The sequence below is a fragment of the Paroedura picta genome, chromosome 15, assembly GCF_049243985.1.
Source record: "Paroedura picta isolate Pp20150507F chromosome 15, Ppicta_v3.0, whole genome shotgun sequence".
Taxonomy (NCBI): Eukaryota; Metazoa; Chordata; class Lepidosauria; order Squamata; family Gekkonidae; genus Paroedura; species Paroedura picta.
Genome location: NC_135383.1, coordinates 20,001 through 1,018,484, shown reverse-complemented (window position 1 = coordinate 1,018,484; position 998,484 = coordinate 20,001). Strand labels below are relative to the sequence as shown.

The window sequence follows — 998,484 nt, the reverse complement described above, 5'->3', positions numbered from 1 at the left end:
CCCGCCCTTAAGCAGCATTTTTTTTTTTGAGAGAGAGAGAGAGAGAGAGAGAGAGAGAGAGAGAGAGAGAGTCCTCCAAGTCACATTTCTTTCCACATCCAGGTTCTTCACAATCTTATCCCAGAGAGCAAAACCCGCGGAAGTCAGTCGCCTTGGCCGAGCGGCGCCTCCCGTCTGAATGGAGACCTTCCCGCGCCCGGTGTCCGTTCAGACCGTGGGAAATGTCCACGGCTGGTGGCTGCACAGGGCTCCACTTGACTTAAAGAACACTTCTCTGGGATTCGCCATTCATTATCAGAATCGCCCAAGAAAACCCAAAGGGGCTGAGCAGATTAAACATTACAGCAAGGACGACGACGGGGAAAGGGTCATGCAGGGCCTCTGCAGCCTTCCCAAGGCCGCATTTGTCGCCCCCCCCCCAACCGCAACAGCGCTCTGTGCAGCCCCGAAGTTTTCGTCGTGGGCTGTGGGCATCAATCCCGACTGTGAGCAAAGGAGCCAAGAAAGGTCCTTTGCTGTGAATTCCCCGCCTCTGACAACCGCTTCAGCCGCTACAAACTTCCCGCTCAAAATGTCGCCCACGGCTCTTGGCCTCCGAGGCGCCCCCAGCGGCCTGGCCATTGAGCCGCCCTGACGGGCGAGGGCAGAACAAACCCTAACTGGGGCCAACTGTGTGGGGCTGGAATGCGGGCGCAGAGCCCCGGGAGGAAGCCTGGCTGGCTCCTCGGACTGCAAAGACGGCTCTCTCGGAGAAGCTGGGGGGGGGGGGGCGGCCGAGTTGCCGCCTCCATCTCCGGCACCTTCACGCAAGCCAGGCTCCGTCTGGGGAGGGAAAACGGAGCCTCCGCGCCTCGTGCTGGCCGCCTGCCGACCTTGAGCAGGCCCGGGTCTGTGTCGGCACCCGAGGAGACTCCCCAAACAGGCGTCGAGCCCTCTGGCGTCGCCTCCGACCGCCCGGACTCTGCACGATGCTTTTGACTTCAAGAATAACCCCAACCAGCCTCTTTGTCCCGGGAGGCGCAGATGCACCGCGTTGGGGGGGGGGGGAAGGAAGGAAGGCGGGTTGCGCTCTACCTTTGTCACCCAGGATGCCGTCGATGCTGTGCTTGGCCTTCTTGTCGCCGTCCTCCTCCTTCTTGTCGCCCTCCTCCTCCTCCTCCTTCTTCCCGAACTTGATTCGGAGCACGCGGCTGATTGAACTCACTAAACCTCGGACAGTCAAAGACAGAAGAAGAGAATATAAGCTGGGAGCGCGGCGGAGAGGCCGGCCCAGGCTGCTCGGCCAGGCGCCCCTCTGCCCCCCCCTCCCCGATGGGATTCACTGATACCCCCCTCTTCCTTGCAGTGGGGACCCGGAGCGTTTCCCGTCTCCCTCCTCTCCTCTGCTTTATCCTCCCTGCAACCCTGTGAGGGAGGCCAGCACCTGACCAGACTAATGGGAGCTTGAGTAGGGATTAGAACTCAGGACGGTCAGATGTCGGCTCCGGCACGCTGACCACTGGCCCACGCTGGCTGTCGCTGCCCCGCTCTCATCCCCACCGCCACTGCACACACACACACACACACACACACACACACACACACACACACACACACACACACACAAAGAGGGAACCCCCCCCCCAAGCAAAGCCTGGGCCCAGGGGCACCTTTGAGGCCAACCAAGTTTAATGCTGGTCGAAGCTGAAGTTAGCAGAGGGGCTGCCGGGGGTCAGCTGTGGAAGCCGAGAAACGCACATTCGCCAAGGGAGTACTTGACTATTTATTTGTGAACTTAATTCTATTATTAGTGAACCTAGAGCTAAAGAGACGACTCCTCTTATCTAAAGAGCTGGATGGGGAGAGATGCGGAGGCGTCCCTCGTGTTTCCGGCTGCAGGACTGGAGGAGCCGCGAGAAGACTCAGGAAACAGGAAATCGCCCTCCAGGGGGTCAGGTGGGAGATCCGAGGGGACGGTCAGAGAGTTCCTGTGTGCAGCCTCTCCAGTCAGGGGGCATGCACAGAGTGCTCTCTGGTTCAGGCCCTGCTCCTGTCCTTCTCTGGTGTCAGCAGACCCCTCCGCGAGTCACTTAAGACAGACCCGGCATGAGCCAGGGGCAAAAAGGCACGGGAGACCCGCCTTGTTCCAGGGTCATGAAGCATCCCCCTCCGGGGCGCCATGTGAGCTTCATAAGGCTTATACTTTGAACCCCCCTTTGGACGCTGCCCCCCAACCCCCTCCCCCACTCTCCCGGCAGCCCTCGAGCCAGACGCCCCCAGGGCACCCCGACCCCTGCATCACTGTCGGCACACCCCGGAAGCCCCGGACTTCCCCAGCATGCCGTGGCCTCCCCCTTCAGACCAAACCCGGCTCCCCGCAGCACCTTGAAGACCGACAGAGTTTAATTTGGGCAGGGGGATTCGTGTGCAGGCTGAACCGAGGGCGAGCGTGCACCCGGAAGCTTACCACCAGGGTCCAATCCGGCTGGGCTTCGAGGTGCCCTGGGACTCCAGCCTTGTTCTGTTGCTTCAGACCAACACAACGCCCCCCCCCCATCTGTTCCCCACAGTGGAAAGATCTCCTCGGGCTAGTGGGCAGAGGCAGGCGGGGAAAGACCCCCCTCCCCCCGCCCCTGGACCTCAAAGGGCACCCGCCGCGCCTTGCCTGAGACATCCATTTTGCCAGCCGTCCGCAGCCAGCTCCAGGGCTTTCCGGGGCAGCTCCTTCCAAGCTGGCGGCTCTCTTAGGAGGGCCACACGGGCCCCCCTGCCACAGGACTGGGGGGGCACCAAAGTCTTCAGGGAGGCAACAGGCGAGGGAGCGAAATTCCGGCTTTGTGGCCTCACATTCGCACCTGTGGCAGATGAAGTGTGCCGCCCCCTTTGCAGAGCCACAGCCGCCCTGCGGGTGCCGAGTGAGGAGGAAGGGCCAGCTGGGACCGAGTGTTCCTTTCGTGCTCTTCGCACCTGACCCCTCCCCTTGGGACATAAGGATTTTGTGGCTTTTAACCAGGTCGGGAGGCAAAAGTGGCCCCACTTTTTAAAAACCAGACTCTCCCACCAGAGTTCAGGAGTGCCCTGCGAGGAGAAAGGGGGCTAGGGGGGTAACCCTGTCAGCTGCTTTTGGACTAACTTGTTTTCGCAGGTCGACTCAGGTGGGTCTCCGTGTTGGTTTGAAGCAGCAGAATAGAGCCCAGCCTAGTTCTGTCACCTTTAAGAGCAACCAAGGTGGACTCAAGGCGGAAGCTGCCAGGCCAGGCTTAAAGGTGTCCCTGCGCTCAAACGTTGCTCTCACACATTTTACAGGAAGGAGGCTGTTTTCCCCTCCACCTTGGCCTGCCCCAGAACGCCCATACAGCAAGCATGCCCCCGACGAACGGTTTTTGTGCCTGGGCTCTGCTTTCTCACTGCCAGGACACTAAACTGAGACCAAATGACACAGTGGGGTTTCCTGCGCTTTTTGTGATCCCCCCCCCAAAGTAACCTCTCTCTCTCTCTCTCATTCTTGCCCCTGCCCCTGCCCCTGCAAGAGACTTACTGACTTCTAGGCATGATGAGGCCAAAGGGAGATCTTTTCCTTGATTCCAAATGCAAACAGCCCCCCCCTCTCCAGGTCCGGCTGAACGGAGTCCAGAGGCCAAAAAGCCACACTGCCGGACCACCAGCGGCAGGAGCCAGCCGGACGGGCCTTCCAGCCGGACAACTAAATGGGTTTATTTCAGGATCCCATCCTGTGTGTTCCTGAAGAAGTGCGCGTGAAATCTCCTGCGCAGAAGGAAAGAGGCGTCCCTGCCAGACTCCCTGTGTTCTGCTGCCGCAGACGCCCCCCCCCATCTGTCCCCGCACACAGAAGGCTAGCACACCCAGGGCCCTCGCTCAGCCCTTCCGCAGACAGGCAAGGGAGGTTCTCCCCCTTCCTGTAGGCCCAGGATGCCCAACCCCCCCCCCCAGGGATCGGAGGTGGTCGAATCCGGCAGTGCCAAAAGCCAGGCTGGACAGGTAGGACTTTGCAGCTTTTAGAATTGCACAGAATTGGGGGGGGGGGATGGCAAGGGGGCACTTCAGGTGTCCAGCCGGCTGTCGGCGGATCAAAGGCGAGTCCTTACTGGAGGATCCGCTCCGGCCCTGGAGTTGGCGGCCAGGCTGCCTTCTCACCTGAGGGGACGGTGCTGCGGTCGCAGTGGCCGTCTTTGAGGAGCCGATCCCGGATCTCCCAGCTGAACATGCCCGGATTCTCCCGCTTGTACTCCTCGATTTTCTTCTCCACGTCGGGAGTGGCAACCTGCTTTTGGGACCAACGTGCCGTTGAGGAGGGGGGGGGAGGAGGGGGAGGAGGAGGAAGGGGGCGGGGGAGAGAGAAATCCACTTTTAAATTTAAACGTTTCCTAAGCCTGGCTGGGCCACCCCCTGTAGGAAAAGGGCCCGTGGACGCCCCCCCCCAACCCCGGGCAAAGGATCGCCGGGCTTTCCCCGAACCCCACAAAAATGGGAAGCGGGCACCCCAGCGTGATCCTTAGGAATAAGGCCGCAACACTTGCACGCGAGTAAGCCCCACTAGGCGCTGCCTTGTCTTTCATTTCGTTGGGAAAGAATTTCAACGCCGGGTCCGTCTCTCCCCGGAAACTGGCCCCAGAGCAAGGCGCGAGATTGACTTCCGAGCAAACTCGTCCAGCCCCCCCCCCCCCCCGTGAACCGCCTTTCCTTCCTCTTCCTTTGGCCACTGTGGGATGCAGGCGTAGCCCCCCCCTCCCCTCCCCCAGCCGCCCGAGAGGGTCCGAGGTAGCTGCCAGGCGGGCTAAGCCCGATCCGGGCGCCCGCTTCCCACAGAGTTGCTGTGCCAGGGTTTCCTCGCGGGTAAAGGCGCCGCTTCCCTCTCCCCTCCCCGCACTCACCCTGGGCTTGCTGCCCCCGATGGCTCCGGGGCGGATCGAGCCCGTCTCCTGGTAGCGGCAGAGGATCTTGGAGACGCAGCCGTGGGACACGCGCAGTTGCCGGGAGATGACGCAGGGCCGGATCCCGTGGTGGGCCATCTCCACGATCTTGTGGCGGATGTGGTTGGGCAGCGGCCGCCCGTTGATGAAGACCCCCCCGAGCTGGTTGACCCGGCCTTGGCCCAGCGGCGTCGAGACTGCGGGGAGAGAAGGCCGGAGAGTTGGCAGAGGCGGCTGTGGGGGCTCACGGGAACTCCTAGGGCCCCCCCCAGGCCTTTTCCCAGCGGCCCCCTTCGGTGGCTTCCCGGCAGCGGCTGCCCAGAAACGGGAGTCGATCCCGCTGGGTCTCTTTCGAAGTCGCGGGTCACTGCCTCCCCCCCCCCCACTCCCCTCCCCTGCTTACAGCCCTGACGCGGAGCAAGTCCCCCGCAATAAGGGCCTGGCCTAAACCGCCTGGCCTCCATGCGACCGGAGCAAACGTCTCTTCTGTTTCTACACTGAGGGAGCCCCTGAAGACATCGCGGGGGGGGGGGGCGAGGGCGGGGGGGGGGGCTGCAGCGATTTCCTCCGAGGTGCTCCGGCGAGATGGAGCCACTCCCAGCGACCGCTGAAGGCCAAAGCTTCTCCCGGCAGTCGGCGCAGGCCCTGAGCAAGGAGGGGGTCCCCCACCGCTTGAGGATGGGGGGCAGCTGCGCCCAGCTGCATTAGGTTAAATTCGGGACTGGGGGGGGCAGAAAAGGCCAAGCACCGGCTCCGTGGGCAGGCAGGTCGGAGCTAAGGTTGTCCTCCCGGGACACCGCGATCCTTAGGAAACACAGCCGCCGCCCCCCCCCCTTCGGGCTGCCGGCTCAAGTCAGCCTCTCCCCTTCCACGGGACTCTCCCTTGAGCCACCTGTGTGTGTGTGTGTGTGTGTGTGTGTGCGCGTGTGGGGGGGGGGGTAAATGACTTTGAGAACTTGCTTAGTCTGAGGAGGAGGGCCTGCCCTCGAAAGCTCCCGCCTTGAATAAATCTCGGTTGGTCTTCAAGGTGCCTGACCGGACTCTGATTCTATTCTGCTGCGAAAAGCCCCCCCCCCCCCCCCCGATATTTTCCTAGGCAGGCTGCGGCCTTTGGAACTTGGCCGGGAATGAACTCCACCCAACACTTTGAGGAAACGCGCCACGAATCCGACCCTTGCAGTAGGAGTTGGGGGCTCCTCGGAAGTAAGCCGCGTTGAGTCCGGCGCAACTCAGCAACAGGCGTGGGTTGGAACCGCCGCAGCGGCCTTCTGGAGCTCCCTTATCTGGATTCGCCCACCTGAAGCGCCCCTAACCGCCGCCATCTGCTCCGGGCCCCCCTTGGCCCCCCTAACCCCAATATATATGCTGCTAATTCCCCCCTCGGCGCCTCCCCAGCCGGGCCCAAGCGCCGCATCTGGCTGGGTTTGCTCCGCAGCTGTCTCGGTCGCTATCGCAGCCAATCTCGGCCCTGCAGCTTTCGAAAGAAAAACCAGAACGAAAGCGGAAAGCCCCGAGGTCCCCGCCCCGAACAAGCGGGCATCCCGGGCCGCAGAGGCCGAGAGGAGCCGCCGGGGGACGGAGCCGGCCCGGAAGGGAAAGTTTCCCGGGGGGCCGAGGCGACTCAGGCGCCGCCAACGCTGGCCTCCTTTGAATTCTTCCCAAGCGGCCCTGGCCGCAGGGCCCAAAATGGGAAAGGAGCCCCGGAGGTGCCTCTAGGCCGGCGGAAGGAGGGGGCGCCCAAGGCCAGGCCGCCCCAACTGTCTCCCGAACGATTCGGGCGCCCGGATCCCGTTCCCTCCCCCCATGCGAGGGAACCCGTTATTGTGTTTGCCGAGAGACGAGATTTCGCCGTCCCCGGCATGTGGTGCGGGGGGGGGGGGGGCAGAGATTGGCTGAATAATGTACGAATGAAGCCAGAAGGGAATGGAGGGGAGAGAACCCCCCCCCCCCCACGGCGCCTGGCCATTTCCTTAAAAATCACGCGCCGCTAATTCGGAGTCACTCGGCTCCGGGTGTCATTAGCCGCGGCTCACCGTCGAGTGGGCCCGCGCGGAGTGGAGAGGCCTGGGGCCCGGCGCCCGCGCCGCCTTGTCATTATTCCGAGTCATGTTGTACAAATATTTTGGTAATCCTTTGATCCCCTTTCCCCCGAACAGGCTGCTCTACTTCATTTGCTACAGAAAAGAGCCACTTCACCCAAATCCCCGCGGCGTGTGTGTTTTCGCCGCCTGCGTGGGTCTTTCGCCGCCCCCGCCCCCGCCGCTCCGCCGGCCCGGCCACTTGAGCACGCCCGGGACAAAAACGCTTTGCTTTAATAAATGCAGAGACGGGAACGGGGCGGGCTTAAGCCGGGCTCGGCCGCAGCCGGGGCTTTGGCGGCAAGAAGCGGGGATGGGATTTTTTTGTTGGGGGGGGGGCGTTCCGGTCGCTGTGCGGATTTTCTTTCTTTCTTTTTTTAAAGAATACCAAGGAGGGGGGGGGGAACCACACGCGAAAGAAAAGTCAGGCGCAAACGGCTGGCGCTGGATGGGCGCGACACCCACGGATTTCCACCCGGCTGCGGCGGGCCAGTTTCATTCCTTTGAAAAGCAGGATGCAGAGGGGAGGGGATCCACGAGGAGAAGGGAGGAAAGGGGGTACGCCTCCCCGGGTCTTTCCTGCCGAGGCGGGCTGAGAGGGGGGAGCGCAGACGGGCAGCCGTGGGCATTTCGGCCTGTCCCTGGAGAAACATGGAAGAGCAGGAGAGCTTGGAGCCCCCCCAGAGTCCTCCGTGCCGTTCACCCTCCAGCCACTCCCACTGGGGGGGGCGTCAGACTGCCCCCCAGGGTGTCCCCACAACCCCTTCTTTGCTCAGGGCAGCCGGACTCCCCGTCCAACCCCTGCGCACACGAGGCCCGGACTCTCGAGGCACGCATCTTCTCGGGGAAATGTGTGTGTTTGGGGCGGCGGGGGGGGGGCGGCGTTAAATTCATCCGCGCTTCCGAATTCCGCCGAAGAGAGCGGCGGGCCTCTGGGCGCCGGCCCCAGATCGCGGTCCCTGCCGCAGCCCACCTACCTTCGAGCGGGAATCCGGTCCGGGGATAATTCTGTCCGGGTGCGGGGCGCATCATCCTCGGGACGGTCCCAGGCAGCGCAGCCATGCTCCGGTCCAGGCTGCTGGGAGGGACCGCGAGGGGGTGGGGCGGCGGAGGGGCGGCCTCGGGAAGCCCCGCCGGAGAGAACCAAGTCCAAGAACAGACCCCCCCGAGCCTTCGCCGAAGGCGGGCGGGCCGGAGAAGCCCCAGTGGCGGGCTCCGCCGGCCTCTTCCCTGCCGCCCCCCACCCCCGGCTGCGGAGGCCCCCCGAAGCGCCGGGACCGGGCGGGGGTGCCAGGGACGAGCGGGCCGGAGCGTGCGCCTTGCAGGAAAGCCGAGTGGAGACTGGAGCCGACGAGCCGCGCTCCGGACCGCGCTGCTGGGGCGGAGGGAACCAGCCAGCCAGCCAGCCAGCCAGGCGCCCCCCCTCCCGCTTTTATTTTGTGTCCGTGTGGAGCCGCGCTCGCTCGCTCGCTCGCCCGCCCTCTCTCTCTCTCTCTCTCTCGGGGGGAGGGAGGGCGGGGAGGGGAGGGGGCCGATGCCCGCGCTGATAGGGAAGGCTGGAAGTTGGGAGGACGCCTGAACTTTCGCGCACCGCCGAGCCAGCGAGGAGGGCCGCCCGCGCGCTGATAGGCTCCGGGGCGCCGCCTCCCCTCCCCTCCCGCCACCGCGCAGCCCGGGGAGCGCCGACGCCCGCGCGCGACAGCCAATGGCAAGGGGCCTCGCTCGCGCTCTCCCGAGGCGCGCCCCCGCCCCCGCCCCCGCGCGCTCCCGGGCGGGGCAAGGGCAGGGGGAGCGGGAGCGGGCGGGTTCCCGTTGGGATGCCGAAGAGCCGCCTGGCCGCGAACTTTGCCTCGGGAGACGGGCCGGGAAGCTGCGCCCGAGGGGGCCCTCCGCCTCCTCCGCCTCGCCTCGGCCCTCAGCTTTTCTCCCCAAAAGGGCTGAGCAGAGACGGTGGAGGCCCGAGGGGACCGGCTCGGCTGGGGACTCAATCGGGAGCGTTCAAATAAAGCATTTTTGGGGAGGGGGACGCTCCGGCCAGGAAGATGCCCGCCAGGTCCCGCCGGTCTTCCTCACTCGGGGCCGGCCGGGGGAGGGAGGCACGAGTCCTCAGGGTTTTCACAGGGCTCGATGCCGGCTGGGCAGCTCAGTTCTTCCAGGGGCGCATCGATCTCCCCCCCTCCCCCGCCCTATACCGAAGAGTATTTTCTCAGGCATATAAGAACAATTAAATTTTTTAGATCCATATTGCCCCGAGCAGATAACAGCATTAAAACCAGCCTCCAAAGGTAGCATCTGGACCGGAGCCGAACTCTAACTCGGCACGTCCCCAAAGCCAAGCCCGCGGCCGCCACGACGGGTCCCTTTGCCTCTTCCTCCCCAGTCCTATAGCAGGACCGCGGCCTCATTCTGCCGGCCCTGCGGACCGCGCCGGATCCCAGCCAGGCTGCCCCACTGACCGACCGGGGCCTCCCGTCGGCGAAAGGCTTGGAGGCCGCTTGGCCCTCCTGCCTGGCCGGGTAAAGTGGAGCCAAGCTGGCCGAGTTCATGGGGGGGGGGAGGGAGACGCCTGGGCAGACCCCCGCTCCTTTCCCCTCGCCGCCTTCAGGGGATCGGGCGCCAAGTTCACCCCTCCGCATCGGCTCCCGGGAGAGCGGGAGATCCTAACTGTGCCCCGTTCAGAGGGGCGACTCACAAATATTCGTTGTGTGTGTGTGTGGGGGGGGGGGTTGTCCTAACATGATATAATTCTGTGTCATTTATAACTCTTGTGAAGCGCCCTGAGCCCCTGGGAAAGGGCGACATACAAAGAGAAAAACAAACACAAGGAGGGGGGAGGGGGATTGTCCACAGTGATCTGCTTCCTCTTCTTCGGGACTTTACAGAAGGAGGGCGGGGGGCGAGCTGGACCCCCTTCCAGGGTGTCCGGGAGCTCTCGCCAAAGCCGTCCTCGCCTTTCCGTCCGGGGTCGCCGCCGTGACGCTCCAGGGGAGCCCGCGCAGGGCCGGATTCGTTCCGTCCCCTCCCGTCGGAAGCCCCGAGACCTAGCCAGGGAGGGGGTGGGGGGTTGTCTTCCGCCGCGCTCCCATTCCGTTCGGAGCTCTGGCCGTTTGGCCGAGGGAGAAAAGGAGGCGCGGCCAGGCGAGAGGCGATGCCACCCAACCGCGACGACTGCCCGGCGCACCCGAGGGAGATGCGCGGGAGCGAACAGCGCCCGGAGGCTCGGGATGCGGCTCAGGGGGGCTGGTCTCTCTCGGTCTGCGGTCCAGGAGAAGGACCGCCGCGGGGCATGGGCTAGGGACCGCGGACGCACCGAGCGCCTCCCGGGCCGGCTGGAAACCGAGACCCCAGAGGAGAGCCCCCTCCCGCCCCGCTCTCCCGGCTCCGTGCCGCTGTGGGCCGGGGGACGGCTGCTCTGAGCAACGCTGACCCCAGGGGGAAGATTCGTCCGCAGCTGTCCCCGGGCCAGGGCGGGATCCGAATTCTCCCCGCGCCGACCATTGGGAAAGGCCGAGGCGGCTTAGGAAACACCCGTGTCGCCCTCTGGAAAGAGCCAACTTTATGTGGAGGAGGGGCTGGGGCTCCTGGGGGCAGCCGACCACTCGTGTCCGGAAATGCGCCCCCCCCAATTCGTCCTGGAAAGGATGCAAGAGCCGCTTCACGTTTCGCGCTGTCTCGAGGAGGGGGGGGGGGACACGCCCAGGCACAGGGGCCAGCCCTTTTTTCCTTTGCACGAGTCAAAGGGGGGGGGGGAGTGGGCCGCCTTTCTCCCTGCGATTGGGGAGCCCCAAGACAGGGAGGCGAAGTGAGGCCTGCCCGCTGGGCGCTACTCTCTGGGGCCTCTGGCGACGGGGCGGTGCGATGGGACCCCCCCCCCCAAGTGCGGGTCAAAAAGCGCCGCCAGGCCGCTCTTTGCCCCGGGGAGGGCGCCAAACCCGCCGAGTTGGAAGGGGCTTTACTTCCGAGCAAACGTGCCTCGGATCCGGCCGCAGTCAGGTGCGAGCAAACTAGCGGCCAAAGGCTCGCTTGAGCCTCCGAGTGCAGAGGATGGAGCTGTAGCCCCCCCCCCCCGCCCAAGGTCGGTGGCTTCGGGGGGGGGGGGCGGGGGAAGAGAGAAGGAAAGAAGCTGCCCGGTTTGCCCTCCTCCTTTCCTAGCAACCCCCCCGCCCCCCCCCCGCCCCCCCAGGGCATCAGTTCGCGTCTCTTGGCTGATCGAGGAGGTGGGGGAGGGGCTCCACTCTGGCTCGGACCTGGTTTCCGACACCTGGGGGGAGAAGAGGCCACGCCGCCCCCCTCAGGACGACCGAAATGCGTGTCTGGGCGGTCAGTGGGTCTTCACATTCAAACAGGGGGAAGCCAAACTACTGTACTCAATCTCGCTAAAACCTCCAGACGGCATTTCAAACAAGGAGCTGCGTTTTTGAAGGCGTTTTTGGAATGCATTTTAAACGAGTATTTGTGGGCGAGAGAGAGTCCTTAACAGTGTGGGCCTCCTCTGCTCCTCCCCCATTTTATCCTCACCACCACCCTGCGAGGTAGGCCAGGCTGCGAGTGGTTCAAGGTCAGGGAGCGCTCTCCCATGGCGCAGGCGAAATTTGGGGCGGCGTCTTCCGCTCTCGCCGCCGCCCCCCCCCCACCGCCTCCCGCTTTCGGCTCTTTCCCGGAAGGCGCCTTGCCTGGCTCCGGCGCAAGAGGACCCTCCCAGCCCCCCCAGCCCCCGCTTCGCCACTGCTCTGCTCCCCTTCATTGCGGGCGGGAGGGGGGGACCTTGTGTGGGAGAAGTTTCCGCCAGACTGGCAGCCGAGAAGGTTTCCCCAAGGACATTGCTGGACTTTCTGACCAGGAAGCAGCAGCAGCAGGAGGAGGCGGGGGGGGGGGGCGGCAGGAGGCGGGCAGGTATCCCCGAACCACTCCCTTTGCAAGAGGTGAAGCCCCCTTTCCGCAAGCCAGCAATTTACGCATCCTCTCGCTTTTCTTTTCAAAAGCGCAACGCGCCTATTTAGAGTAACCCCGGAAAAGAGGTTCTTTATCTAAACCAGGGATGGGCAAACTGTGGCCCTACAGATGTCCGTGGACTACAAGTCCCATGAGCCCCTCCTGCCAACGAATGCATGCACATCTGGAGGGCCACAGTTTGCCCACCCCGATCTAAACGGTCCAGTTGAGCTGGATAATACACAGGACCCCCCCCCCCTGCCGCGCAGCTGAGACAGAAATAAAATCATCCTGGGAGCAGATCCCACCTGTGGGCCACCCCTGCGTCCTCCCACCATCCAGCCACAGCGCCGCCTTGAAGACACAAGACTGGCACGCGGGGGGGGGGGGCTGGTGTGCGACGCCCAGAAACCTTTTTTTTTTACCAGCTCTGCGACCTGACGCGCTGCCCTCCCTTTTGCCGGCTCCTCCAGAGACCGACCGACCGACCCTTCCTTCCTTCCTTCCTCCCCTTTGCCAAGCGGAAACCGGACCAAAGAGCTCAGCCAGAGAAGCCCCGCCCCAATCAGCAGTTGTCTAGGCTCAGGTGAAACCCCATTGGCCCTTGGGGCCACCGGACACCTGCCGGATGGGCGGCTGCAGTACCACCTCCTGTCCAGGTGCGGCACCAAACTCCAGCAGAGGGCCGCCCCACAAGCAGGCAGGGTGGGGCAGAGGCTCAAAGGCTGAATCCTCACTGAGGATCCCTGACGTGAGTCTGCGGGACCATCAACCAACCTTTGCAATATTTACCTTTGCTGAGGAGGCTCATGGGGCGGGGGGGGGGGGTCCGGGAGAAAGAGGAAAGGGTCATCCCGACTGTTTCACTGGCTGCTTTCCAGCATGACCAGGGCGGGGGACCAAGGCCAAGGCGCATCCCAAGCCCAGGCTGGCAGCGCCTCTCCATTGAGACAGAACTCGTAGAAGGTTGAGCCGGCTGCCTATTTGTCTAGGTGAATTAAAAACACAATTCAGCTCCCTGGAGGGATCTCGTGGTTGACTTGGGTGCATTTCATAGTCTTAACACTTGAAAAATAGGCTTCCTTTATGGTGATACCATAATTTCCCCCCCACCGGAATATCAAGGCTTGATGCCCTTCTTCAGATTCCAGTCTCCTACCTGAACACTGTTCCCCATTTATTATTTTTGCCCATTAACTCCTTCATCATAGAGAATTAAATGGATTCTATTCCCATCAGAGCAGTTCCGGGAGATCAAAAAAGGGACATTTGCAAAGGGAAATTCCTCCCCTCCATCTCTTGGGCACTTCTTTCATTACACTTTTCCGCTCACCTGTGCTTGATTCTCCAGACTCCCCCCCCCCCATCATCATCTTTACACAAAGCGGGAAGAAGCAATCCAGCAGTTTGGTTCCGGAGGGAGGAGGAGCAGGCAGCTTGTGCAGGAGACGGGCCCTACGGGACGAAGCAGGGCTGGAGCGTTTGGTCTTTTCAGCACACTCTGACTCTCGAACCCTCAAGGTCACTGTTACCCACCCAGACGGGCAGCGGCTCTGCAGAGTCCCAGGCGGAAGTCTTCCCCATCCCCTCCTACTTGGTCGTTTCAGCTGGAGATGCCGCCTGGGATTGAACCGGGGACTTCCGCAAGCCCAGCAGAGGCTCTGCCCTTGAGCCACACACCCCTCCCGTTATGGGCAGAGGTGTGGTTTGCTTCCTCTCCTTTCCATGCAGCCCAGGGGACGAAGGAAGGCTGCCTGCCACTAGGGCCCCCAGCTATGGGCTGGGAAATCTCTGGAGATTTGGGGGATGGAGCCTGGGGATATTTGGGGGGGAGGGAAGCAACGTCAGCAGCTTATACGGCCATAGAATCCATCCTTCCAAGCCACCATTTTCTCCAGGGAAAGTGGCCAGTCACCTGGAGTGACATTCTAACAGCCAGAATATGTATTTTGCATCATTATATGTCCCCTTTGTGCAGCTCAGCCCTACAATAAATAAATAGCAGTAGATTTCCTGGTGCCACCTGGAGGCTGGCAACTTTATTTGTTCCCCCCACCCAAAAAATAAGTTTTGGCACCGAAACACTGAGGCGCAGCTGCCCTGGGGGGCACATGAACGAGTGAGCAGACCATCTCAGCACTGGGGTGGAGGGTCGCCAAGCGTGGGGCCTGCCGATGGTTTCCTCCTCGAGACTTGCCAAGAGCTTCCCTTCCAGGACAGGCTCGTGAGGTGCTTCTTTCCCTCCTTCTCCCTCAGACGCCGGAGGAGGAGAAGGTGTTGTCCAGAACGGGGCCTTTTCTGCCTCCTGTGATGGGCCCAGTCTGGGGCAGGGCAGAGCAGCCGGTGCCACGAAGGAGGGCGTGGAATTCCTGGGCCCTGCCGTGAAACCCTGAACAAGCATCATCCCTCCCCCCTTGCGCAAATGGACCACAGATCTTTCATTGGCCTCTTGCAGATTTTGCCCCGGGGCAGGTACCCGTTTCCCGGCATTGTTTGGTGGCCACTAGATCAGTGCTCTGCATCGAAGTCATACCTTAGGGATCGAAGCCAAACACGCTGCCCTTGGGAGCCATGGAAAACGGACAAAGGAATCTCTAAAACTGAGAGCGAAAAGCAGGGCCCGGGACCCACTGCCCAAAACCTAAACAAATGTCTCGAGAAGTGAACCGGGGACACCCCTTACTCCCTCCTCGTTCCCACAATGAGATCCAGATCGAGACGGCTGATTTCCACACCAACGTCCTCAGCCTCGCTGACCAGTGATGGGAGAAGGCCGTACGGCGGAGGGACGGAGGGACGGCGGGCGGGAGGCCCTGACTGGCTGGCCAGGCAGAGGCAGAGGACGAGGCTGTCCCCGATAGGTCAGGCCCAGCCAATCCGGAGGCTGCGTGCTGCCTGTTGAAAGAGGCCCACCTTATTTATTTCAGATGTTTCTATCCGCCTTGACAGTCCTGTTGACAGTCCTCCGGGGCAGCTTATGAAACAAAGCACAGAAGGGTTCCCACCAAAAGTCTCCACCAACATTTAAAACCACAGAAGAAGGAGAGGAGCCGTTGCTACCCAGTCAAGGTTCAGGAGAGCAGAAGGAGTTCAGCTTGTGCCCCCTCCCCCCCCCCAGTGGAGAAGGGGTCCCACCGGAGAAAAGGCCCTTTCCCGGCCACACGTTTTTGTTTCTTTCCCTTCTCGTTCCCGGTCCCGTGCCTGGTTCGTCTGCTGCCTCCTTCCCTCCCTTCTGGTGGGCTAAATTCTCATTTTCCCTCATTCCCTTTATGCCACCTGGATGCAACTGATGCAGAACCGGGCTTCAGTTTGAATGGCGATGTCTTTATCAGTCTTTCCCGTGTCCGCAAAGGGGTGGCTCATCCGGGCTCTGCGATCCTGCCCTTCATTCTGCCAAGTAAACGAGAGACGTTTCCTCAAGGCAGAACGCGCATCCTGCGGGCAAAGGACCAGCTCGGCATATCAAAATGGCCACTGGGACAGGTTCCCCTTCCTGAAAGGGCTGCTGGGCATTTGCCAAGGGGGCGGCAGGCAACTGGAGGGCCAAGGACAGGGCACAAAGGCTGAGGTCTTCTCCTGAGGTTGCCTCCTGGCTCTGGGATCCAGAGGGCCATGCCTCTGACTGTGGAGGTTCCCTTCCCTCACCAGGGCTGTTCTCTTCCATGCCTCTGCAATCACGTGCTCTCCAAGACCCCCAGGATGGGCCTGTCCCAACACCTGCTGCCCAAGAGGCTCTCACCTGGGCACTGAAGCCTGGACCTTCTGAATGCAAGGCAGGCAAAGCCGGGGGCCTCTTCCACGGAGCCGTGGCCTCTTCTCCAGGTCAGACCTTAAGGCCACGTGGCCTTGTGTCTTGTGCCTGGTGGCTGCACTCCCAGGTCTAGGGCAGAGTTCGTAGTGCCCTGAGGTCTTGACTGCAGCGTCCGGGGAGGGAACTTGGGATCTCCCATGTGCAAAGCAGATGATCTGCCACTGACCAACGGCCGCTCCAAGGCTGGGTAGGCAGCATTTTAAATTGGGTATTCAGCATGGAGAACCTGCTATGTATGAGACAGTCCTGGCACCCTAGTTCAGGGGTCTCTCATTTCAGGAGCTGGGAGAGCCAGCGTGGGGTCGTGGAGAAGAGCAGCAGACTCTAATCTGGAGAACCAGGTCTGATTCCCCTCTCCTCCTCCCCATGCAGCCAGCTGGGGGACCTTGGGCCAGGCACAGTTCTCCCAGAGCTCTCTCAGCCCCACCTACCTCACCGGATGCCTGTTGTGGGGAGAGGAAGGTGATTCGACACCGCTTTGAGACTCCTTTTTCCTCGGCTGGAGATTCTGGAGAGCTGCTGTAGGCCTGAGTAGGCAATGTTTGACAATGACTGGCACGGTCTGGCAGAGATTAATCTGGGATGACTCCCCCGAGACACTCCTCTCCTGGAGAATGGATTCCTTTACTGTGGGTTCATAGAGAGGAATCCCACTGGACATACGGAACGAATCCTGTCTTAAACCAGCCTCATTCCAAGATGGCAGCCACCCCGCCGCGCCCCACCCCTACCCCGGAATCCAGCTCCCGAGACTCGGGCCCCCTGCTGGCCATTTCTGGGGATGTTTCCCTGCGCCTCCACCGGACCCCTTTTAGCCAAGGCCCTGAGCCTTCGGGGGGGGGGGGTCCTGGGGTTTGGGGAGGCCAGTCTGAAATGGAACCGGAAGGGAAGCCTCCGCAACTCTGGTGTCCCCCCACTTTTCAAACCCTGCCCCACGGCTCCCTTCAAGCTCATTGCCCCCCCCCCTCTTGCTCTCGGGGCCAGAGGCAGGGAGGATCAAGCAGGGCCTGGTCTGATTTGTTTATTCCCTCACTTGGGATGACTAGTTCTTTCTTTTGGTCTTGGCTCCAGTTTCTGCCCCTCAGTGTGACAAGCAGGAACCACTTAGCCTCGTCCCTCACTCTGGATCCTCTGGAGAGTTTCTGCATTTTGGAGAATCTTATCAGGGAAACAGTCCCTCCTCCTTTTGCTACCCAGCCCCAAAGAGCTAATCCAGCACAAGTGACCTGGAACATCCCCCAACACTGTTTTTTTTTGTTTTTAAACCAACAAATGCATTCTTCTTGAGGTTTTCCAAATGGACTCTCTCCTGCTGTTAATTTTGCTTCTTGGGCCACTCTTGGCTGCATGGCAAAACAGAGGAGATTCCCCCCCCTTCCCCTAAAAAAAATCAGCAAAAGAAAAGAGACAGATAAGCAGCCTTTACTCCTTACCTGGAGAGCCTCAGGTGGGCGAGGAGCCCCCTTCCTTCCGACCTGCGGAAGGGGCTTGCTGCCACCTACCGGCTGACTCAGCCACAAACGCCTCGGAAGGAAGGAAGGAAGGAAGGAAGGAAGGAAACTGGGCTGGTGGGGTCCTTCCTCCAGCTGTGCTTGGACAGACCCCACAGTTGAGAACAGCCTTGGACAGGCAGGCCTGGAGAGAATTCCTGGCCCCTCCTCTCCCTTGGTTCATGGCGGCCCCAGAGCCTTCGTTTTGGGATCATTTTCTGTGTCCTCACACCAAAATGTCCCCGTAAAAGGTAAACATTTCCAGCCCTACATGTGCATTCGAGACCATGCATTACGCTATCCATATGATGTCCATTAGCCATGCAACGGCCATGAAAATGCACCGAAACCCCAAGACCCTCCCAACAATCAACACAACCAGCAGCGAAAACCAGAGAAGAGCATTCAGTGACAGAAATATCAAGGAATGGGGAAATAAGCGAAAGCGGGAACATCTGCTCACTGCGACATACACAACGTCTTGTTTTTCAAATTGCATCTGCTGTGTATTTAATGCACAGCTAAGAGGCAGGAATCTAAAAATATTGCAGCCGTCAGAGGCCTGCAACTGATCAGCCGGGAGGGAAATCGGGACGGAGACTGAAATAAGCCAGGGGAAACATTAATTAAAGTTGAGGCACAAAGATGTTTCAGAAGTGTGGACATGTTTTCCTCCCTGCGCTTTTGCTGGCAAAGAATCATGGTGCTGGTGGTGGGGGGGGGAGGGGGAGTGGTCCTTGTTTGGCATTCTGCTAATTAATGCTGCTTTTACTGGTTTGGCCTCTAATTGCTTTTTTAAAATGCTGATGGATTTGATTTCACTGTTGCCACAGTTAGGAATTTGGGGTTTCTAGATTGTGTTTTCTATAGTTTATGCCTTTGTGCTTTTGTTGTTTCTGCATTTACTGGGTGTTTTATCATTTGTTTTTGCTGCGGTTGTTAGACAAGCTGGGGGAAGCTGGGGGAATTGATGCTTCAAATAAACAAACAGAAAGTCATTTCATATTAGACAAAGTTTTGCCTTCTGCCCAAAATGGAGGGAAGGCGGGAAGGAAGGGACCAATCCACAATCAAAAAGGATTGTCTGTTTCCCCAGCGTACCTAAAAGAAAGACCTTTTGGCAACTTTTGGCTACAGCCCAGGTGAAACTGAGCCACCTCCCCCCAGGGCCCCTTGAGCTCCCAGAAGCTTGGGGTGCCAGTCCCCCCCCCTTCCACTCCCTTTCCTTCCCAGGCTCACAACTGCCCTGAACATTCTGCACTTCCGAGAGAGCAATGAACACGCACAGTCCTCTTCAGGCCGTTGATGGGGGAAAGAGAATTCTTTTAAATCCACGAAGTCAATCTAGCTGCTCGCAGCTCTCTGAAACCCCCTTCAGGGGTGCAGATCTGGCCCTGTCCAGGGAGACGGGAGCTGGCCGGCACCCCGCAGAAGAAGCGGCCATTCTGCTTAGGGCGACTGCTGACCCCCTGCCCACTTGGGAGCCACACCCAGCTTGCGTGGGCTGGACCCTTTTCACCTGTCCTCCACAAGGCGCAGCCCACGCAGGGGGCCTTTGGCAGTGTGGAGTTGTGCCTGCATAACGCTGCCAAGGAACCGTTCCCTGCACACATCAACTGGCAGCCCCTGGGTGATGAAAAGTCCTGCCACAATAAGCCCATTCATCTCTCCGATGCCACAAGATGCTCGGTTATTTTAGGAAATTCACGGCAAGGAAGTCTCATTCAACACTCACTGTGTCGGAGTGGCAGGACTCTTAAGCGGGAGGCTGGATTGCACTCCAGGGTTGACTCGGCTCTCGGCTCCCCAAGGCAGAGAGGGACACTGGACAACGCGGAGGAGGGACTTTCACAGGAGCCGGACTTTCACAGGAGCATCTCTCCAGAAGGACTCTTGTGGCAGGGGAGGCGCAGCCGTGGCGGGGCAGCTGAGAACATGCAACAGGAATTTTGTGGTGGGAAAAGAGGGTGCCTGCTCCCCCCTCTCCCCAAAGCAGCGACAGGCAATGGGGCAAGCCTTGCCCGAGGGCCCAGCCCTGAACCCTGGATCAGGCCTGGTGGATACCTCGGCCAGGTCTGCCCAAGTGACGGCAGCAGGCGAAGGCCTTTGAGGAGCCCCGTGGGGCTTTGTGGAGATGGCACGGGGGGGGGGGGGGCTGAATGGGCCACCACGATTGTCGGTAGGAAGGCAGGAGAGAGGAACCAGAAACGAGACGAAGAAACAGGCCAGGGATGGCTGACCCAGGGGCCAAGCAGGAGCGTCTGTTCTGGCAGGCCCAAGTGGCATTTCATTTGTCCGTTTATGAAAAACCAAGGTGGGAACAGTGGTATATAAATCCAATAAATGAACAACAAACAAATAAGATTGTGTGCCCCCTTCCTGAGTCTCCAGGAAGGTGACAGAAATAAGTATCCAACCAAAGACTTCAGGACATTCCAGTCCGCAATGCAACGGCTGCTCCCGGCAGCCCCCAGAGACTTGCTGATTCAGGCTCCCACCAATTCAGCAATACCAGCTCCTGAAATGGAGAGGGCAGCTCTCTCGACCCCCTCCAGGAGCCCCCCGCCCCCCCAGGCGCAGGCTCAGCCGGCAGCGGTGGGGCAGGCAAGTGGGGCTGAAGCATCCCCGGACACAAAGAGACGCGCATCTCAAATCACCCAACGCGGTCCTCTGGCGCCCTCCTGTGGCTCATGGTCACATTTCTTCCCAGCTGAGCTGCTTTTGGGCAGGAACTTTCCACCCCGTGACAGTCTTTGGAGGGGAGCCCTCCCAGGGGTGCCGGGGCCCTGACGGGAAGGGAAGGACGGCCATGGCAGACCACCTCTGAATGTCTCCTGCTGGGGGTTGCATACACCGGCTGTGACGGGGCAGCAATTTCTACCACAGTCACAGTGTCAAGGTGTCCTGGTTAGCGATGGGGTTTGATTCCCCGCTCCTCCTCCACATGCAGCCAGCTGGGTGACCTTGGGCTAGTCGCACTCCTGTTAGAGCTGTTCTCAGAGAGCAGTCCTGCCGGAGCTCTCTCGGCACAGGAGGGGAAGGCGACTGTGAGCCGCTTTGGACTTCTTTGGGTAGAGAAAAGTGGCATATAAGAGCCAACTCTTCTTCTTCTAGAGTTCAAGTTCAGTGTATTTCAGCAATATTAACTCAAGGGAAGAAAAACAGTAACTTACATGTGAGATTTTGCAAGAAAAGAGCGTGTTCAGAGGTGGGGGGAGGCTTAAGCGCCTCAGGTGAACTCTGCAGGATCCGACCAAGAGTCCATCCAGCAGGGGGCAGCCCGTAAGCAGATCCTTGTGAACTGGACTCAAAATCTTCTTCAGCCATGAAGCTTACTGGGTGGCCCACTGGCCTCTCTGCCCTCCCTCGCAGGGCTGTTGTGTGATTAACGGCTGGCTACTCAAGTTAGAGCTTGGCCTGACTTGTGCCTGAACTGCAGAGAGACAGAGAGAGACATGGAGCACACACTATTAGCTTGTGGGATCAGCCGACACAAGATGTGAAGATAGATGGGGTTGAGCATAAGGAGAAGCTGCGCATTCCTGGAGGATAGGCTTAGCGACGACTGCGAAGCATCTGAGAGCAAAAATTCTACCTTCCCACCTCTGAATTACAGGCAGGCGGTCACTTCCTGCTTTGCATGGAGAGAACTGGTTGGAACCCGGTTTCTTTCCAGTCCAAGCAGATTATGCGGATGTGAAATCCAGTTGGGCCTGGTTTGGGACCCTCCGTGGCTGGGGCCTTGGCTCCCTTGGGAGCCCACCGGGATCCTTGGTGGTGGAGACCCCGTTTGCTCTCCAGCCCCCCCCCCCCCAGCTCCCCAGAAGGCCTCTGCAGAACAGTCACAAGATGGTAATTGGATTACACCCTCCCTTCTGACTTGACCTTTCCCAAAGGCTAAATCATGAAATCTGTCCCATCACATGAACATTCCCTTCTCCCCAAATGCGCCCCAGCTGGACATACCACTGAAGGTGCCAGGAGGGGGGAGGGGGGGCTGTCCGGTCCTGGCCTTTGATTCCATGCACCACCCCACCCAACTCCGTTCTACTCTTCCAAGGCCTGCATTCAGCGCTTCAGGTCCAGAAGAAGGGGGGGGGGGTCTTGCTGCCACTTATCCCAACTAGCTTGGGGGCCTCTCTGCCAAGGGTGCCCACCAAGGGATCTGCTTTTCAGAGGAGTTCCGCTTCCCAGAGACAAGCATGGCTTCCAGGGCAAAAAGCACATGGGGGGTGGTGGGAGTCCCCACAGTGCTCTGGTTGCCCCCACTGTTGGTGTGGCAAGGTCCACCCCCTCACCCCGGGGGCCATTTCTCTGAGCCTGCGGGCCAGGAGGCTACGGCCAGAGGTCCATCTGAGGAGTGGTGGTGGAAAGCCACACGTCACCAAATGCCAGAGCGCCACTGGGGAGTTCAGAAAGGGGCAGTGTGTGCATATGTGTGTGTGTGGGGGGTTAAATAACAAAACATCAAGCGTTTGCAAGGAAGTGGGGCAGGCAGGAGGAACTGGAAGAGAGCAGACCAGCTGGTTCAGACCAGACAGGAGGCGCACAAAGAGCACCAGCATCGGGGAGCATGCCAGCCTCTCCCCCTCAGGGCTCTCTCCCTTGAAGCGCCCGCAGAGCCTCCGGAAAAGCTTCCCGGCCAATTATCATGCCACCCGTTGAACAGACGGCCATTGTGAGCCGCTTGGTCCCGGCCGCTTGAGTGGCAGAAGAACATGGAGGAAGCCCCTCCGCACGCTCCGAGTGGGAGGCAGGAAGGCCCAGCCACAAGAGAGCCCGCGAGCAGAACCTCCCCTGCCTGCCGTGTCGAGGGGGGGCCAGTCTGTGTCTACAGTCTCCCCCCCCCCGGGTGGCGCACTCCCAGGTCCCTCTTCTTCTTCTGAGCAAGTCACAGTCCTGGGTCTGTCTTCCCAAGAGCCAGAAGCGAAGTCGTGGTTCGTTCACGCTGAGGAGGCCCAGCCAGCCGGAGTCCTCAGGACCTCACGTGGCATCCTTGAATGGGGGGCCAGGCAGAAGCCCCCTGAAGCCCCTCGGCTTCTCCTCTCTGCTGCATAATCAACACCCACCAATGTCCATTTTGTACCTGGGACACTCTCCTCAAGGGACCTGTCTGAGCCCGGCAGGGGCTGCAACCCCCCATGCTCCCCCCCACTAATGCAGCTTTCCCTCTGAATTGGGAAGCCCTTCTTGGAGAAGGGTGCCCCCCCCCCGCCTGCCTCACTGGCTGGTTGCAGGGACGAGAGGGCCTGCCCCAGGCCCCTGGGAGCAATGTGGCTTCTGTTCTCCCCCTGGCCTTCCCCGCAGGGGGACTCTTGGGCGCCATGTCCGGGCTGCAGCCCTCCACGGCCTCGGAGGGTGTTCCAAGGTTGGCTCCTTGTGGCCTCCCTCCGAAAGGCACAGCAAAGCAGCCCCCCCCCATGTAAAATAGAATGCAGACAAAAGAGGGGGGCAAAGCTCAGCGGCAGAGCCGAGCCCCTCACTTGTGGCCAGCAGAGCTGTTCTTCCGCTGCAACTCCGGCGCGCATGGCCCAGTGCAAGGGGGGCAAGAAGAGGCCAGGCCTTGGCCCCCAGCAGCTTGTCAGGCAAACCTTGGCCCTGGGGAGGCCCCGAGGGAGAGGAGGGCTGGTCCCCCGGCCCCCTGGCACAGACTCGGGCCTGGGGGGACGCTGGCAGAGGAGGGAGGCTGGTGCCAGAGCAGGAGGCTGGCTCAGCCTCGGGCACTCAAGAGCTTGGGCAGGTGCCAGAGAAGGGCTGCCAAGCAGAGGGCCTGGAGCAAGGTGGACCTTTTGCCAGGGCTGGCTCTGAGGTGGCTCCCTGGGAGGCCGTGGTGGGCCGCGGGCCCCAGGTTCCCCCAGGCCCCAGGTTGACTCCCCGAGTGGGTAGGAGGCGGCAGGACGCTTAGCCCGAGAGGGATGACCCCTCCCTGTCTCTGTGTGAGTCCCTGCTCTGATCCTTCCTGAGACTTTGCAGGCAGCCTCGTGTGAGGTGGACAAACCAGCCTGCCCCTTGGGAAGAACTCCACGCTGGCTCTGCCGCCCCACGCACCCCGGTTGCACGGAAGGGGGCCAGTTCCGGCTCATGCAGCTTGTGCTGGGCTGAAATAACATGGACGATCCCCCTCGCTGCTGGCCGAGGACCCGGCCCCTTTCTGGGCAGCGTCCTTCCTGAGCGGCCCCCTCCCCGTTTTCAGAGGGACTCTCCTTGGACAGTCTTTGGCCTTGTGCTTCCCCTCCAGCATCCCAGTCCGGTTTGAACAGGCCAAAGCAGGGAGCCCATGAAAGGCCCGGCCATGAAGCAGAAGTGGAGGGGGCTTAACAGGCGAGCCCCCCCCCCTCCCTCCCTCATGGCCAAACATATGACGGCTCCTTGCAGGGCCAGAGAGAGCGCCGTTTATTGCCGGCTTTTAGTCACAGTCAAGTTTCCCCAACACTAATTGGACACATGATAGAAAGATGTTAAGGAAGGCCCATCAAAGCAGGCCCTGCAACAGGGGGGCTTTGTTCCCTGAGAGCGCCTTGTCAAGCCAAGAGGGGAAGTTGGGTGCTTGTTTAGGGGGGGGGGGAAGCATTGTCTTGGGATGCTCAAGATCAATAGGATGAAACAGGCCAGCCCCTCCAGCCCCTGGGGATTTGGGACAGAAAGGGGCTCTCAGTGACTGACAAACAGCCGTGACCTCGGAAAGGCCCCTGCAGCAAGAAGAGTCCTGTTCAGGTGACCCTGGAGGTCTTTCTTGGGTTACCTTTGGAGCCCTGTCCTGGCCAGTCCTCCGAGGGACTACCAGTTGCCCTTGGGTTGGTCAGAGGAGGTCTGAAGAGCCCCCGTGGAAGGTCTTGAGCAGGCCTGAGCCAGACCGGGGTTGCTTGCCCACAAACGCCCGTCTCTGGACAGGGCAGAAGCATCCTTGAGGCCTGCTTGGCTGAGATCCTCCCCACGGCCACACCTGTCCCACTCCTCGCCGGCTTCTCCATCACCCCACAATTCGCCTGGGGTCTGTGGGCAGGTCACCACAGAGGCAAGCCACACGGTCGGTTTGGTCATGCATTTCCACTCGCTGGCCCACAGCGGAGATTCTCTCCCCCGGCCCTATTCAGAAGCTGTTCCTGGGAAGACGGGCTGAAGGGCCAGCCAGCAACGAGGCGTATTGGGGGAGGGGGCTGACCGCTGGTCTTCCTGACTATTTCGACAGCTGCTCCTCCTGGTCTTTCCAGCTAGGGAAGCGGCTGGATTTTGGGACTCTGCAAGCGCATAAAAGCCATGATGGAAAAGGGGAAACTAGTGCAGAAAACAGGAGGGGCAGACTGCAAGAGCCTCACCCGCAGCCCCTCCACCCCTGGCTGAAGCCCACTCGGATTGGGAGATGGAAACTGGTAAGGGAGGGAGGCTTTTGCTCCATGTTGCCCCTTTTAGAGGGAGTGTTTCCGGTCTGTGTTCTCTGAAAGGGAGCTCAGCTTGAGGCGTCTTGGGTCGCCAACGGCACCAGCAGCAAGAAGACAGAACTGTTCTTTGGGTACCCGGCCGTGTCCGCCATGGCCTACCTTGTTGCCCACCACTCTCCTCATGGGATACTTGCATTTTCCAGCATGGCCAAATGTTTCCCCGGCAGTTCAATCCCAGGTGAAGGCAATCAAAGCCTTTCCCTGGGTCTCTCCGGATCCTGGGCAGTTCCATTACGCTGTTTGCCAATCTGCCCTCTCCTGACTATTCTCATCCCACCACGGGCACCTGAGGAGGTGGGCGTGCCTTGAGGAAGGCTTGGTTGGTCTTTCAGGTGCCTGACTGGACTCTAAAGTTGTCCTGCAGATGGAAAAGCGCTCAGCAACGTGAGGCCCGCTGGCGGAACTCCCTCCTGGAACTGTAAAGATCCCCTTTGCTGAGCAGGCCGGAGCCAACCTGGGCTGCAACCGCTCCCTGCCTTGCAGGTGACATCCCCGAAGCTTCCGTTCGCCTCTCAGACAGCGGCCGAGGTCCTCCTGGCTGTGCGCCATCTGAGGCAGGCAGTCTGTGGGGAAGAGCCTCGCCCCCCTCGAGGCCAGTTCGGAGTGAGTCACTCTCATGGGTGGCCGTCAAGGGACTCTGCTGGGGCCCTCCGGCTGACCGCTCTGCCTCTCCCAAGAGGCCCGGCAGGAAGGGTCCACCCCACTGCGGATGCTTGGCTGCCTGGCTCTCTGCAGTACAGTTTCTGGCCTTTCCTGGGGCCACCCCGCTCACAGGGAGCTCTCCTGCCCCATTTGTGAGAGATTTCCTGTCAGATGGTGCTTGTGCAGCTGATGCATGGCTCAGAGGGGGCTGGCCCCTTCCCTCTGTGGGGAGGCAGCGCAGGACAGCAGCGGCTACTTCTGCTCCTCATCCTGGATCCCGAGGACAGGTGGCTCTGGCAAAATCTTCACTGTTGCAAAGTCTGTTCCTTGATCACGGCCCCTCTGTAGTCTGCCCTCCTTGAGGAACTTGGCCGCTGTCAGTAAACTGTTTTCGAAGAGCACTTGATTCCCCGAGAGGTCAAGGAGGACCGCACAGGAGCCTGTCTGGCCCTTCCACAGGCCCTCTGGGGTCTCTTCCAGGGGGGAAGTTCTAATCTGGACAGAGAAATGGACTTTGTCCCCCGACTCCATCTGGGAGATCCCCCGCCCGAGCAGGCCGGTTCCCTTCCTTGAAGGCTTTGCCCCCGGAGGACTCTTGGCCCAGCCACTCTTCCCTCCTCTGCAGGGCTGTTGGGAGGGCAAAATAGAGGCCCCCCACATGCACACAAGGAGAGGAAAGCAGAGGAAAGATCAGGGACAAAGCAATCAGGACATCCCCCAATTTCCCCCGCTCTGTGTGGGTATAGATGTGTCAAGAAGAGATTTGGCAGGCCCTGGTCCTCACGGGAAGAATACCTTGAGGAAGGCTGGAGGGGCCTCCAGGCTCTGCCCCACCGTCCACAGGCTCCTGCTCGCCAAGAAGTGGAGGAAGCCATGGGGGTGAACTCAGGACATGGCTCCTGGAACGATGCAGGGCGCACCGCCTCTGTCCAAGAGCTCGCTGTGAAGGAGGCCGGACAAAGGGCCAGTGATCCGCCGGCTGGCGAGGGTGTGCGTGTGCGTGTGCGTGTGCAGGGGAGAGGCCTCAGGGCCTCCATCCTCACCGCCTCCAGGACCGGCTGCCAATCGGGTTCAAAGCCTTCCGTGTGATCTCAGCATCTGCCTCTTGGGTGCTTTTTGGGTTCAGCCTCTCCTGGCTGTGCTGAATTCATTTGGCACGCTGCATTTCCTCTGTAAGCTTCTGATGTCCTTTCTTTCTTTTTAAAAAGCCATCTTTCCCACCCTCCCAATTTTTATCGTTTCTCTTTTCATGTAGCCGGCCATTTCCTTCAGCTCCCTGATGCAATCTGAGCACAGCTCTGTCTCCGTCACGATGTCCCCTGGGCCTTCTGAAATGGGTGACCAAAGTTACTGAGGACTGGCTGCATTTTTGAAAGGGGTTTCTCGTTCTCTGAGAAGAAGAAGAAGAAGAAGAAGAAGAAGAAGAAGAAGAAGAAGAGGAAGAGGAAGAGGAAGAGGAAGAGGAAGAGGAAGAGGAAGAAGAAGAAGAAGAAGAAGAAGAAGAAGAAGAAGAAGAAGAAGAAGAAGAAGACTTGGTTCTTAGATGCCGCTTTTCCCTACCCGAAGGAGGCTCAAAGCGGCTTACAGTCGCCTTCCCTTCCTCTCCCCACAACAGACACCCTGTGAGGGAGGGGAGGCTGAGAGAGCCCTGATATTCCTGCTTATTCAGAAGAGCTTTATTAGTGCTGTGGCGAGCCCAAGGTCACCCAGCTGGCTGCATGTGGGGGAGTGCAGAATCGAACCCGGCATGCCAGATTAGAAGTCCGCACTCCTAATCACTACACCAAACTGGCTCTCTCTGAGGACAGGCAAGGATGCCGGTGTGCAGAAATGTATTCCCACAATCAAACTTTGTCGGACTTCACGGTGCTGCTGCACTCAAGCAGAAACATAGTTGGGCCCTGGGTAGGGACAGTTTCTTCTTTACAAATAGGACATTCCAAAAGCGGATGGAGGAACCTGGGGGAAGTGTCTCTTGCACAAATTCACCGCATGCTAGAAAGCAAGCAAGCAAGCAAGCCCTGGCGGGGCCCCCTGGGCTCCTTTCGGGGCCCCTTAGAACAGCCTCCCTGCGTGTCCAAGGGGACTGCTGACAAGTTGGGATCAAAACCGCATTTGAAATGAGCACCACTTTCAGATCTCTGGTTTTTTCCCTCGTTACAAAAGTAGGATGAAATGTTCAAAAGAAGGAAGGAAATCTCTTTTTGGCCGGCCGGCCATCGCTTTGAAGATCCTGCTTTCATCCAGGGAACGGGGCTTGCCAGGTCAGAGCAGGCGGCGGCCGCTTTCCCCCCCCCCTCTTCTTCCCGCCTGTTGCCGGGCAGCTGGTGAGTGGAGCATAAGGAGTAACATTTTGGGCCGTGCGGATGCCACCCCCTGGCCTCTCACACTGGGAAAGACCATCGTCACCCCAAAAGAGAAGGAAAAGGGGCTGGGGGCATCTCTTGCAAGGCAGGTTTTCTTACTGGGGTCCATATATTTGAAAAGATCGGTTGGACATAGAAATCCAGCACTATAAAGTAGGAAGAAGAAGAAGAAGAGTTGGCTCTTATATGCCACTTTTCTCTACTAGGAGTCTCAAAGGGGCTTCCAATCGCCTTCCCTTTCCTCTCCCCACAACAGACCCCCTGTGAGGGAGGGGAGTGAGAGAGCCCTGAGATTACTGAAGAAGAAGAAGAAGAGTTGGTTCTTAGATGCTGCTTTTCTCTCCCCGAAGGAGTCTCAAAGCAGCTTCCAGTCGCCTTCCCTTTCCTCTCCCCACAACAGACCCCTGTGAGGGAGGTGGGGCTGAGAGAGCCCTGAGATTCCTGCTCTGCCAGAACAGCTTCACCAGGGCTGTGGCAATGAGTGCATGCGCGGGAGGAGTGCTGAAAAGCCTCCGTACATTGTGCAGTTCAGCCACTGGCCACAGGATGACACCAGTGGACCACATAAAGGCATCCAGGGGCTGAACACTGGGTGGAAATGTAGGGTGACCAGCAGTTGAATGGGAAGTGCCTGGCTATTTGGCCCTGGCCCTTGGAGGGGCCTTGGCCAAAGAGAGGGCCATGGGGCTACCTTTGAGAAGTCCCATTGCCTCCAGGGAACGGATCTCTGCTGGCATCTCCCATTAATAGCCAGGGCCAAGTGAGGAGCACAGCTGCTGGGCCCCCAGGCCAGAGAGAGGGTGAGGGGTGAGGCAGGCAAGCGGCATGAGAGTCGGGGGGGAGGGGGAGGGAGCAAGGTCATCCTTAAAGGCTGAGGCTCCAACTTTGACTCCTGCAGGCGCTTTGGGGTTCACTCGGTCAGTCCCGGGTGCGGGAGGCGCCCCCAGTGAAAAAGCCAAGAAGGCAGAGCAGTGTGAGTCTCCAGGCAGGAGGCCCTCTTCCCCGGGGGCCCTGGCAGCCGCATCAGGGCTCTGGCTGGCCGGCCTGTGCCCACCCAGGCGCTCTCCATGGTCCTGCCGGCCAGGCCCAGGACATGCTTTTTGCTCATGGACACTGTGATGCTTCATACCCCGCCTCTCGCAAGGGGAGCCCTGCGGGTCACACGGAGCATTCAAGGGCCAAACGCACAAGGATCTTCAAAGCCTGGGACTGCCCGAAAGGACGAAGTGGAGCGTGTCTGTCTGCACGGGACACATAAAGCGGAGCAGGGAGGACACCACAGAAGCCCCTTGTCAACCAGCTGCCCACGGCAGTGCAGCCACAGTCCCCAGCCACGGATCCAGGCAAGTCTGTGACGTCACTTTGGACTGGGCAGCCCTCGTGGTCTCCAGCCGGCCTTCAGTCTCAGAAAGGGGTCAGAGCTGGGTGGGTTTCCCTCAGGTGGGACATCCCTGAGAGGGAACTCTCCCCCCCCCCCGCACACCCCCTCCTTTCCTCCTGCAGCCAAGCTTGTCACCCTCCCTGCCCCTCTTCAGTCAGAGGGGCAAAGACCCTCAGCAGAGCGAACACGAAACAATGGGGCAAGCTGAGTCCAGCAGAGTTTAATTCTGGGTAGAAGCTTCCGTGGACTCTGCTTCCTCCCTGCTGACCTCTAAGGGGCTGAGGCCGGGGAATGCCAGGCCAGAGAGGCTTGTCACACCAGCCACTGCCCTCCCCTCCCCCGGGCACAACCTGGCCTCACTCCAGCCCTGGCCTCCCCACTGGCCTTGGCCCCTTGGCCCCCGACTGTGGCTGGATGGGCAGAGGTTCACGCAGGGTGGGCAGCACCTGCATGCTCAGCAGCGCCACTCCTGCTGGCCTGCATCCACGGAAGAGGCTGGCTGCCCCCCAGAGCCCTGCCGGCCCAGCTAGGCCCCCTCCGGGCCCGTCGCCAAGCGTATTTACAGGGCAGCGGCAACAGCCTTCCCTCCGCCCCCGCAGCGTTCATTTCCCACTCAAGGAGGCGGTGATGTGTGGAGGGGAATGTGGTGGTTTTATGTGTTTATAAACTACCAAAGACATCGTCGGCCGTGCTAGGCAATTTTTATTGGCCATAAATTCATGCACCGGCAGCCTTTTATCGCCTGGCATGCGGACAGGGGGCTGCCCCCCTTTTACAGCCTCTAAAATACTGTCGTTCTCTCCGGCCTCCTAAGACGGTAAAGGCAGACTTCCCAGGAGCCTGCGGTCAAGCCTGGGCAGGAAGGCTGAGCTGCATCTCCCCAGAGGAAGGGTCAGCCTCCAAACCGGCCTGCCCAGCCCTAGAGACATGGGGCTCCACGCATCCTACAGAGGCCCATGCTAGAAAAGGAGCACCAGGAGAGGAGGAGAACAGCTGGTTTTGGACCCTACTTTTTACTACCCAAAGGAGTCTCAAAGCACTTTCCTCTCCCCACGACAGACACCCTGTGGGGTGGGTGAGGCCAAGAGAGCACTCTGACATTACTGCTCGGTCAGAACCCTTTTATCAGTGCCGTGGCGAGCCCAAGGTCACCCAGCTGGCTGCATGTGGGGGAGCGCAGAATCGAACCCGGCATGCCAGATTAGAAGTCCTAACCAATTGCTCTGAGTACAGCTCTAACCAGACTGTGACTAGTCCAGGTCACGCAGCTGGCTACATGTGGAAGAGCGAGGAAGGCCACAATTCTTAAATTGCTCCAGAGGGTCAGACCAGAACCAATGGGATGACATTAATTCAAAAGAATGTTTGGCTAAACATCTGGAAGAAGTTAGAGCAGTTCCTCAGTGGAACAGGCCTACTCAGGAGGTGGTGGGGTCTCCTTCTTTGGAAGTTTTAAGCAGAGGCTAGATAGTTATTTGACAGAAATGCTGATTTTATGAACTTAGGCAGAAGATGGTGAGCGGGTGGCCAGGAAGGGACGTGCCCGTGTTTGTCTCTTGTGGCCCTTCCTTGCCTACCCAGGGGGCTGGACTAGATGACCCTGGAGGCCCCTTCCAATTCTATGTTTCTGTGATTCGACTACTCCATGCTGCTATGCACCACTTTCCACAACCCAGCGGCTGGAAGAAACGGCCTTGAGAGAGGCATTCGCGGAAGTGGCAGGTGTGAGCAGCAGGGGGGGCTCCAAGCCCACGTGAAAACTGCCAGAGAGCTTTCCCTCTGCAAACAGAGTCAGAATCTCCGCAGGCTTGCTTATGCACCACTGCCAAAAGTGTAGCGTCACAGCCAGACAATGACTATTGACCATGGCTCTGAGACGTGGCTCTCATGTTCCAAGAGGTTACATGCTGGAGAGACTCAGGGGCTTCATGGGAGGGGGGGGGATCTGATGGAGGCTGAAGGCTGGGCTTTTCCCCCAAAGAGTCCTCACTAACAGGCCCTGGGCTCACAATACCAAAGGGGTCCAGCCAGGAGCTGCCGACAACTCTTCTGCCTCCTGAGCTGGTTTTCATTCAGGGAAGGCCAAAGGCCCCTGGAGGAGACCCCAGAAAGGGAGCCGTCTTGCCTTCATCCTGTCCCGGAGGACAAACCCTTCTGCCCCCTGACTGCAAGCAGCCCCACTCCGTGGCTGTCTCGGTGGGACGGACGCCTGAACGCGTCACCTCCTGGTCATCCTGTGCTTCGCGAGGGCTGGTCCCAGGGCGGACTCGGTGGGGGGGTTGGGGCTGGGCATGCAGCCCCGGCCCAGAGAGACCAGGCTAGCCCAATCTCATGAGATCCAGAAGCTGGACGGGAGACCACCAGGGAAGCCCACGGGCCCTACGCAGAGGCAGGCCTGGCTCATCTCCTCTGCACTTCTCTTTGGGACAGGGCAGCCCCGAGGGATTCGCCGGCTCCAGGATCCGGATGGCAACGAGCTCGATGCCAGCAGCCCCCCCCCCGGTGCCCGTCAATGGGCAAAGCTGTTTTAATGCTGCTTAATCCAATCCGTGAAAAGGTCAACCCAAAGCCCAGTGGCCGTCCTCCCCAACGACCATTTGAGCTGCAAAACCCCGCAGTCCTGTGACCCTTGGCGGGACGTTAAACGACGCGCATCAATATCTTTCCCCATAAAGCAGCATGTGTGTGTGTGCATGTGGGGGGGGGCTACTAGGAGGGGGTTTGGCAGAGGCCAGGGGGAAAGAGACCAGGAGCCCAAGCTAGCCCAGCGAAGATTCTGCCCGGTGCCAGGAATTGGCCAGGGTGTTGCATGGGAAACGCCCCAAACTGGTGGGGAACCCCCGTTTCTCAGACCTTCAGTCCAGCCATGGTGTCCCCCCACCCTCCAGGGATCTCCAGGAGAGATTTGAACTCTGGCCCCTCCGGCTAACAGTCTCCCCACGAACGTCCCCACATCTCCTGCCCGCAGCTTCTGGAAGGCACAGAACTATCGACTGGAGGCTCACGGGAAGCCCAGCTGCGTCCAAAGGGCCTGCCCTGGCCCCGCTGCAGACGTCGAAGGACAGCAGGTGGCAGCTGGGGCTGGGAGGCAGCCTTCCTCCGCAGCTCTGGAGGAGAGCCAGGCCCATACACCCGGGCTCCGAAAAAGGCAGGCTGGCTTGAAGGCACAGCTGGCCGTTATTTTGGCTCTGGGCAGAAGGGACGGGAATAGGAGGCAGGACAGGGGGGCAGAGGGGGGGCAGGCAGCTGTTGGAGGGCCACAAAGCCCCTGCGCCCAGCCCTCCAGACCATCCCTGGCTGCAGAAGCTGAGCGGTAAGGTCAGAGGAGGAGTCGGGGCTCACTGGCCACATGCTCACTGGCCTGAATTGGCGCAAAGGAGAATCTCCTCCTAGCTCTGAAGCCAAGCAAGGAAAATCCAGATTTTCTTTTTTAAAATAAAGGAATAAAAGAAAAACTGCAACCCCCAGCGTGGCATTTGGGCCGTTCTTGCAGGAAGCAGCGTGAGATCTGGAGCACAGCTAGGATGGTCTGTGTGTGTGTGTGTGTGTTTCCTAGACACCGCTCACAAGATCATCCCCGCAGCCATAGGAGGGGAGAGGCTTTTGCAGCACAGCCCCCTCCTCAACCCCGGGGGCCAGGAATCCTGGGTCTGCTTGAATGCAGAAGGACCGATTCAGGGGGGCAGCTGTGTTGGTCGGGGGCTCAGACCTTGAAGACCAACCAAGGTTAATTCCAGGGAGAAGCTTTTGTGTGCAAAGGCATCCACTTACTTCCGCATCTGGAGAAGTGTGCTTGTACACAAAGGGTTTGCCTGCAATGAAAAGAACAGCGTTTTGAGTCCACTGGCACCAAGTTTTATTCATGCGCACACAAACTCACACAAACTAGAACAAGATTTCAGGGCTGCTTGAGGCTGATTCTGCACTCAGGGGGGGATTGGACCGGAATCTGGTCACCAGATGGCCCGTATGGCCCCTTAGCTCCAGGGTCCAGAACTGTGTTGGTCTTAAAGGTGCCCCTGGACTCGAACTTTGCTCTCATGCAGTGGCTTCTGCCGCTGAGAGGATCCCAGATTGGCTAGGACAAGAACTGGGAAGGGGCAACTGGGCACCTTGGAAAGTGAAAGACAGGGAGCTACAGCCAGCCCCTCCTGGGCTGCAGGACTTCTGGTTCCGACCCAAGAGCCAGCCAGCCTGCTCCACTCTTCCGATTTTCCATTGCTTGTTTCCCTCCGTGGATCCCCAACTAAGCTTAATGTCCAGCATTTTCCCATGATCCCTTACTTCTTTCTTTGCCCCCGCTTGTCTCCCTTAAAAGGAACCGTTCTCAATGCCATTCAGGAGCCAGAGGCCGAGGCAGCTCAAGGACACCAGAGCCCCAGAAATCCGGCAGAAACCCAAAGGACTCTCTGCTCACCACCCCCCCCCCCGAGAAAAGCCCCCACTGCCCGGCAGCTGGAGTCCGCAGTGCGTCTCTTTGTGCTCGCTGACCCTCTTTTGCAGCGGCCCTCGCAGATGCCTCTGCCTCAAAAGGTCGCCGCTACCCGTGGCCTTGGCCTCGCATGGAGGTGCATGGCTCATCTGCATGCTGCTGCAGAGGCATTCCAAGCCACAGCCAAGTAACCTGGAAGCCTTTTCCTTTGCTAATCTGACTGGCCATCGAGGGGCCGTTGGTTATCAAAATGACCAGTCCTGGGAGCCTCAAACCGGGTGGCACAAGGGGCAGAGAGTCCCTCCGGCCAGTTTGGGCTGCAATTGGGGCTTCCGTGGACATCAGAGCACAACCTCAGGGCACCAGAAGAGACTTGCTGCATCCCACAGCGGTGAGCTCCGCAGCTCTGGCTTCTCACTGCGCCCCCCCCCCCCGGATGGCTGACGAGGGAGGCACAGGTTCCCCCTGGCTCTGTCACCCTCCAGCGACTGGTGTTCAGAGATAGACTTCCTCCAGACATGGAGGTTCCAGAGCGTCTTTGTGGATAAGAGACCCGGATCGACTCATCCTCTTTCAAGGCGTCCTGCACTGCCCCCGAGGCGGCTCACCTGGGGAGGTTCAGCCATGCTGGCCAGGGCGGCAGGATGGTCCGGCCGGAGTCCGGCTGCAGCCCCCCTGAGAGCCCAGGCTGTCGGCGGAGCCAAGAGACTGACAAGCCCACCGCCTGAGTGCTCTTCCCTTTTCCTCCCTGCAGCAGCTCCTGTCGCTCGCCCTGTCGCTGCCTGACAAGGCCTGGGCATTGGGGAGCCCCCTGGGCCTGCCAGCACCTCGTCCCGATTGTTAGGGATCAGCGGAGGGGCACGCGTGTGCCCAGCCAGGCTGCCAAAGACAGCGGCTGCCGGGGTCACCTTGCCCACCTCCTTGGCCCCCTCGTGCTTCCCGCTTGCTTACCTGTCTCGTCTAATTAGAAGCAAAGCTCCTTGGGGCTGGGAAGAGCTTCTGTGTGGGATCTGCACAGCAGGCAGCCGTCACCGCGCCACTAAGCAGGGGCCCCGAGTGAGCTCTCTGGTTGCAAACAGGCGGGGGGACACCGTCTGTCCGTGCCCAGGGAGGAGGGCCGCATCGCGGGGGGAGCAGCGCTCCGAGGGGCCGGATTGGCCAAGGAGGCCCCTGAAAATATAAATATAAAATAAATAAAAAAATAAAAGTCAGGTCAAAGGTCCACCTGGCCCAGCATCTGGCGTCAGGCCCAGGTCTCCTCGGGAGGGCACAGAGTGGCCTGTTTGCCACACCGCTAGGAGGCACGGGCAGGCTGCCTGAGTGTTGCCAAGTGGAGCCTCCATGAACAGAGGCAGACTCTGACGTAGGGCAGAAACAGTAGGAGAGCTGTTCCTGGCATGAGCCAGGTGGGGGTGCTCCTTGGAGGGCCTGTTAATGCAGTTCCCAACCTCCTGCTGGTGCCTGGACTTCTCCCCAAACTACAGCTGACCTCCAGATGGCAAAATCTCTGCTAAGCCCCCCCCCCCGAAAAGCCCCCTCTGCTCTGGAACCCGCACCCTGCAGAGGAGCCCAAGGGAGACTGGGCACCCTCAGCCGCACCCGGTGAAGTCAAGTTGGACCCCGAAGGCAGGTCAGCCCCCCCAAGCAGCAGCAGCAGGAGGAAGAGGAAGAGGAGGAGGGCGGGCCGGCTCCGTCCTCCCTGCCGGGCCTTCCCTTTAAGGCGAAGTGCCGCCGGGCGGGCTCCGGGCCGGGCGCAGAAGGGTAATTGCGGCCACCTGGCCGGCCCCGAAGACGCCGGAGAAGACCCGGCCCGCGCCGGCTCCGCCTGCCCCCGCCCAGCGCTCGCCGCCCAGGCCCGGCGGGGGACGGACCGGACCGGCCCAGACCGGCCCAGGCCAGCCCCGCCCACCCCCGCCCGCCGCCCGCCGCCCGCCGCCCGCCTGTGCTCTCCGGGAGGCGTCGCCAGCCTCGGCGGGGGGGCCAGGGAGGGGTCCGGGCGCCAGGAGGGGGAGGGGCGCAAAAGCAGCCGCGGTTTTTGTTTTTTTTAAACTCACTCACGCACTCATTTATTTATTTATTTAGATATAGAAGATTTAGATTCTGCAGCCACTTTTTCGCCCACCGCGGCACAAGCCTGCCAGCAAAGCCTGCGGGAGGGAGGGAGGGAGGCAGCCCTTGGCTTTTCCAGCCCCCACCCCACCCCGAGGCTCCCAACGCGAAGGGCTCTGGCAGCAAAGCCTGAGAGGGCGGGGTGAGGTGGGGCCCCTGAAGAAAGACCCCTCCTGCCTTCACTGTCCCCAGGGGGAGCGGGCGCTCTCCACCCCAGCCTGACCCCCCCACCCCCAACACACCTGCTGAAGGCCCAGCTTGAGGGTCCCCTACTGGGAGGCAGCAGGCCTGGGGGACCCCAAGGAATGGGGGAGAGGAGGAACAGTTGTGGGGGGGGCCTCCCCCTGCGTAGTCCCATCCCACCCGTTTGAACACCTGAGCCACTAGAGAGATCTCTGTTTTAGCTGTAAAGCACCACAAGGAGACCACAGCCACTGTCTGCAGTTATGACGCTTTGCCTCCAGAAGACGGGGATGAGTCTCCTTTGGAGGGTGGGCGCTAAGGCCTTAAGCCCTCCTGAGGGCCCTCCCTTCCCCAGACCTCCAGGCGCGCCCCCAATCTAGAGCCGGCCGACCTGCTGTGGGAGCCCCTTGGGGTGGGCTCTGGGTGGAGCAGAAGAGGAGCCCCCTGAGAGAGCCCAGCTGGGGGAGATGTTTGGCCCAAGACCCTGGAGAGGAGCTGCTGACCTCCAGGCTGGGAAAGATGGGCCGGGCGCATCCTGCTGTCGAAGCGCTTCCTGAACAACACAATCTTAAAAAGGCGCACTCGGCTTTAATTATAGCTTGACTTTTAAAACAACATCAGCGGCTGTTGTGCAAGCGAGCTGGCTGGTGCTTCTCCGGCTCCCCCTCCCCTTCCTGCTGAAGATGCTTACGGAGGGGCCCGCAGGTAGCAGGGAGGCCCAGCTGCGAACAGACGGCCAGACAGCATGCCACCAGCTCCGGCGCATCGCTCAGCTCGGGACTCCCGACCGGCACCAGCCTGGAGGTGTGGGCTTGGCAGCTTCCAGCCAGCCCTCCATATTGGTTGTGGGCGTGATGCCGGGCCCCGCCGCCAGCCGTTCCTCGGTCTCCCTCCTCCTTCCCTCGCTCAGCCTCCGGAGAGGTTGCCGAGAGTGATGAAGCGGCAGCAGCACTGCTCCGGGACAGCTGCCACCGCGCTGCTGGAATTTGCATAGCCGTAAATACCGCTCAGCTCACCTGCCAGGCTGGGGGGGGGGCTGGGCTCCCCTCTCCCGCCTCCAAACTGCGACAGCTGCGAAGAAGAGGAAGGGGGGGGATCGCAGCACCCTCCTCCAGCGGGCAGAGGCCACGTTTGCGTCTTGCCTCATCTACTTCTTGAGAAATTTGCCGGCTTCCCTGTGGTCCACCAATATGTTTTAAACTTGCAACGCAGCAGCTCCGCACAGCTCCGGCTCTGCTGGTCTGCGTTTTGTGCTCTTGCATGTACGTTCTCTTTTTAAAAACTACACAATTATCACCCTGCTGGAGCCAGCCAAAGTCCATCTGGTCCCGCGTTCTTCCCTAGCAGCTGAGTAACCGGCAGGCATCAGATGGCCTGCCTGCAAGGAAACCGAAGTCCGTTGCCTGGTGAGCAGAATCCGGACTCCTGCCCTGAAACTCCGGCTGGTCTCCGGACATGGCCTACCTGTCCTCTTGCAGGCCAGGCCAGTTAGCCCTCTGCAACGTCCTGCTCAGAGAGTCTCTGGGGAGGCCGTGTCCTGACCTCTGCACGATGGCTTGGAGGGCCGCAGCAGCGGTGTCATCGAATGCCCTTGGTTTGCTTCCATCGCCTCTGAAGTGCGTGAAGAGCCGGTGCTTCTAAGCTCTCTCTTTGGAAGCCGGGGTGTCTCTCAGAGCCCTGCCGGCTCAGATATCTGTCTTTACCGCTAGGCCTTTGAGGTGGAGAATGCTGTTTTGGGGGACCTCATCCTTCCTTCCGTCTCCGGCCCCTCCTGCTTGCACACACGGCCTGACCCCCCATCTTTGGCACCATGAGATGGGTCCCTGGGTCCCACATGGGTCCCTGCAGCATCCTAGTCAGCTAGAACAGATTGAGCCACTGTGAACTCTGCTAATTGTAGGAAACCTACCCCGATATTCCCGTGGTGGGTCATTGTGGCTTATCTGGTGGCTGGTGCCAGCCCCTCTGCATTCTCTGGGCCAGCTGCAGCCCTGCTTGAGACAAAGCAAGAACTGGGGGGGGAGTGCCTGGAAATGTGGGGGTGGGGCCCATGGAGGCGTCAGGCTCCGGAGCCCCCCCTCCAAAGAAGCCACATTGACCTCTGTCGTCTGGGGAGCAGCTGGGGCGACTCCAGCCTCCATGGGGAGGTTGGCAACCCCACCCGCAAGGGGCCTTTCTCCCGGGGTGGGAGCTGCGCTGCCGGGTGCCCCACGCAGAGGCTGTGGGAGGCATCTTGGCCGGGAGGCCTCCTCAGAGGCAGTGCCGAGGTCTGCCTGGCAAGGCCCCTGTTCTCTGGGAGCCTCGGGCGAGCGTGGAGGGCCGGAGCTGCCGGTTCCCTCTCTGTCAAGTGATGTTGATTAGCAAAGGATTTGCTTGACTCCCTGGCAGGAGCAAGGATTTCGGCTGGGCCGGATCCAGCCCTCCCACCTCCCGGGATTTCGCCCCGAGCCCGTAGAGCGCTTGGCATCCTTCCTAAACCTGTTATCAGCAGTGGCCAGTCTGAGAGTTCCTCTAAGCTCTTTCATTCCCCGGCCAATCTGCAGGCTTGTCTGTTTTGCTTTCCATTTGAATTGGCGTTTTTTTCCTCCGGCAGATAATGAAAAAGGGAAATAAGGACTTTTCTTTCTGCCTCCCCAATTCACCTGGCTCTAGGAGGGCTTTGTCTGTCGGCCGTCTGGAGACGGGGGGGGGGGGCACGAAGACGGAGCGAAGACGGCCGGCCTTGATGGGAGGGCCGGAGGCAGGGCTCGTACCCCCCCCCCATCCTGTGTTTGCAAGAAATGTTTGCCTTGTCAGGTATTGGAGGCAACGTGACCCCCCGTTTAGCGGAAATGAGACTTATCTGACCACGAGACCCACTTAATGTCTTGAAGATATATGGAATAGTATTAACAAGTAATGCTATAAATTTTACGAATGACGGGGAGACCCAGGTCAAAACGTTTGCTGGCCAAGAAGCTGGGGATGGTCTGGGGTTGATACATTTAATTTATTGACCCATAACTAATGCTGGAGACAGGTGTACGTTTTATGGGGGAAACCTGGCGGGGGGGGGGAGCAGTAAAGGGTGTCAGAATCAGGCTTTGTGGGCTTGGATCTGGAGGGCTCGTTGGAAAGACCCTTCCTCTGACCCAGGAGGCTCAGACTGGCGTTTTGCAGCAGGGAGGGTGAGGGTGGCCTTAGCATGATGGATGTGCAGGATCCAACCCCAGGGTCCAATTATCTGCACAAGGGAGACGCACAACCAGAGCAGGGATGGGAAATGCAAAACCGTCCAGGGCTGGCTCCTTTCCTGCCAGCGGCCTGAAGGGCTGCAGAGTCTGAGGTCCAACCAGGCCGTGCAGAGGAGACGCCGGGCTGCAGCGAGGCCGCCGTGGGCAGTAATTACCCGTGAAGCCGATTGCTCTGGCGAGGCGCCTGCCGCTCGGTGAACGGACGCCCAGAGGACGCTCCGGGAAGCCGTGCCCTTTTGGCCGCCACCCTTAATGAGCTGGTAATGGGAAATCACAACCCCCCCCCCTGGCCCCGGTCTGCAGGTGAGAACGTTAATCTTCCACGGCCCGGTGCCAGGGGGAGCTGGCCTGTTCACGGGAGCTCCACAGCATCCCTGCAGGGGCGGAGACGGGTAGCCCCCCCCGACCCCTCCCTTTGCCACTGAGCCAGGGGCCGGGTCCTTCTCCGTCTCCCCTCCAGCCACTGCAGGCCTCCTTCAGAGCCCGTCACAGCAGGCGGCCAGGGAAAGATGCTGGGGTGCCAAGCTGGCCTCCTGCCGCCATTCGTGTGGCATCGCCCCCCCCCAGAAGCAGCGAGGCCTGGGGTTTCCCGCAAGAGGCTCCTTTCTCCTTGCTAAGCCCTGCTGCAGTCTGCCGTGGGCTAGTGAGGCCTGGGTTCAAAACTGCACCCGGCCCTGACATTGGGCACCTGACCAGCTATTCCCCCTCCTGCTGTCTCGGGCCTCCCAGGAAGACCGTTGGCCTGCAGCAGGATGGTTTGAGTGGAGCCCCCTTAGAGGGACCTCAGAGACCCTCAAGAGGCCGTTCGGGGTCCCTGCCCGGACACCAAGGAGGGGAGTCCCGGAAGCTCCCACTCTGGAGCCAGTTCCAGTTTGGTACTGCTGGGCCCAACTCTTGCTGCTCACTCCCACAGAGCCTGCAGGGGGCGGGGGGGGGGCACGCTCCGCCAGGCAGGAAAGCAGGGAGAGTGAGCCTGCACAAAAGGGAGGGGGACTGAAGGAAAGAGAAGATGGGGGGGGGAGAACACCACACCACACACAATGTCAAAATGCAGAAAGCTCCTGGTGCAACTTGGGAAGGTGGAAGGGGCAGGGCCCACAGAAGGAGGGCCCCAAGACCTGAGGGCAGCTCTGGGAAGCCCTGATCCCACTGGGAAGCCCTGATCCCACCACTGCAGGGCCCCTAAGGTGGGAGTGGCTGCCTTCCTGAATGCGGGGAGCCCTCTGAGTCATGTTCCTTTTCTCACTGGGTGACTCCTGGGATGCCACAGCTCCTCCTCCTCATGGGCCTCCACGTCACACCGGTCCCTTTTCCAGCTGCACGCTGCCCCCAAGAAGGGAGGCTCGGCCTCTGCCGCTCCTGCGAGGAAGGCAGCTGGGAAATCAGGCCTCTTTGACGCGGAGATACACCCCTCTCCCGGGACCTCATTTAGGCTGCTGATGGCTGCAGATCCTCTTGTTCCAACACGATAATGCTGAGGCCTCCACGTCTGCTCCTCCGCCATTGTCCCACCGGGCCGATGATGAAGGGGGTCCCATTTAAGCTACAAACTGTTCCCAATTAGGCGACTGCTGCCGCTTCCCTCGCTGCTGTCTCCACGTTCATTTATATTTCATTGCAGGTGGAGGAAGAAGCCGTCTTGGGCTCCGAACGGGCAGTCTTCAAGAGCCTTGGCCCTCTATGCGTCTTTCGCACCAGGGCCCCTCTTGGGGGAAGCCAAGCAATTCCCCCCACAGTGTGCTGCAGTCACAGCACAGCCACACGGAGCCCCGTGAAATGCCTGTGGATCAAAGAGCCCGCAAAGGGCATCTCCTGGAAAACCTGCAGGAGGAATTTCATTTCGCATCCGTGAGCCATCAAAGTTTGCAAAATTAAAGGGGAAAATGGTAGCTGGCAAAGCCTCCAAGGGGCTGCCGGGGAAGTTAAGAAGGTTTTGATCAAATCTGCAGTCACCCTCAAGGGGGGGGGTCTCTGCATATTCCTACGTCAGCACTGGGTTTTGTCTAAAGTGCCATTCAGGCTGTTTTAACAGAGGCAAAATGTTCAAGGAGTTTCAGACTCTCGGCTTTGATAAGCCTTGAGAGATTTCTCAAAGGAGAGTTGCCCAGCTGGGGAGGAACATGCAGATAATAATCAAGATTTAACCCAAATTATTCCCATCCTTTAATGTGGTTCATATAAACAGACCAACTGCAATCATTTCTAAATTTCTGTAACAACCAGAAACATTCCTATCTCACCATCCTTGGGGCACTACGCTGTCTGCAGGACAGGCAGTGAGGAGAGATACTTACTAAGCACATGTGTGTGTAGCGTGACAGGGTCATTGTCCAACCCAAAGAGCTGGCCAATGTCCTAACTGAATAGGATAGTCTCAATTAGCATTTCGATGCTCAGTATTTTCACTAGCCACGGCATCATGTTATTGGGCTTGAAAGAGCTTTCTGATTCCGTGTTAGCAGTGTAAACTGTTTTTTCCTTTAGGGTTCTGCTTGCTAGGAGAGGGTACAGTCTTGCTTGTATTACTGGCAAACAGGTAGGGCTGCAGATGGAAGGAACAGACAAAACTAGAGGCCTGAACTCAGACCCTGCCAATAACCCGTGCACGGAACAGATGCAAACCCTTAGCTTGCACTAGGGCCACGCAGGGGAGGGGGGCGACTGAGATAGCGGCCGAGGGCTTTGCCCCCTCCACAGTCAAACTCACACATGTGAGAGATCAGTGATGAGGAAGAATCAGAACTCTTGGCAGGAGCGAGGCCCTGCGAGCGCGCCCTCTCCCTCGCTGTGTCTCTAATTCCATGCAGAAGCTGTTTCCCTTGTTCCCCGCGTGGAAGAATGTCTTTCAGACAAAGCCGAAAGTGAGCGACCTTGAGCCCCTCCTCCTGCGCCTTCCCCGCTTTGTCTCCCGCTCCTCTTCCCTCAGATGTCGCGGGCCTATTCTCCGGGCGACGGCAGAGCCCATTTGACTTCGAGATTTGAGTCCTGAGAGGGGGAACTTCTCCGTGCAAATACTCCGCCCCCTTCCCCGCGGGCTCCGCAGCGGCCGTCCTTGGAAGCGGGTTTTTAACTCTGCTCTCCATTAAGCGCTTGGCGTGCAGCGGAAACGGTGTTCCTGGAGGGACGGGCAAGTTCGGTTTGCGCCGGGAGCACAAGATCTATGGCAGGACTGTGTGTTCTGTGGCCGGTTTTTGTCGGCGTAGGGACATTGGTTAGCGGGTGCTGGAGCGGGTTTTCTCCGGTGAAGAGAGGAGTCTTTTTTTAGCCTTTGAATTTGGCAGGGTAATTAGTGGGTGTTGTTTTTTAAAAAACAAGCTTAGTGACTTTTTTTGAAATGGCTGGACTATGATTGCATTATTAGCTTGGCGTGCACGGGCAAATGAGCATCACGGGCTCCTTGTGAGGGTCGTGGGTGATGCCTTCTTCGTTCCCTTCCAGCACTCATATCCTGCCTCTCCCCCCCCCCCCCCGGGGGCCAAGGTGCCTCAGCCCACAAGGCCATTCAATTAAAAAACGGCAGTCCAAGGATGCTACGTGGGGGGGGGGGGCTCTGCGAGGGCAGAATATCCCCTTTGCACGCAGGACCCCACGTTCCAGGGGCCGCCTGGTCCAGCAGTGTGTGTCCGCAGTGGTCATCCTGAAGGGTCTTGGACACTCTGTCCTGTGCAAGGCCTGGAGTCCAGCCCCTGAACATGGAGGCTTCATTCCATTTGGGCAAAGCCCGCCAGCTTCCCCCCGAGCCCCGTCCTCCTGCAGCCAGGGAATTTTTCTGTCTTCATTACTTATGTCCCACTTGTGTTTATGGCCGGATGGGTCAGTCTTTCATACCTGCCGTATTTCAGGGAGTTTTATCCACCCGCGCAGCCTAAGCGGCCTCCGCAGGCCTGCCACAGAAAGGCTGGGATGAGGTGGGGGCAGGGGAATGGATCTCCGCCAGGCTTCTGTGTGACAACAAGAAAGATGACAAGATTATTCATCTAAGCAGCCAAGAGAAGATTGAACTGTAAAAAGCCGGGCGTTTCTGCTGAGGCTGCAAATTCTGGCACTGTCAGCGGAGATCACCGGCAGTTTCCGCCGCGCAAGGGCTCGGGATGAACACTGCTGCCAATGGCCGGTCCGGGGTCCTTGGCGGCCGCCATCCGCTGTGCCTCCCCCTCCCCCCACCCAGGGGCCCAGCTGCATCTCGAGGGCTCACAGCCATCGTGGCCTAGGAGCTGAGGGCAGGGAGGCCTCGCCCGCGGCTTCCTTCGGGGCTTCTGTGGCAAGTGGAGAGCCAGCCCCGTGGCAGTGCCCTCTCCTCCTCACGCCGCTGGAGCGGAGAACTGGCCGAGTCCCTTCCTGGGACCGAAGGCGAACTCACCCTGGGCCAGGGCAGCCCCTTTGGGGTCAGGCTGGAGCAGCCACCGGTGGCTTGGGAAGGCCCTGGAGATTTTCGGGGTGGCGTCTGGGGAAGGGGATGGATGGGGTGCCCCACTTGCAGCCTGGAAATGCGTTGTCATTCCTGGAGATGTCCTGGCCCCCGTGGAGGTCAGCCAGTTTGGGCCGGGCAGGGGTCCGGAAGCCCCTCCCTTTCCCGGTTTCCCCTTTCCCCACTCGGTGCATGGAGAGAACGGCCCCTTCCCTTTGACGGTCTCCAGAGTGCCCCAGGATCTGCCCAGGGCCCGTGCTAGCAAGGAAGTGCTGCAGGTGCAGGGGCATTAGGGGCTGGGGGTCAACCCCTCTGAAGCGCTGGGCTGCTGCCTTGAGTCTCACCTCTAGACTATCCTGCTGGCTGCCCAGTTAGACCACAGCTCCGCCTCCCCTCCCAGGTCCCCTCCATAGAACTTGACCCACACAACTCAGGGGCCCCCTCTGGCAAGCCACGGCCCCAGTCCAGTTAGTCACCAGACTTCCCAAGCCAAAGGATTGTGGGGTGCACTGCAGAGGTCCCCTGGTGCTCCTTTGCCCCGCCCAAGGGGTCAAGACCCTGTCCCTGCAGCCCCCCAGGGCTTTACAAAAGCAGCACAGCCTGAAGCCCAGAATCTTTCTTTGCTTCTGACCTTCCTGTGAGTTGAAAGCGACCTCCCCTGACTGCCCAGGAGGAAGAGGAGGAAAAGAGGGCCAAGCCCAGCAGAAATTGCTCCCTCACCCAGGCCAGGGCCCTCGGTCCGAGTAGTGAATAATGCCGGGCTCAGAGAGCATTTCCATCGCTTGCGGGGCCCTGAAGCTGCCCTGATGCCATCGCCCCACGTGGGGCTGGGGCTGGGGCTGGGGCTGGGGCCGGTGGCAGAAGGAAAGCTCTCCCGTGCCCTTCCATGGCGGCCAGCGAACCGGGTGCCGGTGATGACTCTCGGGAAGCGGGTCAGCCAGGAGCCAGCGCATGAAGCGTCTGCCAGATCCTGTGCATGTTTTACCGCTGCGCTTATTCACTCTCTGTCCCAGCGCCAGTCAGATTTTAATTAAACAGTCACCCGCCTGGCCGTTTCTATGCCTTGGAAGCCTTCCAAATGGCCCTGTTTGTTCCTAAACCATCACAAGGGAGGGGGCCACATTCCCCTCCCCTGGCCCTCCCCCCTCCCCAACCTGGTCCCGGCTCCCCCCTTGTGGCTCTCCAAGGTTCAGCTTCTACAAATACAGCTAATTATGTTTGCCTGGCAGCCGCCCAGCCTCCCCGATAGCATCTTTTCATTAACACTGACCTCCCCACGCTCACAAGGGGCTGGCTGACATTCCCAGAGCACCTCCTTCCTGCCAGAAGGCTTCCTGCTCTCCCGGGCAGCAGCGGCCTGCACGCCGCCAGCTTTGGGGCCAAGGAGAGGCGCCACAGCTGGTCCCCGAGGGAGAGCCCCTGGGCCAGGAAAAGCAAGCAGCCCCGGGGGGAGGGAGGGGGATCTCGCACGTGCCTGGTACACGGCTGGCCTGGCAGGTTGGCTCACACAGCCCTTGGGGGGGGGGTGCTTGCACGCAAGGGCTGCACACCACCACAGCCTGAGGCTGAGATCCTCCTCGGGGCCACCTGCTCCGCTGATGGGATTGCGGCTGCTCTGCAGGGCCACCCCAGCTGGTGGCTGCACCAGGTACTGCAGGGCAAGGTGACCTGAGGCCCCCAAAGCAGCCCTGCGGCTGGCCTGTATCCCGGACAATGGGGTCCCCTGCAAGCCAGGTGGGGTGGACGGTCCCCCTTTGGGGGGACTGAATGCTGTGCAGGCCCGGTTTGGGAGAGGTTCTGCCCTCGGGCCAGAGAGAAGGGCCTGCCCTACAGCCCAGGGTGGAGGTGCCTGTAAGTGGAGGGGGGGACCCCCACGCAGGCAGCCTCAGGTTCCCTGGAGGGAAGGTGCAGCAGAAGGAGAGGAAAGGGAGGAGCGGGAGAGAGAGTGTGTGTGTGTGTGGGGGGGGGAAGGGATCTTTGAGGAAATGGCCAGAGACCCACACCTGCTTCGGTGGCTGACAGGGAGGCCAGGCAAGGCGGCCGTGAAAGGCAAAGAGAGAGAGGGTCTCGAGCTTCCCCGTGAATTGCCTTTCTTTGCCTTGGCGGAGTGGAACCTGCTCCCCAAACGCGGGGGGGGGGGTGAGGCTGTCTCTGCTCTGCTCAGCCGGAGCCTCTTGGGATCCTCCCGGCGTAATTGGCCTGACATTTTAATGGGAGCAGCTCACTTAGCCTGGCACCATTTATTGTATTATTTCACAGCTTATTCTTGTTTGGACTTGTTTGGGCAGGCTCGGGAGACGTTTCTCGGGCGGGGAGAGGCAGGTGACAGGGCCGAGCCAGCCACTGTGCGGAGCTGCAGGCCGGCAAGACGAGGCTGATGGGAAGACGGCCTCCTGGGGTCCATTTGCACCCTTGTGCAAGCGAATGCGCACCCTCTTGCACAAACACACCAAAGGGAGGAGGAAACTGTCCCTGCTTTATCTCTGTTTCTGTCGGTATCTCTGTTTCCAAGCCATGCCAGAGCGGACAGCAGTGGCTTGACTGCCAGAGGGAGCTCGGGAGAGAGCGAGAAGAAGCGTCTTCCACATCACCTGCTGACCAGCCCTCCTTTAACTGGAGATGCCGGGGACTGAACCTGGGACCTTCTGCCTGCCAAGCAGCCCTTCTTTTCCCACTGTGCCACACCCTCCCAGACCCTCTTGATTAAAGGGGCCCCTGTAGTGTGCAGAGACCGACCTTGCAGGGCAATTCCTGATGCTGGGCCCATGAACCAGTGGTTGAGTCCCAGGCAAGTTATTGGCAAATGTGCAGAGTCTTAATGGATGGCCGGCAGAAGGTCCCCAGCCTGGCTGTTTAGGGCTACCTGGCAGGGCACTGCCGGCTCAGCTGGGCTGGTGGAGACACCCCAAAGCCCCCACCATTGCAGCGTCTTTACGCGGATCCGGGACTGCTCTGCCCGGCAGAAGAGGGGGAAATGGCAGCTGCTGGGACCGGAACTCTGGGTGAATAATTGGCGGAGCTTTGATGGAAATGCATTCTGAGACCCCCCGGATGTAAAATGCATTCATGATCATGGCAGGTTCTGTGTCTTAATGATCCAGTCACTTTCAGAGGAAACGGGGGGGGGGGGGTGTTCTGAGCACGCAGCAGAAATTTAGATTCCAGGAGGCAGTTGAGGCCGCTTGTGAACAAAGGAGGCCTGTTGGGGTTGCTGTTTGTTTTATTTTCACAAGCGCTAGAAAAAGACGAAGGCATTAGATTCGAGTAGGCCCCACCTCGGAGAGTGTCCAGCCCAGCCAGATCTTGCCAGGGCCAGACGCTCAGCAGGGTCGGCCCCAGCTCGGCCCCAGGTAGTCCAGGCTGCTGCTCAGAGGCCGGGAATGACCAACCCCGTCATGCCCTGCCTGGCCCAGCTGAGCCTGAGCTCACCTGGCAAGTTAAGTGGGCTGGCCTGGCCTGGCCTAAGGAAGCCTGCGGTTCCCAAGCAGAGGCACACGGTGGCAAACCGCCTCGCCAGGCCTTTTACGTTGAGAGCAAAACAATCAATGAGTTATAAAGCTCTCTTGTAGCCTGTGGCTCTCACCCCCCCCCCCCCCGGCTAAGGTGCGGGATCTCACAGAAAAGCAACCGACTCCCTCCTGGCGGGGTAGGAGAGGGACAGTCAGCAACGGAATACGCTCAAACACTGCAGAACTGAAAGGTCTATGGAAAACTTCACTCAGGATGCAAGTCGGTAGAATAGACCGGGGCGGCTGGCTTTGCAAGCGGGAGACCACCTCAGCCGGAAGAGGCACTAAAGCCCTAAGAGATATGGCTGAATTCGATATATTGACGGAAACCAGACGGCCTACAGATCTTTCATTAAGCTGGTACTATTGATGAAACAAAAGCATTAATAAATGGGTTTTCTAGGCCTTTTGTGGGGATCTCCGATTTAAGAAGCATTAATTCGTTAAGCCTGTCTTTGCATGGCAGGTCAATTAAACACATCTCCCTTTTAATCTAGTGCAGCCGTTAATTCCGCGAAAGGGGGCTCAGGAAGGGGAGGTAGCCAGGCGCACAAATTCGGAAGACCAACACAACCTTGACTATTCTAGCAGGGTTTGGTTATTTGGGTGGAAGGGAAGGCACTCTTCACATGGACAGAGAATCATTCTTGTTACCCAGCAGTGTGTGTGTGTCTCCTTCACTGAAATGAATCAAGGGGAGGGTCCCTTCTCGCACCCACATCGGAACTTTGAAATGTCACGGTAGAGTGCAAAACAGAAAGAACATCTTGATTTGGAATCTTGGGAGGGGGTTTCTTCATCCCCAAATTCCCACATATGGGGAGGGGCAATATAGAAATTAAATAATAATAATAATAATTTTAAAATGGCTATAGTGACCATTGTACCCAGTAGTAGGATTTCAGACCTGGGAGCAGGTGCGTGTGAAGAATGTTTAAAAAGAAGCAGCAGCGCATGGCGTCTCCGACGTATTCCAGTTCGCGACAACATGCGGCAGCATCGTGCCATCCGGCCTGCACAGAGTTTGCCGAAGTCTGCACTAACGAGGTCTGTATTGGCGACTGTCCAAGACCCCAAAGGCTGCGTTTAATTTGCATGCAAATTTACAAGGATTTAAGTATCTTAAAATAAACAGACGCTGCCAACCCGCTTGTAGCTCCATCTCCCTTGACGGAGGCGTGGAAATCGGCGAGCGGGAGGAGGCCGTCGGCACGGAGCCCGTGGAATTAACTGGCTTTGCCTCCTCGGGGCCTCCGGCGGATCCCGCCATCGCCGTCAGACCCTTGTTTGCGCCACCCCTCTGTCGGGCAGCACGAGCGTCACGGGGAAAAGGGCTCCTCTCGGGAAAGGGAAGTTTTGTAATTCCTTGGTCCCGAACCGCGGCGAGACGTAATCCGCGAGGAAGCGGATATTGAACTGCCGGCTGATGCAGTACACCAGACTGTCGACGGCGGCACACTGGAAGCAGGCTGGGAAAGGCATCGGGTGGGTGGCACACTCGTACCAAAGCTTGGCCTTGGCGCTGCAGCGGTAGACGCTGATGCCCATGCTGCGGTTCAGGTCGAACCGGTAGATGAAGCTGTTGATGGTCACCATCTCTGTGGTCCTGTCCTTGCTCCCTCCGGTCAAGCTGACCTTCCAGGTGTCTGACCGGCTGATGTACCTCAGCAGCATGTACCTCAACGTGCCCCCCGTCACGTAGATCTCCCCGTCACACACGGTGGCCGTGTGGGCTACGGCGAAGGTGTCATTGGGCAAGGGGGCTGCAAAGGTCCAGCGGTCCATCCGTGGGTCGTAGCGCTCAACGGTGTAAAGGCACTCCCCGCCAATGGCGTAGAGGCAGCCGTCCAAGGCCACCAGCTTGCAGTGAGGCCTGGCTTGGTTCAGCGGGCTGATCTCTCGCCAGATGTTGGTCAGGGGGTTGTAGCAGAAGACCCGGTTGGACGGCTTCTGGTTCTTTCCTCGCCCTTCACAGCCGGCCACCACAAAGAGGTAATTGAACATGTTGCACACCGCACAGCCCCTGGAGACGGCCTCCGCGGGAACGTGCGTGAGTGGGTGCCAGCTGTCACTCTGGTCATCGTAGTAAGAGAGTCTGCTCGCCCCTTGGCCCTGATCCTGTGAGCTGACGTCAGCCACAGCCATGTACTTCCTGCCCTGCATCCTCCGCTGCAGGATCAGGTCCCGCTCCAGGGCGTTGAGGCGCCCGTAGATTGCGTGGGTCCGGAGCACTTGGAGGTAATTGTCACTCATGACCTTGTAAGCTGCTTCCTGGACCCTCTTCAGTTTCTGCTTCTTGGCCATGCACAGGACCTCGTAGCAGTTCCCCAGGTCCAAGTGGACGTCTACGGAGGACTCCGAGTCCAGCGGGACGGGGAAGAACCGGGCACCAGCCACCAGCTTCACGGTGGGCTCTGCAGCCCGGACCGCCTGAAGGCCCAAGGAGGAACCCGCGCTGGAGCCAAGAGGGCAGATGCCCGGAGCACCCCGGCCTGGCTCTGCAGGTGTCAGGGAACCAAATCCCTCCATCTGCACCTGAAGCTCTGGGTTCTCGGCAATCTGGTGGAAGCTCTCTTTCCGACTGAAGCCGTGTCCTGCTTCTGGAAGCTTCTGGCAGCCACTGGCCTCTGTAGCCGCCTCTTCTGGGTCTGTGTGCTGCATGGCAGGGGTCCCCTCCTGTGGGAGCGGGGAGCCAGAAGATGGGGCTGGGCCTTCTGTAAGGCTGGTTGTCTTCTTGCCTTCTGCTGCCAGATCCTGGGTGGCTTCCGGGCTCAGGGGGGCCTCAGGCTCGTGGGGAGATGGGCTGGAGAGTGTCCGTGTGGCCCCCGTTGCCTGGGCAGGCCTTCCACCCGACACAGAGTGGGAGACGGACTGGACGTAGTAGCTGTAGACTTTGCCTCTCAGGCTGCTCCCCGCTGCGGACGCTTCCCCGCCAGGACCCTCTTTGGGGCTCCTCTCTTTCAGGATGCTCTCCTCGACACAAACCTTCGCCACAGAGGAGAAGCTGTAGGCCGTGTTGGAGCGCCCGTTGCACTGGTGCATCGCCAGGCCCAAGTCAGCAGTCGCAGAGAAGGCCTGGACGGTCTCTTGGCCCCCCTGCACGGCTTGCAGCGGGGCTCCATCTTGATGCATGTCTTCTCCCACCCCCTGCCCCTTCTCTGGCGCTAAGGGGGGCCTGTTTCCATTTGGGGGAGGAGTTTGCCCTCCTTGCTCAGCATGAGGACCGGGGCTGCGGTCAGATTTCAGGCAGGGGCTCTTGGGGTCATGGTCAGAAGTGCCAGGACTCAGCAGACCGAGAGAAGCCGGGGGCCCCCTTGCGTGTTTAGCTGCAGGCCCATCCGCCGTCCCAGCCCCACCAGCGCTGCTCAAAACTGTACCTGTCGTTTCTTCTTCCTTTTCCGCCGCCTCCCCCGTCTCCGGCAGGGACTGCTCTTTGTCTGGTTGCAATCCAGCCCTGAGATGACTCATTTCCTTTCTCCGCTTTCCCTCCTCCTCTTCCTCCTCCTCTTCTTTGCCACTCAGAAACTTGGCCTCCCTGCCAACAGGTGTACCTTGCAGCCTGGGCTCCTCCGCGGCAGCAGGTCTGCTGGCCAGGGGCACGTCGGGTTTGGCTGGGCCACCGTTCTCCTTCGCCCCTTTGCCGAGGAGCTGTCTGTGCCTCAGTCCCCGGCCCTCGGCCTCTCGGCCCGGCCCGTCGCACGCCAGCTGCTCCCCTCGCCCCGCTGCCCTGCCAGCCCCAGTCGCAGCACCGTTACCTCGCAGGGGGCCGGCCGATCCCCGAGACCGATAGTACTTGTAGGCCAGAGCCAGGAGAAGCAGGGCGGCAGCCGAGAGGGCCACCCTCCCTGCCAGCTGCATTTCTGGTGCCTGGTCCCCGCTTCCCTCTCCGCCGCCGTGGATCATGTTCCCGTGTCACGCCAGCACTCAGGAATGCGAAAAATCCGGGATTAATGATTGCCAAGCAGGGACAAGGCTGGCCTCCTGTGACTCCCGGGAAGGTGACTTTTACCTGTTGGCAGGTAAAAGAGAACGCCGTATGCTCCCAGCTGGCATCTCAGCTCACCAGGTGTCTGCTTACCATAGGTGGTTTGCATATTTGAACAAGGTAGGCTGACCCGGACGCAGGTGAAGGAGAAGCAGCAGCCGGGCAGACAACGGAGGGCAGGCACATGGGGGGGGGGGAAGGAAGCTCAGGCAACAAGGAAAACTTTGGGGAGCCACAAGGAAGTCCAAAGGCAAAGGGGGCGTGTTCCGAGCCACTGCCTGTCTCCGTTGCCCTCTTCTGTCCCCTCCCAGGCAATTCCTGCCTCAGGGTTCATAGTCTGCTGGCACGGAGGGAGCTGGAGTTGGAAGCCTGGGCCAACGTCACTCCCGAATGAGTTTGAGGCCAGTCCGCAGGGAGCTGGTTAGACTGGAGTCCCTGGGGAACGTTTCTCGCTCTGGCTTAAGGGCAACGCGGAGGAGACGTCAGCCCCTGCCCTCCCCTGGGAAACAGGACAGCCTTTCTGTGGGTTCCTGCCCAAGGGGACATTTGAACGCCATCATGATGCCCCCCAAATGGTTAGGTTTGAGCAGGGGAGATCAGTCTTCCTGCAAGGCTGACAGCCTTCCCGCTGTCCATGTTCTCACCCACAGGCACAGATGCTGAGAACTGTATTTTGAGGAGCAGGGTCAAAACTCCTTCCAACAGCACCAAGATCCCACCCCAACCCCCCGGAATTCACCTGGCTTCCTCCACACTGTTGATCCCGCTATATTAAAAATGGCTCCTTTCATCTTCGGGGTCACACAACCTGCCGTTTCAACTGCATCATAGGTTTTGGAGTCTCAGCCCTGCCCGGAAGAATTGGTCTCTTTTGGATCTGTTTTTCTATGCGAAATGAAATCCGGGGGCAAAGACATTAACATGCTGCAAGAAAGCCGACAGTGTGCGGGGTGGGGGGGGGGAGGGGGATGCTCCAAGCTCAGCCCAGGGAAGGGGGACCCGGAAGCCCTCCGAAGAGGGCCCAGGCACTTCTGGCCATTATGAGCTCTCTCTAAACGAGGCCTAATTGAACCGAGCCAGAGGGAAGCCTCCTGCTTCCTCCTTCCCTTCCCTTCTCCAGTTCTCTGGAGCCACCTGGGCCGATCTGCAGTAAATTAAGACGGTGCTTTAAGGGGAGGGGGAGGCGGGGGCCAGGGGAGACCATCAGCACAGAGTGGAATAAACAGACGGAGACGCGAGTGCGAGGGACAAGGTAATTGGCCGTCCATATCGCATGGCGTGCACCGTAAGGCCTGCCGGGTCAGGGGGGGATGGCTGGGGAGGGTGATGGTTTGTGCAGGGGGGGCAGATCAAAACGGGGAACTGAAAGGCAAACCTGTGAAGCACAAAGGCGCCAGGCAGGGATTACGTCCTCGCGGGCAGTTGCTGTTGCTGGCCTGCCTGAGTGCCTTTCCTGATCAGCCGGAAGAGGGGAGCGCCTGTGCAGGCGGCTGGGAGGGAAGGTCGATGGACCAGGGAGCGGCCGAGACCCTCTCTGCACGTGTGCCAGGCATAACAATGGGCTCTGCGCCGGAAACCTGGACCCCAAGCACCTCTGTTGTGCGGCAGGCACTGTGAGGATGTGCAGCTGCAAAGACATGCAGAGTCCTTTGCTGTCTGGAAAACACACTTGTGAGCGCAGAGAACAGAATGGCCGAAATGGCCCGGAGGGATCAGTGCCTAACCTGTCTGCCTCTGGCAAGATGGCATTTTAGGGAGCAGCCAAGCGCTCAAAACTGTATTCCTATCCCGGGTTTATCCCCCGAGTACTCCAAGGGTCCCGGGAGGCCTCCAGCCATCCCATGTCACAGGATGGGCCACGAGGGGAAGACGTGGCCAGAGCCCCCGACTGGGCTTTGCTGCCGGGGGGAGGGGGGAGGGGGGAGGGGGATCTGATCACCTAGCCCTGCCCAAAGATGAGGAGGTCGGGATGCCCACCCTCTTCAGGCCTATAGTGCTGGGAAATGGAACGCCCTGGGGGCCTGAGGGCCGCTTTCTCTTGAGCCAAGCAGCCCAGGGGCACGAAGAGAGCATTTGTTTCCGGCAGATACTGAGCAGGCTCCTGCCCCCCTCATCGCCCCCAAGCGGCTTTCCCAAAATGTCTTCTGAACTGGCCGCCAGACTAGCCTTGGTCTTTCTCCGCAGGCCACAGAAGCCCAATCTCTGGGCAGTGGGTGCACTCCTCACACGCCCAGAGGAACGCTAAGCCAGCCGGCAGTGTTCGGCTGGGCATCTCGCTTGATCTGTGGCCGATCTTGGGGCAGGGGAACCAGCGCCCCTTTGGCTTCTAAAGCCGTGCAGAGGCGCCAAGGAGCAGTCAGCAATGGAGCCACATGGGATGCACCACGCGGGGAGCTCTCCACAGTGATCCGAGTCCTGGCAGTAATGATGTCATCGTGTCACAATTGTGCCCTTATTTTCATCCGAAAACTTGGCAGGTGGGAGAGCGTCTCCGGCGTGTGCTGTCAGCTCTCCTCTTTTGCAGACTCTGATGTGATGAGGGATGGCAGAGCTTCTCAAGCGGAGAGGCCGAGATCCGGGCTGCGGCCAGGGAGCCTCGGGGTGGGCCCGGCGGACACCCACGCCCAGGAGTGGCCGGGGAGGAGGGGACAAGGCCGGCCTCTGCCGCCTTCCAGCCCCTCTGGGACCCCTGCTGGGTCCTTGTAAGTCACTTCACCCGGTCCCACTGCCGGCATCCCCCCCCCCGGCTTCTTTGCGGCCTCTGAGGGGCAGCTGCCGCCTTTTCTTACCCAGGCAACACTTAATGGGTGCGAAGCTAGCGTTCAAGATGGCATTAACACAACTGCAAACTGAGCCCAGGGAAGGGCTGGCTCAGAGGGTCAGTTTGCACAAGGAAGAAGTGTGTAAGTGTGTGTGTGTGTGTCTCTGTGTGGGGGGGGAACCCAAGGATGTTCAAAGTCACCACAGCGAGGGTGTGACGTGACATTCCCTTGCGTGCCTAACTAGGAATCTCTTTCATGTGAGAGCTGGCTCCCTCGCCTCGCCTTGCTTCGCCTCGCCTCACATGAAGGCTCCTCTGGTGAAATCCAAAGTGACACAGCCGCCCCCACCCCCCTCCTCCGTGGCAACGGAGAGACGCTTGCGAGCACGCCCAGATCTTCCTGGATCCATAGCCCCGTTCCCGGCTACTGCTGGAGCTGCTGCAAAACTCTGCAGGGATGTCGTCCGCAGCCCAGCCCAGCAAGGGCCTCACAGTCGCCCCTTGGTTCGACCCCCGCCAATGAACTCCGCCCCAATGAATGAGAACGGGGGGGGGGGGGACCGACCGACCTGCAGGAAGCCGAATGGCCGCTCACTGGCTGGAGGCGAGGGAAGAGCTGTTTGCTGTAGCCTCCCTCTTGAGCACCACAGCAAGAAAAACAGGTTCTGATAAACCGCAAGCAAACATGCAAGTTTGGTTTCCAGTTTCCCGCTGGGATCCTGGTGCTCGGCTACCCAGGCCGATGTATTCATTTTAATCCTGCCCTCCCCCCCCGGTAAGAGCGAGGGGCCGTGGCACGCACCGCATCTCAGAACTCAGCCCCAGCGGGGACCGGAAGCACCGCCTGGCTGGTCAGGCCAACTTGATCAACCTTGAAGGCGGAACTGGGAGCTGGGAGAGAACTCGCTCTGTGCCTCGGAGGGTCTTTGAGCCTGAGCCCTGCAGCTGGCAGCCAAAAGAGCCCCATCCAGGCTGCACCCAAATGCCCCGGCTGTTTCCAAGCCAAAGCCCACTTCGCAGGGGTGTTGTTGTGACCCTGACCAGAGAAAGGGGGTGCCCTTGTGGAACGGAAGGGTCCCCCAGGCACACAACGGGCCATGTTGGTTGAGTCGAGGGATTCATCTTGGCCCCCCATTTTGGTAGGTGGGGAAGAAACCAGAGGCCCCCAGGCCCCCTCCCCAGCCTGCTCCGGGTCCTTCCTTCCTACCTCCCCTCCCCCCCCCCGGAAGGAACTCTGCAGGAGCAGCACCCCCAGCGCCTGCCTGCCTGCCTCCCTTGCCGCTGGTGTTTCCTGGGGGCAGAAGGCTTGGCTGCCTCCCTCCTCTGCCCCGCAGCCATTCTGCCTGAGGCTTCCCATCATGCCACTCTCTTGATCCAAATTGGGCTCTTGCAGGTTTAACAGCCGCCTTCTTGCAGCTGCTGCGTGATGGCAGGAAAAGCCAATCTGTGTGTGGGGGGGGGACTCAGGCCCCACCTGCTGAAGGCGAGAGCTGCCAGCTCCTGGGCGGGGAAAGCCGGGGGAGTTCCTTGGGGCGGAATGCCCTCCTGGAGTCCAGCTCCCGAGGCGGACACTTTCTCCAGGGAAACCGACCCTTCACCGTAGCGGGAGATCTGCTGCCCCCCCCCCCTCGGAGTGCAGCCAGACTGCTGCAAGCTGCCCACGAAGCCCATGCGGGGGAAGGCAGTGAGAGGGGGCCTGAGAGAGGACAGCCGAAGGAAGGAGGCAAGGAAAAGAGCAGAGAGAGGAAAGAACCAGGAGCCCAGGAGGCCAGCGAGGGCCCTGGGCATCGCGAGCAGAGCCCCCCTTTCCCCGCCCCTCAGCAGCGTCCAGGAGCCCTTGAACAACGCTCTGCTCTGACGCTCACAAGGGGGGGGAGAAGGGACTCCGTCAGGGACTCCGTCAGGGAAGCCACAGGGCCCCTCCCTTGGCAAGACCAGAGTGAGGCTGTCAAGGAGGGGCTGCTTTGATGGCCCCCCATGACAGGGATTTCAGCCCCCACCTCTGGGGCCGCTGCCTGCCCTTCTCTTCTCATTTATTTCGGCCTCTCTGCCCCGGTGGGCCGCCGCGCATCTTGCACCCTGCTTTGGCCCCTGCGCCCCCTCCTCCCATTACTGCTCCCGCACACAGCTGTTTTGCGGCATCGACTGGGCCTGCTGCCTGACGCTGCCGTCCGGGGACCTCTCCAGCGGGCCGAACACGGCAGGGGCCGAAGCCGCCTCAGCACAGTGTCGGGAGCTGGCCCCCTCCTTCCGCGCAGGAAACAGGTGCCCTGCCGGTGCGCATGGATTTTGCTCCATTGCAGAGTCGCGTCTCAATCCATGCATTGATTCCCGCAGCCTGGAAGTGCCTCCTGGGCTGGGCAGCCGCTCTCCAGCGTCCCAGGCAGAGGGAACCGGCCCCAGGCCCCCTGCCAGGAAGGGCCCAGCGGCACCACGTGGGCCAACAAAGCTTCATTGGCAGAATGGGCTTCCTTGGGCCCCCAGTCCAGCCCTTCAGAGATCTGCTGGCCCTGTCTCTCCCCCCCCCCATTGATCGCAGCAACGGAGAAAGAGCAGCACCCAAGAGCCCCTTGCCGAAGGAAGCCCCCTCCGGCCCGCCTCCCGCAAGGCCTGGCCCAGCGGTCGCTCTCTCTGCAGCCGCCCATCCCCAGGAGGGAGGAGCTCAGCTGTCGCCAGCAGCTGCTGGAGCAGAGGGGGGAGCCAGGCTGAATTCCCCAGGAAGGGAGAGAACCCGCCCCCCCTCTCCCCCCCCCCCCCGCCCCTTTAAAAGTCAGGGCTTCTCCTCCCAGACTTGAAAGAGGAGATGACATCAAAGGATGGATGGCTGCTTTTCATGGGCATCCAGTTGGGGGGGGCATGGGGGGCAGACGGCTTTGAAGACTCAAGAAGGGGATTAGTTTTGCTTTTGCTGACAAGTGTTTTGCTAAGTGAAGGAGAAATGGAGAAGTGTTTGTGTGCCGCTCTGGCAGGTGGGATGAGCAAAATGGCAGCACTTTGAAGTGGGAGTGATGGGGGGGAGGGGAGGGGAGGGGGTGCTGCTAATTCATCTCCTCAGCTAACAGTTGGAAAGGCAGAAGCCTTCCCAGCCACCCGACTGGGCATGCTGGACGCTCCACACCCCCAGTTGCTAGATGGCTACGCTCTGCCTATGCTCAGGAACCCCCTCTGTTGCCACTCCTCATCTTCTGAGCTCTTCACTGGGCAAGCACCATACCCTGTACACCTACCGGGCGGTGAAAACAAATTCAGAAACCACTTAACCAGCAACAATTGGTCTCTCTAGCTGTTGATATTTTGCCAATGATTAGATAAGATATGGGGCATCCTGCCTCCCTTTGCCGTGTTCGAGAGCTGCTGGGGTTGAGCAGCCCTTGCAGGGAGCACTGGGCAGATGCCCCAGGGAGGCTTTGAGCTCTGATGGGCCAAATTTGACATGGGAGGGCATTGAGCAGCCCTCGGATCTCTTGCACGCTGCCGATATCCAGATGAACCAGAGGAGCTGAGTGTGGGGCAGGGGTTAGTGCAAAGGAGGGCCCGGAAGGGCCGGGTTTAAATCCACACACAGCTGTGAAGCTGTCAGGGAGGCCGTGGGATAAGCACTCTTCTAGCTCTCCCACCTTGCAGGGTTGTTGTGAGGACAAAGTGGAGGGGGGAAGCCCTGAGCATTTGGAAGAAAGGTAGAATAAAAACTGTGTACATTCTAAAGTCCTTTTGCCAAGTTTACATTCAGAATGTGAGGTCGGTAATGCGATCAGCAACAGACATGACGTTCTGACGAATATTTGTTCCAGCTCTCGGTTCTTCCTAGAAAGAGCGAGCCAGTTTGGAGTCCTGGGGGGCATCCTCCGCATGCAAATGTCACGTCCAGGTGCGTTTGGGGATGGTGCTAATTGGCCGGGCTGGGCTGGCCGTGTTGGCAAAGTGCTTTCCTTTAACATTTCCGCGATTTGCCTTTCCTGTTCTGTGGCCTTTTAGTCTTTCAAAAAAGAATCGGCATGCAGACCTGGACAGGCCGCCTCTTCTTCTTGGGAAGGCATGAATTATGCATCGAATTGTTAGTGGCCCTGTGAACTCAGCCTGGCATTTGCTACTCCTCATAATTATATTGTGGAGGGGGGAAGGGAGGAGTGTGAGAGAGAAAGACCCCCCCCCACACACCCTCTCTCTGGAAATCCTGGCTAATGTTTTGAAAAACAGACCCCTTTGCAGAGAGGCAGTGGGTCTCGGATCACAGGGACCGGAGGGGCCAGGGGTCTCCTGCACGGCCAGCCCTTTCAGGGACAAGAGGGGGGGGTGAGAAGACCACAACCGGAGGAGGAGGCGGGGGGTTCCTGTCTCTCCCCCTCCCGCCCAGATCTCCGTTTTGATGCAGACTGAGGCTGTTAATCTTTATTTCTGCACCATTTTTTGCTTTGTTGCATTTTATTTTATTTTTGTGGCCCAAATGCACTCCTCATCCAGAGCTCAATGGATCGACGTGATGCATGGGTTAGGTATACAAATTAAACCTACCAAATGACTGAAGGGGGCATAAGCAGCATAGGGCGTGCAAGCAGGATGCCAGCCCATCTCCAGCACCTGCAGTGAAGAGGGGAGTGGCTGCTTCACTGATAAAAATCTAACGTTTAAAAAATGAAAGGGAGACGCCTAGAGAACCTAGGGAAGTCTCCCTCTGGCAGGGCGATGCTTCCTGCTGAAGCTCCCTGGAAAGGGTGCGGCCGAAAGGTGGACCCAAGAGGGCCTCTGCAGAACGAAGTCTGCACCCAGGAGGGGAGGGGCCCGTGCCCCTGCAGCTAGTCACAGGCCAGAGTGCTGCTCACAGCTTACAAGGAAAAGGGCAAGGTCCCTGGGGAGTGGAATCAACCCCCCCCCCCTGCCAGGGCAGGTGTTCCTAGAGCTGTGACCCTGGGGGGGGGCACCTTCCCCTCCAGAGCCTGGCCAGGAATCACAAGGATGTGTTGCGGGGGGCTGAATGCTCAACCCCGATGTGCTGTGGGGCTCCAGGGAGCTGCAGCTGGGCAGGGCAGCCACGGAGGAGCTGGAGAAGAGGCCTCGCCCACGGGGTGGCTGCTGGGGAGGGCGGGATCCAAATCCTTAGTCTCCCCTGAGGCTCCTTCCTGCCCCCTGCCCCGCCCACTCCCAGCTCCACCCCCAAAGTCTCCAGGTGTTTCTCAGCCTAGCCCACACCACCTTTGGCTCGCTGTGCATGCCGTGAAAAGGAGGTCTCTGGCGGGGGGGGGGGGGGAGGAAGGAGGGGCGGGCACGGGGGCATCCAGAGTCTAAACTTTGAGCCCCGTCCGTCCGGCAGCGTCCCCCAGTTGAGGCTTCCATTATGACATCACCATCGCCAAGGTCGGGGGAAGAAGCCGGTCAAGGGCGTCCCCAAAGATCTGCCGGCAGGCACCCGATGTTCCCTTTTGAATTACGGCTTGGCGGAGCGCCAGGGACGGAAGTGCTTCTCCGTGTCTTTGTTCTGCGCCTCCACTTAATGTGAGGGGGGGGGGGGTCAGTCAAGTGAAAGGCAGTCAGGTATGGCACGGGGACCCTCAGAGCCCCCTCCCCCACCTTTGTCTGCGGGAAGAGAGACCTGCCCCCCACCGGGAATTTCATTGCCGTGAAAGAGAATTTGTCAAACTGTCTTCAGGAGGGTGGGGGGAGAGGAAATGGATCCCCCCCCCCGTCTGGCATAGCATCCGCAAGGCCATCTGCAGGCCATGGGCTTCTGGGGCGTCAAAAATACGTCGCTGAACATGCCAAGGTTAGTCAGAAGTTGTCACATGTTGATGCCCCAGTTGGTACCCAGCCTGTCTGAGAGACCACCAACCAGCTCATGCCCAGGTCTGGAGTCAGGCTGGCTAATCCCCACACACCTAGAGATGATTATAGCCGTGGGGGTGGGCAAAGAGACGGGTCCTCCCGCGTTGTGGGAATCTGGATCAGGCCGTGTGGTGTGTAGTACCTGCTTTAGACGCGTAGATGGGTGGATGGATGGGTGGATGGATGGATGCGTGTCAGCCCCGGTAGCAAAGACTCTGCTTCCCTCTCGAAGGGGTGTGAGGCGGGAATGCCGAGAGGGTCAGCAGGGGAAGGGGAGGGGCCAACAAGCCAGGTCTGCCCTGGGCTCCCGCAGGAAGCACCCCTGGCTGCTTGTGGGCCGCGATTGTCAGATCCCGCCCCCCCCTGTTCCTTGCCCCCCCCTCCGCCGCCGCCGCCGCCGCCGCCGCCGCCGCCTGTTCTCGCCGTGACATTTGGGCACTTGTGATCCTAATTGAATTTAATTGTCTTCTCAACATTTCGCGGAAACCTTTTCAAAGTCCCCCGCCAGAAAGGCACATCGATCCCGCTGCTCTTCGGGGGCAGCCCGGGCGTGGGCCCGCCTCGCCTCCCCGTCTTCCCAAAGAGCGGCGATTAATTTTTTACAAGCTAATCATCTCATCGAGGCAGATTGTCAGTGGAGGGCCTCTCATCTCGCATCAATAATGGAACAATGGCACACCCCCGCACCCCCCCGCACCGCCTGCCTCATGCCGGGCTGGCTTCACGCACGAGGGGGGGAGGGGGCCGGGCTGTGATGGCGGGAGCGCTGACCCCCGAGCCCCCCCGAGCCCCCCCCCGGTCAGAGCCCTGCTCGAAGCTCCCGGGGAGCGCAGGAAGCGACGCCGACCGGAGCGGGTTCCGGAACGTTCCTTTGCAGGCGAGCCGACAGGCGTTGGAGGCCGCTTTTTGCGTGCCTCGCGGAGAGAGCTTTTCGCGCTCCCTCCCGGCTTTCGGGTCAGGGCGCGCTGTGCAGGCCACTTCTGGGGTTGCCAGCCTCCAGGTGGCGCCCGGAGGACCCCGGCTGGGCCAGCTGCTCAAGCTCGGTCCCCGCTGGAGGAAACGGCCACCCGGCAGCGCCTCCCCTCCTCAGGCCCTGCTCGCCTTCCCGGGTGCCTCCCGCCCCGGAGCTGGCAACCGCCCCGGGAGTTCAGCAGGCGAGCCGGTCAGAGACGGGAGCCAACGCCGTGGCCGGCTCTTGCGGCGTCGGGGCCGCTCCGCTTCGCGACTCGGCGGGCGACAAGGCGCCCGTCCCTCCGCGGCCTCCCCGCCCAAGCCAGCGCCGGTGCGCGGCGGTGGCGCAGCCTTAATGGGCCTCATTTCCATGGTTCCAGGCGAAAACTGCCACATTTGCATTTAAATGGAGGTCTGGGAGTCTGTAAATCTCCATTTTCTTCGCGAGTGGGCATAATGGCGCTTTAATCACGTTCCGACGAGACCCCCTCGGAGCATCAATCCGGGGAAGAGGACGATGAGGAATGCCCCGGTTCGGGGGGGGGGGGGAGGGAGAGAGCGCGGGAGCCGCGGAGGGCGCCGCTGCTGGGCTCGCCCGGGACCCTCGCCCGGCCGCTTGCCGAGGACCGAGGGCGCAAACGCGGGAGAAGAAAGGGGTGGCGGCCGCCGGTGCCTGTGGCGCCCCTGAACGGAAAGGCCGCTCGGCCAAGACGTCCAGGCGCATCAGGCTCTCTTGGCCCCCCAAGGCCCACTCTCCGGGGTCACCAGGAAAGGGCCCCGCAAGTCAAGGAGAAGGCCGTGGTCACCGAGGAGGAGGAGGAGGAGGAGGAGGGGCGGGGCCTGTCCTTAATCTCGCCTTGTGTTCAGATCAGAGAATAGAAAACGGAAATGGGGTTTCCTTTAAGTCATCGTGACCTTCCATTTAAGCAAGCCCCCAGACCCATTGCACGGTTAACGCTGTGCCAGACCCCAGAGACTCCTTGCCAGGCTCCTGGGGCGGCCCACCCACTGGGGCTAAGCAGCCTGGCCTCTGAGAGCACAGCCGGAGACGGCAGAAGAAGCTCCAGTCTGGCCCCCCTCGCGGCAGCGTCTTTGGGCTTCCCTGTTCCCGCCCCCCCTGGGGAGACTGGAGCAGGGGGCTTATCTGGACAGTGTTTCTATTCAAATCTACATACATAATTTCATATTTAAACAAGGGAGGCTAAAGCCCCATGTTGCAGCCTGTGCCAACCAATCACCCGCTTGCACACCCCTGATTTGCAGAAGAGGGTTCTGAGCTCCCTCAGTGCCTTGGCCGGGTCTCAGCCTTAGACCAAGAGGTTGCCGGTTCAAGGCCCGGCCCCTCCTGACCCCGCGCTACCTGCAGACCGCCGATAACTGCTGCCAATTGCACCAACGGGCACCCAGCAAGGTTCCCACACAAGCCTCCCTTGTCACCTGACGGGTTTGATCCCACAGGATTAGTCAATGTTTGCCCAGCACTCTCGAAAGATAAAGCTCTTGTGTAAATCCTGGCTCTTCACCAGGACCCTGGCAGGGCCGTAATTGTGCCTGGCTGCATTCTGCTGGCCGAGAGCTCAGCGGATAATGAAGGGCCGGGTGTTAAGCAGCCAGGTCAGCTGGCAGACCGAACAGAGGGTGCCAGAGCGGTGGGGCTGGGCCGCTTCCTCCTTTGCTGTGAGATGCAACCTCAGGCAAACGATCCTCTTCAAACGTTCAGTCCCTTCCTTGGTTTGACCTAAGGCACAACAGGGGCTTGGTGGAGAGCCTGCTTCCAAGGATCAGACCTAGAAGACGTGTAGACGTGACAAAAGCACACTGGGCATGTGCAGAGTGACCCTGAGCCAGCTCACTTTCCCCTGGGCAAGTCCTCCCTGTTTACCTCTTGAGTCCGGCTGTCTCAGCACTCTGAAGGGCTTCTGTATGTCAAGGGCAGCCGACTCCCCACGCCCTTCCTGCAAGGCTCTCCTGCTGCACATTTCACACACGGGATCCAGCCCTTGCTGGGACATTTGCAGGAAAGAACTAGGGGGCAGGATCAGACCAAGGACCCACCTAGTTCCGTGGCTGGCTTCCCACAGAGGCTAACTGGGGGCCTCTGGCAGCTCCGAGAGGGACACTCCAAAGCGCCTCAGGTGGGCCCCCACTATGGGCCGGAACTTGCAGCAGAACAAAGTTTTGCACCCGAGGCACCTGGAAGGCCCCTTGAAGGACCCACTTGGGGGGGGGCCCTGCCGCCAGAGGGACTTGGGTGTACAGGGAGAGGGAGATGGGATGCCATAGAAGAGGGAGACCCTCAGATGCTGCCATGATCTGGGAGGACTCCAGGCACCACCTGGAGGCTGGCATCCTCATCAACAGGGCCTCAAGCTCCCAGCCTCTCTATCTCCCTTTCAGGGCAGGATTTCTCTTCAAGCCGGATTGCTGGTTTCACTGTGAAGAAGCTGTTTTAGGTTCCCAATAACCACAGGAAAAAATGCAAAGCAATCGGCTATTTTCAGCAAACATTTGCATATGCAAATGTATGCAAACAAGCAGTGGAGAAAGGCCCCAGGGAAGGGAGCTGGAGCCAGCACATCTATCTCCCCGCATGGAGACGTCTGAGGGCACGTCCAAAAAATTTGAGCGAACTAGGTTGAGGGAGCGCGTCCAAATGCAGGCGCGTATCAAAATACATCAGGTTCGGCACTGAATTAATTGCAGCAGGAGGGGGAGGGTGTTTATCTGGCTGCGTGGAAGGAAGGCTGGCCTAGCGCAGGCATCAGAGGCAGGGGGTGGGGGGGGGGGGAGAGATTGTTCCTGTTCCTGCTTGTTTTTATCTCCTTGTTCAATTTTTCCGAGTCTCCTCCTTTGACTAAGCAAAACATATTTTCAGTTGACTGAAGAGTCTGCGAGAGCAACGAAAGAGGAGATGATCCCAGATAAATATTTGATGATATTACAGCAGCTGCCAGTCGGCTGGTTTGCAGCATTGTTACAGCTTCAGCAGCCAGCGGAGGCCTTCGGGACGCCCGGCAGAAGCCCACCTTGTTCCTCGGAGTTCCTCCTGGGCCAGCGCTCCCTCCTCAGAGCTGGAGGAAGGGGCTCCAGGGGAGGAGGAGGAGGAGGAGGAGGGGGAAAGGGCCCCTCCCTGCCAAGGCAGCAGCTGCCAGCAAAGAACAGCTCTTGTGTCGGCTGTGCATTGAGGTCACTCTGTGCATGCTCAGGAGCCTGGAGCTGTGATGGGCAGGCACACCTGTGCTTGAGCTCAAGCGGCCTGCATTTTGGGACTTGCTTCCAAGCAGTCCTAAATGTTCTGTGGCCATTTCTGAGATGCTGATTAATGCGCACCTTCCCCCACGCCTCCTGCATCCTTCCAGGTGCCCCACCCTTCCAAGGGATGCATCATGACCATTCTGTGCTAAAGGGTGGCCAGAAATGGCGCCGGTTTTTCCAGTAGATTTTTGGGAGGCCAAGGAACTACAAGCCCCATCAGCCCTAGCAGGATAGGCAGGGATTTGGGGAAGAGTCCAGGGGGCTGGCCCCTCTCTTGTCCTTGGAAAGGAAACCCTTGAGATGCCGGGGACTGAACCTACGGCCTTCTGCATGCCAAGTGGAGGCTCTGCCACGGCCCCTCCTGTCCTGTGGCTCTTGCCCTGATGGCCGGCCCTGCCCCCTCCCTCCCTCCCTCTGCGTGGCACCAGTTTTGCCTGCTTGGGAATGAGGTGAGGCTCCAGCGAATCCGAACGGCGCACCCCTGCTCTCTTGCGCCCTTGACACAATGGCACACTGTTCCATCTGAGATGGCACGAGGACAAGTTTGTTCTTTTTTCCACACCGGTGGGGGAGGGGGGGAATAGGGCTGGCATTTTAATATTTAAAATGTGTTTTATACACTTTCTGATGTATCATCTGGATATAAATGGCAAGGCATTTTATGAAGCGCATAAAAATTTTATGGCACATCTGCACCATGCCGCAGCCATGCTGGAGAAGTTGCCGGCATCAGAATTAAGTGGCAGGGGTCTCTGCACACAGGCCCCTGCCTTCGTCTGCAATAAAGACATGCTTCCGTCACGTGCATCCCTCTGAAGACCTCTTCAAACCGCGCTGTGGGTGGGGAGGCCAGGAATTCGGCTTGGGAGGCTGGCAGGAAGGAGTTCCCACGACGCTCTGGTTTCAGAGTTACGGCCTCCGTGTCCGTGGGTATCCGGGGGCCACCTGCCCAGGCCGCCCTGGATGGGCCCTCGGGATCAGCGTGAATGGCCTCGGTGCTAATTGGATTCTTCCTGTGGGGGCCCTCTTTCTCCACCCTCCCTTTGGGCAGGGGTCTTCCCTTCTGAGATTCTGTCCATTCCCCCCCCCCCCCGTATGCCACCAAGCAGAGCTTGGGAGAGAGCAGAGGTGGGCAAAAGGCCCCCCTCTCCCGGATTCTGCTCCATCTTTATCAAAATGTGTTTGATGTCCCTGGATGTTGTTCTGCTGTCTTGCCTGGGGAAGCTTTTGCTTGGGGTGAATGTTCAGCAACCTGAACGGTCCTGGGAGAACTTGGGTTTTATTTAGCTGAACTGTTGACTGTTCCCTGGAAACTCCTCGACTGTTTTGCCCGAGGAACATCTTCCAGGTTGCTTCAGAGCGTTCATTTTTCGGTGGCCAGTGCAGCGCCCCCCCCTCCCGGATTCTTCCAGGAGGACTCTGGGCTCCTTGAGGGCTTCCAAACTGCGGCTGCAGGCTGCGCCAGAGTTCAGGCCCCCGCGAGGGGCAGCTGCTGGCTGCCACCGGCCGGCCGAGCATGGGCATTAAAAGCCCCCAGTGCAGTGCAGCAAAACCCATATTTTGCCTAATATATGCTAATTTGATTTTAATGGGATTCAGATTTTTCAACAGCAGCACAGAGTTAGCTGCAGTAAGTTATAATCATATCTAATTGGTAATTCTAACATAACAAATTTCCAGGATAAATTATTCGTGGTTAATAGCCCCTGGAGAACAAGAATGGGGTATGTGTGTGTGTGAGAGAGAAAGAGAGGTCCACACACACACGTATATAGGAGTGTGTCAGTAGCATAAAAACCCCCAAGAGATGAAGGAGTTCAAGGTGAAGGCAATTTTTAAACATGTTAAGTGTGTATTTCAGGTGCAGGCGGGGGGGGGGGAGGGCGAGGGGGTTGGGCAAACGCAGGCTATAAGGTACGGAAACAAGGTGAGGCTACTGCGGAGATCTATCAGCGGCTGGTAGCCGTAACAGCGAAATAAGAACCTCCATGTTCAGAAGCAGCCTATTTAACTAGTAGATTCTAGCAGCAGGTAACATGGGGGGAGGGGGGCGTCTTTTATTGCAAGGCTGATTTGGGTGGGTGGCCATGTTGGTCCGTCACAGGCAAAGACAGACTGAGTCCAGTGGTGTTTTTAAGGCCAGCAAAGTTTAATTCAAGGAATCCTGAGCCAGCAGAGCTCCCGAGAACAGAGTGTGTCTGGGATGGCGCAGGGGACGGACGCTGCATGGTCTTGCCCGGGTTCTCGGGAGCAGGTTCACACGGGCGTCGAATTCTTTCCAGCTTCCCGGCAGAAGCAGCGGCCTCTTCCCAATTCTAGACGGGTATAGCAGCCGCCCCTCCCTGGTCTTGCCCCTCCCCTCCCCCGCCAGCTCACAGGTGTTGGAATATGAAAGGAAGCCTAAATTAATATGCACTCCGCCAGTACTGCTTTGTGGGGCCAGAGGAATGGGCATGAATAAACAATCCCGGAGCCGACTGAGGGGTTTTGTTGGCTTGTTACAAAGAGCAGGCGAAGGCTAAAGTGGGCTGGGAGCGGAAAGAGTGACCACTTGAGTTCCAGGCCCCTCCTCGGAGAGCACTGGGTGGGGGGGGGCGGGGGGGCCATGTTAATATTCTGCTGCTGGTCAGCCGGCCGGAGCTGCTTCCTGGGTCTGCTCCTGGCAGGGCTCTAAAGCTGGCATCACAGAAACGGAGCACGTCTGGATCATTTCTTCAGATGCTGCATAATTTATTCTAGAATCCTTTTTTAAAATAATATTTTGCATAATTTCCTGCAGACGAGTAACAAGGAGATGGGACCGGGCCTCCGACCCTCCGCCAGCCCTCCAGGCTCCCCTTCCAATGCGGCCTGAGCACTGCCCAGCACATCTCCCCAGCCCCAAGGACTGCGCACCTGACGGAAAAGAAGAGCTGGCAGGCATTCTGCATGTTTTGCTGCCAGTGCACTGGCCTCGTGGACAGATTGCCCAGGGGTGACCCCAAAAGACCCCAGCTGGGGCCACCCCATAGCCGCCACTGAACAGCCCTCCCAGTCAGGGGCCGGCCGGGCTTCCAGTCGGCCTGTTCTGGGCTCCTTGGGATTCCTGGCCAGGTTTGGACGGCTGTGGGGGGACGTCCCCGTAGCTCCAGCCACAAGCTTCTCCAGCAGCTCCGGCGGCTCGTCTGTCCTGTCACCCCAGAGAGGGAAATCTTTCTGTAGGCCCAGAATCCCAGCATGGCAGGGGGCATGGGGGCAGAAGCCCTTTGCAGGGGGCCCCTGGGGCCCCAAGTGCTTCAGAGAGGAGGTTTTCTTTCTTGTACAGTTCACAAGGGTGTCGGGCTGGGATGAGGCCCTGGGAGGGACGGGGCCGGTGTCACAAGAAATGGGGCCCTCCCATCTGTGGCAAAGTGTCCAGTGGCCCATGAGTCAGTCTGAGCTGACTGCAGCCTCACGGAGGCAACTGGCCACCCGCAGCTCTGCTCCTGCGATCACCCTTACAAAAACAACCGGCCCAACGGTTAAGGCGTGACATTGAACTGGGCCAAGAGATTCTGCACCCGTGCTCTCCCCTGACACCCTCAGAAGTTCCCGGCAGCATCAGGCGAGGCTTGGTGGACCCTCGTCCCTTGCAAGGTGCCCTATGGCCCACCAGTCTGGCAGCTCCTGCCGAGGAATGCCAGGCGGCCAACGGAGAGCCCCCACCCCCCCTGGCAAAAGCCTGCCAGCTCCCGTCCCTGACCCCCGGACAGAGCTCTGCCCTTTGGGGAAATGCAAAGGAGCCTCCTCCTCCGCTTGTATGGTCATTGTTTTCGTTTTAATTAAACGGGATGAGAAAGCCGAGACACAGACAGAAAGAGACTGAGAACAAGACTGTACATAGTTCAGAAAAGGGGCCAGGGAAGCAAAGCAAAGGAGGAGGAGAAGAAGACGAAGGAGAAGAGGAAATAAGAACAATAATAATCATAGAAAACCGATCCAGGGCGATGGGGGTGGTGCCGGGCGCTGGCGGAAGCGTCACGTCACTTCTAAGATCCCTGTCAAGACGAGGGCCAGAACAAGCTGGGGGCCAGCGAGGCTGGCTGCTGCACCTGGGCGGGGAGAGAGGAAACCCGGTTGGGGAGGGCCACACAGAGACACACCGTCTGCGCCTCAGGTGGAAATCCATGATCCAGCACCACCCTCCCAGTCCAGAGACCTCGGCCACTGGGTGTGCGAGCACCACCAATACAGGTCCCAGTCACAGTGGGCGGGGGGGGGGACGTTCCTCTGCCTCCTGCTGAGCAAGGCCAAGGGCCCTTAGAGCCCAGCGTAGCCCGCTCTGACCGGCAGGGCTCTCCGGCAGGGCTGGAGAAGGTCAGCACAGAGGGCTGAGCAGGGGAATTCCTTGCACAAAGCAGATGATCTCAAGAGCCTCCTCCGAAGGTCAACGCAGCCGCTGGCAGCCAAGAGAGGAAAGGTCGGGGCATCAGGGGAAGCCAGGGGCAGCGGGCAGAGCTTCTGCACGGAACTGACCATCTGGGGGGAGGTGGGGCCCACAGGCGGTGAGGGTGGAAGACAGAAGCTCACAGAGGGGCTGACGGCCAAGGGACCGGGGCCGTTCTCACAGGGGAATTCCACAGAAAAGGCAGTTCCTTACCGTTTGAATCTTCTGTTCCTCTTGGGATATTTGGATTTTCTGATGAGGAAGAGGGGGGAAGGGACAGAAATAATCAGAGAGAAATTTTACGGGGGGGGGGCTCACAAGGGTTCCTGTTTTCTTCATGCACCCACTTGGTCCCAACATCCTTGAAAGCCCTGACTCTTACAGATGGCCCTGGGGAAAAGGTGGGGCAAAATGGCGGCATCTGCCACCCCAACATTATTTCTGGCCGAAGAAGCATGAGTGACACCGCCATGTTGTGCGATGTTCTAGGAACCCTCTAGAACTCTATGGTGGAGCACCAGAGGAATCAGAGGGATTCTTCAGAGTGTTTCACGACACGGTGTAACTCCACTTCCATCTTTGATGGGGAGGTGGTCTGATGCCCTTCCCCGTCCCCACCCCCACCCCCAGTCCCCCTGCCCGTGGCCAGCCACCGTGTGCAATGAGGAAGGCGCCTGGGGGGTGAGGAGGGCGTCTGGGGGGCCAGACCAGAGGGGGCCGAGGGAAGGCCACGGACTGTCCCCTACCGAAGACGATCAGCCGGGTGTGGGTGTCGGTGGAGCCGAGGGGGTTCTGTGCCGTGCAGCGGAACATGGAGCCGTTCAGCTCTGCCGGAACTCGCTCCAAGACCAGCTCTTTCCCGTCGTGTTCGGCACTGCCGTCGAGAAGCCTGCTGCCAACACGGGTCCAGGTGAACATGGGTTCCGGGAAGACTTCGTTCTGCAGTCCGGGCCAAGAGGGGAGAACCATCAGACCCAGGACGGCTGAATGGAACACAGCCAAGCCGGAAGCATCTCCAGCGTCACGAGGATTGGGGCCCCAACCGCCACCCGCCACCAGCCGCTTTGCCTTTCTCCCCTGGCAAAGCAGCTCCCGTCATCCAGGCCGGGGCAGGCCAAACGCACATCTGAGCAGAGAATTCTCCAGCAGTTTTGCATTCCCCTCTCGGTGATCGGACTCTCTTCAGACGTGCGTAGGCAAGCAACCCTCCCCCCCCTCCCAATTTCTCTGCTGGGAGCCAGACTGAAGTAGGGATTCAGGTGTCGGGGACAAAATCAGGGGGACACATATTCAGCCCCTACTAGCTGAGCTGCTGACAGAGAGTTTATCTCTGCCTGGTCTGCCTCCTAAGGCTGTTGTGAGGCTAAATTCTGGTGGGGATCACTGTGCACTGCAACCCACCTGAAAGCCCTGCACCAGGATGCGAACCGTGTCTCCAACCTGGGCCCTCGTCGGAGTCATCATGATCTTGGGTCCCTTGGGAGCCACTGCAAAAAAGAGAGCAGGTGGGTGGGGTGGGCCCCCAAGGGCCGGTCCCCTCCTCCCCAGCCTCCCGTGCACCGCCCCAGCCAGCCTTCCTGCTGGTCCCATCCTGGCTGCTCCGGGCTGCTTTATCCTCTCAAGCAAGGCTCAGCACCCTTTAGGGTCCAGGAGGGGGGGGGGCTAGGAGCCAGCAAGGGCACTGTGGGGCAACGTGGCCTCCCCTCGCCCAAGCGGGAACTCCGGGGTCTGGGCCCGGCCTGTACCCATTCTGCCAGGCAAGGCTTTGGGGCTCCCCATTTGCCGTCATTGCCCGAGCTGGTCCTCCGTTGCCCCGCTAGTGGCTGACGGGTGACTTTCAGCCGTCTTCCGAGAACAAGGCAAGATGTGCCGGGATTGACAAGGGGAGAGCGGTTGCCTCGGCAACGGGAGGGACACTCTCTGGCCCGCTTGTGCAGGCAAGACGGAGGGGGGGGCACATCCAGACCCCCAGACCAGCCCCTCCTGTCCCCACAAGATCGTCCCCAGCAGCCCCTGAGCACGCCCGCTTATCTCTGACCATTTCCGGCTGGCCTGGTCCTTTCTTGCCGCTGCCGACTCATCTGGGTGGCAGGCTCCACCAGAGGCACAAGCCGAGCCCCCCCGGGCACCTCTGTCCCTCCCTCCCCCTTCCAGATCCTGAGAGGGGTCTGAACGCTCAGGAAGATGTGGGGGGAACGGGACCCATGTGTCTCTTCACACCGACCTGACCAGGAGGGCCATGAAATCCTCTGCCCCCCCTCCCCTTCCCCGCACCTCCTTGTGCCGTGCCCCTCCAGACCAAGTCTGTTAAATTAACGACAGTCGGCTAAAGCAGAAGGATCTCTCCGTGCGGCCATGACGGCCCCCTTCCCCAGAGTCACATCCCTTGCTTGGGTACTTTCTCTAAAAAGGAGATGACTAATTTTTACGATCATTAATAAGCACTAGCAGGCCGGTTATGCCTCTTAATAAAAGGAGGTGATCAAATCCTGCGCTGTGGGTCATAACCCAGATGGAAGAACTGGGGAGGGGGCCCCTCTCCACCCCCACCCCCTGCCCTGCCCTGCCCTGCGGCCCCAGGAAGCAATGGGCCAGGAGGCACAAGGGACCCGGATTGGGCTAGGCACCCAGGGGTGGGGGATCTACTCGGACCCCAGCCGCAGCGTTCTGGACGGCAAGTGGGAGACTGTGAGATGTCTGCCTGCAGGCAACTGGGCATTCAGGGACGGGGCCCAGAGAGGCCGCTGCCCCTCAATTGCTCGTTTTCTTTTTAAAAAGACTTTACCAAGGAGCTTTCTTTGATCTCATCTGCAGGTCTCCTGGCTACACAACACAAGCACTAGATGATAAATGCGTACTCCGCCTGCAGGTCTGGCCACGGGGCCCCTTGCCAGAGGATGGGCAGGGTGGACGGAGAGGGTGGTGCCCTCCGTGCCGCCTGCCCCAAATGCAGCCCCGGGGGCCTCCAACCCATACGCCAACCTCGCTGCTCCTTCCGTTCAAGCAGCCGTACCCACGGGAGAGGGGCGGGAGGGGGTCGAGGAGTCAGCGTGTGGAGTCTCTTCTCTGCAGGCCCATAAAACAGGAGAAGGCCATTCCTCCTCTGTCCGCAAACACCTGACGCAGGCGCACCGCACTCACGCGGCCCACCCGGCAGTAAATCATCCCTGCCAGGGGAGTCGGTGCCCCATCAATTATTCAGTCTTATTTACAGGTGCCATGAAAGTCTCTCCGCGCAAACTCTCTGGTTGTTAGCATGGCCCCGGGCTGACAGGCCAGTGCCGGGAAGCGATGGATCTTGGTGTTTGTGCCGGAGCTTCGCCTGTCTTTGGGCGAACACGTTCTCATCGCAAGGCATCAGTTCGCCCAGAAAGGAGAATGTCGAGATCAGAGGAAGGGGCCTGTTAGATCTTCAGACTTGCCAGAGCTGTGACAGGCAAAGGATGTTTCCGCCTCAGAGGCAGCTGGCTGCTTCACCCGCACTTGCCCGTCACTGCAGTGCCCACGCTGAGAGAGAGAGAGAGAGAGGTGTGCTGGCCGGCCGGCCGGCTGGCCGTCTCCCTCCGTCCTCCAGCACTTGGGCCGCGTGGCGGCAGGGGGCAGGGCGGAATGACAGCCGTCCCGTTACCCCCACTTTAGGAAGAGGGCTCCTCTGGTGTGTGATTTGGGGATCTGGGGTGCAAAGGGGCCTCAGTGTTTGATGGAGGGTGGTCCCAATCCACAGACGACTTCATGAACACCGCTGTGCCCAGCGATGCTGCATGGGGGTGCGGCTGGGATCCTTCACAAGGGCAAGCAGGTTCAACAAACAGTTTTCTGATACAGAGCGGGAGGGATTGACAGAATGGGGCAGAAATAGCCCCCTGCTCCAGATGCCAGCAAGACTCTGGCATGGCCTTGTGGGGCTGGTCGTGCAGCCAGACCCGGTTGTCTACGTCCTGTCATGACATCACCGCACTGCTTAAGGGGCCCCTGGTTCATTGGCCAAAAGGGCATCCAAAACGGCAGCCAGGAAGCGCAGCAAGGTGAAACCGGCCAAAGTGGGATGAAAAAGTCGCTTTTTAGTGGTGTTCCCTGGAGAAGGTCCATTCACAGAAGCCCCCCTTTTTGCACCCCAAAAGCTCAGCCCTGGCTCCATCTCCTGGCCTGGGTCTCCAGCGGCTCCAAAAGCTGGAAAGACATGGGGGGGGGGAGCGCTGGAAGAGGTTTTGAGCCCCTCTCCCCCAAGCAGAGGGTCTTTGAGGGTGCCCATATCTGGCAAGCAGGAGATTTACGTCTCCCCCAGCCCAAGGCAGCTTTTCCTCTGGGATTAACATAAAAGGTATTTTGTCTTTAATATGTAAATGCCGAATTTGACAGGAAAAGAGGAGCTCTTTGCAAAGAGGCAACTCAATGGATTGTTTGATCAGGACACCCTTCCCAGGATTAGCTCCTTACAGAACAGGGGCTAATCTTCCTCCAGCCTGCAAGGGGGGGGAGAGGGCGGGGGCAGCCTTGCACCCGGGGAGGGGAGTCTAATGGCTTCTCTAAAGTGATTAAGGCCTTCTTTGACAGGGAGTTTTCAGTGGAGGCCCCAATCAGCTCCGAAGGCTGCAGTCCTGCCCTTCAGAAGCGGCTGAGAGGCCTTCAGCCAAGGAACAGAGGCAGGGGCTCTGCCAGCCTCTTCCCACTCCCCCCCCCCAACTGGAACAGGCCTGGAGTGAGGCAAACGCAGGGGGACAGGGCAAGGCCAGCTCAGTTGTCTCCCCTTCTTGAAGCACAAATGAGTGGGCGTTACCCATTGCCTTTAAAAACCTTCTTTTTATAGCTCCCCCAGTGTTTTGGTTCTTCACTTGTTGTGCTTGGCTAGACTGGGAGCTGGTTTAAGGAGTGTGATGGATTTATTTCAAAAAAAACTGAGCCCAGTAGCGCCTTTAAGACCAACAAAGATTTCTTGAAGGTGTGAGCAGGCACCCCAAATCACACTTGGTTGGTCTTCCAGGTGCCTGATTGGGCTCAAATCTTGTTGTGATCCTTCCGACCAACACGGCCACCCACTTGAGCCTGTATTTCTTTGTTGCTTTGGAGCAAACGGAGACTGCTTGGCTGACACCCAGGAAGCGGAGAAGAGCCATCCCTCCGTCCAGCATAAAGGCCGGTCAAGAGCCGCCTCCTCTGCTCCCCTCCAGCTAAACTCCCCTGAAGCCAGGATACCTGAGTGGGGGGGGGGAGAGAAGGGCCGTGTCTGTCGTGTGTGTGTGTGTGGGGGGGATGCACGGCCACCGTTGCAGAGCGAGGAGCAGAGTGCTCGGTCGGTCGGTCGGGAGGCCTGTTCTAGGGTGCCCCTGAGGGTTGCTCATGGCCGCAGAGCCCATTAGGCATAAGGGCAAGCAGGGAGAGCAGGAGGGGGAAGGAACTGCATTAATTCGGAGGGAGGGAGGGAGGGCACCACCCTCTCCTGGCCACCCGTGTCCATTGCCCAGCTAGTTTCCCCAGAGACCAGCTTGCAAGCAGGGCTGCCTTCTCCCGGCTTCTCCCGGAAACTCATGAAGAAGATCCGGTCGTGAAGCCGTTTCCCCAATTCTGAGAGGTCGCCACGCCCCCCTTGGAGGCTGGCAGCCTAGCACTGCAGCGTCCCTCCCTGGCCCAGCAGGGCTGGAAAGGAAGAGGCCAGCTTAGAAGGAAGGCAAGAATTAGACACTTTCGAGTGGATTAATTCAAGGCACACGGCAAACTATTAACGTGCAAATACATTCGCGTATCCCGCCACACATCTGTGGGGGTGGTTTTTTTTTTGGAAAGCCGAAAGAAGCCTTTTCGCCAAGGCTTTTAAGGAGGGGTTTTTGTCTTTCCCATCTGTTTTACCTCCAGCTTCTGGGCTGAGGTCTGTTTTATAGACACCTTCATTTATTCTGTTGGGTTGTTTTTTTAATGACCCTCAGCTTGCTTTACTGGCTAGTTTTTTATATTGGTAAACTATTATTTTTAATTGCAAACCGCCTTGAGCGGGTTTTTTGAAAAGGTAGCACAGATATCTCTGAAAGAAAGAAAGAAAGAAAGAAAGAAAGAAAGAAAGAAAGAAAGAAAGAAAGAAAGAGGGAGGGAGGGAGAGACGTTTGAAGAAAGGTAGGACTCCAAGAGACCAGAGTCCGTGATGGGGAAGGCGGGCCCTCTCTGCTCTTCCCTGGCCCCCCCCCATCTCCCAGCAGAGCAGCCCAGACCCACGCAGGCCTCCTGGAGGCAGATTCAGGTGGGCAGCCCAGCCATGCTGGTCTGAAGCAGCACAACCAGTTCAGAGTCCAGAGGCACCTTGAAGATCAACAGAAAGCTCAGGAAAGCTTCTACTCAGAATTAAACTGGGTTGGTCTTCAAATTTGGACTCAAACTGGACTCAAATTTGCTCTGGAGACAATTGGTCCTCACAGATTAGAATGGGACTCCCCCCCCCAATCACCCCAGACTCAGGAGAACAATTATCGGCTCTGGGGGACAGGTGAGAGCTCCCAACGAAGCGTGCGGAGGCCTGAGACTTGATGCCCTTGCCAGGGGTCCAACAGCTCCTGTGGCGCCCGCCCCACCCCACCCCACCCCCTGTTCCCGGGCCGGCCAGGGCACTCGAGCCCGTCCCTCTTACCTAGAGTCACCTCGGCCTGCATGGGCATCGAGAGGGCGGGGTGCTTGACCTCACAACTGAAGAGGGCGTCCTTGTCTATCTGGGGGTTAAGCGTCCACATGAGCATGGCCCGCACCTCCACGGTGCCGTCGCTGAGGGGCAGGTGCGTGTGGTGGAAGTAGTAGACGGGCTCCACGCTGTGGATCCAGCGGGGGAACTCCCGGCTCACCACTGTCTCTGGGATGGCCTCCGTGGCCAGGCTGAACAGGAGTCCCTGGTCCGGGGTGAGGCCTTTCAAAGGGTCCTCCGTGAACGGCCTCCCGCCCCGGTCGTCCGCGTCCAGGAGGGTCAGCGACTTCTGCATCTTGGTGTCGTCCATGTCCCGGGTGAGCAGGTTCCGAGACGCCCGGCCATCTTGCAGGCTGGCGGCGCTGACGGGGGGCTCGGCCAGGGGCACCACCTCGATCAGCTCCCCGTCTCTCTTGAAGTACACCTGCAGGGAGGGAGATGGGCAGGCCCTGAGAAGGCTGGATCCCCTCGAGATCCCCTCTAGCCTAAAGCACCGAAGGCTCGTTTTATCCTGCGCTTCAGTTACTGTGATGTGGTTTTCCTGAAATGTCGCTGCTACGGGGGCTTCTTCCTTGACTGCTCCAGAGGCCCAGCAGCTCTGGCCATGCTCCCGTCCTGAGCTCAGCTGCAAGGAGGAGGAGGAGGAGGAAGAGGCACCCAGGTCTGCCCCGGGCATCGCCTGTGTAAGAAGGACCAGGCAGCAGGTGAGGCGTTCCCAAGCACACGCAGAGGGACTTCCTTGCCACACACAGTCCAGGTGCTTCTCCAGCGGCCAGGCCTCTGGGGCACCTGCAGGCGGCAGATTCCGCTATGGGGGGAGGGGTCTGGGTGGGGAGCCTGCGGCACAGCTCCTCTGCAGAAGTAACGCCTGCTAAAATCTTTTTGAATGTGTCTCTCTGAAGAGAAGATTGCATTCCATTTCGGAACAGCTCCTTTCAAGCCTCCGATGTCACGGTGTAATGAAACAGCCACGGGAATGTTTGCAGATAAGTGTGGTGTTTTTAAGAAACAGCGAGAGGCTTACTTCCTCCCCCGCCCCCCCATCCCTTTTTGGAATTTAAATGCTTCCGATACAGGAATGAATACATTCCCCCCTCCCAGCCCCAAAACTTACCATGGGGGCTGGCTTCCCCCCAGAGACAATGCAGACCAAGGTGAAGTTCTGGGCCTGGTAGCGGCTGAAGGGCGCAGGGGTATCTGCAGCGATGACGGAGATCGAAATGGGGGGAGCTGGGGGCGGGAGGAAGAGCTCAAGGTTACCCCAAGTGGCCGCTTGCATCATTCCCCCAAAGAGCGTGATCCTGCCAGGGAGAGGGGGCTCCTGCTGAGAAGACCCTGCCGGGTGGCCTTTCTCTCAGCCCGTCTCCTCCCCTGCTAGCCCTGGAACACCAACACCGCAAAAACCCCCCCCCGGAAAAGGGGAAAGCCACCTGCCATGCGGATGGGGATGCCAGCCTCCAGGTGGGGCCTGGGGATCCCCTGGAATCAGAGCTCATCCCCAGATCAGTCCCCTGAGAGATGCTTGAGAGGGTGGTCTCCGCAGCATGAGACCCCACCCCAAATCCCGTCCCCTCCCAAATTTCTCCGCCACCAGAGGAGGCCTCTGAAAGATGGCGGCCAGAGATGCTTCTGGTTTGTCACGTCCCCTCCCGTGTCTCCCGGCCCCCCTGCAGAAACAGATCTTGCGCCCCCCTCCCCTGAGACCCACGGGACGGGAGGCCCACAAGTGTAAAATCATAGATCTGCATCAAGGCAGGAGAAAGATGGGCCTGCTGGGAAGGAAGAGGAATGCTTTGGGACCGTGGGAGGGAGACAGCAGACAGATAAATGGAGGAGGAGGAGGAGGAGTTACGGGCAGGCGGAGGAAATACGCGCGCCAACCCTGGAGGGCTGGCAAGAGGCTTAAATAACAGACTGGGGCCGCTTGTGCAGCGTGGAATGCGACAGCAGCGGTGTGGGTGCCTGACGGGAGATGAGTGGTCCTGCCAGGCCTGGGCCGCCATCTTATGCTTTGTTGCTGCGACTCAAGAACAGCGGGGGTTGGATTGCGCGCCTCGCCTACTCAGAAACCGGGGGGGGGGGGATGCAGAGAGGTCATGACGTCCTTCCCAAGGCAGCCCTACACGTGACATCACCCACTCTAGAATGCAGCAGGAACCCTACGCTAGAACCGGAGTCTCCACGGAATGGAGTGATGTCACTTCCAGGCGATGTCACTTCCCCTGAGCAGCAGTCGCTGGCTGACAGTCCAAAGGGGGTGACCTCACTAGCCCGTGCTGCCCCCGATAGGCCAGCTGCACCCCTTCCCCCTCTTGGGGGGGCCATGCCAGCACTGAGTCCTTACTAAGAGACTGTCATCAGAGGCCTTGGCTGCCATCAGCATATAACCGCTCCTGCCTGCGGTCGCTGCCCTTCCGGAGGTTCGTCCGGCCTTTCATTTCCTCGCCTGGAGACCCCGCCGGGATCCTGGGGACGCAGCAGGCTGGCTTAATTGAAGCAATCAGGCCTCCACTCTCCAAGTCAGTATTTAGAAGGGAAATGTGCTGGATGCGGCGAAGGAAGGAAAATTAAAAACACGGCGTGCTTAATGTGGTGCTGTCTGTGGAGGGGTGGGGGGGCAGCCGCTCCCAGTGGGTGAGGGTTTTATGCCCTGAAGCATAAGATTTGATGGCCCTTAATGTCCCCGCTTGCATAGCTACACATGTTATTACTAGGCATAAAAATCATCCAAACCCAATTTGGACGCCAGGCGTGGTGTTTTGTCGCAGTGACCTCTTTGGCTGCCGAATCCCGCCCTCCCCCCTCCGCCCTCGACTCAATGGAGCATCCGCTCCCCGTTACAGCTTCCCCACGGAAGGGGGTCCAGGAGACATGTCTACTTGTTACAGCGGAGAAGAAAGAACGCCTGGGCAGGGGGAGGGATGGAGCCGGATGGAGCTGGAGGTCTGGCCCACCGGACCTGCTCTCTCTGGCCGTAGCGTCTTGGGGAGCTGGGAAGACTCTGCCTGGGGCCCAGGAGAGCGGCAGCCAGTCCAAGCCCAGAGTGGAGGGTGCCAGGGGTCCGCCTTGGGGTGAAGCAGCCATGCTGATCCCTGTCTCGATGGAGCTGCATTTCCTGTGTGCATGGCTAAAACACGTGCTTGGTACACACATGCATCCAGCTGGGTGACCCTGGGCTAGTCACAGTCCTCTTAGAGCTCATCCCATGGAGCAGTTCTCCCAGACCTCTCTCAGCCTCACCTACCTCACAGGCCGAGGGAGAGGTTTGTAAGCCACTCTGAGATGCCTTCAGGGAGTAAAAAACAGGCGGCAGAACTGCAGCTCTGTTTCTTCTTCTTCCTCTGTTTTTCCAAAAAGAATCTCTCCTGCTGCAGCCTTTCTGCACTTCCCGCAGGCCTGAGGTCCCAGCCCCTCTCCCTGTCCGTCTTCCTTTTCCGAGCTCTGTTTCTGGATACCCCCATCGGCGCAGGGTGGCAAGGGGCCAGTGCCTCACTTCCAGCAAGCCCCTCTGCAACGCCCCCTCCCCTCCCACACACATGGCAGCCCTCCCCCCCCCCGGGAAGCGACACCCTCCCCTCGGATCCATCCCAGCAGCCCAGCTGAGAGGTTCCTCTGGCGACCTCCTTCCCTGGCTGCCTCTGAGGGACTCTTTCTCCGGCAGGGCTTCTTCCTCATTACCAGGAGACTTGTAAGTCGGGGGCCGGCAAGACGAGCCAGAGGTTCCCCGGAACCTTCTTGCTGCTCTAATGGGGGCTGCTGGGCTCATCTGTAGGCGGAACGGCTGCTCCTCAGGGGATTCCAGGCCAGCCGGGGACGGAGTGCAGAAGGGGGCAGAGAAGCAAATTAAGAAAGAGGGAGGGAGGAGAAGGAGCAGCAGAGCTCAAGCTAAACCTCTCCGCAGGTCCAGCTGGCAGAGAAGGAGAAGGAAGTAACGGCTGAGCATCCTCTGCAAAGTTCCCCTCTTCCGACGTCTCTCCCGATCCCTCTGATGGGCTTGGGGTCGGGGTCTCACATCTGTGCAGAGTTCGGCTTGAGGCCCCCTTCCGGGAGGAAGTGCATCAAGGCCTGATTTCCCTCCCCTGTGGAGCTGGACCTGGCGCTGGAGTCGGAAAAGGCCCACACTGGAAGGGCAGGCTCTGTCTAAGATGGGATAGCCTCTCCCCGGAGCTTCCTGGCATCCTCCTGGAGGGCCCTGCTGCCCTGTTGGGGAATGAATTATTCTTATCCTGCTGCGGGGGGGGGGGGGTTACTGGCCTCTCTTTGAACCCTGAGGGCCACTGAGATGCCAGGGGAAGGAGATGGCGCCTTGAGGCACTACATTTCTCCAGCTGGAGTGCGCAGAGACGAAAGGAGCATTTCCTGCTTTGCAAAATAAAAGCGGGAGCCCCGTTCCCATCAACACACCTTCAGGGGAATGAGCGGCAGCCCTTAGGCAAACGGTGCCCAAACAGTCCGGCTTTTCTTGTATTGCTTTGGGAGACCCATCCTGGACCCTCCCCTCGAAAGGAAGAGGACCAAACAGGGGCGACTGTCCTTTGGCTGAATCATGAGAAGACGCGACTCGCCGGCAAAGACCATCTTGCAGGGAAAGAGGGAGGTCCGAGGGGAGGAGGGAAGCTCCCGGCCTGAGAGGGTCTTTCCAGGGTGTGGGGGGAGGGGGCCCCTGCCGGGTGCCCAGGGTCTCAAACCGGAACGTTGAATGGTGGGCTCCACACGCCTTCTTCTCTTAGCCTGCAAGGTTACCTTGACAAAGGGGTCCGCTTCTGAACTGCTGGACCCCAACTGCAAACGGCCAGAAGGGGGCACCATGACCCCCCACACAGCGGAGAGCAGCCAGGGCACACCCCTGCCTTCCACACGTCACCCAAGAAGGTCTCCACATGGCTTGGCTGTTTCCACTGAGCCAGGAATGTTCAAATGGCCTCCGCTTGCCCATCGAGGCCCGACCATCCGCTTGGACTTAGGTCAGCTTTCCCAGGCACGAATCTCCCTTTGCACAAAAGCTGAGCCCACCACGGAAGAGGGAACTCAATCAGTTTACCTTATGTATTGACTTATTGCCGGGTGGGAGGGATGATACAGTCCAAGGATAAGCTGTGAGGTGGAATTCTTTTGCATATATCGATTGCCTCGGTTTATAAGGAAGCTAAGCTGATGAAGCCAGCCTGTCACAACAGTGCAGAAGAAGGGGCTGGACAACACAACAGGCAGGGAGTAGCCTCTCCCCCCCAACATTCCCACTCCATCACCTTTTGGAATTTCTTTGAAGGTAGCAAGGTGTCCTTTGACTCACGTGCATCAGTTCACTCTGAGCAATGGCTGCCGTTGGGGGGCTTAATCACGTTCATGATTTTACCCACTAAGAAATACAATTGAGGTTAAGATTTTTCCTCCTTTTGTAAATTGGCAATACTGGCTTTCTATCACCAGGTGCCGCTATAGCGCAACTGGAGGCACACCTAACATGACTCTACCAGTGCCTGGGGGCAAACACAAGCAGGACTGAAAAAACCAAGCCCCAAACAGCTGGTTGAGTTTGCACTGGCACAGTCTGACGGTGACATTTGGAGAGCGACTGGCCAGAGTCTCTCAGAAACTGCCAATTATTTCCCGCCAAGAGCCCAGAACACATTGTCCTGTCAGAAGTGGGACACGCATTAGGGGTTAATTCCGGCTGCTTTGTTCCATGTCTCCATGGCTATTAGATTCACCTGCTTCGGAGGAGGAGAAGGACAGCCTCCCATAGGCCAACCTGACCTCGTTTGGTGCCTGCAAGGTTGGAGCCGGTTGCACAACAAGCCAGGGGGGAGAAGGAGCGCCGCTCCCAGCTCTGAAGGCCGTTCTGAAGCCACGGGTGGTTTCGTGTCCCTTGATCTCCAGGCACTTTTGCTTTTGCAAACTTGACAGGAAAGCTGCACTTCACCTCTCCTGCCTCCCCCCCAAGTTCACTGGAAGGTTATCGAGCTGCCTTGTCTTGGTCCGCCTAGCTCAGGAAAGCACAACTCCCCAGCCACGGGCCGAGAGATCCTTCAGCTGGAAATATCAAGAAATGGATCTGGGGCCGTCAGGGCTCAAAGCAGGTTCCCTGGCTCTGGTCCCCGGCCCAGGAAGTTTTCAATGCCTGAAGCAGCTGTAAAGCCAAGGGTGTCTCTGGTCGTGCGGGAGGAGGAGAAGTGGAGGGAGGAGATGCTGCCACCCTGGCTACTGCTGCCCACTCCGCAGGGTGGGGAGGGGTCATGTCCCCAGCAGAGTCTTTCCAAAGGCCCACTTGGGCTGGGGGCGCCTACCCTCTTGCTCACCCTCCCTGGGGAAGGTGCTCTGCAGACTCTTCTCCGAATCCGGCTTCCATCCAAGGCTGTCTGAGCTCTTCCTTTCTGGGGGCTTGGCCTGCTCCGCCAAGGGAGGTCTGGGCGCCCTTCCTCACGAGGGCCTGGAAGGCTGGTGGAGGCCCGCCTGCTGCCCTCCCCTCCCCTCCCCTCCCCTCCCCTCCCCGAAAGGGTGCCGGAGGCTGCCGGCGGCAGGAAACATGGCAGCAGCTGGTGCCGAAGCCGCTCTCCGCCCTCGTTTGTCATCTCCAGGTTTCTCCACGGCACATGAAGCCGCTCAGTAAATGTAAATGGCAACATCTGTTCCGTGCTGCTCCCTGGCCCGCCTCGCCCGGACCTGACGCGCTCTCGGCAGGAGCCACAAAGATGGAGGCCTGCCCTCTTGGCTCCGAGACCCACGGCCCGCTGGCTTCCGGGCCCTGCAGCTGCCTCCCCGCCCAGAGGGCCCCAGAGGGCTGCGAGGGACAGCTGGTGTTTGCATTTCGGCCGGAGTCTACGGATGCTGCTGATTCATTTTTAAAGACCTGCTCAGGCCAGAGTCACAAGTCAGGGCTCTGCTAGTGCCGAGGTTAACCCTGTACGGGCTGGGTCGCGTGGCGCTTCGTCTCAGAGCTCTGGCTGCTAAAACCGACCCCTCGCTGTGGGCACAACTGCCCAAGGGAGTCCTGGGCTGGGCGGGTGGGGGTGGGGGTGGGGGTGGGCTTTACGGCTGACCCTCTGCACATGTTGCTTTTATTGCATGGTCCTTACAAATGCTGGGTGTTTTGAGGAATGAGGCAGTTAGATTCAAGTCCGGAAGTTCCTTCCAGGCCCACTGGATCTGCAGGGCAAGGGCTTGTGATCGCCCGAGCTCAATTTAGTGCATGTAGCCAAAGACCACTGCAAACCTAAGAGGCCTGTGAGAGTCCAAGCCCCGTCCTCAGAGACCAGTGAGAGAAGATGCGTGAGGTACACTTCGAGGAAGCCAAAAGGCTCCCTGAACTAAGCCTGCTGGGGGCAGGGCTACATCCGAGGAGCCCGCAGGGCCCAACCAAGGGGCCACCGAGTCCTGCCCGCTGCCCCCAGAGGCCTGGGAAGCCACGAGCAGGACTTGTCTCCAGCACCCTGGGGGAGCTGTCTCCAAACCAGGGGGTCTGTTCACAGCAGACACGGCGGTTCCTTAGCAGCAGACAGACTTACACATCACATTGAGGAAAATGTTGCCAGACGCCAGCACCACCTTCTCCCGCGTGGCTCGGTCGTATATGCCCACGTGGCATTCGTAGGGGCCGTTGTCCGAGATTTGGACCTCGGGAAGCCTAGGGGGGAAAAGACGGCAGGATGAGGAAAGGGAACACGCTCATTCCTTGGGACGTGGTTCTGGGCTCTGCAAACCACTGGCGTAGGCGGTCTGAAGGCAAAAACAAAGAGAAGAAGAAGAGTTGGCTCTTAGGTGCCACTTTCCTCTCCCCGAAGGAGGCTCAAAGCGGCTTCCATTCGCCTTCCCTTCCTCTCCCCACAACAGACCCCCTGCGAGGGAGGTGGGCCTGAGACTGGCCCCCCCGGAAGCTGGCATCCCTAGCCAACCCCCCAGAGCTAGTGCTCTGCCTCTGAATCCGAGGGGGGAAACCTGCGGGAAAGCCCCCGTCCCCCTGTGCTCCAGCCTCCCCGCCAAGAGGCTCCCCCTCCTCGAGTGGACGAAAGAGGCCAGAGAACATTTTTCCCGAGGAGGAATTGAGTGCCATCGACCGGCTGTCTGGTTAGTAGTCAGTATTCAGATAATGGGCCGAGGGGGGCGGGGGGGGGGGAACGAAGCCTCTCTTCCTCGGCAAGGGAGCGGGGGATCAATAAACTATTAATAAACTGCAGAGGGTTTGGGGGGGAGATCTCTGTAATGCAGCTTAGCAGCTGGAGTTTACTAACCCTGACGGCTCTTCAGAAGGGTAAGTAATTGTGTTATTGCAATGCAGGGAAAAAGAGCACAGGGCGGGGGTGGGGGCGGGGGGGGGAGCTCTGGTGGACTGGGAGTGGGGGCAAGCACAGATGGGGGTCTGAATGCTGTGGTGGGCCAGGGGGCATGGCACCCCGCCCAGGAGTGGAAGCAGCATTTTTAAAATTGAAAACAGTATTTTTTAAATTGGACGCTTTGACTTATTGAGGGAAGCCAGTAGCAGCTTCAGCACTTTAAAAGAGCTCTGCTTGTCCCACGAAAGGGAGGTTTCTCTGTTGGGCTGAGCCCGGCTTAAGGCTGCCAAGTTTGTTTCTAGTGACCCAGCCCTCCAAACTGCCAAGACCACCTGGCTCCACCCTCAGACAGTCCACAGCTGGATGTTTTTTAGATCCCAAAATGGCAAAAAGTCCTCTGCAAATATTCTCAGAACCAGTTTGGAAGCTCCAGTTGGTGCAGAGCACACAGTTTGACCATTATCGGGAGCTGGCTGGAGCACACCTACGCCTTCCGTCCCGCAGTCCCTCCAGGGCTGAGCCAGCAGTTAAAGGGCACAGTTTGAAGCCGTGGCTGGGACACACACAATGTCCTCCAAGCAACACGAGAGGGGTCATGGCATGGAGGCAGGCAACGGCAGGCCACCTCCGATCGCCCCTTGCCTGGTTGCCAGACAACTTGCGGGTCTCCTGGCTATGACGCTCACCGTACAATAAATAAATAAATACTAAAGAAAAAGGAAAACTCTTCCAGCAATCCATGAAACTTGCCTTGAACGGGAGACTTCCCGCGTGCTACAATTACTTAGATTACAAAATCCTCCTCACTGCTCCTCTCCAGTGTCCCGTAGCTGACACTGCCCTCTTGAGCAGCAGCCATTGCACAGAGGAGGACATTCTGTGACATCACAGCAGCTCAGCCAATGGCCAGGCTGGCTCCCAGCCGATAGCCGGTCTCTGGCCTTCTGATGAGAGAGTCTCTCTTCTTCCCACATATCTTTGCAATGACTTGTGATTTAAAACAGCTGGCATTTATTCGGTCGCTGCTCTCGACTCCATGGGATGCAAATCAGCCAGTGTGTCTGATTTAAATATGTTTGGTTGATCCAAGCATCTCTGAGCGTGGCCAATTAATCCGCCAGGCAGACGCAGAGACAAGGAGCCGGGGAGGGGGGGGGGCATGGCTGCTGGAACAGGAGAGCGTCTGGCTGCAGAGCCGAGCGCCTTTTATTGCTGCTTTTAGCGGGTGTTGAACTCTTCCTCCACCGCCTTTAAAAACCCATTAACGCCTCCCCCTCCCCCTCCCCCCCCCTCCCCTCCGCTTTAGAACCGCTGCAATCATAAAGCCATGCGTGGGCTGACGGACCCAGAGTGTGGGATCAAGGGAGAGCATTGCTGGGGAGGGGCCCTCTGGCAAAGCAGGCCCCCCCCCCCGAATCTGGGGGGCGAGGGATGGCGGACTAGGCCCCCATGAGGGCGGCAGAAAAGGCCTCGTTTTGGGAACCTGCAAGGGTCACTCGCGCCCTCCGCACATGTTGCTCCTCACAAGCAAGCAGCCGCGCCCGCCCAGGAGGAGGCAGGTTCGATTGGCAATTATGCTCTCTGGCGTTAATCTCATCAGCATTAATTGTGCGGCCATATTCCATTATGACTCTTCACTCCTCCAAGTGCACAGGCCAAATGACCCAGAGGGACAGGAAACGGGCTCCCCGCTAGCCCCACCCACGCGGGGGTGGGAGTCGGGACCTCCACCTTGGTCCACAGATCTGTCACTGCAAGTGGGGAGGGGGTGAGAGCGTCCCCCTTTTATTCAGGGGTCCCCAACCCGGCACCCATGGGCTCCGTGGCAACCACAGACACCCCCCCCCCAGAATCCGATAAAGCGGGAAGAGCCAGATGGGACCTTGGCGCACCCAGCAGGGCCTCTGATTGGCTGCGCATGACTCCACCCACACATTGCATGGCTGGCCCCACCCCTCGTGGCAGCCTTTCTGCAGATGCCCCGTCACCCTGGGCCAGGTGTGAAAAGGGTCCACGGGCTCACAGGTGGAGCTCCCCTTTCCGGTGGCTGCTGGAAGAACACGCCCAGATGCCCTCTGGTGGTCCCCCTGGGCCCAGGTAGGCGAATGCCCACACACGCCAAAGGGGCTGTGCACGAGGGTGTCCTGGAGCCCTGGCCTCCCTGCCATCCCCAGGAACAACAGCAACAACCTGAGAGGCCTCTGGCCTTTCAGCGCCTCCCAGGTTGGATCTTCACAACAGCCCCACGGGGTTGTACAGGCCTCCAGATGTATAAATTAAGAACTATCCTCTAACGCTTGCTGGAGGTGAGAAAGTGCAGAACCAGATGAAGTCAAATTGAGCTTTTCACACACACACACACACCCCTCTCCAAATGTTCCCTCTTTCTTTTTGGGCTCAGTGCAGAGTCATGGCTGGTTCCTTTGTTTACTTAAAGAGCTTGGGACTGGGGGGGGGGGCTTTGCTTCCCCATGCAGCCCCCGTTCTGTATGGGTCTAAGAGGCAGAGAGGCCTTTCTCCAGCCCAGCACCCCCCCCCTCAGAAAGCCCCCTCCTCTTCAGCTGCCTGCAGGGCACGAAAGAGAAGATACAGCTAGTTTGTTCCTTTGATAGTCTCTGCTGCATTCTATTTTTTTAAAAACCTCCTAGAATCTGTTTTTTTTTTTTTGCCGGGATTTTAATTGCTTTGTAATGTGCTGTTTTTTGATTAAGAGGTTGGGATACAAATAAATATCAGCAGGGGAGACAGGAAGTGTGGACAAGGAGGTTTCCCTTGGCCGCCTATCGCTCCCCGCTGCTCCTCTGTGCTGCACCCCTTGCCTCCTCCTTCATGGGGGCTCAGCCGACTGCAGCGCCCCCCCTCCGCCCCGCCTTCCAGTTCCTTCCATTCACCTGCAGCTGCCCCCTTCCCTCCCACACGTGCTGGCAGGACCCACGAAGCCCTCCCAATAAAACCCACATGCGACTGCACCCTCTGCACCCCTGGCCGTGGAGTAAGCATCACCCCCAGAGACTCCTGACGCGGCTTCTGGGCTGGGTTTTATTCATGCACAGACTCAGGCAGTGGGGAAGGGGGCGTTGAGGCAGCCCACGTGGCCGGGTGGCTAAGAGCAGAGGCCCCTCAGCTGGAGAACCGGAGTTGATTCCCTACTCCTCCTCTACAGGCAGCCAGCCAGCCAGCCAGCCAGAGGACCTGGGGCCATCCCCAGTTCTCTCAGAGCTCTCTCAGCCCCACCTCCCTCACAGGATATCTGTTGAGGGGAAATGAAGGGCAGGCGATGGTCAGCCGCTTTGAGACTCTTTTGGGTAGTGAAAGCGGAGCACAAAACCCAGCTTTCTTCTTAAGGGCCGACGTTGACATCTGGGGCAAACGATGCAGGCGAAACAGGCCTCCGGATGTGTAAATTAAGAAACAAAACAAGAGGGAACACCTTGCCCCGCTCCACTTTGAAACCAGACAAGGAAATCCCAGAACTCCCACATCAGGGAGCAGGTGGCTTCTAGTTGTTGCTCCAGTGTTGAGCAAGGCCTTCCGGAGCACGCACACACGCAAAACACACACACACACAAAACACACACACACACAACCCCCCCCCCCCCCCGCCTAAGACCCAGCACCGACTTTTCTCCTCTCTCAACAGGCAGGGTCGAGGGCTGGGAAGAGGGGCTCGTCTCCTTGCTAAGTCCTCCAGACCCTCACTTGGGGGGGGTGGACTTGATTTGCAGAGAAATCATAAAAGAGGCCCACAGAGAAGGAAGCTGCCCTGAGCTACATTTTTTCTGCCGACGCTTCATTAAAAGAACGCCAAGCACAGTTTATCTCGACGGGCACAAAGGGGGCCGGAGATGCGCTGCTCCAGTGGCGTCGAGATGCTGGCGGGCGAGGGGAGCTGTGTGTGCGCCATGAAGCCCGGATGCAGCACTTATCCGCACAGCAGGCCGGGAAGAGGGAAAGAGGCTCCTCGGCGAGGGACATAAAATAAAGGGGGACAGTTTGAGGGTTTAATGCCTCCCCTCAGACGGCTGAGCTATGGGCTCTTCCCCTCGCAAACAGAAGGTGCGCTGTGGGGGGAGCACTGCTGCAGCTGAGGGTCAGTGTGGCAATGGTGGGGAACACGTCCCCCAATCCCCAGGCCTCTCTCCGTCCAACAAGGGTCTCTGTCCCCTCCAAGCTCCTCCCTGGGCCACAAATGTTGGTGGTCTCACAGGCACCAGCCCCCAAAAGCCACCCTGGGCTGCCATCAAAGTCTGGGACGCATCACTCCACCGCCCCACGGAAGTCCCTGGTGCGCCGTGCCCAGTGAAGCCTCCCGTCCCAGAAGCAGGGCAGGGGCACGGCCAAGCATGGCTCGTCCAGGGCGGGGGGTGAGGGGCTGGCGTGGGGGCTGGCTGCCTGCCCGCTCAGTGCCAACGGAAGCAGGGGTGGCGATGCCGACGTCTGTTCTCCGAGTGTGCCAGGCTCACTTCTCATTGACGAAGGTCGGAGACGGCTGGCAAATGGGCCACCGCTGTATTTTTAGACCTCAAGGAGCCTTGAAGGAGGGCCGGCCGCTCTGATGCACACACACGCCCAGCCCAGCCCACGTCGGGGAGGGCTCAGGGTGCCTGCGTGGCTTGCAGGAGAAGGCCAAGAGCCCTTTAGAGGGGCAGCTCGTCGTTCCCAGTTGCCGAGCAGCCACCGGCCACGATTCCAGAATGCAGCACTCCCGCCCCAAACGTGGCCCTCCCGGGGTGTCCTCCTCCACCAGGGGCCGTCCGAGGCCAGCAGAGCAGCTGCCCCATCCCGGGCTTCTCAAAACCTTGCGGCAGTTCATGGCCGAGACCCGCCTGCAGGGCCCTGCATTTTTTCATTTCTTTCCCAATATATCTTGCATTTTTATGACCAGCCCAGCTCTGTGTCTGGAATAAATAATGCTGTGCGATTTACTTAGCTGGGAACTGTGATTCTTGTTGCTGAGGAAGACACTCTGCGCTCTTCATGGCTAAGGGTGGGCAGGAACCCGCTTCCCTTTGGCCTTAATGTGGCTGCGAAGCTGGGCAGGCCTGGCCCTCCCCACCCCCGTCCCCGTCCCTCTTTCCTGCCCCTTATTCCGCAAGGCCCAGGACAGAGTTTGAGTCAAGCCCCCCCCCCTCCTCCATGGCTGCCCCCCAACCCCTGGCTCCCCAAGGGCTACTGCCCCTCCCCCCTGTGGCTCACAGCCACTGACAGACCTGCTCTCCTGCTCCGCTGAGCATCCCCCCAATTCTGTGACCAGCTGTTGGTCATGGCTGACTGGCGCTGCCTCGTTCAGCCGGCAACTCACAACCCACAGAGCCATCGTGGCAGCAAGCAAGCGCCGGAAAGCTCTGATGACGACAAGGACGGCCACAGCGACGACCCAGAGCCAACGATCCAGAAAACGGCCTGTTTTTACAGGTGACAGATTAAAGCTCCCGGCCTGCCCGCTGCGGTTGTCTTGTCCTGTCATTAAGACACCAGGAGGAGGCTGCTCCCTCCCTCCCTCCCACAGATAGCCCAGGTGGTGCACGAACCCCCCTCGCCCACCACAAACCCTCCACGAGAATCTCTCCCCTCCGCAGGAATTCAGCCAATCTGCACAAGGCCGGCTGGCCGCGCCTGTGCCTTCGTGCCGCTCAGGGCTGGGGCAGAGAGGAGGGCCAGAAACCTAGCCCCTGCCGGCTACGGGGTCATTCTCTGCCATGGCGGAGGCGAGCTCCCCTCACTGGCAGCAGCTGGGCGGACATTTGTCCTGCATGCTGGAGGCTGATCCTGCACTGAGCAGGAGGCTGGGCTAGATGGCCTCTGTGGTGCCTTCCCACCTGCTGGTCACCTTCCTAGCACAGCACAATCACCTGCGTTGATGCAGCAAAAGGCAGCATGGGCCTGGGTGGCTCAGACAGGAAACCCGATGCTGGGGGGGGGTAATTATTCCAGCAGAGCCCCCCCCCCTCTGCTAGGCTGCTCCATCCCTTTTCTTCCTTCCTTGGAATTGGCAGCTGGCCTTCCCCCTCTCCCCACTGAGGAGACCCACTGAGGGAAGAGCCTGTGTCGGGGCGTGAGCCCTCCTCCTGCTGCCACATGGGGAATGCTCCCCCAGCCCCCCCCCCCAGCCCCCAGGGAGCTGCCTGGCCTGAAGCACTCAAGCATTCAAAGGCCTCAAGAAAGGTTGAGATTCAAACATGATGGCCACCCCCCCCCACCCCCACCCCCACAGTTGCCCTGAGCACCTGGTGGGCAGAGACAGGCCGCCTCTGCACCTGGAGCCCTCAAGACCGGTGCTGTGACCTTCGGGCTGCTCTGCAGGTACTCAGGGAGCCTGTGGGTTTCTCGTCACACTCACATAGCAAGTTGTGCTCCTTATAAGCATAATAAAGAGACACAGTGGTGTGGTGGGTGGGTGAGTTTGTGTATCAGTCGGAGGGAGAAGCTGGAGTTGCGATCCACCCCCGCCCCTCCACCCCTCCGCCCCTCCCTCAGCATCTCCATGCGCTCCCTGTGAAAAATGCCCTCCTGCCAGAGAGAGAGAGCCGAGTCAATAACAAACAAAGAGGGCGCCTCGCAGGAGGGGGGGGGGGAGGCAAGGCTTTTGCATTCAAACAGGAAAAGCAAAATTGTCAAGTCAGGGAATATGTAATCAATTAGCAAAGCCCCAGAAATACTTGCAAAACAATAATTAGTCATGTCAAAAAATTCCATAGTAATCAAACTGGTGACTGAGCGGCCGGCTGCCGGGGAAACCAAGTCCAGACTTGGGCTGGGGGGGGGGGGATGTGTCTTGATCTCTTCCCTCTCTGGATCACTCACACCGACAAGAGGCAGAGAAGAGCCCCCCCCTCCCCGCGCTCGCTTATTTTGTACCTGTCAACGCTCAAACAAAAGCCAAGAGGGGCAAAGAGTGAAGGGCAAGGCGAGGTCTTGCAGGGGAAACCCAGCAGCAGGGGAGGAGGCCGCCCCGCCCGAGGGCAAATCCTCCCTTCGCTCCAGAGGAGCCGGTGGGCCCAGTTTTATTCTTCTTCAGATGGGTTTCCTCCAGGGGGGTTTCAATTGTCTCTTGGAAGACACGTCTGCATTCCGTGCATGTCTCTCATGTGCAGTAGGGAAGCACAGAGAATGTTGAACACAGAGTCGCTGCGCTTACGACACCGTCCTCCCGGTGCAAAAATTACGGCAGAAAAGGCAAAAGGAACGGGACCAGCTAAAGACTCTTCCGTCAGATGTGCACAGGGGAAACGCAACATGAGAGAGAGCTGGGGTGGTTTTGGGGAGGAAGTGCTGGACCAGAGTCCCACTCTGCCAGGGAGGCCTGCTCTGAGCACCCAGGCTCCCTTTGCCAGAGACCCCCCCCCCCTCTCTCTCTCTCTCTCTCTCTCTCTCTCTCTCGGGGAGGCAGACGTCCCCCGGGCTCAGGAATCCTCCCCAGGGCTGTGCAGTGTTGGCCAGGCTTCTGCGGCTGGGCCTTGCCCCAGGGCTCCCGCTCTGCTCTAATTGCACCACAACAGAGGAGCTGCTCGTACAACACTTTGGATTAAACCAGCCAGAAGGGGTCGATGGCATCGATCGGCCAGGAGCACCGGAGGGGAAGGGGCCGTTCACGCCGAGCGGAACCAGCTGGCGGAATGCGCGGTCCAAAGCGGTGGGGAGGGCCGGCGGGCAAACCTCCGCTCCAAGCACACGGACACGGCTGAGTAGCTAAAACAGGGTGGCCAACCTCCAGGCAGGGCCTGGAGATCTCCTGCTTTTACAACTGGTCCCCGGATGACAGAGATCGGATCCCCTGTTGGAGGCCACACCCACGGGAGGGGCAGTGTGGCCTAGCGGTCAGTGTTGGGCTAGGATCTGGAAGCCCCAAGTCCGAATCCCCAAGGAAGCTTGCTGGGTGACTCTGGGCCAGACACGCCTTCTCAACTCACCCTACCTCACAGGATTGTTGTGAGGATAGAGTGGAGGACAGCTGGGGAGACTGGCCAGGTATAAAAGAAGGACCTTTACATCTAGAATGTAAACGTGAGGGACAAACCAACCTCCCCAAAGTCTTGCCATCTGGCCAGTGATTATTGCTATCTGCTTCTGCATGGAGCTCTTCATAGGCCATAACCCTCCTTTCCTCCCCCCCCTTCCCTGCTGGGAGCTTCAGGCTTCAGGGCAGATCTGAAAGGGCCCCTTGGAGACTGGGCTTGAGGAGGCTGGAAGATGCTTCTTGTACCGGCAAGAGGAAGGCAGAGAGAGGGTCCCCAAACAGTAAGGGAGGAAGCTGAGGCAGGGGCTCTGCAAGGACAATCACAGCCCATTCTGGGTTGCAGGCAAGTTTTATGTCCCCCCCCCCCTGCACTTGGAGGAACAAGCCTTGAAATATGTTCCAGCCAATTCTCAAGAAATAGCACCCAAAAATAAAGTGCAATATCCCAGCCTTTCTCCTTAAATTAATTCTCTCTTTAACATTTTTATACCTCAGTTTGGGTTTTATACCCCAAGCCATAAAGCCAACAGCATAATTAGTAATAAAGCCACCGGCCTGCCTGTGATTTCTTGCCGGGTGTGTGTGTGTGTGTGGGGGGGAGGCAGTGCGGCAGTGCGTGTGTTTGGGGGGGGGGCTTATTTATTTATTTTGCACGTCTGTCTGGATCCCGGTTTCTATTTTTGTCCGGATTTATGTCAGCCGTCTCCCCACACAGCTCCATCCCCCCGTGGCAGAACAGACGAGGCTTCCGGGAAAGCAGCTCCACCAGGTGAACCAGCTGTTCCAGGCAGCTGCAGCCGACGGACTGGGGGTCCCGGGACCCCAAGTGGAAGTGGGGCAGCTGGCCCAGACACAGGAGCCCCCATAGCCAAGCCCACCGACGGAACCACGGATGCCGTCTGCACCACAACAGAGCCCCAGGGGAGGGGGGGGAGAGACCACAATCTGGAGAAGAAAAATGCAACCCAAAGACTCAGGTGAATGAGTCAAGCCACACGCTTCGGGGCAGAGGTGGAAGCACAGGAAGCAAGATGAGGAGGGCAGGACGGGCACTCGGCCAAAGCCAGAGAAGGACTCGTGGGGCGGACCCCTCCTGCCTCTCTGGGCAAGGCCATGCACTGGGCAAGGTCTTGACCCGTGGGCCCATTTTGGGTCTATCTGGAGGGAACCTAAGGATTGCCCCCCAAAATTTCTCTCATGTCCATGTCTTCCTTTTGTAGATGCTACTCGTTTTTCTAGGGAGAGGGAGACGCTTGAGGCTCCTTTGGGTGGCAAAACCCATCTCTGCTTCCTCTAGGAATCCAGAGGAAGCTGCCCCCCGCTTCCAGTTAGTCCAGTTCCATGACTGGCAGACCTGGAACCATGAGGAGGTTCCCTGTGAGGACCCACAAGTGCAGAGTCGAATCCCCTTCCTGTCCAGGCAGGCCTGCTCCGCAGATGGGTCCCCACGGGGCAATGTGATATCAGGAGGAGGCTTCGGCTAGGTCCACGGCATTTTGGGCTGGGCCTCAGGGAGCTCCGGGCGAAGTGGGTGCCGGAGCAGGGGGGCTGGCGCTGCAGGATTAGGGCACCCATCCCGCCTTGCAAGCGTGGTCTAGCCTGGCTCAGAGCATCCCCTTGGCCTGCCCCTGGGGGGCGCCAAGCCCTCTGCCAAGGAGGGCTGGCGGGTGGGTGGGTGGGTGGCACCAGCGGGGCGGGGGAGGCGTTTCGCAGGGGGCTGGAAGCAGCGGCCAGCAGAGCCATGACCAGGCCCTGGTGGAAGCGGCTAAAGAACACAATGAATGGGTGCTGATTAGGAATCTGCCGGCAGCTCTTGTTGCTGCAGGGCGCCATTAATTGCGGCAGGCTGCCCCCAGCGCAACGAGATGTGCCAGGAGGGAAAGGGAGGGGGGGCTCCCTGGAAGAGAGGGGGCAGGGCTCTCGCCTCCTTCAAAAGCACACCAGCACCACCAGGCTGTGAGGCGATGGATGGGGGGACAGCTGCACACCCCCAGTCCCCCCCCCACAGGGCTCCTATGTGCCCCTCCCCCTCCTTGCTATTGACCACCTGGGGCCAAAGAGGAGGGCAGCCAAGGGCGGCTGCTGGTGGGACACCAGGTAAGGCTGCCCCTCTCCCACCACACCTTTCTCCAGGAGTGGCAGCTGCACACAGACTGGGAGTGGGGCTGGAAAGAGAGAGAGAGAAGAGAGCGGTGCAGATTCAAACTAGGCCTCAGGACCAAGGAGCTATTCTTTCCTCCACAGGTTTCTGCCCCAAAACAACCCTATAAGGTAGGCTGCACAAAGGTGGCCCACCCCAGGGCCCCCACATGTGCTGTAGGACAGAGTAGGGATTTGATCTGGGGCCTCCCCAGGCATAGACCATCCCTGGCTCTTGTCCCCTCAGAAGGAAACACACACAACCACACACACAAAGCAAGTGCTGAAGGAAAACAGGGGAAATGCAGAATTACAGAGCTTCCAGCAGCTGTGTTAAACTTGAGCCGTGCTGTGTGTGTCTTGCAAAGTAGATTGCTCTCGGGAAGATTCCCATAAAGATTCCCCCCCCCCTCAAAAATGATGAATTCTTCTTTTCTTAAATTGCCTTTCTGATGTAGCTTTCATTTTGTTCATTTGTTTATCTGCCTGCTTGAAACACAAGCACATCAAAGCCAAAATGGGCTGCAGCTTTTGGGAAATGCTACGATTCCTCAGAATCTGACTTTCCACTTCAGTACTTCGGCAGGGAGGAGGGGCACCGGGGGGCACCCAGCGCCAGACTCAACCTCGGCCCAGTCCCCAAACGGAGAGGAGGAACGACGAATCGCCTGTCTCAGAAGTCGGAGAGAAAGAAAGAAAGGAAGAAGAGCCAAAGCTGGATAATTCCCTTGCCGTTGAAAAGAAATTGATGTTTTGCCAGACGGCAAAATGAGGCGATTTTGTTTCCGAGCAGCATCTCCCGAGCAATTAGGGACTCGCAGCATCTCCTCCGCCCTCGGCCTCCTCCGGGAGGAAGGATCAGTCCCGCCCCAGGGGAACGCCCCGTTGCAAGGCCAGCAAGGCCTCGGGAGACTCTCTGCCACGCGGAAGGGGGAGCGCGGCACGAGGGGGCCGGCCACACGTGGGGAAGGGTGCTCTGCTCTGCAGAAGCTGTCGGGAAGGTCCAGGCCTGGGCCAGGCTCCACTCCTCCTTGGCCTTTGCCTCCTGGGCCTCAGGTGCCTAGCTCCGCCCCTTCCACAGTGATTGGCAGCTGCCCCCATACAAGCTCCACCCCTCCCCGTTGTGATTGGTGGCTGACCCTATATAAGCACCCCCTTCTTGTCTCGCTCAGCAGACCTTGAGGCAAGGCCGGCAGTGCGGCAAGCTCTGACCCTGGCCAGTCCCAGGGCTCAGGCCGGACACCTCCAGGACCCCCACAGTCCCCAGAAGCACCTTTGGCAGAAGTCCTCCCAGATGGCCAAGCCCCCACCCACCCCGACCGTGAACTCCAGGCCTGGGGAGCTCTCAGGAAGAAATGCCTCCAGGGACCCCTCCCTGGCTTGGCCCCAAGGAGGGTTTGGAAGGCAAGGGGCTCCGTCCCTCCCCCCAAAGGGCTGTGAGTGATGAGACCCCCCCTCCAGCCTATCTGAGCAAGCAGATGCCTTCCAAGCCTGACCCACAAGAGCTGCTTTGGCCACAGGCAGGGCCCAGTCTGGAGAGGCAGAGAGGCAGCGGCTGGCCGCAGAGCCGGTGAACCTGGGGACGGTGAGATTCCTGGAGCTTCTGGGGGTGGAGCCAGGGAGGGCTCAGGGGAGGGAGAATTTCAGAGGCTGGCCCTTGGAGGAGGGCAGGGAGCAGTTCCTGTTGGCCGCAGAGGGCAGGACCCACAGTCATGGCTTTAAGCCACGTGGACAACGGTACTGGCTAGATAGCAGGGAAAACATTTCCACAGTCTGAGTAGTTCAGCAGTGGGATGGGCTGCCTCAGAAGGTGGGGAGCTCCCCCTCACTGGACATCTCCAAGCAGCGGCTGGACAGATCCTTCTCCTAGAATGATTTAGGCTGGTCCTGCCCTGAGCAGGGGGTGGACTAGATGGCCTCCATGGCCCCTTCACACTCTAGGATTCTAGGGGTCTAGTTCAGCAGTGGGATGGGGGTGGGGCTAGATGCCTTCCTGCTATAGGATTCTGGGGTTCTATTTCCCCCCCTGAAGACAAGTTGTAATTCTGGGAGTTCTCCAGCTGCCAGTGGCTGGTGGATGATGCTCCTACGGGGCCTCCCCAGTCCCTGGCCTCTGTCCAAGGCAGCAAACCCTAAAGGGAGAGGCTCACTGGCCAACTGGCCTTGCTCTGCCTGGGGGAGCCACCCCATGGATAACGCGGTCCCCATTTTCCTTAGGAAAATGGCCTCTTGTTCCTTCCACTAAATCTTCCTCGCCTTGAGTCTCTCTTGCTCAAAATGCATTAATTTGTAAATATCTTCATTTATATGTAAATGTGTGTTTCTTGTCCCTGAAGTGTCCCCAGCCAATGAGGAAGCCCCGACCGCAGCTGGCGCATCAAACTTTGGTGGCAACGCTTTGGGTTGTTGGGCCTGCAGATTTTTTTGTATTGTCATCTCCCCCCCCCCACACACACACACACTTTTCTCCCCCTCTCCCTCCGCCTTGAATTTATTACAGATGCTCCCCCCCCCAGCACCTCCCCTCTCCAGAACACATTGTGTGTGAAATATCCACCGTGCATTTTGACATCTTCATTTCCCAGGAAAACTCCCCCCCCCCGCCCTCGATGCAAACCTCCAAGCTACGAGGGGAGGGGAGAACCTGAGAGGCATCCTGAGAGGGGAGGCTGAAGGCAGCTGCATTTGGAGCCCTTGCAACTCCCTGGGGGTGCCCAGCATTTTGTTGACCCCAGGGGGCCCAGATCTGTTGACCTCCTTTTCCTTTCCTCTGGTTTATCCTCACAGCAAACCTGTCAGGCAGGTGAGGCTGGCCCCAAGTCACCCAGCCGGCTTCCATGGCACCAGTGGGGATTCGAACCCGGGCTCCCAGATCCCAGTCAGACCCCGAAGCCACTAGACGGCGCGGCTCAGCCTCACCCCGTGTTCCAGCTCAAAATCACCCCCTGCTACTTCTCTTCTCCTGCCGCGTGCAAATCCAGCTCTCTCTTGCGTTCCTCAAATTGGCCCCGTAGGATGAACGTATTCTCAGCATTATTCAGCCTCCGTTCATTAGCATTACAGATACGATCATGACCTGATCCCACGCGCATAAAGGGTGTGCCAGCTATTGGCAGAATGCAGCGGCTCAGAAGACACCAGCGGGTCCAGCCGGAAGCAGCCAAGGGACCCCTTGCCCCACCCCCCTTCTGGTGGGGACCCAGGACTTACCGCACGGTGGACTGGTACACCAGGTCTTCCCTCTTCCGGTAGTTCTCCATGTGGGACTGGTTAGTGGAGAACATGGCGTCAAAGGTGAAAATCTTCTGCTTGATGGTTCCACCATCCGTGACCTGCAAGGAAGAAGCGGTCAGCCTAAGGCTCTCCTAGCTGGACCCCAGCTGCCCCGGGGTTTGGGTTGTGTCTGGATACCTTCTGGAAGTCTCATGGGAATGCAGGTGGCAACTGGGGTCTATGAGCCAGCCCCCCCCCCGGCCGTTCACGGAGGTTCCCAGGGTCTCATCAGGAAGGCCCGCACTGGAGGGCCGGCCTCAGCACAACCACAAGTGGCCAGAGCCATCCCTCAAGGAAGAACAAGTCAGTCCCTCCCTCTGCGCTGGGACTCAGCGGCCAGGCAAAGACGGTGCTTTTCCTGGAGAGCCACTTTGGGGTCCGTCCGGCCTGCCAAACGTTTCCACAGGATTTATGGGACTCCGCCACCCTTATTAGTGTGTTTTGTGTCTGTGGTTGTGCTTTTAACTCACATTGTTTAATGCATGTCTGTTAGCTGCTTTGTGGATTCTCGAACTGAAAGGTGCGTATAAATATTTTAGCAGGCCCACATGCACGCAGCGGCGTTTTGCCTGCCGCCCGCCTCTGGCCATTGAGCCTAATTTCTTAAACACACTCGATTGTCAACTGGATTGTCTCCTGTAGTATTTCCCTCCCTCCCCCACCACCCCAGCCATAAGATTAGAAAAGAATGTATTCTTTCTCTCCCCCACCCAAACTCTTCCTTCAGCTTCGTTGCAGTTAGGCCATGTTTAAAAATAAATTAGTACAAAAGTTGAGAGAGAGAGAGAGAATTATCCAGGGGGTGAGGATTTGGAAGAAACAGAAAAGAAAAAGGCAACGAAATAAAGAGACTTTGATCCACAAACTTCAGCAAGCGGCATTCAAAGTCCCGCAAGAGAGAGAGATGAATCCCGAAAGAGCGCCGGAGGGAATGACAGGCGGAGAGGGAACCGCCACGGAGCAGGCGGCATCTTTGAACGCCTTTGCCGGCCCTCTTGACTTCGCCCATCTCAGACGCCCCCCCCCGCCCCCCTCCCAGGCAGCATTTTCAACAGGGTGGGATTGTCCTCCCTCCTCCTGGGGCTGCGATTCCCCCGTGGCCATCACTTTTTCTGTGGAGCCTGGTAGGGGAGGTGGAGGGCAGAGCCATCCCGCAGGCTTACGGTGGTGTCGCAAAGGTCCCCAGAGGAATCCTGGGAAATGTAGCCTGAGGGACTCCACCCCCCCCCCCGACCCTCACCAGCCTGCTGCCAGCCCCAGATTCTTCGGGGGGGGGCAGAAAAATGGAGGCTTCTTACTGCTCTGAAGTCAATAATCAGAAAATGCAAAATCCAGGGAGAAGTTCCAGAAACGTCCCTCAGGGGCTGCAGCCGGGCCTGAATTCAAGTGGCAGAAGCCACACGCAGCAGCCCCCTGCCCCTGACAGGCGTGGGGAGGGGGGGGCAAGGGCGGCTGCTCTCAGTGGCATTTCACAAGATGCCCCAAAGACAAACAGCAGGTACCTGCCTGCCTGCCTGCCTTAGGGGGCGGGGGCAGATCCAGCGCTGCACTGCGCTGTGCAAGGTGGCTGCCCCACGTCCAAATTGCACGCGGCATCTCTGAGATCAGACCTGACAAGGCGCGAATCTGCTAATGAAATAACGCACCTGGAGGCTGTGTCAGAATGTCTCCTCCACGGAAATGTGAAGACACAGATGGTGCTAATAGACTCTAGAAGTCACCTCTGGGGAATAAATAAATAGATGCGGACGTGGGGAGGTGGGGCTCTGGGAGGGAGGGAGGGAGAGGGAGGGAGGCCTTCCCAGGGAAGGGGCCCCTGGCCGTCTCCTGGCATGGGCGGGCTCACAGTAGGCCTTCCCCCTCCCTGGGCAGATAATTCTTCCAGGAAGCGGACCCCAGCCTCCATGCTAGGTTGGCTCATGCACCACGCAGGACGAGGCCTTCCCTCCCCTTGCCCTCTTGTTGCTGCTGTGCCAAGCTAGGCCGCCCTTGCCCTTCTGGTGCCCCCTCCCTGTTCAGTCCTATGGGCAACCGATCCTCTTGCCCCTGAGCTACCCTGGCAACGACCCGGAGAAAGAGAGCGGTCATCTGGGGATCTGCCTGAAACCGCAAAGGGGGCTTCTGCGGGGGGGGGCAACACTCTCTGGCCCATCTTTGCCCTGCCAGTCCCCACCCCCACGCACCCCTTGCCCGTTTGGGATCGGCTCCTCTTGGCCTCTTGGTCTTGCGAGAGCCTTGTTGGAAAAGGCGGCCTTTGGGGAACTGGCGGACCAGCGAGGCCCAACCGACTCTAGAAGGCTTCCGGGCCGCAGCACCGGCTGCCCTCTTGCCGCTCGGGGTCTCCGCCTCGGCCGGCTGGAAGGGCCCCCGCGAACCTCCCGCCCCTTGCCAAGGAGGCAGATCGGCTCCTTCCGGGCGGAGTGCTGCCCATGCCCATGCCCATGCCCCCCTGAGGACTCCGGCCAAGGCAGGCGGGAGATTCGGGGAAGGGCTTTCTTCCTTTTATCAGCTCTGTCGCGCCAAGCATCAGTTTAGCAAATTAATGGTACAAATTAAATGACACAATGCGACAGGCATGCTCTGCTTATGCTCCCTTCTACAAAGCTGCAAAGGAGTTGCACGCTGGACAGAGAATGGGGTGGTGTCAGAAGCGGCGGGTGGGGGTGGGGGTTGGGGTGGGACTCCCACCTGCCGCCCCCTTGCCGCGCTCGGCCTTGTCCCGCACGGCGTCGCCGGAGCCTTTCCTGGGAGCGGAGAGCGCGTCCAAGGCGGGGACCGCTCCTCCCGAAGCGCGCCGGTGGGGCGGGGGAGACCTCCGCCCCCCCCCCACATACACACACCGCCGACTGCGCTCCGGCCGGGGAGGCGGCGGGCGGTCCGTAAAGGGGTCTGCGCGAAGGGATTCGCCTAAGCCGGCGCGGTCTGGCCGGGAAAAGTCGCGCTCTCCCGGCCCCAGATAACGAGCGGCTCGGAGAGGGAGGGAGGGAGGGGGGGGGCTCAGGGGCACGGCCGGCGGGGGGCGGGGAAGTCTTCGCGATCCCGGACAGAGGCAGAAGGCCCACCTGGCCCCGCCCACTCTCCAGAAACACTGGGGGGGGGGGGTGGAGAGGTCTCCGCAGGAGCCTGGGGCTTGTGGGCTCCAGTTTGGGGTCCCCAAGCTGGTCTGTGGCATTATTCCCCCTGCCCAGGCTTCCCCCCAACCTCTGCCCCCTGCAGGGCTCCGGGCCGGGCTGTGGGGTGGCTGACCGTCTCTCTTCCTGTGCTTCTGCTCGGCTTCCCAGAGCGGAGAAGGAGGAAGGGGCCTGGCTGGTCGCCCTTGCGGGCCAACTGCAGAGGCAGGGGCAGCCTGCGGGGCTCAACCACCTTCCGAGCACGTTTGGTGCCTGGGCAGAAGACTCCGCCTCGGACAGAGCGATGCGGCACTTAAAAGCCGTTGCTATGGAAAGTGCGGCGGGGGGAGCCTCCTTTTCCCAACCCCCCCCCCCCCACTGGCATCAGCAAACAGACTTACGAGGGCCTAGGAACAAATAGAGCATTCAATTTGTTTTTCCAAGAGCAAGCTGTTTCCATCTTGCGGTGGAAATAATTAAGGACAAATTCGGCTCCTGCTTTCCTGCTCACTGGCTCTCTCTGCAGCAGGCAGGAATCTGCCACCCCAGACCTTGTGCTGGCCAGAGAGCAGCCCACCCAGGTGGGAGGAGAGGGGTCCGGCCTTCAGCCTCACCCAAATGGCCACGGGTGGCTCAAAGGCGAAGGAGCCCCCCGGGCACACAGGCCTGGCAGGCCAAAGGAAGACCCCGCCTGCCGCTCTGGGGGACCCGCCTGCCCTCCCGTCATCCTGCTGCCTTGGGGACCCAGTCTGGGTGGCCAAGCAGGCTTGGAATGTTTCAAAGACACCCCTTTTTGAAAGCAAAGGGAGGCAGAGATCCCACCCAACCCAGGCGGAGATGCCTGCCTGTCACTCTTTGGATGACCGCTCGCTGGCGGCAGCCTCTGGCCATCTCACGGAGGTGTCGGGCAGGGTTTGAATGTCTCGTTCTCTTAACGGGCAACGGCAGGCACGACCCCCGCGGGGATCCCAGCCTGTCAGAGCCGATCAGGCCGCTGCTTGGAGAGTGTGGCCGGCATCTGGAATTCATCAACCCTGGCTCACCCTGTCGGATGGGCTGGAGCAGAGCTCCTTCCTCCGGACCGACGGGTGGACGGAGGAGGCTGGGCTGACAACTGCGGCGGTGGGAAGAGCAGCAGGCCCCGGGGGACGGCTGCTAATTAGTCCTCAGCTCCCCATCTTGCTCACACCCAGGAGATCCCGGAAGCTGGTTTCCTCCCCCCCCCCCCAGTCAAAGCGATCCTGTACGCCTGCTTCCAGGCAGCATGAGCCACCCTGGCCTGTGGGGGGAGCCCTCCTTCCCTGGGGAGGCCCAGGATTATAACAAATCACCAACCGGCATCCTGAAAAGCACTAAAGGAGAGCCTGAGACTGTAGAGAAGTCGAGGACATTGTTGCTATAAGCTACGGCAGAACAAGGGGACATTCAAACCTCAGAAGAGCCCTGCTGGGTCAGGCCAGGTTGGGTCCCTCCTGTCGAGCCTCCCGTCTCACCAGTTCCTCTGCAGAGCCAGCCAGTTCCTCTGCAGGGCCAGCCACAGGGCACAGAGACCGAGGCCTTTCCCTGAGAAGAGCCTCAGAAGAGCCCTGCTGGGTCAGGCCACTTAATTCAGTCTCCTGTCCAACCAGAAGCAACAGCAGAGCATAAAGGCCTCCTGGCTCTGGGATTCAGAGGGGCACTGCTGCAGAACATGGAGGTTCCCTTCAGTCACCACGGTTAGTCGGCAGCCACTGAGGGACCCCTCCCCTCTCTGACTCTGTCTCCTCCCCCTTCAGAGCTGTGGATCGACCGCCCTCCACTCAGCTGAGAATCTGCAGCTCTGAGATGCCTGGGAGAAGTCTTGGCTGGGCCTATTTCCCCCCAGCTCTGGATCTTGGCTCAGCTTCATTCGACTGCCTTATCGTTTGCGACTGCCCCCAATGCTTGGCCCTATAAGCCAATAGCTCAGGGGCTTCACAGTTCCCCGGAGTCTTAAAATCATTATTTGGGCACTATTACACTCTCCGGTCTAAGCTGTGATTAGAGCCCGGGGACAAAAATAGAGGCGGATTAAAGGCACAGAGATGTTTTTTATTTCTGTGGGATTTGCTCCATGGTTCACTGAGGAGCTGTCCCTCCTTGTGTGTGTGCTGACATCAGCAGCACGGCCTAGCAAAAAGCTGACATCCCCTGTGCAGAAGCCAGCAGAAGAACCAAGCCTTGGGGGAATGGTGCTCAACTCATAATTCAGCCAACCCTACAAGAAGGACACATTTGTTTTCTGAACCAGGTAATTACAACCTCTGTTGTAATTCCCCTCCAGGGACAGGAGACGATTTCCCCATTTCTGTCCCGCTATTCTTCCTCAATTTCCCCCTGCATTTGTTCTACTTCTCCTTAATTCCAGTTTAATGCAAAGAACTTCTCAGATTAGTCCCAGGAGCGGCCTCAGGCCTCTGTCACAGATCTCAGCTCCTTTGCATCCTCTCCCCTCCCCAGTACCAAAATGCTGCAAAAAGCCAATCTTCATGCAATGCTACAACCCCATCACATGACTGCGGGTGAAGCTGCAGTCTTTTTGGCCCTTCTGGTGACTGGCAGTGGCTCCGGGGCCTCAGGCAGGGCTCTTCCCCATCGCCTCCCGCCTGGGCCTTTTAAGTGGAGATGCCGGGGATTGAACCTGGGACCTTCTGCGCACCGAGCAGACACTCTGACTCTGGACTGAGAGTTGTGAGATGGATGGACTGGGGGGGGGTCTGTTTTGGACCCCCAGCCTGCCCCCACCTCTGCGAAAACCCGACCACCAAGGGCAATCCGCAAGCGGTAGACAGCAAGGAGGAACACGGCATGTGGGAGGGGGGCGGCCACACGACCCACGGAAAGAAATGAAGGAAGCTGGGCTGGCTGGCTGGCACCTCCCTGGGTCATGGGGCAGGGGCCAGGCACTGCCTGCCCCTCACCTCCACCCAAGCTCCTTCCGCAGCTTTGACACCGACCAAAGCTCTCCCCCCCCCCCGCCACATTACCTGGCCCAGACGCATCTCTGCCCCTCCTCCCGAACTCCGGGGGGGGGAGAGACAAAGAGCACACAAGCCGAGGACGGGCACGGCGACCTTGGGCACAGCTGCTAGGAAGAGGCCGGATCTCGCTTGCAAAGTGGCCGTGCCCCTTGCTGGGGTGAGGGGCTGTTGCTGCCAAAGAAGGCGGGTGCCGGGGGAGCGATGAAAAGAGAGTGAGAAAGCACACCAGAAGGTTGGCAGGAAACACCTTCCTCTCAAGCTGGGTTGACTCTGGGCCTTGGCAGAGGCCTCGCCGTGTGCCATCCCTTGCCAAACGGAGGGAGCAACTCTGTGATGAAAGACTGGAACTCAGGGCCACTCCTAACGCCAGCCTCTCTTGCTCAAGACCACCGCCCCCCCCCCCCCAGGACAGCCCCATCTGCCCCCTTCCCCAGCCTGGTCCTCCCAGGTGTCTCCTGCCTTTGAGCTGCTCCCTGCCAACCTTCAGCGGCTGGGGAAGGGCGAGATGAGACCCACCCACTGCCGACGGCAGGAGGCCGCAGCCCTCCCCTCCCAGCTTGGCCCCAAGGCGACCCCCCCTGCCTCCAGCCCCCAGCCCCCACTGTGGACGGCTGCCACTTGGCTGGTCTGCCCAGGAGAACGTGGAGATCAGGTGGGCTCAGGAACTGGGGGGAGGGGGGCTCTTGAAAGAGCTCTCTGGGGCTGAATGAGGAGAAGGGAAAATGACCTCACCCAAACATTCGGCCTGAGCACGCCACTGAGGCCAGAGGCGGCTGGCACGTCTGGGAGCCAAGCAATGGGCCCCTGAGGCCCAGCCGTCGGAAGGTGTTCCTCCAGCCCGTAAACCAGACTCTACAAGTTGAATGATGGAGCCTCCACAAGAATGCGATCCTGCGAAAGCACAGCCCCCCCCCCCCCACACACCCACACACACACTCACCAAGGCGAGAGAGCTGCTAGTTGGCGTGGGGCAGCAGAAACCGATAGACGCTTTTTCTCCTGGGAGAAAGCGGATAGTTCTGCCGGCAGGCCCAAGATTGCAATGAGACGGTGATAATGAAAACTCACTTCCCAGGCTACAGAGGAACCACCCCCCCCCACCCCCACCCCACTCCTGTTGTAACAAGAAACAAAGACCCCGGGGACAGCGGCCTGGCCAGGCAGGAGGCAGAGCGGGGCTGAACGCGGCCAGCCAGTTTGGCCACCGAAGGCCGCCTCAAGACTCCGCCGCTCCCCAGACCCTGCTCAGAGCCTCCCCCATCCCAGCAGGACACGCGTGACTCCCTTGTGGGGTCCTGGGCCATGCGCTGGTGGGAGAGCCCATCCTGGCCCCCAGGGGACCGATCTCTGTGGCTCAAAGCAAGGTGGGGGAAAGATCCGCCAGGAGTGGCCGGATCAGAGTTCCGACCCAGAAGGGCTTGCTGGTGGTTCTAATGGACAGGGCCCAAACCCAGCAGGGCTGTAAGAGTGTGTGTGTGTGTGTGTGTGTGTGTGTGTGAAGCAGGCCCAGAAAGACCACCACCAGGGCGGGGCTGGAGGGCCTCAGAGAATCCCACTGATGATCCGTCTGCTGGCCACCCCTCGACCCACGAGGCAGAGAAATGGCAGAGGCCTGGCTGCGCCTCTGCAGGCTGCGTGGGAGGGCAGCCATCACTGGACAGCAGTCCACTCCAGGTGAAAGTGACCCCACCCCCACGCCCCACCCGGCCCGGCAGTCCTCTGGGCCAAGCCGGGACTCTGCAGGAAGAGAGCCAGCCGCCCTTTGAGCAGTACGAGGGTGTGCCCAAGGCCTGGAGGAGAAAGCGGGCTGGGCCCCCAACAGCCGACCCCCAGAGGAGACCTGAGCTCAGCGGGGCAGGAGGAGAGAGAACCCACTTGAGGCCACAAGCGGTGCCAAAGCTCCCGGAGAAATTATCTTCATTTTCGCTTCCCTGATATTCGCATGGATTCTTCATGGGAAGAGGATACCCCAATTACACTTTAGGTGAGATTGGGTGCCAAATTAAAACGGGTGAAGCTGCCCCTCCCTCCTCCGAGAAATGTGCAAAGAGCAGGTCTCTCCGGATGGGCTCGCATGGGAGACGTGGCATCTCACAAGACCCTCTTGCCTGAATGCCAGTCTGTCTCCTGCCAGCCTGGGAGTGGAGGGCAGAGCTGAGCCCCGCTGGGCCTGCGTCCCTCCTTTCCCCACAGCCCAGGATCCCTCTTCTGCCCCCCTCATTGCTGGCTTCTCCTGATAAGGACAGCCGAGGACAAGCGGGCGTTTCCAGGCAAGAGAGGGGGTGACTGTTCCTCTCCCGCTTTTCAGTTCTTTCTTTCTTCCGGGAGTGGTCAGTGCGCAGAAGAGGAGATCTCCATGACAACCTGGAGCCACCACAGCTCTGGGCTTTCTCTGCAGGACAAAGGACATCCCCTGCCCATAAAGTTCCAGGGGGAGGGGGAGTCAGGCTCCACGGCAGACCCTGAAGGCCCCCCCCCACATGGGAAAGGGTTGTGGGTGGGGGTCCTGTTTGGTCGCCTCGGCTTCATTGACCGGCTCATCTCCTGCTTGAGACCCCCAGAGCCAGGGTGGCTGCCTGTTGACAGCTTCTGCATTTCCCCCCTGCGGACGTGCCCCAGACGTCAGATTTTACGTTTCCCTCTTGTGGGGACAACCCACGTTTTCACATCTTCCTCTCTTCCCTGTCCAGCTTCCGCACACTGGCTTCTCCCGTGACTCCTGCCGCAATAAGCCACCAATGCGCATTACACGGGCAAAAGAGATGTTACATGTTTAAATCCCGTCCCAGCGGCATCCAGAAAACCCTGGCCAACTCACCCGTCCCACGTACCAAAGCAGAAAACTCAGGGTGAGGGGCATTCCCCGGCCTTCTGACCAGCAGGCCCCAAGATGGTGGGTCTCCCCGCAAATCCTGTCTCTGGGAGGGCCTCTGGGGAGAGCCTCCCCTGCTGCACATTTGGGGCGCCTTTCAGGGGCTCCTGGACTCCTGCTCGTTCCTGCTGCTACACTCAGGCGGCTCCCCATCTGGATCTCTCTCGGAAATCCCCAGTCTGGTTGATTAATGCAGCATTCAGCTCCCCGGGGCACTTTCAAGCGGCCCCTCGGGTAGCTTTTCCAAAGGCTGTGAATTCGCGCTCTTTCTCCTCAGAAGAAAGAAGAAATTGATGCCAGCCAGCCAGCCAGCCCTTCCGCACACCTGTGCCTCGCCTCCTGCCGACAAACACTGTCAGAATCATTTCCAAAGGGTGTCAATAGCAGGCTCCAGCCCCTGGCTCTCTGCACCCGTTTAGCGTGGAGGATCCTCCATCCCTCGGGGCACCTTCAGCTGGAAGAGAGAGAGAAAGCCAGCCTGGGGGGGGGGCAGCGGGCAGTTTGTGGCTTTGCAGAGGGACCAGGCCCCAACCCAAAGCTTTCTGTACAGATCTGCATTGATTGGCTGATTTTCACTCCCCTCGTATTTATGCCCTGCCTTGCTCCCCAATGTGGACCCAAAGTGGCTCACCCTCTTCTCCTTTTCTCCCTTTCATCCTCACAACAACCCTGTGAGGAAGGTTAGACAGAATGCGTGCGAGTGGCCAAAGGTTACGGGGCGGGCTTCTGTGGAAGAGTCCGGGTTCGAACCAGGGCTTCAAGGCTGGCAATGAAGGAAGGGAGTGGGCTCCAGGTCTCCTTTTCCTGGGTTCACTCATTAGTCTGAGTCCAGTTTGGCAGCCTGAAGACCAACCAAGGTTCATTCAGGCAGAACTCTTTGTGTGCATGCACGGGAGCCCTTGAGCAAAACTTGGGGGTCGGGAAGGTGCCCCTGGGCTCAGGTGCTGTTCCCCTGTCTCTTCTGCTCGCTACGCCCAGAAGGCCAAGGCGCTCCACTCCGCTGACAGACCCTTATTGGAAACTCCTCTCAGCCCCAACCAGCACGGCCCTCCCCCCAGTTCACACGAGCCGTGAATGAAGGACTGCTGGACTTCCTCTTGTCCTCTGCCCTGCCTGCCCACTGCAAGGTCACTCGGCTGCAGAACTTGGGCAAAAAGAGGCTCTTAACTTTGTGACTGGCAGGCAGATGCGCAAACTGACTCACCACACCCGGCTGACACCCACCCGCCACACTGGAATCCCACATTTATTTATTAATGTATTTATTTTGGGATTTATATTCTATTGATTTATATTCTGCCCTGTCTTTGGACACTCAGCGCTTTGTATTTATTTATCTATTAAACTATTTCTGTCCTGCGTTCCCCATGATTCAAGGCGGCTTCCAGTATGGGGGGGGTGGGATTCTGCCCCTCCTGGACACTCTGAGCGGAGAGGTTATGTTGCCCCATGACCCCCCCCAGCAGCCCTTCAAGGCTGAGGAGTGATTTGAACCCATGACTTCTCAACGGCTTTCCATGCCATGCTGTGCCATGAACTCTGTTTTGGTGTCCAAAGAGCAATGGTGCTTTCACACATGCAGGCTGTGAGAGGCGCATGGGCCAGGCCACGTGCCCCCCCCCTTCCTGAGGCAAGAGGAAGCCAGCTTCTGGGGAGGGAGGGTGGGGTTTCTCCTGGCTGGCCTACTTTGTGCTCCAGTTTAGAGAGAAACGCCCATCGACTCTCCAGGAACAGGAGAGAGTGAAGGAAGAGGAAAGCGATCTTTCAAAACATAAAAATAGAAGCGCCCCCTCCACTCCGCTCCGCTCCTCTGTCGCTGTTCAGTATCAAGAGCATAATTTGCGCCTGTCGCCCCTCCAGAGCGGCCACCTCTTCTTATCGCGCACGGAGCCCCTCCATGCTTCTCCAAACCGGGAGGATTATGCAAATAGAGAATCAGCTTTCCGGGGAAAGTGGGCTAATCCAATATTACCGAATGGGGCTAAGAACGAGTGGAAGCAGGAAAGAGGAGAGGGGCAAATGCTTGCGGGGGAGGGGGCTGCGTGCTCCTGTGCACACAAGCTGGGGGGTGGGAGAGCAAGAAGGGGGGTGATGCTTCCTCAGAGAGGTCCCAGGCGTCGCTGGGGAGGAAGAGCTGGGCACAGAGCCGCCCAGCCGCAGCTGAGAATGGCTGGGATAGGAAGGATCTGCAGTGTGCATGACTGGACAGAGCATGGAGAGTCTCCTGCAGGGGGCATCGGAGGAGATGTGTATTTAGCATAGTGAGACTAGGAACATCCTCCAGGGCCCTGATTCGGTCATTTAGCAACTTCCTGCTCCTTCCTGCTTGCCTCCAGAACTGATAGAATTAATGCAGAACAACAGTAAGTTCAGTTCGACTGCCAGGACTTACTCAGTTTATGTCTCTTCTTAATTAAACCATTTTATTCTTTTAAGTAGACTGGTGCTCACAGTCTCTTTGCAAATTTAAACTCTAACAACAAGAACCAGGGGGAAGAAGTGCCAAGCAGAGGCTCCACTACTGGACCACGGCCCCTCCCCCCTTGGATCCGATTACAGGGGGGTGGGGGGCATTTTGCCTGGTGTTCAACATAAGCCGGCCGGCCGGCCATCCCTGGCTGCCTTCACACGCCCGAGAGGCGCAGCAAATGCCAGCCCAGGCGGCTCAGAGGCCGCTGCAAGCCTGTTCCCCGGGAGCTCCAGCCCTCCGCTGCCTCCCCCCGACTGAACCAATTTGAGGATCAGCCCAGCCGCATCACAGGCAGCGAACCAGGAAATCTGCCTGTCAGATGCATTCGCCACCAAAAAGGCAGCATCCCTACCTGGAAGAATACCAGACCGTTTTTAAAACCCCACAAACAGATCCATTGCGGGGCCCCTCCCTGAAAGCACGCTGGATCAGTAATTCTAACGGAATCAGGCCAAAGACCGCGTTCTCCTCATGGGCATCACTTGGCCAGACAAAATCTCTGCAGACCCTCCTTTTCTTTTGTTTCTCTTGGGGGGGGGCTGCACTCCCTCCAGCCAGACTTCTGGTCTCTTCCGCAGGAGCCTGCCGCTGCTGGCCTGGGGGCTGCCCTTCGAGTCCAGCAGGGGACAGAAGGGGGGTGGCTTCATAGGGACCAAGGTCAACTTTGCAGCCTTGTTGAGCAGCCTGGCTCCGAACCGAATTTCAAATTGGGCCCAGCCTCAAGGAAGAGCCTTGGCAGGTGAATGAGCACCAGTGGTTGGCTCCTGCCACGACCAAGGGTGGGATGTACAGATCGGCTTGCCTGGGCCTTCGGGCCAGGCAGTCTTTGGCCGCGTGGCACAAAGAGGACAAACTGGAGGTCAGCTGCCCGAGTGCCCTGGAGGCGCATGAAAGGGGCCCGTGGCCAGGAGGACACGGAGAGGATCGGCCAGCTTCACTTCCTCCAGCCTTAGCCCAGCGTTCCTCTCCCCATCCCATTCCCCGGCTCCTTAATTCTAGTTTAACAAGGAGGATTCTTAAAAGTCTGCAGGGCTTTCCCCTTTCTTACGAGGTTCTCTTTAAGACACTCCCCAGCCACTCTCTGAAATGTTGCCACCCAAGGATGGGTTAGAAGTTCTCCCTGGGGAGAACTGAAAGGGACCACCTCACAAACCTCTGGCTCAGGAGGGGCAATTGGGAGGAGGCGGTACTTAACCCACCGAAAACCTTCTCTTCTCAAATGACAAATGCTTGCATAGTAACTGTGAGGAGGAGAGACATTCTCCGGGGTCACCTGGGGACCTGCCTGGCAGTTCTGCACTGGGCTGGGCTTGGGGGCCAAGGGGAACGCATCGGCTGTCCTGAACTGACTGCCAGTCCAACAGGCGGCAGAAGAAAAATTCTCTCTTCATTGTCTCCTCTTCACGCATGAAATTGGAGGACGTTTGCTCTTCCCTAATTAAATTAGAAAGGGAAAAGTGACATCAAACTGACATTCAGTGAAAGAATGTCAAATCGCGCCATCTGGAGCCACTAACAGGGGAGAAGGCAAGATCGGTGGATCACAGAGACTTCCTAAAGAGACGAGACAGACCCAGGGAAGCAGAGAGCCCATCACTGGCTGGTATTAACGACGACAGCTAGACAGAACCTCCATGTGCAACAGCAGTACACCTCCATACATCCTCCGCTGGGGGCAGCTGTTTGGGAGCCTTTCATATCAGGCTCAGGTATAAAGAACCCCTGCGAGGAGAATAGATTTAGGGCCTCAAAAACATGCCGTGTGAGAACCCAGCGGACAGAGCTACGAACCCAGCAGCGGAAAGAAAAAGAGCCCAACCTCTTGTCAAAAGAATGAATATAAAAAGAAACGGAAAATGTTTGCTCTTCCCTCATTCTACTAGATGGGGAAAGTGACATCCAACTGACAGGCAGTGGAAGGATGTCTGAGCACACCAGCTGGGCAGGGGGGGGGTGGCAAGAAGGAGGGATCACAGAGGCATGCTAAGGAGATCAGACGGATCCATGGCAAAGGGACGGCCGTTCAGGGCCTTCCTTCCCCCTCCTAGGCAGGGCTCCAAGGGGAGGCCGCTCCGCTGACCGGTCGGCCTCGCTGGACGTCCTGATCCCATCGGATGGCAGGATCCTTCCAGGCGGCCAAGCCTGCCCATCAGCCGGGGAGCTTCAGGACAGGGCTGAGGCTCTGCGGAGCCACCAGAAGGCCACGCCAGTTAAGGGTCCCAGGACGTGGGGGGCGGGGGGGGGACACTGTGGATGCTTCTAAAGAAGGCAGAGCCAATAGTCATGCAAAAGCAAGATCTCCGGGCAAAGCGGATGGAGCTGTATGAACCGGACTTCCCCTCCTGACCGCATCCCTCCCTGGCAGGGTCAGCTGGGGCTGGGGCCGCATTGTGCTGGGCTGGCTGGGGGAATCTCAAATGTCACTGCCTGTTAAGTGGGCTTGACAAGGGATTTCTCTCCCCCACGCGGCATTATTGTTTCCCCTTAATCCCCCGGGGTGTTTATACTGGAATCTGCTGCGCAGGGAAAGCAGGGCTGCAGGAACTGGGGAGGGGGCGCCATCTCCGGCGGGGGGAGGCGAGGTTTCCATCCCAAAGGATGCTGCTGGTCAGAGCATTAGATGGGCCTTGCTTGTTTCCTGGGGCATCTGAGCACCAGGCTGGGATCCTGGGGGCCGGCAAAGAAGAAGGCCTGAAAATGCGCCTGGGAAGTCAACTCCCACCTACTCCCAGGAAGGCCTGCCTATTAAGTCTGCGGGTTCAGTAAACACAGACTCCAATTCTTCAAAAAAAAAAGAAATTCTGTCTTTTAATTGGGCTTTTAATGGGGTTTTTGTAACCCGCCATGAGCCAATTTGGAAGTGGCAGGGAATAAATCAAAACAACAACAACAACTACAACAAACAGCTCTTTTGACTTAGCAACTACAGCATCAAACTCCAAACACTGAACAAGGAGAAACAGGCAGGCCACCCAAGACATCCCTCCTGCATCAGGCATCCCCCCTGTGAGCCACGGCCAGCCACTAAACACGCCACTGACTCTGCAGGAAGACCCTGATGAGGCAACACGGCAACTGGAGTTGGCCGGCCAGCCAGGAGGCCACAAAATTGTTCAAAGGCTGACCGGAGCAACCGAGGGGCTGTTGCTGTTTTGGGCCTTCTGAAAGGAGCTAATACTGGGCAGAAGCCTCGTTTTGTAGGCCTCCTGGAAGCAGAAACAGACTGCAAAAATGCCATAAGCAAATAATTAAGTCACTCAACACAGAACTGAATTTTCCAGATCGTAAAGGAAGTGGTCAACGATTAGGATTCAAATTTGGCGCTTTTCTTTTTGCACTTCCTGTAAACGGCATGAGAAAATGCTCGGAGGCAGCCAGCCCATCCTCTCCGCTGCAGGAGCTCCCATTCACGTGCCCTGGCCAGGCCATTGGAGAAGAAGGGGAGGCAAACAGGCTTCACGCAGCCATCGCCTAGGAAAGGGCCCAGAGGCTGGAGGGGGGCAGCCAGAAGTGACATCACGTCCTCCCCAACCCCCCCCCCCCCTGGAAATCTCCTAGCATTTGCTTGGGCGAGGGTTGAATCCCTGTCTGCCATTTCCAGCACCTTCCAGGGAGGAACAGTTGCCAAAGCCCTGGTTCTTAGACACATTCCCACTGCTGAGTACATCCAGCAGACAAATCCCAAGCCCAGAATACACTCAGAAAGGCTTATTTTTTTGCCAGCTGCTGGAGGAGCAGCAAGCACAGAGATCAGATACTCGGTAATAATGTTCTCCATCTTCCCCGAGCAGATTGGCTGAGAGCAAAGAGGGAGGGCAGCGGGCAACGGGGAGAGACAGAGACGGCCATGACATTCCCCGGCAGGGTTAAACTCCCGTCATCCCCTGAAAAGACACTTAATGGGTTCTGAGATAAATAGACCTCTCTTTCGCCGCTGCTGTCCAGGTGACCTGGAACTAAATGGCGTTTGACACAGTTTCCAAAGACCATCAAGGTTTTGAGCATGCTGGGGGGGGGGGGGGGGGGCTCAGACAATCCACTCTGTCGATTGTGCACAGGGATTGAATTCTGACCCATCCAGAAAGCAGAGAAACTACGCAAAGACCTTCACAGGGGGAGGGGGGAGAGATGCACCCCAAAGGCTTGCTTGCAGCATAAGAGATCCCCTATGCCCATCAGTGGAGGTCACCCACTAGACTTCTGCATGAGTCACTCTTCTGAGAGAGCAGGTAAAGTTTCTGCATCAGGACAAATGTGTCTGGGGGAGTCGGCTGTGCCAAAAAGCAGGAGAACTGTCCCCAGTCATAGGAGGGTGGTGGGCAGAGATGCAGCGGGCACCCTCCATGCTGCCTGCTGGCTCCATTCCAGCACCCTACGTGTCTGCCCAGCACACCTCTTAGCATGACTGAATCCCAGAGACGCATGGAGAGGGATGCTCTGCCTTGATGGGTGAGTGGGTGCGGAGGGGAGGCCCACAGCTGCCTCTGTTCTGCCGACACACACCAAGCAGGGCAGCAGCAACTCGGCTGCCAAGGGCGCGGGGGGGGGGAGAGACGGGTGCCGCCCACTTACCCGGTACCAGACGATCTCCCGCATCCTGCCATCTGTCTTGAAATTACATTTCAAAGTCACGGCGTCTCCAACCACCACCGGAGGAAGCGGCTCGATATTGACAGTCAGGTAACCTGCAGGGAACAAGGATCGTCCGTCAGGGGGAGAGCCAACCTGGGGCCACTCAGCCAGGTGACCTGGAGCCAGTCCCAGTTCTCTCAGAGCTCTCTCAGCCCCACCTGCCTCACAGGGTGCCTGTTGTAGGTGGAGGAAGGGAAGGTGATGTTGAACCACTCTGAGACTCCTTTGGGCAGTGAAAAGTGGGCCACAAAAACCAGCTGTCTTCTTCTTCTTCTTTGCCTTATTCAACCGCTTACTGTTCAAGGAATACCCTACAGAGGCAATGGCTAAGGTAACGTTTTCTCCATCTTTCAGCATTTGGAAGTCAAAGATATCCTGCCTTGCAGCATGGAGGCTCCATTTTCAGCACTGAGAAAACGGCCCAAGCCAGTTCTAAAGCAGTCAGAAGGATCAGGAGGGGACGGGAGTTGGCCTGAGCCCTGGATCCTGGAGAGAGGAACCTGATGAAGGAGGCCCCTCGGCAGGGTCTGATGAACGGATCAAGAGGGGCCCAGAGGCCTGGCCTGGAGTAAGCCCCTCCCTGGGATCCGGAAGGCAGGACCCAGCAGCCAAGCCTCCCTGGGAAGGAAAGTGGCCTCCAGGGGCTGGGGGGCGCTGGAGGAAAGCAAGTGCTGGGGAGGGGCGGAACGAATCGAGAAATTCCGCTTAAGAGGAACAGCAGGAGGAACCATTTTGTCTAATCCCCCCCCCCACACGCTTTTTCCGCTTTTCCGAATTTAACCTGCCGCAGGTGGAACTGAATGCCCAGCCTCCCTCCGGCACAGTTCTCCTTAATGGGGCCAAAGACTGCATTTCAGAGGATATTATAAGATCTGAATGGAGCAAAGTCGGCTTACTGGATTACATGGGAGGAACTGTTTTGACCAATCTTCCGGAAACGGAGAAAGAAGTTACCGAGCGGCATCCAGGAGTGACACCCCCCCCCCCCCCGGGAGCTATTCTCAATGTCAGGGCCCAGCTCTGAGACAGAGGGGATAAAAGAATTAACTTCTGAGGATGTGCAGAGTGCTGTTTCTCTCCTACTGCTGAGTAACCCAAAGCAAATCCAGATTTATTGCTATGTAAAGGTACGGAGCAACCGCAAGTCTTGTCCCCCCCCCTCCACACACACACACCACAAAATGTGGCTCAGAACGCTCCCCTCTCCTCCCAGGGCATGGGGGCCAGGGTGGGATGTCCCAGAGGGCAGGCCCTGCTGGGTGAGGAGAAGAGCTCCCACCCAGAAAGCCCACAGACAGGGCACAGAGGCCGAGGGCTCCACCACCAGCCACCCAACAGAAAGGGGTATTCAGTGGTAGACAGCCTCTGACTCTGGAGGCTCCACTCCGCCATCCTGGCTAACAGACTTGTCTTCCACAAGATTCTCCAAAGCCCTCTCTGTTGGTGGCCACCCAGGAGCAAGGTGGAGGCTGGCGGAGGAAGAACAAGTGGCCCACGGCTGCCACGGCTGCCACGGCTGCCTCCTGGCCCCTCGGCCCACTGAAGCCCCACCCAGCCCCTCAGTCGCGTTGTGGGCCCTCCCCCAAACAGCTCTCCATGCAGATGTCTGCAAAGGACTCGCGAAAAGCCTCAGGAAGTGGAGGGAAAGACAGATGACTTTTTGAAAGAGGCAACCAGCTTTGACCCTCCCCCGTCCACGTCCACGTCCCTCTTGCCACGCCGCGGCGCTGGACGGACGCCGGTGCTTCCATTAACGTGACGCTTCATTACTTTGGACGGCTCCGTCTCTCTCCCAGCAAGACTTTCATGCCTCGCCTATTAAGATACATTTAACAAAATAACGGGCGATATTTAAGAATTAGACACGGCCACACGGGGCGATGATTGCCAAAGATCCGTCTCTGTCGGGCACTTGGAGAGCAGCCGAAGAAGCTGTGCCAAACGACACCCCACCGAGGGCATCAAAGAGCTGGGGGGGCTCAAGCAAGAGAACGGGGGGGGGCAGGAGCAGGATTTCGGAGGAGGGATCCTTTCATGTCAGCGTACAGACAAACTGCAGCTATGGCATTCGGGTCGCCTTCGGAGAAGAGCCACTGGAAGAGTCGCTGATGTTAGGAAAAGTGGAGGGCAGCAGGAAGAGAGGAAGGCCCAGCAGGAGGTCCCTAGGAGTACAGCCGACCCCGGCTAGCAATCGGAGGGCGACCCGCAAGGAATACCCGGGTCAAGGCACAGGGGCAGGCCTTGCATCCCTGCGTTCTGCAAGGGGTTGGACTAGATGGCCCTGCAGGTCCCTTCCAACTCTACGATTCTACAGGAGAGGCCATTCTGGAGCTCAGGTATCCGAAAGGTCTCCCATAACAGCCCTTCTCACATGCACACAAACACACACACAGAATCAGGTCCCTGGTCCATCAAGGCCAACCCTGTCTATTCAGAATCTCTCCGGGGTCTACTGCGGGGGTCTTAATGCCTGGCCCTTTGCCAAGACTGAACTGAGGACCCTGAATGCTGAGCGGGGGTCTACCATGGAGCCGTGCCCCCTTTCCCATCTCAGAATTCTCATCCCTGATCTTCAGGCCCCAGAATCAGCTCTTCTGTTTGCTTCTCCCCACTGTAATTTGGGTGCTCTCTCCTGTTTCCTGAACGGATCTCTCCCATTAATCAAACCCATTTTTCAAAATGACATGTGCACCAGCCAAGTTATGAACGTTGCTAAATTTGTTAATTTCTCTAAACCCTAAATTAGGCCGTCTCCGAGAGAGTGCCTCCTGGACCGCTTTGGTGACAAAAATTAAGCAATTAATTGAGCCGTCCTCAGAACACTTTCCTGGGAGTAAGTGGGACTGAACAGGCCTGACCGGGATTCTGAGTAGACTCACTTGGGCCGGCTCTCTCTACTTCTGCCAGCCGTTCAGGGGCCTGGATTTTATTCTCGGTGAAGCATTTTTAATTCTAAGAGGGCTAAATTCATTTTTGCTGGTTTAAGAATACGTCGCTTCACATTTTTAGCTATTCTATTATAAGCTCCTTTGAGGGCCTTTATGGTGGGAAAGCAGCTTAGGAACTTAAAATTCTCTCTTTCAGTTCAGACACAGAAATATGGTCCAGAAACATCAAAATCTGTCCTCAGAAATGTTAATGAAGACACAATTCAGAAACAAGAGACAACATCGGCGACACTCCCCTGTGTGTGCAGGAGGGGGGAAGCAGAGAGGAGCGGCAGGAGATTTTTAAAAATTTAAAGCCCTTGTTGAAGCACGACGTGGAGTGCTGAGTGCCCAAGTTGCCAGGGTGACTTTTGACAGCCGTGGAAAAGCACCTGGAGGAAGATGTATAATGGATGACAGAGACCGCAGTCATGGCTCCCTGGTCCCTGCCGGCCCGCTAAGGCACCGGCAGAGGCAGGCTGAGAGCACAGGGCAGAGGGAGGGCCCAGAAGGGGCACCGCCTGCTCCTGACTGGGTGGGGGAGCCTGCATGGCACTCTGCACATGAGAAGCCAAGGAGGGTCTCCACGTGAAGCCCCTGCAGCCTGCTCCGGCTTGCCCTCCAGCCGCCGCCTGTCTCTCCGACCTGCCTGCCCCACCTTCCTTTCCCGTCCTGTTTGCATTGCCCACGCCAGGTGGAGAAATCCCTGGAGATTTGGAGGGGGAGCGTGGGGAGGGGGAGGCTTGGCGGCCACAGAGCCCACCTCCCCGAAGCGGCCATTTCCCCTGCGGACTGGAGACCAGTTTCAATCCTAGGAGCTCTCCAGGCCCCAAGTGGAGGTTGGGAACCCTGCACCATGGCCTAGGGAGACGAGAAAGGCGCAGTTCACCTTTCAGATGAATAGGGACTCAGGCAGGCCTTTTGCAACTGGAGAGGCCAGGAATGGAACCTGGGACCTTCCGCATGCCGAGCAGACGCCAGAGGCTCTCTTACCTGTGCCCCCTTCTCCTGAAAGTGTCCTAGGATGGAACGGAGCAGAGTCTTGTGCTCCTCTGACATGTGAAGAAGACCACAAATGCAAAGAGCTGCTTCAGATCTCTCCCGGCCCTTCTCCGCCTCAGGCCTCCTGGCCCCAGAAGCTCCCCGGTCAGCCCACCATCCCTCCAAAGGCCAGCGGCACCTTCCGTCTCCCTAGCCCCGGGCGGAGCCACACTGGGGCTGATTTCCAAGGGCCTCCCCTTCACTCGGGGGCAGCATACCTTGGAACCGCTGGGCACAGGGGGCATCCAGCGCCATCCTCAGAACGGATGGACCTGCCTATAGGAGTCTTAGATGCTTCACAAGCCCTTCAGCCTCCAAATTCAACTCGGACCCATTGAGAGGAAGCGTTGCGCAGCTCCTGCGAGGCTGGCCGTCCGTGGCCTATTCCGCCCCCTCCCACCCCCCCTTTCCCACCCTCACCCCACCCCCGTCTCTGGGTCAGACAGTGTCTCTCACACCTGCACGCTGTCCAGTGCTGGGAGGCTGGCAAAGCAGCGCCCCAGATTAGAAGAGGCAGCGGGGGAAATCTCTATTTTGCGCTCCCGAGATAGCCGAGAGACCGAAAACCTGCCGGCGTACGCGAAGAGATAGTGGCCAGCCTTCCAACTTACAAACCTCCATAATCGGGGGTTTTATCTGCCTGCGATAAACCGGTGGAATTGGAATGCAGGATTCCATCGGGCACGAGAGCCCCCAAACGAAATCGCCCCGATGCCGGAATCTTATCTGGCGGAGGAGAAGAGCGTGCGGAAAGCCAAGCAGGCCTGACATTTGCGGTTTCCAGCCTGCCTGCGTGTCCCTTAACAAAACGCCGGGATCCAACCCGGCAAAGGCTCCTGGGTTGTTTTTGTTGCTGCTGAACAGATAAACAGCACCGTTCGGGAGAAAGGAAGATGCAGGCGAGGTGAAATTGCCAGCTTGGCAAAAATAAAAGGGGGAGAGATAACACACTGATTGCCTTTCTCACTCAAATGCTAAACGGGGGGGTCCACATTCCCCGCTCCTGCTGGATCACAAGACAATGGGCTCCACAAGGGGAGCCCACACAAAAACACTCCATTTTGCTGGAACTGTGTCGAAAGCCCCCCCCCCCCCGCCTCCAGTCTTGATCCCAACAGGTAACCACTCCCAAAATCCTGGGCACCCTCTTGTCAGGTTGCTCAGCTGCCCAGAGAACAGTCTCTGACTTGGTGCAAAAGATGCGTTTATGCCAAATCTGGAAAGGGAACCCGGCAAGTGCCCTTCCCCCTTCCCCCTCCCGTGAGAAACCCGGAGAAATTCCGGGGACTAGACCAGGCAGATAGTGAGGCCCAAGGCCGCCCCACTGCGCTCTGGAGACAGGGAAGATGGATTGGGGGGGAGGCGGGGTGAAAAGGCAAAGGAGGGGAAGGAAGCAATAAACTCTCTGCATCTACACGTCAAAGAGAATCCAAACGGCAGAAGCACAGCATCCTGGGCCCTTCCTACAAAAAGGTACCAGCAGGGGGGCTGTGAGGACCCGCTGTGGAACATCAGAGGTCAGGGTTGCCACCTCTCTCCTGGAGACTGGGGGGTGGATCCTGGGACTGAGCTCTTTGAGGAGGGAGGGGTCCACCGCGATGGGATGCCCGGCACTGCCTCCTCCGAAGCTGCCAGTTTTCCCAGGCAAACTGGCCTCTGCAGCCTGGAGACAAGTGGTGCTTCCTGGAGGCCGGCAGCCCTGCCAAGCACAGCCTGCTGCGTTCGTTCAGGGGGTTGGGCTTGTCTTTGAAACGGCATCCACAAATTCTTCCTCCACAAATTTATGTGCAGTTGCCACAATTTAATTTATGTGCAGTTGCTGCTGGGGGCACCTTCTGTCCCAACCAGGCCAAATGAGGAGGGGTCTTCTCTGTTTCTTTTTGTTCATCGAGGAGCCCACATTTCTCCGCACACTTGAGAGCTCCTTGGACAGCATTTTTTGGGGTAGCCTGTTTTCCCGCTTTTAAGATTGGGGAGGGGCTGTGATATTGCACTCTTCCTGCCCGGTTCAACGGCTGGCATTTCTTGTTTGTTTGTTTCTTTAACACCCTGTTTGTGCCATTTATCGGTGTGGATTTTAACAGGAAAAGAAATGGTGGCAAAGAAACAGAAAACGACTTGGAACTAGAGATTTAAAGGTTCACTTCACACGAAATATAAATGGGGACTTTCATGCTGAACCAGCAGGGATGCAAAACACCATGGCACCCCCCTCCCCCATTCAGCGCTCAGCCGTATTTCCCCCAGAGCTCAACACACGGCCCTAGTCGAAGTCAGCAGCTTTGCTCAGGGGTCCCCAGGTGGCTGGCATCCCCCATGAAGACCTTGACACCTTGGCAACCCTAATGTCACCACTGCCCCTGCAAGGAAGGCCCATGCCTGGGCAGCAAACGCCGGAGGGGATCAGACGCAGGGGGAATAATGCCCCCCCAAAGGCCCATATTGCCTGCTCAGAAAAGGACCGAATAGTTGGAACAACTATTGAGCAGAGGGTTGGACTAGATGACCTGTATGGCCCCTTCCAACTCTATAATTCCATGACTCTATGATTCTATGAACAAGGGGGTGAATGCAACCTGCCTTAGCTGGGAATTACAGCTGCTCCCAGAAGACAGAGAGAGCAGTTCCCCTGGAGAAGGCGGTTGCTTTGGAGGGTGGGCTCTCACCAGGGCTCCCTCCCTCTCCTCCCCTCCCCCCCCGCAGGCATCCCCTCCAGAGCTCCAGGAATTCCCCCGCCTGGAGGTGGCAGCCCCAGTTGAGGGAAGCCTGTTCTGCTTGCCCGCGAGGGGCGGAGGCAGCTCTTCTCCTCCCAACTTCCTTCCCCAAACCATGTAGATATATTTTTCCCTAATCTCTCCGGCGGCTGATCGTTATCTGGCTTTCGCAAGAGCGAAAGAAACTTGTGTCAAACGCTGAAAAATGACTTCTCCAGCTGCCTTTCTCCCTTCTGAAGAGGAGGTGACGTGCACCAAGCATACAAATCACTTTGCATTCGGGAGCCCTCCCTTCCGCCAGGCAGGAGGTGTGTGTTTGGACTGCAAAGACTCTCCCTCCGGCCCGTGCCAAGGTCACCCAGGCAAGAGACTCGCATTACGGAGAAGCCGGGAGGGCACCGAGAGGAATGGAGTCTCCAAACCGCCCCACAAGCAACCGGCTTGACTCCTGAGCTCGGCATCCCCAACCTGAACACCTCCCAGGAAATTACAGAGCAGGTAACCGGTACACTACCGGTGGAACTGCTGACTGCTTACAAGAAGAGCCTCAAGGGTTCTTTGCGACATTTGCAAGTGTCCCACCCCTCTAAAAGAAAAGATTTGGGTCAACTTAATGATCAGTAAGCTTAGAACAGGTACCAGGATGTCCTGCTGCATTCACAGGTGGAATTACCTGCCGCAGGAAGAGGCGGTGGAGGGACTGGAGAAATACCCGGAGCAGAGGCCCACCAATGGCCACGAGCCACAAGGTATAGAGGGAACATGGTCTGGGGCAGGGATCTTGTCTTCTTGGTGCCAGAGGGGCCATGGAGGGGGAATTTCTGAAGTTCTGCTCCCCTGGCGGACCTCCTGATGGTGTCTTGGTTTTGGCCACTGTGTCAGACTCAATGGGCCATTGGCCTGATGCAACAGGGCTTCCCTTACGGCCTTATGTCTGGGGCAGGGACGCTCTGTCTTCTTGGCGCTTGGCGGGGGGCAACAGTGGGAGGGCTTCTGGCGCTCTGGCCCCGCTGGTAGACCTCCTGGGGGAACTGGGTCTTAGCCAGCGTGTGACCCGGAGGGGCCACTGACCTGATTCAACATGGCTTCTTATGCATTGTTAACTTATGGATCATTCTTTTTGTCAAAACCAAATCCCCCTCCCCAAACACACATCCACATGCATACCTGCAGGGTGCAACCTGTGTTTGCATTCTAGCCCCAGCCCGTGTGTGTGTGTGTGTGCGTGTGTGTGTGTGTGTGAACCTGGCCTTAGAACAAAGTGGGCAGCTGATGTACATTCTAGAAATAAGCCCCATCGCAAAAGGTGGTTGTGCAGTTCTGAGGGCTGGGTGTGAATTGCCGGCAGGGGAGCCTTCTGCAGCCGCCTTCCAGACTCTCCCTCCCCGGCATCCCCCCCCACCCTCCCCCCACCCGCAGCGGCTTATTTGCATGCCTGGATCTGCCGCCTCCCAGCGGGCCCAGCGCTCGGTTTGTCAATAGGTGCAGAAGGCGAGCAGAAAACAAACACTTTGCACCTCTTCACGCCCTGGCACACAGAGCGCTGTTTACACGCTGCACGACAAGCCGGTTTTATTGACGCTACACTGCAGAGAGTCACACACACACATGTGGAAGGCAAGCGCAGAGGGAGGGAGGGAGGGAGGGAGGGGGCTTTGGCTCTGCTTTCCCCCTGCAGGGGAAGCCACCGGGGAGTCCCCACCGGGGCCAGAAAGCAGAGGCTCCCAGCCGTGGCCCTTGGGGCCCACCGGGGAAAGTCGCCCGCAAGCAGTTTGAACTGGAGCCCGCTGGATTTTCACCAGCAGGACTTCCCGCGGAGGTTGGCCCTGCTCCTTTCCTCGCAAGTCTCCCGCACACGACCTGGCTGCGGTCCCACAGAAAGCCGCCTCTCGGTTGCTCTGCAGCTGCACAGCTGGCAGCTTCCAGCATGACCGTCAGTCCGGGAGCCCCCCCTGGCCCGTGGTGCTTGCCTGGGTCATGCATCTTGGCGGGTCCTCAGGACATGCAGGACTGAACCCTGGAAGCAGCATGAGAACCCGCCAATAACTCACCGTCCAGCTGCAAAGGCTTGATGGGCAAAAAGATGCCAGGAAGTTCCACAGACAAGGAGCCCAGGAAGGGAGAGGGACCGGCCTGGCAGCTCCTGTTCCCCCTCCCCCTCCCGGACCAGCGGGCTCCTCTGGAAGCCCATGTTGGCCAAAGGAGGAAGCGTGCAGGGGCGGGGGGGGGGAGCACTGAGAGCACACTCACCAGCAAAACCATTTGCGCCACTCTTTAGGATTGCGCCAGTCTGGTGGAACGCCTTCCCCAGAAGCTCCGTCTCTCGGCCTGGGAACCGCAGTCCGGCTGCCCACGCTGCCCTGCCCAGGGGGGCCGAGGGGCTGCAGAGGGGGTTCTCCAGGGCTTCTGCTAGCGGCTCTGGGCACAGAGAGACAGGGGCCACCATCTGGGCGAGAGGACAGGCTCCAAGACGAAGGTCACTAACCGAGGGCGCCCACGGACTGCCCCCCCCCCGACTAGCCGGCTAGGCTCCCAGGGACCCTCCCCCCCCCAGAAGTGCTCATGAGAGAAACCAAGCCCTGCCCCCCTGCAGCACCCAGGCGGCCACCCATGGAGCCCTGTTTGCAGCCAGGCCAGGCAGAGTCATGGAGCAGAGCCCCTCCATCCACCCAGGCTGGCAAATTCATGGCTTCCTCCTGCTTCTCCCCCCCCCCACTCCCCCAAGACGAAAGAGCCCTCCCTGGAGCTGCAGACTCCTCCGGCGTTGGGTGAGGGGATGCTGATTAGCTTGCCGTGGGGGGGGGCTCTCAAAATAAGCCCACCGAACAGTCTGTGCACGCCTTCAGCGGCCTTTCACCTGGGAACAACCGGGGATGGTCCTCCTAATCTTTATTTATTGTCCATTACGAGTGGATGACCCGAGGGTCTCCGGCAGCACAAATCACTCGAATGCCCCCTCGCTGCAGCAGGCACAATTTTTGTGAAGCCCGTGTAATTCCAAAAACCGGTATCAGCCGGCAAAGAAGCCGGAGAGGAGAAAACAGCATCGGGAGCCATCGCCAGCGGAATCCGGAGGGGCCATCGGCCCACAATCCAAAGCGATGTCAGGTAACGGGTCCGCCGTGCCGGAGCCACAAGGGCGCTATCTGTGCAAACGCCAAATGTAGCCACAAAAACAGCGGAGGGAAAGGAGGGGGTGGGGGCTGATATTTGGGAACAGCCAGTCATTCAAGCCCCTTCGCGGTTCGGGACCCACCTATCTGAGGGCTGCCTTATGCCCCCGCAGGGCTTTACACTCTGGGGGTTCCCAACTTGCTGGTTGTTCCTGGCCCCAGGGAAGCTCGCCTGGCCTCGACCAGGGCTAGGGCCTCTCGCTCCTGGCCCCGACCTGGTGAGCCTGCCCATCGCTGCTGGTGCCACTCCGGCTGCTCCCGCCCGCCTCGCCCACCCCCGACCCACGCTTCATGGACCAGCCACCTCTCCTTTCTACCATGTCGGATCTCGAACGCAACCTTCTGATTAGATCACCAACTGGGAATTACAACTATTCTGATTAGGCGGCAGCCCAGTGGGGAACGAATGACTTCTGACACCACCGTTCCAAATAGCCACGCGGAGAGAGACGTTTGTTCCTTGAAACGCAGGGGAGGCATCTCAAACGGAGAGCAAAGCCAAGGCTGCCAAGCAGCCCCCTCTCCCCTTTGCACAACGTCACCTCCATGTATTGACTTCACAACAACCCTGTCAGGTGGGCTGGGCTGAGGAGGTGCAACTGGCCTGAGAGCACCCAGCAAGCTTCTCTGGCCGTGTGGGGATTCGAACCCGGGTTTCCTGGATTCCAGTGCCACATTTTAGCCATTGCCCAATGCTGGCTGCATCGGGGCCATCAAAGGATCCCAGGCGTGCATAAGACACAGAAAGAAAGAGGTGCCACTCCGTGGGACCAGGGATTTGGGAAACTGCCATGTTTCTGCATGTTCTTGCCAACTTTGATTGACAGCATGAAAAAGAGGGTGCCAGTCAGGAGCACGGTTGGATGAGACGTTGACGGATGAGCTGACAGACAGATGTGGGTCCCCAAGCCCCATTTTGCACTGTCTAAACACACACACACACACACGCAGGCATTTCTGCTCAGCTCTGAGCCTGGTCTGTCTGGTCTCCCTGAGGCAGCTGGTTGGCCTGGCGTTAATATTTACTCCCCCCACCTCCTGCTGACTAACATCATCTGGGCAGCTCTGGGCCCAGGACATGTGGCCAGCAGGGGGTGCAGCTGAGCCCAGGGCTGCCCTCCACTCAGCCAGAGGTCAGCCTGAGGCCAGGAAAGCCCGAAGGCATGGGGGGGGCTGGAGGGGGAGGAGAAGAGCAGGTGTGGTACCTGAAAGAGCCCCGAGGCAGCTTACGCTCACCTTCCCTTCCTCTCCCCTCAACCGACATCCTGCGAGATACGTGGGGCTGAGAGAGCTCTGAGAGAACTGGGACTGGCCCGAGGTTGCCCACCTGGCTGCATGCAGAGGAGGGGGGGGGGAATAAACCCAGCTCTTCAGATTTGAGCCCGCCACTCTTAGTGGCCTGGACACACAGTGGGACACCCCCGGTGCCAGTTTCAGAGTTCTATGAAATTGATCTATACAAAATGGACAGAGGTAGAAAAGCAGCTTTCTCTACCAGTCAAAGCTTGTGGAACTCACAAGATGGGGTCTCAGCTCCTAGGCTAAGGAAAGAAGATTAGGTACATTCACACAGGAGAAGTCCTCCAACAGCATTTAGGCAGGAGAGCTCAGAGCACCAGGGAGCTCTGTAGGCTGGACTTCCAGGGCTGGGCAGGAGGGTGACCTGAGCTGTCCCCTGGCTGGTCAGGCGCAGCTGGTAAAGGAGTGACCTCTAGCAGGGGGTGGCCAGATGGCTCTTCAGGGAGCCACCTCTGCGATCAGAGGGCTGCTCTCTCCCTGGCCGCCCCCCCCCCTCCGCTCGATCTCCTCTCTCCCGAGGTGACAGAGATAATATGAACACGTCATCATGTTAATCAGCGTCTGATTAACCAAACTTCATGCATTATTCAGGTTTGTTCTACAAACTGCTTCCGACCCCCACCCCCTCCCGGCTCCGGCAAGAGCAGCCTGCAAGAGCCACCTCCCGTCATCCTGTACTGCCAGCCCTTCGTCACCTACAAGCCAAGGCTGGGTGCTCCAGAAGGCCCCACGGCCTACAGAAGAAGGGCCAGGGGGGCAGGGGGGGCAATGGAGCACTTCCTGGAGAGGAGGCTTCCCTCAGCACCCCCCCCCCCGCCTGGGAATGACGCCTGGCTGATTTGAAAGCCCCACAAATCCCCCCCTCTTTTGCCCCTGCACCCTACTGGCAAAAAGTAATCGAAATATTGCCATGAAAAATGGAAGGAAACACACCCAGCAGCCCTGCAGGGAAGCCAGAATGGAGGGTTAAAAAGCCGTCAGTGCAGCCTCCGCCAGAGGGATGGACCCCCAGGCCGAGTTCAGCTCCCCAGTCCTGCTCCGCCTTGCCCCCCCCTCCGTCCCCCACGCTGTAACCCAAGGACAATATTTAGAGGCCTGCTTATTTGGGACCAGACCTTAGCAGACCCTGGTTATGTATGCCATTTTTCTGCCCGATTGCAGGACTCTGTGGTTATTGGGGCCATAAAACCTTACAAGACACCGCCGTTTAAAATGCCATGAAAGCAATTCCAACCACCCCAAAGATTAAACGGTGTAAACTTCGTAGCAGCAGGCCAATAAGGGGAGTGCCCAAGTGGGAACGGCCCTCTCCGAGGAAGGGCTCCCGGAAAGGAAGTCCAGGCAGGCTCTGGGAAAGAAGGGAGAGGAGAGGAGAGGCAGCAGGGATTCTCCTGGGAAGGCAAGACCACAGGCCTGAGGACACCACCCGGGGGCCGCTGCCCCTAAGCCCTTCTCTGCCACCGAAGGAGCTCCGACCAAGGACCAGCAGCATCCCGGCAGATGTGCAGGGGAACAGGGCGACTCCGAGGCCAAGCGGGGCCTGGCAATGGCAGGGAAAGGCTCCCTGGGGGGCAGCAGGGGCTGGGGGAGCCCTGGGACAGCAGAAGGCCCCGGAGAGCAGCAGCCAGCCTGGGCAGACCGAACCGGGCCGGGGGGGGGGGCAGTGATGCTTGCAGCAGCAGGAGCAGCCACTAGGTTTGAGGACAGGTCACCCTTCCATCTTGTGGGTCCCAGAGAATTTAAGGATATTTGTCAAACCCCCCCCCCTCCGTGAAAACCTCCTTCTCAGCCCCCCAGTCAAAGCCGGACTACCTGGTGCAGCCTCCTCTCTGCGTTTCCACCCAGCAGGCTGGAGGGATGTGAATATTTTAGCAGGGGTTTAGCGATGGAAAGGGAGGAGGTGAATCTCTGGGAAAACACAGTCCTCTTCTTCACACTCCTAAGAGGAAGGGATTGGGAGGGGGCCCAAGGGAGGGGGCAAGAGAAACACGTGCGAATTCCACCTCTAAGAGCTTACTCCAGGAGAAGGTATGCAAATGGTGCTCATAAATATTAAGTCACTCAGGCAGCTGTTGACAAACGTACAACCCCTCCCTGCAATGTACACAAACCTTTCCATTTGCAGCATGCCGGCCCCTCCAGAATTACTTGGCAAAGTCAGGTTAAGGTTCCATATTTATTACAATATTTTTATACCCTGCCTTTCCCTTGGGTCCGAGGCAGCCATAGTTATGCCACTTCTACAGGTGGGAAACTGAGGCAGAGAGGGCATGGCTTGAACCCAGGAAGCCCAAGGCCATCCCTGAGGCAAACAGACCCTGGCCTCAGTCCATGGAAAGTGATCGGCAGCAGATCCAAAATGCTATCAACAGACCTACGTGAGAAACGTAACCGGACTCAAACCTGTTTATCAGTAGGAGTATAAGGGCTTTCCAATAAGAGCTCAGCTGGGGTGGGGGTGGGGGTGGGGAGGGAGTCATCCAGACACCCTCAGGGGGCCCATCCAGTTATGATGGGCCAAACTCTGGCCACCTGGACTGAGCCAGAGGAGACCACCCTCTGCTCACGGCTGCCCTCACTGGACAGCAGCACCCAGCCCTCCATGACCCCATCCCAGGGGGGCTCTGGGGCTGACACCCCCCCCCCCACCAGGCCTTGCTTCAGACCCCAAGACTAGAAGGACATGGCCGCTTACTCTGCAGGATGAGGGACGGGCCCAAGGAGCTCTCCCGGCACCAGAAACCCTCAAGTGGGTCTCTTGGTTCATGACTGACCCTGGCGCTGCGGGCATCCAGAAGCCACACTGAGTTCTGAGGAGCAGGCTGTGATGTTGAGGCCCTCCCCCACAAAGCCAGCAGTGCATCCCCCCCACCCCCATTTCTCCGCTAATCCTCCCACTGCGGGTGCAGCAGGCGGGTCTGCTGCCTGGGAGCTGTCCCTGGTCCTGCAGAAGGAGCTCCTACCTCTTTCGCCTGCCTCCTGCCCCTTCTCCCCAGTTCCTCCTGCTGTGGGCCAGGCTGGGCCAGGCAGCACCCTGAGGACCCGGCCCTCCTAAGAAGGGGTGGGTGACACTTGTTTCAAAGGGTGCTTGCCATTCCAGACCACTACAGGATGGGACGAAATCAGCCGACCGCTCCGGCTGCAAAGGGAAGGGGGAGAGAGGCAGAAGGGGCGGCGGAGGGGGGCGAGGGGGGGCTTATGGAGTTCTCTGCTGCTTTATTTCTCCACCAGATTCGATTTGTCCATTCACTGGCGCAACAGACTGAAATGAAACCAGCTGAGCCTCCTTTGTTCCCCTCATTCTGCCACCTACAAAATGATTATTTAATATATTCCCGCGCATCTCTCCATGCGATGCCTGATTGCGCAGAAGCCCGTGCGGGAAGGACAGCAGCTGAGCTCAGAGGTCAGGCCTCCCCTCTCCCCAGCCCGAACAAGCCCCCACGTGGCCCCAGGAGCCTCGGGGAAGGGCGGAGGGCTGAGGCTTTCATCTGGGTAAACGCAGAGGCTGAAAGGAAAGGAAAGCCACAGGATCTCTAAAGAGAGGAGCCGAAGCCTCCAGGGGTGGGGCGGCCAGAATCCGGCCTTCGGAGAATTAGAGCAAGAAGCATGTGCCACTCCCCCCTCCCTCCCCCCCCCCAGGAAGGCTTTGGCCACCACAAGGGGACTGGGGATAGCGAACCCCCGGCTTGGAGCCTCGCACTCTCTGCCCCCCACGTGCCCATTTCCGCGAGACCTCGGCGTCCGTCCAGGCAGCCCTCTTGCCCCTCCGCGGGGGCTGTTTGGGCACGAGGGCCTGGCCCCTCCGTGTGCGAATTCCCTCCCCAGGCAGCGAGGCCCTCCTGACTAGCTCACCGGAGGCACCCGGAGCCTTCCAGGGGGGGCCCATTCCACTCCCGCCAAACGCAGGGGCCCTTCTCGCACTCCGCACATTGCATTAATACTGTGTAAATAGGATATTAACAGGCCAACCAAACAATTAGGAGCTGGTAATTAAAATTCATCTTCCTTCACACTGCAGCGTATTAAAGTACAAACATTTAATTATATGCCTCTTACCCCACTGATCTGTGGAAACATGCAAGAAACACTCACCCAGCCCCCCTTCAATGGCACTTCAGGGGAGGTTGCGGGGCCCCCGCCGAGGAGGGTGGCCTTCCAGGTCTTGGGTGGGAGCGGCAGCCAAGACCCCAACGCCAGGCTGGGAGGTTTCCCAGGAAGGGAAGATACCCAGGAAGGCCGGGATCCAGTCGAATGAGAACATGGAGGACATCGGGCGCTCGGTCCTCACCACCAGGTGAGAAACAACCATGGCACCATGCGTTCCACACTAGAGAACCAAAGCAGCTCACACCCTTCTTCCTGCCTCCATTTTCTCTTCACAACAGCCCTGTGAGGTAGGTTAATGAGAAAACTGGCGCAAGTTCTCCCAGCAAGCTTCCCTGACGGAGCGGAGATTCGAACCTGGGCTCTTACATCTTAGCCCAGCTCTCTAAGGACTCCACGGCACTGCCTTCTCAACTGGGCTGAAATGCTAGCGGGCCAGCCAAGCACCACAGAAGGCCCCCCCAGCAGGGGTGCGGAGCCCGGAGCCTCCCCCATGGGTGCCCTCGAGGCTGCAGCGATCCAGAGGCCTCCGGAATCCCAGCTGATGCAGCGACCCTCTGAGAGTGGGCCTGACCTCCCTGGGAAAGGGCCAGGGCAGGGAGTACCCAGTCTTTGCTGCGGCCGTGAGTTCCACAAGTGAAGAAGGGATGCTGTTTGCCTCTTCCTGACCCTACAGGCCACCCTTTGAGCCAGCTGGGCCCCCACGGAGATTCTGGGAACCCCCACGTCCACGGAGGCAGCAGCACTCACCCCAGACCTGTGGGGCAGGTGAGCAGGAGGAGGAGGAGGAGAGGGGGAATCGGCACCCTTCTGCTCCTGTGCTCCACTGGGCCGGAACGGGGACCTGCCAGCGGCCCTGGCTTCAGAGGAGCAATGAAGATATTAAGCCGGGGTTTGTCTCCGTCCTGGCACCAGACACGTAAGCGTTATGGATGATTCTATCTGCAGCGGATCTGTTTTTCATTAGCGGCTGGCGGGCCGGCGTAATAGGCCAGATAAAAAGCAGGTGCTTACATCCCTTTTATTGGTCACTATTTGGTGTCATAATCGGGAGGTGATTTATGGGGGTGTCAGAGCTGTGCAACAGGCAAGCAGAGGCGGCAGGAGGCGAAGGGGGTGGAGGGGGGGAAGCAATCGCTCTCTCTGGACTAAGGGGGATGTTGGGGGGGGACTGGCTGAGGAGGGGTCACCAGGCAGGGCAGAGGGGGAGCTGCAGAGGACAGGCCTCTGTCCTGGAGACCAGCCTCAGGGGCCAGACTGGGCGGGGGGGGGGGGGGTGACAGCTGAGGACAAAGGCCAGGAAGATTCCAGGCAGGGCCTCTTTGCTCTCTATCACTTGGCCTGCTTCTGGATTTCCCTCCTCTGGCCAGCGGTCCTACTGGCTAGGGAGGTGACGGGCCAGAAAACCCCACTAAGGAAAAGAAAACCAAAGAAAAAACCCTGAAAACTCAACAAGGAGAATGGGGAAAGCATCTCCGGCTCACGACCCCACTAGGAAAGCTCTTGGCTGGGCCCACGATGCACAGTGCTGACTCCTCACTTTGGTCACGATGGGCCAAGCCTGCCTGTTTCTGCCTCCATGGCCCAGGAGCTGGCTGCAAAGGGCCTGTGGGCTTGCCTCCTGGGCCTGTGGGCTTGCCAGGCTGAAAGGTGACCGGTCAGCACAAAGTGCCCATCAGGAAGTCCACGGGGGCTGTGATCCTGGACAGGTAAGCGGAGCCTCCACATTGAGAGGCAGGCTACCTCAGAATGCTGCAGCAGGGCTGCTGCCCCAGAAGACCCCCAGGGCAGGGTGTGAAAGCCTTTGGGCGGCCACCACTGGGACCAGGAGGAGGCCGATTCTGGGCCTGTTGGACGGGTGTGTCGTCATTCTCCCCGGTTCCAGTCAGTCTCTCTTTGTGTCATTGCTGCTGACACTTCATTGATGGCACATCTGTGCGACTGACACACAAGTAATGATGAATGCGTCAGATGCTCTGATGGAAAACGTTGGCCGGGGAGGCAGAGAGAGCGGCCCGAAAATGAAGGCTTCCAGGTTCCCCTCTCTCCAGAGAGACGCCAACCCCAAAGGGGGGGCCCTCCAAGCAAGCCGGCCCCCTGAAAAATCCAGTCGGGGGCGGGGAACAAGGCTCTGGACGTGGAACCCTCTCAGCCAGGGGGGAAAGGCCCCCCCTCCTCTCCGCCTCTGGTGGGTGGGCTCAGTCTTTGCCTGGGAGTCAAACCCCTGTGTAGCTCTGTCTCTCACGCCCAGCCAAGCTCAAAGGCCGCAGAAGGAGGGGAGGGGAGGGGTCTCCACTTGACCTCCCTGCCACTGAGCAAGCCTCTGCCAGCCGTGTACCTTTTGGGCTGTTGTTTCCCCCCCTTCGGCACCCGGAGCCTCTCCTCCCACGCACCTCACAGATTTAATCAAGCTGCTTAATTTGCTCGCGGCTCTCTGATTACCTAGCCTACGCCCAGACGGTTCATTTGGGCACCCGCTCGCTCCCAGTACACATGTAACTCATTCATGCTAATTATATAAACACCCGGGCTCAACAATCTGCAGAAATTAGATGCTTCACTCCGGCAGGGCACTGTGCGCCCTTTTGGGTGGCTCTGCCATGCTCGGAAGGGCATTCTGGAAGGTGGGCTGTGTTTTTTCCACCAAGGTGGAGGTCACCCTGAGGAAGGTGGAGCCGCTGGCTTGATGCCCTTCCTGCCGTGAGGGCTCTCGGGGGGGGGGGGACCACAGGCCCCTCCCTGGACACAAGAGGGAAAAGGGGAAGGAGATTTCATCGGCGGAAGGAACAACTACAAGAAAGGCCTCCAGGCAGAGATGTCCCTGTTACTCTGTGAAGTATTTGTTTGTTTATTCAGTCTCTAGCCCGCCTTATTCCGAAGCTCAAGGCGGTTATAAGACCCCTCCCCTAAAACCCACGCACCAGTAAAACATTCATAGCAAAGTCCCTCCCCCTCACACACAGCCAACCCCCAGGGGGTCTGCTCGATGGCATAGTGCAGCCCGAGGGGGGCCAGTGATCTTCAGAGCTCAGCCTCAACCAGACGCCTGGTGGAAGAGCTCCATTTGCAGGTCCTGCGGAAGACCGATAGTTCCGTCGGGGCCCTCAGCTCTCCCCAGAGCTCATTCCACCACATTGGGGCCAAGGCCAAAAAAGCCCTGGCCGGGCTGAGGACAAGTGTGTTTCCCTGGGGGGGGGCAGGGATCTCTAGCAGATGGGCACCCTGCGGGGGGCATAAGGAGGTCCCTCAGATAGGCTGGGCCCAAGCTGCAGATGGCCTTGAAGGTTAAAACCAAAACCATGAACTTGATCCGTAAACCGTAACCGTAACCAGTGCAGCTGCCTCAGCATTGGCTGGCTAGGGGCCCCCCAAGACGCCCCAGAGAGGACCCATGCAGCTGCACTCTGCACCAGCTGGAATCCCCCTGTGACCTGGGCCTCCATCACTGACAGGCCACATGTAGGGCTTGAGTCCCACTTGAGGCTGTCTTGGGGGAGGCCCTGCACAGCCAGCCTTCCGGGGTCCTGGCCAGGCCCAGGGTCGATCCTTTTCCTCCTGATGTCGTTATACAGGAAGCCCAGCCTTGGCACCGGTTCGGACGCCGCCAGAAGCTGAGAGGCCTCTCAGAATCCACTCCCAGGAGGACACGTGGGCCGGACCTCTTGGAAGAAGCCTGCCCCCCAAAGGAGGAACTCCGGAAAAGCTGGCGCGGGAGGAAAAAGCCCCCCGGATATGCCAGCCCATCCTGGAAGCCTCCTTCGCGCTGGAATGTCTATAAATGGAGCGAAGCATTTCTCAGCCAGCCAGCCTCATTTGCATGAGAGCTGAGAAATGTCAGCTGCCCAAGAGTTTGCCAAGACAAAAGACATGCCATCGATTCAAGCCGAGCATTTCTCACTCACGAGCTCCAGCTGGCACTGCCGCCCACAGAGCTTGGGACGAAGGAGAGCAGCGCCTTGGCAGGCTGCACAACCGCCCCATCTGTGCCGCCCCAGCCCCCATCTCCTTACCCAGGAGACTCCCGGTCCTGCCCTTGGCGCCCCTGGGGGCCCTGGGAAAGGCCTGCCTCTGCCCGAGGGCCAGGGGAGCCCTGGGCACCACCTGCCAAGAGAGGGCTGAGCAGACTGTGGACTCCGGACAGGAAGGCGCCAGGGAGGCAGAAGCACCTGCCAGAGGCCAAACAGGGGCTGAACCCCCCCACCCACCCCCCATCCACAGGGGCCCCTGGTGTGGCTCCAGCCATGCTGAAGCTCTCTGGAGCTGCAGGCCCTTACCCTGCCCTCATGACCCCCTGGGCACCCCAGCCATCTACACCAGCGTGAAACCTTGGCCCCTGCTGCTCCCTCCCTCCCCCCCCCCCGACATCCATCTCACCACTCCTGGCTGACCTACAAGGCAGACTTGCTCCCAGGGAGGCCCCTCCTTCCTTCGCCACCCTCCCCCCAACCGATTTGCACCCTGTGATTAATAATCCCGTCCCTTTCTCCGTAATGCTGCCCCGCTAATAAGATTAAAACATATCTCTCTCTTACAGCACCGATCCATATTACTGATTTACCGTTCCTTTTCAGACGCTACGGAAGCAGCTGAGAGGAGTTGCCGCCTTAATCCTTCTCTGAGCCACCGAAGGAATAACACCTCATTAATACCTTTCTGTCTCCCCCTCTGGCCCGGCTGGAGCAGAGCTCTCAAACGCCTGCCGGTCACTTGGCCACCGGTCCCGGCTGTGGGGCTTGGGCCTTCTGGCCGGGCAGTCAGGGAACAGGCAGCCTTTGGGGGTTTGCTTCTCTGGACGGAGCTGACCAGGGGTCCGAGGGAAGCCAGATGATGGGTTAAATGTTAAAAATGGCATTTTGCCTTGGAAGCCCAGAAGCATTGCAGGGTATCCCCGATCCTCCACATTTCCCGGTTCAGGAAAAAAAGCTGTTCAAGCAAATGGCAAAGATGATCAGACTCCCAAGGGTAACAAGAGAAAGAAATTTTATTGTGTAAGTTATTGTGGACAGATTAATTTCAAAAAGAACAGAGAGAAGAAGAGAGGACGGGGGGAAATTGGGAACCGTCCCTGGTCAGACGGATGGATCACGGGTGGGAGCAACAAGGTCAGCTTTAAGGCTTGGAGCAGAGCAGAGCCATCCTGCTGAGAGGGAGGGCACCTGCCCATGCCTCTGGAGAGCATCATGTTCAACACAGACACGTGCTCGTTTGAGCCTCCTCGTCCACAGAGCTTGGAGGGGTTCTCTTGTGGGGGCCGGCCAAATACAGCAGCCCCGGGCCTCTCCCACTGCTGGCCCCCTTCCCCTGGGACCCCTGCCCTCTGCCCCTCGGTCTGGGGGAGGAGGGATTTTGCAGCTAGGGGAATCGGTCTCTCTTCACGCTCAGAAGCACTCGGCCCCTTCCCGAGCTCACCCACTGCCCGGCTCCGCCCAGCCTGGGGTTGGGGTCCGTCCGCAGGGCTGGCCACGGCTGCGGCTTCAAGAGCACCGGCAGGGGGAGGGGAGCCCATCTGACGGATGTGGCGGGGGAAAGCTGACACGCTGCTTTTAATAAAACATAACGAAGCGTGGAATCGTAAAATATTTCCTTTAATTCAGTGCTCCCGTGAGGAAGGGTAATAGCAGCTCGGTAATGCACGAGGCACTTTGGCTGGGAGAGATGGAGCTGCTTGTTTGCAGAGAGGGAGTCCTTTTAGGAAAGCAAACAAGGCCCAGCCACAGGCCATGCAGGGGGGCTCACTCCAGAGCTTAGAGAATCACAGAATCATAGAGTTGGGAGGGGCCACACAGGCCATCTAGTCCAACCCCCTGCTCGACGCAGGATCAGCCCAAAGCTGCTTTGGAAGGGCCACGCAAGGCTGCAGGAAGGAAGCGCACCTCTGATTCCTGCCCCCCTCCCGCTATCTCTCCCCACCCCACACAAGGTTTGGGGCAAGCCTTGCTGTCCCCACCAAACAGGCCGACTTTGGGGGGGGGGGGAGACGGCTTATATTCCCAGGCTGCTTACAGCAGAGGTAGGAACCCACCTTTCCCGCCCAGAAGCCCATTCGAAACATCAGCCAGACGGCTGGCGATTTGACCCCCCCCACACACACACACACACACACACCCCTTTGCCAGTTCTCCCCTGTTCTCCCCACACTGGCTTCCTCCAGCTACAGACAAGTGCTGTTGGCAAAAGAGTGCAAACTGCAGAGGACCAAACCCTATAGAAGAGAGGACAACAAAGAAACACAAAATCTGGCACCTCTCAAACAGAGTCCCGCCTCCTTCCTTTCAAGCTCAGCTGGCCCTAGCAAATAAGCCAGCTCACTCATGGAAGCATCCTGTGCCCTGTCTGTCGAGGAGGGTGCCTGCTGCACCACTGCATGCTTGACTGCTCCCTCCAATGAACCTGGCAGGAGGCACTATGGCACCCTCTGGCCTCTGGGGTTCTGGCCTCTTCCTCCTTGTCCTTCTCTAAGAAGACTCCATTAGAGACGGAGGCGTGAGGTTTGCATCTCCCTCCCTCCAAAACAGCTCAGCCTAGAAGGGCCCACCATCTCTTCCTCTCGATCAGTGATGGATTTTCCAGAATAAATTAGCTGCATTCAACTGCAGAAGTAATGCCTGCGGCCTGCTTAATCGCGTTTGTGATGTTCTAACCTGCGCTCACGATAGAGCATGTTTTTCACTTCCGTTGAGCCCTGAGCATTCTGCTGCTGCTGCCCACGTTCAAGGACTCTTCCAGTGTGCATCCTGGGTCACGGCTAGCTCTTTCCAGGACCTCTGGAGGGGGCAGCCCCCCCCCCCCCCGATGCTGCTCCTCCAGGTCCCTTCAGCAGTCTCCAGGGTCTGAACCCGGGACCTTCTCCACACTGAGCGGCTCAGCCCTTGGCGCGGCAGAGAACGTGGTCCCTGTGCCCCGTGCCTCCAGCTACAGCAGGGGAGTTCTCCTGTGTTCAACTCCAGGGCAGGCCCCCCTCAGCATCCCAAGGGCTTCCTTCTTGACAGAATTCCTCCAGGTAACAGCAGACGACGTTGTGCAGACCAACAGGGTGAGACCTAACCGCAGTAAAAGCCCAGCGCCCGATTTCGTCAGCCCTGGTCTGTACGCGGGTGGGAGTCCACCCAGGAAGGCCAGAGTCCTTCTGCACAGGGGCAGGCCATGGCCAACCACCACAGGAAGGCCTCTCGATGTGCAGGGGTGTGCCAAGCATGCTCTCAGGGGCCCCCAACCCTCTTGGGCAGAGTCATGAAAGGTGACCCCTGCAGAAAGCTCCGCCCTGTGCCGTTTCTCTGGGCTCTGGTGCTGTGCAAAGGGGAGGGGAGGGGGGTTCTTCTCACCGCTCAGACCCCAGAACTTTGCCAGGCCGCCTGCCCTGCTCATGGACCAAAGTCAGCTTTCCCCATTTCCCCCACTGAGCAACAGCAAGCAGAGATTCCCTTCCTACCCAAATCTTCTGCCTCACCGCCTGGGAACGGTGGGATCTAGCAAGCCACTTCAGCAGTGCCCAAATGGGGCATTTCATATTCCTGGAGATGCAGCCTTTGCAATCCTGCCACATCTGCTTTGTCCAACATAATACACTAAATATAACCAGAGAATCTGCTCTCTCTCTCGCTTTAGTTTCCTACAGAGAGAGCGTTGTTTAAATCAGCCCTTTAAATGTTTAAAGAGCTTGGCTGTTTTTCCTCCCCTCTGCAGGAAGCTTTCAACAGAGAACAGGGGAGGGGGAGGCCCCCTCGGAAGAGCGGAGAGGCAAGCAGGGAGACCTGCTGCAATAGCCATAAACTGAGGCCGCAAGAGGCCTGGGAAGGGCAGGCCAGGGAGGGGGGGGGAGCAGCCCCCCACTCCAAAGCAGAGGGAGGTGGGGGTGGGGTGGAGTCCCCATGGATCTGGCCCTGCTTCCCCTGGGGGGTGGGGGTGGGGTGGGGTCCCCATGGATCTGGCCCTGCTTTTCGACCGCCCTCTGCCTGCCTCGCACAGGGTGAGCACGGAGGGCCAGGTTCTTGTGCACAGCCTCTTGGGCATTCATACATGTGACTCACCAGGGCTGGGAAACAACCGCGGTTCCCACAGAAACACACTGACACTAAAGCAGGGGAATCCAGACAAATAACCCCCCAAGGCCAGGCAAGCAGCACAGACACGGAAAAGGTGGAAAGGAAACCCTGAACAAAGGGGTCACTATTTGCTGGGTTAACTTTACAAACAGAACTAGGTGGTTTGGGAATCCAAAATACAGGACAATAGTTGAAGGAGGAGAGTTTGGGAAGGATGCCTGGACGTTCTGCTCATCCTTAATCTCCTGCCTTGGGGAAAACGCCCTCCGGAGCAGGGGTCCATTAGCCGCTCTCCGTCCTTGACCAAGGAAACGGCAGGCTCCAATTTGAGCCATTTGTTTCTACAGTAAATCAATTTGTTGCCGTTTCCGCCTGAGTGCTGCTGAGGCTCCTGCCCCCCCCCCTCCAGCGGCCCTTCCGCACCACGGCCATCGATACGCACACGGCGAGGATCCATCGCTCTGGCCTCCAAGAACAGCCGTGAGCGCTGCCAGCCCACTTGCCGATATTTATAACGTTATCATCTCCCTCAATCAGGAAGTTTTAAATCTCCAGCCAAAAGGGGGGGGAGGGGAGAGCTTTTTAGTGGCTTTAATGGAAACGATCACAGCAACTATTCCCTGCAAGAGGGGAGGAAGGCTGCTGGCCTACGGAAGCACAAGCTGCAGGCAGCGGTTCGGGTCCTTGAAGTGCAGACGCAACAGGAGAGCGGGATGGAGCCTCCATGTGCAGAGGCAGAACGGAAGGGAGGCCTGGCTGGCGCTGGCAGTTCCCAGAGCAGGAACCCTCAGCCCCCCCGGCCCTTCCCCTCCAGCCAGCCAGCCAGCCACGGGGAGGCCTTTCCACCACAGCCGCCCTAGCAAGGAAGCCCCAGTCAACAGAAGGGCAGGCCTCCAGAGCCAACTCGGGGGCCTGCCAGGACCCACCAAAGGCCCCACCAGCTGGGCAGTTCAGCTCTCCTCAAATAAGATGCCCTCAAGCTCCAAGTTTGCCGGGCTCTCAACGGCCGACCTTTCTGGCGCCAGGCCACCGAGTCAACCGAATTAAGGCTCACAAGCAAAAAGGCCCACGTTTGTGTCCAGGGGCATCTTGAAGACCAACCATGTTTAAATTTGGGTATAAGCTTTCGTGTCCATGCATCTGAAAAAGTGTGCATGCACATGAAAGCTCATACCCAGAACTAGGTCTTCTTGGTCTTCAAGGTGCCCCTGGACCCCAGCCCTTTGCTGCTGCTTCAGACCAAGACGGCGACACCCCTCACCCACCCACTGCGCCGCCGGGATCTAAATTTTAACAAGCCACCCTTTGTCAGGTAGGGGCCTCCAGAGGACTGGCCGGTTGGGCAGCCCCAGCCGGCACTCACTCCCAAGGGGAAGGGTAGCCTGAAGGGTCGTCCCAGAGTCGTCCTGGGCGGGCCACCCCCCACTCCCGGTGGCCCCTTGCTTTGAGAGTGGCAAAGGGAGTGTGGCTTCACAGGGGAGCCAACACAGGTCTTTGCAGTCCACACTAGAGACATGCTGGGCTTCAGGAGAGAGGCAGCCAAACGGAGGGACTCTGAAACCGGAGAGAAAGAGAGAAGTCATGCAACCCCCCCCTCCCCCCCGAGTCAATCAAGGAAGCGTCTCTTCGGCTGTGAGATTTCTGGTGTCAAAGGACAGGGACAGAAGCTGCAAGGCAACGCGGGAATCTTCCTGCACAAATCGTTTGCGAGCTCATTTAGGACAATTCAGGAGGCCGCCTGCAATCCGCGACCCAATTGCGCCTGAGCCGGGCAGTGATTGCACCACTGTGGCTGAGAGCTCTTCAGCGCTGGGGAGCGGGAAACGGGCTGCGCTCAGCCTCCTGGGTCGGGCTGGGTCCTTGCAGCCCCCTCGCCAGGCTTCTTACTCTGGTGGGACACTGCACACACACACTGCACACACACACACACGCGGCACCCCAACACGCCTGTCCAGAAGCTCCTGTGAGCTGCAGGGAGCCAACGTGGGACCCAAGAGTCGCCATGAAGGGTCATTGGCACAAGGACGCATTTAGTCCGGCGCCCCGCTCCCTGCCCTCACCAGTCTGATGCCTGCATGAAGCTTGAGAAACAGGACATGAAACGCAAAGCCCCCCCCCCCAACTGGCCCCTGGCTTCCTCCCACTGGCCATGCCCAGGCTCTGAAAACCTGTCCTGCGAGTGGGCCTGCGGTGGCCAGCTGCCCACGCCGTAGGAGGGACTGGGCCCACCCACAGAGCAGTGCCAGCCTCCAGAGCAGAAGATTTCTTCACAGGAAGGAAAATAAAAGGCCCTTTCCCTCAAGTGGAGAACCAGCAAGGACACAAACAAGGCTCTTCCTCCATGCGGCTGCCTTGTGGGGAGTGGGGAGGAGCCCAAGGGCCAGCCTGCAGGGGGGGCCTCAACCATATCCTTCTGCTGCCCGTGGGGACCCAGCCTCAGTGGACTGACCCTAGGCAGCCCCTTCCTGCCGTGAACTTTAACCCCACCAAGAATCGCTGTTCGCTGCCCAGTCTGTACTCCCAGCCCCCTGTCCCAGAACCCCCCTTGCTGGCTTGCTCCTCGGAGTAAAAGAATCTGACGCCTTCATGGCTGCAACAGAGGAGCAGCCCTGGCCTGGCCTGGCCTGGCCTGGGGAGGAGGTCATCTGAGGCCAGCCCCACACACTTCACTGCCAGGGCTGGAGCCTCCGGAGAGACCCTCAGTGGGTCAGAGCCAGATGGGCCCTGGAAAGGGGGGCAGCGACAGGCGGGGTAGGAAGGAGGCTGAAGAGGCGCTGGGGCCTGAGAATCTGGCAGCGGGTGAGGAGGAGAGGTTTCCAGGGAAAGCCGCCTGTGGTTTTTTTACTGACTTCATCCATTATTAGCCAGTTGGGCTTGCAAAGCAGCCCAGCTTCTCCCACAGGCTGGCTGGCTCACATCTGCAAATCACAGGAGGCCCCATGCGGGATGCTTCTGGCTCCCCTCTCAAGCTCAAAAGACCCCTTCGTTGATTCTGGCACAGAGCCCAGGGGGGACCAGGGGATTCCCCTCCGGCTCTGCCAACCAGTCCGCCTCTCTGATCTCCACCTGCACTTGATCCCGGGAAGCCAGAACGGGAACAGGAGCAGGCAGGGACAGAAATGCACCATGGAACATCGGAGCAAACTCTGCTCTGCCCTGCCCTACCTCACAGGGCTGCTGAGAGGGTGAAACCAGGATTTGGTATTTGGGCCAGTAGCTCACCTCTCTCTCCTTCACGCCCAGGCCAACCAACAGCCCTGCAGGGCCAGCCACAGGGCGGAGAGGCCAAGGCCCTCCCCTGATCAGGGCATCCGAAGAGCCCTGCTGGATCAGACCCAGGCCCTGGGGCCCAGAGACACGGAGGGTCTCCTCAGCCTGACTGAGGTCCAGGAGCAGTGAAATGGATCACAGAGGAATTGCTTGTTCAGGAAAGAAGTCCCCCCAAGTGCTGGTATTAAGGGGAAGGGAGGAACGGCTCCATCTGCCTTCTCCAGCCCACCCCGGGACTTTGATCACACCCCCATTCACTCCTTCCCCCTCCTCCAAATTGATAAAGGTTTCCTCCTTGGGAAGATGCCGCTCCAAGCCCTGAATTACGTGGCTGCTTTGGGCAACCTCTTTCGAAATTCGGCAGCTGGGCTGGAGCCAGCAGTCTTCCGGAACCCACAGCATCGCAGTCCCTGCAGGGCACCCCGAGGGCCCTGCTCCCCCCCCCCCCCGCCATCTCCAGGGGTTGTCTTGGTCCCCCCCCCCAGCATTCTGGCCCGCGGGGGAAGGGGGAAGGTGGTTGCAGACCCGGATCCTCCGCCGGCCGCTGAATGGGAGCTGCTTCTTGCAGTGTGGAATTTCAGGACAGTTGGGCCGGGGGGGGGGCAGGGGGGGGAGACGGACTGGGCTGCCCACTGCGCAGGCTCCCTGGTGGGAATTACTGTTGGTATTTTCCTGGTTAAGCTGGCATTAAGTGGGGGGAGGGAGAGAGAAATGCTTCTCTCAGCCCTCAGAATCCTGAAGCGAAAGGAAAGCAGGGAAGGAGAAGGAGAGGAAAGGCCTGGCTTGTGCCAGGGAGGGCCTGCCAATCCGGCCCTTGCCAGCCACACAGCGGGGGGGGGGAGAGAGAGAGAAGAAACAAAGAGCTCTTTGCCTGCCCAGAACAGTCCTCCCCCCTCTCCACTTTGGGGGAAAGAGCAACACTGGGAAAGCAGAGGCTAAGCGAGCCAAGCGGGATCCTGCTGGGGGGACACGCGCCCCAATACGGCCGCTGCCCCCAAAGGCCCCAGGCTACACGGCACTTCGGGGGCAGGGGCCTGCGCATGCACACGCACACATGCAGCCAGCTGGGTGCAAGCGGTTCGTGCCAGGGACCGGCGAAGCAAGCGCAGGCAGTGTGCTGCATCCGGCCTGCCACTGCAGATCCCTCTCGGATGGCCGCCCGTGCTCAGAAGGAAATGCGAGCAGAGGAAGCCCCCCTGGGAAAGAGAGCGCGGCCTGACCCCCTCCCCCAGCTGTGACCGGATGGCGGGGCTCCACAGCTTCAAAGGCTCCTGGGGGGGGAGGAGAGGAACCACGGGGGGGGGCAGCCAGAGAGACCAAGGGCAGAAACCCAACTCAGCCCAGAGGCTCACTGGGCAGCCATGGGCGAGCCACACGCTCTCCCCCTGACCTTCCTTACAGGGTTGTTGTGAGGATAAAATGGAGGAGGAAGAGCAGAATAACATGAAACATGAAGGTGGGGCCTGGAGGGCTCCTGGGATCCCAACTGGTCTCCACAGATCAGCCCCCCTGGAGCAAATGGCTACTTTGGAGGATGGGCTGTAAGGTGCTGTGCCCCTCTGAGGCCCATCTCTCCCCCCACAAAAAAGAAATCTCTACCGATTTCCCAACGGAGAGCTGGCATCTCACAGTCTCAGGGGCTGCGGACACGACCCAGTGATCGAGTGGGGCTTTCCTGCCCTTCTGATCGCGTTGGAACGTGATGAGAGGGTTGGGAGGATGTTTTTGTCAAGGGATGCCTCCGACTGTCCCTCCCACGTAAGCTCTGCTGCTAGAAGTGTGTCGTTTCTGCATCGCTTCACGCGTCATGTTTAAATGTTTCTGCTTTGTCTCAGATTTCTGCTTGTTTCCAGACTTCCTGCAGATTGTACTGACTTACTCTGCGTAACCTTCTTTGAGTCTCAGCGAGAATGGAACATAAATAATAAATAAATATAAGTTAAAATAAATATATTTTGTTGGGGGAGGGATCTGATGCTGCTTGAATAATTCAGCCCCACCACCTGCGTCCTCCACGTCCCCTCCTGCCCAACCTGTACAGTTGCAGACTTCACGTGAAAACGCTGGACACAGCAGCCCTCCTTGCCAGGAAAAGGCCCGGTGCTTGAGGGAACTGGGCCTCTACGCACAAGGCAGCCTGCAAACCCCACCCCCCATCCCCACCCCCCACCCCTCCGGCCCAGCCCAACAGCTGCAGGCCCAAAAGCCAGACCTTGATGAGTTTCCTTGCCTCCCTCTTGGTGGCCACCTGGGGACACAGCCAAGCCCAGGGAGGGAGAAAAGTAACACACACACACACACCCCGCATTGTGTGGGACCCTGCAGGCCCCAGCATTCAACCACAGAGTTCACCAGGAGGAACATACCAAGGCAGTTTCGTGCCAAGTTGATACCCAAGGAAACAACCAGCCACCGCAAAAACGTCCATTAGAACGGTCTGGAAAGCATCCCTACGACCTCAGTGAGAGCAGCCTGAGAAGCCCCCCAGCGTCCGGAGCCCATCCCAGGTCGGCAGCAACCCTCCCACTGCCCCCAGAGCAACAGCAGCAGCAGCAGCAGGGCCTGGAAAGCCCACATCTTACCAGCTCCAGAGGCCAAAGCAGGAGCTGGGGATTGGGTCCTCTGCGGCCAGAGCACCCTTCGCGAAACCTGACCTTCCCCTTCCAGCAGGTGGGCTCTCTCCTCAGCCACGTCGGCTGGCCAGCTACTGGCCTCCCTCCGCTGCCTGCCTTTTTAGATATCCCGTCACATGACCAGAAGCAAGCCTATGTGTGTCTCCTGCACATGCACCTTCAGGAGGTGGCACCAACCAACTAAGCAGGTAGGACAGGTAACCCCCGTGCCCCACTGCTTCCGGCGACACTTGGCATGCATGGATTGCTAGGTGGGCAACAGGGATGTCCTGCATGGACACATGCGGAACCGGACTCTGGAACCTGCCCCCACAGGCTGGCCGTGGCTGTCCGGGGTCTCCGGCCTTCACACCAGCTACTTCTCGAATTTTTTTAGCAGGAGCTGTCCAGGACTGAACCGGGGACCTTTTGCCTGCCAAGGAGAGTCTCAGCCACTGAGTTACAGCTGGGGAGCTTTTGAAAAAACGAATTCTGCCCCTGCAGCGGGGTGGGGGTGGGCCGTGCCGCTGGGCAGAACTGCAGGGGAGGAGAGGAGAGGGATGCTGCTTCTTGGGGTGTGGCCGCGCATCACTGTCCAAGGTGTGACTCATCACACTGGTTTGACTCTTGAACACCGTCTTGCCCCGTGGTAAAGATCAGCCCGCGCACCTGTCCGAGTCCCGCCTTGCCCCGCCCCAGGAGGCGCCCCCGCTCGCCCCCGGCCGTTCTCCCCCCCCCTCCGCCGCGTCCAGGAGCGCCCTCTGCCGGGCGATGGGGGAATCCCAAGCCGGAGGAGTCGCGCCCGGAAAGCGGCCGGGCCCGGCGGGGTTCGTGGCCGCGGGACCCCTCCCCGCCCGTCTCCCCCCCCCCCCCCCAGCGGGCACCTGCGGGCACCTGCCTCTGCCTCGCCCGCCAAAGGTTCGGCTGTCCGGAAGAGAGGCCACGGCCCAGCCCCAAAGCTGAGGGGAGGGGAGGGGTTGGAAGCCAGGCGGAGGGAAGGCCCCTTGGCAGGACGGGAGGTCCACCGAGGGAACTCACTGCTGCGTGACAGCCACGCGCAGGAAGCATCGCCTCTCTCGCTAAAAAGACTGTTGACTGGGGGGGGGGGGCGACTAGCCCGTCCTCCTGTCCCGAGCCGCGCCGAGCTGCTCTGCTCCGAGGGCGCTCCCGTGACGGTTCCCAGGCTTCCTCCGACCGGCCACGCACAACAGCTCCTCTCGGGGACAGGCGAGCTCGGAGAGCCTCACAGACCTTGCCCACCCAGCGGCCCCCTCCTCCCCACACCTTGGCAGGGAAGCCCCCCGCCCCTCCCGCCATCAGGCAAGCTCGGGGGTGGGGGGTGGGACCGCCCTTCAGAACGGAGGGGAAGGGGAGCCGGGTCCTGAGGGATCTGGACGGGGGGGGGGTCGTGGCCAGGCCGCCCCTGCTACGGCGCCACGGACTGAGCCACCCCAGCCCAACGCTATGGAGATTTCGGACGGCAGGCTCCTCGGGGCAGGCAGCCCTTCTCTGCCTCTGCTGCGGGGCTGGAGCAGCAAGGGGTCCCGCGGCTTCGTCTAGTGTCTTGCCGGCCCCACTTCTCTCCCCAAGGACTGCCCAGCCCCGTCCGCAGCACCCGAGAAAGACTCCTGCGGGGCCCCGAGGCTGGCTTCTGACACTCCCCCCCCCCAATCCGTCCGCTTTCTCTCCTTCTCCACCCGCCAGGCGCCTTTCCTTGGGGGTCTCCTCTTAGCGCCCCCTCCTCTTACAGGCTCCCTCTCGCCCCCGCCCTCTTCGGAGGGACCGGCTGAACCGGCACGCGGCGCTCCCTCCCGGAGTCGCTCCTCCTCCACCTGCCGCCCGGCTGGACTCCGGATGAGCCCCGTGACCCCATCCTCTGCCGGGGCCCAGAACAGCCCGGCCGGGGCCTCCAGCGGGGGGAGGCGGGGCGGCAGGACCGGCGCCCGGGAGAAAACCGGGAGGGGCACGGCGCAGGCACAAACCTGCTGTGGATGGGAGAGAAAAGAAGGGCGATTGGGGGTGGGGGTCCGCTCTTACAAATCCCCCCCCCGGACATCGTGGAGCCCCAAGGGAGGGGAACGGGCTGAGAGACGCAACAGGAGCGCCCCGGGTCCGTCCGTTCGCACGTGCCGCCAACTCTGGGGTGGCTTTAAAAAGATCCTCGAGACTTCTTGAAAAATGGAGACGCGTGTTCTCCACCATCAGGCGACCCCCGCAGCCCACCCCCCGCCCCGCGAAGGAGGCTCTTCGGCGGGAAGGCGGCGCTCAGCGGCATCCCCTCTGCCCAGGGGCCAGACCCCCCCCCAGCCCCTCCCCGGCAGTCCCTGGCTTTGGCAGCCCCCCTCCCGGCGGCCTCCTCATTCCGCCTGGCTCCACGAGCCGCCTTGACGGGGGGGGGGGGGGGCTGGCTTGGGGGAGGAAGCAGGAGGAGCGCTGGGCGCCGGTCAAGCCCCCTGGCCCGGCCCGAGGAGCAAAGGGCGAAGTTGGCGCCAGGGCCTCTGCGCGTGGCCGCCCCCTCCCCCGCGGGCTTCGGGACAGCCGCTGCCCCCTCCCCCCTTGCCCCCTCCCCCCCCCCCGGTCTCCCGGGCCGGCTCCCCGCGGGGCGCGCAGACTCACCGAGGGCGGCGTGCAGGAGGCGTCCGAGCAGGAGGCAGAGCGCCAGCGGCGGGCGGGTCATGGTCGCTCCTCTGCGCCGGCCGCCCGCCTCTCCATGGGCTTCACAAGCGCGACGCCGGCCCGGCCCGGCCCGCTCGCCGGCCCACCGCCAGCCCCGCCGCGCCCATCGCTCGGCGGCCGCGATCCACACACTCGCCGCGCCCGCCCCGTCCGCCCCGTCCCGCGCGGGCTGCCTTCAGGGCAGGCGCAGCGGCCCCCCGAGGACGGCGGCGGCGACACGGAGGAGGAGGAGGCGGCGGGCGCAGCAGCAGCAGCAGCAGCAGCAAGAGCGGCGGGGGCGGCCGCCACCCCCGGACCCCGCCGGCCTCTCGCGAGCGCCCATCTGGCCCCGGCTCGCCTCGCTCCGAGCCCGCCCGGCCAGCGCCGCCGCCGCCGCCGCGCCCGCCCGCCCGTCTGCCTGCCTGCCTGGCTGGCTGCCTCCCTTCCTCCCTCCGCCGCGGAGCTGGCTGGCTGGCTGGCTGGAGCGCCGCCCGACAGAGCGAGAGCGAGAGAGAGACGACGCCCCCTCCCCTCCCCTCCCCTCCCTCCGCCCGCCTTAACCCTTCCCTGGCCGCCCGCGGGAGCCGCCCCGCCCCGCCCCACCGCCGCGCGGCCCGGGCATCCATCGGGCCATCTGCCTCGGCCGCCCCGGCCGCCCTTCTGGCCTCTGCGAGGAGCTCGGCAGGCGGCAGCGGCTCCGGCCATTTGTAAGCCCCCCCCCCCCGCGGGAGACCGCCAGGGGCATCTAGTCCAGCCCACCTGGAGCAGACCCAGACCCTCCCAGGGCCGGGGGGGGGGACACATTGGTGGGGGAGCGAGGCCAAAGTGGGATCCCCCTGCTCTGAGGCCGTCTCCTTCAGAGGGGGGGAAGGAAGAGTGACCTCGGCGGGACGTGAAGCAGAAGCTCCACTTGCATTGTGTACCCCTTCAAGGGAGACGGACTGGTCAGTCCCAGAAGCCCCAGCCTCCTTGCATGTTAGAAATCTAGGGGCTCAGCCTGAAGGGCTCTCTCTCCCTTTCTTCTCTGCTGGTGTCAAGGGCCAACGGACCCTCCCAAGTCCCTTGTGTGATGTTCATGCAACTGACCCCCCAAACACACAAACTGTGGGGGAGCTTGGGGTCCTCAGAGCAAAAATCACGACCCCAAGTGGAAGCCAGTTGAATGGTGTGGCCCTCGTGGGCAGCAGCTGGGACAAGACTGGGCATCTCCCCCCTGACCTCGCCCTCCAGGTGGAGGGGCCTCTGTTGCCAGGGAGGGCTGATTCCCCCCCCCCAGCCCCTCTCCGTGGATCTTAGCCGGAGTCCTTGGGGAGCGGCTGAGAGAGCCTGGGGATTTTGCCTCCCTGCTGATGGAAGAAGCAGCAGCAGGCGGCTTCGATTGCACAGAACCGGGTTTGGGTCGCCCCTCCGCCCAGGCTCCGTGCACGGAACAGCCTCCCTCCGTCTCCCGCCCTGCTCTGCCGAGCGTCAGGATGTTATTAGAGGTGATGAAAATTACCCAGCTCTGCCTAAGCATTGTCTCCAGCGTCCCGGGGCACTGGCTTTGCAAATTGGCAGGTATTTAAATTCCACCTACTCCATCTTTGCCAGCTCTGCTGCGCACGGCGCCGGGCCTGCATTTGTTATCTCCTGGAGGAGCAGAAAAATAACAAAAAAGAAACCCTACGAAACTTGGGATGAAATGACGGCGTCCTTTCTCTTTGTGAACGGGCCTGCAGCGGTGGAGAGCTTTGCCTGGGGTGACCGTGAGCTGCCCGGGCAGAGATCTAGGACAAGGGGGTCAGGGCTAAGTCCGTGGCCCTTCTGTTGGCCCCGACAATGGATGTCCCGTGGGCCCACACAGTCGGAGCTAAACCAGGCCCCTGCAGTGATCCTCCAGAGATGAACTGCAGCCCTTTCACAGATTAAACAACCCCCTGCTTGTCCCTGCCTCCAGCTCTGAGAGGGATGAGGGCATGGTGAGGGGCACTAGAGCTGGTCACACACTCCCGGACTCTCCTGGCACCCAGCCCAGCTCCTCAAGCCCCCAGGGGGTCCTCTCTCTGCCGACCACCTCCATCGGCTGCTTCACAGAGCCCCAAGAGGTCGGGACGTCTGTTACCTCCTTTGCCACACAGGAAGCACCTCTGAAGAGTTGGCAGATTCTGCCGTCTTTTCCTCCCTGTGTTTCAAGGCCGAAGGAGCTGGTGAGAGGGGAAGAGCAGCTTGAGCACAAGGAAAGCAAGACCCTGCATCTGTGCTAAAGCAGGGGATCAAGAGGGAGAGGGGGCAGCTGGGGGCAGCTGGGGGCAGCTGGGGGCAGGCGGGGCATCAGGCCGCACAGGAGGAATCCTCCCACTGCCGGGCAGGGAAGCACAACTTTCCGGAGGACTCCAAAAGGCGTACAGGGAAGCTGGTTCCTGCACAGACAATATTTCCCCATCGCCCCCAGCAGCTTCAGAGACGGGGCCAAAGGAACAATGGATGGTGAGTGCGGCCGTAATTAAGAGGGCTTTCTGCACTGGCTTAGTGGCTATTCTGATTTAAGCAAAGCTTTGCCTTCTCTCCCAGCCGGCCACCCAAAGGGACCCGTAGCCCAGGACAGAATTCCCCCCCCCCAGAACTCCCCCCTGCCAGAGCAGGAGGGAACCAGCCAAAAAGCCCCAGCAAGCACGTTTGCACCTCCGCTCCGTCCCAGAGGCCGTCTTAGCAGCAGTGGTCGGGATCCCAGATGCACCTGTCAATCCGGCAGAGGCCTAGCAGCACCCCCCCCCACGCACACACACACACACATACTCCCCTCCCTCCTTTCTAAAAAAAGCCCCTCTGTGAGTCACAGCCCACAGGCCGCATCCAGCCCTTGACAGCTCTTCCGAAGGATAAATCCGCTGCCTTCCTTTTGGCAGGTAGGCAAAGTCAGCCCCTCCTCCCCCCCGTCTTCTTCCCGAAACCTCCCCCCCCCTCCTGCCCTCCCCTTCCCTGCAACCCAATTCCTCCTTCATCCCATCCAGGCTTCCTCCTCGCTCTTTACTCAGCTGGGTGTTTATCTCTCTTGGAAACACACACACACACACACACACACACACCCTCCGCGCGTGGATCAATAGAAATTATATCCAGACGACACCTCTGTGAATAAACGGTCACTCTCCAAGCTCTTCCCATCCGCTTCTCCCCAGCTTGCCTTCCTCCTTGCTTTGCCCTTCCCATTTTTCTCCCTCATCCACAAGTTCATTTGCCAAAAAGGTCTCCTGGTAGACAGGAGGCTGCAATCTCCTGCTAGCAACAGGAGGGGGGGGGAGAGGAGGGGTGAAATTGGTTTCAGAAGCTGTCAGCCTGAGCTGTGAGTCAGCAAGCTCGCCTTGGACTCCCTGGGCAGCCACCAAAAACTCTCTCCCGACTAACTCCACCACCTCTGATGCCAGGATGACTAATTATTGGCCTACCTTACAGGGTGGTTGTTAGGAGGACTGATGAGCTGCTGGTTATGGCCTGTATAAGAGGAAGGGGCCGGCTTCCATCGCCAGAAAACGGTTTGCAGAGAGAGACTCCCATCTGGGTGGCTTCAAGGGAAAGGGTGGGAAAAAACGTTTCCAAGCCCGGCTTCCTCTTCCAGGCATGGAGACAGGTTCTGGCAGTGATTGGCCAGCCTGTCCTGGGGTCAGAGGGTGGGGGGGGGAGCCAGAGGTGGCTGCCAGGCCAGCAGGTGGGCCTGCAGAGGGGTAGAAGGGTAGAAACAGCAGAGCTGGGAAGCCGGGGGGGGGGGGGTCAATGCCCCAAGGAAGGGACAATGGAAAGATAACCTGCAAAGGGGAGGGGGCTCTGGGAGGGAGGGGAAGCTGAGCGAGAGTGACTCTGCTGAGGGCCAAGCTACCCTGCAGTGACTTGGGGACCACCGACCTCCTGGTCATCTCCAGCTGACCTGGCGCCTCCCGAGGGGCACTTGTGTCCTGTGCACAGCTCTCTGCAGAGAGCCCAGCAGCCTGCCCTGGGCCCCTTGCCCTGGCCAGAGGGCTCCTGGCTCCAGGGGGGCTTCCTTCTCCCCAAGAGGGGCGGCATCCCTGCAAAGGGCCCCTCTTGGCATTTAGGCAGCTCTGCTGAAGTGGGAGGGACACGGCAGGCAGAGGAGGTGTCTCCTTTGCTTGCATCTCCCCAAACACCTAGAAAAGGACGGGGGGGTGGGTGGGGGTGCTTTGTGTGCTTGTTCCCGGCAAAGAAATTGTCCTGACAGCTCCCAGATCCATTGCTAAAGAGCGAGCGCCTGCCGGGGAGGGAGAGTGGGGCCTTCAAGCACTTCCCGGGGCATCGGAGGAGACAGGAAGCCGTGTCTCGTGTCAGCTGAAAAAGAGGGCTGTTTGTAGGGTGGCCTCCTGAGGCTGGATTCTTAATCTGGAGGGAGTGCAGCTGCACACCGCTGGCAGGGAACAGGCAGCACAGAGAGCACAAGCGCCCTGGCGGCCCAGAGAACAGGCAAGCTTGGGACAAAGAGCTGGCACGGGCCGGCCAGCCTGCAGGGCTTCGTCGGAGGGCACGACTCCGTCTCAGGGGGTGGGAGACTCTGCCTGGGCACCAGCGAAAACGTCAGGGCCATCGGAGCAGGGCAGAAACGGAACCAGTGATGTGTTTGGGGGGCCCAGGAGACCTTGGGGCAGCTGGTGGGCCGCACAACAAAAACTGAACTTGGGGTACCCTGTGCATGCTCAGACGCTGCCAAAAGCCAAAACCCCATTGCAGTCCCTGAGCAGAATTTCAGGGGGCTACCACCACCCCCCAAGCAGTAGGAGGGGTGGGGGGGTGCAGGGGAAGTCGGAGGAGGGCCCAGCAGAGCTGAGTGGGTGGGGTGGGTGGGGAGTAGGATTCCCTCTCCCCAGGAGACCCCCCCCCATGGCCCATAGATGCACAGGGGAGATGTCTTCCGCCCTTCAGCACTGTCCTCGGTGGGTCGGTCATCCGATTAGGCGTTTGGAGTATTTTTGCCCACCCTTGTCTGAAAATGGACATTGGGTGCCTTCAATGGAGATTTCAAGTCCCCAGTAACGAACAGCCTTGTGTGACCAAAAGTCAGGTGTCTCTAGGACAAGCTTTCGTGAATAATCCCCTCATTGGCCTCTTTGATAAATAAGCCACAGGGTTTATTTGCCATGGGCTCCCTTATACAGGAGATGTTCAGAATTCCTCGTGCAGTTGAGTCGGAGGAGTATCTTTCAGCTCCTCCTCAAACTCCTCTTTCTTTTCCTTTAAAGGCCCCAGTTTTGCAGAAACGTTTATGCCTCTGGGCGCAGCCCCCAGGTACTCAGCCCCCCCCCCCAATACGCCAACCTAGCCATTCAAAACCATCCAGCCCTTCTTGCAGGATCTCCAGGATCCCCGCAGGCGGAATCTGTGGAGGAAAAGCCTTGTGGTTCCCTGCCAAGTCCGGCACCTTCACTGAAGGCCGCTTTCATGGGGGCCCAGCCAAGACCCCTTCCCAAGCCCTCCGGAACGTCTTCCCCCTCCCGGCCCATTTGCCAGGATTCTGTGCACTAATTAGCAGCATAATAAAGGAGGAATACCATTTCCTCATTAGCTGCAGAGAGATTCCCAGCTAACATGACTGATAGGCATCTACAAGAAAATTAACTTCAGCACCCTCGCTCCGTAATCAAGATTAATGAGGAAACAGAAGAGGGTCCTCTTTGCTCTCCGTCTCCAGCTCTCCCTCCTCCTCCCCACCCTAGATCCTGGGCAGGGATTTAAGCTGCTCCGCCCGCCCCACGAGGGGTCAGCAAAGAGGCCGCTTTGGAATGGGGGTGTTCCTCCTGCCTCCAGAGGTGCCGCGGAAGAGGTGGCCTCCTCAGATGCAGAGGAACAGAATTTCCTCCATCATGGGGGGGGGATGAGCATACCACATGACGAGGATGTGTCACAGATTCAAGGACCAAACGGATCTCAAGCTGCGAGTGCACAAAACTTATCCCCAGAATTCAGCGGGGTTGGTCTTGGACCCAGTGGTGAATCTGGCTTCTCCAGTTGTCCTTGGTCCCAGATTGAGGCCGGCCGTTCCTTTCTTGTTTCCCAAAAGTCCTCTAATCCAAATCCCCCTCCCCTCAGTTCCTGCTCGACCTTCAGATTTGTTTCAGGGCAGCTTACCTGAACTGCAAACTCCAGCAGGTGTGCCCAGAGCTCCATCCCCTCCAGAGGACGCCAACTCTGAGAGACAAGAGAAGGTAAGGCTCACCTGCTCTATGGGGTGGCTGGAGGCAACATCCAGGCGAGTCCACAGCTCCGCCCACCGGCAGCTGCTAGACTGAGGGTCTTCCAAGATGGCAGATGCTTCGGGTGGAGAAGTGGTTGGGTAGACGTGACCCCCGAGAGATGCTGCTTTAGTGGCTGAGTCTATTTCAGTCAGGTGGGCCAGGTTCTTCCGCAGGGAACATGGGAGGATGTCTATGCTGGACCACGCCCAGGGCCCACCTGGCCCAGCATCCTGTCGCCAGCAGGGGACCCTTGAATGTGTCTAGGGACGATCCACACACTGGCCCAGAAGAAGCCACAACATTTGGCAGCCAGGAATAAAGTAAAAGTTTATTTTCGCAGTATATTTTAGAGATACAGCAAAGATATATTTTGTCTTTCAAATCCATTTTATAAGCATTATTTTTTATGTTGCTCTATAAATGTACGTTTTATGTGGCAATAATATTCTGTGTTTTGAAGATTGCTTCCTGCTCAGGGCCTTGATGGATAGAAGGGGTTCGAGGAAGAAATAAATTGGAAGATGGAAAGTCAGGAGCCAAACCGGAGCCCAAAGCCCCTCCCCTGGAGCAGCCACCTGTCTCCCACACGCCGGCACAGGTGCAAACAGGAGAAGGCAGGAACTGGAAGTGGGGAAGGCTCCCCCCCCCCCCCGCGCAAGAAGAGGGTGTGGCCCCCTTTCTGCCAGCAACAGGGATTAAAGCAAACCGTGCCCCCCCGCCCCCGCCCCCGCCCCCAGCCGGCCTTATTCCTGCTAGTAACTCATTGCCCATATTGGCAGCCAGGAAGGGTTGGGGCTGGGGCCGGATCCCACTTCTGCTCTGGGCCTCCCGCTCCCTCGCTGCCCCAGGGCCCCAGCCCCCCCCCCCCGCCCGCTTTCTTCAGCCGCACTAAAACCATCTTGTTGGAAACTTCCCATTGCAGACAGTGGCTTTGTTTTTTTACGTTAAGAAGGAGGTTAACGTGGCATAGAATGAAACGGCATAAAACCAAACAAGCGCAGGAACACGAGCGACAGAGAGCCGGGTGGGAAAGAAGGCCCAGAAGGACACGGAGCCCGTTCCAAGCTTGGGCCACTTCAGGGGCTGCTTGGGGCCTCAGAGGGCCCCTGGAACACCCACACCCCAAACCAACAGGCAGCACAGAAGGATTCTCTAGGAAGCCGCCAGTGGAGACCTCCGTGGGTCTCGCCCTGCCACTTCTGCAACCAGAAGCCTACCCTCTTCGCACAGCCCCTGCAGTTTGCCCCCCATGACAACCAGGGAGCAGCTCCTCTTTGGGCAAAGGTCTGCTTGGGAGGGGGGACTCTATGGTTTCCGCCCTGACCGAGCCCCCCTCCCCAAAGGCTGCCCCCCCCCGGGTTCTCTCCAGGTATTTCTCAGGGCCAAATTGGCAACCCAGCCTGCCTTCCTCTTTGCACAGCCGCCCCCCCCCCCCAGCTAGAGCCTCTGCTCGGGGTAATGGTCCCAAATAGCTTCACTCCCTTTACGAGGCTTATGGAAACCCGCAGACATCATTAGCAGCAGTCTGGACAACGGCCCTGCGCAGTTGGCCAGCACCATTGCGCCCCCCTCCCTGCCCCCTGCAGAGTCGCTCAGGAGAAGCCAATGGCCCCTGCTTCATCCCCCCCCCCTGTAGCTTTCTGCCCGTTGCCAGTTCAGGCTGGCCCTTTTTCGCTCCTGGCTGTTGAGGGAGGGCCCACAAGGCCTTTAGCCAGGAGCTTTACGTCATCCATCCACACCACTCTGTGCATACGGCCGGTGCATGGATCACCAATAGCACTGGGGGGGGGGGGCTCTGGGCCAGGGGGCTCCTGGGTGCCGATTTGTAGCAAGCAAAGCGCCAGTGGAGGGGGTGGGTCAGGGGGAAGCAGCAAAGCCCCAGCTGTGGCCAGGAGGAGCTTGACCAGGCCCCCGGGCGAGGCCACCGGGAAGGTGGCAGTGGAGCCAGAGGCCTCCCTGCGCAGAGCTCTGTGCCAGGGCCGAAGCCCCAGCCTCCTGGAAGCCCTCCTGGGGCGGAGGGGGGGGGGCGGAATTCTAAAGGAAGGAGGCCGGAACTGACAGGCTGCCACGCCCGACTTCCCCTGCGGTCTTGACAAAGTCACTTTTCATGATGGAAGATGCAGCACTCCCAGGGTAATTAAGCACCGATAACTTGCCATTAGCATTAACGGGGATTTGTCTTTGGCTCATTATCTCAGCCGCCATCCTTAAAAATACTCCCCTCCCCTACAGGAAAGTCCTCCCTCCTCTCCCCTCCCCACCCCAGTCAGAGGCAGCCGGACAAAAGGATGCTCGGCTGCGGCTGAGATGAGGGGTCTGGCCGGATCCTGGACCGGCATCCCCCCTGCCTTGAGCCCCAGAGACAGCCCAGGTGGGGGGGGGGAGAGCACCTGGCCTCGCTAGATGCTGAAGGGGGGCCTCGAGGGGCGCGGTTTTCAAAGAGCCCTGCTGGGTCAGACCAGTGGCCCATCCGGTCCTGCCTCCAGTCTCCCGCAGTTGGCAACCAGTTCCTCTGGAGGTCAAAAGAAACAATGCCTAGAGGCTGGATGAGACCAGTAAGAGCCCATCTGGTCCACCACCCCATCCCACAGAGTGGCCAGCCAGTTCCTCTGGAGGGCCAACAACAGGGCATGGAAACCAAGAGCTTCATAAGAACATCAGAGGAGACCTGCTGGATCAGACCATCCAGTCCAGCCTCCTGTCTCACACAATGGCCAACCAGTTCCTCTGGACAACCAACAATGAGGCATAAAGGTCGAGGCCTTCATAAGAGCCTCAGAAAAGTCCTGCTGGATCAGGCCAGGTGTCCATCTAGTCCAGCCTCCTGTCTCCCATGGTACCCACCAGTTCCTCTGACGGGCTTCCTGACGGGCTCCCTGGAACTGTGTGACTGACCATGACTGGAGCCAGGAGGGTGGGCCGGAGGCCACACTGCTCTTTCTGGCTTTGTCTCACCTACCAAAGGGGTAATTCTTTCCTTGGCTGCATCCAGGAGACATCTGAGGGCCACCCGCTAGGGCCCGAGGGAACCGAGATCACCTGAGATCACCTGCTTACTCCGCCCCGTGGTCTCACGGCCCCCTCTCTCCCCCTCGCCCAGCTGAGATGATCTAATCAGGGGCCTCCAGATTTGCTCCAGCTAAATTATCCCTCTTTGGTGACACTGTGAAATATGACTCTGCTCCTCGCAATTGCTGGCCAGGGTTATTCACCATCTACATTATGCATCTCTAATGCTATATGCAAAGAGGGAGAGGGAGAGGGAGGGGACCCAGCCGAGCACCCAGGCGGGGATTTTCATCTTGCAGGCCTCAGCACTTTTCAAACTACGGGGCCAGATTCTTACACAGTGCTGATTAGGAGGCAGTGACCCCTCCCCATGTTTAATTATGGCTATGCACAAACCACCCAGGGGACGGTTGCCACAGCAACCCCATTGCTGCCCCCACCCAGCCAACAGAAAATATTGGGAAATTATTGAGCCCGACAAATTGTTTGCACAAAACTTCAAGGGAGCTGGAGACCGAGAGCTCTGAAGATCTTCACTTGGAATAAATTAAGCAAACGGGGGCGGGGGTGGGGTTATAGGTTTTTAAAGACCTGGGTGCGACTAGGGATGCTTGCGTACCTGCCTGTTTGGCTCACGTCCTGGTCACTGGTCACAGAGAGCCAGCGTGGGGAGGGTCAGTTTTCCGATCTGTTCAGGGCAGTTGGAGAAAGCGCCCTGCAGCCTCTGGCTTTCCGCACATGCATGTTCTTACCCAGACTGATTGAGTTCTGCTACCTCCCGCCGGCTCCACTCAACAGACAATTGTTTAAATAGATAATTACATCGGTTACAAATAATATAAATCATTCATCACTAAATTATGTCTTTTAATAAAATCCTGTTCTTTGGGGTATTCCCTGTTGAAGCCGAGGGCTGCCAATCCGTTTGAATCGGCAGAATCTTTGTGCCTACAAATCCATGGCCCTCCTGCTCAACAGGGGCTCAGGGCTGTTCGGCCCAGACCAAACTGACCAGGAGACTGGATTGTGGCTGATAGACACCTTCAAACAGTCAGGCTGCCCAGTGAGCCTGTGGTGAAAATCACAGCATCCCTAGCTGAGGTACAGAATGTTCACAAACATTTCACTGTTCCTGGTAGCCATGGTCATAGAAAGCGTCTAATCAGTGCTGCCGAATGGGGAGACCAGGATGCCGGCCGTTCTCCAAACACAAATGAAGGGAGGATGCAGAGCCAGAGGAGGGCTCCAGAGCCAGCCGGGGGAGTTCAAGGGAGGGGGGCTGGCTTGCACTGAAGACTGAGCGGGGAGAAGACAGCAGACAGCAGCCTGAAGGGAGGGGGGGCTGAGGGATATGAGGACCTGAGAAGAGAAGCAGCTTGGGAAAAGAGGCCCTGTGGAGAAGGAGAGGGCGGTGGAGACGTCCCTTCACCAGAGCCGGGCATAGGATGAGCTGCATTCCTTCAATCAGGCCCCCCCTGAACAGCCCACAGGCCTTCCTGTCCCTCCCCCGCTTTGCCAAAGAGGGGCTCCGGCTTCCAGACCTCGGAAGGGCTCTTCCTTCTGTGACATCACAGAAGCTCAGCCAGTGGCTTGCAAAAGGCTCCTCATTTTTAGCCACAGGAAGATAAAAGCTGTAGCCTGGGCAGGTTAATCCTTGCAGCTCAACCTCCCCCCCCCCTCCACTCCAGTTTGGGAGTATTTTGGCACCTGTAAATGCAGCAAGCCAGTCCTTCAAAGGCGAAGCAGCACTGCAGAAGCCTCTTCTAAAGAGGTGGAAAGCGGGAGAAGCCCAGGCGGCCTCCTGCAGGTTGCCTTTCATCTTCCTCTTCCTCCCTTTGCCCCCCCCCCACTCTCCCCCCTCCCACCAGGCTGGAAATGCACACTGCAAATTAGTGATAAGGGACAAAGACAGGGAGAAAGCGTTCCCATCCACCTCTCCAACACGGCTTGCCTTTGCTTCTCCACCTTCCCTCTGATCTTCCCTTTCATCGCCTTCCTCGTAATAGTTTCACGCACTGCTCTGCTCTGCTCCTTCATCAATGACAATTCTACCCCCCCCTTCCCTCTCCATCCAGAGGCAGCCCCAGCTGGGGCCACGCTGGCAACTGAGGCAGCTGATGGGGGGGGGAGAGGGGGGGACTCATGGCCGCATGAGCCCAGCACTCTCTGTTGTGTCCCCGGGCATCCCGGCCCTTGGGAGCAGAGCCTGTGCTGCGCTTGGAGACCATCCTGGGTTCGGAGGATCTCCTGGTCCAGGCACTGCGCAGAGTCTTCTCTCAGGGCAAAGGGCGAGATCGGGGCCCATGCGCATCTTTGGTGAGCACAGCCACAAAAGGGTTGCCACAACATGGCAGCCACAGGAGGCGGAGCCTGCCACAGCATGGCCCCCTTCTTGTGTTGCAGTGGCAACGTCCTTAAACATCTGCACTGCCCCGTCCATTCTCCAGCGGCCAATAGCCCCACCTGGCCCCGCCCCTTGTCTGAATCCCTTAGCGGGGCCAGGGAGGTCCGGCGGAACCAGACGGCCTTCTGCCTTCCCCTCCCAAGTCTGTTTCCCACGCAAAGGAGGCCGTAAGAAATCCTGGGAAATCCGGGCCTCGGGGCAGCTGGTCCGATTAGATTCTAGAACACATTTGTGAGTTATTGTGCTCCCAGAGGGGGGAGGGGGCATGCCTCAAGCCCTCCCAGGCAGCCCCCCCCCCAATCCATCCTGCAATCTTATCTTGCCACAGGAACTCCGCCTTGGGGCCCAACAAGACCTTTGCTGCCTCTGCTTCCCGTCCCGCGATCTGATACGGGGCTACGATTTATCGATTCCACTGCTTGTCTCCGAGGCCCTCCTCCCCCTGCCCACAACACAAATGCCGTGCGTGGAGAAACCCGGGGGGGGGGGCTGCTCCTGGAGGGTGAGAAAGAATAACGACTGGGATCACTGGGGCAAAGAGCAAGACCCCACATGTGGGCAGGAGCACCTCGGCAAAAGTCCCTGGGGATCCTGACAGGCTTCCTGTATCTCCCCTCCCCCACCCCCAATTCCCTTCCAGCTACAGTAGGAGGGCCTTCCGGGGTGGGGATCACAAGCCCCTCTGTGCAGCTCTCTGTCTCCCGTGCTCGTGGAGTGGCCCAGGTGGGCTCCCTTGCGGAGCTCCAGCAAGCAGCAGGCCGGTCCGGGAGACAGGCCTCGAGAGCCCCTGCCCTGAGGAAGAATGGGGAAGGGGACCCCTCCTCAGTGGATCCTGGGCGCAACCCCCCGATGCCGCAGTCTGAGCACAGCCTGAGAGCAGAGAAGCGGCCCCAGCACCCACGGCACGTTTCTCACCAGTGCCAGAAATGGCCTCCCGCGTGCCCACCACCTGCGCGTCATCTGCCAGCATCCCCCCCCCCAGTCGCTCTGCTAAATGAATCCTCCGGGGGCCGAATGTGGAGGTGTGCAGCCACAGAGGAAAAGAGGGAGATGTGTATTTTTAACACGTAAGGAAAGGGAGCATCTGTATAAACAGGCTGATGACACTGAGCAAAAAGCTACGGATGTTTTTAGAAGGAGAAAGGGGGGGAAGATGTCATCTCTGGCTTGCCTGCTGCCTTCAGGAGATGTGGACTGGACGGCCCCCTGTGTCCAAAGATGCCCGCCGCAGACGCTGTGGTGGGAGCAAAGAGCAGCTCTCCAAGGGGCTACCCGGGGAGGGGGGATCTGCTTGGAGGAGATGCTAAAAATACTCAGACAGGTGGTTTCCTGACCCCAACGCCACCACTCCTGTTCTGAGCTTGGGCATGGGGTGCAAGTGAGAAGTCATGCCCCATCACCCAGTTGCAAAGGGTGGGGGGGACGGTGGGCAAATCCCCCCCCCCTCCCACATCACCTTGGAGGGAAAAATGAACCCGGAGCTCCACCTGGGAGCTGACCCCGAATGGCCAATCCCAGATGGGTCCCAAACTCCACTGCCTGCCGCACCCTGTGTGGCTCTGGCCCATGACCTTCTCAGGGGGAGGTGTTACCAAAAGCACACTTGTGTCCAAGACATGTGTACATTTATAGAGTGGGGGATGGCTTGCGAGAGGTTGGTAACGCAGCATCTGGATCATTGTTTACGAGGTAATTGAAGCCTTTTGAACTCAAGGCAGACAGAAAATAGTAATAGTAAAATAGCAAGCAATCTATTTATAAGACAATAATAATAAGAAATAGACAAACATATATCTGGCACACTAACAGTCCGTCGGATAGGAATCCAAAGAGGGGAAAGGATTGCAGTTGGTATATTTACCAGTCCTGAAGAGCGGGGAGGCAGAGAGGCTACACGACCAGCCAGCAGCAGGAAGGGTGACCTGAACGGATCTGAATCAGATGCACACTTCGACCTGGCAAAACCGGAGGTTTTATATCTTTTTGAGAGGAGGGGGTCATGCTTGGCTCACGGCAGGGGCGTGATGGGGAATGGTGAGCGCATGACAGAATTTTCTAGGAGAGAAGCAGTTGGGAAATGGCCTGCCTGGGTCCGGAGATGGGTGCTGATGAGCTCAAAGAAAGGGAAACATCATGTTTCCATTGGTCTAGCTGTGGGGTGGGGGAGCGATTTCCCCTGGCAGATTGGCTTGAGTTGAGTCAGAGGTGGGAAGACAAAGAAGCCTCTAGGCAACCATGGCCACTTGATCAGCAATACAATGGGGTGGGGTGGGGGTGGGTAGAGAGGAAGGCAAGACGTGTGTCAGGCTGCAGCTGAAGAGAAGATGGAGTCTGGCCCAGCTGGTCTTGGTGTAAGGCTAGACGGTTGAGGGTGCCACTGGCTGTTGGGGACAGCATGCCAGCCCCACACGACAAAGGGGAGAATCCTCCAGCAGAGGAAGGGGGGATGCGCAGGACACATGGGGGGGGGGGCTGGCAACACTACCAAGTCCCCCTCCCCCAGCACGTTTGCTGCACGTCGGAGCGCCCTAAAAGCCAGGCGTCTGTAGGCGGCTAATCCCAAAGGTGGAAAGCACCAGCAGTGACGAACAGGAGTCACTCTGGAATGGGAGCACCCAATTGGACCTGGAGAGGATGTGCATGTGCGTGTGTGCACACATGCTCACACACAGAAAAGGGAGGAAGGGAGACAAAAAGGCCATTTGCATTAGGTTGTTATGGCAACAAGAGACCGTCATGTTAAAAAAAAAACACAGTTTGTCTAGTTAATGCACTTTTGTTTCCAGGAGGCTGAGTGCTGGGGAGAAAACTGGCACCATGGGACCGGTGAGGTGGTCTTCGGAGAGGCAGGAAGTTGGCAAGGCAAGTGCGGCAGGAGAAGCAGCGGCAGAACGGCTGCTTGGCAGGCAGGCAGGCAGGCAGGCAGGCAGGCAGGCAGGCAGGCAGGCAGGGAGCCGCCGGATCCAGTCCTTGCCCGTCTCGAGCCACAGGATCCCAGGGAGCTTTTGTCAGGAAGACCTGGTGCAGCCTGGCAGCTCCTGCCCCTCTGAGCCCCTCGGGAGAGGAGCCCTTGGCCAAGGGCGGGCACTGACTTGGCCCCTGAGAGGCGCCCGTTGCAGGCACAGGCCTCTCCCGGAGTCACAGATGGGATGTCCAGTGGCAGAACATCTTTGACCCACTAGCATTTCAAGGAAGTACATCTTTAGCTACCCAGGGCCTGGCCCCCCTGAGAAGGACCCCCTTCCCATGACAGCCCGCTCGGAAGCCACAGCCCCGCCCACAGCCCTTCAAGGCTCCTGTCTTGGCTCAAGGCTCATCCGGGCAGCCGGTCTGCCCCCTGCAAGCCCATCCGGTCAGGCTCCTTCTTTGCTCCAAGGAAATAGAGCCGGAGGCGCAGCGAACACTTTGAAAGCGAGGGGTGAGGGGAAGCTGGGTTCCAAGCCCCCCCTCCCCACGCACCCCCCCACCCCCACCCCCACCCCCACCCCATCCGTCCGCAGCGACTGGAATAAATCCAGAGCGTTGATTGAAACAGTATTAAGCATTCTAAGAGTCGAGCGCCACGGCCCAGAATACGGATCAGCCGCCAGCGTTAGTTTCCGCCAGGCAGTAATAACTTGTAACCTTTGCTTTATGAAGTAGAATTTGTTACGGCAGAAGAATTGTTTAAAAAAAGTCGTGATTCAGAGGAGGGCGGGGTGGGATCCCATAAATACATTCATAAGGTTTTTAAAGGCAGCCTGTGGTGTAATTGAGAAGGGCAAACCGGCACGGGGGGGGGAGGGGGGGATCAGGATTTGTCCATGCCTTGTCGAGGGGGAGGAGGGGGGTGGGCCTTCCTGAGATGGAGAGCTGCGACCGGGAGGGACCGGGGAGCCCTGAGAACAGAGTCCAGAAGAAGGGCGGGCAGGGCCACAGAAACAGAGTTGGACTTCCAGGGTCATCTCGTCCAGGAAATTCACAACTACCTGCCCAGCCGAAGTTACCCCAATTCCATGCCCAAATGATGCCCCCCCACAACCCCCACCCCCAGAATCCCTGGCCAGTCTGGCCTGGAAAAATTCCACTTCCTGAGCCCAAAGCGGCGACTGGTATCCAGCCAAGCACTGACACAATCCCTTCTGCCCACCCTCTGCTGAGTTCACCCCAGGGGCCCCTCCAGCAGTTGCTAACAGGGGCCCTTCACACAATCCCAGGAGCCAGGCACACCCACAACACCCCTGGCTGCAGAGGCACCACGTCTGGTGCATTCATTGCACACACACACACACACACACCACCACCACCACCGTATCTAGTTCCCCCCTTCATCCTGCCATGAATTCCAGGAGGCACGGCCAGTCCAAAGCTGACAAGGGAGTATCAGGGCGGGCAGAGATTTGAAAGTGATCTTGAGCTGACACACAAGCCACTGCAGTGTAGCCGATAAGACTAATCTTCATCAATTTCCTTAATCCCCTTTTAAAGCCATCCAAGCCAGCGGCAAATAGACAGCGAACTGACACCACCCTGCAGGAAAGGGGCCCTTCACCCAGGGCACGCATCAAGTGGCAGGGAGTTCCAGCAGTTAGATGATGCGCTGGCTCTCCTTTGGTCTGCAGCCCCTCACTTTGGTCTGGGAGAGGGACACACACCTCTTGCCCTTAATTCTTTCCCCTCTGCCCCTAAACCCAACCAATTCCAGCTCCTCCTACGCCTTGAATGCAGGCAGCTGCCTTCTTCTGCCTCCAACCTTGGTCCCCCAAGGTCAGACTGCCTGCTTGGAGGGGTCACAAGCTCTCTAAGGCCTTCCCCCACCAGCTGCTGCCTGGTCCCCATTTCCCCTGGAGCTGCTCCCGGGGCTTGAACCTGGGACTTTCTCGTGCCGAGCAGATCCATGGCCCCTCCTCTCTGCTGAAAGGACCCCCAATGCTCCCGTCTTTCCTCCAAATGTGCTTTGAAGACAGAATCCAGAGCAGGCACTGTAAGAGAAGAGATGGCTTAGGGCAAATAAAGGAGAATTGGAGTAGTGATGGGGAATCAGCAGGACCCTTCGGTTAAATTGGAAATATTTGGTCAAAGCTCTGCTTATGCACTCATCCTCTTGCGAGCACACAAGCTACAAGCTGAGCCCTAAAACTAATTGGGTTATTTAAAATCTTAAATATTGAAAAGGCTACAAAATGACTGGGGTTTGCTGAGTGATTTCTCCGGAGCATGGATGCCACGGAAGAGGCATGGCGATTGATTCTGCCTTGGGAGGAGAAGGACGGCTGGCCAATCTGCGAGCATCCGGTGACATCCCATCCCAGAGCGGGTGGCCGGCTTGAGATCTGGGCCGCTTCCACGGGGAACGGGGCATGTCACTTTGAGATTTCCGTCTCACATTGCGGGGTGTGGAGCAAATGTTCTTCCCGCAGGTCTGCTTCAGCAGGTCTTCACTGGAAAGAAAAGCCAGAGAGCTATGTTTCCCTGAGCCTGCAGGAAGAGCATCAGCCTTGGAACTTAGACAAACACCAAATGGTAAAAACCCTTTTTAAAACTGACTATAAATAGCCGAGTGCCCAGTTTGCCCACTCTGTACTGAAGCCACCGGACTGCCCAGGGGCACAAGGAGCAGCCAGCCACAGAGGGGAACGAGAGCCAGCATGGCACAGGGGGCCTCTAACCTGGAGAACTGGGCTCAGTTCGCCACTCCTCCCCCTGCCCATGCAGCCAGCTGGGTGACCTTGGTCCAGTCTCAGTTCTCTCAGAGCTCTCTCAGTCCCGCCTGCCTCACAGGGGTGTCTGCTGTTTCAAAGCCATCCTCTCGTCTATCCACTGGTGGGAGGGTTGGTGTAGGCAGAGGCTTGCAGTATTGCAAGGCGCAGGGAGGCCAGAATGTTCCTGGCCTCAGCCCTAGGCCTGGTGGGACAGCTCTGTTTTGGAGCCTCCAGAGAGCTGCCCTGATCTCACCAGGGAGAGCCTCTGCCGGGTGGCCCCTGAGAGCCGGACAGTGCTGCTGCCAGCCTGAGCGGTCATGAGTCACCACGCACTTCTTCCGAGCAGGAGTGAGAAGGAGCACGCATGAGATGCTCTTTCACTGGGTCAGCACAAGTCCAGGCAGCCTGATGGAGACCACGCCCAGGAATCCCTCCAGAAACCGGCCCAGCTTGCAGAGAGCACTGGACCTCCCGAGGAAACAGAACACGAGCAGAACCAACCCAAGCACACAAGTTCCCCTCTGGCTACTAATGCTGTGGCCGCGCTGTACTTCAGCTGGTGTTGCAGTTCAGCGACTGGCATTCGGGGGTAGACTGCCCCTGAACAAGGAAGCTCCATTTACCCATGCAGACGGAAGGCCGCTAATGGGCCCCTCCCTCCATTCATTCCAGCTGAGAAAGTGCATTCGGGTGTCAGCGGCTTCCGATCGCTTCCTTATAATCTTCTAGCAAATGAGGGGAGGAAAGAAACCGGAACGTGGAATACAAAGCCAGTGCGCCAACCAGGGCCGGCCTCCCCCCCGCCCCCCCCCGGCCTCATTGTTCTCCCGATCTGAGCAGGTGAGGCAACAGTCGGATCTGACCCCGTTTGGCTCCCTGGTGTATGTCGGGGGAGGCGTTTTGGGGCTTCAGTTGCCGTTAATTATATAGCAACAGACACAAATAGTCTCTCTCGCTGCTGCGGGAATCAAAGGGAAGACAAAAGCCGGCAAAGGGAGTGGGAACGACGGGCCAGAGAGAAGCAACAAAAGACCACGCGGAGCCCCCGCCCCCCTCAACCATAAGGGAGCATCAAAGGGAGGGGGCAACATTCTCAGGGGGGGGGAGGGGGGGAGGAGCCAAGGGCAGGAAGGCGGAGACATCCCCCCTGCTCCCGGGCCCGGCTCCTCCAGGGTCCGCAGGGCTCTTGGCCACTCTGGCTCTGCTGCGAGAAAAGGGGGGCAGAGAAAAAGAAGGACCCAGTTGAAAGGCCTCCGCCCGAGACCCTGTCTGAGGGCTGGTGCTGGTGGGGTGAAACCAGTCACCGTCTTGTCAGAGCTGCTCTTTGAGAGCAGTTCTGTTAGAGCTTCTCTCTCGTGTGGACCTTGTGATTCTTCACTTCCGCACAACCAATGTTGCCTACAAAACGCACACCTTTCTGCAACACAGCTTGTTTCTCAGCAGATCACCACTGTACCTACTGATGGTGCACCTGGCTTGTCCAGTACCACGTGCGGGGCCTGGAAAGGAAGCGGTCTGGTCTTCATGTCCTCGCCAAACTCAGCCTCCAAGAACCCTGCTAAAGGGGGACATGCCAGAGGCCAATCCCACAGGCGGCCGCGGAAAGGCAGTCGGACACGGCGAGGTGTGGAGCCGAGGAACACATCCGCATGCAAGAGCTGGTGAAGCCACCGCCCCCTTGGACGAGGACAAGGTGACGTTTGGGCCACCCTACGGGCCTGCCAATTAGTTCTGCCAGCCGCCTGCCATCTAAGTGGTCCTGACAGTTCTCTAGGACAGACGAACAAAGGGGAAATGACACGCGCCCCCCCGCCCCCCCCGCTCCCCCGGCCCCGGCCCGTGCCTTCCCCAGTAGAGCCCAAGCAAGGCTATCTGCACCTCCTTCCCTGTCTGTCTGCTTCATCCCCAAGATTCATAATCTTTGCATTTCAGGATCTTAAATCACAGTCCTCCATGAAAGGTCAGCTGGCACAGGAAAAGGGCAGCCATTAGTGGAGCAGTTCAAGGAGGGAGCAATTGGGGGGATCCGCCAGGGAGTGGAAGGGATGCAGAGCTTCCTGGCAAAGGGCTGAGTCTGGCCAGACACCCCCAAGAGAGAGTGCCTGGCCCAAAGCCACGGGGGGAGACCCTGCCCTGGATAGCCCACACGGGTCCCCAGCGACCCTGCCTGCCACGGAAAGCCTGACCACGGGGCCAAGGTCCGGACCCTCCCTGCCATCAGCCGGACCACCCATGACCCTGCCCTGCCCAACCTGCATGTTCCCCCAGGAGGTCAAAAAGCAGCGGGGTGGGGGTGGGGGTGGGGGTGGGGGTGGGGGTGGGGGTTAGGTCAGGAAAGCAATGCAGAAAGAGTTGAGCGTACCCCCCCCAGTGACCCAGTGAGACCCCAATCTTTCAGCATATCTTCCTGTGACCTCCTTGGTTTCAACTTTCTAACCCAGCACAATTCAGGATGAACCAGGAAGGGCTCCAATGTTAGATAAAGTTCAAAGTTCAAGTTTTAAAAGAAATCTCCGTTCCCTTCCTTCCTCTGGATGCTCTGGAGCCGAGAAAGCCAGGGAAGGGGGTCCAGGCAGTAGGGGGCAGCTTGTGGCTGAAGATGAGCCCCCGGCAGGGAAGAGCCGGGTCCAGACATTCAAGCAAGAACAAGAAATGCGGCCAAAAGATGGATGGAGGGTATTTGGCCGGCTCCCTTTGTGTGTGGGATAAAAAACCCCACTTGAGCCTCAGTCTGACTTACCAGCCACTCTTGTCTGTGTGGAAATTTGAATCCAGGACACCCTGATCTGCTTGGGGATTTGAACCCCAAACCTCAGCAACTACGCTGTGCAGTATTTGACTCTCATGACAAGGACCACTGGACAGGAGCACATGCCCAAGACTGCCCCACACTCTCTATGCCCCCCTCCCCCGGGCCCTGCTTTGCAAGCCCTGACAGCCCCCCCCCCCTAGTGAGACCCCACTGGGCGTCCAGGGTGGTGTGCCTGCCGCAAGGCATGATGGGATTCCCCCTCCATGGGCAGCAGGAGAGAGAAGTAGCAGCATTTGCACGCCGTGCCTGGCCCCCCCCCCTCCATTAGTCATGCTGTCTTGTTTTCTATTAGTTTCCTTCAATATTTTATGGGGTCTCTTTCCCTTCAGGTAGCAACAATGCCGGGGTCAGCAGAATCCAGCGCCCGGCTCTCGGATTATTTACTGGAGCGTTCTCCCAACTCGCATGCCTTGCGCTAAGCCACAGGCCTTTTCTCGCCCGGAATCTCACACTCCCTTGGCCCCCCCCCCCCGGTCCGAGGATCCACCCCCTTCCCCTCCTGATGCCCAGGAGGGGCCGGTTATCCCCAAGGGGGCACAGCCCCCAAATCTCCTGCCCACTGCAGAGGCCACTTGACACTAGAGGAAGCCCCCTGCCCCCACTCCACCCCCTGCCTGCTGGGCTGCTCTGCAGGGCCTTACAGGGAAAGCCACGGAGCGTGCCCAAAGCGATCCCCCCGCAGGCCCTGCCAAGAGGTGGCACGGAACTCCTGCCCCTTTGCAGCCTTTGCCCAAGGAGAGGGAAAGGCACTCTGTCCATGCTCCGGAGGCTCAGGTCTTCTTGCTGGAGGCAGCACTGAGCCCTGGGAGTGTGTGGGGGAGGGGGGAGATAAAAGCCTCTCTCCGAGGAGGCCCAGCCACTCAGGGTGCAAATGCATCCCTTTTATCCTGTCCTTTTGTTACCAGCCATTTGGAACCAACGTTCTGGGGGAGGTTCCCAGCAGCCAAATGAATAAAGGCCATTAGCGGCGACATATTTTCCGAATCACCCCCCCCCCTTTCAGAAATCTCAGGCCTGGCTGGACCCATCCTTGCCTTGCCTGAGGGAGGTTTTCCTCCCAGAGCCCCTCACATCTGCGGGGGGGGGGGGAGGGCAGCCAGGAGCCAAGGGCAGGCGCTGGGCGAGGGTGAGCTCCTCTGCTGGGCTCCCCCTCCCCCGGGGGTCTCTCACAAGGTCCCTGGAGGCCCCTCTGGGCGTCTGTTTTGGTTCTCAGCACAAGCATGTTGGTGCCGCGCCTGCGAGGAGGGCTCTCCATGCAGATTACGCCCCCCCCATCTGCAGGGTTCTCCGGCACCCAATCAAAGCGCCAAGTGGATCCACTCCTCAAGAGGTTCAGCGGCATGATGACTGCAGACAACAAGCCCCATCATGGGGTGGGATTCTCCCCAAGAGCCCTTGAAGGGCAGAGTGAGGACTGCAGAGCTCTCTTAGGCAGGGAGGGAGGGAGGGAGGGGGAGGATGCCCTAAAGCAGACATCTTGGAAAGGGGGGGGCTGCAGCCAAGCCTCTGGTCCGGCCGAGATCTCCCCACGGCGGCCTCCGCGGTCAAAGTGCACAGGAGCTCTGTGTAAGAACACCAGGAAAGCCTGCCAGCGCCGACCCCCAAGGCCACTTCAGCCAGGATGGCAGCAGCACGGTGTTCCCAGCTACCAGGGCCCTGAGGCAGGCTGCGCATGCAGAGGTGCGTGCCATGGAGCTTTCTCCCTGATGCCCTAGCTTTCTGCATGCAGGGAGGCTTCTGTTTGCTCCCAAACCCGCAGTGCGCAGGGGCCGAGCCCAGAGCCACGGCAGCCACCTCAGTGGGGGCAGGCCACCCCCCCCGGGCCTTTGCAGACCCTCTCTCCCCACCCCACTTTCCCCCTGCGGCCACTCTTCCATGGGAAGCCCCCCGACTGCTGCATCCTGGCTCCCACTCCTCCCCCCCCCGCACCAGCCGGGCTGTATGCGGTGAGCAAGATGGAGCAATGCGGCTTGTGTATCCTACTAAAAGATATTTAATAAATATGCAAATCGCTCGCCGAGGCTCCTCAGGCAGGTGAGGCACAAGTGAGAGGATGACGGGAGTTAAGCATTAAATCGGCTCACTGGCAAGAGGCTGCCAGAGAGAGGGAGGGAGCAACATAAAGCGGGGAGAGCCGGGCTGGGGGAGAAAGGGGAGGCAGGCGGGGGGGGGACTGGCAGGGGGCCCCCACCTGGAACAGCTGAAGGGGGCAGGACAAGGCAGGGACAAATTCCCGGGTTCTGCACACCCACCGGGCTTCTCCCTCCCTCCCTCTCTCTTTTCCCTGCAGACTCTTTTCCAAGCCAGCTTCCGTTCTGCTGTGTTTGGCCCAAAAAATTCCAAGGTGTTTCATCCATACATAAAAAGGACAGAAATTACAACAAAGATCCATCCAGCCCAGAATTCATCTTCAGAATCTCATATTTTGAGGTATAGTGTCTCTGTACATGGAAGCTCTACATCCCGTTATCATAGGACTGGTCAATGAATGGGGAAGCCACAGGTCTGGCTCAGAACTCACAGGAATCAGGCCCTCTGGAAGATGGGGCTGGCAGTCATGCTGACCCCCCCTCCCAAAAAGTAAACCTGGTCCCCCTCCCCCCCCCAGTTATGATTTCTCTCCCTTGTTCTCTCACGGACTCCTCGGTGTGATTTGTTTCGAGTAAGTGCCTGGCTGGCACATTGTCCCTTAATTACAAACCTTTTCAAGAAGGGACTTGCTTTAGAAAACATTTTTAGAAGTCCAGCTGTAATAAGATCAAGTTAATCCATTTAGCAGCTCTGTGCCTTTGGCAAGGGCTGGTTGAAAAGGGCCGGGTCAAAGCTCCGGCAGAGGCAGAGGCAGAGCCCGGCCTGGCCCCTCTCCCGGCAGCAGGGGATGCCAGCTCCTTCAGCGGGCAACCGAGGGAAAGCTGCCCAGTCTTCCCTTGGACACTTGCCAGCCCCGCCCAGGTGGGAGGAAAACACGGCAGGAATAAGTTGGACGGAGCAGATGAGGGCCGAGAAGACCCACCAGAGTGACTGAGACAGAAAGGCTGGAACACGCCAGGCCCAAACGGGAAGCAGAAAGGGCCAGACGGGGGGGGGGGGAGGTTCTTAAAAGAAGCTCCGGACAAGGTGTGGGCTGGCCCACATAGCGGGTGTGGGAGTGCGGGACAGCAGGACTGTGAGACACGCAGGTGGCAAGGAAGGAAATGATTCATTCTCTCCAAAGGACGCAGCTCAAAGGCCAGGCCATGTCTGCTGTTCTTCCTGGCCAGGAGCCTCTGCAGAGCCCATCTCCCCCGTGTGTCACAGAGCCCACCTGTTGAGGGCCAATTTCTAAAAGATCTCACGAAGCTCACGGGAGGACAGGGAGGACAGGCAGGCCTGGGAGGCTGAAAGGGCAGGGTGCTCCCCAAGCATCTCTAGCTTCCAGGCAGAAAAGAGACGGGAGGCCAGTGCTGTGTCCCATATGATGGGTTTCCCCTGGGTTGGGTCCAGACACAACGGAGAGCAAGGGGGGGGCATAGTGGTCTGACCCAGGAGGGCTCCTTGGAGGGTCCCTTCCTCCCACCAGCACCACGGACAGCTCCTGGCAGCTCCTCCCCATCCTCATTAAAAGGCTGCTTCAGTCCCTTAAATGCCAAATCAATACAGTTCCCTGAACAAAGATGGCCCCTCCCTCCCTGCCGGCTGACAATCCAGAGAGACGGAAATGTTTTGACTGTCACCTGAGTACTGCTGTACTCCCACCCCCCACCCCCACCCCCCACGATGGCTCTCGGCTTCCCAGCAGCACCCGGAGCATCCAGGCCGCGAAGGCGGAAGGAGACAGGACCGTCCTGGGATCCAGCCGGTGGGGGGGGGGGGCTACACAGGGGAAGAATTAACATGGAATTTGCTGCCATTAGCTTGGTGGCCTTACAGCCTCCCAATGGGAACGACTAGCGTTTGTGGTGTGGGCGCACCACAAGGAGTCTGTTCCCTCCCACAAATTCACAGCCTGGCCTACCTCTCAGGGTTGTTACAAAAGAATGGAGGAAGGGAGAAAGCTGTTCTAAATCACTTTCAGTCCCTAACAGGGAGAAAAGCAGGATATAAATACAATTAAAATAGCTGAACAATGCAGGGCTAGAAGGGGGCCTCCTGGGGGCCTACAAGATACCTGGAGCCACCCCTGAAGTCATGGAGCACGAAACCCGAAAGGGGCCTCTTTCCCCAGTGGGCCCCCAGCCAGGCGTGTGGGCAATATGCAGATCTCTTGGCCAAAATGGCTCCAATACCCACTTCCAAAGTAGACCCACCTTAGGCTGGCCATGTCATTCACACTCCAAGGCAGAATATGCCTGCAAATCTGCCTCTTGTCGGCGATTAGAAGCCTGCATCCTCCTGAACACAACAAAGTGCTCCTTTTTGTCTTCTTTTAAAAACCGCCAGGAAAGAACCAACAAGAGAACGTGCGTAGCCTGTGAGTTACGGCCTGCTTCCCCCGAAGGTACTGGCGCTTATCGCTCCCTGATAAAGTTTGTTTATTTATTTTTAAACATCCCTTTGCTGCAACCGATACAGGCGAAGGAAGTGGTAATTAAATTTCAGGGCACAAAGATGCTCGTGACTGCAAACACAGGGAATCAGAGCAAGGAGAAAGTTGTCCTCCCCCCCCCCGCCCCCCGCTACCAAACGAGCTGTGTACATATCTGTGTGAACGGCAGCTCCGGGAGCAGGAGGGCAGTGCTTTGATGGAGAGCGCCAATAACAGGGAGGGTTCGAATTGTTGGATGAAAGAGAAGGCAGGCAAGGAAAATGTGGCATTTGGGGAAGCTCCCCGCTTATTACAAAGGCCTCGAGGACTCCGCTGTCATCTCATCAGCCAAGGTGAAAGCGTTCTCTCCGGGTGAGTGCTCCGTGGATGGGGCGGCTGGACTTGGGTCTCAAGGTCCTCCAAATTTCGTTCCCAACATCTAGCCCTAGCTTGACTCACGCGGCCCCTGACAGGGATCAAAACCCTTGGGCCCCCTCCGGCCTCCCCTGCGGCACCTGAGGGAGAAATCAAGGAAAGCCCAAATTCACATGCATTTATGTCCGTCTGGAGAACAAGCTGTGACCCTGGACAGCACTGCTATCAATAAACACAGAAACATTCAAAGCCCAGTGAAAGCGGAGAATGCATCTTTTGCAAGCTGAGCAAGGCTCAAAGCTCCAGGCAACAGCTCTAACTAATTGCAAACACGTCCCGGCACACTTTCAAATGGGGGGGGGAGCTGGAAAGAAAGTCACCCTTCCTGGAGGTGGCTTCAGAGGGAAGCCTCGTTGATCCATGGTAGCAGAGCCAGATTCAAGTCCTGCCTTGAAACTGCAGCAGCATCGGGGGCTGAAAACAGAGACAGGACCCCCAACTGCCAGGCCCTCTCGCTAGCTGGGCCCCGTCCTCTCCCTCGAAAGGCATGAAGAAATGTGCTGCTACTTTTAAAAAGCAACCACCAAGAGAGAAAAGGGGAGTCTGCCAAGGAAGGAGCCACAGGACAGGACGGCCTCTTTCTGCTCCCGGCGGTCCACAGATCTCCCAGAGAGGTCACATGCTGGCTGAGCTCCTGAGGAGCAGGCCGGAGGGGGGGGGTGTCCCTGAGGACTCAAGGGGGCTGGCCCTGACTTCCCTGTGGGCGGGGCCTCCTGCCCCATTCTGCTCAGCGCTTTGCTTGCAGCTCCCAGACTTCCAGTCGTTAGAGGTAGTTATCTCCATGCAATTTAATTAAAGTCTAGTGTTTAATGACACAATGTGCCGCTAATTATTTCTCATTGCTTGTCGGGAAATTTTCTTTTTTAGTTCTTTCCCCCCTTTTTTGCAGCAAAGCAAGGGGAAAAAACCTAATTATGTTGATCTTCAAATGAAAAAGAGAGGCGTATAAATGAGTGAGGGATGGAGGGGGAGAAAAGGAGATGCAGGCCAGGGGCAGACCCAGTGCAGGCAAGATGGGTCACTCCCTCCTGGCATGCGGGCACAGCGGCAGGGGGAAGGCCAGACCCCCCCTTCCATTTCCTTGGGGGGAGGGGGCTAACAGAGAGTGCAACCCCCTGAGCCTCTCATTTTCTTCCAAGGAGTCAGCTGATGAGGGGCCAAGTGGGGGGGCTGCAGTGGGAGGAGGAATAGGCTAACCCCCCCCCCCAGGTGCACCTGCCTTCTTCCAAAGCTGATGGTGCCTTTCCAGTCTGAGAACCAGGAAGTTGCATCCAAATGCTTCTGATCTTATTTAATGAGGCACAGTCAGCATGTGTGTGTGTGGGGGGGGGGGCTGGGACAGTTTATGGTAACATTTCAGGGTGAGGAAAGATAATGGCATGAAAATAAAGGGTAACAAAACAAAAACCAGAATCAAAATGGAGGGCTGGGAGTCACACTAATACAAAGTTCAAAAGCATGAATGGTTGCAATCTCTGCACCCTTTCCTGGAAGCCCCCGGAGCAACATGGGACTTACATCTGAGCAGACCTGCTTGGATTCCTCTGTCAGTCGCTCTGGCATCCTCTGTTTCCCCGTCCGCCTCCATGGCTTCCAAGAGGCGGCCCAATTTTCACTAGAAAACGATCCATGCGCCAGCAAACTCGAAACAGCAGGCATGGACACAGCTATGAGCTGGGCTTTAAGACTCTGAAGACCATGATTCATTGCAACTGCCAGCAGGTGAAAATGCAAAGTAAACACAATTAAATTAGCACCACAAAAGACCAGAAAGAGGCCCTCCTGGGCTCTGGATTCTTCAGCAGGCAGCAAACATTCTGCTGAAATCCGACACGGGAAAGAAGATTAACTCACAAGGAAAAGACAGTCTCAGCTTCCTTCCTCCTTCATTCGACATTTCCCTAATGGGGACAAAAGTCACCTCTTGCAGGCAAATTAGCTCTCTACCCCTCGACTGAGCAGACTGAGTTGGCGCTAGGAGCGCCCGGCAGGTACCACACTTGCAGCTTTCCTCAGCACCTTGGAGAGCAGCTATCTCGAGGAAACAGGCAAGAGGCCAAAGCCAAAGTACCAGGAATCTGGGCTCGGTTTGGGCCGTTGGCAAGGGCCTTGAGCTTGGGGCAGCCGCTCTGGCTGCAAGGCGGCCACAGGCAATGGGATTTGACCCCTCCTGTGCCAATCAGCACCCAAGGACAGCCTCCCCGAGGGCTGGGAATTGGACCTCGTGCTGCGTGCTCCTTATGGGCCTGCACTGGACCCAGAGTGGGGAGAAGCAGGTGCCGTGTAGTCCAGGATACACTGAGCTGAGACCACCCCTCACATGCCCCCGGGCAGGCCAGGGGCACAGAACCGCTCTCAGGTGGCCCCAGAATGGAAGGGGGGTGCTTTTTCAGTACCAAAGCACAATGGCAAAACCATGGGGAGCTGCCCCACTAGACTTCCCTGCATGGGGGGGGGGCTTCTGTTTGGAACCTCCCTTCCAAGCACCCCACTGGACAACCTCTGGTGGGCACCCCCCTACAAGGAAAGCCCCCCTCCATAGCCCCTGCCCCACCATCTCTCAGCATGCCCAGATTAAGCCAGAGGGGGAAGCCGGGCTGCAAATTGCCACGGTCTCTTTAAGTTATATGGAGGCCTTTTCTTTTTAAAGCTGCGTTGTAATTTTAAGTATTTTTATTGAGAATTTATGTATTGATTTTAATGGACTTTAATGTTTTCATTGATTTTGTTGGATGTTTTAATCCGGCGTGCCACTTTGGGTATATTTTTAGCAGAAAAGAGGCAAAGAAGTCTCATGAATAAATCAGTTCCCAAACGGGAGATTCCAAACAGACAATAACTAACAGCGCCTCTTTCTCTTCCTCTCCCCACCAGTCCTATATTTGTCTAATGTGTTTTCATGCTGCCCTCTTGCCAAGCAAGGTATCTGCTCCTCCTCTCCCCTACTCCAGCTTCACAGCAACCCTGTGAGGTCGGTCGGTCGGTCTGAGAGAAAACAGCTGGCTCTGAGCCCCTTTGTTTGGGAGACAGAGGCTGGATCGCCAACAGCCCCATGGCAACCTTCTCCCCAACTCCCCCCCCAAAACAAACCAGGCCTAATCAGCCCACCCTTTAAAACTTGAGATCCTCACCTACACACGGTGAGGGGACCTTTCGCATTCTCAGGCAAGGGAGGGGCCTTCCAGGTTTGCCCCGCCCACAGCGAGAACAGCCCTGCGGCAGCAGACCCATGGTCCGTCCCAGGCTCGCTTCCTGAAGGACCACCGGACAACCAGGGGAGCCTCTCCAGCAGGGCTTCCTTCTCCTGGGCCTTGCTGAAGCTCCCCAAGCCTTTTGCCCCTTTCTGTGCAAACGGATTCAAAAATAATATGAGAAGGAGCATAAACTGAACGGGGGGGGGGGATAATGGCACGAGGCAGCAGGCAACACCAGGGGCTCAAGGGAGGAGCTGAATGGAAAGCAAGAGCTTCAAGGCAGAGAAGCTGGGGTGGGGGTGGGGGTGAAAGGCAGCGGCAGCAGCGGCAGCAGCAGCCCTGAATTTAACCTTCATCTGTGCTCTGCTTGCAAGTTCGGCTTATTTTAAAACGTTTTGTGCATTTTAATTCTTATCTGCTGGCGGTTTTTTTTTAATGCTGTTGAGTTGTTTTGTTTCTAAGGGAGGCGGTTTTCTTGGGATTGTTTTACATAGTCATTTTATCCTGGAAACCACCTCGGGGATGCGCTTCATTAAAAGGGTGGGTTGTAGATGTCTGAAATAAATAAATAAATTGGGGAGGTATTCTTTAAAAAAAACAACAGAGAAATTACATCAGCGAATCCTGCCCATTTCGGCAAGGGAGAGCCTCCAAAGCCCTCTCCCAGCCCACGCCGGCTCTCGCTCGACGCCACGTATTTATCGTTTTGCAAATTTACAAGCTGGAATATTTTGCCGCATGGAAACTTTATTTGCTGCAAGTGAATGTAAACAGCAGGCAGAAGGCTCAGAGCCCCAAAGAGGAGCCGGAGATAAAAATACAGACAAAAACAGATTTCACCACCAATATGGTCTGCTTCGAAGGAGCAATTTCCCTGACACACTTTGGCACCACTCTTGTCAACTCAGCCACACGCGCTGCTCGGAGGCCCAGCCGGCTGCGAAAAGAGCAGTGTGCAGATGCAGGTGGGTGGGACTCTGGGGCTGCTGCCCTGCCCTGCCCTGCCCTGCCCCAGCCGGGCCCGTGGGGAGGCCAGCAGAGGGAGCCCATTTTTCACTCCTGTCCTCCCAGCCCCCAGCGGCTGGCGCCTTTGGGGAAATGCCCACTCACGTCTTGGCCTGTTCCGTGGCCCCCCAAGGCCACAGACGAGCTCCCCCACCCCCAGCAGAAGCATGCTTCACTCACAATACTCCATGGGTTTTGTAGTCTTACTTCTGCACAAACAATCTGTTGTGCCTGGGCCTGCAGGGGAACACTCACGGGAATACCCCAGCAAATGAACAGATGGTGGGGAACCAGACAGCCTGGTCTGGAATCTTGCCCAGGAAATTTATGGACTACTGATGCACACCAGCTGAGCAAAAGCAAAGGGTTTTTCCTATAGATTTTTTTTTAAAGTATCGATTGATTTATTAAATTTGTATACCGCCCTCCCATACAGCTCAGGGAGGCCAATTCCAAACCCGGCCATAGAGCATGGATTAATCGATCCGTAAAATGGAGGTAGGAACAGCCAGGGTGAAGGTTTGCAGATAATTCTGGAATCTTTTCTTTTTTAAAAAACAGAGATTAAAACTCCCTGTAACAATATAAACAATACCAATAGCTTTGAGGAAAGAATGTCCACTGAGTTTTCAGCTGCCATACTGGGGGTTGCTAGGCAACCACAATACAATTATTGAGCTATCTAAGCCTTGGTTTCACTGGGAACTCCCTAGGCATACAGCTGGGCTCAGTCCAGCCAGCCACATGCAACAGGCCTTGGCACTACTGACCCCACACAACGGGGCCTGGCTTCAGCAGCATGACATGACAGCACAGCTGTGTCCAGCCTGGCCTTTGGCATGGCTCAAGTGGACCCGACTTTTCCTGACGAGAGGGTGCTGAGGGGAGGAAGGAGGGATAGCTGAAGAAGGGGTAAGGTTAAGGTAGGTTGGCTGGTGGGTGGGGAGGAGAGCAGGCAAAGAGGAGGGGCTCTGGGACCTGCCGGGGGAGGGAAACAAGAAACAGTGGGAGAGGGGATCCCCCCTTGCAAGTCCTCCCCCACACACACACACATGCTTCTTTGTTCATTGTGTTGTCAATACTATTCATGCTCCACTTTTCACTCTGGGGTTGAAAATTAGCCTGCTTTCTGGTTGCCTTTTGGGCCAGCCCAAGGGGGCCCTGTGGATGGTGGTCTTAGAGAGGCAAGAGGGTCCCACAGTTTCCCCTCATTCCTATTTCCCTTCCGCAGCTGCTGAGCATCAAGGGTCAAATGGACCGAAGGCTTGTCAAGGAGCCCGATCCACCATAGCCAGCACTCCGCCTGGAGGAGCAGCATTTGGCAACCCCCCCACCCCATCCCCCCCACCCCCCGCCAGGATGACGCGGCAATTGCAAAACCCGGCAGAGCTAAGGGATGACCAGCCATCTCCATCCTGTTGGTTCGGAACGCCGGCAGTGATTTTGGTTCTCTGCTTTATGCCCCTATTTTGTAGATTTGTTTGCACTGTGTAGGAGCCTTGTAGGTTTTGAATATGCACAATTCACGTCGCATTTATGCGCAACACAGGCAGGTTTTCTGCACATCCCACACACACATCAAGACAATTTATCGATGAACAGATCCCATTAAAGATTCATATGTTTTGTGGGGAGATTCGTCTGAAGAATGCAAGAAGGCTACAAAAATAAAGGATCGCAGCACGGATCCGCATGAGGGGGATGTAAAATTGCAATATGGATTTCTGAGATGAAAGGGCAGGGATGAGAAATCCGAAACCCACCCTGTTCCCAAAGGGCAGCACCTACCTTTACGGCAACGGGGGAGAGCTGTGATTGGCCAGCAATAGACGGACGCAGCCAATGTGCGCTTGACTTGGGCCAGAGGGTGGGGCTTTCCGGGGAGCAGGAAGGAAGAGCCAGCCGGGCCTGGCATGCTGGGGAGGATGAAGAAGAACCCGCAACCCTGTGAATTATTTAGCGGGAGAAGAGCATGGCTTGAGAAGCACTTTGTGTTCCTTTGTGGATCTTTAATGAACCCTTAAACATGCTTTTAAAAATGGAAAGGGGAAACAAAAAGCCCTCATTAAGGGTTTTGGCAGGTTTGATTAGTGGCTTTAAAGACTTCTAAACAGCCACTTAATTGGTAAATCCTTTGGCAGCCAGAGGAAAAAATGAGGAACGGGATGAAAAAAGAAAGAAAGAGGATGCGAGTTTGCGCAGGCAGTGAAAACATCCTGGCACATCATGACTGCAGAATCAGTCCCGGTGTTTAAAGGCCGGTGCTGCCACCCCACTGGGGCCGCTCTCCTGTCCACACCGGCGTCATTCGGGCGGTGTCAAAAGCTCCTCCATCTCCCTCCCCCACCATCCCCACCCCCACTCCAGGGATATCGACGGCATCAAGGACCGGTGGGTGGTTTGTGGGTGCCCAATCTTGATGTGCTGCGAATGACACACAAAGACCAAGAGGCCGCCGTAACTGGAGGCACCCCAAGACGGATGCCTTGCGGTCCTCTAGGGACTCTGATGGCCTGTCCAGGGCCTGTAGGGTCCTAAGCGTGCTTCCTTCTGCACTCTGGAAGTCTCCACAGAGTCCCAGGGAGGCAGAACAAGGAGGGGAGGGAAAGCCCGTCTTCCCTTGGCCCAGAGATTCCCTGGCCTTGGAGTGTCCTTTCCAATTGGTACAAAGGAGACTGATGAACACAAAATGACTGCATCTCCCCCCCCCCACTTCCCACTGTTGACATGCACGCTTGAGGGTGGGGGGGGGGAGAAATGATGGTGCCGAAATGGAACGCTTAGTAAATTAATTCTCTGACAAGATATTGTTAGAGACAACTTGCATTCCTCTTCCCTTCAAAAAATGCATAACGCTGCAGTTTGGAGAGATTGTGTGGCAGGCCCTGCATGGCTCCCCCCCAGCAGCACGTGCCCCCCTAAAATTAGAATGGCCAGAGTAACAGGGCCTTATTACCCCAATGCCCTGCCTAGGGAGGGAGGGCCGAGCATCGCCTGGCAGGGCAGGGCCCTCCTGGAGCCTGGGAAAAGCCATGTGAAAAGGGTCCTTGCAGGAAAGCAATGTGGGGTGGGGGGAGTGGAAGAGCAACAGCCAAGGAAACATGATGAGCACACCCACATCCCCCCCCCCCCGCCGCCACTCAGCTGGAGAGGTTTAGACTCTCCACCCCCCTCCTCTGTACCCGTCTATTTATTTCCAATTCCCTTTCATTTCAAATGCTTCCACACTTGCCAGGCCTCCTCCTTTGAGCTGAAGACAGCTGATCCCCCCCCCACACACACACACACAGAGCTTGGAAACCCAGCCCCCCCCTGCTTCCCTCTGCCCCTCCTCCGACTCCCCCTTTGCAGAGTGCCGCAAAGGGAGGTCCCTTTGGCGAGGCCAGAAAAGCCCTTGGCAAGGCAGGCTGGCTCTGCCCCTCCCTCCCTGGGTCAGGGGAAAGCCTCTCAGCCCCAGCTGGGCCCGGCAGCACGGGCTCCCCCCCCCACACACACACACACACACACCCTCCCCGTTTGGCTGCTTCCTGGCCTGCTCCTCTTCCAGAAAGCGGGATGAAAAGGCACACACGCTCCAGTTCAGCTTAAAATGATAAATGTTAATGATGCTGCCAAAGTTCAGTTGCCCAGTTCTGGACACGAATCCCTCCGACCTTTGATGGCTCAGCTGCCTTCCAAATCTCTTTCTTTCTTGCATTTCTATACCGCCTTCCGCTAAGGCTCAGGGCGGTTCACCCAGACCGTAAACGAGAACAACACATCAAACTCCGTGACTCTCTCCAGAGTAGTCATAGTCCTAGCAATACGTCCATAACTGCAGCCCTAAGAGCAGTGGTCAGAGCAGGGAACCTTCACACCCAGCAAGCAGACCACCCAACAGACCCCCGGCCGGTCAGGCTCAGGGGCCCGGTGGATGTGGCACAGCTTCGGTCTACCTCAGCCGGACGCCTGCCTCGCACCTGATGGCCCCGGGGCCTTCAGCCACTGCCCACGTCTGCCACCAAGGGGGTGGTGCCTCTAAAAGAGAGGGAGGCGGCGGAGGAAGGGAGTGACTACGACATCCACTGGAGGGAATGTGCTCCTCTCGCTTCCCTGCACCTTAAACGACACGACCGCCACGTGTTCAAGAGTTACTCAAACCATTTTTATGCTGCCTTCCCACCCGGCTTGGCCCTCGAGGCACGGAGCAGCTGGAGACTTTGAGCAGCAGACAGGCGAACACCGACAATCAAAAGCACAGGCAGACGGGGGGGGGGGGGGGGTGAACAAGGGAGACCCAAGGAACGGAAAAGTCTTTGTCTGGAGGCAGGAGGCAAGAAGGATCCTGCAGGCAGGCCCTGCAGTGAGGACTAGAAGCCTGGCCTGGATGCCGAGGCTCCCTGGAGGTTCCCATTGGGCCTGGGCCGAGCAGGAGGGATCTCTGCACCCCTAACCAGGTTGGACCCTCGCCCTTTACGGACCCGGGGCTTCGATTCTGGTCATCTGATTCTTCCACAAGAAGGGCAAGGCTAAAGAACACGGCTGAGGGGCTCCCAAGAGAATGGAGAACTGAGGAAGGGATGTGGCCCAAGGGAGCAGCAGTGATGAGAGCGCCTTGGCCCCCGGCCACTGCAGGGCGAAAGGACAAGCGGCAGCAGCACGGCAGCTAATGCGATCAGGATGCATCTCCAGGCAGCTTTCATCTCCTAGAATGACTGGCTTCCAGGATCTCAGGAGACTTCCTGTATCTCCCCCCTCCCCCCTCCCAACACCAAGCTCTTGTCTTCTTGGGAGCCAGCCCAAAGCATTCACCAGTTGTGCCCCTTCCAGTCTGGGGTAGCGGCTGGGCAGCCAGCTCTGGGCAGAGAAATGCCCAGAGATTTGGGAGTGGGGCCTGAGGGGGGGAGGGGCTTCGAAGGGCACAAGGCCGGGGACCCTCCTTCCAAAGCAGCCTTTTTCTCCGGACTCTGTGGGTCTCTGTGGCCTGGGTCATAGCAGGTGACCTCCAGCCACCAGCAAGGCTGGCAAGTCTTAGGTAAGTGGACAGAGCCCTGGGGACCTGGGCTCAAGTCTCTGTTCCCGTGACCAGGGGAGAGTAACATTTCTGGGTCCGCAGACGAGATTGGCCAGGCCCAGAATAGCTCAGAACAACCCTTAGCAACAACAGCCAGGAAAACATAGTAGTATTTTGACTAGCAATTCACCCAATTCAATGACTTAAGGAGATGGGGAAACGATACCTAAATATTCAAACAGCAGCTAATGCATAATAGTTTATGAAATACAATTACCTGATCAAAAAAGAACATCCTTACTCACCCGAACCGTGCACAGAGAAAAGGCAGGTGGATCTCTTTCTTTGCTCAATGCATCTTAAGGCTTGTTTCCAGATCAGCTCAGTTCTTGGGAAGTTTTCAGTTTCCGCAAAAGTCTGATAGTTCCGTGTCCCAGTAAGCCCCTCAAACTGTGACCATCTTGTGGATTTTTTCTCTTTCTTTCCAATCCAGCAGCCGGGATGGCCCCTACGGGAGACTGAAGAGGAAAGGGAGGCAACAGAGTTGAGCAAGGGAAGTCCAGGTGGCCACCAACATGTCACCCGCACCCTTGGGAAGCAGCATGACAGACCCGGCGGAGTCACCGCCCAGCCCAGCCCCCAAAACAAGGCCGGGTGATCCGAGGACACATCCTGACTCTGGCCATTCCCTAACACGGCCGGCCCCATGGGGGATTCACCTCCAGCAGTGCCTAAAGAGGTATCTGGGGTGTGTCAAAGGTTTTCGAGAGTCAAAGCTCCCTTCATCGGATCCGAGGGAACGTCCCTACATGAGGCCCTTGGTCACTGCGGTGTCCTTCAGCCGGTCACACCCTCTAAGGTCCCCCACCCACAGGGTTGTTGTCAGGATACATGAAGAAGGAGGCCCAGTGCCGGCCAGCCAGCCAGCCAGCCAGAGTGCCTCAAAAGATAGGTGGGCGTCCCGTCCCCCCCCCACACCCACACCCTGTGGGCTCAGGTCCTCCCCTCCGTGTCTTCTGCTCAAGCACCTCCCTTGAGTGACCCAGCTCTCCCAGGACGGGGCCTGCTGAATGGCCTCCCGTTCGGCCTTTGGAAAGCTGGGCCAGGAAGGACGATCCCGCAGCCAGCCTCTCCCCGCCCCCGCCGGAGACGGCTTTTCTGTAACTGGATTTGGGTCCAGCGGCCCACCGAGAGTCCCGTCCAACTCCCACCACGCAAGAATTATCACCTGCCGCTCTGTTCCTGCGGATTAGCTTTCCAGCCGAGCGGGGATTGCATTTCACTGGTGGCTGGAGCCGTTCCTCGGAACACGCCGCTTATAATGGAGCTCTGTGGTGCGAGAGGCCAGCCTGTAATTGTAAGATATTATGATGATATTTTGCCGGCTTCCGTCAGCTGTAGACACTCGGAATGAGAGGCCGGGAGAAACAAGCCCCCGTCAGCAGCTACTATGCCCCCCACCCCACCCCACCCCCACTCCGCTGAAGGCAAAACCCGAAGGGGGATCCCAGCCGAGGCCAGGGGGCTCCCGGGGCTGGGCCTCTGTCCCCCCAGTCCTGCTTGGTGCCCTCACTGCACACACCACAGCAGTGTCCCTCCTCTCCGGTGTGCTGGCCTGGAAAAGCCCCGGGTGCAGTTCTGCCCAAGCAGGGCTCTCCTGCGCAGAACCTCTGGCCAGTGATGGCAGGGAGACGGGGGTGAGACAAACATTTCGGCAAGGGGGGCTTTCTCCGTCTTGGAGTTCCAGCTGGAATGTGCTTCTTATTTATGAGCCTCTCCGGGGGTCTGGGGCTCTGATGGGCCCTGCCCTGGCTGAGCTGCTGCTTACACTGGCTTTGCTCTGACCTTCTGCAGACTCTCGGGTGGTCTTCCAGTGCTGCCGGGGGGGCGGGGGACATGCTGGCCAACGGCTGTGCCACGGGGTGCAGACTGGAGAGCCTGGGCCGTGGGTGGAGCCTTCAGCTCCCACGGAGCGTTCTGGGATTGTCTTCCTGGCCATGCCGAATGGGAAGGGACAGAACGGCAGTGGGATTGGGGCCGCCAAAGAGGGGAGTCTCAGAGCGGACACTGCAGGCGGTCAGGGGTATGCAAATAAGCCGCCTGAAAACCCCACGTGGCTTCGCTTTGCAGCAGCTGCAGCCGCCATCCTGGGGCAGGGAGTTCCACTGGCTCCCGTGGTGAGTCTGGAAGGCCGCCAGAGGCTCCACCCACAAATCCAGCCATTGGTTCTCTGGAGCATAAAACCCCCGGGGAACCTGGGAGCTTGCGTCTGCTCAGCAGTCCGTCCCCCTGGCTGGTCTTGGGGCTCCTTCTGGCGGTCCACTCAGCATCCTTTGGGCTTCTGCCAGGCCTCTGACCTGTGAATGGCCTCCGGGCCTTGGCTCCCCTGGGGACCTCCGATCTTCTGGACTTAGCGGCAGCTTTGGTTTCCGGCTGGAAACTTGGCCAATCTCACGTTCTGATCTTCTGCCGCTGGGGTGTGGAGCGTGTCTCGGTTCCTCCGCCCTACACTGCGCAGTCCCCCCCCCCCCGTTCCCTGACTCTGATTTCACTTGCAAAGCCGGTTTTCCATTTGAATGGAGCACACCGAGGCAATTCTGCGGAAGGTTTTTTTCTGCCATTTAGACGGAGCTGGATGACAAGAAGTCTTCCGTCTCCACAGTTGGTAGGATGCTCCTGCGACAGCTGCCTGGGTCCCTGCTTTCCCCACCTGCTCTTCCAATGTTCTTCTGTTCTTATGACCCCAAAGTACCCTGCCCAAACTCAGCTCTGGGAGTCAGGCAGGCAGGCAGGCAGGCAGGCAGGCAGGCAGGCAGGCAGGGTGGGGGGCTAGGAGAATCTGGGCATCATCCCCCATCCCCACCCAAGCGCCTGAAACAAGGGGAGAGGGGCAGAGAAGAGCCACCAAAGGGGCCAATTGCAGGCAGGTGAGAAAAGTAAACCTCTTTCTAGCAGCCAGCGAGGAGCAGACTCCCTTCCCAGGCACAGATGCCGCCTCCCAACAGGCTCAAGACTGATTCTTCCAGCTTGGCTGCTGGGGAAACAGCCGGGCAACTGGTGGAAAATTAATCTGCTGAGCAGGGCTTCCGATGGATGGGGGGCGGGGGGGGGGGGACACATAGATGGAGATGTGTGAAGGAACCGGTTCCGCTTCAAAACCTGATTCTGCAACCGTTCGGAGCTGAAATGAATCCAACTCCGCAGGGAATGGACTTAATATTGCAGCAGGCACCTTTGTCTTCATTTAGGGCCCCTGAATTGCATTTTGCTCTGCTTTCTCTGGGAGTCTCCTCTGGAAATCTGCTTGGGGTTTATTCTCTTAGAAAAATATCTCACACCACAAAGACATGGGGGGAGGAAGGGAAGTAAAAGGGCTTTTCATTCCTTATGTTGTCACCTTTTGCTACTGCCAAATGAGAAATATGCATTCCCTTTGGCTCCTGCCTTTGCCGGCTCCCCTTTTAGAATAAAATAAAATGAACCCAGGAAAGCACCGGCGTCAGGGAGAAAGCGAACTTCGCAGACACTCAAGGCTTATTATTACAAGCCGTCAGGGGATGGGGGGGAGAGGGGAAGAATTCAGGAGGAGTTTTTCCGCAGGCTCAAAGCGCTGAATCGCTGAGCAACCTTCCCGCGTCAAAGGTTTAGTGTTTGGAAAAGGGCAAGGAAATTGCGGAAGAAAGGTCAACAGGCTGACACCGGCAGGGTTTTGCCTCCAGAGGGATGGATGCCGGATGCGGAGGGAGGGAGGGAGGGAGGGAGGGAGGGCATTTGGTGCTGAGGACCTCAAATACATTGCCTTGTGCCTGATCTATGCATGCAACCGATGGCGCGGGCATGAATGAGGCAGGGCAGTCCAAAGATAGTGGGGAAGGGCAGGGCTGCTGCAGGAGTACATGACAGAAGCTCCTTGCTGTGCAGGGTTCCTACTTGCGGGGTATTTCTCACATGAGGGAACTCTCCAAAATTTGAGCCTGATAGCATCCATTTCCGCTGTCCGCCAGAGAAGTTTCCGCCCCTTCTAACCCGGACATAAATATGCCCCACACATAGGGGTCCAGTTGTGACCACACAGGGAGGCAGGAAAGGAGCTCCGCACCCACGCTTCCCAGGGCTCAGCCTGACTCAGCCTGAGCCTTGGATCCCAAAATCCTGACTCAGCCTGAGCCTTGGATCCCACCGGCTTCCTAACCAAACCTCTTGGTCCCACCGAAGCTGCCCTTGAAAGGAGCCGTCCTGAAGCCTCGGACGCCACTCACGCCCCTCTCGCCTGCTGCTATGGGCACAACCCCAGAGCCCCAGCGTCGTCCCCGCATCTCTGTCCACATCACTTTCAGGGTTCTAGTCCTCACCTCTCAACCCAACCAGCTCTCCCCCCCCTCTGCCTTGCTTTGATCTCCCCAACTTTCACTCTACATGTCAGCCATCTCCATGGAGACAAATTAGGAATGAGCAAAAAAGTTCTCTGCTTTGAAACCACTGACAAAATTATAAACAGACGTATAAAAAGAATCCACTCTCGGCTTTGCCCTCGTTTCTGTAGCCTTGTTTGCAGGGTGGAATAGGCAGGACACCCTCGCCTAAGGATAAACAGGCGTCCCTGGGGTCTTTCTACAGATGAGGCTAATCTGCTAGAGCACCAAAAGGACTGGCTGAATCAAGCAAAGGGCAGCTCAGCTGGGGTGGAGGGGGGGCACCAGCCTTCCCCAGAAGACAAAGCCCTCCCCTGCAGCCCCTCCCTGCTGCTCTCTGTGTCTTTAAGCAAGAATGAGCCCCCCCCCCTCCTTAATGCAAACCTGCCACCATTTCATTCACCAAGATTTGCATTGATTTTGCCATAAAAAGTTATGACATTGGCTTGGGGGAAAAAATCAACATTGATCTCTTTTGCCTCTTAATCTGTCTCCAGACTGCCAAGGCCCTTAATGACTTTCCCACAAGCTCCCCCCCCCTCAGACTCTGCCCCCCAATCCCCACACTGTTTGCAGCCCAGAGCCTGCCTGGGGGCCTTTGGCTGTGGTTGCCAGGACTTGAACCTGAGACCTCCAGGGTGCAAAGAGCCCACTCACCCACTGAACAGTGCTCCCCCCCCCCAAATAAAAGAACCCACCCAGGGATCGCTGCCCCAGCACACAGCAGGGGAGAGATTTTGATCACGGCAGCTAGGAATGATCAGAAAGGCTCTCTGAGTTTACATTCCTGGTGAGGGGAGGGGGAAGGGGGACCTGGAGCCTTATCAGGAGCAGAACCAGCAAGGGATATCGATGCAGATACACCCGTGCGCATGGCTGACAAAGCAAGACACCCGCATGGTGCTTAGTGGGTATCAATAAATGCTCATAAAACCCTTCCCTGACAGGAAGTCTGGGGGAGGGACTGAGGGAGGCAGCCCCTCTCCCCGTCCCCCCTGGCCAGCCCCACCAGTGGGGAATTCTCCCATCCTCCTGTGAGAAACAGGAGGCTTCTGGAGGAGAGAGCTCTTAAAAGTTTATTTCCTTTATTGAATTCATGTCTGCCCTGCCTTTGCCCCCTGAGGGGGACCCAAGGGGGCAGACGTCATCCTCCATTTTATTCTCACAACAGCCCTGTGAGGTAGGATGGGCTGAGGATGGGCGGCTGGGCCAAGGTCCCCCAGCAGGCTTCCGTACAGCCCACCAGGAAGCAACGTGTCAACAATGCCCACGGCCCTTAAGAGACCGATGCATCTCCACGTAACAGAAGGGGCTCCTACAATCGCTCATGCTAGAATCCTTGGCTAAAAATGGATGACAGCTCTGCGTCAGAAGGTGCCCACTGGTGAGTTATTAATGTACCAGACTGTGTTTATCATCTCAATTTCAAAAAGAAAAAGAGCTGGGAAGGATTCTCAACGCGGAACACCTCATTCCTAGCGGCAGTTCCACCAACGAGAGCACAGGCCTCGTCAAGTCGCTCCCTGACAGTCTGGCCCTTCCGCTGACCTAGAATACAAACGCCACTGAGCAAGGAGCTCCGGTGGAAGTCCATCGCTCGGCTCTTGCATCTGGAACTATGCCCGGATCAAGATGGGCGAGTGGCCTCCCAGATGATGCCAGATGGAAGGAGCTTGTAACTCGCCCTGGGATCCGGCGCACCTCCCTCCGGGCTCAAGCCCTGGCAGCAAAACAGAGTACGGCCCCCGCAAGCCCACCCCCACCCCAGTCCACGCCAGCTCTTCCCTCCCCCCCCAGCAGAGCAGCAGACCCAAAGTGGGCAGGTGCGAGCACGAGGACGGCTCAGCTCTCCCCTGCCAGGCCCACGGGGACGTTCCGGGAGCACTTCCAGCCACCGCTAGAAATGCAACGTCGCCACCGCATGTCTCGGCTGCCAAAATGGCACCCGCTGTCCAACGGAGGGGAGCCAAGCACGCAGGTTCTCATTAGCGCCTCGATGGCTGCCGCACGCCAGACGTTTGGCCCAGGCAGAAGCCCACACGGCAAAGTGACAGGAAGCGCAGGGAGCATATGCGCACCGCTTGTTCCATGCCCAGATGGAGAATGGAAGTGGGCGTTTGCGTTTTCCCAAATTGGAACTGGAGTTCTAACCGGCAGGCTCTGGAATCCAAACGGGGGGTGTCCTTGTTGTCCCGGGGCCTCCAGCCAGTTCCATCTCTCCCTCAGCAGAAGGAGAAACAGGATTTGGGCAGGGCTTGGTGCCCGGGCATGGGGATGTGCAGCCGTGCGCCCTCTGCCACCTTCCCTCCTCTGCCACTCGAAAGCTGTATGGCCCCGCCTGCCTCATCTGAGCTCACTGGCAGGCAGGAGGCAGGCGGGGCCATCTATCTCCCCGGGCTCCGGCCTTTGAGCTCCCTGGACGGCTGCGGACAGGCCACTGGGGATCGGGCCAAAGGCTCCAATGAAGGAACACGTGGGACTCCTTCCCACCCAGCCTCTGGAAGGCACCTTCCACCTGGAACCAGTTCTGCACCCTGAGCCAGGCCAGCCAAGAGAGGAGAGCTGAAAGGGCGAGGAGGTGAGCCAGAAGGGGCACAGTTCCATTCCTCCTCCACAGAGCCCAGGGGGGCAGCAGGCACAGTCTCTGCCCCCCCCCCGCTCTTCCTGGCACGGCCTTTGAAAAGTGCCCAAAATGAGTGATGAACCAAAGCCGGATTTCTGCCTTTCTTTCTAGCTGCATCTGCTCTGGTCGCAGGCCAACTGCCGGCTCCATGTTCCAGGGCCTCTTCTCTCTCTTATGCCTTTCAGAAGCAGCGGCACCAACACAGGCCTGCATTTGAACGCAAACCGTTTCATCAGATTGCGTTAGATTGCGTCGGGGGGGGGGGGCAGAAATGGCTGCAGTTCCCTCCCGTAGAAGGACGATGAGAGTCCAAACTGCTCCTGAGGGCCTGCAGCCACAGCCGCGTCCAAAGTGCCTCTCCTGCACTGCGGACCAGGACTTGCAGCTCCCCTCTTCAGAGATCACCCCCAGTTCTGCAAGGACTGCCCTGACTTCGGGTTGGGACCACCAAAGAAGATCTGGCCTTGATGTTCGCATGGAATTCCAGATCAGGTTCCGGTCTTGACACGCAGTCTGGGCCCCACCTAGCAAGTGGCCAGCTATCCCCCATGTGCCCTGCCGGACCAGGTGCTGGCAACCCCTGGCCCTAAAGACCTTTCTGGCCGTGGCGCGGCGGAAGGAGTTGCCCGCTGAGATCTGGGCTCTGACGGAGCTGCCAGAGGGCTCTCTTCTGGTTGAGGCCAGGGTGAGGGGAAAGCTGTACGGGCCTCCCTGCTTCTCCTTGGCTCCCCCTCCCTTATTTTAGACCATCCCCAGTCCGGTCAGCCCGGCGGAGGGTGCTTGAGAGGGCGGGGGAGGTGCAGGAGATGGAAATCCCACGGAGGCAGCCGCGGGCCCAAAGCGCAGCTAAAGAAAACTGGGTCAGGTATTTTAAGCCTCCCTCAAAGCCACCCTCTGAAAAGTGTGCTGAAAGCAGAGGCACAAGTGGCTCACCATGACGACTGCGCCAGAAGGCCGCCTCACACCCGGCCTGCCCAAGCCCTGGTGTCGCCAAGCCAGACTTCGGCCCCCAGACTCTTGGCAGGAACAGACTCTGGCCCCCGGCCCACCAGCCCCCGCCCTCCCTGACCAAGGACCCGGAAGCAGAGCCGCCCGCCAAGACGTCCCGGCTGGTTTGCCCCCTGAAGCGAAGCAGTTTGGTTTCTGAGGGTGGCGGAATACCTGCGGAAGACACAAAGGCATTGGTGCCCCCCCAAAGCATCAGGACCCCCCCCCCGGGCACAACCCTTCCAGGCCACATTAATCTCAGACATCCTCCTGCTTGTTCCATCACTCATGTGTTTTTCTCTTCTCGCAACAACCCTGCAGAGTAGCCAAGGATGACGCAAACAAGCAGGCTACTGATGGCTGAAGTTTATTGATGTTCACAACAGGCCAGACCCCGAGGAGAGCCTGCAGGGTCCCCCAAGGGCTTCTTCAGCCAAAATGGAGGCCCCGGGGGGGGGGCTGGCTCCTGCTGAAAGCCCCCCAGGAGAGCTCCCGTCCATGTGCCTCCGGTCCCCTGTGAGCCCGTGCAGCTCCCCCAGCTCTCCGCATGCCAGTGAGTTGGATTTCTCCCCAGGGAGGGAGCTGCTCTCAAAGGGCCTCCCCCCCACCTCCGCCTTATGCAGGGAGGGGCGCCTTGGTCTGAAAACAGATTGTTTTAAAAAAGCAAAGATTGAAAACGCCTCATTCCCAGAGTCTGTTGGAGTGATAAAAATGAATAGGTATTAATTTAATTTGTTTCCCCAGCGCCTGGGGACCTGGAGGGGGGGGGGGCTAAAAGCACAGCCAATCTGTTTGGGGCAAGAGAGGAGCTCCAATGGACAGAAATCGGCAGAAAGGAATGCAATTAAAGCAGCCGCGAGGAAGCACGGACCTCTGGAAAGGACCATTTTGCAACAAAAAGACCCCCCCCCCCAAGGCTGCAGCAGGACGGCTACAAAAGCTGGACCCACTTGGGGGGAGGTGAACTCAGGGCTGCAGCTACTCCTCGGTTGATCTGCCCCACAGGGTGGGGCCAAATAAACCCCATTAAAAAAGAAATTGAGTCCTGAATCCCCCCCCCCCCCGCTTCCCCTTTGAACCCCCGACTTCTAAACCACCTTTTCCAAAGCTTCCGGCAACAGCTGTTGGCCTCCTTTCAAGTGCCATGCGCATTCCCCAGCCAGCTCAACAGCTGTTCCCCAAACATCTGGTGCTCTTGCAAGGTCATCCGCAGCAAGACTGGGGAAGTAGCGCTCCCCCCCACCCCACCCGCAAGCAGGACACCCGCCCCCCCCCACAGGCAGGCCCCCCACGAGAGGACCTTGTTTCCTCTTGTCACCCTTTCCAGTAATGCTGGGAAAAGACACCTTGTACAGAAGAAAGAAAAAATCAGAGTCCAGTGGCGCCTTTAAGACCTGGAGGGAAGAGCCACTCCGAGCCACCCCCCTTCTGAGTCCTTCTTAGGAAACAGCTCCGGGCTTCCTGGAGCAAACCTTGTTGTGAGTTTCCTGCATTCTGCAGGGGGTTGGACTAGATGACCCCGGAGATCCCTTCCAACTCTCTGATCTGGTCTCACTCCCATAGCCCCCAGATTAGAAGCCGCTTCTCCTAACCGCGACCCCAAGCTGGCTGGAAAAGAGGAAACAAAAGAGAAGAGGGTGAGATCAGACACTTTGGGTCCCCTTTGCAATGAAAGGTGGGGGATATATAGGCCAAATAAAATCAATTAATAAATTAATACACTTATCTCCCCCAAATAGGCATGAACATACTGGAAACAGCTTGAAACTAAAAAGGCTCATGTTTGATTCTCATGTTTGATTCACAGGGACTTCCTCAGAGGTAAACTCCACAAAATCCCCCCCCCAGCAAAACCCTCCGCCCAGAAGCCCCCTTGGCACAGGTCCCCCCCCCCCCCGGCCCTTGCAAGGCATCCCAGAACTTTCTCCAGCCTCAGCACAAAACTTTGGGTGTGAAAAATGAGTCTGCACGGCTGCTGCAGACGGAAGCGCCAGGCTGCCGGGCCCAGGGAGGCGCATGGCGGTGGGTGGGGGGGACTATTTTTCACACTCTGTTCCCCTAAGAGGCGCAGGGGGACAGCCATTTCCTGGAGCCTCAGCACTCCCGGCCTAATGGGCCATCCTGCCAATCTTGGGAAGCTCTCTCAGGAGAACACCCGCCTCGCCTCGCCTCGCCTCTGGATCACACACACCTTGCTCCTGCCTCTCCCCACCCCACTGCTGGAAGCCAGAAAAGCAGCCCTGAGCCGGCACTGAAAAGTGCCCCGGAAGGGCCACACAAGGGAGGCCGTGCCTGGGCCTTTGGGGGGCCCACGGGAAGCGTGGGTGGGGAACTTTCAACGGAGCCAAGCTGACTGCCAGCCCACGCTCACTTGAACGAGGCCCACGAACGCTGGGCCTGGCCCGATCTTCCCCCTCCCCCTGCAAGTTGCATCCTCAGAAAAGCCGCCAGGCAGCCTGGCCCTGAAATCCGGTGGGCTTCAACCACGGGCAGCCCCAGAGGGACCCTGGCTGCCCACCCCCTCCCCAGAGCAAGGGCAGGTGGGACTGGCGCCCCAATAACCCCCCTCTGCCCCCCACTTCTCCCACACAGCCCGATAAGCCTTCCGCTGGTGACAACATCTGCTGGCAGGGAGGGAGGGAGGGAGGGAGGGAGGGAGGGAGGGAGGGAGGGCGCATGGGGGCAGCGGGGAGACCCACCCCCTCTTTGCAAACATCGCCTTTCCGCACGGCCGTGTTCAAGAAGGCTGCCCCCCCCCCCCCGCTCCCCATTTCCTCCTGACAAAAAATATAATCACGTTATAATTATAAGTTAATTAAAGCTGAGGAGATCAAAGCCACTTTAGACAGATTAACGATATGCTGAATGCCAGACGTTTCACTGGCAAATGCCCCCGTGCCACCCTCAGGGTTGGGCCGCTGCGTTTGCCACGGAGCCCCCCCCCCCCCGGAGGGCTCTGAAGCTCTAACAGCTGCGTGGATCCCTCTGTCTGCGGAGGAAGAGGAGGGAGGCGGATCAGCGCTGGAAGCCTCGGGAAGCAGAGGAAGGCTGAAAAAAGGGGCCCCCCGGAGGAGCAGGGCGACCTCAGGCAACGCCCCCAACAGACTCCTCACGAGGAGATCTGAGAAGAGGGTCTTTGGTTCTCCGCTGGGTTGAGGGCCAAACAGCCCAACTCCCCCCATCATACCTTGAGGGGATTCTTCAGATCTGTTCAGCACCCAGTGGTGGAAAGCAGGGATGTGGAACCATACAAGGTACAAACATACCAAAAGAAATCAGGCCGGGACTCGGCACTCTTCTCCCCCAGCCCCCCTCCAACAGATCCGTATTTCTGGAGGAACGGCACCCGTCCCCTCGTGGCCAAGAAGCAAAGGGCCCGTGGGCACCACACACGGCAAACTGGGCCACAACACCCCTTCGCTGCAGCCTTTCAGGCCTGGCATTTCGTAGGCGCAAACAGGAGAAGCTCCATGCAGCAGTTTTCCTCCCTCCGCACCAAGGAGGAATTAGCTGCTCCCAGGAAGATAATATTTTAGAGCACGTTCAAACAAACAGAGATCTTTGGCTGGCTGCCCAGCCCAGGGAAAGCGGCTCTACCTTCAGGAGCACTTGGGACCACGTGAACTTTAAACACCGTAATCTCCCCCCCCCTCTCCCCACACCCGGTCTGCATCTCCCCCTTCTTTTCTCCTCGGCTCCATTCACACATGCAGCCCAGGATCACCTTCACTTCTTCAGAAACACCTCCCCACTCCCCACGCAAGCAATTCTTTCCCCACTGAGACGCAGATGTGCTTCTGAGGCCAGAGACTGCAGGCCGAGCCAAGGGGTGGGAAATGGGGGGCCGGAGGGGGGTCTCTACCCCATAGTAAGGATTTGGAACAAACTGTTCCTGCCAAACTCGCACACAGAGACAGACCCCAAAAACCTTCGGAGCCCTTCGGGAGGGAGGCGGCCAACCGTCCTTGTCAATAAATCTGCGCGTCCATCAGGAGGACCCTCCCCAGCCAGGGGGCCGCAGGGAGAACAGGAGAGGCCCAGCTGGGGCTCACGTGGTCAGAGATTCCCAACTGGGCATTGACGTGCGGAGCCAGATCCCGCCTACGTACTTTGGACACTTCAGAAGGCTCCATCGAAAGAAGTTGAAACTTTGTCCCCAGCGGCTGAGAGAGGCCTGTCTTACTTCCGTCGGCCTGTTTTGTAGGCAAGACACGTCCAGATGCAGCACACGCAAACTCCAACCCGGCCCAGGAGTGGCGGGATCTGTGGTGGCCAAGCTTCTAGTCCCGAGGAGTATTAGCCCTTCAGCGCTTTGCCCAGGAGCGCAGCTCTTCCTACAAGGATGGCCAGCTCTGTCCGCGTTTCTTCGTAGCTCCGCCCGCTCTGGCTGCCCGGCCTCTCCCTTTGGAAGGCCAGGGGCTGCGCCGCTTCGAGGGGCTCTGTCCTCGGGCCCTTTGCAGTTTCTCTCCTCTTAATTCCGTGAGATGTCTTCTGCTGGAGGAACGCGAGGTTTTTATTCCATCACCCACCTTGAGCGCCAGCAGGAAAGGCAGTCTGTGAATTAAGCACACAATAAACATCACTAATAATAGGCCTGCCCAGAACAGGCCCCATTCAAGGGCTTTATTGGATTGGAAGCGTCTGCATCTCTGCCGCTCCCAGGCTGCCTTCCGTCCAGGGCCTCAAGGAGGATGGAATCAGCCGGGTGGGACATCTAGCCCCCCCCCCCTGCAGGGAGCCTGGTCACTGTGGAGGCTGAGGGCTGAACTGGGGCCTCTGGAGGGCAGCCATGAGCCCTCTGGCTGGCACGGGGTCTGCCATGGAGGCAGAGATCTTTCCCATCATAGAAACACAAAGCTGGGAGGGACCTCCGAGGTCTTCTAGTCCAACCCCCCCTGCTGCCCAAGTCAGGAAATGCGACCCTCCGGGATCCCTGGGTCCATCTGGCCCGGAGGGAAATTCCTTCCTGACCCTAAAGTGGCATTGCCCTGGGCTTGCAAGCAAGCCTGCCTTCCCTAAATTCACTGCATCAGCCCTGCTGTCAGGTGGTCCTCCAGCTTCTGCTTAAAAGCCTCCCGAGAACTTGATCCTGAGGAAGCCTGCTTGCTGATCCTCCTTTCACCTGGAGAGGCTGCAGGGGTGGGGGGGGGCATGCCATGCAGGTGCTCTGCCCCTGAGCCTAGGCCCCTCTCACAATTCCCTGGGCCTTCCCCCCCCCCCCCGCCACGTTCCCTTCCCACCCAGGAAGGGGCAAGGGAAGGTGTGGTCCTTCAGTGCTCCCTCCAATGCAGCCCCTCCATCCTCAGGACCACCCCCTCCCCCTGCAGGGAGCTGCCTCCCCCTCCCCCCTCCAAAGTTTTCTTGGCTAATTTATGCTAATCAGATCCACTTGTTCCAAGTCAGAGACAATAAAGGGAGCAGCATTCAAAAAGGAAAAGGGATGGAGGAGGGAGGGGGGCTGAACAAAAGAGTGAGGGGTTTGGGGGGGTAAATAGTAATTGTTCTACTAGGAGAATGCATTTTGTTTTCTTGCTGAGGGGAAGGTTATGCTTAATTGAATCTGCTTGTTCTGGGCGGATGGGCCTGGATTTTAAATCAGCTCTCAGCCCCCCCCCCCCCCCGTAGCCCCGGCAGAGGAAGGCTTCATGCTCCTGTGAGGCCTTGGGTGCGAGTCTTAGAGAGGGGACATAGGGCGGGATTCTGAGGGGGGGTCAGGCCAAGGGGGCAGGCCATTACGCGCTTCCCTGGCTCACCTACCCCTCAAAGGCAGTTGCAAGGTCTAATAATCAGATTTATTCTGCACTGACAGGCACTGTACCAAAACAGAGTTGCATGGAATTATGGGTGCTGTAGTCTTAAAGCTGCATGAGCCATTCTGGAAAGGAGAAATAGACCAGGGCAGTACCCATTTGGGCAGCTGTGATTAGGCAGGCTAAGCACGTGTGCAAAAAATATTTCCATGGAAGGTTCCTGCACAACCCTAAACTGTCGGCGGAACCTGGCCGGCAATGAAAGCAGAACCAAATCCCGGAAAAAGAGCTTGACGGTTATTGAGGGAATTGAGAAGACCAGCAACTTTTCTTCCCTAAAAGTGGCATGGAGAACAGACCCCCCCCCCCTCTCTCTCTCTCTCTCCTCGCTCTAATAATGCTGGCAAAACTCCCTCAGGAAAAGAAATTCATTTTGTACCAATTTGCCAGATGTTGCATAAAACGTAGCGATGCTGCCCAAGTGGCCAAGTTAGCCAAGGGGGTTGCCGACACTCACAGCTGACCTTGGGTTATCCTGGCCTTGATCCCGCGGCAGCCCCAGCAATGTCAGCGGGAGGGCCAGGGATTCGGAGGGCTCCGGTCGCAGCCCACAGCTACTCCGGAGGGAGGGAGGGAGGTGCCCAGTTATCGAATAGAATCACAGAATCCTAGAGTTGGAAGGGGCCATACAGGCCATCTAGTCCAACCCCCTGCTCTATGCAGGATCAGCCCAAAGCATCCTAAAGTTCTAGCTCCCAGAATGGCTGGCTGGCATCAGGAGCAACATTTCCGGGAATGCAGGGGTGGAAGCAGTTGCCCCCCCCCACTCCCAATGGCAAGCAAGGCCTCCCTGCTCCCGGGACCCCCACCTGCCCCACCTGCCCCCCAGCCCACAGAAGACCCCAGCAGGACTCAGGCAGGGAGGACTCCGCAGAGAACTGAATGCAAACCTCCCTGGCCAAATAGAGAAATAGAAAAATGATGATCCAGTGAACAGGGTGTTTGTCTAACATTCCCCAGCAATTTGTGAACACTTGGCGGGGAGGGGTTTGAGGGGTGTGGAAAAATTAATCTGCCTGTTTCCAGCGAGGGAGAGATTCACACACAACCGGCTCTCCCGCTTGATGGGAAAGGTGAAAACCCCAGGCTGGAAGAAGGACTCCTTTCCCACCCCACTCCCCTTTGCTCAAGTGGGGATGCTCTGAATCAAATTGACACGAGGGGGGGAATATTTTGCTGCCCAGGCACTGCACACTGGATGGCAGGAGAACCCAACCAGCCTCTGAACATGTGCAGAGTGCAGGGGCCCCAGGCCTTCCCTGCATCCTGGCTTCATTATTTGCCAGGGAGAGAAAACAAACCAGGGGCTGGTCCTTTGCTTGCCCTTAACCAAGAAGAAGAGGTCATGATCCCTGGTTTCAACAGAGCTGATGCCGTCAAAATCTCCCAGGGAGATGGAGACACTCCGGAGCTCGCAAGGCCTGCCCTCCATCTGCTCCAGAAGATTTCCCCAGATTCCAATTGTGCATGCTTCTTATCCCTCCCAGCTCTTGGGCTGGATTGTGTGCCTGGGAGGGGGGTGGCTGCCAAGGAAGAAAGTACAAAGCACGCACCACTGGATCGGGTCCCTGCAGCTCAGGCACAAGGCTGCCCCCCCCCCCGCCACCTCTGCAATCATTCAATTCTCATTGCTCCAATAATCCAGAGCTAATTTGCCGGGTGCCCAAAGCTGCCTCCTCCCTGCAGAGCTTCATTAAGGTGAGAGAATTTCCTGGCAGTCCTGCTCACAAGCAGCCTGAAGCAGAGGGCATGGAGCCCCCCCTCCTCTCCCCCCCCCCGCTGGGCCCGGGCCAGGCCCAGCAGGCAAGCAGAGGGCAGCCAAGGAGGGCCAGCCACTTCTCTGCCCAGCAGCAGCAGCAGCAGCCGGGGCCTCCCTCCGCCTTGCTGCCCTCCCCACCCCAGTGCCCAGGTCAGGCCCCGAAGCAGCCCCTGTCTTCCCCAGCCGGCCTTCCCTCGAGGAGCTGGGCTTTGCCAGGTCCTGCCTCAGCCCCCAAACACAAGCACCTTGCACCAGCCTCTCTCCACAGGGGTGCTGTGAGGATGAGCAAGAAAAGAGGTGCCCCTCAAGCTTCCTGCAGGGAGGGCAGGACCCAAATTCCTAACCCTGCCCGCCTCGCAAGGGTCTCTGGACAGTCTTCCCTCCACCGTGTTATCCTCCCCGCCACCCAGGGAGGTAGGCCAGGCTGAGAGAGCGTGACCCAGCCCAAGGTCACCCAGGAGGCTTACGACAGAGCAGAGGGAGGGGGAATTAGAATTCCTCCCTAGATCCTCGGAGGCAAGTGGGTTTTGGCAGAGAAGCAGCCAGCTAGGAAGGGGTTAAGGAAAACACCCCAAGACGCCCAGAGATTCTGCAGTCCAATTTGGAGCCTCCTTAAAGATGCATCAGAGTGAAGGGAACCTCGAGAGCCGCTCCCGGTGGCTCCTAAGCAGAGAAGCACTCAGAGGCGTCTCTTGAACCCGAGTCCCCCTCCCCCTCCGGCTTCTTCCTGCAAGGAGTCCCTGTGGTTTGGGGGGGGGAGGGAGGGCCCCCTTTCCCACCCCTACTTGCCATTCTGCCCGGAGGCATCCCAAGATCATGTTTGTCCAGCCAGACCTGAAAGCATTATTTCATAGAGTTTGGAGCGATCGATGGCTTCAGAAAGGGCCGAGGATAGATGATTTCTGTCGGCACGGAGCCAGGCGGAGGTAGATCTGCTTTACGGCCCAGGAGCGGCGCAGGCTGGTTTATGCCCCGGAGCATCCCAGGAGGCCCCAGAGAAACGTGTTTGGAAAGAGCTGGGCAGGGGGCTCGGGGACCCTCGTCGGCCAGAACATAAAGCAAGCCTGGCCACATCACCCAGGCCTGGATGGTCCCTTCCAACACGAGGAGGAGGAGGAGGAGGAGGAGGAGGAGGAAGAGAGCTGGGTTTTATACCCTATTTTTCACTCCCTGAAGGAGTCTCAAGGTGGCTTCCAATGGCCTTCCCTTCCTCTCCTCACAACAGACACCCTGTGAAGGAGGTGGGGCTGAGAGAGCTCTGAGAGAACCGTGACTAGCCCAAGGTCCCCCACCCGGCTGCCTGTGGAGGAGGAGTGGGGAATCAAACATGGCTCTCCAGGTCAGAGGCTCTCCAGGTACTACCCTCTACACCAGGCTGCTCAAGAGACCTTCCCAATTTGGCTACCTGGGTTCCAGAAAACAGGAGAAGCTACAGACGGAACCGAGAGGCACCGTAGAACTGCTCCCCCATCTGAGCAAGATGGCAGCCCCTCAATTCAGGCCTAGGGTGAACCAACTCCTTAACCAGCCACTTCTGGTTAAGTCGGCTCCAAAATTTTGCAGGCCAGAAGAGGCCAGGATTCAGTTCTGTTTCCCACAGACAGAAACCAAACCTCCCAGCTTTTTAAGTCAAAGTCTACACTTGGTGGGGGGGGGTGGTTTGTGTGTGACAGGACCCCCTTTTCTTTCCCCTCCTGCCCGATCCCCCTCCCCGGAATGCCTGCTCTCCCTAACATCCTCTTGTTGTGGGAAGGGGAGGCGGGGGACATGAAAGGGGCTTCGTGTGCCGCTGGAAAGGAACAAGGGAGCTGGGTCCCCCGCGGGGACCGTGATTGGCACCAAAGGGAGAGCCGTCATGCCAGCGAGACAGGCGGGCCATCAAGAACCGCCTCAGCCTGACGCAGCAGAGCCAAGCGGGAGATGGGGGGGGCCTGGAAGACCACCCGTCCCATTCACAGGGAGTCTGTCGTGGGCAGGCGCCACTGGCTGGTGGACTTCAGCCGGAGCCGAAGGGTGAGGAGCGCGAAGGGCCAGGCGGTGCCCTTCCCAGCCCTTTCCTGTCTGCAGCTGAAGGCAGGGGGCACCTGGGCAGAACCACTGTCAGGCCAGCCGTGGAGCCCCCCACCCTGCCTATAGGTCCTCTGCAAGGCTGGAAGGGAACTGGGGAGCTTCCCCACAGCCCAGCAGGGCTGGAGGGCGCCTAGGGGGCAGGAAGAGCACATGGCTTGGCCGGGGTGGGGCGGGGCGGGGCCCATGCAGTGGGGCAGAAGAAGGGGGCTGTGCCACCCACCTCTGCCTGCCCCAGGGGCACCTACCGGCTGCAGACTGCAGCACTGGCGGTGCCAAGATGGAGCAAAAGGACAAGAGCGACAGAAGTGTGTGTGTGTGTGTGTGTGTGTGTGTGTGTGTGTGTGTGTGTGTAGGGGGGGGGTTCCAGCATCGGCTGGGGGAGTTATTTATAGCCCGGGCTCCTGCGAAGGAGGGAGGGAGGGAGGGAGGGAGAGAGAGATCGTAAAAATAATGACGCTGGAGCCAGACGCCTCTGCCTTGGGCGAGAAGGCTGCGTGACAATGACAGGCAGCAGGCCTGGGGAGGGGGGGATCCGAGGGGACCCCCACCGCCTTGGCATGACTAGATCTGAAAGGGGAACTTTGGGTGAAACCCTCCCTGGGGGGGAGCAGTGGGCATGGCGGACCCTGGAGGTTGCCTCCGCAGGTGGCAGGGAAGTGGAGCACCTGCACTTGGAAGGCCTGCAAGAGGGAAGGAGGGAGATCCTGTCTCCAGCACAATTCTAGGCGTCCCCACATGCCCTGGGAACTTGTCATTGCTGGCACGGGGGGGGGGGGGGGAGAGGATCGTTCTCTGCACTGCAATGGTGCCAGGGATGGGATAGCCCAGGTACGTCTGCTCTCATCAGATCGTGGCTGTCTCAGGGTCCGCCTTAGTTCGTGTCTGGGGGGAGACCTCCAAGGAGCACGAGGGGTCCCTCATGACGCAGAGCCAGGCAATGGCCAAGAACCTCCGAATGTCAGCGGTGGGCTCTCCTGTCCACACACACATCGGGCTGCATGCCCAGCAGGAAACTCCCAGGCACTCTATGCCTTTGTCTCAGTCACACCCCCCCCCTTGGGGTCCTGGGCAAACCCACTGGACAAAGCAAAGCAGAGGACGCCCCTCCACAGCAGCAGAACAGCTCAGCAGCTGGGCAATGACTGGGTAGCTCTGGGTTCAAATCCTCATGCTGTGGGCCAGTCACTCTCTCACAACCTTGCCTACCTCACAGGGCTGTTGGGAATCCAAAATGGAGAAGGGGAAACATGAATGCCATGCCCAGCTCCTTGGAGGGAGGAGGGGATAAAAGCAAAGGGACCAAGCCCCCCCCCCTTCTCTCTCTCTTTCTCTTCCTTCCAGCCCTTCACTCGCCTGGCTTTTCGTCAGGCTGTCAGCAAGTGCTAAAATGCTGCCATGGGGAGAAGGGAGCCAAGAAGCACTCTGCCGGCTCCCTAGGCCGGTTTCTTCTCCCCAGTTGGAAGATTATTCATCACCAGCTGGCACCCACCGGGCTGGGGACAGAAGCCCCAGCCACTACAGGACGCCTCTGCAGATCGCTCACTCAAGCGGGGAGGAGAGGGAGAAAGAGGGGGGGTCTCGAAAAGAGTGGGCAGAGCCAAGCTTCCCCGTTCCCAATCCCAACCACAGCAAAGCCCGGCAGACCAGCTGGCAGCACAGGTCTCCTAGAATTGGTAAGCAAAAGGGTCCCGCTGCAGATGGAGGATCTCAAGATGACCCTCCATACTGCAGCAAGGGACAATCCCCCCAGGGAGGAGACAAAGGGAGCCTCCAGCCCCTCGGAGAGAAATCACCACCCTCCGATCCACGGAAAGGAGGCCACAGCCTGAGCCCAGCTACACCCCTTGCTGACAAGGTGGGGAGAGAACAAATGAAAGCACTTAAAGAGCCGTTAAGTCCTAATGGCCTTCTTGCAGCCAGGAAATAAGCAGCTCCAGGAGATGGCAGGAGGTTATCTTGGACTCCTCCTCGGCAACCTGATTAACAAACCATTAACCCCATTCTCAAAAGGAACTTCAAAATGCACAGAGGTCTGGGAAACACTCCTTTTCCAAATGTGTTTTTTTTTTTTTGGGGGGGGGGGGAGGCGGGACGGATGGCCTGGTTCCCAGAATGCTATTTGGATGCAGGCAGAGCCTCTCCATGGGGCCACCCCAGAGGGTTGGGGATCACATTGCCGGGAAGAGGGGTCCCAAAGGAGAGGAAGCCAACAGGATCCTCCTGGAGGGGGGGCAAGGAAAGAGCCACAACAGAGGGATTCAGTTGCCACCTCTGGGTGGGGCAATTCCTGGAGGTCGGAGGGCAGAGTTCGTGGAGGGAGGGGGAGGGGGCTCCTTCAGGTTCCCCCTCCCAAGCAGCTGTTTCTTGGCCTCCTCTGTCCCTCTCAACCACTCGCACCAAGCAACAGCCAGAGCTAGACTCAGGCACCAGCTCTGACCCCTTTGCTTTGGGCCTGAGCGTCTTCATAGGGCCTGCCCTGCCCTCCACCCCACCCCAGGCCTGCAGAGGACCAGGGCACAAGCCTCTCTCCCCTGCCTGCCTTGTGCCCTCTGGACCACGGGGGGGGGGGGGGCGGAGAAATCTCCCACTGAAAGGCTGCAAGATTGCCGGTTGGGTCGGAATATAGCACCTTCCCGTCAGCCTCTCTCGTGTGAGGAACAGACCCAGCAGGCCTCCCCCCCCCCCGCCGCCCCCGTTTCTGGGTTCCTTGTGCCTCTCAAGACAGACTGGATTCAAATGGCATCAAAGGGACACATCTGTGTCAATAGCATGAAAGCAACCAAGGATGGTCAGCGACAGCCGTGCGACCCTCCGCCCCCTCGCACAAGAATCCGCCGGAAACAAGAAGCCCATCTCGGGCCCCCCCTTGCCCGCCCGTTCCAGCTGATGCGCTCAATATGGCTGCGGCAACCAGGAACATGCCTCCCCCCCGCCCGCCCCCCGCCACTCTGCAAGCCTTGCTGGGAATGAAGAGCTCATCCTGTTGACCCAAATTCCCCCTTTTGTTGCCCACAAAGGGCCTTCTCTTCTCTGAGACAAGAGGTGAGCCGAGCGGTGCATCTCCTGCGGTGAGGCGCTCTCTGTCTGACAAGGTGCCCCAGATGCCTGCAGGGCATGCGAGGGGGGGGGAGAGAGCGCCAACTGCAGGGCACGGAGGCAGCTGGGGGCCCTCCATTTGTGCGGTGAAAACCACCATCTGCCAAGGAGGTTGTTATCCAATTTCCCCGACAAACCTGGTGATTTCGGCTCTTTGCAGCTGGCGGAGATGCATCGGATTGGAAAACCGGATCCGAGAGAACGGGCGCATGAAACGGGAGCACCCTGGCTCTGGTGAGAGACCACCTGCCTTTGGGGAGTCCGTCTTGGGGGTCCCCCCAATAAGCACACTCCCAGGCCATGGGGTTAGCACTAGTGTATCTCATAAAATTATCATAAAAAATAGGGAGGAAAAGCTGAAAATACCTGGCAGGCCTCCACAACTGAAAGGACAGCAGTAGCAGCTCCAGGCCCAGCAAAGAATGGGCTACTTTTTCCACATCATGCATGATTCACTTGTGGAACTCACTGCCTCAGGGTGCAGAGATATAGGAAGTTGGCAGCAATGACCAAGAGCTGCAGAGAAAACAAAGGAGGTGGGAACAGGCGAGGAAGCCAGAAAGAGATCAAATTTCACTCACTGGCTGGTTTGCGGGAAGCATCCCCCTTTCTCTTTTGCACAGTTGGGCCCTAGAATCCATGTGGGCCGGAGGGCAGCCTCCGAGGGGCCCTGAGCTCCCTCCCTTGCCACTGGCACCCTGGGCCAGCACAGGAGGCCCCAGCCGGGATGGGGCCACGTTTTGACATTTTTGCCATTGCTGCAGATGGTTCTGCATCTTTTGTAGGCCATTTACATGCAAGTGACGCAAACACAATGGTGAGAAAAATCAGTGCTCGGAAACAGAAAACAATACAAAACGAAAGACTCTCAGATTTAAATTTTTTGCAAAATGAAAATGGGGCTATTGGAAGGCAGCCAGGCAGCTTGCAAAATTCATTTTCCCTCAGCAATCAGGGGGAAAGCCCCCCTTGAAGGTGAGGACAGAGAGGTCCGAGGGGAAGGGTCTACCTGTTCCCTGGCTGCCGCAGCTCATATCAGCACGTGAACCTCCGTGGTGCACCTGTGTCTGGGGCTGACTTTGGGATGGCTGCTGTGGATGCAACAAGGGCGGGGGGGGGGGGGAGTGGTGGTGGGGGGAGGATCTGCATCCTTGGCTGCTTATTCAGGCAGAAGCTGAGCCCAGAGGCTTCTGCCCTCCACACACAACAAGCAGCAGACAGCAAAACCTGCTCCAAGACGGTGCTCTGCAGGGATGGTTTTCCTTTCTGCGGCAGAGTGGCTGCCGAATTTGGCCTCGAGCAACATCTCGACATGAATCCGAAGGCCCTGCATGGGCAAAGCCTCTCCGATGCGGGAAGCATGAGCCGGCAGTCCACGTCTGTGACCCTCGGAACAAGCCGACCCAGCCCAAGGATGTCATTTCTCATTTCCTCAGAGCAGGCAAGGCAGCCTTTGGAGAGCTTTGCCACAACCTCCGCCCCTAAGATCAGGCTAGCAAAGGCGGTGGGCGAGAGGACAGAGGCACTTTCGAGGCAACTCAGTGCCCCTTCCAGGAAGACGCTAACAAGACCTCACAGGTGGCCGCTCTACTTGACCCCGTGCTTCTCACTGGTTCACTCACGGGATGGGTCTACTCGTGAGTACTCCTCCCCAGGCCTGCAGAGGTGGAGACAGGGCGTCCCTCCGGGTTGGCTCCACACAGCCCTGAAGCGACCCCCCCCACTGCACACCTTGTCCCAACTGACCCTTTGCTGGGACAGAAAGGTCCCCTGCAGGGGAGATGCCTCTGAGCCCCCTCCCCGCCCTGCATGGGGCTCCATCTCCTGGGGCAGAGAAGTTTCCATCCCCCGACTTGAGGCGGCTGCTGGCCCCCCTGGGATGGGAGTCCAGGCAGAGCCCCCTTCCACTGTGCTTGAGGACCCCACCCCCCCTCGTTTCCTTGTTATGACATCATTATGGGCTTGATAAGGATGTAAACACCTGTTTATTATAAATCCAATTACACCCTTCCTGGATGTATAAATCACACATTTAATTCCACTTCAGAAACATTTCTGTCCTAAGAGGAGAAAATAACTGCTATTTATTTCTATCATGAATTTTCTCCATGGCATAAATATTTATTAAGCTACGCATGATCAAGCCCATTCATTTTTTTTTTTTTTTTAAATGCAGGCCTCAGCTGAGGGACTTGGAGCCTAAACCCTCTTTGAAGTTTAGTTCTGCTTCCAGACAAGAGATTCTCCAAGGAGAAGGAGGGGACGGCAGCCGGCCTACCAGATCCAGCCCCCGAAATCATCTCACTGACGAGGAGCCACGGCAAAGATCCTCCGACTGGGAAGGCCAGTTTCCCCTGGCTCTCCCACCCACCTGGCCCAGCTTTGCCGGAAAGCAAATGAGCAGGCACCCCTCCCACTCGGAGGCAGAAAGGCTTGTGGGATGAGGCCGACCATGGGGGTGGGGGCAGAGGGCACTTGCTTGGCACCCAGCAGGCCCTGGGTTCAAACCCGCCCCCGCCCCCAACCCATCCATCAGAGGCCAGGTGGGATCTTCAGCAGCTCTGCCTGCAAAGAACTTGGGGTTTTACAGGCTCCAGGCTCCCGTTTTGCAAGTCTGGTTTCAAAATGCACTGCCCAGGAGGGCTGTCTTGCAGAAGGGAAGAGTTCTTCCTTTCCCTGGATCTTGAGCAAGCTAATAGCCCTGCTGGGATGGTGCTTCAGGAAATGCTTTAAAATGGAGCCTGGCTAGAAGGAAAAGTTGACTCAGCACCTTTTCGGTGACTAAAGGCTCCATGCAGAGACACACACCCGGGAGTCTCCTTTAGGGCATGGACCACTCACCTGTGTCTAATTGGGCACCTTTCCTCTCTGCTCCCTTTTCCCTCTGCAGAGCCAGCCATGGGGTGGGGGGAGGGGGCCCTTGCTGGTGGAAACGGGTGCTCAGGGCAGAGCCCCTCTGCGTTGCCCAGCAAGCAGCTTCTCTCCACACAAACATCTGCTGCTCTGTCAAAGGCAAGGAGAGAAATTATGGGAATGGCCATTGACTCTGGCAGGAGAGCCTGGCCCTCAGCTCCCCCCCCCCCATCATGGATGTTATCTTGGAAGAATCCCCCCCCCTCCACCCGCTTCTTCCCCTGAAATCTGTCCTGAGCATCATAACAGCCCTTCTTGCCAGAAGCCATGCCCGCCACACACAAACAGCTCAGTTCTTTGGGCTGCAGTTTCCTCTTTGCATCATCCCCCACAAGCCCCCCCCCCATATGGTGTGGAGTTTCCGGTTTAAATATGCATGTGCATTCCTCAACCCCTCTTCCCCCCTCCCCCCCAAAACACACACACACACACACACACATGCTGTAAGCAGCCTGCTAGTAGTACCTGCTCTCTGTGTTAGCAGGGATCCCTTCTGAAACCCAGAACTTTTTTACTGGAGGGTGGAGCTGCCAGACAGATGACAAATTTGCCAGAATCCACCAAAAGTGCCTTTGCAGTCTCAAGGTGAGGGAGGGGTTTGTCGGCACAGCCATTTGTGGACCCTCCAGGAGAAGGGGGAGGAAAGTCCAAGCTCTCTCGGGCAGCAGAAATCACTGCACACAGGTAACGTGGAGGAATCCAGATTCCTTCTGTGCAGGGAAAGGTGACCTTGTAAAATCACTCTGAGAAAACTTAAAATGTCACAAACAGGGGAAAAAAGCCAAACCACCACATTTCTGACTGTGATCCAAGAAGACACCAATTGCACATCTCCTGACCTTTAAGCTCCCAGCAGCACAACTGCACAAAAGTGGATAATTGTCAGGTCAAGGAAAGCAGAGCAGGGGAGAGGCCAAGCAGTGGCAGAATACTAGTTAGGCACAGAAGGCGCAGCACAGCCCGTCTCTCAAGGGCAGCGCTTGGAGGACCGGGGGGGGGGGAGTGTGTCCTGGGGGGTTCTTTGCGAGTCCAGGGGCACCTGGAAGACCAACAAGAGGTATGCTTTCATGCGCGTAGCACACTTCATGAGACACAATGGAATGGAAAAGAGGATGCTTGCCAGATACAAGGGCCTCACAGAAACAATGAGCTAGGCTTGCTTGCTGTAAGTTTAGCTGGCCCAATCTCTGCTTACTTCTGTGGTTCTGTACTCCCCACCCCCACCCCACCCTCCCGTTGTCACCTTGAATGAAGCTTGGTTGGTCTGGACTCAGAGGAAAGCAGGCGAGGCAGCTTGCCTGGAGCCAGAGGGGTCCTCCTCCAATGCCCCCTGCAGGACACTCTTGATGTTCTGCTCAGTTATACCCACTGCAGATCTCTGTGGTCTTGCCCATCCCAGGAGGCGCTGGGTCTGGCCACCAGGCATGCAGGGCATGTGCAGGACCCTTTCTCTTCTCTCTCCTGGCCAAGGGGCCTCCAAGACAGAATCCCAGAGCCAATCTCTTCCCTTCACCCGGTTCTCTTTTCCAGAAGACAGTGCAATTTTTCTGGCTGTGCAGACACATACACAAGCCACTGTCCCTATTAGAAAAATAATTTAATTAGGCGTAAGAAAAAGTAATTAATTTTAATTGTTGGCGATAATTCACTTTTCCCATATTAATACTTTAAAAAAAAAACTCCCGTGCCCAGGAACTGTCGTATAATAAGGTAATTAACTCTCTTACAGGACAAAGTTAATCTTTCTGCGATTGGAAAGGGTGTTTACAGTCTCTCCAGCAGGGCTTGGCGACCCTCGGGGCTCAATCTGAGATAGGAATCAGCCCCAGAACCTCCTTGCAGGGCTCAGGGAAAAGGCTTCCGGAGGCAGAATTATGCAGGGAAGCCAGCAAAATCGCAGTTGGGGGGGGGGGGGAGACGCCCACATCACAGCCGGGGGGGGGGGGGGGAGGCTGTTCTTCTTTGGCTTTGTCCCCAGGCCATCCGTTCCAGGCAGACCGGACCAAAGTTTTCGAGGGCCTTCGTCTAAATTTCACTCTCTCGAAAACTGTGCTTTGGGGGGAAAGATTCTTCTCCTCTAAAAAGCCCCGGACTCAAGGGCCATCTGTTATTTATCACATACACACAAAAGTCCAGTCGGCCAGCCCCCCCCCTCCCCCCTCTGCAGCGTTTGGTTAAAGGAAAAGGTCCTTCCTCGGGGCAAGTTGGCCGAGCAGCAGCAGTAAGAAAGGCTCGCTGGGCAAGAGCTGCAGCATCCAGACTATAAATAACCCTTCTTCATTCTTCCGGTTCTTTCAAAGGCAAAGGGGAGGGGGGGGGGAGAATCAATCCAACTAGGCCAAAGGTTATCGCTGGCCCTCTGCCAGGTATTGAGTCAGGCCAGGAACCCTCCAAAAAGTGCTTTTTGTACTTTACTCCACCACGCAAACTAATCTCTTTTTCTCCATATTGTGCAGATCTCACAAGCTGTGTTGCTGTTCCGGGAAAGGATGGGTGCATTCCAGGTTGGGAAGCCCCTCGGGATGTGAGGACTCTGCCCTCTGACACCATCTCCCCAGAGACGATGCAGACCACCATGACAGGACCCCCATCCCCGTGCCAAAAGGCAGCTCCGTGGGACCCTCACTGCAGCAGCCGAAAGCCTCAAAGGCAGGGGAGAGATCCAGGTGGAGCGGCGGGGCCTCTTTCCCCGGATCTAGATCTCGGCAGGGGGCATCAACCCAAGCAAGCAGCCCTGAAGCCAGACCGGGGAGGGGAGGGGAGGGCCGAGAAGCAACCCCTTCCAAGAGCCCCCTGCCAGACACAGACACAGGGAGGCCAGAGGCTGGCCAATACAGGAGGGTTCTCCAAGCTGGTCAGTCACTGGGAAAGGGCTGCCGACCGGAAGCCACTTGGAGAAAAACCCGGATCCTCCTCCTCTGCTTCTTAGAAAAGAGAAACAAAAAAACTTCAAGGCCCCCTGAGCTATTTGGCTGCTGAACTGATGGGGCTCATTTCCCAGAAGACAGAGATGCAGGAGAAGGGGGGGGGGTAGGAGAATTCAGCCTGTAGCTCCCCCCCCCCCAATGCATCTCTTTGGCCAACTGTGTTTTCATTCCTTGCTCTTGCCTTTTGCCGGATGATAAAAGGCCAATTTCAAAACAGGGAGGGAAATGAAAGCAGGTTTCTGCTCAGAAGAAAGGGACGGATCCTTTGCCAGAGACAACAAAAGCTGCTGCGGCCCCGACTGGCTTTGGGGAAAGGGCCCGACAGCAGCGAGCAGGTGGGGGACGCACCACCCCGCAGACCTGTTGGGGGAAGCTGTCATTTCCCTGCACGGGCAGTGGCGGCTCCGCCCCTCCGGTCTCCAACTAAAATCTGTAAACATATCTTTCCCACAAGAGAATGACGGGGGGGGAACCCCTGGACGTCCTCGGGTGGCACAACCATCCTGCCGCCTCCTCCTGGGGCACACCTCCCTGCAACGGGGGCTTGTCCTGGCCCCGGCACTGAAGGAGACCCAGCCCTCTGAATCATGGCCAAAGACAGGCAACCAGCTGGGGCAGCTCCGTGGGCCCCACTGCTACGGGAAAGAGCTTTCCAAGAGCCCCCCCCCCCGACCCAATTTCCCAGGAAGCTGCTGCCCGAGAGCATTATGGGTAGACATACTTAGCGCGAGTTTATTAGCTCGTCTTGCTGGGCCGTGTGGGTGTCCGCGAGGACCTCTGTTTTTAACTTATTAAAAATGCAGCGCTTAACCTTTAATGTCTAAGTGTCGACTTGAGATAATCTCGTATATAATTAAGAGCTGGCTTCTCGGAGCTTAAATTGCTTTACTGCCTAACACCTATTTTTGCACTTGAGTTCCCAACTTAATTTCCACTTACTTTTGCACTCCGCGGTGGGGACGGTCTGACTCAGGTGTGCCTTTCCCCTCCCTCCCCAGAGGCCTGTCTACCTGCAGGGGATGCCTGAGAATTCCTCCTGCTAAGAAGACCTACAGCCAGTCCCACCAACCGCTGGGCCCCCCAGTCCTGCCAGTCGGCTTGAGTCCAGGGCCAAGAAGCCTTGGCTGCTTCCTCCCCCCCCACCCTGTGGATACCGGCCCTGCCGCCTGCAGAGCGGGTGCTCTTCAAGCAAAGGTTGGAGACACACTTTTCTTGGATGCTTTAGGATGCTTAGGGCTGATCCTGCGTTGAGCAGGGGGTTGGACTAGATGGCCTCTATGGACCCTTCCAACTCTATGATTCTGTGATTCTATGAAAGCTAGCATGCCAGGACAGTTAGAGCCACAGGACTTCCCTATTTATTCATTCAATGCATGCCTACCCTGCCTTGCTCCTTCAATGGGGGCCAAAGTAGCTGGCATGGTGTGCCTCTCCTCCATTTAACCTCACAACAACCCTGTGAGGTAGGTGAGGCACTGCCTTCTCTTGTTCTCCCCACACCCTGAGATCTGGCAGCCAGAGTTCCTGCACTTACAACGGTCTGCAGGTGCACAATGATGTTGCTCATCTCCTTGGCCCCCTCATGTGGACCATCTCAACCCTTGCCTCAGTGGCAAGGAGGGTGGGCTGATCCGTCCCGAGGTTAATGGGCTGCTGATTGGGCAGCCGGGACAGGAACGCTGGGCTGCCAGGCAGGTGGGAAGACTTCCAGGTGACAGGCTGCCTGGCCAACTGCAGGGAGACAGGGGGCTGCTGCTCAGCTACGCCACCCCCCACCTGCAATGATGACCAGGCTGGCGTCTCTCTCTCTCGCCTGCCGCTTGCTTGAGCTCGGCTTTCTCTCCTGCTCGCCAGGCCTCTCTTGGGGCTGACCCTGTGCGCCGTTTCATTTGCTCCTGAAGTGGGACTGGAATTAACTGGCCTTTGGTAGCAAATCCCTCTCCGTCAAGCTTCATCCTTTTCGGAGGAGCCCAAAATAGCTCCTCGGAAGGGAGGCTGGCAGAAGCCAATATCCGTGGCCCCAAAGCTGCCACGGAAGAAGAGCCCAAAGACGGCACCAGATCCGCTCGCCTGATCCAAGCCCAGCAGAGGAAGCTGCCTCCAGAAGCCCAAACGACCCGTCTGCTGGTGGCCGGGGCCTCGGGGGGGGGGTCTTTGTGATTAGGGCAGGGGACGGCTCTGCACGGCCACAAGACACCCAGCACCAGCCAGACGGGCTGGAAGCAACCCAGGCAGCTCCGGATAGCACCGGTCCAAAGAGCCTTTTCTAAGAAATAAATAAGATGAGCGGCTAGAAATTAAAAACTATACAGGATCAAGCCAGTGGTCCAGAATCCTGTTGCTTCCCCCAATGGTTCATTAGATGCTTCTCTTTTGGCGCTCCCAAAAGCCACAGCCCCTACCCCAAGCTGCTGGAATTGAGTGGTATACTGCCTCCCAGTATGGAAGCTCTGCTTAGTAGCTATGGCTACTAGCTGTGGGCAGACCCCTCCTCCTTCCCTGGCTCAGGCCCTTCATAAACCGACACCCTTTGAAAGACAAGCCCCCTTCGAGACGAGCAAACGTGGTTCGATTGCTTCAGACCAAACTGGCGCCGCAGATGAATTTATTCCTCCTTTGGCCGTTTCGCTCAGCAGGTTGCCCCAACCGAGGGGGCTGAGCTCACCAGGGGTTCTAAATGGGGGCCTGGGGGCCTTCTCGCACTGCCACCTGGGAACTGTAGTCCAGGCCGGACTACCCACTAGGCCAGAAAGTGTTAACGGAGGCACGGCCATTCCATGGAGTCAGCCGCTCAAACGCCTGACCCCCGGATCCTGGCCCAATGCAGCAAGGCCAACAAAGACGGTGACCGTGGGAACCCCGCCCGTCAGGAGGAGAACCTTCCCAATTAACAAGACGGCCCACCCAGCAGCCCCGCTCAGCTGGCCCTGGTTTGCACGGGGCCTCTCTCTGTGCGCCTTAATTACTCCTCGCTCTTCACCTCCGTGTACCTGGCGGCTTTTTAACATGACTCTCCCCGCAAGAGACAACTGATTGATCGGCCCGCTGGCATTCGGAACGCCTGATTAATGTGGCGGTCGCCGGTCCTCCCCAACTCAAGGGGGAATTAATCTTAAGATGTGGGAATTACTCAATAAACCATTCAAACATGCAATAAGCCGGGCCATTAAAAATTAATCGCTCGACATCCCGGCCATGTAAACACAGCTAATAAGATCCTGGCAGGAGATAAAGTGGGGTGGGGGGGGGAGGGGAGGGCATGCAAAGGAGCTCATGCAGCTGCCCGGAGAGGGGGACCGAGCCGGACAGACCCCGGGGAACATCCCGGGTGAAGGGCAGACTCTGTGCCTCCGCCAAAGCAGAGCAGCCCCCCCAAAGTCTGCCATTGAGCATTTCAAAGTATTTTCAGCACGGCAGGCCACAGAGACATCAAGCCTAGACTACTGCAACGCATGGAGCATGGGGCCCCCCTCGGAGTCAAGTGGGAATCCCCGGCTGGTGCAGAAGGCTGCAGCTTGGCTATGAATGGGGGGCTGGACAGAACTTCTTGCTGCTCCCCCTCCACAGTCGCTCTGCTGAGGGCCCACCCAGTCGCAGGCTCCATTCAAGGCCCTGGCAATCCTGTCTCTGTGAGACCACCGCTCCCCCCGTGCTCAGCCACAACAGCTTCACTTCCCGGAGTGGGGCCTGCTGCAGGGGTCAAAACAACAGCTGCCCCCACCATGGGCCACGGCCTGCCTGCCGAAGTCAGGACAGCCCTCCTCCTCCTCCTGGCTTTTGGCAAACTGTGCAAACCAGAATGCCTTGGGTCAGCTTCACGCTCATTCATCGACAGCACTGGGAGTATCTGCTAGCCCAAAGTCATTTTAATTTATTTGCCTTCAGCATTTGTGGATGTGAAAAGCTATTTCATCTGTGCCCGTACTTAATGGCTCACCCACGCTGCTGTTTGCCAGCCGGCATCCAATCACATTCCACGAGTTGCTGGTCTCACAGCCGATGGCCGAGGAACTGATCACCGCTTGCCCCAAAGCCTCAAAACCCTCGCCCCCCCCCAGTCCTAGATGGGACCGCAAGCCCATCCCGGGAGGGGGCCTGGTTCTGAATTCAAGGCTCCCGTCTGAATTGGGAAAGGCCAGCAAGTGGGGGCCTCCATTAACATTCGTATCTGCTCCTATTTCAACCATCAGCACCCCCTGCAAGCTCCCATTCCTGGGCCAAGAAACAACAAGAGAGGCCAGGAGGACAGAGCTTCCTATGCAGAGAGAGATTCTAACGCTCACATCCCAGCTCTGGAAGGTGCTTAAAGCAGCGCCAGTAATGAGTGAGGAATCGCCCCCCAAAGGGAGAATTGCTTCCCACTAGGAAATGAGGCCCCCATTAAACCCAGGCAATTCCGTATTATTCGCCTACCAACAGCACAACAAGCGAACCGAAGGGGGGGGGGGCTGCACAACCCCTCCACAAGCTGCACAACCATCCCTGACCTAAAGCCCAAGGAAAGCAAAAAGACTGCGGAGGGGGGGGGGCTGCTTTCCTCCCTTTCTCTCCCGCCCCGTCCTAATTGGAACACAACATCTCAGGTTTCGCTCCACTCAGCGAGGAGGTCACCCCACTGTAGTCACTAACAAAGGGTCCCGATCCAAATCTTGTGGGGGACTTGCGTCTGAGGAAGCCCGGAAGCCAAACAGGCTCCCCCAGGCAAGGAAAGTCTGAAAAACACACGACAGAGAGGTGAGGTTAGAGCTCAGCTTTCCTGCAGTAATTTAATCAACCTGTTAGGAGGCTTTTGTTGAGGAAGAAGCTGGGCTGACGGGAAATTTTAATGGCATTCTGTGTGCTGAATTAGATTAGGTACACAAAAAGGTCTTGGCCATTACTGGAAAGATTCCCTTCCCGGCCCTGCGTCCTTCCGGACATGGAGTAGAGAAGCAAGGTCTGAAGAACGGCCCTCTTGAGTCAGACCACGTCCCTCCTGCCTGTTTTCAAAAAGCCGACTGCCGACCCTGCAAGGTCTGCCTCCCCCATTCCTGGTGGCTGCTGCATTCCAGGGGAGGCGGCCTGGAGACTTTCCCTGAGCTTTTGGGCCCTGCCGGCCGGCTGGAAGCTCCCGCCCTGAGCAGGAAGACTTCGGGAATCCTTTCTTTAAAAGACGCCCCTGCTGCCTACGCACGAAGCCCACATCCCTTCCAATTCTCCTTTTATAAATAAATCCCTTCTGAAACTCGGAGGATGACTCCGTGCCCCTGGGGCTCTTCGCTCTCCCTCATCCTCATCGCTCAGCCAGAGCTCCCCGGATCACCGGGAGGGCCTGGATCACAACACCACTGAGCTGGGACGCCTCCGCTCGCCCCCCCCCTTTCCACCCCACTCTCTTGCTCTTTACGGAGTCTGAGGTCTTCTTCAGGGCCTTTGCCTCCTCCAAGGGCGAACGGTTCTCTGCAGTAGGTGACCTACACACACACACAGCCTGGATCACAAAGCAAGTGCTAGTTGCTTGGACCGTACAGAACAGCGGGATGGGAAATGCGCTCTGCACAGGATCAGGACACCCCAGCAGAGCCAGTCCTTACAGCCTATGCGTCCCTCCGAGAGCCACTGGTCTCAGCCACGCAGCGATCCCTGGAGCAAGGGTGCCGCAGGACGTCCTGGGCAAGACAGGAGCAGCACCCTCCGGGCCTGGCCCTGGGCAGGGCTCCGGTTGCAGCACCTCTGGCTGGGGGGGTCCCAAAGAAGAGCCGGCTGCTCCCCCCCTCCTCCCCGTGCACCGCACAAGCAGCGTGAATTAATTAATTCCCCTTTAATCACTCAACTGCTCACGCCCCACTTAATCAAGCAGAGAACAAAATTGACAGAAGGGCAGCCCTGGCAAAGTTATGATGATCTTCTACAGGAAGGAATCGCTAAAAATTTATAGCCGGCCATAAAATGGAAGTCTGCCGCTGTCAGCCAACTCTGGATCACGAAAGGCAGTGGGGGGCAGTTGCTTTTTCTGTGCTCCCCCACATTTCACCCGGTCTGAGACAAGCAACCCTTCAGTGTAGACTCCCCCCCCCCCATGTGAAGGCAGATGATCTCAGAGTCTCAAGAGCCCAACTGGTTGCAGCCCCACAGGCTGCAAGTACAGGAGGCCCTGGTTGCCAACTGACCCAGCAAGCCCAGCCCATTCCAGCACCTTGACCTGCTCCGGAGCACAGTGGTGGGGAGGCAGTCAGGAGCAGCAAAGAGGGATTTTGACTGCAGATACCCACCAAGCAAGCTGCAGCTTAGCCTGCCTCCAGGCTGGTATTCCTCCTGGGCCGGGCAGCATTTGTGCCCCCCCCCCCATCTGCTCCAGAGAGGCTCTGCATCGTCAGCCTCCGATCTAGCCCCCCCCCCCGCCCAGTCTTTGCCAGGCAGGGGAGCTGGAGGGGGGAGAAGGCAAGGGCCAGGGAGGAGGGCAGCCTCTCTGCAGCCCTGCAAGGGGTTAATGTTTCCCACTAAGCCCCCTTCCCCCGCATGCCATGCAATTCAAATCAACCTGTGTATTGTTTTGGATTACCCTTTTGCCATTCAATCAAGGGAAATAACTAGCGGAGCGGAGCGGCCAAGGACAGCCGCTCCTTGAGTCTCTTGACGGGGGGGGGGGGCGGGGGGCTGGCAGCTCTTGAACCCCCTGGCTCAAGTGAGAGGTGGAGGGCAGGAGGGGGAGCAGAGGGCAGGTGCTGAGCCTGCCGGCCACACTCAGCTGGCACAAGCCAGGAGAGGGATCCAGATTGCGCAGGTGGCCTTTGGGGTGCGGCTGCCGCGGCTGGGGCTGCGACTTTGCGGGAGGCACTGGGCTTGCTCTGCCAGGCAGGCTTCGGGGCAGGGGACAAGGGTGGGGGGCTTTGCCAAGGTCTCCTCTGAGCCAGGCAGCTGTTGACAAGCAGATCTCTGCAGCTGCCCCCTCCCCAACTCCCAGGCCCGGCCGGCAGCAGGTGGAGAATCTGCAGCTCCGGCTGGCAAAAAGGGGGGATTAAGGGCTTTGCCGTTTAAGTCCTTTCGCCCCCCCCCCCATTCTACCCGAAGCCGTTAGAAGGGGGTCGCATTGCAGGGATTAGCCAGGGAAGCAGAGAAATCCCTGGCAGAAGCGTGGCACCTGGGGCAGCCGTTAAATGCCTGGCCCCGTTTCAAACTGGGCCCAGTTCCCAAACCCCCCACTGAGTTAATGCCGGAGACCTTGGGGGGGGGGGCTTCCCATTCTCTCAGCTGAGCAAGAGAAGACTGAGCTTTATCCCCCCCCCCCATTAAGTAGCCTCTTCCCAACAAGCACAAGGGCCAACTTACTGGTGAAAATGCTGGGATCGGATCCGGGAGACCTGGGTTTGAATCCCGTCCATCACAGAGCGAACTTGAGCAAGTTGCACCCTCCTGGCCTCGCCTACCTCAAAGGGAGGACCCGAGAACCATGTCAGCCTCTTTGGACGCTCCTGGGGAGACAATCAATCATCTTCAGATCTCTGCAAGACCTTTTGCTAGACCTGCTCAAGGGGAGCAGCTCAGAACCACGGAGATCTCGCCTGAGCCCTTGGCCCACCATGGCAGCCCAGGAGGGGAGAAGATCCGTTCTCTGCTTACAGCTCCCAGACCGACCGTCCAATGGTTCAGAAAGGTCTGGAGGGACCGTGAAACTTTCCCAAACCTACCAAAATCCTCTGGCTGCATTCTGGAATTTCAGACTCAAGGGCAGAGCTCTGCACCAGAGACCCACAACCCCCAGAGAGGCATCTTGGTATCGTGGGTTAGGAGCGCAAACTTCTGATCCGGTGAGCCGGGTTTGATTCCCCGCTCCTCCCCCCACATGCAGCCATCTGGGTGACCTTGATAGAGCTGTTCTGGCAGAGCAGGAATCTCAGGGCTCTCTCAGCCTCCCCTCCCTCACAGGGGGTCTCTTGTGGGGAGAGGAAGGGAAGGAGATTTGAAGCCGCTTTGAGGCAGACTCCCTCGGGGAGAGAAAAGCGGCATCTAAGAACCAGCTCTCCTCCTCCTCCTCTTCCTGCGTGGGGGCAGGGGCCACAGGTGACACGTGGACCTTTGAACAGTGTTTGGGCTCCTGAGATGCACCCCGTAGGGATTTCCTTCGGCTGGAGAGTCCCAGCAGAGAGGGGTCAGCGAGACGTACCCTGCCCAACCCTGCCCTGTTTTCATGGGATTTCAGAGGCAGGAAAAGGAAGGGCTTAATTGCCTGGCTCTCCTGGAAATACCACCGAGTCCTCGTTTATCACTTTAATTAAGGCCTAATAAGAGAACAGTTGACATTCTGGGGGAGCATGGGGATCCATCTTGGAATTACTAGCCAGGAAGTGGGAAGGTGACAGAGGAGACGGATGGCATTCGGGGCTGAGCAAGCCTCCCCCCCCCACCCCTGACCCATCAGCCCCCTCCTCTGGGGCTGGGTGGGGCATTCGCTGGGTGGGTTGGCTGCTCAGAACTCCTCTGCCCACTGCGGTTGCTGCTTCCAGCCCCAGCCTCGCCACTCCGAGGGCCTTGGCCTTCTTCCGCCACCCAAAGGAGGTGACCCGGGGCCACGGGCCTGATCCAGCCGGGGGTAGGGCTCAGTGGGCCAAGGCACGCTCCGCAGCCCCCTGTCCCCTGCCTCTGCCGTGCCATACTCGGCTTGGCAGCCCAATTTGCCTGCAATTACAGCCTTCCCTAATGCGACTCGATCTTTAAATTAATAACCTTATCTCACCTTGCCGGATGTCAGGCGCTGAGCAAAATCTCCTGCCTGAAGAGGGAAGGGCGGCTTTATCAGGAAGCGAGCGGGTCTCGCAAGGCAGCTTTCCGTTGCAGGCACGAGGAAGAGATTGGCTGCAAAAGTTTCTCCCCCAGCGTCCAATTTGGCACCAGGCACCTTCCCTGCCAACGGAAGAGAAACTTGGCCTCAAAGAGGAGAGGAGTCTGAAAGGCATCACAGCAGTCGGCTCTGGGGGGGGGGGAGCGGGGGGGGGGGGCGTTGAGAGGTCCAGAGCCACTTTTGCCTGCGTCAGGTCAGTCCCGTTCACGTCTAATATGCAAAATGCTGCCTGATCTTCCCTGCATTAGCCCCGAGGAGGAGAACGCGATCACTTCCTTCATGTCACGCACAGCTTGCAGGCACCGGGCTGGCTGAGGCCCTTTGGAAATGCACTTGATTGGACTAATTCTTTAAAGAGCAGCTCTGTTTGGGTCTCTCACCGGAAAGGACCCTCCATGTGTGGAGGCAGCATAGCGCTGGGTGCCGGTGGCCAGCTGCAGGGGAGGACTGCTGTCCTTGTGGCCGGATCCTGTGCGGCTGGGAAAGGGAGGAGGCCGCAGACGCCTGCTCTCAGAGCCAGGGCTGGGTCTCTCTCTAGCACGGCTGGGGGCCGCTTGAGGACTGGGGGGGGCTGGGGGTCACAAGTAATTGAGCATGCTGCTCTCAGAGTTGGGGCCTCCTCAGCCGCAGGGGACGGGGCGGCTGTGAGGCTGCACATCACACCACTCCATGTGTGCGTCTTCCCCCACAGAACGTTTGGAACAATACACCCGATTCAATGAACTCGCATGACCCTCCTAAATGCCACAACTGCGGATGAGGCACCATCTGCGCACGGTGTGTGGAAGACACAACCACAGCTACAAAGCCCTCGGGAAGGAGCAGAGTGCTGGAAACATCCACGAACGCCAAAAGAGGCGGGCTCTGGAGCAACATGCTCCTTCCCGCTTGCCGGACAGCACAGCCACTGAAGCGGCTGCCCGTTTCCCTTGGAGGCTGCGCCTCTGTTGCCACCTCTGGGCTGGGACACGCCTGGAGACTTTGGGGGGGGGGCTGGAGTGGGCAGGGAGGGAGAATCACACTCCAGGGCAGCCTCTTCCTCCAGGGGGTCTGATCTCCTGGAGAGGAGCTGTAAAACTGGGGGATCCCAGGACTGGGAGAGCCACAGGGAGGTCCTCACCACTCATGTCTCCTGAGGGGTCCGTCCATCTGCCCCGGCTGCTGCTGCTGAGTCTTCAGCCACGGCAGCCTTTACTGTCCCCCGTTTCCCCTTTGGCCTCCCCGGCTCCTCTGCCGCAAAAGGGGCTCCCAGAGAAGGGCTTGGGTGCGGGGACAAGAAGTGGCTCAACCCCCCAGGGACTCACCAGCTAGATGACCCTGAGGCGGAAGCAGGCTCCGAATGGGGGCAGCAGAGAGGCCGCCAGAGGGTCGGTCGGGACGCCCAGGCAGGTGTGCCCCCCACAGACAAGAAAGGGAAGGTTCTGATGACATCTCCAGCCTTCTGGGAAGAGCTGCTATCCAGGCATTGGGCACCGATTTCGACTTGCCGAACAGCTCTCCAAAATGCCCCCCCCCCCAGCAAACCTGACTAAAGCCGAGAGAAGACCCGAATTCAAAACCTGCTGGGTTGGGCTAGAACATGCCCACTGACTGGATTTCTCCCTTGCGCGGCACAAAACCACAACTCTTCCCTTCACACCAGACCGTCTTCCTTTAAGCCAATTTTTCCATTAAAACTAATGCAGCTTCTCTGCTATTTCTGAACCAGCCGCCCAAAAGTGGCCTAAAGGAAACAAAAGACTCTCTAAAGAGGCAGCCAGAAGCCAGCCTCCAGCACTGCGGAGAAACAAGCAAGGGACCCTTTGGCCATCCTGCACCCAAATATCTCGCCCTGTACACACAATGAACTTGAGGAAGCTACCTCCCCCCCCCCCCTGTGTTCTCACAAGGAGAATAAATCAGCACAGCCGGCTGGATGCATCAGCCCACAACGGAGAATCCAAACCAGGCTCACGAGAAAGGCCTCCCCCCCCAGTGGCTTTTAAGGGGTCCTGGACAGATTCACAGAGGAGAAAAAGCTTCCTTGGTGGCTATTAGTCACAGCGGCTGAAGGGAGCCTCCACAGTTGGAAGCAGTCCACCTCTGAATCCTAGTGCCAGGAGGTCCCAACAAGAGAAGGCCCGTGGCACGCCTGGCTGGCCTCTCTGTGAAAAGCAGGGGTGGAGCAGATGGACCCTGGCGGGCCTGACAGTCTTCCCTGCTGAAGTAATATCTGAGCAAGGAGGAGATGCCAGGGCTGGAGGGCCAGTTGGTTTGTGACCCCCCCATGCCCAGATATGTGGCCCTCCCTCCCTCCCTCCCTCTCTCCAGGCGGTGTTGCTCAGTAAGGGAGCCCCTGCTTTGCGCCTTCGGCGGCCAGCCGTCCAGCCAGAGGGGATCTCGGCTCAAGGCCTGCGGCGGCCTCCATCCAGACAAGGCGGAGGTTCCAGGCACCCCCAGCAGAGGCGCTTAGGAGGCAGGCACCCAGGAAGTGCCTTGGGGGTGGCAGACTCAGGGGCTCCCCCTGCAGCCCCCCCCCCCTGGGCGAGCATCAACAGGCCTCGTCCCCAGCAACCAGGCAGGGAATCTGCAAGAGGCCCAAACGGCACAGTTGCAAAGGGAGGGTGGGCGGGCGGGGGGGGGGCGGGGTCAGCCACAGCCAGCTCCCTTGACAGGTGAGTCGCGGCAGGCAAAATGTTGACAAATTGGGGCCCTGTTTCCACAAGAGCTCACCCAGGAGACGGGCGCCTCTTTGATCCGGCCGCATTAAGAGCGTCTTTGCCTCGATATTGCCTTGTTCTGTTTGACGGCGTAATTTCCCGCCCGGAGCCCTTCCCGGGCCCACCGCAGCCGCATCTCTGCCTGCCTCTCAAAAACTTAATAACCAGCCATCTTAAAAGGAAAAAGCTTCTTAACCTTGTTGCGGAGGAATTGGATTCTCCCTCCCGGGCGAGATTGCTTCCCCCTCCCGGCTCCCTCCTGCGCTCTCGGCGCGGATTCCGACGCCGCGCACACAACGCCCCGCGCTCGCCCTCGCCCTTGCCCTCGGATCGCGTCAATTTCCGCCTGCTCCCCGGGCCTCCCTCTCCCCATTACATTGCCCTCCTCCTTAAGCCCTGCCGCGGGCCCACAGCGGCGCGTGCATCGACTTGCACCGGAGTAAATCGTTCTTTGGAGGAAAGAGGGAGGCTCAAAAACTGGGGGTTCATCCGGCCCGGGGGGGGGGGGCTGTGGATCTGCTTGGGGGGAGCCAGGCACTCTCGGTCATTTCCCTTGGAGCCTGCCTTCTGCCATCAGATGCCCAAAGCGTCCAAGGCTCCTGTCTTCTTCCTGCCCTGACTGTCCCAATGACAGAGCAGGGGTCGCCAATGGCCCATTCCCCCCCACCTGGCTCTTTATGGCCCATTCAAGAAAACCCACCTGGGGTCTTTCCAGCATGAGTGAGGGCCACTCCCCGGGTCGGAGGGCCCCTGCCCCCCAGCCTCCGCCTTGGACAACTGCCGCATTTTGCCCTCTTTCCAAAGCCACCTCATGGGCTGCCAAGTTATTTCAGGGCTCAAATGAAGGATTGGATGGCTGCTTGGAAGCCTGCTGGGTGACCTCGGCCCACTCCCCGTTCTCTCAGAGCTCTCTCAGCCCCACCTGTAAGCCGCTTTGAGACACCTTCAGGTCGTGAAACTTGGGGTATAACGACCAGCTCTTTTTCTTCCCTTTATGAGGACCTGGGGCCCTTGCAGGTGAAGGGCCATCTCTCCCCAAACCCAGGAGCCCCCTGTGCTCCTCTCAACAGCTCTTGCATCCTCTGCTACCGTTGGGGTCCTTTGTTGGTCACCACTCCAGTCTTCTTGGGTGGTCTTTCGTGTTGGCCTTTGGGGAAATTTGCAGGCCAGTTCAGCTCCAGAAGTCCGTTTTGCTAAGTCATGCCACATAACAGAGTGCTGGACAAGGTCTTGGAAGGCCCAGGTTCAAATCCTGACTCAGCCATGAAGCTCACTGGGAGACCTTGGACCAGCCACTCTCAGTATGACCGACCTCACAGGGTTGCTGTGAAGACCAACATGGAAGAGGAGAGGAGCGCCACATCAGCTCCGTGGATTTCCTCGGATGAGGGGCAAGATAAAAACATGCCCCACGGACGGAGGGCGTGGGCACTGCCGAAGGGTGGCTCCTTCCTTCCTTCCTTCCTTCCTTCCCTGCCACCACCCTTTGAAGGATGTTTCTTTTCAGTTTAGGCCCCGATGGATGGATGGATGGCATTTTATGGCTAAGCCTCCTTGATCCCCCTTGGAGGCAGGAGGGAGACTATAAATAGCAGCGCAAATAAATAAATCACCCACCGCCCTCTGCCTGGGAGCGGAGCAGGCTGCAGCTGTTGTGGTCTGTTCAGTGCAGCGGATGATAACGTATTACAGGACAGTCGGCTTTTACAGTCCAAGGTGGACAGGGTCACTGCGGGATGAATTGACGGGGCAGGGCAGGTAAGAACAGCCTCTGAGAGAGTTGGGGGTGGACTTGCAAGCCCCTGTTCCATGGGGCTGGTCCCAAAGTGGCCAGAACTCCCCCACCCATTTGTCCCAATCTCCCCCTGACCCCACCACCCCTTCCCTCCCCTCCCCTCCCCACGGGGGTCCACAAATCAGTGGGGTACTCCCTCTGCCGCCAGGACTCCTCCAAGAGTGCCCCCCGTCGAGCAGAGCTGCTTGCCTCTGTACTGCATTGCCACTCAGAGGATCCGCCCGGCTGCTGCAGCTCCCGCTTTGCCTCTCTAACCCAGCGCAGGGCGATCTGTGGCCGCGCTGCCAGGGATGGTGCCCTGTCCCTCGGCCTTACCTCACCTCAGGCAGCGCAGCCAGACAGGCTCAGACCTTCCAAAACAGAAGAACACTGAATAGACGAATGAGAAGCACACCCCAGTCCACTCAAGCACTCCAGCTGAACAAGGATGTGAAACCTAGAATCACAGCTTGCCCCTGGGTCATCTAGTCCAACCCCTGCACTATGCAGGACACTCACAGCCCTCTCGCTCCTCCACTGCAAAGAAGACACAGGCAGACACAGGCAGCCCGCTTTCCAAGGCGGTGGGAAGCACCATCCTGTCACAGCCGACTCACAGCGACCCTGTAGGGAAAGGGTAGTCAAACTGCGGCCCTCAGATGTCCATGGACTACAATTCCCACGAGCCCCTGCCAGCGACCGCTTGGACTCGCTCGTCTTTGCAGACGCACACAATGACCCGTTCCCTGCTGTCTTCATTTCAGCCTTCTCTGCTGCTTCCGCCCAGGTGATGAATCTCCTTGAGAAGCCAATAATAAATAGTAATAATAATGGATAATAATAAGTGCCTGTTGCTGACAACTTCCTTCTGAGCAGTTGAATGACAGTGAACATTCTGTGGCAGTGCTGTAAACTGGGCCAAAAGCTGGACTGGAGGGTTGTGTGTGTGTGTGTGTGGGGGGGGTCCCTTTGAGCTATATGCACATAGAATAGAATCCTAGAATCCTAGAGTTGGAAGGGACCTCGAGGGTCATCTAGTCCAACCCCCTGCGCTAGGCAGGACATGGCCAGAAATGAACTGTTACCTGGAGCCCCCCACCGCACTCTTGCACACGCACGGATGTTACCTACGTAAACCGGCTGCTGAAGCCAGTTCCACCATTAGGGCTTCCCTCAAGGAATTCTGGGAAGTCAGCTGTGGCAGGCAGAGCGCCAATGTCCGGAATGCTGTGCAACCTGTTGCAGCTCCCACCCAGATGGCCTCCTCCATTCAAGAGGGGCAGCGGCTGCATAGTTCTCAAAACGAAGGCCCAAAATTCACTCTTTCCCATACTTTGCCCTGAAAATTCCAAACAGCCTCAAAGTGGGTATTTAAGGTAGCAAGAGGGAGGCGCATTCTCCTGCCTGATCTGAGCCTGGCCCCCTTGGAGGCAGCTGGGCATTCCAGCTCAGCCCTCATTCTGTGGGGCAAAGTGGGCCCCACTGGGCCAAGCCGAGAGCAGGGGACATCGGCCAAGGACCAACCGACAGCAATGCAAAAGCAGCGGCTGCTTCCCCTGCGCCTTAATCTCTGCTGATGACCCTTCCGGATCCCTCTGGCCGCTTCTCAATCTCCCATCACGATGGACGAGAGAGGAGATTAGAGGGAGAGCCAGATCCGGAGAGGACCGCGTGCAGACTTCGAGGAGGAGGAGGAGGAGAGAGGGCTATTTAGAGCGATCGCCGTCATAGTCCTCAACAAGAAGAAATTGATTCCTGCCCCCCCCCTTCTGCCTCTGGCCTGTGCTGCAAAGTCTGACAGTGGGGAGGACCGGGAATCCAAAAGGAAGCAGCCGGGGGCAGGAGGGCTCAGTTCTCCAGAGAAGCCAAACTAGAGCTGCCACTGAAGAGGAGCCCCACATTCAGTTTTCAGCTGGAGACTCTTCCCAAATGGGCATGACTGGCGGGGATGGAGTGCCTCTGAGCCAATGCAGAGTGCAATTCCCCTCCACCCTGGAGCAGTCGTGCCAGTCTGGCAGAAGATCTCAACAGCCTTCATGGATCAGACCAAGGACCCACCTAGTCCAGCTGGCTGTGTCCAGGAGTGGCTGGCCCATCATCTGGCTGAAGAACTTGGCACTCAGAAGCGAACTGCCTCTGAACATGGAGGTTCTATTTAGGTAAAAGCTGGGAGTAAAAGGAGGGCCAATTCATTCCCAAGGGCGTCATCTCCAATGTTGCCCATGGAAAAACAAGCAGTTTTCAAGCCAGCGCCATAGAAAACGGACCAGACAGCAATTCTGTGGGCCCAGGTTCAGCTGAAAACTGGGGAATGGACCAAGGCTCCATTCCCCCAGGGAGCTTTGTGATGCAGAAAAAATTGCAGAGAGGCCATTGGCAACATGCCTAAAGAGACCAGAGTTTGCGGAACCTCAAATGGCTCCACAGGGCTTGCAAAGCAGAGCTGCTCCACCAGGCCTGCGGTTGAGGGCCCAAAGACTACATCTAAATTTCGCTGGCCCCCTTTCCAAGCCCACCCGCTTACCGTTATCTGAGATGGCAGTTTCCCCTGGAAGTAGTTGAACTGAACAGACTGGCAATATGATAACTGTACTTCAAATGTTACATTATCTATACTGTATTGTATTGTATTTTAATTTTTGTGAGCTGCCCTGAGCTTCCAGGGAAGGGCAACATATAAATGCATACATAATAGATGCAGAATAAATAAAAGGAGAGCTGGAATAGCCTCAAATTGCCTTGGGGCAATTACAGGGGAAAGAAAGGAGGTTTACGCTTCCAAACTCCACTTGATCTTGCTGTTGAAAATGGACCCCCCTGCTCTGCCAGGAGCACCAGAATTTAAAGGAGGAGAGAAGTGACCTCTAAATCCAGAAGGGCAAATCCGGAGAACCGGGTCTCTCTGACTGCCCTTCAAGCACTCCACCCTGCCGACTCTGTCTCATGCTGCTCCTGACAAGTTTAAAGCAAACACTGGACTAATATTCTCATATCGGAAATTTGCCTTCTGTTTACGAATGCAGATCCTGTGATATTTCGTTTGATATACAAAGGATTTAATTAGATAACATCGAGAACAAGCGTCTTTACAGGATTCCTGCTGGAAGGGGGTAATATGCTGAGTGCTGGAGGTTAGGAAAAGAGCCCCAAGTAGGAGAATATAAATGTACACAAATGTGTTTTCCGCAAAACTGTCTCATTGTACAAAGCCCCCCGCCCCAATTTTTTTTAAATGGCTTTAAGGAAAATAGATGTTGCTCTTGCATTGTTCATTGGAAAAGATGCTGAGTCTCACCTGCATGTGCAGCACCTGATGAGAATTTACCCAAAGGCTCAGTCTGCCCAGGGGCCTGCCCAGGACCTCGACTGACCCCTTAGCGCCTTCACCTGAAGATGCCAACCCTGCAACATGCAAAGCCAGTGTCCAAGCCACTGTTGACTTGAAAACGGGATGGACATGAGCACCAACAAAGGGGGGGGGAGTGCTATTAGAGCCCTGGTGCGCACTGCAGGATCAATGTCCGCAGCTTTTCTAGGAAGCTCCTGTCCCAAGGAGTGTACAGTGTGTAGCTCTTGGAGCAGAGACCAGAGGAACAGCAGCAGGAAACATGGAAGGCCCTGCAGGTTGTCAACACAGCTTTTCCTCCCTCTGTCCCTGCCCCCTCCCACAACACATGCTCAATCGGCACGTGCTTAAAACCAGCTGAATCCCCCAAACCGGGACAAGAAGGTTTTGGCTCTTCTCCTGCCTTGTCGGTTTGGTTTCCAGATGAATCGCAGGGGCTCCAGTTCGGAAGGCGCTTGGAAGCCAAGGCGGACTCTCCATTAATGGCGCCCAGCAGGGCCTATTTTGTAATTAATTTAAATAGGTGTGCCACGTCAGTTTGCTCATGCGGTGATATGCGTACCCGTAATTGTTGGAAGCAGAAAGCACATTTGCAGATGCTGGGCCTGAAAATGAGGTCCGTTTCATAGCCACAACACGGTCCCTTGGAATGGCGGCCAGGATTGAGTGGGCAAGCGGGGGGAGTTGCCGGCAGCCAGGGTGCCAGAGCAGCCCCCGAGCGCCAGGAGGGGCCCCCAGCCTTGCTGCTGCAGGACGAGGCCCCTGTTCTCAAGGCGCTGGACCAAGGAGAGATTCCTCTGAGGAGAACTTTGGACTGGAACAGTTTGGCAGGGTCCATCAGGCCACCCCATTGATTCCCAGCGTTGCGGGCCATATTCCAGAGAGATGTCCACAAGGAGGAAGTCCCAGGAAGCCGCCTGCTCCACTCTGCCTGTCTCCAGAACCCAGCCACTGGAAGCATGCTGCCTCTAAACATGGAGGTTCCATTGAACGGGGAGCTGATGAAAAAACGCCTCTCTCACCATTTCTTGGCCAGGGTTCACTTTCCAAGCCCGTGTGCATGGCCACATCTTGCAGAAGTTAATTGCACACCAGTTCCCCCTGCTTTTCTCACACACACGGGTGGGCGGGCACCTTGAGGACACTGCAGGGCTGCCTCAGAAGTGACAGGAAGACCAGGAATGCTCCAGGAAGGATTACGAACTGGCGGAGGGGGGAGGGGGTGCGGCAGCCACCAGCAGAGAACTGGGTCACCGTCTCCTTTGCTCGTGGGTGAGGAAGCCGGCATCAAGGAGGACTCGTTCCGGGCCCGCCAGGAAGCTCGCTTTCTACGGGGTGAGGCTGATTGGAACTGAAGGGCTTCCGACATGAGATGCCTCCCAAGACGGGCGCTCGGAGGCCAGGCGCACGGAAGCCTCCTCCGTCGGAGAGCGCATCTGCCCTCGCTCGGCTCCATCCCTGGAGGGAGCGCGGTGTCTCTGTCTCCCCACTCATCGGCCTTGGCGGAGACAGCTGTGCTTTGGGCTGGCCCGCCAGGCGGCTCTTTCCACTGGGCCTCTTGGCCAGGCAGGACGCCCTGAGCCAGCCCTTCTCCCCTGCCTGGAACCGGCCTAAAACCTTTTCTTGCAAGGGAGCAATCGGAGAAGGGCTCTAAGCCAGTGGGGATATGACCAACTGATGATGCTACAAGGCCACCAAAAAGGCCACAGAAATTACTCTTCCCACTGCTTGAAGGCCAAGTCCTATTCCCGAGGGTGGGGCTGCTCCCCCCCCCCATCACAGGGAGCTGATTAGGTCACCCTTTTCAGAAGCCAGATGCTGCAGAAAGGGGAGCCGTTTCATCCAAACCGAGCCGTCCGGAGACCCGCATCTGGTGTGGAAAGGGGGCAGAGGGAGACTTGGCACAGCTCCAGTTTTGCCAGCTGGAGATCTGGGATGTCCCCACCCCCCACCCGGCAGTCACACTGGAGCAGGAAGGTGAGGCCTGATGGATTCTGATCCAGCCCTCTTTTACTGCTTTACCTCCATGACACAAAACTAGCCAATCTCATTACGGAAGCAAGAATTAGATTGTGCAGCAGCTTTACTGGTTGCAATCTGCGACGAAATGCTCTTCTTCTCCCACTGCCAACAGGCGCCTTATTAGGCAGCCGGCAGAAAACGAGGCGGCAGGAAAATGTCTTCATCAGGCAGCTGCGCCTGTCGGAGCTCTTCCGTGCGAGCCGGAGGGAACCAAGGGCGCCAGAGCACGGCAAAAGCGGCAGCGAGGTTCCCGCGAGGGTCTTCATCCGGGCCATCGCCTCCCCAAAGTCAACGGACAACCCCACAGGCACAGAACCGGGGGGGGGTGCGGCTCACGCCTGAAACATTCGGGACCCCGCGTCTCCTTGTGCATCACGGCAAGGTGGGCTTGCCAGGTGGCCAGAGGAAGTCCCACGCTTGGGCCTGTGGCAACACGCTGATCTGCAGACATGCAGGGAGGGACCTTCCTGTGCAGGGAGGTCAGCTTCTCTGCTTAACCGACTAGCTACGAAGGCTGGTGAGAAAGCCGGGACCTCAGCCACAGCAAGACACTGACCCAAACTGCAAGTCCAGATAGATGTAGTCCATCATTTTTTATCTGTTGCACAATGACACACACAAGTTGAAGATGCCCTCTCTGTTACCCCAAAACTCCCCCCATTGTACTTCAGGTGGCTGCAGGGATTTCCGGGGCCTTCAGGACTTTCCGTGGCCCCGGGAAGTCTAAGGCACCACAAGACTTCCTCTCCTTCCCCAGGTTTCTCGCAACTGGGGCTGCAGATGGGAAATGGTTTCTACCATAATTGAGAAGGGTCTGAAAGACGCAGCACTCAGTGGTACACAGGTACATCCATTCATCCCATTGTCACCTCTGATCAAACAGGTATGGCAGGTTTTTGACAGCAACAGGAACCTACCTGACCAGCGTCATGGATGAGAGAAGATCTGCCACAAGCAGCCGTCTTCTTTCAGGCCAGCTTCCACCATCGCCTGCCAGAGCACGGCTGGGATTGTTCCACACTGCTGGGGTGGACGCCCAGCCTGAACGACCCTTTCAACAAAGTGCATCCTCACCAGGCCAGAGCCCACCCAGCTGGCAGGTCAAAAGAGTCACAACATGGGAAAAGGGGGCAGGAGGGTTGGGGAGTTTGTTTTTGGAACAGAAATGGTGCTTTTTGGAAGGGGGGGGGGTAGAGAGAGGAAAAAACAGGCATTTAATGTCTAATTAGGAAAAAATAAGTTACGGAATTGGTGCCCGACTCGGAATAGTCTTTCTCTCACAGCGGCAGCCGAGACGGCCCATTTCAAGGCTGAGTTGCTGAGAATGTAATTGCGAGGCTAAAATGAAAATGAAATTGGAGTTATCAAGAGATCAGGTTTGGGACGGGATTAACTAGCTGTTAAAACCCTCATGTGCCGGAGCTGGAATTCACCTTAGGGCTTTCTCCTCCCAAACAAGGACCCCCCCCCTCCGTCCCAGCCCCATCCCCGTCCCGCTGCCAAGCAGCTCCAAGCCAAGCCTCTGCAGCATCAGGGCCAGCGCTTGGTTCAGGCCTGGCTGGGTGGCTGGCAGCAGCGCAGGCAAGGAAGAAGGACCCTCTGTCTCTGGCACAGCCCCCCCCCCCCCCCGATGCCTGGCCACAAACCCAGCCTCCTTCTCCTTTTCCCCCTTCACTTCTCTCCCTGCCTCCTCAAGCTGTGCCCCAGCCTCACCGAGGCTCCTGGGCCTCCCTCTTGCCTGCTGAAAGCCTTCCTCTGGCCACCCTGAGTCCCCCACACACACACACACACACCCACTCCGCGGTCCCCTCGCTCTCCTGAGGCACCAGACGCTCCGGACAGGCCTCAAAGGCGCATCGCCCAGAGTTACAGTCGGTGCTGGAGGGAAACTGACAGCACCGGTCGCACTGGATTGACATCTCTGCCGCTTGGTGATGCTTTATTGGACTGGCACAGGCATTACAGCGGGAGCACTGGAGATCTGTGGGAAACTGGGGTGCCTAAAAAGGCAAAAAGAGGGGGCCTCACTTGGACACCGGGGGCTGCTGGGGAGGCAGGAAACACAGGGGGCTTCTTGGTGATCTCCTGGGGGAAGCAGAAGATTTCTGCTTCCTGGGAAATAATTCTGCTTTAATACCTCCAGCTCCACCACTGAACTGCCCTTAATGTTAAAAGGCTTTTCCTGTCGATACCCCAGCAGCCACAGAAGCCACGGAGAAAGCACAGGAGAGCGCCTGTGTAGAGAGCCAGAGGTTGTGCTCAGGGGACCCAGAACACGGACCCCACACCTCCTGCGGAGTGAGTCCCTGCTGTGTACTGACTGCTCCGACTGGTCTCCCCTTCTTCTTCTTCTTCCGTCCAGGTCCTGCCTTCTCCCTCACGCAGGAGGGGGGAGCTGCCTTGTCCACCCCCAGCGCCTCCTTCAGACCTTTCTCTGCATCTGGTGACAGGAACAAGCCCCCTCCTGTGCTTATCTTGCAGGATTCTAATCCAGGCCCGGTGGGAACCGAGGGACCAGCTGTCAACGAGGCAGCGGAGCTGTTCTTTTTACTGCCTTTATTTCTGCATCTGAAGATGCACCAATATATACAGATTTAGTATTTATACAATGTAGTAATATACAGAGTTTTTAATTTTTAATATTATATATATATATATGTACCTATGTATATATTCACACATGGATATACAAATGCTCATGCCTTTTTCCGGAAAGAAAAAAAGAACATCATTCGTGAAAAATTTTCTGGTGGCTCCAAATCCGGCAGAAGCTCACCAGTTCCTATGCCGACAGGAGAGTCATCTTTAAAAACCACCGCCCGAAGGAGAGGGAAAGGGGGACCCAAACAGGGGATCTCGCATATGGAAAACCAGTCCTTGGAGAAGGGAGTGCACACGGGGGTGGGGGTGTGTGTGTGGGGGGAGGGAGGATAAAAGGCTGCCCCTCTTTGGGCAGATCAGGCGACCGCTCCCCAAAGCTCCTCGGGATGCTCAGAGGCAGATGCAGCCGCTGTCGCGGGGGTGCCAGGCGCACTGCAGGGGCCACGGCTCTAAGGCAATGCATTGTGGGAAGAAGGATAAGGGGGGGGGCTATAGCACCAGCGGGGCCTGCCACATGAGCAAAGTGCTGTCCGTCTCACTGCCGGCCGGCCATTGGCCGTTGGGGTTGAAGTTCCGGTAGCCCCGCCCCCCTGAGATGACGGCCAGGGAAGAGATCTCCTTGCGGGGAGAGTCCTTGGCGCACGGCCTGCTGCGCACCCAGACGTCAGGGTCGTCGGCCATTTCGTAAACGGATCCATCTTCCTCGGTGTGCTCCACGGCGCTCCCCCCGGCCGGGGACGGAGGCTCCCTCACCGAGAGCAGCTGGCCGGGCAGGTGAGAGGTGGACCGGAGGCGGTACTGCAAGAGGACGCCCTTCTTCCGCCTCTCTGGCGCGGGGGGGCTGCTCTCGGGGGCCACCAGCTCTGGAGCTCTGCCATCCTGCTTCTCATCTTCTGCGGACGGGGGCTCCTCCTCCCCGCCCTTGTCACTCCTCAAGATGTCCGGGGCCAAGGTGCTGAGGGCAACGGCCAAGAACGACACCGGCCCACAGTGGCCGTTGAGGGAGACCATGCCTTTCCCTGGGAACGCAAGCGGAAGTGGGTCAGACACGGCGGGGAGGGGGGCATCTTGAGCTGCCATGCTCCAGGTCCTCACTGGCTGGACCTCAGGCCTGGCTCTGCAGGGGCACTCCTGCCTTCAGGGCTGATCCCTCCCCCCCCCCCCCGGCCCATAAGGCTGCAGCGCTCCCTCAGTCCAGACAGCCCCTCTGGGGAAGGGGTCGTGCCTCACCTAGCTCTTGGCCTCTACTTGGTCACAGAGCCTCCCTGCCTCCACCTTTAAGCCCCAGATCTGGGGGCAGAGCCCCACACGCAGTTCCGACAGACAAGATGGCGGAGGGGAAAACCGTCCTAAAGGGAACGGCCTTGCTTCCAAACAACGTCTGAACAAAGGAAGCAGGCAAGGTGGCTGCTGGCCAAGAGAGCAGGTGCCAGGCCTTCTGCCCACCAGCCTTGGCATCCCTGTGTGCGGAGACTCACCCGTGATCTTGGGGATGCCCTCCAGCCTGGGCACGGGCAGGAGCACCACGATGCCTTGGTCAGTGCCAACCCACAGCAGGCCTTGGCAGATCAGAAGGCTGGTGACACGGACGTTCTTCTGACCTGGTGGAGGGAAGGCAAGGGGTCCTCCAGAGGGCAAGCGGACGGTTCGCCTCCCCTGGGTCCCACGCAGCCCAACCCAAAGGCACCACCGGAACAGAAGGCGCCAGAGAGCCCCCAAGGGACAGGCGGGAGCCAGGTGGGATTCCCTGGGAGAGAAAGGAGGGCCCAGTGCACCCGCCGCCAATGAAAGCAAGGCCTTGTGAGGGCTGGGGCAGGGGGTCTGGCACCAGAGCCCCCCACCCCCCCACCCAGGCCGCAAGTCCCTTTCCGAAGCCCGGGTTTTGGACATTCCCTGGGCGCCAGTCAACAAGGAGCAGCTCAGGTTGCTTCTGGCTCCGCACAGGCAACAAAGTGGGTAAGTCGCTGCTGTGAATTAACATGTTCTCGGTGTCAGGCCAGATTAGCTCCCTGCTCCTGATGGGCCAGGCCCTGTCTTCCTGGCTTAGCAAGGGAGGCTGCGGATGGGGAAAGGGAGGCTGGCGGGCAGATCGGCAGGGACACCTGTCTCTGGAGCAGGCACGGGGAAGGGGGGCGGGGGGCACAGCAGCAGAGGCGCATGCCAAGGAGAAGGCCCCACGGAGCAGTCGAGAGGACATCCATGCGCAGCACTCAAAGACTCAGGGGCTTCTCCAGGACGGAGAAACAGGAGCGTGCAGCATCGGCTTCCGCAACCGACAGGCCGCAGGAAGCCTCTGAATTCGGACCGCTGCGTCTAGAGCCAGATGGCCTGAAGCCCCAGAGAGGCTGGAGCCCCCAGGTGCAGATCCAGAAACCGACCGAAGGGATCTTGGCCGAGAGAACAGAGGCCTTAGGCTTGGATTCAAGTCCAGCCAGCTGGGCTTCTGCAGGCTCCTCCCACGGTGAGGGCCCCTCCTAGAGCCCTGCGGTCTTGGCCAAGCAGAGACCACGAGGCAGGCCAAGAGGGAAAGAGGCCAGCCAGACCGGCGGATCTCCTGCAGGGTGGCCACTGGGTCTGCGCTCCGAGGAGCCCCACCTTGGGAATGATGTTTAGGATTCCCCTCACGCCTCGCACTCTTCCCATTAAGCCCGGGGATGCAGTGGTGCATTTTAATTGCAAATTAGCTTCTGAAAGACCAGGAGAGTTGTGGGGAGAAAGGAGATGAAATCGTCAATAAAACAAGGTGGGAGCTGGAGAGCCGGAGGGGGAGGGGGAGGGGGAGAGGAGTAATTGCCAGCATTAATAGTTAAGAAGCAATATTGTTCCCACCAAGCAAAGCCCCGTTAATGCACACAGCTGTGGGCCCGGTGGCTGGGGGGAAGCCACGTAGCCGTCTCCCCACCCCTAAGCCACAGAATCTCCCCTGGCCCTGGCCCGTCTAGAGGTACGGAGGCCTTCCTGTGGGCTGTAACCACCTTTGTCACAAGCCGTGATGGAGCCTGGCACAGGGGAGCGTGTGCAATGGCTGCGCATGGTTGGTGAAACCTCTCCTGGATGCCATGAGGCACGTGGGAGGCCGGAGAGGGGCTGCTGGAGAGAAAGAACACCCCTCTCTGCCCCCAGACTCCTTCTTGCCCTGGGGCATGCTGGGGAGAGGGCTGTGGATCAGTGGCAGAGCCTCTGCTTGGCATGCAGAAGGCCCCCAGTTCCGTCCCAGCATCTCCAGCTGAAAGGGCCAGTCTGTGTGGACAAGACGGACCTTGATGGACCGAGGGGGGACCGATCCAGCAGGAGGCAGCACGGGAGCGTTCCCATGCCCCCTGGCCGCTGCGGTCAGTTCCAGACTGGGGGGTGGCTGCTTGTGGGCTCACAACGGGCACCACGGAGAGTGGAATTCAAAGCCCACCCCAGCCACAAACCTCCTGGCACAAGAGCCAAGTCCTGCTCCTTGACAAGGAGGTCTGGCTCAGCAGACAGACTCAGGGCATCGTTTTAATGGCTGCAATTGGCCTAGCATTTAGGCCACTACGATGTTCTGATGCCTGGGTGGGGAGCCATAGGGATTTCCGGCCTCCAGGCTGCCTCAGTTATGGAGTGACCTTGAGCCAGAAACACACCATTTTTCTCTCTCTTTAGGAGCCTATCCATCCTTACAGGGTTGTTGTGAAAATGAACAGGGGGCCAAGCCTCCACTCTCTGTCACCTTGAGCTCCTTGGATTGAGGATGCAAATGCCACAGACAGAAAATAAAATATATGGCCCTTCATGATCTTAGCTATGGTGACAAATGAAAGATGTCCCCCTTTCAAAGGGGGGGGAGGCAATCTAATGGCAAATAAATATTTTATCTCAAAGACTTAACATCGCAACGTCAGACTCACTCAAGCGATATATCTGCAAATATACAACTTTTAAAAGGCTGGGTCCCTCTACAAAGACTTTATTAATGGCCTGTCTAGTTAAAAAGGATGAGAGAGCTTAAGTTCAGAAATGCATTAATACCAAAAAATGCTCACGCTGAGGAAGGAGAAAAGCAGCAATAAATTTTTTAAACATGGCCTTTTTTTTTTAAAGGGGGGGGGGAGGATATAGAACACTTTACACGAATGGTGCATTTAGTGCTAATTACACAATGACTCTGAGCCGCACTTGGGAAAGAGATATCTGAAAGGCTCAAGGAAAAATTGAAAAGATTAATGAAGAATTTATGACGGCTTCTTTGGACCATTTTGTATTGCAATGCTGCTTGGGAATACGTACAGTGCAGAGGTGACCGGAAGCACAAAAAGGGGATCGGGGGGGGGGACCCCAGTAGGGACCCTCAGTTGGCAAACGGCTGCCTCTCACCGCCCCCCCCCCCCCCAAGCAGGGAAGGGAAACATACTCAGGCCCAGAATCCTTATACCCTCTCAGTGTCCAGATCGTTCCAGACTCAACCACCTCTCCAAAGATGAGATTGCTGCTCCAAATGGGGCTTCCACCCTGCAAACAGAGCCATTTGATGGGGCTGACAACAGAGCTCTACAGAGGCCTGGCTGAAGCTTTATGTTAAAGTATTTCATTTCGCCATTAAAAACTTAGCAAAGATTTAAGATCCTTGCAAGAAAACTTTGATTAGTGAGCCTAAAGTTGACCTGCTATTTTTTAGGATGTTTCTGTCTTCCCTCCCTCCCTTACGCAAAATCTGTTCTTTGACCTCCTTATCTCTAAGCAATCTTATCGCATTCAAGGGGTTGGTCGGTGCCATATTTGTCTTTCAAGGAAAAAAGTAAACGGTTTGTTTTCCTTATGTTCCTCTTAGGAATGTGGAAAGTACTCCAAGCAGAAGACAGAGTAAATTATGTTTGAGAATGGAATTGTTGAACTCAGACTCTGACCTCTTTGCTTTGTTTTAAACTATTCAAGAAGAACTTTTTATCTGTTCTTTATGCCATCTTGGGCACTCAAGCTCACATCAGAATGAAACGGACGTCTTTGTTAGAGAAAAGCCTTGAGTGAATCTTTTTCTCTCCCAGATAAAACTTGGGGGAAGGGAAGGGGATTACGCCAGAGTTCTGAAAACTGCCGAATACTTTCCAAGACAGAAGGAAAATGAGAAGGAGAGGAATACAATGACCAGCCAACGGCACAAAACAGAGCACAGGAGTGCAAAAGCAGGAAGCTAACCTGGAATTAGCCATGAAGCCCGTGAAGGAGAAAGGCAAGCAGAGGCACCTAAGCACAGGTGGGGGGCTACTCTCCCCAGGGAGTTTGCCCCGCCCTGAATTCCGCCTTACCTGGCAGGGCAAAGGTGGTCCGGGTGGCCACGTTGATTTCCTGGAGGTGCTCCAAGGTCTCGGTATGGAAGAGGCGGATGGAGGACCCCGAAGAGAAAGCCATCCAGACCCCGCTCCCAGCCTTGATCATGTGAGTGACGCTGGCCCCCTCCTCCGGGTGGGCTTCAAAGGTGTGCTGTGGGGAGGGAGAGAAAACAGGCAGAGGATCTTGAATGGGAGCGGACTAGGATGGGAAGGCACTAATCCAAAGCTCTGCGCCAATCCAAAAGAAGACGCTTAAACTCTAAGCCCCACACTCCCAGGCATTCATCTGGAGAAATCTTTCAGTCTTTGTTTTGCTACCCTCTGAAATCAGGGAAGGCAACTCAAAACTCACATTAGAAGGCACAAGAGAGGCTTTGGTAGGGGGTGAGCTGCTTAAGGCATCAAAGGAGACGATGGGGGAAGGAGATATCTGGTTACCGGTAGCTAGCCCAACAGTTATGTCCGGTCATCCCTAAATGCTTGGCCATCTTAACAAGCGCACCTATCAGGACCTGGGTCACTTTGGCAGACAAGAAAGTCACAGAACTTGAAAGCTCCCGAGAAAGGCAAGGGACACGGCACAAACAGCTCCACCAAGTCAAGAGCAAGAATTGGCATCCCGCCTTTCAGGAGTCTATCTACATCTACACCTATACCTATACCGATATCGATACCTATACCTATATAAAAATACAGAGCAGGGAATGGATTTTTGTTTAGATTCCACAGAAACAAGTCTCTTAGTGTCTCTGCTGAGCTCTTGAAAAGAGAGGCCTCATTCCACAAGGGCCTCCTAATAAAAGAAAGGCAGAATCAGGTTGACTGCAGAGACGGCCTCTTCAACACGCAATGACCCAAGAGCTTAATCCATCTGCCTGTCTCGTCTCAGCTGTTTCCTTGCAGGCCCCTCACAGGCCTTCCATGGCTCAGAACAAGAGCATTGGGTGGGTGGGTGGGTGAGCCCTAGTAGGGCTTCAGTCATCCATCACAAGCAGCAGCAAAGACGGAGAGAGTGCCTCTGAGTACATGCAGAGTCCACCCACCCACCACCGCCCAACCTGTGCCACCAAGCAGCTTTTTACTGGCCTAAAAAAGGAAAGGAAAGGAAAAGCCTGGCCATTGCTCTCTGCAGGTGGGTGCAGGGGAGGAATGATGCCCAGATGGGGAGATCGGCGGAAAAGGAAAAGGGCGCCCATACAGCTTGGGAGGTTAAAAATGGGCACTTCCCCACAGTGGCTGCAGTGTGTCAGGAGAAGGCCTGGAAGGGGACAAAGGGAGCCTCACGCTGACTGGCAGGGCCCCCCAGAAAGGCATTCCCTCCCCTGGCAATGCCCAGAACTGACCTGGGCACCTCTACAGGCAGGGCATGGTCTCCTGCTCCGGCCAGGCCCTCAACTGGGTGCTGATTGCTGCTGCTGCTGAGTAGGGTGAGGGGCTGGAGGGCTCCTTCCAGGCAGCCCAGACAGACAGAGGAGCCCTCAGGCCTGCCGGTCTAGAAATTGCTCACTGGGGATGGGGGAGAAAAGCTCCGCTTGAAAAGCTATCAACAAGCAACGGGGGGGGGGGGGGGGATTCTCCTGCTCGCTTTCTCTGGCTCTGACCTTTTGCTGCATTACAGATTTCCCCTGAAGGGATGCAAAAGAGGCTGGGCTGGAAACGGGATAAGTTGCACCGAGCGGCAACTGGCAAGACGGCGGCGGCTTTTGAAGAGCTGCTCAGCGGCGCTAAAATCAAGGACGTGCTCAAGGTTGGCAGGCTGGGCTGTGGGGGGAGAGGAAGGCAGCCCCCCCCCCCTGCGCGCTTCACAGACTCTTTCCCGTTCTCCAAAGGCTTCAAGGCCACCGAAGGAAAGCCTGCCGGAGGGCCAACAAGGTGCAGGTGGGAGGCAGCCGTCTCGTGCTCAGCCCAGCACCTGGCCCACAGGCCCTACCTGAACACTCATCCAGCACCCCTGGTGGGGGCAGGGAGGGACCCAAACTGGCCACTCCCCCCCCCCCCAGACGCAAGGCGGTGGCATGCCTTGAACTGGAGGCCTCTCCCCTCCTCCTAGAAGACCAGGCTGGCCCTGATTTGCCACTCAGGAAGAACTGGGGAGAAGGACGGTTCGCTCAAGTCATTCAATAGTTTATTTATTCATGATGCTTTTGGACTCTGGGTAAGATTTTGCTGCTGAAAGATGCCATGCGGGGGGGGGGAGGAAGAACACGGTAATGACAACGATGATGCCAAAGAAGACGACAATGAAGAATCCTACGAAGGAATCCTACAAGTCCCAAGAACTTGGACGGACCTCAAACTGCAAACACCACCCACCAGTCAAGCGCCTGACTGTCTTCATTCATGATGGTTTTGACAGTAGCCTCAGCTTGCTGGCTTTGCATGCTAAAGAGTTCGTCCCATTTCTGCAAATGCCAGAACAAACAAGCAGAAGACCCCCTCCTCCCCTGGAGGCCTGGCCTTCCCTCTCCATCCCCAGAGGAGGACACTAGTGATCCCCTGTCCCTTTCCTGACTGGGTCGAGGGCTGATCCTGCCCAGCTCCACCCTCCTCACCAGAATTCCTGTGCCGGCATTCACTGTCCGGCTGCACCCCTACCCCCCCCCCCCTCCCGATGACCGGCAGAAGACTCTTTCCCACCCCTGTGGCTTTCCAGGGAAGGTCCAGGACCCAGGTGCTGAGTTGAATGCACTGTTAGCACCCAGGCCGACGCACAGGGCCCCAATCCCCACCGTCCTGTGCTGCTAAGGCTGAGGAAAGGGAAGGCAGGTGACTCAAAGGCTCCACAGCTGACTACATTTTGGGCAAATGGTTGCCACAAGAACCCACAGGCGCCTCCAGCCAGCCAGCCAGCCAGCCGGCCCCTGTGATGCACAGCTCCTTCCTCCAGCTCCAGTTGCTGCTGCTCTTCTCCCCATCCTTTGCAGGGGGGGCCCTGAGCTCAGCATCAGGGGCTCAAGACACCTCCGAAGCAGCCCAGCCCCTCTGCAGCATCCTGGCTCCCAGCACGGCCCTTTATGGCCTGCATTATAGAATCCTGAATATTATATGGAAAATGCTGACACAACCCTCCCTGCGGCGGCGGCAGCAGCTGCATTTATGGACCTCAAAATGTCTATATAAAAACGGAGCTCCTATAAATCCTGCAAGGCCAGCAGGGAGGTATAAAAAGTCATTTTTGTATAGACGAGGCCTCAAGGTGCCAGCGTCTCCTGCGAGGGGGGGGAGGGGGGACAGGACTGGCACTGCTGCATCCGTCAAGGAGGATGGGGAAATCCTCTTGGCCTGCGGGGTCAGGGGCGCCACGACCCCCGTGCTGAGCCCCCTTGGCACAGAGAGCATCGCAGAGGGCCCTCTGCTGGCACTGCGCCCTCTTCTGTGTCAAGGGACCCCCCCCCCCTGTGAGGCAGCTTTGCACCCCCACCTCCCCCAGTCACCCGTGCTCGTGCTACACCCAAATAAGTAGGAGGCCCCAGTTTCTAGTCCTCTTCCCACCGCCTGAAGCCAGGAGGGAGGAAGTGCCAAAATGCATGATTTAGAAAAGGCAGCAGGAAATCCGCCTCCTGTCATTCCAAGAAGGCCCTGACCAAGGACAGCCCGAATTCCCAGTTGCCCCTGTGTGAACCAGCCTCGGGTCTGGCCCCAGAGACCACGCAGCTTGGCCCCGAGCTGCTGCCCTTGGGGAGAAACACACCAAGCAGAGAAGCAGCGAGCGCTCCAGGCCCAAGACCGGCCCCCTCCGCAGGGCTGAGTTTGGCTCCGCTTTTGAGCTGTGGCTGGGCAGGCGATAAAAGAGGGCTGCTGCTGCTGCTGCTGCACGTGGGAGCCAAGGAACCCAGCACAGCTGTGCAGAGACTTCCAGAAGGCACCAAAGATTTATTGATGCAAAAGGCTCCACACCTGGCTCCCTCCCACAGAGCGCATGTGCGCAAGCATGCGGAAAGCACTTTATCCGAAAGGCTGTGGATGCACCAGGCTTTGGCTTGCTAACCCTCCCCCCTTTTGCCTTTTAAAAGGTGCAGGGGGGCATTTGCTCCCAAAGGGTCAACCAGTGGAGAAGCAGAGAGGATCCCCCCCCAATACTGGCTTTCTCCTGGTGAAGCACCCGTGGGAGGTGGGAAATTCATTCATTGCTCTGGGAGATAATGCACTGGGGGGGGGGAGTCCGGGAGGGCAAGAAGAGAATCTAGGTCAGGACCATTCTGGGCACAGACAATGCCCATGGTGCCTGGGGGCAGACACTGGCCTCTCTAGGGGAACAGGACCCCCCCCCCCCAAGGACAAGGGAGAGGGGGCTGGGCCAGGGAAAGGACTGTTGGCCCATAAGTGGGGGGAGGGGCCTTCACACTTCGGAGCTATTTGCAAGCAAGAGCCCTGCACCAGGAGGCACCCATTCTGGGGCCAAGCGGGAGACGGGGCCCTTACTGCACTTGAAAGCACAAGCCCCCCCCCCCCCGCACACACCCCCCCTTGAGAACATGCTAGGCCAATGCAGAGCTTTGCCTGGCTCTTCCTGACCACCCCAGGAGAGAGGCTGCCAACTGTGCCTGCTTGACGGAGGGGTGACCTGAGGGGGGGGAGCGTCCTGCCCTCATGTTTAGCCAGAAAGGAGCAGCTGCTGACGCGTCTTCCTGTGGGGAGCACAGGCCTGACCACAGCGTCTTCGGCTGCCATCGGAATTACTCACCACTGACGCAGCCCAGCCCCCTGCCAAGCCCTCCGTCATCTCCCCCCCCCCCCTCGCAGGGTAATCTGTCTCCAAATCCCAAAGTCCCCAACACCGGGGGGGGGGGGGGGGGCGTTCCAACCCCCTGATCATTTCAGCCGCTCACTTCCTGCCGAGCGAGGGCCGAGAGCGGGCGGCAGAGCTAAGCAGCCAGCGCCACCGACACGGACAGAGGCCTCGTGGCCCGCAGCCCCTGCCCGGCACCCACGGAGAGCTTTCTGAGCCTATGGCCGGCCGACCTCCGCGGCCCAAGCAGGCATAGTCCGGCCAGGCCGATGGCGCCAGCCTCCGGGCCTCGTGAATAATAGAAGGCCAACGCTCAGAGGGAGGCAGCCGCTGCACAGCCGGCCGACCGAGAAATCTGCAGCATCAATGAAGATGCCCTGCGATCCGTCTCTGCTGCGGTTGCGGGCCCTGTTCCGCGAGGGCGGCCGGGGAGGCGGCTGCACTGAGGCGGAAGCACTGCCAGGCCACAGAAAGCGCGTCCATGCGGCAACAGCACCACACAGCGGCCGGCCTGGGGAGCTGTGCCGCTTCCTCCGAGGGCACTGACCTCTCGCTCTCTGCCTGCTCCGGCCCTTCTCAGGGGCAAAGCAGACCCCAGCCCCGGGACAGGCCGAGACCTTCCCCAAGGGCAGCGGGCACGCAAGCAACGTCAGCATGGGCCCAGCTCACCATGAAGGTCTCCTGCACCCTCCCACCACTGGCTGCTAGATGGGAGCCAATGTTCTCCCCCCCCCCCCCCGCCTTCCCAGCTCCCGCCCTGCCCCTCAGGCTACAGCCCTGCCTTGCCTTGCCTGGGACTGCTGCTGAGGCACAGAAATAGCCCCCTTTGCTGGAGACTCAACAGCCAGAGCTGCCAGGCAGCCTCCTCTCCTGGAGAGCCCTCCCTGAGCCCTTTGCCAAGAAGGCTCAGCCCCACCGGCCTTGGCCCAGAGCAACCACCTCCGGACTCCCCAGAGCTCGAGCGCAAGAACCCCGCCCTTTGCTCCCCAGCCAGCCCAGCCGCGAGCCAAGAGGCAAGGGGCAAGAGGCCGGGGCAGTCCGCCGTGAGCGGCAGGGGCCTTACCTGCGCCTCCAGAGTGGCCGCATCCAGCACGGTGACTTGGTTGCCACAGCTGGCCCAAACGGCATCGTCATCCAAGTTCAGCAGAGTCCGGACCGGAGCCAGCCCCACAGCCAGGCAGGTGGGCTCAGCTGCTGCATCCCAAAGGCCCCCTGAGGCGGGAAGGAGGGAAACATCAGGGGCCAGCTGGCAGCAGAGGGAGAGGAGAGGGCAGGGGCAGAGGCAGGTGGGGAGAGGGAGAGGGAGAGGGAGAGGGAAAGGAGGAGCGCCAGCCGAGGATCCGCAGGCCCCCATCTCTGCTGAGGTTTCTCCAAGGCATTTAGCCTCAATGGATGCAAGAAGAAAGACCGCAAACAACAACCACTGCTCGTTCAGCCGAAGAGCTGGCTTGTTTTGCTGGCGGTCGGGCCCTACCGACACCTCTCACCTTGCTCTGAGGAAGCACACCTTGCCAGCATTCTGCTGCTAACAGTTACTCACCCACACAGCTAGCACTGGGCATGTCAGGGGTACATGGTGTCAGCGCAGCGCAGCTCAGCCAAGAGAAGCAGGGAAGGGATACGCCTCAGCCCACCTCTGCAGCCTTCTGCTGATCAGGGAGCATTTCCCCAGCATAACACACCACACCACACCACACCACACCGGCCGGTGCGCTTGCGTCCCACAGAACAGCACATGGCCAAGTGGCTCCTGCACGTGCACAAGACCCTAGGGTTCACCCTCAAATGAAAGGATTGCGGGGGGCGGGTGTTGGGGGAAGACCCTTCTCTGTTCAAGGCATCTTTGTTTTGTTCAAGCCCTCCTGCCTTGGGACTCCAAACACAGGAGTTCAGCACTTCCCCCTCCCCACAAGCCAAGACGGGGGAGGGGAGGATGTGCCCAGGGTGCCTGCCACTTTGCACACTGGCTCCTGTCCACGGGCGGGGGGGCTGCGAGGTAAGGGAGGAGCTCACTGCACACCCCAAGCGGGAGCCCCCGCAGAGCTCCTCCGCCGTACCCCGCTGGGTGGTCTCACCCCAGAGACTTCAGGGCTGGTTTCTGTCCCGCCCAAAGAGGCCGCTCTCCAAAGAAATGCAGGGAAAGCGCCCTGCGAGGGAGGAGGCCCAGCGCCTTCCTTCCGCGATGGTGCAGAGACCTGTAGGCAGCGGCAGCGACCGTGTCAGCCCCGCCCTTGGCAGATGCAACAGCCGATGACACCTTTGCTCAGGTCCCCACATCTGCCTGGGAAATACATTCTTGCCTCTCCCCGCACCCCCTCCACACATGCTCTAATTAAAAGCCATAAACGGCTTATCAAAAGCTAATTAATAAAAAGCAATACACTGCCAAGTGGAGTCTGAAGCTCCACGTAAACATTCGTTTATAACCCCGGAACGGAGGGCAACGAGCAGCAGATTGTGGGTGCTTAATGGGACACGGAGAAGGAGGGAGGCAAACCGCTGTCAGGGAAGCACACCCACAGGCGGGGGGGGGAGAGGGGGAGATACACACTGAGACATCCTTCGCCCGGGACTACCTGCATTATTGCACGGAGCACACCTGGCCACAGCCTGGTAAGGGACAGGGCAGAAGGGGGGGGGCGCGCCAGGACAACAGAGCCAGCCTCTCTGCTGCGATCCAGAGGCCTGCGCTGCTCCCTCCCGCTCAGGTGTTCGGGGTGGCAGATCTTCCGAAACAGCACGTGCAACTGAAATGAACTGACCAAAATGAGGGTCTCTTTGTTCATCCAAAATTTACAAGGAAGGGAAATTAAAGCACGTTTGACAGGCTTCACCGGCTATAAAACGGCCATTTTCGTTGCAGCCGGAGAGAACTGACAGCCGATCAATAGGAAATTACAGAGCTTTCAAACTGGGGTTTTGTCTTGGGACTGAAACCCGAATTCCAGACATCGCATTTTGAACACCAATTAGCATAAGAGGGGGGGGGGGGGCTGGAGAGAGTTTTCCTCCTGCAGCTGCAACAAGCAGGAAATTAAAATAGATGGTAAATTAATTAAAGTCACTTGGAAATCAAGTGTGGATAAAACCTTCCCCCGAGGGGAACGTTGGGGAGCAAAGAACAAACTGACTCTCTTTATTAGCTGAAACCTGCCTCACTCCTGCAGTGGGGGCACTCTGGACCTCCTCAGGTTGTTCCTTCTAAGTATTCTGAACCAGAGTAAAATTCTGCAGGGCATTTCCGGTGGCAAAGGGTAACCAGAGGACCGCTTCAGTTCAAATAGGCAGAGAAAAGCATGTCCCCAAGTCCAGCAGACATATGGGAAGAAAGTGCCTGAGGTTTAGGTCAGGGGGTCTGCTTCCTCAGCTGAAAGCTCCCCTGTGCACTGAGTGAGTGTCAACAAGCCACCCTGCCTCGGTCTTTCCAGCTGCCACATGGAAGTAACAACACGAGCCTCCCTTACAAGGAGTGAGAGGAGGCCTCCAGCCTCCAGCCACCTGCTGAGCATCGTCGCGCCCACAACTCACCGCTGTTCCTGGGGTAAGCCGCTACGGTTCCATTCTGCAGGCCAGCAAAGAGGAAGGCGAGGCTGTGCTTCAGGCAGAGAACGGGCTGCAGCCCGGGGCTCTTGCAGGTCAGGAGGCACTGGGTCCCTGTGTCCACGCTGCCGTACACCAGGATGCTGGGGGGGGGGGGGGAGGAACAGGATGGACGGCGGAGCAGAGCCATGCTCAAGACACCCACTCCTAACGAGGTACATCAAGCAGCCCCAGGTGGGCAACTGGGAAGCAGTGGAACTAGCTTATGTTGTCCCCCAAGGGGCCGGGGGGGTGGGTGGGGGGGATGAGATGCTGCAGGCCACCTGATGGGCCATAAATCAAGAGAGCTCATTCGGGAAATATACGAGGCAGGCAGGGGAAGTAACAGGGACCACATGCAGAGTGCTCTCCGTCCCCCCTGGAGCAACGACCGGCAGGCCATCTGACATGGGCAGGGAGGGCTCAGGAGTCTGGGGGGGCTCCCCTCCGTGCTTCTTCAGAGAGGTTTCCCAAAAGGCCACGTGACCGCAGAACAAATACTTGGCTGTGCAGTTCACAGCCTCCCAGCCTCCCCCCCACCCCCCTGTGTGGGAGGACAGCCCACCTGGGCAGGCCCAGTCCAGAGCACGGCTGTGCGGTGGCTAAATAAATGCTGAGAGGGACAAGCCCTCCGTTCGCAAGTAAGTGGGAGAGAGCCGAGAGGCAAGGGAAGCACCTCTCTCTTCGGGGACAGAAGGGGGGTGAGGCCAACTTCAGAAGCCAGCTGGTATGATCGGAACCATCTTTGTTTCCAAGCCTGATTCTCACTTGGCGTTTGTGCTTCCTCGAGCCCATTTTCCCCAGAAGAGCACAAACACTTCCCAACAATATCTGGGATATTCAATTGTGAAAGAATTGCGCAGAAATGGACACACAGGCTGTGTAAAAGTGGAGCAAGGAAAACGAAAAAGACCATGGAGAGCAGCAGCAAAATAAAGCAGCACCAAGCAGATGACCAGGGAGATTGGCTCAAAGGCCGAGAATGGAAACAACCCCGAAAACCCACCCCTGCCCTCCCCCCCCCAAACTCCCAGCGCCTGACCTGCCGTCCTGGAGGCCCAGGCAGATGGCCGGCTGCGGCAGCAGAGGGGGCTCGGCTGGGGGCTGCGAATCTTCCGCTCTCTCCTCCTCGCTCCTCTCTGGGAGGTACTCCATGCACAGGACCGCAGAGGCCACGGGGAACGACTTCACCGTCCGGGGCACCGCCCGGTTCAGAGAGAAGATCTCCACCTGCCCCCCGGCCCCTTCCTGGCCGCCCCCGACCTAGAAGCAAGCAAAAGACCCGCATGACCCACGGCCCGCCACATGGGAGGAGCTCAGTGGTGGAAGCAGATCCCCCTCCCCCGGTCCAGATCCGTCAGGGACCACCTCTGCGCTTGATCCCTCCAGGGGGGTTGGACTCAATCCAAGGCAGCGGGCAGCCCTGCAGGCCCCCCTCATGCTGCCCTCAGGGCATTCAGGGACAAACTCACCCAGAGGTAGCCTTGCGGGAGGGAAGTGCTGATGGCGGAGAAGCCCAGCAGGGAGGAATGGACGGGGCTGTGGACGGCCGCTCCAAGCTGAGCACGGGAGGGACAAGGAAAAGGGAAAAGGTCAGGGGCCACACAGGCACAGGGGCGCTTACTTCCCTCACCTCCTGCTTCCGCCTAGGCTGGCCCGGCCCACCGGGCTTCCCAGCCTCCCTTGGCTGCTCCCCCCCACACACACACACAATGCCCTCTGCAAAGAAGCAGGGACAGCCTGGGCACAACCTCACCCCGGTTCTAGGCTGGGCAGCTGACCCCCAGAGAACAAAATCCATCCCAAGAAAGGGCTCTCTCGGTCAAGAGCATTTGGGATCAAAGGGCCTGGCACTCATTCAGCCTTGGTTTTCCTGCAAGGCCCCGCAGAGTCATTCTGGCCGGGAGGGGTCGTCTTCCCCATGCCTTGCTCCCCTTCCCCTGAAGAAGGCAGCCTCTGCTGGCAGAGTGGACCCCTCTGCCGGATCTGACCTGCACTTGCCCGAGGAGCATTGCTTGGAGGCGACCCCAGAGAAGAGGGCGCCTCACGCTGGCCACAGCCCACCCCCCGCTGGACCCCGGGCCCTGCTTGCCCTGTAGCCCAAAGTCCCAGAGGATGAGAATATTTAGAGCAGGAGGGCTGACCCACACACGCCTGTGGGGCTCCCTGTGGGGCTTCTGTCTGGGCCTGCCGGACTACGTGGATGCTTGGCCGGATCCTGCGGGGCTTGCCTAGATCTTTACGATCCCATGAAGTCGGGGGTGCTTATGGGACACGATAAAGCCCTACGCTTGGCATGCTCTCTTTTTGTACTGTAGCCTGGAAAGGCGATTAGAACAGAAAGACAAAGATGACTGTCGAGGATCCGAAACGTTTTGTGTCTTCTCCAAAAGCAAAAGGACGGCAGCAGCTCTCTTTCACCAGAGGTGCAACGGAGTCAAACCTTTGAAGCCAAAGGACACAACTGCAAAGGGGGGGGGGGAGCTATTCCAGAACCTCTGGGGTAGATGAAGGGGAGGGAAGGACATTGTAGAGTAAAAAAGCTTTGTAGATTAATCATAATGTATGACTAAAGAGTCCCCCTTTTCCATCTGCGTGCTTTTATTCTCTTCTTTTGGGGGAAAGGAGGAGAGAATCAATGGGAGCTCATCAAAACAATGAATTTTGCAGCCAGTCTGATGAGAAAAGCAGATCCCAGCCCCAAAAGAGAGTGTCTCCGGCATCCCCAGAGGCAGGCGAGCCACCGCTCGGTCTAATTAGACAAAACCAGCCGCCAAACCTTCAGGGGGGAGCCTGCGGAGGGGCCTCTCCTGCCGGCGGGAACGGTCCCTCTGGAGCTGAAGTGGGCGAGCGAAACACAGCCGGGAGCCCCAGAGCCTCACATCTGTTGCGGTGGCTAATTGGATTTCTAAAACACGAAGTCCTCTTCTGCCCGGAGGACGAGGTGGCCAAAGAGTCCTGCCAAGAGGCTAAAGGAAGGAATGGGCCGCAGCCTGGGCACGGGGGCAGACCCAGCGGGCTCTTCCGGGGTTTATCGCCTCAGAGAGGGAAAAGGAAGCGCCGAGTAGCTTCTTGGCCAAGCAGTCGTCTGGTCGTCGAGATGTTGTCTCTGAGCAGCCAGCTAGTTTTTCCAAGCACAATCCTGACTGAATCAAGACGCAGTCTGTATATAGATAATCTTGGCTGTAATGTTGGGGCAAAAGGGGCAGCGAGGTTTCGTGCAGCCACCCAAGAGAAGACTGTGCCACTGACCGGCTGCCTCACCCATTTTCAAAGGACGGGGGGAACACACAAAGAGCATCCAGAGTCCAGAAAACTCCGCTGAAATAAAGGCCCTTCTGCAAAGTCAGAGCCTCAGCTGCGGATCCCGCTCACTTGGAACCAGAGGCAGCACGCGGTGCGGAAGAGGTCCAGGTCCAAGACTGAGCCAAGGAAGCTAATCTGCTTGCGAATGCAAAGAGGCACAGCCTCTGCTCTGGCCTCCCTCTGCTCCGCTGCCCGCAATATTTTTCTTACAACCAGGTTATTTCCATAGAGGGCATCGAGGTAAGCCCAGGACGGGGCAGTGTGGCTTCCCTCCCTGGCAGGCCTTTCAGAGCTAAGCGGCTCTCTGCCCTCTGCTCCTAGATGACTGGCAGGATTCCGTGCAGAATGGCACCCTAGGCTGCTCCCCCCCCCCCCAGCACCCTTATTTCTCAGCCCCAAGGCCTCCTCCAGGGCCCACGCAAGCCCGCCTCACCTGCAGGTCAAGCGCCTTGGAGGAAAAGGCCGGCACCCGGCACACCAAGATGGGGCACCAGAAGGGGGCTTTGCTCTTCTTGTCTTCCTCGGGACACAGCCAGCCAGGCTGGTTTTCTTCCCCTGGAGCCAAAGGGAGAAGCAAAAGGCCACGTGAGGCAAAACGCAGCATGGGCCAGCCCCCCCCCCCCTTACCCTTACTCTTGCTGCAGTTTCCCCTCCCCAGCCGCCAAGCGCTTGGCCCACAGGCCCCGTCCGTTCCAGAGGCCTACTGTCGTAATAGGAAGAGGGGCCAAGGGCATGAAGCATTTGCTCTGGGAAACCCTTCCTGCTAGAGGGCTTGCCTCTCTGCCCACTGGCAGATCCCAGGCGAGGGCCAGGCGCTGGGCCCTCTCCTTCCTGCCTCCTGTGCTTTTTGTCTCTCGCAGCCCGGCCTGCAAGGGCTCTGCAGCCAGACCCGAGCTTTGCCGTCGCCTCACCAGCTGCACAGGAAGAATTGGGGAAGAATGGGGCGGTGGGGGGGGGGGATTCCTCCATGTTAGAGTTTTGCACAGACTTTATTTTTAAGTGGTGGTTGCAATTTTTCCTCCCCAGGCAGCCTGGATTAAAATAGGCCAGCAAACTGTTTTTTAAAGAACCAAGAGAATCAAATCAGGGCTGCCTGAGGGCAGTCGGGGATCCAAGTAAGATTTCAAATGAAATTTCCCCTCCCCGCTCTCCCGTTAAGAGGAGGCTTTTCAAAAGGCTGGAGTTAAATAGCAAAGAGAGATAAGAAGCAGCAGAAGGGCCTTGTGGGAGCTGCAGCGAACGAGGCGTGCCAGGGACGGCCGTGGGGGGGGGGAGGGCTGCCCGGGACCAAGAGGAGATGAAAGGGCGAAGATGCTCAGAACAAGGGCACTGCAGGGTTATCCGTTTCGGGGCAGGTGGGGGGAACACTCTCCTGCTTTCACATTCTCACGTGAACTTCCAGAGGGGGCTTTCATCAGCTTGGCCGAGGAATGGGGGCTGCGTCTTCCAAAGAGCTCCCCCCACAAACCCCAACAGGAAGGGCCTTTGGTGCAGGTCAGTCGGAGCTGCAGGTGCTTGTAGGAACACCGCAGGGGGAGGTCCCCGAACCTCTGTCTACAGCAGCTCATCCCAGGTTCATCCTCAGCAGCTCCAGCGCAGGGTGGGTGGGGAGACCTGTCAGGGCAGCCGGGCTTGGAGGGGTCCCCCCCCCCCGCCTGAGAGCCACAGGGGGCTCCACTCTGCACAAGGCAGGCTCTGGCTTGGGGGTGGGGGTGGAATCTTTCCTGGTGGGGCCGCAGACCCCCGTCCCTCCCAGCTGCTCTTTTGGTGATGCACAAGAAGGAAGTGTTGGTTCCTCCTCGTTTGTATGCATCTATCTACATGCCTACATGTTTTTTTAAAAAGTAATCATATTTGATTGTTTGATGGCTTTTTGTTTATTCAAGTGTGATTTAAGTATTTTATTTGGAAACCATCCCCAAGCGTGAGGAGCAGGATAGGAAACAAACAAAACACACACACACACCCTCTCTTCCTTTCTCTCCCTCCTCAGCACAGGAAATCCTTTGGCCACCAACTCCATCTCCCAGGACGGGCACCTTCTGAAGAGGCAACGGGAGAGTGGAAGCCAGGTGCCCTGCCAGGAGCCAACCCCCCCTCCCACCACCAGGCCAGAACTGGGACCTCCTTCTCTCCTATCTCAGTCCCCTCAACAGCTTCCAGTATCTTTTTCAGCTACCGATGGGGCGGGGGCGGGGGGGACATAGGCTGGCAACTGGTAAAGTCTGGACTGGACCTCAGCGGTAGCCGCCAACTGCCCCTTCATGGGCAAGATGAAGCTGAGGACCAGCTTAGTGGCCCTGCTAAGCTGGACCTGCATCCCAGTTGAATCCCCTGCAGGACAGGCTGCCCCACAGCACACCAGGGCAGCCCTGGGGCAGCAGATCAAGGGAGAACGTTTGGTTCCCACAAGCACTCCTCCTGTCAGACTCTGGAGCCAGCCGGCCGGACAGCCCTTCAAGCCGCTGCCCTTTTCCTCCCTGAACCATCAGAGTCCGCTCCTGCCACTCACAGGAGACCTGGGCAGCTGCCGTTGGAGTAATTTATTTCTCTCCTTCACTAGGTACCTTTGGGAGTGGCAACTCGGCTCTTTAATTACAGAATAATTAAAAACACAAACCAAGAGCAGCTACACGGAATGCAGGAAGGATGCCGGCATGGGGGCTATGCAGGGGGGCGGGGGGGTGCTCAAGTCCTCCCAAAACGTGGAAAGGGGGGTGGGATGGGCAGAAGCCGATGGTGGGAATCATATGAGGAGGGGAACAACAATCAGCAGAACTCAAGGCAGCACAGGAATGTTTAGAATCCTAGAATAACAGAGTTGGAAGGGACCTCCTGGGTCATCTAGTCCAACCCCCTGCACTATGCAGGACACTCACATCCCAATCGCTCCTCCACTCTAACTTGCCTCTTACTGCTCCCTCTTACTGTGTTCCCAGCATGCAAAAAATGTTGACATTCTAAGTATTGGTTGACCCCAATAAAAGGGGAGCAATTGAGATGCAGCCTAAACTGGTCTCCTGCCAGCAGTAGTCATGGCAGCAGAGCACAGGAAGTCTGCTGGTTCCCTCCTCCCACAGAGCCACACTCCCCCCCCCCCACCTACACACACACCCCATAGACACGTGCGCCTGGCCCCCAGGAGGAGAACGGGGGGCAGACAGTCCCCTCTGCAGAGTGAAGAGGCAGCCCCCTACATCTGAGTGGACGGCCGGTCACTCACGGAGGGCAATCTTGGCCAAGTGCAGCCGGTTCACCCAGGAGATCTTGCTGAGGGGGTTCGGAGTGATGAAGACCACCATGACGCTGATGGGGCGACCGGACCTGCATCGGAGAACAATTGGGGAGGACAAAGGGGGGCTTGTGGGTGCCGGGAGGTGGCCACCAAGGCAGTGGGTCAGCAGCTAGGGTTCTGCGCTTTGGTGCGGTTCGGCTGCCTCGCGCTTCGGTGATCCCTGAGACAGCCGAACCGCACCGAAGCGCACAACGCTACGCACTGTCAGGACCCACACCCAGAGAGGCAAGGAAATTCGGGGGGGGGGGGGGCTTCAATGCATTAACTTTTGCTGTTGAGCAGCTGCAGCTGTGACCGTCTCTCCAGGGCTTCTCCGCCCCAGCATGGCCTGCTGGCTTTGCACGTGCCCCCTGCAGAAGCCCCCTGGCGCTGCCCCAACTCACTTGTCCGGCTTCCCTGGGAGCAGGAGGCGGAGGCGACACTTGTTGGCCGAGTGGATCTCCTCCTCCTTCACCCTCATGAGCCTCTGGAGTGCCAAACACCAGTCCTGGGCCACCGTCATGTTCAGATTCTAGGAGAAGGGGGGGGGGGTCAGGAGTTCAAACCCGGCCCCCCCAGTTCAAGGGAAGAGCCCACTGGGAATACAGCAGCCAGCCAGAGGAACGGACTCAGTTCCCAGGGAGGGAGAGGCACAAAGCAACGAAAAGGTTCAGCTTCTTGTAATATTCATTCGAGGTACGAAAACCAAAGGGAATCTGAACAAACCCATGTGGTCGTTTTCAAGGAGGTAAGAGGGAGGAGGAGGAGAGACAGAGAATGCTGGAGAGATGAAACTGATAGGCTTTCCAATCATCAACGTCAAACAGATCATACTACGAAAAGGGAAGAGAGCCAGGAAAACGGCAAAGAGAAGGACCTGGCATCTACATTTCTGCCGGTGAAAACCACAGAAAAGAACATTTAATGGCCAGAATATGTCAAATGCAACTGCAGCAAGATATGATGCTGGCTGAATCCTGGGCAGCGTCAGTCCCAGTCCTCTGGCATCCGCATTTGTTCCCTGGAGCCTGCAAGTCTCAGCTGCCTCGTGTAGAGTGGGACTCACCTGGTACGTGCCGTGGAGGGTGCTGATGAGCAGCGTTATCTGCTGCACAACGGCCAGGTCCTTTTGCAGATCTTGGAGCTCCTGGAAGAGGCGGGGCGGGCCCAGATAGACCTTGTCTGAGGGAGGGAGGGAGAAAGGGCACCTTGAGGGGCAGGTTTGGGCTCCATGTTGCTTAAAGCTGATTACTCTGCTCTAGTTGAGCCATTTATTTACTTACAGGAAGCATATAAAATATGTAGCAACAATGGCCACACAGACTGGGCAATCCCCATAAACGCGAATATCTAAACTTCCTGTCCTAGTAGCAATCTGCATAGTTTTGTTCTTTTAAAGCACTGGAAGAACTTCCTCTGTATCGTGCTGATTCTTTTCAGGAAGTGCTGTCGTTGGCTCTATTTTGCACAGGAACGTGTCCTTCAGCAAGACCAGGCTGCCCGTGCCAGAGATGTCAACAGGTCATTTAGAGTACTGCACAGCTGCGATTAGTCACAGAGTCTGGCTTCACGAAGAAGCAGGGCACAGGGTCTTGGGTACCCATCAGCCCCGTGGACGACTGAGAAAGAGAGAGCCAAGGGCCTGAGACAGCCATGGGGCCCATCAGCCACCACCCCACCCCTGGGGGCCTCCCAGTCAGATCCCCGAGGTGTTTGGAGGCAGAAAGTCCCTCACTGTGAGAAGACTGGCTGGTTGGCAGGTGCTTCTTGGATCCCACGTTCTGGATGACCACGTTGTCCTTGTCGTGGGCGTAGCTCTCCTGCCCAACTTCCACCACCTGGATCTGCGGAAGGGCAGAATTCCATTTCACAATGTATTTGGGGCCCAGGGGGACCAGGCTGCTGATCTCCAGCTGTCCTCTGCAAGAGCAAAACAGACAAACCTTTTGGGGGGGAAAGACGGAAGGGAGGCAAGTCTCCTGGCTCTCGTCCCCCACGGAGGCTGAACTGGCAGAATTCCACAGCAACAGGGAGGGGAGTTCGTGTCGCCCGGGTGGCTTCCTTTGGATGGAAAGAGGAAAACCACCCACGCACACGGCTTGCTGAAACCTAGGCCCATTTTTCAGAAGCTCACTTTCCTCCAGAAAGGACAGACTTTGCCGCAGGTTGATTGGCCACAGCCAAAAGGTAGACAGGCTGGCCGGGGAGGGGGTGGTGGAGAGAGGCTGGTCCTTCCCCTCCAGACCGGTGAGAAAAGACCAGTTCAGTATTGCCAAAATCGAAACAGAAAACTAATTGAGATGATGCAGCATGAAGGACGCAAGCCCTGGCAAATAAAAGCGGGAGCCTTAAGTTAATTACTGTTTTAATTTTGGTTTTGGTTTTTTTTAAGTGTTGAAAGTTTATTAACATTGAGGAACTGGGTAAAGGTGAATCCTTTTGGCCTTCCTGTTGGTGTAATTGCTGCCAAATCTTTGCACCTTCTTGGAAATAATACATTGACAACTGTTTATACATTCTGTTGTATTTACACTCTCTCTCTCTCTCTCCTTTCCCTGCCTGCATCCTCGTGTGGGCTCTCTAACCCCCAACTCCTGTGTTTGCCTTGCTAGCCTCACCCTGCCCGCCCAGCCCAGGTAGAATGAAGAAGCATAACTCTGTCCAAAGTCACAGGATAAACATTCACATTCCATTGAATTTAAAGTTCTTCTTCAGGTGCTCTTTTACAGAATATGCCATTAAACTCTTTCCTCTTCGAAACACCCCTGAAACCCATTTAGACTAGTGGTTTTCAAGTTTCATTTTGAGTAGGGATTACTCCAGGAGTTCTCCCCGGATTCTGAGGATTTGCATTTTCCAGTCTTATTTCAGGCATGGAAGGATTTCAGGCATAAGGACCCACCACTTTCCTGGTTTCCGTTTCCAATTTCTGCAGAGAGCAGCTCATGCTGTAGCCTTCAACATGGGAAGGGTTCCCCACCAGACTGATGGTCTGAAAACCAGTAGTCTAGACTACAGATCTACATGCCGCCACCACCACGCAAAGGGAGGGTGGGAGGGAGGGAGGGGAGAAGCCACGCCATCTGCACACCACAGCCACGACAGAGTCACACGTCACCAAAAGCTTCCTGTCCACCTAGCAAGAGAGCCCATCCCCAAACCAAGCCGGCCAAAGCAGCCACAAGCAGCCCACTGTGGACGGCAGCCCCGGGCAGTGGGGCAGAGACCACACCACACACTTGGCCTACCTGCTGTTCACTGGCCTGCAGAAGGAAAACAGTACAGCATGGTCCACAAGAATGTAAGAAAATGCCTGCTGGATCAGAGCCTGTTCCCCACATCAGCCAGCCACGTTTTCCTGGAGGGCTCACAAGCCAACCCCCCCCCCCCTGCCCACTCTGTTATCATGGCTAACAGCTACCAATCCTCTTGCAGGGCCTGTCATCCCCTTGTGAAGCTGTCAGGGGCTGTGGCCAGCACTTCTCAGCCATGGCAGGGAGTCTCACAAAAGTTGTGCAAAAGCATGCTTTCTTTACAAGCTCCCTGAGCCTATAGGGGGAAACATGGGGCTGCCCCACTCCACGGCCAGGCAGCCAGGGCAGGGGTCATGTAGTTGCTGGCAAGAGGAATCCAGCCACTCCCCCATCTCCATCTGACAAAGAAGCAGCACTCTCGCTCCTCTGAGCACGTGAGATTAATACCAACGACTACACTCTTCCGTTAACATTTCGGGCCCGGGGTCAAGCCACAGGTCCGCCAGCCCCACACTTGTGGGGAGGGACAAGCGCTGCTCTCTTCTCCCTGAAATACGGTGAAGATGACCCAACCTGACACCCAAGGCCAGTGTGGAAATGTCCCACCTTTTTGTCACACCCAAATGCACCAGATGTGCAAGACTCTTCTTCTTATGCCGTAAATCAAGGTGCAATCGTAATGCCTACTGTTAATTCCAGGGCGGGGCAGGGCGGGGGGGACTGCATTTCAAGGTGCAGAATCCAAGCCCCCCCCCCCTAAAAAGATGACCTGCAGAGGCCCCGCATTTCTCAGAGCTCATCTGCCTGTCTCATTTCCACAGTGCTCCAGAGCGAGCTGCAGCCTGACCTCTTCCTGCCTCCCCCCCCCTCAAGGATTCTGGACACGCACTTGAAATTGATATTGGCGCAGACCAGCATGTCGTTCAGCAGGAACACCTTGCGCTCCTTCGATTTGATGAGTTGACCCCGGTCGCCATAAACGGTCTCCGTCAGAGTCTCACAAAGCAGCAGCTGCCGCTGGCCCGAACTTAGCAGCTGTGGGGAGACGGAAGGAGAGCGATTTAGCAGAGAATGGAAGGGGGGGGACAGGAGGGTCTGATGGAGAACAGGAGGTCAGAGGGGGTCTCAACAACGGATCTTCAGCTGATGGGGAGTTGAGACCCTGAGCTGAGAAGGGCTGCACCACAAAAATTATCCCTGTCTGCAGAGGTTTTGCGGGTTTTTATAAGAGGAGAAAGGCAGGCAGAGTGGGGAGGAGACAGCTGGAGAGAAAGTGGAAGAAGAAGAAAAGGGAGACTGAAGGAGGCAGAGGGAAAGTGGAAGAAAAGAACAACAGAGACTATGCACAGGGGGGAAGGAGAGGGAAACAAGAGAAAGACAGACACGGGGTGGGTGTGGGGGGGGGGAGTTAGAAGGGTCCCATGGTGCAGCTCAGGATGAGGAGGCGAGCCTAGAGAGGCTGGGGCGGGAGTGATTGGGCTGGGCCAGCGCCTGGGGGCCTGGGGAGGACATGCATCCTGCACCTTGTTGAGGCTGCTGCGGTCGCTGACGCTCCTGGTCAGCTGCTGAATCTCGGCCACCTGGTCCGCCAGACGCTTGTGCTCATTGAGCTTCTCTGCCAAGCTCTCCAGCTCAGTCAGCGCCAGCTGGAGGGACAGCCTGTCCGCGTGGCCTTTTGGGGTGTTCTTCAGCATGTCCTGCAAGGACAGAAAGGGCAGGCGGGCCGGTCAAGGGGAGACGTCCCCAGCACCCCACAAGCACTCTGCCCACAAGTCTCAGAACCTCCCCCAACCCGACCCCAGAAGAAGGCGCCAAAAGAGCCCCTGAAGAGGGTTACCTGCAGCAGAAGAATGAACTGGGGGAATCTTTGGATGGGCTTCACCATCAGGCCGTACAGGGTGACGCGGTCTACGCTGGCCATCTGCCGCTTCTGCCAAGAAGAGGAATGGGAGCTCAGAGCCTCCAGACCACCAGCGGGGCTCAGGATCACCCTGCCTGAATGACATCCAAGCTGCCCCCACCCCTGGAAATGGCACGGTCTACATATCTGCGGCAGATCACTAATGCCTCTGGTGGTCCAGATGTGGTGGGGGGGTGATGAGGATGAGTCGCTGTCCCAAGGCCCTTCGAGAGCCCACAGGCAAGCGAGAGCCGGATCCTGGGTCTCCCAGGCCCACCCCCCCTAGAAGGCCTCCAGTCCCAAGTCTGCCCCCACAAGAATCGGGGTGCAGCTCCTTAGAGGGACGGGTCAGAATCCAGACTACAGAAAAGAGGATCGCAGGGCTTCGTTAGCGGACTGGTTTGATGACTCCTTTTGATGGATTCAAAGGGATGTTTGATTAAATCAGGCTGATTTTTGAAGAGCTTGGAATACATGTGCTTATTTGGGGGGCAGGCAGTATCCCCATTCAGGAAACACCCCAAAACACCCCAAACAGGGCTGAGGTCTCGTGAGGGACACGCAAGCCTCGTTTGAAGACCAAGGAGGTGTGGGCTGGTTCGTGTTGAAGAATGACGGGCTTTTCTTGTACGCAAAATAATCAGTTAATCAACCAGCTATAATCAGACTGCCGAGTATTTCAACTGGGTGACCCACCCTACCAAGAACCTGCATTTAACATCTCGGCAGCAGCCTGCCTTCCCAGGAACAGGGACTCTTCCGGCAGCCGAGCGATGGGCACCCTCCCCCCCCCTCCCCCGCCCCCCCCCCGCCAGGATGCCCCCTCTCGTGCCCCACCTTGAGGAACTCCAGGAAGGCCGGCTTGGTGAGGCAGGCCTTCTTGATCAAGGACATGGCGCTGGTGAAGTTGTTGACGTACTCGCTGTACACATCCAGCACCATCGACTTGGAAAACTTGGCAGAGCCGCAGGTGAAAGCAGGCCCCGAGCGAGGGAAGACAGAGGGGGGGGGGAGGATTAGGCCCCCGCACAGCATGTCCCAGGAGCAACTGCAAAGAACTTCCCCACTGCTCAGCCACACTCAGCCCCGTGGCTCCTGCTCCTTCCCAACGACTCCAGTTGGAGTGCCCTGCCTGAGGCTCAGAGAAATCCTGAGGCTTGCGTTCGAGTTCTCCTTGGCTACAGGGCTGGGCTGTGGCATTTCTCCCCTGCTCCCCCCCCCTCCCCCCAGCCCTTCCATCCGAACTCCAGATGCTCCTGGCCCGCAAAACACAGGCCTGCAGGATGGATGGGAAGGCTGGGCTGAAATGCCGTTCTGTCGTCCTGGGTGAACTCACCGAGGCCACAAAGAGGTCCCCGATTTTTTCCGTGGTGTCCCATTCAGCGACACGTGAAGACAGGGCGATCTGGAACATGGAGTGACACTGGAGGATCTCTTTGACCCGGAAGAAAACCAGCTGGCATTTCCGGGCACTGAGAACTTTGGGCTCCATCTCCATCAAGGGTTCCTGTAATCCTGTTAAGGACACGGGGGGGGGGGGGGAGAGAAGCACCCCTCACAGGTTAGGAATTATGCACGGGGAAGGAGAGCTGCCCGAGAGAAATTTCCCCTCCTCCCAAAAGACCAGAACTGGATGGGCAGTACGTGCAGGGGGGACCAAAGGAAACACTCCTTTACACAGACAGTCATTGAAATGGGGAATTCGCTGCCAGAGAATGCAGGAGTGGCTACAGGGATAGTTTTAAAAGGGGATCAGACCGACTCATGGAGGATACGTGTAGCAATGGCTGCTAGCCATGGAGGCGGAGGGAACCTCCCCATCCAGAGGCACTAATCCTCGGAATCCCAGAGACAGGAGGCAGCATCAGGGGAGGGGCCTCTAGAAACTAGCTGACCACTGCCTGAGACAGGATGCTGGGCTGGACGGGTTCTCACTGGTCAGATCCTGTGTTCTTAGAACACACCCTGGTCCCTCCTTGGTTGGTGTTCCCTGAATATGGGGGGAGGGGGGTGTAACTTGCTATTATGCCTTAAAGGTACAGGGGAGAAAGGTGAATAAGCAAAAGGAAACAATTTCTAATATGACAGCAATTTGCAGGCATTCGGATGCTTTGCTTAATGCAGCTGGCGGGAATATCAGCAAAGAGAAGTCAGAAGAGGAACAGGGATTTTCACAAGGTATTTAATTTGCATAATTGTGATACATTAATGCAAATAAGATGGGGTAGAAAAAACCATGTTCTGTGTTTGTTTTTTTAATTTAATTAAAACTATTTATTGTTTCAGATATCTGGTTAATATTTTTTATCATTTCCTGCTAGACTACTTGTTCTTGGCCTTGTCACATTTTGCATATATTTTTAAAGGAGTAATTTTATTCAATTCCACTAAAAGAAGCACAAAAGGTACAAAAATAAATCCTATTGCATATTTAATATCAGGTCTCCAATTATTCCTCAGAGCATAAAAGGAACATCAAACCTTCTCCCGCTGATCTTTCTGGGGGAATTCACCTATTTATAGAAAGGAATCTACCAGCCCAAGCCTTGGTCAGCTTATTACATATGAAGGCTACTGAACCGGTTGAGATGAGTCCCCTCCACCACCACCGTCCTCTTGCTCTGAAAACAAATGTTGAGCTGGAGGCTAAAAGTCACTTTCTGAAATGGTTGTGTGAGACCAATTTCTTGCTGAAGCAAAATCCCCCCTCCAAGCTTTGCACACTGCCAGTATCCTGCAATGCATCATGGTGGATGGGGGTGAGGGTGGGCTGGGCACCAGGCTGGCCTCCTGGGGCTGGAGGGGGCCAGAGGCACCTTTGGCCACCTGGGACACGAAGCAGCTCCTCACCTGCAAGATCTCCTCAAGGAATCCACGTAACTCCGCTCACTCTGCACGATGGAACCCAGGATGTGACGCCGTACCACCTGGGGACCCGGGGTTAGAGAAGGGTAAGAAGAGGCAACAGAGGCTGCAGGGGAGGGGGGAGCTGCCTGTGTCCCGAGGCGCTTTCCTCTTTTGTTAGGACAAACATCCAAAGCAGAGTCTTGGCCATACCCCATATTCCAATGCTGAGCTTGGGTCAAAAGCCCCCCTCTGAAATGAATGAATTGCAACAAATTGGGGGAGGGAGAATCTAGGGCTTCGCGTGGGCCAAGGCCCAACCACAACTCTCCCTCTAAGCCTCCTCCTCCTCCTCTGCAGCCTCCCTTGCTACCCACACCAGACCCTCCAATCTTATCCCCCTGCGGGGGAATGAGCTCTCGGTCCCCCCCCCATCAGCAGTGCCTCACTATGGCTGCCACAGTCTGAGTTTGGAACAAGCTGCCATCTCTGCTTCACGCTCTCCCCCCCCAGGGAGAAAAAGGGGCCCCCATTCAGATGGAGAGTCCAGAGGCGGCCTCACATTTTCCGTTCTGCCTACAATTTTCATGGCCCCGCGTTAGCTTGTAAAGCACGCAAAATTCTTTGCTTCCTCCAGCTCTAAAGCCTAATGCCTTGGGGGAGGGGTCCGCTTGATAAGGGGCTGTACCGATTCACTCAGTGATGTGCCCAAGTCTTGACCCATGAGACTGCGCAATCAGCTGGGGGGGGGGTCCCCTCTCCGTGGGTGGCAGAGCATGTGCAGAAAGAGCCCAAATTCGCCCCTGCATCTCCAGGTAAGACGGACTGCACGGCATCTCGGGTCACCAGCCAGTAGAACTGGGGGGGGGGGGGCTGGAGTTCTCACCTGCTGAGGGCTCAGCCCTCCGGCATGGGGCCCAGTTCGGGAAGTGGGTGTTTCATATCCGTGACGGAGACCTCCAGGAATCCCATGTCCTCCTCTTCTGAGTCGCCTGAGGCAAACACACACCCAAATTCACCCAGCGTGGGGAAATGCAAAACACTGAAAATGTTGGTTATTCACAACTAGATACAGCAGACAAAAGTGAATATATCCATTGTCCCATTACAGGGAGAATTTCTCACACAGATTTGGCTTGTGCCTCACACCACACCCCCTCAGCCAGAGATGCTGCTTCACCAGCACAGGGGTTTTCTTCCAAATACGAGCAAGCAAAAGCCCGGAAACCCATCCCCACCACTCAGCCCCCTTCCCGAGATGCTCTGGGGGATGCCACACGGCTGCATCATCTCTTTATTTCAGACGACCTCGTATTGTTGTCCTGGTAATGCCACAACTGTGCCTAGCGAAGGCGGCATTCCTGAGCGAGGCCTCAACGCCTGGCAGCACCCAAAATGCTTTCTCATGCACACTTGGTGCCATCCTCACAGCAACCCGGCGCAAGACATGGCCGTGCCCATCCCCCACCCGCGGTCAGGAAGGGCTGCTTCACATCCTGCACTGCTGAAGCCCCCCCAGGGCTTACAAGAGAAAATGTGCAGCCCCCCCGACACACAGGCACATACATAAAAGCTCACAGAGCGGAGGGGCATCAGAGCACACGTGCACAGACTCCCCCCCGGAAGCGGAAAGAGTGTTGAGCCCTTCCGAGTCCCTTAAAGTCAATGGGCTGGGAGGAGCCGGCGCTGTTGAGGACTGCACCGAAAACCTCCTTTGGAAGCATGGCGGGGGGCACTGCCCCTCTGGGAGATGGCAAGGCCTCCGCTGGAGAGCCCCCACCAGCCTGAGCAGACACGGCACCAGGCGGGGGAGGGGAGGGGACTCCAGAAGAGGACAGCCAGCACCCCCCCCCCCCAGCAGGGCTGGGAATCGCCATCAGCAGCTCAGAGCTGGAGGAGACCCCGAAAAGCCCTCCAAGTCCAGCCCCCCACCTTGTCAAGGGCATTGCTCCCAAGGGGCTCAGAGAGCACAAAACGCCCAGCCTGGCCTGGAACGGAGGCCACTTGGTGCAGACGGCCGCAGGGGTTTCAGCAGGCCTTGGGGGGCGGACTCAAAGGAGACGCCTCGGAGTGCAGCAGCTGGTGAGGGAAACTGTGCGGAAGCACGAGAGGCGGAGAACAGGAATCCGGGTTCCTCAGCCTTACACAGCCCTGGCCAACCCTCACAGGCTGCCCTGCCCATCCCTGCCCCAAGGGAGATCAGCCTGCACCACTGAAAGCCCAAGGGCGGGAGCAGCACTCTGCGGATCAGGGCCAGCCGAGCGAGAGGCTCAAGCCACATTCCGCAAGGAGAGCCTCACACACAAAAGGCCTCCCTCCCTCCCTCCCTCTGGCCACGACGCCCAGAAGGCAAGAGGGCTCTTGAGCATACCGAAAGGACGCTCACTCTTGGTGTGGTGGGAGGGAGAAACAGACCGCCCCGCACGGGCCTTACCTGAGACCGACGAGGAGGAGGAAGAGCTGCGCTCCACGACGGAGTCCCTGCCAAGGCGGCTCCGCTTCCTCCACATGGCGCCTAGGCTGCCGTCTCCTCAGCCTGCCTCACAGCCCTGCCTCTCCCCCCTCATGCAGCTCAGCCCCTCCTGCCCCACGGGGCCCGGTGGCAGGCAGGGCCCAGAGATGCAAGCAGCGCAGGCAGTGGCAGGGCCAGGAGGAAGAAAAGGGGAACACGTGGGCGGCTGGGAGGAGGGGGACAGGAATAGCCCAGCAGTGGCGAGGCTGACCTTTTTCCTTCCCTAATTTTGGAACAGCTGCCTGGCTTGCCCAGGGCGGAGGGCCCAGAACAGAAGCGGCTTCAGAGAGAGTCGGAGAGGGAAAGGAGGAGGGGCGGCAGCATGGCCAGCACCCCAGGCAAGCAAAGACCCGGGCAGGACACACAGCGAGCGGCCGGTGACAGCCCCACTTCTCAGAAACAAGAGGCAGCGCCCAAAATCTTGCAAGCCTGGACTGCAGTTGGACACGCTGGACTCAGGGGCCCCAGAGGCGGGGACCCTGGACTTGCCAGCCTGCACACGTGGTTTGCCTGAGCCCGACGAGAGTCCTAGAGTTGCCTCTTTCAGAACAAGTGGAAAAGTTTTGCAAAATAACAGGCCAAAGGCATACTTGTTGCCGCTTCACTGGCAAGCCACATGACACTTCGCCAAGCAATACAACACACACACCTCTGCAAAGAACACGAGGGGCAGGTGAGCGGGGCAGCAACACACAGTGCAAAGCACAACCCCCTGACAAGCAAGCATCACGGCAGAGGCCATGCACAACCAAGCACTGCATGGGCATGGCCAAAGAGCACAGAGTCTCCCCTGGGGCATGAGAGCGACTGGGGCTGAGCCCCCACAAGGAAAGCCACGGCCTTTGAGCAGAGCACCCAGCTCCCCTCCGGGGGCCCTGCTGGTGGCCAAGGCTTATGCCGAGGCGACATGCCCAGAGGCGTCCAGCAGGTACAGAACGCAGTCCCAAGACTCCATCCCAGCCTCCTCTGCATCTGGCACCAGTTGTCCTCATTCCTGTGCCCCTGCATGCCTGATGGGGAGAAGAGGGCCTCTGGGCATACCAAGAAGCCCCCCCCCCACACAACACACACACACACACATCACTGAAGCCAGCCTCCACAAACTTAGCAGTCAAGCTCATGGGGACTCCATGTTTTTTCTCTATTTGAGTCAGCAGGCCCAAGAGGAGAGAGGGCCTCAGGGAGCACACAGAGTGCCTCGTCCCACACAGGATCACAACAGCCAGCTGCCGTACTTGTGGTGTACCCTTGAGCATGTACAGACTGCACTGGTTCCGTCTTCCATCCCCTAGCAGTGGGAGCCTGCCAGCAGCCCTCACTCCACAACAAGCCATGCACACTCCTCTCGACGGCCGGAACTGAGGCCGGAGCCCGGCTGGTGTGGCTGGACGGTACCTCTCTCTGGCTCAGCTGGTGGGCCTTGGAAAGCTCCCCCGTCCAGGAAAGAGAGCGCTTGCGCCCCCCCTCCGGCACCATCCGGCTGGGCTCTCCGTCCCCTACAAAGTCGGACGTGTTACAGAAGACGGCACTCCGCTCTTCGCCAGCACCCTCCAGCGGCCACGCTGGCTCTCAGGTTCTACCCCGGGACCCCCCCCCCCAAACCGCACGCAAGGCCCCAACCTCAGGGCCACACTGGCCTCACCTCCTTCCCAGTGGCCAATTTCTAAGCTACCACGAAGAAAGGGGCCCCAATCAGTGCTTTTCAGCCCCGTCAGCAAGTCCGTTTTTCCACCCCGGAGGCATTTTGCAATCCCTTGGCGGGACGGAGGAAGCGGTCTTTGTGGTCACGGATGGCGTGCCCTCGGGACTCCCTCAGCTCTCCACCCAGCAGACGGAGTGGCAAAGAAGGGAACTCAGTACTTTCCCGTCTGTGTCTCCAGTGCAGGAGTCGGCTTCCTCCGCCTGCGCTCTGCTCCTCAACTGAAGTGGCCCTCTTGGGGGCCCCTCCCCTGGGAAGCCCTTCCAGGTAGACCCTCCTCACTTTCTGGAGAAGAGAAGACATGCCTGATGGGCCCCCACTGCCAGGAGAGCCCCGCAAGGGGAGCTGGTTGAGGGGACTGGAACGAGGGAGTCAAGCCGGGAGTTGTCCAGGGGTGGGAAGGGGGATCTACTGCGGAGGCATCCCTCCAGAGTGGCCGTCCTCCTTCTGCTGAGGGGCCTGCAACCCACTTCTGGGGCACCACGGAAGGGTCGGCCAGCCTTGCCAAGAAGCTGGACTGAGGAGAACTTGGTCTGACGCTGCTTTTAAATCCCTACGCATGAATTTAGCCGAATTTTACTCTTTAGAGGCTTTTGCTTTTAAATTAAGCGTCCTTCAGTGGAGCTGGGCAGATCCTTCTTAAATACAACACACACCCCTCTCAGGAGACAACCACAACCACAAGCTCCGCGGGGGATGCGGGTTTTGTGCTGCAGTGAGGCTTGTTCTTCTGCACTCCCTGCGTTCGGTCATCCCCGGCAGAAGGGGGGAGGGGGGCCGAGGGGGCAAGCTGCTCAAGAGGCACCACGTTTTGATGCCCGGGAGATCCCTCCGGAAGCAAAGGGACGGCAGAGGGGACAGCCACACATGCGGCCTTGACGCAGCGAGGGAGGGAGGGAGGGAGGGAGGGCTGCTCAAATAGCAGAAGCAAAAGCTAGACTTCGGGGGCATGGGGGGGCTGGTGGCACAAAGGGGGGCAGGAAGGCGAAAGAGAAACTTTGATTTAGGCCTTGCTTGGATCCAAAGTCCCAGCGCCCTGTGCAGCCTTCTCCCTCCTCCCATCCCCCAGCAGGAGAACCACAGGGCAGGAAGCCTGGCCAGAGGGCCACAGGCCACGTGGCAGAGACTGGTTCTGAACGGGGCTCTTAGTCCACCCTCCGGTCCCCACCCACCCGGCCGCCTCACCTGGGGCCTCCTTCTTGTGCAAGAAGGTCACTTTCCGCATGACGGCCATCTTGGTCTTCTCCAGCCCATCCTTGGTGCCGCTCTTGGCGGCTTTCATCAGCTGGGTCATCTGTGCAGGACCAGGAAGGGGGGGAGGAGAATGAGAGGGGCTGCAGTTCCCTCCAAAAGGCTTTCGTTACACGTCTCCTCTGGGGGCAAAAGGACACCCCCTCCCCTCTCCCCTGGCATCTGAAGAAGGGCTTGAAGGAGGATCCAGGATCCATTCTGAAAGGTCTGGGCAAGAGGGGGGGGGGATTACATTTTTAAAGCGCTAACTTGGGCTGACAATAAAACAAAGCACAGTTTTTTGGGTGAGTTTTTTTTAAAGAAGAGGTCATCATTCTGGAGAGGGAAAATCCTTCTCTCCCCCCCCAGAGGCATCTCAGCAAGTCTTGGGCCAGAAGAGGCCTCCCCTTGTTTGCCGGGTGGAAAGCCTCTTCCAAGGCCACGTGACCCTTTTTGAAACCTCTGCTGACCAAGTAGCCCTGCAGACCTCGGCCATCAGGGGAGAGACTTTCCGTGGCTTGCCCTCGCCGTGTCACTGCAGGCCACCTCCAGGGCCCTTGGGAGGAGAGAGGAGGGCCTTCAGGCCGCCTTCAACAAAAGCAACCAGCCCCCCCCCCTCCTCCACCCCCCCTGTTTCCAAGAGAAAGCCAGAGAGCCAGGCTGGCCGCTTGTAGCCCCCCCCCCTCCTTGGAAGCCGGCTGGTCATGGGCTCTCAGCCTGACTGACCTCACGGAGGGGCTGTTGCTGCAAGGAAGAGAGGGAGGGAAGGGGACGCTCCTGAGCCCCCACTGGGGAGACAGGCAGGACATACATTAAGTGAGTCAACAGAGAAATAAAATCCCCTGGCACCCGCTTCAGCACCCAGCACTTCCTTGGGTGCAGAACGACGGCTACGCTGCCCTGCTTGCCCCCCCGGCAACCGCACTGGCCGGAGACCGGCAGAGGTTCCACCCCAAATGCATCCCCTGGGAAGTGCATTTTCTCACATCCCCCCCCCCACTTAGCCCCCCTCTCTGCTAGGCCTCAAGAGAGAAAGAGGACCTCAGGGAGCTGCCAAGGACCCTCTCCTCAAACAGGGGCCCAAAAGAGCCCTGCAGGCTGCCAGCTAAAGGAGGCTGATGCTGAAAAGCAGGGAAAGCAGAGGCGGCAAAGGACAGGAGGAGACGCAGAGAGAGCGTGCTGCACACCGACGGCAGGACGGCCTCCTGAGGGAGGGGCCGGGAAGAAGGCAGTACCTTGCAGTCGTATCTCTGCTTCAGCTCCTGCATGTCTCTCCCCCCAACTTTCAAAGCCAGAATGTCCCTCTTAGTCCTGGAGTATCTCTCCTTGAGCCTGTGCAGGTCGGGAGGAAGCTTCCGCCCCCGAAAGCCAGCACAGGAGGAGGAGGAGAAGCAGCAGCAGCAGCAGCAGCAGCAGCAGGAGGGAAAGAGAGGCAGAGAGAGAGCCCAGTAAGCAGCCAACGCAAGGAGCCCCCCAGCGGCAGCCTGCAGCTTCAGGGGAGGGTTAGAGCGAGTCCCAGCCGGGAGCAGCCCCCACCCCCACGCCGACCCACCAGGGCTCTGCACTCCCCTCACTGCCACTATTCAAATCCATCCGGATTGCGTGTCTCAACAAAAGCCTCCACTTTCTTTCCAGCCTAAATGTTTCTAGTCCTCAAGAGGAGGGGAGGGGAGGGCTGCACCCTGGGGCCTGCAGAAGGCCCAGGGGTTCATTCCCCAGCAGCATCTCCAGTTAAACAGACTAGGAGGGGGAGGGCAGGATGGGAGAGGTCTCTGCCTGTGACCAGTCTGGAAAGACACAACTGATGGGCCGAACAGGCTGGATTCTGCAGAAGAGCAGCTGGGTTTTTATACACTGCTTTTCACCACCCAAAGCGGCTTACAAACCCCTTTCCCTTCCTCTCCCCACATCAGGCGCCCTGAGAGGCAGGTGGGGCTGAGGGAGGTCTGTGTGGAGGAGCGGGGGATCAAACCCGGTTCTCCAGATCCGAGTCCGCCACCCTCAGGCGCTCCCACCCCGCCGGCCCTCCGGTGCGTCCCTCTCCAGTAAGCGCTGCAGGTGGGGCAGAGAGCTGGCGTGGCGGTGGGGCAGCGGCTGAAGCACGGGGTGCCCGTTCTCTCGCAGCTCTTGCCTTGGGCTGGAAGGAGACTCTGGGCTTAGCGGCTTCCACCTCGGGCTTGGCCTCTTCCCCGGAGTCCTCGCTGTAGCTCTCGAACTCGCTGGAGCTCCAGCCAAGGTCCTCGGCCTCCTGCCCTTCTCGGTCCTGCGGGACGTCCTCATAAATCAGGCTCCTCTCTGAATCTGGGAAGAAAGGGCAAGAATTGGGGGCGAGGGCTGCACCTGACTGGGACAGGCCACAGGAGAGGAGGACGAAGGAGAAACAAAGATTAAGGGGACTGGAAGAGACTCCTGCAAGACAGGGAGGCTGCCTGAAAGAAGGAGGAAAGTAGAAGCCGAAGGAATGACTGAATGAATGAAGAGGAAAAGGCAAAGCTTAAGCCCTAAAGACGAGGCCTGGTGAGCCTAGAGACACGAAATGGCCTCTTCATCCACAGGAAATCTGTACCTTTGATCACGGGGACCCCCCCCCCCACATACACACACACACACACTTTCACCCCCAAGCGGAAGCTCCGTTCCAGGTAGTGGATCCGAATCCAGGCCCTGGCCGAGACTTGCTGGTGGGCCCAGGACAAGCACTATGACCACGGTCACTGCCCCCCCCTGAGGTCTCTTGCTGCCCCAAGGCAGAGCTTGGGGGCGGGGGGGGGGTGTCAGTCATCATGGCTGTTTCTGAGAAAACAGCTGCTCTCAATGAGGACATCAGTAGGGCAGAAGGAGGCGACTTTGGCTCTAACCAAGCAGCGGAAGAATCATAGAATCATAGAGTTGGAAGGAGCAAGGACAGCTCGGCTGTGGGCCAGAGTTCCCAGGCTGTCCCCGCAAATTATGGGAAGGGGACAAGAGGCGGACAAAGAGAAAGAAGAAGAAGAGTTGGTTCTTATATGCCGCTTTTCCCTACCCGAAGGAGGCTCAAAGCGGCTTACAGTCGCCTTCCCATTCCCCTCCCCACAACAGACACCCTGTGGGGTGGGTGAGGCTGAGAGAGCCTTGATATCACTGCTCAGTCAGAACAGTTTTATCAGTGCCGTGGCGAGCCCAAGGTCACCCAGCTGGCTGCATGTGGGGGAGCGCAGAATCAAACCCGGCATGCCAGATTAGAAGTCAGCACTCCTAACCACTACACCAAACTGGCTCTCTAAAAGAAGAGGGGGTGAAATCAAGCCCCACAGGCTCTGCTCCCAACTTGGCACCAGCGGTCAGATTCTAGCCACTGAAAGCGCAATGCCAGAACAAAGGTGTGCCTGAGCATATGCAGAGTGCTACTCCATCACTTAAGATGTAGCCTCCTGCCGCTCTAAGATTTTACGTTGACTGCTGGCCAGATGTTTGTTTTACTGAAGGATACAGTTGTTGAGTGACATGTTATTGATTTTGCCCTGGATTTTATTATCCAGAAGTCGATGTTTGCATTTTAAATTACCTTAAAATGCCCTGGGTAGTCTCGGACGAAGGGGAGGGAGATTAAATTATAAATGAATCTCTGCTGGAGGAGGGAAGCGGAAGGGGGGGGATTTCACTGAGGCAGGGGCCTTTTATTCCCCCCCCACCTCCTGTCTTCCAGGAGCCCTGTTCACGCTGAACACACGTACTGCCTGTTTGTGAGGAAGGGCTGATGCCTTTCCAAATTACAAGCATCCATGGAGCTAAATGCTGTGTTCATACCCATGTTCACTGGGATGTGCAAAGAGAGTTTGTGTGTCCTTGCAATGGCTCCTGCACTCACACTTGCACAAGGTGGGCATCTAAAAGCTCCCGGGAGGGCAGGGTGGGGCGAGAAGACCGGCCGAGGACAGAAGAACCGAGAGAGAGACTCCGGATAAGGGAAGATCGGGAGCAAAGAGAGACCAGATACGAGGCATGGCACCCAGTATCTTAGGGGAGCGTCTGAAGCGGTGCCCTACCACGCTGATCCGGGTCCACATTTTCATAAGGGACATCGTCATAGATCACGTCTTCTTCAGGGGCTGAGGGATTAACCTGACCTCCTGGAATAAAAGCAACAGACCGTGGGCAGCAAGATCCTGGGCGGACAGGCAGGCTCACCCAGGAAGCACCCCGCTCTCTCCACGGCACGTGCGGAAGGGGGGGGGTGCGTGCAAACGGCCTGGGGGGCCGAGATGGCCTGAGGACCAGATCCCTGAAAAGCTAGATCCCAGCCAGGCCCGTTTCCCCGGCACATGGCCCAGATGGCAGCTCCCCCCCCGCCCCCCCCCCCCCACAGGGCCATACCTCGCCGGAAGCTCTTCCTTCTCCAGCTGAAGGAGCGCAATCCGCCAGGGCAGCTTCCCGCCACGTCCCCATTGCTGACCCCAAACCTGGAAAGAGGAAGGCAGCCTTGAAGCCCGGCTGGAGAGCATCCCAACCCCCAAGGCCGGCCCCCAGGAGGGCCAGCGACAGGACCCCCAGCGGCTCCCCCGACCACTTTGCTGCTCAGTGGATTATTCCTCCCCCTCCCCCTTGGGAGACCCTGCCCCAAAGACTTGGCATGCCACAACCCAGAGTACGGTAGCTCCTTACCAAAGTCCCTCTTTCTCTTGTGGACATGAGACATGCAAGCGCCATTTGCTCTCTGGAAGAAGGAAGCTCCTGCCCTCCCGCACTGGGCAAGCGACAACCCCACAGCCCCTTCTAATTCACACGGCCACGATTAAATCCTCTGCAGCCCCACAAGGCAGGGCCCCGAGGATCCCAGAATGGTCTTAAAATGCAACACACCCCCTGGGCCAGGGCCCAAGACCCCCGATGCCACAGCCCTGCTGAAGCTGAGCACTCCGGAGCACCCCCTCCTCCTCAGATGGAGACCACCGTGCAGGAGCAGAAGAGGCGGCCCAGGCTGCTGCTCTCTTTGGTCCACGATCCCGCCCCACCCACCCACCCCTCCCTCCCTTCCTGGCATCAGAGCCACACAGGAGGCGGGGGCAAGCCCGAGTGCTGCAAGGGAAGGGCAGCATACAAAGGAGAGGGCTACGCACAAGGAGGCATGCAGAAGCCGGCTCCGGAAACATACCCTACGTGGGGGGGACGGGCCCCCGCATTGCCTCTCCAGCCCCCAGCATTGCTTCCTGCGTTCGGCCTCCTCTGCAGCTTCTCTGCTCTGCGGTGCTCTTTGGCTCGCTTGCAGAGTGGTGCTGAGTGTGCAAGAGGATGCCAGCGCAGGCAGCGGATCAATACTGCCGGCTCCTCCTCAGTTGGCCGGCGTGCCTCCCCCCCCCCCCCCAGCCTCCCCTTCAGGTCCCACTAAGGCTGAGCCTTGGCAGCCCCGCTCCCCGCCTCCCGCCCGGATGAATAGGCCTGATAATCGGCCTCTTATTAGCAAGAGGAAAAGGGAGATAGATTGGGGGGGGGGGGGCGCGTCATGGACAGAACAGGCAGCTGCTCATGGAGAGAGCGGCTGGCAGCTACCAGGAGCAGAGCCCAGTCGTGGCAGGAAGTTAATGCAGGAAAAACAACCTCTAGGCTATGCAGAGTTATTCATTCCGAAGAATACAGAACGGCTGGCTTGGTGGGAGGCAAGTGCAGCTCCACAGGGAGGCTGAAGACAACAGAAATCTGAGAGTCCCATTTTTAATTTTTCAGGCTGCTAGTTCTCTCATGGGGTCAGAAGACAGTCCCACAAGCCAGTGGCTCCCCCTTCGTCCTCTCACTCCACCGGGGGTCAGCTGCTGGGTATGGCATGGTCAGGAGCATAGTTCTGTGGTGTAACAGAACTGCTGGAAGAAAGCAGCTTTCTGCCCTGCCAAGATGCTTGAGACAGGCTCCATGGGCAGATGAGGAGCAAACTGCTTCAGCCCTTGTGGGCAGCAAAAACACACCACATGGTCCGAGCATCCCATCCCCAGCTGGACGGACCAGCGGCCTGATTCATCTTCAGTGGCATCCCTCAGACGCCCGCCAGTTCAGCCCAAATTGCTTTTTCAATGATTGGTTTTATGAGGATTCATCACTCCATGTTCAGAGGGCTGTGCTCCTCCTTAAACATGCAGCAGCAGCTGTCTTCCACGCATGCACACTAATTCCCACCAGCCTTGCAGTGTCCCCGCTCCACGCAGCAGGCAATTGTTTAAAAGGCAATTAAACCAGTTACATGAACCATATTACAATCATCAGTTGTAAATAAATGCCGTCTCTCTAAAAAACTCCTGTCCTTTGGCATTCGTCTAAGCAGTGCCCTGGGGCTGCTAGTGGCCACCGGGCGGTTTGAGTTGGCAGCATTTCATTGAGCATGTGAAGTTTTGCAAAAACCCAATGCAACCCCATCGGGGGCAGGCATTGGCAGAGGCTCAGCATGAGCGTAACAAGACATTCAAGCCCAGCAAGTTCAGAGGCCAAACACCTTTGTGGCAAAATCTGCAGCAACCCTATCATAAGCCACTTTCTTGTGTTGGCCACAAAAAGTGCAAAACAAGTTTCTCCCACGCTCTGCCACTAGAGGACAGTCTGTGTTGACACATCAGAAATCCCCTTTTCTATTTTCCCTCCCGTCCTTCCGGCCACAGTCCTCCAGTTGCCAGAGCTCAGGTTTCATCCCCTGACCGACTTTGCCGAGAAGAGCGCTCCACACCCACTAAGCAGTCTGTGGCCATAACTCGGAGCTGAAGCTGAGCAAGGCCGCTGGCTGCCACGCACAGGAGGGCTATGCTTGCGACACCAAGGTGAGATTGAGATGCTGGTTCTGCGTGAGGATGCAGAAAATTATCCTCCCAACAGCCTGGGATATCAACAGGCACAGAACACCTCTGGGCATGCGCAAAGTGTCTTCCCATCTCCCCTGAGTAACCACGACCTTCCCCTCCCCGGGGGCCAAGCAGCAGAAGGCAGGCCTGTTCCCTACGGGCAGTTCCTAACCCCCCAGCTCTGTCGCTCATGCTCTCTTCCAAGGGCTCTACTGTTTGCTTATTCCCATATTTTTCACTCTGCCCATCTGCTGGAACAGTTAGGCGAAATAAAAAGTAAATATTAGTCTAAAAACAGTAACAAGCCAGCCACAAAACCAAACACCAAACACTCCGCAGAAGGGAAATGCCTATTAAGCAGCACTAAATGAGGTGAGGAGGCTAAACAATGCACAGATTATAATGCAGCAAATAGCTGCAGAAGGGCTGAAGTGGGCTCACCCCTGCTCCAGGCTCTCACAGTCAAAGGTGGACCTTGCCCTCCTCCTCCTGCAGCAGCTGCAGGGTTTGTGATGCTAAAACTCACCCCCCACACACACACACACACAGGGTCAAGGAAGACTGGGGGGGAGGGAGGCGCGGCTGCACTCTGTGGCCAAAGTGGCCTGGCAGGGCGAGGCAGCTTCATGTGCTGAAGGTCAAGTACGAGCCCTCCAAGCAAGAGCTTGGGCCGGACCCACCAGCCCTGAGCCACCCAGATATTCAGCAGCCCTGCCTGCTTCCCCCCCCACCCCCCCCCCTCGTGCATTTCGCTCTGGGAAAGCTCACAGGCCACGTGTCTCTAAGAGCCTAGAAGCACTTACTCGGTCTGGGACTGCGAGCTCAGGCGATCTGTTGAGAAGAAAAAGACGGGCACAAGTTGAAGCCACTGATCCAGACTCAGCCTCCAAACAAGCATCGTGGCCAGCTGTGGAGCCCTGGCCCTACGGGGGGGAGGCCTTCCGATGCAGGGCGTGGTCGGAGGAAGCTGAATTTGGGGGAGGGAGCGCCAAGGCTGTAGTCCGTTTTTGTCCTGACCACAACCGTGCTCCTGGTGGACCTTTCACGGGACCTGCAGAAATGTGCTTGTTCCGTCAGGGCTCAGGGGTCAGCTGCTGGCTCCTTCCCCCAGGCAGCGCTAGGGCCAATAACGCCCTGACTCTGGTCAAGGCCAGTTGAGTTCCTCTGTGGCCAGAGTTCACCAGGCCATTTGTGTTTGCGGCCCGTAAAGAGGCCCCGAATGCCCTCGTCGGAGGCTGGCACCGCAGCAGGCAGGCGCCATGCCCTGCCCTCTCACCCCCTGAGGGAGCCTGCGACTCCAGCCGCCCTTCCAAAGGAGAATACATTAAATCCGACCGGCTCAGCAGAGGTGGAAGGCAGCTGAAGCCTGCCTTGGCTTATGATCGCGCACCATAAACACCGTTTGTGAGGCCTGTAAAAGCCTGCAGGAAAAGTTCCACGAAAAGCCTCCAACAAACAATCTGGCCAGGGGCGTAACTTTGCCCCTTTTGGCCCCTGCCCACGCTCTGCAGACCAGCTAGGAGACGGGACTCCTGCTTTGTGAGTTCTGTTGATTTTCTGCCCCCCCCCCAGTAGTAGGAAGGAAGCACAGAGATGCCCACCCTGGCCCCCGACTTGTGTGTGTGTGTGTCTGCTGCCAGTCTCCCCAGCCCTGAGCTCCCAGCCTCCAGAACACTCTGCCTGGAGGGTAGCCGTGGGTGTCCGACACAAGAGGGTCCTGAGCAGCTGCTCTTACCGAGGCTGGTGCTGGAGTCCGCCTGGCCCACCCGGGCCTGCCCCTCGAGCAGGGCTTCCTCGGCCTCCCATTCATCCAGGGGCTCCAGGTCATCGCTGATGCTCGATCTCCGCCTGGGAGGAGGGTCCTGCAGGACGTCCCGGGTGCCCAACTCTGTCCTGGCATTGCTCACCACCAGCCTGGCGCTCTCCTCCTCCTCCTCCTCTTCCTCGCTGTCCTCAAACACAAAGGCCTCCCCGGCATCCTCCTCCCCGTCCGTCAAGGCCTCTGGAAGGCCCTGCGCAGACCCGCCTCCTGCAGAGATGAGAAAGCTGCCCTGAGCGGGGAGAGAGAAGGAATCGCTGCCAGAAGGTGCAGTGATGGCCACAGGCACAGGCAGCTTTAAAACGGGGGCTGGACAGTTGGGCCAGCCCAGTGCTGCAGACTCTGATGGGCAGCTGCCCTCCAAGGTCTTGGGAGGACAGTGGGGGCGGGGGGGGGGACCCCAAGCTTGACTGGCTGCCGTGCGAGAGACATTCAGAGGGGTTGGCCAAGGCCCGCCCCATGTCATGACCCTGGTCTCCCTCGGAGGAGGAGGCTCTCCCAAGTGCTAGCTGGGGCTGACCCTGCGGAGCTTCTGAGAGCTGATGGGGTTCGGTTTGCCTGAGCAATCTGGGGCGAGTCGCCAAGGCGGCGGCTGAAGAGGCCGTACAAAGCTGGTCGCTCGGAAGGCAATGCTCCCACCCTCCCCAGCCCACAAGCACAAACATACACTGTTTGGTCTTTGCGTGGCCTGCCCGGGTCAGCTTGGAGCGTGGCCACAGAAGGCCCAGCCTCATATCTGGTTTCTGCCTGTTCCAGATTTAGCCCACACGCCTTGCCTGACTGCCACCATCCCCCCATGCCAGGGAATTGCGCTGCACACATACACCTGCCTACGACATATTTCTTTTCAATCAGATGATCAGATAATCTCATCTCCCTCGCATTTTGCAAAATCCGTCTCAGGCCATCCAAGGGGTTAAGCGATGCCTCTGTCAGGAGCTGCAGGGCAAAGGCTCAGACCTGCACAATGGGCCATGTTCAGAAAGAGGAGGGTGCATGTGAGCATGTACAGAGTGCCACTGCCGACTAACCCCAGTGCACTCTTCAGCGTGGGAAGGACACGGTGGGAGTGGGCGAGGGGGCTCCCCCCACCTAATTTCTGGAAGATGCATCAGGCCCCCTGATCACATCGAATGCACGGCCAGGGAGCACCAGCGCATATTTCTCCCAGCAAGGAGGAGATGCAGAAAGCTGTTCTTGGCTCCTGTGACAGCTGCCTGCCTGGGAATCCAGCCGAAGCCCCCAGACGGGCACTTGGGGCCACACGCGGGCCCCTAGATAAGCACAGAGCGAACGAGGGAGCCGCCTCCGTCTGCCAAGTAACGAGGAAGTAGCCATACCGAGCGGCCCCTGGGAATGGGCCATCCTTCCCTCTCACGCCCACTCAGCTCTGGGGCTCCTCTCCCGGCTCCTTCCCCAGCCGCTTCCTAGGGAGAAGAGGAGAGGAAATGGGTTCAGCGTGGGACTGGTCTCCCAGGAAGCAACCCCCCCCCTCTCCTGCTCTGGCCTTGCTTCTGCCCACTGCAGCTGCCACCTCCCACCCCCCTGTCTGCGCAGGGCAACCAGGCATGAGCAGCTATGGAAAGTGGGTAGGTAAGCTGATCTGGCTGGCCTGACTGGTCTCACTTCCATCAGGAGCCTCCCCACAGCCTCAAAATAGCTGCAGAGCGGGAACAGGAAACGCAAGCCAGAGGGCTGGAGGCTCACCTTTGCTTCCGAAGCAGAAGAAACCGCACCCCCTTCCTCCTAGGGCAACACCCCCCTCCCCTTCAAGGGCCGGCCCCAACTTCCTACCTTGAGGGAAAGACCCCGGGAAGCTCCCACCAACGACACCCACCACCCAAGTCACTGGGTGGCCTTGTCTGGCCTCCCCACCAGCCCACTCTAGGGAAGCCTTAGCCAGACCAGAGGGCCCCATTTCCTGGAGATACCCCAAGACACTCCTGGCCTGGCCTTGGGCGCTGCTCTCTGCAGCAACGGTCAACCTGGCGCGCACACAGGCAGGGGGGAGGGGGCCCTCCGTAAGCACATGGCGGCAGCGTCCAGCAAGCACCGGGGCTGCAGGGGTTTCCGTACAGCTGCTGCTCTCTTCCAGAAGGCGCTACAATTGGCAGCAAGTTATTTATCCCCCAGCAATGCTTTTTTGCTGTCTCTCTCCCTCTTGAAAAAACCAAGCAGAGCCATTAGCCATTTCCACCAGCTCTGATCCCCAAGTTTGGAGAGGAAATTAGTCTGATGCTGCTTTCTCCTCCCTGGCTCACTCGCAGAAGGGACCAGATGGGCTTGGGGGTTTTCTTAAGGCTAAATAGCTGGAGAGAAAGTGAGTTAGGTGGCGGCCGCATGGCGGCTGTGAGGAGCAAGGAAGTTCTGGACTCTCCGCAGCTGGGCGGATTCAGTCAGGGCTGGCCACTTTCTGCTGGAAGGAGCACTGCCTCTCCCCGGCTCTCCAGGCCCAGATTTGCCCCACTGAATTTTCCCTTTCTGAGTGGAAGAAGATGAACCGACTGTCCACCTTCCGCTGCTGAGCATCCTAGAACCCCCCCCCTGCAGTCCATGACATCACCGTGGATCAGCCAATCACACGAGGCAACCGGCTGCAAGGATTCGCTGTGCAGGTCTGAACAGCTGTGCGAACGCTGGCAGGGGCTCATAGGAATTGTAGTCCAAGGGGTGCAGTTTGACTACCCCTGCTTTTAACGCTCACTGACGTCACTGGCCGTAGAAGCCTATAGCTTTGCTTTGATTGCACTATGAGCCCACTTATTGGCCTATTTCAACTTTATTGTAATGTAATTAGTTTGAAAGCATTTTTTTTTTACTGTGATGAGCCCTCTTTTTGATAAAAGCACCAACATTTACAGTATTTGCATACAAAAAGAAAGTGCCTTCCGGGTTCTTTTATGCCAGCAAAATACACATCAGTCACTTGGCAACAATTCATTTTAAAAGCCTGCCTCCTTCATTTAGCAGAGGATATATATACTTTATAAAACACTGCAGGAAAGTACCTGGCTCATCCCAACTCTAAATTAATTGGTACCTCTTTGTTTTTAAAATGCCTTAAAGATTGCCTGTTTCCTGTAATCATCTTCACTTCTTCTAAGACAAGACACCCTACAGTCCAGCACAGTCTACTGGTTAAGAGCGGCAGCCACTAATCTGGAGAGCTGGGTTTGATACCCCACTCCTCCACATGCAGCCAGCTGGGTCATCTTGGGCTAGACACAGTCCTGTTAGAGCAGTCCTGCAGAGTTCTCTCAGCCCCACCTACTGCACAGGGTCTGTGTTGTAGGGAGAGGAAGGGAAGGTGATTGTAAGCCACTTTGGGACTCCTTCGGGTAGAGAAAAGTGGGGTATTAAAACAGGGAAGACCAAGGTCAGCGCCCGCCCCCTCCCCAGGGCAAATCAAAGCCTGAGGCAGTGCCACCCTGGCCGCACAGGGGGGGGGGGCGCTTTGCCCTGCTAAAAGCATCGTTAAAATCCAAACTGACAGACCCCTTTTGCAAGAAGGCCCTGTTTGCAGGAGCGGCATGGAGTGGATGGCCAGGCATAATGGCCACCCTTCCGAAGGACTTTTGACAACTCCCAAAGTGTTGCTATGGGAGGAGCTAAGAGGCCAACCGTATCAGAGTCCAGCCCTTGCTCTGGCAGTCTGCCAGGGGTCCGGCCCAAATGCTCTGCTCTCAGCACGGCCTGCGGAGTTTCCCTTCCGCCCTCTCCCCATACAACATGCTGCGGTTTGGGGCGTGACCCAGACAGGCTGATAGGCAACCTCCTGACTCGGTGCCAGTTCAGTCGTGCCACCAAACAGCCACGCCAGGATGGGGGAGACAAGGGGCCGTTTCCGTTTATTCTGTGGATAGCCCAGCCGAGGCCGACCTCATCAGACCTTGGAAGCAAAGCAGGGCAGGCCCTGGCCAGGACTGGATGGGAGACTGACCTCCAAGGGACACGAGGGGTCATGGCGTGGAGGCAGGCCACCTCCAAACATCTCCTGCCCAGATGCCCAGTGACCCCAGGGTCTCAGGGCTACATGCCACACGTGCCAAAATACAAACAAGCAAATAACTCCGTGTGCTGACACGGCCATCAGCTGCCAGCTGCCTCTGTAGCAAAAGCACATGTTTTTATGAGACATGTTTGGCACCAGGAAACGGACACACACATCCCAGGGAAAACACAAATCAAAATGGAGATTTTCCGGTCAAATCAGCCAGCTCTTGAAATGTGGATTGATCTCTCACCCAAGTGTGCTGGACTGAGAGGCACGGAAAGGATCATTTATCTCACCTTCCCAGCCTTTGACGGACATTCACCTTTACCTGCTTTCCACTCTATGACCTCAGGTGCAGAAGGCAAGGGGGCCCTCCGGCTCAAACTGGCCCAGCAATGCCCCACCCGCAGGTGGAAACAGGGAACGATTAGCAGCAGAGGTGTAGCCGCTGATGCCACCTGGAAGGCTACGGAGCTACAGGGAGCAGACATGCAAAGGCTCCCCAGTCCCATCGTCACAAAGCAAAAGGGAACGCAAAAGGAGTCAGGGCCCAAGGCTGTGGCACTGGATCTGGAAAGGGGAAGAGGGACAGCAAAGGGGGGTCCACAACAGAAGGGTGGGGGGTGGCCCCCAAAGAGCTACCAATAGCCAGGCTGTACGCCTTCACCAGCATTAGAAGAATATTCGCCTGTGGAGCTCTGAAATTCAGGGAAGCTCTTTGCCAAAACAGAACTCCACGTTCGGAAGCGGAGTAAGTCTTGGCTGCTGAGGGTGGGGAGAGAGCCAAGGCCAGATGGGGTCTCCCTGCTCCCGAGCCCCCCCTCACCTCTCCTCATTCAGCAAGCGTTCCTGCCCCTTGTCGCAGCTGACATCTGCCTGTGCTGGTTCACGTGGCCAAGCTGCCAGTCTTAGAGGCCTGCCCGATGTTGCCTACCGGCATTTCAGGTGTCTCCCTCATGCTGGGCCCCCCCCAGTATTCCTGCGCATCAGCTCCCCAAGCCTGGATTCACAGCTAGGAGACAGCAACAGCCAAATGGAACTTCCAGGTTCAAGGGCAGGCTACCTGTGCTCAGAGGGCCCTTTCTTCCAAACACCCCAAGCATTTCGAAACGGATTCTGATAGGACTTTTGTCTCCAGGAAAGCGCTGGAAATAACTTCCATCCCTTAGGACTGAGCACCCCGACAAAAATGAAAACTACGGATAGAGGATCTGATTTCATGTGCTTTGAAATAAAACTTTTAAAAAGCCACGGCAAAAAGATGGGCAAGGACATTTTTTTACACATAGTTATTTTATTAAGTGTCTGTGTTTCTCCACATTTGTCTGGCAGCCTACTAGTTGCCTGTGCAAAGCAGAAACGGCCTCCACTACATGAGGGGGAGCCCAAGTTAGCCCCCCGTCTTCTGCCTGGCAGCCACTCTCCACGGTCTTTCTTTCCAAGCACCCCCAAGATCCTTCACCTGAACTTTGACACTTTCTGCAGGTAAACAGTCATTCATTTCCACCCCAAGGCAGCTGACCGCCTTCTCCTCTCCTTCATTTTCTCCTCACAACTGCCCTGCGAGGCGGTTAGGCTGAGAGGGGGCGAGTAGCCCAAGGTCGTCCAGTGAGCTCCCATGGCAGAGTGGGGATTCCAACCTGGGCCAACCAGATACTCGTCCAATGTCCTGACCGTTTTCCAAACAGGCATGCGAGGACGCCCCGGAAGTGGCTCTTTGGCCCTTTCTTTTGGAGCTCCCTAGCCCTCCTTGCAGGGGGCAGCCGCCTACCACTCCAGCAGCTCCTTCAGAGACAGCGGCCTGTTCGCAATTACTGCTCCCCCCTCTTTGTCAAAATGCAGGCTGGCACTACAGCTGCCCACGAGCCAAGGCATGGGCACACGCTTGCTCCCTCCCCCCCCCCCCGGTGTGGTTATATATAAACCAGCTCCTTGTCAGGTGTCGGCCACTGCTGCTGACCTGAGAAAGGTCACCCACGGGCAGGCAGCTTTGCAGCAGACACACTGAGGAGTGGCGGGGGGGGGGTCAGCAAACACCAGACAAAAGACCCTCCTCATCTGTTACTTTTGTGCTGATTCTCACTTAGCGTTTGTATGACACTCCATGGCATTCATTTCCCGTTCTGTACCTCCTGCTTTTTGCAACATACAAACTGCTTTACTTTATTTACAGATTCTCATTTATCGTGTCTCCCAGTTCCAAAAATCTGGAAAGGTCTTTTGTTAAGATGCAGACTTCGGAGGGTGGCAAATGCATTCAAACATGCGCCAAGCAGGACCGAGTCCGGTCTGGACTCTAGGAAACCCCTGCCCCTAAACCCAAGGCGGTCCCTGCAGACTCCCGTCTCGAGACACGCTGGGCCAGCCAGACTCCCAGAAGGCGGATTTCTGCCGTGACATCTTAGGGCCCCGGAAAGGAATCGGGGAGGGGAGGGGAGGGGCGGTCAGTCCACTTACCCGGCTGGCTCTCTGTCCTCCCGCCTTTGTTGCGAGGCTAGAAAGGAGCAGGCAGGCCCATTGTCCGGCTGGGGGACCCTGTGCCTTTCTTCTCTTGCCCTCGGGCTGCCATGTGCGCAAAGCCCCACAGGTCCCCTCCCGGGGGCTTCCCCTTCGCTGCCCGCTTGCCCAGCCGTGGCCCAGAGAGCGCGTGGGCCTTGCCAGGCTACAGCCGGAGGGGTGTCCTCCCGGGCCGCCTGCCTCTGCTTCCCAGCCACCCCCTCGCAGGCAGGAGCAGAGGCCAGCACTCCCAGCTGATCCGCGCTTGGACTCTCCCAGGCACCCAATGGCAGCCGCGGCCTCCCTCCCCCTCCCTGCCGGCATGAATATTCAAGAGGAGGAGAAAGAGGCCAAGCCACGGCACTGCCAGCCCCACGTCAGAGGCAGAAGAGTCGAGCCAGCACAGCTGCCTTTCCCCCTCCCTCTTTCCCAATCTCTCCTCCCTCCAATCCACCCTTGGCCTAATTCCCTACTCCGTCTTTGCACCAGGAAAGGGGGGGGAGGCCCACGGAATAACAGCACAGCGAATGCCGCTGCTCTCGAGGGCACCCTCCTGCTTGCTCCTCGCTTGCCCCCTGGCACCTCTTAGGGAGCAATTAGGACCCTACAGTGTCACTCCCAATAGAGTTTCCTGCACTCAGCATATTAACTCCCCACGATGAGGGGATGCCGGCAGCACAGCTAAGGGCCCAAGCAGAAAAGCCTCCGTGGAGGGGGCCCGTATGGAGCCCCGCTGGGGAACGGGCCACAGGGGGCCATTTCACCACCGAGGCCCCTGCCACCCCCAGGTAGGTGAAATATTTGCCTGTGCAGGAACAGAGGCTCTTTTTAAAAAGAATAAACTAGCCCAAGGTCCATCAGTAACCACAGAACCGCACTGGTTGCAAGTGGGCCCTGCCAGCCCCAGGGGCACCTGGCTCTTTTTGGCAACAGCTCCCCACCCTGAGGTCTGGGCACAGCCAGGTGAGCCACCCAGAATAAGTGCAGACACAGACTGTGCCCCCCCTTCTCCCCACCAGGATTTAAAGCACCCAGAGGGCGGGGGAGACAATTTCCAGACGACAGAGGTGGACCTCCTTCTCCCCAGAACCTCAGCCTGAGCCACATCTGGCCCTCCCCATAGCGACCCTGGGGTGCGCAGGCTCCAGGGCCACTAGCCCAAGGCAGCAGGCCCCTCACGAGACTGCTGGCAATCTGGAACCGAGATCTCCTTGACTGGCAGGGCCCCCCCCCACCCACCCACCCACCCACCCCTCGCACCTGCCGCCTCCCCTTATCTGCCTCCCCCACTCCATCCAGGAGGCCCCCAGCTCCTCTGGCTTCCCTGGCTCCTCACCCTATCATCCTCACAAGCAAGCAAGCAAGCAAGATAAGGTTATCACTAACATTTGCCACTGAACGCTCTCCGAATTAACACCAAAAGGGCTGTGATTTTTTGTGTAATTTAAGGGGAAAAAATCTGTTTGCTGGAAGATCAAGGGGGATTTAAGGTATCCTTTTAGAAGATAGCAGACCTATGCTCCTGAGAAGAGCCCAGCCGGCAGCAAGCCCTGCCTACGCGACGGAGGAGGTCAAGGGGCAGGGAGGGGAAAAGGAAAGGGAGAAAGGGAGAGCGGAGGAGGCAATCGGATGCTTCCTTGCCCAGGAGATGCAGCTGGCATCATTTCTGAAGTGGCGAGAGGGAGTTGCGTTTGAAAATCAAAATCACTTCCCAGAGACACTCCCACCCCCCACCCCGCCTGCTTCTTAGAGGAGCCCTCAGCCCCTGGAGAACCAACCCTCATCACGGGGCCTTCTTTCTCTTGGCCCTTGCCTGGGGCAGCCGGGCAGTGCCTACTGGAGCCCAGACCTTCCCTTTGGCTGTGCCCCATTTATGAAGTGGATGGCAGAGGGGGCCTGCTTGGCACGCAGGAGGTCCCAGCAGCATCTCCCTTGGAAGGATGGCAGGAGCCCGGGCAGACCATACCCAGGAGCGTGCTGGGCTCAGGCCACACTGCTAAGTCCTGCAGCCTGGCCAGCAAAGATTTGATAACTGGCTCCAACAAGTGCTGTTTTCCTCCTCTGCTGGTGCAGAAGCAGCAGGAGGGAAGAGCCATGTCACAGCGAGGGGAAGAAGCAGAAGTTCTGAGGCAGCCCGAAGGATCACCCACTCAAGGCCAAGGAGATACTGCAGATCCCTTCTTTGTGCCAGTCAAGGTGCCGGACACAAGTCAGCCCCACGGATTCCTCCTGCCTTGTCCCACCTCCTCTCTGTGGCTCTTTCGGGCAGAGAAGGGACTTGTGCAGGCCGTGCCTCCTGAGGTCGCCGAACGCCAGGAGCGGACCAGGCAGTGCCAATGACCCACAGCCCCTCCTGAAGGATGGACAGATTTGCACTAAGTGCATGACCTTCTCCCCCCTGCTTTTCACAGATCACACCCAAGGCCCTACCAATGAACGTGCCTCAGGGGGGTATTTAAAACACAGCGCTTCCGTCAGCAGCGACGACGTGTTCCCGCAACCGGCTGGGAGGAGAAACCAGGCAAGCAAGCCCAACAGCCCCATCCAGATCTCCAGGGGAGCTCCGGGTGGCTGTTGCAGCTACACGCCTGGCTACGACCAGTCCGGGCTGCCGTACTTGAAAGGAGCCTTTGTTGAAATTGTGATGCACAACCCTGCTTGACAAACCCAGAGACAAGCTGCCACTCAAGGTACTTAGTCAGACCTGCATCGAGCACCTTGTTTCACTACCAGGGTGAACATAAAAAGCCCCACACTTTGCAGCAGGAGAGCGCTGAGAAATTTCTTTTCGAGATCCCCGCATTTCCCCCTGCGCACTCGAACGTCAGGAGCATTCCCAGGGCTCATGCAGAGAGGGAGTAACTAGAGGCAGCACTTTGCCCGGTTCCACAGAGACATCCGTTGGCCGGTCAGCAGGACAGAGCCATTCTTATAAACAGCCCACTATGCTGCGTGGAAGAATGTTTTGAATTTTTGGCCCCTGGGAAATGAAAAACTCTGCAATCTGATTGTGGCAATAACACAGTCTGTAATGTTGTACGAGTTTCAGGGTTTGCAACGTTTTGCCCTGGGGACTGCAGCAGGAGACTCTTACAAGGGCATGTGAAGCAAAACCACTCGTCTCTTGTTAACCACTTCCAGTGTTGTGCTGTCAGTACGGACAGAGGGAGGAGTGTTTACCGCCACCCTGCAGCCAAAGATAACACAAAAGAAGTTTCTGTCTGACTCACCTCCACACTGCTCAGCCCCCCCCCCCACCCCTCTCCGCCACCTGCTTTGGAGGGAGGGGCTTCAAGGTGCCTGCTGGCTCCTCGTGCTGTAGAGCCAGGGCAGCAGAGCGGGTCAGAGCAGGCGATTCTACTCTGGAGAACCAGCTTCGATTCCCCACCGCACCACAGGAAGCCTGCCACATCTCTCTGTCCCACCTGCCTCACCAGGTGCCTGTGGTAAGGAGAGGAAGGGAAAGCAGAGCAGAAAAACCAACTCTTCTGCTTCCAAGTTCCAAATCTGCATCCATCTCAGAGCCCCAGACCTGGTTCTGTCTCACATACCTGTGGTCTTCACAGCTCCTTTTTCGGGAGCATCAGTTCATCGGCCATGTGGCCATCCAGCCAGCTGAAGGTCCTGACAAATCTCCAAGCAGTCTGAGAGCTCCTGGGCAGTCAGCTGCCCCACCCTTATGTTAAAAGAGACACCGTTGGCTGCTGGATGGTGACACAGACAGACGGAGCACTTCCTGGATTAGCTGCCTGGAAGAGGGCTCTGGGTGGCCCCCCAATGACCAGTTAAGCTTATTTTGCAAGTCTGGCACCGAGCGGCACAGGGGCTGAGCTCACAATTGTATCCCTCCCTTACGAGGTCCCTCTCAGACTCGGTGCCAACCCTCCAGGGCTCTCCCAACCCATCCCTTGCACACCTTAGCCCACAGCCTGCTGTAAAGTCGTGAAGACACGAGAAACTGGGTCGGATCCAGGCAGCTTTTCTGCCCGTGACAAAGGGAAGTGGGGTACCCTTTGAGCAACCAAGAAGGCCGTGCTGGGCATCATGTGGCTCGTACAGCCCAAAGGCACACGTGACGGGAGCTGCTGGGCAAAGCGAGCGAGGCCACCCCTACCTGCCTCCGGAGCTCAGAGCCCTTTGCCACCCTCCCGTCTCGTGGCCTCAGAGGCTTGCAAATGCCTCCGCTCCTTCGCAGGCACGGCTGCCTGGGCCGAGTTCAGGTGAGGCAAGAAACTCCGCAAGCGACTCAGCCACGTGCCTCCCTGGGAACCAGCTGGCCTGCTGGCTGCAGCATCACACCCCGCCCCCCAGGCAGAAAAGCCTCGCCTCTGACTCAGGCTGCAGGATCTACGGGGCAGGGCTGTAGGCAAAGCAACCTCAGATTGCGTATCCCTGTGCCGAACCTCCGGGGGGGGGGGGGTTGGGGGAGGAACAAGGGGCTCTGGCTGGGCCAGGCTGCGGGGAAATCTTCAGAAGAAGGAAGCGACGGGCCCAAAAATCAAGTTCTGACGGGAGCCTTTGTAGCTGCTAGGGCTCTTGAGAAGAATGAAGGGCCCCCAGGGAGGCATTTCTCGTATTCTTAAGCAAAGTCCGTACTCTGCAGCACTGAGCATGGATTCGCTGTGCCTTGGCTGTGGAAAGACCCACTCTAGGCACTTCTTGACTCAGCCAATACTAAAACACACCTGTGGACACAAAGTCCAGTGAAAACAAAAGAAGAAGAAGAAGAGTTGGTTCTCAGATGCCGCTTTTCTCCACCCGAAGGAGTCTCAGAGCAGCTTACAGCCGCCTTCCCTTTCCTCTCCCCACAACAGACACCCTGCGAGGGAGGGGAGGCTGAGAGTCCTGAGATTAATGATCTATGAGAGCAGCTCTATCAGGACTGTGACTAGGCCACACACACACAAACAAACACACACACCCCTTTCCTGTTAGTGTTAGTCTACTGCAAATTCAAAAAAACACGGTATTGCCCACACTTCTTTTTGCTGCTGTGCAGTGGCCATACTTTAGCCTGGAAAAAATATAAGTTCTTTGTAAAAGTAATTTGCAAAAGCCCCGTTGGGCCCTCAATGCGGACAGACAGAGTGAGAGAAGCTGGTGGGCGGGGGGGGGGGGGGAGCACACACCTCACAACCCTGCCCTGGGGCCTCCTTGGTCCTCATCTGACATTCTGTCCCCACTGATCCCACCACCTCCTTCTACACTGGGGACTGCCCCAACCCCTCAAGGCTCCCATTCTTCCTGAATAAAGGCAGCAGGAGAACTGCCCTCCTCAACCCTGAAGCCTTTCAGGCAAATACTCCCCCCCTCCCTCCCTTTTTTCTTTTCTTCTCTTGCGCATTCAGGATTTCCTCCAGACTTCCTCTATTGGGAGCAAACGTAGGCCTGGCAAAGACTCCCCACCCGGCCAAGAATGCTGGCCCTCGTTTTGACTGGGACACAATTCTCGCCCTCACAACCACGGAGGTCAAATTTTATTATTTATGTTTCCACCATCTCAACAGCGGCATTTAAAATTCTTCCCTGGGGAACGCATGTTTTTCCCCTTCTCTTTGCCATTTTGGTTTACATATTTTTAAAAGTTAATTTGTAGTTAATCATATTCAAGCTCACTTGAATGTGCTGAGCGTCCGATGGCAGGTGAGGCCGCCAGGAGCGTTCCCCTTGAAGCTGAGCCAGGATCACACCAGATCAGAGGAGGAGCCCTGCTGGAGCTGACCAGGGAGGGCCCATCAAGGCCAGCCAGTTCCTCTGGGGGCCCACAGAGGCTGACTGCCCCTGAACCTGGAGGTTCCCTTGGTCACCCAGGCTGGAAGGGACTGGCAGGCCTCTCGCCCATGCACCTGCCCAATCCCTCTTAAGCCAGCTGGGCCTGGGGCCACCTTCATCCTCCAGCAGCACCTGGACCCCTGGCTGGGGAAAGGAGCGCTTCCTGTCTTGCGGAATCTCCTGCCCCGAAGCTCCTGCGTGGCCTTGCGATCTGTTCTTCGGGAGAGTCATTTCCTCTCCACACGGGGCTGCGCGAAGCAACACACACCTCTGGACTGACAACCAAGAATCTTAAAACGGAGCCTTAATACTGTAATGGCTGCTCTGCCGCTTTGTAGGCCGTGCCCAAGCAGGATCCCTTGAGGGCACTTTTAGGGCACTTTTATCGGTCACACAGGGACTCTTCCCCCCCCCCCCCAAGCAGTCCTCTTATTTTGCAAAAGAAATGCCAAACCTTCTTTGGATCTGCCCTGATCCCAGAGGGCAGCAAGGCAAGGAAGCGGAAGAGCCTCTCTCCTTAAGTGTCACTGGGTCGGTCTCACCTGTCCGAAGGTGCTCTGCTGTGAATACATGAACAACCCCCTCCCCACACACACAAACACACACACCTGGTTTCCCTTGAGACGCTAAGGCATTGGGCTCCCTCTGGTGGTGCCTGCCAACTGGAACCAGATTTCTCTCCAGAAGGAAGACAGGTCAAGACGGTGCTGTCAGAGGGACCCAACGGGCAGCCTCCACAAGGCCCTCTCTGGCTCACCTGCCCTTAGGCAGGTGGAGGCTGATAACCACAAACAACGGCTGATCACTTCCTCCTCGTCCAGACGGACTGGGACCGGCAGGAAGGCAGCCAGTATCTGGCACCCCCCCCCCCGGCTCAGGTAACCTTCCTGCCCTTCCACGTTTGTCTCGAAGCAGGCAGTGACAGGAGACACCTCCACTTTCAGAGAGGAAGCTCATCACTCAGAACACGTAGAACAGCAAGAAGGAAAATAATCGCAGGTTTTACCTTGACCAGGAAGGGGCTGGAAAAGGCCAAATAATGGCCAAATGGGTCCTGCCGGGGTAGACACCAAGACGGGCCAGCCAGCAAATGGGGGGAAGGTGCGGCCAGGTGGAAGCACAGGTGAAGCTAGGAGGTAAGGAGTTTACCGAGGGCACGACTCACCATGAGAGGCGCCTCCTTCTGGCTGGTGGGCAAAAGGGCATCCCGGGAGTCCAGGCTGGCCGCAGGCAGCACGTCCCTCGTGGCTGACAGCCCACGAATTGCCAGCAGCTTATCCTTTGGAGCAAATGGGTCAGAATGAGGGAAACAGGACACACACAGGTTGGGAGGGGCCGCATGTGGACCGCGAGCAGTCTTAGGGAGAATCAAGTCTTCTGTTTGTCCTGAAGAGACAGCAGACTTGTAACCAAGCACTTCCAGAGCAGAGCTGAATCAGAGCCACGTTTCTCTTTGGCATTTATTGCTCACGGCCAAGGCTCCCTGGCCCCCACTCTGACCACCTCTGGGCGTCCCCAAGACCAGCTCTGATGATCACAAAGGCAGCGAGCAATTATTCTGACTGCTGTTCTGCCATGAGTGCCATGTTTCTATACACCGCTAGAGGGCAAACCTCTTGCACCCAGGAATGCAACAGGTGCTAGCAAATACACCTGCACTGTGACCAAGGGGCAGGCTGAGCAGGGAAGACCATGGGGGAGTGGGCGGCCTCCTGCCTGCCCCCCCCAATCTCCCAAATGATGTTCAACAGGCAGAAAGCTCTAACCAGCAGGAAGGAATGGAGCTACAGACAAAACACAGCTTAGATTCCAAAGTTGTTGCAGGAGCTCCTCATTGTTCTGCCCAATCTCCAGCTGCAGCTCCTTGCCTTATCAGCACACCTGGTTCACCTGAGCCAATTAAGCACTGCCAGCTACATGCTGGAAGAGAGCTCTAGTCTACAAGGCATCACATCATCTTACCAAGACAGTTACTGACTGTAGAAGATGTTGAATCATCTGTCCGCTCTCTGAGGATGGAAGAGATCATTACCTCTCCCACCCAGCAGGTAGCAGAAAAAGGACAGATAAACCCCATGGCTGGCCCTCATTGGAAGAGAGCTCTCTCCCTATTGGTGGCACAATTAGGTAGGGAGTTAGTTGTCTGCATGCAATTTGAACTCATTAACCCTCATTGGCAGAGTGCAATTTGAACTGATTGGCCTTCATTGGCCAAGTGCTCTCTCCCTATTGGTGGTACACCCCCAAGGAGGGCCAATTAGGTAAGGAGTTAGTTGTCTGCATGCAATTTGAACTCATTAACCCTCATTGGCAGAGCCTCTTGTGGCAGAGTGGTAAGGCAGCAGTCATGCAGTCTGAAAGCTTTGCCCATGAGGCTGGGAGTTCGATCCCAGCAGACGGCTCAAGGTTGACTCAGCCTTCCATCCTTCCGAGGTCGGTAAAATGAGTACCCAGCTTGCTGCTGGGGGGTAAACGGTAATGACTGGGGAAGGCGCTGGCAAACCACCCCGTATTGAGTCTGCCATGAAAACGCTAGAGAGCGTCACCCCAAGGGTCAGACATGACTCGGTGCTTGCACAGGGGATACCTTTACCTTTACCCCTCATTGGCAGATATGAACTGATTAGCCCTCATTGGTTAAGTATTCTCTCCCTATTAGTAACACAACCCTGGCCTCTGCTGCTGGCCCCACAGCAAGCAGGTCGGTGTTTTCCTCAGTGAAAATGGGCCCCTGATAGGGTTGCCAGCCGTGCTGAGGAACGTCCTGGCGCCTGAGGAAGGCAGAGGAACTGGCCTCCGTAGTCCGGGTGAGCTGAGGGCCCTTCCTAGGGGCTGGCAGGCCTAGTGGGTGGGAGCTCTTCCGGACCAACAGGCGACTGGGGCTAAGGGGTCCCGCAGGAGCAAGTGGTGAAGCAGGCTGCGCCACTGCAGGGCCCTTGCCCCCCCCCAAGAGCCTCCAAGCAACTGGCGCAAGCAGAAGAATACCCCCCTCCCCGCCCCGCCCAGCCCACCTGCCCAGCCCACCTGCCCTCACCTGCGGCCCCCCATCCGCTCCGCCGGCTCCTTCTGCGCGCACGAGGGCGCCGCCTGCCGCGAGGGACGCGCCGGGGCTCCGGAACCGAGCAAGGTCCTCCGGCCGGCCAGGGGGCGCCGTCCTCCCGGTCCCGGGCCGCCTCCTTCCTGCCGGGACATGTGGGTCTGTTGGGCAGCCTGGCAGGTCCGGCGGCTCGTGTTGCTCTGCTGGGGGGGGCAGGAAGCGGGGGGGGGGGCAGGCTCCGTCCGGCGCCACTCCGAAGCGGGTCCGGCGTGAAACCCGATCCGGGCCGCCTTTCTTTGGGGGGGGGGGGTCGGGCGGATCCACGTGGTCGGCGCGGGGCGGACAGAGCGCCCATTGTTCCCGGCCATAAAGCGCGGGAGGGGCCCGGGGGGTGCGGCGGCGGCGGCGGCGGCGGCGGCGACCCTCTCCCGGCTCCTCCAGCAGCGCTGCGCAGCGGGCAGGGGCCCTTCCGCAGGTGCTCCGGGGGGGGGGGCCCTTCCGCACACGGGCCGGGCCGGGCCGGGGGGCTAGGCGGGCTGGGGGGCGACCCTCCCTCCCTCCCTCCCTCCCTGGGGCGGCAGCAGCAGCAGCACTTTCCCTCCCCCCGCGGGGCTCGGGCGGGCGGCGGGCCAGGCCATTGTGCCTCTGAAGCGCCACCCCCCCATCCCATCCCCCCCCCGCCGCCGCCTTTGTGCCTATCGCCGAGGCGGGGGGGGGCAGTCCCCAGTTGCGGGACCCCCGGGGGGGGGAACCCGCGGGAGTCTGAAAGTTACCAGGGCGGGGGGGGGAGCTCCGGGCTTCTGTCTTTGCCGGGGGGGGGGGTTAGGCCCCCTCCTGGCGGGTCTTGCTTTGTGTTGCCCCGCGCGGGGACGGGGCTGGGCTGGGGGGGGTCGTTGTTGTTGTTGTTTTGTGCCCGGACGCCCCCCTGACGCCGGCCTTTCTCTCTCTCCCCCCCCCCCCCCGCAGGCAGGCGACCGAGCGGCGTCCGTCCCTCCGTCCCTCCCCTCCTTCCCCGGCGGGCGGGGGTCTGGGCGGGCCATGCCTCGGCGGAAGGCGGCGGGGCCGGGGCGGGCGTGGGAGGGGGCCGGGGCCGGGGGGGCTGCTCGCAAGCGGCCGGCCTCCGCCTCCTCCTCCTCCTCCTCGTCTTCTTCCTCCTCCTCGTCGTCGTCGTCCTCCCGGGGGGCCGGGGGGGCCCTTCCGCAGCCGCCCAGGAAGAAGGAGCGCAACGGGGGCAAGGCGGCCCGTCCCGCAGCCCGAGGGGAGGCGCCCCCCCAGCCCGCCCCCGCCGCGCCCCCGGCCCTGGTGGTCAGCGAGCCCGAGCACACCAAGGAGCGCATCGTAAGCACCGGGGGGGGAGGGGGGGCGGCTGGTGCCTGTGCACCGCAAGGGGGTCCCCGGGGAAGAGGACTCAGCTGGGGAGGGGCAGGAGGAGGGATGCCCGAGCCCCCCACCCCCAGGACAGCCTGCAGCCCCTCGCCTTGAGAGTTGGCACCCACGGCACCCACACCAGCTCAGGAAGCCCTGCCCATCTAGGCGTGGGGGTGGGGGGGGAAGCATGCATGCCCCCCTCCCAGTTGTTGGGGAAGTCCTGCTTCAGGGGCACCTCCAGACTCCTCCCCCCCCCCCCACTTGGCAGGCAAGCAAGCCCAGCCTCTGTGGGCAGCGGGACCCTTCATTAGCATGGCCGCCCGCCATGCTCTGCCTCCCCCCCCCTTTTGTCTGCCTGCAGACCTGCCTCTGTCAGGGGAGAAGGGGGGGGGGGCTGAGTTAGTCCTGCTGCCTGCCAATTAAAACAACGGGCTCATCAAAAGCCGCCACCTTTGGGCCGCCGGTGGCTGGAGGACCAGGACCGCACCTGGGAGAAACTTTCCTCTGTGGTGCCAGGCCTGCAGAAGGAGCACCTTTGGTGCAGCGGGCGCCGGGCACGGCCTGCCCCTTTCTTCCAAATCCAGAGCCAGTCTGCTAGTTGTGCTGCCGGCCAGTTCGGCATGCGAGTGACACTCAGTTCTGTGGTGTCTGCTGAGGAGGAAGGCCTGACCCCCGGGGGACCCCCACTGGCTTCTCAGAAGGCCCAGAGCAGGGAAGGGCCACGTCTCTGGAGCACCCCAGTTCTTATATTGCTTTTTTATTTAACTATCGATTGTGTTCAGCCTCCTTCGGGGGGGGGGGGGGGCTTTCCCCTGACCTGAAAGGGCCATGGCTTGTTCCTTCTTTGAGCGTCTGCTTCTAGCTGCTGGCTGACCTGACCTGGGAAGAGCAGAGTAGGGCTCCAAGCCGGTCTCATGGCTGGACTGAGGAAGCCGCGAGGCGTTCAGAGTGTCCAATTCCAGATCCTGGATTAAATGTCTGATCCTGCAGTGGCCCGCATTCTCTCTCTCTCTTTCTGACACCCAGAAACTTGAAGGGCCCAAGGGCAAGGGGCAACTTCTGATATTTGGGGCGACTAACTGGGACTTGATTGGCCGCAAAGAAGTCCCCAAGCAGCAAGGTAAGTCTGCGGCAGCACAGGTCTTGCCTACCTGGGCAGGCAGAGGAGGACGGTGGGTGTCTAGAGGGCATTTGAGGGACAGGCCGTTCCCACGGCTGTTCGTGGCACTGAGAGGCTGTCCCAAACCTTTTCTAACGTTGCTGGATTTGCATCCCTGGTTGCATTTTGCTCCTCGGGCTACTTCTCTCCATGGTGTTAGTTATAAGCTGTCCTTTGACCAACAACAGACATTGTTTTGCAAAGCGTCTCAAACTGTTCTGAACAATGGAGTCCTCATTACTGATTTGGGTTGGGGGGGGGGGGGAGATGTGGCTTAATGGAAGAGCTCCTGCCTCCCAGATTGAACCCCTGGCATCTCAGTTAAATGGATAATAATGCCAGTTCATGGGCAAACTTTTGCTCAAGAGTCTGCAGAAACATTTGAGCCAGTGTGACCGAAATGCCTTTGCCTGCCTTGGCTGACTCTTGCCCTTGGTTCCCTTCCTCCTCTCGTCTTGCAGCTGCTTACCGTAATCTGGGCCAGAATTTATGGGGGCCCCACCGGTACGGGTGTCTCTCGGGGATCCAGGTCCGGGCGGTGGTGTCTGGGCCCTGTGCTGCTCACAGCCTCCTGATCACCGCGGAGGGGAAGCTCTGGAGCTGGGGTGAGTAGGAGGCTGGGCCTTTGGGCTTGGCTCTTCTTCGGCTTGGCAGGCAGGAGGTCCAGGGCCCCCTGGGGCACCTCCGCTGTGAAGGATCCCCGGTCGCTGGTGTTGGGCCTGGGAAGCTGCTGCCAGGCAGAGCGTAGCATGGAGAAGCTCTCAACGAGCATCCCGGGCATCTCGTGGCAAAGGGTCTTGCAGGCCAAGTTGGGAGAAGTCCTTGGAGAGCTGCTGCAGCAGTTCGTTCAGCAGACTGAGATTCTGAGTCTGTATAGAGTCACTCTCTGGTGTGTTCATTCTTGAAAGGCCTGTGGGGGAGAGCCCGGGGGGGGGGGGGGGCTAGATCAGAATGAAGCATCCTTAGATGAAAGGATAACAGGACAGGTAAAGACCCTAGACTGAGGCCCTCACAAGAGCTATGCAGATGCCAGGGATCCCTCCCCGGGGTGTGGGGAAGGGTCCAGAGAACAGGAAACTCAGCAACTTGCAGCTGCTTGGCTGTGCAGTCAGTCCATATTGCTAAAGACATAGGATGCATCTTGGGTAAACGTGATGATGGGGCATTTTTGTGTGACTCTCTAGGACGCAATGACAAGGGGCAGCTGGGCCACGGAGACACCAGGCGTGTCGACGCCCCCAAGGCCATTGAAGCACTCAGCGGCGAAGTGGTGGTCTTGGCAGCTTGTGGCCGAAACCACACCCTATCCCTGACAGGTACAGGAGCTTTCCTGTGAGCTTGCAGCGCTACTCGGTGGGCTCCTGGGGGGGGGGGGGGCTGTAGAAAGTTCTCAAGCATTCTGCCCGCTCAGAGGGAGACGGGTGGCATTGCGCGGTTGGTGGCTGGGGCATCAGCTTTGTGGAGGAAAGAAAATATAACTTGGGCAGGAGAAGTCCTCACACAAGGCCTCAGCATAGGGGGACCGGTGTAGAGAGAGAAGTTGGGCAAGATGAGCGTAGGAGCAGCAGGAATCCTGGACTGTGGAGGAAGAAGGGTCCAGTGGGGGGGGGGCGGAAGAGAGGGCCCAAGGGGCTGAGGGTGGCTGGGGGAGGGGGCCGAAGGTGGGCGAGGTCTTGCAACCTCTTCCGCTTTTGCATTCCAGAAAATGGCTCCGTTTTTGCCTTTGGAGAGAACAAGATGGGGCAGCTGGGCCTTGGCAACCAGACAGATGCTGTCCCCAGCCCCACCCAGGTTGGCCCCACATCTTTCCCCCCTTCTGTGAACAAGGGAAACAATCGCAAACGGATCTGCAGGTGTCCAGCTCTTAGGGAGCTCCGCTAACTGCTTCTTGCCTGGCTTCTTCACGGGCGGGAGACGCGTGACACTTCTTTCTCTTTCAAAGATCTCAAAAAACCTGGCTTGCTGTAGAACAGGGAATGAATGATGCCTCTATTCAAAAGTAAATATCTCAGGCCTTGTGCGGTTCTGTGTGTGGCGGCCACGGGGCGCGTGTATCTGTCTGTGCAGATCGACACGTGATTGGCTTGGCCTAGGGCTGGCCGCGTGCCCTCTGAGGTAGTTGGGGGGGGCACTTCCGCTCCCCCCACGCAGCCCGCAGCCGTCCCTCCAGGAAGACCTTTGGCGGCATCGAGCGTGAACCGTCCTCCCAAACCTCTCCCGTTTAGATCATGTACAACGGGCAGCCGATCACCAAGCTGGCCTGCGGAGCGGAATTCAGCATGCTGATGGACTGCAAGGGGAACTTGTACTCCTTCGGGTGTCCTGAGTACGGGCAGCTGGGTGAGTGGCTGCTCTTTTCCAAACTCCTCCTCCTCCTCCTCGGACATGGTCTGACCCTTCTCCTTCTAGGACACAAGAGCCTCGTGGCCCTGCCGGGTTAGAACTGCGGCCAGAGCCTTTCCCAGCAGCTGGCCTTCAGGGGGACGGGGCCTCTGAACGCCGGGCCTTTCCCTCCGCCCGCCAGTGGGCCTCTTCCCCTGCCAATCTGTCTCCTCTTCTGAGCCCGCAAGCCATTCCTAAGCACGCCTCCCCACCCCACAGAGGCCTGCTTAGGGGCGATCTCTCTGCCGGCCTCACCGAGGTCTTTGCCCCACGCAGGACACAACTCAGATGGGAAGTTCATCGCCCGAGCGCAGAGGATCGAGTACGACTGTGAGCTGGTTCCCCGCCGCGTGGCTGTCTTCATAGAGAAGACGAAAGACGGCCAGGTCCTTCCTGTACCGAACGTGGTCGTGAGGGATGTGGCCTGTGGCGCTAACCACACGGTAAGAAGCTGCAGCATAGCCTTGGGAAGCACTCCACTCCTCCCCCCCCCGATCCCCAGGAAAGGGGGGTGGCCGATGGGGAAGGGGGTGGGCAGGATTCGCTCTTGTCCTCCGTTTTCATTTCTGCCCCTCCCTCCCCCCAGGGAGCTCAGAGCCGTGCCTGTTGTTCTCTTCTACCGGCGCCTTCCCGTGCTGGAGACCCTGTGATGTAGGATAGATGGGGGGCTAATGGGCTGGCCCTGGCCGGCTCCTCCACCCCCTGGGGCCCCTCTCCTTGCAAGGTGGCAGCGTAGGCTTCTGGGCGGTCGAATGGGATCCCTTCCTTCTATGAGCCAGAGTGGCGTACTTGTGAGGAGTCCTGGACTGTGATCTGGGAGAGCCGAGTTCAAATTCCCACTCTGCCATGGAGGCTCAGAGGTTAACTCTGGGCTGGTCCTGAGTGCAGCATAACCTGCCCCGCAGGGTGGTGGTTGGGAAAGTAGAAGGGAGAAGGAGGGAACGAAGTACTGGTGGCCCAGGGTCCGTACTGCGCAGTGTCTGGTTTTCCTGTTTAAATAATCAGCCCTCCCTGGAAGTCTCCTGTGCTGAATTCCCTTTTTTGCCCCTGACCTCCTCTCGCCATTCAGCTCATTCTGGACTCTCAGAAACGGGTCTTCTCCTGGGGCTTCGGTGGCTACGGGCGGCTGGGCCATGCCGAGCAGAGAGACGAGATGGTCCCCCGGCTGGTGAAGCTGTTTGACTTCCCGGGCCGTGGGGCGGCGCAAATCTACGCAGGCTACACCTGTTCCTTTGCCGTCAGTGAGACAGGTAGGTGTGGCCGTGGTGGGTGTCCCCTTCTCTTCTTTTTGCTTGTCAGAAGGCCCGTTGCCAGGGCTAAGAGCTGAAAGTCTGGCCCAAGGTCTGCCTGTGGCCTGCTTTGATGCTAGGCTGGGGCTTCCTAGGTGCAGAGTTTTAATGGAGATCTAATGCTTTGGTTTTATTTCATGTCGTATACTGCTTCTGGCAGGTTCCTGGAGGCAGTATAGCAAATAAATGAACATTGTGCCCCACACACCCCCTCCCTCCCCCCCCTCCCTCGAGACTGACCATATTTTGTGGCAGGGAGGAGCTCGTGGGCACGGCCGCTGGACGCCTGCCCCCTGCCAGGGCTACAGACAGGCCAGCCCATTTGTGATTCATTGCCCTGCCACTAATGCCCTTGCTTGGAGCTGGCCTGGCATTCTTGCCTCTTCAGAGAACAGCCAGCTTACGGGTGGGGAAGGCCGGCCCTGACTCCCCCCCCCCTTTCCCGTCTTCCGCAGGCGGCCTGTTCTTCTGGGGGGCCACAAACACTTCACGGGAGTCCACGATGTACCCCAAAACTGTGCAGGATCTGTGTGGCTGGAAGATCCGCAGTCTGGGATGTGGGTAAGATTGTGATTTTGTGTATGTGATAGGGACAAATCTTTCCAGGGAAATGGGCGGGGGGGGGGAGCAAAATACTGAAGCCTGAGCGCTTTTGGGGGGGGGTCTTTGTCTGCACAACGATTTGTGCGATGCCCCCCTGGCCAGGAGTGCTGCATTTAAAAAGCTGTTGGGGAGGGTTGAGTCATCTTATCTTGGCTAATTGTTGCTTTTAATAGAGCAGTTTCTATGCTTCTAATGGGCTTGGAGAATCTTTCAAATTTGTTGGGGGTTTCTCTGTATTGTTTGCTAATGGTCTGGCATCCCCTTGTCTTCCTAATGCTGGAAAGTAAATAGGGAATCTCGGGAGGGGGGGGGGTTAATGGGAGGTGGGAGAGGAGGATTGAAATAATCTCGCTTCGAAGCGAGTCGGGATCCAGAGTGCCCTTCCCCGGCATCCCCCCCCCCCAGCCAATGGGAGCAGCTCTGACCTCCTGGCTGGTCCTTCTGGGCAGTAAGTGCCTTTCGTGCCCCTCCTTAGGAAGAGCAGTGTCATCGTGGCCGCCGACGACAGCACCATCAGCTGGGGACCCTCTCCGACCTACGGGGAACTGGTGAGGAGCTGCATGGGGAGTGGGCCTTGGGCCAAGGGTCTCCTCCCCTCTTGACTCGGCCACTGTCCTCCGGCCCCTGCTTGCAGGGCAGCCTTTGAAGAGTGGAGCGGTGGCAGGCCCGGGTTCCTTCCTCGCACTTGCTGGGTGGGCGGTGGGGGGCCAGGCCCGGTGGGTCCCGGGGGGGGGGGGGGGCTTCAGCTGTGCCCTCTGGCACTGCTAATGGGTCCTGCAGCACCTAATTGCGGGGTGCTTTGCCTTCCCCTGTCTGGCGTATTCTTTAAGAGGCCATCTGGCGGGCAGACGCTGCTGCTGTTTATGGGGCTCCATTTTTCACCTGGAAATTGGAGATTTATGTCCAGAGGTCTGCACACTGGTGTTGGGGCCCGTTCCACTCTTTGGAGCGACAAATTCCCCTTCTCCTCCCTCCCCTGGGGGCTCTGCATCTCGGCACTGCTCAGGCTGTCTGGCTGCTGCAGGAGCGGAGGCCGAATGGTTGGCCCAGAGGTGGCCGGCAGGGGCTGCAGGTCTCCGTGGCTGCGCTGTGGACCGGTTCTGCCAAAAGGACTGCCTGCGAGTTGCCTTGCTTCCAGCCAGGGGGGACGCCAGTGGGCAGAGGAGCCCCTCTCTCTGACTTGCAGAGATGGCAAAGCCCAGGAGGCTCGTCCTGTAGGGAAGAGAAATGGGGTACCTTCCGGGGCCGCGGCCGGCCTCCTTGGCTCTGACTTCTTTGCCTCCTCAGGGCTATGGCGATCACAAGCCCAAGTCTTCCACTGCAGCTCAAGAAGTCAAGACCCTGGACGGGATCTACACAGAGCAGGTGAGCGCAGGAACAGCCACGAGGGCGTCCCCGGGGCCCCTGTCCCCCCCCCCCCCAGAAACGCACAGAGTGGCCCGCAATCCCTGTCTGTCTGCTCAGGTGACCATGGGCTATGCCCATTCCCTGGCCATCGCCCGTGACGAGAGCGAAGCGGAGAAAGAGAGGCTCAAGAAGCTGCCAGAGTACAACCCCCGCGCGCTCTGACCCCGCCGCCTGCCCTCAGCGGAGCAGCTGCCCCTTCCGAGGCCCACCGGGACGCCCAGCCGTGCGGAGAGCTGGCCGGCGTCAAAGAGTCGGCGCTTGTCGGCCTGCCAGAGACGGGGTTCTATGAGCAATTTCGCGTTCTGACTACCTGTCGCTACGAGTCCTCCTCCTCCTCCCCCCCCTCCCCGGCCCCCTTCTGCCCTTCCAAGGGATGGCTTGTTTCGTATTGGTATTTTTGTTTGGGTTCTTCGTTGGGGGGTGGGGGTGTTAAGTTGAAGAGATCTGCTCATTACTGACTTCACCATTCCAGTGAAAATGGCAGGACCGTTTTTTCAAAATTTGGGACAGTTTGTCTTTTTGTTAATCCGGCTACAGTTAAGTGGTGGGCCAGACCCCCAGCCTTTTGGGGGAGGGGGGCAGAGCTCTTCCGCCTTCAAGAGCTTTCCTGTTTGGCAGAAGGGCCTCTCACCTTGCTGCCACTCCCCTAGGAACAAGGGCTAAGGAGGAGGCCTCGGGGGGGGGGGGGGGGCTTGTGGGGCTTCTGTCTCCCTTCTGCTTAAATATACACCTGCCACACAAACACCCCCCAGGCTCCCTCCCTGGCACTCCAGGCTGAGTCCTCACCACGGGGCAGGGGGGAATGGGGGTCAGACTTGACCTGAGCAGCTCCCTTGTGTCCCAGCAGGACCAGGCAGTGGCATTTCCTTATGGGGACCTCGCTGGCCAGTGTAGCCTTGTCCCTGCCATTGCAGGAGCCACCACACGGGGGCATCTCCACAGGCTGTGTGAGCCTGTGGAGGACAGCGGTGGGAGAAGAGGGGGTGGCATTCCTGGCTCAGGTGGCTGTGGGGAAAAGGGCTCTTCCCCCCCCCCCAGCCATTGAACAGGGATAGTTCTGTACAGAGCAGAGGGCCAGGTTCTCTCTTGCTGGGACTTGCTGGCCCTGTGTTTGAAGGGAGCCCCTTCTATTCAGCCCTGACCCACAAGAAAGGGCTGCAGCTCAACCCGTAGCAATTCTAGACTTTTGTCAGCTCCGCAGAGGTCCAAGGACATGTCCCTGCACCCGTCTCCCCTGCTCAGAGGACCCCAGATGGTCCTGGAGGGGGAGAACTGGGGCTAGAATCAGGTAGGTAGGGGAGTGGTTGGTGTCCTGCCCGCAGGTTCTTCTGCCGCTCTGTGCCATGTTAGAAGAGATTTTGGTGCCTTGAAGCAGAGGTGATGCTTGTTCTTTGTTTAATATAAACCCCCGTGTATTAAGGCTCCTCTTCCTCTGCCCACCCTCCCTCCTCCTTTTTGTTACCTGTGAGCTCTCTGAATGCAGGGGGACTCCGGAGCCTCCAGTGGCTGGTCTCTTGTTACTTTTTGGGTTCTTGGACAGTTTGGGTTACAGAAGCGCTGAGCAGAAAGTAGCCCCCCACACACACACACACACACACACATACCCCTTGAATGGGGGGAAAGGAGAGGAAGGGGTAGAGCTACGTGGCCTTTTGGAAATTAAGACTGGCATGGGCGTTCCCGTTTCCTTAGCTCCACTGCCCTTGGGGCTGCTGCCCCCCCTCCCCCCCCCCTCACCAATTGGGAAGGCTCCACTTGCCAGGTGGTTCGGAGGTGAGACCGGGGAGCTAGCTCAGTTGTAAACTTAATCTGGGGAGAGCAAACCAAGGAGACGCGTCCCGCGGCCGCCAAAGAGAGAGTGTGTTTGTGTGTCTCTTCAGGAAAAGGACGTTGCTCAGGTACTCTTGGAGCACTGCACCCCTTTTCTGGAGTGGGAGGGGGGGGGAAGAAAGCAGAGCTGGAAATGAGGCTGTTCTGCATTTGAATAAGTTGGGAACGTTTCCTAGCCTAAAGCTGTAATTACCCCCTTTGGTGTTTTTTTATATATTTCTCAAAATAAATGTTTAAATACAGGATGAACTTGTGCAGACCTCCTCTGTGCAGCAGTGTGTATTCTGAAGGCCTCACACCAGGGGAGTGTCCAAGCGCCGGAAACTTGCCTGCGGGGGACTCTGCCACTCCGCCTGGCCATGCCCGGAGGCAGGCAGGAGTCAGTGACTACGGCTGGAGCAGATGGCTGCACTTGGGATTTGCCAGGATCTCAGACTCCCGGGCAGGTGGAGGGAAAGGCAGCGACCCCTCGGGCTGTGGAAGGGCCCTCCCCGCTGCTAGTGTTAAGTTTCTGACGGGAGGGATTCCGGAGTGGAAGTCTCGTGTGGCCAGGGGCAATTCTCTGCACCCCTCACACATTCACAGGCACCCAGGGCACGTGGGCGCAAATGCCTTTTCTACCTCTGGGCCATTAATACCCAACCATTCTTCAGAACTTTATAGTCAAACCTGTATAAAGAATTGAGGGAAACGCTTATTTGCTAGTTACAGCTTTTTTAAAAGGTCTGCGGATTAAAGAATTCAAAATCACCTAGTTTTTTAAAAGACAGTGGGCATTTCTCACCCTTGTTCCTCTCTGGCACACCTTGCAGGGGCAAACGGGACAGAGGTGAGCCTTCGCTCTGCCTGGAGTCCTGGCTTGGCCCTTCCAGGTCACCTCTTTCGGCCCCAAACCCCAGGGTCTTGGGAGGATTAGAAGCTAAGGAGTCCAGGTGAAGCCCCGTCCCCTCTCCCAAGGGGCGAGCACGGATTATAGCAGCCATGAAGGTCTGGAGGGGCCACAGCAGACTCCTGCAGGCTCCACGTCTCCCTGTTTCTCCCGATTGCCCTGGGCAGGACTGGCAGCAAGATACTCGGCCCCGCCTGAAACACTTCCTGCCTTTCCTGATCAGAGAGCAGGGCATCAAGGCAGCGTCATGTCCCACCACTTGAAGGAGGAGGGCTTCCGGCAGACGTTGGTGCCGCAGTGGACTTCCCCGTGCTTCTGATGGTAGGCCTTGTAGTCGTCGATGAAGGTGCAGGACAGCCCCAGGGGCTCCAGCAGCCGCCGGACCTCCTTTTCCAAGCAGCACTGCCTGTTGATGATGGGCCCAAAGGGCTTTGGGATGCCCAGGTGCTTCTCCAGAACAAGCATGTTCACCTGCAGGGAGGAGGGAGGCACCAGGCTGTGGGGAAGGCTCTGGCAGCAGCCAGGGTTCTGACGGGGGGGGGGGGGGGTAGATGGAGAAGCCACACTGGCGGAGGTGCGGAGAAGCACCAGTGCGTTCTGAAGCGGGGCCTTTTGGGGGAGGCTGCTGGTCACACACACCCTGCACTGGTCGCAGACACCTGGCCCCAGGAGCAGAGACGCCTTTCCCTGGTCTCAGCCTCTAATTTGGGGGGGGGGGGGGGCAGACTAATAGGAGGTGAGATCCCAGCACTTCAGGCTGCAGCTGAGGGCAGGATGTGGACAGCCTAGAGACCAAATGGGGCACCATCTGCGGAACAGGCCCAGCTGGACAGCACAGGCAAGAGGATCAGGTCTTCCCAGCCTCCAGCCGGTACCCAAGAAAACCAGCTCCTTCCGGGGCCTTACCAGGTCAGGGAAGTAGGCGACTGCTCGGCCAGCAGGATCATCGGCCATAAACAGCTGGGGGATGTCGATGATGTCTTCCTCCGTCAGGCCGAGCTCCTCTTTCAGGATGCCTCTGTTCCAGTCAATGCACTTCTGCAGAGGGGCAAAGCAACGTGGGAGAGGCTGGTCCGGCCAACGCCCAGCAGCTCCTCCCCCAGCCCTGCTTGGCCTCATTTGGAGGGAAAGAGGTCAGGCAAGAAAAGACCCTCTTTGGGCAGCTAAGGCTCGGCCCACAGCCAGCCCACCCACCCTTAACTCAGCCCATTGGCATCCTCATCGTGTCTAGACGGGGGCAGCCCTCGGCCGTAATCTGGGGCTGGGTTTGGTTACCTGGAAATACTCGTTGCTGCTCTTGAAGTCTTGGTCCGCCAGGATCGTCTTTATTTGGACCTGATGGTCCCTCTCCAGCTTCCCTGTAATGAGAGGGGGGGTTGCTGTTTGGTCCATTCTGCCCTCGGAGTGGGGCCGGTCCCCCACTCGGGCGCTACTTTCTGCTGAACCACCTCTGGGTCTCACAGCCGCGTGTCTTCCTGAACTGTCCTATCAAGGAGATGGTGGAGAGCAAACGCCCGGCACTCAGGATGGACACAGCTGAGCTGATGGTCCATCCACTTCGGTACCTTCCTGGGGCACCTGCCCAGGTGTGGGACCTTATAGATGTCTGGAATGTGCTCCTTGCTGGCGCAGAGAGCTGAACACCCCTCTTCTCTTTCTGACCTCCCGGCAAGCTTAGATCCTCGGCTACCTAGGAGACTCAGCAGCAGCAAAAACCCTCTTGTAAGCTGTTCAGTTTCTGGCCTCTTCTTCTGATAGGGCTTATCCAGCAAGGTCTTTAAGCAGAACGGTGCCCCACATGGCTTCACATTTTCTACTCCTAGAAGTTCTTCCAAAGCCACTATCAAGCTGTGCATTTGGCTTGCTTAGCAGGGAAATGGTCTAAAATTCCCACTGAGACGTGTGTCTCTGGCCAGGGCCAACCTGCGGATGCTGTTGCTCATCGCTCCCCAAGGACCCAGGTGAGAGACGACGCTGGGCTTAAGCCAAGACTCGGGGAGCCCAGGTCCCTTGCTCTGCTGGCCTGAAAGGTTTAGCGTGAACAAGTTCAGGTGATGCTTGTTTCCTCGCTGCGGAGACCAGACTGGATCCTTACTCTGAGTTGGAGCTGAGCATGGTTTCTCTCCTTGCAGGGAGGGGTATTTTAGTATTTTGTCAAACTGAGCACGGCTGGCTGGCTGGCTGACAACCCACTTCTAGGGAAGCAAGATCATCCTTCCTGAAGGCTTCCGGAAGAAGCACCAACTCACCTTCAAACATGAGAGCGTCCCCGTAGCCCTGCTGCTCCTTCTGCTTCAGCAGTTTGTAGCAGGCGCTGGGGCTGGCCAGGAGCAGCCGGAAACCCTGGAGGACACAGAGGGCAGGCGGTGATTGAGCGGAAGCAGACCAGGAAAGGGACAGGGCTGGACCTGACAGGCAGCTCTGGAAGGGGGGGGGGGTTAGAACCTCAAAGCATTACCCTAGAATAGGAAGATCCCTCAGAGCTCCACAAAATGACACCTCCCCGCCCCATTTTAAAGGGAAAATAGATCAATTGTGTGTATCCCCTCAGGGCAAGGCTTCGCCCCCCAATGCCCCCCAGAGCGACCGGCTGGCTACTCTTGCTCGGCAAATGGGCCCACACTGGCGTGATCCAGCAGGGCTCTTCTGATGTTCAAGTTTCCAGGCCTCCTTATGGTCCCAGCAGTTTTCCCACATGCTCCTGCCTTATCCTGGCTCAGACTGTGAGTCTGCCCATGTCAGCACCATCTGGTTAGGCTGCCAACGGCTGTCCAGGTCCCAGACAGGCCTCTCTGGCCCCTCCTCCCTGGCCCCTTCTGCCAGAGATGCTGTGGGGTGAACCCGGGGCCTTCTGCGTGCCAAGCAGGTGCTCATCCTTCAAAGTGCCCCCTCCCTCGATGAGCAGCCAAGGAGAGGCGTGGCTCTGACTCCAGGCATTTGCATGCCTAATCGATTGCCTGCCTAGCTGGCCTGTCAGGTTTCCCTTCCCTGGAGTTAAGGCAGGAGGCGAGGGGAGGACTGCAATCAGAGGCCTTTCAGAAGGCTCCCTAAATGCAAAACAGGCATAATTGAAGCACAGCAGAAGCGGCGCTTCCTTCTGGGGAACAGAGCCTGCTGAGGTCCTCGGGCTCCTTGTGCCTCAGGAGGGAGCTAATGGATGGCTCCAGTCCCCATTAAGAGGGGCCGGACGCTGTACACCCAGCAATCATCCTGGCGCAACCTGGAGAACCTTGGAGCAAAGAGGAATGGCTGCTCAGTGCTCGTCTGGATTCTATGCACATAATTGTTTTTATTTTATGTCGGTTCTAGGCTGTTTTTCTCGGAGAGACTCGAGTTGGATTATTGCAGAACATAAAATTAAGTGGAGGTGAACATCTGCGTAGGGCTGGGATTCCAGAACTGGGAAGCAAGGCCGAGCAGAAGCTGCCTGAAGTGATGCAGGAAGCAAATTACAAAGGTAGAAAACAGCACAGGTAAAGGAAAGTGTGGCATGCTGTGGACCACGTTTCTTCTCCCAGGTAAGCAGCGGCCTCCTGGGCATTCTCTCCTGGGCGTTCTGCAGCAAGGGAGGTGTGCGGGGGGGGGGGGGCTTCCTGACCTCCTCAGGCTGGCCACCCCACACAAGGGGTTCAAAAGAGAACGCACCGAAGTGGATGGGGGCTGGTCTTGTCCGCCTGATTCATTTTTGGCGCCAGATGTGGGGTCTGGCTCCTAGGGCTGGGATCTGTGAGTGCAGCACCTGCTGGAACCTCACAGAGGCATGAATAAGGTTTTCAAGTGTCTGGGGTGGGGCTCCAGTCTTCTTGCTACTCTCATGACCCCCATCCCCATATCAGAAAGCTTTAATCAAAATGGGGAAAGGCAACAGGACAGGAACAAAAGACACCTCTGCACCACTGGCGTGTGATTTCCATGCCTACCTTTTGATCAGGAGCCGGAACAAAAGTCAAGAACTCATCGACGTGGCCTACCGCCAGCCAATCGGAATCCAGCTCCACAGGAGACTGCACCTTCTGCGCATAGAGGAAGTCCCGGACACCCTTAAACATCTCTCTGTTTTCTGCCCTGTTCCGCAAAGACAAGCAGTGGGTCACTGAGGGTCGCATCCAGCCCAGGGCTGCCCCCAGCTGCATCTTCCAGCTGCATTTCCCAGGATAAATCCGTGCACAGCCTCAGCTGTGCCTGAAAGTGCTTCCCCCCGCCCCCCGGAGTTCAGCCCTCACTCGCCTGGAGATGTAGCTTCCGATGAGGATCCTGCCCAGGGGGTACTGCTTGCCCCTGACGGCCACCGGAGGGCTGACCTCGAGGTTTCCGAAGGAGTCCAGCTGGGAGGCAGCTTGATCAGTCGCTGGTTCTCGCTGCACATACCCGAAATCCGGGCCCTTCCGTGGGTGCAAAAGAGAGCGGGTTGAGATTGTTCTCATCAGCATGGGCGTAGCAAAAAGTGGTGCGAGAGAAAACTGTCCCATGCACCTTGTGCTTGTTGATGCGCATGCAAGATCCAATGCTTCTTGCACGGGTCGGTTGCCATAGTCCCCCCCACACACACACCCCGTTCTGGGCCAATGCAAGGTAGATGCGGCCCACTTGCAGGGGGAGGGGCATCTGCCCCCCAGGACTTTCCCCCGTGGCTTCCGTGGCCAGTTTGCGTTGCTGCTGCGCTGCATCAGTCAGCAGACGGCCTCCAAGGGCCTCCCAAGAACTTCCGCTTTCAAATTACAAAAGCCAACCTGGAAGTCCCCAAGAGTGGAGAACTCGGTTCTGAGCATTTCTCATGAGCAAACGTCGCCCTTCCTTGGCTGCTCAGCCACCTACCAAAACGTCTTTGAAGGGGAAATCCTTCAGCTCTCTGTTCCTCGGGGAGTCGAAGACCACCGGAAACCCTTTGTGGGGGGCTTGCACGTAGCCAATCTCCATCTCGTCCTGTTCCGGAGGATGAAGCAAAGCAGAGACGCTCCTTACTTCCTCCTGCCAAGCGGGGAGCACAGCAGCAACAGTCCCTGGGACCCCCACCCCCCAAACGTCCCTAGCCTCAGCCCCCTCTCGGAGCCTCATGGCCCCGCTTTCTCTAGTGGCGGCCCCCAGGACACGCCAGCGCTTTGGTTCCAAGGCTACAATCACAGCAGAGGTACGCCTGCCAATCTCTCGTGAGGTGGGTTTGTGCATTTATGCCAAAGGCAGGAAGGCCAAAGGCCTCACTCGGAGACCCAGCTCCCACCTGCCCTTGGCCTTGGGGCAAGGCCTGCTTTGCTCTCTCTCCACACGCTGGGCTTCTGGGACGGGGACAGGGGGACGACTGCCCTCCCTCGGGCCTTGGGGCTGCCCCTTCTCCCCCGTGACAATCTGCCGGCTCTTCAGCCTGGCATAAGCTGGGCCACCCTCCCCTTCCCCAGCCACCTGGATCCAGCGGTCTCCTTGGTTCTTCTCTCCTTCGCAGACGGTCAGGGCGCAACCGGCCTTGTACGCCAGCTCTTTCACGGCACTCACGAAGTCTGTGTTCTTGCTCTGCCTGGCCAGCTTGTTCACGGCGGCTACGAAGTCCCTGTCGTTGGTCCTCCTGACCAGCCTGCACACGTCAGCCACCACCGCAGGCTCCTCACTCCCCCTCTGCAGCTCTTCCACGGCTTCCACCAGGTAGTTGTAGCCTCTGCTCTCAGCAAGCTCCTTCACATCGTCCACAAATTCATCACTGTCGCTAATGCTGGATATCAGAGGAAGAAGGGGGGGAACCAGAACCAAGCCACCAGCAACAAAAGACATCCTGCGTGCCGGAGCAAGGCTCAGCCTCCTCTGTGGACCGCGTGGATGGAAAGCGCTGGGCCCAGAGTCCAGGCCTGGCGCCTGAAAACGGGTGTGTGGAAAACCTCTTACCTGCAGACGTACACTCTTCTTGGGGGCAAGGTATTGGGGGTCATGATCCACGGAGCAACACGGAAAACCACAGAGTCGCTGAACACGGGAGTCTCAAGACATTTCTGCCATGGGGAGGAAACGGGGGGGGGGGGAGGTTGGTTCCTTTGATCCCCAAGGGGCTGAATCAGAGGGCACAGCTGGGGGTTCAAGGTCAGTGCACAGAGCCAAGTGGGAACGATCCCCTGATTTCCAGGTGGCAGGAGCATTCCCATCCGCCCCCCCCCCATGAAAGAACTCTGTGCCAAGCGAGCCCATCAGGGCCCTTTCGATGCCACGGGAGAGCCATCCAACCAGCAGTGCCTGCTCCCTCTCCCTCTCCTTCCTTCCCTCTCGCTCTGGCTGGCCAGTGACTGCCTGACCCCTTGATGCTGCCAGAGGCACGTTCCTTTCGTCAGAGGGCCACCCAGTGCATGGGCAGGGTGCACCAAACCCTAAAAGTTTAACGGCTCCACTGTCTGAGTTCCACTCCCTCTGGCCCCGCTCTGCCCACAGATGCAGCGCTCAACTACTAACCTCGGCTTGGTTTCTCAGCCAACCTGCATTTGACTCCATGCCAGAGCAGGATTGGGGGGGCCAGTCAGCGAGACCCCGTTTCTTCTGAGCTGCTTCATCACCAGGCCCTGGCTCCACACCATGCTCCCTTCCTCTTTGTCCTCCGTCAGACGCAGCACTGAGGGGCCCCCAGACTGGGGCTGCCGAATGGCCCTGCCAGATTTCCCTCCCGGCCTCCCTCCCTCCCCGGTGCCCTCAAAGCTGTATGTGTCTGGAACTGGGCCCCTAGGGCTCCTTGACATGTGTCTCCGTACCTTCGATGGGCTCTCCAGCAGCGTCACGTGGAAAGGTACCAGTCCTGAGAAGTCGACATCCGGAAAGGCCAGCCCCTCCACGTAGAAAACCATCTCTTGGTCTCGGACACCCTTCACTTCGTAGGAGGCACTCCGGGGGCCCAGCACGGCCTTGTAATGGCTCACCTCCCTTCCCTCTGCTAAGCAAACACAGGTGTGTCCCCCCCCACACACAAACGCACACACAAATTAGCTTCTCTGCCTGGTCAGCTGTACACTTCAGGAATTCACTGCCAGAAGACCCAGCCACTGGTTTAGATGGCCTTTTAGAAAGAGCGACTTAAGTCTACAGAGGAGAGAGTTGTCAACAGGCCGTAGCTACCAAGGCTACATGGAACGCCCATGTTTGGGAGCTGCAGACCTCTGAATGGCAGAAATGGGGGAGAGGGGAAGCAGAAGACCCCCACCCCTCTACACCCTGTGGTGGTGAAGGAAAGTACAGCCGAGTCCCAGATGCTTTAGGGTGTACAAGGCAAGAGACACGGGCTCCCGCTGCCTGTCAAGACCCTGGGCTTTCTTGGTGGTCTCCCATCCAATTCCTCCGGGGAATAAGGGGCCTGATCCTTCACGGGCGGCTGGCCTCACCCAACGAGGCTGAGGGATGTATGTGGGCAACAGGGGATGTAGCCAGAGGGACTGAGAACAATATGTTGGGTGTTGTTGTTCATTGAAGATCTTGCCCCCTTGGAGACGTGGGGTCAGGCTGCGGCACTCCTCCCCCCATTCCCCCGACCCGCTACACGTGTCTCGGCCCCTCCCAAGCCAGAGAGGCCCGCGGACACTCACCCTGGGCATGGAAGACCCTCACTTTGTCGTTCTCAGAGGCCGAGACGTGGAGAACCAGCTGGTGCTTCTTGAAAATGTCGGCAGGGCCCCGGGTTGTCAAGATCATAACCGACATGTCTTTGAGGTCTGAAAAGGAAGGCGGAACGCAACAGGGAAGCTTCTCACTGGAGAGGCTGAGGGCATAAATCAGCAGCCACGGGGGGGTAGAGCCCTGTTCTCCCCGGCCCGTTCGGGTCAGGGCTCTGGAGAAACAGGGAGGCCCTGCTTGACCAGCTTCCCCCGCGGGACCCCGGAGAACGGGTGTGGGCTGCCCCTCCAGAGTTCTGCACACACAGCTCTCAAAGGAAAAACACAACAATGAAATCACTGAAAGAGCACCAGATGAACTGATCCTGGCCAGAGGGTCAAAACTGGTGGAGACCAGGGGGAGGAGGGCTCACAGGGCCCAGCTGGCAGGATTCCATGCCACAGAGGAGTCCTGACCCCCTCTGGATCGGCAACTCCCCGAAGCCAGGAAGCTGCTCGGGGGTGTAATGACCTTCTTCCGATTCCACGTTTTCCTCTTCGCAGTCCAGGCCCAATGTCTGGGACCAGTCTCTGTCGCAGTTCACCAAGAGGACGGCCCCTTTGCCTTCTGGACCCCACGTCCACTCTCTCTGCAGAGGCAGAAGTCCGTGTCAGGGCTTGCCGGCACAAAGACGTGGAACCCCTTCATGGGATGAAATGGAGCCGCGACCCCAGGGAATTCCACCACTGAAAATGACCCTGGTTGTTCCTGTGGTCTTCAGGCAGACAGAGAAGGGCTCCTCTGAGGCCCGCAAGGGCCCCATCCTGCTTTGCCCGGATCTACTTTCACCTGCCCTTTCTGTCTTGCCTGGATGGGCCTCAAGAGATACTCAACTCCAGCCTCGCTGCGGTGGGGAACAGACTCTCCCTCAAACGGACCCCTTGGACTCGGCTTGCCGGGAGGTCCCACGATGGGTCACCCTTGTGTGCCAGCCGGGCGTGGGGCCCGTGGAAAGGGAATCCACCCAGGGACAAGCTCCAGCTAAAGCTCTCCCACCCTCAGGCCTCTCTACCTTATCGGCAATGCTCTTGGTTACAGTTCCTGTGCGGAGGAAATCCGTATCCAGGGAAATCTCTGCAGAAAAGTGAGAGGGAGAGAGAAACCTCTGTGGGCTGAAGAAAAAAGGTGGGCAACTTTTCTTGGTCACTTGCATCTTAGTGCCAACTTACCTACGCAGGTGAGCTGGAGGACGGCTGTGGCCAGCGGGGCCTCCTCATTGGCCTTGTAGTATAAGATGGTTACCTGCCAAGAGACCACAAGGGAGTCATCAGTTCCTCCGATCCACCGGCTGTTAAATGCAAGGGGGGTTCTATTTGCGATTCCAGCTCTGCCCCACTCTTGCTTGGAGGGCTGTGTCCCATTGCCCTCTTCAGCTGAATCACCTGGGGGGTGGGAAGGCCTGAGGGAGAGGCCAAAAGCACACCCTGAGTTTCATGGTCCTGGGATGTTCTGGGCCTTTGCCAGCCAGGAATAGGGCAGAAAAGGGGGGTTGCTGCTGCTGAGGAACCAGAGAATTGGTCGCCTCCTGGCTTGTTCAGAAGGAAGAATGCCAAGCCTGACCCAATAATCTCAATCAGACTTGATGGGAAAGTGATCAACAAGTTTACGCCCCAGCTGCAGTTGCTGACAGGGAGAGATTGAAAGCTGTGATGCAGGTGGCCAGGAAGGAGTCGCTGATCAGACACCTGGACAAGATGGACTGGAAGGGAGCAGCAGGCAAGGAAACAGAGTCAAACCGAAACCGCAGCCCACACCCCCCTCCCCCCCCTGTAGCAATTGGCCGCTGGGCGGTGGGTTCAGCTGCCCTGTCAGCCTCTGACTGCTCCATGCATTCCATAAGAGTCTTTTGACCCAGCCTGTCAATCTGAACTTATTCTGATCTGCCTCTCCCTCTATCCAGAGCTTTGCCTGGAGGGGGCCTGGGGCTTTGGCCCAGAAAAGTCCCGTGGGCGAGAAAATCCTCCCTCTGGAGTGCCGGAGCATCTTGGCTGAGCTCCAGAAACACAAGCAGGACAGAGGATCGAAACTGGTGGAGACTCCATGCAGGCTTCGCCCTTAGTTGGCTTTTACTGCAAAGGAGGCAAGGAGCTTGGGGGGGGGGGGTTTGATCAGATCTGAATGTATAGCAATGCCTCCCCCCCCCCAATGGCAGGGTCACCTGGGAGAGCCGCAGCAGCAGCCCTGTATCTTCTCTGCCTTGCCCTTCTTTCCACTCTCCTTCTACCACCTGGCCTTGCACCTGTGTGCCACCTGGGGTCTCTGCAAAAGGCCTGGCTGGGCCCAGGAGCCTCATAAATGTAACCTGCTACAGTGTCGAAACACCGTCCACATTCATGTGCCATTTTTCTAGGGTATTTTCAAGGGGTCTCGTAGAAAGCCAAGGGAAAAACAAATGCCATTCAAAATAATTATTAGGCGTTTACGTTTTTAAAAGCCAAAACACCCTTTAAAAAAAAATCCTGTCAAAAATGAACAAGCAATTTCATAAAGAAGCTTGCACAGTCCATCCAAAATCCAACCCTCCTGGTCTCTATGGGGGGGTCTCTCCCCTGCCTTGGGGCTGCAGCAATAAGGGCCCTGCGGCACATGGGAAGGTGCCCATGTCCTCCTCCTGCTTCACCCCCAAGAGGGTCTGCTGCCCGTCCCACCCCCCAAAGCCATGCGTGCCACGAACCTTCCCGTCGTTGACTCTCCAGCTGGATTTATTCATGGTCACCACCACCTCCACCCGGACGTCCAGGGGCCACCGGAGTACCTGGGAAGGGCTCTTGGAAACATTTGCTTCCTGGATCGCACAGTTGACTCCGAGCGACTTCTGCACCTGGAAGTTGGTCGCACCTGCAGGGGCTGACCTGCCAGAGAAGCACAGGAGGGCTCATGGGTCACCTTCTTTGTAGCATCTGAAGGCTGCCGGGGGGGGGGGAGCAGCAGAATGGCACACAACCTTCAATCTATGCAAAGGGAGCCAAGGGGCACACGTGGGGGTGGCGTCTGACTTGAAAGAGATCCTCCTGGGGTCACAATGAATAACTTGTCCTAGATGGAATTGCCGCTCCAGGTGCAGCAGCTGGGAGGATGGCAAATTTTGTGCAAGGGATTGTCAGGAAAGCCCTGATTGGTGGTGTGGCCATCCTGGGAACATTCCACAGCTGCCCCACAGGACCAAACGAAGGCCTTGCTGTGCTGGACGGGGGCAAGCAGAACAGCCAGGGGGCCGGACAAGAATGGCTGCATCTATTCTGGCCACCCCCAGAAGCTTTAGCTGGTGCCCAGTATTTTTGTATTGGGGGGGGGGGAGGCTGTAACTAAAAGGCTCCAAACTCTGTAGTCATTTTTCAACACTAAACGGAAAAGCTCCACATTCCTTAAGCATTTGGGACTTGGTAGTTTAGGGAAGTGTGGCTTAAAAATGACCAGACCCTTATGAGAGCTTGGTGTGGAAGAAGCAGAGAAAGACTTATGGCTATCCCGTAAAATCGAGGGGCATTTGGGGTTACCAACGTGTATCTTCTGTTTCCCCATTTATGTAGATGGAACTTTGGCTGCAGCATCGAACACCCCCCCCCCACACACACACACACACACACACACTGCAGTGCTTGTAGGATTTTTTAAAATGTTAGCAGCACATAGCACTGAACTGCTTTAAATGTATTTATTTTTATCATCAAAAATGTAGGAGATAGAGAACCAGTTCTGCAGGAAACGTGTCATTACAGACAGAACCGGCTTCTGTAAAAACAAGTCAGTACCACAAAGTGTCTCTGAGCACATGCAGGACATCCACCCACACCCCCCCCCATCAGGAGAGCCCCTCAGCCTGCCTCCCTCCCTCCCTGCCTCCCCTTTGCTGCCTGAGGGAAGGAGTCGTCGATCAGAAACTGCACTGGAATTTCTGCAGCTTCAGACCGAAAACCCCAAAGTTTTGTAGCCGCTTTGAAGCCCTCCTCCCTTTCTTTTGGCCCCTGACGAGAGTTACGAGAAAGCTTCTTACCCGCAGACGTCGAGGGAGAGCTCTGTGCCCAGCACATACACGGTGCTCACTGACTTCTCTGTGGAGAGCCGGACCCATCTCTGCTGAGACATCTCAGGGGCTTCCTCTATCCCTTGGCCAACTGTGGGCTGGCAGAGAACCCCCCAAGGTGGTGTTCAAAAGGGCATGGGATGCCGGGTGCCACCTTCTCTGTTCTGAAAAGTCGGTGCCAGGTTCAGACGGCTGCACCTGTGGGTCTCCGCCTCTGGGCTGGGCTGATCGTGAAGCCGTCCGTCCGTCTGAGCACTGGAGTGCTGGGGAGGGAGGGAGGGAGGGAGGAGATGGCAGCCGCCAGAGGGTGTGGGCAGACTTCCTTGCCCTTGAGAGGCAGTCCGGTGGGTGCAGGACGGGCAGCTCCCTCCCTGGTGCCCGGGTGTCTTGTCCAGGCAGGGCTTTTTGCTATCTGCTCCAGCAAGCAGATTGGCCTGCTGCAAGGCAAGAGTTCTCCTTGGAACGTTTTGACCACTAAAGCTGCCCTCAACGGAGGTGATCTTCCTGGCCAAATATCCCAACCAGGAGAATTTCATTGCTGACCTGAAAAAGAGAGGGAATAGATTTGCCTACGGTAAAGCATTCCGGCTCTCGGTGATGGCTTACCCTTAAACAGGAGATCCCTGGTACATGCCTTATGCGTTATTTTAACCCTGTGCGGGAACTATTCATCCCCAAGTGTTTTCTGTGTAGAGTTCGGTTCTGGGGCATGTGATGTAAGAACAGAAAGGAGGTGGGGGTTAGGAAGCTGTGCGTAAAATTTACATCTTAAAAAGCCCCAGGTGTCCTGCCCTTGCGGGTGCTGGGGACAGTTCTAGCCCCCCCCCCCAAACATGAGCAACCCATCTTATGTGGTCATCCAGCACTCCAAAGAGAGATCAGTCTGGGAGAAACTGGGAGGCCTCTCCTCTGTGTCTTTTGTTAGTCAGCAGTGCTCAGAAGGAAGAGATCCTGGTGGGGGGGGGGGTGCTGAAGCTGGTCCTTGGCTCCACATTCACGGGTTCTTCGTCACAGATGCAGCCCCAACGCTCAGGATACTCAGAAAGCACCGTCTAGGAAGAGCTGTGATGTTCTCTGGTCCAACACCAGGTGTCAGTGTGAACTGCTGCAAAGCAGGGAGAAGTTGAGTCCCGAACCACCTCTCCACTAGCCTCAAATCATACCCCCCCCCCAGGGCCTGGGGCTGAGCCCTCTAAAGAGACTGAACACTGGAGCTCTAGATCTGGGCTGGGCTCAAGCATGTTTGGGGAGTGCAGAGTCTTTAAGAGCCACTCGCGTTTGTGGCTAAATTCACAAAGGAGAAACTAGGAACTACAAATGAGCTGGTCACCAACTTCCATCTGATAAGCTTCAGCTGAAGCAGCAAAGCAGGAGACAAACTTCAGCATCACCAACTGATAGCAAATTAAATGTGCAAATGGGGAGCTGGCGAGGGTTGCTCACCATCATCTGTGTGCTGAAATGAAGCTTCACCCAGACAGCACCCGTGTATCATTCCAGGCTGCATAAATATGAGGCCGAAGTAGAGCAGAAGTACTGCATCTTGATCAGCTGTTGACGGAGAGGAATGCTGAGGACTAAGGCACTGAAGGGTTTTTGACTACTGCAGCTTCAAGCCTCAATTAGCACCATGCTGGCGGGGGCTCATGGTAATTGTAGTCTATGGACCTCTGGCGAGCCAGTTTGACCACTCCTGGTTTAGAGGATAATGTGGTCTCACCTTTTCTTTGTCTCCTTGCTCAGCCTGGTGCTGTGCAGGGCACGTGTAGGCTCTTTATCCACTTATTAAACTTCCTTATAATTTTAGTGCCCCAAGTGTGTCCATTCAGTCCAAACAGCAGCAATGGGGCAGCAGCTGGGCTTGCCATCCCTGGAGCACAGAAGCATGGAAAGGGTGTGATAGGCAGTTTCCATACGAGCTCGTGAGAGTGAAGCAGGAGATGCACCAAGCAGGCAGAGCCTTTAAAACTGTAGCCCAGATTGCTGGATATTCAGGTCTGTCCAGTGAGAGATGCTCCACTTTGCTGGTGGCAGTGCTGGCTACCCAGGGAGTAGGACCCCGGATGGCAGTGGGGCTTCTCGGCACACCTGAGACCAGAAGACGCAGGGCTGGTGAGTCTGTTTCTTTACACAGGGCAAGGATCTTGTCCCAGTGCTGTAATTATCCTCACCACTAATCCTCTTCTTAGTCCGCAAAACAGACATTTAAGTACAGGATGGGGTTGTATTGACTGGTCAGACGCTTAAGGCAGTTCGTGTGCTGCTTTGTTGGGCTTGTTTAGCCAGCTACAGGCTTCATGTTCAAGAAACTGTTTGCTCGAGTCACTCTCTCTGCCATGGGCCGCGGCAGCTGCTGATGGGGGTCACGGAATGCACCAACAGAAGCATCTGTTCCCCGAGTCCACATCTGGGTATGTGTTTCCCCAAAATGGGACAGATGGCTGAAGACAGATCATTTGATAGGAAACTGAGATTGATAATTTCAGTATCACATGATTATGTTCGCAGGATTGGAGAAAAATACTTCATAGCGAAAGGCGGACGCCGTCTCTTGAGTCAGGCCCCATTTGGCTGCTCAAGGTCAGTTTGGTGTCCTCTGGTGCCCACGTCATGGACCCTTGCAGCTGCTGGTGACCTTCTGCATGGCAAGAGGCCCCCTGCCCCTGCCCTGTGCCACTTCCCTGAGGCCAGCTTTCCAGATCCTCTGGTCTTCTCAGGAATAGCCCTTTTGGAGTGGGGGAGTCTTGGCCCCTCCCTCCACAGCAGCAACGTCCCCTCATCCCAGAAAATGCAGAGAGGACCGGCTGATGCAAATCCAGTTCCCACCACCAAGCCAGTTAATCAGGACTCAATATTTCTTTACTCTTTTAATCAAGCAGCTTGTCAAAACAACTGGGGAGAGATTTGTCCACAAAAGTATGCATTTGTTTTCAACAGAGGCATAGAATTCCAAACCACCTAGGTTTTTTTGTCTTTTTAAAGGAAATGCACAATTTTACCCGTATCACTCTGTGGTACATACAGATCTGGTGCCACACATTTTAGGGGCAAGGAAGGGGTTAAACCTCTAAAGACCCTGGTGAAGGTCCTACCCCTGGGTCTTTGGAGGTCAGTGCTGCATAGATTAGAAGCCAAGGGTTTCGAGGGCCTTCCCCTCTTCTCTCTCAGCAGTCAGGAAGGTGGGTCTTAATGTGACAAAAAGCGAGATCTGCTCTTTGAAGTGCCCAGAGTCCCGTGAAGTGACCGAATGAGGGGGCCTTAGAAACATCTTTGTAAATCTGCCCACCCTGACACAGCAGTTTAACTGAAATAAATTAAATCTAGGTGCTGCTCTGTTCCCTGGAGCAATATGACAAGTAAGGGTTAGTTGAGCTAGTTGTTGGCACAGTGTGGGCACTCAGTGGCACCCTAAAGATTAATAACCCTAATTCTTCGGGCATGAGCTTCTGTGAGTCGGCACCTCTGAAGAAGAGAGTTCTGACTCATCAAGAAAGCTCCTGGGGCCATAAATGTCTTTAGTCTTGATGGTGCAACAAGACTCCGGTCTGATGGGGGGGGGGGGGCGGAGAACCACAAGTGTAGAAAACGTACTCCCTGCGGCCTGCCTCCACTGACCCAAAGGAAGGGCTACAAGGTGGCGGCTATCTGTGGGCACTCCCCTCCCTGCATTCTTGGATCTGGTTCCAGGCCAGTAGGCTCAGGCTTTGCTTTGGAATGTGGAAGTGGGAGGAGCGAGGAGGAAGGCCGGAGGCTGGACGTTATGGCTACGTAGCCTTTGGCTGGCTGGAGGGAGCTCGACCAAACTCGACCCATCTCGGAAGCTAAGCAGGCTCAGGACGGGGAAGGAAACCGCCTCTGCTTCCCTCTTGCCTTGGAAGTCTCTGCTGGGGCAGTGAGTTGGCTAAGACTTGATGGCACTTTATGCCCCGCCCACGGCCACCTGCTCCTTCTTCAGCACTCTGTGAGGCCTATCCCAGAGCACTTGGGATGCTAATCACCCCTCATCCTCGACCCATTCAGTGGGGCCTCAATAAACTGCTTCATTTCCGGGAGTTAAGGGGCTGAGGCTGGGCTTCTTCCCAGTGGGCTCAGCAGGGCAAAAGGGGGACCCGGATTGGCAACCTTCATGTACTGCTGAAGGGAGACCCCATGCGGACCCAGAAAGCGAATCCTGAGGCAGCCCTGAGCTGCACAGCGGCTACTGCAGCCCCTCCTGCTCCTGCCCGTGGGGGGTGGTGGTGGTGGTCAGAGCCTCCCTCCGTCCCTCCCTGACTCAGGGGATGGAATTCCACCACTTGAAGGAGAAGGGCTTCCGGCGGACATTGGTGCCACAGTGGACCTCGCCAAGTTTTTCATGGTAGGTTTCGAAATCATCTATGAAGGTGCAGGACAGTCCCAGGGGCTCCAGCAGGCGTCGGACCTCCTCTTCCAGGCAGCACTGCTCATGAATCATGGGCCCAAAGGGCTTTGGGATGCCCAGGTATTTCCACAGAACAAGCATGTTCACCTGAGGACAGGAGACGGGAGTTGAGACACGCAGCAGCCGGTACAGACTCCAAAGGGCCCCTTTCCCTGAAGAATACCGTGACCCACTTCAGCACTTCACAGGTGGAAATATCGGCCTCTGGCAGCTGGAGCAGGAAGCCGGGGGGGGGGGGGCAGCACCATCCAGCTTCATCCACTCCCCAGCAGAAAGCAGGAGCGACAGTTGTGTGCAAGCCGTCGGCTCCAAATGGGGCAAGCAGCTGTACAGCACACCCGACAATAAGCATCCTCACACAGTCTGCTTAGCAGCTCTTGACCCCACTGCACAGCTGAGAATCGTGCTGGCCTGCATCTGCCCGGGGAATGTGCCCACCCCCCTCTGCTCAGAGTCAGCCTCCGAGGGAAGAAGCGACTCGCAGAGCCTCACCAGGTCAGGGAAGTAAGCCACCGCTTTGCCGGAAGGAGCGCTGCGCTTGAAGAGCTGGGGGATGTCGATGACGTCTTCCTCCGTCAGCCCCAGCTCCTCCTTGAGGACGTCCCTGTTCCAGTCGATGCATTGCTGGAGAGGAGGGGGAGCAAAGCGCAGGCAGGTTTGTGCCGTTGCTGGAGGAAGGCATCGCCAGGCCATTCATTTGCCACCTGTGCCCATCTTGGCCCATGAGCCCCCTCTGGCATGCTAGTCCCCCTCCAGCATCGCCTGAGGGGCAGGGCCTTGTCCTAGCTCGGTACGGCTGGTCGGCCCCTGCACATGAGAGCCAAAAGGTGTTCCCCTGACTCCCTCCCGTGCTGTCTCCTCCTGTGGCTCCACACAGACTCAACCTGTCCAAAACTAGCATCTTCCTCTTTTGTCTAGCCTCGCTGGCCCACACTGGGGCCTTTGCCACTGAGCAGACGACTGAGCACCTATGGCCATAAGGGGGTACCCCAAACAGCCCTCCACAAAGGTTACCTGGTAATAATTGTTGTTGTTCCTCAGCGCTTGGTCAGAGAGAAGCTTTCTTATTGAGATTTCTTTGCTTTTTTTCACTCCTGTCAAGAGAGAAAGGGTGATGCTTTCTTTTGGTTGTGAGCTTTTCCTTAAACTGGCGGCTCAAAGCTCCCCAGCTCTCCTCAGAGGATATCTGTCCTGTGCATTTTTGTCCACCCATCCTTCCAGGAGCTGAGGGAGGCGTATGCAGCTCTTGCTCACCACATTTCATTATCACACCAGCCCTGTGAGGAGGGCTCAGCTGAGAGAGCACAGCTGGGCCAAGGTCACCCCATGCACTTCCGGGCAAGGAGAGGACATCAACCCAGCTCCAAATGGCACAAGTACATGAATGCACATGAATTGGAGGCTGCCTTCTACTGCCTCTGATCTTTTGTCCCTCCAGTCATATCGGCGGTGGTTCCCCAGGGTCTTAGGTGGAGATTTCTCATAATAAATAAATTATTTGCAATCTGATCCTGACTGGAGATACCTTCAAACATGAGAGCGTCCCCGTAGCCCTCCTGCTCCTTCTGCTTCAGGAGTTTGTAGCAGGCGCTGGGGCTGGCCAGGAGCAGCCGGAAACCCTGGAGGACACAGAGGGCAGATAGTGAGTGAGAAGGGAGGGGAAGGGGGGCAAGGAGGAGATGGGGCAGAACAAGACAGGCCAACGCTGGAAGGGGCGGTGGTGCTTTGGAACCCCAAAACATTAACCCAGAGATGCGTCCTCATTGTTTTTGTGAAGGAGGCAGAACACATCATGCTGTCAGCCATTTCTGTACTTTTTGAATTCTGCTTTGTAGCACTTTGAAACTGTTTAATTCAACTGCAGGGCCTCAGCATTTGTTTCCACATCAACATTCTGCATTCTTCCTTAGGGTGCCTCAGCAGTGCTGACTGCATCCCTTTCCTGGGCAAGAGGAAGCCGGAATTACTCCTTTTATACCGTGGCAGCAATGTGATGGTTTGTTTATTTTTCGCTGTCTTAATCATGCTATTAGCACATCCCAACAAAAAATAAAATGTAAACGAGCATATTTTGCACTCCAGAGAATAGGAGTGATTCTGCTTCCCCCTTCCTTGCCCTGCCCAGAAGGAGGAGCTGATGAGGAACACTTTCTGGGAGGCTGATGCATCGGGAGTGAACAGGAGGTCCCAGAGAAGGGGCAACTCGGTCCAGCCAAGGTCTCTGGTACCAATCCTGCCTTCAGTGCAACCGTGACACCGGGTGTGAAGCCAAAGACTGCTGGGAGAAGCCAACTCCAGATGGCACCCAAACCCCCAAAGAGAAGGCCCAAGCTCTTTTACCCTACGCTACTGAGCCCCTTTCCCCTGCGTAACCCTGAGCAAGGGACCTTTGGAAGAAGAGAAGCCACCGTGGTCTGCTTGCCCTGATTGCGTTCAAGTACGGGCCCTGACAAGTCACCGAATCCAGCCTCCTGAGAGCCTCTTATTTCTCTCTCTCTCTCTCTCCCTCCCTCCTTCCCTCCCTCCCTCCTTCCTTCCTTAAAATGAGCAGCAGGTTTCTAGCCCCGAGGACTGGGAAGATGTGCCTGGAGGTGTCTGAGCCACACCTGCTTAAGACTCAGATGCCACAGTGGGGGAGGAATAAGGTGTCCCTGAAATATCCTAACTTCCCCATGCGTAACTACAACAAACCTCGCAAAATGACAAAGAAGAAAGAGATGCTTAATTAGCATAATATATGCAGGCCCCAGAGACAGCAAGGAGGCGGGACCCTTCACGCAGAGACACAGACCTTCCTATTGGGAGCCGGGACAAACGTCAAGAACTCATCCACGTGGCCCACCACCAGCCAATCGGAGTACAGTTCCACGGGCAGCTGCACTTTCTGGGCATAAAGGAAGTCCCGGACAACCTTGACCATGTTGTTCCCCTGCAAGCTAGAAAAGAAAGCAAGGCAGTGTTGGTGGGGGGGGGGGGAGAGGAATTCCTCCCAGACATAAAATCCGTGCCGCTTGTCCGGCCTTTGCCGTTCTGGAGGAAACGGACGGGTCCCGTGCTCCCCACCAGGCCTCCGTTCAAGCAATGCAGCCCGGCAGGAGGGCCCTGCTGGCTCAAAACAAAGGAGCAGTCAGTGAGTGCCCCCTCCCACCTTCCCTTGCCCCCCCGGCTGGAGCAGGAGGGAGCTGAAGCTGTCCTGAGCACTGTCCCCGCCAAGGCCCAGCGCCCAGTGCTGCTCTCCGTGCCTCTCTCCCCTGGCAAAAGAGCTCCGCAGGTGAATCCAGGGAGAAGCTGCTGACTGGGACGTTCTAATGCCTCACGGGTGTTGAGACTGACTCCCTCCCTCCCTCCCTCCCTGCAGGTGCTCACATCCTGCCTCCGCCACCCTCCACGGATGCTAACGAACCAGCCAGGCTTCTGCGACTTCCTTTGGCATGTGCTTATCCTGCCGCCCTGCCTGGTGCTAATTCCGCTCGGCCTGCCTGTCAGCAGTTGTGAGTGGCCCCGCCCTCTCTGACTGGACGGAGTGCTGGGTCGGGATCCTGCTTTACACTGGCTCTTTCTGTAACATCTGCGTCTACACAAACACACCCCTGGCATTACTGTTGTATCAACACATGAGTGTACAAAATACGCATCTGATGAAATGTGCTCTGGCTCACAAAAACACCTGCTGAAAACGGCAGCGTTAGTCTTGAAGGGGCCACCCGACCGGCGTTTTATTTTGCCGCTGACACACGAGCAGGCCGTGCACGAGGGACTTTGTGCGTCTTCCCTTGCTGCTGCCCTGCAACTTTCTGCTCCTGCTTCGTAACACAAGGCAATGCGCACCACGAGAGCCAGGGCCCCCCAAGAGTGAGGAGAATCAGAGCAGCGGAGTGGCTGGAGTGACCGATGGGGGCCAGCCAGCGATGATTCTCCACTTGTGGGGTGATGCCCAGGCCCATCACCTTGTCCACTGGGCAGGGCTATGGTGAGGGTAAAACGAGAAGAGGACAGCCAGCCAGGGACTCCATGCAGGGCTGAAAGGGGACCAGGTGGATGTGGATGTCCCATGAGGGACACGGCCTGCCAGCAGCCACCAAACATGTGGGGCCCAGAATGGAAAACTCATTATGGGATGGCCCTGCATGGTGCCGCCCACCCAAGAGGGAGAGGTCCATGCACAGAACACATCTTAACTCCCCCCTGCCCACCAAGTAGGTGTCTCTCCCAGGAAGCCAATCTGATGGACTCCTCTCTCCCCCCTCCTCACCTGGGAAAGTAGCTTCCGATGAGGATCCTGCCCAGGGGGTACTGCTTGCCCCTGACGGTCACTGGAGGGCTGACCTCGAGGTTTCCGAAGGAGTCCAAGCTGGAGACCGTCTTCTTATTAGCTGGCTCTCGTTTGACATAACCAAAATCTGGGCCCTTGCGTGAGCACAACCGAGAACAGAGTAAGATATAATTTTAACTTGATGTATTGTGATGATTGATTGGTTTTATTGTGTTTTAAATTGTGTAAACTGCCCCGAGACAGAATCTCAAGAGGGGCAGTATAGAAATGCCTATATAAATAAGTAGACAGACAAATAAATAAATACAGACCCAGCAAGTGAAGGGGACAAAAGAAAACTACGCACCACTGGGTGTAGTTTGACCAGTTCATCCAACCAAAATTCTAAATTATTTGTTTTATAAGCTGGTTGATTCTTAAGTAGTGTCTTCAGTTGAATGGAATATGTTTTTTACTTGTCTGTTTATAGAGTTTTAACTTTGCTGCAACCTGCCCAGGAAAGCTGTATCCGAATGGAACTGTGGGACAGAAATATTCTCCATCAATATTACCCTCATAGGTGGAAGGAAGCCTCAATGTTCAAATATACTCTACCTGTGATTAAGAAAGGCTGGATGGAAACTGTAGGCAACAGCTGCCTCCTTCAGGATCTACTCATGAGCGTTTATAGGCATCTTTTACACACAGAGTTGTTTAGAGTTCTGGAGGTGTGTTTGGGGGGGGGGGGGAGAAGAGACCCAGGTTCAAATCCTCACACGCACCCTGGAGCTGTCTAGGTACACTTAACCCAGACCTCCCTCACAGTGTTGTTTTGCAAGGATAAAATGGGAAGCCAGAATGGTGCCATAGAAATGCCCTAGACGGAGGGGATGTTGAGCGAGAGGGACACACCTTGGTATGGCCAGCAAGGTGACCCTGGCACTCCTTCGTCTAGTCGCAGAGGGGCAGGGCCCATTATGCCCTGGCTGTGCAGTGGAGTTTCTCTGCCCTTTGCTGCGGTCAGTTAACCAATGGGCCTGCGTGGCCGAGGCCAGCTCGATCTCACCAGACCTCGGGAGCTAAGCATGGCTGGCCGTGGTTAAGCACTGGCTGGAAGACCACCAACGAGGTCCAGGGTTTCAACGCAGAGGCAGGCAATGGCAAGCCACCCCCAAATGCCTCTGCCTTGAAAACCCCACGGGGGTCCCCGTAAGTCATCCGTGACCTGATGGTACCCAAAAATGTAGACAGAACTGGGCTATTTAGCTCAAAGTTTCGGCAGTCACCTAAGCCCAGCAGTGAATAGGAAAAATGGTTCCATTGATTCTGCCGGTTTTCACCAGCAGGGAACAGACGTCTGTATTTGGGGGGCAAGCCCTATGCAAATTGCACCGTTTTCTTACCCACAAAGCACAAGACTCTCAGAGTCACGAATTTCAACCACCTACCAAAACGCCTTTGAAGGGGAAATCCTTCAGCATTCCATTTCTAGGGGAGTCGAAGACCACTGGAAACCCTTTGTGGGGGGCTTGCACGTAGCCAATCTCCATCTCGTCCTGTTCCAGCAGACAAAGCAAAGCAGGAGCCCTCCTTATTCCTCATGCCAAGAGGGGGGGGGGAGCACAGCAGCAACACTTCCCAGGACCCACCCCTGAACATGACCGGAGCAAGTCCACCCTGGAGGGTTCCCAGCCTCAGCTCCGCCACAGAGCCTCATGACCCCCACTTCAGATATTATGGTTTGTTGCAAGGCAATAATCTAAGTGCCCGACTATATTATTTCCCCCCGCCCCCCAGGGCCATCCCTATGGGGTCCCCAGGGGTTGGCTGCCAGTTGATGGCAAAGGGGAAAAAGTGGTCCCGTGTGCTCTTTAGAACATGGGTCTGCTTCGAAAGGCATGCTTCCCTCCAGGGCTGCACGGCCCCAGGGAGTGCTGGGGAACTGAAGAGGCAGCCACAAACACCCACATGCAGGCCCAGCTCCCCAGGGCTGTTCCAGCACATCACGAGGGCGGAGCGTTGCCCCTCCTCCCCTGGTGCAGCCTCAATCCTGGAGTCACCACAGCACGTCCGTTACGATCCGGCTCAAGAGAAAGGTCACTCTCCGCTCCACCCACACGTCCGAACAGGCAAATGTTTCACACCCGTCTTCCCCTCACAGGCCCTCTGAACCAACAGGTAACGTCCCAAGCTGATCACTTGAAAATGGCGCCCAGTTTGGGAGTGGCGCTGAAGGTTCTGAGATCACTCTGGAGTCCACAAGGACCAAATAAGCACAGCCCGCAAAGCGCCCTCTTGGGCAAGGAGACTTGCTCGCCGTCTGTCCATTGCTCCATCTGGCTCCACATTTATTTATTTATTCCCCCCCCCCCAAAGAATACCTGAATCCAGCGGTCCCCACGATTTTCCTGCTCTGGGCAGATGACCAGTCTGCAGCCAGCCTTCACCACCAGCTTGCTCACAGTGGCTACAAAATCGGCATTCGACTTAATGCTGGAGATCAAACCGAGAAAGCAAGAGAACAGGAATCAGGCACACGGAAAAGGAATATCCATCGCTGATGGAACAGATTACCTAACAAGGGCACCTTAATCTCGTTAGAGAAGCCAAAGGTACACAGAGAAAGACAATACCTGGTCAGAAATAATCTCAGACAAAGCTGTGGATGCAGAGAGGATGAAAGGCTCAGCAGCTCATAGGACTGGTCACTCCCCCCTGGGGTGATGCAGCTTCTCTGGAACGCTCACCAATGACCCCAGGGAGCAGCTTTTGGATCAGACACTGGCCCCACCCCGGACACAGCCCTCTCAGAATGCATGCTGTGGAAGATGCTGGGCAACCGTCTGCACACAACCCCTTACCTGCAGATGTAAACTGATACTGGCTGCAAGGTATTGGGGGTCATGATCCACGGGGACATCCGGAAAACCACGGTGTCATTGAAAATGGGAATGTCTGGCAGCCCCTGTGACCAGGAGAAAAGGCGAACAAGGTCTGAGAAGCAGGAGGGGACTGGCCCTCCTAGCTCCAGTTCTGAGATGGCCAAAGGAAGGGGGTCGCTAGCCGTATGGACACAACTTGGCTAACTTTCATTTCCGTCATGGCCCAGCTGGGATTTTTCCACATTGGCCTGCAAGAGAACAGCTAGATCCAAGTCTAAGAGCACCTTAAGTTTTTCAAGGTACCAGCAAAGCTCCCAAGGACCTAGTTGGGGTTCATGGCTCGGTCAGCAGGACCCCACCTTTTATCCTCCATCAGAATGAGCACTGAGACGCCCACGCACACCCAGACCGGGGCCCTGCCAGAACCCCCACCTCCCCCCGCCCTCTGGCCCCACAAGGCCCCAAGGATCCTTGGCACGTGCCGTCGTACCTCAGACGAGTTGTCCAGCAGCGTGACGTGGAAGGACACGAGGCCCGAGAAGTCGACGTCCGGAAAGGCCAGCCCCTCCACGTAGAAGTTTTTCTCTTGGAAGCCATCATGTTCAACCGAGTAGGAGAGCTTCCCTGAGCCCAGAATATGCTTGTATTGGTGCAGCTTCTTTCCCCCTGCAAGCCAAACAAATAGGTTCCCCCAAAATATAATGCATCTATTCAGACCTGAATGTGATAACTAAATAGACCAGCCTGGTGTCATGATTGAAGGGTCAGACTCTGGGCTCTTGGAGACCCAGGTTCGAATCCCCATTTGAGCCAGGGAAGCCTCCTGGGTGACCGTGGGCCAATCCCTCTCTCAGCCTAACCCGCCTCACAGGGTCGCTGTGAGAAGGAAACTGAAGAGAATGAGGACAGTACCTTTGGGTTCCTCACTAGAGACTAAAGTGGGCTATAAAGTAATTAACTAATTAATTAATTAATCCTGGCAGCTTGAGAAGGCGGCAGATGCTTACCCTTGGCATGAAAGACGCCCACTTTGTCATGGTCAGAGGCGGAAACATGAAGGACCAGCTGGTAGTCATCAAAAGCCTCTTCCGGTCCACAAGTGGTCAGGACCATTAGGGACATGTCCTTGAGGTCTGATGAGAGCAGCAGACATAAGAAACGTGCAGAGGAAGGAAAAGGCAGATTTGGTAAGGAGAACATTAATTCACTGGCGCTCTGCAAATGCAGGCAGGGACAGATTCCAGATCTTCCTCGCCAGAAAGCCCTCCCCTCGCCCAGGCCCCTCACCAACCTGCATGCGATTCCACTTTCTTGTCCTGGTTGTCCGTGTCCTTTGCTCCAAGGTAATCCCTGTCGCAGTTCACCAGGAGGATGGCGCCTTTGCCTTCTGGGCCCCACGTCCACTCTCTCTGCAGAGGCAGAAATCAGGGGCAGGGCTTGTCGGCACAAAGACGTGGAACCCCACACTGGCCACCAGGACTTCCACGCAGCCACTGCCCATCACTTTTTTTTGGGGTGGGGGGGAGGCACAAAAACCAGTGTCCCTCTCACAGTGGCTGTGAGATGAAGCTGGTTCTCTACCTTATTTTTGGCTTTCCTGTTCACAGTTCCTGAACGGCTGGTGTCGACATCCAAGGAGATCTCTGCAATACAACAGGAAAAGAGAACCCTCTGTGCTTGGCATAAGGCCTCTGCCCATTTTGAGCCAGGCACCTCAATCTGTGTTAAATGTTTATTTTCTGCTTGATTTCAGTGGCCTTACCTACGCAGGTGAGGTGGAGCAGAGCTTGGCCCAGGGGCTCCTTCCCATTGTCCTTGTAATATGAAATCCTGACCTGCCAAGAAACCACACAGCAGAAGTCAGTGTTTTACATACGCAACAGTTCTAGAGGCTCCGCCCACCAAAGCAAGTGGCTTCCAAAGTTACTGGTGAGGCTGCTGCAGCAAGCAAAAACGTTCTTCCTTCCCCAACAAGAGCTGGTGGCTCTGATTTCTGGCAAGGCTTATAGATGAACATTTACGTGACATTTTAAGATGTCACAAACCTTGACATGGACATCAATGCCTTGGCTAACACAAAACAGTCACAAAAATCACACTGACTAGGCAAGCATGTGTAGCTAAATAAAAGGATTCCACAGTAAAATGTTATTCCAAAATGGACTGCATTACAGTTAACATTTCTTCATTTACCTTTGAATGTTTACTTTTGATCTAAATAAGTAGGTCAATAATTTTGGTTTAAGTGGTGGCCCTCTTTAGGCGCTGGGCATGCTGATGTGGCCCCCATGTGCCAAACGCCTGGGGACCCTGCTTCATTGTATAGATTTCTGTTCAGGCTCTTCCTGTCCCCTTTGCTTACCTTGTCACTATTGGCCCTGACGCTCGGGGTATCCATGGTCACAATTGCCTCTAGGTTGGTCTCTAAGGGCCACCTGGGCACACAGGAAGGGATCTTCAAGGCTTCTCCATCATGGACGATGTAGAGCTTGACTCCGGCGGTCCCCCAGATGTCGAAGGACGTGGCCCCCAGTGGGGCTGAGCTGCAAAAGAGATAGCTTTTCTGTTGGGTCATCTTCAGAAAGGGCTAAGAATCAGCTACAATCTGTTTTCCAGAAGTGCTTCCGTCTGAATCAGTGCAAGAGGACATGCAGCATTTCACTCTGGCCTGGAGCTCTCAAAAGCTGACCCAGGAAGCCAAAAGCTGCCGAACAAGCAGAGCTGAAACATTTTGTCCCCCCGGCTCCATGAATAGTAAGAGAAACACGGGGCCTTTGAAAACACTGTTGACAAAGGGGGATTGTCTTGCCGGCTGACGGGCAGGACAATGGCTTCACCCACATGCCCAGCCACCAAACAGGGGAAAGCTGGGTCCCAACGGTGCCTCGGCAACAGGTTCGTATAATGCAGGCCCAGATACTTCTCCCTGTGGAATCCGGGCTCTGCTGCTTCAGCCTCTGCTGCTCCTGGGGTCCTGGGACCACTCATTTTCCACCCCTGAGCTCTTGCCTTCTCATGCACATAGTGAAGCGACAATCCCTGCTTTTGTGGAGCGGGAGGAATGCCAACGCTGCAACCCCTGCACTAGAATCTGTGTTGCACAGGGAGGGGCAGGGGCAGGTAAACAGGCTGAAGCGCCTAAAGGTGTTAACTTACCCCCTCCCCAGCCCAGCCAGGCTCACTCTTGTGACTTGAACAGTGGCTTTGTCAGCACAAAACCCAGCTGATGACGGTGGGGTGCAGGCATACAGCCATCTACCAACAGCCAGCCAGTGGGGCCTTGCTTGCTGCCAGCTGACCGTCACTCACTGCCTCCCACAGCAAGGGAGTCACTTGTCCTCACCCAGGAGTCCCAGCAAACAGACCGTGACACCCGCTTCCCACGATTTCCTTGTCTTGTTCTGTTGGAGTTCTTACCCGCTACCCTTGCAAAGCTTCTTGTGGCGGGTTGCAATAGCCCAGTCGTGGTGGGGCTGACCTGGCTGGACCATGATCCATGCAGCCGCTTTGATGAATCACAACTACTTGGCCAGAGGGGCCCTGGCTGAGGCGGCTTCCTCTTCACTCGCCTTCCAGGTGCTGCAGGACTCTGGGAACCCCGTAAACTTAGGCTTTGCCTCGACGGTCTCTTGAGGAGTTTGTGCCTCAGTGACCATCTTGACATGGCTTCCTCACACCTCCCTGTGGGGCTGAGGCAAGCCAGGTTTCTCCTTCATACAAAAGGGACGTTGCTCATGAATCTCGAGCCCAAGCCGCCCCACCCTTCACTTATACCTCTGATTAGTCAAGACCAGCTGGTAAAGCCTCTTCCAACCACACCAGTTGCGTAGTTGATTGATTTCTTAAAATACTCCTAGACAACCCCCACAAGGCACACCTTTTCCTGGGCAGGGGCCAGTTTCTGCTTTGGAACGGGGCCCCCGAACTAGCCAGGGCAGAACCAACTGTCTCAAAAGCCTCTCATCCCCTCAGAGTATTCACACACCATCCTCAATAACAAACTGATCTCCAGTATTGTTATGATGTAGATTACCCTATTTTTCTTCTGCTCTCAGCCTTGTAAGTGCCCTGCGTTTTCCACCAGGTGATAGAGAGACATTAGATTAATGATGAGTTTTTATATTCAAGTGTTTTCAGCACTCTCTTGTATTCAAGTGTTTTCTGTGGCTTTCATAGTCAAGTGTTTTCTGTGCTCCCTCACTGGTTGAGAGAGAGATTAGAAACATTTATGGACTTTTATCTTAGGAGTATAAATGATTCATTGCCTCTTGCTCAAAAGAGCTAGTTGTCAACTTGAAAGCAGCAGGACAAAACTCCAAGTCCAGAGGCATTCTCCCTCCCGAGAACTCTCTCTCTCTCTCTCTCTCTCTCTCTCTTTGAATGGAGCCTTACAACCAGCGGAAGAGTTTTGGAGAACTCACTTGGCTGGTCCTAATCCCAGACATCCTTCTTTGGTGGGGGTGGCGTTTCACTTTTGCTGCTGACCAGTTATTCCCACACAGCCAAGGGAGCCTGAGATCCCTTCCACTTCTGCAGCAAAGCTTCCTGGGCCCGCGCCAGCAGGCAATTCACTTCAAAACCCGGACTGATACACCTCTTGTTCTTTCCCTTCACCATTCTGGGTTTCGTATGTGCTACAACACAGCCTGCTGAAGTGTTGTGCCGAACTTGAAGCCTTACACATAGAATTGTGTTGTTTCGGTTGGTCTTAGCAAACAGCGTAACATGGGTTTTGTTTTACGGAAGCAGATGAGTGAGTTACTCCTCTTGTTCTCCGATATCACTGTACCCTGGGACTGGACAAGCTGCAACGGCAACAAGCACTCAGCCAAGTTTGCAGGGTGGCAAGATCAGGCCGGTCTGCAAAAAAAAACAGCTACCCTCTGTGCAGATCAGAGGCGCATGGCTCATCCCACAGACACCTAAGCTCCAGGAAGAAGTTAAGTTCCACCCACAGCCCCAGACTTGTCCACCTTTTCTGGCAAGTGAAGGATGTTGTGCCAGTGGCTGTATAATGCACACTGGAGGATGGGGAGGTCCCTGGCTTCATTAGTGTCTTTCCGTGGCTAATTAGGAGCACAGGCCAGCCAAGGTTAATGAGTGCCCTGCAGAGGTATCCCAGGGCAAGGGGAGTCCAGCCACAACTGTGCAGGGTCCTGAAACAGCAGCAAAGGGGGCCCCTTCTCCTACCTGTGCTGCTGCCTACAAGGGGGCTGGACCACCACCACCATCTAGGCTGAGAATAAACAGAGTCCTTGGTGCTGAGCTTGGAGAATCCTGATTCTGCTTTACAGAGTTAACAAGCCTCCTTTGCTGTCCAAGCATCCTATGGCAACACTTGGGATGCCTCAGCCCAAGATGATAAGGCAATCCCTCCACCCCATATGGACACTTGCTCATGGGCCCCAGCCCCAACAGAAAAGCACCTCCAGGTTAGCTCTGGGGCTTCTTGGGGGGGGGGGAGTTTGCACAGCCCAGGCATGGTCCTCTATGTGAGAGAGGGGGAGGGATTGCATGCGGCAGTTCAAATGGGGCAGATGTGCAGGAGGTGTAACTCAGCACCCACCAGCAGCCATTTCTTCTCCAATCCCTCACTCTGTGCCCACTTGTGGCTTGTTTGGGCAACGGATCCTCCAGCTACCTGGACAGCGACAGTCGTCTGAGGGGGCTGGGAAGAGTTTAGCCCCTCAGCATCTGTCCACAGCGCCCTGCTAGACAAGGCTTGCTCTCCCTTGCATTTGCTCAGGAAAGTCCTTGTCGGGTGGGGAGCTGAGAGGAAGGCAGGACCTTGGGCATCCCTCGGCACACCTGAGGCCCCTGTCTTCTGGGAGGCTTTGCTGTGCTTCGGGGATCTTCCCCTTCAGGACTCAGGTCCTTTGTGCGAGGAGATGCCTCCCTGACCTCTGCCCGAAAGCCCCCCGGATTCCATTCCTCCCACAGGAGGTCATTTCAAACCTTCCTTTCTTGCAGGACGGTGAAGTCTCTGTCCCTTCTAAAGCTCTTGGCAAAGTGGCTTTGCAAATGAGCTGCTCCTTTTAAGCCTTTTAAGTGATTGGTTAATGGCCGTCTTTCCAGGGACTGCTGTGAGGGGCAGACCGAGGGAGGAGTTAGGGGGTCTTGATGGTCCAAAGGCAGGTGAAGGCGAAAGCGAAGGCGCGGGCGGGCGGGCGGGGGGGTTGGGGCTAGCAATCCGAAAGGGGTGGCAGGTCATTGTTTGCAAAACCAGTGCAAACATTTTGCATCCGTTCAGGACGGCTGCTCCGAGGAGACCCACTCAGAAAGCAGAAAGAGGGGGGTGGGCGGCAGCATCCTCAGCGGCTGACGAATCCCGCGTACGGGGGAGAAGCTGGCTGCAGGACTTCTCAGCAGGGACCCCCCCGCCCGCCCGCCCGCCCGGCAAGGCCACCGCTCTCCCCGCCCCCCCCCCCCGGCCCCGAGGGCATTCCGCCGCCGCCGCCCCTCCCGCCCGTCCGCCCGTCCGCCCGTCCGCCCGTCCGTGCGTGCAGGCCCCTTACCCGGAGAGGTCGAGGGAGAGCTCGGTGCCCAGGACGTAGAGGGCGCGCGTGGGCTTCTCCACCGCCAGGCGCACCCATCGCTGCGGAGCCATCCCGCCCGCCCGGCTGCGCTCTGCTCTGCTCTGCTCTGCTGCGGCCGCCGCGCGTTAAGAGGCCCCCGGACCGGACCCGCCCCGCCCCCGCCCGCCCGCCCGCAACGAGGAGGGAGCCGCCCCGCGTGAAGGTGCACCGCCCGCACTGACCGACGGGCGGACGGACGGACAGTGGCCGGAGCCGGAGGGCGTGGGGCCGTGCCCGTCTGCCGGCTCAGGGCTTCGGGGCGCTTGGCATGGGCATGGGCATGGGCATGGGCAAGGCGGGCGCGGCCCCGCAGGGAAGTGCCCTCTCCGGACGCCCTTCCCCCCGGGGCTCCTTGGCGCCAAAGAAGCCGCGGGCGGCCCTCGCACTTCCTTGCCCACAGACGGCCCCCTGACCTCGAGCAGTGTGTGCCCTTCCTCCCAGGGCCTGCAAGAAGCCCCGATGCCCCCTTCCGAGGACGGTGCAGGCGCTGGTTTAGCTCCCAGCGTTACGGAGACCTTCAAAAGTCCGCAGGGCCCGTCCACAAAACAGGTCAGTCCCTCTGCAAAGGAAACCGGCAGCACTCTCAAGCTACTGGGAGAATATGCTAACCTTCCCTTGCTGACCTAAGTCCTCAGACAAAGGAATGGCCAGAGTACATGACAATGTGAGATTGCAGAACCTGAATTAATTCACAAGGTCAGGACAGTGGACCCCCCTCCCTCCCTGACCGAATAGGCACCTGGGATTCTTATCTTGCTGCAAATGCTAATTTCTGCTCTGCTCTGCTCAAGCAGTCTGCAGCATGGATCATAGCTTTGCATCCTTCATGAGCATTCTTCACAACGCCCTTCCCTTCTTCTGGCAAGGACAAAAGGACTCATGGATCACCATTCCTTCCCTGCTTCTGTCCCACAAAGGGAGCTTCCAGCAAGCAGCCTCTGCCATGAAATGCCAAGGTGCTCAGGGACATGAGTCTAACTGCCCTATTGCAGACGGACGCAGCTGCCCACTCAAACTATCCAAGGAAAGGCAAGCTCAGTTAGAGGGAAATTTGAGAAACGGCTCCTGTTTCTCTCCATTATCCCCTTCCTGCCTAACTGGTTTGGAACGTGGCTTCTGGAAGGGAAAATTAAGTAGAATAAAGCAAAGCTACACTTCTTTTTCCCTTTCTTTTCTCCTAGGTAGGGTTGACTCTGATTAGCTTCCGGGGTCTGATGCAATCAGACTGGCCCAGGGCCAGGATGTTCAGCCATAAGGCACAGCCGACACCCACGCAGGGGGGGTCAAACTGCGGCCCTCCAGAGGGACTACAATGGACTACAATTCCCAGGAGCCCCTGCCAGCCAACGCCTGTGTCTACCCCTGTGTCTTCACAAACTTAGGCCCAGTCAATATTTGGTTTTCCAACAAATAGTGCAGAGAAATTGTCTCTGACTGCTGTGGAGCAATATGGCCAAAGTCTAAGAGCCAGGGCTTTCCACCAGCCCAGTCCTTCTCACCATCATGTCCTCCACCGGGGGGGGGGGGAGGGGGTCTGCCATCCACTTCAGCAAATAAAAATAGTTCCACTGAGTATAGAGTCAGTGTATTTGTCTAGTGTTTTCCCATTCCTTCTTCTCCTCGATCTCCGTCTAAAAGCCCTAGAAGCCATTTTCCCCCTCCTCCTTTGACAAAATTCTCCTCAGCTGAACCAAAATGGCTGCCGTCTGCCTCAGAGCTCTCTCTGCCGGCCCTAGCCAATGCAGAGGAGCCAGGGGCTCCTCTATCTTCCCTGTCCTGTTGCCCTAACCAGAAAGGGCTCCCCTTTCTTGCCTGAGGAGCTGCACGGTGCTGAGGCAGCCCCCCAAAAGGAAGCCGGAGCGGAAGAGGCTGCTGGTTGCTCTGGAGGCTGATAAGAGCTTAATAAGATTTTCTGGGCTCCCGTCTCTGCCCACGGTTCAAGCCGCAGATTGCGGCGTTATCCAGCTAATTGGAAGGGAATCCTTTTGGAAGGGAAGTGGATGAGGAGAATCCTGCACCTTGGTGGACTTGAGAAATAGGATGTAACTTGCCGTAAAGCACAAACCAGTTATTTAGTGAAACAGAGACACTGATAGCAGTGTTTCCTATTAGCTACGTCCATTTTCTTGCATTGTGTATGGTGAAAAGGTTGAGCTAAAGCTGTTTACATTTTAAATCAGTTTGTCTTGCCACTTCTGTTCTTGAGTTAGCCCCACAGAGCCCACACGGAAAGAAGTGGTACTAACTCCCTCAGTTCGCTATTAAACAGAGATCCCGCCAAGTTCTCCTCAGTGGCGCAACCAAAATGGCTGCCATCTGCCTCAGAGCTTTCTCTAGGTTCCAATTAGACATAAAGTTGTTCTTGTGGCCGCAGTGAGAATAACACCATTTTAAAGTGGGGGCCCTCCCGTGTCATTCCCCCCCTCCCCCCATTGCCTTATCAAGTGCCAAAATGGCGTCTTCCCCCACATCCGCATCTCGTGGCTGTTTGTTTTGCGTAACTAGTTCTGAGTAGAACATGGCTCATCATTCATTGGAATAAATTATTCAGTGGAACCAGGTCTTCTCTTTTCTGACTATTACATATGATGCTGTGTAATGCTAATACCATCTGTTTTGTCACTGCAAAATGTCACAATCATTGCACATCTCTTCCAGTGAAGCATCTGCAGTTCAGGACAGAAGAGGCCACCATATTCCATTTCAAAATGTAAACATTTTCTACCCTTTCTAGAATGCTTTGAAAATATATTTATTCCCGTAGAACAAACTTTCCTCATTCCATAAAGATTTGTAGAAAAGTTTCATTTTTATTCTATTATATATTTATATTATTACCCACAATGTGTCTTGCAAAAGGAATGATGGCATAAAAAAATAAAATTTTAAAGTACACATGATTATATTTCCAATGATTTGTTTTTCAATAAGTGAACATATCATAAATTTAAAGATCAGCCACCCTTTTCTTTCAAAGTGCTCATGTATCCCAAGCAATCTTTTCATTGTTATACAAAGTTTGGTGCCCTACTCATTCCAATGGGGTTTAAATCCTAGATTATCACTCATTTAAAAAAAAATATCCAAGGACTGTGATGTTCTGGGGTGTTTCCCCCTCTTTCCTTTCTCCATTTCTCCCACTCCCTTCACAAAATCTCTTGCCCTAGTCATCCCCTCACCTTCACACAAAGTGCCAAAAAAATGTTAGGGCTCCAGTAACCCTTCCCGCCATAATCAAACTGATTCAAGGGACTATGTTCCACCAGTGGAAGGAGAAGGGTTCTCGGCAAACATTGGTGCCACAGTGAACTTCTCCGTTGTTCACATGGTACGCGAAAAAGTCATCAATAAACGTGCAGGTCAGGCCCAGCGGTTCCAGGAGGGAGCGGACCTCTGCTTCCAGGCAGCACTGCCCATCAATGACCGGGCCGAAGGGTTTGGGGATGCCCAAGTGTTTCCCCAGCACTAGCATGTTGACCTACAGGGATGAGAAGAGCAGCGGTCAGTGCGGTCTCAGCCAAGAAGAACTTTCCAGCTAAGGTTCCCATGGCCCTGAACACCACCTGCTGGCAACCCCCCCCCCCACACACAAAACATTTAAAACTCTGGAACTGTCCCCACCCACCAAGGATGCTTATGTCACATATTGACCACTGCCTCCCTGACCAGCCATGGAGAAGGAATTGCTGTCATTGTTTCTGCCCAAGGAATCCCGGAAGGGTTAAGCATTCTCTCCCAATGAACGTTCCCAGGGTGCGTCTGCAAAGCTGTATTAGTAAAGCTGGGATAAAACCAATTCCAATTTGGTTGTCAGGCAGCTTTTGTCACTGTTGTATTGTTAGAACCGCCCAACAGGTGCGTTGATGCTGAGTGACAAAACATTGATCGGCCAAGCGAACAAATACTGAAGAAAGTCCGATGGGTGGCTTAGCTCCTCCCGAGTCGCAGCGGTGGATCCGCAGCAGCAACGCAACTGCTGAAAACGCAGCAAGGCCGCGCATCGCCAAGGCTTTTTCAGAGGCCGGCCAGGAGGTGGCGAGGGAGAGCAACTGAACGATCAGCCCGAGGCCAGCCTTATGCTCAAGAAGGGAGCCCGTCGGGATGCCTTTGGGAGGTTCATGCGCAGGGTGAGGCTGTGGTGGCTGCCCTCTCCCCCCCTGGCCAGCCTCTGGGGACCAGACCACGCAAGTTCCATCGAGGCAAAGCTTCTCCCTCACAACGGCTGCCTGTTTCCTCAGTGCTGGGTCTCCACACCAAAGGAGCACGCTAACAAAACCCGTCCCCCTGAGCAGGCGAGGCGAGCCCCGCAGAACCTGCGGCTGGGTCCCTCCTGGGCACTTCGGAAAGCCAGCCGGTGGGTGCCTCACCATGTTGGGGAAGAAGGCGTCTGCTTTCAGCTCGGTCCCGAGGACGAAGAGCTGCGGGATGTCGAGGATGTCTCCTTCGCTCAGGCCCAGCTTCTGCTTGAGGATGCTGCGGTTCCAGTCAATGTAGCCCTGGAAGGAAAAGGAGCCGGCCGCGGTCAGTCCGGGCAAGCGGCCACCCTTAGGCATCCCAGCGGTTCACGCCAGGCACAAGGCGACGGGCTGCCTGCCCCACAGGGCCACACTCAGCACCACCCTCCACCCTCGACCTCAGGAGAGCTTTTCGCCTCAGATTACGCGTCGTATTTATTTTGTTCATGGACTCCCGGTGCCCTGCCTCTTCCCTTGGCTCCGGGCGGCCTCACCTCAGCGCGGTTTAGTGTTTTCTCAAGAAGGGGAGGCCAGCCTCAGGAGTGGCAAAACGGATGCGAATTCACGAGGCACTTTAGTCTCACCACCTCACAAAAGTTCGCCTTTTGTCATCATCAGCTGTGCTCTGTGGCCGACTCTGAATTTATGAGTGAGGTTTTTAAAAAATTGCCAGCGTGTTTCAGTTTGCCTCCATTGACTGTCTCTGTCAGGATTCCCTCACAATCACCCAGAAATGGCCCCTTCTCCTTGCTTCCCCTCGGCCTACATGGGAAATAAAGGCAGGGCCTTCCCAGCACCATTTTGTCTCATGGTAATAAGCCAGTGTTTTTTAATCTCTATATTATAGATACCAAATATTTTAAAATGGCCATATCTGAACCTGTTTCTGTTTGAACTCCACCAGCCACGAAGGTGTGTGAGCTACCAGAAGCCATGGTGGGACTTACTTCTCTTGAAAAGGCACATCAGTTTGGAAATTTTGTTAATTAGGTAAAGGGGGGGGGGGTTGCTTCTAGCCAAGAAGAGTTTGTTTTTATACCCTACTTTTCACTACCTGAAGGAGTCTCAAGGTGACTTCCAATCACCTTCCCTCCCCACAGCAGGCACCCTGTGAGGTAGGTGAGGCTGAGAGAGCTCTGACAGAACTGCTCAGTCAGAACAGCACCATTAGGACTGTACGAGGCCAAGGTCACCCTGCTGGCTGCGTGTTGCCTGATTAGAAGCCACCACGCTTATCCACTACATCACACCGGCTTTCCCATTCTGGTGGCAGCAACAGTGACTCCCGGGGGGGGGGGGGGGGCTGGCTGACAAATCCTGGCATGTGCCTCTCACCACCCTGTGTCAGAATTCCTAAGGTGCCCCCAGCCTCCACTGAGAGATTTCTTTGCAGCTGGAGATCCAGAAAACTGCAGCAGTTCAACAAAATATTACCTGTGTGTGTATGGTGTCCCTGTAATGGGTTTTGTTCATTAGGATCTCATCAATAGTCTTTCTCCTTTCTTCCCCTAGGCCTACGTGGGAAATAAATGTAATAAGTAAGTCCAGCTGGCCAGGGTGGGTGGCTAGAAAGAAAACAAACTTTTGTCTTGACTCACCTTCAAAGAGGGAGACATCCCCATAACCTTCTCTTTGCTTCTCTTTGAACAGATTGTAGCACGCGACAGGGCTGGCGAGAAGCAGTCTGAAACCCTGCAAGGACAAAGACAAAGCAGGTAAACTGGGCTGGATCCAATTAATCTTTATAATCTCATACCACCGTCTGCCCATTATGGCCTTACATGGCTGAGTTACCATGATGACACAGAATGTTTATAAACATCCCAGCTTCTTAAGCCAGAGGCCGCAGAATGTTCACAGCCAGGGCAGTTTTCGGATTATGGAAGTAAGAAAATGAAATGGAACAGCTTTTTGGTGTTAAAAGACCTCTTCCATGAATTAGGCAATTTCGTTCAGGACAAGGCTTATCAATGGCTCATTTTATAGTTAGAAGGAAACCGTCAGTCCAAAGGCAATGGATCTTTGAATGTGAGGAACTGTCAACAAGGAACTGACAGTAATACAGGCCTTCCCACATTGCTCATGGGCTTGTAAGTGTCTGGCAGGCCATTGTTGGCTTCCGGATGCTGGACTAGATGACCCTTAGGTCTGAACCTGCAGAGCCCTCGGTCAAAACTTCACACCAGTTCTGAGAACAGGCCTGGCAGCCATCAGCTGTGGGTGACCAGGGACTCAGAGAGCCCAAAGAAATGGCAGGATGGGTTGGTGAAAGCAGTCCTGAGACTGGAATAATGGAAAACTGAAGGATCGTAAGAATTAAACCATCTTCTTGCACAGCAGTACCTTTCTGTCGGGAGCTGGAACAAAGGTCAAGAATTCATCCACATGCCCCACCTTGAGCCAGTCAGAAAAGAGTTCCACCGGGGACTGGACTTTCTGGGCAAACAGGAAGTCCCTGACCACTTTGGTCATCTTATTGCCACCAGACCTAGGAGATAAGGAGGGACGATAAGAGAAACAGAGTAGGTGCAAAGTGGAATTGGCACTCAGGAACTTGAGGGTGGCTTTTCACACTACTGCAGTTTCTTAGGTGCAGGGGTAGGCTCACAGGTGAAGAGCCATGCATTTTGTCATGTAAGAATGTCCAAGCATGTCTTTGTGCTTCTAGGAGCAGAAACAATGATTAGCAAGGATGGTTTTGGCAGTCCAGTAAGGGGAGATGGCACTGGGCAACAGAACCACCCTTTTGTGTGAATAGGGCAACACATGTATGATCCGGTTTCAGTACATGTGTTAGGAAACTCAGAGGCAATAGAGGATATGCATTCATGCGTACCACAGCCATCCCTCAAGGCGATTTTTATTTTTCTGGCACTATTGCCTGCTTTACCAAATTTTAGTCAAGTTCACTTTGAAGTCTGTCAACTTTCAAAGGGCAAAATTGTCTTTGATGTACATTGTATTCCTTTCAGTGTTTTAAAAGCAACATGTATGTAACCTGTAAATGCAAATATGTATATGAGCATGGTGCTCCTGTGCCTTTTCTGCTAGATGGCCTCATTGAATCAAGGAAGCTCGTCGTGGCTGACCCTGGGATGCTTCTGGCCTCTGGGTCACAGAAAATGGCTGTCCCACTCTCCAGTTCTGAGTTCCCCATGGACATGCAACCACTGGCAAGCCAGAACCCAAAGGTATACATGCCTATGATGCAGAGTGCATTCTTCCTATCCTTTAGAAGCAGCTGGAAAAAGTCTCTCACCTGTGGGGGCCGCCCCCAATGAGTATTCTCCCGAGAGGATATTCCTTTCCTTTGACTGCTACAGGAGGGCTGACTTCCAGATTCCCAAATGAGTCCAGACTGGTGACGGATCCTTTCTTAGGCTCTCGAGTCACATACCCAAAATCAGGCCCCTCAGAACAGAAGAATTCAAGAGTAGTGGTTGTGCAAGAATTAACAGTAGCCTGGTAGCCTAGAAACTGATTGTCCTAAGTGATTGACACTGTGGGGCAGGGGGATGAGTGGCCTGTGCTTCACCCCCCCCCCAGCAATGCTTTCCTGAGCCAAAATGCCCCCGGGGGTATCATTTGCCCCCGTGAAGGAATGCATGTGCATTATTCAGTGCATGTCAAGTTCTGGCCTCAGTCCAGCTTAGTAATTTGGGGCCAATCACTCATTTTCTCACGCTGATCATTGCAAGGATAAAAAGTAGGAAGGAAGGAAGGGAGGGAGGGAGGGAGGAAGGAAGGAAGGAAGGGAGGGAGGGAGGGAGGGAGGGAGGAAGGAAGGAAGGAAGGAAGGAAGGAAGGAAGGAAGGAAGGAAGGAAGGAAGGAAGGAAGGAAGGAAGGAAGGAAGGAAGGAAGGAAGGAAGGACTACACTCCAATAATGGAAACAACATGCTGAGGAGCCATTGACCTACCAGAATCTTCTTAAACGGATACTCCTTCAGCTCTCTGTTTCTGGGGGAGTCAAAGACCACAGGGAATAACTTATGGGGAGACTCCACATAACCAAACTCAATCTCATCCTGTTGGCAGAAAAAAAAATAGGATCAATGTTCCTCTTAGTCTCAGTTCCCAAACATCCCTGGCCATTAGCAAATTATTTAAACAAAGAAAATGGCATAATAGCCTTGTGTAGTGCAAGTCTGAGGCTTAAGTCTGCTTGGATCTAACTGGACCTCTTGTGTGCTTAGTGAGCTGCTGCTCTCCCCATCCCTGGGCTTTTTGCTGAGCCCCTGCTCTTGTGCAGAGTCAAGGATGATACCTGGATCCATCGGTCATTCATATTTTCTTCCAGCGGGCAAATGGTCAGCTTGCAATTGGCTTCCTTGGCCAGAGTTCTCACAGCCTCCAAAAACTCCTCGTTGTCCTTCACGCTGCTCTCAAACATGTAAATAAAAGGACGAGTCAACAAAGAGGGCGCTTCCCTTCCCCAAGTAGACAGTGGAGCCTTGACTGCCACTAAGCCCATTCGGGATTTGTTTGGCCCTAAGGGTTCCACCCATTTCCCAGGTCTTGTTTGTTGTGTGCCCAGAATTCCATGGCAGGACTGCAGTTCTTGGACACAGCCTTTAGTCTACCAGAACAGCTGAACAAGCTTCATTTTAAATAGTGGCTGCAGCACCTCAAGCAATTCTGGCACCTCCAAAACTGAGCCTTGCTCCTGCCCTTACCTGCAGACAAAGACTTCTAAGGGTTTCATTGTATTGGGTGTCATTATCCAAGGAGCCACTCGGAAGACCACCGTGTCTGAGAAAACAGGGGTGTCTAGAAGATCCTGCGGAAATCAAACAGGGAGAGACAATTTCTAAAAGCAACCGTGGAGAGGCCTGTGGAGTTCCGTATGCTGCTGAGGAAAGGAAGCTGTCTCCTGTTAGTCAGACCGTTGGATCATCTAGTTCAGCACAGTTCGCCAGGAGCGCTAATTTCCCAGCATCTTGTTGATTTGGGACCCGCATATGTCCTTCGATATGCCCCTGGGTGCCAACTATGATAGTCAGGTGGCCCATCTGGCTCTGACCAGAGCCCAGGCCTCTTCCATCTTGGCTCCAGCTCTGTGGGCTGGGTTCCCAGAAGAGGTTCTATATGTTTTATGTAAACCGCAGAAGAATTTCCCAATGAGATTGCTAGAGACGGAACAGGCAGCCTTTGCTTTGCCACCAGACCATGTCCTGTACCACAGAGCTGTGGCCACTCCTATATAAGGCTCCATGGACTGTAACCAAACTACCACCTCTACTCCACCACAGACCACCTGCACATTTTCCACCAGCGCCGTACCTGACTAGAGGCCTCCCAAAGTGTGGCGTTCAAGTAAACCAGCCCTTCAAAAGAGACATCGGGGAAGGCCAGCCCCTCCACAAAGAAGCAGGTCTGCTGTTTCCCATCAGAGCATTCCACTGTGTGGAAGAGTTTGTCTGAGCCCAACACGTGCTGGTAACTGGAGAGGGAAGCATTGCCTGCAGCAAAATGGAGCACATGGCACAGCATCAAAAGCATTTTCTGAAGAGTGGGGAAGCGGAGAGAAAAGGAGTCACATAAACGTGCCATGTCAGACTCTCCCTTCCTCCTGAGCAGTCCGATCCATCTGGAATGTCCCTTGAAAAACAGGAGAGTGATTTTAAACTGGTTTAGAGGGCCAGGGTAGACACTCTCTGGGGCACTTGGGATGACAAAACAGAGGGGAAGGCATCAATGGCTGATCCATCATTTAGGGTCTGAACGAGACCCTTCCCCTCTTCACTAGACCCCCAGAAGCATCCGTATCTGGCCCTCCCACCAGGGCAGAGAGTAGGACAGAGCAATAAAACTCACCACCATCCTGGAAGACTCTCAGTCTGGGTGCGTCTGTCACGGAGACATGAAGAAGCAGCTTGTGGTTCTGAAAGATGCCAGCCGGGCCTTTGGTAGTCAGGATCACAAGGGACATATCTTCCAGGTCTTGGGGGGAAAGAGGTGAAAGATGGACTGTGCAACAATGGATCCTCAAAGGTGTCCTTTATCAGCCCCAAGTCTGTCTGCCCAAAGGAAAGTCTTCTGCGAGTGAGGGTGACTCTCTGGGGGACCTCTTGAAAACAGTTAGGAAATAGCCAATGGGGTCTCTGAAGCGAAGGTGGGTACATGCACCTTCTTCTGAAGCCATGAGGGCTGGAAGCCCTGGGTGGCCACTGCATTGATTCCATGGGGTCTGGGGTTTATTTTCACCATTCTGATTATCAAGTAAGGTGAGAATGAATGAGGACTGCTAGCTAGTAGAGGGCAGGGTCTGTTCTCTGGTTGTATATTTATATTTATTCATAAGCCCACCTTTCTCCCAACACTCGGGAGTCAAGGCAAGGAATGACAAGATTTAAAACAATGAACAAAAGTGCATCCAGCAACCCCCCCCCCCGAAGACACAAAAGCCAGCAAAGAATACGAACCAACTAGTTCTAGAACCCTGAGCCCCTCTTGAACACCACCAAGGTGGGCTTTCCTTACATTTCCCAGGAGGAAGCTCCAAAGCACAGAGGCTGGGAAAGAAAGGCCCAACAGGGCAGTTCTTCAAGAATGTGGCTCCCAGGTCAAGGCAGATTTCCAGGGTAAGCACCACATCTTGAACTGGGTCTAGAAACCTGCAAGCAGCCCTTGAGCACCATCGCTCTCCACTGATTAAATATGGGCTGCTGCTTTTTGAACCCACTGAAGTTTCCAAACTGATTTCAAGGCAGCCCCACACTGAGCAGAGAGCATGTTACAGCAGCCTCGAGTCTGCAGGGTTGTGGCCAGATTGGCTGGGTCCAGGAAGGGAGGCCGCTGCACAGCGGAACAGACAAGAGACCCCAGTTAATTTTCTTGGCTGCTGAGTCACCTCAGTAGGAATCTGCTCAGGATCGACTGGAAGAGGCACAAGACAACTAAGCAAGTGGGTTTTTTTCCTGTGTGCCCCCCCCCCCCGGCCGCGTGATGTAGACCTCGGCCCTGGGGAATACCTGCACGGGATCGCACGTGTGAGTAAGCAGTGTCCATGTTCCCGGAGCTTGGGCCATCCCTATCACAATTCACCAACAAAACAGCTCCTTTCCCACTGGGGCCCCAGGTCCATTTCTTCTGTTGAGGGAATGGAAAAAGAGAAAGAAGAGATCCAATGAGTGGGGGGTTTGTCTCTCTCTTTCCAGAGGAAGGACTTGACCCTCAAGGAGAGCTGAGGAGAGTCTGAGCTTGCCAGTTGTCGCTCCAGTTCCATATGCATTTTTGTGCAGATCTCTTCCCGGGGTGAAGTCATATGTCTGGAATCTACCAGCCCTCATTTGGAAGTCAATATGATTTGAATCTGCACACGGATGTGAGCAATTTGAACTGAGCTTGTAAAAAGATGGAAAGAATCCACTTTCTCGAAATATTGCTAAACCCTGTCATCCTAAGGATGTGTAGTGGGATTTTCAGAAGACCTGGTTTCACATGGTCTCATCTGTTGGAGAAGACTGCTTTACAGAAGACTGCTTGATAGGGGAAATCACCCTCTTTATACCTGCTTTGAGTAGAGTTCTTCCCTTGTGAACTTCAGTCTGTTTTCTGGCTCTCAGCTTCTGTGCTAAGAACTCCATCTGCTTCTGGTTGCATGGACCCCTTGGCTCTGATGCCAGATACTGAAGCACTTCATGCCTCATCCCCCAAAGAATAAAAATTCATCTGTTACCTTGTTGGTTGAATTGATCTGCACCACTCCATCCCGGTTGGTATCCGCATCCAGAGAAATAGCTAAGAGCCAAAATTAAAATATCAGTATCGCCTCCTGGATGTATCTGACATTGTGCATAAAACCAGACAGCCCTTTTGAGCCGTGTTTTGGAGTACCATTTCCTCTCCAAGGAAGGATCAAAGCAGCTTGATGGGAGAAACAGACGGAGAGCCCAAATACGGTGATCTACCACAAGGAACTGCCAAGGAATTTCTATGATGCCGTTTATTTCAGAGAGATGAGAGATCCCTGTCAGGACATCCATTCCATAGAGGCTTAAGTGGGGCTGCATTCCCCCACATGAACCTATCGGACCACTCTGGGCATTTTCAGAGGCCTCGCTTCAGGTGCGCCTGAGGCTGGGCAGAGAGCAACGCAAAGAGCACCAAATTCTCAGTCATGGCACCAAATTCTCTCCCCCGGGAGATGCATCAGTCACCCACTATCCTTGCCTTCCATGCCAATGTGTGAAGACATTCTTGTTTAGCCTTCCCACATTAATGCTTAATAGCCCCCTCCCCCGTTTATGTGTTTTATTTAATTGTTTTAAATATTATGTTTGTATCTTAAGCCGTCTTTTAATGTCGGGAAATGGTTGCTGTCTTGGGGAGCCCAAACTGGGTGAAAAGACAGCACAGAAATAAATTAAATTAATATATAGATCAGGAATGTTGCAAAATATTCCCTTTCTTAGAGACGAGAGATTATCTTGGTGAGTGGATTATTGCTGAGGCAGTGGTTTTTGCCTTCTCATTGCCCAAAGTGGCATACAAATACAGCCCCCAAGCATGAGAGGGTTGGAACATGGACAGCATTAAATATTCAGGTGCAAAGTCAAGGTCACTGAGTCCTGGAGAGATACCCGTTTGTTCCTCAGTGTATACAATATCTGGATTAGGATGTCATTCTTCAGGAATGCAGAACTGTATCGCAATGCCTGTGTGCATCTCGGATTCATGTTATCACTTACCCACGCAAGTGAGGTACAGCCAAGCACTGGCAAGCATCTCTTCTGTTGAACCATAATAGGAAACTCTAACCTACAGGAAGGTAAAACACTTGGTCACATTCAGCAGGAACTAAATCTAATGTTACAGTTTCTTTAATTAATTAACAGATCAGTTTTCAAGGAAAGAGCGCTTACATCTTTTTTTTAATTCAGCTATCAGACCAAATATGTGTGTAACTGTGTTAGCTGTCAGGTCTGCAAACTTTATTAGCAAATCAACTTTACTCTCATTAAGTCTGCTGTCTTTATAGGTTCGTTTGCTTACTCCTGGGTTTAATTTGTCCATTTCCCTTTCTGACTCTTGTCAGCTATTGCTTTCCTGGCTCTCTGCTAGAGCTGCATAGCGATTTGATATTGGAATTTTGTAAAGGCGGGAGTCTTTATTTGGAAAATAATCATCAATCTTCTTTTGTTTACTGGCTGGCAATAACTCTGCCTCTTTAGAGTCACCATTGTAAGCCATGACTTCTTTGGGTTATATTTCCTTTTGCTCACTCAGGTCTGTAAATAAATGTACAACAGTGACCAAGGTGCTAGGAAGGGGGGATCAGAGATGTATCAACCCTGAGGTTTAAAATGTAAGGCACCTCCATGTGTTTCATGAGAAATGGGAGGGAGAGGCTGGCTTCCCACCATCGTCCAAGCTGGAGCAAGCAACCCATTTGTAAGTGACCCAGGCCTAGCAGGCTATCCTAACCTACTCACACAAGAAGTCTTGATGTGATCTTAGGATTTATGAGCCCTAAACCAACAGCTTGCTTCCAGAAGGTATTCTGTGACTCACAGTGTTTCGTGTCATACCTGTGCTCACCTTGTTATCATTGACGTTGCTGCTGGGACCGTTCATGGCCACGATGACCTCCACGCCAGATTTCAGTGGCCATCTTGAGGGATCAGGGGACTCTGGGACAAACTTTGGATCACAGATGATGGATAATCTGAGACCAGCAGTTCCATGGACATTGAAATGAGTGGCACCCTTTGGGATGGATCTAGTGACAAAACACATTAGTGAAGGAAGCTTTCTGTTTTAAAAGGCGTCACAGTGAAATCTTTTGAAGCTGGTAGCAGAAACTTCAGTTAATTAGACAGGCCGTGATGGGCAGAAGGCCCTGGATAAGTCCTTCCACAAGGGAAAGCTGTCAAAACAGACCCGCTGTTTATCCTGAGGAAGGGCAGAATTTGAGCTGACTGTGAGAACTGATTTCTGGGATTGAGACAATTTGGTCCGTGATGGTTGCTCTGTGTTCACACATGCCAGTCAACACTTGGTCACTGGATTTTGAATACGCACCTGTGAATCACCACATATGCAGGAGACCCAGATAAAACCTCCATCTCTCGAGATTTCTCTCTCTCCAGCAGAACTCCATTCTGAGTATTCTCTTGAGTTTTTTAAATGTGACACTTTAGGCCTAACTCTGCTCTGAAAATATGGTCAGTATTTGTGTGGTTAAATATACTGCTAGTCTGCTAATGAGCAGACACTTGCCTCTCACCTTCTTATTTCACATGCCCGAAAAGTTGTTTGAGGTCATCCATATTTAAACTGCTACTTAAGTAAAAATTCTAACAATATCAAAGATAATAATACTTATTGAAATTACTATATCCTGGGTGAAGCACTTCATATTTTCAAAGAACATGAAAAGTTATCAGTCTGCACAAAACAAAACTTCTCCGTGGGGTTTGTACTTTGCATGGCTATACACCAATCTTTCCATTCACTCTTTCAGCACAATAAGAAGTACAGAGAAGAAAAGGAAAAACAGAGAGACGGACGGAAAGAGAGCAAGAGAGAGAAGAAAGAAGGATAAAGACAAAAAGTAAGTAAATGCAGGCAATTAGTGTCTCTACCCCATAAGATTCGAGTTCTGTAGCCCCCCCCCCCCCCCCAGACCAGCAGGAGTTTCAGGAATTGTCCCTTTTGCCAGACAGGAGTAGGAATGGCGATCTCTGCATCCTTTTGGCCCTGTCAGTAGGTGGGAGGGGCATTGTCAAGGACTCAGCCTTACAATGAATATTGTAATTGGTTTGCTTACCACAGAGGGGAAACGCCAAGGGCAGAAAATTCTCATCTGTGGCGAGATAAGAATCCTGTTTCCTTACTCTGGCCTGGGGGCTCAGCACAATGGCCCTCCCCTAGCACTGAATAGGGATGTAGGATGCTTCTCTCACTGCAGCTGCTAATTTTCTGCCCCCCAGCATTTCCCCTCCGGGGATAAAGCGGACTGCAATGTGCATCATGTGCATCCTTTCCGGGCATTCTTCACAACACCCTCCTCCCTCCTGACGAGGATAAAAGGATGCAGAGATCACCTTTTCTGCTCCGCTTGTGTCTGACTAAGAGAATTTTTACTCCCAAAAGCAGCTTTTCTTCTGAAACTCTTGTTGCTCCCTCAAGTACTTCTGCACGCAAAGCTTACTGCCCTGAAAAAGATGTGCAGAAACGTTATGCAATAGACCACAATCTTCCTGCTCCTCTGCCTCTCTTCCAGTGCCTTGCAGCAACTTGTAAGGAGAGATATTAATCTGTCAGCATGCAGGGGAAAGAAAGAGGCAATAAATCCAGCCATAACCCCCTGTAATAGCTTGTTCTCTTGCAGCTGGTTCAGCTAGATTTATGATCTGTAGTCATACACCCAATGACCATATTCCTGGAGGAGTCTGGAGGAGTGGGGAGAAGGGGGGACCTCACTAACTTTTAAGTGAGGTCGAACCTCTAGATGGGGCCCAGAGGTCTCCCAGAATCACTAGTGATCTTCAGACCTCAGTGATGGAGGGAAGGGTCACTTCCAGAGGACAAACTGTATGGTATCACCTCCCTGCTGAGCTCCTTCCCCTCCCCAAACTCCCCCCCCCCCATTCCCCAGACATTTCCCAGCCTGGAGCTGGCAAACCTACTTACAGGGCCAAAGAAGAGCATTGATTTCAGGACACTTTTCCGAAAATGGGGAACTGGTTTACTCAGGAGGGAGGCGCTACTAGTATTTAAATACTAAACCTTCTAAGATAAATGGCCAACAAGGAGAAATCACGAGGTCAAATCAGAATGGCCTCGTGCTCATCTTTCTCTGCCATCCTGGCCAGCCCAAGCTGGAACAGATTCTGGCTAAGCATTCCAAATGTGTGGGTTCACTCCCAAGAAGACGTCCCTTCATTTGCAAAACAACCCAGCGAGTCTCGTGTGCTCACCTGGGCTAGACCTAGAGCCTCCGTGGGCAGCCTTCAGAAGACCACTCTCTACAGCCTCTCCCATTTTCAGCCCACCTTCCCACCCAGGGCCTGGTAGGGGTTGCATGCAGAGAGTTGCCCCCTCGCATCTTATCCTCCCCTTTGAGGCTGGCTGAAGAAAGGAAGAGTGACGTGGCTGGAGCCTGCATGGAGGTACCAGGGAGTGGCAGAGAGAAGTGGCTCCTTCACCCAGCCAGGGAGGAGGAGAAGCCCTGTGCTCCAGTCTGCCTGGAAACTGTACCTTCTGATCCCCCCCCCCCAGACTCTAGATGTGTGCAAGCTATCTGGAATTATCCCATGCAGCTCCTAGGGGAGATTTTCATGTGGTTGTGCTCCATATATTCCAGGAATCGGAAACAGATATTGGCCCGAGGCCAGCTACAGACTTAGCCCCACTCCAGTCATTTGGTATCTCACATAGTAATATCCACTACCAAGGCCCAGTGGGAAGGCGGGGGAGGGGGGGATACAGCAGCTCCACATGTGGCATTAGGAAGGCTATCGTAATATGAAACATTATGAAGACTCCGTCCAGAAGGCCCCCATCCGCACCGTGTCCAGCTTGTCCACGCCCTACTTCCAGAGAGGTTCAAGGGACGGACATCGTGAGGAAATGACTGATGAGGGGCAATCCATTTTAGAAACTTGGTTCAAGCCCCTTGGTGCAAACTGCACTCCTGACCAGCATACAGGCCCACCAAGAGAGGGAGAGGAGCAGTAAAACACTTTTGAGTAAGTAACCCACAGGAAATCCATCTCAGGATTTAAATCTGTCACCACAACAGGACACCCTTCTGTGCTTGCAGAGAAAGATTTGCTGCCAGTTACTCATGTGAAAGACTGCTGCCTGATGCCATAAATAGCCTGAAGTAGCACCTGGTTCTCTGGGGTGTGTACCTTTTGCATCTCTGCCTCAAGTCTTTGCACACTGAACACTTGACCCTCCCCCCCCCCAATATCAGGGGTTCAACATATTGCTAGAGCTGATCCTTTTGAACATTCACACCTCCCCATGCTTAGAAGCCAGCTGTAATGTTTCATATTAGGGGTGGGCTGCATAGTCTTGGATTCAGAGTTGAGATCCTGCAGGACATTAACTACTTCCTGGGTGACTTGTAGAACCTGTAAATGATCAGGTTCCTTGGAGAACCAGGCCTTCCTCTCATGATAACTGGTAGTAGCTCTGCCTCATCATCATTGTCCACTTGTGATCTCCCATCTCCCTGTTTTAGTTTTTAAGTGCCTATAAAAAGAAGCCAAAACCTGGCTGGTGTAAGTATCTTTGGTTGAGATGCAAGAAACAAACATCTATATAATAAAAGCTTCAGAAGTCAGAAAGTTCTTTAGAAATTTGCCCTCTCTTGCCATTTTTACATAGATTATATGCCCTGGGTTCAGTATTTGGGAAATGGGTTTTATTCCTGCTTCCCAACTGCATTGTAGTATATTTGTTCACCTCCTGGGATTTTGATTTGCTCTATAGTTTTGGGAAAGATCATTGGAGGCTGCTATGTGTGAGAGGAGGTGGGGAGGAACAATCACTTCCAGGGGAGGGGGGCAAGGAAACTGGAAGCCCCATTGCTGCTGTGCTGTCAGGGCCGACTCGCCAGCCCCTGTTTGGTTCCCTGGCCTTACAAAGATGAGGGTCATCGGCCACTGGTGGCTTTGGGGGAAGAAAAAACAGACCTGTGGCTTTTAACCATGAAGACTAAAAAATGGAACCTCCATGTTTAGAAGCAGCCTTTCTCTGGCATATGGAGGGGGCAGCTGCCATCATGCCTTAATGACCAACTTTTCCAGGGCATTCCAGGAATCATATTAACAGCAACAACAATGATATTCAACAGTATTTATATAGTGCCTTTTCCTAAGTGCCCCACATCTGAATAATCCTCACAATCACCCTGTAAAGTAGGCCAGTGAGAATGGGAAAAAGACAGGGACCAAGGGGGAGTGACTTTGCCTAAGGCAACCTCAGAAAGCTCCTGTCTGAACTGAGGTGTGAACGGCACATCCCAGTGTGGGGTCATGATTAAGAGCAGCAGACCCTAATCGGAACCAAGTTGGATTCCCCATTCCTCCTCCCCATGAAGTCTCCTGAGTGACCTTGAGCCAGTCATAGTTCTCTTAGAGCTCTCTCAGCTGCACCTAAAACCATACAGTTGGAAGAGACCTCCAGGGTCATCAACCCCCTGCAGAATGCAGGAAATTCACAACTAAGTGTCAGCTGGCATTTCTGTAGGCATGCAATAAAGGGCCACAAGAGCCAAGCACCAGCGCAGTCCCTTCTGCCCACCTACTCACAATCTGACTAAATACACAGAATCAGCAGGTACCTATTGTGGGGAGAGGAAGGCAATTAATTATAAGCCGCTTTGAGACTTCTTCCTGTAGTAAAAAGCAGGGTATAAAACCCCATCTCTTCTTCCCCATTACACGGCAAAAGCGCCCACTTCTTTCTGCCATCATCACTTACCCGCTGACATTCACGGAGATTTTTGTTCCCATCACGCAGACCGCATAGGTGGGCTGCTCAGGGCTGACCCGGACAACTCTGTGCTTGGTTGTCATCGTCTCCTCTTATCAAAGGGGCCTCTCTGGTGCACCTGAGCTGTCCTGGTTTTGGCCAAACAGGAGCGACTGGCTTGAAGGACAGGGGAGTTCTGCTCCTCCCTGTTCGCTCCCAAGGCAGATGGAGTTTTATATAGCTGGGGATGGGAGGGAGGGAGGGCCAGCACTCCCCCAAAATCCAGCCTTCCGCCTGCAGTCAGTCTAGGGACTGGGTGTGCTGCATCATCATCAGGGAAGGTCCTCACACATTCAGACACAGAGAGGGTTGGTCACCATCTGTAAAAATGCTATAATTTCACCATTCACGTTTTCCTAGAATATTACTCAAGGTGCTAACAGGTACTGTGCTTAATTTGCAAGGGAAGCAGGGCTGTTGCATGAAATAAGAACATCAGGAGAGCCCTGCTGGCTCAGACCAGGGAGGGTCCATCTAGTCCAGCTTCCTGTCTCACACAAGGGCCAGCCAGTTCCTCTGGAGGGCCAGACACAGAGCAGAGAGGCCGAGGCTTTCCTAAGGACATCAGGAGAGCCCTGCTGGGTCAGACCAGGGAGGGTCCCTCCAGTCCAGCCTCCCGTCTCACCCAGGGGCCAGCCAGTTCCTCTGCAGGGCCAGCCACAGGGCAGAGAGGCCGAGGCTTTCCTAAGGACATCAGGAGAGCCCTGCTGGGTCAGACCAGGGAGGGCCCATCCAGTCCAGCCTCCCGTTTCACCCAGGGGCCAGCCAGTTCCTCTGCAGGGCCAGCCACAGGGCAGGGAGGCTGAGGCCTTCCTAAGGACATCAGGGGAGCCCTGCTGGGTCAGACCAGGGGTCCATCTGGTCCAGCATCCCGTCTCACACAAGGGCCAGCCAGTTCCTCTGGAGGGCCAGACACAGGGCAGAGAGGCCGAGACCTTCCTAAGAACATCAGGAGAGCCCTGCTGGGTCAGACCAGGGAGGGTCTATCTAGTGCAGGGATAGTCAAACTGCGGCCCTCCAGATGTCCATGGACTACAATTCCCATGAACCCCTGCCATCAAATGCTAGCCCCTGATCTAGTGCATCATCCCATCTCACACACTGGCCAACTGGTTCCTTTGGAAGGCCAGCAAGAGAGCATAGTGGCCAATATCTTCCCCTGGCTCTGAGATTCGGAGGACTAGTAGCTATTGATAGAGTTATCCTCCATTAATCTATCTAATCCCCCTTGAAAGCTGTTTACGAACAAGACTTGAGGGATGCATCATTTTATTTATTTATTCCGTTTCAATACTGCCCCCTCGAACTGGTCATCTTGGGGTGATGAGCAATTTGTTCTGAAGATGCCCAGTAGTCTCCTTCCTGGTAAGCAGTGGCAGGGAGGCATGTGGGACAACTGCCTGGAAAGCGATTTTATTGGTTTTGAAAATATCCTGGTTTCCTCTTCGCTACAGGAAGTTCTCACAGAACAATGAAAGGAGCAGTAGATAACATTAATGCTAAGAAAATACCAAATACTTTGTCTAATCGCACAAAGAAATGTCAACATCTTTATCTGACAGATGAAACAAAGCGCTGTCATGTCAGAAATCCTGAGCTCTGAAAGCCACCACTCACAGCTGCCAGCCCTCCTCCCGATGACCTCAGCATGAGCTCTTGACAGGTTGATGTTAGGATTTGGCTCCTTAATGGGGCAGAAATCATCACTGCATCACAGAGGCAGAATGGCAAATGTTCTAATCTGGGTCAGTTTGACATAGGCAGCAGGGAGTGGAGGTGCACCCTAATTAAAGAAAAAGATGGGCAGGATAAGAGGTCTGTATGAAAACAGCCCTAAACAAACAAGCCACTGCATTGGGTTTATAGGGTTATTTGGATGACCTGTGGGAAAACTTAGATTTTGCAGCTGTAACTCATCCTAGCCCTGCCCCCTTCCTGCAGATGCAAAAAGCAGTATGTCTCCTCCTTGCTGAATCCCAGGTCTGTAAAACTGCCCTCCTGGCACCGAACGGCGCACTGGAAGACGCAGTAAGGTGACTACAACAGCCCGTGGCCTGAATTAAGAGAGGGAATCAACATCTGCCTTAAGGCTTAAACCCCAATGAGACCGATCAGGAAAAGTATCAACAGCAAATAAGCCTCTTTGAGCACATTGCGGGATCTTCTTTCTTAGTGCTTTCCAAGAAAAAGAAGAAGAGTTGTTTTTTATACCCCACTTTTCACTGAAAGAGTCTAAAAGTGGCTTACTATTGCCATCCCTTCCTCTCCTCACAACAGACACCCTGTGATGTAGGTGAGGTTGCGAGAGCTCTGACAGGATTGCTCGGTCAGCAATATCAGGACTGTGATGAACCCAAGATGACCCAGCTGGCTGCATGTGGAGGAGCGGGGACTCAAAGCCGCCCCAGTTAACCACTACACTACACTGGATTTCTGAGAACACTTTAGGTGGCAGGATGACTGGTGGGTATAAAAAGAGACTGGGGAACATTTATGTATTTGCCAAAAGGGGAATTTAGAGACATTAGAGCAGGTATGAATCACAAGCAGATTTGGGGAGCCCTTTATACCCCAGTAATTGTAGGCCTGCCTGGGGGAGACAGATTATTCTATTTTTATGGTTATATTCTCAGATAAGAAACTGGAGATTTCACAAAAAGTGACTAAGTGTGAAGGCTTCTATAACTGGGAGATCCTTGATAAACACCACTGATAAATTGTCTTAACTGGCTGACCATAGTTCTATACAGATTTATTTTATTTAATTGTATTATATTATATTTGATGCACTACTCAATTTTAGATACCGAAGTTGTGACTGATTTTTATATATTTTATGTTGTTTGATTTATTATGTAACTCATTTGTATATTTTGGTTATGGACAATGAATGAATGAATGAATGAATGAATGAATGAATGAATGAATGAATGAATGAATGAATGAATGAATGAATGAATGAATGAATGAGACGGGGATGTTCGATGCAGCCTATAGCCTGCCAGTAGCTTAGGGTGTGCCAACCTCCATGAAGCCCCTGTAATTACAGCTCATCTCCAGCCTACAGAGATCAGCTCCCCTGGATGTGGGGCACTATGACAGGATGCCCACTGAGCCCCCCCTCCTAAAACCCTGCCCTCCCAAGGCTCTGTCCCCAAATCTTCAGGAATTTCCCAACCCACAGTGGTCAGCATTAAGAGCCCTGTCAGTTGTCCACTCCACTGAAAGAGGGCGGATCCCTTCGGATGGGGAAAGATGGGTGACCGTCTGATCACCCGATGGCCGAATTCCCTGGGCCTTTCAGCTACCACCTGGAGAAACGTACTCCATATCTCAAGCTGGGCACTAATTTTAATCAGCCTCATAGCAGTATCGCTGCATGGGAAATTCAGCCATCTCCTTAAGCTGCTAATTACTTGCATTAATTATTATGCCACATGTTTAATTGCAGTCAGTGGCTTTCAAAGCCTTCCCAGCTAATTACAGCAATGAAGGGAAGGCTAGCAGACCAGTTATTGTGCTCCTGTTCTTGTTTGTGGGAGGATTTATTTAATTAGCTAAATCACTTTGGCCATATGGGGGATGTCTAGCTCACACACAGTGTGCAAGCTTCTACGGAGCCCAGGAATAACACCAGGTGGCGGAGAAGGTGAGGATTTTTTGGGGAGGGGGGGGGAAGCACAGGCTATAAAGGGACGCTGGACCCAGCTCCAGTGGATCAGATCTCGTTAAGAGAAAGGGCATTTCTTTTATCTCAGAAACCTTGCATGACAGCTCTATCTAGAACCCTCTGGCCCCTCAGCATAGTGGCCTGGTGGGCTGAAATGACACATGAAGCTGCATTCGGCTGTCTCAGATCCTCTGGCCATCCAGTCAGTCTTGTCTGCTCTGACCGGGGTCTCAGGCAGAGGAAGGTCTTTCCCATCGCTTCCTGCCTGGCCCTGTCCACTGGAGATGCTGCTGGGGATTGAACCTGGGATCTTCTGTATGCCAGTCAGAGGCTCTTCCACTGCGTTATGGCCCTTCTCCTGCACCACATGACAGTGACTTGAGAGAGAGAAAGGAGCTGTCACAGAAGTAAGAATTGTAGTTGGTCATTAAATGTATATGCATTTTAACTTTTTAAAAAATCATTCAGGCCCCATCTTTATCCCCAGTGGAGAACATTAATCTCCTCGCCTTCTGCAATCAGATGCAATCTTATCCTCACAACAACCCTGTGAGGCATAACTATATTCACATACATTTGCATAGGTATGAAAACAATAGTTTCCTTTGTTTTCCAGGTTTCCTTTGTTCCCAAGTTCAGCACTCCTGCATGTCAGCAATGCCTCCTCTCCCCAATGGTTGTTTGGTTAAAGATTTTTTAAAGACCTGATTGCTAGAGATCTTCCGCTCAGTTATTCAGGAGCTGCCACTGATCAAAAGCCGTTTTGTTAATTCATCTGGCTAAACAGCATGTTGCAGTCCATAACAGATCTAACCATACTAGATTACCCCCACAGGGAGACAAGATTTCTCCTACCCTGCACATCACTTCAGGTCCATCTGGCTATGCTAGAATGAGCCTTTATCTGGCTGTCCATCATCTGTGATGTGTGTAATTAATTGAGGTACGAAAACCCCGGCAGAGGATTTATTGCCGGGGCTGGTGTGTGCCTAAACCAAAGCTTGATATTAAGGGATGAATCTGGCCATTTGTCAGCGGAATTATGGCTCATGTCAGGACAAGAAGCTAAATTGTTGTGGCCATGTTTGAGAAAATACTCTTTGAGGCAATGTCCTGGAGCTTCAGTTGTCCTCCAAACATTTCTGGGAGGAAAAACACCTCACTAGGCCACAGGAAAAAACAACAGCGCTAGGAAAAGACAGATGGATCGACTCCATCGGTCACTGGGATGGCAAGGCTGTTCACAAAAGGACATCTTGGGAGTCATAGGGTCGACATAAGCTGGAAGCAGCTTGAGGGCATTCAACGTACACAGGCCAAAGACAGTCCTGGAGATATTCAGGGGCCTCTCCTGCAGCCAGACACATGGCTCAGGAAAGGTTCCTTCCTACCCGTTAGGCTTAGCAGCTTCCAAGGGATGTGGAATTATTTCCAGACTACAGAGATCAGTTCCCCTGGAAGAAATGGCAGCAGGTGAGGACGGCCTCCGTCCAGCCTCTGAACTCTGCCCCACTCACACATCACCACCCTAGTTAGTTAGTTAGTTAGTTAGTTAGTTAGTTAGTTAGTTAGTTAGTTAGTTAGTTAGTTAGTTAGTTTAGAGCAGTGGTTCTCAACCTTCCTAATGCCGCGGCCCTTTAATACAGTTCCTCGTGTTATGGTGACCCCCAACCATAAAATTATGCGAGTGTTCTTTCACCAGAATTAAATCAAAACTGACCAATGGTGAGAAGATCCATTGTTCATGATTGTAAATAAATTGGTTTTTCCCCTGGGGTTTCTCAGTTCAGCTCTGCCTCTTTTCCCACCGTGCCAATCTCACTGTTTTTCACTGCTCCAGACAGACAAATGCTCCATCTCAATCTACCCTGCAAGGCTGTTGTGTGGATGGCACCCCCCCCCCTCCCGGCCAAGTTGCTTGCCTCAAAGGGGTCCCGACCTCCAGGTTGAGAACCACCGGTTTAGAGGCTTCTGTGCCAATACGAAATCTCCAGCGGTTACTCCTCCTCCTCCTCCTTCACAGCTGGCAGCCCTCAGAGAGACCCCAGCCAAAGCACTCCTCAGGGGCTGGGAGGCAGCCGTGTGGCTCTCTGAGGTCTGCCCATAAGTGCCCCTTGAACGCCATCAGGCAAGGACCAGTCATATTGAGATGAAAAGCAATGAGTCTCCTACAGTCTTGTGGATGTGGGGATGGAACTCAGAAGGGGAAAGAGCCCTGTCCTCCCTTACAGACGCTTAATGGGGTATTATTGACGACCATGTTTGCCCATTTCTCTCTCTCTCTCTCTCTCTCTCTTTCTCTCTCTCTCTCTCACACACACACACCAGTTGTTGTAATCCCTAACAGTCTGGGAGGCCTTTGGTGCAAGTCTCAACTCTGCCAGGAATTGAAGCGGTGGTCTTAGGTAAGCCCCTTCCTCCTAGCCTTGAGACAGTCCACACTATGGCCAGGGGCCCTGGCTCGGTGGAAGAGCCGCAGCTTGGCCTGCCGAAGATCCCAGGCTCAGTCCCTGGCAGCAGCTCCCGCTAAAAGCATCAGCCAGGAGGGGAGGTGGAGATACCTTCCCTGCCTGAGACCCTGGAGCGTCGCTGCCAGTCAGGTCAGAGTAGACAATACTAAATTGGATTCCTCGCTGGAAACTCCCAGAACGAATCTGCCAAAAGTCATATGAGGGACACGTAAACTCTGGGACATGCATGTCGCACGGCGTGCTACTCCTAGTCCAAGAAAAACTGCCTTTTTGTACCCTGCTTTTCACTACCTGAAGGAGTGTCAGAGTGGCTTACAATCGCCTTTCCTCTCTTCCCCCACAACAGACACCCAATGAGGGAGGGGAGGCTGAGAGAACTATGACAGAACTGTGATTGGCTAAGGTTCTGCATGGGTTGGACTAGATGACCCTGGAGGTCCCTTCCAACTCTATGATTCTATGAGTCAAGGTCACCCGGCTGGCTGCATGTGGAGGAGAAGTGAGGATCAAATCCGGTTCTCTAGATGAGAGGCCACCGCTCTTAACCTGGCTCTGGAGGGACATATTGCGAGGGATGCGAAGCTGCAAGACCCGTAACTGCTCTGAGGTCCATCGGACACGTTTTCCGGCTTCCCTTTTGCTCTGGAACGGGCTTCCCTTCCACACCACTTGCCAGATGGCTGCAGTGTGCCTTCCTTCCCCGATGGGTGGCTGCCCCATCTGAAGAGTGTGCCCAGGAAGCCCTTAGATACTGCCCGGGCAGGTCAGCAGCGGCATAATCCCGCCTTTGTAAAGTATAATCTTCCTGTGTGTCATGCAAGGAAAAGGTGGCAGGAATTTTAGGATGCATGGAAGCAGCTCCGTTTGCAACCGGTTGGGTTGGTCAGCTGGGTTCCTTCCCTTCCCCTCCCTCTCCAGAAGGCTCTGTTTTTAAAAAGTTTGTTAAATGAGGGCCTGGTAGATAAGAGGCGCAGTTCTTGCTTAAGGTTAGAGAAAGAGCCTCTGGAGTGTGTGCACTGGGTTCAAATCCAGAGGTAACCTGGGCTTGTGAAGAGCTTTTTGCCCAGGACCTCCCGGGAGAGTAAGAAGCAGCTCCAGATGGACAGAGAAGGGAAGGGTTTGTAAATGGGAAAGGCCTGCTGAAGGGCCATGCAGTATTAACATGGGCCGCTGTGAACAGATGAGCTGACCATGGTTTCTGGGGGCTGCCAGCTTTTCTACACTCGTTTCCAAATCCGTGTGGCCTGTTTAGCCACCGCAGAGGCAGGGCACTAGGGCGAGTGGCGCACTTCAGGGTGGGTCAGGTAAGCACCTGTGCCTCCTGGCACATCAGTGGCACTCCTCCTGTCTGGTCAGGCGGAAAGAAGCCAGCAGTGACCGAAATCATTGTTCACATCTTGTGGCATCTTCAGATTGTTTGTTTCCACTTACTCCATTGGTGAACATCTGCGTGTAAGGTTCACATTGCAGCCTAAGCCTTTTTGAGCCAGTTTGTATATAATAAAGAAAGGCTGAGATGTATTTGGTTCTCGTACATGGAAATATGGAAATAATGTGTACTTTTTAAACTTGTCTCTATGTTGGGCATACCTACTTATATACAAGACCTTTTAAAATGACATCTTAACACTCTTGTATGTGCAACTGAAGTAGATTTGACATTTTGTACACTTGCACTGCTATTAAGCTATACTTCAATTTTGTTTTTTGGGTCTCAGCCTTCTTCGGCTTCCCCTGCAGAAAGAGGCCGACAGCGCCCCCTGCTCCCAGGACCGCTTCCTGTCGCTTCCTGAGTTTACCTGCCAAGGCATGGAGGGCTGGCGACACCCAGTGGAATCGGCAGCAAATTACAGCTGGTCTTCCAGCTGTCCATCACCAGCAGAGTTCTTGTTCTTGTGACAGAGGAAGAGGGTGAACCTCAGCCTGCCTCGCAGGAAAACTCCAGACATGACCTGGAAAAGATGCAAGTATTATAACCATTTCTATTTCTGAAGTACCTGCTGTACAGAGGACAAGGGCATAGTTTCCTCCACCCCCCCCCCAAGAGCCTCATAGAAGCATAGAACTGGAAGGGACCCCAGGGCAGGAAATTCACAGCTCCCCCTCTCCTTCAGTGGCCTCACCTCTATGCCCAGAGGAGGGGTCTTGGCCACGGAGACGACACAAGGGGGAGGGAGTAAACTGGGCCAAACCTGCCATCTTTCCCATGATGACAAGTGCAAAAACCTAGCTCTAGTAGGGGATGAAGACGCAAGCACTGGCCCCTCCCCAGGGCTTCACAGCAAAGGGAAGGTTGGAGGAGGAAGTTGAGGGGGAGAAGAGAGGCCAGGCAGAAGGCGGCAGGGTGTTTTCACACAGCTTTAATCATGCCTGCTTTGTCCAAAGTAACAAATAAAGAGCTGTCTATCAGCAGGGGGCTCTCATCAAGAAGACCCCCCCCCATTTCAGTCCATAGTGAACTTTCTAAGGAAAGACATTGCCTTTTCCCCGTCTATAGAGAAATGCTGCCTTGATCTGAACCGTCCAAACCAGCTAGATCTCACCCGATCTGCCAGAGCAAAGCAGGTCAGCCCCAGCAAGTATTTGGAAAGGAGACAACCAAGGAATAGCAAGGCCAGTATGCAGAGGGCAGGCCGTGGGGAACACACACACACACACACACACACACACACACACACAGCCTGGGGTTGCCAGAAGTCAGCTGTGATTTGACAGCAGCTACAACAAACCCCAGGAACTTTGCAGCAAGAGTCCGATAGAAAGAAAGAGGGTGCTCCAGCACAGAGTTTTTAAAATTCCCTTTTTTATGCTTCCTAATTTTTAACCATTTCGCCACGTTTTACTGGCAAGGTGCCTAGAGCTGGTTCTCAGGCAGACGACTGGTTTTCTAAGTCAGTATTGCCCAGGCTTCTCGTGGTGAGACAAAAGTGGCCGAATTCCTTCCCTCAGCCTTGGGCTCCCTGGGGGCCGTTGGTGGCTGCAGGTTTCTGAGGGGAATGGGTGCACAGCCCACTGACCCGTTTTGCCTCTTCTCCAAATATCCAGATGCTCAAAGCGGGATTTGCAGCGGCGCTTGGGACGCCCCCCGTCTGGCCCATGCCCGGAGGCCCGCTCGCTGTCGCCCTGCAGCAGCCGCTTGGCCCGTGGGAAGAGGCCAGCGGGGCTCCGGCCGGAGGGAGGGAGGGAGGCAGGGCTGGCCTGTGGCCTTGACTGACGCCCGTCGGGGGTGGGGCGCCCGGGGCCGGGTTTAGCGCGCGTTGGGGCGGCGCGGGGACCACCGGCGGGACCAGAGCAGCGGGCGAGCGGGCGCGGCTGAGTGGAGCAGGGGACGGGCGCGGCGGTCTTTCGCCCCAGGGCAACGACTCCGCTTCGCTCCGACGGCGAGATGCTGCGGGATCGGACGCTCCGGCTGCAGTTCGGGAACCGCATCGAGGCCGTTTGCGTGTTGGGCACCCAGCTCTCCATCGACGTCTACGGGTGAGTGGAGGGGAGGCGCGGCCAAGCAGCAGCAGCCCCCCCCTCCCCCGCGCCGGCAGCAGGAGCTTCTCCCTCTCCTGTGAGGCCTCAGCAGCCCCTCTCCCCTCCCCACCTTCGCCCGAGCTCCCCGGCTGCCAAGACCCCCGACGGACCGCTGGCTGTTGGCCTCCTGACGTGCCGCCCGCTGGTCTCCTCGGGTGTCTTTGGGCTGCAGCAGCCCCTGTTCAGCTGGGGGGGGGTCCCACAGCACACCACTTTCAGGGGTCCACGCACCAGTTCGAACTCCCTCTCTAGCAGGCAGCCTGGCCAGGGGGGCTTTGGGGGCAGCCACACGCTCTCCGCCAAGCCTCCTCCACAGGGTTGTCATCCTGAGGACAAAAGGGAGGAGAGGAGGACACTGGAAAGAAGGGAGCCGGGAAAATATGGTCCCGCTCAGGGCTGCACCGTGTCCAGATCCCTCCGAAGGAAGGGGCCGCCGGAGCGCAAAGGCACGCACGCCTCCCCTCTGTGGGCTGCTCCTTCGGCAGTCATGGGGCAAGTCATGAGGGACAAGGAGGGAGGTTTGACAGACGCAGCTGGGCTCCTCTTGCGGGTATCAATGGCCGGCACCCTTTTCACTTTCCCCTCCATGCAGGGCACTAGGATGAGAAAAGCCCTACAGCATTCCTTGCCCTACGGAGCTGACCCAGGTCTCCTCTCGTCTGCCTCCCCATCCTCACGCGGCCCTGCGTGCTCCGGCTCCCCCCTCCCCCTGCACCCCTCTCAAGAGGGGCCTTACACATCTGCCCAGCGCCCCACACAGAGTGTCGTTGTGGCAGCACCTTCTGCTGCTCACTGCCCTTTGCAGGCGGCAACCAAACTGGCTTCTGTCCAGACAAGGTGTGTGGGGTTGGAGGCAGGGGACAAAGTCAGGGACTCTGAGCAACCTTGTGAGTCTCACAGAGGGATGTTGCTGCCCAGGTGCAGGCAAGTTTGCCTCTTTCTGTGCCACGGTCTTTATCCGCATGGGAATGTCATGCAGTGTAATCTTCAGGGGGGCCGAGCCCACGTTTCCTGGCAGGCTTCTTCAGTCTCCAGTCCCACGCCCTGTTTTCTCTTGAGGGGCTGCAGGGCTCTGTGGGGCTGGGGCAGAACCTCTTTTTGGTGCCCACTGGGCAGGTGCCATTCCTTTCCCCTGGGTCAGCCTTCCCCTCCGCCTTCCATAGCAGCTGGTTTGAGACAGGCAAGCGCAGAGATTAGCTCTTGATCCCTGGATTCCTGTGCAGAAGGCTCCTCGCCTCCACGTGCCGGGGGGGGGGGGGGCTGGAGATGGAGTGGGTGACTTGTCAGCCCCTGGTGCTGATGCCCCGATCTGTCAAGAGCCCTGTCTTCACAGGCCAGCAGGGCCATCACCCTTGGAGTTCCCTTGAAGCCTCCAAGGAGTGAAACTGCCCATCCAGCAAGGCATGCTTTCCCTCCCACAAGTCCTGACACAGCAGGGGGGGGGGTCCATAGAACCCTTAACTTCCCGGCATTTCACTGGGAATGCCAGAATTCTCTTTAGTCTAGAAAAGTCTCAGAGGGTCACCATGCCGGTCCGCAGTGAAGAATGAGACTAAATCCAGGAGACACACCGGGTTTTCAGGGGATCGGATGGAAGAGGCACTGACAGAAGCTTCTACCCCTAAAAACACCTTTCTTGGCCTCAAAGGCGCAGAGGGACTTGAATCAGAGTGCTGTCGGGCACCTGGGTGGAAGGAGACCTAGTTCTGCAACAAACGTGTTCCAGTCACCCTCGCTTTGGGATTCCCTGGGTGTAGAGGGAGGAAGTGTGGGGGAGCAAAGGCCCCAAATCCAGAGATGCTGCATGAGTCCTGGGGTGGGAGGGCAGGGGAGGACAGTGAAGGGTTCCCCATGGAACCATTTCTAAAAAAGAGGTCCTGGACTGGTCTCATGAGCCATTGCTGTCCACTCCTGGTGCCCGCTGTTGCCAGGATCCGGAGGTATGGCTGTAGATGCCCTGGAGGGCTGTGTGACCCTTTAGGCTGCGCTCAAAGTAGGGAGAAAGGCATTCTGCACATGCTCTACTTGCTGTTGAACATCTTCCCAATAACGACAAGACATCTTGATTCCCGGCACTGAAGCAGGGATTGGAGGCTGAGCTTCCATGAAGCCCTTTTTGTACATCCTCCTGCCCTTAGCACTGGGGGGGGGGGAGAGGGCCTGGGTCTCCAGCCTGCCCTCCAATCACTCCCCCTGCTCCAGAATCTCTTATACCAAATCTCTTATTCCAGGGGCTGGAAGCAGCGGGCAACAAGGAACGTCCCCCTCGTAACACTCTAGAGCAGGGGAAGTCAACCTGTAGTCCTCCAGATGTCCATGGACTACAATTCCCATGAGCCCCTGCCAGCAAACGATGGCAGGGGCTCATGGGAATTGTAGTCCATGGACATCTGGAGGACCACAAGTTGACTACCCCTGCTCTAGAGGAGAGGACTATTTCTGATTGGGCCTGGGAATAAAAGGACGCTGACCACTGCTCTTTGATGGAGTCTAAGTAATTTATATCTATTGTTCTTGCTGTATGATTGGTTTTAAATGATTGCACACCACCATGAGGAGGCTGTGCCAAGAGAGAGGGTTCTATAAATCTAATAAATAAATCAGATCAAACCTGCACATGCAGAGGGATATACTAACTTCTCCGTTGTCTGCTGACCCTGAAGCTTCCCCCATTCCCGTCCCTCTTGGCTTTGTGTCTCTAAACAGTGATCATCCGGATAGTTCTCCTAATCCGGTGTAAGCCTCTCCTGTCGCTGTAGATGCTTGTTTACGGCTGATTGTTCTTTGTTCCTCCACTAAATGAGCCGTTTATGCCAGGCTGTCAGCCAGGGCACATGCTGATGCCACCATCCCACAGCTGCCCTCTGTGTGTGTATGAGAGGGAGGGAGCTAAGCCTTAGGGCAGCAGGGAACATCTCTGCAGGGTACCTCAGTTTCCCCACTTCCCTTTGAAATGGGCTGACTTGGCTTCATTACTATTTGCCAAATCATTTTATTGTTTCCAGAATGAAAAAGCAAACCGGGTGGCTTCTCCTGTGAGCCCTGCAGCTTGCAGGCTTATTTTTAGCAAGTTTCACGTGGGCTTTTGCATGCCTAAGGCCTAAGGGAGGCATAGCTAAGGCCTAGGAGATGGCCGTGTCAGAATCCACAAAGCAGAATGGGCTCCGGTCCCCTGGTGTCCTTTCAGCAGACAGCCAGTGTGGCTCCTGCCATGGACACTCCCTGGGTGACCTTGGGCCAGTTCCACCCCCTCAGCGTCACAGGACCACTGTGAGGATAAATGGAAGAGAGGGAAACAAGGTCAGCTGCTTTGGGACCCCCTTGGGGTACAGATGAATTAAGTAAACTTGAACACACACACACATACAAACACCAATGTAACACATTCTGCACTTGTTGTACACGTAAGAATTCTGTCAAGCAAAAGGCAAACCTTAAAATATCTTTATGTTCCCTTCCGACTGAAGTAATTGCAATAGCTGAGGTGTGGGTAGGAATCTTCTTCCTTTTGGCCCTGGACATCTGGCAGGTGTGCTGGACTACACAGGACACTCGTGCCAACTGAAAGACCGTTCTCCAGCTGGAGCTGCAGGGTCCTCTTGCCGGCCAAATACTGTCCTGCCGGCCTCTTTCCCCAGCAGAGCAGAGCAGAGCAGAGCCGGGCCAGTGTGGGCATCACTGGGTGGGCTGCTCTGGCGGAGCTCCAGCTGCCCCTACCAGGGGTTGGCTTGATGCAGCACTTAAAAATAGAGGTGGGAAAGCCGTGTGTATTATGCAATGCCTCCCAAAACGGGCAGTGTGGGCGTGGCAGCCGTCTTCTGGGAATCCAGGAGCGGAAGGGGTCCAGGTACCTCCCCTGACCTGACCTTGGAGCCCCTCCTGCGCCTGCCAGCACTGAAAAGCAACCCCAGGGACAGTTGGGATGCCAGCCATAGCATTCAGCGCAATCATACTTGCGAATCGGCATCATCTAACTGCTGCCATTCAACAAAGCCGGCCCTGATTAATTTGCAAAGGTCCCGGACGGTCTTTTTGATCATGCGCTCAGGTCCTGCAAAACCTTCCTGGGGCCAAGAATACACCTCAAGTCTCGGGTCCTGCAACGCACTGGGCAAAAAATGCAGAGGCAACAGAAAAGGCGTTCCTTTTCCTGGGAAGAGCCATTACGGCGGCCTAGTAATGAGAGTGTCGGACCAGGTGACCCCAGTCCTGTCACAGCCTCTCAGCTTAGCCTACCTCACAAGGTGGTTGTTGTGAGGACAGAGCAGAGGCGGGGAGACAGCTGTGAAAAGCCACTTTGGATCCTGGCTCCCGCTTTTCAGAAATAAGACAATTAAGAAAACACGATGACCTCCTAATTGTCAACCTTTATTGAAATGACACCATCATGTTTTATTGAAACACAAAGAAAGGGGACATGTATTTTACTAAATATATGAATAGATAATTATTTACAGAATATGAATGCTGCACCTCCAGAGACTTGGGCAACTTACAAATTAAAACAGTATAATAAAGCCCCATGCCATGGAGGGTGCCACACGGATAAATAAGCTTTACTACTGGGCTCCGGAAACAGTAAAGTGAGTTTACAAACTGAATTATTTGTTCTTAGTGTATGTTTAAGAATGTGGTTGAACTGCCTATAACTGTTTGCTCTTAGCAGAGTTGGCCCCTCAAAGTTGTGGACGGGAGTCGCACCTTTATGGCTGAGGACATAAGAATGCAGGGCCAGAGCGCGCCTCTCCCCCTCTTCTGAGTCTCTGTGAAAGGCAGAGAAAGAGGAGAGCCGGCCACGAGACTCTAGGAACGCTGCCTTGCAGAACGTACAGTTGTGAGCCTCGTAAATCTGTCTGGCTCACAGAGCTCACTGCCTCGGGAGCCAGGGTGACTGTCCTCGCTGGGAGCGGGGGAGCGGGCTGTCTCTGAGCTCAGCTCTTCTGCGGTGACATGGCTGGATGCCATGTTCGCTTCACACTGGCTGATGCAGCCAGCACACAGCCAGCAAACTGGAGGGAAGAGTTGTGAAGACAAACAAGCCGTAGAGCTTGTGTGGTGCCCAAAATACTCTTCCTATCAAGGTTCCCCAGGTAGGGCGGCCAGTCGGCCCAGTGGGCGAAATGCCCTTTCCTTTCAAGAGAGGCTGGAGATGCTATTGACAACCACGCCACAAAAGAATGCATTGCCCATTTCCACCCATTAGGCCACTGTTAAAGGATGCTGCTAATGGAGCAGGTTGCAGTGACCGTAGCATGGAAGAGGCAAGCCATCTCCCTGGGATGCTAGTTTTCTGTAGGCAGGGCTCTCTCGCTCTCTCTTTTTGCATGGAGGCCCATAGAAACTCTTAAAATAAAGCTGAACAGACAGACAGGCATACTTGCATGTTTGTCACATGTTGCTGACCTAAGTTCTCCAAGGCACAGTTAGAAAAAAAATTAATGCTCTGGGGTTGGCAGGTGAGTGGATGTAAAATATTTTGGTACAGAGCAGTAATTTCTGGGTGACTTTTCCCCAGGCTTGGGACCAGGGGCGTTTCTGTCTCCTAGGGATGGGACCCAAAGCAAGGGGAGGGGATTCCACTCCCTTGAGCTCTGAAGCTTCCAGGGCAACTCTCCTGTGTGCTGCAAGACGCCAGGCCCTCTGGAGCAGTGGCAAGAGATGGCTTCCCTTGGGCAAAGGGATCCTTCTCTCTGGCTGCCTCACAAGCCCCTCCCCTCCCCTCCCCTCCCCTCCCCCTCTTACAGAGCAGCTCCTGCAGAGGCGCTGACCTTCAGCGTGAAGCACACCGATGGGGTGGAAGTGGAAGTCATCACCCAGGACCAGCTGGAGCCAGCACCGACCAACGGTGGGAAGCAGTGGCCACTGGACCCCAGGACCATCCTGAAGGTCTGGATGAGCCGGCCCAGCACCGAGGCCCATGACAACAAGGTGAGCGCTGCTGCATGCTCCGCGTGGCCCTGGGCGACAGGACGTCCTGCGGGCAACCTCTGGCAAGGCTCATCTACTTGGGAGCATGGGGTGTGCACGCACATGTGGCGCATTTGTAATCACCTCGGTTTACCCGCCACTGGGCTGGTTGAGCATGGTAAAACAACCTGATGTTATCTTACCCCCCCCCCCAGGTGACCGTAGGTTACTATGGTGAGAATGGAGGCCCCCCAATCGACCAGGCGGGCGTTTTCCTGACAGGCATCGGTGAGTTCTTCTTCTGGGCAGCACCTTCATTTGGCATGTCTCTGTTTTATGCTGCAAATTATTACTCCTTTCATGGATGACTTGAAGAGACTCAGGGCTCTTGAGCTCTGAAATGTAACCAGAATAGGCTTTCTTACGTGCTCTGGTCATGCGGGCAGGACAGAAACGCCACAGCTGGCAGCAGCCGTACAGCTTGATGCCAGCGCCATCCTGGCATCATCAGGAAATTGAAAGTCAAAAGTACTAGCCTGTTTCTCTAGTCATTTATACTCCCCTCTTCTCCCCAAGGGGGACCCAGTGCTGCTTATCACAGTGTTCTCCCCGCCTCACAACACCCTTGTGAGTTAGGTTAAGTTGAGGGAGAGTGACAGGAGCAATAGCAGAGTGGACATCCACAAGGAGCAAACCCAACCTGGAATAATACGCAGAGTGCTTTTCTTCCCCTGCTGTGAATCCGAAGCCATTTGCCTGCCAACCAAGGTCGGAAGCAGTGAAATGAAGCATCAGCGGCTGGGACAGCTAGAGCCAGGCTGTTGGGTAGCCTGAAACCACACCCAGGAAAACTATCTGGGGGGTGAGCTGGTAGCTGGGTGTTGTTCCCTTTCAAGGTCTGGCCAGTTGCTCACTTGACTTCTGGGAGCCCCTTCAAACAGTCACGGTCCTGTCCCCCCCACCCGCCACCCAGTTCCCAGCTGGAATGCCCCTCCGCTCCTGCCGTGGCTGTGAAGGGGGAAGCCACGCTGCTTGTCGGGCTCCCGCTGAGCCCCTCGTGAAAGGCACTCCAAGTAACCATAGACGTGAGCGTTGTGGCAGCCGTCGCCAGGGTAGCGGCAAAACAGGTTTCCAGCCATGCTGGGACTGTCTCACATGATGGCCCAACTGTTATTGAGAAGCCTGGCGGCCGACCGCCTTGTGGGGCGGATGAGGCTTGGAATTCAGGCTTGGAAAGGCCGCCTGGCCAGTGTAGTCCTGGCCCCCTCCCCCATGCCCCTCCCCCTGGCCAAAGTTTGACGCATCACGCAACTCTGATAAAGGGGCTCTCACTGCAGCTCAAACTGCAGCCCTCCAGATGTCCATGGACCACAATTCCCAGAAGTCCCTGCCAGCGAATGCTGGCAGGGGCTTCTGGGAATTGTAGTCCATGGACATCTGGAGGGCCGCAGTTTGACTACCCCTGACCCAGACAGTTGTCAGCCTATGGTGCTGTCGGGTTTCAGCAGCCCCTGCGAGATTTCAAGGCAAGAGAGGAAGAGATGGTTTGCAGAGTGACTGTGGGCTTCTTCGGGGGTCTCCCAACCAAGTCCGAGCCAGGGTGGTCCCTTCTTAGCGTCTGAATCCTGACTGGATCAGGCCCAGCCTGGGACCTGGAGCTTCCGGGTCGGGGCTGTTTACTACAGAGATGTTAACAGGGCAGAAGAATTCTTCGCCGTTCCTGGAGTGGGGAAAGGATCACTGACTCCGGTTGTGTTTCTAGGGATTTCCTTGGATGTTGATGCAGACCGTGACGGGGCGGTGGAGAAGAACAACCCCAAAAAGGTGACTGATGTGAATGAATAGGGCTCGTTGCACTGCAGTCGTCTCAGGTGCTGAGTCTAGACACAAATAATCTGCCCTGGAGTCCCCTCTCAGGCTCATTTCTCCTTTAGAACTAGTTGCCCAATGTAGCAGTACTACATTACATTATCAGGTTCTCCCCATAAGAAGTGCTACAGGAATACATTTCAGCCCCATCCGAGTAATGCTCACAGCATGAAGACCCCTGGGGACCATTGCAGGGGAGTTCTGCCGTGATTCCTTTTCACCATTTCGGGGGCCCTGAGTGTTCCCCTCTGCCAGGAACTGGGCCCCTTCAGCCGTGCTCTGGGGGAGAGGAGGAGAAGAGGTCCGGCTGCTCCCCTCCTATTCTGATGCCGCTAAGATGCTTTTCGGCCCTCTGTTCTGGAAGGTAAAACCCAGCATTTCTGTCATTTCCCAGCTGCCCATCTCCTCAAAGCCCTCCCTTGCAGGGCTTCCCCCAAAGCTTTGGCCATGGCGGGTGCTGGACGGAGGGCGCGGAGGGACTCCTGCTGCTTCCCTCCTGCACACCCTGCACCCAGTCCTGCTGACAGGAAGCAGACACCACGGGAGGCCTGAGGCAGCCCTGCTTACAAGACCACACTTTCCTTTAAACTGGCTCAGCCCAGGGGTTTGGGGGGGGGGAGTCAACTGGGGTTACTTCTTGGATCTTGCAAGCTATTCACATTACCAAAAAAGAAAAAATACCTCCGTGGAAATGGCTGGGACACTCTGTACGACAGGGATGTGCTCCCCCCCCCCACGTGCTTTGGCACCGAGGTCTCCATGCCTCCCCCCCCCCCAGGCATTCCTCTGGGCTCCCCTGCTGAGCCGTGACCCTCCGCTGCACTGCTCCATTGACGCTCCTTTGTCCTTGGGCCAACAGGGAATATTCTGCACATGGAGCCCAGAGGCCAAGCGACACATCCACACAGGAGGCAAGGAAGGGTCTTCCTCAGCTCAGAAGTGTGCTGTCATTAAAGCACATAGCGTTAATTGACCTTGAGGGCTGCTGTAATCTGACAACCAACAGCCCTAGTTTCCTGCCTCTGGGTGTCCAGATATTGGTGACGAAGGAGGAACCAGCCCTTCCTCCAACACCTGTGCTGAACCCAAACGTTGCCCTTTCAGGCGTCATGGACATGGGGCCCAGACGGGCAGGGAGCCATCCTGCTGGTGAACTGCGACAAGGAAAACCCATTCATAGCAGTGGAGGACTGCCAGGATGACAAAGTGTATTGCAAGGAAGGTACGCTGGGACAGCTGGGTTCAGGGCAGCCATCTCCTCCTCCGGCTCCCCCCCAGAGCCATTCTGCTGGCGGCTCCAGCACTGTGGGATGGGGCATGAGGTGGTCTTATTCTGTTTACGGCTGACGTATCTGTTACTTTATATGGCAGGTTTGTTAATTGTGTTGTTCATGCTTTGTGCAAGTTTGTCAACTGCCCTGAGCTGACATTGTGGAGAAAGAGGGTTGGAGTCTCTTTTGAGTTGAGAATGAATGAATAAAGGGAGGGGGGGAGGGAGGGAGATGGCCCCCACTGATTATTTCAAAAGGATGTGTTGGGAGAGGGGCAGAATCATCCCTCCTGAGTGAGGGGAAGAATGTCTTTCAGAAGGCAATGCTGACTAGCCGGGGCCATGGAGCCAGCTGCTGCCCCTGGTCCAGAGGGATGGCGAACTTGTCATGTGCAAGGCTGGTGCTAGCCGGCCAGCCCCACCCCGGGGGTCAGCATAGTTCCACACGGAGCATACACTTCCGGCATGCTGATTCCCACCCTTATTTTTTGCTGAGAACCCCCTTGGTGACCCTTCTGAATCCAAAGTGCTGATATGTGCTGTCTCCCTTCTCTCTGTTCCTGTCACCGCCTTCAGACCTGGAGGACATGTCGCGCATGATCTTGCGGACCCAGGGCCCAGAGAGACTCCCTCCAGGGTACGAAATGGTTCTCTACATTCCTATGTCTGACTCTGACAAGGCAGGAGTCTTTTACCTGCAGAGTAAGTAGGTTTTCTCCTTATGGTCTCTCTCTCTGTGTGTCTCTTTCTCTCTCTCTCCCTGGACCTTGACTACTTAACATTTTATCTACTGCAAACTTGTTTCAAACATTCACTCCCTCTCTCTCTCCCTCTCTCTGGTTTATTTCGCTTCACTGTCGGCTGTGAATCCATCCTGTAGCAAGACCCAAGCTAGCATCTGTCGGGATACACAAAGAATCCGGGATTTTATGGATTTCATTTTTAGGCTCACTTTTCTCGCAGAGGGTGTAGGGCTGCCAGTTGTAGCTGAGGGCGGTGGTGCCTGGGGTGGGCAGAGTGGGAGTGGGGGAACCTCAGCCAGGTACAATGCAATGCAGCTCCCGCTTGCACTTGTCCAGCTTGGAGGATAAGCCTTAGAGAAGGCCAAGGGCTTCTTGCCAGGGCTTCTGGCCCAGCAGGAAAGACAGACAGGGCAGGAGGACCGGGGGCAGGGGTGGCTTTACCCCCCCACCTGCTGGGCCTCACAAGGTGGCTTCTGTCGTGCCCTGCCAGGGGCCCAAGCACTGTATCTGCTGGCTGTTTAATGCACCTAGTGGTTAATTTCTCACCAGCCCCACAAGAGGCGTATTAATTCAAGCACGCCTGCCTCTTGTTTGCACCAATGGCCAACTTGGGAATAAACAGCATTTGGTCTGGTGAGTTGTCTTGTCGTCAGAATGCCCAATTAGAAATGGCCTCGTGTCTGCAGCATTCCAGGTGCTTAATTGGGCCACCGACAAGTTGCCAAAGACTTGCTGCAATTAGAGCTGGCAGGGAGAGGGTCTGGCATGCTTGGCAGGAGGCCACTGGGACTCGTCACTCAGCCACTGCCTGGCTGGTCAGCAGACGCTCTTTAGAGGGTCTCAGGTCGCAGGCCAAGCCTGGTGGCTCGGGGTTACTTCAGCGCAGCCCATTCCCCTGAAGGGACAGGCCGCTGCTCTCCTGAGCAGGGAGGGCCAAGGCCAGTGGTCCAGGAAGGCTCAGCCAGCAGGGAAAGGAGGAGTGGAGAAGCCTGAGGGCCAAGGGACAGGGACGCGTTTGGTCCTCTTGGCAGATCCAGGCTTCCGCAGCCTGTCAGGCACAAATGGAACCCAGGAGGGCGTGATCTTTGCTCCACGTCTTCAGCCTCAGTTTCCCTTTCTTCTTCAAGGATAAGTGAGGCGACCAGGGCAAGACTTCCAGCCCAGAATCCGGCTTTTCTTGGAGCAGAATTTTTGGATGATGCCAGATATGGATGGAAAGGTGTTGTCTATCACATCGCCTTTTAACAAGGATGCAGCTTTGCCCAGCACCTTGGCCTCGGAAAGCCCCTTCCTAATGACGCACAGGGCTGCTCTCTTTGGATATTGTGATGCCACCGCCCCTTCTCTGAAGTCTGGCTGAAAGAATGCAAAGGCTGCCTTCTGGCCCTCTTGCTCAGCGGTGTCCTTGGTGTGAGGGGCAGCCCAGAGCATGGGACATTCTGGCTCCGGAGCCAACCATGCAATTAATGGATTAACTGGGGGGCTGACATTTGCTTTCACCTCAGCCAGGGGGAGTGTTGGTTACGTCACCCCTGCACTTTCTATACTGACGGGGGCTCCTCTTTTTCAGCACTGAGGGAAAGGCACTCTGCATATGTCCAAAGAGCCAGTTTGGAGCCCTCAGTTAAGGGTGGCAGCATCTAATCTGGAGAGTCGGGTTTGATTCCCCGCTCCTCTACATGCAGCCAACTGTGACCATGGGCTAGTCACAGTCCTGATAGAGCTGTTCTCTCAGAGCAATTCTGTCAAAGTTCTCTCAACCCCACCTGCCTCACAGCGCATCTCTTGTGGGGCTAGGAAGGGGGTTGTAAGCTGCTTTTAGACTCCTTCAGGTAGTAAAAAGCAGGGCTATAAAAACCATCCTTATTTTGAAGCGTCTTTCTGGATGAAAGAGCGGCATTTATTTCCTCCCACAGGTGACCAGAGCTCCCTTTGTCTCTAATGCTTTATGCTCTTGCAGTCCACAAGTCTGTGGAACGTAGATTTGAACCCAGTTCTCCTACCCGCTTTTTACTAGCCAAAGGAGTCTCAAAGCAGCTTAGGACTTCCTCTCCCACCAGCCACTTCAGCCAACTGGCTCGGATCGCGTTGAGTAGCGGGAGCAGCAGCTGCGCTTGGCAAACCTTGACTCCTGGGAAGGCCAGGACCACAGCCTCTCCCTTTGCCTGCCCCCTGCCGATTGCTCCTTCCTCTGCCCACAGACCCCTTCTTTGGCCAGCGCTACATCCACGTCCTGGGCCGGAGGAAGCTCTTCCATGTGGTGAAGTACACGGGGGGCTCTGCAGAGATGGAATTCTTCGTGGAGGGTCTTCGCTTCCCAGATGACAGCTTCAACGGGCTGGTCACCATCAGTGTCAGCCTCCTGGAGAAGCTGGCAGAGGTAACCTCAAAGAGAAACCAGCGAGGGAAGGTTGTGAAGTCCGCCCAGAGAGACAGCTGCAACCGGTGCCACCTGACCATGTCCCAGGCCCAGGAGCGTGGCGTCCCTGCAGCGGTGATTAGAGTAGCAGAGCAGGCCGGGGGCACCAGTCCTCTGTGGCTTGTGCTATCAGGTAGAAGAGGCCAAGCGCGATGGCTAAAAGGCTGGAGCACCCTCCCTGTCGGAAGACGCAGGAGAGTTTGGGGCAAAAAGAGGACTCGGGGTGACAAGGCAAAGGGGTTTAGGCTGACCCTGCCTTGAGCAGGGGTTGGACTACATGGCCTGCATGACCCCTTCCAGCTCCATGGTTCTATTCTATAAATTATGCATGGGATAAAGACAGTGTACAGAGAATTTTTGCACCTGCTATAATGCTCAAACTTGAGGACATCCAATGAATTTGCCGGGGAATCGATTCAGGACAGAAACAAGGGACTACTTTTCTTTTCTTATTCAAGAAGGGCTTAGAATGTGCAACTGCTGCCAGAGGATGTCATGATGGCCACAGGCATTGGCAGCTTTAGAAGGGGGTGGATAGGCTCATGGTGTGGTGGTGTACTAGCCATGGTGACCCAAGGAAACCTCCACATTTAAGGCACTAAATTCCAGAGTGGGGGGCAACCACCGGGGAAGGCCTCAGCCTCTGCTCCCTGTTGTGGCCTCCAGAGGAACTGGCTGGCCCCTGAGGGAGGCGGGAGGCCAGACAGACTCGCTGGACCCTCCCTGGCCTGACCCCGCAGGGCTCTTCTTATGTGCAGTGACCGAGAGCCAGGGCACCCCGTTTACCCATCAGAATGCCCAATGCTGCCTCCCATTTTTAGGGGCCTGGCGAAGCAGCTGCCCCCTCCCCTTGTCTCGCCTGCCTTTTCTGATTGATTAGCTGCAGTGTCCCCGTCCCCCCCCCGTCCCCCACCTCTGAACTGCCTGTGAAATAATTCCCCGTCCACCTTGCCCGCTGTGCGTTCCTCACTCTGCCCGGCCTGCGGTGTTATGTGACGGCAGAAGGAGCTGCTGATGCTCCGGCTTGACACTTCACTTGACACTCCTAATGAGCCAATGTGAGGCTGGCAGGTGACGCTTCCTCCTCAGCGTCCCTCTCTTTGTTTGGGCTTCGGCTGCAAAAGGCCTGGCTGGGCGCAGACTCTCTGCTTGCATGAACTGGACCAGGACAGAGGCCCAGTTTCTGCTAAGCCATCTCAGGTTCCCTCCCGTCTCAGGTTCCCTCCCCACTGTGGACATGCCAGGCATAGCTGGGAGGCCCAGCGGCGTTGCTGTATAAAAATACAACAGCTATTAGCCACTTGCTAATTTGCCTAGGTATTTCTAATCAATACTCGTCCGGCCTTCTGCATCCACAGCCCCTTGGGCCCTCCCCCCCCCCCGCCCCCAAAGGACTTTTGGCCTCCCTTGCAGAACCTGGACTGCTGAGTGGCACATGAACTGGAGTGCTTTGAACTCTCCATCTTGTGCCATGACTGTCAGTCCTTTGATTGAAGGTGTGTGCACACGGAAGCTCATGCCTTGAATAAAACTTTGTGGGTCTTAAAGGTTGGACTCTACATTTGTTCTGCTTCTTCAGACCAACATGGTTACCCGCTTGAAAACAGCATAAAGGTTTGCATTTCTTTACAGGGTATTCCACAGACCCCCATTTTCACAGACTCTGTGGTTTTCCGGGTGGCTCCCTGGATCATGACCCCGAATACCTTGGCACCAATCACTGTTTTCGTGTGCAGGTAAAGTAACAGGTGGCGTTGAAGAAGTAGTAGCTTACCTAGAAGGACCTTGATGTGAGTTGTTTCAAAAGAAAATCTTTACTAGTTTTTAAAATAAATCTTGAATTCTGAAAAATTTGCTTACATTAAAATTTCTTCCTGTACTAGTAAGCAAACCTTCCCCCTAGAAGGAGACACACACTGCAAAGGTTGTGCCTGGGGAAGCTCTAATTAGCTGCGTTTGTCAGGAACCAAAAGCAGTGATCTGGCACAGGCTGGGCCTTACACACGGGGTGGTGGTTTTACTTGTGACCAGCTTGGCGGCAGGCCTGGGAGAAAGAAGCAGCCCCCGCCCTTCTCTCCAGTCTTGGTTAGGCCAAGGGTCTTGTGGAGTCCTCTTTTAGCCCACAGTTCCCAGCTGACCCCATTAACAGCGTTATCCTTTTTCCTACGGCAGCGTGAAGGATAATTATCTCTTCCTGAAGGAGATAAAAAACTTGGTGAGCAAAGCCAACTGCCAGATGAAGGTTTGCTCCAGGTATATGAACCGCAGCGACCGGTGGATGCAGGTGAGCAGATCTTGGGGCCTCCCAGTGAGAAGGGGGGACAGACCCTGCTGAGCACAGTTGTGGGCAGGGCTGGGAAAGTCCATATTTTCCTGTCCACATGGGTGCCACCTCGGCTTTACTGTGCTCTTTCCCAAAACAACGTAGCAAAGCAGGTTTGGGAGATAATGCCCCACTTTAACTGTCAGGGTTTCCCTCAAACAATTTTGGAAAACCTATCTGTGGGAGATTGTAAGCATTCTGTTCGCCACTTGGTCCCACCCAGCAGCACTGCATTCCTGGGGTTCTCGAGAAGGGAGAGGGACCACAGACCCGGCTGCAGGCTGCTGTGCTACTGTGCCTCATCTCTGCCAAGGAACCTGGCAGAGGTTCTGCGACCAGCTATGGGCCACCAAGAGCCACTTCTTGTGCATGTAAATGTATATAACTCTGGTGTTTCTCCTACCCTTGCCAGGATGAAATTGAATTCGGCTACATTCATGCCCCTCACAAAGGCTTCCCAGTGGTTCTGGACTCCCCGAGGAATGGGGGTCTCCAAGATTTTGCCATCAGAGAGATTTTGGTAAGAGCAGCCCCTTTCTGGATGACTCTGGTCAGGCCTGATCCAGGGCTAGGCATGTAACTAGCTTTCCAATACCAGATCGTTTAACTATTAGCCAAAGTACTCTGTATTCACTGAGCCTCTTGTGGCGCAGAGTGGTAAGGCAGCGACATGCTGTCTGAAGCTGTCTGCCCATGAGGTTGGGAGTTCAATCCCAGCAGCCGGCTCAAGGTTGACTCAGCCTTCCATCCTTCCGAGGTCGGTAAAATGAGTACCCAGCTTGCTGCTGGGGGGTAAACGGTAATGACTGGGGAAGGCACTGGCAAACCACCCCGTATTGAGTCTGCCATGAAAACGCTAGAGGGCGTCACCTCAAGGGTCAGACATGACCCGGTGCTTGCACAGGGGATACCTTACTCTGTATTCATTCTAGGTAGAGTACACAAGTAAGTACAGTAAGAAAGTGTCTGCTGAGATCCTAGGCTTCTTTTATTAAGGTGTCATTATTGCGTTCTTAATATAAATTAAATCCACAAAGCTTAATATCGCATCCATCTCTGTTCTATAGATAATTAAAGGAGTCCGTAATGTTTCTTATCCCCAAAGTAAGCAGGTCATAAGCAAGGAACCCCTTCTGAGATGAAGTCCTTGATCAGTTCAACTTCCTAGATTTTTAGGATTATAAAATCATCGCCCAATGATATGATAGCCAATTAAAAAAATAAAAATCATTGTCCCACTTGATGAAGACCCACATTCTTGTGAGGACCCAACTCATTCTCTTATGGATTCAAATGGGTAGCTGTGTTGGTCTGAAGCAGCACAACAAAACAAAATCACAGTAGCACCTTTAAGACCAACAAAGAATTATTCAAGGTGTGAACCTTCGAGTGCAAGCACTCTTCCTCAGACTCTTATGTTCAGCATCTTACAAGCTTATCTCAAGCAGTCCCGGCTTGAGGGACTGGCTATGCACCTTTGCGTAAAAGACAGGCTTCAAAACACAGGAGGAGACCTCCAGGAGGATGCCCAGAACCACGATGCTGGCCCCGGTGTGCTAGTGGCAGACCCTGGTTCATCTCTGCGGACCCCCCTGGAGCCACACTAAGCAAGAAGACGGTGCTGTGATATTCTCCACTGCAGATAAAAGCAAGGAAGTGATGAAAGGGGAAGCAGCAGGAGGCTGACACAGAAACTGCAGGGCACTTTGACTTTAAAAATGAGCTTTTAATGCTGCTGCTTCGCTCTGCAAGGCCCTGCTGTCCTCATCTGCACAGCTCCCCTTTGAAGATCATAGCAGAGGAACTGCCTGGAGGCTCCCTTCCCTGCTCGAAGGAGGGCTCCTTTTCTGCCTCCTAAATGCAGAGGGCACCTTCCTGATTGTCCCCAGTGGTTATAATTAGCCCGGCAGAGACCATGTTGGCTGCAGCCAAGACCCAGAAGGTTCATTCTCAAAGCCCCAGATCTAACCGTGGCAGATTAGAGGCGAACTGGGCTACCTCGATGCTCTTGCTCCAGGGACTGTGTGGGTCTCAAGAGGGACTGGAATGGGTGCAGTGTCTAAAACTGGCCCCCTGGCATGCGGCAGGCAGCCCACCAAGGGATTGTAGGAGACGATGTCAAGCAAGGACAGGTGGGACCATTGCCAGCATGACGAAAAAGGGGGAAAAAATTAGATTTGGACCCGGGGGACTTCTCAGGAGCCGTTCCTTGTGGCCTAGGTATGGATCTGCACAAACTGCAGGATCCCGGACACCTCCGGAGTAGGGGGGAGCCTCTGCATTTGGACGCGTCTGTTGCCGCTTGGCACCGCCTCTCGCCGCTTTCATGGCGGTGGCTGTAACTGGAGACGAGAACGAGGCGCCGTAGGTATTACAACACAAACAGCTCCCTTTCTGTGTATGTCCACTTGGAGAAGGTTAATCGCTTTTAAATGTGCTGAAATCTATCATTTATCATGCCTCGAATGAGTACAGGCGGTCCCAGATTTGTCATGCGGGACAGGAATACCATGTTGGTCTCTCACCCGCTTGGTTCACAAAAGAACCAGGCCCCCCTCGCAAAAGGTATGCTGAGCATTTTGAAAAGCCATTTCCATCCCCCAGAGTGGGTTATTATTCCAATCTTCTGCTTTGAAGCCTCCTGTAATCCCGAAGCTATCTTTTCCAATCTCATTTTCCAGATGGGACATTTTAGTCCAACGTCCCCTCCTCCCCACCAGGACTAGAGAGGCCCATGTCTGTCATCAGGCCTTCAGGGGCCGCTTAATGGGGAAAGAGAGGGGAGGAAGGACTGGACAGCAACCAGGCGGTCGGTCGGCGGTCTTTCCCATGGTGGTGACCCCCCAGCCAGTGAGAGGAAGGGCCTGAGCCTGACCCCACCAATCGACGTGCCGTGAGAGGGACGAGGCCAGGAGTCACCTTTGTGTGAAACTGAGGCATCGAAACAGAGGGCAGACGTTCTTCTTCCCCCATCATCTTCTTAACGGTTCTCCGCCAGCAAGCCGTCTGGCAAGGTGGCCTCTTCACCACCCGCTGCAGTTCAGTGAGATTTTTCAGTTCTCATATGCCGAATTCACAAAATGACACACCGGTATTCGCCACCCCCACAAATCCCCTTATGGAGAAAGTTGGTGCCCACGTCCTGAAACTTGCACCTGATGAAAAAAGCAGAGGTACGGAAACTAATCGGGCATTTGGTCAGGATTACAGCATGATTAAGGCAATGAAATTAATATCATGACTCATTCTGGAGTCTATTTGGGGAGCGGCATTAGAATCCATTGTAACGTTATCCAAGCATCTTTTTGCTTTGTGAAATAGCTTCCACCCCCCAGTTCAGCATCTCATGCCTCCAACTATTTAGGGAAAAGAGTGGGCTTACCCACTGAAGTGGGCTCCGCTCTTTCCTGGCTCAAAATGAAGCTGTCAGCCTGTCAGCTGGCGTGGAGTCCCTCCTTTCTGCCTTTTGGCGCAATCTCCAAAGCATCTCCTGGCAAGAAGGAGGCACTTCCATGATGCTCTTCTCCATGCCTCCCAGTAACCTGATCGTGCAGGCGGGATTAAGTCTCTCAGAGTGGGTTCAAACAATCTAATTTGCTGCCCCTTCAGCTCTGCCCCTTAACCTGAACTCTCCCTGAATCCAGCTGGTGGATTTTCACGTTCTGGTCTTAACCTTGTTGTGCTGCGTCTGTCTTTATTCTCCCTCTGGACTGAGCCCATGGGAAATAGCTGGGAACAAATGCAGACGGGGGCTTGTTTCTGCGTGGTGGGCAGGAAATGGGATGTTCAGGGGGGGGGGGTCTTGGCAGTAGCTTGCACCAGTGCAAGGACGTAGCTGACATTTTGCACCAAAGCTTGGCCGCTAGTAATGACCTCAGCTGGTCACGGTGCCCTTCAGTTGCTCAGGCCGAGCCTGTTGGTTGGATCACTGCTTTTATATTGTTTTCTTGTGTGTTTTGTCTTTGTTACATGCTCTGCACAAGTAAACGTGTGGTGATGATGGAGACTGCTTCCTGTGCTCCCGGGACAAAGCATGAGGCGCTGCTAACTCAGGGGGGGAAGAAATGGGTTCAGGAAGCACTCTTACATTCACAGACAGGGAGCTGCTGTCCTTGAGCCAAAATTTCATTCACGCACAGTAAACGTCTTGCCGAATGCCCCCCTGGTCCACCCACCCACCCTCTCTCTGAGGAATGCTGCCCTTGAGATTAAACGAGGAGGCTCCCCTGGGTGTGAGGAGGCATCCTTTTCCTCCCCAGGCCCCAGACAGACGTCTTTCCCTTTTAGGGCGGAGATTTTTAAAACGTTGAATTGCATATTCCATTTTGCTACTCGTATATCTTTCTAGTGATGACTTGAATCCGCGACATCTTATCCGTGCCCCAGACAGGTGCTTCCCAGCAGTTGCTGGCTTACAGCTTTCACCACCCCTTGCTGCCTGGTCCTGCTCCGTCTGTGCCATTCCACAGAGATGCCTCCCCCAAGACCAAGGCAGAGTCTTCCAGAGAACAGGCAAAACGAGAGGGCTAAATCAGCAGCAGGACCTGGGAGTTCAGACAAGCGGCGTCTCTGCTGTGGGGAGGTGAAGGAAGTTGCCAGTGCAGGTCGCTTCTCTTTCTGCCGCGGTCTGTGCCCTCGAAGCCCGGCTTCCGCACCGTGCCACACCGAGGCCAGGGGCTGGTTCTGTTCGGGGCCTCCAGGGAAGCAGGTCTTGCCCGGTGAAAATGGGCAAATCCAGGGGATCCTCAGCCCTGGCCTCTAAGCCCTGAACAGAAGAATAACTGCAGAGAACTGTTAGTTAGGCTGTAGTTCGCTCTCTCACTCTCTCTACATAGTTGTTTCTCTTCTGAATAAAAACTGTTTAATTCTTTAAGCAGCCTGGTGCTGTGCTCTCCCTGCAGATTTTTGATAGTTGATGGTTTAAGGAAAGCGTAGAGAGTCCTAAGCTGTTGCCACCACCAAGTATAAAGTGATGGGAACACAGGGCTAGTCCTTGGTGCTGATTGAAGTGCACTTCTTGTAACAAAACACTTTTGTTCTTTTTCACAGGGTCCAGACTTTGGCTACGTGACCAGGGAGGCCCTGTTTGAACTAGTCACCAGTCTAGACTCCTTTGGGAATTTGGAGGTCAGCCCTCCCGTGACGGCCAACGGAAAGGAGTATCCCTTGGGGAGGATCCTAATTGGAAGCAGCTTCCCCACGTAAGCGAGCTTGGGGGGAGCCCCACTGAGCCAAGGGCTGTTCTGAGCACTTCTTGAGTGACGCTGGCAGGACAGGGAGTTCCAAAAGTAAAGGGAATTAGAGCAGGTCTGCCAACTGGAAACCCCCAGAGGGTTTTATCCCACCCTCCCCAATTATTACTTTTGACATGAACCAAGGCAAGCAGCTGGATCAGGAAGGGCCACAGCAGCCTATTTCTCTCAGTCACCTACATGTCATGGGGCAGCTTCCCCCTCCCACTCTTCCCCCACATGATGCTCAAAGGAAGACTGCCTCCAGGCATGGAAGCTCCATGTACCTCCCACTAGGCATTGTGGGCTTCTCCTCCTTGCATAACAATGATTCTACTGGCTTAGTCCAAAGTGAGCATCTCTGCTCTTCCCGGCAGTGAGGGCTCAGATGCTCTGGGGGAGCCCAGGAGCAGGACATGCAGGCAGGGGTCGTCCCCCCAGTAACTGGCATTCAGAGGCAGGTGGCCACTGTCTACTATCATGATTCACAGCCATGAGGAGATTTTCGGTCGTCTACAGTGAAGGGATCCCAGCACTTCTGTCATACGAGTTCAGCAAACACAAAGGTGTGAGCAAATAATGGAAACCTAAGTGCCGCTCTCTTCCTCTCAACCATCAGCTGTGCTGGGAGAAGAATGACAAAGGTTGTCCGGGACTTCCTCTATGCCCAGCGAGTCCAGCTGCCTGTGGAACTCTATTCAGATTGGCTGACCGTGGGTCACGTGGACGAATTTGTGACCTTTGTTCCCATTCCTGGCAAAAAGGTGGGGAATCTGTGGCTTTGGGGGGGGGGCGGCGGAGTGGAGGAGGGCAAGGGGAGTCCCACCCCCAGGCCTGAGCTGATCTCCTGGTCCAGCCAACCCATCGGCAGAAGGGGACAGAAGCCTGCAGAGGAGATCGCTCAGAAAAGGGAGCTGCGCAGACCCTGGGGGTGCCAGGCCCACTGCAGCTGCTGGGGAAGGAGAGGTTTAATGCTAGCATCTGGCAGGGAAACCGCCTTGGTGGATGTGTCTGTTTTCTGTCCATCCGTCCAACCGTCCCGGGCAGCAGACGCAGCTCTCTCCCTGCCACATGCCCCGCCCTCTGCAGGCACAGGGGCACTTCCGTCCTGGGCAGGAGCACAATGCTGGCGGGTGCTGAGCCTGCGGTTTCCTTCAAATGGGCAGCTGAGCCGCCGTAGTGCAGTTCTGAAACCACCCCAAAGTCCACACGTGGAGTAACCAGAAGGATAATCTGCCAGTTTCTGCATATCATGCCACTGTTGAAGGCACCAAGAGAAGAGGATGCCCGCAGCCTGGATTGTTGGCGCTTCCTAGCCAGCCGGCAGCCCTGTTCACAGGAAGAGTTGGGGTGGGGGGAGGAAGAGTTGGGGAAGGGGGTGACCCTCCTGCCCTGGGCTTGAGCTGGGGGCTGAGAGGCAAGGAGAGTGGAATCCCATGTCTCCGTTTATTCTGGTGTTTGTCTGCTGCTTTTCTTGCCAGCAATTCCGGATGCTCATGGCAAGCCCTTCTGCCTGCTACAAGCTGTTCAGAGAAAAACAGAAGGAAGGTCATGGTGAAGCCGTCATGTTCAAAGGTAGGCTCACTGCCAGCCGTGGACACACAGGGGAAGGAGCTGCCTCCCGAGCAGCCAAGCTGGTCGTCCGTTCTGGAGAATGAGGAGAAAGAGCCCTGATTCTAGTCACTTGTTATGGCGGGCAAAACAGATCCCTCTCAGAGAGTATCTAGCCTCCCCCCCCCATGAGCAAGGTGTGCCCCAGGCAGGGGGGGTGGGAATGCTGTTGGACCCAGCCTCTCGGTCTGCCTTGAAGGCCTTGCCTCCACCCAGTGCAATGCCACGTGCCCCCACCATGCCCCTCTCACCAGGCCAGCCAGTTCCCCTCCTTCCCCGGTGGGTGACTGACTCCGATGCCCCCTGGCAGCTGCCTGTGTTCCAGCCTCCGATGATCGCCTGGGAATGCAGAGGGCCAGGGAAGCCAGCTCCTCTGACAAGAGGACACTGTGGCCACGCCGGCTGCTGGCTCGTGGCTCTTTTGAAGATGGCTCCCTGCAGCTTCCTTCTTTTTCTCGGCAGGGTACACTGGGACAGACACCAAACGAGTGACCATTAACAAGGTCCTCTCCAATGAGATCATGGTGCAAGAGAACCAGTACGTGCAGGTAAGTCCCACTTTTGTCAGAGCTACATCCCGTGGCCTCCAGCATCTGCCCAAGGCAGGACATCTCTGAATCATTTGATCTGCATTTCAGCCACTTACGGCAAACTGCACAGATGTTTTGACAGCCCAGTAAGGCTCCTTGGGGTTTCCTTCCCACTCACACTTGCTTGAAATCTCCTTCAATGACTTAAACAGCTCAGGATGAAGCTCTTTGAGCATCTGGCCCATTTGGAGACCATGACAGAAAACGTGGCTCTTGAGGTACCAGGCCTTTGAGAGGAGGCCCCCGTCGGAAGCAGAGCAGAGCTGCCTGGCAGCTGAGAGACGACGCCTCTCCGGGCACCTGGGCTGTCCAACTGACTGGACGGTGCAGCTGATCCACCTGGCATCTCCTGACAATGGAAGGGCAGAATGGAGGGACAAAATGGGAACACTCGAGGGTGTTTGCTCATGGCTGTCTTCCTTGCACCTCCCCAGCGCTGCATCGACTGGAACAGGGACATCCTGAAGCAGGAGCTGGGGCTGACGGAGGGAGAGGTCCTCGACCTCCCAGCCCTCTTCAAGATCGATAAGCAAGGCAAGGCCATGGCTTATTTCCCCAACATGGTGAGTGCTCCTCCCCGACCTGTCCCAGGGCTGGGCCCTGTCAGCTGGGCCCCCTCTCAGGGGCAAGGTCTGCAGTGGGTGTGTTTGAAGGAATGTTTCTTGGGTGCTAAAACCAAAAAAATGGGGTGGGGGCATGAGAGAGAAACGCTTCCCTCTGTACCCCCTGGTCAAACTGCTGGGTTTTGGAGACCAGCGATGGCTCAAGAGTTAGTGGCAGCTAAGTGTCTCCACATCGGCTCTCTTGGGACCCCTGGCATGAAAGTTATGTCTGCTTCTGGGTGTGAGAAAAGGGCGAGGCTCTGGGAATCGTCTTTCCAGACAGAATTTGAGGGTTGCACTCCTGCTGCTGCCGGGGGTTGACTGTCTGCCGGGGGCACCCTAAGGGGTTGTGGGGGGCTGGGCTTTGCTCCCGCTTTGCATGAAGAAGGCCCCAGTTCAGCCTCCAGCTGTGCCCTCTTGAAAGGACCTGCTGGGGGGCAGGGGAGGGCCAATGTTAGGCGTCTGCCAGAAGTCTTTGCAAGAGGCAGATTCTCTCTGGCTCTCTCTGAGAGACACACACACACACACCCAGTGTCCTCATTCTGCCGCTTCCCTCCCGTTCTCCCCCTCCGCCATGCAGGTGAACATGATTGTGCTCTACAGGGACCTGGGCATCCCCAAGCCCTTTGGGCCCATCATTGAGGGCGAGTGCTGCTTGGAGCAATATGTCTGCTCCCTGCTGGACCCCCTGGGGCTGGCCTGCACCTTCATCGATGACATCTCCTCCTACCACAAACACCTGGGAGAGGTCCACTGCGGCACCAATGTCCAGAGGAAGCCGTTTTCGTTCAAGTGGTGGAACGTTGTCCCCTGAGAGGCCAAGGAGCAGCGGGAGGCAGAGGAGAGGAGGAGGAGGAGGAGGACCGATGAAGTCAGGAATCACGAGGGGATTCAGTTAAACAACTCCCCCCCCCACACACACCCCCCCCACGCCCCAGCCAGTGCTGCCCTCCACCGGGAGCTGCGACTCGAGTGGGACCATTTTCTTCTCTGTGGCCTCCCATGCACAGAGGACTCTGCGGCCAGCTGTCCCCAGAGGCAGTTGCAGCCGGGTTGTTTTCTTGCAGGGGGGGGGGGGTTGTTTTTCGGAATCCTCCTGGATAACCTTCTTTGCCTTTCACTTTGTTTGTTTACTTGGAGATTGACCTGCGTTTGTGAGGGAGCATTCTGGTGCAGTGTGAGTGCCTGACACGTTGTTTCCCTGTAGCTCTGCATGTTGTGTATGTGCTTCCTTCTGCCCACGGGCTGCCAGAGGGCCGGTCTCCCCCCCCCCCTTCCTGGTGCATGCAGCAGACCCCAAGCCCATTCCAGATAGTGTGTGCCCCTGTGTGCTGGAAGTCATGGCGGCTGGAGGTTGTCTTGGTAGTTTATGGATTTTCGGAAACCGCGGTACAGAAGCTGCTGGGTTTGAACATAATAAAATGGGGAGACAGCTGCAGGCTCCAGGCACTCGTCTGTTTTAATTGGGGTGGGGGGATGCCCCCCGCCACCAAAGCCCCAGCAAGTGAACCAACCTCAGCAATGGGGAGCACAATGGGGGCTCTTGCCCCACCTCCTCCCATCCCTCCCCAGCTGCAGCCACACCCACTGTGGAAGCCCACTCCAGGTTCACCCAGTTGTGCTCCTCAGGTGAGATGTGAGATGCTTGGCCCAGCCAAAGCAAGCAGAGGCCCAGTCAGCGCAAGGCAACAGGGCTCACGGGTGCAGGGAGGCGATGCCTTCCGTGAGCTCAGGAAAGCGTTTGCCCTCTGAGGATTTCAAACCCTGAAGGAAGGCCTGCCGAGGTAGCACCTCTCCACGGGCAGAGCTGAATCACTTCTATGGATGGATTTAGTGCAGCGTGGCTTTGCCGTTTCCTGGCCTGCTTTTCAAAACCACGGAACCAAGACAAAACACCAATAAAGGTGGGCTGGTCAACCCAGAGCTGGCAACCCAGGCGGGACTGCCCATTGAGGATTCCAGCTGCCACTAATGACTGCAGAACAGGCTCCAAGGGGGGGGGGGCACTCTCTCTATGTCAAGTGCCTAAGCAGCTGCTGCCCCCTTGCGGCCTGCCAAGGAAATCTGAAGCTGGAGGAGGTGGCGGCCCGGCCCGATCCCTGCCTCTTGCCCTAGAACTGCTGGGATTGGCCACCTCCCAGAGGCACCGAGCCAGTTCCCCCTCAACACACCCCAAAGGCCACAAGAAATCTGGGTTCAAATCCCCATGAGGGTCCCTGGGTGGCCTCAGGCCAGCCGGTCCCTCCCCTTCAGCCCAATCTATTTCCACTGAATATGGGACAGACGGAAACCACAAGTCTATCCACTGACTTGGCAAACAGGAGACAGGAGGCTTGTTCACTTCTCCCCCCCCCCCCCAGGCCAAACTGATACTTTTGCAAGCGCTTAAGAAGGAAAAAGAAGAAAATGCCAAAGGCCTGAATTTCTGCTTCTTGTGCAGCTATTTAAACAATGGATCTTCTGTCCACCAAGAAAGGGTAGTATGCCCATTTCATTCTTCATGGAAGCTCAAATTTCACTTCTGCAAACTCAATGGAACATTTACATGGGGGAGTCTCCCATGGCATTTGGGTGCAGAGTTGGGGGGCGGGGGGGGCACTATAGTCAGAATTGCTGGGCAGGGTGTAGGAAGGTGGAGTAACCAAAAATTCTACCCCGTGAGGAGCCAACTCAGCAGGCAGCTCAAAAGCAGAGGCCAGGGAAGTGTTGACGAAGGGAACAAAGGAAAACGACAAACAAGAGCTGAGCTTGGGATCCCAACTGCCTCTTTATTTCACCATTTTCCCTCATCCCCACCCACAAAAAGTATTTTCTTTTTTTAAAGACCCTTTTAAATTGGGGGTCGACCAGGGTCCCCAAATGAAATAAGACAAGAGTTCATTTTGCACACCGCCTTGGTAACAGCCCGGAAGGACGGAGGGCTGTACAAGTGGCCATGGGCCCAGTTCCCAGGTACACCAATGGAGAGGGGAGATGGACAATCAGTACATGCAGAAGTGCAGCCCCAGCTGCTCCATGTCCCCGCGAAGCGCTTCCCTGCTGGCCCTCCCTGCAGAAGGGCCCGTTCCCTCTTCCCACCTCCCAGCTGTCCCCTCAACACCCCAACAAAGCTCCCTTGGCCCCAACTACTCACAAGGAGCCCTCTGCCTTCAGCCCTCCCCCCACCAGCTCCGTGCAGCCAACAGTCACAGCTGCTTTGCTCACACAAGCACTGTCCCTCCCTTTTTTGGGGGGGGGGGAGGGAGAGAGGAGCCCTCAGATGCGGACAGTGTTGATCCGGAGTGGCTGCACGTTTTTGCCGTTGGCGTGGCTCTGGCCAGGGCTGAAGTAGGAGCAGAGCTTACCAGGAAACCGCTCCCGGAATGTGTAGAGCCACGACATGTCGTCCGCGTTGTAGAAGATCAGCAGCCCCTTGTCAAAGTCCAGGAAGACCCCCACCTTCTCCAGCTTGCTCTTCACGTTCAGCCGTGTCCAGGGCTCCGTGCAGGCGCTGTACTGGTTGCCGTCGTGCATGACGATGCAGTAGAAGCCGCGGCTGGGCTGGATCTGGATGCTGCCCCTGCGGGTGACAGCCTCGTGTGCCAGGCCGATCATCCACTGGGTCTTCTCGGAGACCACCACCTCCAGTAGTGGACGCCACTGCCAAAGGCCTCCGAGCCCAGGACGGAGACCTCCACGTCAAAGCGCTTGGGGGAGTCCTGCAGGGGCTGGGGGTGCAAGTTGCCATAGGCCACGATGGTGCAGTCGTCCGACAGGATGAGGCGCTGGTGAGCAGTGGCAGGATCCAGGGTGAGTGCTGCTGGCACTGCGGGGGAGGGAGGGAGGGAGGGCATTCAGAACAGGCACCGCAGGCCAGAAGAGCTGAGAGGCTTTCGTACCCTGCTCTTCGCTACCTGAAGGAATCTCAAAGCAGCTGGCAATCGCCTTACCCCTCCTCTCCCCACAACAGACACCCTGTGAGGGAGGTGAGGCTGAGAGAACTGAGACATGCCAAAGGTCACCTAGCTGGCTGCACATGGAGGAGTGGGGAGTCAAACCCGGTTCTCCAAATTAGAGGTCGCTGCTCTTAACCGCCACGCCACGCTGGGTCTCCCGGCCCATAGGGAGGGAGAAGATATGGCAGGCCTAGAGAGGGAAGTCCTCAGAAAAAGCCAGAAATATTAGAGGGGAGGACAATTTTTCTTCCCGATAACAATAGCTTAATTTTTACAGCCCAGCTTTTCCGGTTGGCTCATAGGCAGGTAAACAGGAAGACATATTCGATTAGCTTTTGAATGTATTAAATTAAAATATATTGTTCTACTACATTCTTAAAAAGGGGGAGCTCATTTCTGTTGGGTTTAATGATATTATTAAAGAATGGAGCATTTTCAGTGTTACAAACTTCGGCTTAACCTCCAAACATATCAGCACTCCTATGAGACAGCTTATTTTCCAGCAATACTATATTTTTACTAGATAATTTGTTTTCTGGCTCCAGCTTTTATTTTTCCTATACTTCTTAGTTAGCAAACATTAAAGACCCATGTGTGTTGGTAGCAGAGTGAAGCAGTTTTCAGCTCGTTCTGAAGCAAAATCAGGAAAAACAGCTTAGATTTGATAGAAAAATAATATATTTCAGTTTTTCCCTGAAACAGTGCTCACCGGCTCCTGGAAAGGATGGGGCTTTCCCTTGTCAAAGAGGATAATGTCAAAAGAAAAAAAATGTTTCTATATTGACAGCATTCTGGGCGGGTGGGGGGGGGGTCCCCAAGGACCTCTGCTCTTCCCCCCCCCCCGTCCCCAGACACAGAGTCAAAAAGGGCAAGGCCCGGGGGCTGGCCCTCACCTGGGTGGATGTCCTGGAACAGAGACTTCCAGATGGTGTACTGCAGAGGTCCGAGGTACTTGGAGGTAGGGAAGTCTTCATACGTGAGGTTTGTTTCGTGGACTTTGCCCTTCAGCCTGCAAGGAGGAGGAAGAGGGCATCCAATTCACTCCTGGCTCGGGGCCCTGGCCACCAGCCAAGGGAGTTCAGAGTGCACATCCTGGATTCGGACACTGCCACCTGATCACCTCCCCCCTGAACTACCCTCCCCCCCCCACTCACACACACACCTCTCCGAGAGGGAGCCGATGCCCACAAGGAAGGTGTACTTGTCCGTCTCAGCCAGCTTCTCCTGCAGGATCTGGCTGCCCTCCTGCACCTTGCGCAGCTGCTGGCTGTAGCACTGGATCTTCTGCTCGATGTCCGTCAGGGTCCGGGCGGTGTCGGCCTCCAGCTCCTCCAGCATGGCCTTCTGCCGCTCCCGCAGCAGCCGGTGCAGCCGCTCAAAGGCCTCCCCAATGGTGGACCGCAGGCCCTTGGCAGAGGCCTGCACAGAGGAGGCGGCACGGGTCAATGAGGGCGGGGGGGCCGTGTCCCACCCCAGGCAGCCAGCCCCGCTCCAGCCTCAAGAGGGCTTGGGGAGACCCAGGTGGGCCTCCTGAGCTCATGGCTGCAGGCCCCTCAAGGTCCAGGGGGGCCTCGGCCATGGGCTTGCCTTTATGCCCTTTAGTAAGCCTACCTTTGGTCTGCAGCACGGGGATATCATCCCCGGCCCATTTGACAGCAAAGACTAAGAAACGGCAAGAATAACATTCCCCCTTTTGTTCTGCTAACATTACTTAGTTGGGAAGTTTTATTAGGCTTTAGAGGTTTGACGGCATGCTCCTGCTGGCTGGTCTTGGAGCGTCATCCATGCCACAGGTATTCAATTGCGGTGGAGTTAGCCAATAAAGTGCGGTGAAAGAACTGGCCCGGGCAGTCAGGAATCCCAGGGCGGGGCCACGAAGGCCTGACGCACCACAAAGGGGGGGCACTGCCTGGCTGGGCGTTCTGCCCTGGGCAGGCCGGCGCCGTCCTCGGGGCCCTACCTTGGTGTCGGCCAGCTGGCTGCGGAGGAGGGCCAGGGCATCGGTGTGGCCGCGCTCGCTGTCCTGCAGCGCCTGCAGCTGCTCCTTCAGCTCCCGCTGCGGGGGCGCCAGAGAGAGAGAGAGAGAGAGAGAGAGAGAGAGTGGGTTTGGGGGGGGGTGAGGCGTGGCCCCTCCGGCCGCCCAGCTGCGCCCCTCCCCCCCGGCCCGTCCCCTACCTGGAGCTCGTCGAAGGCGTCGTCGAGGGGCGCGACGGGGTGCTGCTGGTGCAGGGCAGGCTGGTCGCAGAAGAAGCAGAGGACGGCGCGGTCGGCGAGGCAGAAGAGGCGCAGGCGCGCGTGCTCCTTGGGGCAGGGGCCGTCGGGGGGCCGGGCGGGCGGCAGCAGCGCGTCCAGCGGGAAGGCGGCGTAGCGCTGCACGATGTTGGCGAGCTTGAGGCTGGGCGCGGGCGCGGGCTCGGCCAGGGGGCGGCGGCACTCGGGGCAGTCGCGGCCCTTCTCCTCCTGGCGCCGCCAGTGCTCGGCGATGCAGCGCCGGCAGAAGTAGTGCTCGCAGCCGAAGCTCACCGGCTCCTGGAAGAGGCTCAGGCAGATCGGGCACAGCAGCTCGTCCCGCAGGCGGCACGCCGCCAACGACGCCCCCGACCCCCCCGACGCCGCCATCGCCCCGGGAGCGCCGCGGACACCGAGCGAGGGAGGGAGGGAGGAGGGAGGAGCGCCCCGCACCCACCCACCCCCGGACGCCACCGACGCCCCGACACCTCCCCCTCGGTCGCCCGCGCCGGAAGTCGCGCCCGCCCCTGCTCCCGCGCATGCGCCAGCCCACCCCTGCTCCCGCGCAGGCGCCTCCTTCACCGGAAGACGCGCGCGTCGCCATCTTGCCGCGCATGCGCCCGTCCCGCGCCGCCATCTTGCCGCCCGGCCGTGTGGGAGGGAGGGAAGGAAGGAAGGATGGAGGCCGGCGGAGCCCGGCGCGAGAAGCCGCCGCCGCCGAAGGCCCGGGAGCCGCCCGGCAGCCGCGGGGAGAAGGCCAAGCAGCGCGCCGCCCAGCAGGAGCTCAAGCAGCGGCAGCGCGCCGAGGTAAAGGGGGCGGGCGAGCCTCCCTGGCCAGGAGCAGTCGGGGGAGGGGGGGAGGCCCGAGCAGCGCCCGCCAAGAGCCAGCAGCAGCAGCAGCAGCAGCGGCAGCATCCACGGGCTCCCCGCCTGCGCAGCCGCGGCCGACCGAGGTACGGGCCCTGGGGGGGGGGTGGGGGGGCTTGTGTGCCCCCCCTCCCGTTCCCCCCCCCCTCCGGCCGCTCGGGGTTCCCGCCGCCTCGTGGGGCGGAGCTCTAGGGAGGCCGTCGCGGGCCCGGGAAAGGCGCCCCCCCCCTGCCGGCCTCTCAGCCGCCCCCCCTGCTTGGTCCGCAGATCTACGCCCTCAACCGAGTGATGACCGAGCTGGAGCAGCAGCAGTTCGACGCCTTCTGCAAGCAGATGCAGGCGGCCGGTGAGTGAGCGGCGCTGGGGCAGCAGCCGGGTCCCCCGTGGGTCAGGCCCGGAGCAGCGGAGCCCCCCCGGCCAACCGGCCGCCCTCTGCCCCACGGGACTGGACCCCCCCTCACCACAGACGGACGGCCCCAGGGGCTTCCCTCTGGCCTCGCCTCGTTTCAGGACCCTATTTATGACTGTGGTTTGAGAAATAAACTTTTGAAATAAAGCTGGGGCTTTTCCTGCATTTGCCTGGGCCTGTAAGAGGGTTTGAGGCCTCAACCCTTTTTGAAATAGCTGCTGTGTTGTTCCGTGCAGCAAAGCTGCCCCTGCCCCCCCCCCCCAAGCTTCACTGGCCCCAAAGGTGCCCTGATCGCCCTGCCCAAGGGGGGCCATTCCAAGCAAAGTCAACTTGCAAGACAGCAGCATCACAGTCTTTACATTTTATTTCTCCAAACACAAGATAATAAGTTCCAAATACAGTTTTCCAGTGACTTCCCTCCACACACACAAGACAAATCTTTCCTCACCCTCATCAAACAAACTGCAGGGAGAAAATTACATTTCCCGGGAAAATCTGTAAATCATCATCAGTAAAAAATAAATAGCACAGTAGCGTCCCAGTGCAGGGACGGTTTTGTTCTCTCTCGACAGCAACAAATCTCCTTGCTGGCTCCAGGCAAAGTACTGGCTTGGGTCTTTGCCCCACAATAGAAAGTTCTAGCCTAGGTAAAGAGATTCTTCTTCTCGGGCACAACCCACTGATTTGCTTTGGGACTGAGCAACTTTGGGGCTTGAGAGGCACTCCAGGCACTTTTGTACAGGGATTAGTGCTTTCAATAAGGGAAAGCCACTGAGGTGGCCCTCTGTCTCTAAAGGAGCCAGGGAAGTCCTGGACCCATCTATCTAAGGGGTATGAAAAGTTCAACCCTGAAGACGTTAAATAGTTCAGTGGGGGGGTGGGGGCAGACTGAGTTCAACCTGTCCCTGGGCAGGGTATGGGCATGGTGGGAGGGGAGCAGCCGTTCCCCTTTCACTGCAGTCCAGTTTTGGTCCCAGAGCAATAAGGATCAACTCCATGAAGAAGTGCTGCAAATCCAGATGAACCAATCAGGCTCCGTCACTCACTTCACCCCCCCTCCCCCCCAGCTTCCCAGGCAAAGACGGCTGAATGGGGGCATAGAGGGTGGGGTTTCCTTCCCCGGGGGAGAAGAGGATCCCAGACAGGCATTGGGGAGCACGAGGAAGCCCCTCAGAAACGTCAACATGTTGCACCGAGGACTGCCGGGGGGGGGGGGGGAATCTAAAAACAACTTGCTCTTCAGTCTAGAGTGTTCTTTGTTTATCAAAAATCTGTCCATTCATATCTACACCGAAGCTGAGGCATGGAGGGCGATGCGGCTCCTTTACCGGGCAGCCGCTGGGCCCCCTAGGGTGCCCTCCTGCGGAGAGGACACAGCGCGAGAAGAGGACGGAGACCCGAAAGCCATTTCGTTCAAGTCAGGACGGTGAAAGCTTTAGTAAGGTTTTAGGCAACTCATGGGCGCTAACACTGGGTCGCTCGGAAGGGACCGCAGGCCTCCCTCGGACACTTGACCGCAGCGGGGCTGAAGCCGGCGTGGTCTGTGCAGAGCCCCGGATGGTCTCACGCTTTGTGGCTCCACAAGGCCGTCGGGAAGAAGATGTACGTGAGGGACCACAGGAGATAGTAGAGTGAGGCTGTCGGGAAGGCAGAGAAGAAGACCACCACGACCCCTGCAAAGCCAGAGAGAGAATCCCGATCATGGCTCCCCTTCAAGGAGCACATGTCCCTCTTTTTGCCAAAAGTTTCTAGGCTCCCAGCCTACAAGACTCCTAGCATGGGGGGGGGGGGGAGATCCTGGCATCACACACTTCCAAACTGTTGCCAGACGAAGAAGGAGCTCAGGGAAACCCCCTGTGGGATTTGGGGTGCCCTCGCATAGAAGCCAACAGCAGTCACTGCATGGGGCTTCAGACCCCTACAGACCAGCCCTTCTGCTGTGGAGTTTCACTCCCCCTCCCCAACTTATTGGCATCATTCCTAATTGGCACAGCAGAGGGAGCTGAGAGCTGTCCTCAGACCACTGTGTTTCTGTGTGTGTGGGGGGGGGGGGGTAGCAGCAGCCATCCGCAAAGAGAAAATTTCTTGCAGAACCTCTCCCCCCTGACCCTGCCTGGGGAGGAGTGAATTTCCGGAGATCGTTCAGCTGGCTGCAATCCAGTTCTTAGCTCTCAAGAATGGGGTGGCTGGCTTTTGTCTCAACTGCATGACAATTTAGGGGCCAGAGCAGCAGCGTCTCTGGTTAGGCCTCTCCTTGCTAAGCCCAGACTCTGGCGTCTGACCCCAGGAAGCAGCAGAAGCAGGGAGGGAGGCAGGAGACTCCTTGGCCCCACCAAGCACGTGTGGCTCAGTGGCGTCCACTGGCCAGGAAGGAGCCATCCCACCCTCAGCCAAGGCTGCCGCCAAGTGGACCATCCCAGTTCAGAGGCCTTCGTTGGCCTGCCCGGAACTCACCTCCCACATAGACGGCCTTCTTCCAAGCCTGGGACTCCAGCACCTTGTCGTGTGGGTAGAAGCCCTGATCCACCATGAAGAGAATCATCACCATAGCCACTATCCGCAGGACCACGAGGTTCCCCCCGGTGAGGAGGAAGGTGGACGCCAGCACAGAGGAGCCATAGGGGCAAGGCAGGCCTCGGTACATGAAGGGGATCCCTGCAAGAAGGGGGGCAAAGGGGAGATGGCAGAAAAGCCACAGCGTGGGAACATGCAGGAGGCCCCTTGGTCCACGTCCTCTTGCAGGAGACCCGACTGGCAGCAAGGAGACCACCCTGCCTCTCCCGGAACCCTGGGCCAGCTCCTCCTGCAGTGTGGTTGCAACGGTGTTACAGCAGAAGCCCGGCCAGCCCCAGAGGAGGAAGCCTCAGGTAGCCCCAGCAGGAGAGCAGGAGGTCCCTGGCGGCCTGGAGACTGAGAAAGGCACTTTGACAGACCTGGAGGAATCCTGCCAGCTCCCTGAGCCAGAACCCCTTGTGTTTCAAGAGGCAGTTCTGAGTGGGGACTCCTGCGGGGCCATCTCCCACCCAGCAAATGAGATTCCTTTCTCTGAAGTCGGTTTCCTGCCATCCGGACGCTCTGCTGGATCTGGCCAGGGACTCACCGCTGGAGAAGAAGCAGAGGCGCGTGAACACGGCCAGCACGTACACGATGGCCAGCACCCCCTCCAGGATGCCGTGGGCCTGCAGGAGCAGAGCGGTCGCCAGGCCGAAGGTGGTGAAGTCGGCAAAGTCATCCAGTTTAGCACCTGTGGGGCGGGGGAGACTGGTCACACCAGGACAGAAGCACAGGCTCACACTTTGGCCATGCTCCTCCTCACACACAAGCAAACACCGGATCTGGCCAGGGGCCCTTCTCAAGACTCGGGCAGGGCATTTCTCCCCAGCCGTTATCCAAGCTGCTGGCCAGTCCAGGGCCACAGAGCGGGGCCAACTTGGGCATCGTTTTCGGGGTGGGAGGAGGTCAAGCCAGCCGGACAAGTCAGCGGGACAGCAGGAAGCAGCCTTCAGCTGGGCTGCCAGAACCTCCCAAGCCCTCTGGGAAGGAGAGGGATTCTCCAGCACAAAGTGGGTCACGACTCCCCCTCCGCCGCAGCGCTGCTTGGGCAGGGGGGTGGGGTGGGGAGGGGCGGGGCGGGGCGGGGCCTGCGCCTGCCTCACCCAAGGCGGAGCAAGCGTCCAGCTGCCTGGCGACGGCTCCGTCTGCGAGGTCCAGCAGGAATCCGATCAAGACCAGCCAGCAAGCATACTGGTGCAGCCTGGAGGGAGAGGGCAGGCCAGGAGCGTTGAGACAAAGCCGACAGTGCACGAGGCGAGGACTGCAGCCCGCTGCCAAGCCCTTGTGCCCGCCTGTCTGTCTCCTGAGGCTGTCCAAGGCAAGGGTTCTTGGGGTGGGGGCACAGCTCCCTGAGGCAGCAAGCAGCCCATTGGCATAGCCAAGGGCTTGAAGTTGCCCTCTGAAGTTGTCCCCTTCCTGCCCCTGCAGGGCCCCCACTCCCCAAAGACCGGGCCCAGAAGATCTGCCTGGATGTCCGGTGGGATCTGCGGAGAAGCCCAGCAGCCATCCCTCTGGGAACCCACCTACCCATTGAGGCTGCACAGGATGGACGAGAGGCCCATGACCAGGTTCGCCATGGAGATGGAGTTGGCCACATTCTTGCGCAGGAAGTCCACTGCCTGAGCCCGACCAGCTTGTTCAGTCAGGAACAGCTTCTTGACGTACTGGAATATACCTGGAGAGCAGCAGAGGAGAAGTCAGGAGGGGCCGTCTGCAGCCACCGTCTTCCTTGCTGCACAGGAGTCACACCAGGAGAAGCGGAGCCCCCCCCCCCCCCCGGCCCGGTCTCTTCAGGCACCTCCCCCCTGCAAGGCCTCTCAAAGGGACCCCCGAGGGGAAGGCTGGCAGGGCAGGGGAGGCAAGCGGAGGACCTTGGTGGGCCCCACAAGACCAGGGCGCCGAGTAAAAGAGGGCCGAAGGCACCGGATCCATCAGTCCCCTTCTGGTGTTTGGCTTTTGCCTCGGCCAAGAAAGCAGAGTGGGTGAAGTGGCCAGCCCCTGTGAGCCACGTGGACGTGGCTGTGCTGCCACCGTGGCTGCCTCTGCAGTGCCAATCCCCCGGGAAGGCTGCACCCTTGCGAGACGGTCTCCTTGTCACCCTCCTGCAGTCTGCAGAGAGCCATGCATGGCGGCCCCGTGGGAGAGCCCCTGCTCGGCTGGCCACCGGCCCTGGGCTCAACCCCCTGCCGCCTCTCCTGCTCAGAGGAGAGGTGGGAGGGGGTGGGGAAGACCCCTGCCTGGAGGAGCCAGCACTGGGCCCCAGAAGCCCCAGTGGGTGCGTGGAGCGTAGCTGCATGCGTTCACACCCCCAGCCCCTGTCGCTGGGCCTTGGGACCCGTCAGCCCCACGGTGTTGTCCTGGTCGTGGTTTGCGCGTACCGTGTCAGCTGAGCACTCTCCAGAGCTGCACTGTCCTGAGCCCAGCCCCCTGGTTGCTTGGCAGCTTCAGTGTCAGCTTCAGCATGACGCTGCCCTCTCTCATGGTGCGTGTGAGAGCAGCGCATGCCGTCCAGTGAGCCACACAGCTCAGCTTTCACTCCCCCAGCACGGAAACCTCTTTGCCGCAGGCGCATGCACGGATCTGCTGGGCCAAAGCCAATCTCGACACTGCTTCTGCTTCATTCCACCTCCCACCCCCACCCCGCATTTCCCCACCCCCATCGAAGTGAGGGCTGCTTGGAAACAAAACATTCCCCCCCCCTCCCGTGGCCAGGAGGAGAGAACCAGAGGCCCTCTCTCTCCTCCAGGCTGGCCCTACTCGTCAGAGAAAGCGCGAAGGGACATATCCTACTCGTGTGTTTTGCACCCTGCCCTTGATGGGTTTCCAAAGCCAGGCAAGTTCATGGCCTCCTTCATCTGAAAGAAAACAGCAGTCAGAGCCAAACAACAGCCACAATCCCAGCGCCTCAGGCCCCCCCACCCGCCCACACTCACTCGGTGCCCCCCTCCCATGGGCCCCGCCCAAATAAGCACACCACGGCTGGGTCCGGGCTGGCCAGCGCATGCCGCAGGGGAGAGGGGGCACGGGAGCTTCCCGACTTTGAAAGGAGGTGCCGTCCGGCCGAGGCTGAACCCGGCAGCTGCTCTTCTGGAGCCAGAAGGGAGAGTCAAGAATTTCAGCCGGTCAAGCCCAGCTGGTGACCCAGCGCCCGGCCCGGGCCGGAAGGGCTCCTTTTTATGGGGCTGTCCTTGAGGGAATTGGGGCCTCTTAGCCAGCAGGCTGCTCTGCACAGGGGCGCCAAGCTAAGGAATCCGTGCCGTGGTATGCCCTTTGGACTCAGCAGCCGTTCACGTGGAAGGCCCTGAGGAGTAAACAGAAGGCTCTGAGCTTCTTCGAGCCGCTGTGGGGGGAATGCCCACCTACATCCCCTCCCCACAAATCTCCTCCAGAAGGAACTCTTTCAAAATTAACACTACGCAGAGAAATGCTAGGCATGCCTACAAGGAAGCGACAGGAATTCAGAGGGAGAGCCCACTGAGGGTTCGGGGCCAGATGCTCTGCTGAGGAGCCGGGCGCTTGTGGAGGCAAGCACAGGATCCCTCTCGCCTCCCCCCCTCCCGCCAGAGAAAACTTGGCTCCTTAGGACCAACCAGGGAGGCAACGATGCCTCTCTTGGGCAGGAGAACCCCCTCCCAAGGGTCCTTTGGCGGCATGGCTGGGAAGCCACAGGGGATAGAGGCCCAATGGCCAGTGCCCCTTCCATGCCCAAGTAGTTTGCGTGGCAGCTGCTCTCTTTGCACCCTCCTCCCCCCCCAGCTGCCCATTCAGCCCATGCCCTGGAGGGCAAGAGAGGGAGACCCTCCACCATCCCCTCCCCCTCCTCTGGGTTCAGCAGGAGCAGCCAGGCATTGGTGTGTGTTTGGGGGGAGTAACAGGACTCCCAGCCCCCCCTCACTTGTTCCCAGGGAGCTCTTGAAGAGACAGCTTGGCTTGGCTGGTGGGGGCCGGACAGCCTTGGTGGCTTTGCCCACCGTGGCTCAAGTGGGGACACACAAGGAGGCTTTAACGTGCTCCTCTGCCTTTTGGCCAGGGTTTGAGAGTCACTCTAGAGGGGGCTGCCCTCCCCCCAAAAGTCCCTGGATGACCCAGAAGCAGGTGCGCCCGTGAATTCTTTTCCAGCGGGACTCCAGTCTAGGGCCAGGCCTGTGGGTTCTCTGGCTGGAGAGTTCTCACTGGAAACATAAACAACAAATTAACAGTCATCTGGATTGAGTGAAGGCTGCCTCCCCGCCAGCCTGTCAGCCAGGAAACGGCCCTCCGGACCCTGGCAGACCTGCCACAGCAGCACACAACCCAGGCTGCCACCCACGGCATTGGCGCTGGCACAGGACCACCCAGAGCACCTTCCTGCTCCTCCCCACGGGCAGCGGCCGGCCCAGGGCCCACATCCCTGGCACCAGAGACAGGGAGGCATCTTGGCCTTACCTGGAGCAGCAAACAACGTCCCTAAGTGCCTCTGCATGGCCTCCAACCCTTCCCCAGGGAGGACTGCCTGTTTGCCACCTCCTCTCTTGTCAGGGCAACGCAGGCCAGATCCCCAAGGCCAGAGGGACGTTGCAGGGGGGCACAGAGATCTCTGGCTGCCTCCACTGGTGCCCTGCCCCCTTCCCACCCCACTGCTTGAAGGGGAGCTCCGTCCAGCCAATTGCAAGCTTGGAAGGAAGAGTCAGAGCCGCCCCGATTTGGAGCCTACCATATATTCATGAAGGGGGGGGGGGATCTCTTACAACTAGCCCTTAACGGAGTGAAGGGGGAACCACCACCCTGTGTGCAGGGCCTTGCTCCAGCAGCCCCCCCCCCCCGGAAATCAGCATCCAGATGCCCACACTGGGGGGAGAGGGGCACTCCAGGCCAGATGAGCTGGGGTAAAAGCCCCTGGAAAGCAGTGGGAGCCAGATATGAAGCAGCATAGCAGTGAAGAAGGGGAGGCAGTTAGCCTGGGCCCCTCCGGCTTCTGCAGGCCAAGAAACAGCAGTCCCTTTGTGGTACCCCCCCCCCTCCCGGGTCAAGGCCCTGATCCCTGGGCTGCTGCTCAGTCCCAAATTCCTCAGAACAGCTGTCCTCATTCCTGATAAAGCCCCTTCTGCAGGCCAAGGAATCAAACAAATGGGGGGGGGGTGTTGCACCGACACATATGACCCCGCCAAGGGTCATTTCATCCCAAAAAGTTGCAAGACACAAAGGCAGCCATCGCATCCTAAATGCCCCCCCCCCCATTCCCGCGCGGCCCTCCGAGACCACAAGGCAGAGAGAGACCTGTCAAAGCTCAATGGACACCCACGGAAGGGAGGGGCCTCTGCCCCGCTGCCCCTCCACCCCGTCCACCACTCCGAGCAGGCCTGCAAAGGGGCTGCAGGGATGCAGGGCACAACCCCCCCCCCCATCTGGCAGGCGGGCTGGCTGGCACAGGGAGAAGCCAGGATTACACAACAGGAGACAGGCTGTTCCCAGCTGCTTCTGGGCCCCCTGCCAAAGGCCCCACATGACACACACACACACACACACACAACCTCAAAGTCGCCAGCCTCCACTGGCCAGTCGCACGCCCAAGGGCACTATCGGCCCCACGCTCCCCCGGAGCTCCCCTAGAGCGGGGCCTGGAGAACGGCCTCTGTGGCTGGCTCAGCTTACCTCGGCCCACAGCTCTCTTCCCCGCAAGCCCACGATCCCTGCCTGTCCTTTTGTGCAGCTGTGGAAGATGCTCTGTCCACCCCCCTCCACGCACACACACGCACGCACACACAGCTGCGCAGTTCCAGGGGCCAGTCCTGCCTCGCTGCCCGAGGGACCAGTTCTTCCAGGGACACCCAGGGGAAGCAGCAGGGTCCCCTCGCCCTCGCCCTGGCTCTGCTCCCGGAGGCCACCGTGGGCAGGGGCAACAGGCGTCACGTCACGTCTGGCGGGGAAGCTGCTTTTCCCAGGGAAGGGAAGGAGAGGCCTCGGGAGGCTGTGCCCTGGGCTGGGGCGGAAGGTCCAAGATGCAAGGTGGACACGGGAACACCCAAGCAGCCCCAGGGGTGGACTTGTCCCTGCTCAAGAGGAAACTGCTGCAGACCCCTCTCCCCCTCCCCCCACACTGGCTCTGAGCTCTCACAGACCCCCATTAGAGCAGGGCCAGGGGCAGACCCAGCAGCCACCAAGGGCAGGGACCAGGGACTAGGTGGAGGGGGGCTCCCTCCCCCCCACAGCCTGAGCGCCCCCTCCAGGCAGCGGCCAAAGCAGAGAAAGGCTCATTTGTGCAGATCATCTCATGGAGGATTCCTGCTGTGGGCCAGAGGGATCCGTGGGAAACCTTCCAGAGAAGGCCCGGGGTGGTGGGTGGGGGTCAGAGAGGAAGGCAGGCAGCCACTCAGACCTCTTGGGTGCTGGACCCCTGGCCTCCTGCCTGGGAAGCCCAGACTGACCAGACCAGAGCATTTCCTATGGCTAGCGAGGGGGGGGGGGAGATTCGGAAGCAGTGAGAACCTGGGGGCGGGGGTTGGGGACCTGACCACTGCATGGTGCTTTGGGGCCTGGTGCCCCTGCTGGTCCTCTTTGCGCAGTACCTTGCCCAACCTGTCCTGGACCGGCCTGCGGGAGATGGGGCAGGGGGCCCCCAAGGCCAAAGGGGAAGGGGAACATGAAATGGGACCTGTCCCTGGGGTGCCTGCCAAGGAGGCAGGGTGCTTTCAGACTGCTGCAGGGCCTTGTCCTGGCATCCAACCAGGCTGCAGCTTGGGGATCTCATTAAGGGGGAGATCAGGGAAAGCACCCCGTCCCCATGGGCCTTTGGCCACCTGCAGATCTCCCCTTTCTCTCCCAAGGGGGTCCCCCTGCCCACCCCTGCCTGTGCCTGGCTGGACCTGGAAGATCTTCACCCACAGGCCCGGGCTGGCTCCTTGGAAGCCGCTGCCTTTCTCTCTGCCCGTGCCCCAGCGGGTGGGATGGCGGGCGGCGGCGGGGGGCTCGGAAAGGCTGTGGGGGGGGAGGGGCGCGCCGCGCAACCGGGACTCACCAGAGGGGGGCGTCGCCATCCACATCTTGGCAGAGCGGCACCGGCGTCTCGTTCCCTCGCAGCAGCTGCCGAGGCAAGGCCGAGAGGTCAGAGGGGTGCCCGCCTCCGCCCCCCAGGGCATGGCAGCCCCCCAGGGCATGGGAGGGTGGGCGCCCTGTCTGCTAGCCTGCCCAGTGGCTCACGGTGCTGCAGCAGCGGAGAGGGCGCGCCCCGCCGGGCACGGATGCTGACCCGGGAGGTTGCTTGCACGCGGCCCTGGCCGGCGTGCGGATCGGGACCCTGCTCCCCCGGAGTCCCGGAGGCGGATGGCGCGGCCCCAGCCCCGCGCCTCCCCGAGCCGTGGTAGACTGCCCCTGGGCAGAGAGGCTCCCCTCACCGGAACGGCCGCGCCGAGAGCAGCATGGCCCGCGGGGCGCTGCTGGCCCGGGCTGCAGGTGGGCGCCCCGGGGGCCCCGCGGACCGGCGCCTCCCCCCGGCCGGCCGGAGGACAGGTAGGCAGGCAGGTCGGGCGCCCCCCTCCCCCGGGCGCCCCCCTCCCCCGGGCGCCCCCCTTGTGGCGTCACGCCGCATCACGGTCCCGGGCAGACCACTCACCGGCCGACAGCTCTCCGTCCGACGCCTGGCTGCCTCCTTCCCTCCTTAATTCGGCCCGGCCGGGAGGCTCGCCGCTTTTATGCCGCCCGCCCGCCCCCCCCCCCACCGCGGGAAAATTCCACAGGAAGGGGCGGGGCCACCGCGGCGCCCCTCCCGCCCCCCCTCCCCAGCGCCATCTGCGCACCGCGCGTCCCCGCGGCCGCCCGATTGCCCCCCGCCCCCCGCGCCGTTGGGGATCCGGCGGAGCACAGCCCTGCTGCCCTGGAGAAATGGGCTCGAGGGCGCTGCACCCCACTGAGGGGCCCTCCCCAAATCTCCGGGCGTGCCCCTCCTGGAGCCGGCACCCCTGCCGAGCTTGCGGGTCCCTGCCGACCAGAAGGGCTTGCGTCTTGAAGGGGAGGGCTGGCCCCCCATGGAGGCGGCTTCTGAATGGGATTCGAGGAAGGCATCGAAGATGGGTGTGTTGACAGTCGTACTGGCTGGATGGAGCCTCCATGCTCCAAGGCAGGGTATCTTTGAACATCAGTTGCTGAGGAAGGGATGCAGGGCCCTGCCTTTGGGTGCCGGCCAGTCTTGGCAACAACAGCTTGTCCAGGTGGACTTTGGCCCCGGCCTGGCAAGACTCTTCCGCCTCGAACCGTCCTGCACCAGGGCAAGGGGCCAGGAGCCCCTCCTGCATCAGGCGCTGAGCTGGCCATGAGTCTGGGGAGTGGGGCTGCAGCACCCTTGGGTGTGGACAGCTTCGCTCAGCCCTGTCGCCCTTGCAGGGAGGGTCACTGAGTCTCTTCAGCAGTGCCGCAAATAGATGCCCCTGCAGAGAGATGTCAACAGATGACTCATGCGGGGAGGGGGGGGGGGGGCTGGCTCAGGGTCTTCTGCTGGCCAGCTGTGAGCACAAGGGGCTCTTCCAGAGCCGCTGGACAGAGCTCGCTTCCGGGCTGTGCCAACAGGGAGGGGGAGAAGGGCGCCCCCCCCCCCAGACAGGGACCTGAAGAAGTCAAGAGGGGCTGGGCCTGGGCAACGCCCCCTCCTCAAATCTGAGCCCCACAAGTCCTGGCCTTTTGCTCGCATTTCTCTAGCCACCAGTCCCAAGAACGCTTCCTGGGGGTGAGGCCGGCAGACTAAACTGGGGCTGGCGTCCACACAGATCCTCTGAGGCTTGCTTGGCGCGATCCTGAGCCGTCGCTTGGAAGGGTGTTCGGAGTGACAGGCTACCTGCATCATATGAGCCACACCGGAGACAGGGTCCCCCCGAAAGGTCTTCAAGACGCACTGTGGGAAGGCCTTGCCTTTGGGGGGGGGGGCTGCCTTCAGGTCCTTCTGAGCACTGGGCCAGGAGGCCAACAGCCAGGCCCCACTGGAGGGCGTGGAGGAGGCAGCCTTTCCTCTGCCCAGCATGGGAATAAGGAGGGGGGGGGCAACCTGGCTCAGCTCAGGCGTCCCACGTGTCGGCTCTCAACAAGCGCTGTCAGAGCAGGGTCATGTTTGGAAATCACTGATGGCTGATAAGAGACAAGTCCTTTGAAACCTGTCCAAATCGTTCCGTGGGGAAACAGGCTGCGAGACGTCCCAAGAGGAGGGGATCAACAAGGGGTCCTGGCTCACACCCTGGGCCTTCAGAGAACCCCCTCCCAGGTGCTGGAGAAAGCTGGCCACCGTCTGACCTGAGCTGCCCAGTGGGGGCCGTCCCCACCCCAGTGCCTGGGCAAGGTCTCTCTGTCACCCTGTCCAGGGAGGGGGACATTTTCCGTGGGCACAATCGCCCCCTGCCGATGCCACTGCAGCCCCTCTCCTGCGACCCCCACTGGCGCTTGCCTGCTTGCCCCTGCCATCTTGAGTGCCCTCTGTGACCCGTGAGTGCCCTTCTAGCCAGGGGACCATCCCAAGCAGAATTTGCCAGTGTCGGTGAACCAGGAGAGGTGAGCGGGAGCCGATGGAGAGTGTGTTCCCCCCGGGACTCCAGAAAGGGAAGGGGTAACAGGCACAGGGACCCCCCCAGAGGCAGACAGAGCAGAGCCTCAGTGGTCCTATTGCAGGCCTCAGCTGACCTGGGAGGAGAAGCTTCTATATAATGTTTAACTGGCTTGGTCCTTTGTGGAACTTGGGCCACACTAAATGCCAGGCATCGTAAAGCAGAGGCCATAGCCCACGGAGAGCCTGCCCGCCCTCCCGCCCTCCTGCCCACCAAGGGCACCTGGGGCCATCCTGGTTGTGCCACTGGAGCACTGGCACAAAGGAAGCCGCCGCCCACGGAAACGCCTCTGGAAGGATGAGCAAGGGTTGCGAGAGGCTGCAGTCATCCTTCTCCCTTCCTCTTTCATCCTCACAAACCATCCACCCCCCCCCCCCCGCTGTAGGCCAAGTGGCAAGAGAACAGCAGGCCAAGGGTCACCAGGTGAGCGTCACAGCAGAGAAGGGCTTTGAGCCCAGGACTCCCCAGGTTGGCTCGAGAGAGAGAGGTCCCTGGCCCCAGAGCCCCATTAATTTAGGGTGGATCCTGTGGTTCCTTCTGCCAGTTACCGCCTCAGTCCCGTCCGAAGTCAGGCCCTTCTGTGGGGCAGGGGCACTGGTGGCTCTGCGCAGCCGCCATGTTGCTCAGCATCTCTGCTCCCGTTCCCGTTCCTCCAGCGAGGGGCTGAACAGGTCGGGCCAGCAGCCTATACCTGGCCATTCCTGGGCAACAGACTCCATCTTGGAAGGGGCTGGGGGCTGCAGCAGAGGGGGGTGGGGGTGAGGGAGGGCGGCATGGTGCCCAGTCTGTGAGATGTGTGTGTGTGGAGGGGGGGTGACTGACAATGCAGTCTGGGCAAAGGGAGCGGGGACCCTTCCCTGGCGACCCTGTGAGGAGTGCTGGGGATCAGGTCCTCAGTGGCCACAGAGCTGCCATCCGCTGTGTCCTGCTCCGTCTGCCTGGGAAGGCCATTTGTGGCCCAACCGCTGGGCCCCACCATTTCCTGCGCACGTGCAGTCTGGGAGACCAGGAGGGTCACTGCCGCCCCCCAAGTGAGTTGAAAAGGAGGGACTTCTCCCAGCTCTTGGTTTCGCAGAAGGTGGACTGTGGCCGCAGACCCAAAGTCCCAGGGGCATAAAAATTGATGCAAGAGGTCTGTGGTCCACCCGGGGCCATAATCCATGCTGTGCTTGAGGTTTTATGGGGGGAAATAAACCTGATAGCCCCACTGATTGCAGCAGGTACACACGGGAGGGAGACACACTCCGGCACTGGGAAGGGGGCCTCTTGTGGATGGCCTTTGACCTGCTTCCGGGCTGCTGGGGGGGGGGGGAGAGAAGGAGGCCGGCCTCCTCCATCTAGAGGAGCACTACGGGGGGGGGGGGGGGAAGCTGGCCGCCGCGAGGTCTGGGAGGCTGCAGCACGTCCCTGCCAGCCCCTGATCCCGTCAGCCTCAGGACAGAGCAGCTTGTTTCTGCCAGGCCTAGGGCACAGGCTGCCCACAACTGCTCAGGACCCAAGAGCAGGGCCCCTGGAGAGGGGATGGGGATGGGTGGAAGAGCCTCCAGGCAGCCAGGCGGGTCTGGGGGGCCAAGAGCAGGGGCTGGGAGGAATGCCCCACTCCCCCTCCCCATGCAGCCAGCTGAGTGGTCCGGGGCTAGTTGCAGTTCTCTCAGAGCTCTCTCAGCCCCACCTCTCTCACCTGGCGTATGTCCTGGGGAGAGGAAGGAAAAGGGGCTTTGGGTAGTGAAAAGAGGGGCGCTGAGGCAAGACCCACCTGGAGGGGCTCTCCCTGGGCTCAGAGGACCCCTGGAAGGCTGCCGGCCGCCCCCCCCCCCACGGGTGTCCTCTCGGCCTTCTTTCCGGGCGGGGACGGGAGCGGCGCCCGCCCCCCTTTGCACACGCGGGGCTTCCCTGGGCGACCCTCTGGCCGTCTAGGTTGCCCGGGCAGATCCCGCGAGGGGGCGGGGGGGGGCGGGGCCCGGCGACCTGCTGCCCAGGAGGACACGCTGTCCCCGCGCGGGGCCTTCTCTCCCTCCCGCCGTCAAAGCCCGGAGAACATGGGCGGCCATAAAACCCGCCCTCGGGGCTCCTGTTGGCCCTCCGGGGGGGGCAACCCCGCACCCCACCCCCGCCCAACGGCGCGCCTGCCCTGCCCTCTGCCCTGCTGGGCACGGCCGGCCACTGGGGGGCGCGCCCGTGGATGCTCCCGCGGGCCCCCTGCCCGGGTCCCCTCCCCCAGCGGCCGGGACGACGGAGGGAGGGAAGGAGACGCACCCGACGACCCTGCCCGAGGGAGGGAGGGAGGGAGCCCGCCGCGGGAAGGGCCAGCCCCACCCCCGGAGATGCCGAGCGGGAGGAGGGGGGGCGTGCTGAGACCCCGCTTGGCACCCCGCCCCCGGGCCCTTCCGCTCCCCACCGCAGGCCCCCGGGGGGAGTTGGGGAGAGCGCCAAGAGAACCGTGACTGGCCCAAGGCCACCCAGCTGGCGGCGTGGGGACGACGACGAGGACGACCGTAGAGGGGAGCAGGAGGTGTGCCGTCTTGGCTTCTGGCCCCGATGGCCTGGAGGGGGGGGCAGTCATTCCTCCTGGGCCACTCTGGCTGCCTCACGGCTATTCTTATCCCGCTTGGCCTGCGCCCGGGAGGCCATCAAAGGCCTAAATAAGGGCGGCCGGGAGAGGGCGGGGGGGGGGCTGGAGGTGCCCGCGCCTCCCCCGGCAGTGAATGTGCCCGCAGTGCCCGCCTGGCTGCACCCAGTGCCCCCGAGCAGGGCTGCGCAAGGGCCTCGGAGGGCAGGGAAGGGCGGCGGCCTTTTGCCGGAACACAGAGGAGCAGCGGCTCTCCCCGAGGGTCGCTCTCCTTCTCCGGAGGGAGGGCGCGGCGCCATTGGAACTAGCCGGCCCGGTCTGCGCAGCGCGCAGCCCTCGAGCGCCTGGAATGGGGAAATGCGCCCCCAGTTGGGCAGGGTGCATATCGGCTGCTCTGCTTCGGCCGTCAAGTCGCAGTGGCAGCGCCTCCTGGGAACGTCCGGGCGAGAGGCTGTCGGGAGCGCTTGGCCGCCACCCTTCCCTGGCCAGGGGGACCCTGCTTAGCTCCCCAGGCCTGACAAGGCTGAGCCAGCCTGGACTGTCCAGCTCAGGGTCACACGTTGCTAGCTCCTTGGACATTAGGTTTGGCTGGGAGGGGGGATGTGGGCTCACAGCATAAATGCATTTCTGTGCATGTGTGTATTTTCATACCTTGCCTGTGTTAAACACACGAGCCATAAAGGAAAGAGAGTGTCCCCGTGATGTATTTGTCTCATTTATCCCCAACCTTTGAGTGGTTCTCCTGTCCAGTATTTTATCCTCCTGACCACCCTGTGAGATAGAGCAGGCTGAGGTCACTCAGCAAACTTCCATGGCAGAGGAGAGAGATTTGAACCTGGGACCCAGTATCCTAGCCCCTAGTCTGAGTCCAGCCTAACCTTTGAGACTAACAATGTTTAATTCTGGGTGCAAGCTTTCCTGTGCATGCAGCAAAGAGCATCCAACAGCTGCATGCATGGAAGCTCCTACCCAGAATTAAACCTTGTTGCATGCACAGGAAAGCTTGCGCCCAGAACCACACTTAACGCCAGGGTGCTGTTCTGTTCTTCCAGAGCGATGCAGTGACCCGGTGGAATCTAGCTCCCTGACTGAGCCTCCCCCTGGTAGACCACGCTGACTCTCAGGTATGTGAGGAGTTGGAAACGGCTGAAGCACTTATTCTTGACCATGGGCCTGTCTAGCCCAGTTCTACCCACTGCGATTGGCAGCCCTTGGCAGACAAGAGCTGCCCCAGGAGACCCTAGAGCTGGAGAGGCCGGAGGCTGAACCAGGCTGGGACGCTGAGCAGCAGTAGCTGAGTCATGCCTCCTCCCCTGGGTGCCTCAGTCCTGCTTTCAGGCCTGGCCGGGACCTGTTTTTCTGTGCCATTTCGCAGTCATGTCATATGTACAATATTGCTTCAGAAAAAAACGTCCAAAGAACATGTGCAAAGTGCCATTCCTAGTGGTGCAGGCGACGGAGTGGTGGTGGAAAGCTTCCACATCAGTAGACCCAATGTTTGGAAAAAGAACCAGGGATACTGGCAACAGCTGTTCCCATTCCCAGAGCGCTGCTGCTGCCACCTGCTGGCTGGAGGTTGCCCTGACTTTGTGGTGAGGGAAGGTCCCCCCCCCATCACCACCACAGCCCCTGCTCTGCTGGAAGCCATAACGCAAAATCGATCACGACCTCGTGAAGAGGGCAGCGGACCCCAGGATCAAACCCACACGGCATCCCCAAGGGAAGGACGGGTAATACTGAGCCATGCGAAAGCACATTCCTATCCTGAGGCCCAAGGAGGTCAGAGTGACCTTGAAGGATGGGGCGGGAGGCAGATTCACATGTCCTTGCGACTGGACCTGGATCTGGGGGACCCATGTTTGAATCCACACTGCCGTGAGCCTGAGAGGAGCCATGCTGGATCAGGCCAATAGCTCATCTCTGTCACACAGTGGCCGAAACCAAAAGTGCAGGGATAAAATCAAATGTAGACAAATATAAACAATTCATCATTAGAGCTCAGATCAGCACGGGGCCGGAATTTGTGGGCATTACTGGTGTACTGACTGAGATGTTTTACGTGTTCCAAGTAGATATTCTTTTATGGTTTTTAAACATTTTTGAACTCTAATAATATATTTTGAGCTCTATAATATTCATATTCATATTTTCCCCCTTTTTTGGTTCTCACTGGCGTTCCAGGTTGGGTTCTGCTATTTATGCCATCTGTGGACACAGCCACCAAACCCCCAGGGCCCCCCAGGAAGTCCACCAGTGGGGAAGCTTGCCGGGCGGCCTTGAGCCAATCACTCTTTCAGTCAGTGTAACCTACTTCAGTGGTCCCCAACCTGCGGGCCGCGGCCCGGTGCCGGGCCGCAAAGGCCATGGCACCGGGCCGCGGCTCCCTCTCCCCGCCCCGCCCCCGCAGTAAAAAACTTCCCAGGCCGCAAGCTTGCGGCCCGGGAAGCTTCTTACTGCGGGAGGCGGGGAGAGGGAATCAGGGCCGGGCCGCGCCTGTGCGGGCCACGCCCGCTCGGCCCGATCCGCGGGCGCGGCCCGATCCGTGGGCGCGGCCCGGGCGCGGCTCGCAGGCGCGGCTCGGGTGCGGCCCGATCCGCGGGCGCGGCGTGGGCGCGGCCCGCGGGCGCGGCGTGGGCGCGGCCCGCGGGTGCGGCCCGATCCGTGGGCGCGGCCCGCGGGCGCGGCCCGATCCGCGGGCGTGGCCCGCACGGGCACGGCCCGATGCCCTGCCGGTCCCCAGCCTCGGAAAGGTTGGGGACCACTGACCTACTTCACAGGGCTGTTGTGAGGATAAGGAGCGGACAATGATGCAAGCCCCTCTGGCTCTCCCTTGCCGGCTATCAGAGAAGCTGATTGCAGCATGCCTGAGGACTCTGTTTTTTCCGCCTTCCCCAGGACAGGGTGAGAAGTCGGACGCAGCCAGGGGAGCTGTGCAGCTGGGAATATGAGGAAAGCCAGCGGAGTGCAGCCAGCAGAGGCAGAGGCAGAGCAGGGAGGGAGGGAGGCAGGCAGGCAGGATGGCAAACAGCCAGAAAGGAAACCACGGAGTCGGAGCAGGACTTTTCAGCCTTTTTATTCCTGATCTCTGAAGACTCGGCTCCTCAAGGATGACTAGCCATGGTCTGAAAGAAAAGAGAAAAGGAAGGATGCCTTCTTAAGGAATGGAACCCGGGCTAGAGGTCAGGTCATGCGCTAGAGGTTCCTTGGCTGGAGCCCTGGCCTCTCCTCCTGAGCATGTGGGCACCATCCCCAGAGTGGGAGCAAGAGGTCCGTCCTGGGAGGGGGGTGCAGCTGAAAGACCACCTTCTCTTGATCAGGCAGCCTGGCTGCAGCATTGCCCCCCCCCCCTGGCGAGGGTTCTCCTCCGGTTCCCCACACACACGCACACACACACACACACACACACACACACACACACACACACTTGGGCGGAATGGGCAGGCAGCTGGCAGGGGCAGGGCAGTCTTTCTTCCGGGCGGAGCCGGCTCTTCTGTCTTTTAAGAGGCAGCATAAATCCACTTTATCTTCTCCAGGTTTTCTTCTAGCTGCTCTTGGCTGCAGTTCATTTGACCGCTGCTTAATTTGAGCATGGCTTTCATCTTGTTTTCATTCAACACTTTTCTGAGGTTTCATTCTTGAGTTCATTTTACATGTTTTTAAAATTGCAAATGCATGTGAGGGAAGGACTTGTTTGAAATGGATCCATAGTAAATACAGGACCCTGGAGGCTTCTTCTCAACAACTGGAGCTAGGATCACAGCTTGAATTTGCATCTGATGCAAATTTACAAACATTTACGAGCCCTTAAAATACCACAAGAGGCTCTTGTTCTGTTGGCTGCAGGAGGACGAACACGTCTATTATGGGGCCGAGGTCCGTAGCCTGAACACATTTTGACCCGCCCATTACGTGCCCAGCGCAGTCAGGAGGGCCCCAACCTGGAGCAGGCACAGGGCTAAGCTTTGTTCGCAGCAGCAAGGTCCTGAGTGCCGTTCAGCTGCTGCCATTCCAGCCAGGCCCCCTCCCTTCTCTGGAGTTACCCCACCCGCACCAGTGACTGTGTACCAAAGGCAACTCACTGTGTGAATCCAGCCATCGAACGCTGAGACCCGGGTGAAGACCGTGGGCTTCTTCAAGGCGTTGCACCCCAAGCCGGAGACGAAGCTGGCGATGCCGTGGACCTCCCACCTTCCATCGGCAGCCTGGCAGTTGAGGGGGCCCCCAGAATCACCCTGTGGATGAGTTCCCCCCAGAGGTCAGACGCCTGATGGGCAGGATTCGTGGGGGAGGGGCCACTGTCTTGGCCCCCCAGACAGCCCCCCAAGCCACTGCCTGCAGAGCTCACACCCCCAGCTTTGCAGGGGGCTCCCCACTCACATTGCAGCCTGCCCGGATGTCTCCGCCAGCGCACACCATGGTTTCTCGGATTGCGAGGGCTCCCCACCAGTCCGGCTGGATGCAGTGTGCGTGATCCACCACTGGGAGCACCGCCTGCTGCAGCTTGGAGGGAAGGGGGCCGCCAGCTGCAAAGGAAGGGGTCTTCAGGGGCTGGGCCCAGGGCCACGCACCAAGGACGGCCCTGCCCCATTACAGTCAGAGGGGGGGGGGAGCTGGTTCAGAGAGTGAAGAGCCAGGCAGGGGGAGGCTTCCTGTGAGCCCCCTCTTATGAAACAGGAGCCAGGGAGCCCTCCGCGCCCCCACCCTCAGGTCGAGACCAGTCATGGCAAAGTGGCATCCCACTTCTGCATTCGATGGCTCCTTGCAATGATGGATCTTCCCAAGGATTCCCAGGCTGCTCAGGAAGCCTACAGCAAATGGCCTTTTGAAATGAGGTCTCTTCCCCACCCCCACCCCACCCCGTCGCCTCACTAAGGCCTCAGGAGACACAGTTTGAGCCCAGGGGCCCCTGGAAGGCCAACAAAGAAGCCTCCTCCATGTGCAGGGTTAAGCCTTGTTGGTCTTCAGGGAGGCCTGGACCAAACTGCTCTGTTGCTTCAGAGAGGAGAGGTGGGCAATAAATTTAAATAATAATAATAATAATAATATATTATAGTGACCCACTGGAATCTCAAGATGTGGGTGCACTTGGATGAGTGCGCACGTATGCATACTGAGGCATTCCCTCTCACTCACACACACACTCTTGCACAGGCATGCAGGGCAGCATCTCCGCCCCTACCCGGCACCCCATCTGCCCTGCTCAGCACCCCAGCCTTCGGGGAGGGGGGGGTCACGTACTGTAGAGGCGCCCCCAGCCGCTGATGTAGCAGGGGTACTCGTTGGGCAGGACGTCCCCTGCGGGCGGGAGGCAGGCCAGCTTCACCTTGTCACTCAGCTCTGCGCTGCGGGACAGCTTCAGCAGGGCAATGTCGTTGCTGGGTGGAAAGAGAGCTCCCTGTGCCTGGCTGCCCTCTCAGCCTGGGTCTTGCCACTGCCCTGCTGATCTGCCCACCCCAGGAAGGACCCGTTGCTCAAGCAAAAGGAGGTGGGACTTGCCTGTGCCCCACCAGGGAAACCCTTTCTCCTCATCCGGGGGAGGAGGCCAGTTAGGGTTCCTCAGGGGAGAAGGAAAACTCTCTGCGCCTGCTCAGAGGTCTGCAGCACAGTCAGTAGGTTCTGGGGCTGGTTTAGGGGGATCTTTGTTTGAATTCAACTCTGGAACCAGCCTCAGGACGTCAGAATCCTGCTCCGTCCCAGAAGCCTCTCCCCTTGGTCGAGGGGCACCCAGTGAATGTGTGCCAAGCCCCACTTACCCACAGGCCACGCAGAAGGACATCCACCCTGGGTGCACAAAAATGTCCTCCGTGTGGATGGGGATGCGCTGCTCGGAGCCCTCCTCCTGGTCCATGTCGTATTCTCCCAGCACCACCTCGTAGCGGCGGGACGCACTGCAAGGATAGCCACGCCAAAGCCGTCGTGAGCTCACGGTGGAAAGCCCACCAAAGCAGGAAGTCACCCGGAAACCGGTGGGCTGGGAGAAGGATGCCCGGGAAGGTGGAGCAACGTTGCACCCCTTTCTAACAGGAGCCAGGGTGCCCATCGGACTTGGCAGGGCATAGGTGCAAAGGAGGCAAAGGACGAATAAACACCTTCCCCCCCCCCCCCCAGACACACACACTGCCGGATCCCACACCAGAGGCCTCACGGGCTGCTGGGGACCCCACTGGGGAGAAATGCTCTCTGGCATTCCTACCCCGAGGCAAGCAGCTCTTCCGCTGAGACCCCACCCCACCCCACCCCAAAGATGCCCACTCCCAGGCTGCACTCGAGGGAGCTTACGAGATGCAGTGTCCAGCTGTCATGACCCAGTCGGGGGCAATGAGGCTGCCCCCGCAGGTGTGGTGGAATGCCCCATCCTTCTCGTACTGCAGGGAGACCTGCGGGGGGAGGCAATGGAGAGGGGTCGTTCTCAGGCACCTGGGCAACCACTCCCGCAGGTGAGTCTTCAGTGCTGCAGGAGCAACTGCCTGGATTTCTCTGGCGTAGCTTGCTGGCCTCATGCCCCACCAGAAAATTTGGGGGAGAGAGAGCTCAGCAGGGGTCAAAGTCGACCTGCCAGGGCTGGTTTGACTTTTTTGCCCGTGGGGCTCAGACCTCGCAGTGCAAGGAGGGCCCCAGTGTAGCTCACCTGCCAGGGCCAGCTGAAGGGGTTGGCATCCTCGCCATTCACCACTCTTGCATTGGGAGCATAGATGGGCTCTCCACACCCAGAGGCTGCGGCAGAGAGCAGAGAGGGCTTTCAGCTGGAGGGGAGGGAGGGAGGCAGGCGGGAGAGCCCCAGAGAAAAGGGCCTTCCACTCCCTTGGAGACTGCTCAGGATGACGCAGCCTGCTTTTCACGCTGTTGGTTCCAGGTTTAATCCCTGGCTTTACGGGATCCTTATAGGCTCAAGGGCCCAGGGTCAGAGTCAGCAGAAGGCAGCTTCCTAAATTCCACTCTGCCTGGGGGGTCAGAAGGCATTGGGGTGCAGCTGACCCTTCTCACTCCCCCTTCCCCTATCCTGGCCCAGATGCTCCTCTCCCGCAGACCTTGCTACCTGTCTTCTGAATGAGGCGTAATTTAAGGTAGCTGAGGGGGGTGGGAGGCAGGAGGGCAGAGACCCAGAGGCCACGTGGGGCTCCCTTAAGCCTGGTGCTGGCGACGAGCCCTGGAGAGCTTCTGGGGTGCAGGGGGCAATGGCTGGCCAGTGGCCGCCTCCCAGTAGGGGACCCCCTTCCTGTCTTGTGTGGCAGGAGCCCAGAAGCTCCCTAAGACGTGGCCTGCCGGCCGAATCACAAATCACACCTGAGAAGTCAACTCCCTCTGTGTGTTTGGAATCGCACTGGGCTGACTCTTCCGTATTCGGGAATCCCAATGCATCGGTGCTCGGTCGAGCCCTGGTAGGGCATCGGGGCAGGACTCAGCCCAGAGGGAGCGGGGAGAGGGGCCGATTGCTTCTTACCGCCCACCGCCAGCCAGAAGGGGATCAGCAGTGCCAACATCTTGCCAGGGCAGGCGCATCGGATACGAGGCCTTTAATACCCCCCTTATCAGGGGTCCCGGCAGCTGTGGACCGGAGTGTTGCCTTATCCTCCTGGGCAGCGGCCAAGGCCACGGCAGCCTTCCCACGGCCAGCCCAGCCCCACAGGGGTCAGTGCCAGGCATCTGCCCGAGGTGAAAGCAGGTGCCCAGGTAACTTGCCCGGCCTTGGGCAGGGAGGGAAGAGGGCAGCTGTTCAAGGGAAGCCATGGGGGGGGGCAGTGTTTGGCCCAAGGAAAGAGGCTTGGCCCTTTGCCCGCAGCAGGGGAACTGGGCTTGCTTTCGCTCCCTCGCGGAAGTACTCTGTGCTCTTGGGCTGCATCCTGGCACCTGGAAGCAAACCCTTGCACCTCCTGCCTGCGTGAGGAGAGGGACTGGCATCTCCCCTGGGAATCCAAGCAGGTGCGTGAGGGGGGTGAGCAGTTAGCCATTAACAAGTAATCTTGGTTGAGAGGGGGCTATATTTGAAGGGGGCAATGCCAGCCCCCCTCCCCCCCATCCCCTGCAGATTGATGATCAAGGCTGGGGTGAAGGGCAGCCAACACCACCCACTTTACTCCAGGTGGGGAAACACCGACTGGGCCTGCAGAATGGAGGGACTGCCTGCCTGCCTTGCCCTACGGGAGAAAAAGTGCCTTTGAGTGCCAGAATTGGGCAGAGCAGTGTGCTGTCCGCTGGAGCCCTTGGGCACAGGGGGCTCACTGGCATGAGGCATGCACAATGGGGGTGCACAACGTTGTGTGCTGCTTTCTGCCAGGGGGCACCTGGTAGACCCTGGTGCGTCTTTCAGAGAGAGTCTAGTGATTTAGGGAAGGGTGCTGCTGCAGGCGCATGACATGCGGATGAGCACAGGCTTCTCTTCTTTCCCCTTTCTCACCAGATCGTAAATGCTGCTCAGGGTCCCTGTTTTCATCCGTGAAAGGCTTGGGATATGTTGGGCCTTCTCTCTTTCCTGACAGAAGAGGTACGTATCCTTAGGTTTTAGTGTCTGACATTGGAATGGCAGGGCAGCCGTTGTTTTGAATTGCTTTACGATGGAAGATGTTGGAAACCGCCCCGAGCCAGCTATGATGCGAGGGGCGGCAAAGAAATGTCATGAACAAATAATGAAGGCTCTCTGGTCTCTCTCTTTCTCTCTCTCTCCAAGTGCTGTATTTACCTGAAATGAAGGTAACCAAATGTGGGTTTTTTAAAAATAGAATAAAGTTGGTGTCCAACAAAGTTTTGTTCAAGTTATAAGCTTTTGTGTGCAGGCACGCTTCTTTTTTTAGAGTTGTGCATAACTTGTATGCCAGTTTTAGATGGCCCCCTTCCTTCTTGAGGGCGTGCGTCTGTTTATAAATTTGCAGTCTACCTGTCTCATTGGGACTCCAGGTGGTATTTCACAGTTAGTAGGACAACCGATGGGACAGGACTTGGGATCCCAGCTGTCTGACAGGTTAATGCAGGAAATGGCATGACATTATAAAATCAAAGCAGTGACCGTATGAGAACTCATACTGCACACAACGGTGTCTCAGCTTCATGATGGTTTATGGCATATGAGTGAACAAAGAAGGTTTGCGGGTTTATCTTTACCAGTTCAGCAAAAATCTCACTTCTGCATTCTTGGAAAGATAATTGTGAATTATCGGAGACCTGGCCAGAAATAAATCTTACAGTGGTGTAGATCACAGCACCGTTCCTTTTCTGAAAGCAGCTCCCTGACTGTTCTGTAATCGTGTAACCCCTTCATCGTCATTCATTTGTCCTCCTGAGCAATCCCTTTCATGTGGTTTGCAGAAAAGCATGGGGCCTTTCCTGACCTCCTCAGGCAGGCCATGCCAGGAGTGTGGGGGGGGCACTGCAGAGAATGCCCTTTTCTGTCTGCAGGAAGCCCTGAACCAATGAGGACAGCACAGAAGGAAGGATCACCAGGGCTCGGATTGACGTTGGTGGCTGCAGAATTCTCCAACTAGCTGCTGCTCTTTCCCCTGCTGTAGCATTCTGTATCAAAGCCTCAACAGCATTATAAGAGCCTTGGCAATTGATTCAGAAGGCCTCACCTTCCCAGGGGATCAGGATAATCTTTTCACTATCCACCTGGAACATATGAAGATATAGGGTGCCCCCACCCCCATACACTCCTAACGAAAGTGGCCCCAGTTGCTTAGAACGTTCTGTTCTTGCTCCTGTGCTGGTTTCCTGTCGTGGGAAGGGGCTCTGGGTGAAGTTCTGCTCCCAGGTCGAGCAGCGTCTTGGGATCCTCCAGCTGGACTCTGAGAAGAGAAGTCAGTCCCAGAGCACAGTCAAGTTTCTAACTAGGACAGCTAAAAGACCTTCAGGGTGGGAGGGTTGTGACTCATTTTGATCCTTGGTTTTCCTTTTGCTAAAGAGAACTGACAATAACCAGGTAGCCAGGCTGCCCTTCGGCTGGGGATGTGGGGCCAGGGTGCCTGGAGGCAAACCCTGGCTGCTGCTTCTTTGCCAGAGCCATAGCAGCTGTTTGCCTCTCAGTCTCCTTGTTGCATTGTTTCAAAGGTACGTCCGGCTCTGCTGGCTCCCAAGACAGGCAGGATCCAGGAGTTGCAGTGGCAATTCAGATAATGGATGAAAGTGGGGAAATGTCCATCACCCTACAAGGCAGGCCAGCATTTTGGCATGGATTGGCACCCCGCTGCAAACTCATCGCTGGCAGAGCAGAGGACCAAGGAAAGAACCAGAGTGCCTTTGCAGTGCAGTGTGGGGCAGAGTGTCTGCGATCAGGAAATGACAAAGAAAGAAAGACACGTTCACCAATGTGGTACTTAACTAATATAAGAACTTTTTATTAGAGAACTTAATCCTACATACTTAGAGGTAAATATGAGGTTCCTCTTCTAGTCTAAATAGCTGGATGGAGAGAGATGCTAGAGGCACCTCCCCTCCATCATGTTGCAGGTTGGAGAGATGGAGAAGAAAGAGGGGATGGAGACTGGGGAAACGGAATTACCCTCTAGGGACGGGTCAGTGAGATCAGAGGTGAGCGGTCAGTGTCCCTGTCTATCTCACTAACTCTGTGGTAAGAGAGTCCCGGTTTACAGCCTCACAGGTCAGGAGACATCACACGGAGAGCTGTTTCCAGCAACCAGAACTAACGAAGTAGTACTTGGATGAGCAGCAAATGCGATGGCCAAGCACCTCTGCTTCTCACTTGCCTTGAAAGCCCCTTGTGGGGGTCACCATAAGTTGTCTGTGACTTACTTCACTTTATACACACACACAGGGCAATTACCAAGTCTAGGGACAACAGACTGTCTTCTCACTTTTCCTTTGTACCCTGGCTCAGCCAGATGCTTGAACAGATCACAGATTTTGCATTTTTGCTTATGAAATTTGTATTTTGAAGGCTGTAAGTTTCATATCTGACAACACACACTTATTTAGCCTAGCTATCTGAAGTAGCAAGGAAGAGCAGCAGGTAACTTTGCCAATCTTGTAGTGTTTTAGCTCAAAATTGAAGAACTGTTATTGATCACCCACACACATGCCTCTAAATGGTGGTGCAGATGTAGACCACTGGATGGGCCTCTGTGTCCAGCAGGCAATATGCTGATTGGTGTGTGATACTTCTCAGGGTGTTTTTGAACCCCCCCAGGAGTGAGGGAAAGTGCTGAGTGGAAATTTGGGATGGCCATGAGGTTTTCTAGCCTCCCAGGAATGTGAAGGAATGGACTCGTTATCCTCCACGCCTTGCAAGTCCGTTCCTTTGGAGTTCCCAGGCCACGCCTGGAGATAGGTGTCTTTGTTGATGAGAGGCGAATCTGGGTCTCTCTGGAGTCTTGAATAATTAACCCTGATGAAGATATTGGTCTAAGTGGAAATTGCCTATTATTTCACAATTGCATCTCCCAGGATTCCCCAGTGCCACCCTTTTCATTCCTGGTCACCAGGCTAACAGCGCCAACTGACACCCAGGTGGACCTATCCAAGATCTTGGCAGCAGAAAGTCATGTGCCCACAAGAGACCACCTGGGTTCATGTGCCAGTTGGATGTCCTTTCTTTCAGCCTGGAGAGGCTGGGGCAGTCCAAATCATGACAAGTGACAATTGCACAGTGGTGTCATTTCACTCCTGCTCCTTTGATGAACTGGGCCAAGCCCTTCCTTTCTGGTATCTGTCCCCAGCAAACACCTGGCCCTAATCTCCCTTCCCCTCTAACATTCATCTTGTTTATCTTAAATTTTTAGTTCCCATGTTGTCAAAAACATGCTTTTAAGAGTTTGTGGTGTGTGGAGGGAGATGAGCGATTCTTCAGGGCTGAGCTCTCTCCTGTCCCAGAGTCTTCAGCAGTCCCACCTGAGCTGCCGGTGCTGAGTGGGCCCTGTCTGTAAGGAGCGTGTCCGTTGACGCCTGCCCCCACCGTGTTCAAGGCACCATGTAGCCTAGATATGGGGCTGGGTCCCCGAGGTGTCCCTAGGGAACTGGGCCCATAACCTCTGGGGCTCTTGGATAGGGCCTGTGTGTGGCTGGCGGAGGCCAAGGGCAGCTTCCGGTCGGGTGCAGGGCTGCAGGGGGGGGGGCTGGACCTGGCTCCATCCCATCCCCGGGGTCAGTCCTGCCCGCCCTCCGGCCACCCTGGCGACGCTTCATCCCGCCGCCCGCGCGCGGGGCTCCAAAGGTGCCTTCGCCTTTTAAGGGCAGGGGCGGGGCTTGCAGCGCTTTCGCCCGACCCACCTCCGCCAAGAGAGGGCGCCCAAGCCCGGACTGCGCGTGCGTCGCTCCGCTGAGCCGGCGCCGCAGGCGGGAAACCCCTGAGGGAGGCTGAGGAAGGGGCGCGTGAGGGGCGGGGGGGCTCCTCCTTCCCTCCCCCCTCCCCCCCCTCCGCGGCCGGGCAAGAATGGCGGCAGAGACGAGCGCGTGAGGGGGACGGTCGCTTTATTGTTCCCGCGGCGACGCCTCAGTGGCCGGAGACGGTCTGCAAAGAGAGCAGCAGCTGCAGCGCCGCGTCACGGAGGGCGGGAAGGCCCCGCCGAGCCCCCCGCGCCCCCTGCCGGCCGCCCTCGCAGCCGCCCAGGCCCCGCCCCCCAGCCCGGGCCCCGCCCCCCGCGCGCTACCTGCTCGATCCAGGCGCGGAAGGCGGAGACGCGCGTGAAGACGGTGGGCTTCCGCAGGGTGTTGCAGCCCCAGGCCGACACGAAGCTGGTCACGCCGTGCACGAACCACCGCCCGTCCGCCGCCTGGCAGCTCAGGGGGCCGCCCGAGTCGCCCTGCCGAGACACGCGCCTTAATGGGGCGGGCGGGCTATAGCCGCTGCGCCAGGTAAGCCCCCAAGTCCCCGGGCGGGAAGCGCGCGACTCACGACACACGCCCGTCACTCACGTTGCAGCCGGCGCGGAGGTCTCCCCCGGCACAGACCATGGTCTCCTTGACGGTGGTGCCCCACCAGGTAGGCTGCGTGCAGTGCGCGTGGTCCACCACCGGGAGCAGCGCCTGCTGCAGCTTGTCGGGAAGAGGCCCGCCGGCTGCAGGGAGAGAGGCCAAAGTGGGGTCCGGCCCTTGGCGGCAGACACTCCCATCCTGGGGGCTTCTCTGCGGGCTGCTGCCCTTCTGTGCTTATGCCAGACGGAACCCTTCAGCCCGGCGCTGGAAACTCTTTCCTTCCCACACTTCGGTTAGGCATTCTCCCTTACATGTCTACCCACCTACCGTCTTCATTGACTTTGCAGTTAGGACAGGAAAGGGCTGGCTCAGAAGGGAAAGTGGCCGGCCTTTTCTTCCCTGAGGGAAGTGAAATGGACCATTTTCCCCATTTAAGCAGATACCGGTGAGACAACTGAAACCACGAAATGGCCCCTTTTTGTTGAAAAGCACCTGAAAGTCCTATAAGCCAGGATTTCTCCGTCCGCAGGTCCTAGGCCAAGGTTAGGTTGCGAAGCCTGTGAAAGCAGGTCTTTGGCTTTTGCATTTTAGTGATTTTTTTGCATGTTCTGGGGTGTGTTTTTTTTTTTAGTTGGTCACCATGCCAAGTGCCTTAGAACTTGTGGGTCACTACAGCAAAAGAGGTTTGGAAGCACTACTGTAACAGTAACTCTGCTGATGTTCCTTTGCCTGCAGTCATGCTAAATGCTGGGGGTGGGGGGAGCATGGGCACATCGGAGGTGGTAGATTTCCATCAAGTGGCTGCTGAGAATACAGACAGGAGCTGGCAGCCGTTTCTACTGCCTTCAAATTGAAGATTTTAAATTTTACCACTCTCTGAGCTCTCCATCCCCACCTCCCCCAATGACAGGGTAGAATTACGAACTGTAAAGGCGCCCCCAGCCACTGATGAAGCATGGGTAGTCATTGGGGAGTAGCTCTTCTTGGGGCGGGAGGCATCCCAGCTGCACCTTGTCATTGAGTTCTGCATCACGGGACAGCTTGATCAGGGCAATGTCATCTCTGGAAGAGGAGGAGAGGGGTCACAGGTAGAAGCCAAACATACAGCAATATCCTGAAATCTTGTATGCGGCAATCGCTATTCAGGACTCTTTTCCAAAGAATGTTACTGACCAGCTAATATAAGAGTAAGCCCTTAATTTGATAGGAATCTTCTACAAGGCAAGTTTTTGCAAATAGTTTAGTTGCTGGCACAGAACAAGGGAACAAACAGCCCCAGAAATTGGGTAGGCATGGGTTCCCCAACATTGATTTGAACCCTCCCGTTACTACTACTTTTGGCCCAGCCACACAAAGCTCTCTACAGTTGTCTCTTCAGCTTGTGTAGACTCTAGATCTTCCTCTTGGCCTGTGTGCGACACAGTTTTTACATGACCCTTCTCTTCAGCCTCTCCACCACAGGCGCTGATAGCATAGTCCCTTAGGTGGCAAACCCTTTCCCACAGACGTACTTACCCACAAGATACACAGTTGTTATTCCAGCCAGGATGCACAAATATGTCCCCTGAGTTCACAGGGATGTGCTGCTCAGAGCCCTCTTCTGTACTCCTGTCATATTCACCCAGCACAACTTTGTACTGGCGGGACAAGCTGAAAGGGAAGGACTGGGGGTCATGCAGAGAAAGAGGTCAGGATTTCCTTGGCAGCCTCCTCTCTTTCCGGTGTTTATCTGTGAAATGGGACATGCTGGGGCTTATCCTCTCTGAATGACCTCTGCTCCTTCCTTCTGAATGTGGACTTCTTGTGGCTGCTCTGGCCTGAGGCCAAGGCACTGCACATGTACAAAGGCAGTATCTTCTGGATCAAGTTATACATTCTAGGATCGAGTAGTGGCAGTGGAAACCAGTGCTAGTGCCAAAACCCAAGGGACCCTGGAACAAACAGAACTCTTTCCTGGCTCCTGTGAGAGAGGTGAACAGCCTCCATGATACAAAGGAAAGCCAGATTGGTTGGGAGATAAATAGTAAAAAAAATATGCAGGCCAGTCATTCCCCTCTTTGTTCCTTGTCTCAGTGCTCATGAAATTGGTAACCTCATGCAGGATTTTCCAAGTTTCAAGAACCACGAGATCCATAGTTCTTCCCGTTTGAATTTTCTCTGCCTGAGACTCTGGAGCAGAGGTAATCAAACTGCGACCCCCCAGATGTCCATGGACTACAATTCCCATGAGCCCCTGCCAGCAGCCATGGACATCCAGAGGGCTGCAGTTTGACTACCCCTGCTCTGGAGTGTTGCTGCCTGTCAGAACAGACAATGCTGGGCTACATGGAGTAAGAAATCTGATTCACTATAAGGCAACTCCATATGCTTATTCTCCTTACTGCTATCAACCCCGAAATGCTCTGTGGCCTCCTTGTTGAAATGTGTGATACATTAAGGAAGCCAGAGGGCCATCCTGCCCCAGAAGACTCCCAGTGTCTTCCTGCTGGAAGCTGGCTATTCAGGCGCAAACAAATCGTCCTCTCACCTCAGGGCACCCTCAGACCCTAACCAAGGCTCAAATCCGGTACGTGCCGTGACAGAACTTACGAGATGCAGTGTCCAGCAGTCATGACCCAGTTGGGGGCAATAAGGCTTCCTCCACAAGTGTGGTAGAACTCTCCGTTGCTCTCATACTGCAGGGAGATCTGTGGAAAGCATCACGGGGAGCAGTTATGTACCCATAAAGCTCTCCTTCTCCCCCACACGCTGCCCATGGCTAGCTCATTCTGATGAAGTTCCATAGCCTCAGGAGCATGAAATGGGGACATCCTAAACAGCACAAGGCTAAAGCTGGCTCCTGGCACCAGCTCCTTATTCAACATGAAATCCATTGTGGATCGGGTGCAAAACCCCAGTGTCCCTAAGAGTCGTCCTGGGGGTCTGGATGCAAAAATGGAGCTGTTGCCGGATGGTAGTGCTGAAAGGGATATCTGAAAGGAGGCTGAATCCTAGTAAAACCACCTGAGCCAGAATTTCTGAGAATGGCGGTATGTAAATCAAATTATAAATAAAAATAAATAAAAGGTATCCGATATTTTGCGGTATCCCAAAACTTATTTCAGGGTGCAGAACTTCATCTCTTTCTTCAGCCTGCTTGGAACAGCTCTGCATGGAACAAGGAAATAGCAAATTACTTCAGCCTCAGCTAAGTAACTGGCCCCGAAATTGTTATGAAGTTCAGAGTAACCGTACTTACCTGCCAGGGCCAGCTATAAGGCACAGCATCCTGACCATTCACTACTCTTCCCAGAGGGGCATAGGTGGGTTCTCCACAACCATGAGCTAAAGGGAAAGTAGATTACCATGAGACATGAGCCAATGGCTACATACGCGACGGTGCTCCTGGATGCCTTCTGTCAGGGAGGGGTTTTGGGAAGGGAGATTGCACGTATTTCCCCACATCCCACAGGAGGGGCACAGAGGCACTGGCCTTGCTCAGTCTCTCTAGGATGGCCCTTCAGAGATTCTCTGTGGGAAAACCTAGAGAATAAACCAAGCTAATAGGCTTGGGCTGTCTGTCAGATTTCGCAGTTGTTCGGCACCCAACCTACAGCTTACTTCACAAAGGAGAACCATCTGCTTCCAACACTCACTGTTGACTCAAATTCTCACAAGCTTTTAGTGAAGCTTAGGCATACTATGCGACCCAAACACAAGTAGGATCTGTTGCATGCCTAGCCTTGTCCTATGCTGAAATCCATTCTTGCCAAATCTCATCACCACTTAGTGTCCTATGTTCTAAAAGTCTTGCTGAAACCAGAGCGTTTCACAGCAGGCTGGCGTGGACTGGCCCCGTGGGTGTCAGGCAATTGTCACTGAAAGAGGCAGGGTCCTCCCCAGACTTTATGCATGGGGAAGTCAACATTTTGGGTAGGGAAGCCGTTTCTTCTGCTCTTGCAGCCACCAAGCAAGGAAAATAGAAGCTCTGTGGTAGACTAATGGCGCAGACTATCATACACCAGCGATCTGCTTTACCTCCAACTGCCAGCAGGAGTGTGATAAAGAACCTCCACATTGTGGTCTGAAGGATCGTCTGTGAGAGTGAGAACAAGCAGCAGGGCTTTTTAAATATCTCCCACTACTCCCCCCCCCCCCCCCGGTTCACAGGTGCAGGAACAACCAGCCCTATCTCTGTATGACCCAAGGCCACACCTGGATTACATACAGTCCTGAAGGGATATCTCTTGTCTCAGGAGTCACATGTGTCCTGCTGCAGGATGAAGGGGAGAGACCTGAGCAACACCTGTTTAGCGAGTACTTTCCTTGTAGAAACTATTGATCCTAGGATTCTTTAAAACAGGCTCATTTGAACCAGGGCTGACCTGAATTCACACTTGGAATTCATCTCTAGCAGATGTGAACTAATGTTATTGCAGAAATTCAATCGCTTTGCCATGAACTCCCTTGTGGAGTGCCACAGGATGCGATTCTCTCCTCAACTTTATTTAAAATCTTTATGCACCCTCTTGCCCAGCTCATCCAAGAGTTTGGACTGGGATGCCATCGGTACACCAGTGACACCCAGCTCTGCCTCCTGATGAATGGCTGCCCAGATTCACCCCCAGAGTAATTCGCCAGATGCCTGGTGAGCAGTGACAGGATGGATCAAGCGCAGTCACCTGAAACTCAACCCTTCAAAGACAGGTCCTGTGGCTAGGTAGGATCCTGCCTGGATGGTGTGCAGCTTATGGCTGTGCACAAAGCCAGGAATTTGGGCATGATCTTCAATGCCTCACTCACAGTGGAGATGCAGATCACAACAGCATTTTTCCACCTTTGCCATGCCAAACTACTAATGCCCTACCTGGCCCCAGAGCACCCAGCCACGGCGATCCATGTGACCATCATCTCTAGACTGGACTTCTGTAACTCACTCTATATGGACTTATTCTTATCCTTGACCCAGAAGTTGCAACTGGTCCAGAATTCCCGGAAACATCTTAGAGAGCCCATATTCTTCCTGTGCTTCAGCAGCTGTACTGGCTTGCAGAAACTGACTCCTAGCAATTGAGATGATGCAGCTATTAGTTAAAGATGGTTTAAAATGGTTTAACGTATTATTTTTATTGATGATGCTGTACACTGCCCTGAGCTGGTATACCGGGAGGGCGGTATATAAATGGAATGAATGAATAAATAATAAATAGCCATAGCAAGACTCTGGATTAGCCAAGGGATGATCCTGGACAGGCTTCATCATTTCAGAATCCAAGGAGAACTGGTGGGCTATCTCCTTCTAATATTCATGGCCATTCATGGTAATGTGTGAGGCTGAAAGTTCTCCTGCCATGCAAGGCCGGTCTGCTGAGCATTGCTTACTAACTCGTGTGCAGATCTCTGGTGAGATAAACAGCCATGAGCTAAAGGGGCATGTATGAACACCCCCAGGGTAAAAGCCTGGAAAAACTTTTGATGTGCCTCAGATGCGTGTTCTGTTGTTTTGCCCAAACTAGGGGGGTGGCCACTGTGTACCGGCTAATTGTGGTAAGAGACTATATCTCCATGGCATCTCACTGGATTTTTTGGTTTCTCTTGAATGCAGCAGAGATGAGATCAGCAGACCATGGCCTTGCCTTGAGCTCCCTAGAGACTGATCTTGCCCTCCTTCCCCCAAGTCCCCTCCACCTCCTCTTCTGTGAGCCTGACTTTGATGTAGCTGCCTGGGACCCACAGCAGATGTTTGGGAACAGGGTGACAAATGATTAACCTGCCGTTAAGCTGGGAAGGTTACACTACAGGCACCTGGAGAAGTAAGAAGAGGTGAAGGGGGGGGGACTTGGGGGAAGGCGGAATGCCAAGACATGGCCACAGCCTGGGGGGTGGCGGCAGGAGACACATCGTGTTTCGGGGGTGAGAGCAAGAGAGACAAAGCAGCTGGCAGCTCCCAAAGCAAGCCCGGAGTCAGCAGAGACTAGAACAGGCAAGATTTCCTGCTATAGCAGGAGCCCCTCAGTGGCACGTGTGTGTGCGTTAAGTGATGTCAAGACAGCCCTGTGAATTAATGACCTCCCAAACCTCCTCTTGTTAACAGCCTTGCTCAGTTCTTGCAAGCCGAGGGCCACAGCTTCCTTGACTGAGTCAATTCACCTCATGACGGGTCTTTTCCAGCATTATTGTCTTTCCGTGCTATGACCGAAGGATGATCATCTCAGTTTCATCATTTCAGCTTCTATGGAGAGCTCAGGCTTGATTTGATCTGGAACCACCTGTTTGTCTTTTCAATTTCCCCTTCTGCGAGCAGTGAGAAATCACAGGGGCAGGCCAAGCAGGTTCACTTTCTTTGCATTCGAGGGCACTGATTAGAGACTTTGACATTGGCTGTATTTATAAACAGGCAAGCACAGGAGGTGAAGGCAAAAGTGAGATCTCCATCTTGGGCAAGTCTCAAACCTGCAACACCACCTTCACCTGTGTGTGTGTGTTTGTGTGTTTGCTTATAGTCCTCTCCTCTGCTGCAAGGCCAACCATTGGGGGGGGGGGGCTTAGTTTTCTGCACAAAACAAAATCCATATAATCCTTTTTATTAAGACTAAGCAGAAGGACCAAGAGCTTGTCCTGGATATATTCCATAAAAATATCACAGCATTTCATAACCGTTTATCTCCAATATCTCCAGCCATTGGCTCCCACTGAGGAAAGATCAGCTAACCCTCCTTGGATCAAACTCTGTGTGCTCAAGGCCTCCTGGATCCTCAGCCACATTTGTGACTTTCATAAACTTCTGCTGAAATTAAATGAAAAGTGTTTAAAATGTATGGCTGTATCTTTTTCCAGTTAGAGAAAGTTCCCAAGGTTATGTTGATGCATTCTGCGATGTGGCTTTTTCATTAAGAGAGAGATCTCCTTTTGTCTCTTCCATGTTCCAAATGAAGATTTAGGTAGAATATCAGTCCTTGTCCCTCTAAGTCACCTGTCTTCTGCCCCTTCAGTTTCTTGGCTAAGGCGAACAAGATTTTATGCTACATATGGTGAGGTTAGGGATAGTGGTCCCTAATCTCTTTTTGGCATGGGTCCTGAGACCTCAAAGGGCAGGGCCTAGAAGCGCTCTTTGGCTTTTGCATCATATCTGAAATGGCCGTGCCCTCCGGGCATGGGCATTTCCCTCCCCTTTTACAAAAGGCAATATTCCCACACTTCTCTCCTTTCCCTCTCTTCTCTTACAGGCCCCTTTTCAGGAGCTCTTTGCTGAAAAGCCCCCTTCTCCATGGTGCTCTGAACTTTACAGTCAGTGCTGCCAGTTATCTTTGACCCTACATTTAATCCCCCTGGGAATGAAGGCACTGAGGTGAATAGTGGAGCAATTTAGCAGAAAATGATTGACCAGACCCGTGGACCCCTGTGCTTGACAACAATACAAAACAAGGCAGGACAAAGAGCCTCAGATTCCAGTTCCCAGCCAGCCAGCCATCACCTGGAGCCAGAGCCCTTCTGTCCTCACAGCAGCATGCACCCACAGACTGTGATCAGTGACTTGCCACAGAGCTACAAAATCAGATGGCAGTGCTGCAACACCTTGTGACGCAAGTCGTTTAATGGCCCATGTGGGACACCAAAAGGAAGTTGTGTGGCCTAAGAGTTATTGATCGTTGTTGGATCCATGGTAAAAGTGGCAGACCCCCCACCTCTCCCAACATCTCTTCAGAGCACAGAGGAGCATTTCTCTTAAACGGAGAGCATCAGAGAGTGGAGAGCTGGGGCAGAACTGATGGCTGACCTAGCCACCTTTCCCAGGGCACAGAGCCGCCTGTTATCGCCACAGGAAACATGTTGGCACAGCTCTTTGGCAGCTCCAGTCACCTTTGAGACCAACAAAGATCTAATCTAACCTTTAAGGAATGGCTGTTTGTGGCTCCCCATAGCTGCCTAGCAGTAGGGCTGGCCTCAAAAACTGCTCTTGGAGGAGGATTTCCTGCGGGGCTTCAGTGAGTGAGTTGGCTCAAGGCACTGGAGCGACAGGCAGATGCCTGGGAAATCCTACCCTCCTCTCTGCCAGGAGAGGGCAGCAAAGAGATCCCTTCTGCCGCAGTCCTCTTGTATCCCATACATGGCTAACCAGGGACCTTATCAGCATCCAGAGAAGCGGGAAGTGGTTCTGAGCATGAAGAGGGCCACTGGGTGTGCTGAATGGGCAGGAGCAGTGATGCTCCACAAAAGGGGGGGTGCTGGTGCGCTAGACTGAGCTCTGTGGACGGATGTCCTTCAGGACGACTTTTGGCCTTCCCAAGACTCTCCACCCAGCCTGAGTCCATTTGCTGTGGCCAAAAGATGTCACACTCATTCTGCCAGGGACTGTGGAGTTGACGATTAATACGTGTGTTTGCCTTCTGCTTTCATGGTGTTTTGCACAGTAAGGGTCAGACACCCCTCCTTTCCCCCTAGTCAGAAGGAGCAAGGACGCAGAACCAGGAAAACCAGGCAGACAGACAAGAAACTCTGCCCAGGAATGTTTCTTGTTCTCTGCTTGGCTTCTCTGACATAAAATGGGATGGAGTGGGAGGATGCTGGTGCTATACTGGCCGGGTACATTTGCAGGGTTGGGAGGCTGAGAGCCAGGGCTGATCTGGGGAGCCCCGTCTTGCATAAGCTCCTTCTTGTGGGACCCTGAGTGCATCCTGCAACTCCTTGCCCTTAGTGGGGGGCGGGTTTATTGGGATTTGTTAAGGAGTCGGCATTTCACCCCATCTCAACATTCCTTGAGGGCAACTTAACCTCCTTCCTTGTCGGGCCAAGTGTCCCTCCCCTGGTCCCTCCTCTCTGCCTTGTAAGGCCCTGGTCGTGCAACAGCTGTGTGTGTGTGTGCGTTTGTGTGACCCACAGAGGCTTCTGCCTTTATGGAACTCAGCCCCTTAATCCAGCATATGTAGGGGGTGCGGTTTCTCTTAGGAGCTTCTTTCTGGTTGATTCACATTTTCCAAGGAAAGGCTGGACTTGCAAAATAAGTTCCAGAGGGGGGTGAGAGGACGCATGCTGATTCGCGCTTCCCCATATGTAGCTGGAGATGCAAACTAAAGTTATTTCATTGAAACAGTTTGGATTTTCTCCCTGTCAATTCCGTGTCACGTGATGGAAGTGTCAGTTGCCATTTGCGCTTCATAAATAAGAGCACATACTAAGAGGGTTGAGCTCCATGATCATAGATCAACATTGTGTTTTTTCTTAAGGCCATGAGCATTCTGGGACCTGAATCTGTCCTCTGGAGACCACTATGGCCAGCCATGGCTAACCAACTGGCGGGCCCCGGACACCAAGAAATGCAATGGGCCTCCAGCAGGGCCAGCGTATTTTCGGCGGGCTCCACCAGGTGGGAGGAGCTCCTGGAGAGCATCGCGCCTGAGGGAGCTAGCAGAGTTCCGCAGGGCCTGTGAAGCAGAGCTTTTCTGCCAAGCATGGGGTTGTAGGCAGCACGCCTGGAAAAATTAGAACATCATGGGCCCCCCTGCTGGTTTGGGATTCTCCTCCTACATCCTTCCTCTCAGAGAGGATCATCAGACGATGACACAGCTGTTAACATCATATTGTTAGATTTTTAGTCGTTTTTAACTGTGTAGATGCGCTGTATGGTTTTATTGCTTATGCTTATGCCCCGAGATGACTGTTTCAAGAGGGTAGGCGTATAAATGTAGATATTAAACATATTATTGTGGACTGGAGAAAGCACTGTATTCTTTCCTCGGTTGTCTTGTCCTCTGTACATTGCTGGGAGGTGTGCTTGTACGTGTTCCGTTGCTGTGGTTTGGGTGGCTGACGTGCACATCTATGTGCACTAGGATGGCCGCTCTGAGCCGGAGGATGTTTCTGGCTCACAGAGAAGAAGAGGCAGTGACCTGTTTGTGGCCTGAGTCAGGCAGGCTTGGCTGGTGCTCCCTAGTCCGTCTCTGGGGAGCGGGATCTGCTCTTCCCCTGGTGGCCACATCCCTCAGCCCAGCGCTTGCCAAGGGGCTGTGCTGGGATTGTGTGGCAGCCGCAGGGACAGAGGCGGCGCTGTCAGAAGGAGGCTTGCTCGGAAAGGCCACCGCGCCTGGATTCTTGGCCACAGGGCTTATGGGGGCAAGGGATGCTGGTGGCCTACAAGAGGGGCACGGGAATGCTGAGTTCCAGGCACAAGATCCCTTCTCCTGCCCCCCCCGCCCCCCCCCCCCCCAATCTTCACACAAATTCCTGGTTCCAACCTTTCCCGGGGTGAATTGTCTTTCTGCACCTCTCCCCCCCTCCTGCCAGCACGTTGAAGGCTTCCTTCTTATTCTCCCTCCCTCTCACCTGGTGTTCTTTCAAAAGAAGAGTCGGGTCTTGTTTGCTCCTTGCGTCTGCATTTTGTTTTATACAAACACTTAAGCTCTGTTTGTTTGCTCCGTTTTAGGATGTCTTTTCCTTACATTGTTTCAATGGTAAGTTTCTTTGTTTCAGTGGCTTCTCCCCAAACCCAAAAGGAGGGCCATGAATGTAAACCAGCCAGTTTCTGCCACCCTGCCTGCCCTCGAAGGAGCCAGAGCCAGGCTGGCACGCGGGAGGCATGCGTCCCACTGGGAGCCCCCAGCCCCCACCCGGCGGGGGAGGCCCTGGACTTGGCCCCCTCTCGCGCCTGCCTTCCGGCCGCGCCGTGGGCGTCGGAGGGGCGGGAGGGGGTACCCGAGGTCTCCGCCCCGCCCCGTGCCGGCTCCACCCTCCCCTGGCGCGCCCCTCCCGGAGTCCAGGCCAGGTTTGCCGAGCGCCCGGCGGAGAGTGGCGGAGCTGAGATTTCGGGCGGCGCTGCTTGCTGGCGGGGAGGGAAGGAGGGAGGGAGACGCGAGGGAAAGTTTGCGAGAGGTCCCGCCGCCGCCGCCCCAGCCGCTCCAGCCCCAGCCCCGGCCGGACGACTGGAAGGCGCGCCGTCGAGGGCTCCCCGCTCGCACCCGCGCCTGCAGATGGGAGACGCCAAGGCGCCCGGGGCCCCGCGCTGCCGCCGCTGCCGTTGCCTGGCCCTGGCCCTGGTCCTCGCCGCCGCGGCGCTTCTGGGCGTAAGTGGGGCGGCGCGCGGCTGGCGACGGGACCGGGGCAGGGACGGGGCCCTTGGGGCGCAGTGGGCGCGCCGGGCTGCTCGGCGGAGGCTCCGGCCGTCTAATTTTAAACGCGGGACTTAGAGGCTATTCATGGCGCGGCTGGCGTCGGCGGGCTGCCTGCCGGAGGCCGGCCAGCTGGGCACGCTTGAGCCACGTCCAGGGAGGAGCTGGAGCTGTCGGGGGCGGGGGGCGGCCTGGGCCGGCGGAGGTGCGTGTCCGTCTGCCGGGCGTGGGGCAGGGGGAGGGCACGGCGGTCTGCGCGCTGGTTGGTGCCGCCCGCCTCCCCATCGTTGCTGGCTAAATTTAAAAGCTGACGGTTGCTCGCCTTCACCGGGACGGCCTCGTAAAAATAGCTGCCCTGAAAGAAAAGCCGGAGCCCGGCGCCTTTGCTGCCCTCCCGGTGCCCAAGGGGCTCTCCCGCTCTCCTGCCGGGGTCTGCGCTTGCCGCCCGCGCCGCTGGCTGCGGAGGAGCCGGGCTAGCCTGTGGCCTGCGAGGCTGCTGGCGAGACAAAGAAATAAGGCGGGTATGTGCGTGGAATCTGGCCGCTCGCTGCTTCGGAAACCCTGGTGGCTGCGAGAGTCTCTGGTGGGCGGTTTGGGCTTCAGCCAAGGGGACAAGCGGGCCCTTAGCGTTGAGTGGTGCGGGATGGTGCCTGTTGGTTTCACGTCTGCTGGGCACATCTGCATTTCCCATCTTGGACCTCCTGTGGGGCATCTGAGGACACCCTAATAATGCCCCTCGGGAGGCAAGAGACCTCAAATACTTCAAAACACCCTTCTAAGAAAAAGCCACAGCCTGCTTTGGGTTTTTTTGCCGGAGCACTGGAAGACTTCCACACCCATTTACAGCCAGCGCCCCTCCATCGCCTGGGTGGTGTCGGGACCTGAACCTGGCCCCTGGCTCCCCAAACATGTGACCCCTACCTCCCCCAGTCCTGACCTCTGCCAACCACCCCCCCCTTGCTGTTAGGGTATCCAATGGGCCGGCACTCCCTCTTGCCTGGCTTTCCACCCACACGATGGGCCTGTAACAATGGCCAGCTTTGTGCCTGGATTCCCAAGGATTCTGGGGGAAAGAAGAAGGGAAAAGGCCTAGCGGCCGCTCCAGACCCAGGCCTGTTCTTCGAGGGTGCATTCCTGGAGGCCTCCTGCGGCACGGCCACACCCTTGGCAGGCTGGCAAGAAACTCTGTGCGTGGTGCCTTTGCTTGACCAAGGATGTCTCGTGGGGGGCGTGCATCTGCATTCCTGGGGGAAGGGAGCGAGGAAAGGGTCGCTGCCCCACTGAGAATGAGGCCCCGGAGCCGCATGGTGGTGCTGGCTTGCTGGGCCTGGGCTGCAGTGTGCCTCTCTGCCCTTGGGCCTGGTTGTGAGAAGCCCTTCCCTTGAGTGTCTGCTGCCCAGGCTGCACTCGCCCCCCCTCCCCCCATGAACTGAGGGGCTCTGAGGTGGTGAGCAGCCCCAGCAGGACCGCAGTGGCCCTTATGGCTCACGGGACCCCTGACTCACATTCTCAGAGAGGGTTTAGGCTGCTCCTGATGAGTGGCTCCCCCCGCTTGGCTCTGCAGCCAGCGAGGCCTTTGGGCTGTGCAGCTCATTCCTTGCCCCGTGGAAAAGCCCAAGCCGCTGTGTCCGAGGAGGGCTCGGAGTGATGCCTGCCTCTGGTGTGTGTGTGGGCAGGTGTTGGCGTTGTTCGGAAAGACAAAGGTGCCTCCCCAGCTGCCTTCCCCAAAAGTAGGGGGGGGTTGGTGCCATAATGGGGTGGTCTTTCCAGTGTGGAAGTGGTGATGAGAGAGCCCACTTCCGAGACGGAGCGATCTCTTGCCTGAATCTGTAGACTGAGTGGGAGATGCAGAGCTGCGTGGTCTTGGGTAGCGTTCATTTCATGCCATGGGGGAGCTGCAAGGGGGACACGGCAGAGGACCCCATGCTATTGCCACAGTCTTTCCTGGTCTGGGCTGTTGCCTGATGCTCATGCCTAGAGCTGAGTTTATCTTTGTCCCCCGTGGCGTACAAACGGAGATGAAAGCTGCCCCCCTCTGCACACACCCTGACTCCTAGGAGAGCTCTCTGTGGCCCACCCATCCGTGCCCAGATGGTGGCAGCAGCTCTTTCATCCCAACTTTGTGTGGGGCCTGAACAACCTGTGGTGGGGGTCTCTGTGCCAGGGCAGGTGGGAGAAGATTTATGCTGAAAAATGAAGGGAAGAGTGAGCTGCAGGGTTGCAGGCACATTGGCCAGTTAAGGGTCACATTCCAGCCAGCAGCTGCATCTTCTGGATGGCTGCCTCCTCCCCCTCCCCCCCCCCCCACTTGCCCTGGCTTGTTCTTTCCACAGATTCTGGCTGGCCTGCAAGCCACCCTCCTGTGGACTCTCAGGGAGGGTTTGGAATCCCCTTTCCAGGGTGGGGAGAGGAAACGGGAGGTGTGGCAGAAATGTAAACATGGTGCTAAAAATAACCCTTTTGCTGCCACTGCTAGGCCAGACCTGGGGCAGGGCTTGCCTTGGGATGCAGCTCTGGGCAACCTCACAGGCCTCTTTCAGTGCTGGGGACCCAGAATGTGCTGGGGTGCCGAGGGGGGTGTGCTGGCTGGCTGGAGTGTGTGCAGAGAGGCTGTCACTATGTCTGGCCTCTGGAGCCAGGGCACACAGCTGGGAGGGGGGAGGGCTGGGCTGCCTACTCTGCACTGGTGAGCAAAGGCAGGCAAGGCCGACATTTCTCCATCCCCGGCATGCCCTCTTTCCTGTTTGTAAGGAAGTCCAAGCCGGGTCTGGGCATCTTGGGAAGTCCGTTTCCAAATGAAGCAGATTTTCTGGCAAATCTCAGCTTGAGGAAACCTGGCTGGGCATCCTTGCCGCTTTGCTGTGCATGAGTGAGCCCAGCAGTCCCACCGCTCTGGAAGACTGGTGTGTTGCTGAGGCCATGATTCTGTGGCAGGAAGCGAAGGTGATGGGAACAAGTGGGGGTGGGATGAAGAAGCACCTTTCCTGCTCCCTTGCTAGGGCTTGCCCCAGGAATGGGACACCTCTGGCTGCCGAAGGGAGCAGTGGAACTTCCACAGAAGGAGAACCCACCTCCTCCCGAGGAAGCCTGTTCCACTGAGGAACCGCTCTAACTGTCAGGAACTTCTTCCGGGTGTTCAGCTGAAGATTCTTTTGAATCAATCAAGTCCCTCCTCTTGGTTCTGCTCTGCTCCAGTGACTACGTCCTGTCTTCTAGAAGCTGGTTCAAAGCGTGTCTGGGGGCTGAGCCCTCTTTCCCTCCCTCAGACAAAGCCTTCTTCTGGCCTTGTATGGTGGCTGGTTGCTTGGTGCTATTTTGACTTTGGACCCTCCCTTGGTCCAGGCTGCTTGGCAGCCCCTCCATTCTCTGATCCCGCCGGTCCCTCCTCCATTCATGGTTGCCGAGAGATCCAATAACATAGCTGTGGACAGAAGGCGAACTCTGGCCCACCCCTGGCTGACTCGATTGGTGCATCTTGGTCTGACCCGGGGAGAAGGTAGACTCAGGAGGAGGCCTGAGCACAGTTCACTTATTCCTGGGCTCTTGCTGTGTGAAATTAACACACATCAAAGGACCTCTTGGATACCATTTTTTAAAAGTGGGAAAGAAGTGGACCGTGCAGGACTGGCCAGCCGTGCGTTAGAGAATGCATTGTGGGATGCCGTGTTTTAGCACCGGCTTCAGCTTTTGGGGCAAAGCTTCTTGGTGTTTGGAGCCAGACTATGTTTCAGGCTCTTTTTCACATACCTTTTCTTTTTTAGTGGGGGGGGGGAGTATGTTTAAGAGGAAGAAGCGGCTCAAACGACCACCACCCCCACCCCCACCACCCCGGAGGTTCTGTGCAGAGATCCATGAAGAAACCCAGAGCGTGCTCCATGCTTGGAATAGATTTCTTTAGGGTGTGGCTTATGAAGGGAATATGGAGGTGCTTCCCCTGCTCAGTGATATACTCTTGTGTGCTTTTCCTGCACATTTCTCTGGGCACCACCAGCAGCGGTTTCGTCTATCTGCTTGTGTGTGTGTGTGTGTGTGTGTGTGTGTGAGAGAGAGAGAGAGACTTCTGGCTGTGATCCCACTCTGAGCATGCAACAGTTGCCACATGTTGCTGCAGCAGCAAGGGTTAAAGCCCTTCCCTTCTGCCTCCTTTTTTTCTGGGTGGCTGAACAAGAGGTTGAAGGAGGCAGGCAGGAATGCCTGATAAGCAGGCCGGCCTGCAGGAGCTCCCATCAAAGGCTCCTGGGGAGTCCCTGCTTGGGCTGTGATCTGGGCCGGAGTGGCTGCAATCAGATCAGGCCTGCAGGGAGGAGTCTGCCAGCAGTGCTGTGAGCAAGAGGAACGGATGGGCGGCATTTCTTCTGCCCCACAGCACAAGGGCAGCCTATTGCCTGGATGGCAGTGTCCAGAGGGATGCTGGGATTTTGCAACCAGAGTAGGCTGGGCAGCCCAGAGGAGCAACTGGCCGTAGTCAGGGATAGTAAACTGTTGCTTAACAAACCCTTTCTCTTTGCTGTCCATAAGAGCTTTGAAGTGAGATGGGGAAAACTGTCCGAAGAAGAACTGCTGCCCTCCTTCTCCTCCTTTCCCTGGCAGGATCAGCCCTGCCCTCTGGGTCCCTTTGGCAAACGGTTCTCTTTCCCCAGAGCCAGGCCTCTGCTGGAGACTGCCAAGAATGCCCCCTATCTCTCCCCCATTTGTCCAGAGGGGATGGGGATACTCGGCCCGGATTCCCAGTTTTTCCAATGGGTGATGCTGATATTTAGGACCCCCCTCCCATTCCCAATCTGTCCTTACAGCGCCTGCTATTTTGAGTGTGCTGTGAAGGTTTCTGTGGATAAATTAGGCATTGCTTCTCAGAAAGGAATGTGCCCAGCATTGGACCAGGGCCTGAGCGGAGAATAGTCGTGGGTGTGTAAAACTAGGCAGGATAGGACAGAGGGAAGAGGAGGTGGGAATGGGAGCCTGCCAGGGAAACCAGAAGCGGCCACAAGACAGGGCTTGCACTCAGGCGCTGAGCATGTGCAAAGTGATTTTCCTTCCCTAACAAGATCTTGCTGTTCCCCCAACTGGGCTCACCTGCCCAGTGCTCTTTCCCACCCCTGCTGTTAGCAGAGTTGCCCACTTGTTATCCTCAGCAGGCAAGCAGATCAGGGCTTGTTGTGACTGGGGTCAGTGGGCAGGCTGCCTGATGCCTGAGCACTGGCATCTGGGTGCCAAGTTATGTTCTGCGTGCTCTTGGCTGAACCTCCAAGCACTGGCCCCTCGCCCAAGAGAAAGCAGGACATGGCTGGGTTGGCATCGCCTGATAAGTGGAGATGACATCGTGCTTTGGCTGCCTCAGGCTGATTCTCTGAGCCACAGGGGCCCAATTCCGCTGGTGCTGTGGGCCTGTGTACTTTTGTTGCTATACGGTACTTAGAGCTGGTTTAAAGGAGGGCAGGAAACACCTTAGCATTGCTGATGTCATCTGACCTTGGAGTTCAGGAAGCAACAGGGAATGCTATTAATACTCCCTCCCTGGATTTAAGAGTACACAGTTGCTACTCCTCTGGTTGTCTGAGGATCCAATGGTGCTCTGTGGGTTCTCTTGCCAGGGTTTAGGTTCTGGTCCAGATGGCTCTGGTCTGAGAAGGACTTTTTGTGCCTGGGGCCCAACTGAGACTCAAGCTCTCTTTGCTCCACAGGAAGCGGCTGTGAGATTTCTCTCTCCTTGCTTTGTCCAAGAGAACTGCTACTCCAAGGCTGACATGGGCCATTAGCCACGCCTGGCCCAGAGGAAGCAACTGGACTGCTGGCCCCTCCTCAGCCACTGTGTAGGATGACTTCTGCTCAGGCTTCAGCCCTTGAAGTTGTGGGATTGCGTGACAGTCTCGGTACTCTTGCAAAACAACAAATCTGTAGCCTTCCTTCTGGGGGAGGCTGCTTGAAAGGCTTACCCTTCTGCCTAGAAACCGGCTGGAAAATAAAGTCAGCCCAGGACACTGCCTGTTGAAGCTGGCCAGGAAGCAGCAGCCCAGTCCTGTGTCTGGGCTCGGGGCTCTGAAATGTCCGCCTTTCATCCTGGGACTTTTGCTTCTAGCCAGTTCCTTGGCCAAGGAGAAGCAGGAAATGGGACCATTGGTGGGATGGAGAGAGGTAGTTGAATACTAAAGAGCCTGATAACCTTCTGCACATCCTTACTGTGTGTCAAGGTAACATCTCTAGAAAGGCCATTGTTGGGTGGGTTTTTGAGCTGAAATGTTGCACGTTCTTAGATCACGCCTGAAGAAGTCACCCTGCCTTGGCCTCCTTACCCTGTGAGTGAAAATGAGCCCAGTAGGGACGTACCTCTTCACTCACGCATGGGTTTTTGATCTTGAACACAACGAAGGCTCCAAAGTGCTCTGGATGCTTAGAATTAATGTTGTGCATCATGAATCACCACGGGTGACAGAGCATTTTTCCAAATATGCTGTCGTGGAACAGCAGTCCGGGTAGAGGAGAGAAGACCTCTCTCAGTGTCCTTGGGCCGGCGGTGCCACCTGCTGAGTCAGGATGGATGTGGGGCACTTTGCAGAGCCAGATGCTTCCTCCCATCCTCGTTTCTATGGCTTTATAAGAATAGCAAAGCTATAGTGGTCTTTTGAGCAGAGGCTGCACACTCCACACAAAGAAGTTCAGATTATGGACCTAGGGCTGAGCCAGGCTGGGAAGAAGGCAACAAACTCTATTGCTCATGGGAAATCACCCAGATTTCAGTTCCATTGTGAAGCCAATGAAGACACCTCTTGCCAGTGTGAGCAAGGTCCAGCATCAAGGTTTTTGGGGGAAGCCCATAAGGTTGGTTGGGGATGTTCTCGTCATACTCGGCAGGAGCTGAACACTGCCGTGCACAAAAGGACAGGAGTTTCATGGAGAAGAGTCCAGCTGCTAGGCTGCCTTTGCTAGCCTACTGCTGACCGGGCCTTGTCGCCCCTGGGGGGGGGGGGCTGGATCCTGCAGGGGCTGGCATTGGTGGATCTGGGGGTATATCAGCTGCCTTTATTTACCCCCACCCCCTCATTGGGAATCAGCTGGGGAGCCTTTCTAATGCAGAGAAAATACCTTCCTCCCTGCCATGGTGGACTCCAAGTTCTGCCAAGGGCTGCCCAGCTCTTCTGCCCTTGGTGGGAGGCTGTTATCCAAAAGTCTGCCCACCCAGCCATGTGGTCCCAATCCATGCTGGTGCCACGCCATTCTGATGGGGCTCTAGGCCAGCCATTCTGAGTCAGCTGTGCTCAGAGATCTTCAGGGCTGCTGTTGGACAAGATGTCCTTTGGGCAGTGGCATGAGATTCCAGAGAAGAGGCGACAGGCGGACAGTTAGAGCAATGTGCCATTTCCGGTAACTCAAGTCCGGTCTCAGTAGCAGCTCTGGTCTTGGAAGCCTCACTTCCCCCCCCCCCCCCTCCGTTTGGCTGCTTGTGATGGCTGACAGGTGCAGGAGGGCTGTTCGTGGCCTTCTGCTGTGCACTCAGTCCAATGGTGGAGCTAGACCCTGGCCCCCACTTGCATCCTTTTAGGGAGGAGGGGGAGAGTCTTCCAAGCAGATACATGACATTGGACAGGATAAGGCCTCCGTATTCGTCAGTGAGAATGTTTAGTGTTGTACTTTTTAAATTCAAATATTTATCTGCTTGCTGACCGCAGCAATCCAAGCTGGCCTGCAAGCAGCAAAGAAGTTGGTCAGGATGGGGGGAAAGAGGTTTCCCTTGAGGCAGCACTTTCCTGATAGAGTTAACTACCAAAGCTCCGCCTGAGATGCACAGATAGCAGATTGCACAGTGGCCCCTTTCACCTATTCAGGAATGGAGCCCCATAACACCAGCGTTCCCACAGGAAAGGGGCAGGCCTGCCTTCTAGCTGCGGCCCCCACCACAAATGGGAGCTCCCTGTGGCTACCTGCCAGTCAGGGCTTCACAGCAGACAACCTGGGTGAGCATCATTGAGGCTTGTTAGGGCTCAGGCCCCTTTCCCTGCATGGATCCCAGGACCAATCAGCCACAAAGATTTAGCTCCCTGCTGCTTCCATTTGTATTGGTGTTCGAGGTGCTAATTCTTCTCTGTCACCTGCTTGTTCAGTATGGCCTGGGCATATTTCTCCCACTGCCTTGACAATTGCCCTCCTTCTCCTATGGGATCCTGGCCCGTTGGCTAACCCCACTCTGAGCCTTCTCCCTGGGTTGGGCACGATTCTCACTGGAGCGCAAGGGGTCCCAGGGGCCTGGGGTTCTTCCCCCTTGTTCCACAGGTGTGCTCACCCCCTCCCCAGCATTCCAGCCTGGCCACACATGGTAGCGGATCCTGCGGGAAGTGGAGATGTCGTCATATCTGGTGGAAAGTGATAAAACCCTCCAGAAACAATGGCCGTGAGGAAATAGTGCCGGAGATAATGGAGACGCAGAGGCCGGCCTGGGGGAGCCCAAGGGTGGAGCCGAGTGTAGGAGACTGAGAGGCACAGAGTGCCTGCCTGTGGCGCTGGGAAGCGCGGGATAAGGGGGTCAGGCTGCAGCAAGTTCCCCCAGCAGAAAGTTTTCTTTGTCCTTTTGTTTTAGCAACCTTTGCAACTTCAATCTGTGCCCTGGAAGTGCAGAGATCTATTTTGGAGGCCAAGCATAATGTTTGTGCAGAGACTGAAGGAAACCTGACTTTCAGGAGGCAGATAATTAGAGAGGAGAATCTTCCAAGGGGGGAGAATTCCTCCCCCCACCCACCCACCCACCCACCCAAAGCGGATGCACTTTGGCCCTAGGCTGCTTGGAACTGGGAAGTCTTACTTCAAAATTCCCCCACCCAGTACTTCTGCAATGTGAATTGCTATTGTTAGACTAACTGTAATGTATTTAAAATATGCAGAAATGTCTAGGCTATGCTGTGGCTGAGAAATGGGTTTTTGCAGAGTTTGAATTGTTTGAAATCAACTGTTTTTTTTTTGCTGAGTGCATGAAGTTGGGATGTCATTTGTACATTCTAGGAGTGGAGAGTGGGGGTTGGGGTGGGGTAGGCGGTAGGCAAGACATTTTTAAAGCCCTGGCATGGAAAGCCTTCTCTCTAGTCCTTTATAGAAACACACAAACACATTTCAAAAATTCCAGCCGAGAGCCCTTTTGATGCCTAGACTGTGTGCTGAATCACGGCCCAAATTGCACATGCTCTATAAAATACAGGACGCTTCGCATCAAGGGGGTCTGAAGTAGCAAATCAGAGTCCGGTAGCTTAGCATGCGGTTGCAGATCAGCCTCTTCTTGCTTGGCCATCCATCAGTTCTGAATGTCAGCAACAGTGGAAAGCCTTGGCTTGAGAGGATCCAGTCCAGCCATGGGCCTAGGCCAGGGGTAGTCAAACTGCGGCCCTCCAGATGTCCATGGACTACAATTCCCAGGAGCCCCCTGCCAGCGAATGCTCCTGGGAATTGTAGTCCATGGACATCTGGAGGGCCGCAGTTTGACTACCCTTGGCCCAGACAGTTCTGTCTAGTGCAGCTCAATGTTCTTTTCAGTTCTCTGTCCTGTAACTCAGAAATCTGGTTTCCTTTCCTTTGTCATTTCTGTCCAGTTGTTCATGTGGTGGCAACCTTGAAATGAAAGAAACCAAGTTGGAATTCTGTGACATGGAGAATAGGACCTGCTCCTTCGCAGGTGGTGGAGGCTGTTTATAATTTGCTTTGGAGCCCTGGGGCAGGAGAGGTGGTTTTGGAATGAGCCTGGCCCAAGAGGGCAGCTGAGCAAGTATTCAAGCCCAGAGTGCTGGGAGTTCTCCTTGACCCCATTCTGTGGCATTTCTTTTCATGCAAAGGCTGGGTGTGATCCCTCAGTGAGTCACCTGAAAGTGCCCCATGCCTCCAACTAAGTGTAGCCTGGGTTTCTGCAACCATTAAAGCCTCCTTTATGGAACAAGAGGCACTGTTTTCCTGTGGGAACCCCCCCCCTTTCTCTCTCCTTGATTAACGTCTAGTGTTGACTCTGGGACCTGAGGAAGATGGATGGGGCCGCCAGCCATTCATTTCCTGCCTTCCTGTGTGGGATCTGTGTAAGTGTTGCCGAAGGAAGCACATTGTTGTCACTCAGCAACCTTAAGTGGTTGTCCACAATGTTTTCTGGAGGAGAGTCAAGTACCAAGGAGCAGGAAGCCTGCAAGGGAACCAGCAGGACTGTGGAGCTTAAGCAGAAAAGGACTTCAAAAGCAGGAAACTGCCTTTGTTCTGCACCGCGAGGGCTGGAGAACTTCCTTCTAGGCCCGTGCTGTTTATAGGCGACTCTTGTCTCGTTCACTTACTGTCAGAGGTACAGGTGGGCTGCAGCTGGAGCCAGGAGCAGGCAGAGCCATGCGGTCCCCTTGCTCCTGAACTTTGATTATCCTCAGCACTTACGGAGGATTTTTGGCCCAAACAAGATGGTGGGCGTGTGGCATTGGAAAAGCTCCCACTCAAGAGGTGCACATCCTCCCCTCCCCTCCCCTCTTTAGTTAATAGGAAATAGCCTGTGTGTGAAAAACTGAGTGTCACAAGCGATTCCTTAGTGTCCCAAATGGAATGTGTGAACCGGACCAGGAATGGGCCTGGGAAGCACCTGGGCAAATGGGCAGGTGGGTGTGGAAGCAGAGGTTGTTCTGGCTCTGCCTTCTTGAGGAGATGCTTTCAGGGGCTCCCTTGGAGAATGGCCTGAGCCCAGGGAAGGGACTGTCTCGGTGGGCGCTGTGCTGGAGCCGGAGCCGGAGCCGGAGCCGAGGGGCTTCCGCTCCTACAGTGCTGCTCTCTTTTCAGGAAGTGATTCAGAACGGGGGGCGGGGGGGCGAGTGGAGGCAGACCTGGAAATAGCAAGATGCAACTGGGGTAGCGCGGGGTGGCCATTGTACTGACGGGCTGCTGCTTTTCCGCTTGCAACAGAAACTTGCTTTTCCCAAGACTGGAGATGGGTGGGGAGCAGGCGCCAGAGGTGCACATGTTCGCTGTGGTGGCAGGACACATGCTGACAGAACCGTGTTGCGGGGGAGACCACGTGTGGCTGCAGGAACTGGGTGATGCTTTGTCCTGACTCTATGCAGAACCCTGTCTTGGGAACTCTGTCTGCAACTGACTGATCTAAGGGGCCTTGGGCTGCATTTATGTCCTGTGGCAAAGATTTTATCTCTCTGGCAGGTTTTTTAAAAGAGCAAACTACGAAGGTCTCTTTGAAAGAAAGTTGTGAAATGCTCGCTCTGCCCCAGATGGCTCAGGGATAAAAATTGGTGGCCCCTAAGGGGGGAAGCGTTTCTTGCAGCATTTCTAGCAGTGCATGCATGCCTTTTCTGGATCTGGGGGGCTGGCTCATGTGAAGAAGGGGGGGGCATGGCATGATGGCAGAAACCACTTCCGACTTGGACCCCGATCCCCCAGCTGAGCTCCAGCCCAGCTATCCGAGGCGATTACCTTCCCAGATGCACCAAATGTTAAACACGGGCCAGAAATCAGGAGTGAAGTCAGTGTTTCCTGGCTACAGGGAAGGGAAGAGGAAACTCAGTGCTGCTGCTGCACAAGACAAGGCAGCATGGGGGGGGGGGCTGCAGCGGCACAGGAGCCCCAGCATATGTCAGTGTGAAAAGCCGCCTGTCATGGGAGAGAGAGGTTGCCCTACCTGCTCTCCCACCCAGCTGCTGTCTCTGCCAGGGAAAGCTGCCTCCTTCCTTTGTAGCCGCTGCCAAGTGAGGCTGTTTCCTGGGCTTCGACTTGGCATTCTTTCCTTGGCACCTCAGGGCAGGAATTTCCAACATTTAGACAGCAGCTTACCTGCTTCCCTTGCGGCCCAGAGCTGCACAGTCTCCGTCAAGAGGCTCGTCTTTGAGGATTATTTATGGCTTGGGCACTGAACGTCCCAGTGTGGGGAGTGCCAGGAGCCAAGCAAGATACAGCCCCCCCCCACCCATCAGCATTTAGAGGCTCAGGAAATAAAGCCAAACTTTATGCTGTGGGGGGAGGGGGGAGAGGCACGGGTCACATGTGGGAGCAAGCAAAGTCTTGTTCTCTACTCGTCCCTCCTGCTTTCTCAAAGGGAACATTTTGCCTCAGCAAGAAGACGAGGACGGGATGCTTCCCCCACCCCCAAGCGTGGATGCGGCCCGGGTGGGCGTGGAGAAGCGGAAGTCAAACCTGCAAACTAGAGTTGCGTCTGCATTCAAACACTGCGACCGGTTTTGATGGGCTCAAATGGGTAGAGATTTTCATGGGTGCGGGTGACTTCCAGGCCCTTGTGATCCCCAGACCCTCTTAGGAGTCTGATGCAACTAATTGGAACTAAAAAGGCCCCACCCCCTTGAATAAATGAATGACTAAATACATAAACAAACAAACAAACAACTGTGATGCAAACTTGCAGATTGCAGAGTCTCTAGTCTAAGGAGCTGTGCTCAGCTTGCAAGAAGGGAATGCACGGAGAAGCCAGAGTTGGGAGCTGGTTGTGTCCCCTTGTGCTTAGACGGGAAGTGCAGCGTATGCCAGAGCAGCAGCATGACTGCCCCCTCCCACACACGCACCAAGAATGCTGCCCACCTTCACCACTAGGCCTCAGGATGGGCTCCTGGTGTGCATTGCGCCCCCACTGAAGTCAGCGCTACCAAATAGTGGTGTGTTGTATCCCACCCCTGGGTTAGATCCACTCTTCCTGCCAGGCCAATGCAACTCATTTCCCAGCAAACTTTGCTCTACACTCCTCCTTGGTAACCTGAGGAGGCAAAGCGCAGCTTGTGCCATGGAGAAAATGGTGGGAAGCCACTGGGGCTTGAGGTCAGCTCCCTGGGAAGGCTCCTGGCGAGCGTGCCAGCTGCTCCCTGTCCAGACTATTTTCTCCCACTGCTCTTTGGCTGCATGATCTCATTCTTTGTCTCAAATAGCCCCTGTTCTCTTCCCTGCCCACCCCCTCTTCTCAGTCGACAGGTGCAAGGGGCTGTGCGGGGAGGGAGGGAAGCGAGATTCCTTCTCCTTACTTCCCAGGCCTGGGCAGACGCCACCACAGCCAGGACATCGCTCTTCCCCTTCGTGGGCAGCCCTGTGGGGTCCACAGCTGGCTGGATCCCTCTCCATTGGCACAGGGGTCATTGCTTTGCCACTTCTTGTAGATAGGGGCAGTCCTCCCTTGTGGGGCCGCTGTGCTCTGACTTCCCTCTGGCAGGCTCCCCTGCTGAAGGGTGCTTGTGGCTGCCCAAGTGTTCAGCTCATGGTAGAGATGAAGCACAACTGACTTCAAGGGGGAGGGGGCTGTGCGGGGCTCTTTGTGCTCCATGAGAAGGAAAGTGGTGAGTGGCTCTTTTGGGGGGGAGCAGGGTGCATCTTCCTAGCACAGTGAGCAGGAAAGAGAACCCTGCAGTGGCCAGCTCTTGGCAGCAGCTGAACCAGCATGAAGTACTTGCCAGCAGATGGCAGGAATCCCTTCCCATTCCTGGGTGGCTGGGGTGAGGGCTCCTGTTACCAGCACAGCTCCCTGGCCACCAGGCACTGGGCTTCACCTCCATGCCCCTGGGCATCATCCCTCCAGAGCGCTCCCTCCCTCCCTCCCTGCTCCACCCCAATTCCTCCTCCCAGGCAGGATCACAGGCTGCCCTTGGTGCCTTGCTGGGTGGCAGGCCTTTTGCCAGGAGTCCTCTGGCAGGCACCAAAGACGGTTCCTGCCTGCCTTGGATGCATCTCAGGCTGGCACCGGCCATGAGACCTGGCAGCGATGGCCTCCCTCTTAGAGGCCTGGTGCTCAGGGGTGTACTGGGAGGCTGGCACAGTGCCCCACTGGCATTTGCAGATAGCATGGCTTGCCAGCTCCTGTTTCCCCTCTGCCTTTTTACGCCCTTTCAGGCACCCCAGCGTGATTAAGTCCCCTTTCATGTCTCCAGCCTGGCCCTTTGTCCCAAGCCCGACCAGCCTGCAATAATGCGGCCCTCGGTGTTTGCTCAGGAAAGTGCTGCCCTGTCGAATTCCTGCTCTGCTCCGTCTGCTGGGGTCTGTTGCATTAGGCAGCTCTGCTGTTTGTGTGTGTGTGTGTGTGTGTGTGTGTGTGTGTGTGTGTGTGTGTGTGTGTGTGTGTGTGTGTGTGGCTGCTGCTTTTACCTGAGTAGGGAGGACGTGGTTGGGGCACAGGGCTGCCAGGGAGCAGCTGGGCCCAGAGGGAGGCAGATCCAGCCAGACCAGTGCCCCCCCTAGCAGCTGACCAGGATCTCGGGCAAAGATAGATCTGGAATATTGTGTCCCGTTCTGGATGCTGCAGTTCAAGGAGGTCTGCAAAGGCCCCTCCCACCATTAAGCTGCACCTGTTCCTCGTTCCACTTTGTCTGAGGAAGAGTGCCTGCACTCGAAAGCTCATGCCTTGAATAAACCTGGGTTGGTCTTAAAGGTGCTCTTGGACTCAGTTGTGCTCCAAGACCAGTTACCCAGCCCCCTTCCGGAAGAGCTGCCACCATAAGCTGTGCTTGTGCCTGCAGAGAAGGCTCTCTGACGCCGAACCAGCAGCACACGGAGGCAGGCCCCTGGACCTGCTGCCCTAAGGTCATCCGGAGGCCTTCTGCTTGCAAAGCCCCCGGAGTATCCCTTCTCTAGCGAGGAGTGGGTCTTCTCCCTGAGAGGTGGCAGGAATGGATGCCAGGCTCTTCCGCTGTCCTTTGCGGGCAGACAGGTTTCAGGGCTCAAGCCCCTCTCAGAGAGCGGGCTGCTTGTTCCTGGCTGGTCATTACTTGTGGTTGCTAGGAGGGGAAGGGCCAGGCTTGCCCTGTATGCGGGTACTCAGAGACACTCATTTGCGTTATTGGTGAGTTCTGTAGCTGATCTTAAGGAAGCCCCCCATGGGATGAGCAGATTCCTTGCAGCCAGGGTGCTCCCTGGGAGAGCCAAAGTCTCAGAGGTTGTGGGCAGGCATCTTGCAGAGTAAAAAAAAAAAAAAAAAAGTTTTTCACAGTCAGAGTAGTTCAGCAGTGGAATAGGCTGCCTAAGGAGGTGGTGAGCTCCCCCTCACTGGCAGTCTTCAAGCAAAGGTTGGATACACACTTTTCTTGGATGCTTTAGGATGCTTAGGGCTAATCCTGCGTTGAGCAGGGGGTTGGACTAGATGGCCTGTATGGCCCCTTCCAACTCTATGATTCTATGATTCTATGATTCTAGAGTAGCAGCAGCAGCACTCCCTTCTGTCAGGGCTGAGTCCACTGGGCGGAAAAAGCTTCTGGGGAGGTGGAAGAGCCATCCTTCCCAGCCCCTGCAGGCTCTCTGGACAAGGAAGCTTAGAGGAAGCCGGTGGCAGTGCTAGGAACGCCATGCCCCCCCCCCACCTGTAGGGAGGCTGCTCAGGGGATAGGGAATTTCTGGCCGCCAAGCTTTGTGGCCTGTTGGGGGTCTCAGGGCTTGGGTTGTATATGGGGATTTTTGAGGGGGGGTATGTTTGTAAGCCGAGACAAGTCCTTGGGAAGCAGCAGGATGTAAGCTTAATAAATAATAATCCCCAGGGAGGGGGGACCAGCCCTCAAAGTGTTCCCTTGCACACTGTGCCCCACCCAGGAACCCTGGGCCTGGGAGCAGTCCAGCCAGCTGCGTCTTGGCCTGGCGTGGGATGGACGGTTCTCTTTAATCCCAATAAGACGAGCCTGTTTGGTCTCAGCCCATGCCCTAACAGGCATACAGCCCCAGGGAGGAGAAACCGCTGCCAGCTGTGCCTCTCCCTCTCCCTCCCCAGCAGGCCCTGGGTCTCATGTCTTCCTCCTGGGCAAGGGGCACCGGTCTGAGGCTGTGCGTGACTCGAGGAGGGGCCCGCTGGAGTCCAGCAGCAGCGCAAGCAGAGGCCTCGCCTTCCCGCCAGATGTCTTGGCCTGCTGGCTTGTGGAGCCGTTCCCTCAGAAGTTCCCTGGCGCTGGAACCTTTGCCTTCTAGAATGCAGAGACATTGAGAGAGGAGAGGGGGACGCTATGGATGTAGCGTGGCTTTGGCCAAAGATTGCCCCTCCTGTGGACTTCCCTGGTTTCTGCCCCTCTCGAGAGCTTCTCCTCCCTCCCTCAGACCAGCTATGGGATTTGGTGAGCCTGTTCCTGGAGTCTGCTGGGGCGGCAGCTCGGAGCGGGTCCATTCGGACATTAGCCCTGAACTCTTCCACTTTCCAGAGGCCCCTGCCTGATGGCTTGTTGCAGGTTCAGATGCCTTGTCCACCCGGCACACCTTAGTGAGGTGGGATGAACTGTGGAGGGGGGACATTGGGTCTGGCAGTGACAGGGCCACAGGGGGGGGGTTTGCTGCTTTGGCCGACAGGAAGAGACCCCATCCTGCTGTCCCAGGACACAGTGAAGCAGTGAGAGGGTGGCTTCCTGCGAAGAAGAGCCTCTGTCTGGCTGTCAAGCCAGCCAAATAAAAAATGACCCATAAGCGATTCAGGAGGGCAGCCCAGCTCAGCAGGGGGGGGCAGCTGGAGTGGACACCCCGGCCCTGCCACAGCCTGACCATCACTGTCCTCTGGTCCTCTCTCCTGGGCTGATCAACCCCCCCCCCCTTTAGCAACTGGGGTTCTGTGGGATGAGTCAGTGGCTACTTGCAAACTCCTCCTCGCTTCCTGCCAGGCCAGAGAGAGGGAGAGAGAGAGAAAGCGCTTTCCTGCCACAGGGCTCCTCTGAGTGCCTTGCAGGAGTCTGCCCTGGGAGGCTAGCTGGAGATGAGCTCACTGCCTCCTCCTCCGGCTCAGAAAGTGACTCTGTTTCTCAGCAATGTCTGTGAGGGGCTTGCCAGGAGGTTTCGGCAGCTGCAAGTTGGGGGTGGCGGGGGGGGGTGGCTGTGACCGGAGACGGGGGCTCTCCTGGGTGCAGTGGATTGCAGCCAGTTGGCTGTGAGACCTCCAGCGGCCGTGGCTGCAGAAGTCTGGCGTGTGCTCGGCATGAACTGGGTCACCTCCCATAGCTGCACTGCAGATGCACAACACATCCTTGTGTAATCACCCCGTGCACGTTCATGCACGCCATGGGTTGGAGAGGGACCCACGGCCTGCCGAGGGCTTCATCCTTTGGCTTTCCTGCTCTGGGGCTGGCTTCTAAGGCTGGCTTAGTAGGACTGAAGATGAGCAGAGAGCCCCTGGATAAGGCGGCCTCCGGAGGCACCGGAGCCTGAGCTGACTTCACTGGGGGGTCACAGCCCCATTGGCTGCGTGGCCTTCTCCAGATTGCTGCTGCTCTGCCCCCTGCAGTCAGCATGGTGCTTTCTCTGCCCTCAGATTCTTTGAATTCTGTGCCAGCGACAACGACATTCCCTGACCCGTTTATGCACGCAGTCCTTTCTGCCTACTTGATCCTGAGCCTCCAGGATTCAGAGGAGAGCCTTTCACCACTTGTCCTTTTCTCCAGTTCCTGCTGGACATCCTCAGGCACAGAGCCCCAGGAGCTAGAAGCTTGTGTTCTAAGAAAGGATGCTGTGAGGAAATCCTGTAAGGAATTGCACTTTGGTATCCTTCAGTCAGATCACTCTGGTTCAGTAAGAGACAAGTTCTGGCTTCCCGGTATTCCTTTGGGTGTATAATTGACAGCCTTGGGAGTTGTGTTTCCCTTTCCTGTGTTAAATGGGAAATGCCCTTCGTCAAAGAATCTCTCTGCCCACTGCAGTGACTCAGTCGTCTAGGCCCCAGCCTCCGGTTAGAAGAGCAATTCCGTTAGCACTTGGCTGGACACAAACTCTTCTGCTGTTATCTTGGGGAATCAGGGGCAGCTTAGCTGAATCTCTTGTCGCAGGCCTGCCTTTAAAAAGGGGGCTGCAGCTCATACTTTGTTATTTTAGATTTTTAAAATGATCATAGACATGTTGTGTCCTCATTTTGTTGGGACCAGCACATCAGGCGTCTTTGCTCTAGCCGCTGTGAGGAAACTGTGATCAGGGATCCATGCCAAGAAGTATGGAACAGGAGGTTAGACAGGGAGTAGGGGCCAGTCTGGGAAAGAGCTGGGATCGATACAGGACTGTGCATCCAGATGGCCCAGAGGGCATGCAGCTTGTGAGATGGCTCAAGAACAAGGTTCAAGTTTGGCTCCAGAAGGACCCTGGTTGGATTATGCCTTGTGCTGGAAGTCCTTGGGGTGTGCCTGGCAGGAAACCCCTGCCTCCTCTGCCTGCTGATGGGAAAGCCAGACACCTGCTCCCTGGGATGCATTCCCCATGCCAAAAAAGGCTACATTGTCCCGCGTTCCTACTTGAATTCAAGCCCCTTGTCAAAACCACTTCCCACTGGTCTGGCAGCTCCTGAGCTTGTGTTTCCTGGACCCACGACAGCCTGAGAGGGTCCTCAGTGTGGCCACTTAAGAGCCTTCTACGCAGTTTGCAACAGGCTGTGATTTCCACCAAATTCTGGCTTCCTTGTGTCTTTCATGCTGTTGTTAAGATCCCCTCTGCACTATGACCTTCCACATACAGAAGTGTGACCCTGCATTCTCCCTGAGTGGCACTGTTCAGCCGCCGCACTGGAACTGGAATTCTGCACCGGGAGGAATGCTCCAGGCAGCTTGTCTCAGTAGGCCCACCGTGGAGATGGGACCTGACGGGAGCTTGGTGGGGGGATGGAGGATTTGGGGAAGGACCATGGAGCATGTTTTGGAGGGACATTTTGGCAAGGCAGGGACTGGGAAAAGGGGAGGCAGGAGGAAACTCCGGGAGGAATTCTGCCCAACGGCCGTCTACCTTGTCTTCTGCCGCAGGTGACCTATGCCTCCAAAGGCCACGAGGAGGCCTCGTTCCCCGAAGACACGGAATCAGAGACCCTGAGTCGGCACTGGAGAAGCTATGCGGACCTTTCAGATGATGAGGACCTGCTGGCAGAGGAGGCCTCAGGAGGTATGGGGCAGTGTGGGCGAAGTGCCTCTGTGGGTCCTGGAGAGTGACTTACGCAGGACGAGGGGGGCGTGGCTTCCTGCTCATGCCCCCCCCCCCCCCCGTTGGTTTCTCTTGCAGACGGGAATGGCAGCGGAGAGAACGGCAGTGGCATTGCCTCCCCCGACCCTCGCCCCGTGGCCACCGCCCACCCCCTCGCCCCCACAGGTAAGCTGCCAGCAGAGCCCTGGGCCCGGCCAAAGAGGGAGCGGGCTGGAGAGGCAGTCCCAGGAGCACCAGGGCCTCGGTAGCTGATTGAGGAGGATGGGGAATGAGGCATGCAGCCGGATGAAATTGGGCTAACCTGCCAAAGAGTGACTTTGTGGTTTCCCTGGGACTTGTGAGCAGAGGGAGAAATCCGAGCGGCATCCTGCCTTTCGCTGAAGGAGCAGCCGCAGCCCAGAGACTGAGACTTTTAGCTGCACAGAGCCATAGTTCTGCCTCAGAGCAAGTTTTGACCAGTGCCCAGTGAACTGAGGGGCAACAGATTCAGAACAGTCAAAGGGAAATTTAATGAGCCATTAGATTATGGGATCCACTGCCAGGGGACGGAGTGATGGCCTTGAGTGAAGCTGGCTTTCAAAGGGAATTAGATCCACAGAGAAGTCACCCCTTTACTCTCCTGTCTTCCTCCACCATTCGTTCATTCGTTCATTTTCTCTCTTTAAAAGTCCCCTTCATATGCCTATCGAGTTCTAGAGAGCAGCAATAAACCTTGAACAGTTCACAGCCTCAGATCTTCTTCCGCATCTGAAGAAGTAAGCCGTGACTCATGAAGGTTCCTGCTCTGCCACAAATGTTGTTAGCCCAAGGGGCTCCTGGACTCTTACTCCTCCCTGTGGCACAGGCTGCTTGGTCCCCAAGGAGTCCCTTTTCTCCAGGGCTGGTTTTTTTCTTGTGGGGGGAGGGAGGGAGGGAAATGCTGTTCAGAGACTTGAATGGGCAGGATGCAGCTGCCTGTCCCCCAGACGTATCTGTGGCCTGGCTAGAGTGTACCAAGTAAGTGCTGTTTATTTTGAGAAAACTCCATTCCTTCATGTTGAAATTTTGGCTGGGAAGCTCCAGACCACTTTACTGCCACAAAACATTCCAGAGCAAGGCGGATGCTGGTGGGCGAGTGCTGCCCCTCGGGGTGCACAGCCGAGATGCTCTGTGGGTCATCCTTGCACCCTGATGCCCCCATGGCCTTCCAGAGACTCCTAACCACTCTTCCTCCAGGCATGGCACCCCGCTGTGGCCACTAGACCTCACTGCCTTCCCCACAGCTAACTGTCCCGTCCACCCCCTTCTTTGGTGCACTTGAGGGAATGCAAATGGATTGCATGTGGGGGGGGGGGGGTGAGGCCTTCTCGTCTCCTACAGAGTCCAGAGGGAAGCCAGGTTCGGCAGGAGATCTCCAGCACCAAGGGAAGCTTCCTGAGGGTGGTGAGGGGCTTTGCTGATCCACAGGGCAGAAGGAGCTGAGAGCTGCTGGGATTGTCAGGGCAGGGTGGGGGAGGTAGTGCTATCTTTCTCCACTCTCCTGCCGGCCTACCTGCCTTCCTTTCCTTCTTGTGGCTCTGCCCAGCACCTGCCTCGGATCAAGACTGAACCTTGTTCTGCTTTCCTTCCTTCCTTTTCCTCCTCCTCCTCTTCTTCTCTGCAGCCCTTCTGCCTCCTCCTGTGGGGCTCCCTCCTCCAGCGAGCATGACAGCCTCTGAGCCTGAGGAGGACTCGTTGCTCAGTAAGTGCTGGGCCCCGACCCAAAGGCTGTGTTGGTGGGCTCTGAGAGTGTCTCCTTGCACACCTCGCTGCTCTCAGGGACAGCCTTGTCCTTGACTGCTCACCCTGGGCCTCTCCGGTGCTGGGCGGCTGGGAGCTCATGGGTCTGAACTGCACAAACTGTGGGAACACGACTGGTAGGCTGAGGTAATTGCAGGGCCGAGATGTGGGTTGACATCCTACTTCACTGTGCAGCTGGGCAACTTGGCCTGCCCAGCCCCACCCGTCTGGCAAGCCAGGGTGGCAACTGGCCCTTGCAAGGGCCTCAGAAGCGGAAATGTGAGTGATGGGTGGGAGGGCGTCTCCTCGACTAGCCTCCATCTGGAGCTGTTCTCAGCATGAAACTCGTTGTGCACCCAATAGGTGAGGGTCAGGGTGGGGGGCAGTAGTATTTCCTGAAATGCAAGCTGCACTCCTTGAGAACATGCATTTCTTGCATTCTCCCCCCACAGCATCCTCAGCTTCCGTGGGGGTGGGGGGAGGCTGGAGGCATGGAAAGGAAGCAGAGGTCTTTGCTCACTGCTCTGCCTGTGGCTCAAAGTAATTTTCCAGCTCTCTCCTCCTGGGGAACAGTAGCGCATGCAAGAGCAGCCAGGGCTCCTTAAAAGGAGGCAAAAGGAGAACGTGGGTTTCAGCACGGCTGGACCGGCCGTCTCTCTCTGAGCAGGCGACGGGTGGAGGCTGGGCCAGAGAGCCCTTCTTGGTGCAGCTACAGCAGTCTGACAGCCCAGTGCTTGCCTGGCTGATCTGCCTGCCTGCCTCTCTTTCTCTCTCTCATCTCTGCTCCACGAGGGCCTCCCATTTCCTGTGGTCTTTTGCTCAGTGCTGCAGCTGGGGGTGGTGTGTGCGTGCGTGTGCAGTGTTGCTGTCTCTTTGCGTGGCATGTGGCAGACGTGGCGTCTCCTCCAAAGCTGGCAGTCCACCTCTGTCTCTCCAGGCATCTTCTGAGGCCTTTTCTGGCCTCTACACCAGGCAAACTGGGCTGGGGCAAAATTCACCTCCCACAGAAGGCAGAGGAACCATGGAGGAGGATGGACCATTCCACTGGTCCCTTTCTTGGAGGGGCCCAGCCAGACCATGTTCCAAGTGGCTCTTCAATACCGAAAGAATGATGGGGGGTTGCAGGACCCCAAAGCGGCTCCCTCAAAGCATGGGTGGGGGGGGGGGAGGGATGGCAGAATCTGAGGGCCTCAGACGCTGTGCATGTTCCCTGCAGGCAGGAAGTTATGAGGGGGGCTCTTTGTGACTAGAGAATAGCCCCGCCTTGCTCCTTCCACTTGCTCTGCCCCCACAGCCAGGTCATTAAAGAGAGCAGTTTGACCAGAAGGGTGGGGCACATTCTTTGGGGATGACTCTGCAGGGAGGGGGCAGCTTGGCCGGGTCTCAGCACTCTGGAGGTCCAGGAGGTTTCTGAATGGAACCTTTGTATGGGTCAGACAAGGCGCTTCCCTATGCCAGTAGGGTGGGCATCCTGGAATCTTTGCCTTGAGTTGCCAGTGCAGAGTGCAGAGTGTAGGGGAAGGGAGGGTGGGGCAGATTTCCCAGATAGCTTTCTCACCCTGTATAATTCAGAAGAGGTACAGGTGAGGAGCAGCTGTTCTGCCAGGGGAGGTGCTCCTATCCACTTTCTGTCAAGGCAGTGACTGGATGAGCTGCCTCCCAGCTCCAACTTTTCTCTTTCTTGAGACTGGTTGGGGGGTCTGTCCAAGGGGTCCACAGTGAAGCTATGGGGCTGCCACCTGCAGAGCCCCTTTGGCTGGGGCTTGGCGCAGGGAAGGACAGGCTGTGAACTTGCTGGATTTGGGCTTGGAAGTGTGGGTCCATTTCCCCCATGGCCTCAGGCAGACTGCACGCTTGACTCCCTCAGTTGCTCAGCTGTAAATTGGGGGTAATTGCAACTTTGCAAGGTCACTGTGAATTCAGAACATGAGAACAATTAGAGAGTGCTCTTCAGATTAAAAGTGCTGGATAAATTATTGAGAGGCAGTAAATAATTGAGCAGAGCTGTTCTAAGCAACAGATGGGAGCTGAACCGGAATCTGAGCAGAGCAGCTGCCCCACCTCCAGCTCCAAGTGGGGCAGGCCAACCAAGGCCTGATATAGGACCCGCTCCAGACTTGCTTCCTGTGGAGGTACCCGAAGCACAGCAAGTCTCGGCCCTGTCGGTCATCTGTTCGGCTGACCTTGCAGCTGGGCTGGGAGCTGCCTTTGGCCTCATATCCTGGCCAGCTGCCCATGTGAAACCTGGAGGTGGGGGAACAAGAATCTTGTGCCTGCTGCATCCTCCCACCCTCTTGGGGGAGGAGGGGGTCTTCCAGGGCAAGGGTTTGCTGCCAGTTAGACTTGGCTGCCGGCCGCGTCATCCAGACACACCTCTGCATTCCTGCTGTATAGGGAGGGGCATGGTCTGGCTCAGTGTGCAACCCCGTCTGCAACAGGCTGACCCCTCCCTTGGATCTGAGATGACATGCTGTGCAGTGTCCGTTTGCAAGCCCGTTCCCCCCACCCACCCCTGTACATGTGGTTTGTGTTGCATGTGTGGGACTTGGAGTGAGCAGAGCAAGTGGCGGCCTGTGGGCAGCCCCCTTTCCTCCTCCTCTTCTCCACCTTTCAGCCCTGCTCCTGTTAGGAGCTCAATCCGTATCTGTGGGCAGTCCTTTTTCTGGACGAGTGGGTTGCATGTTTGGGAGCAGAAGAAGCTGCCCTGTGGCCCTGATCCTCTCCTCTGTGCTTCAGTCTATTTCAGGGCCCTGGTGAATTTCACAAAGTCCATTGACTATTCCCCACGCCTAGATGATGTCAACTCGGAGGATTTCCAAGATGTCTCCAGAGCAGTAGTGGATACGGTGAGTGGCCCCGGCAGAGGCCGAAGTTCTGGCCCCCTTTCTCCCCCCCCCCCCCCTACCCCCGTTCACATTTTGGGAGTGCAGGCCTTGGGAACACCCGGGGGGGGGGGTCAGGCTCACAACCATGATCCCGCAGAGTCCTCCTGTCGCTCACGTCTGAGAGGGCACACGGCTGAAGCATGTCCTGTGGGGGCCTGCCCAGGGCCACGCTCTGAATCCCCCTTGTCTCCCTTTCCCCAGCTGGAGTCTGAATACAATAAGATCCCTGGAGAACAAATGGTCAGCGTGGTCTTTATCAAGTGAGTTGGGGGGTCACGCCTGAGCGGCCACTGCCTTCTCTGTGGGGCCAGCACTGGTGTCCTCATCCCCAGCACTCACTGGCAGAGAGAGAGTCAGAGGCGGGATGTGTGGGGCCCTTGGGGAGAGAGGGGTGAGCGGATGCCTGGGCTATAGGCAGGCATATAAACATTTTAAATAAATGAATGAATGAAATGAGATGCCTTACCCAGAACTCCTCCCGCCCCCTGGCCGTCTGCTTCCCTTTGCTCAGAGAGGAGCGTGTTCCTGGCTTCCTCCAGAAGCGTGCTGCTTTTTAAGAAAGAGCAGTTGTCCCGTGGCAGGTTCCTCAGGGTGCTGTGGCCATGCAGGAGCTTGAACTCCTGGCCGCGTGGTTGGGCCTCTCCTCTGGCAGATCAGGACCTTTTCCTCCCCTCCCCTCCCCCCCTTCACAGGGAGATCAACGGTGACATTTTTGTGGAGCTGGACGTGGGCTCTGAGGAGAATGTGGATGAGGAGCAGATCCGCCAGGTGCTCTATTCGGTCATCGAGAGTGGCTCCATTGCTTCTTACATCACCTCAACGTGGGGCTTCCAATTCCGGCGCCTGGGAGCAGGTAAACTAGCAGGCTGGCTACGTGTGTGTGCTTTGTGGGGGGAGGGGGGGTCATTCTGGGATTGAGAGTGGCTCCCGTAGTTAATTTTCTTCTTGCTTGCAGCCCAAACCCCACCTCCCCCCATTTCAGAGGAGCCTTCAGGTGAGTGTGCAGGTGGAGAAGTGGAGGGCACCCGGAGCTTTCCTTCCACCTGGGCACGCAGAGGAGGCAGGGCTGGGGTCAGTGAGGAGGAGACCATCTTGCTGTGCCCTGACCGGTTGAGTGGGGTGGGGCGGGGGGGGTCTGCTTCTGTGGCACCGGTGCTCCTGTCTCCCGTCCTGGGCCATGGCTGCCTGGGTTTTAGGGCGCTGGTCTTGCTGCTAGGACTCTGCTGAACCCACGGCTGGCTCAGGACAGCTGAGCCCTGAGGCTGACTGCAGGAGGTGCTGGGTCTGTGCAGCCAAGAGGCAGCATCCCCTGCGCATGGGTAGATTTCAAGGCCTGTTCTCTCTCACACAAGCATGGGGGGCGGGGGCGGGGGGGGGACATGCTTCAGTATTCCCAGCCATGCAGCCCCTCATGGAAGCTCCGGGTCTCTTTGCACTAAACCGCTTGATGCTGTGTTGTGTGTGTGTGTGAGCCTTTGCACGTGCAACTCCTGTGACTGCTCTGGGGCTGCTGGAAGGAAGGTGCTGGGGGGAACAGAGTCATCCCCCTGCCCCTGCTGCTGGGCAGAGTTGTGTGTGTTCCAGCCCAGCACTCCTTCTTTGACAGCACACACACACACCAGTTGTGCCATGTGCAGTGTCCCTGCCTGTGTTTGCAGCAGTGTGGAGAGCTCTTCCTGCACCATTTGCCTTGGGGAAGACCCTTAAGATGGAGGGCTCTGGTCTTCTCTGGGTGGGGGGAATCTGCCAGAAGTCAGATGGGTCCTGGGACTGTCAGGAAGCCCCCAGATGCTCTGCTTGCTAGCCAGTGGCTGTTTTGGGTGGTTGGGAGAGGGGATGCTTGTGCCTCTTGGAATTCTGCCTTCTCTTGTTTATTTCCCCTCTGCCTGGACCATCTTTGTGGATTCCCTCTGACTGTGTATCACTGATCAAGAACTGAGAGCAAAACATGTCCTAGGGGGAAGGGAGGCCTTTGCTAGGATCTGCACAAAGAGCCAGGCTTGGGGAGGGTTTTGGGCTCATCCGGCTTGGGATTGCAGCCCTGAACTGTGTGGCAAGCGTCCCACCGGGCAGAGACATTTGTTTTTTCCGTTGCTGGTGCCCGTCTGGACCCCTATGCCATGGGGCTGGCAGGGGAGGTTGCAACCAGCAGACTAGGTGTGGGTGCAATGCCCTCATGGCTTTGGTGAAGGGGGGGTTCAGAAATTCTCGCTCCAGGAACTCGGGGTGAGTAGCCCTCTTCTCCCCCCATTCTTGACTCTCACCTCTGCTCGCAGTGACCCCTGACGTACGTGCCTGCACTGGAGGGGAGTTTGCCTGCCGCAGTGGGGAGTGTGTGGACAGAGAGTTCCTCTGTGACCGCCGCCCAGATTGTCGGGACATGTCAGATGAGCTGGACTGCGGTGAGCCTTTGGGGAGGGGTGATTTGGGGCACTGCAGGGACAGCAGCAGCAGCAGAAGCCCCCCTCCCCCCCCACACAGATGACCCCATGGTGGAGGTTGTGCCAGGGGCTCAGCTTCCCTCCTCCCCTCCCCCCTTCCCACAGCCCACCTGCCACCCATGGAATGTGCTCGTGAGGAGTTCACCTGCGACAGTGGGGAATGCGTGCACCTGGCAGCCCACTGCGACGGACGCCCTGATTGCGGGGATGCCTCTGATGAGGATGGCTGCGATGAGGAAGGAGGTGAGGGGCACTTTCTTCTGGCTGGGAAACCCCCGTCCGATTGAGGGCAGCTGCATGGGCCTTGTGGCTTCTGCGGTTATTCTGCTACCCTCGAGCTCCCCTCCCGCGTGGCTTTCTGTGTCTTCTGCCGTGGGAAGGCCTTTGTCCCGCTCGTGTCTTTAGTATCCTGCTTGTCTCTGCCATTCACTCTCTCTGGGTTTGCTCTCAGTTGTGACCCCTCCAGGGGTCGCCACTCCCCCACGGCCAGCCACCACCCGGATTCCGGCCACCACAATGTCAGTCACATCTCGCCGGCCGCCGGCCACGGCCCCAGCTCGTAACGCCACCTCGAAGCCTCCCCTGGTCCCGGGGGTGCGCCCTTGCCGGAAGGATGAGGCGGTCTGTGCCAACAAGCAGTGCATCTCTCGGGACTACCTGTGCGACGGCGAGAGAGACTGCCAAGATGGCAGCGACGAGCTGAACTGCGGTGGGCGCTCTGTGCTGAGGGGGACGGGGCTGTCTTTCGAGCGGGCACGGCGTAGCAGGAGGAGCTGGGGGGGGGGCTCTGCAGGGAAGCCAGCATGCTGACTCCCCCCCCCCCCGTCTTCCCAACAGGCACACCCATTCCTTGCGAGCCCAATGAGTTCAAGTGTCGGAATGGGCATTGCGCCCTCAAGCTGTGGCGATGTGACGGAGACAATGACTGCGGGGATGGCTCAGACGAGCTGAACTGCCGTAAGATCCTGCAGCGCTGGGCGGGGTGGGGGGTTGGGGGGACAGCCTGCCTGCCTGCCTGGCTCTAGGTGTGCCCCCAGCCTCCTCCGGGCCAACAGGGGTCCTCCTAGCACATCTGCCCCGTTCGGAGTTCAAAAGGCCGTGCTGGGGAAGAAAGTCCAAGCTGACCAGCATGGCAGCCACTGTGCCCTTCCCAGCCCAGGCTCCTCTGGAGTGTGGGGCTTTCCCCAACAGGGCCTGTGTGAGCCCGCCTCTAGGCCGCTCCCGTTGCTTATGCACCTGTCTGCCCCACAGCCACCAAGGGGCCCAGTGACACCTGCGGCCCTGACCAGTTTGTCTGCGTGGCCAGCCACACCTGCATCCCCGCCAGCTACCACTGTGATGAGGAGCCCGACTGCTCGGATCGCTCAGACGAGATTGGCTGCAGTGAGTGTGATGGGATGTGGGGCGGGGCCAGCTCACCTCTGGTGTGGAAGAGGCAGGGGGAAATCACGCTGGCCTTAGCAGGCAGGCAGGGTTGCCCTCCCTTGGGACATCTTCCTACTCTGAGAGCCCCAAAGGTTACGTGAAGACATTGCACCTCCGATCAGACAGGGTGCTAAGAACTGCTCATCTGTCCAGGAAAGGGGTGTCTCTGAGGGGCTTGCTGCCAAAGGTATTCCTTGGAGGTGCCAGAAACAGGCCCTGAAACCACACGGCGTTAGTCGCTTCCATGAAGCCCTCCTTTGTCCAGGGAATCGGGCCGCCTCTGAAAGGAAGGCTGCCAGAGGGTGTCCAATGCCTTCTCGTCCTTTGTAGAAGCCGCCCTCCCAACATCCGGGGGCCATGAGTCTCACAGGATATCAGTGTGTCATGTGACGATCCATACTGGCTTTGGCAGCGGCTTTCTGTGCTTCCCCCTTCTCTTCTCCCTCTGGTGTCCCCCCCCCCTGCAGCCCCTCCGCAGGTGATCACGCCTCCTGAAGAGTCCATCCAGGCTGCCCCCGGGGAGACCGTCCGTTTCACCTGTGTGGCCATTGGAGTGCCCACCCCCATCATCACCTGGAGGCTCAATTGGGGCCACATCCCCCCCAGCCGCAGGTAGGCCAGCACTCTGTGGGTGCCCCACTGCCCTGCCCCTTTGGGATTCTGTGGCCCTGACCCTCTTGTTGTGCTGGCAGGGTGTCCATCACCAGCGAGAAGGGCCGTGGGACCCTGGTCATCCAGGACGTCAAGGAGGCCGACCAGGGTGCCTACACCTGCGAGGCCATCAACGCCCGTGGGATGGTGTTCGGCATCCCCGATGGCGTGCTGAGTCTCTCCCCTGGGCAAGGTGAGTGAGTGAGTGGCAGAGCAATGGGGCAGAGGTGTCTGGAGACACCTGTCCTGGGTCTTTTCTCTGCTGTCCAAGAATGCCATGGCTGTGTACGCGGCTGACCTTATTTTATTCTCACAGCAGTCCTGTGAGGGAGGCGTGGCTGTGAAAATGGTGGCTGGGCAGACACTCCCCAGGAGCATCACAGCGGGACAAGGGTTCTGGACACCACCTTGGCTCCGGGGGGGGGGGGGGGGGAGCCCAGAGCTAGGCTGCTGCTGCTGCTCAGAAAGGGCTCCATAACGGAGTACAAGGCTCAGGACGTCAGGAAGCTACAGGCATGGCTGTGCCTCTGAGCATGCACAGAGTGCAGATTTTGCTGATCCCATGCTGGGTCTGAGCCCCTCTGATCTGTGCCCTCTCTTTCAGGGCCTTGTTCTGAAGGGCACTTCTACGTCAAGGACACCTCCCGGTGCCTGCCCTGCTTCTGTTTTGGCATCACCAAAGCATGTCACAGCAGTAGCCGCCACCGTAGCCAGATTCACTTGCGCTTCGATATGCCCGATGACTTCAAAGGTAAGGTGGGAGGGTGGGGGAGTCAGGGACGGGGGCTTGGGCAAAAGGGGTACAGGGACGCAGCCTTGTCCTGGGTTCCAGGAGGCTCTTTCTGAGGTCCAGGAGGTGTCTGGCAAGGCAGAGCCCTTGTTGGCACTTAGACATCTGAGCATGTGCCAAGTGCTGCATACCGACAAACTCACCGAGCCCCTCTCTCCCCCTCCTAGGTGTTAATGTGACCACACCAGCTCAGCCTGGTGTGCCCCCCCTCTCCTCCACACAGCTGCAGGTTGACCCCAGCTTACAGGAGTTCCAGCTGGTTGACCTCTCTCGCCGCTTCCTGGCTCAGGAGTCTTTCTGGACACTCCCCAGCCAGTTCCTGGGGAACAAGGTGAGGGGCCAGTGCAGGGCTCAGGGACAGGTACCTTTAGCCGCATCTGTGCCCCACTGCCAGTCCCCCCCACCCCCGAGTGGGATCTTGGCTCTGGGTATCAGGGGTGCCCTTGGCATCTTGCTGGCCCTCGCCTTGTGGCTGGAGAGCTCTCTCCTTCTCTGAATTGCTTGCAGCTGGATTCCTATGGCGGCTACCTCAACTTCAAGGTGCGCTACAGCCTGGCCCGTGGCCAATCGGAGCCAGTGCACAAGCCCAACGTTGTCATTGTGGGGAACGGGCAGAAGCTCCTCTACCGAGTGCAGGTGCCCACGCAGCCCCTGGTGGGGAATCAGCGCCAGATCCAGTTTGTTGAGGTGGGTCACCGAAAGAGGCGTGCTGTGTTCCTGGCACGTGCTGCTTGTGCCAGAACCCCTGTGTGACGGGCTGTGGTTGAAATGCCGATTTTGTGAACTTAGGCAGGAAGGGATGGGCCAGTGTTTGCCTGTTGCGGCCCTTCCTGGCATACCCAGGAATTGTTGATCGCCACTTTGGGATGGTAGGTGAATTTCCTCCTGGCCAGCCTGGAGTCTGGAGTTTTTTGCTGGAGGGGGGATCACTTGGGCATGAAGTTGGGGTCACTGTGGGTGGGCAGGTAGTTGTGAGTTCTTGCATTGTGCAGGGGGTTGGACTAGGTGACCCTGAAGGTTGCTTCCAGCTCTAGGATTCCTGTGTGTAGGAATGCTCTCCTGCATCAGACCCCTCTGCCACCCCCATCCTTTATCCCACAGGGCCGGTGATACACAAGGACAGGCAGCCATAGCCATTCCTGCTTGGCTTTCCCCTGGAGTTCAGAGCTAGCAGGCCTCTGTAGTTAGCAGGGCTGCCATAGAGCTACTTATTTGGGCATTGAAAGAGGCTTATGTACCAAGTTACCTGCAGTGAGCTCAAGCAAGTGAGCCAAGGTGCACACATACACATTTTCTTTCCTGACTGCTGAGGGGCACCATCCATGGTTCTGCAGGTGTACAAAGCGCCCCAGTGCATTATCCTCACACACACAGCCCAGCCCTACCTCATGTGACGCTTCCCAGCGCCTGACCTGTCCTAGCGGGCAAATTGGACATCGTGAGCCTCCCTCCCTCTCCAGCACGCTGCAGGCCCACAGCTGAGGAGCTGGAAGGGGGACATTTGCCCAAGTCTGCTTTACCCCCTTTGCAGGAAAACTGGCAGAAGGAGTCAGGTGCCCAGGTAAGCCGGGAGGAGCTGCTGCTCACCTTGCAGAATCTGGAGGCCATCATGATCCAGACCGTCTACGACAACCGAATGGCCAGTGTGGGCTTGAGTGACATCGTCATGGACACCACCACCACGGAGGCCACGGGCCTGGGCCTGGCACATGCCATCGAACACTGCAGGTGCTCATTTGGGGAAGGTGGAGAGCAGCCCTTGTCAGTCCTGGGAGCAATTCCAGATAGTGCTCATGGGGAGGGGGATGCCTTGGCTTGCCAATTGTAGACCGTCCAACAAATCTGAGCCTCCATCGGCCCTTAGAAGGATAAAAGCCAGCACACTGTTAAAACATGCACTCAAAACCCAGTACAGCCAGCTAAGAACAGTTTACCTTCCATCAAATGCCTCATGACAAAGTGCTTTATTTACACCCAGGTCTACTCTGAATTCTGCTCTTGGTGAGTCAAGCCTCATTAGCTGAAACACTCCAATTAGGTCTGCTTTGTCAAACCCTCAGAGAAAGATTTACCTCTGACGGCACAGTGAAGTTTGTCGGCTAAACGTCAGATCCCCTTCCAAGAAACCAACAGTTTCTCTTGAGTGAATGGTTTTTTAATGTAAAATAAACATAACTGTTTTGATTAGATAAGAACTTAAAATAAGGTGACCAGATTGCTCCACTTTTGGAGGGACATCTGGGGGCACCTGGCAAATTATACTTATGTTGAAATTTAAAAAATATATGTTACCATACTATTTTTGCGTTCTATGCGTTCTATGCAAATTTTTGTTGCTCCATATAGACCAAATTTTTAATCAAGACCCCCCCTCACACCTGGTCAATGGTGTCCTGCTTTACCAAAGTTGAAATCTAGTCACCTTAACCTAAAAAATAGAGAGATACAAGTACTTTCAGAGGAAAAACATGCAATTAGGACAAAATTTGCCCTTCTCAACTTGAGCAACATTATTAATGATGAGTGCTCCTTAAAGAGTAAAGATAATCAGATTTTAGTGTGCAAGAAGGGAAGCTCAGCATACCAAACTGCAAGGTGCATTTTACTAGAAGCTGCCGGAAGGCATCCTCATCAGGCTCCCCCCTCTTCCAAGGAACACTTTTATAGATTCAAGTGGGTAGCCCTGTCGGTCTGTCTGAAGCACTTTTATAGAGAAGGTGATAATTCGGAGCATGAGATAAATCATTAAACTTTGACCCCTGCTTGTTGCCTTAAGTAAACTAATTAAAACCTAGTGCTAATTATTTTTAATGAACAGTAATTATGAATCCTAGCATACATCTTGGTAATTACTAATTAAAAACTCTCAAGGAAAGATTTCCATTCTAAATGTAGAAATTGTTCTAGTTAATTCGGTGTAAATCTGTTATCACAAAATCTATTTTAATGAGTTGTTTTGTTAAGAACAAGTTTTGTTACAGTGTTTAAACCACAGTTGAACTTACTGATTTAAAACAGCTACAGGAGAGAACATGGATTATTAACCTACAGAAAGGTGATTTATGCTAGGAGTGGAGCGTTACGGGCTGATAGCCTTTCCTAACCTGGCCAGTGAATGTGCATGCTGCACCCGCTCCTGCTCTGATACGGCCTTCCAGGGGGATGAAGCTGCCTCAGGGGATGGCTCTGTGATCCGCTGCTTGCCAAGTGAGCCATCCTTGCGGAGGACTTCCGGTGAAATACAAAGGACTCCAGCCTTTGCAGCCCAACAATCTGGCAATTGCTGAAGCAAGATGGGGCTTAAATGAATAGCATCAAAGTGATGGAGGGCGGAGTTTCTTCAGCAGTGAGCAGGGGGGCAAAAAACTGCCTGCACCAGTTCAGGACTGGAGTGAGCAAGATCTCTGCATGGAGAGAGGGACACCCCTGGCGCCCGCACTCATGTTGGCTTCGCAAGGGGCATTCAGGCCCCGCATTTGTCTTACAGATTTTATTGTAAGGTCAGGGATGTTTCAGACGATGGAAGGAGCAGGTGGTAAGCAAGTGGAGGCATGGAACAGCCCCCCTGGGACCAGCCCCCCCTCCTCCCGGTGAGTGCTGCCCCCTCCAGCTGCTCTTGGTCTGCTTGCAGGTGTCCCGTTGGCTACTCGGGCCTGTCGTGCGAGCGGTGTGACGCCCAGTTCAAGCGTGTTCCTGGTGGACGCTACTTGGGCACCTGTTCTGGCTGCAGCTGCCATGGCCATGCCACCTCCTGTGACCCAGTCTTTGGGCATTGCCTGGTAAGATGGGGGGACAGAATGGAGTGGAGGCAGCCCCAGGGACTGGCCACAAGATGCACCTTACACACACATGCATGCACAAAAGGACTCAGGATTTGGGCTGCTAAGCTCTCTAAGACATACATATACTTGCACGGGGGTGCTTCTCATCACAGCTCCGTGGAAATCAGTTCCCTCTCCCAAACCCAGCTCCTTCAAGAATGAGTCCTCTGGGGTTGAAAGTCTAGCTGCCTTGGGTCCGGTTGAGATGGATGATCCCATGAGCCCATGGGAGGTAGGGGTCTCCAGATAAGATCCAGGCCCTATAACCCTCAAGGGTGCCCCTTTATGCCACCTTTGCTTTCTCTCCTCCCACCCAGAACTGCCAGCACAACACAGAAGGACCTCAGTGTAACCACTGCAAGCCAGGTTTCTTTGGTGATGCCACCAAGGGCACTCCCATGGCCTGCCGCCCTTGCCCCTGCCCCTACACCGCAGCTCCCCGCAGGTGAGTGCAAGCTCTCAAGGGAACAGAAGCCAGACTTGACCTTGGGAAACAGTGGTGGGTTCAGGGCTCCGTGGCGTCTGCAGAGGTCTTCCACAGGCAGGATAGTGACTGGGTATACTTTGAGGCCCCATACCCTATCCCTTCAGATCTTCTGGGCAGTATGGGGGCTGATGGAGGCCAGATTTGCTTGTGCACTTCTGGCCCTATGCCCAGCTGTTATTCGGAACGTTCTCCACGAGAGTCATGTTTGTGCCCACCAACCGAGGCTATGCGGGAGAACGGAGGGTGAATCTGGTCTCCCCTTGCAGGTTTTCCAGCACCTGCTTCCTGGACACAGATGGGCAAGCCACTTGTGATGCCTGTGCCCCTGGCTACACAGGCCGTCGCTGCGAGAGGTGAGCAGGTGGGGGCGGCAGGCATCCGATCTCCTTACATGTATATTCCTTGCGAAGTCACAGGCATGCCAGGAATTCCCCTGTGGGAAGCTGCAGGCCGTGATCTTGTCTCATGTGTTCTTCCAGGTGTGCCCCCGGCTATGAAGGGAACCCCATCCAGCCAGGGGGGTCGTGCGTGAGGATTGGTGAGTGAAACCATGCCTCTTCCAAAAGCGGGTGGGTGGTGCAAACCCGTGTCTGAGGTGATTTGGGGTGGAACATAAAAACATGACTTCTGTGGGAGGGAGGGCCTGGGCCACTGCAAAGGGAAGGGGCCGCTCCCTGCACTGGGGCTGTCGTGGCTCCGTTTCCCTTCCTGACCGGATGCAGTGAGGACTGTTCTACGGTGTGCATCTTGTGCGTGGCCAGTGGGGGGGACTCTCTTGGCAGAATGTTCCAGCACGTATCCTCCTGCTCTCCTCACCACGCAGCATCTCCCCTCTTTCTCCTCTCTTGGGACAGGGCAGGAGATAGTCAGGTGTGATGAGCGAGGCAGCCAAGAGGCCTCCGAAGGTGCTTGCCACTGCAAGGTAAGCTGGAGCAGAGCAGCCGAGGCTGTGGAATCGTAAATGAGGTGGACTTTGTGCTGCTTGGAGAAGAACCTCCCTTCCACACAGACACACAGGCACTCTCGGTCTGTCTCCGTTTTTCTCTGCCTCCTGGAAAACAAAGTCCCCCTTTGATCTTAAATTCACTGAGAAGTTTCTCTGGCCGCGCAGGGCCTCCCTTGCAAGCCGTGATTTCTGCTCCATCGCTGGCTGGAGGATGGGATTACTGTCTGTCCCCCCCCCCCCCTCTCAGGATCTAAAATATCAGAGTTGCTTTGCTAACTCAGGCAGACGCTCCATCTTGGTAAGCAGCCGGCCTCTGTCAAGGATGCCTTCCTCCTGTTGTTTGTCCCCGGCTGGTGGCATGTAGGGCTAGACTGCCTCTGAATATGGAGGCTGCAGCTAGCTGTGGTGGCTGGAGGTGTCCCCTGCGCCACCAAGACGAGTACCCTGCGTGTGTGTTGGGGGCTTCGCTTGCCTGGTTCAGCTGTTCCAGTGTGTGCTCTCTGTTTTCTCCAGCCCAACGTCGTGGGCCGCCTCTGTAACGAGTGCACCAGCGGGACTTTCCACCTCAGCCACAAGAACCCCGAGGGATGCCTGAAATGCTTCTGCATGGGGGTTTCGCGCCAGTGTGCCAGCTCTTCGTGGCACAGGGACCAGGTACTGCCCTCTGAACTCGTCAGCCTGCCTCCTTGCTGCCAGCGCTTGGAAAGAAGGAAGCGCCTGGCCTCATTTCTGGCCAGGACAGGGCCTGGAGCCAGGGTGGCCAAACTGTGGCTCTCCAGATGTCCACGGGCTACAATTCCACATGCTGGCAGAGTCTCATGGAACGTGTAGTCCATAGACATCTGGAGAGTTACAGTTTGGCCACCCCTGGCCTGAAGGAACTAACCTGGGCTTGGCCCCTCTCCCCCCTCCCCCAATGATGCTTTCTGGTTCCAGGTGCGAGTGGCATACGAGGATGCCGAGAAGGGGCAGTTCACCCTCTCAAATTTGGCCAACACCCGGACAGTCAGCGAGGGAATCCACTTCACGGGCCTTTCAGAGCTGACTTTTTCCTCCTTCCATGCCTTGCCGCGTGACGTATACTACTGGGTGCTCCCCGAGCGCTTCAAGGGAGACAAGGTGCTTCTCTGGGAAGCCTGCTGGGGGGAGAGAGCGTTCCCTGCGGGGGGGGGAGGGGGCAGCAGATGCAGGACGGCCTGTGACGCTGCCTTGGGGGCTGCCTCTGACTACAGGTCACCTCCTATGGGGGAGAACTGCACTACACCATCCTGCACACGGCTTTTCCTGGGGCCTCATTGCTGCATGGCCAGCCAGATGTGCTGCTGCAAGGGAATGGCATCGCCCTGGAGCACAAGGGGAGAGCAGCCCCCTTGTCAGGAACACCCTCCACCTTCACAGTGCCCTTCCGGGAGGTAAGGAGCATAGAGTCTGGGCATAGAGCCTTAGAGTAGGCAGGTGCTCCCTGCAGCCAAGAAGAGCAAAGTCCCTTGGCTCTCAGTACGCTCAGCCAGTCCTTGGGGCTCAGTAAGCTGACGGGGCAGGAATGTTCTGGAAGCTTCTGTGACCTTTTCCTGGCAAAGTTTCCTGTGTCGTGCCGCGAAGGGGCAGGAGGCTTAGTTTTCTTTTCTCTCTGCTTTAGCAAGCCTGGCGTCGTCCGGATGGGCAGAATGCCACACGTGAACATCTCCTGATGGCGCTGGCAGACATAGACGTTTTCATGATTCGGGCCTCCTATTCTGAGCGGCCGTCAGAAAGCAGGTAGCCAGGGGTGGGTGGGGGAGGAGGCTCCCTGTGAAAGATGGGGGGCAGAAGACTCACCCGACAGGGGTGCCCGGCCTTGGACTTGCCAACCCAGCCTGAGCTGGGAGGACTTGGCCTCCATCGCCAGAGCATCCTTGCAGCTGGTCATGCTGCCACTCGTGGTCTCCCTCCCACAGGATCTCGGGCATCTACCTGGATGTAGCCGTGCCCCATTCCACAGGGCTGGACACGGCGGTGGAGGTTGAGGAGTGCACCTGCCCACCAGGGTACCGAGGCCCTTCGTGCCAGGTGAACATGAGCTGTGTGCCAAGGCTTGCCACTTGCTTTCCTTGAGGAGCTGGCCAGAGGCTGGTCGTGAGGAGAAGGGCAGGGCCTCTCAGCCCCCTTGTTGCCTAGGGAGGGCAGCTGCCCTTCCGCCAGCTGCTGAGCCCCGTTATGCTCTGTCTCTCAGGACTGCGATGTCGGGTACACACGCACCACCAGCGGCCTATACCTGGGCACCTGTGAGCCCTGCGACTGCCATGGGCATGCAGCAGAGTGTGACCCCCAGACTGGAGGTTGCCAGGTGAGGCAGCAGGAGAACGCTCTAATGGCCGATGCCCAGGTGGCTGTCACCTGCTCTTGAGGAGGGGAAGGGGACGGCATCACAAGAACTTAGAAGGGCTGGGGTGAGAAATGCACAAGAGCTGCAAGCTACAACTCGGCTGGGATGGGTGGGAAATGAGCAACGCCAAGTATTTAAGGGAAAACATTGCAATTTGTGGGGGAAATGCTGCTGATCCTGGCAGATTTTTAATTTTTAAAAAATGGGAGTACTTTTTAACATACCGCAGGTGGATCTCCCTCCTAGGCATGATAGCCACCTACGCGTGTGGGGAGAGGAAGTGTCTCTTCTGCTATCTGCTAAGATGAATAATCTGAAAACAAAGCAAAGTGATTTACTGCTAATTCAGTAGATTAATTTGCTCAAGTTCATACCATTTGTCAGCAAGGATTCCCCTGCTTTGGGACAGCCCTCTCAGAAATACCCCCCCCCCCTTTTTCAGAACTGCCAGCACAACACGGAAGGTCCCCGGTGTGAACGCTGCCAGCCGGGCTTTTACGGGGACGCCAAGCATGGTAGCCCCAGAGACTGCCAGCCGTGCCCGTGCCACGGACCTTACTCTACCAGCCAGTAGGTGCTGCCTTCTTTTCAGCCTAGCCTGCCAGCCTCCTCGCCCCTCAAAAGTAGATTTGATCACTCTTACCCCTGCCTTTCCCCTCTGCCAGGGACACCAAGACATGCTTCCTGGACACGGACGGGCAGCCCACGTGTGACTCCTGCCACCCTGGCTACGTTGGCCGTCAGTGTGAGAGGTTAGCTGGCCAACGCAATGCCGCCACCCCCACAGCTTCTTGCACTGATCCAGCCCCCTCCCTGCTCTGGTGCAGCTTTGGGCCCAGAGACATTATCTGCCTGGAAGAAACTTTGCTCCTTCTGCTGTCTCTGCCTGGCTCTCGGGAGATGGGGCTGGGGGGACCGGAGGTCAGATGCGGGACTGCCCTCTCTGAGCTTCTTTGCAGGGGGCAAAAAGCCGTGGGGATGGTCATGGGTATTGTTAACAAAGCCTCTTCTCTTTGTCTAGGTGTGCTGCTGGCTACATGGGCAACCCTGTTTTGGGCCAGCCCTGCAGAGGTGAGCTCCATATTTGAGCTTGGGGGGAGTTCTGAGGTCCAAGCTCAGAGGCCAGGTAGATTATCTCTGTTTCTGGAACTCCCTAGAAGAATCCCCAGAGATGGGTAAAGGATTTGGTTGCAGCAGCTCTCCCCTTGTTTTCAGCATCTGGCTGTAGTTACAGAGAGAAGTGTGTTCTTGAGCATGTACCAGGTGCCCTGCCTTTTCTGCACCTGGCTTCTCAGATGTGGAAGGTCCTCCATGTTGGTGGGTGGGCCCTTCGCTCTGTGGATAGGAATCTACTGGTTGTCCCAGGCCCCCGGGATGTTCACCTGGCTGCGACCCGGGCCAGGGCCTTTTCGGTCCTGGCCCCAACCTGGTGGAATGAGCTCCCGGAGGAGCTAAGGGCCCTGCCGGAATTACCAGCTTTCCGCAGGGCCCGCAAGACGGAGCTCTTCCGCCAGGCATACAGTTGAGGCCAGGGCAGAGCCCAGATTCCATCTTGGATCCCTTAGATCCATCGGCCAGTTCCCTCTCTTATGAGACCAACATTATAACCTCTGACTGAACAGGTGGGGGTTATAGGGAACTTATGGGAATGGAAACTTATGGGGTTTTATTGTGATTTTAATGTTTTATTGTGAACTGCCATGAGACCTCCTGGCAAACGGTGGTGTACAAGTTTAAACAATAAATGAATGAATGAATAAATAAGTACCTGGTCCCAAGCCTCGTGGGGAGAAGGCACAGGTTTCCTGGCCAGGTCTGCGTGGTGAGGGTGCCCCAGGAGACTTGCCTCAGCTTCCCACCCCACTTTTGCAGAGCCAGGTGCCCATTGCCAGTGTGACCCATCAGGCAGCCTCAGCAGCCAGTGTGATGCCAGCGGGCAGTGCCTGTGTAAGGTGAGGCAGCTTCATGCTCTTGGTGGGGGGAGAAGAGAGGGAAAGAAAGGGGGAGCCTGGCAGTTTTCCTCCCTCCCCCACCCCCGCCAAAGGAACAGGCACGCTGGTTTGTAAGGCACCCCCCACCCCCTGCCTCCAGAGCACCCACTCCTTGTATTCCCCTTGCTGCCCGTCAGCTGCTGTTCCTGTCCCTTTGACCCCTCTTTTCTCCTGCCTGCCCCATCTTCTCTGTGGGATCCCAGTTCCCTTCAGGCTGAGGCCTGTTTGTACTGGCGGCAGAGCCGTTGTCTCAGCTGTACCTCTGTGGGCTCCTGTGGCTGGAAGCAATCCCCCCCCTCAATCTCTGCCTTTTGCCCCAGGCCCACGTGGAAGGACCCTCCTGCAGCACCTGCCGGGCCCACCACTTCCACCTGAGCGCAGAGAATCCGGACGGCTGTCTTCCCTGCTTCTGCATGGGAGTGACCCAGCAGTGTGCCAGCTCTTCCTCCTACCGGGACCTGGTAAGCAGCTGAGTGGTCCCCTCCTGGGCTCAGCCTGCGTCCTGGCCAGTGGGGCCTGTAATCCACCTCTGTCCCTCCCCTCAGGTCACCAGCCCCTTCCTCCCTGGCAACACCCAGGGGTTTGCCCTGGTCAACCGCCAGCACAACACCCGCCTCCAGACGGGCTTCACCGTGGAGATGTCGGCTGAGGGTCCGCAGCTCTCCTATGGTCGCTTTGGACAGCTGGGGCAGGAATCCTACTACTGGCAACTGCCAGAGGCCTACCTGGGAGACAAGGTAAGCCCTGAGTGGCAGGGGCAGGGTTCTCACCTCCCACGTCAAGCTGGTGTGTGGGCTTCAGTGGGAAGGCTGACTGCTGCTCCCAACGTACAGATGAAGATTTGAAGATTGCTTATGCCAGGTCAGACCATTGGTCCACACAGCCCACTCGCTGCCTGCTCCTCCAGAAGCGCTCTCAGCCCCGCCTTCTGAGATCTCTCGAACCGCAGGGTGGAAATCTTCTCCAGGCAAAGCACATTTCATGGCTCCTGCTTCTCTCCAGGAAACTGTGAGGGAGTGCAGGCTCCTTTGGGGGAGGGGAAAAATAGCAAGCAAGATAGTCACACTGAAGTTGTGCATGTGTGCACACAATCTCAAGGCTAGAAAGCCAGCCCGCTCCTTTGCTGGAGGATGCCTCCCAGGAAGGGAGTGGAGCAGATTGGGGCTGTACCCCGTCTTTTCTGCCAGACAACCCTTGGGCGTCTTCCTCTTTGTCTGGCCCCCCAATATACTTTGGGCTGCAATTGGTGGGCTGGATCAGATTGGAAGCAACAGCAAAAGGCAGGAGCCGTCCAACATCTGGAAAGGAAGATGGAGGGCTGTGTCCTGTGGGAGGCCTCAGGTGGACCCTCCCTCTGCTCACCTGTTTCTTCTCTGTCTCTTCTCCTTTCTGCCTGCCTTCTCTTCTGCCTAAATTGATGGGCAGAAGGAAACCTATTTTGCTCGGATGCGCCGTGCCCACAAGGTATGCAGGCGAGAGGATGCAGTGCAGTGGAGCATGGTGCCTTTGGGGAGCTGCTTCTGGGGGGCTGATTTAGGGTGTGGGGTGGAACCACACCTTCCCCCTTAGTCAGGCTTTTTGGCAGCAGGGGTGAGGGAGGCATGCTGGGTTTCCAAGCCTGAGGAAGACGTCTGTAAGCTGCAGGGGAGCTGGCCAGGCAGACAAGTGGGGAGAGTCTTGGGGGGGGGGGGTGCCTGCTTATCTGCATGTTGTCAAATGCTGTGGCTGTTTGGCCAGTTGGAGGCTGTGTTACCTAATTATTTGTGTCTGTGGCTTGAGTCACATAGCCCGATGTTCCACCTCATAGTTTGTGTCATGTTGAGCAATTGAGAGAGATTTGGATGGTATTTGCTTCCTCCTCCCCATGTGTGCAGCTGAGCCTGTGACTTGCCCCTCCCAAACCTACGACCTGCCTCCTTTCCAGTCTCTCTTGCCCTCCTGATGGGTGACTTCCTGGCGGTGGTGGTGGCGTAGGTGTTCAGCATGGCCCCTGTGGAGGGGAGGCTGTGCACAGTCCCAGGACTGGCAGGGGCAGGCGTGGGGGCATTTGGATCGGATTTTAGGCCGGCTGCTGCTCAAGCCCCCTCCTGTCCCGCCCCAGCAGAACTCCCTCTCTCTCACGGAGGAGCAGCTGAGAAGGGAGGTGACAGCTGGCCGGATCCTCAGCTCCATGGGTGCCACTGGCAGGGCCAAACGAGCCACTGAGGTAACAGGTGGGGGGGCTCTGGCAGAGTGGGGAGGCCACGACCAGCCATTGTCCTTTGGCTGTGGAGGTGGGTGTGGCACAGCACAGGGAGGTGGGTGCTCCGGGCTCTGAAGAGCAGCTGACCTGGACAGCAGGGCTCTCTCTCCCCCCCTCTCCCCCTTCTTCTCCCCTCCTTTCTCTTTCCTTTTCTTTGTGCTTCCTCTCTCTCTTCCTCTTGCCTTCTTCTCTCTGACCCCCAGGCCCAAGAAGCACAGCAGAGACGTGATGCTGAGATCTGGGAGATGCTGTCCCGCTTCGCCATGGGGCAGGCATCCTCCTCCAGGGCAGCCATAGCACCTAAGAGAGGAGGCCCCTCCAGGACCCCTCCTGCAAGACTCTGGGCCCCCTCTGCTGCCCCAGCAGCCCTCCCGCGCCCCTTTCCTGCCACTCGCCCTTTCTCTGTATCCTCCTCAGCAAGGGCTCCTCTGCTCCCACCTTCTTTAGCTGCTGCTCCTGGCTCACGCCCTCAGGTATAGCTTGACCTTTTCATGGTGCACCTGGAAGAGTTCTTTGGGGGTGTCCTGGCTTACCCAAATAGTTGCCCTCTCTAAGTGTGCATTGCTTGACATTCCTTTTGTGAATGTGCCTCACACATACACAACTGGGATTGGGCTGAGAGGTCCACAGGGGGGGCACTTTTCTGTGCTCCTTTCCTCTGAGCTCCCACGAAAGAAAGCTCTTCCTTCTTACCCATTCTTGTGTATCTTGCATGCTGGTGGGCCTCTTGGTGCCCGCCTGCCTTCTGCCTTCCTCCCTCCCCCTCACTGCATCCTCTCACATCTTTTGCTGACCTCAAGTCCCAGGGGGAAGAAACTCCCAGAGGCCAGGCTAAAGACTTCAGCAACCTGCTGTCCTCCTCCCAATACCAGGCCAGGGTGTCTGAGGCCACAAAGGTACTTGTGTGATGGGCATGCTCTTGGCCTGGCGCAGGTAGCCAGCAGGCAGTGGGCGTGACTGAGCGTGGGGTGCATGCTTCATCCAGACCCGACCAGTGGCTCTGTGCTGAGCAGCTGGCAAACCGGCAGCTAGGAAGAGAAGGAGGAGGAGTGTCCCAAAACCCTGCAAATGAAATGTATCAGGGGAACGCAGACCTGTTTGTTGTTACTTGGACTGTCAATACGTTTGTCTCTTCTTCTGGGTTTGGAGGGGGGAGGCACACGGCCGGCTTGCCTTGGCATCGTGGGCTGTGCTGGAACAGGCCAAGACAATGACTGCAGAACAGCAGTCAGGAAACAAATCTCCTTCGCCATCTCTGTTGGGAGAGGGAGTGTTTCACAGATCAGTTTCTCTTTCCTCCCAAAGTTATTCTTTACCAGGCATTTCGGGGCGGGGGGCAGGGGGGGGAATCTATCAATTTCCCCCCAAAGGCTTATATTTCCAGTTGACAAAAAGAAAAAGAAAGGCTGCCTCGTTCCATGGAGATCAATTATCCTGCAAGTGTAAACCGGTAACTCCTGCAGCCAGTGGTCTTGCATTGCGATGCCCTGGAAGTGGCCTTATTCTGCCGTGTTCTCCGATGTGGCATCCTTAGAGTGGCTTTTGGGGTGAGGGTTTGTCTGAAGAACTGCTCAGAATTGAGCCCTCTGGATCTGTGGGCTCTGCCTGTGCGTATGCTTCCTCCTCTTGGGTGCCTGCCTGCTCTGCGGTGTGCCGGGTTTTTCCTGTTGGGCCAGCTGGGACCTTCTCTTCTCCCTCTCCCCCTTCTGTCTCAGTATTTGCTGCTCTACAAAGGTTTCTCCCTGCTTCCTGAAATCCCTCTCTACTGGGAACTGCCGAAGGCCTTCTTGGGGGACAAGGTAATCTCCCCACAGAGACACAGGATGGCTCAGGAAGACCATCCTAGGAGGGAGGGGTAGAGAAGTCTTCAAGGAGGAGGGCAGACAGGGGAGACGGTGGTTTGTGGCAGGATACGTGTTGAGACCCCCTCTCCTTTGCCAAGGAGCCCCAAACCCTGCAAGTGATGCTGGGCTTTGTTTTCCTCTTGATTCTGCGCAAACTCTGGGGCTAGCAAAGGATGCTTGTGAGCAAACTGCCTGCAAGGAGAGCCACGAAGCTTTTGGGGAAACCACCAAGGGATCCTCCTTTTTTCCTTTGAAAGACTCCTGTCCTCCTTCCTTGACACTGACAAGCACCATCCCCTGTCCTGTGTAAATCCTGTTTGGATCGCTTCCTACTCGAGGTGCACTAGAACGAAGCCGAATGCTTTCACCCAGTTCTGAGGCTGGTGCACCAAATATCTGAGCCAGCAGCAGCTCTATTTCAGCCCAGCACAGGTGGAATTCCAAGACGGCGCTTCTCTTGTGCTTGCTGCAGGTCGGCTCCTATGGAGGACGCCTTCGCTACACCCTTTCCTACGACGCTGGAGGAAGAGGCTCCCCGCTGCCAGATCCGAATGTGCAGATCACTGTAAGGAGGAAGGGCTGGGGTGGACTGGTCTCTTCTCCAGGCCAAGAGGAGTTGCCGGGAGCCCCCCCTTTTGTCCCTCCCTGAAGGCCTCTGGGCTTCACAATGCCAGTGGATGGGAAGCGTCCCTCGCATAGACAGGGGAAAGGACGAACTGCAGTGAGATCTGGCTCAAGGCCAAATCACGCTCTGGACTCCAGGCCCCCTCTGCCCACTGGTTGGGGGTTGTGGGAATATTAGAAGTCAGCATTGCCCCTTCAGTCCCCGCAGAGTCCGAGGCAGGTGGGGCCCTGGGGGGCCCATGACGGACGAGCCTTTCTTGGGGGGGTGTCTTTTCAGGGCAATGATATCACTCTGGTGGCCTACCTTCCTGAGCTGCGGCCCCGCGAACGCAAGAGCTTTGAGGTTGTCTTCCAGGAGGTGAGGGGCTGTCGTGTCACCTGTGCCCCTCCTGCATTGGGACTGGCCTCGGGCAGCGTGGCTGAGCCATGTGCTGGAGAGTCTTGCTTGCTCGCTTGTGGTTGGGCCGCCCAATGGACATGCAGCCGTTCTGCTCTGCAAACATCTTTTGGAACTTGTCTGTGCCTCTGCTGGGGCCGCTCTGGCGTTCAGGGCTGCCTGGCTGCGTCTGCCGCCCATCCCGTCTTTGAGGAGCACAGAAGCAAACAGCGCTGGCTGCTGATGCCGACCTCCATTCCCAAAGCTGCTTTTGCTCACATGCCCTCCTGCTGCCCCCCGGAGGAGACCCTCCCTCCTTGGTGCCACTTTGTCCTTCCTTTTCTCCCCAGCAACATTGGAAGCGGCCAGACGGGCAGCCTGCCACCCGTGAGCACCTGTTGATGGCTCTGGCCGATCTGGACGAGATCCTCATTCGAGCCACCTACTCCACGGACATGGTGTCAGCCGGCATCACGGGCGTCAGCATGGAGACTGCCGTAGCCACCTACACCAATCTGCCACGGGCACTGGAGGTGGAGGAGTGCCGCTGCCCACCAGGGTACCAGGGCCTCTCCTGCCAGGTGAGATGACTGACTCAGCAAGAGAGACTGTGACGAGTGACTCTTGGGCACCGAGGGCTAATCCCCCCCCCCTTCTCTCTCCCCCTGTGACAGGACTGCGCGGCTGGCTACACTCGCACTGGGGGTGGCCTCTACCTGGGCCACTGTGCATTATGTGAGTGCAATGGGCACTCGGACACTTGCCACCCGGAGACAGGCGGCTGCTCAGTAAGTAAGCTTTGTGGGCCTGCTGGGGGCAGACCGACCTTTGGCTCTTGGCCTGATTGCTACTCGCAGACGCCCATCCCCACGCCTTGCTCATCTTGCCTTCTCTCCCACCTCCAGAACTGCCTCCATAATACTGGCGGAGAGTTTTGTGAGCAGTGTGCTCCCGGCTTCTACGGAGACGCCACTGCTGGCACCCCGGAAGACTGCCAGCCATGTGCCTGCCCATTGCTGGATCCCGAGAACCAGTGGGTATCAGCTGTGGGGAGGGCCTGGCGGGCGGCAGGCAAAGGCAGAACTGACAGCCGTGTCCTTTCCTCCTGTAGATTCTCACGGACGTGTGAGAGCCTAGGGGCCGGGGGCTACCGCTGCACCGCCTGTGAGCCTGGCTACGCTGGCCAGTACTGTGAGCAGTGAGTGCCCTTCTCGGTGTCCTTTCTCCAAAGCTCCCCCAGGGGCTGCGGGAACCTTGTGCACTGTGTAGGGGGGTTTGCACGCCCACCTCATTCAGCCCTGTTGACCCCCTCTGCCTTGCTGGCCCAGGCTGGGCAGGGAGGGAAAATAGAAAACCTGTGAATAAAGAACAGTGAGTCCTTGGCCAGGCCAAGCGTGAAGAAGCTGCCTTGAAATCACTTTCCAGGCACACTGGGCTGCCAGTGTTGCTGCCCAGGGAGGTGGCCTCATCTGCACATCTCGCCCCTTCTCAGGTGTGCCTCAGGCTATGTCGGGAACCCCAACCTCCGTGGCCATAAGTGTATTCGTCCGGGTGAGTGAGTGAGGGTCTCCCCTTCTGTCCCACACACTGTGGCACCAGCTGGAGGTGGAAATCCCCCCTGTCTGGGTGCTGCAGATTGTCCCCAACCCCAGATGAGGGGCCCAGAGGTGGAGATGGAGCCTGGCTGCTTTCTCAGCAGGGCTGCCTGTGGGCGTGGCTGCGAATTAACAGCGGAGCCCCCCTCCAGGACATCTGCAGCTGTCCTCCACTGTTTGCTGGGAGTCCTAGCCCCTTTCCCATCTCTCTTCAGGGTCTCCAGACCAGCCTCCGCTCATTGTCCAAGTGTACCCCCCACGGACGGCAGTGGCGCAAGGTAGTGAGGTCACCCTGCATTGCCAGGTCAGTGGGCAGCCCCCTCATTATTTCTACTGGTCCCGGGAAGACGGGCGTTCTGTTCCAGGCACAGCCCAACGCAGGCGGCAAGGTGAGTGATGTCGGGGGGCAAGGTGGCTTTCTCTTCCCCTCCCTGTCTGGGCTGAGTGCCACAGTGGGGTCCCCTGTCCAGCATGGAAAGGCAGCCGGGGGAGGGGCAGAGCAGGAAGTAGAGAGGGTGCCACTGGGGGTGAGGTGGGGAGCAACAGAACCCTGCCTGAGCCGGACGGAGCCTTCCCCTCCCAGGAAGTGTGTTCTGTGTATCATTTAGCCCCGCAGTCTAGGACAGAGGACCAGAGGGCCTTTTTGGCAAAGTGGTGTCAGGGCATTTCTTCGGGGATTTGCCACCATTCTCTGGATATTGTACTTCTCCTGCATGATCCTATTTGCTCAGTCACAAGTCCTGTTGCAAAGACCAGCCTTTGGAAGAAGATGGGTGCTCCGTACCCCACGGCAGCTGGCAATTTGGTTCCCCACAGCTTGGCATTAAGCCTCAGCCTCCAAGACCTTCCTCCTCCATGCAGAGCCTCTGTTTTGCCTGGGAGGGAGCCTCCCCTTTTAAATCCTCTGGAGCTGGCCAGCAGGACCATTGCTCTGCCTTGGTGGGCCGGCTGGGAGGAGCAGTCCTTCCCCTGCGACCCGGGGAGCATCCCATTCCAGCAGCACCTCTTTGGTTTGGAATGTCCAAAGCCTCGAGGCCTGGAGAGGCCCTTTCCTTGGCCTCCAAAACTCTCCAGGAGGCCTCTGAGTCTGGCGTCTTCCTGGATTCCACGCAGGCGAGGAGCTCCATTTCCCCAGCATCCAGCCCTCTGAGGCTGGGGTCTACATTTGCACCTGCCACAACCCGCATTACAGCAACACAAGCCGGGCCGAAGTCATTGTCACAGGTGAGAAGGACACGGGAAGGACAGGGGGGGCTAGAAGGGGCCAGCTGAGCAGGAGGGGCAGTGTGGAGGGCTCACTTCTCCCTCCTGTCACAGAAGCGCCCAGCAAGCCCATCACAGTGACGGTGGAGGAGAAGAAGGTGCAGACCATCCAGCCAGGGGGTGACGTCACCTTTGTCTGCACAGCCAAGAGCAAGGTGGGAGAGGGCTCCGCGCAGGCATGTCAGGGGTGGGGGGCAGCCTCGAGCGGTGTGCCATTTTACTGTGGGCTCTGCAAGCAGGTGAGTGGCCGGGCGGGGGGGGGGGCAGCATTTGCAGGCGCCAAAGAGAAGTCTGCCTGCAGCAAGATGGAGGAGGCCAAGTGCCTGAGTCACAGGACCCTTGGAGCGCCATTTGCCTGGACAAAGATCCCAGTGAAGAAAATGGGGGGAGGGGGGAGCACACACTGCCTGGGGGACACAGCATCCTTGCTTGGGGCCTCTGGAGCGGAGGGCTCAGCGTGTGCCCCCAGAGCTGTGGTGTACCAGGACTGGCACTCCCACACGCTATGGGGCCTCCAGCAGGGCGAGCCCCAGCCAGCCCCAGCCCCCCCGACCCCCTCAGAACGTCTTGTGGAGTCCGGCTGCCGGTTCTCCTTTTCATCCTCCGGCTACTCCCACAGTCCCCCGCCTACACGCTGGTGTGGACGCGGCAGAACCACGGCAAGCTTCCCGCTCGGGCCATGGACTTCAACGGCATCCTCACCATCCGCAATGTGCAGCCTGAAGACGCCGGCATCTACGTCTGCACTGGCTCCAACATGCTTGACATGGATGAGGGAACGGCCACCCTGCATGTGCCAGGTGGGTCCCTGGGGCTCGTGCGCTTGTGCCTGAACACTCCCCTGGCTGCACACTACTCCCAGCACTGTGCCGTCCACCGCACACAGGGACGGAGGGGCTGTGGTTCACTGACAGAGCACCGATGTGGCACGCGGAACATCCCAGGTTCAGTCCCTGTTGAAAGATCTGGCAGCAGGGGATGCGGAGACCTTGGAGAGCTGCCGCCCCTCTGAGAAGGCAATCCTTTGATGGATCGGAAAGGTCTGATTCAGTAGAAGGCAGCTTCATGAGTTCATGTGCCCTTGATGCGGCCTCATGTGGTTGGCGCCTCTGGCACTTGGGCAACTGCCTCTTAGACCAGCACCAAACGTCGGAGGCCTTGCAGAATTGCTCGGCTCGTGTGGGAGGGAGGCCTCCTTGCCTTGCTGGAGCTACTCCGGTGCTGATTGAGCTTGTGATGAAGGGGCACAGAACAAAGTATGGGGAGGGGGGGTCCATTGCCCACCTGGCAGCCTGCCGAGGTCTCCAGAGGGCAAACCTGCCTTTAGTCACGGGAACGAGGCTCACAGCAAGCATCCTTTCCACCTGGGCCTGTGTGCGATGTTGTCCCTCGTTTGCAGCTCCGTCTAAGACTCAGATGTTCTATGGACCGGTAGAAGTCCTGGAAGGCCACAGACCCTGTAAGTCGGTTTGGGCGGCCACTGCATGTCCCAGGCCCCGCACGGAGGGCCCTGACTTGTCTCCTGCACTGCTCTTGGTGGGTCTCTCTGGCATGGAGGCCCCACCCTGACACATGAGCCTGTGCCAAGGCCTCCTGCCCCAGATGTCAGGCAGAATAGGTGCATGTTTCCTTGGTCTGAGGACGGGTTTGCAACTGCATGGCATGGCCTCTTTTCTGGACCTGGAAGTTGAAGGATGGGAGCCACTTCCTGGCCTGAATTAACCCCCCCCCCCCCCAATTCCACTCCTCCCTTTCTGCTGCAGCTGGATCAGCCGTCCCTCCCATGGCCGTCGTCCAGCCCTCGCAGCTGAGTGTCCAGCCAGGCCAGCCGGCTGAGTTCCGCTGCATCGCCACAGGAAGCCCCCAGCCCACAGTGGAATGGATAGGTAAGCACTGCTCTGGAGGAAGCCATGGCCCTCTCTTGTCCCTTTCCAGAGCCAAGGGCAGCAGGTGGGCCTGCCCTCCAGCAAGGCCCCGCCCCCCAGGCCCACCTGGTGCTCTTCTGCTCCCTCTGGTGGGAGCTGCAGCCCGGTGGCTTTGCGGCTTGCAGCTGAGTGTTCTGTGGAGGAGGGAGCCTTTGCAGTGCAGACTCCAAAACGCATTTGTGCAGAGGGCACCACAAGGATCCCACAATCTCTTTACTGCCTTCCCCAGCTGCATACCCACTGGGTCCTCCAGGGAGTCTGCCAGGCTGTTGCCTGTAGGCTTGGCCAGAGGAGAGCCCCATGCCTGGCACAGCTGTCCCTGCAAGAGCTGGGGAATCAGTTGCCAGTGGGGTCCTGGGGCTGCCACTGAAGCTTTGTTCTCTGCTGCAGGCGGACAAGGAGGTGTGATTTCCCCCAAGGCTGTGATCCAGGGGGGGATACTGCGCTTCCTGGCAGTAGAGCCTTCTGACGAGTCGCAGTACTTGTGCCGCGTGCGGAGCAGTGCTGGACAGCACATGGCCCGGGCCTTCCTACAAGTGCAGAGTACGTTGTGATGAGGCCCGGGGGGGGGGGCGGGGCATGGGTTGCGGGCCTGTCCCAGCACTCCTGGATTGCCAAACATGGCACAGAAGTGGCCTCTTCCTCCTCCTAAGACTAACTTCCAGCTGGCTTTGTGTGGAAAGGCCGAAATGGACTAGCCTCGGCCTTGGCAGCATTCTGCCAAGAGAGGATGACCCTACATACCAGGCTGCCCCCCTCCTCACAGCCAGCCCATCTGCCTTTCATCCGAGAGAGACAGCCCCTTCCTGCCCCTCCAGGAGGGGCCCAGAGTCAGAAGCCAGGTTGAGCTGCTGCTGCCCCCAGCGACAGTAATGCAGCCCCTGCACTCCACTCCCCTCCCCCACACCCCATGGTTGTCCCAGCAGCTCTCATGGGCTCAGCCTTTGGGACCCCATCTAGAATTCTGAAGGGAGGGTTGGAGGAGGCCTCACCAGGTACTGCTCTGCTCTGCGGCAGGTGCTGGCGTGCCTCAGGTGCAGGTGAGCCCAGAGCGTACAGAGGTGCAGGAGGGCAGTACTGTGCGGCTGTATTGCCGGGCTGCTGGATCCCCTGCGGCCACCATCACCTGGGAGAAGCAAGGGGGCACTCTGCCGCCACAGGTAAGGTTGGGGAAGGGAGAAGCAGCGCTCTGGGGGGGGGGCAATGTGAATGGGGAGTCAGAATGTCTCTTTGTTTCTATACTTAATTTACACCTGTCCTTTTTCCATGAGGGGCTTACTTTGTTCTTCTCTTCTCCATTTTATCCTCTCCAACAACCCTGTGAGGTAGGTTAGTTTGAGACTGGGTGACTGGCTCATAGGCACTCCCCTCTTTATTGTTTTTCCTTCTCCTCTCCCAGGGCAGAGCTTCAGCATTTAAAGTAAAGCTGATTTGCCCTGAACACAGCAGGGGGGCATGAAGTCAGAAGCCTTCCCTTTGGAGGTGTCAAGGGTGGGCTCCCCCCCTGACTCAGCGCAGCATGATTCGGTTTCCCCTGCTGCCCTCCCTCCCTCCCTCCCAGGGGCTTCAGATGCACACAGTTCACAGGACTGCAGCAAGAGCAATGAGGGGGATATCTGCCTTTCTGCCCCAGCTCGTCCAGGCTGGGACTCATGGGACTCATCCAGCACAGGTGAAACTAGGGAGGCCAGGAGCAGACTTCCTGAGGGGGGCTTGAGCAAGCAAGCCAAGCTGCTTTGAGCTCAGGGCCAGTCTGCCTTGTGGAGAGAGAACTTCCCTGACCAGCAAGGCCCAGAGCAGGCATAACAGAGCCAGCTCTGAGGGACCCCAGAATGAACCTCATGCCCAAATGTTCCTGCCTTTGTTGTGGCTAGTCCTGGTGCTCTGGAGCACCCTGAGTCCTGATTCCTAGAGTTGAGAACCACGATCCTGGGCCAGGTTCAGGCAAGGGCCTACGTCACCCCCGTTCTGCGGTCTGACAAAGCAGTTCCTTTAATGCTCACTCTCCTTCGCTCTCTCTCACCTGTCCGGCTGCCCTCTCTGCCTCTCTCTCCTTGGCTAGGCTGTTGCCGTCTTTGGCTTCTTCCACTTCCAAGGTGTCAGCCTGGAAGTTCTCCAGCAGAGGATCCGGGAGCTCCAGCAGGTAGCCCCCTTGTCCTCCCCAGCATGAGCTGCTCCGCCTGCTGTGCCTCCCTCTGCCTTCCCTGCTGGCCTTTCTGTGCTTCCCTTCCTGCCTGACATTCTCTCATGTTTCCAGGGGTGGTCCGGAATGTCCAAGGTCCACGGGGGGGGGGGGGTCCGCCTGCCTCCCTTTCCGGGGAGGGGGGAGGGAGCTGGATCTTCTGTGCACAGTGAGAGGACTCTTCTTCACCTTGACCTCTTCTCCACCAAAGGCCCTCTTCCTCCCATCCTTGTCTTTGCCTTGGTTCAACAGTCACGGTTTTAGTCTCATCCACGGAGGTTTTGTTGGGAGCTCCTTGTTGCCCAGCCCTGGCCAGGGTGCCCCAGTCCCCGCCCTCTGTAGGCTCAGCTGTGATGCTGAGAGTGCCCCATGAACATCCTTCCTGCTTGCAGTCCCGCACGGAGAGGACGGACATCGGCACCCTGGTGATCCCCTCCATTACCTCTGCTGACGGTGGAGTTTACCTTTGTGTGGGGAGGAGTGCAGCAGGAGTCGGCCAAGCGCGGATTGAGGTGGAGGTCACCCGAGGTGAGAGGCTTTTGCTCCCTTCCGCTGCACATGCCCCCATCTTGGGGGTCCCTGTTACGCAGAAGGCCAGGTGGCCAGGTCAGAGCGGGCCTCCTGAACACACGGCAGGTTTCTGACTGTCTCCCTGCTGCTCCTGGCAGCCGCAGCTGCTCCTCCTGCAGTGAGAATTGAGTCCTCTTCATCGTCGGTTGTCGAAGGACAGACGCTGGATCTGAACTGCATCGCTGCTGGCCAAGCACCTGGGGCGGTGATGTGGTACCGGCGAAGAGGGACCCTGCCAGCCGGCCACCAGGTAGCTCCCACACACCGCCCAACCCCCAGCCAGAGCAGAGCACCACAAGGAAGTCAGCGGCTGTCCTGTGGGCACCTGGCCGGTATCCCTGTGGTGGCCGAAGCTGGCCGCAGGCCCTGGTGCCTCTCTCACGGGAGGAAGAGAAAGCAGAAGAGAGGCACTTTGCTCCCAGCGCTCTTGCCTGGCAAATGGGAGCCCACCCCCAAAAGCTTTCAACTCTCCTCCCAGGTCTATGGGTCACATCTGCGGATCCTGCACATTTCCGCTGCTGACTCTGGTGAATACGTCTGCCGAATTAGCAACGGTGCTGGCCCCAAGGAAGCCTCCATCACTGTGACTGTCCAGCAGAGCTCCAGCTCCTCACAGAGTAAGGTTCCCCTAGAGAGACCAGTGGCCCTGGGGGGCTCTCTCTCCTTGCTGCAGTGGACAGAGAGCCAGGGGCCCCGACATACCCAGTCCGGAAGGGAATTTAAGGGGAGGGAGAAAGCAAAGGCCCAAGTTCTCAGGCTTTGCACAGGGTGTGTGACGGTCCTCATTGTAAGCCCCAGTCCCTTTGGGCCCCGGGGAGTTGGAAGGCAGGCCCTGAGCCATCCTGAGTCCTGCTTGGTGCTGCTGCCCCAAAGACAAACTGGATGTCAGCTGCTGCAAGCAGAGACATTGAGAACGTCTCCTGTTAAATGGAGCTCCACACCCAGCACCCAGAACTTGCCCTGCGGTCGAGGGACTCCGCCCAGTTGCTCCAAGTTTGATCTTGGTCTAGTTGGCCTTTACTGCTGCCAAGAACCAACCTGGCATGCCTTATGAAGATTTACATTTCTGCAGTCCTCCTTGAGGGACAGTCTTTGTTGGAAAAGCAAGCTCTGAATACCCCGGGGGTGGATTTCCTGATTACTGCTTCCTCCAGCGGGCTGGATCTTGTAAACCCCTCTTTTCTCCCCTCGTGCCACGTGTCCTGTCTCGCCAGAGGTCTCCCCGGTTCGCATTGAATCTCCATCACCCTCCGTGCCCGAGGGGCAGGCCCTGGACTTGAACTGCCTCGTCACCGGGCAATCGCAGCCCAGAGTCACATGGTACAAGCGCGGGGGTCCGCTTCCTGCCAATCACCAGGTATGGCTCTTAGGGCAGAGCAGATGCGCCTGCCTGCTTGCCTGCCTCCTGCCCCGAGGCTGCCACTTGTCCCCAGGGCTCACACGCTCTCCCCCCTGTCCAGATTGCTGGCACCCGCCTGTGGATTCCTCAGTCGTCAGTCGCAGATGCTGGTGTCTACGTGTGCCGGGTGAGCAGCGGCGGCAGCTCCACCCAGGAGGCCTCCGTTGAGGTCACTGTCCACAGCACCGCCCAAAGTGAGCCCTAAACCCCGTCTCCTGGATGGGTGGCATTTGGGGCTTGGGCCTGCTTGAATAAAGGACATTGCTCTTCTGGGTCCTGGGAGGGGCACAAGCCCTCTGGGGATGCTGGAGGCCAGGTAGAGGCTCTGGGCTTCCCTGTCGACTCCCTGCCTGCTGCGGGGGAAAGAGCGAGGCTGAAGTGGCTAGCCTTGCGGTGAGCCTGGTGCTCTCGAGAGCCAGGCCGGGCTCTGCTCTGACTCCCCCATCTGCTCCCCCAGCCCCAGGTATCACTCCCCCTGTGCGGATTGAATCTTCGTCCCCCTCTCTGGTGGAAGGACAGACTTTGGATCTCCACTGTGTTGTTGCTAGCAAGCCGGGTGCCACCGTCGCCTGGTACAAACGAGACGGGTCCCTGCCAGCCGGTCACCAGGTACACCAATGGGGAACTGGAGTGGGATTATCTGGGGATCCCCCTTCCCTTGCCAGCTTCTTGGTCTCTGGAACGGGCACAAGCAGTGGTCAGAGTGTCCCCTCGGGCACAAGCAGTGGTCAGAGAGTGACACTGCAAAATGAACTCCTTTCCATTCCAGGAGACTGTCCCCACTGGTCCAGCCACTGGCCATTTTGCTCAGCTGGGGCAGACGATAGGGGCTCTTTCCCGAGGGTCCCCAGCTGTACTTGGGTATTTCTCGGCTTCCACTCTAAAGCAGAAGAAGGCTCCTGGGGGAGCAGACTGAGTGACCCACACCCCCTTAATGCCAGGGCTGTTCTAACTTACGAAGTGCATTCTGCCACCCTTCCCTCCCCCCAGGTCTCAGGCTCCCACCTGCGCATCCCTCAGGCCTCCCCTGCTGACTCCGGGGAGTATGTCTGCCGCGTCAGCCTCGACTCTGTCACCCGAGAAGCCTCCGTCATTGTTGGCAGGACAGGATCCTCATCCAGTGAGTGAGCCTCAAAGACCGGCAGAAGCCTGTGGCAGGCTGGGGGTCCTCTTGGCCCACCCAGTGCTCACGCTGGTCTCTTGCTCCGCTTCCTCCAGCCTTAGGCATCACCCCCGCCATGAAGATCGAGGCTTCCTCGCCTCACGTCACAGAAGGGCAAACCCTGGAGCTGGACTGTACTGCTGCCCACCAGGAGCAGGTCACAGTCACGTGGTACAAGCGTGGCGGATCTCTACCTGCCAACCATCAGGTGCTGGAGACCCTCCCGGGGCTTGTCCAGGATGCAGAAATGGGTCCACTGCTGGGGCTGGGCGGTGGGGGGGGGGCAGCCCTCTGCAGGGCTGACAAACAGGGTAGAGAGGTTGAGGCCTTCCCCGGGTGCTGCCTCCTGGCCCTGGGAGTCAGAGGCCGGCTGCCTCTGGACAAAGAGGTTCCCTTTGGTCAGCATCACTAGTGGCCATTGATGGACCTGTTTAACTCCATTTGAAAGCCATCTGTGCTTGGGGCCATCACGCCAGCCCCTTTAATTACTCACTCAGGAAAGAAATTGCTTTTTATCTGTCCTGAATATATCACTCATCAAATCAACCCAGAGTTCTAATATTACGGGAGAGGAGGAAAGAGCTCCTTTGATCCCCTTTCTCCACCCACTCCACCCCCTGCATAATTTTATAAAGTTTTGGCATCTTTTTTCAAAAGCCCTGAAAAGTCCCAGGCTCTCCAGCCTTTCCTCGTAGGAAAGCTGCTCTGACCCCTTGCCCTCTTTTCATACGAGCCCTGCAGGGCAGGCCACTGCTCATCCCCATATCGCAGGCGGCAAGTTGAGCCCTGGGGACACCAGAGCATTCCTTCCGCGTGTGGGCAGAACCCAAGTGGAGACTACCGGAATGGTAGCTCAGTTGTTCCTAGTCCACGTGCGCCACGCTAGGCACAGCAAGCAACCTCTATGTTTACTCCCTTCATCTTGTCACGGCTTCCTCCTTTCCAGGCCTTTGGGTCCCGCCTGAGGTTGTTGCAGGTCTCCCCAGCGGCTTCTGGAGAATATGTTTGCCGCATCAGCTATGGCGCCACCACCCAGGAGGCCTCTGTCTTTGTCAGCATCCAGCCGGGCAGCTCTGACTCCTTCCGTAAGTCCCAGTTCCCCATGGCAGGCCTGCCACTGCCTGCATCTGTGCTGGCGGGCCACACACGGCTGCCACCTTGGTCTGATCCTGGAAGGTGCTTCTGGGATCCTTACGGCTGCCCCCTCTGGACATGTCTCTCTTGCAGCCCCCGGAGTGACCCCTCCAGTGCGAATTGAATCCTCTTCCACCTCTCCTGCTGAGGGACACACGCTGGACTTGACATGCATTGTGGCAAGCCCTTCACAGGCCAGAGTAATGTGGTACAAGCGCGGAGGGGCCCTCCCTCCCAACCACCAGGTACAGAGCCAGTGGGTACAAAATCTCCCCTGTTTGAGGGGGGGGGGAGATCTGTGGACTTTCTGGGGTGCAGATCAGCCATAGGACCAACAGCATCCGTGGAGGCCTTTTCCCGCCTTTCCAGCCCCAAAGGAGTTTGCGGCTCCAGGAGCTGAACTGGGGGTAAATCAGAACTCTGGGCCTTTCCTTGGTGCAGCTGACTCGGTTTCCCTCCCTCCCCACCAGGTCTCCGGCTCCCTCCTGCGCATCCCCCAGGCCTCGACAGCAGACTCCGGAGAGTACGTCTGCCGTGTCAGCAACGGCACGGCTGTTCATGAGGCTTCCCTCATCGTCACCATCCAGGGTGGCCCAGGCTCCTCTTACTGTGAGTTGAAGGTCTTAGCATTGCTGTGAACCACCGCAAGACTTTTTGGAGAGCGGCGGTCTAAAAATAAATAAATAAAAAATAAAACTCTTACCCTAATTCCAGCACCCCTACAAACCTGGCCGTTGAGACGTCCAGTTACTGGCCAGGCATAGAATGGAGGCTGAGGGGCGTTTGGGGGGGGGGGGGCACAGTGGGTGGTGATGGTGATCCTGGCCTCAGCCAAATGCCTGGTGGAATTGGTGTTCCATTCAAGGTGAGGTGGGGAATAGCATCAGTGCAGGTTGGAAAGATTTGAACGGTCTTGTTTGCAAAATGTCATAGGAAAGCAGGTTTAGGCAGGATTGCAGAGACCTGAGGAGAAAGCCAGAAAGCACACAAAAGCCCCGCAACACTCTGGGGGGAAAAGGGAAACCCCTCCTCCTCCTTCACATTGGCACCAGAACTGGACCAAAACACCAGTGGGGTCCCCATCCCATCCCTTTTCCCTCTGGCTTTTCCAGCTGTGGGTGTCACCCCCCCAATACGAATCGAGACCTCATCATCCTCTGTTGTTGAGGGTCAGACAGTGGATCTGAATTGCTTGGTTGCGGGTCAGTCTCAGCCCCAGGTCATGTGGTACAAGCGAGGTGGTGCCCTGCCAGTCAACAGCCAGGTAAGGAGCGCTTACCTTGGGGGGAAGAGTAGAGGAGTCCTTTCAGGATACCAAAAGTGTGTGTGTGGGTGGGGGGGGAGAACGGGGGTCTGCAAACCACAAGGGACTGGAGGGTTCTTCCTTGCTGCAAAGGATGACCAGAAAGATGGTCAGTTGTCTGAAGAAAGCCAAGGGAGGTGGGCAAGGAGAGGACATGGGGAGGAAGGCGGGCCTTTCCAAGGGCTGCACCAGAGCCCTGTTTACTCCAGGCTTGCTGAGAGGGGCCAGTCAGTCCATCTCCCCATCCCCCTTCTGCCAACAGATCCTTGGATCCCACCTAAGGATCCTGCAGGCCTCAATGGGTGACTCTGGAGAATATGTTTGCTATGTGAATGATGGCTCCAACCCCCTGGAGGCCTCAGTCATCGTCTCCATACCCAGCAGCGCTGCCTCTACTCACCGTATGTGTTCCTCGGGGATCCCAGTGGCTCTTGGGGGCAGGGACACTCCCTCCACTCTGGGCTTCTGTGGGGCTGGGAGTTTTTGGCACTCAGAGTGGGAAGATCCTCCCAAGGAAAGGGTGGGAGAGATAGCTGGAAGACACAGGAGTAAAATACTTGGGCTGCCTAATCATTCTTAATTTCTGCACCAGTTGGTAAAATGGCCCAAGGCTTCCTTGGAGAACACACACCCTGGTCTGGAAACGGGGGGGCTGGCAAGGGTTTCATCGCCGCTTTCAGGGCGATGGGGAGGGGGAGGCCTCCTCACCAACCGTCAACACATCTCCTGTCTTGTTTGCCTCTGGCAGCTTCAGGCATTGTCCCACCGGTGAGGATTGAATCTTCGTCCTCATCTCTCGTTGAGGGACAGACCTTGGAGCTGAACTGCCTTGTTGCCAGTCAGGCACAGCCCAAAGTCATGTGGTTCAAGAGGGGGGGTGCCCTCCCCGCCAACCACCAGGTATGGAGACGTACCCAGACTGCCCCACATGGACAATGTCCCTTTGCCCACTTAGAGAGCTCAGGAATGTATTGGTGGCTACAGAATTTCAGGGCCGGGGTCACCATGGAGGGTGCAGGAGGGAATGAGGCCTCCGACCCCAGCAACACCCAAGTGAAAATCTCCCCCTTCCCTCTCGAGCAGGTTGTGGGCACGCGTCTGCGCATCCCACAGGTCTCCTCAGCCAATTCTGGAGAGTACGTCTGTCGTGTCAGCAGCGCTGCAGTCACCCAGGAGGCCGTGCTGGTGGTCACCATCCAAGACAGTGAGGGCTCACTTCGTCGTAAGTCCTGGTGCCCTTCCCTGGTCCCCTCTCCTCAGTGTGGGTGGCTGTGGTGCCCCTCCTTGCCAGGAGCCCAGCAGGTGACCCTCTTGCTTTCTCCTTTGCCGCGTCAGCTGCTCTCCCCCCTCTGAGGGTCGAACCTTCGTCGCCGTCCGTTGTTCAGGGACAGACCTTGGATCTGACTTGCATTGCCCCAGGCCAGCCCCACGCCACCTTCACCTGGCATCGCCAAGGGGGTGCTCTGCCTGCCAGTCACCAGGTGTGGAGGTGATATCTAGTGCCGCTGGGGACTGACCGGTGGTGGAATGGTCCTTTGGGGAGAATGGAAGGGGGGGGGCATCCCCCCTGCGGTTCCTGAGGGCCACGTGGGCAGAGGAGGAGTCCGGGCTCTGTCTAGGCCTCCTCCAGCCCCGCCTCTCCCTCTCGTCTGCCCACAGGTCTCCAATTCCCACCTGCGGCTGGTCCACCTCAGCCCGGCTGACTCTGGCAAATACGTGTGCCGGGAGCATGGCGTTGCCACCCCCCGAGAGGCTTCCTTTGTGCTCTCTGTGCCATCTGGCACCAGCGCCACTTCCCGTAGGTCTTGCGGTTCCTGTGGGGCTAGTGGGGGTGGGCAGCACCCGTGGCCTCACGTGCGGTGGCTGTGTCTCCGCAGGCCTCCAGAGCCCCATCATTTCCATTGAGCCCCACAGCACTGCAGTGCGCAAGGGGGAGGACGTCGCCTTCAAGTGCCGGGTCCACGAGGGTGCCCAGCCCATTGAGATAACGTGGAAGCTGCCTAACAACCGGCTGCAAGGTAGGCGCTTTCTCCCAGCCCACCCTCGTGCCGGCAGAGGGCAGGCCGGGCGTGAGCATTGGGTGCCGGTTCTAGCAGGAATAGCCGTGCAGAGGCCAAGCTGGCTGAGGAGGCCAGGCTCTGTCCCTGGAGTTTCTTTCCTCTCAATGCCAGGACTGAGGAGGCTGCTAACATTTACCTTCTTCTGGGGAAGAAATCTTGCCCAGCGGTCCAGGCTGATGGTTGATGTAGCTGGAGCCCTGGCCCCTGAAATCCCTCCAGGCGGCCCCGTCACCACCACTGGGATCCCCTCCTTGTTCTCTCAGGCCTGGGGTGTGATCCCAAGTGTCGTCTGACTGACCTCTGGCCTCCTCTTCTCCCACAATGCAGATAATGTGAAGATCAGCCCCAATGGCTCGGTGGTCACTGTCACTAATACACGCCCTCAGAACCAGGGAACGTACCGCTGCGTGGCCTCCAACCGCTTTGGAATAGCCAACAGTGTCGTCAACCTGTTGGTGCACGGTGAGTGTGGAAGGGGTTGCCAGGCAGCGCAGAAGAATCAGTCCTGCTAGGCTGCAGGTGCCTGTCCAGAGCCCCAGTGATTGAACCATGTGGGCAGCAGGCTGGGAGGTCACAGCAGCACGCAAAGCAGAGCTCCTGGGGCAGTTGCCAGAAGCCCCTCTGCTCTCTATTGTAATCAGGTGTGTGCATTCAGTTTTCTCAGTTGAACACAGATTATCTGATCTGTTTTGGCCATTAGTATAGCTGACCCAGATAAAACTGGATTTTTCTGCTATATCGATCTGCTGTCTGTTTCGCTGCCCCCTCCTTCCAAGCGAGAGGAAGTGAAACTGACCTTTGCCAGCCATTTAAACCTAGCCAGCCATTTAAACCTAGCACTGTCATGGGTCTGCCTGTCAGCTGTGAAGTTTAAATGGACAGCAGCCCTTTAAGCCCCCTTTTTCACTTCCTTCCCTTCTAAATGGAGGGAAGTGAAAGGGACGCAGCCTTACAGCAGGATGGGCACTCTCCAAACCACTTGACTTCCCAGCCTGGAGAAATCTCTGACTCCAAGGCAGTTAAAGGAATCTTGGTCCCTTTAAAACCCTCAGACCCAGGGAGCCAAAAAACTTAGCTTTCCTGATTATTTCCAATCTGAATATCATATCGGTATTTGAATTCAGGAATATCAGAAAGTAGTGATGTTTTTCAGATTCAGTATACCCGCAAAATACTAATTTAGCTGTTACTGTTTTGCTTTTGCACACCCCTAGTTGTAGCCCCTGGGAATCTATTCAGCAGGCTACTGGCCCTTTGGGTCAGGGGATTGCCTCTCCTTCTCTCTCACCCCTGTGTCTTTCCCTGTTCCCAAGGGAAGGCTAGCATTCTGTCCTTTGACCTCCCCAAAATCTTTAGCTGAGGGATGACTCTTCTCTCTTTCATTCTTTCCTGGCTTTCCTGTACATCTCTTTGGAGCTGACTGGCTTTTGTGTTGGTAGAGAGGTTATACTGAACCGCTGTTCCCTTTTGTGCCAATCAGCTTGTAAAAGGCACTTGACACACTCTGAGCAGATACAGCAGGGGTGGCCACACTGTGGCTCTCCAGCTGTCCATGGATGACAGTTCCCATGAGCCCCTGCACATGCTGGCAGGGAACTGGCGTCCACGAACATCTGGAGAGTCACAGTTTGGCCAGCCCTGATACTCAGAGTGAAGACCCATAAATTCTGGAATGGAAGGCCTTTTACCAGACAACTCCTTCTCCTTTCTCCCTCCTAATATGCCTTTAATTCGCCTGAACCTCCCTCTTCCTGCCCTCCCTACTTGGGTTTGTAAGCTTCTCAGGACAGTCTTTCGTCTTGTTGCTCCATAAAGCACAGCCCATGTTGAGGTCAGTGCATAGATATCAGTCACTTTGTCCTCTCCTCTCCCCTCTAGGGCCTCCTGCAGTCTCGGTGGTGCCCAAGGGCCCTATCCGGGTGAAGGTGGGCAAGGCCCTCAGTGTGGACTGCCAGGGTACAGGTGAACCCCGCCCACTGGTGCGTTGGAGCAAACTGGGTGTCCGGCAGAAGGTGGACAATCAGAATCAAATGTTTACGGAGAGCCGATCAGTTCTGAAGGTGGGTCAGAGACATGTTGCTTGCAGGTGACAGCAGAAGCTCTGAGGCTTGCTGTGGGTGTCCTGAGAATTTATCATTCTTTTTGGGGTCAGTATCAAGAGGAAGAAGTGCCATCTAGCCTTTTGACTTTCCCAGTGTCTCTGTGGCGTGATTCTCTAGCAGGGGTTAACCTTTTGTCTCAGTCCGGCAAGAGCTCTAAGCGCTGGAGGCTTTTGTGTGTGTGTGTGTGGGGGGTGACTCAGTACACAGTCAGAGTGCAGTCTCAATTACTGGAATATAAATATAAACGTGGCCTCTGGAGCGGAGGGTGTTCCTCCACCTGTGGCATCTCACTTTTCTTCCACCGAGATATAAGTGGTAGGGTTTGAGTAGGGATTCCCAGGAAGGCAGAGGAGGTGTCAGGGCAGGTCTCCTGCAGCCAAGAGCCCACTGCGGTGTGCCTCCAGTTCCCCTAGAAGGTAACCACCCTCTCCCCCCAGGGTGGGCACCTGGCATCTTGCCCTGGCTTCCTGCAGGCAATGGTAACCCCCCACTCTCCCTGCCCCACAGATGTCATCTGTAAAGCTTGAGGACGCTGGGACTTATGTGTGCTTGGCTCAGAATTCCCTGGGGATGGCTGAGGCACAGGTGGATGTGAGTGTAGAGAGTGTCCACGGGAAAGCCGGGGCGCCTGAGGTCAGTGTGAGCCCCACGCTGACGGTGGTCGCTGGACAAACTGCACGGCTCCACTGCTCTGCAACAGGTATGTGGGAAGGGGGCAAGAGAAGAGCTGCCTGTCGCTGAGGCTACCCTTGTCCAGAGCCACGGAGGGACCTCTCCAGTGAGGCTGCCCTGAGCTCTTGGCCTCAGCCCTGAACCGGGTGAGTCGGCCGCCCATGCCTTGTTTCCTCTTCCTGCCAGGGGATCCCATTCCCACCATCCAGTGGTCCAAGCTGAGGGCTCCCTTGCCCTGGCAGCATGAGCTGGTGAATGACACCCTGGTCATCCCCCGGGTGGCTCAGCAGGACTCCGGGCAGTACATCTGCAACGCCAGCAATGCAGCCGGGTTCACGGAGGCCTTTGTCGTGCTGGACGTGGAGTGTAAGTGGGGACAGGTGGGCAGGCAGGTGGGGGCTGTGGGTGGGGAGGAAGAGTGGCCGCGAAGGGACCAGGAAGGGATGGGTGGTGGGCATGTTGAACATTCACAGCCAGGCTGCATATTCTGGACGAGAGAGGGCCAGAAAGCCCATCTGGGCGCCTCATACCTCTTGCTAAGAGCAAGACCCCAATAGGAAATGTGTAGGAAGGCCGGCACTGCTTCCTCCCGTGCCAGTGGCTCCCAGGCGGCCTTTAGCCTCTTCTGCCCCTCGTGGGGATTTGGAGGGACTGCCAAGGCACAGCCCTGGCGGACCTCTCTCCTTCCCATCTCCAGCACCACCTTATGCAACCACTCTGCCAGATGTGGCGTCAGTCCGGGCAGGGGATGTGGTGCAGCTCCAGTGCCTGGCCCACGGCACTCCGCCACTGCAGTACCAGTGGTCCAAGGTCAACGGCAGCCTCCCAGGCCATGCTGTGGTGCGTGAGGCCATTCTGCACATCAGTCCTGCTGTCCCCCACGATTCAGGCACCTACCGTTGCCTTGTCAGCAATCGGGTTGGCTCCGCTGAGGCTCTGGCACAGGTCCGGGTGCGCGGTGAGTGGGGCGCAGATCCCAGGAGAGGGCAGTGGGTGTGTCCCAGGCTGAACCAGTGGGGTGCTGTGGTTGACAGACTCCGGATCCCCAAGCCCCGTATTCAGGTCCCCACTCTGCCATTAAGGTGACCTTGCAAGGGTGTTGTGAGGATAAAATGGGGAAGAGCTCTTTAGAGGAAAGGCAGGCTGAGAACATACTGGAGGGGGAAGTCTGCAGGCCAGCCAGACGAACCAGGACATTCTGCACGGATCCACAGCCAGGTTCACAGACCTCCTCTTGGCATGGGAGAGGCTGTCGGTGCTGGGTCCTTCGAGGGATGCTCCTGCAGGCCCCTAGCCATCTTCCCTGGCAGAGTGGGGATTCAAACCTGGGCCTCCCTTAGAATCACAGAACCCTAGAGTGGGGAGGAGCCACGCAGGCCACCCAGTCCCACCCCCTGCTCAATGCAGGGTGAGCCTAAAGCATCCAGGAGAAGGATCTATCCAGCTGCTGCTTGAAGACGGCCAGTCTTTAGGCATTGTGGCAAAGGCTCTCCAACACTGCGAAGGCCCATTCTGTCTTCCCTCCCTGCGCAGGCCCAGTTGGAGGACCCCCCTCTGTCCAGATCTCCCCACAGAGCGACACCAAGGCTGTGGGCAGCGTGGCTGAGTTTACGTGCTCAGCTGCCGGAGACCCCGAGGCACGGATTGAGTGGTTCAGGGAGGATGCAGAGCTGCCCCCCAGCCATAGTGTCCAGAATGGAGTCCTTCGGTAAGGAGGGGCCTGAGGGATCTCACAGCAGGCAATCTCACCCAGCGGGCTTGGGGGGGGGGTAGGGAAATAAGGACGATGAACTGGCAGCAAACAGACGGAGGAGTGAAAGTTCTCCCTGGGGCAGAGGTGTGGTGAAGGGGGGGGGGGGCTCCTGCTCCACACCATGGAGATTCGGGGGACATATTTCCTCCCTGCATCCTTTGAACACAGCAAGAGAACTCCTCTTGCTTTTGGGCACCAAGCAGACTGTCTCCTGACAGGGAGAAGGACAGAAAAGATTTCTCCTGAGAGTCATTGCAGGGAGAGGAGATGCTCGTGGGGTGGGGCACCCGCCAGGCACAGGAGGTTGCAGGCGGGGGGGGGGGAGTGGTTTGGCTCTGTGGGTTCCACCAGGCCTTTGTTGCTTTGCTACAGGATCGAGAAGCTGGACCGGGGGTGCCAAGGCGTGTACATCTGCCGGGTCAGCAACCCCTCCGGCCATGCTGAGGGCAGGGCCAGGCTGATCGTCCAGGGTAGGTGGAGCTGGCCAAGCAGAAGGGTGGGGGAAGCCAGGCTGCAAAGCAGGTTGCCCTGGCTGGAACTCCCAGGCCTTCTGGGGTCCTGCTCAGATTAACGGTTCGGGTCCCCTCGTTTGCAGGCTGCTTTCTGCAGAAGGGCCCTGGGGAGGTGTAGGTGGTAAAAATGAGTTTCCTCTCAGGCCACAGCTATGAGGGGCTTGGGGCTTGAAGCTGGGCAGCGCCTCCCCTGGCACCTCTCCTTTTCGACAGCTCCATTCCAGCAGCTGGGCTCTGGATCAGTCCCAACTTTGGAAATATCACTATGATTTCTAGGGCGAAGCACATTTCTTTGTAGCTTCATAAGACAGACTTCCTGCTGAAATACCAGGCTTCAATTCTTTGCAGAAAATCTGGCCCCTGCCAGTTCAGCTGACCTTGAAAGGGTCACCCAGAGATCAGCAGCCAGGTCTAGGCTGTGAGGCCTCACCAGGAAGAGATTTCCACACTCGGCCAACCCCTGAACAGGTCATACCTTCGCCACAGACAGGGGCCGCTGCTCCCCTTGGCCGCCGGGGGAAGCCAGCCCCGTCCCCCCCCCCCTGAACCCGCTGCTTCTCCTTCCGTTCTTAGCACTGCCCAAGGTGATGATCAATATCCGGACATCGGTGCAAACGGTGCTCGCGGGCAGCGCTGTGGAGTTTGAGTGCCTGGCCTTTGGGGACCCCAAGCCACACGTCACCTGGAGCAAGGCAGGCGGGCGGATGCGGCCAGAGGTGCTGGTGACTGGCGGCGTGGTGAAGATTGACCGGGTGGAGCAAGCCGATGCCGGGCAGTATCGCTGCACTGCCACCAACAGCGTGGGCGAGGTCCAGTCCCACGTCATCCTGCACGTCCAGTGTGAGTGCAGACCAGCCCTAGCGAGGACTCCTGCCCCGATGGACGCTCCTTCCACTCATGAGCCTGTCTCTTTCCCTTGCAGCTGTCCCCCAGATTGCAGCCCAGCCAGAGGTGAAGGAAGTCACAGCCGGGTCCAAGGTGGTCTTCCCCTGCATGGCCTCTGGCTTCCCAGTCCCTGACATCTCGTGGACCAAGGTCAGCCACCAGGGCGGGGTTAGGAGAGGCCATAGGCCCTCTGGGGCTAGCAACAAGTGTACGGGGAGAGTGGCAGCCAGCACGGCCTCCTGGAGGGCAGGAGAACATGATCTGTCCAGAGAGGCCTCCATCGGTGGGGCTGCTTCATACCTGGGCAACTGAAGGGGCAAAAAAAGGGCTTCCTGCCTTGTTGTGTTCCAGCTAGAAGGAGACCTTCCCAAGGACATCCAGCTGGAGGGAAACGTCCTGATCATCCCGGCAGCCCGGCCAGAGGATACCGGCATCTATGTCTGCACTGCATCTAACCGGCAAGGGAGAGTGACGGCGTTCTCCATGCTGAAAGTGCGAGGTGAGGGCCCCGGACCCGCAGGAACAGAGGTGGTGGCAAAGGCCCGCTCCCCCTCACTGGGGGTCTCCAAGCAGCGGCTGGACAGATCCTTCTCCTGGATGCTGGAGGCTGATCCTGCCCTGAGCAGGGGGTGGGGCTAGATGGCCTCTGTGGTGAATTCCCACTCTAGGATTCTGTGCCGGAGACTGTGTTGTGGAGCAGCTCCCCAGAGCTGGGTGGGCAGTTGAGCCTACCTCCGCTGGGCGTGGGGAGGGGTTCTGGTATCCACTCCTGCCCTCACCCCCTTGCTTTGCTTATAGAGCGGGTGGTGCCCTACTTTACTCAGAATCCTCAGTCATACCTTGTCCTGCCAACCATGAAAGATGCCTACAAGACGTTTGCCATTGAGATCACCTTCCGGCCAGACACCCCTGATGGTAAGAAGAGGTGACAGGCGATTGCAAGGGGGAGGTGCTCCCAATCTCCCCCCAAGCTGGAGGGCCTCGATTCTGTAATCTGACTTTCTCTGAGAGCTCTCTCTGGGCGTCTCTCACTCAACACTCTGTCTTCCCTCTTACTTCCCCTTCCTCCTCCTCTCTCTCCTGTCTCTGTTGCCCCCCCCCCCTTCCCCTCTGGGCTCTCTGCCGCCCCCCCTCCTCCCCCCCTTCCAGCTCTCTTGCTTTACTCGGGTGAGTTTCCTCTGCAGGGCTGGCTGCTGCTTCTTTTCCAGCCAGTCCTCTTAAGTGCCCCTGATAACCCCTTCAGCAGCCGAGCCTTGTGAGTGTGTGTGAATCCAGCGTGTCCCGCTCCTCAGGCAGCCCTTTGCACACTAACCCAGTCCTGGAGGGGAGGCAAATCCGGGGCTCAGAATGCCCCCCCCCCCCGCCTAACTGTGAGCACGGGATCTTTGGCCGGGTCTAACCTCTCCCTTGGCAGATTCCCGTCCAAGGAATGGCCTCCGATTGCACTGTGGTGCCAGTGCATCCTGCCCATGGGGTGGAGCATGAGCTGCAGCCTGGCCAGAAAGTGCACTCATGGGCAGGAGGGGTGATGAGTGGGCCAGCGGTGCCATGCCCCCCAAGTAGCTCGCTCCCTGCTTTGTGTGAGAAAGGGTGCGGAGTAGTAGTCCCCTGCAAGGAATCCCTCCTCTTGACCCTGGCCCCTGCATGGAGCTGAGACCACAGCTCTTCTCAGGCCTTGGCTGCTTCGGACCGCTGGTGCCCTGCCTGGGAGAGGCACGTGCTGACCTTTGTCCTGTGCCTTTCCAGGGATGTTGGTCTACAACGGCCAGAAGAAAAACACGGGCACTGACTTTGTGTCCTTCGGACTTGTGGGGGGTCGTCCGGAACTCAGGTGAGACTGGCTTGCTCCCCCAGCCTGGGAAAGTCCTGGAGGTGGGCGGGGGGCAGCATGCCTAGAGTCCCTCTTCCCAAGGTACCATGTCTTCTGGGGGAACTGATCTCTGTAGTCTGGAAATCAGCTATAGTCCCAGAGGGTCTCTAAGACCCAGCTGGCGGCTAGTACCCCTGGGTACAATGCTGTGGCCGGTCGAGGCACCAACAGGCCTGGCCAGGCAGGAGCAGTCCCTGTGGAAGTTGACATCTCATCTGTGGGGATGGTGGTGGCAGGTGCCAGTGAATGAGTGGGTCTCTCCCTCCATACCTGCTTGGCACACAAACAGCTCCTGGCTCTTTGGGGGGCTGCGGGGTGGCATTGCCCCAGTCCCTGCCGTGTGCCTCTGGGGTGCAGGCAGCTGTTCCCCAGCCTGGACACTCCCGGTTGCTTTGGGCCATCATCCATGACCAGTTTGCTTGCTGCTCATGAGTCCAGGTTCTGGATGGGATGGGGGCAGTGGGAGTGGATTACCTGGTGTCTTTCAAAGCCACAAGGCTCTTGCCAGGGCAGGGGGAGGCCATTGCTGGTGCTGGTGCTCCTTGGAGCTGTCTGGAATTGCAGGTTTGATGCTGGTTCTGGCATGGCCACCATTCGCCACCCCTCCATCCTCAAACTCGGTGAGTTCCACACGGTCCAGCTCTACCGCAATCTGACCCAGGGCTCCCTGGTGCTGGACCATCACCTCCCTGTGAATGGCACATCTCAGGTGAGTGTGGAGTGGGGGGAGAGGAGCAGCTATTCCTGCCCCTCCCTGAAAGCACCTGGGCTCCACAGAGAGGGGCTCCTTGGTCCTTGAGCAGAGCTGAGGCTCTTAAGGGCTGGATGTCCCTGCAGGCACCCCTGGGTCGGTTGGCTTGTCTTGTCCAAAAGAGATCTTGCTCAGAGGACCACTCTCTGGGCTGTTCCTCCTCCTGCTCCCAAAGGGAGACTCCTTTTGGTGGATCCCAATTGCCAGGCATTCTCTGCACCCACACCCACGACAGAGGCTCTCAGACCGAGCACCCTGCCTCGTACTTGGCATCCTTGGCTGCTGGCCTACACTCCCTGCTGAAGGGGGTGTGATGGTTTCCAGGAGCAAAAGGGTCCCCCTTCAGGAAAGGTCTTCCCACCGACGTTGGGCCCTTGACCATCAACTGGAAGGGGGCAGAAGGGATCCATGGGGCAGCTGCCCCTGCTGGCTTTTCATGCCACCATTTTGTGTCTTCCCAGGGCAAATTCCAAGGTCTGGACCTAAACGAGGGGCTGTACTTGGGTGGCTATCCCAACTACGCTGCTGTCGCCAAGACAGGCCTCAGCAGCGGCTTCATTGGTGAGAGGCACATGACTCCCATCCTGTGCATGCAGCCAGTGGCAGGGCTGGGAGAGCTAGCCTTGGGGGCTGCCAGGTTTGTCCCCAAGGAGGCAGAATGGCCCCGTTTCCCATTATCATCATTCACTGGGGAAGGACTCAGTAGGCGTCCCCAGAACCTGTTGCCCTTCACTCCCCTCTCAGTGCTCTGGGGTGCCAGCCACGTCCTGCTTGGGAACACCGGCTGTGTTGGGTACCCCCTGCCAAGGGGGCCTGCAGGCTGAGCAGGATATAGGGGCTGAGAGGGCCCCTGAGGTCCTCCTCACTTCTGCCGTGGACTCACTGGGCAGCCTCTTCCCTAAGGGGCCCGTTCTGTGAGCTGAAGCAGCAAGGTAGTTGTTGAAGGAAATGTGGAGTGGTTTTCCTAACTATTGTTGCAGATGTCCCTGGAGCTCCCCCACCCAGCAACTCTGCCCATCGGTCACTGCTTTCTCCCCCTCCCTCTCCTGCTCACACACAAGCCTTGCCGTTGTTGCCCAGTGCCCCTGTCTCTCACCTTGCTCCCCCTCAGGATGCGTCCGGAGGCTTGTTATCCAGGGCAAGGAGGTGATCTTCAAAGACTTGGACTTGCAGTCCCACGGTGTCTCCAATTGTCCCACGTGCCAGGACCAGCCATGCCAGGTGTGTGTCTGTGGGGGGGGGGGGTGGCAGGCAGGGCAGCTTGCCTCCAAGGCCTCATGCGGGTGAGCTGAACCCTTGTCTGCCTTTCTCTCCCTTGGCCAGAACGGAGGCGTCTGCAGGGACTCGGAGAGCGCCAGCTATGTGTGTGAATGTCCCCAGGGCTTTGCCGGCAGCAACTGTGAGCACTCCCAAGCCCTGCGCTGCCACCCAGGTGAGCTACAGCCAGGGTCCGGGGGCAGCCAGGAAGCTCGAGGGGAGCCAAGCCCTTTGGAGATACATGGCCAGCCATGGAAGCTTTTGGGATCCCTCGTGCCATGTCTCTGTGACAGATGACCGACTTTCTCTTTTCCTCTCCTGGCAGAAGCCTGTGGTCCTGATGCCACCTGTGTCAACCAACCCAGCGGTCAAGGCTACAGCTGCCGGTGCCTGCTGGGCAAGCACGGAGAGAAGTGCATGGCCGGTGAGTGTGGGCAGAGGCCTGGGCTCAGGGGGAGGAGTGGCCAGCCAGAGCCTTGGCTCAACCCACCCCCCGCTCTGTGCCTCAGGTGTCACGGTGACCACTCCGTACTTCCACGGCGGGGATGCCTTTGTCTCTTACCCACCCCTCACCAACATCCACTACGAGCTGCGGGTGGACATTGAGGTCAAGCCTCTCTCCCCGGATGGCCTCGTCCTCTTCAGCGGGGGCAACGGAGCCCCAGTGGCAGATTTTGTCTCCCTGAGCATGGCCAACGGGCACCTGGAGTTCCGCTATGAGCTGGGGTCAGGTAAGGACCCACTCTCTCCCCAGAATAAGGGCTGTCCCAAGGGCTGCCATTCCCTCCCTGGGCGGGGGGGGGGTAGCAGTGCTGGCAGTCTGTTTCCCCCCACCATCCCCTGCTGGGATCTCAGTCCAGCAAAATGGGAAAGGAGGAAGCCCCTGCCCAGGGGAGGCCTGTTCCCAGCTCTCCTTCCCTCCTGCTCCAGGCACAGCCGTTCTCCGGAGCACAAAGCCCCTTGAGCTGGGCCAGTGGCACAAGATCACAGCGGAGCGCTTGAACAAAGACGGGTCCCTGCGGGTGAATGATGAGCGGCCCGTGAAAAGGTCCTCGCCGGGCAAAAGCCAGGGCCTGAACCTGCGCACAGCTATGTATCTTGGTGGAGTGGGTGGTACTATCCAGCTGCCAGCAGCTGCCAACAGCAGCAGCCACTTCTATGGCTGCATTGGAGAGGTGAGTCTCATGGTGGTGGGGCAGAAGGGAGGGCTGGGTCGCCTTGGGCCTGGCTTCCTGGCTGGGCGGGACAAGACATCCAGGGGGCTGGTTCCTGCCGTGGCAGGTGGTTTTGAGAGTGGAAGAGACTGGCTGAGGAAGGAAGCTACCTGCTTGCCCCTCCATACTCAGCTTTCCAAGAAAAATCCGCTTTCACAAAGGATGCTGGTGGCCAGGTCTGATTCCCAGTTTCCCCCCTCCCCCCCCCACAGGTTTCTATCAATGGGAAGAAGGTGGACATCTCGTACAGCTTCCTGGAGAGCCATGGCATCTCCCAGTGCTTTGACAGCTCCCCCTGCGATCGCAGGCCGTGCCAGCGTGGGGGCAAGTGCCTGCCCACCGGCGAGTACGAATTCCAGTGCCTGTGCCCGGAGGGCTACAAGGGTGAGCGGGGGAGGGCACTGCTCGCAGCTCCACTCCCCTGCCCTTGGTGCCCCCTTGAGAGTGTGGCCGTGCGGGCGTGAATGCGGGGAAGGTCCTCTGTGGGGCATCTTTAGGGCAGTGTGTTGGTGTTGCCCTTTTTCTGCAGGAGAGCGCTGCGAGGAGTCGGAGGTCCACTGCCAGCTCCCGCATCCCTGCCTCAATGGGGGCACCTGTCAACATACAGCATGTCTGTGCCCCCCAGGCTTCCTGGGGTCCTACTGTGAGCACGGTGAGTCCAGGGGGCAGGCTAGCCAGAGCAAACCCAGCCTGGTTGGCTCTCATGAGATTCCGCCCCTAATGCCTCTGCCCGTCTCTTGGAACGCAGATGCAACGCAACACCAGCTGCCTGTCGAGTGGACGCCAGAAGGAAGCGGGGGGAGTGGTGAGTGGAGGAGCCTGGTCCCTCGACCGAGAGGCTGGAGCTGCCGTGGTGGGCAGGCTGACGGGCAGGCCAGCATTTACAAGCACACCCTTTCCGTGTCCTTGGCCACCCCCTTGGCTTCCAGCCCAATAAGACTTCCTTCGTGCTGTTCCCTTGGGCCGGTGTGGTCTGACTCTGATTTCTCTTCTACCAGATGCCCCGGGACAGTATGGTGCCCACTTCCGCAACAGCAGCTACGTAGCCCTCCCGCAGCATGCCTTCCCCAGGAGGTGAGAGAGGGTCTCACTTCCCGACCCAGCCTGTGAGGCTCTAGTTCTGGACCGGGAGGGAGCCAAGGGGGCCAGGGCAGCTCCTGATCTTGGGGTAGTTACACAGCAGCTGGCCCATGCAGGAGAAGCCTCCTTTCCCCTCATTCCAAGGGAGGGGGCTTGTGAGGAGAGCCTCCACTCCTCGGCCTCTTCTTTTCCAGCCTCCCCGACTCCCCAGAGACGATAGAGATGGAAGTGCGCACCAGCTCCCCGAGTGGGCTGCTCCTCTGGCAGGGCGTGGTGAGTGAGGCTGTGACATCCCAAAGGCAGAGCCAGGCGGCCCTGGACAGGGGGTGGGGGGGTGGGGGGGGTGCGCCTTCAGGAGGCATCAAGGGGAGGGTGAAGAGCTGTTGGAGCCGGTGAATCAGCCCACGAGGGGAGGGGAGGGGGGGACTTTGGCAGGCCCTGGTGGCTGCCGGGACAGAAGCAGTGGAGCAGCTTGTGTGGGTTTGTCCCAGGCAGGGGACATCTTGGCCAGCTGTGCTCCAGTTGTGGGCATGGCTGCGACCGGGCCTGGAGCACAGGAGAGGCGTCAGTGCTTGCTGGACGGTGTAGAAGGGCCCAGCTTGAGACGATGGGATACACCTGCCTGTTGCATGATTGCATGTGGATTGCTGCTCCTCCCTCCATTGCCTGTGCCTGCCTTCCCCAGGCTGGTCTGCAGCCAGCTTCTTCGCTGCCCCCCAGAGCTCTGACCAGTACCCGTCCCCAAGCGAGTCCCTGCAGCCACTACTGCTGCCCCTCTGGCCCAGCTTTGCTAACAGTTGCCCTTCCGTGCGTGGCCCTGGCCACCTCTCTCTCTCTCTCTCTCTCCCCCGTCCAGGCCACCAGGGAGACAGGTCTTGAGCCGCATGTCGCTAACAAGGTACTTGCTGTGAAGAGAATGCACAGGTGCAGGGACACGTCAGGGCCTGGAAGAGCATGTCTCCACTGCTGCTCGGTGTGCTTGAGCGGGGTGGGGGGTTGGATCACCGGCTGCTGAAAGCATGGCCATTGAATCCAGCGCTTACTCAGCCAGGCCTCCTACTAAGAGCACCTCTTGAGTCTGGTGGGCATTTCCAGCTGCCAGGGGTGGTGTCCTCCCACTAGGCCCTAGCCACCCCCTCTTCTCAGTCCAGAGCCAGGGGGGGGGATCCCTGGGAACCACTCATGCCGTGCTTCGGTCTCTGTCACAGGAGGAAGGGGCGAGTGGGAAGTCCCAGGACTTCATCAGCCTTGGGCTGAAAGACGGACACTTGGTGTTCAGGTGAGTGACACCCCCACACATGCAGTGCCCCCTGCCTTCCTGTCACCTCTGGCCACAGGAGAGTCTGTTCTCAAACCTGACAGAGTGTCTCCTGCAGCTTCCAGCTGGGCAGTGGGGAATCCAACCTTCTCTCTGAAGACCCTGTGGATGATGGGGAGTGGCACAAGGTGACAGCCATCCGGTGAGCAGGTGGCAAAGGTGGGGGGGGGGAAGGCTCAGCGGACGAGCTCGGGGCAAACCCGTTGCCCACTGGTCTGGCCCAGGCTTCTCTGCCCCCCCCCCCCCCGGCTTATTCACTCTTCCCCAAATTCAGCCCATGGGTCTTCCTGTTCCTCCTCCAGGGAAGGGAGAAGAGGCTTCCTTCAGGTAGACGGTGAGGACATGGTCACTGGGGAGTCTCCTGGGAAGAACGTCATGGTGAATGCTAAAGGCCAAGTGTACATAGGTGAGCCCTCTCGTCTCAAGAAACCTCAAGTGTCCACTAATGTAGGTGGGGCAGTCCCACAGGTCTCACATCCGGAATGCCAATGCAGACACGGCCAGGATGGTGGCAACATCTGTTGACTTGCATGGCCCAGAGGTGAAAACTGATGGCCAGCTGGTAAAAGCCCCTTCCTCTGAAGGCTCCTGCGAGAGTCCCATAAAATCACTTTAAGGAGGGAGGGAGGCTGGGCTGGGCTGGGCTGAAACCCAGGAGGGCCTGCCCCCGACCCCCAGCACACTCCTCCTTGGGGACATGCAGGCTCCTTGAAGCCACCTCTGACCAGTGGCTCCTTCTTTCTCCTTGCCCACCCCCAGGAGGAGCACCCGACATCCAGGCCTTGACTGCAGGCAAGTACATCTCGGGACTCACAGGGTGCATTAAAAATGTGGTGTTGAGCAGCGACAGGCCAGGGCAGCACCCTCAGCCGCCGGTGGACCTTAAACACCATTCAGAGGTGGCCGTGAACATCCAAGAGTGTTCCTCGTAGGCCAGGCCGGCCTCTCCTACACTCTTTGCTGTTTCCTTGTCATCAGGTCAATCCAAAGACATCTGTTATTATTATTTTATTATTATGAATTTTTTTAAAGAAAGAAAAATGGTGCTTTGCTGCTACCAAAAAAGTGTGCGTGTGGGGGGGGGTCGGTTTGTGTTTGTGTAAGGGACAGACCAATGGGCCGGTTGTCCCCCCTCCCCCCCAGTCCTCACTGGGAAGGACAGAGATGGCTCAGCAGCAGATGCCAAGGACCGGAGAGCTGTGCAGACGGGCGGGAGACGGACTGGACGTGCTGCCCCTGAGGGCTGCTGCTGCTGCTGCTGCCGCCGCTTCTATATCGACCAGAGAGGCACGCGTGGAGGCCTCCTGCAGGGGGGGGACAACGACTGGTGCACCTCTTCCTCACTGCCTGGGGGCCCCGGGGCTTCTCCGCTTAGGCTGCTAGGCTGGGCCAGGCAGGTTGCGACCAAAGATGACCACCTTCTTGAGGGAGAAGGAAGGCTTCTGATTGCCCAGGAAAGGAAACCGCCCCTGCTCCGATGCTCAGCAGCATCTGCCACTCTTGCTAGGCGGACACCTGTCACCTCCCACCCTCCCTGCAGTCAAGGAGCTCCCTGAGCTCTCTGTGTTTCTAGCCATGTCCCTCCTCGCCTGCCCCAAATGACCCGAGTGCGGATCAGGGCTGGGAGATGGTAGCTGTGGGCCTCCCCACCTGCAATCCCTGGGGGACAGAGAGAGCTGAGCACGATCTGTGGTTGGGACAGCCAGGTGCTGTGCGTGTGGGACTGCCCTGGGCCTGGGCCTGGGCCTGTGAGCATCACAGGGAGGGCCCAAGTGTAGCTGGGCTTGGAGACCCAGAGGCAGGGTCTTGTGCCTTCCTTTCCCCACCACGCCACAAGCTTCCGTGCCTTGTTCTGTATGGGGCCCTCCAGTGGGCCCCAGTGCTCCTCTGCAGTGAATAGCTGCACTTGACCCTTTGCTTTGGAGGGCTCATTCTCAGAGCCTGTTGCAGCCTCTCCTCCCCCACCCCCACTGGCTTGCTGGCAGCCATGCCCCTTTGCAGCAGCCGGTCCCCTCCCCTGGGCAAACATGGGTGGGATGGAGCAGGGCACTGGGCCATCTGCTGAGACGGGAGCAGGAAGCTGCTGCCCCTCCTTTCCCCTCTGCAGCTCCTGTCTGCTGTCTCCGACATGAGCCCAAGTGTAAAGTTCTCCCTTCAGGATCCTCTGTAGGGGGTAAAGAGGCAGAAGGCACCCCTCATGACTGAAAATAGGGCTTTCTACTACCAAGGACCCCCCCCCCCCACGCTGAGGTCTTGTAGGAACGGAGGGAGGTGGGCTGAAGCAGAGCATGGGCTTTGACCAAAGTGACCAACCCATCCCTTCTCCAAACGCCCGGGGTTTTGTTCCCAGGTGGGCATGCAGACAGACAGGGCCTCCTCCTCCTCCAGTGGTGGGCTCCCAGGACAGCTCCCTAGTCAGGCTCCCACATTCCCTTCCCTGGCGGCTGGCTTTGGACGGGGTGTGCCTCTGCAGCCAGCACTGACCCCCGCCTCTGCCTTGCCCATCTTCTCCGAGGCTGCCTGTGAGACCCTGCAACGCTCCCGTTGTCCTGGAACGCATTCCTATCTTTGCCGCCCCCGCCCGCCCGCCCGCCTTCCCCCCACTTGTTCTTTTTTCTTTCTTAAATAAATGGTGCTGAACCCCACGAGACCTGGTGACTCTGTGACTCCTCCTCCGGGCAGCCCTCAGCTGAGACGGTGCTGCAGCTGCCGGCCCATGGAAAAGAGGGGAATAAGGGAAGGAAGGAAGGAAGGAAGGAAGGAAGGAAGGAAGGAAGGAAGGAAGGAAGGAAGGAAGGAAGGAAGGAAGAAGGAAGGAGGGAAATCCCAGGGCGGAGGGAGTGCTGCCAAGGCAGGGGGATCAGGCCGGGACAAACAACTCCCTAGTGACCCCCATTCTGCTTGCTTGTGGGGAAGGGGAGGGGTATTGTCTAGCTCTACCGTTGCCCAGGAGAGGTCCTGCAGCCCATGGCTGGTGCTGTCAGGAGTCTACAATGCCCACACTTTGAAGCTAGTCCTGCTCCCACCCCCACCCCACCCCGTTCTTGAAACAAGAGGCCTGACTCCTGATTGATCCATCACATTTCTCCTGGAAGCTGAGTGGCCAACTCAGCTTTCCCTTCCCCCTTGAGCCTCACACCACCAAGAGGGGCAGGAAAGGGCTGACGTAGACTGACTGCCCACCGTCTCGTCTCCCGGCAAGCTTCGTGGCTGAGCAGGGATTTGAATCTACGCCCAGCACCACAAGCCCTCAACCCCTCACCCCCAGTAGGCTGCTTCCTTGCCTGCCCGGTAGCCGAGGCCTGGCCTTTCTGCAGTCCCCCCAGCCCCATCCCATCTCTGCCCCCCCTCCTGGCCCTGGGGCGGCATTCTGCAAGGCAGGGCCAGCGTCACACGGGGGATTCAGCACTGGCATCAGGGGTCACTTTGGTGGGCTTCCCGTGGGCACAGCTCTGTGTGCAAAGGTGACAGGCAGCACAGGGAGCATTGCAGCCGGGCAGGCGCCTGCAGGCGCCGACTCTCCAAAGGAAGAAGCCCGGATTCCAACAGCACCAGTACAGGAGGGCTGCCCCCAGGACAGCAGCCAGTGAGGCCAAGAGGGGCTTGTGCTTGTCTGCAAGAGAAGAAGACGCAGCGCGCCTGTGAGTGCAGCTGGTCACCGCCCCCACCCTAGCCTCGTCCTACCATCGGGCCCCTAAGCCTGCCCAGGAGGCACATACCTGCTTTGTCCCCCGCAGCAGCATCTGGAGCGGGCCGAGGGCTCTCCGTGAGGCCTGCGCAGGTCACTCGCCGTGGCAAAGCACTAGCTGCCACAGAGGCTTTGGCCGGCAGGGAGGCTGGGAGTGAGGGATGGGCAGGAGTCAAAAGACCTTCAGGGAAGCCACTGAAGCAGAGAGCACCGCCACCTCCCCTTCCCCACATTGTGCAGCCCAGGCAGGTGCTCCCCTGCGCATCTCCTTTGAGACTCCTCCCGTTCCACTCCCTCCCTTAGTGCTTAAAGGTGGCCTTGTCAGAAGGATCCCAGAGCTCCAAAGTCTACAAGCAGGGAGCTCCGAACGAGCTGAGCGCCCCATTAACCTGGCGGCGGGAAGGGCCCCCCCCGCCACACCCTCCCCTTTTTTCCCCTTGTCACGCTGACCTTTGCACTGCGCTGGTGGCTGGACGGCTTGGTCTGAGCCATCCCCGCAGTTATCCACATTGCTGCGGTCACACACCAAACTCTGGGGGATGCATCTGCCATTGCGACAAGGAAAATACATTGCTGCGCTGCAGGCGGAAGCGTTCAACCCTGCAATGACAACGCGGGCATGCAGCAGGGCAGCTCAACAGCCACAGGCCCGCTGGGCCCAAGCCCGGCTGGTCCCAACTTACCAGTTCGCAGGGAGGTGAAGCTTCCCACAAAGTCCACACGGGGCTGCCGGCCACGGGTCACAAGCCGCACGGTAAGGAAGCTGCCAGTGGATAGGATGGGCCTGGGGATGCTCTTTCCACACAGTGGGGCTCCCAGCGGCTGGGCGGTCCGGCCCTGGCCATCATACAGCTGCACGGAGGAGCCTGTGACACACGGGCCCTGGGCTTCCCGCTCCTGTGGGGGCTTTGGGGACCCTTGAGGGAGGTGCTCGTTGTGGGCACTGAGCGGAGTGCTGGACAAGGCAGACGACAAGCTGTAGACCAGGAAGAAGCGGAACTGGAACTGCACCCGGTCTTTGGGGGAGGCAGCCTGCAGAGTGACCTCGCAGTCGGTGCCAGGGACCACAAAGTAATAACGACGGGAGTCTCGGTGGGAGGTCAACACCATTCCGTCCCCTTGGAGGGTCTGGCCACAGAAGTCGACCAAGCTCACTGTCGGAGAAGGAAGACCAGAGACGTGAGGAGGAAAGCCACCAACTGGCCCAATCCAGGCACAGGAAACAAAAAGGAGGGATGGGATGAGTCTGCTGGGACCCAGCTGCAACTGCTGGGGGGTGGGAGCGTCTTGTGCATTTCAAGTGCGAGCAAGCACATGTGATTAAAATATTTATTTCTGACTGGGAATGAACCCATTTCTCTCTCCCCGTTCTGAAAAGCTGCTATAGCTATAGCAGCTGCTATAGCTATAGAGCTATTAATTATACATTTAACAGAGAAATGCTGCATTCTCCTGAACTTTCCGAAGTAGAGCTTAGTGCCGTCCTGCTGCTACAGACTGGCAGCCCCCCACTCTCTTGGGCGGGGAACACAGCGGTTGGCCGGCCTGCCTGCCAAGGCATCTCCTGTCCGGGCCAGTCTTGCAATGGGTAGCCCCATTGCATGCCAGTAAGAGGAAAGCAGAGGTGGGCAGTGGGCCTTCCGTCACAGAAAGCCATCTGGGGATCACATACCTACTAACCCTCCTCGGCCTTTCCACTGCCTTTTCCCCAACCCCCAGACCACACCTTCAATCCTCAGTAGGTTTGGCTCAGAGACAGTCCAAAGATTTGGCCACAAATTCCCAGGCATCCCATGGAGGAAGCGAGTAAATCTGTAGGAACTTTATCCTACCTGTCTGCATGGCCGGGGTGGCGACAGCCACAGTGTTCAAGAGAAGCAAGCCTTTTGCCCATCTCTCCAAACCTCCCCTCATCTTTGCTTGCTGCCAAAGAAGAGCTCTCTGCAGTGGTAACAGCTGTGGGAAGCAGGAGTGAACACACCCCAAGCTCTCCCCACTGAGCACATCAGACTGGGGATTTTGCCTGCCAGGCCTTGACAAGGGGACAAAAGAAGGGGCTGGCAAGATTATCTCAAAAAGGCCTGTCCTGGTAGAATTCCCACACCCTCTCCCCACCAGCATAATTAAACCAGGGCTTAACTTTTGTCCTGTTTCCTTTTACTTTTGTGGCTGTTTGAACAGCTATGTTGCCATGGAAAGGGTGGCCATCTGACTGAACAACACAGGAGGTCAAACCTGGGGTCCAAAGAACCAGGAGCCATCTTGCTTTGTGAGGGGCCAATTCCCATCTGCCTTCTGGGCAGCTCCCTGCAGTGGAGAAATACTTGCCACCCTGGAATCCACCTCAAGAGTTTATTAAAGGGGGCTACACAATGCACATTCCATAGAAGCTACTCTGGTAATAGCCTTAGGAAAACTGCAGGAGAAGAGTTCTCTTTGGCCCATGCATAGAGCTTCCCGGCTTTTAGGTCTGCCAGTAGCTTTAGTATGTCACTTCTACTGGCTTAACAGTATTTTTTTTCCGCTGGAGGCAGGAAGATCTGAACTCAATCCTAAAGAAAGGTTATAAAGTCTCAGGACATGAAGGGGAAGCTGGCTTCCCCTTATCTCTTGGCCGCCTCTGCTTGTAAACCATGAAGGTCCAAGTCCTTGCCCACATGTCAAGGGACAATAGAAGTCCTGTGGGAGGTGATGAGAGACCTTCAAGGGCTGCAAATGCAGGAATTACTAGCTTGCCTTAAATTCAAATGAGTAGCCGTGTTGGTCTGAAGTAGCACAATAAAACCAGAGTCCAGGAGAACCTTTAAGCCCAACAAAGATTTATTCAAGGCTCTGACTAGCTTGCCTCTTGTGGCGCAGAGTGGTAAGGCAGCAGCCATGCAGTCTGAAAGCTCTGCCCATGAGGCTGGGAGTTCGATCCCAGCAGCCGGCTCAAGGTTGACTCAGCCTTCCATCCTTCCGAGGTCGGTAAAATGAGGACCCAGCTTGCTCTTGCTGGGGGGTAAACGGTAATGACTGGGGAAGGCCCTGGCAAACCACCCCGTATGGAGTCTGGAGGACGTCACCCCAAGGGTCAGACCTTTTAGCTGGCCTTAGTTAAATGTTTGGCACCGACAAGCCGAGCGGTTTGCGCTTCGTGGGTCTTCAAGGGGCCGCTGACTCAACCCTTGTTCGCCCGCAGAAGTCGTCTCAGTTAATCCGGCGGCGCCCAGGGGCTGCGAGGCCACCTGCTCCTCCGGTCGCCACCTCAGGGGGGGGGGAGGCGGGGGGGGCGCAGGGCCCGGCCCGGCCAGGCCTTGGCCTCCAGCAGCCCCAGCACCAGTACCAGCAGCAGCGCACGCCGACTGGAGGCCCGCCGGGCTCTTTGGGCCCGCAGCGCTTCATCCCAGCGCGGGCCCTGCTCGGGGGGGGGGAGGGGGGGAGCCCTCTTTTTCGCTTTGTTCAGGGGGGGCGGGGGGGGTTTGGCTCAGCGTCTCCCCCCATTCCGTCTCTCCTCGAAGCCCCCGAGGTGTTCTCCTTCAAAGTGGGACCTGCCTCGGCCTCCCCTGCAGGACGCGGGTAGCACCCAACGCCAAGCCCTAAACCCGCGCGCGGCTCCCTGTCGGCCAGGGTTGCCAGCTCTGGGCGGGAGCTGCCGGGACACTTTGGGGCGGCGCCTAATGCGAGGCAGGGGGACGAGCCGCCAGACGGAGCCCCGTCGGGAGGTGGCATCCGAAGGCGAAGCCCCGCCTCCCCACCCCGGCGCGCAGGGCATTGTGGGCGGCCGAAGCGCGGCGCTTTTCCTCCATCCCGAGCCGCTAGGCGGGCGCTGACGAAGGCGTCTGCGCGTGCGCCTTGGCCCGAGGCTCCTCCCCCCCGAGGCCGCGCTCCCTCCCGGCGGCGTCCTCCGCGGGGCGTGATTGGCGAGGGGACCGCCGACGTCACGCAGCAGCCGCGCCACGCCCCCTCCCTCTTCGCCGGGCGGCATCAGAGGCCCGCGCCCTGTCGGTGGGTGACGTCACAGCCCCGCGCCGGAGTCCCGTCAGCGCCCGCCCGCCCGCCCGCGCTGAGGGGCGCGCCTGGCCGCCGTTGCACGCGTGACGCCACCCGCGCGCGCCCCCGCGCCCCCCCCCCCCACCCTGGGATGGCGCCGCGGCTGCAGCTGGAGAAGGCGGCCTGGCGCTGGGCCGAGACGGTGCCGCCCGAGGCCGTGGCGCAGGAGCACATCGAGGCGGCCTACCGCGTCGCCCTCGAGCCCTGCCAGCGCGGCGCCTGCCGGTGAGGCCCGGGGGGGGGGGAGGGGAGGGGGCGGCTCGCAGGAGGCCCTGCGGCTCCGCCCCGCTTGGCCTGGCCGAGCCCCGCAGGCCCCCCGGGCAGCAGGGGCAGGGAGCGCAGAGGGGCAGGAGGCGGCGGGTGACAGCAGGGCGGGGGGGGGTGGGCCCTCGAATGCAGAGCTGAGGAGTGGGCTGCCCCTCAGTGGGCTCCCTTTTGGCCTAAGTGGGGGAGGCGGGGAAGCCGCTTGCTGCCTCCCTCCCTCCCTCCCTCCAGCTTCCTGCCTCACCAGCCCCTGCCAGCGAAGCCTCGGTCCAGGGGACAGCAGGGCAATGTTGGAAGCTGCTCTTTGCCCACTGAGGCAAGCTCTCTGCAGTGGCCCAAAGCGGTGCCGGATGAGCTTGGGGTGGCCTCTTGACCTCACGGGGCCTGTTGTGTTAGGCCATTGATTGGGGTTGAGAGGCTAGCTGAGCACCATTAGTAAAAAGGAGGCGGCATTGGGGGTAGTGACGGGGGGGGGGGGGGGTGAATTGGGCAAAATTGGGAGGTGCTGACTTCACCCTGATCCTCTTGCTTTTGTAGAAGAAATTGTAGAGGAAACCCAAATTGCTTGGTGGGTATCGGCGAGCACGTTTGGCTGGGAGAAATAGATGAGAACAGCTTTCACAATATTGATGATCCCAACTTTGAGCGGAGAAAAAAGGTATGCTTAAATGAGCTCCTAGGATAAGCTTGTGGGCTTCTCTGTCAGCTCTGAAGGCTTCCCAAGTGGAATTATCTTTTTAATGTCTTCCTGAACTTGATTGTTAGGCTCACACCTGAGATCTCTCAGAAGGAAGAGTGAACTTGCCATGACTGCTAAGATACAGTGTGTTGGTTCTTGTGCTCAACTGGAGAAGTTGTTTCATGCTCACTGGAAACTTCCCTCCAGTTCCTTTTGCGTGGCAGTATGGCAGTATGGCAGTAGTACATGTGGACAAGGACTGGTGAAGAAATGTGGACACTTTGTGTGAGAGAATTAGGATCCCCAAAGGTGTGAAATGACAGCTGAGAAACCCTCTGGAATGTAAAAGTGCTCAAAAAGCTTTCTGCAAACTCAGTATTGACCTATTACAACCTCCGTCTCCTGCCAAGAGCAGCTGCACTGGCTGAGTGTTTTGAGGATGTGGGACCTCCCTTAGAGAGATGGGGCATTAGAGTGCTTGCTTAGTGTGCAGAAAGTCCCGGATTGGATTGCTGATAACTCTCAACGTCAGATAAGGTGTTGTGAGACCTGGAAAGCAGATGACTTGAGTAGCTGGGCCAGTAATCTGATTCTATCTGAGGCACCTCCTTATGTTCTGTAGTTGGCTCCTTTTTTAGGGGATAATTTGCTGGAATCTCTCTTACATTTTCCCTCTTTCTACCAGAATGCCTTTGTGGGCCTCACCAACCTGGGAGCCACCTGCTATGTCAACACTTTCCTGCAGATGTGGTTCTTAAACCTGGAGCTCCGTCAGGCGCTTTACTTGTGTCCGATCACTCGCCCTGGGCCTGCAACAATAGAGGGGGCTCCAGCAAACAAAGGTCAGCAGAAAGTGGCCAGAAATGTTGCCCTGGAGTTGCCACTGTGCTCGGCAGAGGGCTTCTCTCACTGGCATTGCCTGGCTTGTGTTGTGTGATGCCCCCTTGACCGAACCATGAGGAAAAGAGCTCTTCTAATTTTAACAGATGAGTGCCAGAATCCAAGAGAGACCTTCTAAGGGTCATTTGTACAGTCTATTCATGGTAGAAATGGGGCTGTGAACTGAGAGCCAAAGGTCTCTTTCCTGTCCGACGTGCCACACTGCTTTTGCTCAATGCTGTTGTACTTAAGCAATAGCTGCATGAAATTTGTCACTAAATTCGTGGTTGTTGAGAAATTGTATTTTTAAAAAAGTTGTTTATAATTGCACAGATCATGAATTCTGCAATCATTGGCCCGTGGTTCGCTGGGGAAGTAAAGCAGACTACTCTGCTTGCATTGTTAAAGATGAATGTGTGTCACTGTAGATTTGCCATGTGAGGAAGCCTTTTGCCTTTTGATAGATTATGAACCTCAGACCATTTGCGAGCACCTTCAGTACTTGTTCGCCCTGCTGCAGAACAGTCGGAGGCGTTACATCGATCCATCGGGGTTTGTTAAAGCTCTGGGTTTGGACACCGCTCAGCAGCAGGTAACACTTGAGGGGGGAGCTTGTCTGCTTTGTCTCTCTTTGGGAGGTGGGTCCATCAAGTAAATGTGGAAATAAGTCAATATTTGTGGAGTTGGGATTTACCAAGGAGGAATTAGTCAGTGGGCAGTAAGAGAGTTCCCCTTTCTTAGGGGTTGGCATCATGCCTCCTGAACTAGAGAGCAAATCCCAAAGCTGCAGTTGTTGTGTGGGGGTGGGGGAATGATGGTGCCCTAACCTGTTGTTCCTTAGAACAGTGACAAAGGAATGGGGACCGAAGAAGCCAACTTGAATCTGTGTCACTGTTTGTTTCTCTGTTTTCTGTTTCCTCTAACTTAACCCTGCCTTTGTAACGTTGGCTTTTTTCCTAGGATGCCCAAGAATTCTCAAAGCTGTTCATGTCTCTCCTGGAAGATACTTTGTCTACGCAAAAAAATCCAGACGTGCGGCACATAGTCCAGAAGCAGTTTTGTGGAGAGTACGCCTATGTCACCGTGTAGGTCTCCGTGTGGAAGTCCTCTTCCGCTTCAGTTGAGAATGTTTCTGTTAATGCTCCCAGCACCAACATCCCCATTTCCCTCATGGGAGTCTTCTGACTTTTTTTTTTAGTTGCAATCAGTGTGGCAGAGAATCCAAACTTATATCCAAGTTTTATGAGCTTGAGCTAAACATCCAAGGACACAAGCAGTTGTCGGACTGCATTACGGAATTTTTGAAGGTATTTGCTCACCTTTCCTTTACAGGTTCCCATTGTCTGTCTTATAGTAGCAAGAGTGTTATTGGTGCATTAGGCAGAACCCTGCTTGGGCTGCTTTGGCTTGCTTTTATCTTGCTTTAAAACAAAATGGTCTCCTATTGGCTTCTTCTGGTCTGCTACATAGAAGCAGTTATAAAATGTTCTAAGTCATACCCACATTTCTGCTCTTATGGTTGATTCAGAAATTCCTCTGATGTTAATGAATTCATTGCAGTGTGGTACGGTCCCTCAAAGGGTTTGATGAAAACATCTGGGCCTCCAGAGGTCAGCTGCTGGTTGCCTTTGGCAGAGTTTGGACTTGGGGTATACAGGCATCCCTCCCTGCAGGGGCAGCTTCTGAACAAGTTGACTTAGAGCCTGTTTTTTTGGGCATGAGATATGTTTTGAGTATACTACAAAATGGCATCTCTGCCTAAAACCCAAGAATTGGGGACCTGGTTTTACTCCCTTGGCAGGCTGTTGTGTTGAGAAAGTAGCTGTAGCCTGGAAGGGATGGGAATGGGTGTGCTGATCTTGCCTCTCACCTTTGCTGGCCAGGAAGAAAAGCTGGAAGGGGACAACCGCTATTTCTGTGAGACCTGCCAGAGCAAACAGAATGCCACCCGCAGAATCCGCCTCCTCAGCCTTCCTGGCACGCTCAACTTGCAGCTCATGCGCTTCGTCTTTGACAGGCACGTGGGCTCTTGCACTGCAGCCTTGGGGGAAGGGTGGCGATTTCACTGTGTCTGCTCTGACCCACGGCACATTGAGCGGGGAGGTCTGAGCGAGCGTGATGCTCTGTGTCCGTAACCCCACCCCCCTCCCAGTCAGCAATTTCCTGAGAAGGCAATGCTTTTGCATGAGCCACAGATGTTGGCTTTTGGCCCAAAGGTTGCGTAGTGCACCCCAAGTGATGTGCAGCCAGATCTGCTTCCGGAACGGGTGGGGTGGAGAGATGGTAGGCCTGCTGCCGGGGCTGCTCCCAAGCACCGGTGTGTGTTGCCCAATCAAATGCTTTTTCCCTGCTTGTGCCATTAGGCAAACAGGCCACAAGAAAAAACTTAACACCTACATTGAGTTCTCAGAGCTGCTGGATATGGGCCCCCTTCATGGAAGACACAGGTGAGCTGCATGGGACCCCGCTCTGCACCCGACACAACTGGAGCCTGCTCTGGGGACAGATGGTGCAGCTGGGGGAGGGGGGGATGCATGTGCGTGGACTGGCTTGATCAACTCTTCCTTCCTCTTCTGGGATTAGGTATGCTGTCATAAAAAAACAGCTGCTGAGGCAGCAGCAGACCAAGGGGAGAAATGGAGGGGCATGTCCTGTTTCTGTGACAACAGCAGACTGCAAACTGCAGACGTCACGGGTTGGTGGGGGGGGGGGCTATTCTAGTGGGCCATCTGCTTTCTTTCAGCCAGGGCCTCTGAATACGAGCTGAGTGCAATTCTCATACACCGAGGTGTCAGTGCTTATTCTGGCCACTACATTGCGCACGTCAAGGACCCCCAGACTGGGGAATGGTACAGGTTTAATGACGAGGACATAGAGAAGATGGAGGGCAGGAAGCTGCAGCTGGGGGCAGAAGAAGACTTAGGTAAGTCCTGTTGTGGTGTGGCACTTGGGTGGCTGGGGGCCAGGCCTTTCTCTGTGCAGTGCATGTCTGGTTGGAGCTGCCCACCAGTGTGCAGGCCCTGGTGAGCCAGTTCCTCCCCCATCCTTCTGGAAGGATGCAAGCCTAGGCTGTTGGGCTTCCTCTGCTGGAGCTCTCCAGTATTCGGGGGGGGGGGGGGGGGCATTGCTTGGAAGGGTTCTGTTCCCAGGTCATCCTGCACCCACTGCATGTTGCAAAGTCTGCTTCCTGCTCATTCCATCTGCAACAGCCAGCCTTATAACCTGCCCTAAAAGCCTAGATAGCCTTAAAGATATACTAGAACTTGTCCTCGCCAGCATGCCAAAAGGGTAGGCAGCGTGCCACCAGGTGCCTCCCTGCACAGTTCTGTCCTTGGACGTGCACGAGAGACAAGAGACCTCTATTCTGGTTTCAGATTTCTCTCCTGGGGCTTTTGGGAAGGGAGCGTGGGCACGGGCCCTGCACTTTTCCAGCCAGGCACTTTTCCCAGTGCATTCTTGTTTTGGCCTTTGTTCCCCACTAGAGCCTTCTAAAGCTCAGACTCGGAAGCCCAAATGTGGGAAGGGGGTTTACCGTTCTCGGAATGCCTACATGCTGGTGTACAGGTTGCAGACACGGGAGAAATCGCTGACCGTTGAAATTCCAGGTAAGGAGGGGGTTTTCAGGACAAGTTCCTCCTTTCTTCTCTGAATGGGTGCATGCGTACGAGCACGAGAGACTGTAGGAGGATTGTGTGCATGCAGACCCCTCCACGCATCTGTTGTGGCATGCACTTTGAGCTGCCTCTGGGGCAGCTGGGTGTGGTGAAGGATTGTACCATAGACTAGTCCAGAAGAACCTGGTCTCCAAATTGTCTGGGCTGTGGGAGGTGGCCTCAGCAGTGGCATTCTCTGAAGCACCCGTGTGGGGTGAGGCTGCGGAGGGAGCGTTGTGGCCCGAGGACGCTAATCGCCTGGGTGCTCTGCTGTAACCCTGTGGCTTCTCTCACCCCACCCCATGCCCAGCTTTCTTGCAAGAGCTGGTTGAGCGGGACAACAGCAAGTTTGAGGAGTGGTGCAGCGAAATGGCAGAGATGCGCAAGCAGAGTGTGGCCAGGGGCAAGGTCAAGCACGAGGAGGTGAAGGAGCTCTACCAGAGGTTACCTGCTAAAGCTGGTCTGTAAGATCTTCCTTTCGTGCTTGCTTAAGGAGGGGGCTGTGGTGGAAGAGCCCGCTGACAGGGAGGGACCCCTGGCCAGTCTTTCCGGGAAGGGGCTGCTCCCTGGAGCCAAAGCCTGCTGGGGATTCCCTGGGGAGCGGCATGACCATGGACAAGGCCTTGCCTGATTCCAATGGGGGGGGGGGCATGTGACCGCTGTGCCTCCAGGCTTTCAAGTGGCTCGTGCTGAAGCCCAGGACAGGGCACCTTCTCGAATAGCTGTGCCCCACATCCTCCACAGCCTGCCCGGAGGCCCCTCTTGCCCTGGCCCTCTTGCTAGGTGAGGGAGGAGGTCTTCCATGGAGGTAGAGGTGCTGCTAGGCTGCCGGATTGGGGCCTTGTTGTTACCTTGCAGGCAACACTGAAGCCCTTCAAACGGGGTCTCTTGGGTGGGGGGAGAAGGAGGGGAGGGGAGGGGGGGCTTTCCAGAGCAAATTTGCCCCTCATGCGGCTGTTTCAAAGTGGTTGGAAAAGCTTCTGCCACTCCATGGTTGTTTGTTTGCCTAATGGTGGGGGAGGGGCGGGGTAGGCTTGGGCTCCCTCAGGGCCGAGGTCAGGCTTCGGTAGCTCTGTGGGGCTGCTGGCCCTGACCCTTCTGTCCTGCTGCCCCCCCAGGGTGTCCGTATGACTTTGTCTCTCTGGAATGGCTGCAGCAGTGGCTGGATGAGTCCACCCCTCCCAAGCCCATTGATAACACCGCTTGCCTGTGCTCCCACGGCAAGCTGCACCCAGACAGAATCCCCATGGTCAAGAGGGTCTCTGAGCATGTGGCAGACTACTTTTACAAGCGATACGGAGGAGGGCCCAGGCTGACAGGTGAGGGGGGGCTGCCACCTTGAGGGCAGCTGCATGGGCCCTGGTTCACCTTCTCCTTTGCTGGCTTCTGCAGCTTCGCCTCCTCTGAGTGTGCTGGGGCCAGGCTGCTCCATACACATTATGTGGGGCTGCCTAAGATCCAGGGGAGGGACGTGTGGGTGGTATGCACAACTTGTACAGAGGCTGCCTAGGGGAGTCCTGTGGGGGCACACCTGCCTGCCCCCGCCCAAAGGGGACCGTCCGGCCCTCCCAGTTTCCCAAGGAGCAGTTCCCTCCCGGATCACCTTCCAAGCGAGTAAGAGCCAGGAAAGTCAGGCCTGCACAGGGCATTGCACCTGGCTCCCCCCCCCCCCCCAGTAGCTTCTCCAGTGCCCCTGCCAGCTTGTGATCTCAGCACTGGCTCCTGCAATGTAAGCAGCCTGAGAAGTGGACCCTCCCAGCGGATGCCCCCCTGGATCCCACAGTTCCCTTTCCTGACTGGCATCGCTTGAGGGGGGGGGGTGCCAGGAGAACGCAGGAGCTGCCGTGGCTTTGGCGGGCAGACCTGGCTGACGGAAGGCTCTGCCTCCCCCCCCCCCCCAGGGAAAGCACTTTGCCGTGAGTGCGTGGTGGAGCGATGCCGGGTGCTGCGGCTGAAGAACCAGCTCAACGAGGACTATAAAGCTGTTGGCCACTTGCTGAAAGGGCCGGTCCGAGGGTAGGTGGGCCTCTGGGGGGGGGGGGGGCTGGGGGGCTGGAGCCTGCGGGGCCTCCCTGGTGGTGAGTTCTCGCCTCCCCCTCCCTGTAGGGACGAGGGCTTCTGGGTTGGCAAATCCTCCTTGCGGAGTTGGCGGCAGCTGGCGCTGGAGCTGCTAGACGACCCAGAGGAGGAGGCAGAGCAGAGCAACGGCACCATGAACGGCGACACGAAGAGCAAAGGTAGCCCTTGGCCCGCGGCCACACGCCTCTTTCTGTTGTCACCCATGCTGGGTTGGCCCTGCAGCAGCCTCAGCATCGGGGGCACAGTCAGGCGTTGTGTGCTGCTCATGGAGGGCGGGCTGTGGGGGTGAGAACTTTGCTGTGCAGCCTTTCAGCTGGTGAATGCCCCCTCGCTTGTTGGCCAGATGAGGCAGCGATCCCCCCTCCCCTCACGGGCACCATGTGCTGGCTGCCTGAGTTTTGCTTGGTTCCCAGTGGAAAGCCAGTTCCTGCACATGGGCCGAGAGGAAGGGGAGGAGCTGAGGAGCTCCTTCCTCCGCTTCGGATCTGGCCGCCGCCCCCTGAGCGGTGTTAGTGCCTGGCGGCTCACTGTGCCTGCCTTGCCTCTTCTCCAGATGAAACCAGCACTGAGAAGCCAGAGGAAGAGGACCTGAAGTTCAACGAAGAGATCCTCTGCCCCCATGGTGAGAGGGGCACACCTACAACCGGGAGTGGGTGGGCTGGAGGAGGAGGGGTGATGTGGAAAGGGGTCCAAGCCATCTGGCGGGTCTTGCATCCAGGAAGCCATAGTAGGCTGAGGCTCCTCTGGCCTTTCTGCCGCTCTGCCAGGTTTCTCTCACGCATGCACTCCGGGGTCTGCTTAGTGTCACAGAGCTTGGGTTTTCCTCCGAGACTCCTCCTGTGGCTCAGCCGTGTGGTGACCCTATTCCTTCCGAAGGCGTTTGCTGCCTGCTCAGATGTTCTGCCTCGGCTGGGGGTTACTGGCAGGATGTTGACCTTGGAGGGAATTCCATCCGGGCAGGCGAGTGAGCAGGTGTGCATTCACCTGCTGGCATGGGCGTTGGGGGCCTCGTGGCCGCTGCTTGGAGCATTCCCAGCAGGACTGAGATGATGCCAGAAGCCTCTCAGAGGCAGCCTCGCTCTTCCTGGGAAATGAGCACAGCCTGGGAGGCAGAGACTGTGCCTGGAGCCAAGTGTCACCAGAAGAGGGCCTAGGAAAGGAGAAAGCAGAAGGATGCGTTTTGGCAGCACTGTTGCCCTGGCACAGAAGGATAGGTTGGTAGGTAGCCTGCAGCTCCCAAGAGGTCTCAGGAGGCTGGTGGGCTCTGGAACTGCCTCAACTGGCCTCCCTCAGCATATCACCCCCGAGTGGAGAGAGGTGTGGAAACACCAAGAAGTGGTACATTTGTGCCTGTGAGGAGAGGCCGGGAGCCTTGATGGCCGTGGGAAGGCAGGGAGCTCCTGACGCATTCCGAGAGACTCCCTCTGTGGGAGCTGATGTCATTTCGCAGCCCGAGCCACAGCCTCTGGTGCCGGACAAGTGGCAGGTGTACGCACATATCATGGTGTGACCCCTTCAGGATGGCTGAGGGGTTGCTGGGGGCTCTCCGTGACCAGATGCAGTTTCTGCAGCCAGGTTTCTCTCAGCATGACGCCCCCCCTTGTGGCCTGAACAGGGCCTGATGCAGCCAAGAATGGGAGAGCAAAGCACCCTTGTTCAGCTAATTGCTGGCTGTTATAATTGGCCTGGAAGCGTGCAGTCTGTGCAGAGAGGACCCCCGCGTTAAAATAGCAGGCAGCTCCAGATGTTTCCACATACAACAGATGTACATATGTAGGTCAAGCCTTTTGCTTCAGTCTGCCCTGTGCTGCACTCGGCAGCTACCGTGGGCCTGGGCCTGCCTTCCGGGGGGGGGGGGGTATGGTCGAGCTGGGCCCTTGGTCCTTCCTGGGATGCTGCTGTTTGGGAGGGTAGGGAGCATCTGTGCATGGAGTCACCCTCAGGGCCCACAGCCTACAGGAGTGGCTCTCTAGAGACTTGGAGGGGGGGTCTATGCAGCCCCTCAGGATCTCCAGCCTCTGTTCATTTGTGCAGGGTGGAAGAAACGGCTAATCCCTTTCTGGTGCTCTTTGGCAACAATCCCATGTTCCTGGAAAGCTGGCAACCAGAAGTGGAACAATAAGCCTGCCCCTGTTGCTTCTGAGGCAGCTGCCTATGGGGTGCCCCTCTGGGGCCCTGAAGGCGGGAGCTGAGAGACAGCAGAGGCAGCGGCCTTTGGGGAGCCATCTTGCGCTGGCTGCTGGCCGGGAGGGAGGGAGGACCAAGTTAGAAACGCAGAGCCCCTGTCCTGGTTGAAAAGTGATGTCTGCTGTTTGCTGGGCTGGGTCTGCCTCCCTCCGGCCTCCCTGCGTGGGTGGTGTGCATGGGCTCTCGTGTCTGGGTAGAGCTCCCTCTCGCCCCCCTCGTCCCCCCCCCCGCCCCCGGCCTCTGGGTGTGCTATGCCTCGTTCTGTTCAGCCCTGTCAGACCCAGTGGTACGTCTTTGCGATCTTCCCCCCCAGGCTGCCTCTGTATCTCGGAGAATGAGAGGAGAGTCGTTTCCAAGGAAGCTTGGGAGAAGCTCCGCTGCTATTTCCGAAGTGCCCCAGAGTTCCCCACCAGCCAGGACTCTTGCTCCCAGTGCCAGGTGCCCCGGGGGATTCGGCTTTGCCTGTGTGGGGGAAGGCCCTGCAGTGCAGACAGGGCGTTCCGAGGGCAGTTTGGAGGGTCCTTGCATAACGGCTGCTGCTCCTGGCTGCGTGTTCTGCCACGTGGGTGGGGGAAACCCAAATGGCCAAGAGTTGAGGTGAAGGCACAGTAGGCCCTTTCCCTGGTGGGAGGTGGCCAACAGTTGCGCGCTGAGCATGGCCAGGTGCATAGGCTGCAGGTGGATGCCACTGGATGCCACCCGAGCTCAGCTTGCCCAGCTGTGCCTCCCATTTCTGCTGTAGCTTTATTAGTCTTTCTTCCCTTTTGGAAAGCCACAGCAGCAGGCATATTGGCAGGGTGAGGGACCCGCCCCCCCCACCACTGGGCTGCTGCTGCTGCAAGGAGCGGGTGAGGCGGGAGTGATCTGTCTGTCTGTCTGTCTGTCTGTTGATGCAGATTCTGGAGCGGGAGGGTGAGGAGAACGAGGCTCTCCACAAGATGATGGCCAGCGAGCAGAAGGCCTCTCTCCCCAACCTCTTCCAAGACAAGAGCAGGCCATGCCTGAGTCCCTGGCCAGAGGTAGGAAGAGCACGAAGGGGGGGAGGCCAGAGGGCAGACTTTGTAGCCGTATTGATGGGGGGTGACCGTGGCACACTGGAGAGCCATTTGGGTCACCTGTGCTGGGGGGACTGGGCTCCTGGGCCCCCACCCGGTTCTCCAGAAGAGCCTCCCCAGTAAACAAATCCCCACGGAGTTCTGGAGACTGCGCCGGTGTGTGTCTAGGAGTGCCTGCGGACGAGCTTGTCCAACTCATTGCAGCTCCTGCAGCCCACCCCCGGAAGATGGGTAGCTTCAGCACACTCCCAGCCAGGGGTTGGGGCACCCTGCAGGCCAAACACCAGGGGCCTGGGTTGGGCTGGGGAGGGGGGTACATGTCGTTGTCGTTGGAGGATTTTTCTGCCACCTCCCTCCTATAATGGCCAAGAGACAGTTTACCTACAGGGTTAAAAATACCCATGCAATTTAAGATTAACCTTGGACTCGCTAATTACTGTTAAAGCGCTGTCCCCCCCCCTCCCCGCTTCCGTTAGGGCGCTAGTGCGGGGCTGTTGTCAAGACGAGATCTCGCTCACTCTGAGTTGCCTTTGCAGGAGGTGGATGAACTCTACGTCGTCTCAAAGTTCTTTGTGGAAGAGTGGAGAAAGTTTGTGAGGTCAGTGGGCATCTGGCCTGCTCGGCTCTGCTCTGCAGCCACCTCTTGAGGGGCCCCCGCGGCCTGCAGGCTGGGGGGGGGGTCAGTGCTCTCTCACTCATCCCGTTGATGCTGTGTGCTCTGCCCCCCCCCCCACAAAGGCCTTTGCCCCAGTGTGCTCCTCTCCTCCAGGAGACCCACGCGGTGCAGTCCTGTCTCGTCTGTGGGCAACCGGGATCTCCTCTGCCCGCACGGGGGCCTAATGTTCACATTCGCTTCCATGACCAAAGAAGATTCCAAACTGTGAGCTGCTTCTTGGTGCTCTGCCTGCCATTCTGGGGTGGGTAGGAGGGGGTGGCAGAGAGCGTGAGGGGGCTTAGCACATAGGAGGGGCTCTTCTGTTGGGCTTGAGCATGGCGCAGGGGAGAAGGGACCTCCTGCCCTCTCCACTCGGCCGTTCTGAGCCGTGCAGGCACAGCTGCAGCCAAAGTTTGCAGAGTGCCTGTGAAGGAAGCGCTCGGGGGAGGCGGGCAGTGTGGCCCTTCAAATTCAGCCAGCGTCACACTTCTTTGCACAGTATAGCTCTGATATGGCCCAGCGAGTGGGGAAAGATCCAAAAGCTCTTCGTGGTGGACCACACCATCCGTGTCCTCCGGAGGCACTCTGCCGAGGCAGGCCCCGACCCTCTGTCCTACGTCACGGAGCCAGGTTAGTGAAGGGCTGGTGCCAGGGCATGCCCCCCCCCGCCCTCCCCCGGGTCTGTAGGCTCCAGGATCCTTTTCTTCTGAGGAGACTTGAATACCTCCCAGCTGCTCCAGTCTATCACCACAATCTGGGACTGGGGGCAAGCCGTGAGCAGCGGAATGGCTGCCCTGCTGGGGGGGGGGGGGGGGGGCTGTACTTAGTGCTCGGGGACTGGCTGTGCTGAGGTTCCTGCTTCTTGGTAGCATGAGGCTTTAGCACACAGCTCGGCTCCTGGCAATTTCAGTGACAGTGGGCTGCCCCTCTGGCCCAGGCCCCTGGTAGAAACTGAAAGAAACAGTACCTGGGGCGGGAGGGGCAGAGGGACGGGGCTGGGAAGAATGGGGGAGGAAATCAAGTACAGTGGACCCAACTTGTCAGCCAAAAATGTGGACAGGTTAAAAAACAAGCAGCATTAACCGGGGGGGGGGGGGGGGGGCCTGCTCCTCATGGCTGTGTCTGGGAAGGGCGGGACTGCCTGTCGAGCCTGACCCTCCACGTGCCTCCCCAGAGCTGTGCTCAGAATGCCGGGAAGGCCTGTTGTGCCAGCAACAGAGGGACCTGCGGGAGTACGCCCAGGCCACCATCTACGTGCGCAAGGTGGTGGACAACACAAAGGTAGGCTCCCCTGCCCCACGCAGCAGCCCATGCCCATGCCCATGCCCTGCAGCCCGGCGGTTGCCAGACAGGGACAAAGGAGTCCTCTGCTTGTGCCGCCTTTCTTGCTGGGGGGGGGGCCTTGGGGGCATGGGCTGGAGTTTGTGGCTGCAGGAGTAGAGGAGCAGCTTCAGAATGGAGCGCAGGAGCGGGATGAGTGGTGAGGTTGTTTGCCAGCCCTCCTGTTCCATTAAGGCTGTGCTTCATGGAGGGGGGCTGGGGGGGGGGGCAGGCAGCTAAGAGGCTTTCTGGTCTGAGGGCTTTTAAGAGCCCCTCCTCCCAGGAGTGTGCATTAAGCAGCAGGCCTGGGCCTTTGAAATGTCCCGTGTTCAGTCAAGAAGGAAGTCTCCGTTGACCCACGAAGGGCTTGAATTATGGCTGCTGCTGCAGACGAGAGAGAGCGTGCCGCCCCAGGCTGCTCAGGCGTTGGCTCTCAGAGGCCTGCCATGTCTTTGCGCCTCCTGCCCAGCAGAAGCGCTTGACTTTGCACGGTGGGTTCATGCTCAGGGAGGTGAAGCATGGCAAGGACTGCAGCTGCACTGGGGCCCTCCCCAAAGCACTCTTGAGGGCTCCCCCCAGCCTGCTGCTTTCCAGAGGGACTGCCCCTCACTGCCAACCAGGCTGCAAACCTGCTGACAGCAGCGGAATCCAAGTGTTTGGGTGCGGGAAGGCCGAGGGGGCCTCTGCGGAGGCTATAGATAGGCCTGCCTTCTGCCTGCCTGTGGCTGCCGGGTGAAGCCTTGGGCGGGCAGGCGGGCGGGGGAGGATTTAAGGGGAGGCCCTTGCAGGAGGGGGGGTGTCCAAAGGGGGGGGGGAAGCTGTGACTGCCCTGGCTTTGGTGGATTGGGTCCATTCCCTCTAAAGGGTCTTGGAGGAGGAAATTGAAATCTCAGTCTCATAAATATGAGGAGATGAAGCAACCAATTTGGAAGAATTAGTGGCACCAGCTTTTCTCTTGATGCAAGTCCCTGATGAAGCATCGTGTTTTATGCAGTTCAATATGTCTTGAGTGGCATGGCCCAAGAGTGGGCAGCTGTGTGAATTCTCTCCTGGCTGCAGGAGAGGAGGCTGTGGGACCTGGGCCTCTTTGGGGCCTTCGGATGCAGCTCACTGGAGTGTGTTTCTGCCCCAGGTCATGAAGGACTCTGCTCCGGAGCTCAACGTCAGCAGCTCCGAGGCAGAAGAGGAGCGGGAGGAGGCCAGGCTGGAAGGGGAACAAGATCCAGATTTTAACCAGGTACCTTTAGGGTTCCTAATTTTCGTTCTTGAGCTCTGGCACATGAACTGTCACTGGCTTGAAACATCAGAGGCACAGGAGTAGGGCAGCCTTGAAGTTCAAAGTGAGTTCCTGGCAGCGCTGAAGGCTGAGCACCACCTGAGGGGTTACCCAGGGCTGGCAGTTAAAGGAACATCTGGCACTCCCTGCCCTTCGGCACGGGGATGGCCCCAGGGCTCAGCCCAGTCCATAGAGGAGAAGTGGGGGGGGGGGGCAACAAGAATGGGCCGCTGGAGGAACGACTGTGGCCTCAGTCGCTCACAGCCTGCAGGGGAGATGCAGGTTTGAATCCCTTCTGTACTGTGGAAGCTTTCTGGGTGCCCTTGCTGTGAGGAGAGGGGCAGGGGGCGGGGAGGGTGTAGGTGAAGTGTGTGGCTCATAAGCAAGGCCCCTGTGCTGGGCTTCCTCCCTGCATCCGGTTGGCCATGAGGGTGCTGGAAAAGGTGGGATGGGGTCTAAGCCTCTCAGGTGAAACGCTCTTGGGGATCTGAGCATCTGTTGCTGTGGGGGAAGCCTGGAGGTAGTTCTTGGCCTGCGAGACACTGCAGAGCAGGTTATGGCTGCTTGCACCTCTGAACTAGCCCTTGCCTTGCTGACCAGATGACAGGACCGGCTGCTTAGGCAGGCGGAAGGTTTCCTTTTGGAATCCACCAAGCCACCATCCTGTTTCCAGGCCAACAGCAACCCCAAACGGCAGAAAGTAGCGCACCCAAATTACACTGTCTACCAGAAGCAGGGGATTCGGCGGAGCACACGGCACAGGAAGGTGCGTGGAGAGAAAGCTCTGCTGGTATCTGCAAACCAAACTCTGAAAGACCTGAAAATCCAGGTGAGTGACCTTGCTGGAAGCCTCAGCAGTGGCTGTCCAAAGGCCTGGAAGCCCGCCCACCCTGGCAATCCCAGCAAGCGAGGGGGGAGCCCTGCTGGGGGCAAAGGACATTTGATATAAGATATGTGGGGCATTGGCTGCCTGGGAAGAGGCCGAGGGAAGGAATGCAGAGGGGGACCTGTGGGCATCGGGCTGCTTTCTGCGCACCCAGCCATGTTGCAGCCTTGACCCGATTCCAAAATGACGAACCTTTGGTGGGCAGAATTACGGTGAATTGCTCATGCTCCATGCTGCCCCCCTCCACACCTGGGGTGCTCCTTCCTTGTGTCTTGTCCGGCACAGATCATGCACGCGTTCTCCGTTGCCCCTTTTGACCAGAACTTGTCCATCGAGGGGACAACGCTCACAGAAGACTCAGCAACTCTTGGCAGCTTGGGAGTCACCCCAGAGTCTGTGGTCTTCCTCAAGGTACCGGGGTGAAAGGGTCTGGCTTCCAGCCCTCGGTGAAGGAGGCATGGAGTGGCAGGCAGGGTGCTCTGCGGGAGGGGTCTGCTGCCTCCTCAGCCTCCACCTCTCTGCGATGGCCTGAGAGGTGTATTTCTTCTAGTTCTGCGTTCCATGCACACCCCGCCGAGAGGTCAAGTGAGGGGCGGTATAAAAGCCGACCGAATAAAGAGATAACTGATGCCTCGTTTCCTTTCTTTGGCTAAGGCCCCTTGGGCCCGAAGCCGGGGCCAGGCTTCCTCCTGCTGCTTTCCCACCAGCTTTCCAAAGCATTCCTTGTAGCCTGGCCAAGTCTGCTTCCGCTTCCATATTCAGGCTGCCTTTTCTTTGCAGGCTGATGAACCTGTTGTGGATTATGCAGCAATTGACGATGTTCTGCAAGGTAACCTCAATCCCTGCCCAGTCCTCCCCATCCCAGCTGCCCCGCCCAGCTTCTGAGGGGTGGCTGAAGGGCGGGGTCTTGTCCGGGGTGGCTCCGGAGCCCAGAGCAACCAAGTGGGGCCGGCAGCCCCTCCTCACCAAGTGTCCCTTCTGACGGTTGTGCCTTCCTTTCCAGTGTGCATGCCTGAAGAAGGCTTTAAAGGTAAGCATCTGCTTCTCCCTCCCCCCCCCGGCACCCTTTCCTCTCCCTTGTGGCGGCATCCTCACCTGCAGGCCACCACCTTTTCCCCCCACAGGGACTGGTCTCCTTGGCCACTAAAGGTCCAGCAAGAGGCATTTGGGACACGGTTGGGCATTCCAGGAAAGAGGGACCTACTCCAGACCTGTTCTCGTCCAGCATTTCCGGAGGCGGAGCCCCCTCCCCCCTCTCCCCCCCCCACCCCCACAGAAAGACCGGCCCAGGGGCCTCACACCAGAAAGGGCTGTGCTGCAAGATGGCAGACTTTTCCAGAGGGAGCGTGTCAGATTTTCTGTCTTGAAAGACAAAGGTGAAGACTTCCCTTGCTGCAAGGGATCAGCTACTCCTTGGCGATTTCCCCTCCCGGCTGGGTTCAGCAGATGCTGCTTCCCTTGGGCTTTCCAGTGGTATGTGGGGGAGGGGGGCTCCTGCAGGCTTCTTCATCTGCCTGTGCTGGTTGAGGGGTCCTGGCTTGGAGACTGCCCCACCACCAGGAGTGAAAGCCATGGCCTGCCTGCAGAAGCATGGGGCAGGGGAGGTCAAGCGGCACCCGACCCTTCTTGGACCTGTGAGGGCCCCAGGTTTCTCCTGCCATCTTTCTTTGCAGAAGGACTTAACTGGGTCATTTGAGTGGCTGTACTGCTGGGGGTGGCTGGATGCTCTCCATTTCCTTGGGGTCTCACTCCGGAGTGAGAGGGGCTGGCTGCACCTTCTCCGTTCTTCCCCTGTGGGGAGGAGAGGCATCCTTGGCCAGAACGGGCAGCTCTGCTGAGTGTGCCCACCGGAACCTCTTTGGCTCCCAAAATGCCCAGTCGGAGGCGGTGTGCGACTGTCGGACTGTCATCTCCATGGGCGGTTCCTGTGAGGATGTGGGGAGGGGGGAGCCAGCATAGTGAGTGAGGCCCCTCAGGGGGTGGGATTCCCTTGCACTTGGTGGGCGGCTTGGTGACCTCAGTGACCAGCACTGGTGGGTCTTCTCCAAGTGGGAAATGAAGCTGGACTGTTTTTACTCTCCCCACGGTACAGGAGTCCAGAAATAATGCAGCCTCCATGGAAGTCTGTCTTTCTCTCCTTCCTGCACAATTCGGCCGGAAAGAGGCTTATTCATCCGCCGTGGCATGCCTGGGTGCACAGCCTCAAGGGCCTTGAGCGTTCAGTTTTGTTTTTTTCTGGTTTCCAGATTACTCCTGGAGGGGAAAGCATTTCTTCGTTTGCTGGGAACTAGCCTCTTTAACCAGGGTGGGATGGTGGGTGGGGGCAAACGCATTGTGTGTGCGTGTGTATATACACACGCACACACACACACACACACACACAAGTGATGTTTGCAGTGTACCAAACCGGAGTTTCTGTGGGCTGGCGTTGAACAGATGAAGGCTGCAAGTGGGGAGGGCCTCGTTTCTCTTCATCTGTGCTTGCAAAACCTTTTGGACTATTTTCAGAGCCATCGAGGACATTAAAACTACATCCTACGGTCACCCCTTGTTTGTACTGTATTGCATAAAATGGTTTTCCACTGACCTGCCCCGACATCTTCTGTGTTGTCGTTCCGGTTCCTGCGAGAGCCTAGGCTTCTTGTCCTGTTGAGCTCACCTCTCTTTTACCTGTTCCTGGCTGCAGATGCATTTGCACGTGAAAGTGAGCTAGTCAAACCACCGTTCTTGGGAGCTGCGGCTGCAGAAGCCTTTCTGGCTTGGCAAGGCTTTGACTGCCAGGTGTATTCAGTCACTTAGGATTTCCCGAGGAATGCAGTGGCTGAGGTCGAATTCTGAATCCGCCTGAGCTCTCTTCTGCTGGGAACTGGCAGCTTATGAGCCCCTGTTGAGATCTGACACAAGAAGAAAATACAAAGGTGGCAAAGATCAGGCAGGGAAGCAAGCAGAGAAACGGGAGTTTTTTTCAACAGCTTTTTGAAAGAGAACCTTTTTGCAAGAGAAGGAGGTGTGGGCAAACTGTTGGCAGGGCTGTCAAGGTGTGCAAGAGGAGGTGATGGGGGGGGGCATTTCGGGAGAGAAAGGTGACCAAGGGGAGGCTTTTGTGTGCTGTGTGCTGGCAGAGGGCTCTGGCTTACCATCGGCCTTGGGAGCTCTTGGCACATGCCTGCTGTCCTGCGAGGGACAGGTTGGGGTGTAGACTGACACTTGGCTGTGGATTCGGGGGGGGGGGGGTTGTCAGAGCACTGCATCTTGGGGAGGCTGTTCTAATGCTCAGGGTGGCTCCTGTGGCTTTAGTGGTGAAGAGGCCCAGTGGCCCTTTCTTGGTGCCCTTCTTTCTCTGGAGCAAAAGCTACACGGGGTGTTTGGGGGCAGTTGTGCTCTCTTGTTGACATGGGCTGCACGCAGCAGGCAGCGTCCCTTCCCAACTCTTGGATGATGGCCCGAGGCTGCAGATGCACACCCAGAATCTGACTGCTGAGGCAGCATTCCCTCCCCACCTGCCTATCCTGCCTGCATGGTGGGTGAAGGGCAGGGCTGGGGGCCTGGGCACAGCTCCTGCCTGGCCTGTCAGTGAGTCGTCCTTCAAGCGTGAAGGTTGCTCGCTCGCTCGGCCCCTCCTTCAGCTGGAGTTTGGCAGTGGTGGAGACCTCCTGCAGGAAGCCTGTTCCATGGACTCATGCACAGCATTTATCTGCGTCTGCTGCATTCAGCCATGCTTCCAGCCTTGACTGGATCCCAGAATGAAGCACATGTGGTGCAGGCAGTATGTGTTTCCCTGGCCATTCCATCCCAAGCATCCTTCCAGCCCCAAGAAGGGGGGGGGGGCAGCGGCAGATCCCTTGTCTTGGCCTGGTGGGCGCTGCAGCCCAATCCGAGAGCTTCCCCCCAAACCCCCTCCAGTCCCAGCTGCCTGGGGGCCGGGCCAGGCTCAGTGGGCGATCTTCCCTCCTGGCTGCTGCCAGGGTCTGGCCGTCCAACGTCTGGGTGCCGAGGGGGTCTGCCACCAAACGAAAGGGGGACTCCACGCAGGCTGTTTGTGAAGGAGGTGTGCCTCAGTCTCCCGAAGCCCCAAGGGGGCGTCTGCATGAGGGGCCGCCGCCCCCGGCATCAAGGCGAGACCGGGGCCCGGGAGGCAGCGGGGAAGGGTTGGGGGCAGCCGTAGCGGGCAGACCCAGGAGACCAGCCGGGCGGAGCAGCAGGGGGGTTCGTGCCCCTCCCCGGCCACCCGGGAGAGCGCTTGGCGGGGGGGAGCTGCGAGGGGCCTCCGGAGCGCACCTGCCCTCCGAGCACCTGCGGCAGCCCTCCTGCCCGCCTCGTCCTTGGCGCAGTCGCGCTGAGGACTAGCAGCGTGGGCTGGCTGGGCTGGGGGGGGGTCGGCCCCCCCACTCCCTCCCTCCCTCCGTCGGGGCGGCCAATCGCGGCGGCGCAGAGGCGGGAGCGCCACGTGACTCGGCTCGGCCGGGCTCAGTGCGGCGAAGGGAGCGGAGCGGAGAAGAACGCGGAGCCAGCGGCGCCCAGGCCCGGTAAGAGCGCCGCACTCCCGCCCGCCCCGACCCCCCGACCCCGACCCCGACCCACCCCCCGTGCGCGCGCCGAGAGCTCGGCGGGGTGGACGGGAACGCGCTTTCGGAGGCTCGGGGACCCCTGCCCTGCCCTGCCCTGCCCTGCCCTGCCCGCCTTGGTCGTCGGGGCTCTGGGAAGGCGCTCTGCCCCGCGGGCCGCCCTCCAGCGGAGGGAGCCTTTCCCGCGACCGGGTTGCGCGAGGGTTGCCCGGGGTGCCTCCCAAACACGGGCGCGGACGGCGGGATGCCGTGGCCCAGGGCGGCTGCAGCCGGGTTTGATTCCCCGCTCCTCCCCCGCAGCGAGGCAGGCAGGCAGCTGGGTGACCTTGGGCTCGCCGCAGCCCCGGCACAGCTCTCTCAACCCCCCCCTCCCTCCCTCCCTCCCTCACGGGGGCTGTTAGGAGACGGAGGGGCGCCGCTTTGGCCAGTGAGAAGCGCAGCCTCCCCACCGGCGCCGAGGGCAGCTGGCTTCCCGCTCCTCGGTGCATGTGCGGGGGGGGGGAGGGGGGCTCTTCCCATGAAATGTCAGGCGCGCCTGCAGCGGGCTGGGGGGCGGCACGTGCCAGGCATGGGGGAGGGGGGGCTCAATGGGCCGGCATTGTTTGCCGCGGAACGTGGCGTGACCCCCGTGGCCCCTGTGTGCGGAGTGGGTGGGCGCCACGCGGGGACTCTCCTAATTGGGCCCGCCGGTATCGGCGCGCAGTTGGCGTGGTTTGCTTGGCGGCGGCCTTTGGTGCCCGGAGTGCGAGACGCAGAAGAAGGGGGCGGCGGTCCGCGTGGCCTTTGCGAAGGGCCGCCTGCTCTGGCTCTTCCCTCTGCTGCCGCAGGGCGCCTTCAGCCCCCACCCTCCCCGCGGAGCTCTGCCCTCGCTCAGCTGGGAGCCGTGCAGGGCATCCGTCTGGAGGCGTGCGGCCTGTGCCCACCGCTTTCCGGGTGAGCCGCGGGTGGGTGGCCCCGGGAGGATCTTCCCCCCTCCTCTGGATGCCCCGCCTCCAGCCGTCAGGCTTGGCACGGGAGGGGTCTGCCCTGGGGGAGCCGCCATCCTAGAGCTTGGCCTGCCGCTGAAACGCTTCACGCTTCCCACCCACGTCCCCAAACACGGCCAAACCACCTTGGCAGGCGGCACTGGGGGGGGGGGGGGAGAAGCAGAAGTCTGCCAGAAGAACTGGTGAGCTGCGAGGGCCCCGATCCAAATCTCACCCGTGCCATGAGCTGCCAGATGGCCTTGTGAAGGCCCGTCTGCCTACCCTGGCGCCCAATCACTCCCCATGTGCAATATGGTCCATCCGTGGGTCCTGGGGGAGGGGCTGACCCACACTGGCGCCTGGTGGGGGCTGGAGAGGATGTGCCTGAGAGAACGGGGGGCCCCTGCTTCCTTCTGCTCCCCCCGTGGGTGCCTGGGAGACGCCTCTCCCTTCCACATGAGCCCCGTGCCAAGAGAGCTCCGGCTCTGGAGGGCTGCGCAGCCCCCTGTCAGTTCCTGCCATCTGCCTGAAGGGCACCGCTCCCTCCTTCCCCACCACCACTTAGCAAGAGGAGGACAGGCATCCCTGTGGCTAGGCAGGCTGGCACCCTTGGGTCAGGATCAGGCCCCCAGCAAACGCTCACCTGTGCCCCCACCCATGCCCAACCAGGCTGCCCCCTCCTTCTGGAGTCCCAGTTACACACTCCCTGCCTGGGGGGGCAGGGGGGCCCTGAGCAGGCCTCTGGGGTGGGTGGAAGCTCAGTTCCTGTGAGTAGGGAAGGTACTGCCTGGTCTGCTTTTGCAGGCTGCCTGGGAGCTCTGGCTCAGCTGTGGCTGCCCCTCCCCCCCTCCCCCCCCTCCCCCCCCTTGGGAAGCATCCGTCTGGAAGCATGGAAGCAGGTCCATCGGCTCCTTTGGGCAGGAGTTTCCAGGTGTGGGCTCCGGGGGGAGGGGTTGGAGTCAATCCAAGGTTCCTGCCAGGGGAGGGGAGGGGGGGGAGGATGCTTCTCGCGGATCACCCGCGGCTGAGCAGGGAGGAGGCGTGCTTGGCCTGCCTGCCGCTCCTGGCACCCGGGAACTGCTCGTGCCTGCCTCAGGCCGAGCCTGCCCAGGGCGCCCGGAGACAGACGTGTGTCTCTCTCCCTTTGGTAAATACAAGGAGCCGGGTGAGTTGCCGGGTGACGAGTGTGCCCTGGGGTGGGGGGTGGGGGCCTGCAGAGCTCCACGCCTGCCTCCTGCAATTGGGGCCGGCTGGACAAGTTTAGGCTGAAGGAAATCAGAGCTGCAGGCAGCGGGCGGGCAGGCAGGCCCCAGAGGGCCCCTCCCTCTGCCGCCTGCAAGCTCCTGGCACTCTGAGGGCTGCAGCTGCGCTAGGCACAGCACGGCCTTGGCGTCCCTCCTGCAGCTGGGCAGCCTGAGCCTCCCCCCCCCCACCGCTCCTGCACAAGAGAGCTGCCATGGCCACCCGGAAGCGGAGCTTCACCTTTGGAGCCTATGGAGGGTAAGTGACCCTCAGAGGCTGGCCGGGGTAAGGCCGACCCCAGGCCGGTCTCTGTGGAGCGCCCTGCACCCTGGTCTTTCAGGCACGTGCCCCTCCTTGCGCTCCCCCCCTTGCTCCACCCTTCCCTCCCCAGTTCCACAGGGGCTCTCTGCAGATAGGGACACAGGGCAAGCATCCCTGGCTGCAGGCAGCTGACCCCCAGGGCCCTGACTGTTGGGGGAGACATGCTGCCACTTCAGGGCACCAGCTGGTGAGGATCCGAGGCACCCTGGAGCTTCCAGGCTGGCGCTTGACTTTGGCTTTGCTGAGCATGTTGCTAGCAGCTGGACTGGGCGTGTGTCCCGAGGCCACCGTTCCATTTCTTGGCCTAAGCCCTCCCTGGGTTTGTAGCCGTCCTCGAGGGGGTAGCTCTGGGTGCATCTCAAAAGGGGTTCTGCCTCGAAGGACCTCTTGTTTCTGCCTTTGTCTCTGGGTCAGCCCTTGAATGCATCTTGCGGGGACCTCAAAGCCGCTGGTGGCCTGGAGCAGGACTCTGAAGAGAAGGCCATGCCAAGGCACCCTGCCAGGCATTCTCCGCTCTCCCCACGCTCTGCAAGGCAGTCAGGAGTGTGGGCCACGCTGGCAGTCTTCCTTGCATGCTGCCCCCTGCCCAGGAATGCCTCTTCCCCAGCCGTCTCAAGGCCACGCCTGTTCGCATGCCCTTTGCATTGCTGGCAGAGGCATTTTCCTGGTGGGAGGAGGCCGCTGCCTCTCGCAGCCATACCCCCCCCCAAGAGGGCTCTGCCAGAGGCCATAGAGGGGGGAGAGCGTCAGAGCCTGCAGGAGGGACTGCCCTCTGAAAGAGGGCATGGGGTGGGCACAATGCCCCCCTGCTCTGCGCTGGTTGCCTTTTGCCCAGCTGAGTCCCCAGGCTGACCTTGGTCAGAGGTCCCTTGTGGATTGTGCTGGAAAATGGTGTGTGTGGGGGGGTGGTACCCCTAAGCGATGTCTTCCTAACCACTTGATGCCTTGGGGGGGGTCTGTTCTCCCCACATTTGCGGGACACCTGCAGCCTTGGCCTCCACGGGGTGCCCATGAAAGGACAGTCACCCAGGGGCTTCTGCCAGCGCCAGGCACCAAGCAGAGTGGCTCAGGGTGCCACAATCTGCCCCAAGAAGTAAGGCCACTTTTACCCTAGTGGACCTGTTGTAAGTGAGGCCATATTGGGGGGCAGGGGAGGGACGTCCCCGACTGGCGGGAGGCGTGCTGGCTGCAGGTGTGTGGGGGAGGCCGGTCCCTTTGTGGGGTAAATAGCGGCTGCACGGGCAGGGATGCGGGAGGAGCCGTGGCAGTCCGACCCCAAACACAGCGGGGCTGGCTGGACAGGTTTGGCATGATGCGGGAGAGGCATAAACACTCTTGCTTTCTGTGGCTGCTCTTTGCCCTCTCTTGTGCAGGGCGGGGGGGGGGGGCTGGAGAGCCACTGCAGGCTGGGGGTCCTGCCTTTATGGCCCGCCAGTTAATCTGCCTGCGGCCATCTTTGTGTGTTTCAGGGTGGACCAGACCTGGGGCAGGTGGTAAGTACAGATCTGAGGTGAGGCACGCCAGTGGTTGGGGAGAGGTGGGTCTGTGTGTCATAACCCTTCCCCTGCAGCAGCAGCTGGCAAGGGAGTATCAGTGCCCCTTTGAGATTCACCCTTTCTCCCTGGCTTGGGGGGGGGGTTCTCCCCCTCTGGCTTCAGGGCCAGGGTTCGGCTCCCTCACTTTGCTGAGGGCCGTAGGAGACCATGGGGGGGAGGGGCTGAAGTCTTCTCTTTCTGAGACACAAACACCCACCCTGGAGCTACAGAGGGAACAGTGGGAGACCCTGAGTCTGCCTGCTGGCCCAGCCGTGGTTCCCAGCCCAGCACCGTGCCCCCCTGCCCCCACCGAGCCCCCTGCCCCTCTGTGGCCGGTGCATTCCCAGCCGCAGCCACCACTCAGTGCTTCTGCTGCCTCTGGGGCCTATCTGGGGGGTTTCTCTGCAGAGCACCCCTGCTCTGCGTGCCCAGTGCTTTCAAGGCCCCAGCAGCCCCCTCCCTTGAGCCTTTTTGCCCCCTTTTTGCAAGAGCAGCTTGCCTGGCAACAGAGCGGGAACCCCTGAGATCCGCCACTCCCCCTGCTTGGAGGACATAGGGAGGGGCAGGGGCCGGGGGGGGGCCTCAGGGCAGCTTGCAAAGTCAGGGAGTCCCTGGAGAGAGCATTCCAGTGGACAGAAGGCATCACCAGCCCACGTTCCCTAGCACAGGGATGGGAGGAGACGGGCAGCTGGGCTGAGGGGCGGTGTGCATCCCTGGACCAGGAATGGGGGGGGGGGGGGCTCCTGCTTCCTCAGAGAGGGTGAAGGTCGCTGGGGCCTTCCTATTTCACAGGTCTCCCCTCCCCCTGCAACTCTGGGCTTTTCGCCTCTCCAGGGGCCTGCTGAGTGAACAAGAAGCTGCCTTGTGCCCCCCCGCCCCGCCCGCCCCCCCGGCCACTGGGCCACCTCTGCTAGGCTGCCAGATTCTGTTGTAGGCCAAGGGGTGCCTGTCTCTAGCTGACCGTGGCTGTGATGGGACCAGTTCTGCCTCTGAAGGGAACACGACCTGGGGTCTTCTCCTGGTGGGTGGGTGGCTTAGCTCAGGGGTAGTCAACCTGTGGTCCTCCAGATGTCCATGGACTACAATTCCCATGAGCCCCTGCCAGCGTGGAGGACCACAGGTTGACTACCCCTGGCTTAGCCCACCGAGAGAGGACTGGTCAGGGGCTGCCTTCCAGATCTCAGATTTGGGGTCAGATGGGCCCTTGTTGAGAGCGGAGCCCCCTGGCAGGGGGCACAGGGCTGTCTTCTTGGGCCGCAGTCTCTTTCTGGCCATTCCCAGACCAAAGTGGGCTCCAGAGCTGGTAGGGGAAGGTCTGTGGCGTGGCCGGGGCCTCCCGTGGAGAGAAGTGTGGCGGGGCCCTGTGCCGTGGCCTTGGCCTTCCGTGTGCCACTGCTTCAGCACCACGGACAGCAGCTGTCAGGAATGGCTGCTTTCCGCACGCAGCCGAGATGCACATGGGGTCCTTTCTGCCCGGGCCTTGTTGTGCGTTGTGTGTTTGAGAGATGGGGCTGCTTGGGGGGGGGTGGGGGTGGAGCTTCCTGTGCTTGGCCTGGGGCCACCCCTCATAGTCCATGCCCTTGGGCATTTGCTGCAGCTGAATGGCTGCCCTTCCGGAACAGGATTGCAGCAGCACCGCCCTTCCACAGGGAACATTGTGCTTGGAGATTGGCCTCCCCAGCTTGCAGCTGGGGGGCTGCTAGCTCTGAAATGGGCCCCAGAAGGTGGCACTGCCCATCTCCTCAGTCTGCCAAGCAGCTCTGATCAGCCCCTGCCCGCCTGCCCTGTGAAAGGAGGCCTGTGCTGTGCTGGGACAGGGGGGATGACAACTTTATGCATTCAGCTCCCCCCCCCCCGTTTGATGGGAAGCTGGCGGTGAAAGTTCAGCGGAGGGCGGTGGAAGCATTGTCTGGGGCAGGGCAGCAGAGGCTGCCTCGGTGTCCTTCTCTGGGGCTGAGGTGGTTTCCTTCCTTGGGGGTTAGGGTTGTGCTTGTGGACCCCAGCCCCTCCCTCCCCGTCTGTGCATGGCTACCCCCTTGCTTGTGCCTCTTGCCTGCTCTGCTGCGGGATTCCCCAGCCCCTCCTGGGAGCCCCCGCAAGCCACTCTGACAGTGGGTGACAGAAGCCCAGAGGTGCCCTCCCGGTGGCTGAGCCCTTCTCTCTCTGCCACTGTTTTCTGGCCCCCCACCCCTATTTTTAATGGGCCCTCAGCAGGGTGGGTGCAGGGGGGGCTTCCTGCTTGGACCAAGAGCACCCCAGGTTGTGTGCAAAAGAACAAAAAAGCCACTGACTGGGGAGCAGGGTCAATTTGTTCTGTGGGAGCTGCTTGGATCTTTGCCTTGCCACGTGCAGGCTCCGTGGCCTGCTGCCTTGTGACCGTGTGCTGTGGGCTGCCCCCAGCGTGTTCCCTCCGTGGGCCAGAGCGCTGTGGCTCATCAGGTGTCCTACTGACAGGGCCCCTTCCTGTGAGGGGAGGCCCTGTTTAGGGTGAGCTGCTGGGCCGCCCGGAAGATCTTTTCCCCACCTGCCTCACCCTCTAGTTGGCCCCCGGGGGCTCACCTGGGGCACTGCTGACCCATCACCTGCCCCAGAGCCTGCATATTAGTCCCCTGCTTTCCGGGGGGAGGGCTGACTCGGTGACCCGAGAGGAGGATGGCTTTGTGGTTCGGACGGTGCCTCAGCTTTGCTTGTTGACCTCCTCTGTGGACGTTACCGTCCTTACTGGATGGCATGCCCCAGACGTGCCACACTTTGGTAGGAAGCTCGGTGCCCTCTGCCGCACAGGGAGCAGAAGGAGATGGCTAATGAGGACGTACATTCGAGAAGACAGGGCAGTGAGCGTGCAGAGTGCCCCCCCCCCCGCGGGCCTGGGGGAAGAGCGCACACAGCGTCGGGTGGAGAGGGCTGGCCGCCCCTCCTTGGCAGAAGCGTTTCCGGGCGCACGTTTTGGGGCTTCTGTGGTGCAGCTGTTTGCAAGGAGGTTTCTGTGTGGGTGGGGGACCTGCCCCCAGCACCTCCTGCACTGCACGTGCACCGGCATTTCAGCCTGAAAGGTTTGTCGTGTGAGGCGGCGGGGGGGGGCAGGTTGTGTGAGAGATGCCTGAAGAACAAGCAGCGGGTAGGGCGGGGGCCTTGCCTGGAAAACTGTGGAGAGCTTTTCAGCAGCCGAAGGACTGGCACAGCAGGTGGGTGCCCCTTCAGCACATTCAGTCCAGGTGCTCTGAAGAGCCGCTTGGGGGGCTGACTCCCGCACCCTCTAAAAGTCTCTGCTCAAAACATGTTTTGCATTCATGCGCTAACATAGTTCTGGTGAATAAACTCATTAGCCAAAGCCGTGGTTTCTTTATTCAGAGGAAGGCCCTTGGAGACACCCCCCTCCCCCATTGCCCATGTTTCTGGCTGGGGGGGCAGTTCAAGCAAGAGGTGGGCTTTTAGGGTATCGGCAGGGGTGCTTCGGGTGGGAGCACATCAACCCCCCCCCAGATCCATCCCTTGGGTGGTGGGAGTGGCACTTTCTTGTGGGCCTGTGGGGGGGGGGCTTCCTCCGCTCTGCCCTGCCAGCCTGCCAGGGGTGCTTCTTCCCAGCATGCCAGGGAAGGCCCCTGATACCGTCCTTGCCCTGGAGCCAAATGGGGTCTGTGAGGGGCCGGTGCTGTGGCAATGGCCACGGAGGGACAGGGTGCTCCAGCCCCCCCCCCCCACAAACACATGCCCACTTATGTGGGTTCCAGAGAGTTAACAAAAATGTTAACCTGGTGGAAGGAAGGAGGGAGTGGCTGACGGGCCCCCACACCACCAAAGTGAAGTTCTGGGGGCAAGGGCTCAGTCTTCTCCGTGCCCCTGTGCCAGCCCCCTTGGCTTGCCGGAGAGAGTTCGTCTGGGCCCTGGTGGGCAGCAGCTGTGTGCGGGGTCAGCATCTGGGACCGGCAGCTTCAGCCTTCTGACCAGGGGAGGGGGAAGCGCCACCTTGTGGCCTCTCAGTAAAACAGCAGAGCAGAGCCCTCTCATGCCCTCCCTCCCTCCCCCCCTGCCGCCCATCAGAAACTCCAGTGAGAAGAGCCCTGCGGTGCTGGGCAGGCCCTCTGGCTCCTGTCCCTCTTGGCAGAGCTTCTGCCGGCCCCTGGGTGGGAGTCCTTTAGATAGGGAAGCTGCCCCTTTGCGCTTAGATCCCCCCATAAGGTTTCTCCCTCCCTCCCTCCTTCCTTCCCCGGGTGGGCGGCAGAATTGCTTCCAGACCTCTGGCTGGGTCTGTTCCCTCCTGGAAGCAGGCCAAGCAGCCCAGCCAGCCCAGCTGGAGCTTTGCACGTGCCAATGGGTGCTGGCAGCCTCCAGGTTTCCCCTTCCTGGCGAGTCACCAAAGGTGGTAGAACAAGACCCCTGGGCTGGCAAGGGGCCTTGGGGACTGGGGGGAGGCCTCTGGCTGGTGGGAATGAAGCCGTGCCACGTGGGTGGACTCTCCAGCTGCCGTGGCTGACTCCAGGCTGGGAAATTCCTGGAGACTAGGGGGGGGGGTCAGGCAGGTATAGTTGCCTGGGGGCCACATGTAATCCCCAGTCACCACACCCCTCCGGGAGGTTGGCATCCCTGGCACAGGCTCAGCCCCCCCCCCCGGTCCTTCCCACTTTGCAAACCAGTCTTGGCTTCTATGGGGATGGGAATGGGACAGAGTCTGGCCTGCAGACTCGCCTCCCCCCCCCCACACACACACACACTCTGTCACCATCCTTGTGCAATTACCCCATGCTAATTGCCAATCAATTATTGGAGCTGCTGCCTTGGCCAATCTGTCCCTGATCTCCCGTATCCTGTTGCTATGGGGACAATTTAGAAGCAGGACAACGCTGGGCATGGCTTTCTTCCACACGGTTCATGGCAGGCCGCAGCACCCGATGGGCGTGGGGGGGGAGCTTGCCTCCTGTTGCCAGCCACTGCCAGGGATCCTTTCAGGGGGGTGCCTTGGCTCTCCTGGCAAGAGACGGGCCGTGTGTCCTCCTCTGTCGTGCCAGGGCCTCAACTGACCCCGAGAGCGGCCACTGCTGGAGCCTCAGATCCCTCCCCCCCATGCACATACATGCACACACCACAAACAGTGGCCTGCTCTTCCCCCCCCCCCCAGGAACATTTCGGCCCCACTTCCCCAAGGAAAGATTCACTAACAACATTTAAAGGCCAGCAATAAAACACGGATTAGGATAAAATGCCCTGGTTCAACCTGGGGGGGGGGGGGGATTAAATTCTGTGTGCTGATCCGTCAATGAGCAGGAAGAGAGTTCTGTGGCAGCACTCCCCCTCCCCCCCCCGCCTGGTGCCATGGCCAGTGGAAAAGGGGCCGGGTGGGCCTTGGGAAGAAGAGGGGGTGGGGCTTTGCACCCCTCTTTCCGCTGCCCGAAGGAGTCTCCAAGCGGCCTTCCCTTCCTCTCCCACAGCAGGCGCCAGGGGGGGGGGGCGGGGGGGAGCTGTGACTGGCCCACGATGGTGGCAGGTGGGGGAGATCAAAGGTTGCTGCTCCTGATCCCAACCCCAGCAGACCCCCGGCATTCATGCAGCGGCAGCAATAACTCTGGATCCCCTTCAGCTGTGGAGCTATAAGGAAAAGCGTTTTCCTTCGAATGGGAATGAAAGCTGGAATTGGCCCTCCTGTGGTTTGGAACGGGTATCCCATCCTAGTGTGGATTTTCAAGATGAGACTGGGGGGGGGGGGGTCCGGGGCAGGGGAGTGGGTGCCATGCAGGCTTCAGGGGAAGGAGAGCAGCTGTGCCATCGCCTGCCTGGCTGCTCTCTCACGCACCTTCCCTCCCTCCCTCCCTCCCTCCCTCCCTCCTGCAGGAAGCGCCATGGGCCACGCCACACCTCCTTCCAGGCCTCTCTAGAGGTGCCCCCGGTGGGCACGGTGGTCCTTCAGGCCGTCGTGCACCACCCCAAGGTAAGGCTCTCTGCTGCTTGTGTCTCCTGCAGCACGGATCTTCTTCTGCCAGGCTTGTTGCAGGACGGATGCCGCTCTGATGTCCTCCCCCTCCCCACCCCTCTTGCATCAGGTCACAGCTTGCCTGGGGGAGGGGAGAATAACCACCTTGGTCAACAGGAGAGCAGAAACGATTGGGGCCTGCAAGCAGGGCCTATGGCCAGGTAGCCTTGCTGGACCCAGCTGCATGCCCTCTGCTCCCTCTGCCCGGGGGTGGTTGTCCGGCTCACCAGATGGCAGGTGTGCTCCTACTCCCCCGGGCAGCCAGCCCAGCCCCCCCCCTTTGTTCCCCGCTGCTGTTGCCCAGCTGAAGAGCATTTTGCGGCTTCCCCGTGCAATATGGAAGGGATTTGCATACACCAGCCCTGCAAGGCAGGCTGAGAGAGGGCAGAGAGCATTTTGCCTCACATTCCACGGGCTCTTTTCCTCCTGCTGGCATCCAAGCAGCACCTCTCTGGTCCTGTCCAGAAAAGGCTTCCTCTCTATTTCCTGTGGGAGGAAGGACCTGCCCCCACTTACAAAGCAGAGAAGCTAGTGGGGGGGGGCTGGTTTGCAAGGGCCCCTTTCCTCCCACTCTCCTGGTGGCACCATCCCAGGGGTCTCCCCTCTTCTCCCCCAAATTGCCCTCTGCAGCTCCACCCCAGAGGGGGGTCCACGTTTCCCCCATCCTGCTTGGTGAGGAAGCCACGGTGGAGGGCCCTGCTGGTTGAAGGCTGCCAGCATGATTAATTTTTGTGGGTGGGTTTCCATAGCAACCCACACCCTCCCGCAGCTCTCTGGGGTGTGGGCCTGAGTCACTTGGGGTCCCACGGCTTGGCTCTCCAACTCTGGCCTGCAAGGAGGAGCCTCCCCCCTCTCATCTCCCTCGCCCCCCCCCCTCCCATGGCTTCCACTGAAGCTAAGTTTGTCCCATCCAGAAGGGGATCGGATGGGGGGTGAAGAACTAGGGGGAAACCCCTCGGCTAGCCATCTACAGCTCTTTGGGTCTGTAGGTTACTCCCTTCACAATGCTGCACCTCAGTTTCTCCTTCTGTGAAATTGGGAGGGGTGCCGAGGGAGGAGGAAAGCTCTGCCCTGCCTGGGGGGCCCCGTGGCCCTTCTAGATCCTCCCCCCGACCCACCACGGGGATCAGCAGCAGGCGGGAAGCTCGGGGCCGGGAGGTGAAAGGCCACCTTGTCTGGGCGTTGAGAAGGTGCCCATGTTAGTGGAACACCCTGGCCAGCGTCGCATGGAGAGGGAGGGGCCCTGCGGGACCCCTGAGGTGGCCAGGGAAGCGTCCCCAGCGGGCAGAAGGTGGCCAGGCCAGGAGTGGTGAACCCAAGGGCATTAGTGCTGACTGGCTTAGGGGGGGGACCAGGCTCTCCTGAGGTGGCTTCTGGCCCCCTTCGCCAGCCCTTGGCATCCTTGCCCTCCCCCTCCCCCAGGAAGTGAAGCTTGGCACATGCTCAGAGGTCCAGCCCCTCGTGTCTGACGCAGCCCAGGTGCAGCATCCAGAAGAGGTTCTGAGGAGGACCCCCCCCCCGCACACAGATGTGCAGGGGGAGGGAAGGGGGTCCTTTCACCAGCCCAGGCCCTCACCCCTTGGGAAGAACGGCCAGGCAGGACTCACTTGCTCAGAGAGCCCGTGGAGGTCGTCTCCTTAGTTCCCTGGTCGGGGGCTGGAACTGCAAGGGCCTCCCTGAGAGGTGCAACCTTCCAGGCTGGGTCCCGACCCCCTTGCCCGGCTGGCAATGCCCTGCCTCCAAGGCGGCCCCCCCCCCTCCAGGGTCCTCCAGAGGGAGCTCCAGGGCGGCTGCCCAGGTCAGCCCGCCCCCCACCCCCGACTGGTTCAGGCTGATCTCTTTGTCCCCCTCAAGTGTCAGCCAGTTGCCATGGGGACCCCAGTGGGCCAGGCCAAAGAGACCCCCCCCCGCCCCAGCAGAGCAGGAGCTGGCCGCTGCCAGAAGTCCAGGAGAGGGCCTGGCTCCTCCTCGCTTGGCCGCGCTCCCTCCCTCCCCGCCTCCCCCCCCCCAGCACCTGGCCCACGCCCAGAGTGTACACAGGGCAGGCAGGCAGGCAGATCCTGGAGCGGGAGGCGGGGGGGGGGAGCCACGGTGGGGCCTGCCGGGAGCCTCCTGTCTCCTGCAGGCACGGAAGTGGAGGGGAGGGGGTGGCAAGGCGGGCAGGCTGGCGCTCCTGGGGAAGGTGCTCCCATTTGGAGCCATGGAGCCTCCCGCCCCCCCTGGGGTGATGGCCGGTGGAGGAGGAAGAAGGCGTGGGGCGGAGTGGGGCTCGGCCTCCCCGCCCCGGAGGGACTCTGCCGAACAGAGAGTGAGTAGAAGCCCAGGGAGGGGGTGCCCTGCCTTCCCCACTTGGCACACGGAGCACTGGCCCTGCGGGGGAGGGAAGGCAGGACCCAGAATGGGCCAGAGCACCCCCAGAAGGGGCCCCTCTCTCCCCCGTCCTGGCCAGGCAAGGCTGCTAGCCCCCCTCCCTTTGGCTGTGAAATTAAGAGACAAGCACGGGGAGGGGGGGCTTACTGCCAGTGTTGGTGGGGTTCCCGCAGCTGCTTGGCTTGGGGGGGCTCCTGGTTGGAGCTGCAGAAGGGGGGGGCTCTCTGAGGGGGTACCTGCCTACCCTGGGAGATCCGGGCCAATCTCGCTTGCTGGCTAGAAGGACCCTGGGTTGAGTCTCGCCTCTGCTGCAGCCCCAGTGTGGCCACCCTGTTAGGGGGATGAAGCTGGCCTACCTCGTGGGATGGTTGTGAAGGGGCAGAGCTTGTTGCCCGTGTCAAGCTCTCCGCGAGTCCCACTCCGGGCCACTCTGTGCTCGTAGGAAGTGCGGCCTGGATCCCTGTCTGACCTCTTCCCTCTGTCGTCCTTGCAGAATGCAGAGCTGTTTGAGATGATTGAAAAGATGCAGGTGAGTCAGCCCAGCCTGCCTGCTGCGGCCTGCCCCGTGTCTGGCAGTGCAGACAGGGAGTGATTCTGGGCGGGGGGGGGGAGGTGTCTTCTGGGGCAGGGAGCCAGCAAGCGACCCGACCCGGGGAACAAAGGAAGGGAACTCTTGCTGGCAAAGGGGGAGCGTTGGGAAAAATGCAATGGATGCTGTGCATTTGCAGTTATTCATTCGGATTCAGAACAGCCTTAGAACACGGTTCTTTCTCACCACAGCCGCCCCCTGCGGTGGGCCAGGCTGAGAGTCTGTGACAGGCCTTGGGGGTCCTCGGTGTCGCCTAGGAACAGGGCCCAAGTGAAAACCTCTCCATGGGCCTTCGGCCTGCCTGTGCCTGGTCGGTGTACAGACTGAGGAAGGGGCTGGTGTTGAGCGCACACCCCCCCCCCCACTTGGATCCTGGGAGGAAGAAGGGGAGAAATACCAGACTGAGGAGGACCTTGCAGTGAGCATCTCTGAGCTGGATGCAGAAGGAAAGAAGGCTGCGGTGGGGGGAGCGTCAGGATTCCCAATTGCTCCCACTGAGCTGCTTGGTGGTGGTGGTGATAGAAAATGCAGCCTGCACATGCTCAGAGACACACACTCTCCCCTTGAGCAGTGCTGCACGAGGGAGTGATGTGTTTCCGGGCTGACCCCTGGCAGTGCACATGCAGTGCGGACCCCACCAGGCATGTCCGGGAACAAAAGCATGGGTTGTAGAGCCTGGAACCTCAGGCATTTGGGGGTGGGGGGGGGCGCTGAGCGGGCAGAATAGGCATTCACACACCCTCAGACCACGCCAGGCCCTGCCCAGCCCCCCCCCCCCGGGGAGCTCAGAGAGGCCTGTGCCACGCACTGATTGTGCCCCTTCTGCATGACTTGCAGGGAAGCAGGATGGATGAGCAGCGATGCTCCTTCCCTCCTCCTCTGAAGGTGAGCATCGCGGAGGGGCTTGGAGGGGGCTGCAGGGGGCTTGGGCCTGGGAGCTGCACAGCGCAACCGAAGAAGGCAGGGCAGGAGAAAGCGGGCAGTGTCTGGCCAGGCTTGCCAAGATCTGAGCCACCCCTTGACGCCCATGGTCTCCCCCCCACACACACACTGTGTGCCCCCATATATTTCTGTCCCCCTGCGGGCCCCTGAGGCTCTCTCCAGCGGCCGATGCCTGGGGGGCTGAGCCCTTTCGGTGTTTCTGCTGCCCTTTTCTAGTTACCTTGGTTGGGTCCAGATACCCTGCTGGCTCTGGAGCTCTTTCCCCCACGGGGGGGGGGGCTCTGGGGGGAGCTCTGAGGTAGACCTTGGCCCAGTGGAGCCTTGAGGGTCCCCCTCCCCCTGGGGGCACCAGGCTCTGCCCTGCTCAGCTGGCCTGCGGGGAAAGAAGGTCCCCCAAGCACTTGCAGCCCAAGGGGCCCGGTTTTCTTCTCAGGGAGGGTAGGCAAGCTGGAGTCGGGGGGGGGGGGTGGATGAGACCCTGTCAGGGGACACTTGGCCAAGCAAACCCCCCCCACACCAGCATGCCCCGCCGGGATCCCCTTAACCTTTTCCCCGGCAGGAAGGCAGCCAACCTCTGCTTCTCCCCCCCCCCCCCGTCTTGCAAAGGAGAGAGGGTGTGTGTCTTCCCCCCCCTCCCCCATCTCTGCCTCTTTTCCACCCATCCCCCTGACGTACCTTTGCTTGGTGTTCTGCAGACAGAAGAGGATTACATCCCCTACCCTAGTGTCCATGAGGTATGGAGAGCCATGCTGGGAGAGGTCTCTGGCAAGCTAGGAGCAATGAGAGCTAAGTGGAACTTCCAGCATCAGAGGTAGTATACCGCACAGCCAAGTGGAACTCCAGGGGAACGCTGTTGGACTGCTTGGTGGTCTCCTGGAGCCTTTTAGCTGGCCACCCTTGGACCCTGTCCCCATCCAGGCTCTTTGGGGGTTTTCAGCTCCGCTCCCTCTGGCAGAACTGGCATCCTTCTCTTCAGGGTGGATTAAAACACCCTCCAGGGTTTGTTTGTGTTTTTTTTTGGGGGGGGGCTCACATTTCTCTGCAGTCCTGGTCGGTCCCTGAGGACTAGCCTTGATCTGAAGAGCTCCATTCTCTGGGTCTGCCGTTCTGCACGGGGGCCGAGTTGAGCCTCACGGGCAGGAATATTAGCGTAGGCGAAACGTGTGGAATTGGGGCCCTTTGTGTGAGAACCCTTTCCCACCAAATGTGCTGCCCAAGAGGGGATGGATGGGGGGGGCGGGAGCTGCTTTCTGCTGACCCCCCCCCCCCGATAGCTGGTGCTGAGCCTGCAGCCGCCCTGCCTTCTTCCCGTTTCGCAGGTCCTGAGCCGAGAGGGACCTTTCCCCCTCATCTTGCTCCCCCAGTTTGGGGGCTACTGGATTGAGGGCACCAACCATGATCTGACCGGCCTCCTTGAGACGGAGCAGCTCACGTCCCCCACCTCCAAGGTGAAGCTGGAGTGTAACTACACGGCCACGCTCTACAGGAAGCACTTCTTGGGGAAGGTGAGCCCCTGGCCAGGCCCTCTGCTGGGGAGGGGGGCCCGCGAGTCCAGGCACAGCGCCACGTGGCCTCTCTCCATCCAGCTAACGCTGCCGGTCAGGCCCGGGTCAGCTGGAGACTTGCCCTAGTGGGGGAGTCTGAGATAGGCTGGGGGGGGGGGTCCAGTCCGCCCTTGGTGGCCCCCCAGCCCCTCTGTCGGTTCCCACGGCCTGCCTGCTTGGTGCCGCCCAGCCGCTCTGTTTGCCCGCGACCTCCTTGTGTTTGCATTAGAGGCCGTGCTCAAGGCCCTCTCGGCGCCTGGCAGCCCAGGGCACAGCAGGGACCTTCCGCTCATGACCCGGGGGTGGGGGTGGGTGTTCCTGTTCCCAGCACCCAATGCCAGAGGCGTGAAGCTCCCCTTCACCCGGGCCACAGATGGGCCTGCTGCACGTGGCCAGACCTTCCTTGCCCGTTGGCGGATGAGGCCTGCCTGGCTGCTGTCTGTTTTCCTTTCCCAGGCTTTGGCCAGCAGGAGCCAGGGCACGCCTCTGCCTGCCTGTGCCAGGGGCGGGGCTGCTGGCAGGGCCTGGGCAGGGCCTCACCTCTTGGCTGCCCTTCCTGGCATCCTGAAGGTGGGCCGTGGGCATGGAGGGATCGAAGGAAGGCAGCCAAAGGGGCATCCCCCCCCAAGCGGAGTGGATGGGCAGGGGGCACCGAGGAGCCAGGCTTGACTGGGCCTCTCCCTCCCTCCCTCCTCTCTGCGGATCAGGAGCACTTCAGCTACTACTCAGTGGATGCTGCTTTGGGGCACCTGGTCTTCTCCCTCAAGTATGAGGTCATTGGGGATCAGGAACACTTGCGCCTGCTCCTGCGGTGAGTAGGAGGAGCGGCTGGAAGGCCAAGGGCCTCTCCCCACAGAACTGGTGTTGTGCGTGGGGGGGGGGTCTTTGCATGGGTGCGCACACACTCACACCCACGCACCCAGGGTGTCGGTTCTCTGCCTGATTGTTTGGCCACTTCTGCACAGGACCAAATGCCGGACTTACCACGACGTCATTCCCATCTCGTGCCTGACGGAGTTTCCCAACGTGGTCCAGATGGCCAAGGCAAGTCCTGGGGTGGGGCTGGGGGCTGGGTGGGCTTTAGCTGGATCAGGGGCACTTTCTGGGAGGCCAGGGCCAGGCTGGCTCTGGTCCAGGGTGGGCTGCAGCTTCCCACGGCCCTTTCCATAATGGGCGTACTGGTTGAACCCCGTCCCCTTCCTGCATGTGTCGGGAAAGAGTCCAGCGTGCCCCCCCCTCTCGGGGTCTCGGGCCCTGCTTGTCAAGCAGCCAGCTGGTAGCTGCAGAGCACAGTGGAGAAGTTTAATTCTAAGCATGGGCAGGAGATGAAGCCATCGGTTTTGACAGAGTTGGGTACCTTGATGCAATTGGGCCGGTGTCAGAAAGCCCCGCTGAGACCACCTCCGAATCGCTCCAGTGGGGGTCCCGTGAGGCTCCCCAGCCTTTCTGGAAGCGCTTCGGCTGGAATCTCAGGAAAAGTATTTGAACTTCCAATCTTAAAATCGGTCGCAGGCCAAGGGATGAGGCACGCCTCTCTGTTGCCGATTTCCCTTACGCGTGCCCTCAGACTGAACCCTTTGGATTCCTTGAGCCTCACTCATTCCAAGAGGGACTAGACTGATTTCGAATACCAATCCTGGCAGGGAATCAGGATCGCTCTTTCTCCTGCCTGCCTGCCTGCTGCCCGGCACAACCCAGCGGCTGTCCTCTTCAGCTGGAGGGCAGCTGCCAACCGACAGAGGAGGCTCGCCTCCGTGCACCTCCTGGCCTGCTCTGCTGCTGGCGGAGGAGCTCTCTGCTGCCAAGTGGCTGCTCAAAAGGGAAGCTTTCCCTGGCGGGGGGACAGGGTGACTCTGGGACGGAGTGGGCCATTCTAAGCAGGAGCCCACATCTTGGAACAAGGGGGCAGTCAGGTTTGGGGGTTTGCGGTTGAAACTGTGCCCCAGTTTCCTTTTGGCAAGAAGGTCTTCCATGGCCAGGAAACTCAAGCCTGCCGGGCCCCAAACCGCGAGGGGGCCGAGAATCCTGGCTGTGAGGGGGAGCTGCTTGGCGTGACCTGCTGGCTCTCTCCCTCCCTGGCTGCAGCTGGTGTGTGAGGACGTCAACGTTGACCGCTTCTATCCCGTCCTGTACCCCAAGGTAGGAGGGGCAGGCCTGACGCTGGGGGAACTAGGGGGGAAGAGATGGGGCACCCCTGGAACTGTCTTGGGCCATTGTGAGGAAGGGGAAACAGGGCCCACGGGGGCACGGAAGGGGTGTGTGCACAGTGCATGATTTGGCAGGGTGCTCAGGGTGCCCGTTGCTGGTGGTGATGTGGAAGGAGCTTTTTTCTGGGGGCCCCAGGGCAATCAGGTGGCACCTGAGGGGCTGTCAGGAGGAGAACAAGAGGGCCACCGGTCAGATCCACACACTTTGGGCAGGGGGCTTTGATGTCCATAGCTGGTTGCTGCCCCCGCCAGGGGCAGGCTGTGCCTGGCATGTGGGGGCTAGACAAGAACCGATTCAGACAGAGGGCAGGTTAGCCAGCTGGGGCACCCAGGCGTGGGACCTGGTGGGGTGGGGGTCTTGGGGGGAGGGCATGTCCTGGCTAGTGACCCGTCTTTTTGCTGCTCCCCATCCAGGCCTCGCGCCTCATCGTGACCTTTGATGAGCACGTCATCAGCAACAACTTCAAGTTTGGGGTCATCTACCAGAAGCTTGGCCAGGTGGGTGCAAGCCGGCCAGGGCAGGAGAGCAGCAGGCAGTCTGGGCGGGGGGAGGGGGCGACTGCTAGGAGAGGTGGTGGTGCAGTGCTGGGGGGTCGGGACATCCCACTTGTCCTCCCAGCCCCCAACCGGGGGCCTTCATCTTCCCTCTTTCCCACCTGGGTGATCCTACTGAGGCTCCACTCCCCTCCAGCCCCCCCTCCCCAACAGTGCAGCCCCCCTCCCCACCTGTTCCTACAGGGTCTTTGAAGAGCTGCTAAAGTGGCTGCTCCAGCACAGGTGGGGGAATGTCCCCTCCCTCACCTCCCTCCTGCGCAGCTTTCATCTCCGGAGAATCCTGACATGGCTGCTGAACTGCACCTCCGGATCATTCACGGTGGCCTGAGAAGCTCTGTCCTTGACCGCTGCTCCCCAAGGGAAGGGGAAACAGACCATAATCCAGCCCCTCCCAGTGCCCCTCGCCTCCAGTTGGCTGGGGAAGGGGCCACGTCGCCATGCAGGCTGGGCACAGGATGTCACGGGCTCCCAGGGAGGGCTCCAGGGGCAAATACAAAGGTGGTCCCAGGAGTCAGGTGACAGGGGTTGGTCTACAAACCTGAAGAATCTCGAAGGGTGGGCAGGTGAGGGGCTGTGAACATGCCACCCCTCCCCCACCCCCCTCCCCCTTGCAGACTTCCGAAGAGGAACTTTTCAGCACCAAGGAGGAGAGCCCGGCCTTTGTGGAGTTCCTGCAGCTCTTGGGCCAGAAGGTCAAACTTCAGGATTTCAAGGGGTACGTGATGGGCAGGGCGTGGGGGGGCATCTGCCCTGCCTGGCTCCGAGGCCGTGTTCTCAAGGGGAGGTGGGGGTATGTCTCTCACCCCGCCTGACTGCCTGTTTCCATGGAGACAGGTTCCGGGGGGGCCTGGACGTGACCCATGGGCAGACAGGGGCAGAATCCATCTATTATAACTTCCGGGGCAAAGAGATCATGTTCCACGTCTCCACCAAGCTGCCCTTCACAGAAGGAGATGCCCAGCAGGTGAGTGGCTGGCTGAGGCCTGTTGGGCAGAAGGGCTGCTCCCCCGGGGGCTTTGCCTTCTCTTGGTGCCCCCCCCACACACACACACACTGGCCGGCTGAGAGGAGGGGGCTGGGCCGTGTCAGTGACTGCCTCTCCCCCTCCGCCCCCCAGCTGCAAAGGAAGCGGCACATCGGCAATGACATCGTGGCCATCGTCTTCCAGGACGAGAACACCCCCTTCGTCCCGGACATGATCGCTTCCAACTTCTTGCACGCCTATGTGGTGGTGCAGGCGGAGAGGCCCAACACCGACCAGACCCTCTACAAGGTGCCCAGGGCTGGAGGGCGTGGCCTTTCCTGGGGCGGCCTTCGGGGGTGGGGAGGGGCAGATGGGGGCTGAGGTCCGTGCCCTTGTCCTGGGCGCTGCGTGGCCCTGAGGGTGCAGCTGAGGCCAGAGCAGGGGGGTCTGTCTCTCTCGGCAGGTCTCTGTCACTGCTCGGGATGACGTCCCTTTCTTTGGGCCCCAGCTGCCCAACCCCGCCGTCTTCCGCAAGGTGAGATGCGCTGGATGCTGCCCGTCTGCTTGGCTGCCCTGTCCTTTTTGCAAAAGCCTTTTCCAGGGCAGCCTGGAATGGCCGGGGGCCACGGAAATTGCGGGGTGGGCTGGTTGTTAGCGGCTGGTCCCCTAGGGTGGGGGGCATCCTTCCCTCTGGGGCCCTGGTGGCTTGCTGCCCGGGCCAGCACCTGTCCCCGTGGGGGGTCCTGAGGCAGTGGGGCAGGACTGGGGCTGTGTTGGAGGGCAGGCCCCCCAGATGACAGAGGAAGGGCAGGGTAGAAATGCGACCCATCCCCAATAACCACTTCCTTTCCTGAGGTAGGGCCCCGAATTCCAGGAATTCCTCCTCACCAAACTGATCAATGCCGAATATGCCTGCTACAAGGCAGAGAAGTTTGCCAAACTGGAGGTGAGGAGCCAGGTCTTAATGCTTGCAGGTCAGGGCTTTCCTGCCAAGGGGGTCAGAGACCTCACAAGAATATGCAGTTGATTGCACAAGGCTGAGGGACTGCTGGGCTGTGGGCTGACCCCCTAACATTTCTCCCACCCACGTCTTGGCTTTGTTCCTGTAAAGGCCACATGCTGTGAAGTCTCTCTGGGTAGAGCAGGCGGGGCGGAGGGGAGCCCCCCCTTGTGTCGCCTGGAGGGGGAGCGTGCCCCCTGCTCCCTCCCTCCCTCCCTCCCTCCCTCACTCACTCTCCCGCTCCGCCTGCCGCTCAGGAGCGCACCAGGGCCGCCCTGCTCGAGACCCTCTACGAGGAGCTGCACGTGAACAGCCAGTCCATGATGGGCCTGGGGGGTGATGAGGACAAGCTGGAGAACGGCAGCGGGAGCAGCGGGGGGTTCTTCGAGTCCTTCAAGGTGAGAGGCCAGCCGGCACCCCCACCCCCACCCCCACCCGAGCATTCCGGGCCGATTGGGGGCACAACCCCTGCCCCTGCTTTGGCGGCCCTTCTGAGGACCCCAAATCCAAAGCCACGACGGGGGTTTGGCCCTCCTCTGGATTCCTGAGCCCTTTCACTGCTGGTCGTTCTGGCTTCTGGCTGGAGGGCTGCAGCGACCCCCTCGGGGGCCCAGGGTGGGGTGGGGTGGGGTGGGGGTCCTGGCCCAGACTTTGGGGGCTTGGCTCTGGACGGGGAGTGGCCCTTGTGGGTGGGCGGGGCTGGACTAAGGAGCTGGACTAAGTCAGCCCAGCCATGATGTCCCTCCGGGGTGGAGGAGGAGGAGGAGGAGGAGAGTGACGCCCGCTGGGCCTCCTTGCAGCGCGTGATCCGCAGCCGCAGCCAGTCCATGGACGCCATGGGCCTCAGCCACAAAAGGCAGAACACGGTTTCCACCAGCCAGAGCGGCAGCTTCGGCCACAACAACCCGGACATCGCCAAAGCGGCGGGCTTAGTGAGTGCCCCCAGCTCTCCCTTCACCCCTCTTCTCCCCCCCCCGACTTCCGGGACTCCCTTCTCAAGCCCTGGTGGCCCCTCCTTCCCTATCTCCTCCCAGCGACGCTTCTGCACCCCAGGTTGCCTCCTCTGCCCCCCTCCTGCCCCCCCCAGCTTGGTCCAGAGGCTCCTCAAGAGGCTGCCACCTAAAACTGCCCCCACCGCCTCTTTCAGCCAGGCATCCCTCTTGCAAGAGCCCCCCTCCCCCCCCCCGTGTGAAATGGACAGAACCTCTGGCTGCTTGGGGTCTGTGCCGGTCCCTTTCACTGAATTGGGCCACCTAAGGGGCTGCTCTAGGGGGGGGGGAGAGGAAGCCAAGGGACTGCTCGCCCCCAATTCCTTTGAAGCTTTCCTGCAGGGAGGGGGCCTCCTGGCTGCTTCGGCTTCCCCACCATTAACGACAATCCCTGGGCCAAGTCCAGGTCAGTGAACAGGGTGGAATAATCCTGAGCCTGCCTCTGTTCTGTTCTGTCCCCACGAGTAGCCCTGGCCCCTCTGGGCATGGAGAAGGCACGCAAGGGCTCTCCTCCGCCGTCACCCCTGCCCACCCGCTGCTTCGCCTCTGCCCTGCTGGGGGGGGGGGGGGGGGGCTTCTTACCTGCTGAAAGGTTACAGTGGGAAACAAGGAAGAGGGTTTTTTAATGGCAAGAAGAAGCCCCCAGGGTGGAGAGGGATGCCCCTGACCACAGGGGGCCGTGTGGGCCGGCCCTTGGAAGCGCACCTCCCACCTCCTCCCAAGCCTGTTTTGGGCCTCCTCTCTTGTCTGCACATCTGCTTGGTCTGTGATCTTTCACAAAAGACAGCAGCAAAGCAAGAACAGAGTAAAACGGGGAAACCCAGAAAGTGGACCAGCCCACAGCATTGTGTGGGTCCTCAAAAAGCCCTCAAAAATGGTGAGGGCAAGACTTCGGAACTAGTTCCACGGGGACAGCACAAGTGCCCCCCCCCGCCCCCCAGCACTGTATGGCAGAGGTTGCACTTCACCGAGGCCACACGGTGGCGCCAGAGCTCCACAAACGGCAGCAGGATTCTCCCCGCCTCCCCGCTGGGCTCTGCCCTTCCATGCAAGGGCTCTCCTGCCCCAGGGGCAAGGTCCTCCATGGGGCGGCGAGGGAGGGAGGGAGCGGCCTGGGTACTCAGGGCTCCCACAAGAGAGACCCGGGTGGCTGTCCTGGGGGGAGGAAGGGAGGGCTGGATGCCCACCCTGGACTGGCCTCATGCAGTGGAAGAGGATGCCCAGGTCCTGGCAGTGACAGGTCTACACACACACACACACACACCCCTCCCCCAGCAAGGCCTTCTGCTCCTGCCTGCTTGGAGGGTCACTAATCTCCAGAGTTCTAGCGTCTGCCCGGACAACAGAGGTCAGTTCTGCTGGTGGGAATGAAAGGGCCCAAGAGGGAACTGTAGGACATTAATCACCACTAGGACCCCTCCTGGCGACACCCCCTGATCTCCTGGGATTTCCAACCCTGGAGTTGGCAACCCCACAGCAATATGGTGCATGGCCAGGTTGAGCACTCTCTTTGGCAGGCCAGCTGCCGCCCCCCCCCCAACTCCCCAGCACTTTCCCTGGCTTGCAGCTATTTGGCAGGGTCCTGGGGGGGGGGTCAGTCCCCCCAAAAAACTGATCAGGGGAAGAGAGCAGGTGGCAGCTTCGTTTTTGGCATTGCTGTGATGATGGAGCGCCATTTTGTTTGCATGACTCTTCTTCTCTCTCTCTCTCTCTCTCTCTCTCTCTCTCTGGCTCCCTGTTCCCCTCCCTTCGTCTGTCCTTCTTGCGTTCTCTGCCCGCTTGCCAGTCATTGCTTGTCCCCGGAAAAACGCCAAGTAGGTACGGACGTCGGGGCAGCGCCATAGGCATAGGAACCATAGAAGAGGTTTCCAGCTTTTCTCTCTCTTGCCTCTTGCCCTCCTCTGGCCACTCCTGCCCTCCTGCATGTGGACAGGTCCTGACAAGCCCCCCCCCCCATCCTCCTCCAGGGCTGTACAAAGTAGGAAGGCTGACCGGTAACGGAAACTGCCCTGTGGGCGGGAGCGGAGAGCGGTACGGGGCTGTGGGCCTCTGTCCAGGGCCAAGAGGCAAATTCTCCTGTGGGAAGCTTGTGGGGAGCCTCCCTGCCCCTCCCAGGTCCTGTCTGAGGTGAAGCCCCCCCCCCCATCTGTGGGGAAATGGAGGGTCTTGCCTATTCACATTCTGTGGGTCCTGGGAGCGGAAAAGTTGGCCAGATGGGGCTGGGCGGATTAGTTCCGAGTCAGTCTGCAAAGTCCAAAATCTTCTCCCGGATTGATATTCCCTGGACTTCCCGCTCCACCAAAGAACAACAGCAGTACACAGTGTGGAGTGCCCCCCCCCCCCCCCGCAACACAAAAAGTTCTGGTTGGGCTTTTTTCTGAATTGCCAGCTAAGAAAGTTGCCACGGGGCTGCGGGGCCTGCTGATTAGAAAGCGGGGCTCTCTTGCCCCTCCTCTGTAACTCTGAAGGGGGGGGGTTGCTTTTGGCTGGGAGATGAGCCATGCTAGGCCTGGTGGGGGGGGGGGCTCATTCACCCCAAGGCCTTGAGGCCCGAAGCGGAGGGAAAGTGGGGAGGGGGGCAGTTTAGCTGTTTTGGCCCCGCTTCTCCTTTCTTTGCCCCCCCTTTTCCCTCTGCATGTCACCCTTGCCACGCCCCCCCCCCCTAACAAGTGGGATGCATTTACACAAGAGAAACCACAGAGCTGTTCCAGGAAGACTATTGCAGATACCTTTGATGTGGACTAATCTCACGGCCCCCAAAACTGTCCTTCAGGCCACAAAGCCAAAAAAAAGACTCCTTAGCCCCCCCCCCCCAGCCCCTGCTCCTCCCCTGTGGAGTCACTTGCCCCAGATAGAGACTCTCCGCTGCCCCCTTGCCAAGAGATATGTGGCTTCTGAGGCCACCCCCACCCCTCTCCCATGGGGGTCCTGCTGCCCTCCAAGCCCCTTCCCACAAGCCCTTGACCTGTTTGACTGCTGGGTATCTTCTCTTCCAGTCCTTGATCGTCCCTGGGAAGAGTCCAACCCGCAAGAAGTCGGGCCCCTTCGGCTCACGGCGGAGCAGCGCCATCGGCATAGAAAACATCCAGGAGGTGCAGGAGAAAAGGTGGGGCTGGGGGGAGCGGGGGGGGGGGGAGCCTCCTCTCCTGCCCCAGTGAGTCGGCACATATTCCTCCTTGCTTGGGTGAGATTGCTGCCCAGGTGGAGGGCCCCGCTTGTGGGTCTCCGTGTGGGCTGAAGACGGCACCCCTTCCTCACCAGGGCTATTACTTGCCTGGTAGGCAGCGGCCCCCAGCCCCTTGGGGCCAAGGGCAGAAGGGCAGCATTCTCCAGGGCCCAGCTTTTGTCCTGCTGCCCCTCCCCAGATGTTCTCTCCGGTTGCCCAAACAACTGGTGGCAGAGGGACCATGACACTCTGATTTCTTTCATGTCCCCCCCCCCACCCATCAAGAGGGGGTTGGATGCTGCAGGAGATTCCGGGGGGGGGGATCCTACCTCAGTCTGACTCGAGTGGTGGACCGAACGGTGTGTGTGCCCCCCAGGGAAAGCCCAACAGGTACGCAGAAGACCCCTGACAGTGGCCACGTGTCCCAGGACCCAAAGTCAGAAGACTCGTCCGACCAAAGCTCCCCTGAGATGCCCACCACCAAAAACAGGTCAGCCCCCGGCACCCCTGCCCCGTGGCACGGGCGAGAAGAGTTGCCGCTCCTGGCCCCTTTTGGTTCCGGCCCTCATGGGGCCCTTCTCGTCAGCAGGCCAGAGCCCGTCCCTTACAAGCCAGAGGCCCTGCGGGAGTCCTCACGCTCTTCCTCCAGCGCCAGCAGCTTCGGCAGTGTGGTGGAAGAACACGAAGGCCCCCAGGAAGAGGTCAGTGGGGCTGGCAGGAGTCGGGTTGGTCCCAGCCCCCTCTCTGGGGGCCGGTTGGCTTCTCAAAACAAGAAGAGATGCTGGATTTGGGGAGTCTAGGACAGAGCACCGCTGGCCAGTGGGTCACTGGGGAATGCCCCATTCAATTGCCTCTCAGTAAATCTCTGCACATCGGGCACCTTCTGGGCATCCTTACGGTGCCAAGAGCTGTGGGGGGTGAGGGGTCAGTGGCGATGTGGGTTAGGGGACTGGTCTGGTGGGAAAACCCTAGATGGAAATTTCCGTCGAGTTCACACACTGATTTTGCCCCCCGCCCCCCTCCCCCCCCCCAGTCTGCCTCACACAGTTGCTGTGAGGGGGGTATGAAGGGCCACAGAAGAATGTGAGGGTGGAAACCTTTTGTTTCCAGCAGGACTCTCGGAGAGGAGCGGGGCTGCCTTGGGTGGCAGAGGGGAGGGGAGGGGAGGGGGGCCAGGGTCTTCCGTGGCAGGCACAGCTGCACCAATGCAGGGAGGACAATGTGACGAAGAATAATTTGGAGCATGAAGCCCATGAGACCCAGCCGGTCCATGGAATGCAGCCAGACCAAGCTCAGTGAGGGCAGACTGAGAGCCCCACCATGGAGGGAGGCTGGCCATGGGGGCTCTGTGGGCCTCACCTGGGACCCCCCCCCCCATCAGCCTGCTAGAATATTCCCCGGTGGCCATAATGCCCAGTCCGCCAGGTGGTGGTTTGGGGGGGCGGGTGGAGGAGGAGGCTGGTTTTCAGCAGCTGCCAGACCCCCACCCCACCCACCCCGTTTTGTGCCCCCAGGAGAGCCAGTCCTCCTCAGGGACGCCCCACAAACGCGACTCCTTCACCTACAGCACCTGGCTGGATGAGAGCCTCAGCACCCCCAGTGGGGGCAGCTCCCCAGGTAGGTCGCTGAGCCAGGATTCCCTCAGCAACCTTTGTGCCATTTTCGCTTGCTTTTGCAGCGCACGTACAAGGAGCATCTCAGTTCCTGGGGCTGGGGAGAGCACAGGGGTGGTGAGGACCGTCCGTGGAGCCCACGTGGTCCAGCTCTGACCTTCAGCTGTCTCTACCATGGGGCTGGGCGCCGTGGGTCCTTTCCCCACCCCCTCGGTGCATGCCTCAGACGTGTCGGCGGCAACCCTGCGTGGCTGGAAAGGTCTGGCCAGGGAGGGGCAGGTGGCTTAGGAGAACCACGGCGAACAGAAAACGTGCAACCTTTGAACCAGCCTAACTTGCCAATATAGTGCTGTGGTAGCCCCCCCCCCTCCCAGTGACACCCTTTTGTCTCCCTTTCCCAGATGTGTGCGTGTGGGGGGGTGTCATGGCTTGGCCCAGCTCTCCTTTGCACACTTCTTCCTCTCTCTGTGCGTCCAGGTCCTTCTCACTCCCCCCAGCCAGACCCAAGGAAATCCACGGATCCGTCTTGCCCCGAGATCAAGATCCAGCTGGAGCATGCAGAGCAGCACCCCCACCTGGTGAGGTCTCCGGCTGAGGGTCCCAGCAGACCTGCAGGGGCTCGACGGGCGCACCTGTGGAGAGAGAGGGGAGGGTCTGCGGGGGTTTGGAGGAAGGAATGTACATATGGCCTCAAATTTCTACTCTGCCAAGAGCAATGAGGATGTTTTCCCCTCCCCCCAGCTTCAAAATTTCCACCTGTCCCCTAAGAGTGCAGAGGCCCCCGGGTGTTCCTGGGGAACTGTGACTGGCGCACAGCCGCCCCACCTGACCCATTAGCCAGAGGGCCCAGGCAGCAGCCTCTGGGTTGGGCCTCGGTGCCGGGGGGGGGGGGGGGGGCTCAAGGCTTGGCTTCCTGTTACCCATTGAGGCTGTGGCACTCCCAAAGGGAATCCAGGCTCTGACTGCATGGGCAGGGGGCCGGCCAAGAGGAATCCGTGGCCACGACTCCTGCTGTTTGGCCTGCACGCCCCTTCCCTGGCGTTTGCTGGACTTTGGGCTGGCTGCCCCCAGTGTAGCTAACATGGCTGTCCGTTCTGTGTGTCTGTCCATCCCAGCAGAACTGCTAGCCCTCCTGCCCGACCTCTGTGGATCCACCTCCCCCAAGGTCAGTCCATCACCAGGCCAGGCCAGACCAGACACCCCTCCCCCTCCAAGGTGGTCACCGGCAGCTCCCTTGACGTCTGCCCCCCCTGGTCACCCAGTGGCCCCCCTGCCTCTGTCTCCCCTGCCCCCCTCCCAAACTAACTTGCTCTTTCTCACCTGCCCTGCAGCACACAGAGAGGAAGAAGCACAGGCCAGAGGAGCAGCGGAAGGAAGGCCCCTTTCGTCGTCAGGGCTCAAGATGGGGGTCTGCTTGGCCCAGCCCCTGCCTCCACTGGCTACCCCCCACCCAGGAGCCCAAGAGAGCATGCAAGACTCCAGCAGCCTCAAAGGGGGGAGAAGGATGGACCCCCACCCATTTTCATTCTTTGAGCTGAGCTCCACATCTGCTGGCACCTCCACCCACCCCCCCAAAAAAAATGCAGACCCGAAGGGAACTGTCTGGGAGCCAGGCCCCTCTAAGGCACGCTGTGGTTGACGTCCCCCAGACCCGTGGGGCCCCCCCTGCCTCCGGCTCCCTTCTACGGCCAGGGCTCGAGAGCAGGCCACTCAGCTGGCCGTCTTGGGCCCCCTTGGGCAGAGCTTCCCTGCCTTGCCTGCTCTGTGTCCTTGGCCATCTGCTCGGGAGGGGCCCCATCAGCATCGGGCAGCTGTGCACACCTGGGCCCCCTTCAGGCCCCTGCTCTGAGCACCCCCACCCCCGTGTGGATCCGGAGCCCCACTCCAGGCAACACTGGACTCTCTCAAAGAGTATCCCAAAGAGCACCCGACAATCCTTGGAGACTCCTTCCCAGCAGACGCCTGTGCCCTCGGTCGGGGTCAGAGGAGCGCGGCTGGACCTTTGGTGACCTTTGGCTGCTACCTGGCTGTCTCTGATGGAGGAGCACTGCCCACCTTGTCTCCGCATGTCAGGAGCAGTGCTGTAAGCGGCGGGGCTAGGCCAGGCCCGGGGCAGCATCCCACGTCACGGTGGATGGCAGAAGTCCAGCCGCCCCCCCCCCCCCCCGCAATGGCCAGTCCGTTCCCTTGCTGTCCCGTTGGGCTGGGGAGGGGCACCGTGCTCAGTCGCTCTTTCCCTCCCGGGCTGCCAGAACAGGGAATGCCGGGCTCCCAGCGTGCCCCTCTGCCATTGGGAACCTGCCAGCCGGCCGGCCTCCCAGAGGGACGTTCTGTGGATGTCTTGGGACCTCTTTCTGTCTGTGTCGTAGATCCAGCCTGGCTTTCCTTGGTTCTGTTTTCAGAGGCACAAAATCCATGGATTTTTAAATTAATATTCAGACACTGTTTCTCTTTTTGTGGTTCTGGTGGCAAATGTACATAAAAAACCCTATTTATCACTCTTGTGAGACAATTCTACTCGTATGTGCTTTTTAGAGAGAGAGGCTGGAAGGCACCATGAGACCTCTGAGCGCTCCGTGCCGGGGAGGCAGGGCTGCTGGGCCCCGGCGGGATGCGGCCACGTGGAGCCTGGTGCAGGGGCGCGCATGCGCGGGGAAAGGGTGGGAAAGGGGCTCTCAGGAGGGGAGGGGGCAGCGGCGCTTCTCGCCCCCCCCCCACTCGCAGGCCTCGGGGTCCCCTTGCTGGGCATGGGCCACTCCCAGCGCAGCCCTCGAGGTGCCCTCCGGCAGGGAAAGCGGGGTATAAATAGGCCAGTGCCTCCTGGCGCCTGAGCCCGCGAGAGCCCCGTTTCCCTGGCAGATCTCAGTGGAAGGATGTCGATGAGGTGGGAGCGCCTGGAGGAAAAGGACCCGGATGTGGGGGGGGGGGCTTCCCTGCGAAGACAGTCAAGGGGGGGGGTCCTACCTCAGGAAAAGGGCGATCCAGGAGGATGCGATTGAGCTCGGTGGGGAGAATTTGGCTCCCAGAGGACCAGTCTCCCTACGAAGGGGTTGCTGAGAGAGATTCCCTCAGCGCACCGTGGCGGGATTTATCGGCACTGTTTCTAGTGGCGGCCGCTAGCCCAGGTGGCCTGAAAAGGCTTGAAAGAGCGGCCCGGGAATATTTGCTAGGCAGGAGGATAAACGTGCTCAGAGATGGTTCTCCTAGCAGGGCAGGCCTTGGCCGCTGAGTCCTTCCTCGTGGGTCTTCCAGCAAGGGGGTGTCTAGTAGGCCCCTGTGGGAAACCGGGTCAGATAGATCCTTAGTGCGATCCAGCAAGCCTCTTCAAGATGTCTAAATAGACAACATGGTAAAACAGAAAGAGTGGGAGTGGGAGACACCAGAGTGGGAGACTGAGTAATGGGGGGGGGGGGCCGGCTCATGTTCTCCCAGAGTCAACTCGGTGTGGTGCTTAGGAGCAGCAACCTCTAATCTGGAGAACTGCGTTCGATTCTCCAGTCAGCCAGCTGGGTGATCTTGGGCCACTCACAGTTTTCTCTTAGCCGTACCTATCTCACAGGGTGTCTTGGGGGGAGAGGCAATTGCCCCTTTAAGACTCTGGGGTAGTAAAAGTGGGTACAAAAAAGCAACTATATTTAATGGGTCTGCCTGTGAGACCTTTTACTGGAATATAGGTAGGAATGTAGCAAAGGATGTGGATTCCTGCCTAGATCAGTAACAGAGGCAGGCTAATTTTAAAAGCTGCAGCCCTTCCCTTCCAAGGGCATCTGCTGGTGGTCCGGGGGGGGGGGGCACTTGCCTTCTGCCTTTTGCAGTCAATCAGCCAGCCAATTGCTTACTGGACAGTCCTCCCAGATCCATCAGCCAAAACAAGGAGAAACATGAAGCAGAGAGCTGCCTTCCTGGCACATGGATTGGGGAAAATGTGGAAACAGCATTTTCTTTTAACCACAGTAGCCAGTTCCCCTGAAGTAAAAAAGACGCAATTGAGACAGGCACCAAGAAAGAGATCCAGCTTCTTTGGCCTTGTGATTTCTCTCTTAGCCACCAGCTGTTGTGTTGTTCAAGTTAATTCTCTTTCTGTCTGAGCCCACCAGCTGTGGCATTTCCAGCAAAGCCTTTCCATCGTCCTTAATCAAATCTTCGCATCCAGGTCACTCCGGCTTGAAGGGAACCACAGCAGAATTGGCAGATGCCTTCTGTTCTAGAGGAAGCCTCAAAACAAGGAGCGCGTGCCCCCACCTTTTCCCCAGCATTGCAAACCATGAGGAGGCCATTGTGTTGACCCCCTGGTCCAATCTTCTTGAAACTTGGGGGCCTCTTCGGAGAAGAGGGTCTTCAAACTACACTGAAAGTTTGGAGCCTCCCACTCAAAATCCCACCCCCCAGATCACGGAGAAGACGGAAATGTGAACATTCCCATGGACTTTAGAGCCCGAATTGCTTCAGAGCCACCTGAATTGATTCAGCCAGCCCCAGATGTGATTTGGATGGCTTTTACACGGTCAGAATTGGGTTCTTCCGAACTCGAAATGGTCTGGGTTTTTTTTGTTGTTGTTGTTTGTGTTTTGCACATGCCTCCGCCACTTCCTGGCCTTCTCCGCTGCTCCTGATGGCATCTCTCTATTCCCAGCCTCCTGTTCTCTGCACAAGGGTTCATTGCTGCTGGAGGCTCTTCTGAATATCAGTGTTATCTCTTTGGTTCTTTTCTTCTCCAGCACCATTGCCTCATCCGTAGAGCCGTCACCGGGAGACCCATTTGCTTTGCTCACTTGCAGCCAATAGTTGCTCTTCGCTCACCATGCGGGATAAGTCTGTTTTCCAGCATTTCAGTTTTTGCTCCTCGAGTGAAGTACAGGCAGTGGAAATAAAAGCCCAGTCTTCCACTGTTTCTCCCCGCCCTTTCCGCTCTCCTGTTATCTGCTTATCTCAAAGTTTGTACTGCAACTGGAAGCTACTTGAAGTGGGAAGCTCTCTTGTGCATCAACAGACATGAAGTAATATTAGACATTATGCAATTAAATGGGCCTGGGTTAGGGGCCTGTCCACACCTAAGACAATATTTGTTCATTTAGAATATTTCTATGCTGCCTCCTCAGATTTATTGAAGTGGTTTATAGTTAAAAATATTTTTAAAACCCATTTGACAGAAGACATATAAAACCTATTAATAAAACAAAAGCAGCCAGGTGATAAAAGAATTTGGGGGGGAAAGCTGTACTGTAGCATGGCAACTAAAAGAAGGCAAAGCAGGTGCCAAGCAAGCCTCGCCGGGTTGGGGGCATTCCAAAGAAGAAGTGACCCTGTCTCTAGTCGCCACCCACCTTGGGTTTGGAGGTCCACATATATGAAGTGCCACATCCCCCTGCAGACCTCATGCCTTGTACGCTACCACTTCCATCTCAAGGAAATTTGGGTGTGATTCTGTTTTCTTCCAGAAGGTGCAAATTATGTATAGGATCACTCTGTTAATCAGTTTAAAAGCCATGCAACATGAAATAGCTAAACAGCAGTATTTGGCAGACTATCTCCAGTGCATAGAAACTTGAAAGCCCTGCAGGCTGTCCTGAATAGGCAGAAGAACGGGACTTGGGCACCTGCTGGCTTGTCAGTCTGCTTGCCTTCATGAAACATAGTTTTGCCCATAAGCTTTATTCTGATGAAATCAGAACTTTAATTTCAACTCCCAAAAGAATGTCCCAAGAGTAGAGGGCGAGTGAGAGTCACTTACTATAGAAACGCTTCTGAACCAGATGTTGTAAGGAACTATTGAATAGCAACCAGCTGTGAGGGCAGGCTGGCTTTCGTCCTTATGGTGACTTCATAGGTGAGTCCAGGACAGCCAGTGGTTTATGGCTGAGCCCATTTGTGGCTGCCCTGTGGCTTTGGGGGAACACGCAGGGCTTTGCTCATCTTTGCTTACTACATGGGAATTCTGGCAAAAGGGGAGATAAGCTTTTGGGACCATATTTTGGCCTCCTTGAATGTAGCTTCCTGCTTGGAGACCTTTCCATATGATCCATTTTTAGAGTCAAAGGTATGCAGTCACTGCTCCTTTTGGTGTGGGGATGTGACAGGAAAGCCTGCACTGACTGGGTTTTTTAAGTTGGGTAAAATAACTTGAAGAGTTCTATCTCCTCTACAGCCCCAAACTTCTTGCTTCCCTTTCTTCCCACCCTGTTTGCTGGCGAGGAACAGTTTGGTGACAGGTTTTTTTCTGTGTTATGTGCTCTATGTCCTCTAATGGGGTAGGCTGGCTGGGCACAAAGCACCCAAGGCAGGGAGGGAGGCTCTCCATGCCAGCAAGACTGATCAAGGAACACAAGATAAGCAATGCAACTAGCAGAAGGGGAGGTATATCATATCTTTCAGAATTTGTATCTGGGGTTTTATTGTAATTGGGGCTTTTAACATGTAACCTGTCGAGAGCTGACACTTTTGAGAGTGGCAGGAAATAAACCTATAAAGGTAGGTAGGTAGGTAGGTAGGTAGGTAGGCAACCGGCACAACTAGCAAAAGCGAAGATAACCAATGCAACTAGCAAAAGCCAAGGTGAGTGACACAGCCCCTTCCTGCTGCTGAACGCCTTTCTTCAACAGGAGTGTTTGAGCATTACGTTGAGCGGCCATCTTTAGATAGGCTTAAGGAAGATTGAAGCATCAGGGAAGGACTTTCAGAAAGAAGTGGCTGAATTTCTTCTTTAGAGACAATGGGAAAGAAACCAATATGCCCTGAAAGAGGGAGCAGGGCAACTGCATTGGTGCAAAGCAAAATCCAAACACCAAAGCCTTTTATAGTATCTTTTTCAGTATCTTTTACTAGGACTGACCTAAGGGTGTTTGAAAGTTCTTTGTTGGGGATTTCCTATCCCCTGTTTTTAGTATGAATGCAATGACTGGTCAGTTCTGGAGAAATTTTCCAGGCTCCATGTTTAGAGCCATCCTGGATATCTGCCAGTCTGGCTAGCACGATTCATTTTCCTTTATTTGGCCGTTGTATGATATCTGTCAAGGACACCTAGTTTGAGATGAGCTGCAGAAGGCTCGCCTCAGCATAGGACAAAATAGCAATCAGATATGCATGCGTGGAGGCTGCAGTTTCATTAGAAATCTCCATTCTCCAATCGCCGTCAGGAAATCAGATGGCCCAAAGAGAAAATAATCTGTCCAGATTAAGGAATTAGAGCTAGTGAGAAACACCAAAAGGGCCCAGACCTAGTTGAGACAAGCAGGCACAGTTTTCTTCCATTTTTTAGTAAGAAAACAGGAATACGGTGCTTTAAAGATTTTTGTGCTGGAGGCACAAAAGAAGGTGTTTCTTAATCCATCTCTGTCTGATGGTAGATAATCTTATCTTGCTTGCTCAAATGCAAAACAGTTTTTTTTAAAGTCATCTGAAGAACTAACAGCTGCAATTTGGGATCGTTTGGTTAAGAGGGCAATTTAGCATTTTTTAGCCATTAAAGTTTAGTTCTGTGCACACAAGCCTATCCCCAGAATTGAACTTGGTTCCTCTTAAAGGTGCCTCTGGACTCCAATTTTGTTCCATTGCTTCAGAACAACAAGGCTGCGTACCTGAGTCTGGATTCTTGGAAGAACACCTGCTTTGGCTTCTTGACCAAACCCATGCTATATTTAGAATTAATTATAATGATTTATTCTTTCACAGTAATCTCTTGGATCTAGGAGCTGTTGTTGAAATATACAACTGGAACCGGGCAAGAGAACAACACCAACTATGTGCCTTGGCTCATTAGAGAACGATCCTTGGACGGACTGACTAGAGAATAAATTGAAAATTAATTGTATGCTTTGTTGTAAGCTGCCCTGAGACCTTTTTGGAGAGGGGCGGCCTAAATAAATAAAAATGAATATCTGGGAAGGGGTAAGAACTTCGGGGTAAAGGCAGTCCACTTTGTTCTCAGGCTGAGTGCCAGGGGACTCCTCTGCTTCTTCCTTTTGGCTGCCGTTGGCCATCCCTGCAGAGGAAGAAGACACAGCCAGGCACCCTCCCACGGTGCCAGCGCCCTGATTTTTGCCCAGGCACCCTTTTAGTATGTTTTTTAGGTGATAACTGAAGTGGCTGTGAAGCTGCTTGGGGAGCATCTTTTGATAGTAAAGGAGTAAAACTCATGAAGCCACAGAGCAACAGGTCTGGCTGATTGCATGCTGAAATATCTGGTAGGCTCAGAGTGGGTTTAGGATGCTTTAGGATGCTCTGGGCTGATCCTGCGCAGAGCAGGGGGTTGGACTAGATGGCCTGTATGGCCCCTTCCAACTCTATGATTCTATGGGTTAAGCAATTGCAATCACAACAACTATACAGACATACAATTGTGTGTGTGTGTGTGTGTGTGTGTGTGATCCAGGGCCCACCTGGAAGCTTGTTAGCCTTTAAGGATCCGGAGGATTCTCAGCCCTCTTCCTAGGATTGTGATGTCCACCTACTGAGAGCTGAGAGCGATGGGAGCCAGCCAGACCTCTGCCTTGGGCTGGCATTCTGAGGAAAGACAAGACTCCCCTGACTAGTCCTCACAAGAAAACAATGTTGGAAACCAAACTGCTTTGGCAGTTTTTCTGTCGCTGAATAGGTTGGCCCACGATGCCACTTGTCATTCTAATGTTTTCTGGCAGCCCTCCCCCACTTCAAGGAGCAAGAGGGCACAGGCAGCAGGATTCCTGGTCCCATCTGCTCTCTGTCCAGCCCCTAAACTCTGAAGGACTTTTATCGGGTTGTTTCCAAATCTTACTGCGGAACCTCTAGAGTGGGATTCTCTAAGGACTTTTTATTTACTTATTTCAGCTATTCACAACTGGCTCGAGCGGGGCACACACTTACCGGCTTTGGCAAAATCACTCAGACAACTGGAGAATAACTGGCTGTGCTCCTCACAGGGGAACGGGTCCAGATTCAACAACCTGCAAGCCAGGCAGCCAGGGAAGGACTGCGAAGCATGCCCGCAGGTCTCCCTTCAGATGCGACATCAACTTTTTCACAGTAGGGACAGGAAAGGAAGGAGGGGGAGGGGGGAGAATACCTTGTTTATTAGTTTTAGCTGATCATCTGGCAGCCATGGAGACTGGCAGAGCCCCGGGCAGGATCTTGCTCCAGCCCTGTCCTTAGAATCTCTTTCGCTCTTCATTAAAAAGGGAGGTTTGCCTCTCCCCCGCTCCCCATGAATGTCTGCGTGTGGATGGGAAGTGTCTCTCCGTTCTGGATAACAGGAAGGTGCAGAGACAGCAAGATGGGCTTTGGGTATTAGATATGGGGTGGTGATTGTGGCAAGGAAAACACTTATTATTGGAAAGGCTTCCAAAGAGCCAGAGCCCCCAAGAGGCAAGGTAAGCCCTGGGGATGAGGACCAGCTTTGCCACGCTTGGCCTGCCGCACCAGGGGAGGCAGAAGCGGCTGCTGGGCCATGCTGCGACAGGCCTGGGAATAAGCCGAGGGGTTCTTCTCCCCTTCCGGTGTCGAAGAGACCCTGTCCTTTTCCATCCCGGGTCTGTTATTATCAGATAAGGGCAGGCGGGAGAGAGGCTCTGAGAGGGAAGAGGAGCACACTAAGGAAGAGAGAACAAAAGGGTTTTGTGGTGAGACAGCCGAAAGGCTTCTGGAAAATTACAGTTCCACCGGCTACAAGCCTGATCCCTTAGAAGTCAGCAAAAACAAATGCCAAGCAGGGTGGGGGGATGTAAACCGTAGACACCCGTCCTTGGCCCTTATAAGGAAACACGCCTATTTAGCATCCCCTGCCAATGGAGTCTACCGTGTGGATTGATTTCATTCTTTGTTCAAATCACAGGCCATTCAAATCACAACCCCCTGCCCCATGCATCCAGGAGAAGCATCTGTCCGGCCACTGCTTGAAGACCGCCAGTGAGGGGGAGCTCACCGGCTCCTTCGGCAGCCCATCCCACTGCTGAAGTACTCTGCAAAAAAAAGGTTTTCCTGATATCGAGCTGTTATGGTTGACTGGGTCCTCTGCTGCCAACAGGAACCTTTCCCTGCCCTCCTCCAAGTGTCAACCTTTCAGATCCTTCAAGAGAGCCCTCCTGTCCCCTCTCAAATTCCTCTTCTCCAGGCTGAACATTCCCAAGCCCCTCAGCCTTTCCTCACAGAGCTTGATCCTCCTCATCCCTCTCTTCAGACCTGACTCAGCAGCTTGCTTGGGCTAAGTGCCTCAATACTGCTAAGGTTTAATTTCCTTTGGGTGGTCATTTAAAAGTCTGAGGCCATGCTGGAAAGGCCGTACAACAACACTCCAGCCCTTCCTTCCTTCCTGGGAAATGTTTGAACGTTGGGGGCATTTTGCTCCGCCTTGCACGGTGAAACCAATCTGCCATGTGCCCATTGTTCGGCACCAAAGAGGAGCCATTCCGAATCTCACAGTTCTGATGCTGCACCCTTTGCCTGGCCTGCAAAACCTGATCCTGCCTGTTTTTTGGTTTGCACAGCAGAACATTGAGTGGGGCTGTTAAATGGCCTTCGGGCTCTTAGGAAAAAGGTTTCCAGTATGGTGAAGGAAGTTAGCCCTCCGTGGCCTCCGGCGTTGGGCAATCTTGTGGCCTTGATGGTTCCTGCGTTTCCATGTCTCAAGCTCCACCACATCATCGCTGAGTGGCTATCAGGCTTCAGGGCTGGACCTTTGAGAGGGTCTGTGCAGCCAGATACTGGGAAGGATTTCACTTCTGTGGGAGCATTTTTGGAATATGTCAGCACTGGTTGGAAATCCTGATGTTACTTTAACCAACTTCTGGTTTGTTTTCTTTTATAATAATGGCATTTCTGGGAAATGTCACGCTGAAATCCAAGCGTATGAATCACTCATAAAGCTTGGAGACCTGGCGGCCACCCACAGAGGTGCCGGGATGACAAGCAGGACCCCCCTCCCCTCCCCTCCCCTCCCCTCCCTGTATATTTATTTATTTATTTAGATTTATATACCGCCCTCCCCGAAGGCTCAGGGCGGTTTACATTAAAACTAGTCAACGATACATGAAACAGTCTTCGTTAAAACATACAGTAATTAATAACAGTGGTTGTAACCATATAACAGAATAATGTAACAGTATAACAATATAATAAAATAATATAACGATGGAACGGTGCAATACCACAACAGGTCCAGAGCGCTCTGGTGGAGTTCTGGGAGGAAGGGGGGGAGAGGGGGGGAGGAGCGGGGGGGGAGCGGGGGCCCTTCATTCGCTGTTGGTTGTGCCTGGTCTCAACCAAATGCCTGGCGGAGGAGCTCCTTTTTGCAGGCCCTGCGGAACTGTTTAACTGTTATAGCGCATCCCAACAAGAAAAAGGAAACAGTGATCCCGGTGAACTCCTGCGGATGGCTGCTCAGGGATCTCCCCCTCCCCCTTGTTCTATAGCAAGCAGAGATCTTGTTCGCAACACTTAGCTCATTGGATATTAGTGGAGAAAAGACAACCAGCTCTGCTGCTGGCCCTGTTTTCCATGTCCTGAGATAAGTTTAGGTCCCTGGGACCAAGGTCAACTATCTTGCCATCGCCCAGGTGAAAGCAGAGCCAGGTCTTCGGGACTGCTGGGCCTCAGAATCTCAACTGCCCAGGGCAGATTTCTTTTTTCCAAGGAAGGGCTGCCTTTGGCCCAGCACAGTGCGGGTGGAATAAAAGTGTTTTTTAGCATCTTTCCTGTCTCCTGTCCCACGTTGCTATTCTTAGCACATAGAGCGGTCTCAGCTCCACTGCTCAGGGCAAGGCATCCCGCCCCACAGATCCTTCCTGCAGGCAGGCTGTGCCAAGGCCTCTGAAGGACACGGGAAGGGGTTCCAGACAAGCCCTGCTCTGTGCCGGGATTTGGAAAGGAGCCCTTCTCCCCTCCCAGCCCCCCCCCCCCGGCCAGATAACAATATAGAGCGTCTATTGCTATCTAGCCTTACAGCAGTATATAGTCTGTACCCAAGCAGGAATGCTCAATTCTGGCTTCTGAATGAAATAACGCCATCCAAGACAGTTTTCATGTCTTTTCTTATCCTACAGAGTTTATTCTGCTTCTTCCTGTCTTGGTGAAAAATGGACAGCGACCGAAGACCCCTCCCCTGATGACTGAAATTCCTGCTCATGGACAACAGAAACGTTTTATACCATGGTGGCATCCAAAGTCCCTTCCCGAGCCCTTCTCCCATAGTCCAGCCCTATAACCTCACCCGAAATGCCTTTTAAAAAAACATAGATTCAGGTGGGTAGTTGTGTTGGTCTAAAAGCAACAGAACAAAGTATGCATCCCGTGGGTAAACTCTGCTGCATGGGCATGAAAGCCTTTACCTAGAATTAAACTGTGTTGGTCCTAAAGGTGCCTTTCACATTCTCCTACAAGATCCAAGTCTCGTTATTCCTGGGGCATGGATCCACGCAGCCAAATTGGCTGAGCCAAAGCAGGGGCCGTTTTCTAGGGGTGCAGAGCTCTCTCTGTTCTTCCCACTCTCCACCAGCCAGCATGGTTATCAGGAGCAGTAAACTCTAATCTGAAGAACAAGGTTTGCTTCCCCATGCCTCCTCTGCCTGCAGCCAGTTGGGTGTCCTTGGGCCAGTCTCAGTTCTCTCAGAGCTCTCTTAGCCCCACCTGCCTCACAAGGTGCTTGTTATAGGGAGAGGAAGGGAAAGGTGTTTATTAGCTGCTCTGAGACTCCTTTGCATAAAGGAAAGTGGGGTATTAAACCAGTTCCTCTCCCACCAGCCTCTGCTTCACACTCACAAGAGGCAGGGAGCTGTTAGGGGAGGCCTTTGTTCCCAGCCCCTTCCTGAGGGAGTCCAATGGCTGTTTCCCACCCACCCGGGGCATCCTGCAGCTGCCCTGCTGCTTGTCTCCTGGGCACTCCCAACGATTGTCCAGCCAGGAGAGGGCATCTCGTGGACTCTCCTGCAGCTGGGTAAGCCCTTGGGTGGCCCAGAGCACAGACAATGGGGAGGGCCTGTAGGCAGCCCAGCCTGACCTGACCCCCCAGCCAGACTTGTAGGCACAGGTCAAGGAACTCAGAAGGACAAAGAGGCACAATCACGGCAAGTCTGAGCCCTGGCCGGCTAATGAGGCTGGCCGTAGGATGTTTGCCGAAGAGATATTTCAGGCGGGTTCATGTCAGTGGAGTCTGATATTTTTAAAAACTGGACTGCATAAATAAATAGGCCGAAAGCGTGTGCTGGCCTCCACCGCCACTGGCTCCCTTGATGCTCGGCTTCTCCCTCTGCGGCTTCCCTGTCTATTCTCAATATATTCCAGTGTTATTCCCCCCCCCTAACAGAAAGCTGCTTCATGCTCTGCAGCCTCCAGGGCTGGCGTGGAGCCCTCCCTGAGAAACCACGCAACCACAAGGCGTTCCAGGGCCAAGGCGGTTCAAAGGGAGCTCTGCCACTGGGAAGACCCGGCGTTTGTTGTCAGAGTGGCCTGTTTGGGGTGCTGGGGGCGGGGCGGGGCGTCATGCGAGCCAGGGCTGACTCCACAGAGCTAGCAAGGGCCCTAGCAGCCACCCCATGTCCTGTGGAACAGCCGAGCTGCTCCTTGAGCCTTCCAGGGGCTACTTGGGAACAGCGGGAAGCAGGAGGCAGTGGGACTGACACAAACAATTTGCACTTGGCTGGGTTTGGGGGGTTGAAGGGTCTGTGCTCTGAGTGAGATCTTCAGATTCAGAAAACCTTTATTGGCATAAAGTGCACCGTGGGGGGGGGGGGGCTCCGACTTGATTTGGAAGGTTTTGCCTCCTGAAGCCAAGATGCGGAGAAAGGTGGGCAAGAACATGAGAAGACAAAGTGAACTGTCACCTTCCCAGATCTCCCTTCCTAAGCAGCAGGAATCCACCGGCCCTCGTGCTGATGCTGCCACGGGATGTGGCGGGGGCTGGGATGAGCAGGGCTGCCATGGTGGGGAGGAGGACATGACCAAGCCAGAGGCTGCCGCCACCGTTTCAGAAGAACCCACATCTCTGCTGCCCGGAAGGCTAAAGAGGAGACAGGACTGGCTCTAGCCGAGCCACAGGAGTGATGCATCTCAGGGGCCCGAGTGGCTTCGAGCCCTCGGTGGCACATGTGGTCGGCCAGTGGTATCACCCTTCTGGGCCTGCTCCGCTGCCTGCCTTAGCTTGGTTCAACAAACTCCTTTGAACTGGTCCTGAGACTCTCTCGTTTCTGCCATGTGGGCATCTTTGCACATTTTCCTGAAAACCCTTTTGATGGCTAAGGTGGTGAAACTGTGACGAGTTGCCCCCCCCCCCCGTGCTCGCTTCAGCAGCCCATAGACTAAAATTGGAACGATACAGAGAAGGGCTTGTAATCCCACTTGTAATCCTGCACCTGCACCATGTTCAGAAGGACGCTTCCATCCAAAGACAGCAGCAAACCGTGACGCGGTTCCTGACTGCTTCCTCTCGCAGCGTTGTGTGCTTCACTCACTGATGCGCTGTGGCCGTTTTGCTCACTTTCCTGTGCAGGCACGGAGCTGACCGATGATCAGTATCCCTTCAGGAGAGGAAGGCAGGCTCTCTGCTGCGACTGCACACTGAGCAGTGTCCTTGGGGACTGGCTGACGGTGGCGTGAGTCCCCAACTCCGTGACCTCGTAGCCCCCACCATGGCCCTCAAGTTCCTTTTGCCTTTCAAGCAGTGTGTTGCTCATGGAGGGCTCTTTACCTTTTCTTGGTGTTTTGGATCCCTGCTTTTTGGGATATTTCCAAAGGGCACCCACACCTGGCGGGCTGCCACCAGAGGGAGGGGGCTGCACTGGCCTCTGGAGCTGCTTGTGGGAGCAGGTGGTGCCATCAGAAAGGGCTGCTTTGTCCACCCAGGCTCTGTGCAAACAGGACGGCATCAGCGACTCACTCCTCTTGGATTTCCTCTCCTCTCAGGATGGGGACTGCAGAGGAGCTCCGGCAAGGGCCTTGGCATCTCTGGAGGCTGTTTTGCTTCCCAGCTTCTTCGCTGCTACAACACGTTTGCCTGTCCTGTGGGAGGTCCCTCCGCCAAAGGGCCAAGGCAAGGTTGGCCACAACCTTGAACACAGCCAGCCTCACGGAAACATTCTGCCAGTTCCCAGGGGCCGTTCCTGCTTCTGTCAGATGTTTGCTTTGAGTCCAGTCAGGCACCTTTAAAAACCATTGTTTTATCCAAGGGATTAGTTTTCCTGTGCACGCAGAATGAAACAAAAATACCTCAACCATTACATATAGGTGGTGGTGGTGGTGGTGGTGGGGTTAATTGCCAGGAAGAGCTAGTTGCATGCATAAGAAACTGGGTGATTGTAACTGAGATTTGATTATATAAATAAATGGCAGTAGATTATCATGCAGAGCTTTGAGAATGCAAGAATGAAGTTGGAGTTCAGCAGCCCCTTGCAGACCAACCTAGTTTAGCTTCTGGGTCTAAGTGAGGACTGAGTGACTTAGCGCCTGTAGTGAGATAAGAAGCTGATATCCCTGTTAAGTCCTGGGGGTTCCATTGTTCTGAGTGTTGTAGTAACTTGTAATTAAGCAGTTATTCCAGTTCATTTCTGACATTCCTTTGCTATAAAATACCTACTTTTAGGTCCCCCATTGAGTGCCCTGGGATTTTGAAATGTTCTCCTCCAGATTTCTCGGTCTTGTGATTCTTGATATCAGATTTATGTCCCTTTATCAGAGAATGGAAGGAATTCTAGAATAGTTGGGAGGGACCTCCAGGGACATTGTTGGCATTTAGTAACATATACAATGTCAGAAGATGAACAAGTGAATGAGCCTGAATGAGCCTGGGTCCAGTGAGTGTGTCGTCTGGGTCTTTGTGGTAGCAAAGGTGGCATTTGGGTTTGTTGCAAGCTCTGAGACCTGTGTTCAAATTAGATGTTGTGTTATTGTGGATGAGGAGTTGAGAATGGGGTTCTGTTTGTGGGCAAGAAAAGACCCCCCCCTCTTTTACTTGTGAAAGAGAACTGTCATTCTCCATGAAGGGTTCCAGGCCACTGATGGCATAGGCAATTAACCCACCTTGCCCTCTCTCTGGCTATTTGCCAGGGCTGAGGAAGTGCTGTTTCATTTTCCCCTGAAGAAGTGTGCATGTGCAGGAAAACTTCCGCCTGCAATGCAAATGTGTTGCTCTTCAAGGGGCCCCGACATTGTCTTGCTGCTTCAGGCCCAGAGGGCCATCCACCTCTAGAGGTGTTTGCTTTGGTTTCGCAGAGGTCTTTAATTCGTAGGGTTGCCATAAGTCCGAAGTGACTTGCTGTCATTTCATAAGCACAACGTGCCATGCCCACCCAGCCACACTCCCGACCGGTTCTCTCCAAATGCCCATCCGGATCTCAGCCAAGTGAAAGGTGGCCTTTCCCCTCCCCCCACCCCCACCCCCCCAGCTCGGGACCGATGGGATGGGCCAGCTGCGTTTCATCAACTGGTGGGAAATCAGGAGACTCCTGTGGTTAGCCGGGAAAGTGTGTAACGCTGCGAGGGGGGCGGAGGGGGGGAAGCAGGGAGGGGCATTTGTGAGTCCCCTCCTCCAGCAACAGGCGGGGATGGTCCTTCCCACCCCCCAGCAGGAGTCCAGACAACTCAGATCCAAGCCCGGCCCCTGGACACAGCAGCCCCCAGCAGAGGCCTGTGCTCCGAAGTGCCCCCCCTTCTCAGAGCAGGCCTGCCCTCGGCAGCCGTGGGGAGAGACAAGCAGCCTCCCTTCCTTTGTGGTTCTGGGGCCCGGCATGTGCCAGGATGTTCCCGTTTCCTTCAGGACAGTCAGTTACAAGGCCAAGTGTTCCAAAATAGTTTTATTTTTAACACCTTTGAAAAAATATGCAAACAGACAACACAAAATCAATCTGTTCAGGGACTCTTGCAATGCATCTCCACACCCCCTCCCTCCCTGCCCAAAGTCTGTTGTGGAAGGACAGCCTTCAGAAGGGGCTGGTGATTTCAGGGCTGAGAGGAGCTTGCCCCACACAGCCACCTAACCCCCCCCCCCCCGCAGCACAAGGGGAAGGACAGGCTTGTCTCACTGTGGGTGTGCTTTGTTGTGGGTGGTCACTTTGTAATCTCTAGGAGCCACAGCTAGCATGGGTCAGCCAGTGGCTGGGCTGGGCTGGGGCTGAAGGCTCTCGGTCGATTGGTCGGTCGGGTGGCCAGTTCATCCTCTCTTCTTGTTTGGCCCCTGCCGACTTACTCTGCTGAGCGCCCCCTTCCTTCCGCTCTGCTCCACTCCCTTCCTTCCGCTCCAGGGCAGCCCCCCTTCTTTGCTCTTTGCTCCCACTTAAAACACATTGCAGCTGGAACCAGGTGTGGTCGCCAGGACAGGGTTTGGGGTGTGAAGAGTTCTGCCATTGTGCACATGGCTAGTTTAAACCTCCAGGCCTTCTCCAGTCTCATAATTTGAGCAATTTCTTATTACATCAGAGAATATGGAAATGAACGGCTAACCGGTACGAAGCCTAAATGTAAGTAGATGCTCTAGGTTCATCAAGCAACAAACATTTGCAAACTGGCAGAAGAGATTGCACATATTAGGGGGCTGACAGAGGCTGCATACAGACATACAGAGTGCACGGCGGCTCATTTTCCCGTCTCCTTCACAACTCATTGGGCAGATTATACTAACCAGGAACTCCAAGCCAGTTCTGACAGCCCTCTTGCCCCCCCGCCCCCCTTTCAGGAGAGCAGCTTAGTTATTCCTTCCAAGTGTCAGTTGTACATTACAGCCATCAAATGTTCAATTCATCCCTTACTTTAATGAATAGTGAATTTATTGAAATGTAAAACTGCTCTAGGAAAGGGGGTTCATGATAGCACGTGTACTAGCCAGTCGGAACTGTGCACAAGCAACTGTTCCTGTGCAAGCAAACAGAACTGATTTTCCCTGAGCTTGATCCTGCTAAGGATTCGGTCTTAGGATGCGGAGTGTGTCAGGAATGACTGAATGAGTGAATGTGGTGAGTTTGCTTCCATACATGCAGCCGTTCGAGGTTCTATTCTGTCTGTATGCAGCCTTAGGCTTGTTTTGTCACCTATGAATGATGTGATTTCCCATTGTGGTCATTCATTCAAGTGACAGGGTGAGCAAAAATGCTGACCCCAGAGGGCAAAACTTGGACTCCATGTTGCCAATTCCTCTGCTGTTTTGGGCTAAAGTTCACATGCTGGTTTCCGGATTTCTCATTTGCAACATGAATCCACAGCAATGGAAGAGGAGAGCGGGCAGCCCACTCTCTCTTTGGACGGCCTGAGTTTCAGAAGTGCTTAGAGTCAAGGTTAGGTCTTTAAGACAACAGACGGGATATTTCTTGAAGTAAGAAGCCCTCCAGCCAAGGAGACAAAGGCCACGCCTCCCCCTTCCTGGCCATGGAGCCCTTGTGCTTCTTATCTTTGTGCAGGAAACGGTATGTGAAAATATCCCCATGTTTCCAGCAGCTGCAGTCAGCACAGCTCCTGGCACAGGCAGCCCTGGGTCCTCATTCACACAGCCCCGGAGACCTTGCAGGGAAATCCCCAGCTGCTCTGGGCTGTAGCTGCTTTGGAGTACTGAGCGGGCCGGTCTGCTGGGGCTCCCCAGAATGAGAGGCTGAAATCCCGCCGGGGCAGGCTGAGGCAGGACGTCTCGGAGTGGAGCAAAAGCGCGCATGTAGCAGTTGGGGCACCCGGTTCATCCAAGGAGGGATTCAGTTTCTGGGGACACCTCTTAGGAGGCAAGGGTGAACAGGAGGAGGCCGAGGAGGGCCGAGATCACGGGGAGGGGTCCCGACAGGCTGCGGGGGGCACCAGAGCGGCAGTGGTCTTTGTTTTCACCGATGCAGGCTGCAAAGGCCATCACGTGGGGGATGTAGTTCTGCTCATGGACGCCGTGAAGCAAGTGGGCCATGGGGCCCTTGGCAAAGACAGCCACGTCTTCACCACCGTGAGTTTCCTGCCGCAAGGGAACAGCTGACTGGGCTTGGTAGTTGGCATGAGCTGCACAGAGACAGAGAGACAGAGAGAGACAGAGAGACAGAGAGAGACAGAGAGAAGGGGATAAAGGGAGTTGAGGCCTTTGCAGGACACGAGCCCCAATCTCACCTGTCATGGATGCCAACCTCCAAGGGGGAGGGTAGAGGCCTCCCAGGATTAGAGGTGATCTAGACAACAGAGGCATCCCCCCTGGAGAAGATGGCAGTTTTGGAATTTGGGATTCTGCCCCACAGTCCCCCCCCCCACACTCCCCGGCTCCACCTCCAAAGCTCCAGGTGTTTCTCAGGCGGGAGTTGGGCTGCCATTGCTAACGATGCACCCTCCTTTCTCTGACAAAGTTGACAAAGGAAGCCAAGAAACTGTCATGGGACAATGCCAGAGAGGCAGAGAGGAAGCAAACTCAAGAGCATGGGGCATCCCAAGGGCAGTAGAAGGGCTAGTAAAAGAGGGCATGAAACGAGCACAGAGCAGTTGCGTTTCCTGACTGATGAGAATCCTGCAGCACTTAACTGAGGCCATAAAGGGCAGCTCCGAAGAGCCCTTATGCTGCTCACTGCCTCAGAGGTGGCAGATCATCTCCCAACCTACTTCCCCATCCCAACTAGAGGCGTTGAGAGCATGGGGCAGTGTGATGTCCACAGGCCCACAACCTCCCTTCTCCGGAGGGGGGGGCAGTCGATCTCCTCCGCTGGTCCCAGCCTCAACCATAAACCCGGCGGAAGAGCTCCGTTTTGCGGGCCCTGCAGAAAGATGTCAAATCCCCCCCCCCCCCCAGGATCGGTCTATAAATCTCCATTTATTTCCCAAGAAGGAGGTGGCAACTTTGAATGCCGGCATCCTGATTCCACCTGCAGTAACACAAGGCCACGGCCGGCGACTCACCAAAGTCCACCCAGGACACATTCTCTCTCTCTCCAGCGACCACTTTGTACCCCGGCCCGTTTCCATAGAGGATGGAGGTAAAAGGCTTCTTGTCGACGTCACTCTGCTTTGGGGCCAGGCCTAGACCAAGGAAAGAGCGCAGACACTGGCCAAGGCTGCCCACAACCCCCACACAACCACACGCAGCGCATGTTGGGGCCACCGAGACTTCTGCCACACTGCCTGGGAGTGTGAAGAGGACAAGGAGAACCAACTGGAGAGGGAGCGGGACAGGGCCTGGCGCAGGGAACAGGCGAGCCCAAGGGAGCTGGTAACGAAGAGCAGGAAGAACGGAAGGGGGCCCACACGTTCTGGGGAGCAGAGCTGAGAGCCTGGCCCAGCCAAGAAGCCCCAGGCGAGCCTCCCTCCAGGCTGTCCCACTACTCTTCCCCCCGCTTCCCTTTCTGGGGACGCGAGAGGCGGGAGATGCCCCAAAGGCCGCTGACTAAATGGGGGCCGCTCAGGTTCCATGGAAGCGGCGACAGAACGGAGCACCAAAAGTTACCCGTTTCCGAGAGACCTCCTGTTGTTATAACCCCCGAGTCATCCTGGGGGGCCACACGTACCAAAAATCGGGTTGCCACGGGGTGTGTAGCCCCCAAAAGTGAAAACATGGGAATGGTCAGCAGTGACGACGGTCAGGGTTTCCTGGGAGGAGGTCATGACATCAGCCAGGCCAATGGCTCGATCCATCTCCACCGCCTCGTGCAGCGCCTGCTTGGCCTTCCCTTCGTGGTGACCGTGGTCAATCCTGCCCCCTGCAAGCCGACAAGCACAAGTCACTCCCGAGAGCAATGCAAGGCCGGCCGGCCGGCCAGCCAACACGAGGCAAGGCTGCCTGGCACCTTCCGGGGGGGCCGGGGGGGAGGCGCTTGCCGAGAGTACCCCAGCCATCTCTCGAGCCGCCTGCAAGGCAACCGGCCGGCCAGCCTCAGGATCACAGACAGGGCAGTGTCCACTCCCTCTCGTCCCCCCCCCTTCCGCATACGCCCCTCCTCCGTCTCTCACCCTCCACTAGCAGGAAGAAGCCGCGGGGGTTCTTCTGGAGGATTTTGAGGGCCACCTTCACCATTTCGGTCAGGGAAGGGTCTGTCTCGTTGTTCCTGTTCAGTTCATACATCAGATCAATCGGCTCAAACAGGCCTACGGGGGGAAAGCGGCAAGGAAGCCTACGGGTGAGTTTACCACCTCCGGTCAATGGGAACAGGACAGGGAAGCACCAAGGCCCTGCGAGGGAGGCAGCCTTTCTGCCCTCCACGGGGTGTGACTACCTGGGAACAGACAGCTCCCAGGATCAAAGGAGGGAAGAGCACCCCTGCAGGACAGGACAGGACAGGACAGGAACAGCTCAGGCCCACGCAAAGAGGGAGGGAGGGAGGGAGGGAGCCAACTGAGAACCAGCCCTTGCTGTTTCAGACCAGCCTTCAGCCAGGGTCAGATGGAAAGCAGCCGGCCCTTAAGCTCAGGAGCCTCCTGAGTCTGGTCCTGCTCAAGGTCTGTGTTACTTTCAGGCCCCTCTGGATCCTTCCATGTGTCTGAACTCACTCCCTGTCCTTTATTCCTCCAGCTCAAGGAATTACAAATCCTTTCTGCTCTTTCTCTGCTTTGCCATGTTAGGCTCAAGAGAGACCACATTGTCACCAAGCAGTTCGGGTGTCCGTGGGCCTGGGCAAGGGGCCAGCCAGCTCCCAAGTGAGCCAGACTTTGCCAAAATCTCAAAGTGACAGGGGGCAACTGCTACCCTCTACGAGCGCTGCTGGGGCTGGCGGGCATCTGCTGGCAACCCTGGAAGCCTTATATGGTGAGGCAGGGTGATGACACGCTTCAGGATGCCATGACATCATTTCCAGGTACTCTCTAGGAACTTCCCAAATATCCATGGCTCCTACCAGAGTGATTGGGGGCATCCCTAGAGTGCCAAGGTGGTCCCATGGTATCACTTCTGGGCATGTCGCTGGAAGTCCTGCTGTGGCGTGGCCCCAGTGCTGCTTTCCCCCTTCATTTCGCTCCTGTGGCTCCACCAGGCTGCAGTGGGCCTAAGGGTGCAGAGGAAGCCTGGGGGTGGGAGACCATAGCCAGGAGACCCTAGTCTGGGCTATTGTTTTGGGACAAATAATAGCCAAAAGGTGCCAGGGAGAGTGGGGAAGCAGGTCTCCATCTCTGGCTTTCCTCTGCCTGTCCCCTCGAGGGCCAGCTTGGTGTCTAGAGGACTCTAATCTGGCAAGCCAGGTTTCATTCCCCACTCCTCCTCCTCCTCCACATGCAGCCTGCTGGGTGACCTTGGGCCACTCACAGTCCTGCTAAAGCTGTTCTTGCAGAATAGTTCTCTCAGGGATTTGCAGCCCCCACCTACCCACGGACAGAGGAAGGGAAGGTGATTGGGAGCTGCTTTGAGACTCCTTCAGGTAGTAAAAAGCAAGGTACAAAAAAACAGCTCTTCTTCTTCTTGAACCACTGTGATACCCAGAATCCATATTTATTCTCTTTCTCTCTCTCTGTCTCTCTGCCTTTTGCAGAACTCCTGTGATTCCCTCCAGCCTCCTGCAGTGCCTGAACTTCACTCTGGCCACACTCTGGCCCTGACTTGGTTAGTGACCAATATCCACATTCTTTTTCTTCCCCAGGCACAAAACTTTCCTGATGCCAAAGCAGAGATTGCGGGGGGGGGGGGAGTGTGCTCAGAAAGCACTCCCACAGGAAGCAAACAGGCGTACCAGTAGAATTTCCAAGAAGGCTTAAGAGAGCTAAAGGTCTCGTCCCCTCCCAAAGCACAGAGACGTAGCACGGGTGTCCAAAGCTCACAGCCTCCCCCTCTGGCTTGAGACTCACCCAATAAATAGTCGACGTTGTTCAAGTCCAGGTTCATCAGCTCCGTCCGGTTCCACACATAAAAGGCGTTCTGCAGGAAAAGGGACAATGTCTCACCGTCGCAGAGGAAATGGCAAGGCATAATCACCTGCCCAGGGTATGCCCAGGCAGTTCATTCCGTACGTCAGAGGCAATTCTGCTTTGGCTCAGCTGTTTCCTCTCGCTTGTGTCCCTGCAGGCTGCCCTCCCCTGTCCAACGGAGGCCGAGAGGGTTTCCACGGGATCCCAAGCCCTCACTGTGGCCTCCCCTCAGTCCTGGTGGGTGAATTCGGGGGCCATTCCGGGGGCAGCGGCCCCTCTCAGAACTGCCTTTCCCACGAGCATTGGCCAATTGATATAGGGGGGTCAACTGTCCCGTGGTAACAAAAGGGATCAGCTCCTGCTGATTCCCTTCCCTGCCTGCTACAGGTGTTGAGGGAGCTGTTCTGACAGAGTCCTCCTCACGAGGAGGGACTGGGGGCCAGAGCTGTCCGCATCCCCCAGGATCCTTCCTGCCAGCCTGCAGCTTGGTTTTCCCCGGGGAGGCCTGGAGGCTCCGATCCCCATCCAACACTTTGTACGGTCTCTGTGTCCTCTCTACGCTTCAGCCCCCCTGCTGCAAATGTTAGCAACTGTGCCTTGTAGAGCTTCTTGGAGAAGCAACATTGCGGGGGACTAAAATATTGTATGGCCTTTATTAGCAGAGATTAGAAAACTTGGGCTTATTCCAGGGTCCATTCAAGGGTCCACAGGACTTGTGTCCTCCTGCTGAGGCCAAAAGGTGGAGGGCTTCTTGCATCTTCCCAGCTGCTGCTGACCTTTGACCCCCCCCTCCTGTGGGTCTCTTTCCCCACCCCAAAGGCTGATCTCCCTCCCACCTTTAGAAACCTCTTGTGAAAGCAGGTCCTTATGATAAAAACATCAAAGCAGCTCTGGGGGGTCTCTGAAGAAGCTCCTTTCTGGCACTGATATCCCTTCCCTGAGCGGAGGGCCTGCCTCTCGGTGCTGAGCTTGTGGCCTCCACTGAGCTGCACCCCTGGCAACCAGGACTGGGAACCCAGCACAACACCCACCTTCCCGGCAGGCTTCTTCTCCTTCCAGACGTCAATTAGGTTCCTGTTGTCCAGTCGTGTCCCCCGATACTTTTCCTCGTTTGGATACTCCACGTCACTGGTGTTCTTGGGAAACATGTACTTCCGCCCTCCACCCATGATCACCTGAGAGGAACACGGAGCAAAGGCCCTGGAACACCAACCGGCAGACGCCGCAGTGGAACAGAGCCGGACGCAGACTGGGCCACCCTGGGCCAAATAAGGGGAAGAACAAGGGCCCTCCCGCAAAGGCCCCGGATTAGGCGACGGAGCGCTTGGAGAACATGCCTCCCTATTCAAACAGCTGCCTTTCTTCTGGGTTTGTCATTTCCAGACTGAAACACGCCCTGCTCCAAGCCGCTCCGGCTCACCCCCTCTCAGTATTGCAATGTCAAATCATTTCACGATTTCACCGTGATTCACCCTCAGATGAGAGAATTGCAGAAGAGAATCTGCGTATGTCCATTGGTTTTGTTTGCATGGTTTGTGAGTCTCCAGAGAGGGGGCAGGTAGTAGACAGAAATGAAAACTACAGCTGGTTCAAAAAGAAATGGGCAACCTGCACTCCGGGCACGAGGCGACTGGCAGGACAGGACAGGACAGGACAGGACAGGACAGGACAGGACAGGACAGGACAGGACAGGACAGGACAGGACAGGGTGGTTTCCCATCGGCAGAAGGGTCAGCCAGTGAGGCATTTCATACCCTGTCTCTGGGATCTTCATGCAGAACCACAGGAAAGAGGGATCGGATTCAGGAGAAGATGGAGTGGAAACATAACCGTTTCAGGGAAGGCCTGAAACATGAACCCCCGGGGGCCCTCAGTGGGCAAGGCCTGCCCGAACAAGAGGCCATTCGAGAGGTTGAAGCCACTTCAAACACACAGAAAACATGTTGCTATCTTGAGGCAAAAGTCCGATGGGGCATTTTTGTTCGTTTTAGCACGGTCCAATGGCTGTCAGTCATGAAGTGTGAAGAAGTTGGGATCTGCAAGCTCCAGAGGCAGGTGCAAAGCAGGCGTTAGACTCACGCCTCTTTAGACCAGCTCCCCTACACACCTGTCCCAGAGGAGACCCATTTAACAAGCAACACAAGCCTCTCAGTGCAGGCAGACCTAACAGGGGGGCCCCAAACAGATGCTCAGGAGACCCATCGCCCCTCTTATTGAAGCCTGCTGGCCCTTCCCCAAAGAGTGGTGAGCTTATGGAGCTGCAGCCACGGGGCGTCCCTCCCAGGCTACGAGGCCCCCCAGGGCCACCCCTTTCCTGAGTCTGTTTCTCTCACTGCTGTAACTGCCTTATGTCACCTCTGAGACTGAGAAGAGGAAACAGATTAGATAAATGCGCGATACAGATATCTATAAAAATAACTGATACAGTGATAAGATTTTGAGAAACAGTTTCTCCTTTTCCTCTGCTAGCAATTCAGTGGTGCTCCCTGGCTGCCTCTGGGACTAGCAGCTCCCGTCCCTAGGAGGGGTGAGCCCCCCCCCACATACTCCTTGGAGCAGAGGATGGGGGGGCAGCTGCAGCATGCGGGATCCCCATCAGCTGCCTCCCCCACCCCACCAAGAAAGTCTTGCAGCCCCAGGCCAGGGGCTCCTCCGGCCTGGCCTCTGGAAGTGCACTCATGTGCCCACAATTGCTTCTGGCTCGCACGGCAGCCCCCTTCTTGCATTTCGTGTCCGTTTAAAAGCAGCAGCAGGAGAAAAAAAATAAATAATTACATACCAACAGATCTCCGTGAAACAGAATTGGCTTGCCCAGCATGTAATTATTTCCAGTCCAGGAACAAAGTTAAAATTATTTTAAAAGGGCCTATTAAGCTGCTTAAATAGCAGATTCAGCCATTTTCACTGTGGGGCTATTTTGAAACCAAGAGGTGTACCGATTTATTTATACCGGAGGAAAGCCTGGTGCCAGAGCTGGGGATGAAAGGGACCTGGGCCGTGACCCCCCGCCCTCAAGGCCCACTGTGGCTGGGCGCCTGAGGCAGCTGTTTGCACTGCCGTGGCTTCTGCGACTCCCTCCCTGGCATTGGCCACCCCGCCCGTCCCAGGCAGTGCTTGGAGAGGGCCCTGTGTTCCCACTGGCACCCGCAGGCGGCTGGAATCCGAGGCTACGTAGGGCTTTGCCAGGCCCTGGTGGGGGAATCAGAGCCATCGTTGGGATTTGTGGTGGGCTGCTGCTAGCCCCCCCCCCCCCGCAATATCTGTTCCATCTCTGGCCCTGATCCACCTCTGGCCCCCACTCTGGAATCTCAGCTTCACTGTCCCCTTGCGCTTCCCCTCCAGCAACCTGGCCTTTTTAAAGCCAGCAGGGGAAAAGTGATCTCCTCCCCTTCGAATTGAGCAGAATTGGGGGGGGGTGCAGCCCCACTGGTGAGAGGTTCTGCCCGTCCTTGCTTGAGAGAGGTCACTCGGGCCTCCTGGAGCCATCCACAGCCACCTTCTCCACGCCCGGCTGGGGGGGGGGGCATTCGGTTCCCCAGCCATTGGGCCAAAGTGCCTCCAGGTGTGCATCGGGAAGTACCTGGAAACAGCACCAGGGCCAGCGGCAGCCTGAGCCCGTGTGCTGCTTGTGGGGCCAAAATGTAATGTGGGGCCAAACATAATAAATAAATAAATAAATAAATAAATAAATAAATAAATAAAACGACCTTGGCCCCAAGGAAAACAAGCTCTTACAAGAGGTATCCGAGCCAGGCCTCTTGGGATCACCCACACCAAGGTTTCTGCCGTGCCTGATCCAGGGGTTTTGAATACCACTTGCTCATTTAATTAAAGAAGAAGAGCTGGTTCTTCTATGCCGCTTTTCTCTACCCAAAGGAGTCTCAAAGCGGCTGACAATTGCTTTCCCTTCCTCTCCCCACAACAGACACCCTGCAAGGTAGGTGAGGCTGAGAGCTCTGTGAGAATAGCTCTGACAGGACTGTGACTAGCCCCAGGTCACCCAGCTGGCTGCAGGTGGAGGAGGAGCAAGGAATCAGACCCAGCTTTTCAGATTAGGGGCTGCTGCTCTTAACCGAAGGGACTGCTTTTCAATTCTGAAAACAGCAGCACATTCAGAGTATCATCTCAGCTTGGAGTTGAGAAAGGCCTAGAGTTCTTGCATGGGGGGGGGGGCTGGAGGAGGCTGAGGTTTTGGGGGGGGAGCTCATCCAGGTATAATGCTCTAGCACCCACCCTCCAAAGCCCCCATTTTCCCCAGGGGAAATGAGCTCAACTGAAGTAGGAGGAGATCTGTAGGTGCCACCTGGAGGTCGGTGGCCTTGAGTTATGCCACCCCTAGTAGAGGTGGGAGCACAGAGTTGGCTTCCTGGAGAACCTGAGCGCCAAGAAGGCCGACCTGTGGCTGTTCCCTGGTCTTCTCCCTCCTTTCAAAACGGCCCACCTGACTCCAAAGGGAGGGTCCCGCCAAAGCACAGCTAAAGAACGCTGACTTCCCTGAGCGGCCAGCCAAAAGGGGTCAGCAGAGGGCGCCATCTCCTCTGCAGAGAAGGCCAGCAAAAGAAATCGATTGCCAGCTAGCCAATGTCCGTGCCCTGTGGGCCGAGGCAGCGGGGGACAGGCGGGGTTGTGTTCTGCTGGCCCAGATAAAAGATTAACACACACTCCCCTTCATCCTGACCCTGGGACTGGCAGAGGTCGGGCAACGGAAATGTTTCTTGCAGCGACCCAGAGCGTCTGGCTCGGGGCTTGTCTGCTCCCCAGCAGATGTACACAGGGGCTGCAGGAGGCTGGGCTTGTCTCTCCCCAGTCACAAAGTGCAGCAACCTGGGTCCAAAACCCCCGTGAGGGGAAGGTAGAGGGCTGAGGCACCTGACAACCAAGACAGAGAGCTGGCTGCTTGTGGAGCTCAAGGATCCTTCCTGCCCATCACCTTCTTCTTCTTCAGAAATTCTGGCCTGTCCTCCGGCCTGCATCTGGATAAGTGTGCCTGCCCTCAAAAGCTCATGTCCAGAATCAAGCTTCCGTGATCTTGACGGGGCTGCTGGAATCAGGCTTGGTTCTGTCCCTCCCTCCCTCCCTCCGCAGGCCAACAGGATCAACCCCTGCCTGCAGGGGGAATCCTCCAAAATCAGAAGACTGGGTGAGAGAGTGGCCTTGTTTTAAGATGCAATCCATTGTGCTTTCCAATCACAAGGGCCAGAGAGCGGTCTTCAGAAAAAATAGGGGGGGCATAAAACAGGGGGGTGGGCCACCCACTGCCTCTGCAGCTCAAAAAGTTTATGTGCATGTCAGGAGGACAGATAGGTGACTCATGGAAGATTCACGACCTGCTCTGTCAGGCAGAGGAACATAAATTATTTGTTTTTTCTAAGTAAACTTGCAGCTTCCGGGACAAAACAAAACTGCACCGCAAGGCCAAACGGGGTGGAAACCACGGAACACCCAGGCCGGCTCAAAGGGACCACGGAGGGTTCCACGTGGAAGGCCTTTGAGGAGGTGGGGTTCCCTTCCACTCCTATGAGCCCACAAGAGCCTTGGGATCTTAGGAGCACCGCTGGCATTGAGGCAGGGCTTAAGAGTTATAAGGTCAGTGGGTGGCATGCATTGGGGCTCAGTGGAGTAGCCGGTCCCCAGGGGGCCAGCAGAGACAACACAAGACCCCTTCGTGTTCTGCTGGCGCTTGCAAGCACACCTGGAGGACGGGCTGCTGGCTGGGATCACGCCCTTGACTCTTGCCACCCTGCTGCCTGCCAAGAGTGGCCATCTGGAGAGAAAGGACCTCTCGACCACCCCCAAAGCCAGAGGCCATGGCGGCATGTGGTTTTGAGGGACAAGCTCATTGGCCGTGACGCTCCTTTTCATTTCTGTGATGCCCCAAAGTCAATCAAGAGACTCCTCTGGCCTAAGCTAGAAGGGCCAGCTCCCAGTCAGGGAAGGGAGAAGTTTTCACACCCCGCTTTTCACTACCCAAAGGAGTCACAGAGCAGCTGACAGTCGCCTTCCCTTCCTCTCCCCACAGCAGACACCATGCGAGGTGGCTGAGGCTGAGAGAGCTCTGACAGAATTGCTGTGTGTTTGGCTGGCGAGATGGTCTGAGAGCTGCTCCCGGTGGTTCCTCCGTGGGGGGATGCACGAGATGCACAGAGAACAAGATGCCCCTCGGCCAGGCCAGTGAGGAGGTCTTGGACCACAGAGCTCGCTGTGTGGCCTTGAGCCAGCCATGCTCTCTAGCGTGACCTGCTTTGCAGAGTTGTGGGGAGGAGGAGGAGGAGGAGGAGGAGAGAGTGTGGACCCTGACCTCCTTGGCAGAACACTCTCCTCATAGTTCACCAGGAACTTGGTGGGGGGGGGGGAATGACAAGGAGAGGTTTCCCGGGAGGAGGAAGAGGGGGCAGAAAAGGCCATCAAGACCTAGGACATGCTGAACCCAGAGACGCTTCCACTTGCACTGATCTCCCACCCATCTCCCCTCCTCTGTGTCCGAGGGCACCCATGCTGGCTTCCAGCTACAGGTTGAGGTTCCAGGCCAGGAGCAACCTCTTCAGGGCTTGGGTTCCCCAGAGGCCTCACTGGCCAAGGGAACATTGCTCCCAAAGGCTCCAAGCCTGAACATCAGGTGGGTCTCTACAGGGCTACTAGACTGCTTGAGGAGGTGGGGAGCTCCCCCTCAGTGGCTGTCTTCAGGCAGCGGCTGGACAGATCCTTCTCCTGGATGCTGGAGGCTGATCCTGCCTTGAGCAGGGGGTGGGACTAGATGGCCTGCGTGGCCCCTTCCCACTCTAGGATTCTAGCTCAGCAGTGGAAGGGGCTGCCTGAGGAGGTAGGGAGCTCCCCCTCATGGGCCACCTTCAAGGTGTGGCTAGACAGAGACTGATCCTGCCTTGAGTGGGGGTGGGACTAGATGGCCCCTTCCCACTCTGGGATTCTAAGCTCTTACCGGCTGCTGGAGAAAGGCGTCCTGTCCCTGCCGCAGGTGCTGGTCCAGAAGGGACGTTGTAGAAGCAGAGAAGGGCCCCACTCGGGCCTTGCACAGGCAGGAGAGGCAACTTACCCCCTCTCTCTGCCTGAGCCCTGCCTGGCAGCCTGTGGGCCTGAGAACAAGCCGCCCCCCCCCCGCCCTCCCCCTGGCCCGCTCAGCCCCTCACCTCGATGTCCGGGATGTTCTCAAAGAGCTGGTGGGCAATGTCTTTGCAGCCCTGCTCGATGGCTTCTGGGGGCATCTCATTGTCGGAATACCAGTCCCGGTCAGCAGCATGCGCATAAGCAGCACTTGGGGTGGCGTGGTTGACCCGCGTGGTGGTGACAATGCCCACAGATTTGCCTGCAAGCAGAGAGGCAAAGGGCCATGCGGTCAACACAGCAGGGCTGGGAGGCAGAGGTCAGCTTGGCACAGAGGGAGGCAGATAGCCACATGGCACCTGTGCCAGCTCAGCTTCCGGGAAACCACGGCTGCCCCAGAGGAGCCACTCTGTGCCAGGCGACCCTCCCCAGATCTCCAGGGATTTCCCAGCCCTTTGGGGCACAGCAGGCCCAAGTCCCGTCTTGAGCGAGGAGCATTTGTGGGCAGGCAGCCGTGGGCCTCTCGCTCCTCGGTAGAACGGCTGCTTCTCTGTTGGGCAACTTCAGGATGCTGCCATGGCGGGGGGAGGGGGCTCTTACTGTTGCAGCTTGCCTGGGTGCCAGAATCCCCCCAATTTCCATGCAGCAGGGAGGGCATCCCCCCTTTCTACTCAGGCCATCTGATAAGTCTGATCAAAGCTGCCAGCTAACGTGCCCCTAGAGACGAGGGGAACCCCCCCTCCAGCATGCCTGGGCCAAGGCAGCCAGTGGCCGAGGGAGGCCAAGGGGGTCTTTGCCAAACATTCCCCTTTGGGGGAGGCTCCCAGGTGCCCTTTCACCTTTTATCAGTGAGCACTGAGCAAAACATGCCCTTTTGAGGTTCCTCCTGCTCCAGTGGGTCAGAAACACACACACCCTTTCCCCCTTGGCCTAGCTTCACCTCCGCTTTCCCCCGGCAGAACTGGCCGTCTGCACAGACTCAGACCCTCAGGGAAAGGCGGGCCCAGGGGACATGGCTGCTGGGCCCCAGCCCCCAGCCCCCCCCCCCATCTCCTAAGCCCTCTGAAGCCAACCTTCCTCCCAAGCTCCGCTGCACATCTGCCCCATCAGTCAGCCGGTCTCCAGAGACAATATTTGAGTGTCAGATTCAGAGTGCCAGCCCCACCACAAAGTAAACTCAGCTGGCAGTTCTTTGTCTACCGACGCTTGATGCTTTCCGGGCCCCACAAGGAAGAGCCGTGTCACAAGGGAGGAGAAAGGGAAAGGCAGAAGGCTCCCCCCCCCGTCGTAACTCCCCCAAACGGAAGGGCTGCCCGCCTGATGCCCTGGGAGGAATGAGGGCGGCAGCTGGAGCAGGCCAGGGAGAAATCTGTGCCTCCCACCCCCACCCCCCGCCCAGCGGCGCCCACCCACCTGCTTCCTTCGCCCATCTGAGGATGGAGGTCACTTCATTGCCCTCCGTGGTGTTGCACTGGGATCTGGTCACGGCCGCGCTGACCCCCACGGTCCCCTCGTTGGCCTTCACCCCACACAGGTAAGCTGTGGCCGTGCCAGCGCTATCAGGGACCTGCGCATTGGTGTTGTAGGTCTGCAGGAGAGAAGGCCAGGATGCTCTTGTGCCAAGCGGCTCAGGCCAGCTGGGTGGACAACCACAAAGCCCCCCTCCCACAAGGCAGAAGGACTCAAGGGAAGGGGGGGAGCAGCGGATCTGTCTGACAATTCACAGGGAGGGAGGGAGGGACTCCAGGCAGGCAGGCAGGCAGGCAGACAGGCAGTTCCCCTGGCCCTTGCTTGCTGCCGAGTCAGGAGAGGAGCCCCCACTTGGCCCCTGGCCCCGGGAGCCCACAAGCAGCCAGGCTGACCCCTCCCTACACCATTAGGAAGGGAGCCCCACCTTTTCTTCCTGGAATAGACATCAGTAACTAGCATGACCATGAGGTGAGGCAGGAGGGAAAAGGAAAGGGAGCAGCCAAGCAGAAGGCTTGTTCATGCCCACCCTGGCCAACCCTGTTGGGCAAATTAAAAAGACTTGGCCAGGGAAGCAGGACAGGCTGCAGTCAGTGTGTCATGGGAGAGGTGCAGATTGAGCCCCCCGCTTCCCATCCACTGAAGAAGGCCCAGGGCTGCTGCAGAAGAAACCTCCTGGCCCCGAGAGAAGTTTGGGGTGTTTTTTTCCTGGTGCATAGCCAGCTCCTGAGAGCTCATTGCGTTTTCACTCCAGCCTTTCCCTTTGCAGCACCCATTCCGCCCCCCCCCAGGACCCCCAAGCCCTCAAGGGGCATGCACCACAGCCCCCCACTAGCTCTCCTGAACAGCAGCCCGGAGAGAAGCTTTGTGGACCCACAGGGCTTAGTGAAGGGGAGCTCAGTCTGCTTCCCCAAGAGATAACCGGACATGCTGGAGGCTGATAAAGCAAGGGCTGGAATCAAGAATGCAAACAGAGGAATGCGCTTCAGCCTCTTCAGATGCAATGAGGAAGCAGAACAAAAAAATAAATGTTTTCTTCTCTGTCACCCCCTAAGTGGCCTGTGGAATTCATAGCCCCAGGGTGCTGGGAGGGCCAGCGGCATCAGGGATGGGGGATAAGGGTGGGCTTTCTTCCACGAGGGCTTGACGGAGCACCCACACTTGAGTGCCCCATGCTGGAGGGAGGCCAATGCCCCAAGCTGGCTCTCTCCCCACTCCCAAGTGGCAGGAAGGGGTGCCAACACGGGGGGGGGGGTGAGGCCCCTCCCTCCCACCCCGGTCTCTGCTTACCCACAGCCCTGTGGGGCTCCTGCCCTGGTTATTTCTGGGGGGAGGCTTAAGGGCTCCAGAGACCGCTGGGGGACTCTGCCTTGCACCGGGGAGGGTGCCCTGTGCCTGGTCCCACGGGAGGGCTGGCAACGCCAGAGATGACAGTCTTGGCAGACCGGTTGCCCCGGAGCTGCCCAGTAGGCGTTGGCTTGCCAAGGTGGAGAACAGGGTGCACCGTGGAGGAGGGTGCGGATGAAGGCCCCCCCGCCCAGGCCAGGGAACATGCCTGCAGGGAACTCCGCTCTGGGCTTTCTTGCTGGGGGTGGGGGGGTGGGGGTTGTCATACTGAGCCAGGCCTAGTCGGCCTTGCCACGCGTGGTCTGGGCCTGACTCTGCCCCACCTGCTGCTGCCTTTTTACTTGCTATTATTTGTTTTAAAGCCTACCGTGGATGCGGTCAGTGGGTGCCGCGGGGGGAACAGTGGGAGAGGGGCTGTTCTGTTCTTTCCCGCCCTGCTGGGGGCCCTGAGGCTTCCCCAAAATCCTTCCTCGCAAAGCCACTCCGGCAAGTCAGGGAAGACCGTGGACAGGGTCCAACCACCTGTGGGCAAGCCACCTTTGCCCAACATGGCCATGGATCCTGAGGGCCCCCCTGCCAGTGGCCAGCTGCCCGGCCCCCTAGCTTCCCGGTGCTGAAGAGGAAAGGTCTGCAGAAGCAGCCCTGGGCCAGAGGCCTGCGGGGACAGGAGGCCGGAGAGGGGCTCACTGCTGAAGTGTGGCATCTCAGTGTCCATCACTGCAGGGAGGCTCATCAGGAGCCAGTAGCCACAGGGATACAATGGAACCTCCATGCCTGGGGGCAGTGTACCTGTTGAGAACAGCTGCTCTCTGCTGTGGGCTGAGTTCAGGCCCTGGGCAGGGAAAGCAGCCTGGAAAGGTCTCCTCACCTTGGACAAGGCCACAAAGGGAAAGCGGTCCATCTCCAGCACGGTTTCCTCCCCCTTCCTGTGCTGCAGCTGCCCCTTCAGGATGCGTGCAGCAGTCACCGTGGCAACCCCCATGCCTGCAGCAGGGAAAGACCCCCCCCTCTCAGTGTGGGGCGGGAGCTAGGAGGCTCCCCGGAGAAGCAGGCCCGGCACAGGACCCCCCCCCCCACTGTCTGCAGAAAGGAGCCCTCTCCGGCCCTCACCGTCTCCGAGGAAGAGGATGACATTCTTGGCCACGTTGGTGTTGAGCTGCTGCAGCTGCAGGGCTCTCCGCAGCGTCTCCTGGGCCTGCCGCCTCCAGAACTGGGGGTCCTTCTCCTTTTCTAGAAGGGGGAAGAAGCCTGAGAAGCCTGAAGGGCCCCCACATTCCCTCCCTCCTTTGGTTCCCCAAGAACCCTCCACAGGGAAGGACCCGAGGGAGAGCAACAGGCCCCGCCTGGCCTGCCCCCGGAAGGAGCTCTGCTGCTCCTTGTGGTCCCTTCGGCCCGGCCACTCTGTCTCTGGGGCCTGCTGGGGGAGCAGCTGCTCCCTGTGACCCACCAACAGGAGACTGGTCTGGGGACTCTGCCACCGAGCCAGGGCCCCTTCCACAGTCAAGGACCTCTGGACGCCCCAACCAATGACTCCCTCCAGCACCCTCCCCCCCCCACTGCATGCTTGCAGCCTCTTTCTCCCCCAACTTGGCCATTTGTCTGGAATCACTTACCTGGTACCAGGGAGGGCAGGCAAACATCAGCCAGGATGGCAAGGAGCAGCAGTTTCATTGTGAGGCCTCTGGGAAGCAACGGGAGGGTCAGCGGAGGCTGGGACGGGGCCCAGAACCAGCCTGCCTCAGGACACTTCTGGCCCTGGAGAAGAGAGCAGAGCGTCTTGGCTGCCCCACCTGGCACGTTCTCTCCAGAGAGACACCTGGGCTGTGTCTGCTTGGCCCTTCCCCAAGGAGGGCGTAGTTCTGGGTGATCCAGGGAGGGGAAGGGAAGGGAACCAGGCACTCCGGCTAAAGGTCCGGGAGTCTATAGAGCACCCCCCCCCCGAGATTTCATGACAGACCCTTTCAAAGAGAGCGGAACATTCAGCCTCCGGCTGATGATTTTGGGGTTGATCATGCCACCCACTGGCCCTTCTGGCTGGAGCCCGGAGAAGCCCTGCAGCTCTCCACTGTGGTGCTCCAGGAAGGCTTGTGGCTTTGGGCTTCCTCTTGCTTCATCCTGGCCAGACAGGGCTGCAAGAGGCGAGGCCTCCCCACGAAGCCCCCTTTGGCCAAATGGCCATGGCCCAGCAGGGGTGGGCTTGGAGCTGGGCTGCAGGTCAGTGGCCGGACAGAGGCCCCTCTGGCCTGCCTGCAGGCCGGCCTGCTTCGGAGGGCTTCTCCTGCTGCCGGTTTTCTTCCCCAAGAGCCTCTGGCCCCTGCCCAGCGCCCCCTCCTCTTTGAGCATAAGCTGCTCTGGGCCCCAGCTAATTCCCGCGGATTATGCTCGCTGTGCAAGTGACACCAGAAAAGCACACAGAGCTTTGGCGGGGGCCCAGGGAACCAGGATCCCCGCCAAGGCCATCGGGCAGCTGCGGAAGGAAGGGAAGAGCCAATGCAAGGGCTTTCCCAGGGCCCTGGGCTACAACATGCTCCGCAGCAGAAGCAGGCAGGCTGGCTGCAGGAAACGTTTCTGCAGTGGCCCTTTGGAGGGACTGGGCCCCTGGCCCTGCCTGAACCCCTGCGGCAGAAAGCAGCCTCCTTGGGGAGGGAGCTCCATCCCAGGCTTTGGGTGCTCAACAATAGCTAGGAAAGAACTCTCTATGTCGCCCCTCGGTGCTGTGGTTTGGGGGTCGCTGAGAGACGTGGGGGCACGAAGGACCTACCTTTCTTTGAATGGACTGGTTTTTAAAATGCAGACTGAGGCCTTTCCAGTCCTGAGAATGAATGCTGAAGTTTGAGTCCCGGTTTGGCTGGGCAGACAGAAAGCTTCTTCTTTGATGTGTGCCAGTAAATTCAGCCTCTGAAACGCTTTTGTGTGTGTGTGTGTGTGTGTGTGTGCCCGCGTGCGGGGGGAAGGGGGGAGGGGGGAGGGGGGAGGGGGCCCTGTCTGCCTGCAGACAACAGATCAACTCAGCCCAGCCAGGCCTTGGGGAGAACAAGCGGGGGGGGGGAGGGGGGCTGTGGGGGAGGGGGGCTGTGACGGATGGGAGCCACTGCGGATGGAATCTGAGGCTCTTAAAAGAGGCCCTGCCACATCCAATGGCCGTGGGCAGAGTCACAAAGGCGGTGGGGGTGGGGGTGGGGGTGGGGGTGGGGGGCAAGTGAACGTGTCAGCCGAGCCTCTTGGGCGGGCGCACTGCCTTGTGGCTTCTCCCAGAGATGCTGCTTGGAAAGTCCTTCCCGCACGGCCTTTCCAGGGAGCAGCAGCAGCAGCAGGTGTCCGGGAGGAAATGTTTGGGATGCTGCTTGTCGGTGCACAGCGCAAACGAAGCTGGCAGGTGGAAGGTGCCCCTTGCACTAGCGCTTCCTCCTCAGCATGCTCAGCGGAAGCACGCACTCCGGAGGCCTGCCACCCAAGGATCCTTTGCAGTGCCACATGGCCTGTGCCAGTTGGAGGGCCCTGGAGTTGGCAGGGGCACAAAAGGGCCCCAAAGTCTCTCCCCTCCTTCCCTCTCGGCCCACTTCTCTTCTGTGCTCCTGGCATGAGCAGAGCCCCTTTGATGTCACCTCTGTAGCCACCCAGGACAAAACTGGGAAATGGGCCAGGTGGCTCCAGGGCCCCAGGAGGGGGGGGGCTCTCGGACTCTCCAGTGGGCTCCTTCTCATCAGGTTGAGCTGCTGCTCTTCAGCCTCATCCACAAGTTAAACATCTTTTGCTTAGTCCACAAGGCATGTCTGAACCAGGGTGAAAAGTATCCTCAGTCTTTACAAGTACCATCTATTTTATCTTCACACCAGCCCTGTGAAGTAGGCCATGAGGTCCCTGCCTGGGGCTCTCACTACTGTCACTCCACAGTGAGGTCCAGAGAGCCAGTCTGCCTGGCCGCCCATGATTCACCTGGCTCAGCCCCTTGTCGAGGCTTGGCAAAGGACGGAGCATCAGAGGGGGACCTCCCACAGCCACTCTCTGTAGGATGGGGGCTGTTCTCAGTTCCAAGTTTAGCCTCTACCCAAAGCCTCCGCAACAAACACCTCCACCACTCCACCACCCCGGCTAGGTCAGGCCGCTGCAAATGCAGCACCTCTGCCGTAGACCTGGACAGGCAGAGGAAAACTGCAAGAGCTCTCTCTCTCTCCTTGGCTCCTCTGAGTTCCCCCTCATCTGAAGCCCTTCAGCTGTCTTTGCCCCCAAGCAGGGAGAGGGGGGGGGGAGCCCAAACTGCAGCTCCCAGTTGGGAAGTTTCAGATCTGTCATGAGATCTTGCAGGATCTCCAGGAGAGAGAAACGCAGGCAAGGTGGCCGCAGCTGTGGCCCAAAGAGGGTAGCATGGCTACATGGCACTTCCTCCTGCAGGCCTGGGGCTGCCCCAGATGGGTGTCCCTGCCCAAGGAAGAGCGGTCCCTCCCAGCCTGGGGCCTTGGCAGAGATTGCCTCTGGCAGTCACGGGTGAAGCACAGAGATCTGTCACACCAAGCTTCTGGCAAGCAAAAACTGGGGTGTCTTCTGCCCACCCCACCCCCTCCACCACTGGGAGCCACTGTGCCCGCTGCCAGGTGGGTGTGGAGAAGATGTGCCCTCCGTCACGATTACTCACCAACTTTGTCCAGAACGCCCTGTGGGGAGAGGCTGCCTCTCCTCCCGGCTAGATTTAGGCCTCCTCAACTGCAGCCTGTCATCCAGTTCACTTTGGCCCTGCCTTGACATGGGCAGAAAGAGTCAGACCCCGAGTCTTTGTCTCTCCGCCCAGCCCTGGCACTCCCAGAGTCTGGGTCACAGAAGCAGAAGCGGCCTGGTGGGGACAGGTCAAGCCCTGGCAAGAGGGAGTGCCCGGCTGGACTCCGGAGAGGGGGCTACAGGCGCTTTGGGGCTCAGCAGGGCCGGAGCGCACCTCCTCGAAGCTTCCCCCGAGCGCTGCCCTATTTCATTCTCCACCTCCCCGGCGCCCGGAGGGAGCGCCTGTGCGTGCCCGTCGAGGACCCGGGAGCGCTCTGCACGTGGCCAGGAGCCTGGCCTCTGCAGCAGGGCCTCCCAACCAGAAGGACAGTAGGCAGGCGCCCCTTCCCCGATGCCCGACCTCACCTGTCCCCAGCGGAGCGCGCCTGCTTGCCGGCCAACGCTGCTCTGTCCCTGCGAAGCGCAGCTCGACCGCCCACCCGCCGGCCGGCCGCTTTAAGGGAGGGAGGGAGGGAGGGAGGGGGGGGGCTGGCCGTTCTCCCGGGCCCGCGGCCGCCCCCTGCCGGACTGCCCTCCGCCCGCCCCCTTCTCCGGCTTTAGGCCGGCGCTTCCTCTGCGCGCCGCGGGGCGATCCTGCCAGATGCAGCGCCGTCCCGTGGCGAGGGGCCTTCGGGGCCGGGTTGCTTGGCCGCCCGCCTGGCGCGGAAAGGCGGCTGCAGTCCCGTCCCCCCGAACATTGTCGCGAAGGGGCGGTCCAGACGGCGGGGCGCGGCAACTTTGGCCGGGCGCCCTGCAGGACCGCGGCCCTGAGCCCCGGCCACCCCTCCTCCGCCCGCGAGGCCAGCGGGACGCCCCGCCAGTCGCCCTGCCGTTCCTACCCGGCAGCCGTCGGGGCGTCGCCCTTCGGCTGTCCCACGAGTCCTCTTCGGAGCGCGCCGGCCATTAGTTTCCTGCCTGCTTGGAAGCCCCCTCTCCGCTCTGGCCGCCCGGCCGCCACGCAAGGGCCAGCGACCACAGACCGACACCCCACCCCACTCCCCAGGGGCCGCCTGATCAGCAACTGGCCCCGGAGGTGGCCGCCAGCCAGCATGCCTGCGCTCTGGCTTCCCGCGGGCTTTCTCTGCAGTCCATAGCGGGGCCCAAAGCGAGCACCGGGTGTCATTCTGGCGTCGGGGCAGGGAGGAAAGCCCAACTGTTCTGGGCCTCCTTGCCATGGCCACCCAGGCATCCCTTGGCCAAAACAGGCATGTCAGGAGAAGGGGGCAGAAGAGCCACGCCCGTCCCTAGAGGCCTCCCCATGGGAGGGGCCTTGTAACCCCCCCACCCCCCACCCCAGAGCTGCTGCAGCATCCCAGTGGCTTTGGCCTGAAGACCTCCGGAGAGGGAAAGTCTAACAGTCTACTTCCTTGCAGCCCATACCCATTGAAAGCCCAGCCATGAGGGTGATCTTCAAGCACTTTAGACATTTAGGCCGCCCCCCCCCCACCCTCCGAGTGTGAGGGACAGCAGAAAAGGCACAGACTGTGGCTGGTGCCAGACAGGATTCCCTACGCAGGGGACACCTGGTGAGTGGCAGCTTGAGGGCCACCCCTGGTACATGGCAGGGGGATGTGGGGAAAGACTCGGGAACAGGTGGCCAGCACAGGCAGCAGTTCTCCGGCAGGCCGGGCGCGTTCCCTGGCCCCAAGCGTCAGCCTCAGCCAGCAGACCTGGTCCCACCTCGTGTAGTGACGGGAGGACCCTCCCAAAGTCACCTTGCACAACTTCCCTTGCCTGAGAATGCCTAGCCAGCCCCCTCCCCCCCCCCCACCCCATCAGCCACTGTGCCTGAGAAGTTCCTGGGGCTGTGTCCCTTCTTCCAGCCAGAAGATGAAGAGTTGGTTTGTATACCCCACTTTTCACTACCCAAAGGAATCCCAAAATAGATTCCAATAGGCTTCCCTTGCTGTTTCCACAACAGGCACCTCATGAGAGGTGGGGCTGAGAGAGCCATAACTGAGCTGTTCTATCAGGACTGTGACTAGCCCAGGGTCACCCAGCTGGCTCCATGTGGAGAAGCGGGAATCAACCCCGGATGCCGCAATTAACCACTATGCTATGTCCCAGACATTTGAGTGCCTTCCCCAGAACATGAGGGGGGGGGGGTTGCTGGCACTTCCCTTCTCTGGGGGAGGGACTGTGTGCTCATGGCATTTTTCTCCCCGAGAGAGAACGAGCCTTGCCCGCAGCTGAGGGGGGCGGGGAATTGGCCATGATGTTGAGGCTGCAGAGAGGGGAGCAGAGATTGGGAATTAAGCCCCCCCTCCCTCCTTCCCTTTGGTAGTGAAGGGCTGCCCCCTGGTGTTCCATGTGGTGGCTCACAATTCCATCTGGATGCAACTGACACCCCCCCCCCCAAGAGTCTTCAGGACAACTAAGAAGCAGAGGAAATGTGCAGGGGCCTTCCCCTGCAGAGGTTCCTTGGTGGGCTCCCATCTGTGTTCTGACCCTGCTCAGCTGCAGAAACCACCTGCCCTCCCCTGGGCCTTGCGTTTGGCCCTCCAAAGAGACATGCCACCTCTGGCCACCTCTGCTGCACAGTCTTGACTTTCATTACAAGAGTTCAAGCGGCAACTGCCTGACTGTTCCCGAAATAACCATTTCCCTCCCTGATATTTTTCTCTTTTTTTGGGACTCAACATCTGGAAGGCTCTGGAACTTGCACACTGTTCTGTTTTAATTGGGCCTAATGAAAGGCGTGTCATGAGTTTTGCTTGGGAGATTGTCTGCAAACGGATACGGGTTCCTCGCATACACAAATAGTTGGGCCCTCCAGTCCACCTCTGGCCAGGCCCGGAGGCCTACAAACTGCCCTTCCTCCACGGCTGGGCTGGCTGAGGTCCCTGGCGGAGCTGCTTCCAGCTTCCACCTTCACCCGCCCCGTCTCCTGAGGGCCTGCTTCTAGGCCAGGGACTCTTGCCCCTGCCTGGGGGGCCCTGTTCTTGGCAGCCCTCCTTGGCAGCCCTCCTTGTGACTCCCAGGCTGTATTTTGAGTGCTGATCCTCTCCCAGCCCCTGACAGGGGGGGGGACACACACACTCTCTGGGTGTCTCCTTGCAGTTCTACCACTCGGTCAGCAGGGGGCAGCGTTTGCCAGCAAGTGCTCTGCTTGTGGCCAAAGGGTTGCTTTTGTATGGGATGCCAACGGCCAGGTGGGTAGAAAATGATTCAAAAAAACTGCACAAATTTGACCAAAGGCTCAAGAATTGAGTTAACCAATTCCACTCAACCAGTTTAAATCAGGACAGGGGACATAGATCTACAGAAGGTGCTGTTGTAGAACATTGCATTCAAAAAACACACCCAATGACTTTCAGTTTGTCGCTCTTGAGACTGTGAATACACAGAAATACCAGAAGATAGATCTGGAGGTTTCTGTTGCAGAAAGAGGCATGTTATGTTTTTAGAGTAAACACTTTAACCTCTTAATTGACTCAATAATGAAACTGATTATGCCTGTTTTTTGTAATGCTTTTGTATAATTTATTGCTGCTGCTGCTGCTGCCGCAAGGTCTGAATGTGATCTGTACCCTTATTCGTAATTCTAATTCTAATTCTTTGCACCTGTTTGAGTGACTATTTCAGTCACTGTCAGTATCCTCTGAGCATCAGAGCAGGAAATATGTTTCTCAAGAAGCTCATGGACGATGCTAAATATTGTTATGCTTAGTCATAAGATTATATTAGTCCATAGAGAGTAACGGGACAGATATTAATTTTTGTATTGTTTATTTTCTAGAAAAATAAAAAATGAATAGGTTCTGATGAAGAATTAAAAACAGTTTACACCGGTTGCTGTTTAACTCCTGATAAAACCATTTTGGGTTACTTTGGGTAACAATGTTATGGGCATATATCCCTATTTACAACCAAGTCCTGATCATTTTTTGTACATACGTGGTACTCTTCAATTGAGACCTTTCATGTTCTGCACATTTTCTTTAATTCTGTAACTCTGCTTCATTCATTTTGAAAGATTATGAAATATTGAAATAATATATTCAGTTATTGTCTGCCTCTCATGGTTTGCAATGGTTTTCCACCCACGCCATGTAGCCCATTCATTCCAAGCCTCCAGGTGGGGCCTGAACAGGTCTCCCCACTGCAGAGATTGATTCTTCTGGGGGAAATGGCTGCTTTGGGAGGTGTTCTCTTAGGCATGCTGCCCCCCTCAGAGGCCCCTAAACCTCCCATCCCCAAATCTCAACTCTAGGTCATCCCCTCCCTTGCTATCAGCACACCCCCTCCACACACCCACAGCATCCCAGTCTCCTCCGGCATCACTGCAGCCAGGAACAGCCTTTAAGCTGGCAGCCCCATGAGCAGTGTCTGGTGAGTCCCAAGGGATGGGGTGGGATGGGTGGGAGGAAGCCCCAAGCCGGCGGGCTTGTGCAGGGCTCAAAGTCCAGCCCTGGGGAAGCCGTCAGGTGCTGAGGAAGGATTAATGATTGAACTCCTGGGGAGGGAACCACCAGGTGGCTGGGAGTTTTGCTGTTGGGGCAGCTGGCTCAGTTCCAGCATGGTGGGTGAGGAGCCCAGTGGGGCACGAGGACACGGCCTGGGGCAGCTAGACCCAGTGCTCCCCCCCCCAACAGCTGCAGCCCGTTTCCAGGCTGGAGGGGGGAGAGGATCAAGGCGCACCCGCCCGGTGGTGGGAAGGAACATGCCCCTCGGGTTACACATTAGCCTGTCTGGCACACAGCAGCTGCCCCACCGACCCCGCCCAGAGAGCCTGTGCTCGCTGTGTTAATTGGCTGCTGTGGGCACCGCCTCTGGGCAGAAGACCCAAAAGGGTGGCGGTCCGGCTAAGCCCTCCAGCCCCTGGACGGTCTGCCTGCCCAGGCAGAGGCTCAGGTGTCCCGTTGGCCAGCCTTGGAGCCCCAGCGCCAAGCGGACTGCTGCCTGCCAGGGCCACAGCTTCCCCCAAACTGGCATCCAAACGAGTCGCTTCATTTTATTGTAGTTACTTCTTAGATTGTTATAGAGCACCCTCCCCTGCGGGTCAGGGCGGCTGACGGCATAAAATAACAACGACGTGGGATAAACCACAGTGCTAACAGTGCTGGTTGAACAACATTAACATGTTAACGGTGCCACAGTGGGTCAGCTCAGAGCTTGCGGGGAAGGGTCCGAGGCGGCCCAGGACCAGTAGATGGTGCCGGCGGAAGAGCTCCCTTTGGCAGGCCCAGTGGAAGGAGCCCATTCCACCTGGATGGAGCAGGCTCGGGCCCTGGCTGAGGTAAGACGTGCTTTTGGGGCCAGGGATCTCAGCAGAGAGCTCTCTGGGGGTGTCGGCAGCTCCCTCAGCGGGGCTCTCTCTGGATCCCAGGAAAGGAGGGCACCCCAGGGAAAGGGCACCCCAGGGAGGGATCGTGAGGGCACCCCAGGAAGCCGAGCCTTTCGCTCAGGCGGGAAAGGCCTGCCCACCTCCCCACCGATCCCAGCTCCGGTCTCTGACAGAGAGGCTGGTCAGCTGCCCCCTCTCCCTCCGTCCCACTGCCAGGCTACTGGCACAGCCCCACCGAGCTTGGGCCACGGGGCCCTCCGGGAGCTCCCAGATGCCCAGGCTAGTGACCCCCTGGGGGGAGCTGGGAAAGACATGAGCACTCCTGGGCCGAGGCTTTTCGAAGGTGGTCAGCGCAGCACCTCGGGCAAGATGTCTGCTGCTGACCTCACTGCCGGGGGACCCTGGGGAGAGGCCGCCAGGGAGGGAGGGAGGGAGGGAGGGAGGGGGCCCTGGGTTCCTCAGAGCCCTCTGGCTGGCTGGGACCAGGAGAGCAAAGGGGCTCCTGGCCACAGGACACAAGGCAGACCCACTGACTTGGGTGGGTGTGGGGTGGTGTGTGGAGGGTGTGACTGGACCCCAGCAGAGAGCCAGTCAGCAACCTCACCTCCTGCACAAGATGTTCACAAGGCCTCTGGGCCGGCCTGCTGGGAGGGAGGGAGGGAGGGAGGGGGGGTGCCCCCCTGAGGGGCCGAGAGGGCAGGAGGGGCACTGCAGAGGCCACGGGAGGGCAGGGAAGGGGCTGTGCCCGGCCCAGGACCCCTCCCCTTTCTCTGTCCTCCTCTCGCCCACCCCCTGGGCAGCCTCCCCGCCGGCCCGCCCGCCCTGGGAGGAGGGCTCGGCTGGCGGAGGAGCGTGAGGGAGGGGGCCGGTGGAGCTGCCCGGCGCTCTGCACGCGCTCAGAGGGCGGGCCTTCCCCCTTCTCCCCCCGGGGGCTCGTGGGCGGCAGCGGAGGGAGGGAAGGAGGACGAGGAGAGCCCGCCTCCCCGACAACGCCTCGGCCGCTCGCGGCAGGCGGGTTCGTCCCTCGGCCCAGGCAGGCGGACGCAGGCAGGCAGGCAGGCAGGCAGCGGCCCGGCCATGGTGAGTGCGGAGGGCGCCGCTCCGACGGGCCTGCCTGGGCGCTGGCGGCGGCCGGAGCGGAGGCGGAGGGGGGGGCGCAGTTGGGGCGTCCCGGAACGGCGGGGGGGGGGGGAGCGCGCCGCGGATTCTCGTCCTCCCCGCGCGGGGTGGGCGGCCCAGGCCGACAGGGGGGCTTCCCGGCTTCTGCGCCGGCGAGGCCCGCCTCCGTCCCCCTCTGCCCCCCGCCCGCCGGGCTGCGGCCTGCCTGGGGCCCCGGGGCTCCGGCCGCGGCGCCTCACTTCGGGGCCTTGGTTCCCGGGGCCCCTGCGCCGAGGCGGCGGCGTCTTCTGCCCCACGGTTGCAAGCATGTGTGATGAGCTCAGCGGGCGGCCTGTGGGCAGCAAGCCAGGAGCTGGCAAAGGGGGCGGCCGGGCCGGGCCGGGGGAGTAACGGGAGAGAGTGCGGCAGGCCATGGGCGCCCGCGGGCGCCATCCCTGCTCAGGAGCAGGGGCCTGGGGCCTATGGGGTGGCAAACACAAGGGCAAGTGACTGGGTGGGGGGCCCTTGGGCAGGAGCGGGGGGAGGGAAAGCCCAGGACAGCTCAGGGGAGGCGGGGGGGGGGCTGTGGCTGGCCAGGCTCCTCCTGGAAGGCTCCCCCGCCCCTTCTCAGCAGACAGCCCTGTGGCCGGCCCCCTGGCCAAGCGCTCCACCGAGGTGTGTTTTGATGCGCCCGCAGCCTCCCGGCCTTGCCAGCAGGTGAGGCCTGGGGCGCTCTCTGGCCGAAGGGCCTCCCCCTCTCCTGGGCCACGCCCGCCCCACGGAGCCTTGCCGCTCAGCGCCGGTGTTCTTGCTCGCATTCCAGTCTGGCGCACCTTTCTGGGGTGTGTGTGTGTGTGTGTGTCGGGGGGGGTGTTAACCGCCCGGAATAGCTCTTCCTGCTGCTCTTTGTGGTCCTGTCAGGCGGAACATGTCCCGTCTGGTTTACCTGCAGACAGTTGTGCGTTCAGATGCTTGTGTGTGGTGCAACCTGCCCCCCTGCTCGGTGGGCCCCAGGCGCTCCCCGCCCCCCATGGCCTTTGTCTCCCTGGGCGGCCTACAGACCTGCACGCGGCTGAGGGCAGGCCGCTCCGCCTCCCTTCGGGATACAAGCTCGTGTGTTCAGTTTGTCCGGACCTGGGGGGAGTGTGTGTGTGTGGGGGGGGGAAGCTATCTATTGCACTGGCCCTTCAGCCGGTTGGCTGGGGTTACAGCAGGGGGCAGAGGGGGCTCATTGCTGGCTTGGCTTCTCAAACAAGCCCCCTCCTCTTCCTCCTCCTCCTCCTCCTCCCCCCTCCCCTCCGCAAGCTGGCCAGAATGTCCTGGCTGGAAAGGGGACAGCCCAGCCCAGCAAACGTCCAGATCGTTCAGCAGGGGGAATGATTCGGTGGGAAGGGGGGAGCATGTCAGACACCCCCCGCCTCTGCGGCTCGAGGGAGTGGGAGGCGGGGCATGAGCGCCTCCCGGTTCCCGGGGCCTCTGTGCCCGGCAAGCGTTTCCTGCCTGCTTGGGAGGGAGGGAGGAGAGAGGCTGCCCCGCATTTGCTGAAGGGTCTCTGCTGGGGCGGGGCGCTGGGGCGTGGGAGGCGCCTCTCGGGACAGGCTCCTGTGGCCTGTTGTCCTCTGCGCTCTCACGCCCTGCGGCTGGTTTCCCTGCAAGGGGCCCCGTCTGCATCTCTCTCCGGAAGGGCGGGGGGGGGCACTAGAAGAGCAAGTGTTGGGGGGAGGCAGAGCGAGGGGGCATGGGCGAGGGGGAAGCAGCCTTTCTTGACCTCTTGGTGTTTGAGCCACTGGGGTTAGAAGCGGCTGAGCTAGGCCCATGGCTCAGCCGGAAGGTTTGGTGGGGTCCCTGTGCCTGCCCCCCATCAGCCTGGCCTGCTGCCCTCCTTCGAGACTCCTGTGGGCTGGCCACGTGGCTCCCCCGAGAAAACAACCCAGCTCGGAGTTCAGCAGAGTTCCCTGGGCTAAGCGCGCTGATCCAGTTTCTCCTGGTTGGGGGAAGGCCGGGGGCTGTCTGTGTGGTGCTTCCCCCCTCCTGATACTTCTAGGGGACAAGCCAAGTTCCCAAGCATCTCCAGGAGTGATTCCCAGGGGCAGCTGGCTTACATTTGTGGCATGGATCTTGGCCAGGCGAGGGCAGGGGGGTCTGGCTGAGCCCCATGATCATACAAGAGTATAACAAGGACAGTCTAATAATTAAAGCAAACAGAGAGAAACAGACCTATCCACTGGCAATATGATAAAGAAAAATGTCCTGTTTTTGTGGTTTTCCTTGCTTCTTTATTCTTTAGGACTTCTGTCAAAACTGAATCCAGGTAATCTCCGTTTTCAGTTCTTTCATCAGTGACAAGTCCTTATATATATTAATAGTATAATACTGGCCATAGGCTCACATAGGTATGGGGATACCAGTCTGTATTGACACATTCCCCAATGAAGGCAAGGCGAATGATGTGAGCTGTATTGGGTCCCCACTGGGGGAAGGCAGGGTTCCACGGAACAGCGCAAAAATAATCATGGCCTTGTAGCGCTGTGTGGTGTGGCTACATGAGGAATGCTGGTTACACGCTTGGTTGCTGCATCTCAGAAAAGGAAAAGGGCAACCCAGGATCATGCAGGGAGTGTTACACCCTGTTATCATCTAGAGCAGAGGTGGCCAAAACATGGCTCTCCAAATATCCATGGACTACAAGTCCCATGGACTCCTGCTAGCATGTGCTGGGAATTGTAGTCCCTGGAAGTCTGGAGAGCCACTGCTCCCCTCCTCTGAACACAGAGGTGCATCTCCTGTAGGAAGGAATGTTGGCCAATATGCGGTCGCCGTGTTGGTCTGAAGCAGCAGAACGGCAAGTGTGTCACTTTAAAGGCTCCTTTAAGACTTTGTTCAAGGGGTGAGCTTTTGGAAAGGTCACCCCTTGAATGAAACTATGTTGGTCTTCAAGGTGCCTTTGGACTCACATTGGGGTTCCGTCAGCTGCAACACGAGGACCACCTCCCGTTAATGGTCTGCTTGGGCCACAAACAAATGGTAGCAAAGGACTCCAGCAAATAAGATGGTTTAGTTTGACTCCCCTGCCATGGGATGCTGCTCCCCTCCCCAAATTAAGAAGTGCAATGTCTGGCACGGGGTGCTTCAGGCCTGTGCTTCAGGTCAGGCTTGCCCACCTCACCCCCACCCCTGGACTGGAGCTCCAGGGCTCGTAGCTATGGTCTGGTTTCTCCCGGTGGTGTGAAGGGTGTCCACCTGCTGCGGCCTGCACCACCCACCCTGCTGCCCTTCCCTGTTGCTCTGGCCTGGTTCCTGGTTCCTGTCTCTTGCCAGGCCTGTGCGGAGGGAGATCTCTATGGCGCCTGCCTATCACTCCACAGATTTGGCCTTGCCGTCAGCATCCCTGTAGCTCCCAGGTGCCATCGCCTTCCTCTCTCCTTTCGCTGCCTCCTTCAGAGACATCCAACTCTCTCATGAGTACATCCTTTGGCTGGCCAGAGGCCTCCCTTCCAGCTCCCTTTTGAATGTCCTTCTTGCCTTGCCTTGAGGCTATCCTTTTGCAATCGGTCAAAGGCAAGAGATTCAGCGGGGGCCAAAGAAGTCCTCCTTGTTCCCCGCTGGCCGAACCCGCTGGGGGAGGGGGCTCTGCCGAGCTGGGCTCATTGGAGCAAAGCCTTCAGTGGCTGCGTGGGGCAGTGGGCCCCTTGCCCTGGGGGATGGCCCACCGCAGGGGTGACAGTGTGGCTTGGACTGGGCTGAGCACATACCTCTTCCCCCCCTCCCCCCCGTGGCGGCCGGGCGGCTGCGGGGGGCTCCCGTCTCCCTCCGTGGCAGGGTTGCAGCGCCGGAAGCAAAGGCGGCCTGCCCGCTCTTCGGCTCTCTGCATGGGGCCGCCGGCCGGGCCGGTGCCATCGAGGGCACGCCCGGCTCAGACTCGTGGAAAGTTCGCGGGGGGCTGGCCGCTCGGGGCGGGGCGGGGCTCCGGCCCGGGGGAGGCAGCGGGCGAAGCCGGCCTGCGCTGGGGCTCCTGCTCGCGGGGGGGGCGGGGGGGCGGGACGCGGCCGGAGCCGAGGGTCCAGGCGGGGAGGGGCGGGGAGGGGGCCGGCCCCCTCCCCCCTGCTCCTGCTCCTGCTCCTGCTGGGACGGGGCATGGAGGTGCTCAGGGCGTCCGTCGTGCCTTTGGCCTTTCAGATGTCGACCTACAAGCGGGCCACGCTGGACGAGGAGGAGCTGGTGGACGCGGCGGACGGCGAGGGCTACCCCAACGGCGTCCAGGTAAGGCGGGCCCGGGGGCGCTCCCCTGCCGCCTCGGCCTCCCAGACCCGCCAGCCGGCCCAGTGGGCACAGGGTCGCCTTGTTCCGGCTCTGCAGGAGGGGGACCGAGCGACGGGCAGGCCGGCAGGCAGGCTTGTAGGCGGCTCCGCGTGGAGAACACGCCGTCCCCCTTGCTCCCCACCCCCACCCCCCTTCCGTGGGAACAGGCTGATAAATCTCTCCCCGGCTTGGAACAGATGGAGGCCTGCAGCGGCGCCTGGGAATGATTGCCTGTGCCCGCAAAGGCGCCTCCCCTGTTGGAGGGGAAGGGGGGGGGGGGTTGCCTGCCTCTCCAGAATGGAGTTCTGGGTGCTGCCCTCCATGCCCACCCCATCACATGGCTACGGGGGGGGGGGAGCTGGTATCACCAGAGTGGGCTTGCCCCTGGGCCTGATGGCAACAGAAGTCTGGTTGGCAATTTGCCTCTTGAGAGCCTTCCCCCAGGACCCCAAGACCTTGTGCCTGCCAGGTAGAAGACTGGGGCTCTGGAGGAATACTTACAGGTGTAACATTATACTATTTGGCCAAATGCCTTGTTTCCTCAAGCAAACAGTGTCAGAGCTGCAAACAGCAACGTTCTCTTGTATCAGCCCCCCCCCCCCCGTCTCCCAGATGGCAAAAATGACCATTAGATTTATACACATGTATTGAAAAGGCAGAACATCTACTTGCTCCTTTTTAAACAAAAAACTAACCTTTAAACTTCTTAAAGTAATACATATTAAACTCCAAGAGTTAAATACTAGTAACAATTTTATTACATCAAATCCAAAGGTTTATGACTAATGTGGCCAGCAGAACAATATTAGAATTAGTATATATTGGTAATAAAATAAGAAACATCCACATATTAGCAGCACTAATAAACCATCTACGAAGCACTGGATGTTAGAAATATGTATTGTTACCTCCAGAGCCTAACATTGATATCATCAAGATCAATAAAGTTTGAGATATGAATAAGATAGCACATTAATTTAAATCGGATGTGCCAGCCTATAGCAGGAATAGCAGACCGTCTAGGATCTATAGAGGAGACTTCCTTCTTTGGGCCAAGAGACTTTGGGATAACATACAGAGACAGATGGGAAACTCTGGGGTGATGAACTTGGACTGCTTCCCTTTTCTAAGGGCAGAGCAAGTCTCAGACACTGAGTGGGGCTCCTCTGGGGTCACAGAGCCAGGGTTACATCATCCAGGTAAGGGAAATTCTGGCTAATGTGGGATGGTGAAACATGGGGAAAGAAGCAGAAAGGAACATCTCGGAGAAAAAGTGCTACAGCCTGTGGACTGTTCCAGGGTGGGGGCCATGGATTCCTGGTGGTGGGAGGCACTTGGGACAGTGGAATGCAAAAGGCCAGGTGCTCCTGACCGGAGGGAGGTTCTATGCAGGCCAAATCTTGCTGCAGCTGCCACAGGAACATTCTGCTTGTTGCCCAGGGAATCTCTTGAGGACAGGCTGAAAATGGGTCAGGAGGGAGCCTGGACGACCACCAGAGCTTGGTCCGCTTTGGCTAAAAAGAAAGGGGTGTGTGCAGGCAGCAGACAAATGACAGAAGTTACGTCAAGCTTGCCTGTGTGCCCAAAGGAAACCAGTATTAATGAATGAGGTTTTCAAATGGAATATATTAGCTGAATGTTTCTAAAGTTCTGGGAAAAGAATATTGGTTCTTTGCATACAAACCTTTATTCCCTCCTGTAAAGGGGGGGGGGGAGCAACTCAACACCATCTTTCAATCCTTACAATGTTCCATGGAAATGCAGGGTTGGTTCTGTGCTGCTTTCTGCCCGCCAGCTCCTCCCAGGAGCCCAGTCCCTCGGTCCCTGTGGCCAAAGATCATGACATGTCTGCTGACCGATATGCCCCAGGCTCGTGAGGGTGACCTCCTTGGAGGAGGACCTCCCCCTCCATCGAGCCCAGGATTGTCTGCTCTGCTGGCAGCAGCAGGCCGGAAGCTCTGGCAGTGGAAAGATTCCTACAGCACCAGCTGGCCAGGCGCCTGTAAGCAGAGCTGCTGAGGTTGAGCCGGAGCCTCGCCTTCTCCTCTTCTTGGACTGCAGTTTCTGCTCCTTTCCCCGCCAGCAGCCTCCGCTTCTCCTGCTTCCGGGTCAGGGTGGTGGTGGCTTTCCTTGCCTCATTGGGAAAGCTGCCCTTGGAATCTCCCTTTCAGTCCTAAGTGGCAGTACCCCAAGACTGACAGGCATGAGTGGGAAGGAACCTGGCAGGTGAGCCTGGGGGGCTTCTGCAGTCACTGGGCGGGTTGCTGCTCTCAAGACAGGAAACCTGCTGCTGGCTTCTCAGCAGCCTGCTGTGGGAGGGGCCTGGAGCATCGCCTTCCTATAGCTTCCCCAGGGAAGGGTCCTTCAGGGGCTGTGAGTTGAGTTGCTCCTTTGCTGAAATCCAGGGTGTTCCCTTTGGGGAACAGCAGCAGAAGAAGCAGGGAGGTGGGTGGGATTTGATCCCTGGCATCTTGTTGGCGAGGGAGGAGGGCTCCTCTGGGTCTGCTTCAGCTCCATTTCCTGCAATTGTCTCTTGCTTCCTGCCAGGGCGCCTGCGGGAAGCCAGTCCTACCATTGCCTTGTCGTTGTGCGCAAAACTTTGGCAGGCACAGGAAACTGCAGCTGCCCCCCCCCCCAATCCTTCGCTACAATTGGGTGGTAGGAGGCCAACTGGGCAGCAGGCTGGGCAGCTGCCCCCCCCCCCCCAAAAAAAGGAACTCTGCTTTCCACACTTAAGACAATGTTGTTCTGGGGGTTTAGAAGTGGGAGGGTTCCTAGAGACTCCCCTGCTAGAAGCCTCCTCTTCTACTTGGAGCATCCCATGAGGCACAACGAGGGTGTGTGTGTGTGTCGGGCAACTTGTGTGCCTGCCCTGGCTGGGTCTTGGTGCTGCCCTAATTGTGCTGATTACACTGTGTTTCTGGCGTTGTCCTCCGTTCTGGCGGGCCAGCGTGGTTTTCCCATGCAGTTTCCTCTCTGTGTCATCCTGTGCTGTCACATAGCATTCTTGGGGCGCTGTGTTTCTTTGTGTAATCTGCCTCGAGCCTCAGCAGGAACAGCGGACCACAGATTCCTGCCACAGCGGTGGCTCTGCTGTGTCGTGCCAGCCCCACCGCTGCTCAGGACCTCCCAAGCAGGGCAGGGCTGGGTGCTTCACGCTCCCCCCGCAAGGGATGCCAGCACCCTTTGGGGCAATGGGAGTACCTGCGAGCGGGTGGAGTGCGGAGCTGTGGCCATCTGTCCAGTGCTGCAGACCCCACCCATTTTGGAAGGGGATGTTCTCTGGCCCTCCTTGCCTGCCTCGGCCTCTCTGGCGCTTCCTGCCGCCCTTCCGCCTCCTCCTCCTCCTCCTGGGGCCTTGGATTGTGGAGCTTTGCTCTTCCGCTCTGCTTGCCTGGCCCCTCTGCCTCTCCCAGGGAGTCCCTCCTCCTGGCAAACGCCGAGATCCCCGCTGGGCACAGCAGCCCGAGACCTGTTTCCCGCCTCTCTCCCCAGGTGGATTTTCACAGCTCAGGCAGCAGGAAAAGCTGCTGGGTAGAGCGGACGCGTCTGGAGAGGTCCCTCCTGGCCCTGGTGGGGGCTCTGGGGCTCAGCCTCCTGCTCTGCATCTCCATCTTGCTCCTCCAGTACCAAACCCGTGAGTCTGCCGCCCCCCCCCCCCGATCCCTGGGGCTGCTTGCCCTCCTCACACCTTTGGCGCCACCTAACCGGAGCCCTTCTTCCTCCCTCCCTGCTCCAGGACCCTGCCTGACCGAATCCTGCATCTCGGTGACCAGCGCCATCCTGAGCTCTCTGGACCAGACAGTGGACCCCTGCGAGGACTTCTTCCGCTATGCGTGTGGCGGCTGGATCAAGGCCAACCCCCTGCCGGACGGCCACTCTCGCTGGGGCACCTTCAACAAGCTGTGGGAGCACAACCAAGTGGTCTTGAAGCACCTTCTGGGTGAGAAGGGGGCCAGACGTCACCCCATCCCCACCAAAAAGGCCCAGTGGGGGGGGGAGGTGCATGTTGACATTCCCTGGGAGCTCCCAGGCTCCTGCCCCACAGCACACAGCCGGCCCCTTCTGCCTTTCCCCACCTTGGCCTCCAGAGCGGTTCAGCCAGGGGCTTTAGGCCTCATGAGGGGGTGTTGGCTGTGCTTCCGATGCCCCCTCTCAGGTCTTCCTGCTCTTCTGCCCTTCCCTCTTGTGCAGCCTGCAGGAGCTGGCTGGGCTGCCTCTCTTGGGATTGTCATCTCTTTGCGGGGCAGGGGGGGGGAGCATGGGGCTCCTTGGCTGGCCCCCTCACTCTCAGGCTGGCCTGCTCTCAACTGTACCACCCCTTTCCAGTTTTATTTGGCAAAGGATGCTTCTGGCTCTCTGGATCAGCGGTGACCGGCCAGTAGCCCAGCAGCCTCAGAGGCCGAGGCCTTCCCCCGCTGCCCCCCCCCCCGCATGCAGAGCTGGACTCCCTCTGACAGAGGAGGTTGTTGGCCACTGGGAAGCCTCCATCAGGGCACAGATGAGTCCATCACCCCTGCTTCTCTCTTGCATCTGGCACCGAGAGGTATACTGCCTCTGAATGGGGAGGCTCCATTGAGCTGTCGGGCTGCCCCCCGAGATGTGACCAGGGCTGATTTTGTAAAGCCTCCTAGGCAAGGGGCAGGCTTTCCCACATTCATCACCCAGAAGGGGAAGCTTTTGGCTCTCCTTCCCTCTTCCCAGCCTTTCCTGACAGCCGGGTAGTGCAGCTTCAACCTGCTGGGCAGGAAACAGGTTCGGAACATCACAGGTCTGAAGCTGGAGGCCAGAAGGGTCCCCTCTGTGGGCCTCCCCTTCTTCTGTCTGTGCCCCGGAGTGCGTGTGTGTGTGTGTGCGGAGGGGGTGGGGTGGGGTGGGTGGCAGGAGCCAGCTCTCTGCCGCAGGGAGGCAAGGGGGCCCTCTGACTTGGCACAACTCCGTGCAGAGAATGCCACGGCCGGCCGGCAGAGCGAGGCAGAGCTCAAGGCCCAGCGCTACTACCAGTCCTGCATGAATGAGACCAAGATCGAGGAGCTGAAGGCAGAACCCCTGATGGCTCTCATCCGGAAGGTACGGCTCTGCTCTAGAGGAAGGCAGGAGCTGCTTTGGGGGGAGACGACGGACTGGCCCCTTGTCTGCTCATGCAGCCCCTCGGGGGATGGGTGGTCCACGTGTTCCTCTTTGGGGCTGTGGCAGGAGGGAGGAGAAAAGTGAGCTGGACCCCCAGGCAGGAGGGGGGGACACTTTTCAAACACAGCCGGGGGGTGGCCCTGCCCATTGGACTCTTGAAGGGTGCAATTGTGTGATGCCATGTGCTTATGGGGGGGGGGCTTTTTTGCTGTTCCTTCCCTGTAGCTGGGGGGCTGGAATGTCACTGGCCCCTGGGAGGAGGACAGCTTCAACCGGACCCTGCTGGCCTTGGCTGCCCACTACCACATCTCGCCCTTCTTCTCCCTGTACATCAGCGCTGACTCCAAAAACTCCAGCAGCAACGTCATTCAGGTGAGAGGAGGGGGTGAGGCCTGTGTGTGTGTGTGTGTGTGTGCGCGCACGTGCATTACTTGGGCAGCCCCTCTTTGGCCCTTGTGGTTAGATGGCAAAAATTAGGGAGACCCAGGTTTAAATCCGCTCTCGGGGTGATGGGGGCTGGATGCTCCCGCTGCTTAGGCCGCCACAAGGGAAGCCCCCACATGTCCTCTGGGGTCCAGAGCAAAACAGCAGGGCAGACGGTGGGGCAGTGCGCACCCCTTCTGGGCAGCAGGACTTGCCTGCCTGGACTGTGAGGGCCTGGGTGACTTTGCCGCTGGGCCTGTCCTGGACAGCTGTCTCTCTCCTCCTCAGGTGGACCAGTCAGGCCTGGGCCTGCCTTCCAGGGACAACTATCTGAACAAAACCCAGAATGAGAAGGCAAGTCCCATTCTCTGGTGCCTGCACAGGCCCGGGGATTCACGCCTCCTTGGCCGTCGCCTCAAGAGGGGCAGGTGTGTGACTCTGCACGTGCATCTCTGCCACGCCTTGCCCCAGGAGCAACGCTGGCCAGGGCACATGTGAGAATCTGCCTGGCCGGCTGGCACTGTGACATCCTACGTCTGCAGGGCCACAAATACATCTGAGTAGCTGCTGCCAGGGTTCTGTAGGAGGCTGGGTGCCCGAAGCGTGGGGGTGGGAGGCCTCTTTCCTCCGGAGCTCCAGCATGGGCAGCTTCACAGCCTGTTGGTCAACAGACACCCATGTCGCTTTCTTCTCTCCTTCCCTGCCCCTGCCCCCGATCCAGGTGCTTGCAGGGTACCTAAACTTCATGGTGCAGCTGGGCATGCTGGTGGGGGGGCACGATGAGGCTGCGGTGCGGCTGCAGATGCAGCAGATCCTGGACTTTGAGACTGCCTTGGCCAATATCACCATGCCCCAGGAGAAGCGGCGGGATGAGGAGGCCATCTATCATAAAATGACAGCCGGGGACCTCAAGGTGGGGAGCCCCAGGATCTGGGGGGCTGGAGGGGGGCTGGACAGCAGCTGGTCCACTTCCAATCTAGTCCCCCCCCCCCAATATCTGACAGGCTGCTGATCCTGGGAGAATGCAGTGATAGCCGCCCACTCTGTGGGCATTCCCAGCTCATAGAACCTTATTGTGGAAAGGGGCCATGCAGGCCATCTAGTCCCACCCCCTGCTCAGTGCAGGGTCAGCCTCAAGCATCCAAAAGGATCTGTCCAGCTGCTGCTTGAAGACCGCCAGGGAGGGGGGGGCTCCCCACCTTCTCAGGCAGTCCATTGCACTGCTGAACTACTCAGACTGGGAAAAATATCTTCCTGATGTGTAGCCAACCCCATCCTCCATGTGATTCAAACCCATTACTGTGGGTCCTATCGTCTGCTACCAACAAGAAGCATCTTCTAACTTCCTCCAGTTGACAACCTTTCAGCAGTTTAGTGAGAGCAATCCTCCCAGTATTCCCAAGCCCCTCAGCCTTTCCTCCTAAGGCTTGGCCCCCAGGTTCTGAATCATCCTCCTCACTCTCTTCTGCACCCTCTCAATTCTGTCCACGTCCTTTTTCAAGTGAAGCCTCCAGAACTGTCCCCCGGACTCCAGGTCCTGTGCAGCATGCGGGAGAATTATGACATCTTGCGATTTTGCTGTGAGGCCTCTGTTGATACAGCCCAAAATGGCATTGGCCTTCTTTACCGCCGCATCACATTGTCTGCTCATATTTAATCTAAAGTCCCCAAGTACCGCAAGACCGCCTTCACACACCCACTGCTACCCAGAAGTGTCTCTCCCATCCAATATGCATGCTTCTCATTGTTGTGGCCCAGATGTAGAATGCTGTGCTGCGTCTTGTTCTCATTTGCCCACTTTTCCAGCATGTTCAGATCTCATTGAACACGTGTGCAAGCAATTCAGCTTTTATCAGTAGATCAAGCTGCAAAGACTTGAGAAGTAACATCCTGTGTTTTGAAGCGGCAGGAAGCGAAAAGTGGCCAACCAACCCCGAGATAAGAGGGAGGGGGTGCAGCCAGTACATTTGCTGGGGGCGGTCAGGATCCTTCCAGCTCAATGAGGCCTGAGTGTGATTCTGGGAGGAGCAGCTGACTCTGCCTCCCCCCCCCCTCCCCAGAGCCTGGCTCCTGCTGTCGACTGGATGCCCCTGCTCAATGCCGTCTTCTACCCAGTGGAGATCAATAAGTCTGAGCCTGTGGTGGTCTATGCCAAAGAGTACCTTGAGCAAATCTCTGACCTCATCTTTGCCACAGATAAGTGGTAAGCCAACAGAGGAGGAGGAGGAGGGGACACATCATGTAGGTGTTTGCTGCTGGGTGGGTGGGGGGCATCTGGGTGCTGCGCTGATGAGGCTGCGGTGTAGTTGCTGGATGCCAAGGTCTGGAGTTGGGGGGGGGAGGGGGCTTTCAGCAGAGCTGAGCCTTCTTTCCAGTGGGTCCCTGGAGAGGGGGAAAAGGCGCTCTGACCCTTCTGGTCTCTTCCAGCCTTCTGCATAGCTACATGATTTGGAACCTGGTGAGGAAGACCTGCAGCTTTCTGGACCAGCGTTTCCAAGATGCTGAGGAGAAGTTCATGGATATCATGTATGGGACGAGGAAGGTTGGTCGGGGAGAGGGGCACCACCCAGCGGGCAGAAGGTCCCACTGGCCTGACTGTTGGTGGGCAAGCTTCCGGTCCCATTAGAATTTCAAAAGGACAGAGATGCTATCTTCCTCTCTTTCCTCCCCCGAATCTGAAACTCTCCCCAGTTTGCAAGGGTGTTTTGCTTTGGGGTCCTCGTCTTGGATACCTAAGATGACCCAACACGGCTGATTCCAGCTCAGGTAGCCCTATTAGGTGGCCCCGGAGCCCACTCGGCCATGTCGTCAGCAGCCTTTTCACCTCCTCATGGGGGAGGCCAAGGAGACAGGTCTTGCCGAGGGACCACTCTGGGGGCAGAGCTGGGGCTTGAGTCGGGTGTGCTGGGGGGTGGGCCCTGAGAGAGTGGCTCTCCTCTCCTCTCCTAGCAGATGTGCCTCCCCCGCTGGAAGTTCTGCATCAGCGACACGGACAATAGCCTGGGCTTTGCCCTGGGCTCCATGTTTGTGAAGGCCACCTTCGCGGAGAACAGCAAGGCCACCGTAAGTGACCCCACAGCTTCCTCATGGAAGCTGTGACCCCTAAATGTCTGCTGTATTTTCACGTTGCCACTGCAGAATTCTCTGGAATTCGAGGTCTTCATCCATCCACTCTCCAGCCCACCCTAGTCCAGTCCCAAGAGTGCCTTTGGCTTCCTCTGGACCCCCTCCCTCCTTGAGAAGGCTTTCCAACCCTTCCCCCCCCCCTCCAAAGCCCACAGGCTCTCAGGGGCTGCTTCTGGGTGACCCGTAGCCTGTCCCAGCCAGGCCTTCCAGTGCCTCCCCCGTGCTGGAGAACCACGCAGGGGGCTGTGTGCAAGGAGCTCTCCAAGTTGTGGGGCCCAACTGTGACGCGCCCTCTTTGGTGGCGCAAGGCTCTCCATGGCTGAGAGCGAGTGCTTCCCCTGCAGGGATGTCCTGGCCAAGCCCACCTGGTTGCATCCCTGACCGCCATGTCTGTGGTCCCTCTCCCCAGGCGGAAGAAATGATTGCAGAGATTAAGGCGGCCTTCGAGGAGAGCCTGGTGGGCCTGGAGTGGATGGACGAGGAGATGCGGCAGGCAGCCAAGGAGAAGGCAGATGCCATCTACGACATGGTGGGCTACCCCAAGTTCATTGCGGACCCCAAGGAGCTGGACAAAGTCTTTGCAGAGGTGAGCTGGCGTAGCAGATGAGGGTGGGGCTCAGCAGAGCCATCCGGGCACTGACGCGCAGCATGTAAGGAGGGTGGGGGCTAGATTGCCCCCCATATTCTAACGCTGTTTGCTTCTTGGCAGTATGATGCTGTTCCTGACCTCTACTTCGAAAACGTCATGCAGTTCTTCAACTTCTCTGCCCGCGTGACAGCAGACCAGCTCCGGAAGCCCCCAAATCGCAATCAGTAAGTTGTAGGGGGAGTGGTCCTCTTGGCCAGAACAACAAGGCCAGGGGCTCGAGACCCCTGCTGCTTGGAGGTGCACTGTCTCCCAAGAGGCCATTCTGTCGGGCTTTGAGAGCCAATGGGGGTAGCCATAATACAGACTTACGGACTGGTCCAGTGGTATTTCCACAAAAGGTCCCTTGCCCTTGGCCGGAGTGGGGGGAGCCCAAAGGCTGCAGCCTGCCAGTGGACAGGCTACAGGGACTGCTGTTTGGCAGTCTGAGGGATCCTGTGGGTGGGGGGTCCTGAGGGATCCTGTGGGTGGGGGGTCCTGCAAAGGCACAGCCAGCTGGGTGGGAGAGCTATAGCAAAGCTTCATGCTGCCCCCCAATTCTTGGTCTCTGCTTCCCCCTGGAGGACAGCAAAGATGGTGCGGGGTTTCTTAGCTTGCCAGAGGAGCAGATGTAAAGGGCGGGGTGATGCCCCTTGTGTTTCTGGACGGCTAGTCTTGGACCTTTTCACACTGGAGGTTTCGTGCCAGGCTGCAGGGTGGAGTTTTAGTTGGGGCAGGTTGCCCTTTCACTTCCTGCTCCCAGATGGGGGAGCATTTGGCCTGGTGCACCTCGTCCACCTTGGATTTGTGCTCCCACACGGGACCCAGGGCAGCAAAGTTCCCAGTGCAGGAAGGGTCTTGGTTTGGCTTCCAAGCTACGGCTGGCAGCCTGTGGGCAGGCCTTGAGTTTCCGGTCTTTTGGGCAGGCCTTGAGTATCTTCCCAGTACAGCCACCAGGGACTACCTCTTCCCTCCCTGTCTGTGGCTACTCCTCCCCCTTCCCCTTCAGATGAGAGAGTGAGAGAGCACACCAGCCCTGCCAAGACCATCACTTTCTGTAGGAGGGGGCTCAGGTGAAGGAGTGGATTCGGTGGGCAAGGGTGCGGCTAGTCCCAGGGCTGCTGGGGGTGTGGATTGTCTTCCATGTTAGTGGCTTTCTTGCAGGTGGAGCATGACACCCCCAACCGTGAATGCCTACTACTCCCCTACCAAGAACGAGATAGTCTTTCCAGCAGGGATTCTGCAGGCTCCCTTCTACACGCAGAGCTCCCCCATGTACGTAAGCGCCTCTTGTCCTTCCCTGGCACCCGGGCACTTTGCACAGAGTGTGTGGCAGAAGGAGGGCGGGAGAGAGCCTCCTGCCTCTCCTGCTACAGCACTCCTGGGTGCTGGTGAGCAACTGAAGGAGCCCAGAGACACCCCCCCCCTCACAGCCCCTTGCCAGAGCATGCTCCCTCCTTGCTGGGCCCTGGTGAGGAGTTCCTTGCAGCCTGGGCTGCTGCTGTGGCCATGTGTGGCCGCCTTCCACCTTCAGAAGCTAGCCGTCCCTGGGGTGGGGATGGGGTTTCCATGAAGCCTCTATCGGCCCTCTGTGCCTCCCAGGGCTGAGGGTTTGTGCCCCCTTTTTGCAGGGCACTCAACTTTGGTGGAATTGGGGTTGTGGTGGGCCACGAACTGATTCACGCCTTTGATGACCAAGGTGGGCATCCTGTGCTTCTCTCCCTTCCCTTTCCCCTTTTTCCAAGGGGCGTCCTCCAGCTTGTGGGGCTGAAGGCCTCCCTTGCTGGCCAGCTGCCTGTGGAAGAACTGCTGAGCTGTCCCAAAGCCTTGACTACCGATCTCATCCGTGGCTCTGACCATTCAGTGCCCTCTGCTGGTCTCTGGGCCAGGCTGAGCTCGGGGGGGGGAGGGCAAGTGGGACAGTGTGCATACCTGCCTGCCTTGGGGTTGGGGTGGGGTGGCGCTTCTGCCTGGGTGGCTTGGGCCCTCCACCCAGCAATGCTGCTCCTTTCCTCCTCGGCAGCCTGGTTGCCACTCCCAGGGCTTCTGCTGCGAAAGCCACCCAGAGAGGCGCTGGCTGATCTGGCTGCTTGTTCCCCTCCCTCCTTGGTCTTTCCAGGCCGGGAGTACGACAAGGAAGGGAACCTGCGCTCCTGGTGGGAAAACTCCTCGGTGGAGGCCTTCAAGCAGCAGGCGGAGTGCATGGTGGCCCAATATGGCAACTACAGCATCAACCGCGAGGCCATCAATGGCCGGCACACGCTGGGGGAGAACATTGCCGACAACGGGGGGCTGAAGGCTGCCTACCGGGTGAGGGGCTGGGCACCCTCCCCATGCCCCCGTTGCTCCCTCACTTACTCAGGAGCTGCTCTTCACTGGGTGGGGCACCAGCCAGGGCTGCTTTTTCCCCCTTGGGGAAATGGCCCACGGCAGTATTAGCAGAGCAGCACCCTTGAAGCCCTCCTCCTCCTCATTCTCATTGTGCACATTGGGGGAGCAAGGAGACATGGACACAAATGGAGCCACTTCCTGCTGAGTCAGACCCTCAGTCCATCCAGGTCAGTCTTGCCCGCTTTGACTGGCAGGCGCTCTCCAGTCTTCTCCGGCACCCAGCGGTCTTTCTCCTCCCCCGCAGCCTGGTCATCTCCACGGGAGGTGCTGCTGGGGCTCAGCCCTGGGACCTCTGACTGCCACTGAGCCACGCAGCCCCACCCTTCCCAAACGCAACTCCACTCTTTGCTCTTTCTGTCCCTCCAGGCCTATCAAAACTGGGTGAGGAAAAACGGGGAGGAGGAGACGCTGCCGGCCCTTGGCCTCACCAACGCCCAGCTGTTCTTTGTCGGCTTTGCTCAGGTGGGTGGCTTCAGCCTCTCCCGTGGGCACAGGTGGGGGTGGAAACCTCAGCAGCACCAGCGCGGGGCTCCATTGCAGCTCTGGCTGGGAGGGGTGGCTGGTCTTGGGTGCAAGGATATTTGTTTGTGTGTGAGGAGGGCTACAAAGCTGGTGAGGGGTTTGGAGACCAAGAAAGGTTGGGGGAACTTGGTCTGTAAAGTCTGGAGAGGCGACTGAGAGGGGATGTGATCACCATCTTCAAGTATTTAAAAGGCTGCCATATAGAGGATGGAGCAGCGTTATTTTCTCTTGCCCCAGAGGGATGGACCAGAACCAATGGGATTAAATTAATTCTAAAAATCCGGAAGAAGTTCCTGACAGTTATAGTGGTTTCTCAGTGGAACAGGCTTCCTCCGGAGGTGGTGGGTTCTCCATCTTTGGAAATTTTTAAACAGAGGCTGGAGAGCCATCTGATGGAGAGGCTGATACTGTGAAGGCTTAAGGGGGTGGCAGGTGACAGTGGAGGAGCAATTGGGATGTGAGCGTCCTGCATGGTGCAGGGAGTTGGAGGTGCCATCCTGCTGCTTGAGGAAGTTCTTCTTCCCCCCCTTCCCCAGGTCTGGTGTTCTGTGCGGACCCCCGAGAGCTCCCACGAAGGACTCATCACGGACCCACATAGCCCCTCCCGCTTCCGTGTCATTGGCACAGTCTCCAATTCGAGGGCATTCTCGGAGCACTTCCAGTGCCCTGCCGGCTGCCCCATGAACCCTCGAGAGAAGTGTGAAGTCTGGTGACTTTGGTGCACACGGAGGCAGAGCACCAGGCAGAAGAGACATGGCACCAGCGCAGGACTGCAGCACCCGGGGGCAAGGTGGACCAGCACCATGTCGCAGGCAGAATCAGCTGCCCGGCCCACCTCCTGGAGCCCCACCCGCAGGCACTGAAAGACTCATGCTCTCTTTGTGCGGGGAAAAAGCACAGGCCTCGCACGGCTCTTGTCATTTTGAAGGGAGAATCACCTTTTTTAAAAAAGGCAGTGAACCAAGTTGCTCTCATTTCAAACACTACCAGAAACTTGTTGCAAGATGTACTTTGGGAAAACTACTTTTTAACCTTGTGGAACACTGGAAACTTCAGGGAAAAAATCTATTGAAGTAGTTTTATATCTCTATAAATATATATATATATATATATATAATATATATATATAGTTAAAACATGGTATATTTGTTTTGTCAGCCCTTTCTCCGGTGCATGTGCCTGTCCTCCCAAATCTATTGACAGCCTAGATGCTCTGTCCCCCACCTGGATGAGCTGGGGCTTGGGACAGGGAGCAGGTGTGATTCTGAGCCCCCCCCCTCACTTACTGCATAAGCTGCTCAACCAGCTTTGGGAACAGGGCTGGAGTGTTGGTCCTCCCCCCCCACACACACACACACACACAGCTACGCCCCCTCTTGATGCATGATTGAAGCAGGAGAGGCCAGCCTGGGTTCCTGCTCATCTCCTGGGAGCCAAGCGTAGGGGATGTCTCCTGTGGCCCAACTGCTGTGGAGCAGGTCCCAGTTGCCAGCTGCAGGGGTGTGATGCCCCCTTTGCCTTCCTTTGGGCAAACCGTTCTCCTGGGCAGCTGCTGGCAGGCAGTGAGGCCACAGGCAAGTATGCAGAGTCCTACAGAACTTGGGCCCCCAGGGAAACCAGGATCTGCTGTTGAATGCTGGCCTTCCAGCTTTGCAGCTGTCCACGTGGGAGCCGGCCTGGCCTGTGCTCCAGTGCTTGCAAAGAGACCGGGGGCTGCCAGCTGCTGCCTGGCCCTGGGCCAAGCGCTCCTCCTTTGCCGCAACTGCAGAGCATGCCGGGGCAGCCGTGCTTTGCTGCGGGAGCAGAGGCCCAGCTCTGCAGGCCCTCCCTCCACAGTCTTTGTGTCCTGCATCTGAGCTGGTTGCTCTGTGCACCTGGATGGCAGAAGCCGGTCTGTGCCGGGGACCAGGGCTCAGTTGGGGCAACCCTGCCCTGGAGAGCAAGCTGGGAGCACCTGGACCCCTCTTGCTGCACTGCCTCTGCACAGTGTGGCCGAATTGGGGGGGGGGGGGGGGTAGGTGTAAGTGGAAGTGCAGCTGAGCCGTGTTTTCAGAGAGGCCCCTCTTCAGGCAAGCCGGTGACGTTGGAGGGGCCGAGGGAACTGTAAGCAGGCGTGCACACACCCCCCGCCCTGGATTTGTCTAGCCATGTAGCAACGCTTGGCTCTGCATTCATTCCACCCCCCCAAGGAGACAGACCTGCCTGTCTGTGCAGGATATCTGCTGGAGGACCCCCCACAAACCCCCCCTACCCTGGGGATCTGGCTTCAGCGCAGCCTCGGGATGCCCGTTTTACTGCTCATCTCCCCTGGAGAAAAGGGCTGCCGGGGAGGGCGGGCCTCACTGCACCTTACGCCGCTGAAGGCGCTGCCTGCCGGCTGTTTCCCAACCGCAGCTGGCAAGGACAGAGCAGCCCCCGGGCTAAGCCTAAAGGAGAGGCCGTCCTTCCCGAGGGGCGGGAACCAAAGTGTTCCCACGACCCCCTCCCCCTCCCCCTCCCCCTCCCCCTCCCCCTCCCCCGGAGGCTGGAGGCCCGCAGGGGCTGTCTGTCCGGCGCCCAGTTTTCACTCCGGCCCTTCCTGTCCTGTCCTGTCCTGCCGGGCGGCGTCGGGGGCGAGCCCTTCTCCTCCCGCCCCCCAACAGCGGCGTCCCCAGGGCTAAGCGGGGAGAAGGGGGGACGCTGTGCGCATGCCCCGAGGGGGCAGCCCCCCAATTGCCTCGCAGGGGCCGGAGCCCCCCGCGCCCGTCCGGCTTCCAGGCATCGCGGAGACCTCGGGGGCGGGGAGTAGGGAGCGGCCCCGCCCCGCCCCGCCCCGCGAAGCTGCTCGGGAGCTCCGACGAAGCGCTCCGAGCGGACGCGAGAGGGGCGGGGCGAGAGGCTCGAGAGGGAAGGGGTGTTTGCGCGTCACCGCCTCGCCTGCGTGCCCGTGCGCGCGGCGCGCGCCTGTGCGTGTACGCGCGCGGGCGGCGGTGGAGGGGGGGTGAACTTGCGAGCGCTTCCGGAGCGTTCCGAGCGGCCCCGAAGAGCCGAGTGGCCGAACGCCCGAGCGTCCGTCGTCCTGCCGGACTGCTAGAGGCGGCCGCCCGCGCCATGTTGGATGCTCCGCTCCGGCCGTGAGGAGAATCCGCCGGCATCGCCCGCCCGGCCGCCGCCACACTCCCGCCAGCCGTCCCGCCCGGCCCAGGGGCGTTGAGAGCCGCCGGCGGCGGCGGCCTCATGAGCAGCGGCGCGGCCTGAGGGGCCCCCGCCGGGCCGCCCGCCCGCCGGCCGGCCGGCCCACCGACCGACCAGCCGCACAGGAAGGAGGGCGGGCGAGCGGGCGGCGGAGCGGAACGGAGGCCGGCCGGCCGGCCGCGTTGTCACGGAGACCGGCCGGGGGTGCTGGCCCGCCGGGCTGCCCCCACCGCCGCGCCGCTCCCCGCCGCCCGCGGCCGCCCCGCCGGCCTGGTGGTGGCTCCGCTTGGCCATGAGCCTCCCGCAGAAGGCGGCGGCCCTCAAGCCCGGCGCGGCGGGGGGGGCGGCTCCCTCCGGGGGGGCGGGGGCGGCGGGGGGGGCAGGGCCCGGGGCGGCGGCGGCGGCGGCGGCAGGAGGAGCGGCGCCGCCACAGCAGCAGCAGCAGCAGCCGCCCCCCGCGGCCGCCGCGCCCCCGCCGGCCGGGCCGCCGCCTCCTCCTCCGCCCGCGCCGCCACCGACAGCAGCAGCAGCCGCCACGGCGCCGCCTCCGCCGCCTCCCGCGCCGCCTCACCCGGGCCTGCGGGCCCTCCCGCCGCAGCCGCCCCAGCAGTATCCTTCCCGGCAGGCCTGGCCCGGAACGGGGCCCTTGATCGCCTGGCGCTGCGGACTGCTGGGCCTGCCTCTGAGGAGGCCCCTGGCCGGCCGGGGTGGGGGGCTGCTCTTGCCTTGTCTGCAACAAGTGCTTGCTCTTCGCAGCAGAATTGGGCCCTTCTTCACAGTTGTATGAGGGTTGCCTAAAGATGGTCTCTCGTCCTGGTTTAGTAAGGTTTATTTGCTGTTGATTGAGGTAGTCAGGTCATGTTTACATCTGTCCTACCTATGGGCTGGCCAGAGTTGGGGAATGTGCCTGATGTTCATGGGTGAAATGCTGATTGGCAAGCCTCTGGTGTGTTTTTAAAGCTAAATTTTAATATATGGCAAGTTCTTTCAAAGGGCCATATTGAATCTTTAAATGCACCTATCCTGTGTGAAATTTGATCGTGTTGGTTTTCTTTGTTTTATGAGGCTGCCTGCTTCCCACAGAGTGTGAGTCTGTCATAGTTTGTACCCATCCAGCTCCATGATGGGCCTTTTGAATGACATTCAGCTTTGTGACTGTAATGAAGCACCTTTATTCTCTCATAGTTAAGTGTCTTGTGTTTGCCTGCCTGTGAAGGTGGTCAGCTTTCCACTTCTCTAATTAGTAGTAGTAGCGTCTCTTTAATATCCTAGATCAATGTCGACTTCCTTGACTGAAAGGGGGGGAAGTAGATCTGCTCCTAGTGGATCTCAGGGTGCGGGAGGCTTCCTATTTTGATTTTTAAGCAATGATATACTTTAATTCTTAGTTTTAAAGACCTCCTGGACATCTGTTTAATTCTAGTGTGACATTTAGTTTTGTTCCCTTAAAATATAGCCGTGTGTCTTCAGTACTGTCTGCTCTGGAGGAAGACGGCCATGAGAAGTTGGCTTGAAATGCAGATATCAGAATTTAGCTAATTTCCTTGACTGTCAGAATCAAGCCATTTATTTCACTCAGGAGGTTAAGAAGTGACTTATCATTGTGCTTCTACCCCAGGTTTTGTACATCCTCTAGCAGTGCCTGAATGTTGAACAAGGAAGATGAGAACCAGCCTTGATGAGCCTAGCAGAGGCTGCAGAGTAAGGCATTCAGATGTATTTGGGATGCTCCTGGATCAAAAAGTAATAGTGCTGCTTGAGCCTGCATTTTACTTGGCTCAGGTTCTGAGGCTTTGTTTGAAAAGACTCCAAGGAGTCTGGACTGTTTGTATGCAGGGACTCAAAGCATTAAGGACTCTTGCATTTTATTCTTGGGACTCCAGGTTAAGCTGTGAGTTGGTAGGTTCCCCACCTGGATCCAGAGTTGGTGCCTATAATGCCTTGCTGGTTCCTAGAAACTTGATTCTGGCATCGGGAGACTTGTTTCCAGTGAGCCACTGTTGGTGCCCAACGCATTCTGGGCTCTGTTCTGTATCTCAGATGCTTCCTAATCAGTTTTTTCCTTCATCAGCACGCTGCTTGTAAGAATAATTCAGTTTAAAGGGGTCTGATGTTCAAATACATGGTCCTGAGATGCGGGCTCAAGCTGCCATTGCAGCTGTGAGGTGGGAGTAGGGACTTCTATGCCACCCATTGCTTAAAAGAATTGTAAAATCACGGTACTTTTCCCTTCACAGGGTGATGTTGTGGACAGCACTATTGTCCCTGTGGGGAGGTGAGGAAGAGGAGGTGGTTTCCATGTCTTCAAACTCCTCTCACACTGGAACATGCATGCAGGAGATTGATGCCGAGCCAGACTGTTGGGCCCTGTTGTTCAGTGTTGTCTGCTCAGTCTGACTGTGGCTGCCCGGGGTCATAGGTTGAGGTCTATTGCATCACCTGCTACTTGATCCTGTTAACTGGAGGTATTGGGGATAGAACCTGGGACATTCTGCAAGCAAATCGGATGCTCTGCCACTGAGCAATTCCCCCTCCCCCAATCTTTCATGCTCTGGGTGATATTGACTGTGCAAAGAGCCTGTCAGATCCTACCCCTGCAAGTGCAGGGATGTACCTGGCAGCCTGTTGGGAATTCTGAATGAAGCAAGTTGGATATTTTGACCCCTCTTTCTCACTCATTTCTGTTAGTTGGAAAGAGCAGTTGTGCTTCTAAGCAGTGATTCCTTATTTATTTAATCACATTCTTACAAAGACCCAAGGAAGGTTACAACATATGAAGATTATAGAGGATATAAAAATACAGTGAGAAAGTGTAAGTTACATTGCTTGAAGTCTTATGGTCAGAATAAATCCATGAGTTCCTTTCCAGACAGTCCTTAACAATACAAGACTTGCTTGATGCATCTGGTGGAGAATGTCCAGTAATAATTGCAGAAGAGGAGGAGATTCCTGGTTCAGAGCACCTGGGGGACTTTTGACAGCAAGGAGTGCATTTCCTGTCAGGTGTTTCTTTTCAAAAGCTTGCCCTTCGTGGCTGAGTGTGGGATGGATGGGATGTCTAGTTCCTGGCATGAGAGCAGAGTGTGTCCTTTCAGGTTGTGTCTGTGAACAGACAATGCCTGTGTTTTAGCCGTGCTCATGCAAGAGTTGCTTTCTGACTTGCAGTTTGGCAGCTGAGGAGATGTCCCCTGAAGAGCTTGTGCTGTTGGTCTCCCTCCCCTCCACCCTCATTCTCGTTCAGATCTGTGCTGAGCCATTCAGAAGGCTAACATTGACCAGAAAGACAAAGAGCTCTTTCAGACTGGGAGCTTTTGTTAACATTCCCCATGTTCCTCTTCCCTGCTCCTTACTCGAATTGTTAATCTTCAAGTTCAGCAGCTCCAATAGCATTTTGAGAATGAAAGTCACTTCCTGATTTTCAAAAGCAAACAGCTGTGGGAAAAGTTCGGCACATCTTCTGTTCATGCTTGGCTGATCCCCTCCCATGTGCAGGATTCTGTCATGATGGACAAAGAAGTCTTCTGTGCTTATAGTGACCTTTGTTTGCCCAATTCTGTTGGTATGCCTAAAGGGTTGAAAACCTGTATCTTTACAGTGCTTTAAAGCCTGTACCCACCCCCAGGACTATGCTCTGGAAGTGGAAGTGACCTCCCAGGGTCCCCGGTAGGATCTCTCAGTTGCGTTCCTATCTCCTGGGAGTTTGTGTGCCACAATCCATAGATGTGGCCTTGTGGGAAGTTTTTTCACCCTGCAAGTGTGTTCACACCTTTTGCTGCTTTGTTTTGCTGCACGGCTGTATATGTAGAACACTCTCTACAATGTTTTCTGTTCACGTCTCTCCTCTGGTCTCTTAATCTCATCCCCAGTGTCTTGGGTTGTACCCGTATGTTCCCAGTCTTCATACCTCTTCAGCAAGGCCCACTTGGGAACCAGCTGGCAAATCCAGAACGCTGCTCATGTCAGGCAAGCTGTTGTGCAGGAAGGTATGGGAAGGATGCAAACAATGCAATCCACACCGGTTTGAAAGATGACACAAGTGCTGTGGGATGAATCTGTGGGAAACTAGGTGCTGTTCAAAGCCTTGCCAAGAGTATCTGAGTTCCATCTTTCCTTGGCAACTTCTTGAGGGTGTTTTGAATGTCGCAAGAGTGCCATGCTAGAAACAAGCCATAGGTGTTATTGCTTCTATGCTGGAGTTGCTGAGGCCAGTGTTTGGAGCTTAGAAATTGCTTTGTGATATTTGGAAATTAAAGATGCTAGACTATAGACATGGATGTGTGTGAGGGGATGTTTGTGTGTTCTTGGTCAGTATCATTTGTATTTCAAAATACAGAGAACACATGTTGCTCCCTGCCTGATTTCTGATGCCTCATGTGTCACATGCTGAACTACTTGTAGCTGTCAATTGGCTTCAATTTCTGTTCCTTGTTCAAAAAGAGACTGGTTGATCAAAGAGAAACTCCCTTGCGAATGCCCGGGAGCTTTCTGTTAGCTGGGCCTTTTGTGGGACTGTTTGAGAGGAGATGAGCTGCCTCATGTGGTGGTGGTGGTGGTGGTGGTGGTGGAGGTGGAGGAGTTCTGCTTTGGAACGTTAGACTTGCCTCTCTCTACCCGCCTTCTGACTCCTCCCTGAGGCCATGTGTGTGAGGTGAGTTTGCCCAGGGGAAGGCTGCCATGGACACACTGTGTTTTTTTCCTTTGGCTTCTCTTGTGTGGAAGGGCAAGGGGTGGTTTAATGGCTCTCTGTTCTCCGACCGCCGGCGGCATCTGAATTGGGGCAGAAAAGGCAGAAGGTGTCCTGGTGGCCCTTCTCAAAGCACTGGGAGTTGTTTCAGCCTGTTTAAAGAAACAGCAACCCCTGGGCTCTCCTCCCCTCCCTCTTGGTTTGCTGCTTTGCCCTGAATCTTCTGGGATTACCCTCTGAGTAGGGACAGTCTTGGTCCCAGCTAAATTTGGGAGAAACTTTGATGGATGACCCCCTAAAGAGGTGATGCTTCAGACATTCTGTGGTTCTGTGTGCCATTGATGGGCTTGTGGTGTGCAAGCTTCAGCATGCCCTTAAGATTGGAGGGGTTCTACTCCACTAGTCTGCTCTAGGTTAGACTTCTGTAATTTGCTCTAGTGGGCCTTCCCTTATCCTTGTCCTAGAAATTGCAGTTTAGGGTTCTTACAGGAATAGCTTGGAGGGTCCACGTCCAGCCAGTGCTGAGGCAGTTGCACTGGTTGCCAGTTGCGTCCCAGATCAAGTTTAAGGTTCTTGTACTGACGTTCAAGGCCATCTATGATCTGGGCCCCACATATCTGAGGGATCGCCTATCACCTTTTGCCTCCTGCAGGGCTCTTCACTTTGTGGGTGTAGACCTGTTGGTACTTCCTGGCCCAAGAGAAGTGCACCTGGCGTCAACCAGGGCCAGGGCCTTTTCAGTCCTGGCCCTGACCTGGTGGAGCGAGCTCCCGGAAGAGCTAAAGGCTCTGCAGGAACTTCCTCAGTTCTGCAGAGCCTTCAAGACAGAGCTCTTCCAACAGGTATTCGATAGGGGGCAGTTAAGATCAATGGGCCTCTCCTCCACAGCTGGAACATCAAGCTAACTCCCCATTACATCCCTCCCAGGCATTGAGTGGAGGGGGTTCCTTGAGCTATGGGAAGGGGGATTAGAGTAGTTATTTGTCGCTGGGGATTTTGTAAGGGTTGGGATTTTGTGATTTTATTGTAGGGTTTTTAATTTGCAACTCGTTGTGAGCCAGCTAGTCTGAGAGTGGGCGGGCAATAAATATAAAGATGATGATGATGATGATGATGATAATCTGCCAGCAGGTGGAAGTGCCAGGGCGGGTTCTCCAGGCCCCTGTCAATGAAGAATGTTAGCAAAGTAGTTTGAGGAATGTGAATATTTTATGCCCTTTGGGATGGGATGTTGCAGGGTTAGGAGCACATGAAAGACTTCCAGGAGATCTATTCTGAGTGAGTCCTGTGCTTTCTTTCCAAGGTGACTGCAGGGCAGTTGTTTGTTGCTGTCCCTTTAAGCGACATAGCACTCCTACAGTTGCAGAATTGGATAGGACTGGCTGAACAGCAGCCACAGAGGGCTTTGTCTAGTGCTGACTCTGACTTTCTGGGTGGGTGCAAACAGGTGGGCATTTTATTTTATTCTGGAGATATAAAATGCTGTCTTATATCTGCTCGTTGCAGTTCTCAGCAGGGACATCTCATTTACTGTGGTGAAGTTCACTTCACTGACCTTCCCCGCCCCGCCCCCCAAGTATCTGGCTGCTGTCATTTCTGGTAGCCTGCATTTCTTGGTGGCAATGGTTGTGGGGGAGCTGGCTGCTGCCTGTGAACAATCCTTGCCTGGCCCATCACAAAGGCATCTGCCCTGGGCTGTGCCAAGGATGCTTGCCTCCAGCTGCTTGTTTGTCCTTAACTTGCTGCTTTGCAGAATCCCCCGAGGACCTGGGCAGCAGCCTCTGGAGGATCGGATCTTCGCTCCGACGGTCTCCGCTGTGTACAGCACTGTAAGTATGGTTTCTATGAAGCAGAACGTTTTGCCTCATGCTGCAATCCACTGGGTTAGTTCTGTCTAAAGGCCACCAAGTTTCACTTGCCCATCCAATGTGTTATGTTTATGGGCTTTCTCAACTGGTGATGCTTGATTAAAATGGTGCCTCTGGAGACTGAAACCGGATGGGTTTGTCCAGTTTTCAATGAGACTGCAGTAAAACCCTGGCTCCATCTGCTGAACTCTGGAAAAACTTTAGCCATCGTCCATGTTGGCTGGGGGCATCCTCACAAATGCCTCCCCACCCTCCTTGGGAGGGGAGTTCCTTGCAGTGTTCTCCAGCAGGCTAGTGGGGAGGGGTTGTGACTGTTCTCAAGCACCGGGGCTTTCCTCTGTGGAAGTGGACTGTCACTACCAGAAATCTGGTAGCCTCATGAGGGCAACATCATCTGGCCAAGATGTTTAGCGAAACACAGATTGGCCTCCTTCATGCTCAGATACTTGGCCCTCTCTTGAATGTGACCTGTTGTGCATTAAGCTGGTACAAAGAAGAGGCAAAACTGAGATGTGTGCGCCTGCAGCCCTGGAATGGTGTGCTTTCAAACAAGGCTGAGTATGTATTCGTAATTTGTGATTAAAGATGGACATGAATTAGGTGCTTATTGACAAGCTTCCGTTGTAGGCTAAAGCAAGGCCATTTGTCTTGATTGCCATTGTTTGAAGTCGGACCATGACAATGTCAGCCTAGATATGGATGTGGTCATCAGGAAATGGGTTTGGGGGATGAGAGAGAGGATTGTTTCCTTTTCCAGAAAGCATGTTTAATGGCCTGCCCAGCATGTGGTTTTTGACCACGTGAACGAAACACCAGAGCTTTGGTGATAGTGAGTCTCTTTCCAGGATCTTGTGATCTAGAAGAGCTCCAAGAGAGAGACTTCTTGCCATGTTTTCTAATTGCCCATGTTCTGGAAATCCTGCTCTTTCCTCTCCCACCCCCACCTGTGTATTGGTATATTGGCAGTTGGTCCTTGCCCCTGTACTGACCAATGGGGCAGTGGGAGAGCTGTGGCCTCTTCTTTGCCCTCAGGGCTCCCAACCCATGCAGCTGGAGCTAACTGAGTTTTGATGATGTAGCACAGTTCTCCTTTGCCCTCTCTACCTCTGCTGCTGGTTTCCAGCTGAGGGCTATTGAAATATATCTCATGTGGAAACAGCCTTTGGAGGGGAATTGCTGCCAGTCTTTGATGGAGCCCACTTGGCCAACTGCATGGTGCCTTTGGCCTGGTCTGCAGGAATTTTCATGAGAGAACAGAAGACCTGACTACAGGAGAAGCAGCCTATATGGCCAGAATCTCACCTACAGGTTTGCAGATCTTCTTTCTCTGGCCCTGCTAGGAAAATGCTTGCTTTTACTGATGCCTGTGGCATTTTGAAATAACATGGCAGTCTTAGTTACAAGGTCTTATAGCCTTCAAAGAGAGATCCAAAGCTGGAGGGTGATGTTCACAGGCTTGCCTTTTCCCTTTACAAACCTGAGGCTATTGTAATCTGGACTTCCCTCCCAGGGAGGGGCTTGGATTGGGTGGTGAAAGGCCTCTTGGGTTGCAGAAAGGCTGTTTATTTTTTGAACTTTAATGACACATCTACTTGAGCAGCACCTGTAAAATTTGTAAATACTTTTTTTAACCCTCCCTCCATTAGTGACACCTGTAGGGATTGTTAATGAGAAAGCATCCAGTCTGCTTATAGTGGGTGTTGCAGCAACAAAAGCTTTAAAGAAGACACGGGTATCCCACTGGCTTTGATATGGGGGTTTCCTGTTCTCCTCACCCCCAGGTCCCATGCTAGAAGTGCATCTCTGGCCAGCTTCAGCCCATCCATCTGTCCATCCGTCGTATATCGTGCAAATGGATGTGGGGCAGTTCACAACAATAGGATAAAACAATAAAAGCAGCATAGAGAACCAGCTTAGGAGCGTGGACTTCTAAACTGGAGAACCGGGTTTGATTCCGTGCTCCTCACGTGCAGCCAGCTGGATGACCTTGGGCTCGTCTCAGCACTGGTAAAGCTGTTTTGACCGAGCAGTAATATCAGAGCTCTCTCAGCCTCGCCTCCTTCACAGAGTGTCTGTTGTGGGGAGAGGAAGGGAAGGTATATATGTAAGCCGCTTGGAGACTCCTTTAGGTAGAGAACAATGGCATATAAGAACCAACTCTTCTTCAGTAATCTCAGGGCTCTCTCAGCCCCACCTCCCTCACAGGGTGTCTGTTGTGGGGAGAGGAAAGGGAAGGCAATTGGAAGCCATTTTGAGACTCCTTCGGGGAGAGAAAATGGCATATAAAAACCAACTCTTCTAAAAATACTAAAATTTCAGCTAATTATCAGCAACTAACAAAGTCTCCCTGCTCCCCCAGCCATCCTTCCTCTGGCCTACAGAGTTGGCAGGAGAGAAGGGAAATGGAGAAGAAAGTATGGTATTAAACTGCCCTGGCCTCAGCTGTAGGCCTGGTGGGATGAGTTGCTGTCTGAAATCAGTGCCCTGGCGGAGCCATTACTGGGACAGTCTTTGGGCAGCTGATGGAAGTACTTGGTAACTTCTGCAGCCTCTGTCTCATACATGAGGTGGACTTTGTAGGTTTTGTAGGTTAAGGAACATGCAGAGCTCTTGAGATCTCCGATGCAAAGTCAGTTGGGTTGCCTTACTGAGGGGGGAGGGCTGTCCCTTGTCCTATTGAACTTCTGGGAGGTGACAGCACATGTGTGAATGCAGCCTGGGTCTGTGATGCAAGGTTCCATCAGTGGTTGTCCTTCCTTCCTGTTGAGTAAGGAGCAAGCAGGACACAGGCCTCATGCAGACTTGCTGTTTCTCCCTGAATGTGTGTCCAAAGATTGTATGTGCATTCTCTTTGAGGGAGCATCACTAATTTTAGATATTTACTAAGTTTATCCCCTCACAGGTTACACAGGTTGCAAGACAGCCGGGCCCTCCTGCCCCCTCCCCGTACTCTGCGCATGAAATAAGCAAGGGGCACCCAGCCCTTGCTGCAACGCCACCCGGACATGCATCCTCTCCTGGGCTCACCCAGGTAAGAACTGCGCAGGTCACCTTTTTCTCAGATCTGGGTTTCCCTTCTGAGAGCTGCAGGGAGGTAGGAGGCTGGGTTGGTGCAGTGCAAACTCCAGCTGTGTGCTGCTCTCTTCCATTCTGCCACTGCCTCTCTGGGAACAAAGAAAAGAAGAGAGAGGGGGCGGGGGGGGCTTGCATGGATTATGCAGGAGGGCCTTGCATGTCCTCCAAGACACTTTCTGGCTGGCTGCAGTGGTTTAAATGCCATGCCTGGAGTCACACTACTTCCTTTTCCTGCAGATGCAACATATTAAATGACAGGTGCAGAGTTAGCCATATGAATGGATGAGAGTGTGCATGTTATTGAGAACCATGTTGTTCTTAATAGCTTACGATATTAGAGTTGCTCCCAACAGTATTTCCAGGAGGAACGTTATCAGTGTGAAGAGGAAGGGTTATGGAAACGGTGGAGAGGCTTGCTGGCTAGGGTGCATTGGTGAAGACCTGGGGGCAGGAAGCTTGCTGAGCACTGAGCTCTTTTCTTTGGAAGTGAAGCACAGGGGCTATGGTCGCTCCACTTGTTGTCCGGCAGGCTTTCATGAGGCAGAGGGAGAGAGGTATTGGTCCCTACTTGGTGGAGAAGTGCCATTTCTGTAGTTCCTTGCTTGAGCGTAGAAGCAGCAGTTCTGGAATGGGTTGTCATGGGGCTGGATATCACATCACAGTGGTACATATTTGGACCACTTCGATTTCCAAAGGAGCTGCAGGTGTGGGGGTGAAGGAAGGCTGGGTGCTGTTTGGTGCCTGCCAGAGAGAGCCCTACCCATCTGCTGCCTCTGACCTGCTTGAGAGACCAGCCTTTGAAAAGGGGTCATGTTGCACCTTTTTGACGGGCTTGGCTTGAGCTGAATGTTCCCCTAGTCCTGCTGCCTGGTGTGTTCACACATAAGGACTGTGTGACGCTCCGTAACAGGGAAACCACTGCCTTGAAAAGTGGTGTAGAGAGACTGGCATTGTCTGCAGAGGAACCAGAACAGGTGCCACTAGCTAGCTCCTCATTGGCCAGCTCCTGTAGCAGTCTGCCAGAGAGGGAGCGGACCCCTCCCCTTCCTCAGGCCCAGTACAAAGGCATCCAAGTACAGGGGCTTAGTATGCCTTGTGAACACAGAGGGACCATCAGGGAGACAGTGTGAGGCTCTAGGGCCACATGGGGAGCCTTTTCCCAAGGCGGTCTAGCCGGAAATTGTTCCCTTGAGCCTGATGCCATTATTTGGTTATTCTGAGAGGTTGTGCGGCCCATGTGGGCTATTTTGATCACTTCCCTGCAACAGAACTAGGGGAAGAGATGACTGCTCGTAGCCCATAATGCCCTTTGCTCAGCAGTCATACGGGGGGTTCCATTTTTGCCCTGTTTGTTAGGTTTCTCCTTGATGGCATGCTTGGTGTTCCTTTCTTCCAGTGCACATTTGACAAAGGGCAGTGGAATCTCTGGAGACTGATCAGACCATACCTGTACCCCCAAAAAAATATTTATTGAATTATACAGTCATAGAACAGAGTATGGGATGTTGTTCTGAGTGTGGGCTGCTACTGATAGGGAAGTTGTGTGGCTTCTTGTCTCCTGACAAGGTCCCACCCTTCTTTCCCCTGGAGTTGCTGGCTCCATTCTGTTAAAAGGGCTGCCTGCACATATCCCTTCAGTTGCCCATGATGCTCCAGAGCTGGAATATCTGGGTGGGGAGGAGAGAAGGTTTATCCAAAGAATGAGCCTTTTGACTTGCCCAGATGAGTACTGAGAAGCAAATGGACACTATGGGTCAGGGATGCAGAGTTTTCCTGTTGAAGATATGAGATGAACCGAGTGCTTGCAGCCCTTTCCTTTGGCACAAGAAGGCTTCCAGAGCCATGGAATATAGTAGTAGGAGAAACCCCATCTGGTCAGCCTGTAGGCGGGTCTGGCTCTAATGGAGAGGGGAAAGCCCCTGACTGTTGGTAACATGTTCCTATAGCCCTCTTGGCAGTTGGAAAGAGAGCTACAGGGCTTGAGAGGGCCAAAGGGAATGCCGTGCCCCCCCCCCCCGTTAGCCTCGGAAGTGCCGTTTTGACCCAACCACATACCAGCACCTGTCCCTGCCTTCCTTCTCCCCTCTCTGTCGCTCTGTCTTTTCTCTCTTACTCTTTCGCTCTCTTTCACTCTCGCTCCAGCAGCCAGGAGGGAGGAGGGACAGAAGCTTTCCACCCCACCCAAGAGCCAGCAGTCTTTTTGAAGATCCAAGGGAACTGGTGCAAAGGATTCTGGGATGTGGGATGGTGAGTCACAAGAGGAAAAAGGTTAAGTGATGCCCCGCTGGAAAGCCCTGGGTCTCTGTTGTGAAGGGTGGAGATCATGTGTAGGGTGGGGTTGCAACTTAGAGGGGGGCCTCGCCCCCACCCACCGTAGAAGGTTCAGTATACTCTTGCTTATGTATGTAGAGTTTAAAACCAAATACCCTGAAAGCCAAAGGGCAGGTGGGCACTTTTTCTTTGAAGGGTCTTCCAGATGGGAGGAGTCCTGTGCTGTCACGTGGTGGCTCCTGCTCAGCCTGGAAACTGCATTCGGTCCGAAGGTATTCATAGCAGGGGCAGAGGCATAAAGTGTGCCTTTGAGTCTGGTCTGTTGAGTGAATGGTTGCTGTCAGAGGGGAGGCCTGCTCAGCAGCTTCAAGGCCTGACTTTCCTGTCTTGCCTCTCCAGATCTCTCTCTGAATCCTGAACTGTGAGCAGCCCATTTGCCCCTGCCCCCAGGGCTAACTTAAGGGGATTTATGCATTCAGAGGTAAAGTTAAGTAAAATCTCCTGAGGTGATGGTTGGGGTGTGACTAGAGATTTGAGTCCCTGGATGCTGGAAACTGTATTTGTCCTGGGTTGCAGCTTACTGTGGCCCAGGCTGGATTCTACACCCCCCCCAGTAGGCTTTGAATAAAAAGCTTAGTACTTGGCCTTGGCAGGGAGATCCCCAGTGCTCCCTGTTTGAGGACAGCCAGAGGCACTGGAGTGGGGAGCACCATGGCCTTGCCGCATCTGCAGTTGCTGGAATTCAGAGGCAGTGGATGATATGGACACACTAGCTTTGCTTTTGTTTTTCCTGCCTTCTGCAGCTATAGGGGAGCTGCAGCCTTGGTGTGCTTTTGCTTCCTAAGTGGGTGAGGAGAAACAGAGATCAACAGGAAGTAGGATCCTGGGATGGGGGAAGAAAAGAGAGCAGGGGAAGAAACTGAGCTCTAAAGAGAAGAGGCATGGGGTGTTGTGGGCTTGTGGGGTGTTGGAGAAATCCACAGAGGCTTCTGGGTTAGGAAGCAGAAGGGAATGCCAAGAGAGAGGGCTGACTGCATTATCTGCTGTATAGAGAGAGCACAGAGTAGAACAAATGGGTCTCATAGTGCCAGAAAGACTTTTCCACCATAGGATGGTCCCATTGAGCAATCTGGAATGTAGAGTGTTCCCTACATGGCCCCAGTTGGTCTTCAGAAGAGCCCCATTGGCCCTTTTCCAAAGAGATGGTGGAGAATGTTTGTTTTTGATCTCCAGGGAATGTGACAGAAAATGTCATTCCTGTTAGGTGCCCAGGCCCAGGGTTTCAGGGCAGCCATGATCTCCCAGTGGTGACACTCCAGTAAAATAACACAGCCTGCCTTCTGCAAGCCATTCCCTTGGGGAGAGTCCCCTTTCTTTCCTTACGACTGTCAAAAAGTGGCTACAGTCCCTGGAGAAAACCTTGAGTGTGACAGACAGCTGGTCACAGTAGCAGCCAGAACTTTATTTATTTAGTGTGTGTGTCTTGTGGAGGCTTACATAAAGAAAAAACCAATTTTGCAAAGGACAAATATAAAATATTAATACTAAAATATTAATATCACCCTACCAGTATTAAAACAGCCCTAACTTGTGATTGCCCTCCAAAAGTCAATCTAAACCATTCAGTTTGTCATGCCCTGAAGAAATAAAGTGAGTGCCTTCCCCAGAGGAGGGGCCACAGATGAGAAGGCCCATCCATGGGTGACGGCTAGCTGAGTCACCCTTGGCAGAACTGCTTTGGCGAAGTCGCTTGAAGTTATTGTTTCCTTTGAACAGTGAAGGATGTTATTGCCTTCATTTGTACCTTGTTTGTTTATTTATTTATTTGCAATTTTATATACCACCCCTCTCGGTACAACTGTCTTGGGGCTGTTTACGCATATAAATTTAATGGATTAATACAATATAGTCAGATTCAAATGAGTAGCCATGTTGGTCTGAAGTAGCACAATAGAATCAGAGTCCAGGAGCACCTTTAAGACCAACAAAGTTTTATTCAAGGCATGAGCTTTTGAGTGCAGGCACTCTTCGTCTTACATGACAGGGAATATATAGCAAAAATCAATTATGTTACATCAGTAGACTGTGTCACAACCAGTACACTGAATTCTAGGGGATTGATTGGCTGTTTTGATAAAGAATTATAATTGGCTGTATTTGGTTATGTAAGATGAAGAGTGCCTGCACTCGAAAGCTCACACCTTGAATAAATCTTTGTTGGTCTTAAAGGTGCTACTGGGCTCTGATTTTATTGTACAATATAGTCAGTTTACTAAAAACAATTTAACATCTTTTAAAACCACCACTAGTAATAATGAGTAGCCAACTAGATGTTGAAGATTGGAGAGGTGGGAGGGAGGCCCGAGATTTGGATATAGTGTTGTTTATTGCCCAGCCACCCACAACCCTAGGCCCGGTGTAAGAGCTCCGTCTTGCTGTCTCTACGGAACTCAAGAGTTTTCCAACAGGGCCCTGGTCTCTCTAGGGAGCTCATTCCACTTTTCTCCCTAATGGGGATCCATTATTTTCCATGCCTCCATTTTATCTTCATGGAGCCAGCAGGCTTCCGTGGCAGAGTGGAGCTTGGAGCCTCGGTCTCCCAGATCCTGATTGGACACTCTGATGGCCACACCAGGCCACGCTGACTGGCTGTTGAATATGAATTGCTGTCCACAGCAGCCCCTCCTGACAAGATGGGTGTCAGTGAAGTTCCATGTTTTGCATTGTCATCAGGCAGACCTGTTGTGTGAGGTAGTGTGCTTGTTTGATTCCTCCCCTACCCCCCAAAAAGGCATGTGCAGTTTATACTGGCTTGAAGGTAGGCTTTGAAGAATCCAGTTGATGGGAGTCCAGTTATCCCCAGTGCACAAAATTATTATTTCTCAGTGTGGTGCAGCAGCTTTGTGTCCAAATGACTGTGCAGGTGAAAGCTACTCTCTTAAGTTGGTGATGTGGCTCTCTAGACCATGGCCTCTGTTTCCATTCTGCTGCAAAGGAAGCAGCCACACAGGACATGTACTGGGCCTCAGGGCTGCTTCTGTTGGGCTCTGCATCTGGCTTCTGAGGCTGTGGAAGCAGGTTTGCAGGTAGCAGCCCTCAGGTGGCTGCCTTTGCCTGTGATGCCCTTTAGAGCAGTGGTCCCCAACCCCTGGTCCACGGCCCGGTGCCAGGCCGCGAGAGCTTCAGCAGCGGGCCACAGCTTCCTCTCCCTGCCCCCCCCCACACAGCGAGAAGCTCGCCAGGCCGCAAGCAAATTGGCCGCCGAAGCAGCTGATTAGCTTGCAGCCCGGCAAACGTCTTGCTGCCGGAGGGGGGGGGAGAGGGAAGTGCGGCTGCCCGATGGGGCGCAAAAGCTCATGCGTGGCATTTTCGCACATGCACGCATGCGCAGAGCCGTCGCGTTTGCGTCCGCGCCGGGAGCGCAAACGCACATGCACGGCAGCCCCGTGTATGCGCCAAACTGCTTTAGAGGGTAACCCTTTTACGGGTGCTTTCCCTCCTTTCACAAAGTTCTGTATGTCAGAAAACGTAAGCCTCACCATTTCTAATGCTAGGTTGTATTCTGCTCGGAGGATTGGAAGTTCTATTTCTCTAGATATAAGAAAGGATTTTCATAAGCAGGTCCTGGAAGAAGAATGGTAGGCAGTGACGCTGTAAGGCCGTGGGAGCGTCTTGGGTGTGCAATGGAGGGAGCGCTTTGGGGAGTTGCTTTGCCAGGCCTCCTGGAATGGGTGCAGTGATCTCAGCGTTGCTGGCAGTGGTGGACTTTCTCAGGCAAGTGTAAAATACTCCCAGCTCTCCTGCACGCAGTTGTGGTGCCCATGAAGCATGGATGTAACAGTATTCTGTGCTGTTCTCTTGAGGAGAAGCCCTGGCTCAGCCTTCTCTGCCTGGCCATTAAGTAACAACAGCTGAGCCCTTTGGGGGAGAGTTGCCATTGGCTGGGCCAGTTCGATGAGGGTTGTATCTTCTCCCCAGTCTTGATTACAGAGTGTGACCCATGTGAAGGCTGCAAGATGTTGATGGGAAGCTTTGTTTGGAGACTTGGCCTGTATGGCTGTAGCAGCAGCCCTGGCAGCAGAGGAGGGATTCCTGGAGAACGAACAGAGCCCTCACGTAGATTTCCACTGTGCATAGATTTCAGAGCGGGAAGGGAAAGTGCTGAGTGTGACTCAGCATGTTCAGGCCCCGTGTGACCTGGCAGAGCACATCCTCTGCCTGTTGCTTTCCAGACCAGGATGGGGGTGGAGGGAGATTGTGTTGCGCATCAGGCCTGGTTTGGTGCCAGTGAGTTTGGAAATGGAGCTAAAAATAATGCTTCCCTGGTTTTCACTCTTGAAAGTTGTTCTGGCAGAGCAGGTCTCTCAGCCTCACCTCCCTCATAGGGTGTCTTGTGGGGAGAGGAAAGGGAAGGTGATTGTAAGCCGCTTTGAGACTCCTTCGGGTAGAGAAAAACAGCATATAAGTACTAACCCTTCTTCAATGCCAGGTGTTCTTTACTAGAACATGGGCCCAGCAAGTGCCACGGCAGGCTCACTTGTGATGACTTGAGTAGTTTGGGCAGGGGGCCTTCGTATTACTACGGTGGAGCACCAAGTCTGTGTCACTGGGAAGGTCCTGCCAAATGCTCACCTGCTTCTGCAAGAGCTGAGTGCTGGCTGCTGCAGAGAGAAAGTGGCTCCCTAGAAAGGAAGGCGTGGAAGGGCCTCTTTGGAATCTTTCCTGCAGTCATAGTTCCGTTTACCCATTGCTTTGGAAGCTTACTGTCTGATACTGGAAACTGCTCTGTTAGAATGGAGACCTGTTTCCCCATTTTATGGATGGAAAGATGGCTGCAGGCAGGGATATGGGATTTTTGAGGGAGACACATGGGCGTGATGACTGAAGGGAGCCTCCAGATCTAGAGGCAGTCAGAAAGAATGGGAAGGCCTTGGCTGCTGCACCCTGCCTGTTGGCCACTTTATGAAACAGCAGAGCTCTTCTGATGTCCCCCTTCTGAACTTTATGGCAAAGTGGGTATTTGCACATAGGTCTTTCAAACCATTGTGCCAGCCTTTCCCAACTAGTTATTTTGTACAAACTGGGGACCATCATTCAACCACATTTAAAAACTTTGCACGAAAAACACAGAAAGACAATGGCACTGGTCTGCTTGGATGAAAGAGGGGTGGGCTTTGGCCCATTGGAGTGTGGATTCTAGGAACAGGCAGCATTAGGTGGTAGCTTATGGGGGGATCCGGGGGGAGAGGTGTGCAGAGTCCAGACTGTGTGGAAGAAGCCCCGGGCAGCCTCTTAGAGCCCACCCTGGAGACGCATGGGGTATGGCGTGTTCCAGAATTGGCAGATTGCTGCTTGGGGCCCCTTTGCTAATGGGACCCTCTCTCCCCTTTGTGCCAGAGGAATGAGGTCCCGCAGGTGCCCGCAGTGCTTGAGGTCCCGCAGGTGCCCGCAGGTGCCCGCAGGGCTTTTCTGCCAACCGGTCTGCTTTGCAGCATGAGTGATAAGTCATGGTCTCCCTCTGATTGCAGCGAGGCTCCAAGAAGCTTTGTTTATCTGCTCCTGCTGCCTGTGCAAGGATGAATCGATCCCGCCGAGGCCTTGTCTGTGCCAACCCAGCAGGTTCTGCTTGCTGTGACACAGCACAAGGAAGAGAGAGCATTTGTTAGTGGAGGCCAGAGTTTTTAAAAATGCAGCCTAGATTTTTAAAGAAAGTGCTTAAAACTGCATGTCAGCTTTGCCAGCTGGGAAGTGTCCTATGACGTACCCATGTTTTGGCCTCCATTGCTGGGGGCTGCTGGCTTAGGGTCAAATAGCTCTTATGAGCTAGGAAGGATCCTTTGTCCAGTTTAGCATAGGCAGCCTGAGGCTGGACGGCAGTGCCGGGCAGACTCTTCTGGGGATCTGGCTTGGGAAAGTCAGCTGGACCTTGAGTCTCTGGTCCTGCCTGCCAAGTGCTGTGTGTTGAATTAAGGGGTGGGAAATTCAAACAGCAGGATCATAGAGGGTGGTGTGAGAATCCTTTGCTCCCTGCTGCATCTCTCTCTTTCATTGCTGGTGCTTGCAAGACTATATACCTCCTAAAGTCCGGGACTGTCCCTTTTTCAAATAAATGTTCTTAAGATGTTCAGAATGTGCATCTTCCCCTGCAGAGTTGGGCTGGCACAGTTCTGAAACTGGTTCTTAGGTCAATCAGCCGATACCACACAAGGTGCTAGGGCAGCTCTGAGAGGGTGGCAGGAGGCTTTGTTCCATGTCCTCTGCTGTCCCCATTCACCATGTTTCTCTTTTCTGCGGCAGGCCCCTTACCCTTCCGGACAGAATGCAGCTCCAACCACGCTGGTTTACCCGCAGGCCCCTCAGACCATGAGCACACAGCCTCAGACGCGTTCTCCGGTAAGGAAGCCTTTCTTTGCTCATCTGGCCATTTAGGTACTCCTTGAATTCATTGACAGTTGGCTTTCTTGGGATGTGGTAATTCCTTGCTGTAGTGGTTCTGCCATGGGGGTTCCTTGCTTCATCCCTGAAGTTTCTTCACTCCTTGAAGGGCAGCCTGTGAAAGACAGGCATCTCTCTTGGTGGCAAGGGCATTGTCCTCGCCTTGTGGACTCTCCCAAGGTGCCTCCAAGATGGGCCTGCTCTGAGTTCCCTGTCTTGTCTGCTGTCGCTGCGGACCATGCATCGTCCTGCTCTCAAAAGCAGTGTGCCCGGCCCTTGACTGCCCTGTTGATCCTCCCCCCCCCCCCCCCGATGGGATAAGTGTGAGTAAGTAAGCCTGGCTCTGAAGAGCGTGTTCTGGAGGCAGCCTTTTCTGAGAGGCCTGTGACACGTGGACATTGTGGCTTGATCTTCTGGAGTTTCCCTCTTGGGGGTGGGGCATGTTTTCTGCAGCACGCAATCGATTATGCTTTCTGTGCTCCTCTGCCTTTGAGCCGTGTTTAAAAGGGTCCTTTGGTTCCTCTGGTAGGCTGTGCGTGGGTAGTGAGGACAGAAGGCCCCCTCTCCCTATGCCGCCCTAGGGTGTGCGTGGCTAGAGCAAGAGGAGCCCCTGCTACGAGCTGCATCTCTAAACCAGTTTTCTTGACAGCCCAGCCCTTGCACAGAGCCCTGGAAGCGGAGGAAGGTTTTGCAACAGAGTCTGGTTTACCGGTCCTTGACGGAAAGAGGCTGGATAAAATACTGCATTGTAAGCAATGTGACAAACTGTACTCCTCCTTGCAGGCAGCTGTGCCCACGGCACTCGTTCAGTTCTGTTCCCTTTTTGGTTTTCGGATCCTACAGCATTGTTGACTGATCTACAGAAAAGCACTGAGCTCTGCTTTCTGCAAGGAAGCCGGCGCAGGTCTGAATCGGGCCCTTCAGGATAGAGGCAGGGCTGCCAAAATGCATGGGAAACTGGAGGCAATGGGCATGTGTCCCAGCCCGGATTTGGGATTCATGCTAAATTGGGAATGAGCAGAAGAGTCTAAAAATTGCAGGGATGTGCCCAGTGACGGGAGGAAATTGTCTCCTAGGTGCCAGCCATTTTTCTGTGGTCATGAACAATTCTTTCTCAGATACCCTCCTGCGTGCAATCTCTATCATCCATTGCGTTTCGTGACTTTGCCACCCCATTACTAAAAAATTGTTCATATAACATTTCACCACCACTCCCTCCCCAGTCTGGAACAAATGCGAACTTGGCCAGCTGGGAGCTGCTCTTGCGTTTTGTTCTGGGTTTGGGACTGTTTGTTTTGACTTTTCCTTCCCCTTGTCTGCTGATGGGAGGCTGGGCGGGGGGGGGGGGGGATACTGAAGCCCCATCTCTTACCTCTCGTCTGTGCCCTGCCTGCCACTCCCAGGCATAGGGTACTGAGGATTGGTTCTTTTGTGTGGCCCATTTGCCCGTGTCTTTCATTCTGAATCCTGGTTCCAAAGTCTAAAGCAGCCTAGCCAGGATAGCAGAACCGTTGGATTGAGTAAAGAAATGTCAGTGGCTCTTCTGCATCCTCACAATAAGTGAGCTAGTCTGTATCAGCTAGGTATAGCATACGTGGGAGCAGGACCAGGGGCTGCAGGGTAGGTGGCTGGGCAGGCTTGGGTCTCAGTCTCCTTGTGCCTGGCTTTGATGGGAGCTAGAAGAGAGTTGGTTGTAGCCTGGGACTACAGTTTGTTCTGTTGCTTACAGTTCTTAATAGGGGGAGAAATGCTGTTGGTAGAATTTAGGCAGCCTATAGCCCAGGGGCAACAGGTGCAAAATACACTTGGTTTTGGTGGGCTGCCATGTGGGCCCAAAATAGCAGGACAGAGTCCAGCCAGATACCTTGCAGGCCAGCAAACCAAACTGTACTCAAACATTGCCCTGCAAAATATACTAGATCCCATTCACTAATGTCACATACTTGCTTGTCTGTCCTGTGGCTTTTCCTTAATTAGATTAATAAGCAAACTTCTGAGCTGCTGGCCATGTGTCTTCCTGTGGCACAGTGAGGAGGCTGCCCTTGAGTGGTTGGGTGGGCAGACACCATGCACACCCCATCCTGTAGTTCTTCCCTGGTCTTCTGACTGGATCCCAGACCCACATGTGCTGGTGGGTGCTTCAGCCTTCATAGGTCAGATATTTGTGCCCTTAGGTCAGAGGCAAGAGAAGATGCCAGTGCAGCCACTAGAAGGACAGTTGGGATCAGAAGTTTTTGGTTCAGCTATGCTTTAAGCCTGGGATGCTTGGGTGGTCAAGGGGTGAGAGTGCTTGATGGGGGGAGTGGGGACTGCCGTGGTTCTCTGCTCATGAGAGGGGCTGCCTGTCCTTCCTCTTTCTGAATATTTGCTTGGGATGCAAAGGGCCTCGATGTTTGGGAAGGATGGCAGCTGTGCAGGAGCACCCTGCTCTTTTCCACTGTTGTAGGGCTAGACCAGCTGCCTCCACGAGAGGGTGCCCAGAGACTGGGAGATGGCTGAGACTTGTATGTTTTGCTATATGTTTTTCAGTTTCCTGCACTGCATTTTGGTTCATAGCAGGCTGTCAGTTAAGGCACTAGAAATGCCTAGTGACAGGGTGGTGGCACTTTTCTCCTGAGTAGAGCAGGGAAGACAGAAGGAGGCAGTCTGGCCCAGGGGCCCCAGCTTGCCTTCCCTGCCCCCCCCCCTGCCCCTACAGCTCCTATCAGGTTGCCGCCAGAGGAGTCATCATGGGCAGTTTGAGGCTGATGGTGATTCTGCTCCTGCCAGGCAGAAAGATGGAGAATCTGGTGAGAGATGGAAGTGCTGTATGGAAGAGGGGGTAGACATGGCCCAGCAGTGAGGATGATCTTCAGGTTTCCTCCCCTCCTGCACATGCCAGTACCAGGAGGTCTTCCGGACCACGCACCCCCTTCCCCTCCTTTGGAGCAGCGCAGTGTCAGCCTGTGGAATCTCAGTCTCTGTCTGTCGCTGTCCTGCAGCAAAGCTTTGAGTGTGTAGCTTCATTTTATCCTTGTGGGTTTATTTTGCATACAGTGTGACGTTTTTGCCTTTTGTTGTGGTGTTTCTGACTCTCTGTGCCTTTCCTTTTGTGTTTTGTTTCTCCCGCTTCTCCTCAGTTTGCACCGGGGCCTCGACCTGCCCATCACCAGGTACAGTACCCTCCTCCCCCTCCCCCCTCCCTCCCACAATTAACTGCTAAATGTTTGGGGAAGAAAGGGGGTAGTTCTCTGGCCCTAACTAATCCCTAGGAATCCTCTTCTGCTTCATACTCTCTGCACTGGTGACCTGCTCTCAGAAGGTGCCTAACCCTTTCTGCTTTAGTGAGGTGTTATCTCCTAACCTCTCCTCATTCTGTTGCATTTATTAATGACCCCTTTCATTGGCCTTGTAGCACTGTGCTTACTGATGGCAGGGTGGCATGCTCTCAGGGCATGTAGCTCAGTTAGTGCAAGCAGCTGGGGCAACCACATGCCAGAGGTGGAGTGAATGTGGTTCCTGGGCAGTTCCCAGTGCCTCCCCGGGTCCACACTACCAAGGGGGGGTGAGATGGGGTTCTTCCACACCTGAACTCCCATTTCACTGGGACAGCGATGGCCGGAAGGGAGTGGGGAGCTTGAGTGGGTTTGCTTCACCTCCACTGAGTCTCATGTGCTTGCACCATTCCATGGGAGGGGGGTGTCAGGGGCAGGCAGACGTTCCTCTCTCAGTCTGTGACCTCCTCCAGTTCTGGAGGCAGGCAGTGAACAACTGAGCCTTTGGGATCTCAGCATTGCTTGGCAGAAGCTTCTCTGAAAGGCCTGTAAAGTGCCTGTTGGGGGAGAGCAGGGAGCACCAGGGCTCAGTGGCAGAGCTCCTGCCTGGCGTGCAGAAGGAACCAAGCTCAGTTCCCAGCAGCATCTCCAGTTGAAGGGATCAGGTGATGAGGAAGATATTCTGGAGTCAGAGTAGGATTCTGGCCTTGAGAGGAACCAAGGACCCGTTCAGTAGAAGGCAGTTTTATGTAACAGGCAGAAGGGGGCAAAATACTCCACTTGCAGAGGAGGAAAAAACAAACATTACCCAGAGCGGGCAGGTGTTCAGATGGGAAGGTTTCCATATAAATGGGGTCTTGGAAAAGTTCCGGCTCTCAGTACGAGTCATACTTCTTATTTTAGGAACCCGCTGGGCAAGAATTCTTTGGTCCGCTTGTCTGTCTTCTCTAGCAGGGACCAACGATAAATTTGGGGTGGACCCTATTCCTGACAGGGGTGGAAGTGTGTGTGTGGCTCAGTATGACTTCAGGAGTCCAGCCTTAGTGTCTCGGAGGGAACAAGTAGCTAACTACTCTCTCACTCACTTGGGCTACTTTGGCCTTGGTTTAGTTTTTTTCTCCTGTTTCTGCCATACCCTTTCTGCTCCTGTCTGTCAGCCCCGTGTACTGAGGGCAGAAGATCTCTCCCCCCCCAAAAAAAAAATCACACACACACACACATCTAGGGTGGCATATGGGAAACAGGGCAGTCACACTGAACTCTCAGCCAGGCACTTGGTCCCTGTCACCAGATGGTTTCCCACCTGGCTCCTGGAGGGAACCATTTTGTTTGCATCTTATTCAGGCAAGAAGCCTTTTGCTGTTGTAAGGCAACCCTTCTCCCCCCGCCCTTGGTAGCTTCCACTGGAAGGGAGGAAGGAAAACAGATTGTCTGCAGGAACTGAGGCATCCCCTAAAACAGTGGTCCCCAACCTTTTTCTGGCCAGGGACCAGGCGGGGGCGGGGGCGGTCGCACCTCCCTCCTCCTTTGGATGTGCCCCGCATGAGTGAGTTCAGGTCTGCAGAGGAGAATGTGTGGATCTCTGCATGGGGGAATGAAATGTCAGGGGCAGAGCAGATAGCAAGGGATGGCAATGGGGGGGGGGCGGGGTTGGCTCAGGTCTTGGGTCAGGTTAGAAAAGGATCCGGGAAGTTGCGGAGGCTGGGTCAGCTGGCAAGTGCAGAATACTTCTATTGCCTTGCAAGTGAGCCTGTCTGACCGTTCCCTGTGGTGCAGAGCCATACTCTGTAAGCTGATCTTTCCAGGGAGGCCTGCAGCTGGATGTGTTGGGGCTGGGGGCTGGCAGAGGGCTTCGTCATGAATCCAGCACTTGGTGTAGGGTAACCAATGGCTGTCAGACCTTTGGCGTTGAGGGGCCACCCTTGGGCTTGCAATTTTTCTCAAGGCGCTTACTCTGAAAGGCCCATTCCGGAAAGCTGCCTGTGTTGACATTGGGGGCCTGTCTCAGTGACCTTCCTGGGCCTACTAGGAGATACAGGTGGCCTAGATGTGGGTGTGGAGGTCACTCTGTTCTCTTCCTGGAGGTTGGGCTGTGCATTTTGTCTTTTCTTCCTTCATGAATTGGGGAGAGGGGGGGCACTTTATTGAGGTTGTTCTGAGGTTGCATGACAGCAGATCAGTCCTGTAGGAACATCAGTGCAGGCATTTGGAGGCATAACGGCCTCAGCAGTCTCTTGGGGGTTGGATATGTGGGTCACACCAGCAAGATTCAGCCTTTGGAAGAATGCCTGTCCCTGGAGCCATCAGCTCTTCAGCTCATCCTAGGAATTGCATTACCCAGTTGTTTATCTTGCCCTTTTGCAGAAGACTCTGGTGAAATGTGTGAAGCTGTTGCAGCAGAGCGTGGGGAAGAGGTGGTCTTTCAGACATGGGTGCCCAAGGCCATTAAGGGCTTTTTGTGTGATACTTGAAATTGAACCCACTAACTGCCAAGGGACTGCAGAATGGGGCTAGAGGAAGATCTGCTTAGGCCATGCCCTTTGGCATGTGTGGGCAAGGCTTTTTAGGGATGCAGGACTGGAGGGGCATTGTTACTGCCCACCTACTGCACTTCAACTCTACCCCTCCAAGCAGCATTATGCAGCACCCATGGGTCTTCCCTGTGTTAACTTGACAGTGGCCCTGCAAGGTCATCAAGGCTGATGGCGTGAGTGGGCCAAGACCAGCCAGCAAGCTCCGTGGTGGAACAGGGATTCGAATCTGTGTCTTCTGAGAGCCTCCTCTGAAACTTGAGCTGGTGCTTCTCAGGCCTGCTTTGTGGCTATTGTGTTGTGCTGCAGGGCACCAGCAGGGGGTGCTTTTCCCCCTGCCCTGCCTGCCCCCCTGCCCATCCCCATGTGCCCTTGTCCTTGCTGTGAGGCTTGAGATAGCAGCTCCTGCCAGTGAAGGAATGCTTTTGCCTTCACTTTTGGCCACCCATGTCTTGAGAGAACTCTCCTGTGAAGGCAGTTGTCTGAATTTCACAGTGATCCATTGGTTTTGTCTTGCTGCAGAGTATTTCGGGTTGCCCAGGCTTCCCTTTTGAAGGCACCATGTTGGAACCTTGCTTGGACCACCAAAGCCATGCATTCTTGCAGAACCTTCTAGGCCATTGAAGCAGGGCAGTATCTGCCATTAGAGGCCAGGGTGAATGTAATAATAACCATATAAAAATTATTTATAGCCTGCCCTTCCCCAAGGGATCAGGGCAATTAACATCATTTTTAAAAACAATTGAACAATACTATGATACTTTACATTAAAAACCAAGAATGGATCCCTTAAAATAGTTCTCGTGGCTTCTGTACTTGTAGAGTAGGCTTTCTCAACCAGGGCTTTCTGAAACCCCGGCGTTTCTTGATGACCTTGAAAGGGTTTCCTGAATTGGTGGGTGGGAATTAATTAATTCTTGAACATTTAAAGGTCGTGTCAACCCCCCCCCCTCCTAAAATGCCCAATGATTGGTTTAGAGGGGTGGGATGGGGAGGGCTCTACGTGGAAAAGTACACAGCTATGCTTCCCAACCATATACTATACGATTGCATAACATCTGGGGTTTCTCAAGGGTAAAAAATTTGAGAAAGGCTGTTGTAGAGGGAGGGTTGGGATAGATCAAATATTCAGGCTCAGATGTCATTTGGCTGGTGTATTGAACAGGAACGCCAGGATTTCAGGACTCTTTAAGCCTCAACCGTAGAACTGGCAGAACAGCTTTGTTTTACAGGTCCTGTGGAACTGTCCAAGGTCCCACAGGTCCTGACCTTGCCAGGCAGTGTAGAGTGTTCCACTATGCCGGGACCAGGGTTGAGAAGGCCTTGGCCCTAGTTGAGGCTGTGATTTTAAGCCGTGACTTCTTCGGGCCAAGTTGATCTTTGGGGCCAGGAATCCTGAGCAAGCTTTGCTCTCTAGATCTTAAGTTCTTTTGGGAGATATATGGGAAAAGGCAGTCCCGTAGATAGAGGGTCGCAGGCCATTTAGGACAGTGGTTCTCAACTTTCTTAATGCTGTGACCCCCTTTGGCCTGCCCATCTCCTTGTGGGTTTTTTGACTCAGGAGGCCTGCTGGAGGGAGGGAGGGAGTGGGCCGGATAATCCTCCTGGATGTCCGGATTAGGTTTGGAGTTGCCAGCCAGCCAGTCTGGTGCCCATCCCACCCCCCATGACCAGCACTGCTGCTGTCTGGAGATGGTGCAGGGACATTCCCTGGCATTGTTGGTGCAGCCTGCTCTCCTCCTGCAGCCACAGAGCGGGTTTCTTCCCCGCGAGAGTCACTCATCTCAGTCCTCCATTCTCCATCTGCCAGCTTGGTGTAGTGGTTAAATGCAGCAGCTTCTAATCTGGTGAGCCGGGTTTGATTCCCTGCTCTTCCATATGCAGCCACCTGTGTGATCTAGGGCTAGTCACAGTCCTGTTAGAGCAGTTCTCTCAGAGCAGTCGTATCAGTGCTCTCTCAGCCCCACCTACCACACAAGGGTGCCTGTCTGTTGTGGGGAGAGGAAAGCAAGGCATATTGCTGTGAGACTCCTTAAGTTAGTAAGAAGTGGGGTATATAACCACCTCTTCATCCCTAGTGCTGAGATGGGAGCCTCTTTCTCTCTTCCTTTGTGAGTTCTGGCATATGAGGGGGCTCAGAGGGAGCTCTGGGTTTGGTGTGCTTGGCTCCTGTTGCAGGGACGGGTTGAAAGACGAGTCGGAACAGGACTGTTAGAAAGACCCTGCTTGTGGCTGCTGGCTCCATTGTTAGAAACAAGAGGGATTTTGGTGGCTGACTGGCAGTTCAGCCAGGACAGTGTGCCAGGCAGCCACCTTCGCAGAGAGTGGCAGGAGGGTGCCCGGGTGCATGCAGCCTCCCACCCCCTCCCTCCTCGTGTTGACCTGCCAGCTCTTCCATTGGCTCTCTTTCTATTTCCTGCTGCTTTCTTGCTTCGTTCTTGAAGGGAGGATTCAGACCCATCCAGGTAACTCTCACTACTGGTTCTGCATGGCCTGTTTCTTGATCTCAGTTGTGGATTATGGGCTATGTTAATGCTTGATGCACCCCACCTTTTATTCCCTGGCCACCATGAAGCACTGGAGGGCCTGGGCTGGGCTCGTGGGGGGCAGTGGGGGGGGCGGTTCAGTGATGGTTCCAGTCCTTGCTGTGGAAAGGGGTTGCCATCTTTATAAAAATGATGATAACAATCTGGGGACCAGCCAGGTGCTTCCAGATTGGACGTGGCCAAGGAAGGAGGGTTTAGGGATGCCTGAGCTAGACATGATTTCTCCATTCTTGTTGCTCCCCTCCCCAAAGCTTTAGGGGTAGCTATGGCTTTCCCATCAAGGTGCATGTGGGCAAGGGAATGGCTACTGCCACGCAAGGGACAGCATTTTGCCTTTTTCCTAGACTGGCAGCATTTCTGGAAATTTCAGAGCTAAGGGGAAAATAATAACATTTTACATCCTCTCTAGACTTATTTTAATGCTGTTAACACAAAGTGCATCTCTTATAACTTGGCATATACATCTATACCGTTTAGCATAAGAGCCCTGGTTTTCTACAGTCTCTCACTCACAGGACAGGGAGGGTCTCCGTTAGATTGTCTTAATTGCTTTCATGCTGTGTGGTTTAATTGAGTGAAACCATATATTGGGAAAGCATGGCACTCATTCCAAAATTGTGGTCTTTTAAAAAAAAATACCCCCCCCCCCGCTTGTTCCTGCATTGTACGGGGAGTTGGACTAGATAAACCTGGAGGTCCCTTGGGGGAAGGTCCATGAGGGACACACTTTTTGTGGATTTTTCCTCCCAGGCCATCCCCCTTCTAAAGGGAATTACCATTATCTAGTGTGGTTGATTGTATTAAATGCAAGTGTTCGTGCTGTACCATTTGATTTACCAGGATCTTTTCTTGAAAACCATTTCATTAATTCCAGAAGAGACAGTACCTCAGTGGCAACTAAAGAGCCTCCGCTTCCAGTGTGAAGCGGCAGCATTTGTGGAAGCCCTTGGCCCCTCTGAGTGGGGGAGGGAATAAGGAAAGAGAACTTGAATTTTTGCAGATCTTCATGATTCTGTCACCCCCCCCCCCCCCAGTTTTTCCAGCGACCTCAAATCCAGCCTCCAAGAGCTGCCATTCAGAACAGCAGCCCTTCCCTCCGCCCAGGGGCACAAACGCCAGCAGCTGTCTATCCAACCAATCAGCACATCATGATGGTGAACCACCTGCCAATGCCCTACCCGATGCCTCAGGGCCCCCAGTACTGTATCCCACAGGTGAGGTCTCAGGGACTGGGACCGGGCTTCTTAGGGATGCAGGTGGGGAGGGGATGGTGGTGGCTGATAGGAAATAGATCCCCCTGTGTGGGGCAGGGGGTTGGATAGGCAGGTGTTTTGGGGAGAAACCTGGAGGTCTGTGCAGTATCTGTATGATTAAATAATCTAAGCCTTAACTCTAAATGATTTGGCTTATAACATTGTGCTGTTTGGTATATTTATTTATTTGTAACATTTTAATCCACCTTTCCCTGTCAAGGACTCGGTTAATTGTTAATCTCTTTAAAAAAAAAAAAACCCTTTCTATATGCAGTTTAATTTGGGCTTATTACGTAGTCAAATTTGAGATATTTAGGACTTATATAATGATAGAAATATGCCCTATAACAATGCCCACTTAAGGAACACCACCTGTTGTTCTTAGCTTACTGGAAAATTTGCCCATAAAATAGTTTTAAAAATCCTTGATATAAACAGGCACAGATAAATCTTACCCAACATACAGTAAACGAGAGCATCAGTAGATCAGAGTCCACAAAGCAGTCAGTCTCACCAGTTTGGTTTGTGCACAGCCTCCTGAAGACTAGCTCCTCAGGCCTTTCTTGCAGCCACCCTGGAGGGGCCATGATGGAAATTCTCTGACTGCCAGCAGGGTGGCACTTCCACAAGGCCTTGTTCCAGAGGAAGTTACTGTTGCAATGGACCTTGCTAGGAGATGCATCCTTGCAGACAACTGATATGTTAAAAATGTAGACACTTTTGTTTTATTATAATAGTCATAACAGATCTACCCTCAAGGTGGAGAAGCAAGCTCTAAGCTGCTCTTAAATTCAAAGCATATCTTAATTTTTGCACATCAGGAAAATTGGAGGAAAGAGTAGGCGCTGGAAAGTAAGCAGAGTGGCGATTCCTGACCTGGCCACCATCTCCATGCCCTTAGTACAGGCGGGATGAGCCAGGAGAACCAGCTGGGCCAAGCCAGCAGAGAGGGCTGTGGAATGGGTGGGAAGAGCTGCGAGGGAGGGGCTGGGACCGTTTCAGAGTCTTGCAGTGAGAATGCTTGCATGGATAGAAAGCTCACTAAGAGAATAAAGGGTGGCCAGGACAAAACTGAGAAACACTTGCTGTTCTCCAGAGCAAAGCCATTGGCTGCATGCCAGCCCATAAAACCAGAACCTTTTGAAGCCCCTTTTACTGGTCAGACTCCAGAACCTGAGCATTCAGTCCTTAGATGAAAATGGTTAGCTTGGGGACCATCTTGGGTGGCCCTGGTTCTTGGAAAGTTGCTCTAAGCCCTGGGCTTTGACCTCTGCCCCACCCTCGGTCTTGGGATGGAGAGGAATCTTGATCTGCATCTGTTGCTGCCTCCAACTTGTTTGCCAGCGCCCTGAGTACCCTCTAAGAAGCATGTGAACTCACAGCTTAGTCCTTGGCTGCGTAGGTCCATGCCAGAGGCCCCAGGTTCAGTCCCTGCAGCTTCTCCAGCTAAAAGGGCCTGGTGGCAGGTGATGTACTGGGCCTGAGACCCTGGAGAGCCTCTGCCTGGTCAGCGTAGATGAGACTCACCTTAAGAGAGACCAGATGTCTGACTTGGCAGCAAGCAATTTCCTGTGTGTGGAATTGGGGGGGGGGGGTGCCTGCCCCTGGCACACAGGGGGGCGGGGGGCAGATTGAGTGTGTCTGACTGATCCTGCTGCTGCTTTGATTTGTCTTTTTCTGAAGAGAGCACTGCAGTTCCCTGGCCAGTCTGAGCCTGCTTTGTTGGGGGTTTTCTGACCTGCCATCCCTGAGTTGCAATCCCCTCTCAACTCCTCGTGCTGCTTCTTTCACAGTATCGTCACAGTGGCCCTCCATACGTGGGGCCACCACAGCAGTACCCTGTTCAGCCACCAGGACCGGGCCCGTTTTATCCAGGACCGGGGCCTGGAGAGTTTCCCAACGCTTACGGTAAGGAGAGGGGGTGGGGAGACCCCTGCCTGTGTAGCCTGGGATGGAAATGGCTTGTCTGAATTGCAGAGCTAAGAGGGCTCCACGTTCATTTTTTAAAAAATCTATGATGTGCCAGGGAATTCTGGTGGCCTGGGTCAACGATGAAAATGGAAGTGGTTGGATTTTCTCTCCCGGGCTTTGGCTGTTGTCGGAAGGAGTGGTAGCCATGGGAGATTTTGTGTAGAAATCCCAGTTCTGCCGAATGGCTGAGATTTCTAGAGGCATGGCCCACGACCTTTTGGGCAACGGCCATAAAGGAACTCAAGATTAGTGCTGACAAAGAGGAGCTTACCTTTGAGCCCCTTGCTGCATTCTGTGGATCTTGCACACTTGGGCAGAATCAGGATATGTGAGCAGCTCAGCCTAGAAAACGGTGCAAATGACAGCGCTACACTGTCCTGTCTGGTTGCCGCAAAGCAAAAGACACAGTGCTGGAAGGCAAAGGTTTGCTGGGATGCCTCGGCCCAACTATAGGAAAGTGGTGGTGATCCTGAGTGATTCCTACATGCATGCAAGCCCCCTGTGTGAAGGAAGATGGCCCCTGGCTTGCCCAGCAAGGGACTGGAGGGGCACTGTTGGGGAAGGAGTCCTTGGCACACCACTGGCTGGCACATGCTGCCTTGTTGCTCTGGAAGGCCTCCAGAAATAGTGCCTTGGGCAGTGGGCAATTGCCCCCTTCTTGGCCTTGTGCACTTATTTATTTTTATCCCACCACTTCTCTGGGGGTTCATGGCGGCTTGTCAAGGACAGGTTCTCCTCAGAGCTGGGGAGGGCTTCCTTCAGCCAAATGCAGATTGGTGTGACTTTCTGACCCTGCCACCTGAGCTACAAAGGCTGGGCCATGTCCCAAGGTGTGGGTGCATGCAACGGAGTGTTCTGCAGAGCAACAGCAGAGGGTCCGAGGGGGCTGAGCATGCCTTTGCTTTGCAGGAGCACCTTTCTATCCAAGTCAGCCGGTGTATCAGTCAGCACCCATCATAGTGCCTACGCAGCAACAGCAGCCCCTCCCACCCACCAAGCGGGAGAAGAAAACGGTAAGAGAACCTAGTGGTGAGGCCTGCATTTGGAAATTGTTGCAGGAGCTGTTCTCATGGCTGCTGTGCTGTGGACAGTCCTCTCTAGATGGTGTGTGCTAGCCCCACAATGGCCGTAAGTGTGTACAAAGATAGGACTGAAGCTTCAGGTGGGGTTAAACTGAGCTTCAGGTACTTTGCTTTGTTTTCTGCAGATTCGCATCCGAGATCCAAATCAGGGGGGCAAAGACATAACAGAAGAAATTATGTCTGGAGGAGGTAGCAGAAACCCCACACCTCCAACTGTTCGGCCTACATCAACACCCACTCCTCCCCAGGTAATAGTATGAGATGTCATCCCTCGTCGTGTATTATCTACACACGCTCCCTCTGAAAGAAGGCAAAAAAGAGCAAAGTGACTGGTCTCTGTCCCTTACAGACCCAGGACTTTATGGCTGGGGTGCATCATAGAATCATAGAGTTGGAAGGGGCCATACAGGCCATCTAGTCCAACCCCCTGCTCAACGCAGGATTAGCCCAAAGCATCCTAAGCATCCTAAAGCATCACTCTGCAAAGGTCTTCCACAGGGAACACACAGTCTGTGCAGCTGATTGCAGGGTGGGGAGAGGCACTTGCATGGGCACATCCAGAAGGAGGGCCTCATCTGTTCAGCCTCAGAGCTGTGCTCGGGGAGGGGGGGGGGGGCTTTAACTTACTGGAGCGGATGTGGTTTCCCACTGAATGGCTTATTGAGGCCCTCAGTTTGGTGCGCAGCAGTGGTAAAGCCTTGGGTGTCGGGGGCATTTTTGGTTGCTGGGTATAAATGTGAGCTGGACTGTGCTTTCCTTTTTTGCTGCTGGTAGTAACTGTCTTTCTCCTCTCCCCCATGTGTTTCTCCCTTCCTGTTAACATATTCTTGGGTGGTCTCTCTGATCCACCATTTCTCTTTCTTGCTCTAACCTGCTTGCTGGCATTCGATGGTGCTAGTTGTTTGCATTTGCACTCTCATCACTATCCTTTTTGTCCTTCCAATCCCTGCAGCAGCTGCCCAGCCAGATCCCAGAGCACAGCCTTGCAGCCTACGGGACTGCAGAGACCCCTCCCCTTGCGGGCAACACTCACGTTGCTGCAACTGCTGACCTGAAGCAAGGTGAGTGCCTGGATTTGGGTGTCCGCCTCCCTCATTCTGCCTATCAGAATAGATTCAAATGAGTAGCCATGTTAACCTGAAGTAGCACAATAAAATCAGAGTCCAGCAGCACCTTTAAGACCAACAAAGATTTATTCAAGGCGTGAGCTTTTCTAGTGCAAGCACCCTTCGTCAGAACCAGAACATGGCTCCCCTTGACTCTGCAAAGACCCTGGCCAAAGTTAGACTCCCCCTCCCCCACCAACTGGCTTTTGGAAAGCTCATTGGAAGAAGGGGATTGTTTTCCTCATATAAAGATTTACAAACCTGTCTTCAAAGTGTTGCTACCAAATGATAACTTCCTACCCAACCAGAGAGGGACAAGTGAAGGGTGGGGAAACATGCCTGTAGTGAAACTCCTTCATTGTTCCATACTGGGGGGGGGGGGGGCAAGAAAATATGGCATCACAGGCTTGCTAAAGGGCTCAGTGCCCCAAAGCTGGTGCTTCCCTTTGGAAGGGGAGGTGGGTGACCACACAATGTTCTGTTAGAATGAGTCCTAGAGTGTGCTTGGGAGGAAGGTCAGGAGTCAGTTGGATTTGATGAGCCAACATTTCTTTTAATTCCTGGTTTTTCCTTTTCCCCAGAAGAGAAGCCTAAAGCAGATCCAGTATTAAAATCTCCTTCCCCTGCCCTCAGACCAGAACCTAGTGGAGAGAGAAAGGACCCAGCAGGCCTGGCTGCAGAGACCCCTGCCACCTCCCCAGAGACCTCCCCAGAGCCTCCTCTGGCTGCTTTGCCCTCCCCTGTCACAGGTTTGGCTGCTGCTGCACCTAGTCAGCCTCCATTTGCAACAGACTTTGGGGACCGAAGTGACCTCGCTTCTCCCACACTGGAAGCCCCTCTTCTTCTCAGTGCAGTGCCCTGCTTGGAAACACCCATCAGACCTCCAGCAGATGAGAGCAGCGTGGATGTCTGCAGGGATCCCAGGCGAGTGGTCCAAAGCGAGCGCCAAGGGACAGCTAGTGCTAATTTAATGAATGAACTCAATGGAGTCAGCGATCAGGTGACTGTGACTGATGGTGTTGTAGAGCGAGAGCCACAGGAGGGAGTGCCCTCAGTGGTGGAGCTGGACACCCCAGAAGCCACCCAGGTGGAAGTGGAAGGTGCGCCGTCTTCAGCTTCCGAGCATCTTTCTACCACTCCATCTCCGCCTCCCACGCTGCCTCCCAGCCCTCCCCTCTCTGCTGCTGCCGCCGCCTCTTCCAGCCCGCCTCCTCCTCCTCTCCCACTACCTGTTGCTCTTCAGGGGGATTTAGAAGGAGAGGAGAGCACAAGAACTATCGTCAGCGAAGATGTTCCAGAAGCACTAGGGAGAATGGAGCCAGAGGCAGGGGGTTGTCCCAAGGAGAATGCTGAGTCTCATGAAGGCCTGAATGCCAGGATGGGCCATGGACCAGGTGAGTGGTCTTCCTGCCGGGAAGCAGCAGAGTATTTCAGGGGCAGCCAGACCTGCGAGGAAATGGGGAGTTGGTGGTGGTATTTGGCTGTTGTACAGTGCTTAAGTGTTCCATCTTTCCAGCAAGCACCAAGGTCTCATGTGCCCTGTCTGTCAGACATTAGTCATTAACAAAAGAAAACAGGCCATTTACTTCCCAGTGCAAACTGCTACCTTTGGATTATTGCAGCATTAATATTTGTTAAAGCAAGACAGGGCACCCTGTGTATAGGTATAAAAATGTATAAGTTCCTTTGTAGCAGTCATTTGTAGAAACCACTTCGGGCCCTCATTGGGGAGAAAGACAGATGGGCAAAGAAAGAAAGAGAGAGAGAAGCAAGCAATGGAAAATCCCATGGCCAGGAGCAAGCAGGAGAAGGTTTTCCGACCTCCCAAAGATGGAGGTTTTTGGGGGAAGGGTTGCCAACCCTGGGTTAAAAAATTCCTGGAGATCTTGGGTGGAGCCAGGGAAGGACAGAGTCTGAGGAGGGGAAAGCGCTCAACAGGAATATGACCCCTTCCAGCCCACCTTCTGAAGCCCGTTGTTTTCTTCAGGAAGCTAAGCAGAGCTGGCCCAGGTTAGCAGCACTGGGATGGGAGACCACCAGGAAAGGCCAGGGTTGCTACTAGCCAGAGGCAGCCAATGGCAAGCCACCTTGGAACGTCTCTCGCTAGGAAAATGTAGCCACAGCAGGAAGAGTCAGACTGCTGCCCCTTATTGCCCCAAAATTCCTCACCATCCCCCTGCTGACCCCAACATCCTCATCATCCCCCTCTATTCTTCCATTGCCCCCAGGGGGCTTGTACCGCCAACTTTGGGAGCCCCTAAGCTAGTGTATAAAGTTGTACTATTTCTCTTGATGGATTTCTTATTGTATTTACCTTCATTTTCTATGAGAAAGATTGCAAGTATATCCAGGACTTGAGATAGAGTTGCAAAGTATGAGTCCTTCTCTTCTCCAGCACATGGGTCTTAGTTTCTAGCTTTGTGAGAGGGAGGAAGAGCAGGAGGTAGAAAAAAATTTCTGTAATAAAAAGAAGAATGCTAAATATTCAAACAGATACATCTCGTCCAAGTAGTAGGACTGCCAGCATATTTGGATATTAAGTTAACCATTACGGCACTGAAAATTAATTAATTACTGTATTATCATTAAACATCATAGCACATTAATTGCCAATGTTATTTGCATTTAAAGAAAAAGTCTTGAAAAAATCATATGCATCTACAGTACACATAGCAATCCTCCCAAAAAAGAGAGAGCCCATGCGAAGCAGTGGTTGGTGCTCTGTCAACAGGTGGAAGACTCCCCTCGAGGGGCTTTCTGGTCTGCCTGTGTTGCCTCCCACTGACCTGGAGCTGTCCTATCACACAGACCCTGTTGCTTTGGGTCTTAGTGGGCTACAAATGTTCTAATTGGTCTGTGAATTCCTCGTCAGCTTCAAGTGTCCGTGGAGGCCCTGAATTCTCTTGAACCTTGACAGGGCTGTATGTCATAGTCTTGTGCCATTGCATCATGGCATGGCAACAGGGCTGTTCTCCTCTCTGCCAGTAAACCCTTCCCTCCCTGCTCTTTGGTGGGTCACACTGGCTGTCCTCTGCAGGACCTGCAGGTGGTGAACACCCGTGCGGTTTTGTAGTGTTTCTCTTCTGGTGGAAGAATTGGCCCAATTGGTTTCTGCAGTGAGTTGGGGGAGAGGTGCAAATAGGTACTGGTTTGCACTTTAACACTCAGCTTTTCCAGTAATTCTGAAACTAAGTGTAAAATCTTCTCAGGGTAGATTTGTTTTGATGGGAACATTTGGGAACCATACTTGGATGCGTGAGTCAGCTTTGTCAGAGGACTTAGGGCTACAGCCATGAAGTAGAAGTGTTGTTTTATTATCCCTTGAATTCCTTATTGATGATGTACTATGGAAGTGAGGTGTGGAGGGGAGGGGAGAGAGATGTCCTGGCCGATTTCTGTTACAGTATTGTAATAAAAATGAAGCAAGGCCAAAGGATTAAATGAACCTGTTATATTGGGACAAACTTTTGCTACTTAGAGCTGGCAAGCTAACCAAGCTGCTAAGTTGCTTTTGTACAGCTTGGTGCTGTATGCAAATACTATGGAAACTCAGTGCTCTCTCTCTTCCTGACTCACTGCAGCTCACCCTTACCGTTATTAGGTCAGCTATATAGTAGCTTTCTGATTGGATCTGCTTATCATTGTCCTGTACTTTTGTAACTTGGACTTGGATTCAGAAGGGGGTCCTGTTCCAAGCTGAGTCTTGATTTGGCACATCACGCCCTTAACTGTTTGTCTTGTAGCCCCACCAGCTGTAACTGCACCAAAGACGTGGAAGAAACCAAAAGATCGGAGCCAAGCTGCTGAGGAGGTGGACCCTGAAGCTGAGGTGAGGGGCACAGGGAGCCCTCCCAAACAGTACACTGCCAGAGGGACTTCCTTAGTCAGAGGAGCCCCAGGACTCCACACTGCATCTGTTTAGACTCTGAGTGGACATTTGCTGAGGGTGCTTCAGGCATACTGGATTCTGGGGGGCTTAGATGTGTGGAGAAGCAGTGGGGTTATCCTGTGATTCTTGGGACTTTTGTGGAGACCAGATGTGGCAGATGCTGTCACTATTCAGTAGACCCTGTGAAGTGTTTTCAAAGTTCCACCCTGCTGAAATTGGGTTGAGTGACTGCTTTGGGGCAGAGGTTAGATAGGTTTAATTGTGGATTTGCTTTATGCTCTAGGTGCAAGTGGAAGACGAGCAGAGAGGTGACCGGAGGCTTGACGAATCTGATCAAGAGGCGATGAGTCAGGAGAGAGACTCCCCCTTTGACCTTAAATTAGCAAAGGCCTTGGAAGAAAATGGAGAGCAGGAAGGGGGGGAACCCATCCGCAATGGTGCCGAGAATGTTTTGGAGGGGGAAGGAGGCGACAGGCAAGCAGGCTGCCTCGAGAGCTCCGGCGAAGCCCCAGCCTGCCAATATAAGCCAGGTGAGTTGCCGCTGTGCTCCTTCTGTCCTGTTTTCAGAAGGCAAAGTCACTGTACGTTTTTGGGAAGAGGGGGTGTTTTGCCTGAAAAGAGACTCTGTCAAGTAGGCTGGGTAGCAGCTGCTGTCCTCCTGGGCACATGCCTGCATTCCATTCCTGCTCTCAGATGGGGGCCCTTGTCACTGTTGTTCCCAGTTCCTTGCAGGGTTTTGTGATCTCGTCTCTGACTAGATCTAATTGTGCAGGGTGCCTCCTCTGCTTGCGCAGAGAGGCCACCTTGTTTTCCAAATTCTGGGAGAGGAAAGCCGAGCTTCATGGTGCACTTTCTCAGTCTTCCAAAAAAGTGCCCACATGAGTGTTTGGTTCTCCTGCCTGTTCTCCTGTGTTCTCTGCCTTCTGTGAATAGAGCTGATTAAGCAGGTGCTTGGGCTCCAGGAGGCCCCTCTGCTGGCCTGCAGCTGTGGCCCTTTTGCCTTCTACTTTGGGTTTTCCTGCTCCAGCTCCAAAGCTCTGTAGCCAGACTCCATTTGAACATCCAAAGTCCTCTTCTCCTCTATGTGGTCCCCTTCTGAATGGCAGCCATGCATCCTCCAAGTCTCATAGAATCTCTGTCCATGCATGCAAGGCAAGCAGCGTGTTGGGGGAGTGAGAAGTGAGGCATTCCCTGTGCTCACCTGGGGCGAGGTGAGAGGTGTCTTTTGTGGGAAGCTGATTGCCTGAGTGGGCATCTTGTGCTTGCTGTCTCTTTCACTCCAGGGTCTGATCCCCTTACAAGGATGAGCCACTCTGGCTCCAGCTCTAGGCGTTGAACAGCCAAGCAGGCAGGATATGTTCCCCTTTTTACATTAGGAGAGCACAAACTTTATACCTTCCGAGGCTTCAGCCTCCTACCCTGAGCTGCTGGGTTGGTCCTGAGCTGCACCCATATCCCAGTCAACGTCTGGAGCCTCAGCTCGCATACCAATCATTTGCTTAAAGAGTGTGGCAAAGCATAAATCACTCATATACAGGCAAGTGGCATAAAACAAATCTTACTGCTGCTGCCTTAAAATCCACCTCAGATTTAGAACTTCCTGTCTCCAAGCATCCCAGGACAGCATCCTTTAGCCATCCATTTCACCCATCTTACAAAAAATAGGATGTTTCTGCACTCGACCGGTGTAGCATGGTGCAAGCCAGGGCAGAAGAAAGAATGAAGAATCTAGGTGTTGCTAAACGGTATCTTTTCTAGCAAGCAATTCCTCATTCTGTCAGTCTAAAAGCCTATGGAAACCAAGCAGTTAATTTGCATTTCAGTTGTGAAGGGGGAAAAAACTAGAGGGGGGACAGAACCATCTCCCAAGGTCAAATCTTGGAATGAAAACTGGTAACAGTTTTTAATAATCAGCAAAGGGAGCCCTTTTAAATAAGCCAAAATCTTCCAGGACCACCAAATGAACATCGTGGCTGCGTGGAAACTTGGATCCAGCCTTTTACACAGTAGATTAGAGTGGCTCTCTTTCCCTTTTTTCTTCTTTCCCCAATGGCAGGATGGGTGTAACTGTGCTCAGTTGTTGGTGTGTGCTAAGCAGGCAGGGGTGTGTGTGTATGTTTGGGGAGGCTGCAGGCACTTCAAGGGAGTCTGTCTGAGGCCTTGTGTGTCATCACAGAGCAGTGGAAGCCCCTGGACACAGAAGGGAAAAAGCAGTATGGCCGAGAGTTCCTCCTGGACTTCCAATTCATGCCTGCCTGCATCCAGAAGCCAGAGGGACTGCCACCCATCAGTGACGTTGTCCTTGACAAGGTGAGGGGTCCGGTCTCTGAAGAGCAGAGCCTCCCTTTTGGGATGGGTTGGGCCTGGCCTGGCAAAAAGGAGCTACTTCTACTGGTCTGTGATAGAACTGAGTGAGGGGGTAGGCTGGGAAGGGGGGGAGAGTCATTGGAACTCAGAGTTCACTCCCAAGAATCCAAAAGAGGGGCTGTGGGAACCCCTTCACTTTTCTCCCCCATTTTCCATTATGGAGGGACAGGTCTGCTTTTGGCTTGCTTTGCCTTCCAGAGTTTCTTTTGTGGTGTGGCTCAGTGAAGCAGGACCTCCCAGCAAGCTGAACTGCAGTGAATGACCTGCTGCAGTAGGAAGTCAGTGCCATGAAGGACTTGAGGATGAGCTCTACACAGTGCTCTGAAGGGCAGGCATGGAGACCCTCCCCTTTGTGCTTTTCTTCCTGCTACAGATCAATCAGCCAAAGCCGTCCCTTCGAACTTTGGATCCACGCATCTTGGCACGTGGTCCAGATTTCACACCAGCGTTTGCTGATTTTGGAAGACAGATGCCTGGTGGACGGGTGACAGCAGTAAGTGTGAGTCCTTGGATCCCCCTTTCCCACTGCTGCAGTACAGACAACACAGTGCAGCTCTGCCTCAGTGAAGGGACCCAAAAGCAGGAGACAGAGAGGAGCTCTTTGTTTGGCTGGCTGCCCTCCTTCTCGGTTGTTGGTTTCTGTTTCTACCCTGGTTGGCTGTTTCTTTTCTTGTCTTCCTGTAATTTACCCATCTCCCTTCCTGCCTTGGCTGTGATGGGCTGAAGAATAGTGTCCTCTTGAGGTATGGAGCATGGCATGCAGAGAGGGGTGCAAGGGTGCCTTCCTTCCTCTCTGGCTCCAACCAAAGCAGGGATCGATCGATCGATCGATCGATCGATCGATCGATCCCTGCTTTGGAGGTATGTATGTATGTAATTTATATCCCTCCATTCCCATACAATGGCTTGTGGTGGGTCACAAAATCTTCATTAAAAATCCTATTAAAACCCCCATTAAAAGGACATACCGATACAATATAAAAATACACAGCAAACAGACAATAAACAACACAAGCCCCCACATCCAAGACTAATACCCACTATCGGGGAGGAGAGGGGGCCTAGCTGGCAATGCCCAGGTGCCAACACCAGCCTGGGATGGGGGGCGTGATCTTCCAGTGATCTTCCTCACTGCCCTAGCCTCAACCAAAGACCTGGCGGAAGAGACCCATCCCTGCGGAATGTGGAAAAGCTCCCGCAGGACCCGCAGCTCACCTTTTGTAAAGGGAGTTTCTGGGGGCCAAAAACCTGGGTTCTGTGACCTGCCATTGACCCTGCCTGAGTGCGGCGTGCCATTCCTTGTCCTCTGCAGAGAAGGCGTCTTAAGCCAAACACCCACCCATGCCCCACCCCCGTTTGTCTCTCTCCAGGCCTGCAAAGTGCAGCCCCCTCCTGGACTCCAGTCTCTTGCTCGGTGTGGCGCCCCAGCCTGCCCTTTGCTGGTCTCCTCTCACCCACCACTGCGGAACCTGCCGATAGGGGTAAGCTGCCCTCTCCCCCGCCCTTCTTTCTGCCAAGGTCTCTCCTCCCCCTCCCTCCCTCCCTCCCGCCTGCAAGAGGAGCCCCAGGCACACGCCTGTGATGGCCCCAGCCGCCCGCCTTGCCTTGTACCTTCTCTAGGCAGTCTCTTCAGTGGTGGGTGGGACATGCCCAGCAGAGGGCGAGCTGGAACGGTGGCCTGAGCTGGATCCGCCCGGGGCTGCCCTTTGTAGTCCTGAGGAGAGGGGGAGATCAGGTAAGTCTTGCTTGGCCCCTTCGCTCTCGCTCGAACGCATTCAGTGCCGAGTGTCTGTTTCCTCCTTGTCTTGCTGAATGGCAGCTTCTTCCATTGTTGTGTTTTGTGAAAGTAACAGCATTTCACTGACCTTGGTGTCCTGAAAAGCAATTGCCTAGTTAATGCGTTCAGAATTCAAATGAGGCCAGAGGCCGGCAGTGTCCTGGAGCCAAGCATGTGACCGCAGAAGCCAACACCACAGAGCCAGGAGGGAGCTGTGGGTAGAATGAGTCCTTGGCCACCAGAAGGCCAAACCCTCTGTGCCTTGGGTTTCCACCCAGAGCGGGGGCTTGATGTGTCTCCTGGTCTGGTCTGCAAGCCATGGTGCCGGCTAGAGCAAGCATAGAAAGGGGCCGGTTGCTAGCTGCCTCCTCTCCGATTAGATGCTGCCCCGTGTTGATATGTTGGCTCCTCCTGCCAACGCTGTTCCTTAGTGCTCTTGAGTAGCTGTCAGGAGAGCAGCAAGGGAAGCTTGGTTGCTGAAGATGACAGCAAAAGAGAGGTCAGTCGGTCCTGTCTAGAGGCAGTGCTGGCAGTCGAGGTCTGCCTAAGGAAGGGGAAAGGGCTTTCTCCTTCCCCTCAGTTCTGGCCCCTCGAAGCCAGGTGTAGCAAGTCAATGAGCGGGGCCTCAGTTACCAAGCACAGCTTAGCATTATGCCCCCCCCCCCCGGCATGACTGTCTTGCTCCTTGGCCCCCAGGGCACACTAGGGTGGTGCCCATGGCCTTTTCCAGCCTTTGAAGGAAAACAGCTCCAGGGCAGTCGATGCTGAGAGTGCCTCCTTGTGCAGCGGAGGTCAAGGCCACCAAAGGACAGGTCTGCTCTGTCTTGAGCAGGAGTCATTTAGGGACTGAATGCCCTAGAAGAGGGCATGTGGTGGGTTTGCCTTTGCAGACCCCATGCTTGGGCTCAGCCCAGTCAGCCCCCAGCTTGAGAGCCTTGGTGCTGGTGGGTGGACGTGTTCCGTGTCAGGGTCCACACCCAGGGCATGTACCTGCTTTACTCTTCAAGCCACACTGTAAATCCTTTGGAGGAATTTAGACTCTGTAAGGAGGAGGATTTTCTCCCCCCTCTTTGCTATGTGCATCGACTGTCCTGGCTAAGAGTCCTGATAGGGCTGGTTGAGATTTACTGCCTGCCCGGTGTGAAGGGGTTGCTGGTCACCCCTTGGCGTATGTGCTCGAGGTGCCTGTTGCCAGGTGATGTGGCAATGGTGCAGTGTCCTGCTACAGGGGCAGCAGCCATTCTTGGCAAGGAGGAAGACTCCCTGCCCCTCGTTCTCTGCATATGGTGGTTGAAGGGGGAGATGCAAGATGGAAGGGGGGTTTGATCCCCTCCTCAGACATGGGGATGTATTTGGGTCAGAGGGCAGCATGGTGATTTTAATGTGCCTGAGCACTTTACCTTGATTGTGTGAGAAAAGCCATCAGGCCATGGCTGTTCTGTTCCGTTCTTGTCCTGCTCTGTTACCAGAAGGGGTAGAGGCCATCAGCAGTACTTAGAAACAAGCCCTTCATGCCTGAGCTTGGCCTCCCCCCAAATTTTGGGAGCGCAGCCCTTCCCTCACTCCCCCACCCTCAGACTCTGCTTGCGAAGTTTCTGGCAGGCTGTGTGAAGCATGTGTTGTTGTCACATGTCTGCTTTTTAAGGGAATGTAATATTTGGGGGGGCAATTTTTGTCTTAGCTGTTGAATGTTGGGCCACGGAGATCTCAGCCAGGTCAGAGACGGGAGCCCCGAAAGATCATCACTGTTTGTGTCAAAGAGGATGTCCACCTAAAGAAGGCCGAGAATGCCTGGAAGCCGAGCCTGAAACGAGAGACCCAAGTGGAAGACCCTGAGAGCATCAAGACCCAGGTGAGGCGAGGCTGGGGAGGGCTCTTGGGGAGCCAGCCTGGCTTCATGGTGCATGGAAAGGGGGAAGGCTACCAGACAACCTACTACCTCTTCTTGAATGTTTCTGCCTGGGTTTTAGAAAGAAAAAGCATCCTGCAGAGAGGGAGGGTGCAGGCAGAGAGTGCCTTTTGCGGGCGTTTGTGGTTGTGGAGGTTTGCTTGTCTGACGTCTCTGCCTGAAATGGCAGCCGCTGCATATGGAGCTGTTTGTCTGAGCTGGGGGGGGGGGAGCGTTGCTGGCTACAGGCTTGTGTACCCAACATGCATACAGGTGTGGGGAGTATTGTAAGCTGGGCTGGGGCAATTCGTCATGTTTCTCTCAGTCTCACCACATTTGGGACTTTTTTCTCGCACTTGCTTTTCCCTTTGCTTCAGGAGCTGTTCCGCAAAGTTCGAAGTATCTTGAACAAGCTGACCCCCCAGATGTTCAATCAGTTAATGAAGCAAGTGACTGATCTGACTGTGGACACTGAGGAAAGGCTGAAAGGTGTCATCGACCTGGTGTTTGAGAAGGCCATTGATGAGCCCAGCTTCTCAGTGGCTTATGCAAACATGTGTCGATGTCTTGTCACGGTAAGGCTGGAGAGGGGCAGATTTCCTTTCCTTGGTGTAGCTGTTGTGACTCATGGGGGAGGGAAGGGCAGGGAGTTGGCTGAGCTCAGCAGGGATTGATATGGCAGAGGAGGATCTAAATTTGAGATTTAGGGCAGAAGGTAGGCAGGAGTGAGGGAGGAGCTGCATCCTGGAAAGGGTGCTCTGGGGCAAGGACTGTACAGAGGGTGTGACTGTGTGTCACGTTTCACTTCCCCTGGTGTGTGTTTTTGGGCCATAGCTGAAGGTGCCCATGGCAGAGAAGCCTGGCAGCACGGTGAACTTCCGCAAGCTGCTGCTGAATCGTTGCCAGAAGGAATTTGAAAAGGATAAAGCTGACGATGATGTCTTTGAGAAGAAGCAGAAGGAACTGGAAGCTGCTACCGCAGTAAGTCTCCCGCAGCATTCCTTCAATAGCAAGTCTGTGTGCGTGCGCTCTGCTGCGGGGAACTGGATGTGCCATGTTTTGCTGAGTGTGAAGAGAGCAGTTTGTATCTGACTGATCTCAGAAAGGAAAGAGTGGGCTTGTGGTATGGGCCATTCTGCCAGTCCCCAGCTGACTGCATGTACCCTCCTGTGCTGCAGGCCGAGGAGAGGACACGACTCCATGATGAACTGGAAGAGGCAAAGGACAAGGCACGCCGGCGCTCCATTGGCAACATCAAGTTCATTGGGGAGCTCTTCAAACTGAAGATGTTGACAGAGGCCATCATGCACGACTGCGTGGTGAAGCTCCTGAAGAACCATGACGAGGAGTCCTTGGAGTGCCTCTGCCGCCTCTTGACCACCATTGGCAAAGACTTGGACTTTGAGAAAGCCAAGGTGGGGAGGGCCCCTACTCATGACAGGCTGGCCTGAGAGCTGGGTGGGGAGGACTTACGGGTGGCATCAGCTTTTGCCTAACTCCTTCCTCCCCTTGCTCCCCACCCCCATGAACGTGGAAGGGATTTCTAGATCTGGGGGGAGAAGAAGAAGAAGAAGAGTTGGTTCTTATATGCCGCTTTTCCCTACCCGAAGGAGGCTCAAAGCGGCTTACAGTCGCCTTCCCATTCCTCTCCCCACAACAGACACCCTGTGGGGTCGAGAAGGGGTAGAGCCCCCTCCAGGCCTTGCCCCCCAGAGGCTGGCTTTTATCCGAGGAGTTCGTCCTTCTCTCTGCTCTTTAAGGAAGTTAACAACCATGCCTAATCATCCATAGTTTCCTGATACTTTTTTGGCACTGTTGTGGTTTGTTTTGGTGATCTGTCGGGCTTGATGCCAGCGCATTCCCAGGGTTCCGCAGAAGGCTCCCTCTGCCACCTGGCTGGGATTGTGAGGGCCTCTGTCTGTCTTCCAGCCCCGCATGGATCAGTATTTCAACCAAATGGAAAAGATAGTGAAAGAGAGAAAAACTTCGTCAAGGATCCGCTTCATGCTTCAAGATGTCATTGACCTCAGGCAGGTACGTATTTCATGGGGGGATTCGAACAAAAGGGGTCTGAGAAGCAGGCACAGTTTTGTCGGTGGCTTCAGTCAGCAACGCATCATGAAGTCTAATATTCCCTCAGTGTCTCAACCCACCTCCTGTGTCTGCACATACTGCCAGCCTCCCAGAGTGCCTCACCAAGGAGATGGGCTGCTGGTCAAACATGAATGGGTTCCCACCAGGCCTGAGTTGCACACATAAGGAATGGGGTGCAGAATGCCTCCCCTTCAGGGCTCGTTCTCTCCTTTGCAGTGCAATTGGATATCACGGAGGGCAGATCAGGGCCCCAAGACAATAGAGCAGATCCATAAAGAAGCAAAAATTGAAGAGCAGGAGGAGCAACGCAAGGTCCAGCAGTTGATGACCAAAGATAAGAGAAGGCCTGGTAAGTCCCAGCACTGCATTTTGCCCTTGCGTGTCCAGGTTCCCAAGTGGGGCATCAGCAAGGACACTCTGTGAGCTCTTCCAGCTGCACACCTTGGCAATGCCAGGGATGCTCTGCTGGAGGACAGTCTCATCAGTGTGTTGACGTTGGCAGCCTTGGGTGTGTGGAACCGGACAGGCTGAAGGGGGTGGGCAGAGGGATGCAGGAAACTTGCAGGAAGAGGCTGTCAAACAGGAAAGGGCTGTTCCTGAGCTTCCATCGTTGGCCATTAGAAGAGATGGTTTCTCTCTTTCTCTGCAGGTGTCCAGAGGGTGGAGGAGGGTGGTTGGAACACTGTGCAAGGGGCAAAAAATAGCCGTGTACTGGACCCCACCAAGTTCCTTAAAATCACCAAGGTGTGTATTCAAGAGGAGGCAGCTAAAAAATCATGTGGTTCCTCTTGCCTCCTCTGTGTCCGTTGCTCCTCCTACCCTGGGAGTGGTTTTTAATGCATGCTGGATTGCTGGGGGTTGACCTTGAGGACCTGAAGCATTGGAGAAATCACTGCTAAGCAGGCAGTTCTCTTTGGTGTCTTTTCCACCGAGAATCTGGTGTCCCTGGCCCAAACAAACTCTCCATGTTTTGTCCTCCCGTGTATTGCAGCCCACAATAGATGAAAAGATCCAGCTTGTGCCTAAAGCCCAGTTGGGCAGCTGGGGAAAAGGCAGCAGCGGTGGAGCAAAGGTCAGCGAGATAGGTAAGCATGGAGCTCCCTTTCCTTTCGGGCTCAGGGCTCAGCATGCAGCCTCTCCAGGGGAAATGCTGACCGCTCACGTTGGTGAATCCAGTCAGAATTTGGCTCCAGAAGTGACTGAAACCAGGCTCATTGGCCAAATCCCAGGGCCCTGTGTAATTGATGCCATCACTTCCAGTCTGCATAGGCACGTCTGTGCTCCGTTCTTCTCTAGCCTGAACCCTTGAAACATTATCTAGCCACTCTAGACATATGAGGAAAGGTTGGGGGAGCTTGGTCTGTTTAGCCTGGAGAGGAGGCGACTGAGAGGGGATCTGATCACCATCTTCAAGTATTTAAAAGGCAGCCATGTAGAGGATGGAGCAGAGTTATTATCTCTTGCCCCAGAGGGACAGACCAGAACCAATGGGATAAAATTAATTCAAAAGAAATTCCATCTCAACATCCGGAAGAAGTTCCTGACAGTTAGAGCGGTTTCTCAGTGGAACAGGCTTCCTCGGGAGGTGGTGGGTTCTCCATCTTTGGAAATTTTTAAGCAGAGGCTAGATAGCCATCTGACAGAGGCTGATTCCGTGAAGGCTCAAAGGGGTAGCAGGTTACAGTGGATGAGCGAGAGGGTTGTGAGTGTCCTGCATAGTGCAGGTAGTTGGACTAGATGACCCAGGAGGTCCCTTCCAACTCTATTATTCTATGATTCTTATCACCTCATGAGCCTGTCTTCTGCTGAGCCTGGCTTCCCAGTTGTAATGACTGGATAGTGGCTTTGTGTGGGCACTCTTTAAGTGGAAACCCAGATGTGTAGGTTACCCTGCCTCTCATAAACCAATTTCAGGGTGCCCTTAATGAGCATGGCCCTGATTAGCTGTTTTGCTTACAGTCATCCTTCCCTCTTCACAGGAATCTGTGCTTTGTGGGACAGGTCTTTAATAAGACTCCTGTTAGCCTGAGCACTCTGGTCTTTCTTTCCCACTAAGTAGTGCTCTCAAACAAGATTAAATAGGGTTAAGGAACATAGCTCCTGGCTTTGAAAGAATCAACTAGCAAAAGCCCCTCTGGGGATCATTGCAGCATGTCATTCAAGAGTCGTGTCAGCTTGCCAGAATCCACAGGAACACGTGTCTTGGAGGGCAGGCAGTGAGGGGCTCCAGAGTGTGGCGGCAGCTCTTGCTGCGTGACGGTTGTCACTCTCCCCAATATCCTCTTGCAGATTCCTTACGACCAAGTGCCACTAGTTTGAACCGCTTCTCTGCACTGCAGCCTCCCGGGTCATCTGTCTCCACTTCAGTCACCTCCTCGGAGTTGGACTCTCGCAGGGCCTTAACTAGGTAAGCGATAGCCAGTTGGCTGCAGCTTCTCTGGCTCTTGCTTCTAAAACAAGCCAGAGATTAAAGCGGAACCGGGGGGCAGGGGGGGGGGAGCATTACCTGCCAAGCATGCCTTTTTGGAGAAGCTGTCCTGACTAGGATCTTTGCGGGGCCATGCATGGCACTTCACCCACTTGGTTAAAAGAGGCCTCTCTGATCAGCGCTGGATTTCTATGCTTGCCATTACTTGCCAGTCTCAGTTGATGTTGGTTCATGCGACGGTCCTGACTGGTTAGCAGTGACAATGGTAAGACAAATGTTTGCCTGTGAAATGTTTTCCCTCCTGCAGTCGCGGGAGTTCAGGCAGAGAGAAGAACGACAAGCTGCTGCCCTCTTCTGTTGCCCGGCCCAGCACTTTCCTGCGGGGCAGCAGCAGCAGCAGCAGCAAAGAGCTCCTCCTGGACAACCAGGCTCAAGAGGAACAGCGGAGGGAGATGCTGGAGACGGTGAAGCAGTTGACCGGGGGCCTGGAGAGTGACCGTAGCAGCACCGAGGCTGATAGGAGCAAAACCCCGGAAGTGGGTGCGTTTCCCAGCATGCTGCGGGGGGGGGCTGTCCCTTGCCATGCTCTTTGCTCACTGCCTTGGCTGTGACTTTATCCACACGCTGCTTCTGAACTGCAACAGTGTCCCTTGCACCAGTCCTGGGGTGCTGGCTGCTTTTTACTGTAAAGCGGGCCTCTTAAGGCAGGTCTGGGGCAGAAGGCCTAGTGCTTTTTCATATTTTTGATACTTCTTTGGAAAACTTGAAAGTAGATGAGCAGAGAGAAGGATGCCTGAATACACTAAGTGGCTGGCCTTGTTTCCGTTCATTCTGTCCTTCACACTGGGGAGGCCCCATGTCTGTACTGGGCTCTCCCGGGGCCTGTTCTGTTCTCTCACCACTCACTGTCCTTGAGTGGTCCTCCTCCAGTGTCCATGGCTTTGCATATTTCCTGTATGCTTACAATACCCAGTGCTCTCCCCGGCCCTTATCATGGCCCCTAGTCTGGACTCGCCATTTGGGATGCCTTCTGGCCACCTCAGACAAAGTCTGCCCAAGACTGCACTCAGTGCTGTTCTTGCTGCTTCTCCATCTCTGTTGGCAGCATCAGCATCTGCTGTGGAGAGCAAGCACTGGGCTAGAAGTGGGACATCCTGTTCTGTTCCCAGTCTCCCTGTGATAACATGGCAGAAGTGCCGTCCCTCCTCCTCTCATCTGGACTCCCCATCATATTTGTTCTCATGCCCTCCACTGTCACACCTTCCTCCTCTCTATCCAGCTTTCTGCTGTCCCTCTGACCACATGATAGAACTCTGTATCCCCACTCCCAAACTCCTTGTCTATGTCCCCCTCTGATGTTCCGCTGACATTCACACCACCAGCGCCCTGCTGTTTAAATGTTTTCTGTTCTCCTTCCCTCCCGGCTTCTCCCAACATTGGTCCATGAAGAAGCCTCTTCTTGCTTCCTTCAAAACCCATGAAGTTTGGAGCCCCTCCCATCCCCTGCTGAACTATGCCAAAACCCGTGTGACCACGTTTCTCAATTTCTCCTCCTCCCCCATTCCAAATTTTTTACTGTACGCTTCTTGGAGCAGGGCCATGATGAGCTAGAAGGATAATTCACCACCAGCTTTCTGAATCAGCTGATGGGACATGATCCTGTTGTCTGGAAGAAAGCTGCTTCTGCCTTGTATCTTAGCTGATTTTTTCTTTACCTGTCTCAAAAGCCAAACCTGAAATCCCCACCTACCCTGCCCAAGACAGCAAGCCTTCCCTATCAGACGAGGAAGTGGAGAGAAAGTGCCGATCGATCATTGATGAATTCCTGCACATTAGTGACTACAAGGCAAGTCAGAGAGCTGCCCTTGGGAAGCTTCCCTAGAATTGCAGGAGAGTGTGGCACACTTTGCGTTTGGGGGACTCCCTGGCATTAGAGGATGGCCGCCTGAAGTCTGGGTGCTGAGGGGAGTTGTACAGGCTACTAAGAAGCCTACCCATTGTGTTGTCTGTGCAGGAAGCAATGCAGTGTGTGGAGGAGCTGGATGTGCCGGACGTGCTGCCTGTTTTTGTGCAGGTGGGGGTGGAGTCCACCCTTGAGCGGAGTCAGATCACTAGAGATCACTTGGGCCAGTTGCTCTTTCAGCTGGTGCAGTCAGAGAAGCTGAGCAAGGCAGACTTCTTCAAGGGGTGAGTTGTCTGCCAGGGGAAGCAGATGCATCTCCTTCTCTTCTTGTGAGCGCCAACAACAGAGTCCTACGCATGGAAGGGACTGCTACAGTTTTCAAAACAGGATGTAGATCAACCAGTGTGTTGCTTTCTCCTGTAGGTTTGCAGACACCTTGGAGACAGCAGATGACATGGCCATCGACATCCCACACATCTGGTTGTACTTGGCTGAACTTGTGACCCCCATGTTGAAAGAAGGAGGAATCTCTATGAGAGAACTTCTGACGTAAGCAGAACTCTTTCTCTGGGAGCACTGGCAAGGCCTGCACCAGCTGTGGCCACCCTTCCCTCCATGGATGCGCCAGGAGAGCTGTCACCATCGACTTGGGGGTGAGGGGTGGGTGGGAGACCTGTTTAGGGTTACTTGGTTGCCTAGCCAGCAAAGCAGAAAGGGCTGCTCAGGCGGGTAATGTCAGCCAGCAGAAAAGGCTGGACACCAAGCCTGCTTTGCAGCTCTTGCACCAAGAAGGTCCAGTTCGTGCCTCCAGAAATCCTTTGTGGGGCTCCTCCACCCGACTGTCTTGATAAAGCCAGCATTTGTTGCTGTTCAATTGCAGAGAGTTTAGCAAGCCGTTGCTTCCGGTGGGAAGAGCTGGCATCTTACTTTCCGAAATATTGCACCTTCTATGCAAGCAAATGGTGAGTGGGACAGGTGTCTCGGCCAGGTCTTAGTTGCTCCAGAGAAAGGAAACCGTGTGAAGGAGACTGTACCAGGGCAAAGCCGAGGACTCCTTGGGGCCAGCGTGAGCTGAAAGTAGATTTTTCCAAAGTGGATTGGAAGTCTGCTTGGGCTGCTCAGAATCAGCACCCTTGCCACCCCCCTGTCCTTCAGATTCTGGAAAGCCATTAGGTCACCTTCAGTTTGTTTTTTGGGCTTGCCAAAAACTGCCCCCTTTCTGGTGGGCCTGGCGTCATAGCCCTCTGGGTGAAAGACCTTGGCTTGGCTTACCTGGCAGTGTCTCACAGCGGCCCACGTCCCCCAGCAGCAGGTGCCAGCTTCTTTGGAGGGTTAGCGGCACAGTTGCCACTGCAAACAGGGCCTCAGCTGACCTCCCTTCTTCCCAGAAGCCATTTGAGTTCCTGCACCCTTCTCCCTGTTTCACAGCCATGGCACCTGGTTTGTGTTCTAGAGCCATAAGAAAGTAGCAGCCCTGTGGAGGGAGGCTGACCTCAGTTGGAGAGACTTCTTACCCGAAGGTGAAGATGTCCACACCTTCCTTGCTGAGCAGGTGCGTTGGGAGCTGGTCTTTGAGCAGCACAAGGATGCTCTCTGGCCAAAGCATTCTGGGTAAAAGAAAGTGACAGATTTAATGAATGGGGGCTGTGCCTTTGTCTTGATTTATGGAAAGGCATCTGAGCTTTGGCTTCCAAGGCTGGTAACAGCAACCAGGATAGAATTAGTTATTTTAAGAAAGCATTATAATTGGTAAAATGTCAGTTGAAAAACATCCAGCAGCAGCAGCCACCCAGGGTTATGCAGTAAGAACCAAGCTGAAGGATTGGGGCTGGGAGAGCGACTGTGCACAGTTTCTTACAGCAGTGTGAGCAACTTAGCCAGAGTCCTGGGAGAATGACATCCAGTTTCAGCTGGGTACCTAGGACTCGGCAGGATCCATGACAGGGAGTCCTACCATCTTGAGTCCCCCTACAGGGCAGTGATGGCCAGTGGGAGGAAGCATGAAGAAGGGAAGCTCTTGGGTGAAAGGTCTCTGTGGGCAGGGATGACTGACCCTTAGAGGACCCAGGTCCAAGGGATATTTGGGACTTGGAAGTCAGGAATAGCCCTCCCCCCCTTGCAAGAGGACAAGTGGCTAGCTTTTGTTTCCTCGTGTCTGGAGAGATTCCAGCAAGGGACAAATAGAAAGCCTTGTTTTTGTTCTTCCTCCTCCCCTGCCGCCGCCCCCCTCCCCCCCCAAAAAAGCAGAAGTTGGACTTCACAGAAACAGACAGTTCCTCAGAAGCACTTTCAAGGAAAGAACTCTCTGGGGAAGACCTAAACAGACAGCTGGAGAAACTCATTATGGAGGACAAGGCGAATGAAGAGCAGATCTTCGACTGGGTGGAGGTACAACTCCCTTGGCTGGCTGCTGCTGGAAGTGGCATCATGCAGCTCACCTCTGTCTCTGAGGCTGCATCAGCTTCTGGGAATTGCATCCCTCACCTGTTCCATTTTCCAGACTGGCATTATGCTGGCACAGTCATCAGTGTGGCCTGCAGGGGCTGGAGAAAATCTTTGCGTTCACTGCTGCAAAGAGAGCCCCGATACTGTGGAATGCCCTGTTTGGATGACTGCTTTAGCAGGAATGCTTTGGCTGTATGGATGCAGGTGTGGGGGGGGGGGGGTCGCTCCCTGAAGCTCCTCTGGAGCTTGCTTTGCCAGCCTCTCTGAACAGCAAGCTCTGGGAAGCAGGTGTCCACTGCAGCCATTACCTGACTTCTCACTCTTTGTTTTAGGCAAATCTAGATGAGACCCAAATGAGTTCACCTACATTCCTTAGAGCTTTAATGACAGCAGTTTGTAAAGCAGCTATTATAGGTGAGTACTACAATGTACAGAGCTGTAAAGAATGGGTGGTATAAAAATCCAAATATATAAATAAATAAAAATGCTCACCCATGAGCAATGTTCCTATTATTCTCTGAGCACGAAGATTGACTCCAGCAGACCAAATGAGCCCCAGTCTGTCTGACCCTGACTCTGGAAGTCCCATGGGGAGAAGGGGTTTCTGCTGTCCAGGACAGGGATGGGCGATTCAGTTTGGACAAGGCAAAAAGAGTCAATGCTGGTTCGGGTACTTTTCATACCTATCCTAGCCGAATCATTCATCCCTGCACTTCAAATAGGCTGAATAGTGATTTGGTGAGTTTGAAGGAAGGGTTGGAGGGAGTGCACCAATCTGACCTGTTCCATGAGACTTTGCAGAGGTCCTCCTCTTTTGGACTGATCCACAAGATGTGAAGTCAAATGACAATTTAGAGGGGACTGTTGGCCTCTTCACTATATACTGCAGGCTTATTTTGTTGGGAAGCATTAAGTGATAATTTCCCCACAGGAATTCATGGTGTTCCATTTGGGAAAGGGTGAAAGGCCTTGGAATTTCACCTTCTGTTTGCCATGGAATGTTCTTTTCTTGCTTCTAATCTTTTTGGCCATGAAAGACACTGTCATTCAGCTTCCATGGGCATCTTTTTGTGACTGGACAAGTATTTTGATAGTGGAAGACAAGCTCTTGTCCATTTCACCAGCTCAGTAAAGCCTTTTTTGGTATCAAAAGCATGCATCAGGGTTGTTCCAGTTCCTCATCTTTGTACCTGAAGTCCCTGTGGGATGGCAGCCCCTCTATCTTCAGCCACCTTGTTTTTGCTATGTGGTCAGCCCAAACACCCCAGAGTGTTGTATCCTTCCCCTGCTGCCTCCAACTGATGCCTAGCTCTTCTTTGTCTTTCCAGCGGATAGTTCTAGCTTGAGGGTGGACACTGCTGTTATCAAGCAGAGAGTGCCGATCTTACTTAAGTACCTAGACTCAGACACGGAGAAGGAACTACAAGCACTTTACGCACTACAAGCATCAATAGTAAAACTTGACCAGCCTCCGAGTAAGTTTGCCTCTTTTGTTGCTTGGCCTCTTGAGTCAGCTCTGCATAATGTGGGCAGAAGACATCCGTGACAGCACAGACTTATATTGCATAATTCCACTTCTGCTTCCCACAGAGAGAAAAAGGGGGTGCTGGAAATTTTCTGTAGTCCCCTCCCCCCAACATACACACATGCACTTCGTAGACCTCACCAGGTATCATCCTCACATTCCCAAAGGAACTTCCTTTTTTACAAAATAGCACTGATTATCAGGATATCGGATTCTGGACGTGCTCTAAGGGCAGGGCCAGATGAATTTTGAGAGCGCTGGTTCTGTTTGGTGAGGAGAGTCCTCCCACCCACCTTCCTCCACTCTTGACTGTTCCACAGAGAAAGCATAATTTGGAGCCTTGTTGCTTTTGTGCTTTAATGGTAGCAACAATCATGGAAGTACTCCCAGAAGAGTCATCCAATGGAAGTATCTGGGCCATTCCAGCTACAAGGCCCCTGAATTTCCTGCAAAGGAGGGTGTGGTCCTCCTATCAAGTGTCTCCAAGCCCAACACGGTGTTTCAGCTTCATTGCTGGGCAGCTGGCTGTCCTTGTGAAAGCCCTCGTTCCCTCCTCATTCAGACAACACCCGGGGGGGGGGGGGGGAGATATACAGTATATGAGCTCTTAAGTCATAGCATTTTTCAAGTTCTAGATAGTGATGTTGGCGGTCTGGATTGTCACATGCCAAAAGGTCCAGAATGGGAAGCCAGCATTGTTTAAGCAAACCATTCAAATGTGCACTCCAGAAATCTGAGATTTTGAGGCAGCAGGTGGCTGGAAGGCATCAAATGTTAGGCTGAATAACTTCACTACATATACCGTTCTGCAGGTCAGATTCTGAACTGAGCACATGAGCCATTCCTGATGGTTGAAGTCCTGCCTTGCATGCAGACAGTCCCAAGTTTGTTCTCTAGCTCTTCCACTTCAAGAAAGTCAGATAGCATAGGTCAGAAAAGAGTCTTTACACAAAGTCCCAGAGAACCCCTGAAGTTTGGAGAACTAGATGGACCAGGTTCATGTGGTTGTGTTCTTCTCCTCCAATAAATGCTGTTCAGAGGATGTTCTTCTCTTCCTACAGATTTGTTACGGATGTTTTTCGATTGCCTGTATGATGAGGAGGTGATATCAGAGGATGCCTTCTACAAGTGGGAAAGCAGCAAAGACCCGGCAGAGCAGAACGGCAAGGGTGTAGCGCTTAAGTCGGTCACAGCATTCTTCACGTGGCTACGAGAAGCTGAAGAGGAGTCAGAGGATAATTAAAACTGAATACAAACAAAAAAACAATTTAAGTATTTTTTTAAAAAAAGTTTCATGTCTTCACCAATCACAGTGCAGCAAGGCCAATTCTCTCGCAGACCCCCCCTTCTCCCGCAGATGCACGAGTGGGAGAGGAAAAAAAACCGATAGAAACGCAACAGGCGATCATGGAGGATGAAAAAGTACTTGAAAATTCAAGTCCATTTCAAACCTTGAGGGCAGGAGCACTAAACCAAAATGCATCTATTATTTATAGAAAATATTTTCTGTTCTAATCTTTTTCCTTTTTAAACAAGGACTCATACTTTAAAAGAAACAAATCTGTTTAGGAAAAAAGTGAGAACTTTTAATTTATTATTTTAAGGACTGCAAATGTCAGTGTAATTTTTAAATTTGCTGTTTCTGTAACAAATTGTAAAATAGTCAAAAAAGCAGAGAAATAAATTTCCCTCCCCTTGAGACCCACCTCAGTTTTGTTTCAGAGCACAGTAGCTGTGTGTAAGAAATCATAAAGGGGGAAGCAAGCTCAATGAGGGGGGGGGAACTGTTCAGAAATGGCCATCAGATCTTTCTGCCTGCCTCTCTGCTTGCTTCTATGAGAAAAAACAAAACACACACAAAAAACCGTGACCTTGGAACCGAAGGAGCACGTTTGAGAAACCAGCTGTGGACCAGACTGCTTGGAATACTTGGCTCAATACAAACAAGTGCTACCCTGGAGAAAGAGGAATTAATAGCAATCCTTTCAGAATCTCTAGTGCAACTTTAAGGCTTGTAAATACATAGAACAAATATTTAAAAAAGAAAGAAATTGACTCCGTACTATTTCTTTTCACTTTCAAAATATAAAGAACAAAATAAAGACAAACATTGCAAGTTTAAAAGGAAAGAAAGTGGCTTCTCTTTTAACAGCAACGGGACATGCTTGCCTGCCCCTCAACAGAGCCTTCCCTCTGCACGGAGAATGGGGGCTCATCCAGATGTGACCAGTTCATATTGGAGCAGTGAGTAATGGGAAAGGGAAGGGGGGGTTGCTATATGTTGCAGACTGGATTTTGTGTCCCTCCTTTGTGTCTCGACAGGGAAACCTAAGGGTGTATTTCACAATGCTCTCTGCCTCTTTGGTGTGCTGAAAGGATCAAATCTGCCTTTGTTCTGTCCCATTTCTTGCTCCCCCCCCCCATACTCTTGTTCAAGGTCTTGCTTTTAGGTGGAAGGAGTGGTTCATCTTGGGGTGATTCATGGTGTCACATTTGTGGGGGTGGGGGCTTGTGCCCAGGGGGAGTGAGCTGCGGTCTGCCTCAAGATCCCTTGACCAATGGCTGTGCAGAAGAAATCCTACTCAGGGCCTCCCCTGACACACCACTTAAGTCCCACCTCTGCAGCCGCCAAAGGGGGCACCCTTTCCCCAATCAGAATGGGCTTTTGGAAAATGTTATGGGTGTGCTTTGGGAAGGAATGGCATGGGGGGACATTTGCCTGGTGGTGCCAGGCTTGTTAAGGGGTTGCTGGATTTCTGCAGTACTGTTTTTATCACCAGGAATCCAGAAGTGGTGTCCAAGTATAGCTGCGAGGGGGCTGGCCTTCCTCTGTAAACATCCTGCTGGGTGTTGTGGCAATTCATAGCAAACACTCCAACTCTTGGTTTTGTTCCTGCAATAACGAGCAGTTGAGCACAATCTCCATTTTATAGATTAAAGACCTTCCCCTCCTGTTGCGGACAGGATTTTCATCCCATGGGGAAGTGCCCAGACCAGAACAGGGTGTTAGGGCTCTGCCATACAATCAGAACCAGCCAGAATAGGGGGCTTATGAGAATGCTGAGAAAAAACAGCTGGGTGACTGTCCCCAGAAAACAATTTGGATTGTCACTTCCATATAGGCAGCTCTCCAAATCCTTTTCCATCTGTCAAGCTCATTTGAACAAAGGCTGTGTGTAGGCCTGCCTTCCCTGCGCCATTGCCTGTGAAGTTGATGTCTGCCCTGATTCTGTATCTGGGCTCTGAGAACTGTGTGTGCAAAGCATATTGCCCTCTCTCCTAAACTGGCGTTGGGAAGGCAGGCTGCCACCCAAGTCCCAGAGAAGATGGTACCATGGTAGAGAGAGCCTGGTCAAATAGCAGAAGCCCCCGAAAGGGGGTGGGTTACCAATGTTCTATGATATTGCCGGTTTGAGTTTTACATATTTCTCCACCGTGCCTGAGGTTCCCTGCTCTTGTCACTGAGGCTGTGTACTTGCATGGAATGTGAGCACTACTGTCCTCTCTGCATATGAAGGTGGCTTCCTCAGCTTTTCACCGAGTGCAGCACGGGATCTACCCTGAGGGAAGAGGAGGAATCCTGAGAATGCCTGAGGTGCTTCCTATGCCAGGATCCTGGGAGGAAGAGTACCCCAGCCTACCTTTGGGAGGAGGGGACTGCAGCTTCTCAGAGGTTCTGCTCGGTAGGCCTTGCTGAGAGCTGCCTTGAGTCATCCTGGTGTGCCCCAAGAAGACATCGTGATGCTGAAGAACAGCACCTGAAGAATTTTGGTAGTAACAGTAACAATGTGGATACCACACACAAAGCTTCAGGCATAAGTGAATTTTGCTTAGATGTTTAGATACTTAGACAGGAGCGATTGGGCAGGCAGTGCCCCCCCCCCCCAAAAAAAAACATTCACAGTAAGAGAACAATTAAATTATCAGGTGGATCTGGGGTATCATCTTTCTGAAACAATCAGTCTTGTTTTCAACTGAGAAGAAGACATCCTGTTGTGACATTTGGGATTTATCTACTCCAGGAGGGAATGTTTTTCACAAACTCATCAAAAAGAACATAACTCTTGGAGAGAGCCTATTTGGCACATCAGCTGAAACCATGGAATTGCCTAACGTGGGTGCCGAAACCCAAGTTTCTGCCTTGCAGGTGTCTAAGCAGTGCTGAAAGCTGCTGCCCCAGATGCACTTCTCCCCAGATGTGTGTTGCTATCGCCTCTGGTGCTGCCAGGCCTTGGGAAAAGATTCAATACAGCTGCATGCTACACATCGTTCTCCTACAAACGGGAACCGGTTTTCTGATCCATTTGAATCGCCTGTAGATGCAGGGCCTTACCGAGATCAAGAGAATGCCAACCTTTCCCCCTCTGCTGGGCTGGTTTGGGATGGAAAGAAAGTAAGAGATTCTGTAATCTGCGAAACACTGGTGCGAGAAATTAACAATTGGATTATCACAACTTTAGCCATGCAGAAGAGGCAGCAGTACTTGACTGCCAACCAAACAGACTTGTTATTGATACTTATCTGCGAGGATTGTTGCCATGAAGAAACTTCAGCCTGAGATATGAGAGGTGTGTCTCTGTTAAGGCTTATAGTATCCCATTCACTATTCACAGTGGGAGATCATGAATATGTTAGAATCTCCCTTCTGAAAATATTGTAATTGCTGGAGGTCTGGAAAGAGAATCTCCCCTATCAAGGGCTGCTACCTGCTTCCTCAGGCCCTGATTGGAAGCCTTCTTACAGAAATAGCAGAGTATGAGGATGGTTGTGATCACTTTGCAGAAAACATCAATTGCGGTAGCGATCAACCAAAATGATGAACCACAATCTGGAATACCTCTGAGCTCAGAGGATGACCCTCTCCCTCTCCATCCAGGCTATCCTGACTTGGATAGTCCATTTGACTATTTAGGGAAATGCTGCCCCAGGGAGGAAACAGACTTCTCTGTCCAAATAATAATCACTGAAGCCTCTCTTTGCAGCATCCTGGATTAAGTGTCCACTTCCTTGTTCACATGTGCTTTTGCTGTGGTGTCAGTTCTGATGCAGATGTCTCAGCCAAAGTGAGGCAGTGGCCTTGAGTTCGAGAAAGTGGATGCTCCACGAGGCCTCCTTGGATCTCAAAAGCCACTGAAGGACCAACAAATGTGTTCTTGCCTAGGAAACAGTGTTGATGGTTGCAGTCAGCAAGCCTTATATGTGGTCTGTGTGCATGAGCTTCACCGACTCTTGAATTCCCAGTGGGCACACTATCTATCGCTGGGGCTGCAGAACTCTTAAGGAATAAGTTCTCATAATGGTGTCTCTCTGTAGGTGTATCTTAGTAGAGCTTGTGGATAGTTTTCGACCAACAAAGCCTTATTCAAGGTGTGAGATTTTTTGTGCATGCACACTTCCTCAGACAATTAAATCGGAACTATGCAGATATTTCTTTTTGCTGTTTATCATGTTTGTCGATGAAATGTATTTTCTCCGTTTTTAATCAGATTGTTAGGAGTTTCACCAATTTTCCAGTGTTGAGAATAGCACATTGCAATCGTGTTTGCTGCTAGCCCTCCAGCAATAGACAGTGTCCCCACTGGGAATTCAAGAATCAGGCCTCCTACTACTCAGTGGAGGTCACAGTCAGTCTCCTGCTTGTCAGGCTATGCCTTCAGTGGTTTCCTGAAACGTTCTTCTTCAAAGAGGTAGCTACTCAGATTCTGATGGAGAGGACTTCATGGCATCTTCTGAGCCCTGGGTTGTTGCTTCCTGTTTGTGACATCTCTGAGGCTCCTCAGGTTTGGGGATGGCATGTCCTGAAGCCAGGCTAGCTGCTGGGGCATCCATCACTCTCACTCTAGGTAGATTTGACATTTTGGAAGGGAACAACTATAATTTCTTCACCAGGTCAATGTGAACTAATTTGCTGGTGAAAAACGGGGACAGGAAAAATTGAAAATCAAATCTGGTTGTGGGAAAAGCCTACTGGCTTACCTCTACCTTAGATGCTGCCTGTTGGGAGTTTTTAGGGACCACCTGAGCAGGGGTATCCCCTCCCCCCCCCAAAAAAGGCACCTGAATAAGTTAATGGAGTGTTAGCTGTACTGAAAGTTCCTGGTTTGAATAGTGTCTGGTATTTACTGGTGCTGCTTGGTTTCACATACTGTGAGATCACAGAATGTGTAACAGTGCACTTCTTTCTTAGTTTTGGAAGGGTATCTTGAAGGCAAACCCAACCTTCCTTTGAACTTGAAATCCTGTGTATTGTGTGGAATAAATTTCTGTCAGAAGGGCCCAGAAAATCAACCTACGTGTGCTGGCTGGGTTTCATGACTGGAGTTCCTTTTCACGCGCACACAATGCCTGTGACTGGAGTTTTCTGTCAGTGGCGGAAGGTATCCTATAACAGTGGGTTACACTTTACATGTGCTCTACCAGGCAGGCCCTGTGCAATTGTGGAAGGGCTCCCCATCTGGTTGGAGGCGAGGCCCAGCCTGGCCTGTCCTGTCCTGCAGTACCGTGCTGCCCTAGCTGTTCTTTATGCATCAGGCCTTTTCAGGCCGAAAGGAACGGAAGCTACTGCCGAAAGGCTTCGGCTGGCGCACTGCGAGCAACGAGGGAGCGGAGGCCTCCCCGGGCAGGTGCCCTCAGTCCCAGTACTGCTGCACGGAGGCAGGGCTCGGAAGGCCTATTGCACAGACGCCCAGAGGCGCTGCGGCCCGGGCCCAGGGGTCCTGCGTTGGGGCAGCCGTTTCGCAGGCCCGGTGGGGCCTTCGCGGCCTGAGGCGGCTCTCCTTGCCAAGCAGGGGCCTCCGCCAGGCTGCGCCGCCCCCTCCTCCTCGGGCCCCTGCCGGGGGGGTGGCAACCTTCCGAGTTGCTCCGGGGATTCCGAGCATGCGCGCACGGCGCTCCCACCCAGGCCCCTCCCTCTTCGAGCAGGCGGGGGGGCGTGACCGGCCGCGGCGGAGGCATTTCCGGCCGGTCGCCGCCGTATGAGGTAAATGTGCGCGTACTTCCCCTGACGACAGCCCAAAACGCCTCAGGATTTTTTCCCGCCAAGGGAGTAGCGCTTCGCGCACGCGCCCCCGACTCCAGCCTCCCGCGCTTGTTTTGTTTCTGCTGTAACTGCCACGGCCAGAAAGTGTCCTAGAACGCATGCGCTGGAGCCTAGTGCCGATTGGCTGCTGCTGCGGAACGAAGGAGGTGGGCCTTCTGCCTGGTGTTCGAAAGACGCTCGCGGCCTGCCATTGGCCGGGCGCCGGGGTAGTCCCGCCCCCGACCCGCGGAGTCCGTCCGGTTCCGCCGCCGCCATTGTTGGTGGCTCCGCTGCTTTGTGTCTTGCCGCCGAGAGGGTCCCTGAGTCGGTGAGTGACAGGCGGGCGGAGCGCTTGGGGGCGGGACCGCGGGTGGGTCAGAGGTCACGAGGGGCGGGGGCGGGCCCCTGCGCTGATTCGCACGTCGTGGCATGAGGCGATTTGCATGAGGCGATATATGCTAATTTATGCGTGCCCATGCCGATGCCTCCGCCTCCTCGCCCGCCTGCCCCCGGGGCTGAGGCCGGGGCCGGGGCCGGAGCCGGGGCCGGGCGGCCCCTTGGGCCCTCCCCGCCGCAGGGCCTGGGGCTGCAACCGGCCTTGGGGGCGCCTGAGCCAGCGGCCTGGCTTTGCCCCTTGGCGGGCCTGGCTGGCGTCTGGTGAGGAGGGCAGGTGCTGGGCGAGCAGAGGGCTCGCTGGAGGGGACTCCCGCCCTTGCAGGAGCAGGAGCCGGCCGCTGCTTGGCCCGGGTCCTGCCTTGGGCTCGGCTCCTGACTGCCTCAGAGCCCCGCTGATGGCTCTCCAGCGCCACAGCGGCATGCTGGGCTCTGCAGACGCCCCTTGCCTCTGGCGCTGTGGGCCCATGTACTGAAAGGCAGCTCAGCACCCAGGTGGGCCTAGGACCGATGGCACTCTGCCACGGAGGACTGCTGCAGTCATCAGAGTGGTCTGAGCCTCGTGGGAAAAGGAAGACCGTGCTTTCGCCTGAATCAAAAAGCTATGAAATCTGTAGTCCTCTACAGAGCAGAAAGAAAGGCTGGCTGGCTGGCTGGCTGGCTGGGATACTTTTCTTTTGGGTAGGTAGTTATATTAAATGGTTTTTAATGTAGTGGAGAGTTCCAGAATATCAGCCTGTGATGCTTTGCTTGCAGGCTGAATGGGTGCAGCCCATTCTACCATGCCATTCCCTACTGGCAGTCAGGGACCCATTGGTGGTAGGAAGAACATCTTGGCTCATGCCAAGTCTCAGGTTCAGACCCTGGCAGCTCAGGCGAAAGGAGCGACCTTCTCCCTATGAAACAGCTGCCAGGTGGGTCAGATCTCTGGCGTGGTCTCAAGCACATTTTCATTCTCAGGACCCCTGCTGTAAACAGGGCCCATTCAGTTGCTTCCCCAGAGCTTTGTAGAGAGTGATGCTTCCATATCAACATGACACAGCTGGTGGGAAACAGTATTGAGAGCTCAGCAGATGGGTGTGTGCATTCAAAGGGGGCAACTCTTGAAAACATGTCGCTACCCAGCTTGAGTTCAGTAAATTCTACTAGCGGGCTCAGAATTGGGATTCTGTACTTTTCATTTGTTCATAAATGATATGGAATTGCGGTGGGCAATGCAGTGGCCAAGTTTATGGACAGTAAATTATTCCGAATGATGAAAACCAAGGCGGATTGTGAAGAAGTACAGGACGATCTCACCAAACTGGTAAGCGGGCAGCATTGAGGCCAATGAAGTTCCAAGTATGTAAGTGATGCACGTGGGCGCAAGAAGTCCTAATTTATAATAAGTTGTTGATGGTTGATGGTGTTGAAGTCTGAACTGGCCAAAAATGAGGTGGAAAGAGATCTTGGATTTTGTAGTGGACAGCTTGGTTAAAATGCCAATTCAGTTTGTGGCAGTGGTGAAAAAGTTATGCTTGGAATTATTAGGAAAGGAAAATAAAACAGCCCATACCCTTGCATAGATGGTGCAGTCTCATTTAGAATAATGTTTACAGGTTTAGTAGCCAGGTCGCCAAAAGATGCTGTGGAGCCTACAAAAGGAACAGAAAGAGAAGAGGTGGTTGTTTGCACCCTGCTTTTACTACCAGAAGGAGTCTTAAAGCAGCTTACAATTGCCTACCCTTCCTCTCCTCACAAGAGACACCCTGTGAGGTAGATGAGGCTGACAAAACTCTAAGAGAACTGACTGGACTACAGTCACACAGCTGGCTGCAAGGGGAGGAGTGGGGAAATCAAACCCAGGTGTCCATATTGGAGGCTTCCATTCTTAACTACCATACCAAGCTGCCTCTCAGAAGAGGGATGATTGGGGTTGGGGCAGCTAAAGAGTGTAGGACGAATCCGTTTAGATATGAAGCAGCTGAGACATGATAGAGGTTGAAAAGTTATGCACAGGGTGGATAACATGGCTAGAAAGCTTTTTCTTCCTCTCCCATAGCGCCCAATGAAGTGGATGGGAAATCCAGTCTGGCCAGTCAACAGAAAAGTACTTCTTTACTCAACAAGCAACTAAATTGTGGGCTCCAGTCCCAGTAGATGGCTGGCTGTAGGCAGGGGCGGCTTTCAGAGAGAGTTAGATGCATGAAGGCAAGATCTGCAGTGTCTCTGGATGGTGGTGCTAGGACCCAGCATCTGTTGGCTCTCCAAGGCAACTAGTTGGCTGCTGTATGAGACACGAGAGGGGACTCTGGTGGGAGTGAGCAGGCCAGTTCTGGACCAGAGCTTCAGGTGCCCCTCAGACTGCCTTGAAAAAAATGAGCATTGTCAGAACAAAGGCTATTTTTTAAAATATCACGTAGCCATGTTTTAATCTATTTTCCTCACCAGAAAACCCAACTGACGGCCTCTCCCAAGGGCCCTCCACATTTGTTCTAGGCTGTCCCTGGGTTTCCCAAGCTATTGTGCTGTACATTTGACAGCTCATAAAGTATTCAGGGAACCAAAACTTGTGGTGAGTCCTCCCTTTCCCTTCCCATGGGTGTTTGGAAAATGCTGAGGTGTCAGATGGTGTTTCCTTCCTGCTGCTGGCCCTGCTGTTTCTTTTTAAAGTTCCCCTCGGAATGGAGCTGAAGGGGAGGGTGTTCCTCTTTCCCCCCTTTCTCCCCATCCCACAAGAGGAGTAGAGAGGATCTGGGGAAAGATGGATGGCTGCTTCAGGTACCTGCCCCCATTGCAATAACTAAAAAATAAGATTTCCCCCTCCGCTTCCTCAAGATGGGGTCTCTGTCAGAGACATCTCTCTGTGGCCCCGAAGGCCCCTGCCCTATCCCCAGTTGCACACGGCTTGTGCTTTGCACACTGCTTGCCCTCCAGGCTTTCCTCTTGGGGCTCCTTTGGCCTGTGGGAAGCCTCGGACTGCCTTGGGGAGGCCAGCTGCCTTCGCCCTGAGCAGGGTGGCCGAACCAGCCCGATCATGTCAGATCTTTGAAGCTGAGCGGGGTCAGCCCTGGCCGGTGTTTGGATGGGAAACCTTCAGGGAACATGAGGGGACCATAATGGGGAGGTGGGCAATGGCAAAGTACCTCTAAACCTCTCCTGCCTGGAAAACCCTGCAGGGTCCCACCACAGACAGGCTGCCCTTCAGCATATAAGAGAAACCCAGGAAGGTAAAGGGGAGGAGTTGCCCTCCTGACTCAAATGCTGTCCTGAGCCTTGGGGGGTGGGCTGTGTTTTATCTACTCAGGTGTTTCTCCCCTGCCTTTTACACCATCTGCAGCAGCTGACGGAGACATCTTTAAATGCTGAGCACAGGTGAATCCCAGACATTTGGAAGTGGAGGGCTGTTTATCTGTAGCCTTTGGACAGCAGTCCCACTGGTGTCTTTGCACATCTGGTGGATGCTTGCCCACGGCCAGTGGGAAGCAGGGTCCCATTGTTACAGGACAGGCCCTTGGACTTCCTCCCCAGATGCCAGCTTGTCTGTCCAGCAAGTCAGAGAGGTGGCTGGCCCTGGCCTGTGTAATCATGCTCCCCTCTAACCAGCTTTGTTTTCTGTCGTGTGAGTGAGTGACATGTCAGTGTGGATGGTTCATGTTCTTGTTTCCCCTCTTCACACCAGGTCTTTTCTGCACTTCCGGTTGCCTCTGTTAGAAAGGCCACCCCCTTGTGATTAAAACCTGGGGCTCCACAGTGTTACTCTCACGTTGGAGCTAGACATTAATTTAAATGGCGACTGATCTGCCCGAAGCTGATCCCGCACACCGTAAGGCGTTTGCACTCTTAACAGGAGCTCCCCTGGACAAGTTGAGTGAGGTAGGGGATGACCCCTTCTCCACGCTGGCCCATGGACTGGCCCTGAGCAGGGCTGCTCTCCTCTTCTTTCCCTGCTTCTACAAGCTGGGGCTGGGGCTGCAGGAACACCCCCCCCCCGCCCCGCCCTTAGGAGCATATAGTCTTTCCCTCTGCTGCTTTCCTGAAGGTTTCCCTCATCGGCTCCCTTTGCTGCTGCCATTCTGAATGTTCCGAAGCTTAAAATGGCCTCTCTCTGGCTAATGCAAGTGGAGTGGGATGCTGGGAACTCCGGTCTCCACTCTCTCTTGAGGGGACCATGCTGAGGCTTCCTGCAAGGGGTCTCCTCTGTGTTTGGCTGTAGAGCCCCTCTGAGCCCTTGTGACGCTGCACCCCATTTCCCTCCCTTCCAGAAGCCCGAGGACAGCACCATGCCAATCCGCAGGGCTGTGAATTCTTCTGCCCGCGAAACCCCTCCCAAAAGTAAGCCTGCGGAAGCCGAAGAGACCAAGCCAGGTATGGTCCTCAGCTGCTTGCAGGCAGTGCTTCCTTGGGACTACCCAGGGCTGAGTGGGAGGGAGCTGGACTGATCTGTCCTGTTGTGATGCCCTGAAGAGGCTTGGAATGGTGAGCAGTTTCCTGGTGGCTGCTGGGGATGGGATGCAGGCAGCTCACCTTTCTCCTACTGGCCGTTTGCACCCAGGTTGTGAAACGGCTGTGGTTGTTTGATAGCCAGATGTGACCTGGGCAGACCCAGGTTCGAATCCTCTCTTGGAATGTAGAGGTGAGGTCCCTGCATGCTGACTTGAGCTCCTTGAAGGAGGGGCAGTCTAGGGCGCATCTGTGTCCCCCATTTGTTGGTGTTCCTGGGCAGTGCTGCTTAGCTCCCCAAACACACGCAATATTCCCCCACAGATCCTGATGTCAGTTCAGAAGAATCTGCTTCCACTGTGGAGGAGAGAGGCAATGAAACTCCACCCGCCACGTCGAGTGAGGCAGAGCCACCTAAGGAGCCTGAGGCTGGAGAACAGGCAGCTGAGAAGCCTGCTGAGGAACCCCAGAAGGAGTAAGACTGTGGGGGAGGGGGGCATGTGTCAAAGTGATGTCTGGAGCAGTGGGGGGAGACCTGCCTATATGCTAGCTGGCCTGCCTCTGCTGCATTTCCCCCATTCGTCTCATGACCCCTGGGCGTGTTCTCACACAAGCAGCAACTGTGGCTCAGGGGGGCACTGAGTGGCAGCCATGTCCCCCCCCCCCTCCTCCCGGCTTCTGGGAACAAGGCCACATGTACGGCAGCATGCTGCTTTGGGTTTTTTGCATCTTGTTTGGGCAGTTCCAATTATTGAGAATCAGGTCTAAAGTTGCAGACCTCCTAGTTGCTCACTCCACCTTCTGGGAAATGAAGTTGTCAGCAAGACAAGTCAAGAATTCATTGGACTGTACATTTTTAGCAGAGCTGGTCTTCCAATAGATAACTGGGTCACAGAAACCTCCCATGGCCACCAGGTCCCATTTCTCTGAGAACTTTGTAATCTGGTCTCAGCATCCCAAGTCCCTTTTCTGCACAGTTTGGGATACTTGGAAGAAACATTACTTTTGAAAATCATTTTGGTGGTGGTATTACCTTTATGGTATTCAAAGTCACATCTTGGAGTTTCTTAAAAAATAAAATAGTTTTTTACTTTTATATCTTCGTAAGTAAAAATGCCAGGCTGAGGGTCGGTGGGATTTAGCCCCACAGAGAAGAGATTGGAGGGCTTAGATCCAGTCTTCTGCGTTCAAGGAAAGCAGCAAAGTCCTCTGGGTCAGGCCCTCAAATGTACCTTTGGAGGGTGAGCCTCTCTGACTGGCAGCTTCTTTGTTTCTCTTCCTCATACAGGGAGAAGGACCCAGCCAAAGATAAGGAGAAGAAAGTGAAGAAGACCATTCCTGCCTGGGCGACCCTCTCTGCCAGCCAGCTTGCCAGAGCACAGAAACAAACGCAGATGGCGGCCTCCTCCCGCCCCAAGATGGATGCCATTCTGATCGAGGCCATCAAGGCATGCCTGGCCCATGCTGGATCTGGGCCTCTGTGGGGGGCAGGGAGGAGGGCCCACATGGGGCTGGGGCGAAAGGCCAGGTCGGGCGCCACCCTGCTAAATGAATCCTGAGAGAGAGGGCAGGGGTGGCAGTGCAGCATGTCACCCAAAGGACCCCAGTAGTGGGCAAGGCCAAGTGCAACTCCCACAAGAGTCTTCTCCACAGAGAAGCTGGCTTGAATCCCTTCTGCCTGGAGAGAAACATGACGCATCCTTCCATCTGGAAGGAGCATCTCTGGAGCGGAGTTTGCGGGACTAAGACTGGCCTTTCCAGCATACCTTCCTTCCCAGGCTCATTCAGATAGATTTCAATTAGGAGTGTCTGTTGACAGGACAGTGTCCTGAGAACACCCTGTGCCCTGTGAATTAACTCCCACTGTGTGGGGTTCCGATCGAGTTCTCTTGGGAAAGAAGGTGATTGCGGGGGGGGGGGGGGGGGGGTCTTGTTCACAGCCCTTGCCAGCAGCTCCCCCAGCCAGCTTTTGCTTTCCAAATCGGAGACCTCCCCCCTATTCCAGGGCCACTCAGGGCAACAACACCAGTACCATGTTGGTGGTCCTTTCTTTGCCATCCATGGCCTTGGCCCCTGGCCACATCCTCAGCACCTCTGCTTCTGTGGGCCCTGTAAGAACAGCCATTTTAAAAGGGGAGGGACTGGTGCAGCTGACCGAATGAGGGAAGCATTTGGACAGTACTGAGTTACCCATCAGAAATCATCCTTTCATCTTGAGAATGTTGGGTGTTGAAGGTTTACCTCCAGCCTAGTTTATTTATTTTTTATGTATTGGATTATCATTATTAATCATTTAAAACCATGTAAAGCACTTCAGGCCACAAATGAACAGGTTCTCAGTCTGTTAACAGGCCTGGTCTCTTGTAGGCTTGCTATCAGAAAGGCGGGGCATCAGTGGTGGCCATTCGGAAGTACATCATCCACAAGTACCCCTCGCTGGAGCTGGAGCGGAGAGGCTACCTGCTGAAACAGGCCCTGAAGCGAGAGCTGGAGCGGGGAGTCATCCGACAGGTAAGCGGAGAGCAGCATCCAAATGCCTTGGGCCAGCCTTTGGCCAGGGCAGATAGGACTGGCCCACAAAAGTGATGGCCAGTTGGTCAGCCCAGCAGCATCCTGGCTGAGCACAGAGAGGAGGTTGGTGTCAGTACATCTAGGACAGGCCTAAAGGGCTCTGGGAGTCAAAGGAAGCCATTTGTCGCCCCCCTGAGAAGTCTGTGGCTGGCATCAAAAGCATATACCAAAGAGGGCAATGGAATGCTGAGGAAAGGCCTTGAGCCCCTTCTGCACCTCGTTTTGCTCCCTCTGTAGAGAGATGTTGCCCATGTTCTTCCCAGTGCTCAGACAGCTCTTCCTCCCTTTCTGTGTGTTAGGTGAAAGGAAAGGGGGCCTCCGGGAGTTTTGTGGTGACCCCAAACTCAGGGAAAACAGCTTCAAAATCCAGAGATCGGAAGGTAAGGCTTGAAGCTCTTGTATGATTAGGACTTTGCAAGAGATCCTTATGATCCACCTGTGGCAGGTTTGTCATCCCATCAGGCCAGCAGTGGCTATGGCTCAGTGGGCAGCTCATGAAGAGAAATGGGGCTGGTGCATTTGCCTGGCAACAGCCCTGCCACCTGCCTGCATGGCACAGGATGGGGACTGCGGGCATGGCTCTCTTTTGATTGGCTGGGGTACTGCTAGAACCTGATTTCCTTTCTGCTCAAAGAAAAGCCAGGGGCTGTTCAGCTCTGGGCAGAGGGCTCTCCAGTCATTCTACATGTCGGGGAAAGAGTCACTGCAGGCGCTCTTTGTGTGACATTGGGCCCAGGGAGATCTGGCCAGTGCGACTGCTGGTGTTTGCCTTGAGGGTGCTCATGGAGAGCGTCTGCCCTGCCTTTCAGAGGAGTGCTTCAGCCCCTGGTCCGGAGCAGCAGGTGAAGCTGGAAGACGTCCTGCCATTGGCCTTCACCCGCCTCTGTGAGCCAAAGGAGGCTTCCTACAGCCTGATCAAAAAATATGTCTCCCAGTATTACCCCAAGCTGAAGGTTGATGTGAGGTAGGTGGGGAGGTGCCAGGGCTGGCCAGGGGGCAGGGGCACTCTTGGCCCACAACTCTTCTTGAGGAGCTCACCCCTCTAGTTGCCCCTGGGACTTGTTGGACACATTTCAGACCAGCAGCCAGTCAGTTCTTCTGCAAAGCATGCTGACACCTGAAAGGGAGGCCAGGTTGCTAGCAGAGTGCCTCTGAGCTGGTGTGGTGTCCTTGGCTAAGAAAACGACCCCTGCTTTAAGAGCATTGTTCTCCTTTCCTTCCCAGAAAGGAACTACTGAACTCTTCTGTATATATTCAGAACTGCCACCCTCCCCAAAGGCACTTTTGCAGACCCTCCTTCTGGGGAGAGGTGCCTCTGACGGGGAGGGAGGGGGAAGTGGGCAGTAGAGTCCAGGAGCACTCTTGTGGTGTGGGGGCAGCCAGGGCTATGGCAAGGTCCACCTAAGGCTGCCTCTGTGCAGTGACCACTCTGATGCTTCCACATGAGCCCCCACCTCTGGATCTGCCTCTGGCTGTGTGGATTTCATTAGCCATGGCTGGATCAATCTTCCCCTTTGACAGCAGCAAAGCCAGAGCTAGTTGCTACATCTTGTGTCAGTGAGTTCCACAAGCTGATTGTGCATTGTGTGAAGGTCTTCTTCCAGTTTTCCTAGCAAATGGCCCCGGCTCAAGTGACAATCCAACCTTTGCTTTCCTCCTGCAGACCCCAGTTATTGAAGAATGCCCTGCAGAGAGCAGTGGAGAAAGGCCAGCTGGAGCAGATCACGGGCAAAGGGGCTTCCGGGACCTTCCAGGTGGGGAGGCAGACTGTGCTCGTGGTCCTGATAGCTGGCCTGGACCTGAGGATGGGCCTGCTTGGAGAGGCCTCCCCCTCCCTACTGATTATTCTCTGTTCCTTTCTCCTTGGCCATCCAGCTGAAGAGATCGGGGGAGAAGCCACTGCTGGGCGGGAGTTTGATGGAGGATGCCATCCTCTCTGCCATTGCAGCCATGAATGAGCCCAAGACCTGCTCCACCACTGCCCTGAAGAAGTATGTCCTGGAGAAGCATCCAGGGACAAACTCCAGCCTCCAGGGTAGGAAGGATCCCTTCCCATGCCCCCTCCCTCAGGCACAGAGACAAAGGGGTCTGGGGAATAGCTGTCCTGCCCTGACCCTCAGTGTAGCATTGCCCCATGGCCTCACCGATTATGATGGCTGCCAGGGCCCCAGTTCTGGCCCCCTGCTCCCTTGCAGTATTGCTTCTTAATCCAGGAGAGCAGCTGTGGGTCCAGAACAGTATGAGAAAGGAAGACCCAGAAAGAGAGAGCTGGCACGTGTGCTCATGCATATGCACACCTCTCTCCCTCCCCCTTTTGTCCTTTGGGCAGGCAGCTCTGCCTACGCTTGCCAGTTCTTGGGTTTTAAAATAGCTTGATGGGGTGTGCGCTGGTCCTGAGGTGGAGAGAGCTATGCTCGCCTGAATGCCAGAGCAAAAAGAGTGTGCCGCCAGCTCCCAGCTTCTTCCGAGGAGCCCTTTCAGTGCACTCTCTTCTGCTTGTTGTGCAAGGCCCGTGGGCAGCTCAGAGCACAGGCTGTGCTGGGATGAGTCTGGCATGGCACTGCCTGGTGAAGCCATTGTGGGGGAGGACGTGGGCAGCAGCAGCAGGTCTTTCGTCTGGGAGCAAGGAATAGGGAGGAGTGTGGAGAGCAACACGCTGCCCAGGAGCTGGATTTTGCAAGCTGGTTTTGGCCTTGAGTCCTGACGTTTCAGCCCTCTTTTTAACCCACTCCCGCCCAGAGTTGGGTCCTGTTGGGCTTCAAGAGAGCCACAGAGCTCTTGGACGTCAGACAGTCCTGGTTTGGATGTTTCTTTAGTCTCCTACACAAATTTGTGTTCCCTGCCTTTCCCTTTGGCTCAAGGCAGCCTCAGTAGCAGATATCTTGGAAGCATCATAGAATCCTAGAGTGAGAAGGGGTGCTGCAGGCCATCTAGTCCAACCCCGTCCTCAATGCAAGATCAGCCTAAGCCATCCAGGAGAAGTAGGTGTCCAGGTGCTGCTTAAAGTCTGCCAATGAAAGATTCAGAAGGAGAGGTTTTGATGTCTTATTCTCAAGATTAAAACTAATATTTTGTTTATTGTTATTATATATGTTATTAACCAACCGGAACCTTGGGAAAAGCCAGTTATGAATGAAACATCATCGGCATCATTCTGAATTTGGCTGGCCATATTGGAGAAGCCAGGGGCTGGCTGCCTCCTGCCTCCTGCCTCCGCTGCTCTCTCATTCCCCCCTGTCGTCCCCCCCACAGTCCACTTACTGAAGAGAACCCTGCAGAAGTGTGAGAAGAACGGCTGGATGGAGCAGATCTCTGGGAAGGGGTTCAGCGGCACCTTCCAGCTTTGCTTCCCTTACTATCCCAGGTGAGGGCTGCTTCTCTTGGGTGGCTCCGGCCAATTATGGGAAGGGCCAAGGGCCAGACTGCGGCTCTCTGTCATCAAGACCTTTCTTAGCCCCCTGCCCTAAAATCCTTCAACAAGCAGGGAGGGACATGGGAGAGTTGCCCCCAAAGATTGGGGTCCTTTCATACATGTCCATGGGCCCTCCGCCAGCCCTGGAGTTCTGTTCCCAGGCAAACAGAAAGAGGACAGTTCGGAGGAAGAGGAGGAGGAGGAGTCTGAGGAGGAGGAGTCTGAGGAGGAGGAGTCTGAGGAGGAAGAACCACCTCCAAAGAAAAGGTAGGGGGCATGCGAAGGTGGAGTTGGACGGCTGCCTGCTTCCTCACCAGACCCAGGAGATGGTGGGGGGATCCTCTGAAACAGGCCCTTGGAATGAAGTAGTAAAAGCCGGCAGGGCTCCCGTTGGTTCTGTTCAGCAAAGCAACATGTGAGAAGATTTGGGGCACGCCAGAACCACCCACCCCTCCTGTGTTTGCAACTCCTGGGCTGAGATCCTTTGTACCCTTTGCAGGATGCAAAAGCGGCCCCCGCCCAAAGCTCGGAACAGGGCTCCTCCGATGAAGCGGCGAGAGGCCAAGCCAAAGCCACGCAAGGCCCCTGTGGTGCATCGTGGGAAAGCCAGGCTCCCACCCGTGGTCAAAGCCCCTGCCAAGAAAGCCAAGCCAGTCCCCCCCAGAGCTGCTGTCAAGAAGCCCCCCAGCAGCAGCCCTGCCCCCAAGAAGCCAGTGGTCAGTCCCAGGAAGGAGGTGAAGCCCCCCACCAAGAAGAGCAAGCCCACCATGCGTAAGTCCCTGAGGGCAAAGAAGTAATCTCTCCCACGGGCAGAGAGCTGCCTTTTTGCCCCCACCCCACCCCCTCCAGTTGCTTTGTATGGTCAAAACACATTTATATCTTAGTTCAACGCTTACATTTTTCTCTCCTTTTCCCTCCCTTCTTCCTCGAGCTGGGGAGAAAAGCAGAAATTCTAAGTGAAGTCGTCTACCGTATCCGCGTTTCCATGAACTCTTGGTTCTGAGCCTGGGGTCTCCCCTCTCCCTCCCTCCCCCTCCTACCTTGTCTCAAAACCAATTGTCAGGAACATAGGATTCTGAAAAGCAAACATTTGACTGTACAGGGTGCAGCTTGGCTTGAAAGCTAGTTGCAAAGAAGATTTCTATATTTCTAGAACGCTGAAGCAACCCCCTGGGGAGACAGAAGCACCTGCTGGGGAAAGCCCTTCTTGCCCTGGCTGAGGAAGGCCTTCTTTAGTGTAGGGACAAGTCTCCTCCAAAAAGGGGCTGCCTGAGGGTCTGGAGTGGGGCCTGGGCCCCTACAGGACCTGCCTTTATGACTTTTGTTAGAGTGGTTTGTGGTTTAGTTTAGTTGCCCTCCTTCCCACACCCCAGGAGACCCTTAAAAACCAAGCCTATTATTATATATATATGAAAAAGTTGTCTTGAACCCAACTTTTGAAACTTGCTCTTTTTAAAAAGAGAGAAATGAGAAATCTGAGGTTTTGTCACTTGTTGCCCCCTTTTTTTAAAGAAAAAAAGAGCATAAGAAATGTCAGAGAATTATCTGATTGCTAATGTAGAGCCATTAAGTGAGGAAAGTGCTGTTTGCTAAAATAAAACTGAGATTCCAAGGCCTTGCTTGACTGTGTCTTTTGTTGCTGGGGGGCCGTGATGGCGACCGAAGGGAGGGGGGCTGTAGAGCAGCATCCTGGGCCAGGAGCAAGAGGCCCTTGGCTTTGGAAGACAACAGGCCAGAAACTGCTTTGGGGGCTGGCTGGCCGGCCGGATGGCCAGAAACGAGGAGCCAAGGTCATACAAGGCTAGAAGTGCACCGGAGGGCCTCTGCTAATGAGCTGCCCGGAGGGGGGGGGGTGTAGCAAGGGCTCCCCAGCTCTGGCTGCCAGTGAGTCCTGGAATTCCTTTGGGGAGTGGGGTGGGGGGCAGTAGCCCATTGACTTGCATTGCCTCCATTGCAATAAATGACAGTAGAAAAATAGTTGAAAAGAAAACATGGAATGGGTTTTCTATTACACTCTTATAGATTACTCTTGGCCTAGAATGGCAGGACAGAGAGTGGGATGAGGGCCGCTGGGAGTACTGCAGGAGTTCTGGGCCTAGAATGGCAGGCCCCAGAGGGGAATGACAGCCGCTGGGAGCCTACTCTGGGGCTTGTCATTCTAGGCTCAGAACTGGGCCCAGATCGGCCATGGCACTCCCAGGGGATGTCATTCCAGGCTCAGATCCCCCCTAGTACTCCCAGTGGCCATCATTCCACTCAGTGCCCTGCCATTCCAGCCCCAGAGTAGTCTGACTCTAATGGGAAATCCATTCCGTGTTTTCTTTGCAACTGTTTTCCTACTGTAATGTATTTCAATCGCACCCATGCAGGTCAGTTACTTCCAAAGGGTCTTCCAGCCTCTCTCTCCCCTGGTTTCCAGTGGCCATTCCTGCCCTTGGTTTTAGTCCATCCCTCTCGTCGCCCTTTCCTTCCCTGCTCCTGTCCGGCCCACCTGCTGGTCGGGCTCCTTGCCAGAGGTTTGGTGCCTAACTGGCGCTCCTGGGAGTCGCCTTTGCATTGGAGGCAGCGACCAACGTGGGGCTGCGCAGGCGGAACGACTGCTTGTCCCAGGCTGGCAGCGGCGCGGAGTGGGTGGGTCCCGGGGTTGCCGGCGGGGAGTTGCGGTGGAGGGGGCTTCTGGGCGTGGCTTGGGGCGGCCGGCGATTGGCTGAGCGGGAGTGCGCGCAGGTGAGCGCCCGGCGCTGGTGCGTGCGGAGCATCCAGAGGCTGAGCGCCTTCGGGGGCCGGAGCCGCCGCCGCCTCCTCCTCCTCCTCCCGCGGCTCCCTACCTGCCCGCTCCCCGCCGCTCGGCAGCTATGAAGAAGCAGCCGTCGGGCGGCAGGGCTCCGGAGCCGGCGGCGCCCCCCGCGCAGAGAGGCCGGGTCATCGCCAAGCTGGTGGAGGTGAGGCTGCCCCCCCCCCCCAACCAAGCAGGGAGGCCTCATCCTGCGCCGGGCCGGTGCTCGCCCAGGCTTGCCACCCTCCCGCTGGGTCCTGGAGGCCGCTCCCCCCCACCACCCTCGGCAACAGATCTCTGGGCCCCCGAGGGAAGGGCCGCTTCGCAGGGTGGGCTCGAGGCCAAGCCCACGCTCCTCCTCCTCCTCTCATCGCCCGGAATTTCCCGACCGGGAGTTCACAACCCCATGCTGGGAGCATCATCTCTTGCGGGGGGTGCCTGGTGCCAGGGGGTTCCGCTAGTTGGTCAAATGGCGCCCTGCTAGCCAGGCCTGCCAGCCAGTCAGCCACCAGGAGGGACAGGGGTTCCCCTGGAAATGCAGTTCACCCCAAACAACAGAGTTCAGTTCCCCTAGAGCAGTGGTCCCCAACCTTTTGATCACTGGGGACCGGTTAACATGTAACAATTTTACTGAGGCGCAGGGGGGGGGTAGTCTTTTGCCATTGGACGTCTCCGCCACCTGAGCTCCTGCTCCACTTGCTTCCCCCCCCGCACCCCTGACTTCCTGTTGCCCACTGGGGGGCGCTGTCAGCAGCAGCTGCGCAGTGCCACGCCAAGGGAGAGCCCCAGGCATGGCGGCCGCTGGAGAGCACCAAAGGTGAGCTGGCGGCAGAGTGGCAGGGCAGCTCCCGAGGCGGCAGCCGGGGAGGAGGACAAGGAGGAGCCGCGGACCAGTACCAACTGATCCACGGACCGGTTACTGGTCCCCGGACCGGGGGTTGGGGACCACTGCCCTAGAGCATATGGGAGTTTCCAGGGGGGGTGGACTCTAGGGTACCCAACTCCACTGCGCTCCCTGTCCTCCCCAGGCTGTGTTCCCAACCTGTGGCTGGCGGGACAAACTGGCCACTCTACCCCCGGCTCCAGGTTTATGGGCCTGCAAGGCTAGAGGGGGACCAGAAGTCAGGCCCTGACAAAGGTGCAAGACAGCCGTTTCCACCACGCAGAGCTTGCCGAGGATGAGCTCAAGCCCAGTGCTGAGGCTCGTTGGGAAGAGCAGATCTCTCCGGTGCCTCCCCTTTGCCCATCCCAGGTGGAGATCCCTTGGAGGTCTGGGAGGGACAACTCAGGCTTTTGGGGGTGTTCACTGCTGCCCTCCTGCCTCTGTGCACAGTATGTGGGCTCATTCCTTGTGGAGGACTTGGAGCTTCAGCAGAAGGTGCAGACGGTCCATCAGCAGCTCCAGGGCCTGAAGGTGAGTGGAGGGGGCCTGGGTGCCACTGCGCTGGTGCTCTCAAGTGGGGTGGCAAGGTGGAGTCTGGGGGGCAGCCATCCCGTGAGCGTTCCAAATATTGGCAAGAAGCCAGACCCTCAGGCGCTCTTCTGAGGGGCAGCCTGCTCTCCAAGCTTCCTGGTGCAGACCTGGTCTTTCCTAAGGCCTACCGCCGGGGGTGGTGCATGATGCCAAGTACCTCAGGTGATACCTTCTGTATGCCAAGCAGGTGCTCTTGGGCACAGGGCCAGCACCGCACCAGTGAAGCAGCCTTGAGCAGAATCCAGTCTTCGAACCACGGAGTGCAGCACTAGCTGTTCTGACCGGCAGCTGTTCTCTGGACTCTCAGACTGAGAAGGGAGATGCCAGGGCTGAACCCTGGGCTTCCTTCACCCTTCAGCCCCCTCTTGGGGCCCTGTCTCTGTGAGATGTCTCCGGTTCACTGGTGTCTTCTCCCCCTCTCCCCACCTGGATGCAGGAGTGCCCCAGACGACGGGCCGTCATCCTCAAGTTCTGCCTGCAGGGCCTGAAAATGTACAGCATGGAGGGCGAGGTAGGTGGCATTGTTGCATGTAACACCACCCGCGCAGCTGCTCTTCCATAAGCAAGCCAAGGAAGGCGAGGCCCCTGCAGGAGAAACCAGATGCATTACACTCGTGTGTGTGTGTGGAAGGGGGGGGTCTCTCAGCCCATTGTGTAGTGAGGAACAAGGGCAAGTGAATTTATTTATTAATTTGTTCCTCCCGGAGGCCTGAGGCGAGTTACAGACATATAAAACTCCAATAAAAACATACAATAAAACATGAAACATATCATACATATATCCTCAGACAATAGAACAAGATGTGGTAAAATCTCAGTTCATGTCTACTAATATCTACTCTGTTCATATGTAGGGAGAACACTAGAGCCACGACCTCTGAGCAGTATAGATTTGGGGGGAGGGGGGGGTAGCAGCTTTTGCTGTGACCAGGTGTGGTTTTTCTTTCCCCACTTCAGGTTCTGCTCATGGCCCATGCCCTGAAGCGCATCCTCTATAGCACATGGACACCTGCTGACTGTCAGTTTGCCTTTGTGGCCCGCAATCCATTTGGCCCTCCCGGAAAGTTTTTCTGCCATTTGTTTGTGGGCAGCGAGCCCAGTGAGGTAGGCAGGCAGGCAGGCAGGCATGTGGGGGCCAAGAGGGTGTTCCTGGGGCTCTTGGCCTGAGAAAGCAGTTCTGGGCCAATGTGGGTGTCTCTCATTCTCTCCTGCCCACTCTGCCCAGTGGCTTTTTGGCTGGAACCCATGCTGCTGCCCTGTGGGACTATCCCCCTGAGAGGCAGGCAAAGGAGACGCATGAACATTCTAAGAAGGGAAAACTCCGTCTTGAGAAACTCTGCGCATCCTGTATGTAGGAAACTGGGCAGCCTATGGTGCCCATCTCACGCCACACGGTGACACGGAGATGTTTCTCTGGGGGTGGGATAGGCAAGGAACACATCCAGAGGGGGTACTGCTGGGAAAAGGTGCTAAGTGCCCTTCTCCCAGGGACACCAAGCTACACAGGAGGGAGGCCAAGCTACACGGCAGAAGAGAGAACATGCTGCTGATGCCCCCTGCCTTTCCTGCCTCCCAGGTTCAGATGCTGCACTTGCTGCTCTGCCGCTCATTCCAGCTCTATTACCTCTTGCGGCACCCCGAAGAGCAGGACTGGGCCCCCAGTGGCTGTGCCCCGAGGGAACCAGGAAGGCTGCCGGAAGGCCCCTCCCCAGAGAGCCGGGTGGTATGGGAGTCTCTCAGCCCAGAAGAGGTGTCGCAGAATGTCAATGCACTGGTGTCCTTCCGGAGGCTGCCCTGCCCTGCTGACTTTGGCTCCTCCATCAGTGTGGTAAGCCCCTCCCCCCTGGAGTGTCCCCTGCCAGCTGGGGCTGAGATGGCCCCCAGCACACAGCCCTGACAGGCAGCCTCCAGGCTCGTTTTGAGGAAACCGGCAGCCCTGCCATTGTGGCTGGATTTGGAAGTCAGACTCCCAGAAACAACTTTGCTGTCGAGGGCAGGAACGTTTTAATGTGCTTATTAGCCACCTGGGGCCCAAAGGTCAGTCAGAGATACATGTGTGTAATGCTGGAACAAAGATCATGGCATCCGGCCCTCTCAAGTCCTGGCAAATAGATGGGGAAGAAATTGAGATAGTGACAGATTTTATTTTCCTGGGCTCCAAGATCACTGCAGATGGGGACTGCAGCAAAGAAATTAAGACGCTTGCTCCTGGGGAGGAAAGCTATGGCAAATCTAGACAGCATCCTAAAAAGCACAGACATCACCCTGCCAACAGAAGTGCATCTAGTCAGGGCTATGGTCTTCCCAGTTGCAATGTATGGCTGTGAAAGTTGGATCATAAGGAAGGCCGAGCGTCAAAGAATTGAGGCTTTCTGGTGCTGGAGCAACTCTGGTGCTGGAGAAGACTCTTGCAAGTCCCTTGGACTGCAAGGCAAACAAACCGGTCAGTCCTAGAGATCAGCCCTGACTGCTCCTTAGAAGGACAGATCCTGAAGATGAAACTGAAATAATCTGGCCACCTCATGAGAAGGAAGGACTCCCTTGAGAAGAGCCTAATGCTGGGAGTGATCGAGGGCAAAAGAAGAAGGGGACGACCGAGAATGAGGTGGCTGGATGGAGTCACTGAAGCAGTAGGTGGAAACTTAAATGGACTCTGGGGAATGGTAGAGGACAGGAAGGCTTGGAGGATAATTGTCCATGGGGTTGCGATGGGTCAGATACGACTTCGCACCTAACAACGAGGTTGTATCCTCCCCTGTTTTCTGTAAACCGCCCTGAGCCCTCAGGGAGGGCGGTATATAAATATAATAAATAATAATAATAATAATGCTGGAAAACATATGCCACTGCCCCCTCATCACTAGGCGAGTGACACCTTGGGGGATTCCTGAGGGCAAACCTTTCAGATGGGACCGGCGGGGAGTGTGTAACCGCCTTCCCTTCGCCTCCCTCAGAGCTGCTCCCCCCATGGAATGTCTTGTGTCCCTAGAGAGAGAGGCTGGACTTGGAGGAGAGGAGCAACCCGTGCGCTCGGCCTGGCAACCCGTACTGTTCCCCAATCCTGGTGCGCAAGAAGGCCATCCGCAGCAAAGTCCTCCGCTCTGGCGCCTACCGAGGTTGCACCTTTGAAGCTCAGTTGCAGCAGAGTGCACGGGAACTGTGTAAGTCATCGGAAGGGGCTAACAGGTCAGCAGTCAGGGCTGGGGGCGGGAGAGAGAAGGAAGCTGGAGAGGCCTCCCCTTGGTGGGAACCATGCAAAATAGCCACAGGGAACGATTCCTGGCTGCAACCACACCTTGCTTGGCTGCCTGTGTAGTCTTTGTGGCCCCTTCTCTTTGTGGACCATGCTGGGGGGGGGTGTTCTCAGAAGATAGTGTCTGATTTCCGCAGGGTGGGTGGTGGGATCAGCTGGCTGCTCCTTGGTGCTTCTCAGCGGCAGCTGCTCTCTGACTGCTTGTGGGGTCCCAGAGTGTTTCCTCAACCCTGAAGGCCACCCTCAGGACTTTCTCTGGCCACCCCTGTGGCTAGTTGCCAGTGCCTTGAGACTCAGAGATGCTGTTCCACTGGCAGCGGACTCAGGAGTTCAACAGAAAAGGTGCTGCTGCTCTTAAAGGGAAGAGTATAAAATGCTCCCCTCTAGCCTACTATCCTCCCCCACATGGCTCACTTGGATGCCATGCACTCTGATTCTACCACCAACCTGCTTTTCTCCTGGCTGCAGTCCTCACCAACTGCGATAGCAAGGTGAACAGAGGCAGCCTGGCTTTCTTGCCTGACAGTGAGAGCAGCTTGACGGAGAATGTGTGGTCTTTTGCTGGGATTGACAGGTGAGCAGTGTCTGCCCTTGTGCACCACCCTTACAAGAGACCACTGAGGTTAGCTGGGAAGATCCAAGGGAGGGGGCCAGCAGCTTGGCTGGAGGTCAGAAGAATATCCAGTGTTCTCTTGACTTCCTTGAGCGGGGCTGTCTGCCTTTGCTGAGTCCCTGCATCGCTTTCTGCCTTCCCTCCTCCCAGGGAGGCTGGACTGGCCCTGCTCAGGAACGACGTCCGGGGTGCCTTCCTTCTCCGGGCAGAGCTGGGCTCCTCCAATCAGTGGTGTCTTATGGTGAGGACAAGGTGTGGGGTCATCCCTTACCAAATCTACAGGAGCCAGCTGGGAAAGTATTCTGTTGAGGTAAGATCTGGGGAGTGGGGGGAAGAGGCTGCTCTGTGCTCCCACCATACCAACCCTGGGCTGAAGAAATAGGCGCAGACAATCCCAGCCATAGGATTGTCAACCATGATAGTGGCTCATCAGGGGAGGAATGGGTGGATCTTCAGCCTCTGAATGCCAGTGCTGCGAGGAAACATTGGAAAAGGCTTTGGCCTCTTTGGCCTGCCTGCTGGCTCTCCAGGGCAGCTGGTTGGCCACCCTGTTACCACACAGGATGCTGGACTGAACTGATGCAGGACTCTTCTGATGCTATCCTTGTCTATCACCTTGGTTCATTAGATATAGTTAAGCAAGTTACTAGAAGTTGGCTATAATGACAAAAATAAAGGTGAGCTTTTACCCTTGAGGCCAGGCAGAATGCTTCAGGCTCAAAGTGTGAATTGTAGGTTCTCTCCTCCTTTGGGGTCTCCTCCCCTTCTTTTCCCAAGCAACTCTTCCATCTAACTTCTCTCAATTCCATGGCAGAATATTGTCTCTCAGGCTCTCTCAATTCATAGTAGTTCAAGCCAGTAGGTTGACCACAGATGGACAACAAGTTTTCAATTTGTTGTTTCTTCTCCCCTTTCCTGCTTACTTAAAAAAAATAAAAAAATTAAAGCACTTGAATGTGGAGTTCCCCAGTATGGAAGCACTGCTGGATCATTACTCTGGGATGAAAGAGGGCCTCTTCTGCTCCTTGGCTGCAGGCCGGGCAAATCACTGTTATGAGGAACAAGATTACTTTGCAGAGAATGGATGGAGAGGAGAGCCAAGTCACTCGCAGGCCTCGTGGCTCTATGGTGCCAGTTAAGTTTCTGGCTGTCCAGCTGGAACTGGGCTAATGCTTCTAGCAAAAGGACTTCTGCTGAACCATTTGCATCATCCATGTGGAACTGTCTCGTGGTATCCAAGCTGCTTCATACTTTCCCCTTTCTGGATAGCCTTGTGGTTCTGCTGTGGTAGATCCTCCCTCCATGGTGTGGATCTAGTTTCAGCTTAGGATAATACAAATGTCCATCACAAACTTGTTTTAACCTTTCTAGTGAAAGGGTTTCAGCACACCATCACCATCTCTGGGCAGGATTGAGTGGTCAACACCCTCTTCATTGGTCTAGTAATTCAGGGAAAGATATGTTAACCTCAGCTGTAGAGGTTTCACCAACTCATCACTGCTTATTCTTGTTTGTTTGGTAAGAATAATTCTCAAAACTTGGGTTATAGTAAACATGTTGCTCTCTCAGCTAGTTCTTACATTTGCCTTTAAGTCCGACCTTTATATTTTTAAACTGGAGTATGAGAGGGAACAATTTCACATGAGCTTTCGGGGAGGGCGGTATATAAATGTGAATAAAGAAATGTGAATAAATAAAACACAATCTGCAAATTAAAGCATGTTGAAACATCAGTTATGGAAGGATATTCAGATTGTTGCAGGGAAACAGTATAAATCTTGGGATATAGATTTGTAATGTTATTTACATCAGTTTGTTTCAAGAGCCTTTTTGGGTTTGGGGGGCATGTTTAGGATAAATGCAGATATGTTTCTTCTCATACAAATGGAAAAGTTTAAAGGGTGCCAAGAAGAATCACATTTATTCCAAAGTGTGCTCTCCCCCTCTCCCAGGAAATGTTTGTAGCTTACCTTCTTTTGAATTTGTGAGGCTGGTAGATACCTCCTGCTGTCAGATTTTATTTGAAAGAAATGTTATGTGAGCATGCTTATATTTATTAACAATATTAACTAATGCTGTGGTTTAAAATAATTATATTTTAAATATGCTTATATTTATTTGTGACAAAAAACAGAAGGCTCCCTAAAGTAACCTCTGTACACAAAGAAAACCAATGTTAAAGAATTAAAAAAATATTTTCTGAATTTGTTAAACATTTCTAGAATACTAACAGCCCTGAGCCCCCAGGGAGGGCAGTATATAAATATAATAAATAAAATAAAATAAATAAACATGAGAAAACCAATCTCATATACATATATATTATTTATCATATACGAGTGTATACAGAATGAGAAGAAACAATTAAAAACTTATACAATGTTATTATGCCTAATCTCTTCAATTATTGTTTTCATTCAATACTATTATCAGGTAAATACCACACTATGAAAATACAAGTAAGTCAGTCATACCAGCGTGAAAGTTATGCTGCAAAATAGTGTATTCTTCTGTTTTCTCACACACACATATCCTAAACCTACTCTGAGCTAAACCAAAATGTTCACAGACGCCTACAAGTGTAAGGATACGTGGAACCTTGGAAAGCCCGCTGATTCAGGGAACCGCAGGCGGCTGACTAGAAAGGCAACCTTGTGGCCCCGCGGGAGAGCCCTTGGTCCGGCCGGCCGGCAGGCGATTAACGTGCAGGGGGGGTGGGGGGGCGAGCGCCCCCCTCCGTCCAAAGGCGTCTCTGTGGCTCTCGCCAGCGGCGGCCGGGCCCGGGGCCCGCGCGAGGCGCGTGAGAAATGCCTCGGTGGGCGTCGGGGGCTTTTTACGTCACTTCCCGTGGCATGAGCTCGGATTGGCCGCGGGCAGAGCGCGCCCGGAGGAGAGGGCGCGTGGCCTGGAGCTGTCTCCCTCCGATTGGTTCCCGTGGCGCAGGAGGCGGGCCGCGCAGGACCCGGGCTCCGTGGATTGGAGGCCTGGCCTCAGCCCCGCCTACAGGCGCAAGATGGCGGCGTGGGGCGCGCGGGGCTGGCTGCGCTGGCGCTGGCGGGGGTCGTGGCCGTGGCCGTGCTGGGCCTGGCGGGCGGGCGGGCGGGGGGCCGCCGCCGCGCACTCTGGTGCTGCTGGAGAACGCCAACCTGCGCGACACCCACTCGCGCTTCCTGCGCAGCCTGGCCGGTGAGGGCGGCGCGGGGGGGGGGGAGAAGAGAGCCAGGCTGCAGCCGGGGTTTTCGGGCCTCCGCCCGGGGCTCGGGCCTGGCACTGGCCTTCTGGCATCTGTGCAAGGAGTCCGCCCGTTGGCCTGCTTGCTTCCTCTGTCAGGGGTCTGAGGGCGGCAAAGGTTCTTCACCCACCACCCCAGAGCCTGTCAGACAGAGGTGACCCGAATGAGAGATCCGGGCTGCCCTCTTGCCAGAGCTGGCCTTCTGTGCCTGTGCAAAGAGCACCTTTCTCTCTCTGCTGTGCTGACTCTCTCCTGATGAGCAGGATCTCAGCAGGAGCAGAACGCTGGCCTGTGTAGATGGGTCTTCTGCTCATAGCTTTGTGCTCTACAAATGTTAGTACTTATTTAATACATTCCTGAGCACAATCTCTGGCAGGCTGCTGGCATGGAGAGTATGTGAACTGTTATTTGCTGCCTCTTGTCTCCTTGCTCCATGTGTTTTTTCTCCCATGCTTTGGCATCTAGACAGGGGCTTTGATCTGACCTTCAGGACTGCTGATGACCCAGGCCTTTCTCTCATCAAATATGGAGAGTTCCTGTATGACAATCTGATCATATTTTCTCCGTCTGTGGAAGGTAAGACAGAATGTCCGCACAAATAACATGATGTGGAGAAGCCACACTTTTGAATGCACATTATGCATCTGAGAACTGTGTGGGGCTTTCTTTGCTTATGTTCTACAAACTGGGATGCATCGTACTGCTTAGGAAGTGTGTGCTTGTGGGAACGTAGCAAACATTTGAAAGTGAAAGCTTTGTCTCTCCTTTGTTTGTTGTGAGTGTTACTGTGGTCATAGGCCAAATCCCTCCTATTTGTTTGCATCTGTGGGCAAATGCATGGCCTGTCTGCAGAATGTGCTTGTTGGCAACTTTTTGTAATACATTTTAAGCACCACAGATGCTCCATTTCAGAGTTTGGTGGCAACATCAACGTGGAGACTATTGCTGCTTTTATTGATGGAGGTGGAAACGTTCTTGTGGCTGCCAGTTCAGACATTGGTAAGTACCACTTGTTTATCAAATGGCCAAATGAAAGTGAGCTCCATTTTATTCAGTAGGAATTACTCCCAGGAAACTGCTTTTGGGTGTCTTTCTTGCCCTGTCATGGACAGAGATGCTCGCTCTTGTGGGCTAGCCATAGTAATTTGTTGTTGGGAAAGCAAATTGGAGTCTCGTCACATGCTTGATGGAACCATTGTGTTTGTTGCTAAAGCCGAGGCCATCAGAGGCAAAGCTATTTGCTGATTCATGGTTTTTTGTAGTTGGATGTAAAACTTAAAAAGTAGACAAGTGTGGCCAGTCTTTCTTTCTTACTCTTCTCCCGGGAAGCTTGTTAAATTGGAAAGGAATGACCAAAAGCTATAACACATGGCTGGACTTCCAGAGTGATTTTCTGCCCCTTCATGTGTACTGTTCTCTCGGCCCCCAAAAAACATTTATCTCTTAGGACAGGAAATAGTCCTGGTCTTGCCTGGATGTGATATCGGAGCCTGCTACAGCAAAAGATTTTCCCTAGTGGAATGAACAGTCCACTATAAGGGCAGAGCAGAGGAATAGAAATTCTGTAAATAAATAGTAGTTGAATGGGAATTGCTTTTTCTCACCAATTCTCTTTTATTTCTCTTTTTGCCATGCATCTATTATCCCTGTAGAGCTTTTCTGCAAAGCCTGTTGGTGTGGTGGCTGGTGAAGCCCTCTTCTGGACCTATAACCCATCATGATATTGGTCTCATTCCTAGGCGACCCTCTTCGAGAGCTGGGCAGCGAATGTGGGATAGAGTTTGATGAGGAGAAGACAGCCGCCATAGACCACCACAACTATGATGTGTCAGATTTGGGTCAGGTAGGTTCTGGGCATGGCAGCATGAGGCAAATCCCAGGCGGGGGTGGGGAGTTGCCTACTCCTCACAGGATGTAGATGTGGCTACTCTGCCAGATCTGGCCTGGAATGAAACAAGCAAAGGGCAGAAAGATGGTTGAAGGCACTCAGCAGCCCTGATAGCCAGCAAGTTTGGGACAGGGGAGGGTTGTCTGAAAAGCAGCCCCCACCAGCTGATACCCTCTGCCTGGGGTGCAAGCTCTGAGCCGCTCTATTCTCCCCCCCCCCCCAGCATACCCTCATTGTGGCAGATTCTGACAATCTCCTGAAGGCACCAACGATTGTGGGGAAAAGACCGCTGAACCCCATCCTCTTCCGGGGAGTTGGGTGAGTCTCCTGGGCCAGAAGCGAATGCTTTTCTCCTGCTGGCCATGCTGCCTGGTTCTTGTAGACTTCATTCTGTCTGGGAGGCCAGTCCAGCGAATTATCTTTGGAATGTGCACATAAATGGTTCCATGAGAACCCCTTTGGGCTGATTTGGGGCTTTGCAGTAAGATCTCTTTGAAGAGATGTTCCAGGTCCATCCCCAAGGGTGAGTGGTGCTGCCTTGCAGGGGCTATGATAGGCTTAGCCCAGAGTGGCTGCTGGATGTCTTCCCACTGCTTTCATTCACCCAAGGCCTGCTTTCTGCACAGGATGGTGGCTGACCCCGACAACCCTTTGGTCCTGGACATCCTGACTGGCTCCTCAACCTCATACTCCTTCTTCCCTGACAAGCCTATCACACAGGTGTGATTCAGACTGGGCTCCTGGTGGGAAGGAGATTCTCGATCTGGCTGGTTTACAATCATGGCGGAGTTGGAAGGGACCATCCAGGCCATCTAGACCAGCGGTCCCCAACCTTTTTGCGGTTGAGAACTGCCTCCAGTGATGGGGGAGAGCCAGCGGCCCGGGCACCGCGCACGTGTGGTAGCTGTGTGCAAACGTGCATATGCCGAGTTGTTGGGCATGCGCTTTTGCGCCATCAGGGGGCGCTAGCGCGGCAGCTCCGCACCTGCGTGTTTGCGTCCGCGGGCGTGCCAGTGGTCACGCCTGCCTCTTCCCTTCCCCCTCGCAGTGAGAAGCTCGCCGGGCCGCAAGGGAAGCGGCCGCTTTGGCGGCTGCTTCACTTGCGGCCTGGTGAGCTTCTCGCTGGGAGGGGGGGGGGAGAGAGGCAGGTGTGGCCTTCATGGTCCAGTACCGAGGCCTTTGCGGCCTAATAACGGGTCGCAGACCTGGGGTTAACGACCCCCCGATCTAGACCATCCTCCTACTCAAAGCAGGATCAGGGTGGTAGGGACTTCTTGCAGGATCCTGCATTGTTGCCCATTTTGGTGACTGTGGGTTGACTGGGTCTAATCTAGTACATTCAAATGGTTCTGCTACATTCATATATTTTGGTGGGTTTTAATCACTGGCATTGTTGCTGTACGAGGAAATTGTTAAAGAGGTTTGTTCCCTGGGTTTCTGAAGGCACTCGAGAACCAATTGGGTTGAATGCATCCATGTTTACTCCTTCTCTCATCTCGTTTTGTTAAGTGGATGTGGTGCAGTTTCATCTTGCAAACACATGAGGGTGTGGGCCCTGCATTTCTTGTGGACAGATATGGGGAGGGAGGGTGGAGGCCACTTGCTCTGGGCCTGTTGCTGCTGCCTGATAAATAATGGTGTCTTGGTCTTCGTTTAGTACCCTCACGCAGTGGGGAAGAACACACTGCTGATTGCTGGTCTCCAGGCTCGAAATAATGCCCGTGTAGTTTTCAGTGGCTCTCTGGATTTCTTCAGTGATGCATTCTTCAGCTCTGCTGTTCAGAAGGCTACGCCCGGCTCTCAAAGGTACTTGAGTTCCAAAAGAGCTGTACCAAAGAAGAATGTTTGTCTGGCCCAGTTCCACGGAGGGAGGCAGAGAGAACAGAGTCAGCTCTGCCAGGAGATCCTTTCTTGGGTGCAAAGATAGTCAGCATATTTGCACCCTGGGAGCCAAGATCTTCTGAGGGAAGGATGCTGTTTCTTAGGTTTCCCGTTTTCCTTTTGTGTTATTCAGGTACCCCCAGACTGGGAACTATGAGCTGGCTGTTGCCTTGTCTCGCTGGGTGTTCAAGGAAGAGGGCGTCCTTCGGGTTGGAGAAGTGTCTCACCATCGGGTGGGGGAGACAGCGCCCCCAAGTGCCTACACTGTCACTGACTTAGTGGTGAGATTCCTGAGCCTGTCCTCAGTGGGAGGAAAGAGCTTCCAAAGTGCTTCATGGGCTCCTCACATGCCCATTGTTGGCTCTCCCCTGTCTTGCAGGAGTACAGCATTGTGATTGAGAAGCTTTCCGACGGCAAGTGGGTCCCTTTTGATGGGGATGACATTCAGCTCGAGTTTGTCCGCATCGATCCATTTGTCAGGACTTTCCTGAAGAGGAATGGTGAGCCACCATTTTCTCTTATTTTATAACAAAGATCTGTCTTGCACACAAATCCGTGAGACTAAAGTACCAGCCAGGTCCCTGCAGTGTTCATTTTGTGGCACATCAGTGGTCCCAACCATAAAACCACCTTATTTATGACTGTCTGCAAAAGTGTCCCTGCCTGTGTTGCAGCAGGGAGCATTCTGCCTTGCTGTTGCAAGGGAGCACGAATGGAAACTTGTAACTGAGGTCAGGAGTCCGGTTCTTGTGTTCACACAGGCACTTGTGCATGCACACAACCCCCACTAGGTGTCACTGGATCCAGTCTGACTAGGAGAACCAGCCCCTATCTCTTACAGGGAAGCTCACACTTGGGGTGGTAAAATGGAGTGGAGATGGTAGCAGGATCTCAAAATTTCTGCATCTGCTTCAGGAACGCTGGAGCTGGGCTGGTTTGGAGCAGGTTTTGTCGAGGTGGCTGGGAGGGAAGCTGCAGGGGCATGCTTGGGTTCCGTTTGCTGCTGCTGCAAGTTTCTTTGAAGGCCAAAATTTGTTTGACTCCTAGGAGGCAAATATAGCGTGCAGTTCAAGCTCCCCGATGTCTATGGAGTGTTCCAGTTCAAAGTAGATTACAACCGCCTGGGCTACACACACCTCTACTCCTCTACCCAGGTAAGCAGCACAGCTTGGGCCTTATTTCCTTCTGGCCAAATCATTCTTGACGCCTGACCTTTTCAAGAGTCTCCTTGAAATGTGCTGAATGCTGAGTCTCGTCAGACCTCGAAAGCTAAGCAAGGTTAGGGAGGCCAGCAAGGAAGTTCGGTTTTACTATGCAGAGACAGGCAATGGGAACCGCTCCTCTTCATTCCTTGCCTTGGAAATGGAATGGGGCTGCCATAATTGCTGGCACTTTACCCACCTTAAGATTGGATCAGTAGAATAGCTAAAATATGTGGCCATGGTTTAAAATGCTAAGGTTAAAGAATAAAAAAATACATTATTGACTGCCAGAATGTGGATATGGCCAGGCTTGTGCCTGGCCCAGTAAGAGGTTTCCCACTGATGTCGTCCGGGAAGGAGATGCTGAAGCCGCCACTCTCCCCAATCACTCTCTGGTTGATTAGTTACATTCTCTTAGGAAATTTAAATGATACCTCCCTGGAGAGCTGTTTAGGGCACCTTACAAATAAAACATAATAAAACCTGGGCCTGAAACCAGCAGCTAGCCTCAAAGGAAGCATGCAACATGAGTTCTCAAGACTGGGTAGTCCATAAAACAGGTACAAGGAAGAGCTGCCTTAGGCTGGGTCTTGCCATATAAATGCTATATACTAATGCCATTCCTCAGCCTCGAAGGGTGCATGGCACAAGGCAGCCAGGGGAGCATGGTGCATGCCATGATTGTGGGGCTCAGCCTGATGACTGCCTAAGATACTGTGGGTCAGCTTGTGGGTCCATGCTGGGGTAGGGAGAAGAGGAGGAGTCCCACTGTGTGTGCACACACAGACCCACAGAGCTGAGTCTTGGTGAGGGGGTGACCTTGGGGCGGCCTAGGAATTTAAACTAATAGGTTTCTGCTCTTCCCCACCAGGTGTCTGTGCGTCCACTCCAGCACACGCAATACGAGCGCTTCATCCCTTCCGCGTACCCGTACTACGCCAGCGCCTTTTCCATGATGGTGGGCCTCTTCCTCTTCAGCATCGTCTTCCTGCACATGAAAGAGAAGGAGAAATCGGACTGAGCCGCAGGGGCCTGCCTGTTCTTCTGCGGCCCCCTGGCCCTGCTGGAGCTACGGGGCTTTCTGGGGTAGGGTGGGGTGGGTCCTTGTTCCTTCCCCCAAATAAAAGCCGCCTTCCCCCTCCTCTTTGCTCTTGTTTTGTGCTCCTTTGGGGGGTGGGGGGGAAGAACTGGGTGCCTGTTGTTTGCTGGTGAAGGGGCCACTGGGCAAGCAAGGTTCCCCGCCAGCTCTGGTGTTGGGGGGGGGGGGGGCCCTGCCTCTGCAGCATCTGTCCCCAGGCCCTTTCCAAACTGGGAGTTAAAAGAAGGATGGCAAGCCACTTTCCACGATAGCCAGCAGAGAAATGAAAACGTGGAATGCCGACAAAAAATGTATTTCTTTTCTTGTGTCTCTGTGCAATTTCTTATGTTCAAAAGTATAAATCCAGAGCAATGGATCTCCTTCTTCCAATATCCTTTCTATGTCTCCAGCTGCAAAAATAGTTCTGTCCTCGAAGGTGTGTGTGTCTTCCCAAAGGGGTCCGGATGGGGGATGGCCCCCTTCAGGTTCTTTCCGGGAGTTGGCATCCAGGGCGGGCCCCGTCACGGCGCGGGAGGCGGGGCGGGCCCGCGTGGCGCCAGGGGGCGTGGCCGGGGCCGGCCTCCGAGCACGCGCAGGGCGCCCGCCCGCCTCTCGTTCCCTCCCTCCCTCCCTCCCTTCCGGCGGCGCGCGCGGGGCCTGCCTCCTGCCTGCCTGCCTGGCTGCCTCCCTCCCGCCCGCCTCCCGCCGGCCTCCCTCCCTCCCTCCCGGGCCGCGATGCTGCTGACGGTCTTCTGCCTGCGGCGGGACCGCTCCGAGCTGACCTTCTCGCTGCAGGTGGACGCCGACTTCGAGCTGCAGAACTTCCGCGCCCTCTGCGAGCTCGAGTCCGGCATCCCCGCCGCCGAGAGCCAGGTGGGTGTGGGTGGGCGGGAGGGCGGGAGGGAGGGAGCCGCCGGGGGTCCCGCGGGCGGGAGGGCGGGCGGGAGGGGCCGCCGGGGAGTCGCTGGCTCACGGTCCGCGGCGGCGGCGGCGTCGTCGTCGTCGTCTCTTGCAGATCGTGTTCGCGGAGGTGCCGCTGACCGACAACCGGCGCTCCCTGGCTTCCTACGGCCTGAAAGATGGCGACGTGGTGGTCCTGCAGCAAGTGGGCGACGCGGAGAGGCCGCCGGCCGCCCCGTTCCCCGGTGAGAGGGTCGCCCGCGCGCCTCCCTCGTGCCGCGGCCTCCGGGCCGGCCGAGGCATTTCGAGCGATTGGGGGAGGGAGGGGGGGCGGCCTGAGCCGCTCTCCCCCCCCCCCCCGCTCCCAGGGCTCCCAGCAGGCCCAGTCCCTGCGGATAGGAGGCTCCGTGAGGGGGAAGGGCCGGGCGGGGGGGGGGGGGGGGGTTGGGGCCCCAAGCTGGGCAAGCCGAGTGGTCTGGCGCTGGGCTGCAACAGCGGTGCCCTCCCCTCGGAGACCCCCGGAGCTGGCTGCTTCCCTGGGGGGGCCAGTTGTGGAGGCGACTCCTTCCTGGGCCTTGTGAAGCGTGTGCCCATCTGGGAGTTTCCAGGGGGTGTCCTGGCATTGCGTTGGCAACCGTCTCCTCCTTCTCCTCCCCAGGCTTGCCCCGGATAGACTTCAGCAGCATCACGGTGCCCGGGACGTCTGCCCAGGCCGCCCAGCCGCCCGCCCAGCCGCCCCCCGCGCCACCCCCTCGTGCGTCTCCGCCCGAATTCCCCACTGCCCCCCAGGGCCTGGACAACCCCGCTCTCTTGCGAGACATGCTGCTGTCCAACCCGCATGAGCTCTCCCTGCTGAAGGAGCGCAACCCGCCTTTAGCAGAAGCCCTGCTGAGCGGAGACCTTGGTGAGTGGCTGGCAGGGCTCCAGGGGAGGGGTCCAGGAAAGCAGAGAGGCCTTCTATCAGCTTGGTCACTGGGGGGCCTGCCAGAGTCTATACTGGCTGCTCAGAGGGACAGCAAAGGTCTTTCCCATCACCTACAACCTGATCCTTCTAGCTAGAGATGCTGCCGGGGATCAAGCCAGAGACCTTCTGCACACCAAGCAAAAGCTGAGCCACATCCCTGTCACGTGCTGAGGTGTCACATGAGCCAGGGATGTGCTCTGCTTGGCCTGAAACCGTGCTTTGGCAAAGAGTGACTTTTTGCTTCTTCACCTGACAAAGAGTGGGCAGGGCAATCCTTCAAGGGGATGCTATGAACTTTGGGGTCTTCTGAACCTGTCCAAAGAAGCAAGCACGGGGGAGGGGGGTCCTTTTAAGAAGGCTCAACTCATCACTAGTTAAGACGGCCAAATTTGGAAGGACCTCATCTTTCAGAAACCTCTAAAAGGACAGCCCTTTCTTCATCAAGCAACCTTATTTTGGTTTGATGTGCTTGAGAGATAGCTTTGCATTTTTCTGCCTGGGGGGCAGTGACAGGTTTGCCATAGCTCCCTTCCTGCCTGACCATTTTTGGAAGCCTTTGCATGGATTGTCACAGTTGGAGTTGAAGTCTCTTCTCTCTGGGACACGGCTGTGGGGGCCTGATGGGTGCCCTTCTGTGCCAAATCAGGCCTTGCCTCCATACTTGCGTGTATCTTTGTGCCTTCAGAGAAGTTCTCCCGGGTGCTGGTGGAACAACAGCAGGATCGAGCACGCCGGGAGCAGGAGAGGATCCGTCTGTTCTCAGCTGACCCTTTTGATCTGGAGGCTCAGGCAAAGATTGAAGAGGACATCAGGTGACCATGTCAGGAGGAAGCTCTTGGTGGCGTGCCTGTTGTGGTCAAGGGAGCCTAGCTGCACTCCAGGCCTGGGTGGTCTGCATAGCACACCACCTGTCTGGAGAGGGGTGGCCACTCCCTGCAGCAGGCGGGAGGGACGGACTCCCCCTTGGAAGGGTTGTGCAGAGGGGGCTCTTCAGCATGCTGAGCTCCAAGTTGCCCTCTGGTCCCCCCTTGAGCCTTCACAATGTGGCACCGCAGCTTGGACTCTCAGCTCCGGATGTGCTTTCCTGTTCTGCGAGGGATGTCCCCACCTCAGTAGAGACCCCCAATACTGAGAGCGGGACAGTCTGCCCGGCCGGGCCTGAAACAAGCACTGAGCCTTTTCTTGGCTTGCATCCAGGCAGCAGAACATTGAGGAGAACATGACAATCGCCATGGAAGAGGCACCTGAGAGCTTTGGCCAGGTGGTGATGCTCTACATCAACTGCAAGGTTAACGGCCACCCCGTGAAGGCCTTTGTGGACTCAGGTGAGGCTTTCCCTCTGGCTCAAGCACAAAGGGAACAGGGTGGGGGGAACGACAATGTCCTGCCCCTAGGCCATCCTGGAGTGGAGGGGCCCGCCTGCCCGCCTGTTTCTGGCCCACAGGAGGTCCTAGGTTCAGGGCTCTCCGTCCTGCAAAGGACTCTGTCACGTAAAGGAGCAGTATTGGGGAGGCCTGCTGCTTCTGAGCGTAGGACACTGCTGCAGGCCTAGGTGGAGGCTAGCCAGGGGCCCGGCTTGGGCAAAGGGTGATGTGTCTGCATGTGCCTGCCCATCCCTTACACAGGAAAAGGATGCTTTTCTAGCTAGAAGCTTGGGGGGAAGGTGCCATCATCACCTGTGTCTTTGTGGAGGGAGAGCTTATGCCCTGATAACTAGTGTGAAAAAAGGAGTACCAGGACACCACCCTCCGCTTGGCCTCTTGAGTGATTTTTCTCTTTTTGACGATGCCGGCTGTGTCTCTGGCAGGGGCTCAGATGACTATCATGAGCCAGGCATGCGCTGAACGGTGCAACATCATGAGACTGGTGGACCGGCGTTGGGCAGGCATCGCTAAAGGCGTGGGCACTCAGAAGATCATTGGCAGAGTGCACCTAGGTAAGTGGGCACAGGAGGCGGGGGAGGGGTTCCAGGGCAGGCACATGTCGGGAGGTCACGGACTGGCCCGCTGTTCTCTGTCTGCTCCAGCTCAGGTGCAGATTGAAGGTGATTTCCTGCCGTGTTCCTTCTCCATCCTGGAGGAGCAACCCATGGACATGCTGCTCGGCCTGGATATGCTGAAGAGGCACCAGGTGAGGCTTAAGAACATCTTCTGCTGCCCCTTCACCGCCAACAAGGCCAGCGGGTGCCTGAGGCCTTGGCCTGCTCGGCCTGTTGCTGTCTCGTTGCCTTTTCATGACCCAGGCTGCCAGGACAGGCTTGTTTGAGTAGGTGGAAGTTGTAGCATTTAGAGGAGGGGGGGTTCTGGTCTCTCAGGAAGCCTTGTCTGGAGCTATGGTGCTCGCTCTCCAGTCCCCCCTCCCAGTGTGTTCTGTGTCCCCATCAGCAGTCAGTGGCCATGGCGAGTGAGGCAGAATTCCTCTCCTGTGCCAAGGCCTGTGGCTCTTCTCAAGGGAAGAACACTCCTCTCTGCTCTCCGCTGGGCAGCTCATAACATTCTGTAACATAAATACATATCATGTTTATGTTTGTTTATTAGAAGATTAGAGTTTTCGACCCTCACTTTAAAATCAGTCCAATTAATTTAAGTTAAAAACTATGAAAGTTGCCATCATTTCTCGGGGGTGGGGGTAATATAGTGCATTCTCAATGTTAAAATTCCTGCTGTTAAAAATAGCGGGTGTTTGAGCATCATCTAAAGTTGTTAAAATGTGTTCATTAAGAAGACCAGATATCGTTCAAGACAATTTTAGGCCTCAACCATAGGTCTGTGCAACAGCTCTGTCTTTGAACTTTGGCCAGTTCGTCCTCATTGTCCACCTGAGGGAGAGCTGTTTGTAGCAGCCCTCGGATGTAGGTGTGCGTTTGCGTGCACATGCACCAGGTGCTTGCTCAGGAGATGTTGGAAGCAGTTGATGGACTGGCTTTGGGCAGACTCCCAGAAGACGATGGGGAGGTCCCTGTGCGGGTGCCTTGCTCACTGTGGCTCCATGACTGGCACTGCCAGATTCCTTGCTGCTCCTTCCCCCAGAGCCCACCACGCATTTCTGAGGCAGGCCTTGTCACTGGCTGCCCCCCTTCCAAGGAAAGAGGGCCAGGAGGAGGGGTGGGCATGCGGGTTTTGTGCCACTCCCCCTTACCTGGAGCTCCTTTTGCCAAGCAGAGGGGGGCCTGAGGGGAGAGGACTGCTGGGACAGACGCCTGCCTGCTTCTCCACCTGGTGACTGGAGCAGGCACCCTGTGAGCATGCAGACAAGACTGGTAGTGGAACCCAGAACAAGGCCGCTTCGGCTGTTCAGCGTGGCTGCCGAGGGGGGAGGGAGATATTGTGTCAGGCCCACCTCCTGGAGTTTGGTTCTGCCTCCCACAGCTGCTATTTTGGGGTTGCCCACGCCCCACAAGAGCAGGAAGTCTTGGGCTTTCCTGGTGCCCCATGACTCAGGTCCTCTGTCCTTGGTGTCCCTTCCACAGTGCTCCATTGACCTCAAAAAGAACGTCTTGGTGATTGGCACCACTGGTTCACAGACAACCTTCCTGCCAGAGGGGGAGCTACCCGAGTGCGCAAGGCTGGCATACGGGACTGGCCGGGAGGATGTCAGGCCGGAGGAGATGGCAGACCACGAACTGGCTGAGGCCATTCAGAAGTCTGTTGAGGAAGCAGGTACCTTGGGGCCCGGAGGGAGGAGGGGAGGCGCCTCAGGGCAGCCTGGTGTGGGTGAAGGAGCGCGTGGCCTCCCCCAGATCAGGTCCCAGGGGAGCCTTCGTGCTGCTGCTTCCTTGTGTTGCTCTGCTGCATGATTGCGCTTGACAGGCAGTCTTGGGAGTCCGAAGCAGTGGGGGCTCCCAGGGCTCAGTGGGCAGCTGCCTCCTGTTGCTTGCCTCTCTGAGTCACAGCTGGGCTTGCAGAGGCCTGCCCCTGTTCTTGGTGCGTCAGCAACCAGCTGCAGGATTAGAAGTAGCATCAGGTTTGTATTCTGCAAAGAGATTAGAATGTGCGTTAATCCGATAACAATCCCGTGCAGCAAAGACGCAGGAAGGTCCTTTCCCAGATCCCGTCTGCAATTGTATTCCCGGCCTTCTCTTGCTGGCTGGCCCCTGTCCAGCTGAAAGCCGTGGGCACCGAGCTGGTCTGTCCTGCTGGCCAAGGCAGGCTTGTGGCAGGCCTCTGGCAGATGAGCCTGTCGTGATCCAGGCCGAGGGAGCACCCCGAGCAGAGTTGAGGCACCTCCCTGGGAAGCTTCCAGAAGAGCAGAGAGATATGATACCATAAGGATTAAATTCCAGGAGTTGTCGCAAGAAATTCTGATTACGTTTCACCCCTTCTCCTCCTCCTCCTCCTCGTTTTTCCTCCCTTCAAAAACATTAGCTTCAGCCGGAGTCTACAGAGAGCGCCGAGTCAGAGAGCAGGAAGGCAGGGCAAGTGCGCAAAACTCTGCCCAGGCTTCATTGGGCTTGATTTGCCGCAGGAACCTCTGCATCCTTGCCTAGCCAGCTGCCCAAGCGCCCCTGGAGGAAGTGCACTTCATCATGAACACAACACAGAAGGGCCGATTTGCCCTTTGCATGGCGGTTCACCATTAAAGTTCCTCTTTGAGCAGACCCCATTCCTAGCCTTACGCTTTATTTAAGCCTTCCCAGCCGGCCTTCTGAGGGGGATCTGAAGCACATCATTGGTCTCCTTCCTTCCTAGCACCAGACCTCAGTGCACTGGAGACTGCTGGTTAGCAGAAGAGTAGCCTCTGTGCCTCCTGAGGAGCGAGTGACTGTGGGGAGCATCCAACGTCGGGAGGGCATCCTGGCCAGCAGGGTTTCAGGCCGGCTGCCTGGCCACGGGATGGTCTGCTGAGCACTGGCTTGTTCAGCAGAAGAGAACTGGTCTCGGTCATCCACAGAAACGATCCCAACTGGAGGTGTGGAAGATATATATATATCTCCCGTTCTGAGTTGGGAATTCTCTGTGGCCTTCCACCCCGGCCAGCTGGGGATCATGACTGCATCCACTGTAGAAATGTTTCTGGCATCGGGTATCCCCAGGGAATGTTAGAGTTCTGTTTGAAACGGGCCTTTCTGGTTGTCCTCCTGCACCAGATGAGTGCTGTTGTGATATCCCCCCGCGCGCGCACGCGTGACTGCTTTAGATTAGGACTTAACACACATGAGACATTTTCTGTTGGGGAGATCAACCCAAGGTGCATCTTTTGAGGCCGTGCAGGGCAAGTGTTTCACCGTTCTCCACAAAACTGACTTCCAGACTTCTGGGCTGGGGACAAAATCTGTTCAGCCAAAAGCACACGAAGTCCCCACGCAGCGCTTTGTAGACTTCTCTACGGCCAATCTGGAAACATCTGTGCTGAGAGACTTTCCGGCAGCCACTCTGGGCGTGTTGGAGCCCATCCAGTTGGCTAGAGCCAGCCAGCCCAGCTCATGCAGCTTGTAAGGAGAGGAAGGCCTTCTCCATTTTCCTAGCGGGAGGCCCTGAGAGGTCACGGTGCTTCTTTCTGCAGGAGAGCAGGCAGGCAGGCAGGCAGCAAAGCGGAGCTCAGCCAGAGAATCACATTGCACAAAGGAAGCCAGCCTGGTGAGTCAGGGCAGCGGGCTGCCCGTGGAGAGCTTGTCAGGCCCTGAGTGGCACAGAGTTCATCTGACAGAACTCCTGTCATGTCAAACCTTTAGGATGCTTAGGATGCTTAGGGCTAATCCTGCGTTGAGCAGGGGGTTGGACTAGATGGCCTGTATGGCCCCTTCCAACTCTATGATTCTATGATTCTATGATTCTAAACCAGGGACATGGTGCAGCCAGATCTTCGGCTGGGATCCTGATTTGTCCCCCTTGCTTCCGGATCCTATTTCCAGTTGAATACCGCAGCCTCCCCATCCGGAGTGGTTCATGCTCCCAGGAAGTTTCCCTCCCCCATTGAAGATGGCCGTATTTCCATTTTGAAACAGGGAAAAGGCAGCAGGAAGCACATGTGCAGGCCGGGCGGCAGCAGTGGCGGCCCGTCCACCATGTTTGGAATGGAGTCAGGCAGCCGGCACAGGAGAGCAGGCCTCCTCCCAACACAAGGCCACCACGGTTCTGCCCAGGCTGGCAGAGCGCCCGGACGAAGAGGGCCTCCCGTCTGGAGCAGAACAGGGGAGGGCAAGGCAGCGGGGGAGGGGGCGATCCCAGGACTGCGCATGTGCCATGTGCTAACACAAGTTTGGTGTGTTTGTCTCCTAATTCGCCACAGAGCACCAGAAGCCTTGATGCATGTAGTGTGGGTTTGCTGCTGCTGAAGTGGGCCACAGAACAGGTATTTACCCACAGCCCCAGTTTCTGAGCGATTCCTTCTGCTTCCTTGGTCTCCTCCTGTCGCCGTAGGGCAGGCTTGCGTATGGCGGGATGCTTTGGTTTCTGCCTCCGAGAGAGAAGGAAGCGCCCTGCATCGACCCAAAGTGGCAGGGCCTGGCACCCAGTGCCCACCTAGATGGCTGGCGTGCGTTCAACAGGCCTGGCCTCCTGGGCATGAGAGGGGCGATTGTGAGTCTTGCCTGAGTCTTCGCAGAGGCAAGCACTGAACGACCCGTGTCCAGTGGTGGGGGCCGGTCCGGGTGCAACTCACAAGTAGAGCCGCTTGCTGAATCTGCTGTTGCAAAGCGGGTCGATTTGTGGCCGGAGGCTGTCTGGGCTGTTCTCCGGTGTGTGTGTGTGTGTGTGTGTAGGGGGGGGGCATGTAAAGCACCAGCGGCTCCCAGCCAGAGGCTGGCCACCAGGAAGCTGATGAAACCTGCTACTCAGGATGCGGATGAGTCTCCCATTTGGGGAGAGGGAGAACCTCCTGTCAGGACGGGCGAAGGCGACAGGCAACGCTGGGTCCTGAGCCATTCTGAACTGCACCTGTGGCCTCCCTGCCTGTCTGCTGCGCTCCCCCCCCCTTTGCTTGAGATGCTGAGGCAAGCAGGAGCTTTCCCTGTGGGCCTCCCCCCCCCCCCGGCATGTATGCTAGAGTAAGTCCAGAACGCCGCCTCTACTAAGAGTAACCTCAGCTTCCTTGGCCATAGTCAGAGACTTACACAGCTCCTTTCTCTCTTCCTCCCTTTCTGCAGAGAATTCCGACAAAGAAACTACCTCACCAGAAATATCTTTGCTCCCGACTTCTGACGGATTTAAATGTCCGGTCCGTTTCCCAGAAATGGGTGTGAAGACCAGTAAGTCCTTCGCCCGGTCACTCGATCGCTCTGCCTCCGCTCCCACCCTGGGCTCTCCCAGGCGCAGTCAGGCCGAGGCCCTTTGCCCTCGAGCTGCAAAGTCGGTAGAATCCCTCCCGCAGTGCCCGGCCGTGCTCGGGAGGGAAGCTCTGCCCTGGCAGAATCTCTTGGATCGTGATTCTTTCTCCCGTGTTAATGATGCTTCTCTAGCTGGAACAGAACCATCATGTAGTCCAAGTAGTCCTTTGCTGAAACCACGTGCAGCGCCAGCCCCTTCTGGCCATCCAGAGCCATCTTGTGCGGAGGGCAGGGGCCCAGGCCTAGCCGAAGGGAGTCGTGTGGCCGTGCTGCAGCCTTCCTCGCCTCTGCAACAGAGCCAAACAGGCCCCGAGCCGCCTGAAGACCTTGGCATGGAACAAACACCAGATGGACCATTTGAGACCCCCAGAGCCCCAGAGGATGTATCTGCCACGGGTACATCCCCATTCCCCGAGCATGGAAGGCAGAGCAAGGGTGGTGAGCAGAAGTCTCCCTGCAAGGTGGGTGAGAGCCCTGAATCGGCACCATTCAGATGTCCTGGGAAAGAGAGCCTTATGGAAGTGGAGGGCACCGACCAGACCCTAATGGCTGCAGGCCACCAGCTGAAAGAGCAGCCTGTCTGTGCATCGGCTGGTGAGTGCCCCATGATGGAGGCAGAGGCATCCAAGCCTGGCTCTTCTCTCTCCGAGGGTCTTCTTTCTACAGGCAGCTTGGAGCAGGCGGGAAGAATAACGATGCAGTCTCCAGATGGAGCAGCCACTGCAGGCTCTCCTCCTGAAGGGCAGCTGAGCCATCTGGCAGAAGAGGCTTGCCCATCTCTTGCATCAGCCTTGAAGGAGCTCCATCAGCTTCTGGTTGTGAGCTATCACAGAGCTTCTTGGAAGGAGAGCACTGAGCAGGCAGAGGGCCTTCCTGATGTGGGCGAGGAGCGCTCTGCAGGGACACAGCATGAAGGTCAGGAGCGAGGAGTCCAACCTGCGGAACTCTCTCCTCCGGAAGGACTGCCTGGATGTGTCCACAGAGGAGCTGCCTCGGCAGGGGAGCCAATCTCCGGGGCTGGAGCAGAGGATGGGCAGGCAACATTGGAGTTGCTGGCGAAAGGGGCTGTAATAAGCAAAGAGCCTTGGGATTTGAATAACTCAATCGATCCGAGACCCTTAGCAGCTTCCCATGAACCTCCCAGCAGAGAATGCTCTGGAAAGTTACCTCTGTGTTTATCCTCTGGCCAAATTGCAGGCAATGAAGCTTCAGAGCAGAACCAGCCTCCCTCCAGCCAGCCCTGGGGCAGTGAATCCTGCTGTGTTTTGAATTCCCCCCCAAGAGAACCTGGCATGCCTGTCTCCTCCAGCACCAACGAACCAGGTGCTCTGCACACTTGCTCTCCGGAAGTTGGTCCTGCCCCTCATCAGCTTCCAGCTTTCCCCTCTGTGGATGTTGATCGGCTGGTGAGAGCGGGGTTTACACCCCAGGAAGCTGGCGAGGCCCTGGAACGTGCTGGGGGGGACGTAGATCTTGCGCTCCTCCTCTTGCTAGCCAAGAAGCTTGTTGTTCCCACATAACTCTAAGAAGGTGGCCTGGCTTTTTCCTTGCATAGCATCTCCTGCTTTGATGATTGAGCCAGACATTTAAAAAGCAAAACCCTTTATTTTCAGCCAAAGGATCTTCTGTCTGACTTTTCCCCCTTGATTATTTCAGGCTTTTTAAAAATCAAATCTTGTATCACACATCAACTTTTAATTAAGGCAATGCATTATGGAATAAAGATAAATCTTTTATTTAAGTCCCTGGTGTTAAACTTTAAAACACGGCCGCTTTGGAAACTCCTCCTGTGCATGTGGCACTGAAAGATGTGGAGCAGCACCCGACTCTGGATTGTGCCCGTGCAAAATGCCTCCGTATCAGCAGGGCTTGCACTGTAGATGCTCCTGCAGAGCACGTGGGCTGATGGCGCTTGTGTGAGAGCATGGCAGGTACAGCTGGTAAGGCGCAGTGCATGCGCCAAGCCCCCGTGGACCACCCAGTCAGCCTGTGCCTGGAGGACCCCGTGTGCCAGGAAGTGGAAGTGACGTGAGGGGCAGATGGGCGGTCCTCACCCCACCCAGGCATTCAGAAGGCTCTGCCTGGCAGCCCCCAGTAATAGTGGGATGGAGCTTCACTGGGGTTGGGTCCCTGTTGTGGTACTGGATCCCTGGCCCACAAGTTCCCCCTTGAAGCTCAGTGGGTCCCCCTTTATGCTGTAGAGCAGTGGTCCCCAACCTTTTTATCACCGGGGACCGGTTGACGCTCGACAATTTTACTGAGGCCCGGAGGGGGGGTAGTCTTTTGCTGAGAGATGTCACCACCGCTGCCGGAGTCCCTGCTCTGCTTGCTTTCCCACCAGAACCCCTGACTTCCCGCTGCCCACTGGGGGGCGCTGCCAGCAGCAGCTGCGCAGTGCCAAGCTGAGGGGGAGCCCCAGCCATGGCGGCGGCAGAGTGGCAGGGCAGCCCATGAGGCAGCAGCCAGGGAGGAGGATGAGGAGGAGCCGCGGCCCGGTACTGACTGATCTACAGACCGGTCCCAGTCCCCGGACCAGGGGTTGGGGAGCACTGCCGTAGAGCCCGGGCCGTGTCTCCATGCACCCGGAGCACCACTCTGAGAGATGTGAGCAGGGGCTACCTCAGAGTGGCCCTTCAGCGGCTGGACTGCTTAGGCGAGCCGTCTGTTTGGAGCACTGCTTGGCACACTGTTTCCACAGGGAGAGCGGAGCCCCGTATGGTCAGCTAGCTGTGAGACCCATGGGACGTGTCATGGAGGAAGTTAAGAGATTAAAACTCGCAAGAGCAGCAGACTGGAGCGGTTGGGACAGATGAAAGTGTATGGGTCATGTATAGTATTTCTTGCTGTAGCATGTGATAGTGGTTGTCTTCCTGTTCTCTCTGTGGTGGGCAAAAACCCATCTTTCCTCTGCGTTCTCTGAGCTGAGCCTGGGCCGCATCCAGAAATGGCTCCCTCGTCAGAAAAGCAGCTTGCCTGGTGTGGGGCAAATTTAAGTGCATCCAGAGAATCTGGTTTTGCAGAGATGATTGTGGTGTCTCGTACACCACGTGGTTTCTTGTGCAACTGCACACTGGGGAGTGCCGGTGGCTTTTGTGGCCACACCCTTAGGACTTTTGCAGTTCTGGCTGCAACTGGATATGGGGCCTTTTGTGTTCCTTAAGAGAATCTGCCTGGAGAATCTGACCCTCCAAAGGGTTGATTTTTTGCCAGCATGGCCAGTGCTGGGAGTGCAGCCCCCACCCCCCCACCCAGTCTCCAGGGGTAATGTTTCAGAATCTCTTGGGGGTAGTGGCATTTCCTGAGCCCACCTGCTGCGACTGGCCTAAGGAGGAGGAACACGCCTTGCTCCCCATGCCACGCCATGCCACGCCATGTGCCAACGGCTAGGCCAGTGTTGTGCCCGCCCCGCGGATGGCACCCTGTGTCTCCCAAGGGGCTTGCTGGTGGGAGTCTGGCTCTGGGGGGCCTTTCAACGAAGGACCGGGCCCCGGGGGCCAAGGAGGAGGCGGCCCTTCTTGCGGCCCTGCCTCCCAGAGCCCTGGGGCCGGGGTCTCTCGCGCGGGGGGGGGGGGCGGGGGGGAGGCCCGCGAAGCAGCCAGTTCCGGCCAGTCAACCGGCCTGGGGGGCGGGGGGGGGCTCGCTAGCACAGCAGCCCGCCTCGCCCCGGCCGCCACTCCGGACTACAACTCCCGGCGTGCCTGGCGCGGGTGGGGGGGCTGGGGCCCGAGGCCGGGGGGGGGCGTGGGGGGGAGGCCCAGTCACGAGGCGCCGCCCCCTCCCTCCCCTCCCTCCCTCCCTCCCTGCGCGGCGGCGGCGGCGGCGGCGGCGGCCGGATCGGGTCCCCGGAGGAGGAGGCAGCGGGCGGGCGGGCGGGCGAGCCGGCCGGCGTCGGGGCAGGACGGAGGGGCGGGGGGGGCGTGGGGGGCGGCGGCGGCGGGGGGGACGTGGGCGTCGGGGGGGGCGGGGGGAGCCGCCGTGGGGGGGGCGCGCCATGGAGCCGGGCGAGGTGAAGGACCGCATCCTGCACAACATCTCGCTCTCCGTCAAGAAGGTCAGTCAGTCAGTCAGACCCCTCCCCCCTCCCCCTCCACCCCTCCTCCCCCCCGCCCGTGGGGGCTGCCTGCCCCACTCCGCTCCGCTCCGCCCGACGGCGGCTGCTGCTGCCCGTGGCCCTGCGGCGCCTTGGCCGGCCCGCGGACATCTCTGCGCCTGGGCAGCCGCCTTTGCCCCCCAGAAGAGGGTCTTGTGCTGCGGGCCAGGGCTAGGGTCATGCTTAGTGGGGTCCCCACCCCCTGGGGGGAAAGGCCAGCATGAGTGGGCCCAGGGCTGAGGTTGCCCGGGGTGGGTGGGTGGCCGGCCAGTGGGGCCCCACAGGAGTCAGGAGCCCGGGAGTTCAGCCCCTCTGGCTGGTCTTCTGAGCAGCCCCCCCCCCCCCCGCCGTGCCCTGTGGCTTTCTGCCACCCTCGAATGAGGCCTTGACCCACACGCTGGCATAGACAGCAGAGTTCCTGCAGGTGCTGGATCACCCCTTCTTGCATATGTGGGGCAGCCAACAACTCTGTGGGACAGCTAGCCATGGTGGGTCCTGCGTCAGAGTCACACGAGCAGCAGCATGACTCTGAGGAACTGGCGAGCACCAGCAGCTGCTCAGGGGAGCTGGGAGGAGCCAGAGTTTGCTTGCATCCCCTCCTTTGCAGCAGCTGGGCCAGCCCGGTGCCGAGGCAGGCGGTAGCATCTCCCTTGACAAGGTGGAGGATGGTCAGCAGCAGACCCCAATGGAATGCCCTGGCCCTGTCCTCTGACTGCTGCAATACCTTCAGGGTTTCCTTCAGCCACAGCATGACTGTAGGAAGTGAGCACGGGCAATCTTCTGCTTCTTCTTTCTCCTCTTCTTCTTCCTCCTCTAAAGAGAAGCTTCTCTTAAGTGGGTGACTTTCCTCTGCAGGAATTTGGGGGCCAGTCACTGTCTCTCTGAACCTGGTTGTGTCCTGAGCTTTTGCAGGTGGGCAACACTTATGAGCAGATCATCTGAGCAATCCCAGGGGCTTGACCGACCTGCCCCCCAGACCTAGTGTCAGCCATGGCCACACTGGGACTCACCCAGTTTGTGACTGGTGCCAGATACCAAGCAGTCCACACCCTGGATTTATTCTTTGGGGTGGGGATATATATTGGTTTAGGGACATCCACTAGGGTCCCATGGTCTGACCATTCCGTGCTGGGGGCCCAGGTCGCTATCCCGCGAGTTTGGTGGAAAACACATAATGAAGCTGCAAGAGGCTGCTTTTGAATGCTTATGAGATGGCAGTGAAGACCACGGGAAGGGAATGTTCTGTATATTCTGTAGCCTCCTCCTGATCATGCTACTTAAAACGGTGCAATTATTGAGGGTATTAGCAGCAGGACCATTGCAAACTACACAATTGGATATCAGCTATGCATCTTTTGCAGGCTTTTTTTCGGACAAAATCTTGTTACCCCGCTGCAGTTTACCCAGCGAAGCTGATGCAATAACAGAACTGGAGCCCCTTGGCTGTCTCTAGGTCCAGTTTTGTACTGCTTCAGTTCACTCTCCCTAGCTGATGTGGAAAGGACTCCGGCAGCTGTTGGACTGACGACATGCCCCCTAGACCCAGGTCTCTCATGGTTACAAAAGCCATGAGGAGAGTCAGGTCCTTCTCCAGAAGATTATCAACTTGTCCCTGAGGTCAGAGACTTTCTTGGAGTGAGGAGTCAGGAGGCTATGGTTAGGCCACATTGCTGGGTCCATCCAGCTACGCCAGTCTCACATCTGGCATTTTTGAGAAGGTGGTTGAGCAGGTGGTCACAGAACTACTACAGAGTTTCCTGGAAGAAACATCAGCTCTCGATCCATTCCAATCTGGCTTCTGGCCTGTCCATGGGATGGAGATGGCCTCCCTCATGGACAATCTCCACACGCAGTTGGATCTAGGCGGATTGGGGTCATTTAGGAAATGGAAGGAAGGCCTTATTATCAAGGATGAGTATAAACAAATAACCAGTGATTGTAGGAAGAGTGTTGAACTGCTTAACTCCTAATTCTCCTCAGTCATATCTAGTGAGGGAAATAGTGCTCAATCTGGCAAAAACGTATCACAACAGGGGGATGGGAATGGTGGCCCAGGATCACTGTGGAGGCAGTCCATAAACACCGAGAACTTGCAGATGTCATCTCTGAACTTCTGTCCATTATTTTTGACACTTTTGACAGATGATGGTAGATGAAATGGTAGATGAACCCCAGCAGTGTGACTTGGTGGCTAAAAAGGCAAATGGGATTTTGGTCTGTATCATGCAAGGTGATGGTGCCGCTGTACTCTGCTCTGGTTCGGCCTCACTTGTGTTCAGTTTTGGGCACCAGAGTTGAAGAGGAATGTAGACAGACTGGAGCATGTCCAGAGGAGGGCAACAAAGATGGTGAAGGGTTTGGAGACCAAGACCTATGAGGAAAGGTTGAGGGAGCTTGGTCTGTTTAGCCTGGAGAGGAGATGACTGAGAGGGGATCTGATAAGTATCTTCAAGTATTTAAAAGGCTGCCATATTGAGGATGAAGCAGAGTTACTCTCTCTTGCCCCAGAGGGATGGACCAGAACCCATGGGATGAAATTAATGCAAAAGAAATTTGGTCTAAACATCTGGAAGAAGTTCCTGACAGAGCGGTCTTTCACTGGAACAGGCTTCCTCAAGAGGTGGTGGGTTCTCCATCTTTGGAGATTTTTAAACAGAGGTTGGATAGTCATCTGACAGAGAGGCTGATTCTGTGAAGGTTCAAGGGGGTGGCAGGTGACAGTGGATGAGCGATAGGGCTGTGAGTGTCCTGCATAGTGCAGGGAGTTGGACTAGATGACCCAGGAGGTTCCTTCCAACTCTGTGGTTCTATGTCTCCTAGTTACTGACCTTGCAGCCAGCATCTTGGAATGATTTGTATCTGACTCTGGCTTGTGCTCTAGGACCTTGCTCTTGGATTTCCCCTCAAACTGGAAGCTGTGAATTTGGTCACATTAGGTATCTGGACTTTGGACTGCTATTTTAACAAACTCTGCCTGTTGAGTATCAACAGGACAACTGAGCTCAGCCATCCTGGCTCCTGAGGATGTTTCTGTGCCTTATCCAAACACAGAATTTCTGCCTATCTGATTTTGGAGAGTATATTGCAATTCAGAGATAGGCAAAGCTCATCCAAACTAAGAACTCTGAGTCACCTTCAGTCTCAGGAGCAAAGGTGAAATCTAAAAGACAGACAGACAGACCTGCTTCTGGTGCTGCTTGTCGCAGAGTAGAAGAGCTCTGCCAATGACTGGTGCCTCTTGGAGGTCACTGTTTTCCCTGCCCCAGGTTTATAAATAGCTCCGGGAACCAAACAAGCATCCTCGAAGGACGTTTTGGGCCTCATTGTTTGCTCGGCTGGTGTTGTCAGTGTCATCAGTAGGACCAAAATAGTCAGCTCAGGTACCATGCCAGGAGGGACGGGCAATAGATTGGCACTTGGAGGCCAGAAGAGTTCTGCACCCTCGTTGCTTGTTGAAGCTCCTCACCCAGGGGCCTTTGGAATGGAAGCAACCATGTCCAGCATTGACCCACAGTGTGCTTGGGACTTATGGAACACAGTCTGGAGAGGTCAGTTGGGAGTGAGGACCAAGACTGAGGCACTGGGGAGGGATGTGGGTTCAGCTCCTGCCCTCTCCCAGGGGCTGGGAGTAGGCAAGTGTCCCCCTTCAGCTCCTGGCCTCCCCAGTGAGCTCCAAAAGCAGGGGTCCTCCCAGCTAAGAAGAGATGTCCTGCGTTATATTCTGAATAGAGTGTATCAGTAACGTATAGCTCCTGTACTAATATGCTTTAGGTCTGTATTTGCTGGTATTTCATAGTAGCTGGCTTTGTGCTGTATTTAAATCCATGCGATTTCCCTTGGCCAAGCACCCAAGAGGGCCGAGCTGGCTGGGTCCTCAGCACCAACAGAGGCTTCTCGTCAGTGGGAGCCAAAGGGGCTTTGCGGGCTGAACATGACTCCCACAGGCCCCCCTTGCAGAATGCATGGGATCTGCCCCCCTCCCCCCCCCCCCCGTGTGCAGAGTGAGGGAGTCTGCCCCCGACTCCTGTGGGGAGACTTGCCATAGAGGGGCCCCCTCTTGCACCTGGGGGGGGGGGGCCTGATGGGGAGCAGCTGCTGTTGCTGGTGTCCTGAGACCAAGCTCAGTGGGAGGGCTGCCTTCCAAGCAGATCCAGGCTGGCCTCCAATGCTGAGCTCTTGGCGGCTGGAGCTTCTTGGTGAAGACCTGGGAGCCACAGCAGGCAGGTCTCTGAGCGGAGACCCACCGAAGCAGCAGGAGGGAGAAAAAAGCCAGACTCGCCTGGCCTCCTTCCATCCACAGGGCTCCTCTGTTGGGTCCAGGTGGATGCTTAAATGAGATGCACTCAAACTCCAGCGGCTGAACTAGAAAGTCAGGCTGTGCTCCAGTTGGTTCAGTCTGTCCTTGTGCTCCCCTCCCCCCCCCTCTCAGAACAGCCTGGCATCCGTCCCTTGTGCTCCTGGGCCCTGAAAAACCGGTCAGCCCACACCGGTTGGGGTTTGGTCTTTCGGGGAAGAGCAGAACGGGCTTGGGAGGGGTTTTCTCCAGGCAGGCAGCTTTCCATCCCGAGGAAACCTCCAGGGAACCACATCGCAGAACCCGAACGGGCCTCTGTGCGCTTCCTCAAGGCAGAGAGGCTTCCAAGTGTGATTTCTGAAAGAACAACAGAGGGAGTGCGGCATCTCGGGCCCCCAGGGGCTGCCTAGAGCCTCCTCCTCTGCCCCCAGTGGCTCCCCTCGGTGCGCGTGCAGAGAGCAGGCCATGCCCCTCGGGTGGGGGGAGTGGACGTGCAGCAGCTGGCTGTTTATACCTCCCTGCCTTTGCTCCTTTGTCTCCCTTCCTCCCCTGGACACCAGGCGGGTGAAGTAGAGTGAGTCACTGAACAGGGCAGTGGATGCGGATTGCCGAAGTCTGTGATCTCCCAGGAAGCCCAGAGGAAGAGCTGACCCAAGGCTCTTCCCATGACATTTGGGCGACTGCAGAAATTACACAGGAGGATTCTACTTGCAACTCGTTTATCCAAGTAACTTGTGAAGCATTTTGTGCAGTCCAGCCCTCAGGGTTGACAGGAGCACTTCCCTCTCTCTTGCTCTCAGTTACAGAGTTACTTTGCAGCATGTGAAGATGAGACGCCAGCCATCAGAAACCACGACAAAGTCCTGCAGCGCCTTTGCGAGCACATTGACCACGCCCTGCTCTATGGGTGAGCAGCAGGCCCCTGAGGCAGCCCCTGGGGACACTGGGGACAGCTCCCGGCCTCCATCGAAGGACCAGCCCTGTGCTGCTGGGGCTGCTACTGCTGGTGTTGGGGGCACACAGAGCCAGCCACAGCCTGGGGAGGGGAGGCCTGTGTTGCAGAGCCTGACTGTATGCCCCCCCCCCTCACCCCAGCCCACCCGCAGCAGAGGCGTTCTCCCTCATTCCTCCGCTTCCTTCCCCAGGCTTCAGGATCTCCCTTCGGGCTACTGGGTCTTGGTGGTCCACTTCACTCGCAGAGAAGCCGTCGAGCAGATTGAGCTGCTGCATCATGTGGCCACCAACCTGGGGCGCAGTAAGCATGCAGGCGGCAGCCCTGCTTCAGGCAGAGGGGAACCGCGGACCAGGCCTGGGGATAGTTGCTTTGTGTGCTGCCCCTCCCAGCACTGGCCCCATGCAAGCCTGGCTTCAGCTCTGCTTCAGAAAGCCAGCTGGGCTTAGGAGGGCACAGGCTTTGGGGCCACCTGGGGGAGGGTGTTTTTCCCCTTGGTCAAAAGGCGGTCATCAGGCTGTCAACAGATCCAGCCCCTCTTAGATGGTTTGCTCCTATAGGACATGGAGACCCTGCCTTCCTGGCAGGCGCACCCTTAAGGATGGGCAGAGCCAGAGGATGGGGGGAGGGTGTCGGGGATACTTCTGCCATGGGGGCAAAGTCCCGCTGATGCAGGAATATGTGAAAACCTGCCACAGCCACTTCCGAGGGAAAGACGGTTAGTGCTTTCCTTGCCTGAAGGGAGTCCACAAAATAAAAATAAGTAGACAAAGTTTTATAAGAAACCGGGATGCCCCAAAAACAGAGGGAACGAGGACGGTAGGAAGTCATCCCTTTGGGTTGGTTTCCAAAGCGTGCTGTGTGTGGGAAGGAATCTCTGCTGGAAATCTCTGTAGGTGCCCTGCTTTCAGCCTCATCGGGCCCACATAAGCCCCATCCGTGTCACTCTTCACAGCTGGGAAGGATAGCAAAATATTTCAAGAGCACCTTCCTCTGGAGAGAAGGTTGCCTGTCCCAGCCAGCCCCAGGCCTCAGCCTTTGGCATTCTGTCTGGGGATCTGTGGGCTGTCAGCTGGGGCTTTGGGCTTCTTGGGGACAGTGGTCATGGGGCTATGGTGGGCCAGCCCTGGCTGAGCCCAGAGAAGGCACAATCTGCCGTTCTTGGCTGGGGGGGGGGGATGGGGGCCTCTCAAAAGCCCTCTTCTGCTGCCCTCTGCAGGCCGAGCATGGCTGTACTTGGCCCTCAACGAAAACTCCCTGGAGAGCTACCTGCGGCTGTTCCAGGAGAACCTGAGTCTGCTGCACAAGCACTATGCCAAGTGAGTCCCCTCCCTTGGTGGGTGGGGGGCTGGGCTGTGGGAGGAAGATGGCTCGTGGGGGGATGGGGACTTGGCTTCCAAGGTGGCTTTGGAAGCCGTTTCCATACTGCCCACATTTTGTCCTCCCATTTGCTTTTCTTCAGTATTTTTTCAAAAAGGCTGCCTGCGATCCAGAAAGGGAATATTAAGGCTAACAGGTTTATTCTGCCATAAACTTCCCTGGCCTAGAATTGGCTTCCTCCGGTGTGTGAAGACACCGGCTTCAGTGGCAGAGGGAAAAGGCCAGGGCAGGATTGCTGGGACAGTCCAGTATCCAGTTCTAACCTGTTCATGATGAGCACAGCAGCAGCCGTAGCTGTCATTCGGGGAGAACGCAGTCTGCCTAGCTGGGCTAAGCTAATCAGGTCCCTGTCATGGGGGGGGGGGGGAGGGACGCTTTGTCTCAGTTAAATGCTGCTGTAATGCCATGGGGATTCTAGTGTAGCAATCTGACGCTTGGTGCATTTGTGACACAGGCAGACAAGCATGGCCACTTTCTAGGAATGTGCAGTTCTGCAAGATGTGGGACTGGGTCTCCCAAGGTTTTTCCAGTACCTGCCAGAAGCCCTGAGGCTTGAACGGGGTCCCCCGTCTGTGAGGGATTGCCATATGTCTGTGGCCTGCTACCTAGAGCCCTGTCGTTTTAGCCCCCAGGCTCCTTTTTGGTCCTTCTCGTGTGCTTCTTTTTGTTGTTGTGAGCATTTGCAGGCTGGAGGGTGCAACAGAGTCACATGGCCCTTGCGGTTTCTGCCTGTGGGTGGGAGTGGGTGCCTGGCCATCCAAACCCAACGGCACGAATTGCTTGGGTGCAGCTTCTTCTCCTGGAGCTTTCTAGGCTCCGCAAAAGTTACTGTCTGAAATCTGACAGGCGTTCCTGAGGTTGAGACGGCCCCCTGGCTGACCTGGCCTGGGGACTTGGCTGTGGTTTGCCCGGGCCCTTCCAACTCAGTTCAGGGTCTGAGAGTGATCGGCTTCTCTGCCCTGCAGGAATGCCCTTGTCTGCAGCCACGACCATCTCACCCTCTTCCTCACACTGGTCTCTGGCCTGGAGTTCATTCGCTTTGACTTGGATTTGGTGAGCAGATTGTCTTCTCTGTTCATGGAGCAGTCCGGGGTGGGGCAGCCCCACCCATCCCCACCCCCCACCCCACTACTGCATCAGGCCATCAGGCATTTGGGGAAAGACACCCCCCCCCTAATGGCCACAACTGCATTGGGTTTTGCTTAGTAGTTTATTTTAAACACTTCTCTGCTGCATTTTCATTCGAACATTTACAAGATGGTGGATAGGAATCGAAAACACATCTCATGTTCAGTAATCCCAATTGACGTCCAGTGCAGTATGCCAGCGGTGCCGCAGCACAGGTCTTGCTTGCCTGTCTAGAAAACGTGGGCTCTGCCTCTTCAGGGTTGTAAAAAAATCAAATTGGACCAATGTTAATCCAGTCCTGTCAACAAACCAGGAAAGTCCCCGGAGCCTCAAACTTGCTGCTATCCCAGCCTAACCGCTGCTATCCCAGGTTGTGATGCTCATAAAGAACAAAGTTTTGTAAGAAACCGGGATGCCCCAAATGGGCGAGAGGCCCTGCTTCCAGAGGGCATAGGAGCCATTTTGTCCCCGTTGGGTCTCTTTCAGTCAAGAGGGGAAGCCGGATGGGTCACTCTCGCTCTTCAGAGAAGGGAGCTGCCTCAGCAGCAGCTGAAAGCTGAGCTTCTGATCACTGCTTGGGGGCAGTGGAAAGGGAGAGGGCAAAGGCGTAAGAGGCTGATGAGCCCCCCCCCCTTTCCCGGGGCTCTGACTGGCCCTCCCAACTTCTGTGCTGCTTGCAGGATGCCCCGTACCTGGACCTGGCCCCCTACATGCCAGACTGCTACAAGCCGCAGTACTTGCTGGACTTTGAGGACCGCCTGCCCTGCTCGGTCCACGGCTCAGACAGCCTCTCGCTCAACTCCTTCAATTCAGTCACCTCCACCAACCTGGAGTGGGATGACAGCGCCATCGCCCCCTCCAGCGAGGGTGAGTGGCCAGGGAGGGGCTACTGGAAAGCGTCAGGGCTAGGAGGGCAGACCCTAGAGGTCTCGGGGCGTGCGCTGGGGAGCGGCACCTCTGTGAGCTCCTCGGGTAGAAGGCTGGTTCCCTGGGACAGAGAGGGTGTGTGGCCACCTCATAGCCGAGGCAAGAGGGCTCCTCGCTGGCAGCAGCCGAACGCGGCGGGCAGATTAGAACCCCAACCAGGGGGCATCGTGTTGTTGCAGGATACGGGGAACACCACAAGCAAGGTTGCTGGTCCCACAAGGCCGGCAAACCTGGGTGAGGGTCCTGCGGGTGATTGCTCATGGCTGCACGTAGCGCAGCACTGGAGGGGCTTTTAGCCTGCCTCCCCCCCCTCCCCTGAGGGGCTTCCCATCACATTCAGGTTGGCATTTGCAGGCCTCCAAGTGGCCGAGAGGAACCTTCGGCCTGTGCAGGCTGCTGCCCTTCTGGCTGGCCACAAGCCTGGCTGGAGAGAGGTGCGGAAAACATGCAGAACTGCAGGGGGGAGTTGATGAGCTGGGGGACCATACATGCCTGCCTTTAGGTGGCCCTTCCTGCTGCCCTTGGCTCACCCCTCAAGCTTTCTAGACTCTCCTCCTCCGAGCCTGCAGCCCTCCCTTCTAACTTGTGGTTTTGTCCCTCACTTTGTAGATTATGATTTTGGAGATGTCTTCCCCGCAGTACCATCCATGCCCACCACAGCCTGGGAAGGTGGGATGATTGCGCCCCTTGTCTGCAGCTATGCTCTCAGTGCCACTCCTGTTCCTGCACCAAAGCTTGCTGCATGCTCTGCCTTGGGTCTCTTAATGCAGGAACAAGCAGCTTGAGAGGGCAGCCAGCGGCTCTCCTAGCGCAGTCCGGAAAGTAGCGCAGGCTCTTCCGTGGGCGCGGGATTCAGTCTCTCCCTGTGGTCTCTGGTTTCTCTCGGCCACTTACTTGGCAGTTTTAATTTGAGCGTCTAACTTTCTTACCCCTCTGTGACTTGGCCTATCCCAGCATGAAATGTTCGGTCCTTGTTCTGGTCCTTCAAACTAACCAGCCTCCCACGTCGGTCTTCTGTGCCAATGAGGACTGTGCCTAACGGTGCTTTCTGTCCGAAAAGTGCCTGGGGAAGTAGTGCGGGCTGCAGCTGCCTCCCGGCCTGATGGGACTGTTCATGAGCCCTCTTCCCTGCAGGCCCCTCTCTGACTGCAGCAGGCGCCTGTCCCTGCTCTCCCCTCTGCCGGGGAGTCCCGTCCTCTGCTCTCTGCCTTTGCCCGTAAGGCAGGCGTGGGAAGCAAACCTCTGGTCCTCACGGGTGGGAATTGGAGGCCAAGATGACAGAAGCAGCTGCCTAGAAAAGTGAAGCAAATAGATGGTAGGTAGCCACCTCATTAAAGATGCCAAGAAAAGGTCCACGTTTTCTGCTTAACATTGAGTGCAGCTTTCCGCACTGGGAGGAGACAGTGACAAGCGGCTTCCAGGTCCTCCTCAACAGCGGGAGAGAAGGAGGATCATTGATCTGCACTGGTGAAATAGGCCAGCCAGTCTGTTGGGAGGGGAGGCAGGGGGGGGTCTCCGCCCTGACCTCTGGAGAAGGAGTGCTTGCACCAGCTGGAGCCGCCATCCACAAACACTGTCAGCAGCCACTTTGGGGGCCTGGCCCCAGGTCCCTCCCGCTCCCTCTTGCCTCCCAGCAGGATTGTTCGGGCCAACAGTGATCCCCCCTCCTGCTTGCCTGGTGGTTCTGCCACGGGTGGGAGCGGGGGTTCCTGTGTACCAGACTGATGCTTCGCCCCAGAGCCCCGGCCCATCCCTCATCCCTGTGCCTGAGTCAAAGGATGTGGTGAAGAGGCAGGTGGCATTCAGTTCCAGGCGTGTTGGGCTCCCCGCCATGCAGCCCGCCCCAGGTCTAGGGAGACCAGCCAGTGCCCTTTCAGGCTCGGGCATCCCGGATTGGCCCTGGGGCTGGAAGGCTCTGGGGCTTGTGTTCTGCTAGGCCACTGATGAGGGGTGGGGCTCTTCTTTCTCTTTCCCAGACGGAGACGGGACAGACACCCTCAGCTGTCCCCCCAAGAGCCCAACGCAGCGTCACAACCCCTTCAACAAGAAGGCAGAAAGGCTGTCCTCAGCTGAGAGCACCCCGGTGCACCTCCCTGCCTCCCAAGAGAGGACAGATCCTGTGGCCGAGGGCACTGACCAGCCTGAGAGTTGCCCTGAGCTGGAGGTCATCAGGTAAGTGTCAGGCTGGTGCCAGGAGGTGCATCTTCTGGGCACAAGGGTGAATTGTTGGTCTCAGCAGCCTGGTATTGTCTGCTCCCTGGCCTTTTGCAGCTTCCATCAGAGAAAGCAAAAGCAGCTCTTGGCGTTTTCTGTGTGTGAGTGGGTGGGAAGGAGGCTGGTCCATCCAGCTATGACGCAGGGGCCCAGCGACCCTCCGTGTTCTCATTCTGCTGCTGTGAGTTGTTGGGTTTGCTGGAGCTGCCAGAGACAGCCCACTGGGCCCTCTGATGGGGGACCAAAGAGAAAGGCCGGTGGAAAGAGACGTGGTGGGCCAAGGAGGGCTGGCGCCAGCGGGCAGAGATGGGTAAGCAAGCTGTCCTTGGGAGCCCCAGTCCTCCTGTTCTCCTTGCAGGCTGGCCAAGAGGAAGAAGGCTGGCAAGAAGAAGAAGACCAAGACGGAGGAGACTGTGGTGGCGAACCTCATCCCCCCCTATGCTGCGGCTATGAGCCCCGCTGGGCCTCTGGGGGAGGGTGGAGAGAGCCTGCCAGCGGACAGAGCTGAGAAGTGGGATCCCGGCCAGGCACTCCTGCCAGACTCAGAGGCAGCTGGGGAGCCCCCCATCCTGAGCCAGCTGGGGCTGCACATCCCTGAAATGAAGGACATGTCTATGGAGCAGGTGGGGCAGTCGCTCAGCAAGATGATTGACACGCTGGACAGGCAGCTGGACCCCCAGCAGTGGGGCTGCTCCATCGAGCCCCCCAACCAGTCCTTTCGGACCGAGACACCAGAGGGGACCCCCTCGGAGGGCCCCCCCTCTGGTGGCTTTGGCAAGGGGGTGCCATCTCCCATGGTCTTCTACCACTTTACCGTTGAGAGTCCAAACCGTCTTGGGCCAGGTGGTGGCCACCATGACCCTGCAGGGGATGGCCAACCGCCACATGTTCCTGGTGGCCCTGAAACTGCTGGGCAAGAGGAGGGAGGAGGAGAAGACGAGGGTGAGGGGCAAACTCTTGGGCCCATGATGGACACTCCGCAGCAGAGGCAGCAGGAGGCGGCAGCAGTGGCTGCCAGCGTAGAGGCCCCTGGCTGCCTCAAGGAGGAGAAGGCCAGCCCCTCACTCAGCAGTGCTGAGGACTCGGGAGTGGAAGAGGAGCAGGGCAGCCCTTCGGAAACAGCCCATCCCTCGGAATTCAGGTGGGTGGCCTCATGAAAAGCGGACATGCCCCAAAGCCCAAGAGGGTCTCAGCCAGAGCTGATGGGCTCCCTGGGGTCAGTGGGATGCAGCAGGTGAATTCACCAGGCAGTGAATCATAGAGTTGGAAGGGGCCATACAGGCCATCTAGTCCAACCCCCTGCTCTACGCAGGATTCCTTCTATAATCCAGGGGCCACGACAAAGAAGCCCCTGCCTGCAGGGTCTATCCAACTGACATTTGAAAACAGGCACATGGAGTGGGCTTGCTGTCAAAGCTCATAACTATATTGGATCCTCATTGTATGTTTATGAACACTGACTACTTATCTAAATTTTTTATGTTTTTTATGGGGATTGGATTGGATGGATTGTCCATGACCATAAATAAAACTGATGATGAGAGAGCCAGCATGGTCTAGTGGTTAAGAATGGCAGCTTTTAATCTGGCAAGTCAGATTTGATTCCCCCCTCCTCCACATGCAGCCAGACCTTGAGCCAGTCACAATTCTTTTAGGGCTCTCTCAGCCACACCTCCTTCACAGGGGAGAGGAAGGAGAGGCAATTCTAAGCCGCTTTGAGACTCCTTCAGGCAAGGTATAAACACCTACTCTCCTCCATGATGAGCATAGTCCTCAGGCCGAGGTAGACACCCTCTGGCACTTAGTCAAGGTTCCCCCTTGGGGGGCTAACTTGATCCTTCCCCTGCCCCATCCTCTGCCCGTCTCTTCTGCTCTTCACACAGGGTAGACAACAACCATTTGTTGCTGCTGATGATCCACGTTTTCCGGGAGAACGAGGAGCAGCTGCTCCGGGTATGTTGGAGCACACGGACCCCTCTGCTCCCTTCGCCTCTTGACATGAGCCATTCCTCACCGGGGTCCAGTTTAGTGCTTTGCTGAAGAAGAAAATCCAGGAGCAGTGGGGGGAGGAGCCTTCTGTGTCTGATCAAGGCATCCTGCCAGAGGAGCATCTTGGGAAGGAGGGAGGAAGGGAGGGGGGAAGGAAGGGGTCCCAGGCCCCTGGCCCCCGCAGCCTGAGTCAGCCCATTGGCCTCCTTCCACAGATGATCCGTATGAGCACAGGCCACACGGAGGGGAACCTGCAGCTGGTCTACGTGCTGCTGACGGACTGCTACCTCTACCTCCTCCGCAAAGGTGAGCTCTTCCGCCCGGCCTCTTCCCCACCCCTGGCTGATCCTGCATGTCTTTTGTGAGCTCCTCTCGGCTCACGTGTTGGCCAAACTGACAGCGTATGGCTCTTCTTTCATCTTGAATTGTGAATTAAAGCAGGTACAGAAATGTTGGGCTGCTGGAGGCAGGGGCTGCCTGGGCACTGCATTATTCTTGACTGCTAGTTCTGGGAGAGTTCAGGGTCCACACGACTCTTCTACTCTCTGGAAATGGGCCGGACCTGGTGTCATCCGTGGCCACTCTGGGGCTCTTGCAGTTTGTTGCTGGCTCCACCCCTCAAGCAGGCCCTACCCTGGGCTTGATCTTGGTGCTGGGTTGGATGTGAACGCGATTGCAGCCAGTGCTGTACCATGGTGGGACCACTGAGCCCTGATGGCCTGGCTCTGTATGCTGACCGAAGGCTTCATGCCCCCTCCCTCTCCCATCAGAAGCAGCTGAAAAGCCCTACATGGTGGAGGAGGCTCTTTCCTACAACGAGCTGGACTACATCTCGGTGAGCAGGGGCTTTGGCCTGGACGGGAGGAGGAAGGGGCCCCTGTCCAGGGCATTCTCGGGCTGCTCCTGGAGTACGGTCACACTTGAGTTGCTCTCGTGTGGGCAGGGAGGAGAGGGCTCAGCCCCATGGATCGGGGCAGAGTTTCTGGCTCCGCTGCAGAGCCTCTGCTTGTCATGTGGAAGGTCCCCGACCCAATCGTTGGCCTTTGAAGCAGGGCATGAATGCGGGAAAGAGCTGCCCCTGAAGCCCTGGAGAGCAACTCCGGAGTCTCATGGGATGTGCTTTCCTGCCAGGTGGGCCTGGATCAGCAGACCGTGACTCTGGTCTGCACCAACCGTCGGAAGCAGTTCTTGCTGGATTCAGCAGACACCAGCCTGACAGAGTGAGTGGCTTGTGGGGAGAGGCTCGGAAGCTGCAGGATCCCTGGCTGGGCTGGCTAGGTCTCTGTGGTGTGGAAAGGAGCGTTGCTGGGGAGGATGTGCATGGGCCCTCCCAGGGTTGGAGCAGCCACCTCCCCAGGCCCCCGCAGCAAGGGGGAGCCTGGCCTGTCGCCTCTCAACCAAAGCAGCCTCCCTCCGCTTGAGTCACGGTAGTTCCTCGCCAGACCCAGAGGTTTGTTGGCTCCAGGGATGGTCCTCCATCCTCACGGCGGAGGGTGACTAACGGCAGTGCTGCGGAGCCAAATGAAAGAACCATGCTCCAGATGATGCTGGCGCAGCAGGAGGGACTCGGCTGGAAAACAACGCAATGATAGCGCGGATGCTGTAGCTGTGTCATGAAGCAGGATGCTGGAGGCAGGCAGTAAGAAGAGTCGCATGAGAGGCACAGGGATCCCTTCCCGAAATTCCACAGGCATGAACTGTGGCCTCCTTTCCTGCCTAGAAACGCCCTCTTCTGCACATTCTGGGGCGCAGTAGGAATGCGGGTGGGGGTAGGAGGCTTTACTGACCTTAAGAAGTGGGCCGTTCCACTGCAGGTGGTGGGTACGTGTGCGTAGGCATTGACTTTGATCTGACTCTGTTTGGGGGAGGGCTGTTCTGCTTGAGCCTCAGTGTCTTCTCCTCCTGGCAAGGTTTTTCCTGATGTCTTTGAAGTCAGCTATGATTAAAGGGTGCAGAGAGCCACCATACCCCAGCATTCTGACGGATGCCACCATGGAGAGGCTGGCGCTGGCCAAGTTTGTAGCTCAGGAATCCAAGCAGGAGGTGAGGGCCCTGCCAGTTGCAACTCCAAATTCATCTGGGCCCTTTAATGAAGATCTTCAAAGCCCCACTTCCCATGCCCCCAATTAGGAGGTCTCCCAGGTGCCCTTTTTAAACAGGGCTTGGAGAGCAAGAGGACAAGGGCTGGATGGCCTTCTGCTTTGGGAGCCCAGAAAGGAGGATGCCCACCCACAGATAAGAGCCCCAACCAACAATGTGGCCACTAGGGCCATGCTTTGAGATCTGCAAGCCTTCAGCCCTGGCCTGCTGCCTCCCTCCCCTCAGGCCCATGCCCCACTGCCAGGGCGGTGGGGGAACCAAGCATGCTCTTCCCTCCTTTGGGCACTAGTCCTGCTAACGCCATGGCTGGGCTGGGTCTCTGGCAGATCTCCGAGGTGACTGTACGATTCTATGGCCTTGTCCACTGGGAAGACCCCATGGAGGAGACGTTGGGCTCTGCTCCCCTGCACTGCCCCGTGGCTGAGAACTGTGTCACTAAAGAGGGCGTGTTGACCTACAAAGCAGGCACCAACTACCTGGGAAAGGAGCTGTGGAGGCCCTGCTTTGTGGTGCTCAGGTGAGAGGCCACAGCAAAGACTGGGGCTGAGCGGGGCCACTGGATGACCATGCTCCTCTTCAGAGCCGGGGCCCCTCTGCGTGCTGGGATGAAGGGGCTGCAAGGGCCTGCAAGGGCAGGGGCAGGGGCAGGGGCAGGGCCAGCACTGCTCCAGCAGCCCCCTCACAGCACTCTCTTCCCGCTGTAGCAATGGCATCCTGTACCAGTATCCAGATCGCACAGAGGTCACTCCACTGCTCTCAGTGAACATGGGGTGAGTGGAGGCACGTGGCGGGCAGAGAGAGGCACCTGGGGGCCGAGTCCTTTGTCTCACTTCTCTCCCCACCCCCACCCCGCCCCATTTATTGCAGTGGGGAGCAATGTGGTGGATGCCGGAGGTCAAACACGGCCGACCGGATGCACACCTTCCAGGTGATCCTGACTGACCGGCCCTCCCTGGAGCTGAGTGCTGAGACCGAGGAGGAGATGGGCGACTGGATGCAGGTCCTCTGCCAGGCCGTCTCCAAAGGCGTGAGTTGGGCCTGCCTGCTGCCCCTGGGCCACACGAGGGGCTGTGCTCTGGAAGGGTGGGGCTGCCTGCTTGGATGACAGTGTTCCTGTGGACGCGGCACAGCCGCTCAGTGGGGGCAGGCAGTCCTGCTGGGCCCAGAGGTGGCTCCGTGTACCACCCCCCCCCCACCTGCAGCTCAAGTGGTCCCTTGCAGGTCATCCCCCCAGGTGTGGCCCCCACCCCCTGTGTGCCCTGCTGCCTGGTGCTGACAGAGCAGAAGGTGTTCACGTGCCATGAGGATTGCCAGACCAGCTTCTTCCGCTCACTGGCCACTGTAGAGCTGGCAGACGTGGCCGCGGTATCCGTAGAGCCCGGCCACGGGGAGTACTGCATCCTGGTGAGTGTGCAGGAGGGCAGCTGCCTTCATCTCTCCCTAGTTCCCCTCCCTTCTGCTTTCCCCTCACAACAGCCCTGTGAGGTGGGCTCCACTGGGGGGGGTCTGACCCATGTGTCCCCAGCCAAGCCTCTAGCAGGGTAGAGGGAGGTTTGAACCCCGGGCAGCTCCTGCCCACTCCTCCCACAGCAGCAGTCTCCGCCTCACTCTCTCTGCCTGCAGGAGTTTGCCCAAGACCGCAAGCAGTTCCTGCCCACCTGGGCCCTGTACTTCAGCTGTCCTGCGGAGCTGAGCCGCTTCTTGTCTGCGCTGGACTCAGTCTGGAGCAGCACCTACCAGGTAACCCACTGGCTGCTCTTCTGCTCCTCTAGTGGGACTCAGGTGTGGGGACCCTCCCTCCCCCCCCCCCGGTGGCTTGGAGCCTCAGCTTGTGGGCTGTCATTTACGGACACCTTTCCCTGTGTGGGGGCAGGTGGACCTTTTGCACAAGGCGCTCGAGGATGGCTGTGTCCGGAAGAAGTGTGAAGATGCCCTGGGCCTGATCCGCAGCACGTGGCAACGCAGTGACAGCTTGTGCCGTGGCCGGGCCTCCAGAGACCCCTGGTGTTAACTTTCCAGCGCCCAGCGAGGGACATGGTCCTACAGGAGGAGAGGCCTGGCCTCAGAGGCAGCCAGGGAGGGGAGGCCCCATCTGGGCAGGGCCCCAGGAATTCTCCCAGCTAGTCTCTTGACCGTGACTGTTGTGACCGGAGGCTTCCTGACCCTTTGCACGTTGCTGCGGATGAAGGGGGACCTCAGCTGCGTAGGAGGCCATGTCGTCTCTGGGGGTGTCCTGGCAGATGGGGCGCAGGGAGCACAGGCAGGAGCTGCCCAGGGTGCTGGGCTGGCCAAGACCCAGGCCACGAGGCCACCCGTGGAGCCCATCTGCAGAGGCCAGGGTCTTCCCTTCAAAAAGCCAAGCGCAGAGCTGTTGGGCCCAGGGTGCTCCTGTGGGTTCAGGTGGGGCGCTGAGTGGGAATGGATGGCGCTCTTGGCCAGGCACTTGCCTGTCTTGTCCTGCTTCACCCTGCCCCACCAGAGGCGTTTGCAAGTGGAGCTTTCTCCCGTCAGCCCAGCCCAGGTGAGTCGGGGAAAGAACTCTTAGCCCTTGCTGTGGAGACATGGGCTGTACAGGCACAAAGAGGGGTAGGGGAGGTGCTTGCAGTGGCCCTGCCCCACACTGGTCTCCCGCATCCCCCTCGGATGGCTTTGTGGGGCTCCTGCAGGAGAGCTTGAGAGTGGGGGTGGTGGGGGGGAGAGTAGTTCACTCTCGGGTCTGGAGACCGGATCCAGGCAGGCCAGGGCAGTTGGGGGGGGGGTGTCCTGTGGCTCGCTGGATTGAACCTTCTTGTAACGAGGCAGCTGCTTGCAGATGACTTTTCTGTTTGTTTGGGGGGCTTCTGGGGGGGGAGGTGTCGTCTGTGGGGGCTGTACATACATTGTCATTCCCCCCCCCCCAATAAAATGCTCCTTGGTAACTTGACATCCGCCTCGAAGCCCCCACACCCTGTCTCTGTGGCTCTGTGGTGCTTGCCACATGGCCGTGGCATTGGGGAGCAAGGCCTTGCAGTGGCTCAAACCTTGCTGGCTATAGGGTGGGGGTGGGGGTGGGGTGAAAGGCCAACGGCCACTCAGGTGGATATTTGCCTGGGAGGGCTGAAGTGGACCTCACGCAGTTGCTGTGACCCATCTAAGGTGGGATGGTGACTGGATTGTGGCCAGTGCTTTCTTAAGGGGGTTAACCTGGAGAGATGCTGATCTTTACAAGAAACGGGGGGGGGGGGGGAATAGAGGGCTTCCCTCTGCCTCTGCCCTCCCCACAAACTGGAGGGGATCAGATGCCTGGGCCATCACAGGGGGTGTCTGTGTGTGGGCTGGGAGGATGCATCCGTATAGTCGACTGCTGCCAAATTGTGTGTGTGTGTGGGGGGGGGCTCTCCTGGGTGCCTGGCACCTGCCCTGACCAGGGGACAGTGGTGTTGGCTGAAAGCAGGTCTGGACCCAGTCAATCCCCCCCCCCAAAGCCTGTCTGCGGGAGCAGGCAGTGGTTCCCAGGGGGTATTGCCTGATAAGCCTCCCTTTCCCCCACCGGCCAGGCTCCTGTTCAAACTCGGGGGGGGGGGGGGAGGTGTCCAGTGGGGACTATTTCAAGATGCTGGCAGCGCCTTCTGCAGCGGGGGAGGCCAGGCACGCGCCAGGGAGGTGGCCAGAGAGTGGTTGGTGCTCAGGGCCAGCGTGGCCGGGGGTGGGGCTGCGGGTCCCCTTTCTCCCGCACCAAACCCCTGGCCGGAAGGACGCTGCTGAGCAGGTGCCTGGCAAGGGATTGGCCCGCCCGCCCGCTTCTCTGCTTCGGGTCCCCTGGGCCTGGCGCGCCTCCCGCAGTTCGGCCGAAAGATGATCCCGGTAAACAGCCGAAGGCGGAGAGGAGGGGCGGGGAGTCGCCTGCCCGCCTGCCGCCGAGTGACCTTTCCCCGCATTTGGCCCGGGTCCCTCCCCTGCCGTGGAGGCGAATAAAAGGGGGCCAGGGCCGGGCTGCGGAGGCTGGGGCTGGCCGAGAGGATGTCGCGGCCGGCGGAGGGGACGAGCGGAGCGCCGGTCTCTGCGAGAGTGGCCCCCCGGCAGGCGCAGCCGGGAGAGCCGGGTCTTCCCGGGGGCTCGGCCCAGTTGCGCCACCCGCGGGGCCGCGCTGCCGCCGCCGCCTCGGTCTCGCCGCCGGTGGACTTTGCCTTGGGGGCGACGGCGTGCTGCCTGGCGTGCGTCTTCACCAACCCGCTGGAGGTGGTCAAAACCCGCCTGCAGCTGCAGGGGGAGCTGCGCTCGCGGGGCACCTACCCGCGCCACTACCGGGGGGTGCTGCAGGCCATGGTGGCCGTGGGCCAGGTGGACGGCCTCCGCGGGCTGCAGAAGGGGCTAACGGCCGGGCTGCTCTACCAGGGCCTGATGAACGGGGTCCGGTTCTGCTGCTACTCCCGCATGGAAGACGCCGGCCTGACCCAGCAGCCGGGAGGGACCCTCGGGGCCGGGGCCGTGTCCGGGGCCCTCGGGGCCCTCGTCGCCAGCCCGGCCTACTTGGTGAGTCTCTGAGCCAGGGGCAGGCATCCACTCCCCATGAAGACCAGGGCGGCCAGCACTGCTCCCCTCCTTCCTTGCCCCACCCTTAGGCGATTTGGTCCTTGCTGACCGCCTGAGAAGGCCCTTTTCTGGCACTGAGCAGGGGCCCTTGGCCCGTGGTTTTTCCAAGGGGTCCAGCGGTGGTCTAGCCCCACCACGTCTTCCTGAAGGAGAGCAGCTGCCCGGGCCACCCCACATGGTGGCCAGCCCGTCCTGAGCATGTTTGGTGCCAGGTTCCTTTTGGGGGTGTGGCAGGCGTTTCGCACTGTTTCTCCCTTCTTGTTTTCTTTGCACGGCTGCTGACCAGCAGGGCTTTCATGGCCAGTCTCTGGCAGTGTTTGTACCTTTGTGGCTGACCCACCAAGGTAAGCTGGCAGAAGAGGAACAGGGCAGCATGTGCAAGCAGGCTTCCTAAGAGAGGGAAGTGTCAGCACCCTCTTGCTCCTGGTTCATGCATAGGGGGCAAGGACTTGACACTCTGCACATGTTCCTCAGCACTCTCCTTTTGCGAACTGCAGCAGAGGCTACAGAAGAGGAGGGAGTCCTGGCCTGGCCTCTCCATTTGGCTGAAATTCCTGGTCTCCTCCCCCTTCCTTTGGGGGTGGGGGGCTGAGCTGTCATGGGCAGGAGAAAGAAAGGACCAGGCTCCTGTCAGACGGCAGGGAGGGAGGAACAAGTTGGGGTCAAACATGGCTCCCCCACACCTCTAACCGGCTCCCTCCCTCTTTGCTCTTGCAGATCAAGACGCACCTTCAAGCACAGACAGAGGCAGCCTTTGCTGTGGGCCACCAGCACAACCACCAGGTGGGCTGAGGTGGGAGGTGGGTGGGAGAGCAGGGCAGAGAGGCGCAGGGGCAGGTGGGGATGTAAGTCTGCTGAGGTGCAGGAGGAGGGGTAGGAGCAGGATGGCTGCAGAAGCCCAGAGCAGCTCTGCAAACACCAGCTTGCTGTCGTGGTTAGGTGTGCAAACTTCTAATCTGGCGAGCTGGGTTCGATTCTGCACACCCCCACATGCAGCCAGCTGAGTGACCCTGGGCTCACTACGGCACTGATAAAACTGCTCTGACCGAGCAGTGATATCAGGGCTCTCTCAGCCTCACCCACCCCACAGGGTGTCTGTTGTGGGGAGAGGAAAGGGAAGGCGACTGTAAGGCGCTTTGAGCCTCTTTCGGGTAGAGAAAAGTGGCATATAAGAACCAAGTCTTCCTCTTCTTCTATTCTAGGCCACCGGAAGGTGTGCCTAGAGTGCCCAGTGGGACCCTGGCCAAACCCCTTGGCTGCCCACCACCTCTGCTGGGTTGACCCTCCTAAGAATCCTCCTGCATGTTTGTCTCTTTACTGGGTGTCTTGCCTTCTACTCCTTGCCACAGCCCTGTAAGGTTGGCCAGTCAAATCTGTCTTCAACAGCTGTCCAAAGGCTGTCCAGGGAGGAGTTTGGGTTAGAGGCCCATTTCAAACTGGGCTTATGAGATTCTCTTAACTGCGCTGCGCAAGCTCAGGCCAGAGACTCCACTGAAGGACCCCCCCACACACACAGGAAAAAGGGGAGTGGCCCCCTCCCAAGGGGGATGGCAGAAGGAGAACTTGCATGTGAGGGGCGGGCGAGAAATTAGCTCTGCTTTGTCACTCTGTTAGGCCTGGGCTCTTTTTGCATTGTCTGCAGAAGGGGGGGGGGGGCGCTGAAGGTTCTTTTTGTTTGGCAGGGCCCAGAGGGTCAGGGCCATGCTCCCCCCCCCCCTCGGACACATGGTGTTTTGCAACCCTTGGTGTGGCCAAGTGGGGCATGCAGGCTGTTTGTACCAGTCTTTCTGCCTACCTCAGCCGTTCTGTCAGCAGCAGGCCGAGAGCCGCTCCCAGCTGGAGCAGGAGGAAGGAACCCGGCCTGCGTCTCCTGGGTGTGGTTGTTCTTTGGCTTGTTTACGCAACTCCCTGGGTGCTCCTGGGGCAAGGCGTGCGCCTTCCCCTGTTGAGATAGGAGTAGCCTGTGGCTGATTTCACCTGTCAGGGGGGGTGGCACCCCACCCCCTCAGTGTACACTGTTTGGGGTGGGAACTCTGTGGCTTGGGCACCCTTTTGTTGCGCATGGGGGGGGGGTTGTGGGATGATGCACCAGCATCCCTGTGACATCTTTTCTGGAATGCTGGTGTCAGAGGAGGCAGCCAGGGTCTGTGCTTGGACAAAAGTGCTCTGAAAAGTTCACATCTGGGGCCCAAAGCCAGCCAAAGGCTCTTTAGCTCCCTCGGATCCAAAGAGAAATCAGCTGCCATTTCAGGCGTGGTTGGTGGGTGGAGGAGGCTGGTCACAAAACGGCATCTTCCCTCCAAGCCGACTCCCATGCTGACACAGGGTGCTTCCCCTGTGGGTGGGACTTCCCCACAGAATGAAAGTGCCTGCTCCGCACTCTGCCCCACTTCCAGCACCAAACCCCGCCTTCTCGCCTCCCATCCCCCTCCCAGAGCGTCTCTAGAGCGTTTGGAACCATCTACAAGCGGCAAGGTCTGCTGGGACTGTGGCGGGGGGTGAACGGCGCTGTTCCCCGTGTCACAGTGGGCTCTGCCGTGCAGCTGTCCACCTTCGCCTCTGCCAAAGAGTGGGTCCAGAAGTACCAGGTGAGGAGCCCTCTGGTGGCCCTGGGGCAGGGACAGGGTCGGCTGCAGCTTGTTGGCAACTTGGGGGGTGGGGGGAGAGCATGAGCACCGGATGCATTTCTCTCTGGGGAAGTGACTACCCGGAGTGACACGACTGCATCCCTTCCCCCCATTCCGTGGCACAAAAGTCAAGGTGGCAAAGCAGGAAAGTGCCACTGCTCTACTCCCCACTCATCCCCAACGGAGTAGCTTGGGGACCAGGACCCAGCAGCACTTATCCGCCGCTCTCACTGGCAGGGGTTCCAGGAAGGCAGCTGGCTGGTGGCTCTCTGCGGTGGCATGATCAGCAGTGTCGCAGTGGCCGTGGCAATGACACCCTTTGATGTGGTCAGCACTAGACTGTACAACCAGCCGGTGGACGAGATGGGCAAGGTAGGCTTGGGCACCAGGGCTCCTCATGGGCCGACTCACAAGCCAAGCAGGGGAAAGCCGGGCAGCAGCCACTTAGGAGAACCTCCCTCTTTGGAGGCAGGTTATCTTGGCATCCCCTGTTCTGGGGCCAGACAATGGCTATTGCTGCCACATGCTGCTGGGAGCACCTGTTGGGCACCTGTGCAGAATGGGTGCTGGCTGGGGGGGCTCCCCAGCCCCTCTCCGTGGCACCCTGGGCCTTTCCTGCCTTCCCTCCTGCTGCTGTGGGGTGGTCTGTGGAGACCATGTGGGTGGAAGGGGTGGGGGGCGGGGAGACTGCGGGTGTGCCTTGGCTTTTGCTCTGAGCCGGGGCCCTGAAGAGACTGGAAACTCTGAGCACCTCTTTGGCGACTGGGAAAGCTTTCAGGACACCAGTTTGGGGAGGGCCAAGTGCTGCTGCCTTGGGAAAAGAGGATTTCAAGAATGGTCCAGAAAGATGGGTGTGGGGCATTTTGGAGGGGTTTCCTTCCTGTGAGTGGGAGGACCAGGGCTAGGTGGCCCAGCTGCCTGCAAATTGGACGGCCCACTCCTAACTGCATTCTCTCTCCCCCCCCATCCCGATGTCCCAGGGCAAGCACTACCGGGGGTTCCTGGACTGCTTTGTGCAGGTGACGGGGAAGGAGGGCTTCCCAGCCCTCTACAAAGGACTGGGCCCAGCTTACCTCCGCCTGGGGCCACACACCACCCTCAGCCTCTTCTTCTGGGACGAACTCCGTCAGCTCACTTGCCAGCACCAGGGCACCTGAAGGGATGCGGCTGGAGGATTCTGCGCTGGCTCTCTCTTCCCCAAGGCCAAGCAGCCGGAGGAGGCAGGACCTTGAGGGCTCCCTGGGAGGATGCCCCCTCACCTGGGCACTAGGCTGCTGCAGGGTCTGGATTCAGCGGGGAGGCAGAGGGCAGGCCTCCTGGGAGCACGTGAGGCAGAGGTGGCCAGGTTCGTACTGAAGAGAACTGAAGAGTGCTTTTCTAGGCTGGTGGGGGGGGGTCCAGGCTGCCCCCAGTAACAGATAAAGCCTGGCCTCTTGTGGGGAGAGCAGGCCGAAGCTACTCCTGCCCTGGGATGGGGACGGGGCTGTCCGCTAAGGAGCAGGCAGGGCCCAGGATCTTGAGGTATGTGGGCCTTGTCCCCGTTTTGAACATGTGCTTCTTGTCTTGGGCTGATGAGGTAGCGAGAGCCTCGCACATCAGCAGAAGGGCTCTCTGGCCAGACTCCCCTGGCAGTGCCAAGCAGGCAGGGGCCCCTCCCTGGGTGTCCAGGGCAAAGTCTGCTCTACAGCTGTTGTCACTGGAGCTGGGCTTGATGTGGACCTCCCTCGGGCCAAATAAAGACCCTTCTACATGGCTGTATTTTTAGCTTGTGCTTTCTGTGTCATCGGAGGGGAGGGGGCAGATTGGGTTTTCTCCTGTCTGAGTACAAGCCCCCAGGGCAGGAGGATGGTGGAGGCTACAAGACGAAGAGGAAGAGTTGGTTCTACCAAGAGGAGTCTCCAATCGCCTTCCATCTCTTCTCGCCAAAACAGACACCGTGTGAGGTGGGGTGGGGATGAGAGAGGTCTGGTATTACTGCTCAGTGAGAGCTGCACTATCAGGGCTGCGGCGAGCCCCTGGTCACCCATCTGGCTGCATGTGGAGGAGGAGTGGGGGATCCAGCCTGACTATAAGTCAGAGGACCCTGCCCCTCTGCAAGAAAGCTCCTTCAGGCTAGGAGTGAAGATCGTTCAGCAGCTTCTAGCCTGCTCTTCTCCTCTCTCGGAGCACACACAGCCTGCACCGTGACACCATCTTTTTCTGCAGGGAGGGGGGCAGGGCCAAAGAGTGACTTTTCAGTTGCTTACACTCTTGCGAGCCGTAAGAGACTGGGAAAAGGCACGTCCTGGGAAATTTATGCCCTTTCCTGGCAGAGAAAACTCTGGTTGTTGACAAGGAGCCGGATTGGGGGGGGGGGGAGTGAGGAGCGTCTCAGATTGGCCTCACTGGAGGAGGGGGGGTCTGCTGATTGGCAGCTGTGACAGACAGCAGCTGGGAAAGGAGGTCCTGAGTGTGGAAACCACAGCAAACAAGGCAGGTCAGATCCAGGGATACAAACGGAGCCCCGTGGGTTGGTCGGAATGCCATTCTTGATGGAAGGGTTTTGAATTATTGGACTCTGGAGAGCAGCCAGACAGAACTAGTCTGTGCTTAGTTGGATGGCTGATTTTAGGACATATCATTCCCAAAGGGCTGAAGAGCCAGTCTGCAGAGTGTCTGGAGGACTGGGCCTGCCAGTTGCCTGTGGGAATTTGGGTCGGTCAAGAGAACTCCCTAACTCAGGCCCGGGGGGGGGGGGTTATTCTGGAGAGGGCCAGTCCCCTGCCCAATCTGAAGAGAAGTCAAGGGAAAGGGTTTTGTCAGCCTCCAGTGGGAGAAGGTGCTCCAGACCACTCTCTGGTCAGTGGGATTTTGGTAACCCCAAGAGAGAGGGCGGGCACTGGGCAAGAGGACCCCCCTACTAGGACCCAGAGAGAAGTTCAGGAGAACATAAGACCTCAGCAAAACAACAGAGTTTTAGGAAACCACAAATAAGAAAGAGACGTAACATTTGGCTCAGAATTGAGAAGCCTGCAACTTAAGATCCTGAAGCTGGGAAATAGCTGAGGCGTAAACAGTACAGTGAGCCCTAAATGCCAATAAGCCTTTTCCCTTTGGAAAGAAAGTGTAAGCAAGGCTCGGTGCGCTTCTGACGAAGAGCGGGTGGCTCTCCTCCACCTTCCCAGAAGCTTCCAAGCTAAAGAGGCTCACCGGTGCCTGGGGAGGACCAGGGCACTTCTGTGAGGCCATGGCTGCCCAGAGATCAACACCCGCAGGAGCAGCACTTGGCCAAGGCCCAGCACCAGGGTGACTGTGCTCTATTGACCCATGGCAGAGGGGCAGATGCCCACACCCAAGAGCTGTGCCTGCCAGCCTGGCAACGGGAGTGTCTATCTAGTGGGCATGGCTGGGGGGTCACTTCCAGGGGCAGCAGAAGGGCCAGGGTGGGATTGAGTATTGAGAGCAACATGGCTGCCACCAGGGTCCCTCCTGCCAACGGTGGGATGCCACTGCCCCCTCCCCCCAGGCTAGGCAAGAGCGCCACAGCAAATGGAGCCCGAGAGACCCTTGGCCTTATCCTGAGAGGAGATTTGGTAACCATCTCCAAGTATTTAAAAGACTGCCATATCAAGGATGGAGCAGAGTTGTTCTCTCTTGCCCCGGAGGGACGGACCAGAACCAATGGGATGAAATTAATTCAAAATAAATTCCGTCTCAACATCCAGTTCCTGACAGTTAGAGCGGTTCCTCAGTGGAACAGGCTTCCTCGGGAGGTGGTGGGTTCTCCATCTTTGGAAATTTTTAAACAGAGGCTGGAGAGCCATCTGACGGAGAGGCTGATTCTGTGAGGGCTCAAGGGGGTGGCAGCTGACAGTGGAGGAGCCAGAGGGTTGTGAGTGTCCTGCATAGTGCAGGGGGTTGGACTAGATGACCCATGAGGACCCTTCAAACTCTATGATTCATCCTATCTGGCATTAAATGTCAAAAGCGCCCTTCTGTTCTTCACATGTGGGGCCAACATGTGTCACACCTTCTGCCAATGGATAAATGGACACAAGGCTGACATCAGGAATCACAGGGCTGAGAAACCAACAGGAGAACACTTCCGCCTTCCAGAATGTTCAAGTAGCTGTTTTCTTCCCAAGAAACATCAAGAACAGACTGGAAAGGGAAATGGCTCTCACTCTCTGGGACACCGAGGTCAATGCGGCACCAGGAAGGCAGAGCAGACCCCCGCCTCCCAGCGGGACCCGCCAGGCCCTGCGCTGCCCGGAGAAGGACCTCTGCACGTGCTCGGCGCCCTGGCCCGGGGCGAGGCGCTGCAGCTTCCGGCCTGGAAGGCGCTGGGCAGGCCCCGCTGACCTTTGGATCCGGCGGGAGGCTATCATGGCGACGGGTCTCCTGGCCTCGCTGGGCGCCTGGATGCCGGCCTGGCCGACCCTGGCCTGGGGGGGCAGCCTGGTGGACTCCCTCTTGCAAGGTGAGCCTGGCGAGCGAACGAGTCAGCCCCCCGCCCGGTTCCCGCCCTGACGCTGGTCCTCCCTTGCAGGGCTGGTGGGGGCCTGCGCCGTGGCCGTGCTGTGCAGCCTGGTGAGGCTCTACGTCTACTTGCAGTGCCTGAAGTAAGTGAGTGGCCGGTCCGGGGCTTTCCCCGGGTTCGACCGGGGGGAGCCGCGCGTGCTCTGCTGGCCCTCCCCGAAGGAGCCCCCGCGCCTCTTGGTCCTTCTCCAGGCGGCTCGGCCCTGCTGCGGAGGGGCGGCTCTGGGCAGAGATTCGATCCAAACGCCCCACTGGACGCGGCTCTCGAACCCAGGGCTCCCGCGAAGAGGCGTGAGAAGAAGCGCCCTGCCATGGCTTCAGTCCGGCCTGAGGCCAAGGGCCAGCGGGGGGTGGGTGGGCGCGCGGTCCCCTCCCCTCCCCTGCCTACCCCCGGTGCGGCTTCTCGCCCCCGCAGCGACCCGGAGCGGCAGGCGGCGAAGGAGGCGGTGCGCGGCCAATGGGCGCTGCTGGACCAGCTGCACGTCTGCGTGCTGAGCGGGATCTTCGCGTTGGTGGGCTCCCGAGTGGCGGCTCTGGTGGTGCTGGAGTTCTCGCTGCGCGCCGTGTCCACGCTCCTCTCCCTGCAGAAGGTGGGCCGCCGCGCTCCTCTTCCTGCATGCCCGGGCGGGCGGGTGGGCCGCACCGGACTTGCGCCGGCTGGAGCCCTGCTGGCCTCATTGCAGGGAGCACTAGTGGGCACACGGACCCTCTCCCAGGCGGCCGCGGAATGCGCTCCTCTGCCCCCCGCCCCAAGTCAGCCCTGGGCTCTGGTTCTGCAGGGGTCGCACAGCAGCCAGCTCTTCCTGCTCTGCCAGTATTCCCTGGGCTGCGGAGTCGCCTGCAGCCTCAACTATCTCCAGGAGGGGGCGCCCCACCGGACATGCAACCTGCTGCTCAGCGTGGGCTTGGCCGGCCTCCTGACCGGTTACCTGTGGCGCCTGGTGCGCCACGTTTTCACCATGTACGAGCTGCACTGCAAAGAGCGATACTGTGGGGCATGCCTCTTCTTGCTCTCCACCTGGCATGGCATCCCCCTACTGCTGTGCAACGCCCTCAAGGTCACCTTCTTGGTAGCTGACCTGACTGCTGTAGCTCTCATCAACCGGGACTTCCTAACCACATCTGAGGCCATCCGCTTCTGGACCCCACTGACCATCTGCTATACGCTTCTGGTCATCTACATGCAAGGTGAGACCTCCTTCCTTTTCCTGGCCCCACACAAGACCCTTTTTGCCCCTTTGAGCCAAAGTGGTCTTTTGCTTGCCTCTGAGAAATTCTGGCAAATTGTTCAGTTGCTGATGTTTCTCACCCTGAGAAACTGGAATGCTTGTGAACATTTCAAGACCTCACTGAGGCATGCATTTAGCGCTGTTTGCTAAACGTACTTTGTAGTACTCAGGGTGGAGAATGGTCACAACTTCAGTAAAACGTATTTAATGGAAAAAGAGCGCTCTGGCCTGTTTCTGTGGGAACCGGCATTTGTGGCACACAACGGGCCCCATTTCTCAGTTTGCCCAATGGTCTTATTTTGTTAGACCATGGGGGCACCCTGTGGCACCCTGAGGACAGAACCACATCCCTTCTCTTGTGATTTCTGGTAAACGGGGGCCTCGTCCTCTTTCCTGCGGGAGTGCCACTTGCATGGGAACTCCCATGCACGGTTCTTCACGTGGGAAGAGGAGGGGCCTGTTGCTAGCTGCCACCCTTCTCTTTGGTGGGATGGCAGAAGAGCAGCGCCAGAACCCCAGTGGACAGATGCTGTACCAGACGGTGTTTGTCAGGATGGGGGGGCTCTTGATCCTGCTGATGACGGTGGGCCAATGGAGGGACATCCTGAGCGTCTTCATCTCGCTGTGGGGAGAGATCTGGTGCCTGGTGCGGGCAGGAGCCACGCTGGACATCTGCAGGAAGCAGGTGATGACAATAGTCTGGGGCAGAAGTCCGTGGGAGGGGGCATTGAGAAAGGAGAACCCCTCCTCGCCCACTCCTGGGGACTCCAGAGCACCACAATAACATGGGGACTGCTGGGCAGGGTCTTTCCTGCGCCTGCCCTGTTGCCTTTGCACGGCCAGCCTGCAGATGTCTGACATGCAGTGATAACCAGGAGTGGTATGTATAAGCCCCAGTGGGACAGGCAGCCTCCCTCTGCCCCCAATTGCCTCCTCCAGTGCTACAGCCAAGGGCTGCAGGGAGCCTCCGGCCCAACCTCCGTTGAGCAGCCCTGCCTGGAAGGCTTCTGCTCAAAGGGTTTCTGGATGCTGCCAGCCCAGAACTCAAACACCCTCAAGCATCTGGCGATGCTTCTGAGGATGGAGGGCCGTTTCCTCATCTGTTCCAGAAGGCAGTGGCAAGCCAAGTGGGGAAATACTCTGCATGTTCATGTTGTAGCAGCACTGATGCCCATTCTGGTTTCCTAAATCTCATCACTTTTTTTTGGGGGGGGGGGGGATTTCAGGATTATTCGCAAAGATTCTCCGACTTGGCTACTCCGTCCCGGAGGGCCCCCAGTCGGCATGAAGACCCCCTCTCAACATCTGCAACAGCACCTACATCTTGGAGCAGAGAGGCAAGCGAGTCAGGCATGGCACAGAACGCGGAGTGACACTTTCCGCACATGCACACAATCCCGGCGAGGCCGCCTGGAGAGTATCTCCGCTGCAGCAGCCGGCGCCTTCTCGAGGGTGGACGGTGATGCTCCACACACTTGTCAGCCCCAGAGCTCTGTGAAGAAGCTGCTTTTTGAAAGGTGCCCACATGACATCTGGGTTGGCGGCTGCCCTGGGCAAGCACGACCATCTCGGGTGGACTGGATGAGAAAGTGACTCTGTCTGGACCCTCTTGCCACTGGGGGGGGGGGGTCCTTCTGCGCTGCCCTGGCTCCTTGGGCAGAGGGCCCTTGAAGGCAGGGGCTGTTAACGGGTTCCTAGACATGCCGTTCCCAAAGACCTCAAGCCATCCCTGGGTGCCTAGGGAGGGTCACTGTCTGGTCCCCTCTGGGTTCTGTACCAGCCTCGTATGTCCACGTGGGCTTGCCGTCATTGCCTGAGGCCTGCTGCTGTACCTTGTCCTGCACCTCCTGGAGGTACTGACGGCAGGCAGGGACTGATAAAATTGGACCATCACCTCCTCCCTCCTCCTGGTGTCTTTTCCTAATGGCTCATCTGCCTGAAGCAGGCTTCCCCCCTCCAGAGGCTGTAAGGGTCTTGCTGGGGTGGCAGTATGCCCAGGCCACTGTGCCCGAGTAGCCAGAAGTACTCCTGGGAAGGGCCCCGCCTGGCTGGCCCGACCGTGGCACAGCTCTGCTTCCCACTCCCTGAAGTCCTCAGTGGCACTGAAGCTGCTGGCACAGAGGCAGGCCTGGCAACCTCATAGGCATGGGGCCCCTGCACCCTCTTTGTCTGGCCACCCCTCGGGGGTAGGGTAGTGTTGATCAGTAATATCCACAAAAATGAGGCATCTATTGGGAAAAGGTATCAGGAAAAGGAGTGGCATCAAGGAAGCAAGGTCTACCCCCCCCCCCCCCCCCCCCCGAGAACAGCTCGGTTTGAGTAGAGACCAGCTAGCAACATGCTGAACCCCCTTCGATTTCTCCTGTGGATTTCTGCACATGCCCAGAGGTGGGCAAGGGGACCAGGCGTATTCACCTTTTGTGTGTATGTGTGGAGGGACATTTCTCCATTGTAAAGGCACAGGGCCCAGCAAAGGGCGGGCCCTGGGCTTGTGGCAGGACACTTGGCCCTTGCAGGGGCTGTCTGCTGTGGCAAAACCATCTCGTGCTGCTGCTGCTGCTTTCCAGCAGAGCAGTGGCTCTCTCTGCCCCCCTGCCCCCACTGCACTGCCAGCATTGCAGGTGGGAGCCTCACCCTTGCCCTACTGCATGGAGAGTGGCCCCGGGGTATGGCAAGGGGGGCGGGGGTTGCTTCCTTCTTGGCTTTCTTGCCCATTGTGTGGCGGGGAGTTCCGCAGCCTTGCCTTCGGAAGGTGTGTTTGGGGGGGGGGGTGGTCCTGCGTGCTGAAACTGCGGGTGTGTGTGTGGGGGGAGGAGACAGCTTCATCTTTTATGGAGAGAGAGAGGTGACAGCCCAGGTGGAAGTGAGGCCAGGCACTGCCCACTCGCCTCCCTCTGGCTGCCCCAGCGCTGTCCCTTGCCCTGGATGGTAGGGTGGAGGGGTGCTCTGGTGAGGCTCCTTCTCCTCCCCCTTGGTCCAGGACTGAGCCCCCCGAAACTCCTGGCCCTGGTCTGCCCTGAGCCTTGCCCAGCACTGCCCCCCCCCCCGGGAGAGGGAGGGTCCAGCAGGGCTCCTCCAGGCAGGCCCACTGCAGGAGTGTTTGTGTGGGCGCTGCCACAGAGAGGGACCTTAGTTGCTGTGCTTGAATTGCCGCCAGAGGCCCACCCTTATCCGGGGGCAGAAGGGCACGGGTGGGCGAGGTCCCTCTGAGCCTCTGTGGAGTGCTTTCGTGCGTCCAGCAGGGGTCAGCCTCCAGACATTTTCAGGCAGAAAGGGGAGCCATGGAACAAAGAAAAGGGAGCAGGGAATTAGTGAGGAGGAGCAGGAGGTGGAGGTGGAGGGAGCCCCCCCCGCCCCCCCACTCAGGACACCTCCCGGGTGCTTCTGGGCCCACAGCCCCTGGCCCCTTGGGGAGGCGCAGAGTAGGCTTTGCGGCCCCGCGAGCACCGCCAGCCCGGCTCGGTCTCCTGCCCTCCGTCCAGGGGCCCCGATTCTCTCCTCTGCCCCTCCGCTCGCCAAAGGCCCTCCGGGCGGCCCAGGCCCGCGGACAAGGCCGGGCTCTCCGGCAGCCCAAGAGCGGCGCTGCGTGCCGCGCCCACCCCGCGGGAGCTGGAGCGGGAGGCGCCGGCCCGGCCCGGCGCGGGAGTCCTCTGGCCCCTCCCCTTCTCCCGTGTTCCCGCCAGGGCCGGGCCGGGGCCCCCCTGGGCGGAGGGGAGAGGAGGGGGGGCTGGTGAGGCGGCTGTCCTCGAGGGGGGGGGGCTGGGCCCGACATCGCCGCCGAGCGGGGCCTGCAAAAGGAGGGGGGGCGGGGGCCCGCTGCGGCTTTCTCGCCCCCTCCCCCCCGCGGCAGGCGAGGGGGCGGGGCCCCTGCTTCGGCAGCCACGCGCCCCGGGGAGGGGCCGGCAGCCTCTCATGCCACAAAATGGCCGCCCTGCAGCGCCGAGGCCACAAAATGGCGCCCTCCCCGCGCGCGGAGCGGCGGCCCTTCGCTTCCGGCTCTTGGCCCGTCCGGCTGGCGGCGGCGGTGGGTGGGGGTGGGGGTGGGGGTGGGGGCGGGGGCGCTCTGGCTGCCCCCCTCTCGGAGGGGGCGCGCTGCAAAGGCCCCTGCGGCGGGCGTGGGGGGGGGCTTTCGCAGGGTCCGACCCCAGGGCTGGCTGTCCCGTGAGCTTCTCCCGTGAGCTTGGGGGCTCCTATGCCCCTCTCGGCCGGCAAGGCCGCCCCTTGCCTTGGCAGGCTGCCGGGACTCCGACCAGCCACGGCGCAGCCCCAAAGGCAATGCGGAGGAGGAGGAGGGCTTTTGGTTTAAGACTTTGTCTCTTGCTTTATCTCCTCAGACTTAAAACCCTGAGTCTGCAGGCGTCCATAGCACCGGAACAGGAACCAGATGGGTTCCAGCATGAGTTTTCCTGAGTCAGAGCTCTCATCTCAAGATTCTCTGACTGACAAACCCTCATGCATGTTGTTTGCCTTTATAGTGTCAGGAGATGTCTTGTTTTATGATAGTCTCACCTGACTTTCTGGACATCTGCAAAATACAAACACAGCCAAACCTTCCACCAAACACGTGACCTGACTTTGGGGGGCTGGTACTTACCCCAGAATGAATCTGTAACCTGATTGTTGCTAGACAGAAACCTACAAGAAGGCACCATCAGGACAAGATGTGGGAAGAACACAAAAGCCATAATGTTGTGCAATTCGCAGAAATGATTCCTTCTGGTGCACATTTCTATGCCACGTCTCTACTGCAAACACCATACAATTTGGGATATTGGTGAAAAATCATTCTTGTAGATTTTGATCTTTTTACTACTTGCGTGAACCATGGATGGCTTGCCCTGGCTGAATCAGTCTGCACAAGAGTCATAGTTTTATGCTTTACTAGGAGCCAAGCCCTAGTATTCCTGCATTCAGGAATACAAAGGGCAGTAGATTGGGGTGGGTGGGTGTGGGAGAACTCTGCAGATGGCTTCTCCCTCCCCATAGGACCTGGACAGGTAGCAGGCAGCTTTTAGGGCGGTGTGACCGGGTGGCTCAGTTGTCTAAGGGCGAGGTGCCCTCCCAGGAAGGCCCAAGACCCAAGGGCTGGACGCCCCCAAGTCAGGAACTCACAGACAGTGGCAGCTCTCACAAGGCAGGGATCTTCAGTTTCAAAGGGAAGTGGAAAGCGGAGGGGGTGGTCAGGGGTGGGGGACGGAAGGTGATTTGCTGGCAGCCAGCCAGACAGGTAAGCCGGTTGGAGGAGGTGGCACTCTGGAGCAGGACAGCCACCCTGAGGGTGTTAAGTGGCATATAAGCCATGAGACCACACTCCTCCTCCAAGCTTACCAGAAATATTAAATGGAACGGATGTTAATGTATTTTAGCTTTCTATCAAAAGGCATTTGGTTGGGGCCAATGAACATCATGACAATTCTGGACAAACCGACTGAGCGCTCTGTATAGATACAGCCCCCCTCCAAACCCCCCCCCCCACAAATCCAGCAGTGTGAGTTTTTATTTGGCCAACCACCTAACTTATCGTGTTAAGGTTTTAATGTATTCCGTATAAGTTAAACTTAATCAATTGCATTTCTACCACTTATGCTGTATGTGGATTTTAAAATGTTGGGAAATGCCCCAAGCAGCGTTATCAATTTCAAAACAAACTCCTAAACGGGCCTACTCAGTAGCCATCTCTGCACCACTCAGAGAAGCTTAGTGCCAGGAAAACGTTCTTGGAATGGCGAGGCAAACTATAGGATTGCCCACCCTTGACACAGGCTGACCACAAAGCATAAGCAATGGAGTCGGGAGCAGAGATAGCAGAGGTAGTGTTGTGGAAGGCCCTGCAAAGTACAAACCATTTACTTCCAGGACAGTCGGGCATGACTGAGACCAGGGAATGAAGGACTTGTGTGAGTGTTGATTTTAAATGCTGGCAAACTACTTCCAGCAAGTTGCTTCCAACCAGTGGTGACTCCAGAAATTAACATTCTCCAAAATGTCCTGTCCTGAGCAACGTTGCTCAGGTCTTGCAGGCTGGGAGCTGTCACTCCATCTCATGTTCTGTCTCCTCTTCCCCTGCTGCCTTCAACTTCTTCTAACCTTGAAGACTGCTGTGAGAACTCATTTGTCATGGTCTGTGAGACTGAGCCACCATTTCTGTTATCATTTTAAAAAAAATTGAGGATGGCGATAAAATACCAATACAAACAGAATAGAAAAATAAAAACTTTTGATGGATAATTAAACAATTCTTTTAAATATATGTATAAACCTTTTTGTCTCTTCTCTGCAATTCTGCTCTCTCTATTATATGTTATTTCTTATTTAACCTATGCTATCATAAAAATAACAATATGCATTTACTCATCTATGAATTCTAAGCAGAAACCGTAGTAGCCATTCAATACTTGTCACGGTCTTCTATTAATTAAATTGGTCAGTTTTGCCATTGTAGCCGTCTCTGGTTTTATCTAGCCATATGTCCACCCTTGGCAGTCCTTGTTTCCATCTTGATGCAATCCAAAGCCTGGCTGCTGCAGTGGCGCGGAAGAAATTTCTTCTAGCAAGTGAGGAGGAAAGACGCATATATTTAGGATTCAAGGGGAACTTATTTTCCCCCCATCACCCCATGTATTTTCCAGAAAGTTCCTTCACAAAACCGGCACGTGAAAAAGGGGGCCAGTGGTATGGTAACAGGACCTCCCACGAGTAGGCCCACCAGCCCTTCCAGGGGAGGCGGCGAGTGGCAGCGGTCCAGGCCTGAAGCGGGGGGGGGAGGGGCCCCCCTGGGCGCAAGGCCTCTCTCTCTGTCCCCCCCCCCCGGCTGCAAGCGCGTGGCTGCCGCCGGAGGCAGCAGCACACGGCGCTGGGGAGGGGCCGGCAGGGCCAGCGAGCGACGGCGCAGCACCCGCGGGCCGGGACAGGCGAACCACGCTCCCCCCCCCCCTGCCGCGGCGCGGAACCAGCGGGCGCTAGGGCCGGAGCGTCGCTCGGCTGCCGTGCAAGGAAGAGACCGTGGTGCGCATGCGCGGCCCGTCGACTAGGCTCACTGGGGACACCGGGATTCTCTCCCCGCTCCCCCAGCCGCCTCCGTGTTTCCGCGACTCTCCCCCTCCCCCCGTTTCTACTGAGCATGCGCTTTGTTTCCCTCCCCCCTGCCTATCTTTACGGCTCCGCGCGCCCTCCCCGCTCAGCGGCCAATGAGGGGAGAGCACTGAGCGCGAGGCGGCTGCGAGCGGGGCCGCGGCGCAGCTAGTGCGCATGCGCCGGAGGCCGAGCCGCGGAGGCTGCTGCTGCTGAGGAGAATCGGGCAGGCGCGCCGAGGAGGAGGGAGGGGGGCGGGCGGGTGAGCAGGCAGGCAGGCGCGGCGAGCCCGGGAGCGCGCAGCCGCCCAGGCCGAGTCCCAGCAGGCGCAGCCGGCCCCGGTGGGATGGTGCCCCCCGCCGGCGCCAGCACCACGGAGGGAGGCGGTGGCGGCGCCCGGGCGGGGCGGCGGCGGCGGCGGCGCGCGAGAGCGGCGGCGGCAGGCGGCGAGAGCGGCGGCAGGGGACGGCCCGGGGGCGGCGAAGGCCGAGGCCGAGGAGGTTGCCCCCGCCGGCGCTGAGGGGGGAGGAGGCGGAGGCGGAGGCGCGCCCCCGCCCCCCCCGCCCGGCCCCCGCCGCGGCAGCAGCATGGTCCGGGAGACCAGGCACCTCTGGGTGGGCAACTTGCCGGAGAACGTCCGCGAGGAGAAGATCATCGAGCACTTCAAGCGGTGAGTGGCGGCGGGGGAGGGGAGGGGAGGGGAGGGGAGGGGAGGGGAGGGGAGGGGGACTCACACGCACCCACCCACCCACGCCCAAGAGGCCCCGGGGGCCGGGAGAGGAGGGGGAGGAGGAGGAGGCCGCGGCGCCATCGCCGCCGCCGCCTCCTCCTCCGGGAACGCCGCCCGCGAGCTCCTCCCTCGGACCGGGCCCTCGCCAGGCAAGGCAGGCAGGCAGGCATGGCGCCCTCGGACCGCGCAGGAGAAGAAAGGCCGGACGGACAGACAGACAGACGGCCGTGCCCTCCCCTCCCCTCCCCTGCAGAGGCCGGGCTTCCCAAGGGCGCGGGCCGGCCTGGGAACAGGTTCGGCCTGAAGAGCCGCGCTGCCTTCTGCCTTCCGGGACGTCTCGCCACCAGTGCTGGCCGCAGCCGGAGCAGAGGATTCCTGGGGTCCAGGAGCACGGAGGAAAGCCGGCCTCCCTTTTCTCTATTATTGTTTGAGCTGCCGAGGACGAGAACAAAGCAGAGGATTTTCAAACAGGACAGGCCCAGTTTATAGCAATTAGAGGCCGAGATTCTAATTGGACCTTGCACTTACCCTGGAGCTCTTTTCTCTAGTTCCTAACTCTGAAGCCCACATAGGTATTAACTGAATTCACGAACGTGCTCATTGCATTAAACCAAAAGGAACAAACAAATATCTCATTTGCATAGTCTGCCATGCCAAGGAAGACGACATTAGCATCAAAGTACATCCCTGGATAAATTCAAGATGATGACTAGGTGTCAGGATGAAACCATGTGGTGGAATTATTCCTATTATAATTGCAGTGGAAACCTGACTAGGCTGTTCGAGCATCCTGGAAGACAAACTGAGCCACATCATTTTAGGCGAGTGTTTTCATCAGCTATAATTGTTTCCAGTTTTGAAACTATGAAAAGGCTTGTAGCCTTCCTGGTAATTTTCTTGCTGCTATTTTGAGTAGGAAAATTATGTCGTGTACCTAATGAGTCACTCTGGGAAAAATAGACTTGGTTGCTACCTCATACGGAGCATGCTTGGCGGGTGGAGAAGAGAAAGGGTGATGGCCCTGCCTCTGATCCAGTAGCCAGAGGCTGCTGTCTTGCCGTTGCCTGCCGTGGTTTTGAATTTGTGCAAAAGATATTTAAAACTGGTCATAATATGGGATGACTGAGAAAATGTTTCCCTTTGCCTGTATTGCAGCAGAGACATGAAGGGTCTTGATTCAGATCTTGAGAGTGTTATGCTAGGCTAGGGATAGTTGTGGGTTCTTCCCCTCCCCCCATTCTTAAGCAGTTTATTTGTTGGCTGATGATGCAGAAGTAGGTTTCCATGTGTGTCGGAGGTTCCATATGCAAAATGAAATGTGCATGAGAGCACACAGTTCTGATAATTTGTTTCTTGATTTCAGTGTGTGAGAAAGATGTAGGAGCACACGGACAGCGCGTTGCAGCATTTGCTGTAGCCTGTTCTGTGCAGCGAGGCTTATCCCTTAATGCACATGTTTTTATGCTTTTCAAACCATGTTTTGTTTCTACTTCATAAACTGGAAGAAGGGAAAGGAAGCATTATTAGGAGAGAGATTCCTTTCAAGCAGCAATATAGTGCAGTGGTCTGGTTAGTGTGAATGACTTTCTAAAATGGCGGCCTGGACCTGGGTTACGTAGGGAAGAAAAGAGATTTCAAACTGTATGCAGGGAGGTGGGGGAATGGAGAGAGAAGCAGGGCTGTGCAGAGCAGACAGCACTGGGAACTGCGTAATCAGAGACATCGCCCAGCTCCCTTGTTGCCTTCACTGCAGAGTTTCATCCAAAATGCGCAAAGGGAAAATAATTCCTTGAAAAAGTAGTTGCTGCTGAAGAGGGAGTGTTTGTGTGTGTGTTTGTGCACTTGAAGAATGTTTCCTTTCCTGCAATCTTTGCAGGTTTTCTAATGGCCCTGTTTGGTCATTGCCTTTTCAGAACTGGAAAAATAATGTTTGAATTGTACAACATGCAGGATGGTGTCCAGAGGCGTCACATTTTAAAATGATTAACTTCTAGAGGGAACAGAGAGATGATTGCTCCAAGCATGGTCTAACTCTGCAGATGTTGGTAGTTCTTACATAAAAAACTGAAAGAGATGTCCTTGTTGTGCTTTTAGGAATAACTGAATACTGTTAACTGTATGATGAGAGAGAGAGAAGATGACTATATTCTAGGTTAAGGGTGGTGATGGAAGAGTTTTTAGGGTTTTTTGTTTGGACTCTGTGGGCTTATGTGGGATTCTTCAAGGGAGAACAAAATTTGGCCTCTGGTGTTTCTGCTTCACCTGCTTTGACAAGGCATTCTCAACAGTGGAAAAAGTTGCCATGGAGCTGTTGCTTAGAAACATGGAGAGATCTGAATGATTTGCCTCTCTTGTCCCTCTTTTGTCTTTTTTAGTGTCCAGTCAGTTCAAATGTAGGTCTTCAAATTTGCCATGAGTGTGTCTGCTGTTTGAGTATATTGGGAGGGGAGAACCGAAACATGTATTATAGAATTAATATATGGGAAAATATTCAAATACATTTTTTCATTTGCTTCTAGCTATTTGGATTGCTGAAACTCTTAACTCAAATATCAAAGTTTGGGTTGGCAGGAGACCATTGCGAGTTCTGTAAGCTCACAATGGAATGACCCTTCTTTTGTACATCCTTTGATTGTGTGGCGGAAGGGAAAAGTTGTACAATAATTATATTGCTATGTTCAACCCAGAGCAATGCATATACATATGAAAGGCTGCTTCCTGAAGTTGGTGTAGAATGTGTGAGGCTAATTCTTGGGGAAAATTGCCTGCTGCTTCGGGAGGAGAAATCCTTTTCAAGATTTTGCTGGTCTTGGCTATACAAAGTTCCCACCCATCCCCCAGACTGAGAATAAGATAAAGAGTATGTAGAGAGACTTAGTAAGCAGTAAATACCAACCAGCATGTAGCTGCAGAAACTCAAAAGTAGACCTGCCAAAGCATAGCTTTTCTTTGATGTGAACCCCAATGCTAATTCTGTTAATTCCAGTTTATGCTTCTGAAGGATGTTATCATTTCAGTATCAGAGGATGCATTGGAATCAAATATCTTTCACTTGAGACCCAGTTTGGTATAGTGGTTAGGAGCGCGGACTTATAATCTGGCATGCTGGGTTCGATTCTACACTCCCCCACATGCATCCAGCTGGGTGACCTTGGGCTCGCCACAGCACTGATAAAACTTCTGATTGAGCAGTGATATCAGGGCTCTCTCAGCCTCACCCGCCTCACAGGGTGTCTGTTGGGGGAAGAGGAAAGGGAATGCAACTGTAAGCTGCTTTGAGCCTCCTTCAGGTAGAAAAAAGCGGCATATAAGAACCAACTCTTCTTCTAAAACAGTAACATTTATTATTTAGTGATGTTTGTAATAAAGTTGCTAGAAATTAGACATTCTCATTCACTCTTAATCTTGTAAGATGGTCAGGGCTTTGTAGTGCTGTGATTGATTGTATCTGCTGTGTATTATTCGGGGACTTCAGTGTATAAAATAGACATGGAGTGTTTTCCAGGATTGTTTTTCAGTCTGTTTTTAAAATACTGACGTCTTTTCAGGTATTCTGCAGGGAATAACAGTTCCTGTCAAAACATTTAATTATACAGTGTCAATTTGCTCAGTTTTCGAAGAGGGGATGAGTCTTTGGCCCCAAGGAGCTTACAATCTAAAATGGCTTCAGGTAAAAGACTGTGTACGTGGAGTCCAGGGGGGAGAATGCTAAGCATTTTCAAAATTTAGGTCTTTTGCCTGTTCAGATATTCCAAGTGTATATATTACATAGAGCATTGCTGTAGTATTGGGGGAGCCGGGAGGACATGTAAAAAAGGGACAGGCCTGGCTCACTTCCTAGCATGTGGGGTGCCTCTTCCTTGAGGCATCATATTCTGATATAAATTTGATAATAAATAAATAGATGCTGCTGAAATCTTCTCAAGGAACCTGAAATCTCTTTGACTTATGCTAGGAAAGTGTGGGACTGGTGACTTGATTCTTGCATTCTGAAATATTTAAAGCTCTCCTGAGCAGGAAATAAGAGCATCCAGTTCCCCTAAATAAATGACTGTTTCAGGAGGAGGAGACTAAACAGGCATTTACACAAAGCCAAAGGTCTAAATTTCCCATGGATCTGCTGAGAAAATACAAGTGTGTGTTCTCAACCACTCTTCTCTCAACTGCTCAAGTTAATGCAGCTTTCTTCCATCTTCACTTCACCTTGAAGATGACTCTAACTTGGCCAATTGGTGATGTGGATCCATGCTCCAGTAACCTCCAGTTTGGGTATATGTAATTCAGTCTGTATAGCTCTGCTGTTAAAGTTAACAAGCTGGCACGGAATGTGGTGTCTTGGTTATTAGCGACAGTTCAGCAGAGATTGTATATTACACACATTCTGTACTCACACAGTTGGTCACTGGGTTTCTGGGTACAATTCAAAGCACTTATTATTACATACAAAGCCCTTCATGGTCTTGGGAGCTACACCTGCCAGACCACCTATCCTGCTAACCCCCTCAACCACAGCTTCACTCATCTGAGCAAAGCCTTCTGTAGTTGCCACCCTGCCTGCCCTTGAGTTTTTTGTGTTACTGCCCCTACCTTGTGAAATGGGAAGTTCAGGAAGACTTGTACCCTTTTGTTGTTCCACAGAATATGCATCCTTGTGATTTAGTCACCTCCTGGCCTGCTTTCTTAGTCTTGAGAGAGCCATATGGAAGGGTGGTATAGAAATTAAATAAATAAAACACCAGTCCTTGTGGCAGTAGGTAGTGTTTAAGACATGGTCCTATGTAGCAGGCATGGATTCTTCATTTTGGTTTTTGCCCAATTCTTGAATTGTACTCTGCTCCATCTCTACTATTCCTTTTACAGCTAGTGAAGAAAACCTACCCTGGTGTATGTTTCATGATTCTGGAATTTCTGCTTAGTCAGCCTTATTGTCTTTGCTAGGTAAATGGAAATTTCATTACAACTGGAAGAAGCAGGAGGGTCTGGGATCTTGTGTGCTTTAAGTTGACTGATTCTTTAACTTGTAAAATAGGTAGATCTGAATTCAGAGAAGTGAGCTTGCATAGAAAAGGAATCCTGAGGAAGGATGTGGGAGAGGAAAGAGACTTTTCTCTTTCAAGTGTAAGAGGAACCAAGGTCCCCGAAGGTAACAGCAAAAAACCAGCTTGGCTGGTCAACTGGATGTCAATTCCCTATCAATTCTGTCTCTTTAGTGACATCTACTCATTAAAAGTAGCAGAGCACAATCGTTTAGATTTTCAGCTGCTGGATCATTCCAGTATTGCTGACAGAATCATTATTCCTTTTGCTGCTTTCCTCTGTGAAAGGACAATCAGATTTTTAGGCTTTTTTGTGCTAAATAGTTGAGGCTGACAGAGGAGTCTTTGTGACCTCCAAACGTTTTGTGTGTTTCCTTTTTAACAGCAGTCTAATGGATCAGTCAGAAAGGCACATGGACCTCTGAGTGTGGTGTTGTATTCTGTTTTGTCAGTTTTCTTTGGGAGGAGGAATACATGCTCCATGTGCTGTTCCTTGCACCCTGACAGTGTTATAAAATTAAGTCCATAGCAATCAGATCTGTAGAATAGGCCTGAGGATGGATGAAATTCCTTTATTTATTAATGCTTGATAGTTTCCTTAACCTTCCCATCTAGTCTCAACTTTGATTTACTCTTCTGGTGTCGCCTTCACAGTTGTCATACTGGTGCACCTGGATCATAAAGAGATAATTTGTCAGGTGTTCCTGAATGGATCTGTCCCCCTATTTTACATTTTGTTTTGGTCTTTGAGTCAGGGAGGTACCAAGAACATGTAACTGGCTTCAAGAGACAAAAGTTTTTCCCACACATGAAGAAAGCTGCCCGGGTTTGAATTGTGCTCCCTTGCTGGTCACGGTGCTCAGGGCTGTTATCTGAGGCAAGATTTCCGCTGCATTCTGCCACCAGACTCTCATCCCAGGAATTGTGGCCATTCAGCTGTGTCTGATAAGGGGAGAAATAAGCCAGAGTAGGGATCATAATACTCTAAAACGAAAGCTATGGATCTTTTGTGCCAGAAGTAAAGCAAGTAACAGGGACCAGCAATATGTCACTGGCTAGCAGCTTGTGTTCATGGTGGTGCTTGTTTTGTGGGCAGTGTGCTGTTAAGCTTTTCCCAAGGTCACGTGTTGTCAGATGCTCTAACAGATTGCCAGTATGTAATAGCAGTAGGTACTTTTCCCATGTTCTTAACCGGAGCTTTTGTGGTGGGAGGTAATTGATGGTGGTGGTCTTTCTCTGTGTGACTACAAATTGATGAAATGCTGAGTACATAAAACCCAAATAAATAATCTTGAGCTTTTCAGTGACTTAAGTGAAGTAGTGCAGTCCAGTCATTGGCCCTGCACATGGTCTCTGATCAAACTGGTGCTGTTGGGGGGGGGGGGGATGTTACCACTTCTAATCACCTTGCAAAAGTAACCTCACAAAGTGTTTCTGTAATAGACGTGCATGCGGGCATGATTGTCAGGCTATCCCTTGTGACAGACAGATCTTACACCTTGCACAAGTCTTGAAGAAGCCAAGAAATGGAACTGACCAATTTTTCCTGGTGTCCCAACTCCTACTATTATTGCTGCCATGGTTCAGGCTGAAAACTCGCATCAGATAATCAGTGCAATTAGAATTAGCAATTAGCAATTAGAATGTCAAATTAGACTGAGAGGACTTGGATTCAGATCTCTGCATAGCCATAGTCATGCTTGGAGATCATGAATCTATCATTTCTCAGCTTAACATTTCACCTGATGAGGTGAGAGTGAGCACCTTTAATAAAAGGCAGGATAAATATGTTGCTGTTAATAACTCTAAAAAGGCAAAGGAAAAGTTGCCTCTTTTTCTCTGGGGAGAGGAGCCAAAGACTGCTGTAACTGTTGCCCATTAAGCTAATTCCTGGAGAAGATAATGGTATTTTTAAAATAAAGATTTCAGGCTTCCAAGAATCTAAAAAATTAAACTGAGTAGTCACGCCGGACATAGTAATATTTCCTGAACCTCCTGTAAACTGGCAGCCCCCTGCATCTGCTTGTACCTTTCCCATGTGTTTTGAAATTTTCTGAGTCCTGCCAGTCTGCTGTGATCTGGAAGTGCAACATTGATCAAGCAAAGCCTGGTGCCTGATTTCCCCATCCACTTTAAGAAACACATTTTTGGAAAAAATCAAAAAGGAATCCAGCTATGAAAAGGGAGGAGAGTCCCCCCCCCCAGGGCACCCTTTCCTGGAGGAGCAAGACTACTTCTCAGTGAGCTGTGCAGCAAGTTGACTCTTAGCTGAAAGTCTTCAGCGTAATGGTGAGGTTTGCTTCAGGAAGCATTGAGTTAGTTCTGGTTGATCTGGCACCTCGTCAGTTTTCAAGGTCCTGGGCTAGCCCACTTTAGTTGCATTCTCCTCATGTTGGAATGGGCAGGTGCAAACCAGTGACCTCCTTGCTCAGGCTGTCAGTTCCTGGGCCACCACTTATTGTTTGGTGGTTCAGCCAGCTAGAAAGACACATTCTAAAAATAACCATTTGTTCATTTACATGCTTACATAGGCATGGCTTTTTTCTTGATGGACAATGAAGACCGCACTTCATTTGTCCAGATGCCTTTCCTTGCTTTGCTAGTGCCAGTCTAATCATGCAGACCACGCAGGTGCCCTGGCCTACTTTGAAAAGATTCTACTTCCTCTATGGCAGGAATTTGATATCAAAGCACTCACTATTCCCATTTTACTTATGGGGCCCTGTAAGCCCCCTTTCTACATAATCAAGCCTCTGTGTGCTTTCTGTATAGTTACAAAAGGGCTGGTGTGGCTTGCTTGCCTAGTACTTGCCTGTCCCAAGCTGCGAATTAGAAAGCAAATTAATGCTTTGCTTCATGTGACACGCAGGGTTGATTTCCAGTTTTGTTTTCCGCATCCATGAGTGCAAAATGCATATGCAGCCTGTGAAGCACCTTCATGAATCTGAAGTAGCAACTTACTCTTCTCCCTGAATTTGTCCAAAGCATCTAATGTGTCCTATGCCTAGATAGTGTGTATGTTTTGTACTCTTCTCTGGGTATACAAGAACATAAGTAAGAATCACCCTCCTAGTTTTTCCATGATAGACATCCAGTTGACATTGTTTTTTAGCAAGTAATCCTGTTTTAGGGTAGACAAGCAGAAACAGGACTGACACACAGCCTCAAATTCTTACACTAATTGAAACCGAGTATCGACTGAGGATGCTGAGAGATGTTTGTCTGTCTGTCTCAATTTCCCCCCTTCATCTCCATGGCTATGTTGCAGTAGCAATTAGACAGACAGAAAGTCATTCTTTTTATATTTTGTAGCATCCAGCCTGAGGAAGAGTTCTAATGAACTTGAAAGCTTGCATGCCATTTTGTGTCATTTTGGCTAGTCCCCAATACAAGGTAACTTGTTAATTGTGCTTTGGTTTTGGACCAGCACAGCTGCAGACAATTTTGTCTATTATGAAAATACTTGAATTTGGCCAAGCCAGCTGGAAGAAAATGGAACTAGCAAAAGACTATGCATATAGGAATATACCCATAATGTGAGGTTGAGCTACCCAATTTGGCTTCATTTGACTTTACACTGTGCATCGTAAATTTATCTTCCAAACTGTTAATACAATGAGTACCAAATAATTCCTCTACTCTCAATCTACAAGGGATCCCTTGAGTCTTGCTTGATGTCAGAGCAATGCAAGGGACATTGCTGGCCTGTGTAATGGGGAACGGGCGGACCTGATACCATGTTTTGACTTGCTTGCTTCTGGAAACCAGGGTGCCACCTAGGATCAGTGGTACAAGTTCACGTCTCCTTGTCTGTCAGTGTTAAGCACAGAAATGCTGACAAAAACTGGGCTTAAGAATCATCACATGGAACATCCCCCCCATACATACACACACATCAAGTCTAACAGAGTTTTGTTGAATTTGGAAATTTGTGTCACTGTGTTATATCATTTTGGTTGGTCATAAGAAAAAATTTAATGTAGATAGTTCATTTTTACTTAAAACCTATCCCACTCTCTCCTCACATTCAAGGTGCCTAAGAATACATTTTGGTTTAATACCAAACTGTGGCTCCCTTTGGTCATTTTGGTGTACCTTTAACTCTTTGAAAACACTCCTTTTTGATGTGGCAGCTGAGTGGAAAGCAACCTGGACTGCTCTGGTCTTTATGATCTGAGCCCACAGTATCCTATTAAGTCCTGAACTTTGAGGGCTTGCTCAAGTAGTATTTTGAATGAAGCACCTGCAATGTCTGAGGATGCAGAAGAGACATGTTGCCACAACTCCTCCAGTGGAAAAGAATTGTTCTTGTATGTTTTCTGAAACATTTTCTTTGTACTGTTGGGTTTAAATCTACATGCCAGCTTTTTTGTCATATGCTCAAATTAATTCCTATGTGGTTATGTTCATGATAATCATGTCTGCCTTTTTCACAATTGAACACATACCTGTGGCAGTGTTACACAGCAGCTGCTGCTTAGCAACAGTAACTTCAGGATGTCTTGTTAGGTGTCTTGATGGAGCCTAATAGGAAGGTACACAGCCACCATAAAGCAAGCCAGTTTATGCCTGACATCCTGCCAGCATGTCTAACTGTTCTGGATTTCTAATCTCAGCATATTGGCAACCTTCTAACATAATATGGTCAGACATATGCAACTACATTAGTGAACAGACATTGGCAGAGGGAGAGTTAAAGATTATTTCTGTATTGCTCTCACCACTGAATACACTTATCTCTAGCTGTTCCAGAAACACAGTGTTGTGTTTTTATGGTTTTAATGTGTGAGGTAGTGAGAAAACAATCTGTTCTTACTTAGAAGGAGCAGGTAAAGAGTAAGTTACATATATAGCATGTGTGGGCCATAAACCATTCAGAAATTCTAGTATTGTTTTATAAACATCATGCTTGGTTGCATTTGGATTACTTTTTCATAAACCAAGGTGAAAATCATGCTCACTTTTTATGCTAGTATGGGCTAGCAAAAGGATCTGTGGGTACATATTTATGTTCTTTCCCCACCTCAAATCTACTATGCAAATGTGTGCAAAAATAATATTTATCTAAATGTTACTTGTAAAATTATGGTTTGCTTCAGTTGGAAACTGTTTCTTTCAATATATTTTGCACATGTGAGGATTTTTAAGAAAACTGCTGCGGTTGTATGTCTTTAACCTAGTCATCATTGTTAATTCAAGCACTTTCTCCTTGGGCCAAAAACTTAGCAGCAGTTGTTCAGTTCTGCCTTCAAGCAGTGTGGCGTAGTGGTTATGCTGTCTTGGATCTCTACTGTGGAAGCTTGTTGGATGACCTTTATTTTTTTTTAATTTGTAATTTTGTGTGTGCGTGGTTAATTAAAATGCTTTCTGAGGTAAAACCTATGTGGATGTTGCAGATCTGACCTTGCTCTTTCTGAATTCTTCAGCTTTATAATTTGCTTGATAAAAGTTAATAAGCTTAACTGCCTGCAAGTTGGCTTTTACCTTTGGATGTGTGGTGGTTTTTGGCACACAGGTTTCCTCAATCTCATCCCAATGCTTTCCCCAGTTCACAGAAGTCTGTGTCACTGTCCAGGAAGAACTGGGGGATGCAGATTTGAATCCCCACTCTGCCATGGAAGCTTGCTTCAGTGATCATGGGCCATTTGTACAGATCTCAGGGTAACCAAATATATAGGGTTGTTGTGAGTGGAGATGAAGGTGAACCTACTAAGATGCTCCAGAATGATGTTACTGATGTAATTACAAAGGCAATAAAGCCCTGGGGAGAGACAGATTTCCAGGAGACCTATACCAGTAAAAACCTCAAGGTTCAACTTGCCCTATGTGTGGCAAAGGTCCATAACCCAGCAGTGAGAACTGTTGTCATCTACAACAGATCCAACACTAGTGATATTGTATTGCCTTATTTCATTGTTATATCAAGGTGCCAAAGTACTTCTACTCCTATTAGCATCTGCGTTAAACAAAATAGCCTGTTATTGATTAATTTATTTTAAAATTATGCCATTATTCCACCCAAGCCTTTGGCCAAATAGGTTTTATCCCACACAAAGAGTGGGTAATATTTGTAGAACCTTTACTATCATGGTTAGCATAATTATTTGCTAATAGTTCTTCTGTCTCTTGATGCCAAAAAAGGTTTTTGATCACCTGGAGGGGACTCTACCTTAGATCCTTTCTACAACATATGAACTTTGGTGTGGCTTTCTTCTGGTGATCGCTGCTCTTGACCAGTCTCCAGTTGCCCAAGTTAAAGTAAATAATCTTAGGTCTGATGATTTCACAAAGGAGAGGAGCACCCAGCAAGGCTGTCCTTTATCACCTCATTACTTGCTCCATCAATGAAACTTCTGGCAGTGGCTATTAGGCATCATCATAATGAAATAAAAGGTGGTATAACAGTGGTGCCCTATGTGCAATTGGTCTGTTTGTTGATGTTTGTGTCCTGCCTATTACATGGACAATCCTCTTAGCCTGGACAATGTCAACTGTGGTCAGGCTTCAAGATAGAAGTAATTTCTGGTTTCCAAAGGCATCAAGTTTTCATTTTCAGTGGATAGGGAAAGCATGGAGATGTTTGGATGTGAAGATAACAACTAATTTACAAAAATTAATACAAACATGATAGCAGAAATGACTGAAAATTTCAAAGATAGGACTAAATATAATCTCTCATGGGTAGCAAAAATTCAACTAAATAATTTCTTCCAAGTGTTTGTGATGTATAAATAAATGAAAAGCCAAGAATATCACTATGAACTATAAGAAGGGCTAAGGTCAAAGGAGGTCTGAGCTATCTTGATTGAGGTTTCACAGTTGTATAATATCCTTCAAACTCAAATTCCTTGGATAGAGCAATATTTTTCACATCTGTATTCTCTTGAGAAGGTAGCCTGGTATCTCATGATAAATCTACTAAAATTAGATTGAATCGTTTATGAACTTAGTCTTCAGCACATGGCATCACTGGGGAAAGTCAGTTGCCCTGACATCTCACTGGTAGCATAATTAATTGGTAAAAAAAATCTTTCCTGTTGGAGTATTTAACAATTGGTAAGATGCCAATATCAAGAAATAGATGTTTCTGAAAATAGTTCTTCAAAAGAAAAAAAAATTAAAAACCTGGCAGCAACAAGAAAAAATTATGGTTTCCATATCTCCAGTTGCAATGTTTATTCCAAATTCCAGCTATTAAAAAAGAGTATGTCTGTGCCTAACTGTTCTTTGAAAAGCTGATTTATGTAAGGCTATTCAATAGCCAAAGGGTTATTTCCTTGTTCCATAAGAATACAGGCACTATAGTTTCAAACATATGTACAGCATATACTTTGAAATGAGAAATAGAGACAAATTTGTCTCCTAGTGAGCAAGAAAGTGCTCAGATATGGACTGTGCCCTTCCTTTATCTTCCCTAAGCAGCCAGGAACTATAACATAATATACTAAGTAGATTGTATCTTGCACTTCTGGAAGACACTCCATGTGACCACGGTGCTGGAGAGGCTGTGGTAGAATTGGTTCTTTCTCACATTGTTGGTGGCATTGTGCCAAAGAATTGCAAATCTGGGGGAAAGTATTGATTCATCAGTTCAAAAAGTTACAAGAGAGATCTCATTAAGAATGTCTGACCCCAAAACAGTACCCAAACTAAGACGCGAGGTCTTTTCATTGCTTTTGCTTGCTGCTAGGTTTCCAATTGCAGTATTTTGGAAGAAAATAAAATACAATTTCAGAAAGTTAGCTTGAGACTTGAGAGCACGGATCCTAGACAAACGTTTTTCCCAATAGTCCATCTCTCAAATAGGTGGTTATTCTTATTTGAATTGATTGAAAAATCTATACAACAAATCCATCAAAGACCTATGAAATACAATTACATCCTGATCTGTAAAGTAGCCAAATCCTAAGAATTTTAAAAATTCAGATTCTGAATACTAAACTCTTTAGTTCGCTTAGAGTGGCTGGATTGGAGTCGATTGACTATTTGATCTTTGTTTATTGTTGATTTGCTGTTTCTTAATGTTTTTCCATGTTGTGATACTGTTATAAATAAATGTTAATAAATAGTATTAGAAAAATGAAGAGGAGAATATAATCAGCCATTTTTGGTCTAAATCTTTTGTTTGTTTGTTTTGTATTTATTTTTATTTATATATCGCCCTCCACCAGGGCTCAGGGCAGTTTACAGAAAACAGGAAAAGATATAGATAACATATGGTAACAGGTAATAACAGTAATGACATGATCATGACAATAACATTATAAAATAGAAATTGCAAGAGCCTCAGTTCAATTCTTAATGGGACCCAGTGGGTAAGGCCGATTAGTGTCAGTCATAGTGGGGGAGGGCTTGGGGGCCAATTGGAAACGGTGGTTTGGGTCGAACTCAACCAAATGCCTGATGGAGGAGCTCCCTTTTGCAGGCCCTGTGGAACTGTTTAGGTTCTGCCAGGGCCCGGATCTCCTCTGGGAGCTCATTCCACCAGGTGGGGGCCAGAATGGAGAAAGCTCTGCCCTGGTTGAGGTCAAGCGGGCTTCCTTGGGGCCAGGGAGCACCAGGAGGTTGGAAGTAGTAGAGTGGAAGGCTCTTTGAGGACTGTTGGTGGGTCCCTGTTAACTTGAGAGTGAAGAAGAAGAGATCCGTGCTAAGAATTCACATCTGGAAAGATAAGGTAGGGAGGCAGACATCTAGCACAAAAGGCGTCCTCCTTCCCTCCTGCGGGTTCCTTGATCTAGATTAGGAATGGCCCTGAAAAGAAAGGCTGGAATGGCCATGTGGAACTTAATGGTGTCTGAGAAACTGTAAGAAGAGCTGCTGGTTCCCCTTTGATGAGAGGCAGCATTTTCACAGCTGCAAAAAGAAAAGGACAGATTCAGTCATCTCACTGAAGGTCTTGTTTATATCAGAAACAGCTTATTGAATACTCTAGAGAAGAAGTCTGTGCTAATTTCAGAGTGGCCATATTGGTCTGCCATAGGGCAGCTGGATTCTAGTAGCTCCTTAAGAGGCCAGCAGGAGTTGGGAGGTGCCATTGGCTTTTGAGAGGTAAACCTCACTTAATTGAATATAGGTTTCCAGGAAACTCTGGCTGTTCTCTCAGGTGCCCCTGGATTCCTATCTAACTGTATTGTGTGGGTGTGGGTGCGTAATGCTTAAAGAGCCAGATGAGGATCTGGGAGACCTAGCTTCAAATTCCCATTCTGCCATGAAGTTTACAGGGAGATCTTGAGATGGCTGTTGTGTCTCAGCCTGACCTATTCCACAGGGTTGTTATGAGGATGGCTGAATAAAAATGTACTAAATAAATAAATAAATGCGGGGGGCAGAAACTATATTAAGAAAATAGCCTTTTTTTGTATTCTGGTATATTCAACAAATGCCTCCCTGGGGTGTGTGTATATGCGTTCTTGTTTGTGTTGTTCAGTCTGCTTGTAACACAGAAATAATAGTCCTCTTGGAAAGTGTGGATGTAGATATAGAGATATGGAATGAGTGTTTCACAAGAGCTGTTATTTTGGCAGTGTTGTGAAGTCATGGAAGCTCCAGCTCTTTTGTCTAAATTATCCAGCTTGCTGGTGCTTGAACAATGGTTGCATTGAATAAAAGTGCCTGCTCCTCCTGTGCAGAAAACCAGCCACTTGCATTGCATGTCCTTCTGCAGCCTTTTCGTAGGCCACTTTTCTTGTTATGCATTGTTCTGCTGCAGCAACTGATCTTGTGATGCAGCATTGCAGATCTCCTTTCCTCCCTCCCTCCCTCTTGAATCAGTTAGCATGAAGCAATGCGGGTCCCCTCCCAGTAGTAACTGCCAACACGGGAACGGCTTGGAGAACAGCCCAGCGGGTGGGGCAGGATCAGATCTCTCAGCAATTTAATCTTCACAGTGGGGGACGGAAGGGTATGCACAATTAGGAGGGCCCTACTTCCTGCTCAAATAGCTGCCTCATGAACACCTTTTTAAAAAGTGGCTTCTGGCCTCCTTCTCTGCGCTTTGAAAAGATCTTTGTCCCACTTGTTCATCACAGGAGAGGTTGCGCAATGCCAATTGTTACTGTACTGAGGCTGAATATTTTAGGCAATCCCTGTGGTAGAAATCTGGCAGTGGTGCAGTTAGCTACAGCGTGGAGAAATTCAGGCTGCTAGATTCCCCATCTCAGGTTTTCCATGTTAAATTTTGTTTGTACTTGTCCTTACTCCTTGGATTGGTGAGGCTAATAAAACATAGAACCATAGAGTTGGAAGGGGCCATACAGGCCATCTAGTCCTAAACCCCTACTTAACGCTGGATCAGCCTAGTGGTTCTTTATAGAGGGGCGTTGTGTCTGATGAAGAACTTCAGCACTTGGAGTCCATATTTGTCCTGATTACTGCCATTTATTATTTCTCAAACCAAAGCCAACACACCCCGTTGTACCATACTCCCTTTCTGTGACTTGGCCAACTTGTGGAGATCTGTAACCCACAAGACACAGCAGTACTTCACTTCTGTGCATCAAGTAATTTAAGTGTGCTGATCTGGTCTTTTTTTACTCAAGAGCAAGGGAAGCTGAAGATGAAATCAATGGATATGAGCTTTTTTCTTGTGATGAATATAATAATCCCCTTGGTTACGTGTGGTGAAATCATGGGGAAGGATGCAAGCTGCCCCAGGGAGCAGCCTCTTCGGAGAGATGAGTGATGCATATTTCTTAGTTTTCATTTAAGACTTGTAATTTTGCTCTTACTCTGTGTCTGAGCTGTATGTCAGCCTGGAAGATTCCTGAGGGTCTGGGATTCTGCTGAGCTTTCTTTCATGATCGCTAGCTTTGCCCCCAAATTTAAATCTGGTGTATAGAAACCAGCAATGTTCAGTTATGATCAGAGCTTCGCACATATTCTAGAAGCAAGTCCTTTGATAGCCTTGCAAAACCACATGGTGAAACTCGACCTACAGAACTACTTGGAAACAAATACATTTGATAAGTCATTCTTATAGGTCATCCCATTATTTTAATAGCAGATGAATTGAAAATGTTGGAGAGATGAAATAGGTAGGTCAAAATGCATAATTTCCTTGATTACATCTTGCAAATATTGGTTGAATCTGAAGAATAATTTTGATTAAGACTTTTAAAAACAGAGTGCAATGAAAGGGCAGGGAAAAGCTTCTGGTGTTACTTGAAATGCTTATAGATTCTCTTTTGCCAAGAAGGAAAACAGCTTTATGTGAAATATAAAATTATTTCTAGTAGACTAAAGTCATGAACTGAAGCATGGCTGCAGGTGTGTTTAGAACTGCAGTCCCAGTTTTGGAAATATCGACCCAATAGTCAAAATAGCCTCAGGTGATGTTTTATGTGAGCATTAGTACATGTGATTTGTTTTTTCTCTCTCCTAGATATGGACGTGTCGAAAGCGTCAAAATTCTCCCCAAAAGGGGGTCAGAAGGTGGCGTGGCAGCCTTTGTGGATTTTGTGGACATCAAGAGTGCTCAGAAGGCACACAACTCCGTCAACAAAATGGGAGATAGAGATCTTCGAACGGATTATAATGAGCCAGGAACCATTCCTAGTGCTGCTCGGGGATTGGATGATACAGTTTCCATAGCATCTCGTAGTAGAGAGGTTTCTGGGTTCAGAGGAGGTGGTGGTGGGCCCACATATGGCCCCCCACCATCACTTCATGCACGGGAAGGACGCTATGAGCGGAGACTTGATGGGTAAGTTCCAAGGTTTCACTAGGCAGGTATTTTGTATTTGATGTGGTGAGAAACACAAACTCTTGTCTAGGGCCCCCAGATGGATTTAAAATTGGGGGAATTATCTATGTTTCCTGTTTTGGGTTGGAAACGGAATTCGTACCTGTCCCAGTGACTGGTATCTTGTGGATCCATAGAGGATGTTTCCTGCAGCTGGTTGGATATCTGCTGTCAAGAGACATTGAGCCTAAGATGGAAGACTTCCTGTAGCCAGCCTTTGTGGAGCTATCCTTCTAGATCTTAGAGATCCCCCACCTCTTGGATAATGTTAAGGCCGTTCATGGATGGAGCTATTTGTTACAGCGTACCATGAGACCCAATATGGAGTATCGCCAGAATGTAGGACCTACAAATTTCTTACAGAGCTTCCAACCTAGTTCTAAGGGTTTTGATGGTATATAGTTGATATGTAAAGCCGGATTGTTGCCAAAATGTTCTAGTAGACTTTGCAAAGTGATGCATCATCTTGGATTCTACAAACAACTTCTAGTCATTGGAATACATATGGTACAACGAAGACAGCAGAAGGCAGCTTTTGAAGTTTCCGCTTTTGGATCTACACCACATACGTTTATTGGGATTACTGTTCTTTATGGTATTGGCAAAGGTGGAAATGGACATTGCACAGTCTTGGAAATTACAGGTCCTTAAGGTGCTGGAATAATGGCTACTACCTCGAGCTTGTGGGATGGCCCAGGGGAGTGGATTACTATCTAGTCTTGTTTGTTTGTTTTTAAAAGAATTTTCTACATGCAGTTAAAAAATGACTTAGCTTTAAAGACGTGCTGATAACCAGCTTATGTGGATACATCAGACAAAATTGACTTGGCTGGATGGTTACAAAGATGGACAATGGATGCCTGCTGACCAGCAGTGATGCATTCTTTTTCATGGTGGTGCCTTTTTGACAACTGCTTGATTCAGACCTAGGGCTGGAGACTCTTTTCCCTGTTGGATGTACTTAGAAGCACCTGCTGTCTCGAGGTGGAAGTCTGGGGGTTTCATGTCAGTCTGGGACAACAACTTGCTTCCAATGGAATTCGCTTATCTTTTTTCCACTAAGAATTTTTCTTGCTCGCTCATCTAAAATATCACTTGACACCCTTGCCCATTAAGAAGGTGGATTACCCCTATAAGAGGGGCCAAAATTGGGGAAGTTATGTTCACAATTCTCTCCCTAGATTTAATTGGGAATATAGGTCGTGTTTCCACACGTGGAAAAGGTTGGTATGTCCTGCCCTGTGTATCTTAGCCCCTTTCCTAACCCAAGTCAATCCCTCTTTCCACTAACTCCAGTAGTAATTAGTACTAATAGATAATCAAATAAGCTCTGCTGTAGCCATTAGATTTTCAGCTCTACTAGTTCTTTTGTCTGTCTTCTGCATCCTCTTAACTGATAAGAAGATCTTTTTGTATACAGTAACCTTCTAGAAGGATTGCTTATTCTGTTTTACTATATCATCTTTTAACAGTTATCACTATTTCAATCTTTGGTAGACTGCAGAATGCTTATTCATTTTTTTTGTTCAAAAAAGGGAGAGACGACACTTGGGGTGTGTGTGTGTGTGTGTATACATACACACACACAAATATATATATACATACACACACACAGGCGTGCACCATTTAACAGTTTGCTACCTTATTTGCAATTAGCTGCAAATAATTAGAAAGCTTAGATGATAATGCATTCTAATTGGGAATTTGTTTTTCATGAGGAGTTTGGAGCCAGGAGTTCAGAAAGCTTTTATGTGTGCCAAATGACTTTCTGGCCCTGGAACTTAGATACAGTCTTAGCAGGAGAGAGCTGAACACTAAGCAGGGAATAATCTCGGTTGGCCTTTTAAGATAAACCCCAAACTGTTCCATATGATTGTTGATAGAAGATATATCCTGAGACCCAGCAGGGAGGAAGAAGTATGCCATGTGTGCTCTGGATGCAGACAGTTGTGGTGGCTGCTAATTGGTTTTCAAGGAGGATTTAAAACCCTTCTTCTGAAAATAGATTTAAAATTTTGTAACTAACACAAGCACTGGCTTTTGACTAAATCTGCAAGCATGTATTTCAAATGTTTCATATTTTCCCCAGCAATGCCATAAAAGACAGGTCATCCTAGTATCTTTACCAACTAGATGACTAAGCTATTAGAAACCTGGCCCTTTTTCTTTCTGAAAGGCCTCACAAAGGTCCTTGAACCATACAAATGACATTCTTTAACTCTGACTCTCCCCAAAGTGGCCTGATTAGGAGCCAAAGAGCTGACTGTAGATCAGTTAGGAAGTCATTTGGTCTCCTGTAGGTGGTTTCATTTATTTTTGCTTTTCCTTCATCCTAAGCAATTTGCATTTCCAATAGCCTTACATGGATGGATTGATCTCTCTTGCTTTGGGTGCTTAACTCCATTTTGCAGAATGCCTTTGCCTTATTATCTGTGGTATTAATTAGATGCCAACAACCTGACATTGGCATTTAGTGAAACTGATATGCCTAGGTATCATGATTCTCTGGCATTGTATCCTGCAAGTTTTAAAAGGGGGGAGAATGCATGGTGACAAACAAGATAATTAAAAGAAAAAATCCAACACCTTGCCCTTTTCTGGGCTTCTATGCAGAGAATACAATCCTTTTGCAAAACAGGGCTTCTTCTGCTTTTGCTGCTGGGTCCTGCCTTATGGGGAGGGGGGCTTTCATGGCTGATACTCAAAGCTGCATGGTTGTCTTCAACAAGCTTTTTCAATTAAATATCTGAACTTCTGTCAGATTTATTGAAGATCCAAGATCTTGGTTTTGTTTTACTCTTAGACTCTTATTTAAAACTTTTGAATTAAAAAAGTTAAACTAAAAGGTTGCAGACCTTGATTGGTTTGTGCTGTAGTGCAGTACTCAGCTCATGAAAGCCCAATTAAATGAGACAGAGACTGTTATGAGTGGGTTGTATCTAAATATCTGAAGGGCTGAGCTCATGTTTTGCTTAATGAATTGTGCCATTTAGCAGCCAACTTCGTAAAGGTGGCTGATGCCATACTAGAATGTTTGCATGATGTTAGGACTGCTTGCTCCCTCTCTGATTGATATAAATATTTTCCCCCTCCTAAATGCAGGGCTTCAGATAACAGGGAGCGTGCATATGAACATAGTGCCTATGGACACCATGAACGGGGGACAGGAGGATTTGAGCGTACAAGACATTATGATCAGGATTACTATAGAGATCCTCGGGAGCGGACTTTACAACACGGACTCTATTACAGTTCTCGGAGTCGGAGTCCGAGCCGCTTTGACACTCATGACCCCCGATATGAACCTCGGGCCCGGGAACAGTTTACCTTGCCTAGCGTGGTACATAGGGATATCTACCGAGATGATCTCACACGGGAGGTACGAGGCAGAAGACCAGAGCGGAATTACCAGCATAGCAGGAGCCGTTCACCACATTCCTCCCAGTCCAGGACCCAGTCTCCCCAGAGGCTGGCCAGCCAGGCATCAAGGCCCACCAGGTCCCCAAGTGGCAGCAGATCTCAGAGTAGATCATCAAGCAGCGACTCCATCAGCAGCAGCAGCAGTACCAGCAGTGACAGGTATGTTTTGCTAGGACTGAGACTTGATTCTAAACCATCATTGGTGTAGCACAGCCATTTCCTTCTCTCTTCCTGCCCCCACCTCACTGTTCAAAAAACCCTCATCTGAAAGAAAATCAGGCCCTCCACACACATTTCTCCTGCACAAACAACCAACAAGAATGAGAATACATGTCTTGTGTTGTTTTAAAAATGAAGGTGTTAAGCCCTCCATATCTTGTTTTGAAATGGGATGGGAGGCTGGTTCTCAGCTTTGCCTCTTGTGAATCAAGATTGAAGAGTGTGTGTGGCAGTGGGGAGTGTGTAATGGGGGCTTTTATTCTGTTAAATTTAAATTGTAATACTTCCATTGTAAATGGCCTTCAGTCATGAGATGCAGGATATAAATATTTGAATAATTAAATGAGGTTGGTTTCAGATGTGCTTTGATCATGGAGAGCATTCTATTTGGAACCCAGCACCAATTATCTATCTTTGTTCCCATTTCCCTTTAACAGTGTTATTTTCCTAGACTACTGCACCAGCTCTTGGCTGTTTAGTGAAAGGCCACACAGTTCTCAGTCATAGTCAGAATGCTTTCTGAGAAATGAATGGGCCATTGGTTGAAATGTTGGGGTTGGTTTAAAGGGTTGCTGTCTGTACCCCCCCCCCAGCGTAGCAGCAGTCCTTGTCATTTCAGTGGGAATGAGAATGAAATCAGAATAGAATATATGTCAGAAAAATTCAAAAAGAGCTTGTTCTTGTTCTCAGTCACATTGCAAGAGTTTACATAAATGTTGAATTAAACTTGGTGACAAAAGTATATGGGAAAGTTACCATATGTAGTCCATAGTGTAGGAAAGCCAGCCAGCATTGTCCTCCATTCTTGTGTGTGGAAGGGTTTTTTAGAGATAAAAATTTTGTTTAAAAAGCTATGATATAAACAGCTAACATGTTTTTATTGTAAAAGGTTAATAAACTCACAATATCTCATTCATATATCTTCTAATCTTACATATTAGCAGCTCTGCTGCTCATTTTTAAGAAAAATCTGCCTGGGGATATGCACTGTTGTCAGTTCTGTGTGCAGACAATTAGTATTTTGGTTATTATTTACTACATTTGTTGTCTGCCCTATCCTTGTTGACTCCAGGTAGATTACATCAATTAAAGGCCAGCATGATCAACAGGCACAGGCAGCCTTTGTATGCACAGGGGTGAAAGCCATGTGTGTCTCCTCTTGCTGATGATAGTGGCATGCCTGTGTTCACGCAGGCAGTTCACATGGCAGTTTTGCTGTGAGCCTGGCAGGAGTGCCAGCTGCTGGCAGTTATTTGCAGGGTGCTCCCCACTGTGGAAGTACAGTGGCGAAGCAGTGCAGTAGCCTTTCTTATCATGCTACGACTTCAGCTCCATAGCATCGTTTTTGCTCATTTTGTGGTGCTGTTTTTAGTTGAGCTGTGAATGGAAATATAAAATTTCTGGAAATATTGATGTCATCGGGGAAATGGACATGTGTGGGGAAACGCTGCAATATTTCCCTTTTTTCAGCCACTGTATCTTTAGCTTTGGAATTGACATAACACTCTGACAATACAGGTCATGATTCTTGCATTTCCAGATTGGGAAGTGTGTGTAATCCCAACAATTGTGCACAAAGTGAAATAATGCTTGGTCTTTAAATCATTTTGCCAGGCTTGCTGGTTTACCAGATAATGACAACGTCAGTAGAATAGCATTGATAAAGAAAAGTGTTGTAGGTGTCAGGGTAAAAACTAAAGTGTTCTCATGTTGCACCATATGACCTAAAAAGGCTGTGCCACTAGAACCTCTGGGGCAACAGAGTGGCACAGATTGAGGCAGCTGCTGAGAAAAAGCTTTTGTGGAGGTTCTGTGGAAAAGTCCTGCCAGCCAGCCAGCCTTGGGAACTGGGTTGCTTGATGTGGGGGACCACCCTCTGCCTTCAGGAACTTCAGAGCTAAACTGTTGGAACTTTGACCTTTTGGAAGCCAATGTAGTTGATAATATGCTGGTCTCAGATGTTCGTCATCCTTGACCTTTTCACCAGCTGAAATTTTTGGATAGTGCTCAAAGGTAGCCTCATGTAAAACAGTAGCCTCATGTAAAACAGTAGTGGCTGCTGCTGTGGCTAGAAATGAAAGATGACACGGGAGGAAAAAGTTAGAAGGTACCAAGTAGTACGTGTCTCTGGAAAAGTGGATCCTTCTTGATGCCTGTTTATATCAAAAGTACAGTAAAGCAACTTGAAAGTTGAAACTGTGGAATAACTCTAGCATGGTTGCTGTTTTTCAGTAAATTCAGTTGGTACTTTTAATCCTCATTGACTTGTCACCAGTTGTGGCAAGGTTATGTAAATACAGGCCTTTTGGGCAGGATTATGTAGCCTTAATGTTGACAACATCAGCAGAAGCTGTGCTTTACTGTCCATAAGATTAGCTTTTCATGGATGGTGATCTGGTAGTTAAATTAGATAGAAAAAGAAGTTATTAGAATGTTTCTGTGGTAAACATTACCCTCTGAACACAATAGGCAGGGAAACTCATTTGCAGTTGTTTGTCTCTCCATGTGCCTATAGCACAGAGATCCCACAGGCTAGAACATGAAGGCTGCCTGAGTCCTGGCAGTTGATCTGTTCTGTTGCTTGGGGTTCCATTCTGCTGGAGTGAAAACAGAGATTGGGAGACTTGGATTCACTGCATAATGTTGGCCTTTCCCTGCCATTTCCTTGCCCTTCTTTCCTGCTAAAGAATTTACCCTCTAGTGATGAATCACTGGCTTAAAAGTTGTTGGAGACAACTGCAAGACTGCTCCAGAGCTGAGCCTTAACAAATGCAATTTTTCTTGACTTCTTGGTCTAGAACAGGGGTAGTCAAAATGCAGCCCTCCAGATGTCCATGGACTACCATTCCCATGAGCCCCTGCCAGTGAAAGCTACCCCTGGTCTAGAGCAGTGGTCCCCAACCTGCAGGCCGCGGCCCGGCACATAGCGCCAGGCCGCGGCTCCCTCTCCCTGCCCCCCCCCGCAGTAAAAAACTTCCCAGGCCGCAAGTTTGCGGCCCGGGAAGCTTCTTACTGCGGGAGGGCGGGGAGAGGGAATCAGGGCCGCGCCGTGCACTGCGCATGTGCGGCCGAAATCGCGCATGTGCGGCACTTTTGCGCATGCACAAAAGTGCCACGCATGCGCGATTTCGGCCGCGCATGCGTGATGCGTGGGCGGGGCAGTTGCCCTGCCTGTCCCCAGCCTCAGAAAGGTTGGGGACCACTGATCTAGAGGAAGCTAATGGAGAGAAGAACTGCACCCTGGAGAGGTATACGGCATGGTATCTGTACAGGTGCAGGGAGGGGTGTGTGCATCAGAAACAGGCATTCTTGCCTACATACACATACTGCTTTCTCAGAGGAGCGGATGTGGAAGACTAAGCCTTGACTGAAAGAAGTTGTGAAAAGCAGGACCTGCTGTTGAGGTGTAGCCATGTTGGCTTCCTCGGATGTGAGGAGAGCTTTTAGAACGCTGTGTACAAAATCCTGCTCTTGCCTGTCGTTCCCTTTTTTCATATGGCTCCCTTTGCTGGAGTCACTCAGCACCGCCTCCTCAGTGTTTCCCTCCAAAAGTATCCAGTTCCTTCTTTAATGGAACACAGATCCCCCCTCCCTCCCCCCCCCCGCGTGCTTCAAGGGGAAGAACAGCCTGTTCGCTCTTTGTTTCCCTGAGGAGGAAGAGCTTTTTGAGGTCAGAAGCCCAAGGAGCTGCTATCTGGGCGGCTAGTTTGTGGAGCTGCGAAAGTAGTAAAACAGCACCACATTGCATCGGCTCGCCTGTAGCTCTCTCAAGCAACAGCTGATGTGTAATGTATATGCTTCCTTGGTTCTTCTGATGCCTCTCCTGGCTGCTCATGCTTCCCGGGACTCGTAGTGCTCCTTGCCCCACTGGCCAACAACAGGGAATGCTGTTTCTTGAGTGTTGGGGGCAGGCGAGAGAGAACTGGAGGGTTTCTTCCCGTAGCTGTTTCCTGGGTCGTTCTGTTCATTGGCAGGATGACTTCAGCATAGCGCATCATCATCATCATTTTTTATTAATACCGATTGTAGTTTAAGGGTCTAAAATAGTATGCAGGTGAGCTTTGCATCCAAACCAGTTTCTAACCCTTGGGAAGCTGTGGAAGAGAGTCAAGACTGGTTTGGAAAGTGGACCTATGCATGGGTGGGGGTGGCTTTCTTTTTCTGCCTGTGTTCAGATAGGAATGCTCTGCAAATGCAGAGGGGGCTGGGCTCTCTTCACTGCCAGTGAGCTGGGGACATTGTCTTCTGGGGAGGCAGTGAGAGCAACTCCGCGTTTGTGTCTCCTGAACCAGCCTGAACTGGAATAATCCGGTCTGTGTTGGCTGCGTGCCACCTCCTGAGAGGCTGCTTCTGATCAGCACAGTCGGTCAGCAAGCAAGCGGGAGGCAGTGACTGCAGACTGAGGGGACAAGCAGGTCTCCAGCCCTGTGGGCAGCCCTGGTACACAGAGCGGATAGAGACTAGGGACATGCCAGCTGGAAGAGAAGGGCTGGCTGACTTGGGCATATGTTTCTGAGTTTTGAGGCAGCCCTGAGAACTTTTCTGGGATTCTCTGAAAGGGAGCCCATATCTGAAAGGTGGCGTCTTATATTTAAGTGTTTACTTGGTGGAGATCTGACAACCTTAGCTTTGGGAAGGAGCTTTTCTACCACAGAGGTCTGAGTATTTTTCTTCTGGCTGCAATTATAGAGTTTTGCAGCTCTAGATAAGGCATTTCAGAAAAAGCAAAGTCTCACTACCCAGGAATTTGACAGCAAAATATTCTGATTTCAGCAGCTGTGTGTACATGTGCTTAATGCACAGTATTGGGGTATGCGTGATTCCTCCTTTGATGTGTATCAACCTCTATATTGTATTTTCCTTCAGCTTAGGTCAGCATGCAGACTGAGCACTTGATTACTCTGGTGGGTGGTGTTAATAGCTTGTGGGTTGATTCCTTCATAGTGGCAGGACATGGGAGGATTCTGGTTTTTCAGTTCTCTTACGGAAGTAGAATGCCTCAGGAAGTGCTCTGCACACCCATAAACTTAGAGCTAGATATTGGAATTAAGGGTCTAGAATTAAAGGGCATAATGAATGGTCTGCCTCCAGGCTGAAAACACATTCATTCATTCATTCATTCATTCATTCATTCATTCATTCATTCATTCATTCATTCACATCAGATATTTGATTGCTAAAAACTGAATTGGAAGGTTCGGGGGGGGGAGAAGTTACAAATGTACACTAAAAGATATAAACTTTTGTGCACTAGAACATGGGTGTAGTAACAGTGTTTCTAACTTGAGTCTGTTCTTTCTTTTCCTATTTCTTTTGAATATATTGGTTATGAAGGCCTGGGAAATGGAGCAGAAAAAAATGATAAACTTTCTCCCCCCACCCAAGGATTTTTTTTACAGTGTTCCAATAAAAAAACCTCATGTGAATTATTTGTATCTTTTGGAATAAAATAAATGCTTTCTGCAAACATCTGGAGGACAATTTAGTGATCCAGGGAAGTCAGCATGGATTTGTCTCCTACAGGTCCTGTCAGACTAACCTGGTTTCCTTCTTTGACCAAGTAACAGGTTTGCTGGATCGTGGAAATTCGGTTGATGTTGTTTACTTGGATTTTAGTAAAGCTTTTGATAAGTTTCCTCACGATGTTCTGATGGATAAATTGAAGGACTGCAATCTGGATTTTCAGCTAGTTAGGTGGATAGGGAATTGGTTAGAGAACCACACTCAAAGAGTTGTTGTCAGTGGTGTTTCATCAGACTGGAGCGAGGTGAGTAGTGGGGTACCGCAGGGCTCGGGGCTCGGTCCGGTACTTTTTAACATATTTATGAATGATCTAGATGAGGGGGTGCAAGTATTAAGTTTGCAGATGACACCAAATTGGGAGGACTGGCAAATACTCCAGAAGATAGAGACAGAGTTCGAGATCTGAACACAATGGAAAAATGGGCAAATGAGAACAAGATGCAATTTAATAATGATAAGTGTAGAGTTCTACATCTGGGTATGAAAAGCATGCCTACTGGATGAGGGATACGCTTCTAGGTAACACTGTGTGTGAACGAGACCTTGGGGTACTTGTGGATTGTAAACTAAACATGAGCAGGCAGTGTGATGCAGTGGTAAAAAAGGCAAATGCCATTTTGGGCTGTATCAACAGGGGCATCACATCAAAATCACAAGATGTCATAGTCCCATTGTATACGGCACTGGTCAGACCACACCTGGAGTACTGTGTGCAGTTCTGGAGGCCTCACTTCAAGAAGGGCGTGGATAAAATTGAAAGGATACAGAGGAGAGCGACGAGGATGATCTGGGGCCAAGGGACCAAGTCCTATGAAGATAGGTTGAGGGACTTGGGAATATTCAGCCTGGAGAAAAGGAGGTTGAGAGGGGACATGATAGCCCTCTTTAAGTATTTGAAAGGTTGTCACTTGGAGGAGGGCAGGATGCTGTTTCCGTTGGCTGCAGCGGAAAGGACGCACAGTAATGGGTTTTAAACTACAACTACAACGATATAGGCTACATATCAGGAAAAAAAAATTCACAGTCAGAGTAGTTCAGCAATGGAATAGGCTGCCTAAGGATGTGGTGAGCTCCCCCTCACTGGCAGTCTTCAAGCAAAGGTTGGATACACACTTTTCTTGGATGCTTTAGGATGCTCTGGGCTGATCCTGCATTGAGCAGGGGGTTGGACTAGATGGCCTGTGTGGCCCCTTCCAACTCTATGATTCTATGAAGCAACAATTTATTTTCATTTAAAATGTGTAGCATGAGAAATTTATACAGCATTCATTGATGATTCCTGTGTATATATCACAGGCATGTTTTTCCCCTGTACTTTTCAGGTGGCAAAAGTTAAGATACATGTCCCAAGGCTAGTGTAGGGTGCTGTAGTTTGCAGGTCTCTTGTCAAATAATCTTTACCACATAGTGGCTCTATATAATTGGGAAGAACCAGTATGGGTCCAGGGCCTGTCTGGGTGTCCAGATACCGCTGCTGGCCGTGGCCGGATTGGGCCAGCCCCTGGAGTGCCCACCCGCAAAACTCGGCCACGAGACACACGTGAGCCTCGCAGCCACACACTCCCCACCAGCTGCCGAGGCCTGCCCAGCTCACCGCTGCACCTATCCGCCGGTGGCAGAGGCAGCTCCAGGTGTAGAGAGGCGGCGGCGGTGGTGGCAGCCAGGCCAAGGAGTGCCAGTCCCAAGGGTGCCGCACGTGTGCCCCACCGCTTTAGGAAGGGAAGGGGAGCTGCTTCATGCCTGGCCACAGCTGCCTCCCCGACCCATGTACCCACTGGCTCCCCGACCACACCCCCACTGCCCAGCTAGCGCCTGCTGCACTTAAGGCTGCAGCGGGCTTTGCTGCTAGTAATTGGCTGTATTTGAAGATTTGCTTGTAGAGAACTTAAGACATTAATATTTTAATATTTCATTAAATTTCTGTATGCTAAATTATGTGATATCAGTTTGAGTAGAGAAGACTGACCTTGAAAGACCAATAAAACAAGAGTCCAGTAGAACCTTTAAGACCAACAAAGATTTATTCAAGGCGTGAGCTTTCGAGTGCAGGCACTCTTCCTCAGAAAGCTCTTTGTTGGTCTTAAAGGTGCTACTGGACTCTGATTTTATTGTGCTACTTCAGACCAACACGGCTACTCATTTGAATCTACTCTTGATAGACCAAGGGTCTGATTCAGGATAAGGCAGCTTCAAGATAAAACGACAAAATATGTTTAGAAGAAGAAGAGTTCGTATGTTTTTGTTTCTTTAGGGAAAAGACAACAGTGTCGTCGTCGTCGTCCCCCCCCCCCCCCCCCGTACTTCAAGGTTACCAGAAATGTTGCTTCTCCAGATGTGGGGAAGTTGAGAGTCTTGCCCTTGTGTCAAAGTCTGTCCTTGAAGATATTTACATAAATAGTAACAAAGTGAGTCCAGTGGCACCTTTTAAGTGTATCATCATCATTGTTAAGATTTCTTACTTGCCGCTCTCAGAGTTGACTCGCAGCGGGTTACAACAAGAATAAAACCCCAATACATAAAAGCATAAAATCCATAAAACCAAAACCCAACCAACTTTGGAGACGAGAAAAATTAAGCCCCCTCCTCCAACTCCCATGACCGCCCCTCCCTCAGCGTCTCAGGGCCCCAGACCCCAGGCATACCGATAGTTCTAGTTATTGAAGGACCCCTGCGATCTCTCATGCCATGGCTTCAGCATGAAAGGCATAAGCTTTCATGTAGGTACACACTTCTGCAGATACAGACTGAAGAAGTGTGCTTGCACTCAAAAGTTTATTTATTTATTTTGGGATTTCTTGACCACTACCCCCCCCCCACACACACACACACCAGTTAGGGGTGTTTTCCAACATGATCAGTTCATACAATAATTCATACACAAGTAATCCTTCGTTGACCTTCAGGGTACCACTGGGCTCAGACTGTTCTGCTGCTTCAGACCAGTACAGTGACCCACCTGAAGGCAGCTGCAGATCATCCTTGGCCATGATTGGCCACTGTACTGAGAGACCTGAAAGAAGCAAGAAAACCACAGAAAGTCCTGCTGTGGGATAGCAGTGCTTTTAACCCCCCCCCCCCCCCCGCTTCAGCATTCAGATTACTTTAAAGGGAATAACCTGCTCCTGTACTTTCCACAGGCAATTGTGAAGCAAAAAAAAAAAAGGGGGGGGGAATCTACCTTATGTTTCACTGTGAGTCCTTTAGGCTAGCGATCCCCAACCTGTGGGCCACGGACCACATGTGGTCCGACTAATTGGAGGGGCGCCCCGAAGGACGCCTTCCCCCCCCCCCCCGGCCCTTTACTTCATCCCCCCCCCCCGGCCCTTTACAACACACTTCGGGTGTCATTGTCTCCCATCACTCCTAGATGGGACTATCTCGTTGCAGAGAAACAAGCTCAGGGTTCCCATTGATTTGTCATTGTCATGAGTTAAAATTTCCATGAAAATAAAATGTTCCTTATGTTCATTGTTGTGGCGTGTCTGTATCTTATTTTGAAGGGATGTTTAAACATTACCATAGCGATCAGAGAGTGTTAGGGCAGTGGTTGAGAGTAGAGGAGTAAACTATCCTCCCCCCCCAGGGCCTCAGTAAAAAGCGGTGAGTGGTCCCCGGCGGTGAGTGGTCCCCTGTGATAAAAAGGTTGGGGACCACTGCTTTAGGCCAGCCCTGATACCAGGCCTCCTATTCACAAGCACTCCTTCTTGGTTCTGACTTTAAAATAAACTGAAGCCAATATCTGTCTGTCCTTTCTTTTTATTTAGAGCCAGTCAGAAATTTTCTTTTCCTAGCTGAGGAGCCATCAGCTTTGGTTGCAGATTTCTTATCCTCAAATGCTCAGTATCAGGGAGGCACTGCTTGGTGCTCACCAGTGTTCCTGCTAGTTGTTCTTCTGCAGGTCTAAGAGTGACAACCTTGCCTGTCCAGAGCCAGCTGGGTGGGTCTGCAGTGCTTTGGTAGGAAGGCAGTGGGAGGCCCTGGCAGGCCCTGCTGATGGACTCGGGTCAGTCAGGCCGAGAGGCATCCGGTGGCACAGAAAAAAAGAGGCTGGGGGAGACATAGGGATTGGAGAATGAGTGCCAAAAAGAGAGGCATTTTATCACTAGCACCATCTCTTGCATACTCCATGCATCTCCGGAATGCTTATGATTCATCTCACGTCTGTGGAAGGAATGACATGCAGTTTGCCGTTTCCACGCAGAGCAGCATGTTAAAAGACAAAGTGGTAGGGATCGTTCCATTTCTTTGTGATGTTCCCTGGCATCTCATTAGTAGGAGGCGGCATTAGGATCCTGTGCTTTGCAAATGGCCCAGAGAATGGGCCCTGGTACTCCTGAGAGGGTTTGTGCTCAGAATATTTATTTACTACGTTGGTTTGCCCTGTTGTCAAATAGCAGTTGTGAAAATAAGAATATTGGCTTGCTCCTAAGAGCTCTGCTTTTCTTCCTTTTCAGGCCCAAGTCAGAACCCGCCCGTGCCTGGATTAGAGCATCCCTAAGAAGGGAAAAAACTACCCATGTTCAGGGGCATTTTCACTGGCATTTTAAGGCCTCATTTTGTCACAGGCAAAAAAGGATTCAACATTAAATTAGTATTAGTAAGTAGAAAAAAATTATGCTGGTCACAACAAAGAAATAGTGTGTGTGAATGGGAGGCCTGGCATCAGGGCTGGCCTAGGAAAGGATCCAGGAGTAACGGCTGCCCCACACTTCCTTTCCCCTACCTCAGCACCCCTCTTCCAACTGATATGGGCATGAGGGGGGGAGGAATTAGAAGAGTCTTTTAGAAGTACAAATGCCTTCATATTTTTTAAAGGAAAATTGCTGTTATTTGAGAGAGTTACAAACCGCTAAACCCTATGCTACTGTAGCTGTCAAAACTAATAGAAAAAAATAGAAACATTCTTTAGTAAGCGGAAGCAGAGTTCCAGCAGGTAGAACTGCCGTCATGTTTGTTTTTGAAGCCAAACTTTATAACATTGAAACGTTGAATTCTTTAATAAATATATTAGAACATATCATTGCCAAACAATCTTGAAAATGTTGGATATTTTATAGTACGTCTTAGTGCTTCCTCGCATTTCCTAATTTTTAATTGAAAAAAACTGAAGACCTCAGATTTCTTCATGCTATACATTTTGAAGATGAAAAATGTCATCTTAAGCATTTACTCAAATATTTCATTGGAGGGTTTTTTCCCCTAGTGCTCCCCCCAAATGTTCATATTTTTCCAAGGCCTTCACACTTCTGCTCAGAGCACATCTGTTCACATGTCATGGTTAACAGCCATTCATAGGTCCAGATGTTGTGGAAAACTGTCATTTGGTACCACCAACATGCAGTGGCTTGTAGCTATAAGGGCAATTACCAGCAGAATAGCATATGCAGAACTTGAAACTTTGAACAGAAATAAAAGCATTGAAGATGGCAGAGGTCTCGAGACAGCCAACCAGTTGTGGAGTGGGAGTGACATAGATGAAATGCTGCGAGGCCTTTCCTCTGCCGCTTTGATGCAGAAAGTCGCAGCGGGCTCATAGGGTGCAAGGGGTAGTCACAGAGTGTCCTGGGAAGGCCTTGGAAAATTCTTCCTGGCTCTCTAGGAGCCAGTCCAGTCATTTTGGAGTACATAAAAATATTTAGGAGCCAGATTAATTTCTCAGCCTCCAGTCCCTTATGATTGTATTAAAGATTTCACAAAAGTGTTGTAGGATTTGTGGACCACTAAACAGTAACCTCTAACTCTAACCTAATGTCTCTCCAATTTTTCATAATTCCATTATTGCTTTTAACATATCCATTTATTCATGCACCATCCTTGAATAGTATAAAGTTCATAGAATCATAGAGTTGGAAGGGGCCATACAGGCCATCTAATCCAACCCCCTGCTCACCACAGGATCAGCCCAAAGCATCCAAGAAAAGTGTGTATCCAACCTTTGCTTGAAGACTGCCAGCTCACCACCTCCTTAGGCAGCCTATTCCATTGTTAAACTACTCTGACGGTGAAATTCTTCCCCCTGATATCTAGCCTATATCGTTGTACTTGTAGTTTAAACCCATTACTGCGTGTCCTTTTCTCTGCAGCCAACAGGAACAGCTTCCTGCCCTCCTCCAAGTGACAACCTTTCAAATACTTAAAGAGGGCTATCATGTCCCCTCTATAGTTTACTTACAAGCAAGCAATTGCATGAATTTTCATTTTGTAACGTTCTGATGTGAAACTGTAACTAAACTTTTCACTTACACTGAGAATAGTTGAGAGATGTGGCAATAAAATCCTTGCTGAGAATGCTAGGCACCAGGGTAATCTGGCACCAGGGGTTTGTCCAGAAGTTCATGACAGTCCCACGGTTGAGCTGCTGCATTTTGCACTAATGGGGTCTTCTGAACTGCCTTCAGAGGTTGCTCCAAACAAACCGCATTTCAGTAGTCCAGTCTGGATGTGGTCAAGGCATGAATGGTGGTGGCCAGATCAAGCTTATCAAGGGGAAACCAATATTGAGCAGAGGCACTAAGGGAGGGGAGGGGAGCTGCACCCCTAGCAGGCTGGCTCCTTAATCCATGATATTTCCAATATTGCCTCTGTTTTATCTGGTTTGTTGCTGTTACTGGCTTGAGGGGAACTGCTTAAGCAGAGGCTGGCTTTTCTCAGCAGCTGGGGAGGAATTCCACCTCAGCATTCCCTGACCTTCTTTCATACTCTGTGGTGAATATGGTAATGTCTGGCTGGCCCAAATCCTACACTGATAATTACACACCACAGTGGTGGGAGATTTTTAACGGAATGCTGGTTGAGGTAAGGAAAGTACCAGTCACCAGTAGAATACTGTTGGCAGAAAGAGGCCTGAATGTTTGTTTATCTATGAACATAAAATACACACGTGTGGTTTGGTAGACTTAAAACAAACAAACAAAAAACTTGTGCCACCTTACCAATTATACAAACGGATTACTGTAGATAGTATTTTTACCTAGCCTTCTGTGAGTGGACAAGAATCCTCACTGGAAGATCAGGTCAGGAAGTTCTGGGTGACCCTGGTAGCAGCTGCTGTCTCTCCAGATGCACAGACAAGCTGGCCATCTAGCCACCATGGCTGGTAGCTATGGATGGACTATGTAAATTGATCTAATCCCCTTTTAGCACCATCTCAGCTGGTGACCTTGAGGATTTCAAATGAGTCACACCTCCATTGGAAGTGTAGGGTTGCAGTTTTACATGTGTTTAGTTTACAAGATGCAGAGTCATATGACTGCCAGAGCCAGCGTAATGTTGTGGTTAAGAGCAGTAGCCTCTAATCTGAAGAACAGGGTTTGATTCCCACTCCACATGCAGCCAACTGGGTGACCTGTCATAGTTCTTTTAGAGCTCTCTTAATCCCACCTGCCTTACAGGATGTCTGTTGTGCAGAGAAGAAAGGAATGCGGTTGCCTTTGAGTTATGAAAAACAGGGTATAAAAAACAACTCTTCTTCTTCTTACTGCTGCCTCAGTCAGTAAAGATAACAGATTCTGCTGGTTCCTTAAGGATCTCTGGACTGTGCTTTAATGTAGGCTGATTTCATGTATGCTTATTACTTTAAAAATTATATTGATACTTCAGTTTCTAGGCTGCAAGTGGGCTTGGAGCAGCTCACAATCATAAAACATTAAAATCATCTTGAAATTTAAATCCATTTAAAATCATTTCTATACTGATTTCCGTTTCCATATCCCTCATGCTTCTTAATCAACTAATTACAGCCATGATGCAATTCCATAGGCATGGGGAGGACTGATGTTGGAGATGGGAAAGGAAGGGGGGAGCCAGAGAGGGAGACCCATAGTAGTTCTTCATTTCACCCTGACCTCAATTGTAGGTCTGGTGGAAGAGTGCCATATTGCAAGCCCTGTGGAGCTTTGTCAGTTCTGTCAGGGCCTGGGTCTTCACTGAAGACTCATTCCATGAGGCAGGAGCCAGGGATTTCCAACACAGTATTAGCAAGGCGTAAAGCTCTTCTGAGGGCATGTGGGGCAAGGCAGTGTGGGAGGGGGATATCCTAGTGTTGTTTATTGACACAGACTTGACTGCATTAACTAGCAGGGCATGACAACTAGCAGGGCTGTCAGCTGATTCCCTTCCTGATGTAGGTCAGCGTTGTTGGGATAAAGTTAGTTTGCTTTAACACAAGGCATCTTCGTTTATGTTGCTTGCTTCTGGCATTTACATTCCACCCCATCCCAAAGGCTTGGTGGGGATTACAGCTTTCACCTCCATAGAATCATGGAAGGGACCTCCTGGGTCATCTAGTCCAACCCCCTGCACAATGCAGGACACTCACAGCCCTATCGCTCATCCACTGTGCCTACCATCCCCTTGAACCTTCTCAGAATCTGCCTCTCTGTCAGATGGCTATCCAGCCTCTGTTTTAAAATTTCCAAAGATGGATAATCCACCACCTCCCGAAGAAGCCTGTTCCACTGAGAAACCGCTGTAACTGTCAGGAACTTTTTCCAGATGTTTAGACAGAATTTCTTTTGAATTAATTTCATCCCATTCATTCTGGTCTGTCCCTCTGGGGCAAGAGAGAACAACTCTGCTCCATCCTTTATATGGCAGCTTTTAAAATACTTAAAGATAGTTATCAGATCCCCTCTCAGTCACCTTCTCTCCAGGCTAAACAGACCAAGCTCCCTTTTCTTCTTTCCAACAGTCCTTTGAGGTAGATCACTAACATTCCTGTTTTACAATTAAAAAAAAAATGAGCCTTTGAATAATAATAGCTTTCCACAAAGCCAGTAGATTCCTGTATTTGATTGTTTAGCCAGGGAAGCATAGGTTTAGATCCCCACTCTTTTTCATTCCACAGTGCTGTTTTGTGAACAATGGGAAGGGATTAGCTGTAATTAGTTTTACTTGTATGCCTCTAAAAACAAAGTTGGATTATTGGCTCACTTGAAATTGTTCATGGGCTAATCTGATTATAGTTCATCTGGGGTGACTTGTGTTTGTCTCCCAAGAGATGCACCCATGATATTCCCTGGAGGAGCTGGTGTCCGCAAGCCTGTTCGGATTTGTTCACCTTCCAATCTGTCTTCTGATGACAGCATCTGTCAGGAAGGAGTACCAAGAGCCCCTGTGGTCAGGCCTATGTGTTCTTCCAAGGAAATTCTCAAAGTCTGTTAGAACTACTTTGGTAGTAGAAAGACTACATGTGCTTTATTATGAAATATAAGAGATAAGAGAGAACAGGATCCTCACACGTACCTTTTCTAGAACACCCCACACACATACCGGTGTCATGGAAAAGCAGCTCACAAGAGAGCAGATAGCTGCTCAGCTGCTCTTGCCCAGGAGTCTGGTCTTCAAGCTTGAGTGGCAGCAGCTCCACTTGTTTGGCGCTCAGTCCTCATTCTTCCCCACTCTTGCCTTTCATGTGTTAACGTGCATCAATGTGGTATTCTTAGCTCTGCCCTATTTCTGCCTCTCAGCTTTCAGAGAGAATGTGTAAATTTTGTTTTTCTACCCTAATGGAATAACTTGTAGGTCACTTCAGAGGCCTGTGCTTCTTGGTGTGTTGAGCTGTGGCAACTGGGTTACTTGGTTATTCTTCAATTAGGAAGGCCACAGTTTAATATTGAAGGTATAAAATATAGGAGGTAATTATAATTATGGCTCAGATCTAATAGAGACATGTTTATACCTTCACAACTTTTTTTTTTAATTTTTATATCCTGTCTTTCCTGGTGGCTCAAAGGAGTTCGCAGATTCCAATTGAAAACACCCAGGCTCCAAATAGCCTACTTCCTTGCAGCCCATACCCATTGAAAGCCCAGCCATGAGGGTGATCTTCAAGCACTTTAGACATTTTTAGGCCGCCCCCACCACCCTCCGAGTGGGAGGGACAGCAGAAAAGGCACAGACTGGCTGGTGCCAGACAGGCTTCCCTACGCAGGGGACACCTGGTGAGTGGCAGCTTGAGGGCCACCCCTGGTGCACGGCAGGGAGATGTGGGGAAAGACAGCCCTTCGACTGGGAACAAGAGGCCAGCCAAGGCAACTGTTCAAGATAAGCAAGGTGATACCATTGGTTTGTGTGCCTGACAGGAATCCAACTGCTGCGGTCTGAACCAGCTTCTGAGTTGTCTTTAAGGGCTGTAAAACATAAAATAGACTGTAGTAAACCAGTGGTGAGGGTACAGAAAGCATGGATAAGGATGGCCAGATTAGTTGAACCAAATGCAGTTGATAGCCACTACACTACAATTCTTGGTCACTATACCAATCTCTGAATACCAGGTGTAGGAGGCAGTTGCACCTAGAATAACTGGCTGATCACTCTGTAAAATAGTACGCTAGACTAAGTGGACTACTGGTCTGATCCATGAGGATGACTCTTATATTTTATGTACTACAAAATCAGAGATTCATAGAGTTGGAAGGGGAACTCCAGGGTCATCTAGTTTAACCCCCTGCAGAATGCAGGAAACTCACAGCTACCTGCCTACCCAAAGTGACCCCCATTTCATGTCCAGATGATGCTTTCCACCCCCCACCCCCCCCAAAAAAAAAGAATCCCAGGATCCCTGGCTAGTCTGTCCTGGATGTGATTAATCTCTCAACCCCCAAAGTGGTGATCGACATTTCCCTGGCATGCAAGAAAGGGCCACAAGAGCCAAGCTCAGACACAGTTCCTTCTGCCCACCCACTCACCCTCTGCCTACGTTCACAGAATTAGCATTTCACTGTTTGTGTTCCATTTGCAGAAATATACTGGTTCCAGGTTATTGAACAAAAATTAGTCTCCATTGGCATCGACCTGAACTCCCTACTACCTCTGGAAGAAAAATGTATCTTCCGGATTATTAAACAGAGAATATTAGACCATGAGCAGCAAGAACTCATACCTACCCAGGCTTGAGTCTGCTCTCCAGCATTCTTTGGCATCACTATGCAGAGAAATCTTATGCCTACATACTTACATCTTCTTGATGTCCCACCCCTGAGAAGAGTTTTTCTCCTTGCATGAATGAATGCTTTCCCCTCAGTGGTCTTAGAGGGAAGGTTTAACCGTATCCCATACCATGCGAGACTCTGTCCATGTGATTCTGGCTGCCCTGACTCTATCGCACACATTTTGTTAGATTGCTCCTTATACGAGCAATGTTGAGATGACAGTTTTGTTGCTTTGCTGGGAAACAAGCCTTCTGTAAGTAAGTCCTTGCAATTTCTGCTCTCTGACAAAGACCCAAAGGTAACCATTATAGTCGCCAGAGTCTTAACTAAGATGCTTTTATAATATGCTGCCTATTTTGTATTTTATCTAATCATTTTAAAATCTGTTTGGTTATGTAACCCCATGGCCTATTTTATTATGTTGTTGAAATTTTAAGCCCTATTTCTATATGTTTTATACATATTTTATGCCAATAAAAGGTTACTGACTGAGTATACCTGCAGGAAAGGGAGTAGCCTTTTCCCAGAGGGGTTTTGACTGCTGTTGGCTTTTGCCAGCAAGAGCTTCCTACCACCTTTCTTTCTCTAACCTGCTTCCATAGAGCTATTAGAACAAAATAACCAGTACCCTAGGTTTCATGAAGCAAAGGCAGGACCAAGAGGTGATGGCTGAATAGACCCTTCCCATGTGTATCTGTGCCCCTTAGAAAAATGGGGAAAGCCAGTGAGCTAGCCCCCTGTGATCCATGAAGCGGGAAGTGGAATGCCTGGCCTGCACTCCCCTGCAGGAAGCTGTAGAGTGGGGAGTTCCTTGAGTGATTTGGATAGGATTTGGATAACTTTCACAGTCAGAGGTCCCCTTGGTTTTGCTTCTGATACCTGTTTGGTGGCCCTGATTAGGTGGAAAAGCTGAATAGAAGTTTTGTAAGTAGGTACAATAAATCTTTGTGTAACGTGGAAGAGGGGATTCTTTCCTGCCTTGTTGCTTAGCATGAAAGTATTGGAAGCAATTGAAGTGCTCCTGCTGTGCCTTGGGGCTGCTCATGGGGTCTCTAAAGTGGGCCCAGGAGGCTTGTAATTGGTCACAAACTTCCTGGAGGTGGCCACCGCATGGTTATTAAGTCCCTCTTCAAGGTTTTGGCATCTGTGGGAGCAGGTGTCTTCTGAGGTCAGCCAGTTGCCTTAAAATGTATGTGGGGAGCAACAGATCGACCTCTTTTTCCAGAGCTCCCATCTGCTTATTAGGGGCATAATTTCCTGCTGGCAAAGTTGTTGCACTTAGAAGGAGCTTAACCCTCTTCATTAAATGCCGAGATGCTGCAGCTTGAGTAAGTGGGAAAGAGTAGTTTGTGCCTTAGGAGGTGAGCACCAACACCTGGTGTGTGTTTTTCCATGGGCAGGGGGCACAGATAATAGTAGTTGAATAGGATTTGGTTCCAAAAAGAATTTGGAGATGTGACATGAGGGCTGTTGAAGGGAGAGGCACATTGTGAAAATGCTTTTTGCAGTGTAGCAGGCCAGTGTGGACAATAAGCAGGCATCCTGTGACATGGAATCTTTTGGAGTCCATTGGCTGGGCTCTCAGGATAAGTTGATTTTTGCAGCTGTGTCCATTCCCTTGTTGATGGAATATCTCCCTGGAGTGTGTCAAAGAAGAAAACCAGGGATAGTGGCTGCTCTTGAGGGAATATAAAAGCAGTTGAATCTCGGCTCAAAGACATAGGAGCTCTATTAATTGACAATCTGGGGGAAAACACCACATATTTTCCAGCATTTTGAAGGGTGTGTGTGTGACCCAGAGTCCCAACTTTATTTTTGATTTGCACTCTCATGCTTGGATACAGGTCTGACTGTCCCACTCCCAACATCTTCTGTAGCCAATTTTGGATAGTCTTGTTGGGGGAAGGGGGTCTCTTCCCTGCTATTCTTTGTTAATTAAACCCCATGCAAAGCCATATGTATTCCTTAAAGCTCCAGTCAGAGTTGATATTCCATCTGTTTTCAAAAGGTGGAGTCCTCTGCTTCAGTTTAGATCTTAATCTGTTCAAAATTTAATTATAGATTTGGTATTCTCTTACTGACAGTAGCACCTGGCAGTGCTGTGTGATGACAATGCCTAAAGGACTGTTAGGTTCCACCAGTACTGTGTGTCCTACATAATTGTTTTGTTTTCCTACACATCTTTTAAGCTGCCGAAACTCTACATTACACTTAATTAAATCTTGCCTATTGTTGGAAAATGTAATAGGATCTATTTGACATATTACCCTCATTCAGTTTCCTCGACTGCCATCTCTGTGGATTTTGCAAGCAAATACTTAGATGAGGATTATGAATTTATTGTATAAGTTGGAAGCAAGTTATGGAAATTGCTTTGTGTACTATAGAAGCAAGAAAAGGAGGAACCAAATCAGAGATAGTAAAATGTGTCTGACTGAGAACACCAAATTAAGCAAATTTACTTTGTTTTATTTATACGTAAATGTTTCTTCCATGTGCTAGCTGGGTAAAGCAGCAATGTGTGTCTTGATGTACCAGAATCTCCAGGTTTGAATTTTGCTGGATTCCTCAGGAAGTGTCACTGCAGTGTGTTGCAGTACACAGTCTACAGGGCTTTTAAACAGAATTTCATTCAAATTGTGTGTGGAGCAGGAGAGAGATTTCCAGTTTCTCATGGACCGGATGACCTGGCCCTTGGGATGTTTTTTGTTCATGTTGGCGCATACACGTACACACAGTCTCTCTCAAGATTCAAACTGTGTTGAATCTCTCATACTTTTGCCTGTTCCTCAGACAATTTCTTTTAATATTGATAGTTATATTAATCCAGGTGGTGGTTGAGGGACTAAAAGTCTGAATGGTTTGGTTCTTTGAAGACTGCTGCTTGGCATCTCCCTGGCTGGTGAACTGCAGTAGTCTCTTTCACTCCCATAGTAGTGACTCCAGCAGCAGTTCAAGTGACGAGTCTCCAGCCCGGTCCGTTCAGTCCACTGCCGTTCCAGCACCCACCTCCCAGCTGCTTCCATCTCTGGAGAAAGATGAGCCCCGGAAAAGTTTTGGGATCAAAGTTCAGAATCTTCCCGTGCGCTCCACAGGTAAGACCCAGGTTTATGAGACATAATTGATACACCCCATGCCAAATCTGCCACCACTCAGAATTCACGCAGAAATGTTCCATGGAGAAATGCCTGTAGAGGATACAGGATTGTCTTTTGCAGCCCTTGGTGAGTTTGGAGGGCAGGAGCCTTGCTGCAGCCCAACAGGTAAGGACTCCTGGGATTGATATCCATGGAAACAGCCTGGAGTTCTAGTGAGATTGAAATACGGATCTGGAAGAGGATTTTTGTAGTTTACATCAGATTTCTGGCAGCTCAGGCAGCTGATCAGGGTGGCCTTGGCTAGGAAGGAGACCAGCAAGGAAGCCCAGGGTCACCATGGAGAGGCAGGAATGGCAAGCCGCCTCTGGATGTCCCTTGCCTTGTGTCATAATGGTACTTTCCACCATCAGGGAAGCTAGAGGCTGGGGCTTTTCGGGTGATGGTTGATGAAGAAGAGTTGGTTCTTATATGCTGCTTTTCTCTACCAGAAGTAGTCTCAAACCCTTCCCTTTCCTCTCCCCACAACAGACACCCTGTGAGGGAGGTGAAGCTGAGAGAGGATGTGGGGGGGGGGGGAAGCAAACTTAATTTGCCAGATTAAGCATTGCTGCTCCTAACCATGACCCCAAGCTGACTCTCCACTCTGACAGAACTCTGTGTTCTGATTCATAAGAGGAAAAGTAAGCAGTGAGGGAGGAGGGAGGGAGAGTAGCCGAGCACTGAAGGTCTGGAGGATGGCCATCTTCTCCAGCCTCCTGTCTGGCTTTCTGGACTTTGCTTGACTGCCCTGGGCAAGAATTGCCTGAAAGGGGCTGGGGAAGGGTGCTGGCCTCTGGGCATGCCACCATGGATGCCAGGCTGCATGTGTTTGAGGGTTTCTTGTTGCACCACAAGTATGGATATGCCTCTGAGAAATGGCTGCTTGGTGTTTTTTGTGATAAATGCCTGATGCTGTAACGAGGTGTTGTTGTTCTGGCTTGCTCCTTGGGTTTAGACACCAGCCTTAAAGATGGGCTGTTCCACGAATTCAAAAAGTATGGGAAGGTGACATCTGTACAGATTCACGGGGCCTCTGAAGAGCGCTATGGACTGGTGTTCTTCCGGCAGCAGGAGGACCAGGAAAAAGCACTGAATGCCTCCAAGGGGAAGCTGTTCTTTGGCATGCAGATTGACGTGACAGCATGGATAGGCCCAGGTGAGCCTTGTGCTGGGGGGGCGTCACTGGAGGGATTTTGTGCTTTCACCTGTGGTGTGGAGCCTTCTCTCGAGATCAGAAGCACCTGTGAACAGAGCTTCCTCAGGCAGATCTGGCAGGAAGGAGTGTTTTCCGCTGTCACTTGGGGAGAGGGTAATGAAAGGGGAACAGATTAAAGGTGCACACATACACAAATGATGTTAGTAGGCACAGAGCAATCTGAGGCAGCACAGAATCCAATCTCAACCAGATTTCAGCTATTTTGGGTGGGGAAAGTTGTGAATTGCACTGAAATCAATCCAGAGCCTCCCTATGTCCTTGTTTCTGCTATTGGTTGAACTCCACTTTCTGCAAATGGAATTCTTTCCTTCCATGTTTGCCAGGCTTTGATGGATTTTTATTTTCTGGCACCATTTGATCATTGGGTGGGGGTGGGGGTGGGGGCAGCAGGACACTTCTCTCTTGGCCTGGCTCATGCTTTGAGATTTTAAGGAGACATCAGATAACTCTTTATTCTCCCATTTCAAGAAACGGAAAGTGAGAATGAGTTTCGACCTTTGGATGAAAGGATAGATGAATTTCACCCGAAAGCAACAAGAACTCTCTTCATTGGTAATCTGGAAAAGACCACTACGTATCATGATCTTCGGAACATTTTCCATCGTTTTGGAGGGATAGTGGTATGTGCACTGGTGTGTTTGTGTGTAGAAAGTTATATGCACAGCTTTCATCTTGCAAGAATGCTTGGGTCAGCTTATTTTTTTAAAAAAACATACACAGTACATGTGCACTATTCTTAATTTCCTTGAATCTGTTCTGTGACCTTGAGATAGATTCAGGTGGGTAGTCCTGTTGGTCTGATGCTGGTTTGGGTAACTGCTTCATTATCTTTGGGGAGCAGCACATTAAGATCCTCCAGAAGAGACTACCTCTCTGTTCCAGCCAAAGAACATTGTTTGCCTGGGTTGGGTGCTGGTGTGAGCAAACGCTGACCAATGAATTCTTTCTATCTGGTTAAACCCATTAAATCCTTGGGACTAGATTATCTTTCTTGGTCACTGACTGACTTGGTAAATTTCAGCTGCAAATAAAAGGCTACAATAGGTGACACAGGGAAAAGAAAGATTAATAGTATCTGTTGCATTTTTACTGTGTCTCTTGATTGCGGCTGGAGCGTTGTGTTGTCACTAGGGAAGTAGTCCAGCGGGCCTTGTTTGGTCTTCTTAATCCAGCCTGAGCTGGACAAAGGAGCTTGTCTGGCCATGGAAAACAGTTTGGGGGGCAAGGTAGGGGGTGGGCCATCTCTCTGGTGAACAGCTGAGGAAGAGAGCTCTGTCTGCTCTCGGAAGAACTTGGATAGCAGATGGTGGAGCAGAGAAGTGGAGAGCCTGCTCAGATAGATAGATGCGAGTACTCAGCTATCATGCACATTCATTTTCTCTCGGTCTTTAAACTTGATAGTTCCTGTGCCAGCAAAGGCCCATTGAGGGGCAAGTGCAAACAATGGAAAGGTGAGCCGATGTTCATCTTGTATGTCCCCACTCTGGCAAAACAGGTTTGGCCACTGCCGTCCTCCTTAGATGTCATATATGAAGCAGAAAAACACAGGAGGAAAGGCTTTCCATCTTCAGTCCCCCAGCCACTTCTGTGTGAGTGCGTGATGATCCAGGATCTCAGCCGGCATCAGGGGAGGAGGAAGGCGTGGCACATATTGGCCTTATTTGGAAAGCTAACACCTGCTCCAGTTATTGAGTTGGGGGAGGGAGGGCTTGTCATGCTAGACTCTGTTTTATGTCAGAATCCAGCACTTTGTCCAGACGAAGGAGACCTGAAGAGCAGCACATCTGCTGAGCAAACATGAGTGAAGGCCTGCTTCCCTCATGGTGGGGGGGGGTGAGGTATCTTTGATCTCAGGCAGCCTTCCTCTCCTCCCACCCAGGATATTGACATAAAGAAACTGAATGGCATCCCCCAGTATGCCTTCCTGCAATACTGCGACATTGCCAGCGTGTGCAAAGCCATCAAGAAAATGGACGGGGAATACCTTGGGAATAATCGGCTGAAGGTAAAGAGATCTCCTCTTAGTGGTGTTCCTCGTGATGGTCAGCTGTTGCTTCCAGAGATGGAGGCTCATTTTCACCAATTTGGGGAGGATTTTCTTGGGTCCCTCCTAGGATGTTTCTGGGTACCTGTGGCTCAGATTAGGACATTCCCTGTTTCTCTGGCCTTCGAGATGGCATTTATTGGCAAAGTCGGCACGTCTCTGCACAGAGGCTGAGTCTAGGTGGGTCTAGGTGCCTTCCCGCACTTGCTGCAGTTTTCTGTCTGGCACAGCATGAAGAAGCCTGCCTCCCTTACTACCCAAGCTGCATTTAAGGCACTCCAAACAAAAATATTTGGACCTTATTGAGAGATTATGAATGCAGGTAAAGACTGCTTATGATTTGTCATGCCAAAGCAGGTGTGCTGCTTGTAAAGTGACCTGACCTTTGGGAACTTCTCTACTGATGCCCTTTTTGCCCTTTTGTGTCCAGCTGGGCTTTGGGAAGAGCATGCCCACCAACTGCGTGTGGCTTGATGGCCTTTCAACCACCATAACGGACCAGTATTTGACGCGCCATTTCTGCCGCTATGGGCCTGTCGTCAAGGTAGGTGGGAGGCTTGTCTGAATCTGACGCCCTCTTGGCTTCCTGTCTCAGCAGCCTCATTCCTTCAAGCTCTCTGCCTGTTTTGGGGTTGACGTTGCCCTTTGGGGGGTTGGGAAAGAGCCGAGCCAAACTGAGCGGCAAGCACCCAAGTTGTATTCCTGCTTTTCATATCTGCTTTGAATTTGGGAGACCAGCACCAACTCTGGGGGCTCGCTCTAGCCACTGTCATTTTGGAAGGAAAAGCCTGACTCACGTTCTGAATGTGGACGGACATTGAGTGCACAAGAGAGGCCTGTGCCACTGTGCATGGTCTAGCTTATATCTGTCTGACCTTGGCCACCCTGCCCATACTCTTGCCTGGACTTTGGCCAAGCAGATGATCAGGCTGCAGCCTCCTCTCTGAATCTGGCAGATGAGCAATGCAGGCTGTGGAAGGACCAGCTGACAAGTTGTATGCCTCTAGTGATGCTAGCACTGAATTGCTGGATTTAAATATCCACTCACAACCCCCACCCCAAATAAATGCATGAGACAGTTGAAATGTAGGGAGCAGCAGTGTTTGCTATCTAGATTTGAAATCAGTAAAATAACAAACACTTCTCTCTGCAGTCCATAGCTGATACCCGTGTGCCATGTTGATTGCCTTTGTTCAGAGATTCAGAGATGCTTTAGGATGCTTAGGGCTAATCCTGCGTTGAGCAGGGGGTTGGACTAGATGGCCTGTATGGCCCCTTCCAACTCTATGATTCTATGAGATTCCTTATTAGAAGAAAGCCAGAACACCTTTGCTTCCATAATGCTGCACTGTTTTCTCATCCATTCCCCCCCCCCCCTGCCAGAACTGGGGATGGGGGCTTGTGTGGACGAGGCTCTTATGAATTTTTTGGTTTTGCTTTTTTTTACAGGTGGTGTTTGACCGCTTAAAAGGCATGGCTCTCATTGTCTATAATGAGATAGAATTTGCCCAAGCAGCTGTAAAGGAGACGAAAGGGAGGAAGATAGGTGGAAATAAGATCAAGGTTTGGAATCTTGAAAGAGCTGAATAAATGAATAGCTCAGTGGTACCCATCTCTTAAGGGCTGAATTATTATTATTGCTGTTATTATTAAAGTTGCTTTTTGGCCTCCTCAGCTGTTCCTTATGGACCTCTCTGATTCTGCTGTCAGCTTGGTTCCATTTTCTACTTGGAGGTCTGTAAAATGCAGGGCTTAGCTGCAGGTGGGCAGGAGAGCCTTCCTTCCTGGAGGTCGGTGGGGGTGCAGGAGACTTAGCTGTGTGTCTCATGGCGTGGCTCAGCCTCCTTTTCCTAGCATCATCATCATCATCATCATCATCATCATCATCATCATCATTATTATTATTATTATTATTATTATTATTATTATTATTATTAGATTTATAGCCCGCCACTCCCTTGCGGCTCGTGGCGGGTAACAATATCGCAATTCCCCATTAAAACCCCATAAAACAATAATAACATTGCCAATATTGCCGGCATGGCAAGAATGGCAGCTCAACTCCCCCCCCTCCCTCCCACTACTAGCGGGTGGAGAGGAGGTCCTGATGATGTTTTGCTTCGGGTCCAGAACCCGAGTCATCTGCAGGACATGCTTTTCCTCCTGGCAGAGTAGCCACTTTCTCAGAAAAAGGAAGCAGCCTTGTTTTACCATGGGATGGGGGGGGGGGCAATCTGGGAGGCTCCAGAAAGCTTTTCTCCTGTGACATGTTTCCCTTCCTGCTAGATGGGAGGCGTCCCCTAGAGTGAGTGGAACCTTGAGGTGTCGGGTCCCTGTTGTTTCTTTTGCTTGTGTGTGGGGGTGGTTCATGACTGCTTCAGCCCCTGGCCCCTGTTGCTGTGACCAGTTCATACTCTTGCATGCAGATTCTTGAGTTTGTTTTAGTGGTAAAGCTATGAATGTTCTATGGAGTATGCATCTGGTGCTAGCTCTCTTTGAGGGCCAGGAAGTAAATATTATGTTTATGTCCACATAGCAGTCAGCATAGAAGCAGTCACTTGTCTTGAGGAAGGGATTTGAAATCTGGGTTTGGCTTGCTGTGTCAAGTTTGGGCATATTGTTGCAAGGAGGGGACAAACAACCTCAATTTTCTAAACAGTAAAAGTGACTTGCTGTACTCCTTGCTGTCCAGAGGCAGAAGCGTCATTTCCATTATTACAACTACTACTTATGGCAGCTAAATGGAGCCTCCATGTTCAAATGCAATATATATTCAGATGTCATACAGGATGTGATGGGGGAGCTCCCTGGCTGACCCAGAAGGTGGCTCTTCCAAAGAATGACTTTGAACTGCTTTTTCAGGTGGATTTCGCCAACCGCGAGAGTCAGTTGGCATTCTACAATTCCATGGAAAAACCAGGACAGGACATCCGGGACTTCTATGAGATGCTGGCTGAGAGAAGGCAAGTGTACTTAGCCTTGTAGGCCCGTCTGTTGTTGGCCTATCTGCCCTGCTGGCTGCATGAGCCTAACAGAGCTCATAGTGTAAAAGGGGACATGCAGCCTTGCAGTGTTTTGAAGTAGCGTATTATCAATCTTAGGCTTTCTTTCTTTTTAAAAACATATCATTTTAACTTGGTTTGAAAGATAATTAATAAAATAAATACTGAGAGAGAGAAGTGAAGCTCATCAGGCATTCTTCTTTGGCACACCTGGTAGGTTTACCTGCCAGGCAGATTTCTTCTAGAGCAATGACTGTGACATAAATATGGAGATCCAGTAGGGAAGGCATGGCCTGTGGAGTGTGTGCAGTCACTGTATATTCTTCAAATATCATGGTATAAATTTGTATAGTTTAATTTATATTTATTAAGAGGCCTGAGACAAGTGACTTTATCAACTCCTCAGCTAAGGCCTGGTGTTAAAGTTGTGAGTTTGGCTTTGGCCCACTACACCCAGCTTGTTTCAAGATAGAACTAGATCATTTTTCCATTGCTGCTGCCAAGTTTCCTCTTTTTAGATATTCATTTGGCCAATGCCACACCTTCAGTGTCCAGATTTTGGCAGGTAGGGCTGTAGAGCACCAGAAGAGATTTCCTTGGCTGGCATCAGCCATGCAGCCTGTTAGGGCTGCATTTTTGCAGCAGTATTCTCAAAAGAATGAGGGAATTGCGGTGCTCTCCTTGGTTTGGGGGCATGTGATTTCGGTGAGCACGTCATGAACATCCCTGCCATCCAAAAAAAAAGTGTACATGAGAAGGAGGATGCCATTAGAATAGTTCTTCCAGCAGCTTATTGAAAGTATATGGTGTCTGATCAGCTTGCTGTGCTTCAAGTAGCTCTGAGTGACTCTTGTTTTGATGCATCTGGCTATTGCTGTATGTGGTGACCTCCAATTGGGGGCCTGCTAATTTCTTAATGTCCTTGGTTTTGACAGAGATGAAAGAAGAGGATCCTATGATTATGCTGCCGACCGCACATACTATGAGGCTGTAAGGACACCAGGGACGTATCCTGAAGATCCTCGAAGAGAGTATCCAGCTCGTGGTAGGGAATTTTATGCAGATTGGGATCCTTATCAAGGAGACTATTATGACCCACGCTACTATGATGATCCACGGGAATACAGAGATTACAGAGGTGACCCTTACGAACAAGACATCAGGGAATACAGTTACAGGCAGCGGGAGCGGGAGCGATTTGAAACAGACCGGGACCATGAAAGGAGGCCTATTGAGAGGAGTCAGAGTCCTCATTCCCGACGGCCACAAAGCCCAGGAGCATCTCCTTCACAGTCTGAAAGATTGCAGAGCGACTCTGAGAGGAGGATTTACAGCAGGTCTTCCGAGCGAAGCGGTAGCTGCAGCTCACTTTCTCCACCACGCTATGAAAAGCTGGACAAAGCCCGTCTGGAGCGGTATGCAAAAACTGAAAAAGCGGAAAAAGAGAGAGCCTTTGAGCAAGAGAGACCTGACAAAGACAAGCGCCTGGTTAGGAAAGAGAAAACAGAAAAACTTGAAAAAGATAAAATGGACAAGCAAAAGAGAAAAGCCAAGATTCATTCTCCAAGCTCTCAGTCTTCTGAGACCGATCAAGAAAATGAGAGAGAGCCCAGTCCAGAGAGGTCAAAAGGGAGCAGTAAGCAGAACAGGGAGAGAGCTGAAAAAGAAGGGCCAGCTAAGAACCGCCTCGATCTGATGCCATGTGTTGTATTGACTCGAGTGAAAGAGAAGGAAGGGAAAGTGATTGACCAGCCAGCTTTGGAGAAAGTGAGAGGGAAGCAAGAAAATGATACCATGAAGTCTCTCTTGCCAGAACCAAAACTGCAGTTATTCCAGGCAGAGCTAGCCAAGTCAGATCAGCTGAAACTTGAGTCCATTAGAGCTAAAGTGTCAAAGGAAAAGCTGCTTGCCAGCCATGTTGAAGTGGTTGATAAGGATGGGAAACTGAAGGCCAAGAAGCATCTGAGAGCAGAACAGCCAATTGAAGTGGCAAACCCAGTTGACCTGGGAAAGCTGGAGGCTCGCAAAAGGCGCTTTGCAGATGTAAACCTGAAGCCTGAGAAGCAAAAATTGGAAATTAAAAGAAGTACTCAGGAAGAGGAGGAAGTTGGGGCAGCCCGAGGGGTTCTGAAGAAGCAGATGGATGTCTCAGTGGAATCTGAACGGAAGTCCTTGAGGAAAGAAGTGTTTAAAAGGGACTCTAAGAAAATCAAAGTGGAAAGAATAGTCCATGTTGCCAGTCCCAAAGATATACCAGAGCCTGGAAACACATCTCTGGGGGTTGGTTTACGGCCCAGCTTAGAGCTGCAGGCCAGGCTGGGAGAACCAATTGATGAATCTGGGGAAGCCCCTGAGACCCCTTCTGCAAGGAAGATCAGTTCAGTGAAACTGCAGCCCAAACGGCCCCAGCTGTTAGGTGATCTAGGAGTAGAGAGAGATGATGTGCGGAAGAATTACTGCAGTCTTCCAGAGGAAATGCCAGACCAGAGACACATCCAAGAGAAGCCCCTGTCATTGGATATTGATGAGAAAATTCCTATTGATATTGACCACACACAGAGTTACCGGAAGCAAATGGAGCAAAGTCGCAGGTTAAAGCAGCAAATGGAAATGGAAATAGCCAAGTCTGAGAAGTTTGGCAGTCCAAAGAAAGACCTAGACGAGTACGAAAGGCGGAGCCTGGTGCATGAGGTGGGGAAGCCCCCCCAAGATGTGACTGATGACTCCCCCCCCAGTAAGCGTAAGAAGTCATCTGATGCTTTTGATTTTGAAATTAGCACCAAAAGGGAGAGAAACTATCGAAGCTCTCGGCAGGTGAGTGAAGATTCCGAAAGAACAACTTGTTCTCCGAGCCTCAGGCCTTTTCCTTTCCATGAGGAGGAAGAGGTGCTTGACTCCCCAAGGCTAATCCCTTTAAAAGAAGCCAAAGAATCACCCAAAATAGATGAGAAAGGCCCTGCGTGCTCTAATATGGCCGTTAGAGAGGAATCTCTGAAGTTTAATCCCTATGATTCCAGTCAGAGAGAACAGATGACAGAAATGGCCAAAATAAAACTCTCATCTCTGAATTCTGAGGAGGAATCCAACCGGTGGGAGCCCCCAATGAAACTGGACCCTGGCCGAGTGGATGTTAGCTTTCCCAGTAGCACCATCAGAAGAGACAGCCTTCGCAAACGCTCAGTTCGAGACCTAGAGCCAGGAGAGGTGCCTTCAGACTCCGATGAGGACAGCGACAGCAAGGCCCGGTCTCCGAAGGCCTCTCTGTTGTTGGAGAGCTCCCGCTGGTCTTTTCTGTTAAGGGACAGGGAAGAGAAGCTCCGTGAGAGGGAAGAAAGGCTGCCAACCTCCTTGGAGAGGAACAAATTCTATTCTTTTGCGCTGGACAAAACCATCACGCCGGACACAAAGGCCTTGCTGGAGCGAGCCAAGTCTCTCTCCTCATCCAGGGAAGAAAACTGGTCGTTTCTTGACTGGGACTCAAGATTTGCTAGTTTTAGAAACAACAAGGACAAAGAGAAGGTGGATTCTACTCCAAGGCCAATCCCCCCTTGGTATATGAAGAAGAAGAAAATCAAAACTGACTCTGAAGGGAAGCTGGATGATAAGAAAGAAGATCATAAAGAGGAGGAGCAAGAGAGGCAGGAGTTGTTTGCCTCACGATTTTTACACAGCTCAATCTTTGAACAAGATTCCAAGCGCTTGCAGCATTTGGAAAGGAAAGATGACGACCTGGACTTTCTTGCTGGCAGACCATATGGCAGACAGTCTTCGCTAGATGGGACTAACAGTGTCCCAGATGTCTTGGTGCAAGAGCCAGTGGTTCTGTTCCATAGTAGGTTTGTTGAACTCACTCGCATGCAGCAAAAGGAGAAGGAGAAGGAGAAGAAGCCCAAAGAAACTGAAAAGCAGGAAGAGAAGGAGAACTGCCCCAAAACACTTGAGATAGCAGTGCCTGAGAACAAAGAGCCTGAGCAGCAGTCTCCCATGTTCATGGGTCCATTGCCCGTGGCTCTAGGCTCCCAAGACCTGGAGAAGGCCACAGACGAGAAGTTACCAGCTGAGCTGCTCTCTTCTAGAGAAGAAAAGGCCCCAGAGCTTAGTCCTGAAGCTGAAGAGGCTCTTCCAGAGTTTGTTGCTCCTGTGAAAACTGAGCTACCTCTTGAAGCCTCTGTGGCTCCAGAAGATAAAGATGATGCTGCTACTGCTTCTGCAGCAGATCCTGAAGAGAACTCTGTCTCTGCGGAGAACCCTTTGTATTTGGATGCAAAGCCACCTACACCTGGCTCTTCTTTTTCCCAAACAGATCCTGGCACAGACCCACAAGCAGCTGCAGCACCTCCACAATTGGCCACGGTGTCCGAGGAATCATTGGAACCTAAAGAAGACAGTGCTTCAGTGGCCCCTGGATCAGAACCTGCTTCAGGTCAGACAGCGGAAGCAGTGGCTGAGGTTCTCCCTGCAGCTTCTGATACAGAGGTGGAAGCTGAACCTCCAGTTGTTGTGAAAGACAAACGACCTTGCAAAAACAAGCGGTCCAAAATGCCTGTTCAGTCTGCTCTTGCAAACATTACTGATAAACCCATCACGAGGAAGAGTGAAAGAATTGACCGTGAAAAACTTAAAAGATCTAGCTCTCCCCGTGGGGAAGCACAGAAGCTTCTCGAGTTGAAAGGAGAAGCAGAGAAGACTTTGAAAAATGCAGCTAAATCTCCAAGTGCAGCAGCAGAGCCAGACAATCCAGAGCCAAGTCTGCCTATTGGCCGAACAAGGCGAAGAAATGTCAGGTCAGTTTATGCTACCCCAGGAGACCACGAAGGTCCCTCACCTGTGAAAGATCCTGTGGAGTTAACCAGATCCACCAGAAAAAGAGCTGAAAGAGAACCCCCTGAGACCCTAGTTGTTCCTACTCCTCCCAAAAGAGGACGGCCTCGAAAGTCACGTCACAAACCTGAGGAGGAGATCTCTCCAGTCAAGACAGAGTCAGTACAGCTGGAAGCAGAAGAAGCAGAAATGAAGGAAGCAGTGGTGGAAGCCCCCAAATCTGTGGAGGGGTGGAGATCCCCTAGATCCCAGAAGCTATTACACAGCCACTTGTCAGCTGCCAGTGGTCAGCAAGGAAAGAAAGGCCGGGCAGAACCAAAGGTAGAGATCTCAGCAGACCCCGAAGAGCCACCTGAACTACCTGGCCATTGTTCAAATGCAGGAGAAACTGGCAGCAAGATCAAGGCAGACAAAGAAACCACTGCTGATGAACAGAAGCAAGAAAGAAAAGACGCTGACATGAACACAAGCCCTCTTGAAGCCTGCTCAACTGAGATTGTTGAAAGGAAACCTCCCCCAGAGAAGATGACCAAATCCAAGAGGGGAAGGTCTAGAAACATCAAGGCTGTTGACAAAGCTTCCTTGATTAAGAGCCTGAAAAGTGTCGAAATACGGCTCAATGTGGATGAGGTCAGAGGTGCTCTGCGGCCAAGTGAAGAGGAGATAGAACCCCTGCCAGCTTCACCCAGAAACAAAAGTCCCCAGAAGGAAGATAGATTGCCTGCACATTTCCCAAAGAGTGAGGGAGAAGACCCCTTTCAGGATACAGGACAGGACACTCTTTGTGAGCCAACACAGTCACCTGAAGCAGTCCAGTTGGCCAAGCAAATAGAACTGGAACAGGCAGTAGAGAATATTGCCAAGCTCACAGAAGGCCCATCTCTTGCAGCTTATAAGGAACAAGCAGCAGATTTAGCCGAGGTCCGCCAGGAAGAAGAGGGGGACAAGCCTGCTCATCAGGCGAGTGAAACGGAACTGGCAGCAGCCATTGGTTCCATCATGAATGACATTTCCGGGGAGGCAGAGAGCTTCCCTGCTCCCCCGCCATATCCTGCAGAATCAGAATCTGAGATGCCTGCAGAACCGTCTGTGCTGCCCTCTGCACGAGAAGAAATGGAACCCGAAACGAACCAGGCCGTCAGCAACATCTTGGAATCGGAAGCAGCAGCAGCCGAGCCTCCAGCCCCTGGATCTGCAGCCACAAGCAAGGAAGCAGAAGTGAGTTTAAGCGAATCTTCCAGTTCAGCACAGGAAGCAGAGACCCTGCAGGAGGCTGATGGGGCTCGGAAGGAACGGGGCCGCCAGAAGACCACGCGGCCAAGGAGGAAACGTAGCACAAGTAAAAAAGGAGATGCTGCAGAACTGAGGATTGTTGAGGCTGAAAGTGTGCCAAGCAAATGCCCTGTTGCCAGTGAAGTGAAAAGGAAACTGGAGGATGGCGTAAAAGATGATGAGCCCAGCAAAAACTCTTCTCCGGCCTCCCCTGAATCCACTGCCCCAGACATTAGTCGGACTCCGTCCCAGGAGGAGGCATCACCAGAGCTTGCCGCAGAAGGTGGCCCCCTGCCCAAACCTCCAGACCCACAGAATCTGCCCCCTCTCTCACTTCCTGTTGATAATGTCAGCCAAATGGGGCTGAAGCCACATTCAGCCACAGAAAGTACCCCCGTAACTCCACCAAGTGCCCCATGCCCCTCTCTAGCCACCATTTCCTCAGCTGCTGCTGCAGCAGCAAAACTGGTAGCCCCTGTCTCTGCTGCCTTGGTTCCCCTTCACTCCAGTGCAGCCAAGGTGACCGAATGGATTGTGAAGCAGGAGGAGAGTCGAGCACACTCCACCCCTCCTCCTGCTCTCCCGCCAGACACAAAGGCCTCGGACATCGATACCAATTCCAGCACTTTGCGGAAAATACTAATGGAGCCCAAGTACGTGTCTGCAGTCAGCATTGCCTCCACACAGGTCACAATGGCGATTGCAGAACCAGTGAGTGCCCCTTGTGTGGAAGATGCTACCCCTCACCCCCCAGCAGAGGCCAGGAGGCCAGAGGCAGAGGAAAAGCCAGCTGTCCCTGCCCCAAATGCTGTGGAGCCCCCTTCTGCAGAGGCCCCCATCTTCCCAGAGAAAGAGAAGATCATGACGGTCATCGCCCCTAAGGCTACGTCTGTGATCAGCAGGATGCCCCCCAGCATTGACCTGGAGGAGGCTCCCAGGATAGCTCTGGTCAAGCCAGTGCCCCCACCCCAAGCATGCCTCGTCAGCTCCCTTCCTCTGAAGCACAAGCCTCAGTTGAGCGCCAACGATGACAGCCGCTTCCACCCTGGCTCCATGTCTGTGATTGACGATCGACCAGCCGAGAGTGGCTCTGGCCCCCCGGGCCTTCGGGTCAACACTTCGGAAGGCGTCGTGCTGCTGAGCTACTCAGGGCAGAAGACGGAAGGGCCGCAGAGGATCAGCGCCAAGATAAGTCAGATCCCTCCAGCCAGCGCTGTTGACATTGAATTCCAGCAGTCTGTCTCCAAGGCCCAAATTAAGCAGGAGCCCCTTGGGCCAGGTCAGCCAGCCCCCAAGGCATCTCAGGCAACAACGGGCTATGGGAGTGCCTTGGCTCCTGCGGCTCTGGGACTGGGCGCTCAGCAGTATGGCTCATCACCAGTGCTCTCCTCCATTAAACAAGAGCGTGGTAGTGTGGAGAAATCTGAAGCAGCGCACCTATCTGCCCAGACCCCGACCTCTCAGCCTGGATCAGTGAAGGCCCCCGTCCAGCCCAGCAACACTCCACCCATCCTGGTCCACAACCAGATGGTGCTTTCTCAGAGTATGGCTTCCAGCAACAAAAAGCTTCCAGACCCAGCAGCCCTGAAGATGGAGCCCAAAGCTCTTCAGCCTTCCAACCTCAACCCCGGGGTTGGTCCTCATCACCCCTCCTTGTCTGGCAAGATGCACGTAGATGCCAACCACGTGAGCGTGGGGCCTGGCACCCCAGCTGACCGGGCGCTTCCTCACCTGGGCGTCTCAAAACAGGAGCCCCTGTCCCCCCGTACTAGCGGCCATTCTCCTTCACCATTCCCAAGGGCATGTCACCCTGGCGGCCCCTCCTCCCCAGCCTCGGTTATGCTGGGTATTCAGGGGTCTCCTTGCCCAGGGATCCCCGTGCCTCAGTACATCTCCAGCATGCACCCGGAGCAGTCGGTGATCATGCCTCCCCACAGCGTCACCCAGACAGTGTCCCTGGGCCACCTCTCCCAAGGGGAAGTGAGAATGAACACCCCTCCCCTGCCCGGCATGCCTTACAGCCTCCACTCTCCCCGGGCAGCTCTGCAGCCAGCTCCGCGGTCCAGCACACCCCAGCCAGCTCCGGTCAGAGAGATTGTCATGCCACCTCTGTCTTCCCAGCATTCCCCAGAAGAGGAAATGCACTACCACCACTCAGTGTGCCGGGGGTCTGCTCCTGTGCAGTCAGATGTGCTGGTCATGCAGCCAGACTTTCGCATGCACCCAACTGGCCTTCGGCTGGACCAGTACAACATGCCCCGGGACGTGAGGATGATGATGCACCCGCACATGGCAGCAGTAGGGGGCGAGCACCATTCAGAGACTCGGCAGTCCAGAACGCCAGAAGGGGGGTCAGTCAAAACACCGCCTGCCCCCAAGACCCTCCCATCGAGCAAAGAGACCCCCAAGGCTACAGACGTCAAACTGGCTCCTTCTCCCCACGGCGAGTCGCGCCTCCTCAGTGGCCAGCTGCCCGGCCTGCCTCTGACCCAGCCAGTGGTCGTGCCCCATGGTGTCCAGCTCATGCCTCCTGCCGGAAGCTCTTTCCACGACTACCGCACTGTGTATGGTGACATCCGGAGCTACCACCCGGCGGCTCAGCTTGGCCCACCGTCCTTTTCTGGGGCTTCCTCCATTGGACTGCCTTCCCGGAGCATGACCCCCTCCCAGGTGAGGACACGGGAGAGGGAGGGGCAGGCTGCTGGTTCTTCTGCGTCAGGGAGTGGAGTTTGCACAGCTCCTGCCTTTGGAAAAGGGCATGTCGGCTGATTGAGGGGGTGGGGGGCATCCCTGCCTCTTCCTCCTCCTCCTCCTCCTTTTGGCTTTGGGGTGAATAGCTTGGGGGGGGGGGCAGGGGGTTGTGTGCTGAGAAGGCAGGGGGAGGGGGGGGCAGCTTTTGCCAGCATTGTGTGTGTGTGGGTTTGGTGGAAGCAAGGACTGCCAGTCAGGCAGAGAAACGCCAGAGACACTGCAGTCCTCAGCATGTATCTGGAGTGATGTGAGTGGGTTTTCCCTGCTCGTTTTCCATGCCCATGCAGCTTCTGTACACAGGAACCAAAACCTATTCACATATATGGAGGCAGTTCACATACAAAAATTCTTGGTGCGTGTGAACATCATGGGGACTCACCACTTCCAGTGCCCACGGTAGGCAGGTACTCTTAGTTCATATCTAGTGGCTCTGCATATTGTCTCCATTATGAAAGCAACATGCAGAAGCCAAAGAAGTGGTGGTCCCTTTAGAACAAAATACCCAAACGCCCCTAACCCTACAGCCTGCAGATGTGAAACAAGTCGTGAATAGGAACATGGCTTTTTCTTTGGTGGTCTCTGGACCACACTCTCCTGGAAGCTGGCCTGCTTTATTGTGTATTAGGCACCCAGGCTAATGGCACCTTTTGACTCAGGAGTTTCATCTTACAAGCTTCACAGCTGTTGTTTCATGGCTTGTTTTTATGTTGCTGTGCGTAAATTGTGCCACAGGGCATATTGGACTTATGACAGCCCCAGAGGGTTTTAGGACAGGAGAAATGTAGAGGTGGGTTGCTCCTGATTGCCTCTGTATAGCAACCTGGTCTTCCTTGGAGGGCTCCCATCCAGACAGTAGCCAAGGCCGACCCTGAGGAGACCGAGCAGAGCAGGATATTGGCATGTTGTTGTTGGGGCAGGATTCAGAGGAGGGTGCGAAGCAATCTCCTCAGTTCAGCACTTGAAGGACTGTCATGGAGGCTGCACACCTTGATAAGGGGGCAAGTGCTGTCAGAGCCAGCTTGTCCCGTCTGCTCCCCAACGTCTGGCTAGAGTAATGAGCAGTCAAGATGATTGGCCAGCCAGAGGCTGTGGCTGCTTTACCTGACCGTAACCACTTTGCTTCCTCTTGTGGCTTGTAGGGTCTACCAGAAGGGGAGCATTCACATCCTAGTCAGCCGGCTCACAGCAAAACGCCACAGCTCTCCCAGGAGCCCAAAGGGGGGACACAGGCCACAGGGCCAGAGCCAACTCATCACTCTGCCCTAAGCCGGCATGTTCCGCAGATGGAGGCCCATGTGCATCTCCCGAGAGCACAGGCAGAGGCGGGCCCGACCTCCTATCCTTCTCCTGTCACCATTTCTGTGAAGCAGGAGGTCCCTTCCCCACACCAGGCCCCAGCGGTTCAGAAGGCAGCCCTCTTCATCCCGACCACCACCAGTCCCGGCATTCCTCTGGGACTGTCACTCTCCCGCTCGGAACCTCAGTCAGTACTCAAACCGGACCCCGTCTCTCAAAGGCCAGTGGACATGGTCCAACTTCTGACAGTAAGTTTTGCCCTGGCGCTTGCTTCCTGTCTTATTCTGGGTGTTGTGGAGAGGACAGCCAAGGATGGGCAAGGCAGGGGCAACTGGTGGCTGGGGGGATCCTTAGAGGTCTCGGGAGTTAGACTCTGGTCTGCAGTAAAGAGGAGATGAGGGCTCTTGGGGATTGGGAGGGTTCTGTGATTGGTGTGGAGGTCTCCATCCCTGCCCCACCCCTGTGGTCCAGGCATTCAACAATCTCACTCTTCTTCCCTGTCTCATGTTTGCAGAAATATCCGATTGTGTGGCAGGGACTTTTGGCCTTGAAGAATGACACCGCCGCAGTCCAGCTGCACTTCGTCTCTGGCAACAATGTCTTGGCACATCGCTCTCTGCCTGCTCCAGAAGGGGGTCCTCCATTGCGTATTGCTCAGCGCATGAGGCTAGAAGCATCCCAACTGGAGGGTGTGGCACGCAGGATGATGGTGAGTGGTGAATGATGCCTGGAGATCTCACTCCTGCTGAACCTACTTGGCATTCCTGGTGCTGGGCTCTCCAGCAACAGTCGGGGAGCCCAGTCACAGAGTACACGGTCCTTCTGTAAGTAGGGAGCCCCAGCAGGGAAGACCTAGTCCTTGGTATTCAGCGGGCGGGGGGCATTGTGAATCAGGGCTCCAGGGAGGTGCTGGGTTCTTAGGGTTGTCTGGGAGGAGGTGAAGAAACGCCTTTAGCGGTCCCACTCTGGGTGGAACTTGAAAGGGCTGAGTTGCCGTTTCATTTCTGGTCACCATTGGTCATGCCGATTCCACGCTGGCAGAAGGCTTCCTTTTGGTGGTCTGTGCCAGCCTGCTATGGTATTTGGAGACCATGGAAGTCTCTGAGCCCGCTCCAAAGGTGGCTGCAGTAACCTGGCCTGTTGTTCTTCAGGTGGAGAGCGACTATTGCCTGCTGCTGGCTTTGCCCTGTGGGCGAGACCAAGGGGACGTGGTCAGCCAGACGGAGTCACTGAAGGCTGCTTTCATCAGCTACCTACAGGCCAAGCAAGCTGCTGGCATCATCAACGTTCCCAATCCCGGCTCCAACCAGGTATGGTGAAGGAGGCACTGAGTGCCACTGCCCATGGCCTCCCTGAGAATGGCAATCAGAGTAGAACCCAGCAGGAGCAGAGCAGTGAGTTGGGTGGGGGGAATCGGACCATTACCATCAGCCTCGTATGGGCAGCTGTGTGGTTGGGTCAGACAAGGCCCTCCCTCCACCTTTGAGGGCAGGGGGGGAGGCCTGGGGGTGGGGGCTGTGGCTGCTTGCTGCTCAGCTGTGAGGGTTCCCTCTCTAATTCTGCCTTCCAGCCTGCTTACGTTCTGCAGATATTCCCACCCTGTGAGTTCTCCGAGAGCCATCTGTCTCGCCTGGCCCCGGACCTCCTGGCCAGCATCTCCAACATCTCTCCTCATCTGATGATTGTCATTGCATCCGTCTGAGCAGCCAACTGGTTGCCACTCGCCTCTCCAAGGCAAGAGAGCCAAAACGGGCAGGGAGAGGATGGACAGCCAAGCAGCTGCCCCCCGCCTCAGTGGGACTCCAGCAACCCGTGCCCCTGGGTCAGCGGCCACGCCACCGGTGTATGTTTACATACGGCTCTAGTGAAGATGGACGTCGGAGGTACCCTTTGAGGCAGGCTGCTCTTAGGTTTAGTGCCTCCTTTGGGAGAGAAATTTAAGGAAGGCTATTTTTATTTACAAAACAGATTTTTTTAAAAGGAACCAGAACTGCCTTTGCACTAATAGTGATGTTGGACCTTTGCACAGTGGAAGACATGTTGTGGCGTTCTGAAGGGATGTCTCCATACACACACGGACTCAGAAGCTCAGCAGCTGGGACAGTCTGCTCCTTCTGGCGGGGCGCCCTCCGGCAGGCCTCCCTTCTTCTCCCCTCTGCGCCAGGTGGCACCTGCTCCTCCCTCCCTCCCTCCGCCTGGGATGTACAGTTTACAGTGGAACAAAGCAAAACATTAAAGGGAGAGGTGTTTTCTTCTGGGATGTGCAGGACTCTGGGGTGGGGTGTGTGTGTGTGTGTATGTATAAATATAATATATATATATATATATATATAAATATATATATATAATACTGACTTTAAAAAAGAAATCTGATCCCCCACAGCATACTTTTTTTTTAATCTGTGCCAAAAAATGTGTTTTCAGAGGGAAAAAAAATCTTATTTTCATACTCGGACTTTGTATGTGTCACTCATTTGTCATTGCGCTTCATTTAGACCTCCCCCCCCCCCCCGTCACATGTGGAAGTGTTATACACTTGTGCAGATTCTTTATCCCCCTCCCCTTTTGTCCTCGTTCCCCTCCACCTCCCAAACAATTAATTTATGGAACTGTTTTTCTCAGCGCAGTTTTGTTTTGTGTGTCCATTGGATTACAAACTTTATTAAAAAAATACAAAACAGCCCTGCGGTGGGGTGTGCTGTGTGGTAACCTTGCCCTTGTGCCTATGGAAGCGCTGCAGGTTCCACCTATACAGGAGTTGGCCCTTGGGGGAAGGCGGCCAGTTGGCTGCGGGTTCTTGCGGAAGAGGTAGCCTGGTCCAGGGCCCGAGCTGGCTGTCCACTGACGGGCAGGTGAGGGCAGCTGACCACTGCATTTAGCCCCTTGCTTGTCTACAGCCATCATATACCCAGAGGTCTGCTTTTGACAGAGCCCTACCCCACCGCAGCCTCCCGCATGAGCTTCATTTTTAGGATCAGTGGAGGAGTCCTCTTCTGGATCAGGCACAGCTTCAATGATTGCAAGCAAAGAATAGGAATAAGTGGGCCATTCGCTCAACAGAGGGAGACAAAGCCCATCCGGATTGGTGCTCCGTGTTCCTGAAAGGTCAGAATTTCTTTGGGGTGCACGGAAGCACAGTGCAGTGGCCACTGGTGGCAGCAAGCTAATCTTTTTAGAAAATAAGGGCATTTATTTCATCTAAATATCAACACAGATGTAGATTCTCTCCTGTACAGAAATAGCTTTGTTTACAGTAGCAGCCTGTAGCTGTGCCTGGCTGACTTCAGCCCCTCCCCTCCCAGTGCTGCTCTGCCAGGATCCGGAAGGGTGGCCCCATCAGAGTCCCTGGCAGGCCCAACTGTGAAGTCCAATAGGGCTGTGGCTTCACTCTGCAGGCCCAGGAGCCCCTGCAGGCAGCGAAGCTTCCGTCAGAGAGGGCGGCACCTCTGACCCGTCTCGTGCCCGAAAGAGGAGCTCTCCAGAGGGTAGGACCTGCTCAGACTGCCACGCTGTGGTGGTTCCGTACTGCTGGTAAAAGTCTGTGTCTGCCTGGAACATGACCAGAGCTTGTGCCGTGTGGATGCGCACATGCTGGGCCAAGCTGTTGGCATCTAAGAACTTTTCCCCGCAGGAGTCGCAGGCGTAGAGAATCTGGGTGTTGGGATCTAGAATAAAGGACACATCAGGAAGCAAGGCCTAGAAAGCACCGCAACCACCTCCATGGCAGCAAAGAGAGACAGTTGCAACACAGCAGAACCCCCCCCCCCCAGCCTGTGCCATTTTCTGAACTACTGAGAATTGGGTGATACCCTCTCCCCCCCCCCCCCACGCACAATCAGAGTGGACTGAGTGCTTCCAAGAGGCCCTCTCAGCCAGGTGCCCCCATGGCAAAGGAGGGAAGACCAAGCAAGTGAAGAGCTGCACACTGAGGGTCCTCATGCAACACAGCATGAGAGGAGGGCACAACTGCCCCTCTCCCAGTCCCCCCCCCTTCCTGGAAGCTGAGACACCTTCAGGCAGGAGCAAAGCAGAGAGGACAGCTAAGCTGGCTGGCTTTCAAAGCTGGCTCCTTATCCTAGACTGAACCTTCAGCATATTTGAAATGGCCTGAAAAGCAAAGCTTGTGCAGTACAGCTGGAGGGGCTGGGGAGCTCTTTGGGGGAATCCCAAGCCTGCACATTTCCCCTTGAAACTCCGCCCTTCATGTCCCTTTGCTGCTTTCCACTGGTGGCTGCTCTTCACCTCTAGTGGCTGACGGGCTCTTTTGTTGCCAGTATTGAGACCAAACTAGGCATGCATTGCATCGGAGGGCTGGAGAGCCCTGAGAACCAAACCCCCCAGCCAGCTGCTACACAGCCAGCCTGAGGGCTCACCTGCTTCTTGCACCTGCTTCACTGCCTTGGTAATCTCCGCCTTCAGGGCTTCTGTCTCATCTGCTGTGACTGGAGCTGCCACTGGGACCACTGGGAAGGAAGCCATGGCGGTCAAAAGATGTATCCAGAGACAACTCCTGCCCGCAGCCCGTGGGGTGCAAATTGTGCCCCCCACACATGTGGGGAAGGAAAGCTGCATTCATCCAGCCACGGCAGCTGTGAGAAAGGACTGAGTTGCAGCATGGGTAGGATCTCTTGCAGTCCTTGCTGCAAAAATCGATGTGTTCAAAAAGCAGAGAGAGGAAGAGGGAACTGTCAGGTGGTACGGAAGCCCCACTCCCACTCCCACAGCTGCCAGGCTGGCTGTCCCAATGCAGGCTGCCCTGGACCTTATGACAGCATTTCCAGTGAATACGGGTGCAAGCCACAGAAGTCCTTGGGGGACACGCAGAGTGCCAGGTGCCTGGCAGCACCTCCCAGCCTGGTCCTCCATTCTCCACCCCGAGCTGAGCAAGGGTGGGCCGAGCCCCTTCCTGGCCCAAAGAAGCCTCAACGCACCTGTGAGCTGAGTGACAGCCGTGGCCGCCAGCGCTTCTGTGGCCAGGGTCACCATCTCATCGGAGGCCACAGTCACAATGTTGAGATCATCCCCTTCTCCACCTTCCAGCAGCTTCATCCCAGCTTTGCCCTGGTGGACAGTCTTCACGTGGGAACGAAGGTTATCCACACGGTTGAACCCACGGCCACATTTGTCACAGAGGAATGGCTTCTCACCTGTGCGGAACCAAGGACCAAAAGCGGGCATTGGTTTCTGCTCATTCAGGACTGGCTGACTCTTGGTGACATGGGGGCAGCTCAGCATGGTCCTCCCCACAACTGTCCCTGCTTCCCTTTCCCAGTTAGCCCTAGACTTGTGAGCCCCACCACCACAGAAAACACATAGTCCCTGGCCTCACCTGTATGGATGATTATGTGTTTGGAAAGGTCCCCCACGTTGACAAAGGCCTTATTGCAGACACTGCACTTGTGGGGCCGGATGTTGTCATGGTGGCGAATGTGATTGGCTAGCTGGCTCGACTGGACAAACCTGGGGGGAAGGAGACAGAGGCAAACCAGGGCATCAGGGAAACTGCCAAGCCTGCCCCAGAATCAGCTCCCATGGGAGGACTGCAAAGCCGGTTCCAGTCCTGCCACAAATGCAGAGCAGCCAGTGCTGAGCCCTCCGGGCTGGGGCCGAGGGGTCGGCTCTAATGCAGTTTGGACCCTTGCGGGAAGCAGGCAACATTACCAGCCTGATGAGAGAGCCAGGAAGAAGCCCTGCTCTCCCTCCTTCCCTCTCTTTGGGCCACTTCTGAGCATCCAGCCTCAGGGTGGGCTCCCAAATGCACATGCTCCTGTCTGAGAATGCAGCTAAGAGAGGGGATGTTTTGATCTGGCAAGCCAAGGAGGCCCCAAGCCCAGAAGCAGCAGCATGAGGGGGGGAGGTCTGAGGGCAAGGTCAGGTGCCAGAGCCAAGCAGCAGAGGTTAGTTTATGGAATGGCCCTAAGGGTCGGGGGGGGGGGGAAGGGGCTTTGAAGGTTCTCACAGCACCTGAAATTGGTGCCAGAAGCACATTAGCCAAGTCTCCTCCTTCCCTGGGGTTGGGGTTAGGGCCTGGTCAGCTGCCATTTCCAGCCCTTCCCTGGTGTATGTGTGGGGGAGGGATGGCAACTCAAGGACGGCCAGTGGGCCACACTGCCATCGGCCCAAAGGCCTGTGGGACAAGCGGGCTCAGAAGCTGCCTGTGGGGGACTGCAGCAGGCCAAAGGGAGGCAGGCCCAGAATTGTTTGGCTCTGGTGGGGGTGGGGAGAGCAGGGCCCTCACCTCTTGCCGCAGCGTTCGCAAACATAAGGCTTCTCTCCTGTGTGTTGGCGCACATGAGCAATGAGTGAGCTGGCCTGGGTGAAGGCTTTGCCACAGATCAGACACTGGCACGGCTTCTCGCCTGGGAAGGAAGAGCAGAAGGGCAGGGTTGGAGCAGACAGGCTCACAGGAACAAGGTTCCAGGTGGCTCTTGAAATCCAAACTGCCTTCAGCAGACCAGCTCCCACCCTGCCCAGAGCTCCTTTGCTTCAGGCATGAGATGGGCCCAGACCGCCATGACCAGTGCTCTATGGGCAGGACCTCCCAGGCTGGCCCAGATGAGGGAGGACCACTAGCCCACCCACCTCCACCTCCCACAGCAGCTCACCCGTGTGGATGCGGACATGGCGCTGCATAGCTCCAGGGTCAGCAAACTGGCGTTGGCAATGCACACAGATGTAGGGCTTCTCTCCACTGTGGATGCGCAAGTGTCGCTTCAGGTTGCCTGTGGGGAATCTGGCACTGTGAGAATGCCCAACATGAGCCTCCCACCCCTACTGCCAGCCTGCCCCCCTAGCTCCGCACCTGAGGTGGTAAACTGCTTCCCACACTCCCGGCACTTGAGTGGCCCATCTGCGATGTGGATCTTCAAATGGGCCTTGAGGTTCCCCACCTGCCGGCAGAGGGGTGAGACTGCCCGTGAGCGCGAGGCCGCCTCCGCCGTTCCTGCCGGTGTGCCCTGCCCCAGCCCGGCCTCACCTGGTTGAACTTCTTCTCACAGTGGGGGCATTTGTGCTCCTTGTCTGTGTCGTGGGTCTCCAGGTGGCGCATCTTGGAGGTAGGATCAGAGAAGGACCGCCCACAGTAGTCGCACTGGTAGGGCTTCTCCCCGCTGTGCACCAGCTGGTGGCGCTTCAAGTTGCCGGAGGTGGTGAAGAGCTTGCCACAGTCCTCGCAACGGTACTTGGCCTCCCCCGTGTGGCGCTTCTTGTGCAGGTTCAGGAGGCTGATCAGGCGGTAGCTCTTGCCACACTCCTCGCAGCTGTAGGGCTTCAGGGGGCTGTAGGGCGGGAAGGGGGGGCAGGCGGGGGGGAGGGGGCTACTCTGAATGCAGCCAGAGCAGCAAGAACAGCATATCTCTGGAATGGTTGTTGGCCAAGACAAGTTCCAAGAACCCACAGTCCCACCCAAAAAAGAACAAGCCATTGGCAGGGCAGTTAGTCACAATTTGGGGAGATAGCAGAGAAGGCAGCTTTCGGGGTCTTGAAGCCCTCCATTTCTACTGAAAAGAGCCATAACTGGTATGGGGCCTTAAGACCTCCCAGGAGTTCTGCCAGTCAAGACCCTCCTTCCCAAACCTGCTTTCAGCAGAAGAGATGTGGACAGGAAACACAGACAGGCCTTCATCAGTGGTCGCCCCTTGCCTGTGGAATGCCCTTCCCCAGGAAAGCTAACCTACAGCCTACCCGACAATTTGAGGCACCCAGCCAAGGCCCGTCTTCCTGTCCCATCTTTAAGGGGTGGGGTAGTTTCTCTGTCTTTTTGATCTGTGCTGCGCCCCCAGGCTCTTAGGAGGATCATCGCAGTTGCTGAATTGTCTATATGTGTGTGTGTTGGGGGGGGGGGGGGTTATAGGTTTGTTATTCTTTACGATTACATTTGATGTTATCTTGTGAGCGGTCTCAAGCAGGGTCTGAAGGTGCAGCAACTTCACATCAAGAGTCTGGTGACTGTTTTCTTGGCCACAAGAGCTCTGTCCAGCACCCAGCGTCTGCACAACTCTTGGACTCTCAGCCTGGGGCAGGATGGAGGGGGCAGGGATGGACCACAGCAGCAGAGCTGCTCAAGAGATAAGTGTGATTCCAAACAGAGGATTTCCCTTTCCCTTTGGCCAGCTCTTAGGTGGAACTAGAAATGGAGCCTCCCAGTTCCACAGAAACCATACCTCCCCAGGAAGGGGGGATCCGCCTCCTCCCTTTCGTGTCTCCCATCAGATCACAGCAATGCAGCTTCAGTGAACATCAGAGGAGCCCTGCTGGATCAGATCAGGGAGGGTCCATCTAGTCCAGTATCCTGTCTCTGTGGCCAACCCGTTCTTTAAGAGGGCCAACAAGAGGGCTGAGATGCTGAAGCCTTCCCCTGACGCTGCCTCATGGCTTTGTGAACATAGAGGCTCCCCTCAGCCCCCATGGCTAGTAGCCACTGATAAACCTATCCTCCATGAATCAACCTGGCCCCCTTTGAAAGCTGCTTGTTCCTGTGGCCCTCATGAAACCCTCTGGCAGAGAATGCCATATTTTCATCACTCTGTGTAAAGTCTTTAGGATGCTTAGGGCTGATCCTGCGTTGAGCAGGTGGTAGAGGGCCTGTATGGCCCCTTCCAACTCTATGATTCTGTGAAGTCATATTTTGTTTTGTCCATCCTGAACCGACTGCCCATCTGCTTCACTGAATGCCACCAAGTCTTTTGCCAAAAGGAGCCAAATTTCTCCTTGTGTGAACTCTGGGGGACCTTTGCCTGACAGGCCCTCTTCCTGAGACCCCACCTCCACACCACTCTCCCACCCACCTGTGGGTCTTTTCATGGGCTTTGCAGGCTGCCGGGTCGGAAAAGGCTTTCGCACACTCCCGGCAGGAAAAGGGCTTCTCCCCTGTGTGGATGCGAATGTGCCGCTTGAAGTTCCCTGTGTGAGTGAACTCCTTCCCACAGTCCTACAGAAAAAGGTTGGGTGAGCCTCTGCCCAGGGAAGCTGCCTTGCCACCACCTCCTCCCTCCCTCCCTCCCTCGGCAAGCCCCAGCTAGGCCCAAAAGGAAGGCCCACCAGCACCTTGGGCAGCTGCATCAAACCCTCATGCATGGACACCCCATGGCCATGTGCAACCTCTGCCTCTCCCCCCAATCCCAGAACCAGAGGACAGTGTGGCAGAGAGCCCAGCTGGATGGAAGCATTCCCCTCTTCTTCTTCGAGGAGGAGGGCAGTAAGCAGGGCCAGGGCTCCTCCAGTGGGGGCACAACATCTTTGGGATGCCCGTCCATTTGCCCGCCCACCTATGGCTCCCCTGGACTTCGCCTTTCCGGCAAAGAAGTTTGCTCTTTTCCTTTGCCTCGTGACCTGAGGGGCCCTTGAAGAGGGCACGCTGAGGTGCTCCATCTTGTGAGCCACGCTGTTTTTATAGCCTGCTCTTAATATGGATCACCTACACTGTCAGGTTTGTGATTTTAGGATTGTTTTGACATGCAAGCAGCTGTGAGCAGATCTCTCAAGAGACAGCACGTACAGTAAGCAAACCGACTGGGGGCAGCTAGGGGCTAGAGGGCGCTGGCTGCCTCTTCAGCGAAGTCCAGGCAGGAGCTAACTTCAAATCCAAACCTTTGCAGCCACCCACCCACAGCCGGCTGGCCCACATGACACAAAGGTGGCCCCATGCTTGGACAAGCAGTCTGTAGGACAGTGGGAGGAGGGAGAACCCCCCACGTGGCTCACCTCACACTTGTGTGTGACCGACCCGTACGCTTTGGACTCGGTCCGCTCACTGTACGTTCCGGAGCGCAGCAGCCTCATTTCGCCAGCTCCGTTCTCTGGTCCAGAGTCGGTGCCTCCAGATTCACTCTCCTCCTCAGGGACGCTGCCGTTTGCCAGCTTGGCCCTCTTCTGCTCTGTGGCCCGAGAGGCAGCTTCTGCCTCCAAGAGGGGCTCGCCATCTCGCTCCTCCAGCTCCACCTCCAGCTCCGCAGGAAGCTTCAGTGCTGGGGGATCTTGAAGGGCAACGGGGCAAGGCAGAGCTGATGTGGACTGAGAGTAGATGCCACGGAAGGGGAGACTGGCCCTCAGTGGCAGGGACACTCCCAAGAGCCACAAAGAGCCTGGGCCAACCCCTCCCCCACCAGCACTGCTCCCCTGAAACTCAGCAGCTCTGCCCAGTTAGATGCATCTCAGTCTCCCCTCCATGGACTGTGTTGGGCTCAGGATCTCCCATACCAGCTGGAATGTCCACACAGGTGACCCCCCCGCACACACACACACACACGAACACACACCTGGAAAACACCCCAAGGAAACACTGTACTCTGGGTATGGAGGTTCTCAAAAGCCCAGCACAGATAACCCCGACCCTCACTCTCATTCTTGAAAAGAAAGGCTTGAAAGAGGAGACCCTGCTGGCCAGTGCTGAAAAATGGCCCAGGCCCAGCACCCACACCGATGAACTATCTCTTCCTTCTGGGTTGGGGGGGAGAGTTGCATGCCCCAGCATAGGGGAAATAGGACAGGCCCCCCAATCCTGGTTGGGAAGGCAAGGGGCACGCCTAAAGGAAGAAGGCCACCCCCCACCCCACCCCACCACGTAAGCCTCAAGGCCTCACAGTGCCACAGGAATGGGGGCTGACCCTCACCAGCCTCGGTGGCCCCCACATGGGGGGGCTTTGAAGCAGAGCCACTTTCTGCAAAGGACAGGCCATCTGGACGTGGCTTCTCAGGAACGCCCACAAAGTCATCTCTCACAGTCTTGCCTGCAGCAGGGGAAAGAGAAGCTGTTTGGCCACCAGAGACAAGGCCTGCCACCCCACAGGCTCAGGAGACAGGGGCAGCTGCTCCTCTGGCTACCTGCCAAGCCAGAGCTACTTCTGGAAAAGATGGCAAACCACCCTGGCCACGAGGGAGTGGAAAGAAGGACCTGAGGGTGGAGGGGAGGGGGAGAGTCCAGTCAGTATGGCCCTGTAGACCCCCCCCCCCTCACAACTCAGCCTCTGAAGACAGATGCTTGGAGCGGGCCTTCTGTTGGTTCTGTGCTGGCCCTTTGTACCTCCCCCAAGGGGGTTGCAGCACACTCCTCAACTGTACACCCCTTCCCCCCCCCAGGCCACTGACTTCACTGGACTTAGACAGGGGTAACTCTCCTCAGGATCGCACTGTTAATCTTAGCAAGTCCCCTACTCAGGGTGGGGGTGAGTGGGCAAAAATCCTGTTCAGGTCTGTTCAGGGCCTACACAGAATACAACAGCTTCTGCAACCTTCCTCCTAGCCCCATTCGTTCCCTAAAATTTGGGAGGGTTTTACTTCCAGGCTTCCTCAGGCCCCCATATACTCACCAGACCCCTCAATGGCTCTGGGGCCAGCCTGGCCCTCCGTTCCCCCATTCTCCTTCGTCTCCTCGTCCTCATCCTTCTTGAGCCCTCCAGACAGGGCCTGAGCGGCCTCCTTTACCTCACAGAGCATGCCCTCTGCCACTGTATTTGCACCAGCCGCTTTCTCCTGCCCTGGGAAATAAAAGAGAGCAGAACCAGCTACGACGTGTTTGGACCTCTAGGCTTTTCCCAATTGGACAGAGAATGGAGAACGGACCAAGCAGAGGCCTCTCTCCCGTCCTGCTTCACCATGTGTGAGCCAGGCACAACAGAATTCTACCCTGCAGGGGTGCTGGGAGGACCTGAAGCAGTTAAAATGTCCCCATGATTGGGGGAGGGGGCAGCTGGAGATCAGCAGAAAGTCAATCAATCCTTCTGGGGCTGAAACCAGATCTCTAGCCTGCGTCACATGAAGCTTACCTCCTCTGCTACAGCACAGAAGGTCCAAGCCCCACTTCTGCCTCTGACACAGAAACTACCATGCCTCAGCTGGCATCTCACACTTCTACTTTCTGTCTCAATTCTGGGGGCACACCTCATTCTGACACCTGCCAGGCTTATGGTTGCTGGAGGAGAGAGAGAATTGACTCTGACAGCAGAGGCAGCTGAGTGAGGCAACTGCAAATTCATGCAGAGTCACAAGTAACTCCCGTGGCTGGAGGCAAAGAAGTCCACTTGACTACTTCCCCTAAACAGAAGCCAACTGGAAGGGGGGAAAGTAAGAAGCGCGACTCAGATTATGCTTCCTCCGGAGAGCCCTGGCCATTCCCTATGGCACAGAGACAGCTGGGGTGCAACCAGCCCAAGCAATGGAGCCCAGCTTTGCCCCAGATATTTAGTCAGGAACTACTTGGATGTACTGAAGTTGATTAGACCAAAATTGCTCGGCCATTTTCTTAACAAGTACCAAATGATCTGCAATGGCCAAGGCAAACAAAGAAGACAAAGACCGGGGGGAGGAGGGGATCAGGGAGCATCATACCAGCTGTGGAGGGGCCTGCCTGGCCTGGGCAGGTTTCCGCTGGCCCCGAGAGTGCCCTGAGTGTGTTACAGGCGCTGATGATTTCCTGCATCTGGAGGAAGCTGGCCACGGCCAAGACGTCATCGACATTTTCCACACTCAGGCTCAGCCTGGCTGTGTACATGAACTCCAGCACCTGCTCCAGACCTGCAGGCAAAGGGACCAGCACAGCCTTGGACCTGGAGAAGGCAGCCACCTGTCTGCCCCCTAGGCAGCCCCCAAAGGCTCCACAGGCAAAGGGCTCTCATTTCCTTCTTTGATGCCTCTCTTCTGCCTGATCTTCACATCAACCCTAGGAGGCAGGCTTAACAGAGAGTAGCTGGCTGTGCCAGTGACCTTTCAAGACACAGTGATGGTTCTAGCCTTGGTCTGTCAGAACTTGGTCCATCATTCTGACAATTACCCCAACCCGCACAGATGGGTGAGGTGGGGGGAGAGGCAACTCCTGTTGGGACTACAGGCCAGCCTCAAGCAGCCTCCCTCCTGATCCTGAGCATCCCCAGGCTGCCTGGCATCAATCAGGGGGCAGTCCTGGCTGGCTGAGCATTTGTGTTTCCCATACAAGCCAAAGTGGAGGAATCCCAAATGCACACATCCCAGCCAGGAAGTCAATGGGTGTGCTCCAAGAGAACAGCCCTCTGTCCTCGACCGCCTCCAACCTCTCAGGAAGACTGTCTCTGAACAGGGAGATACTTTGGGGCTTGTGCAGCCAAAAGACAGGGCAGGGCCTTCAGCCCGCAGGCGCCAAGAGAGCTTCTGCCAAACTCCCTGTAGGGGTGGAGCCAGGAGGCTGCCTTGAGTGGGGTCTGCCGCTCTAGGGGTGGCTTTGGCACACAAGAGTAAGGTGACCAAATTGTCCCACTGTTGGAGGGACATCTGGGGGCACCTGGCAAATTGTACTTATGTTGCAAGTAAAAATATATATAATACAATGCTATTAGTGCGTTCTATGAAACTTTTTGTTGCTCCATATAGACCAAATTTTTAATCAAGAACCCCCCTGGCCAATGGTGCCCCGCTTTACCAATGTTAAAATCTGGTCACCTTACACAAGAGGCCTGATGGGAAACTCCAGGGCGAGGGCGGGCACTCCCCACCAGGGCCGGGGAAATGCCCAGCCAGGGCCTCAGCGGCCCTGGGAAGCGTACAGCCGCTGCGGGCGGCTCCTGGGCTCACCTGCGGCGTTGCTGATGTCGAGGTGCACCACGTCCTTCTGGTCCACAAAAAGCATCCGGAAGTACTGGCTGCAGGCCGCCAGGACCGCCTTGTGCGCCTTGAAGTCGATGCCGTCCACCACGAAGGTGCAGTCGCAGAGGAGGCCCAGCTGCCGCTGCTGGTTCAGCTGCTCCAGGACCCGCTTGCTGTGTTGAGGGAAGTGCATGGCTGCCGGCCGGGGGGGGGGAGGAGGGGGCGCGGTGAGGACGAGGACGAGGCGTCTCCCCCCCCACCCGCCGCCGCCGCCTTCACAGCTGCCCGCCCCCCCCCCTCCTCCCTCCGGCTCATTGCGCGGCCGGGCCACCGAGCCCGCTTCCCCAGCCCCGTGCTCGCCCCCCTCCCCCCCCCCCGAGAGGACCGCCTGACCCCCGCCCGGAGGAGGCCAGCTCCCGCCCACCTGCCATCCCGCGCGCGTCACATAATCCCGACGAGCAGCAGCTACACTCAGAGTGACACTGTACAGACAAAGGGCGCCGCCATCTTAGAGCCGGGCGGAAGCGGCATCGGCGTAGTTCCCGCCCCTTCTTCACGTTATGTCGCCCGCAGCCGTGCGCATGCGCTATAGAGACGTCCCTTTTCCCCGTCGACCCTGGCCGGACACACTTAGCGCATGCGCTTCACAGAGCGATGTGGCCGCCATGACACCAGAGGCAGCTCGAAACTGGAGGGAAAGTTGGACGGCTCAGCTCTCCGCGCGCCGCCTTCCCAGCCGCTTTGGAAACAGTCTCAGCCGGGGGCAGCCGTCGCTTGGCAGCAGCTGGCCCGAGACCCGACGAAGCTCCTGGGCCGAGCGGCAGAACCGGAGGCCGGGTGCCGCCCTGGCCTGAGCCAGCCGTGGGGCAGGTGGGGGGCCCGGGGAGAGCTGTTCCCCTGCAGGGCGGGGCGTGGGTGGGACCCGCGGAGGCCCCTCGGGTCGATTTGGCCCTCCGCACACTGGCCGCGCGAGATGGGACCGCGGTCAGGGCCCCTCGGCACGCGCCCTGCCTTGACGCACTCCCAGCAGCGGGACTCCAGCACCCAGCAGGGCAGAGGACGCGGCGACCGCTGCGCTTGGCTGGCAGCCACCCCCCACCCTCCCCCTCTTGCCAAGCCAATTGGGTGGTGGCGGCTGTCAACAGACCCATCCCAGGGCCAAGCAGGGGAGGAGGCTGCCCTTGCCAGGCAGCCCCCCCCCCCCCCCCAACACAGCCTTGGGCAGTGGCAAAAGGGTCGGGGCCACATTTCCCTGCACGCAGTCCAGGCCCTGGAATGGATGCCCTTTCTGAAATGGAGCTGTTTCTTCTATGAGTAAGGGGAGCGTATTGCGGGCGTCTCGTCTGGTAAATCTGTTTCTTATATCCCCCCAATTACATTTGTGCCCTGCGCTGGGGCAGTTATGTTCTGCCTCAGTTTGCCCTGACAGCCAATCTCGGGGCCAGTCAACACTCTCAAGCTAGTGGAGTCCCAGAGGGAAAGCAGTCTTCTGGAGGAGGCCACGTTGTGGCTTCGTACAAAACAGACCACAGTATTGGCCACTTAATTTTCAGCTCCTTTCCTAAGAAGCCACATCATGAAGCTAAAGTGCCTTTCTCACTGCTGGAACACGCTGAGTCCAAGTGCTGACTGAGCCATCTACTTTAACCTCAAGTCTCTCCCCCCCCCCCCCCGCACTGTGTTCAGGGTCTGCAAATCGTCTGGTAATCCCCAGGGCCCTAAAGAAGTCCAGCTGGCCCTTGCCCCTGCCTGGTGGAATGAGCTCCCTGGGAACATGGGGGCACTCAGTTCTGTAAGGGTTGCAAGAAGGAGTTCTTCTGCCTGGCTTAGGGTTGAGGCCTGTTTGGAAATAAAGGGCCTTCCCCCAGCAAATCTGATAGCTCACACTGTCTATCCCAAACAAAGATAATTGAAGATACTACCAATTGCTTGGTTGTTCTTAACTATTAGTGATTTTAAAATGTTTTATCTTGGATTCTATATTGTATTTATTTAGGAGTGCTGTACAAATACAACAACCAAATAAGCTCTTTCAGCACCTGTGTTGAGTTGGGTGTTTTTTATTTCATTCTGCCTTTCTCTCCTCCTCCCCCCCCAGCCCAAAGCCACTTCTGTTCCTCTCTTCTCCCTTGTTGTATCCCCCCCCCCGCCCAGGAGGGGGTGGGACAAGGTCCAAGGTTACCCTGCGAGCTTCCATGGCAGAGTACGGATCTGAACCTGGGCTTCCCAAATCCCAGTCTGATGCTTCAACTATGTCCCACTGGGCACCACCTGGGCTTTGCCAGGGCTGGGCTACCTTGGCCACATTGCCACCTGCTCACCCAGTGAGTCCTGGAGTCCTTCACCGTCAGCCTGCCCATCTGAGCTCTGCCCTCACAGAGGCAGGAGGAATCCTTGGGGGGGGGGGGGTCCCTTGCCCCAAACAACCTCACACAAGCCCCCCGCTTGTCGATCTGTGCAAAGAATGGCTAGAGGAGTTCCTTGGGCAGGTGGGTCAGCCCTTGGCCAGCCCAGCATTTTCGTGGACTTTAGGGGGCTATTCTATGATGTCTTCGGCAGAAGGTAGGCCTGTTGTAGTCAAGGGAAGCATTTGTAGGAGGGCCCCCCTGTAAAGCCCCAACAGACTCTACTGAAGGCATGTTTTCCTCCAGGCTAGTTGGCAATCCTAGTTGCAATGCATGATTGCAAAGGAACCTGTTGGCCTGCAAGTGCCCACCCATCCTGCCCCCCCCCCCTCACCTCGCCTGGTGGAAAGGAGAAGCAGCAGATCTGCAGCTCTGAGGTACCTTCCTCTTGACCCACACTTGTGCTTGATCCTGGACACCTCCAGGGACACTTCTTGTCGACTGAGGCAGGGAGCTGCAGACAAAGCATCTGTGCTAAATCCATCCACCCCTCAGTCCATCAAAAAGAGGCTCTTCAGCCTGGAAGCCCAGGAGATTCAGAGCTGGAGCCCAAGGACCCCCGGTGGTGAGCTGGCAAAGGACATGGCTGGCCTTCTCTCAATGCCCCCACTGAGAAAGAGATGAAAATCTCTGACAATCCTCCTTCTCAGACTCTCTGCCCCTAGAAGCCAGGGTCACACCAATTCAGGCCTGGGAGGGGTGAAGCGCTGCATGACCCCCACGCATACACCTTGTCTCCTTCCCCTCTGCTCTCCACCCTTTCCCTCTGGCCTCATAAGGAGAGCATGGCGCACCTGACCAAAGCCTGCCAAGCATCGATACAAACTCAGGACAATCTTCTTATTATATACAGAGAATCCCGAGGGTGGCCCCCCTCCCTCCCTCCCTCCCCAGGCAATCCTTGAGCCCCCCCCCCTCCAGACACTCTGGCCCGCCCCTGCAGTCAGCCTATCAGATTTTAATCTCAGTCCGGAAGGTCTGCTGGCTGTGATCAGGGGGCTTCGGCAGGCCTCTCCGCGCCTTGATGGTGAGGGAGCCGTCCACGCCCAGGGCAGAGGTGACTGATGTGGGATTCACGTCTTCAGGGAGCTGGCACTTATGGGTGAAGGTGTTCAGTAGGGTCCCGTCAGGAGCCAGCTGCAGGACGCAAAGAAGACACAGAGTCAAGCAAGGCACAGGCAAGCAGACAACATTTCTCCCTGAACCTGGCCGGGAGGAGGCTCGCCAGACCACTCTCTGAGGGGCGAGGGAAAGGGACCACAGGGCAGGCCACTTTTTCCTGAACGCGGCCCCTGGGAGGAAGGGTGAAACCCACAAGAGGCCACTGGGTATTGGTGTTATGGTATGGCAGCCCCCCTGCCTCATGTGCTGGCACACTGTACTCCATAACCAGTAGTACAATGCAACCGTCTAGGCTTGGGAGCAATCCAGACACAGGAACACGCTGAAACACCCTGACCAGTCACCCTGCCAGGACAGAATCCATCTTGGAAACCAGGACATGCCTCGGCTTGTCCTTTGCTACAGGTTGGAATTTCAGGTGCCTCTGGACACTGATCAACCCCCCGCCCTTTACAGGTTGGAATTTCAGGTGCCTGGACTCTAATCACACCCCCCTCCCCGTTTTTGCTGAAAGCGTGGTCTGGCCAGAACTGGTTTGGCCAGGGACTCTTGGCCAATTTCTTTGTCTTTGCACATCACTCATTCTTGGCCCTTCTGCTAGGGGAAATCTCTTCCCAACACCAGGCTCAGTGGAAATTTCCAACTCCACCAGGCTTGCATCACCTAGGCCAGCTCTCCCCCCCCAAACCTAATATAAACAATGGCTTTAGCAAGCCCCTGTGTGCATTTCAGATGCATTCATCTGAACACCCTGCACGGTCTCCGTGCAGCCTGTTTTCTCTTGCCTATCATCTCCACAGGAACTGGTAATTATTCTGGACCCTCTTTTTCCCCACCCTATTCTTCTCTATCTGACTGCTTGTTAGTGTGTTAGCTATTTTTATGCTCTTTTATTATTTTCTTTTCAATAAAGCTTATGTTACTATTTTACAATTTACATTTGTGTCCACCTTGAGTTCCACGGGTGTAATCGACCCTCGTATACCTAGGCATTTCAATCCATAAACGCTGAGTTACCCCCTTGCGCTGCATTTGGGCTAAGCTCTTCCCCACAAGCTCAAGTACACGCATCTGAGGACACGCGTACACGCAATTTGGATAACACTGCTGCTTCCCAAGGGACGTTCCATTGGCCCCAGGAAAGACGGCAGTTCAGGGTGTGAGTTGGGGAGACTCTACAAAGTGGCAGAGGCTGGCAGGAATTAATTCACACTGGGTCTCAACATTTTGGTTTGTGAGATGGGAATTGCCTTCCAGTTCTTCTTCCAGGGCTTCCAGCTTCATCCTGGCCACATTGGGGGCTGCTCCACACAACACATGGAGAGGTAAGGCGTGGCCTGCTGGTGGCAGGAGAGAGTTATGTGGGCCAGGCCAATGGGGCAAAAGGGGGGTCCACAGAGCTGTTGGGAGCCCTCTAGTCTATGGCAGAAAGGGCGTGGGACTTCTGCAGCCCTGGAACTTGCTGAGCAATTTAATTACAAACTGGCCATGGCCATTCTGGAGGTGGTTGTTGTTATTGCTGATGTTAGCTACCAAACTCATATTTTATTAGTCATGCAGTTTCTTGTTCTTTGTAAATCATCCTGAGCCATAAGGGAGGACGATATATAAATGTAATACATAAATGGAAGGATGGGGGCTCTGCCTGCATATCCACCCCATGGGCAAGACTGCCTCTTCTGCCAGCAGAGAGACTCCCCACGACCACGCTCACCTTCTCGGCATGGACCTCAATCTGGTTTCTCGAGGTGGTGATAACGATGTCTTCCGGAGAGAAGTCACTGACATCCACTGAGAACTGGTAGGTGTCCCCCAGAGTCTTGATGCTCCCCATGCTTCCGGCGCGGCCTGCTGGGACAAATGCAGGAGCCCATGAAGCCCTTCCCAGCAGCAAGGAGTCCACTCCTAGAGGTCAGTCAGTGTCTTCACCAGTGTCTCTGGGGGCAGGAGACATGCAGAGGATTTCTCCAGGGCCTCTTCAGCAGTGCTAGGTGTCAGGGCCCATAAGCCCGCTGGCTGCAGGCCTTTCCCCATGCCATGCCAGCCCATCACCTCGGGAAGAGGGGGAGCCGAGCATCCTGTGGCCCTCTGCCCCTGCTCCACCCACCTCTTGGGGGCCTCCTGGTCATCTCCTGTATGTGAAAACCTACTCTGTGGGGAGTGGCAGCATGTAAAACTGATTATACACCTGAATGATCTGATTGCCTCACTCTCAGCAGCCTGGTGCCCCTCGGCTAACGTGGGACGGCGTGGCGGGGGGGGGGCGGGTTAGTGCAGTTAGTTAGTGTTCGCCTGTTGCCTAATAATTTTGATATTGTGGATTGAGTGGTTTTAATGGGTTCTAACTATGGGTTTTACTGTAATATTTTTACCCTCAAACTGTTGTGAGCCTAAGGGGACGGTGGTATAAAAGTTTAATAATAAAATTAATAAATAAATAAATATAAATATAAATAAATAAAGAACAGCCAGAATCAGAGCTAACAGAGAGGCAGAGCACTGCACCTGGCAGATGGTGTAGCCAGCATGGAATACCCACACACACACACACACACACACACACACACGTTCAGATATGCCAGTTGCAGTCCCTCCCTTTCATTCTGCCTGACAAAGACAACCAGCCTAAGGGAACTAGTCAAACAGGGCAGTTTTGACCTTTTCCCCTTGGCCAGAGGGCTGGGTGTCCTCCTCCGCACAGTTAGATCCACCTCCTGAGGCCGCTGGTCAACTGCCTGCTTGCCTACCAAGGGAAGGGTCTCCCATATAAGGGTGAGAGCTCCTCAGACACTCAAGACACTTCCCCCCCCCCGCCCGCCAAAAAAAGGTAGAACAGCCACACTGCCTCCTGCTGGTGTGCGACAAAGAGGGGTGCATGGGGGGCAAGTATTTAGAGTTTGTTATTGGGGCTGGGTTTTAATTCGTACTTACAGTGCCCTGAAGCAAGAGGAAAGGCAAGGGTAGAAATAGTTTAATAACCCCACTCAATATCCGCCCCCCCCCCCCATGCTTATTGCCCAGCCTTGCCTTGAGTCCACAGCCGAGGGATGGGCCCTGGCCATCAGGGAGAGCTCATGCCTGCCTTGGGCAGCAGGGGGCGCTTGGGGATCTGCTCCCTGCCCTGGCAGGCGTTCCCCTTTTCCACAGCCCTGCCCTCACTGACTTGCCTGAGAAGCTCAATGGTTCATTGCGGGGCCTCCGGAAGCCCCCAAAGTCATCAGCAGAGGAAAATATCCCGTGGGTCTTCTCCATGGGGTCTCTCTGACTGGGCTGAGGCAAGAGCGGCGGCCAACTGCAAGCTCCTCACTGTTCGGGGGCCCCGGCAGTCCCCTCAAAGGTGGAGAGGGAGAGGCAAGCTCTTCTTCCTCCGGTGCCCTTGACAAGAGTGGCCCTTGGGGGCTCTGGCAGCTGCGGAGCTTATAAAGGCCCAAGTGCCTCTTGGGTGTCTTCCAGGGCTCTTGTTCCAGAGGCTAAATTTAGGGCACCGCACATCCCTTGGATCCCTGTGGAAAGTTTCCCTGCAGTGGAAGCTCCAAACAAACGGAGGGAGGCGAGGTCCTGCCAGCCCAGATAATAACAGCTCTGTAGGTTTCCAAAAAAAGAAAGTGAACATGTGCTGGGAGGGGAACCCAAAGTATGGGACATTTCAGTCTTTCTGGGATGACAGAAAAGGACTCTCTGATGGGGGGGGGGGGCAGGATTTGCCTGAAGGGCAGTTGAGGTGAGGGAGGAGCTGGAGTGGGTTCAAGGTCTACACTCCCTTGGCCTTCCTTCCTGATTTTGAGCCTTGAGCAGCTGCATGGCGGACCTAAATTCCACAGGGGCAGCTTTGAGCCTGGTGACGCAGTGATTTGGAAAAACTCACCTGGTGAAGTCCTGCCTGGGAAGGGAGCTCTGCAGGCGTCTGCTGGGCTGGGCCTTGGTCCAACATCACCCTCCCTCCACAGGCCTTTTCCCATTTAAGGGCTGCTGGGCCAGCCTGTTCCGAGGGCTCTGTGGGCCAGTCAGTGATGGGCTGTGCTGGGCCAAGCTCAGTGGGCCCCTTCCTGCCTGGAATGCCTCTTGGCGGCCAGCCTCAGGGACTGTCCGTGCTGTGCTGGGAGGCAGTGTGGATGACTCTTCCTGGGGGGATGAGCCAAGCAGGGAGGCATTTCACAGCCAGCCCCTGAGCAAGCGTGACTCCGGAGAAGGGGGGCAGAGCTAATTGCAGCTGCTCCATCATCCCTGGTCAGACCTGAGTCATTCCTCAATGCCTGGGACAGCCAAGTCCCGGGCTCGTCATGCCTGTTGGATCTCAGGCCGTGCCACTGCACAGAACGCACCTGTCTTAGGTGCCCACCTCCCCACCCATCCATCTCGTGAGTTTAGCAGATCCATCCCAATGGAAAGCTCTCACAAGGGAAGGAAGGAAAGAAGCCGGGGGGAAGGGGCGGTGTCCCACAAGGATTGGTCTTGGGGCCATTGCTATTGAATTGGTTTACCAATGCTCTGGAACAGGGGGGGCACAGTGGAGTGGCCAGGTGGGCAGATAACACCAGATTATTTAGGCCAATAAACATTTACACGGATGTCTAATATTTTCAGGAACATCTCTCTAAATGTGGTGAGTAGGAACAGTGTGCCATGTGAAATCCAAGGTGATGCATAATGGAGGAAAAAATAATCCCACCTTTAAATCCTGCCATAAAATATCAGCTCATGGGTTCTGGACTGGTTGAGACCCATACTGAAAAAGATCTCAGGGTTGTGGTGGGCAGCTTGGAAATGTCAGCTCCATGAGATTTCAGATCATGAAATAGGCTAGCTCTAGGCAAGAGATGGTCAGGAAAGGGAAAGAGGACAAAGCAGCCAATACTGGACGGTCCGCCTGCCATGAGCCTCTCTCAACCAGCCATTTTCTCTAGGAGAACCGATCTCTGGAGTCTGGCCGATCTCTGCCAATCGTCTTCTCTGCAGCAAATGTGGAGTCACCACCTCAGCTGCAGAAGGGGTACCAAGCAGTGACCCAGTCTCTTTGACGAGAAGGTGCAAAGTGAAGGGCCCTTCCATCTGCCTCGGATCTGGTGGAGTGCCCGCTCGCCCTACATGGTGGGCACAGTACCTCTAGAAGAAAAGAGGAGTTGGTTCGTAGATGCCGCTTTTCCCTACCCGAAGGAGGCTCAAAGCGGCTTACAGTTGCCTTCCCTTTCCTCTCCCCACAACAGACACCCTGTGAGGTGGGTGAGGCTGAGAGAGCCCTGATATCACTGCTCAGTCAGAACAGTTTTATCAGTGCTGTGGCGAGCCCAAGGTCACCCAGCTGGTTGCATGTGGGGGAGTGCAGAATCGAACCTGGCTCGCCAGATTGTCTGCACTCCTAACCACGATACCAAACTGGCTCTCTAACCATGCAGCAAACTGAGCACTGGTGGCCCTCACCTGGAGAGGCAGGTCCATTGAGGAGGGAACCTCCTTCTGGCCCACCAGGGCTAGGCTGCTGGGAGCAGGAGCCCAGCCAGCCAGATTTCCCCAGAGCAGAACCACCCTGACTGGCCTCCTGGCAGCTCATGTGAGATCCCAGAGCTGGCCAGCCAGCCAGTCAGCTCAGCCAGTTTAATCCAGCAGCACTTGGGCTGCCGGCCGCTGACAAGGGCAGTTTCTGCAGGGCCTGCCAATGGTTAGAGGTCAGAAGATGGGAGGGTGCGGTGGAAGGGGAAGGGCCAGAGAGACAGGTGTATAGGAGTCACCTGTCCAGAACAGGAAAGCCGACAGCCTCCAGAGGACTGCTGAGGCCAACCGGGTAAGTCTTTCCAAGGATCCAGGGCTGGGTTTCCAAGGGAGAATTGGTCTGGGACTGCAAGCATGGTTCTTGCTTTATTACTAACAGAGGATTGTTAATTTTTGTTTTTTAATTATCTGGTTTCTCCCTCCCCTTCTTTCACCATGGAAGCAACCTTTAATTTCTGCTTCAGGTTAAAAGATCATGTTGAGCTAAAATGAGAGGTCCTTACCTCTCCCGCTGAGCAGTACTCAGTGAGAGAGAAAGCACCAGTAATGGGTCCAGAGAGTCACTTTTGGTTTGCTTCCCACATGACAGACTGCATGGCCCTAGAGAGGGGCAGAGACCAGATTTATGGGCTGAGGACTGCAGCCCCCTCTCCAGAAAGCAGCTTCTATTTGTCCTCAGGAGGGAAACCCCTGCAGGGGCCCAGAAACCAACAGCTCCACGCTGCACTGGATGGACTGCCTTCCTTCTTTCCTTTCCCTTCCCAGAGGGCCTGGCTGAAGGACCAGATGGCTGCAGAAGGCGCACCCCAGATCTGGAAGGACAAAGGAGGACTTGAGGAGGAGGGCAGAATTCTGGCCCTGGAGGAAACCTGGAGGCCTTGGCCAAAAGCTCGGAGGAGGGTCCGAGGTAAGCCCCCTTGAGCCAAGAGCGAGGCGTCACTGCTTTCAGGATCAGTCCACCAGGAAGGGATGCTGGTGCCAAACAACCTGGGTGGATCCTCCAGGGGTGAGGATTTCCAGCCCCTCTTTAGCTAGGCCCCCAGAGGCTTGGCCAAGTCCCTGACCAACTGGTCTTCCCAGGGTCCATGGCACCCTCCTGTCCCCTCTCCCTTTGGAGCGCTTCCTGTTACTAAAGGCCTTGAGAGTCACTCTGCCCTCCTTTATGCACCTGTCCAGACAGCCATCTTAGAGCCCAACTTTCCTGGGCTGGAGGCCTCTGGTTCTTGGGAAGGTGCTGGAAAAGACTGGCTACCAGTGCAGGAGCAGGCTAACTGGAAGAGTGGCCCTGTCCACAGCTCATGCCCCCCCCCCCCCCAGACTGTTTCCATCAAGAGCTGAAACAGTTTGTTATTCTTTCAAAATGTGGTTCGTTTTAAACCTAACAAATTTAAAATGAAATGAAATGAAATGGAGGCGGGGGGGGGGGAGTGGTCATTGGACAATCAGGACTGTCTTCACATTCAGCTGTGAACTTCAAGAGCCTTCTGATATGGCCAGCCGGTTGGGTTCCCTGCTCGTCCTCCGCATGAAGCCAGCTGAGAAAGCCGTTCTGGCAGAGCAGGGATATCAGGGCTCTCTCAGACGGACCCCCTACCCGCCTCCCCCTTGCAGGCTGTCTGGCGTGGGCGAAACGGCGGCTCTTCCGCGTGGGCGACGACTGGTACTTCCTCTTCGCCCTGGGGGGCTTCATGGCGCTCGTCAGCTTCGCCATGGACTTTACGGTCGGGCGGGTGGCCAATGGTGAGAGTGAAGGCAGGCACGCCGCTCTCCGAGCGCCCCCCCCCCCTTCCGCCTCTTCCGACGGCAGCCAGGCAAAGGGAAAGGCGGAGCGGCCGCCCGGCTGCTGGGCGCCATCCCGCCTGGCCGCCGCCCCCATGGGGGGAGGGAAGGCTGGTGCCGGCGGGGACACGTGCCGAGAGGGGCCGCATCCACACCCGCTGGCATCCCCCCCATGTCCGAGCCTCTCTCGGACTCGCTTCTCCCCGACCACCGGCCCGATGGGAACCGCTCGCGGGGGAGGGCGGCGGGGGTGGGGGGCTTGGTCTCAAGAGCCAGGAGCGACTGTTCCTGCGGCAGGAGGCTCGACTGCCCTGTTCGAAGGTAGCTTCTCGGGAGGCGTCACCGGGCTGCAGTCCCAGCGGAGCGGAGCCCACTTCCCGCCACGCCCCAGTTTACCTCCTTCCCTCCTGCCCTTCCCAGCTCACCTGTGGCTGTACAGCGAAGTCGGCGATTATCTGGTGCTGAAGTACCTGTGCTGGACCATCTACCCGGTGGCCATGTCGGCTTTCTCCACTGGCTTCGCACAGAGCATCACCCCACACTCGGGAGGTGAGCTCCCCCACCCCCTGGAGGAAGAGGAGAGGAGAGCATTCTTTATTCCCATGCCCCTACCCTGCTACCCCATGCCGTTGAGTCCCCTCCTCAACTTTATCCTCACAACCACCACCCTGTGAGGTAGGCCTGGCTGATTATGCATGGTTGGTCCCATGTCACCCATCTGGCTTCCCCCCCCACACACCTATGACCAAGGGGTGTCTTGCAGGCCCCACGCCCGTATCTCCTGGCGCTCTTGCAGGTGGTGTCCAAGCTGCCTCACTCACTGCATGCGCATTTGAAACCTGCTGTTAGGGGGATGAGGGGCTGCTGGCTTTTGCTGAGCAGCCTGGGGTCTTCTCACCTCATGGAGCCTCGTCCTCAGCAAGCCCCTTTGCCCCGGTCTCTCCTGCTGCAGGTTCTGGCATCCCAGAGCTGAAGACCATCCTCACGGGGGTCGTCCTCGAGGAGTACCTGGCCATGAAGAATTTTGGCGCCAAAGTCGTGGGACTGACCTGCACCTTGGCCTGTGGGAGCAGCCTTTTCCTGGGGAAAGTGGTGGGCAGCCCCCCCCCCCCCACACACACACAAACACTCTCTCTCTCACTCTCACGCTCTCCAGGAGGCTCCCCTTGGCCAGCCACTGGATGGACTCCTGGCTCGGGAGAGGGGCTGAGAGGGGAGTTGGAGGACAGCTTTGGGGACATCTTCTGCACCCTCAGCAACAGAGCCTGACACGGACCCCAAAGCTCCTCTGCCCGTCGTGTGCAATCCAAGGGGCCAGATGAGTTTGGACAAACATTGCGTGCCTGAAAAAGCCCTGTCTCTGCAGTTGCCATTGCTTCCCCAGACCTGCTGGACCCTCCCCCCCCCCAAACCTGTGGCTGGGGTTTCATCCAGTTTCTGAAATCACCTCAGGGGGGCTCTGGCGATCTCCCAGAATGACAAGATCCTGGCCTTTCTCTTCACAGGGACCTTTTGTCCACCTCTCCAGTATGATTGCTGCCTACTTGGGGAGAATGAGGACCACAGTCTCTGGGGAGTACGAGGTAAGGTCTGGGGGGGCTCACACTTCTCCCATAGGCAGTCTAGCCTGGATGAACCCTCTGCTGTCCAGGGGGGGTCACAGAAGGGGACTCCTCCCCCCAGAAGACACGGTGGGGCTTGGGTCACTGTGAGTGCACAACTGGAGAAGGGGCTGTTTTTTGAGCAACATCCATGGCTCCTGTGCTCTGTGAATGGTCTTTGTTTGCACAGGGGGTTAAGGTGACAAGTGCATCAAGGCTTCACTTTAGCGGGATCTGGCCAAGTCTGACAATTGTCTCTTTTTCTCTTAGAATAAAATCAAACAGAACGAGATGCTGGTTGCTGGGGCTGCAGTCGGCGTGGCAACAGTTTTTGGGGCTCCCATCAGTGGTAAGCTTGGATGGCTCTGGTGCAGGCAGCCAGGCATGAAGGGAGGGCACAGAGGGTGGGTGGGTGAGGCCTTCTAGGGAAGTCCCTACAAGAAACAGTTTCCCTGGGGCACACCAAGCAGGTGAGACGGGAGCCTTCCAGGGAGGGGTCACCTTGTAGAGCCTGAGGCCTGAGTTCAGCTTCTAAAGATCGACATAACAGCAGCCTGAAACTAGTGAATCCATGGAATGTTATTAGATTCAAGAACTCTATGCCTCTATGATTGTGCATATGCATTGCAATGAATAAGTTTTAATTTTTAAAAATTGCATCCATCGCTGGACTTTTAAACAGTGGCAAGATTCATTGCCTAAAGTGATTGACAAGCCAAAGCACAACAAGTTTAAAGCGCATTGCTCTCTTATGACTTTTGAGCCTGCAAATAAGAAGGGCAAAAAGCACAAAAAGACGGCAGAAAAGGGCAAGCGAGCTATAAGGTGTGGAGGGCTGGTGAGGGGCAATAAACTATCATGGTTTGCCATTCAGCGGGCAAATTCCACTAAATTTACTTAGGGCAAATTCCCCAAGTTTGCTAGCGTGGGGTAGTGGTTAGGAGCACGGACTTCTAATCTGGCAAGCTGGGTTTAATTCCCCACTTCTCCTCTTCTACGTGCAGCCAGCTGGGTGACCTTGGGCTCGCCACGGCACTGATAAAGCTGTTCTGACCGGGCAGTGATATCAGGGCTCTCTCAGCCTCACCCACCTCACAGGGAAGAAAGGGAAGGCAATTGTAAGCCACTTTGAGACTCCTCCTGGTAGAGAAAAGCAGCTCCTTCTCCTCCTTCTGCTTCTTCTTCATCTTCTTCTTGCACATGAGCTGGGTGCTCTCTCCAGAATGCCTCTTGGTGGCCTGAGTGGCTGCATCTCTTGGGAAAGCAAGAAGCACTGAAAGTCCCTGCTGAGGGGAAAGGCAAACCAGCCCAACCACAAACAGGAGATGAGCGAGAGGGCGATGGATTGCTGGGTACCAGGGGTGGATTGGGGGCCCAAGCTCAGTTGGGGGCCAGCTTTGGGCCCCACCCCCCTCAAGTGGGCGGTGGGAGGGCTTGCTTTCAGCCTTTAGTGACAGGGCACATGGTCTCCCCCAGGGGTCCTGTTCAGCATTGAGGTCATGGCCTCTCACTTTGCAGTCCGGGACTACTGGAGGGGCTTCTTCGCTGCCACCTGTGGGGCTTTCCTCTTTCGCCTCCTGGCTGTCTTCAACAGTGAGCAAGGTAGGAGACATGAGGCCGGCTGCAAGGCACCAAGAGAAACGGCGGCCAGGGCAGGCTGAACCCAACTGGCCATCAGATGACAGAATATTCCAGTCCCGCTTGCAGGGCAAATGTCTGCTCCTCTGCAGCCACTTAAAACGTTCCCTTTAATGACAAATAGTGTGCTCTCTCTCTCCCTCTCTCTCTCCACAATGCCTGAAACATTCAAGACAAGTTGGGGGTGTCTGCCAGGGAGGATCCTCAGCTGGCAGAAAGGCACTGCAAAGACAGGCAGATTTGCCCTGCATGTCTTGAAGGGAGGGCGGGGGGGGGGGACGGGGACAGTCATGGATGCAGAAGGAAGGGGGGGGGGCAGCAGCAGACAGGCCAGGGGCTCTGGAGGCCTGCACTGGTGTCTTCTTCCTCACCCATTTACTTCTCTCCACCCCAGAAACCATCATGGCTCTCTTCAAGACCAGCTTCCAGATTGATTTTCCCTTCGACCTGCCAGAGACCCTCTTCTTTATGTTCTTGGGGTGAGAAGGGGAGGGGGACTCCTCGGGCCTCTTTGCGGAAGCCCTGGGATGGGGAGAGCCGTCCCAGTGAGTGTGACCATGCTTCTCCCTTTTGCAGCATCGTCTGTGGAGTCGTGAGTTGCGCCTACCTTTCCTGCCAGCGCTGGTTCCTGGGCTATGTGAGAAGGAACCCTTTCAGTGCCAAGCTTCTTGCGGCCGAGTAGGTGTCTGAGATGAAGCAGCCCGTTGCCTGCTGCTGCTGCCACAGGACAGAGGAGAGTCTCCATCACAGGGCCAGGCCGCTCACAGCACGGTGCCTGTACGCAGCAGAGTCCATGCTCCTGCGTGCCTCCTGCACAGATCCGTGGTGCTCTGCCTGCCAGGCGTGGCTGCACAATGATGATTGGCTTATAAAGATCCAGCCAGTCGGGGTGAAGAAGCCAGGTGTCACTTGTTGGAGAGAAAAGTAGAACACTACAAGAACTCATTTCTTACCCGATAAAACTTTTGGACTTTCCTTTAGGGGCAGCCATCCATCCTGGTCAACATTCTGGGCTGGGCTTTGCATTTTCCTAAAAAACAGTTCCAAAGTCCCCCTCCCCCCAGACTCATGCAGCAGTGTTATTTATGCAAGCTTTCAAGTGACACAGAACTGTTCTCAGATTCCTGCAGATTCTTCCAAGGCTGGTCCTTTCCCTTCCAAATGGGTGGGGCCTGCAGTTTCCCCAGCAGAATTACCTTTCAGCCTCCTTTTGTGCCCCTGAAAAACAGCACTGACTCCCTCGCATCCTCTGCTTTTCCAGGAAGCCTCTCTACTCAGCCCTGGTGGCCTTCGGGCTGTCCTCCATCACCTTCCCCCTGAGCTTGGGACAGTTCATGGCTTCCAGAGTACGTAGTGACTGTCCTTGGACAGCATCCTCCCCTTCCTGGCATCTGAGTTGATGGGGCAGGCAGGGGCAAGGGGAAACACAAAGAGCCACCAGGCCACAGTGTCCCACCAAGGATGGAGTGGTCTGGTAGTCTCTAGGTGAATGGGAGGGACTAGCAGAGTTCGGGGCTTGAAAGCAGACAGCATGTTACAGGATTGGTCTTCAGACTTCCTGAACCAAGATGCTGCTGCTCCATACCCCACCTGTTGTGAGTCTGTTGTCCCAGGGGGGAGGAGCTTCCTGATGTGCCCTCTGAGGGCTAGTAGCTACATGGGTGAGGGAGGCCATTGCCTCTTTCAGGGGGCTCCTGATGTGGACCTGAACAGGAGGGGGAGGCTTCCAGCTGGCTCTCTTTATGGGGAGCTGGCTCTGCAGAGCTCTTGCTGCAGATAACTGGATTCTCTCTCCACAGCTCAGCATGAAGCAGCTTCTCACCTCCCTCCTTGACAACCGCACCTGGGGCATCCTTTCCCAGAATGCATCTCTCAACAGACCTCTCCATGTTGATCCCCGGGAACTCTGGCTGGAGTGGTGGGACCCCAGCCTCACGGTCTTTGGCTGCCTGGTGGTCTTCCTGGTGATGAAGGTGGGCTGTCTCCACTATGGGACTTGACACCATGGCTTAGAATGATGGAGCTGCCCCATGGAGCGTGAACCATCTATAGGTCCTTCAGCCACCCTGAGTGTGTTCTGGGGGTTTTTCCATGGGCCTCGAGTGCTTCCTCAGCTGGAGCAGTGCCAGACTGCTCAAGAGGTCAGCTCATATCCTTAAGGCAAACATAGTTCCCTTTAATGGTAATGTCCCTTGACAGTTTATCCCATTCCCCTTGCTTCTAGATGACTTCCTGTTCTTGCAGAGGCAGATTGCAAGAATTTTCCCTTACTGTTAGTTATAGAGACTTGTGTGGCATGGGCATGGCTCGAAGGGGGCAAAGCCCCTCTTGTGGGTTGACTTGTTATGGCATGATTATTGCACTCCTCAAACTAGCCGAATCATGTGCTGTGGCTTGGCCTGCAGAGTGGGAAAAGTGACAGGGGGTGTCTTCTTTTGTTTGGAGGGGGTTTTCCCTTGGAGGACAGAGGTCTGGTGTGAGTCAAGCCATTAAAGGCCAATCCTCCTTCGACCCCATCCCCCAGATTTCCCCACGTTTGGCACTCCTGCCTTTCCACTCTCTCTCCTGGAGTCCTGTGTGAACTTTCTGCCCGGGTTGGCTCCCCTTCCAACAGCAGCACCCTTTTGAATGCCCATGCAAGTTCTGCGACATCAGGAGGGGTCTCGGAGCCAGAGTGCCCACAGACAGTCCGAATTGTTCTCTCTGATTTTACAGTTCTGGATGCTGATCCTGGCCACCACCATGCCCATGCCCGCTGGATATTTCATGCCTGTCTTCATCTATGGTGGGTGCCCCCAAACTTCCCCCCCACACGTCCTGCTGTGTGTGGCTGCCAGAACGGAAGAGGACAACCAGTGGGGAACTGCAGTAGCTAGCAGCATGTGGAGTGAATGTGCAGTGTAGGCACAGCCTTCAAGGGTGCATGACTTCTTCTCCCTGCAGGAGCTGCCCTTGGTCGCTTGGTGGGAGAGGCTCTGGCCTTTCTTTTTCCCAAGGGCATCCTTTCAGAGGGAACCACTAGCCTCATCAACCCTGGAGGGTACGCGCTAGCAGGTAAGTCAGGAATGGTTGGGGGACTGGTGAGACTCTGCTGCCCTCTGCCTGGGAGCTCCCCCTCCATAAGGCACTGACCCAGCAGGCTTCTGAGCAGGAAGAGGTCATTGGCACAAGGGAGTCTGGATGGCTCCCACAAGGCCACAGTTCTCAGGAACAATGCTTGGTGGTTCTCCATGCATGAAGCGTACAAGGAAGCAAGGTGGCAGCGCCACTGCAGGGGGCGAGCCTTTTGCAGCTTGAGTCCACCAGCAGGAGCCATTTGGGTCTCTCTGCCAGGGGCAGCGGCTTTCTCTGGGGCGGTCACCCACACCCTCTCCACGGCCTTGCTGGCCTTCGAGATGACGGGGCAAATCACCCACATCCTCCCTGTCACGCTGGCCGTGCTAATTGCCAACGCCATCGCTCAGAAGTCTCAGCCCTCCTTCTATGATGGCACCATCATCGTCAAGAAGCTGCCCTACCTTCCTCGCATCCGGAGCAGGCACATCAGGTGAGCCACAGGGACCCACCACCTATGGAGCCCTGTCCTGAAGTCCCAGATGATGGGGGAGGGGTACTCGGCAATTAAGGGTAGGACACTCTGCATATAAAAAAAGGTAAAGGTATCCCCTGTGCAAGCACTGAGTCATGTCTGACCCTTGGGGTGACGCCCTCTAGCGTTTTCATGGCAGACTCAATACGGGGTGGTTTGCCAGTGCCTTCCCCAGTCATGACCGTTTACCCCCCAGCAGCAAGCTGGGTACTCATTTTACCGACCTCGGAAGGATGGAAGGCTGAGTCAACCTTGAGCCGGCTGCTGGGATCGAACTCCCAACCTCATGAGCAAAGCTTTCAGGCAGCTGCCTTACCACTCTGCGCCACAAGAGGCTCACTCTGCATATGCTCAGAGCCAATTTTGCTGTGTTCTCTGCCACCATACGATAGGTTCAACTGCTTGGTGTAGTGGTTAGGAGCGTTGACTTCTAGCCTGGCAAATCAATTCCCTGCTCCTCCCCCACATGCAACCAGCTGGGTGACCCTCACAGGGTGTCTGTTGTCGGGAGAGGAAAGGGAAGGTGCTTTGAGACTCCTTTGAGTAGAGAAGAGCAGCATATAAGAACCAACTCTTCTTCTCTGGCTGGTTTCCTGTTTCTTGTGCAATCCTTTTAGCAATCCACTCCTCAAACTCCCCTTGTGCATGCCTGATTATTAATTTACACTTCTGCTTTCTGTTCACGTCCTTGGTCAGGTGTTCTAGTCTTCCAAGGAAAGCTTTTGTGTTTCATTTGTGGTTTCCCTGACTAGGGCTGCTAAGCTTGACTTCAGTGCAAAGTGGTTTGTCTCTGTTAATGGGGCAGAGGTTAACCCCCAGGGAGTCCGACCGCCAGTTAACCTTGCAGAAATCAATGATTCCCTGGCTCCAGAAAGATAGTGAACCAGGAAAAGGGAGGAAAAAAGGGCCTGGCATAGCATTCTCTGGCCCTATTGCCTTCCTGGAAAAATTCTGTCTGCCGAGGGGCAGAAGAAGAAGAAGAAGAGTTGGTTCTTATATGCCGCTTTTCCCTACCCGAAGGAGGCTCAAAGCGGCTTACAGTCGCCTTCCCTTTCCTCTCCCCACAACAGACACCGTGTGGGGTGGGTGAGGCTGAGAGAGCACTGATATCACTGCTCGGTTAGAACAGTTTTATCAGTGCTGTGGCGAGCCCAAGGTTGCTGGTTGCATGTGGGGGAGAGCGGAATCGAACCCGGCATGCCAGATTAGAAGTCCACACTCCTAACCACTACGCCAGGAATGGCTCTTTCTCCCCAGAGCAGCTGTGAAATATGCTTCTCCCCCCCCCCAGCTCCTACAAGGTCACCTTGCAAGAGTTTATGAACACCAAATTCCTGGCCCTACCCAAGGATGCCACCTTCCCGCAGATCCTCAGAGCTGTCATTTCTACGGAAGAAAAAGAATATCCAGTTGTTGACAACACAGGTAGGCTGGATCTGATCACTTCACCCCTGGCCTCAATCCTGGTGGCTGTGCCAAGTTGTCAGGTTGGCGCTGCCAAAGGAGAGCCAGGAAGCCCCTCCACGCCAGGCCTGCCATGGCCAGTTGGCTCCCCCCTCCCCCCCTTGACCTGGATTAACTGGCAGTATCCTTGCAGAAGTCCTGCATTGGGCTGAGATGCACATGCACACTCCAGAGGCATGCTGCTTGGCTCTTGCTGCTTCCCCACCTTCTGGAGATTGCAGCCGCAGAGTACAGACTGCAGCCCTGGAGCCAGCCACTCCCCCTCCCCTTATGCAGAAACTCAGATGCTGGTGGGAACAGTGCAGAGGTCTGAGCTGATCCAGCTTCTCCAGGCCAGTGAGGACGACAGCAGCAGCAGCAGCAGCTCCCTGAAGAAACATGGAGAGGAGGTGGGTCAGGCACACCCCCCACTCCCTGCCGCTGCTCCAAGGGTGGCTTTCCCCCTGGAGGGAGGCAGCTCCCTGCAGCCACTACTCCTCCCACCCAGTGGTCTGCTGAGCCACCATATTCCCTAGGAAAAGGGACTTCCCACAGCCCTGGGCCCCAGGCCCAGCCAGTCACCACCTTCACAGGACACTCCTTTGCACAGGCTCGACCCAGCCAGCCTCTGGGCACAGGCTGCGCCATCAATCCGATTACTCTGCAGCTGTCCCCCTGGACATCCCTGCATCAGGTGAATCTGTGTATTGTTCACCCACTTCTCTTCTCCCTGCTCCCTTCTCCCCATCCTGAGGCCTGCAGGAACCTCCCCGGCCCAGCAAGTGAATATACCTGGTCAAAAGGCAGGGAGGAAGGGGGGAGCAAAAGAATGGAAATAACAGCTTGCCCCTACACACTGTCCTACAAGCCCTTGCCCAGAGAGGGGCCTGGCAGTCCCCTACAGGGGACACTCCCCTTCTCTGTGGCAACTCCAAGCTCAGGAAAGGCTAATTGGGAGAGGGGTCTAGTCATAGGGAGATGGAAACAGGCCTGTGGGGAGGATACCCTGAGAGGGGCTTGCTGCACATGTCCCAGAGCTACCACTGCTGAGAGAAGCCGGAGTGAGTTGATTCCCCCCACCGAGGGCAGAAGTTAGAAAGTCCCCCCCAGGGGGGCAAGGGCCTCCAGCACATGCCAGGCAACTCAGAGCCCTGTCAGACAGCAAGTGGGCGGGGAGGGAGCAGATGTCTCCTCCATGGTTCCTTCCCATCCTTGCTTCAGCTGAGACTTGGGCGGGGGGGGGGGGGTTTGGCACCTGGCAGCGAGCCCCTTGGGGACTCTGTGCTGTCTCAGGATGCTGCCTTCCTTGGCGGTCCTTCCAACATTCACCTTCCTCTTTCTCACCCCCCCCCCACCCTCTCTCCAACAGGCACACAACCTGTTTGAGTTGCTGAATTTGCAGCAGGCATGTGTTACCCAGCTAGGAAAGATAGTGGGGGTTGTCTCCAGGAATGAGGTACCAGACCCAAGCATGGAGCTGGGGGAGGGAAGGGGGCCCTGCTCCGGGTTCCTCCTGAGAGTGCCCTGTGGCCTAGCTGCACAAGCCCTGGGATGATAGCCGGAGACACTTCCCAGGCCTGCCTGACCCTGGCCTCCCCGTGTCTCCTTGGGCCACTTTCCCCTCAGATAAGGAAAGCCATTGAAGAGTTGGCAGACCCCAAAGCAGCCAAGTGAGGGAGAGACTCCCAGAGGCCGGCCAGCAGAAGAGGCCCTGCAGAGCCCAGCACTGTGCCAGATGCTAGAAGGCCTTCAAGAAGCCAACAACTTGCCTTTCGGCTGAGTCCTACCCAGTGCTGACTTATCCCACGGAAATCTGGTCGGTCTCTGCCCCCCTCCCCATCTCTGCTCTTCTCCCACCCTGTCAAATTCTCAATGGTGAGGCCAGCAGGGTCAGGCCTCCTCTTTTCACAGGTATTGCTTGGAGGGCCATAGATGCCATTTACAATTGCCAACAAAAGTGCTGGAATAAACGTTCAGTGACATCTGCTGTGTGCTCTTTCCTTATCAGTAGCTGCGGTGTTGCATGCACAGCAGCCCAGGCACCTCACCTGTAAACCCAGTTCCTGGTCCTGGCAGGCACTCACCAAAAAGGCTGCTGGGACGGGAGATGCTCTTAGGGCTGCTGTGAGGACAGAGTAAAGGAGGGGGAGCGCTGTGAGCCCCTGGGAGAAAGGCCCCATGGGGATAAGAGAAGTAAACGAATTCACCTCCCTGGCCTCGCTCACAGTCCCTTTCAACATGGAGCCTTTGAGCCTGCAAATTACTCCTGGGCACAGCTTCGGGCTCCCTTGGGGTGTAAAAGTCCTCCTTGTCCCCAAAAGAGCTGCTCTCCAAACAGTGGAGGGAGGGAGGGAGGGACTGGCCCCTGGGTGCCAGGTGGAACTGTCCCTCCACCTTGCCAGAGTACAATGATGGATCCAGTGGAGGGCAAGGATGAAGCGACAGAAGAAGTAATGAAGAGGAATAGAAAGGGGGGTGATAAAAATTGCTGGCTGCTGGATAAATGAGGGAGTGTGAGAAAGAAAGGAAGGATGCAGAGGGAATAAGAAGCTTTCAGTGTTGGGGTGGGGATGAGAAAGGGGCCTATGAGAGCAATGTCAGAAATGACATAAAATAATAATGGAGGGGGGCGTCTTTGATCCTCTCCCAGTTATGGCCCAGGGAACTTCTCACTCACACTCTGGCAACAGAGCTTCCCCTCCGCTTGTGCAGTAGAGTCCTGGGGGCAGCAGGACTGCAAGCTGGGTTGGCCGATCCTTTGCCCTACAGAGGGGGCTTGTCCACCAGCAAAGGCCCACGCTTGCAGAAGGGCGACTGCCCTTGGGGTTCCTAGCCCAGCAGGCACTTGGGAGGTGGCAGTTCTTGTGGGCAGCAGAGGAAAGGACCCACTGTCATGGCTTTAACCTATGTGGAGAACAGTACTGGCTAGATACCAGGAAAACCTTTTTCACAGTCAGTCAGTCGGCAGTGGAGTCAGCTGCCTAAGGAGTCTTTAAGCAGTGCTGGATAGCTGCTTATCCTGGATGCTTTAGGCTCTTCTTGCATTGAGCAGGAAGTTGGACTAGATGGCCTGCGTGGCCCCTTCCAACTCTTGGGTTCCAAAAAAAGCCTTTCCTAGGGCAAGATTTCGGACCTTCCCTGCCACACATTTGCAGGGCAGATTTAATCAGGTCACTCTAGATTGCTGGTTGTGCCTTGTGGGCTGTTCTTCATCATGTCCTGTATTGCCCTCTATAGGATGATGTTCGAATTAAGTTGAACACAATACAGTCTACTGTCTCCAACTCTGACAATAATAAAATAATATTTCTTTTGGCAGAGGTTTTCTCTCCTGTCACTTTAATTATCTAGCTGCCAGACTCCCCTCACGGGTCACCAGGACCACTAAGCAGAATGGCTCCCTTTGCCAAGGGGCCGATACGGCTCAGGTTACAGGACCCCTTTTCAGTCTTTTCCAAGCAAATATGCATCTTTCCCCGGACTTCTGTGGCGGTGGGAGGAACAGGTGTAAGTTGAGCCCCTGGCCAGCAATTAGTCTTGCAAGGAGGTCACGGAGGGAATGCATGCAAAGCCACCCTGATGGCTGGAAGGGAGTCCACATGGAAGCAGCTGTGCAGCTAGACAAGACTTATATCATCACAAAACCAGTTTCTCTCTGTGAAGCCAAGCTTGCTAGACAAATACTCCTCCCATCACCTTTTCATTCAGGGAAGCAATTCTTGCCTTCCCTGGCCAAGCAGCTGAGGAATGGATGACACAGGATGGCAGAACTCTCTGGAACACAAGTTCTCTCAGTAAGAAGGAAGCGTCTCCAGCATGGTGCCCTCTCCCCTGGAGTGCAGCTCCACCAGGCTGTTCCTGAAGCCTGCTGAAACAGGGACACTTTTGTGAAAAGAACAGGAAAGCCCAGCTGGGCAGGTGCAGCTGATGGAAGAACTGCTTCCTGAAGAGCTACTTTGCAAAGGTGAGCATCTTTTGCTTTTGTCCCTTTTGCAACATATGAAATTGTGAAATCTGCAGGGGCAGAACAGGGTTGGAGAGTGAGTGCTGCCAGGTCATTATGACGCATGCAATTCTCTGTTCTTGCATTTAGGAGGCACATCATGCTCCTTGCTCCACTCAGAATTAGCACATAGCCACGCATCAGTGTCACACACACACACACAACTGTTCTGCACCCAACTTGACTGCCCAGCTGTTTGACTCATTGGTAAAGAGCCTCTTTGCTAGCGTGGTGTTGTAGTTAAGAGTAGAGGCCTTTAATTCAATTCAGTTCCCCACTCCTCCTCCACATGTAGCCAAATAGGTGACCTTGAGCCAGTCACAGATCCATCTGAGCTCTCTCAGTCCCACCTAACTCACACATAGGTCCCCCTCCTTGTGTTGTGAGGAGAGGAAGGAAAGTTGAGGCTTTGAGGCTCCTTCAAGCAGTAAAAAGTGGGGTACAAACAGCCAGCTCTTCTTTCATTTCTTCTAGCAAACGTCTTGTGAGAAGAGTCCCTGGATCTGGGTCTGTGGCAATATTTCAAAAAGGACACCATTTCCCCCCTCTGAGCTGTTGAGAGAAGGGGGGCAGCTTATCCCTTGCTCACCTCCTTCCAAATGTTGATTGGCCTGTAGGAGGAGGGGGAGGGTCTCTTCTCCCAAGATTCCCTTCCCCACAAAAAACGCCCCCTCCAGACATTTCTCAACCCAGATGTGGCAACCCAGGGCACCAATGACATCATCATCGGCACATCTAGAAGGTCCGGAATGGCCAGAAGTTGGAAGAGACAATCGAGAGCTCCCTAGGACCCACTTGACTGATCTGCAGCGCAGTGCACAGCCTGCAGTTGTGTTGGGAAGCCTTTCTTGGGAAGTCGTGTCTAGAAAGAGTTGTTCCTGGCCTATCCATTAGCAGAATGTACAAAACAGAAGGATGCATTTTGACAAAGGGATCCAAATGCTGGCATACAGGAAGAGGCTTGTGGCACATGGCATGGTCCTTGTGCAGGCTGCCTCGCTCCTGCTGCACTCCCTTCTGCTTCTGCATCACAGGATGCCATACCGCAGGGAGCTGCTTTCCTTGGGATTGTTTTCCATTCCTGGAATCCTAGCCCAATCATGATGCTGCCTGCCTACCTGATGCTTCACTGAATGGTTTTCTAAATTGACTAACCTACCTTAAATTTCCCTGAGAATGCTGAGTTAAAAATGTAGTGAAGTGAGCAGAATTAAATACACATATTTGCATTGATTTAATTCCATCAAAGCACAGAGGAAAGAAGTTATAAAACAAAAAGCCACTATATAGATTCAGCCTGATTACTGTTGATTAGTTAGAGAATTTAATAGTCCAGCAAGTTCCCAAGGGTTTTGTTGGTCCAAAGCCATATAGGGATTGGAAGGTCAAGACCAGCGTCTTGAATTGTGCCCAGAAGGCAGCAGGGAGCCATTGGATAAGGGCCATAACTGGGCTGATATGGTCCCCACAACCAACCACAGATGCTGCCACGTGCCACCCTCCAAAGGGTGGTTTGGCAATTGGGGGGCATACTGCGTGCATTGCCCACCATGCCACCATGTGTGGGGCACAGCCTCTGTCCCAGGCTGGACTGGACCTCTGCCAGGAACCAGGAGCAGGGCCACCATGTGCTGCAGACCTCGTGCTTCCAAGGGCCCTGCATCACACCTCCCCCCCCCCCATGTATCAGGGTTGTAGCCTCACCCTTTCTCCTTTTCCATCTTTAAGGACATTGGAGTGAAACTCTTTCCATTGTTGGGTGGGGCCCTCTGCCTGCACTACATTTGTACTCTGCTAGGGCTCTGCAAATCCTTAAACCAGTCCTGCACAGGAGCACCTCTTGATTCATCAATGCAGGGTGGCTTGTCGCCCCCCCCCCCACTTCTTAGCAGAACTGGGCTCCCTGCTGGCTCTAGCCCAGCACTATGAGGGTGGGAAAGGGGAGGGGTGGGGTAGGTGTGTCCCAGGAATTGTTAGTGCCACCACAAGCTTCCTCTTCCTGACACAACTTGGCATTGCTGGGGAAGTCCCCCCCCCCCCCCAAGATGTAGTCATGAGCACACCACCCAGCTCCCTGCAAATAACAGACAGGGCCAAGAGGAGGGTGACTCAGCCAGGTGGCCAGTCTTGCCTGTACTTGGCTTCCTTCACTGGCACTGAGCCACCTTCCGCTTTCATTTCTCAGGATAGGCCCATTCTGCAGTGGCCAGATGCATGGCTCAAGGAGACCCACCCAGGGGGCTCCGTGGGACCAGGCTGCACAGAGGGATCCTGTTGCAGAATCCAGTTTGTAGAGCCCCCTCCTCCACCTGCCTGCCCCTCCCACCCCCAGATTGCTCCCACAAGAAAGCTCTTTTCAGCCCTGAGGGATCCTGCCTGACCTGTCCATGGGCATGGGAATCCACCTCTTGGCCATGTCCAAACTTCACCAGCTGTGGCTACTCTGCAGTCCATTCCTTCCTGCACATTGGTCAAGCAGGACCTTTCACATGAGGAAGCACTCTGGGGGCGCAGCCCAGCGAGGCCTCTCACCCCCACAACAACACCCTTGTGGGTGAATGGGCAGGCCAGCCCTTGAAGTAGAGCACCCCCTGAATTGGGACCATCACGTTGGCAGCAAGGTGCTTCTGAGTGTGTGCGTGGTGCTGAAGCTGGCTGCTGCTTGGAATGCTTCAGCCTCCTCCTCAGCTCTCCCAGGCTAACCGGCCAACCAACCGATTGACTCTCCAGCCAGACCTCCTCCCCCCCTCCCCTCCTGCCAGCCCTGGCAAGCCCAGGCAAGCCCGGCTCTATCAGATCCCAGAAACGAAGCAGGGCTGAGTCAGCTTGCATTTGGATGGGAGACCTCCAAGGAAACACATGGGGGTCATGCCACGGAGGCAGGCAATGGCAAGCCACCACCGAATCTCTCTCACCCAGCTGCCAGCCGCTCCTTGGGCCTCCTGGCTGCACCACCCTCATGCCTGCTGGGAAATCGAGAGAGAAGTCCTGTGGCACACTGTGGCACCAGACCTCTGCTCCTCCGTCAGCTGGATCGTTCCAGCACGGCCATTTGGCTGGACTGGAGAGGTCAGCTTCTGGGGTCAGCCTCTGAGCCTCCTCTGTCCCTTGTCTTTTGATGTACAGCCAGCTAAGAAATCCAGGCAAGGCAAGATGGCTGGATGGAATGAAGTAATTTGAGTGCCTTGAATGTAATTGTAGGCTGAGAAGCAAGGGGAGGGGTGAGACTTCCTCCTTGTGGCTTTCAAGGACTGGCAGGAACAGATTCAAATGAGTAGCCGTGTTGGTCTGAAGTAGCACAATAAAATCCGAGTCCAAGAGCACCTTTAAGACCAACAAAGATTTATTAAAGGCGTGAGCTTTCGAGTGCAGGCACTCTTCATCAGACTGTGATCTCTTCATCAGACTGTGATATATGATTCCCTGTCATGATGGAAGTTCATAGTCTGTGCCTGCACTCGAAAGCTCACGCCTTGAACAAATCTTTGCTGGTCTTAAAGGTGCTCCTGCTGGACTCTGGCAGGAACAGGCGGGTGATGGTGGGGTGAGCCCCCCCCAAGAGGAAGCCCCCTCCCCCACCTCCCTCGGGTGACCCCCTCCTCTCTCCTGCCACCCCTTGCCAGGGGAGTTAGGGAGTGGGGAGCTGGGTTCTGATGGAACGGCTGGTGCTGAGGCAGGGAAGCAAAACTTGGAAAGGGGAGCCCAGCCCAGGAAGGAAGCAGCCGGATGACTCAGCCTCTCGTCGGTCAGAGGCAGCCAGGCTCCCTCTGCAAGGCCAAGGCCAGACTATGCAATTTACATAACCAAGCCCAGTCCCCGTGGTCACTGCTCCCCTGACCCGCAGCCCCAGTGCAGCACTCCAGCCAGCCTCCAGCTCCAGGGCTCCCCTCCCAGGCGGGGGCATAATCTTGCTCCTGTCCTGCCACGGAAGGGGTGCCAAGAATAGGCCCAGGGTGTGTCAGTCATTGTGGCTTTGGTTTGCTTATTTCTCTTAGAACATTTCTTTCCTTCTTTTCCTCCTAGTAAAAGATGACCTATTGCCAGACTTAAAAACATTTCCATCTAAACCCCAAAATAGCTGGGAAGCTGTTTTCAAGGATGTAGTAGGGTGCCCATAAGCATGCACAGAGTGCTTTAGTGTAGCACAGAGCCAGATATCTTGGGGTGTAGAGGCATGTCTCCAGGAAGGCTGAGGCTTCTGGGTGGGCTGTCCTGCAGATGGGGCCATAGATCTGCCCTCCCACAGACACCTTGGGGTGTATGTGGGTCTGGCACCTCCTCTCATTCCTCTCAGTGCAGCTGCTGGGGCTGCATCATACAAGCACAGGTCACCCACCACCTTGACTCCACTTGGTGCAACAGACTCCACTTGGTGCAACACATCTGGCTGCTGGCACCCACTGCCCTGCAGGTCAACGAGGAGGAAATGAGAGGCCTTGGGGAAGCTGCCTTGGCTTGGGGGGGGGGGGGCAGAGAAGTCTCAGCCAATGCAGGAGCAGCTATGCCAAGAGGAGGCTGGTCAGGCCAGGCGCTCACCCATTTCCCAGCTGGAAGGAAAGGAGGAAGGACCAGACAGGGTGCAGATGAGGCTGGGGGGTGTCAGCTGCCCCCTCCCCTGCCTGGAGACCTTCAGCCAATCTCCTCCCCCCCCCCTCCCAGATGCCTCACTCACGTGCCAGAGCCGGACCAGGCAGCCAGCCAAGAGTTTCCATCTCGGTTTGGCCAGGCTGCAAAACCAGATGCCAAGAGTTTCCCAGATGTGGCCATGGAGCAGGGTTTAGCTGTCTGCAAGGACTCTGTTCTCTCTGGGATGGGGAAAGTGGGCTTTGGGGATACTGGATTTGGCCCAAGAGCCACAGGGATGGACGTCTGCCCAAGCATGCCACTCACATGTCTTCAGCGGCAGCCACAGCGGCAGCCATTGGGAAGGAGAAGAAATATGCTGGTCAGATTTGGTCTGGGAAATTGATGGGGGTCTGGAACTTGAGTGTGGAGGGAGGGGGCTCATGAGGGTTGGGCCCGGTCTGGGCAGCAGTACTACATCCCTCTCTGCAGGGGGGGGGGGGAGGTAGAAGACTCCCTCTCCTTTTCTCTTGGGACTACAGTGACTCCCCAGTAGGAAGAAAAAGACTGTGCATTCCAGAGGGCAGGGCAGCCACAGAAAAAAGGAGCAGCACCTGGCTGGGCAGATGGCCTCATCCACTGTCTGTTAGTGAGTGCATGCAGGAGCCGCTGGGCTATTTCAGAGCCCCCAATGAGCTGCAAGGGGGGCAGAAGGAATGGACCCAAGGGGCTGCCTTTGGGCTCCCTGGAAGCTGTAGAAAGGGGCTGGCCCAAGCAGCACTGGGCATCCACCATGACTCCAAAGCTCCCTCTGCCTGCCCCCTGCTCAGCCAGCCCATGCTCTGCTCCCTCCAGCCAGGGGTAGGGTGAGGTGTGTGACAGGGGAACAGGCATCTGCAGCGTAGCACCAACTGCTCAGCTGGTGACCCCTCTTGCAACCCCAAGATCTGGGGGGTGGGTGGCAGAGCTGCATCCCAGCTGCTGCCAGGTGAACCAGGAAGGAAAATGGACACGCTTGCTGAACTAGAGCCAAAGATTTGTCAGTCCATATTGAACCAGAGGGCCTGAAATGGGTGCCACGCATCAGGCTCCAGGCTGGAGGGGCAGCCTCCGCCTCTCCTTCTGGCAGCGTGCCTGCCCAGAGGGAGGAAAGCAGTGGCACTGCTGGCTTTGCAAAGAACATCAGACAAGGGCTGCTGTCTTAGTAATAAAGAATAAAAAATTTTTATTAAGCCTGGCGAACAATACTCAGGCCCATCAGAAGTAAACGTTTTTGCACTTTGTGGAAAACAGTGCATGAATTAGCATGAATATGGAGGCATCTGTTTTTCATCAATAAATATAAAAAAATAAATTACATTTTCATTTTAAAAAGAATGAATTCAAAACTGTCAACAGAACAGGAGTGCATCACGGGATAGGGACGAGGGGAGAAGCAGCATCTGGAAAAACAGAACAGGCAGGAGGACAGGTGGTGGCAAAGGTCCAGCCAGATTACTTCAAAACATCAACACCCAACTCCTGTGGGGGGTGTGGGGTTGTGTGTGCAAGCTGGACTCAGTCCCAAAACTTGGAGCTGGAAGACAGGATAAATGGCCCAGCTTCCCAGGCAGGGGATGCACATCTCCCAGCCTTCCTTGCTGGGCTGGAACAAGCCGACCCAACGGTGGCCCAGACCTGACGGCCCATAGCGATGGCCGGCCAAGACTCACAGGTCGGTCCCTCCCTCCCAAGCCCAGCCAGCCCCAGCCAGATCCAAGCTGGGGAGGAGGGGAAGGGTGAGCCCCGGCCCTGGACAGAGCTATGCCCAGTGAGCTGGGAGCATGGGAGCTCAAGGCTGCCAGCAGCCCTCCAGGAATGGGAAGATTCAGGGCCCCTGCTACACTCAAGGAGGCCCCTTCTCCACTCTGTTCCAGAGCATGTGGCCGCATGCCTAGTACGAGAAGGGCACCAAGCCCGTTATGGATTTCTGATGGCTGCCAGGAATAGTTTTGATGTGGGGAGGGCCTGACCAAGGACTGAGTCATTGCGCACTGTTTTGGGGCTCCTCGAGCTGGCAGCACCACTTTGGCCCGCTCTATGGGCAGTCCATGCCCAGGGAATGCAGCAGCAGCCAGCCCTAACACCCACCTGGCAAGAGCAGATAGAATGAGGAACAATAAATACGGGACTTTGCTGCAGGAGGGGCAGTGAGAAAGGCGCTTGCTCAACTCCCTTGGGCACCTGCTGGGCAGCAGCCTGGCCAGAGGATGCCCCACTTCAAGTATGTCCCAGGAAACAGGAGGTGCCACGGGGACACTCCCTCCTTCACAAGTGCGGAGCCACCGGCAGGAGGGGTCAGGCTCTGAATGGCCTCAAATGGGAATGCCCAGCACGCCAACCTGCTCCCTCAGGCCCAGGAGGCTGTAGGCAATGCGCTTCTGGTGCCCAGGGAGGCGCACCCCAATGTTCTTGATGTCCCTGGAAACAGAGGGAGTGAAAGGTCAAGCAGAAAGGCAGGATCCATCCTACTACCCACCCCCTGAAATGCAGTTGGTTCAAGAATCTTGGAAGGCTCTCCCACTACCATCCTGGGGGGGGGGGGGTGGATGCAGGCCTGGATCAAACGGAACTACAGAAAGGGTCTCAGCAATTATTCCACTGCAGCCCTTGGGATTCCCAGCAGGCAGCCAGGGAGAGCTAGTCTCTCCCGCCCCACAGAATGCAGCAAGGAAATTGAGGCAGGCCAGACCCTCTGGGGGTCTCACTCACTCATCGGTCATCTGGACCACCTTCTCAAGGACGTCATATCCAGCGGCCACAAAGTGCTCTGCATATTGGTGCATTTTGATGGACTCCAGCCAGCCGGGCACCGTCCGGAATGGGATCCCCTCCGAGCCACTGGTACTGGGCAGGCGGATGGAGACCCTTCCAAAACACAAACACCCCCAGCCCTTGAGTGCCTTTCTAGGCTGGGGAGGGAGGGGGGGGGGGGCTTCTGTTCCTCTGGGAAAGGCTCCTGCTCTCAGCCGGAGGAGGCCCTTACCGAGGGTCAAAGTCAGCCAAGGGCTTGAGTGAGTCAGGAGCGCGGAGGAGCTTGTCCAGAATGCTGACGATGTCACTGAACTTGGGCCGGTGGCTCCGCTCCTGTTGCCAGCATTGCATCATCATCTGGTAGACAGCAGACGGGCAGTCCAGGGGGGCCGGGAGCCGGAAGCCCTCGGTAATGGCCTTCATCACCTGCCCCGTAAGGAGGGGGGAGGAGAGAGGTGAGCAAAGGGGGAGGAGCCCTTACTGAGCCCAGCACTGGAAGCACTGCAGCAGACTCCCAATCACCACCACAGGGTCTACTAAGGGCTGGACCCCTCCCAGCCTGACCCTGGAGCTTCAGCCAGTGGAGCCTGGCAGCAGTTCCTGAGCTGGCCCTGGAAGAAGGCTCCAACACACGCAAACAAAGGGCTTGCCGGCTGCCCAGTCTGTGCTATACTGAGTGAAGGCAGGCAGCGGTTGTTTTTTTTGGGGGGGGGAGGGGAGGGGAGCCACAGCATCAAGGCTGTGCTGCATTGCCCTACCAAAGGGAAATGCAGGGAGAGACCATGACTGGCTGTGCCAACCTGGGCTTCCCTGAATAACCAGGAGGGGGAGGGCACGGGCATCCTGCCTGGCCTTTCTCATCCAGCAGCACTGGTCGGTCCACCGAGACAGCACCCCCCCACACACACAAACACCCTGGAGGAGCCCCTCACCTCATGGTTGGAGAGCTCCCAGTAGGGCCGCTCCCCATAGGACATCACCTCCCACATCACAATCCCATAGCTCCAGACATCACTGGCAGAGGTGAACTTGCGATGCAGGATTGCTTCAGGCGCTGTCCAGCGGATTGGTATCTTACCACCCTGTAGGGGCCAATACACAAAAGCCAGGAGGCTTCAGTGCCATGGTGATCTCACTCCTTTTCAGGGCAGGCCTGGCTGGTGCTGGCACTGCGCCTCCAAGTCCTGCCTTCAACAGTTCCTGGACTGTCCCATCCAACCCAGCCACTAGCCTTACCCCTGGCTTTTCTGCCTCAGCTGCTCCACCCCCTCTGTCCAAGTGCAGATAGCACCTGGTGACCCATGGCAACCCCCCCCCCCCAGCAGAGTACCAGGAAGAGGGATCCAAGCCCAAATCTTGCTAGCCCAACTGAGTGGCCCGTGTAAACCAGGCTCCTCCCAGGAGCAGAGAATCTCACGGCCATGCCCCCTCTCCCCCTCTCCCTCTCTGATTCTACACCACTGCCTGGGGGGCTGAGAACCAAAGGGTGGCAGGGTGGAACTCACGCTGGTGGTATAGGTGGCGCCAGCGTCCTCCTCCAGCTCCCGGGAGAGGCCGAAATCAGAGACCTTGCAGACCAGCTGGCTACTGACAAGGATATTGCGAGCAGCCAAGTCCCGGTGGATGTAGTTCATGCTGGCCAAGTACTTCATGCCCGCAGCAATGCCCCTCAACATGCCTACGAGCTGCACAACGCAGAACTCCCCGTCCTTCTCCTGTGGAGAGAGGCCCAAGACACTCACAGTTGGTGGCTCAGGGGCCTTCAGTGTCATCGGAGGCCGGCCTCAGCCAAAGGGATTTGGGGAAACAGGCCAGACAATGGCATCACAGGCCTCCAGGCACTCACCCGCAGGAACCTGTCCAGTGCGCCATTCTCCACGTATTCCGTGACGATCATGAGAGGCTTGGCTGGGGAACGAGAGAAAGAGTTGCTGTGCGAAGTATGGTCACAACCTGAGACAACCGCAAGCAGAAGGCAGGGGGGAAACCCCTCCCACACCCTCAAGGGGGAGCTTACATCTGGAGACCACACCCTCCAAGCGGATGATGTTGGGGTGGCTGAACTGCCCCATGATGCCAGCTTCACTGAGGAAGTCAATACGTTGCTTCTCCGTGTAGCCTGACTTTAGTATCTTGATGGCCACTGGCAGCTCCTTCTTGCCACGCTTCAGGATCCCCTTGTGGACTTCCCCAAACTCACCTAATGGAAGTAAAAGAGGTGCGAACTCTGGGGGCAGGGAGCCTTCGCTTCCCCCTTTGTGCTGCCATCCCTCTCCACCCCCTACCTGCCCCGATGACTTTCTGCCGGGAGACGCAGGCAGACGGGATCTCCATAGTGAATTTCAGCACCACCTGGCCGGGGTCCTCGTAGGTGTGTGGATCCACATACGTCTTCAGTGGCTTCAGCTGGTCTGAGGGGCCCACAGGAGGCAAGAACACTGCTGAGGCCCAGCCCACGGAAACTCAGATGCTCCCATTCCCCCCCTCCGCTCCTCCCGGGGCGTTACAATTGGATGCAAGGTACCCAGGAGGAGAGGCCTCCTGCTCCTGATGAGTCTCTGGCTCTGGACAGGCTGCCAAGCTGGCTGCCTCCACCAGCACTGTTGGTTTGGATGGAGAGCCCCACTCACCAGCCCCAGAGAAGTAAACATCCTCCATTGTCTGTCGTGCCCGCAGGTTCTTCCTCCTGAAAAGAGCCCCAGCAACATCAGGCTGGCTCCAGAACTCTGCCAGCGGCAGCACAGGAGCTATCACCTCCCGTTGGATACGCATGCCAGATACAAAAACCACCCTACCTACCCCTCCAGGACAGCAGGAAAACACCTCTCATATGCCTTCCTGTGCGGCTCTTACCAAGGACTTTTCAACACACACACACACTGTCTTTAAAGTGCTGCTCATGGGTTTCTCATGTACATTTTAATCTTGCTCTTCCTCCAAAGAGCTTATTGAAAAGTAGATGGGCAGTCTTCTCCCTTCTCCTCCTCACAAGACCCCTTCAAGGTAGGCTAGGGTGTGCATGCAGATCCAAGTCAGCTTTGTGGCCAAGCTGACACCTGAATGCAGGTCCCCCTGCCCCAGTCTTCTAAGCTGGAGCCTGACTGCACCTGGCCAGCCAGGCTTCAGTGCCTCCCTGCACAGTCCAGCCCTCTCTCTGAGGCACTGCCAGCAGAATCAACCGGCATGAGCGGCACCCTCACCCAGCGGTGCCCTGTTTGGAGCAAGAAGGCATCGAGCATGAGGAGAGGAGTGGCCATCAGCAGAGCAGCTTCTCTCCCTGCTGGTGGCTTCATGAATTTTAACACCATTGGAATTACAAGGCAAAAAAGACAAGTGAAAACCCAGCCTGCGAGGACCACCTCGAAAGTGACCTCAGAGACAAAGCAGCCTTCACCCCCAGAGCAAAGAGACTCATTCCCAGCAGAGAACTCATTTGGGGCCTACCACCATCCACCCCCATCCCCACCCTAGTTCTCCGGCGGCAGCAGCAGGGGACTGGCCACCTCTGAGAAGCGGAATCAGGTCTCCCAGAAGGGGCCTGCAGGGTCTCAGCTGTCCTGAAGCATCAAAACAATGCCCCTTGACAGGCCCACTTAAAGCCTTGGAGAAGGACTGTGGAAGACGCACCTCTGGCGGATGAACAGGACAATGGCCAGCACCAGCAAAGTCATGAGGGCGAGGCCAGCAATGGAGCCTCCAAGCGCTGCAGCGATGTCTGTGCCGTCAGAGCCTGCAGAGGAAAGGAGACAGTCAGGAAACAAGGCGCTCAAGCAAAGTGGGGCGCTTGCCAGGACCCTCCTCTCCCCACAGCTTTCAACGAAGGACGCACCTTCATCAAGCGTCTCGAACTCATGCTCCAGACTGTAGGGCCCATGGCCCTCTTGAGTCATTGCCTGAACTCGCACCAGGTACTTGGTGCTCGGCATCAGTTTCAACAGGGTCACAGAGTTGACTTCACAGCGAACCACCGAATAACTGCTTTCATCCTTCTGCAACACAAACAAACGCAGCCCTTCTGGGAATTGTCATCTTTGGCGGGGGGGGGAGATAAGGGGAGCCCCCCAAGAGGTGAGAGTGGGAGTGGGGGAGCAAGACAGCCCCCCTCAGGAGGAAAACGCCTAGTGTGGCAGGTGGGCATAAAAGGTACCTTTTTGCTGTAGGTGACCTCGTACTTCAAGACTTGCCTCTGCTGCTGGGGCGGCACAGACCATGACAGAGTCAGGCGGGTGGCTGTGCGGCTGTCCAAGCTCACCGAGGTCACCCGTGGAGGCTCTGGAGGAGGAGGAGGAAGAGGGTGAGCCGCAGTCAGAATCCTCATCCTCAGCCCCCTTCCATGCTTCCTAGTTTGCTTTGATCACTGTCTGGTCTGCCCTCAATAGGGGGCCAATGCCCAGGACCCCCTCCCCACAACCATCTCTCATTTGGGGGTGGCTTGTTGCCATTCAGTGAGCAGCAGTGGCCGATTAATGAAGGGACACCAGGACTCTGGGTGGGCATCATGATAGCAAGGACTCTGTGGGGGCAGACCAAACCCACCCCCATCCCCACTTGGAGGCCTCTGGGAGACATGTGTGTGAGGCGTAGCAAAAATCCCAATTTCAGATCCATGTGGCTGGGACTGGAAGTGGCTGAGGCCAGGCGTGAACAAGATCTGGGGGTTGTTGTGGACCCAAGTGGACTCAGAATGCAGCAGGGGTGAAAGTGTTGAAAGCTCCATGCTGGGAATTCTCAGGAAAGGGACTGGCAACAGAAGCAGCCAGTACTGTGACCTCCTTGTTCATGCCATTTGCACCTGGGTCTCTACACGATGAATGGCCAGCAAGGGGCCAGGGGCCCTCCTGTCGGGGGTGGATCTCCTTACCCGTCTGGTTGATGCTGATGCTGGTGACTGCGAAATTCCTCTCCATGCTGAAGGATGATACACCATTCCTGGCTTCCACCGAGAAGGTATAATTCATATGCGGCTCAAGGCCACTGACGGTCAGGGAGGTGCCTGCCATGGTGTGGACCTGATCTGAGTACTGGACAGAGGCGTCACAAGGCCGGCATTCCTCCGACTCCGGCCAGCACTGTTTGCATGTCACACTGTACGTGATGTCCTGGCGGCCTCCGGTGTCCTGAGGGGGGGACCAGAGCAGCTGCACCTTGACACCCAAGCTGATCGCTCTGGCCCCTTGGGGAGCAGAGGGTGGGCCTGCAGAGCCAGCAGGAGAGAAAAAAGACCACTTTAAGGCACGGGAGCCCCGACCCACTGCAGAATGTGCCACCTGTGTGGCTCCTGGGGGAGAGAGGGCCAGCTCTGTGCCACCAGCTTCTTTGCCAGCGTGGAACCTTCAGCCAGACCCCCCGCACACCCTTCCTCCCTGCCCTCACTTGTGGTCCTGTGTCATTCCTGGGACCCTTGAGGGCACAAAGAAAAGTACCACCTTCTTCCCCCTGAATCTCAGGCAATCAAGGTCACAGCCTCGCCCCCTCCCTTCTGCTCTGTAAATGCCAGCCCACTGGCTCTGGCCATGGAGGCTCCATTCCACTCCATCACAGCGAGCAGCCATTGGCCATCTAACCCCTTTGCTTTCCCAGATGTGAAATGGTCTCACGTTTAGTCCCCACAAATGGGAACAGCCCCAACCCTCTCAGCTCAGGAGAGTGAGGCCCTAGAGGTGGGGAGGGGGAAATTTCATTTATGGGGAAGAAAGAGGGGTCTATCCTCCAGGCTGCAGGCAAAGATGAAAACATGCACTCTCCCTCTCTCTCACTTACGTGTGCAGGGTGCAGAAACTGGGTCACTCAAGGCGCGGAAATAGCTGTCCTGGCAGGGGCATGAGGTGGCACCCACGGAAGAGGGCCACGTGTGCAGGGGGCACTTTGAGCAGGCGCTGTTGGAGATGTCCGGTTTAAAGAAGCCAGTGGGACAGGCTGCAGAGAAGGGAGACCCGGGGGGGGGGGGGTAAGCCAACTGCTACAAAACAGTGCGGACAGAACCCCAAATTCAAAGGCACCCTCTTGGGCTCAGTTCACTATCTGTAAAATGTGCAGAGGAGAACCACAAAGACTCAGCGGGACTCTTCAGCTAATCAGAAGCCAACATCAGAAAGAAAGATCATAGTTAGCAAGTCAAGGTTGTCACAGGAAATGTTATAATACTGTTGTTTTCAGTTATGGAACCCACTGTTATTATTGATATTGATATATTGATACCGTTCTATGTAAATGTTCCAAATATTTTATGTAAACCACCCAGAGCCATAGGGAAGAGAGGTATAAAAATCTATATAAAATAAAATAAATACTATGAAATGCACTGCACTATCCCTACATTTTGTGTAAATTGCCCTAAGTGGCAAGAGAGGGCAGTATAGAAAAGTAAAAAATAAATAACAATAAATAAAGACACGCTTTCTGAGCAGCTGCTTGGTGGGCATTGGCACAGGAGGGGAGGGGAGGGGGCTGGGCAGAGACAAAGACCATCCAGGGGAGCTGACTTCCTGGCTGTGTCACAGCTTCCCCAGGAAGCAGACTTACTCCCCAGCGTCCCCCTGGAATTCCATCCCTTCCTTGAGGACAGGAAGGAGCTCCAGAAGCCAGATGGAAAGTCCCGGTGTCTGAAGAGCTCTCACAGCCATACTTGCTCCTGGCACAGCTCCCTCCTGCCCACACCAACCCAATAAGCCTCCACCAGGACAGGGTCTTGAAAAGGCAAAATCGCCTTGCGGCCAGCTGCTTTTTTGTTCCCTGCCCAAATGTGGCTTCTCCCCTTTCCTCACTGCCTCTCGGCACAACCCAGAGGCAGTTGAGACAGGCTGTCTCCCCCACCCCCCGGACAGGGCTTCCAAGGCAGCCTGTGTTCAAAAACTCCTCAGGCACCTCAGCAGACCGCTTGCTAGTGTCCCCCCACCCACTGCCCAAGGAGGGGTCTTTGGGCTGGACTTGGCTGACCCCCTCGGTGCTGCTCATCCCTCTGCTGGCCACCATCTTTACCCTGAGCCCAGGGAAAGGGGTGAAGGGCCACCCCGTGGGAAAGAATCCGTCTGCCAGCTGGTCTCTGACACAGACTCCACCGTGGCTGGACTCACCATGGGTGGGTGAGGGGGTGGGGGAGAAAGGCCAAGCAAAGGGAAGAAGGAGAGGGGAGGCCTGGGGTGGTGGAAAACCGGGCAGGAGAGGGGAGGGGGCTCTGCATATACATGCACACACAGGAAGCCAAGAATATCTTCTGTGGTAAACCCGCTTTGCTTTCCTGCCCACCGGCCACCCCTTTTGCAGAGGCCAGGAGCCAGACACAAAAGGCCACATTCTTTCCTTGGCCCGCCTCCTGCTGCAGGAAGCAAGTGGCCATCTCTGTGAGCCACTGGCTGGGCAGGGGTGATGAGAGCCCCATGCCACAGGAAGGGTGCAGGAAGGGGCTGTCAAGTCCACAGCAGCCCAGCTGCTTCCTTCTAGGGCTCTCCCACACCCTAAAACTGTGGGGGCCCCTGCTGCCATCCAGCCCAAGGCTCCGGCCTCCCTGCTGGGAGAGGCCAGACCTCTCCAAGTTACCGAGCAAGTCCAAGTGCCCCCAAGCTGCATTTCTGGGACCCTGAGGCTCGTGAAAGCTCAGCCTGCCTGGGACATTTGCTTCAGCCAGACAGGGCCAATGCCTCACACACTGGGCCTACCCCATGGAGGGCTGACGACTTTGCTGGGAAATTCCTGGCGAGTGGAGGCTGGAATCAAGGCCACAGAGCTTACCCTTCAGGGGAGCTGACGAGGAAATCCCCAGGCCCCACCAGGAGGCTGGCCCCCTTCTGCAGCACATGAGCTCTGGGCAGACCAAGGACAACGTTCATCCTTTCTAACAGTCCTGAGAAAGGCAAAAGTATCTCTCCCCACCATGCCAAGACTTCTGCCTAAGCCCCTTCTTGTCCTTCCGCCCTGGATGTGGCTGGATGGGGGGGGGGGGAGACGGTGGGGCCCCTCAGGTGTCTCAGTCTGGGGCAGGACAGCCAGGCAGGGGGGAGGGGGCCCTATCACCACCCTAAGCATTCCCTAAGCACATTCCCCCTGCCCCACAGGCAGCCGGGAGGCCTTCCTGAGAGGAGGCATCAAGGGGCTGAATTACTTCATAACCTTGAAAGCTGCTGGTTATCTGGCTTTGCACAATCCAGGCGCATTCCTCAAGCTGAATCCTCCACCCCTAAGGGGGGAGGGGGGAGACATGGGCCCTGGCCCGCAGAGAAGAGGCACATTTTTGGTAGGGGGGAGAGTAGTGTAGGCCCCACCCATGACATCCTGTCCCCACCCCCACAATGAGCTGCCAGCAGAGATCTGGGCCCTGAGAGAGCTCTCAAAGTTCTGCAGGGCCAGTAAATATAGGACTAGAAATAAATAAATATAAATAAATAAATAAAAATGGTGCTCTTCCACCAGGCCTACGGCAGCCCAAAATAGTGCGGGGGGGGGGGCTCCTCTTCCTCGTCCTCTCCCCCTTCCCTTTACCACTGCCATGGCCAAACTGCCTGGCGGCAGGTGGAGCCCCAGGGGAATTCCATTGGGTTCCACTGCTTTTATGACGTTTTAGCACGGTATGATGTTTTAGCCATTGTTGGAAACTGCCCTGAACCTGCTCCATAGGAAAGGGCAGTACATAAATTAAATTATTTTTATAAAAGAAATAAGAAGCGCAGAGACACAAGCAGGGCTACAAGAACAAAAGTGCTTATGGCCCCATTTCTCGTTAACTTTGCGATTCATTTTCTCTTCTCAGACCATGGCAGATGGGTAGAAGGAACACCCCCCATCACCCACCCATCCTGAAAGCTTCCTATGCATTCCCAGAAACCCCCTCTCATGAGCCTCTGGAGAAACCACTCCCATCCACTTGATCATTTCCCATAGACCCCAAAGGGTTCATGGGACCCCCACCTGGGCATCCAGCAAGCCCCAGCCCAGGAAGCACCTGAGGGAGCCAAGGGCTCCCCCCTCCCCTATGCATTTCCCATCTTCTACCTTTGCCAAATACAAATGAATCCGACAACACCGCGAGCTTGGCAGCCCCCCGCGGAAAACAGGCTGGCTGCCTAGAGCTACCATTTTCTCTCCCCCCCCTCCCAGCAGCTTTGATCCTCACCCCCACTTGGAGATGGCCAGGCACTCTGGGCTGTGCCCTTTCCACAGGCCACCCATGGAGCATGCTCAGAGCTCTCCCTCAGAGCTGGGGGGACAGGGCCCCCTCTTCTTTGGCTCTCAGGCTGGGGCAGGCATGCTGAAACCCAAGCTGGGCTGCCCACTCTTACCTCTGCAAGCACTGTCCCCTTCCTTCTCGTGGCCCTGGCGACAAAGGCAAGCCCCGAGGGGCACTAGCCACTCGCCGTCTGAGTTGCAGTGCATGGAGGGCTCTTCCTCCGACACTGCATCCAAAACGCATACTCCCTGCACCTGGGCCAGAGCCTGCGAGTCGGCACCGGCAATGGTCTCGGGGAACTGGGCCATATTGTGGAGGATGCCTGGGCACTTCTTGTAGTAGATCCGGACAGAGAGAAGGGCCACGCAAGCCCCAAGGTCCTGGAAGGCCACATAGAAACCTTTGCGTGTGAGGGGCCCAACAGAGCGCACCTCCACGTTGATCTTGAGATTGCGGGCAGCAAAGTCCTCGCGCACGGTTATCTCGTCAGGGGCAACAGTGTCGATCTTGCGGAACTGCCGTTTCTGGAAGTTGGTTCCATAATCCACATCCGACTCGGCATAGTAGAGGTTGAAGGTCTCCTTGCAGGTGCCCGTCCCACTGGGGAAACTGTTGCAATCCCGGACGGTGAAGTGGAGTTCAATGAAGATGCGCTCTGCTTCTCCACGGTAGATGTAGTTGGTCCTCAGCCAGTTGTCCTGCTCGCCCTCCATCACGTGGCAGACGGAATAGATGTAGATGAGGGTCTCGTTCATCACATTCTGGAGAAGATCCCACTGGCAAAGGGAGGAGGAGAGAATGGCTACCACCGAGGACCTTCTCTTCAGGCAGTACAAAGAATCACAGAGATGGAAGGTACCTCCAGGGTCATCTAGTCCAACCCTCTGCACTATGCAGGAACTCACAACTACCTGACCACCCACAGTGACCCCCTAATTGATCTTGAGAAGCCAGCCTGGCCTGGAGGGAATTCACCTACACTCTCACAGTGGCGATTAGCAATTCCCAGGGTATGCAAAGAAGGGCCACAAGGGACAAACACCAGCACATCCCTTTCTGCCCACCCACTCACAATCTGCCTAAAAATGAAATAAACATTTCTGTTGATTATCTAGCTTCTGCTTAAAAGCTTCCATAGAACGAGAATTCACCACTAGGGTTGTGTGCTTCAGCTGCGGAAGCAGCCATTCCAGCCCGAAGCAGCCAGCACCACAGGAGGGGAGGGGAGGGGCAGCCTAAGTGCACAACCCTTATCACCACCTCCCGAGGAAGCCTCTTCCACTGAGGAACCACTCTAACTGCCAGGAACTTCTTCCGGATGTTTACCCAAATATTATTTTGAATTAATTTCAACCCACATGCACCAGTTTCTCTACATCAACGGTTCTCAACTGCTCAGTCTTGGCGGCCCCAACTCCTCACCGGCTCCTGCTGCCGTTTGCTGCTGCCTGCTACCGCTACCTCCGTTCAGCACCAGCCGCCGCAGCAGCAGCCACCAATCCGGCAACCCCCAGGAAGGGTCCAGGCAACCCCAATTGGGGTCAGGACCCCAAGGTTTAGAACCATTGCTCTACATCTTTTTTTTCAGTTGTGGTGTCTGCTCTGACTGGCAGCCACTCTCTTGGAGCATCTTAGGCAGACGGAAGTTTCTCTTCTCCCCACCCCTGACCTTTTTCTAAAATGGAAGCTGCTTTGGGTCTCTCTTGAGGATCATCCCCTCCCCTCTCATTTATTATCTACACAACAAGGTGAGCAAAGCAAGGCTAGACAAAGCTGTAGGAGAGGGGATGGCCAGCAGGGACCAAGAAAGCCAGCCAGGGTCACCCAGCAAGCTCCCCTGGAAGGGGTAGAAGTTTGGACCTGGCTCTCCCAGTCCCTTGTCTGGCAATCCCACTGCTATATCACTCCAGCTCTCCCCATAATGGTCCGTTCACCTCTCCTCTGAATGAAGCCTCTACCCCAAAGTTGAAGAAGAAGAAGAAGAAGAAGAAGAAGAAGAAGAAGAAGAAGAAGAAGAAGAAGAAGAAGAAGAAGAAGAAGAAGAAGAAGAGTTGGTTCTTATATGCCGCTTTTCCCTACCCGAAGGAGGCTCAAAGCGGCTTACAGTCGCCTTCCCATTCCTCTCCCCACAACAGACACCCTGTGGGGTGGGTGAGGCTGAGAGAGTGCTGATATCACTGCCCGGTCAGAGCAGTTTTATCAGTGCCGTGGCGAGCCCAAGGTCACCCAGCTGGCTGCATGTGGGGGGAGCGCAGAATCGAACCCGGCATGCCAGATTAGAAGTCGGCACTTCTAACCACTACACCAAACTGGCTCTGGGCTCACTCCTCTGGAGTTGCTGGGCTCACTCCTCTGGAGAACCGGGGAGGGGCCGCTATGTTTTCCCAGGCAGCTGCCAGAGGAGTCCTGATGCCCGTGACTCAGGGAAGGCAGGAGGCGAAGACCCCCAAAGGAAATGGAAGAAGCATTTCTGGGAAATGTCCTGAGAAGGGGGGCATATGGGGGGGGTGAGAGTCAACCAAGCAAGAAGATGGGTGGGGGACTTACCCTGCCCAAACCACACACCCTTCTGAGACTGGGAAATTGTCCTGCCCAGCATGTTCCTCACAGCCCCCCCCCTTGCTGCACAGGGGGCGGGGGCTTCTGGCTTAGACCACCAGACCACCTCCATCCACCTCAGCCCCAAACTTACTCCACTGCCATAGGGGTGGTTGAGCCATCCGAGGTCCCCTTGGGCCTGGGCAAAGTCCAGCAGGACCACTGCAAAGGCAAAACACAGTCAGTCAGTACCCATGATGTGTGTGGGGGGAGGGAGCAGGCACTCAGCCCCACTTCCCAGCCCCTCCCCATCCCAAGCACTTCTCCTCTGAGAAGGTGCCTGAGAAGTTCTCAACAGCAGCATCACCCTCCGCAACAGCCTGGCACAGCAAAGGGGAAATCCAGGAACCAAAAAGAGGATTTGGGGGGGGGGGTAGCAACCTCCCCCTTTGCCGAGGGCACTCTGGTCTGCAGCATCCCCAGACAGCCGGGGCTGCCTATATCGCTCCTGCCACCCCCAAGCCACGTGGATTTTGCTCAGGAAACAGCTAGACCCAGTATCTGGTTTTGATGATGCTCAGGGTGTAGCGAAGAGCATTCCACCAGAGCCAAAAGTGGCTGCCAGCTGAGAGAGGAGGCAAAAGAAAACTGCAGTGGGCTCCCCTCAAGGGTTAGCCCTTGCCACCACTGAGCTCTCCTCCAGCCCCAGCCAGCAGCCTGCTTATACCGCTGCCGTAAGGAAAGGCCGTGTCCCCCAGGAGCTCTAAGCCTCCCTCTGAAGAGGCTGCCTGCTGCCAATGGCCACCTCCCCCACCCCTGAGATCTGCCCAGGACAAGGACTCATGGCAAGACGGAGGGTTTCCCAGGCTAAAAGGGCCTCCAACTTGGATTCCACAAGAAGCACATCTCTGCCAGCAGACATGTGGGAGCCACTGCAAGAGATGGCGCTGACCAAAACCACACAAACTGTCCTGCACACCACATCGGAAGTTCCGTGATCTCACCCTTATCCCAGAGCCAAGCCTGGCCTTCTGTTTACCATCCTTGGTCAATGTCCAAGGGAATGAACAAGCTGCTGGCTCTGGCTCTGGCGGAGGGGTTGTTTGGGAACAGGGCGAGGTACACAGGGGCAAAGGGCTCCGGGATACAAAAGAGAGGGAAGGACCTGAGCCCAAGAAGAGGGCAGCCTGCCTGGCCCCACCCCAGCAGAGGCGAAGCCCTCAGAGGGCAAGGTTGCTCCCACAGCCCCCTTGGCCTGGCACCAGGGCAGAAGCGTCACAAAATTTCTCAGGGGAGGAGGGCAGCCAAAGCCACAGAGGTGGCAATAGAGGATGAAGAAATAACCCAGGGCCTCAGGAGGCCTCTTCATACAGGTGGGACTGGGAAGCCCCCTAAATCACCGGGGCCCATCCACCCGGGCCCACCCTGGGTACTCCACAAGGCATGAGAGTGCCAAGCTGCCCTCCCCAATCTGGGACATCACCTAGCTCCCGGCTCCCCCAGCCAGGCCTCCTGATGGGTCCAAACCGTTTGACCAGGGGCTGACAACTCTCCTGTCCACAAAGGGGGGGGGGCTTGGCCTTTGCTTTTTATTCCGTGCAGGGCAACAATGTCTGACTTTGCTTTGGGAAGGTCCAGTGCTGAACATACAAAGAGCCCTGCTGGATCAGACCAGCATTTTGTCACACACAGGGGCCACCCAGTTCCTCTGGAGGGCTAACCAGAGGGCAGAGAGGCCAAAGTCTTTCCCTGCTGTAGCCTCCTGGCCCAGGAGTTCGGAGGCTTGGTGCCCTTCTGATAGTCTAATCCTCCATGAATCTATCCAATCCCCTTTGAAAGCTGTCTGTTCCTGTGGCCATCATCACATCTTCTGACAGATTATGGCACACTTTCATCCCTCTCTGTGTAAAGCAGAATTTACTTTTTTCCATCCTGACCCTACCGCCCGTCCGCTTCCTTGGATGCCCTCTAGTCTTTGGGGAGAGAGAAATTTCTCTTGGCCAACTCTATCATCATCCCTTGCATAATTTCACAAACCTCTCTTGTGCCCTCAGTCATCTCTGTCCTAACCAGAAAAGTCCCAGCAGACTCTCCAGCCCCATCTTTTTGGGTAAGCAGTGGCCCCTCCTGAGCGTCATACTGGCAATGTGGCTGCCTTCTACAGGGACATTACAAAGTTGGCTGTTTCCTTCCCCAATAATCTCCAGCACTGAGCTGAGCTTTCTTCACCTCTGCAGCCCACTGGGGCAGACACTTTCCTTGAACTGCCCACTTCAACCCCAAGACCTTTCTCCCTCTCAGCCTCAGCAAGTTCAGACACCCACCCCCCGCCCACACTTGAAGTCTGCCTAATGGGCATCCCTATGGGCTGGAGGATGCCCTGGCCAGGCTCCCCAGGCAGCAGGGCTCAGCCACCAAACGCCCCTTCGAGGATCTTGGGACTTTGACAGACCCTTTCTGTGTGTGTATGTGGGGGGGGGGGGCTTTATATGCACGCCTTGAAGCTGAGCTGGGCACTCAGAAGCGCCTCCCCTACTCCCATCCACAACTCTAGGAAACTGAGCATGACTACCCCAAAGGGCACCGAGGGCTGCCTGCTGAGTGTATGGGGAGGGGGATTTCCCCAATGAGCGCCACAATACAGGGTGGGCCGCCAGAGCTGAGCCAGCAGCAGGAGCCACGCGACTTCCTGTAGGAGTCGGGGAATCAGTTGCTGCACTCTTTCTGTCGGCCTTGGGGGGGGGGGGCAGCCCCGAAAGGAGAGCGTGCAGCAGCCACCCTCTTGGCACACAGGCCCCGAACCCTTCCTTCCCTGCGGAGGCCTTGCCGTTTCCTTTCCTTGGACGGGAGCGGGGAGCGCGGAGCCAGCCGAGCCAGCCACATAGGGAGGACGCTCGCTCGCTCGCTGCTTCCCCCGCCGCCAGCCCGGGGGCAAATCCGCGGGCGGGCGGGCAGCCGCACTCCCCACCCGCGCTGCTGTCTTGGCGCAACTTGCCGAGAACTTGTCTCGCGTGGCCGGCCCGAAACCCCTTTCCTTGAGGGCCGCGCCAGGCAGCCGGGGCCTGGTTGGCCAAGCGGCCGTCGCCGGGCGGGGCAGACTCAGCGGCGGTTCCCCTGGGAGCGGGCTGGCGGCGCTCGGTGGCCCCGTCCGAGCTACCGCCCGGCCGGGAGATGCGACGCGACGCAGGGAGCCCTTGCTCGTGGGCGACCTCGCGCTCTCAAATCCACGGCCCGCGATCCATGCGGGCGCACTCCGCGCGGCACCCGCCAGGCGCTCCGGCCGCAACTCGCCGAAACTTTGGCCGGACGGAGGCGGGCCCGGCGCGCCGTCTGCTCGCTCGTTCGCTCACCTTCCCGGCTGTGGCCGCCGCCCAGACTGGCGAGGAGGAGGAGGAGGGGGGCGGCCGCGGACGCCCCGGCGCTCCCCATCGGCCTGGCTGCCGGATCCGTCGTGCGCGGACTCTTCAATGGGAGCCTGTGGGAAACTTCGGGCCCAGTTCATTCATACCCGGCCCACGTCACGCCGGCCCCGCCCCCAGCCCGCCCTTCTGGGAGGCAGTCCTGCGGGGCCCCGACGGCGGAGAGGAGGGTCGCCGCGAAGGGCCTAGGCCTGCTACCGCGGAAGGCTCACTCGAGCAGCCCGTCGCTATCCGTCAAGGTGCCCCTTCCTTGTGGCTCTTGGCATTTCTTGCTCGGGACTTTGAAAGGGTGGCGTCCCTTCGGCAAGCACGTTGCCCGCTCCGGACTTCTTGCTTGAGTGCCCCCTTGGGAGGAGTCTCACGCTCACGCAGAGGAATTCTCCTTCTCACGTACACCGGGAGGGATCTCGCACAGGCACCGCCACCTCTTGCGCTCCACTTACTCATGAGTGACCTAATGCAGGAAACTTCTGTTTGAGTTTTCACCCCAAGGGAAATTCTTCCCTGTCGGCGGGAGGGGCTTCCTGTTTTTTGTTTCAAGAAGGCTCATGTTTGCAGGGTCCCAGCGCAGGAAGGCACCCAGAGACGCAGCGTTGCCCCCTGATTCAAAAAGCTGCCTCACACTAGCCCTGTAAGGTAGGCTAGTTCCTGGGGTAGGTCCATGAGAGCAGATGATGGCAGCAGGCGCTTGTGAGTTTGTGGCTGAGCAGAAAACCCCAGGGCCCTCTCCGCTCACCCCTCAGTAGCTCTCTTGAAATTAGCTCTGCACATGTTCAATAGGACTGCCATGCCACTCTGTCTTTAGAGGCTCCTGCTTCCCCTCCCCCGCTGGAAGAAGCAAACCCAGGACTGCAAGACCAATTGTCCCTTTGATGTCATTCGTCAGGAGTTCCTCCTCCCCCAAATTCTAAAAGTCAAAGCTAGCAAGGAATTCTGCCACCATAAACTTAAGAGCTGGGCCATAAAGGCCTGGCAGGGGTACATGCCCTGCCCACCCCACAAAAGCTGGCCCTTGGCTCATAAATTTGTTGCTATAAGCAGCAGGGAGGTGCTTCCTGTGACAAGGAGCTCCGTGCTGGAGGGTGTGACCCCCCCACCACCACCCCAGGCCTTGCCTAGCTGCCACCTCCTGGGAAGGTGAGCCAGACACAAGGCCCGATGGGCCCAACTGCCGGGTGCTTTTCGGCTCAGGACATTGTGCTGCTGGGGGCAGAATAATCCGCACAGCCATCGACCCTCCCCTATACCCTTGACCCAGGAGATATGTGGGGGTAGGGGGTTCCCCTGAGATGGGACCTGGTGGCTCTGCTTGGAGAAGTCAGGCCCCAGATGAGCCCCTTGAACCCACTCCCAGGCAGAATGAAGCAATGTCAAAGCAAGCTGCCCTGGGGGGCTGTTGGCTCCTCTTTCTTGGAAGGAATCAGGTCAAGTCACGGCTTGTCTGTGCAGGGTGCAGTATTGGGACTGGGTGATTCATGGAGGCCCTTTGCCCTCAGCGGGTTCAGGCTGCTAGCCTGTGACAGAAGGATCCTGCTTGCTCTACTCTGCTGGCAGGCGCTTGTCTCCGCCCAAAACATTCCGATGCATCATTTCCTTACAGACCAAATCCCAGCCAGCAGCATCAAGCTTTCTGCAGCCAGGGAGCCCAGAAGGAGCCAGCCCCCACCTTGAGGGTTTCCTGAAGCTTTTCCACCTGACAACTAGCTTCACATTGCCACTCCCACCCCCAGACTTTCCTGTAAGCCCCTGGCCTTCACCTTGAGGCATGCGCCAGTCTGTTCCTGGGAACTTTGTGGCTAGCAGGACTCATCCTTAGGGTTTCTTTTGGCTCAGCTGTGCAGTACTAGAAGAAAATCGCCAAAGGGGTGCCCTTGAATATGTACAGAGAGCCCCTCTGGTTTCATGAAGCTGCCTTAGATTAACAAAATAGAGTCCAATAGCACCTTTAACACCAATTATTGTTGGTCTTCAAGGTGCTATTGGACTCTGATTTTGTTGAGCCATTTCAGACCAACACAGCTACCCACTTGAATCTGCCTTAGATCATCAAGGGCAATATAAAATCATAGAATCATAGAGTTGGAAGGGGCCATACAGGCCATCTAGTCCAACCCCCTGCTCAACGCAGGATCAGCCCAAAACATCCTAAAGCATCCAAGAAAAATGTGTATCCAACCTTTGCTTGAAGACTTCCAGTGAGGGGGCGCTCACCACCTCCTTAGGCATCCTATTCTACTGCTGACTGTGAACATTCTTTTCCTGATATGTAGCCTATATCGTTGTACTTGAAGTTTATACCCATTACTGCGTGTCCTTTCCTCTGCAGCCAACGGGAACAGCATCCTGCCCTCCTCCAAATGACAACCTTTCAAATACTTAAAGAGGGCTATCATGTCCCCTCTCAACCTCCTTTTCTCCAGGCTGAACATTCCCAAGTCCCTCAACCTATCTTCATAGGACTTGGTCCCTTGGCCCCAGATCATCCTCTTCGCTTTCCTCTGTACCCTTTCAATTTTATCTACTTGAAGTGAGGCCTCCAGAACTGCACATAGTACTCCAGGCGTGGTCTGACCAGTGCCGTATACAATGGGACTATGACATCTTGTGATTTTGATGTGATGCCCCTGCAGATACAGCCCAAAATGGTATTTGCCTTTTTTACCGCTGCATCACACTGCCTGCTCATGTTTAGTTTACAATCCACAAGTACCCTAAGGTCTCGTTCACACACAGTGTTACCTAGAAACGTATCCCCCATCCAGTAGGTATGCTTTTCATTTTTCTGACCCAGATGCAGCACTTTACACTTATCTTTATTAAATTGCATCTTGTTCTCATTTGCCCATTTTTCCATTGTGTTCAGATCTCGTTGAACTCTTTCTCTATCTTCTGGAGTATTTGCCAGTCCTCCCAATTTGGTGTCATCTGCAAACTTGATGACTAGTCCCTCCACCCCCTCATCTAGATTAATGATCTAGATCATTAATAAATATATTAAATAGTACCGGACCGAGCACCGAGCCCTGAGGTACCCCGCTACTCACCTCCCTCCAGTCTGATGAAACACCATTGACAACAACTCTTTGAGTGCGGTACTCTAACCAATTCCCTATCCACCTAACTATCTGAAAATCCAGATTGCAATCCTTCAATTTATCCATCAGAACATCATGGGGAATCTTATCAAAAGCTTTACTAAAATCCAAGTAATGACATCAATATAATAGCTTCTCAGACTGTCAGCAGATCTCCTACCACCTGGCCCTTCTAACTAGAGATGTCAGGGGGGGGGAGAGTTTAGGGCCACAGCCATCCCACCAAGTCTCCTGGGACAGGGGACTCTACCCACCGCACAAGCAGAGGCAAGGAGGGCTGGTGAGCAATAAGCACCCCCCCCAGGCAGAAGTGTTTGTCTGTGTGAGGGGGGTGTGTGTGCAGAGGACTTGCTAGGGAGGGTCCCCAGTTGGGTGCTGACTGAGTCTGGTGGGATCATAGCACTCACAGCAACAGAACAGACCAACTGGAGGCTCACCTGAGATGCTGAGGGTAGGGGTGTCCTGTGCAGGTGAGGAAATACCCCCTGGGTGTGGGTGGAGGCTGAGATGGAGGGCTGCCTGTGAACAGCTTGGCTTTCTTCAAAGTAATTTCCCCTGTCCCCTTGTAAAGCCATTAAGTGTCATTTAAGACGGCCGGCTCCAAAGCCCCCCCACACACACACACACCGGAAGAGGCATAGCTGGAGGCCTCTGCTGGAGGCCCAAAGGTGTGACTGAGGGAAGCCCCTCCCCACATGACCACAACCCTCCAGCTCTTTCATCTTCAGCAAGGCGATGTGCAAAAGCCATTTCCCCGGGGGGAAATGGGGTGGGGGGATTGGCAAGGGAAATGGGGTGGGGGGATTGGCAAGGGTTATTGCGGATCTTGGCAGTGCTCTAGGCAAATATCTGAGCTTCCTTGTCTGGGCTGGGGGAGGGGGTGGCCAGGCCGGGCCGGGCCGGGCCGGGCCGGGCCGGGCCGGGCCGGGCCGGGCCGGGCCGGGCCGGGCCGGGCCAGGCTAGCATGTCTGTCAAAGTGTGGTGGATCTTGTCCTCAGCGGCTGATGGTCCAAGTAGGCGCTCTGCAGCGGCTCTTTGCTCCCTCCTTCGCAAGCCGGGCGGAATGGTGGCGTCCAGTCGGCGGGGGGGGGGGGTGTGGGGGGGCATAGTTTGCATTTTACCACAAATGCATTTATTATTTCGACGTAGAAGGAGGGCCCCGGTGCCTAAGAAGGGCCAGGGCTCGGCTTGCAGGTCGTGGTCTGCAGACGGCGGCGGGGTGCGGGCTTCCGGCTGGCTCACCCCGGCGGCACCCGGGGCCGCTGCATTCCGGAGGCCTGACGCGGGCGGGGCGGGGCAGGGTCCAGCGCCCTCCCCGCAGAGGCCTCCTGCCCAGATTTTTGTGGCCCGCAACCCCCTCCCGCCGGCCAGCCAACAAAGAATGCGACCGCATTCCTCGGCGGGGCGGGGCGGCCTCCGCCTCTTCCTCCCGCGGCGTGTTTGCCGCCGAGGTTGCTAGGAGAAGCCGCCGCCTCCACCCTACCCCACCCCGCGGACCGAGCGGGCGCCCCAAACCCAGCCACGCCGCCCGGGGCGGGCTTTCCGCGCATGCTCTTCCCCGGTCGGAGGGCGGCGCCGGGGGTGCGCTTCTGGCCCGAGCGCTCCAGCCATCGGAGGGCGGCGGCTCGGCTCAGGCTGCCTCCCTCCAGTTCAGCGGCAATGACCTCCCCCCCCCCCGTGCCTGGGGCCGGAAGGCTGAGCTCAGCGGGCCCCGGGCGGACAATGGGCGCAAAGCCGCGGGGGCTTTAGGGCCTGAATGGGTGGCCGGAGCAGAGGCCAGCAGAGGCTTAGGCGGCGGCGTGCTGAGCTAGCGCCAGTGGAAGGGCGAGCCTGTGTGCCCCCATCCCTTCCACTGGCGACCCAAGGGGTGGGCACCGCGCCCCCTTCTGCCCATTCGCGGGGACTGCGTCACGGCCGGAGCTCTCGGAATCGCCTCCTTGCCTGTTGCGGCCGCCTGGGCCGGGCAGGATTCGGGCCTTGCTCACCAGCCCCCCCTCCCCCCTTTTATGTCTGGACCCCGGCGGGCGCTCATTAATAGCCCGGAGAAGCCGGCTGGAGCAACCGGGCCCTTTCTCTCAGGCCAGGCGCAACCCATAAGAGCCAGGCCGGGGCTGGCCCGCAGCTCCTGACCCGCAGAAGGAAGCTGCCCAGGAACAAAGCCCCTTCTGGCGGCAGAGCCATGGAGCACATGCAAGGCGTGCGACTGGCCCCACCTTCGGAGGGGCCCCATATGGAGCCTCCTCCCCTTTTCTTTCTTTAAGGATGCACCCCTTTCTAATGGTGGGGGCTTCTCTGCCCCCAGTTTGGCAGCTCCAAGCAGTTGTACTTTGCTAGGGCACCACAAATCCTTAAACTGGCTGTTGCTCAAACCACTTCTGCCTGGTAGGAGGACTAGATGTTGCGGGCTTGGAATTCCATGTGTGTGGGGGGGGGGGGGGGTGACAGCAGCCGTCCAAGTGCAGGGTCCAACTGCTGGTGTGCTGACACCTGCACCCCAGGCCCCATCTGCAACAAGAGACCTGAGAGGCTAAACCACGTCCCTCCCAGTTTGGGCCCTGGAATATCTCCCTTCTCAAGGGGATTGGGACCTCTGCCTACCAGGGAAGGAAGCGGGGAGGGGGAGGCGCTCCAACAGCCACGAACCTGTGGACCTGGGTGTCTCTGGGCACAGAGAGGCACAGAAGATGCCAAGTTTGGGGGTCGAGCAGCAACGTGGACGCTTGGGCAACCAGCGCTTAATGCTCCTCTGGAGTATCTGACTGACCGACCGATGATTTAAGAGTGGGACATTAAAACCTGCAACCCACAAAAATGCTGGGTGCGCAGGAGGGGGGGTCTGCCACTACAAGAAGAAACGTGTGTGAGAGTGCTGCCGTACCCAAAGTGGCAGGCGCCGGAGGTGGGAGCTGCAGGCGATGTCCCCCAGAGCAAGAGAGTGTGGGCAGGGGTGAAAGCCCACCTTTAGGCCTGAAGCCTGCAGTCGGCCAACACTGTGTCGCACAGGGGCTAAGCCCAGGAAGGTGTGGCAGTGGTTGGGCTTGCATGAGCTCCGGTCCATCTTCGACAGCACTTCCCAGCACCACCACGGACATCATTTCTGTCAGAGCTGGCTCCTTCAGAGATGCAGAACGGAGATCATAGTGTGCATTCTTCTTTATGTGGGAAGACGTGCAAACCCAGGAACAGGTCCCGCAACTGACCGAGGTGCCAGTCTCTGTGCATGCTCAGGCAATATTGTAATGGAGCCAAATAGCATTGGCTACACCATCCTGGGCTTCTCCGCTTGTCTACTTCTCAGCAATGCCCTCCCACAGTCAACACCAGACAAACACAGAAGCCTCTGCATGATGGAAACACGCACAAAATGAACACAAGAAATCACGACGTCCAGGTGCCAGCAGGGGAGCACTGGAGTCTTCCTGGCCAGCCCATCACAGACCTGGGAGTCTCCAAAGGGCAAGTGCTGCATTAGAACGGGTCAAGAAGGCCTTGAAGGCTATGTGACCTCCCAGCTTAGACATGGATTCCATTCCTAGTCTCAGTCAGCAGCCACAGCAATTTCAGAGGGCTGGTCCTGACCATGACTTTGTGACCAAGAGCAGCAAATGTTCACTTAAATGTCAGGCTGTTTCTCTTGGAGTAGACCTCATCACCTTGCTTAGCTATTTGTGACCGCTCTGGCCTCATGCAGAATTTACACTTGAAAGCCAGATTTCAAATCCTCCCCCAACAATCTTTGCCAAAAATAGTGTTCAGTCTAAGCAGGGACGCAGAAAAGTTCCTCTTGGAGTAACTACCCTTCAGTCTTCTTCTAAGGGCCCCTCCAGACTCAAGCTGTACTCCACCCTCCCACTGTTTAGGTCACTCCACCATGTACATTACCCACAAACATCTCTCTGTGGTTTGCCCCAGTCTGAGAGGAATTTTGAACACTTGCCAAGTTCCCCTATGTGTGAGGAAGAACCCTGTGAGAGCAGGAAAATGGCACCCTCAGTTCTCCCTCCACCATGATCCACTGAAATGGGAGTGTACCTAGTTGTCCTCTGGGCTCCTGAGCCATGTGGGAAGGTGGTATATTAATTAAATATATAAGGTGGGGAAAATATTGCTTGAACCAGATGCACCCTATGAAGGCAGAAGGCAGCAGAGTTGGAAAGTGGGGCTGGGCTACAGACACTCTCAGACATTCTCTGACCATGGCCTGCTCATTGCCTTCACCTTCTTGCCCCACTGGAGCCAAAGAGCCTTTTGTCTTACAAAAAATACAGGAAGATTCCAATCACTGCTTCAATTTTATTCAAAAAAGAAAAGACGAGAGACACACTTCACTGCACAAAGGCCCGAGGCAGGTGGCAGCAACCTCTAATCCATGCCCCAGAACCAGTTTGAAGGACTTCATGGAATCCTCCATGCCCACTGGCGGCTAGTCAAGTGTACCCCCAACACCTCCAAATTGGGACAGGATGTTAAACCTTTTCCTAAGTGTGCTTTGCTAATTTAAACCCAATTTTAATCATTTTGTTCCTCACAGCTCCCTAACTGGCCATACAGTTGTGCGTAGGATAGTAAGAATCCTGAACTACCACCAGGCCCTGGGTGCACTGGGTAGTCACAGGAGTGCTGTGGGCTCAGAGCCCATGCCATCCAGAAACAAAGCCCACAGGGTCTGTCTCCTGCCCAAAGACCCCCCCTCCCCTTCCCATGCTGAGGATCCAGATGGCTCATCTGCAGGGGGCGAAACAGAGCTGAACCTTTCGGAACCTTTTGCAGTTACCCCCCTCTTCAGGAAGCCTCCCCCACCCTCCAAGGGTCCATATTTGGGACCTGTACCAGTGCAGGCACCACTGACCCTGCAGAGGAAGCAGAGCCAGAGTCTTCACGCTGGGCTCCAGGGCCATTTCAACACCAGTCCAGGGGCCTGTTCAGAAACTGTCCTGGTTGCTGACACAGAAAAGCCACCCCTGGGATCACACCGGGATCTGGCCACACTTTTCATTTGAACAGAAGGCATCTATACCAAGACCCTGTGGGCTTAGGCTTGGGACCAGGCCTAAGGCTGCCTCCATGGCCTGGCCCTTCAAGCTGGACTCAGGGCTCCAGATACAGCTGTTATGAAGCGCCAGGCAAACCTGGTGCAACCCCCAGCCCCACATTGCACCATGAGAGGTTGCTCGGCCAACAGAGATTCACTCCTGCCATCAGCAAGGCTGGAACTCAGGGAAAGCCTGCTGGAGGGGTGGGGGGGAGGAGCCTCTTCCCTCCCTCCATGGCCAGAGAACAAGCTTCCTCCAGGACGGGGGGGGGCGGGGGGCTAGCCTCCACTCCATCAAGTCCACAGTCACCCCCTGGGGAGGAGAGGAGACCGCCCTCGCCTCCCCCTCCCTCCCTCCCCTGTTGCCAGAGAAGCCCACCAGGGTGCCCTGCTTCTACATCCCCCCCTTCCCTCCATCCTGGCAAGTAGAAAGCCCATCTAACCCCGCCAGGCCACAAGGGTTTGGTTCTGGTCCTTCACTCCTGTTCTTGTGTGGGTGTTACATGGGTGTACTTCTTAAATATTTCTGCAGAGGTAAGCATACACATGCCTGTGCCCCCCCTCCCCTGCATCTTTACAAGAGACTTTAATGTCTTAAATATTTCCCTGCTCACCACCTATGGGATCCCCACAAGATACAGAATGAGGGGCAAATAGGGATGCAGCAGAAAGCAGCTTTCAGGGGCGGGGAGGAGCCAGGGGTGCTCTGAGCATGGGAATTGGGACATGGGGGAACACCACCCCTCCCCCACAACATGCACCCCCATTTCACCTCATCCTGGGTTTCTGGCCTTGACTCACAGCTGAGTGGGACGAAATCCCAAGCAGCTCTGATTCAGGACTGAACGGCTGACATGGGCCCAAACCGGAGTATATACAGAACTGGCGGCAGCAGCAGCTCAATCCCAGGGGGGTTCTGTGTGTCCCCCCCACCCATTCAAGGAGCCAGGGCTTGCAGTGCCACAAGATGGGGCTCCTCCAGTGGCCAGTACAGTGGACTTAACCCATGCGCAGCTCCAGCATGCTTCCCACATGCACCCTCTGGCTGGGGGCCCTGGGTTATGACTAGTGCCCTCAATTCATGCTGCTTCTGCCCCCTCCCAACCAGCTGCAGCCCCCAGCCCTGCTAGAAGGAGAAGTGGTTGCCTACTCTAGCCAGTGCAGGGTCAGACCCTGGCCAGGCGAGGGAGCAAGACACTGCCCTCCCTAAGGAAACTCCCTTGGCTCACACTCAAGGTGGTATGTGTGTGTGTGTGTGTGGGGAGGTTTCTTCCCTGTCCCAGTGTGGACCAGTGAGAGGCTGTGTTCCCCTTGGCAGGGGTGGCCCACTCCTCCTTTGGGCTTTCTGTACAAAACAGGCCTTGCAGGATTTCTGTGAGGATAAAACAGGTCTGAAATCCCCAAAGTCACAGGGACCCCCAAGCCCTGAGACCTGCGTGATGGACCCACACATGCACAAGGTCCAAGCAGGACTCTTGGGTGCCCATGCCCCCAACTTGAGGGTGATAATGGTCACTCACTCCCCATGCCCAGGGGCCACATGCTGAGAAGACAGGCAAAAGGCAGGCTTGTAGGCTCCCACAGCACCCTCTTTGCCAAGGTTGCTGCAGGAACAGACCACGCCTGGGCGCAGCCGGCCTTTCATGCAAAAGGGCCTTGAAGAGACAGGAGAAGGCCACAGCCAAACAAGCACTAGGGAGGGGGAGAACTGATCCTTCAGCCATTCTCCCTGAACATCCTTGCAGAGAGACACTGGGCTGGCCTTCTCGGAGATGCTCCTGGGAACACAATATGAGGTGAGGGGGGACATGCCAGAGGCCTCAGGGCTCAGGAAGACTGTCCTCCTCCGGGAGGGTCCTGCGGGTGTGCGCGCGATTGGCCTTGTCACCAAAGTGGCAGGACAGCATGGGGGCAGATCCAAACTGGGCCCTGCAGGCACCCGCTCTCTGCAGCGCTGTCCTCCCCTTTGTGCGGTGGGGCTGGGCTGGCGACAGGTCAAGCCGGTGCTGCTAGGTCAGGCTGCTGCTTGCTGTGGTGGGAGGAGAGAAGAACAAAACACGCCCCTGAAATGGCCACCCAAGCCCAAGGGACAGCCAGCAGCCATGAGCCACGCTAGGCCCAGCGGGCTCTGCAGAGAAAGAGGGGCTGGGCCTGGCAAGGGCTGCGGACCAAGCCTGCAGCATGCACATGCCCTGCTAGTGGGCTCTCCTGAGGCTTCTTGCAGAGCCCTTGTCCTGGCTGCTGGGCAAAGCATAATCGGGGCAGGAGGTGTGTGTGTGGGGGGGGGGGGGATGCCAAGCTGTTCCATGGGCTGGCTTCCACCTCCAAAAGACTGAGAAGCCCTGCTGCAGTGAGGGCACCCTTGGGGGCCACCCCAGAACAAGGGCATTGCTGGATTGCAGCTGTGAAGAGCAAGAGCCTTGTATCCCACATCCCACCCCCTGCCCCCTGATTCATGCCGCCATACTAAAAAGGGAGCACAAGTAACACAGCAACCAGACCCACAGCATCACAACACTGCACCAAGCACACACCACACACCATAGCGACTGAGGTCCCCAAAAATCCAGGGCTTCAAGAGGGGCACTGAAAGAGGTGATGGAATGAAGCCAACCACACAAGCCCAGAGAAGAAACACCAGAGGGTCTGATTGCCCGCCCCCCAGGCATTTGGGGGTCCACCCCTACTCTCAGCTTGACCTGCGGCTGCCTCCTCCTCCTGCCACTCCTGCGAGTGGGGAGGCCTTGCAAAGGTGGGCGGCTTCTCACCCCCTCCTTAAAAGCTCCCAGGGGGCCTGCTGCTGTATCCTCCAACCCTGCAAAACCCCGCCACAGCCCTGTCCAGAGCCGGTGAGGGTGCTAGCGCCCGTTGTACTCTAGGATACAATGGGTTTCCCTGCTAGTCTTGAATAAAACTTTGTTGGTGTTAAAGGTACCTGCCTGGACCTGAACTTTGTTCACTGCCAGAAATGTTTACTGCTTTCCAGGAGAAGTGAAATGTTGAAATTAGGCCTCCACTGGCTTAGAATCAGTCATGAGTTGGAAGGGACCTCCAGGGTCACCTAGCCCAAACCACTGCACAGTGCATGAACTCACAACTACCTGCCCACCCACAGTGACCCCAATTTCATGCCCAAATTAGGAGTGCAGATTTCTAATCTGGCAAGCTGGGTTTGATTCCAAACTCCCCCCACATGCAACCAGCTGGCTGATCTAGGGCTTGCCACAGCACTGATAAAGGTGTTCTGACTGAGCAGTGATATCAGGGCTCTCTCAGCCTCACCTTCCTCACCTTCCTTTCCTGTCTATTGTGGGGACAGAAAAGGAAAAGCGAATGGAAGCCACTTTGAGACTCCTTCTGGTAGAGAAAAGCAGCTTAAACAGTTCCGCAGGGCCTGCAAAAAGGAGCTCCTCCACCAGGCATTTGGCCGAGACCAGACGTAATCAACAGCGACCAAGGGCCCCTGCTCCCCCCCCTCAGAATTTCATCAATAAGCCCTGGACCTGTTTGTACCACTATATTGTTATACTGTTATACTGTTATATTGTGCTGTTATTTGGTTACAATTATTAGTTATCAGTTATACATGTTTTACAGACTGTTTTATGTATTGTTCTCTGTTATGATGTAAACCGCCCTGAGCCTCCGGGGAGGGCGGTATAGAAGTATGATAGATAAATAAACAAACAAACAAACAAATAAATAAACAAACAAACAAAAATAAAAGAAACAACTCTTCTTCAACTGATCACTCGATCAAAAATCTCCAGACTCCAGCCTGACCTGGAGGAAATTCACCTACCATCCCACAGTGGCGATCAGCAATTACATGTGTATGCAAGGAAGGGCCACAAGAGACAAACACTGGCACATCTCTTCCCACTCACAATCTGCCTAAGTTCATAAAATCAGCAATTACCAGAGGTAACGCATAGGTACCTGCTGGCTGGCTCATGTGCAATGGTGTTGATTATCTTTTACTTAGTTAATCAAGAAAAGATACAGTCTCTGAAAGTTTTGGTTTGGTTGTGCAAAGGACAGAACTGCTATCTAACTTGTTTGCATAATCCAGCAGCCTTTAACGGAGAAATTGTAGTGAAATCTGCTGCTAAACACTCTGAATAGGCAAATCCCTTTCAGAATAGTTTCATCCAGTTATTCTCATTGTATGCAGAGGTGATGGTTTCTGGGGCAGGATATGCACTCTTCACCTGCTCAGAAGCAGCTGCATTCCCCAAGGGACAGAAGTCCATCCCTTTGAGGTAAAAGCGAGTTTGGTGCCTTGTGGGACAACATGAAGACAATGGCCCAGATGCCCTTCCCAACTGACCTGGGGAGGCAGTGGAGTCCGGACTCACCATCAGCAGCGCAGCCTGGTTGTCGGCCAAGGCCTGCTTGGCTAAATATCTCTCACGCTTGATCTTCACCTCGAGGGACTCTGGGATGTCCGGCACCAGCCAGTCAATCAAGCGCAAGCAGAAAAATACCACGTGCTGCCAGGGGAGGGGAGGGGAAGGGAGGGGAGGCTCCTCAGTACATACCTCTTAACGGGTATTTCTCATCCCTCTCACCCAGAAAACCTTCCAACAGTCCTGTGAGGTAGGCTGCTATTCTCCTCTCCACTGCCACAGCTCAAGGAGGCAAAAGCCTCTTGGGCACAATAGAAGCTCTTCAGGGTAGTCTTCCCTTGGCATGCCTGGGGAATGGCTCACAGCACCACTGCCCCAAAAGAAAGATCCTTGCACGTCAGCAACCCAACAAGAGAGGGGCTGGAGGAAGAGCCAGCAAGGCCGGTCCCGCTCCAGGTTGGGAGTGAGGCTCCTTCCGGTCACGCTGGAGCAGAACTGGCTGGAGACCCTCTCCAGGGACAGGTCTTTGCAGTGCAAAGGGCAACACAGGGACATACACCTGCGACCCACTCTACAGACCCACCACAAATCAGTTTGCAGGACACAAGGCAACACCAGGCACCACACAGATTAAAACTGGAGGGACCCTCCCAATGTCCCACCCCCCAGAGGGTCAAGACTCCTTCCAACAGTTCTGTTCTCCACCCCATGGGCAGGGAGGAAAGGTTTCACCTCCCTAGCTCCCAGTTTGTCCTCTGTGAAGGTGTGATGGACCACAGCTGAGTGGCTACAGAGGGTCTGAAACAGGGACCCATTTCTGACAACACCTGTATGGGGTGCAGAGAGGGGCAGTAGAGAGGCAGTCTTCATGTGTCCAAGATAGGGCTCTGCATTCTGAGCATGAGGGAGGCCGCACAGAGAAGAGGGGGCAGTGTGGCAAACACAGTCCTTGCTTACTCCAAGGCAGGCCTGCACGCTCCCTCCCTTGCATGGCACCCGGTCGGGGCCCTGATGGTTGGAGGCAGCCTCCCCCCAGGGCCTGAGGCCTGACCCCACCTGGCCTTTCGAGCATCAACCCAGTCAGGCCAGGATGGCTCTCACCTCAAACGTGATGATGAAGCCCAGGCGGATGGCCAGGAGCTTCCAGTGGAAGAGGGTGTAGCTGCCGCCGGGGTCACGGAAGGCCTTGTACCTGCAGGGAAGCAAGCAGGCAGGTGAGCAAGAAGCCACAGCCCAGCCGGGAGGGCTGTGGGGCGGGGCCCTGGCCTGCGCACCGGCACATGGTGTGGTTGCTGTCCACGTAACTGGGAGGCGAATAGGCGAGGGTGAAGTTGACATAGCCCCGCAGCCAGCTGTCATGCTCGCACTGGTACAGGAGGCGTGGCAGGAAGTCGGAGGTGAAAGCTATGAGGAAGGCCTACAGACCATAAGGGAGACATGAGAAAGAGATGTGCACATGGCTCAGGGACAATTGAACCCGTCCCCCCTGAGCCACTGGGTGGCACCATAGCCTTGGGGGTGGATCACAGGCCAGCGCAGCTCCCATGGGCCCACTGCCAGATGCCCGGGGGGGGGGGAGGGGTTCCTGGAAAGGTCATCCTTGGGCTGCATGCATGGGTGCACAGGCCTCACTGGGTTCAAGCAAGTCTGCCTCATTATCCATGCCTCCTCCCCTCAGACCCTCAGGCTCTTTACTGGCATCTTTACCTGGCAGAGCTTTTGGGCTTCCAAGAGCAACTCAATGTGCCAGAATACAACAGGCACAGCTCCCATCCTTGCTATACTGGTCTGGCAGGAAGAAGACTAGAGCCCCAGAAGGGCAGCTCGCTTACTCAGGGGAGGGGAGGGGAGGGGTGGAGGAGGGCCGGAAAGGGGAGCTGCATCCTGCCCTCCGCCTCCAGAAACTCACATTGACAATGACAGAAACGTGGGCTAGGACATCCAGAAGGAAGAACCAGACACTAATGCCCTGTGCTCTCTCGGCCACCGGGCGGCGGTACTCGCACACAAATTTCTGGGCATCCAACCGGATCTCCACCCAGTTGTTGAGCAGCGCGAAGAGCGGGGCCAGTGGGAAGGCAGCCACAAATATGGTGATGAAGCCGAACTGCAGCACTAGGGGGCAACAGCACAACTGGCTGGGGGGCACAAAACAGTCTTGCCAAATCACCCCTCTTGCCATGCTCCCTCCTCAAGGGGTGTCGTGGGTTGCAGAGCGCACATACAGGCAGCTCAGGAAGGCAGAGGCCCCATGGGCGGGTAGCTGATCAATCAAGAAAGGCTCAGCACTCTGACCCCTGCCTGGCCCAGCATCCAGAGAGCACCTCCCAAGTGGGGCAGACCGCACAGAGGCCCCCCCAGGCCAGCTTACCCATTTCGAGGTACTCCTCAAAGAGGCCTTCACAGGCAATGAGCTCAAAGTCCTCTTCCCAGCGCTTGGGCTCCTGGCCGATCTGGGTGCCCCGCAACTGGGCCAGCTTCCGCTTCTGGTGCCAGGCCTTCAGCTTGCTGTGGAGCCAGAGAAGGGGAGAGCTGGGGGCAGGCAGTCCACCCAGGCCTCTTCCCAGTAGCAGGAGCCTGTGTCAGCCTCCCCTCCCCACCCAGCAGAAGGGGGAGCAGGCTGCCCAGGGCAGAGACTCACGGGATGAGGAACTCTTGGGCGTTGCTGACGAGTTGCTTGCCGACCATGATGACAAAGAGCTGTTGGGCCAGCTCAATCAGGCATCCACCAGGACCACACTGCAGGACAAGGATCCTCCAGGAATCACTTGGATGCCTGCTAAAGGCCTCTTCCTCCTCCACTGCATTAAGCTGGGACCAGAGCCCCTGGATCCAGACAGAGGGATCCCTGCCAACCGGGGCTCCCTCCACACACCCCACTGTGGCAGCTGCAGTAACACACCAGTTCTGCCGCTTTTTGCCCACCCTATTTGACCAGAGGTGAGAGGCAGGCAGGCAGGCTGGCTGGCTGCTTGCTTCCTGTTCAGCCTGTCCTCCTCCTGCCCCTGCCCCCCAAAAGCTCCAGAGTAAGCAGCAGGAACGCTCACACCTTGGAAGGAAAACCACCATCCCACTTACATCTTCATTCCGCATGCCGAGCAGTTGGCCGTATTGACCTGGATATCGCACAAACCTGCAGGGGGGAGGAAAGGCAGTTCTCTGACCCCACGGAAGTCCCTTGCCAGCATGCAGCCCCCCAAACCTCCTACCTTCCTTCCACTCTGCTTTTGGGGTCTCATGTCTGGCACTGGGAACCTACAGTCCCAAAAGAGGGGAACCAATTGGGGGAAGACCTCTAAGGGTTGTTAAGATCCATGGGGCTGATCTCAAGCGCACGAATGGAAGAAGCTGGTAGAGAGGGGCAGGCACAGTAGCTGCAGGTATGGCCCCCTGGGTGCTTCTACCACAAGGCCAGACCCTTGCATGCTAAGGACAGGGCAATGGTTTCCAAAGGGCAGCAAAAAGCCCCCTTCTTCAGAGGAGGATTTCAAAATGCTCCAGCTCCCTCCCCGGCAACGGATATGACTCCCCATACAGCTAGGAAGGGGCCAGGCTGTGCATCCCTCCCTCCCTCCCTCCCTCCCTCTGACATGGCTGTCAGCTTGGCACCACGAGGGGTGCCTGCATCTGTGCATGTCTCCCGCACCTGCCTTTGAAGAAGGCCACGTAGAAGGGCGAGGAGTAGAAGTTCACAAACTGGAAAATGAACACCTTGAAGGTAAAGGCATCCTCGTGTTGCGTCTGGGTCCGGTGCATTTCTGCAGAGGCGGCATTGGGGGGGGGGAGGTGGAAGGCATGGAAGCAGGCAAGGGGGCAGTGGGAACCCATGGCCCTTCAGGACAGAGATGTCCAACTTTATTGTGTCAAAGGGCGGTTAGGGAATTTTGAAAAGGAGCAGCGGGCACCAGTGCAAAGGATTTGAAAGAAAGGTTGGATGGAGAGTCCACAAGCCCACTGACAGGGGAGGCTGCTACATCCAAGTGATGGTAGGGCCAGGGTATGGCAAGAAGCTTGATTCAGATAGAGGCTGTTTGCTCTGACCATGTCCCACCCCCCAGAGACGCTGCCCAGTTCAGAGACATCTGGACCCCCCCAACTGACCGATCGGAGAGGCTGCCAGGTTTCCAGGTCACACAGCGGCAGCTGCCAGGAGACCAGGCCTTCTTCAAAGATTTGCACATGCAGCACAGCTGCTTTCTACTCACCCCACCTGGTGAGCTTCTCTGCCAGAGAGGTGTAGACCTGGCTCAGGAGAAGGATGACAGCCAAGTTCACCATGGAGCTGCTGAGGTTGGCGATGTTTCCTGCCTGCCGAAAGTCAATAGAGAGGTCCGCTGATGGCCTCTGGGACCCAGAAAGGACCTTCCTGCCCTGAGGTGGCTGGAGATACCAGGAACCGCCTCAGCTGCCCTGACATGTCTTGCCCACATGTCTCCAGAGCTGCTCAGGGAGACCACCACTCTGCAGCCCCTCAGGCCACTCTGGGATCTTAGGTGGCAGTCAGGGATTGTGGCTGGAAGCTGCACCCGCCCCCCACCCTGGCAGTCTGTCAGAGAGGGAGACATTCCCTGGAACAGGACCTTGCAAAAGGATTGCTGCTGAAGGGGGAAACGGTGAGCTGCAAGGTTCCCTGCCACTGGGGGTGGGGTGGGGGAAACCTGCTGCCTTGGAACCCCCAGCCTGCCTCCCCTTCAGCAGTCCTTGTGTGTCTGACAATTTGGGAGAACCTCTGAGTTCCCAGACCTCCTCCTAGGTCAGAACACCTCAAGCTATAGAACGAGTCTTGATCCCCCCCAATCCAGATGGAAGAGGGGCCTCTGCAAGGGGCCACTGACTCTTAGAGCACCTCCCAGTGAACCCCAGCAGGGATCCCATCAGAACGGGGGAGGGGGGGCTTCATGGAACTTTTCCTTTTTACAACTCCCCTCAAACCAGCATTCACACTACATACACCCCAAAAGAAGCCAAGGCCCTCCCAGGCAGCCCTGGACAGCAGCCTTCCTGCCGCAGAAAATGGCCCCATCCAGGCAGCAACCATCCTGCCCACACAGGCAGACCCAGAGGGGAGGCCCCACCCAGGCCTGTGGGGCCTAAGCTAGCAAGGACAAAGCCAGCCTCCTGAATGGAACTGAGAGAGAATCTGGGAGCCACTAAAGTCCACATAAAGGGAAATGGCTGCTAGGCCAGCCTTCAAAAACAGCCTCAAGCCAAATTAATCCCAATGATCTCATTGCCAAGCTATCAGCTGTTGTTGTTTTTGTTATTATTATTATTTATTTGATTTATAGCCCGACACTCCCAACCAAGTCCAGTTCAACTGGATTGGCTGTATCCAAGAAGGGGTATAGGATAGTCTCAGTGCTAACCAAAACCAATATGAAGCTACTCCTTAGATGGCTTAGCTCATCAACCATCACACAACTTACTAAATCACAACAAAACAAGGAAATGCACAGGAGGGTCAAATCCCAGTGAACCCTGCCAGGGCCTGTGTCCTCCTGGCCTTGACTTCCAGAAAGCAGGAACAAGTCCAGGCAACTGAGTAAGATTCTGTCTGCATGATTTCCTTGATTGGGCTCAGCCTGAAGACAACTGCTTCCCCCCCAAGGTCCCCTCCTGGCAGCCCAGGCACCTGGATGTTAAAGCTGGCAGTAACCCAGGCTGGGGCAGAAGACTTGGTTCTTGTATGCCGCATTTCTCTACCCAAAGGAGTCTCAAAGGGACTCCTTCCCTTTCCTCTCCCCACAACAGACACCCCGCGAGGTTGGTGAGGTTGAGAGGGCCCTGATATTACTGAAGAAGAAGAAGAGTTGGTTCTTGTATGCTGCTTTTCTCTACCCAAAGTAGTAGCAAAGGTGAGGCTGAGAGAGCCCTGGTATTACTGCTGGGTCAGAACAGCTTTATCAGTGCTGTGGCGAGCCCAAGGTTACACATCTGGCTGCATGTGGGGGAGTGCGGAATCAAGCCCGGCTTGCCAGATTAGAAGTCTGCACTCCTAGCGACTACACCAAGCTGACTCTTGGTGTGCCTGGCCAGAGGCCTTCTCTCCTCAGTGCCACTCCACTCCTCTTACCTGGCTCACCAAGAGGGAGTTTCCTGTGCGGTACATCATTGTGCTGACAATCCCGCGATACATGATCACTGACACCAAGAAGATCATCACCACGCAGAGCTGGGCAGGCAGGTGGGGAAAGAAAGGGATCAGAACCCGTGAAGCCAACATTGTGCCAGCTGAGCTTGGGCAGCCCTCAGTGCCAATGGCTCCAGGCCCAGGGCTTCATGAATTACACCAGGAGGAGCCCCATTTACCATGAGAACGATGGCCATGGACCCCGTGAGGATGCGGGAGAGGCGGTCCCGGTCTGGGAAGAAGGGCTCCTTCACTCCAGTGACGGGGTTCTGCTCCATGCGAGGCGCCAAGGCAGCAAACTCTGCCCGGGGCCCTTCCTTTGAGCCCAGGAAAGAGAGAGGGACTGGTGAGGCCCAGAAGCAGAAGAGGGAGGACAAGCCCCACAGCTTTGGGCTGCACCACCCACTTCCTGTGAAAGGGGGGGGGAGGTTGGCTATGGAATGGAGATGCTCTTGGCAATCTCAGGATTGCCGCTTACAGCTGCTGTTCTCCACAAGGCACAGAACTGACCATTGTACCTCCTGTGGGGCTGGCAGTCCCCACCCCAGGGTCTCCCCACTCTTGCTTTACTGCCCCTACACTCACTTCCAGTTTGCCCCAAGCACATGTTCCCAGCTCCAGCCCCCGGAGCTGCCCCCCCCCATCTCTACCACAGAATAGGCCCATGATATGGCTACCATGAGCCCAGCCCCCCTGGCATGCCAGCTGCTGCCCGTTCCCCAGTCCCAAGGGGGGAGAAGCCTGGGCCAGGTGGGGGGACCATTCAGCCACCCACTCGTCCACTGCAAGGTGGCTGGGAAATACAACTAGCTGCTAGCTGCTGCCTGCCCAAACTGGAGTGCCATGGTCCTCCCCCCCGGCCCCTGCACGCTGCCTTCCGCCTGCCTCCTCCTCCTGGAAGTCCATGCAGTCCCAGTGGTGGGCCAGGGTGGCGTTCTTCCGCTTCCAGTACTCCAGGAAGGTCACGGCCCAAAAGGACATGAAGACGCTGAAGAAGACAGTCCCCGGGTGATCAAAGAGGTAGCCAACCTGGGGGCCAGGCAGGATAGGAAGAAGAGCCCCTGATGAGCCCACCAGCCACTTCTTGGCCATCTTCCCTTGGGGCCCAAGCCGCCTGGAGAGCAGTGTGGTGCTCAGGGGCACAGCGGTACTGCTCTTTCCAGCCAGCATGGCTGGTTCTCCTGCATAGAGGTGCTTTTCTTTAGAGGCCACCAGACATGCAGCCCCCCCCCAGGCCCCCCTTCCCCAGGCCCTGCTGCGGGTGTGATTAAGCGCACCTTTGCCATGGAGCAAATCTCAGAGAGGTTCCAGTTGCCACAGGAGTCACACAGGGGGCACATGAGGAACTGACCCCCACTGTTGCAGATCTCCTGCCTGAGGGAGGGATGCAGAGACAGCTGCTTTCAGGGGGGGGGCACACTCCCACCTGTCTACACAGTTTTCTCTACCCCTTCCTGGGGTCTCAGTCTTGGGACCCAGGGATGGAAGGGAAACTGCAAGAAGAAAATGAAACCCTGCAAAAGCATGTGTACTGCCTCCCCTGGAGCCACCCGGGAGAAGGCCCAGAAATACTTGAATCCAGCCAGCAGACCAATATCCATGCCAGGAAGTGGATCTGCCAGGGACAGGAGGATCAGAAAGATTGGCTGCCTGAGTTTCCACAGGCCAGGAAAAGCCCACGTGCAAACGAGCCTCCAGCAATTTGTCTTTAGACATAGACTGCCTTGAAGAAGACTTGGTTCTTCTATGCCACTTTTCTCTACCCGAAGGAGGCTCAAAGTGGCTTCCAATCACCTTCCCTTTCCTCTCCCCACAACAGACACCTTGTTAGGTGGGTGAGGCTGAGAGAGCCCTGATATCACTGCTCAGTCAGAACAGTTTTATCAGTGCCAAGGCGAGCCCAAGGTCACCCAGCTGGCTGCATGTAGGGGAAGTGCAGAATCAAACCCGGCATGCCAGATTAGAAGTCCACCACTACACCAAACTGGAGGTTTCGTTTCGCTATCAGGGCTGTGTAGCAGGTGGACATGGAAAATACCATCTAGCCCAGCCCCTCGCAGCAAGGGAGGCAACCAGGCCACTCTCTCCTTCCCTGCCTAACAGCAACCTGCCAACTGGCTGGCCCCTGCTTCCCTCCCTGCCCCACTCACGCTGGTGTGTTTGTCCCCATGGCAAAGAGGCCAGCCAGGAAGACCACGGTGCCCACGGCTGCGGCAGGAAAGAGCCATGCAGTGTAGAAGCCTGCAAGAGAATGTTCATAGCAGGGCCAGGGAGGGGCAACTCTAGTCAGTCCCTCCCTCTCCAGCCACCTGCTCCCCATCTGTTCTCCCACTTAGCCTTCCTTTGACCTTGGCAGGCAGAACAGGGTCTGAGCCCTGGAGTACCCACAGCAGGGAGAGAGGAAAGACTGTCAGGGCACTCCTGAAGCCCCAAAGAGGACATGGTTTCTTTCAACACCCACTTTCAGTCTTTGTTTCCATGCACAAGTCAAAAGACAGGCGCCTCTGAGTGTGTACAGAAGGCTTCCTGGGTACAATGTCAAAGTTGGGCCAATGGTTTGCATGCCTCCTCCAGGCAAAGGCTTGAGCCCAGGGAGCAGGAAAAGGCAGGGGCAGATCCAACTGCTTCTCACCCAGCCAGGCAAAGTAGATGGCCACCTTCTCTCCAAAATACTCGCGGATGTGGTCCAAAGGCTGGTACTTGAACCAGCAGCGCCACTGCGCCCAGAAGCAGTACAAGACCTGCCGGGGGTTCAGCTCTTCTGCTGGCACTTGGTATTCCGGTAATTCAAAGGGGCCCTGCAGGAAGAAGAGGAGAAGGCGGGAGGGGAAAGGGCCAGGATGGTAAACACTGCACTTCAATGACTGGACTCCAGTTTGATCAGAAAGGAACAATAAAAGAAAAGGAAGAGTTCACCAAGCATAAGCAGAGTGCCTTTCCTCCCATTTCTCAGGATCAGAAGGATGGAGCCTCAGGGCAGAGACGAGCTCCCACCATGCTTCCCTCCCCCCGCTCAAGGTGCCATCATACTCCCCCCACCTCATGCAATGGGAAAGCTGCAGAATATACGCCTTCATTCAGCAGCCGTTCAATGCCGACCTCGGCGTGCTTCCTCTTCCCGTAGACTGTCCGGGTCAAGATCTCATACACCTATGAATGGGGCAGCAAGACACAACGGCTGAGGCCAGGAGAGTCACCAAGAGGGATGGTGGGAGAGGGAATGCATCTTACCTATGGGAGGCACGGTGTGCATAGAATCATAGAGTTGGAAGGGGCCATACAGGCCATCTCGTTCCAACCCCCTGCTCAACGCAGGATCAGCCCTAAGCATCCTAAAGCATCTTACGTATGGGACCGCCTACCTCCTTATGCCCCCTTCAGGGCACTCCGCTCTGCGGGTATGAATCTGCTGAGGGTCCCGGGCTTCCCGCAAAGGCCCAGATCCTCCCCCCCCCTTCCAGGCAGCCCTCCTCTTGAATATGGAGGTTCTATAACAGCTGGCAGTTTATAGGTCTGTCCTCTACTACTTGTTGCAACCACAAGAGAAGCCCGCAACACACAACTCACGATGCGATGCCTTTGTGTGCTGCTGAAGTAGGAATCAGGAGAGTCGCTGCCCAAAAACCTGAAAGAGTGAGAAGCGCCCCAGTGGCAGCAGGATGGAGGAAGAGGAAGTGGCGTGCAGGCGGGGGCTGCCTTTCCCAGAGTGGGCCTGTGCACAAGGCACAGCAGCCCAACCCTCCCATGCGCCAGAGGGGCAGCTGGAGGTCTCGCCTGGGGCAAAGGACAATGAACAGTTCCCTCCCTCGCAGTCTGGCAGGGCAGTGCTTGTGGGACCCCTTCCAAAGCGTCCAGGCATCCCGAGGCAGAGAGCAGGTACTTACCTGTGGAGCTTGGACTTGCGGAAGCTGCAGGTGTAGAAGTCTGGGGGCTTGTTGGGGACCGGCTGGGCCAGGGGGTTGGGCAGGTGCAGCTGGCGGAGCAGGGCCTCGGAACTGTTGCTGTCCGGGTTGGGGTGAGCCTAAAGGGACCAAAGGAGAAGATATTAATCAGCCCCTTCCGTCCTGGCCCACCCCCACGCCCGTCTCACCTGCAGTGGTGCCCGTAGGCTCAGCTCCTCAGCGTAGTGGACCAGCAGCGGCCAGGGCGCGCTCAGCTTCAGGTACTGGATGCTCCGGTGCTCGCTCAGCGTCTCCTCCTGCGAAGGAGACGCGCCCGGGACGGGCTAGGAGTGAGGTCCCTCTCCCGGGGCACCCGTCCCCGTCCCGGCTTACCTGCTCCAGGAGGAGGCCGGCAGCTCGCAAGTTCCGGAGGAACTTGCCCCGCCAGCGCTGGTGGCGCCCGGCCTCCTGCTCGCAAGCGCGGGCCTGGGCGCGGCTCCTGCGGCGGCTTCTCTTCGGGGCGAGACGGGTGTTCTCCTCCCACACCAGCACGAAGTCTGCGGAGGCAAAGAGGCAGGCGGCCGTCAGAGTGGACGGCGGAGTAGGCCCATGGCGCCAGCTTTGCGGCTGGCCGGCCGGCCACACTCACCGATCTTGGTTCGCCCGTCTCGGAAGAGGTTGGGGGTGCCCTCGGCGCTGGAGGCGCCTCCGTGGACGGGCGCGCAGAGGGGCTGGTCGTCGCCATCGCCGCCGTCTTCCTGCCGGGGATCAGAGCCCCCACCCCAGGGGTCAGGCGGCCAGGTGCTGGTTCCGGGGCCACCGCCGCGGAGGGCCCTGCCGCCGGCCTACTTACAAAGCTGCTGAAGGGCGCGCCGTTCGAGAGGGCGCCGAGCCAGCGGGCGTCCTGCGCCGGGCCCTCACGGCCGCTCATGGTGCTCGGAGAAGCCGCGGCGTGGCTGGAGCGCCGGCCAGACGTTTCCCTGCTGCAGACACGCCTCCGCGCACTGCGTCGCCGCGGCCGCACTCCCTCCCGGAGGTGCCTGCGCAGCAGCCGTTCGGGGGGGGGGGAGGGCTGGCTGCGCTGCTGTGTCCTTGCGGGGATCACCGTTCACCCCACCCGAACCCCGCTCTGGAATACCTTCAGGAGGCGCCCCCCCCCCCGCTGGGCCCCTCGAGCCAAATCCCGGGCTATTGCTGGATGCCCGGGAGCAAGCTGAAGCGGAGACCAGAGAGACCTGCGCGGACAGGCAGGCAGGGCAACCCCCCACTCAGGTTGGCTTTGCATGGGGGCCCACCGACTTCCTGCTGAGGCTGGGCAGGGGTTAGGCAGACCAGCTATGCTTAGGGAGAAGCAAGTCGACGCTGTGAAGCTCCCTTGCTGTGACTCAGCCCACCTGGATCCTACCACATTATCCAGGAAACCAGGCAAAGGCCCTGAAGGCTCCTAGCTTCTGTGCCGCCCATGCCCCTTTGGCTGCCCATCAGTTCCTGGGCTCTGAGATGACCCACACCCAAAAGAGCCTTCAGGGCCCAGGATTTTCCTGCCTGGGGACTCCTGGGAGGTCTGAACTAGCACAACAAAATCAGAGTCCAGTAGCACCTTTTGGTGTTAAAGGTGCTACTGTGATTTTGTTGTTCTCCTGTTTGGGTCCTGGACAATTGTGTCCATCTGAACAGGCTCTTCTGCAGGGGTCAGATCAGTAATAATCCATGGAGGTGCCTTCTATGTTGTGGCCCCCACTTTGTGGAATGCCTTACCAGAGGCCAGGAAAGCTCCTGCCTTTCTGACATTCTACACAATGAATTATTCAGGGAATGGGGGGATCTGGGAAGATGCTTCAGTATAGGAAGAGGGGTGCCATGTGAAAGTGCATAGTGTGCACCAGCCACTGCGGTCTGCATTAACCTCCTATACCATTTCTGTACCGTTTAACTTGTGTTTTGTGTCAGATTTCCACTAGTCCTACCGTGCTGACTTTGCTTCTGAGTCAACAGGAGAGGCAGGCTTGAATGAATGGAAGGAGAAATATGCGAGACAGTTTTGAAGAGATACCCCCCCCCCCGCCGCCTCTCTCTGTCTGGCAACAACAGCTGAGGCAGGGTGGAGACTGCCGTAGCCCCCAAAGTGCGGCCCTCCCAAAGCAAGTGATGTTTGGTCCTGGCAGGGGGGCCCTGTCCTTCTACAAGGCTGCTCCAGTCCAGAGCCATGCTCTTGCAGCTTATTCATCCTCTAGCAGTACAGCATTCAGGTCAGGCAAAGGGACCCAGTCGTAGCAACAGCCCGGGGACCTGTGTTTATTGATTTTACAAGTCCAGTGATGAGATGAAATTAATGGAGTTTGAGAAAACATCACTTTCTAAAATGTATTCCATCAGAATAATGGCAGGGCATTTAGAGGCATGGCCAACCCCCCCTACACACACACACAGACACATATCCCCTCTTCCTCACTAGGGCACAAGGTTGGCCCTTGCACAACTCCCCCAGGCCAGAAGCTGGGCGTCAGGAGCAGCACCCAGGCTGGGCTCTCCCTACTGCAGCCATTGCCCTAGTCCCTCACAGCCCTGTCCTCCTCCAACCACTTAGGTCACCTGAGGCCTTGGCATGCACCGCCCAACATGGTGTCCATGGCAGTAGAGCAGTCTGCACCAGAGGGGAGTGCTCTTTCATCTCCTCGGGAAGAGGGAGCATGACATCCAGTGCCCAGGATGGCGTCTGCTGGAGGTGCTGCCAGGGGTCAAGGCCAGGGCTGTTGGCTGGTCTGCATGGTGGCACAGGTGGCCCTCTTGCCAAGGCAACAATTTATGCATGGGCCTGGACCCTAGCATGTACAAACAAAGCCAAGTCAAGGCTGCACTGAAGGGGCTGGGAGGAACCCACAGTCAGAAAGAGCACAGGTCATGTCTCTTGTAATCGGATGGGGGTCCTTTGTTCATAAAGTCAGCATGAGTCATAAACGATTTGATGGAACCTATCTACAACAAACGGCCAGTTCTAAGGCACATCACAGAAAGCGAGAGAACAGGGCCCCATGTTTGGTCTGAGAAGAGGTCTCTTGATCAAGGTCACTATGGTTAGGGTGAGTGTGACTGTGGCCCTCCTCAAGCATGTCTGTCCAAACTGCCGGATGGCTAGCCAAGGAACTCTGTTGATCCCCCTGCGAGGGCAGCAGGAGCCACGTCTTTGGAGCCAGGACTTGGGGGGAGGAGGAGGCCTGCTGCCCACTGGTCCTGCCGCCAAAGGTGCTCAGCCAGCCCATTCAGGAGGTGCGACACTTCTGTCAAGCCAGTGTGGCTGTCCAGGGGGCTGATGCTCTTTGCTCGCAACACTGGCAGGTCCCAAGTATGGCAAAACGTAGCTACGTCATGTTCTGTGACATCAGTGTGTGCAAATTGGTCAAACCTGGAAAAGATTTAAGGAAGAGGACATCCAGCCATTTGAATACAAGAAGCTGCATTCCACCAAGGGAAAGATTCCACCCTTCCACAACAGATGCTGGCAGAAGAGTTCTCATCATCTACAGCCTGATTCTTTCAACTGGAGATGCTGCCCTCTGCCTACCAAGCAGGTGTTCTACCACTGGACACTGGCACCCCCCACTAGGGGAGCTGCTAGCGGAGTGGGCTGGCCCACCAAAGTTCTGCTCCCCAGACCTTAGAGGAAGACGCAGCTGGAGTGGTGCCTTTCCAGATGAACACTACAGGCAAGGGGGCTGTGTGTGTGTCTCAGCTCGCCCATAGCCTTCCATTTCTACAGTAATCCTGGTACCTCATGCCAAAGTGTGTCTGAGAATGTTGAAAGTGCTTCCCTCTTCTGATGGGCCCAAGTGTTAAAGGATATTTGGTGCCGATCACTATTTTAACAGCCTCCTTGGCTGCCCCTGTCAAGCGAGAGATCTGGCTGGGCAAGTCATCAAAAGAGGCCCTGTCGGTGAAGGAGAAGAGGAGGAGACAGCCGTCCACTTTCTCAGTGCAGGCCTGGAGGGCAAAGAGGCACTGTCGTAAGAAAGGCCTTTGGTCCAGCTTGGTGCCCTGACCCTAGTAGGGCAGCTGTCCCCTTACTCACCGGCAGGATGTGATCAAACTTCTTCAGCACAGACTCCCCAGAGTCCCAGAAAGTGAACTTGAAGAAAAGGGGCCTGCCGCTCTCACGCAGCTTGGCTGGCCAATACACCGTTGTTGTCTCTATCCCTGCAACACAACCAATGCACAGGCCACCCCAGATGACCAGGAAGCGTTCCAAAGGGTTCTACGAATCCAACAGCCTGCACAATAAAATCCTACGGACTGCACAACGCAGCCCAATAAAATAAAATCCTTTTGTGTATTTTAAAAGCCCAATACAATGATGAGAGAAGAACGGCCGAGAATGCAGCCCTCTGGATTGCCTGCCTTCCAGCTGCGGCTTCCATGCTGCACAAGATCAATCCCCTCCACCCTGTCCTGATGTCATTCAGTTCCTGTTCTCAGTGCCCCTTGGCAAAGTATGTTCTTTGCACTTTTCCAACCTTACGCAGCACTTTGGAAGTTTCCCCTTTTTTCTATCAGTGTCCCTCTGATTTGACAGGTTGGGACTTCTCCCAATGCTTCCCCCCTACCCGTAGTCCTCACCTGTTGTCTCGTGGTGTTTTGAGGGCACCTGCAGACCACCTAGGGAGGCCACCAACGATGTCTTGCCCACAGAACTTCTCCCCGACACAAAGACCTTGTAGCTTGCAATGTCAACTGCTGCTTGTGGTGGGAGCACGGGCCTCTCCAGCAACCCTAAGAAGCAACAGTGAGGTTGACCTTCAGTGGCCTTACACTCTGATGGGGACTCTGAGCATGCACCGTTTGTTCCAATGCTGAGGAAACATCACCAGTTGCACATCTGCCATCCAAACACAGCAAGCCATGAGGCTTGCAGACAGCCTTGCTAGACCTACTTCCCAGGCCAGTCCATATGCCAAACCAGGCCTCATCCCCTCCTCCAAAGCTAGGGCTTGGGGCTCCCAAGCCAAGGAAGCAGAGCAGGCAGAAGCCCAAGGGCAGCCCAGGGGCATGCTCCACAGACTGCCTCTCCCTGCCCTCAGGTATTTGAAGCAGGAGATCTGCCCTAGTCCTTCCTGCCCCCTTCGTCCCATAACTCTCACCAAAGGGCTTGCGCTTGTTTCGCTGCAGGATAGTCCCGAAGTAGCGCTTGGCCTCCTGGCTCTTGTGCCAGTCCAGGTCGAGCAGGGATCCAGGGCGCACGGCCATGGCGGTGTTCCTTGAAGGCAAGGCGGTCGCCAAGATTCTCTCGCCTAGTCCCTGTTGGCGCGGTTGGTTTTTGGGTTAGGGGTCACGAGGGCCCAGCTCCCTCCCCGGGCCCGCTTTCGGCTAGGACCCAAGACTGGGGCGCCGCCCCCCTGCGCCGGACCCGAGGCACAGGCAAGCGCGGTGGCGGCGGCAGCGGTGGGAGTGGGGAAGACCGGGCCCCCGGGAGCGGAGCGGAGCGGGGCGGGGCGGGGCCACGACAGCAGCACGGACCACTCTGCACCCCCCCGGTGGCTGCCGGGGCAGGGCAGCGCATGCGCAGAGGCCCCCGAGCTACACAGAGCGCCGCCCCCCCCCCGGATCTCTCCCTCTCCGCGGGGAGGGGGAAGCCGGGCGCGCGAGTCGGCATCGCTAGCCGCGGCCCTTCCCCGGGCTCCCGCGTGCCTTCCGAGGCCGCTTCTCCCCTGGAGGCCCTGGCGAGGTCGGGCGGCCCCGTCCCCCCCGTCCGGAGATTGGGGGAAAGCGGCGTCGGAGGCCCGGGCGCGGGGAGGGGCAAGAGCGGGTCCCGCTAGGGCAGGCTGCCTGCCTGGCCCGAGGGCTCAGAGGCTGGCGGGCCCCACGGCAGCAGCCCCTTGCAAGCGCCGTCCGCTGGAGGCGGGGGGGGGGCGGGGCGGGGCGAGCAGCACCCCATTTACCCCCTCCCTCCGAGACAAAACGCCCGCAACATCCCGAGACCGCACAGGCTGGAAGGCGGCCGCCCCACGGATCTCCTCGCCACGTCTAGATAAAACACGCGAAAAGGATGTTCGCCCATTATGTGGAAGCATTCCACGTAAGGGGAAGGGGAGAAGGGCGGTGAGATGCTTGCGGGGGAGGGAGAGTCGCAGCAGGCCTTGGCCCACTCCTGCCGCTCCGTCAGTCCGACTGGATGCAAGCCAGGAGAAAGTATTGCAAGGATATAGCAGGGGCAGCGAGCCACCTACCGGGGCAGGACAGCAGATCATTTCCCATACAGGGGGCCTGCCAGTAGGTGCTTTTCCAGTGTGGGGTCGTGCTTAGGAGAACGGACTTCTAGCAGCCGGGTTTATAATTCCCCACTTCTCCACATGCAGCCAGCTGTGGGATCTTTGGCTCACCACAGCACTGTTAAAACTGTTCTGACCGAGCAGGAATATAAGAGTTCTCTCAGCCGCTGCTTCATAAAAAAGCCTCCCCCCACTTGTTCTATGAAGGACCAAGGCTGCACCACTAGACCCTGAATGGTCACATCAGGAGCAAAGCCCCTTCCCAGCCCCACCTGCCCTTTGCAGCAGACTCAAGCCATGACTTGCCTCCCTCACAGTCACTGCAGCCTTCAGATGCTCCCCCAGGCCACTTTCTCTTATGGCTGCAGGAGGCTAATGGCCAAGCCTTGTGACCCTGTGCCAGAGTCCTGGTGGCCATCTCAGAAGAACAGCAGCCATGCTGAATCTGGCCACTGGGCCAGCTGGTTCAACACCCAGTGTCCAACCGTGGCCAAACCCCAGGCACCATCAGGTGGCCTACCCGTTGCCCAGAACTTCAGCTGCCGTCCCAGTGTAGCACCGTTGGCCCAGGCAGAGCATGCCATCTACTCCTTGTGGCTAACGGCCACTCACAGACCTATGCTGTTCCTGTAGTATGCTCTTGAAGTCATCTATGTGTATAGCGGCCACCACTTCCTGTGGTGAATGACTCTTTGGGCAAGGAAATCCCTTCTGTAATCCGCTCTATGCCTACAGTTTGAATGCCCAGGAATAGCCGTATTGAGGGAAAAGGACTTCTGTATCTTCTGTCACAATATATAATTTTGTAAACCTCTCATGTCACCCTTCAACTGTCATTTCTCCAAGTTAAAGAGCCCAAACCTCTTTAACCTTCCTCACAGGGAAGGGGATGCCCTTAGTCATTTTAGCTACCAATTTCAACACCCTTCCCCAATACTATATAATCTTTTTAGAGGGGTGGGGAGCAGGACTCTTTGCTGTATTCTCAATGACGCCTAGCCATAGATCCATACAGGGGCATTTGGAGACTGCATTTGTTTTCAATCCCAAGGACAACATTTGCCTTTTATTGCGGTTGCACATCAGCCAACGTCTTCACTGAGTTCTCTACCGCAACTCCAAGCTCCCTCTTCCTAATACCACCCCCCCCCCAATGGCAGGCCCGTTTGGGATGGGAGACCATCTAAGCTGTTCTGGGTACCCAGGTAATGAATGGGGGAGGGGAGAGAACACCTGGTAATGGCTTCGTTCCCAGCAAGGAATGCCCCAAGAACTGAAGAGGAAAACACCCCAGAGAGGTAGGGTGTAAGGAGCCATTCAGGATTTCTGGGGCTGCTCTCTTCCCAAGCTTCATCCCATTAGGGCAGTGGTCCCCAACCTTTTTATCACCGGGGACCGGTCAACGCTTGACAATTTTACTGAGGCCCGGGGGGGGGGTAGTCTTTTGCCAAGGGACATCGTCACTGCCGCCTGAGCCCCTGCTCCACTTGGTTTCCCACTGACGCCCCTGACTTCCCGCCGCCTAGTGGGGGGCACTGCCAGCAGCAGCTGCACAATGCCACACCGAGGGGGAGCCCCAGCCATGGCGGCCGCTGGAGAGCACCACAGGTGAGCCGGTGGCAGAACCAGGGAGGCAGCAGCCCGGGAGGAGGACGAGGAGGAGCCGTGGCCTGGTACCAACTGATCCCCACTGCATTAGGGCACCATTTGCAAACTCCTGACCACCATGTGAAGCATGCAGTTTCACTGGGGAGTCACCCCCCCTCCCAAGGCTCAGGAAAAACTGTGGCGACTTGTGGCTTGCAGGGCTACCTGGCATGAAGTAGCCTCACCCCAGCGACCTAAGGGACCTTCCCTTGTTAGGTCTTGGGTCTAGGGGGTAGGTGCAGCCCTTGGCTGTAGCTCTGTTGAGGAACTTCAGGGGCAGGGGAGCCAGGGACACAGCTGACACACAAGAAGGCTGCTTCTACCCCAGATTCCTCACTTCCCTACTATTTTAAGACGAGCACCCAGCCAGCTCCCCTCCCCACTAGAAAACCGTATGTTGTACTTCTGTGTAGAAACATCATGCTGCTCCTGCTCCAAAAGCCTCCCCTCCACCTCCCCAGTGGTCAGTCTCTTTGTGGAAGGGGAGCTCCTGTACTTCTGTGCACCCAAGCCATTTACTTAGATTTGTTTATTGATGGGAGAAGCCCCAAATGCACAGCCAGGGTGGGGGTGGTGGGTGACTGTCAACTGAAATGGGGTGGTGGGTGGTGGAAAGGGAGCGCTCCCTGCTCCATTATCTCTTTGCACGCACAAAGTACAAGGCATTAGTTTTGGGGTAGTACTTGACGTTCTGCTTCTTGTCCATGAGACCGCCAAAGACGATCAGTTCGCCACGGCCCTGCACCACAGTGTGCAAGCTGGTCTCGGGTGGCCCAACCACAGAGTTGCTATGGAACACCTTCCACTGGACACGCCCTTTTTCCTTGGCACCCTGGACGTCCAGCACGTACATCTGCATGGGTTTGCAGTTCAAGCTCTGATACAAGGGCTTGCCGACGTTTAGCGACTGAGGCGGGTGATGGCCCAGGCGGCGGGCAATGGGAGGCAAGGAGTGTCCATCCCCTTGGGCAGAGCTGGGGCGAGGGGTGGGTGTTGCCTCCACAGGGCCAGTGCTCTGGCTGCCAGGTGACCCTGAGGAGGCCGGGGAGGGGGGGCTGAGCACTGCCAAAGCAGGCGGAGGCTTAGAAGAAAGGGCTTTGACTGCCTCCAAGCTTCGGCGCAGGGCTCCCGGAGAGACTGCTCCTGCCAAAGTGTGGGCAACAGGAGACGAAGTGTGGACACCGTTGGTTTGTTCTGGAGGGTTCCTAGTGCTGCCACCAACCGTCCTGCTCTCCATGCCATCCAGCTGAGAAAGAAGGGAAGGGGGTTTGGGTTCCCAGTTCAAGTCTGCAGATGCCAACCTCAGGTCTTTCTGATCAGGGAGGGAACCTCGCCTTGATGCCAGGGAAATGCCAATCTTGAGGTCATACCCTTCGGCGGCGGCAGCAGGCGTGCTGGGAGAGGCCACTTGTATTGAACTCTCCAAAGAGGTCCCAGGAGATAAGCCCTCGTTGCCATTTAGCACAGGTGAACCACCCTCTTGGGCAGGTGAGAGGCTCCCTTCCCGGGAACCTGAAGGGGTCTGCCGATGCACCCGTGGTCTCAGGGTCCCCCAGCGGCCGTTCACGCAGGGTGCCTCGTCCGTGATCCGGACAGGAGACTGGGAACGATATTCCCGGGTCTCGGGAGCCAGGGCTGGTGGGGTAGCGCTGATGGGAGAAGGGCGGGAGTTCAAGCTGGGGCTCAGAGGGGCTCTTCCACTGGGTGCCTGGCTGAAGACCACCACGCACTGGCCCACCTGGAAGAGAACAGAGAGCCACACAAAATCATGACCCTGCCACAAAAGAGATCAGAAAGAAAAAAAGCCACCTACAGGAAGCATAATGCAATAGAGAGAATGAACACCTGTAGGAGAGACTCAAATTGTAAAGTAAATAACAACAAAAAAAAAGAAACATGGTGCCTCTTGAATGTAGTCTTGGTGCTTTAACATTCTCAACAAAATTCTTGCCACAACAGAATTCTTGGCAGAATGCAGTCCAGTACAACAACATTTTCAAAATTGCTTTCCTCAATGACTAAGAACAAAATTAGCTTGGTCCCCAAGCATCTAGGAAGGCTGGTCCCTAACAGAGGTTTTTTCATTCCTACTGACATTTCTATAGAACTTTAAAAGGTTCTGCTTGAAAGATGACTGATCTGTCCTTTGAACACATGGAATATGTGCTTGTAACTTGTGTTCTTGCTCACTGAGGAAAGCCATTTGAAAAACATCATTGTACTGGATTGTGTTCTGCCAAGAATAATAAAGCACCTAGACAACACTCAAGAAGCACCGTGTTTCCTTAATAAAGGTCTCTTTATTGTTCATTTCTTCTCTTACAAAAAAAGATCACAGTAGCCCTCTTCCAACTCTGTACCTCCTGACTGGCCATTTCAGGAAGCACCATTGTCTGGTGCTGCTCCCACTGCTCCCGGGGGGAGGCGGGATATAAATTAAAGGATAATAATAACAACAACAACAACAACAACAACAACAACAACTTACAGTGGTCTTGCAGGCTTGGAAGAGGGGACCCCTACCCAAACTACCTCTGGAATCAGAGAGCTCAGCGTAACAAATGACCACTGGACTCCCTGCCACTGGCTCTAGAACTGGAATACACACAGACACACTTCCCCTCTTGGCTCAGCTTCGAGGATTCCACTTCAAGCTTCTTCCCCTTCAAATGGAAGGGCACCCTTCCCCAGGCACTGAGAAATGGGGGAAGCGGCTGTGTCTGGCAGCCCTTCAGCCGTCCTCTTACCCGGCAAGCAGGATGGCACCAGAGCTCAGGGGCCCCTTGGTCTTCGTTCTCCACTTTCAGCAGCTGCCACATCCATGGCTCAGAGCTCATGTGCAGCAACCAGGCATCTTTGAAAAGCTGCAGAAGCACCAGCAATTAGTGCAGAGGGAGGAGGCAGTGGTGCCTTATCACATGTACAAAGGCTACTTATCACATATACACAGACCAGGAAGGAGGCACATATGCCTGGAAGCACAAGGCCAAGGCCTTGCTCCAATGTGGGGAGGGGGGCACCATGGAGAAGGGCAAGAAAAATGGTACTAAGCATCAAGCCCTGTACATGGAGGGAGAGGGAGTCTCTACAGTTACACCCCAATCTCCTCCACCCCCCTGGAACAAAGTCATACTTTGAGGAATAGGAAAGATGAAACCACAGGCAGAGTTAGCCGCTAGGGACCCCTAGGGGCTACCAAGCAGAATGTTTCCAGTTCCTCCAAGGGTCGCATCCTGGTCCAGAGCAGGGCTGGGCACTTCAGCAGACTGCCCAGAGACAAAGTATATGCCTGGCTCCTACTCACCGCATTGGGACCACCGCAGCCCCCCAGGATCAGAATGGTTTCATCATCTATGACAATCTGAAAGAAAGGAAGACAGGATGAAGCAGGTGGAAGGGGCAGAGTGTGCCTGGCCAGGGGCCAAGTCCTTTAGCAGGCAACTGCCTACCCACCTAAATGGGGGGAGGGGGGGCTGATGGTGCCCAGAACCTTGGGAGTGCTGCATCTGTCCAGAGGAGCCTTTCCCTCTCCTTCCCTCCGGCTGAGAGACTCCTGGCTTCTCCCTAACAGGCCAACAGCCATAGGCTGAAGAGAATCTTGGGTCCAGAGCCTCCCCCACCCCCCACCCCGCCTTCCATGGCAGAGGCCAGGAAGGCTGCTCCTGTGTCACACCTGGGGAGGCCTCCTGCTGCCCATGGGAGCAGGCTCTGCCTCTAGAGCAGTGGTTCTCAACCTTCCTAATGCCGTGACCCTTTAATACAGTTCCTCATGTTGTGGTGACCCCAACCATAAAATTATGCAAGTGTTCTTTCACAGAAATTAAACCAAAACTGACCAATGGCGTGAAGATCCATTGTTCATGAATGTATATAAATTGGTTTTTTTCCAGGGTTTCTCAGTTCAGTTCTGCCTCTTGTCCCACCATGACGATCTCACTGTTTTTCGCTGCTCCCAACAGATAAATGCTCTATCTAGATCTACCGCACAAGGTTGTTTTGTGGATGGTACCCCCGCCCTCCCCGGCCAAGCTGCTTGCCCTGCCGTGACCCCTGTGAAAGGGTTGTTCAAGCCCCTCATCCTGGACCAAGAAGCAGCTGCTGAGATGGTCTAGGGATCAGGCAGTGGGGCGGGGAGGGAGGCTGCACCCATGGGCTCAGACCCTGATACCCTCCTCAGCAGGACTTTCTCTGGATTCTTCCAGCTTACCTGTGCTATAGAGGCTTAAGGCAATGAGACACAGGTGTGAGGCAGTTGCTTCAACCAGTCACACCCCCACACCATGCCCTTGTCCAGAAGGGCCCTCTCCCTACATTGGTAGCTGTACCCACTGTCTCTGAGAGGGCCAGGGATCACACACCTGATGTCTGCAGCATGCCCAGAGAACAGTCCAAGAGACCAGCCTCTGGAGGAAGAGCCATTACCTGGGACTGACCTCCGCGAGGGTGAGGGCTGGGGCCACAGATGTTTGGCTTGGACCAGGCCCACTGCTCCAGATCCAGCACCCAGATTTCATTGCTCCTGTGAGGAAAGTGCAACTGCTGACCTCACCGGCAGCAGAACACTGGCCCTGTCCAAGCAGGAAGAGGGAGCCACACACCACAAGTTGCTGCCCACTGCCTGCCCACTCCTTTCTGGCAGGCCACCCCCCCCCCCCCCTCATGCCCACCATGCTTCTTGTGGACTGGGCACGCTGATCTGTTTCGGCTGTCCCTTCCACAGCCCTCCTCCCAACTTCTTACCAAGGAAGGCAGGGCTAACTTCAGGGAAACGTTGCGCTCACTGGGACAGCAGTCTGTTGCTTGTGCAGAGCATGGCCAAAGAGTTCCACAGGCTTCGTTTGAGAGCCTGTAGCCAGGCTGCCCTGGCCACATGAGAGGAAGTTTGGGAGAACGGTGCACAGGGAGTAGAGAAAGACTTACATTTGCCGAGACCCAAGGGAACCCCCAAAGACAATCATTTTGTCCTTTATTACACAGGAGGAGTGGCCAGCCATTGGAGGGGGACCATGGGTTGTCACCACGCAGTTCCACCTAGGGAAAATATGAAAAAAAGATTGCAGAACCCTCTCAATGACAATCCACTCCCTGCCAGCTGAGAGAACCCCGGTCTGAGCCAGGTGGTTCCCTCCCTCAGCAGCTCTTACCAGTTCTTGGAGGGCGAGTACGTGTGGATTTCATCAAAGAACCTCTCTGGCTGGTGCAGGGGGTAAGGGCTGGGTCGTGTCCAGCCCCCAAAGAGCACCAGCAAGTCTTTGTATACCACCAGGGTGGCTCCAGCCTTGGGGGATGGGTAAGAGCCTGTGGGGAGAAAGAGGCAGGTATAGGTCAGTTCAGGAGCCACAGAGGTACTTCCTTCCCCAAAGCAGCCCCCCTGCCCTCCAACCAGCAGACGGGTGCACACATTCACGTTGGATGGGGGAGGTGGCCCATGCTTCTCGAGTGGGTGTGGGGGAGGGGGATATCCAGACTTTGCCCTGCCTGGACCCCCTCCATCCCTCTCTCCCTCCACTGAGTTACCTTCCAGCACGGGCATTTGGCTGAGAACAGGAGAGTGGCAGTGTTGTTTAAAACTGATATACTCCCCGCCCACCCCTGCCATGGCGGTGCTGCCAGCCCACCTCACCTGAAGCAAGTGGCCGGATCCACTCCTTGCTGTTCAGGTCTAGTCTCCACAGGTCATTGAAGGCAGCATTGCAGCTGCTCTGTGTGCAGCCCCCAAACACATACATTGACTGATTGGCATCGTAGTAGCACGCACCTGGAGGACAGCAGACAGAAACACATGCCCATTAACCCCTCCCTCCCCTGGTCTACAAGAACCCTAGTCTGAGGACTGCCACTGTGCACATTTGCACCCTTTATGTGTTGCAAGCCATGATGAGGTGGGGGTGCATGCTCTGTGCGAGGCACCCTCCTTCATCAAGAGACTCCATCTGCAGATCTTCACAACCCCAAATGCACCATCCCTCTGCCACTTGGACCGCTTGTGGGACAGGTCCTGTCTGCTCACCTAGAGGATCCTCTTTGCCCCAGGGGAGCAGACAAGGAACCTCTTCAGCACTGCAAAGTCAGAGAAGCAAGCTGAGCACCACCTCCAGCTAATGTGCGGTGGACCTGAGAGGAAGCTGAGATCCCCCAATGAGCAATGAGGGTTCGGAGAAGGGTTGGAGGCAGCACAGAGCTCCCCTTCCTGCCCAAGAGCAAGTCAGTCCCCCCCCCCCCCAGTTCTCAGGGATTATAGAGCAGCTAGAAAACTGATTATTTTTCAAAGGCCTGACCAAAGTATCCCTCTGTAGCCTGGAAATGGCACAGGCAGGCAAGCTCACAAAATGTCACACAGCTCCCCCTGAAGACTAAAGGCCTGTGTTCTGGCAACGCCTCCCACTGTGGCAGGAGCTGCTGATTCTGGGCAGGGGTGGGTGGACAAGCTCTCTGCCTACCACTGTTGACCCTAGAGTTCAGAAGGTTGACTGCTGCTTTTGTGCTGGACCAGCAGGATGGACAATATCTGCCAGGGCCCTTCCCCAAGCAAGTAACTTACTGTGTGAGAAGCGCTGGGTGATGGGGGTGCCTGGGTATGGATATGTGCGACTCTCCCACTGGATGTTGCCATCTTGGACTGCCTTGATAAAGCCGTGATAACACTGGTGGGCCACACCTAGAGAAGAAAGGGGGAGCTGGGGGGCTGCCTACCAAGCAGGCTGGGGACACTGATGGGCCAGTGGAAGCATGCAACTGCTGCCCTTCCAGCCCAAGTCCCAACTTCACAGCACAACATGCAGCCTGCTGCTGCTGACCACCTGCAGCCTCCTTCATATGGTCCTCTGGATCCCTCTCACCTACTCTGATGATCACTGCTACCCTAGGACCCAGGAGGGAATCTTTCGCATGGACGCAAACAGGATTCTTTTTTAAATTGGATTGCCACTGGGGACTGAACTGGGCCCCTTTTATATGATCTAGCACTAAGCCAGCTGTCTGATCCAAGGCGGGGCATGTGTTTGGGCAGCTCTGGGGCTGCCTTACAGCAAACCAGGACAGTGACTGCCCACAGCTCTCTTGTGGCCCAGGGCAGGACAAGTAACCTCTGTAGTTTCACTTCCACCCTCTCCCATGAGCCTGGTGTGTCCATGGAGAACATACACAGACAATGCAGCAGATCTTGGGGCAGGATGCTTCTTTGGGTCACAATACTGGCTCGTCCCATAGTAAGGTGCCTGAGAACGAGTGGCTGCTGTTCTCTTGGTGGCCTCATGCACAGCCCAAGCAGGCTGGGGATACAGTCCCTCCTCTGATGTGCCTGCCTTGTGCTTCTGCTGGTGAAGGAAGGAGTACACATGTCTCCAGATGGAAGCTAGCATGACATGAGTGTCCTGCCCAGCCTAGAATGCAAGGAGCTGGAGTGCCTGCTTGGGCTGCTCCAATTGGCCGCCTGCTCTAGAGCCCACAGACTGTGCCACCAGTACCTTTGATCAGTCGATACCACTGCTTGCAGACGAGTGCAGCGGTTTTGTGCTCCTGATAGGGTGAAAGGAAGGACAGGATATACTCCAGCACCTCTTCTGGCAGCTCCAACATGGATCTATCCTGCTGCTTCCCAGCCTCCTCCTCCTGGTCCATGAGGCCTTCCCTTGCCACAGCTTCCTCCGGGTCCACGGCCATGAAGCTGTCATCTTCACTCTCAGAGGAGTTAGCCATGGCATCACACTGCACAGCTGGGAGGAGAAGAGCCACATGTCACACTCACCAGCTGACAGCAGGAGGCACAGGCTACCTCACCACAGCTGGACACCACTGCAAAGGGACGCTGCTCTTTGCTGTTGGGGTGCTGTTTCTCCCGATAAAGTTCTTGAGAGAAGATGCAAGACCCCCTCCCATCCTGAAGCCAGGGGCCTTGCCAGCTTCCCAAGATATCACTCTCTCCTTCAGTGTTGCCATAACGCTCTCTCATAGCAGAGTTGGTGAGCAGCAAGGCATCAGGAGACATCAAAGGCTTCTGGACTGACTGTGCTCTCCTAGGCTCACAGTCTCTCTTTGTCTTCAACCCAGCACCACCTACAGCCCTGGCCTTAGACCCCTTAATGAAGAACCCAGCAGCATCTGCAGAGCCGCTCTTCTCCAGGATGTGAGCAGTCAGGTGAGCTATGGTGTCCAACTGTCCCAGATGAGGCCACACTCTCCCCCCCCCCCCCGCAAGAAACTGAGCAACCTGAGATTTGTGGCAGTCAGCCATAGGTGGTTCTAGTTTGCACTTCCTGCAGCTGCTGGTTAATCATGCCTTCTGTGTGGGCTCTTGGCAGTCATTCTAGCTAAAAAGACTCACCATTGGTGCATCAATGGGAGAAAATGTCCACTCTTGGCCCACCCCATTCTGAGGCAAGCTTTGCAAGCTTTTTTGAAAACCCAACCAGCTTGAGCCGGAAAAACCCAACTAGTCCCTCCCAGAGAAGAGCTGCTCACTTTCTCTAGCTCTTAAAGCAAACCCCACAATGCCTTTGAAGGACCAGGCAGGCACCCTAGTAGGAGGCTGGAAGGCCACTGCTCTGTCAGGAGTCCATCAGTGGAGGCTGGTGATAAGGCAGGAGAGGAGTAAATGGAACCACAACCGAATACCAGCTGAGAAGCCATGAGCAGGAGGGAGTCACAGGGAGTGGCGAACCGCTTGAGCAATGGCAGCAGAGGCAGTCTTAGATGGAAAAGTGCCTGGCTAGCTTCTCATGACAACCGAAGGCTGGAAGATATATCTGAATCTTCAGGATGAGGACCGAAAGGACTGGACTCCCTGTGTGAGTTTCTGCAGGTGCTGCATTTGTTCTTCAGCTATGCTTATTTGAGGCTAAGACTGCTGAGTGCTCTGTCTGGTGCAACAAGTGAAACTGCTGCCATGTCCTCATCTGCGTACTGGAGATCCTGCCCAGCCTGATTTCCAGCCTGTTCTTGATGCAGATTGCCCATGACCTTGTTGACTGCCACCTAACCTCAATTATTGGACTGCTTTACAACTACACTGCCTGTCTACCTGCCTGCTGACCTTTGGACTGCCTATGGACCTGTTTGGTGCTGGAGAGGAAGGAAAGAGACAACTGCTGATGCCCGCCCTGCCGGCTGTCTCCAGGAGCAAGAGCAGGCAAGAGTGCTGTGCCTAGACCTGTGAGAGCTGGGTTCAAACGTCTGCCCAGGTATGAAGCCTTAGCCAAGTCTCACTCACTCAGCTCAGCCCCTTCCAAAGGGACACTGTACGGGTAAATTGGGCAGCAGCTGGAGATATGGGAGACCAGAGGGAAATATTCAGGTGGTAACCAACCATGATTCGCCCCCTAGACTTTTTTCCAATTTTTCTGATGGAAAAATTGGGAGATTTAGCAGGGCATTAAGGCATAAGAAAAAACTCCCATGAAATGTTTGCTGTTTTTGAGTTAGAAAAGATTGTTTAAAAAGCATTTCAATCATTCCAAATGTAGAATTTCCTTAAGCATTTGTGTTTCTATGTTATAAAACAGCCATTCTCAACTTTTTTTTGTGGCCATAGTCCTTTTAATAGCTCTGTTCAGGTTCCAGGGCCCCCTGCAGTAATCTGGCCACTTGTGCAATGAGCTAGGGGGAAAAAGCCCTAAGCTAACCATACTCAACGCACTTTGATTTATATATGAGACAGATTTCTAGAACATTTGACCAAGAGGTGCAGGTGTGTTCATTGTTGTTTCTTGAATGCATTATTAATTTAAGCACACACAAAGGAACAGATTACATGATTTCTTTTTCTTTCCCTTGATAAAGATTGAACTTTCTAGCAATGAATGGTATCATATGTGACAAAAATGGCTGTTATAATATTTAACTTAATCTTCAAACATGCTGGTAGTCCTACCTATTATGTCAACATGAGTGCTTTTTGCCCAAACTATACATTTACCTTTATTTATTTGGGAATTTGTTTTCTGCTTTCAACTTATCTTTTCCTGCTTCTCAGTGGGCCAAAATTAAAGAGCCACGTGCTTTGGCAGTGTAGGATGCAGCAGTTTGCAACTCTTGCAATACTTGCAATTCTTCTTCTAGAAAATGAAGACATTTGTACTTTTAAATTCCATAAATATGCCAAAGGATATGTTTTATGCTAAGTCAGTAGAATAAGTTTAAGTTTAATATCCTGCTGCATATATATCAGTTCCTCCTAAAATTTCCATATTTCCCCCTCAAACCCCAGGATTTTCCCCTGGCTTCAAAACTCCCAGAAATTTCATATCTCCAATTGAAACCCAAGCCAAAGGGAATAAGAGACTAGGATGAGGATCTCACATGTAGCAGGGATTCTGCTATACAGATCCACTGCTCAATAGGCAATTAGTGGAAGAGGGACCAGCTAGCGATCTGCTGAAGCTGCACATCGCTTGTCCACTGTACTCAACAGCACTGTGAGGTTGGCCTAAGTGCTGAAGGCAGGCCATGCACATCCTGGCACTGGAACACCACAGAGCTTCCTCTGTCCACACACAGAGCCCCCTCTTTCACCTCACTGCCTGCCAACAATAGCTCAGCTTATCCTCAACATTCAAGAGGTATGGAAACCCGCCCACAATATGAAGCCAAGCCTTCTTTGCCTGGCACACAGGTATCCCACCTAGGGCTGCAAACTGAAAAAGTCCCAGATCATTAGCCAAATGCTTTCATTAATCAGCGGGCCCAAAGACAACAAAAAACTTGGGGACTGCATTGTTAAAGTGGCCATTAACCACCAGGACAACTGCTTGCTTCAAACCCAGCATGGGAACCAGCCAGTCACTCTGTAAACAAGAGCCCCAAGAAGGCTTTCATGGAAAAGGAAGTGCTGGAACCCTTGAGGAGCTCTCCAGTCAGAGAAGAGTAACAGCAGGCAAGCATCCCTGACAGATGGTTAGGCCACTGACAAGGATCCTCCTCCACAGCTATGCTGGAACAGCTGGAGCATTCTCCACTGGGGCAGAGCCCCCCTTCCCTGGGTACTCACACATCAACACGTTAAAGTACTAAAGAAAAAATTGTGTTGACCTCCCCCAACACCATAGCAGGACACCTGTCACAGTGCTCTCCATTTATCTGGCCAAGGAAGGCCCTCCCAACATACCCAGTTTCTCTACATGTAAATCTAGCATTTGCACAACTGGATGCTTTCTTAAAAATCAGTGTTCCCAAATCGGGAGACTAGGAAATGGAGATCCAAAGCACTGGTTTAGAACCACACACAGACACAGAAGCAAACAGTCAGTTCCCAAAAACACACATACCTTCCTGAGGAAGCCTGGCATTGCAACAAGGAACTGAAAGAAGCACCATTTGTGTGACAACTGTCAGAACTCAGGTGATTCTTAAGGAGCCAATGCATTGCCAAACATCAAATCAGAGCCCTCTAATCTAGTTAGGAAGGGCAAATTTCTGAACATTCTGAAGCCCGGGAAAAGAATAGCTTTTCTGTTGTTTTTTTTGTTTTGTTTTTTGGGGGGGTTCTGTGGAAACAACCAATGTTAAGAAAATGGTAAAGATATAAATATCTTAGTTTTCTCAATAGTTTCAGAAGTAGCTGTGTTGTTCTGCAGAAGAACAGCCAGCTTCAAGTCCAATAATACCTACGAGACCAATGTGAGATTCACGGTATGAGCTTCAGAGTCAAATCCATGACAACCCCTGGAGAAGGAAGCACAGTCCTGGGTGAACATGGACATAGAGTCCCATTCCAACCTCAGAAGAACAAAGGATTTTAATCCAGGCATGGGCTACCCCTTTTCACCTTAACCAGAGTAGGGGGTGCTGCTGCCCATTCAGAATCAAACAAGCAGAGCAAGGACTCAATGTTTTCTGCAGTCAACAAGACAAATGCAAAAGGGGAGTGACTCCAGGATTCCCACCCCCTTCTCCTGAAGGAAGCATATGCACCATGCACTAACATACTGCTTTCTCCTTGAATACAAGGGCAATAATGAAGCTTGCTTCACTCAGAGACAGCCAGAATCTGTGCCAAGAGAGTTCAGTGCCCACTCTACAGAGGGACACAAACAGGCCCCAAATTTAATGGCCAGAGCAGAAACCTCTTAGCCCCTGCATGGCTAGATTCCTTCAACTCAGACATCTTCCCAGCCCTTGCAAAGATGGGAGGCTTTGTGAAACAGCAACAGGTCCAGCTATGTTTAGGCCTCAACATACATCTGAGCACATCAAAAGCACTTTAGAAACTCCTCTGATGGAGAAGGGATCCAAGCAGCCCTTTTTTCGCTCACCCAATGAGATCTGTGTTACAAGTTATCCCCAAAACTGTCTCTTGGATGATTCTTCATTTAAACAATGGAGGAGAGCAAGAGGGAAAGAAAGGCATTTGGGTCTACCAAATAACCAGAACAGCAGGCCAGTTGAGCACTGGCCCTGCCAATTGCATCTTGAGCACAATTCCTGCTCACACAGAGATCTCACACTGAAATCCCTGGGCAACTGTCTGCAAAAACAATTTGCTACAGTATCCTATGCTACACTTTACCATTTCAAAGCAGCCCAAACTCACTAAGCTACTGTTGTTTTGGCCAGGTCTTCAACCTAAAATGGGGGGGGGGATTACATTTACAAAATATCTTGCCCAAATAGATGCTCTTTCATCATGGACAATGTAATGAGGCTCTTCACAATAACACTGACATAGAGCTGCAACAGATTAAAAAACACAAACACTGGGAAGCAGCAGGTCATTTTATAAAAGCATAACTTTCCACCACCCAGGTCAGGAGTTCTGAAGTCTTTGCTACAGGAAGTCATAGGAAGAGAACTTTTATGTGGGCTCCACCATATTGCCATCAGCACCCACTTAATGACAATTGTGATTTGTGTGCATCTGGGATTGAGGCAAATGACTTCCAGTGGCTCTTCCACGGGGACATGGGATTTACTGCCACTTTTAAAAGTCATATGGCAGCTTCAAAATTTCCAATTTAGAACATGCTGATCCCAGACTGAGAATCAAGACCTATCAACTGGGAGAGTGCGGCTCAGTGACAGAGCACCCATGCCAGGATGTCTCAGGAGTGATCCCCAGCATCTCTGCCTGGAGCCCTGGATGGACTTCGTCCAAGTAAGTCAAGAGATTGAGCACAAGAAGCTAAGAGAAGACACCCACAGCACATGTTAAAATCCATGCACCGCTTAGTGAACCCACCAGAGTTTTGACAAGAACAGATTTTAAAAAGCCAAAGTTACCGATACATGACTTTGGCAAGGAACTTTAAAGGAAAGCTGTTGGAAGTTTGCCTTAGCATAGCCCCTGGCAGAGCAGCAGCACCAAGCAGAGATGATTCTGTAGCATCCAGCAACAGAAGGGAGTGTGTTACCCTGCAGAGACGGGATGTCTTGGTGGCACAAGGCACTGGATCCGCGTCTCTGATACCTACAGGGTACTGGGCAGATGGTCTGGAGACCCGGGAGAGTGCCCCGTCTCGCTTCCTGCCCCGCTGCGTGTCTCCTGGGGGTGTGGTGCCCTGTCCGCTTTCCCTCCTCCAAGACATTCAGCAGCCGCCCGGGGGGTGGCAGCACGGCGGCGAGGCCGACCCCGTCCAGAAGCAGAGGAAAGCGGCCGAGGCCTTGGCTGCCGGTCGGAGGCAGGGCTGGCTCAGCAGCAGGAGGGGCGGCGGCGGGGCCTTCCCTCGCGGCCCGCCAAGCGCCTGCCGAGCACTTCCCGGGAAAGGGGTGCGGGCCGGGCCGGCCCCCTGCTTCTACTTCCGCCTTTCTGGGCTGCAGAGCGGGAGAGGGGGGACCCACCCCTCCCTCCCGTCCCCCCCCCGGCTGCCCCGCCGCGCCTCACCTCGCCCGTTCCCGCCTCACAGTCCCTCCTGGCGCCTCAGCGGCCGCCCAGACAAGGCCCAGGCGCCTTCGAGCGGAGCCGGAGCCTTCCCGGCCGCCGCCGCTGCCGCCATCTTGCCGCCGCCGGCCCGGCCCGGGGAAGGGGCAGGAGCGGTCGGAAAGCGAGAGCGCTGGCACCGCGCAGGCGTGCGGCAGCCGCCGTCACGTGACCGAAGGAGACCCGGCGACGCGCGGATTGTCCTGTCAGAGCGCGAGGAGGAGTGTCACGTGACGGGCCCCTCTCGTCCGGCTGGAAGGCCGCGGGACGGCGCGTCGGGCCCGCCAGGCCTCCAGCCCCTCGTCTGCAGAGTGCCCCCTCGGGCGCTTCTCGCCTGAGTGAGAACACTCGCTCACTTGTGCTGCGAGTTGGATGCTGGCCGTAATACTGCAGAGGCCCCGGAACCTGCCACCAAAGCGTGCGCTCACTTTATGGATCCCTTTGCGCTGGTTACCCTTTGGGCATGAGACCTTTGCCTGTCCTGGACACCCAAAGCGTCTGAAGATCACAACCATGAGCCCTTAATGTCCGTTTCATGGCAGTATTTTGGTTATATCACCACCTTTCCTACGAGTCATGTTCGTCTGAATTCTGTGAGGTCCTGCAAGGCTCAAACCTTAGTGAACCCTGGTTGCATGAGGTTCACTGTGATCTTTGACTGAATTGGAAGCTAATGAAACATTGAGATTGCCTTTTAATAGGGATTTTGGGTTATGCCTGGCCTTTAGGGAAGATATTGAGGGCATATCAGATATATTCTGAGAACCGTCTGTTGGTTATATTATACATACTTAAAAACAACCATTTATTTTTTATAAAAATACATTATCTTAATAGGCAAATGAGATTCCTTTGGATGGAAGTCTCGGAAGACAGGGGGTGAAATTTATGTATGTCTGAAAGTTTAGTACTTGTTTTCCAGTGGCTATAGAGTTAATTTCAACATGCTTGTAGTTTCTAACTTCTAGCGCAATAAAGAACTATTTAAAAAGTTTCTGATGGTTTTCTGTCTGAATTTCAGGTTTTAATTGAAACAGGAAAAAAAAGTTTTTCGGCAGCCCCTCTCCAGCGCTACCCTCGGGAGGCCAAAATCAAGTCCAAATATTCCTAACAGTATACGAACTCATTACAAATGGATTATAAATCCTAAAAACGTGAGGCAAACAGCTCCCTCACATTAATTCCCCCTGTGACTAGCGCTTGCCTTGCTTCCAGTTTGACCTTCCGGGGCAAAATAAGGGCCAAAGCAGCTGCAGAGCAACTCCAGGTCTTCCTGGAGAAGTCAGCCCTTTCAGTTCCGATCCGGTCCAGGCTATGGGATGCAAACGCTGATCCCTGGCAAAGTATAGTTGTAGCAAGAAACGCCTCTGCTGCTTTTTGCTGGAGTGAGCCAGAAGCAAGGAGGGGGTCCAAAGGTCTGTCCCCACCCCTACGTGATGCCCAGAGGCCGGAGCCGCAGCCCAGCGCATGATGCCCAACGCGGCTTTCATCTTCCCAGACCCAGGCCAGCCGGACGCCAGGCGTCCCTCCCCGCAGGTCTTCAGCCGGCCATCTGGGGAACGGGCATCGTGCCTCTTCCAAGGCTGCGCCCGACGGCTCCATCCTGGGTGCTCCTCCCGCCAGCCCGGTCGACCAGGCCCGCACGCACGACAGCCATCTTAATGACCAGTGCGCATGCGCAGAAAGGAACGCGTGCCCTACATCATGGAAACAGGCCTGCGAGGAAACCTATGGGTGAAAGGTTATCGTGCGGGCGCATGCGTACGAGCAAGCCCTGTTCGGATAGCAGAACTGGAGGAGAGCGCCTGTGAGTGTGGGAGGAGTCTCCGGCAGCTGGGAGCGGCGCACGCATGCGCGTCAGGCGGGCTGGCGGCAGAGGGGAATTACAATGGAAGATGAGGAGGTCGCGGAGAGTTGGGAGGAGGCGGCCGACAGCGGGGTGAGCCAGGGCTGCCTGGGGGCCTGGGGCGGGCGCGAAGGGGCCTGGGGTAAGCCCCCCCGAGCGGCGTGGGGGAAAACGAGCGCCCAGCCGCTCTGGCCTTCATACCTTCGGCATGGGTGGCGCTGAGGCGCCGCAGGCTCGAGTGCGCCGACTAGGCCTCTTAAAGGACCCGCGTCCCCGGGGCTCCTAGCCGCGGCCACGTGCCGGCCCCGCGGGACCTTGGGAGGGAATCCGGCCGGCCCCGCCTCCCGAGCGTTGCGAGGAAGGCGGCTTGTGGCCGGGCGTCTAGAGGCGGCGTGCCCGCTGGTGGTGTTGCGGGCGGAGAACCGGAGGCCCGGCCCTCCTGCCACATTCTGCTGCGCCTCCGGCAGAGCAGCCCCCAATACCGCTCTCCAGCCGCTGGACGGGGCGAGGCGGGCCGGGTGGAGGAGCTCCCAGGCCCAACCGCAGCAGAGGCGGGTCGGAGAGCCCTCACAGACGTGCCGGCATTGGCAGGGCGGCGGCGGCTGTTGTTGGTGGCCTGAGGAGGGACAGTGGCTTCTTAGGCGTGGCCATGGACTTGCTCTAAACAGGCGCCCCTTTCCGGTCCATGAAGCCTCGACTCGACCTTTGACCCTATGTGCTAAAGCGGCAGATGGGATGGGGTGCCTTGAGTGTGCTCCTGGGAGTCTGCGCATCTTTGGCTGCTTCCTTGCCCTTGGCTTGCTAGTCTGGCTGCCCCTTCCTCAGAGGGCAGCCTCTGCACTACATGAGGGCTCCTAAGGACTCCTTGAGATTTTTCTTCCGATAATTGAATTAGTTAAGGAGTTGGAGACTCTCTTTGAGGAGAGACATACAACCAAGAAGGTGTGGGAGGAGGAATGGCCACAGCTGGTAAAGTTTTATTTATTACATTTGTATACTGCCCTCCCCTGAGGCTCAGGGCAGTTCACATGGAACAATACAGTTTTTGTATCGATTAGTAATAATAATAAATAGAATTGGAGAGAGGACTGCACCTTGTGGGACCCAAGGTTGTCGGCGGCTTTATGATCTCTATCCTATTGCTATCCTCTGTCTGCGACCCCGGAGGAAGGAGATCAGTCACTGAAGGGCTGGCCCCCATATTTTGGCATCGGTGAGGCAGTGAGTTAGAAGCAGTTGAACATTGCTGAGAGATCTAGTAGTACCAGCAGCGCTGACCCACCTCTGTCCAGCTGGCAACGGATGTAATCCGTCAGAATGACTAGCACTGTCTCTATCCCATGGCCAAGCCGGAAACCTGACTGAGATGGGCCTAGGATTGTCATTTCTTCCAGGAATGCTGATATTTGAACTGCGACAGCCCTTTCCACCATTTTCCCCAGAAACACTAAGTGCGAGATGGATCAATAGTTGTCCAGCTCTTGCAGGCCAAAGATGTTTTAAGTAGTGGGCATATGACTGCCTCTGTTAGTCCCTCTGGCCCATTGTTAAATTTATGTTGGGGGTGGAGAATGCTACTAGAGGGAGCTTTTTCCACCTTTAGATACCACAACATCAGGAGGAGGGGTCATTGGCATATGATGGTTGCTCTAGCCGATGGTAAAAGGGAATCCTGACAAGATGGAGTGATGCTAGTATGAGACTGAGGTGTGGAAGGACTTTGCGCATCCTGCATTCATTGGGATCCGAAGCGTTATACTGGGCCAAGGGTTAGTACTGGAGAAGCAGACTATAATGCAACCGCAGGAAAGGTGGTGATCACATAGCTCAGGTGGTGATTCTGTATCTGGACTTGGCCGGTGTGGCCACAAGTATCCATACAACAGTAAGCCAGACTATTATAATGAATATCCCCCACCCCATTCTACAGTCACTCCATTGGTTAATTATCAATTACTGGGTCAAGTGAATGACTGAAACTACCATCCAAGTTCCTAAAGGGGGACTAGGCATCAAGCCCGCTGCATTCAGGAATACAATGGCTGTTAGATTAGGGAGGTGGGGTGGAAGAACTCTGCAGACGGCCTCCCCCTCCCTCCAGGACCGGGAAAGGCTGCAGGCAGCTGTTATGGAGCTCACCAGGGGCAGCTCTCACATGGCAGGGATCTGCAGCCTCCAAGCCTCAGAGGGAAGTGGAAGGAGGAGGAGGTGGTCAGGGATGGGGGATGGAAGGCAGTTGGCTAACCGCTGGACAGACAGGTAAGCCGGTTGGAGGAGGAGATACTCAGGAGTGGGACAGTCACCCTGAGTGAGTGTTAAGTGCTGAGCGGCACTTAAGCATGAGACACACTCCTCCAAGGCCTTGTCAGAAATATTAAGTGGAACAGATGAGACAGATTGATAGAGGAAAGGTCCACCATCAGCTGATGGCCACTGATGTCAGCCTCTGAATCCCTAAGTTAGGAGCCAACCTTCAGGACCTTGGCCTCTAGGCCCTGATTACTAGCACTGTGCACAGGATGCTGGACATGATGGACCACTGGCCTCTTACATCCTTAGGAGCCGGCAGCCAATGCAGGTGAACATCTCTCAGGTGTGCATGGTCTTTTCTCCTCAAGAATGGTCTCCAGGCAGAGGGAAGATTTACCAAAATGCCTCTGTTTATCCTTTCAGCACAAATGGATGTTGAGGCTTTAACTGGGCTTGTAGGTTTGGTGGGCTTGCTAGCTAGACTGTGGCTCAGTGGAAGAGCTCCTGCTTGCATAAGGGAAGTACCAGGTTCAGTCCCCAGAATATCCAGTTAAAATGGCCTAGGTAGTAAATGATGCAGAAGACCACTGCCTAAGTCCCTGGAGAGACACTGCCAGTCTGAGTAGACAATACTGGCCTTGATGGACCAAGGGTCTAGTTAAGTGTAAGGCAGTTTCATGTGTGAGCAGACCATGTGTAAGGCTCCAGTTGCCCATGTTGGTCACTGAGGCTGGAAGATGACAAAACATTTGTACTAAATCAGACTGTGTAGGACATTTGGTAAACAATGCAATTAGGCTAGGATGACAATTAGAGAGCAATGCAGTCACCACATTAGTTACCAATAAACTACCCAGTTAAGTTGAAGGTGATGGCTATAATCTGAAAAGCCCTTAATGCCCTTGGACACATGCACCTGCAGAATGCCTGTAGGCAGTTTTCTGTTTGCATTGTTTTCTGAAGTGTGATCTATATTTGATGTAGCTGCATTGCCTTACAGGAAATAGACCGGCGCTTGGAAAAGAAACTGAAAATCACGCAGAAAGAGAGGTGAGGCTACTGTAATCCAGCAGGCTCAAGGCCCAATTCTGAGTAGGTCAAGCTGCATTAATGATCCTAATGTGTCTGCCATTGTATTTATTTATTATATTTATATATTGCCCTCCCCTAAGGCTCTGGGCGGCTTACATAAAACAGGGAAACAATCCAGGTAACTCAGTATTTATTAACAGTAACAATACATTGATAACAATAGAACAATATAATAGAATAGTAGAACAATTGAGAGAACATCAATTCAACTATAATATACTGATGGCCACATGGGTTGGACAAATTGGTGGTGGTTTTCATGGGAGGGAGGCTCAGGGGTCAATGGAAGGTGATTGGTCAACCTCAATCAAATGCCTGGTGGAGTAGCTCCCTTTTGAAGGCCCTATGGAACTGTTCAAGTTCTGGTAGGGCCCTGATCTGCTCTGGAAGCTTGTTCCACCAGGTGGGGGCCTGAACAATTGCTACAGCCATCTGGCCTCGGATGGCACTGCTGTAGCAGAGTTGCAGGAAGGTCCTTGGGTTTACATTCCAGGGCCAAGTTGGAATAAAACCGGAAGAAATGAGGGCAAAGGAGGAAAGTCAGTTCCAGTCTTGCCAATGGGATGCTTGTGGGTTGGGACAGGGAAGCAAGGTTCGAATGTGGTCTGAGTTGCAGCAGTCTCTCTCTCAGCCACCTTGGCCACCCAGTTCAGCAATGTTCCATGCAAGCTGAAAAATAGTTGTTAGGTGGTTATTCCAAGCAGGCTAGCACCACAGCTGTGGGAGGTCAGGCTGGAGCAAAGGGGGCTCGCCCCCTGTTCCTCTAACATTTCCTATCACGGGGAGATTTGCCTGCATTTCTCTCCCACCGGGTTTCATGTGGGCCTGAGGGCAGCCCTTGACTTACTCCATTAACTCTCCCTTGTCTTGCAGTGTAAGGGGGGAGTGGGAATGCTAGCACAGGCCATCTTCCAATGCAGACTGTCTGTTCCTTGCTACCCAGAACCCATCTCTGTGCAGTTGGTCTAGACATCTACATATTCTGTGCCACTAGCAGTAAAATCTCTCCCTCCCTGATCCTCTTGACAGTGGGAAGTCCAAGTCTCCCCCCAAACTGCCGATTGTCATTCAGGACGACAGCCTTCCCTCGGGTCCCCCTCCACAGATTAGGATCTTAAAGCGGCCCACGAGCAACGGAGTGCTCAGCAGTCCTCACTTGGCTAATCGTCCAGCTTTCCCGGTGAAGTCGTTGGCCCAGAGAGAGGCGGAGTATGCGGAAGCCCGGAAGCGAATTCTAGGCAGTGCGAGTCCCGAAGAGGAACAAGACAAGCCCATCCTTGACAGGTGGGAAGCGTGGGATGTAGGTGCTGCTGCTGCCGCCATTGCTTAGGCTAAATGCGAGACATACCATGATGTGGAGGGCTTTCCACTGCTGGGGCTTTCTCATCCACACCACACCCTGGGCATCAGTGTGCTGCTGCCAGCTGCCTGGGCATCACTTGTTGAGACTGCATAGATGCTGGGAGGGTAGGAAGGGTTGTCCTACCCTTGGCATGTTACTTGGCATGGCTTGGAAGATAACTGCCAAGGAGCAGGGTAACAACAACATAGTGAGGAAGCATCTCCAGCAGAAAAGGCATCTGGTCTTGTTACCCATTCTTCCTGAGGTGGGAGGAGGAGGTTGAGATCTTCCCTCAGGACCAGCCTGACTGCCCCAGTAGATCAGACAGCTGGGGCTCTTTTAGGAGACAGATGCACTCTAGTTGGAGGCTTTCTGCTCCCCAGGTAGACAAATGATTATCCCTCCAGTGGCAGAGTTGATGGCAGAGTTTCTGCTTGGTGTACAGCATCTGCGGGTAAAAGAATCAGGTAGCAGTTGGTGTGAAAAACTTTCCCCTGAGATGGACACTACTAACTTTGATATTCTTATTGAGGGGATTTGGCAGATTTCTATAAGAGCAGCCTGTCAGTGACTAGATGGAGACTACTTCCAGAGGCAGTCTTTCTCTGAATATCAGCATTCGGAAGCAAGAGACAGGATGCCGGACTAGAGTAGCAAACTGCCTCTTATGTTGTGAAGGGGCATTTGTTTCTTTTGGATCTGTGTGTGTGTGTGTGTGTGTGGGAAGGGAGGGGGCAAGCTTGGTTGGCAAAGGGTGACTGTCTGCTCTTGCCCTGCAGGCCCACAAGGATTTCACAGCCGGAAGATGCCAGACAGCCCAGCAACGTGATCCGGCAGCCGCTGGGTCCAGACGGCTCGCCAGGCTTCAAGCAGCGCAGATAGGCATGGGGGGCCAGCTTGGCGGCTCAGAAGCAGGGTTGTCCCCCCCGCCTGGATCGCGCTACTACAGCAGCGGACAAACAGACTGGAGCGGGGGGGGCTGCTCCCCAGGGCTCCTTGCACTGTGATCCCCTTTGCTCTGCCGACTGTGCCCTTCAGCCCCCTGCACTGTGACCCTCGCTTCACCCACTGTGATTGGTGCACAGATGAGGGCTGTCCGAAGTCCGGGCAGGCTTCTCTGGGGAGGGCAGGGCTGCATGCAGCATCCTGCTGGCCAGTGCCGGCACCAGCAATAAGGACCGCAGCTGTGGCAGACGGGCTCAGCTGGGACTTGGAAGCGAGAGGTGGGGGCTGCTTCTTGAACCGTGCATGTTTGTCCATGTTGCTTTCGGGACAAATTCTGTTCACATGGGGGAGGTGGGAGGGGGGGTGAGTGTGCAGGTTGTTGTTTGCTTTTGGGGAAATGGATGTTGAAGCCAGAAGTGCATGAGATGAGGAGGGGGGATGGGGCCTTAGGATTTTAACTTATTCCTCTGAGGAGGGATAGTTTGTAGATTTCTAGGAAGAAGAAAGCTTTTTGAGGATCACATGCAGGGGCCAATGGATGGGACTTGGTGTCCATGACCCTCATCCAGGCCCCCTCTGCTGCTAAGCAAGTGGTGTGTGGGGTGCAACTAAGCCACTTCCCTCCACCTGAGGCATACTAGTAGCTTACATTGAAGTACCCCAGCTGGTATCAGCCTCCTGACTTTTGTGGCTTGGGGAGGAGCTGAATACGAATGCACTTCTTGCATTTCAGGCGAGGGAAAAGCCAGCCTGTGCCTGCTTGCACTGGTGTGGTTGGTGCTGCAGGGACTGTGGAATAGGAAAAGATGGGTTGAGGACCCCCCCCATCAATGGGCAATGCTTGTGCTGGCCAGGATGAGGCAGGCTGGCTTGTGGCCTTGTAGGTCTGAGAGGAAGGTCTGGCTCTGGCAACTTGCCTCCCAAAGGCCCAGTGGAGTGCCCAGGAGAGGAGGCAGCAGCATTCCTTCACTTGTGGGGGTGAAGGGTCAGACGATGTTTTGCAGTCAGCTCGAGGAGGCAGAAAGCCTCCTGAGGGGCTCCAGGTGCACTGCAAGACTCCTGGCAGGAACTGGTTGCTTTGGTTTTAGCCTCGTCAGGACAGAAATGGTAGGATTTTCCTTTACTGTCACAATATCTCCCCCCTCTAGAATTCCCCTGGGGGGCTGGCAGGTTCCTGCACCACCCATCCGCTACCTTCCCTTGTCCTCTCTAGCAGCCATATTGGGGGCTGGGCTCTAGGCTTTCCCCAGCCCTACCTTCAAGTGATCCTGGGCTAGCTGGCTTCACTGTTTTCGGAGTTGACCTTTGTGTGTCTGGTTTCGGAGGATGCGACAAGTGTGGAAGGGATGCCCCCACTTAAGCTTGCAGGGAATATCAGGCTCTTAAGCTGCTTCTCTGCAACTGGAACAGAAGTGGAACTTTGCCTGAGTTGGGTTGTGGGGTGGGGGCAAGGGAAGGAATCTATGTACGTCAAATTGAGACTTGTACAAAAACATTGCAAAGTGAATAACTGGTTGAGGAAAATCAATAATAATAATAAAACTACCTGTGTACAAAAAGCGAAAATGTGATTGACCATCGCTCTGTTTTCCTGGAGGCCCATTCTGCCCTCTGGATCTTTCAGCTGAGCCCTCTCCCACAGCTGCCTCTGTTCCTACTTGGAATCACAGTGAAGGTTTGAAATCAGGGGTTGTGGTGTTGTTTTGATTTTTGCCTCTCCTTCTTCTAGCCTCCTTCCTGTACTAGGCCTCTGGCTCTTTCAGAGGGACAGTCATGCTTCCCAGGTAGGGTGGCAAAGGGGAAGTGGGTGGGAGAGAACGGGGCCAAAAAACTCCACACGGAAGATGAGGATGAACAGCATAAGCAATAATGGTGTCAGTCACCATGCCTTTCCTTAGCTCTGGGCTGGGCAATGTCCTCTCTGGCTGCCTGTGGTCCCAGGACAGGCCCCCTTCCCTATGCTCACAGGTGAAGCTTGCAGCCCTGTTGCTGCTACCATGAAGGGCAGTCAGTGTAGCCATAGTCATGTGAGGACCCTACTGGCCTGCAGGCGGGCAGACAGGGTTCCTTGAGCTATCTGCCACCCAGGATTCTTTGGGCTGGATGCACAGTCAAACTGTTTTGCTCAACAATCAGTGTTGAAATCAGTTCAGAGTCCTGGGGAGGGGGGCTGTATGTGTGTGGGGTGCTTTTTCTTCGGGGCACTTTAGGGTGTGTGTGTGTGTGTGTGTGTGTGTTTACGCATGACAAAGAAGTGGCCACATCGGCTCATGACCGTCCTAAGTATGCAGAGAAACATTTTATAAATTGTATTTTAAATAAATGTGTTAACTTTTAAATATGTAGCCTCATGGTTATTCCTCTTCCTACTGCTGTGAGTCTGAAAGAATACCTGGTTTCTGTAGAATTAGCTAGCAGTGTATAAGGGGCTTGGCAGATTAGAACGAGCACCAAATTTTCCCCTGGGGATAGCATCTACAAATTCCTGTGCCATCTGAACACCTTCAGTGGGACAAACAACAAATGTATCGGTCTTCATTCAGGAGGCTCACAGGTTTCTAGGTGGAAGAAGAGAGACAGGAAGGGTGGTGAGGCCAAGAGAAGTGCTTATCTGCCACTGAAACCAGCCAGCATTTTAAACAGGATGGGAGGTCAGTGCTTCCTCTGCCTTGGAAACAACAGCTTGCTCTGAAATACTGTCTTCTAGCTTTCCTCCCATTCTGCATTTGGAATGCTGAGCAGATACATTTGAGGGGAAAGAGTCCCATCAGCCCCACTTCCACTGGCATCAATGCCATTCCCTTGCAGCTCTTCGTCCTGACAGCTAAATGAAGCCTCCAGTTTTGGGCTCAATATATTTGTGCATTCTGCAGGGGGGCAGTTGTTGCCTGCCTGCCTGCCAGTGAGTCTGGTAACAGTGCATTATCACTGGGCTTGCACCCAGACCATGTTGGTGGGCCTCATGCCTGGCTTTCCTACAGCAGGCCAGATCCTTCCAGCAAAAAAAGTAATCACCCCTCCTAGCCTTTCCAGTAATTATGTGTGCTAAAAAGCTGTAACTGGCAGCCCATGGCAAGTTGATGCCATTACAGTTTAGATAGTTGCAGTGTGACTTCAGTTGCCCGGGATTATTTGATTTATTTCCCGCTGCCCTCGGTAGGTTACGGGTTAAAACCATGAGGTTTCCAATTAAAACTGAACCGTTAAAATACAACCTGTGCAGAACAGCGGCAAGGTAAGGCAATCAAAACTGAACCCCCAGTATAGCAGTGCCAGGGGGGCTGGTGTCCAATGATCTTCTGGCCCCAGCCTGGCGGAGGAGCTCTGCCTTGCGGTAGTTCCAGCAGGGCCGGGAGCTCTTTCCACCTGGTCGGGGCCAGGACCCTGTAGCGGGCGTGGGAGGCGGAGTCGAGCATTTTGCCGGGATTCCTCGGGCTCCCCCTTCCTGCGGCAGGCTGCCGCCCTCTTTCCCGGGAGGGGCCGGGGAGGCCACGTGGTTTACGGAGACCACGCCCCGGAGAGAGGGCAGCCCGCCTGGGGCGCATGCGCGGCCGCTCTGGCCCCGTATTTCCGGGTTCTCCGGCCCGAGATGGCGGACGGCGAGTACGAGTCGGTGCTGTGCGTCAAGCCGGAAGTGCTGGTCTACCGGCTCCCCCCGCGCGCCTCCAACCGTGGCTACAGGTCGGTCGGGCGCCCTGCCGCCACGCCCCACGCTCGGGGGCTGCCTCTTGTTTGCTTCCTTGGGGACGCAAAGCAGGCCCCTGAGGCGGGAGAAGCCGAGCGCGTGCACGACCGCCCCCCCCCCCGGCCCCTTTCGAGCTCGGCTCTCCCCCCCCCCCCCAGCCCGTCCGCAGGGCTGTCTGCTGGCCGACGACTCCAGGGCATGCTTAAGCGTGCAAGAGATTCGTTTCTGCTGTGTCAGGATGCACCAATTCAAGACTTCACCAGGGCTGAGTGCGGTATTTTGTGTGGGCGTTTTTTGTTGTTGTTGTTAGGTGCAAAGTCGTGTCCGACCCATCGCGACCCCATGGACAATGATCCTCCAGGCCTTCCTGCCCTCTACCATTCCCCGGATTCCATTTAAGTTTGCACCTATTGCTTCAGCGACTCCATCCAGCCACCTCATTCTCTGTCGTCCCCTTCTTCTTTTGCCCTCAATCGCTCCCAGCATTAGGCTCTTCTCCAGGGAGTCCTTCCTTCTCATGAAGTGGCCAAAGTATTTGAGTTTCATCTTCAGGATCTGGACTTCTAAGGAGCAGTCAGGGCTGATCTCCTCTAGGACTGACCGGTTTGTTCGCCTTGCAGTCCAAGGGACTCGCAGGAGTGTACAGCTTCCTCAGACAGCCATTTTGCTTTCTTGCATTTCTTTTTCTTTGGAATGGTTTTAGTTGCTACCTCTTGTACAGTGTTGCGAACCTCCGTCCATAGTTCTTCAGACACTTTATCTGATCTAATTCCTTAAATCTATTTGTCACCTCTACTGTATATTTTTCAATACTGGGGACTAACTTCTGTGTTCCCAGCTGCCCAGGGCCTTGACATGAGGGGGTTAGTTAACTGCTTGGGGCTCCCTTGGAGGAATAACTTATTGCCAGTTTCACACCTTGTGCTTTGCAACAGCGTTTCAGAGATGTTGTAATTCCAATTGGAGTCAACTCTTCAGATTCCCTTCTGAAAAGTAGTGGCGCTTGCATTGCATTCACACTTTTCAGTGTATACAGATGCAAATAACTTACTGAGCTTTTCTGCCATCTCCCAATTTCTCCTCATTCTGCTGCTAGAGCTGCTGAGTGGCAGTTGGACCAGCCAGCATGGAGTGGCCGGATGCGTATCACCTCCCAGGGGAAGGTGGCCTATATTAAGCTGGAGGACAAGACATCTGGTATGTAACTATTCTGAGCTTCCATCTGACTGCATTGCCCTCTTGGCAGCTGCTTGATGAAGCAGGCATGGGAAGTCCTAAGGGCTGGGAATTACAGCTTTTTTATGCTGCTGTACAGACAGGGAGGCTGTTGGGGTCTCAATGCCCCCGAAAGGAAAAGAACAGCTTCTTCCTCTTGATTTTTGAGCTCAAAACCTCTTTATGGCAAGAACCGTGCTGCTTGGAGAGTGTGTTTCGGAGACATACACAAATACACACACCACCCACCCATCCCTTGCCCATAGCTGACACTGGCCAAGGGAAGTAGCAGGGCCCTATAGTGGGATGGCTGGTAGGTGCCTCATCTCCCTGCCTGCCTTCCTTCCTTCCTGCAGGAGAACTTTTTGCTCAGGCCCCCGTGGACCAGTTTCCTGGCCTTGCTGTGGAGGGTGTGGCAGACTCCAGCAGGTACTTCGTCCTCCGGATTGAGGATGGCAATGGTAAGGGGACTCAGTAGGAGGGGGCCTCATTTGTTTCCCGGTTTCCTTGACCTTAGAGGCTTCTAGTGTAGCGATCCCCAACCTGTGGGCCACGGACCACATGTGGCCCTTCGACTAATTGGAGGTGGGCCCCGAAGGGCGCCTCCCCCCCAGCCCTTTACAACACACTTCATTGTTGTGGCGTGTCTGTATCTTATTTTGAAGGGATGTTTAAACATTACCATAGCTATCAGAGAGCGCTAGGGCTTTGGTTGAGAGTAGAGGAGTAAACTACCCCCCCCCCCCCCGGACCTCAGTAAAAGGCGTTGAGTGGTCCCCGGTGAATGGTCCCCGGTGATAAAAAGGTTGAGGACCACTGTTCTAGTGCACTGATTCACAAAGCCTCATGGAAACTTACCTGGGATTGGCACACAGCCTACCCTGCACCCAGGGTTGCCAACTGTGAGTTGGGGAAATTCTGAAACTTTGGGGGCAGTCTGGGGACAGGAGCTCAGCTGTTGCACCAGGGATCTCCTGCAATTCCAGGAGCTCTGTGGGAGTCTGGCAAGCTTTCCCCCAAGTCCTTTCATTTCATGATGTTACCTTTGGGGCATGTGGGTGGGGTTCCCCAGGACTTTGAGTTGAGAGAGAAGTGTTTGAGTAGACCTGAGCCTGTTTGGCTGTCTTCGCTCCACCCTAAGGCATCTGTGGGGCTCCTGGTGTTGGGACAGCCCTCCCTGCTGAACAGCAACCCACAGATACCATTCCAGGGGCTCCTGCTGCCTCTGGCCCAGCTCTGCTCAATGCCTTTGGATGGTGGGATGGAACTTGACCTTTAATTCCCCCTGCTCTCTAGCCAGCTTCCCACTGGTGCCCTTGCTTGCAGCCTCAATGGGTATCCCAGCTGGCCTGCCACCGATTCCCACATCTAGCCGGCTCCAGTGGCAGAGTTGTGGCACATTGGGGAGGTGTGGCCAGGCTTGTTGGAATTGGGAGACCAGCAGTTGTGTGGCTCACTGCATCTAGTTTTCTGTTCCAGGGCGCCGGGCATTCATTGGCCTTGGCTTTGTCGACCGAGGCGATGCCTTTGACTTCAACGTAGCACTCCAAGACCACTTCAAGTGAGCTTTCACCCCCTCTGGCCTCGTTGCTTTGTGCACAGCCCAGGCTGGAGTTTTTCCTCATCCCCTGGAAGGTGTTTGATTCTGATTTGTTGTCCCCCCTCCCCCGGGTTGACCTTTCCCACCTAGTTGTTCCCTTGTGCCTTGCAGGTGGGTGAAGCAGCAGAGCGAACTGGCCAGACAGGCACAGAATCCACAGCAGGCCCCCAAATTGGACTTGGGCTTCAAGGAAGGCCAGACCATCAAGCTGAGCATTGCGGTGAGGGCTCTGTGGCAATCTTGGGAGTGGAAGCAACAAGGGGTGGTAGGAGCAGAGCCCATGGGTGTGAAGGGAGTTCTGGCTTGTCTTCTTCCCATGGCCAGAGTGCTGGGGGGGGGGGGGAGGTCTCGGAACAGTTGGAACACTTTTAACTCTCCCTTTAGAATATGAAGAAGAAAGAGGGGACAGTGGGGAGCAAATCTCGCCCAGGAAGCTCTGCGGGGACTGGCCTGATTCCCCCCCCTCCAGGAGGAAAGGCATCCCTTACCCCGGTGCCTGAGAAGCATGCGCCCCCCCCTCCAGCACAGTCTCTAGCAGGTAACCAGGAAGCAGGTATGGTGGAAGTATGTGGTGCTTTGGGAGGCTGGGGGAGGAGCAGCATCAAGGTGTGGTTTGTAGGCCGCGTTCAGTGAACTTGCTGAGACCATGTACTGAATGGGGCACCGTGCCTGCCGAGGGGAGCATGTGGGTGCACTGCTCCCCATCTCCAGGCCAAGGCAGGGGGGATGCTATTCGGGGTTTGCTGGGGTAAGTCATGAAGGCACTGTGGTTTGCACTGCCGGTGCCAGATGCATCCTCTGCTTGTGCTCTGACCTGGCTTTGGGTGCAGCAAGTCAGTGGCAGCACTGAGCTAGATCTGCTGGGCCGCCACTCATTCTGTATGCGGGGGTGTGAGGCTGCAGTCCAGGGGCCCTAACCCTGGCATAATCTAGATCACTGACTTAGGTGGAATGGGCCATTGCAGCCACTCTGGAGGGCCAGGAAGGCCTTGGAAGTCTGTGTGTGTGTGCGCGCATGCACAAGGGATAAATAGCTCATCCCTCACTCTATTTTTACAGCAGGGTCATCTGTGGCTTGGCCACAGCATCAAACGCCCACAGCTGAAGCAGCTGCTAACATCTGGGGGGACTTCACACAGGCACCTGGGTGAGGAGTCTGATGTGGAAAGGGGGCTGGGTCCCACTGGGAGGCCAGGGGCTCTTGCCAGTGCCTGAATGTGCTGCCCTTTCTTGGCCCTCTTTGGTCTCAGGTCTGCCTCTGCAAAACACGTGCCTGGCACAGTGTGGAAAGCTGAAGCTCCTAAGCAGGGAGGCAGACCTAATAACATGGAACATGTGCAAATAGCCCTGGGGGAGGGGAGTGACCCTTCTCTCCTGCTTGGAGAAAATATGAGGCCCTGTTGGTCCCTGTGCTTAAATCAGCCCCTTGTTTCTCTGCTTCCTTGCAGGTCTGCTTCTGACCCTGCTCAGCAGGCCACCAACTGGGTCCAGTTCTGAGTCGTGGTGGGCTCTACTTTACTCAGGCAATGTTGGTGGAAGGCTTGCCCTCTTTCCTTTCCTGCCACCAGGTCCAAGAAGTGCCTGCCTAACTACCTACCTGCCCTCCCAAAGACCCCAGTACTGGCCACCGTTCTGCATTTGCCTTGGGCAAGGAGGAGAGGAAGAAGTCCTTTGAGCTGGGGTGGAGAGTGTTTCCCCCTGCCTATAACCACTGGAGGGAATTCTTTTTCCCATGCTCAAATCACCATGGGGTGATCCCAAGGGGCCTGGAAGTGCAAGCGTGGATGTGCATCCCAGCAAACCTCCTTGTGCCTCAGGGGGAGCAACCCTTCCTCTATTCCCCATGAGGGGAGAGACAGGACCCCTTGGTGATGGGGCTCTGTCTCCAAGGCCTTGGTGGTTTCTGGGCAAGGCTATTCTGTGTGCCAGCAGCCGGGTGGCTTTATGGGGAGGGGGGGGCATGATGGAATCATGCTGACGTTACTGTATTGGCTGCTGTGCTGCATCCTCCTCTTTCCACTCAAAGTAGCTTATTCATGCGCCTCATTCTTAGGCTGGTTTGTGGAGCAGTCCGAACACTGTAAGACTGTCCAGTGTCCACAGAGGAGACTTCTTGGGGGGGGGGCTTTCCCCCATTTCTGCTGTGTTAGATCTCACGGCAGAAGGGAGAGGATGAGGCAGTCCCTTGTGGTCTGACCCAGGGGGCAGGGGTGTGTGCTGCGCCGAACTGTCAGGCAAAGAAGGCCTTCCAGTGCCTTGGGCTGCTGCCGGAGGGCTTCTGCTTAGAGGAGGAAATTGTGGCAGGAGCGCAGCAGTCTATTTCTGGAAAGTTCCTGCGGGAGGAATTGTACTTGAATTCTCTCTTAACTATATACAAATGCATCTATCCTTACCTATTTATACTGAGGTGACGGCCTCTATCAAAAAGTTCTATTGTTTGGCAGTTATGCAGAATATTTTGCAGTTTTTAAAACGACTGATTCGTAATTAAAACAAATTCTGAAAAGTTTGTCTCAGTTTGATATTGGTGGGGGGATGACCACGAGGGGAAACCCCAAGGTTGATAATAGTCCGGTGCGGAGGGCCTCTTCAAGGGCCGCCCTTTCAGCCTTCCCGGTGGGCTGCGTCTTGGCCCAGCCACGGCCTTCCGTCCCACCTGGCCTTGAGGGGAGGGGAGGGGGTCTCGGGGAGGGTGCGAGCAGGCTGCAGCGCTTTGCCTTCCCGACCGGCGGCCCTGGGGCTCTGCCGCGGCGGCCAAAGCCTCCCTCCCTGCCGTGCGCTCCCGGCCAGAAGGGCGTGCCCTGGGCCCGGCCGGTCCCCTCCCTCCGGCGAAGCAGCCACGGGGTTTCGCCCCGCCAGCCGACGGGCGCTATGGCAACGCGGGCGCGGCAGGCCAGCAACGGCGGCGGCAGCAGCAGCAAAGGTCCGCTGCGTTGGAGCCCGCACGGTAGGTGACCCCCGGGGCGGCCAAGGGCGACGCGCCTCTGGAGGCAGCGTTCCAGGACGCGTCCTTGGCCCGCCTCTCGGGCGCTCTTCGGGCCCTGGCCACAGCCCGCCCGCCTGCCTGCCTGCCTGCATGGCCGCCGCGGAGCCGAGGGGGCTAGGACCTGCGCGCGCGGGGAGGGGGGCTGGGTCCAGCCGCCGCCGCCGCCTCCTTGTCGTCAGCCCTCCCCCGCCCGCCCCTCCCCTCCCCTCCCCTCCCGGTCGCCGCAGCCCCATGAGCACCGTGGAGGCCGAGCAGAGGCTGGAGGCGGCCGTGCAGGCAAGTACCGCCTGCCTTCGTCTCCGCCTCGGGATCCTGGGAAGGAGGTGGGCGCGCGGATGCGGAGGCCGAACCTTCTCTTCTCCCCCCCCCCACGGCCCGCCAACTCTTGCGCTCCCGGGAGAGGAGGGCTCCTCTGGGCACGTACAGAGTGCGGGCTGGTGCCTGCAGCCGAGGCTTTGGGGTCCCGGCGCGGCCCCCGCTCTCCTCGGCTTACGCCGCGCGAGCTCTCTCCGCGTCCCCGGGACTTCCCTGCCGCGAGCCCGCGGGAGCGAGTTGGCTTTGCCAGGGCTTCGCGGCACGATTCCGCCCCCTCTGCTGCCGGGCGGGGACCCGAGAGGCCGCCGAGACGAGCGGCGGGGCCCGGCATCCCCGTGGGCGGCGGCGGCTGTTGCTGCTGCCGGGACTCCTCCGAGGAGCGGGCCACTCGGCCGGCCGCTCGCCCAGGCGCGGCGCGAAGCCCTCGGTCCCTCTTTCGCGGCGGAGAGCGGATTCTGCCGGGCTACCTTGCACCGGGGGTGGGGGGTGGTCAGGATCGCAGCCCCCCCCCCCCCCCCCGGTCAGCGCACGGCTGTAAGCAGCGTGAGAGAGCCCGGCCTGATCGCCCGTGGCACGCCTCCCTGAGCAAGCCCGGCGCTTGGGCCTTTGAGGGTGGGCTGGGGCGCGCCCGCCTCCCGGGGAATCTTCGGCCTTCATAGGTCGTGGCTGCTCGGGAGGCGGCCGGAGGCTAGTGCCTGGCCGAGAAAAGGCGCCTCTGTGTCCCGGCCCCGGGGATTGCGGGTAAGCGCTCCGCGGACTGTGGGGCATTGCAGAAGCCGGTCCTGCTGAGGAGGTTCCCTCTCCCCGGGGCTAGCGGTCAGGGGGTCTTCCTGGGCCTTGGCCCTGGCGCGGGAGGCTCCGAATCCTCTTAGCAGCCTCCCCGCAGGGAAAAAAGGCATGAAGTTTCCATTAGCTGCAGGGTTCATCTCCCTTGCTGGGGCCTATGTGGATCCCTTTTCTCATGGCCTGAAGAGACCCACCCTCTGGGTTCTCGGGCTGTAACTTGTGTAAACAGTTGCTCAGTGTGCACCTGTGCATGTGTGTGGAGACTCTTTGCCACTCTGCAAAATGGACAGCTGGGAGGAGAAAGGTATTGTTAAACAGGCCCGGTCTCTCCTGTGCACCCTTTGAAAAAATTACCAGGTACGTCGTTCTCTGTGTTTGTGTATATGTGTGTATACTTTCCCCCTTCCTGGAAGGCAGTTCATTCTGGTCCATTTTGCTAATTGCTAATTGAAGGAGCTAACTGCTACTTCAGTCTGAGCCTTTCCTTTCCTGGGGGAGAGGCTTCAGGAAGGCCTGCAGAGGACAGGATGAAGTCCTCATCTCCCCTGCTTGCCACCCAGTTGAGGCACTTTGTTTTTGTTTGGCAGACGCTGGAGAGGACCCTCCTAGGCTCTGCTGAAGGTAAAGGCCTTTCCCTCCGGGGCTCTTGCGAAGACTCGCCACCCACCCGCTTGCCAGCCTGGATCCGAGAAATAATCACCCGAAACCTTACCCAAGGTGATAGGCCACACAGGGGTGTGTGTATGGGGGAAGGAGTGTCTTCCCTCACCTCCTGCCAAGTTGGGCTGGCCACATGGGGAGTCTGACACAGGCGGGGAGGCAGGAGGTCTTGGCCGCTGGATATGAGGTCTGCTGTGGCTCAAGTGTGGCCTTCCTGGCCTGGGCACCCATTCCCTGGCTGAGCCCAAGGATGTTTTCATGAGTGGAGCTGATCAAACAAGCCTTTGGAGGGCAGGGAGATGGAAGGCCAAGGGACCTTGCATGGTTGATTGCGGCCGACAGAGAGCATTAGAGGCCAGGCCTGGCTCCTGGGTTGGTTCTGTAGGCGACCTTGAGCTGGTTCTTTCTGGACAGAAGGTGGGGGAAAGCCTTTCAATTCAGCCATTAATCGTGAAACTTTTCTGACTGGTGATTGAGAGGCTACTGAGAGCCAACAGAATGGAACTACTCTGCCTGTGGTGTGAGCAGGCTGAGCACCAGCTCTCTCTCAAGGACTGTGCTCTTGGCCCTTGCCGGTGGAAGAGCAGCCAGTGTTTTGCTGCCAGTCTGGCTGGCTTTCTTGTGGCTGGGCCAAGCAGGTGCTAGGGAGGCGTTGGGACAGATGGATGAGGACAGAGAAGCAGCTTGGTAAGGCAGGAAGTGCCACAGGGGGCTTGGCATTGTTTGTGGACAGCATTTGGGTACATTTTCCTGGCATTTAAGGAGAGAAGGAGGTTGGTGGAGGTATTGGGCAATCCCAAATAAGTTTTATGGGAAAATAGCCATCACAAGATGAGGGGGCCTTGGAAGACTTATTATTATTACCTTAATATAAATACAGCATTTTATAGTTGAAAAGTAGTAGAAGCTGCTGCACATTGTTTTTCTCTGCGAGAACTTAGAATGTTCATGGACTTAGAATGTTATTGTTCATGGACTATTATTGTTCATGGACTGTTCATGTTCATGGACTATTATTACCCTAATATAAATGGTAAAGATACAGCATTTTATAGTTGAGAAGTAGTAGAAGCTGCTGCACATTGTTTTTCTCTGCGAAAACAGACTGTACATGTTCATGGACTGTTCATGTTCATGGACTATTATTGTTCATGGACTGTTCATGTTCATGGAATATTATTACCCTAATATAAATGGGACTTTATGGGGCAGGCAGTATTGTGAGCAGTGCATCAAACCAATAGGGTTCCTGCACAGAGTACTTGAAGGAAAGTCCATATTTGCTGAGAAACACAACAACATTCTGAGTTCATGGTCCTTCACTGAATGTTCTAGGAACTTCCCTACTTTTTGTGGACATCAAAGACCTATTTTGGGCATAAAGACAGTGATTAATGATGCCATTCTGGTTTTGCTAGGGTATCTGGGAGTATTACAGTTGTGGGCCTGGGCTTCCCACCCTTCCCTGCTGTAAGTGGCTGCAATGCATGCTGGGACCCCAATTCTGTGTGTCTGTCACCTGCTGGGTGGGTTGTAGAAGCACATGGCCGGTCTCAAGCCCTGTGCTTTTGCCCTCTTTCCCTCACCACAGCCTTCGCCGCCGAGATGTCCGCCTTGCTTTCCCCGCAGGAGGAGAACCGCCTCTTGCAGCAGGAGCTGTCCCGGGTGGAGGACCTGCTGGCACAGAGCCGTGCAGAACGGGATGAGCTGGCCATCAAGTACAATGCCATCAGTGAAAGGGTGAGTGTGGGGTCTTGGCCACGGGCCTTGTCTGCCTCCTTCCTCAGAGTCCGAGCTGGTGACTGCTGGGGATGCTTTCCAGAGTGTGTCTGGCAAGATCATGGGGGGGGGGGGGGGGCGGTCCAGGAAAAGGTGGCATTTGGCAAAGGGATCCCATGGCAGTGTCCTCCCGTTGCCCTCCACCCCCAAGGGATGCAGCAGGGGCTTGATCTGCCTCTCCTCTGGCACAGCTGGAGCAGGCCCTGCGCCTGGAGGCAGGGGCGCAGGAGGTGCTGGAGAGCAAGGGCTTGGCCCAACACAACATTGAGCTGCGTCGCCGGCTGGAGGAGGAGCAGGCAGCCTACAAACGCAAGCTGCAGGCATACCAAGAGGGGCAGCAGCGGCAGGCACAGCTGGTGCAGAAGCTTCAAGGGAAGGTGAGTCTTGGCACTGCGTGGGGTTCAGTACTGGGGCCCTGTTTCCTCTCTGATGCTACGGGGTGGGGGGAGGCTTGCAGCTGGGGAAGTGGCCATTCCGGTCACTTCTGAGAGCCAGCATGGTGTGGTTAAGAGCAGCAGTCTCTGCTCTGGGGAGCCGCATTTTCTGTCCCACTCCTCCTCCCTTGCAGCCATCTGGGTGACCTTGGGCCAGTCCCAGTTCTCTCAGAGCGCTCTCAGCCCCACTTTCCCACTGGGTGTCTGTTGTGAGGAGAGAAAGGTGTTCACGAGTTGCATTCAGGTAGTGAGAAGTGGGGCACAAAAACCCGCTCTTCTCTTCTGTGGCTTGGCTTCTGTGTGGTGGCCGCTTTTAAATTCCCTTCCACATCTCTGTTGGCTCTGAGGTTGGTACCTGCAAGGTACCATTGGCAGGGAGAGGACAGAGGTAGAGCTGTGTTCTCGCGCAGGGCTAGAGGGAGAGTTCCGGCTTCTGGGCTGTGGTTCCCAGCACACAGAGAAATTAGGGCAATCCAGTTAGAGAGGGGGAGCCTCACGAGGCAGGGGTGCCACAGGTGCAAAAAGCATTGGGGTTTTGGAAAGGCCCAAGAGTCAGGTAAGGGCCAAGAATATATGGGGATGCCCCCACCCATCTCTCCTGGGGTGAGGAATGTGTGACCGGCTTGGGGCCTGAGTTGTGGGGCACCTGCTCCTCAGCTGGCAGGGCTGCCTCTTCCTTTTCAGGTCCTTCAGTATAAAAAGAAATGTGCAGAGCTGGAGCAACAGCTGGCGGAGAAATCGGCTGAACTGGAGCAGCAGAGCCGGGTAGTGGTGAGTTTCTTTCTCTCCTCTCTGATCTGCTGGGCACAGCCTGAAGGCTGGCAGGGCAGGCCTGTAGTCCTGATTGGAGCTAGTGCCATGCACTCAGACTGTGCATTGAAGGGGTGGTCCCTGTTCAGATCCACCCACCGAAGCCTGGCCTGGGTCCCCTCAGGTGTGCATGGCAGTCGTGTTCCTAAGGGGCAAATGCAGGGTGACGACATCCTTGTGGCTGCCTCAAGGGCACGGGCACATGTGATGTTGGCCTCTAGGGAAAGCACTAAAAACAGAGGGAAGTTGGCCCTGCCATAGCATCTCAGTTTTGCTGCCACGGTTCTCCCCCATCTTTGCCCTGCCTGAAAGAATTCGTGCAACTGCAGTTTGGGGGGGAGGGGTGTCTGTGTGCAATCTGTAGGCCCTCTCGTTTCCAAGAATTGCAGTTCCCAGGGCTCCTTGGCTGAGACTGCTAGAGTTGGTCAGTTCTGGTACATTACAAAATTTGTGCTTGACAAATTGTTCAGCCCTTGGGGGCATATTTGAGGGTTGTGAATGTGGACAAGTGCAGCTCAGAGGGATGGGAGACTGGGAATGTGCATGAGAGACAGCGCCGTACATGCTCAGAAATTCTTTGGTCCCCAGATCTTCCAGGGACTTGGATGGGGGTGGAGGCTGGAGATCGGCAGTGATGGAATTGGGAGGAGTTCTGCCCCAGATTGCAGGGCTGGGCACAGGGGCTGTACTGCTTCTGTGAACTCTTCTGGCTTCCTCTTCCTAGAGCCACCTGGGCACTACAGAATCCTGCCTGCATCGCGAGGAGGATCGCAGCAGCAGCAGCTGTGACCTGGAAAATACACTGATCCGTTTGGAGGAGGAGCAGCAAAGGTGTGTACTGGGGGTCGGCATCTTGGAAAGTCTTGGCCTAAGTAACATTGGCGGAGGAGGGGGGGTCAGAATTTGGGCTGCTTTGCTGTGTGGCAGTTCAGTTTGCTTTGCTGCTGGTGTGGGCAGGAGACATCCTTTTCAGGGCACCCTTGCCCCAGATTGAAAGGCTCAGCCGGAGCCCCTGCCGCCTTGGGGGGCACCTGGAGAAGAGGAGGGTCAGCAGGCTTTAGGGCAGTGGTCCCCAACCTTTTTATCACCGGGGACCGGTCAATGCTTGACAGTTTTACTGAGGCCCGTACGGGGGGTAGTCTTTTGCCGAGGGACACCACCGCCGCCTGAGTCCCTGCTCCACTTGCTTTCCCGCCGTCTGCGAGGGGGCGCTGCCAGCAGCAGCTGCGCAGTGCCATGCCGAGGGGGAGCCCCAGCCATGGCGGCCACCGGAGAGCACCAAAGGTGAGCCGGTAGCAGAGTAGCAGGGCAGCCCCCGAGGCAGCAGCCAGGGAGGAGGAGGAGGAGGAGGAGGAGGAGTCGCGAACCGGTACCAACTGATCCGCAGACCGGCACTGGTCCCCGGACCAGGGGTTGGGGACCACTGCTTTAGGGATTAGACTGCTTGGCCCGGATACATGGGACCCAGGCTCACATGTACACTATACTGTGGAAGCTGCCTGGGTGGTCTGGGCCAGTGACTTGCTTTCTCTTTAACGCACCTCCCAGGGTGGTTGTGGGTGGAGGGGGGACTGCTCTCCCCAGCAGGTTGGACTGCGACAAGCCTTTCTTTGCCATTTCCACATCTCAATATGGCACATGATGGTGTCTGGTGAGACAGGGAGCGACTGTTCTGCCCCGATATCCAGGAGCGCCAGCCTTGTCCAGGTGAACGCCATGCTACGGGAGCAGCTGGAGCAAGCCAACGCGGCCAACCAGGCCCTGAGTGAAGACATCCGGAAGCTGACGACAGATTGGTCAAAAGCCCGGGAGGAACTGGAGCAGCGGGAGGGCGAGTGGCGCCGTGAAGAGGAGGTACGGGGCCAGGGGCGGGGCTTGGCTTCCTGGGCTGGAACCAAGCCTAGTGGGCGGGGAGGGGGGGTCTGAAGCCACTCTTCTCTGCCCCTTCCTACTCCCTGCCGGGGCTGCATGACGGCAAGCCAGAGACAGAAGGTAGTCTCATCTGTGGCCCCAGAAGGGACTCTTCTGGTTCTCTTCCTCAGTCGTTCAACATGCACTTCAGCAAGGAGCATAGCCGGCTGCTCACCCTTTGGCGCCAGGTGGTGGGTTTCCGGAGACATTTCAGCGAAGCGAAGACCATGACAGAGAGGTCAGTGCTGAATCATCCCAGCCTCTGGGCTCTTCTGCACAGTGGACTTAACAGTTCCAAAGAGCTGCTTTGGAGTCGGGGGGGGGGGGGTCAACATGGGATATATTTGCCTATATCATTCTGCTTTGCTGCCACAGAACACACTAAAGCTTTCCCCCAACCCCAAGGGATTACATGGGCACCCCCTTGGGCCAGATGTTGCCCTTGCAGGGGTGGAAGTTGACTTCATAAAAACGGCCTTCTCTGGATGCTCCATCCAACAATTGCTCCCCCCCCCCCCAGCCTCTTGGATGGTGTCAGAGCACATACAGTCTGCCTCTGTGGGCAGAGGGACCATTGTGATGGGGGGTGCAGCCCACCCCCTCCAGGGCTTTTGTTCCCCTGCCTCGGCAGAGATCTCCTGGAGCTGAGTGGGGAGCTGTCCCGGTCCAGCCGCATGGTGCACGCTGCCTGCCTGAACCTGAGTGGCCATCTCCAACTGTCGGAGAGCAGCTCCAGCACGGCTGTGGAACAACAGGCTCTCCTGACAGCCCAGCTGGAGGAGCAGCTGAAGGACAAAGTGCGGGACATGATCCAGCTGCAGGTCAGGTGCGACGCAGAGAAGGCAGAGCTGATCAGCAGGTGTGTATTCAGAGGGGGGCAGGGAGCTGGGAGGGGCACCTGCCCCATGGGCACTGCTGAGCTATCTGTGTGCCCACAGTGGGAAGAGCCATGGCCTCCCCTGGCAGACCAGTGCCTAACGGGATGAGTCACCCTTCAAAGGCAGCCTCATGTGGGGCTGCCCCAGAGCACCAACGGTTTCCGCAAATGAAGCTTCAGGCAGGCCAGGATGGAAGGTGTTCTTTGCAGTCTCCTTTGTCCCTGAGTGGACATGCCCCCTCCACTAAGCTGCTTCATTTCCTTTGCTGGCAGCCTGCCTTTCTCACGGAGACTCAGGGCAGATTAGGCAGTGTAAGAAGCAGGCCCAGTGCAGGAGCATTCCAGAAGCGGGGCAGTGGGGAAAAAAGCTGAGGCAGGGAGAGCTACTAAGCTAGCCACAGGATTGGCAGCCGTGGGCAGCCCCTCCCCCCCCCCCTTTGCCCCTTTCTGAAAACACCTTCTTGAGCAGCTTGTTTCCCCTTTGTTAGGAGGAGTGGTGTGACTTGCGCATGTTTAGGGTTGTGCTCACGTGTGTGTGTGTGTGTGTGTGCTGCCCGTGCCTCCCCCACTCCAGAGTCAGTGAGCTTACCTGCAGCTTAGAGCGGCTGAAGGCTCAGAATGCTGAGAAGGCCCACGCCCTCGAGGTGCTCACCCAGAAGCTTGAAGCCCAGGTGAGCAGAGGAGGAAGGGAGTATGAGGCTGGCTCCAGAGATGGGGCTCAGTGGGGACAGACCTTTTCTGGAGGCAGGCTGGGGACAGTCACCTGTCTTTACAGGTGTAGGGGGAAAGCTCAGAGTGTCTTTGGAAACTGATGGTGGTGGATCATGCCAGTGGAGCAGCGGGGGAGGCAGGGGCTATGTAACGTACACTCCATGCAACGTGGGAGGACTGGGTATCTCCCTGCCAGCACTGTGCTGGAGCCACAGAGAAGCATGGCAAACCCAGAAGATGTAAGTGGGAGGAATGGGTGGCTGGTCATCCCTACTGGTGCTTTCCTGGTGACAACCTCCTCTGCTTCAAGCCCCTACTTTGCTAACCCCACTTGTCTGATCGCAGAGAGCAGTGCGGGCCAAAGAACGGGTAGCCATGGAAGCTGAGGAGGTGGAAGCCCTGCGAAGTGAGTCAGAAATGCTGCAGCAGACGTTGCAAGACCTAGCTCAGGTGTGGAGCAGCAAAAGGGAGGCTGGCTGGCTGGCTGGCTGGCTGGCTGGCTGGCTGGCTGGCTGGCTGGCTGGCTGGCTGGCTGGCTGGCTGGCTGGCTGGCCAGCCACCAGTGGTGCTCGTGCGCAGGGAGAGGGGCCAGGCCTACGGGTTCTTTTGAAAGTCCTGCAGCCACGTGGGCGGCACAGACCAGCACCGTCTCCTTTCCCTGCAGGCTGTCCTCTCTGACGTTGACAGCGCCATCCACCTCTCACCCACTGAGCAGACAACTGATGTCTCAGACAGCGACACCACTGGGTTCAGCCTGCGCACCGTGTCCAGCAGCCTCCGGACACCATCTCCTTGGCGGCGATCCTCCCCCCATCGCAGCCGCTCTCCGGTTTTCTTGGACTCCACATTCATGGCAGTGCGGTCTGCCCTGCACAAGCGCCAGCTGCAGCTGCAGGTGAGAAGAACACCAGACCGATGGTATGCCAGTAGTTGCAGACCAAATATCTGGGGGAAAGTATTTTCTCTTTTAGAATGAGTGAATTGCTTTTCAAGACAAGGTTTTAGACGCCCATAAGGTAAAGGTAAAGGTATCCCCTGTGCAAGCACCGAGTCATGTCTGACCCTTGGGGTGACGCCCTCTAGCGTTTTCATGGCAGACTCAATACGGGGTGGTTTGCCAGTGCCTTCCCCAGTCATTACCGCTTACCCCCCAGCAAGCTGGGTACTCATTTTACTGACCTCGGAAGGATGGAAGGCTGAGTCAACCTTGAGCCGGCTGCTGGGATCGAACTCCCAACCTCATGGGCAGACAGCTCCAGACAGCATATCGCTGCCTTACCACTCTGCGCCACAAGAGGCTCATAAGACGCCCATATTATGATTTTAATGTGATAGTAATTGTTCTTGTATATACAGTGAACATTCAATGTATTTTATGTGCTGTATTTTATGCTTGAAATGAAAATAATATTGTCTGTTGTATGCTGTGGGGGGCAAAATGTTACCTGTTGGCTAAATGTGCTTCTGGCCATCTTAGAATTGTTTGAGGTTCTTTCTGTCCCACCCAAGCCCCACTTTTTCACTGTGGAATTTGTGCTTTCTGTTCCCCACCTTCTTTTTTTCTTGCCTCTTGCTGGGCATAAGCAAAGATAGGTGTGTTACTATGGCTGCTGCCGCAGGCTCTATCGATTGCAGTGCTCTCTCTCTTTCTCTGGGTCAGTTTTGCTTGGAGCTAATAAAGGCATCAATCCCTTTTAAATGTGTTGAATAGCAGGTTTTGTAAGAATTAAATTAGGGATTATGTGTTTTGTTCTTAAAGCAGCAACCTATGTATATTTTCATGATTGGGTCATGAAAAGGCATCCCGTTCAGGTTCTCTGTTAATATTTGGGGAGTGGGGATATAGCCAATCGCCCAACATGAGACTGTTGTCATACATAGCCTTGGGGTTTTTCTGCAGTTTTAGCAGGCCTTCCCTGTGCTTGCAGGCAGACCTCTCTAATCTGCAAAGTTACTACAACCTGGTGTTGTGCTGTTGCACAGAATCTTCTCCCCCTCCCATCTGGGGCCAATCTGTGGGACCCACTCTTTTGCCCATGTCATATCTGCATGCCAAAGGCTTCCTGCCAACTGGGTGATGCAGTGCTCTTACTACCCCACCAGGAGGCCCGTGGGAAGTATGAGGCCAGTCAAGACCTGGTGACTTCCTTGAAGAGGCAGCTGACTGAGGGCAACCAAGACCGCCATTCCCTTGAGCAGAAGGTCCTGCAGTTGAGGGATGAAATGGAAAGCTTGGTGCGGGCGAAGGAGGATGCCCTGCGAGATGCCAACCACTTTCAGGCATCACTGGGTCTTCTTGCCAGGTGGGAGAGCTTGACAAAGCAACAGGCAGCAAGCTGCCCCAGAAGAAAGCCCCCCCCCCCCCCCGAGACCTCTGTCTTCACAAGCAAGCCTTGCTGGCTTCCAATCATGGGATGCCCCAGAATGGTGGGTGAGGGGGCATCCCCTTGGAGGGGGCCTCTCTCTGCCTCCTGTGCTCTGTGTGGCTTGCAGATTGAATGCTGCCTGGACTATTGGTAGGCCATCTTTGCCACTGCATCTTGTGGCAGCCAGCGGGCCCTTTAGCTAACCTGTCACGGGTTGCATTTCTGGTTCCGCACAGCCTGTCTTGGCAAAAAGCATCACAGGAAGCAGAACCTGCCAAATAGACAGCCATGGGTCATGGAGGCTCTAGCTGGGGATTGCCTGCATGGGGCTGGGGATGAGACTAGATAGCTTCTGAGGGTTCTCTTCATAAGGGCTGCTCTCTGGGCCTAATGCTATCCCCCCATTGACCACCTGTTCCCTTCTTTGGTTCTCTTCCCTTTGTCAGAAATGGCTGATTGAGGAGGAAGTGGCAGATCTTGGGCCCTTGGGCTTGCTTCCTTCCACATGAGCTATGGGCACTTTCTCCCTCTCCCCCCCCCCTTTCCCCCAACACCAGTGAGAAGACTGTCCTGGAGCAGAAGCTGCAAGCCCTCCAGCAGAAGTCGGAAGCCTGGGGGAAGGAGGAGGAGAAGCTGTCGCGGGCTGCCAGTGACCTGCAGTGCCGCTGCGAGGCTCTGGAGGCTGAGAAAGAGGTCCTTTTGGTGGATTGGGAGCGAGGCCAGAAGGAGAGAGAGCGGGGGTAGGTGAGAGGAGCCCCAGGCTGGTAGTGGGGGGCGGGGTAGGCTGTGGGGCTGGGCAGTATTTGCAGTTCTCTCTGTCTCTGTCTCTTTCGCTCTCCCCCTGCCCCAGAGAAGCCTTTCTCCCTGAACAAATGCGTGTGTCATTGCTCCATCTGAGGGGCAGTCTGGGGCAACCTGGAAGCCTTGGGACTTGGAGGAGGGGGGCAACTGTATTTTGCCTTGTCTCCTGGGGCCCTGCCTGTGAGCCCTCCCCTGATTGCCTCTGGCAGGCACAAGCAACTGGAACACCTGGAGGGGCAGAAGTCGGCCCTAAGGGAGGAACTTCTCCATGCTCGGGAGGCCCTTGGCCAAGTGGTCCTGGAGAAGGAGGTGGCTGAGAGGGACAAGGCCCAGGGGGCTGAAGCCCTTGCCCAGGCAAGTCACTGGCAGGGGATGGGTGGGCACCCTTCCAGGCCTGCTTCCCATTTCTAGGTTGTGGAGGGGAACTGGGCCCTTAGCTGTGTGGTGTTCTGTGTGAGGGCTGCCATCTCTCCTCCTAGCTGCGTTTTATTTTTTTAATTAATTAATTCATTCATTCGATTTCTATCCTGCCACTTTCTGTAGATTTGTGGCGGATTACATACAAAACTGACTGGGGAAGGCACTGGCAAACCACCCCGTATTGAGTCTGCCATGAAAACGCTAGAGGGCATCACCCCAAGGGTCAGACATGACTCGGTGCTTGCACAGGGGATACCTTTACGTTTATTTACATACAAAACAGATAAAAATCGCAATAAAACCAATCAAATTTTAAGGACCTTGGCAGTCATCTGGTGCTCCCTTTCACTCAGAATGGGCCGTGGTCTGGGGGAGGGGAGGGTGGTCATCAGGCTTTCCCTTCTGCTCATCTGCACAAAGACCAGGACAGTTCTGGCACAGGCTCTGGGGGCAGGAGGTGCATCCTTACATGACTGAATGACATCCCCCTCTCCACTCGGGCACACCATGTCGATGCTGCCCTGGATCCCAGAGCCCTGTCCTGTCGGTAAAGTGCCACCAGCAGAAATGTGGCCCTGCGGTTCTAGAAAGAAGCCTGGGTTTCTAGGATTGCTGCCCCATTCTCCCCCCTCCAGGCAGAGGTGAGCCATGCTGAGTTGGAACGGACCTTGAACAGGCTGAGGGCAGACGAGGACTCATTACGAGACTCCCTCTGCAAGATGAGTGCCCTGACGGAGCAGCTGGCCCAGGAGAAGACAGAACTCAACCGTGTTCTCATCGAGGTATAGGCTGGGGAGGGTTCCATGGTGACAGGCAGAATCCAGCATGTTGAAGGTCTCTGCTTCACCAAGAAGGGGAAGATGGCTCTAGACCTCAGGGCTGGGACAGTGGCCTGGTGAGACCGAACGCCAGTCAGGGGGGTGGGCACTAAGCAGGATTTCCAGGGCTGCCCTCCCATGTGTCTCCACCTCTGTGTGGGAAGCTGCAGACTGACTGACTAGCTGGTAGTGCCCCTTTGGCCTCTGAACAGAGGATGCAGGACTCCCAAGTTTCTCGGGACAGGACAGACATTTTGCGGGAGGAAGGGGCGGGCGGGAGGGGGCGGGCTTTCTGCCTTCTCCTTCCTGCCTGCTGCCCAATGCCTGCAGTGGTGAGCCTTCCTTTCCTTGTGAGGCCAGCTGGAAGAGGAGAAGGCGACTCTCCTGGGGGCAAAGCAAGAAGCACAGCAGGAGAAGGCTGCGATTCAGCTGGAGCTGGCACGGCTGGAGCAGGAGAAGCTGGACTGGGCTGTGGAGCGCCATGCCATGGGACATTCACTGCAGGCTGCAGAACATAGCAGAGAGAAGTTAGAGCAAGAGCTCTTGGCACTGCAGGGGGAGCAGGAGCAGTTGGAGGGGCAGCTGGGCCAGGTGAGCTACAGCACTGCAAGGTTTTCCTTCCCTTCCTGCTACTGAACTGAGGAGGGAGCTGGTGTTGCTGGTGCCAGCTGGATGGGAGATTGTGCATGTGTGAGTGTGTGTGAGCAGCTGGCTTTCTTCCTATGGATGAGTACTGCTGCAAACGCCCATTGAACAAGGTTTTGCATGATCTCCACTTCTTTGAATGCAGAGGCTTCTAGGTGCTGATGAACCTGCATAGCCAGGTAGGGTCTTCCTGGAAAAGAACACCAGTGGGACTGCGGATGTCTTCCTGGCCATTGTGTTTCTTTGAGGGCTGACATGTTACTCCTGGCTAACTTGGGGGGGAGGCTGTGGGGACTAGGAAGGGCTTTGCAAGGGGAGGCCTAACTGCCTCCCTCCCCTATCTCCTAGCTTTCTCACCAGAGGGATATAGCCAACGAGGAACTGGTGCAGGTGCGCAGGCAGCTGGAGCACCACAGCGAGGCCTTGCTCCGGGAAGCCAAGGAGAAGGAGGGGTTGATAAAGGAGAAGGCCAGCCTGGAGGTCCAGTTAGCCGCCTCGGAGCGGGACAACCGCGGCCTGGCTGAGGAGATAGCAGGCCTCAGGTAGGGCTGCCTGCAGGCACTCGCTGCAGGCGTGGCACAGAGTGGGCGGGGTGATTGGCAGCTGTTTGGGTAGCTGCTTTGTTGAGCCAGGCTCTGCCAGTGCTTGCATACAGGACAGGTGGTGCTCAGCACACCATCCTTGGAAAAAGTGCTGGAGCCCATACAGGGCAGAGTCACAGTGCAAAGCAAGCTCCGCACCTTTCAGTGCAGCTGCTTTTCTGGCAGCAGCCCTTTCCTTCTCCCACCAGGCTATGGGATGAGAAAAATGATGATCACTCAAGTGATGCTGGGGGGGGGGGGGGGGGAGGTGATAAGGGACTCCCTGTCCAAGTGACCTTGAACCTTTGTGACGCATGGCTTGAGAAGTCTGCGGCATCACTCCGTGTTAGCCTAGCTGGCATGGCAAACAAAAACTTCCAGGTTCAATGGCCCCCTATGAGCTGGGGGAGGGAGTGATGAGGCTTTGGCCACTATCCCTGAGGGGTATGGGCTCTTGGCAGCTCAAGGGCCTCACAGGGGCTCTTTTTGTGGTCTTCTGAACTTTGTCCAGGTCAGAAAAAGACACCTTGGAGACAACCCTCTTTGATATCCAGCACCATCTGGCTCAGGTGGACACCCGGAAGGAGCAGCTGGAGTCACAGAACCAGGCCTTGCTTTTGGCCAAAGAAACCCTGCAAGGTGTCCTGGGAGGGGACTTGGCTTCCTCCCCCTCTGCATGGGGTGGGATGACTTGGCCAGCTCTTGCAAGGCTAGCCCTTTCCTCAAGGCCATGCTTTGGGCAGAGGGCATATGCTGCTCCAGATGCAGTTTTCCCCAGGGGTGGGATTCTTTCCCTTGTCTGACTTGTTCCTATCTTTGGCAGTGGAGCTGAGCAGCATCCGCAAGCAGATGGATGCTGAGGTGAGCCGGCTGGAGAGGGAGAAGCAACTCCTAGTGCAGAAGCTGTCCCAGGTGGAGGAAGAGGCCCAGGTGGCTCTGAAGACCAGGCAGGCAGCACACGAAGAGGATGTGGCCCTCCTCCGGAGGGAGAAAGTATGTACAGGTGGACTGGGTCCAGAGGCATTACTATCTCTCTGCAGCAAGGTTGGGCGGCAGCAAAACAAAGCAAGGAGTATATCTGCTAGAATAGTGGTCCCAACCCCTGGTTCAGGGACCGGGACCGGTCCGTAGCTCCTCCTCATCCTCCTCCCTGGATGCTGCTTTGAGGGCTGCCCTGCCACTCTGCCGCCAGCTCACCTTTGGTGCTCTCCAGTGGCCACCATGGCTGGAGTTCCCCCTCGGTGCGGCACTGTGCAGCTGCTGCTGGCAGCACCACCACCCCCAGTGGGTGGCGGGACATCGGGGGCACCGGTGGGAAACCAAGCGGAGCAGGGCCTCGGGCGGCAACGTCCCTCGGCAAAAGACTAACCCCCCCCCCCCCCCGGGCCTCAGTAAAATTGTCAAGTATTGGCCGGTCCCTGGTGATAAAAAGGTTGGGGACCACTGTGCTAGAACATTCAAGTCTCGCTGTTGATGCAACAGGCATTTCAAGCAAATATTCCAGATGAAAAATGCTGTTTTTCAAGCCATCATGGATCTGTCTTGCCCAGTATCCTGTTGCATTCTGTGATGGCCAAACAGGTGCTCCTCCTTGCAGTAGGCCCCTCCCACACTTCCCTCCCAGCATCTGGTAGTCAGAGGGAGAGAGACTCTTCCTGAACATGGAGTCTCCATGTAACTTGCAGCTGTTTTCAGAGACATTTTACTCTTTGTTTAGGGAACTAATGTTTTTGTGTAGAGAGTGGCCATCCCCTTATCTTGTGGCAGTGAGTTCCAGGGACTTGATTCTTCAGGTTTAAAGGGGGAGGCAGTTGGGTCTTCTTCAGTCTGGGCCACCCGGATGGTCATCTTTCCATTTATGAGTCCCATTCTGGTGCTGTAAAGTTGGGTAGAAGCGGTGCTCTTATCCCTCCCCATCCAGGCCTCAGGAGGCTCTTCTTTGCAGGAGGTGCTGAGGAGGGAGCTGGACGCTGAACGGGAGGCGCTGATCCGCCGCCTGACACAGGAGTGGGAGGAGCTGCTGGCCCAACACGAGTCCGAGAGGGAAGAACTGCATGAAGAGCTAACGGCTCTCCAGCAGGAGCGAGACGAGGGCCTTTTGCTGGCGGAGAATGAGAAGCAGCAGGTGGGAGGGGAGGGGAGGGGGAGCGTTTGGCCCCAGAAAGGAATCTGGCTGGTCCTGTGTTCTCTTGCCTTTGTGACCTGGCCTCCTGCCCTGCTCCTAGGCGCTCTCACTCAAGGAGTCGGAGAAGGCCCTGCTGCTGGAGAAGCTGTCGGGGGCCCAACAGGGCCTGGCTGCACTAACCTTGGAGCTGAGCAGCACCAAGAGAGATGCCCAGAGCCAGCAGGAGCAAGAGCGGGTGGGTGTGAGCGGCCGGTAAGGGGGGAAGAGCAATGTGGTTTTATTTATACTGTGAGCTGCCTTAAGTTCTCACAAGTGGGAAGCGGCTAAACGTTTTGAATAAGCAAGAAAGAAAGTAATAAAATAAGGGAAGCAGCTATTTCCTGGGCAGCAGGGACAGCTGGTGCTGTGTTGCCCACAGCACCAAGGCAAGGGTATAGCTCTTTCCCCTCACTGCAGGCCACAGTCATGGCCTTGAATGCGGAGCTGCGGGACTTGCGCAGGCAGCTTGAAGACGTGGTAGCTGGCCATGAGCAGGAGGCAAAGACACTTCATGCCCAGGCCCGGGACCTGGGGAAGCAAAGGGAATCTGCCCTCCAAGAGGTGAGCAGCCTGCCTAGGGGAGGCACCATAGCCCTGCTTAAACGGCCAGCCTCCGGCCTCTCGCAGACCATCTGGGAAGGCTGCAGGCAGGATCCCTCCCACTCTGATGGTTTATGAACTGGGTCACTAGCCCTAGTCTTTCCTGGGAAACCCCACCCACTCACACCCTCCTTTATCTGTTTAGGCTTAAGAAATGGGGATGAAGGGGACTGCCAGGAAGGAAAAGGGTTGGTGGAATGAGGACAGTGCAGGTACTCGGGAGCTGGGCTGTCTTCACACTCAGAAGTGGCCTGCTGCTTCCCACCCAGGTGGAAGAGCTGCGGATGCAGCTGCGTCTGTTGGAGAATGCACGGGACGTTATCCGCCAGGATCTGCTGGAGGCTCAGCACCAGGTGCGTGAAGCTCAGGAGAACCAGGAGAGCCAGCGCAAGGAGATCATGGACCTGCGCCGGAGCCTGAGTGAAGAAGCCAAAGAGAAGGAGGCCCTGCAGCGGTCTAACTTGGAGTTGCGTGCTGGCGTGAAGCATGCCCAGGGGGACCGCATCTGGTGAGGGAGGCTATCCCAGCTTCCCGGGGTGGCCGGGCAGGGGTGGGGGGTCTGCTTGTGTGCCCTTTGCTGCTCGTCTGCCTTTCTTTAAGTGCATGTGTGGGGAGAGATGTTTGGAATTGTGGCACTTTTTGACCCAACTTCTGACTTCAATTGGAATGTCCTGCCTGCCTCCAGTTTGAAGCGGGCAAATGAAGACAAGGAACAGAAGATCTCCATCCTGGAAGACATGCGGGCCACTGTGGGCAAGGAGCTGCGTGACTTGCGCAGCAACCTCCAGGAGGTGGAGCGATCACGGCTAGAGGCTCGGCGGGAGCTACAGGAGCTGCGGCGGCAGGTAGCAGAGGGGACTGCCCAAGGGCTGGAGCCTGGGGCTGGTGTCCAGCAGCTGCCACATGATACTCTGGCCTAGGCGTCTGGCCCGGGTAGCCAGTCAGGAGTGGCACACTCTGCTGCGCCCTCCCCCTCCAATGTGAATCAGGGTGTTTGAATTGGAGAGATGACTGGGTGGCGGGGGTCATAGGCAAGGCATTCCTGCCCCCCGAAACCCACTCCTTCTCAGAATCCCAGCCATTGTGCCTTTTCCTCCATTGTCTCTCTTCCGCTTTCATATCTGACCCTTTTGTTGGTTTTTGTGTGTTTCCCTCCTCCTCTCTGGTTCCGCACTGATCATATCCCTTGACTGGAGACTGGCATGAAGGTTCCTTGGGACAGTCTTTCCTTGCCGGCATGCACGCTGGGGCTGGGCAGGTTTCTGCAGCAGCTGCAAGCCTGTCAAGCCTGCTTCCCCCAATCCTGCAGCCTCTCCTCTCTCTCCTGCATTGCTGCTCCACAGGTCAAGATGCTGGATGATGAGAAGGCCAAGAAGCACCAGGAAGTGGCTGAGCTTCAGGCACACATTGCACGTGATGAGAAGCACAAGGAGGAGAGCAGGAGGGAATCCTTTGGCCTCAAGCAGAAGATTGTGGCCAGTGAAGCCGGCAGAGAGTCAGCCAGGAAGGAGGTGGGTAAGCTGCGGGCTCTTGTGGGTCCTGCCTGGGCAGCACTCGGGCTTGGAGGGAGCCTGCCCAAACCAGTCCAAGGTCATTGCCAATGCCTTTCCTGGGGCCACATATCCACTCTCCTCCCACCAGCTCCTCACCTCGCCTCCCTCCCTTTGGAAGTCCTGAGAGCACTATTGTGCTAACAGAACCCAATTTAATGGAGACATTAAGTGCTCTCATGCTTTCCCAAATCCCCACCCTCACTGACATCACCAGGGAAGCCAGACTAAGTGGGTGTGCTCAGATGTAATTCCCATGTTCTTCAATGGAACTTACTCCCAGGAAAGGTGTTTCCTATACACCATTCTGAAGGAAACCGTTTTGCCCTGAATTGGACCCTGCTCTCCCTTTTTAAAGCAGGATGAGCTTTAGCGGTGGGAAGTTCAGGCAACAAGCCAAGAGTCAGCCTGGCTGTATCAGACACGCCTCCTTGACCAGGTGCAGCAGTCAAGCTGCTGCTCGGATGGGCCAACCAATGGGTGCAGAGTCCCTGCAGCGCTTCCTTACATGGAACAGGAAGTGAAAGTCCTGCTGTCTCTGCATACAGAGGCTCCTTTCTGCCACCTTGGCTCAGAACAATTGATGGTCACAGCCTCCCTGCATCTCTACACCAGTGGCCATCACTACTCCCTCTGGCAGGGAATTCCAGTGTAATGATTCCCTGACTGCACAATATAATGACTCCCTGAAGAAAGCAAGGTTACCCAAGGTGATGCCTCATCAGCACTCATCAAGTGATTTCCCCAAATGGGTCCAAGGCTTCTGACTGGCCTCTGGCCATCCAATTGGTTGTGGGGGTATTTTTATGTGGTTGGCCACACGCCCCCATGTCAGAATTCAGATGCTCAAAATAATGAATGAATTCTTTTTGTCCAGAATCTCTCACTTGCAGCTTCATCGGATGCCAGTCTGATACAAGAGGGAGGAAATGTTTCTCCATCTTGGGCTTAGTTTTATGAAACCTCTGTCACATCTCTCCGCGTCCTGAGTTGCCTTTATAAATTAGAAGAGAGTCCTAGACTCATGATCATTTCCTCATAGGCTTAGCATCACTGCCCACCTTCAGAGGTTACCTGGAGTGGCTGTCAACCATTGTCCTCCTCTTCCTCCCCCCTTCCCCCTAGATTCACAACCTGCAGCAGAAAATGGCAGACCTGGAGCGTGGGTTCCACCGGAGAGAGAGGGAATTGCTGGCCAGCCTGGAGGCAGCACGGGCCAAGGAGCAGAAGCTAGTGGACAATGGGCACAACTTGGAGCTCAAACTGGAGACAGCGCAGGCCGAGGTGGCAGCGTTGAGCCTTCGCCTCAGTGCAGCTGAGGGGCGTGCTCAAGGCCTGGAAGCAGAGTTGTCCCGTGTGGAGACCCTGAAAAGAGAAGTGCAGTTCCAGCTGGGCAGCCTCTTCTCGTCTCTGAGGCGCACCATGGGCATCGGCCAGAGGGGCCGCGGTCCCAGCCCTGCCATCAGAGGACGCAGTGGCTCTTCCCAAAGACGCTTCTCCCCTCCAAAAGGTATCCTTCTCAGAAGTCACCTAGCCTGGTGGCCTGGTTAGGCCATCCTCTCTCTCATTCCTCCCTGTTGCTTGGTGCCACTGCAGGTGGGCAAGGCAGCCCTTCACCAGAGGCCCGAAGCCCAAGCTCCCGACACCCATCCCCAGAGCATACCATTTCCCCGAACCACGGCGAGACACTCGGAGTGGATGTCGACCCAGAAGCAGTGCGAACTGCGCTCCAGGACTTCCTGCAAGAGCTGAGGGCAGCACAGCGTGAGCGGGTCTGTGAACGGATGGTGTGGCTCCAGCTCAGTGGGTCACTGCCTCTCCTGGCCACTGACAGCTATGCTGTCTCTCTTTTTGGCACCCAAGGATGAAGCCCGCTCTCAGCTGGCTGCCTTGAGCCACCAGCTAGCAGACATGGAGGTGCAGCAGGATAAAGCCGGGGCTCACGTGCAGCAACTGCAGCAGCAGCTTGCTGAGTGCAGTGAAGGTACATGGTGTGGATGGTTGTGTGCTTGGTCATGTCCCCCGCTGCCACGTCTTGACCTGGAAAGGTCATAAACAGAGAAAAAGACAGGGCTTTACTGGGATGCTGGCACTGATTTCCACAGCTCTGTCTGTCAGAGGAGGCTAGGGAAGGAGGGCCGGGGCAGTCTCCAGGCCCACCACCTCAGGGCATTCTGCCTTCTTCTCTGGGACATCTCGTTATGAGGCTCTTGTTACTTAGCTCTGCACAAAACCCAGACTCCCATCAAACTCTCTGCTTTTACAAGGCTGTTTGCTTCAAATCAGGATGGAAGCAACTGGCTGGCAATGTTCTCCCCACCTCCACCCCATGTAGTCTCAAGAATGTGAAGATCCATCTACTCTTGAAGATCCATCTAATCTTGTGTCCCCTCCTATACACTTGTCAGTGATTTATTCTGCAGGATCTTCCATAGCGCCTAGAAGCCAAGGCATTCCCCAGTGTTTCCTCCTAGCATTGGTGGCTTACTGCCTCTGCATAGGGAGATTCAGTGTACACATGATGGCTTACTCACTGAGTGAAGAGGTGCTTCAATTGTCCTGTGCCCATTCCCCATCAGCTCCATCAAATACCCACAACTTTCTTGTATGGTGCAAAAGAGAGAAAAGGCTTGCGCTGTCTCCTTTCTCCACACATCTTGCGCTGTCTCCTTGCTGCTTTCCTGCTTAGTGTCATGGTGAAAGAACAGCAGCTTCCAGTCTGTCAAGCTGGCTTGGATTCCCCACTCCCCCGCCTCCACATGCAGCCAGCTGGGGGATCTTGGGCCAATCACAGAGCTGTTCTCACAGAGCAGTTCTGTCAGAGTTCTCTCACCTCCCTCACAGGGTGACTGTTGTGGGGAGAGGAAAGGAAGGTGATTGTAAGCCACTTTGAGACGCTTTCAGGTAGGGAAAAGCAGGGTACAAAGAAAACCAGCTCTTCTTCTTGAAGAAATGTTTCTGGTGTGTCTGGATTTTTTCTAGCACTCAACCCATCAGAAGTTCTCTTCTGACTCACCTGATTGTTGGCTTGCATTTCGTTCTCTTTTTTTTTTTTTGCCCCAACAGAGCTGCTTTCTGTTCTCCTAGATCTGGGGAGCCTTCCAGCTTTTCAGGAAAGCCCTTTTGCACTTTGCCGCTTCGTTCCCTTGCTGGTTTAGGCAGCTCTGCATCAAGCAGGGGGGTTGGCCTGGGTGGCCTGTACCCCACTCTCCTAGGATTCCATGGCTTCCTGCTCCATTTTGAGCTCAGTCTCAGGGGAATTTTGTCCAGGCGGGAATTTCTGAGTCACCTTGAGAGCTCCACAGGGCCTTGATCCTCTTTTCTAGCCTACCTAGCCCTGTAGAAGAAAGTTGATTCTTACATGCTGCTTTTCTCTACCTGAAGGAGCTTCAAAGCGGCTTACAGTCGCCTCCCCTTTCCTCTCCCCACATCAGACAGCCTGTGAGGGAGGGGAGGCTGAGAGAGCCCTGAGATTCTGGGAGCAGGAGGAGGACAACAGTTGGTTCTTAGATGCCGCTTTTCTCTACTGAAAAGAGTCTCATAGCGGCTTACATTCACCTTCCTTCCCCCCACAACAGACATCCTGTGAAGTGGGTGAGGCTAAGAGAGCTCTGATATTACTGAAGAAGAAGAGTTCTTAGATGCTGCTTTTCTCTACCCGAAGAAGGCTCAAAGCAGCTTACCTTCGCCTTCCCTTCCCTCTCCCCACAACAGACACCCTGTGAGGAAGGTGAGGCTGCGAGAGCCCTGAGATTACTGAAGAAGAAGAAGAGTTGGTTCTTAGATGCCGCTTTTCTCTACCCAAAGAAGGCTCAAAGCAGCATACCTTCGCCTTCCCTTCCCTCTCCCCACAACAGACACCCTGTGAGGGAGGGGAGGCTCGGTCAGAACAGCTTTATCAGTGCCATGGCAAGCCCAAGGTCACCCAGCTGGTTGCATATGGGGGAGCGCAGAATTGAAGCCAGCTCACCAGATTAGAAGTCCACACTCCAAACCGCTACACCAACCTCGCTCTCAAGCTGTGTCTTCCTTGATATGCATAAGACTGGTCCCCTGCCACACAGCCTTCCTTGTCCTGTGATATCAGGATTCTCAGGCAGGTGCTATGTTTCTTCAGGTGTTCCAGATTTGGCTCAGAGCTCTCTAGCATTTGCATGGGAGTATCTTACCATCTTTCTCTCTCCAAGGAGGGTCATTCACTGCAGACCTTTAGTCTCAGCACACAGCCAAAAATTGCTGCCATCTTCTCGTTCTCATAAAAATTATCTTGCGGACAAGGGAGGGTCCTGGTGCTTGGCTGCTGCTTGTGAGGAGGTGGGCAAGAAGTTACTGGGTTGGACAGCTGTCATTTCATGCCTTGTTTCACTTTGTGGATTTTGCACCTATTGCTGGGAGCCCCTATCCCCCAGTAGTGGATTTCATTGGATTTCAATCGGAAGCCAGATTCTCTGGACTTTGCCAAGAGCTGGGTGACATAGAAGCATTTGTGTGGCAGCTTCCCCTGCACTGGTGGTCTGTCTTCTGCTCCTGCAGAGAGGTGCGCAGTGGATAGGAAGCTGAGCAGTGCCCAAGCAGCACTCATCTTGCAAGAGGAGACCCTGCGCCAAAGTGAGAGGGAGCACAAGGCTCTGCTGGACAAAGTGGCACTGCTGGAGCAGGACCTGAAGGCAGCTGAGAGTGAGAGAAGAATCACCCAGGTGAGGGGGGGGGGAGGCAAGGAGCTTCCTGGCAATGGGGAGGGCCCTTTAAGGAAGCCCACAAGGCTGGGTTGTGTGCATGCTTACTGTGTTCCCTCTGGATCCTGAAACCCTTGCTCACAAAGGTTTTCTTTAAAGAATGATAAGCAGTCTCTCAGTCACTGCACAGGTGGGTTGGGGGAGGGAGATCTTGTCATGCATATTTCTTACCTTGTTTGCAGGAGCCCCCCCCCCCCCCCCAATCAGAGCCAAAAAAAAAACACCCCCTGCCTTCTGGAGCTTGCTGCTTCCTGGCTGCTGAAGAGGGAGGCCTGTATTTTGTCTGCCAGGCTTGAAAGCTGTCCTTTCTGGGTGGAGTAAAATGGATGGCAGGCAGCAGGTGGGGTGAGGATTAGCAGAGGCATGGTGGGAGTGCTGTGCTGGGAGGGGGACATATTGGCTCCTGCTGTTGCTGATGCTCTGGGCTCCAATCCTGACAGCTGCTTCCCGGCAAAGAGGAAAGACCAGCAGCTGCTTTTCTCAGGGTAGGGGCCCTTCAGATGACGATGAGCCCTGATCTGGATAACCCTGGCAAGCCTGGTCTTGTCAGATCATGGAAGCTAAGCAGGGCCAACTCTGCCAAGTATTTGGATGGGAGACATTTGTATCATAGTACGGAGGCAGGCAATGGCAAACCCCCTCTGCCAAGCAATCCTCGGAGCTCCTGGCTACATGATCCACCTGCCATGTTGCAATAAAGAAAGAAATCAGAGGGCTTGATGGCATGAACTGCCAGTGCAGTGAGTGTGTGCATCTGCAGCATGCAAGGCCCCCGAGTGCCACTGAGCATGGGGTGGGGTGGGGGTGGGGGTCATGGCTCAGTGGCAGAGCCTCTGCTTGGGCTGCAAATGGTCCCAGGTTCAGTCCCCTCCTGCAGCATCTCCAGTGAAAAGGACCTGGCAGGAGGCAATGGGAAAGATCCTTTTCTGCCTTAGACCCTGGTGAGCCACTGAAAGTTTGTAAGCAACAGAGACTTTGAGGGTCTTTGTCCAGCATCCTTCAGGCCTGGAAAAGAGGTTTTTGTTGCTGTGAAATCAAAAGCCCCTTTTGGCAGGTCTTCTAGAGTGAGTGAGTGCGTGTATGTGTGTGTGAGAGAGGAGGAAAAATGCCACAGTAACTTGACGATGGGCAAAGCATCCTTTCGAGTCTCTGCTCCTCCCGAATCATTGACTTAAGAGACCCTCCTTGTGAGACACAAGTTGAGACACAGACCCTGATCGTGGTGGAGTTCACACTGAAACCTGGGAGAAGCGATGGTGCTTGTTGCCTGCGGCTATGGAGCTGTGCCCCCTCAAAAGGGAGCTGTGCTTTCGAAGCAGCCTCAGCTTCCATTCTCTACCTGAAGGAGCTTCAAAGCGGCTTGTGCGGGGAAAGGGGAGAAATCTTAACTCTTAACTCTTCAACTACCACTCAGACTTTATTCTTGGAAACTAGCTCTGTGATTTGCACTTTAAAGAAGAATATACACATGTTTAGAGAACAACTCCTCAGTTTGTGTTCTGTAGAGGGAGCTGTTGGTCCCCTTAGGCCAGTGGTCCCCAACCTGCAGGCTGCGGCCCGGTGCCGGGCCGCGAAGGCCATGGCGCCGGGCCGCGGCTCCCTCTCCCCCCCCCCCCCCCGCAGTAAAAAACTTCCCAGGCCGCAAGCTTGCGGCCCGGGAAGCTTCTTACTGCGGGAGGGCGGGGAGAGGGAATCAGGGCCGCGCCGCACACTGCGCATGTGCGGCCGGGCGGTGCATGCGCACATGTGCCATGCGTGGCCGAAATCGTGCATGCGCAGCACTTTTGCGCATGCGCAATTTCGGTCGCGCAGTGCGCGGGCGCGGGCCACGCATGCACGATGCGTGGGCAGGTCAGTTGCCCTGCCGGTCCCCAGCCTCAGAAAGGTTGGTGACCACTGCCTTAGGCAAATAATAATCTGTTAATACAAAGGGAAGGCTCACTACAGCCTCTGACTCCTGCCCTCTGATCTTGGGGGTTGCCAGGTAATACACAAGCAGTTGATAGGGGGGAGGAATAGTTTGCCAAACAAATTAACTTTCTCCATTCCCAGAAAAGAGCAGCAGATTAAGAGTTGGATGAGATTTTGATTCCTCCCAGGCAGGCCATGTTCTCAACCAGCTGCTGCCTCCCTTAATGGCCCCCTGGGTCTTGCACAGGGAGGAAACGGTAGCTTTCCAAGGGCTCCCTCTGTCTCTCCCCCACCCACAGGAGAAGCTAGACAGGATGAAAGCCAGCGAAATCAAGCTGGAGGCTGACAAGCAGCACCTGAAGGCCATTTTGGACGCCTCTGAGAGCCGCTGCACCCAAGTGGAGCTGTCCAGGCGCTCCCTAGAGGGAGAGCTTCAGAGAGCCCGGCTGGGGCTGTCCGATCGTCAGGGGGAGCTCCAAGGGCTGCGGGATCGTGTGGACGCTCTGCAGAGGCAGGTACTGGTGGGTTCTATAACTTCAGCCTCTGCTCTCCCCTTGGGCTGTTTGTAGTGCTTGCAGGTCTTATGACCTGTGGTGATCTCATATATTGCGTATTACTGCAGCCATGTGGGCTAGAAATTTGAAGTTTCTTGTTGACAAAGCTGCACAAGACAACTGGTTCTATGCCTTTTTTGCAAGCTGAAGATCTATGAACAAACAGTGATCCAGCAGGCATTTCAGGGACAACTTGATGGCAGAGAGCAAAATGAATGAGTCATGGTTATCCCTGTAGGTTATCTCTGTAGGCAGGACAGAGAAGGATGCTCGGGAGGTGTCGGAGGCTATAGGTCCAGGTTGGCAGCACATTGAGAAAGTGCACACATGCCACATGCCTTCCAAAGTGTTTATCAGTTGAAAAGATCCTTCTAGTGTTATTGGTAGCAGTTTTTTTTTTAAAAATGCAATTTTTTAGTTTTGAGGGAAAGACCAATCTCATTATGGCAGACTCTTCTACTTCCTCTGTTGATCCAGGAGAAGCCTTGCCCTGCCCAGGCATTCTTGCACAGGTGGTTCCCCCCCTCAACCAGCACCAGAGCTTGCCAACCTGAGTCTTGCCAATCTTGCCCCCAATGCAGGTGGCTGAAGCGGAGATGAGGGCCAGTGCCCAGCAGTTGTCGCTGGACCGCCTCCACTTGGTCCTGGCAAAGGCCATGGAGACCGAGAGCTCCCTGCAGGAGAAGGTGCAGACGTTGTCTGCTTCCCTGCTAGAGAGCAAGGCCCATGGCAGCTCAGCCCAGGAGAAGGCACTGGAATTGCAGAAGGCACTTGCAACCAGTGAGCATGAGCGGCAGGTGCTACAGGTAAGTGTGTCTCCTTCCTCCTGCTGTTGCCCTGTGCCCCAGCTTGGCACCCTTGTGACAATTTGGCTGGATGGCCCTTGTGCCCCCTGCTGTGTTTCAGGAGCGTTTGGATGTGGCCCGCCAGGCCCTCTCTGGGGCAAAGAAGGAGACGGGGCTGCTGATGGAGCACCTCCAGGCCCTGAAGGCAGAGCAGGCGGAGTTGCGTCTGCAGAAGGAGGAGCTTGGCTGTCGTGTGCGGCAGGAGGAAGAGGCAAGGCCCCCTGGGTGCAAGCTGCATTGGGAGGCCTAGCCTCAGCCCCCCAGAAAGGCTTGTGCAAAGTGGAGGGCCTCATTATTCCTGAGGCTTCTGTTGGGCACAGTTTCTTCTTGGAGTTGCAAACAAACCCTTCTAACTCCTGAGACTTGAAGCTGGCACCATCTGCACCTGGCCCAGAAGTGGGGCCCTGGTGTGGGAATGAGCCACAGAGGCCTCCCTTTTGGTTGGCAGGGAGCTTCCTTCCCTACCTTTCTGAATCACTGGGCAGGCAGGGTAGGCCATGACCCACCATCCTGGATTTGGGAGGGATCACTTGACTGAAAGGGGGACAGGATTACCCTTCAATTTGTCCAATGCTGAGGGCCCCTTTTTCCCCAACCAAGCCAGAGGGAGACAGAAACCCTCAGCAGACTATTTGAAAATTTCAGAAGGCACTTGAGTCAGATTAAGGTTACAAGCAAATCCAGGCAAATCCAAGTTGTCCCCGTACTGAATGTACTGATCCCCGTACTGAATGTACAGTTGGCCTGCCGTTTCCTCCGTAGCCAGGGGCCAGGCTGCTGCCCCCCTGCTTCTCAGTCTCTGGAAAGTGCTCCCAGGAAGGGGATTGGTTTTGTCTCATTTCTCTCTGATCCCTGCCCCTGGTTCAGGACTGGGAGCCATTTCCCTATGCAACAGGAAGGGCCAGTCCCTCATTTAAGCTCTGCTCAAGAGCACAGGGGAAAAGTCCTCTGTGGAGATCATACCCAGGAGGACCATGACATTTTACCCCATAGGTCAGTACAGCACTCTCTCCAGCTAGCCCATGTGTGGAATCATGGCCATGTATGCAGCACTGCTCAGTTACAGCATGTGGACTGAGGGGACTGGCAGGTGCCACGCAGATTGTGCTGTCTAGAAGCAAGAGTGACGGAGGGGGGTGCTGTGGAGAGTGTATACTGTAGGGCCTGATGCAGTCCCCCCGCCCGTGCTCCTCCAGCAGCTGCACAAGCACCAGGAGGGTGAAGCTGTTGCCCTGAAGAGCTTGCAGAAGGTGCAGGAAGACAAGCGCCTACTCCATGAGCGCCTGAGCAGCTTGCAGAAGGCCCTGGCGCAGCTGGAAAGTGAGAAGCGGGAAGCCGAACGGGCCTCTCTCTGGCTGGAGAAAGACAAGATTGCCCTCAAAAAGACGCTGGACAAAGTGAGGCCTCGGGAGCGGGGAGACTGGGACAGGGGTTCTGGCCGCCTCTTGTTTTGGTCTGAGGCATTTCTGGGGAAGGAGGGAAGCGTGTGGCCCTGCACCCCATTTTCAAAGCCACGTGATTGGCAATAGGGGAAGATGTGCCAAAGGACTGGGGACAAAGTGAGATGCTGGCCATCAAATGGGAGGGTGCTGGGAGGAAACAGCAGTAGACAGAGGAGTAATCTGTCTGTGGAAGAGAAGAGACCACTCTGAGCACATGCACAGCCCCTTTCCTTAGGTGGACACAGCCTCCCCTCCCCTGCCCAATAGGAATATGGAATCCCGGCAAATGGGTGAGCTTCTGGGTCACTATAAAGACCCCTGATACAATTTGCGGGCATCTGCTTGGCTGGCAGGTGGAGCGGGAGAAGCTCAAAACTCACGAGGAATCTGTGTGGCTGTCGGCAGAGAAGGAGCGGCTGGACCGCTCCCTCACCAGCCTGGAACAGGACTTTGCTGAGGCTTGTCAGCGCGTCCAACTGCTCGAGGTAATCCTTTGCTCCACTCTGGCTCAGGTCAAAGCTGGCTGTGCCCCCAGGTCCGCTGTGCACCCCTTCATGCTGACAATTGGGCAGAGCAACTAGAAGAGAGCCTGTGGTTCCTTCCTAGCATCAGACTGACAGTGTGTATCGGGGTGGGGGGATAAGAAACTCCATGATAGCAAAGATGGAGGGGCTGCTGGAGTTTGGGAGGGGGGAGCTTGGCTGGTCATTCATCTTCCTCCCCCTGCCCTCCACTTAGGTACAGGTAGTGGAGCTGGAACGGGCCCCAGGGCCGAATGCAGCTGAGGCTTTTCTCCAAGTGGAACAGGACAGCCTGCAGGGCTCCCAGCTGCAGACAGAACGCACAGTGGATGCTCGTGAGCATCTCTACCAGTGGCGGCAGCAGCAGCAGATTAAAGGCCTGGAGGAGCAGGTGAGCTGTGCCTCAGAGCCCGGTGGGTAGGAGCAGAAGCCCCCCCACCCTGTAGCTTCTGTGAATCATGAATGAGACAAGACCCCTGACAACCAACAGCTCTGCTCTCAGGCGGCTTTGGTCTGGAAGGCTCAAAGGCTGGGGGAATCCCCACCCTTGCTCTCAGGGGTCTGTTAGGAGAAACCAGCCAGTCCTTCTTTTGTCCTTGCTCCCCTAAGAACAGCAGTCTCCCCCTGTTCTGCAGAGGCTCCCAAAGCCGTGGACTGTAGTCCCCACCTTCCCTACCTTCTGTTTGCCAACAGGTCCTGATGCTGAAGGAGCAGCTCTGTGAGGTGCATTCGGGCCAGCCTCCCACCACAGCCTTGCCCAGCCTCCCCCCAGGAAACTAGCCAGTGCCCACCTGCCTGTCTGTGGACTTCTTGGGTGGGGAAACTTCCTTCCCAGGCAGCAGCCTGCTTGTGAAGCAGTTGTTCTCCCTGCCCCCGCATACAGGCATGCTCTCTTTGGATGATGTGGGGGCGGAGGGGTTAAGTCCTGTCTTTTCCTGCTGCTGGAATTTAGTTGCTTGGGGGCTGAAAATAGACTACCTCTCCTGCCCCCCCCCCCAGCTAGAAGCACAACTGGTGGCCACTTCTGGGGCCAAGAGGATTGCTGCCCACACCCCCAAGGCCAAAAGGGGAAAAAACACGCAGGGACTGGGAGGGGCTCCCCATAGTATCTGTGCTGCCCACGTAAGTGGAGGAGCCCAGGCACCATAAGGTGGGGGGATGTTTGTGCACTGGCAGGTTCTTCCTCTGGTGTTTTTTTAATCTGTGGGACTTTGTAACATTTTAATCAAGAAATGCAGAAACTTTATTTTTGTATAGTGAGGAACTGATAACGGATTAATTTGGCCTGTACCCACTTTGATGGGGGGCACGGGGTTAGGGTCAGACACATACAATAAACCTTGTAATGGCCATAGTTCCCAGGAGAAGCCTTTCTTCCTTGCTGCAGAGTTGGTCCCCTCTCCAACAGTCTCTGACTGCTGCTTGTCTTGGCAGGAAGGGGCGGGAGGTGAAGCGATGGGGGCACACCAGCATGCCAGGGCAGTGTTGGGAAGGAAGGAACAGGCCCAGGCCAACAGGGAGCCCTAGTGCAAGGTGCCCATGACTCTCACCCCAGCCCCCCTCCTCCCTGTGAGCAACTGTGATATTCTGGAAACTGTGGCGGGGGTGGGGGTCACACACGGTACAGAGTTTTGCCCTCTGGGTGCCCAAAGGGCCCTCAAAGCTTTTGATCATTGTGGGGAGAGACAGGCCGGCTACAAGCTGAGGTAATACTTTTGGTTTACTTAACATTGTGTAGAAAAGGAATGACCCCCCTCCCCCCCCCCAATTTTCCCTTAATAAGACAGGCAGGTCCCAGGAGCTGAGCCACTGTAGCCCAGCCGCACCCACACAGAAACTGGCCACTATGCCCATGCCTTTCCAAGCACAATTGTGGGGGAGGGTGCGATGAGCTGCTCCTGCCAGCGTCTGCACAGCTTCAACAGCTGACAGCAGCCCCTCCCTGCGAATTCCATGTGCCAGCAGACAGAGGGGGTTCCCTTCCTGCCACCTAGCAGCCCCCGCAGCTTCTGGCACAGGAGGTCGCCATGCCCTGGCATAGGCCGCTGGTTGCCATCACGCTGCACCGGGAGAACTTGTCACGGCAGAGATCAGCTGTGGAAGCACAAGCAAGACAAGGGGCCCATCAGCCATGCTGGTGACAGCCAGCCTGCTTCCTCTTCCTTGCAGAGGGGTGTATGTGCTGGCTGCAGCTGGGGATAGGGAGAAAGCGGAGGGTGGGCCATGCAGGAGCTGTTCCTCACAGGAGGTGTTGGTTAGCTCTGATGCCTCCCTTTCCTGCCTGACTTGCCTTGGGCAGGGGTGGGGAATGGCCTTACCTCTGAGCAGCTCTTCATGGGCACAGACGGTACGGATACAGATTTCCTTATTGATCACATAAACCCGCCGCAGGCTACAAGTGGGAGGGGGAGTTGTGGGTGAAAACACAAAAAAAGCAGCCCATTAGTGACGTAATTGAATGCATAAGGGCCAGCTCCCCCCCTTCTGGGAAATGCACAAGGGCCAGCCCCTCCTTCTCCTGGGGCTGGCACTGTGCCCCCCACTGAGACCACAACATGGCTGCATAAGGAAAGCTATCCTCCCCACCCCCAAAGCCCAACAGGAGTCTCAGCTTCCCTGCCACAGAGGGTGACACAGAGATGCCACAGCCCCCACCGAGCCCCCTCCCTGGCAACACCCTGCTCCCTCTGTTAGTCTCCATGGACATCCCACCATGCCCTCTGAGCACCCTTGCTCTATTGAGAGTCCCAAAGGCACCCCACAAGGGAGTTCCTGTGCTGGGGGGCCCTTGAGGCAGCAGGGGGGGCAGGAGAAAAGGTGCTCCCTTGAGGAAGTAAGGTGAGGGGCTGAAAGGCAGGAAGCAAGCAGAAAGGAAGGGCACTAACAAGGCTCCATCCATACCTGGCTTGATGAATTCTGAAGCAATGTACCTTGGTAGTAAACATCCCACCCACCCCCCGCCAAAATGGTACCTAGGTAGGAGGGACAGCCCCCTCACCTGTAAAAGCAGAGCTCGTTCACACACTGCTTGCAGGGCTTGTGGACTGAGTACAGCCGTGTGCAGGGGTACTGCTCCTCCTGGCAGTCTGTGGGCACAATAAGGGGTGAGGGGGCTGCATGGAAGTGACCTCAGCAGCCTCTCAGATGTGGGGTGTCACCTGGTCCCACATTTAGCAGCAGCCTTAAAGGCGTTTCAATGGCCACACATCCAATCTCCCACCCCCTCCCCTCCTGACCCAATAAATATTTGAATAATTGGATGCACTGGCGGTTTAGAACCACACTCAGCACATTAATGCCCCTACCCCTGCCCAGCTCCCGAAGAATTTCCCCAAGTTGTGGTGGGTGGCAGCCACCTCTGCCTCTTACCAAAGGGCCCAGGCTCTGTGGGCTCCGTCTCAGGAATACCTAGAAGAGGGGGGATGGAGAAGGGGATCTGATAACCATCAAGCATTTAAAAGGGTACCATATGGAGGATGGAGCAGAGTTGTTCTCTCTTGCCCTGGAGGGATGGACCAGAATGAATGGGATGAAATTAATTCAACAGAAATTCCATCTGAACATCCAGAAGAAGTTCCTGACCAAGCAGTTTCTCAGTGGAACAGGCTTCCTCAGGAGGTGGTGGGTGCACCATCTTTGGAAATTTTTAAACAGCCATCTGATGGAGAGGCTGATTCTTTGAAGTCAAAGGGGTGGCCGGTTACAGTAGAGGAGCGATTGGGGTGTGAGTGTCCTGCATAGTGCAGGGGGTTGGACTAGATGACCCATGAGGTCCCTTCCAACTCTATTATTCTAGGATTCTATGAAGACAGAGTGTCTGAGACCACAAAGAGGACAGTGGCCTCAAAGAGCAAAACCTCTGCTCCAGCATCCGATTTCAGCTGTTCAGACAGCTGAGGGTGAGAGAACCAACACACTGAAAAGTGCAGAGTGTGGGTTGGAGACCCTCATCTGGAGGTGCAGGGGCTGAAAAAACACTACACTGATGCAATCTGTGAAGGGGGGTCACCTTGAGGCTCAGGGCAGAGCTTGGATCTGAGCAAGAAGATCTTTTTTTGTGGGGGTCTGATTCTGAGGGGGGAAAGCAGGACTTTGCCTTGCAGCTCAGTGTGCAAATAGACAACAATTTCTATGGCCCTGAACCAGCAAGTGGTGATCCTGCCTCTGTGAAGAGCAGGGGTAGGACGGTCCCTCGATGATCCACAAAGTCAGAGACTCCAGATCTCTCTGTGTCAACAGGACAGTGCAGTGGGGAAGGGAGGCTCTGTCTGGGGTCCCCAGAAAGCCCTCCACCCCCTCTTACTGATGGGCAAGCGGTTCCCACCTTCCTCATGCTGCAGATGCTTCCCTCAAGAGGAAGCCAGAGCTGACCTGGGGTTGGAGCTGGGATTGCCTCCTGCTGGCTCTGCTGCTGGGACTGGTATGGATATTGCTCTTCTGGAGTCTGTGAGGCAATGTCTACAAGGGAAGCACAGGCCCTCAGCCTTCATCTGGGAGAGCCCCCATCTCACTGCCGCCCCATCCCCTGCTCCCCATCTGGGGCAATGGCTATGCCTCCCTCCCACACGCCATTACACCACCAAAGTAATGGAGGGAAAGAGGATAGCTTACCGTTACCAGCATAGTCATAATAATCTTGGCTTTCTGGAAGAAAGGGGGAGGAGAAAGACCACACTTTATGCACAGGGACTGGGGCTGTCTCCCTGAGCTTAATGATGTTGAAAATAAAACTTGACAAATACAATGGGGGTTGGAAGACCAAACAGGACCTCCCCCACGCATACCCACACCAAATACATCTCTCCATTTCCATCCGTCTAAGAAAATAAAATCACAGCAACATTTCCCCTATGATTTATATTTGAAGACTCAAGGTGGGCAAAGGTTATTGTGCAGCAGAAAGGCATGTTTATGGGATGGAAACAGCCAAACACCACCTTTGAGAACCCAAACAGTGAGACTGATGGTAGTCTGATTATAGTGGTTTCTTGTTCTATTTCAGAAATGAGGATTTCTTTTTAAAATGTCCCATGTGGATCAAATATTGCAAGTGAGTCTAAGGTTACACCAGGTTTACAGAAAACTTGAAAGGAATAAACCCAGTTAAATGTTTAAAATTGCTGTGATCTTCCCCAGACAACCTGACACAGCTTTGCTGACCTACAGCGCAATAAGAATTTCCACTCCCCCACAACAGCTTCTGGGTCTTTGTCTATTTAAAATGTGTGCACACACACCAAAGAACACTTTCCCCAAGGCCAAAGTACCCCCATCATCTTTGTCTTGTGACCACTGCATCCAACCCAGCTGGATGAAGCCCATTTCTCCTGTGGACAGGATGCAAAACTGGGAATATGTAGCTGTCAGGAGATCCACATGCAGTGCTGAGAGCCCGGAGGAAGTCGGAACACAGTTCAGTGATGCAGCTCTACAGAGCCGCAGGAAAAGGCAAATGAGGGCAAGAACCCAAAGACCTCCAAGCTGGCATCTGCCATTCGTTTACCTATTTCGTAGGGTATGTACGGCATGTCATGGTATGCTGGGTCTCCAAGGTCATACTGTCCCTGAGCCAGAAGCACTGCAAGGAACAAAGACAGAGGGGTTCGGGAGTTGTGTTCTTGCAGAGGCCAGATAAAGTAGATTGTGCACTCTCTTGGAAATTGACTCATGCGTGCCTGTAGGATTGCCTAGCAACTTGGAGAGAGATCAGGACCAAAAGTCCCATGCGTCCCTCAGGGAACCTCCTCCCCTCCCACCAACTTTTCCCGCTGTTTCAGATCTGCTGGTTATCTTTGGGTCACCTCCTCTCCTTGGTAGATGCAACACCAATTGGGGCAGTATGCCATCTCCATGGTGGTCTCTGCTTCCTGGGGAAACCCACCAGGTACACAGCTCTGCCTGCCACCAACTGAAATGATTCCCTCGCTAAGGAGTTTGGTCAGGATTGGTGCTGCTGCTTTGGAGTAGCTTCTGAGATTTTGCACAGAACCATCCAGACAACTGGCTAAGAAGTATCTCCACCTGCTACCCTGTAACTTAAAGGGAGTGGACAACACAAGTACTCTTCCTGTCCCCGCTTCAATGAGATGTGGCAAAATCTCAAAAGCTAGGTCAACCCTGTAACACAGAAAGCCATTTCTATTAAGGGCTGATGAAGCTGTATTACCAGAAGCTGTTCTTGGTGCCACTGACACAAGCTTTAAATGTGTCTCTGCAACTGGGCAGCCGAAGCACACCTACCAGTCCTGCAGCCCTGACAAGCAAATGGGAGTCTCACCTACTAGCAACCTTCCCAGCCAGGCTGAAGAATGGAACTAGGTCTCTGAACTCTGAATGGCAAGCTCCCTCTGCATGCCCCCTCTCTCTGAGATTAGTTTGCAGCAGGAAACTCTGCTCCACTGAACTGCTCCTTCCTAGCACTTCTGCTGCAGCTGCAGGATTGGCACACTCACCTGGCAAGCAGAGGACGAACAGGCCCAGAGTCCTCATGGCCTGGCAAGGGCACAGTCAACCGCTGGGAGGTTTCTGCAGCAGCCTGTGAGATGGGAAGGTATAATGCAGCACCAACTGAGGAGCAGGCCAGGAGCTCATGACAAGCAGTGCAAGAGACAAGCCTCAAATGGCAGCTTTGCAGAACATTTGGATGGAAATGCAGAATCAAATGTGGCAGATTTGTTTGAAAACAACTATGCACAAATGTGCAGTGGTTTCAGCTTCAGTGGCCGTGGTTCGGTAGGACTGCAAGTATACAGATGTTATTTGTTCACACTATTTATAACCTACTGTTCTCGCCGAGATATCAGGGATATGACACAATGCAAACCCATTAAGTTTAGAGGATAAGGCATATAAGCAGCAATATAGCAGAGCAAGGCTTATAGAAATCTTGAAGCAAAACAAACAGTAGACACATGGTTAGGCAGAAAACAGTATTAGGCAAGTAAGAAACAATGCAGTGAGATCAAGACCATATATGCCACTACAGATCCAGCAGCCTGAAGCTTAATCCCAACAACAGGGAAAGGCCATTTGTGGGTGGAAGATTTGACCTGGGGCTTAAGATGTTGCTCTGTCCTGAAAACCCACTGCAGGCTGGCCACAGACTAAGCCGGAGGCAGCTGTGGCTCAGGCAGGGTCAGGCAAGAAGAACAATTCATTTTTCTAGCCTGCTTTCCTCTCTTCTTAGTCTCAAAGTGGCGTATCATTGCCCTCCTTCCTTTTCCTCACAACAAGCACCTTGTGAGGCAGGTAGAAGAAAAAGAGTTGGTTCTTATATGCTGCTTTTCTCTACCCAAAAGAGGCTCAAAGCAGCTTACAATCGCCTTCCCTTTCCTCTCCCCGCAACAGACACCCTGTGAGGTGGGTGAGGCTGAGAGAGCCCTGATATCACTGCTCGGTCAGAACAGTTTTATCAGTGCCGGGGCGAACCCAAGGTCACCCAGTTGGCCACATGTGGGGGGAGTGCAGAATTGAGCCCGGCATGCCAGATTAGAAGTCCGCACTCCTAACCACTACACCAAACTGTCTGGGGCTGAGAGAACTCTGAGAGAACAGTGACTAGCCCAAGGTCACCCAGCTTGCTGCATGTGGAGAATCAAACCTGCTCCAAATTAGAATCTGCAGCTGTTAACCACTACACATGCTGACTCTCAAAAGGATTCATCTCTCCTTGTGCATTACCGTCTTCTGCCAGCAGTGAAGGATGACTTTTTGTGTTGCGTATCGTTCCTGCAGTGATCTCTCCTTCCTAATCAATGGTTTTGTGTTTTGCATGTATTTCAATTGTTTCATGTATCAATTCAGGTGGATCGCTGTGCAGGTTTGAAGAAGCAACACAATTGAAGACCAACACAATTGTATTAAAAGGATAAGCTTTCACATGCGCACACACACACTTCCATGAAGGGAGTTGCAGCTTGTCTTCCCCCACGGTAGGGGAAGTGGGCAGAGGCCTCGGAGCAGTTGGACATGTGAGCTGGAACGCTTTTAACTCTCCCTTTAGGATATGAAGAAGAGGGGACAGCGGGGAGCAATCTCACCCAGGAATCTCTGGGGGACGAGTCAGGTTTTATCTCCCTCCAGGAGGAAAGGCGTCCCTCTGCCCAAGAAGCAAGAGCTGCCCTGCCCCTTCTGGCACAGTCTCTGGCAAGTGCCCAGGAAGCCGGTCTGGTGGGAGTGTGTGGTGCACTTTTGGGGTTGGTGGTAGGAGCTGGGTAAATTTGTTCTTTGGAGGCTGCATTCAGGACCCAACCCCCACCACCGAGAAGAATGGATCCTTCAAAAAAGTCTTTAACTATAATTTTAATTATGTATGTTTGAAAGGGAGGTTGGTTTTAATGGTGTTATAATGTACTTTTATATGTTTTAAATTGTTAGCTGCCTTGACAATTCTCGTAAGGGTATAAAAATGGGATATAAGTTTTGTAAAGAATAATAATATATTCTACACACAGTATCATCTGCAATCCTCTTATTTATTGTAGCACCCCTCAATGTGCAAAAAAAGAAATGTGGTACTCCAATGTGCCAATAACATTAAAAATGATATCAATACAAGTTAACAATTGTCCATGGTATCAACTGGAACAAGATTGTTTTAAATGATGCTAATTTTAGAACTATCTAAATCTTATAAACAACCCCACCCACAAAAAAATATTGTCTAAATGAACCCATTTGGGTTAAATTAAACAAAACAAACTCTTTTGTAGAATTTTGATTTTAAAGGAACAAATTTAATGCAATTGGGAGATGCCTTAGGTAATCCACCAACTCTCAGGATGGCAGGTCTACCTGTATTGCTTTTGAATTGCAGGCAGGGAGTCCTTGCCCCTCTAGAACCTCTTGGGGGCTGCAAGGACAAACCAAAACTAAGATGATTTCAGTATTTCTAGCTACGCAAATATATGATAAAGAAGGTTAAAAACCTAAACTGTAGGGTTGCACACATTTATACTAAGGGTTTCTTGTTTGTTTGGGGGTTTTTTTACACATTTTGCGGTTGTGGGTCAGACATATTCCAGGCTCAGAGACAGTCCCTGTGAGCACAGCCCCAAAGCAAGTGTGCCTTTAATTTTTACAGAAAGAAGCTAGACCCACCCTAGAAATAAAGAAAAAATCCCCACCGGTCCTTATGCCTGTGCTAGACAGGCACTCTGTTTCTCGCACCCTACTTCCAAGCCAGAGACCCCACATACACACATCTGCCTGAACTGCAAACAGAAGGCTTCCTACACACAGGCGCACAGGCACGCACACGCAAGCACACACAAGGTCTCAAATTCTGTGCTGAGTCAGCAAAGCTGATGTTGAAATAGTGTCTGTGCAGAACCAACAAACTGGAGAAGAATACCCCTGAGGAAGGGAGAGGGAGTAGTATGGAAGGGTTAGGAGGGACATGTGCATTAATCAGTGGGGGAGGGGAGAAATCAGCCGACTGTTAAGTCAAATGTCACGTGAGCATGAAGCGCCTCCTGAGAAACACAAAATATAGGTTTCATGAAGGGACATGGAACTTCTAATCAACCAGCCTAGATGGAATGATAGAACAAAGCCCCTTCCCCCACATCCATTCTCATTTGAGTGTGTGTTTTTGGCTGGGGCCAGCCTGGCTTGCCTTGGAGCAGCTCTGGGACTCATTGCCACTGTCAACTTCTTAATAGAGAAGACAGTGCCTCTGAGCATGTGCAGTGTGGCTTTTCTGCTCTCAAGCATTGCCTTACTGTTCTTCCTGTATGGAGTTCAGTATGGTACACATTGCATTCTTTTCCCTGTGTGATTCTCTCAGCTGCCTCTTTAGACAGAATGACACTCCCCAGATGTACCCGTGGCATAAGCAGAAGCAGTCTGCATGGTGGCACCGATCCTTGCCAGGCCAAAGAGACGAGCGGCCTCTCTTGAAGCAAGCATGTTTAGGCCTCAGCCTGCCATTTGCAGGCAGCAGAACTTCAGCAACTGCCTGGAGGGCCCCTTGCCCATGACCAACAAATCGCATTGCCTGACCTCCACACAAGAGATGCTGGAGAGGATGGATACCAGCCAAAGAACTAAGGGATACCACACAGAGGCAGGAGCAGGTGGGGAAGCCGATTTGGCCCTGGAATAAGTCCAGCTGAGGAGCCCCTGTTATGCTATGAGCCAGCACTCCAGGGCCAGTCAGCTCTGGGGGGTCGATTCCCCCTCCCCAACTGGGAGCAGTGCAGGAGGAGATAGTTGGTGAGTCAATAAAAGCCACTGTGGCTGCAGAAGGGTCAGGACCAAGTGGCCTCTGCGGCCCAGGCAGGGCAACTGGGGCTTGGCTTGCTGCCAGCCACCGGTAGCCCTAGAGGTCATTTCCCTGTGAGTGAAATGACCAGTCTGCCCCTAGACAGAGGCTTGATCTGTGGCCCACGAGAGAAAAACAGTGGCCCCCGCCCCCACCTAGCATACTTGTAGCAGGATACCCTCTCACCCCACTGCACCCCACCCAGGACAAGTTCTGCTTCCCACCTGAGGAAAACTTCTGGGACATCCCCCTCACCTCTGCAGATATGGCATCTGGCTCTTGTGCAGTGCATATACAAGCCGCTACACGGCCAGCACTCCAGACTCTCCATTATCACAAAGAAACTTTAAGTTCTAATTTGCGCACACACACACCAGCACATGCTGACCCCTCTTGCAGGGGGAGTGTGCCAGACAGCTCAGAGCTGGGCTGTCTGCTGTGTTTCACCTGCTGCTGGGCAAAGTGTTCAAGAGGAGCTACACCCCCGCCACAGTTGTTCAGGGTGCACCCGGTGAAAGCCTCAGGGCAGCTTTGGACCCCAGTTTGACCCCGGTGTCTGGCGGAGAAGAGCAAGGATGCCCATGCTCCAAAGCTGCATGTCTCCACTCAAGTGCTGGGCCCTGGCACTAGGGTCAGCAGATTGTGACAGCCTGGCTCACCTGTCCCAGGGCACAGGCAGCCAGTCTGTGGGCAGCCCTTGATCCTTTGGGGAGCTACCCAGTCCCTGACCACCAAGACACCCCCAAAACTACCCCAGATCCTGTACAGAGCTTCCCCAGTAAATCCTACTGAGAAATGTCCATTCAGGTGAGGAGTTGGTTCTGGAAGATTTAAGTTCTCGTCAGAAGAAATCTTCCTGTGCTCAGTAAGCCTGGAGGAAAAAACAGAATTAAACATACTCCCTTTCCGCTCCTCAAGAGATTTCCAACAATGGCCAGACTGGAGCCTTCTGTGGCATGTACACAGGTGCAAAAAGGTGCTCTGCTCCTGCTCAGAGATGCGCCCGGAGCACCCCAGAGGCCGCCGCCCCTCGGATGAGGGGAAGGCTTCCCTGAGCCCCCAGCGCAGGGCAAGCCAGATGTATCTGTGTGTGCGCGCGCGCTTTCTCCGCAAAGCACATCTGGCAGTAATCAGCCGACTGGCGAGGCCGCCCCCCCTTTCCCACTAAAACAGCCGGCCGGCAGCCAAGGGCCGGGGTAGAAAGAACAAAAGGCCGGGCCGGGCCAGGCGGCCCCCCTCTCCCTCCCTCCCTCCCGGGGCGGGGCTGGGGTCTCCAGCCCCTGGGATAGGAATGCTCGTCCTCCGTCACACCGAAGTTTGTTCGCAAAAGTTCCATAAAGCTAGCTCGGGCAGCGGGTGGGCGCTCCGGCCCCAATACAAACCCTGGGCTGCAAAGGGGCGCCGAAGCCATACCACGCGCCCCTCTGCCCCGGATCCCGAGAGTCGCCTGCGAGCGTCGGACTCCCCGAAGCCCCTTTGGCAAAGGAAAGAAAGGCCAGCAGCAGAGACGCCCCCACCCCCATCCCGCAGCCACGCGGCCGCTCCCCAAAGCGGCCGACGCCCAAGCTGGAGCCTTACCTGGCCGGGGCAGAGAGCGAGCGAGACAGCGAGACAGCGAGAGAGCGAGCGCGCTCGGTGGGGCTGCACTCTTCGAAAGCAGCGGCGGCGGCGGCGGCGGCGGCGCGGGCTGGTCGCTCGGACGCCGCGGCTCCTGGGTCCTAACTCCTTCTGCTTCACAGCCTCCCCCGCCGGGTCCTCTTGGGGGCCAGGGAAGAGAGCCGCTGAGGGAGGAACGCAACCCTCCGCCTTCACTAGCGCCGTTGGCTCTGCTTTGGGGGAAGGCTGCACAATCCAAAGGAAGCGCTTAGAGAACTCCAGGGGCAGGTTGCATGCACTCCGACCTGTGGAGAGAGCACAGCCGAACTACCCAAACAGGACTGCCGTTCACAATTCCAGGCACCTGGCTTGAAGTGGAAAGGATAGCACCACTGGAGATGCAGCAGGCAGCCTCGAGGCATTTCCCACCCCCACCATTAAGGCTGCCTGGAGGAAACGCAATGGGTCCACATGTTTACATGATTCAGGGAAATGCACTCTGCATGTGCTCAGTGGTAGAGTTAGCAAAAGCATTCCAGGACTGTCTTGAAAATAAAAGGACAATTCCTTAGCTTTAGGGGAAAGCCTCTTCTTTGAGAGCATGCCATGCTGTCTTTTGAGTAGAAAAACCCACCCAATGCTAAGGAAAAGCAGGCCTATGTTCCACTAAAGACCAAAACCAAGAAGGCTGACTGTTACTGGGATCCATGGTGAAAAGCTCTCTTACATTCATAAGGCCTGAGAGAGCTTAATGGTCTGGGGCAGGGATTCCCAACCAGGATTCCGGTGAGTTCCCCAGGTTTACACAGCCTTTTCCAGTACTTTGGATGTCACCGGAGCCCACTTTCCTTGTTGTTCCACAAGGCTAATCTCTTTCTTTACAATGGAAATAGTAAATTATTTGCTGACAGATTGGCTCACACCTCTTACTTCCATGCCCACTTCCCTGAAGGGGCATGTCACCACTTCCGGGGGTCCTACAGGCCTGAAAAACGCTTCAGGGGTTCCTCCCTAGTCAAAGGGACTGGTCTGGGGCAACCGAGTTCAAATCCTCCACTCAATCACAGAAGCCTGGCATGTGGCCTTGAGTCCACCGCGATTTCTCAATCTAAGACACCGGCACAAGATGGTTGTTGGGAGATGCAATAAAAGGGAGAGGCCTGATGTGCAAAACTGCTTTAAGCTTGGGCTCGATTCATTTGCAGGCCACCCTAGAACAGATGATATTGCTGGGAGACATCAGCCTTCAAACCGGTTGGCCCAAGAAGATGCTAGACTTGGCAGACGCTGTGTGGACCAACCCTGCCGGCTTCTGCTGTAAAACCAGCACACCACAACCATTTGTCAAGAAAATATAATATCTTTATTGTTGGACTCATTCACAACCACATAAATGGCCTGGACACTGTTGTCTCTCTTTGGGAGAAAACAGACCTTTGGGGGGAAGGAATGGTCCTACTGCAAAGACACAGAACCTGCCATGCCTTCTTTCAGTGGTTCTTGAGGGAAGGTAGCTGTCCCAGGGGTGCCTTGAGATGCCTGCTGAAGAACTACACTCCCAAACACCAAGAAAGGGCTATATGCCCACATTTTAGCAATGGTCGATTCTGCTTTCTTCAGTGATGAGCAGATCAGAATTGCTAGAAGAAGGGGGGAGAAGGTGCACCTGCCTAGATGGTAACTCTGAAACCGGGAGGGAGCAGGCTGGCCGCTGTGCTCCTAGGCCAGCAGCTGCTGCACAGGCACAAGAAGAAAGAGAAGTTGCAGAAGGAAGCAGAACACCTGTGCTTCCTTAAAAGCATACTTGGCAGAAGAAGAGAATGGCACTATGACGCTTGCTCAGGGGTAGGGAAGGAGCTATGGACCTCCCACTGGGATTGCAGTCAGCTGGTCAGGGCCACTCAGGAAATGCATTCTGTGTAAAAGCCCTCCTGACACTGAGCCCCAAACAAAGCCCAACCCAATACCCTGGCCAGGCCTGGTGAAGCCAAAGATGTCCTCTGTCCACCAACACCAAGCAGGCCACTCTGGGTTAAGGCAGGAACCCATGGCCATCTACCCTGCCCTATCCCATCACAGAACCCGCAAAAGGAGTGGTGGGGGAAGAGGGGACAGGACAGCCACAGGCAAAGCGTTCCCTACCAGATGAGGGCCTTGTGGGGCGCCAGTGCAGGGGGCCCCACAGGCAAAACCTCCTGCCTGGGGGAGCTGTCACTCAAGTCTCCAACAGTTTGTTGCCAGCACATCCTGTGGGGCAGCAACTGCTGCCCAGGGGAAAAAAGCTAGGCACCCGCACGTCCATGGGAGAGTTGAAGCAGATACACAAGGACCTTTGGCAGCATCACCTTGCCATGAGGGAGCTGGTCGGAGGGGCAAAGTGAGGTTCATAGAGCGGGGGCCAGGTGGGCTGCTGCTGGCAGAGCTCTTTCTCCAGCCTCTTGAAGATCTTCTTGGAGGCCTTCTTGCGGCGCAGCCTCCGGAAGCCCTCCAGCAAGCTGTGGTCCAAAAAGGTCTGGAACGAAGGACAGAACGCTTTCAGTCAGGAATTGCTCAGGTCACGGGGCAGAAGTCTGCCAGCTGCCTCAAGCAGGCCCTCCTGGCAAAAGTTCCACAGGCAGCTGTAGGGGCCCTTGAGCTATGGGCAGCCGCTCCACTCACTTGTCTCACCATTTCTAAAAGCCACAGCCACCACAGCCCCCTGGACAACTTAATGCAACAACAGTTCATGCTGCATGTCAGGAAGGCATGCTCCTTCCCTTAGCCCACTCTAAACACATGGCAGATTTTGTTCACTGGATAAATCCTCCCAAGGGGCTAGCAGGATTCCTTTCTGCCTGCTGGTTTCTCTTCCGTACCCTGTTTATGTCCCCCCCTTACCTCCAGCACAAAGGCCATGAAGAAATGGAGTGTGGCCATGCCAAGCAACACTAGCTTGAAATTCATGTCGTCAATGTTCTTCAGAGTGAACATGTTCATGAAGCCCAGTGGGTAAAGGGTTAACCAGATCATGAGGCCAAACAGTACTAAGAGGGCAACCAAAAAAAACACTGGGGGGGGGGAGAGAGACAGTGAACAACCAGGGAGGGGGAGCAATGCTCAGCTCCAGACTGCCCCCCTCCCCAATCTTTCTGTCTAGATGTCACTCAAGATAATAAACTAAAAGAGAAAGGGAGAGAGGAGACCCCCAACTTGCAGAACCCTCCTGAGGTCACTGCTCAGAAATTCAAAAACTGGGCAGCTCATGGGGCTAGGCGAGGTCCCCCTGAGAAGGGGAGGGCAGTGAGCACATGGAGACCACTGGGCTACAAGCACTGTCTAGCAGCCTAGATGGACTGTGCTGGGGGCGGGGCTCACCATTGCTGTAGAGGGGTTTCCGGAAAGGATAGCCCTTGGATATGGCCACAGCTAGAATGAGGTACTGGAACCCTGAGATGCAGAAGACAACCGTGTTTTCGTAATTCGGGAGGTTCTCTGGGGCCGTCACCGTGCTGTTCAGTGGGACATACCTGGGGAAAGTGCAGTAGCCAGATGTTACCACTCACCAGGACCACTGCCAGCGTGAGATGAAAGCAGTTTCCTGCACCTTCTGTTCAGTGCCCGGTGGCAAAGGGGTTAGTGGAAGCCCACAGTTACAGGGTGGCCCGAGGGGGCAACTCATCAAATTCTGTGGCCACTCACCAACTCTGAGAGGTGGTGATGAAGTAGCAGATGACCTGGATGGCAACAAGGAGTCCCGTCTGGAGGAGAAGACTGCCCAAGACGATGGGGTGGATCAGCGTTCCTTGTGGGCGCTCTGGACCCAGCTCCTTGGCTGGCGCAGTCTTGCCCATCAGAGCTGCTATGGTGGTGGTTATCACCAGATCGAAGAAGAAAAACTGCAAGTCACTGAGGTTGGTGTTAATCTGAAGTGTGGTAGGGAATTGGAAAAGAGCATTATGGACACTCATCCCAGGTCCCTTTCAAATGGTCATCTGAAATCAGTGGTTATCCACTGCTAGTCCAATTCCTTGTAAAACAGCATGGGGGCAAAGGCTTCAGAAAGCATTTTAAAATCCATTTATAAGCTGAAGTGCTCTGCCCATTTCAAACTGTGCCACCCACCCATCCACTCCACACACACACACGCACCCTTTTTGTAGCATGGTCCATTTGTGCTTACATTCGTGCCTTCTTCAGTTGCAGAGTATGGCCCTGACTGTACAGCTGGCAGTGAGTGGGGAGACAGCAGAGTCTAGCGAGCTCAGCCCTAAGGGGCACCTCTCTTGCTGTGTGGCAAGCCTTACCGTGTAGAGCAGGAGCACAGAGACGAACTGCACCAAGCTGTATAGGGCCATGTATTTGAAGACCACAAAGGAGGTGACCAGAGAGCATCGGCCCTCCCTGCAAGGAAGGGACAGCACACCATTGCCTTCAGGCTCCTGGCTCCTTGGCCAGCATGACCACCAGCAGAGCAAAGAATGCTTGGTTCTTCCTCAGTGACTCAGAAAGAGGAAAGGGGTTTTACAATCTGGTGGGGCCAAGTCGCCAAGGAGTGGGGACAAGAGCATAGGGATGTGCATACACCATGGACGTCAGAAGATTCTTATTGTCCAAAACCTGTAGTTCTCTCTCTCTTGAACAGGGAAACTAGGTCACATAAGCACCACACTCCAGTACCACCCCCCACCCAACAGTACTCAAAGGGGCTAATTCTTAAAACTGAGACAACACTAAAGCTCTTGAGTCTTGGAGTGTCTCCATCCAGCCATTCACAAATGGAAAGATCACTGGCAGTGGATTCTCTTTCCAGCTCACCACCCCCCACCCAATGGGACGCCTTATTGAGACCTACCGTATGACAATGGGCACACATTCAATGTTGGCAATTTTGGATGTGAAAGGTGAGGCCATGGAAGCTTCTGCTTCTGAGAGCGAGATGCCTACATCGGCTGCCTTCAGGGCACCACAGTCATTGGCTCCATCCCCACACATCCCCACACAGTAGCTGCAGGCAAAGAACACCCAGACAAACATTTGGCCATGGTGAGACCAGACCAGGCCTCCCTCATGCTTCCCATGGTGAATACTTCACACAGGTTGACTGCCATCATCCTCTTGCATCAGCCTACCCAGACCCACAGTTTTTCCTCTTACTCCCTGCAAGGTGTCAAGCACTGATGATCTCTCACTGGCCAGCCACCAGCACACAAGGGTAGCCCTGGCTACCTGCAGTCCTTCTGGCCTTGTGCTTGGCCCAGTTGCTTTCCAGGGTTTTTGGCCACATATCCTTTGTGGCCACCCTACCTCCTTGGCACTGAGGACAGAACTCTTGCCACTGTCACCACACTTCCAACCTGGCCACAAGCTTCCAGAAACAGAGGAAGGAAATAACCAAAAGCTTACTTCAGGTCTTGCAAACTGCGAACCAAGAGAGCTTTCTGGTCAGGTGACATCCTGGCAAAAATTGTGGCTCGCACCAATATCTGCCAAGAACAAATACTTGTGTTAATATCTGCCAGCCGCTGCCTGCTCATGTGCAGAATGTATGCAAATCGCATGCATCCTGCAAAGTGTTCTGACAATTAAAACATGCACAAAATGTCTTGTGCAACTTCTTTCAGCAAACACAGGAAGCTGCAAACTTTTCAGTATCTTATGAGGAAGCAGCTGTAGGAGCAAAGGTCAGAAGTGGGGATACAGATGTAGCCCAAAGAGGTTCCCTGCCCCCATCCAGCAGAGGGTCTCTGCCCAGCCAGCCCATGTACCGTAACTGAGACGGAGGGAGGATACCTTTGGCAGGACATGACGGAAGTGTTCACAGACCACTGCAAAGGATTTCCCATTCAAGGCAAAGTGAGAATGCTGCTGTTCCAGGAAGTAGCTCTCCTGCTGGTAGGAACCCTGCAAGATTCAAGCAACCAGACCTCAGGCTTTTCTCACCCAGGCCACCCCTCTTCTATCAATCTCTCTTTTGCAGACTGGAGGGGCAAGAAACAGGTCAAGGTAGGGTGGCTAAAATCCCACAGCTTCCATGGGTCTGGAGAGCCTGCTCTTCACCATGCACCAGACTGGAGCCCAGAGAACTCCACGGGGGACCCCAAGGAGAACAAAGGCCCCCTTGATCCCACCCTGCAGGTCTGAGCAGTGGAGCCTGGCTCTTGGCCACACAAGTATGTGGCAAGATCTCTGGAACTGTCTCACTGATTGCCAGAACATTTCTCCTGCAGAAGGCAAGGGGCAGGCTCTCATGGGATACACATTCTTCAAGGCTGAAGGAGAGTATGGGAGAAGGAGAGACGCCCTTCACTGTCTTCCGGTGTCATCCCAAACTTCAGGAACTGACTAGCAGCCCAGGGGAGGAGATCCTCTGGGGTAGCTGACCTCCAACAGGGTCCCCTCCAGGCCACTTTACACTCGAGGTGATCTCTGCCCACCCCAGGAGTTGCTTGCAGTGGCTTCCCAGCCATGCCTGCAGGCTCTCTCCTCCTGGAGCAGGAAAGCCTGCAGGCAGAGGGACAAGGACAGGCTGTACCTCCAGTGGCTGTGGGGGAGGCTCAGCAGGGATGAACCTGAGGGCAGGCGGCTGGCCATCATCGGGTGCCACGGCATTAACAAAGACCACTGGCTCCCCTGCCTCCAGCATCCGGCAGCTCCTGGCCACATTCACCGCCGTGAGCATATTGTCCCCTAATGAGAAAAGGGAGAATACAGACCGGATTTGTAATGATCAGTGTTTGGAGACCAAGAAACTGACATTGGATAGAACAGAATCCTGGCAGTTTAGCTGCAAGGAGATGTCAGAAACTCATGATCCAATGAGAGGAGGCAGGCCTCCAGGCAGAGGCTCTGTCCCTTACCCTGACAGACATCAGCCCAGCCGCCAACTCTCCACCTCCCTAGGCTACAGGACCAAGAGACAGCCTTCCAGAGGCACAGGCATTCAGAACCAAGCCACCAGATCCCTCCCACATCCATCTCCTCTTGGGCACAGAGGCATGAGAGGAGGCCGATAACTGTTCCCAAGGCCCTGCTCCCCACAGGCTGCAGTGGAGGCCAGGTTCACTATTGTGGTGCCCAACTGTGCTGGTGGGGACATGACACCAACTTAGGTCCGACCCCCACCTGCCTACTACTGTTTCTTATCCCCACCCCCCGGGACTCAGAAAGCCATGAACAATATCCAGCATCCCCAATCCCCACCCTCAAATAAAGCCCTCCATTGGCTACCGGTGGCCATGACAGTCCGGATCTCAGCACTGCGCAGCAGGTGGATAACAGGAGCTGTTTCGGGCTTGAGGACATTCTTCATCACTAGGAAGCCGAGGAAGAGCATCCCGCTTTCCACAGAGTCCCTGCTGGCCCAAGGAGAAGAGCCTGCTCAGAAGTGCAGAACCAACCCAGGAGGAGGCTAGGTCAAGCGACTTGGTGGGGCGGGGGGGAGGGAAGGAGGAGGGAGCCCGTCCCAGGCACCTTGATGCCTCCTGGGCTTCTTCAAAGGTCCTGGCAGCAGTCAAGGGTTTGTATGAGAGCCCCAACACACGAAAGCCGTTGCTGGTGTAATGACGCAATGTTTCAGAGAAATCCACAGGAACTGCATGGGGGAGACAGAAAGGCAACCCTTATATAATCCCAGGGAGATAAGTTTTGGTGTTTTTTTTTCCTATTTGTACCTGCCCCCATATTTAAAACTATAGTAGAGGGGAGGCTTATGCTCCTTGAAAGACCAAGTCTGTGCCTCCCCATGCTGGAAGGTTTGGCTCTTGCTCTAATCCTTACCAGCCCCCCACTCCAAGCACATTGCCCAAGCAGGTAGGCCTGGCACCCTGAGCACCCTGGCAGAACAGCACCACCCCTAGGCCTGGCTAACTAGTCCACCCTCCCCCCAGGAGACCAGGACAGAATTCAAGAAACTCCAGCACAGCGTGCCTTGGAGAGCAGGCTGGCTGCTGAGGGGTGGGGCAAGGCAAGGGCAGGTCAGCCATACCTGACTCTTGCTTGCAACGGCTGGCCACCATTTCTGGAGCCCCCTTCATAAATGCTTCTGAGCTGCCACCAGGCATCTTCACCAAAACACTCATTCTCTGCAGGGATGAGGCAAACGGGAAGCGCCGGAGGACTGCAATGGGACCCGCTTGATGCTGAAAAGAAAATAAAAGGTGACGGGGAGGGACAGGATTTTTCTGTGGCACAAATTCACCCAAGTGGCATGGCATAAACAACTGAAAAGAGCTCTTATCCAGCTCCCCACTGGAGACCCAAGCTCCCAGGAGAACACCCTTCATCCCCTGAGGAGGCCCTTTAGACTTACTGCTTCAAATGGCTGGTCCTCCAGGGGCGGTGGCCTCATCACAGCCAGTGCCTTCGACCCAAAAAACTGAACTACTTGGGCCTCTGCCTCTATTCCTTCAACTGTCTCCTGGGTCTGGAAGGCAGACAGACAGGTGGGCAGCATGAGAAGATGCAGCAGTCCCTTTGCAACAGCTCCCTCTGTTTCTACATTCTGCAGCCCTCATACAGCTATGTGCTTATGCCCTGGCCTTGCCAGCTACATGGAGATAGACAGGCAGCTCACTAACATGTGCAAACCACCATGAGTACTTTCTAATGAACAACCATTTCCACCATACTTCAGTCTACAGGATTCTTTTGATAGCTGGCTGTCCTGCCTGCCTGTCTAAAGGAGTTCATACTCTAGAGGCCAAGAGAGGGATGGTTCTGCAGAAAAGGGATCTGGTCCTCCCCTCCAGAGAGGTTTTCTGCTCACCCAGCCAGTGGATTCCAGCATCTTGAGGTCCACAGGGTCTCCAACAGGCTGATCTCTAAGCAGAGAGACTGTGTGGCAGGTGACCAGGCACCGGAGCAAAGGGCCCTCACAAAGGCAGCGTACCTCATGAATAATTGGCAGAAAAGAGCAGTTCTCCTGGGGCACAACACCCCAGATATCCAGGCCCTCCTCAGTGAGGGTTCCTGTCTAGGGGCAAACACAGGTTGGGTCAGACTGCAGTCAAGAGGGACACCCCGTCTCTCCCAACCCCAGCTTTCCCTCCTTACCTTATCAAAGCAGATAAGGCGAACCTTCCCACAGAGGTTGATCTGGGAAGGGTTGATGCAGAAGACTCCGTGCTTCTTCAGCCGGTGTTGGGCATAGATGGTTCCCACGGTCATAGCAGCTGGCAGGGCTGGGGGCACAACTACTGTCACAATATCCAAGCCTCGGAGCACGATTTGCCAAGCAGGAACCTGGCAAGGAGGGGATCACAGGGTTCACAGATGGCCCAGGCAGGAAAACTGATCAGATGCTAGCCAGGAACTCTGGCAAGCTGCTCTTGACAGTCAAAATCCCAGCAGCAGTGCAGCCACGGGGAAGAGGGTATTGGCAGTGATTAGCATAGGGACCATATTACCTAGCCAGTGGACAGAAAGAAATGCTTGGCAGAGGGCCCCATTTCCAGTGGCCTCCCTATGGACAATTCAGGGCCCTCATGTGAGATTTGGCACTTTGCTAAAGGTAAAGGTAAAGGTATCCCCTGTGCAAGCACCGAGTCATGTCTGACCCTTGGGGTGACGCCCTCCAGCGTTTTCTTGGCAGACTCAATACGGGATGGTTTGCCAGTGCCTTCCCCAGTCATTACCGTTTGCCCTCCAGCAAGCTGGGTACTCATTTTACCGACCTCGGAAGGATGGAAGGCTGAGTCAACCTTGAGCCGGCTGCTGGGATCGAACTCCCAGCCTCATGGGCAAAGCTTTCAGACGGCTGCCTTACCACTCTGCGCCACAAGAAACCACTGCACATCTTGGCACTTTGCTACTAGTTGCTATTACTACCAGCAAAGCACAATCCCAAAATCATCCATACAGGAAGCAGCTCTCAGCCCTACAGGTTGTACTGGGAAAGAGGGAGGGGGAAGCAGCACTTACCTTGGTTTAAAAAAACAAACAAACAAAAGCAGGACAGAGAAAAATAAGTGCCTTCTTAATCCAAAGAGCTTTGACATTGTCTGCAAAGCTCCAATGCAGTGATGGCTGCAGGAGATTTTGAGGAGGAGCGGTCCATCCTTGGTTACTAGCTATGGGGACTAAAGGGAGCTTCCACCTGAATATGCAGGAAGCTGCCCTATAGGGAACCAGACCTCTTTGGTCCATCAAGGTCTGCTCAGACTGGCAGCAGCTCTCCAGGGTTTCAGGCAGTGAGAGGTCTTTCATATCACCTGCTTGCTGGTCCTGCCAGGTATGGAACCTGGAAGGGACCTTCTGCAGGCTAAATACTTACCTCTTAGTTTCCTTTATGACAGGACATCTCAGAATAAAACAACTAACACATAACCAAAGAAAGACTCAGAGGAAAGAAAGTCTATGAATCAGTGAAAGGCTAGCTAGCCCTTGCCCAAGCACTGCTGTTGCAGCTTCAACATGCTAGCAGAGTCTGTCAGATGAGGACCTGGTTACAGCCTTCAGAAATGCTTCTTGCCAATCACATTGACTTCATGACAATATTTACCTTATTTTGAATTAAGATAAAGATGCTGTAGGCAGTCCCGAGAGCAGCTGGAACAGATAGAGAGAAGCCAGAGATAATTGAGGCCATTGCGCAGCAGGGGAGAAAAGTCCCCCCCCACCCCAGCCATCACCCAGCAACAACAGGCAGGATATCCCTGCCACAGCTGAAGGCCCCCAGCTTTTCACACAGCAGCCTCTATGCACCTGCCTCTTCTCCACAGAGGAAGACAAGCAGGAATAGAAGACTGCTCAGTGGGCCACATCAGCCTGCAGCAGTAACATTGGTGGTAGGCTCAGCTGTACTCCTAATATTACTTAAGTACTCTGATATTAAGACTCCATTCAGCAGCTTTGATATATGCATTTACTGACCACTGTTCTGGGGCAAGCCTAGGAATAGTAACAAGGAGTACATGTGACCCAGATAAATCCATGAAATCCATGAAAGAAATTGCAGGATCCCTGCCCTGCAGATTTAGAATGTCAACCACAAGAGAGTGGGGAAGGCAACAGTAGAAAGAGAGAGGGGATACGGACTGAGATTAGGGCAGATGCTGCTACGTGTCTATAAGTCAGACTGCATCTGCAGGACCTCCAGTAAAGATGGGAGGTAATCAGATCATGTCAAACTTCATGTCAAGCCCCACAACCCACCACCCCGACAAGGGGTTGGCAGTATATCAGGGAGGGGGAGGAAGGGCTGTGAGCCTCCGGGGAGGGCGGTATAGAAGTATGATAGATAGATAGATTAGATAGATAGACAGACAGACAGACAGACAGACAGACAGACAGACAGACAGACAGACAAACAAATAAACAAATAAACAAACAAACAAATAAACAAATAAACTCCACAGAGCTTCAAGGTGGCAGCAGCATTGCTGGCGGAGTGCTGTGGAGAACCAGGGGAGCCCTTTTGTCTGACATCGGCTGGAAGAGAGGCTGGCTTGCATTGCCCTAACCAAGACCTTGGCCTCCCTGCTTTCCCTTGGAGGGGGTCGGGTGGTGGAGGCAGGATCTGAGCAGAAGATCATTACAAAGCCAGCCCAAATCCAAAGAGACCACACCAGTGGCACCAGGCCAGCGGAGTCTCCATCACCTTCCCTGCGTAAAACAGAAGACCTGTGTGAGACTGCAGTGGAAGGTCACCGGAGCTGCCGACAGAAATCAGGTATGATTTTACCCAGGATCGCAAGGAAGAGGACAAACTTCACTGCATCTTTATAAAATTTAAAGTTGACTGGCTTGGGGTAGAGGATGGAACTGATGAGGTCTCCTTTGGCTGTGCAGAAGCCTAGAAAGAAGAAAAACAAAACGCAAAGTGGAAGAAATAGATCCTGAAATACTTTTTTTGTACCCTGGAGTCTCAGAGCTTACCATCCCTTTCCCTTCCTCTCCCCAGCAGATACCCAGAGGGTCAGACCAGAACCAGTGGGTTGAAATGAATTTGAAAGAATCTTCAGCTAAGCATCCAGAAGAAGCTCCTTACAGTTAGAACAGTTCCTCTGTGGAACAGGCTTCCTCGAGAGGTGGTGAGTTCTCCTTCTTTAGAAGTTTTTAAGCAGAGGCTAGATAGTCATCTGACAGAAATGCTGATTTTATGAACGTAGGCATAAGATTGTGAATGGGTGGGCAGGAAGGGACTGTGTCAGTGCTTGGCTCTTGTGGCCCTTCCTTGCATACCCAAGGAACTGCTGACCACCACTGTGGGATGGTAGGTAAATTTCTTCCAGGCCAGGATGGATTTGGGAGATTTTCAGTGGGGGTATCACTAGGCCATGAGATTAAGATCACTGTAGGTGGGCAGATGGTTGTGAGTTCTTGCATTGTGCAGGGGGTTGGATTAGATGATCCTGGGGATCCCCTTCCAACTCTTGGAAGGGACCTCCAGGGTCATCTGATTCTATTCCATGATTCTTGAGGTAGGTGGGACTGAGAGAGCTCAAGAGAACTGCCCTGCAAGAACAGCTCTAAAAGAACTATCACTAGACCAAGGTCACCCAGCTAGCTGCATGTGGAGGAATGGAAAATCATACCCACTTCTCCCGCTTGTAACTACTAAGACAGAAACACACACTTGGGAAGCATCTAGAAAGGAATCAATGTAGTATAGCAATCATATTGTCTCGTGAGGAGGAGGAGGAGGAAGGGTGCTTTGTGGGTGGGAGGAAATAAAAAGGAAGAAATAGGGAGAAAAGGAGCAAATAATGGACCAGATCTATAGAAAGCCAGTTGCCAAAGTTTGCCTCATCCAGGTTCATTGTAGTGGTTTCTTTCCCCTTCTTCAGCCTGTGCTCAGCCCCTCAATGGTGTTAGCCCATTAAAGCAGACCTCCATGCCAGTCTTGACAATACATCCATGTGGTGGTGCACTGTGCTTTGGAAGAGGCTGCCCAGACAGAAGCATTCTGGACAGAATGTCAGGATATCTCATGCGGAACTGTTTTCAGCAAAGGTGGGGGCATCACCTCGCCCAGAGATCTCACCTGTGCGAGTCACAATGGCCAGGACCTCAGCCCCTATGTAGGGCCTAGCCTGGAGGACCTGTGTCCCACAGAAGAGCGTGTGCCGCCTGTGCTCTTCTGGGGAGTAGATGGGACTGGCAGGCTGCGGGCCTTCAGGCAGCGGGGTCTTCATCACTGGAGTGCTTTCTCCTAGAGGGGCGAGAAGGGCAGTTTGAAGACACCTCCCCCATCCCAACCAGCCGCCCATAAACCAAGCTGCCTTAGGGCAGCCACAATAAAGCAGCTTCTGCCCTGCCCTTGGCCCCATTCCAGCCCTGGCTCACCTGTCAGCAGACTTTCATTGACCATGCACTCCCCGGTCAGCAGCACCACATCACAAGGAACAAACATCCCATCTGCAGGTACCACAAGGCAGTCGCCCGGCACAAGGTCGCTGGAGTTCATGGTTGTTTCCTCTGTATTCCCCCCCCCCCAATAAGTCAGACTCTCCTCAAGACAATAAGCAGCCAGAAAGTTTTGGAAGGTAAAATGTCACGCGAAGGCAAGGATTCCAAATCACAGGGGATTATTTGTTCCAGTTAGAGGTGACCCCCTAAACCAGGAGCAGAGAGCTGCAGCCCCAACCTCATGAGCCAAAAGTCTCCAGAGCCCTTCTAAGCTTCCCAGGGAGTGAGTGGGAGATGTGGGTAAAGGACCTGGCTCCTCCTGATGCTTTCAAGACCACTGCCTCCAGACAGGCTTATGGCCCACCTCTATAGGAAGCTGCCTCACATCCGAAGGAGCGAGCACAGCACAGGCTACCTTGCAGGAAGCTTTTTTATTTTATTGATGGTATTCACAATCCCCCTTTCTCACTGGGACTCAAAGGAGAAAAGTGGCATACTCCAGATGGATACAGAGAGCTGCCTCAAAAGCCCTTGTTGTACACAGGAAAGCTCTTTGTGGAAACAAATCCAAAGCAGATGTGTTTTAAACACACAAAACAATTTTTGATACCATATTTGCCTAAAGCTCTGATCCTTAGTAGGACAATGTTAGGGAGTGGGTGGGCAGGTAGTTGTCAGTTCCTACATTGTGCAGGGGATTGGACTAGATGACCCTGAGGGTCCCTTCCAACTCTATGATTCTATTATTCTATGGGGCTTCAAAATATTCAACATTTACTCACAAATTCTCACAACAGTTCTTCAAGATAGGCAAGAACTGCAGCATGTGGGACAAAGGTCTAAGAGAGTGCCACCTGGCATTTCCACCTTGGACTGAACTTACACAACCCAAGAGTCAAGTGCAAAGTGACAGGCCATGAAGCAGAACCCAAAGCACATTGCAGGCCCACCGGGGGGGGGCACTCTCCCCATGCAGTGTCTGGGGCTAAAGATAACTTTTTAGACACACTGACCCAGGGCTCCTCAACACATTCAACCAGCAGTGAGTTCCAGAGCTACCGACATACCTCCATTGGCTGTGAAGACTCTTACAGTGACCGACGTCTTTACCATGCTCTGCAGGGTTTTACTTTGCTGAAAGAAGCCATAAAAAAGCATCAGGTTGGGGCACAGCCAACAGCAAGAGATCCGCACCCATGCTTGTGCTGGTGTGGGCTAAAAGACACGGGGCCTCCAGCATGGCTCAGGTGGGGCCTGGCCCAACACAGACTTGGTCCATGGTCAGGAGTGCAGTTTTCCAATGAACTGGCCAAAGGCACAGGACACTACTCACCTTTCTCGTCTCGTAAAGAGCAACTCCGATTGAGACAGCAGATATGATAAAGATGCAGCCGGCATAATAGTAGTAACCCTCACAGACCCACAAAGACACACTGAAGACTTGAAAGATGTAGAATGGATTCAAGAGCTGTGGACAGAGCCAAGAGACACAAAGAGCACAGTAGCAGAATAGCTGTGGCACCCTGAGGGCTGGTCCTTCACATGGTTCCTGGCTCAGGCCCTACTTTGCACACAGGAAGGCTCAAGCTCAGGCCTACCCTTGGACACCAGGGCTGATAACTGAAAGCTGCTCTCCTCTGCCTGGAGGGTCAGGGCAAGCTGCAGCCTGCTGCTGGACAGCTCTAGAATCATAGAATCATAGAGTTATAAGGGGCCATACAGGCCATCTAGTCCAGCTCCCTGCTCAACGCAGGATCAGCCCAAAGCATCCCAAAGCATCCTCTCTTGTTGCTTTAGCTGAAAGGCAGAGGACCACCCCCCCCAGACCCCACCTGGGGTCTTTTATAACTCATTTGCCACTAATGGAAAAGGACTTCTCCTCCCCCGCACCACCACCAGAGTGAAGGGTAGCATCCAAAATGCCTACCTCTGCTATCAGCAGGCTGAGGTAAGATTTGACTGGTACATCTATCAGGTTTGGTCCATATATCTTTCTCCTGAGAGGAGGGAGAGAGGGAACACAGGCAGTACCAAGCTCAGGGCAGGCATCAGAAGAGCCTCCTGCCAGGTCCTTCCTCCAAATGCCCTGTTAATCCCTCTGGAGACAGACTGCAAGCAACAGCAGTTCAATATATACATGTCTAGCTTCAACATTCCAAAGTAACATGGCCCTGCCAGAAGATTTCAGGCTCCCCCCCATGGACGATACAGCCAGGCATCCCACACACACCTGGACCTCTATGCCATCCACAGCCTGGACGTCAGATGGAGGAAACCCAAGGAGGGCCTGGCAAACAAAGGCATTTCCTTGTTGTGGATTACGAGGGAAATGAGGGCAGTTTTGCAATGCCCCTGGAGACATCATCCAAGTTTCTTGGAAATTGCCATGCTTTCCTCGGGGGAAACTAGAGGGTCAATGGGAGGTTCTTTAGGGGTGAAATCTGAAGAATGGTTTCATTTCCTATCACAATGCAGCACCGGAGAGTCCCTTACCTGGTACTCCGTTCCTGGGTGTTCAGCCCACAGCGGGAGGAGTGGATTTCTGCACATGTTCTGCTCTCATCTAACTTGCTGCAAATATACACGGAGGGAAAGGATGGTATCCACCAGTGAGAAACTGATGTCCGTCAGTTCCTTGTTCCTTAAAAGTGGTGGTGCCCTCTGCTTCTCCCTATTGGTCAAGCTGCTGTGATGCTACAGACCTTCCAGAAGCTAAGGGGAACAGCTTACATCATAGATCATTGAGTATGCTATGGCAGAACAGCGGCTTGCACTGATCCGGACTTTGCTCAGTTAACACCTTCAAACATGGTCAGAATCCCATTTATGTCGCTTCTTCCCACAAGGAGGAGGTTACAATGCCACTGGCAGAGACATACCAAAAGCCCAGATGTGCTTTGCTGTCTGGGGGCAGGTGCTTACCTGACCCTGCAGAATGTTTTCCATTCCTCAATCCAGACGTAGCGCAACCCTTCAAAGAGGTAATAGCGGAGGGAATGCTGCTACACAAAAACATAAGGGCACATTAGAAAGAGAAGAAGAGTTGGTTCTTATATGCCGCTTTTCCCTACCCGAAGGAGGCTACCCATTCCCTACCCATTCCTCTTCCCACAATAGACACCCTGTGGGGTAGGTGAGGCTGAGAAAGCCCTGATATCACTGCCTGGTCAGAACAGTTTTACCAGTGCCGTGGCGAGCCCAAGGTCACCCAGTTGGTTGCATGTAGGGGAGCGCAGAATCGAACCCGGCATGCCAGATTAGAAGTCCGCACTCCTAACCACTACACCAAACTGGCACCAAACCACTCTCCTAGTGCAACACAGAAGGACCCAATGAAAAGAACAGAATGGGAACTGGAAGCAAAACAGCCACTGCCCTGGAACTCTGGGAGCCAGCTGGCAGGACATGCATTTGGCGTCCTCATCCGTGCTTGTCCCTTTCTGTGCATGGCAGCCACAGGCCACTTTGACATTGTCTGGGAGCCACAGGCAGGGAGAGAGCTCTTTCCTCCCCATACCCATAGGAAGAGTTAGCATGCTATCCTATACAAAGTTAAACCCTTTTAAGTCTGCTTAAGTTCAACAGGCTTAGGACAGCACTGTTAGTCATGAATTTCTGCATCACTCTCCACTTGGCTGAGACTTATCCAATCTGTCTGAGAGAGAAACAGAGACAGAGAGACAGAGAACAATACCTCCTCCTTCTGATGAAGCCATATTGTGTCTCTGGTATCTGCCTCCTCTGACTCCTGCACAGAGATGCTCCTTCTCCCAGCTTCAGGGCACAGGGCAAGACTTCAAAAGACAGCAAAGGGGAAGAAAGAGCAGATTCTTAAGTACGTGCTGGGAATTCACACCCTGTTAGAAATGAAGAGATGTACACAAACACCCCAACACATTTTTACTCTTAGTACATTCCTACTAAAGGCACTTGCAGGTGCTCTGGCCAGTTTATTAACAGCTGAAAGGAACTGCTCAGCACTCGGAGTCCAGGCCCACCCTTGCCTTCCAGCCTCCACAGATGCCGCCTAACTCTGTGAGGATCCCCTCACTATCACTGTTCCTCCCCGGCTCTCTAAAAAACCCCCATACCCCTGCCTTATCCCAAACCACCGCAGTGCTGGAAGGCAGATGCTGTCAGAGATGTTTAAGCAGCAAATGAAACGGGGAAAGGGAAGGAAAACTTGAGCTGCATGCCCCATTATGATTCAAGCTCTGGAGAGGTGCGCAGACTGAGGGGCCGCTTCCAACAGCAAACACAGAGACCTCATCCAGGGCAGCAAAGCAAGTGTCCTCATGACCAGGATAGGCCTCAGGGTCAGACTGATGCCCAGGGAGTTGGGAGCCCCAGATCCGCCAGCAGGTCCCAAAGTCACAGGCCCCAAAAAGAAATCAGGGTAGGTCCCCTTAGGTATTGGACTGTCTGCCTTCCACATGCTCCACCATGGAAGAGAGGAGTTTAGAAGCAGACCTGAGAAAGTCTGACCACAGCTGGCAGGAGAGGCAAGCTCTGCATCTACATCACAAACACAAAGTTTGGCTCCCACAGAAGGTAGGTCAAGGGAGGTGCAATTCCAAAGGGGAAGGGGAGATCTTTTAGAGAATATCAGTGCATATCCACAGTCCCTGGCCACATGAGGACCAAAGCCCTTTCCAAGCAAAGGAATGGCTAATCATGAGGTCAAAGGAGCAGAGGAAGAGTTAAAGCCCCAATTCACTTTTGCTGCACAAGCCAACAAGCGGGCCTGAAAACCTCACTCACCTGCCTTCCTCAACTTGTTCTGTTTGCACACGGGCAATGAAGCACTGGCCAAACTGGTCCTGGAAGAGAGCAGGCCCTGAGGGTGAAAACTGGCCCAGGCATAAATGAGGGACACTCCTCCTCCCTGCATTACCAGGTGCTGATTTCTTCCAAACATGGTGTGGGAAAGCTGCATCTACCAGGAGAGGAGCCAACTCTCCACAGACATGCCCCATGGCCCACAGGATCATGTGCTAAAGCCCTGCTTCTATGGGCACTGAGAGGCAGTCAAGAAGATAGCAGTAATAGGCTCTTGGGGGACCAATCTACTGGGGGATGAGAGGGTTTGGCCAGCCCTGACTTCCAAAAGCCTCTCACTCAGAAAGGCTTCAGCTGGAATTTGCAAATGGAGTCCAGCAACTCAAGGCCTGATAAGAAACTGGCTCTTGCCTAGGAAAGTACAGACCATGGTGGTTGGGCCCGTTCCCAGCTACCCAGTCACGTTCTGCTTACTGTAATGACCACCCAGTCAGCCTGGTGCAGCGGGCAGCGACTGCATCGCGCTTGGACTTTGAGATGTGGCTTCCAGTGAAAGAGGACCAGGAGGCTGCCCAAAGTGAGCACGGACAGGAGGTGGCAGAGGATGACCTTCCAGGTTTTGCTTTGGTAGCCGCTGATATCCTGAGGAAGGATGAGAAAGCTGGCTTGGCTTCCCTGGCCAGGGTGTGGGGTAATGGGGAGCCTTCCAATAGCACACAGGGATGCATTTCAGAAGCCAGAAGAATGGTAGACATTCTTCCCCTCCCTGCACTCCACCATTAAAAGGAATCTTCAGGACCCAGCACAAAAAGGGACAAGGGCCAACCTCTGGTTGCCAGCTTTGAGGCAAACAAGGGGCGGGCTGGGAGAACTGGTCCCATTCTGGGCCTGCTTCTCAGGGTGCTCCAGTGGGAAAACTCCTGGCTGGCCAAGAGTTTTCCAAAGACCCACCTCTAGGAGGCACTAAAGTGAGCAACAGCCTCTGCCTGGAATATTCCCTCCCCCAGCCCCCTTCCCCTTACCATGCAAGCTTCAGGAAGGCTCTGGTGAAGGGTCTTGTAGCTGGGGGGCTGGTACTCCAGCAGTCTTCTGCTGCCTACAAGGAGAAGGACATCCCCCAAGACTTCAGACAGCACAAAACCAAGATGCTTCCTATGGCTGCAGCTGATGCAAGACTCAGTCTGCAATCAGTTTGGATGAGAGGGTCTCCACCCTTCCCACAAACAGGCATGCAAACTGGAGTGTTCCTGGCTTCCTCACTCATTGAGCTGAATCAGGGGGCTTCTATCAGCTGGAGCTAGCCACACCATGCACTGACCTGGCTACCATCACAGGCAGCACTGCTGGAACACCGTGTCTTTGTTTGTGTGTGTGCATATGCACTAGAACAGCCAAATGACAAGGGCTGCTAGCTGCCCTGGCAGGCTTGGAGTCACCTCAGATTGCGTTGCCTGAGATTTGAATGCTGTCTGCAGGCACCTGATATTTCTAAACTGATGGCAATAACTGCATTTTATGCTTTGGCTTCTTACCATGTAGGGGTGTTCAATGGACAGAAAAGCAAAGGGCAAATTAAATAGTTTGGCAGAGTTTTATGTATCCAGTTCATGTCTATTTTAATTAATGTGTAGTGGAGCTGAAATCTTGCAGAGTACCCTCTTAACATCTCCAAACACTCCATGGAAAACTGAGGAAAGGCAGAGAGCAGCAGCCAGGCAACTTTACCCCTGGGCAGCTAAACAGCAGGGGCAACAGAAGCAGCTTCCAGGGAGACACTGGGCAGTGCCACTCCTTGGCTAGAGTGGGATAGGAAAAGCTCCTTGCTAGAGGTTGTAGTGGGAGGGGAGCGTAGAGGGGCTGAGGCAGCAGTTTTCTTCTCCTAATGGGAGGTAGACAGACTGCTTGCTCTGGGGTGACAGACCTCTCCCCCCAAAAAAATATCACCGAACCCATTCCCCCCCCCCCATGGATTTAGCAAATGGGAGGCATGTTTTGTTTCCACCTGCAAAAGCCCTGCTGGGGAACCCGCAAAGTTTTGCTTTCTAGGATATCAGGGTGGGGGTGGACAAATGGGAAGCTGCTGCTGGAGAGAGGAGAGGAAAGTGAGAATACCCGCGCGGGAACATCACGCCCCGTTTGCTATCCAGCAGGCAAGAACAAGAAAGGCTTTCGAGGTGTGCCCCCGCCGCGTCTCGATAACCATCCCAGGCCTACCGGTGCCGAAGGAACCCACCCCTGCTCAGGCGGCTGGGAATGGAACCGTAGCCCAAGCCGTCTGGCCCTCGGCCCGGCCGCGGGAGCCCCCATCCAAACCAGGCGCCCGCGCTTGGCCCCAGCGCGCCGGCCCAGCTCACCTGTGTGGCGGCTTCCACTCCTCCTGCGAGGCTGGCAGACGTGGCGCTGGTAGGGACGGGACAGCCCGGCCCAGCCCCTGGCCCTGCCCCTGGCCCCTAGGCAAGCGCCGGCGCGGAAACAGCAGGAGAGAAGGAAGCGAACCCTGGGCGGCCCCCGAAAGGCCACCCTCCTGCAGAAAGGTGCCGAGCCAGCTCTGCTGCCTCCCAGAGGAAATTGCCAAGGCCCTGCTGCCGCATTGGGACAGCAGACAGGAAGGAGCAGAGCGGTCGCCGTTCCGTGGCCACTCCCTGGCTCCCTCCAGATAAGACCTCGACGGCATAATCTCCCTGGCCTGGCCACTAGGGCCGACCGCCCTCGGCAGAAGGCAGTGGGAGGCCGGCTCATTTCCCCGAAGGGCTTGAGCACCTACTTGAACCCCTCCTCCGCCGCTTCCTGGGGAGGTAAGTTCCCCCGCCCAAGAGTGGGAGGCCGTTCGGAGACCCCTAGACCTTTGCCTGGCACTACCACCACCACCAATGCACCTAAGTGTAGCAAAACGCATCAGTGGAACAAGCCCTTGCAAAATTATAAAGTGCCAATTTTCCTGTTATTTATGGGGTATTTTAATACAGCTTTACCCCAAAGGATCAAAATGCTTTACAAACTCAAATTACAATACCTAGGTGGAAAATCAAACCATAAAACACTTCAGAAGGCCCAGGAGGACCCCAGGATATCCTAAGCAGCTTTTCTGTAAAATTCCTCAGCTTAGATACTTCATCTCAACAACAGAGCCCTTGATCTGCCTTACACACCAGAAATTGCATGTCTTCAGAAGTGACATCACAACACATATTACCAGGCAGGCTCAAAGAGGACTGGGGGGGGGGGGGGAGAGTCAGGGCATGGTTTAAGGCAGGAGTATGTGCGCAAACAGATACTCCCAGACACAAAAACATACATACATACATGTTGTTGTTGTTAGGTGCAAAGTCGTGTCAGACCCATCGTGACCCCATGGACAATGATCCTCCAGGCCTTCCTGTCCTCTACCATTCCCCGGAGTCCATTTAAGTTTCCACCTACTGCTTCAATGACTCCATCCAGCCACCTCATTCTCTGTCGTCCCCTTCTTTTGCCCTCGATCACTCCCAGCATTATGCTCTTCTCCAGGGAGTCCTTCCTTCTCATGAGCTTGCCAAAGTATTTGAGTTTCATCTTGAGGATCTGGCCTTCTAAGGAGCAGTCAGGGTTGATCTCCTCTAGGACTGACCGGTTTGTTCGCCTTGCAGTCCAAGGGATTCGCAAGAGTCTCCTCCAGCACCAGAGTTCAAAAGCCTCAATTCTTTGACGCTCGGCTTTCCTTATGGTCCAACTTTCACAGCCATACATTGCAACTGGGAATACCATAGCCTTGACTAAACGCACTTTTGTTTGCAGGGAGATGTCTCTGCTTTTTAGGATGCTGTCTAGATTTGCCATAGCTTTCCTCCCCAGGAGCAAACGTCTTTTAATTTATTTGCTGCAGTCCCCAACTGCAGTGATCTTGGAGCCCAGGAAAATAAAATCTGTCATTATCTCCATTTCTTCCCCATCTATTTGCCATGAATTGAGAGGGCCGGATGCCATGATCTTTGTTTTCTTGATGTTGAGTTTCAAGCCAACTTTTGCACTCTCCTCCTTCACCTGCATCAACAGGCTCTTTAGTTCCTCTTCACTTTCTGCCATTAGAGTGGTATCATCTTCATATCTGAGGTTGTTGATATTTCTCCCTGCAATCTTGACCCCAATTTGTGACTCCTCTAATCCCGCCTTTCTCATGATATGCTCCGCATACAAGTTAAATAGGCAAGGCGACAGTATACAGCCTTGCCAAACTCCTTTCTCAATTTTGAACCAATCAGTGATTCCATGTTCCGTTCTCAGTGTTGCTTCTTGACCTGCATATAAGTTTCTCAAGAGACAAATAAGATGCTCTGGTATTCCCATCTCTTTAAGAACTTGCCACAATTTGTTGTGCTCCACATAATCAAAGGCTTTAGCATAGTCAATGAAGCAGAAGTAGATGTTCTTCTGGAACTCCCTAGCTTTCTCCATGATCCAGCGTATGTTGGCAATTTGATCTCTAGTTCCTCTGCCTCTTCGAAATCCTGCCTGTATTCTGGAAGTTCTTGGTCCACATATTGCTGGAGCCTAGCTTGGAGGATTTTGAGCATAACTTTGCTAGCATGAGAAATGAGTGCAATGGTGCGGTAGTTTGAACATTCCTTGGCATTACCCTTCTTTGGGATTGGAATGTAAACTGACCTTTTCCAATCCTGTGGCCATTATAGAGTTTTCCAAATTTGCTGGCATATTGAGTGTAGCACTTTTACTGCATCGTCTTTTAAGATTTTGAATACTTCAGCTGGAATGCTGTCACCACCACTAGCTTTATTGTTGCTCAGACTTCCTAAGGCCCATTTGACTTCACATTCCAGGTTGTCTGGCTCTAGGTCAGTAACTACCCCATTGTGGTTTGTATAGTTCTTCTGTATAATTTTGCCACCTTTTAAAAATCTGCTTCTGTGAGGTCCCTACCATTTTGGTCCCTTATCATACCCATCTTTGCATGAAACGTTCTCTTCATATCTCCAATTTTCTTGAAAAGATCTCTGGTTCTCCCCATTCTATTGTTTTCTTCAATTTGTTTGCACTGTTCATTTAAGAAGGCATTCTTATCTCTTCTAGCTTTTCTCTGGAAATCTGCGTTCAATTGGGTGTATCTTTCTCTTTCTCCCTTGCCTTTCACTTCCCTTCTCTCTTTAGCTATTTGTAAAGCTTCCTCAGACAGCCATTTTGATTTCTTGCATTTCTTTTTCTTGGGGATGCTTTTAGTTGCGACCTCTTGTACAATGTTGCGAACCTCCATCCATAGTTCTTCAGGCACTCTGTCTATCAGATCTAATTCCTTAAATCTATTTGTCACCTCTACTGTATATTCGTCGGGGATATGATTTAGTTCATACCTGAGTGGCTTAGTGCTTTTCCCTACTTTCTTCAATTTAAGCCTAAATTTTGCAACAAGAAGCTGATTATCTGAACCACAATCAGCTCCTGGTCTTGTTTTTACTGACTGTATAGAACTTCCCCATCTTTGGGTGCAGAGCACATAGTCAATCTGATTTCTGTGTTGACCGTCTGGTGATGTCCATGTGTAGAGTCGTCTCTTGGGTCGTTGGGAAAGAGTGTTTGCTATGAGCATTGTATTCTCTCGACAAAATTCTACCAGCCTGTGCCCTGCTTCATTTTGTACTCCAAGGCCAAACTTGCCTGTTATCCCAGTTATCTTTTGGCTTCCTACTTTAGCATTCCAATCCCCCATGTATGATGTACATACATACATACATACATACATACATACATACATACATACATACATACATACATACATACATACATACATACATACATACATACATACCTAATTTATTTATTTGTCTATTTATTTATGTATTGGACTTGTATACCACCGCTCCTACCAAGCTGGCTCATGGCGATTCACAAAAAAGAAACGATATACAACAATTCACATCTAAAACATAACCTAAAACAATCCCCAATAATATTAAAAACATTCCTCAACATCAGGGGTAGTCACTGCGGCCCTCCAGATGTCCATGGACTACATTTCCCAGGAGCCCCTGCCAGCGAATGCTGGCAGGGGGCTCCTTGGAATTATAGTCCATGGACATCTGGAGGGCCGCAGTTTGACTACCCCTGCTCAACATCATAAAAGGCCTAATAAAACCTCTGCTCATATATTGGACCATTGGGCTGGTGCTAATGGTAATATTGACAGGCAATACAAGCAGATGACACAGGATCCCTAATGCTGCCTAACATTGCACACAGGAACCAAAAGTGGGGGGGACCAGATCGTTTTACCACCCAGGCCTAACCAAACGCGTGGCAGAAAAGCTCCGTTTAGCAGGCCCAGCAGAACTCAATTAGTCCCAACAGGGCTTACAGCTTACTCGGGAGCTCATTCCACCAGGTAGGGGCCAGGACCAAAAAGGCCCTTGCCCTGATCGAGGCCAAGCGTATATCCCTGGGGGCCCAGGAGTTCCAGCAAATTCATACCCACAGAGCAAAGTGCCCTGCAGGGGGCATAAGGAGGTAGTTGGTCCCATAGCAGGCCCAAGCCACATAAGGCCTTAAAGGTCAAAAACAATAACCTGATCCAGAAGCAAACTGGCAGCCAATTTAGATGTTTCAGCAAAGGCTGAACATGAGTCCTCCAGGGTGACCTGGTAAGCACCTACGCAGCCGCATTCTGCACTAGTAATTTCCAGGTCAGAGACAAGGGTAGGTCCACATAGAGTGAGTTACAGAAGTCTAATCTGGAAGTGACAGTTGCATGGCCAAGTGTGCTGGGGACAGGTAGGGTGCTAATAGCCGAGCCCGGTGTAGATGGAAAAGCGCAGTTCGAGTTACCGTAGTGACCTGAGCCTCCATAGAAAGGGAGGCATCAAAAGTCACTCCCAAATTCTTGGCTTGCAGTACAGATGTCAGTTGCACCCCATACAGGCAGGGAAAGCAAGCTTCCTGATCCTGCCCCCTTCTGCCCAGCCACAGGACCTCCGTTTTGGAGGGGTTGAGTTTCAGACAACTCTTCCTGATCCATCTAGCTACCGCTTCCGAAGAACTGGCAAATGTCTCAGGGGAACATCAGGCCAGCCATCCATCAGGAGACAGAGCCACGAGATAACTCACTCTCAGGAGGGGGGAGGGGGAGCAATGTTAGTGGCTGGTTCATTAAGTCCATTAAGGCAGGAGGGGAAAAACAATGGACCCCCAGGGGTCCCTGGATCCCTGGTTGGGAATCCCTGATCTTCTTGTAATGCAATAAAAATGAACAAGGAGCTTAAGATTGATTCAGCAGAACCTGCTCAAGATACCGGGCCTCAAGTATATCAAACTGGCCTCAACTAGGGCCAGGACCATTTTAGCCCTTGCCCTGGGCTGGTGGAACACTCTCCCAGAAGAGATCAGGGCCTTGCAGGACTTGGGACAATTCCACAGGTCCTGTAAGACAAAGCTGTTCTGCCAGGCCTATGGCTGAGGCCAGAAAATGACACGGACACCAAAATACTGGCCTCCCTTCTGAAAACATGAGGCAAACCTTCACCTTATTAGACATCTGTACCACCCCCAACTGGGAAATCAGAAATGATTTTGAACTAATTTGACATAAATGTTTTAATATATCATCATTTTACTATTTTTATATATCCCTGGCCCCAGGGAAGCTCGTCTGTCCTCGATCAGGGCCGGGACTTTCTCTCTCCTGGCCACTCCTTGATGGAATTAGCTCCCAAAAGAGATCAGAGCCCTGCCAGAGGTAAAACAATTCTGCAGGGCCTGCAAAATGGAGCTCTTTCCACCAAGCCTTTGGTAGAGGTCAATGAACCAACACAGCAACTAGAGCCTGGAGGCCATTTCCGCCACAAACTGCACCCTGCAGAATGAAGAGCTGAACCACACTGTAGTCAACAGTAACACAGTTGTGGAGTATAAAATCACCATGTTCTACTACCAGATGTTAAATGTTCTCCTGTTACAAGTTATACTGCTAGTAATGTTATATGTTCACAATCATGATGTTTCTTTGTATTGTGGCAAAAACTTCAATGTAAACTGCCCTGAGCCACAAGGGAGAGTGGCATATAAATAACCTGCCCTGAGCCCTTGGGGAAGGGTACGTTAAAAATAAAACATTATGATTGTTGTGATTAGGAGGACACATAATGCAAGATAGCTGTAACATTAACCAAAATGCAGACACAGCAGCTCAGCAGCTTCCCAAGGATACTTAATTACTATTACTATTATTATTATTTCTCAGCATAGCTTCACCTCATGAGCCTGGTGTTCCTTGGTGGTCTCCCATCCAAATGTTAGCCAGGGGTGACCCTGTTTAGCTTCCGATTAGATCAGGCTTGCCTGAGCTATCCTGATCAGGGGGTAGTCTACACTGGGGGTGGGTGGGAAGGGGCTTGGATAGGACCCCAGTGTTGGCTGAGAAGTCTTGAGGTGATGCCTGAAAGGCCTTTAGAGCAGTGGTTCTCAACTTGGGAGTCAAATGACCCTTTCACAGGGGTTTGCGGAAGGGCAAGCAGCTTGGCGGGGGGGGGAGGCGCCATACACACAACAGCCTTGCGTGGTAGATCAAGATCGAGTGCAGCAAGATCTAGAGCAGCAGAAAAGAGTGAGATCGGCATGGTGGGACAAGAGGCTGAATTGAACTGAGAAACCCATGAAAAAAACAATTTATATACAATCATTATGAACAAGGGATCTTCATGCCACTGGTCATTTTCAGTTTAATTTCTGCGAAAGAACACTTGTATAATTTTATGTTTGGGGTCACCACAACGTGAGGAACTGTATTAAAGGGTTGCGGCATTAGGAAAGTTGAGAACCACTGCTTATAACCAGGCCGTGGAGTCGTTGAGAAAAGACAGCCATTGGAAAGTTGCACGCAACCGTGAAAAGGCTAGCTCACAATATTCGGGACTTCTCGGATAGCAAAAGCCCCTTGTGGTGCAGGCACCGCACTGAAGTCTCCTCTACAGCGGAAAGAGAAGGCAGCGGCACTCGCCCCAGAAAGCGAGTCGCCGTCCGTCCGTCCTCCCCCCACCTTTAAGAGGCGGCTGGATGCTTGTGCCGCGAGTATCTCGCCAGCCTCAGCAACCGGTCACGCGGTCCAGGCTTTGACAGCTAAGTCCGCTCGCTCGCTCCCCGGAAGCACAGCCGCAGCCGCAGCCGCAGGAACGGAGACGAGTCGGGGGCCCGCGGCTAAAGCTGTCGTTCCCGCTACAACCGACCCCCACCCCGGGCCGGGACAAAAGGGCCAGCCAGCCCCGAAAGGGAGGGGAGGCCCCTCCCGAACTCTCATCGCAGCCTCCTATCTGCTAAGGCGTGGCTGGTTTAATGCCTCAGTCCTGTCGCTGCGCCGGGAGTAGCGGCACGATGGAGGAGAAACCCCGAAGGGAGGAAACGTCCCCCCTCCCCCGACTCAACGCCTCCGGGAGGATTCTCTCTCTCCTCTCCCCCCAGCCTAGCGGTGTGCCCTCGCCCCAAGTCTCCCTGGCCCTGGCCCTGGGGCCGGGCTGCGGCGCACGGCACGGCACAGCTGCCACTGACCTCCGGAGGGCGGGGGGAAGCAGCCCTGCGAAGAGAAGAGAGGCCGGACTGGGCTGGCCAAGCCAGCTGCTGCAGAGGCCCCCGTGGGGGTCGGACTTCGGGCCAGACTTACCTGCGTGCATTGGGGCGGGGCTGGCGCAAAGCAGAGGACCGCGAATCCCCGGTCTCGCCTGGAACCTGCGATCGAAAGCAAAGAGCAACCGATCAAGGGACCAAAGGGGGAGGGGCAATGGGGGCGAGGCTTGCTGGGAGTTGTAGTTTGCTCTCTTCTCTGTATGCTCAGCTGACTCATGGCATCCTTGCCGAATTGTGGATACAGCACGAGCCAGTGATCGGCTCAGGAGGACTGGCGTCAAAGCTGGAATGGAGTAGAACTGCCCTGGTGACAATTTAATAAACCATCATACTACAGACAAGGGGGGAATGTATTCACGGACACTGAGATCAGTGTTTCCGCAACAGAAACTTCGCCATATTATGCAATTTTATTCACACTCGCCATTGGTCCATACCCACCAAAAACTAACAAGATCAGAGACAAAGGTGCAGATGCTCCACATAATTAATTAACTCTCTACCCATGGAGTTGTGTATATGGTTCACAAGTGACCTTGATCTTGGACCTAAGGCTGGGATCCTGAGCCAGTCACAGAGTAGATTTAGGCCCACAGTCGCCTTCCGTTAATGGCCAATCACGTGTCTTGGCGGGAGTCTCAAAACTGTATATAAGTTCCACTGTTTTGATTGTTGTTCAGTATTTCTGATTCCAGTAAAGTTGTTGGTTGTTGGATCTAAGTGTTTCTGTGTTACTGAACCCACAGATTTAGTACAGTCCTTGCTTCCTTGTGAGTAATACTAGTGTGTATATGATGAGGTGATTAATTCAAGTCTGCTGCCTCTGGAAGAAGAAAAGACCAAATTTTGTTTATTCTGGACTCTAATCCTGCCAAGCCTCCTATATGGATCAGAAACGTGAACTTTACTAAAACCTGACATAAAAGAAATCGAGACCTTCCAAATGCAATGCCTGCAGCAGATTGCGGTTGTCTCTCTATGTAATCATAATCGACATGAGACAATTCAGACAAAATGTGACAACCAGCCGCAAATTAAAGAACAAATCCAAAAGCATAGAGTGCAATGGTCTGGCCATGTCTGCAGAATGAACTCCAGCAGACTGCCTCATAAACTCCTCTGGTGAGAATGACCAACTGAATATAAGATCCAGCGACTGGCACAAAAGAAACATGGCTGAAACAGATTGAGGAAGACCTTAGAAACCAGCAATTGTCTATCCATATGGCTAAAATTACCGCCAACAATCACCAAGAATGGAAATATTTTACAAACAAGGCAAAAAATCCAACAGCACCTACAGCAGCGTATTGGCTGAGAGGACAAACTGCTCCATCAATTGCTGGCTAAAGGATAACAAGAAGAATATCCTTATTCTTCCAGTTAATATTTAATTACCAAATGCAATATATATATATTTCTAAAAGTAGCCAATCTTCCAGTGTTGAACAAGGCATGCCAATTTATATTCCGGACTACCGAAACGTTGAGAAATAGCTGCAAACTCGCAAGGAGAATTCTAATGCGAGTGGTGAAGCTGGTTATGCCTTTAATCTGTGGCTGGGCCACAGGGCACTTGGCAGCAGCCTGATGAGGCTGCATATGAAGCTGATGCCGTTTCAAGCTCCAGAGAACTATAGTGTCCAGGTCACTTGAAATAATTATGCTCCATATTCTGCAGTGGCCAGGCCTCATTTGGGGCACCGCGACTAGTTCTTGGCAACAGAGTTTAAGATAAACATTGGATTACACTTGGAGGAGGATTACCTAGACATGCTCTGTGAGGAAGCCAGGGATGTGGCCTCAAGAGAAGAGCTGTAAGGGAAGACATGGTTCCTGTTTCCACATACCGGCAAGAGATTTTGTTTTTTTTCTGGGGGGGGAGGGGGTTTATCTGGGCATGGAATTGGGGTCACAGTGTGTGGGCAGGTAATGGTAAATTTCCTGCATTCCGCAGTAGGTTGGACTAGATTACCTTGGAGATCCCTCCAAGTCTGCATTCTGTTATGAATTTTCTTGTACGCCAGAGGGTTGGGGTGAGGGTGACGGTTGGGGTGAGGGTGTGGGTTTAGGGTTAGGGTTAGGGTTTAGGGTTAGGGGTTAGGGTTAGGGTTAGGGGTTAGGGTTTAGGGTTTAGGGTTAGGGTTAGGGTTTAGGTTTTTAGGGTTTAGGGGTTTTTAGGGTTTTGATGTTTTTAGGGTTTTGGGTTTAGGGTTAAGGTTTTTAGGGGTTAGGGGTTAGGGGTTAGGGGGTTAGGGGTGAGGGTTAGGGGTTAGGGTGAGGGTGAGGGTTAGGGTTTAGGGTTTAGGGTTAGGGGTTAGGGGTTAGGGTTAGGGTTGAAGTCCAGTTGCACAGCTTACCTACGGCTCCTCCTCTCCCCTTCCCTGCCTATGTCTGTGCATCCCTCCCGCCCCTTATCCATTGTCTGCCTTTATACCAGCCTCTCTCTCTGCACCGTTCAGTAACTCTTGTGGCACTTTCCCTGCCCCAGACCCTGTGTCCATGCCATCTTTCCTTGCTCTGTACAGATGTGGCAGGGAAAAGTGGGCAAGGAGCTGTGGAGTGCAGCAGTGGTGGCTTAATGTATTATGTGGAGTTTGGATTGTGCTCCTGCTCATTGCAGCATGCCATTCCAACAGCACAGGGTTTCTCAACTTTCTTGACCATTGAGAAACCGCAGGACTGGGGCAATCATGCGGAATATGTTTGGGAAGCATAGTTGTATACTCACCCCCTGAGGCCACTCCCTTTCCCGCCCTCTCCAGGCCCACCAGTGGTCATTTTAGAAGGGGGGAGGGGGGTATGGTCATATCACCCAATATATATATATATGTGAAATCCTGGTTGAGAAAGCCTAGCATGTCAGAATTAGCACAACATAATCAGAGTCCAGTGACACCTGTAACACCTTTACGACCAATGGACTCTGATTTTGTTGTGCTGCTTCAGACAGATCAACACGGCTACCCACTTGAATCATATCAGAATTAGGAAATCCTAGTCGTGGCACTGGAATCCGTGTTAGGTGTTGGGAGTCTGTACCTGGTTTGCCACGTGCTGACTTATGCAAAGTAATTAGCCCTGTGGGATTGCAAGGGGAATTGCTTTTCCTTCCTGGGTGGAGCCTCTTTTCAGACTGCTTCTCATTTTGCAAAGCCTCAGGCTGGGAGTTGCAGCTGATTGCTGGCCTCTTAATTGCTTGTTCCCCTCTGAACTAGTCAGGCTTTGGAGAGGAGCCTGTGGGCCAGGGCTTGGCTGAGTGTCTGGGCTGTCCTGACCAACACCAGGACTTTGGAAGGACAGCCTTTTGCAAATGCAAAATATTCTCAGCTTTCTGCTCTCTGTAGCAGTGATAAATTTGGTGAGTAGGGGAAGGGGGAGGGCTTGCTCTATGTGAGTGTGTGCAGGGGGGGTGGTATGGTTGGATGGCATACGGCAGTCAGGTCAGGGGGGAAATGCTGCTGGTGCTTGGAGGGAGTGCTCATGTGCAAGTGGGGTTTGATTGCCTGAAGAGTTGCTATTGTGGCCTGCATGCCTCTGAACTCCCACTGATGTGTGCTGTGCTCTCCTATGCAGGGCTCACACAACCCTCTCTTGCATCCATTGTCACCTGGAAGCCCTTTGAACATTCACAGAATCAGCTTCTCCATCAGATGGCTATGCAGCCTCTGCTTAAAAATGTCCAAAGACGGAGAAGCCACCCCCTCCCGTGGAAGCCTGTTTCCCAGAGAAAACATTCGTGATGTGCACTTGAGTGTGTCGGGGAGAAAGTTTGCCCTTTCTACAGCTCTCCCTTCCCTTAGCAAAACTGTAACTGTTCTTACGTTTGTTTTTATGGCAGAATGTTTTTTAAAAACCCTTTTTGTTTTATTTTGGACTGAGAATACCAATGGAGAGTAGGAGGGGATGTTGGTGTTTGATACTTGTTAGCAGTCACTTCCATTTTTTAATAGTGGCCTTTTAAAACACTTTTTTGGGGTGAGTTATTTATTATTATTTTGCTGCTTGAAACATATGAAAACTGCAATGTTTACAATTTTGTCCTGGTGCCTTGACATTTGTTTTAAAAACATGAGTTTGTTTGAGGTTATAGTTTTAGTATTAACTTGGCTACGGCAAGCCACCTTGCACAAACCTTTGTTAGAAAGGCAATGCTGTGCGTGTTGCTTAGACTAGTGAAAAGGATGCTTCAATTGGCTTGGCCATATCAACAATCTCTTTAAAAAGAACCCGGCTAGTCATGCATTCTGAGTTTAGTGCAGACATCTGAAAGTCTACTTGCATGAGAAGGTTGCCCAGGGGTTAGGAATGTCTCACTTGGCAGAGCCAAATTCCATATTTTCGCCTAACGAGTACACTGAATGTAACACTGGAGTGTTTTTACGCTCTGTGTGTGTCGTCACTCTTGTTCCCAATCTCGATTTGTGCCAAAGGTCATGGGATGCATCTCTTTCATGAGCTGGAACTTGCACTTGCATCCAAACCCAGCTTCTCAGCCTGTCCACAATACACAGTGGCTTATTCTTTGCCCATGCCTGCCTTGTCACCTTTTCAACTGAGTACCTCTGTGGCAAGCAGCTGCATACGCGTAGTCCCATGCATGCCTGCACAGGACAGTCATAGAGAAGTGCAGCCTGCTTTCCCACCATGCCTTGCTTTAATTTGATTTGGCACCTTAATTTGCTGGAATTGCAAATAGTGTGTGATGTCCTTAGCTGTTTTTCAGTAATCTTTTGAAGGTGTCCATCCTGCTGCAGGCAAGGAATACTGTGACTATGTTTCATACCAACAAACAGGGAGGCACAAGGTCCAAACAATTGCCAAGAGGCCACTGTAACTTGTCTAGCTGTCTTGAAGTTCAGCGCTTACAGCCAGGCCATTCACATTCGTAGCTGTCGAGGTAGACAGCTTGATCAATACAGGGACTCCATCTCACAAGTGATCCATTAAGTTTACCTGAGATGGAGTTGCAAACTCTGAGATAACCCTTTTTGTCACACACAGTAGTACAAAGCCTCCGAGGTTTTGTTGCCAGGCAGGGAGAAACAGAGGCTTTTTAAGGGATGCTTTCCAGATTAATTGGGAAGGGGTCTGTTTAACACCCCCCCCCCACTTCCTCTGTTAATCAGAGTGCAAGATAAGGTAAGGGAAAGAACTGCTGTGCTGTGGTGGCCTGCTATGATTGACAAACCAAGTAGCAGAGGAAGAAGTTGGTTTTGCTTTCCCTTGCAGCCTCGTCAGGAGGCAAAAAGCTGCAAGAGGCAGAGTGTGTGTGTGGGGGGGAACTTCCTGGTTAGGAGGGCTGCAAAGGCAAGATTTACCATCCCACATTTGCAACCAGGAAATCATTTGTGTTTTACCCCTCATGTGACACAGCGTGAATAAAGATTATGTCCTAAACAAGTGTAATTTTTTTTACAAGTCTGACATCCTGAAATCTTGTCTTTTTTTTTCTCTCTATGCTTCATTCTCTCTATTTATCTCTTTCTATCTGTCTTTCTCATTTTCTCTCTGAGTCTTTCATCTATTATCTCTATATTTCTATCTTTGTGGTTCTTTCTTTGAATGTCTGTTTGTGGTTATGGTGAGGGGTTTAGAGGTGACGGTCGTAGTCAGTTTACTGGGATCGTTGGATTTAGGGTTTACTTTTTAGGGTTGTAGTTGTTTAGGGTTTTAGGTTTGTAGGGTCAAGTGGGGCTGGTTTTTGGGTTTAGGTTTTTAGGGTTTGGGATTCAGGTTTAAGGTTTTTAGGGTTTAGGTTTTTAGGGTTTAGGTTTTTAGGGTTTAGGGGTTTTTAGGGTTTTGATGTTTTTAGGGTTTTGGGTTTAGGGTTAAGGTTTTTAGGGGTTAGGGGGTTAGGGGTGAGGGTTAGGGGTTAGGGTGAGGGTGAGGGTTTAGGGTTTAGGGTTAGGGTTTAGGGTTAGGGGTTAGGGTTAGGGTTGAAGTCCAGTTGCACAGCTTACCTACGGCTCCTCCTCTCCCCTTCCCTGCCTATGTCTGTGCATCCCTCCCGCCCCTTATCCATTGTCTGCCTTTATACCAGCCTCTCTCTCTGCACCGTTCAGTAACTCTTGTGGCACTTTCCCTGCCCCAGACCCTGTGTCCATGCCATCTTTCCTTGCTCTGTACAGATGTGGCAGGGAAAAGTGGGCAAGGAGCTGTGGAGTGCAGCAGTGGTGGCTTAATGTATTATGTGGAGTTTGGATTGTGCTCCTGCTCATTGCAGCATGCCATTCCAACAGCACAGGGTTTCTCAACTTTCTTGACCATTGAGAAACCGCAGGACTGGGGCAATCATGCGGAATATGTTTGGGAAGCATAGTTGTATACTCACCCCCTGGGGCCACTCCCTTTCCCACCCTCTCCAGGCCCACCAGTGGTCATTTTAGAAGGGGGGAGGGGGGTATGGTCATATCACCCAATATATATATATATGTGAAATCCTGGTTGAGAAAGCCTAGCATGTCAGAATTAGCACAACATAATCAGAGTCCAGTGACACCTGTAACACCTTTACGACCAATGGACTCTGATTTTGTTGTGCTGCTTCAGACAGATCAACACGGCTACCCACTTGAATCATATCAGAATTAGGAAATCCTAGTCGTGGCACTGGAATCCGTGTTAGGTGTTGGGAGTCTGTACCTGGTTTGCCACGTGCTGACTTATGCAAAGTAATTAGCCCTGTGGGATTGCAAGGGGAATTGCTTTTCCTTCCTGGGTGGAGCCTCTTTTCAGACTGCTTCTCATTTTGCAAAGCCTCAGGCTGGGAGTTGCAGCTGATTGCTGGCCTCTTAATTGCTTGTTCCCCTCTGAACTAGTCAGGCTTTGGAGAGGAGCCTGTGGGCCAGGGCTTGGCTGAGTGTCTGGGCTGTCCTGACCAACACCAGGACTTTGGAAGGACAGCCTTTTGCAAATGCAAAATATTCTCAGCTTTCTGCTCTCTGTAGCAGTGATAAATTTGGTGAGTAGGGGAAGGGGGAGGGCTTGCTCTATGTGAGTGTGTGCAGGGGGGGGGGGTGGTATGGTTGGATGGCATACGGCAGTCAGGTCAGGGGGGAAATGCTGCTGGTGCTTGGAGGGAGTGCTCATGTGCAAGTGGGGTTTGATTGCCTGAAGAGTTGCTATTGTGGCCTGCATGCCTCTGAACTCCCACTGATGTGTGCTGTGCTCTCCTATGCAGGGCTCACACAACCCTCTCTTGCATCCATTGTCACCTGGAAGCCCTTTGAACATTCACAGAATCAGCTTCTCCATCAGATGGCTATGCAGCCTCTGCTTAAAAATGTCCAAAGACGGAGAAGCCACCCCCTCCCGTGGAAGCCTGTTTCCCAGAGAAAACACTCGTGATGTGCACTTGAGTGTGTCGGGGAGAAAGTTTGCCCTTTCTACAGCTCTCCCTTCCCTTAGCAAAACTGTAACTGTTCTTACGTTTGTTTTTATGGCAGAATGTTTTTTAAAAACCCTTTTTGTTTTATTTTGGACTGAGAATACCAATGGAGAGTAGGAGGGGATGTTGGTGTTTGATACTTGTTAGCAGTCACTTCCATTTTTTAATAGTGGCCTTTTAAAACACTTTTTTGGGGTGAGTTATTTATTATTATTTTGCTGCTTGAAACATATGAAAACTGCAATGTTTAC

General features: G+C 56.0%; 40 protein-coding genes and 5 long non-coding RNA genes across 171 annotated transcripts in view; 22 read left to right on the top strand and 23 right to left on the bottom strand.

Moving 5' to 3' along the window:
• The window catches only part of PAX7 (paired box 7), a 72,425-nt gene extending 63,947 nt beyond the window's left edge, over positions 1 to 8,478 (bottom strand). The window contains exons 1-4 of one of the 4 annotated variants that reach the window (XM_077311464.1): positions 7,966 to 8,478; positions 4,872 to 5,107; positions 4,135 to 4,264; positions 1,075 to 1,209 (exon numbers count right to left, since the gene is read on the bottom strand). In XM_077311464.1, the coding sequence (XP_077167579.1) occupies positions 1,075 to 1,209; positions 4,135 to 4,264; positions 4,872 to 5,107; positions 7,966 to 8,050 (586 nt within the window). In that variant the 5' untranslated portion in view covers positions 8,051 to 8,478. The remainder of the gene's footprint in view (positions 1 to 1,074; positions 1,210 to 4,134; positions 4,265 to 4,871; positions 5,108 to 7,965) is intronic. The other 3 variants (XM_077311467.1, XM_077311466.1, XM_077311468.1) reach the window with 3 other exon arrangements.
• Positions 8,479 to 16,503: 8,025 nt separating this feature from the next.
• On the bottom strand, positions 16,504 to 36,794 carry LOC143824657 (uncharacterized). Of its 3 annotated transcripts, none has more exons than XR_013226820.1 (5): positions 36,465 to 36,794; positions 34,433 to 34,651; positions 32,821 to 32,861; positions 20,395 to 20,654; positions 16,504 to 19,148 (listed from the first exon to the last, which is right to left on the bottom strand). It is a non-coding gene; the product is annotated as an uncharacterized LOC143824657 (long non-coding RNA). The 3 variants fall into 3 exon arrangements; XR_013226821.1 differs by lacking the exon at positions 36,465 to 36,794 and adding an exon at positions 35,038 to 35,327; XR_013226822.1 differs by lacking the exon at positions 36,465 to 36,794 and adding an exon at positions 35,081 to 35,327.
• Positions 36,795 to 46,616: 9,822 nt separating this feature from the next.
• KLHDC7A (kelch domain containing 7A) lies at positions 46,617 to 51,087 on the bottom strand. The gene has a single exon (XM_077311976.1). It carries the CDS (start codon positions 50,824 to 50,826, stop codon positions 48,199 to 48,201), a length of 2,628 nt encoding a protein of 875 aa, XP_077168091.1. The 5' UTR covers positions 50,827 to 51,087; the 3' UTR covers positions 46,617 to 48,198.
• Positions 51,088 to 66,040: 14,953 nt separating this feature from the next.
• Positions 66,041 to 144,515, bottom strand: IGSF21 (immunoglobin superfamily member 21). The gene is made up of 10 exons (XM_077311720.1): positions 144,282 to 144,515; positions 112,421 to 112,533; positions 96,335 to 96,456; positions 82,264 to 82,382; positions 75,873 to 75,988; positions 74,711 to 75,182; positions 69,499 to 69,584; positions 68,844 to 69,036; positions 68,311 to 68,349; positions 66,041 to 67,762 (listed from the first exon to the last, which is right to left on the bottom strand). Exons 1-10 carry the CDS (start codon positions 144,340 to 144,342, stop codon positions 67,689 to 67,691), a joined length of 1,395 nt encoding a protein of 464 aa, XP_077167835.1. The 5' UTR covers positions 144,343 to 144,515; the 3' UTR covers positions 66,041 to 67,688.
• LOC143824509 (uncharacterized) lies at positions 129,022 to 131,941 on the top strand. Its single transcript, XR_013226789.1, has 2 exons — positions 129,022 to 129,450; positions 131,314 to 131,941. It is a non-coding gene; the product is annotated as an uncharacterized LOC143824509 (long non-coding RNA).
• Positions 144,516 to 174,305: 29,790 nt separating the features above from the next.
• On the top strand, positions 174,306 to 175,288 carry LOC143824869 (uncharacterized). The gene is made up of 2 exons (XR_013226900.1): positions 174,306 to 174,502; positions 174,811 to 175,288. It is a non-coding gene; the product is annotated as an uncharacterized LOC143824869 (long non-coding RNA).
• A 51,079-nt stretch (positions 175,289 to 226,367) lies between these two features.
• Positions 226,368 to 275,280, bottom strand: ARHGEF10L (Rho guanine nucleotide exchange factor 10 like). Its single transcript, XM_077312534.1, is given in 30 exon segments — positions 226,368 to 227,448; positions 227,908 to 228,030; positions 231,706 to 231,880; positions 237,522 to 237,670; positions 239,987 to 240,141; positions 241,080 to 241,300; positions 241,510 to 241,596; positions 243,777 to 243,898; positions 246,567 to 246,667; positions 247,022 to 247,149; positions 247,684 to 247,799; positions 248,353 to 248,537; positions 250,761 to 250,906; positions 251,395 to 251,568; positions 251,709 to 251,801; positions 252,609 to 252,725; positions 253,108 to 253,286; positions 253,736 to 253,800; positions 254,622 to 254,698; positions 255,502 to 255,515; positions 255,518 to 255,607; positions 260,012 to 260,120; positions 262,188 to 262,357; positions 264,082 to 264,165; positions 264,410 to 264,495; positions 265,188 to 265,400; positions 267,657 to 267,684; positions 268,589 to 268,882; positions 270,013 to 270,099; positions 275,124 to 275,280. Coding segments are annotated over 29 exon segments (4,056 nt in total). The 5' UTR covers positions 270,038 to 270,099; positions 275,124 to 275,280; the 3' UTR covers positions 226,368 to 226,918.
• An 8,829-nt stretch (positions 275,281 to 284,109) lies between these two features.
• Positions 284,110 to 294,254, top strand: RCC2 (regulator of chromosome condensation 2). Of its 2 annotated transcripts, none has more exons than XM_077312045.1 (13): positions 284,110 to 284,151; positions 284,938 to 285,309; positions 286,366 to 286,459; positions 286,960 to 287,103; positions 287,683 to 287,814; positions 288,201 to 288,289; positions 288,724 to 288,838; positions 289,157 to 289,323; positions 289,950 to 290,130; positions 290,625 to 290,730; positions 291,248 to 291,320; positions 292,060 to 292,137; positions 292,237 to 294,254. In XM_077312045.1, exons 1-13 carry the CDS (start codon positions 284,125 to 284,127, stop codon positions 292,339 to 292,341), a joined length of 1,683 nt encoding a protein of 560 aa, XP_077168160.1. In that variant the 5' UTR covers positions 284,110 to 284,124; the 3' UTR covers positions 292,342 to 294,254. The 2 variants fall into 2 exon arrangements, with proteins under 2 accessions (XP_077168160.1, XP_077168161.1); XM_077312046.1 differs by lacking the exon at positions 284,110 to 284,151 and adding an exon at positions 284,295 to 284,446.
• Positions 294,255 to 294,567: 313 nt separating this feature from the next.
• LOC143824616 (protein-arginine deiminase type-3-like) lies at positions 294,568 to 308,118 on the bottom strand. The gene is made up of 16 exons (XM_077312047.1): positions 306,504 to 308,118; positions 305,184 to 305,361; positions 303,679 to 303,751; positions 303,522 to 303,583; positions 302,981 to 303,098; positions 302,443 to 302,568; positions 301,618 to 301,793; positions 300,770 to 300,873; positions 300,296 to 300,599; positions 299,714 to 299,821; positions 299,126 to 299,280; positions 298,819 to 298,963; positions 297,148 to 297,241; positions 296,174 to 296,256; positions 295,805 to 295,936; positions 294,568 to 295,369 (listed from the first exon to the last, which is right to left on the bottom strand). The coding sequence occupies exons 1-16, from the start codon at positions 306,593 to 306,595 to the stop codon at positions 295,133 to 295,135; spliced, it is 2,187 nt and encodes a 728-aa protein (XP_077168162.1). The 5' UTR covers positions 306,596 to 308,118; the 3' UTR covers positions 294,568 to 295,132.
• A 1,269-nt stretch (positions 308,119 to 309,387) lies between these two features.
• On the bottom strand, positions 309,388 to 324,744 carry LOC143824614 (protein-arginine deiminase type-3-like). Its single transcript, XM_077312044.1, has 16 exons — positions 324,603 to 324,744; positions 320,450 to 320,630; positions 319,850 to 319,922; positions 319,669 to 319,730; positions 319,379 to 319,496; positions 319,095 to 319,220; positions 318,578 to 318,753; positions 318,067 to 318,170; positions 317,587 to 317,698; positions 316,654 to 316,761; positions 315,206 to 315,360; positions 313,745 to 313,889; positions 312,479 to 312,572; positions 311,968 to 312,047; positions 311,446 to 311,577; positions 309,388 to 311,040 (listed from the first exon to the last, which is right to left on the bottom strand). The coding sequence occupies exons 1-16, from the start codon at positions 324,692 to 324,694 to the stop codon at positions 310,807 to 310,809; spliced, it is 1,992 nt and encodes a 663-aa protein (XP_077168159.1). The 5' UTR covers positions 324,695 to 324,744; the 3' UTR covers positions 309,388 to 310,806.
• A 181-nt stretch (positions 324,745 to 324,925) lies between these two features.
• Positions 324,926 to 345,825, top strand: LOC143824759 (uncharacterized). Its single transcript, XR_013226859.1, has 5 exons — positions 324,926 to 325,211; positions 330,548 to 330,612; positions 331,949 to 332,088; positions 339,365 to 339,454; positions 345,667 to 345,825. It is a non-coding gene; the product is annotated as an uncharacterized LOC143824759 (long non-coding RNA).
• Positions 327,506 to 351,415, bottom strand: LOC143824756 (protein-arginine deiminase type-3-like). 2 transcript variants are annotated; one of them, XM_077312352.1, is made up of 16 exons: positions 351,330 to 351,415; positions 338,440 to 338,620; positions 337,590 to 337,659; positions 336,578 to 336,639; positions 335,871 to 335,988; positions 334,714 to 334,839; positions 334,180 to 334,358; positions 333,573 to 333,676; positions 333,164 to 333,275; positions 332,817 to 332,924; positions 332,157 to 332,308; positions 331,241 to 331,385; positions 330,496 to 330,589; positions 330,332 to 330,411; positions 329,030 to 329,158; positions 327,506 to 328,140 (listed from the first exon to the last, which is right to left on the bottom strand). In XM_077312352.1, exons 1-16 carry the CDS (start codon positions 351,401 to 351,403, stop codon positions 327,907 to 327,909), a joined length of 1,968 nt encoding a protein of 655 aa, XP_077168467.1. In that variant the 5' UTR covers positions 351,404 to 351,415; the 3' UTR covers positions 327,506 to 327,906. The 2 variants fall into 2 exon arrangements, with proteins under 2 accessions (XP_077168467.1, XP_077168466.1); XM_077312351.1 differs by lacking the exon at positions 351,330 to 351,415 and adding an exon at positions 343,339 to 343,507.
• Positions 351,416 to 352,792: 1,377 nt separating this feature from the next.
• Positions 352,793 to 377,052, top strand: LOC143824755 (protein-arginine deiminase type-2-like). Its single transcript, XM_077312350.1, has 16 exons — positions 352,793 to 353,007; positions 358,794 to 358,977; positions 359,172 to 359,244; positions 360,719 to 360,780; positions 361,930 to 362,047; positions 362,672 to 362,797; positions 365,040 to 365,218; positions 366,890 to 366,993; positions 367,430 to 367,541; positions 367,993 to 368,100; positions 372,630 to 372,781; positions 373,431 to 373,575; positions 374,293 to 374,386; positions 374,885 to 374,970; positions 375,447 to 375,575; positions 376,195 to 377,052. The coding sequence occupies exons 1-16, from the start codon at positions 352,916 to 352,918 to the stop codon at positions 376,426 to 376,428; spliced, it is 1,998 nt and encodes a 665-aa protein (XP_077168465.1). The 5' UTR covers positions 352,793 to 352,915; the 3' UTR covers positions 376,429 to 377,052.
• Positions 377,053 to 378,845: 1,793 nt separating this feature from the next.
• On the bottom strand, positions 378,846 to 382,237 carry LOC143824757 (E3 ubiquitin-protein ligase TRIM62-like). Its single transcript, XM_077312353.1, is given in 6 exon segments — positions 378,846 to 379,237; positions 379,240 to 379,419; positions 380,443 to 380,558; positions 380,712 to 380,968; positions 381,510 to 381,605; positions 381,725 to 382,237. Coding segments are annotated over 6 exon segments (1,461 nt in total). The 5' UTR covers positions 382,169 to 382,237; the 3' UTR covers positions 378,846 to 378,869.
• Positions 382,238 to 383,400: 1,163 nt separating this feature from the next.
• Positions 383,401 to 393,314, bottom strand: TMEM269 (transmembrane protein 269). 4 transcript variants are annotated; one of them, XM_077312358.1, is made up of 8 exons: positions 393,196 to 393,281; positions 392,602 to 392,666; positions 388,398 to 388,462; positions 387,135 to 387,282; positions 386,711 to 386,808; positions 386,155 to 386,298; positions 385,509 to 385,709; positions 383,401 to 384,727 (listed from the first exon to the last, which is right to left on the bottom strand). In XM_077312358.1, exons 4-8 carry the CDS (start codon positions 387,182 to 387,184, stop codon positions 384,618 to 384,620), a joined length of 603 nt encoding a protein of 200 aa, XP_077168473.1. In that variant the 5' UTR covers positions 387,185 to 387,282; positions 388,398 to 388,462; positions 392,602 to 392,666; positions 393,196 to 393,281; the 3' UTR covers positions 383,401 to 384,617. The 4 variants fall into 4 exon arrangements, with proteins under 4 accessions (XP_077168473.1, XP_077168470.1, XP_077168469.1 ...); XM_077312355.1 differs by lacking the exon at positions 388,398 to 388,462 and having other exon boundaries at positions 393,196 to 393,314; XM_077312354.1 differs by lacking the exons at positions 388,398 to 388,462; positions 393,196 to 393,281 and adding an exon at positions 392,978 to 393,133.
• Positions 393,315 to 398,806: 5,492 nt separating this feature from the next.
• Positions 398,807 to 495,822, top strand: HSPG2 (heparan sulfate proteoglycan 2). Of its 17 annotated transcripts, XM_077311738.1 has the most exons (105): positions 398,807 to 398,860; positions 406,135 to 406,218; positions 440,350 to 440,485; positions 440,603 to 440,689; positions 442,167 to 442,244; positions 445,019 to 445,128; positions 445,369 to 445,427; positions 445,860 to 446,020; positions 446,123 to 446,161; positions 447,444 to 447,569; positions 447,714 to 447,851; positions 448,060 to 448,317; positions 448,446 to 448,565; positions 448,860 to 448,991; positions 449,501 to 449,645; positions 449,726 to 449,877; positions 450,289 to 450,435; positions 450,642 to 450,805; positions 450,982 to 451,161; positions 452,006 to 452,202; positions 454,106 to 454,253; positions 454,613 to 454,740; positions 455,049 to 455,135; positions 455,262 to 455,320; positions 455,637 to 455,704; positions 456,242 to 456,382; positions 456,665 to 456,847; positions 456,961 to 457,140; positions 457,368 to 457,486; positions 457,666 to 457,777; positions 457,941 to 458,054; positions 458,536 to 458,663; positions 458,759 to 458,845; positions 459,115 to 459,164; positions 459,966 to 460,045; positions 460,405 to 460,545; positions 460,630 to 460,821; positions 461,510 to 461,548; positions 462,186 to 462,290; positions 462,530 to 462,799; positions 463,127 to 463,222; positions 464,042 to 464,125; positions 464,643 to 464,735; positions 465,072 to 465,152; positions 465,521 to 465,751; positions 465,845 to 465,958; positions 466,076 to 466,203; positions 466,282 to 466,368; positions 466,663 to 466,721; positions 466,981 to 467,154; positions 467,879 to 467,989; positions 468,083 to 468,183; positions 468,648 to 468,828; positions 469,428 to 469,487; positions 469,792 to 469,914; positions 470,344 to 470,496; positions 470,971 to 471,113; positions 472,016 to 472,096; positions 472,528 to 472,663; positions 472,804 to 472,955; positions 473,184 to 473,322; positions 473,920 to 474,062; positions 474,166 to 474,298; positions 474,562 to 474,713; positions 475,095 to 475,224; positions 475,323 to 475,474; positions 476,213 to 476,351; positions 476,494 to 476,645; positions 476,871 to 477,009; positions 477,513 to 477,664; positions 477,966 to 478,104; positions 478,452 to 478,603; positions 478,787 to 478,925; positions 479,039 to 479,184; positions 479,363 to 479,501; positions 479,581 to 479,721; positions 480,091 to 480,225; positions 481,642 to 481,823; positions 482,373 to 482,565; positions 482,724 to 482,903; positions 483,235 to 483,495; positions 484,071 to 484,245; positions 484,663 to 484,760; positions 485,376 to 485,642; positions 485,725 to 485,837; positions 486,039 to 486,186; positions 486,486 to 486,602; positions 487,434 to 487,518; positions 488,122 to 488,266; positions 488,770 to 488,869; positions 489,420 to 489,529; positions 489,632 to 489,740; positions 489,891 to 489,989; positions 490,075 to 490,296; positions 490,496 to 490,740; positions 490,992 to 491,163; positions 491,309 to 491,431; positions 491,528 to 491,584; positions 491,778 to 491,853; positions 492,054 to 492,132; positions 492,716 to 492,757; positions 493,068 to 493,138; positions 493,236 to 493,319; positions 493,480 to 493,583; positions 493,937 to 495,822. In XM_077311738.1, exons 2-105 carry the CDS (start codon positions 406,186 to 406,188, stop codon positions 494,107 to 494,109), a joined length of 13,533 nt encoding a protein of 4,510 aa, XP_077167853.1. In that variant the 5' UTR covers positions 398,807 to 398,860; positions 406,135 to 406,185; the 3' UTR covers positions 494,110 to 495,822. The 17 variants fall into 17 exon arrangements, with proteins under 17 accessions (XP_077167853.1, XP_077167850.1, XP_077167849.1 ...); XM_077311735.1 differs by lacking the exons at positions 398,807 to 398,860; positions 406,135 to 406,218 and adding an exon at positions 421,354 to 421,630 and having other exon boundaries at positions 448,075 to 448,317; XM_077311734.1 differs by lacking the exons at positions 398,807 to 398,860; positions 406,135 to 406,218 and adding an exon at positions 421,354 to 421,630 and having other exon boundaries at positions 461,513 to 461,548; positions 462,189 to 462,290.
• Positions 400,794 to 593,805, bottom strand: LOC143824435 (proproteinase E-like). Of its 2 annotated transcripts, none has more exons than XM_077311755.1 (8): positions 593,802 to 593,805; positions 404,365 to 404,451; positions 404,016 to 404,113; positions 403,490 to 403,624; positions 402,975 to 403,111; positions 402,114 to 402,259; positions 401,816 to 401,968; positions 400,794 to 400,858 (listed from the first exon to the last, which is right to left on the bottom strand). In XM_077311755.1, exons 3-8 carry the CDS (start codon positions 404,036 to 404,038, stop codon positions 400,838 to 400,840), a joined length of 615 nt encoding a protein of 204 aa, XP_077167870.1. In that variant the 5' UTR covers positions 404,039 to 404,113; positions 404,365 to 404,451; positions 593,802 to 593,805; the 3' UTR covers positions 400,794 to 400,837. The 2 variants fall into 2 exon arrangements, with proteins under 2 accessions (XP_077167870.1, XP_077167869.1); XM_077311754.1 differs by lacking the exon at positions 593,802 to 593,805 and adding an exon at positions 405,178 to 405,286 and having other exon boundaries at positions 404,365 to 404,450.
• Positions 410,134 to 414,725, bottom strand: CELA3B (chymotrypsin like elastase 3B). The gene is made up of 8 exons (XM_077311756.1): positions 414,612 to 414,725; positions 413,833 to 413,918; positions 413,184 to 413,281; positions 412,110 to 412,244; positions 411,520 to 411,656; positions 410,595 to 410,737; positions 410,330 to 410,482; positions 410,134 to 410,190 (listed from the first exon to the last, which is right to left on the bottom strand). The coding sequence occupies exons 1-8, from the start codon at positions 414,649 to 414,651 to the stop codon at positions 410,173 to 410,175; spliced, it is 810 nt and encodes a 269-aa protein (XP_077167871.1). The 5' UTR covers positions 414,652 to 414,725; the 3' UTR covers positions 410,134 to 410,172.
• On the bottom strand, positions 496,532 to 498,846 carry LDLRAD2 (low density lipoprotein receptor class A domain containing 2). Its single transcript, XM_077311875.1, has 5 exons — positions 498,698 to 498,846; positions 497,549 to 498,019; positions 497,316 to 497,465; positions 496,897 to 497,013; positions 496,532 to 496,790 (listed from the first exon to the last, which is right to left on the bottom strand). The coding sequence occupies exons 1-5, from the start codon at positions 498,777 to 498,779 to the stop codon at positions 496,567 to 496,569; spliced, it is 1,044 nt and encodes a 347-aa protein (XP_077167990.1). The 5' UTR covers positions 498,780 to 498,846; the 3' UTR covers positions 496,532 to 496,566.
• Positions 500,877 to 518,416, top strand: USP48 (ubiquitin specific peptidase 48). Its single transcript, XM_077311323.1, is given in 28 exon segments — positions 500,877 to 501,122; positions 501,699 to 501,819; positions 502,526 to 502,682; positions 503,184 to 503,311; positions 503,680 to 503,804; positions 503,918 to 504,026; positions 504,603 to 504,736; positions 505,083 to 505,146; positions 505,148 to 505,166; positions 505,463 to 505,642; positions 506,202 to 506,324; positions 506,683 to 506,832; positions 507,491 to 507,691; positions 508,274 to 508,388; positions 508,479 to 508,609; positions 509,005 to 509,073; positions 510,952 to 511,076; positions 511,535 to 511,657; positions 512,230 to 512,291; positions 512,463 to 512,573; positions 512,848 to 512,978; positions 513,523 to 513,629; positions 514,801 to 514,905; positions 515,618 to 515,773; positions 516,116 to 516,241; positions 516,611 to 516,659; positions 516,834 to 516,860; positions 516,955 to 518,416. Coding segments are annotated over 28 exon segments (3,105 nt in total). The 5' UTR covers positions 500,877 to 500,988; the 3' UTR covers positions 516,978 to 518,416.
• RAP1GAP (RAP1 GTPase activating protein) lies at positions 520,247 to 548,860 on the top strand. Of its 10 annotated transcripts, none has more exons than XM_077311600.1 (26): positions 522,595 to 522,860; positions 524,393 to 524,416; positions 530,285 to 530,381; positions 533,287 to 533,322; positions 534,220 to 534,267; positions 535,020 to 535,058; positions 535,644 to 535,829; positions 536,576 to 536,679; positions 536,834 to 536,912; positions 537,954 to 538,007; positions 538,490 to 538,573; positions 539,245 to 539,345; positions 539,465 to 539,594; positions 539,748 to 539,903; positions 540,058 to 540,129; positions 540,454 to 540,540; positions 540,852 to 540,992; positions 541,395 to 541,526; positions 543,370 to 543,447; positions 544,580 to 544,689; positions 545,126 to 545,239; positions 545,336 to 545,450; positions 546,264 to 546,366; positions 546,840 to 546,940; positions 547,481 to 547,527; positions 547,694 to 547,857. In XM_077311600.1, exons 1-25 carry the CDS (start codon positions 522,817 to 522,819, stop codon positions 547,487 to 547,489), a joined length of 2,244 nt encoding a protein of 747 aa, XP_077167715.1. In that variant the 5' UTR covers positions 522,595 to 522,816; the 3' UTR covers positions 547,490 to 547,527; positions 547,694 to 547,857. The 10 variants fall into 10 exon arrangements, with proteins under 10 accessions (XP_077167720.1, XP_077167718.1, XP_077167710.1 ...); XM_077311598.1 differs by having other exon boundaries at positions 522,596 to 522,860; positions 547,478 to 547,527; positions 547,694 to 547,844; XM_077311599.1 differs by having other exon boundaries at positions 522,599 to 522,860; positions 545,339 to 545,450; positions 547,478 to 547,527; positions 547,694 to 547,844.
• On the bottom strand, positions 563,096 to 584,533 carry ALPL (alkaline phosphatase, biomineralization associated). 6 transcript variants are annotated; one of them, XM_077311557.1, is made up of 13 exons: positions 584,079 to 584,533; positions 583,594 to 583,695; positions 580,574 to 580,641; positions 580,071 to 580,190; positions 579,829 to 579,944; positions 577,560 to 577,734; positions 576,233 to 576,408; positions 570,119 to 570,262; positions 569,028 to 569,097; positions 567,207 to 567,341; positions 566,765 to 566,956; positions 566,160 to 566,279; positions 563,096 to 565,280 (listed from the first exon to the last, which is right to left on the bottom strand). In XM_077311557.1, exons 3-13 carry the CDS (start codon positions 580,629 to 580,631, stop codon positions 565,012 to 565,014), a joined length of 1,575 nt encoding a protein of 524 aa, XP_077167672.1. In that variant the 5' UTR covers positions 580,632 to 580,641; positions 583,594 to 583,695; positions 584,079 to 584,533; the 3' UTR covers positions 563,096 to 565,011. The 6 variants fall into 6 exon arrangements, with proteins under 6 accessions (XP_077167672.1, XP_077167670.1, XP_077167673.1 ...); XM_077311555.1 differs by having other exon boundaries at positions 580,574 to 580,715; positions 584,079 to 584,532; XM_077311558.1 differs by lacking the exon at positions 583,594 to 583,695.
• ECE1 (endothelin converting enzyme 1) lies at positions 588,532 to 607,751 on the top strand. Of its 4 annotated transcripts, none has more exons than XM_077311749.1 (18): positions 588,532 to 588,951; positions 594,274 to 594,357; positions 597,892 to 598,033; positions 598,136 to 598,339; positions 599,342 to 599,466; positions 599,752 to 599,898; positions 600,238 to 600,303; positions 600,671 to 600,862; positions 602,010 to 602,152; positions 602,377 to 602,491; positions 602,899 to 603,012; positions 603,485 to 603,661; positions 603,785 to 603,888; positions 604,865 to 604,975; positions 605,332 to 605,399; positions 605,820 to 606,010; positions 606,458 to 606,553; positions 607,150 to 607,751. In XM_077311749.1, the coding sequence occupies exons 1-18, from the start codon at positions 588,865 to 588,867 to the stop codon at positions 607,324 to 607,326; spliced, it is 2,343 nt and encodes a 780-aa protein (XP_077167864.1). In that variant the 5' UTR covers positions 588,532 to 588,864; the 3' UTR covers positions 607,327 to 607,751. The 4 variants fall into 4 exon arrangements, with proteins under 4 accessions (XP_077167864.1, XP_077167865.1, XP_077167867.1 ...); XM_077311750.1 differs by having other exon boundaries at positions 588,533 to 588,951; positions 602,902 to 603,012; XM_077311752.1 differs by lacking the exon at positions 588,532 to 588,951 and adding an exon at positions 589,838 to 590,079.
• Positions 607,752 to 610,246: 2,495 nt separating this feature from the next.
• EIF4G3 (eukaryotic translation initiation factor 4 gamma 3) lies at positions 610,247 to 663,878 on the top strand. 33 transcript variants are annotated; one of them, XM_077311394.1, is made up of 39 exons: positions 610,452 to 611,488; positions 613,654 to 613,770; positions 616,225 to 616,300; positions 619,242 to 619,370; positions 621,557 to 621,661; positions 627,983 to 628,078; positions 628,770 to 628,868; positions 631,240 to 631,272; positions 636,350 to 636,370; positions 637,486 to 637,665; positions 639,498 to 639,612; positions 640,585 to 640,688; positions 640,883 to 641,005; positions 641,710 to 641,818; positions 642,445 to 643,257; positions 645,607 to 645,692; positions 646,036 to 646,282; positions 647,929 to 648,062; positions 648,493 to 648,618; positions 649,490 to 649,600; positions 651,578 to 651,748; positions 652,162 to 652,359; positions 652,619 to 652,765; positions 652,963 to 653,199; positions 653,714 to 653,818; positions 654,095 to 654,227; positions 654,528 to 654,622; positions 654,870 to 654,963; positions 656,168 to 656,285; positions 656,614 to 656,846; positions 658,034 to 658,152; positions 658,321 to 658,493; positions 658,633 to 658,758; positions 659,090 to 659,171; positions 659,663 to 659,761; positions 660,457 to 660,597; positions 660,987 to 661,068; positions 661,983 to 662,129; positions 663,241 to 663,878. In XM_077311394.1, exons 1-39 carry the CDS (start codon positions 611,466 to 611,468, stop codon positions 663,420 to 663,422), a joined length of 5,529 nt encoding a protein of 1,842 aa, XP_077167509.1. In that variant the 5' UTR covers positions 610,452 to 611,465; the 3' UTR covers positions 663,423 to 663,878. The 33 variants fall into 33 exon arrangements, with proteins under 33 accessions (XP_077167494.1, XP_077167496.1, XP_077167492.1 ...); XM_077311379.1 differs by lacking the exons at positions 610,452 to 611,488; positions 613,654 to 613,770 and adding an exon at positions 610,247 to 610,396 and having other exon boundaries at positions 641,713 to 641,818; XM_077311381.1 differs by lacking the exons at positions 610,452 to 611,488; positions 613,654 to 613,770 and adding an exon at positions 610,247 to 610,396 and having other exon boundaries at positions 648,493 to 648,612; positions 658,034 to 658,156; positions 658,325 to 658,493.
• A 5,480-nt stretch (positions 663,879 to 669,358) lies between these two features.
• Positions 669,359 to 681,607, top strand: HP1BP3 (heterochromatin protein 1 binding protein 3). 4 transcript variants are annotated; one of them, XM_077311412.1, is made up of 13 exons: positions 669,386 to 669,525; positions 673,252 to 673,445; positions 673,835 to 673,937; positions 674,337 to 674,487; positions 675,301 to 675,460; positions 676,380 to 676,523; positions 676,883 to 676,963; positions 677,393 to 677,547; positions 678,247 to 678,337; positions 678,459 to 678,618; positions 679,836 to 679,947; positions 680,137 to 680,262; positions 680,495 to 681,607. In XM_077311412.1, exons 2-13 carry the CDS (start codon positions 673,359 to 673,361, stop codon positions 680,790 to 680,792), a joined length of 1,668 nt encoding a protein of 555 aa, XP_077167527.1. In that variant the 5' UTR covers positions 669,386 to 669,525; positions 673,252 to 673,358; the 3' UTR covers positions 680,793 to 681,607. The 4 variants fall into 4 exon arrangements, with proteins under 4 accessions (XP_077167529.1, XP_077167527.1, XP_077167526.1 ...); XM_077311414.1 differs by lacking the exon at positions 673,252 to 673,445 and having other exon boundaries at positions 669,359 to 669,525; XM_077311411.1 differs by lacking the exons at positions 669,386 to 669,525; positions 673,252 to 673,445 and adding an exon at positions 669,697 to 670,271.
• A 961-nt stretch (positions 681,608 to 682,568) lies between these two features.
• SH2D5 (SH2 domain containing 5) lies at positions 682,569 to 690,496 on the top strand. Of its 3 annotated transcripts, none has more exons than XM_077311619.1 (9): positions 682,569 to 682,937; positions 684,105 to 684,185; positions 684,682 to 684,756; positions 685,203 to 685,349; positions 685,822 to 686,073; positions 687,235 to 687,406; positions 687,967 to 688,072; positions 688,262 to 688,421; positions 689,147 to 690,496. In XM_077311619.1, the coding sequence occupies exons 1-9, from the start codon at positions 682,851 to 682,853 to the stop codon at positions 689,279 to 689,281; spliced, it is 1,215 nt and encodes a 404-aa protein (XP_077167734.1). In that variant the 5' UTR covers positions 682,569 to 682,850; the 3' UTR covers positions 689,282 to 690,496. The 3 variants fall into 3 exon arrangements, with proteins under 3 accessions (XP_077167734.1, XP_077167735.1, XP_077167733.1); XM_077311618.1 differs by having other exon boundaries at positions 682,603 to 682,937; positions 689,059 to 690,496; XM_077311620.1 differs by lacking the exon at positions 685,203 to 685,349 and having other exon boundaries at positions 682,573 to 682,937; positions 689,059 to 690,496.
• Positions 690,497 to 690,926: 430 nt separating this feature from the next.
• DDOST (dolichyl-diphosphooligosaccharide--protein glycosyltransferase non-catalytic subunit) lies at positions 690,927 to 697,455 on the top strand. The gene is made up of 11 exons (XM_077311616.1): positions 690,927 to 691,297; positions 691,809 to 691,919; positions 692,256 to 692,342; positions 693,083 to 693,186; positions 693,455 to 693,549; positions 693,858 to 693,951; positions 694,889 to 695,037; positions 695,246 to 695,393; positions 695,492 to 695,612; positions 696,160 to 696,266; positions 697,186 to 697,455. The coding sequence occupies exons 1-11, from the start codon at positions 690,964 to 690,966 to the stop codon at positions 697,333 to 697,335; spliced, it is 1,500 nt and encodes a 499-aa protein (XP_077167731.1). The 5' UTR covers positions 690,927 to 690,963; the 3' UTR covers positions 697,336 to 697,455.
• Positions 697,456 to 698,026: 571 nt separating this feature from the next.
• On the top strand, positions 698,027 to 708,261 carry LOC143824379 (protein DDI1 homolog 2). Of its 4 annotated transcripts, none has more exons than XM_077311609.1 (10): positions 698,027 to 698,265; positions 698,408 to 698,537; positions 698,951 to 699,196; positions 699,942 to 700,068; positions 700,454 to 700,581; positions 701,064 to 701,192; positions 701,283 to 701,386; positions 702,726 to 702,915; positions 706,341 to 706,442; positions 706,653 to 708,261. In XM_077311609.1, exons 1-10 carry the CDS (start codon positions 698,128 to 698,130, stop codon positions 708,038 to 708,040), a joined length of 2,682 nt encoding a protein of 893 aa, XP_077167724.1. In that variant the 5' UTR covers positions 698,027 to 698,127; the 3' UTR covers positions 708,041 to 708,261. The 4 variants fall into 4 exon arrangements, with proteins under 4 accessions (XP_077167724.1, XP_077167725.1, XP_077167723.1 ...); XM_077311611.1 differs by lacking the exon at positions 706,653 to 708,261 and adding an exon at positions 705,485 to 705,547 and having other exon boundaries at positions 698,031 to 698,265; positions 706,341 to 706,577; XM_077311610.1 differs by lacking the exons at positions 706,341 to 706,442; positions 706,653 to 708,261 and adding an exon at positions 703,621 to 704,805.
• A 2,199-nt stretch (positions 708,262 to 710,460) lies between these two features.
• PLEKHM2 (pleckstrin homology and RUN domain containing M2) lies at positions 710,461 to 728,517 on the top strand. Of its 4 annotated transcripts, XM_077311612.1 has the most exons (20): positions 710,461 to 710,571; positions 715,705 to 715,811; positions 716,050 to 716,159; positions 717,076 to 717,175; positions 718,202 to 718,289; positions 719,045 to 719,231; positions 719,901 to 719,960; positions 721,268 to 721,463; positions 721,864 to 722,646; positions 723,389 to 723,458; positions 723,710 to 723,800; positions 724,265 to 724,329; positions 724,626 to 724,714; positions 725,405 to 725,537; positions 725,921 to 726,111; positions 726,299 to 726,364; positions 726,462 to 726,621; positions 726,816 to 726,998; positions 727,218 to 727,334; positions 727,468 to 728,517. In XM_077311612.1, the coding sequence occupies exons 1-20, from the start codon at positions 710,512 to 710,514 to the stop codon at positions 727,603 to 727,605; spliced, it is 2,994 nt and encodes a 997-aa protein (XP_077167727.1). In that variant the 5' UTR covers positions 710,461 to 710,511; the 3' UTR covers positions 727,606 to 728,517. The 4 variants fall into 4 exon arrangements, with proteins under 4 accessions (XP_077167727.1, XP_077167728.1, XP_077167729.1 ...); XM_077311613.1 differs by lacking the exon at positions 719,901 to 719,960; XM_077311614.1 differs by lacking the exon at positions 710,461 to 710,571 and adding an exon at positions 711,466 to 711,522 and having other exon boundaries at positions 716,050 to 717,175.
• Positions 728,518 to 729,443: 926 nt separating this feature from the next.
• Positions 729,444 to 734,551, top strand: SLC25A34 (solute carrier family 25 member 34). Of its 2 annotated transcripts, XM_077311621.1 has the most exons (5): positions 729,444 to 730,106; positions 730,884 to 730,949; positions 732,602 to 732,754; positions 733,031 to 733,165; positions 733,774 to 734,551. In XM_077311621.1, exons 1-5 carry the CDS (start codon positions 729,594 to 729,596, stop codon positions 733,948 to 733,950), a joined length of 1,044 nt encoding a protein of 347 aa, XP_077167736.1. In that variant the 5' UTR covers positions 729,444 to 729,593; the 3' UTR covers positions 733,951 to 734,551. The 2 variants fall into 2 exon arrangements, with proteins under 2 accessions (XP_077167736.1, XP_077167737.1); XM_077311622.1 differs by lacking the exon at positions 730,884 to 730,949.
• A 2,129-nt stretch (positions 734,552 to 736,680) lies between these two features.
• Positions 736,681 to 740,437, top strand: TMEM82 (transmembrane protein 82). 2 transcript variants are annotated; one of them, XM_077311029.1, is made up of 6 exons: positions 736,931 to 737,252; positions 737,322 to 737,394; positions 737,727 to 737,901; positions 738,091 to 738,499; positions 739,038 to 739,225; positions 739,767 to 740,437. In XM_077311029.1, the coding sequence occupies exons 1-6, from the start codon at positions 736,946 to 736,948 to the stop codon at positions 739,911 to 739,913; spliced, it is 1,299 nt and encodes a 432-aa protein (XP_077167144.1). In that variant the 5' UTR covers positions 736,931 to 736,945; the 3' UTR covers positions 739,914 to 740,437. The 2 variants fall into 2 exon arrangements, with proteins under 2 accessions (XP_077167145.1, XP_077167144.1); XM_077311030.1 differs by lacking the exon at positions 739,038 to 739,225 and having other exon boundaries at positions 736,681 to 737,252.
• A 5,406-nt stretch (positions 740,438 to 745,843) lies between these two features.
• SPEN (spen family transcriptional repressor) lies at positions 745,844 to 805,201 on the top strand. Of its 3 annotated transcripts, none has more exons than XM_077311020.1 (15): positions 745,844 to 746,281; positions 762,758 to 763,078; positions 766,220 to 766,696; positions 786,145 to 786,305; positions 787,303 to 787,503; positions 788,032 to 788,183; positions 789,443 to 789,568; positions 790,038 to 790,151; positions 791,057 to 791,170; positions 792,470 to 792,570; positions 793,545 to 801,372; positions 802,593 to 802,997; positions 803,264 to 803,458; positions 803,901 to 804,059; positions 804,320 to 805,201. In XM_077311020.1, the coding sequence occupies exons 1-15, from the start codon at positions 746,199 to 746,201 to the stop codon at positions 804,449 to 804,451; spliced, it is 10,569 nt and encodes a 3,522-aa protein (XP_077167135.1). In that variant the 5' UTR covers positions 745,844 to 746,198; the 3' UTR covers positions 804,452 to 805,201. The 3 variants fall into 3 exon arrangements, with proteins under 3 accessions (XP_077167135.1, XP_077167134.1, XP_077167133.1); XM_077311019.1 differs by lacking the exon at positions 745,844 to 746,281 and adding an exon at positions 746,630 to 747,162 and having other exon boundaries at positions 786,148 to 786,305; XM_077311018.1 differs by lacking the exon at positions 745,844 to 746,281 and adding an exon at positions 746,631 to 747,162.
• LOC143824708 (uncharacterized) lies at positions 751,934 to 758,271 on the bottom strand. Of its 2 annotated transcripts, XR_013226839.1 has the most exons (3): positions 757,547 to 758,271; positions 755,826 to 755,901; positions 751,934 to 752,319 (listed from the first exon to the last, which is right to left on the bottom strand). It is a non-coding gene; the product is annotated as an uncharacterized LOC143824708 (long non-coding RNA). The 2 variants fall into 2 exon arrangements; XR_013226838.1 differs by lacking the exon at positions 755,826 to 755,901.
• Positions 805,202 to 805,918: 717 nt separating the features above from the next.
• ZBTB17 (zinc finger and BTB domain containing 17) lies at positions 805,919 to 817,324 on the bottom strand. Of its 3 annotated transcripts, XM_077311021.1 has the most exons (15): positions 816,725 to 817,320; positions 816,289 to 816,495; positions 815,074 to 815,259; positions 814,056 to 814,223; positions 813,360 to 813,476; positions 812,452 to 812,723; positions 811,536 to 811,678; positions 809,726 to 810,026; positions 809,552 to 809,639; positions 809,355 to 809,471; positions 808,988 to 809,108; positions 808,079 to 808,209; positions 807,681 to 807,896; positions 807,123 to 807,212; positions 805,919 to 806,414 (listed from the first exon to the last, which is right to left on the bottom strand). In XM_077311021.1, exons 1-15 carry the CDS (start codon positions 816,729 to 816,731, stop codon positions 806,134 to 806,136), a joined length of 2,445 nt encoding a protein of 814 aa, XP_077167136.1. In that variant the 5' UTR covers positions 816,732 to 817,320; the 3' UTR covers positions 805,919 to 806,133. The 3 variants fall into 3 exon arrangements, with proteins under 3 accessions (XP_077167136.1, XP_077167138.1, XP_077167137.1); XM_077311023.1 differs by lacking the exon at positions 805,919 to 806,414 and having other exon boundaries at positions 807,206 to 807,338; positions 816,725 to 817,323; XM_077311022.1 differs by lacking the exons at positions 805,919 to 806,414; positions 807,123 to 807,212 and adding an exon at positions 807,239 to 807,389 and having other exon boundaries at positions 816,725 to 817,324.
• Positions 817,325 to 819,611: 2,287 nt separating this feature from the next.
• Positions 819,612 to 824,137, bottom strand: HSPB7 (heat shock protein family B (small) member 7). Its single transcript, XM_077311032.1, is given in 5 exon segments — positions 819,612 to 819,842; positions 821,542 to 821,675; positions 822,995 to 823,131; positions 823,133 to 823,409; positions 823,693 to 824,137. Coding segments are annotated over 5 exon segments (828 nt in total). The 5' UTR covers positions 823,787 to 824,137; the 3' UTR covers positions 819,612 to 819,656.
• LOC143824128 (chloride channel protein ClC-Kb-like) lies at positions 820,561 to 837,346 on the top strand. Of its 6 annotated transcripts, none has more exons than XM_077311026.1 (20): positions 820,561 to 820,633; positions 826,080 to 826,221; positions 826,926 to 827,054; positions 827,514 to 827,642; positions 828,046 to 828,185; positions 828,599 to 828,676; positions 828,965 to 829,043; positions 830,171 to 830,296; positions 830,727 to 830,811; positions 830,909 to 831,010; positions 831,594 to 831,678; positions 832,132 to 832,305; positions 833,048 to 833,117; positions 833,276 to 833,386; positions 833,666 to 833,879; positions 835,213 to 835,346; positions 835,662 to 835,774; positions 835,975 to 836,058; positions 836,734 to 836,820; positions 836,991 to 837,346. In XM_077311026.1, exons 2-20 carry the CDS (start codon positions 826,101 to 826,103, stop codon positions 837,036 to 837,038), a joined length of 2,109 nt encoding a protein of 702 aa, XP_077167141.1. In that variant the 5' UTR covers positions 820,561 to 820,633; positions 826,080 to 826,100; the 3' UTR covers positions 837,039 to 837,346. The 6 variants fall into 6 exon arrangements, 5 of the variants coding, with proteins under 5 accessions (XP_077167141.1, XP_077167143.1, XP_077167139.1 ...); XM_077311028.1 differs by lacking the exon at positions 820,561 to 820,633 and adding an exon at positions 821,514 to 821,628 and having other exon boundaries at positions 830,213 to 830,296; XM_077311024.1 differs by lacking the exon at positions 820,561 to 820,633 and adding an exon at positions 821,514 to 821,628.
• Positions 837,347 to 845,131: 7,785 nt separating this feature from the next.
• Positions 845,132 to 862,267, bottom strand: EPHA2 (EPH receptor A2). Its single transcript, XM_077311457.1, has 17 exons — positions 861,772 to 862,267; positions 858,576 to 858,643; positions 855,996 to 856,659; positions 852,484 to 852,639; positions 851,585 to 851,917; positions 850,871 to 850,995; positions 850,553 to 850,712; positions 850,351 to 850,453; positions 849,354 to 849,409; positions 849,009 to 849,134; positions 848,741 to 848,923; positions 848,570 to 848,631; positions 848,229 to 848,438; positions 847,656 to 847,805; positions 846,956 to 847,149; positions 846,682 to 846,837; positions 845,132 to 846,390 (listed from the first exon to the last, which is right to left on the bottom strand). Exons 1-17 carry the CDS (start codon positions 861,848 to 861,850, stop codon positions 846,285 to 846,287), a joined length of 2,931 nt encoding a protein of 976 aa, XP_077167572.1. The 5' UTR covers positions 861,851 to 862,267; the 3' UTR covers positions 845,132 to 846,284.
• A 6,941-nt stretch (positions 862,268 to 869,208) lies between these two features.
• On the bottom strand, positions 869,209 to 885,315 carry LOC143824900 (anoctamin-7-like). Of its 2 annotated transcripts, none has more exons than XM_077312723.1 (23): positions 885,181 to 885,315; positions 884,977 to 885,085; positions 884,721 to 884,884; positions 884,537 to 884,644; positions 884,331 to 884,467; positions 884,014 to 884,071; positions 883,486 to 883,596; positions 883,079 to 883,244; positions 882,597 to 882,687; positions 881,724 to 881,820; positions 881,332 to 881,475; positions 880,626 to 880,763; positions 880,390 to 880,488; positions 878,522 to 878,624; positions 877,963 to 878,074; positions 877,395 to 877,449; positions 876,958 to 877,055; positions 876,688 to 876,824; positions 876,226 to 876,431; positions 875,591 to 875,733; positions 875,418 to 875,508; positions 874,298 to 874,460; positions 869,209 to 871,996 (listed from the first exon to the last, which is right to left on the bottom strand). In XM_077312723.1, the coding sequence occupies exons 1-23, from the start codon at positions 885,256 to 885,258 to the stop codon at positions 871,977 to 871,979; spliced, it is 2,628 nt and encodes an 875-aa protein (XP_077168838.1). In that variant the 5' UTR covers positions 885,259 to 885,315; the 3' UTR covers positions 869,209 to 871,976. The 2 variants fall into 2 exon arrangements, with proteins under 2 accessions (XP_077168838.1, XP_077168839.1); XM_077312724.1 differs by having other exon boundaries at positions 874,326 to 874,460.
• Positions 885,316 to 886,433: 1,118 nt separating this feature from the next.
• Positions 886,434 to 890,231, bottom strand: CPLANE2 (ciliogenesis and planar polarity effector complex subunit 2). Of its 2 annotated transcripts, none has more exons than XM_077312725.1 (5): positions 889,460 to 890,231; positions 888,939 to 889,091; positions 888,394 to 888,518; positions 888,097 to 888,305; positions 886,434 to 887,730 (listed from the first exon to the last, which is right to left on the bottom strand). In XM_077312725.1, exons 1-5 carry the CDS (start codon positions 889,563 to 889,565, stop codon positions 887,460 to 887,462), a joined length of 864 nt encoding a protein of 287 aa, XP_077168840.1. In that variant the 5' UTR covers positions 889,566 to 890,231; the 3' UTR covers positions 886,434 to 887,459. The 2 variants fall into 2 exon arrangements, with proteins under 2 accessions (XP_077168840.1, XP_077168841.1); XM_077312726.1 differs by having other exon boundaries at positions 886,441 to 887,730; positions 888,169 to 888,305; positions 889,460 to 890,226.
• A 2,517-nt stretch (positions 890,232 to 892,748) lies between these two features.
• FBXO42 (F-box protein 42) lies at positions 892,749 to 906,254 on the bottom strand. 3 transcript variants are annotated; one of them, XM_077312461.1, is made up of 11 exons: positions 906,048 to 906,254; positions 902,148 to 902,286; positions 899,701 to 899,949; positions 898,776 to 898,892; positions 897,858 to 897,992; positions 897,379 to 897,532; positions 897,155 to 897,265; positions 896,657 to 896,753; positions 895,539 to 895,595; positions 894,982 to 895,098; positions 892,749 to 893,972 (listed from the first exon to the last, which is right to left on the bottom strand). In XM_077312461.1, exons 3-11 carry the CDS (start codon positions 899,930 to 899,932, stop codon positions 892,869 to 892,871), a joined length of 2,124 nt encoding a protein of 707 aa, XP_077168576.1. In that variant the 5' UTR covers positions 899,933 to 899,949; positions 902,148 to 902,286; positions 906,048 to 906,254; the 3' UTR covers positions 892,749 to 892,868. The 3 variants fall into 3 exon arrangements, with proteins under 3 accessions (XP_077168576.1, XP_077168578.1, XP_077168577.1); XM_077312463.1 differs by lacking the exon at positions 898,776 to 898,892; XM_077312462.1 differs by lacking the exon at positions 902,148 to 902,286 and having other exon boundaries at positions 906,048 to 906,248.
• Positions 906,255 to 907,871: 1,617 nt separating this feature from the next.
• Positions 907,872 to 915,897, top strand: SZRD1 (SUZ RNA binding domain containing 1). 2 transcript variants are annotated; one of them, XM_077312469.1, is made up of 4 exons: positions 907,872 to 908,022; positions 911,180 to 911,229; positions 912,301 to 912,555; positions 913,393 to 915,897. In XM_077312469.1, exons 1-4 carry the CDS (start codon positions 907,972 to 907,974, stop codon positions 913,493 to 913,495), a joined length of 459 nt encoding a protein of 152 aa, XP_077168584.1. In that variant the 5' UTR covers positions 907,872 to 907,971; the 3' UTR covers positions 913,496 to 915,897. The 2 variants fall into 2 exon arrangements, with proteins under 2 accessions (XP_077168584.1, XP_077168585.1); XM_077312470.1 differs by lacking the exon at positions 907,872 to 908,022 and adding an exon at positions 908,077 to 910,507.
• A 1,165-nt stretch (positions 915,898 to 917,062) lies between these two features.
• Positions 917,063 to 922,564, top strand: NECAP2 (NECAP endocytosis associated 2). 3 transcript variants are annotated; one of them, XM_077312466.1, is made up of 8 exons: positions 917,063 to 917,239; positions 918,340 to 918,440; positions 918,815 to 918,919; positions 919,938 to 920,019; positions 920,170 to 920,278; positions 920,443 to 920,596; positions 921,118 to 921,205; positions 921,507 to 922,564. In XM_077312466.1, exons 1-8 carry the CDS (start codon positions 917,148 to 917,150, stop codon positions 921,553 to 921,555), a joined length of 780 nt encoding a protein of 259 aa, XP_077168581.1. In that variant the 5' UTR covers positions 917,063 to 917,147; the 3' UTR covers positions 921,556 to 922,564. The 3 variants fall into 3 exon arrangements, with proteins under 3 accessions (XP_077168581.1, XP_077168579.1, XP_077168580.1); XM_077312464.1 differs by lacking the exon at positions 921,118 to 921,205; XM_077312465.1 differs by lacking the exons at positions 917,063 to 917,239; positions 921,118 to 921,205 and adding an exon at positions 917,263 to 917,517.
• A 507-nt stretch (positions 922,565 to 923,071) lies between these two features.
• Positions 923,072 to 952,637, top strand: CROCC (ciliary rootlet coiled-coil, rootletin). 11 transcript variants are annotated; one of them, XM_077312445.1, is made up of 38 exons: positions 924,116 to 924,502; positions 924,733 to 924,862; positions 926,224 to 926,275; positions 926,397 to 926,545; positions 926,776 to 926,961; positions 927,703 to 927,789; positions 928,553 to 928,659; positions 929,517 to 929,682; positions 929,871 to 929,977; positions 930,332 to 930,598; positions 931,191 to 931,287; positions 931,673 to 931,777; positions 931,992 to 932,222; positions 933,431 to 933,630; positions 934,251 to 934,433; positions 934,704 to 934,852; positions 935,554 to 935,696; positions 936,093 to 936,323; positions 936,726 to 936,919; positions 937,470 to 937,597; positions 937,782 to 937,951; positions 938,904 to 939,083; positions 939,184 to 939,318; positions 939,540 to 939,683; positions 939,992 to 940,230; positions 940,408 to 940,567; positions 941,066 to 941,233; positions 942,398 to 942,782; positions 942,869 to 943,044; positions 943,136 to 943,256; positions 945,806 to 945,969; positions 948,219 to 948,434; positions 949,055 to 949,279; positions 949,380 to 949,529; positions 950,515 to 950,715; positions 951,114 to 951,245; positions 951,499 to 951,672; positions 951,975 to 952,637. In XM_077312445.1, exons 4-38 carry the CDS (start codon positions 926,411 to 926,413, stop codon positions 952,059 to 952,061), a joined length of 5,943 nt encoding a protein of 1,980 aa, XP_077168560.1. In that variant the 5' UTR covers positions 924,116 to 924,502; positions 924,733 to 924,862; positions 926,224 to 926,275; positions 926,397 to 926,410; the 3' UTR covers positions 952,062 to 952,637. The 11 variants fall into 11 exon arrangements, with proteins under 11 accessions (XP_077168563.1, XP_077168558.1, XP_077168557.1 ...); XM_077312439.1 differs by lacking the exons at positions 924,116 to 924,502; positions 926,224 to 926,275 and adding an exon at positions 923,079 to 923,320 and having other exon boundaries at positions 950,518 to 950,715; XM_077312438.1 differs by lacking the exons at positions 924,116 to 924,502; positions 926,224 to 926,275 and adding an exon at positions 923,080 to 923,320.
• Positions 952,638 to 952,983: 346 nt separating this feature from the next.
• Positions 952,984 to 963,271, bottom strand: MFAP2 (microfibril associated protein 2). 2 transcript variants are annotated; one of them, XM_077312467.1, is made up of 9 exons: positions 963,124 to 963,271; positions 957,734 to 957,816; positions 956,785 to 956,859; positions 955,893 to 955,925; positions 955,653 to 955,739; positions 954,651 to 954,689; positions 954,280 to 954,367; positions 953,600 to 953,673; positions 952,984 to 953,375 (listed from the first exon to the last, which is right to left on the bottom strand). In XM_077312467.1, the coding sequence occupies exons 2-9, from the start codon at positions 957,768 to 957,770 to the stop codon at positions 953,272 to 953,274; spliced, it is 537 nt and encodes a 178-aa protein (XP_077168582.1). In that variant the 5' UTR covers positions 957,771 to 957,816; positions 963,124 to 963,271; the 3' UTR covers positions 952,984 to 953,271. The 2 variants fall into 2 exon arrangements, with proteins under 2 accessions (XP_077168582.1, XP_077168583.1); XM_077312468.1 differs by lacking the exon at positions 955,653 to 955,739.
• ATP13A2 (ATPase cation transporting 13A2) lies at positions 963,253 to 990,999 on the bottom strand. 10 transcript variants are annotated; one of them, XM_077312454.1, is made up of 30 exons: positions 983,601 to 985,018; positions 982,269 to 982,342; positions 981,721 to 981,888; positions 981,229 to 981,287; positions 980,162 to 980,261; positions 979,390 to 979,469; positions 978,961 to 979,038; positions 978,395 to 978,464; positions 977,801 to 977,935; positions 977,535 to 977,601; positions 976,405 to 976,536; positions 976,103 to 976,270; positions 974,801 to 974,911; positions 973,619 to 973,665; positions 972,172 to 972,360; positions 971,885 to 972,091; positions 971,429 to 971,542; positions 971,105 to 971,258; positions 970,591 to 970,711; positions 970,348 to 970,475; positions 969,653 to 969,807; positions 968,911 to 969,021; positions 968,524 to 968,603; positions 967,973 to 968,125; positions 967,425 to 967,521; positions 966,820 to 967,043; positions 966,496 to 966,647; positions 966,019 to 966,188; positions 965,487 to 965,653; positions 963,253 to 963,387 (listed from the first exon to the last, which is right to left on the bottom strand). In XM_077312454.1, exons 1-30 carry the CDS (start codon positions 983,983 to 983,985, stop codon positions 963,357 to 963,359), a joined length of 3,927 nt encoding a protein of 1,308 aa, XP_077168569.1. In that variant the 5' UTR covers positions 983,986 to 985,018; the 3' UTR covers positions 963,253 to 963,356. The 10 variants fall into 10 exon arrangements, with proteins under 10 accessions (XP_077168569.1, XP_077168572.1, XP_077168573.1 ...); XM_077312457.1 differs by lacking the exon at positions 983,601 to 985,018 and adding an exon at positions 990,881 to 990,999 and having other exon boundaries at positions 963,310 to 963,446; XM_077312458.1 differs by lacking the exon at positions 983,601 to 985,018 and adding an exon at positions 990,769 to 990,817 and having other exon boundaries at positions 963,310 to 963,446.
• Positions 991,000 to 998,484: the final 7,485 nt, after the last annotated feature.

Excerpts from the sequence above, each read along its gene's own strand:
- KLHDC7A (XM_077311976.1), bottom strand. The coding sequence starts at position 50,826 with ATGATCCACGGCGGCGGAGAGGGAAGCGGGGACCAGGCACCAGAAATG.
- IGSF21 (XM_077311720.1), bottom strand. The coding sequence starts at position 144,342 with ATGACCCGCCCGCCGCTGGCGCTCTGCCTCCTGCTCGGACGCCTCCTG. Across the intron at positions 82,383-96,334 it reads GTGTACCAGTCCACCGTGCG|GCTTCCCGAGGTCCAAATCT; the intron begins GTAAGTCCTGGG and ends TTTCCCCCCTAG. Across the intron at positions 75,989-82,263 it reads CATTTTCCTCAATGTGATGT|CTCCCCCCATTTCGATCTCC; the intron begins GTAAGTCTGTCT and ends TCCCGCCCCCAG.
- RCC2 (XM_077312045.1), top strand. The coding sequence starts at position 284,125 with ATGTGGGTCTGTTGGGCAGCCTGGCAG. Across the intron at positions 288,839-289,156 it reads TCCTGAGTACGGGCAGCTGG|GACACAACTCAGATGGGAAG; the intron begins GTGAGTGGCTGC and ends TGCCCCACGCAG. Across the intron at positions 291,321-292,059 it reads CTCCGACCTACGGGGAACTG|GGCTATGGCGATCACAAGCC; the intron begins GTGAGGAGCTGC and ends TTGCCTCCTCAG.
- LOC143824616 (XM_077312047.1), bottom strand. The coding sequence starts at position 306,595 with ATGTCTCAGCAGAGATGGGTCCGGCTCTCCACAGAGAAGTCAGTGAGC. Across the intron at positions 302,569-302,980 it reads AAACGTGGAATCGGAAGAAG|ACCTCAAAGACATGTCGGTT; the intron begins GTCATTACACCC and ends CTTCCTTTTCAG. Across the intron at positions 299,281-299,713 it reads TCCCCTTCAAAGACGTTTTG|GGCCCGGATTTCGGGTATGT; the intron begins GTAGGTGGCTGA and ends CACCCACGGAAG.
- LOC143824614 (XM_077312044.1), bottom strand. The coding sequence starts at position 324,694 with ATGGCTCCGCAGCGATGGGTGCGCCTGGCGGTGGAGAAGCCCACGCGC. Across the intron at positions 319,497-319,668 it reads ACAGGAAAGCCAAAAATAAG|AGAGAGTGGACGTGGGGCCC; the intron begins GTAGAGAACCAG and ends CTGCCTCTGCAG. Across the intron at positions 312,048-312,478 it reads GGACGCTCTCATGTTTGAAG|GAGTGAAAAAAAGCAAAGAA; the intron begins GTATCTCCAGTC and ends CTCTCTTGACAG.
- LOC143824756 (XM_077312351.1), bottom strand. The coding sequence starts at position 343,433 with ATGACAACCAAGCACAGAGTTGTCCGGGTCAGCCCTGAGCAGCCCACC. Across the intron at positions 330,590-331,240 it reads TTCCAGCTCCCGACAGAAAG|GGTTTCAGACTGCTTCTCGC; the intron begins GTACTGCTGTGC and ends TTGTCCTTGCAG. Across the intron at positions 328,141-329,029 it reads ACGCCTTCTTCCCCAACATG|GTCAACATGCTAGTGCTGGG; the intron begins GTGAGGCACCCA and ends TCATCCCTGTAG.
- LOC143824755 (XM_077312350.1), top strand. The coding sequence starts at position 352,916 with ATGCTGCGGGATCGGACGCTCCGGCTGCAGTTCGGGAACCGCATCGAG. Across the intron at positions 353,008-358,793 it reads CTCTCCATCGACGTCTACGG|AGCAGCTCCTGCAGAGGCGC; the intron begins GTGAGTGGAGGG and ends CCCCTCTTACAG. Across the intron at positions 360,781-361,929 it reads AGAAGAACAACCCCAAAAAG|GCGTCATGGACATGGGGCCC; the intron begins GTGACTGATGTG and ends TTGCCCTTTCAG.
- TMEM269 (XM_077312354.1), bottom strand. The coding sequence starts at position 393,003 with ATGCTGCTCTCGGCGCGGCCGTTCCG. Across the intron at positions 392,667-392,977 it reads CTCTCGGCGCGGCCGTTCCG|CTGCTGCGAGGGAACGAGAC; the intron begins GTGAGGGGAGCC and ends TTGCCTCGGCAG. Across the intron at positions 384,728-385,508 it reads GAAGGCCGTCTATGTGGGAG|GGGTCGTGGTGGTCTTCTTC; the intron begins GTGAGTTCCGGG and ends CTGGCTTTGCAG.
- LOC143824435 (XM_077311754.1), bottom strand. The coding sequence starts at position 405,217 with ATGTTGGCACTGCTGATCCCCTTCTGGCTGGCGGTGGGCG. Across the intron at positions 402,260-402,974 it reads CGGCTGGGGGCGCCTCTACA|CTGGCGGCCCCCTTCCCTCC; the intron begins GTACGTGACCCC and ends CTTCCTTTGCAG. Across the intron at positions 401,969-402,113 it reads ACATCCGGGCAGGCTGCAAT|GGTGATTCTGGGGGCCCCCT; the intron begins GTGAGTGGGGAG and ends ACTCATCCACAG.
- CELA3B (XM_077311756.1), bottom strand. The coding sequence starts at position 414,651 with ATGTGGAGGTTCTTTATCACACTCCTGCTGGCAGTTGGAG. Across the intron at positions 411,657-412,109 it reads AACAACTGTGTATCTTGTGG|AGATGACATTGCCCTGATCA; the intron begins GTAAGTACGTCT and ends CTCCTCTTCCAG. Across the intron at positions 410,483-410,594 it reads ACCTCCGCGCCGGCTGCAAC|GGCGACTCGGGCGGCCCCCT; the intron begins GTGAGTGACGGG and ends GTGTCTCGGCAG.
- HSPG2 (XM_077311730.1), top strand. The coding sequence starts at position 421,538 with ATGGGAGACGCCAAGGCGCCCGGGGCCCCGCGCTGCCGCCGCTGCCGT. Across the intron at positions 484,246-484,662 it reads GTCCAGAATGGAGTCCTTCG|GATCGAGAAGCTGGACCGGG; the intron begins GTAAGGAGGGGC and ends GCTTTGCTACAG. Across the intron at positions 485,838-486,038 it reads CTGACATCTCGTGGACCAAG|CTAGAAGGAGACCTTCCCAA; the intron begins GTCAGCCACCAG and ends GTTGTGTTCCAG.
- LDLRAD2 (XM_077311875.1), bottom strand. The coding sequence starts at position 498,779 with ATGAGGGGAGGTTTGGAGAGATGGGCAAAAGGCTTGCTTCTCTTGAAC. Across the intron at positions 498,020-498,697 it reads CACCCCGGCCATGCAGACAG|TGAGCTTGGTCGACTTCTGT; the intron begins GTAGGATAAAGT and ends CTTCTCCGACAG. Across the intron at positions 496,791-496,896 it reads TGCTGCGGGGGACAAAGCAG|ACAAGCACAAGCCCCTCTTG; the intron begins GTATGTGCCTCC and ends CTTCTCTTGCAG.
- RAP1GAP (XM_077311595.1), top strand. The coding sequence starts at position 522,817 with ATGGCCACCCGGAAGCGGAGCTTCACCTTTGGAGCCTATGGAGG. Across the intron at positions 538,008-538,489 it reads ATCCCGTCCTGTACCCCAAG|GCCTCGCGCCTCATCGTGAC; the intron begins GTAGGAGGGGCA and ends CTCCCCATCCAG. Across the intron at positions 539,904-540,057 it reads CCGACCAGACCCTCTACAAG|GTCTCTGTCACTGCTCGGGA; the intron begins GTGCCCAGGGCT and ends CTCTCTCGGCAG.
- ALPL (XM_077311557.1), bottom strand. The coding sequence starts at position 580,631 with ATGAAACTGCTGCTCCTTGCCATCCTGGCTGATGTTTGCCTGCCCTCC. Across the intron at positions 576,409-577,559 it reads CAGATGGGCGAAGGAAGCAG|GCAAATCTGTGGGCATTGTC; the intron begins GTGGGTGGGCGC and ends CTCTGCTTGCAG. Across the intron at positions 565,281-566,159 it reads TGTGTCCTGGGTGGACTTTG|CTCATGCCAACTACCAAGCC; the intron begins GTGAGTCGCCGG and ends GTCTCTGTGCAG.
- ECE1 (XM_077311749.1), top strand. The coding sequence starts at position 588,865 with ATGGTGCCGGCGGAAGAGCTCCCTTTGGCAGGCCCAGTGGAAGGAGCC. Across the intron at positions 600,863-602,009 it reads TGACAGCCGGGGACCTCAAG|AGCCTGGCTCCTGCTGTCGA; the intron begins GTGGGGAGCCCC and ends CCCCCTCCCCAG. Across the intron at positions 605,400-605,819 it reads TCACGCCTTTGATGACCAAG|GCCGGGAGTACGACAAGGAA; the intron begins GTGGGCATCCTG and ends TGGTCTTTCCAG.
- EIF4G3 (XM_077311385.1), top strand. The coding sequence starts at position 613,508 with ATGTGGCCTTGTGGGAAGTTTTTTCACCCTGCAAGTGTGTTCACACCT. Across the intron at positions 646,283-647,928 it reads AGCCTGCCAATATAAGCCAG|AGCAGTGGAAGCCCCTGGAC; the intron begins GTGAGTTGCCGC and ends GTGTCATCACAG. Across the intron at positions 653,200-653,713 it reads TGGACTTTGAGAAAGCCAAG|CCCCGCATGGATCAGTATTT; the intron begins GTGGGGAGGGCC and ends TCTGTCTTCCAG.
- HP1BP3 (XM_077311411.1), top strand. The coding sequence starts at position 670,101 with ATGGCACTCTGCCACGGAGGACTGCTGCAGTCATCAGAGTGGTCTGAG. Across the intron at positions 675,461-676,379 it reads TTCTGATCGAGGCCATCAAG|GCTTGCTATCAGAAAGGCGG; the intron begins GCATGCCTGGCC and ends GGTCTCTTGTAG. Across the intron at positions 676,524-676,882 it reads AGCGGGGAGTCATCCGACAG|GTGAAAGGAAAGGGGGCCTC; the intron begins GTAAGCGGAGAG and ends TCTGTGTGTTAG.
- SH2D5 (XM_077311618.1), top strand. The coding sequence starts at position 682,851 with ATGAAGAAGCAGCCGTCGGGCGGCAGGGCTCCGGAGCCGGCGGCGCCC. Across the intron at positions 685,350-685,821 it reads TGGGCAGCGAGCCCAGTGAG|GTTCAGATGCTGCACTTGCT; the intron begins GTAGGCAGGCAG and ends CCTGCCTCCCAG. Across the intron at positions 688,422-689,058 it reads TGGGAAAGTATTCTGTTGAG|CACTTGAATGTGGAGTTCCC; the intron begins GTAAGATCTGGG and ends AAAAAATTAAAG.
- DDOST (XM_077311616.1), top strand. The coding sequence starts at position 690,964 with ATGAGCTCGGATTGGCCGCGGGCAGAGCGCGCCCGGAGGAGAGGGCGC. Across the intron at positions 691,920-692,255 it reads ATTTTCTCCGTCTGTGGAAG|AGTTTGGTGGCAACATCAAC; the intron begins GTAAGACAGAAT and ends GCTCCATTTCAG. Across the intron at positions 692,343-693,082 it reads GGCTGCCAGTTCAGACATTG|GCGACCCTCTTCGAGAGCTG; the intron begins GTAAGTACCACT and ends TCTCATTCCTAG.
- LOC143824379 (XM_077311608.1), top strand. The coding sequence starts at position 698,128 with ATGCTGCTGACGGTCTTCTGCCTGCGGCGGGACCGCTCCGAGCTGACC. Across the intron at positions 698,266-698,407 it reads TCCCCGCCGCCGAGAGCCAG|ATCGTGTTCGCGGAGGTGCC; the intron begins GTGGGTGTGGGT and ends CGTCTCTTGCAG. Across the intron at positions 700,069-700,453 it reads AAGATTGAAGAGGACATCAG|GCAGCAGAACATTGAGGAGA; the intron begins GTGACCATGTCA and ends GCTTGCATCCAG.
- PLEKHM2 (XM_077311612.1), top strand. The coding sequence starts at position 710,512 with ATGGAGCCGGGCGAGGTGAAGGACCGCATCCTGCACAACATCTCGCTC. Across the intron at positions 723,801-724,264 it reads CCTCTACCTCCTCCGCAAAG|AAGCAGCTGAAAAGCCCTAC; the intron begins GTGAGCTCTTCC and ends CTCTCCCATCAG. Across the intron at positions 726,112-726,298 it reads CCCTGCTTTGTGGTGCTCAG|CAATGGCATCCTGTACCAGT; the intron begins GTGAGAGGCCAC and ends TTCCCGCTGTAG.
- SLC25A34 (XM_077311621.1), top strand. The coding sequence starts at position 729,594 with ATGTCGCGGCCGGCGGAGGGGACGAGCGGAGCGCCGGTCTCTGCGAGA. Across the intron at positions 730,107-730,883 it reads TCGCCAGCCCGGCCTACTTG|ATCAAGACGCACCTTCAAGC; the intron begins GTGAGTCTCTGA and ends TTGCTCTTGCAG. Across the intron at positions 733,166-733,773 it reads CGGTGGACGAGATGGGCAAG|GGCAAGCACTACCGGGGGTT; the intron begins GTAGGCTTGGGC and ends CCGATGTCCCAG.
- TMEM82 (XM_077311029.1), top strand. The coding sequence starts at position 736,946 with ATGGCTCTCACTCTCTGGGACACCGAGGTCAATGCGGCACCAGGAAGG. Across the intron at positions 737,253-737,321 it reads GGTGGACTCCCTCTTGCAAG|GGCTGGTGGGGGCCTGCGCC; the intron begins GTGAGCCTGGCG and ends CCTCCCTTGCAG. Across the intron at positions 737,902-738,090 it reads CGCTCCTCTCCCTGCAGAAG|GGGTCGCACAGCAGCCAGCT; the intron begins GTGGGCCGCCGC and ends CTGGTTCTGCAG.
- SPEN (XM_077311018.1), top strand. The coding sequence starts at position 747,044 with ATGATGACTAGGTGTCAGGATGAAACCATGTGGTGGAATTATTCCTAT. Across the intron at positions 787,504-788,031 it reads GACAGCATGGATAGGCCCAG|AAACGGAAAGTGAGAATGAG; the intron begins GTGAGCCTTGTG and ends TCCCATTTCAAG. Across the intron at positions 790,152-791,056 it reads GCTATGGGCCTGTCGTCAAG|GTGGTGTTTGACCGCTTAAA; the intron begins GTAGGTGGGAGG and ends TTTTTTTTACAG.
- ZBTB17 (XM_077311021.1), bottom strand. Across the intron at positions 813,477-814,055 it reads CAGAGCCATTGAGGGGTCTG|GCAAGACTGTGAGAGATGAC; the intron begins GTGAGTATATGG and ends CCCCTGCTGCAG. Across the intron at positions 812,724-813,359 it reads TGTGGGGGCCACCGAGGCTG|ATCCCCCAGCACTGAAGCTT; the intron begins GTGAGGGTCAGC and ends TTGCCCTTCAAG.
- LOC143824128 (XM_077311026.1), top strand. The coding sequence starts at position 826,101 with ATGGCTGCAGAAGGCGCACCCCAGATCTGGAAGGACAAAGGAGGACTT. Across the intron at positions 827,055-827,513 it reads GGTCGGGCGGGTGGCCAATG|CTCACCTGTGGCTGTACAGC; the intron begins GTGAGAGTGAAG and ends TGCCCTTCCCAG. Across the intron at positions 828,186-828,598 it reads GCCTTTTCCTGGGGAAAGTG|GGACCTTTTGTCCACCTCTC; the intron begins GTGGGCAGCCCC and ends TTCTCTTCACAG.
- EPHA2 (XM_077311457.1), bottom strand. The coding sequence starts at position 861,850 with ATGGGGAGCGCCGGGGCGTCCGCGGCCGCCCCCCTCCTCCTCCTCCTC. Across the intron at positions 850,996-851,584 it reads CATCAGCATCAACCAGACGG|AGCCTCCACGGGTGACCTCG; the intron begins GTAAGGAGATCC and ends CTCCTCCTCCAG. Across the intron at positions 847,806-848,228 it reads GCGCCACCTATACCACCAGC|GGTGGTAAGATACCAATCCG; the intron begins GTGAGTTCCACC and ends TGGCCCCTACAG.
- LOC143824900 (XM_077312723.1), bottom strand. The coding sequence starts at position 885,258 with ATGAGCGGCCGTGAGGGCCCGGCGCAGGACGCCCGCTGGCTCGGCGCC. Across the intron at positions 881,821-882,596 it reads ATGGGGACAAACACACCAGC|GCAGGAGATCTGCAACAGTG; the intron begins GTGAGTGGGGCA and ends TCCCTCCCTCAG. Across the intron at positions 877,056-877,394 it reads TCGGCATGCGGAATGAAGAT|TGTGGTCCTGGTGGATGCCT; the intron begins GTAAGTGGGATG and ends CTTGTCCTGCAG.
- CPLANE2 (XM_077312725.1), bottom strand. The coding sequence starts at position 889,565 with ATGGCCGTGCGCCCTGGATCCCTGCTCGACCTGGACTGGCACAAGAGC. Across the intron at positions 888,519-888,938 it reads AAAACACCACGAGACAACAG|GGATAGAGACAACAACGGTG; the intron begins GTGAGGACTACG and ends GTTGTGTTGCAG. Across the intron at positions 888,306-888,393 it reads AGTTTGATCACATCCTGCCG|GCCTGCACTGAGAAAGTGGA; the intron begins GTGAGTAAGGGG and ends TTTGCCCTCCAG.
- FBXO42 (XM_077312461.1), bottom strand. The coding sequence starts at position 899,932 with ATGGCTAACTCCTCTGAGAGTGAAGATGACAGCTTCATGGCCGTGGAC. Across the intron at positions 897,993-898,775 it reads CACCCAGCGCTTCTCACACA|GTGCGTGCTACTACGATGCC; the intron begins GTAAGTTACTTG and ends GCTGTCCTCCAG. Across the intron at positions 893,973-894,981 it reads GGTGCCATCCTGCTTGCCGG|GTGGGCCAGTGCGTGGTGGT; the intron begins GTAAGAGGACGG and ends GTTCTCTTCCAG.
- SZRD1 (XM_077312469.1), top strand. The coding sequence starts at position 907,972 with ATGGAAGATGAGGAGGTCGCGGAGAGTTGGGAGGAGGCGGCCGACAGC. Across the intron at positions 908,023-911,179 it reads AGGAGGCGGCCGACAGCGGG|GAAATAGACCGGCGCTTGGA; the intron begins GTGAGCCAGGGC and ends ATTGCCTTACAG. Across the intron at positions 912,556-913,392 it reads GACAAGCCCATCCTTGACAG|GCCCACAAGGATTTCACAGC; the intron begins GTGGGAAGCGTG and ends CTTGCCCTGCAG.
- NECAP2 (XM_077312464.1), top strand. The coding sequence starts at position 917,148 with ATGGCGGACGGCGAGTACGAGTCGGTGCTGTGCGTCAAGCCGGAAGTG. Across the intron at positions 918,441-918,814 it reads GCTGGAGGACAAGACATCTG|GAGAACTTTTTGCTCAGGCC; the intron begins GTATGTAACTAT and ends TCCTTCCTGCAG. Across the intron at positions 920,279-920,442 it reads CCATCAAGCTGAGCATTGCG|AATATGAAGAAGAAAGAGGG; the intron begins GTGAGGGCTCTG and ends CTCTCCCTTTAG.
- CROCC (XM_077312438.1), top strand. The coding sequence starts at position 923,135 with ATGGCCGCCGCGGAGCCGAGGGGGCTAGGACCTGCGCGCGCGGGGAGG. Across the intron at positions 931,288-931,672 it reads CCCAGAAGCTTGAAGCCCAG|AGAGCAGTGCGGGCCAAAGA; the intron begins GTGAGCAGAGGA and ends GTCTGATCGCAG. Across the intron at positions 941,234-942,397 it reads GAGAGTCAGCCAGGAAGGAG|ATTCACAACCTGCAGCAGAA; the intron begins GTGGGTAAGCTG and ends CCTTCCCCCTAG.
- MFAP2 (XM_077312467.1), bottom strand. The coding sequence starts at position 957,770 with ATGAGGACTCTGGGCCTGTTCGTCCTCTGCTTGCCAG. Across the intron at positions 954,690-955,652 it reads AATCCCAGCTCCAACCCCAG|GTATTCCTGAGACGGAGCCC; the intron begins GTCAGCTCTGGC and ends CCCCTCTTCTAG. Across the intron at positions 954,368-954,650 it reads CACAGAGCCTGGGCCCTTTG|ACTGCCAGGAGGAGCAGTAC; the intron begins GTAAGAGGCAGA and ends TTGTGCCCACAG.
- ATP13A2 (XM_077312450.1), bottom strand. The coding sequence starts at position 983,985 with ATGAGCCGGCCTCCCACTGCCTTCTGCCGAGGGCGGTCGGCCCTAGTG. Across the intron at positions 982,343-983,600 it reads GAGTGGAAGCCGCCACACAG|GCAGCAGAAGACTGCTGGAG; the intron begins GTGAGCTGGGCC and ends TTCTCCTTGTAG. Across the intron at positions 972,092-972,171 it reads GCCTTATCTGCTTTGATAAG|ACAGGAACCCTCACTGAGGA; the intron begins GTAAGGAGGGAA and ends GTTTGCCCCTAG.